General features: G+C 42.2%; 7 protein-coding genes, 3 long non-coding RNA genes, 2 other non-coding genes and 3 pseudogenes across 23 annotated transcripts; 8 read left to right on the top strand and 7 right to left on the bottom strand.

Annotated features, from left to right (window-relative positions):
• Nucleotides 1-49,875: 49,875 nt before the first annotated feature.
• Nucleotides 49,876-220,937, top strand: MAPRE2 (microtubule associated protein RP/EB family member 2). Of its 4 annotated transcripts, XM_073331254.2 has the most exons (8): nt 49,876-50,045; nt 94,105-94,166; nt 152,892-153,019; nt 178,881-179,026; nt 182,962-183,175; nt 203,876-204,015; nt 207,388-207,546; nt 217,734-220,937. In XM_073331254.2, the coding sequence occupies exons 3-8, from the start codon at nt 152,899-152,901 to the stop codon at nt 217,803-217,805; spliced, it is 852 nt and encodes a 283-aa protein (XP_073187355.1). In that variant the 5' UTR covers nt 49,876-50,045; nt 94,105-94,166; nt 152,892-152,898; the 3' UTR covers nt 217,806-220,937. The 4 variants fall into 4 exon arrangements, with proteins under 4 accessions (XP_073187355.1, XP_073187356.1, XP_073187354.1 ...); XM_073331255.2 differs by lacking the exons at nt 49,876-50,045; nt 94,105-94,166 and adding an exon at nt 123,866-123,955; XM_073331253.2 differs by lacking the exons at nt 49,876-50,045; nt 94,105-94,166 and adding an exon at nt 124,084-124,362.
• Nucleotides 220,938-224,129: 3,192 nt separating this feature from the next.
• On the bottom strand, nt 224,130-282,906 carry LOC140906113 (ethanolaminephosphotransferase 1-like; annotated as a pseudogene).
• A 35,981-nt stretch (nt 282,907-318,887) lies between these two features.
• Nucleotides 318,888-654,376, top strand: SPIDR (scaffold protein involved in DNA repair). Of its 5 annotated transcripts, XM_073331242.2 has the most exons (23): nt 318,892-318,992; nt 321,161-321,238; nt 326,114-326,269; nt 327,579-327,657; nt 329,173-329,232; nt 330,040-330,225; nt 338,473-338,639; nt 408,867-409,123; nt 423,546-423,646; nt 452,334-452,553; nt 540,135-540,345; nt 542,687-542,961; nt 601,692-601,850; nt 626,833-626,865; nt 630,082-630,169; nt 633,127-633,270; nt 633,372-633,431; nt 641,617-641,827; nt 642,927-643,079; nt 649,301-649,394; nt 650,665-650,779; nt 651,756-651,809; nt 653,690-654,376. In XM_073331242.2, the coding sequence occupies exons 1-23, from the start codon at nt 318,978-318,980 to the stop codon at nt 653,813-653,815; spliced, it is 3,042 nt and encodes a 1,013-aa protein (XP_073187343.1). In that variant the 5' UTR covers nt 318,892-318,977; the 3' UTR covers nt 653,816-654,376. The 5 variants fall into 5 exon arrangements, with proteins under 5 accessions (XP_073187346.1, XP_073187348.1, XP_073187343.1 ...); XM_073331245.2 differs by lacking the exon at nt 321,161-321,238 and having other exon boundaries at nt 318,888-318,992; XM_073331244.2 differs by lacking the exon at nt 329,173-329,232.
• On the top strand, nt 404,877-404,996 carry LOC140908020 (5S ribosomal RNA; annotated as a pseudogene).
• LOC140907928 (uncharacterized) lies at nt 636,986-640,358 on the bottom strand. Its single transcript, XM_073335022.2, has 2 exons — nt 638,081-640,358; nt 636,986-637,506 (listed from the first exon to the last, which is right to left on the bottom strand). The coding sequence occupies exons 1-2, from the start codon at nt 638,661-638,663 to the stop codon at nt 636,986-636,988; spliced, it is 1,104 nt and encodes a 367-aa protein (XP_073191123.2). The 5' UTR covers nt 638,664-640,358.
• Nucleotides 654,377-655,998: 1,622 nt separating the features above from the next.
• Nucleotides 655,999-657,799, bottom strand: CEBPD (CCAAT enhancer binding protein delta). The gene has a single exon (XM_073331251.2). It carries the CDS (start codon nt 657,467-657,469, stop codon nt 656,537-656,539), a length of 933 nt encoding a protein of 310 aa, XP_073187352.1. The 5' UTR covers nt 657,470-657,799; the 3' UTR covers nt 655,999-656,536.
• A 751-nt stretch (nt 657,800-658,550) lies between these two features.
• On the top strand, nt 658,551-668,456 carry LOC140906731 (uncharacterized). The gene is made up of 4 exons (XR_012157222.2): nt 658,551-658,852; nt 659,577-659,697; nt 663,148-663,200; nt 668,433-668,456. It is a non-coding gene; the product is annotated as an uncharacterized LOC140906731 (long non-coding RNA).
• On the bottom strand, nt 667,665-822,168 carry PRKDC (protein kinase, DNA-activated, catalytic subunit). Its single transcript, XM_073331241.2, has 86 exons — nt 821,808-822,168; nt 812,761-812,837; nt 812,549-812,641; nt 811,248-811,322; nt 810,075-810,183; nt 808,593-808,705; nt 808,029-808,128; nt 807,383-807,438; nt 807,256-807,286; nt 804,745-804,902; nt 804,402-804,548; nt 803,188-803,352; nt 801,427-801,595; nt 800,317-800,366; nt 793,947-794,084; nt 793,296-793,445; nt 792,731-792,846; nt 791,651-791,810; nt 790,305-790,391; nt 788,181-788,300; nt 787,592-787,751; nt 786,578-786,684; nt 784,682-784,772; nt 783,273-783,436; nt 782,270-782,422; nt 780,647-780,754; nt 778,818-779,044; nt 778,162-778,256; nt 765,934-766,033; nt 765,462-765,595; nt 764,762-765,016; nt 763,465-763,691; nt 762,318-762,526; nt 762,001-762,133; nt 759,773-759,931; nt 759,076-759,279; nt 756,872-757,057; nt 753,770-753,874; nt 752,062-752,229; nt 751,055-751,182; nt 748,259-748,466; nt 744,858-745,036; nt 743,895-744,063; nt 742,708-742,773; nt 742,057-742,129; nt 741,151-741,299; nt 739,442-739,579; nt 738,959-739,078; nt 737,685-737,828; nt 733,470-733,621; nt 732,622-732,753; nt 731,946-732,057; nt 730,754-730,878; nt 730,189-730,338; nt 729,511-729,684; nt 728,900-728,998; nt 726,690-726,900; nt 725,864-726,053; nt 724,112-724,327; nt 717,775-717,887; nt 715,464-715,595; nt 714,171-714,350; nt 703,524-703,732; nt 702,893-703,031; nt 701,998-702,186; nt 701,139-701,363; nt 700,516-700,624; nt 698,218-698,329; nt 695,752-695,941; nt 693,959-694,133; nt 693,647-693,837; nt 690,864-691,044; nt 689,994-690,154; nt 686,574-686,785; nt 685,018-685,105; nt 684,192-684,335; nt 681,800-682,001; nt 681,118-681,185; nt 680,483-680,703; nt 679,871-679,963; nt 675,373-675,462; nt 674,327-674,398; nt 674,039-674,240; nt 673,312-673,500; nt 671,543-671,682; nt 667,665-669,747 (listed from the first exon to the last, which is right to left on the bottom strand). The coding sequence occupies exons 1-86, from the start codon at nt 821,989-821,991 to the stop codon at nt 669,543-669,545; spliced, it is 12,450 nt and encodes a 4,149-aa protein (XP_073187342.2). The 5' UTR covers nt 821,992-822,168; the 3' UTR covers nt 667,665-669,542.
• On the top strand, nt 821,793-842,871 carry LOC140906729 (DNA replication licensing factor mcm4). Of its 2 annotated transcripts, none has more exons than XM_073331249.2 (17): nt 821,793-822,345; nt 823,094-823,192; nt 824,677-824,838; nt 825,348-825,511; nt 825,599-825,697; nt 827,446-827,541; nt 827,627-827,722; nt 829,331-829,469; nt 829,958-830,178; nt 830,846-830,966; nt 832,287-832,546; nt 836,787-837,152; nt 837,592-837,719; nt 839,248-839,455; nt 840,266-840,494; nt 840,903-841,036; nt 842,081-842,871. In XM_073331249.2, exons 2-17 carry the CDS (start codon nt 823,123-823,125, stop codon nt 842,171-842,173), a joined length of 2,586 nt encoding a protein of 861 aa, XP_073187350.1. In that variant the 5' UTR covers nt 821,793-822,345; nt 823,094-823,122; the 3' UTR covers nt 842,174-842,871. The 2 variants fall into 2 exon arrangements, with proteins under 2 accessions (XP_073187350.1, XP_073187349.1); XM_073331248.2 differs by lacking the exon at nt 821,793-822,345 and adding an exon at nt 822,682-822,777.
• An 11,533-nt stretch (nt 842,872-854,404) lies between these two features.
• Nucleotides 854,405-854,477, bottom strand: TRNAA-AGC (transfer RNA alanine (anticodon AGC)). Its single transcript has one exon. It is a non-coding gene; the product is annotated as a tRNA-Ala (tRNA).
• Nucleotides 854,478-885,929: 31,452 nt separating this feature from the next.
• On the bottom strand, nt 885,930-890,788 carry LOC140905919 (uncharacterized). Its single transcript, XR_012156982.1, has 3 exons — nt 890,680-890,788; nt 889,167-889,227; nt 885,930-886,148 (listed from the first exon to the last, which is right to left on the bottom strand). It is a non-coding gene; the product is annotated as an uncharacterized LOC140905919 (long non-coding RNA).
• Nucleotides 890,789-916,155: 25,367 nt separating this feature from the next.
• TRNAA-AGC (transfer RNA alanine (anticodon AGC)) lies at nt 916,156-916,228 on the top strand. The gene has a single exon. It is a non-coding gene; the product is annotated as a tRNA-Ala (tRNA).
• Nucleotides 916,229-922,820: 6,592 nt separating this feature from the next.
• LOC140906110 (DNA replication licensing factor mcm4-B-like) lies at nt 922,821-942,216 on the bottom strand (annotated as a pseudogene). The gene is made up of 9 exons (XR_013635272.1): nt 941,956-942,216; nt 939,278-939,373; nt 935,798-936,071; nt 933,608-933,967; nt 931,328-931,455; nt 929,566-929,773; nt 928,121-928,349; nt 927,574-927,707; nt 922,821-926,510 (listed from the first exon to the last, which is right to left on the bottom strand). The product of XR_013635272.1 is annotated as a DNA replication licensing factor mcm4-B-like (transcript).
• Nucleotides 942,217-942,977: 761 nt separating this feature from the next.
• Nucleotides 942,978-989,799, top strand: UBE2V2 (ubiquitin conjugating enzyme E2 V2). Of its 3 annotated transcripts, none has more exons than XM_073331239.2 (4): nt 942,978-943,084; nt 955,780-955,925; nt 970,906-971,031; nt 988,354-989,799. In XM_073331239.2, the coding sequence occupies exons 1-4, from the start codon at nt 943,069-943,071 to the stop codon at nt 988,498-988,500; spliced, it is 435 nt and encodes a 144-aa protein (XP_073187340.1). In that variant the 5' UTR covers nt 942,978-943,068; the 3' UTR covers nt 988,501-989,799. The 3 variants fall into 3 exon arrangements, with proteins under 3 accessions (XP_073187340.1, XP_073187339.1, XP_073187341.1); XM_073331238.2 differs by having other exon boundaries at nt 955,780-955,934; XM_073331240.1 differs by lacking the exon at nt 942,978-943,084 and adding an exon at nt 944,307-944,326 and having other exon boundaries at nt 955,780-955,934.
• Nucleotides 989,800-1,008,398: 18,599 nt separating this feature from the next.
• Nucleotides 1,008,399-1,012,793, top strand: LOC144930152 (uncharacterized). Its single transcript, XR_013635255.1, has 3 exons — nt 1,008,399-1,008,514; nt 1,011,602-1,011,682; nt 1,012,623-1,012,793. It is a non-coding gene; the product is annotated as an uncharacterized LOC144930152 (long non-coding RNA).
• Nucleotides 1,012,794-1,061,748: the final 48,955 nt, after the last annotated feature.

Here is a 1,061,748-nt window from a genome sequence, read left to right as displayed (position 1 = left end):
TTAATATGTTAGCAACTAGATGTCCTATTGTGTTTCCCTTGTGCTAGGAACTGTACAGATACATAATAAGACAGTCCATGCCCCCAAAGAGCTTACAAGATGTGCTAGGGCAGGAAAAAGAAAGTATTATCCTCATTTTAAAGATGAGAAACTGAGCCACTAACTGCCAAAGGCTGCCTTTTTAATAGCTGCACTGTATATACAATTCACACATGATCTTGCAATGCAAATGGACATGAAGGTACAATTTTCTATTTAATGTTTTAAGAGGACAGCTCTCTGCAGCCCCAAGTCATCTGCTGGTGCTTTCTAATGGTCACTAGCCTAAAGAAATTCTAATTTACAACAGAAATTATTTATAAAGATTATTTTCCCCATAAAGCAACACTTTTACATGTATGTTGTAGGGTATGCATGATCTAAAGCTGCTAATATTCAGAGGCCTATTTATGTCCTGTGAAGGGCAATCTTCCTTTTTTTCCTGAAGTGAACATCTTAGCTACTATACTAGTCCCTCCACTCAGGAAGTAGGCATTAGGCAAAAAACACAGGGATGCAACAATGAGGTTTTTGCTGTTTGTGCTGGTTTGAAATAGCCTGTGGTAAAACAAGTCCATAATTCAATCTATTGAGAGTATGCATTTGATTGTTACAAAATAGCAGCATATCTTCAGAGGAATCAACTACATCTAGCCATTGCAAAATGGCACTTATTATACACTCAGCAGTATTCACACTGGTACACTGGATGTTGCTAAATAGGCAACTGATTATATCTGGTGGGGCTATTTGAAGAGAATGCATTGACAAAGGATCAGGGACATTCTGTACTCACCATCATATAGTTTCAGGAGACCAGATGCGAGAAAGGAGGCAGTAGATTGGAGTCTCGACTGCTGTGTCAACACTAACTGCAAAGCTCTAAAGCTGGTTTGCCCTTAACTCCCAGGTCTGGTTGGAAATGTTCTTCAAACAAAGGCAATCACTTTACACTGTAAATTTGTTAGAGTTGCGGAATTATGCAAAGCAGATGATAGACATCATGTGATACCCCAGGTATAATTCCACATTGGTTTCAATTCTACTATTTTTTCCTCATGGGCTACATTTGGACCCTTGCAATTTGAGAAGCAAATATGGTAAACAGCCTCTGGCTACAAGCTGGGCACTCCTGGCACCACACCTCTCAGTTTTCCCCACATCCTCCCCAAAGAAAGGCCAAATTTGTACTGGTAACAATAAATCAATCCCAATTGCAAAAGCAAATTGAGTCTCCTTTTATTTCCTGGAAGTAGGTACCTTCCTTAGGACAGTCCTACATGATGTGACTGAAAATGTCTAGAAACTCCTGGATGGTACGTTGGGGTACATGCAGCAGCCTATAAATCTAATACATTGCTTCTTATTTATTTCAGAGGCTTGTTACTTAGCAGGTCCATATTTTATTTGAAACGGGCGTTTGCGCTCTGTGTGGAGTGTTTGAGACAACGCGATTACTACAATGATAGGAACAACCAGCACATTGCAGAGATTGTTTGTACCTCAAAAGGTTTGGAAAAAACCTTCTCTATTGTTCCAGTCAGAAGCAGGAACTGAAGAGTTTTATGTATTTTGGGATCACTTTAGCCAAATGCCCAGATAATCCATAGATTAAAGTCTTCCCTTGTCTTTTTATGAATAACGGCCATGCATTGGTCATGTGGGGATTAGCATGGACCGTCTATAGTGCAACCACACCATAACTGTTCGTGTGGTTTGCAGCAGAGAAAGCCACAGGCATTCAGGAGAGTCCTGGGAGAGTCAGAAACTAAGGGTACTCCTTTGAGAATAGTCCAGATGGGGTCCTACTCTTAGATATGCATGTTTTCTGGCCCAGGAATTTGGACCCTTCCCTATCACTAACAGTGTCCACTGGGACCTGCTGTCCCTTCATCCAGGGGTCCAAGGCCCCAACCTCTTTTTATTTCCAGCTGACTACCCAAGGTGTATGGCAGGCTGTGCTTACTCAGTGTCTGCTCGGCTTCCTGCATGATTTTTTTTCTGCTGCGTTAGTTACTTTTTGTGTCACGTTAGCTAGTCAGTCAGTTTTCATTTTAAAACAATGCTTTAAGCCACTCCAGTCTTGAGTCCTGTGTGATGCAGATGGGGAAAAGAAGGCACAATCAAACAGAACATATTGTGAACCATGTGCACATATTAAGCATCATCCGGCGCCTAGCCCTATTGATGTGCTTCCCCTTATGTTGGGCTGATTTTTTTCTCCATAGGTGGTGGATCTGCAAAGAAATACTGGCTAAAGTAGCTATTTGCTCAGCATAAAAGACTGATTAACGGAGACCAGTGCCTCCCTCTGGAGTCCTGCCTCCCACACACTGCCTCCCCCACTGTCATCCTGCTTCTTACTGCGCCGTCCCTCTCCTCACATCATCCTCTCATGCTCCTGCTCCTTCCCACTCACTGCACCTCAGAGTCCCCCTCCCACTCACTGTTCCTTTCCTCCCTCCCCGGTCACCCTTTTCAGTCACCCTTCTTGCTGCTGAGAAGGCAGAAGGTTGGTGCACTGTCAAAGTCCTTTCTGTCCTGACTGGCAGGGGGCTCGCCTCTTCCTTAGCCCTTCTGCCTCAGGGCAAAGAGGACAGTTGCCATGGAGCAAGAACGAAGCAGCTTCCTTAGCACAATATCCTCCTATACCTCAGGAAGTTAGGGCTGGGCCCTGAGATGGCATCTGACCTAGCCTAGGAGAAGCTGAGAGTGGGCAACCACGAAGCCATGAAGGAGAAGACTGTTCAGAGGTATAAAGCTCCCAGACATGAATTGTCACATGAGAGAGGAGGCCAAAATTTGATGAGTTGGTGGAGCATAGAGGAGGGGTCTAAGAATTGGTAGACGGGACCTGAGAATGGAACGGCTGAAGAGGGTGGAGGGAGACTATAATGAAATGAGAAAGTGGGGATTGGAATTATATTGAACTGGCACATGAGCTAAGCTACAGAGATTTGGAGGAGGGCATGATGTATTGTACTGATGAGTTGGGGGATTATTTTGTATGGTACTGAACTGAAGGGAGGCTGAGAAATGAAGGGCAGGGGGGCAGAGCACTGAAGTATTAAATTAGAAAAGGGGGCAAAAATTGAATTGTCTGGGGGAGGAAGAGCCTAGAATTGATTAATTTGGGAACAAGGATTGAGAATTGGGGAATTAGGGGCTGAGAGTTGAATTGATGAAGTGATTGTGGGGGGAGGGGGCTGTACAGGGCTAGGGCGGGGGGGGGCAGAGATTGGAGCTTGGGGTGGGGGGCCGAACCAGAAGTTGGATTGTATGAAACAAAAAGTGAGGAAAGGAAATGGAGAAAAGATGGACTGGGTAGATAAATCAAATGGTCTAAACAGGGAGGAAAGAGAGTTTATACAGAGAAAGTAGTGAGTAGATTGTAGCGGTGTGATATGTAAGCTTGGAATCAAGGTGATAAAGCAAGGGGGAGAAAGAAAGATTGAAAAATATAAATCAGGAGAGAGAATATTTGTTTTTGTGTATCTGGGAGGGAAATACATGAGGGCTTCTGTGGCCCTCTGCTTGCCTTCTGGTGCTCAATGTTACTGTGCCATTTGCTAACTTTATATAACATAATTTATCACTGAAAATTATTCTGATAAAATTCCAGTTAAATTCCCAGAAGACTTGCTTTTTCTTTTTAACACAACACTTGACAACGGCGAGGCAGCTGGTATGCTGGGATAGCTGCACATTATGCTAATTGCTAACCATTACAGTCTCACTGTTACCTTGTGCTTCCCTGTCTGTTTGGTGTATCCATTGTTTGTGTCTCATCATTTACTTAGACTGTATGTTCTTTGAGGCAGGGGCCATCCTTTTGTTATGTGTGTGTACCCAGTGTTTGGCACAATGGTGCTTGATATCAAATTGGGATCTCTGGGTGCTACCACAAGACAAATAATGAATAACATCATAAATAACATATTTGGTTTTAAATGCTTTATAATCTGAAAGCGTGAGAAATTCCACACTTTACTTTTTGGGTTGCCTCCCAGAATTATCCAGAACCCGCCCCACTTTGATTGATAAGCCATAGTCCTGACAATTCTGCATTCTCCTTTGAGTTCACACACTTCAAAAGAAAGTTGTTTATTGGTTCACCCACCTCCTCACCGCCACACACACTGCTGTTTGGTCAAGATACTTTTTGTTCTTTTAATATTGCCTATTAGATTAGTCCCTGAAACCACTTAATTTTTGTTCTCTGCACTCCCTCCAAATCTGCCTTGTAGTACAGTGCTACTGTAGCTAGAGACAAGGACCTGCTGAATTCCAGAAAAATCAGCTCTCAGCACCGTGCACTTCTGTACTTCAAGTGGGTGCCATTGCAGTTTGACAACCACACACATACAGAGGTGGGCGACACTTAGAATTGAAAATACCTCCCTAGCGCAATCACTGCAGAGCAGCAAAATGCCATTTATTAATAGCATTCACCTTACACACGCTGTATCATTTTTAATTGTGCCACAAACAAGTGTCTGTTTGCTCTCTGCTAATTTGCTTTCAGAGCCCAACCCGTCAGGCAGCTTGAAGTCCCTGAGCTGACGGAGGCTTTGAAAGTCTTGTTTGTTTTTGTTGAAAGGCTCATATTAGAGCTGGTGCATAGAATAATTAACACTCCAGGGACCACTGCTTCTAGGGAATCATCTCTTCACATCTCGCTGGCCACATATTTTTCTTTGAGGAAAACTAAGCAAAAAGACAATTTTTTAAATTATACTTCAGGTCTCAGTTCTACAAATGCACCAATTTTAGAACAACAAAAGACACTGCAGAATTATTTTCTAGATTCACAGTTAGGAGAAACATATGCAGGAAGGTTTACTTTTTACCACATCTCTCAATGTTATTTTTGGTACACAAGATGTTACAATCCATTGTGGATTGTGCATCCCAACAGAAGCAAGACTGGAGTGGCTTAAAACAAAACACATCAGATCAATGTTAAACTAGATATTCACTGGCCAGCTACAACTTTCCTGGCGAAATCATTTGTCGTTCACATTACATGGTATGCAACTGATGCCTATACTTCGGTAAGCTAACATTGTCTGAACAGCGGTGGTTTTCCTGGAGGTTAGAAAGCAGGTTCATCCCTGGTGTAATGCCACTGGCTGCAGCGGATTTACAGCAGGGAGGAGTTTGCCCTAGTACCTCTCTTGAGTTGATAGCAGAACTGCATTTAGTCAACCCTGTAATAAGCACTTGCTGAATAACTGCAGGACACTTTCCCCCGCAGCTGATACCATTAATGCTAGGGAATGATTTTCATGTCTCAGGCACTGATCAGGTAGAATGAGAAATGAACTACAGATCAAGGAAAGCATGACTTAAACTAATTTCATGATGAAGTTTTACACTAGGTTATATTGTATTGTAATTTTAAAAGTCATCAGAAAACAAAACTCCTCTCCTTCACAATGTTTCTTCATTCCCCTTCCTTAGACACCATTGTAGCCACTGAGTGGCATGGTGCTGATGATAAAATTCCCACTCCAATTCCCACAGTTATTGGGTCTCTCCAATTATGTGATGATTCTGTGGAATCTAAAACTGATGCATTTCATCTAAAAATCTCAGCTCTTGTGGAGGTTTTAAAAATAAGACATTCAAGCCAACCCTCAGTGTTGAATAAGAAATCAATGCCACTGGGTGTAAAACTCAGCCAAGTCATGTACTGATGAATTTAGTCCCTGTTATGGCAAATAGGAGACTGCATTCCATCTTTATTTCACACAGTGTATGGCAAGTCAGCTGTTATGACAATCCATCTTAGCCATTTGTCTGAGTCTGTCTGTTCTCAAGCCACTGATTTGCTTGTAAATAAAGTTTAGTGCTTGTGAAAGGTGCTTGACTGCTGACATTGGAAACAGGTCTTCTGCTTAACAACAGAATAGATACAGCTGCAATGCAAACCTTCTTATTGCAAGCCCAATAACATGACCCCTTGGGGATAATATCTGCAGATGAGAGAGTAGTCCAGTCTTCACATTCACCCCCTTAGTATTTCTATTAAACTTGCCCACACTGGATTGCCAACTCTGTTGGTAGTTTGTATGATGTGGATTGTGCAATTCCACTTGCCTGAGATGCTAAACCAATTTCACACAGGCCATCAAATAAATTGGTTATTATTTCTTATTTGTATTCTAAAAGCATGCAGAGGCCCCCAATAGAGATCAATGTCTTAGTGTACTGGGCACTGTGCAAATATATAGTAAGAAGTGCGTCCTGCCCCAAAATCTTACCATCTAAATTAAGATGACAACAAAAAGGATGTGGAAGAGGGTAAAAGTGATAGGAACATATGATTATGTGAACTAGCAATGGGCACAATTAACTGACCTTAAAAAATAAATTTGCTCAAGATATAAATAAACAGGAGCTATTAATTATATCAATAATCTCTGCTGTCCACCTTCATAGCTTGGCTTCATTTCATAATGAAGCCATAGTATTAAAGAGTAGTTATGACCAGAAGAGAGAGTGGGAGACTATAATCTTGTTGATGGAAATATTTGTTCCCTATTTCTCACGAGTCATTTTGTTGTTTTTCTTACCAAAACAAGTTGTTACTCTACAAAGATTTTTATGGAGCTGGAAAGATCTTCTTGTGTTTATGCAGCAGCAACACTGCCAACTAAATTACCATTCCAGACTGCTGTAGGAGCAAGTCTAAAGCACAAAGGGTTCAGATTGATTTTTCAGGTTGTGGGTTGAGCCAGCAGCTAGAAGAAAAACTTGGTAAGATTTACAAACCCAGGTGCAGCGTTTTAACAGTATTTAGGCATCGCTGCATTCAGCATTGCAATGCCAATCTAATTTACTAGATAAATCTGTTAAGTGCAGCCACACTCAACACAGCTACATCTATACACCTTTGAAAATCTGGGCCTCCGTAAATTTGACTTGGAACTCATTAGCAGTATGACAGATATCATTTTTAGAGATTCCATTTTACTGTAACCACATTTGAAATGGCGGAACTGTTACAAATAATTCACCAGTGCATGGGTTAATTTTTAGTATAATGCGAAGGTTTATTAATCAAAAGTTTTCCATCCCATATACCCTAAAAATAACTATCCAGGTACGTCATATTTTATGTGACTCAACATTCATTGAAAATGTGGTGGTTTTCCCCTCCGCAGCTGCAGAATTATTGTTCTAGGAACATCTGGTTTCAAGGATATGTTGGCAGCCTTCAAAAATGAAGTCAGATTACCAGAATTAAAGATAACAACCCGGTCCATTCTAATTCATACATTGCTTCCTCTGACTGCCTGGAATCATATGGCACATTAATGAAGTCTGAAACAAATTACAGCCCATGAAGATCTAGATTCAACTGGGAAAAGTAAACATAGGACACTACATTTGATCAGGCAGCCCCAATATATTTGCTTCCTTAATTCCTGCATAAAGACATTACAATACCAAACACCAAGTGAACGTTTAAACAAAATAAATTGGGAATAAGGATTGTGAGCTAGCAAAGAATTCAGTTGTAGTTATATTACTTGTTGAGCTCATTAACAGAGGTTAAACTTTTCTATCTCAGTCACGAATGCCCTTATTGATAGTGAGCAAATCCCATGATTGCGTGACAAAAATTAATATTAGAAAAGATGACTAATGCATGCCATTTCCCATAGCGTAATATTGGCCTGATCCAATTCCAATTGAAGTCGATGGCAAAACTCACTTTCTTTTCAGTGATGCAGGATCAGGCCCTATATAAGGCTCCACAAAGTCTATGTTAGTTCTGTGCAGCATGGATGTCAGAAGACTGAGAAACCAGAATGTAGTGAACAATGAGCAAAAAGCTACTAAGCAGATAAAACAGCCATTCTTATAATACCTAATAGTTGATGGCCCTTCTTCAGCACTGTACTCTCTGGCAAGAGCATGCACGATCAGGCAACCATGTGTAATGGAGTAGAAAACTCCTATTTAAGCATTGAATACTTTTTGCTCAGAATAGTTCTGATCTAGCAAAGCACTAAAGCATTTGCTTAACTTTATGCACACAGGTAGCACAATTAACTTTAAGTAGATGCTTAACTTCTTTGCTGGATCAGGACTTAATTGTTTTTTTTGGTTTTTTTTTACTGTAGAGTGTAAAAATGTAGTAAAAAGGGTGTGTGAGTACTGCTAAAAGGTAGGAAGGCCCTTGCAGGAAATCATTTCAGCAGATCCACAAATCCATGGGGTCCTTAGCCTAGGCCATTCTTGCACAGAAGGGGACTAGCTACTGGTCCCAGCTATAATGAGGCTGTAACCATTGCAGCCAGTCTCACATAGGGGAAAATCCACCTCTTTTCTATTTGCTTGACAGTGGAACCTGTGTAGCGCCACTATGTGAAGTACCACTGGATGCAGGACAAGCTCCTTTCATGACAATCTGATAATCTGGCCCTAAGCCTCAACATCCACCACTGAAACATGCAGTCGTTCTCATTGAAGAGGTGGTGCAGGGTGAATGACAGTGGCAGCTTCCTCCAGACCTCAGGTTTTGGTTGGCTAAGTTCTACACAATTCAGAAAAAGTAAAATACATCTGTATTTGACAAAGAGGAGGATATAGATCCTAAAGGGATTTAATTTTTCCCCTGCTGAGAGAGCTGGCAGCCCAGTGCAAACTGCAACTACACAAGCTAGGGAACAGAAAATCCATTCCAATAATAACAGAATAAGCATGAAAATGTAAATACATATGTAGTCCTTTTATGCACAAACACTAAGTAACCATTGGTAAATCTATGATCTAGGGAAGCCTGCTGCACTGTCAATCTTCCAGCAGTGAGCAGCTACTTATACAAAGGCAGCTACATGACAAAGGCATAGAACTAGAGAATTTTTTTTTAACAAATCCAAAAAAATAATATAATAAACTGAAAATGCCGTAGCTTATTTACTGACGTTGAGGACTTTGCTGTAGAGATAAATAATTGCAGGAACAGAAAAGCAATGAAACATTTCAGTGGCAAGTGCACAGAAAATGACAAGCACAGATTTTTTGGCATTAGAAGATTTTGGCATTGTGGGTTTTTGAACAGCCTTTCTGTTGCATGCAGAGACAATGGCCCTGGTGTTTTGTGAGCCAGTTCACTAGAACACTGTACAGTCCTCACATACACACTCCTCCCATTCTCCCAGCTAATGTATGATTTAGTTCAGAAAGCTGACCCCTCTATTTGGGCCATGTTCCTTCAGGTTTTCACTAGAAATGCTGTAACTGTAGAGCAGTGGTGAATGAGACCAGGAATTAACAAAAAGCATGTTGGGGCTATTTTGAATAAGAAGAATTTCCCTGTATTTTACTTGGATAAGCATCATTAACTCATTAAGAAGACAGGTTTCAGAGTGGTCACTGTGTTATTTTGTATCAGCAAAAACAACGAGGAGTCCTTGTGGCACCTTAGAGACTAACAAATTTATTTGGGCATAAGCTTTTGTGGGTTAAAACCCACTTCATCAGATGCATGGAGTGGAAAATACAGTAGGCAGGTATAAATACACAGCATATGAAAAGATGGGAGTTGCCTTACCAAGTTGGGGGGTCAGTGCCAATGAGCCAATTCAATTAAGGTGGAAGTGATATATTATCAGCAAGAAGGGGTGAATACCAAGGGAAGGAAAAATCACGTTTGTAGTGCTAATGAGGCCAATGCAATCAAGGTGTCCCATTTCAAACATTTCAAACAAGAAAATGTGAGTATCAGCAGAGGGAAATTAGTTTTTGTAGTGATCCATCCACTCCCAGTCTTTATTCAGGCCTAATTTGATGGTGTCCAGTTTGCAAATTAATTCCAGTTCTGCCGTTTCTTGTTGGAGTCTGTTTTTGAAGTTTTTTGTTGAAAATTGCCACTTTTAAGTCAGTTACTGAGTGTCCAGGGAGATTGAAGTGCTCTCCTACTGGTTTTTGAATGTTATAATTCTTGATGTCTGACTTGTGTCCATCTATTCTTTTGCATAGAGACTGTCCAAGTTTAGCCAATGTACATGGCAGAGGAGCATTGCTGGCACATGACGGCATATATCACATTGGTAGATGTGCAGGTGAACAAGCCCCTGATGGTGTGGCTGATGTGATTAGGTCCTATGATGGTGTCCATTGAATAGATATGCAGACAGAGCTGGCAATTGAGTTTGTTGCAAGGATTGGTTCCTGGGTTAGTGTTTTTGTTGCGTGGTGTGTAGTTGCTGGTGAGTATTCGCTTCAGGTTGCAGGGCTGTCTGTAAGCAAGGACTGGCCTGTCTCCCAAGGTCTGTGAGAGTGAGGGATCATCCTTCAGGATAGGTTGTAGATCCTTGATGATGCGCTAGAGAGGGTTTAGTTGGGGACTGTAGGTGATGGCTAGTGGCGTTCTGTTACTTTCATTAGATGAGTAATCTGTAATTTTGGATTGAGGAACATAGCAGAGTCCAGGAGCCTTTTCTTTATATTTGTGAGTCACGGTAAGTTTTCCTAATTGTGATTTGAAATTTACACATCGCAGCCTTGGTGCCACTATCTTACTTCTCTTGCTCCTTCTCCCTTATCAGTCATGTTGCCAAATCTTACCCTTTTTCCTCTATGATGTCTCCAACAACCAGCCCATTCTTCTCCATCCCCATTGTTTAGTATCCTTGTCCAGGCCTCATATTCAGACCACCACTTCCTTGGGGTTCCCTGCATTTTACCTACCCTAAATGCATCCAACACATCACTGCAAAAATAATCTACCTTGTTCAACATTCTGACCATATCTGCCCCAATCTGAATTACCTTTCTTGCTTCTTTCAACCACAAGCAGGCTTCCCATCCAACAACATCTCCAATCTATGTATTGACCAGGCTTGACTTTAGCCTGACAACTGGAAAGAGCACATCTTAGCATTAAGCCAGGTCTGGAGGACATTAAATGTGACCTGTGAAGGAAAGAGAATTGTTTATGCACTTTTAGCTATTTATAGTATATAATAAAGGCCTAGAGGTTTGGGATTTTTCCTCAGAAGTGTTCTTCCCTGTTTTCAACATTAGACATTTAGGTCTTGTCTAGCCTCAAAAGCTCTCTAGTGACTAGAGATCTAGTGAACTCATGACTTCACACGAGTCAGACTGTTCAGAACTCTTAGGGCCTGATGTGATGATGATGTAAATAATTTATGACCAATTTAAGTTCCCTTTACGCTGCCAGAGTGGTGTAAAGGAGCCTTAGCATAAATGAGAAATGGGCCCCTAGTTTGTTTTTTGTTAATACCTATTTAGGTGCAATGACAAACGAACATTTTGGAGAATGCCTTTGGTAAAGGTCAAGTACTTGGTCTCTACAAGAAAAGCTGTGACAGCTGAGATTCCTGGGGGGTTATTTCCTGCAAACGTAGAGAAGACCAGACACAAACAGGTTGTTTTTATTAACAAAACCTCTTCAAATCTTCTTTAATGGATGCCAGGGATGATTAAAAAATGCACACCACCACTTTTTTAAAAAGACCTTTACAGATCACCTTTTAAATGTATTTTAATGTCACATACTTTTACTCTAAATATTTATCATTTTCCCTACAAGGAGTTTTCACCATCCTGACATTAATTAAGGGGCTTTTTCCTACCCTCCAAACATACAGTAGGAATGTAAGATTTTGTAAAATGTGACGTGTAAAATTATCCTGTATATATCAGAAAATTACTTCAGCACAATAGTCCAAACAACACATAAAAAAAAGAATTTCTCAGTCAATGAGATACTACAACCACTTAAAGAAAAAAAAACCCACACAGAGAGAGAAAGAGAGCCAAAAAAACACCAGCTGGCTCTAGAGTCTAGAGTAATGGTTTCATTTTATAAATTATGCATACAAATTGCAAATCAAAGTTTAATATACAACATTTGCTTAAGGTGCAAATATTCACATAATTACTTGTAAAATATTTTAACTGTCCATTAAAAGTGGTTAACTCTCCACTAAAATGCTACAAGCCAAGTTCTCCTCTTTGTTACATCACTGTAACTGCAATGGAGCTAACAGGTTGTATGTGCGTAATTAACGAGAATGTGACCCTATACTTCTAGCTCTGGTCTACGCTAGGACTTTAGGTCGAATTTAGCAGCCTTAAATCGATGTAAACCTGCACCCGTCCACACGATGAAGCCCTTTATTTCAACTTAAAGGGCTCTTAAAATCAATTTCCTTACTCCACCCCTGACAAGTGGATTAGCACTTAAATCGGCCTTGCCGGCTCGAATTTGGGGTACTGTAGACACAATTCGACAGTATTGGCCTCCGGGAGCTATCCCAGAGTGCTCCATTGTGACCGCTCTGGACAGCACTCTCAACTCAGATGCACTGGCCAGGTAGACAGGAAAAGAACCGCGAACTTTTGAATCTCATTTCCTGTTTGGCCAGTGTGGCAAGCTGCAGGTGACCATGCAGAGCTCATCAGCAGAGGTGACCATGCAGAGCTCATCAGCAGAGGTGACCATGATGGAGTCCCATAATCGCAAAAGAGCTCCAGCATGGACCGAACGGGAGGTACGGGATCTGATCGCTGTATGGGGAGAGGAATCCGTGCTATCAGAACTCCGTTCCAGTTTTCGAAATGCCAAAACCTTTGTCAAAATCTCCCAGGACATGAAGGACAGAGGCCATAACAGGGACCCGAAGCAGTGCCGCGTGAAACTGAAGGAGCTGAGGCAAGTCTACCAGAAAACCAGAGAGGCGAATGGCCGCTCCGGGTCAGAGCCCCAAACATGCCGCTTCTATGATGAGCTGCATGCCATTTTAGGGGCTTCAGCCACCACTACCCCAGCCGTGTTGTTTGACTCCTTCAATGGAGATGGAGGCAATACGGAAGCAGGTTTTGGGGACGAAGTAGATGATGATGATGATGAGGTTGTAGATAGCTCACAGCAAGCAAGTGGAGAAACCGGTTTTCCCGACAGCCAGGAACTGTTTCTCACCCTGGACCTGGAGCCAGTACCCCCCGAACCCACCCAAAGCTGCCTCCTGGACCCAGCAGGCGGAGAAGGGACCTCCGGTGAGTGTACCTTTTAAAATACTATACATGGTTTAAAAGCAAGCATGTGAAAGGATTACTTTGCCCTGGCATTCGCGGCTCTCCTGGATGTACTCCCAAAGCCTTTGCAAAAGGTTTCTGGGGAGGGCAGCCTTATTGCGTCCTTCATGGTAGGACACTTTACCACTCCAGGCCAGTAACACGTACTCGGGAATCATTGTAGAACAAAGCATTGCAGTGTATGTTTGCTGGCGTTCAAACAACATCCGTTCTTTATCTCTCTGTGTTATCCTTAGGAGAGTGAGATATCATTCATGGTCACCTGGTTGAAATAGAGTGCTTTTCTTCAGGGGACACTCAGAGGAGCCCATTCCTGCTGGGCTGTTTGCCTGTGGCTAAACAGAAATGTTCCCCGCTGTTAGCCACAGGGAGGGGGGAGGTTTGAGAGGGTAGCCACGCAGTGAGGGGAGGCAAAATGCGACCTTGTAACGAAAGCACATATGCTATGTATGTAATGTTAACAGCAAGGTTTACCCTGAAAGAGTGTAGCCACTGTTTTATAAAATGTGTCTTTTTAAATACCGCTGTCCCTTTTTTTTTCTCCACCAGCTGCATGTGTTTCAATGATCACAGGATCTTCTCCTTCCCAGAGGCTAGTGAAGAGTAGAAAGAAAAAAAAACGTATTTGAGATGAAATGTTCTCCGAGCTCATGCTGTCCTCCCACACTGACAGAGCACAGATGAATGCGTGGAGGCAAATAATGTCAGAGTGCAGGAAAGCACAAAATGACCGGGAGGAGAGGTGGCGGGCTGAAGAGAGTAAGTGGCGGGCTGAAGCTCAAATGTGGCGGCAGCGTGATGAGAGGAGGCAGGATTCAATGCTGAGACTGCTGGAGGACCAAACCAGTATGCTCCAGTGTATGGTTGAGCTGCAGCAAAGGCAGCTGGAGCACAGACTGCCACTACAGCCCCTATGTAACCAACCGCCCTCCTCCCCAAGTTCCATAGCCTCCACACCCAGACGCCCAAGAACGCGGTGGGGGGGCCACCAGCCAACCAGCCACTTCGCCACATAGGATTGCCCAAAAAAAAAGAAGGCTGGCATTCAATAAATGTTAAAGTTGTAAATTTTTAAAGTGCTGTGTGGCATTTTCCTTCCCTCCTCCACCACCCCTCCTGGGCTACCTTGGTAGTCATCCCCCTATTTGTGTGATGAATGAATAAAGAATGCATGAATGTGAAGCAACAATGACTTTATTGCCTCTGCAAGCGGTGATCGAAGGGAGGAGGGGAGGGTGGTTAGCTTACAGGGAAGTAGAGTGAACAAAGGGGCGGGGGATTTCATCAAGGAGAAACAAACAGAACTTTCACACCGTAGCCTGGCCAGTCATGAAACTGGTTTTCAAAGCTTCTCTGATGCGTACCGCGCCCTCCTGTGCTTTTCTAACCACCCTGTTGTCTGGCTGCGCGTAACCAGCAGCCAGGCGATTTGCCTCAACCTCCCACCCTGCCATAAATGTCTCCCCCTTACTCTCACAGATATTGTGGAGCACACAGCAAGCAGTAATAACAGTGGAAATATTGGTTTCGCTGAGGTCTAAGCGAGTCAGTAAACTGCGCCAGCGCGCCTTTAAACGTCCAAATGCACATTCTACCACCATTCTGCACTTGCTCAGCCTGTAGTTGAACAGCTCCTGACTACTGTCCAGGCTGCCTGTGTATGGCTTCATGAGCCATGGCATTAAGGGGTAGTCTGGGTCCCCAAGGATAACTATAGGCATTTCAAAATCCCAAACAGTTATTTTCTGGTCTGGGAATAAAGTCCCTTCCTGCAGCTTTTGAAACAGACCAGAGGTCCTGAAGATGCGAGCGTCATGTACCTTTCCTGGCCATCCCACATTGATGTTGGTGAAACGTCCCTTGTGATCCACCAGAGCTTGCAGCACTATTGAAAAGTACCCCTTGCGGTTTATGTACTCAGCGGCTTGGTGCTCCGGTGCCAAGATAAGGATATGGGTTCCATCTATGGCCCCACCACAGTTAGGGAATCCCATTGCAGCAAAGCCATCCACTATGACCTGCACATTTCCCAGGGTCACTACCCTTGATATCAGCAGATCTTTGATTGCGTGGGCTACTTGCATCACAGCAGCCCCCACAGTAGATTTGCCCACTCCAAATTGATTCCCAACTGACCGGTAGCTGTCGGGCGTTGCAAGCTTCCACAGGGCTATCGCCACTCACTTCTCAACTGTGAGGGCTGCTCTCATCTTGGTATTCATGCGCCTCAGGGCAGGGGAAAGCAAGTCACAAAGTTCCATGAAAGTGCCCTTACACACGCGAAAGTTTCGCAGCCACTGGGAATCGTCCCAGACCTGCAACACTATGCGGTCCCACCAGTCTGTGCTTGTTTCCCGAGCCCAGAATCGGCGTTCCACAGAATGAACCTGCCCCTATAGCACCATGAGCATGCATTGGCAGGGCCCATGCTTTCAGAGAAATCTGTGTCCATGTCCTGATCACTCACGGGACCGCGCTGACGTCGCCTCCTCGCCCGGTATTGCTTTGCCAGGTTCTGGTGCTGCATATACTGCTGGATAATGCGTGTGGTGTTTAATGTGCTCCTAATTGCCAAAGTGAGCTGAGCGGCCTCCATGCTTGCCTTGGTATGGCGTCCGCACCGAAAAAAGGCGCAGAACGATTGTCTGCCGTTGCTCTGATGGAGGGAGGGGCGACTGACAACACAGCTTACAGGGTTGGCTTCAGGGAGCTAAAATCAACAAAGGGGGTGGCTTTACATCAAGGAGTATTGCAGGCAGGACTTCACGGAGGGTTCCAATAAGAAATGGTGCACCTAAGTTATTGTTCTTATTGGAACAAGGAGGTTAGCCTGGCCTCTGATTGATACATGGCTAGATTTACCTCGCTGCACCTTCTCTATGAGTGACTGCAGTGTGACCTAGAGGAATGAGTCCCCTAGACGGGGGAGGAGGCAAATGAGTACAAAACAAATCTGGTCTATTTCTTGTTTTGATCCACTCCATCTATCTTTTACGTCTTTGGCTGGCAGCAGACGGTGCAGAAGGACTGCATGCCATCCACATCTCATGGCTGCTCAGCAGAAGATGGTGCAGTAGGACTGCTAGCCATCCTCATCTCTTGTCTGCCCGGCAGAAGATGATGCAATAGGACTGCTAGCAATCCATATCGCCTGCCTGCTCACCATAAGACAGTTCAATAGGACCGACTGCAGGACTAAAGAGAATGACCTGGTCAAGTCACTCCAAATTTAGTCCCTGCGCCCATGTCTGCCCACGCGCTCCCAGCCGACGTGGCCAGGAGCACCTCGGACACGACAAGGACGGCTACCAGTCGTATTGCACCGTCTGCTGCCAGAAGGCAATGGGTTGCTGCTACTGTGTAGCAATGCCGTACCGCGTCTGCCAGCACCCAGGAGACATACAGTGATGGTTACCTGAGCGGGCTCCATGCTTGCTGTGGTATGGCGTCTGCACAGGTAACTCAGGAAAAAAGGAGCGAAACGATTGTCTGCCCTTGCTTTCACGGAGGGAGGGAGGGAAGGGGGGCCTGACGATATGTACCCAGAACCACCCGCGACAATGTTTTAGCCCCATCAGGCATTGGGATCTCAACCCAGAATTCCAATGGGCAGCGGAGACTGCGGGAACTGTGGGATAGCTATCCACAGTGCAACACTCCGGAAGTCGACTCTAGCCTCGGTACTGTGGAAGCACTCCGCCAAGTTAATGCACTTAATGCACTTAGAGCATTTTCTGTGGGGACACACACACTCGAATATATAAAACCGATTTCTAAAAAAACGACTTCTATAAATTCGACCTTATTCCATAGTGTAGACATACCCCTAGTTAAGTGCAGGCATAAACAGATTGTGATTATTTGCCTCTCTTTACACCTAAATAAACTATAAAGAGAATGCACATTCAGTAGGTTTCCAAAGAGATGTGTAAAGATACCTAAAAAAACCACAATAAAAAAAATTGTATAAACGAAGTCTGAACCTGCTGGCAAAATTTCCATTTAAATAAGGAGTAGGCCGATATAGTATTGGGGTTATTTTGTGATATTCACTTTGAACATACTCTAGGTCTCTTTTCAAGGCTCTGATTTACAAGACCAAGTTGCTCTCAGATTTAATCCATTTGTCATTTTTTAATTGCAGAGCAAAAGGAGGGCATCTTAAAGACAGAAAATCCATAATGCAGCAATGTGGAACACCTTTCCATAGATTCATAGATTCCAAGGACTGAAGGGATCATTGTGGTCATCTAGTCTAACCTTCTGTAAAGCACAGGCCACAGAACTTCCCCAAAATAATTACTTGAGCATATCTTTTAGAAAAGCATCCAATCTTGATTTAATTATTGTCAGTGATGGAGAATCCACCACAACTTTTGGTATATTGTTCCAATAATTAATTATTCTCACTGTTAAAAATGTACACCTTATTCCTAGTCTGAATTTGTCTAGCTTCAGTTTCCAGCCATTGGAACATGTTAAACCTATCTCTGCTCGATTGAAGAGCCCATTATTAAATATTTGTTCCCCATGTTTGTACTTATAGGCTAGAATCAAGTCACTCCTTAACCTTTCTTTTGTTAAGCTAAATAGATTGAGCTCTCTGTGTCTATCACTATAAAGGCACATTTTCTAATACTTTAATCGTCCTCTATAAACCATCTTTAATTTATCAACATCCTCCTTGAATTGTGGACACCAGAACTGGACAGCAGCATTTGCACCAGTGCCAAATGCAGAGGTAAAATAACCTCTCTACTCCTACTTGAGACTCTGCAGTTTAGGCATCCAAAGATCACATCAGCCTTTTTGGCCACAGTATTGCACAGGGAGCTCACGTTCAGCTGATTATCCACCACAACACTAAAATAATTTTCAGAGTCACTGCTTCCCAAGATACAGTCCCTCATCCTGTTAGTATAACCTACACTCTTTTTCCCTAGGTGTAACTTGTTACCTATCAGCTCTGTGTTCTTGGGGAACCAGGGCACAGTACCCAGCCTGTTTGACTCGTGAAAGACCTATCCCCTCCCCCCCAGCCTCTGCTTGAACCAAAGCCAATCAGAAGAAAGACTTACAAAAAGCAATGAAAAGGCCATGGAAGACACATCTAAACCCTTCCAGACCAGGGTGACAGGATTAAGGAAACTCCCCTAGCCTCATTTGCATCAAGGATGGGACGGAGAGGCATCCCCATTAGCATATTGAATGGAGAACAGAGATTCCAAGGCAAGAACCGCACTGAACTCTGGCACCAGAAAAGCAGAGAAGCACTGCATGATGGGGAATCGCTGCTACAGATATTAATGAACCCATGCCTGCACACACCCAGCTCAGTAGTTATCAGACCAATTCTAGTATTAAAACTTTTATTGGTATCCAAAATACTGAAACTGCTTAATTGCATTGTGAGCTCCCTTTAAGGAACACCGCCCATAGCCAGGAATAATCAGTTCCTATTGTCTAGCCTGAACAAAACAACTTTGGTATATTCCCTTGAGCCATTAGTTTACCCACAAACAAATCTAGTGTTCTCTCTTGAACCATTGTTCTTTCCCTACAAAAACCCCTACCCATGCTCAAGTAAGTACTCTGATGCCTGGATCCAAAATCTGCATCAGTTGCACTGGGACTTCATTTTCTCCTGACTGATCATGCTGGGGGCTCTGCCAGTCTCCAGCACTCCAGACCATCAGCTACCACTGCCTGAGAACCCCGATTGACTCAAGCTTCACGGAGTGGTGAGAACCCAGTCTCTCTCTCTCTTTCTCTCTCTAGATATAGCCTTCTGACCCTGACTTACGTGATCAGTTATAGTTTTCTAAACCTGACTTTTATAATCAAATTTAAGTTAGATTTAATATTATAACTGTTTGTTTGGCTCCCCTTGTGTGGTTATTACCTGGCAATAAATAACTTCCATGGTTAAACTGGTTGCTTTTCTCTCTATCTCTCTTCCCCCGAACCCCCTCATAGGTGTTTTTTTTGGCTTCCCCATTCGCTCTGCAGCAACGCTCCTTGCACCTAAGCTAAAGATCCCTGCAGTGCCCAAAAATCCTGTGGGGTTTGCTCAACAAGTGGGTTACTACCAGAACAATTGTAACATGAAAGTGGGGATAGGGACATGCTGAACCTGGGGCATATGAGGGAGGCAGCTTGAAAGTGCTGCTCGACACAGCCTGCTTAGGTGTACTCTATTCCGGTGCGGTGCCTCATGGCCTATGAGGGTGCCAGTGCTGCTCGACACAGCCTACTGAGTCCAGGGACATATAAGGGATCAGCTTGGGAATGCTGATTAACCCGGTCCCCTCAGACGCGCTCTGTTAATGTGTGTGTGTGTCCATCTGATTCTGGGGCTGGAAGAACCCAGCCCTGGGGAACCTAGGTCCTGCAGGATAGTTCCATTGGGAGGGAACTTGCAGAAGGGAGAAGTAGAGATCCATATGAGAACAGAAGTGACACAAGCAGTTCATTGATAGAATTACAGAACACCCCCACCCCCAGAAGAGTAACCCTAATAAATGAGGGTACCCCAAAGTAACGGGCAAATCTGGTAATAAAATCTTTACAGTTAACTGTATTGAAAATACATAGTTTGTTTGTACCCAATTTACCAAGCAATACAAGATTACTCTGTATTAGTAACCTACCCTCTTCATTATTTACCACTCTCCCAATTCTTGTGTCATCTGTAAACTTTTTCAGTGATAGTTTTATGTTTTCTTCCAGGTCACTGATAAAGATGTTAAATAGTGTAGGGCCATCAACTGAGCCACACAGAAGCCAACTAGAAAGAACATCTGCTTGACAACGATTCCTTGTTTACTGTTACACTTTGAAAGCTATCAGTGAGCCAGCTTTTAGTCCATTTAATATGCGACATGTTAATTTTTTTTCTAGTTTTTTCATCAAATTATCATGTGTTATCAAGTCAAATGCCTTATAGGAGTCTAAGTATATTATATTAACTATTACCTTTATCAACCAAATTTGTAATCTCATAAAAAAATATAAATTTATTTTGACAGAATCTATTTTCTATACACCCATGTTGACTGGCATTAATTATATTATATTAATTGTATTGTTTGTACCTGTGTATAAGAATGCATCCCTGAGTGGATGTCTTTGTCCGGCCTAGGGGGCAGTGGAAAGTCCTGCCACTGTCTGAGCTGTGTCCTTTGCCAGGGAGCACAAATTCGTAGTATGCCCTACTCTACATGGTAGAGTATATAGGGAACTATTACTGTGCTTCGTTTGACAATAAACCTGGCCGACGTGCCTTCATACCTTACTAGAGTCTGTGGTCATTGGGGGTTTTTTCGGGGTCTGCTGTGTTAGCTATCTGCACAGAGCTGGGGCAGCACACAGAAGGAACACACGCACGCAGCTGACTGATATCAACATCGAGCAAGAACAGGTCACCACACCGGTGGCCATCTGACAACATCCTCCTTTAATTCTTTATTAATTGAATCCCATATCAGCTGCTCCATTATCATGTCGGGGTTAATGTCAGACAAACAGCCCTATAATTATAATAATATATAATAAGGTATCCTATTTACCCTTTTCAACTATTGGCACAAAATTAGCTCTCTTCCAATCTTCTGGAACTTCCCTGGTGTTCTAAGACTTATTGAAAATCAACATTAATGCTCCAGTGAGCTCTCATCCAGCTCGTTTAAAACTTTAGGATGCAAGTTATCTGTACCTGAGGATTTAAAAATGTCTGATGTTAGTAAGTGCTGTTTAACAATCTCCTGAGATACTAGTGGAATGGAAAGAGTGTTATTTGTTTTTGCCCCAGAAACAGAACAGAATTATTTATTGAACACTTCTGCCTTTTCTGCATTGTTATTTATAATTCTATCATTTGCATTTAGTAATGGACCAACAACATTGTTAGGATTCTTTTCATTCCTAATATATTTAAAAAACTCCTTTTATTGTTCTTAACTCTGCTAGACATAGATTTCTCCTTGTGTCCCTTTACTTCTCTTATCAATTTTTGACCATTCCTAGCTTCTGATTTATCCTAATTATTATCAACTTTCCTCTTCTTCCATTTGTTATATATTATTTTTATAGCTGCCTTTACTTCTCCTTTAAAACATGTCATTTTTTTAAACCAATCAGAATTCCTCCTTGATTGTGGCTTTTGGGGCTTCTAATAAAGTGTTCTTAAATAATTCCCAATTATCATTCATATTTTTCTGATTAAATTTTTCCTCCCAGTTGATTTGGCTTAATTGTTTTCAGCTTTGTGAAAATGGACCTTTTAAAGCACCAAGTATATATATCACTGATCTGGACTTTATTTTATTTGCACATTACAAATGTGATCACTTCTTCCTAAGTTACCATTAATTTTTAGTTCTGTGATCAGTTTCTCTTCATCTGCCAAGATGAGGTCTAATATAGAATTGCCCCATGTTGGATGCAATACTTTTTGAGTTAAGAAATTGTCATCTATAATATTTAGAAATTCCAATGGGAGTGGTTTAGTACTGGCAGCCTGAGACCTATAGCATACATCACTTAAATTGAAATTTCCCCATGATTATGCAGCTTTTTTCCCTACACATTATAGATAGGTGCGTAAGGAGCCGGTCATCCTGTTCCCCAGTGTGATTTGGCAGTCTGTATTAAACTAATATTCCATCTTGTTCTTTATCTTTCTGGGACATTGATCTGTAATCATTCAAGATCATTTTCTTCTGAGTTATCTGTGATAGAAGTACAGGTAATGCCATTTTTGACACAGAGTGCTCTCCCCTCCCCATTTTGCCCACTCAATCCTCCTAAATAGGTTATAACCATTAATTATAACATTCCAATCATGTGACTTATTCCACCAGGTTTCAATAATACGAGCTAGATCAAATATATGCTCATAAATAAGTAATTCCAGTTCCTCTTGTTTGTTACCCAGGCTCCTACCATTGGTGTGTAGGTAATTAAAGAATGTATTCTCTACATGTCCTTTGATTCCTTGATTAATTTTGTTTTCAGCATTTCGACTTTGTGCTCATTGAGTGCTCATATCCTTCCTTTTTTACCCTCCCTTTTGTTATTAGTTTAATGCCACCTTGACTACTCTAGCCAGCCTGTCCCTGAGGAGATTGGAGGGCCTCTATTTCAGTAGAAGGGGAACCAAAGCTCCCTCTCCCCGTAGAAGGTGGACCATTGTTCCACAAAACTAAAACCCTTCATCTTACATGATTTATCTAGCCACTTCCACTTTATCTGCCTGCTGTCTTCCTTTGCTCATGGGACAGGAAGGATCTCAGAGAAGATCACATGAACATTCTTCTTCAGCATGCATCCAAATTCCCTGAAGTCATCTGCTATATGTGAGATATCCCATGACACAGTGTCATTAATACCTATATGAACTATCACCAATGGATCCTCCCCTGATAACTTCAAAAGTCTATCCAAACTTAGAATGATATCTCATGTCTTGGCTCTGAGAAGGTAGCATATCATCATGTTCTCCATCTGTCCCTTGCAGAACATTCTTTTGATCCTTTCGAGTATCGAACCCCCAACAAGGATTGGACAGTTCCTGGGATATACAGAGAACTCTTTGTGGACAAGTTTGATTTTCTTACAGGGTGGGCCGAGCTGCCATCCACAAGTGTGTCTCATACATCTCTCTAGTTCCTTGGATCCCTGGATCTTGAGAGTTATCTTCCACAGTTTATGCTTTGAGGACCTGGTATCAATTGGAAACTTCTAGCTGTGTGGAACTCCTCCTGGTTCTCTTCTCTCAGGTGACCACAGCGTGCCCATTCTCATCTATCTCCAGCCAAGTAGAATGCTGCTGTGACCAGTGTTCCCTCTAATTTTTCCCATGCATATGCGCAATGCATTTTGTTATGTACACCAATATGGAGTTGATGTGTGACACATAACTTCCATATTGGTGTACATAACAAAATTCATGTGGTGGGTATGGGGCCTCGGGGTTTGGAGTGTGGGACAGGGCTCAGGGCAAGGGCAGAGGGTTGGGGTGCAGGGGGTGAGGGCTCTGTCTGGGGGTGTGGGCTCTGCGGTGGGGTGTGGGATGAGGGGCTCAGGACTGAGGCAGAGGGTTGGAGTGGGGAGGCAGGCTCTGGCTGAGGGGGCGGGCTTGGGGGGGCAGGGATGAGGGGTTTGGGGTGCAGGCTGCCCTGAGACTATGGTGGGGAGAGAGGACTCTCCCCATCTCTCTCGCCCCACTGCAGCACCTTGGCTGGACAGGGGAGAGGTGCCTCTCCCCACCACAGAAGCTCTGGGGCTGGGCTGGGCTGGGGCCAGGGGAAGGGCACCTCTTTCCAGGCTGGGCTGGGGCAGAAGCGGCTCTCCCCCAGCTGAGGCAGGTCTGGGGCTGGGCTGGGTTGGGGCCATGGGAGGGGTGCCTCTCCCCCAGCCATGGCAGGTCCGGGACTGGGCTAGGTTGGGGTTGGGGGTGGAGCATCTCTCCCCGCTGCAGCAGGTCGGGAGCTGTGTGAGAGGCATCTCTCCCTGCCGCAGCCCTGAGCTCCTGCGCAGTGCTTAATAGGCTGCTGCACAGTCGTGCAGCTTAGAGGGAACTTAGGCTGTGACCTCTTACCTCTGCTGGTTATGAACTGCCAAGCCTTCTCTGTGACATCGTCTCTCCCCACAACTCCTTGATCGCAAGCTGCTTTCTTACTCAAACCTGGGAAGAAAATCACGCCCTCTCTAAACTCCTTCCAAAACTCTCCAGTTAGCTGCCTCTGTAAGAAGTTTTTCTTTTAGGTTCAGCTCTACCTTTTATTTCAAGATGGCTAGTGATTGAACAGTTCACATAGCAAGTGACTCATTATACCAAGTCTCCCCGCTTAGCTCAGCTCAGCTCCACCCCGTAGCACCAGAGAGAGATTAACCATGCTAAGACTTCAAACAGCAGAGCTGATCAAAGGCAAGCTCCAAGGGTTAAAGCCTTGCAGCCTTTACCAAGGCACTGATCAAAGCAGAAGGATTTCTACTGGTGTCTGTAGGAAAAGGCAATAAATGAATACAGAAATAACTAAATCAGTCTGACAGATGTGGATTTTTGTGTCTTCCTTGCAAAATACCAAATCCCAATCCTCTCAAATATTTGCTTATGACTATGGTAGCATCAGAGGTTTCCATAATCCTTGGTTATTTTTTTTAAATAAACCAAAAATATTTTCCACAAAGTTTTAAATCTCCCCACTATGGACTCCCTTTTGTATATCATACTGTTGAATGTTTTTGCTGGTGGAAGCCAAGGGTCGATTAGGGTTTTGTGGGGCTCCTGGACCACAGCAAGTGGGAACCCCTCCTCACACCTTCCACCCCTAATCCCCCCTGCTCACTCCCTGCACTTCTGCTGGGAAAATGGGGTCCGGGAGCGGGGGCTTGCCCCGCTCACTCAACGCTCCAGCTGGGGAGCGGGGTTGGGGCTCAGGGGCTTCCTCCTGTCCCCTGGAAGGAGCGCCGGGTGGGCAGAGCAAGTCGGGCCATAGGGGAGCCCATTTTTCCAGGACTCCCCAATTGGCCAGGTCCCGTGGGCACGGCCTCGTTGGCCCAGTGGCTAATCCGTCACTGGTGGAAACACAAGCATACAGTAATCCACAGTGCAGAGCAATCCCTCTCCAGAGATTTCCTAGTTCCAAAGGGCTACCCAGACTGAGCAAAGCACGGACCTATTCCATTTGTTCTACAGAGTTGTTATTGGTGTACTAAAAGGAAGTTTTTTTAAAAATTGGGGACTGCTGTAAGAAGATACTAAACCCAACAAAAGTTAACATGCTGACAACTTTATTTTGATCTGTCTGATTGATTACTATGTATTAGAACCAGTTAAGTTACTACAATTTACTCAATGAATGTGGGGGGAGGTGCATGTTCAGGAGTCTAACACAAATAATGTTTTTATTTATCGGACCAGCTCTCTCGATGGTCATGTAGTATTTGTTGGGCAATTTAATCAAACCTCCTTACAGCATCTAATAAGTGATATGTGAGTTTTCATGTCCACCATCGCTACTTTTGTATACTAACTTGCAATAGATTTTGTTTTTTGTTAGGTATCCTCCATTTCTTTTACATCCCTTTTTTGATTGCACAGATCATCCAGGAAACACAGTGCAACACCCTGCCTATCTGCATCCCTCCCCACTCAACTTTTATACACCTATTCATCTTGCCTTCAGTAGAAATCTCTCTTCACTTTTCTCATAACTCCCTGTCAATAAACTACCTGTAAATCAGCTAAGATTAAATTTAAGGTCCTGAATCCTCTAGAGAAGTTGAGTTCCAAGTCATTATTGGTAAGGGAAGTTACTTACACACACGGATGCATGCGTTTCTCCATAAAGTCAACAGCTGGTATCTTAGGTTCAATATATACACGATTCTTTAATATAGATACTGTCTGGTAAAACTTTATCTATTTTACGTTCTACATTATATTAGCTCTCTGCTTTGGTAATGTGAGGTTCAATTTTAACCTAGTTATTTGGCTTCTGTTTGTGCAATATCTCAAGACACGTCCGAAGCAAAAATACCTTTCAGCATTTTTTGGGGCGGAGGAGAGGGGGTGATGTTAATGCTGCACTTGTGACTCAATGTTTTTGGATCATTTTTTCAACATCTTTAAAAAAATAAGCATTCCTGGCTCTGAAATAGTATAGGTATGAACTATGAAACTCATTCTACCATCTTCTGTTTTAGATTAAAAGATATGCTCTAGCTCAACAAAAAGTTGTGAGCTTGATGCAGGAATTACTGGGTGAATGAGGCCTGTGTTGTACAGATCAGACTTCTTTAGATCAGACTTCTTTGGGGGCAGTGAGAGTGAGCCATGCTAGTCCAACACTTAGGGCACTCACTTGAGAAACTCAGGTTATTGTCCCTGTTCCAATCAATAATTGGTTATACAAAGGAGATCATCTTCAACAAGAAAAATTGGGAGAGCCTCACCCCAGAATGCTCTATAATTCCATTTAGGGTCCTGACCTGTAACATAAGAGACTCAAGTTCAAATCCCTGCTCTGAATAAGGACTTGAACAGAGGTCTTCTACATTTCATGTGAGTACTTTAGCCACAAGACTATACAGGGCCACCACCACTGCTGCCTTCACTGCCTCTGTGAATTTAGTGCCCCTCCTCCCCAGTTTTTTTGGGGGGCTGAAACCAGTCAGCAAATTCGTATCCAATTCACAAATAGTTTTGATTGACCCAAAACTGCATTTTTTGGCAAATAAACTCTTCCTTCAAAAAATTTCACCCAGTTCTTACAGGAAAGAAGATAAGGAGTACTTGTGGCACCTTAGAGACTAACAGATTTATCTGAGCATTATTTGAGTAAATCTGTTAGTCTCTAAGGTGCCACAAGTACTCCTTTGCTTTTTGCGGATACAGACTAACACGGCTGCTACTCTGAAACAGTATGTATGTTATGTATCCTTTATACATAAAGGATAAAGGTTTAATTTAATTTAAAAATAAATAGATTCCAGACCACAACCTGAAACTCCCAGGGAAAAGCACCAGCTTGATGAACTGCACTAAGCCATCCCATTTTGATGTCTGCTGACAGCATGTCATAATAAACTCTTCCCTGTAATATACTCTCTAAAATAAAGCTGGAAATCCTACAGAATATATTGTATGCAATGCCAAATGTGCCAGCCAAAGCCTTTGATATCTCCTCATTATTAAATCATAAAAAATATAAAGCAGTTTATTTATAAAAATACCATGTATAATTCTCAGATAACCGTTCTGTTACATGTACTCTGGTTTCTGATTGACTAAAGCACATAGTAAATCTGTTTTTGATTAATCAATCAGAGTATAACAGGTCAGTAATGAGCACAACAAGCAACTGTCAATCTATTCCACGGAACATCCATCAGATAAAATGATTGCATCAGTTTAAACCAAGGGCTTTATAAAAGCACGAATCTGCTTGGTTGATAAGGAATCTAAGCGTAGGTATGGGTATGACAGCATCTGTCAGGACAAGTTAGCCAGTTTGCCCTCTGAGAAATCATTACCCACCCCAGGGAAGAAAATTAGTTAAGGGAAACATCCTTTCCACCACCCAGATATTAGCTCCTAAAATCTGTGCTTAGTTTTTGTGAATGGATGCTTTCAGTGCTCAGCAAGCATCGGGAAGAGTGGCACAATCCTATACGCAAACACCCAGTCTAGTATTCAGGCTGGGTGGGAAAGGCTTGTCCCATTCCACCTTGGGACAAACCTGAGAACTTTTGACATTAAAACAAGAAAAAACAGCACCTCACCCCTAGCCTGCTGGTTAGGGCACACCGCAAAGCTGCAAGAAACCCAGGTTTTAGTGCCTACTATGCATAACTAGAAGCAGGGCTTTGAACCACTGTCTCCTACATCCAACTGTTTACTCTCAGTCAGAGCTGTTCCTCTGTGTAAGCATCTGGCATTAGCCACTGTCCAGCATGGCCGCTCTTATGCCCTGGGGTCTGGGCATGTCCTCTAAGCCACACAGACCTCATGTTCCTGTGGGAATGTGGTCAGAAGGCTGGTGCATTAGCCAGGCCCACCTCCTGCCATATGTGTGCTTTCAAGGGGAAGAGGATGACAAAAGCTGCATATGCTGTCCTTGCCCGTAGCACTCTAGCCCAATATAGGGCAGGATGTTTGCTTGTGTACAAGTATCTGCTTGACATCTCTTGTCATCTTGGTTTATTTTATGAATAAAATATAACATAAACCATGAAATGTTACTTTCAGATGCTGTGGTGCTCATTTTACCCATGTGGCCTTGTCCTTACAGGGAAATCCACTTTTATGTGTTTGTAACATACGGTGACTGGGATGGGTTGGAGCAGAAGGGGTCACACTTCAGGGAGAATAGGCAGAAGAGCTTGTGCCCACGAGAGCACATTCCCCTCCAAAGTCTGGAGTGGAACCCAAGATTCCTGAGCCTCACCATTCCTCTGACAACAGCACGTATCTGTGAAACCCAATGGCCCGCATAGAGGGTGTTAACTACTATTGCTACCAGTTACTCCATTAGCTCAAGCACAGCCCATATGGTAGATCTAAAGATTCCAACCCTGCTGTTAACCCATGTAGGTGTTAATACGATGCCATGTGATGGAATTTCTATTTTTTCTGGGGTGTTTTTGTTTTGTTTTTTAACATTTAGGAACATTTAAAAACTGTTAAAAGAACAATAGGGGCAAAAAGTCAAGCACTTTAAAGTTAGGAAATGGCAGAATTACAGTTGCCAGTGCAACCATCATTTAGCCCCTTTGTGCATGTACGTTATGACAGTCTCTTAATTACATGATCACATTCTATTTTCCACAGGATCCCTGTGTCATTCAGTGCAGAGAATGAACCTATGCATTGAGCAAGAGGTTGAGCAAGAGTTCTGTAGCATAGGAGACTGTTGTCTCAAGTTGGAAGGTACGCAGGAATTTCAGGAAGAGAAAGGATAGTCTCATGGTTAAGGCAGTTGAATGTCACTGTGGAGAACTGCATTCTGTCTGTGTCTCTGCCACGCAGTTCATATCTCACTTGAACAATTTTTTTTGCCGGTAGTCACTCACTGTGTGTTCCTCATTTTCTCGGTGTCTGACTATTGGGGCCTGGGGTCTGTTTTCCAGAAGTGCTGGGCATGCTCAGTTGCAACTGAAGTCAGCGGGAGCTGTGCTTTGAACATGGAAGGTGCTATATTATGGTAAGTGCTCTGAAAAATCAGGTTCTAGGTGTCTGAAATTGGGCACCCAAAATTAGTGGATACTTTTGACCTTAATCTCTCTGTGCTTCAGTTCCCCCTCTGAAAAATGAGACCAATAATAGCCCTTCACCTCACTGGAGTGTTGTGAAGATAAACGTATTCATATTTGTGAAGCAATCAGATACTATAGGGATGAGTAGAGCTGGGTAGGAATTTTCTGGTGAACCAAGTTTTCATTGGAAAATGCTGATTTGTTGAACCCACCATGAGGAATGCCCTAGGACTAGGCATCTCAGGGCTTCTGGGTCCACAGATCCTCAGAAGCCCTGCTAATTATATGGCAGTGAGGAAACGGCTGGATCTACACTAGAAGTGCTATGTTGGCACCTCTGTAGTGCCTCTGGTGAAGAAGCTTTATGCCAAAGCTTTCCTGTCAGCATAATAAATCCACCTCCACGAGAGGCGGTAGCTATGTCAGTGGGAAAAGTTCTCTCACAGGCATAGCGCTGTCCACACCTGTGCTTAGGTCAGTGTAACTTACATCGCTCAGGTGGGTGGCTTATTCACACCCCTGAGCAACATAAGTTATATCAAAGTAAGTGATAGTGTAGGTCTGGCCTTCGTTGTTCATTTCCAGACTTTTTTACTTTTTGGGTTTTTAAGAAGTGTAAAGGTTTTGGACAAAAGGTGTAATTCATTGGGAGTGTTAACAGCATTCAGGTGAAACAATTCTTCAGCCTCAACTTTTAGCTGAAATTAACTGAAACTTCAAAGTTCAAATCCTGTGTGTAAAGCATCAGGGGGCTGGTGCTGCAGTTAGAAGGAGTATATTACTGATCATGTAAAGCTCCCAGAAATAGTCAGACACGTTTAGCTAAACATTCTGGGTGAGATCCTGGCCCCACCAAATAGGAATTTTTCTACTGATTTCAATAGGACCAGGATTTCACCCTCTGACTCCCGTGTGGGATAATGGCCATTGTAATGTTTTTAAAGCAGGAGTCAGGTTAGTCAGGAGAGAAAGCTCAGCACTTATTTGATTGCATAAGCACTCAGCTCTATGTGAGTCCGCTCAGAATTCTGCAAACACACTAGGCATGCTCAGAGGTTTAACACAGGTATTAGCATAGTCACATATTAACATTACTTCATTTTTGTAGTATCACCCTTACTAGCAACATAATACCTGTCTGACCAGCCATGGCAAGACCAGTCACAAGGCTCTTCCATTGGCACCACTAGGAGTTTGGGGGATAATAGTAATTATAATAATTAAAAAATTGTTACAAAATAAAATAATCATGGTGCTTTGTGGTTCAGGTACTGGACTGGGACCCAGAAGACCTAGGTTCAGTTCCTAGATCTGCCATGGACTTTCTGTCCGACCTTGGGCAAATTACTTAATTTCTCTTTGTCGCCCCCAAAGTGAAATTAGGCAATAATACTTTCTTCCATCCTTTGCCTGTCTTTGTCTATTTAAAAGGTAAGTCAAATATTTATTAAATAATATGCACTCTATAAGGTGTCTCTGCCCATGATGTTTCCCCTCCCCTTGCTCCTTTCCCCTTTATATTTTCCTGTCCCTGCCCTTACTCCAACTCTCCTCCGCTTTAATCTTGACTTGCCCCAACCACCTTAAAACTCCAGAGCTCTAAAATTAAACATGGAACTGGCACAGTGTCTAGTTTTCATCCTGTAAAGGGAGAAGTGCCAGAGACTCCGTGAAGTCCACTAGGGACTCTGCTGTTGCTATTGATTTTAGGTGGAAGGTCCTCAGATACTATGGTGATGGGCAGCAATTTAAAACCCTAGTTAGGTATATGTTTGTCCTGCACCTAGCACAAAGGGATGCCAAATTTGACTGAGGTCTGCAGTGGTATCACAGTATCCATGTCTTTGCACTTGCTCCAAGTTCTGTAGTCGGGGGAGGGGAGCAACCATTTTTAAGGAATGGTCCCATACTAAATCAGTACTGCTGTCAGAGCAGTCTGGAGTGTTGCTCCAGCTGCATGGTTACAATACCACTGAAATTTGACCCTTCAGCCTTCCATCCAGACAGAGGGGAGCCGGGCCAAATTTCAGTGAGTGGCTTTGCAACCTAGCACACAGGGAAACAACTCTACTCAAATTTGGCCAGGCAGCCCCTCCATCCAGATGGAGGGGCAGCCAGGACAAGTGTTGTCCTGAGCTGGTGTACAGGCAGTTTATTCCTGCACAGGGGAGCCGCCTGAGAGCTTGACTCCTGGAGGCACCTGCTCATGCACTGTGTGGGTAAGAGGGAGAGTGGAGACTCTCTGGCTGGGGGAGGAGGCCTGGGGTCCCTGCAGGAGGATAAGGGAATGAGCACGGACTGGAACTTGCCCTCCCAAGAAGTATCTGAATTGGTGCCACTGCACTGATCCCTCCTCTTCCACAGTGAGTGAGTACTGGAAGTAGCACCTCACCTCTGTCAGCGGGAAACTGTTGCCTCTGAAGAAGCAGGTCTGTATCTTAATCTCAGACACATCATAAATCATGAGTAAATGCGGGCCGTGACCCTAGGTACAGTGAGAACCTGAAGGGAGGCTTCCAAGTAGAAAAAACTGTTTCAGTACATGGTGTCCCAATAGCTGAAGATTTGCCTTGGCCCAGCTTGTAAGTCTGTAAACAATATACTATATTAACATGCTGGCACGCATTCAGCCAATCCAACATACAGCTTTATTTCAGCAGGGAGAGCTCTTTTACAACCTACCATATGTCAGGGACTTTCCAAGGCTAAGATACCCTGGAATACATTTTCAGTCCCTGCTGTTTTGGCCTGATCCATTGCCCATTGCAGTGAATAGAAGGGTTCCCATTGACTGCAATGGGCATTGGATCAGGACCCATGATCATGTCAAAAATATATAAACACTTACTTGGTACTTTCAATAGTTTCAGTGGGTTTTAAGGATACAGATTTTATCAGTTGTGTATATTAGTTGGATGATTTCAAGTATATGTTCAGATGTTAGAAATTTTTAATTCTGTGTGCTGGTGTTTGCATCTGTAATATTTGGGGAATGCGTATATGTACACAATTTTGTGCATCCAAATATGGAGGCCTTTTTATAAAACATAGTCCAGTGGGTACATACCTGCCTGCTGGTGAATCTCCTGCATTGTGGTATTTTAGCCCTTCACTTTCTCCCACTACATTCTGCAATGCATCAAAAGGAGGAATTACCAGCTCTCTGCCAAAAACATAAATAAATTGTTTTATATGTAAAATCAGCTTGTTTTAGCTGGCAAAATAAGTCTGAGACCATACAATGGCCTACTCCAGCTGAAATGAAGAGGCACATTAGCACTAATCAAAATGTTTTATTGGCAGAGCCTCTTGCTGTTCATAGCTTTGAAAACAAACTAGAAAATGGAGGAGGTTGGGTCACCCTCCTTAATCCTTTGGTTGCTTGCTGGATTCCATTTTGACAGGCACATCAATGTGAAAGAAAGGAACAGCCCAAGGATTATATCTCTGTCATAAACAGGGGCCGTTCCCATAGGGAGTTTCACTTGCTTACACATAATCTAAATTCATTCCTCCACACCTAGATGTATTAGTTATCTCTTCTTCAGTGTATGTTGATGAACCAGGCAATAGCAAGGCCTCTGATCTCTATTGTGTAAGGGAGCAAATGATCAGTAAAACCAGCCATATATAGTTGTAAATCACAGAAGGGAGTAGAGACAATGTGGCATGCATACCTTCTTCTCCGGAGGCCTAACAGCCCCTCTATCCCACATTTCTAACATTAGAATACTTCTGGTATGCTCAGTAGTGAGCTGCAGGGCACAGCGCCAAGGAATAGCCCCACTACACAAAATGCTGGACTCCCCATACCGGCAGAAGTGGAAGGATCACACAGTGGTGATGCTAAGCATGTCAAGGTCATGCCTATTAAAGACACTTGCATATCACATGTATAATTCTTACTCATTGCAGTATTACTTTCTGACTTATCACTTCTATGCTATCTGTTGGAAGTAGTGCATAGTTATGGATCAATGCTAGCACAGTTACAGAGCCATCTGTGCTGACGTGGGGATGGCAGAGCAGGATATTGTATAGACCAGTGGTTCTCAAATTTTTGTACTGGTGACCCCTTTCACATAGCAAGCCTCTGAGTGTGACCCCCCTTATAAATTAAAAACATGTTTTTATATATTTAACACATTATAAATGCTGGAGGCAAAGCGGGGTTTGGGGTGGAGGCTGACAGCTCGTAACCCCCCATATAATAACCTTGCGACCCCTTGAGGGGTCCCAACCCCCCCAGTTTGAGAACCCCTGGTATAGACAGACTGGCTCTCTGCAGGGATGTGATTAGATTGGTGGGGTTAGGGCCTGGATTTCCCATGGATCACTATGCTGCGTATGATTAGCAGGCCTTGTGAAATATAGGATCATAGAAGCCAAGAGTCCCATATTTATGTGTGGGAGTCTGTTGACACCACTATAAATTGTGGTGACCCATCTCTAGATGCTTAGAGTCAATGGGCTAGGAATTGTCCCTATCACCAAATCTACTTTTCTGAAGAAAAAAAAATTGTAGATAGACCCTGTTAATTTTCATCTTCTTCAGAAGTGATGTCTTTGCTCATATTTCTGTAATCAAGTATGTTCTGTTGATCTATTTTCATTATGCTGCATTTCTGCCTCACTGGCTAAGAGGAACGAGCCATGAACTGCTGATCATATCTCATTCTGGCCAAGGGAGATAATCAAAGAGATGCTTAAATCTGTTTCCCATACAGTCTGTTAATTTTGAACAATATCTTTCTTTTCCTCTGGGGAATATGACTTATTAATCAGAACTTCAAAAGAAAGATGGGGGGCAGGGAGAAATAAGCTACGTACAATACAATGTTGTGGCCCACATCCACAAATTGATTCAGTTTTACTTCAATGTTACTCTGTTGATTTCAATGAAGTTGCCACTGTGTAAAACAAATTCTGTCTTTTCCTCAGAACATTTTGGTTTGATTCATATAAGGCAACATTAAAAACATGTTTAGTTCTTGTAAAATGCATATGTGTGAAAGTTAGCAGAGGAATCCACGAGTCTATTTAAAATATAAAATAAACCAAAAAGGGGCTTCAAGCACTTTTAGCCTTCTTGAAAGGGAAAATAGGCAGAAAAAATATATTGTTCTGTAATGCTGATAAATACGTTTCCAAAAATCTGGGCTATTTTTTACCTAAATTAAACAAAGCAACAGGCCAGTCTTCTGTGTCTCCAGCTTCTCAAAAAATGTTTAACAGAAGTAACTAGCTTATTTCACCATTTCCTATGTTCCTCTACATATCGATGTGTGTTTCATTAGCCAATATTGTCAACCCCACTCACTAGTCAGGACACGAAAAAATTATGAAATTTGGGGTTCTTTTTATGTGAGCCTTCAGGGTTCATATTTTCATAGTTTTCTGTACAACCGTGAGGGCTAGAAATCTACTTTTCTTTTTTTGTTGTTGTTTTTTAAGGAAAGCTGAGATTCTTTTGTAATCATTTTACTCCAGGAGATGGGACTTTAAGAAAGACACCAAATATTATGAAACTTGTTATAACATCATCGGAGTTGGCAGCACCCACACACAGGGAGCAACATGTATAGATGAATATTATTCACATACAATTTGCCTGAAAGAGGTAGGCTTTGCAGCCCCTTCAAACAGATTAATGGTTCTTGTGTAAGGATTTCTATGCATGGAGCCCTAGAATGAGTGTGAGATGACATTACTGGTAGACAAATATAGCCACAACGTTCCTTTTCCTTATCTCTAGCTAGACTCACTTGCTTTAAATTAAGCAAGTGAGACAATCTTCACGGCATGATATACCTGCCAAACCTTCTCACCCACAACATCACCTGATAAATCTTTTCTTGCTTGGCATTTTACTTTTTATCCTGCATTCCCTAGTTTGAAAACCACTCCATTATTTCTGTTTTATGCTGGCTCATTTCCTGCCCATTCAGGGCTGTCAAGCAGAAGGGAGCTTTGTTGGGTAAGCCCATACCAAATCACCCTCCCCCAGGGGCTGCGGCTATCAAAGGCAGGGGAAGGCTGACGCCTGGCCCGTCCACTTTTCGCCGGGCTGGACCCCGTCCCCCGCGCCAGGCCACCATGGAGCCCGGCCGGGGAGCCTAGGCAGCTGTGAGGAGTCGTGGACCCTCCCTCTGCCCCAGGCTGGTGGGGAGCAGGGGCACGGGCCGGGGGTTGCTTGCCCGCCCCCCCACACACACACCACGGGCAGGTGGCGGGTCCGCCATGGCTTCCCACAGCTGCCCACCTGGTTTTTATCCTGGCCGAGCTGTGGCTCCGGGGGCCCCCGCCGCAGCCGGGTCAGGGAGAACCGCGCGGGAGCCTGGGTCTCTCCACCGCGCCTGCCCTGGGCGAGGGGCCTGGAAGATGGACAGCGGGCTGCCTGCCTTTGCCGCCACCTCGGGCAGGGGTCCTCGCCCCACCCTCGGGAGGGCTCCGGCGCCTTTGCCCCAGGCTGGGGCTAGTGGGGCTGCAGCCAGGGACTCCGGGCGGCTGGAGCTGGTGCTCCCGCTGCCTGCCTATCCAGGCCTGGGTGCCGTGCTGCCCGCCCACCCGGCACGCCGGGGCTGGGGGGACGCGCTGCCCGCCGTGCTAGGGGCCGTGCCCTGCCTGCCCGCCCGCGCACCTGCTGCTCTGGGGCTCGGGCCGGGGGCCATGCTGCTTGCCAACCCGCCAGGAGCTCTGGGGCTGGGGGAGGGTGGGGCTCCGGTGAGGGGAGGGACGGGGCCCCTGGCAGAAGGGGCGGGCCGGCCGGGGGCTAGCCTCCCTAAGCCTGCGGTTCACCAGCGTCCTGCCCTCCCCCTTTCAAAGCACAGCAACAGATTGTGATTTTGCATCGTCGTGATATAATGCCATAACGTTGAGATAGTGATTTTGTATGGGCACAAAGAAGCGGCTTGTGGCCCTCACAGATAGAGTTTGGAAACTTGATGCTGTCTCAATACACCTGTTAAAGTGGAGGTGTTACCCGTAGATGGCATAGTACTTTTGCAGGTAGACTCATGGGCTATAATGGGACTGCTTCAATTTGTAGGTGCCAAACTGTTCAATGTGAGTAAGTGGTAACATCAGCTCCTAAAGAAAGTAATTGCTTGCTCAGCTGCTGCACTGGGCCCACCTCTCAGGCTTTTGTTGGGTGGGTCTTTCAGGAGGGTGCTTCCTGCCCACACCTCACGCCCAGCCCTCCGGATCTTCTTATCGGGTCTGTGCCTCATGAGTCCCCTCCCCTCCGTAACCTGAGCGGTTCATTTCCGAAGCGTGCCCAGGACACACATGTACATGCTCCTGCTCCGTACTTTTCATTTCCTCACCCTCATGTCTTGCACCAATACCAAGTGGCAGGGCTTCCTTCCATCTGTGGGCCCGTGGGCCAGCCTTCATTGCACCCTTGGCCCACTGTGAATTTTAGTTGGCGGCTCCTTCATGGAGCCGTGAGCACAGGCGTGTACTTGGCATGGTTCACCCCCCTCTTCGACACCTGTCCCTTCTGCAGTGTGAGGGAGACCCTGGTGCACATGTACCTGGAGTGTGCCAGGTTGCAGCCCCTTTTCCAGCTCCTCCAGAACCTTCTCCTTAGGTTCTGGCTGCACTTTTCCCCGCACCTCCTGATCTATGCACACCCCATCCGTGGCCCCACAAAGTCAAGAGATCTGCTCGTGAACCTCCTTATAGCACTGGCCAATGCGGCCATCTATAAAATCAGGGGGAGGATGCTGGATGGGGAGGTGCTCTGCGATTATGGGGCCTATTTCTACTCCTCCCTTCAATCATGCATCCGAGCAGAGTTCCTGTGGGCGGCATCTGCTGACTCCCTAGACACCCTCGAGGAGCAGTGGGCACTGTCTGGGGTTCTCTGCTTGGTGTCCCCTTCTGGATCCCTGATTTTGCATCTGTAACCCTCACTCCTCTCTCTGTTTTCTCATTAGTTGTTCCCCAGAACCTTGAGCCACGATTCAGTAGCTCCTCCCCTTAGGCTGGGGGATGGGCCTTTGACCGCCCACCTTCCCAGGACTTCAGTAGGTGCTGCACTGGAAAAAAGACCTTGCATGTTAAAGCTTCCATTGCAGTAATGAATACCTGGTAGGGCTGCATTGAAGAGGTAGCGCTGAAACAGAGGGCCCGGGGGACATGGCCCTTCCACTTTTCACCACTGCAGACCCCCCCCCTTCCCCTCCTTATCCCCCCGAGGCCGCACCCCCTCTGTGAGTCGATGCTGTGGAAGCTTGCGACACCTGACTGCTACCGGTCAGTCGGGAATCAATTTGGAGTGGGCAAATCTACTGTGGGGACTGCTGTGATCCAAGTAGCTAATGCAATCACTGACGTTCTGTTATTGAGGGTAACTCTGGGAAATGTGCAGATCATACTGGATGGCTTTGCTGCAATGTGTTTCCCTAACTGTGGTGGGGCAATAGATGGAATGCATATCCCTATCTTGGCACCGGACCACCTTGCCAACCAGTATGTAAACCGCAAGGGGTACTTCTCAATGGTGCTGCAAGCACTGGTGGATCACAAAGGATGTTTCACCGACATCAACGTGGGATGGCCGGGAAAGGTGCATAACACTTGCATCTTTAGGAACTCAGGGCTGTTCGAGCAGCTGCAAGAAGGGGCATACTTCCCAGACCAGAAAATTACTGTTGGGGATGTTGAAATGCCAATAGTTATCCTTGGGGACGCAGCGTACCTCTTGCTCCCATGGTTTATGAAGCCGTACACAGGCAGCCTGGACAGTAGTAAGGAGAAGTTCAGCTATAGGCTGAGTAAGTGCAGAATGGTCGTAGAATGTGCCTTTGGACGTTTAAAAGCTCGCTGGCGCTGTTTGCTGACTAGGTTAGATCTCAGCACAACCAACATTCCCATTGTTATTGCTGCTGCTGTGTGCTCCATAATATCTGTGAGAGTAAGGGGGAGATGTTTATGGAGGGGTGAGAGGTTGAGGCAAATCGCCTGGCGGCCGATTTTGAGCAGCCAGATACCAGGGCGATTAGAAGAGCACAGCTAGGCATGCTGCACATCAGAGAGGCTTTGAAAACCAGTTTCATGACTGGCCATGCTACAGTGTGACAGCTGTGTGTGTTTCTCCTTGCTGCAAACCCACCCCCTTTGTTGATTTTAATTCCCTGTAAGCCAACCATCCTCCCCCCTTCGATCACAGCTGGCAAAGGAAATAAATAACTATTGTTTTGAAACCATGCATTCTTTCTTTATTAATTAAAAAAAAAGGTGAGATAACTGACAAGGTAGCTCGAGTGGGGTGGGCTGGGGTGGGGGAGGAGGGATGGACAAGGCCACATTGCTTATTGTAGCCACACTACAAATCAAAACTGTTTGAATGACAGCCTTCTGTTGCTTGGGCCACTCTCTGGAGTAGAGTGGCTGGGAGCCTGGAGCCTCCCCCCCGTGTTCTTGGGCATCTGGGTGAGGAGAATATGGAACTTGGGGAGGAGGGCACTCGGTTATACAATGGATGCAGTGGGAGTCTATGCTCTTGTTGGCTTTCCTGCACCTCCACCAGATGCCTGAGCATGTCCGTTTGCTCCCCCATTAGTCGCAGCATCACCTCCTGCCTCTCCTAATTGCAGTTACTTAATGCTTTCCTGGCCTCTGTCACTGAATGCCTCCATACATTAAGCTGTGCCTTATCAGTGTGGGAGGACTGCATGAGCTCGGAAAACATGTCATCGCGAGTGCGGTTTTTTTTGCCTTCTAATCTGCGATAACCTCAGGGACGGAGATGATAGGGGGAGCACAGAAACATTTGCACCTGCAGGGGGATAAAAGGGGAGAGTAATATTTAAGAAGATACATTTCTGAGAGCAAAAGGGAGACTCTTTCACAGTGAATCAAGCAATTCACAGCAGACAGCACATGTGCTTTAGGTACAAGGCCGCATTTTGCCTTTTATATTGAGAGCCTGCTGGTATGGTGACACATCACACACGGCTGGGCAACAGAATTCGGTTTCCAGGCAGCCATGGTAAGCCAAAGGGTATGCGGGTTTGGCTTCTTATGCCTTCATAACATGTGGAAATGGTTTCAAACTGCAGCACCCTCCTTTCAGGTGGCTGAGGTTTTCAGGTGGACGTGCAGCACACACCTTCCCTCACCCCACCACATGGCTATTCTCTGGGATGATCCCTTCCCCCCTTCCCCCGCTGAATGGCTATTCTCAGGGATGATCCCTTTTAGCCAAGCGCAAACAGCCCAGCATGAATGGGGTCCTTTTACTGTTCCCTTACAAAAATTCCCCTATTTCAACCAGGTGACCATGAATGATAACACTCTCCAGAGGCTAACACAGAAAGATAAAGACCGAATGTTGCTTGAAGGTGACCAATACCCAGGACCATTCGCTGCCATGCTTTGTGCTGTAATGATTCCAGACTACTTGCTACTGGCTTGATGTGGTAAAGTATCCTACCGTGGAGGACTAAGAAAGGCAGCCCTCCCCAGAAACCTTCTGCAAAGGCTTTCAGAGCACTTCCAGGAGAGCTTCATGGAGATGTCCCTGGAGGATTCCCGCTCCATCACCAGACATGTTAACAGACTTTTCCAGTAGCTGTACTGGCTGTGAATGCATCTCAATTCTTCAGGGCAAATCAAACATTAAACACTATTGCTTTTAAACCCTGTACTGTAGTTACAAATGTGCACTCACCAGAGGTCCCTTCTCCAGCTTCAGGGTCGGGGATCCCGCCTTGGGAGGGTATTGCCTCCAGGATGATGAAAAGGTCCTGGCTTCCGGGGAGAATGGATTCACCGCTTGCCTGCTGCTCATTCTCTTCCTCCTCCTCCTCCTCCCTGTTGCGTGAGACTCCCCCCTTGCAGGTGTCCATGGGCAGCAGTGGGGTAGTGGTAGGATCCACTCCTAGAATGCCATGCAGCTGATCATAGAAGTGGCATGTGTGGGGCTCTGACCCGGAGTGACCGTTTGCCTCCTTTGTCTTTTGGTAGGCTTGCCTGAGCTCCTTAACGTTCATGCGGCACTGCTGTGTGTCCCTGTTGTAGCCTCTCTCCACCATGCCCTGTGCAATTTTGGCATATATATATTAGCATTTCTTCTTTTTGATAGGAATTCAGCCTGTACAGATTCTTCTCCCCATACAGCAATCAGATCCAGTGTCTCCCTTTCGGTCCATGCTGGAGCTCGTTTGCGATTCTGGGGGAACTGCATGGTCACCTGTGCTGCTGAGCTCGCCACACTGACCAAACAGGAAATGAAATTCAAAATTTCCCAGGGCTTTTACTGTGTACCTGGCTAGTGCATCAGAGTTCAAAGTGCTGTCCAGAGCAGTCACATTGGAGCACGCTGGGATAGCTCCCGGAGGCCAATACTGTCGAATTGTGTCTGCATTACCCCAAATTTGACCCAGCAAGGTCGATTTTAGTGCTACTCCCCTCGCTGGGAAGGAGTACAGAAGTTGATTTTAAGAGCCCTTTAGGTCGACGGAACGGGGTTGGTTGTGTAGACGTATTCATTTTAAAATCGACCTCATGCAGCTAAATTCGACCTAACCCCATAGTGTAGACCAGGGTCTAGACTCCATCTCTGAGAGAGAGGCTTAATTTAGCACACATCCCTGTTGTCAGCATCTCCCATTAGCTAGCTTAGCCAGTTCTGTGGATTGTTTTCTAAGGCTTTTGTGGATTTCATTCGAAGACGCCTGTCTTCTCTCTCATTGTATGGGGAGCCTAGGGGCCTAACCCAGTTTTGTGGATCGCAGTGTTGCCCTGGTGATGTTGTAGACACCCAAAAGTGAGGCGTTCTGACACTCAGCGTTGAAACAGCTAGGTCCTTTCATGGATCCCACCCCAAGTTCCCATTGGACAAGAACTGGATGTCTGTGTTTTTAGTCAGACAACACACCTGAGGCTGAGGCTTTAGCCCAGCTATAGTCAAATAGCCTTGTCCAATGTTTGATTTACTTCTTGTGTTACTGGGAAGATATTCACACTTTTATGTTTACTTCAAATAGGATCGCCAGCTTTTTCAGTTCAAAGGTCACTGTCTGTATTCAGGTGCATGGTTATTTCCCTTTAATTGCTTTAGAAAGTGTTCCTTGCTCATCACATTTAGCCTAAAAATTACTCTAATTGAAGGACGGAAAGTCCTGTGTGAAGGTGGGTGTTGCTGATGTAAATTGTATTGTTCTATGACAGAGGATTTAGTCATTTATTATTAGTTTCCATATTGCTCATTGTAATGAGTTATTGGTTTGAGTATGTATTTTCAAATATAAAGTTTAATAAAACAAACTTTCATGTGAAAAGACTGGTTGTGATTTGAACTGCTTACACAAAATATGCAACCTAATTGGAAAATGTTATTTTTTATTCTCTTATTGTTACTCCCTCTGTTATGAGATGAAGCCAAATGTGCGTTCATGGGTGGTGTACAGAATTAATTCTCTGAGAGAACAAAGAGACACATGGCAGCATGACAAACAATGTTAGGGTTTTTTTTTTCCAAAGCTCTATTGACTGCTGATATTCAGTTCCCAAGACTCTTCCACCATTGTTAGTTTTATTCCTTGTAGATTCATTTACACAAGTCCTGATCCAGCTCCCTAAACAGAGTTCATCTGCTTTTCAGGGTGGTTGGCTTTCTTCGGAGAGATTAAAACAGGAGTTCTTTCATTACCTGTGCTTGCTAATTCAGGGATTTTTATGTCAGATGCCATAGACTGAACCTCATTAGCCTGTGATGTTAATTATGAGAATTAATTTATGTCTGTGAATGGAAGTGATCCCAGCTGGTATGAAAATCTGAAATGACTACTATGTCACAATAGAGAAAAAAAAGTCATTGTTTTTCAGATTAAACAATTCTGTTTGTCTTACCCTGTTATTTCATTTCTTCTATTACTGAGGGTTGTGGAAAAAAGAATACAGCTCTTTCCAACATTAGTGACAGTGAGAAGCACAAATAATCTTAAAGAAAATTATTTTTTATAGAATTTTAACCTCTGAACCAGACTGACCTGTATGAGGGGGAAAACAGTGTAAAGAGCAGGTATCTCCATGAGTTACAACTCAGTTTCCTTAAAATCATTCCATCCCGGGAAGGATTTGTCCCAATTATAATACAGGCAGGCTTGGCTCCTTGCACCAGCAGCTGTCCATGTTCTGCATGGCTCTTGGGACAATTGTGAAGCATTTGCAAGGCTGCCCGGGCCACTACCTCTCTAATGAGAATGTTTCCGATAATAGCCATTTAATCTATCCTTTGCAGCTTTCCCTGTGGCTGTTCAGCAGTGGTAGTTCTGAGACAGAGTTAATAATGCTGGGACAGTATGCACTCCTAATCAGATAGGCCATGGCTAGTGTCTGCTCTGTGCCTGCCCCGCTTCTGGCCCTCAAATACCTGTTCCATGCACCCCAAGTTTCCACAAGTTGCAGGGAAAGGGACATCTGTCACTGAGTCAGTGTTCCCCTCTTTCCATATGTGTTCCCCATCATTATCACCTGACAGGTACATTCGTGGAGATGGCTATATGGCCCTAAAAAGAAGACGGATACTTTTTTTTAATTGTAACCACCATTAAAGCTTAAACATGCAATTCTTTCCCCGTTTCACCTATTTCTGTTTGACAAATATCTTGTGCAGGGTGCAGGGTCTGGGAGAGAGTTTGGATGCAGAAGGGGTGAGAGGGTGGGCTCTCAGAGGGAGTTTGGGTGGGGAGGGGGTCACGAGTTTGAGACCCCCTGCTCTAGGTCACTGCAGACCTCCTCCCTGCAGCGCTTTCCTACTCTCACTTCCTGACTTATAATCTTATCCCAGCCTGGCTTCATCTACCATTAGGCCCTATCAATCCTTGATTCCCTTCCAGGTGCAACATCTAAGGTTAACTAGCCCATCCTGACCTACGTTAATCTGCTCATGGCTTATGTGGGGTAGACACCCCATCACACAGCCAATCCCGTACCCTGACTTCACATCCTAATCGACTTCTAATTTCTTCATTTGTCTTAAAATCATTCCACTTTACACCTGCCATCTTCTGAAAAACTCTCATTGCTACTGCCTCCAGCCTTCTGATGTCTGTTTCATTTAATGCAGCTGCTTCCAGACCATACAGTAATATTCTTAGTACAGTGGTATGATAAATTTTCTCTTTGGCACCAAACATAATGTTTTCCTCAGTCCATAATCTCATCAACTTCTGTACAACTCTTATCGCTAAAGCACATCTCCTTTTAGCCTCATCTTTAATGCAACTATTGTAATTTATCAAGCTTCCAAGAAACACATAAGATTTTATTTGTTCTACAACTTCACTGCTGCTGTAATTAAATGCTTTATTCATTATCCCTTTTCCAGGATGCAACCACTTTGTCTTCTTGGCAATTATTTATAAGTCCAAGTTGACTACACCAAACATTGACTTGAACTAGTTGCTTAATTTTCCACCAACTCTTACAGGAGTCTTCCTACATAACTGTTATAATTGCAATTATCTTATCTGCAACTCCTTAAGATTTTACTACTTTCCATAATGTTTCCCTCCAAACCAAATCAAATGCCTTCGTGAAGTTGATGACAGCAGCAAACATCTTTAATTCCCATTCTCGCTTTTTTCCCATCAACTGTTGGAGTATGAATATGTGATCAGTGCAACTTTGGTCTGGTCTGAAGCTGGACTTTTCCTTGCCTACTACTTCCTCTAAAACTGCCCTTAATCTGTTGGCAATTACTTTCATCATGATTTTTCCCAGGACTGATAATAAGCTTATTCCCCTATAATTATATGTATTGGCAGGCTTTCCTTTCTTCAGGAGTGGTACAAGTATTGCCTTTATCCAATCATCTGGTACCTCCTTATGGTTGCTCCCATGCCTTCTTATATATTCTTCCTAATGCTTTGATAGCACTTGTCCTTCCGGGTTTTAGAAAATCAGCTGTTAAATTGTCTATTCCTGCAGCTTTCCCAATCTTTAATTCCTTTGCTGCTCTTTCTATTTCTTCTTCTCCTGGTGGTTCAGTGCTGGTACCCATTCTGCCTTGCAAGACGACCTGTTCATCTAGCATTTCTCCAATCCTTATATCTGGATGAACTGCAGGTTCAGCACTTTGTTAAAATGCTCTCTCCATACTTCCAGCACCTCTTCTGAACTTGTTGTCAGTTCACAGGTAGCCTTTCTTATTGCTTGTATTGTTGGCCTGATTGTGTTTCCATACAACTTAACTTTTTTGCATATCATTTTCATATCTTGTTCTCTTGACACCTCTTCTACTTGTTGAGCTTTTTCTTTCCAGAACTTTTGCTTGTCCAATCTTTGTGATTTCTTCACCGCTTTGCACAGTGCTTTTTACTTCTTTCACTTTCCCAGCAGTCTTAGCCTGTTTACACTTTTCCATAATGTTTTTGTTTCATTGCTTGTCCAGCTTTTCCTTGTTTGCTTATGCCTTCCAGTAACTTCTCCACTGCATTTTTTTATCCCTTCCTTGAATATTTCCCATTCAGTCTGGAGTGAGATTTCTTTATCATTGCATTTTAATGGCCTGAAATGCCCTCAAAGTGTCATCTTGTAAGCTTCCCTCACAGAGCTATCCTTTAACTTATCAAGATCAAATTTGGCTCCAGTTGCACGCATCTTTTTGTTGGACTTTAACTGAATCATAATCTTTCCCATTAGAAGTTCATGCCACACTTGGCACTTCTATAGACTCTAACATCCAGCAGTGACCATCTATGCCTTTTACTGATAATAATGTAGTCAATCTGGTTTATGGTTTGACCATCTGGTGAGTTCCATATAACCTTTGGCATATTTTTGTGAGGAAACAAAATATCACTTTGTGTATCTCACAGCAAGTTCATCATCTTTCCACATTATGGTTTTCTGTCCCAATGCTGTGTGGTCCAACACTATTCATTAACTTACCATGTCCACTACCAACCTTGCATCTGTATCTCCCATTGTCAAAATCATATCATGATCAGGAATCTCGTCTACAGTGCTGTCCAGCTGCTGATAAAAACTGTCCTCTTCCTCTTCTGCTTCTTCTGTTGGTGCATAACAGCCAACCACAGTTGTGCATAGTTTACTGTAGGCAGTAGTAAACCTTGCTATGACAATCTGCTCAGACACCAGTTTCCAGCTCTTCGTTGAAGTACCTGTTCTCTTGTTCACTGCTAAAGCAATGGCATCCTTATGCTTCGCTTGTCCATTTGAATTTCCAGAATAAAGGAAAGAATAATTTTAAACTCTGAACTCTCTTGTGCCCAGCTTGTGTGGCAGAAACAGAAATATGTAACCTCCTTACCCCCTCCTGCTACTAGCTCAGTCTGGCCTGGAGTGAATAGGGTTCTAACATTCCAGCTCATAATATATGTAATATGTTTGGCTGTTATCCAAAATATTCTAATCTCTAACCTAAAACTCCCTTGCTGAAGATTAAACTGATTACTTTTTGTCTTACTTACAGTGGACATGTAGAACAACTGATCACCATCCTCGTTATAATAGTCCTTACATATTTGAAGACTGTTATCAGCTCCCCCCTCAGTCTTCTTTTCTCAAGACTAAACAAGACCAGTTTTTTAACCTTTCCTCCTAGGGTCAGTTTTTCTATACCTTTGATCATTTTTGTTGCTCTCCTATGGACTCTTTCCAGTTTCTCCACATTATTCTTAAAGTCCAAAACTGGACACAGTACTCCAGCTGAGGCCTCATCAGAAGCATGGAGTAGCATGGAACAATTACCTCCTGTGTTTTACATACAACATTCCTGTTAATACACCCAGAATAATACTAGTCTCTTTTGAAACTGCATCACATTGTTGATTCATATTCAATTTGTGATCCACTATAACCCTCCAGATCCTTTTCTGCAATACTACAATCTAGCCAGTTATGCCCTATTTTGTAGTTGTGCTTTTGATTTTTTTTCCCTTCATAAGTGTAGCAATTTGCACTTGTCTTTATTGAATTTAATCTTGTGGATTTCAGACCAATTCTCCAATTTGTCAAGGTTGCACTTGATACCTCCCTATCTCATAGGCAAGTTGTGAGGATAAACTCACTGATGTATCTGAGGAACTCAAATACTACCACAGAATCACAGAATCATAGAACATTAGGGTTGGAAGAGACCTCAGGACATCATCTAGTCCAATCCCCTGCTCAAAGCAGGACCAACACCAACTAAATCATACCAGCTAGGGCTTTGTCGAGCTGGGCCTTAAACACCTCTACGGATGGAAATTGCACCACCTCCTTAAGTAACCCATTTCAGTGCTTCACCACCCTCCTAGTGAAATAGTGTTTCCTAATATCCAGCCTAGACCTCCCCCACTGCAATTTGAGACCATTGCTTCTTGTTCTGTCATCTGCCACCACTGAAAACAGCCTAGCTCCATCCTCTTTGGATCCCTCCTTCAGGTAGTTGAAAGCTGCTATCAAATCCCCCCTTACTCTTCTCTTCTGCAGACTAAATAATCCCAGTTCCCCCAGCCTCTCCTCATAAATCATGTGCCCCAGCCCTAATCATTTTCTTTGCCCTCCGCTGGACTCTCTCCAATTTGTCCACATCCTTTCTGTAGTGGGGGGAAACAAAACTGAACACAATAGTCCAGGTGTGGCCTCACCAGTGCCGAACAGAGGGGAATAATCACTTCCCTCGATCTGCTGGCAGTGCTCCTATTAATACAGCCCAATATACCATTGGTCTTCTTGGCAACAAGGGCACACTGCTGACTCATATTCAGCTTCTCATCCACTCTAATCCCCAGGTCCTTTTCTGCAAAACTGTTGCTTCACCAGTTTTGCAGAAAACCATGATGAGTACCATACAAAAGCACATACATAAATATCACATGTTACTTTCAGGTCTATTAAATGAGGCTTGCAGAGGTGATAAGACTCTTTTTTTAGGGGAGGAAGTATGGGGAGAACACAGTTATTGTCACTAGCATGTGAGATGACAAAGTAGGAATAAATCTGGCAGTTTTTCATGGATTTTTAAAAATAAGAACCTGTGATCTTAAACATCAGTTTTGTTAAGAATTTATTGGCTGCTCCCTTTTTTAACTGTTGTACCTGGAATCTTGGTTATGTGTCTCTTTAGCTTTTTGTTTTATTTGTATTTCCTCTTTGATAACAGTATGTTAACTGCTGAGAAAGGAAAAAAAAATCCATCAAGAGTAACAAGTAGTACCAATCCCCCAAAGACTGTATACACTTCTTATTGTCACTTGGGATTTGCTATTATTGCCCTCCTCCACACCTCCATTTACCAATTTAGATTTGCTTTCTGCAAAGTTTCCATGCACATTCTTACAGTGGGGAATAAGCATAGTTAAAATAAATTCACTAAAAAATTCAAACTAATGCTCACTGGAGAACAATTTTGTGCAGTTTTCCCCCAGTTCTAGTTATAGTCTGTTCAGTTCCCAAAACCAAGACTACCATATAACTATAAATTATCTGTTGAGATGTTTGAGCAGTTATAGACTTTTTCCTTTTGCTGTATTGTTTGTTTTTGCAAGGTTAATGCCATAAGCAAAATCTAATCAAACTAACATAGCTAATTAGACATGTTCCTGCTCAGCAAGTTAGAGATTTGTACATCAGAGGGGTGGTAGCTTCTCTAACTTGTTGAACAGAAACATAATTAATTGACAATGTTAATTAGCCATAGAATTACATGGTTATTTACACTCATTATAACATCCATATGAAAACTGGAACAAAGTCATACTCTCAAGTGTTGGACACCTGAGTTGTGTGTGCCATGTGGTCATTAACACAGAATAGCCTCCTGGAACAAGTCATCTGATGGAAGATATGGATGGAAGGCTGTTTCAAGAATATGAGTGGTATGACAGACATTGAAATCCCATGCATTATCTTTGGTGACCATATTCTATCAAGTTTATGTATCATTTTGGGCCAGGGATTGCATGGAACTCTGGGTGGGGCGGGGGAAGGAAGGTGATAACAGTTCCTCCAGGAACCAAAAACTGTGTATGTATGTATAGGGGGTGGGAGGATTAAGGTGAATCACTTTGGTTGTAAACACCTCCTGAGATGTATATCCATTGGGGAGGCTTGCACATACTGGGTCAATCTTGGTTTTCCAGAGATCAACAGACAAAAAATGGTTTTGATATGAAAAAACTGGGTTTATACTGACTCAGGGCCTTCTCTCTGATCCAGGAAACGGACAGGGCCTTTGCAGAAGGAATTAGAGCTAGTGTGGGTCTATCTCCTCACGTGGGAATTGCATCCCCAGATCCAAGTGTAGACATACCCTAAATTGCCAGGCAAACAAGCTGAAACAGTAACTCAGAGGTGTGAACTGCCCTCATTCATCTGGATGGGGCATTAACTCTGATACCTAATTATAACAATTTGAATGTCAACACTTCATTATTTCACTGTTGATCATTTTAGCGGGAAAAAGGCAGCTAATGTGCTTACTCAGTGTGATGGGATATTACAGATGATAGATATTGACTGATTATTATATAAGACTAATGTGGTCATACAGTCCATTCCCTGTCAATACAGGACTGTTCTGTAGCATACTACATTATTTTCTATAATAGTTCTAGTGCTTTATCCAGCCTAGTTTTAAATGAGTCAAGCAGTGGGTAACTTCAGTACATTATTCCATAGTCTTCTGGATCTCGCTGGAAGGAATTTTTTCTTACATTTTATTTTTTCTTAATTTCATCCCATTTCATCTAGTCACCCATGCACAAAGTGAACTTCCAGGGAAAGGGAAAGGAGGAAAAAAGACAACAGCAGTTATGAAAGAGCAGAAGGCACAGAGGGGGAACCACCAGGTAATGGGGCATGATTAATTCCATCACTAGTTTTTTCCTACTTCAAACCCTTACTTATAGTAATATGTGTTGCCTTTACAAAGACAAGAAAACCGGGGGAAATGTACAGAAGAGATCACCTATCCTCAATGTTTAATTTATGTTTATATGGGACATGAGCGCTTAAAACCAAAAGACATAAAATGCTAGATCCTATGTGGGCAGAACTTCACTAATGGTCCATCTGTGAAGCAATATATTAAAGACAAGGTGTTGACAGCTTCATAAGGGAATCTCATTTCTTGGGAACAGGCTAGATGATTATGAAAAAAAACACAAGTGTGATTTCTAAGATTTTTATAGAAAAAAACAAACTTCTTCCCCTATTTGGGTCTTAACCTGTGCCCATGGTAGAACAGGAGCTAAAGGGCACATCATTGTGCAGTGCAACTTGAGAGAGAAAACAAAGGAAAGATAATAGGGCCTTATCCTATGAACAGCCCTGCCTAGAAGTATAGCCTAGGAGTTATCCAGCACTTCCTGACCATGGAGATTGGCCGCTGCTATAAAAATCACAGATGGAGAGAATGACTCCCCTGGTGGAATGCCAGCAGTGGGACTCTATGCAGAAGTAACTTGATTTTTGAGCGTCATTCTGCAGGATCCTGTCCTTAGATCGTATGATCTTACCTTGACTGTAAGATCCTGGGGTCAGGGACCTTGTTGTCTCACTGTAAAGGGCTTAAGCGTAGGCTTGGTGCTACAGATCAATAATAAAGTAGGAAGGGAAATACGGCCACTCTGTGTGGGAGGGTGGCAAGCTGTTCATTTGGGGGTGTTTCTCCTATAAAGAACATGTATCAATCCCCTGCCACGATATTCCATTGGCGGGAGGGGGGCTGGGAGCTCGGTGCATATTTTCCTGGCTTTCTCGAGCTGCCACGGCTGAGAAGTTTCCATTTAGCTGCCCTAACATAGAGGCCTTGTAGCACAACCTGAGCAACCCAAGGCCAGCGTTACGGAGAAAAAGAAAACATCAGGCTTCCCGGGCTCCCCCACCGCCGAGACCGTGCACGGAGATAAGGCAGGGGGGGCGGCTGCACTCAGCGGTGACAAAGCCATTCCTCCGCCACTCGCCGGCACGCACCCGCCTCCTCCCCACTTCCTCTCCGGGCCTCCGCGCTCCGCTCTCCTCCCATCCCCGGAGCGATCCGGAGCCCAGCGGCAGCCAGGGGCTTGCCCGGTTGGTTCACGTGGCTCTCGGGGTGGAGCGGCTGGCGAAGCGCAGGGGGTGGTGGGTGGAGACAACAAAGCCCAGCTGTCAGCGGCCAGGGCGAGGGAAAGCGGCGGCGGCGGCCCAGGAGGAGACAGGTGAGTCAAGTGCATTTCAAGCGGTACGGGCGCCTGGGCGGGGTGTGAGGGGCGCACGGCCAGGCGTCCGGAGGAGGCTGAAGGGGGGCAAGAAGTTGCATTTGCCCAGAGCCGCTGTTCCTCGCCGCCGCGGATGCCGCGGTGCCGCCTCCCGCCCAGATTTAACCCCTTGCGGTCCGGGAGCAAGGGACCACCTCGCAGTCCCCTCGGCACCAGGGTGCGAGCTGCTGCGGGCTGTGCAGGGAAGAGGCGCTGCCACGCTGGCAGAGCGCGAGGTGGAGGGGGTCACAGGACCGCTCCCCAGCGCTCGCCCCCCCCCCCGGGACGGCGGGGTGGGGACGGGGGGCGACTGGCCGAACGATCCGTTCTGCAGAAAGCGCCTGGCCCTGCAGGGTGTGTGCGCCTGGCCGGGCGGGGCGGGGCGGGGCGGGGCGGGCTCTGCCCTGCAGCACTGGTGGGGACCGGACCCCGAGGCACGTGAGTCGCCCTGGGCTGAGCTGTCAAAAGGCGGCTAAGGTACAAAGCGCGCCTGGCAGGAAGTACCGCCGCTGGGGTCACCGCCGGCGCGCGGGGTGGCTTCTTCCCTCCCCCCGGCCTTTGCAGCCTGCATCGCTTTGCTTTCTGTACGGTCGTTCAGGGAGCGGGGCGAAGTGTTTGGCGTCTTCGCCTCCCCCCCCTCTCTCTCTCTCTCTCACACACACACACACACACACACACACTCTCTCTCTCCTCTTCCTCTGCCAGGCAGCTGCCTCACCTACCCTGAGCGCTATACAGTTTCACTGGGCACACGGATTTCTTGGTCCTCGTTATCTATTTTAAGCTGAGCGCTCAGAGCAAGTAAATTCATCGCCCCTGTGTAGAGGTTTCCGCTTGATTTGGAGAAGGGTATGGGAGGGAGGTCTGCGGCTAATTTCAAGCTTGCAGGAAAAGATCACTCCTTCAAACCGGTCTGTTCTTGGGGAAGTCCCCTTAGCAGCTAAAGCCCGGTAGGAAGTAGACCCCGTGTGTCAGCTAAATGAGCGTAGGCGGCCGCCGCATTGAAATAGTTTCCTGCTGTGTATTCCAGTACTTAAGCTACTAGAGCCATGGTTTGTGCATCAAGGGTCTCTGCTGGAGAAGGAAACAAATCTTTTGCTGTATTGAGCTGAGGTGCATCCCAGGAGTAGTTGAGGTTATTTAAGTTTGAAGTCAGTTTCCTGCAAAGGCTTTTATTTGTGGCCAGAGTTTCCAATTCGAAGAGAGAGAGAGTGTAATAAAAGATTCAGTGGATAAAGTGCACAGCTGTTTGAACATTAACTGGTGTGACCTCACCAGCTAGTTAACATCCATAATTCCCTTGTGTGCTGAAACAGCTGATGTGTCTTCTCCCCTGCTGGTCTCAGGGCCTGTGTCTAGCTACACTAGACTTCTTCAGGAAATATTCCACTGTTCAACTGCTGCAGTGCACCCCGCCAATGATAGCAAGGATGACAGTACTAGGGCTGTCTAGAGTAAGCAGGGTACTGACAGGGTATTGTTGCTGGAACATTTCTTTAGAGTAAGTGTGAGTCCAAAAATAAACCAGCTACAGCACACCTTGCAGAGTATACTAGACTTAAAAAGAAGGCTTACAATATGTTCATTGGTACGGGGTATACATATAAGAGTAACTTCTACTGAAATGGGTATCGGAAGCATTCCGCTTTGATTTACAGTTTTTACCATCACTGCTGGGTTGCTTGAGATCCACATCTGTCATTTATGCTCCTATTTTGGTCTTTTTAAAAAAGATGCTGTAGTCTTGTAAACAAACAAGCAGATTAATATAATCGCCTATGGTTATTTAAAGAGTTCTGATATTGCTTTCATGTTCCCCCCTCCCCCCCCAAAAAACCTGATTTGAGGCCTTGAACTTTTTGTCACAAGGTAATTATACATATAACAACCTAATCAGAGCTCTTCCATAGTAGTTTTCTGCCTTGTCTACATTATAATATTTTGGGAAACCTCCTACTTTTCCATTATGACTGGTGCTCGTCCACTGATGATGGGAGTGCTACTATAGACATGGCTCAGGTGACCACGTGGTTTTTACCACTGTGGTAGCTAGACCTGCTCCAAGCAGGGTTAAATAGTATTGTGGTAAAAGTGCTGTTCGTGCAATGGTAGGAGATCTCTTTTAAAAAGCTAATGTGGACACAGCCTTTATCTGTAGGTCTGAAAGTATTATTATAGTTGAGGAAACTGAGGCACAGAGATGGTCTAAATGATCCTGTGACACTTGATAGATCATTACAAGTGCCAGAAACCCCCCATGGCTGGACTTGACTCCCAGACCAGTGCCCTCTCCACTAACATGTTCTGCTTAGTAAGCTTGCGGTTCAGAAAATATTGTAGTGTATAGTGAATGTTACATAGGCATCAGGGTGCATGGAAATTCAAATAAGAGTTTCTTCATTTAAGAGAAAGTTGCCATCATTGATATGATACAAGAAACCTTTTGGGTGAGTCTGTCATTAGCTCCTTACTATGGCTCAAAGGGTTTCACATTGCTATGCCATTAAGGAGGACTCATTCCCTCTGCATTAATTTAAGTTACTGCAGTATATATCCATTTGAGCATTGCTGCTAACTTTGTAATTACTATCCAAGGCAGGGTTCTGCACAACAGGTAAGAGAAGTATAAAAGGAACCCTTCAGAAAGCTGATTAATAGGAAAGATCAGTGATGAGTAAATCTTATTACAGGGAATACACCTAAGAGAGCCTGATGAATCAGCATGTTGCATTCAGTGATGAGGCGTGTAGCCATCACTGCATAGAAAGTTACAATAATAACAGCAGAGGTATTAACACCTAGGGAAGCCGCAAACTGTACACGCAATAGTGTAGAGTATGTGATGTTTGTAAAATAGCTCTTCTCATTTACTAACTATATTTTGCCACTGCTCATCTGTTTGTTTCATTCACAGATCTTTTTTAATAATGCAAAAAAGACCTCATTGTTTCTGTGGTGAATGGTGAAAATACGAAAACTTGTTCTCTGAACTGATATTTCCTTTTACCTGCCTCTCCCCAAATTGTGGGGTGTAAAAACAGAAGACACGTGAGCTTTAATAACCGTATAAAACCATAATGTAAACAACAAGAAATCCAAAGAAAGATTCTGTATTACCGGTTCTGGCTATTCTGCTTAATTTTAAGAAAAGACAAATAGTAAAAGAAAGCAGAGGTCACACTTCTGTAACGTAATAACACAGCAGATTTAAAACAAACCATTAACATTCTTCTGTTTAGAGTGCAGCATCATATGTGCAGCTAAAATCACACCCATGTTTACTTTTTGCTATCTTTTAAAAAAATAACTTTGTTAAAAATAAGGCTTGTTCAAAACATCTAGGTAAACTCTAATACGTGGCAGGGGAAAGTGTCAATAGTTTAATGAGTGGGGCATATAGGGAAGTTATTGAAGGAGTATCCATTCAGAGTTCTTGTCAGGTCTTTGTCAGTTTGTGGCAGAGGATGTCTAGCCTTAGAAAACAAAACATTTCAGTATTTTACATATATTTGTTTTTTATTAGTTTTGGAAACATTCCATCCTTTTCTATACACACAATTCCAGAAGTTCATTTATGAATGAGACCACGCGGGTGAAGTAATATCTTTCATTGGACCAACTTCTGTTGGTGAGAGAGACAAGCTTTCAAGCTCACATAGAGCTCCCCTTCATGTGTGAATGGCAGATTCATTTACCTCTGTAACCAAACTGTCACTGCAGCATGCCTAAGTCATGAGTTGAGTTACTGGAAAAGTTATAGTGTAAATACTTGTTTTAAAACAAAAACAAAAAACCTGGTTATTCTGACTTTTAACTTTGCCTTTGTGTGTACACAGATGTATAAGGGTAGCTTGGGGTGGACCTTTACTAATGTTCCCTTTAATTTTTGACAGGCCGTGTGTGCAAAAAATTTCTTCTGTGCAAATTGTTGTGCTTCTGTGCAAATTTTTGTGTGCATTGTGTTTCGCTGTGTGTGCAGGGTTTAGGATCACTGTGTGGGCGCACATGCACACAGCTTAGAGAGAGTAGTGACCTTTACATATGGAATGGGAGGGAAGGCAAACGGAGACTTCACACTTTGTGCCTCTCACAATGGAGCAGACAACAATCATTCCTGGGTTCAAGGACCGTTTCCTGGTAGTGCCCATGCAGCACCAGCTGCTCCAACGATTGTGGGGTGGAGGCAGGATCATGACCCACTCATCTGCAAAGCACTGGACAGGGTATAGCAAGAGGTGAATTTCATGCGGTATTGTACATTCATGAAGTATGCCATGGTTTTTAGTGATTGATTGGGGCAGGGAAGTTTCACCTCATCCCTAATACAAAAATCTGACTGAGGGGGTGCAGGCTCTGGGAGGGAGTTTGGGGGCAGGAGGGGATGTGTGGGAAAGGGGTGGGAGGTGCGGCGCTTACCTAGGGCTCTTAGGCAGGGCAGGCTTGGGGGCCTCCGCATGCTCCTACCCCCAGGCACTGCCCCCGCAGCGTCCTATTGGCCTCAGTGGCACTTGGGGCAGGAGCTGAGCGCGTAGACACAGACCCAACCCACCCCGCCCAGGGGCCGCAGGAAGGGGCCAGCAGCCACATGGAGCAAGCAGGCACAAGCTGGTCAGCTCAGCTCTGCTGCCAGTGGTGAGTGGGGGCCCCAGGCCTTTTTAAATCATCCGGGGGGCACGTGGGGGAGAGTGCCCGGTGGTGGAAGGCAGGGCCGAGGGAGAGACCCGGCCTCAAACATTGCTGGAGCCAGACCCTGGGCCAGGAATATTCCTGGTGCCCAGGCACTACAGGCCCATATAACTTGCCGCCTATGCCCTGTAGCACTGGATTCAACATGACCAGGTGCCTGTTTGTCTTACCTACATACCTCTAAATTGAAAGACACCCAAGATGTGCAGGTATTTTTCTATGACCTCACTTTATGGGGTGTGCCATGACTTAATCTGACATAGTTTGGCAAACAGCTCTAACTGGCTGGACTGGAACTTTCTGATGCTGAATATGGATAAAGCTGCAGTTCTGTTTTTTTTAAGATTTTGGCAATTGACCATGTGTCTGGTAATTTGTTCTTTCAAGGTTAATTCTTCCTGCATTATGTCTATTTCAGTGATAAGGAACAGGAGTCTTCTGTAATGCCTTTGCTTCTCATTAGTGCTCTTGCCAGAGGGTGTTTAGTTGCCAGATTTGTTTAATATTTCAAACTTTAAATCAGACTCTACCTGGAGCTAAAGCTTTGGAGCTAAATGCTTTCGTTTCTCATCTTGACTGTTATACTTCCAAACAATCTCCACTGCTCATCTCTGTCTCTTCTGGCCAATGCTTCCAGTCTGAGTTCTACTGCAACTTTAATTGACCACTTCCCCAATCGCTAGTTAAGTTTCTGGGCAGGAAGCTGAATTCACTACCCCTGAAACATATTCCAATTTTAACCTTGATCAGTCACTTTTAAAGAGTCCTCAAATTCAGTGTAATTTTAGCTACAAAATGTCATTCATATTTGTCTTTAAAGTAACCAGTGCCCCAGACTTCCCCCTCTTTCTTAAATGGAGGCAATTACATGTTTGCAACTTCCTCCCTTGCAACTCCTATACAGTCAAATCTCTCAAAATTGTTTCTAATTCTTTTAAAGAATTTCAACTAACTTGTTCAAGCTTTTCAATGGTAATTGGAAAATGATGCTATATCATATTAAGCTTCCAGTTGTCTCATAAGACTTGGGCTGGGTCAGTTTTTGTATGAGACAGCTGAGAAAAATGCAGATGTTGCTGAAAGTAGTGTTGATGACTCTGTAGGTAGCACTGTTCCCTCTGAGTCATTAATGAACCAGTGCCCCACTATGGCATGGTGGCGCATGTTTTGTCTCTGAGTGAGGCTTACCTGAGATCTTGACTACTAGCTTATTAAAAGTTTCATGATACTTTCTATGAGGACAGCCATACACATCTGTGTCCTGGCCCAATTATTCTGACTGCATGGATTCTTATGACTTCAGTGGGAGTTGATTTTTTTTTTCCTTAAGCAATGGGAATAGTGTGCATTTGTCCATTTTCACTTGGGGTGGGGGCATAAGTGGCTTCTGATTTAGGATTCTGCAAATTTAGAAGCAGGTTCTATCACATTCAGTATTTCATGGGAAGTCAGCTACTTCAGCTACAGCTTCTTCAGCTACTGCTAATGTGAGGGGCAGACCATCTCAAGTTTCTGGAGCTTGCACAGAAGCTAATTTTTTTTAAATAACTAGTTTCTGGGTAAGTGTTATAAATTTGGGGGGGTCCAAAAGCCTGTAATAATCAATATTCCATTCACACTGTAGGGGATAAAAATGTAGGCATGAAAAATGTTTTAGTCCTCAATAGCACACACCATATAGAAATCACAAGCATTCAGGTTGTACCAGTTATCACCTTACCATGGAAAACACCACATAACACCGGTAAACTGCTGTGAAATAGGATTCCCTGCACAGATCTGAGGGGTGAGAGGAATCTGTTACACTTAAGGTGATCAGAGATGAGCCTTAGACATCTGGACTGTTCTAGCTAAGTAAATCCATTTATGTATTTAGCCATGAAACCTTAACACAAACAAAAAAACTCCCAAACAAACAAAAACCACCTGCCTTTGACCTCAACACATATTCCTACAGTTGTGCAACACTTGGAAGGGACAATATGAAATGGCAGCGTGTACCATAATGAATCGTAGGCCTACTCTTTCTTCCACTGGAATCTTACAGAACATGCCTTCATGTAGTAGCCATCTTTCACTTAACTTGTACTCCAATTTATTTGAGAAGGAGAGTGGTTTTATAGATAACACTGACCGGAAGTCAGAAAATGTGGGATCTGTTCCTGGTTGTGCCAGAGACACGCTGACGTTTGGAAAGCAGTGTCACATTTCACTGTACCTCAACTTCGCTATCCGAGAGGAAGGGATAACTCTCCCCTTCCTCAGCCTTCAAGTCCAGGCAAACACCATGTTCCTACTTATACCTCTGCACCTATTTCCTTCATTCCCCCATCTGGCTTTATTTACGCTGCTACTGTTGAGGGCATTCTGTGCCAAAAAATTAGAAATTCAGCATACAATATTTTAAAATTCTGCAAATTTTGTCAAATGTGGAGGCTCCAGCACAGCAGTGGGGGGCACAGATGTCTGGCTGCACAGAGGTGGGAGATCATTGTGCAGCTCCCATCTCCCACCCCCAGGACATAGACTGTGGTGAGGCTACACCCAAACCTGACACAGCACAAGGACTGGGCCTGCCCCAGAAACACCCCAGGGCCCTGCCCCTCTGGGCCAGGTGTGGGCAGGCAGGCTCAGCAAGACTGGATCCAAGTGTGGAGGGGCTTTGTCAGGGTTCCCTCCCCACTCTGAACTCTAGGGTACCAATGTGGGGACCCACATGAAAGACCCCCTAAGCTTATTTTTACCTGCTTAAGTTAAAAACTTCCCCAAGGCACAAATTCTTCCTTGTCCTTGGACGGTATCGCTGCCACCACCAAGTGAGTTAGACAAAGATGTAGAAAAAGGACCACTTGGAGTTCTTGTTTCCCCAAAATATCCCCCCAAGCCCTTTCACACCCTTTCCTGGGGAGGCTTGAGAGTAACCAAGGTGAGCACAGACCAGACCCTTGGGTTTTTAGGACACTTAAAAACCCAATTAGATTCTTAAAAACAGAACTTTATTATAAAGAAAAAAGTAAAAGAAGCACCTCTGTAAAATCAGGATGGAAGGTAATTTTACAGGGTAATAAGATTTAAAATACAGAGGATTCCCCTCTAGGCAAAACTTTAAAGTTACAAAAAACAGGAATAAACCTCTCTTAGCATAGGGAAAATTCACAAGCAAAAACAAAAGATAACTTAATGCATTTCCTTCCTATTACTTACAATTTGTAATCTTAGATGCTTATTTCAGATATGGCTTTAGGAGATGTATTTTTTCTGCTCTGGTCCCTCTCTGTCCTGGAGAGAACACAGAGAGCACAAACAAAAACTTTCAAATCTGTGGAGGAAGGTATCTTCTTCCCTTATTGGTCCTTTTGGTCAGGTGCCAATCAAGTTATTTGAATTTCTTAACTCTTTACAGGTAAAGGAGGGATTTTATGCTACCCTTAGCAGTATGTTTATGACAGGCTTAGTGTGGGGGGATCCAGCTGTGGGTTGAGAGGATTCTGTGTGGGGCAATCTGCGTGTGGGTGGCTCAGTGGGGGAGCTGGATGCAGGAGGGACCTGGCTGCACAGGGTCTTGTGGGGGAGGGGGACTGGGTGCAACAGTAATGGGACTCTGCAGGGGGGGTCCAGGGGAAGGTGGTTGGGACTCAGCAGGGAGATGAAGGGGGGTATGGGGAACTTGGGTGGGGGTCCAGATGCTGGGGCGGGACTCAGTGGGGTGGGGATCCAGGAGCAGCTGGTCAGAGGTCAGTAGGGTGGGTATCCAGGTGTGGGTGGCTTGTTGGGGTGGTCCAGATGCAGGGGAGTGGGGCTCGTTGAGAGGGTTCTGGGTGCAGAGTGGGCATGAGGCTCAGTGGGAGGGTCTGGGTATGAGGGAGACTGGGTAGGTCAGATGGGGGAGCAGCTCCCTGTACAGTGATCCCTCCCCCTGCAGCTGAGGAGCGATGGATGCAGGAAGCGTGGCAGGAGGGAGTTTGCAGAGCTTCCTACAGCCAGTGGAGAAATCTGGAGGTGGGTCTGATATGGCCCCAGATGCTATGCAGAGGAAGAAGAAGTCCCATCCTCCCCAGCCCAGCCAGGCCTAGCAGCTGAGCCCGGCACAGGGTAGGAGCCACGAGCCAGGTCTTCCCCTGTCCCACAATGACTCACCTCTCTGCCAGCTGCCCTCAGCACCCAAAACATACTGTGGGGGAAGGTTGCATGATCACTCTTGTTGCTTCCCTGGCAGAAAGTCATTTTTCTGCAGAGAAGCAAAGAAATCTGCAGCAGACAAATTCTGCGCATGCACAGTGGCCCAGAATTCCCCCAGAGTACTCTGCACAAGGCTTCATTCTAACTATTTTCTGTGCATGTTTTCATATTATAGTCTCCTTGCCTTCCTTCTTAACACTCCTTAGGTGAGAAACACTCTCAGTCTGGCTTATTACTACCCTTGGATTCAAATCCCAGTTTAAAACATACACCTGCAAAGCCTTTTATCTACCAGTTAAATATATACCATTAAAAGAAGGAGTTCTGTCATTGTGGAGAGTAGTGACTGGTTCATTAAGACTGACTTGCTTGCTCCTTGGCCTTTTGTGGTCTGTAGATTACGGTGTTCAATGCTGATACTAAAAAAATACTCAGGACAATTTTAAATCAGACTGAGAAGGAAAACAGCATCTGTTTTGCTCAGCTCAGTAGCTTAAAAGTTCAGAATAAGTACTAATAGAGTGATTCAATGAATCTAGCTTCATTGTGGAAGAGATTGTGAAGTTTAGTCTTGGAAATCGTGCAGAGAAATAATATTTATTACAGCAGGGCAACATCCATAGAAGAGATTTTAATCTGATTCCCAATGTGCTTCAACAACATTGACAATACTAGTAATAAATTATTCACATTTTAGGGATGAAACAGGTATTAAGTATTTAAAACTGCTCTAGTTTCCCATTGGATTCCTGAACTGTCAGTGTCAGAGATAACATCGGTTAACAAGATGGCTACTTCCAGCAATATGCTCAAATACAAAAATTGTTTATGGTGGCAAAAGTTTGATGTGGTGTACTTTTGGAAGGGGAAGGCAAATAAATGCATTTCCCCACTGTCATCACCACCATATGCATATAGGCTCCTTTTCTTTCTAAATAAATTGGAGACATTGTGGGCATGCCTACAGACACCATTAATGTTAATGGGAGCTAAATTAACCCATCAAGGAGATACCAAACCAGAGGCTCTGTAAATAGACTAGGCATATAGGGGATATTTTTAATTCAGAGCTTCCTACCTTATCAGGCTTACTGCTGAAACAGGAACTCAAGTTACCAGACTGCTCCAACAAAACAAGATAACTTCTCCTGGCACTCAGTACTCTGAATAGCATCATAAGCATCGGAATCTTTTTAGCTGGCTTAGTGACCAGGCAAAATGTCCAACTATTAATAGCTGCATTACTGATCAATCGATTAAAGTGGTAGGACTATATTAAAGTTAATTGATAACATTTTTAAAGATAGATATACAAGCCACTGATGAGTATAGGATTTGTTGAATGACCCGCTTTAGTTAAGGGTTTCACTTGTTTGAGATGTATAACTTGAGCTTTTAACCCAGATATTGATTGTGGTGAGTCAGATCTTGACCAGTACCAATTTTGGTAATTTTTTAAAGTCATCATAAGAAAGAGAATCAGATATTTCCCCTCTGCAACTCAGCATTCTCCAGTTCCAAGGATCCCTTCACCCATATTCACACCCCACACTGCCATCACCAACCATAATCCTTCAGGGTTGCACTCATTGTAGAAAGCAGTCAGTTTAGAAGTACAGGAGCACTAGTCACAGTGTTTGAATAAGTGATCGTAATTAGGACTGTACCTTCCTTCTGTGGTTTCCTGCTCGTAATTCTGCCTTTGCCTGGACACTTTGAAAGAGACTCTTCCAGCATGGTCCGTTTCATCCTCAATTTCTTCTAGTCAGCACATGGTCCCATGCATGCCATTGGTGCTCAACTTGGTAATCAGCACTTGCTGCTTTGCTTGAACATGTTGCCAGGTGAGGAAGCAGACACACAAACAAAGGAGCACTCATGTTACAGCATGGGTTTTCAACCTGGCCCCACTCTACCTCTGTGTATGGAACCAGTCAGTACTACTCCTTGGCCAAGGAGGTTACTGATGTGGATGCTCCACTTTACCCAATTCAGGAGTCATATCACCCCACGTCCTACTGGCCCATGGAGCTGGAGGTTGGAAGTGGAAATTTAATCTAGATCTTCCACATGGCACTGGAGACTCTTGGTACTAGGTTGGTTCTACAATTTAATTATTAAACATTGCCATTTCAGTCTCTAATGACCCAGGGTTCTGATGATATTTAAATCCTCTTACAAGGTTAGTCTGCTCCTGGAAGTTTTGTACTTAATCCTATAGTCTCTGCATGGGATAGCTAGCAAAAATCAAAGTGATTTCAATAGAATTCCATGCTAGATTTTATTGTTGTGAATTCTCAGACTTAGTCAACACTAAAAAAAGGTTTGTGCCTATAGCTGTACCAGCAAATCCTTCTAATACAGGTGCAGCTTCTACTGACAAAAAATGCTTCTGCTGTTATGGATTATACCAAATCTTCAAAGGAAATAAGCCATACTGACATGAGTTTTTGCTCATATAACTGCATCTGAACTGAGGGGTATGCCAGTATAAAAAAGTGACATTAAAATAATTCTAATAAACATTTATAAAAGTTCCTAGTGCAGACTTGGCCTTAGATCAAAATCAAGGTTGTAAAAGGCTCCAAATATAACTCTAAAAACATTAAATATGGAAGGTAAGTATGGCTTTTAGCAACAGAAATAGTTGATCCTTTACAAATTAAGATGTTTGTTCTGGGATCTCCCCAGCCTAATATTTCAAACAGCATGGGTCTCAATTAGATAGTGTAGTAGCAACAGACAGTGACAGTGCACAATTTTATCCTCAAAAACAAAATTGATATTTACAGCACATCTGACTTTTAACTTTGCCTTCCTCCCACAACATGTCTCCCCCCAATCGGTTCCCCCACTACCACTGGGAAAGAACAGCAACTAAAAGTAAATGGGAATTCCATCAATTATACAGCATTTGACCCACATCAGCAGTACTTGGGGAGAATATTATTATTTGTACTATCACAGCACCAATCATGGATCAGGACCCCATTGTACTAGGCCCTGTACTAACACAGAACAAAAACCTAGACTCTTCTCCAAAGAGCAATCTAGGGAAGAAGTTTGCCCCAGGACTACAGCTCCATTGTCAGAAAACCTTAAAGCCATGGCAAAGAAAAGAACTTGTATATTTCTCATAATGCATCAGTACTCAGACATGTAAAGTATTTATCTACCTTTGCTTCAATATTTTAATATATTTATCTTCACAACACCCCTGTAAGGTAAGGAAATATTATCATCCCCATTATGATACAGGCTGGGAACTAACCCACAGAGAGGGTAAAGCCCACATAGTTAATGTATTTAGCCACGTAGCTCTTATTGACTTCAATGGGAGTTAGGTGCCTAATTACTTGTGAGGATCTGGGCTTAAGTGACTTGCCCAAGGTCACACAGAAAGCGTGTGGTGGAGCAGAGAATCAAGCCAGAGTCTCACATGCCAGGCTACTGTCCTAACCACTAGATTAGCCTTCCTTTTATCAAATTTAACTCAAATGATTAGCACTAAATTAGAGAAAATTACTGAAACAATGTTTCATAATTGGCAGCATACATAGCTCTGCGGAGCAATCTGGGAAGCTGCCTTTGAATTTAAATATACATTTTAATTCCTCTGTCACGGTTCCTCCCCCACTCTGAACTCTAGGGTACAGATGTGGGGACCTGCATGAAAAACCTCCTAAGCTTATCTTTACCAGCTTAGGTCAAAACTTCCCCAAGGTACAAAATATTACACCCGTTATCTTTGGACTGGCCGCTACCACCACCAAACTAATACTGGTTACTGGGGAAGAGCTGTTTGGATGCGTCCTTCCCCCCAAAATACTTCCCAAAACCCTGCACCCCACTTCCTGGACAAGGTTTGGTAAAAAGCCTCACCAATTTGCCTAGGTGACTACAGACCCAGACCCTTGGATCTTAAGAACAATGAACAATCCTCCCAACACTTGCACCCCCCCTTTCCTGGGAAATGTTGGATAAAAAGCCTCACCAATTTGCATAGGTGACCACAGACCCAAACCCTTGGATCTGAGAACAATGAAAAAGCATTCAGTGTTTTACAAGAAGACTTTTAATAAAAAATAGAAGTAAATAGAAATAAAGAAATCCCCCCTGTAAAATCAGGATGGTAGATATCTTACAGGGTAATTAGATTAAAAAACATAGAGAACCCCTCTAGGCAAAACCTTAAGTTACAAAAAAGATACACAGACAGAAATAGTTATTCTATTCAGCACAATTCTTTTCTCAGCCATTTAAAGAAATCATAATCTAACACATACCTAGCTAGATTACTTACTAAAAGTTCTAAGACTCCATTCCTGTTCTGTCCCCGGCCAAGACGACTACAGACAGACACAGACCCTTTGTTTCTCTCCCTCCTCCCAGCTTTTGAAAGTATCTTGTCTCCTCATTGGTCATTTTGGTCAGGTGCCAGCGAGGTTACCTTTAGCTTCTTAACCCTTTACAGGTGAGAGGAGCTTTCCCCTGGCCAGGAGGGATTTCAAAGGGGTTTACCCTTCCCTTTATATTTATGACACGCCCCCCAAATCTCAGCTAGGGTGAAACACTGGCTGGGATTTCTTCCTGGAGTTCTAGGAAAACAGAGTTAATAAGACACATGCATCTCTAAATATACTACCAAGTACATAAAGACTAACAATATTTTCCACATCTCAAGGACGATTTTAACCAGTTGATTCTGGGAAACTTTCACGGGAGAGTGCATCAGCCACTTTGTTAGAAGCTCCTGAGATGTGTTGGATGTCGAAATCAAAATCTTGGAGAGCTAAACTCCACCGAAGAAGTTTTTTGTTAGTTTCTTTGACGGTGTGAAGCCACTTTAGTGCAGCATGGTCGGTTTGCAGGTGGAAACGCCGTCCCCAAACATATGGGCGTAGCTTTTCCAGAGCGTAGACAATGGCGTAACATTCTTTTTCAGTGACTGACCAGTTGCTTTCCCTCTCAGACAGTTTTTTGCTGAGAAACACTACAGGGTGGAATTCTTGATCAGGTCCTTTCTGCATTAAAACTGCTCCCACACCACGCTCAGATGCATCTGTGGTTACTAGGAACGGTTTGTCAAAGTCTGGGGCCCTTAGTACAGGGTCAGACATGAGTGTCGCTTTAAGCTTGTTAAAGGCCTTCTGACACTTTCCGGTCCACTGAACAGCATTTGGCTGTTTCTTTTTGGTTAGGTCTGTCAGTGGGGCAGCGATTTGGCTGTAGTGCGATACAAAGCGTCTGTAATAACCGGCCAAGCCTAAGAAGGATTGAACCTGTTTCTTTGACTTCGGGACAGGCCACTTTTGGATAGCATCCACTTTGGCCTGTAGGGGGCTGATAGTTCCTTGACCCACCTGGTGTCCAAGGTAAGTCACTCTGTTTAGGCCTATTTGACACTTCTTAGCCTTAACAGTTAGTCCTGCCTCCCTTATGCGCTCAAGGACTTTTTGTAGATGTTCCAGGTGGTCTGCCCAGGAATCCGAAAATATGGCCACGTCGTCAAGGTAGGCGACTGCATATTCTCCTAATCCCGCTAGGAGACCATCTACAAGTCTTTGGAAAGTGGCGGGTGCATTTCGCAGCCCGAAAGGGAGTACATTAAATTCATACAGCCCGAGATGTGTGATGAAGGCTGACCTTTCCTTGGCAGATTCATCTAGCGGTACCTGCCAGTACCCCTTGGTTAAGTCCAAGGTAGAGATGAACTGGGCCCGTCCCAGTTTCTCTAATAGTTCATCTGTGCGTGGCATTGGATAGTTGTCTGGGCGAGTTACAGCATTTAGCTTACGGTAGTCCACGCAAAAACGTATTTCCCCATCTGGTTTGGGAACTAGAACCACTGGAGATGCCCATGCACTTTCAGAGGGGCGGATTACACCCATCTGTAACATATCCTGGATCTCCCGTTCTATAGCAGTTTTAGCTTGAGGAGACACCCGGTAAGGTTGGACCCTAATTGGGTGAGCATTACCTGTGTCAATGGAGTGGTATGCCCGTTCAGTCAGTCCTGGGGTGGCTGAGAACGTTGGCGCGTAGCTAGTGCACAGCTCCTGGATCTGCTGTCGCTGCATACGCCCAAGGGTCATGGAGAGGTTCACCTCTTCCACACCACCAGCACATTTCCCTTCGTAGTAAACACCTTCAGGCCACTCAGCGTCGTCTCCTCCCTGGGCTGTAAACTGACAAACCTTTAATTCTCTGGAATAAAAGGGCTTTAGAGAATTAATATGGTACACCTTAGGCTTTCGGTTGGAGGTGGAGAATGCTATGAGATAATTAACAGCTCCCAGGCGCTCCTGGACCGTGAATGGCCCTTCCCACGATGCTTCCATTTTATGGGCCTGGAGCGCCTTTAAGACCATGACCTGGTCTCCTACTTTGAAGGAACGCTCTCTGGCATGTTTATCATACCAGGCTTTTTGCTCTTTTTGAGCATCCTGTAAGTTTTCTCTAGCAAGGGCTAAAGAGGTTCGGAGGGTGTTTTGTAGGTTGGTTACAAAGTCCAGAATGTTAGTTCCTGGAGAAGGTGTAAATCCCTCCCATTGCTGCTTCACCAACTGCAATGGCCCCTTAACCTCACGGCCATATACAAGTTCAAATGGGGAAAACCCTAAACTGGGATGTGGTACAGCTCTGTAGGCAAAGAGCAACTGCTGCAACACTAGGTCCCAATCATTGGAGTGCTCATTTACGAATTTACGTATCATGGCCCCCAAAGTTCCATTAAACTTCTCCACCATGCCATTTGTTTGATGATGGTAAGGAGTGGCAACCAAGTGATTTACCCCATGAGCTTCCCAAAAGTTTTTCATAGTTCCTGCCAGGAAATTAGTCCCTGCATCTGTGAGGATGTCAGAGGGCCAACCTACCCTGGCAAAAATGTCTGCTAGTGCCTGGCACACACTTTTAGCCCTGGTGTTGCTTAGAGCTACTGCTTCCGGCCATCGGGTGGCAAAATCCATGAAAGTCAGTATGTACTGCTTTCCTCTGGGTGTCTTTTTCGGAAAAGGACCCAGAATATCCACAGCTACTCGCTGAAATGGAACTTCAATGATGGGGAGTGGCTGGAGAGGAGCTTTGACCTGGTCTTGGGGTTTTCCCACTCTTTGGCACACCTCACAAGACTGGACATAGGTAGAAACATCCTTGCCCATTCCCTCCCAGTGGAATGACCCCCCCAAATGGTCTTTGGTCCTGTTCACCCCAGCATGGCCACTAGGGTGATCATGGGCTAAGCTCAAGAGCTTGGCCCGGTATTTAGTTGGAACTACCAACTGTCTCTGAGGATGCCAGTCTTCCTGGTGTCCCCCAGAAAGAGTTTCCTTGTATAAAAGTCCTCTTTCTACAACAAACCTGGATCGATTAGAAGAGCTGAGAGGCGGTGGGTTGCTCCGTGCCGCCATCCACGCTCTCTGGAGGCTTTCATCTGCTTCCTGTTCGGTCTGGAACTGTTCCCTTGATGCTGGAGACATCAGTTCCTCATTGGATTGGGGACATAGGCTTGGTCCCTCTGGAAGCGATATAGGGGATGGAGCTGTTTCTGTTGACTGTGAACCGCTCTCCGCTGGTGCACTATGTTGGGATTCAGGCTCCGGCTGAGCCTCTTGTGTAGGGTTATCGGCTGCTGCCAGTTCAGGTTCGGTGGGGCCCTCTGGTGTTGAGGTTGCAAGTACTGGATTCAGTGCTGGCACGGGGTCTGGTGTTGGTTGTTTGGCTGGTTCCGGTTCTGGGACTGGTTCCGTCTGGGTCTCTGGGACTGGATCCACTACTGCTGTTGCAGACATTGGCCTGGGGTCCGGGTCCATCACCTCTGACCGGGCCCTGATAGAAGTTTCCGGAACAGAGCTAGGCCCCACGGCTTGTTTAGCCTGGCTGCGGGTGACCGTTCCCACCCTCTTGGCCTGCTTCACGTGATTGGCCAAGTCTTCCCCCAACAGCATGGGGATGGGATAATCATCATAGACTGCAAAAGTCCGCATTCCTGACCAGCCCTTGTACTGGACAGGCAACTTGGCTGTAGGCAAATTGAAAGAGTTGGACTTGAAGGGTTGAATCATCACTTGGATCTCTGGGTTGATTAAATTGGGGTCCACTAAGGAAGCAGGGATAGCTGACACTTGTGCTCCGGTGTCCCTCCACGCGGTGACCTTCTTCCCGCCCACACTCACAGTTTCCCTCCGCTCCAAGGGTATCTGGGAGGTATCTGGGCCTGTGGACCTCTGGTGTGATTCCGGTGCAATGAACTGTAATCTGTTGGGGTTCTTGGGGCAGTTGGCCTTTACATGCCCCAGCTCGTTACACTTAAAACATCGTCCAGCTGACAGGTCACTGGGGCGAGGAGGGTTGCTGGAGAACGGGGTGGTGGGACGATAAGGGGTCTGGAGGGTTCTTTGGGAGGTAGGTGGGGCTTTGGGCGGCCCCCGGTAATAGGGTGTGGTCTGGGGTGGTCCCTTCTGGTCTCCGCTCCAACTGCGACCAGTTTTCTTCTTCTCTGCCACCTCCACCCATCTGGCTCCAATCTCTCCTGCCTCGATTACAGTTTTGGGTTTCCCATCTAGGATGTATCTTTCTATTTCCTCAGGAACACCCTCTAAGAATTGTTCCATTTGCATTAGGAAGGGCAAATTTACTGGAGATTCAACACTTGCTCCTGATATCCAGGCATCCCAATGTTTCACAATGTGGTAGGCATGTCAGGTAAATGACATGTCTGGTTTCCACCTTAGGGCTCGGAACCTCCGACGAGACTGCTCGGGTGTTATCCCCATTCTGACTCTCGCCTTGGATTTAAACAGTTCATACTTGTTCATATGTTCTTTAGGCATTTCAGCTGCCACCTCAGCTAAGGGTCCACTGAGCTGCGGCCTCAGCTCTACCATGTATTGGTCAGTAGAGATGTTGTACCCAAGGCAGGCCCTTTCGAAGTTTTCTAAGAAGGCCTCAGTATCATCACCTGCCTTGTAGGTGGGGAACTTTCTGGGATGGGAAGTGGTACCTGGAGAAGGATTGCTAGGGTTTGTTGGTATATTCTGCTGGGCCTTTATCCTCTCCATCTCCTCCACATGCTTCCTTGCCTCCATTTCCCTCTTGTGGGCAGCCTCCTGTACCTCCTTCTCCAGCCGCATGAGTTCTATCTGTCTTTCATGTTCCCTTTGTTTTTCCTCAGCCTGAAATTTGGCTAATTCCAGCTGTAGTCGAGCCGAGGATTTGGCCATTCTAACCTCTCTGTTTTTAACTAACTTTACACCCGAGGTTTAGAAATAAACAAACAAAACTTGGCTGTAAAATTTTGCTGTGCTGGAATAGAATACCTATTCTCTGATAGTGATTGTCAGCCTACAGAAAAAGACAATTCCCTTGTCTCTGCTCTGGGCCCAAATTAAAGCAAAAAACCTCCAACTACTTGGAAACCTGCTTACCCAGCCCAAAGGAAAAAAAAAATTTCTTTTCAAACCTGTGCTCCTTGTAAAACAAAAAAAAATCAAAATCCTAAAAAAAACCCTGCCACTTTTGTCTCCAGGCAAATGGGTAGAGCACACACTCCTATTTACTTTTAGGAAGAAAAGAAAAAAAAAACCTCTGGGTTGGAAGACTGTGAATTTCCCTGCAGGAGTTAAGTACCCTGCCTCCAGGCAAAGAAAACCTGCAATTCACAAGATAATCCCCTTTTGTCTCTGCTTGGCCACAAAGCAGAGAGAAACCAAGCTGCTTTCAGTTTCAAAGCTGCTTTCTGGACTTCCTAAAAATTCCTTTTTAAAATCTGTATTTCTAGTTCAAAAAATCTCAACTGGATCTCAAAATGATTTCAGGTTAATCCCACCACTGTGCCACCATGTCACGGTTCCTCCCCCACTCTGAACTCTAGGGTACAGATGTGGGGACCTGCATGAAAAACCTCCTAAGCTTATCTTTACCAGCTTAGGTCAAAACTTCCCCAAGGTACAAAATATTACACCCGTTATCTTTGGACTGGCCGCTACCACCACCAAACTAATACTGGTTACTGGGGAAGAGCTGTTTGGACGCGTCCTTCCCCCCAAAATACTTCCCAAAACCTTGCACCCCACTTCCTGGACAAGGTTTGGTAAAAAGCCTCACCAATTTGCCTAGGTGACTACAGACCCAGACCCTTGGATCTTAAGAACAATGAACAATCCTCCCAACACTTGCACCCCCCCTTTCCTGGGAAATGTTGGATAAAAAGCCTCACCAATTTGCATAGGTGACCACAGACCCAAACCCTTGGATCTGAGAACAATGAAAAAGCATTCAGTGTTTTACAAGAAGACTTTTAATAAAAAATAGAAGTAAATAGAAATAAAGAAATCCCCCCTGTAAAATCAGGATGGTAGATATCTTACAGGGTAATTAGATTAAAAAACATAGAGAACCCCTCTAGGCAAAACCTTAAGTTACAAAAAAGATACACAGACAGAAATAGTTATTCTATTCAGCACAATTCTTTTCTCAGCCATTTAAAGAAATCATAATCTAACACATACCTAGCTAGATTACTTACTAAAAGTTCTAAGACTCCATTCCTGTTCTGTCCCCGGCCAAGACGACTACAGACAGACACAGACCCTTTGTTTCTCTCCCTCCTCCCAGCTTTTGAAAGTATCTTGTCTCCTCATTGGTCATTTTGGTCAGGTGCCAGCGAGGTTACCTTTAGCTTCTTAACCCTTTACAGGTGAGAGGAGCTTTCCCCTGGCCAGGAGGGATTTCAAAGGGGTTTACCCTTCCCTTTATATTTATGACATCCTCCTTACACTATGCTCAGTTTCTGGCAGGAGACCGATCAATAGGATGTGGTCTCCTCCCCCAAATTAGCATTCAGCAACAGGCAATCTCTAAACAGTGAACTGCTTTTATAGCTCAGTTAAACTCTGCTGAATTTCATAATTCAGACACCAAAGAAGGCCAAATTATTAGAATTCAGCCAGAGAGAGAAACATGGGTCATCTATACTGAATGTGTGATAAGAAATTAGGTTTAAATTTAAAAAAGTATTTGACATCACTGTCTCAGCGCTGTAGAAACCCAGCAGTAGAAATAGTGAACGTTAGTACTATAGCAGAGCTTCCGGTTGTCCATGAAGATTTCTTCTTTTTTCAACTGACATTTCAAGTCAGAGATTTTTCGGGAGGGAGGGCAGGGTACTAAGTTGAATGCTCTGATCCTACAAATGCATATTGGAGTTTTCATTAACTTGTAAAGGCCAATTTAACATTTACAGCAAAACAATCAGTGTCCCTTTTGCTGAGAAGGGCTATCTATTTTTCTTCCAATGCTGAACTTTATTTAAAAAAAATTCTAAAGAATTTGGAGAGAGCTGACTGATTTACTAATTCAGAAACAAAACTCATTTCTTCACACAAAGAAGGAAAGATCAGAAATGTTGACTGTTGTAACAGCCATTACTTGTTCAGATCCTATTAACAAGTGCATAATCACCTAATCACTCCCTTGAAAGCATACCGGATGATAGTCAGAAACACTGGAAGCATGGCTGGAATCTTGGCAGGCAGCTCAAGGACTCAGATTTCACACCAGATCTCCTACAGAAGTATCAGGATGACCTCACTTGTTTAATAGAAGCATAAAGCTAATAAAGTCAAAATAAAGGGCTATGAATACAGAAGATAATTTAAGATAACAGTGGTGGTGAGTAGATGGTCTGAAAAAGATATAAGATGCTATTGTTGATGAAAGATGGGTACATTAGAGTAGAAAGCCACTGAAAATAGCCATCTTGGTGAAGTTTCTCCCAAAGTAGCTCAGTGCAATGATTCAACAGCATATACCAGTGATTTTGCTCATATTACAGGCTATAGAGATAAAAGCTTATTAATAAGGATCCCTTTCACGCTGTGCTGAGGTTGACCATGGAGCACCACAAAGCAAATAGATGTATTAAGTGAGCCGTGTAGTGTGCTTCTTTAAAAGCACATAAAAAGTTAGTAGACAATACAACCTGATAGAGATAGCCACAACCACACTTTAGCACTAACTTTCTTGATTTTTGCAAAATAGTCAAACCTCAAAACTATTATTATTTCCCAAATTACCCACATGAATATAAGCAGTAAAAGTAAGTGTAAACTATACATTCATTCACCCCACCCCAGGTAACTCAACTATCTAACAAGCTCATAGAATTGTAAGTGGCTGCTTAAAAATCTTTTTGTAGCAGCTCCCAAATTCTGGGTGGGATTAGGGGGTGGAGCTAGCTCTTTAGTTCTGCCCCATAGCCACGTTCATAAAAGGGGGTGCCTTTCTGGGGGAAATCTACAAGTTAATAGTAACTTGAGTGTTTGGTACTGAGATTTTTCTACTTCCTCACTTCTACTCTCATGCCGAAACACTGTAAATCATCCTCCAGTGGGGATGATTCTTTAAATAGCTCTCTAAATACATCTTATAGTCAACAATGCAAGGTAAGTCATGGAGCTTGCTTTACTACTTCTCATCCCCTTTTTATATAAAATAATTGCCCTGCCCTTAGGTCTTAGAGATGTAAATACAACTTGGCTTTCCTTCTACAGTATATTAAAGGTTCTCTATTTTCTCTGCCCCCTGAATTTGAGTTTTGTTCTCCATAGCCCTTGCTCTCTATAAAGCTAACTCAGGGCAAAATTCAAGCTGTTTTTAAAAAAAACAACCACCCCAAAACAAAAAACCCTTAACATAATAAACTTACAAGTAGGTTCTGCTTTCCACAAGCCCTGCCTGAATGTTTGGGACTCATGAGGGGTGATGTATAACCCCCTCCCCGTGTGATCAAGATAGATTAATTTGGCTTTGATGACTGTTACACCTAAGCTACACCAATCATAATTTCTCCATGTGTCTTGTGTTTAATTACATAATTGTAGCTTAGTGGGTGCTCTTTAATCCACCTGGCTTCCCTGGAACTGTCTGATAACTTTTGCCTTGGAGTGTACCACAGTATTTTTGTGTACTTCTACATACAATAGTTTGTGACTTGGCCCCTTTAATAACCAATTTATTTCTCTGACTGAGATCAAACGCTGTAAGGGGCTGCTAATGGAAATGGGAGTCTTTGTGGGTGGAAAAGGGAGTGCTTGTGAACTCTTTGGTACTTTGCTCTACCTATCTTACAGTAATTTGGTGACTCAGTTGCTTCTGAATTGAGCTGTGGTACTATTCTACCTTCTCCTGATACAGCCATATGTAAAACAAAACTATTGCTGTGTATTGTGGACTGGTCTTTTTGCCTTGTTTAGAATGCCCCATAATACAAAATACAACTTTTGTTGTATGTAAAACTTGACTAGGATGTTACATGGTAGTTAATGAGTAGCCAAGCCCTCTAAATATTGTATCAGGCAGGGGTGCTGGAACAGTGAGGTCCTGGGGGCCATGGCTTCCCCTCTTTTTACTGGCTGTAAAGACGAGCAATGGGAGTTGCGGGTGGAGAGGAGTGAGCAGGGGGGCAGTCTTGGTGGGGGGAAGGGGCAGGGCCACGGTTTGGGCACCTGTGGACCCCCACTTTTAGGGTGCTTTCGCCTCTCCTGGCATAGGGTAAAATGCTGGTGGTTGCTTGGAAGGGTAGGATGAATGGACAGGCACCTCCCCGCCCCGTCCCATGACCACTGTTTCCCAGCTATATACACTTAGTTGTCAGGGCCTCCCATGTAACCCTCATGCTCACACACCACTTCTTCCTACATACAGATCTTGGCAAACAACCCTGACTTCAGCTTCTTGCAGCTGCTAAAACTTTTCACATATTGTAAGAGTTACGCGCTCTGCTCCTGCCCTTCTCCCAGTCCCTGACTTCACTTGTACCTACCAGTGAAAAATACTCCTACCCTGCTCTGACCACAAAACTTTCCTGCAATCTCCACATAAGTACCCTCAACTTGACCTGCTCTAGCTGATAAATCCTTCTACCTCCCCCCATCAGTGACCAGCAATACTAAACATTCCCAGACACCCCACTGACTAGTACCCCAACCATCGCCCCAGCTTCTAAACCTTCCTTCAATCTCCAGTGATCAGCAGCGTTTCCTCCTAAGATGACAGAACCTGGCCAAAAAGCATCTTCTCTTATCCTAGCTAGAAAACATTTTCACCCACTCCCAGAACAAGTCTCTGGGCTTCAGTTGCAGAACCCCTTGTGCTGCTCAGCTATGAGAACCAACTCTCTCCTAGATACCAAAGCCTTCTGCTGTGCACCACGACAAAGTGTAGTTTAACAAAGAGAAAGGGAAGGGGTGACTTGATTAGTCTGTAAGTACCACTATGATAAGGGGCTATTCAATCGAGCAGACAAAGGTCTAATGAGTAAGTGGCTGAAAGCTGAAGCGAACCAAATTCAGACTGGAAGTAGGATGCAGCTTTTTAACAATGAGTATAATTAACCAGTGGAACAACTTACCAAGGGTTGTGGTGGTTTCTTTATTACTGGTAATTTTTAAATCAAGACTGGTTGCTTTTCCAAAATATATGCTCTAGTTCAAACAGGAATTATTTTGGAGAAGTCCTGTGCTTTACAGAAGGTCAGAATAGATGATCACATTGGTCTCTTCTGGCTTTATAATCCAGAGGTGTCTCCACTCTTCAGGCTGGGGCTATAATTCCCAGCTCAAGGGAGACATATCTGCATTCATCAGGCTAGTGTGCTAAAACCAGAGTGTAACTGTGGTGGCACCAGAAGAGGGAGTGGCTAGCTGCCTGAGTATGTACCTTGAGTCTCAGACAGGCACACGCTTGGGACAGCTAACCCCTCCCACTGTAACTACACTCTGTTTTTAGCAAACTAGAATGGGTATGTCTCCTGAAGATGGGAATTACGTTCCCCAGCCTGAAATGTGAATCTATGAATATTTAGATGTATTGGCTTTTTGCTAGAAAAATTTGGTCACCCCACTGGTATTGCATTGACCACCATTACATAGAATATTTATACCACGGGGACTTTTGGAAGAAAAGTTAACAAGCATATCTGAACATTTGCCTCACTAACATTTGCAGTGGGTTTGCTTGTAGTGTGCTTTTTTTTTTAAATAGGTGACAGACTCGAAGAGCAATCAATTATTTATTTTTGTTTTCCTTTGTGAGTTGCTGCTTTGGAAGAAGTAGAAGTAGGGTTTGTATTTTTGTCAGTCATTACCCTGGTTTGTAGAATTCAGGGCTTTGGAGTGGAGCCCGGAGCTGGAGCCTGGAGCAGCGGAGCTGCAGGTTTTTGCCTGGAGTGGAGCCGGAGCACAGCTCCAAAGCCCTGGTAAAATTCTGAAATCTATATTGTAAGCATTTTAGCAAATAGACCTGTCTTCTACTTGTCCTGCTAAGTTCCTAGCATATTATTGGGCATTAGAAAAATAAACAGAAGGGTTTTTTAAATGGTTGGTGGTTATCCACAAAGATAGGATAGCCATTTTCAAAGTGTAGATAGACCTGTGAATTGGTTTAGTTAATTCTAAAGGTCATAAGTCCTCTTTACAAACTCAGATGCTGTGGTTTGGTGACATTGACTGACAGGTTTTTAGTTGGTGTAGATTTGAGAAAACACATGGCTTTGAGAAAATAAGCACATTTCCTGACTGTAGTAATTGAACTAACACATTTGTCTGGCTATGCCAGAAGGACAGGAGACACTGGATGTGGTTTGACGAGGCCACAACTTTGTTCCTAAATGCTTGGGAGCTCCTGATGGATAGAATATTGTACAGTGAAGATAATTTCATAATTGTTTACATATACCCAGGGGTTGCGGGGGGACTGGCGTCAGCCCTCCCTCTTTACCCATCCTAGTTCTGCTGCTGGGACCTTCACACCTCTCTCCCCTAATGAGGGTTAAGGGGGAGCTATAAAGGAGCAGGGGGTTGACTCCCTATTATACCAGTCATAGGAGCCCTGAATCATCCGTTTCTGTGCCTTTAAAAAATACCTCCTTTAAATCTTCTACCAATCCATTTTATCTGATCACCCTGCCCCTTTCCTATGGAGCATGTGCACTGGATAGCCACCCCGTGCTTACATAATGAGTGGTAACATCATAGCCTACCCCCATTTCATGTCTGCCCCCACTAAGCCCTCAACTTTCTGTGGAGAAGGCAGGAAAAAAAACCCACCTCACCTTGGCCAATCTGTCAGTGACGGGAAAAATTCCTTCCTAGCCCCTCCCTTAAAGGAGCAACTATTGTAATGCCTTCAGCAGATCATGACAAACCTGGGAGGGAGGATGCTGCTCTGCATGGGCCAGGTAAAAGGACTTTTCCTTCACCAGCATGGACCTAAATAGTGTGCCCTGGGGGAGATGGGTATGAAGCTGCTGCAGCATGTCACACTCTGGCTCTCTAGCCCTTAAAGGGGAACACACCTTTACCAACGAGCCAGACAACAGCCCCCACCATGCAATGAAATCATTATCCACCTTACTGATGCTGCATTTTTTTTCAGTTGTGCCATCATTAAACTTGTACTGTGTTTAACTTCAATTATGTGGCCAGTATTGTCCCCTACCATCAATATTAATATATATTCTGAAGGCTGGTGAACAATGTTGTAGTAATAAAATGTCAATAGCTGGGAAGGTAGCATATCAGTCTAATAGCATAACAATCCCATGGAGATGAGCTCTGTTGGCTTTGTTCTTATACCAGCTGTCTTGATATTCTTGGACAATGCAGCTAGGTTGTTTGTGGGCATTTCTAATTGCATCGTATTTGATTTTAGTCAGTGCTTAGATGCCTTCCAATACATGCTCTGTAAATTGATATAGGACTAAATTTTCAACAGTGACAAGTTAATTTTCGGTGCCTCTGTTTTTGGATGCTCAGCTTGATCTTCAAGCAGAGTTCTCCGGGGTCGGACCTGGGGCCGGTTTTGTTCAACATCTTCATTATTGATCTGGATGATGGGATGGATTGCACCCTCAATACATTCGCAGATGACACTAAGCTGGGGGGAAAGGTAGATATGCTGAAGGGTAGGTATAGGGTCCAGAGTGACCTAGACAAATTGGAGGATTGATCCAAAAGAAATATGAGGTTCAACAAGGACAAGTGCAGAGTCCTGCACTTAGGACAGAAGAATCCCATGCACCGTTACAGGCTGGGGACCAACTTGCTAAGGAGCAGTTCTGCAGAAAAGGACCTGGAGATTACAGTGGACGAGAAGCTGGATATAAGTCAACAGTGTACCTTTGTTGCCAAGAAGGCCAACGGCATATTGGGCTGCATTAGTAGGAGTATTGCCAGCAGATCAAGGGAAGTGATTGTTCCCCTCTATTCGGCATTGATGAGGCCACATCTGGAGTACTGTGTCCAGTTTTGGGCCCCCCCACTACAGAAAGGATGTGCACAAATTGGAGAGAGCCCAGTGGAGGGCAACAAAAATGATTAGGGGGCTGGGTGACATGACTTAAGAGGAGAGGCTGAGGGAACCGGACTCATTTAGTCTGCAGAAGAGAAGAGTGAGGGGGGATCTGATAGCAGCCTTCAACTACCTGAAGGGGGGGTTCCAAAGAGGATGGAGCTTGGCTGTTCTCAGTGGTGGCAGATGACAGAACAAGGAGCAATGGTCTCAAGTTGCAGTGTGGCAGGTCTAGGTTGGATATTAGGAAAAACTATTTCACTAGGAGGGTGGTGAAGCACTGGAATGGGTTACCTAGGGAGTTGGTGGAATTTCCATCCATAGAAGTTTTTAAGGCCTGGCTTGACAAAAGCTTGGCTGGGATGATTTAGTTGGTGTTGGTCCTGCTTTGAGCATGGGGGTTGGACTATATGACCTCCTGAGGTCTCTTCCAATCCTAATATTCTATGATTCATAGGATGGTTTCTCAGCATTTTCTGAAAACCAGGCCTCTTTAAAGCTTTCTGAAATTGGGTACTTGAGGATCACTTACCACTTTAGAAAATTTAGGCCTAAATAGTACACTAACTTGTGATATTGGCAGTTTTAAGAACTGATGTAGAAATTGAAATAAGTTAAACTAGCCTTTTCCATTTTAACATCTGAGGAATGTTCATGTAAGTAAAAATGTTTATCTAATGCAGTTCAAATACCAAATTGCTGTTCATCTAGGAGAGAAACTGGATTATGACCCTTGACTTTAGACTGCCTTGCTACGAGTTCAACATACTAGCAACGTGGTCATTGCTAAGAGCAGACTTAAAAGCCAATTTCAAATTAAAATATTTAAAATTATATTTAAGTTTATAATTCTATTTGATAAATTATCCATGTGAACTCTTGAGAATAATATATTTGTGACTGAAATCTAACAATAAAACGTTGTCTATCTTTTTCAAAACCTTGAATGCCTTCTCGCCTTTAGGGTACATGTTTTGTGAAATTATATATATATTTTTTTCTTTAAATATTTGTAATATGTACACAACTTTAATGTTTGAATGATTCCTTCTCATGCAGGATGCTAAAAAGTCTCCATGGTAATTATAGGAAAGCCCAAGAGAACTGTTCTGTTGGTTTGCTAAGTAATAAATGTGAAAAAAATAACAACTTAGATTACAGTAATTTATTGCATGTGCACTATCAAATGGCAACAATGACATTTGAATCCGCAATAAATCACATTGCATGCTAATATTTACCCTGCCCTTCACATTAAAATAAATACTTTGCTATCAGAAGACCCAAGTAAGGAGAGCTGGCTTTAGTGTTTTTGGATGGACCCTCAAGTCAGTTTTTCTCCCCACTCCCCTTTCTCCTTTGATTGAAGGAAACTTCTATCCATCATGATCACACTGCTCTGTTCAGGGCCAATCTGTAGATTTTAGAAAAGGTTATTGAGAATTTCTGGTGATGGACCCCAAACTTATTTGATTCATGTTTATGAAGTGTGTGTTAATACTCCTCCGATACCAAAGCCCCCAGCTGCAGAAGTGGAGCCTAGCTGCTTTTGCTGGAGTCGATGCATGGTTGACAATCGTTAAAACAATTCTGAGGGACAATTGCCCAAACGAACTGGAGGTCTGGAGTATGCCAGGCCCTTAGCCAGAGGAGGGCTTTGTGTGCATTCTGGTGAACTTCATCTCTGAAGTGTCTGACATTGTCACAGCCACCCTGGAGGTAGGTATTAGCCCCATTTTTGAATTAAGGAAATTGAGACACTCATTAAATGGCTTGACTAAGCTCACAGTGGAAGCCAGTGTTAGAACTGAGATTAGAACACGGGAGTACCATGCTCTCATTTCTGTACGTGGCATGAGAGGCAGTGTGATCTAGTGGACTATTTAGGAACCTCTCCCTGTGGACAAAGTCACTAACATTAATATGTAGCATAGGAGCTGGCTCAGCTGCATGAAGCTTGTGGGGGATAGGGGGGAACTTGCATCAGCCCTAGTGCCTTCTGTGGAAACCTGGGTGGTTTTTCCATCTCTCCCATTGACTGAGCTGATCTGCATTCCTCAAAGCAATCAAGAGACCTGTTCACATCTGCACAAGGGACTCATAATATGCCGTGATCTTCTGGGGTGGGGGAGGCACGGAAGTAGTGGTGAAATTCTAACCCTTGTGAATGTTTTACATGTGTTTTTACATTTTCAACACTGTCTTCCTAAGGAAGAGGACTAGAAATTTAGCTCAATATTTTCCACCTAGAGCCCAGTCTAAATCCACATTTCCACACCTAAATACAGTAGCCTCATATTCAGAAGTGCTGAGCTGACTTCAAGGGGAGCTGCAAGTGTGCAGCGCACCTGAAAATTTGTCTGCTTAAATGTAGGCACCCAAACTGAAAAATAATGATTCTCCTTTTTTTATAAAATCTAAAGTCTTTCCAATTTCTAGGTCCTGAAATCAGAGGAACTTCACAGATCCTAAAACCAGTTCTGGATTCAAGCTTGAGCAAGCTTCACTGAACTCTCCTAAAATAATAGCTTTTCCCATGTGCTTCAAACTAGTGGTGTATGAAACATATAAGGGTCCTATCACTATGCTACTATTATACCCACAACACTTGCATGAGAAGGGGGCTGTTGCATTTCCCTGATCACATCATTGGACTACTCATTTTATTGGAGAGGCTTTTATTTTATGATGTGCTCTCATCTCAGAGTCCTGTGTATCTAACCAAAGATACCAAGGAGTATCCCTCAACAGGAAAAACTAAGGAGACATTTTTTATTCTCCCTGAAGAAGTGATTGAGACAGTCATAGAAATTTATGGAGATTGATGCCAGATTAACATGTCAGCCAACCTCCCCCCTCTCTTGTGTTGTTGCACACTGGCACTAGAATTGGGGTTGTTTCTTTTTTAAACTTTAATTCTGATGGCAGTATCTTTTTTTTCCCCCCATCTCCTAGCCATGCAAATAAGCCAATATTCCTAGCACAAAGCAGAGGCCTGAAGTTCAGCCTTGTAGCATCTTGTGGGAAGTGGGTGTCAACACTGCTAAACAAGTCTGTAAGAATATTTAGTACCACTCCAAATATCACTGGATAAAAATTGCTAAAAATGGATATGCCAGCCAGTCACCCGGGTCTTGGGTGAAATGTCGCTTAACCAGAGACACCTATGAAGAGTATTTGTCAAAAATGTGAAGGCCACATTAGCGAAAGGTTGCATTTTGACTAGCATCGCACGCACAACCTGAATGATGTATCAGCTCTGTTGCACTAAAACTCTTCATTGTGGTTCAGGGGCTACAAGTGACACATGAACATGGTCAGACAGAGAAATACTGTAATGTGGTTATCCGGTGACAGGGAACTTATTATGTGGTTTATGGAATTGATGATTTGCTGGACAACAAGAAATGTTTGTCTGACTGATGGTAGCTTTATCATTTGTCTTTATTTGAAAGGAACTAGTAGCTACTGGTACTGCTTTTTTTTTTTTTTTGGTCAAAACAATAAGTCACATAGAAGGGCTGGAAGGAGTGCTGATCTCTTCAGTATTCCCTATGAATGAGTTGGAAAAACTCTAACCACCTTCTTGTGGGTTTGCTTCTTGAATTGCAGATCATATTATGTTCCACTCAATTCAATGGAGGAAATAAAAATGCAAAGATTAGTTCTTGACCTTATTGTATATCCTTGAGAAATATCTCTTCTCACATTAATGTCTCCTTCCCCTACCCTGTCTAGGAATTGAGAGCTCAGATAAGGCATTTTTTATTATAAGTAGTTTCCAACCTAAGATGTTAATGTCTATTTGCAATCTGTCACTTGTAGACTTGGTATGACTTGTTACGCAAGCCGGTTTACATGAGAAACAGACAGACCAGAATATTTCATAAATGTAATGGTCATTTGAAACTATGTTGCCTGGTGGAGTCTGAGTTTAATTACCCCATACTCCAGCAGGCCTTTTAAGGGACTCTCTCAGGATATTTTAAATAATTTTAAACTCCTTTTAGCATGAGCCTAGATTGCTCACAGTGCTTAGGACATAATTGCTTAGTTAGTATCATTGGAGCCTGTTACTCTTTCTGACAATGAGCATCAGAAACTGTTCCTTAATGTTTGATATCCCATTGAAGCTGGAATCTGTTATGAACATTTCTTTTTCACCATGGCTCTCATGTTGACTGGTTTATTGTGGGGTGGCTCCTGATCTTGACTGATGGGGCCTTTGTTTCAGAGAAGCAATTTTCTTGTACTGGGAGTGGGATAGACTAGATCTCCTAATAGTTCTAACTTTCAATTTAAAGGCTTATTTGCAGATTTTGGAAGAGCAGGGTGGAAGAAATTACATGGACTGTACAAACAGCTAAGAGAGTGTCAAGTAATACACCTAGAAACCTTAATACCTTCAAGTATCTCAGCAGTCCCTTCTTTTTCATAGATATAGTTGTACTCATCTAATTCCCTATAATTATATTAATCAGTCATATTTTTGTTCTGTGCATTCACCTTCATATTCTGGCATATAACGTGGTTCAATTATTGTGCTGTTTCTCACTGAAGAATGACATAATCACATTTTAACTATATCGGCTGTATGGTGGCAAGTCCTTGGAAGCATGAATGCAATAGGGTCTTCCAATATTTCAGTACTTCTGAGGAAAACACAAGAGTTTCTGAAAGTTCTTTGCCAACCTTTAGGTTCTTTTATTAATGGGTGAATAAGAGGATAATTTGCCATAATTAAGTGCTTTGGAACTATGGTGATGAGCACCATATAAAAACTCGCAGAAATAAGCTAGCATTGTATATTATGCAAGGAAACTTTATTTAAAGCAACACTTTAATTTTTAGGCCTCACTCTTTTTAATAAAGCAAAGCTTATAATATCCTTTCGGACCTAGTTGCTACTGTCACTGTTTGCCTCACTGTTTCACCCCAATAGTGGATGGATAACCCCATGAGTCTTAAACATATATTCATTTACAAAATAATTCCTGTGAGGAGGAATATGTTATGCAGTGATTGTCTTTGTTATCAGAGGTTTTACACGAATTAAAGAAAAATGCTTCATGATAGTTTTGCAACCAAACTGGTAGAATTACAAAAAGGGTATCGTACCAGATGCACATAGACAATGAGATGGAGACCCCAATCCACTTGCTATATACACAGTAGATTTGATATCAACAAATCTTTTAGTCACGTTGGCATGCAAGTAGTTAATAACCACATTATAAAAATTGAAGTCCTAGGAAAGGTGTGCTCAAAGCAGGAGCCTGAAAGAGGGACTCAATCCTAATTCCAGCTCTAAAGCTAACTTGCACATGGTGCTGAGCAAATCATATAGGGACTCATCCTGCAAGGTGTTGAGAACCCAATGAAATCAATGGGAGATGAGAGCTCAGCCAAGCTGAGTGCTGGTGAAGTGTTTTGAAGACAAGACACATGGAGACAACATATCATGGCACGGAGAGCTATTAAAGACCAGTTGACAGAGTTTTTATAGCATTTTATAATGCGCATATTCCTGTGCTCTGAAAAGTAACAACCAAATGGGTGAAAATATATAAACATAAATGTGGTTTCCAGAGATGTGGCGTCACTTGATATCTGTGCTTCATGCATGTTACCAGATAAATGTTCATGTTCTGGAACGAACTCTTCGCTCAGATGCTGAAAATCTGTGGCTTGCATTTCCAAACGTACAGAATCAGTTTTAAAAAGGAGAAGCATCAACTTAAGTTCCTAAATTTATTGGACTTTTTCTACTACTATCAGAGAACTACTTTGATATCAATGTGTATTTCATACGTGCCACGTGGGCAGCAAGGAAGAGGATCTAACTCTGCAAATAGTGACACTGTTGGAATCGTCATATTAAAACATGGGTCTCTATTTTACTGATGTAAGAGAAGGAATATATGAATGAAAACAGTATGCTTTTTCTGAAGGTAAGTTACTGTTTATTAGAACTAAGTCTTATGGGGCTTCATGTATCCTTTCCTATTTTGAGATGCATGAAGTATCTTATCATTCAAAATCTTAGCGTAGTGGGTTTTTTGTATTCTGGAAATTTCAAGTTCACATGTTTTTTGTCATATGAACTGGAGAGGTGAATGCTGACAACCCATAAATGTTTTAGTAGCGGAGTGTTGAAACTGACAGTTTCTACTGAGGAGGAATACACTGACATGTTGAGGCAAAATGGTGGCACTGATACGTATAAGGCATTTGCAGCTTGTTTGAGCATTACCAGTCAAGGAAAAAAAATAAGGCTGCATTTTCTGGAGCATGTTCCCAAACTGTGGTATGCATATGTGTTGGGGTTCCCAGGATGCAACCTGGACTGCGGGACCACTGAACCCTCCAAACCCACCAGCCTGGGCTGCCTCTCACATTGTGATGCTGATGTCAAGCTACAAGCCTCTGACAGAAAGAAAAGGAGTACTTGTGGCACCTTAGAGACTAACAAATTTATTTGAGCATAAGCTTTTGTGAGCTACAGCTCACTTCATCGGATGCATTCAGTGGAAAATATAGTGGAGAGATTTATATACACAGAGAACATGAAACAATGGGTGTTGCCATACACACTGTAACCAGAGTGATCACTTAAGGTGAGCTATTACCAGCAGGAGAGCGGGGGGGGGAAAAAAACCTTTTTGTTTCATGTTCTCAATATGTATATAAATCTCCCCACTGTATTTTCAACTGAGTGCATCCGATGAAGTGAGCTGTAGCTCATGAAAGCTTATGCTCAAATAAATGTGTTTAGTCTCTAAGGTGCCACAAGTACTCCTGTTCTGGTCTTTTTGCAAATACAGACTAACACGGCTGCTACTCTGAAGCCTCTGACAGGCACTGCACTTACACAGACATCCACAGGCAGGGGTACGCCCAACTGAGTTACGTGATTAATCTCCCAGCCACTCATGAACCATCAATAGAGAGGCTTCAGCCAATTCCCCCCCATCTCCAGCTCTACACCCCAGAGCTGTACTGTCTTTGCACTGGCCAGTGTAAGCTCATGATCTAGTTGGCCTCTTCTTCATAGGAAAGCTGAGATTCCCATAGCAATTTAACCAAAGCATAAAACTTATTTATTAACTACAGAAAGATGGATAGATTTTAAGTGACTATAAGTAGCAGGCATAGAGATCAAAATTGGTTACCTAAGAAATAAAATATAAACACCAGTCTAAATTCTAACTTTAACAGACTAAGCAAAACTTGAATCAAGCAATCATAAAATTGAAGAACTGGAAGGGACCTTGAGAGGTCCTCTAGTCCAGTTCCCTGCACTCATGGCAGTACTAAGTATTATCTAGACCACCCTTGACAGATTGTCTAATCTGCTCTTAAAAATCTCCAATGATGGAGATTCCACAACCTCCCTGGGCAATTTATTCCAGTATTTAACTACCCTGACAGGAATTTTTTCGTAATGTCCAACCTAAACCACCCTTGCTGTAATTTAAGCCTATTGCTTCATGTCCAAGTCTCAGAGGTTAAGGAGAACAATTTTTCTCCCTTCTTCTTGCAACAACCTTTTATGTACTCGAAAATTTATCATGTCCCCCCTCAGTCTTCTCTTCTTCAAACTAAAACAAACTCAGTGTCTCACCCTAACAGATGGTATAAGCAGGTTACAGTTCCTCAATATACAGACTAGACACCCTTCCAGCCTCAGACCACTCTTCCCCAGTTCAGACTTTTTCTTTCAGATGTTGAGATTGGGGTTGGGGGGGGGGAAGGGAGGGAGGGAGGCCTAGTCATGATGTCCCATCTCTTTTTATACCGTCTTCCAGATGCTAGAAAGGTCATCATTGTGACATAGAGGTCAATCAGCCCAGGGGCAGGTCTTTAGGCACCCAACTCATTGGAGTGGCAAACACAGATTTTTGAGCAAGGAAACTGCCTGCTACTGTTTGTTCTGCTATGTTCATGGAAACAGGACTTTGTAAATAAACAAGATTACAGCAAAAATATACCTGATTTATATAATTAATTCCTTTTCCTAATGGTAACAACCTTGCAAGGCCCTGAGTTTTGGTTAATCACTTGGGCTAAAGGGGCAGTGCTATTTTCTAGTTGTAAAAAAAACTGGCAAGTCTAGAAATTCAGTGAACTCTGAAGAGAAACATAGATGTGCAGTGAAAGGGTTACATTAGAAACGCACAATGATGAAAGTTAGTAATCCTCTTTCAGTTTCCTGGATTTTCAGTTTTTGTTTTTATTTGCCCTGTTTTGTTTCCATAATTTTATTTCTGAATATTAAAAACGGTCTATAAATTAAAAGCTACTGTGGCCTGCTGAGTATTTTTATATAAAACCAAACCCCTTAACAATTGGTAAGCATTTGTGTGTGCATTAACAGTAGGTAAGAGTCCAAAGGAGCTATTCCAGCCATTTTTTAAGTGATGTAATCTGGCCGGGACACAGAAAACAGTGTGAGCATCGGGGAAATGCAGAGGAGGGAATAATAGGCTGCTGAACTCTTTGTGGACAATGCAACAATGAATTTTTACAACTGATTTGAATGAGGAGTGTTTGGTGGTCCCGCAAACCAGGAGTGGGAGAGCTCTCCTTGGACTGGCAGTGAGGAATGGGTAAATGCAGAGCTGGTCTCTCTGATATCAGAACTCCTGCAGGGATTTAAATTCAGCCTGAAATCTTTTGGGTTTTCACTTTTTCTTTCCACTCTTTTCTGCTGAATGGAGAAAGGTGTTTTCAGTTAACACTCCGGACTGCGCTCATACGTAGTGCAGTGCTCCTCTGCAGAGTAAAGTGACCAAGGATGATTAAGTCAATGTCCGTTTTCATGACTGCCATGGTGAGGAAACACTGCCATTCACAGGTGCAGTCCAGAGAGCAACTGAATACAAACACACACCCCAAAGCAAGGTAATGTCAAGTCAAGATATTTGAATGGAGAGCCTTAATTTAACCCCCTTCCATGTCTTTTGCTTGTGCAATATTATTACATTGTTATATTGTGTATTTCTCTGTTATACTCTAAGTTGATCCATTTATCTTCAACTTCAGCTACATATGTATCTTAGAAGCTGTGATCATGGAATTAGTCTAGGGCACTGTTTCCCAATCTTGGGACGCCACTTGTTCAGGGAAATCCCCTGGTGGGCCCAGCTCGTTTGTTTACTTGCCGCGTCCGCAGGTTCGGCCGATCACGGCTCCCAGTGGCCGCAATTTGCTATACCTGGCCAATGGGGGCTGCAGGAAGTGGCACGGGCCCAGGGATGTACTGCAGCCCCCATTGGCCAGCACAGTGAACGCGGCCAGTGGGATCCGCGATCAGTCAAACCCGTGGATGCGGCAGGTAAACAAACCGGCTGGGCCTGCCAGGGGCTTTCCCTGAACAAGCGGCGTCCTAAGTTTGGGAAAGAGTGGTATATGGTAATTGTAAAGGAGTGGAATAAAGCTACACATTTAACCTTAAAGTATGATTCTACTCTGAAAAGTGACTCTGTAAATGGCATTGTGGGGTTCCATGTTTGTCTGTTAATAGTCTCAAGTAAATATATATTTTCTAGCTCCCAGGTCTCCAAACTTGGTCTGAGATCTGGAGAGTTGAGCTGAGTTTTCTTCTAGTATAGCAGGTTCTGCCAGCCAAAGTATGACTCTGTTCCATACATTATGTGGCCCCCTATTATTGTAAGTGGCCAAGCTTGTGAAGACCTGACATTCAGTTTGCCAGCACATGTGTCTGTCATGCAAGCATTTTTGAATGCCAGACCTAATCCATTCCAAAACTTCAGAGAATGTTCTCTGCATCAATGCAGGAACGGCGGGCGCCCCCTAAAAGTGTGTGTGGGGGGCCACCTGTGCCTGATCTGTGGCCCTGCCCCCATGCCTCCCCTTTTCTCTGAGGCTCTGCCCCCCACCACCTCTTCCACCCAAAACCCCACCTCCTGCTCGCTCTTCTCTGCCCCTCCCCCCATTGCTCGCCCTTACCACTGTTAAAAATTGGGATGGCATAGCCCTCATTTTTAAAAGTGATGGGGCCATGGCCCCTGGTACCCCTGCATCAATGGCCAGAACCCTATTGGTTTTTTAGGAAAAATTGGAAAACCAAAAAGGGAGAAAATGGTGGACACATGAAATTCATGCCAGCTCTTTCACCCAGCCGCTGGCTTGAGCACCTTTGCAATCTATTGGTTGATGGCATACTTTGTCTTCCAGCAGAACACCCAATCTCATCTCTGCTTATCCTACCAATACAGTTTACTGTGTTGACTCCCTGAATGACTTATCTCCCATAATAATGGGGGGAAATGGGGAATTTCAGAGGGCATGGATGTGTAACCCTTCTGCCCGTCAGAGTTGGCAGCAACAAGGGCCGGGTTCGATATCTAGGGGTTCCATTCCAATAACACAATGCAAACCGGCTCGAGCCCCCACCCAGTGACCTGGGACAAATATATACCACCCCCGCTGGGCGCCTCCAAGAGGCAATACTTCCCCTCTCGCAAGCACATAGTCTGAGTGTAGCAAAAGCCTTTTAATAACAGAGAGAAACAATGTGGCATTATGTTGGGGAAACACCACCAACAGGATTCATAACACAACCCATGAGCAAAAAAAAACCCACCCCAGACAAATTGGGGCATGCCCTTTTCCCTTTGGTTCTTGAGTCCAGCAACCCCAAATCACCCAAAGTCCCAAAAGTCCAATGCCCCAAAAGTCTCTGTCCCTGGTCAGGGCAGCCCCAGAGTTCGAAAGTTTATCTGCGGAGCTTTACCTCCCAACCTGAGTGGAAATGGGACGGGGGTAAGAGGCACCTTACGTGATCTGAAGCTGACCGCTCCATAGCGGCGCTCCGTTCCGCCAGCCGCCCCACGAACTCCTTCGCTCCGTTCCGCCAGCTGCCCCATGAACTCCTTCGCTTAGCTGTGCTCCGTTCCGCCAGCCGCCCCACGAACTCCTTCGCTCAGCTCCACGGCCCACAAGCAGCTCCTGCCATCCACACACTGCTCCACGTCGAACTGCTTCACCAGCTGTCCCGCAAACTGCTCCACAATATATCTTCAGGCTCCCCCACTACTTAACACAACACTCAGTGATTTCAGCTCTTAAGTGAATTCAGTTTGTAGTAGGGGAGCCCCAGTGCTGGTGCACTGTCAGCCCAAAGTGAGCTCAGCAGCCTATAACTAGACTTCTAATGAAATCAAAATTAGCTCTGATATTCCACAGTGGAGAGAGGAGGAAGTGCAATTAGCATGTAAGGCCCTCACCAAGGGGACCATGCCACCAAGTATTAATACTTGTCCACAGCCTCTCTCTATTCACACAGTTTTGGAACCCATGACCCTTGCCTAGCGAGTGCTCCTTAGTTGATGGTGAATCCCTCCATCATAACAAAAGGCCACGTACAGTTCCAAGCACAGTTCCCATAATCAGGGTAATAACAATTTATTCTTCCTGCCCCAATAACAGAGACACTGGGGATCCCACAGCAGCCAAAGTGACCATTTGGGCAGCTATGGTCTCATTCTAGGCGTGGTGGGTGTGCCTATGCAAATGAGATTGGCCCCTGAAGTTCTTTTCCACAACTTGCCACACCTCACCACCAGATGTCAGGGTGGAGCTCATCCTGACACTGCTTACAGATGGAAAGGGAGAATGGGGACATGCACATAGCCCTTGGCATGGGGGAAAGAATGGGGACCCTGGTATGAGGGGAGGGGAAATGTGGGGCACCCAAAACACCTGGTGTGGGAGATTGGGGTACCCTGATATAGGAGTGAGGGAAAAGAGATCACAAATGCCTGCCATGGTGGGGGAGGGGTGAATGGGGGAAGGGGAGTGAGAATGAATACTCAGAATAGCTGACATGGTGGGAGAATGGGGGACACACAGAGCCCTCAGTGGGGGAAGATGGGGGGGGGAGCTGCTGAAAGTATCTGAAAGAGAGGGGCATGTGAGGGTGGTACAAAGGGAGTTGGGGGTGGGGAAGGGGGAAGAATGGAGGGATGCAAGATGCCCCTGCAGTAAGCTCAGCCAACAGATGCTACTAAGTGTGTAACCTCCTAGTGTTTAAGCACATGTCAATCTTCAATGTAGTTATCCTCACAAAATGCCTGTAAGGTAGGGAAATGCTGTTATCCCCATTTTACAGATGGGGAACTGAGGCAGAGAGACTAAAGGTCTTTCCCAAGGTCATGCAGGAAGTTTGTGGCAAAGGCAGGTCACAGAGTCTCAGGTGAGCGCTCTAACTACTGGACCATCCTATGACCTCAGTCACACCTGTGCAAACTTACTGTCTTCAAATTAAGTCCTCTGACATCTGTGGTATCTGTCTTCAGTGGCTTTGTACATGTGTAATTGTTTGCAAGTAAGTAACCAATACTTCTTATACACAAGAAGGAATAGTATCCTGCTCATACTCTTTGCTGTTATCTCAGCAGTGCTACCAAGAGGAATGCAAGTTTATTTTCTATAGCTCTTACCTGATATCTCAACATCCCCCAAACATTAATTTAATTATCTTCACAATATCCATGTAAGGTAGGGAAGTATTCCCATTTTTGGATGGGAAAACTGAAGCACAGAGGTTGCACAGTAAGACTGAGGCAGAAGTGGCAATAGAATCCAGATGTCCTGAGTATCAGTCTAGTGCCTTAACCAGAAGACCATCTACTGGGTAGATAAGATGATTCCAGATGCAGATAGTGGGCAGCTCTCTGGAGTACAATGGTGGCATTTTTACATAGTCACTCTTTAGGACCACACTTGCCTATTTGATTTTTTTTAAGTGCTTAACTATGCAACCCTAATGTTGCATTAACTAATTTTAAAACATTCTTCAAAATAAATCGCCAGTTCCATAACATACCAGACAGCCAAAGCTAGTTAGTGCTTTTTATTGTTACCAGTAAACTACATACTTGTAATCTTAATATGCAGTCATTGGTGAAAAATTGGCCTAGTATCTTAAAATTGCAAACTAAACTTATGATGTTCCTAGCCTGTGCATGTTATGATATATATGGACGTGTACGAGTTTAGGTGACTGAAGGAATTGCTTACAAATACTTAAAGAACTGCTTTTAAGTCTACCAAACTGATTGGCTTCAATAAGGCTAGTAATTCTAAAGACAGGAACATTTAAAATGTATCTGTCAAAATGATTTTGAAAGTTGCACACTATTTGCTGTGAATTAATTTACAATGCATCTCCAAGAATACAGCACATCTTTAAACAAAATTTTCCATCATTCAATACTCAGTAACCAATTTCTGAAGGATTATAACTTTGGTAACATCAAAGCCATGAATTGCTAATTTTCATTGGGCTCTCCTCATGTTAAGTTTCTAACTGTAGTAGTTTTTGCTATAGTCGTGACTTAAAGAAGTGTCTGTAGAATTTCTTAAATGGGAAAAACTGAGTATTTTTTTTACCTTGCCAAACTAAAACCTACAGAATTTTGCCTAAACTGTCTTTATAAAAAAAAAAAAAAAGCTACTTATGGCAGAGAGAGAGCTTGAGAAGTTTCAGCAGCAAAATTGTGCTGTAAAGCGGAGTATGTGCAAAGGGGCGTATAATGGAAATGGTATCCTTAGATATAGCAGTTACTGCCAGCCATCCTCTAATAAAAGAAGTGCAGGTTATTTCCTAGTTATTGATGTGCCTCATGCCATTTACCCCACCTTGTCAGTAATCTTCAAGTCCTGTCCTGTGCAATGGTCATGGTTACTTTTCCAAATTGTAACCCCTCTAACAGTTTAATAGGAAATGATTAAGTCTAGTCACTTTTGGTTTTGAGTTTACAATATAGCTTCAGTTCAGCCTCAAAGTAGTAGCTCAGTGCACTCCTCAGTGGAAAATGTGGGTTCGGATCCCACGCTTCTTGCCTCGTTGTTCCATGCATGGAACACCAGCATGGTGCGATGACATGAGCTTGGGTTCTGAAGTAATATGTAAAGTTGGTGAGCAGCACTAATGCATGACCCAGAAATCTGATCAACTTCATTCATACTCATATTACTACACCTAACTCTAAAAACAGACAGCCGACTGGTAAAAACAGATCAAAACATGCAGGAGCACCAGACTAGCCAACTATTACAGACAGATGCTTAACATACTCCTTCAGTGATTGCACACAAGATGTAGAAGCCAGCAGATATCAGACACATTGAAAATGCAAGTAGGAAAGACTTTAATCAGTGTGACAGGAGCAACTGAAATGCAGACATTTTCTACTTCTCTCTACCAAACAAAAAGAGAGGAGAGACTTGTTCTCATGATCAAAAAGTAGCATTGCCTACTAAAGTGGCAAAGGGAAGAAACCGCTGGAAGAAATAACAGTTCCACAAAGTGTGGTAGCCTGTGCTATCAAATTATATATGAACAATAATGCAAAATGGACACACTTTGTAAATCTCATCTACTCAATTACTACTGTTAGACCTACTATTTACATAGATACTTAGTGTACTGACTGGCAGTACTTGTCATACTAATAGTAACAGAAATTATATTAACTGACTCTGAAGCCAGATCTATGGCACCCTCCCAGCTGGAAGATAGTTATGGTGTCATAAAGCCTTTACAGAAAGAGGTAGGAAGCTTATAAAGCATTGGAAGGGAATTAGGCCTTCATGAGAGCGCAGAAGTGATCTTCATTCATAGTTCCCAAGGTCTTGGATCCATGTATTATCTCTATATGCATCTCCATCTTGGAGGAGCTCAGCAAAAGGGAATTATATTCCAAGGGGTAGAGCTGGCTGGCTGCTCTGTGGGGATGAAATCTGATGCCTCTTAGAGGTAAGGGCTGTGAGCATATCCTAGCCACTTGTGAGGAACAGTGCATGTTTGTCCTCCTTCTGTGCCTGTTAAGTCATTCAGCAGGACAAGACTGTATTTAATAGTGTAACACTTTTCTTTTTGATCACTCAGAAGATTTATTGGTGGCTTTGTGAACAAGGGGAGGAAAACTTTTAGCAGCCTGTAGCCTTTATTCATGTCAATGTGCAACGTGAAATTAAGGCACGGGAAGAGAATCAAAAGATTCGGATCAAAAATGTGTTTTAAATTACTAAGGCATAAAGAGGCATGAAAAATCTGCCACATGCTTGTTGGAATTTTCAGATGTGTACTCTGTCAGTGTCTCTCCTGTGAATTGATCTGAATCAACAAGGATACCTTTGGGTTTTTTGGAATTGAAGGGAACACTGAATTCGGCTCCATCCTACAATTGCTGGTGCTATTCTACCTGAGCAGAACTCTGCTCCCATTATATCTGTACTTTTGAGATAGTCCAATGACTCTTCACCAGTTTATCTTGTAGCCAGCAGAATGATCCCATACAGCAGTATGTTTGTTTGCTAGTTCACACTTTATGGCTATGGCTGAGGGTATGTCCACACTGCTGTCAAAAGTATGATTGCAGCGCATATAGATATACTCAGGCTAGCTTTCATCAAAGCCACCTTCAGTAACAATAGCAGCGAAAGCACGTCAGGACACGTGATGGCTGCTCAAGGATGTAACCAGGGTACCTTGGCAAGCCGGTGTAGCCAATGCAGCTGCACGTACTGCTGCAGCTTCACTGCTAGTGTTACTTGAGCTAGCTAATTACAGTAGAACCTCAGAGTTGCGATCACCTCGGGAATGGAGGTTATTCAGAACTCTGAAATGCTTGTAACTCTGAACAAAACGCTATGGCTGTTCTTTCAAAAGTTTACAGTTGAACAGTAACTTAATACAGCTTTGAAACTTTACGATGCAGAACAAAAATGCTGCTTTTAACCATCTTAATTTAAATGAAACAAGCACAGAAACAGTTTCCTGGCCTTGTCAAATCTTTTTTTTTTTAATTTCCCTTTATATTTTTAGTAGTTTCCATTTAACACAGTACTGTATTTGTATTTTTGATTCTACTGTTGCTGATTGTATACTTCTGGTTCCAAATGACGTGCGTAGCTGACTGGTCAGTTCGTAACTCTGGTGTTTGTAACTCTGAGGTTCTACTGTAGATCACAACTAGTTTAGGTATTTCTACACATGCCACAATCACATCTTTTTGTTGCAGTGAGACATACCCTGAATTTATCCATTTATGCAACCTGTTGTGGCTGGGGTAGTCATTCATTCATTGTGCAAACAGTGACTGTCAGACACTTTTGGCCCCTTTAAAATTCCCTTCCAATTGCTAAAAATTGTTTTTATATCCTGTTTTCTTTTTGCAAAAAGTGGTGAAGACATTCAAAGCCAGGAGAGGAAACTTTCTAGCATGCATAGGTCCTGTCTTTCACGTTATAATTTGTTGTAAGGATTGCATCATGTGGAATTAAATTCCCAGTGCTTGAAGAAAAAAAAATCTGCTTAATAGGATGGGAAGCGTCCAGTCCACTGAGGCACAGAAGCAGAACACAGGGATTGAAACTCAAAAGAAAATACCTATCCCTGAGTCATTAAATTCTTAAATACATGCCCAAGTGTAAAAGATGCCACCTGATTCAGATTGCATCAACAGTAGAGCTAGGGGATATTTTTTATTTTTATTTTTTTTGAAAAATAGCTTATTTTCTGAAAAATGCAGTTTTGGTTGACTTGAAATTATTCAGGAATTCTTTGCCATTCGTAGTCATTCATGATGACAACGAATAGTCATTGGGCCAGGAAAGAGTGAGAAGTGACTCTGTAGCCTAGTGGTAGGGCACTCCTCTGGGAGACCCAAGTTTAAGTCCCTGCTCCAGTGACTAACTATTGATGCAACATGGAATTGCTTCAACAGAAGAGAGAGGCACCTTCCCTTCCCTGTCCCTTCTGTTTTATGAACACAGGTCTTGTCTATATGAATGGTTAGTGCATGGCAAGCAGGGGTGTAAGTTTACCTCACATTAGCCTGATGCATACAAACAGTCCACACTAAAAGTTCCCTAGTGCATTTTGATCTACCCTGCTTTGAAATGGGAATAGATCAAAGCACACTAGTGATCTTATAGTGCATGGCCATATGGACAGTTAGTGCGCAGCAGGTTAGTGTGAGGTAAACTTACACCCCAGCTTCCATGCACTAACTGGTCATATAGACAAGCCCTTGTGGTCCTTTACTTTTGTTAAAATGCCCAAAATTGAAACACAATTTTGACTTTGGTCGAACAAAGTATTCTGTTTGGCCCCTCTGTGTTTTCTGAGTCTTCAATTGGCTGAAAAAAATTGGAAAACGTTGGTTTTGGTTCAACACAAAGTTAAACATTTTTTTTTCATTTTTGTTTTTTTGGAATGCTACTGAACCAAAAAGTCCATTATTCACCCAGCTTTAGTTAACAGCATTCTGCATAACCTCTCCTCTCAGCCCCCTAATGGACAGCTGTGGAACACAGCAATGTAGTGAAATGTAGGGAATATAGACCCACGAGGTACTGTATATAGTTTTTTGTTTTTTTTCAAGTGGGTCATAGCCAGGAAGATCAGTTTGGTGGAATGCTCATAAATTTGCTGTGATTATGTTCTTGCTCAGAAAAGACTGGCAAAATTAAGGGGCAGAAATATGACCTGTGATTATGAATAAACTCTGAATGTGGTGGTGCAAGAGACCTAACAGATTTCCTACCATCTAGGAGGCACATGTGACTATTGTGCAGTTATATCAGACACTGTGCTATTGTGTGAACTCAGCTGAATTAGGGTATTGTGAGGAAGGGTTTCTCCTCTTGTTTCGTTTTTAGAACAGACATGGTGGTTGCATCGCTGCATATCCCATATAGACAAAGACCATTCATTATTTTTTCCTATTTCCTTGCTGAGCTAATTGTTGTCATGTTTTCCTTCTAGTACCAAATTTCTGTAAGGAATACTTCATTCCGGCAACCAGGGAAAGTGCTTGGATGCTCAAAGTAAGTGTTTTATTTCTCTCTGTAGCGTGATAAAATGTACAGTATGTTCTGACTGACATTAAAAGTAATGAGGTATTGCTTTGATTTTGTTTATATTTTTAAAGAGCAAGTCAACAGTTGGGTGACATTCAGTGTACAGTAGATACTGAGTTTCCTTTGCAGCAAGACCTAGCATACAAAAATAAATAGGTACAAGTCAGAATAAGTTGCCTTTGTAAATGGTAGTATCCATGCAATACAAATTAACTGTAATAAATTCACAGCTAGCAGCACCAATGACAACTGCTTCCAGAAAAAATATTGCAAATGTGAATAAAGGGCGGGGGGGAGGGGGCAATCAATAAAGAGGGAAGCCAAAGGTGGGAGAGGAATCTCTTTCTCTCCCTATCTTTCCGTCTCTCTCTCTTGTCTCTTGTCCTTCTCTCCTGCTTCAGGAACTCTGGTGGAAAACTTTCTTATGCTCTCTCTTCAATGCTCATTTTACTTCATTGAGTTAGCAGCTCTACCAGTGAAATAATACAGCTTTTCCAATTTTAACTGGGGGGAAAAAGAGCTAGACCAAATGTTACTGTACATGGTTAATAATACATATCTGATAAGGAACATCTCTTTGTAAATTTTCAGTTAGTTGTGTATTGGACACTAGGTTAATCTATCCAGCCTGCAATTTGTCATGTTGCAATTTGCACAGTCATAATTTGGCTCACCTGTAGGAACAGCAGAGAACAATGATACAATTAGAGGTAGGTCCACAAGATGGCAATGTTTTGAAAGTCTTTAAAATGATCACTTGAACTGTGGTTGATAAAAGAAACATTTCAGGTTTCAGAGGAACAGCCGTGTTAGTCTGTATTCGCAAAAAGAAAAGGAGTACTTGTGGCACCTTAGAGACTAACCAATTTATTTGAGCATGAGCTTTCGTGAGCTACAGCTCACTTCATCAGATGTTTACCGTGGAAACTGCAGCAGACTTTATATACACACAGAAATCATGAAACAATACCTCCTCCCACCCCACTGTCCTGCTGGTAATAGCTTATCTAAAGTGATCAACAGGTGGGCCATTTCCAGCACAAATCCAGGTTTTCTCACCCTCCACCCCCCCACACAAATTCACTCTCCTGCTGGTGCTAGCCCATCCAAAGTGACAACTCATCTATGCAGGAAATAGCCCGACTTGATTATGTTAAGAGTTGTCACTTTGGATGGGCTAGCACCAGCAGGAGAGTGAATTTGTGTGGGGGGGTGGAGGGTGAGAAAACCTGGATTTGTGCTGGAAATGGCCCACCTGTTGATCACTTTAGATAAGCTATTACCAGCAGGACAGTGGGGTGGGAGGAGGTATTGTTTCATGATTTCTGTGTGTATATAAAGTCTGCTGCAGTTTCCACGGTAAACATCTGATGAAGTGAGCTGTAGCTCACGAAAGCTCATGCTCAAATAAATTGGTTAGTCTCTAAGGTGCCACAAGTACTCCTTTTCTTTTTAAAAGAAACATTGTCACATATTAACTGTCTTTTTGTATCATGGTTGCCAAGTGTCTGTCTTGTTACACAGCCTGAATTCTAAACTTTCTCCAAAAGGAAGACTAGAATACAATATTATAGTCTTTTTTTTTTTTAAATAAAAACACCTTCTAGCATGCGGTGTGCTGCTGTCAAAAGTATATGCAACCATGCAGTCTCTCTTGGTAAGGTACAGAGTACAGTTCACTGTATGGCATATCTTATAACACATTATATTTTATGTAGTTGTGCACTTAACATAAAAATAAAATGACATATCCCTGCTCAGAAACTTTTAGTTTAGAACCCACCTGCCAATGCTTGAAAGTCTGTCAATGTTACCATTTATAAAGTCTGACTTTGATGGGGGCATAAGGCATGTCTCATTTGCTAGAATATTTTATTTATGTTGTATATTTTAGCAAAGATGAGCCATATTTTTTCTGTACTCTCTAATCAATGTTAAGGCTTTTTTCACAAGGGAACTAGGGAGATGGTTCAACTGTTGATTAAGGGTTTTGAATATCTTGAAACTGCTCAGACATATTTGTAAAAAGGTGCTACAAATGCACAGTTGGTGGGTTTTTAGCTCAAATCAACAGGAGGGGAGACCTGAATGTTTGCAGAGAATTGGGATCTGTTGAGAGGTTTAGGTTAGAACAGTTCCTAGGAGATGAAGAATTGGAGCTGAACCTTGCTTAATGGGGGTCTGGGGAGAGGGAGCAGTTAAAAGAGAAGACTGAAACCGTGATGGGGAGAGCTATAAGGGGATAACTGCAGACTTTAGAAGCTTTGAGAATGAAGTGATGAGAGCTGAAAGAATTTGAGGAACCAGAAGATATATGCAGTATATTTAAGCTGGGAGTTTTCATATTAAGAACAGTGGATAATTGCTATAGCACAAGAGAAGCTGAAAGAGGCCTGGAATGAGTCAAAGATGAAACAAAGGATCTGGGTCCCATGAAGAAGCTGAGAAACTCAAAGCTGTAGGAATTCTAATGGATTTCCTCCACTTGCACCTTGTTTTTAACAGTGGTAGGATTGCACCAGTGGAAGTGCCTAACGTAGAGTGGCCATGTCCTTTTAATCATGTATTTTCTAACCCTGCTCAAAACATGTCTGGATGATACTGTTAAAACACTCTCAGCTGCAATCAATCCGATTATACTAGCATTCCCATAGGTGGCTGTGAAACAGTAGGCAATCTGAAGAAAACTACTAGTGTAGAGGCAACAGAGATATATAGTCTACTTTACAAAAGTCTGCTTGTGACTACACATTGCCTAATAAAACTTATCTTGGACATACAGATTTCCTGGAGTGAATAGTCCCACCCTCAGACCAACAGGCAGCTTTCCAGAGTATTCCCTCTGGTCTGCTGCCTACTCTGTAGTCTTTCCTCCCAAAATCCGTGGAACTTTGTAGAACACTGAATATCAAAATAAAGTCCCAGCTGCCAGCTTTTTAATACCAGAGGTTTATCATACTGCTATAAAGATAGCTGCACTATAGCCGAACATTGACCAAATCCAGGTTTCACATATCAATATGCAATGGAATTTTGATGCACTTTCATGCTTTCTTTGACAACTCAGTGGTGGTTTGTGGGTTTTTGTTTAATTGTTAAAGTTGTAGGGATAGCCATATAGGGAAGGAAGTTCAACTATCCAGGCAGTTTTACAACTTTCATTTAGAATACTCCCCCAGGATATGTAGAAAGTTTTCATTGGCAGTTAAAAATACAATGCATTAAGCAAGGAATTTTAAAAGAACAGATTTAGAATGCATCCTAACAACAAAAAACATTGCTGTTTCTATGGTGCTTTAGAGTCCATGTTTACTTGCAGTTATTCAGTATTTTCTGGCTAGCAGTACAAGCAGCCAAAAGCATCTAATCCAGTGTGGATTAGAAAACAGAATTTGTTCAGGAAAGGAACACAATAAAACAACTTCAATATCCTGGCAGGTTTTCTTTGCTTCACTAAAGCTAAAACTTTCTAAATCTACTTGATAAGAGGCTTTCATTATTTGCTCTGCTTCTTGCATGTAGAAAAGATATGCTTAGTGACTTGAAAGCAGGAAGAGTAAAGGAACACTGTCTTTCCTTCCAGGCGGGGGAAAAAGTTCCTCTACTTCTTTTGCATCTTCATTATTAGCCAGAGGGGGTCACTAAAACAAGTCACTTTAATCCTTTGGCTGAATGCATTGCTTTCACAGCATTTCCATCCTGTGGAAAGTGACTGGGTCTTCCAAAAGTCAGTGTAGGGTAACATCCTATGACAGTCACAACTGCATGAAGACACAATTGTTTTATGGTCAATTTTGATTTAACATGAGAAGAGAGCTGTAGTTTGGATCTAAATTTTGAACCTGAAGGTCAAAGTTAACTTGAATGGAATGTTTGTTTATGGCTTCATGCTAACCAGTATCCTTTCCTTGCCTTACTTAGTAATTGAACAAACTAAATATCCTTTTATGGTTTTGTCTGAAAATGTTCTGAACCATAGGGTGACTTTTTTTCCCCCCACTGTCCTACTACCAGGAATTATCCCACAGGAGTTCATCAATGCAACTGACTCATTTAAAAAAAACACCACAGTATTTTTTTAAAAAAATGCAACATATGTAAGGTTTTGTTCAAAGTTAATGACAGTCCATTCCAATGGCCAAGCTATCAATGTTAACTATAACTCATAACTATTAAATATATGGGTTTTTGTTACTTTGCATTAAATAAAATCAGCACATAATTTTCTAACAACATGAGCAAAATATATTATTGTAATATCATTGCTATATTTTTGTTTACAATACTTAAAAGGCAGGCTTTTTACAATAGAGCAACTTAACCTCATAGTAATAAGACCCATTTCAGCTTACTGAATTTTGTTACTTAGTTGCTATTCAAAAATATGCATAAAATAAATGGAAAATAAAGTTAGGATTATATCATTTTATGGGCTTTTGGTAAATGGATGCCAGATTCTAGTTTATGTATAGTGTATTGCATTTTGTCCATTTCAACAATTTATTAGTGTATTAAAGATAATTCAAGCAATGACTAAGCACTCTTGCAGTCTGAGTAGAGAAATCCTAGATTGCTCTGCTTCTGTGATTCAGCAGTTTAAGAAACCCAACCTGCTTGCCAGAGCTGGCTCACTGGAAATATTTGACTCAATATGACACACTCAGATTTTGCAGAAACAAATTTTCATTTTAGAAAAAGTTTCTACCTCTTAGGGCTGTAAAGAGAACCTTCCAAATGTGAGCAGAGTATAATCCAATGCAATGTTGTCTTCCTCAGTCTGCAGGCAGCCTGAAACAAGACAGGGGTATTATTTTCCCCAAACTAACCCCATTAATCTTACTAGAGCAGTGGTGGGCAACCTGCGGCCCACGAGCCTCCACACATGGCCTGCCAGGGTAATCTACTGGCGGGCCTGCAAGACAGTTTTACACTGACTGTCTGCAAGCACGGCTGCCTGCAGCTCCCAGTGGCTGCAGTTCACCATTCCCAGCCTATGAGAGCCGGGGGAAGCGGCAGCCAGCACGTCCCTGTGGCCCGCGCTGCTTCCATTGGCCAGGAATGGCGAATCATGGCCACCGGGAGCTGCAGGCAGCCATGCCTGTTGATGGTCAATGTAATCAAACTGTCTCATGACCTGCCAGCGGATTACCCTGATGGGCTGCAGGTTGCCCAATACTGTACTAAAGTGTAAAAAGCATACTGGTGATACTTAAATATCATCAACTATTTAATTGTTGATCATGTTAGCAGATGGAAAGGGGTGGGAGTAAAGTGGTGGGTAATTACTGGGAGCTGCTGCAGGGAAGGATATGCAGAGGGAAGAAAGAAAGGACACAGGGAATAGGAAGAGAAATGAAAGAAACATGGGGAAGGAAGAGAAACAAAGGGCTGAAATAGCAGTGGTTCTAAACGTCAGCATATTTTCCCCCTAAGTGATGTTGATGAGCGTGACAAAGACCTGGACATGTAACTAAGAATTTAGCTGCTGTATAAGGGTTATCTTCTGTTCCTCCCTTTGTGCAAATTTCTCATTGACATCTGTGGGAGATCAGGTGTGGAATGAAGGAAGCACATAGTCCTATATGTGTGTTCCTGCCACAGGGCCATAATTAGAAATGGAGTTCAATCCTCTCCACAGAATGTTTGACAGTCTGCTTTAGTCATAATCTTTCTTACATGAATTCTTTAAGAAATGTAGTGGGAGCATCAGATGGAGGGTCTTCTAAAGTACAGTAAAAAGAACGAGGAGTACTTGTGGCACCTTAGACTAACAAATTTATTTGAGCATAAGCTTTCGTGGGCTAAAACCCACTTCATCAGATGTATGCAGTGGAAAATACAGTAGGAAGATAGATTATCTATCTATACACACAGACAACATGCCCCTCACATTTCCAGTTTTGCCTTGCAAGTAGATAACATTACCGCACTGTAACTGAAGCCTATACTAAGAATGGAGAATGCCTAGGGAATAGCATGAATGCTGAGGGAACAGTATTTAATTGCATCAGGCAACTGAATATTAAGCACATCCGTGTTGCCAGTCCCACACATTCAGAAATTGTGATTCAGGCCCCCCACACCATGAGAGTGACTGACTTAAAAATTGAAATAATATAAGGACTCGATGATCTCCTGAGGTCCCTTCCAACCCTGATATTCTGTGAAATGTATTTTGGGATCTTTTTATTTGACTTTCGGAATCGCTTGTGTCCACACTGTTCTCTGCAAGCAGGAGGGCTAGCAGCTTGTTTTTATTAAATGAAAGGTTAGATTCTCATGTAATTACATCATTCCAGGAGCTGGGGGCTTGAGGAAAATCACCAATGTTATGAGACTCACAATAAAATCTCAAGTGTTGGGATCACAGGGGTCAGGTGGATGTGAAAAATTTCTCACCTAATGTTTACTCTAAATGTTGTTGTCTTGTATAAAAGGTTAGATGCTGTGTATAATAATGACCTGCTCAGCCTACATAGAGTTGTTCTGTCATAACTAATAGTGTGACTAAGCCACTATCATGTGGGCTACAATTTTTATTACAATAGAAGATGGTATAAAGCAAAGATAAAGGAGTAGATATTCAAAGTGCCTTTTGTGTTTCAATAGTAACAGTGTACCTAAGTACTCCTTGACTTTGAAAATCTCCCTCCAAAAGATTATATAAGCTTAAGTGGCATGGCTATAATTTGATTTCTAAACCACCCAGAAAACATAATTTTGCCCCCTATAAACTTATTACAGCAGGACCCTGATAGTGCCTACTAGTTAAGATCGCAAATTGGCTTCCATTGGAGTCCCACCCATTTATATAAGGCTCAGATTTGGCTCATTCTCTTTAATTGTCTAATCAGACACTGTGGGGATACACATGTGCAAGGCTCTAGACAACATCACTGCATTATATTGTATGTAAAATAAGATTATCACTTAATTGATGGCTATCATTATGCATACGTACAAAGGATAGAGTTGCCAACTTTCTAATTGCACAAAACGGAACACCGCTACCCCACCCCCTGCTCACTCCATCCCCGCTCCCTCCATCACTCACTCTCCCCCACCCTCACTCACTTTCACCAGACTGGGGCAGGGAGTGTGGGATGTGGGAGGGAATGCGGGGTGCAGGAGAGGGTTCTGACCTGGGGCAGGGAATTGGGGTGTGGGAGGGAGTTTGGGGTGCGGGCTCTGGCTGGGCAGCGCTTACCTCAGGCGACTCCCGGAAGCGGCTGGCATGTCCGGCTCCTAGGTGGAGGGGCCAAAGGGCTCTGCGTGCTGCCTGTGCTCACAGATGCTGCCTCCGCAGCTCCCATGGGCCATGGCTCCCAGCCAATGGGAGCTGCGGAGCTGGTGCTCAGGGTGGGGGCAGCACACGGAGCCCCCATGGCGACCCCTGCAACCAGGAGCTGGACATGTCAGCTGCTTCCAGGAGCTGTGCGGAGACATGGCAGGCAGGGAGCTTGTCTTAGCCCCGCTATGCCACCGACCGGACTTTTAGCAGCCTGGTCAGCACTGCTGACCACAGCCACCAGGGTCCCTTTTGGACTGGGCGTTCCAGTCGAAAACCAGACACCTGGCAACCCTAACAAAGGAGCAGAGTTAAGATTGTGCATTCAACCTTTACTTTCACATTTCCTGACTTGATTTCTTAACTAAGACCTTAGAGTGTGTGTGTGCATGTGTGTGTGTATTTTGTATTTAACGTAAGAACAAATTACATGTAATCCTTCTTTCTTAAGTCTAAACCATGTATTTGACAGGTGGGTCATTGGTTAATGAAAGGAAGTAAATCCAGCTCTCCATCTTCCCAATAAGATGTATGTATTTTCGGTATGCTCCTGTCTACTCAAAATGGAGGCACTTAAATTTTTAATGGAGCTCTATCTTTACGAGGAGAGAGATGAGCTTTATATTGGATTTCTTCTGCTCTATATAAATTTGTTTTTAACTATAGTTCTTCAGCAGACATCACACTTGACCTATATATGCTTGTTCCTGGATGTGTGGCAGTGTTAATTGCATCCTGCTGTAGCCTTTTGCAATTTTTAATTTAGTCAAATTTTAATTACATTTAATTCTATGTTCATTTATATTTATTTGTGTATTGCTAAAAAAATCCTTCTTTCTTCTTTATGCATACTCCCCTCAATTCTTGAGCATGACTTTTTTTTCTTTTCTACTGGCTTCTGAGAGTCACTTATCCCTTTCAGGACATCAGCCTCCACCCTGACCCATTTTTTCCTCTAGATGCCCTCTTAAGGGCACCTTCTGCTAAATCTGAATCTCAGGGCTGCAGAAAACTATACAGCAGCAGCTCTGCTAAGTATAGTTACCTGTAGCAGGTTAGTGTACAAATACACATAAGCAAGAACACAGAGCAGAATGTACAGTTTTAGTAAATAGACTACTTACTTCCAATAAGCTGTATTAAGGTATTCATGAAATCATGTGTGCTTAATATGACTCATAACCCTCAAATGTCTTTAAGGAAATATCCTTCAGTTTGGATGCAAATTTCTTGACATCCTCTGAAAACTTTTCATTGTCTTAGCACACTGTGGTAACAAAACCAACATGTCTCCCTACAGTGCTGAATTTCTTCATGCATAATGCTGTTTTCTGCTCATTTGAAACTTTCTCATTAATAACACTTAGCATTTATTCAGCATCTTAGTGTTGTTCAAACATTAATCCTCACCAATCATGTGAAAAAGGAAAGTACTACTTTCATCTTATATAGATGTTCGGAAAACTAAGACACGGGTTGCATGACTTAACTGGTCAGTGGTAGAACTGTGGGTAGAACTCTAATTCCTGGCTCTCCGACCATTCTTTAGTGTGCTAAGCTATGTAGTCTTCTTTCTGTGCTGTTTTTGCAGCCTTCTCTAACCTTTCAAAGGGCGAACCCTGTAGATCTTTTTAGAAACCAAAGGGTATTTTTGAGGCTTAATTCACTAGCTTTGAGGTTCTCTGGTGGAAGGCTTTGTATAATGGAAGTGCTTGTGTACTCTAGGATGTGAAAATATTAATCAGCTAGCACTAGGAGCCATAACAGATTGGTAAACACTATAAGCAGCAAGGTAGGAAATAAGACTTTAAAATTAACTGATATCAAAGAACTAGACATGCAGTTCAGATTAGATGTAAGCAATAAGTAGCCTGAAATGCATTTTTAAAAAGTACCCAACAGTAAAAGAATCCATGATAAAATCTGCCCTCTAGATACAGCATGGTGAAGTAATTCAACCAAGTAGATTAACAGTGTTTCATGGTTCCCAATAGTCTAGTACTGTATTCTTCTTAAGTGCTTGCATATGATCATTCTAATGTACGTGTGTGCACGGCGCACGCACAGTTGCTGAAATTCTTTCCCTTAGTGCAGTGGTTCCCAAACTGGGGTTTGTGAACCCCTGGGCGTCCACGAAATGTTGCAGGGGTTCTCAGGGAAAAATTCCCTAATGGTGGACAGAGCTATCCCTAGGGATCCCAGGCAGCACGGGGCCAGCAGCCTGGAGCTCCTGGGCTTCCAAGAGCTAAGCAAATTAAAACAAGCATATCTATCACACTGAGGAGATTTAAACTTCAAGACTCCTTGTAATAAATTGAAAGGGAGGTGGATATTTTTTGCTGTTTTTAAAAGTTAATAGGCAGCTAGTATTGTTTTTAAAATTATTATGAAGAACAAGTTTAAGTTTTGTTGTAACATGCATTGTTTGCCCAAGCTGCTCAAGACCTGAATGCTTGTGTAGGAAGATCTTTTTGAATTGGCTTCTTAAATACCTTCATGCTGTTTCACATCTGATACTCCTTGATGAAACATAGGAGCCTGGGCTTATAACAGGCTTATTCAAAGTGATACAAGCTACGAAAGTGAGATCTTGGAAGAATGTTGCTGTTTTCATAATGTAATAAAAATACTGTAATGATAAATAATAATAAATAATAGTGTGTAATGAGCATGCCATAAAAACAAATTTTATATTTCCAAGATCACTGCTTTTATAATTTATACTCAGGTAAAGGAGAAAATGCCTGGAAATATTCATTTTTAGGAGGGGGTTTGTGAGACTTGATATTTTAATGAAAGGGGTTCACAGGTTGTTAAAGTTTGGGAACCACTGCCTTAGTGGTATCCATCGGGTGAGCTCCAGCGCCCTCTGGTGCCATGCCTTTATAGCACTGGTATAAAGGGCCCTGCCAACCCTGCATCCCCTGTTCCTTCTTACCACCTGTGGCAGTTGCTGGAACTACTCTTTGCTTCAGGAAAACTTCCCAGTAGAAGTTTTGTCATCTTTTCCAGTGTATATACACTGTTATAGTTGTGGTTTCAGAGTAGCAGCCGTGTTAGTCTGTATTCGCAAAAAGAAAAGGAGTACTTCTGGCACCTTAGAGACTAACCAATTTATTTGAGCATAAGCTTTCGTGAGCTACAGCTCACTTCATCGGATGCATTCAGTGGAAAATACAGTGGGGAGATTTATATACATAGAGAACATGAAACAATGGGTGTTATCATACACACTGTAAGGAGAGTGATCACTTAAGGTGAGCTATTACCAGCAGGAGAGCGGAGGGATGGGGGAACCTTTTGTAGTGATAATCAAGGTGGGCCATTTCCAGCAGTTGACAAGAACGTCTGAGGAACAGTGGGGGGGGGGAATAAACATGGGGAAATCGTTTTATTTTGTGTAATGACCCATCCACTCCCAGTCTCTATTCAAGCTTAAGTTAATTGTATCCAGGTTGCAAATTAAGTCCAATTCAGCAGTCTCTCCTTGGAGTCTGTTTCTGAAGTTTTTTTGTTGAAAAATTGCAACTTTTAGGTCTGTAATCGAGTGACCAAAGAGATTGACATGTTCTGCAACTGGTTTTTGAATGTTATAATTCTTGATGTCTGATTTGTGTCCATTTGTTCTTTTACGTAGAGACTGTCCAGTTTGGCCAATGTACATGGCAGAGGGGCATTGCTGGCACATGATGGCATATATCACATTGGTAGATGTGCAGGTGAACAAGCCTCTGATAGTGTGGCTGATGTGGTTAGGTCCTATGATGGTGTCCCCAGAATAGATATGTGGACACAGTTGGCAACGGGCTTTGTTGCAAGGAGTGTTTCCCACACTGGTCATAAGTCTTGGCACTGGTCCCCATCCCTGGTGCCCAAGAAGCATAAGAAACAGTTGGGAGAAGAGTTGATCCAATGCACAAGTCAAACAGGCCTGGGGACCAGGATAAAGTGATGTCCGCATGGGGCCGCACTTTCACCCTGGCACTGCAACAGCTGGTACTGATGGCTCCAGTATCTATGCAGGACCCACTGACTCTGGCGTCCGAGACACTGTCCTCAGGTAGACAGTGTGCCAGTCAGTTCATGGTGCCATCTACTCTGGAGGTGTTTGCAGCAGCCAAGGACCTACTTTCATTTAGGGTGACCAGATCGCAAGAGTGAAATATCAGGACACTTTGGGCAAGTGGAAGGGAAGAGACAGACACGGGTGCACAGCCCTAACCGGAGCCAGAGGCATGCTGGTCCGCCTGGCCCTGTGCTACCAGCGTACCCCTTCCTGTTGGGGGTGGGCCCATGCTGTGCCGCACAGCTCCCCTGCCCAGCGCCCGCTGGATCCATTATGCCCAGAGCTCTCCTACAACCCTTCCACCACAAATGCACAGTGCTGTACAAACACACACCCTGCCCAGCGCCCCCACAGCCCCACCACAGCTGCCCGGCACCCCCATACAGAACACCCCCACTTGCTAGTTTCCCAATACACACAGATTTCCCCTCCCTTCTTTCTTCCTTCCCAGTGCCCTTCCCCACAACGCTCCCACCACAACTATACAATGCCCCATACAGACACCCAGTGCCCTGACACACACAGATCTCCCCCACTTCCCAGTACCCCTAACAGCACCCCAAAACACACAAACCTCCCCCACTGCCCAGCACCCTCCACACCCTCAAAGCCCAGCACCCCCCACACACCTCCCAGATACTCACCATCACATCCTGCCCCCTTCCCTGGCCGCACTCACCAGCCCTGCTGGAAGGTCTCTGGCTCCTAGGGTGAGAGCAGCGAGGAGAGTCTCCAGACTCTCCACGTGCTGCACCCGCCACAAGCACGAGCTCCGTGGCTCCCATTGGCTGGGAAAAGCGCCAATGGGAGCTGCCGGAGACGCAGAGCGGGGCTTGCAGGCACCGGCAGCGCACAGAGCCCTGCCACCCTAAGAGCCTGAGGGACCTGGCAGGGGATGAGGTGGGGTGTCCCAGTGGTGCTTACCTGGGGCAGCTCCCATCCCAGGAAACATCCGGCAGGCAGGTCCCTCTGGCTCCTAGGGTCGTGGGGTGGGGGGCAGAGGGCTCTCTGCCCACTCCTGACACCTGCAAGCCCCGCCCCTGCAGCACGCAGCGCTCCTGCCGGCGGGCGGGCACCGGGAGCTGCCCCAGGAAGCGGTGAGGAGCAGCACCGCGGCTGCGGTCCGGACTGTCCCGATATCGGGACAAAGGGCATCCTGACTGATATAAGTTCGGGACGTGGGATAAGTCCCCTAAAATCAGGAATGTCCCGATAAAATCGGGATGTCTGGTCACCCTACTTTTATTTTCGGTTCATGTGTCCCTGGCGGCACTCAGGACTCGGCACTACTGTACCGTTGAGTGGCAAAGAACACTCCCCCAGCCATCCTCTGGTACCACGACTGCCCTCTAGGGGAAAACCCCCTGTGGGAGCCTCATTGCAGGCGTCTCTGCAGCACGGATCACCGGCACCAAGGGGGTCTGCACAACCCTGGACACCATGCTGGGACTCTTCGTCTTCATCAGAGTCAGAAGTGGGATCTGACTCTTCCTGTCATCGCAGCTGCCTGTATTACTCCCTGGCCGCTCCTACTCCATCGTGCCCCCAAGCATAGGGGTACCACCGAGTGCTTGGCCGCTGGTTCCATGGCGGCCGGCACCTATGCAATGGCCTTTCTGGTTCCCCCAAGGTCAAGGCAGTCTCTTGAGGTGCTCCTACTTGGTGACCTCAGAGCAGAGCACCTCTGGTACCTCACTGTGTGACACCCCCTCCCCCCCCCCGGATCCAGACTCTGGTACCAAGCGTGGCACTAGTCTCAAGAAGAGGCCCTGCAGATCCTGGTCAATATGGAGGGAGGAGTGGAGGCCCCTCAGCCAGTCCTAGACTCCTCTTCCTCTTACCCACTGCCACCACAGCCTCATCTGGGGATGTCCTCATCTGGGGATGACCACAAGGCTTACCAAGACTTATCAAAGCAGGTGGCCTCGAATCTAGGCATCCAGGCAGAGGTGGTCAATGAGGCGACTCACAATCTACTGGACATTCTGCTGGTGGCGGGCCTCTCAAGCGTGGCTCTACCACTCAATGAGGCTATCGTGGACCCAGTTAAGGGACTATGGCAGACCCCTGCTTCCCTCCCTCCCATGGCAAAGCATACAGAATGGAAGTGTTTCGTACCATCCAAAGGCTTCGAGTTTATATTCTTTCATCCTCCCCTGAGATCCCTGGTGATAGTGGCCACCAATTAGAGAGATCGCCAGGGACAATCGGGCATAACACCTAAGGCAAAGGAATCAAAAAAGTTAGACCTGTTTGGCCAGAAGGCCTATTTCCACAGGAGAACTACAGCTTCTCATACCAAACCAGCAGGCTCTCCTGGGCCGCTATGACTTTAATATGCAGGAGGCTATGCAAAAGTTGAAAGACTTGCTCCCTCAGGATGCCAGACAGGAGTTCTCCTTGCTGATTGAGGAGGGGAAAATGGTGGTGAAGGCCTCCTTACAGGCAGCTTTGGATGTAGCTGACTCTGGAGCCAGATCTATGGCCAGGGCAACGACCATGTGCAGAAGCTCATGGTTGCAGTTGTTGGGGTTTTCCCCAGGAAGTACCACAAAACCTCCAAGATCTTCCCTTTTGAAGGGTCCTCATGCTTTTCAGAGCAAACTGATGGTAGGCTCCATGGGCTTAAGGACTCTAAGGTGACCCTGAAATCCCTGGGGCTATATACTCCAGCGGCATCCAGGAAGCATTACAGACCCCAACAGATAGGCTGTTGTTTTGCCCAGCCAGCCAGGACCAGCAGAGGAGGAAGAGCAGTGGATTCAGGCTTAGACCTTCTCCACTGGCCGCCTCAGCAGGGCTGATACAGGCCGCCCCCAAACTCTCAGGGAGCTTGAAGCACTCATTTGGGTGAGTTTTAGAGTAGCAGCCGTGTTAGTCTGTATTCGCAAAAAGAAAAGGAGTACTTGTGGCACCTTAGAGACCAACAAATTTATTTGAGCTTTCGTGAGCTACAGCTCACTTCATCGGATGCATTCAGTGGAAAGACATTCAAGGTTGATGTTTCAATCCACACAATATCTGATACAATTGTCCCTCTGTTTTTGAACCCCCTGTCCCACACCAATGCCTGAACGCACATTAATTCAGACTGTTGGGTATTCAGCACAGTAGAGTGGGATACACTCTCCAGTTTGTGGTTACCTCGCCCCTATCCCTCTTCAGGGACCCTTCTCAGGAGCAACTGTTGGAACAAGAAGTCCCAATCCCTCCTTTGGGTGGGAGCCATAGGAGAGGTTCCATATCACCTAAGAGGAAAGGGGCTCTATTCATGTTATTTCCTAACCCCGAAAGCCTAGGGTGGTCTTAGACCTATCCTAGACCTGCGTTGTCTCAACCACTATCTGAAGAGCTTAAAGGTCTCCCTGGCTTCCATCATTTCCTCTCTGCATCTGGGGGATTGAAATGCCACCCTTGATTTAAAGGACACATACTTCCACATATCGTGTCCCCCCCACCCCCAAGGCCACAGAAGGTTCCTAAGTTTCATTGTGAACCAAATACATTACCAGTTTGCAGTAATGTACATTTCCATTTGGCCTGTTAGTCTCTCCAGAGGTTTTCAGCAAATGTATGGCAGTGGTGGGGGCTTTTCTCAAGAAACAGTGCACATCTTCCCATCTCTCAGGGACTGGCTAGTCAGTGGCCAGTCCACAGCTGAAGTGGAATCCAACATCCATCTCATCCAATCAAACTTCCAGGCCCTAGGTCTACTGATAAACTCCCAGAAATCCACCCTTGTCCTGATGAAGAGGTTAGAGTACATCAGTGCAGTTCTTGACTTCATTCAGAAAGAGCCTTGCTTCCAGAAGACCGTTTTTGAGCAGTCACGGTCTTGATAAATCCCATCCAGTCATGACTGCTTGAAAATGTCTCCGTTTTCTGGACCACATGGCATCATGCACTTGCGTAGTATCACATGAAAAGCTGTGTCTCAGACCTCTCCAAACATGGCTGGCCATGGTGTATTCACGTTCATGGCATCATCTGGATTCAGTGCTCATTGTGCTCGCTCAAGTCCTCTATTTACTGACTTGGTGGGTGAACTACCAAGTGGTCTGTGTGGGAGTGCCCTTTTCACGGTCCAAACCATCAATGTCTCCAGTCTCTCACATCAGCACTGGGCTGGGGAGCCCACTTAGGGTCCCTCAAGACTATTGTCCCCAGAAGAACTCTCTCTTCATCTCCATGTCAGAGAGCTCAGGGTGGTCCGCCTTGCCTGTCAACTATTCCTGCCCCATATTACATCAAAGTCGTTTTGGTTCTCAGACAATGCAACTGCCATGTTCTAGATCAACAGGCAGGGAGGAGCTCACTCCTCCCATCCCCATGCCAGAAAGCAATCCAGCTGTGGGATTCTGCATAACCCATTCAATCCATCTCGTGGTGTTGGACCTCCTGGGAGCACAGAACCAGCTGGCGTATCACCTCAGCAGGTCTTACTCCTCTCACCATGAATGGTCCCTTTGGCCAGACATCTCAAGGGACATTTTCCAATGGTGGAGGACTCGACACACAAGGTTCTGATGAAGATCAAGTGGGACTGGGCACTAGTCATTCTCATAGCCCCAGAATGGCCCAGGCAGCATTGGTTCACCACCCTGTTAGACCTCTCAATGGAAACCCTGCTTCTGCTACACACAGACATGATCTCCCGAGACCAGGGTCAGCAGCTCCACCCAAATCTCAGGTCTCTTCATCTGATGGCCTGGAAGATCCATGGCTGAATCCTGAAGAGCAAGCTTGCTTGGAGCAAATCCGTAGAGTTCTGCTAGGTAGTAGAAAACCCTCTACCAGGACCACTTACCTTGCAAAATGGAAGTGAGTCTCCATCTGGTCCTCCCAACGCAGAGTTCCACCCATTCAATCCTCATTGCAACTCATATCGGAGTACCTTTTTGCATCAGAAACAACAGCGTTCGGCTATTTCTTCAGTCAAGCTCCACCTAGCAGCAATATCTGCCTTTCTTCCCCTGGATCAACAACTGGTCTCTTTTCCCCCGTTCAAGCCGCTGGCAACATGCTTGTTGGTGCACCTCTCCTGGAAAGTGGCCTTCTTAGTGGCCATCCCCTGAGTCAGAAGGGTTTTGGAGATCTGTGCCCTCATATCAGAGCCCCCATATATGATAGTCTTTAAAGATAAGTTTCAGAATAGCAGCCGTGTTAGTCTGTATCCGCAAAAAGAAAAGGAGTACTTGTGGCACCTTAGAGACTAACCAATTTATTTGAGCATAAGCTTTCATGAGCTACAGCTCACTGCATCTGATGAAGTGAGCTGTAGCTCACGAAAGCTCATGCTTAGATAAATTTGTTAGTCTCTAAGGTGCCACAAGTCCTCCTTCTCTTTTTTTTTTTTTTAAAGATAAGGTGCTGCATACATACCCGGCATTCCTCCTGAAAGTGGTTTCACAATTCCACTGCAGTCAAGCAATCTTTCTACCAGTTTTCTTCCTGAAGCCGCATGCAAACAGGGAGGAGCAATGTCTACGCTCCTTGGATGTTAGAATGCCAGAGCACATCCATTTACAAAGAACCAAGCCGTTTCGCTGATCAAGCCAGCTTTCCATAGCAATAGCCAACAGGATGAAAGGCCTTCCCACCTCCACCCTGAAGATCTCGTCCTGGATTACAATGTACACATTGCAAGATGGTCAGCATTCCGCCTCCAGCTAACCTGACCATTTATTCCACAAGATCGCAGGCAGCCTCCACTGCATTCCTAACACAAGTTCCTATTCAGGACATCTGCAGGGCAGCAACCTGGTCCTTTGGTGCACACGTTCTCAAAGCCCTATGCCATCACTCAGCAGACCAGAGACGATGCTGACTTTGGCCATGCAGTCAGCTCGTTCTTGAACTCCAAGCCCACCTCCTGTGCAGCTGCTTGAGTCACCTAAATTGGAATGGACATGTGCAAGCATTAACCTTTCTGTAACTGTTGTTTTTGAGATGTGTTGCACGTCAATTCCAAAACCCATGCTCCTTCCACTATTATCAGTCAGCTGGTAAGAAGAAACTGAGAGGGCACAGGGTTGGCAGGGCCCTTTATCTGGGTTCTATGAGTGTGCGGCACCAGAGGATGTTGGAGCTGACCCAAAGGATACCACTAAGGGAAAAACCTCCAGCAACTGTGCTCAGGGTGCACACACACCTACATTGGAATGGATATGTACAACGCCTCTGGAAGAGTTACAGAAAGGTTAGTAACCTTGAGGTTTTTTTATTATATTAGCAGATTGACAGGGGACCGTAACAGCCTCCCGCAGGACTCTGTTCTCTCGGAGAGACAGGGATTGCTGGTGCCGAAGGCCCAATCTGAGTCTTGGAGGCTATGGGTTTGGGCCTGTGGAACTGTGTGGGTCCTTGGGGCCCAGCACATTAAAGGAGTCAATCCCAGGAGACTGATTACAGGCTGGGGCATAGACCAGACCTTGTGACTCTGACAAATACTCATTGTATTAACACCGTAAGAAAACTGTTCATGAAATTCTTTAACAGTAAGGAAGTAATCACTTCTTAAAATGCCAGCCTTCTATCTTCATTTTTCTTAAGCAGTGATGTGTTTTGTTTTGTTTTTTTTGACGGGGGTTGGCAAATGTAATACTCATTGTATTAGGTTACAATTCCTGTGCAACTCCAACTCACAAGAGTCCTACCACTGATTCCAGACATGTTAGTATTGTATGCTGGGCCAGCTTCTAATGATTGAATTTTACTCAGTGTGATGCATTTAAGTTTTATTGAACAATTCCAAAGTGTTTACATTTCCTCTGCTCCTTATATAGACTTTGTACGCATGCAACAGGTATTTGTGTGGGGGATTAAATTTCTTTTATTGTGTGCATAAATGAAATGGCCATTAACTGCAAAACATTTCACAGTCAGAATCTTGCAGTGTACTAGGGACAGAGAATTACCAGTCCCAAGAGCCAGCATTCACTTTTTTGGAATTCATTGTGTAACATAAGGGCCAACTCATATTATTTCAGTTCAAAAAGTGAGTTACAGCATTAAAATGATTGCTTGGTGTATTTTATCTTGTTGGCAGGCAAGTGAGATGTAGGGATGCCAGACTCACATTTTGGAGAAGTGCTCCCTTCTTTGTCACACAAAGCTACTGACAATTCTATACTTGTGGCACCTTAGAGACTAACCAATTTATTTGAGCATAAGCTTTTGTGAGCTACAGCTCACTTCATCGGATGCATACTGTGGAAAATACAGAAGATGTTTTTATACACACAAATCATGAAAAAATGGGTGTTAATCCCTACAAAAGGTTTTCTCTCCCCCCACCCCACTCTCCTGCTGGTAATAGCTTATCTAAAGTGATCAGTCTCCTTACAATGTGTATGATGATCAAGGTGGCCATTTCCAGCACAAATCCAGGTTTTCTCCCTCCCCCCTCCCCCCAGATTTGTGCTGAAAATGGCCCACCTTGATTAACACCCATTTTTTCATGATTTGTGTGTATAAAAACATCTTCTGTATTTTCCACAGTATGCATCCGATGAAGTGAGCTGTAGCTCACGAAAGCTTATGCTCAAATAAATTGGTTAGTCTCTAAGGTGCCACAAGTACTCCTTTTCTTTTTGCGAATACAGACGAACACGGCTGTTACTCTGAAACCTGACAATTCTATGTCACACAATGCTACTAACTAACCTTTTTTTAAACAATTGCCTGGGTGAAAGTGCCAGTTGGCTTAAAAGGCTCTTGGAGAATGTATTTATCTCCCAATGAAGAACACAAGACATGACTTCACGCAGCTTCTTAAATCAGAAGACCAATGCCACTTATCTGTTTCCTTTTGCGCTTTTCCAGCTCCAACTTGGGCCACTTAGGGACAAAATTGAGTGTTTGGGAAGCAGAGAGCAGCTCTAAAATTCCTTAACAGTTTGAAATCCATCAGGAGTCCTTTCATACTTTACCTTCTCCCCCTCTCAGATATTCTCTGCTGTTCTTCCAGGCTTCCAGCCTGATGCCACATTTATTTTATAGATTCGTTTTGTTTTATCAAATGTAGATTTCTGTAGATCTGCGCACATTAAAATGAATGAAATCTGTACAACCTAAAAATTGGACCAAAGCTCAAAACAAGAACCCCTCTCTAGAACATCCCATCTGCCTCCCACCCAGTCAAGCTCTTCTCATCCCCAGAAAAAGATTACCTGAGTTACCTGAAGACCACCTTTAGGAGGTGGGAGGGTATGTCTACAGTGCAGTAAAACACCTGCAGCTGGCATGGGTCAGATGGCTTGGGCTGTGGGGCCGTTAAATTGCAGCATAGACATTTGGGATCAGGCTGGAGCCAAGGCCCTGAGATCCCATAGGGGGAAAGATCCCAGAGCCTTGGCTCCAGCCTGATCGTTAACATCTATGCTGCAATTTTACAGAACCATAGCCCAAGCCCTGTGAGCCTGAGCCAGCTGACCCAAGCCAGCCCTGGGTGTTTTGTTGCAGTGTAGCTATACCCTTCATGTTGAGTACCATCCTCAGATTTTGGACACTGGCAAACCAAAGTGAGGAAGCTAGTTCCAGCATTGAGGACTCCTCCCTGCAAACCCACTGGGCTGGACTCCACTCTTTAAAATGCTAGTATAAATGTGGAGCAACTCTGGATTTTGCACTGGAGTAAAACTGGTGTAAATAAAATGGGAATCAGGGTCCTATCTCCAGCCCTTTTCCATTTACAATGAGGGACAGAGGGAAAGATACTGCCTCAGTTGATCTCAGCCCATTTATGACTTTCTTGGTCAAAATCAGCACTTTTAAAATTGTACCTAGAACTCAATTGAAATCAAATACATACCACTGAACACAGGTGTAATATGCCCCTATAAGAATTCCATTAATTGTTGCTATGTCTGGAGGTAAGTAATGCAAGTAAGAGAATCCTTTTAATTTCTCAGACTGAACTTTCGTTCACTGGGTGTGTTCTGCTGTACTGTATAGTGCTTTCAGCTGATGGCTTTATAATATTCTTAAGTAGCTGGCGAAGTGTTTATTCATAAGAACATGCTGGATATTTGGTGCAGACTTCTTTCAATTGGATAAGCAGGAGAGATTTAGTGTACACAGAAGGCTGTATCTTTTTAGACACAGTATCTGAGGGTGGTTTTAGCTAAAGGACTTTTTGGCTTTATGGCCCAGTGGTGCTCAAGTTGGCTTGGGGAATGTCTAATTAAACATAATCTTTTCCATAACTTGTATTTTTCAACCATGTGAATTGAAGCATAGTGTTCTATCTTGTGATCCATTGTATGGTGATGCATTTACGTGCTGCTGCTAATAATCTGAGTAAATAGCTCTGGGATTATCTCCAGAATGTAATCTTAGTTTAAAAACACTTTTAATATTGACCATTTTCTGTAACTGTCTGTGACCAAAATGTTTGTATCTGTGAGTGAGCCACAGATTATTGTAGTAACTAAAGGATGGCTGCTGCTAAAAAAGCATAGGTTCCCAAAGGCTAGGGGGAAGAGCTTTCAGCATTTGTATGAATTCCCTACTATGGGTCAGATCTTCAGCTGAGCACATTTGAAAAGCCAGGTTTAAGTGGCAAGCAGCTGAGTCTTTCCTGTTACTTTTCCTTGCAGACACAGAACAATTTTTTAAAATATGAAACCTGACCCCTGGAATTTCAATATGCCCCATCTTTATAAAAATTGATTGATTCCCTCATGGTAATGTGGTCCATGCACATGGTGTCATTGGGCAGCCTGCTTTCTCCAGAGCAAGCAAATAATTAAGGTCTATCCTGAAGTGGCAATAGGGGGCCTCATTTCTTATCTACAAGATACCAGGAGGGATAAGGAACTGTTTAGTAAACCACATGCTGTGTTTCTTTCTCTGCATAATGCCAGAAATAGCATTTACTATTTTGCTATGGTAGTGTTTAAACCTAATGTGACATAAACATTAAGGAATAGAGCAAGTACCCAAGGGGATTTTATCAGGTACTATGGAAGCCAATAAAGTACATAAAAGGTCTAGGATCTGAATTTTCACTCCAACCACCTTAACATCACCACTGGATTGTCCCTCTGAGTTAATCAGAGTGATGCTGGTCACATGTCATGGAAAAATGAGAGCTGAGTAGTTCTGTCTGCATAACCTAGTTTAGCATGAATTTAAGCCACACAGTATATCACATCTGATTTGGTGTGCTCAGTGTGTTGGTAATACTATTGTCAACTGCTATTAATTCCTTTAAAGTAAGCATTTATGTAACTCGTGCATTTATGTGTAATGTATGTCACTAAATCAGTACAGTGTTCTAATGTATAATAATCTGGCACAAATCTATACCCTCTAATATAGATGTACAATCACATTTGTCTATTTCACACTTCTGTTAGGTGACACTTTATTGTGGGCTTCTTAACACAATAACAATTTTCTTCAATTATTTAGTAAACCAAAAACATCAACAGAAATTTTACATTCTCAATGCATATTTAGAAAGAAAATATACATCCTGATTCAGCCTAACTTTAAATACGTATTATAAGTAAATAGTTCTACTGAGGTTAGTGGAACTACTCATGCTCAAAATGAGATATATGCCTAAGTAGCTTATTCAGGTCTAGCTGAATAGTTAAGATGCGTGCATGCCTTACTAAGTAACTATGATTTTATTATTTTAATCTTGTCCTAAACCGTCTCTTCCCCATTTATCACTTCTTTTTTACATGTATTTAGTGTGTAAGCTCTTTCAGGCAGGGACATCTCTAAAGACTTGAAAAATACCGAGCACACTTTAGGGTGCTAAAAGATCATTTTAAAAATAATTTTCTGAACTTTCATTTTGCTTTAAAATGTCTACTTGGTTTTTCTTCAGATAACTGTTCATTCCCGTGTAGTGAATTCAAAGAAAACAAGAATGACTGTTGAATGAACTAAGGAAATTGCATTGATCGGAAATTCAGTGCATTGTTGCTTTACTAGTGACTGAGATGTTACCATTTAACACTTCATATGAAATTAGCTTGATCTTACTCCGCTTCCCGGTGGACAATTGTCCATATCACAATATTGGTCATAAAACCTAGCACTAATTGGAACCTTTGGTAGCTTTAGCAGAGAGGTCAAAGACTGAATGGGTATGTAGCTGGGGTTTCTGATCTCCAGTGGTTAGTAGTGAGTTCTACAGGCTGAAGTTGAGGCGCATTATGAAGATGGTGCAGGAAAGTTTACACTCTGATGTCTCTACCTTTTAAAGACACCATAATAAAGGCTCAACTTAAATTTATACTCCCAAATTAAAAAACATAGCCATGGTGGCAGTTTTTTAGCTCTTTTACTAAACAACAAAGTAAAAGAAGCTGTGAGAGGCAAAAAGGCATCCTTTAAAAAGTGGAAGTTAAATCCTAGTGAGGAAAATAGAAAGAAGCATAAACTCTGGCAAGTGAAGTATAAAAATATAATTAGGAAGGCCAAAAAAGAATTTGAAGAACAGCTAGCTAAAGACTCAAAAAGTAATAGTAAAATTTTTTAAGTATATCAGAAGCAAGAGCCTGGTAAACAACCAGTGGGGCCACTGGACAATTGAGAAGCTAAAGGAGCACTCAAGGCTGAGGATGTGAGGGAGATTCCCAAACCTGAGCCATTCTTTTTAGGTGGCAAATCTGAGGAACTGTCCCAGATGGATGTGTCATTAGAGGTGGTTTTGGAACAAACTGATAAACTGAACAGTGATAAGTCACCAGTACCAGATGGTATTCGCCCAAGAGTTCTGAAGGAACTCAAATGTGAAATTGCAGAACTACTAACTTGGTAAGTAACCTGTCCTTTTAGATCAGCTTCTGTACCAGATGACTGGAGGATATGTAATGTGCTGCCAGTTTTTTTGAGAGGCTCTTGAGGCAATTCCAGTAAATACAGTCTGGTGAGCCTAACTTCAGTACCAAGCAAATTGGTTGAAACTAGAGTAAAGAACAGAATTATCAGATACATAGATGAACACAATTTGTTGGAGAACAGTCAACATGGTTTTTGTAAAGGAAAATGTTGCCTCACCAATCTACTAGAATTTTTGATGGAGTTAAGCATGTCGACAAGGTAGATCCAGTGGCTATAGTATACTTAAATTTTCAGAAAGCCTTTGACAAGGACCCTCACCAAAGGCTCTTAAGCAAAGCTGTCATGGGATAAGAGGAAAGATTCTCTCATGGATCGGTAACAGGTTAAGATAGGAAACAAAGGGTAGGAATAAATGGTCAGTTTTCACAGTGGAGAAAGGTAAATAGTGGTATCCCTCAGGGGTCTGTACTGGGACCAGTCTTATTCAACATATTCATAAATGATGTAGAAAAAGGGGTAAACAGTGAGGTGGCAAAATTTGCAGATGATACAAAACTACTCAAGATAGTTAAGTCCCAAGCAGACTGCAAAGAGCTACAAAGGAATCTCATGAAACTGAGTGACTGGGCAACAAAATGGCAGATGAAATTCAGTGTTGATAAATGCAAAGTAATGTACACTGGAAAACATAATTCCAACTATACATATAAAATGTTGGGGTCTAAATTAACTGTTACCACTCAAAAAAGAGATCTTGGAGTCATTGTGGATAGTTCTCTGAAAACATACTCAATGTGGAGCAGCAGTCAAAAAAGTGAACAGAATGTTGGGAATCATTAAGAAAGGATAAGACAGAAAATATCATATCATATTGCCTCCATAGAAATCCATGGTACGCCCACATCTTGAATACTGTGTGCCGATATGGTTGCCCCATCTCAAAAAAGATATATTGGAATTGGGAAAGGTTCAGAAGTGGGCAACAAAAATGGGGGGGTGGGGAGGGATAGCTCAGTGGTTTGAGCTTTGGCCTGCTAAACCCAGGGTTAGGAGCTCAATCCTTGAGGCGACCATTTAGGGATACGGGGCAAAAATTGGGGATTGGCCCTGCTTTGAGCAGGGGGATTGGACTAGATGACCTCCTGAGGTCCCTTCCAACCCTGATATTCTATGATTAGGGGAATAGAACGGCTTCCGTATGAGGAGAGATTAATAAAACTGGGACTTAGCTTGGAAAAGAGACAACTAGGGAGGATATGGTACAGCAGTGATTCTCAGACTAGGGCTGCTGCTTGTTCAGGGAAAGCCCCTGGCGCGCCGGGCCAGTTTGTTTATCTGCTGCGTCTGCAGGTTCAGCTGATTGTGGCTCCCACTGGCTGCGGTTTGCCACTCCAGGCCAATGGGGGCTGCGGGAAGCGGTGCAGGCTGAGGGATGTGCTAGCAATCTGTTGATAAACAGAGGATGTTAAGCCAGGTCTACTCTAGGAAAGTTTTTTGCTGGTATAGCTACACTGGCAACCTCTCCTAGTGAAGATGAAGCGCAAAAGTGCTGCTACCTGCATAGTTTATAGTTCCTCACTTAAGCTATATCGGCAAAAGTACTTTTTTGCCAGTATAACTTCATCTACACCAGGGCTCAGTCAGTATAACATGTTGCCAAAAAATCACGCTGTAGCCAACATTGCTACACTGGCAAGTTTCTTGTGCAGGCCTGGCCTTGGTTTTCTTATAATAAAAGATGGCCTAAAGTCTTGATTAGAGTATGTTTGAGGTATTTCTAAAACGAAAAGTGTTTATTTTTAAAGGGCTTTATATCACTGTGGTTTTTTGTTTTGGGGTTTTTTTTTTGTTTGGTTGTGTTGTTTACCCATCCATACTGTGGGCTTTTGATAGTAGTAATGAGACACAGAGCGCTAACTAGAACGGAGCTGAAAGTTCTGAGTAGAAAGAAGCAAATAGTGTTTTGAAAAACATTAAGTCTTGGTTGTGGTGCTCTTTGCTGCTAGGCAGGAGAGCTGGGTTTCAATTACCATTCATGCACTCAGTCCCCATGCTGGCATTGGTAAGAATGTAGAATGCTGACAAGAGACTTGTATTGGCTTTAGTGACTTGCTGGCTGGCTAAAATGTAGTATGATTGGACTCGCATCCCAATCTTTACTTGGAAGTAATGTTGTTGTCCCTTGTGGCAGGAGTTAAGAGGGACATGGAAGGGAATCTCCAAGAATGCAGTACATGGGGGTGGTGGTAGAAGGAAAAGCTTGAGCATTAATCAGGATTTCCAGGTTCTTTTTGCTTTGCTTAATTAGTGGAAATGGCACCAGATTTTCATTTTAATTAAAAGTGCCTTTTGATATTCATTGGTGATCAGGGTGCTGGAACAATTTTTATAGTGGTGGTGCTGAGAGCTATTGAACCAAACTGTAAACCCTATATATATAATGGAATCCACTTCAAGCCAGGCAGTGCAGCAGTACCTCTAGCTCCAGCTGTGTTGGTGATGATAGAAATGTAGGATTTTTTACTTGACCTACATTCTTAAAGCTGCATTTCTGTTTGTGTGTTTACCAAATGTGAAAGCTATAAAATCACCAAGGATATACAGCCATTTCATAACTCCTATGGCTTACTGGCTTTGTTCCCTGTCACTGGTTCTAGATCTAGGGAATTTTTTGCAGAGAACTATGAATGTGGGAAGAAGAAACCTACAGGATGATTTACTGTACTTTTAGTGGTTTGCTTGCTGTACCTACAAAATTAGTTATATTTGTAGCACATGCAATGTTTCCAAATGGAGACTCAGCCAGCCAGGCAGAAGGACGGTCATGCATATTGCTCCCCCCATATTTCCCCAATTGCATTAGATAAGATGTAGAAACACTGTTCTGTAAACAAATGAAAAACTCTAGTCCTGTCCAGACCTGGCACAGCCTGCAAAGGGAAACTAGATCTCTCTAGCCAATTGAATTGAACTGGAATCCTAATGTGAACACATTTAAGAGAGAGAAATAATGCTGTAATGTTGTCTTCATCTGCTCTTCCCTGTGCTGTAGCTTTGTCAGTGCATGTTTTAAGCTATTTTGGTGACCTCAGTAAAGCAGCCTCTGTTCTTTGCTGTTGGTGAAGAAATAAAAATGTTTTTACAAGTTAGAGGTGGCTGAATGTTTTACTGCTTTCTGGTTTGACGGATCAGATAGGAATGTCTGGCAGCCAAAGACCTGCTACAGATTATTTTTATATTGTCTATCACTATATAGCAGCTTTTGCATCTGCATTATCTCATGTACTTCTAAGGCACCTGTAAGCTGTTTAGCAGCATTTATTTGTTCTTAAAAAAAGGCTCAGACAAATGTTACAATGCTAACTATGAATCTGTTGTCTTTCCCTTGTTATTTCAAGTCCATTACCAATTTAACAATGGGGGTATTCTTCAATCAAGTGTGGGGACATAAAGTAACTGGGCATATCCTTGGATTGGTAATTGAAAAGTCTTCCACCTTTGTTTCCAGTTCAAATCCAGTGTGGATCAGTAGTGAAAGTTCCCATCTGTCAGTTCAGTGGCCTGCAAGGGGTTGGTGGTCTCAGCTGAGTTCCTCAGAGATAGATGCCTATATTACAAAACTCACCACCATGACTTGCGTTAGGCTTCCCTGCAGCACAGTAGGTTGTTTTGTTCTGTGGTTGAGCTCCTGCCAAATTAGTTATACTTGAACTTCTTTGGATTTTTTTTAAAAAACCTCACTTATACAATAAGTGCAACTCCATAAACTAAGGTAACTTTTTCCTAAGCATCAAATCCATCTGAAAGGTCACAAATGGACTATATTTTAATCAGTGCATGAATTTTACTTTCAGAGAGGGGAGAGGAAATTGCTAACCCTGTCAGAAAATATAAATCTGGTCAGAGTCTGTCTTTATGATAGCTGAGAAAGCTGTGAGGTTTTTATTAAATCTTGTCACTGAGATCTAATCACTTATAAATATCTCATGATTTCCACTTGATCAAACCCTTGATTTTAAAAGGGTGAATTTAAGTGTTTTTTTTAATTTTGAAGCCAAAAATATCATGAGGCATCTGCCCAATTACTCATTATTATTTTCCAACTCCCAGCCTTGAGTTTCCATAGACCTAATTAAGAGACTTTCCTCCCACACAGTTCAATGCACACTTTTGCTTATGTGGGTTTCAGAGAACAGCCAGAGAAACTCATTTAAATGGAAGAAGAAAAGGAGTACTTGTGGCACCTTAGAGACTAACCAATTTATTAGAGCATAAGCTTTCGTGAGCTACAGCTCACTTCATAGAATCATAGAATATCAGGGTTGGAAGGGACCCCAGAAGGTCATCTAGTCCAACCCCCTGCTCAAAGCAGGACCAATTCCCAGTTAAATCATCCCAGCCAGGGCTTTGTCAAGCCTGACCTTAAAAACCTCTAAGGAAGGAGATTCTACCACCTCCCTAGGTAACGCATTCCAGTGTTTCACCACCCTCTTAGTGAAAAAGTTTTTCCTAATATCCAATCTAAACCTCCCCCACTGCAACTTGAGACCATTACTCCTCGTTCTGTCATCTGCTACCATTGAGAACAGTCTAGAGCCATCCTCTTTGGAACCCCCTTTCAGGTAGTTGAAAGCAGCTATCAAATCCCCCCTCATTCTTCTCTTCTGCAGGCTAAACAATCCCAGCTCCCTCAGCCTCTCCTCATAACTCATGTGTTCCAGTCCCCTAATCATTTTTGTTGCCCTTCGCTGGACTCTCTCCAATTTATCCACATCCTTCTTGAAGTGTGGGGCCCAAAACTGGACACAGTACTCCAGATGAGGCCTCACCTCATCATCAGATGCATATCGTGGAAACTGCAGCAGACTTTATATATACACAGAGAATATGAACCAATACCTCCTTTTCTTTTTGCGTTGGGTCATATTCTCTGTGTATATATAAAGTCTGCTGCAGTTTCCACGATATGCATCTGATGAAGTGAGCTGTAGCTCACGAAAGCTTATGCTCTAATAAATTGGTTAGTCTCTAAGGTGCCACAAGTACTCCTTTTCTTTTTGCGAATACAGACTAACACGGCTGTTACTCTGAAACCTGTCATTTACATGGTTTGATTTTGGTTAACATATCTGGGAACTATTGTGGTTCAACCTCTCATAATGGTGGGTGCCCAATTAAGCTTTTAATCCACTTGTATATAAATTAATAATATTATCTTGTTAAAAATACACAGTATTTAAAGGTTTCAGAGTAACAGCCGTGTTAGTCTGTATTCGCAAAAAGAAAAGGAGGACTTGTGGCACCTTAGAGACTAACAAGGTGCCACAAGTCCTCCTTTTCTTTTTACAGTATTTAAAGTCAAAGATAATTTTCCTTGCTACTTTAAATATGTGAAAATATGCAGGGAGGCTTTAACTATCTGTGGATATGCAGAGTGGTTTAAGGGGCAAAAAAGCCTGGGGGGATAGGGAACTGTTTCTAAATTGTGGGGTGGAAGAGAAGGGAAGGAAGAGGTACTTAACATGGCCATTAACATAACTGCTAATTCTGTTAGCAATGCTAGTTATTCAGTAGTCTCTCACCGTATATTGGCACTATTTCCCCTTTTGCACCCTCCCCCAACAAGATTTTTTTAAAAAGGAAAGCCATCAAATGGTTTTAGTACATACTGAAATTGAAAGAAATTTGGAAACTTAAAAATGAAGATTAAAATGTTCATTTAAGCATAGTCTCAGATGAAGCTCGAGGACACACAATAGTGGATTAGGGTCTCATACGGAAATCCAGTCCGAGTAGCAGAGAGGAGAAGGAAAGCAATTACAGGTCTGGGTACTGGGAAGGTGTTAAATTTAGACCTTTATAATACTTCATAGGCTGGAGCTCAATTCTGATATACGATTACATAATAATGTACATTTAAATTCAGCCCCTTTCCAGTAAGGGTCAGATCTACTCTCTATTTAAAAACAAACAAAAACACCCCACTCCTCAAAAGCTGCACCGTTTTAAATGAGGAGAAGTAAGAGGAAATATGTGCATTACGGGGGATCAAATATTGCATGCACATTAAGATAGGAAAAATACCGGGGCAAAATAAGGTGGGCGTGTGAGCGAGTGCGCGCTCTCTTTTCATGTTTGGATTTTATCACGACCAGCCGGGCATTGTATGCGACCATTGTGAGGCTTCCATGCGAATTCCGGAAGTTTGAGACCAAAAATAGCTGCGTATTACTGGGGAGAGATGACGGTGGATTATGATCTTTCACAACCGCTTGTTTTGCTCCCTCATAAATGCAGGTCCAAACGCTCAAGTGCCTCCCCTAGTCCCATGAAGCAGGCTCGAAGGACGTGTTGCAGCGCTGCGCCGTGAAAATGGCTTTTTGCCATGCCCCCCTTCTCCACCAATCAGCGGAGAAGAATCGGGCTTTTCGCGGGGGGCAAAGTTAAAGCTACGGTGGAAAAGACCCGCGGGGGGGGGGGGGGTCGTCATCCCAGCTCGCCCCCTTCCTCCCCCCCAGGCACGGCGGCTCCCTGCAGTGTGTTCTCCGGGGCTGTGGGCAGCCGCCGCCGCCGCCTGGTAGAAGGTCCCTTTAATAGGTAAAACCCCGCCGCTGCACGCGGCTCGGGCTGGCTCCAGCGTTTCCGCCTCACCGTGACTCCGCAAGCCCTGGGGGCGGCCCCGCGTGCAGCCCGCCGGCTCCCGGGCCGGAGCCGACCTGCAAGGGGCCGGGTGGGTGGGGACGCGCCGGCCCTGAGGCGGTTGCGGGGCCGCCCCGCGCCCGGGCCGGGCGCTTTGTGTACACAGCTGCACGGCGCGCCGGGGAGCGAAAGGAAACGGTTGGAGGAAGGCGGCGAGGCTGTTGTCGGGGGCGCTGGCGCGCTGCGAGCCAGATGTAGGCCGCCCCCATCCCCGCCTCCCTTGCGCCTCTCGGGCGGCACTGGCGCGGCCACGCCGGAGCCCTGGTGCGAACCGCGGAGATCTGATGAGTTAGCTGGTTGCTATGGTGAGGGAGGGGGGGGACCGTGTCACGTGACCAGGGTGCTGCTCCGGGCGGTTTGACGTCAGCAGGGAGGGAGGTGGGCAGGGGAGCGCGAGCGCGAGCAGGCAGCCGCTGTGGCAAAGCAGCAGAGCAGCCCCGGCGCAGCCTCTCCGCCGACCTTCCGCGCGCGAGCCAGGCAGCCAGCCGTGTGGGGGTGGGAGCGCGCGCCAATGCCGGGACCTACCCAGACGCTGTCCCCAAATGGCGAGAACAACAACGACATCCTGCAGGATAACGGCACCATCATCCCCTTCAGGAAGCACACGGTGCGCGGGGAGCGTTCCTACAGGTAACCCGCGCTGGCTTGCGGGCTTGCGGGGATCGCCCGGGTGCGGCTGCCTGCGTGATTGGGGTGGGGGCTGCCGCGGGCACTGCAGCAAAGGGACAGGCAGGGGGATTGCATAACAAAACGCCGTGCTCTCCGCGGCGTGTTAAAAATAAGCTGGGACCTATTAGCCGGGGTCCTGCCTCGCCTGCCTGGAAGCCTGGCTGTTGGAAATAGCGTTTGTATTGTCCAGCTGGAAAACATTTTGTGAGTAGATTTGCTGCCTGTAGGGGCTCTCCCCCGCCCGCCCCACAGACCCCTCCTTCCTTGCGTGTTGATAAAAAATGCAAGCGAGAGAGATCTGTGGGGTCGCCCAAAGGGAGCTGGGCTGCAGCGCCGAATTTCTGGCTGTGCCGGGGTCGCTGGGCATCTGCGCGTGAAAGCTAAGACGAAGGGATGGAGTCAAAACGGCTTGTGCCTGCCTGCCCTGGTGCGTGCAGGAAAAATGGAATCCTCCAGATTAAACTGCAGTCGATGATGATGTTAAAGCGCCAGATTGATGGAGCTTTGTAAGAATTCTGCTCCCTGATTGGTAGAAGGCTTGACAGCAGAGGTCACGGTGTCACACATTCACTAACATTTCCTCCTCGAAACCGAGGGTTTATTAGCGACCAGGTGGACTACAGCCGTTTCTAGAAGACACTGCGTATCCCCGTGCCTTTTCTTTGATTCTGGTGTGTGGCAGGGAACTCAGCCCTTCTTTCCAATTGGGAGGCAGTTGCGTTACATTTTTGACTGTATGGTTTGAGGATGGTGTGTTCTTTGTCACAGTTGTAAGCATTTTTGATTAATGGTTTGGCATGTATTGTTGGCACCGTTTTACATTAACATATCTGACAATATGGTCCAGTAGATAAGCTAATTAAAATTGTTTGCCTTTTTGATAAGGATAACAATATAGCCTTGAATACAACTAGTTTTATGTGCTCTGAGCTGTAGACTTGAAGCGTGATAATGTGATCAGTGGTATCTCCTCTAAAGTTAAGATGCAGTTATTTTAAATGCTGCCTTGATGACAGCAAGCTGTGCCTTTTCTGAGCACACACATCTTTCAAAGCTCATATTCTCAAACCAGCAACAGGAAATGATACTGTCCTTAAAACGTTAGCTAAATATTCAGATAATGTATACTATCTGATTGTACATAGAACTGGATCAAAATAAACCTGAGTGTTTTGCTAAATTAGCCAAAGAAAATCAGAGTATTTTACTTTATTTTCTATTAGGAATAACTGGGCCCTAATAACTCAGTTATGACGATATTAACCTTGTAAGTAAATCTTGGCTGAATCCATACAGTTCCCCCAAAAGCTCATGGCTTAGCACTCAAATGAATGTGGTGAGGTGACATACTTGTGGAATCCAAGTGCTTACTCTACCATGAATGCCACACACAAATTTAGCCTGCACTTTATTAGAATCTTATTGCTTCCCAGAAGCCTTCAGGTCTCTACAGGCATTTCCTTTATGTTGATAGAGTTCATTGGGCTTAGTTTTAAAGCAGCATTATTAAACTTCCAATAGGTTTTTCACCTTTTGTAAAGAATCATTCCTACTGGCAGGAAGACTGAAGCTCTCATTTTGTAGATTTAAATTCCTGCCATGTAGCATAGTTTTGTTTGAGAGGAAAGCTGGACTTTTACCACATGGCTAAATGGAAGCATTCTGCTGCATCTTTGCAGTTGAGCTGTATTCTGGTAACAAAATCTTTTGATAGAAGTAAGTTTAATGTTAGGCACTCCAGTTTGACTTACAAAAGACAGCACTGTCTTCAGTGTTTGTTGAAACCCCTTGGTCAATAAGATCCTCCCATTGCACTGTTGCACCAGAGAGGAATCACTGTTTACATTTAGTACTTCTGCACCTACCTACAAAATAATCAATTTCTGGCCTGACAATAATGCATGTTGGAATGATATTCACATCAACAAGACTATGCCCAAAAATAGAATTTTTGAAAAATTGCTGTAGTAAGACTACTGGAAACATTACGGTGGAAATTAATGTATCAATTGAATAATACTTTACATGAAAATTGCTTACATTTAGCCTTTTACCCAGAGACTATCCAGGCCTCAAGATGTTTTAAATCCTCTTTATCAATTCACCCACCTGTGAGAATGGAATGTAGCACATTACCTGTCAACACTATCATTATACATCATTTTAGGATAGTTAAATGAATAATGCAAGCTTGAATGGCAACTTTATTTTGTGAATAAGCACTGGACTGGGATTCAGGAGATCTGGAATCTGTTCTTGGCTCTGCTAACAACTTGCCTTGTGATGTGGGACAAGTCACCTGTCTGTGTGCCAGTTTTCCTATCTATCAAATAGGGATAATGATACTTTCATAAAGTGTTCTGAGACCTACAGATGAAAACTGCTATATAAGTCAACACTACTTAACTGAAACTTACAGGAAATATTTAGATAAATAGCTAAATTGGGATTTTATCATGACACGAGATCACATTCTTAATTTTGCTGAAGCTGCCATGAAATCTTTAAAGACTCAGTTGGTTTAGGGCTCTGAAGTACCCTGAGTTCTAGTAGGATGAAAGTCCTTATACACAAGTAAATTATGTTTCGTCTGAAAGGCAGCATCACACCCATTAAGATCATGCTGGACTATTAGTTCAGTTGAATTTGAGATGGGGGAAATGCACCTTGTATAAACTTCTGTCCAATTTCTTGTGTAGCATTTTGCATTTTCCTTGTAGCTTTCATATTCAAATACCGACCAGAACAAACATCTCATAAAATCACACTCCAAGCTGGCGTGACTCTGATAGTTAGTTGGTTCCATCTATATTTAGAAATATGCATTAATTTTACTCTTAAAAAAATCCTAAAACATGAAGTAGAAGTCAATTGTTGGGCAAATCTTATGTAAAAAAAACCAACCAAACAAAAAACATTCTGCTCTCAATCTAGTTTGGCCAAGTTAGACTGTGCCTACTATGTTTTCATGAAAAGCAAATACTGTATCTCTCTCCTACAATGTTCAACACCATCTCAAGTTATCCTCCATAATATACCTTAGATGCTTTTATGTAAACACATCTTATTTTAAACAAAGGAAATGGTTGTTGGTCATAATAAACAAAAGTATATTTGTTAATCTAGTGAAAAATTAGTGCTTTTATAATATTTAATATTGTTAGGCATTATTTAACTCTTGTACAGTGTTTTTCATGTGTAAATCTAAATGTACTTTTCAAAGGAAGGGAGTACCCTCTCCATTTTGCAGATGCAGAAACTGAGACAAAGTGACTTGGCCGAGGTCATCCAGCATTCCAGGAGCAGAGCAAATAATAGAACCCGGATCTCCTGAGTCCCAATACAGTGCTTTATCCACTAACCCATGTAATAGTCTTCAACATCCTTGTGAGGTAGATATCCCCATTTTACAGATATGGGAACATGTATACAGAGTGTTAAGTGGCTTGCAGTAGGTTACCTAGAGAGTCAATAGCAGAACTACTATTCAAATGCTGAAGCAGTTCCTGGCTTCCAACTCTGTGCTCAATCCATAAGATCATGTTGCATCTTACAGTAAATAATTGTAAATATTAAATTTATATTAGTTTATTAAAATTATATTTCTGGGGTGGAAAGGAAGGACAAGAGGGTGTTCGTTTGATACATCTCAGTCAGGAGGCTTGGCTGTAAATTTGGTTTGGCACTAAGGTGTAATAAATTTTGATGGCCAAGAATGGATCTTGGCTCCCACCAGAGAATAGCCCCATATTTGCTTATAATTATAATTCTCTGCCCTAGGTAAATATAAGTAAATCAGTAAAGCAGCAAATCAGGAATGACAGGGCTGGGTGGGGACATTTTTAAACAGGCACCTGGCCACAGCACCCTATGCCACAATCTAGGCAATTCAATCAGTTCACCAGCCACACACAAATATTTAAAGTATTTTTCAAGTTTCATATTACAAATCTGAAGTAAAATTTTTAATTCACTGAAATAGTGGAGTCTTACACCCTCTTTCTTTGGATACCACTCCTAATTCTGTTTTATCCACATGCAGTTGGGAAATCAGATTTATTAATTGGCCTTTTGTCCACTAGCCATATCACTTACTTCACTACCCTAAGCTTTTAAGAATGAGTGTTTAAACTTTTTAGGACTCTTTCAGGCTTTTTGCTTGTACATACAGCTTGAGTACAGATTATATATTTTCTGACACAATATCTTTGTTTAGTTATAAATATTTGCCTACTGTAAGTGTCCTCTTCTCTCTTCTTAAGGAGAAACTGGTATTTACACTGCTGATGTATAGCTTTTCTGTGCATAATAACGAATGTGGAACAGAAGTGATGGTGTTCTCATCCGCTGATTACAAAAACTATAATGTTTAACAGGATATGTCTAGAGTTTCAGTTGGTATAGGGATTTTTAGATGGTAATTTCTTTGGCCTATAGAAGATAGAGTTAAATTAACAGTAGAATGTTAACTGTTTTAGGACCCAGAAGTCTAGAATCGTCCTTCACATCTTTTGTTTCCCTTGTATTAAGTCCTGGACAAATTTTCTACTTGAGAATTTTGGACCATGAATCATTCATCCTTAAGAAAACCTGCATTATATGTCTCGAGGGTTTCTCTGTATTGTTAAACTAGTTTCATCCACTGATATTTTACTCTTTGAGTTAATCTATTCCCTCAGTATGTCTAGAGCAGTGGAATTTACTTTTTGGTACAAAATAATTGTATTTAAGTATTTAAGAAGGATTTATTGCATTACCTTAGTTTGGTTAGACAGAACACAAACTCCTGCCTGCCGCACTCGAGCAAATAGTTCAAATGACTTTAAATAAGACTATTCACATGGATGAAATGAGTAGAATAGGGCTCAGTCTTGTTGCAAGGAATTATGGGAGAAGATACTAAATAGACAAGTACTCTCATTTTATGGGGTTGGATAAGTAAGGCTCACAGACTGCAGTTCAGACCCACATCCTTCAGTCTCTGAAAATTTCAAATGCTACCCATGACAAGTGCTATTATATATAAAGGTTAGACTTTCAAAAGTGCTCAGTGTTGATCTGTTTGCTCCCATTGCAGTTGATGGGAGTCTTAGCTTTGACTTCAGTGGGAACAGATTTAGATCAGTGCTGAGTGCTTTTGAAAATCATATCCTATATGTTTGGCTCCATTCCAAAAGATATGGACTCTGTTTGATAACCCCTCTTGCATGTCAAAGCGTCTGAAGTAAAATACTACCACCGCGGTAAGGTAATACCCATGATTATGTCCTGTGTGTATTAAATGGTGACTTAAAGGATGCAGTTAGTCTCCAGTGTCACTTGTATGAGTGGTGCAAGAATCTTTCCTTACCTCTTGCCTAGTACCTGTAGGTTGGACAATAGATGTTCTTTCTCTTCTTCTCATACAGGTTGGATTCCTATCTCATCCCAGTTCCCCTTCACAGAGCCTATTGTTTTTTTTTTAATTTTTAAAAAGGCTATTTTCTGCTTCTTAAAAACTGGAGTGAGCAGATTCTGATTCTGGGATAAATTGGAGACACTGTTTCAATTAGGGTGACCAGATGTCCCGATTTTATAGGGACAGTCCTGATTTTGGGATCTTTTTCTTATATAGGCTCCTATTACCCCCCTACCCCCGTCCCGATTTTTCACATTTGCTGTCTGGTCACCCTAATTTCAATGGATATAGCCCATTTGAGAGATCCTGCTTTCAAAATGGGCTATAGTGGCACACCGTGGAGCTCTACTTAAAGAGAACTTGTTTTGGCAAAACAAATGTTCTGAGTGTACTCAAACACTACAGCTGATCTGTAGGGCAAGGGGCTGATCTCATTTGCGCAATAGCATTGCACTGACATTTCAAAATGTAAATATTCCTCAGCCTGAAATTGTTGAGGATCCTATTCTGATTATAACTTAGATTCTTGTTGAAGAGAACCTCTTTATGACTTGCAAGACAGTCTAGCATTAGGTCATGTAAGGAAGTGAAACTAAAACTTTTTCCAACATACCATCCTCTTCTCAGCCTTCAGGCCGGTTCTCTCTGACTGAAGTGCTTTGGATAGAATTGAAATATATGCTGCGTTTGTGGGTCTATGAAGCATCCTGTGGCTAGGTGAGCTTTATTTTAAAGGTACAGCTTGTTGAGCTGCTTATTAATATGGTCACCACCCCAGTGTTGTGTGGGTGCTTGCAAAAAGAGAGTAGACTTAAGATATTAGAAAATTTAACCTGATGTATCCTTTAGGAATAATCTTTTTGGCTTCGCCCCAGCCTTGTCCTCTTGTGGGAAGACCTTGTTGCTAGGTACTTTCCTGCTGGTGAGGTTAGTGTTTCCTGCTGCCACTGCAGCTGACAGTGAAAAATGTCTTAACAGAATTTATATGGAAAACAGGTTGGGTAGTTTGGGGGACATCGGTGTGGGGACTTGCATGGTTTTTGCCCACAGGAAGAAAGGTATTAAGTAAATTGATAGGAGCAAGGTAGAAACCTTAACTGTCCTTTGCTATGTGGGTGGAGTGAGTGAGGTCTAACTGCCTTGTCACATTTGGACTAGACTATAAGAACAGAACCTTCTATGCAGGCCTAGGTTCTGTGAAGCGTAATGGACCCATTGAGGCACTGGGGATTGGTAGATGTCAGCCTGGCCATTGCTAAAGCTCCATTCCCCCCCCCCCCCCCGGAGCCACCAAACCCAGGCATCAGCTAAATCTGGGGAACAGCAAATGAGAAAACAGGGATGGAAGTGAAGGTCAGAGGGATAAAGTCAGGGATTCACAGGAGGACACCGAGTAGAGAACCCCAGACAGCGTCCACTGCTCCTCGGAGGTGTCCGGGGAGGCAATGGACGCTTCCCAGAGGAACTCTGCCTGGATATGTGACTTAAGGAGGGACCAAAAGTAGGTCCCACAGTCAGAGCACCCACCTTCCAGCTTCTTCCTCCTGGTATGATGGATGGCCATCTTGGCCAGTGCCAGGAGCAGGCTGACGAGGAGGTCTTATGACTTTGTGGGGCCGCAGACAGTGTGTGCTTGGGTCAGGAGGTGTGGGGGGAAAGGGCAGCCAGTACCTCAGGAGGAGATTCTGGAGGAATGGGAAGACAGGCTGCAGTATGGTGCACCCTATATAAGTGCACACCATGGTCTCCCTCTCGCTGGAGAAAGAGCAGGTGTTGGGGAAGGTTGGGAACCATGCCAGGTACATGCCCGTGCTCATGGTAAGATGTGAGGCAGTGAATGAAGTTAGATCAGGCAGTAACCTTTCCCATGTATACGGTGGGTTGGAGGATAGGGAATGAAAACTAACATAGTGTAGTGCTATATTTGTAGCACTTATTCACTCCAAAATGCAAGTGAATTTTTGAAATGTGTAACAATTGTTGGAGAAAAATTCCTGCACTCATCCTCCCACTCTAAGGAAGGCATAGCTCAGGCTTGGTAAGGAAGCAGATTAGCATGTGTCAGCTTTTTACTCCCTGCAGACTTTCCAACCAGCCCTCTTGGCAGTTTTGTAATAGAAAATGAGTGGTTTTATCACATATTGTCAATCCCATTAATTGGTGATCTTGTTAATACTAAAATGAATACAACGTAATTCAAAATGAGGATCTACTATTTGCATGCAATATTCTGGTTGTGAAGCTCTTTATTACTGAAGTGTTGCTGAAGAGTAAGTTTTGTGGACTAACACTTAGTGCACACCAAATCACAGGGAAGGCTAGGACCATCTGGTAAAATCATATATGTATTTTAAAGGTCTGGCTTGACCAATTTGATTTCATTTTCTTTTCATGATAGCTGTAAACAAACTAACTGAATCATAATTCAGTTAAATCTGTTTCTCTGTCACGCTGTCCAAAAAGGATTGGCTCATCAAGAGGAAATGTAAACATTAATCAGTGAAGGGAGGCTTAAGGATGTAGCTTTCATAGGAAAACCTATAACTGTGCCAAACTGAGCTGCTGGGGGAGGAATGTCCCATGCAGGCTGTGGGCCAGATCTGTCTCCTATTTATGCTAGTTTTACACCAGTTAACTCATTTGAAATCAGTGGGGCAATTCTCACCTACTGCCTTGTCAGAAAAGAATCACATGTTATGAATCTGGGACATATGTGAATAGCAAAGGAAGGGAAAGATTATTATAATGATCTTGTGTAAATGAGGGGGTTTTAAGAGTGCGGTAGAATAATATTTTAAAAATCAGTGGAATTGACCAAGAAACTGTTTCTCAAATGAAAAAATGTTATCCAATGTTTTTGTCTGCATAACCAGGCTCCTGCACTAGTAGTACTGCTGAAGAAAGGAATAGCCCATCATTTTGCTTCACGGAGATGCAGAACATCAATTAAGAATGTGTATGTGCTCTTGTTGTGTGTTCTTTTTATATTGTGGTGTGGGCAGGTACTGTGAGTGTAATTTCAGCTGCTCTTTAGATACTCATTTTTCAGTATTGCATTTCTTGGCAAAGCTCTAGGACATGGTCAGTCCGAAGGGCTGTGGACAAGTGACATTTCAGAGAAGATATATAATTAGAAGTATGTAAAATGAGCATTCCTCATACAGCAGGGCTTTTTTTCATACAGTGCAAGTCTGCAACCTAAAAAGCTGCGTTTAGTCAGAGATGCACTTGAATGCAAATTATTGTTTGTCACTCTGGAATGCAGAGTGTGGATTCTCAGAAGGGCTGTTAGTACAGTACTGTGTTCTAAAAAATAAAAATATGCCTCAGGTAGATTTATACATTATTATGAAGAGGAAAACCTTTAAGGCTAATCCCTGTGGAACTAGTGCGATAGCTGCCTGATTGAGACGCATTAAAACAATATATATCCCATTAAAATATTTGTTACAGTATTCAGTAGCTTATAAAGGGTAGCTTATCATTAAAACCATTATAGAAATCCTGAGTAATGGCTTGCTGTGTGGAGGTGGAGTATACATCTCCAGTGAGAGAGAGGCCTCTTGGGGAGTTTCATTTACAGAAAGAATATAATTTGTGAGAGTTGGAAACATGGAGGCTGTGAAATTAAAATAGGTTAAATAAAAGGGATGTGTCATACTGAAACTACAGCATCAGCTCAGAAATAACAGAACTCTGTTGGAATCTTGTTGAACACAGAGAGGGTTATGAGATTAACTCACTTAATTGCACTAAATTTGAATGATTTGCATTGGGCCCTGTTGTAACACTTTTTTGCCCAGTTGTCAATATTAAAAATTGTGAATGTCTTACCAAATATTACACAAGGTGCATGCAGATTCTGAATCAGAATCTGAAAACAGACTATTCTCAGTTGCCATATTTCTTCATCCCAAAAATCAAAATGGCGCAGCTGTTAAACATCTTTGTGCATTACTGCCTGGCACTACTCACTGTCTAGCATGGATCTTTAAATAAAGGCCCAAACACTCCTTTGAAAGTAATGTAGCTTCTTTCTGTGCCCTTTCTGTGGTCTCTAGGTCACATGCCATGGATTAGTATCCATTTTAGCTAATACTCCTTTATGTAGGGCAGGGTCTGCCTTTCCGATACCACTTCCACCATTTCCTGCCAAAGAATACAATGTTAGAATATGGTAGAAATTAAATGGATTCAGAACAAGGCATTTAAGGGCTAGTCTACACTACAAAGGACTTGCTGGTATAGCTATAGTCTATTCGGGATGGTAAGAAAAAAATGACATTAGAAATACCTTTTTGTAAATGTGCCACAAGGTTGTTTTTTTGACAGCTTGTGCTGTGCCAGACTGGTGTTTTTGTTCCTGAAATGTGTTGTTACCTAATTTCATCCAGCAGGATCGTAGTGTGCAAATTATAGGGAAACATGTCTTTTACAGTATCACTATACAGAAATGACCACAAGTTCATAAGGCAATAGAAAGGGGAGGAGAGTATAGGGTTTCTACATAATAATTAAGTAGTGGCTTTTCATGGCAATGGATGATCTGATGACATCAGACTTTATGATGATTTTCTTTAATCGTAATTAGTCATGAGAATAAAAAGGTCATGATTAATTGCCATTTTAATCTCACTGTTAATAATAAAATGCCAATATAAATTTATTCTAAATATTTTGGGATGTTTTTCTACATTTTCAAATATATTGATTGCAATTACAACATGATACCAAGTGTACAGTGCTCACTTTATATTATTGTTTTTGATTACAAATATTTGCACTGTAAAAAAGGTAAAAGAAATTGTATTTTTCAGTTCACCTCTTACAAATACTGTTGTGCAGTCTCTTTATCGTGAAAGTGCAACTTACAAATGCAGAATTACTTTGTTTTCATTTTGAGTGCAGCTATGTAAAACTTTAGAGCCTACAAGTTGAAATATGAAGGAGCATATGAATGCTTAGTATATCTCGCATGTAAATATCTTGCATTGCCGGCTACAACAGTGCCATGAGAATGCCTGTTCTCACTTTAAGGTGACATTGTGAATAATAAGAGGGTTTCATTATCTCCTGTAAATGAAAACTTAACTTGTTTGTCTTAGCGATTGGCTGAACAAGAAGTAGGACTGAGTGGATTTGTATGAGGTGAATTGAAAAATACTGTTTCTTTTGTTTATCTTTTTAAACTCTTACCCTTAAGGAAGTTCAATAAAGATCACAGCCACATCTGTTAAATCCAAGTGTCATGTGACCCATGTCATCTTATTGCACATTGGTTAATGTTGGGGGCGGGGGGAAGGCCTACAGAGTGAACCTGTTTTGTCACATGACCCTGTAAGCAGATTGACAGTCCAAGCATTTAATAAATACATATTTACAGTGTGCAACTTAATTTACATATCAGAGTATGCCTATAGGTTATAGGCATGTTGAAGTGTTTGTTGCATGATGCATTTGTCTTCAACTAAATTGCTTGTTTGTTGTTTACAGTGTTTATGGTGGGGATTGAACTCACTAGTGTCACCATGTGTCTGATGGGAGTGTACTTTAGGACTTGACCTTAAAATATTCCATTAAAGGAGGACAAATTCTGTTAAACAGTACATCCACCTTTCTCTTAGCTTAAGGTGAACTAGGACACAACTTTGCTAGCCCTTCAAGATAAAAGGGGTGTGTCTGAACGGCCACTGGTAATTCTGTTCTTGGGTATTCAGGCAACTAGCACGATCTAAAAGAGGGATCGTCTGACAAACTGCAGCTGGTTCTTTTTAGTTTGTGTGTTCTCTTACACGGTCTAATAATTTTTAAACTGCAGGAGCTCCACCAGAGACCAATGTGGTTGGGGGAAATGAGATTTGGGGGAAAATATCATAGTATATTGATCAGTGGTGAGCAACCTGCAGCCCGCGTGGCTTCCCGCAGCTCCCATTGGCCGGGAATGGCGAACTGCGGCCCCTGGGAGCTGCAGGTGTGCCGAGCCTGAGGATGGTCAACGTAAAAAAACTGTCTTGCAGTTCGCCAGTGGCTTGCTTGCTAACTTGACGGGCTGCAGGTTGCCCACCACTGATACTGATAGTTTCAACCAGGGTGTATTGATTAAATCAAGGCAATATAAATCATTATTTAAATCACCAAGTGAAAAGTCTTGATTTAAATAACTGATTTTAATCAACTTTCCCATTTCTACTTCAGTTTTCTAAAGAAAGTTGCATTCTCATTGGTTGGTTCAACCATTAAAACATGTTGATTTACAACTAAATAGAGACTTTTTATACTAGATTTGGTACATCTTTTTGATATCTAGGATGGTACACTATAATTATATACATTTATTTAAGCAATTTATATAGCTTAGTGTTTTCAGATTCTTAAATTATACATTTTTAGTATGTTAGAAAATGATGAACAACACTGCTTGTTTACTAGATAATTTTTGATCATGGTTTGTGTCAAGCTATGCTAGGATGTTAACTGGAATTTAAACGCACAAAACAGCATATAAAATTTATTTTTATTAAACAAAATCTTAGACATTTTGGATATATAAACATTTCCTATCAAAACATGTTTCATATTTATCAACTAAATTTGATGTATTAAATAAACAGAGGGATTATCTGTATATTTAAAGTCAGACTGGAAAATGTTCAAATATGCTTAAGTGAATGTGACTGTAACTTAAGCTCCCACTTGCCTAAGTCTCTTGAAAATGAGACAATCTCCTAAATTACTTAGATTGTCCTTCAAACTTTTAAAACTAGTTGATCTCATCCCCTCCCATCTCATTTTTATTCATAGCCTGGAAGAGATAGAAAGGTTTTCTGCTTTTTCAACTCCCAGTTGATTTCTCAGATTTGAATGAATTTGTCCAAATGAAGAAAATATTCTTTCTGTGTCTGTGGAAGAGGTTACAGCTATTGAAAGCTGATTTATCATTTCAACAGACTCTAGTTCCAGGTGCTTATTTAGTGACTTCCACCAGTTCAGTGGTGCAATATCATCAGCAAACACGTACTGCTTGAATAGTTCACTTCCACTCCTGAAATTTATTATGGTTGGCATGACTGGTGCGTTGAGGATATTGGCAAGAAAATTTGGTGTAGTTAGAGTTTGATCTAGCCGCTCTTTACTGCCTGGAATTCAGTTTTGTTGAGTATTTCTTCAGTGTCTCTTCAATTCTTTCCAAATTTCAGCAGCACCAGCAATACAGCAGCAATCTTTCTGCAGTTTTTCCAATGCTATGGAACTAGGTTTCAATATATTCAGCATATATTCCACATTTCTCTTTAGTCCAATGCTGACTACTTTGGCTACATTGATAGTTCCATCTGTTCTGTCATGTTTTCCTTTGCAAATTGTTATCAGGATAGGCCCGTTCTTAATAAACAGCTCAAAACAGTCAACCAATGAATTCCATTGTACATTTTGGGAGAGAATTAGTTTCCTGCTCTCTTCAATGAAGCTGAAGCAAAGCAGTTGTAACAGAAGTATTTTGCAATTTAAACACCATTTTCCTTTATTCCTGGAGTTGTACTTAAATCTTTGGCTAAAAAATGCATCAAATGAGCACTACACCCATATGTTGCAAGTTTCAGGTTCTCTTGATTATCTTCTTCTAGATTTCTTCTCATCTTTGCTACATTTTTAGCATTGTCTGTAACAAAGCTATGCACTTGATACTTAAGTATTTATTTGCAGTTTGTCATAGCTTTTACTGCTACTTCTCTTCAGCAGTCTGCTGTATGGGCATTTCCTGACGTATCAGTTGTTTCTGTAAGACAGAAACCCCACCTTTTGTTGTGACACAAGAACATATTACTGGATCAGAGTGTACGTGCTCCACCCATCAACACTCAGATTGATGGAAAATTCATTAATTTTTTCTCAGTGTTCAAATTTCCTTCTCATACGCTGTACCCAGCAGCCTTCCAGCAATGTCTGCTCTGCCTGGAGGAGTGTATGCTGGTTGTAATGATTGAATCATATAAATGAAATGTTTGTTCTGAACTAGATGAAAGAAAGACTCGGTTGCATAAATGAACCAAGCAATCTTTTTGTCTATGGAGTCTTGATGGAATTTGCTGGTCCTGATTACAAATTCATTCATTTTACTGGATTATGAAGAAAGTCTTTTTTAATATAGGTAATTTTATTGTCTGATGTATGTTTAATTGCAGCACTGTTGGTGGTACTAACAGAAGTCTCTGAAGTTGTAGACATTTCAGATGATGGACCATCATAACCCCTTATGTCTCATGTGGACCCTGAAAGAAAATGGTGAAAAAAGTCACTCTCTCTCACTGAGTATTACTAAGTGCACTGCTTTAAAAAATAAGATTGTAAATGAAAGAGTCCTTCTACTGCAGCTGCTTGTACCATTGTTTCAATGATATAACTTATTTTCTAAACTTAGTTTTATAGGGGAAATAATTAATAAAGCATAAGGATTATCTAAATCTAGTTAAACTTTTATTTCTAGCAACATACCAAACAGTTTGAAAAAAGAACATTTTTAAATGTTGACATTAATAAATCCCTAGTAAAACTTTACTTTTAAACAGAAAATCTTCACCTAGATTTGATTATATTGAGCAATTAAGAAATCACTTCAGAAGTCCTGCAGTATCAGTAAAACATTGACATACTTCGACAACCAACTAACATACCAATTATATTTTGAATACAAACATTTTGAAATTCATAAGTAATCCACTCAAAACATAAATTTACTATAATAATCAAAGTTAAAGTTTGTTAGCATAGTAGGACATGGTAGGCAGTCCATATGAATATTGCAAAAATAAGTTTACTAATTAGTTGATCTAGATTGTCAGACTTGTCCACATCATCATTGTCAAAGTCATTGCCTTCTGAGGAGCATTTTTCATAAAGTTTCATTTTGACAACCAGCCCTTGCATCTCTTTTTTGCAGTGTTTACATTTGGCATGCGTTCCTCTTTTACTCAGAGGTACAGGAACTTCTTGAAAATACTTCCAAATAGGGTTTATTTTACCACTTACAGCAATAGCAGGTTTTTTTCTGCTGTTCCCTGATGTTGAAATCAACACTAGAGACTGCATTCTGAAGAATGTTGTACATTCTTCCCACAGCATCCTGCTTAACACCAGTGTTACTCCTTCCTTGTTGCATACTCTGTTCTTTCTCCCTAGTCACTTAACTCTACCACTCTACCCTAACCTTACCACTATAAAAACAAGCTAACAACAATCCAAGACTTCAACTCAAGTAACCATCTGCCTTTTGCACTGCAGCATTTTATTTGTGTAGGGACCAGGGGGCGGTTGAGAAACTAATTCTGTTTGTATCTGGCTGTGTGTATGTGCAAGGACACCGAGCAAGGCCATTTAGTTGAAGTGCCCAGATTCAAAAGCAAGGGCTGGTTGTTACTGGGCAGATTAGTGTTTTGCCATGAACCAGGAACTACGTTTCCATGGTGGGTGGAATCATAAATATTCATAATTTTGAGAACAGCCAGTCAGAGCCCAGGTAGGGAGAAGCTTTAAAATAGGAGTATGAGACCATCCAGGTGGGCTCAAAGGATGACCCTGAAGAGATACATGATGATGTCTCCTGGAGTCACAGGCCAGGTCCCAATGCCGGTGATGACTTTGCTGGTCTCTTGCATCTAGTAGCACAGCCCCTGGTTCTCTCACAGGATCGAGCCCTTAATACGATACATGACCTATTATGCCATATTTATAAAGCTTGAACTCAGAAATTAGATCTTCCCCCTCCCCCACCCCCACCCCGATTCATTCTTTGTATGCACAAGCATCCTTTGACTCAGAGTTTTTGATAGAGGCTTATGAATTCAGCCTATTTATTTTTTACTTAAATGTTTTAAGAGATTGTAATGAGTTTAGGCCTTAACATATTTTATATTAAATTTTAATTTTAAACAGGTCTATTGTTAGAAAGAAAAACTTATTATAATTTAAATAACAATCAAAACAATCCCATTTTTAAATTTAAAAATCCAAGGATTAAAATTTTAAAAAATCATTTTTTAAAATTTGTTTTTATCCATCCTGGTCCCAACATTAAAATTGATTCATTGTGCAGCTGCAACAAAGTAGGCTAATAGAATATTGGCCTGTATCAAGAAAAAAATTATTATATAAATGATGATGAGCAAACAGTTTTTTATAAAGGGCAGTTTATTCCACAAGGGAGTGTAGAGTCCAGTTTTGGCCACCCTATCTGAGGTTAATTTGGAAGTTATACAGTGTGTGCATTTGAAATGAAGGAATACTGTTAAGGGCAGTAATATCTCCAGAATGGGAATGAATTTTTAAGTTTAGAGAACATACTGGTAATATTTCTATAACCAGAATCAACTTTCCGAGTGCACCCACTGCAGCTGGAGAGAGTACAGCATAAAGCAACCAAATATGTGAGGAGAGTGACGCGACTGTTTTAGTCTTGGAAGAAAACTACTAAAGGTGACATGACTGAAGTTTTAAAACCAGATAAGTCATCTTATTAATATTGATCTATTTGAGGTTGCACAGACCAATAGCAGGAGTTCTCAGAGCTAGATTGAGGCCTCTGCTCAGACAATCGCATTCCTGGACTTCAGGAAAGCAGACTTCGACTCCCTCAGGGAACGGATGGCCAGGATCCCCTGGGGGACTAACTTGAAGGGGAAAGGAGTCCAGGAGAGCTGGCTGTATTTCAAGGAATCCCTGTTGAGGTTACAGGGACAAACCATCCCGATGAGTCGAAAGAATAGTAAATATGGCAGGCGACCAGCTTGGCTTAATGGTGAAATCCTAGCGGATCTTAAACATAAAAAAGAAGCTTACAAGAAGTGGAAGGTTGGACATATGACCAGGGAAGAGTATAAAAATATTGCTCGGGCATGTAGGAATGTTATCAGGAGGGCCAAATCGCACCTGGAGCTGCAGCTAGCCAGAGATGTCAAGAGTAACAAGAAGGGTTTTTTCAGGTATGTTGGCAACAAGAAGAAAGCCAAGGAATGTGTGGGCCCCTTACTGAATGAGGGAGGCAACCTAGTGACAGAGGATGTGGAAAAAGCTAATGTACTCAATGCTTTTTTTGCCTCTGTTTTCACTAACAAGGTCAGCTCCCAGACTGCTGCGCTGGGCATCACAAAATGCGGAAGAGATGGCCAGCCCTCTGTGGAGATAGAGGCGGTTAGGGACTATTTAGAAAAGCTGGACGTGCACAAGTCCATGGGGCCGGACGAGTTGCATCCGAGAGTGCTGAAGGAATTGGTGGCTGTGATTGCAGAGCCACTGGCCATTATCTTTGAAAACTCGTGGCGAACCGGGGAAGTCCCGGATGACTGGAAAAAGGCTAATGTAGTGCCAATCTTTAAAAAAGGGAAGAAGGAAGATCCTGGGAACTACAGGCCAGTCAGCCTCACCTCAGTCCCTGGAAAAATCATGGAGCAGGTCCTCAAAGAATCAATCCTGAAGCACTTGCATGAGAGGAAAGTGATCAGGAACAGCCAGCATGGATTCACCAAGGGAAGGTCATGCCTGACTAATCTAATCGCCTTTTATGATGAGATTACTGGTTCTGTGGATGAAGGGAAAGCAGTGGATGTATTGTTTCTTGACTTTAGCAAAGCTTTTGACACGGTCTCCCATAGTATTCTTGTCAGCAAGTTAAGGAAGTATGGGCTGGATGAATGCACTATAAGGTGGGTAGAAAGCTGGCTAAATTGTCGGGCTCAACGGGTAGTGATCAATGGCTCCATGTCTAGTTGGCAGCCGGTATCAAGTGGAGTGCCCCAAGGGTCGGTCCTGGGGCCGGTTTTATTCAATATCTTCATAAATGATCTGGAGGATGGTGTGGATTGCACTCTCAGGAAATTTGCGGATTATACTAAACTGGGAGGAGTGGTAGATACGCTGGAGGGGAGGGATAGGATACAGAAGGACCTAGACCAATTGGAAGATTGGGCCAAAAGGAATCTGATGAGGTTCAATAAGGATAAGTGCAGGGTCCTGCACTTAGGACGGAAGAACCCAATGCACAGCTACAGACTAGGGACCGAATGGCTAGGCAGCAGTTCTGCAGAAAAGGACCTAGGGGTGACAGTGGACGAGAAGCTGGATATGAGTCAGCAGTGTGCCCTTGTTGCCAAGAAGGCCAATGGCATTTTGGGATGTATAAGTAGGGGCATAGCGAGCAGATCGAGGGACGTGATCGTTCCCCTCTATTCGACATTGGTGAGGCCTCATCTGGAGTACTGTGTCCAGTTTTGGGCCCCACACTTCAAGAAGGATGTGGAGAAATTGGAGAGAGTCCAGCGAAGGGCAACAAAAATGATTAGGGGACTGGAACACATGAGTTATGAGGAGAGGCTGAGGGAGCTGGGATTGTTTAGCCTGCAGAAGAGAAGAATGAGGGGGGATTTGATAGCTGCTTTCAACTACCTGAAAGGGGGTTCCAAAGAGGATGGCTCTAGACTGTTCTCAATGGTAGCAGATGACAGAACGAGGAGTAATGGTCTCAAGTTGCAGTGGGGGAGGTTTAGATTGGATATTAGGAAAAACTTTTTCACTAAGAGGGTGGTGAAACACTGGAATGCGTTACCTAGGGAGGTGGTAGAATCTCCTTCCTTAGAGGTTTTTAAGGTCAGGCTTGACAAAGCCCTGGCTGGGATGATTTAACTGGGAATTGGTCCTGCTTCGAGCAGGGGGTTGGACTAGATGACCTTCTGGGGTCCCTTCCAACCCTGATATTCTATGATTCTATGTCAGAATCCAGGCTTTCATTTAATCATATATATATATATATATTTTTTTCTAGTTCTTATGGGTGCATTTGGGCGGGAAAGCTTGAAAACACAAACCTAACAGAAGACACATGGTGTGGGCTCAGTGCTGCCATCCCATTATAGCTCTGCTGAGATGGCATTGGCAGGAAGGGAAACTGAGGACTGTGTGGAATCCCCAGTTTTCAGGTGGTCTGTGGTGTTGGAAACCTGCCCAGCAGATGGTTGTTCTGTGGGTAGCCCCTGCCACCAGCTCCCCAAGTATCAGGGCCATGGTGCAGAGGTAAGACATTTAGGTGGTGGCTCTGGAATGCTTTAATCGGGCCCTGGGTGACATGACTATAATTTGAGAGATTATTCATGTAAGAAAAATCCAGAGATATATTAGAGAATGGTGGATAGGTGGAATCAAATAGCATTAATGTATTTAAATATATTAGAAGACCATATGAAACTACAGTTAGAAGTTAATTAAAGATTAGCTAATTAAAGTTAAATTTGTCCTTGCTGATCATGCCCCTGCCTCCTCGAAGTATAATGCAAGAGTGGCTATGAAATGGTTTGTAATGGAGTGCTCTTGATCCTTTTCAGGCACAAAACATTTTTAAAAGTTTAAAATAAGAATTTTAATCTTAGAAATGTTTGTCTTTTGAAATATGTAGGGTAGGAGGGTCAAGCAGTTCTAGATGTGAAGGGTTGGTCCTTGATCATCTCCTGGTTCTATGTAAGTAGAAGCTAAGAATAGAAAATATTTACTGTGCCCATCTCTCTGCCAATGAAAGAATGTTCCTTACAGGACACTTTCTAGTGTCCAGCCTAGTTTCAGATGTCTCAAGCAATTTCCCTGGGGAGGCTATTCCACAGTCTCATAGATCGCACTGTCATGAAGTTCTTCCTAACATTTAGGCTCAATTTTTGTGACTTTTATCCTGTTCCCTCTAGTCATTCCCTTTGTACCACTCTAAGTAGTTCCCCTTCTTCCTTGATGCTTACACTAATTGAATCTTCATAAATTGTTCTGTTCTTCACTCTTGCTTAGTTATTGCTTGAATGAGCTTTATACATAGTTAGCTGTTAGTAAGTATGTGGGGAGTTTGGAATCTGCTTAGGTCCCCAGTGAGGATGAGTATGTAGTGTTACGGTACCTTATCTTGAAGCCCACATACATGAGTGGTTCAGTAGGTCAGTGCTCTGAATATGCAAGTGAGAATCCTGCACAGGTCAAAAATTAAATTAATTGGGCGATTTCATCCTGCTTACTAGCTGAATCTTGTCCATCTGAAAACTACCCAGCAGTTAAACACCATGGGCAGTCTCTGGACTGAAATTGCAGAGTGAGAATTAAAGTTAGAACTGAAGGAAAGCCTGCACAGTCCCAGTCTTTTTAGAGTGGCTGTGTACCCACCACATCAGTGAAAGCCAGTGGCAGTGGCAGGTGCTCAGCATCTCTGAAAATGTGGGCTTAGGCATCTCAAGTTTTAGGCACCTGTAATTAAAGGCCAATTTTGAAAAGTGCCTGTTTTCCCATTGGTTAAATGGGGATAAAATCTTTATCTGTTTGTTAAAGCACTTTGAAATCTTCCGTACTGGTGAGAAGCATGATGTGTAACTGCTAATCGTCCTCTGCCCAGAACAAAAGATAATCTACTCATGGGTTGATCTGTTGTCTGCTGCATCCAACCCAGGAGTTTAATAAAGCGGCAATGTATTTATATCATGATACCTTTTGCTTTTTGTAAATGGCTCCACATATACAGTTGTATTGTCTTCATAAGTGTGCTTAGCAACTCTTTAATTTAAATAGGAGTTGAACAACTGTATCAAGAGAATCTAAAATCCAAAGTCTCTCTTGGTGGGTTCAAGCTTGGTTTCATTGGGGACCAACCACAGATTTGTTAATCTTCTCTTTCAAATTATTGCAGTCACAGATGATCAGAACTCATCCTTGGTGACCTATCTAAATTTTATGTACATTTTTAAAATTTTACAACTCAGATTTAATATAGGGAATGAATAATGTACAGATGTATAATGTGAAAAGAGCTGAAACAAGGGGAATCAAGCACCATTGCCAATGCCTAGCTCATTGAAAATTTTATAGATTTAATCTCATCCTTCTGGAAGAAAACATCAAAGGAGCAATTCAAGCTTAACTCTTTGGTGCTGAAGACTAGCTCAGTGGTAATATTTTAAATAAAGTCTGGCCAGTTTTGAAAGTGTTACCTCACTGACACTTTAAGCTTTGCCACATTAAATTCCTACCTTACGGCCAGTTCAGAAGTCCAACCGGGTATTGCTCCAACCGTCATTGTAAGACACCATTTTATATTGTATATTGTGAATTATTGGTTCCAAGCTGCTCAGATATATAAAAACATATACATCTCATACTTCTACCTTAAACTTTCCTGTTCCTGTCTTAATGAGTCTCTTTGGTCACTGCTACTGCTCTCCTCTCATAAGATGTGTGAGCTCTAGTGCATAAAGAAGATTGGGTGGTCCAAACCCCAATCATGTTTGTGAGCACAAGCTCCATTGCTGGATACATCACACAACTAATAAGAGTATAGACACTATTGGGGTGGGGATCAATTATTGTAAAGCTGATGCTTGTCTCTAAAGATTAGGACCCACATCCATTCAGGGCAAACTGCTGATAGCTGTCTTCCAGTACTATTACCTGAGCCAAACTTAGCTAAAACTACATTGGTGAAGGTTGATGTGGAAAGCTATCTATACAGATCAAATGCAGACACGTTCAATCCATGTTAATTCCAAAGATATGACAACATATTCATAGATTCCAAGGCCAGAAAGAACCACTATCTGACCTCTTGTATGGCACAGGCCGTAGAACTCTCCCCAAAATACCTTCTTGTGAGCTAGAGTATATCTTTAAAAAATAATAATAATCCAACCTTGATTTAAAAATTGACAGCGATGGAGAATCCAGCATGACCCTTGGTAAATTCTTCCAATGGTGAATTACCCTCAGTGTTAAAAATGTGCACCTTATTTCCAGTCTGAATTTGTCTAGCGTCAACGTCTAGCAATTGGATCATGTTATACCGTTATCTGCTAACTATTTAACTACAAACAGTGAATATGTAAATACATAAGCACTAAGAAACAGCACACAGTTTGTTGTTATGCATAAGCTGGGTCTAATATAGATTTGTCCGTACAGTTTTGAAGGTCTATCAAATATTGTATTTACTGAATTGCAGCAAAATACTGTAGTGGTAAAAAAACAGCAGGAAAAGGTATGGAGAAAGTAGCCAAAGAATGAAAAAAATTGTCAGTTTTCTGTGCAGAGGTGAGAGTGGAAACTCAAAATACATAAAATTCAAAGAAGCCATTGGACATGGCTTGGATTCTTTGAGGTGCCCTAAAGTGTTTTTAAGAACTACATCACTTGTATGAAATTTGTAACTTAATTTCTAATAATGCAAAGTATTAACTATACTTTCACAGTTGGCTCAGTGAATAAACTTAAAGCAAAATTATCTTTCAAGCAATAGCAAAATAATATAATGCGGGACTATTTATTGGGTTATTCTAAAGGTTTTGTCTCCAAAGCCCCAATGGGTTTGTATTGTCTGAACATTTTTAGATGAGCTTTTGGGACCTGGAAAACTTGTCTGAATAAAGTGGTATGCATTTTTCTATCTAGCAAACTGTTTGCTATTGTATAATGCTACACCTTGTGTAGTACTTAATTACATTTGGTCTCAAACCAATCATTGAGATCCAAACACCTTAATTTTTTTCTGGGTCAGAACATCATAGTTTGCTACAAAAATTAAGATGCTATTTATGTTTGGTAACACTTGAAAGTACAATGCACAGAGAATGACCTTCACTATTTTTAAAGGTTTGATGTATTGGCTAGGGTATGGAGAGAAGTATACCAAGTAAGAAGGGTGTTTTTCATCTTTGCAGATTTTATGGGTGATTGACTAGACCAGAGAATTTGTAATACCTGCTACATAATTCATTTCAGTTACAGGTTCTGTGACCTATGAGAAAATTCTGTGGTTTTTGGTTTTTGTTTTGTTTTTTGCAGTTGTTTTTGGTACAGGAATATGTTGTGGCTTGAAAATTGGAGAGTGCGCATCATATGTTGGCAGGATGTGCTGCAGCTTTTTGCCCAAATTGTGTCCAGAAATTGTTTTCAATACAGCGAGCCCCAGGAGGAGTATAATTGGCCTCTCTAATGATCAAAACTGAACACTGAATCTGTACATAATCTGTGTTAAGACAGCAGCAAAGGTCTAATCTTAAAACAACCTCTCTCCTCCATCCCCCCCAGTTCAGGATGACATCAATAATTTTTCTCCCATAGAAAAATGGCCAGAGTGAATCATAAGCTTCCCTGTTTTTCTGCTGCTTTGAGCTTTTTATTCTTTTGCAGAAGCTATTCATTTTAAATGGACTTCCCACACAGACCTGGGCAGACTCACTCATCTATATCTTGGCCTATTTGTTCATATCTTTTGCTTCAACAGCTTTGTTCTGAGAGCTTTCCTTTTATTCAAAATGTGTATCTTGGGTACTGTCAGGGGAGGACTTCTGGAATGATTTCCCTTGGCATTATTAGAATAAGATTTTCCCATTTTAACAGTCTTTTTATCCATTTATCCACAGATTTATCCTACTTCTAGCATCTACAAAAGTCCTCTGTCTGTTTCTTGAAAAATGATAGTTTCATACATTCCATAAAATGGGCAAACTAATTTGGAAGTACTCCTCACTTGTTTTATCCTTTATCTGGCCTCTATTACTGCTTTTGGCAGAAATAACTTCTGCTGCCAACAATTGTTTGCTTTTTAGGAAAAAAAAAAACATTGCTAAGTAAATATTTCACATTCAAAAAGTTCTCCCCAAATATAACTCGATGATGATTTCTCTTATCGGTCATAATTATCTGTAAGCATTTCTGGAACACTTTTATCATACCCTGTAATGTATATTGTGCCACACACAAATATCTAGTTTTGTTTTGGATCAGACTATGTATTATCAAGGGATATGCTAAACTAGTAAGACCCTGATCCATCAGGTTATTGTAAGCATGTGCATAACTTCAAGCACCTGATTAATCCTGATATTCTACTCTAGAATAAAAGACCTGTGACATAACTGTAGCTGGCCCAGGTCAGCTGACTGGGGCTTGGGTTGTAGGGCTAAACATGGCAGTGTAGACATTTGGGTTTGGTCTGGAGACTGGGCTCAGGACCCCACCCACGCTTGTGGGGTCCCAGTGCTCAGGCTCCAGCCTGAGCCCAAACACCTGCACAGCAATTTCCCAGCCCTGCATAGACGTACCCGAAGAGATCAATGAGACTCTCAAGTGCTTAGTTACTCATATGCATAAGTGTCTTGCTGAAACAGGGCTTGAATTAATAATATAATGTGAAAACTGATAAATATTAATTAGCAATTCTATGGATTTCAGTTTAAGGTTTTCATAATTGAAATGAATGACTCTTTTTTTCTAACTAGCACATTTTCTAACTCTTCACTGTAAGGTCTGTGAGCCGCAAATTTCTGCTCTGAACTTTTATGAAGTATGGGGTATGGAAGGCCCAAGATGGAGTTCCAGATCTAACTCGTATCTCTAGCTGTTGCTGAACATTGGTATTGTGGTTTTGCCTAAAGACTACAGTTAGGTTGGGTCCCATTGAACTAGGCATTGTGCAGACACACAATGAATGACAGTCCCTGTCCCAAAGAGCATACAGTCAAAAAGACAAACATAACAGGTCAACGATGCAAACAAGTGGGCATGGGAAAGGTTGGTGAGCCAGGGTAACAAACATAATAAAATCTGCAAGTTCTTAGTTGCTTGGTCAGTAGTTGTGAACACAGCTTTCTGCCTCCTTAGCCATTATGTTGCACTTTACTGAATGTATTTTAAATTTGGTTCAGACTCTCAAAAGATGAGCATGTTGGGTACTGTGCTCTTTAGAAAATTTGGCCCATGTTACATGTAGTGGATTGTTTTTTCCTGCATAGTTGTTGATTTATAGTAAGATAGTCTGTGTGAGCATCCATACAGAAAATGAGCACTGATTTAGAACACACTTACTTTAAATGTGATCTTACAACTAAGCTTTTCCTTTGTTTATTTAAAAAACCTCCTCTATTGGAATAAACTCCAGGGTGGTGTACAAAGAATTTAGTGGTACATTGTAAACTATTTCAAAAGAAGATATAAATAGGGTGACCAGGTGGCCCGATTTTATAGGGACAGTCCTGATATTTGGGTCTTTTTCTTATATAGATCCTTATAACCCCCCACTCCCGTCCCGATTTTTCACACTTGCTATCTGGTCACCCTAGATATAAAGGAAGATTCAGGAATGCAATACAGTATAAACCATTGCAAATAAAGGGCTTTATCATTGTGTTTGATTGAGTGGAAGTCGCTCTCCCGCAATGACTTCATGGAAAAATTCTATTTTAAAATGGGTCGTATTTAAAAACTGGCATGATATGGCCAAAAATATACATCTAGACTTGTAAATAGAAAATTGTCATCTCTTTAGTATTAACCTTGAGAAATTTGTGTTTGACCCCTGATTGTAATAAAATATTTTCTTACTATTGTACCAACACTATGCAAGTTACAGAGCTACTTCAGGGCATCCTTTTAAATTTCATGTTGTTAATTTCCTTGCACAGTTTTCCTTCTGTGGAGTTGTTCTTTCTGTGTAGTATAGCATGTAGCTCATGTTACCACTGTCACTGAAGGTAATAAGTGTTGTGGGTTTTTCTTTGGTATTGGCTTTTGGAAGAGTGCTATGATGGGTTTATTACTTTCTTCCTTCTTGACAGATGTATATTTGTCTAACTGTATTTCTGATGGGCTAAATTCGCTGGCCCCAAACTGCTGGTAATTGGAAAAACTAATGATTTTTTTTAAAAAAGAGTAGCTTAACGTATTAAATTTTCACTGAAGATTTCTTTGGCTATTTGTTTTTAGAGTCAACAGGTCAACTGTATTCTTTAATACTAAAACCACAGAGATGAAAATCTTTTTGATGTTTCTTTAGCTCAGAAAGGAGAAAAGAAATCCCACATGTCTCAGGGTTGGCAAAAATTAAGTTCAAATTTCAGGTAATGTTCAGTAACAGACACAAATTTATGCCTACCCAACCTCTCTTCAGTGCTGGCCTTGGGAGATAAGTTTCTAACAGGCCATAATAATGGGCCTTTAAAAGTAATCAGGCACTCTTTGTTGCTAAATCCTTGTCAATGCTCCTCATCTCAGTCCAGATGTTGAAAAATTGTTCCTGCTTTAATGTTTACCAAGTGAACAACCCTCGGCACCAGTGCAGTCGACACAACAATGGGACTACCCAGGTTTCACTGAGAGCATAATTTGGCAAATAGAACCTTTACTGTGTGTGTGTGTGTGTGTGTGTGTGTGTGTGTGTGTGTGTGTGTGTGTGTGTGTGTGTGTGTGTGTGTGTGTGTGTGTGTGTGTGTGTGTGTGTGTGTGTGTGTGTGTGTGTGTGTGTGTGTGTGAGAGAGAGAGAGAGAACCCAGCTTGACTCTCAGATCCAAGGCTGAATTTCAGGGCTGGCAGTTAAACTAGCAAACTGAGCATTTTCTATAAGGAATCACTGAGGCATAAGCAGTGGGTCCCCCACAAACCATCTTATTACTTCTAAGAATAAAATTTCACTTTTGCTGAAGATTTAAAGCAGTTTTGTGAGTTTCAGAGCTTCCAGTTCTGAAAATGTGGCAGGTTTCCAGTAGTCTAGCAATTAATATTCCCAGTTCTTTCAGAAATGTACAAATGATTGAGAAAAGAAAAGGAGGACTTGTGGCACCTTAGAGACTAACAAATTTATTTGAGCATAAGTTTTCGTGAGCTACAGCTCACTCCATCGGATGCATTGATTGAAGTGTACTCTAAAAATGGAGAAGAAACTGGAATTTTACAAATTTTACCAATGTCATCTTGAGGTGGTTCATTCTGTCTTGGTAAGGGGCAACTTACAAACCTTACTTTGAACAAGAATTCCTAGAACCACTTATTGGGATTAACAGGACAAACCATCTTACTCAGTAAACATCTTAAAGTATATTGAATATTACACTTCAAATATAAGTACTTCCAATTTACAAGATCCTTGTGACTTGTCACTTAAGTCAGGGTCCCTCTAACCCAGGATCTGTTATCTTTCCCAAACAGTATTCCCATTAGCACAGTCTCCTCAAAGATATCTATCTAAATTGCCCTGACCATCTCTCACTATCCCCAGGAACTGTTAAAGATTATGCATTAGCTCCAGTCTGGGCCATCTTCTGTTTCCTGGGCAACTCTGGCCTGGTCCCACTCTTCCCTAGACAGTTGTAGTTCATGTCTTGACTCATTACTGCTGTGGCTACCTTGGTAGCATTTTAGGCAAATCAAGCCAACATCAGTCCGCTTACCTCGGGTTTCCCACTAGATGTTGTTAGGTTGGATAGACTCCTGGGCACATTACAATAAATTCACTCATTTGAAAACTTGTTAACTCATGAATAATCTTTTAAGAAAGATGTGGAGCACTGCACAATTACAAATATGGGGAAATCTATAGTAAAGGTCCAGGGTGTATGGATATGTAGCAAGCTTTTCCAGTCTTCTTGTCTGCGAGGAAGCCTGTGCACGCCATTGATAGACAGCTCATCCATTTGGACATCCATGGAAATGTATATGTTTGTCTACATTATTCCATGGATTCTTGCTGATGGCAGGTTACTGCTACTTAGAGATTTTTTTAATTTACTGTCCGTTTTCTGTGACACATTATTTTGATTTTTGCAGGATAACATACCATACATTGTATTTTGGCATGGTTGTGACTCCTCCCATATTTCCCCAGAAAATACTTTGAGTGGCTATAGTATAGGCATATCCGCAGTATCTCAAATAGAAAGAATGGAATTTGGAGGCAAACTTTATAGTGAGCTGATATGTTTTTCAGCACAAAAGGAATGGTGGAAACATATTGCACTTAATTAAAAGAAATTTGAGGCATGAATCGGAAAAGAATTTGTCTCAGTCCCCTGTAGCTAACTGTATTGGGTCTGTAGAATTAACCAGAGTCAAAGTAGGAAAAGCTTATTTTTGTCAATAAAGCAAGAGAGAGCGCTCCAAATATGCTTAAGGAACATATATCATATTGAGTTAAAAGGTGCTAATTTTAGTCACCTTCATAAACAAAACCACACTTAAGCTTACAGCTTTTCTTTCTTTGCGTGTTTTTTCAAATTTTTTGTTTTCCATTACATTCCAGAGTATTCAAACTTTGTTTTATTTTACAATAATTGTCCTGAGCTGATGTCATGCTCATAACTATTATGATCTATGTAGTCTAGTATATTTATTATGTAGCACTTGTAGAACATCATACATCTTCAGCGTGCTTTATGTATATTAACTAATCACAGCACCTAGATAAGGAAACTTGTAGCTGGAGAAACTGATAGAGATATTAAATTACTGCAGAGTCACACAGCAGTAAGTGGCAAACAGAACTAGAACTTCAGAGTCTCGGCTCACTAGTCCTGATCAAATTCCTTTAGACCATGCTTTCTCTGAATTACCCTTCAGCTTTGCTCCTAGTAGATGTATGCTAAAAAGAATTGCCATCATCCTAGCTACCATCCTAACTAAATGCCACAAACTTTTGTATGATATTCTCTTCTTTAAAGTTTGCTCTTTGCCCTTCTGCTATAGTTGGCATAGGAGGGGACCTTTGGGAGATCACCCCTTGCCAAAGTGGGTTAGAAAATTTACGTGGAGTTAGCCTCCTTTCTCCAGAAAAGAGAAAAGGTGTGTTTAATGCAGGCTCTTTCTTACAGACTGTGCAGTTTTGTTTCCTTCACTAGCACTGATTGAAATTACATGAAACTTGCTCTTTTAAAAATGTATGTATCAAATAAATTCATTCAAATGTCAAGCAGATTTATTTATTTAACTTTTATTTTCTAGTTGGGGAATGGCGGTCAACGTGTATTCTACCTCTATAACCCAAGAGACTATGAGCAGACATGACATCATTGCATGGGTTAATGACATAGTAGCTTTAAACTACACAAAAGTCGAACAACTTTGTTCAGGTAAGATATTATTTTAAAATACTGTATATTCATAAAATGTTTGAACCTAAAAATCTGATTTGATGAAAATGTATACCTCTAATGCCTTCTGTGTCAGAGGATAGCTCTCCTGAGGGAAGACAGTCTGAAGAATATATCCAACCATGTGTTTTGTGTAGCTGAGTTAAAAATAACTTATGGAAGGATAAGGTTGTTTGGGGAAGCAAAATGAATGCAGAACACAAAGAGTCTAGATAAAGCTGCAGATAAAATCTAGTAATAAATATGATGATTAAGCAGCAAAGGAAAGGAATGCAATAGAGAGTGTCTGTATTAAATGCATAGTACAGTTACTGAAGAAAGCTTTAAAACGTTGGTGCAAAACTGGGAATTATATTATCTGAAAAGTGACAACCTTAGTGAAAGCAACATTATACACTAATGCAATGGTGGGTACCCAGATGAATAAAATACGCCAAGGGTTATTCACCAGTGGTAAGTGTCCTGAAATTCTTGTTGGAGGGCACACAAAAAATCACAGAAAAGTGGTGATGTGAAATGAAGTGGGACATAATCCGTTTGAAGAAAGCATCATTTAACTGCTGCAAGGTGTTCCTACAGTGTGCCAGGCACATCTGCTTATTTCCACTGCATCTATGACAGGCCCTTGCTGTAGGCAATGCAGTCAATGAGATCTAGGAATAGAGAAGATGTTTTGAGGAACTCCATGATTTAATAAAAGTAGAGGTTGCAAACTGTCTGTAAAACAGCAGGTTCTGTAACTAGGTGGCAGCTAGGAAAGTGGAAGTTATGGGCAGTGAGCGGTGTCACTTGCATCATGGCTTCTGTTTGTAGTTTTTCAAAATGAAAAGTGTTTCTGTGAAGGAGATCTAATAAGATCATTGCTCCAAACTCTTTACCTGGCATGCTGTGACTTCATATCTGCTAAGACAGTGCCTTGGGGGTTCAGGACAACTGAATCCATGTAACCACTTCATCAAAAATTAGATCTGTTGACCAAGTTGAAATTTTATTGTAAGAATGATCCATGTTAGACATTTAATTTTTACTTACCACTTCTTCTGTAGATGTCCATCTCAGTCAGATTTTCATGAAAGATATGGTAAATCGTGTCCTCCAAAATGCTAGCTTTCTGGGTACTGGAACAAATGATTGAACAATTGTTTTGTAAGTACCTAGAGGATAATAGGATTATAAGTAATAGCCAGTATAGATTTGTCAAGAACCTCTGACAGGATTACTAGCCCAGTGGATGGGGGGTGGGGGGGGGGAAGGGAAGGGAAAGATCCAGGTCTGATATAGCTTGATTTTAGTAAGGCTTTGACAGAGTCCCACGTGACATTGTCATAAGCAAAGTAAGGAAATGTGATGTAGATAAAATTACTATAAGGTGATGCATAATTGAGTGGAAGACCATACTCAAAGAGTAATGATCAAGGGTTCATTCTCAAACTGGGGTGATGTTATCTAATGGGGTCCCGCAGAGGTCTATCTTGGGTCATGAACTAGTCAATATTTTTCTTAATGCCTTGGATGATGAAGTGGAGGGTATAGTTATAAAATTTGTTAGTGACACCAAGCTGAGAGGCATTGCAAGCACTTGGTAGGATGAGATTAGTCCAACAATCAACAAGATGAAATTCAGTGACAACAAGTGCAAAGAACTACACTTAAGAAAAAAAAAATCAAATCCCCAACTACAAAATGGGGGAATAACTGGGTAGGCAGTAGTACCTTTGAAAAGAATCTGGAGGTTACAGTGGATCACAAATTGAGTGAGTCAACAATGTGATGCAATTGTGAAAAAAGCTAGGCTAGTTCTGGAGTGTATTGATAGGAAGGTTGTATGTAAGACATGGGAGGTAACTGTCCCACTGTTCTTGGCAGTGGTGAGGCCTTAGCTGGAGTACTATGTCCATTCTGGGAACCACGCTTTAAGAAAGATGTGGACAAACTGGGGAGATCCAGAGGGGAGAGTAACAAAAAAAAAGGTTAGAAAATATGACCTCTGAGGAAAGCTCTAAAAAACTAAGCATGTTTAGTCTTGAGGAGGACTTAATAAGTCTACAAATATGTTAAGGGCTGCTACAAAGAGGATGGTGATCAGTTGCTCTTCATGTATACTGAAGGTAGGATAAGAAGTAATTGGCTTAATTTGCAGCAAGGGAGATTTAGGGTAGATATTAAGGAAACTTTCCAACTGTAAGGATAGTTAAGCTCTGGAATATGCTTCCAAGAGATGTGGAATCCTCATCCCTGAAGGTTTTTAAGAATAGGTTGTACAAATGCCTAACAAGGATGGTCTAGATATACGTGGCAGTGGGGTAGACAAGATGACCTCAAGAGCTCACAGCCCTACATTTCTGTGATTCTAAATTATCTGAATATAAGCTCCACAGAGCAGTCAAAACAATCCAAAACTGATATGAAGGAACAACCCATCCACTTGCAGAAATCTGTCCTCTTTCCGTACATAAGCAAATTTCACTACAGGACTTGTGAAAGTCGTGTTGATACAGTACAGGTCAGTGTAACTAATATAGCTGCTAAACATAAGATGACTAGTTTAAAATATTGCATCATAGCATGTTGTTTTTGCTGAACCGAGATCATCTTGGGTTGGTTTTTTTTGTGAGTGTCTAGTTGAAGCAAAACCACTATACCTAGCTGGTGTTTTAATTAAGTTCCATACATTTGTCTGAGTATTGGTTTTGGCAAATTGTTTCTAAGTATTGGCATCTAAACATATAATATGACGCAATAAGGTACATGAGGATAGACGCCTTCTCCCACAACTACCAGCATTTTTCACGATTTAAGACAGGAAGCATAGTGGACAGGATGAGCTATTGATTTGTTCCTGTATGACCATTCAAATACTTCTGAAATGTCTAAAGTTAAGCTTTGAAGCTAATACCCCATCATCTCGAATGTTTGCAGACTTAAATAAAAGCTTTCATGATATAATTCCATAACCAAAAAGGAAAAATAGTTGATAAAAAAAACTTAAATGTGGAGAATGCAGTGAAAGTTAGAGATCTTAAATCTCTAAATCTGGATTGTCCATAGTTGGCAGGAAAAATGCTATGAATTCATTGTCTTGTTTTACTACATGAGACGTTCTCATAGGACCTCTTTCTGTGTCTTCAAGCAAGGATTTTAGGGTGTATCATGGGAGGAATTGAAAAAAGGCTGCTTTATCAGAGTTCTCATTCCCACCTTTTCCGTACTTAGTATTAAATGAAATCTAGGATTGTATTAACTTTCAGATTCTATCTTTGTATATTTTTTTCCATTCTCCCATGTTATTTTTATAGTCAAACATTGATAGACCAAATTGCTTTACATTTATTTACCGATTCAATTTGAGATTTTAGCTTTATATTTTTTTTCTCAGGCATTCTTATTCTACTCCCTAAATGCTCCAATCCAGAATCCATTCAAGGTTTCAATCTTGCAATTTTTGGTGTGAGAGTGTGTCCAAGTTTCTACAGGTTTCAGAGTAACAGCCATGTTAGTCTGTATTCGCAAAAAGAACAGGAGTACTTGTGGCATCTTAGAGACTAACCAATTTATTTGAGCATAAGCTTTCGTGAGCTACAGCTCATCGGATGCATACTGTGGAAAATACAGAAGATGTTTGTTTTTATACACACAAAGCATGAAATAATGCGTGTTTATCACTACGAAAGGTTTTCTCTCCCCCCACCCCACTCTCCTGCTGGTAATAGCTTATGTAAAGTGATCACTATCCTTACAATGTGTATGATAATCAAGGTAGGCCATTTCCAGCACAAATCCAGGTTTTCTCCCCCCTCCCCCCCCAAACAAACCCACTTTCCTGTTGGTAATAGCTTATCTAAAGTGATCACACTCCTTACAATGTGTATGATAATCAAGGTGGGCCATTTCCAGCACAAATCCAGGTTTTCTTCCCCCCTCCCCCCCCCCCCCAAAAAAAAAAGTTTCTACAGTCAAAAAAGATCTCAGTGTCTGAAATATTGACACTGATACAGGTTCTTGCAAACAATTTTCATAATGTGGACCACAACAGGCTGATGGACACTTCCCTTGCCATTTTTGATTTCACAGACCCGTCTCCCTGTCCCCTCCTCCACCCATGTTGTTAAAGAAAATTCCTGTGGCAGCTACAGTGATTGTTTACATGGCAAAGTAATATTAAGGAAGCACTTGCTGTATTTTTTTAGTTGTCTTTTAATGCAGTTTAGCAGATACAAGCAAGGAGGCAAGCTAGCATCCTGTGACCAGCGAGCTGTCTGTGGACCACCAGCAAGGGCTGCATGGACCACAGTTTGAGAACGGCTGATCTAATTCATTCATTCTAACATTATTTTGGCCATCGTTCCTAATGCATTTGCAACCTTCATGCAGTTTAACATTAGTTTCCATAAAATATGAGCATTTCTGGAAGACTTCAAAGGGAAGGAGGATGTGGGAAACTTTGTAACACTTGGAAGCATTTCACAGTATTCTAGTGAGTTACAGAGCGACTAAGATAACTGGATTTTATCTCCTAATAAAAAACTGTAAGGGTGTTTTGCTTTCTTTAATAATAATAATAATAATTAATAAAAAAGCATTACGTTTTGTATTGCAGTCTTATGCATTTTCAGTTTGTGCTCATTTTTGGCAGCAAGAAGCAATCCAAATGCCAGAAAAAGCTAACTACAGGGTCAAACTTAAAAAAAAAAAAAAAAAAAAAAAAAAAAAAAAAGGAAAAATCATCAACTGTTTGAGTGCAAAACACTAAAGCCCCGTTTTGTAGAATGATGAACATCCTTGGCTCCTACTGATGCCAGCTGAAATGATGGCACTCAGGTCCTGCACACACTGGAGTAAAGCATATACTTCAGAGACAGTTTTAAACATTTTGAGTATAAAGGAAAAACAATAGGATGACACTGTGCCTTTAGGTACGCTTTTGAGTTCTAAATAAATATTGCAGTGAAAAGCTTCAGGTGACCATTTTTAATGGAAGGAAGAACAGCTAAGGCCACTGGATTCTTTCTTCATTTTTCATTGCTGTTAAGTAGTTAAGGAGTGGCATTAAGAGTGTATGTACTATAGAGAGACGAGTTTGTTTCCCAGTAGCTGGTTAGATGAATAGAGCTAGGATGAGAAGCAGCAAAGGAAGAGGCTGCTTTTACAGTTGCACAGTATTTGTATTCATCTTGAGTCTTGGCTGTGTTTTTGTCCTTGCTAAGTAGGTCGAGTGCAGTGTAGTGTCCCCTGTGCTTTCAGAATGCCTGCTGTAGTAGTGATGTGCCAAAAGGACTGGTTAGGGATTAATTCAGCCCTGGAGAATCTAAATTTAGTCTGCAGCTCTGATAATTTAGCTTTGACAACATAGACAAGGAACACTCTCTAAAATATAAAAGCCTTGGAATTATCTTAACTTTGGGTGGTGCTGGTGGGGAGGGTATTTAGTCATTCTTGGTCTCTAGCCAAAAAGGTTGAATTGGTTTTGCATTTGATTGTTGAGCTGAATATGAAAATGTATATCTTCAACTGCACGTGTCATTATAGCATGTCAATCTACTGTCATAATGTTCTCCTAAGGATCTAGAGCACTGTAGACTGTCATTCCTCTATACCAAACAAAAAAACCTAACCGGTTTTAATGCATTGGGATCCCTAGACGTAGCAGCCTTATTTCTAAGTTACATTAGTTCAAATAGAAGGCCAACTTCATTGTCATACTTTTCCCAAGGGTCAAGTTATTTTTGTAATGAGTAAAAATAGGTTTTAAATAAGATTTATAACTAATCTGTCTTGACTAAAATTGTTTTTCCTCCATGGTGTATGCATAGTTGATTGAGTTTTTCTGTTATAAGATCGCTTGTGAATGTATTGCTGTGGTATTGGAATGTGTTTTCTAAATGAGTCATGCAAGGCTATATGAAAATAGAGAGGACTTGTATATAAATGAATTATATATGTATGTATACATGCGTGTGTATAAAATAGGTAATTCTCTACCTTGTCTTTAGTGAATGCCAGACCACATTGTAAAACCAACACACAGTTTGACATTTGGAATTTTTATACCATGGCACTTGTCTTCACTATGGTATCTGCAAAGTCTTGATCAGGAAACTTTTATTTCAAGTGATGAATGGTTTGGTTAATATGTGTTTTCTTTGCTTGACTGTTGATATAAGTCCCTTCCACTCTGAGGACATTTCTCCTCACATTGCAGATACAATTGTTGGTACTCAAACTGTTTGCTTTGTTTGCTTTGATGAGCTATTACCAGCAGGAGAGTGAGTTTGTGTGTGTATGGGGGTGGGGGGGATGTGAGAAAACCTGGATTTGTGCAGGAAATAGCCCAACTTGATTGTCATGCACATTGTGTAAAGAGTTGTCACTTTGGATGGGCTATCACCAGCAGGAGAGTGAATTTGTGGGGGTGGGGTGGAGGGTGAGAAAACCTGGATTTGTGCTGGAAATGGCCCACCTGATGATCACTTTAGATAAGCTATTACCAGCAGGACAGTGGGGTGGGAGGAGGTATTGGTTCATATTCTCTGTGTATATATAAAGTCTGCTGCAGTTTCCACGATATGCATCTGATGAAGTGAGCTGTAGCTCACGAAAGCTTATGCTCTAATAAATTGGTTAGTCTCTAAGGTGCCACAAGTACTCCTTTTCTTTTTGCTTTGTCCATGGATGCAGAGTAACATCTGAATAGGACAAAAATTAGGTCATTACAGCGAGGGTCACTTCTGGAGGTTTTGGATGTGTTGGGAGAATTTCATGCTGCCTTCTGTACTTTGGATCTTTGTCTCTCCTGACTTGTGGAGTCCAGTGGGGAAGTACGAGATCCTCCATCTCCTTTGAGTAGGGCAGGATGCCAGTTGCTTTAAAAGAAGTACATGTTGGTCCTCTGTTCAAAGAAAGTTTCTTGCCACTGACAATCCATCCAACTACTACCAAGTGTTTTCAGCATAATACTCAACTTTATGACAGGTTTCAGAGTAACAGCCGTGTTAGTCTGTATTCGCAAAAAGAAAAGGAGTACTTGTGGCATCTTAGAGACTAACCAATTTATTTGAGCATGAGCTTTCGTGAGCTACAGCTCAGTTCATCGGATGCATGCCGTGGAAACTGCAGCAGACTTTATTTATACACAGAGAATATGAAAAAATACCTCCTCCCACCCCACTGTCCTGCTGGTAATAGCTTATCTAAAGTGATCATCAGGTGGGCCATTTCCAGCACAAATCCAGGTTTTCTCACCCTCCACACAAATTCACTCTCCTGCTGGTGATAGCCCATCCAAAGTGACAACTCTTTACACAATGTGCATGACAATAAAGTTGGGCCATCTCCTGCACAAATCCAGGCTCTCTCACCCCCTCACCCCCCCACCAAAAACCACACACACAAACCCACCATCCCGCTGGCAACAGCCCATCCAAAGTGACCATTCTCCCTACAATGTGCACAATCAAGGTGGGCCATCTCCAGCACAAATCCAGGCTCCCCCCCACCCACACACAAACCCACTCTCTCGCTGGCAATAGCTCATCCAAACTGACCAGTCAGTTTGGATGAGCTACCACCAGCAGGAGAGCGAGTCCGCGCGTGCATGGGGGTGGGGGGGGGGGGGGATGCGAGAAAACCTGGACCTGTGCCGGAAATGGCCCACCCCAACCACGCACATCGCAGGGAGAATGGCCACCCCGGATGGGCTATCACCAGCAGGAGAGTGAATTTGTGTGGGGGGGTGGGGGGTGAGAAAACCTGGATTTGTGCTGGAAATGGCCCACCTGATGATCACTTTAGATAAGCTATTACCAGCAGGACAGTGGGGTGGGAGGAGGTATTTTTTCATATTCTCTGTGTATATATAAAGTCTGCTGCAGTTTCCACGGCATGCATCCGATGAAGTGAGCTGTAGCTCACGAAAGCTCATGCTCAAATAAATTGGTTAGTCTCTAAGGTGCCACAAGTACTCCTACTCAACTTTATATTTCTCATGCCGCCCACAGGGGGCTGCTGAATGTTGTTCTCCTTGTGTCTGGAACCACACTACTTGAGACAGCCTTTCCCCCAGAGGTTATTTTGCCACAATGGAAAATCAGTGGAGGTGCTTGAACTAAAACTCCTTCAGTGTTAACATAAAGGGACGTGTCAGCCAGGCTCTTCTGTGGGGAAACCTCAACTTTAGAATCTACTCCCCTAATACTTCCTTTGGTCTGATGCATACAAATGTGTTTACTTTCAGAGCATGCTGTAAAGACCATGTTTGAGCAGGGCCCTAGCGTAAATTAATGTTCATGAAAAACGCATCACGGACTGTTAAATCTGGTCTGCCCCTGTGAAATCTGGTGTGTTGTGTGCTTTTAGCCTATACTATACAATTTCATGGGGGAGACCAGCATTTCTCAAATTGGGGATCCTGACCCAAAAGAGTTGCAGGGGGGGTCGCAGTATTGCCACCCTTACTTCTGCACTACCGTCAGAGCTGGGCGGCCAGAGAGAGGTGGCTGTTGACTGAGGGCCCAGCTCTGCAGACAGCAGCACACAAGTAAGGGTGGCAATACCATACTATGCCATCCTTACTTCTGCGCTGCTGCTGGCAGTTGGTCTGCCTTCAGAGCTGGGCTCCTGGCTAGCAGGCACCGCTCTCCAGCTACCCAGCTCTGAAGGTAGAGCCGCCACCAGCAGCAGCGCAGAAGTAAGGGTAGCAGTACCGCAACCATCCCTACAATAACCTTGCAGCCACCCCCAACTCCTTTTTGGGTCAGGAACCCCTACAATTACACCACCATGAAATTTCACATTTTAATAGCGGAAATTTATGATTTTTAAAATCCTATGACTGAAATTGACCAAAATGGACTGTGAATTTGGTAGGGCCCTTCTTATGAGCAAGGCTGAGGGTGGCTGGGGTGAAGTTTACTTGAGGATTCCACAAGTGGGAAGAAGTGTGATTTGCTCTCTTGTCATTGTATACAGGAGGGGAATGTGCTTGTTTTGCTTTAACATTTTTTCAATGTATTTTTAATTGATGGAAAAGGATACATAAATATTTGGGTACATGTTGCTTAATGTATTTATTTTAAGCCAAATAAATAAGATTCCTGTGTACACACTATGAAAGCCTGTGCTGTGGGACCCTTTTAGACCAGTTGTTCCCAAACATTCGGTTGGCAATGCAGGCAGAACTGAAACATATTTCAGCATTGTTCTCTAATCACACTGCAGCTCTGCAAAGTGAAGGCTGTAATGTGACTTGAAAACATGATTAAAACATAGTTTGATCCTGTCTGCGCTGTGAAACTGAACCATGTTTTTAAGGCACTACCATACTGTATTGAGGTCCTGCTACACTGAGAGTCTACTGTGTAAGTGACTCCTTAATGTTTTCCGTATGATGTTTAGCATTAGAGTACAATGGATGTTGACAATCAGTTTTTAAGACCATGTGCAGAGCTTCATGAGAGACCTTGCCAAGCAGCTACTCATAAACTCTAAACAGACACCAGTTATTTTCTTTCATGGGCATTAATAGTAATTCAGCAAAAACTCACAAGGAATAAAATTTTAAAAATAAAAAGGCTTTGCATATTTCTGTTAAAATTATTTGTTTCTTCTCAAACTGTCACTTTTAAAGTTAAATTGACTTTTACCCATGTGAAGCTTTTCATTACTTGTCCTTTATTTATTAAATTTAGCTTAGAATGATCATGGAACACATTATGTCCAGAGCAAAATGCTTAAAATGAGTTTTTAGACAGGAGAAGATTTAGGAAAAACAAATTTAATATAATGAATTCCGAATAAGTATTACTGATCCTGAAATACTGAATAAGCACAGCAGTTAGGGTTGCCAGCTGTCTGGTTTTCAGCTGGGGTGGGGCTGGCAGGCTCCGTACCCGGCTCCATGAGGCTTCCCAGAAGCAGCAACGTGTCCCTCGGCTCTTAGGTGGAGGGCCAGCTGGGAGGCTCCGCACACTGCCCCCGCCCTAAGCACTGACTCTGCAGCTTCCATTGGCCAGGAGCCACGGCCAATGGGATCTGCAGGGGTGGCGCCTACGGGACGAGGCAGCGCGCACTGTGCAGAGCCGCCTGGCCGCCCTTACGCTTAGGAACTGAGGGACATGTCGCTGCTTCTGGGGAACCCCCCGAGGTAAGCACCATCCACAACCCTCTCCTCGCACCTCCTCCTGTCCCCCAACCCCCTGCCCCAGCTCTGAGCTCCCTCCTGCACCAAAACTCCCTCCTGGAGCCTGCACCTTATACCTCCTCCCAACTGCCTGCCCCAACCCTGAGCCCCTCATTTCTGGCCCCACACTGGAAACTGCACCCCCAGCACAGAGCCCATACTCGTTCTCACACGCCAACTCCCTGCTCCAGCCCAGAGCCCTCTCCCACACTCTGAACCCCTAGGCTCCACCTAGCCCAGAGCCCCCTTCTGCACCCAAACCCCTCATCCCCAGCCCCACCCCAGAGCCAGCCTGCCCTAGCCTGGAGCCCCCTCCCACACCCTGAACCCCTCATTTCTGGCCCCACCCCGGTGCCCTCACCCCCTCTTGCACCTCAACCCCCTGCCCCAGCCTGGTGAAAATGAGTGAGTGAGTGATGGAGGGTGGAGAGATGGAGTGAGTGGGGGCGGGGCACGGGTCGGCCTCAGGGCAGGGGGCCGGGCAAGGGTGTTTGGTTTTGTGCGATTAGGAAGTTGGCAAGCCTAACAGCAGGGTATTTTTGTTTGTTTTTTTTTAACTGACTGCCTGAGGCTAACACACCATTTAAGGAAAGACGAGTTTGAGGTCTTACAATCCAGAATACATTATTTCATTCAGGTGTTCAGTGGATACCTGGTTGCATCACAACACAAACTCTTAGACATATGGGGTTGGATTTTCAGAAGCACCTATGTGATTTAGAAGCATGTCTTATTAACCTGTGCTCCTAAGTCACTTAGGTGTTTTTGATGTGCATTCAATAACTTCTATTACTCCATGGGGACTGCATGCATCATAATAAATTCCTAAACATATGGATACATTTAGCATGACTTTTCCATGCTACTAGTGCCAAAGATGTTTTAAAAAGCATCATAAGAGTGGCATGAAGGTGCATAGGAATAGATGAAACATTCCATTAAGCCTCTTCAAAACAAAACTAAACTTGCTTTTTCTCAAAATTCTTAGTTTACTAAATCTTATCTAAAGACAAAAAGTTAATGCCTAACGTACTGTTTAGCCATTGAAAATAGGAACATTAAAATCATGTTCAGGGAAGCAATTCTAGGAAGTCTAAAAATATGAAACTTAAGCCTCAAGTGCTATGTAGCTCTAAAACAGTCATTGCTGTACTCTGCAGTTGTTTTTGTTCTCACCGAAACTATTATGTCATGCATGCTCATTACAAGATGCTTCTTTTTGACCCATCAGTGAACACACAAGGTGTGTCCCTTCCCATCAATGTTAACACCCATAATTTTTATGGACTGAAGTGTTTAATGACTAATATATATAAAATTAATGCTGGGCTTTCATTTTTAATGTATTACTTTGTGAGTTCAGTGCCCATTTTCTTCTCCCAATAAAGCATAAGGATTATCAATCTTAAGTTTTGTATCTACATGGTCAGATTGTTACAACTTCATTGTTATAATTTGCAGGGGTTTGCATCTAATTTCGTTTTTTTTAATTTATGGAATAGCTGAGAAATCTTTAAAGAAAAAACCTCTTAAGTATCCAGTTTATTAGTAGACTATGTGGAGATACTTAGGCACAGATTTTTAAAGCCATGTAGGCATTGCTATGCTCATTGTTGTAATACCTAACTGATTTAGAAGCCTCAATCGATTTTCAGAATGGATTTAGGCACATAGGAGCCTAAATCCCATCAACTGTCAATGGGTTTTAAGGCTCCTGAGTGCCGAAATCCACTTCAAAAATAGATTTAGGGTCTTAAATGAGTTAGGCACAGCAACACCTAAATGCCTCCAAAAATTCTGGACCTTAGGGTAACATTTCTAAAGTGCCTAAGTCCAATTTTCAAAGACTCTTAGGTGTGGTGACACTGATCTAACTTTTAGGTGCCTAAAAAAATCATTGGGATTCACAAAGAATGAATTAGGTACCTTGGCTCCCTTTACAATAAATGGGGAGAGAAGGGTGCCTCAGAACAGGACTCACAAAAAGCCAGCAGGCTGGGTGGTTTCTCGCCTAAGCTGCAATGAGGTGCCTCCCTCTGCTTGGAATTCTCAGCTGCAAACCCTCTCTTGGAGTTTGACACCTATGTCTCTTTAGCAAGAAGCAGGGAGGGATGGAATTCCCTCATAACTTTCAGTTCAGTGCTTCGGGTACTCACCTGGGATGTGGGAGCCCTTAGTCCAAGTCCCCTCTGTCTAAGGTGGAGAAGGGATTTGAACTGGGATCTGCCACTTCTGAGGCGAGTGCCCTTCCCAGTGGGCTATGGGATATTCTGATACGGGCATCCCTCAATCTCTCCTGTTTAAATAATTTTAAAAATTTATTGAAGCAGAGGGATTGGATCAAAGGTCTTCCAATTCCCTTGGGAGTGCTCTAACCTCTAGGCTACAGAGTCATTGGCATGCTTGCTTATGTTCTTGTGTATGTACTGTTCCCCCAGCCCCTGTGATTCTTTGATTATTTGTTCAACGTGGACTAACCTCAACAGGAGAGATGGAGGAAGGCCCACATCAGAATAGCTCTGAGCACAGTGGTTAGGGCACTCCCCTGGGATGTGACAGATCCATGTTCAAATCCCTTCTTGCCCCTCTTGAGAGAGAGGACTTGAACGTGGGGTCTCCCATATCCCGGCTGAGCTAAAAGTTATGAGGGAGCTCCTCTTGCTCCTTTCTCCCCCAGCTGGTTGGTGTAAGCTCGCCTATTGGGGCCCAATCTGGTAGGTGAGGTCAGAGCATGCTTACTTGTTCGGGCCCTGCAGGTGACTTAGGTGGAAGAATGCCCCTCTTTTCCTGATTCATGAAACACTCTGGACCTTAGGAGTCCAGCTGCCTGGCATGGGGCTGTGTGGTGCACATGCTTAGAGGCAGAAACATAGGCACCTAGGGAACTTTTACTACCTGAATTTAGGTACTTAGCAAGTTTAGTACCTGTGGGTTTTGGAGGCAGATGAGTGGAGATTTTATGGATTTCAGTGGGATCTGATTCTGGGAATTAGGAGTCTTAAGTGGGAATTAGGTTCTTAAGGGCTAGAATCGCAAGAGGACTTAGAAACCTATCTCTCGTTGCAAATCAATGGAACTTAGGCCAGGGGTGGGTAAACTAGGCCCATGGGCTGGATCAGGCCCTCCAGCCATCTCAGTCTGGCCCTCAAGCTCCTTCTTGGTAGCAGGGTCTGGGGCTTACCGGCTCCAGTGCTCTAGGGTGGGAGCAGGGTCAGGGGTCACTCCAAGCGGCTCCTGGAAGCAGCGGTATGGCCCTGCTCCCATGCTCCAGCCGGGGACCAGGGTTGGGGGCCGCTCCATGCGGCTCCCAGAAGCAGCAGCATGGCCCCCCTCTGGCTCCTATGTGTAGGGGCAGCCAGAGGGCTCCACTCTGCACGCTGCTCCCGACCCAAGTGCTGCCCCTGCAGCTCCCATTGGCTGGGAACTGCAGCCAGTGGGAGCTGCAGGGGTGCACCTGCAGACGGGGCAGTGCTCAGAGCCGCTTGGCCGTGGTTCCACATAGGAGCCAGTGGGGGGCCTTGAAGTACCCCTGAGCCACTCCCTGCACCCCGATCCCCTTCCGCAGTCCTGATTTCCCCTCCCGCCCTCCGAACCCCTGAGTCCCAGCCCGGAGCACACTCCTACATGCCAAACTCCTCATCCCCAGCCCCACCCCAGAGCCCGCACCCCCAGCTGGAGCCATTCCCCCCCCCCAAAAACAGTCTCCCGCCCCAGCCCAGAGCCCCCCTCCTGCACCCTAAACTCCTCATTTATGGCCCCACCCTGGAACCCACATCCCCTCCCACACCCCAGCCCCAATTTTGTGAGCATTCATGGCCCGTCATACAATTTCTATTCCCGTATAAAAAGAAAAGGAGTACTAGTGGCACCTTAGAGACTAACCAATAAAAGCTTATGCTCAAATAAATTGGTTAGTCTCTAAGGTGCCACAGGTACTCCTTTTTTTTTTTGCGAATACAGACTAACACGGCTGCTACTCTGAAACCTATTCCCATATGTGGCCCTCTGGCCAAAAAGTTTGCCCAGCCCTGACTTAGGCTCTGAAGTCACTTAAACACATTAAAAAATGTTGCCCCACACTACATTTTAGAACAAATCTGTTCTTTCTTATTTTGCTTAGTTACCAGTTCAGGATCGAGTTTCTGTTGCCATAGTTCTGACATCAGTTAGTAACTTTTCTGCATTCCCCTGCAGTGCTGTTCTAATCTGAGAAGTGACACGGTAAACAGACACTGTGGGGTGCTATGATTTCCTCAGTATGAAAGTTAAGATGTTTTCTCTACCAATTCTGCACTTAGAATGGGATCTGAAAGTAAAGCAGGTTTCTTGCATATTGTACATCATCATTAGAGCCCTGCAAATCTGCAGATATCTGCTTTATGTCTGTGGATATCCACATCTGCGGATGCAGATATCCGAAGATCATATTTGTGGATCGGATGCGGATACAAATTTTGTATCCGTGCAGGGCTCTAATCATCAGTGATAAAGATTCTGTAGGCAAAATCATATCCTGAGTAACATCTGTGGAAGCCTACTGTCTTCAGTCGGTTTGCACTGGAGTGACTAATTTTTAACTTGTTGCTAAGGAGTTAATATATGGGTATGTCTACGCTACGAAATTAGGTCGAATTTATAGAAGTCGGTTTTTTAGAAATCGTTTTTATATATTCGAGTGTGTGTGTCCTCACAGAAAATGCTCTAAGTGCATTAAGTGCATTAACTCGGCGGAGTGCTTCCACAGTACCGAGGCTAGAGTCGACTTACAGAGCGTTGCACTGTGGGTAGCTATCCCACAGTTCCCACAGTCTCCGCTGCCCATTGGAATTCTGGGTTGAGATCCCAATGCCTGATGGGGCTAAAACATTGTCGCGGGTGGTTCTAGGTACATATCGTCAGGCCCCCGTTCCCTCCCTCCCTCTGTGAAAGCAAGGGCAGACAATCGTTTCGCGCCTTTTTTCCTGAGTTACCTGTGCAGATGTCATACCACGGCAAGCATGAAGCCTGCTCAGGTAACCGTCACCGTATGTCTCCTGGGCGCTGGCAGACGTGGTACTGCATTGCTACACAGCAGCATCAACCCATTGCCTTGTGGCACCAGACGGTACAGTAGGACTGGCAGCCATCATCGTCATGTCTGAGATGCTCCTGGCCATGTTGGCCAGGAGCACCTGGGCAGACATGGGCGCAGGGACTAAATTTGGAGTGACTTGACCAGGTCATTCTCTTTAGTCCTGCAGTCAGTCCTATTGAACCATCTTATGGTGAGCAGGCAGGCGATACGGATTGCTAGCAGTCCTATTGTACCATCTTCTGCTGGACAGGCAAGAGATGAGGATGGCTTGCAGTCCTTCTGCACCGTCTGCTGCCAGCCAAAGATGTAAAAGATAGATGGAGTGGATCAAAACAAGAAATAGACCAGATTTGTTTTGTACTCATTTGCTTCCCCCCCCCCTCCCCTGTCTAGGGGACTCATTCCTCTAGGTCACACTGCAGTCACTCACAGAGAAGGTGCAGCAAGGTAAATCTAGCCATGTATCAATCAGAGGCTAGACCAACCTGCTTGTTCCAATAAGAACAATTACTTAGGTGCACCATTTCTTATTGGAACCCTCCGTGAAGTCCTGCCTGAAGTACTCATTGATGTAAAGCCACCCCCTTTGTTGATTTTAATTACCTGTAAGCCAACCCTGTAAGCTGTGTTGTCAGTCGCCCCTCCCTCCGTCAGGGCAATGGCAGACAATCATTCCGCGCCTTTTTTCTGTGCAGACGCCATACCACGGCAAGCATAGAGCCCGCTTGGATCACTTTGGCAATTAGGAGCACATTAAACACCACATGCATTATCCAGCAGTATATGCAGCACCAGAACCTGGCAGAGCGATACCGGGCGAGGAGGCGACGTCAGCGCGGTCACATGAGCGATCAGGACATGGACACAGATTTCTCTGAAAGCATGGGCCCTTCCAATGCATGCTCATGGTGCTAATGGGGCAGGTTCATGCTGTGGAACACCGATTCTGGGCTCGGGAAACAAGCACAGACTGGTGGGACCACATAGTGTTGCAGGTCTGGGACGATTCCCAGTGGCTGCAAAACTTTCGCGTGCGTAAGGGCACTTTCATGGAACTTTGTGACTTGCTTTCCCCTGCCTTGAAGTGCATGAATACCAAGATGAGAGCAGCCCTCACAGTTGAGAAGCGAGTGGCGATAGCCCTGTGGAAGCTTGCAACGCCAGACAGCTACTGGTCAGTTGGGAATCAATTTGGAGTGGGCAAATCTACTGTGGGGGCTGCTGTGATGCAAGTAGCCCACGCAATCAAAGATCTGCTGATATCAAGGGTAGTGACCCTGGGAAATGTCAGGTTATAGTGGATGGCTTTGCTGCAATGGGATTCCCTAACTGTGGTGGGGCCATAGACGGAACCCATATCCCTATCTTGGCACCGGAGCACCAAGCCGGCGAGTACATAAACCACAAGGGGTACTTTTCAATAGTGCTGCAAGCTCTGGTGGATCACAAGGGACGTTTCACCAACATCAGCGTGGGATGGCCGGGAAAAGTACATGACGCTCACATCTTCAGGACCTCTGGTCTGTTTCAAAAGCTGCAGGAAGGGACTTTATTCCCAGACCAGAAAATAACTGTTGGGGATGTTGAAATGCCTATAGTTATCTTTGGGGACCCAGCCTACCCCTTAATGCCATGGCTCATGAAGCCGTACACAGGCAGCCTGGACAGTAGTCAGGAGCTGTTCAACTACAGGCTGAGCAAGTGCAGAAGGGTGGTAGAATGTGCATTTGGACGTTTAAAGGCACGCTGGCGCAGTTTACTGACTCGCTTAGGCCTCAGCGAAACCAATATTCCCACTGTTACTACTGCTTGCTGTGTGCTCCACAATATCTGTGAGAGTAAGGGGGAGACATTTATGGTGGGGTGGGAGGTTGAGGCAAATTGCCTGGCTGCTGATTATGCACAGCCAGACACCAGGGCGGTTAGAAGAGCACAGGAGGGCGCGGTACGCATCAGAGAAGCTTTGAAAACCAGTTTCATGACTGGCCAGGCTACGGTGTGAAAGTTCTGTTTGTTTCTCCTTGATGAAATCCCCCGCCCCTTTGTTCACTCTACTTCCCTGTAAGCTAACCACCCTCCCCTCCTCCCTTCGATCACCGCTTGCAGAGGCAATAAAGTCATTGTTGCTTCACATTCATGCATTCTTTATTCATTCATCACACAAATAGGGGGATGACTACCAAGGTAGCCCAGGAGGGGTGGTGGAGGAGGGAAGGAAAATGCCACACAGCACTTTAAAAATTTACAACTTTAAAATTTATTGAATGCCAGGCTTCTGTTTTTTGGGCAATCCTCTGTGGTGGAGTGGCCGGTTGGCTGGAGCCCCCCCCCACCGCGTTCTTGGGCGTCTGGGTGTGGAGGCTGTGGAACTTGGGGAGGAGGGCGGTTGGTTACACAAGGGCTGCAGTGGCAGTCTGTGCTCCAGCTGCCTTTGCTGCAGCTCAACCATACACTGGAGCATACTGGTTTGATCCTCCAGCAGCCTCAGCATTGAATCGTGCCTCCTCTCATCACACTGCCGCCACATTTGAGCTTCAGCCCTGTCTTCAGCCCACCACTTACTCTCTTCAGCCCGCCACCTCTCTTCCCGGTCATTTTGTGCTTTCCTGCACTCTGACATTACTTGCCTCCATGCATTCGTCTGTGCTCTGTCAGTGTGGGAGGACAGCATGAGCTCAGAGAACATTTCATCGCGAGTGTGTTTTTTTTTTCTTTCTACTCTTCACTAGCCTCTGGGAAGGAGAAGATCCTGTGATCATTGAAACACATGCAGCTGGTGGAGAAAAAAAAAGGAACAGCGGTATTTAAAAAGACACATTTTATAAAACAGTGGCTACACTCTTTCAGGGTAAACCTTGCTGTTAACATTACATACATAGCACATGTGCTTTCATTACAAGGTCGCATTTTGCCTCCCCTCACTGCGTGGCTAACAGCGGGGAACATTTCTGTTCAGCCACAGGTAAACAGCCCAGCAGGAACGGGTACCTCTGAGTGTCCCCTGAAGAAAAACACCCTATTTCAACCAGGTGACCATGAATGATATCTCACTCTCCTGAGGATAACACAGAGAGATAAAGAACGAATGTTGTTTGAACGCCAGAAAACATACACTGCAATGCTTTGTTGTATAGTGATTTCCGAGTACGTGTTACTGGCCTGGAGTGGTAAAGTGTCCTACCATGAAGGACGCAATAAGGCTGCCCTCCCCAGAAACCTTTTGCAAAGGCTTTGGGAGTACATCCAGGAGAGCCGCGAATGCCAGGGCAAATTAATCCTTTCACATGCTTGCTTTTAAACCAAGTATAGTATTTTAAAAGGTACACTCACCGGAGGTCCCTTCTCCGCCTGCCGGGTCCAGGAGGCAGCCTCAGGTGGGTTCAGGGGGTACTGGCTCCAGGTCCAGGGTAAGAAACACTTCCTGACTGTCGGGAAAACCAGTTTCTCTGCTTGTTTGCTGTGAGCTATCTACAACCTCATCATCATCATCATCTTCTTCGTCCCCAAAACCTGCTTCCGTATTGCCTCCATCTCCATTGAAGGAGTCAAACAACACGGCTGGGGTAGTGGTGGCTGAAGCCCCTAAAATGGCATGCAGCTCATCATAGAAGCGGCATGTTTGGGGTTCTGACCCAGAGCGGCCGTTTGCCACTCTGGTTTTCTGGTAGGCTTGCCTCAGCTCCTTAAGTTTCAAGTGGCACTGCTTCGGGTCCCTGTTATGGCCTCTGTCCTTCATGCCCTGGGAGATTTTGACAAAGGTTTTGGCATTTCGAAAACTGGAATGGAGTTCTGATAGCACGGATTCCTCTCCCCATACAGCAATCAGATCCCGTACCTCCTGTTCAGTCCATGCTGGAGCTCTTTTGCGATTCTGGGACTCCACCATAGTCACCTCTGCTGATGAGCTCTGCATGGTCACCTGCAGCTTGCCACGCTGGCCAAACAGGAAATGAGATTCAAAAGTTTGCGGTTCTTTTCCTGTCTACTTGGCCAGTGCATCTGAGTTGAGAGTGCTGTCCAGAACGGTCACAATGGAGCACTCCGGGATAGCTCCCGGAGGCCAATACCGTGTAATTGTGTCCACAGTACCCCAAATTCAACCTGGCAAGGCCGATTTAAGCGCTAATCCACTTGTCGGGTGGAGTAAGGAAATCGATTTTAAGAGCCCTTTAAGTCAAAATAAAGGGCTTCATTGTGTGGACGGATGCAGGTTTACATCGATTTAACACTGCTAAATTCGACCTAAAGTCCTTGTGTAGACCAGGGCTAAGAAAAGAGTTGCAAAACTGTCTTGTTTTCATTAACAAGTGACTGCATCACTACCCAAACTTATCTCTTTTTAAGACTATCCAGCAAGCCCAATGATCTCCAATGCATCACCAGCTATCTGACCCGATCATCAAAAACGTCTCGGTCCATTAAAAAAGAAATTTCTTCAGGTACACAATCTCATTAATAAAACCAAATATTCCTTGCTTAACTAACACATGACACTCAAATTTAGACTTATTCCTATATTCCATGATCTTTTTGGGCCTACTTTGTCTTTGAAATATCCTTTGCCTTTATCATAAACATAATTATTACAACCACATGTCGTTTTCGGTTTCAGGACAGTGATATTACAAGGATTTCATGCCCAGCGGATATCCCACTCCCAAGGATTTTGTGAGAGTCTGTCAGAGTAGTGTTGTCAGGTGGAGGAATTTCTGGCTGTCATGTCAGCACTCCGGGCAGCAGAGTCCCAGGCCCTGTTTAACCCCTGTAATCCTCTAGGCCTGGAAACTTGAAGAGGGAGATGCAACAGTATTGGGAGGACAGAACCACTGGGATAGTCAAGAAGTGGCAGGGGTTCCATGGATGGAGGTGAGCTAGTATTGTAAGGATATTGGGCCATAAAGAGATGGGCAGAACCTGTTAATACGCAACATGAGGTAAGGGGTCTCTCAGTGGGGAGAGGAGTTGACCTGGCTTCTGCTGTAGAGGATGAAAAATGACAGGAAGTGTTTGGCTTATATCAAAGACATTTTGTATAAAAATAATTAGATTGTTTTTATCAATAGAACTATCTTCTCCACATGTGTAAACGTAATAAAAAAAATACTATTGTATAATTGTGCGGGAGTCAGGACGGATTTCCACTTCCAGCTGGAATTATTTAGAAAAGCAAACCGAGAGCTGCATATATTTTTGAGCAGTAAAGTTGTAAGGTGCCATTTCATTTAGGAAACTAATGAGCAACTTTGTAAATTCCTTTCTGGATATGGTTCTCATTTTGAACCATTTCTCCACTGTTCTTGCTCCTTTAGCAATCAGTGTCTCAATGTTTCCATTGTGAACTCTGGATTTATATTGACTATTTAATAATTGCACCAAGGCTCCCATTCAGTGCTTAGGTACCATGGTGATAATGCTTCTCTTTCTAATGCAGCTAAGCTGTATTTGAATCATATTAAACAACAGCAGCTCATGTCCAGTTGTGTTAGTGAAAGTGAGTGATATATTCATTGTCCCTTTGAAATGCCACAAATCCCAGGACACAAGACTCTGGGCCATATTAAAGATCAGAAGGCTCCAGCCTCCAGATGTTGAGCAGAAAGAGTGCAGATTGTTTCTCAGGAGAAAAAAAAAGGGCAAGAGGGGACCTGAATGCATTGTGCTGAAGACAAAGAAAACTTAAATTATCAAGAAAATAAATGTATGCAACTTCGAAAACATTACTAAGAACTACCATTTTCTACAATTTGAACTGTAGTTCTGATTTTAAAGAAATGTGCAATCAACAGCAAATGTCAGCCTTAATATTGCATTTACAGAAACATTTTAATTGAAATTTAATCATTTGACACTTTTACAATCAACAGTTTCTTCTTCCATGCCTTTATTCTGACATAGAGGCCAGTTCCTTCCCCTACTACGGTTGTAGTCATCCTACTTAGCATTGTGGGTGTAGTCTTGTCATTTACATTTGAGGCATGCCGTGTAGTAATCTCTATGCAGGAAACCAAGAAAAAGCCGTCAGCGTAAAGGGCTGGCTGGCAGAGCAACTCAGCACACACTTCCACACCCAAGTTATGAAGACTTAGTGATATTCAGCTTTTAGATTTTAATCGCAATGGAATTTTCTCTCTTGGAGGGAAGGAAAATACTATTCATAAGCCTCCCATGGGCCAGAAGCAGTAATATTTTGGCATGTTAGCCTGATTCAGGACTACAGAAACCATCAATTGTAATGTCACGGTAGGGGGAACTAGTTATTTTCTTCTAAATATAAATACTTAAACCAAATCAACTTCAAGTGTCTTTCTGCTAGCTGTATACAACAACAGAAGTAGGCAATACTGCTGTGTATAAAAAACAGTTGCTGTGCCACTTAATTTTAAAATGGGTATAGAATTTCTACATTTCTACTGATTGGGTCAAAAGTAGTGACCATTCATGTCTAATCAGCACAACCTTGCTGGCAAATACTTTCTGTAATCTAGCCTCAGAATTTTAAAGAAGTCAATGACCGGATCAATATGCCAGAACAACAACTAATATAAGATTTACATAAAAATTCAGAATTAATTTTAATAATGGTTAAAAACCCTTTCTCATTCTGTTCCAGCATTGGTGCATCTACAAAATTCAATAACCTTTCTATTGCTATACTGCTGATTATAATTTCATTTAAAAAAAGTGGAGTGCCTGGTAATATTTTCAAAAAATCAGATGTGGAGGGGAATATAGTAGGGGTAGATGGAGACAGATTAACCATGAGAGATGATCGTTCTGATGTGGTTGTGGCTGGACAGAGACAGACTAACCATGAGAGACAGTTCTGGTGTGGTTGTTGCTGTACTGTTTCCAACATCCACTTTTACGCTTTGTAAACTAGAGCAGAGAAGGTAAAGTTTTAAAATAAAATAAATGACAAGTGGTAAATCTGCTGTAGAAACCTTGTTCATGTAAATTACACAATAGCTGTAATAGTCTTTTTAAAATACAGTTTCATCATTAGAACTTTCAGCTGCATTAAAGGGACACAGTTAACTTAAACTTGTCAATTTGAGAGTTAATACTTTTATCTGCCCCTGTGTCTCCTGCCACATTTTGTGATTTTTTTTTTAATTATTTTTTTTTAATTTCTTGCCGGTGGCTGTGCCAAAACTCTCCAACGGTGTGGGAAAGTGACTAAACTAACTAGGCACAAAATAATCTGTGGTACAACACTGTGCTGGGAAGCAAAGGGACATAGGATGCATCCTTACTTCCTGTATTATCCAGCAAGATAGCAGCGTTCACAAAGCTCAGGATATGAGCCCTAGCTATGTACGAGATTTCTTCTTGACACTTGTACTGACACATGTTTGAGCTCTGACACCACTCTCCTTTCTAGAGTTCCTAACGTACATCAGCTGGTGATTGTGACTTGATGTGAGTTAGTCTCTGACATCAAATTTGGCCCATCCTACTCCACTTTTGTATTTGTTACTGTAATGAAGCTTACTACAGAGGGAGTGTTCTGGCAGCAAACTGTGCTGTTATCAGAGATCACAGTTCAGGTCAGTACTGTAAAGTGGGTATGTTCAGCGTTTCTGGCATTTGGGTATTGCACAGAACCAGAACATCCTATTGGCTGATATGAAATACAAGAAAAACAACTACCAACATCAGAGGGAGAAGAGAACACGGGGACGCATCATCACAAAGGTTTCAAACCTAGTAAGCTGCTGCCCAGAGGGATGCAAAAGGAATTTGTTACCAGCAGAAACAATAAAAGATGACTTTGCAAACTCATGTATACTTACCAAATGACAACTATAAATAAAATGGTGAGAACCTCAGCACTGTGAATATCTTTAACACAAGCAGCTGTGCAGTGAGTGTTCAGGGACTCCTGGCAATTACCTAGGTGTTAGAGTATAAGCTTATATGTGGGGAGAGGGTCGGGAGGGAGAATTTGGCGCAAACTCCCTTTATACCATGAATCAGTTGCACAATTGACCCCTTAGATTGAACAAAGCAATTGCTCTATATCTGACCTATCAGTCCACATCGTCAAAAGAAACCTGCACAACACTTTCAAAAGACACATCTGGGAGCTTAAATTCATAACTTTGCTAGACACTAAAAATCATGGTTTTAAAAAAGACACTGGACTTAGGCTTTATTTCAACCATCTGTAACCCACTAGTCCCCTCCCCCCCTTTTTTTTTGTCCAATGACTGCAGGGGTTTTAGTGGGCTACTTCACCTTGAATGGTCCCTTAGAATACGTGCTAACTACTTATGCTAAACTGTCTGTTCAATCTAGTATTTAGCTGTGTTGCTCGCTGTACATTTCCCAGACCTGAAGAAGAGCTCTTGTAGCTCAAAAGCGTGTCTCTCTCACCAGCAGAAATTGGTCCAATAAAAAAAATTACCTCACCCACCTTGTCTCTCTAATATCCTGGGATTGACGTGGCTAGGACAACACTGCATACTAAATAAATCCACGTAGTAATAAATAATATAGTATAATCAAGTCAAGCCATCCAATACTATATCACACTACTCATCTTCCTTTTCAGCGATATTTCACATACTTTCTATTAGTGGACATTTATTTACTAGTTCCCATGCAATATAAAGGTAAGCTCTGTGCAATTAGTTTGCTTTACGAAGCTTTCTGTATGATGATGCACCTGCATTATCTGAGGTTTTTAACTTGCCACAAGGTTCCTGTTCTACAGGGATTCTTTATTTTATATCCTAAGCATACCAAAGCCATTGCAAGTAGCTAAATAAAAGGTTTCTTTGGAAATTCAAATCCTTCCTATAAACTCCACCCATAAAGTCAGTAAGTGTAAATATACTTCCTAAGAAATGCTGTGCAAAGAAGGTATTAAAAATGGCAGCAGTTTCAAGCACTGAGTCTAAGCTGTTGTCACAGCCTTGACAATAAGTCACATGAAAGCCTCATTTGTAGCTTATGTAACTCGTTTTCCTGTGACTCTAGCTCAAACTCTGTTGTTTTTTTCTTTTCTGGAAGACAGCCTCTCCCTCCCTTCATATGATGGTTGACTGAGTATAGAGAATTATGGGCCCTCCAGAACATGTTTGAGGCATATTGATAGAAAAGTGTGGTAGTTTTTTGCTCTGTTGCTATCTGTGGTGTATCTGTGCTTTGGCTAAATAGAGGATAATCTCGGATCCAACACACCTGTTACCTTGCAAGACTACTGACAATTGCTAAAACTTTGATTAAAAAAGAATATTTGTGTGACACTGAACAAAATTGTCAAAAGCCCGCACCCAAGTTGTGCCTCTTAGACCTGCCCATACATCAAGTGATTGCACAAAACAGCCCTTTTGATAAATACTATTTGCACAAAACGTTTAAAAACTTATTGAGCAAATAGTATTTAATGTGCAATTTTCTGACTTGCATACACAGGTATATAGGTGGTTGAGCTTGTACGCATCTGAAAATTGACCTTAAATATGCTAATATGGTGGAATATTCTTCCAGGTTAGAGGACATCACTGTTCCACAAAGAATCTGAGTTGAGATTTCCCTTCCCCACATTTTTAACACTTGTCACCAAAATGTCATGACATTTTCATGTCTTGATAGTGAAGATCCCCCCTTCCCCAATGATGGTGCTGCTGTGACATAAGGACCTTTTAAGGGAAAGGTCACTAGGTGTAACAAAGTATTACCTATATATTCCTAGTCAGTTCACCTTTTTTAAAAAGTTCCCTGCACATTTGTGTATTGCATATTTTTATCCCCTGTGGCTGGCATCTAAATTTACTGAACCCTCATGCTAAATTTAGTAAACCTGTTGTGTGAAAGAATTAAAACTGGCAGCACTAAGAGGAGCCCAATATCTGAACGCTTTGGGCAATGAGGTGACTGAGTGTCTCCTTATCCAAATGTTTCGTTTTTGAGCTTTAGAGGTGAAAAATTTCAGGATTTTTTTTTGTTGGGGAAGGGGCGGGAGGAGGGGGAGAAATGGCCTTAGATCCCATAATTCTGAAACTTATTTCCCGCCTGTATTCATGTCACTTTGGGTTTTGCTCTGTCTCATTTTAAGCCTCTACCTGATGGGGGTACTGAATAGGATTGGCTGCGAACTGAGCAAGCTACCTTATATCTCAGTGCCATTGATTTCTTTGGTTCCAGGAAACAAACATATTTTCCCTTGATCCAACTTTGGGAAGCTGTAGGAGTCTGAAGACACTTATTAGGTGGCTTCCATTTAAACTGACAGCTAGGGACTTTATTACTTGCTGTACAGGCAGCCCTACCTTGTATAGGGAGTCTACTTCAGTACAACACCAGTTGTAAATGGAAGAAAGATTTACTTGCCTCAGTCACGGTCATCCTTTAGATGTTACACAATAGTGCTTGGTGCATCCAGACTGAATGAAAATAATATAGATATTAATAGGCCACTTACACTATTCAACATTGTAGTGGACAGATAGGCATTGGGTACATGGCACTAGAAATGAATTACAGCAGTAGCTAGTCAGCATGGTTACTTTCTTTTCTGACTATAAATGACACTTAGTTATAGCTGGGTGCATCAAGATTAATGTCAATGCATTTTCTTGTTATAGGAGCAGCTTACTGCCAGTTCATGGACATGTTGTTCCCAGGGTGCATTAGCTTGAAGAAAGTAAAATTTCAGGCAAAGCTGGAGCACGAGTACATTCACAATTTCAAACTTCTGCAAGCATCATTTAAAAGAATGAATGTGGATAAGGTAAGTTTTTAATATTTAAATAATTGTAATGTTTTACAAAACAATTTTCTATACTGGGTGATGTACAATGGACATGGGGAACCAAAATGAAAAATAACCAGACCTAGTTTTTCAAACTCTAAAACCTGAATTGGAGATCCCAGTTCTGTATTTAGATGCTCTCACTGGCATTTTGACGTCTAAAATGGGTATTTGGGTACAAAGGCAGAAAATGTGTAAACCGGGACCCTTAGTACTCAAGGTGAAAAACTGGGCCCATAATAGTTAGCTGTCAATAATTTTAAAATTACCACTCATTAGGTCCCCGAGTTCACGAGAGGGCCTCGTAATAAAATGCTGTCCATTGGAAGATCCTTAAAATGAATAAATACTGTGATCCTCAGAAGGTGAGGGGAAAACTTAAGGTCATGTGTGGTGACACCCAGAATTCCCAATAGAGGTAAACAACAAGCATTCTGTATCTATTGTTGTACTGAATACTACTTACTCAAGGTAGGATATGAAGAGTTGTACATTTTTAACTATTGGAACAACTTCCAAATGATGGAGAATCCACCATGTTGTTTGGTAAGTCATTAAACCAAGATTAGATATCTTTCTTCAAACAAACAAACAAACAAACTACCTCAACCTCAAGTTATGGGCTTGATGCTTCCGTGGCCGAATTGTGAAGGAGTTCCGGAAGCAGATGATCCTAGTAGTTCTTCTGGCCTTAAAACATATGAAACTATGCAATCTATCCAGAATTTCCTTTGAACATTACCTATGAACAAATCAAACCGTGCCCTGCCTGGCTTAAATGTAGAAAACCTATAAAATATGTAATCAGCATTTTGTCCAAGCAGGTCAACTTTCCTAGCAAAATACACATTGACAAATTAAACTTTTTTTCAATGTTTGTTCTTTGTGTTGTTTAGTCTCTCACCTGTTGTGCATTATTTGTTCTGCAAAGCTAAATATGTCTTTACTTTTCCTTTCTTTGACTTTAATCAGTCATGTTGACCCATCCTCTGTGTTCCCCAGGCTACTTCCCCTTGATACAGTCAGGTGTATATTCTGTGTGCAGATAGGATCCTATCACACGTTTTACTCAGACTAAATTTGAAGTGGTATAAAATTAACTGTTTCTCAACATGAATTTGCCCAGTTTATGTAAGCAGTAGCAACATGAGAAACTAAACTGAATAAAAGTGAATAAGTTTAAAATGCGGTCATGTTTCAGTTCTGCATGTACAAAATATCTATATTTGTAAAGGTTTATCCAAAAAAAGGTTTTATGCCTGCTTTTAACCTTTTTATTCTGAATCTTAAACTGTTTTTAAAAGCACTATATTTTGAATGAATGTTATAGGACTTTTTAATACTAATTCATTATTGCCATAATGCTACAGGTGCTTCTGTTTAAAATGGGTTCTTTCAGCAAAGCATTGAAAAGCCTAATAAAGTTGATTGTCATTTCTTTTTTTAATAGGGAATAACCTCATTGTTTGCCAGTGTGTCATTAAAAATATAAACATAACAGACTGAGGGAATATTGTACAAAATGTGACATGATCTGTGAAGTACAGGCTAGCTTTTAGTTTTTTAAAACACTGTCGCCGGTTTAGCCTTGTAATTTCCATTCCCCCTGAGACTCTGGGCACCCCTTTTCCAGTTGAAGATTGGATTCTCTTCTGATCCACTCAACTTTCAGCAATGTGGACTGTTGCTAAGCAAGCCATGGTGGCACTTCCAGCATTCCTACAGTAGTCCTTATCTGCCCACTGAAACTGGGAATGGGAATTGAATCCTGATCTTCCAGAGAGCAGGGCAGAACCCTATCTTATGCTGCAGTATTAGGATTTAATCAGTTTCATTAGATTCTTCATGTTGCTGAAGAATTCACAAGATATTGATACAGAAGAAACTTTCTCACAGTCTCCATTATAGCTCATTAAAACTTCATGGGCAATTTCCCAAACTCTTGCATGTAAACAAACCATTCTATATACTGCATGTATGGAAGGGTGGGGGTTGGAATGGTCAGGTTAGTACCTCAGTATTAGAATGAGTGTGTATTTCAAAAATATAGGTGAGTTTGAACTCCATTGTGTCTTTTTTAAATCCACTGCTTCACTACAGAGGCGGTGAGGAGAGTGCCAAGGCATAGCAGTATTGGTTGGTGACACTCTTCTTGCACAGGACGCAGGTGGGCAGAATGCTTCTGAGGATTTTGTGGGAGTGCACCAAGGAGCAGCTCCTTTCACTTTTGGAGACATACAGTATCGTGGGCACCCCACTTTAAGAAAGATGTGGACAAATTGGAGAGAGTCCAGAGGGGAGCACCAAAAAAAAAAGTTCATGACTGATGAGGAAAGGTTGAAAGAATTGGGCATGTTTAGTTTAGAGAAGAGAGGCTGAAGGAGGATGACATAAGTCTTCAAATGTGAAAAAGGTTGTTATAAAGAGAATGGTGATCAATTGTATTCATGGCCACTGGGTGTAGAACAAGAAGTAATTGAAAAAATGTCCAGCAAGGGAAATTTAGATTTGTTATTAGGGAGAACTTTTTAACTGTAAGTATAGTTAAGAACTGGAATAGGTTATCAAGGGAGGCTGTGGAATCCTCATCATTGGAGATTTTTAAGAACAGGTTAGAGAAACACCTGTCAAGGATGGTTTAGGTATACTTAATCCTGCCTCAGGACAGGGGGAGCAATTAGATGATACCTTGAGGTCTCTTCCAGCCCTAAACTTCTATGATTCCGTGAGCCTTTTGCAGACACACCCAGCACTAACGGTGCTTACATAGGTTTGTCTAATGAGAACACTTGAGATTCTGTTTCCCCACCGTGAATACACAGGGCAGTGTGAAAGAGGATTTCCTGTGTTCTGAGAGTTCCTTGCACACCTACTCAGGGCAAGCCAGAATCTGACGCTTCGCTTTTTGAAGAAATTGTTCAGTTTTAGGACATACATCTGATTGCATGAAAATTTGTTAGTTAAAATCTTGGACAGACTCCCAGTTACTTGTTGTTAAAGATGGCAGTAGTTTCAGACTGGCTACATGCAGCCCAGTTGTCACTCAAACCTAAAAGGAGCATAGCTGAGGAAGAACAGTAATTAGGTCTGCACAGGCCTAATTTTAAAGTCCATCCCAAACTTGAGTAGCTCATGGCTGTCCAAATCCAACCAGAGAGTCAAGTTGTTTTCAGACCTGACCCAACCCAAATCTGACACTCCTCCCCCCACCCTTCCCAATCTGCTGCCATTTCATCCTTGAGGTTTGGCCTGGTGGGGGTTCCCCACACCCTGTGCCCACAATCCATCTCCATCTACCTCCTGCTTGTGGGGTCGTCACAGTAGTGTCTGCATGTGCCGGTGCAGCCGGGTGCCCCCATCTCACTGCGCTGTGTGTGCTACAGCATAATAGATGTTACAGTTCCTCAGCACGCTCGCTCCATGGTGCACACAGCACAGCACGACCATGGCCAGCAGGAGCAGGGCACTCAGCAGGCTCCGCCACCTTGCCTCACCGACCTCATGGGCAGGAGGAGATGATGAGAGACTACCCGAGTCAAGCCCAAATGTGTTGGGTTGTTTTCAGACCCGAGCTGAACCCAACACTTGTATATGGGGTCCCATGGGGTTTGGGTCAGGTTGCAAGACTCTCTACTATGGTATCATAATACTGGTACTTCTACCTTTTAGAAGAACATGCACTATTGAGAGGTTAACTTAACGTTGTTCATGGAAAGGTACTGCTAGAAAATGAGTATTTAAAAGGGCTTTATATATAGCTACACACAAAGCTGAGAAGACCGTAACCATATAACTCTAAATCCAGAGTGATGCAGGAGACACCACACTGGTAGTTAAATTGTTAGATAATTTGAGAAATATGTATGTACTGGCAATGCAGTGTTACTGGAACCGTTTACCATTGTATTTTACAGGTGATTCCAGTGGAGAAATTGGTGAGAGGGCGCTTCCAAGACAACTTAGATTTTATCCAATGGTTTAAGAAGTTCTTTGATGCCAACTATGATGGTAAAGAGTATGATCCTGTCGTGGCTCGACAAGGCCAAGATGCTCTTCCCCCACCAGATCCCGGTGAACAGATTTTTAACTTACCAAAAAAGTCCCATCATGCAAACTCCCCCACTGCAGGTATTGTAAATCTTGGAGATTTCCATTCCCATTTTACAAATAATGGTATAGTAATGTCTTAATCTGCTGTCAATAGCTTATATAAATATGGGGTCAAATTAGAAATGGTGTTTCAACAGCCACCACGCTCTTTGTGTTTGCATTTTGCACTATCTGGGGCTCACCATCCTAGATTACATAAATGGACTTTTTGTGGGCAGTCATTTTGTTGGTCTGTTTTGACTTGCCACATCATTACTGAAGATTTCGCGGTCTGGGAGATAAATCCCATGACTCCAGTGTACCTAATTTTGGAGACAAAGCCAATTGACTGTTTTGCTTCTGAGCCTAGGTGAAATAAACTACTCAAGAATGTAACAAATAGTACCCCCCCATCTTCACAGGAAATTGCAGGCGTAGTCTGGTTTTCTGGTGACTGGAACACTTCCAGATCCTAAGTGCTCGCCCAAAAGCAGAAAATAGATTAATTTGTATTTTTAAATGTGCTGATCATTCAGACACAGTAATCTTCTAAGTGGGCCCCGTACAGTAATGTCCTATGTCTTCAAAGGCATCATTGATTTTTTTATTATTATTATTACTTGGCATGTATCGGAAATGGGAAAAAGCATCAAAGATCCATTTCACAGTTGTTCCTACACTATCCATAGAGAGTGTGGGTCACAAAACAGATACTTTTTTATCACTTTGACTAAACCAGGGAACAAGAGAGCAGCAGAAACATCTTAAAAATAACCCTAAACATGTAGTGCAATCTCGTTGCTTTAATCTGTTTTTCATAGTTTTGGGGTGAGAGTAAGTCCTTTCCCAACCTGCTCTCAAAATCCACACACTGTTTAGAGTCAAATACTCACCCTTTCCTGGAGTTTACCTTCAACATTTACATTAACAATAACATAAAGTTCAACTCAAAACTCCACCCCAAGCATGGCTGCTTCTACAGTTCCTTCCTCAGTCCACACCTTAGATCCAAGAGCTGGAACGTGCTGCTCCCTACTCTCCCTTATATCCGTGTGGGGTTGAACCACCTACCTCCATGAATTAGCAACACTCACTTAACCCACTTTCCCAGCAAGGTCAACATCTGCTAGCGCAGTGGGGTGTTTCAGGCAAGCACTGCCAGCTTCTTATGCTGGGTTTGTAACACATCTGCATTTTGGTTTTGTACCTCCTATATTTTTAACCTTTCGTTCTGAATTTCCGAGGAGCTAGTGCCTTTTGTGTACTTAGGGATGGCCATAGGTGTGTTGTCACATAGGGTGGGACATGGTTTTGATGCCCCTGAATGGCTAAACAAAAAAAAACCCCACCCTTATTAGGTGCGCACACACCCCACATCATTCCCGGTGATGGTTTGGCACCCAGGACAAGAAACCTGATAGCCAACCCTATGTGTACTTCCCTGAGTGGTAGTTCCCTACCACCCTTCGAAAAAGGAAAATTGCTAAGTTCTATTGCTAATTCAAAGTGAATGGTTTTAAAAATACTTCTCATTAATAAGTGTAAGCTTAATGTGGATGGCAAAACAGACCATCTGCAGAGGGAATTCGTGAGTGTTGCTAATACCTGGAAGATTCTGAGGGAATGGAATAGCTTTCGGTATTTGAACTGGGCAAGAGAGGTGTGGGTGGTAATGCCATATCCTCAGTCTTCAGGCTGCTGCTACTTTGAAGAAGAAAATGAAAAGTGACACTGGAGGAAAAACTGAGACACATAAGACATTTCTCCAGTTCAAGCGTTGTGTGGGACAAATAAGAGGTCTTCTGACAATTTCTGCACACTCGGGAAGTACATGGATTTCCTTTCCATTGATTTAAATATAGTCCAGAATTACAGTGTTTATCTGCAAAGCTCTTTTGATATTTTTTTCTACCAGATGCTAAATGGAGAATTTTTGTGTATTTAAAACATTTGTTGTCCATTATATCTAGAACAAGATTCTATGTTTAGTCAAAAGTGTTGGTAGCTCATTGGAGAGTAGGTTTAACCCATTGAGTAACGTGTATTTTAGTTTCACCAATATGTCATGTGTTAAGTCATGTAAATTGCACTGTCTAAAGGAATAAGGTCTCTTATTGGATGAGAATACTTACACTTCCCAATATAGTCCCAAAAGGAATATATCCTATGTGTATTTATTAGGGCTGTCAAGTGGTTAAAAAAATTAATCACAATTAATCGTGCAGTTAAAAAAAAATCACGATTAATTGTGCGATTAATCGAACTGTTAATAATAGAATACCGTTTATTTCAATATTTTTGGATGTTTTCTACATTTTTAAATATATTGATTTCAATTGTAACACAGAATACAAAGTTTACAATGCTCATTTTATATTTATTTTTGATTACAAATATTTGCACTGTAAAAAAACAAATGAAACCTAGCATAGGCAGTGCATAATGGAGACTGTGGGAGGCTAAGTCTCCCCAAACCTCGCACCGTTGTGGTGGGGAGTGGAGACAGTGGAAATTTGGGGCACCCTGAAAAATTTCCCTCTATCACAGCCCCAGGGCTGGAGGAGCTCTCACTCCGGAGCTGCAGTGGGGGCACAGGCCTTTTCTGATCTTGGGGTGGTGGGGGAGGGAGTTGGTGGGGGGCCTGGCCTCACAGGGAAAGAGGCAGAGTGGGGATGGAATGGGGGCAGGCCCATGGATGAATGGAATGGGATGGGGCAGCAGTGGAAGGGGGGAGGGGCTCTGGGCTCTGCTCTTCAGCCAGGGAAGAGAGCTCTGCCGTAGTCCCAGCAGAGCTCTCAGCCCTCCCTCCCCTGGCTCCCCCCCCACACCCAACTCCTTTGGCGAGGGCCACTGGGGCGGGGGGCTGAGAGCAGTGAGTGGAGGCAGGCCCTTGGTCGGAAGAGGTGGGCAGGGGGCTAGCCTCCCCAAGGGGAAGCGTCACCCACCACCCATAAAACCTAGGATGAGAAACTTAAAATTGCAGATACTAGGGCCTGGCAAAGAAACTACAAGAGCTCCTAGGCCCCTTTCTGATGCTCTCCTGAAGTAGGTAGGCAGCGGAGTGATCACTTGGATTATGTCAGTGCAGGGACTGCCCTGAGGATGTAGTTGTGTGAATGGATATTAATTGCATGTGCCTATAAAGATAGCTGCATTCTGTCCACTGCAATCAAATCATTTTGTGGGATTTTCAGATGCAGTCAGCATTGGTCTAACTTTTGTTCCTGTTGAAGTCAGTGGTAAAACTCCCATTTACTTACGTGGGGGCATAGTTAGGTCAATGCTGCATGCTTTTGAAAACTTTACCTTTAATGCTCTTTGCATGCATGGTGCATTGTATTAAGTCGCTTTTAAAAGCAATGAGAAATAAAGCAGATGCCTTTTTGACTATTAACATTAGTTTGCTCGCAAAATGCTAAATTATATGATGAGTATTCTCCCACTCTTCTACAGGACTAAAACTGCTCCAAATGTGTGTGAAAACTTCATTGGTCAGATTTTCAAAAATGCTCTCAAATTGTTCTGTAATATCTGCACTTGTATGATTATCTGCTTGCAAATGAAGATAACCATTGTACATGCAAAAACATTGATTTTTATACTATCTCAAATTTTTGGCATTTCACAAAAATGCTAATTAGACTCTGAGGTATGAGTGTGCAGGTAAGCACATACAAAAACTTCTGTGGATACAGTTTAGAAGGTCCCTTCTGAAAGTTTGGATGATGCTGGTTCAGGGTGGGTCCTGAGGATGCAGGTCTGTGTGTGAATACTGACATATAGTGCTTAGTGTGTCAAGAACAGGATAGATGTGGGGATATTAAAACTTATTTTTAAAAATTTTTAAAAGTATATGTTTCCTTTTAATTCTGGTTAATATCCTTCATAAATTAGTCAAATAATTCCAAGAAGCCTGAGTAATATATTTAGTAGGGCTGTCAATTCATCGCAGTTAACTCACGCAATTAACTAAAAACAATTAATCACGATTTAAAAAAATTAATCATGATTAATTGCAGTTTTAATCGCACTGTTAAACAGTAAAATACCAATTGAAATTTATTAAATATTTTGGATCTTTTTCTACATTTTCATATAGTATTCTGTATTGTAATTGAAATCAAAGTGTATATTGTTTATTACAAATATTTGCACTGTAAAAATGATAAAAGAAATAGTATTTTTCAATTCACCTCATACAAGTACAGTAGTGCAATCTTTGTTGTGAAAGTGCAACTTACAAATGTAGATTTTGTTGTTGTTGTTACATAACTTCACTCAAAAACAAAACTATGTAAAACTTCAGAGCTTACAAGTCCACTCAAACCTACTTCTTGTTCAGCCAATCAGTAAGACGAACAAGTTTGTCTACATTTATGGGAGGTAATGTTGCCTACTTCTTATTATTTATAATGTCACCAGAAAGTGAGAACAGACATTCGCATGGCACTTTTGTAGCCGGCATTGCAAGGTATTTACATGCCAGATATGCTAAACATTCGTATACCCCTTCATGCTTCAGCCCCCATTCCAGAGGACATGCTTCCATACTGATGACGTTTGTTAAAAAAAAATGTGTTAATTAATTTGTGACTGAACTCTTTGGGGGGAGAATTATATGTCCCATGTTCTATATTACCTGCATTCTGCCACATATTTCATGTTATAGCAGTCTCGAATGATGACTCAGCACATGTTGTTCATTTTAAGGACACTTTCGCTGCAGATTTGACAAAACGCAAAGAAGGTACCAATATGAGATTTCTAAAGATAGCTACAGCATTCGAGCGAAGGTTGAAGAATCTGAGGTCCCTTCCAAAATCAGAGAGGGATGAGGTGTGGAGCATGCTGTCAGAAGTCTTAAAAGAACAACGCTCCGATACAGAAACTACCGAACCACCAAAAAAGAAAATCAATCTTCTTCTGGTGGCATCTGACTCAGATAATGAAAATGAACATGCATCGGTCCGCACTGCTTTGGATTGTTATCGAACAGAACCCATCATCAGCATGGCTGGATGTCCCCTGGAGTGGTGGTTGAAGTATGAAGGGACATATGAATCTTTAGCGCATCTGGCACGTAAATATCTTGCGACGCTGCCTACAACAGTGCCATGAGAATGCCTGTTCTCACTTTCAGGTGACGTAACCGAGAAGTGGGCAGCGTTATCTCCTGCAAATGTAAACAAACTTTTTGTCTGAGCGATTGACTGAACAAGAAGTCAGACTGAGTGGACTTGCAGGCTCTAAAATTTTACATTGTTTTATTTTTGAACGCAGTTTTTTGGTACATAATTCTGCTTTTGTAAGTTCAACTTTCATGATAGAGATTGCACTACAGTACTTCTATTAGATGAATTGAAAAATACTATTTCTTTTGTTTTTATACAGTGCAAATACTTGTAATCAAAAATAAATATAAAGTGAGCACTGTAATTGCTTGACAGCCCTAATATTTAGCCACCAATAAATCTATATAGATAGATTGAAATATTATCTTTATCTACCTAGTTGGCAGAGACACTAATATTGATTTGCTCCACAAAATAACATTTTTTGTTTAATCAAACACTTATCATGTAAATCTTTTAATTATTATTCCTAACTGGTTAATATTTTTCCTAACATTTTGTTCTGTTTTTTCAGAAGTACAAAAAGATTTAGCTGTGAATCTCCCACTAACAAAATTAAACTGCTAAATCCCTAAAGGCTGCTTTGAAAATTTACCCCTAAAAGGTAGTTGTAACAAGCTAAAATTTTTTCAGTGTGCCTTAATCTGTTGCCAAACTCTCAGAGCCAGATGGAGTTTGGCATCTGTTTACCATTTCTGTAAATAGATGTTTATCATATCTGTGCAAATGCTACGTTTGGTCCCCAACTAGCATTTAGCAACCTACGTTTGGTTTGGTTTGTTTGTAAAAAAATTAAGAGCAAGGAGAAATATAAAAAGAAATATTAACTTTGTTTCAAAAATGAGTGCTCCAAGGTGGTTTCTCTGACATCTTCGAAGAGCAGTCACTCTTAAAAGTCAGGGCAGGTCAAGGATAATGCAGCTTGGAAATTGCAGCATAAATAGTTCCCTGGGACTAATCTTCTGTGCCACCCTCATGTTGCCTTCATTCCTTGGGGAGGCAGAGCCAATTTGTCAAGAGCTGATATATAGTATGAACTATGGATGGAATTTGATAATTGTACCTTTCAGACTACCTGAAGTGGCAGTACTCTGGAATAAGGAGCCCCACTTCACCGCATACTATTCCCACTGTACAAGGGGAATACACATGCGTGTTTTCATAAGGATTGGTACCAACAGTATATATTCCATTACAGGCTTCCCGCCAGCACCACAGGTTCCTCACATATAGTGCCATCTGCCAGCTCAATATTGCTCAGGTCCTTTAACCTCTTATAACCTATTTTTTCCCTTATGCTGTAGTAAACAGTCAACAGATGTAGGCTCCAAGTTGTTGTGAGGGATTAAATACAACTTTTTGTTTTGTTTTGTGCCAATTTTAATTCTGCCTGTAGAAAATAGTCTGATCGGGTTGTTGGGATTTCAGCTCAGCAAGCTTATGTAAGCATTCCCAAGTGTAAATCACACCTCAATAGGCCACCCATATTTTCAGGGTGGGGAGCATCAAAAATTTGTGGACAAAAGACAACTTATTAAGTAAACAATTTTATTAGGTTAAAATTCCAGAAGATTCTTCAGTCTGAAGGATGTTTTGCCTTTTGCTTTGAAGTATCCTGTGAGAATTGGATGGCTAAAGCAGTGCCTGGAAAATACTGGAGAGTCACATGATGGCTAAAAATAAGCACATCTATGACAGGGAAAATAACCAGGGCAGAATTAACTGTTTGTCCATGAATGTTTACAGAGAATGAAACAGCCATCTGAGGCCTCTTGTGCAAGGAGAACTGGTGTTCTTTATAATGCATTATGGAAAGAGAAATATGTGAGATATGTTTGCATAGGTTATGGCATCAGACAATGCTAGGTGTGCTGTAAATTAATTTTTTGATAAAAATATTTTTTCTTTTTTTATTCTTAGTGTACTAAAACTTAAATTTAGCTGTTAGTGACATGTTGACAAGCATGGAGACTTGAAATAGCAGGAATTACTCAAAGAATTAATTTCTGCCATCTTTTCTCTCTCCTCTTTCCTTCCCCATCAAACCCTGTTGCCACCGTTCCTGTAGGTCAGACACAACTATACAATCACATCTGTTTTCATTTCAATATATAGTTCTTTGACCCTTTCTCATGTTGTATTGTTGCAGAAGATGTAGAATGCTATGGAGGCATAGTCTGTACAGGAGATGCTGAGAGGGCATATTCAGAAGTTTTTGTTTGTTTTTACTTTAAAAACTTGGTGTTTGGAGTTCAGGAAAGGAGTTGGAATACCATTGGATGAAATGTTCCTTTCACAAAATCGATACAGTACTGACAGTGCAGGCTTTCCTGTTCCACCTTGATACATAGGAACCAGCTGTAAGAATGAGAAGGTAGTTTAGTTTCCATTTGTAATAAAAGAGGGCCAGCAAGGTTGCTCCAAGGTGACATGGACTACTGTTCTAGAAACTGGACTGAAAACCTAGAAAAATATGGCACTATCAAGATGCTATAAATTATAAACTGTACCTTTAACATTGGTCTTTCTCGCGTCTCTTACTCTTTTCTAATCTCCAGTATGTCAGTGTAGTTCTAATTGAGAAAATTTGTTAATCAACTGTCTTTCCCTCCGGGCAGTTTTTTTTTCAGACCTCCCTTTAGTGATGCACATTGCTATATTCTGGATATATAAACAAAAAAAAAATCCCACAGATATCGTTTACAAGACATAATGGCCAATTTAAAATGGCTCCTTTTGCTGCTACAAAGTGGTTGAACACATTTTACATAAACCATCGGGTGGTAATTAAGGCGAGTTGAAAATTTTCCATCAAAACTGTTTTCTGGTGGAAAATTGGATTTTCAGTTAAACTATTTTTTCATGACATTCAAAAATGTCAAATTTTCCTTGAAAAATCTAAACTAGAAAAGCTTATGGTTTATGATTGAATTTTTGGTTTTAGGATCAAAAGTCAAAATTTTCCACAGGGCAATAAACCATTTTCCAGCCAGCTCTAGTGGTAATATCTTTCTAAATGGCTTTCCCAATCATTTTCAAATTGTGGTCTACAGAGCCTCTTCCATCACAAGGAGGAAGTATGTATAATTGAACTCCATCAGCCATACCCCATCCCAGAAATCTTTAACTGTGCATATACTGGCTCACAAGTAGAGATTCCAGCACGTAGTCCTGTTAGGTTGCTGGACTCTGTTTACAAAGACTTTCTTTGTCAGCTGTATGGCAAACACAGTCAGTGTGGGGTTATCAAATTCAGCAGGCAAACTCAAACTGCAAAGAGGCCAAGAGCAGTGAGCGTTGAAGGCAAGGTGAAGAGATTTGTTACTAATGTAAAGTCCTACACCGATGGAGAGGAAATAAATAGCACCGCTAGCGTCAAGCACCTGAACCTATTGCATTAAAGCAAGTTTATTTGAACTTGTCTCTATAATAGTGTCCTACTACTTAATGTAACTGAGTGATCCAGCCACCACATGGAATGGGAGGTGCGGATTAGGGTTGGGAGAAAAAGTTCTCTAAAGCCTTCCTGTCTTAAGTTCTGAACAATTGTGAAAGTTTGAGAACCACATCTATATCCCATTACCGATCTGACTTTCACATGATCCAGAGGAGAAAAGATCCTTAGTCTCTGCTAAGTTACTGGAGTGTACAACCATGATAGTTCAGCATATTACTTATGTTAAGATTTACTACTTTGAACTGTAACATTTGTTTTAGACCAGCTGCCTCCATTCTTGCCTTCTACTTTGAATGCTCAGTTAAAGATTTTACTGGAAACAATATTTTTTTCCAACAAATCCCTCCATGATGCCTTGTAATTTACATTCCTGATGGATTCAACTGCTTCAACAACAGCAAAAAAACTGCCTGAAGTGGCAAGCAGAGCATATGTGCTCTTTGATTAATATCTAATGAAAGGAGTTGAAACTGCATTGCAAACACATATATGGGGTTTAATGTTTATTATGTTAGGTTCTAATTATACACATGCTGAAGTGGTTAATTATATATAGCTCTAGGCTTCTTACATGGTGTTCTATAATATAGAACAGAAGTGAGTTATTCAGAGAAATGGCCAACATTCAAGAGTCACATGCTGAGTCTCCTTTATGATACACTTTTAGGCAGAGTGGTCACACTTTGCCCAGCTAAAGCTGCTTTGGCAGCTTGCTGCGAGCATAGGAGCATACCTAATTTTGTCTAATATTAAGCAAATTGCAGCCACCCTTTTTTAATGCTAAGGTGGAAATCAGACTATCAATCCACATAGATAGTGCTCCAATTTGATCTAAGAGCTCTCCAGTGGACTATGTCTAGCGCAAAGTCTGCACTTTGGCCAACCTAAATAAAGGTTTCCAGATCTGAGAATAGCAGCGTGCACTAAAATGCTGCGCTGTAACTTTCCCTTGTGGATGCTGTGGAAGTGAATGATTCATGCCCACAGCATCCACATGGGAGAGAGACAGCACAACACTTTGATGCACAGTGCTATTCATACCCCTTCAGGCCAAACTGTGAGGCAGTGTAGATGTATCTTGAGTTATGCAAGCTCATTTCCTTTATGTATGGGGCAGATTTAAGAAACAAAATTTAAGATTTTAGCAATAGCTAAGAAGTTTGGTCTGAGGATGTCAGTGGGTGGAAAAGGGGCCCTAAACAATGCAGTAGGATTACAGTTCTTCTGAAGACTGAGGATTAGATTTTTGTCTTGGGTCACAAATGAAATGAGTTAAGTCTCTGATCCCATTCAGCAGGGGAGGGTGTCATCACTCCAACAAACCTGTCACACAGTTGAGCAGGCTCCTGCATGTCCACTGAGCTGTGAGGGGAAGCATGCATGAGCACTGATTCCCTTGTCTTTAAAACAAATGTGTGGGTGAGAGGGAGTCTCTCAGTAATGATTTAGTTAGTAGGGAAGCTGTTAATTCAAATAACCTTTTCTAAAGCTTAATCTTCCTCAAAGATTGTTTCTTCTCAGGAGCATGTCACCAGTGTAATTTCTTATTTTATCCCTTTTTAATGAATGTGACAGAAGAAATACTGCAGTTAATGTGAGTGAGTCCCAAATTCCACGCAAGCAGTGACCACGAATGATGTCACAGAGTGCAATGTTTTGGCGTGTCCCTTTGCACTGCATTCATGCAGTTGTCACATGAGCAGAACTTCATAGCATTTTCCACAAATATTGAACAAGTTACTAATTACTGACATAGCTTCAGAGATAATTTGACCTTGAGGCAGTCAGTAGTTGGGGTATTTTGTCTGTAGGACTACAATTAAATCCCAGAAGTCCTATTTAGACAGAATCCTGGACCCATTATTTTGAATACATCTACTCAGAGTATTAAGTGACCTGGCATTCTGATCCCACATTTTTGTAGTCAGCAATGAAAGGTTTGGGATTGTAGCAGTTTATACAAAATTTAAACATTTTTAATCTGCACATAAAAACTCCTGTTTAGCAAAAAGAAAAGAAAATAGAAGCTGTAGTGGGAAATTCTTCAGCATAATGAGACTGATAGTAATTAGGTTTTTAGGGCATCATAAATACACTGCTTGATAATTGTAATGTTTGTAATAGCTACTCTATCCAATTTATGTTACATTGTCAAGATAAAAATAATTCCTGTCTTTATTAACGGTATATTAAATTATCTTACACCGGTGGTGGTTGTATTGCCAGGTACAAACTAAAATGAACTGAGTGTTAATTCAGCCAGCTGTGATGCTGCTAACAAGCTCAGTGACATGGTGTATTTAAAAACTGAGCTGTGAGCTAACGTAAAATCATAACACACTGTGTCAGTTTTGGACATCTAAAGTTAACCCTGTCTGATTGGGAGTTGAGGCTGCCTGATAGCATCCCAGCTGTTGATAATGAAATGCCTCATATACCAGTGATGATTGAAAGAAACTGCTTACATGACAGATATGTAGGGGTGTCATTTAATTGTTTTCATAAATCTTCTTTTTGAAAATACAGTTGAAACTGTCATGGACTGCTGCCTAGGCAGGGAGCTATAGTAGATATTGCTATTTATTTCCATAGCACGAGCAAAGTGCCTAGTACTTTTGCAGGTAATGAGATATCCCTGCTACCCAAAGAATAAATTTATAGTTAAAATGGACCACATGCTGACACAGACCAGGCTTGAGATTCGAGGCAATAAAAACTACATTAATTAACAAAGACATACACAGAGCATGTATCTTGTTAAGCTGTTTGGGGCAGGGACTGTCCTATTTGCTGCATATCTGTCCAGAGAATATGTAGTACAATGTGGGCCTGATACCTGATTGGTACCCTTGGATTCCATAATATACAAATAAATAATAATTCAGTCACATTGGCTGGAGTAAGTGCACAGACAAAAATTAATAATGAAAGTAAAATACTCTTTTTCTCAATAAAGAAATAAGAAGGAAGTCTGCTGCTATTCAGCTCTGAGGAGATATTATCCTATTTTCTGTGTACTGCATCTTTAAATGTAAGGACTTCGCTTGTCTGCTGGGAGAATGAAGAGAGGTGGGGAGAGTGTTGAGGGCAATTCAAGATGGAGGATCTTAGAGTTGAGAGACTGTGCTCAGTACCATGGGATTCTGGCTTGGAATCCTCATGCTAAAATAAATCATCCTGACTGGAAGAACATGTTGGCTATTTGTGTATGGAAAATATAGCACCTCTCCACAGGGAATTAATGGAGCTCTTCCAGATTTACAGTGGTGTAAATAAGTGCAGTATTTGCACTCCTAGTGTTAAATTATGCAGCTATTAAGTCTATCAAGGTTTCCCATTGTGAGTCCCAATTTCCAGGTACTTAGCTGATAAAAATGGTCTGGGCTGAAATATTGCATTTAATTGTAGTTCTAGATTGGAGCCGTTACACTTTAAATTTATAAAATTTTGTTTCTGTTGGAAATTCATTTCCCCGCAAGGGCTTTCCCTGAGGCCAAACAAAAAGAGTAAATGTGGAGGTAAAACTTACTTTGATGCAAAAAATTTTCAGTTAGAATTTGCTGGATGTCCTCTGTTGTTCAGATTTCATTTTCAGCTGTCTCTAGTTCATGCCATCTGGAACACTCAGATTATTTAGCTTTTTTTTAAAACAACAGTACTGATAATGGATATCAGAACATCCTGTTTGGTTAGGGTCTGATCCTGAGGAGTAAGGAGCATACCTAACTCCTGCTGACTTTAGTGGGGTTTGAAGTGCTTAGTGTCACTCAGGATAAGGAATTAAAAAAGCCATAAACTTAATATTTTAAAGCATAGTCCTTTAATAACTCTTTTGCTTGTGAAAGATGCTGTATGAGAAGTGTTATCAAATGATCTCTAACCACAGGCAGGAGACAGTCTGAGCTTTCCCAGAATACCCCACCATAGTGCCTCAAATTGCAATTGACAGAGAACATCTAGAGGTGAGAGAGTAGGTAGATGACTGTGCCTGTTCAGTCCATGCTCTCTGCACATACTCAGTCCATGTGACCTTATGATTAGAAGTTTTATGAGATGGACTTAGGCTATATAACATCAAACGTTAACTTCTGGTCATATCAACATATTCTCTGTCCAGTGATTTATGTGTTTCACATCCCATACCTAGGGCCCTACCAAATTCACAGCCACGAAACACGTCATGGACCGTGAAATCTGGTCCCCTGATGAAAACTGATCTTTTGTGTGCTTTTACCCTACTATACAGATTTCACAGGGGAGATCAGTATTTCTCAAATTGGGGGTCCTGACCCAAAAGGGAGTTGCAGAGCGATCACAAGGTTATTTGAGGGGTGTTTCAGTATTTCCATGCTTACTTCTGGGCTGCCTTCAGAGCTGGGCTGCCGGAGAGCGACGGCTGCTGATTGAGGGCCCAGCTCTGCAGGCAGCAGCGCAGAAATGAGGGTAGCACTACCATACACGCCACCCTTACTTTTGCGCTGGTACTGGCAGCCACTCTGCTTTCAGAGCTGGCCTCCCAGCCAGCAGCTGCCTCTCTCCAGCTGCCCAGCTCTGAAGGCAGCGCCGCCGCCAGAAGCAGCAGCGCAGAAGGAAGGGTAGCAATGCCACAACCACCCCTACAATAACCTTGCAGAACGCCCACCAACACACACACGTGCACACACACACAAACACACACCCCTCCTTTTTTGGGGGGGGCCAGGACCCCTACAATTACAACACCATGACATTTCAGATTTAAATCACTGAAATAATGAAATTTATTATTTTAAAAGTCCTATGACCGTGAAATTGACCAAAATGGACCTTGAATTTGATAGGTCCCTAGCCAGACCCGATTACTAATTCCTAAAGTTATACCATCATTTTTTATGGTGGTCTTCTAATGGGATGAGTTTTTGCCATTGTAGGTTGCAGTTGGAGATAATAAGCCTTGGTCTTGATATGCAAAAAAGCATATTCAATTATCTTCCGGTAACAGCTATCTAATTGTGTGTGTGTTGCTTTTTCAGTGGGTGGCTTCTTCTGTTTATTGTATTCTGCTCTAAAATGTTGTAACCCAAGACGTTACTGGACAAAGTGTGTGCATATTGCACTGTCTTGTCACTTCTGCTGTCTCCTGTTCATCTGTAAATTCAATTCAGAAATGCCCTCTTGGGTTAAACATCCATGAACTTACTGCTTCCTATACATCAGACCATGTATCCACCTGATTTCTGTACTAGCACTATCTGTACATTACAGTGTACTATAGAAGTGAAAAAGGGACTAGTTTCTGGAACTCCTTCTTTCCAAGCTATTCAAATCTTTTCAAAACCTCTGTTCATTTCAACCTGTGACTCTAAATCATACTTGCCTTGCCTGTCTTCGCCCCAGTGATGCATCTTCACATGCTGCATTTCTGTCCTCTGATTGACTAGTCTGCAAGGATACACATTGTACTTGTTTTCGAAACTTAGAAACTTCATCTTTCTTTTCTGTTACTTTTTCTCTTTATGTTTTTAAGTTTTATGAGTCACTGCACCAAGTTTGATGAAGCAGTGCTTGTTAATAAGGGGGTCAACTTCCCTGCAAAGGGTCTAATATATTTCCAGGGAAAATGAAGAAGATTTTTTCCCCTTTGCCTAATCCTTTCTGTAAGAAATATGCTCTGTGTGTGCATTTGAAGACAGACACAAGAGGTAGAGCTCCAGGTTCCATGAAGGTTGCCTTTACTAGCAGCTTTACAGTAATCTGGTCAATCTGAGCTAGTTGTATGCACTGTGATTATGACTGGTCCCATCTGGCTATGTTGCCTTCCTGATCTTCAAGAAGTTTTTGCTGAACTCTTAGTGGAAACAAGCCAGGAAGGAAAAGAAACAGGCTGTCCTTGCCCTAGCTTTTAAAATATGCACCCTTGTTCCCACTTTAAAAAGCTTACCATGTATCTGAGGGGATTATTTATCTGGTCCTTATGAAGGAGTAAGATTTAGAAACTCTGATGAAAGAATTCCTAGTCTACGTATAAAGAACTGGAGTACTTGTGGCACCTTAGAGACTAACCAATTTATTTGAGCATAAGCTTTCGTGAGCTACAGCTCACTTCATTGGATGCATACTGTGGAAAGTGTAGAAGATCTTTTTATACACACAAAGCATGAAAAAATACCTCCCCCCACCCCACTCTCCTGCTGGTAATAGCTTTCTAAAGTGACCACTCTCCTTACAATGTGCATGATAATCAAGGTGGGCCATTTCCAGCACAAATCCAGGGTTTAACAAGAACGTCTGGGGGGGAGGGGGTAGGAAAAAACAAGGGGAAATAGGTTACCTTGCATAATGACTTAGCCACTCCCAGTCTCTATTCAAGCCTAAGTTAATTGTATCCAATTTGCAAATGAATTCCAATTCAACAGTTTCTCGCTGGAGTCTGGATTTGAAGTTTTTTTGTTGTAATATCGCAATTTTCATGTCTGTAATCCCGTGACCAGAGAGATGGAAGTGTTCTCCTACTGGTTTATGAATGTTGTAATTCCTGATATCTGATTTGTGTCCATTTATTCTTTTACGTAGAGACTGTCCAGTTTGACAGTATGTACATGGCAGAGGGGCATTGCTGGCACATGATGGCATATATCACATTGGTAGAAAATGTGCGGGTGAACGAGCCTCTGATAGTGTGGCTGATGTTATTAGGCCCTGTGATGGTGTCCCCTGAATAGATATGTGGGCACAGTTGGCAACGGGCTTTGTTGCAAGGATAGGTTCCTGGGTTAGTGGTTCTGTTGTGTGGTATGTAGTTGCTAGTGAGTATTTGCTTCAGGTTGGGGGGCTGTCTGTAGGCAAGGACTGGCCTGTCTCCCAAGATTTGTGAGAGCGTTGGGTCATCCTTCAGGATAGGTTGTAGATCCTTAATAATGTGTTGGAGGGGTTTTAGTTGGGGGCTGAAGGTGACGGCTAGTGGCGTTCTGTTATTTTCTTTGTTGGGCCTGTCCTGTAGTAGGTGACTTCTGGGAACTCTTCTGGCTCTATCAATCTGTTTCTTCACTTCCGCAGGTAGGTACTGTAGTTGTAAGAATGCTTGATAGAGATCTTGTAGGCGTTTGTCTCTGTCTGAGGGGTTGGAGCAAATGCGGTTGTATCGCAGAGTTTGGCTGCAGACGATGGATCGTGTGGTGTGGTCAGGGTGAAAGCTGGAGGCATGTAGGTAGGAATAGCGGTCAGTAGGTTTCGGGTATAGGGTGGTGTTTATGTGACCATCGTTTATGAGCACTGTAGTGTCCAGGAAGTGGATCTCTTGTGTGGACTGGACCAGGCTGAGGTTGATGGTGGGATGGAAATTGTTGAAATCATGGTGGAATTCCTCAAGGGCTTCTTTTCCATGGGTCCAGATGATGAAGATGTCATCAATATAGCGCAAGTAGAGTAGGGGCATTAGGGGAAGAGAGCTGAGGAAGTGTTGTTCTAAGTCAGCCATAAAAATGTTGGCATACTGTGGGGCCATGCGGGTACCCATAGCAGTGCCGCTGATCTGAAGGTATACATTGTCCCCAAATGTAAAATAGTTATGGGTAAGGACAAAGTCACAAAGTTCAGCCACCAGGTTAGCTGTGACATTATCGGGGATAGTGTTCTTGACGGCTTGTAGTCCATCTTTGTGTGGAATGTTGGTGTAGAGGGCTTCTACATCCATAGTGGCCAGGATGGTGTTATCAGGAAGATCACCAATGGATCGTAGTTTCCTCAGGAAGTCAGTGGTGTCTCGAAGGTAACTGGGAGTGCTGGTAGCGTAGGGCCTGAGGAGGGAGTCTACATAGCCAGACAATCCTGCTGTCAGGGTGCCAATGCCTGAGATGATGGGGCGCCTAGGATTTCCAGGTTTATGGATCTTGGGTAGTAGATAGAATATCCCAGGTCGGGGTTCTAGGGGTGTGTCTGTGCGGATTTGATCTTGTGCTTTTTCAGGGAGTTTCTTGAGCAAATGCTGTAGTTTCTTTTGGTAACTCTCAGTGGGATCAGAGGGTAATGGCTTGTAGAAAGTGGTGTTGGAGAGCTGCCTAGGAGCCTCTTGTTCATATTCCGACCTATTCATAATGACAACAGCACCTCCTTTGTCAGCCTTTTTGATTATGATGTCAGAGTTGTTTCTGAGGCTGTGGATGGCATTGTGTTCCGCACGGCTGAGGTTATGGGGCAAGTGATGCTGCTTTTCCACAATTTCAGCCCATGCACATCGGCGGAAGCACTCTATGTAGAAGTCCAGTCTGCTGTTTCGACCTTCAGGAGGAGTCCACCTAGAATCCTTCTTTTTGTAGTGTTGGTAGGGAGGTCTCTGTGGATTAGTATGTTGTTCAGAGGTACGTTGGAAATATTCCTTGAGTCGGAGATGTCGAAAATAGGATTCTAGGTCACCACGGAACTGTATCATGTTCGTGGGGGTGGAGGGGCAGAAGGAGAGGCCCCGAGATAGGACAGCTGCTTCTGCTGGGCTGAGAGTATAGTTGGATAGGTTAACAATATTGCTGGGTGGGTTGAGGGAACCATTGCTGTGGCCCCTTGTAGCATATAGTAGTTTAGAAAGTTTAGTGTCCTTTTTCTTTTGTAGAGAAGCAAAGTGTGTGTTGTAAATGGCTTGTCTAGTTTTAGTAAAGTCCAGCCACGAGGAAGTTTGTGTGGAAAGTTGTTTTTTTATGAGAGTATCCATTTTTGAGAGCTCATTCTTAATCTTTCCCTGTTTGCTGTAGAGGATGTTGATCAGGTGATTCCGCAGTTTCTTTGAGAGAATGTGGCACAAGCTGTCAGCATAGTCTGTGTGGTATGTAGATTGTAATGGATTTTTTACTTTCAGTCCTTTTGGTACAATGTCCATCTGTTTGCATTTGGAAAGGAAGATGATGTCTGTCTGTATCTGTACAAGTTTTTTCATGCAGTTGATAGATTTCCACTCCATACGGCTAAATGCAGTGCCTTGCATAATGACAGGTTTCAGTCACCTACTACAGGACAGGCCTAACAAAGAAAATAACAGAACGCCATTAGCCGTCACCTTCAGCCCCCAACTAAAACCCCTCCAACACATTATTAAGGATCTACAACCTATCCTGAAGGATGACCCAACGCTCTCACAAATCTTGGGAGACAGGCCAGTCCTTGCCTACAGACAGCCCCCCAACCTGAAGCAAATACTCACCAGCAACCACATACCACACAACAGAACCACTAACCCAGGAACCTATCCTTGCAACAAAGCCCATTGCCAACTGTGCCCACATATCTATTCAGGGGACACCATCACAGGGCCTAATAACATCAGCCACACTATCAGAGGCTTGTTCACCTGCACATCCACCAATGTGATATATGCCATCATGTGCCAGCAATGCCCCTCTGCCATGTATATTGGTCAAACTGGACAGTCTCTACATAAAAGAATAAATGGACACAAATCAGATATCAAGAATTATAACATTCATAAACCAGTCAGAGAACACTTCAATCTCTCTGGTCACGCGATTACAGACATGAAAGTTGCGATATTACAACAAAAAAACTTCAAATCCAGACTCCAGTGAGAAACTGTTGAATTGGAATTCATTTGCAAATTGGATACAATAACTTAGGCTTGAATAGAGACTGGGAGTGGCTAAGTCATTATGCAAGGTAACCTATTTCCCCTTGTTTTTTCCTACCCCCTCCCCCCCCCCCTCGGAGTTCTTGTTAAACCCTGGATTTGTGCTGGAAATGGCCCACCTTGAGTATCATACACATTGTAAGGAGAGTGATCACTTTAGATAAGCTATTACCAGCAGGAGAGTGGGGTGGGGGGGAGGTATTTTTTCATGCTTTGTGTGTATAAAAAGATCTTCTACACTTTCCACAGTATGCATCCGATGAAGTGAGCTGTAGCTCACGAAAGCTTATGCTCAAATAAATTGGTTAGTCTCTAAGGTGCCACAAGTACTCCTTTTCTTTTTGCGAATACAGACTAACACGGCTGTTACTCTGAAACTAGTCTACGTATGTAAAGTATATGGTGGTGATGTGTATATAAATGCTATTGTATGAAAAATGAAGCTTATTGTCACATGGGATGCATGGATCACTTAAATGTCAGAGTAAGATTCTGGGATCCTAACAAAAGATTTGTTTTAATGAGTTGTAGTTTCAGTTGTATTTAAAGTATTGATCAGGCCCTTGGGGAAAATGTTAGTGAAGATTATACACAAAGATCTGCTGGTCTCTGACAAAGGAAAAAATGGCAACTACAGATCTTACTCTATTGTCAGAGTACTTTACCAAAAAGACTTACTGTTTTGTTTGTGTAAGAGCAGTAGGGCACTGTTAGTGTGTATTGGTTCATGTTAGCCTCATGAACCAAATTTTATTGCTCAAGAAAAGAGCTGGATTGATGACATCTGTAGATACTAAGTGCTCTTTCAAAAAAATAAGTAATTTTAGGCATACGAACAGTGTAAATTTCATCTTTACCAACTCTGTATACCGTACCCGAACTCTGTTATCAAGGGGTGATGTGGTCCATGTATGTAACTTGTAACTTCAGGATGGAAGATGCTATATTTTGGCCAGACTGGAGTTTTAACTTTCTGTTGGCAAGGTACCTTTCAGATATATCAATAATTTTATTTGTAACAAATATGAAAAAGTATGGTGGAATTTTAGCCAAAATGGTGCCCACTAAAAGCAGATGAAATGTGTAATTGTTCATACTCTCAGGGCTGTCACTAGAGAATATAAAGTGATGAGAAAAGACAACTCTTTGTACAGTAGCCAGTGTAGTCTGTGACTAAATCACAAGAACCTAACAAGCTTGACTGAATCACCGATCGTTGCAATTCCTCCCAATCAGCTTTTGAGTTTCTTGACCGAGAAGCCTGAGGACATCTTGCGGGGGGTGGGGGGTTTGAGTGTATGTGATGGGAGGGGGAGTCTTGCTACATCAAAGCTAATTTGTGGATTGAGTTCCTTAGGCTTTTACTCTTTACTCTGTTCCTTAAAGGAAAATGGGCAATCTAACAAGCCTAACTTTTCCTCCTCAAGCCTTAAGTATAATTAAGGTTGGCAGAGAGGTCTAGGGAGTTCATTTCTGTGCTTTTTAATTCTGCTCAGTCATTTTTGTTTAAAAACTGGTAACCTTATGCCACATTGAGACCATAAAGTGGGTGGTCTCTTCTGAAGAATAATTGGAGTGGGACATCCTGTGCTTTGGGAGTGGATGCTGCTAATTTCAGTACGTGAAGCTTGGACATCTTCTTCCACGAATGATAAACTCAGAGCCCAGTTGGGACTTTAGTAATCACTCAAACCCTAAAGAAGAGAGGGGAGAAGGGAACGGAGAAGGGAAGGGCATCATATCAGTTGTCAGCCTTAGGGTGCGTAGAAAGATGGCATTAGCACTGCATTTTCCTGTGTCTATACTTAAGCATTTGTGCATGCTTGATGCTTGTGAAAATAGAGTACCTATCGGTGCTTGGTGTGGGTGGTGTTTTCTGTGGGCAAAAGTGTTGCTGTACATTTGGGTACGTTATCGGCTTTGCTTTTCACATGAAGTACCAAAAACCTCCTAAGCTGATCAGAAACGTTATCTTTTGGCCACTGCCGCAATCAAGTGCTCACTGATGGATTTAATTCAGTTTGCATCTGCTGAATTTCAGTGTGATTGTACAAGTAATAGTGTTAGTTTCTTCTCCATTTTAAAGCATAGAAGCAGATAGACTTACAAATAAAATCACCACAAATTAAATCAACTTGCCTTTCTCCAGTAAATTTTTAAAATCAATAAATATTAACTGTTAAGCTAAATGATTTAGTTGTTGCCAGTGTCATCTTTAAAACTGTAAAGTAGTAGTAATTAAAGAAATTATGTTATTTATTCACCTTTCTTTGCGTATCAGTGAGGTATTTTGTCCTTTTAAACTGAAAGAAGCATTCTTGTTATGGTATTTACTTTCCTTTTCAATATTTTGCATCTTTCTACTTAAAACCGGGAAGTAACAGCACTAATGGTCATATACAAATTAAATACCTTTTTTCTGTATCTGGAAGGGGTAAAAATTCAAATTATTGGGAGTATAATACTTACACTGGGCATAAATACTTAAATCTGATCTTTAAAAGAGTGTTCTCAAATCAATTTTATTCTTGTGCTTTTAGGTGCTGCTAAATCCAGTCCAGTTTCTAAACCAGGGTCCACACCTTCTCGTCCATCGTCAGCAAAAAAAGCCACACCAAGCAGCTCAGCATCCAAATCAGATAAAGATTTGGAAACACAAGTCATACAACTCAGTGAACAGGTAACTTTGCTTCAACCGCAGAATTAGTTATCAGTAGGGCCCTACCAAATTCATGGTCCGTTTTGGTCAATTTCATGGACACAGGTTTTAAAAAATCGTGAATTTCAGTTATTTAAATCTGAAATGTCAAGGTGCTGTAACTGTAGGGGTCCTGAACCATAAAGGAGTTGTGGAGGGTGGGGGTCCGCAGGGTTATTGTGTGGGGGGGTGGCGGTACTACTACCCTTACTTCTGTGCTGCTGTTGGCAGTGACTCTGCCTTCAGAGCTGGGCAGCTGGAGAGTGGCGGCTGCTGTCTATGGATCCCAGCTCTGAAGGCAGAGCTGTCGTCAGCAGCAGCGCAGAAGTAAGGATGGCAATACCATACCATGCCACCCTTACTTCTGTGCTGCTGCCTGCAGAGCTGGGCCCTCAGTCAGCAGCCGCCACTCTCTGGGCACCCAGCTCTGAAGGCAGCAGCGCAGAAGTAAGGGTGGCATGGTATGGTATTGCCATCCTTACTTCTGCGCTGCTGCTGGCAGGGCGCCGCCTTTAGAGCTGGGAGCCCGGCTAGCAGCCGCTGCTCTCCAGCCACCGAGTTCTGAAGGCAGCGCAAGCGCAAGTGTGGGAATACCGTGATCCCCTTAAAATAGCCTTGTGACTTACCCTGCAACTCCCCACTTTGAGAAATGCTGGTCTCCCCTGTGAAATCTGTATAGTATAGGGTAAAAGCACATAAAAGACCAGATTTCATGGGGAGAAACCCAGTTTCACAGTTCATGACGTGTTTTTTGTGGCCGTGAATTTGTTAGGACCCTCATTATCAGAAGCACTAGGAAAGATACGAAAAGTCATGAAAACGAAGATGACTGTTAACTGATAGTAAAAGTACTGAGACAGAGCAAAACATTGAACAACTGAAAAATTAACTTTCGATTCCAGTCTGGATTATATTCACTTCACAGTGGTGAAGGATCTAACAAATGGAATAGTTCAGCTATGAACACAAAAGTGATGTTATTAAAAAAATGCTGCTCTAGCAGTTGGCTACAGGATGGCCAATGTTGTACCCATATTTTAAAAAGATGCTAAGGATGTTTTTGGGTGAATCATAATGCAGTGTGAGAGCTGCCTTAAAGCTAGTTGTACTTGAATATGCATATTACAGTTTTACTTGAATACAGATAGCTGCATGGGTTATAAGAAAAATTCTAGTCCCTCTAACATGAGAATTTAGAGTGAAAGAAGAATTGTATGTCTGTTATATATATATTTAGAGTTTAAAAGGTATCTTGATAATTATTTTTCCATGTTATGAAGAATCCAGTAACATTTTGTGAGTTAAGTCTGTTCTCATGGATTAAAACTTGTGATAGGAGGAATAATGAAACATAACTTATTTTCACCATGGAAAGAGGTTTAATAGTAGAGTCCTAGGGATCTGTAGTTGGATTTGGAGTTTGGTGGTGGTCAATATACTTCGCTATCTGGAAGGAAGTGGTAACATGTTATTGTAGAGTTAAATATACAGCAGCTAAGATATTTGTAATTTGACTTTTGTTTACACAAAGTTATTCTTTCAAAAAGTATTTGAGGGCTCTGTTCTAGTTTATGTGAAACCTGTTATTTTAATACAGTCAGAATAAACCGCAAATGAGTGCAACAGGTATAGTGGTGAAACAGAGCTGGAAAAGTGTATCTTGGAACTAGATTCTCATGTGCAGGTGTCAGTTAAGAGAAGTACTTTGAAACTTGAGCAGTTTCAGCTTTTCTCACATGCGGCCATCATGGGCTTTTCTTCCGGCCACAGCCTCCTGGGCGGTGATTGAGTGGGGGGAAGCACAGTGGCTCATCCCCCCGAGGCCATCAGCAGGGGTTCAGCCCTGCCCCCCTCTGGAGTCACAAGTGCCAGAGGATCAGCCAGCCAGTATGAGTTCGCCACCTTCCTGGGAACTGTGGGGCTTGGGCTTCCTGCTTCAGCTGTGGGGTAGCAGGCAGCAGGCTCCAGCTGTGGGTACTCTGGCCCCAGCTGTGTGGTGGTGGGTGTTGGCCCTGGGCTCACAACCCCTCCATCATCCCTGGCCCTCACTGCCTCCCTACCCACCTCTCCATCCAGTGCTTAATTTGTCCCCTAGCTTGCCGGGGCTGAGTAAATCTGCTATGGAAAGTAATATTTGTATGTCTGTTAATATCCCTTTTCACTGCCTTCCAGCTAGCTAGCAAGTCTGCTTCTGTGAAAAGTGATGATATATATAACATACAAATATCACTTTTCACAGCAGCAGACTTACTAGCTAGAAAGTCTAATAAAAAAGCAACCAAAAAAGCAAAATCAAAACCACCACCACATCAAAAGAGAAGAACATGAAAAACATGAATTTGTGTTTCTATTCTGTGTAGGTCCAGTAAAGAATAGAGACAGTTGTATTTATTGTTGCGTTTACAACAACAAAAACCCTACATAAATAAATTATAATGATTTGGACATGTATATATGCATATTTATTTGTTTTTCCTAAAGTTAAATAAGTATTTTAGGAAAAATTGTCAGAGTGGCCACCAGCAAGAGTTGATGGCCGCTCTCTGAGGTCACCAAAAAATTTGTTGTGAGAACCCCATTAGGGAGCACCTGGATCAACCACCTGAAAGCTGGTATTTCAGAACTACCACTATATTTTATGCCAGCATAAGAGAATTCTGAAACCCAGCACCAGACCAGTTAAACAAGTGAAGAAAGGTAGAAGCAGCCACACACAGTATTTGCACTCAAAGATTTTTTTTAACATATAGTAGGTCACCTGATCATTATTCTGCCTAGGCAGGATTGACAAAAAACTAAAAAAATTATCATAAGAGACACAGCTAAATATTTTTAAGGAGTAGATAAATTTTAGGATAAACAATACTTACAAAAATGTACATTAATTCAGCCAAAGTAGAAATGCAGCCATTATGAATATTGTGAAATTGCCATGGCAAGTGGCACAGCTTGGCACTTATAGCAGTCTCAACAGGGGGCCAGGTTTTAGTCATAGCTCCTGAGCCACTCTGTTATTGGAGCTTGCTATTTATATGTATTACCACAGCACTGAAACATTCTGTAAAAATGGTCCCTCTGGGGTGAGGGTTGAGGTGCCTTGATGGATAGTGTGGGGAAATCTACACTCTTTTGCCCATGCTGCTCTGTGAACAAGGATTTCCTAATTCCGACAGTCTGGCACCTTTAACAACTACAAAATGCACTTTTAAGTTTAAAGACTTGTAAAAAAGTATATATATTAAGGTTATGCCTGTTATGTACTGTCCTGCACTGTAGGCAAAACTCACTCATAGTCTGCTCACAGATCGCATGTGCCGTGCTCCTGTTATTGGAACATGTATGTTTTATTTACAGGTACATTCATTAAAACTTGCACTCGAAGGCGTGGAGAAGGAAAGGGATTTCTACTTTGGAAAATTAAGGGAGATTGAACTTCTCTGCCAAGAACATGGGCAAGAAAATAATGACCTTGTCCAAAGGCTAATGGAAGTCCTTTATGCTTCAGAAGAACACGTAAGTGCAAGATATTCTTTATTCTCGTATGTTTCCTTAATGAAAACAGGCTTCATATCACTGGCACCATATTGGGTCAAGTTCTCTAGGTAGATCAGCACAGATTGTTGCAACCTAGTCTTTTTAACAAATGTCAGTTTAAAAAACACTTTGCATCTAGAGACAATTGTTTTTTGTTATCGGTGAATGCACTGAAGGGACTGATAGCTTTTTAGTGCAGTTGTATAAATTTTATGTGCTCTAATTTTGTTGAAATGTTAATCTGAAACAGAAGGGGACATCAAAAGTATTTTGAAGTATTTTCAGATTTTCTTGTTCCTGTCTCTGCTTTGTTTCTGCTGCTGCAATTATACAGAAATTTTTTTGTAATCCTGTTCCTTGACATGTTCTTGAAAGTCAAATTGCATAAATATGCTGAAATTCAGAGGGTCCTAAATATCTCAGAATATTAAATTGAAGACCAGATAGACATGTTCACAGATTTGCACACTGTACACACTATGATTACTTCTGGTACAAGGAACATATTTGCTTTTTTATTTAGCATTTTTATCCTGTTGCTATAGGCAGAATCTTCACTGCACAAAACCCAATAATCTTTTGTCCTTTTCAGTCTACCAATATTTCAGAATTATTTTATCTGGAAGAATAAGCAAGAATCTCACTTGTATTATAGACATAGCATGCTAAACATTTAATAGAACAGGAAGAATGAAGAGGGCTGATAAAGGATACTGACTAAATTCCTTAGATATGTTCAGGGGTAATGACTCCATGAGAATTTAGTTGGAACTACTCCCATTCATGTTGGCTAAATCCCTGTGTGTACTACTCTGAAGATTGACACCACACACACGCCCTGCCCCTCAGTCTCCAGTGAACCGTAGCTTTGGTTCCATAATGTGTTGGCATCAACATAGTCTCACTGGTACTGTGGTTTTGTTGACACTTCCTTATTTAGTATCTATTCTCAGATGATAACTTCAGTAGTAGTTGGTTTAGTTGTCTTGAGATAAGATTATTGGGTCATTAAAAGCAAGGCTAGAATAATTTACCTTGTGTAGTTTTTAAAACACTATCAAGAACTTGAAAATTGTAATTATGATTTTGATGGCCCCACACAGCTAAAACTGACTGGAAGTGGGAGGGATTCATGGAGGTTTCCTTAGGGAACAGACCAGTATTTCAATACTGATAGGACCAAACATTTTAAAAAAACTTGACCAGACATATGAGCAAAGTCATAAGAACTGCACATATATAGTGGTCAAAGGAAATGTCTGGATGCAAGAACAGTGATTTATTTGTAAAGGGAAGCCGGAGAAATCCCTTCTCCCCATATCCTATCACATCTGTTTGTTCGTTGGCTTGAATTGTTAAGCGACTTACCAGCTAAAGAATGCTTATTGATTCCCTTTTCTTTAGCTTTCGTTATTAGCAAAACACATCACAAAATTCAGCTTACCTCAGATCATAGTTCTGAGCCCTTTGTCTGGTTCCCTTCCATCCTCCCCACTAGGAATGTCATAAACTAATAGCTGCCCAAAAACACTTAGCATATACAGTGCAGCCCTGTTCTCCCGCATCTGGATACAGATAACTTTCACTGAATTATTGCATATTCTGCAATGGGAAAACTGAGCCCCTTGTCTTTCTTCCTTAGATCTTCGGTGCTCAATGTTGGTTTACTGAGGCAAGACATCAGCGCACTAGCACTTAGAGCCAAAGATCTAGGTGCTCTGATGCTAACAGTGGAGAGGGTAGCTGCGTATCTTGCCGACTCTTTCTTTTGCAATGTCTTCTCTTTTCCTTGGCTTGGCTTTCTTTTGCGTTCTATTTTCTGCCTGTGCAGTGAATCTGTTCCTCATTTCCAAGTTAAGTGTTCTCTCTATCACTGAGCATTTTGTAGGCTAATCCCTTGGTAACAGCAGTTAGGATTTCCTGAGCCCCAAATGAAAGAGCCCCAACTCCCAAAGCTACAAGCAGCTCCAACAGTTCTGGTTTCTTGCTAATGAGTTCTTGCTAAATCCAGCTTTGGTTTAACCTCTGGTCTAATGGACTGCTAATGAAAGAGCTGGAGTGTAGGGGCTGTCAGTGAAGCAAAAGGGTTAACTTAGTGTTCAGGGTGCATTTTAGATATCAAGGGTCATGAGGCTCTCCTCAGCAAAAAGTTATAGTTAGAACAAACTGTACAAATCATTCCTGGCAAAGGCCTCATGCTTGAAATATCATTGTTGACTTAAATTTGTTTTCAGTTCATATTTCCAATAACCTTTTGGTAGCACTCTCATGCCCTGGTTCATTTAAGCTGTAATTTTACAGACATATATATTTATTCTTTCTATAGAGCATGCCCTATTCAGACATGCCAACTGTTCTTATTCAGTTTTTAATCCCTATTTTTAATAGCTCTTTTTAAAAAATAAACTTAATATTTGTGAAAAGTTCTGGATTGACAGCACTAGAGACCGGAGCTCTCCTCTCAGCTCAGCTACCCCTCAGGCAAGGCTGTCCTTAGGATTTATGGGGCCCTACGCAGTATTATTAAACTGGTGTCCCTATGCTGGCGCAACTGGTGTCCCTGTGCTGGTGCATTGGGCTCTGTGAATACTGGTGCCCTTTTATTGGCTCTGTGAATACGGCCCCTGCCTTCTGCCTAGTAAGGATACTGCAGCGCGCACTGTGTGATGGGAGCTGACCCGCGCTTACCTGCTGTCCCAGTCATAGCCGCAGACTCCGCGGGTCGGTACTCCGGGGCTGGAGCACCCACAGGGAAAATTTTTGCATCATGTGCCCCTCTTCCCCCTTCCTGCCACACCTGCCGCGCACCAGCCACCCAGCGCTTACCAACTCTCCCCCCTCCCTCCCAGTGCTTCCAGAGTGCCGCAAACAGCTGATTCGTGGCGTTTAAGCTCTGGGAGGGAGGGGGAGAAGCAGGGGTGGGGCACACTCAGGGGAGGAGGCGGGGTGAGGGTGGAGCAGGGGCGGGAAGGGGCACAGGCTTGGGGGAAGGGGTGGAGTGGGGGTGGGGCATGGAGTGGAGGCAGGGGGGTCAAGCATCCCCTGGCAAGATGAGAAGTTGGCGCCTATGGTCCCAGTGGTGCACCAAATTTTTGGGTGCCCTACACAGTCGCATATGCTGTGTATGCCTAAGGAAGGCCATGCCCCTAAGTAAATTCCTTATAGAATTTAATAAAGTTTTATATGCCTGTGATAGAATTTGATATAAGTTGTTTCAGAACACCTATAAAGGATGTTGTCTGTTACATTCAGTAGATTTTTACAGTAATTTCTGTGTAACATTATTACATTTTTGTAGAATCCTATTGGTTTCATCTCTGTTAAATTAATACATAATTAAGGCTGTGATGTGGTCGCGGGTATTTTTAGTAAAAGTCATGAACTGGTCACGTGCAATAAACAAAACTTCACAGCCCCGCGACCTGACCTTGACCTGTACTATAAATATCCCTGACTAAATCTTAGCTGGGGGGACCCCCCGGGGGAGCCGCTGCTCTGGAGGGGGGAGGGGATGGTGGCGGGCTGCTTCTCTAGGCGGGGCAGAGGGGGCCCAGAGCCTGCAGCACTGGGGAGGAGGCTATAGAGGCCATAGAGCAGCGACTGCTCTGGCCACTCCCAGGGCCACATCACCGCTGCTGCTTCCGCCACCCCCAGGACTGGTGCTCAGTCAGTCCCCTGGGCCAGCCGCACCAGGGATGGGCAGTCCCTGGGGTAGCTCCAGCAGCGGCTGATGCAGCTGGCTGAGGGACTGTCCGAATGGCTGCCTGCGGAGCGGCTCCAGTAGCAGCCAGCGTGGCTGTCCCAGGGCCACCTGAGCAGCAGTCCCAGGGGCTGGGGTCAGCCACACTGGCCAGTGCAGAACACACGGAGGTTGCGGAAAGTCACAGAATCTGTGACTTCCGTGACCTCCTTGACAGACACAGCGCCCTATAAATAATCCATAAGGCACAACCTGGTCCATGGCTTTATCAGCTTCTCTACGTTGCCTCTGTACTGAACTGGAGACAACAATTTTAGGGTACCAATAAAGCAGGTTCCATTCAGTCAGTAGACTTTCTCTGCTGAGATTGACAATGCAGGCACCAACTTGGATGGGTTGTTTTTTCTTTTTTGTTTGTTAAATCTTTGTTTATAAGAATTTTTGCTCAGTAACAAAGATATGAAGGGAATACAAACATCACCCAGAGAAAAATAAAATTAATATTAGCAAGTAAAAATCATTTATTTGTGTCTGTAAGAACAAAGCTGGATATAAAGAGAGGTGAAGAGGAAGAGTGCTGGGGAGAGGAAAGACTTTAAAGACATCAGCAAAGTCGCAGGAGCATTTGAGAGACAGATACTGGGTCATTAGTTTTTTAGTAAATGGATTGCTTATGACATGGATGTGCTGAGAACTGAACTGGGACTTCAGTTAGCAAGTAAAACATTTGATAGTCTGTTTAGCCTAACAGCTGTCAGTCACTTTTGAACTGGGATAATTCAGTCTTGTAATCCAGAGGTGAAAGGCTTCATATCCAGTTACGAATCCTTGAGTCATGCAATTCTGGCTTGTAGTGGAAAAATTTGCTTCTTCTATTCTCTCTCCTAAACAGTCTAGTCTTTTGCAGTTCAATGGAAGCTAAAGGCTTGCCATTATTTAATTGCTTTAGTGCGTATCTCTATCCCTGTCAGTCACTCAGCTCAAGGTTCTCAAGCAGTTTGTTTTAATTTAGTCATTTTTAGCACCCTACTGCTCCAGTCCCTCAGAAAGAAACTCCAGTTGAAAGAGACACTTCCTGAAGTAGATGGGCTTCATAATACCTGACTGTGTCGGCAGTCACACCTGTGCGGTTAGATGACTCACCGTATAAGTCAGATAGATTGAAGAGTCAGGTTATTCACAGCTGGAAGCTAGCATCTCTATTAGGGGAGGCCTGAGGTGACACAATCCTACAATATATGGTAGAAGTAAATGCTCTATTACTTTACTTTTTAGGGATGCTGTTCAAATAGACTATATGGTCCCAAAGTGATTGTGCATAGTGAAAGTCTGACTTTCCTATTTCATTTGTATAGGTACAGACTGTATAAACTGAGAAATTTATGCCCACATTTCAGAACAACTTCTTCAGGAGTGGCCAGGGCACAGGGAGAATTTGCCATTTCCAGCCCAAGGAAACCATTCCTCAGGCAGACAGAAGACCACCAGTCTTGTTCAGAGTCAGAGTAGGTTCCCAAGCCACTTCTTGGCTCAGGATTAGTGGCTTTCCCTAGCACATGTACAAGATCAGGATGTACAAGTTTTTAATATCATGCATGTATTTTCTAACTGGTGCCTCAGAAAAATCTGCATATCAGGGGGAATTGATTTAAATCAAATTTATTCAAATCACTGATTGTAATCATGTTTTAAATCAGCAGCCATGAAACATGATTTAAATAATTGATTTTAATCACGTTTTACATTCATACTTTATAGTTATTTTCCTGAAGAAAGGTTGATTCTCGTTGCTTGGTAATCATTAACACATCTTGATTTGCAACTAAATATAGTCCTTACATTAAATCTGGTGTTTATTTGTGTTAATCAGGACGATATCTGTACACTTCTATTTAAGTAATTATCTACGTTAATTTTTTGCTTGTGATTTGTGTTAAGCTCTATTTCAGTGGTGCCCAAACTTTTCCTGTCAGACCCCCCCTTATCAGTAACAGAATCTGTCCACGCTCCCTCTCCGTTACAGCACGAGCTTTGGCTGAAGGCAGAGTGGGCGGGGGCCAGAACTGGAGCTGGGGCTAGAGGCAGAGCTGGCCTGGGGGCAGAGTGGAGCTGGGCTGGGGCAGAGCAGAGGGCGGAGAGGAGCTGCGGTTGGGGTTGGAGCTGGGCTGGGACAGAGCAAAAGGCGGAGTGGGGCTGAGCTGGGGGCAGAGCAGGGCTGGGTGGCACTCCCGCTCTGTCTCCCATGAGGGCTGCTTTAAATATGCTGGATACGTAAAACAAAAATGTTTATCAAAACGTTTTGCATTTAAAACAGATTTATAACCTGTATTGTCTGTAGTTAGTAAATTGAACTAATTGTTTCTGGTCATTGTGTCCTTCAAGATTTTAGATCTTATAGATCTCATCCTCTCTTACCTAACTTTTATTCATCGATTGACAGAGAAAAACAAGCTTTCCTGCTTTTTCAACTCCCATCTGCGTTTGAACTTGAAATAAACTAGTCTTTGAACTGAACTAGTTGAATAAACTAAAGTGAAGAAAATATTTTATCTGTACCTGAGGAAGAGGCTACTATTGTCAAAAGCTAGTTTAGCACTTCAACAAACTCAGGTGACATCTACCAGTACAGTGGTTTTGACTGTCTCCAAAGTTTGACAGCAAACATGTAATGATTAATATTTTAATGTTTAAATTAAATAATTTTAAGATTGTAATAAGTTTTGGCTCAACATAGATTGTCAATTTCAAATATAATTTCTTAAAAAACAACCCTGTATTTAGCTTAAATAAAGTCCAATTTCAATAATGAAGAAAGCTGATTTTTAAAAAAAAAATAATTGATTTTAATTTACTGTGGCATCTCATCAGACAGGTAAACACCCAGGGAGTCACTTTAATGCCCAAGATTAGGAGTATCAGTGCTGATATTTTGACTTTTGTGTATCATTCTGTTTTTATTTTGTTTAACTTCCCATCTGAAAAGGACCATTCCAAAACCAGCTCAGCATTGACACCAAATGTAAAAACCTTATTCTGCCTCCCCTATCCTCTAGAAACATATAGTTACCTGCTAAAATGGAAAAACTTTATTGCATAACCTGCTTTGAATTAAACTGAGAAGCCTCAAATTCTCTTCATCAGACTCTTCCCCTCGCATCCCCCTTTTATTCCCCCCCCCCCCCAGCCTCTACATTTGAAAAGTAGCAATATCCGTTTTGGAGAGTTATTTACACCAATCATGTCTAATAAAAATTGTCTGGCAATAGCAGGTCCTGCAGAAGTATTGGATTGTTGATGGTACAACTTGAATGGCGGCTAAGCAAAGTTGTCCCCCCGCCTCTCAGTCGTAGTCAGCTAGCTATCACTAATGTAGGGCAGGGATGAACTATGTAGGGTCTTTTCAGTAAAATCATTCTCCAGAATGATGAAATCTGCTGAAACAAAGCATAGCTTTTAATGGTGCCAGAGTCAATGGGAACATGGAAAGTGCGCTTTAAGATTTGGTTTTTGAGTTCCAGTATCACTAAACTGCACAATATTTTACTAAAATTAGTATCTTGAAATAATAAATCTCCGATCTAAAAGAATCAGTGTTTATTTGCTTTGTAGTAAGGTGCATTCTATGAAGCATCTCTAGAGAATGTTGTACATAACTAATCCGTTTTTTTAAATAATGGGATTTAATGGTGGTCCTCAGACAACAAAGGCCAGACATAATGTCACTAACAGTAGCCAGTGAGGTCAATGAATGCTGAACCCAGAGTTGTTCAAAGAAATAAATATGTTTTAAATAAAACGTAAATTAAATACATATTTAATTATTCTTAAGGTATATTTTGTGGATTAAATAAAACTCCCAAAAAAGTTTAGGTATCCTTTTAAACTTTGATTTAGGTTATCAGAATCGTGAATAAAACAACTAAGGAAAGTAAAAATATCTGTTTCCTAAAGTGCATCCAACTTTTGAACACGAGACTGTATTTCACTCATTTGTAAAGCATTCTGGACCTTGTGCATTTTATAATGTAATTTAGCAGATCATGCTTCTGTGATCATGCTTAGCACTTAGCTTTGCAGGGCTGGGGAAGGGCAGGAAAATCTGCTCCCTAGTGCACCTCTGCAGGAGACAGCAATACTATATTGTAGGGGAAAGGAGGAAGAAAAACTAGAGCTGCCATCTTTGTTAGCCAGCCCCAGAGGGGGGCTTGTCAAGACTGCATTGTGGCCCTGCCCCCAAAGAATCCTCAGAGCTGCACGGGGGGAAGTTCTGACTTCATCTCTTCCGAAGGTAAAACATTGTTCTGGCCAGTGCTGCTCCCAGTGCCCAGAGAGTACTGCACCTGTGGGTATGGTGCTTCCTGTCTCTCCTCAGTTTGGATATTATTACTGCCAACCCTAAATGTTCAAAAGTGAAGAGTCAGACCCAGAAAATCATGAGTGTTTTAAATGTTGGGTTCTTTTTAAACGCGCCTTCTGACTTTCGAGCCTTTCGAGCTTCTAGCCATGAAGGCTACACGTTCTTTCCCCCCCCCCCCCTTCAGTCTATGCCTAGATACTCGTGTAATGGCATAACTGAGGCTTTATTAAAACCAGCAAATACTGGGGTATTTGCAGTAAAATCATGAGTTGGCAACACTGCTCAGACTCTTAGGAGCCATCGTTGAATTTTAAGAGACTTGACCAGGGTAGGTGAATGACAAATCAGGGAGTATGTATCAGGAGCTCTCATTTAGCCACATCCCTTATCAAACTCTAGCTTGCAGATAAACTACCTATTCTTTAATGTCCATTCAGAGGAACAATATGTCACGTAATGCTGTGAAAACCAACAGCATTGTGGGGGGAATAATCCTAGCTCCCATCAAGCACAAACTGGTTAAAATAAAATCCATATATTAACTAGTAAATGGGTTAATCCGTTATAATTAGTGCTCTCAATTAATCATAGTTAATGCATGCAATTAACACAAAACAAATTAACTAGATTTTAAAAAGACGCAATCACAATTTTAATAGCACTGTTAAACCATAATAGAAAACCAATCTTGGATGTTTTTCTTCATTTTCAAATATATTGATTTTTAGTTACAACACAGAATACAAAGTGTACAGTGATCACTTTTTATTATTTTTATTACAAATATTTTGAGTGTAAAAAAAGATAAACAAAATCAATTGTATTTTTCAATTCACCTCATACAAGTCCACTCAGTCCTACTTCTTGTTCAGCCAATCGCTAAGACAAACAAGTTTGTTTACATTTATGGATGATAATGCTGCCCGCTTCTTATTTACGATGTCACCTGAAAGTGAAAACAAGTGTTCGCATAGCACTGTTGTAGTCGGCATTGTAAGGTATTCATGTGCCAGATATGCTAAATATTCATGTGCTCCTTCATGCTTTGTCTTGTAGGTGCTAAAGTTTTACATTGTTTTGTTTTTGAGTGCACGTATGTAAAAAAAAAATAATAATAATTTCTACATTTGTAAGTTTCATTTTCATGATAAAGAGATTGCACTACAGTACTTTTATGAGATGAATTGAAAAACATGGTTTCTTTTCTTTTTTACGGTGCAAACATTTGTAATAAAAACAATATAAAGTGAGCACTGTACACTTTGTATTCTGTGTTGTAATTGAAATCAATATGTTTTAAAATGTAGAAAAAAATCCAAAAATATTTATAATAAATTTAAATTGGTATTCTGTTTAACAGTGTGATTAAAACTGCAATTAATCACAACTATTTTTTTAATCTTGTGATTAACTCCAATTATTTTTTAATCGTTTTGACAGCCCTAATTAGAATGTAATTCCATGGTAAATCTGTGCTTTCCCCAGCTATTAGCTGCAACCCATGCTGCCTACTAGCTACAAGTCAAATGATACTTGAGAAACACAAAACAGTTTTCTACCTTGCAGAAATATATTAAAGTGGATTTGTCTGAATTGTAACCTACGACCGATTGTGCAGTTTTAACTTGTTTACCACAATCACGTACTACAGGCCACTGCAGCAGACCATATTAAACAGGGTCTTATCCCAGTTTTCAGTCTTTAAGTAACAAAAGAAAAGCTATACCAAAGTGCTATGAAACTTATTTTTCCATAAACCTGTTACGAGTCCTGCTAACTAGTATGCAACATTTATTCCACTGAACTAGTCTCTTTTGTACTGGAAATGAAATTCTTCAAATATTAACCCCTTAGTCCCAAAGGTTCATCCTGTTGTATTAAACAGACATACTTGCAAAATAGTTTGGATATTGAGAATAAAGGGGATGTGGGAGTGTCCAACACAGATGTCTTGCCTTGGTAGCCTTGAAATTATGGCTACCTGTTGTCCTCATACTTGAATGAAAATTAGGAGCCAAAACATAGACTAGGTTTAGTGCTATGGTAATATATCAAATCAGGAGTGTGTTCTGTTGAAGTCTTTTATTCTTTTTATTTTTAAACATGCAGGAGAGCCACACAGATGAGCATGAAGGCGAGGAGCAGGTTCATGAACAGCCCCAGCAGCAGGAAGAATACTGACCTGTCCAACATCTTTGACAGTTTTCATTCTGTATGGGAACTTTCTTCTGGAGAAAGGAATATGTGTGGCCTCAAACTCAAAACCAGTCACTCCCAGTCTGCCATTAACATTTATGTACCGTAGTGAGTGCAAGCAAACCACTGCATTCTGTACCCATATTTTGCCAAGATGCATTTGCAGAAGTCTTCTTTCAGTGTGTCTACCTGAGAGGTTGTAGGGCTACATCACCTACTGTACATCACTGCAACTTCACCACTTGGCTGCTTGAGATTTGTTCCACTTTTTAAAAAATATATATATTTATTTTTTCTTTTTGTCTTAAGTATGATACATTTGTAATTTGTTCTAAAATGTTTATATTGGCATCTCTTGTGGCAAGAAGTACTGTACCACTAGATGTGTTTGTCACTTGGTGGTGCTTTGGTATTTTCAAGTACATCTGCCTCGGGGCATAAATTTGGTCAAACAGTTGGAACAAAGGGATACTTTAGAAGTGATACTCAAGCTATAATGATGAGGTATGTGTTGTGGAGGGAAAAGGCTTATGTGACTCATATCGTTCCTATCCTGTATTCACAAAAGAGACGGCAAAGCAACAGTTTCCCTAATAAAGATTTAAACTCCCCTGAGTGTTTTACACCAAAGCATGTTAGAAAGCTGCACGATATGTTTTTATTTCTGGAAGATACGTGTCTACTTAGCTGTTTGAAAGTCCTCTCAACTTCCTGACTTTTCAACAGGACGTTTCCCTGCTTCTTTCTTTTGAAGGACCTGTATTTATTAGAAATTCTGTCACTGCCTCCAGCTCAGTGCTGATTCGGGAGACAACAGTCTCCTCTCTCCTGCAGCTGCATCTGCAGAATGCCATCTCTGACCTTATATTCTGCCTGCCACCCCTACAAATGAGGATCAAGTGGGTCAGCCATTCCTCGTTCCTACTCTTGCTGCCTCTCCCCTTGGCCACACACATATGGAAGATGAAGACTTCCTTACTGGGGCTAGGCATATCCAAGGTTGATGTGCCGCAAACCAGCTGCAGAACCAGTCCTGAAACTCTTAAGAGATTCTCCTTTTAAACATGAAATGATTTGACTACTGATTGAAGGCATATTTTCCCCATTGGTGCTTAGGCCACTCTCTGCATGCTTAGTGAACCAGCCAGAAGTCCTGTTAGAGGTAAAGAACACATTAGCAGGGGATCACCTGCAAGGGACAAAAACAGTTCTGCAGGCTGACTGACCTCACTGCTGGATAGGTTGGCCCAGTGCAGAAACAGAATTTAGAGACTTCTGTGCCAAGGGTGTTTCCTCTTAATTAGGGTACTTGTTATCCTGTTCTAAATTATGGCATTTTGTAGGCAGAAATATAGCATAAAATACATTTAAAAGCATTCCTTATTTTTAAAAAAATCTTAAAATAGCACATTTTTGGTCTATTTCTGAATCAGTATTGCCTTTCTTTTACACTTGGTGTTCCTGGCTTCCATCGCTTGATTTCTTAATTCTAGATTTATTACTTTGGTTATTTGATTTGGCAGGCACAAGGAGAAGTCGCATCCCAGGCTACTATCATTGAAAAGCTCAATAAAACCTTCTGAATGCTGTATCTTTTTTAAAATCTTTATGGAGTTGCTTTACTGATTAAGCTCCGGTACTAAATTTATACTGAAGCAGAAGGTTTTTTTAATTCAAAAAAAATCTTCAGTTCTCAAATCTTTTGCAGCAACGTTAATCTAATTTAGTTAAATGTTAGCAATCACTCCTACTGAGTTTCATACCACAGCCAGTACATAAAATACCTTTAAACATTAGAACAGGTGTTTCCATTTCCTCAATTGCTCCCTCGGCTCAGCAGCATAGTATCCAGTCCCTGTGGGTTGAAAGAGTTTTCTGGCCCTGACCCCAGCATTGACCTCACTTCCTACCCAATAATAGGTAGTGAAAGTGCTGTACCCTGCAATGTAGTACTTTCATTGCTATTTTTAGTTTAATTGATTTGCGTGGTTTCAATTAAAATCCTATATGTAAAGCAAATTAAAAAGTGAGGAGTTTTTTATAAGGATATAATGTCAGGATTTAGGGCACAGTTCTTAATTTTGTCTCAGAAATTTCCATTAGCATCTGGGGAAGTTCTGGTGGCACAAGAAATTCAGGATCAGACCCTACCCTGCTACTGGCATCAGCACCAGATTGGGATCACTGATACAATTCCATCATGTTCCCATTTATAGGCAAGCAGACATTGACGAGGTCTTCCTTAAAAAGTGTTTTTCCAAGGCTGCAAAATGGTTAGATTTTTCTGCTTGTGAGGTGGTTCTCGACAAGGCTACTCTACCCTACCCTTTTCAGCTATAAGTATAAAAAAAGCCAACCTGTCCTTTCCTCCCTTTCTTCCTACTCTGCCTTGTAATTGGTCTGAGGAGTATAACCCTTTCACTGCTTTGTATCAGGCAGGAAGTGATTGATGTAGGGCACAGGAATGGTAGTTACCTTCCCAAGCCTGAGAGCCTCAAATGTGGTGAGGAGTGATACTCTGGAAGGGGATAGAGTTGTCCTCCTGCCCGGGTGAGTAACACCATTATTCCATTATGGTTTTAATATGCATTTGTAATTACTTTTACTAAATAGCACACCATAAAGCTTTGGTTATATATTAAATGTAAACTGAAAGGAATGTAAACATATGTATTGTTAATTATAAATAGATAAGTAATGACATCATAGATGCAAAAAGTCTTATTCAGATGTATCACTCATTTTACATTACCCACAAATTGTCGCATGGTAGAGTAGATTTTTTTTTTTTTTTTTGGTCTCTGAATATGTGAATAACTTGACTTGCGTTTATCTTTTTACATATTTAATAAAAAAAAAGTATATGTTAAAATCTGTGTAGCTCTAGAGACTATTCAAAACAGTTTAAAGTGGTAGTTTTCTATTTATATATTAAACTGTTTCATTATTAATTGCAAATGCGAGCAAGGGAAAAAAAGCCAAATGCTTTAAAAGGAAATGTGGTTCATAATGTATGTAGACATCTCTTTTCAGGAGCCCAACAACTGTATCACCCTTCCACAAATCTCAGGATGAGATGAATGAAAATATAAAAAAAATAAAATAAGATGCAGATTATTCTTTTGGCAAACTTTTTCCAGTTTCAGAGTACTAAATCTCTTGCAGCTGTAGTTTAGTTTGGATGTAGGTACAGCAAAAGTAAACTAAGAGGTGAAGAGGGAATATTATAGTGAAGATCTACAGGGAAATTCCAAATGGACCTTTGCCACAGAGGTCTAACGGTAGGGATGCCATCTTAAGTGCAATCTCTAAAAGATTTAAATTGGGATCAGAAATACTTGCTCTGTGTGACGAAATAGCTGAAAGAATGCATTAAAGCCAACTCCATGGATCTGACTCAGTGTAGTGTGGGAAAGTGTGTTAGGTATTTGCTGCTAAGCCTTAGGGAACACTACTGGGGGGCAGGGAATGCTTCCCTTCCTAGAGGAAGGAAGGATCTAATCTAAATTGCTCTTGATCTCCACCTAGAGGTTTGCTTTAATGTTTCATGACAGCTTCAGAGAAGGCTGCTTTGTCCATCCATTCAGCATGAGGTCAATTCAGCTTCTTTAGCATGTACTATAACAGTTCTTAAATTACTAAATTTTGGTGGGGAAGGAGAACAGAAGGCCATGGGCGGGGGGGGGGGGGGTAGGCAGAAATCTCATTCAGACCAACCAGATTTAAGTTCTTTGTCGCAGTGAGAAGATTATTACGATAGATGCCCTTCATCAGAATAGGTAAGCAAATCTATGTTCCAATGTCTAACATGCCCCATCATAAAGAGTATAAATTTCACTTATTAAATAACTTTCATTTGAAAATGATGGTGAAACTAACCATCTGTTGCACAGATGTACCAAGTAAAAGGAGGCACAGTTTCCAGTTTATCTTCTCCATAGTCCTTAGCAGACCTTGTGAAAAGTCAGTCGTGCTCATACTGCCCTGCTGTGAACAAACCACTCTATTCCATTTTGTTGAATCAAAGTTAACTTATTTTCCAAGACATTCTCTAACAGTGTAACATACACTGTACAGTACATAATCTGCATCTATACTTCAGTTTGCTCTAATGTAGCTTGACAGTTAATTTTAAAAAAATGGATAAAAATTGCATATGTGATATAGCTTCCACATTAAATAGTACAAGGAATTCATTTACATTAAAACTCTGTGCTATGCATTTTAAAAAATCAATATAGTAGAGACATGGACAGGATGCACCAAATTAAGACACTTTTATGTACATGTACACTTCCAACGGTTTACAAATAAATTGTGCGGGGAGCAACAATACAAAGATAATGATCCTGATATAACTACTGAGGTGTATATTTCTATTACACATACTTTTCATACACTGTACTTAAAAAATTATGATTTGCTTGTATTCACCCAAATATTTTCCCGATATTTTTTGATGAATGGATTTAAAAAAAAAAAACTTCGAAAATCTACAGGTGTCAAAGTAGGTGAGAAAATTCTGTTCCAATATATAAAGTATTTGAATTAATATTTAATTCCATCAAAGAATGAGACTTCAGAATCTTTGTCTGAAACTTCAGTTTCTTAGCTACATGCACTCGGGGCTTCCCCTCTAGCATCTCATTAAATACACAATCCTTTAGACCTGATAGGTGCAGCAAGTATTCCTTCATGCAGCACTGGAATCCTGCTCTGGAGACCCCAAAAAGGCTGGGGCAACCCAACCCTCACCTTCACCTCCATAGATGGAAGGGGACTCGTCATTCAAGGAGGGATAGTAGAACTTTCCCTAAGTAGCTGACTTAACCATTGGCTTGAATTGATGTGATGCAAGCACAATTGACGCACACCTGAATACCTTGGACGAGTCAGAAAGCCTCTTTGGCTAGGACAGCATGTGAGAGGAAGAGAGCCCAATCACAAAGGACGTAAACTGAAATAAAGTAAGCATTTTTCAGTGAAGGACGAACACTTGTATTTTTAAATATCGCTGTAGCCCTCCTCCCACTCCACCCCCAAATTCTTATTTCCTGTGTAACCTGAGTAATGTACTTTAAATAGCAACAGGAATTTGCAACCCTGCTATATGCACCAGAAGATTTATTGGCCTAGATAGTAAAGAATGCAGGCAAAGAACTGATTAGTATGTATTGCATACCTAGATGAGGCTGAAAAAAATACTGTGCACAAAGGATCTAGCAGGCCACTCACTTTGTGTCTGTTTGGTTTTTCAAATTTGTTTGCCCAGTTACTCTAGCATTCAGGCCCTACCTTCACAACAAGATTAGGCTATGTCTACACCACAGCTTATGTCGGCATTACTTACGGTGCTCAGGGGTGTGAATAAACCACCCCCCAAGCAACATAAGTTACACTGACATATATCCCTGATATGGACAGCACTATATTGGTGGGAGAGCTTCTCTCCCGTCGGCATAGAGCATCTTCACCAGATGCACTGCAGCATGTGTAGACAAGCCCTCAGAGAATCTTCAAAGCCTTCTAGTGTACAAGTTTTCTTTTCATAAACAACCAGATTGGAGTGGGGTATATTGTTGTTTCTTATGTCAGCACCAACAATGTGCTTTGTGCTGTATAAGACACACATGTAAGGGCAATCCCTGCAGAGCTTGCAATCTGAATAATATAGATCAGACAAGGATCACTGAGAACCAAAGAGAGTATGGGATTTAAAGGATCTTGTTTTGCTTGAAGTTTCCTCATCTGATGCTCTTCACTGATTAACTTGAGGTAAATAAAGCATTTGACATGGGTTAGTATTTGGGGGGAGTGTCGGAGAAGTGAGACTTTAGGAAATGGAATGTGGCTGGCATATTGGAAGTTCCACACAAATACAGCATCACTTAAGCAGGCACAAACATATGAGCCAGGGAAGGAAGTGTAGGGGACATCAAAACTGGCTTCATTGGTGAATGGACAGGATAGAGAGAGGGCACAATTAAAAAAGCTCAATGATGTAGTATCGCCTAGGACTGATTTGTGCAGGGTTTCGAAGGTAGGGACAAGAAGTTCAAACTTGATATTCTGGGCAAAGAGGAAGAAGATAGGATAGGCAACATAGGCAGCAGAATGACTAGCAATACTTTGATCACTGGACTAGCTTTCTCTGAAGCTTGCTGAGTAGCTCATTGTCTCAGCCGTTTGCATATCGAGCCCATTATACTCTTTGGTTATTTTAATCAACAAAGCTCCACTATTTTCATCATAGAAACACAAATGAGAAGCTCCATGGTAAGGTTTATTCTCTGGTCACAGCAAAGATGTTCATTCTTGAATGTGTTTCTTCAACAAAAAGATGTAAATGTTGAAATGCTTACTCAGCTGCCTCCCCTAAAGATAAATTAAAGAGGGTTGCGTGTTTTGATGAGAACATTATTGTACCTGCACAAGAATTCCAAGTCTCTGTATTCCCACTCACTGGGAGTTTTAGGTTTGGAATTCTAAGCATTAAAGCTAGTGAGTTTTGATTTTAAATTCCTCATGTAGTGTATTGATGAGAGATGAAGCCATTGGGGACTAGATTCACAGGTGGCAAAAGAAGTGAATAGAATTAGGCCCTCTTATGCCAGCATTGAATCTGGTCCAAATAATTCAGATCTAATCTGTGCTATTTTGGCCTGGATTGACAAATGTCTTAAAATCTATTACGGCACTTGCATCCACACACTGACAAGGGAACATTTTTTTCAAGGCAGGAGGCAAAGCTTTCCCATACAGTGCAGCACCAGGTCTTCAATAAAAGGATGTCAACTGTATATTTTCTAAATGAAATTTTTGCTATTTGGGACATTTGCTCTTAAAGCAAAGTCAAATTAGGGCATGTTTTAAGGATTATTCTACAAAATTGGTAGGACAAAATGCTATTGACTGCAGAAGAATGAATTTGATCAGTAACGCAGATGGTGATAAATGCCAAAAATAAATTCAAACGGTATCCAGCTAATCTGAAAGCTTTCGGAAGATATTCCTAGAACACACACACAATGACACCATGGTACCTCTAACATGGGAGCTGGTGGAGGAGGCAACATAAATTAAATGTTTGAAATGCTGCTTTGCACATTCAAAACAAAATGACCATTTTTTAAATATGTTTTGTATTTTACTCTGTTTTAACTTCATTGGATTAATCTCCTAGCGAAGAGGCTGGGGGAAGTGCAGGACACTCATAAACTGTTACATAAAACCAATCAACAAAGATTATGACTATGATAGGCTTAGCTGATAGTAATCTCTATCCCTGCAATATTTTGAGCCACTAAAGATTCTGTACTTGGGGGCAAGAGATGCAATGCCCATAATGAACAAGTTTGTTTTCCTTTGGACTAAAGATAAATACACAGCAAAGAATGAATTTAAAAAAAATTCAAAGTATAGCATACTGCCACACTTGTATGTTGTTAGTAATCACACCAAATCTGACACATGTATCTTCTCCCTACTGCCTCAGCTGTAACTTTTTCTATACCTGCAATTATTAATAAAATTATAAAAAACATGTATTTACCACACAAACTCCATAGCGTACGTGAGCAGCTGTGGCTAACATAGTGAATATGGTAAGTGCCATTTCCTCATTCTTGCCCAGGAGCCCTGTTACCACTGCGTAGACCACGAGAGCTCATGGAAACAGGAGCCAGTGGAAAGCTTCAGATCTGGTGTCACTTACCTGGCAAATTATCAGTCTGCACTGTTAGAATAATGTAATCAGTCAGGTAAGATGTATTGGAGCAATTTATTTAAAGGAAGCGTATTAATTTGTCTGCTAGAGTATTTTCAGTTGAAAAAGCGTGTGGCTTAGGAAACATGGGTAGTTCCAAGATGGGGATTTATCATAAATGATTGTCTTTGCTCCTTTATTGGCTGTGATTTTTACAGCACTTTATTACATGTAATTTAAAACATACAGTACATATCTTTTATGGAGACAGTGTTTTGACATGTTACTCTTTGAATTTAAAAACAACTTTGCATAAAGGGCAGCTTGTTTGACACTTGTTTTCACACACTCAAAAATGTAATACTAAATCAAACTTAAACATTGGAGCAATGGATTGAGGTAGAAGGATCATTGTCAAAGTGATGGACTGAACATATAAAGTGCTGTATAAATCACAAGTATTAGTGTTTTAGTGAGATCCTGAATACTGTAATACTATTGGTCTCCTATGTATTTTCACTACATGAATTTTCATATCCTTAACCAAAGTTTCTTTCAGCTTGAAATGACTAAATACCAAACCATAGACAAAATTTTCAAAAGCACCTAAGTCCCATTTTCAAAGGTGACTTAGGTTTCTATGGGTCAGCTTTTAAAGGTATTTAGGCACCTAAAGATCCAGACAGACTCCTAGTAGGATTTTCAAAAGCACCTAATTCAATTGGTTCAAATGGGATTTAATGGAATTTTGTAAAGCCACTGGTTGCATAACTCCCATTAAATCAATGGAGTTAGGAGTGTAAGTGCTTTTTGAAAATCCCATGAGACACCTCTGTACATCTTTAGGTGCCTATATACTTTTAAGAATTTGGCTCCAGGCCTGGTCTAGGCTTGAAAATTAGATTTAACTTAGCTACATCACTTAGGGCTGTGAAAAAATTTGTGCCCTGGGGAATGTAGTTAGGTCAACCTAACCCCACTGGTAGGCACAGCTAAATCAACTGAAGAATTCTTCAGTCAACCTACCTACCAGTTCTTAGAGAGGTGGATTACCAACAAGGATGGGAAAAAACCCTCCATCAGTCTGGGAAGCATCTTACACCATGGCACGACAGCAGAACAGATGCAGTGCCATAATTATGCTGTAGTGTAGACATGGCTTAAGTATCATTGAAAGTCAATGGAGCTTAAGAGCCAAAAACATTTTTTGAAAATGAAATAAGCTCCTAAATCACTTGTGCACTTTTGAAAATTTTACCCCTTGTCAACTTAAGCTTGGCTCAAAATTGAAATGTAGTAAAAATTTGCATTTTTATAAATCCTAAAATCAATAGAAAAACTTCCACACAAAAAAAATCAAATGAAAAGTTCATTCCCCTGTAGTGTTTGAAACACTACAGTATTACGACTCTGAAAGTAAAGGTGACACTGACTTCACTGTTTCATCGTGGAAGCTTAAAAAATGGAAAAAATAAAGTATGTAAATTTATTTCACATTCAGTAATTTAAGGTGTAATTATTAATAGTGCAGGTAAACACACTGGCTTACAATGTATTATTGAAGTTGACAGTGTCCCTTTTAAAATACAATCCATTTTAGAATTCACTTAGGGAGCTGTGTTGTACTTTGCAGTATATCAACAAGAGTAAGTTTCCGTAATCTTCTTATTACATACATAGTGTCTTTTTTGCTGAGCAACTGCATATATCCAGAAGGTGGAATATGTATTGTTAATTATGTTAAATATGATTTTCCATTAAAACTGATTTGTTAAATTCTCAGTGTGTTTGTAATGTTTACTCACATTATTCCTAGTTTCCATCACAATAAATTACTTCCATTAACATAAGGCATCAACAAAATATATTGTGCATAAAGAATTGTAATTGCAGTCATTTACTAGTTCTGAGATATATTGGCCAATAAATAATATACTATTTTAAACCTGAACTACTCTAGTCACTACAGATGACAGTAGAAAAAAGGTTAGAACTGAGTTTGTCAGATAAAAATGGAAGTGGGATATTAAGACTCTTCTGCTGATCTAACCCATTTCCCTCAGAATCTTTTCCTACAATCTATTCTCAGTGCTTTGGTTCCATTTAAACTAGCTTTAGAAAGGTCGGTTCCACTATTCCCATTCCACAAGCTAATTGTGTTAGGAATATTTTTTGATAGGTTAAAATTTTCGTTCTTAATTCCATCCTGTTAACCTCATTCCCATGTGTCAACCCAGCTAATTCCTCTTTCCTTAATGTTTACACCTTTCCAATGCTACAAGTATTTTTATTTGACTTGTATTCCCTACCTAGACCTCAGTTGGCCACACGACATATATATTTGTCTTTATAAGGTTATTCAGTAGCCTCTCTTTTTCTATTCTATGAGTATTGTTACCATTGTTTTAGTATTTATTATTGAGTTCAGAAAAAACTGGCCAGATTTAGACATAGCCTGGATCAGAGGCTCTAGAGAAAGAGCAGAGCTGAAGATGACGCCCTGGTTATGGGCCTGAGTGGTGATGATGGATGGATGGTGTCCATTGTGGGGACGGGGAAATGGTTAAGAATTCTGTTTTGGCTATGATGATCTTAAACATGTACGTTTTCCAGTTGTCTTATATTTCAGTCTAGGTCCTCAGTCTTCTCCCACTTTGAACTCCCTGTTAACTGTCTCCACAGTTATGCTCACCTCCGCCCCATCCGTTTGTTAGCAGTGAATCTGAAATCCCCCAAGCAGTTGCAGTCTCCCCACCCAGCTCCATGAGGAGGTCCAAAAGGGCTCAGCCTCTCCCATCCACCATCCTAAATCCTCAATACGAAGTGTTCTATTGTTCTGAATGGAAATCTCTACCTGTCTTAGGGGAGTTTCTAAGTGTGCCTATAGTTCAGACAGAAGTATGACATTTGCCTTTTGTGACCGTGTGCTCAGACCAGCCAACAATGTTGCCTGAACATTTCCCAGGATGCCTTTGAGATCCCTCAGTGGAATTTTGAGATCCCTGAGTGGAATAGAAGGACGTAAGTTTTGTGCTTCAAACCAGAAGAGAAGTGGGATGAATGGAGTGGCTCCAAGGCCGTGCTCCTGCCCCTGCCAAAGGGGCAGGGTGTGTGGGGGAGGGGCAAGAGCTGTCTCTTGGGGATGAGTTGCTGGTAGACACCTTACCTTTTTTTTTTTTTTTAAAGCCTTGTTTTTCCAGTTAGATGCTAAAATATTGGGAACTGCCTGTCTCTTAGAGCTTCCCATTAGAGGCTTTTCTTTTTTCTTCTTGTTTTTCCCCCCAGGAGGCCCTTGCTTTACCTACCTAGTCTGACATTGCATGGTTTTGAGGTCAAGTTGAAAGCAGGCTTGAAGTCAAAAGTGTCTAGTGGACAAATAAATATGTTGTGAAAGGAATGAGACATGCAAGATACTGGCAGGTAGAGAACAGTGGGCAGCAATTTGTGGTCTTTAGGGCAGATAATGAAAACCCAGTGTATCATAATCTCAGGGTGAACCTCTATTGCTATGACAACTATTACTTAGTCTCTGAAGGGAATATATATAAAAGGTACCAACGGAGAGGAGGAAAAAAGATGGCTTCTTTTGGTTTTGAAATGTTAGTGGTTCAATTACTATTTATTTACACATTTTAATTGCTGTGACCCTCTAATTCAGCAGTAATTATCTCAGTAAGACAGGATCTTGAAATACATACTATACTCATTAGCTGCAACAAATTGCAGCATAACAAGGAACTTTTGGGTCACCTTGTTGTTTTCACCTTAAAAGTATCTTGACACTATTGTTCTTCATTGGTTGAGATGCTTATTTAATATTTGCCTACTGCCCGTCAGATTTCCCTCACTGGCAGGAAATCCGTATTTCTCACTTAAGAACATACACAGCTCTCTTAGAAATGTAAATGGAATGACAAATTCATACAATTGCGCTTGTACCCTTGATAAATGAGGCACCCCTCACATGGCAGAGTGCAGTCTCCAAGATGGAGCTTATTCAGTTGTGACTGCCAAGCATATTTTTAAAAGGATATTTGAACATGAGCACTATCCATGAATATCCATTCCTGGTTTTACAAAATAAATGTTTAGAGGCCTCCAATGAGAGCTCATGGCTTCCATCCTGAACTGACAGGATTTCACATCTCCTGTAATGCAGGAAACTTCCGTTTCTGTACATGTTAAATTTGGTGGTACTGTATGCCAAACTAACCTACTCTTGTATACTGTAGTAATAAATACTTAATTACAATGAGCATAGTACTGATTGATGTTCACTTTTATAGTGAAACTGTGTCCTGGAAATTATACCAGAAGCGTTGTTCAAAATATGCGGTAAAATGTGCATCTTCCTGTAAAACAACTAAAATATATTTACCTGTGGAGGAACAATTATACTGAAAAGGTGTACACAGATATAATGACAGGTTTCAGAGTAGCAGCTGTGTTAGTCTGTATCCGCAAAAAGAAAAGGAGGACTTGTGGCACCTTAGAGACTAACAAATTTGAGGGCATGTCACAAGTCCTCCTTTTCTTTTTACAGATATAATGGTTGTCCAACATCTCAGTGCATTTGCAGCTCTCTGTATGAAGTTAATTGTTCACTTCCTATAATTCTCAAAAAATCTTTTCATCCTTATATATTGAGTTGCATTATTTACTTAAGTAAACTTATATATTTGGAGTTATACAATATCTTTTGCAGGTTGAGGCATATGGATTCGATATGTTTCCAAAACTTAGTGCCATGCATGAAGCCCAGTTATTCAGGGTTTGTCCTGGGGCAGGCAAATTTTTCAACACAAGGCCCTGATTTAGCAAAACATGTGCTTAAGTCCCATTGAAATCAAGCGCTGTCGTGAATCAAGGCCTAACCCTTGATTTCAGTGAGAGCTTGAATATTAAGAATTATGTTCAGTTTTGTTGTATGGTATTCCATATTGCTTCTTCACAAAGATTTATTTTCCATCTACATTAGATGAAGAAAGAGGGTGCTAAGGCACAATGAACAAGTAATGTAAGAGAAATTCAGAGGACCATCGCAAGGCATCACTTATGCCCTCAAAATATTACTTATACTATAGTACTTGTGGTGGTGGTCTAAACTGGGGAGTACCCGATTAATCGGGGAGTACCCAATTATACCTACATGTTGGAGGATATCTGGTGTGTTTCATGAAATAAAGACAGCAATGTTCATAAAGCCCTGGAAAAGAGACCTTAAAAATTTTACACTAATCTGGAATAAATATCCAAAAACCTGTACTAACACTGCTGAAAGCGTTAACTTTTCAGGCAATTGGTGTAGTATATTTTTATAAACGAGGGTGTAATGTGGACACGCTATTTAGACACTTAATTCCAGTGGCACAAGAGGAGTGAAAGTGATTCTGGTGAGTTTTTTTAACTAATGTTGCTCTTTTCTTTCTTTTAGACACATCAAGTAAAAGAACAATTTAATTCTACTCCTAGAATAGCGTCTCTACATATAAACCGTAGTCACAAAAATACTTACAATAACATTTGAGAAGACAACACCAGCCATCCATAAAAATAGCCTGGTTTGTTTTGCTAATGTATCACACGGTGATAAAATCACCCAGATAGTAAGAAGCACAAACAGCAGCACAGGAGATACCAGAGGTAGAAGTCCTTCATACAAAGAATCTTTCTTCAATGTTTTCTTTGTGTGCTCTGCAAATAAAGAAAACTATCGATTTTATGGAGTGAGATATACGTTATCTAATCTACCTCTCCCCAATAATTTCAAAACTCTAGCTTGAACAAGGTCTATGAAGCTTAACAGTTCATCTCTCAAATATTATTACCACTGTGCAAATGTTTTAGAAAGTTAAACATTTTAAGAGATCCTAGGATACCTATGCAATTCTTCTTACTTGGCTAAAAGTAGATTGTTTTATTCATATTAGGTAGTCTTTGCTCAGCTTCCCCTATTCGTCACTGTCTAGCAATAAAACACAAACCTCACGCCGAGTGATTTGTGGTAGCTGTGTCTTTTGCAATTCTCCAATTTCACAGAAATCCACATGCTGTGCAACTATTTATTTAGATGATGAAACTTTTTTATTTAGAGGCTGCTGAAATGTTTTCATCCATTATACATCATACTTAATGCTGGCACATTATTATTTGCTTAGTTTTAGATATGTTTCTGCTAAATGATTGTTGCGGCATCACCCAAATGCTATTGTAATGTGGAATCAATTTTAAGTAGTAAAATATAACAAAATTAATGTTTGTTTTTTCTTGATTGTTGATCTTTTATAGTACTTTTAAAGGCGGTAAAGAACTGATGGTCTGTCAGAGGAAAGGATAAATGTAAGATAAACAGTGATTGCGCCTGTACCAATCTCCTTACTAACGCAAAACTCCCATAAAGCATATCAGTGGGATTTTGGATCACTAAAGATTATATGATTTGGGTCATTGATTTATACTTATGATTTAAATCAGGGGTGGCCAGCCTGTGGCTCCGGAGCCACATGCGGCTCTTTAGAAGTTAATATGCGGCTCCTTGTACAGGGACCGACTCCAGGGCTGGAGCTACAGGTGCCAACTTTCCGGTGTGCTGGGGGATGCTCACTGCTCAGCCCCTGGCTCTGCCACAGGCCCTTCCCACGTCCTCCCCTGAGCCTGCCATACCCTCGCTCCTCCCCCACCACCCCCTTCCCCGAGCCTCCTGCATGCCACAAAACAGCGGGGAGGTAGGGGGAGGCACTGATTGGCGGGACTGCTGGTGGGCGGGAGGCACTGGGGGGAGGGGAGCTGATGCGGGGCTGCTGACGTATTACTGTGGCTCTTTGGCAATGTACAGTGGTAAATTCTGGCTCCTTCTCAGGCTCAGGTTGGCCACCCCTGATTTAAAAGAACAACTTTAGGTACAGTATATACTGCAAAACGCACAACTACTTGGTGTGTGTGTGTGTGTGTGTAAAATCAGTGCTCACCAACCGCGCGGTCGACTGGTCGATCCTGGAGCCTCTGCCTCTCAATCGCGTTCTCCGGCCGCTAAAAGTCCGGTGGCGCAGCAGCAGGTTGCCTGCCTGCCCTGGCTCCATGCTGCTCCCAGCAAACGGCTGGCATGTCTCTGCAGCCCCTGTGGGGCAGGAGGAGGACAAGTGGCTCTGCACACTGCTGCTGCCCCAACCCCTATTGGCTCCGAACTGCAGCCAATGGGAGCTGTGGGGGAGGCGCTTGAGGACCTGGGGCAGGGTGGGGGCAGAGGGTCTCCACCCCTCCTACACCCAAACTCCCTCCCAGAGCTTGCACCTCCTGCACCCCAACCCACTACTGCAGGCTCAGCCTGGAGCCTCCTCCCACACTCTGAACCCCTTGGCCCCAGCCCAGAGCCTGCATCCCCCCCCACCACCATCCCAGCCCGGTGAAAGTGAGTGAGGGTGGGGGAGAGTGAGCAACAGGGGGAAGGGGGAATGGAGTGAGCAGGGCAGGGCCTTGGGGAAGAAGCGGGATAGATCCTGGCTTGATCTTAAATTCAAAAAGTGATCCTGTGTGTAAAAAGGTTGGAGACAGCTGATATATATAAAATATTAGGGCTGTCGATTAATCGCAATTAACTCACACAATTAACTAAAAAAAAATTAATCACATATATATTACACTGTTAAACAATAGAATACCAGTTAAAATGTATGTATTTATAGTTGCGCTCTCACAATAAAGAGATTGCATTACAGTAGTCGTATGAGGTGAATTGAAAAATACGATTTCTTTTGTTTATCATTTTTACAGTGCAAATATTTGTAATAAAAATAATATAATGTGAGCACTGTACACTTTGTATTCTGTGTTGTAATTGAAATCAATCAATTGAAAATGTGGAAAACATCCAAAATATTTATATAAATAGTATTCTATTCTTGTTTAACACCACTCAATTAATTGCAATTAATTTTAATGGTTTGATAGCCCTAATACATACAAAAGAATGAATCAGGTCTCCTAAAATTTTTTGTTGTTTTAAAAACAAAAAATAACCCATGCTGATAAAATACCTGCTGATGTTCAGAGTAGCAGGGTGGGGAGAAAAGAGGGCAAGTTTACCAGAAAACCTGAATTTTTAATGACCAAAGCTTCTGAGCATGACCACTAGAATCCAATAAATCAGACCTTGCTGTATGTTTAGAACTACTGTACTTTTCTGTTCAGAGTAGTGACATAAAACAGCAGCAGGCCTGAGAGAAGCCCTGCCAAGTGATTACATAAGAGGGAAAATGCTAAGCAAAACAAAGTGCTGAGAATGACAAGAAAGAAAATAAAGAATATTCACTAATCAGAAGAAATACTAATTCTATCAGGTCTCTGGCACTTTTCAGGGCCAGTAAACCCACATTATGCGTTGGTTGCAGGCCCATTTTTGGGATGACACAGGAGACATCTCTGGTGGGAATATGCTGCAGGAGGCACAATCTCTCTTGGAGTACCCTAGCATGCAGCTGAAGAGCAGAAACTGCCCCATTTCTTTGGATGGTGTAACCTACTCCAGCAGCTCAGCAAGCTGGTGGGCAAAGGGATTGGGATATGTCCATTCCTCTTCTTGGCTTCCTTGGGCTCTGTCTTTGTAAAGCACTTTGAGATCCACAACACAAAAATGCTGTGTAAGTGCTAGGTATTATTTTATATTCTATCTAAATTTAAAACTTTATAATATTTATATTGCACTAATGCCTAGAGGCCTCAACCAGGTTGTACTTAGCATTATATATGCATGTAAATAAATGACTGTCCTTGCTCCAGGGATGTAACAGATGGATGAAATATAAACAAGCAATATAAGGCAGAGGGCAGGACAGAATAATTAAAATAGGCTATTTGAGCATATGCTAGCTGTGCATACAATTTCATAGGTATAATGCACCAACCATTAGAAATAATCACAACTTGCCACCTGCCTAGCCATTATCTGACGGTAGTTTCCTATATGCTTCCTGGCAGAGCTGAGTTTTAAAGAGGGATTAAAAGAGGATAAGATGTATTGAGTGTAAGGTACTCAACAACAATAATTTACCTTCAGTGGCCAATAACATTTGGAGAAAATCATGGAGCACATTTGACTGCAAATAAAACACAGTATTATTAACCAACAGCATACATCTGTTTAATTTGCCTGTTGAAGAATCGGAGTTATAAAGAGGAACTGGGTTAGACTGTGGGCGGGGGGCAGGAAACGCTTCCTAGAGCTTCTCCCATTGTCATAGGTACTCCACCTCAGCAAGGGGCAGTAGGTAAGTTGATGGAAGAGCCTTTGCATTGAGATAGCGCTGTCTACACTCGGGGTTAGGTCGATGCAACTACATCACTCAGGACTGAGTGACATAGTTATACTGACATAGGCTTGGTCTACACTACAAACCTAAGTCTCTGGAGGCCTGAAAGTGACAGGAAAACACAAAGAGTTATAAACATGAAAAAGAAACCAATGTTACAGATTGTTTTTCTGTAGTCAAGTTTTCCACAGTACATCTGTGGACCAGTTGCCGACTGAAAGAAACATAGCTTTTTCATATGTTACATTTATTTCTCTTGTGAGGACAGCATAAAATGCAATGATTTAAGTAGGATGGTATGACACTTATGTTAATGCACTTACTTATGAATGTTGTACAGCGTCTGCAGAACTGAAAGAAATATACTGCAGCCTGGAAAGAAACAAGATTCATATATGATGTTTTATGGACATGCTGCATTGATGGCATCAAATCTTTACTGACGTGGTAACTGAACTGTTCTGCCTTGTTATGAGAGAATTCTCTACTGGGTGTGTAAACTGAGGTCAAAGGCTGATTGCAGCTGTATAATTATCACTATTAGCCCATATATATTTTATTAAGTGATGCTGCTGCAAATGGTTAACCATTTCGATTCCTGCATTTTGTAAGATGAGCAGTAGAAGCTTTTAAGAGACATTCTGAGCAGAGTGTGTTGTAATGGTGTTACTAAAAGATTGCATCACAGTTCAGTAATTATTTGTTCTATAGTAGCACCTAGTGGCTTCAACTGCGATCAAGGCCCCATTTTGGTAGGCGCTGTATGGTCACATAATAGACAGATCTTCAACAACGAACTTGCAGCTGGAATCGATAATTAACCACAAACACAGAAGTCAAATTATTTATAAATGAATGTGCTTTTTAGGAAAATGGTAGGTTGGCAATTTAATATACAAAGATTCTATTTATAATATAATTGTATATTCCATTTTAACAATGATTTATTTTCACTACTGTCATTATTTGACTGACTGTCATTTTGATATTCACTTTAAAAACACAGCAGCAGCTTTAAAAAAAATCTTTTCTTCTTTGAGACTGAGTTAACTGGCAAAGGAATAGGGATTCCCTTGTATAAACTAGGCCAGCAGCTCTGTGTTTATTGTATTACCATAGTGCCTAGGAGCCCTAGCCATGATCAGTACCCCACTGTGCTAGGTGCTGTACAAACAGCGAACAAAAGGACTGTCCCTGTGCAAAAAGTTTACAACCTAAATATGAGACAACAGATGGAAACAGACAGATCAGGGTGTACAAAGAAACAGTGAGACAATACTGGTCAGAATGATGGGCAGTGGACATATGCGGTACTCCTGTGATCTTCTGTGGCGTAAGTTTTTTCCTTTGTGTTGGTCTATGTAGTATTTTCCTTTCTGACTACCTATCAGGTGTTTTCCAGCTGGTTGATTTGTTGCTTGAAGTCCCCATAGGATGGCCTCTGCCTCCGTTTCATTATTATCTGGCTGGACAATTGTCATAATGTCTGTGTTTTAAAATTGTGCAAGACTAATAGTTTGTTACGAGGTAGAATTGCACCCTTTGGTGATATAAACTTTGAGTTTGTAAGTTTAAACTTCCAAAAATCTTAATTATAAAAAAGTACCCAACTGGTTTCACAGTATTAGCGTTTTGTAACAATTTTTGTAAAAACAAGGAAATTCAGGATGCAGGGTCCTCTATTTGTAGAGGATGTGCAAAAACAAATTTAGGATAGTATACATTGGGGTTACCATAGCACAGCAGGGTTTCTCGTCTCCTCAAGAGATTTTGGCTTTCACCTGTCAGTCATTTGTCCCCATTGTAGAACTACCAAAGTCTTTGGCACAATTTGGGATGATTGGCAACTCCAACAAAGGAAAACTAGAATAGCAGGGATATTGGAGTCAGGATAAAGTTGTATTAAGGAATACTCCTCTAGCTCCATGGAGACTAGTCAGTATAGCCTATATGGTCTTTAATAAGTAGAACCATCAACCTTCAACCATCTTCTAAAAGGAGAAAAAAGAAAAGAATAGTTCAGCTTGTAATTTTTTTGGGGTGGTGGGTTTTTTTGGGGGTTAGCCCTCATCTGCCTCTCCTCCCCTACCCTTACAAAAAAAAAATCCGTCCTCTCTATCAAACAGCTGGAGGACTTGCAGTTTGAAGAAACATCCCAAGTATTTTGTCAATATACTTATACATATTCTCAAGCTTACTGCTCTCAGAATTGTCTGTTTAATGTGCATTTGCAGCTAGCTATGTTTTCTATTAAGCAAGGAGAGCTAGTTCAATAAAATCTTGAGTTACGTACAGCAGTCCTACCATCTGCATCACATTAGAGCAGACATGAGACAAAACACTGACTCTTAAGGTTAAATCTAAATTTCCTGTTTCAATCCTGAAGTTTGATTTGTTAGAAGAAAAGCAACCAAGAAGAACAGAAATAGAGACAAGCGCTAGAAATAGAATTTAAAGACCATTAGTTCCCAGCTATTTGTTATCTTTATGAAGTGTAAATTTAGGTAGAAATAACACACGGACCACAAATGATAATCTTACTAGTTAAAATTCCATCTCCAAGAGGGGACAGATACACCAAATACATCCGTCACCCAAATAAACTTTTACCCAATGTAATCTTTTATGAGGGTGGGGGTTTGAGTGTATGGGGGAGGGGGTAGTTTTTATGAAGTTGCCCAATTTCTTCAGCACATTGCTTCCGCTGTCTTTTTAGCTGAGGAGGCCTGTCTAGGGGTTGTCGTTGGAACTCATCAAGACTGTTTTTTAATTAGCGTTAAGAAATCCCTTCTGCCCAGCAACTGAATAGCTGCTTCTACATCATTCTCAGTTCCTGCTGATTCAGGGAGCGGAAGGCACAGAGTGAGGCTCTAACCCAATCACAATTGCTTGGCCTTTGAGCCATCCTGACTCCTGTCCAAGCAGTGATTTTTGAAATTCCCTAAAATCACACATTCTGCAAATATTATCTGTGTTGATTGAAATCTCATACTTGGGATATTAGGAGACATTCTCTCAATAGAAATCATTCAGTCTAAAAAAAAATCTAACTTCAAAAAATCAGAACATGAAGTAATGCAAAATGTGAGTGCGAATAGGAATGCTGTGCACTTCTACAACGACTTCATTCTGAGGATCTAAAAACATTATACAACCTATGAACAGAACTGGTCAAGCTTTTGTTTACACAAAAATCCTTACCACTTCTCAACCCACTCTGTTCCTGAGCTCTATCTCAAAACACCACTGTGAGAAATTATCCCTATTTTATAGTGGGGAAATTGTGCCACAGATAGGTGACACAGAGTAACGTAGGGAAATCCAGTGGCAATATGGGAATAGAACCCCCAAGTCAGCAGCAAGATCATCCAACCCTCTTTTAGACACATAAAATAGGCAGTTAAAATGCATTTGTATCTGTAACCATCTCTGTCATGTCAGGAAATACTAAAATGATCCACTAAAGGACAAAGGCACATTAGGAACAGACACTTTTTGAATTTCCAAAGCTATTTTTGAGATCTATGTTTTTCATTATCAAAGAGGCAGCTGCAATAGCAATTCTGACACCTCAAATTCTTGTTTAGGGCTTTTGAATTCAATCCTTATCCTAACACAAAAAAGTGTTAGTTACTTATGTGAATATTTCTATAGCAGACGTTGCCATAGCATAGTACACCTTATGGAAAATTAAAAACAAATATCTGTCATCTTAAAGAATGACTTAATCAAATCACTGACCCACTTTGCGCCCTATATAAGCCTCTCGCCTTTGTCTAATGGTAATTAAGTAACACTTATTTAAAGAGCCTTAGGCCATTACCAGAAGATCACCAAACTCCTCCAGATTGTGAGAACAAGTTCAGCAATGAGACCCTGCCGCTCTACACTGTTGCTGTCATTTTTAAGCCACTGTTGTACTTCAAACCAATGCCATTCTTTCAGATAAATTTTGGTTTCCAAAAACTTTCCATCTGAGAAGGGGAAACTTCCCCCATTTTGGCGGGGCGGGGGCGGGGGGAGAAGGGAGACAGGGAATAGGGCTGGGCAATCCTTCTTTGCAGAAGGCAGAAGCTAAGGCTTTGTCTACACTACACACCTTTCAGTGACACAGCTGTGCCGTTACAGCCATGCCGCTAAAAGGTGCGCAGTGTTGCTGCTGTGTGTCGGCGGGAGAGAGCTCTCCCACCGCCAAAAAACTTCCACCGCCAACGAGCGGCTGTAGCTTAGTCAGCAGGAGAGCTCTCCTGCCGACAAAGCCCTGGTCACACCAGCGCTTTTTGTTGACAAAACTTTTGTTTTCTGGGTGTGTGATTTTTTTAACACCTCTGAACGACAAAAGTTTTGTCAAAAAGAAAAGGAGGACTTGTGGCACCTTAGAGACTCACCAATTTATCTGAGCATAAGCTTTTGTGAGCTACAGCTCACTTGATGCTGTAGCTCACGAAAGCTTATGCTCAGATAAATTGGTGAGTCTCTAAGGTGCCACAAGTCCTCCTTTTCTTTTTGCCGATACAGACTAACACAGCTGCTACTCTGAAAACTTTTGTCATTCAGTTGCCAGCGTAGACAAAGCCAAAGAGTTAATTTTGACTGAACTGAGTCCTTAAATGCTTGGCAGTTGAGTAGCATTTCAACCTGCATCACTAATATTACCAATTCTCAGCAGCCCTAAGGTTACAGCTATACTGCAGAAAACAAAACATCAGCGAGTCTCAGAGCACAGATCAACTGACTCAAGCTTGAGGGGCTTGTGCTATCGGGCTAAAAAGAGCAGTGTAGATGTTCCCACTGGGGCTGGAGTCTGGGCTCTGAAACCCAGCAAGGGAAGAGGGTCTCAGAGTCCAGGCTCCAGCCCACAGCAGTAGCAGCAGTCTATGCTGCTATTTCCAGCTCGGTAGCATGAGTCCCATTCAGTTGCCCCAGGCTCTGAGACTCACTGCCACAGGGTTGGTTTGTTTGCAGTGTAGATGTGCCATAACTGACCCATCTCATCACCACACTATTTTCCCTTTCAACCTCTAGACTGATAACCTTATATTCAATGACTGCTGAAGAGTCAACTGTAAAAATGATTCATTTACACCTAGCAGCTGGAAAAATTACTTAGCAATGTTTGGCATCTCAGAGCCTAGAAAACCCCTCCCCACTCCATATTCCACATTTTAGAGCAGTGAGACTGTTGGGAAAAAATTTCACTGCATAGAATGTTTAATATACCCTTGTTAAACTTTTAACTTTCAGAGGCACTGGTAGCTGGAGAAGTGGCTGTTTATAGAACAGGACTGATTCTCACTGTTATGCATTTCTGGAGAAAGGAACTTTTTTGTTTTCATTTAATTTCTAATTCCACTGATTGGCGGGGCAAACAGATTATTACATAGTCAGCTGCTTGCTGACTACACAATCAGTATTTTATTATTTACAGTGTAAAAGTTTGCACCACATATGAACTGAAAAGAATCAACTGAGAAGAAAATTTTAGAATTTATAAACTTAACATGTCTGAAGTATGCAACTTTAAGCAATTTAAGCAAACAAATACATATTCAAGCGTACCAGTACAGCATGAATTACAACACATCTGATTTTACACGGAGACAGGATAGTTGTGCAAAACGTGTATGCTATTTGCATGCACAAAGACTCAATTAACATTTGCATGCACATGTTTTGGATTCAGTGAGTTTGCGCCCATATTTGCCACCTAAGGCATTGTCATGGTGAGGCTACATGCTAACCCATTGTAGAAATCTAGCACAGACTGGTCATGAGATAGCTCCATATAGTACAGTATACATTGCTATCCCTTTTGAACCAAGTGGTTAGCCAATGTTCATGATCTTCTGGTTGAGTAGGAGGAGAAGTTGATGATGGAGACTTGTATTTCTTTCAGGCAATCCTTTTTATTTACAAAAATGTTCCCAAAGTCCTGTTTCCCTGATCACAGTAGGAATCAAACAGGAAGGAATTTCTTTACTAACCATTCCAAGCCTCTTTTCAGCCAGCATTCTGCCCCAAAAGCTCTTCCTCTTGCATTTCTCTGAGCCATGTTACTAGTGTTGCTGGCTGCTTCTCTGGTGTGTTTCCTCATGCACAGCCCTACCAAACATTATTCTCCCCCACCCCCCATATTTGCCCTAAGCCCCCAGAGAAACTCTCTCAACACATATAGCTCAGCCTTTGTCCAGTCGAGCCGTGTAGCCTGTGTTTTGGGCAGTTGTTCCTATTGTTTCTCCAAAAAGGACCTTACCTGTTTCTTGCATTTATCCTGAATGAATAGTGGCTAGCATGCACATCAGCTTCGATAGGGTTTCACCCAGCCTCCATCATAACAATACTTTCATATGTACTAAGCTGGTGAATATATTAGCTAGCACATGCTCAGAACACACCTTTAAATCCTAATTGAGCCAAAGTCTAAGCATACTTTGAAAGTATGGTTTGAAAGTATATCCCTTAACATTACCTAATGACTATTCAGAATGGTTAGCTGCTTTGCAATAGAAAGTACAAGAAATCATTTTGAAATGAGTTACCAATATGTTACTGAAAATTTGTCTTAGCAGTATATGCCAATAAAAAAGCAATCTCTCTCCTCCCTCAGGTTTCAGAGTAACAGCCGTGTTAGTCTGTATTCGCAAAAAGAAAAGGAGTACGTGTGGCACCTTAGAGACTAACCAATTTATTTGAGCATAAGCTTTCGTGAGCTACAGCTCACTTCATCGGATGCATACTGTGGAAAGTGTAGAAGATCTTTTTATATACACACACAGCATGAAAAAATACCATCACAGGGCCTAATAACATCAGCCACACTATCAGAGGCTTGTTCACCTGCACATCCACCAATGTGATATATGCCATCATGTGCCAGCAATGCCCCTCTGCCATGTACATTGGTCAAACGGGACAGTCTCTACGTAAAAGAATAAATGGACACAAATCAGATGTCAAGAATTATAACATTCATAAACCAGTCGGAGAACACTTCAATCTCTCTGGTCACGGGATTACAGACATGAAAGTTGTGATATTACAACAAAAAAACTTCAAATCCAGACTCCAGCGAGAAGCTGTTGAATTGGAATTCATTTGCAAATTTGATACAATTAATTTAGGCTTGAATAGAGACTGGGAGTGGCTAAGTCATTATGCAAGGTAACTTATTTCCCCTTGTTTTTTCCTACCCCCCCCCCCCGCCAGACGTTCTTGTTAAACCCTGGATTTATGCTGGAAATGGCCCATCTTGATTATCATACACATTGTAAGGAGAGTGGTCACTTTAGATAAGCTATTACCAGCAGGAGAGTGGGTTGGGGGGGGGGGGGTGAGAAAACCTGGATTTGTGCTGGAAATGGCCCAACTTGATTATCATACACATTGTAAGGAGAGTGATCACTTTAGATAAGCTATTAGCAGCAGGAGAGTGGGGTGGGAGGAGGTATTTTTTCATGCTTTGTGTGTATATAAAAAGATCTTCTACACTTTCCACAGTATGCATCCGATGAAGTGAGCTGTAGCTCACGAAAGCTTATGCTCAAATAAATTGGTTAGTCTCTAAGGTGCCACAAGTACTCCTTTTCTTTTTGCAAATACAGACTAACACGGCTGTTACCCTGAAACCTGTCATTTACACTTTAGTTTCATACCTAATTGCCTTTTCTATTGTCTTTCTGTTTTTAAAAACCAAAAATGCAATGTTTCAATTTACAGTTTTTAGATTTTTCAGGTTTAATCATTCTCCTTTTTTACTTTCCTCCTCTCCTCACCCCACCCCAGCCACCCTTCCTTTGTCCACTGGAATAAGGAGCATAAAGGTCAAAATAATTGAGAGAATGTGGCAGGGGAAACATCCTCTTCCTCTCTGCCCCCCTTGTAAGAATTAAAACAAAAGCAGAACAACCCCACATTTTCTCAGTGAAAGAAAATATCCTTTTTTTTCTTCTAACACCTTTTTTCCCCACCTCAGAAAAGTATGAAAAATGTTTTTAGAAAGTGTGAAAAAATACTTTCATTTGTTTAAACTTTTTTTAAAGTTTTCATACTTTTCCAGTCAGCAGTGTGCCCTTGTTGCCAAGAAGGCCAATGGCATTTTGGGATGTATAAGTAGGGGCATTGCGAGCAGATCGAGGGACGTGATCGTCCCCCTCTATTTGACATTGGTGAGGCCTCATCTGGAGTACTGTGTCCAGTTTTGGGCCCCACACTACAAGAAGGATGTGGATAAATTGGAGAGAGTCCAGCGAAGGGCAACAAAAATGATTAGGGGTCTGGAACACATGACTTATGAGGAGAAGTTGAGGGAACTGGGATTGTTTAGTCTGCAGAAGAGAAGAATGAGGGGGGATTTGATAGCTGCTTTCAACTACCTGAGAGGTGGTTCCAGAGAGGATGGTTCTAGACTATTCTCAGTGATAGAAGAGGCCAGGACAAGGAGTAATGGTCTCAAGTTGCAGTGGGGGAGGTTTAGGTTGGATATTAGGAAAAACTTTTTCACTAGGAGGGTGGTGAAACACTGGAATGCGTTACCTAGGGAGGTGGTAGAATGTCCTTCCTTAGAAGTTTTTAAGGTCAGGCTTGACAAAGCCCTGGCTGGAATGATTTAAGTGGGGATTGGTCCTGCTTTGAGCAGGGGGTTGGACTAGATGACCTCCTGAGGTCCCTTCCAACCCTGATATTCTATGATTCTATGATTCTATGATTCCAGTTGAAAAACACATTTTAAAGTGAGGAAGTATCATCTTCCCCATATCCCACTCATCCTTTTTTACATTTTTCCACATTTTTCCATTGTGGGAAAAAAACCATAACTGTGAGGGGGGAGACCCAAAAATATAAAACCTGAAATGAAACAAAAATTTAAAAAGTCAGTGAAAGATCATAAAAGCTCTGAACATTTTTTTGTCTGAAACTTTGGGGAGGGAGGGAAATACTTTTGCAACTAACTCTAGGTTAGATATGTAAATGGCTAATGAGTACTTCCACAGTTATGTTATGTTAGAATAATTTTTTAGAAGAGAGCTAAACCCTCAGGCTTCTGGGCATAAACCAACCACTAAGTGACAGAGGATAGGAAGAAATGTTCTCTATGGGTAGGTTATTGCATTATTGTCCACTTACAGGGATTCATGCACTTGCCTCTGGAGCATATGGTACAGGCCACGGTTAAGAAACAAGCTACTAGACTAGGTATGGCCCTGGGCTGATCCTGTATGATAGCTCCTGTTTGGTAAGGTTTAAATGTCATGCCTTGGGGTCATCCCTATTTATTAATTATTATTGTTTATGTATTTATTATCAAACCAACATATAGCAATGGCTGAGAGCACCTCCAAAAATGGAAACTTATTTTTACAAAATCAATGTAAATTCCAGTATAACACACCACAGAAAAAATTAACACTTTTTTTTCTACAAACATTAACCCCACTTATAGGAGAGAGTGCATGGCCCAGACCTCAGCCAGCTTTTACATCTCATTTTTCAGTTGGGACTTGGTCCTGCATTATTGAAGCCAATGGATGCTTTGCCATTGATTTCAGTGGGCACAAGATCGGGCAGTTAGGGTGGGTTTCACAACAGGACTGAGGTATTGCAATGCTGAGCATCACGGCACCTTACTTTTAGGTGTCTAAAAAATCTGGGAACAACACTGCGACCCACAAAGCCAAGTTATACACCTAGGTTCTCTATACAATGAACAGGGAGGGACAGGCACCTAAGAATGCAATCCACAAAAGCCAGCATACTAGTTGGGGAGCCACCTAAGCTAGTTAATGGGAGATGCGGATGAGAGGGATGTGTCCTAAGCCCTGCCCCTCTCTCAGAGGTGGGCATGTAAGCTCTGGCTGAAGAAAGACAGCTAGCTTTGCTTAGCAATCCATGAAAAGGAACCTACTGCCAAATGGCGCCTAAGGCATTTATTGTGAGAATGAGTTTGGCACCTGCCTTGCTCCACACAAAATGGTGCAGGGAGGGTGTGTCCACCTTTTAACTTTTAGCCTAGTGGTTAGAGCACTTGCCTGGGATATGAGAGCCAAGTCCAATTCTCCTCTCTGTGCCGGGAGCAGGGAGGGAGGGAGGATTTGAACAGGGGTTTCCTATGGAGAGTTCTACTGGCTACTGAGCTATGGGACATTCTGATGAGGGCTCCCTCAGTCTCTCGTATTGAAGCTGTTCCATGATGGATAAATAAGAGAGTTTGAAGCAGGAGAATTGGAGCTGACGTGTCTCACCTGCCAGGTGGGGCCCTAACCATTGGATTACAGCCTCATTCACACTCTTCCTCTCTCTGAACCTATTACTTCCACTGTGGATAAATACTTAAATAGTCATTGGGCCAGAAAGAGGGAGTAAGTGGATGGGAATGACCCTGTAGGCCATTAGTTAGGGCACCCACTAGGAGGTGGGAGACCCTGGGTCCAGTCCCCTTGCGGCAGTCACTTTTTCATTATTTATCCACAGACAACTGCTTCAGCGGGAGAAACTGAGGGCATCCCCTCATCAGAATATCAGTGGTGAGTGAACTCTCCTAAGAGGTGGAAGACCCCATTTCTCCCACTTCTGGCGGAGAGGGGGAAATTGAACCTGGGTCTCCAACTACCCAGGTGAGTGCTCTAACCCTGGTCTAAAAGTTATAAGGTAGACATCTCCTCCTACAGCTAGATTTAGAATTGGACTTGATCCAGTTGGCAGCCTCTGAAGACTCCTTCCAGATCAGGCCCCACACACAACTTAAGTGGCTGAATGCCTCTCCTCCCCTGGCTCTCAAATTGCTTTGGGGCTTAGGTGGGAGATAGGTGTCCAGATGCCTAAAGGGAGTGAGCAGTGCACATGCTCAGAGACAGAAACTTCGATTCTGAGGGAACTTTTATGCTAAAAAACTTAGGCACCGAATGGGTTTAGGTGCCCACAGTGTTCAGTTGAAGTTTTGTGGATCGCAGTAGAGCCAAACGGGGACTTAGGCACCTAAGTCTGGGATTAGGTGCCTAAATCAATTTGTGGATCCCATCTTTACTGGCCAATCCCAAAGGTCTGAAACATGCAACAATGCTTGGATTATAGAACAGCCTTTCTATTGTGCACTTAGAGCTGCACTGATGAAATACAAGGAACCCACTGTAAGTTCTAATGGCACCTCAAGCACAAGAGCAATTTTCTAACTTCTGATTTTGATTAGTATTGTGAGGTGTGGGGAAAGGAAAGCATTTCTTTCTGTGCATTCAAAAGTGATTTTTTTGCTTGCAAGTGAGCAAAAACTTTATGGCAGCTTTTTGGATTCATTTAAGGTACCAAATTCACTTGGGAAATAATTGTGTGAAAAGACATGTTTTTCTAAAAATGTTCACATCAATATCTGCCCTCTACTATTATGCTTTTTTATTTTTTTTTGCAGGGGGGTCTGGACCAGTTATGACACACCCTGTCCCAGTGTGACCCTATGGGAGATTCTACTGAGCCAGAGTGTTGAGGGGCAATTGTGATTAATCCTCACAGGGCTTTCAGGGTATCATCTGAGAGGGCCTTGCTGAGTTGAGGTAATTAGGTACAGCTGAGGCTACTTAGTGTCTGAACTTTTAAAAGGGACTGGGCTTCTCTCATACTACGTTAGAAAAGGTGTTTGCTGTCTGGATGTCAGGATAGGGAGCTCTTTAGACAGAAGAGCTACCCTGTTTATTTTGTTTGGTGTGTATCTGAGAGTTTGCTTTGTGGCTTAAGGATTTGAGCTTCATGATGAAAATGTGGCCAGGGCCCATGAAAGTTTTCTGGGTGTGTTCACTTGGTAGCAGAAGAAATACTGTAAAATACTCTGGAGTGGTTTCTCTGCTTAACCTGGGATTCCAGTGAGATTTCTGTCCAGTGTATCTGACCCTGGACTTCCTAGATGCATTCAGAGCATGCAAGGTGATTCACAGGAAAGTAAGGAAGACTGTCCTAGCCCTGCAGATCTAACACTCAGTTTTGCTGTTGTTTTTGTAAACTTAAACACACTCAATCCTGGTAATGAGAGAACATGAGCTTCACTCAGTAAAACAACAACATCTATTGAGAATGTGTTAAGAGTGAAGTTCACCATTAGGGACGCCAATTGTTGAAAATCCATTAGAGACATTTGCAAACCTTACTCTTGCTCTTCTAAATTGATTGTCCAAAAACTTGACAGCCCAGCAGCTCTGCTTCTGTACTGGGGTGAGGAAGGGGAGAGAGAATGAAACTGCATTCAGATACTTTGCCAAGTGTTGACCAACCAGATACAAGCTCATTGTTAAAGTGCCAACAGTGATTAATAACAGCCACCAAATGGTTAAGTGATGCCCCATTAAGATTTAATTAGGGGCCTTGGAAACAAACTCACAAAATGTCAGTGTCCTGTTTGTTTCTCTATTTATAAGTGCTCATGAAACGGACTGAATTGCAAGAGAGTGGATTCTCTGATTTTATTTTTATATATATGAAATCAGTTCCACAGAATGTGCTTGTCATTCAGGCTTCCCCCACTATCAACTAATCTGGTGAAACAACCTCTGTGTGAGAAGGTAGGTTAGCCTTCATCTTTTCAGCCCTTAGTGTATCTGAGACTGTCACCATTTTTAGGAATCCTGGCACAGAGCAAAATGAATATGGTGCTACAGATCTCAGACTACCATTGCAAACTGAACTGAACCTACTCATTGCACATAAGCTGATGAACAGGTATCAAACGGTGACCACTTCTGGTCTCTATTACTGAACCCAGATTCAAACTTGTGACACAAAGACTAAATGCTTTCTAGCCCAAAGTCAATTCCAAGGACTCTCTCATCTGCCCTCTCTTGCTTTGTGAATGTAACTGAAGAGTCCCTAAAAACAAACTTGAAGACTGATTTCAATAAAGTTACAAGGGACTGTGAAAACAGTAATAACTGGGCCAATTAATATAGTTCATTTGGGGGGTTTTGTCATCGTTAAAAACAGTCATATATATATTCTAGCCATGAAATCTGTCCCACTAAGGGCATTGTAACTCCTGTGTGACAGATTTTAAAGGCCTCCCTGGGCTCTTAGATATGTGTAAACTACCCAAGACAATGATGGAAAGAACATTCAGTTCTCTTGCTTCAGGAATCCATTCACATGACCCTTGCCTGACTAGCATGCAATATATAAACAGAGCCTAATAACTCTTAAGTGATATTATTAAGCTTTTCTATGAGGTGGTTTTTGGTTGAGTGAGAGTAAAGAGAGGCTGCTTGCTTCTGGGGATTTTAAAGCTTTAAGAAGCCTCCCTTCCACAAATCTTCTTAATATGTTGAACAGTGTGAACTAAAGCTTCATCCGTGGCTTGTCAAGCCGAAGGAAGGTCATTATTTTTCTCCTTAAACTGGTTGTCACGTGCCTTAAAGACAGGCACAAAAGAAGATAGGTACTTGGTAAAGGAAGACTGCACTCAGTGGACTAGTTCAGGATTGCATATCACACCACCACATAGCCAACTTCTGCACAAGCTGGCATTGATCTTCTCAGAGTGCCTATGGTGCTCTGACTTGTGCACAAATCACTCCATATCTCCCTATTTCCCCACTTCCAGCCACCAGATGGCATTTTAAGCTCATTCCCACATAAAATGAGTTGACAAATTCATGAGATATTACTGTGGTGTGTTCTATTTCACATTTTTTTTCTCCAAAAATGTGAGAAAAATGGGCATACTGTGGACCTGAAATACAAAGGATTATACAATTTTGGCTGCTGTCATAAGATTTTACATTGAGGGTAAAACAAGAGAGGAAACAAAAACACATCCTTGTACACATTCCTTCTAAAAATTATGCCTAAGTACAGGGTCACTCGAATAGTTCTACTTCTTTATAATCTGTGAATTCCTGGAAGGTACAATAGAAGCTGAAGATAGTACCTTTTAATGGTTTGTAAGTGGGGGTGGGAGACGGAGAGTGTGTGTGAATTTAATAGGCACAATTAAATTATCTCCTCAAACACATTTGTACAGCTTCTAGGGAAGTCAATGGGTGATAAAAACACATACCCAAGAGCTTAATTTGGCTCAAAGAGTGCAAATGTTTCTTAAGAATTATTTCCATACTGGATGTGTTAAATAGCGTATAAGACCAACTTCTCCTTTTCCTGTCTTTTCTCTTCCTAACTAAATTCATTACAAATAAAAATCTAATACATCAGGATATTCAAAATGTGCATGTTAATTTCTTAACATTCCAACTAAATCCTGGAAGATATTTCAGACACATTCCTGATTTCATGTTATTGAAAACTCATTATTTTAATCTGTTAAAAGATAAAACTACTTCTGTTCTCTTTCCAGTTGTAATTCTGTCTGTTTCCTGGCTTAGGAAATTTTCAGTGCTTATATCAGAATCTAGAAATAAAAGTGATTACATCAGATAGGAAGTAATGCTAAACATTAGTTAGTAGGAGTAGCAACATTTTAGCATTTCTGTTCTACAAATACTTTCTAAATACAAGTTTAAAAACTGAATAGCCTGCTCGTCAGGTTTACAGTTTTGTATCCTAACATTATTTAAACAGTAAAAGCCTTCATTCTTTCCACCACATCACTTTGTACCAATAGTATCTAAGGCCCAAATTCTCAAAGCTAGTTAGGATTTGAACGTCAGTTGAAATCAATAGAAGTTAAGAGATTAAATACCTTTGAGGATCTTGTCCTAAGAACCTATTGTATTATGGATTAAAAGGGTCAAACTCATACTAATAAACACACATACATACAAATTCCATGTCTCTCTCCTCCCCCACCACCCCAATAATGAAAGCAATCTTACTTGTGTGACATTAACTACATTTGAATCTTTGGAAACCTGTCAACCAAGCAGCAAAAAGAATTAGACCCCCTGATTGAAGTCAGGTTCTTCTGTTTCTCAGTTGTGAGTTAGTGAGCATCAGAAAGTATGAACGTGAGGAGGAAACATTTCTCCAATCGTTTCCATTTCTCAGTGGGAGATTCTCTAAATCACTACAATATTGATCTTAATAAATCACTCTGTAAATACATCTCTTTCAGTGGCAGATAACAAATATCGTAGGAAGAAAAAAACATTATAAAGAAAAAGAAGTAAATAAGCTAGGAAAAACCATTTAGATTTTCACAGCTCTGGAGATTTACCTATCAGCAAGATTACTAATATATCTGTAATAACCAAATAGGAAAGTCTTGTGCCAAACTTCTACCCCAAACAGCAGCAATCACCAGATACATTGCTATTAATGTCTACAGAAAAAGGATAAAGCTGTTTTAATCTTCCACTTATAAAGGCAAATTTAAATGCATAAAATTTCACTCACCCTAATCGAGCATAAACTCCAGGGTCCAAATATGCTGGTTTCCACCTCTTCCCTCCCCACACAATAGGGACTAATCCTGCAACCCAACTCAATACTTGGAGGTAGAGGAGCAAAGTTCCAATACAGCCAACAAAATGACTTTAAGAATAAGCTGTACAAGATGCAAGCTGCAATCCTGGTAATGTGTGCATCTTCCTCTTCTCAGTACTAGTCCAGAAACTGCAACTCCCCAATCTCTTCATAAAGCCAGGTCTCATAGGTGTCAATGGACCGAGCTTCAGATTTTCAAATCTGGTTACTGTAATTATTTTCTGTCTCTTTAATCTAGGGGTGGACAAACGTTTTGGTCTGAGGACCGCATCTGGCTATGGAAATTGTATGGTGGGCAATGAATGCTCACGAAATTGGGAGTTGGGATGCAGGAGGGGGTGAGGGCTCTGGCTGCAGGTGCGGGCTCTGGGGTGGGGCCAGAAATGAGGAGTTCAGAGTGCGGGAGGGCGCTCTGGGCTGGGGCAGGGGGTTGAGGTATGGGAAGGGGTGAGGGCTCTGGCTGGAGGTGCGGGCTCTGGGGTGGGGCCAGGGATGTGGGGTTTGGGGTGTAGGAGGGGGCTGCAGGCTGGGGGTGGAGAAGAGGGGTTTGGAGTATAGGAGGGGGCTCTGGGCTGAAGCAGGGGGTTGGAGTATGGGAGGGGGTACAGGCTCTGGGCTGGGGATGCGGGTTCCAGGGTGGAGCCAGAAATGAGGGGTTCAGGGTAGGCGGGGGGCTCCAGGCTGGAGCAGGGGATTGGAGTCTGGGGGAGAGTGTTCTGGGCTGGGACCAAGGGGTTCAGAGGGTGGGAGGAGGATCAGGGCTGGAGCAGGAGGTTGGGGTACGGGAAGAGGTCCGGGGTGTAGACTCCAGGCAGCATTTACCTCAAGCAGCTCCCAGAAGCAGCGCCATGTCCCCCCTCCAGCTCCTACGTGGAGGCGCGGCGCCAGCCAGGCGTCTCTATGCACTGCCCCGTCCGTAGGCACTGCCCCATACACAGGCACCACCCCTGTAGCTCCCATTGGCCACAGTTCCCGGCCAATGGGAGCTGCAGAGCCAGCACTTGGGGCTGGGGCAGAGTGTGAAGCTCCCTGGCTGCCCCTACACATATGAGCTGGAGGGGGGACATGCCGCTACTTCCAGGATCCGCATGGAGCGGGGCAAGCCCCCAACCCTGCTCCTCAGCAGAAGCTTGAGGGCCGGATTAAAAGGTCTGATGGGCCAGACGCGGTCCGTGGGCCATAGTTTGCCCACCCCTGGTTTCCAACCCATTTTTTCCCCCTAAACAGAATAAAGCAAAGTACTTTTAAGGGAAAAAATAGCTGACATTAATTTCTTATTAAAACAAAATGGAAAAAATGAAAAAATAGAACTCATCTTTTTTGTAAAGATTCTTAGTATGGGTAAGAGATGCTAACACTATTCATTACCGGTAGGGCCCTACCAACTTCATGGTCCATTTTAGTCAACGTCATGGTCAGAGGATTTTCTAAATAATAAATTTCATGATTTCAGCTATTTAAATCTGAAATTTCACGGTGCTGTAATTGTAGGGGTCCTGACCCCGCAAAAAATTGCGGGGGGGGGCGGCTGCAAAGTTATTGTAGTGGGGTTGTGGTACTGCTACCCTTACTTCTGCGCTGCTGTCTATAGAGCTGGGCCCTCAGTCAGCAGCCGCCACTTTCTGGCTCCCCAACTCTGAAGGCAGCAGCGCAGAAGTAAAGGTGGCATGGTCTGGTATTGCCACCCTTACTTCTGCGCTGCTGCTGGCGGGCGCTGCCTCCAGAGCTGAGCGCCTGGCCAACAGCCGCTGCCCTCCAGCTGCCCAGCTCTGATGGCAATGCAGGGAAGTAAGGGTGGCAATACTGTGAACCCCCCCACCCCCCCCGCAACTCACTTTTGGGTCAGGACCCCCAGTTTGAGAAACGCTGGTCTCCCCTGTAAAATCTGTATAGTCTAGGGTAAAAGCACTTAAAAGACCAGATTTCATGAGGGGAGACCAGATTTCATGGACCATGACACACTTTTTATGGCCGAGAATTTGGTAGTGCCCTAATTATAGGATAGACGAGGAAGCAAGCAGGCAACTTTATTAAAAATAAAAGGAGTAACCACTTAATTCATTAGGCACTGCATTGAAAACTTTACCCTATGTGGGTTAGGTTACTCTAGTTATAACAGTGATGTACCTGTAATTTGGATATTCTGATTAAAGTTAATTTGGTGGCATCGTTAAAAACATTCTTGTTGCGGTAGCTCTATTTTATTTCACATTGTAGTCATTGTATCATAATAATCTTCACATCACTGCTTATTAGCATTTGAAGGCCCAGAGCTGACTAGTGTTTCCTGTCATTTTAAGGGCGTACAGTGGACATACAGTATTGAATGCAGAAGAATCAAAAAGCCTCCAGTCAGGATACCGTAGGCAGGACTGGTAGTGCCGCCTATTATTAAGGTTGCCTAATATGTCTCATTATAAGACTCTGTTCTTAGTTGCCAACCTTTAACAGTTCAGGCTGAAATTTTATATGCTGGGTGTCTGCCTCAGGCTGAATTATTCTGGAAAATTTCAACCAAAACGATGTAGTTGTGACTAAGAATGAGGCTAGGGGGAAATACGTTAACGCGCCCATGTAAAATTCTGGTGGTGTTTTCTTTAAAAAGCTCTAGCACCTCCATGCTTTGTAGCAGGGTCTTGAAATTTTACAGTAGGATGGCATTTGTACCAGGGATATGCCTTTTACCATTTTGGTGTAAATCTGCCCAAATTTGACAGGCTGCCACAGGAAGGCTATTGAGGAGCTAGGGAGGGAGGCAGGCCGGAAACCAGGAAGGTTTCTGTTGGAAACCTGCCAGGCATCTGTCAGAAATTTGTTGAAATCGAGACGTTCCCCCAGAATGTTTCAATTCTGAAGCATCAGCATTTTCCAAGAGAAAACTGTTCCATCAGAAAAATTTCTTACCAACTCTATTGCCCATGCACCATTCCCAGAAAGCAACTGAGGATGCTCCAGCAAGGACTATGGGGCAAAGCTGGACTTTCCTTGAAACAGATACTTTCAGCTGCTTTGTACCAGGATGGGGCCGGGCACAGGAACTGAAAGCAGGGAGCCTGTCTCTCCTGTGATCTCAGTGACCCCTCTGTTAGCATGCATGAAGGAGGAAGTCACTAGAGCTGAATGCAGAGTGGGCTAAAGCTGGACTAGGAGAGAAGGGAAGAAGTAAACTGGGACGAGGAATCTGGTGAAACTGAGACTGGTGGGAGGGTGGGGGTAGGAGGAAGAAACCAGTGACTGTTACTGGAGACTGGAACCCAGGAGGTAGGGGAGGCTGTACTAGGTAGACAAGGAGACTGGGACTGGGATTTGGGGTGGGGGGAGACTGAGACCATGAACCAGTGTGAGAAATGGGAGGAGGGAGTTAGAGACCAGTTAGATTGGGGAGGCGGGGTGGGGAACACTGACATCAGATGAGGTGATTTTTTTTTTCAAGTTGGGCGATTCATCAAATCCTAATCCATTTCACAAATGATTTTTTTGTTTTTGACAAATCAGCATTTTTCAACAGAAAACATGGCTAGTCAAAAAATTCCCGATCAGCTCTACTCACAGGATCAAGTGCATTGTTTGTTATTTTACAGATGCTGTAGACGATGCACAAAAGAATGTTTTTTAAACTTCTGGAGAGGGGGGGAAACCTTTTGTAGTGATAATCAAGGTGGGCCATTTCCAGCAGTTAACAAGAATGTGTGAGGAACGGGGGGGGGGGGGGGAGGGGAAATAGTTTTACTTTGTGTAATGACCCATCCACTTCCAGTCTATATTCAAGCCTAAGTTAATTGTATCCAGTTTGCAAATTAATTCCAATTCAGCAGTCTCTCGTTGGAGTCTGTTTTTGAAGTTTTTTGCTGAAGAATTGCCACTTTTAGGTCTGTAATCGAGTGACCAAAGAGATTGAAGTGTTCTCCGACTGGTTTTTGAATGTTATCATTCTTGACGTCTGATTTGTGTCCATTTATTCTTTTACGTAGAGACTGTCCAGTTTGGCCAATGTACATGTCAGAGGGGCATTGCTGGCACAATGATGATATGATGGCATATATCACATTGGTAGATGTGCAGGTGACTGAGACTCTGACAGTGTGGCTGATGTGATTAGGCCCTATGATGGTGTCCCCTGAATAGATATGTGGACACAGTTGGCAACGGGCTTTGTTGCAAGGATAGGTTCCTGGGTTAGTGTTTTTGTTGTGTAGTGTATGGTTGCTGGTGAGTATTTGATTCAGGTTGGGGGGATTGTCTGGAAGCAAGGACTGGCCTGTCTCCCAAGATCTGTGAGAGTGATGGCCATCCTTCAGGATAGGTTGTAGATCCTTGATGATGTGTTGGAGAGGTTTTAGTTGGGGGCTGAAGGTGATGGCTAGTGGTGTTCTGTTTTTTTTTTTTGTTGGGCCTGTCCTATAGTAGGTGATTTCTGGGTACTCTTCTGGCTCTGTCAAACAGTTTCTTCACTTCAGCAGGTGGGTATTATAGTTGTAAGAATGCTTGATCGAGACCTTGTAGGTGTTTTGTCTCTTTCTGAGGGGTTGGAGCAAATGCGGTTGTATCACAGAGTTTGGCTGTAGACAATGGATTGTGTGGTGTGATCTAGATGAAAGCTGGAGGCATGTAGGTAGGCATAACGGTCAGTAGGTTTCCGGTATAGGGTGGTGCTTATGTGAGCATCACTTATTACCACCATAGTGTCCAGGAAGTGGATCTCTTGTGTGGACTGGTCCAGGCTGAGGTTGATGGTGGTGTAACCCTTCTGCCTGTCAGAGTTGGCAGCAACAAGGGCCGGGTTCAGTATCTAGGGGTTTCATTCCAATAACACAATGCAAAACTGGCTCGAGCCCCCACCCAGTGACCTGGGACAAATATATACCACCCCCGCTGGGCGCCTCCAAGAGGCAATAGTTCCCCTCTCGCAAGCACATAGTCTGAGTGTAGCAAAAAGCCTTTTAATAACAGAGAGAAACAATGTGGCATTATGTTGGGGAAACACCACCAACAGGATTCATAACACAATCCATGAGCAAAAAACCCACGCCAAGCAAATTGGGACGTGTCCTTTCCCTTTGGTTCTTGAGTCCAGCAATCCAAAATCACCCAAAGTCCCAAAAGTCTCTGCCCCAGAGTTCAAAAGTTCATCTGCAGTGTTTTACTTCCCAACCTAGGTGGAGATTTGGGGTGGGGGGGTTAAGGGGCACCTTACGTGGTCCAAAGTTGATGGCCCCACCTCTCCATGGAGCTCCGCTCCGCCAGCCGCCCCATGAGCTGCTCTAGGCATCCAACAAACTGCTTTGCTCTACAAGCCGCTCTGCTCACTGTCCCACAAACTGCTCCACCATATATCTTCAGGCTCCCCCACTACTTAACACAACACTCAGCTCTTAGTAAGTTTAGCTCTTTTGTGATTTCAGTTTGCAGCAGGGGAGCCTCTGTGCTGGTGCACCATTGGCCCAAAGTGAATTCAGCTCAGCAGCCTGTAACTAGACTCCTAAGGGAATCAAAATTAGCTCTGATATTCCACAGTGGAGAGAGGTGGAAGTGCAATTAACATGTAAGGCCCTCACCAGGGGGCCCATACCACCAAGTATTAATACCTGTCCCCAGCCTCTCTTAATTCACAGAGTTTTGGAACCCATGTTTTAACTGGGAATTGGTCCTGCTTTGAGCAGGGGGTTGGACTAGATGACCTTCTGGGGTCCCTTCCAACCCTGATATTCTATGATTCTATGATTCTATGTCCCTTGCCTAGCGAGTGCTACTTAGTTGATGGCGAGTCCCTCCATCATAACAAAAGGCCAAGTACAGTTCCACTGTCCTTGATTCCCATAATCAGGGTAATAACAATTTATTCTTCCTGCCCCAATAACAGAGACACTGGGGATCCCACAGCAGCCAAAGTGACCATTTGGGCAGCTATGGCCTCATTCTAGGTGGCATGGGTGTGCATATGCAAATGAGATCAGCCCCTGAAGTTCTTTTCCACAACTTGCCACACCTCACCACCAGATGTCAGGGTGGAGCTCATCCTGACTCTGCTTACATCGGGATGGAAATTGTTGAAATCATGGTAGAATTCCTCAAGGACTCCATTACAGACCTAAAAGTGACAATTCTTCAACAAAAAACTTCAAAAACAGACTCCAATGAGAGACTGCTGAATTGGAATTAATTTGCAAACGGGATACAATTAACTTAGGCTTGAATAAAGACTGGGAGTGGATGTGTCATTACACAAAGTAAAACTATTTCCCCATGTTTATTCCCCCCTCCCCCCATTCCTCACACATTCTTGTCAACTGCTGGAAATGGCCCACCTTGATTATCACTACGAAAGGTTTCCCCGGCACCCCCACAACCGCTCACCTTACCTGATCACTCTCCTTATAGTGTGTATGGTAACACCCATTGTTTCATGTTCTCTGTGTATATAAATCTCCCAACTGTATTTTCCACTGAATGCATCCGATGAAGTGAGCTGTAGCTCACGAAAGCTTATCCTCTAATAAATTTGTTAGTCTCTAAGGTGCCACAAGTACTCCTTTTCTTTTTGCTTAATACATGAACCTCTAGAGAATATGAACAAATAAAAAATCATTTACAAAGGAAGATTTGTTTTCTGCCCCCAAAATAAACATTACATAAATGTCACTCTAGAAAATAAAAGTAAACAGCTGAGCAATCTTCTGGGTCTGATTTGAACAGGTGCAAAACTTAGCCTGATGTGAATTTTTTCAGACTTTTTTTTTTTTAATTTTAACATGACATTATGTGCAATAAATTGATACATATAGAAACAGGTAGAGAACTGGTGACAGGCAGTTAAGTAATATGTAAAAAAAATTAATTCTTAAAGAAGCTTGCTATGCATTTAGATTTGAGCAGATATTCAGTAATAGCGAAAACAAACGAAAAAAGGAGTTTCACAGAAAAACCACTTAATTATAATTCTGCTGACGGGCTCCTTGATTAATTAATCTAACAGAGCGTAAGAGTCAGTGCAGCAGAATTCCACTGATTCTAATGGGCCTTCCACACCTATGTCCTGATCCTGCAAAGACTTACATATGTGCTTAACCTTATGCATTGGGAGTAACTCTGTTAACTTTGATAGATCTACTCATGGTATGTAAAGTTAAATATGTGCCTAAGTCTTGTTTAGATGGAGAGTTGGTGCACAAAAAGCTGGGGTGTAAATTTCCCATCGGGAGTAGATCAAATCATGGTTGTCTTTCTCCCGGAGGATAGAAGCGACTTTGTCTGTATGAAATAAAAGCTGGTCTCTATACTGGAAGGAAAGGTTAAAGGACTAGAGAGAGACCCATGTATTGACCTTGTGTTGCACCAGAGAAAATGAAGACTTTTTGGCTAGAAGTCAGGATTTGTTACTTCAGGCACAGCCTGCTGAAGAATCAGAGAGGGCAGTGCAGGGGGGAACTGAAGAAAAAGGAAGGAAGTTGGCAGTATGTGTCCTCTTGAAGAACAAGGAGGAGAACCAATATACCCCCAACACAGATAGAAGTAAGCAACTGCTTTCAGGCTCTCTGCACAGGTACTAGGAAGAATGCCTACCCCTTCCTACTTATCCATCTGGACACCTACGATACTGCCAAGAACGACCTTGAGTGGATCACTGTAGACTACATGTTACTGGGAAGAAAGTTAAAAGAGTTTGGGGTTCAAGTGGTGTCTCATCCATCCTCCTTGTTGAAGGAGAAGGTCTGGGCAAGGACCACTAAATCATGGAAGTAAATTTGTGGCAACACAGGAAGCTCATGTTCCAGGAAAGGGGATTACTGTGCTGGCATGGGCTCCATCAATCAAATACTGGGAAGAGCATCTTTGGACATAGTCTGGCTAATCTGATAAGGAGAGTTTAAACTAGGTCCTATGAGGGATGGTGACAAAAATCCAGCCAATGCACATCTAGGTTCAACTAATGAAGACAAGGGGAAGAGGCTAATTTCTGGAGAAGGGACTAGAAAACACAACTGCATTAAAAAGGCCAGAAGAAAAGCAATAGGGCAGTCTGCAAAAATATCTTCAATGCTATATACAAATGCAATGAGTGGGAACAAGCAGGGTGAACTGGAAGTCATGGTATATGAAGAAAATGACTGAACTGGTATTGCAGAGACTTAGTGGGACAACTCTCATGATTGGAGTACCAGCAGTGAGGTACCAGCATGGAAACTGTTCCGAAAGGATAGGTATGGGAAAAAAAGGAGGAGGCGTTGCGCTGGACGTCAAGAATGTGTACACTTGGTCCAAGGCCCAAGAGGAAGTGAGTGGCAGACCTACTGAGAGCCTCTAGATGCGGATAAAAAAGAGAAAGAACTGTAGCGATGTTAGCGTGGGGGTCTATTATAGACCACCAAATCAGGAACAGGAAGTGGATGAGTCATTCTACAAGCAGATAACAAGGTTAGCTAACACACATGAGCTTGTTTTAATGGGGGATTTTAACTTCTCTGATATCTGTTGGAAGACAATTACAGCAAAACATAATACGTCCTGCAAATTCTTAGCATGTGTAGGGGGCAACTTTCTGATTCACAAAGTTGAGGAAACAACTAAGGAGTCATCCATTTTTGATCTGGTCTTGACCAACTGTAAGGTCTGAGGCCTTTTTCTGCAGCCACATTAGGACACCGGCAGCCATGAGCCAAGAAGCAGAAAGTCACATCCTCACATTCCATCTCAATTACATTAAAACAATTACATATCAGGCTGTTAAGAAGGCGCTTCTATATTAATAGAACCAACCCACCACCAGATAAAGAAACAGAGCTTACGATGTTTAAAGAAAACTTTCTTTGGTAGCATTCTGTTTGGCAAGGAATCACTTATCAACCGTTGTGGGTGTGAAATCTCTACTTCTTTATTGTTTTTCCTTTATGGTCCCTACTTCTCTATTTTTTATCTGTATGGTCTCTCTTTGGTTCTTTGATTATTACTGTCTGTTGCATAACTAATTTTGCAAGATTTAAGTCAACTAAGATGGTAGGGTATGATTGGGTAAAGAATTGTTTCGCAATATGTTAGGATTGGTCAAAATTATTTTGTAATACTTTAGTAAAATGATTGGTTAAGGTACAGCTAAGAAGGACTCAAGTTTCACTATATAAACTTGGGTCCAAAAGGAAGTTCTTTGGAACCTAATTCCCAGGATACAGCCCCAAGATCAGAGCTGCCAGACCTCAACACCCTGCCAACTATATTATGCAGAAACTGGAGTCCCCGGATGACCTGATCCTGACTGGCCATCAGGAAAAGTTTGTCTGCCTTATTAGGAGTGGTGAGCACTGTATGCTTAGTGTGTGCATTCTGGTTTGGTAACTGTTAATAAATAGAAGTTAAGGATATTACTGTGTAAGGCTCTTTCACTGATAAAAGGCCCCGCAGAAGAGTATGCCCTGGGCCCTAGGAACTGAGTAAGGGGGGTATTTAAATGAATCAGATTACGACCTGAGCCCTCAGAATTGGGTCTGGGTGGCCCTGAGCCCTACGAATGGGGTAAGGGTGTGTACCTTTCACCCAGAGCCCTAGGATCTGGGAAAGGGTGGAGGGTGCCTAAATTAACTGTGTTATGCCTTCAGCCCTATGAAATGGGTAAAGGTGTGTGCCCTAGAATGTGCAGGTAACACAACAGGGATAAATTAACTGAGAATGTGAAGGTGGTTGGGAACTTGGGAGGAAGTGATCATGATCTGATCCTATGGAAAGGAGGACATAAGAACAGCAAAACAAGGAACCTAGACTTCAGAAAGGTGGATTCAACCAACCAATAGTAGGCAAAGTCCCATGGAAAAGCCAAATAGGAAGAAAAGGAGTTGAGGGGGGCTGGCAGTTCCTAAAAAGATGTAATACTAGAGGATCAACATTAAGCTACTCTGATGCAAGGGAAAGATCAGAAGAGCTACCTAAAAACCAAAAGGGATATATACAGGAAATGGAAGGAGAGGCATGTCACCAAGGAAGTATACATGGGAATAGCGTGAGGATGTAGGGACAAAATCAGGAAAGCCAAGGCAAAGAATGAGTTACAGCTGGCAAGAAATGTTAAAGACAACAAGAAGGGGTTCTTCAAACATCTCAGACCAAATAGAAAGATCAAGGATAGTGTGGGTCCACTGCTCAATGGAGACGGTGAGCCAGTAACAGAAGATGATACGAAGGCAGAGCTGCACAATGCCTACTTTTCTTCAGTCTTCACACAAAAAATAACATGACCGGACGACTAGCGAAGTTACCATAGACAATAAAGAGGAAGGGATGCAGATTGGGATAACTAAAGAACACATCAGCAATCTTCTGATTAATTTGAATGAATTCAAGTCAGCGGGGCCTGATGCTATTCACCCAGGCTGCAGAAAAATTAGCTGAAGAACTCTCGGAGCCACTGGCAATAATATTTGCAAACCCATGGATGACAGGCGAGGTCCTAGAAGACTGGAGAAGGAGTAACATCTTTTAAAATGGGGGAAAGGAGGAGCTGAGGAACTACAGACCAATCAGCCTGACCTTGATGCCTGGGAAGCTATTAGAGCAATGTATAAAACATTCAGTTTGTGACTACCTGGAGGATGAAGGGGTAAATCACAAGCGGACAGCATGGATTTACTAAGAACAAATCATGCTGAACCAGCTTGATTTCCTTCTTTCACAGGGTATCTGGTTTGATGGATAGGGGGAATGTGGTGGACATAATATACCTGGACTTCAGCAAGGCTTTTGAAACAGTCCTACATGGCATTCTGATAACTAAGCTGGAAAACTGTGGGCTTTGCGGAACTACCATTAAGTGGATACATAATTGGTTAAACAACCACAAAGAGTGACCATCAATGGAATTATATCAGACTGGTGGGAACTCTCAAGTGGGGTTCCACAGGGATCTGTTATGGGTTCAGTGTTTTTCGACATCTTTATTAATGACTTGGATGTAGGAATAGAGAGCGTACTGATCAAATTTGCAGATGATACAAAGCTAGGTGGGGTTGTCAACACTTTGGAGGATACAGCTAAAATTCAGAGGGATCTTGATAAATAGGAGAACTGGGCTATAGACAAGAAAATGAAATTCAACGAAGACAAATATAAGGTGTTACACTTAGGGAAGAAAAACCAAATGTGCAAATACAGAATGGGTGATAACTGGCTTGGCAGCAGCACTGCTGAAAAGGATCTGGGAGTTGTGGTGAATCACCACCTCAACATGAGTAGCAATGTGATGCTGTTGCAATAAAAGCAAATGCAATTTTAGATTACCTTAACACAGGCACAACATGCAAGTCACGGGATGTGATAGTACCGCTCTACTCAGCACTGGTTAGGCCTCAGCTGGAGTACTATGTCTAATTTTGTCACCAATGTATAGAAAGGATGTGGAGAAACTGGAAAGGATCCAGAGGTGAGCAACAAAGACGATCAAAGGGATGGAATGCAAGCTATACGGGCAAAGGCTGAAGGAACTGGGTATGTTTCGTTTGGAAAAGAGGAGATTAAGAGGGGACATAACAGAGGTTTTCAAATATTTGAAAGGCTGTCATAAAAAAGATGGAGAAAAGTTGTTCTCTCTTGTGATAGAGGGCGGAACAAGAGGCAATGGGTTCAAACTACAGCACAGCCGATTTAGATTAAGTCTCAGGAAAAACTTCCTAACTGTAAGAACAGTAGGACAATGGAACAGACTGCCTAGGGAGGTTGTGAAAGTACCTTCATTAGAAGTTTTCAAAAAGAGGCTGGACAGCCATCTGTCTTGGATGGTTTAGATAACAAATCCTGCATCTGGCAGGGGGTTAGACTACTACTACTACTAGATGATGCTTGTGGTCCCTTCTAACCCTATGATTCTTTGAAAGCGCACTAGGAAACTGTTAGTGCACAGTAGTGGAGTCCACACCGTCAGTTAGTGTGCATCAGCCTGGGGCACTATAAATTTACACCCCAGCTTGCCGTGCATGAGCTCTCCATCTAGACAAACATACAGTTTGCAGAATAGAGGCTGTACAGGACCCTGCTGGGGTGTGCCTCTCAATATAGTAAATCAACCCTTAACATTAATTCTATTTTAATACTTAGTAGAGGTGAGAAAAATATTTGGAGAAAATGACTTTCCAACAAAATTTGACTGCTTACAGGTTTTCTTTTGAAGCCATTCTACAAAATGTCAAAGCTTTCCATGCAATTGCACATAAAAATATTCTTGCTGTTCACATGAATTTGAAAACATGATATTCACTTAGATTAATTTCAAGCTGTGTAAATTGATTGTGACTGGTCACACACTGGTTCAGTAGAGCCCAGTCTATAAGCAGGTGGTTTGTTTGTTTTTGTTTTTTAACTGGTATAACTATTTGGGTTAGGAGTGTGATTTTCTTTTTATCTGAAATAGCTATCCAAGTACAACTCTTAACGTTGGAATAGTAATGCCACTACCATCTTTTCAGTGAATACATGCTATCTGGGCTTTTCTGGTGGTCCACTGCTCAGACTGAGAGGCTCCCTCTCACAACTGATGTTTATTTTCTTCCTTTTATTTTTAGCTTTGTTTCCTCTCTTCAATTGGCAGTAGTGAGTAAGAAGTAGGGACACAGCCTATCCACCTAAATCACTCCAGTTATTACCAACATTTGTAATTTATCTGGTGCGACTTAACCTACCATTCTATTAAAGAAAATTTCCCATAGTGCTTCAGATAAGCATAAAGTCTCTGGGACTGCACACAGTAGCAGTGCTACACCTGTCAATAAGAAGCAATAAATTCTTTGCTGCCACTTCACACTAGCTGTTGGAGCTGGCTTAGAGCCACAGCAGGGTCATGGTTAGAGCTAGTCCAAATTTTTTCATAATCTCTTTTTCAATTATAATTTTTTGACAGAATGTGTAACTTATTTTGATCAAAATTTCCCATTTTGTCATCCAAAAACCGGAAACCAATAAGTTTTTCAGTATAAATTGATGGGGCGGCATCTTTTAAAAAGTTAACTTTTCAGTAACATTTTTCAACAATTTTTAATAGCTTTTTTTAAAAAACTTTTTTTAATCAAACATCTCTAGTGTTTTTTCCACAAGAAATTACAAATAAATGGAAATTTTTAAATCTATAGAAATTTCCTGTGAAAAGTAACTGGCATTTTTAAACCGGCTCTAACCACGGCCCTTCCTTCACCTCACTCCTTATGGGGTTTCTAATACTGTTTACATGAATCCTTGTGCACTGGGACCAAAACTGTCATGCACCAGTGTAATGTAAAGAGGCTCCTCTTCTGGCTGCCTTTTTGACTCTGCATAAGACTAAGAGCTTGTGTTTACTGGAGAAACAAACACCATTAAGGCAGCACCCTTCTTGATATTGGATGGTTTTAATTAACAAAAAAATTAAGGACTTGATCAGTTGGTCTCCATGTCCACTGAAGGTAGCACAAGAACTAATGGACTTAATCTACAGCAAGGGAGATTTAGGGTTAGATATTAGGAAACACTTTCTAACTATAAGGCCTGTAATAGGCATCCAAGGAAGGCTGTGAAATCCCCATTGTTTGAGGTTTTTATGAACAGGTTGGAAAGAAGCTGTTAGGAACGGTCTAGATTTACTTGATCATGCCTCAGAGTAGGGGGCTGGACTTGATGACTTCTCAAGATCCCTTCCAGTCCTACATTTCTATGATTCTATAAATGTAGATGTATTTGATCACCTATCCTTCAGAAATTTTACATCTAATTTTCAAGTTTATGTATCATGGCCTCCTTTGAATGGCTAGCTCTAAGCAAAGCCAATCGAAACACCAATTACAACGAAAGCACTGTAATTACATTACTAATTCTGATGAGTCCTGCAGTGGCAAATAAAAGTGATCTGCATAACTTACAAGAATTTCTCTGTCTCATGACATTTTCATGATGAACCACAGCTATTTTCTTTTCCAGTTAAGATAGAGGCAAGTACAGAGGGTAGTCCGCTGCTTCACAGAATGAAGCTGAGTCATCATCATCATTCTGTGAACTGCACAATGAGGGTTAAGTTTTCATTGAGCTTACACAACTGCTGCTATCATATAATATGCTGTACTTCCTGCACACTATGCTGAAAACGTGGCCCTGAGTGACTGGCTACCATCAATTTAAAAATAGGGTCGCCAGTTTTGGTTGGACGTATTCCTGGAGGTTTCATCATATGACATAAACTTTAATTAAAGATTAATCTTTAATTTCTGGGGACTCTAGGACAATCCTGGAGGCTTTGCAACCCTATTTAAAAAGGAGGCACGTTGGTAAGGGGGACTGGCTCATCTCAGTGCTTGAAGTGGTGTAATAGTGTAACTCTGTCACTGAATGAAGTTAGAGTCCTCTTCTTCTGTGCTGCTGGAGGTAATAATGATGTGCATGCTTTAAACAGAACCTTTCATCTAAGGTTCCAAAGTGATTTACAAATATGGATAAGTATTGCCTCCATTTTACACATGGGAAAATTGAAGCATAAAGAGATGAAGAGCCTGGTTCTACTACCCTTATTTGCCTTGTGTACCACCTTAATCTGTGAGAAATGGCTTCTACTACAATGGGGTTTAGTACAATAAGGTACTACTAAAGTATTGTAGGGAGTATGATGGCAGAATTGGGCCTTAAATAACTTAACTAAATTTAACCCAGTGAATTAGTGGCAGAGCCAATAACAGGAACTGGATCAGCAGGGCTGTCTCTAGCTATTCTGGGGCTCTATGCTGCCTCCCCCCATGGGGGCACCCAAGCCTCTGCGGGGGGGCTGGCCCCAGGCCTCTGTGGGGGGGCGGGGCTGGCTTGCAGGGCAGGGGGAACCGCCTCCCAACACTCACCAGCGGCACAGCTGGGGCTGGTCACTGCACTTCCTGCCGCCAGTGAGTGCAGCACCTCAGCCATCCTGCAGAGCTCAGGGGAGTGGGGGCGGGGCCAGAAAGAGGCAGGGCTGGGGCGGGGAAGGGGTGGAGCAGGGGCAGGGGCCCTGGGGAAGAGCTGGAGCAGCACGCAGCTGCTCAGGACACCAGGAAATTTGGTGCCCCAAATTTCCTGGTGCCCTACGCAGCTGAGTACTTTGTGTATGGGTAAGGATGGCCCTGTGGATCAGACTCCCCCTTCTCTAGCTTCAGTCAGTGCATAATGAGCGTTACTTCAATGCCAAGCACTAGTTGCTGGAGTAAGGACACCTTGGGTGTGAGCCACAAAGATACTTGGGTCCTGTTTTTGGACATAACTATGATCCACAAAGCTCTGCTCAGCTGCTGCCTAACCCTGTAGGCACCTAAACTTACTCGTTGCCCGTGGTTTTGCCTCTGAACGTGCTGAGAGGCAGCCTATGGGATAGCGACCCACAGGAGAGTTCACACAAAATGGCTGTGGTGGGAGAGGAGAGGCTACTCACCCAGAATGTGGGAGACCCCTAGTCCAAGTCCCCCTTCCTCCTGAGGGAGAGAAGGGAGTTGAACAGGAATTAGCCATCTCTCAGGGGAGTGTCCTAACCATTGGGCTATGGCGTAGTCTGATATGAGGCTCCATCAGTCTCTCCTATTGAAGTTGTTCCCCTTTAATTGAATAATTAAGTATTAACTGGGCCAGTGACAGAGTCAGAATGATTCTCTAGCCTAGTGGTTAAGGCACTCACCTGAGAGGTGGCTGATCCCTGTTCAAATGGTGAGTACCCCGTCCACAGGGCTAAAGGTTATAAGGGAGGTCCTCTTCCTCCTCTTTTCTGTTGTTTCAGGCCCTGCACACAATTTAGTCAGCCGAACACCTATCTCCCCTAGTTTGTGGCTCACATGCAAAGACAGGTGCCTTCCTGCAGCCCAGACTTAGATGCCTATCTCCATAAGAAGGGCAAAGCTTACCACACACCTTTCATAGAATATCAGGGTTGGAAGGGACCTCAGGAGATCATCTAGTCCAATCCCCTGCTCAAATCAGGACCAATCCCTAATTTTTGCCCCAAATCCCTACATGGCCCCCTCATGGACTGAACTCACAACCCTAGGTTTAGCAGGCCAATGCTCAAACCACTGAGCTATCCCTCCCCCCTTTACTTGTCAGCGTCTCCCATTGGCTAGCTCAGACAGCTCCCCCGCCAGCATGCTGGCTTTGTGGATCATACTGTAAGGAGCCTCTCTTCCCCCATTCATTGTCTAGATGCCTAGGCTTTGTCGATCACAGTGTTGCTCCTGTAATTTTTCTCGATGGTCAAAAGTTAGGTACCACAACACTCAGTGTTAGAATGCCTAAGTACCTTTGTGGATCTGGGCCCTATATATAGTGCTTGCCTTAATATTCTCTCTACCTCTTCATGTAATTAACAGATATTTAAGTTTATTTGCTTACCGCTCTGACTGTGAGTGTGTCGTTACAGAAGTTACTAGAAATGAGGTATAAAAACAAATACAGTGGTTTGTGAACTAAGTCGATAGAAAATGGAAATAAGAGTAGTCTGCATTTTGTTAGTGCCTTCCACCTGAGTTCATCAAAGCTCTTCACAAGCACCATTGAATTAAGCCTCACAGCACAACCATGAGATAAGGAAGTTTTATCTTTATTTTACAGATGGGAAAACTGAGGCATAGAGCGGTAACTTCCCCAAGGTCACATGGGAAGTTGTTAGCAGAGCCAGAAGTACCACCCATATCAGCTGGTTCCCAGTCCTGGGCTTTCCTCCCTAATAGCGCCTCATGAATAGGGGATAGCTCTCTTTGAATTTCAGCACTGGATCCATGATGAACAGCTCTCTGTGAGTATTCGTATTAATAATTTGAGCTTTAATAATTGATTGTCTTCACCCAGCTGTACCTGCCATGCAGAATGAACCTTTATGGGAAGTCCTAAAGTGTGATCGCAGTACAAATGGTCATCAAGATCCTACCTAGGATCTGGTTTCTGAAAGAGCTCCACCTGGAGGCTGGTTAGTAAGCCACCAGAAGAAGATAACTGAGACTGGGGAAATCAATCCAGGAGGATGAATTCTAAGGAAAGGTACTTGACTTTGAACTTTTGCATGGGTAAAATCACTTGGGAACACCATATGACCATTGTGCAAATACTGTCATTTATATCCCTGCATTTTATGTAAGGTTTGATGGAACAGTGGAAGTGAGGGCACTGGGGGGCTTAGAGTAATGATTATGGCATTTTAATAAATGCCATATGTGTTAATTCATACAGTGCATCAGAGTCTGTGCTGGTGAAGTAACTGCTATGCTTACCATTTCACTAAGACTAATGTTATCTAAATGTCACAAATCAAATCTATCTAAATTACACTCTCATTTATGTCATCTGATTTTTATACTTGCTGCAGGCATATTTTTCTGATAAGCTAATGAAACTATAACACTGATGATTTGTTTGAGCATGCCCCTTCCCTTCAAATGCACAAATATTTCTGCAGTACTTCTAGGATTATGCTATTTCTTGTTCAATTTCTTGGCCAAGTTCATTTGCCCTGAGCAATATTTTTCTCTTTTCTTTCATACTTAACAGTAACATAGTTTTAAAAACAAGAATCATAAATACTTACCACTTGGCTTAGATCATATCCCCAAGGAAGAAAGAGAACTCCTGTGTTATATTTTTCCCAATGTGAAAACATACAGTTAAGCAAGACAATGCTTAAAGATATATACATTGCGTGTACAGAAATCCCAGTCTTTCCATTATCATGTGAGCAGATAGAAAAATAAGAGAGGATGAAGAGGGAGGTAGCCCAGCTATCTAGCCCATGGTCAAATAACTCCCCCAAAGGGCTACTGGACTGAGTCCTTCGAGCATGCTTCCCATCTATAGAGTCTAGAAAGGTCGGGGGCGGGGAGAAAAAACAAAAGAAATATAATTTTGTTAGATAGATTTCATGCTACAGTATTTAATAACATGGGGGAAATGTATTCATAGACGAAGAACAAATGGAGTTCTGCTCCACCAAAACTTTAGTCCTGTCCATAAAACATTGACTTCTGCCCTCATCGAAATATTTTTCTGTTACAACTCTTCTTCCTCACAAGCTTTGCAAATAGACACTTGCATTCATTACCCTGTCTCCCAATGGCCTCCCTGATAATCTGTCAAAGCACAGTAGACCCAAGTCCTACAGGAAAACATTCCTAACAGAGGGGAATAAATAACCCTAAATAATTATGATCTACACCAGGGGTGGGCAAACTTTCTGGCCTGAGGGTCACATTTTGGTGGGGAAATTGCATGCAGGGCCATGAATGTAGGGCTGAGGCAGGGGTTTGGGGTGCGGGAGGAAGTGCGGGGCGTGGGAGGGGGTGCAGTCTGCAGGAAGGGGCTCAGGGCACCTGTTTGTAGGACAAATTCTTTCTTGAAGTCTGGGGCTATGAGCAGTGATGAGCTGCCAAAATCTTCGCAACGGGTTCCCTCCTCACCCCACGAGGGGGTCGTTGCCCACCCCCGCCCCCTGGGACTCCTGCCCCATCCAACCCCCCCACGTTCCTTGACGCCCCCCACAGGACCCCTGCCCCATCCACCCTGTCCCCTGACTGCCCCCAGAACTGGGCAGGAGGGTCTCGTGGGCCACCGTAGTGGGTGACCACCCCACCCCTAGGAGCCAGAGGCACCTGCCGGGGGGCGAGATGGGATGTCCCGGTGGTGCTCCCAGGAAGCATCTGGCAGGTCCCTCCTAGGGGTGGGGGAGCATAGCTATGGGGGGAGCAGGGGGAGCGGCTGCTCCCCCCACTGATCACATCAAAAGTGGCGCCTTAGGCGCCGATTCCCTGGGTGCTCCAGGGTGTTCTCAGCCTGCCCCGGCTTCCCGCGTGAACAGCTGATTCATGGGAAGCCTGGGGTGGGGGCGGAGAAGCAGAACGGGGCAGCGCGTTCAGGGGAGGAGGCGGAGGTGGAGTGGAGGTGAGCCGTGGGTGGGGCGGGGAGCTGCCGGTGGGTGCTCTGCATCTACCAAATTTTCCCTTTGGGTGCTCCAGGGCTGGAGCATCCGTGGAGTTGGCGCCTAAGGCGTTATTTTTGGCCGGTTAAATTTAGAAGCTCTTTTAGAACCGGTTGTCCCTCCCAGAACAACTGGTTCTAAAAGGGCTTCTAAATTTAACAACCGGTTCTAGTGAACCGGTACAAACCGGCTCCAGCTCACTACTGGCTATGAGTACTGGATGGCAGCAAAGGGCTGTCCTTAAATCTGCAAATGCTCCTTCGGCTGTATCAGACCACTTTACTATCTTGGGGCCCCGAGACTTTATCAGGTCTGTCAATGGCCCTGCTCTTGTGGCAAAATGAGGGATGAATCTCCGATAGTACCCTACTAACCCGAGAAATGCTCTGACCTGCTTTTTATGGACTGGCCAAGGCCAGTCTTGTATTGCCTCCACTTTGTTCCATTAGGGTTTTACCAAGCCTCTCCCTACTACATACCCGAGGTATCTGGCCTCAGTTAGTCCTATCACTCACTTGAGAGGGTTGGCAGTGAGGCCGGCCTTCTGCAGGGCATTTAGTACCAGTTCTACTTTCCCTAGGTGTCTTTCCCAGTCACAGCTATGGATGACTATATCATTTAAATAGGCAGCGGCATACCTGGCATGGGGTCGCAGCAATTTGTCCATAAGTTGTTGGAATGTTGCAGGGGCCCCTTGGAGTCCAAAAGGGAGGACAGTGTATTGGAACAGGCCATCGGGTGTAGAGAAGGCAGTCTTTTCCTTTGGCATTCTCGGCCAGGGGAATTTGCCAATATAGTTTGGTCAGGTCTGGAGTGGTTAGGTATCAGGCCTTGTGTGACTGATCAACTAGTTCGTCAATGCATGGTATCGGATAGGCATCGAATTGGGATACTTCATTCAACTTCCGGAAGTCGTTGCAAAACCGCAGGGTGCCGTCAGGCTTGGGTACTAGGACGATAGGGCTGGACCACTGTCTGTGGGATTCTTCAATAACCCCAAGTTCCAACATCTTCTTCATTTTTATCCTAATTTCCTCTCTTTTAGTTTCTGGTATCTGGTACGGTCTTATCGTCACCCTTATTCCAGGCCTGGTGACGATATGATGTTGGACCAGTGTCGTATGGCCTGGCTGTGTACAGAACACATCTTGGTTCCGTTGGATCATATCAATGACCTCTGTTCGTTGTTCTGGGGCTAACTCGGGAGATATCCTCACCTGCCCTGTGGGTCGTCTGTCTGAGGTGGAGCTCTCTGAATGACCAGGTCTTCAGTCACACCAGGGCTTCAGTAAGATTGTGTGGTAGATCTGCTCTGGTCTTTGGTGGTCTGATTGTCTGACCTTATAGTCCATTTCCCCAACGGCTTCCACTATCTCATACAGCCCATGCTAGCTGGCTAGGAGTTTGCTTTCCGCTGTTGGCACGAGCACCATCACCTGTTCTCCCAGCTGAAATTTCCGTACTTTCACACGGCAGTTGTAATATGTCCACTGGGTCTCTTGTGCTTTTTCCAAATGTTCTCGTACTATAGGGGTTACTCGAGCTATTTGCGCTCTCATCTGTGTCACATGCTCAATGACATTCTTTGCTGGGTTGGGTTGTTCTTCCCAGTCCTCCTTAGCAATATCTAATATTCCGCATGGGTGGCGTCCATATAGTAACTCAAAGGGAGAAAAACCAGTGGATGCCTCGGGGAATTCCCATATAGCAAACATTAGATATGATAGAAGGGTATCCCAGTCTTTTCCATCCTGTGCTACCAACTTCCGGATCATACCTTTAAGGGTGCGGTTAAACCACTCGACCAGGCCATCTGTTTGAGGATGGTAGACTGAGGTCCGTATGGCATGGATGCGGCGCACGGTACATAAGTCCTTCATTAATTTTGACATGAAAGGGGTTCCTTGGTCAGTCAGGATCTCCTTAGGGATGCACACACTAGCAAAAACCTGGAGTAGTTCTTTTGCTATTGCCTTGGATGTGGGGTTTCTTAAAGGAATGGCTTCTGGCGTGGCATAGTCAAGGATGACTAATACATTTCGGTGGCCCCGTGCTGATCTTTCCAGCTGGCCCACTAGGTCCATGGCTATCCTTTCGAAAGGGACTTCTCAATAATAGGCAAAGGTACTAATGGAGCCCGCAATTGAGGTCGGGGCTATGCAACTGGCATTCTGGGCAGGAGGTACAATAGCGTCGGACCGCCGCGCATATTCCTAGCCAATAAAATCTTCTTAGGACTCTATCCAGTGTTTTGTCTACTCCTAGATGTCCCCCAAATAAATGACTGTGAGCTAACTCTAGTACTGCCCTTGTGTGTTTCCATGGGACTAAGAGCTGCTCTACTTCTTCCCCTCGTATTTGCACTATTCGGTACAACAGATCACGTTTGATCACATAATACAGCCTTGGGCCTTTGGTCTTTCCTTCCACGGGTACGCCATTTACTTCCACTATCTCCTCCGTCACATTTGCATATAGTGGGTTGTTGGCTTGATCCTGCCCGAAATTCTCATGAGCAGTACCACTCTGACCTAACTCCAAAGGACCTATTTCTACTCCGCCCCTTGGGTTGCCCCTACTTGGGCTAGGAACTGCATCTGAGTCCTCATTGGCCTGAATTGTCTCCTGGCCTCCTGAATGGGTTCGCTTACCAACAAGGGAAGCTTTCTGGTTCTCTGCTAGAATCCTGATCCCTAGCCTTTTATCTGCCCTTTTTCCCACCTATACTTTCGGGGTTTCCTGGGGGATGAAAATAGCTCTGGGGCAAATTTGGCAAAAATTGGGGTGCCTCTGTCTCAGCCTGGGGCTTGCTACCCTCCCCTGGCTCTATTGTGGGGAGTAAGTTCTCAAACCCAGGGAAGTCCCTACCAATTAAGACCAGGTAGAGGAGCCTAGAGACCTCCCCTGCAGTTACCCTGGTAGTGTTTCCCTGGATCTCAATCCATACTGGGATTGTGGGGTAGAAATTTACGGTGCCATGAACGCATGTTACTCCCATGGTTTTGGCCCGGGTTAGTTGGTCTTGCCCCACCAACTTCCCCAAGACCAGTGTGCCAGCACCCCCAGAATCTACTAATGCTGTGGTCACAATACCATTCATTTTTACTGACCTTGTATACCCATGTGAGGTCATTGCGACCCCTACCAGGCCGATTCGGCCACATTGTTCCCCAGGATCCCCCAGATTGCACTGCATAGGCTCTTCCCTGTTGGGATATTGGGCTGCTATATGCCCCAATTCCCCACATTCGTAACACCAACCCCTTAACCCAGTTGCCGCTCTCTACCTGGGGCTATTTGGTCGGCCCCCCCAGCCCTCTCGTCCCAAACCCCCAGGTCCCTTCTTGGCCTCAGGCCATTCCTCAGTGTCTTTCCTCCCAGCTATGGTTCTTCTGTAGTTCTCGACAATCCGGGGCCTTGGGTTTGGGGCTGGCTTCCTGGTTTGCCGTGTCTCACCCCCTGGTGTCTGGAACAGTTCATGGGCTGCCAGCTGTCTTTTCACGAGGGAGACCAACTCATCATAGGTAGAGGGGTCATTCTGGCCAATCCAAGCCCGAAGGCCTGGTGGTAGCCCCCTCATATACCGGTCCAATACCAGGAGCTCCATCATTTTCTCAGAGCTCAGGGCAGCCATTTCCGGGTCAGGTGGATCAGGTCAAACAATTGAGATCGGGGTGTCTTGTCCTCTGTATACTGCCATTCATGAAACCTCTGGGCTCGCAACACCATTGTTACTCCGGATCTGGCCAGGATCTCTGCCTTCAGCTGGGGGTAATCCTCCGCAGTCTCTGCAGCCATATCATAGTGGACCTTCTGGGCCTCTCCACACAGGAACAGGGCGAGGATACCAGACCACTGATCTTGGGGTCAGGCCTCCCACAGGACTGTTCTCTCAAATGCCAGGAGGTATGCCTCCACGTCATCCTCCCATGTAATTTTCTGTAGGCAGGGCTGGCCTCTTAAAGTCCGGGTTCCATGGCAATTGTGGTTCCACTCCATAAGGGCCTTCATCTGGTTTGCCAGCTCCTATAGCAGACCTCGGTCCTGGGCAGCCTAATTCATCAACAGCCAATTAGTCTCCTGCTGCACCCGAGTTGCCTCCTGTTGGGTGGTTGCTTGGATTCGGGTAGCCTCCTGCTGGGCCACAGTGGCTTATATTACAGCCTTGACCATGTCGTCCATCTTGGGGATGGGATGGTTTTGGGTAACACTGGTTTAAGTCCCCAGCGTGGAGATCCCACTTCTAAAACCACGTGTGGCAAATTGCCGGCATGATTATGATGGGTCCTACGCTTCCTCTTCTTGTGTGTGGGGGGGGGAGGTTCAGGGTGCAGTTTCCTGCCCCTGAACTAGGGGTATCTACTGTCCCACTAGTAACCCAAAGAAGGGTAGTGACGAGGGAGGGACCCGGGCCTGCCCTCTACTCTGGCCCAGGGGCCCTAGGGATAGTGGCAAACCATTTGAACTAGTCCTTCCTTCCCCTGGGCTACTTCCTTCTCCTGCTCTTCAGCTTGTGGGGCTTCCTGCCTTCTCTCTGCACAAGCCAGGTGTCTTTTACCCAGGGTCTTGGTCTTCTAGCCAGCCATGGCACTTCTCCAAACTCTCCTCTGCCCCAACTCCTCCAAACTGCTCTCTGCCCAACTCCAAACTGCAGTGGTAAATAAGGAAGTGTTATTTACTCCTTCTCATAATACAAGGACAAGGGGCCACCAAATGAAATTAATAGGCAGCAGATTTAAAACAAACACAAAAGTATTTTTTCACGCAACACACTGTCAGGCTCTGGAACTCCTTGCCAGAGGGTGTTGTGTAGGCCAATACTATAACAGGGTTCAAAAGGGAGCTAGAGAGATACATGGAAGATAGGTCCATCAATGGCTATTAGCCAGGATGGGCAGGAATGGTGTCCCCAGCCTCTGTTTGCCAGAAGCTGGGATTTGGTGACAGGGCATGGATCACTTGATGATAACCCTTTGGGGTACCTCCCATTGGCCACTGTCAGAGGACAGGATACTGGGCTTGATGGACCTTTGGTCTGACCCAGTATGGCCAGTCTTATGTTAAGACTGGAAATAAGGCATAAATTTTTAACACTGAAAGTAATTGATCATTGGAACAACTTACCAAGGGACATGGTGGATTCTCCATACCTGGCAATTTTAAAATCAAGGCTGCATGTTTTTCTAACAGATCTGCTCTGGGAGCTATTTTGGGGAAGTTCTATGGCGTGTGTTATGTAGGAGGTCAGACTAGATGATCACAATGATCCTTTCTGACCTTGGAATCTATGAATCATTCTTAAGAAAGGGCAAATGTACAGATTAGACAAAGCTGTCCCATTCTGAAACATCTGAAATACACCCAAAGGTAAAATGAAATTATTTTTTTAAGAAAGCCAAGGACTGTAGCCAGTGTCACCAACAGCAATGTCAGCACTTAGTAACGATTTCCAAAGAAAATGGTTGGTGTTGTCATGCTGCAAAAAAATTCTGCTTGCATTTGTAAGGGAGGTTAGCTAGTTATCAAGGCCGCAGTTTACCAATATGGAAAGTTTTAGAATGTTGGGTTAAAAATACATCCTATGGGTGTTAAACATTTTCAGCACATTATCAAATCCCTATATTTCAGTGCTTTGGGAATAGGCTAGTAATTTATTCACAACCTTTTATTGTTTTAATTACAACATACTGGACAAAACAACATGTAGATATGAGTTATGCAAATTCTCTTATCATACTTTACCTAAAGCATAAGCACAAAAGGTGGTACAAGTACCACATAGCCATACCCATGCTGGAACAATTCCGGGACTGGCACCTGCAAGATATGGGGGTGAGTGGAGGAATGGGGAGGAATAACAGTGGTTATAACTAATGAAATCACCTAAAAGTCTTGTGTGCAATAGAACATGTATCTGTGTGTATGTGCACATCCTCATTATGTGAAAAAGAATTAAAACAGTATATTTTTGTGAATTGGAAGCAATGTGCACCATCAGCAATCTATACTGATTATACTTCATTGAATTTAGTGGGGTAATGGAGGCCCAGGGTATTTACAAGTAGGCTCATATGGTAAAGGGGAAAAAAATATACAATAGATTTTTGCAGCTGAAGTGATTACAACATTGTATGAAAGTAAAGATAATAGGGCAAAAATCTTCATGCAGGTTGTGTGCAGACCACCCATCAACTAATGAGTTAATATTTGTGCAATGCACTGTGTAATTTTTAAGTTCTTAGTAACATATTGTTCTTAGTAACATAAATGAGATCATTGTGCAGTTTTACAGTACAGATCAGAGAGGAAAACTTTGCCCATAGGCTAGAGCGGATATAGCAGTGATAGTTTCTCTTGATTTTTGGAAAGGTGCTTGATACGGTGATTCTTGATAGTCTTGCATTTAAACCGGGGAAAAATATGAATTGTATAGAACTACAAGATGGCTACAAAACTACTATTTTTTAAATCCTTGTTTATTTAGAGCACTAGGTCCCTGCCTGAAAGAGCATGCAATCTAAATTAGACATAACCTGGTGAGGGTGTCCCAACAACAAATGTTCATATATACAAACCTTTTCAGTTTTCTTACAGCCTGGCTGGTGCCGCAGGAAGCACAGCACCAGGCACAGAAATAATGTGCAGAACATTTAACACAACCCAGGCAAATGGCTTTGTGGTCAGTGTGGTAAATGTTGTTCTTCCCAAATTGGTCTACAGTCGCAGGCGAAAACCCATTAGTACAAATTGTGATTGCTGACATCATCCTTGAAATCGGAGTGAGTGGTATTAGTAATTCAGCCCATGATGCAGATAAATTTGGATTTGGAACCTGAGAAAATGTAGATCTAAATTTGTCAGAAAAGAGCAGGTGTTTTGAATCAATTTCTGTAGTTTTGTATTTGGCCAGAAAAAGACTTGAATGTGGAGGTGAAACTCCCTTATTTTGACATCAGAAAAGAAAGGGAAATGAATACTGATCTGGACACGGATCTTAGATATTATGGTCTCTGAGGCAAATGAAAAAACTTTATAGAAGGCATGTTTTTTTCTTTTTTTCTGATCTTATTTAAGAACGATTATGGCGTTAGAATCCTATGATAGTGCCCGCTCCTGCACCACTGAATTCAATGGGAGTTTTATCATTGACTTGAATGGTTGCGGGATCAAACCTGTAGTGTAAAAGTTCAGCTAAATGACTTTGTGTGGGTCTTCGCAACTCTCAGCCCTGATCTTTCAATGAGATGTGGGCAGGCAGGCAACTGCATCCACAGGGAGCCCCACTGAAGTCAATGGAGCTTTGTGTGGGAGAAGGAAGGCAGATATCTTGCCAGAATTTGGTTGAGTAGCTCTACAGTTGTAAAAACCAAAGGGATAATTACTTGATGCGGTGTAGTCCTAGTCATAAAAAGATAACAGAAAATAATTAATTAAAATAATCAGAAATCCAGAGAAGCTTAACAACTTAGGAGCAATCCACAGAGGCACTATCTGTAAAAATATTTAAAAGAAAAATCACACTATTAAGAAACCATATTTTAACTGAACATGTCACCACGTTTGTAAAAGCTAAAGAGAAGTATGTGTTCATAAATCAAAGGCTGTTGTATCTGCAAAATCAGCAAATATTTCAAATGTTAAAGATTCCTCAATTTTTTAAATTAAAAAGTTCTGGAAAATATGCAAGAAAATTTCTTCATAAATATTGTCTTTTTTTGCCTAAATCTTTTAGTGACATTTTTTATTAATAATGTAGTTTAGAAATGTTCTATGTTCATGCATTATACATATTTAATTATAGTCCTTGTTCTCCCAAGCGCTACAGTGAAAGTTTCTCATGCTTTTAGACACTAGAAAAGCAACTGCAGCACCACAGTGTGGTAACTCAGTATCCAGGCAGCATTGTAACAATCTTCCAAAGGACTCCACTCCCACACTGTGTAATAAGTAATTCTACAGGCAGTAATTCTGCAACCCCTTCTTTTCTATAAATAAGAACTTTTAGATGTGACACACCCACAAAACAGTATGACTTTATAGGGGGGATACCCCTTATAAAATGAACTCCCTGTAGCAAAAAGATCTTTCTATCCCCCTGGGATATAAATGTTCTGCACAGAGTCCTCCCTCAAGGTATAAAGATGGCTTGCATGCATATGCTGTAATTTGGCTCCTCTTCATATGCTGTCTCATTATGGGAAGGGTCTGCAATGGATGCATGCATAACAGAAATGCTCCTAGCACATTGTAAAATCATGGCATGAAGCCAGTCTTCCTCCACTTCCTGTTTTTTCATGATAATCAGTGGCAAGTGAATAGATGTCTAACCAAGAATGTTTATGACATCCAAAAAATGTGTAATAAATGAAAGTAACATACAGTGACACTATCAGACATCATACCGTACCTAAGAAAAATGCACTCACCAGCTAGTAATGCTCAGAATTCTCATATGAATCTCCTGTCTACATGGATATCTTGGCTGCTCTGCTAATATTCAGATAAATGCTTAAACCAGCTACGATAAGGTAGTTTTCTTTCTCTTCTTGGGATATGAATGTGTCTGTCTTGCTCTATAGCTATCGCTCCTTCAGTGCTGGATTCTCTTCATGTCTCTCATAATGTAGTAAAAGTACGTGCATTAATTCAGGGTGCGCTGACAAGTGGATGCTTTCCTTTGTGTTCTGGAATACAGAGATACATGTGCCATAAATAGGGTTAAACTGGCACACAAAAAGCTAGACCGAATTCCTAAGCATCCATATTCATACATTTTTTATAGACCATCACACTTTGTTCTTTACTTGACTGGCTCTGCAAGATGCTTTTTTATTTTTTTTTAACTGCTCTAGGGCACGAGGAAAAGAGGAAATATAGTGCAGTGGGGTTTCATGAATTAAAAAAACATACAGAATTTATTCATATCTTGTGTATATGCATGTATGTAAGTATGGCAAATTTTATAGGATAGCTGAACCAAGAGGAAAGAGGTTTCTCAGTCCTCAAAGGACATATTTTTATTACCCAATTTTTAATGAACAAATTTCAAGCAATTTGTTTAATTTCTGATAACATTCCTAAAACTCTCATTTGTCTCTCTACTGTGATGTACCTTTGTGGTCACATCTAAGTCAAATGTCATACTGTGAGATGTAGGTTCAGTATTATTTGCTAGATTATTGCTTCTAGCCCAGTTCTTGTATTTACTATGGATACAAAACACAAAAATAAATAATCTGAATAAATAAAGGTGGTTTGCAATATTTACCAGCTAAGGAGAATATCTATTTACCTACCCTTGCCATTATGATACAATTTTACTTGCTGTTAGAAAAAAAATTACTCGCTTTGTGAGCAAGTGAGTAAAATTTTGTAGGGCTGAGTGGGAGGAGCTGCAGTCAAACCTATTCTCAGTACTCAGAGATGAACAGTCATACTGCTCTACTGGCAATTCTAGTTTAATATTCATCTGGTTCTCACTAGTCCTAGTTGGCCAACTAAGTTTTGGAACAGAACAAAAAGTCTATTGGTCTACTGGTTCTGTTGCTTGGCTCCAGTAGAAACAACCAGAAACCAGTCAAACAATCTTACTGGACTCTACTGAAATTTCTACTGTATACTGGATCCCCCATTTTGGCTGTGCATTTCCACCTCTCTACAGGAGTTAACAGTGGTCAGTCTAGCATTAAAGAGATGTTGTCATGTAAAACATGGTCTGGCCCAAAGTGTATGATTTTAAAAACAAACTTTTACAAAAGCTGAGACAATAGCAATATTTCTATGTTTTTTTTTTATTTTGGTGGAGGCAGGTTGGTTTGTTTGTTTGTTTTACAAATAAACACTACCCTGCATTGCTCCAGATTAGAATTGATAGTGAAAATAACTAGGAGCAAAAGTGAAACTGACTATCTTCATTGCTGAAGCAGAAATAAATGCAAAGAGTAGAGAGGCACCCACTCCAGAGATTTTGGCTCCAGACCCAAAGTTTGAGGGGGGGTTCATTTGCAGTTCTCCAGTATTGTGGTTTAGGCCCATCTTTAGCAGAAAGATGGCAAGTGAAATGGCAAGCCCAAAGGCAAGAATTTTTAATGAATCCTTAAATTCAGGGGGTTGTACCTTATGACTGGAGAACCTCCCAACGTTTTTGGTGATCATAGTAACTGCTCCCATTTTCAGCTTGTTAAAGAAATATCCAGCTCCCTGGACAAGTTCCCTTGGGAGACTATTAGACAGTGCTTGTTTGTAATCATTTGCATAACAGAAAGATAAGGAGATCCTGGTGGTAGAAAGCATATGCTGTAGGAAAAATGACTTGAACTAAGGATGTCTTTCAATGTTTCCAAAAATTCAGTAATGTGGAATGTGATGGCAACTGATGTTTTCTGTTATAATGATGACAAACAATAGATACAACACTGGTAACAGATATATACAAATCTAAACATACCCGTCTCAAATATATCTATCCATTCAGTAAGCTCTTGTGTGGAGAGGGTTTCAGGGGTTGTTTTTTTTTGTTTTTATAGGTTTAATTTCAGCTTTTTAAAATCAGTATCTATTGTTTAAAATTAAATCTACCTTCTGCACCTTAAAACAAACTCTTACATTATGACTGGATCGTTCTTATAAACAATAAGAACAATTTACAATTCTGTTCCAGAGGGGCTGAATAACATAGACTGATGAAAGGGTTTGTGTCCATAGCACTGTACTGTAAGCAAAGAAACAAACATGTAAACATACAAGACATTGAGAACACTGTTTTCCATGGGTAGAATATGGCCTTCAGCATTTAGGAAAAATCAACCTAAATTTGATTGATGTAAGTGTATTTCACCCTGATTGCCACTAATGAAGTTTTAATTTAATTAAAATGTGCTGAGCTGGTTTATAGTACATTGGCAATAACAAATGGATTTTGTGGAAGACAAATATCCTGAGACTTAGATTTAAATATCTATTACACACACACATACACACGAAGATTTCACGTTGACAAATTAGTACAGATCAGTTCTATAACCACTCTATGCATAGAATTCGCATTGACTTCATTAGCAATCCTTTTAAAATACTGTATTTTGTTTTGTGTCTTTTTTTAGTTAAATTGTCTTCAGTGGAACCCTTTGAAATGTGTATTCTCAGCAGTAGTATATTGCTAGCATGAATGTGGGATTTGAAGAAAACTACAGCATTACTCTCCTTTACATCTCTTTTAGAAAACAGCCATGAAGGCTTTCATATGCCAAAGTGATCATTCATGACTTCACTATGCTATTTCTGTACGCTAATTTCACAATAAGAAAACATTTCCAGAAGAGACTCAGGTTGCTAAAATAAAATGTCCCTAAAGGCCAGATTTTTAAAGGTATTAAAGTGCCTTAAATTGCAGATAGGTGTCAAGTGGGATTTTCAAAAGCACTTAAGTGCATAACTCCCATTCATTTCAATAAGCAAATTCCACTAGGTGTGATTTAGGAGCCCAAATACCTTTAGAAATCTTGCCCTAAATGTCCTCTCTTTGGATTATTGTTATCTGTTCCTGAACTAACATTATGAGTCATTTCTTCTTCACCAGTGAGTATCAAGACTATGTAACTTGTGTAATATTCTCAGAACCAGATCATGCCTCAGGATTGCCTAGGTCCCCGCACCTGTTCAGTGTTCCTTTAACTTAAATGGGACTCAGCACTAGTGCAAGGGTCTGCTCTACCAGATCCCAGTGTAAGATCAGGTCTTTAGTTGCTAAGACTATCTATGTCTGGCAACTCTTTAAAACTGAAAGGTCCTTTGTTGGTTCTATGAAGATATTAGCTTTCGTTTGGGTAAAACATTGAATACTTGTGTGTACACTTCTGTATAATAATGCTACACCCAGTATCTATGAGCTGTCTTCTGTAGAACAAAACTGCACCGAATACTTTGTTCTTACTTGAGAACTAGCCCTCTGTGAAGAAAGACGTGGTTCGGGACTATTTAGAAAAGCTGGACGAGCACAAGTCCATGGGGCCGGATGCGCTGCATCCGAAAGTGCTAAAGGAGTTGGCGGATGTGATTGCAGAGCCATTGGCCATTATCTTTGAAAACTCATGGCGATTGGGGGAGGTCCAGGACAACTGGAAAAAGGTTAATGTAGTGCCCATCTTTAAAAAAGGGAAGAAGGAGGATCCTGGGAACTACAGGCCAGTCAGCCTCGCCTCAGTCCCTGGAAAAATCATGGAGCAGGTCCTCAAGGAATCAATTCTGAAGCACTCAGAGGAGAGGAAAGTGATCAGGAACAGTCAGCATGGATTCACCAAGGGCAAGTCATGCCTGACTAATCTAATTGCCTCTATGACGAGATAACTGGCTCTGTGGATGAGGGGAAAGCAGTGGACGTGTTGTTCCTTGACTTTAGCAAAGCTTTTGACACTGTCTCCCACACTATTCTTGACAGCAAGTTAAAGAAGTATGGGCTGGATGAATGGACTATAAGGGGGACAGAAAGCTGGCTAGATTGTCGGGCTCAACGGGTAGTGATCAATGGCTCCATGTTTAGTTGGCAGCTGGTATCAAGTGGAGTGCCCCAAGGGTCGGTCCTGGGGCCAGTTTTGTTCAATATCTTCATAAATGATCTGGAGGATGGTGTGGATTGCACCCTCAGCAAGTTTGCAGATGACACTAAACTGGGAGGAGAGGTAGATACGCTGGAGGGTAGGGAGAGAATACAGAGGGACCTAGACAAATTAGAGGATTGGGCCAATAGTAATCTGATGAGGTTCAACAAGGAAAAGTGCAGAGTCCTGCACTTAGGATGGAAGAATGCCATGCACCGCTACAGACTAGGGACCAAATGGCTAGAAAGCAGATCCGCAGAAAAGGACCTAGTGGTTACAGTGGACGAGAAGCTGGATATGAGTCAACAGTGTGCCATTGTTGCCAAGAAGGCCAATGGCATTTTCGGCTGTATAAGTAGGGGCATTGCCAGCAGATCGAGGGATGTGACCGTTCCCCTCTATTCGACATTGTTGAGGCCTCATCTGGAGTACTGTGTCCAGTTTTGGGCCCCACACTACAAGAAGGATGTGGAAATATTGGGAAATGTCCAGCGGAGGGCAACAAAAATGATTAGGGGACTGGAACACATGACTTATGAAGAGAGGCTGAGGGAACTGGGATTGTTTAGTCTGCGGAAGAGAAGAATGAGGGGGATTTGATAGCTGCTTTCAACTACCTGAAAGAGGATGGAGCTAGACTGTTCTCCATGGTAGCAGATGACAGAACGAGGAGTAATGGTCTCAAGTTGCAGGGGGGAGGTTTAGGTTGGATATTAGGAAAAACTTTTTCTCTAGGAGGGTGGTGAAGCACTGGAATGCATTACCTAGGGAGGTGGTGGAATCTCCTTCCTTGGAAGTTTTTAAGGTTAGGCTTGACAAAGCCCTGGTTGGGATGATTTAGTTGGGGACTGGTCCTGCTTTGAGCAGGGGGTTGGACTAGATGACCTCCTGAGGTCCCTTCCAACCCTGATATTTTATGATTCTATGAAAACCGTATTGTTCCTGAAACTTGAATATTTATCTGTGTATTATAGGCAGAGTTGGTAGCCTGCCTATTATTAAGGTTGCCCAACACTTCCCATTATAAGACCCTGTTTTCAGTTGCGTATAACTTTACCAAACTTTAACCATTTGGGTTGAAAATCTTCATGATAGATACCTGTGTCAGGCTTGTTTTGTTGTTTTCATTTTTGAACGTTTGCCAGAAGGCTGGGGGAAAATACATTGTTTCGTCCATGTTAAAAATTCTGGTGACCATTTCTTTTATTAAGTGCCATTTGCACATGCTCAATAGACCTCTTCAATTTTAACAAATAAAAGCTCAGACGATTCCTGAGTATACTCCATTTCTCGCAGCTCCTATGCATAAGCAGACTGTACATGAGCCATCCCCACAGAATGGCTGTGCATATTCTATCCCCAGGCTATGGGGCCTAGCCTGTACTGACTGTGCCCATCTACTCTGGATCGGGGTGGGGTCAGACACTGGAACTGACAGCAGGGCACTGAGAGCCTGTCTCTCCTCTGTTCCCAGTAACCCGCCCTGCTGGCACCCAGGCAGTATGGAGGAGGAAGCCATCTAACTTGAATGAAGAGGGGGAGGAAAGCCAAACTAGAGGTAAGGGAAAGGAGTAGATTGGGCCAAGAACTCTAGTGAGGATAGAACTGGAAAGGGGTGAGAAACTGTAATTGAATTGGAGGGGGGAAACTGGGACTGGTTGGCCAAGGAGTCTGGGATCTGGAGAGGAGATGGACTGGTTGGGCAAGGAGACTTGAATCCTGAGGGAGAGGGGAGGCTGGGATTGGAAGCTGGCAGGGGAGGGGAGAGGAAGCTAGGACTGGGAGCATATGTGGTGGAGAATGGGACTGGGAGCCAGTGAAGGAAATGGGGAGATGGGAGCCAATTGTCATAAAGGAGTGGAGACACTGAGATCAGTGAGGAGCTGGGGGAAGGGAGGAGATTGGGACTGGCTAGTCCTGGAGACTGGGGACAAGGAGTTGCAGCAGGAAAGGGGACTATCTGGGTAAGGAAACTGGGATTGGGTGTGGGTGGGGGCGCAGAGAGACTAAGAACTGTGGGGAGACTGGGGGTTGGACAGAGACTGGAGGAGGGAGAGACGAGGACTGGCTGGGCAATGAGACTAGGATGAAAATTCTGAGGAGTGGAGGGTAGGGCTGGGTAGGCAAGGAAAAATGGGGATTGATACAAGGACCGGGGTTGGGTAAGAGACAGGACTGGGACAGGGACAGGTTGGAGGGAAACAAGCAGAAGAGTCTGTGCCCATCCTTCCCGATCTTGGAGCCCAAGATTCCAGAGTCTCACTACTCCTCTGCTGTCAGCAAATCCCTGTGAAATCCATGTGCATCCCATCCCCTTCTAGTGCAAGTCTACACAGATAACAACCGACTCCATTATTTCAAGAACCAGACTCTGTACAGTAGAGCTTTAGGTTCCAACCCTGCTGGTGACCCATCTGGACATCAGAATGATTCCACACGATGGAATTTCTGTTTTTTCAGTGTCTTTAACTGTCTCTTTTTTTCCTATAATCCCCTGCCTCATTCACGACATATCTTTTGACTTCTGCTACAAATGAGGCAGGGATCCTACAGACAACAGCCTCAATCCTGATTCATCCCCAGAGCAGGACCAGCCTGTGCACTAAATCAGGCTGGGTACTGTGGAAAAAATAGTATGTCATCATGTGATTCAAGACTATCATAATGTATATACATAAGAGGGCAGAACTAGGGTTGCATGAGAAACCTTAATTCTGGCATTTCCTAAGTTTTAAATGCTTTTCTGGCCCCACCAACAGACCACGCCTCCAGCCCAGAGCCTATACCCCCCAACCCCCTGCTCCAGCCCAGAGCCCTCTCCCATACTCCAAACCCCTCATTCCCAGACCCACCCCAGAGCCCACACACCCCTGCCCCAGGCTGATGAAAGTGAGTGAAGATGGGGGACAGCAAATGATAAAGGGAGGGGGGATGAAGCAAGCAAGGGCGGGGCCTCAGAGAAGGGGTGGGGTAGGGCCTCAGGGAAGGGTGGGGCAGGGGACAGGGCAAGGGTGTTCAGTTTTGTATGATTAGAAAGTTGGCAATCCTAGTTATGGTGAGAGTTCTTCTGATAGCATATATACATTTATTTTTGAAAAAGGAGGAAAATGCATTACATAAACTAAAATTAATTTGTCAGATGGGATTCAGCTTACCACTAGCCTGTATGTACAGTATTCCCAACTGTCGCTACAGTATTTTATCAGCACGTTATCTCAATATTGTATCATCCAAACCTTAACTGCACTGATTTTTTTTTTTTTTTTTTTTTGGTGGTGCTGCTTGCTACTAAATAACAGAAGTTTGGAACAGTGTATGTTTGTGCTTGTATGAATATTCAGATGGATGTGTGCATCCAGCTATATATCCCTTATGGCAAATGGATTAATCATTTGGTATCTAAGGGGGGTATGCATGTATATGGTGTGGGTGGATGAGGTGTGATATTCCCTATGGCAAATGGAATAGTCAGTTAGTATATATTTGAACTACAGAGACTTCATGTAAGCATGAAGAGTCCTAAAGTTTCCTCCTGTCCCTCCCTGCACCCCCATTCCAAGCCTCATTGGCTTTCATTTTCAGAGGAAGATTTCAATGGTAGTTAGATGCCTAAACAGTTCTGAAGATCTGCCCCTTGGAGCTTTTGAAAATCCCACCCTTAAAACCTCAATTATGAACTTAACTGCCCAACTTCAGGCTCCTATTTTTAAAAATGTTAGCCTGTGTATATAAGAATATTCACATTAATGTGAACGTATCCAAAGGCTAAATAACTTTGTTATTAACAATGATGCAATTTTGTTTTGAAGTAACCAAGCTTGTATGCTACTTAGAGGCAAGATTTTAATAAAAACAAATTTTAGCCCATGATATTGCAAACACTTATGCCCATGCTTAACTTTAAGCATCTTGATAGTTCTTTAAAGTCAATGGTACTATTTATGTGAGTAAAATTACCTGCTTAAGTGTGTGTAGACTCTAGGTCTTAATTTGCAATATTTTGTTTTTTGCCTATGGTAATTTTGTTAAATTCAAATAAGATACCTGACTAATCATAATATTTTTTAAAAACCCACATTTATAACTTAGATCATTGTAAATTTTAATCTGAAATTGCAATTGCCAAAAGTTGCAAATTAGTTTTACACACCCTTGACCTAATTTAAATCAATTATTCTTCTTTTTAAATCAAGTGACTGATCATGATTTCAATTATTTAAATAACCTTGTTTTATATTGCTCCACCCTGATGTATTGTGATTATTTTTCTTCAGCTTTAAGAGATATCTGATGTCATCACTAAGAAGCCCAAGATACTGTAGGTTGCCAGCATAAGTAATGAGAAATCTCTAATATCATACACAGGCTATCTGATAACTTGCTAGACAGCAAATTTGACAAATTCAGTCGTACTGAAACAAGAACAGTCAGAGTAAAAAGAGGTAGAACCACCTGACCTTCAATCTTGCTCTTTCCTCCTCACCCACCCTCTTTTTCCCTTAAGCACACCCATAACATTAAAATACTAAAATATCTATGAAATAACAATAAAATACAGCTTCATGGCCAAAGTACTCAGAAACTCTCCAGAACATTTACCTGCTCCCAAGGAGAAAACCCACGTCAGCTCATTTTCTGGAAATATTTATAGTGATCGTAATTGTAAATATGAATCTTTAATATTCCTAACAACAGTGAAACAAAATCAACACTTGCCAGAAAATGAAAGCATTTAAACTGCTTTGCATAAGAAAGGTGGTGGTGGGGGGGGGGGGGCGGGTTGGTGAAGACATCAAGCCTTGATGATAACTCCAGGGGTGAGTGTCATTATTTTTAGTAAAACATCATGGGCTGCAGCAATATTCTGTCACATCACATGCAGACTTTTCAAGAACAGTTCACAGTATATGATAGGGTCACTTACAATGCATTGGAAGAAGGGAAAAAGGGTTCCCCTGTTCTTGGATGAACTGTGGACTTTTGGGAAGTGGGTGAATGTTCAGGAAGGTGTGAAGAACTAGAATAGAGACCTGCTCTTTTTTATTTGCTGATCTGTTTTAGTTAAACTGAAAAAAACAAATGTATAAACTGAATGGTGCTGGGAGAGGCATTCAGACATTCTTCTGTCAAGGGAAAAAGCAGCTGAGTTAAATAAGATTTGGCACAGAGCTAGGCTCTGTTCCAAAGAAAATACCCATAGCATTCAAGACCATAAGTTTGTTGCTCCTGGCTCTTTAGGAGACCAAACTATTCAGTAAAACAGAGATTCCTAAATTGTGGTCTCTGAACCCTTCTTAACTGAGGGAGGTAAGTATTGTAATTCCTTATTTTTCTGAAGTAAAAATGAGTCAGACAGGTAAAAGCCCACATTCTTAAGTGCACTCTCTAACTTTGAATACCCAGCTTTAGCAATGTATGGTCATATTTTCAGAGGTACTAAGCATATACAGCTGCAATGAAATCAAAAGAAGTTGTTTGATGCTTAGAACCACTTAAAATTATGCCTTAGTTCTCTGGAGTTAAGCACCTGAATATTAAAGCACCCAAAGTTAGATGCAGCTTTGTAGCAGGAAAATGTCTTAGAGGTCATTTATGAAAATATGCTTTTTCCCAAGTCACAGACTCTGTGACTGGGTCCTTTTAGAATCCAGATATTAGTTCCAAACCCTGTGCTTTTACCACAAGACTATCCTTCCTCTGTATTTAAATCAGCTGTAAATGTGGCTCTAGCAATACCAGGTTTTTTTCTGGTGTAGACAAGGCTTTAGACAGAGCACTACAGCACCACACTAAGGAAATAAATGAAGGTACTGAAGAAATTGACTGGCTCACAGTTTAAACGCTAAATCCTCATGACACCAATAATACTAATAATGACCTTTGTAAAAGCTGCTAGATACAGCCGGCCTGTGGGGTTGTACTGGGGTAACTAAGAGCAGAATTTGGCCTATTTTCAGCTTCCAGTACATTTTTATTGTTGCAAAAATAAAATAGCGGTAGGGTATACCTCGCACAAAACCAAACACTACTTATATATAAAAATCAAAATCATATTGCCATTATATTTATTTTAATGGAAATACCAAAGACACATAGTTATGTCTTTTAGGAAAGCAATAACCATGGTTTTGGGAACAAGCCTTAATGGACTACAAAAGGATTCAGGGTGTTCTTTCACTGATACCCAGCAGAGGTGTTCAGATTTATCAAGAACATTTAATTTATTATAAAACAATAACAATACTATAAAGATTCCCATCAGGGAGAGGGAGTGGCTAAAGGCAGTGGGATGGGCAAAACAGCATGAGCAGTTCCATCCTGCTCCCTACTCCAAACATACTTCTGCTGTGTTTAAGACAACTGGCAGCTCCTTGAAAGCCGTCCTCTTTTTCTCCCTGCTCTAGGAAGGGCTCCTAATAGGGCTAAACATGGGAGTAATTCACATATTATTACTCCTGGGGGAATTCTGCACCAAAAAATTAAAAATTCTATGCATATTTCCAAATTCTGCAAAATTCTGCATATTTTATTTGAGAAAATAACACAATATAATCACATATGTTTCAATTATTTTTGGGTCTTTATTTCAAAATACCTGTCAACAAGTATGTCTGTAACAATACAGACAACAAAAAAGATTCAGGAAATGTTTTTTGACAAATAGATTGTTTACTAGGCATATTAATACAGAATTCCGAGTAACAATTCATTTAAACTACAATACACAACCCTACTTCCCACACCTTTCAGAAGCAGTGCAAAGGCTTGAGGGGGGGTTGGGGGGGTGTCAAGGGAAATGGAGGAGCTGAGGGAGAGGGAAGTAATTGCTGGAAAGGAGCCCAGATGTGAACTTGGAGGGTTGTTGGGTATGGGTGGGAAAAGTATGGAACAGGTTTTTTTGGGGAGATGGGGAGGGATTGTTAGGATGCTTCCCCCATACAGACCCTGGCTGACTCCTAGCCTCTCCCATTCAGTCAGATACCTCTGCCCCGTCCACATGTCCCTCCACCCCCACTCAGACACCCACTCCCCCATCACCATATTGCCCTGCACCCCTTCCCCCTGTTCCAATGTGGCCCTGCACCCTTTCCCCATCACCATGTGGCCCTGCACGGCCCTCCCCTGCCCTGCGGCCATGTACTTCCACTCCCATTCAGCCTCTGCCCCAGTCTGTCCTCCCCACTAGCCCTTATGAGCCCCTGTCTGACCCCCAAGCAACCCCACTCTCTTTGTCTCCCCCTAGCTTCTGTCTCTGGACAGGTGCTGTGAAGAAGGCAGGCTCTTTCTCTTCTCTAGCTGCTGCTCTGTTCTCTTGCCACAGCTCCCTCTGGTGGGCAAAAGGTGGGGCTGAAGCAACTTTCCGGCAGAAGCTTTTTTCTGTGCAAAAAATTAAAAATATGCATGGCTCATTATTTATGCACATGTGCAGTGGCACAGAATTCCCGCAGGAGCAGACATATACATGACTGCAGACTCAGGAATCAGCCTGTCAGCCCATGCTTCTCTTCTCTCTGATCCTGTAGTTTAGCCAGGCATGGCTCAGAGTAGTATATAGCCTTTTGTTGAACTGAAGGAATGCAGAGAGAAAAGAAGGCTATCACCAGGAGAAAGGGTGCAAAAAAGCCAAGTAAATAAGAATGAGAGAGAGAGAGAGAGAATGAACTTCAAGAATGATTAAAGGGTTAGAAAATGACTTATAGTGATAGACTCTAGGAAATCAACCTATGGAGCTTAACAAAGAGAAGGTTAAGGGGTGATTTGATTCCAATCTATAAATACCTACAGGGGAACAAATATTTAATAATGAGCTCTTCAAACAAGCAGAGAAAGGTATAACATGATCCAGTGGCTGGAAGTTGAAGCTAGACAAATTCAGACTGGAAATAAGACGTACATTTTAAACAATAAGAGTACAGTAGAACCTCAGAGTTACGGACACCTCAGGAATGGAGGTTGTCCATAACTATGAAATGTTCCGTAACTCTGAAGAAGAGGTTACAGACTTCAGCCACACTGGGGCTTGGGGCTGCAGCCATCGCAGATGGTGGTTGGGGCGTCTGACTCTTGGGGCACCAGGGCTCTGGATGAGGGGCTCAGGGCTGCTGCCCTACAGAAGCGTTGGGGCTCAGCACTTTAGACCTGGGGAGAGTGCTGGGCTTGGGGCTTCAGCTCCACTCCTGGTTTCAACCTTGCGTTGAGCACCAGGGCTTGGGGCTGCAGCCCCTCAGCTTCGTTCCTGGCATTAGTCCTACGGGGGGTGCCAGGGCTCCCCATGGCTCCACTCCGAGCTTTGGCAGTGGGGGGCAGGGCTCAAGGCTTTAACTACAGGGAGAGTGCTGGGGCTGAAACCAGAGCTCCCCTCATACCTAAAGTCCCAAGCCCCAGCACCCCCCCACCCCAGTCTAATGCCCTAAGACCCGGTGCTCCTGAGGGTCAGAAGCCCCTCTCCTCCCTTACCCACCCAGAGCCCTGACCCTCCCACCCCCTACCAGCTGCAGCCTCAACCCCCCTTGGCTGAAGCCGTGAGCCTCGGAGCTAAAGCCCTAAGGCAGTACAGTATTTGCTTTTTTTTCTTTTGTCTGTGCTGCTGGTTGATTGATGACTTCCTTTTCCAGAGGGTGTCCAGTTGTCCTGTAAGTCCTTAACTCTGGCATTTGTATCTTTGAGGTTCTACTGTAATTAACTATTGAAACAATTGACCATGGGTCATGGTGGATTTGCCATACCTGGCAATTTTAAAATCAAGCCTGGATGTTTTTCTACAAGATCTGCTCTAGGAATTATTTTGGGGAACTTCTATGGCCGGCGTTATACAGCAGGTCATACTAGATAATCGCAGTGGTCCCTCCTCGCCCTGGAATATATGAACTGTGCTGGGCATGGCACATGCAGACTGGAGTGGAGGGGAAGACCCCAGCTGTCATCCTACCCTAAGTGGGCTCCACAAATAAAGAGGAAGGGGAAGAGCATATAGGAGCCTTGGATTTTATAATAGTGTTGTAAATCCTGCAGTTTGGGATCTTAATGTTATATTGGAAGGTGTTAATGGTTGCCCTCAAGCATGTCTCTGATATGTAGATCAATCACAGACCTGGAAAAAATCTATGGATGTATTAACCACCTTTCATTCAAGCTAAATGGAAGGAGCAATTAAATACCTCTTTGTGCAGCGATAGCTGAAACAACTGAAGCCACTGCCCAAGGCCCTGGTCAGCATGCCAAAGCCTGAGCAGGAATTAAGGCACATGGACTGAGGGGTTTACCTTGGAACTGATTGCAAATGCAGGGGCTTCAGAACTGATTGGTTATAGCTGTGTGTCTGTGTGTGAGGGGAAAAAAGCCACAGACAGTAAGAAAAGTCATAAATTTAGACCTGGGAGGAAGCTGAAAGAACTTCTTTTGGGCACAGTGCTCACTGGAAAGGCAAATTTGGATTTCTGAATAAGGAAACAGACTATTGTTGTTTGTTCCTAGTGTGTTGAGTGAAACAGGGCTTTGTGAGCATTCTTTGTAAATAAACAGGCTTCCACCAGAGAAATACTTGACTCTTTCACCAGTTTCTCCTTCTAACATAAATAAGCCAATAAAGCTCCAAATATTGGTCAACTGCTCAGGCCAAAAAGGAGCAACAGCAACAAAGAAACAGATTTTTTTTTAAATTATGTATAAGCAGCTATAAATCCTTAACAATACTTTGCATTTTGGCCTGGGAGTCACTTTATAATTAATTATCACAATATCCATAAGAGTTAGGTCAGCACTATTATTTCCTTTTTACATAACATGAGATTAAGGTACAGACAGGCTGTAACTCACCCCAGGGTCAGAAAGCCAATAGCGACAGAGCTGGGAGTGTTGTTTATTGAAATATTTCAAATATATATATATATATAGAGAGAGAGAATTTAAGCATAAGTAATAAAAGATTGTTCAAATAAAGTATGAATGTTTCAACTCAAATTTGCACTTAAGAGTTCATTTTTATGAAAGGAAAGAAATGGGATTATTAGGAATTTAATGACTGCCAAGCCTATTTCTCAGAAAAACCAATAGTTTAAAGCAGCTGTATATCAGGTGGTAATCATGGATTAGGCTGAAATACATAGAAGACAGGGTTGCATGGATCCTCTGATATTTTATGTGGAATTAGAAGTCTGGCATTGTAGTAAACAGGAACACCTCCAGGAGCTTAAATACAGTCTGGAAATCATCAAAATACAACACCAAAACCAAACTCAAGATTTATCAGAGTTGCATACTTTCAACACTACTTTATAGTTCAGAATACTGGGCAGTGAGAAAGTATGACATGTCCAAACTGTCTTCAATCCATACAAACTGCCTCAGAAAAATCCTCCCTATCTTTTAGCCCAGAACAATCTCAAACAAGATCAATTGACACAGCGTAGCCAAGAGGATCTGAGCACCATCATTGCTAGGAGACGTTGGAGATGGATTGGTCATATGCTTCGGATGGAAACTGATTCCATCACCAGAGTAGCAATAAGATGGACACCTGAAGGCAAGCGAAAACGAGGCTGCCCGAAAACAACACGGTGAAGAGCTGTGGAAGCCAACCTGAAAAACCTGGGGCACAGCTGGGGGACCATTGAAAGGCATAATAGGAAGATGATGATGATTGTAGTAAATTATTGACGAGTATAATAGTTGTTCCAACACAGAAAGGGAAGGAGCCAACTAACAATTACAGGGGACCTTATATGAAGGTCATAAAACACTTGAAGGTTTTAATAAAATGAATAAAATTAGTCCAAGAAAAACATAAAAATAATCTACAGTATTTTAGAAAAAAAAACTAATTACAAGCAGGATAAAACTATAAAGAGAGTGGGAAGAACACCACCAGTTTTATCCATTTTAAACTCAAAGTTGGAACATTTTTCACTTCAACCATAGGGTGTAACATTCAGGAGTTTTAGCTGCTATCATTGGCCAGATCTTTTTCTTAAATGTGGTTTAAGAAAAACAGGTTTTCACAGCATGCATTGGACCCAATGCATCACAGCTAAGGCAAAAAAAGAATAACAATTATTGAAAACCTTGGGCCAGATTCTCAGGTATACCTAAGCTATGTTAAGTGCACTTGATGAGGCAGAGGACAATATGTGGCTTTCCTCAACCTCCTGTGCCATTGACTTCACTGGGGCCAGGATTCACCACTACTTTCCCACAGAAGGAAGGAAGGAAGGATGGATGCAACCATGATGTGTCACTGCTGATGGGAGGATGAGCTGTGGAAACCCAACTCCAAAAGTGTTCTGTCACTGATGGAGAAATTAGAGTGCAGAAGATTGCCCATGACCACTTCTTTGCTAATGAGGGAGGAAAGATGAAGGCTTCTCTCAGGTAGAGCAATTTCGGAGCAGAAAAGAGGCTTGTTAATAGTATAAATTATTCAATCCTTAAACCTCTCTTTCGAATGCTGGTGTGATGATTTAACTTGCAGCCTAGTTTTAACATTTTTTTAAAAACCGTGCCCAGTGTTTCATTTTCTACAGCACAAGCTGTACAACTCTAGTATTTTTTTTAACAAACCAAAAAAGTCACGTACAATTTTTCTAAAACAATTTTTAACATAATCATTTTTGAGGCAATTATTAGGTGAGGGGAAATATTGAGTGCAATGAACTGCTTAGTATACCTTTGCCATCTGTAATAGATTAAATGAAATCTATTCATGTTAACATAGGTTCCTCTGCTGGCTGAACAAATAGAGCAACAGCTCAGTTACTTCCCCAGATAGAAGTCTGTTTCTTTTTGACAGGTTTCAGAGTAGCAGCTGTGTTCGTCTGTATTCGCAAAAAGAAAAGGAGGACTTGTGGCACCTTAGAGACTAACCAATTTATATGACCATAAGCTTTCATGAGCTACACGATGAAGTGAGCTGTAGCTCATGAAAGCTTATGCTCAAATAAATTTGTTAGTCTCTAAGGTGCCACAAGTACTCCTTTTCTTGTTTCTTTTTGGAGTCTGAGGTTGTCGATTCTATTCCCTGATGCCACAACTATATACTACTAACTAATGATTACATTGTCTGTACAGTTAAGAAGCTTCCTCTCACTTAAACAAGTCTCCATACAATATGTCTCATTGATCAGGATGAAACCTATTGTGGGGGACACATTATCCCGCATCTGCCTACTGTAGGGTTTTTACATCTTCCTCTGAAGCATCTGGTGTTGGCCACTGACAGAGACAGGATACTAGACTTGATGACCTTGGTTCTGATCCAATATGGAAATTCCTATGTACAGTACCTCAAAGTTGAGTGGCTAAATGCCTACTTTGCTGGCCTCTCAGTATGACTTTGTACAATTCAAGTACATTCATCACATTTTTCAGCTGATTGCGCTTTAATAGCAGAAAAGAATGAGGACTTCTAATTTCTGTAAAATATGTATTTATTTACATTACCACAAAGAACACAGCCAATATAAAATCAAATTAAAGATATCTTAGGAAAATGGGAATTGCCATATTGGATCAGAACAGTAGTGTCCATCTAGTTTAGTATCCTGTCGAACAAGGGCAGGTACTACTTCAGAGAAAGGTACAAGAAACCACATGTGAGTAGTTTTCTTCGCTAATCTCTGTGAGTAGTTTCCACAGAAATATTAACAAATAATCCATTTCTGCTTCACATATCTATAGCTTTGAAACTATTTTACCATCAAAACATAGTTGAATAAAAAAACGTGAAATAACCAACATGTACAGGCACATGCTAGACCAAATTGGTGGTAATTAAATTTCTTGTATATCCTACCAATAAACTCCAGGTAAACTTTTTATAACATTATCATCTCGTAGAGATGATATCTCTAAACAAAGGAACACAATCAAAATATGTTGTCACTGTTTGCATTTTTATGAGAACCAGCTAAACAAAAAACTTCTTTTACACCCAAATTGTTTGCCTCAGAAATGATTCAGCAAACAAGAATCCCCTGTGAATTCACTGATAGAACACTGCTCTTATTGAGTTCCCCAAGGGTATATACAATAGTGCCACCACTATTCCTGTGATCAGTGACATTGGCTGCAACTTCTATGCCAAATGATTTCATTATGTTGCTCTCGCATATGACTTGGTGTCTGTAAGAAAACTAATGATTATGGACCTATGTGAATACCACATTACATCAATTATCAATAGGGCAGGAATAAGTATGCAGTGCAAATTCTGGCACATTGCTTTAAATATAATGACTTCAATGGGGTCAGGGTTTCACCAACTGATTTACTACATCTGCACAAAAATAATCTAAAAAATCCTCAGAGAAATTAAGGTTACTGACTCTACTGTTTTATTTGGAACATTGTACACTAGCAGAGTTCTAATTAGACTTTTAATTACATCATTCATCAAAGTAAAGTGGAAAAAAATCTGTAAGATTTCATTCCCAGAACAGTAGGTGGTTGAATCACTGTCTTGTTTCTAAAAGGTAGCAGTTATTCTCTTACTGAAAAGTTAGTTTTGGGGAGTTTGACAATCTTAGGCTTCTCCACTGTTTAAAATGATCAAAGTTTTAATTAACCTGGTTCTGAGATGCTGTGCAAAAATAATCACAACAGGCTGAGCTGATCGATAGAATTTCAAGGCAAATGGAGAACAATTTTGTCTACAGAGGCACCACCCTAATTAACATTCACTATCTGTGGTACACTGAATACTGTCCATTAAGAAATCATATCTAATGTAGATGGGTAGTATCAGGGCCCTGAGAATTGTACAGTTACATGGGAAAATATACACTACAATATCTTGTGCTTTGAAATGTAAACTTTCATTTTAAAACCATTGCGTGAAATCCTGGCTCTACTGGAGTCCATGGCAAAACTCCCATTGACTTCAATAGAACCATGCTTCTAGTTATGTTTCTAGGCCTTGCAGTCATGAAGATAGCCTTGAAAATGTGAACTGAGTTTAAATAGTCTCTGTCAGGGTAGGTCGAATCACAAACTTTCATGGAAATTACTAACTCAGTGGTAAGTCACTGATTTTGGTGCAAGTCTGAGAATAAAAGTGTCATTTCAATTTAGCTTAAGCCAGGTAAAAAATGTAGTTAAAAAGATAGGAATTACAGCTGTTGTCTATGGAAAGCAAACTGACTAATGCATTAAATTGGAGTACATAGGCCAAGGCGGAGAGGTCATGTTTGATAGGATCAAACCTTATTGTGAACCTATTAACATAGAAGGGTGCTACTTCCATTCTTGGTTTGGTAATGGCAAGGTCACACCTAGCCGTGTCAGGCAGCCAGAAGGATTCAAATAACAGACATTAATCTAAATGCAGGAGACAGAAACTCACTCACACTGAGCTAAAACTCTTATATGTTAAAGTTTGGAGGATCAGACCAGCACCTTGACTCCCTGAGAGAAACATACAACTCGAGAAATGTGAACACCATATTTTCTGATACTGTTTCTGTAACTCAAAGGATTTAGACCTATCTGGGTGAAACTAGGGAGCCTTAGACCTTCATATAATTTTTGTAATATTTATCTTTGATTTCCTGTTGATCTTTCAATTTTGTAACTTTGAGATATTTGACTGTTCTTGGGATAATTCACTACAATTTGTTCCTGGAAACAAGCAGAAAACTTCTGACTTCTGGTGAGAGATGAAAAAGTGGTCAACGGTTTCTGACCTGTGGAGATTTAGTCCAATGTGATACCCCAACAGGGATTACCAAAAGGCCGACTCAGACTGGTAAATTACCTGGGGAAAGCTAGGGACCACAGTGATGAGAATAGGGAACCAAAGGTAACATTAGCATAACTGTTAGAATTATTAGATTAGTGGCTCTCAAACTTTTGTAGTGGTGACCCCTTTCACACAGTAAGCCTCTGAGGGTATGTCTACACTATGAAATTAGGTCGATTTTATAGAAGTCGATTTTTAGAAATGGATTTTATACAGTCGATTGTGTACGTCCCCACTAAGTGCATTAAATAGGCAGAGAGTGTCCTCAATACCATGGCTAGCATCGACTTACGAAGCGGTGCACTGTGGGTAGCTTTCCCGCAGTCTCCGCTGCCCGTTGGAATTCTGGGGTAAGCTCCCAATGCCTGATGGAGCAAAAACATTGTCAAGGGTGGTTTGGGATACATGTTGTCAGTCGCCCCTCTCTCCCTCCCTCCGTGAAAGCAACAGCAGACAATCATTTCGTGCCTTTTTTCCTCGGTTACACGTGCAGACGCCATACCACGGCAAGCATGGAGCTCGCTCAGCTCACCGCTGCTGTTGTGAGAATTGTAAACACCTCGCACATTATCCTGGAGTATGTGCAGAACCAGGCTAAGAAACGCCAGCACAAGGACGATCGTGATGAGGACATGGACACAGAAAGCACAGGCTGTGGCAACTGGGACATCATGGAGGCAGCTGGGCTGGTTGATACAGTGGAATGCTGATTCTGGGCCTGGCAAACAAGCACAGACTGGTGGGACCATATAGTCTTGCAGGTATTTAATGATTCACAGTGGCTGCAAAACTTTTGCATGGGTAAGGCCACTTTCCTTGAACTTTGTGAGTTGCTTTCCCCCACCCTGAAGTACAGATATACCAAGATGAGAGCTGCCCTGACAGATGAGAAGTGAATGGCAATAGCCCTGTGGAAGCTTGCAATGCCTGACTGCTACCGGTCAGTTGGGAATCAATTTGGAGTGGGCAAGTCTACTGTGGGGACTGCTGTGATCCAAGTAGCCAGTGCAATCACTGACGTTCTGTTATCAAGGGTAGTGACTCTGGGAAATGTGCAGGTCATACTGGATGGCTTTGCTGCAATGCACCTAACTGTGGTGGGGTGATAGATGGAACACATATCCCTATCTTGGCACCAGATCACCTAGCCAACCAGTATGTAAACTGCAAGGGATACTTCTTAATGGTGCTGCAAGCACTGGTGGATCACAAGGGACGTTTCACAGACATCAACGTGGGATGGCTGGGAAAGGTGCATGACGCTTGCATCTTTAGGAATTCAGGGCTGTTTGAGCAGTTGCAAGAAGGGACTTACTTCCCAGACCAGAAAATGACTGTTGGGGATGTTGAAATGCCAATAATTATCCTTGGGGACCCAGCCTACCCCTTGCTTCCATGGCTCATGAAACCATACACAGGCAGCCTGGACGGTAGTAAGGAGCAGTTCAACTATAGGCTGAGCAAGTGCAGAATGGTGGTAGAATGTGCCTTTGGACATTTAAAAGCTCGCTGGGGCTCTCTGCTGACTAGGTTAGACCTCAGCACAACCAACATTCCCATTGTTATTGCTGCTTGCTGTGTGCTCCATAATATCTGTGAGAGTAAGGGGGAGACATTTATGGAGGGGTGGGAGGTTGAGGAAAATCGCCTGGCGGCCGATTTTGAGCAGCCAGACACCAGGGCGATTAGAATAGCACAGCTAGGCGCGCTGCGCATCAGAGAGGCTTTGAAAACCAGTTTCATGACTGGCCAGGCTATGGTGTGACAGCTGTGTGTGTTTCTCCTTGCTGCAAACCCACCCCCTTTGTTGATTTTAATTCCCTGTAAGCCAACCACCCTCCCCGCTTCGATCACAGCTGGCAAAGGAAATAAAGTCAGTAGTGTTTTGAAACCATGCATTCTTTCTTTATTAATTAAAAAAAAGTGAGATAACTGACAAGGTAGTCCACGTGGGGTGGGGTGGGGTGCAGGAGGAGGGAAGGACAAGGCCACATTGCTTAGTGAAGCCACACTACAAATCAAAACCGTTTGAATGACAGCCTTCTGTTCTTCGGCCATCCTCTGGAGCCTCACACCCCGCATTCTTGGGCATCTGGGTGAGGAGGATATGGAACTTGGGGAGGAGGGCATGTGATTATACAATGGATGCAGTGGGGGTCTGTGCTCTTGTTGGCTTTCCTGCAGCTCCAACAGACGCTTCATCATGTCCGTTTGCTCCCCCATTAGCCTCAGCATCGCCTCCTGCCTCTGCTCTGTGTGTTCACTTAATGCTTTCCTGGCCTCTGCCACTGAATGCCTCTATGCATTCAGCTGTGCCCTATCAGTGTGGGAGGACTGCATGAGCTCGGAAAATATGTCATCACGAGTGCGGTTTTTTTTGCCTTCTAATCTGTGATAATTTCAGGGACAGAGATGATCGGGGGAGCATAGAAACATTTACACCTGCAGGGGGATAAAAAGGGAGAGTAAAATTTAAGATGATACATTTCTGAGAACAAAAGGGAGACTCTTTCACAGTGAATCAACCAATTCACAGCAGACAGCACATGTGCTTTAGGTACAAGGTTGCATTTTGCCTTTTATATTGAGCACCTGCTGATATGGTGACACATCACACATGACTGGGCAACAGAATTCAGTTTCCAGGCAGCCATGGTAAGCCTTTTGGTATGCAGGGCTGGCTTCTTCCACCTTCAAAACATGTGGGAATGGTTTCAAACTGCAGCACCATCCTTTCCCATAGCAAGCAATGCCGGTTGGGTTTCACATTTAAAAGGAGGGGCTATGGTTTTCAGGTGGATGTGCAGCACACACCTCCCCGCACCCCACAGCATGGCTATTCTCTGGGATGATCCCTTTTAGCCAAGCACAAACAACCCAGCATGAATGGGGTCCTTTTATTGTTCCCTTACAAAAATTCCCCTATTTCAACCAGGTGACCATGAATGATATCATTCTCCTGAGGCTAACACAGAAAGATAAAGACCGAATGTTGCTTGAATGCGATCAAAACCCAGGACCATTCGCTGCCATGCTTTGTGCTGCAATGATTCCAGATTCTACTTGCTACTGGCTTGGCATTGGGTAAAGTGTCCTACCGTGGAGGATGAAATAAGGCTGTCCTCCCCAGAAACCTTCTGCAAAGGCTTTCAGAGTACCTTCAGGACAGCTTCATGGAGATGTCCCTGGAGGATTCCTGCTCCATCCCCAGACATGTGAACAGACTTTTCCAGTAGCTGTACTGGCCGCGAATGCATCCCAAGTCTTCAGGGCCAAATCAAACATTAAACACTATTGCTTTTAAACCCTATACTGTAGTTACAAATGTGCACTCACCAGAGGTCCCTTCTCCGGCTTCAGGGTCGGGGATCCCACCTTGGGAGGGTATTGGCTCCAGGGTGATGAAAAGGTCCTGGCTGCTGAGGAGAACGGATTCACCACTTGCCTGCTGCTCATTCTCCTCCTCCTCCTCCTCTTCCTCATCGACAAAATCCTCCTCCCTGTTGCGTGACACTCCCCCCTTGCAGTGTCCAGGGACACTGGTGGGGTAGTGGTGCCCCCCCCCCCCTAGAATGCCATGCAGCTGACCATAGAAGTGGCATGTATGGAGCTCTGACCCAGAGCAACTGTTTGCCTCCTTTGTCTTTTGGTAGGCTTGCCTGAGCTCCTTAACTTTCATGCAGCACTGCTCTGTGTCCCTGTTGTAGCCTCTCCACCATGCCCTGTGCGATTTTGGCATATATATATTAGCATTTCTTCTTTTTGATCAGAGTTCGGCCTGCACAGTTTCTTCTCCCCATACAGCAATCAGATCCAGTGTCTCCCGTTCGCTCCATGCTGGAGCTCGTTTGCGATTCTGGTGGGACTGCATGGTCACCTGTGCCGCTGAGCTCGCCCGCTTGACCAAACAGGAAATGAAATTCAAAAGTTCCAGGAGCTTTTCCTGTGTACCTGGCTAGTGGATCGGAGTTGAAAGTGCTGTCCAGAGCAGTCACATTGCAGCACTCTGGGATAGCTCCCGGAGGCCAATACCATCGATTTGCTTCCGCACTAGCCCAAATTCGATCCAGCAAGGTCAATTTTAGCGCTACTTCGCTCGCCGGGGAGGAGTACAGAAGTTGATTTTAAGAGCCCTTTAGGTCGACGGAACAATTTTAAGAGCCCTTTAGGTCGACGGAATGGGGTGGCTTGTGTAGACGCATTCATTATAAAATTGACCTAACGTGGCTAAATTTGACCTAACCCTGTAGTGTAGACCAGGGGCTAAGTAATTCCCTCCACTGCAGGAACTGAGTGAAATTCTGTATTATGCAGGACAGACTAGATCATCATAGTGATGCCTTCCAGCTTTAAAAATAATGGTTAATCTACATAAACATGTTTTTGATTTTTTGTTTTAAACAAGTCTGATGATGATAATATTCACCTGGGGCCATTTCAATTCCTCATTAGTATTCAGTTCCAACCCCCCTTGCTGACCTTCACAGTTAGTTCAGTCAACAATTCTGCTGATATATTTTATTTTAAATAAACGTTATAATACACTGATTTACACACACAAACATCTTAACATAATTTTATACAATGCATGTCAACTTTCTCAAACTCAAAAAACCAAAATCTAAAAGGGATCCTTAAAACTTTGCAATAGCTAAATGATCACTGAAGTAAGAAAAAGAGGTCTGTTGTTTTGCCAGTGTGGAAAAGCATTCATTTGTTTTTTCTTTAACCGGAAATCAAGCTTTGAGCCTAGACAACTAGGAGAACCTGAAAAAGAATATAATATGCCACTTGACTCACATTCACATACACTCAACCTTCCCTAGTTTGGTCTTTCCTCACTGACCTGTGCCAGCAGCATGGGGACACCCAAACACTGTGTAAAGTATCAGGGGGTAGCCATGTTAGTCTGTATCCACAAAAACAACAAGGAGTCCAGTGGCACCTTAAAGACTAACAGATTTATTTGGGCATAAGCTTTCGTGGTAAAAAACCCACTTCTTCAGATGCAAGTAATAATTGTATTTGATGTGGTAAAAAACAATCCAATCAACCCACACGCTGGGATGTAAAATGAAAGTACCAGGTAGCTAGGGCCCCTTCAGGAGTTGGGAGAAGAGATATCACAGAGTGAAGAGCCAAGTAACATGCTAGGAGAAAGAAGCATATTGTTCCCAGGGTCCCACCCCCAACCTTGTACATCACACACCCCTGCAGGGCCAGGGCAGGCAGCACCGCATGAGGAGGCAGCTGAGTACCAGTGCTGACTTTCCTTCTCATTCCTGCCCTGGGGCTCCTGAGGCTGCTGACTTCAAAGTGACCAGAACTTGGCCATGGGTCTCATTTCTGGGGGCCAGGGGCAGGAAAGACACCGCACATACCCACAGACTCGCACGGAAGCCAACACCCCCGCAACTTTTCGGTTCCCATAGTTTCCAATCCCCGGCCATCCCCGGGATCAAGAAAACACCCAGGGGCTGCAGCAGCTTTGGGTGGGGGCGGGGGAACTAAACAATGTATTTTCTGCACCTGACGCTTGCTTCCTCCCTCGCCCAGGAAGTCCAAGGAGGAGGGGGCCAAACTCGGGAGGGACGCGTGGGATTTCCTTCTCCGGCCAGCGTTAGCTGGTATCGGCGGAAGCCGGCCCGCTGCTAGGAAGTGACATACTGGGGCTGTCACATGGTGCCGTATCCGCGCGCCCGGGTGCAGCCCCGGTGCTGGGTGCCGCTGCTGGCGCTGGAGGCAGAGATTGAGGTGGCGAGGCAGCCGGAGCGCTTGGAGAAAGGGGAGGGTGGGAGAAGAGCTCCTGGCAGTCGGGGAGCGTGTGTCAGTCTCAGCCTGGTCCCGCGCTTGCCCACAGCTCCTCTGCTAGGCGGCACCAAGCATGGGCACTGCCTGGGGAGGGAGGCATTGCCTGGAGGCTCCAGCTGAGTGAGAAGAGGCGACGGGGCCACTAGTCCCTTGTTACAATCAAAGGCTTCGTTTACACAGCACTGCGGAATACAGATACAAGATCTTGTGACACGCTCTGCATAGACATGTTTCAGAGTAGCAGCCCTGTTAGTCTGTATCCGCAAAAAAACCGGGAGTACTTGTGGTACCTTAGAGACTAACAAATTTATTAGAGCATAAGCTTTCGTGGGCTACAGCCCACTTCATCGGATGCATTGAATGGAACATATAGTAAGAAGATATATACATACATACAGGGAAGGTGGAATTTGCCATACAAACTGTAAGAGGCTAATTAATTAAGATGAGCTATTATCAGCAGGAGAAAAAAAAAACACTTTTGTAGTGATAATCAAGATGGCCCATTTAGACAGTTGACAAGAAGATGTGAGGATACTTAACATGTGGAAATAAATTCAATATGTGTAGACCTGGCGGCTCTAGAACACTGGAGAGTGTGACTACATTGAGTTTGTTGCCACTGAGGCCATAGCCAACATTTCCTGGTGGCACTGTTATTGATGAGACAACTGGAGAAAAGGGAACACACAAAGTTAGGCTGGAAGCAGCTCAGCCACATGGACAGAGCAGTGCAAAGGGTTTAATAAAGTTTCACTTCTTCCATTTAACCGGCAGTCAGCTTCACCCTTTGTGAACAAAACATTTAGCATGTAGAGAACACAGGGACTCCACAGCCATCACATAGACTGCAAATGCAGGAGGACCAGGGCATGTAACTTGTCTGTGGGGACAGTTTAAGGGTTCACCCCTACCAATGGATCAGGCCCAATCCTCTACAAGAAGCTTTGTGGGTTAAGACATGCTCTGCAGGGATCCAACCCTCTCATGGGTACCCCAAATGATCAGAAGTACGGGAGTGACAAGAACATATGGGCACATGAAGTCTGTTCATATATACCCCTCCTATGGGATCAATGGGAGGAAACTGGTACAGTGAATTAGAGGTATTGGGGGCATGCCTGGATGTCTGTAGGGTAACGCTGTGCCCATTCTAGAAAGAGGGAGATGTGAAAGCTTGCAATTGTTATGTATTAATCTGTGAATACTGATATGTATTAAAGGTAAGAATACTGTAAGCAACCCAGTCAGCTAGATAAAGTTACTGTACTGTATTACTATGGAGGGTTATTAGAATTTTTTGAATGATTGTTTGATCTTACTTAAGGGGAGCCACGAGAAGAACAAACAGGAAAGCAACAAGAGATCTAGCTAAGGCTATCCCAACATACATTTGAAAGACAATGGGTCAAGCTGTTAGCTTCAAGAATCCTGTCTCTGGTCTCTCATAAGTTGCAAGCTTTATGTTGCCAAAGCTGGGAGGCTAGAGATCAAAAGAATACTAAAGCATTAAAAAGCTTCTCTCCAGGGGAGAAAAAGGGATTACTTGTAAGCAGCTGCCTAGGGAGACAGGCTGACTCAGAGAAACTTTGACTTTTAAAACACTTTTAATTAAATCAGTACTGAAATGCAGTAAAACCAAGAACATAAATTACAAATTCAAAAATAATTGCCTGTCACCAACAGTAAGGTGCATTTCCAATATTCTACCACTGAATAAATTGATCCAAATTGCTTATAAGTGTATGCTAGCTAAACTCCAAAAGAAGGTGTAAAACCAATAAAAAGCTAAAAACACACAAAGAACTTTGGCAACTCCAGTACTAAATACAGTAATTTACATTGTCTACTTTTTAAAATGGCCCTCTTTGCTTGACCCAAAGTAAAGTTTGCCAGGCATATCACAGATCTATTTGTGAACTTATACGTAACAGTAAAAATAAATTCAGTAAGGAAAAAATATTGAGACAATAACCAAAAAATACACTAAAGTAAAACAAATAATGGCTGTAACCTGGGACAGGTAAGAAACATGTGAAAACCAGTCTCCTCCGTGTCACAAAAAGGACATGACACGGACACCTCCACAGTCAGTGGATGAATAAACACATTTGTGACAACAGCCCCGTGAAGAATTCTCCATTGGAGATCAACCATCCTCTTTGCAGTCAGAGGCTTGTATACAGCTCGCCAGGCTGGATGGATGGAGTCCATCACCAAAAGCTGTCTTCTCCATACCATATTGGGATAATCAACAAGCGTTTGAAAATGATGAATCTTTACCAAAAGCATATGCAATGACACATGGCCTAGGCTATGAAAAATAAATTCAGAAGACCCCCCCCGCCCTCCCCCCTCAAGGCAAGCAAGCTGCCAGACTTGTTAACATCCCAGTCCACAACAGGAACAACAAGCAAGAAAACAGAACCATTAGTATAATCAGGAATGGCTCACTGAAGGAGGCAAATGCCAAGACTGGAAATACTGCCCCTAGGAAGGGCTCATTCCACCTCTGATTTAAAAACAAAAAGAGACAATACCAGTAAACAGAATGAAAACCAAGCTTGACAGCCAAGGTAGCTGCTGAGACTCAAGTAAAATTAGTAAAATCAATTAAATGAACCAGTTTTGTTATACCTGCTGCAATAAGGGAAAAGAAAAGACTCCTAGAAACAAGAGTAGGAATCCTGGTGGCAGGATTATAAACAACAGGTTCAGGAAGCAGCCCTGGGAACTCCGGCCACCTATCCTGCAGTCTCGGCTCGAAAGATCTCCAAGTGTTAAAAAGGCTTTAATAAAACCAGGTAACACCTCAAAACTGAGGCACCCAGGTTCCAATAAAAAAAGTTTCTGATCAAAACCCAAACCCCCTACCCTCTGAAGAAAAGCAAAGGCCAATGGCTTCCAAGGAACAGACTCATCCCCAAAGAACGGCTACAGAGACAGTAACTGAAAAGTTGCAACTCTAGTCAAAGGATCAATGAGACTTTGACCCCCTTCCACAATGGGCAGATACAAAATATTCTGCCTCAGACTTCCAAGAAAAAGTCCAAATGAACCTTCTGATCTTTTTCGGAAAAGAGTGGAGGAGGATCCAACATAATATACTTATGCTACAGCATAGAGGCAGTTACTTTACAATAAAAACAGATTAAGTTCAGGAAACCAATTTCCCCAATTTAGTCTCAGCCAGAAACCTATCCTTGGTGTCCAGGATATTTCCCCCCCTCCAGATGTTCAGGGCCCAAAGAATCTGTGAGTTTCTCATCCCACTCAGAGTCACTACTGACCTCAAGGGGGGGGGGAACCTCAGAGAGACTAGAGGGAGGGGGCAAAACTAATACCAGAGAATTCTCTATGCCCCCAACCATGGAACCACCCCCAGCAGCCCCTTCAACAGCGTGCTTCCCAACTGCACTAACCAAACTAGCCCAATTCATAGCACCCTCAGAAACTGGAACTGCCTCCTCCTTCACTGGCCTTTTTTGCTTTGGGGCTTTGCCACAAAGCCAGAATCCTCAGTTAAGGAAGATCACAGATTCCATAGCAACAGGCTCAGCCTCTATTTTTCAGTCAGACTCAGGCCAAGAGGCCACTGAGTCAGGAGCCACAGAACCAGTAATATCATCTCCCCCAGATTGTAAAGGAGGGCACTAACCCCCCAGAACCAACATCCCTAGAGACACCCAGAGCCTGTTGGGACACGGGCTCTGCCACAGCCACCCCACCCTGTGCTTCACTCTCGGAAACCCCCACATTCCCAGGCACAGGGTCACCATTCTTAGGGGAAGCCTGTTGTTTCTTCTTAGGGCACTGATTAACTCCCATAATGAAAACTGGCTTGGATCCCTGCAGAGCATGTCTTAACCCCACAATGCTTCTTGTAGAGGAATAGGCCTGATCCATTGGTAGGGGTGAACCCTCAAACTGCCCCCACAACCAAGTTACATTCCCTGGTCCTCCTGCATTTGCAGTCTATGTGATGGCTGTGGAGTCCCTGTGTTCTCTACATGCTAAATGTTTTGTTCACAAAGAGTGAAGCTGACTGCGGGTTAAGTTGAAGAAATGAAACTTTATTAAACCCTTTGCACTGCTCTGTCCATGTGGCTGAGCTGCTTCTAGCCTAATTTTGTGTGTTCCCTTTTCTCCAGTTGTCCCATCAATAACAGTGCCTCCAGGGAATATTGGCCCTCTGAATCTAGTTCCACTGCTCATGATACATTTAGGAGAGCAGCACTTCCTCCCCCACCGGCCTTATATCCATTTACATTTTCACAGATTATAATACAATTATAGATAGAGGGAGTCCTTGTGATGGGACATTCATCCCACATTGGCAGGGAAGGGGTTAATAGGGCCCTAGGGAGTCTGTGCAAGAAGCAGCCAATAGGAGACAGACTGCAAGGAGCAGCCAATCAGGGCCCAGTGGACTCACATAAAAGGAACTGCAGAGCTAACATCATTTAGTCTTTGCTAGGAGCATGAGAAGAGAGGACTGTGTCCTGAGTAGACTACAGCCCTGTAGCACCTTGGACAGAGCAGTGCAGGCAGGCAGGCAGGCAGGCAGGCAGGCAGGGAGTAGAGAAGGAGCTCCAGATGGGGTGCTGTGACTGTGGGGAAGTGGTGCAGGGAAATGTAGTGGTGGTCAAGTCAAAGGAATGTAGTAGATGACTGTGGTTCAGAGAGTCTCTGGTCTGGGACCCAGAGCAGTGGGCAGGCTTAGGTTTGCCTCTGGTGAAGTGGCTGCACAGTTGATTGTAGATTACCTGGAAGGGGGGAGCAGAGATGGAGATGGTGCCAGAGGGCTATGTCATGAAAAGGATGCCACAGTCCTTGGAGTAATGTGAGAGGATGTGACAGCAGTGAGGCACCATCAGGAGAGGGTGTACTGACCTGTGGAGCTAATCCCCAAGATGGCCAGCAGGAGGTGCTAGTGGGGTGAGTGGAGCCCTATCACAGACCTTCCCCCTACTCCTAGCTGCTGCTTGCTTTATATTCCCCTAAGCAGTGGCTTAACACTTACTTTAGGCTTGTCCAACTCCCTGGCAGGCATTGTGTAGTTGGCAGTATCCCTTAGCAGCCTGAGTGTCCCATCTCCCTGTGGAGTTTGGATTCATACCACTTTCATCTGTGCCTTGGTTTCCCCCACTTCCATGTGGAGTTCTGGACATTGCCATGCTTAACACTAGCTCTGTTATCTGGTTGAAGGATGTCTGTGAGCTAGGCCCCTTGGCTATGGGGCTGGGCTCTAGTGGATTTACACCTGAGCTCTCTGGGCTCCACCCTGCAATAACTCTTCCAAATATATCAAAAAGTAATATCCTCCAGTATCCTATTTTCAGGCTCCCAGAACCTTCTTTGGGGTCTCTAATGACATGGGCCACAGGCAGAGTGATGAAGATTCATGGTAGGAACCTTCACACAGGGGGCCTGTCTGTCAGCACCTGTTCTGGGTACAACATGCAGGTTCTAAGGTGTGAGCAGTGCTGGTGTTCCACCACACTGTAAATATCTCCCCATTGATTCTCACTTCCAATTGCCATTGGGGATCTGGCTGTATTTGACTCTCAAGGATGCAGCAGGACATATAAACAGATGGCTGTGGTGTGAATTCAGTTGCATTCATACTGTACTCCCATGGTTAGCCTGTTGCACCGGTGGGCCAGTGTCCCAGTGCCTATTGGGCCAGGCTGCAATAAAGTAATACATGCTGACTCAGCACCAGTGCCTGAGCCTTGGGTAGACAGCCCATTTGTGTCCAGCTCCCTGGCAGTGATGATAATTCAGATCTTTGGGGTCCTTACCAATGTGTTGGTTTGGGGGTGCTGCACCTCCCTCTTCCCTAGCTTGATATTATCCAGTCCCCAATTCTGGGGAACCCCACATATTCCCCCTCCTATAACCCATGCTTGGGCCAGTCAACCTTGGTTTTTTCTCAGAACCAACCTAATTAGCCACAAACTCATCAATCTGCTCACAGTACACAGGTCTTCTTGCTTCTGAGCTCTCACCCGCCCCCTCAGGTCATATGAACACAAATCATAAAATTATTCTAACCCAAACATTTCATACAATTGATCCACGGTACTGTCTCTTTACCTCTGCAAATGGGGAAAAGGATAATCTATCTGTCTTGTCACCTCCATATAAGTTACACCCTGATGCTTTTGAACCCACCTGAAATTTTTCCCCGTAAGCCTCAGGGGGTCACTTCAGACTTTAAGGAGTTTAGTTGTCTTAAATTTTCATAGTTCACAATTTCTATTCCGTCCGTTTGGCTTTAGGCAGCAAGGCCCTTTGTACCACCAATGGAGTCAGAATCTGATCCTCTCTGATGGGGACCTGGTGCAAATCACAAGCTTTTCCAAAGCTTGTTAGATAGGAAGAGGGACAGACACTTATCAATTTAGCATCTATGCCCCACACAGAATTGGCTTCTTGTGGTTTATCCCCACCTACTGATTCATCTGGCCTCTGTTCCCTAGCTCATGCTGCCTCTCTGTTTCGTGCTGTTGCTTGTCCTTCTCCTCCTGTCCTTGTTGGCATAGCGTGTCCCTCTCCTCCTGTTTAGGTTGGCGTTTATTTGTCCTGGTCAGCACGTCATTTCTCCTTCAGCCCTAGACTCCTTTTTTCCAGCTGCAGTTCTCCCTCTCAGTCTTCCTCAATTTACAGCTTATGTCACTCTAAAGCCTAGCTAAGGGATCCTGGTTGAGGTTAAGCTTGGCCTTTGTCCCCACTGCTACAACACACTCTGGTGGTCGTTGGCAGGGGAAGAATGGAGGACCCTGGCATAAGTGGAGAAAAAGGGGTGCACAGACCCCCTAGCATATGGAGCAGAATGGGGGATCCTGGCATGGGGAGAAAATGGGAGAGGCACAGAGAATTGCTGGCAGTGGGGCCATGGGGGACCCTGGTGTGGGGGCCACTGAGGGAGGGGACTTATGGGGGTGTGCACAGAGCCCCTGTCATGGAGGGTATAATGTGGGGCAAAAAGATGCATCTGGCAGGAGGGGATATGGGGGATCATGGTACAGAGGGAAATGAGTGAGGCACCCAAAGGCCCTGGCAGGGTTGGTTTGCAATGAGTCCCTGAAATAAAGGGGAACGGGAGAGTGGTACACAGGGTGGGGAACAATGGAGGAATGCAAGGACCCCTTGTGCGCAATAAACTCAGTCTAAAAAATCAACAAGCATGTGATTCCCTCCACTGTTAGCACTGAATACAAAGGAAAAAGCAAATATGAAAATGTCAGCCACCATAAAAACGTGTAGAGCCTGGCAATACTGTGTGATTCCTAGATTGTACTAGTGTGGTATGCACTGGAAAGTCCTCTGTGCTGTACAAAGCTACCCTCTGCTGGCCAGACCAGGAGCAGCATGGGGTTGTCTTGCATAAACAGTAGCTCTATGACTTAAATAGAGAAAGTGGAGCAGTTCCAAAGACACATAATTAATATGTAACTCCATTCAAATACTATTTTGGTTTAAAAAAGAAAAGCAGACATTAAAATGTTCTTCTGATGAAGGTATAAATATTAATGCAGCTTATCAAAATCTGGCACTTTGTATATTGCCCATGTCCACAACCAGTTTCAATTCTTCAGAGCCAGCTACTATATCTTCAAGCTATCCCATTAAGTTTATTGTGGTGGTGGCATGACATTTATGGTGTCAAACCTTCATAGTTCTCATCCTTTGATCACCTAACTTTGCATGTTACTCCCCCAAACACTTCAAAAAGTTACTAATCGCCCAGCATGTAAAAAATCGTTACTAATCTATTCCGTAATTGTTGTTCTTTGAGATGTGTTCCACATCTGCATTCCACTCTTAGTGTGCACTCGCCCCGAGCACAGTTGTTGGAAATTTCAGTGCTACCTGTCAGGGGAGCTTGAGCACCCTCAACTGCCATGCGCTTCTGCGTGCAGGTATATGGGCGAGGCTGCCCCCAACCCTCCTCAGCTCCTTCTTGCAGGAATATTGTGATGTAGAGGGGTAGGAGGGTGGGTTGTGGAATGGACATGTGCAACACATCTTGAAAAACAACAGTTACAGAACAGGTTAGTAACCTTTTTTTTTTTCTTCTTTGAGCGATTGCACATGTGCATTCCAGTCTTGGTGACTCACAAGTGATGAAATCAGGACATGGGATCGGAGTCTATCTGAACAAGGACTGAAGCACAACTTGCCCAAATCTGGCATCGTTGCTAGCATTCTGAGTAATGGTATAATGGGAAGCAAATGTGTGCACTGAAGACCAAGCTGACACCCCACAAATGTCTAGGACAGGAACTTTAGCCAGGAAAGCTGTCACTCCGCTTGGTAGAGTAACATTAAACAAATCGTAGCACAAGTGAATACAGGAGGCTATCCAAGATGATATTCTCTGAGAAGAAACTAGGCTGTCTGTGTCTGCTATGAACAGCTGGGAAGATAAACAGAACTGCTTGGACCTGTCAAGGTAGAACATCAATGCTCCCCTGACATCCAGTGTGTGCTGCCTTTCCTCATCTTTATTTGAATGTGGCTTCGGAAAGAATGAAGGTAGATATATTGCTTGGTTGATATGGAAGTTAGATACCACTTTTGAGACAAACTTTAGATGAGGATGCAGGTAAAGAGTGTGTTTAAAGAAAACTGTATAAAGTGGGGGAGGGCCAGACATCAGTGCCCATAGTTCACCCACCCACCCTCCTTGTAGAAGTGATGGCCACCAAAAATGCTACCTTAATTGAAAGATGTAGTAGGTGCAGGTTGCTAAAGGTTCAAAAGGAGGCCCCGTAAGCTCTGACAATATCAAGTTTAGGTCCCATGGGGGAACAGGATCTTGTGTGTGAGACTACCACCTTTCCAGGCCTGTCAAAAAAGATTTGACATCTTGTTTGATGATCGCTGTCTTTTCTATCTGGAAGTCAAAACAGCTGCTAAGTGGACTTTGACAGAACTTATGGTCCATATTTGTTGTTTTTGGTATAACAGCCCGAGATATGCTAGATCAAAGAATGTAGTGACAAGACTCCAGACTGAGACCAGATAGAGGAATGTTTCCACTTAGAGAGATAAGTAGCTCTAGTAGATGGCATCTTTCTATTTAACAGTATATCCTGAATCTCTTTTGAACAAAACTTCTTTTTCGAGTCTAACCATGGAGCATCCAGGCTGTTAAATGGAAAGCCTACAGGTTTGGGTGCAGAAGGTGCAAAATTAGGTTTGGGTCCAGTGGAAGTGATATTGGCGCTTTCACTGAAAGGGACAGGAGAGTGGAGAACCAGTGCTGCTAAGGTCAAGCTGGGGCTATGAGTATGATTTGGTTATGGTCCAGTCTGATTTTTAACAGTACTCTATGAAGAAGTGGGATTGCTGGGAAAGCATACACGAGGTTGCCCATCCAGCGAAACAGGGAAGCTTCTGTGAGGGAACCCTGACCGTGTAGGAAACACCACTGCTGGGACTTTGTTGGATCTTGTTGTGAACAGGTCCACCTGGGGAGTGCCCCAGAGCTGGAAAATTAACCTGGCTATATCTGGACAGGGACCACTCGTGCTGACTTGTAAACAACCTGCTTAAGTGATCTGCACCACTAGAAGGTAAGAGGCTTTGAGATAGATCGACTGGCTGTGCAAAAATCCCAAAGGAATTTCCATCCCCAATAACTTAAGAGTTGTTTTGGAATCTTTTATGAAGTTTATAATCCATCTGTGCTAAAAAGAGGGATGACCTTTAAAATGACAGGTCTTGAATAATTTTCTCTATTTGGGGCAAACCCAAAGTCTGCAGCCATGAGCACTTGTGTATGGTGACAGCAGAGGCCATGGTCCTAACAGCCGAGTCAGCCATGTCCAAACCAGCCTGAAAAGAAGTTCTTGCCACTAAATTCCCTTCCTATACCAGTGAAAGGAACTTCTGTTTAGTGTCCTCAGGCAGCTTATCCTTAAATTCCAGAATGGAGTCTCAGATGTTAAAATCCTATTGTCCTAATAAAGCCTGCTGGTTGGCGATTCTAAACTGTAATTCCACCGTAGAATTAAACGTTTCTACCAAACAAGTCAAGATTTTAGTATCCTTCCACTTGAGTAGCTGCTTGCTGCCCCAGGTATTCCCGCTCATGGGCATTCGGTCTGAAGACAAGTGATCCCGGGGATGGGGTGTAAAAATGGTCGAAGCCTTGGTAAGGTACTTAACATCTACACTCCATTTATTTTGATGTGGAAAGGGGCAAGGAGGGACTTTGCCATTGACTCTCTCTAAATCAGATCCCTGCCTCATTAATCAGAAGAGCCACACAAGACAGACAAGTTGTGGAGAGGATGTCAATAAAATGATAAGATTCCCTAACTTCCTTTACTTGGATGTCCTGGTGAGCTCTGAGTCAACAGATGAGAGTAAAGATGCTCTGGAGGAAACTGCTTCATCTGGACACTGCTCAAATATTACCTTGCAATATGGGATACAAATTTATAAGTGTGAGTTGCTGTATGCATTAATCTCAAGCATTCAATAAAATCTAAACACATTCTTATTATTCTAGTACCTATTTTAACAATACTAACACACAGGTGAGCCAGACTGATCCCAGACATGTATTTGTCAGTGCCCAATAGAGATGTGGGGAATTTGGCATGAGTTGGCACTTGGTCTGCCAGCATCATAGCAGGATCAGGAGGGGCTCAACGAGATGACTCTGCCCCCCCCCCCCATCTAGATGAAGAAACCAAATGTGAACGGTTTGGAGAGGTTCTGGAAACAGGGGGGAATCCTCCACAGTTCCTGTAAGGGTACTAGACCCCAACGTCTTCCATGCCAGTGTAGGCTGCAGGATCTTGCAAGTACTGCAAGTGGTAAAGTCTAGGAGGGACAAGCTCTGTGGCTGGGAGACATAATAACCAGTCAGAAGAAGAAGAATCACCTTCTCCTGATCACAGAGGGGCTGTCCCTGTCAGTGCTGGAGACTGGTGCCGAGAGTCCGGAGAACATTAAGAGAAACCAATTCACTGATGGTTTCCCTCTGGACGGTACTGACCGGTGAGAACTCTGGGACATGGGAAGTTGAGAAGGTATTGGGTGCTGCACTGGAGGCTGGTGCCGTGTTTTTCCACCACTACAGTAGGAGCAATCTCCTGCACCACTGGAGACAATGGCACCAATTAACTCAAGTCCCTTGCTGCTGCATATGCCTCTGGAATATTTTCACTAGTGTGTGAGAGATGAAGACAGTGCTGCAGATGATGAAGGCACCACTTTGGGCTTGCAGACTTGACTTCTCCCTGCCCTGGCACTGGAGTCAATGGTGCCATATTAGCCAATGAGTGAATGGAGGAGTGCTTTGATTTTTTTTGCATGCACACTTCTAGACCCTTGTGTTCTTGCTTAGCATCTTGGGGACCAGTGATCTGCCTCTCCCTGAAGTGTTGTCGTAAGCCTTGTTTCTTCCTGGGTGCTGGGGAGGAACAATGGTGCTGGGACTCAGACATCATCAGACAGGCATTTCTCACAGAAGCCAGAGTGCTGGGCACCCTTCCTGACTGAGAAAGCTGTGAAGGTAATCTCAGAGCAGCCTCTATCAAAAGAAACAGCCTGGCCATTCTGGGTATGTCTACATTACAATTAGACACCTGTGGCTGGCCCATGCCAGCTGACTCGGTCTAGTCCTGTAAGACCTCGGGGTTATTTAACTGCAGTGTAGACATTGGGCTGAGCTCTGGGAGCCTTCCATCTCACAGGGTCCTAGAGCCTGGGCTCCAGCCGGAGTCTGAATATATACAATGCAATTAAGGGGCTGTTTAGCCTGAGCCCATGTGCCCCAAGTCACAGGTTTTTAATTGCAGTATAGATAGACTTTTTTGGGTCCTGTCTTGAAGTTGTCACAAATCTGGCATTGATCTGTAATGTGAAACTCACCCAGATGCTTTTGAACAACTAGTGCATGGGTCACTCGGAGGCCTCAGTTTACAGCATGAAAGACAGGGCTTGAAACACAGTGACGAAGGCATTTCTCAGTACCAACAAATTGAACCCCAACATTGGGGAACTGAGAAACTAACTTTTACAAAACAAAAAAATTACCTATTAACTAGCATTAAAAGCTACCCAAATAGGTAACTATGCATCTAGTTGTGTATAGAGAGCTTGCTGAAGCAAGACAAACTGATTTTTTTGATCAACCATCAGTAAGCAGGAACTGTGGGGGATTGGGGCAGCTTCATCCTTTATATCTACACACAGTGGTGTGCCACAAAAGAGGGTGCTTGAACTGCCCCAGTGGGTACCGCAGAGGGAAACATTTCTGACAACTGTACTCAGGGCAAGCACACAACAGAATAAAGACTTCAACACAAATGAACTGCTTCAGGGACATCCACTGCAAGAAATATTCATAAACATCAAACTGTCACTAGGACTTCAGAATTTGTCCCGTAGTATTAATCATTTGTTTTTTCCTTGGGTACGGAAATTACTTGGAGTTTTGCAACCCTTCAATCTTTACTAAGGCAAAAACCGACAAGAAAATCCTTTGCCAAATGTGCAGGTCCTTTAAAAGTGATTCAAAAATATTTTATGATATCTTGTATGAAATATATTTTTGTTGTAAATTAATCACAAGTTAACAATTTCAATATAAATTATTTATAATACTTACTCCATTTAGTAAAGGTCTGGCACGCGGTAAAAGTGTCAGTTCTTATATTTTGGAAACATTTAAGAGTTATAACTTTAGAAGCATGGGAAACAGAATCACTAAACTACATTTGAATCAGATACAAATTTGTTCAGTTCATAGTAACAATTCACAGTCTGAATAGTTTATATAAAAAATGTTAAGGGGGCATAAAGTAATTAGTAGTTTCCTCAAAAGTCTGTACTATTTAGATATGGATTACAAAGTAGTATTCACGTACTCAGTGCATCACGGAAAATTAATTGCTATTCCCTGTGAACACCACTAAAGATATGGCTTTTTTGCTAACAGGAATTTACATTTTAATTTGTGTTTCCCTTAAAAATCACACAGTTCAAATACAAAATGTGAAAAATGTATAAAATTTCCATTGTGCAGTGGCAGGTGCCCTTTATTTTGTCTCATCTCTGATCTTCAACACATCATGATGAAGCTATTGATTCAGGTAAACAACAGACATGAAATGCCATCTAGGCCAGGGTATGCATAGATAGGTGTATGTAATCAAATTTAGCATGTTCTTTTTTCCTACAAAATTTTGTGGCTAATCACATTAATGATAGCCTTCCAAACTGAACTTAAGAATGTTTTTAATAAGCTTCCTTGTACACTTGCAAAAAAAAAAAGTTCTGATGTTAGAAACCTTTCTAAAGAGCTCTGTGAGGCTGCCAGACATATACCATTCCTTCTCCATTCCTCCATAGGAACATTAGTCCTGGTATATTTACTTTAATTAAACTAGAGATTGTGAAGGAGGCAGGATTCAGAGCCTTAGGCTAGGTCTACACTGCAACTGGGGAATGCAATTGGACTGAAGCAGTGCCAACACTGACTAGCCACCCAAGTAATTATGCAGGGTCCCTGCTTCTATAGTCTGTACTGTTGTGGCTTCACTGCTATCAGTACCAGTAATCTAGCTATAAATACAAAATGATGGGGTCTAAATTAGCTGTTACCCCTCAAGAAAGATCTTGGAGTCTGGATGTTTTTCTGAAAACATCTGCTCATTGTGCAGTGGCAGTCAAAAAAGCTAACAATGTTAGGAACTACTAGGAAAGGGATAGATGAGACAGTAAATATCATAATGCCACTATATAAATGCAGGGATGCCCACACCTTGAGTACTGTGTGCAGTTCTGGTCGCCCCATTAAAAAAAAAAGATATTAGAAATGGAAAATGTACACACACAGGCAACAAAAATGATTAAGCTTATGAAACAGCTTCCATAGGAGGATAGATTAAAAAGCTTGGAAAAGAGATGATTAAGGGGGAGAAGATAGAGGTCTATAACATCATGAATAGTGTGGGAGAAAGTGAATAAGGAAGTGTTATTTACCCCTTCACATAATCCAAGAACGAGGAGTCACCCAATGAAATTAATAGACAGCACAGGTTTAAAACAAACAAATGTGGAATTTGTTGCCGGGGAATGTAGTGAAGGCCAAAGCTGTAAGGGGGTTAAAAAAAAAGGTTCATGGAAGATAGGTCCATCAGTGGCTATTAGCCAAGATGGTCAGGGAAGCAATCCCATGTGGTGGGTGTCACTAAGCTTCTGATTGCCAGATGCTGGACCTGGACAACATGGGATGGATCACTTGATAATTGCCTTGTTCTGTTCATTCCCTTTGAAGCTTCTGGCTTTGGCTGCTGTCAGAAGGCAGGATGCTGGGCGGGACAGACCATTGATCTGACCTAGTATGGCTGTTCTTAAATAAACTAGCTTTAATAATATATGTCTACATGTGCTGCAGTCATGCTCCCCCGTTGCCCTGTAGACATACTTTTATAGAGACTGAAGTTCTCTGTCTCTACAGGAGAAACAGTTCTAGTAGTAGCATTCCCCCATAGTATTCTATTAGCGTGCCTTAACCTAATGTCGGATCATTCCAAGAGACAGACAATTCATTCTTTCTACTATCAACAAATTAGTTCTTGTTCAGACAATGGTTGGTGTGATGTTACATGGACGCTTCTGCACAAGGAAATGAATTGCAACAAATCTGATCAAAGTTCAATAAAATTGTGACATACTAGGGTACAAGCCAGACTAATGAGCAGCTACTGTAGTGCCTAGCCCTCTCCTGGACAATACAAGTTATACATCTGTTATTCCTTTAAAAGGAATAACATGAATACAACTTGCCACCCCACACGGAGTTTCCCAGACACTTTAATTTAAACACACTGGATTAGATAAAACAAATTTATTAACTACAAAGATTCAGATTTTAAGTAAGTACAAGTAGTAAGGCATAAAATGAGAAATGGTTACAAGAAAAATAAATATAAAACACAACAGGTGCCTAACTCAACTATAAAAGAAAAGGAGGACTTGTGGCACCTTAGAGACTAACCAATTTATTTGAGCATAAGCTTTCGTGAGCTACAGCTCACTTCATCGGATGCATACTGTGGAAAGTATAGAAGATCTTTTTGTACACACAAAGCATGAAAAATTGGGTGTTTACCACTACAAAAGGTTTTCTCTCCCCCCACCCCACTCTCCTGCTGGTAATAGCAGTGAAGCTATTACCAGCAGGAGAGTGGGGTGGGGGGAGAGAAAACCTTTTGTAGTGGTAAACACCCAATTTTTCATGCTTTGTGTGTACAAAAAGATCTTCTATACTTTCCACAGTATGCATCCGATGAAGTGAGCTGTAGCTCACGAAAGCTTATGCTCAAATAAATTGGTTAGTCTCTAAGGTGCCACAAGTCCTCCTTTTCTTTTTGTGAATACAGACTAACATGGCTGTTATTCTGAAACCTGTAACTTAACTATGTTAAATTCAAAGCAAAGTTTTCTCATCCCATGCTTTCAGCAGCCTTAGTTACTGACCAAACTTCTTCGATCAGGACCCCTCTTCCAGTCCAATGGTTATTTTTGTTGTCTCTTCAGGTACAATGAATCAATGGGCAGAGAGAGGGGTTTCCTGGGGAGTCTGTCCCTTATTTTTATAGTCCTAGCCCCCTCTGAGAAGCATTGCCAACCGGGAGCAAGGCAACAGGGAGTCTGTGTGGAAGAGAACTCCATGCTGTTTCTTTACTAAGATGTACATTTTTTTGACCAGCCTCCTTTCTTGGCAAAGGATAGCCACTTAGGAGGTATTAGTCATCAGCCTTTTTTAAACCTGGCTGAGGTGTCAGCTTGCCCTTGGATTCTGAGGAACCGGTTTAGCCATTCTCCCTACATCTCTGAAAAACATATTTTTATCATGATCTCTGCTTATGTGCTACATGCATTTCGCCACATTATAGATCAGCAAGTTATGAGCTTTTAAATGATCCCTCCCAAGAGATGCCGTGTACAAAAGTTACAATAGCGCGTGGGGCGTGAACACAGGCACATGCCATACAGTCACAGAATCACTTCCTTTTACAAAAACCTGGTTTGGAAAACGGGTCTCCCATAAAACTCAGCCCAGCCAAGCGATCCTGTGACTGCTCCCGGGCTCACCGCCCCAGCCGCTCTGCCGGCCGCACGGGGGCTGGCCGTGGGCGAGGCATGAGCTACAAACCCCAGATGCCCAACTGATTATTTAACCCTGTAAGGAAAAAAGCGAGTGGCCCAGGTTCGGGGCCGCCCCCGCGCAGCTCCCCCTCGAGCCCGCGGAGCGGGGGCGGTGGCTGGCGCCCCCCGGGCTTCCCTTGAGGGAGGAGCGAGCTCCTTCGGCTCCCAGCCTCTTCCCACTGCAGGCAACGGAGGCTTCCGCCATCGGCCCGCCTGGGCAAGGCGAGCGGACCCCGCGCCCGACGCCGCACGGGCCACCTCAGTAAAGGCGGGGAAGGCACGACCGCTCTCCGGTCCCTCGGTTACGTCACGCGCATCCCGGCACGCCTATCCAATCAGAAGCCGTTGTGTCGTGGCGCCAAGCTGGAAAGGAGGGGGCGTGGCAGAAAGGGCTCAGGCCCCGCCTCCAGTCCGGGGATTGGAGTTCGGGCTCCCCGCGCCTCCTTCCGAGGTTTCCCTGTCACGTGGGAAGGGAGCGGCTGTTGCGGCGTAAGGGCCCGGGGGAAGATATGCCCAGTAGGAAGGTATTACCGGCCGGTGTGCGAGCGCGAGCTGTGCGGGGCTTGCGTGCTGGGGCCCTGCGGGAAGGGGACGAGGGAGGACTGGAGTTAGTCCCGCAGTGGTCTGGTGCCAGGGCTATGTTAGCTTCCGTTTGTACAGCGCCTAGCACAGTGGGCCTCGTTCGGTACCGTTATTGGTTTGTTTTACAGCGGGCCCCTAGGTACACGTGGGAGCCTCCGAGCAGAGGGCCTTAGAGGCTAGTGAAATACAAATGTTAAAGATACGTGGGAGCTAAATTGCAGGGGCAACTCAGTGTGGCCCCCCTGCAGAGGAAGAGAAGATAAAGCATTGTTTGCTATTTTAACTTCTTACACACAGGGCATGGGCTCCTGTCAGTTTTCCCATTTGTAACCTGGGGATAAAGATTCTGATGTCCTTTGTAAAGCGCTTTGAGATCTACAGAAGAAAAGCAATAGGCAAGAGCTGTTTATTATTACTATGTCGAGCTTCAGAGGAGTAGCCATGTTAGTCTGGATCTGTAAAACGGCAAAGAGTCCTGTGGCACCTTATGGACTAACAGACCTATTGGAGCATGAGCTTTCATGGGTGAATATGACGATGCATCCAATGAAGTGGGTATTCAGCCATGAAAGCTCATGCTTCAATACGTCTGTTAGTCTATAAGGTGCCACAGGACTCTTTGCCTATTATTACTACGTTAGCTGCTGTGGGGACTGCAGCATATTTGTCTTTAGAGAGGGATGGTGGACAAAAGTGAAGAATCCTGGCTGCTGTGGGCATCTCTTAGGCATTTGCGTGCCCATGTTTAGTGTTTAATCTCTGATAACTTGTAGAGTGGTCTTACAAGAGAGGTTGGAGCCATGGCCCCCTGAATTCTGAGCATGGCATTATCAGAAACAGACACCTTGTGCGAACATGCACATGTTTAACTTTAATTTCATCTCCAAATAGTGTCTATGTGTAGGCCTAAAGTTAAGCACATGCGGAAGTGTTTGCAGAATTGGCAAGCCATTTAAAAAAAACTGACCAGCTATCCCAATATGCTACTAATGTTGTTGACATAGCCAAAGTGTAACAGCATTTAGCCTGAAAATGATGGTTCTACTATATCGTGGGTTCTCAAATTTCATTGCACTGTGACCCTCTTCTGATAACAAAAATTACTACACGACCCCAGGAGGCGGGACCAAAGCCTGAGTCCACCTGATTCCCAGTGTCCCGGGTGGGGGAGCCAAAGCTCAAGCCCCACTGCTCTGGGCAGGGAAGGGGTCAAAGCCCACGTGGACTTGTAAGGTAAACTCCCTTCTCTTCATGTACAAATATATTTTTATGCCTGTATCTGTAATTTTCACTCCATGCATCTGAAGAAGTGTTGTTTTTTTTATGCTTATGCCCAAATAAATCCCTTAGTCTTTAAGGTGCCACCGGACTCCTCGTTTTTGTGGATACAGACTAATACGGCTACCCCTCTGATATCATGTTAATACTTTTCCCCCATTATAATAGGTAAGACTTGTAACATTTCCCTAGCCCTTTGTGTGGAAGCTAACTGTTCCCATGTTTGGGTCTGGAAAACTGCAGTGCTCACTAACCACCCGACTGGATTTTCTTTTCTTTTTTTTTCCTGTAGATTCCAATAAAAGGTTAATTCTTACAGGACAGAATATCATAAATCAAGAAGCTAAAGCCTTGCAAAAGAACTCTCCAGTTATAGGTGTCTCTCCTGAAATTTTAATATATTTCTTCACATTTCCAGGCTCTCTCTTTGGTTGTGGCCAAGAGAGCTAATGCAATTCTTGGATGTATTAATAGGGTAATATTGAGTAGGCCTAAAAAGAGTATATTTTTTCTGTATTGGCACTGGTGTGATTTCTACTTGGATGTTGTTTCCAGTTCTGGTGTCAATGAAGTAGGAGGTTGGTAATGTACCCTTACATTTTAAAGTGAATTTAGTAATGCTGTATTACACCATCATGGGTTCAGCTCTGGTGTCTACAGTATCAGGCTCAACAGAGTGAAAGTCACCTCTGCTCAGGGCTGGCCTTACCATGAGGCGAACTGAGGCAGCTGCCTCAGGTGCCAGGCTTGGGCGGGGGGGCGGGGGCCACTAGAACCCAAAGTGTAGAAAATTGTGTCTGCTGCTGGTGCATATGTATTCTCTCTGCTCTAGATGCACAGAGATGGTGGAGTGCTCTGCTGGAAGAAGGAGGGCACAAGAGACATAACAGGCAGGCAAGCAGAAGAAAAGGTGAGAGGGAGTAACAGAAAGCAGCAGGAGCTGCAGAGAGAGAAAAGAGGAGGAGTCTCTTATGTACCTTTCTAACACCCCCAGGAGCCTGGAATGATTAACGCCAGCTTCTCAGGGAGCTTCCTGTTTCCTGCTGCTTCCCTGAACCCACTTGAGGAGAACAGGCAGTCAACTGAAGTAGTAGGAGCCAGTTAGGCCCTTAAGACGCTGATATCTTCCCTCACTCAGGCCCTGCTACCAGCCTGCTTATTTGTCCTTTTCAAATGAGTGTTGAGAGCCACTATAGCTGTCACAGAACAGCATTCATCATTCATGAGTGAAAGAAGAAAATGCCCCTCGGGAGCAGCATTCAGAAAAAGAAAGATAGAAAAGCTTCCTTTGCTTTCTAAGCAGGAAGGAGCTCTCCTGAGATACATAGACACAAATGTTCACGGTGAGTCTTCCGGCCCCAGTGAGGATGTGAGTGGTGACGAGATGCCTGATCTTTCAGTTAGTCAGAGTGCAGGTGACCTGGTAGTTACTGCAGCATCCATATCTCCATCTCAAATGGATGTAACCATACGCATTCCTGAAGAAAAGTGTAGATCAGAGAAGAATGTGGTGGAGGCACAAGAAACAGCTGTTGCTGAGTTTAGTTCCTTAAGTCTAGATGATCCAGGACTGTGGACCCACTTGCTTGTACTGCATGGGCCACAGCAAAAACTTCATGTTCCCCAAAGACAATGAGAATAGAAGTTTCCATCCAACACATTACTGGCATGAAATCCCCAATGGTGACAAAGTGGAGAGGCCATGGCTTATGTACTCAAAAACCCAGAATGTTGCATACTGTTTTTCTTGCAAACTCTTCCAGCCTAATATTCCAGCCACATTGGGTTTGACAGGAACAAAGGACTGGAAAAATTTGGCTAGAAATCTGGCATGCCGTGAGAAGGCAGCAAATCACCAGAGAGCATTCCACAGGTGGAAAGAGCTTGAGGTGAGACAAAGGTTAAAGGCCACCATAGATGATCAGCTTCAAGAGCAGATTGCATCAGAGTCTCTTTACTGGAAAAATGTTCTGAAAAGGCTCGTTGCCATTGTGAGAATGCTTGCTACCCAAAACCTAGCACTGAGTGGTGCTTCAGATCAGCTGTATGTGCCAAACAATGGAAACTTCCTTAAAATTGTGGAGCTGATGGCTGAGTTTGATGCTGTACTCGAGTAGCATCTAAGAAGAGTCACCACCCAAGAAATAAGAAAAGGAGTACTTGTGGCACCTTAGAGACTAACCAATTTATTTGAGCATAAGCTTTCGTGAGCTACAGCTCACTTCATCGGATGCATACTGTGGAAACTGCAGAAGACATTATATACACAGAGACCATGAAACAATACCTCCTCCCACCCCACTCTCCTGCTGGTAATAGCTTATCTAAAGTGATCACTCTCCTTACAATGTGTATGATAATCAAGTTGGGCCATTTCCAGCACAAATCCAGGTTTTCACACCCTCCGCCCCCCCCCCCCCAACTCACTCTCCTGCTGGTAATAGCTTATCCAAAGTGACCACTCTCCTTACAATGTGTATGAAAATCAAGGTGGGCCATTTCCAGCACAAATCCAGGTTCTCTCACCCCCCATCCCCATACACACACAGACTCACTCTCCTGCTGGTAATAGTTCATCCAAAGTGACCACTCTCCCTACAATGTGCAAGAAAGTACACACCCAAGAAATGTACACACATCACTACCTTGGAAAAAACAATTCAAAATGAGATCATACAGTTACTGGCAACAAAAGTCAAACAGAAGATTGTGGCAGATCTGAAGTCAGCAAGATATTACTCTGTTATTCTGGACTGCACACCTAACATCAGCCATACGGAACAAATGACTTTAATGGTGCGTTTTGTAACAACACCAGAACCTAGTGAAAATGTCCCTGCAATGGTGACAGAGCATTTTCTAGAATTTATTGACATTGATGATATTACAGGAGCTGGTATAACAAATGTGCTTCTTAAAAAGCTGGAAGATACGGGAATTGCAATAGCTGACATGAGAGGTCAGGGCTACGATAATGGTGCCAACATGAGAGGAAAGAACAGAGGAGTGCAGACACGGATCTGAGAGTTAAACCCTCAAGCTTTTTTTGTCCCAGGCACTTCTCATTCATTGAACTTAGTGGTCAGTGACGCAGCATCAGCTTCTAGTAAGGCTGCAGAATTTTTTAATGTAATTCAAAGCATCTGTGTATTTTTCTCTGCATCAACTCATTGATGGCAAATTTTGAAGCAACATCTGGGAACATCCTTTCTGACAGAGAAACTACTGAGTGCTACACGATGGGAAAGCCGAGTGGAGGCGATAAAGCACCTGCCCTTACCTGCCGAGTGGAGGCAAAAGGCACCTGCCCTTACCCAGTTCTTAGGGCTCAGGGTGTAATCTTCTGCGGGTTTGCAGGTCCTTTTTACCAGTGAAAGAATCTTACACAGCAATATCCATAACCTCTATTTATTAACAGTTACCAAAACAGAATACGCTCACTATGCATACAGTGCTCACCACTCCCAATAAGGCAGGCAAACTTTTCTTGGTGGCCAGTCAAGATTAGATCGTCTAGGGCACCAGCTTCTGCACAGTATGATTGCCAGGGTGTTGAGGTCTGGCGATTCTGATCTTGGGCTGTGTCCTGGAGTTAGGTTTCAAAGAACTTCCTTTTGGACCCATTTATGTAGTTAAATCTTGTGTCCTTCTTAGCTATACCTTAACCAATCATTTTAAACTAAAATACTACAAGGCTGTATTTTTCACCAGTCCTAGCCCATTACAACACTGTTCTTTAACTCATCATTCCTCAGCACCTTAGTTGAATTAAATCTTGCAAAATTAGTTATGCAACAGACAGAAACAATGAAAGAATCACAGAGACCATACAGATAAAAAAATAGAGAAGTAGGGATCATAAAGGCAAAACAATAGGAGTATAGATTTCATAATCACAACTGTTGATAAGTGGTTTCTTGCCCGACAGAATACAATCAAACAAAGTTTTCTTTAAACATCTTAAGATCTGTTTCCTTATCTGGTGATGGTGGGTACTATCAGGATGGGAGCGCCTTCTTAACAGACTGATAATACATTGTTTTGGTGCAATTTAGATGGAATGTGAGGATGTGACTCTCTGCTTCTTAGCTTATGGCTGCTGCTGCTGCTTACTGCAGAAAAGGGCCTCAGACCTTACAAAGTAGTTGTGGATTGTATCTAGATTTTATAAAGTATTTGGTCCTTAATACAGACATTGCTGCTATGAATTTGGGAAGGACTTTTATTTGAATAGGACTATTCCCATTTAAGGATGGGGGAAGGGAGAGAGAAGATTTTGGCACTTAACATTTCAAATAATTTAATCAAATTTTGTTTATAAAACAGTGATCTGGATATCCTATGTACAATCTAAAACTGTAATTGTTCCAAACTCATAGTTTCATAGGGTTTAAGGTCAGCAAGGACTGTTAGATCATCTAGTCTGAGCTCCTGTATATCTCAAGCCATTACATTTTCCCCAGATATCTCGATATTAAGACTAAATACTTTAGTTACGCCAGGTCTACACTGTAAACTTACATCCGTATAACTACGTTGCTCAGGGGTGTAAAAAATCCACATCACTGAGCAATGCAGTTATACCCCGGCGCAGATAGCGCTGTGTCAACAGGAGGGCTTCTTCCATCAACATAGTTCCTGAAGTTCTCATGGGAGTGGATTAACTGCTGACAATTCTCTATACAACTTCAGAGTACTGGCCCACACCTTCTGGTGTCCTCTCTCCAGCTGTGGACAATCTCTGGTGCTTCAGAGGAGGGTGGGGAGGAGAGGGAGACAAACAAAGCAACCTAGTTACGTCTGGACAGTTGTGCATTGGGTGAAAAAAAAATCCTTTCTGCCTCCTGCAGGTGACCAGATAAAGCATGAGATTTGATTATAGTTAAGGCTCTGTGTTTGTCATAGAGGTCACGGAAGTCATGGTTTCCGTGACTTCTGCAACAGCCCTGTGTGGCTGGCCCAGGAGCCCTCTGAGCAGCTCAGGCAGCCCCTGGGCCAGGTGCGCCACCTGCTGCTGGGGCAGTCTCGGAGGCCCCCTTGCCCCTCAGCAGCAGGAGTTTGGGCGTGGGGGGAGGTAAGGGCTTGGGGTGTGGGGCAGTGCTTACCTTGAGTGGGGGGCTCCGCTCCCTCAGCTCCCCTAGCTCCAATGGGAGCTGCAGAACCAGGGGTTGGGGAAGAGCGGAGGCAGCACGTGGAGTAGGGAGCTGCTGTTGCCGCTTACCAGGAGCAGGGTAGGGAGCCAGCTCCAGCAACCCCCTGGCCCAGCACCCTCAGCTCCCTTCTGGGCCGTGACTTGCCTCCCAAGAACCCGTGCCCGCCTCCCCAGTACCTGAAGCCCCGCCCCCCTTCCCAGCGCCCACAGCGCCCTTCCGCTTTGTCTAGCTTCAAATTCCATCCATTGGATCTTGATATACCTTTGTCTGGTAGACTGTAAAGCCCATTATTAAATATTTGTTCCCTATGTAATTACTTACAAACTGATAGAGTTACCCCTTAACGTTTTCTTTGTTACACTAAAGAGATTGAGCTCCTTGAGTCTATCACACTTAAGGCATATTTTCTAATCCTTTAATCATTCTCCTGGCTCTTTTCTGAACCCCCTCCAATTTATTGAAAAGCAGAAATTACAATTCTTTGTTAAGTATTCAAACCAAGTATACAGTTCTTTGATAAGTATTCTTGATATTTGATAATCAAGATCCAGATTAACTAGACTTTATTGTACTTAAAATAAAATTAAATATGAACGCTCAATAGTTTAATGGGTTTACAATTTTCTTTGTAGAGGAAACGAGCTTGGGATGCTGAATGTATGTCTTTTCCGGATGAGACACCTCTAGCGTTGAGAAAAGCAAATGTTGGGACAGCAGTGGCTACTTCTTCCATTTCCAGCGCATGGCTTAAGTGTGGCGATGGATTTCAGAGCACTTCCATGCTTGAGGTAAAATCCTGGTTAACCTGTGGTGTAGGCTAGAGATGCAAACTGATGATCATAAGGCTTCCCCCCCAAATTCGCTTTTTATGCACAATCCAAAAATAACAAAACTACTGTTTATAGCAAACATACAACAAACTCCTCTCCCAAAATTTCCATCAGTTGAAATTTCATGTGTTCCATCTCTTCTCCCCATGTTTGCTTATATTGTCAGTTGTCCTCCTCCTCTTGGAACACCACTCAAAAGTTGTGTCAACAGCATATTGTTGAGTTGACAAGGTAAGCAGAACTGGAAAACAAGACTGCACAGAATTGGTTTTCATTCCAAAGTGTAATTCTCTCTGCACATGATGGTATCTTACACTTATCCTGGTCAGTACCTTTCATCTGGAAAGAGCTCAAACATTTCCAAACTATATTTATAGTATCAAAAAATAATTTCTTCCGTTCCTGGGATGCAATACAGTAGCTCTTTAAAAGTTCACAGCAACACTCAACAACAGTTCACGGCGTATTTCAGTTGATAGTTCAGTTTTATGTCTCATTCAAAATGGCATTTGCAGTACCTTTACCTCTATTACCTCACTGGGATGTAGAGTGACCAGATGTCCTGGTTTTATAGGGGCAGTCCGATTTTTGGGTCTTTTTTCTTAAATAGGCTCCTATTACCCCCTCCCCACCCCCATCCCAATTTTTCACACTTGCTGTCTGGTCACTCTACTGGGATGTTTGTTCAATTCTGGCTGAGATTGAAGGAATGCTATCTACTGAATCTCCAACTCTGCATCTTCTTGCATTTGGTTTTTTCCCTGTAGTCTCTTATCCAAGTACTGGCCAGGCCCATTCGTGCTTGGTTTGTGAGATTTTTATAAGAGCAGAGTCAATACAACTGCATGTTTCTTTCCCTGCCCCTTTGAATATGTTAAGGATCATATTTTCCAACTTTCAGCCTGCCCTCCCACGTTGGAATTAGAGTGAAATTGTTGCTTATCTCTACCCCCCACCCCTGGTAAAATGTAATGTCAGTGCTTTGGGCAAGGAGAGTGGATATTTTCCTGACCCAGAGCAGAGATTATGCAGTTCTGAAGTTGTTGTTCCTTGGGAAGAGTGTGAGGGAATTACTCAGAATCAGTAGGACTGCTTAATATATAATGCTTTTAATAGAATATAAAGCTCACTGACTTGAAAGTGAACTGCCATGTTAATGTGAATAAATAATAGTCACTGTAACATACAACTATTCTATTACCTTGTTCCTTTAATCATTTGGTGTGCGTATATAAAATATATATATCTATATTTTTTTGTCATGTAGACATCAGAATCTTCTGAAAAGAAGTCTAGAGCTGATAAGCATCTTGGGCCACTGCTTACCTCTGCTGAAGGCACACTAGGTACTATCACTATTTCACATTAACACTGTAGAAGCATCTATCAGTTTGCATTGTCCATAGAAGTTTTCTGAGTTCTTATCTGTGACATCAGCTGCTTCCACCTACTGGCATAGTCTATGCATACAGAGGGTGATCTCTCGAAGAAATAGAACTGATCCTATCCCACTTGCACCTGCATTCCTGGTCTCCCTCTCCCCTGATCTCCAGATAAAGATCCTGAAGGGAGGCGGGAACCTCGGCCACTGCTTTTGTATGTGCGAAAGGAGCTCTACTAATGCTTCATATATTGTATACTTCATATCCTGCCAGGGATAGTATTTTTAAAGTTTTTTCACGGTTTAAAAAAAAACAACGCTTAAAGTGTTTAGAAGGAAGGAGAGGCAGTTGTGTACTCCACTTGGAGACAGATAAATAAGGAGACTAAAGGTGGAGCTGGGGGGAAAAGAAAATGGACCCTATCAGCTGGATTGACAGCAGCAGCATTGCTGCTTTCATATCCTTTTCCCTTTGTGTGAGGACACCCAGGATAGCAGCATGGAGCAACTACTATCGTGATAGGAATTACAAAAATAGATGCAGCCATAACAGTAAATTTTTAAGGGATGATTTGACTTTACAGTTCAAAAAGAGCCTAGATATGATGTAAAATAAGTTCTAATTTGTGTGTGTGTGTGTGTGTGTATACACACACACACACACACACACTATATATATATATATATATATATATATATATATATATATATATATATATATATATAAAAAAATATGGCAATACACCTTATTCCAAAAAAGCCCTAGACTTAATTTAGGAATGCAATCAGCCATTGATGAAATGCAGCTACCTCTGGTAGAACATGTCAGCGTTACTATGCACTCTTAGAAGAGTTACATATTGGTTTACAATTAAAAAGTGAAGAATAATGCTTTATCTAGGTGAAACTTCAGGAGAATTTAAATTATAATTCCATGAGAAGGAGTTTGATCAGTTAGCCAGTGATAGCACTCCATTCATGTACAAAATGCGCTGGGATAGTGGTTCCCTAACCTCCTAGCCTCCATTGCCAATCAAAGTCCCCTCTTCCTTATAGATGCAAGGTAGGGAAGCTACTGCTGCAGACTCTTTCCACTTTTCTTCACAGGAGTTTGAAACCCCCACAGATTTTGCAGGCTCTCTTCAGGTGTGTCACTTCTACCCCCTTGCCTCCAGTCTTGCCTTTGTCTCTCTATCTGCTCCAGAGGCTCTGCTGCCTCCGTTGGATTCCCTGAGTTAAAAATAAGTAAGATAATGGGCATCTCTTCTACATGCTACCCCCTTGCCTCCAGTCTTGCCTTTGTCTCTCTATCTGCTCCAGAGGCTCTGCTGCCTCCGTTGGATTCCCTGAGTTAAAAATAAGTAAGATAATGGGCATCTCTTCTACATTCTATCTTGGAGTTCAAAATTATGCTTTTCCAGATTTTTGAAAGGAATCTGTGTTGCGGGTGGGAGAAGGTGATTTTGTTTTTTTCCTCCAGTACAGATACCCAACAATTGGATTTTTCAGAATGAGAAATCAGACTTCAAAGTGGAAGGAAGTAAGAGATCTCATTTGCCTTGTGCCTGCCTGTAAACTGAAATTCATTGTGCTACTAAGCTGTAATCCTCTTCCTTTATATGCATTAATAATAATGGGTAAAAGGTATTTTGGAATACCCATCAGTTGTCTTTACTTTATCTCTGAAAACATGTTGGTTTCACCAGTTGTCTCTGAATGAACTGTTGTTCTTAGTTACTCCTGAGCAGTTTAATTGCCTTTTCTAATTTTGCTATGACAGTGAAAGGCTCTACAATTCTGCATCTTAACTTTTGTTGTTATGATTAATGATGACACATTATTAGTTTTTGTGTAAATTACCACACATATACTAAAAAAAAAAAAAATCCAAAAACTGATTTTACTTTGAGACTTCAAATACTGTATTTGAAGTGTCTCTGCAGAGATGGAGCCTGGGGGTGACAATGTGATCCAGAGGAATGAGCAGGGAACTGTGTCAAGATTTCTAGTCCTGGCTCTGCTACTGACTTGCTCTGTGGCCTTGGCCAAGTCATGTGACCCCTCTGCCCCACATTCTCTTTCTGGAAATGGAGATGCTAATACTGGCCTCACAGAGTTGTAATGAAGATAGATAATGCTTTATATTTTAAAAGTGTAAGTGGTAATGCTGTAATATTTTAGTATTAAGTGTGGATACTCAAATAGTTGCACCTGATATTGTGGGGACAGGATTTATGATTTATTTCAGCTCAAAAAGAATGCAAGTTTAATTTTAAATTCACTAGTTTAGAAACTCCTATTGATTTCATATTGTTATATACTAACACTGTCTCATACTCTCTGATAGGAGTTTCTACTGTTGAGAACCCAGAGGAGTTTGCGGACATAGTATGGAGCTCTAGTGGTAGCGACTTGTCAGATGATGAGAATAAAATATTGATTTCAAGGTTGTATAACCAAAAGAGTCATCATTCCAAAGCACAGAAATCTTACAGCAAGAATAACTTATTGTCAGAGGACAGGAGTAGTGAAGGTGAGTTCAAATGTTTGCAAGTGCTTTTTGGAAAGAAATCCTGTGTTTGCTGGATTTTAAATATTTTATGGGAAAATCATTTGAAGTTATTGCAAAATGTTACAGCTCTGATCCTGCTCTAATTAAAGTTGGTGGAAAAACTCCCCCTAACTTCTGTGGGAGCCAGAATGGGCCCTAAACAGCTTTAGCAAAAGTGAACTATATACTAAAGTATGAAGGGTGGAATGGTGAGGGATAATAGTTGTCCAATACAAATAAAAATGATTTATAATATATTGAAATAGGATGACCTACTCTTTATAGGATGGTACACTAACTCCTTTGTCCATGCTGTTTGTGGAGTTGTGAACCCCCAGGCCTTCAGTCCCCACACAACCAGTCCCCACACAACCATTACCCTCCTGCAGATACAGCTGGTGGTAAATGGCACTTCCTGTGCCTATCTGGTAAATCAAGCCTAGATTTCCATATAGAGTATTCCTGCAATTCTCTACATCTGATATTTTTATCAATTTTTATTGCTCACCTGGTGTACACCGTTCATATATAGTACACCATGGTTCTTTGAGTTTCTGGTCCAATGAAAGGTTTTCTCCCTGACTTAATAAGTTTTCTGTTGGGTTAATTGTTCTCTGCCCCCAGTGTCTAAAGAGAGACAAAACTGTAATTAAAGAAGAAAAAAAGCTATGCTTTGTGCACAAATTTGTAACTCTTCACCTAAATATTAACAACCAGAGCAGAATTAATCTGAATGAACCCATGTGCCACTCTTGCATATTCTTCTCTGATCTACATTAACTGTCTATGGGTGGAGAACCAAAGGTAAAGAAATAAACATCTAATCATTTCCTTTGGTAATATACTGCTTTAAAATATCAGGTAATTACAGTAAATATATATAGTGAAAAATGAAATGTGTGGTACAAATCTAACCTTGCCAATGGTGGAACAAAATTAATACTTTTAATGAACATGGGGTTTCTCTTCCTTGAATATAAACCACCAGGGTGTAGTGGATTGCGAGGGTGGAGAGTGTTTTTTAATTTGATTTTTAGCATGTGTGTGTGAGAGAGAGAAATAATTTTGAACTGTACATTTTTTCTAATTCGAAAAAGCTTCTGAACCTTTGACTTTTCTCTAAATAATTAATAAACAGCAACCAGATTTCTAAATAGTTGACATTTTATTTCTTGCTTATATCACTTTTTCCTCCTCAAAATAATACTCTGTGCTTGGGGCAACTATCCCCTACAGCAGTGTTTCTCAAACTGGGGGCCCCAACCCAAAAGTGGGTCACAAGACTTGTGTGTGTGTGTGTTGTGGGGGGAGGTCACAATAGCTGCTGCTGGCTGGATGCCCAGCTCTGAAGGCAGCACCCTTGCCAACTGCAGCACAGAAGTAAGGGTGGCATGGTATTGCGGGGAGCTTGTCACTTTTTGGGGATTGTCATCACAGCTTGAAATATTTTAAAAGGGCGTTTCAGCAAAAAAAATCAAAACATGAGAACCCCTTCCCTACTGAATAGTAGTTGCCAACCTGGTGGCTTCTAAGACATACAAAATCACTTTCTTTTGTAATATTCTATATGCCCAGGCACTGAACAGTTAGCAAATTCAGTCAAGGATCGATGTGACTAGAACAAACTGATTTCTTCTTCTTCTTTGAGTAGTGTCCCCCATGGGTGCTTTGCTTCAGGTGAGCAAGCACCTCTCGAGCCCTGATTAGAGATTTTCCTTTAGCAATGTCTGTTTGGCCCACACACGTGCTATATACAACCTCGTGCTGCACTCCAAGGGTATGTAGGGTTGCACATGTGAACTGCCCTCAGTTCCTTCTCTACCCCTCAACCTGAGATGGAGCGCTAATGTGTCTGTCTCATGTGTGCCTCAGTGTGTTTTGTGGTTTTTGTTTATTGGTAGTATAGAATTAGTTGTAAGAGGTTTCAGTTTTTCCTCTTTCCCCAGTTTTTCCTCCCCATTTTTCCTGGGGACTTTATTTGGCCTGGCTGGACTTACCAGCTTTCAAATGCTGCCTCTCCTGGCAGGAGACTATCCCAATCAGCAACAGCCACTCTAGTGTATCCATTGCCTGGGAGAGTCCTACATCTCCCAAATGGGTAACTTTTTGTGTGGCTCTTAAAATCTGGAGCTCCAAAGAATCAGGAGACTAAACTGAAGCTGCTGCTGGGATCACTCCCCTCAACTCACTTTCAAGTCAGGTCAGGAGACTCTCTCCCTCCCTCCCTGTACATCTGTCTCCAAACAGATCCAGTGCCTCTTCCAGTGCCTGAGAAGATCTCACAGGACTAAGATAAGGCTCCAAAGAGGAGGAGCTTGGTCTCCCACCAGAAGGAGCCAGTTACCAAGAAGTCCTGATCTCCTGTGAAGTCTACAGTGTCTGAGGCCTTGACCTCTTGACATGGTGCCGTGGAAGCGAACGACCCTCCCTCCAGTACCGGCGGAGCAGGAAGATCATGGAGCACTTTGGGGAAAGATGGTGCTGGCAGAGCCCTGGTACTACTGCCCATCTATTTCAGACTTACCAATGGTGCCCTCCCACTTGACTCTATCGGTACCAACAAAATCGAAGCACACACCTTCTGCCCCGGCACCTACATGCTACAAACCAATGGTATCTCCCAAGTCAACTGCTTTGTCAGTACCAACCCACTTGGTGCCACAGGAATTCCATCAGTGTTAGACAAGCCACTGCTTATGGGTACCAAATGACTCTTGTACCATGACCTCAGTCTCTGGATTACCACTGCTTCCTGGTACCACAGAATTGTCCAACCTTTTCTCCTGGGAGTCACCCCATTGGAGGACATTGGAGAACTCCTTCATCCTCCTCAGTCTGTCTCCTCCTTATCAGTGTAGGGTTCCCTTACACATCATTAGAGGAACCCATACTTTAACAAAGACTCTTGCCCATGTCAGGGGTGTAGAGATCAGTCCTGAGTACTACCCCCTCTCTCGCATGGGCCTCCCCTATGGCCTTACTGGTATCCTTTGGCAGCGTATCAGCAGCAATTTGCCTGACCTCCAACTCCACTGCATCTGGAAACTGTCTGCTCCACCAAAGCCCCAACACAAGAAGACCTTTTCAGGAACAGGAAGCTAGGGTGGACAAAGAGGCTACCCCTTAAATCTGTATATCATCTTTGTCTCTGGATGAGAGAGTCATGCCTCCACCACCATGAATAGCTGACAGTTTTCATCAATTCCAGGTCCTTGTGAAGAGGATGGTGGACACACTCCAGGTTACCTCCTCAAGAGGTAAACAGTCACATCACAACCTCCAGGACATTTTGCAGCTGGTGACACCCATCCAAGTTGCATTACCCATTAATGAAATGTGCCTGGATCTGTGCATTGAAGCTATAAAGCCCATTGTGTATATAGCCCATCAGATTCAAATCTCAGCTATTTTGTCTTCCTGGAGTTCAGAATGTCACTGCTGATATTCTCAGCAGGTGCTTCTTCCAGGACTATGAATGTGAGTTTGACTCCCAAATCCTTCCTGGGGTATTCTAGAGGTCGGGAATTCCACAGGTGGACCTATACACCACATCCAACAACGGGAAGTGCCCTTTATCCCGCTCAGGAGGCGGCGTAGGTCGCCTCTCTTTGGGAGATGCTTGTCTCCTTCCTTTGACAAAGGGCCTGTTCTATGCATTCCCTCCAACACCACTAATTCTAAGAGTGATAAACAAGATCCGACAGGACAAAGCTAGGTTTATCCTTCTAGTACTGACCTTGCTGAGGCAAACTTTATATCCTTACCTGCTTCACCTGTGTCTCCAACTGGTGCTCAGACTTCTGACAGCCTCTCATCTCTCCCAGGGCCTGGGCCATGTGCTTCACCTGAAACTAGGGGGGGTCCTTATTCAAGCATGGGTCCTAGATGGTTCTTGGGATTAGAATCTACCTGTTCGACAGGAGTACAAGTATTACTAAACAGTAGAAGGAAGTCAACTCGAATTATTTACCTTCAGAAATGGAAGAGATTCAACCACTGATGTTAGTCACTGGCTTCTGCCTGAATCTTTTCTGCTCTCAGCTATCTTGGATTAATTACTGGACTTAAACCTGATTTTTTTTAAAATCAATTAGCTCTATTAAAGTTAACCTCACTGCGATATCAGTTTTTTTTCATTCCCCACTAGTGGAGTTTTCTGTTTTTGCACATCCCATGCCCTTAAGATTTATTAAGGGTCTGGGGAATCTAGCTCCAGGTTAAGGATCTTACTCTGACTTGGGATCTCAACCTGGTATTTAGATAGCTTTATGGGACTTCCATTTGAACCTATGGTGACCTGCTCCTTGCTTCACTTATCTATGAAGATGGCCTTTCTAGTAACTATCATGTCAGCCCACAAGGTTGAAGAAGTTGGATGTCAGACCTCACCCCATTTACAATATTTTTCAAGGACAAGGTCTTCCTACAGTTGCACCCAAAGTTCTTACCTAAGGTGCTGTTGGATTTCTATCTTAATCAGTCTATTCACCTACTGGTATTTTTTCCTAAACCACATAAATCTCAGAGGGAGACTTCCGTTTATATGTTAGATGTACATTTGGCATTGGCCTTTTATCTGGATAGGACCAATCAATTTCGGAAATCACCTAGACTCTGTGTCCATTGCAGAATAATCAAAGGGACCACAGTCTCTTGAAATGGATTGCTGGGTATATTACTGCTTGTGTGATGCAGATGGTGCTTTGCATCCCCAAAGGATTATAGCTCTCTCTATCAGATCACAAGCAACTTTCACAGCGTTACTCAAAAACATTCCAGTTTCTGAGATATGCAGAGCTGCTCCTTGGGCTTCAGTGCATACCTTTTCTAAACAAAGTGCCTTGGTCTATGCTGTTAGATCTGATGCGGCACTTGGTTCTACTGTACTGTCTTCAGTCTTGGCCTTGATACTGCTTGGGAGTCACCAAAGGGACGCTACTCGAAGAAGAAGAAGAAGAAAAGGCTACGCTCGGCTTGTGCAGTAATTGTGGTTCGTTGAGATGTGTGTCTCTACGAGTGCTCCATCACCTGCCCTCCTTCCCCTCTTTTTTGGACTGTTCTTGTTGAACACGCAGATAGAGAAGGAACTGTGCGAAGTTCACCTGTGCAGCGCTATATGTGCTTGGAGCATGGCAGGAGGTTGTAAGAGCACATGCGGGGGATAAACTGACTCTGCTAGTGGAAAAATCCCCAATCAAAGGCTTCAGAGAAGCATGCCCACCTCAGGTGGAGCGCCCATGGTGGGGGGGACACATCTCAAAGAACCACAGTGGCTGAACAAGGTGAGTGACCTCGTCTTTTATTTCCTGCATGGTTTGGGGAGGGCGGGGGAATTATCTTGTGTGCTGAAAACCACTAGAAGAATTGCCCTCTCTCAGTTCACTTACCAGTTCTGTGAACTACCTTTACTCTGACTGGGGTCAGGTACCATTAGTATGCAATTTTGTAGTAATTTTCTTTGGTTCTCAATGTTCCTTTCTAACTACCATGTCTCCAGACATCAGCATGAACAGAGTGTGTTATACCAATAAAATAAAAACCAGCAGGATCTTATTAAAGGGGAAAAGGCAAAATACCACATTTATTGTGGATACAGAAAGAATCATAGTAAGCAGTTAGTTATAGCTATAACATTCCATTCAATCTCATATTTATTCACACATTCCTTCATACAAACACACACACACGCAGGTTCTGCAAGGTTGTTATCATAGTTACCAGCCTTAGAGTTGCTCATGCCAAGCCATTGGCCAGGTGGCCTGGACATGAGGAGGGAGCAGGGCCTTGTCAGATGCTCATCTGATACTCCTGGAAGTTGGTTTGCAGAATCGGACCCCAAAGTTCTCACTTTCTAGAGTCCATTGTTATAGGAATTTCTTCCTATGTCAGTCTATGGGAATTGCTTCATCATGCTGTTGCTGAATCAATCAGCAGATAGCACATTCCTGACTGCTCCGTGCTGCTAGATGTTATCTTGTTCTTTGGTTCTCCCATTCTTGAGGCTGTTGGGTGGATTCCAGTCTGCCCTCCGGGGGTCCTGTGGTTATTTCCACTTGACTCCTTCTTCAGCCAATGGACACTGGATTCTTAGGCTGGCACCTCCCTGATCATTCAGTTATTATACACACCAAGCATCCATCCACATACATCCTCTATCTCTATTTTAATCACAATTGTTAATACAACAAAAGGGCGGGGAGTCTCTGGGTGCTGTTTCTGTTGTTAGAGAGTATTGCTTTGAGTCTCTCTCTGTGTGAATTGCTTTGAGAACAGACTCTGTCTTAGAATGTACTAACGCAATTAGCACCTTGCAGGTTTCACACATAGAGGGAGAGAAACAGTACCAAAAACCAAGAGACCTCTTAATTAGTAATACCCTGGAATTTAAACTATGGGGAATCAAACTCATTTGTGATTTTAATACAGAACTTCTTTAATATGATCCAACAAGTGCTGCTACCTCAGCCTGCTTCCTCACACATACAAGAAAGTATATTCATATCGTTTTCAGCTTTGACCAATTCCACAACTCCTTATTTGTTCTAACCATGCTTCCTTTAGACCTCCCCCCTAGATTTAAAACCTCACATGGACTTACTTCACAAACAACGGTGTGTCTGCTCTCTCTCCATTCAAGCAAGTGTAGTCAGAATGGAGCTAAAAGTGTGTTTATATGCTTTGCAAGCAAGACAAGATCCTTCCCCTCAGGAGTTTACAATCTCAGGCCTGATCTACACCTAAAACATAGGTTGATTAAGCTATGTCACTCATGGGTGTGAAATATTCAAACCCTGAGCGTCGTAGTTAAGCCCAGCTAATCCCCGGTGTAGACCACTCGGGGAACTGAAGAATTCTTCAATTGATCTAGCTACTGCCTCTCAGAGGGGTGGTTTAACTGCAGCGACAGAAAAACTCCTTCCACTGCTGTAGCAAGTGTCTATACTATAGTGGCGTAACTGCAGCTATGGTGCTCTAGCACTTGTAATGTAGACAAGCTATTAGATCCTGATCCTGCAATTTACTGCACGGGGAAGGGAAGACTGCTGCAACAATACAGAGCCCCTCTGACTTGAAAAGATCTTGAAATGGGATCAACATGAGTAGACCCTTATGTCTGATGCAGTCCCATTAAAGTAAATTAGATTCCATGTATCTTTAAAGATTATCTTTTTTGCAGGATAGGGGCCTAAATATCCAATGTACAACTAAAGGATAGGGACTGAGTTTCTTTGAGACAGAGCTGGGTTCCATAAGTGGAGAGAAGAGGCCTATTTTCAGGGGAAATTGGAAGAAAGAAGGGGTGAGTTGGAGGCGTGATTGGGCCTGGTGTTAACCTGTCTCTTCTGTCTACGCTACCTGAACTGGGAAGCATGTTCCCAGCTGCAGACAGATAGGTGTTAGCCCAGTAGCTCAGAGCTTAAAAATAGCATTGTAGCTGGGGATAGCATGGGTGATGGCTTTGGCTAGCCCCCTGAGTACAAACTGACCCGAATCCCCTGGGCACATGCCCAGGTGGCTAGCCTGAGTTGCCACCTGTGCTACCGCACACTATACTTCCATTTTTAGTGTGCTAACTCAAGGAGAGCTAGCGTGTCTTTCTACCTGTGCTAGAAGCGCACTGCCTGCTGCAGTGTAGATGTACCCATCATCTTGTTGCTTCAGTCTGTACCTTTTTTTCTTTTGGAATAACCTTCATGTAGCTTTGGTTTATTAACTCTATTTTTGTTTCAGATCTCTGAAGAAGACTTAATTTTTCTCTCTTATCTTTTACTTCTCTTACCCTCTGTTGTTTGATTTACTCAGCCAAACGTGAGCTAGGGCTTTTGGAAAATGTAACTAGATAAATCCTAATAATTAAAAACCCCTACCTTTTTCAGGGACAATAAGAGTTGTTAACCAATCAGATTGCATATGGAAATAGTCAGTTTGTCATCTTGAGATTTGCCTCCACAAAAGTTAGCATTTACCTGCTATTAATTTTATAACTGTACTATTTAGCTCTGCAAAGTATATTAGAATTGAGCTTTTTAAGGAAGATGCTATCAAAGTTGTTTTGTGTGTTATGGAAAGAGTAAGAAAAATATCGGTTGAATGTATATAAAATAACATCACTTACATTTTTGAATGAGAGATAATTTAACAGCATGTTTACTGTCATTGTTGAATTCATAGTTATAAATAACACACAGACTTATTAAGAAAAATGTCTTTAATTTTAAAAAATATAAGGTGAACCACAATTCATTGACTGGGAGAAGGACAGTGATCCTGGGGATGGTGGTGATGAATGCAATGGATCAGGAAAAGATGACAGTGCATTGGACATATCAGACTCTGATTCCTGTGCAAGCTGTAATTCTCTGCCTGTTGAAGAGAAGGAAGGTGAACTTCCTAAGGTGAGAAAATGTTTCTGCTTAAAAAAACCAAAACATAACCGTACAGCATATTAAGGTTTGGAAGAACTGATTTGGGTGGGACATGAGGTTTTTTGTTTTTGTTTACCTCTTCTCCCTAAAAGAGAGCTTCACAAACAAGAATATTTCAAATTCTCATTCTTCCCCAAACCTACAGATAGGTAAACAGTATGGTCAGTGAATAGATCAGTTGACAGAGCGTCTTGTAGTTATTAAATCATCACATGAGATCTGATTTAGAAAATAAAATCATTAATTTATAAGAAAGTTGTACAATGTCTTGTGCAGTTTCAGTGGCATGGGTTTTTGCCTTAAAGTAAGAGTGCTGTTCCAAAACAGACTGTTTCAGTATCAGACCTTGAGGCAGCTTTCCTCTGCTAGGATAACCTGTAAGGTACACACTGTTATATAATAATAATGGTGTGTGTGTGTGTGTATGTGTGTGTATATATATATTTATATATATTATAATAATCAACATAGTCATAAGTGAGTTGGAAAAAGGGGTAAACAGTGAGGTGGCAAAATGTGCAGTTGATACAAAATTATTAAAAATGGTGATGTCCAAAGCAGACTGCGAAGAACTACAGAGGAATCTCACAAAATTGGGCAACTGGGCAACAAAATGGCCGATGAAATTCAATGTTGATAAATGCAAAATTTTTAATGCACAGTTGAAAATATAATCCCAACTATACATACAAAATAATGGGGTCTATATTAGCTGTTACCAGTCAAAAGAGAGATCTTAGAGACATTGTGGATAGTTCTCTGAAAACATCTGCTCAGTGTGCAGTCAAAAAAGCTAACAATGCTAGGAACCGTTAGGAAAGGGATAGTTAATGAGACAGTAAATATCATAATGCAACTATTTAAAACCATGGTATGCCCACACCTTGAATACTATGTGCAGTTCTGGTTGCCTCGTCTCAAAAAAGATACAGAAAAGGGCAACAAACATGGCTAGGGGTATGGAACAGTTCTATATGAGGGAGAGATTAAAAAGACTGGGACTATTCATCTTAGAAAAAAGATGACTAAAGGGGTGTATGATGTAGGTCTCTTTAAAATCATTAACGGTGCGGAGAACATGAATAAGCAAGTATTATTTACCCCTTCACATAGCACAAGAACCAGAGATCACCCAATAAAATTAACAGGCAAAAGGTTTAAAACAAAAAAACCCAAACCCAAGTACTACTTCATACAATGCACAATCAACTTGTGACCCTCTTTGCCAGGGAATGTTTTGACAGCCAAAAGAATAACTGGGTTAAAAAAAGAATTAAGTTCTTGGAGAATAGGTCCATCAATGGCTATTAGCCAAGATGGTCAGGGGTTTAACCCTATGGTTTGGGTGTCCCTAAACCTCTGACTGGCAGATGCTGGGACTGGGTGACAGGGAATGGATCACTCTAGAATTTCCTTGTTCTGTCTATTCCCTCTGAATCATCAGGCATTGGCCAGTGTCAGAAGACAGGATACTGGGCTTGATGGACCGTGAGTCTGATCCAATATGGCTGTTCTTATGTTTTTTACAAAATGGTTACCTGTTTCCTCTCACAGAAGATCCATTATCCTTAGGCACCAGTTTTACAAACATTGTTTCTAAATTTGCATGCATAAATTTTAGGTGCCTGCATTTTTTGGATGTCCCAAATCTTGGATTGGTTTGTGCCAACTTGATTTTTGTGCTTCAGCTGGGAAATTGAGTGACAATTGCTGTGCACAAATGCTATTTGTGTGCAGAAAAACTTGATGTTCAAAATTGCACTCATAAAAATAAGCATACATATTTTAGGGGCTGGATTGAAGTAATTTCTAATATTTAGCCCTTGTATTTAAAAGTTCATAGTACTGTACAAGTATGTTCCCAGAATTTCCAGTAGAGGGTGCCAAAAACTAACTATTCAGTTTTACTTTTCAGTAACAGATTATTTGGGAATTCTAGAGAAAAATGGATTTAGAATTGTATACTCTTATGTAATTGCAAAAAGAAAAGGAGTACTTGTGGCACCTTAGAGACTAACAAATTTATTTGAGCATAAGCTTTTGTGAGCTTAATGCACTGTTGTGGCAATTAGAGATTGTGCAGGTTAAATTGTCCAAGAGGGGTTTGTGTGTGTGGGGTGGTTTTTTTTTTTGTTTTTTTTTTTTTGGTATGATGAATACAGATGTCAACATCAAATCTGACATCTGAGCAGACATAAGGTATGGCATGTTATTCTAGACAAAAGGAAAAACAAACAGTATATCTGTAGTAATAATGATAAGTGGAGTGTGAAAACAATGGGCCAAACTAAATTGCAACTACTTGCATCACTACGTCAGTTAAATCAATGGAGTCGCAACTACTTTCACCAAGACTGAATCTTGCCAAGATTATGAAAAAAGTATCTGTCTGAGAATAAGAGTTATGTTTCCCGTCTACTAATCAGGAGTGGGGTAGAATCGCTGACAAGTAGCAATACTTGAATAATTCATCAGACATGATGCTTCTGCTTCTGGCTAGTAGATTAAAGACAAGGGTGGAGAGGCTCCATTTCCAATATCTTGGAGAAAAACCTAACCCTCCTGACACCCCCTGCTATGAAGGGAAAGGTACAGGGTTTTCTACAGGGCTCTGTTCCTGAAACCTGCTTGTGGTGCCATCTCTATTTCTCTCTTTTTATTTGGCTCTGACTAGTAAGATGTCTTATAAACTTGATGCTTCATCCCTTCTAGATGCTATAAATAGGAAGGAGCATTTCCCCCTGCAAGGGTCCCAGAGCTCGGGCTGCAGCCTGAGTCCAAACATCTACACCGCAGTTGAACAACCACTTAGCCCAATCCCTATGAGCCTGAGTCAGCTGGCACGGGGCAGTTATGGGTTTGTAATTGCTGTGTGGACATACCCCATAGCTCTACCCTTTCTTCACCTTCCAGTTTAAATTTTTGATCCCCTTTCAAGTTCTCCAGTGCTTACATTTGTGCCCAAGAAGCAGTGAGACATTAAATGTGATTCCTGATTATTTTGCTGCTACCCAGAGGGCTGAGTAGCAGCAGTGAAACTGACAAGTTTGGTTTTCATTTTTGCTGCTGTTTTACAAAGCCATGAACATTAGTGGAAACATTAGAGCTGTCTGTCTGTAGATTCAGGAAGACTGTACTGCTTTGGTTTGTTTCAAAAGGAAGAGGAAAGGCTATCTTCACAATCATAAGTGCTAGAAGCTTCTTTTAATAGAAATTTAAATTCTATACAACTTGATGGTTTGGGCCTCCATGTTATCTAGGAATAACTTCCCTCTCAGTGCCGACAAGTAAATTTTTCATGCTCTGACAACTAGTAATCTTGTTACTGTTGTGGTAGAGCCCCTGAAATCAAGTGAAAACTGATAGTCATGGCAGACAAGATTACATAAATCTGTAAATAAGAATAGTTGAGGAGTTAGATAATTAGGTGTATCTGCTCTTCTCAGTTGTCAAGTCATTTCCCTAATCTGACCAGCAGAGGGAGAAAGGCTCCCCCCCCCCCCCCCCCCCCGCAGATCTTCCCCCGTCCATACTATGTCAGGAGTCAGTGGGTGATGTGTAGGTAAGTACATCCTCTCCCCTACACCCTCTTCAGAGTACCATCAGGAATCCAGGGTAATATTAATACAGAATGAACTCAAATGAACTCTCTGCACATGGAAATCCACATTAAGGAAGTTTAAAGGAACTTGGGAGTCCTAATAGCAGAGGTGGAATGGAGTGCCCCATGCCCACCTCATACAATCCCAGGAAAACACACTTAGGGTTTGTCTATACGTGACAGTTGTGCCACTTTCATTATCCCAGTATAGTTAAAGTGGTACAACCCCCTCCACCCCAGCGTGGCTGTAGTTATACCAGTATAGTTTATTCCATACAGGAAAGGGGAATCAGCTATAACAATATACAGCACCTTCTATACTGGTACAACCCCTGCATCCATGCTAGGGGTTGTACCGATATAACTACTTCAGAAAAAAATCACACCTCTAAGCAAAATAGTTTATACTGTTACAAAAATTGTGTGTAGACCAGGACTCGGAGGATTCCTTTTCAGTTTTCCTTCTGACAGAGCTCCCTTTTGTGGAAATTTCCATGGGAGTGGTCAGTCTGGGCCATACTTTAACTCTGGGGGCTTGCTCATGCAGGAAGGTAAATCCCCAGTGTAAATTAGTGGCTTCTTACAGCTTTGGTATACTTTGCCATGTTATGCAATATTTGGGACTTGCACCCTTGTAGGAATAATTCAGGCAAACTATCTGAGGAAAAACACAACAGAACTGAGAATACAAAAGAGGTGTTTGCTATAGGAAAGCATTGTCTACAAGATTAATCCTTGCTTGTTAATTTAGTTGGTTAACACTGTAAAATGGGCAACCATTTGAGATACAATATTTGTGTAGTATTTACTAAATCTCTGAAACCTAATGGAGTGTCTGCATAATTAGAAGACTTTTTTGTGTGAAATTTATTTTCTACTACTCAGAAATGCTACACTCCATTAGGTTCTGGAGGGTTAGCAATTCTGTCAAAATATTTTTCTGCAATATTTATCCATTTTTACAGTGTGCTAGACCTCTAATGTCATGGGCCATTTTTAAAGACGAATAAGTTTGTGACTGATGCCTTCCTTGATGCACCAATAGGTTTAGTCTGAAAATTACTTCTCTCCCGTGTTTTATTACAAATCATTTTTTTAAAAACAAAAAGGAGGGTGAGGGCTTAAACAGAAATGTACAAGCTGGATGTATTACACCAGGGTGTATGTACACAGCTTTTACTTATGTGTAGGCCCTGCACTTAAAAAACAGAGGATAGGATTTTCACAGCTGCTTAACATTGGCCTAACTCTGCTCAGTCTCATTAACTTCAATGGGAGCAGAGTTAGGTCAATACACACAGTTTTGAAAATCCCACCCAGAGTTGGGTGGAGTGTGTGTTTTCTTTCCTTTTGGGGAGTGGGGGAGAGACAGGAATGGAAAGGACGTGTTGCTTTTTGCTCAGATACAAAAAACCCTTTTATCTATAACTGACTTAATTTTTTGCATAAGAAATGAAGGATAGACAATACTGATGAGGTCTGGCTCAAGAATGGTCTTCCTCAAGAACTTCCAAAGGGTCGAGGCGGCACTAGCAACCTTTTCCTTGGAGATTCTGGTGTGCAATGATGGTGACCTCCTTTCCAGTATAATTATATAATGTTTTAAGGAGGACTCTATTCCACTCAACGCAGGTCACTGCATTACAAATAGTGGTTTGAATGACCCAACCAGAATGTGGCCTTCACTAAAAGCCTCCTCTCAGAGATAAAAGGCCTCTAATGTAATCAAAAAAGACTAATCTCTTAAATATTTTAAATTTTAAATATTTTCATTCCAGGGGATTAAACAGAATCTAATGTTGTTTAAATCAGATTTCATGCCTCCTACCATGCTGCCTCCTACACTAGGAACTGCCTCTCTCCATCCATGCCAAATGGCCTCCTTTTTTTCCTTCAGATCCCTTCTAAAACACTTTTCTGTGAAGTCTTCAGCATTAATCCTCCTAAAGTAGGTTAACTCTGTTTTATTAAAATATATGTCTGCCTCACTTGGAGCCTGGATACTCCTCTAATGTCCTGTATGCTTAGACTATGTATTGTCTGTGTCTGGTGTGCTGCCAGATTTGCTCACTTTTTGTGACTAGTCCCATTTAGGCCAGAGAAATTTAATTACATGAATGAAGTGAGGAAAATTTGTCCCCTAAATTATGAATTTCTTGGAGCAGTGATCATATCTTCCTCTGTATGTGCTATGTAGAATAAGTAAGGCTTAATAATTATTTAAGGCAGACCCTTTTTTGCAAAACACACTTAATAAGCCTGCCTGCAGTTTATCTTTTAAATTATAAAATCTAATCTGGATGCAAAAGAACCCAGCAAAAAAGCTAACTTTATAATTTGATAGAACATTTTTTCTCAAAGGAATAAATACTACCTGAAAAGGGGTTCCAAAGAGGATGGATCTAGACTGTTCTCAGTGGTAGCAGATGACAGAACGAGGAGTAATGGTCTCAAGTTGCAGTGGGGGAGGTTTAGGCTGGATATTAGGAAAAACTTTTTCACTAGGAGGGTGGTGAAACACTGGAATGCGTTACCTAGGGAGGTGGTGGAATCTCCTTCCTTAGAAGATTTTAAGGTCAGGCTTGATAAAGCCCTGGCTGAGATGATTTAGTTGGGGATTGGTCCTGCTTTGAGCAGGGGGTTGGACTAGATGACCTCCTGTGGTCCCTTCTGACCCTGATGTTCTATGATTCTAAAACATTAACAGTTCCTAAATGGGAATTTTGTTCTAGGAGGATATTCCTTAAACTAGACCATCGCCAGGTTTTTAATGTTTCAGACTTCACTGAAATGGATTATAACTAGTATTCTAAAAGCCCTGCTGCTTTTTGGCATTGCATTGGAAATGGGAGCTTTAAATGATTTATGTAGACTAGAAAATACTCTTCTGTGCAATTGTCTTTCCTCAGTGAAGAATGTTGTGACGTTCTTCCAAATACACACCTGTGGTAGTATCTGAGGCTTTCTGACCTACTAGAATTGGGGCCATGGATGAGTCAGTAATTGATATATTAGTTTATTGCTGCCTCAGTAACTTAGCTCAAAAATGACAAAATAGGAAAGTGTAGCAAGTGATTAGCTTCTCTCTCCCTTTCTGCACCCTGGTCTTATGTGAAGTAGATTTTACATCTTCGATGGCATCCCAGAAATATCCCTCAAAGGTGAGCAGTATCTTGAGCAGCCAGTCATACAAGTATTTTTTCATCATTGTCTTTCACCACTATACTTTTTCTGCATGTAAAATTAAAGTTGAATCTAGCACCTATCTTGTACAATACAGTTAAAAATAGGTTATTTTAGGGAATTGACTCATAACATCAAATGGAATCTGTGTCAAGTCAGATTGATAATTTAAACATTGATAAAAGATTATATGTTTATGTGTTGCTGCAAGCATTTATTTTGGCACCCATGTCTCTTGTATCTGGGCACCTTAAAAAGCATATATTAAGACATAGTAATAATCATAATGAGAGAGAGACCAAACACCACATTCCCCTGCTGCCTGCAGCGTTACAAGTCAGGATACCAGGATTTAATTGGCTGGGAAGGCCTGGACAAAGAGGAGCATCTTGCAGCTGTTTCTGAAAGAGTATTTCTGCAAGGAGCAAATTTCAGAGTTATGAACCCACTATCAAGAAAGATCTGCCTCCAGAACAACAAATACAAACACCTCAACCAGCTTATTAGAAACTCTTATACTTCTAAAGAAATACTTTTCTATGGACAAACTGGTCTTTGACTGCAGCACGCACTAAAGTAGGCCTGTTTTCAAAACCAGTTGGTCAGAACACATCAGGTCAATAATGGTTTAGGAAGCAACTGTCACTTTGCACTCACATCAGTCAGGTAAAATGATTAACTATACAGTAACCACTTGATATAACAGAAATAATATCCTTATAATGGAACACGGTAATGGAATCAGCCTTTCTGTAGCCAGAGGAGACTTATCTTGTGACACCTGGCTTCCATTGACTTGATCAATTTAATGAAGTGTAATAGTCTATTTTTCATTTTTCAGTATAGAATATAGTCCACTCCTGGATGAGTTGTGGTAGTCTGCGGGTTATAACTGCTTTCCTTTAGGGCTCCACATTCATATTAATTGGGCCGGAGTTTGAAGGTAGCTGAAGATATAAGTTGAATCATTAGGTCTATATTGGTCTAAGGGTTGATGGTTTAAAACATTTAGTTTGGGAAGTTCAAATCTCAGCATGGCTGACTTGGTCCATTTTCCTCCTGAGGTAGACAACTGGATGGTGATTATTCAAATAATACCTTGAAATCTCAAATCAGCCCTTTGTGCTGTGCATAGACATTAAATAGCCATGTTACATAGACTCTAGTTCTATAAGTTGAGTTGCTTAGAGGTGGCCACATTTCAGTTTGTTAAATATTCTGGGATGTTTTTCTATATAAATCTAAAATAGCATCCGGTGTATTATGCTATTCACATAGACTCTGTTGAATAGCAGAAGTTACTGAATGAAGTAGAGCCTAGGCCTTGATGGCGCATGCTGTTCATACTAGACCTGTCTATTTTCACTGATTCAACTGGGCAAACACTTTGGCTGTTTGGGTCTACTAATCCACCAGTTCTGCTCTGTTTAACTTAAGGATTCAGTTAAGCTACATCTTCTTTCTTGCATAGCTCTGGAGAGCCACAACTTAAATGCAGCTGACAGCATAGCTATCTCTGCTTATGTGTACCAAATACCTCCCTCTCACCCCACGTTTTAAAATAACATTAAAATTAGGGTGACCATATTTCCCAAACGAAACATGCTGCTGTACCAGGCCCTCCTCTCTCTACCAACAGCAATACCAATTTATAAGTGTAGATCAGGTGTTAGTTTTTAACTCTTGCTGTGGAGAGAAGTGGTGGAAAAGGAGGCTCATTAGCATGAATAGGGTCAGTCTGGATGGTCTGGCATATGTGCATGATGGGTGTTTGCTATGGACTTAGTAGTATTAGAACTAAGGCTTGACCAAACGTTTTGGTTTAATGATTTTAATTCCATTCTCGACCATAGAAAGAGGTTTGTGCACATCAAATTGTAACAAATGCCTGTGTCTTGGGTAGGTTTGCATTTGATCACCAAACTGTCGATAGTGCTCTAATTTACACAGATTTTATTAAAAAGGAGTACTTGTGGCACCTTAGAGACTAACAAATTTATTTGAGCATAAGCTTTCGTGAGGTGCCACAGGTACTCTAAGGTTCCACATGTACTCCTTTTCTTTTTGTGGATACAGACTAACATGGCTGCTACTCTGAAACAGATTTTATTGTTTCTGACTTCCTTGCTAATTTTTAATTTAAAAACCAAACTTATTTTACAGATATTTATAAAGACGGTTTATCCTCAAGATGTTAGGTGGATATTTCTCCATCAAATTTACACCTTCACGATTGTCTGTCTCAGCAAAAAGGTGACGGATTGAATAGGTTTGGGAGTGTGAAATACCCTCTCACCACTAGAATGCTTGCTGCAGCACAGGAGAGAGGGCAGCGTAACTTGAGGAATCTCGTACTGCTGCTGCTCATGCTGTACCTGTTCTCATATCAAATTGTATTGATTGAAGGTTTTTGCCATGTCAAAGACCAAAAATACATACAAACAGCCCCTAAAATATTCAGCAGTAAACAAAATACATCTAAAATGGCTAATCTGTAGACAAAGTTTAAAAAAAAACACCCCCCCCCAAAGCAGTAAGTATACAAAAAACCTTGCTCTTAAATCTCCAGATTTATTGTTTTAAACATTTAGGGCCTGCTTCAGTTTGTATTTAGGGGTTTCTTGCCTTTGACTTCAGTGGGAGCAGAATTGTGCCCTTTGTGAAAAGTGTTAAGCATGTAGAGTTTATGTCCATCTTACTGTATAAAACAAGACAGTTCAGTAGATTCTGATAAGAACAATAAACAGAATATGATGAGATGGATAAAACTTTAAGTTTTTCTGGCTGCAAGAGGAGTTTGGAAGGTTCATAGTCCAGAAACCTTGTCACTTGGGGCTCAGGTGTCTGTTTTCTCTTTCAGACAGATAAGGTTAGTTTCCTCAGTTGTGTATCTGTATACAGTATCTTTTCACCCATTGTATTCCATGTGTCAGAGGCTAGCTAAGTATTTTCATGCTGCTGCTGGCCTCTGCTTGGAGGGTGTACAGTCAGGTGGTGTGGGAATAGGGTGTAGGAGGTGCTACTGCTGTCACTGGCTGCCATTGCAGTGCAAGAACATAGAATCATGGGGTTAGAAGGGACTGCAATGGTCATCTAGTCCAGCCCCCTGCCAAGATGAAGGATTTGTTGTGTCTAAACCATCCAAGACAGATGGCCATCCACCATCTTTTTGTAAACCTCTAATAAAGAAACTTCCACGACTTCCCTAGGCAGTTTGTTATATTGTCCTACTATTCTTACAGTTAAGAAGTTTTTCTTGAGATATAATCTAGATCTACTATGCTGTAGTTTGAACCCACTGCCCCTTGTCCAGCCTTCTGTGGCAAGAGAGAACAACTTTTCTCCATCTTTTTTATGGCAGCCTTTCAAGTATTTGCAGACTGCTATCATGTTCCCCCTTAATCTCCTCGTTTCCAAACTAAACATATCCAGTTCCTTCAGCCTTTGCTCATATGGCTTGCTTTCCTTCCCTTTGATCATCTTTGTTGCTCATCTCTGGATCCTTTCCAGTTTCTCTACAGCCTTTCTGTACAACGGTAGTAAAAAATTGGACACAGTACCCCAGTTGAGACCTAACCAGTGCCAAGTAGAGCAGTACTATCCCCTCCTTGCATGCTATGCTATGCTTCTGTTAATGCAACCCAAAATTGCATTTGCTTTGTTTAGCAACAGCCGCGCATTATTGACTCCTGTCGAGGTTGTGATCTACCACAAGTCCCAGATTTTTTTCACCAGTGCTGCTGCCAAGCCAGTTGTCCCCTGTTCTGTATTTGTGCATTTGTTTTTTTCCCATAAGTGTAGCACCATATATTTGTCTTTGTTGAATTTCATTTTGTTGTCTGTAGCCCAATTCTCCAATTTATCAAGATCCCTTTGAATTTTAGCTCTATCCTGAAAAGTGTTTGCAATCCCTTTCCCACCTTTGTCTAATCAACTGCTAATAGCAATAACCCCTAATGGCTGGAGATGGGACACTAGATGGGGAGGGCTCTGACTTACTACAGAGAATTCTTTCCCAGGTGTCTGGCTAGTGGGTTTTGCCAACATGCTCATGATTCAACTGATCATCATATTTGGGGTCAGGAAGGAATTTTCCTTCAGGTCAGATTGGCAGAGACCCTGGGTTTTTTTTCATCTTCCTCTGCAGCATAGCCACATTGCTTGCTGATTTAAAGTAGAATAAATGGTAACTTGAAGTCTTTAAATCAAGATTTGAGGACTTCAGTAATTCAGCCAGAGGTTATGGATCTATTGCAGAAGGGGGTGCAGAAGGTCCTGTGGCCTGTGGTGTGCAAAGAGGTTGGACTAGATGATCGTGATAGTCCCTTCTGGTCTTAAAGTCTAGGAGCACCTCTTATTAGTCCCACTGGTTAGAAGCAGCAGATCTCATTGCTTGGCCACTGCAAGATTTGTTCATGCTTAGGTCATGGTTCTAAAGTTTTCTGAGAAGCCATAAGATTCAATAATTTTCATTTTTAAAAAAAAAATCTTAGACTCTACAGAAATAGATGGCATTTGTCAGACTCTCCTAGAAATGCTGTCTTCTCACTCTGGGTGAGATGATGAGGGACTTCATCAGACTGGGAGATTATATATATATATAAAAATATACTGATCATTAAAAGAAACGCAAGACAGTTATCTGACTGTAACTTGAAGACTTTTATATTTGTAACATTCTGGAAGAAAGCTCAGTGTTTTTCAACTGCATTTTTCAGTGTGTTTTTAAAAAAATATTCATTGTTACTGTTAGATATATGCTAAAAGTGCCATACTTGAGTGAGTGGGAAAGTGATTGTATATGTTTTGTGAAATATAATTTGTAAAGCAGTTTAGGATCCTTTGTAATGAGAGGAGCTGTATAGTATAACCTATGTACTTGTCAGAAGTGCTTATTTGAATATTTAGGAGGATGTGTTGAGTAAAGTAGTTGCAGCTGTGTTTTTTGGGGTGTGTATGCCTAAATAGGGAATACCTAGTGATGCGGTATAAAGTCCTGAATCTGAAATGGGTCTCTTTCTGCTGAGTAGTAAATAGGTACATTACTTCTAAGTCATGGGGATCTAGGACTGTCATCTCAAATAAGTGCTAATAAATCCTTTTTTTCATAGAATCTTAGAAGTGTAAGACTGGAAGGGACCTTAGTAGGTCATCTAGAGGAGTGGTTCTCAAAGCTGGTCCGCTGCTTGTTCAGGGAAAGCGCCTGGCGGGCCGGGCTGGTTTGTTTACCTGCCGCGTCTGCAGGTTTGGCTGATTGTGGTTCCCACTGGCCGCAGTTCACCGTTCCAGGCCAATGGGGACTGCAGGAAGCGGCACGGGCCGAGGAACGTGCTGACCGCCCTTCCCGCAGCCCCCATTGGCCTGGAGCAGCGAACTGCGGCCTGTGGGAGCCGCGATCAGCCAAATCTGCGGACGTGGCAGGTAAGCAAACTGGCCCAGCCCGCCAGGGGCTTTCCCTGAACAAGCAGCAGACCGGCTTTGAGAACCACTGATCTAGAGCAGTCCCCTACACTGAAGTAGGACTAAGTATTCAATGTCCACTCCTCCGTATCCTCTTCTACAGGCTGAACAACCTCCCCCGTTTCTTTTTTTCAATCTTTCCTCATTGGTCGTCTTTTCTAGACTTTTAATCATTTTTGTTACTCTCCTCTAGACTTTCTCCAATTTGTTCATATCTTTCCCAAAGTGTGGTGCCCAGAACTGGATGCACTACTTCAGTTGAGGCCATATCAATGCTGACTAGAATGGAAGAATTACTTCTCATGTCTTGCTTACAACACTCCTGCTAATACATTCCAGAATATTTGCTTATTTTGCAACAGTATTAAATTGTTGACTCATATTTAGCTTGTGATCTGTCATCAACCCCAGATCCTTTTAGGCAGTACTTCTTCCTAGGCAGTAATTTTCCATTTTGTATTTGTCCAATTGATTATTCCTTCCTAAGAATAGTCCTTTGTATTTGTCCTTATTGAATTTCATCCTGTTTATTTCAGACCATTTGTCAAGATCATTTGAATTTTAATCCTGTCCTCTAAAGTGCTTGCAACCCCTCCCAGCATGGTTTCATCCACACATGTTAAGTTTACTCTCTGTCATTATCCAAATCATTTATGAAGCTATCGAATAGAATCAAACTCAGGACAGATCCCTGTGGGATCCCAGATGATATGCTCTTTCAGCTTAATTGTGAGCCATGAGAAAACTTTTCCAAACCAGTGGTGCACCCACCTTATCATAGGTCCATCTAGACTAGTGGTTCTCAAACTTATTTGATCGGGTCCCCTTTCTTTGTGTCTGTCCCCAGTGAGGGATTGGGGCAGGGAGTGGGGGAAGAAGGAGAGCCTGAGCTGCCTCCTAGTGAGGGACTGGAGCAGAGGGTGGGCAAGGAGAGCCCAAGCTTGGGCTACCTCTTGGTGAGCTATTACGGGGAGGGGAGGAGAGCCCAAGCCTGGATGGTAGGGCTCCGTCCTCTTTTACCACTGCCTACTGGATGTGCACGGCCCTTCTGCATGAACCCCAGCCATCCGGGGCTGACAGCTAGAGCTCTTTATTTAAAAAATAACAAACAACAAAACAGTACACGACTCGGGCCTCCCTTGGGAGGTCCGCCCCAGTTTGAGAACTAATGATCTGGACTATATTTCTCTAGTCTGTTTGAGAGGGTCATGTGAGATGGTATCAAAAGCCTCACTAAAGTCAAGATATATATGACATCTGCTTCCCTGAAATCCACAAGGCTTGTTATTCTGTCAAAGAAGGATATTAGGTTGCTCTGATATGATTAGTTCTTGACAAATCCTTATTGCCTGTTACTTATCCATTTATTTTCTTATAGGTGTTTACAGGTTGATTGTTTCATTATGTGCTCCATTATCTTTCCAGGTACTGAAGTTAAGTTGACTGTTCTGTAATTCCCTTATTGTCCTTATTCCCCTTTTTTTTTTATAGATAGGTACTATATTTGCCCTTTACTTATCCTGTCCTCCATGAGTTCTCAAAGATAATTGCTAATGGCTCAGAGAGGTCTTCAGCCAGTTTCTTAAATAGTTAAGAATGTATTTCATCAGGCCCTGCCAACTTGAAGACCTTTAAATTGTCTAAGGCTATGTGTACACTAGAGAGCTTACAGTGGCACAGCTGTAACAATGCAGCTGCGCTGCAGTAAGATCTCTCGTGTAGCTGCTCTGTGCCAAGGGGAAAGAGCTCTCCTGTTTACATAATTAAGCCACCCCCAATGAGTGGAGTTATCTATGTCAGCGGGAAAAGCTCTGCCACCGACATAGTGCTATGCATACTACCATTTATGCTGGCATAATTTAGGTCACTCAGGGGAGTGTTTTTTTCACACCCCTGAACGACATAAGTTTTGTCGACATAAGTGGTAGCGTAGACATGGCCGAAGTAATTCTTAACTTGTTCATTTCCTATTTTAGCCTCAAATCCTACCCAATTTATACTTCTGCCATTGCTGCATTTTCTGTTATTTCTGTTGTTGTCATTCCATCCTCATTGTGTAATGCGCCTTGGTCTACCTCTTGCTTCTCATAAGCTATAAAAAAAAATTTCTTGTTACCCTTTATGTCCCTAGCTAGTTTAATCTTTTTTTTTTTTTTTGCCTTGGCCATTCTAATTTTGTCCCTACATGCTCGTTGTTGTTTTTTTATATTCATCCTTCATAATTTGACCTAGTTTTCACTATTTGTATGACTCATTTTTGAGTTTCAGGTTATTGAGGATCTCCTGGTTAAGTCAGGGTGGTCTTTTCTCATACTTCATATTTTTCCTATGTATTGGAATAGTTTGCTCTTGTGCCCTTAATACTGTCTCTCCAAAAAAACCTGCCAATTTTCCTGAACATTTTTTTTCCCTTACACTTGCTTCCAATGGGATCTTGCCTACCAATTCTCTGAGTATGCTGACTCATAGAAGTGTAGGACTAGAGACTTCGAGAGGTCATCTAGTCCAGTCTCCTGCACTCAAGGCAGGACTACATAATAACTAGACCATTCCTTACAGGTGTTTGTCTAACCTGTTCTTAAAAAACCTCCAATGACGGGGGTTCCACAACTTCCCTAAGCAATTTGTTCCAGTGCTTAACTACCCTTATGTCCAACCTAAACCTCTCTTGCTGCAATTTAAGCCCATTGCTTCTTGTCCTATCCTCAGAGATTAACAAGAACAACTTTTTACCCTCCTCCTTGTAACAACTTTTTATGTACCTGAAAACTGAGCGGGGGACATAAGTCCTCTCTTCTCCAGACTAAACAAACCCAGTTTTTTCAATTTTTGTTCATAGGTAATTTTCTCTAGACCTTTAATCATTTTTGTTGCTGTCCTCTGGACTTTCTCCAATTTGTTCACATATTTCCTGAAATGTGGTGCCCAGAACTGGACACAGTACTCCAGCTGAGGCCTTATCAGCACAGAATAGAGCGGAGGAATTACTTCTCGTGTCGTGCTTACAACACTCCTGCTAATACATCCCAGAATGATGTTCTCTGTTTTTGCAACAGTGTTACAATGACACACATTTAGCTTGTGATCCACTACAACCTCCAGATCCCTTTCTGCAGTATTCCTTTCTAGGCTTTCATTTTCCATTTTGTGTTTGTGTAATTGATTATTTCTTCCTAAGTGGAATACTTTGCATTTGTCTGTATTGAATTTCATCCTATTTACTTCAGACCATTTCTCCAGTTTGGCCAGATCATTTTCAATTTTAATCCTGTCCTCCAAAGCAATTGCAATGCCTCCCCTTGGTATCATCCACAAACTTTATAAACGTACTCTCTATGCCATTATCTAAATCATTTATGAAGGTATTGAAAAGAACTGGACCCAGGACCAATCCCTGCGGGACCCCACCTCCAGCCTGACTGTAAACCACTGATAACTACTCTCTGGGAATGGGTTTCCAACCATTGTGCCCCACCTTATAGTAGCTCCATCTAGGTTGTATTTCCCTAGTTTGTTTGAGAGGGTCATGCAAGACAGTATAAAAAGTCTTATTAAAGTCAAGATATACCACATCTACCACTGCCCCCCATCCACAAGGCTTGTTAACCTGTCAAAGAAATCTATAGGTTGGTTTGACACGATTTGTTCTTGACAAATCTATACTGACTGCTACTTATCACCTTATCTTCTTGATGTTTTCAAATTGATTGCTTGATTATTAGTTCCACTATCTTTCTGGCGACTGAAGTTAAGCTGATTGGTCTGTAATTCCCTGGGTTGTCCTTATTTCCCTTTTTTTTATAGAATGGCACTATATTTGCCCTTTTTCCAGTCCTCTTGAATCCCTCCCATCTTCCATGAGTTTTCAAAGATAATCTCTAATGGCTCAGATATCTCCTTAGTCAGCTCCTTAAGCATTCTAAGATGAAGTCTGCCTTCTTGAAGTCCACTGTCTTTATTCTGCTGTTTTCCCTCCTACCATTATTTAAAATAAGTATAAATAAACTAAAAGCATTGTAGTTATAAATCTTTTGGACAATAAACACTAATTCAGATGTCCTGAGTGGAAGAGGAGGGTAGTGAGATTGGGGGTGAGGAGGAAAATATATCCAACCCTGAATTTCAGAAAGCTGTGAGGAAGAGCTATGTTTATGCCAGGTTTGTGCTGTATGATGCATAATCTTCATGTTTTCAGAAATAGTTTCTTAGGTCTGAGTACAAGTGTGATTGGATTTAAAATCAAACAACTTAACTGGAAAATAAAGTTTTGGATGCAGTGCTTTCTGTGTATTCTTTTTGAACATATTTCAGTTTCCTGCTCTAAGTATTCAAAAGTTGGCACTTCCTACTGTATATTGAGGCCATTGCAAAAAATAAAATAAAATAAAATAAATAAAAAATGCTTGTGTTCTGGAAGGGACTGTGAACCAATGCAGCACGATCAGCTAAAAGCAATGCTAATCTTTATATCAAATGACTAAAGACCATACTGCACCCTGCCTTATGAAGGCCTATAAGTAGCTGAAGGAATGGAAAACTGAAGTTTCCTTTGCAAAGATTCCCCACTCTGGGAGTGGGAAAGGAGAAGACTGTTGGTTTGTTTGTTCCCCTGTAGAAGAAACAGAGCCTATTCCAAAGTCCTGTGGATTTCTGGGATTTGTAAGAGCATAGGGCAATGCATAGATGAAAGAGGCCAGAAGGGTGAAAATATTATATCAAACCCTGATTTCCATAGCTGTGTAAGGAAGAGTTATGTCGGAGTTGTTGCCATATGGTTTGGGTAGGGTGACCAGATAACCAGTGTGAAAAATCGGAATGGGGGTTGGGGGTAATAGGTGCCTATAACAGACAAAGCCCTGAATATCGGGACTGTCCCTATAAAATCAGGACATCTGATCACCCAAACTGCGTGGGTGGAATTGAAATGCCAGAGTTTTGTGTATCTGCTGCAGCCTGCAAACCCTCCTTTCAGAAGGTGTTACTAACACAAATGGAGCTAAGCAGGAAAGTTAGCATAGTTCATGTTCTTGGCCTCCAAGTTGCCAGAAGAAACAATGCATGTCCAACCTAATTTAACCTCTGGTGGTCCCAGGCCTGCCTCTTCCACATGTGCAGATTCTCAGAGCAAGGATCAGCCCTTACTGGGGCAGAAAAGCTACAATGCTGTGAAGGTGGCTAACCTATATGTTCTCTTAAGACAGGCAAAAAAAACTATGCGAGGAAGATCCTTTCTGCATACTGGCTTGTGGGACACAATCTGGCCTTTAGTGAGGCTTCCCCCCTATTAAATAAATGAATAAAAAATTGAAATGCAATATGTAGCTTTAACTTTTCTGAAGTTCTTTGTTTCACAGATGTGATATAATCTTGTTTATGCAAAACAGGACCGACCACCTGAAGTCTATTAATGACATTGAAAAGTCTCATGATTATCCTAAACCTTGATTATTTGGGTGGCCAGTGTTGTGTTGGACAAAGTACAGTACAAATATTTATAAAGAACATTTTGGCATTAACTACATACAGAATTTTTCATAGAGGGAAATAGGGTACAGTATTTATAAGCCTCAGTATTTAGAGGGATGACCTCCGTATAGCGGCTTGTAGGTATGGCTCAAAGAATTTGCATCAACTTAAATGTTTGTATTGCGTTTTTCTGGAGGAACTGCAAAGAGCATATACCAGTAACTATAGAGTTTAGTTTCTGGCATGAATCACAAACAACTTATAAAATAATATGGATCATAATTTTAAAAATTCCTTCTATAGGAATAAAAATGGGAATATTCCTGCGTGAGTCACATGCTTATTTAGTGCTGTCTCATCTGTCATTCAGCTGGCGTTCGTCACTGAATTTGCTTATAAGCATTGTGGGAAGTGCAACTTCCTTTATTCTATTTAGCATGTGTTGTGCGTGCTCCAAAGATGCTGACTAGCCAATGCTTGAGTGACTACTGCCTTCATCATTGCTCTGAGGCAAATTTCATTATTGTCATCCTCTTCTTCTTTATCTTAGATCAGAAAAGTATGACCGCTGCTGATTATGCTTGCCAGTTCACTACTTCTTGTGAGGGTGGGACTTCACAGATGATTTACTGCTACTTTATGTTGCTTTGTAACTATGCTCATTTTAAACCAGAGACAAGAAAATGGATTTAATTTTTAATATGGGTTTGTGTAACCAATTAATCATCTACAGTAGCCTGTGCTACAATCACCAGTTATAAAAAGGAGAGAGATTGACAATATTGCTCATGGATTGGCCTGAGCTGTGGACTAGAGAGATGATCCAATAGGTAAATGTTCTGGAAAAGAGCACTGGATACTAACGCTCTACCCAAAAGTAAAGCATCTTCCACAGTTTTCTAAAAAAAGGTCATTTCCCCTGTTTGTCTCCTCCTGCTGTGAGGTCTTTTTAGATTGTAAACTCTTTGGGGTGGAGACTGTCTCTTTTTTTTGTTTGTTTGTTTGTTAGAGTGTAATACAATGGGCCCCTGACATGGATGAGGCCTCTAGGTGATACCGCAATAAAATGTTTAAATATTTAAGTCGTCACTGAAAAATGTGGCCACTGATGAAAATCAGAAATGCATGATGCTTCAGTTGTGTTCAAAAAGAAAAGGAGTACTTGTGGCACCTTAGAGACTAACAAATTTATTTGAGCATAAGCTTTCGTGAGCTACAGCTCACTTCATCGGATGCATCCGATGAAGTGAGCTGTAGCTTTTCTTTTTGCGAATACGACTAACACGGCTGCTACTCTGAAACCAATTGTGCTCGGTTTGTTTCCTTTTTAATGCTTGAAATAATAGTGAGAGATGTATGATAATGGCTGAGTTAGAAGTAGCTGAAGCAGTAATACTGTCTTTGTGATTGTACCTATGCCAGCTATGTGGGATATTTATCAAAATAATTGGAAAATGTGTGTTGTATTTATAGTGGTTCAGCATTGTCTGTCTGTGAAATAACTTTACAGACACCAAGTAATACAGGGTTATAAACTTTCGTAGTTTGAGATGCATGCCATTTGTTAACTGGTGCTGTACAATATGTGGAAAAGTTTTTGAACTTTTTTTTTTAAGCAGTTGGCAACGTTGTCTGAAATGCTGCAGAACTTTACAACATAACAATACCAGTAATCAGTTTCTGCTTTATAATTAAATGACCTAACTTTCAAATTAGTAAATTGACATAACGGAGCTGGCTTATATCACTCTTCTTGTTGGGTATCAGTTTTGTTTTCATGTTTATTAGTTTCCTTTAAGGAAGCTACCTTATATCATCTGGCCTCCTCTTAATTTTAAAATGGCATTTACATGTAAAAACATTCCCTTTTACATAGTGCTACCCCCAAAAATGTGTTACTCTAGATCTAGTCTTGTGCTGTTTTAGTCAGTTTCATACATGCTTGGGTGGTGAGGGTGGGGGAGACACTGATTAGTTGAGGCTCATATGAGAATAATATGAAAAATGTCCAGTAAAAGGGGCTTTAATATTGATAGGATGGGTTGGGGTTTTTCTTGTGTTTCAAGCTTAATTTTCAAAATAAAATGCCCCAACTGAAAAGCTTTAAGTCAAGCAGTGTACACGAAAGTAGGGAAATGTATTACCCTCTTTGGTTCTGGCACAGCTAACAATGTACAGTATCAGATCACCTGAGATTCCCTAAATCACAAAGGAAAATATTCCAGAATTCTGCAACTTCCCAGTAATCCTCCAGGGAAACTGAGTGACTTGGGAAAAGGGTAATGGAATATAGATCTTGCTGGTCTTTATTTTAATTAGGAAAAAAGATTGAAAAGTTGAATTGACAGTGGACCTTCTCAAGAGACTGAACAATTTGTTCAAATGTCGATGAGAATATGAAATTAGAGTGTACACAGAAAAGGGAATGCACAACCCACTCAATACATAATTTTACAGTACATTGAAAAATGTAGTCTCCTCCTGTTTGAGCTAATGGTCTCATGCATTTGTTCAAAGATTATTTATGGAGTAATACATTACTAAAACAAGTAACCTACATGACTGTAGGATATGTCACATCCTCCTTTCAATTTTGCCCTTCTTAGAGATTGTGCCAGTCTCCAGTGGGTTGCCTACTAACTGACAGGGAGTGGCTTTAGAAAACCTCGCTAACCTGTGGATCTGGTTCTCAAGCAAACTTTCAGACTTAATTGAACTTGGCATTGAATGACAGCATACTGTTAGGTGAGAAGAAAAGGAGTACTTGTGGCACCTTAGAGACTAACCAATTTATTTGAGCATAAGCTTTCGTGAGCTACAGCTCACTTCATCGGATGCATACTGTGGAAAGTTTAGAAGATCTTATTATATACACACAAAGCATGAAAAAATACCTCCTCCCACCTCACTCTCCTGCTGGTAATAGCTTATCTAAAGTGACCACTCTCCTTACAATGTGTATGATAATCAAGGTGGGCCATTTCCAACACAAATCCAGGTTTTCTAACCCCCCCCCGCCCCCCTCCACACACACAAACTCACTCTCCTGCTGTTAATTGATTATCATACACATTGTAAGGAGAGTGATCACTTTAGATAAGCTATTACCAGCAGGAGAGTGGGGTGGGAGGAGGTATTTTTTCATGCTTTGTGTGTATATAATAAGATCTTCTAAACTTTCCACAGTATGCATCCGATGAAGTGAGCTGTAGCTCACGAAAGCTTATGCTCAAATAAATTGGTTAGTCTCTAAGGTGCCCACAAGTACTCCTTTTCTTTTTGCGAATACAGACTAACACGGCTGTTACTCTGAAACCTGTTAGGTGAGAGGCAAGTGTATTGGGGCAGAGTTTGAGACTACATAGAACTGATACATATTTTTGTGATTTAATAAAATCTTATGTATTCCAAAGATCTTTTTCCTACTTAACAGCCCAAAATGCTTCACTGTAAATACTGAAATTGTTTCATGGTCTCCCTTAATTTATGCACACCTCCTCCCCCACCTCTTTTCTACTCATGTTACAGAATGGTGTATTTTGTTCATGTTTTTGTTTTGGGTGAGGGTGCTGGTGGACTAATTATATCATTGCTTATGGCCTACAGTTTGTCTAAGATTTATCATTCTCTTTTAAAAATCCTAATGGAGAGTATATCAAACAAGGCCTTTTCTTTTAAAATTAGGAAATGCACATTAACATATTAATGCTGTTGTCGTCAGCAGTAGCAGCGTGCATACTCTCTAGTTTTAGCACCTGCTAAAACTCTTCCAGTCCCAATCCATTACTCTCTTGAAATAGAGTTTATTTCTGTTGCTTATTTAGGCCCTTTTGTTCCATAGTCTGACCATCATAGAAACCCAGAGAGATAAGACAGGAAGTGCTGAGTTCCACCAATGCCATGTGCTTACAGGAAGCAGATGGTGTGAAAATGCCCCCTTGATCCTGTCTGATTCCTGTTATATGATTGCAAAGTGTTTTTGAATTTAATAAAGTATAGATTAGACCCATCCTTAACCTCATGATCAGTAGTGTTTGTTTTCAAGTCTGATTTATGCTTTCAATAGGCATTTTCCTTTTCCTCTGTGTGAGAACTAACATTTATACCTCTTTATTCCCCCAGTCATGTTTTAGGATGTAATTATGCAGAGAAGGGCAAACAAAAAAATCTACAAAAAAGGAGGTTGCTGCCTTTCCCCTCCCCATATTTAGGACCTCAAAACAGACTTTAATACTTTTAATATGCTACTGTAAACATACTGTAGTTTCGCAAAAAGAAAAGGAGTACTTGTGGCACCTTAGAGACTAACCAATTTATTTGAGCATAAGCTTTCGTGAGCTACAGCTCACTTCATCGGATGCTGAAGTGGACTGTAGCTCACGAAAGCTTATGCTCAAATAAATTGGTTAGTCTCTAAGGTGCCACAAGTACTCCTTTTCTTTTTGCGAATACAGACTAACACGGCGGATACTGTAGTTTGTCAATTGATGGGAGGCACGGGCAGAGTTTATTCTATAATATATGTTAGAAAAGGATTGGAAGAGCTTAGTTTGTGATGCCAAATGGAGACCTAATTCATGTGCCATGCAAGTTACTTTGCTTCTTAGTTCACATGCAGGGCTGTTTAATTTTGTTAACGTGAACACTTAGTGGTTGTGGACGCCCACTCTCCCCCCGGAAGCAAAAACCAGTGCAGCTTTGCTACACGCTGCAAGTACTGGATATGGGGAGGATGAGTCAGGGGGTAAGGAGTCCCCTCCCTGCCATGAAGTTCTGTGTGTGACTGAAGGATCCATTTGCCGAACAGATCACAGATCTTCAATCTTCTTTCAGCAGGGGGTTGACAGTGATTTAGGGTGGCACAAGTCTATTTCAGTCAGTGACCTGAAGTAGCTTCTGCAAAGCCGCTCCAGAGTTACTTTTAGGGCTTCAAAGGTGGTGGGAAGCATCTGCCCAATTCCTAGGGCCCTGGGCTATGGGCTGGTCTAAGGATTTGTGTGGCATGTTCTGAGAATGATCATTGCTCACTATGGCCTGTTTCGCTAGCTGGAGGATGTTGCTGTGATGTGAGGCTTGCATTTGAGGGTCTAATGGAGTCATAAGGCAGGAATCAGGGCCATCCTTAGGATTTATGGGGCCCTACGCAGTATTATTAAACTGATGCCCCTATGCCCAACTTGGGGCACAGCCACCACCTCCGGCCCCTGGACCCCCAGGAGACCCTCCCTGCCATTGCTGACACACACCGAGCCTCGTATGCAGCAGACTCAGCGGCAGCCTGGGCTCGCAGCCCAGAGAGGGAGGGACGAGGCAGCAAAGGATACCAAGCCACCTGGCCCACCTCACGGCGGCGGAGAGTCCCTGTTCCCTGCAGAGACCCCCATGCCCTCTCCCTCATGCAGAATACTGGCACATTCTGCTCTGTGAATACGGCCCCTACTTAAGGAGACTGCAGCACGCGCTGGGTGTGCAGGAGTTGACCCACTCTTACCTGCTGTCCCGGTGGTGCCCCAAATTTTCAGGTGCCCTACGCAGCCACGTTTGCCTACGGACGGCCGTGGCAGGAATGCTCCCTAGTTAATGGGATGATAAATGGGTGATGGAAGTGACAACGCTGTGTGACTGACCTGGGAAAGGCCCTTTAGCTGTTTTTGCTTCTGGTGATACAGTCCTTTGCTGGAGGGGAAAAATGGAATACTGGAGACAGAAGAAGGGTTAGAACAAAGGAAGGGAAAACAGGACATGCAACTGGGCTTGGAAAGAAAATAAGGGGGAATCTTAGTGTGGAAACAGGAAAGGAGATAATACCCATATGTTTACATGCAGGAAGTTCATTGAATGTATGGTAAGTTTATTTTGCCTGTTCTCCCTCTTGTTTCCTCTTCATTTCATGACAGAGAATTAACATAATCCATTTAGGAATGACATAACTTTGTTATAAAGTATTCTATACAGAAGCATTGCGTGAGATGCCTGCAGTGTAGCCTTTACTTCAAGGTTTTGGGCGGAAGTGAGTCATGAATTGTTCTGGCTTTACAGGCTGTCACTCCCTTTGCTTGATAGCTAAAAGGTGTACTGGAATTTTCCAGGTACAGCATTGTGGGAGGTGAGAAGGGGAAGGAAAGGGGAGAGGCTGTGAGTTGAGATTTGGAGAAGGAAGGAAGGGCATATCTCAGAGAACTAAGTCCCTTAATGTAACTTGTTTAGTGAATGAGGGAACAGTAGAAAGCTAAAAAAAATTCTTGCAGTAAATCTGTATTCAAATGACTACTGCTGTCTTTGTGTTTCCTACCTTTTTATTACCACTTCTTTTTATTAATTTGAAATGCAAACTGATTTTCTCTCCAGCATGGATTTCAACACATTTTTGTGCTCATGCCAAGAACACTCTGTTCTGTTAAGTCATTCAGTGACGTTGAATGCTGGCCCGAAGCCAAGCTGGGTCAAGTTCATTTAAATAAGTTTTAGCGTAGGCTCTCACTGGGTGAGGAATGTCAGTCTTGTCTTCACAGGATAGGGTGCTCTGTCCTGTCAGTTTTTTCTAAATAAGTTAAGTGTTTTTTGTTTTTTTTTAAATTGGTAACACAAAAAAAATCATTTTCATGCATGTGAATGAGATGGTAGAATGGATCTAGAACAGGGTGGGCAAACTTTTTGGCCTGAGGGCCACATTGGGGAATAGAAATTGTATGGCAGGCCATAAATGCTCACAAAATTGGGGTTGGGGTGGAGGAGGGGGTGAGAGTTCCAGCTGGGGGTGTGGGCTCTGGGGTGGGGCTGGAGATGAGGACTTTGGGGTGTAGGAGGGTGCTCTGGGCTGGGACTGAGGGGTTTGGAGGGTGGGAGGGAGGTCAGGGCTGGGGCAGGGATGTGGGAAGGGGTGCAGATTACAGCTGGGGATGCAGGCTCTGGGATGGGGCTGGGCCTGAGATGTTTGGGATGCTGGAGGGTGCTCCAGGCTGGAATCGAGGGGTTTGGAGAGCAGGAGGGGGATCAGAGCTGGGGCAGAGGCGTGGGGAGAGGCTTGGGGTGCAGGCTTCGAGCGGCGCTTACCTCAAGCGGCTTCTGGAAGCAGTGGCATGTCCCTTCTCTGTCTCCTTCATGGAGGCATGGGCAAGTGGCTCTTCATGCTGGCCCATCTGCAGTCACGGCCCCTGTAGCTCCCATTGGAGCAGGTAGGAGCCAGAGCGGGGCCATGCTGTGGCTTCTGGGAGCTGTGTGGTGTGGCCCTTGACCCAGCGCCCTGGCCGGAGCAGGGCTGAGCCACATGGTGCAGCCCCCGACCCAGCACCCTGGCTGGAGTGCCGGAGCAGGGCAAGCCCCAGACTCCGCTCCCCAGCGGGAGTTCATGGGCCCGGCCCGCAGGCCATAGTTTGCCCACCTCTGATCTAGAATATAAAACAAAACCTGTGTATTGTGACTTTCCTTCGCTTTATCAGATTTTGATTTTTTTTTATCCTTCCCTACATCAGTCTTGACATTGTTGTGTATCTTTTCTGTTCAGCTCTGGGAGTGCTACTGAAATCCCAGTGGCAGAGCCCTGATTGTGACAGAAATAGATACAGCATGGTGAATTGTATTAACGCTACAGTGTCTCAATCTAGGGCAGTAGTTCATATACTCTTCCCCCCACATTTAAGATTCTGGGCTTCACTCTCTTATCTTCAATGTGTTTAGGGTTGTTCTTTAAAATACATATAATTATACTTCTATTCCAATATACACATACACCTTAAAGAAATCTATTCTGGGTCCATGTCCCTCCTAAAGAATTGTACTATGTTATGGTGGTGAAAAATCTGCCTTCATTTTATTGCTCTCTAGTTCCAACTTCCCTGTCAGGGGACTGACTGTATTACTGCTACTTTGCATAGTAGCGTACTTTTCCTTCCTGTAACCCCACCACAAATCACACTCCAGTCCCTCCCTTCCCCCTCACTTCCAGTAACTCTGCTCTGTGAGCAATAATTTTGGAACCACTGGCAAAATAAGAGCCTGTTTGACAAGTTCATAAAACTCTTACGACAGGACACTATTAAGATATATAAAGTTAGGGAAGTCATTAAGCCGTCTCTGAGACAACTGTTTAATGTTTCAAGATCAGAAATGAAATCCATTTTTTCCACCATATCTCTTAGATTTTTTTATTATGAATAAAATATCTGGGACAGTTCCGTGATTAAAACAGTGGGAGGAAAGGGTATATGTATAAAAGAATGGAGATGTAAATTAAGGAGGTGTTAATTCACAGATCCCAGCTGAAATTTCTGTCCCCTTTGATTGTGTTAACGTCTTGTTTTTTGGAGTCATGTATTGTATCATATTTCTGGGTCTTGGCTCAATTGTTGTTTGGTCTTTAAGGGAGAGAAACATAGCAGTACCAGGTTCCCATGGTTCAACACCCACTCTTCAGCTACTTGTCAGAGCTTGCTAGCTTATCTTGACTGTGTGGGAGAGTAGAGGTTGATCAACTTTGTGCTCATCGCTAGATGTCACTCATTTGCAATTATTTGGAATATCATTTGGGTTGGATTTTTTTTTTCTGAAATCATTCTGCTTCCTTGCTGCCTCAGCCAAAGGGAAAAAAAAATGAGAGAAATGACAAGAAATTCTAATGGTCTGTTCCATCCTATCACCTCCTGCTCCATAAAATTGTCCTATTTTGGTACTTACTAGTTTTGAATTCTTATATGGCACATTCCTTTCTCTTTGTTCTTTCTTTGTCATTTTTATATAGCTCTGTTCACTAGTATGTGAGAGGCAAAAATAACGACAGCTGATCTTTTCAAAAGTGATTTTAAAAATATAAACAAAGGGAGACATAGTGATAGAACATTGGATCACAAAAAGGGATACTTAAAAAACAACCACTGCAAACTGAACTAGCATGTATGAAGTAGAAAAGGAGACTCCCAAACCAAAAAAACTACTCTGCGTTTAACCCCTGATGCCTTATGATGTGTTAGGCAGTGGATGATGTTATAAAAAAGAGAGAGGGACAAGGGGGGTATGTGGGCGCGCCAAGATGATTTTGCACATGCACCCACTGAGATGATTTTGCTGTTGTTGTCTAGTACGTTCTGTGGAATGTGGTGCCTCTCTTGGCTTTTGCCTTGTCTTCTCCAGCATCTTGGTATTAGTTTGGTGTCTTTACTGACTCTGCAGTGTAAAATATCCCCTCTAAAGTTTTTACCTTTTTTTTTTTTTTTTTAAATTTAAATGGGATGTTGGCAGGGGGACTAGCCAGTGATGACTTAGCTATATGAGTTGGTACTGCTGAATGCCTAGCTAACCTTCATCATGTTTTCTCCAAAAGTGGATTTCCAGGGAGAGAAATATGTCCACCAAAGGTAAAATGTAAATAGGTATATTACTGGAAGTGCTTCTCTCTTTCCTTACTCCCACCCACCTGCCCCACTATTGAAATCTGACTTTGAGAGTGACTTCTTGGTACTAGTCAAGTTTATAGTACACAGGCACCTATTTTGAGGCCATGCTGCTTTATAGCTTGGTAGGCAGGGGCAGCTGCTCTAGTCAAGTTGTTGCATACCATGTCCCTTCTCCCCCCCTCTGCCATCCTCCCACATACGCAGGGGTTCAAGTGGGTCAGTTCTGTGTTGTCTGATTTTATGTAGCGAGGCAAACTAGATGTCCTGAGGTGTCTTCAGAATTCATTTAATAATAATAGTTTAACAATACTTCTCTAGCACCTTCTATTTGAGGATATCCATGTTCTTCAAATGTTAACAAATTAAGACTCTCAATGGCCTTGTGAAATAGGTAAGTAGTAGTCCCATTCTACGGATGAGAAGCTTCACTTTCCCATTTTACAGATGAAGAAACTGAGGCATTGTCTACACAGACATTTTTTTTCTCGATAACAGAAGGTGTGAATTTAAAATACTATAGTTATACGTTATTACCCTCTATTTGGACACTCTTGTTTTCCAGTACGAGTGGTTTTTTCAGTTTAGTTTGTCTCTTGGGAAGGAGTTTAAGCTAAATTGAAAAAAGCTACTCTTGTATCAGACTAAGAATGCTCACGTGTGTGTGGGTGAGTTATATTAATGTAACAATACTGGTATAATTGATAGAAAGGTTCCCATGTAGACAAGCCCTAAGACTTAGAGAGAATGATTTACTCAAAGTTATATAGCAGAGCTCAGAAAATGTGGGAGGAAACATGAAGTGCCTTTCTGTTAGGCTAGTCCTGAACAGGATTTTTAGGACCATATTCTACCTGCTCTGCACAAACTACCCACTGATGCCAGTGGAAGTTCATGCCTGAACTGAGTGCTGAACATGGTCCATATAAAAGCAGATAAATCCATTCAGATTATTCTTAAATCCTATCTTTCTAGCACTTTTGGTTATAGATTTCAGTTTTTTTATGCAGTTTAGTGATATTTTAAGAGCATTTAACTTTTTACATGGCACAGTAGAGAAAAACAGACATTTCCTCTGCTGATACCTGTATGGGTTATGACAAATGCTTACTCATAAACCTCCAGTTTCCCTTTACAAAGGTTACAGGGTAAAAGGTGTCCATCTCTGTTTTACCTAGGATTACTAAGTATTTGTGGCAGTGTGTCATTGTATTTATCTAATACACAGTTAGTATTATCATTATCCTTATTTGAATTTAATTGAGAGAGTGCTTGGATGAATAAAGCAGTATTATCTTCCCCACACTTTCCCTGGAGAGGTGGGTTTCTCTGAAGTATAGTAGGTATTAGAATACTTTTCATGACCAACTATATAATTATGCATCAGATGAAGTTAGCTGTAGCTCACGAAAGTTTATGCTCAAATAAATTGGTTAGTCTCTAAGGTGCCACAAGTACTCCTTTTCTTTTTATATAATTACACCTTTAATCATAGTAAAATACTGTAGATCCTTCACTTTTTATGTTATGTTATCCACATTTGGTTCCGCAACATAGAATAGGCAGCCTGTGAAGATTAAAGATGGTGGCCATAGGCCATTTCTTAATCAGGGTCTAATTATACTTAAGTTTGCATCAAGATATCTGCTTAAAGATTGATCTTTCTAAATCCTTTAAAATTGACATGCTTGTTTGGATTTCTTTGAAATTTGGTGTGCCTCAGCAGTGTGCAGGATAGGTTAGTGACCCAAATTTGGAGTCACTTGAGTCAGGGGTTCTGGAGATATAACACCTCCCCCCACTCCCAATAGCCATTTAAAAACATTTCATGGGTGGTGGTGTTTTTCTGCCTCTCCCCCCCCCCCCCCCCCCGGCCGATGTAAAGATAAACTTTTGGTAGGATGTGGGTTAAAATGATCTCAATCTTTTGAGTTTTACCCAAGGTAGCACATGGTACTCACTAAATGGTTGGGGGACCCAAATTGAAAACAATATTTAAGAAAATGTACATATTTTACACTCGCATATGTGTCAAAACAGAAAAGTCGCTAGAGGGTTTCCATTCCCACCATTTTATATGCTTTTTAAAGCTTGACTGTTGTAAGTGCTCAAAACTCTGAACAATACATGGGACTACTTTGAAATTTAGTGTGCCTCATAGCAGCATGGGTAGCATTTGTGATCCAAATTTGGTGTCATTTGAATCATAAATCATAGAATATCAGGGTTGGAAGGGACCTCAGGAGGTCATCTAGTCCAACCCCCTGCTCAAAGCAGGACCATTCCCCAATTAAATCATCCCAGCCAGGGCTTTGTCAAGCCTGACCTTAAAAACTTCTAAGGAAGGAGATTCTACCACCTCCCTAGGTAACGCATTTCAGTATTTCACCACCCTCCTAGTGAAAAAGTTTTTCCTAATATCCAACCTAAGCCTCCCCCACTGCAACTTGAGACCATTACTCCTTGTCCTGTCCTCTTCTACCACTGAGAATAGTCTAGAACCATCCTCTCTGGAACCACCTCTCAGGTAGTTGAAAGCAGCTATCAAATCCCCCCTCATTCTTCTCTTCTGCAGACTAAACAATCCCAGTTCCCTCAGCCTCTCCTCATAAGTCATGTGTTCCAGACCCGTAATCATTTTTGTTGCCCTTTGCTAGACTCTCTCCAATTTATCCACATCCTTCTTGTAGTGTGGGGCCCAAAACTGGACACAGTACTCCAGATGAGGCCTCACCAATGTCGAATAGAGGGGAACGATCACGTCCCTCGATCTGCTCGCTATGCCCCTACTTATACATCCCAAAATGTCATTGGCATTCTTGGCAACAAGGGCACACTGCTGACTCATATCCAGCTTCTCGTCCACTGTAACCCCTAGGTCCTTTTCTGCAGAACTGCTGCCTAGCCATTCAGTCCCTAGTCTGTAACGGTGCATTGGGTTCTTCTGTCCTAAGTGCAGGACCCTGCACTTATCCTTATTGAACCTCATCAGATTTCTTTTGGCTCAATCCTCCAATTTGTCTAGGTCCCTCTGTATCCTATCCCTGCCCTCCAGCGTATCTACCACTCCTCCTAGTTTAGTATCACCTGCAAATTTGCTGAGAGTGCAATCTACACCATCCTCCAGATCATTTATGAAGATATTGAACAAAACCGGCCCCAGGACCGACCCCTGATGGAGGGGTTCCTGAGTTATTGTCCCCCCTCTCACCCCGGACAGTTTCCTTCTGCTGCCTTGTACTGTTAAACTGAGAGTGGGTTACATCAACCTAACTCTGGAAGTATCTACACTAAAATGTAGCCCCCACTGATATAACTTGCCTACTATACTGACTTAACTCCACCTCCACGAGAGGCGTAGTGGTTAGGTCGATGCAGTCAGTGTATACACTGGGTTGCTGACCTCAATTGTTGCTTCCTTTCAGAAGCTGTCCCACAATTAGGGTGAACACCTGTCCTGAATTGAGTGGGACAGTACCGAAATGCAGAATTCAAGTCCTGGGCTGAATGACTCCAGGGCACTATTTGTCCTGGACTGCCTGCGGCACCGCTTCACGCCTGCCTGAGGCTCAGATGCAGCATCAGCCTCTTCCCGGTGGGATAGTGGGGCTGAGGTGGGCCTTAGCCTCCCCTTACCACGAGGCCCTACTCCTGATCTTCCCCCTGAGGTCCCGTCCCCTGGCCAGGTCAGAAGCTGGAGCCGGGCAGTTATTAGAGCTGCCCAGGGAACCGCAGACCTACCATGCTGCCCTGGGTGATGTACCCTGGGGGGTGGGGATATGGTCCAGGGGCTGCTCTCTAGCACAGTGGTCTGAGATCCCTAGGCAGCTTTTACGATGGCCCCGTTCCAGCTTCTGGCCTGGCCAAGGGTGGCGGCTCAGGGGAAGAGGAGTAGGGGGTGGCGGGCTTGAGGGGAGAGAAGGGGCAGAGCCTCAGGGGGAAGAGGAGGGGCGGGGTAGGGTTGCCAACTTTCGAATTGCAGAAAACCGAACACCATTGCCCTGCCTCGAGGCCCTGGTGTTCCGTTTTGTGCAATTCGAAAGTTGGCAACCGTACCCTGCCGCTCCTCTTCCCCCTGAGGCCCTGCCCTGCCCTGCCTTCTCTGAGGCCCTACCCCTGCTCACTCCATTCCCCCTCACTCCGTTGCTTGCTCTCCCTCACTCTCACTCACTTTCACTGGACTGAGGCAGGGGCTGGGGTGCGGGAGGGGGTTAGAGCTCCAGCTGGGGGTGCAGGCTCCAGGCTGGGGCCAGAAATGAGGGGTTTGGGGCATGGGAAGGGGGCTCAGGGCTGGGGCAGGGGGATGGGGTGCGAGAGGGGGTGAGGGGTGCAAGCTCTGGCCGGGCGTTGCTTACCTCAGGTGACTCCCGGAAGCGGATGGCATGTCCCTGGCCAATGGGAGCTGCGGAGCTGGCGCTTGGGGCAGGGGCAGCACGCAGAGCCTTTTGTGTGCCCCTGCGAATAGAAGCCCGACATGCCGGCTGCTTCCGGGAGCCATGCGGAGCCAGGGCAGGCAGGGAGCCTGCCTTAGTCCCGCTGCACTGCTGACTAGACTTTTAGCTGTCCAGTCAGCAGTGCTTATCGGAGCTGCCAGTGTCTCTTTTTTGTTCCGGTCGAAAACTGGACAGCTGGCAACCCTAGGGCAGGGCCACGGAGGCGAACAGGGCTCCTGCATGTCTCCTGCTTTTGCCTTTTGACACAGTGCCCCACACTGACACTTAAATCAGTTAAAGTGTCCCTTGTAAGGACATTCAGTGCTGACACAAGGAGTGTAGTATGGATGTGCCAAAGTGATTTAATTACTGCAGTGGCTGTATGTTGACGTAGCTTAGGTTGACTTAATTTTTGCCCTTACTAATGACTGCACAAATCCACAGACCTTGTTGAGCTTGCAGACGGTGAACTCACCCTTCGGTTAACATAGGATACTTAGGATAACTTAATCACAAGCCTAAATCTGAGACAGAAGGCGTGTTGGACTCAGTGGCCGGAGACTGCTACAGTTTGTGAGTCACAGGAGACAGTTCCCCCTGGCCCCCCAAGAAATGTGAATGTTTCCTGGGAGGAGAGGGAGAATAAAGGGGAGAGGGGTTTGGGGCTGCAGTGATGGGAGGGGATAAATGGGGATGGATGGTAGAGGTGGCAAGAGGTTGGGGGCTCAGGTGAGGGAGGGATAGAGTCCCCAACTCTGCGAGTGCACCCCAATCCCCTGCACCCCTCAGCTCTGGTGAAGTTTGAGGCACACTGACAATGTTCCCTGACCCCTATGCACCTGCTCTGCCAGTCTCTGTCAGCCCCATATTCTCCCCTCACATGTGTGTGCCAGCTCTAGGGAGCTCTTGCCCCCCAGGGGAGTCTCAGCCCCCTTCCTGTCCCTTGATCTTCTGAGAGTGTCTGAGCGGCTCATGCTCCTCCCTGTGGGCATGCCAGATCACAGGGGAGGGGGAGCTGTGGTCATCTACAGTTGTTGCACATATCCCTCCCCCGCAGCGTGAGCCAGGATCTGGGGAAATCCTGCCCCTTTGAGTGGGGAGCTGAGAACTGACCTATGTCATGCATATCACAGACTCTAAAGCAGTGGCTCTCAACCTTTCCAGACTACTGTACCCCTTTCAGATGTCGGATTGTCTTGCTGAGAACATTGAATTGTGATGAATGGGCCACTTTGACTATACACTTTTTAGAGCCTCCTGTGCTGCAGATGAGTGCACAGAGCCCTTTCCTTACCATCCCTCTGTCTTTTCTATGTAAAGGATGACACTTACAAGTCTCTGAAAGCCTCATACTTGCATGGATTTTCTTGAAATTTGCTATGCCTTCTGGGAATGTGGAGTAGGATTAATGACCCATATTTGGAGTCATTGAAGCCTGGTGTTCTGGAGGTATAAACCCTGAATAATATATCCACTTTCCAAAGTTTCTAGGTGTGTTCCCCCCCCCCCCCCCAGAGGGCGACCAGATAAAACTACTGTTGTGATGTGGGTCAAAATGGTTTCAATTGATCAATTTTTACCCGTGGTAGTGCATGGCAGCCACTTAGTTTTTTTGGGCGGGGGGACCCAAACTGCAAATTGTATTTAAGAACGTGTTAAATTCTTTCCTTGTTTAGATGTGTAATCTGGAAGGATTATAGTGCACATGCACCAATAAAGGAAAAAAAAAGTGAGAGGGTTTCTGTGCAGCCACTTCATGCTTGCCTGGGTAGTTTGAGGGAATGTGCCAATATCATTGCCCCTAGTGAACTCTCCACCGCCGATATTTCTATGAACCTTTGTACACCTGTGCACTAAACATTTAATGACTCATGTTGCTTGCTGAAAATTGTCTCTCTTATAATATGACATCTTTATTTATTTAATGGGGAGGTTCCTGTGAATGTAGCAGAAGTCAGCAGCTCGTCTAACCAAAATGTTTGTTATATTGGAGGGGGAGGAGTTGTAGACAGAGGAATTTGTGGGGGGGAAGGGTGGGAACAGGTACAGGGGTTGCAATGGGGTTAGACAATAAGGACAGGTGGCAGGCAAACCGTGGAATGGTTGTTTGGGAAAATCATTATTTTTACTAGCTCCAGAGGTGGGTTGGTGAGGGCGTGGCGGACAATTGGTTGCTTCCTGATCTTGGGCCAGATTACTGTGGTGTTTCCAAAGATGTGTAGTGCATAGGTTCAGAACTCATAGTACAGGTACCTTGATTAGTTAGGGAAAAGAAATGTGTACTGCTAGGGTTGCCAACATATAGATTCTGGGTGATTCCTGGATCACGAGGTTGCGGAAGTTTGCAGGAAGCAAGGCATACACAATGGCCTGGGAATTGCTGACTGCAGGCTGTTTTGGCTTGGTATGCAAATTGCAGGACATGATATGTACAGTTGCCTAAATGACTGCTAATGCCTACAACAACATATCTTTTTTCCTGTTTAAAAACAAAACAAAACTAGGAATTTCAGTGGCAAAAAAGCTACATTTAATGTAGAGCTAAGTTTGCTTAATGGTATATCATTCCCTTGCAGAACACTGACCTGGGCAAAACTCAAACATCTGAAAACCAGAATGTCAAGCTGTCTGGAGGACACAAACCCCAAACTAGTTGTGTTCTATAATTTAAATTTCATCAACCAAGTATCAAGTGTGAACTCCTCATGCACTATAACTGCCTTAATATGGAGTCCTGTGGGGCACTCCCATCTATCTTGCCACCCTGGCAAGTCTGCCTTTGTGATAGATGGTCCTTTACACCAAAAATTGCAACAATATTTAGGTTACTCCCAGTCCCAAAGGACCAATCAGGTCAATTGCACCTTAAATCTCTCACCAAAGACAACAGTTGTAGTCAATCCTGTAATAAGCTAAAGATTTATTAACTAGGAAGAAGAAATAAGAATTATTTACAAGGTTAAAGCAGGTAAACATACACATGAATTACAGTCTTAGGTGTCAAAAGGTAACAGAAGCTGCTATAATATAAAAGTGTTGCATGTCCTTTAGGACTAACCCAAGCTAAGCAGCTTGGGGGTCTCTTGCTTAGTCTTAGAAATACTGCCCTCTCTAAATTCCAAGCAGTATAGTGATACAAACCCTTCTGGTCAGGGATTTTTATTCCCTTCCCCCAGAGTTCAAGCTGTGATGGCTGTGGGGAAAACATCAGTGGACAAAAGATTTTGTTGTTTGTTCCACAATGGTTTGTCTGGAGTCTATAGGCCTTCTTTTGTTGGACAGGAGATGACACTCTTGTGATAAACTAGTATCTCACACTTGATAATGCTTCTCTCCTGACTGGGAGGTGGGGGGAAGATTTCCAGTTTCACAGCAAACACTTTTATAGTTACAGAGCAAAACACTTAAATATTACCTTCTAACGTGGGATACAGATATTATAAGTGAGATTACTGCGTGCAGCAACTCACAGGCATCTCATGAAGTTCAAACACTAAACACATTCCAATAAACTTGACATATTTTAAAAAATGCTAACCCATATGTGAGCCAGACTGATTTCCAGCTATGCATTTGTCCGTGTTTGGTGAGACCTAGGGGCCTTGGCACGTGCTGGCACTTGGTCTGCCATCATTCAGGAAATGTAGAGTTAACATTGGTTAGACTTCCTTAGCTCTGTCCTCGTTTAGGAATGCCCCAATATACCCCATTATCACATACCTTTCCTCTGCCAGCCCCACAGTTGAGAACATAAGGATGGCCATACTCAATCAGACCAATGGTCTATCTAGCCAAGAATTCTGTCTTCCAGCAGTGGCTGATCTCACAGGAATGAAAAGAACAGGGCAATTTATTGAGTGATTCATCCCCTGTCATCCAATCCCAGCTTCTGGCAATCATATTAGGGACACCCATAGGACGAGGTCACATCCCAGATCATCTTGGCTGTTAGCCATTGATAGACATATCCTCCATGAATTTATCTAATTCTTTTTTTTTGAACAAGTTATAGTTTTGTCTTTCACTACATCCCCTACCAATGAGTTCCACAGGTTGACTGTGCATTGTGTGAAGACTTACTCCCTTATGTTTCTTTTAAACTTACTGCCTAATAATTAAATTCATTGGAACTAGGTGATCCCTAGTTCTTATGTAATGTGAAGGGAAAAATAACACTTCCTTATTTATGTTTTCCACACCATTCATGACTGTATAGACCTCTATCATATCCCTCCTTTAGTTATCTCATTTCTAAGATGAACACACCGTCTTTTTAACTTCTCCTCATATGGAAGCTGTCCCATAGGCCTGAACACTTTTGTTACCCTTCTTTGTACTTTTTCTGATTCTAATGTATCTTTTTTGAGATGGGGCAACCAGAACTGCATGCACTGTTCAAGATGTGGGTGTACCATGGATTTATGATATCTTCTCTTTTATCATCTATCCCTTTCCTAATGGTTCCTAACATTGTTAACCTTTTTGACTGTTGCTGCACATTGAGCAGATCTTGTCAATAAACTATTCAGAATGACTCCAAGATCTTTCTTGAGTGGTAACAGCTAATTTAAACCCCATGATTTTGTATGTAGAGTTGGGGTTATGTTTTACAGTATGCATTACTTGCATTATCAACACTGAATTTCGTCTGCCATTTTGTTGCCCAGTCACCCAGTTTTGTGAGATTCCTTTGTAACTCCTTGCAGTCTGCTTTGGACTTAACTATCTTGAATAATTTAGTATCATCTGCAAATTTTGCCACTTCACTGTTTACCCCTTTTTTCCAGATCGTGTATGAATAGGTTGAACAGCACAGTCCCAGTACAGAGCCTTGGGGGACTCGACTATTTTACCTCTCTCCACTGTGAAAACTGACCATTTATTCCTTTTCAGCTTGGAAAAGAGTTGACTAAGGGGGGATATGATTGAGGTCTATAAAATCACAGCTGGTGTGGAGAAGGTAAATAAGGAAGTGTTATTTACCCCTTCTCACAACACAAGAACGAGGGGTCACCAAATGAAATTAATAGGCGGCAGGTTTAAAACAAACAAAAGGAAGTATTTTTCACACAACGCACAGTCAACGTGTGGAACTCTTTGCCAGAGGATGTTGTGAAGGCCAAGACTATAACAGGGTTCAAAAAAGAAAGGACCATTAATGGCTATTAACCAGGATGGGCAGGGATGGTTTGCCTAGCCTCCGTTTGCCAGAAGATGGGAAAGAGCGACAGGGAATGGATCACTTGATGATTACCTGTTCTGTTCATTCCCTCTGGGGCACCTGGCATTGGCCACTGTTAGAAGACTGGATCCTGGGTTAGATGGACCTTTGGTCTGACCCAGTAAGGCTGTTCTTATATTCCTACTCTTTTTTGTTTCCTGTCTTTTAACCAGTTACTCATCCAGAGGAGGACTTACCCTTTTATCCCATGACTGCATATTTTGCTTAAGAGCCTTTGGTGTGGGACCCTGTCAAAGGCTTTCTGAAAGTCCAAGTACTCGCTATCAACTGGATCACCCTTTCCATGTTTGTTGACCCCCTCAAAGAATTTGAATAGACTGATAAGACATGATTTCCCTTTACAAAAGCCATTTTGACAGTTTCCCAAAATATTATGTTCAGCTGTCTGATAATTCTGTTCTTTATTATCATTTCAACCAATTTGCCTGCTACTGAAGTTAGACTTACTGACCTGTATTTGCCAGGATTGCTTCTGGAGCCCCTTTTTTAAAAATTGGCATTACATTAGCTATTCTCCGGTCATTTGATACAGAGGCTGATTTCAATGATAGGTTATATACTACAGTTGCAATTTTATACTGGAGTTTCTTTAGAACTCTTTGGTGAATATCATGTGGTCCTGGTGACTTATTAATTCATCAGTTTGTTCCCAACCTCCTCTATTGGCACCTCAAACTGGGACAGTTCCTGAGATCTGTCAGCTAAAAAGGATAGCTTGGGTGTAGGAATCTCCCTTACATCCTCTGCAGTGAAGACCAATGCAAATAATTCATTTAGTTTTTCCCGCAATTGCGTTGTCTTTGAGTGTTCCTTTAGCACCTTTATTGTCCAGTGTCCCCACAGATTGTTTGGCAAGTTTCCTGCTTCTGACGTACTTTAAAAAAAATGTTAGTTAGCTTTTGTCTTTGGCTTGTTGCTCTTCAAATTCTTTCTTTTTTTTTTTTTTTGAGCTGCTTTATTATACTTTTACACTTGACTTGCCAGAGTTTGCTACATTCTATTTTCATTAGTAGGATTTGACTTCCAATTTTTAAAAGATTGTTCACCTTCTTTTACAACTCATTCACATGCTCATGTAGGATTCCACCTGACATTATTTTAGGACAAAAAAGTGTACACTCAGAAAGAAGATGTGTACAATTTGAGAACCACTCTATGACCTTACTAGGACAGAGTAGGAGTCAGCAGTACAGCATCAGTGGGGGCAAGAGTGACTGCCAGTCCTGTCAGCTCTTCTCCCTGTTTTCCTCTTTGAGCCTTAGGAATGCTGTAAGAGAGGAGAGACTGTGGACAGGCAGAGTAGAGAATGTCATAGTGCTTTGGGCAACAAAGGGAGGCTTGCAAGAGGATGTGACTCTTCACTTATGGGGAGTAGTTTTTATCATGTGTCAGAAGGGTAGCTGTGTTAGTCTGGATCTGTAAAAGTGTCAGAGAGTCCTGCAGCACCTTATAGACTAACAGACGTATTGGAGCATGAGCTTTCGTGGGTGAATACTACTACATACACCAACAAGTGGGTATTCACCCACTAAAGCTTATGCTCCAATACGTCTGTTAGTCTATAAGGTGCCACAGGACTCTTTGCCGGTTTTTATCATGTAACAGTGCAGCTGTGGTGGGTTTTTCTTTGTTTGTTTTGGAGAGGTGTGGGGGGGCCATAGAGACCACAGATTCCAGTAAACAATGGTCCATCTTGATCTTGGTGAGCTACACATCTATATAAACAACAAAAGCAGCTGTTAACTGCTCTGTTCTATGCAAACTAGTTGCAGCCTTCTAGCTTCTGGTAAGCTAAGAATTTAGCCCTGAAGTGGGCTAACTGGGTGGGCAGGTGCTACTATCTAAAGTGGGTTCTACTAACAAAATGAGTGTAGTAGTTTTAACTTCTCCCCACTACTTTAGATAAAATCTGTACTTTTGTTTTTCATAATTAATTTTCTAATTGTAATGAAACCCTTTTGATTTAAATTCTTTTAAATAAGTTAGATCATGAGCTGGCTAAGCACTCATCTAGCCTTTTGTTTTAGTTTTATTTTTTTAAATACTCTAGCCTCAAATACCATAGTTTTTGATTTCTTATTTATCTTCTCTGTTTCATATCTGCCTGGTATATTTTCTTTCTTGGTACAAAACAAAGAATGTGTTTCTGTTGCAGTTGGAGGGAAGGAGGGCAGATACCACTTAGTGAAGAAGGAGTGATACTATCAAAATGTTAATTGGCAGGAAGGGCGAGGTACATACAGATAGTCAAGGGGGGCACATGTTGTTTTTCCTGTTATCTCCTGAAGAGATGGAGATTTTAATTTTATGCTTAAAGATGGAATATAAATTGTGGAAGACAGCTAGTAATGCTGTAGGTTTTGTAGCAGAGACTACTGCATCTGAACGCTAAAGGCCAGAGGTCCAGAAATGGGCAGACCTATGTTCCAAAGACACATGTGTTTTGCTTATTAGACTAAGTAAGCTTTCCATGCTTAGTTAGTTATTATTTATTTTAGGATCCTGCCCCAGAACATACACTCAAGTAATTCACTGGCCAGAGCCCCCTTGTGGCTGGATACATAGGTTGCTGGGCCTTCCGCATAAGTCTCCTTCATCTGGGTCTGCCATGGCCTAGTTCTGCAGCCAGGCCACTTGAAAGTTCATTTTCCTTCTAGGGTACTCCAAAGTCCCAAAATTAACACCACCTTTGACAAAAGTCCCAAGTGAACCTAGGAGAAAGCAAAATAACTTAAGTTCAACTGTCACAGGTCTTCTCACTCCTTATCAGAGTGCTAACTCCTTATCAGAGTGCTAACTCCTTAGGCTTTTCTCTTGTGGGAGTCCAGGTACAATGTAATTCACAACAGTCTTCCACCTCTCCTGGGCTTCTCTTCAGTTCCCTCATTCTCTCTGTTCTGGAATAGAGCCCTGGATCCCTAGGCTGCTTGCCTTGGAGCACCTGGCCTCGTGTAGACCCTGGTCCAGGGTCTTCCCCAGGAGCCTTCCCACTCACAGTGGTTCCAATTCCTGACGGATCTGACTCGGTCTTTTTTAAGGTGTAGGTATCCTTTAAGCTGTCACCTGACCCTCCTTAGTCCCAACCTCAGGCTGGGAAGCAGCTAATCAATTGTGGCACTGATGTGGCCGGTATCATCTCCCCTTTAAAGGGTCAGTCATCCTATGACATCATCCTTGTATTTAATCAGGAAAGAATCTCATCAAGAGTAATTTTTTTTTTTTTTAAAAGACAGTCCTAACCAGGACCTTTTACCACCTATGTTCTCACAGTTTACCAGGTGTACAAATACTTCACAGCGAGGTAACCGCATTAAGAGAAGGGCAATACATTCAAATAAATACAGTAAATGACAAAGAGCCATGTTTAGCACAATGCCTATTGGCATGGTCTTCAGTTTACCTGGTGGGGTTACTGTCTGCTCTCCCCCCTACCCTGCTAATGCAATATTTTCAAACAATGATCTCTAAATTTTGTCTGCAAAATGTGCATGCTCAAATTGATGCGTGGACCCACCACATGGGTAGCTGGAAAGTTTTTGCTTCTATTCTGAATGCATAATTATATGTGCACATATTTTGTGGGTTTAGTTTAGATTGGGGTGGGCAAACTTTTTGGTCTGAGGGCCACATCGGGGTTCCAAAACTATAATGTATTAAATTGCTCCCTGTAGGAACGTGCTACTTACGGTGTACTACTTATGGCTGCCATTCCCGGTGCTCTGAGTGGCATGGTAAGGGGATGGGGAACGGGGGGGGGAGGGGGTTGGATAAAGGCTAGGTGATCACAGGGGCAGACAGGGAACAGGGGTGGTTAGATAGGCGTGGGAGTCCCGGGGGCCTGTCAGAGGGTGGGGGTGTGGTTAGGGGTCAGGGCAGTCAGGGGACAGGGAGCCCGGGTGGTTGGATAGTGGGTGGGGTCCCGGAGAGGTGGTTAGGGGCAGGGGGGTCCCAGTAGGGGTGGGCGGGGGACAAGAAACAGGGGGGTTGGAGATTCTGAGGGGTGCAGTCGGGGCAGGAAGTGGGAGGCGGCGGATAGGGGGCAGGGGCCCGGCTGTTTGGGGAGGCACAGCCTTCCCTACCTGGGTGTAGTGTATGAAATTGCTCTCTGTAGGAATGTGCTACTCATGGTGTACTACTTACGGCTGCCAGTCCTGGTGCTCTAGGTAGCACATTCCTACAGCGAGCAATTTCATACACTACACCTGGTGGCTCTCACAGCTGCACTACCTGGCAGGAGCTTGCAGCCTGGCCGCCCAGAACGCTGGTGGCATGGCGAGCTGAGGCTGCGGGGGAGAGGCTGGGGGCCTAGCCTCCCAGGCCGGGAGCTCAAGGGCCAGGCAGGATTTTCCTGCGGCCGTAGTTTGCCCACCTCTGGTTTAGATGCTATTCTTTGGAAACTTGTGCTAGTCCTGTGATTGAGTGGGGATGGAGCTCTAACTGGTTAATACCACTCTAGCATCTAGACAGCAGTTAGCAGATAATGTTTTTAGTTAACAATTTTTTTACATTATTAAAAAATAAATAACAATCCAGCATGCACTTAGTCCCTGTGCACCCTGGGCCAAGAACCGTTTTTGTGAACAAAAACGGACCCTTTTAAACTAGCTGATAAAAAGGTTTGGCTGGTCACTCTGACGTACACATTGTGTACCGGGATAGGCCTTGTTATTCCATTAGAACCAGGTACTCAGATGCTATGGTGCTGAGGGTGGTCTAAAAGCCTGAACAGAATAGAATGGAATAGAAGCTCTGATTTTTAAATACCTTCAGTAACATATCTCATGTCCTTATTATTTTTTTTTCTTGTCTTGGACAGCTAGCTTTTAGGACATCTGCACTGATGTAGTCTATATTATTGGTAATTGGATCCCAACGTGACACAGATTACAATTTGAGATATCCCTTTTCTTGTCCTTTTAAAAATAAATGTAATTTGGTGGAGACATATTGTAAATTTTGTTTTTTTAATCTGAGATCTACTAAAAGGCAGATATATTTTCCCAACCATGTCCAAGTTAGTACGTTCAGCTTGTATTTGTGGTCACAGATGGTTTCTTCACTTATAGCCCTTCCTTCTTTCTAATTTTTGAAGTTCATGGAGCAGAATTAACTGTTCCAAAGTCTTCCTCTTTGACTTGAATTTGCAATTTCCTTTGGAGGAACAACTTCCTATTGAGTACTACCCTTCTGACCACTTTTATCTCATACTGAGGGTTTTTTTCTTAAGTCCCGAATGCATTGCAACACCAAACAGTGTAAGCTTCGCTGCCTGAATTTCATCACTGGCTGAATTGAGGAAGTGTACAAAGAAATAAGAACTTGTTGTGCTAAAAAATGAAAACTAGATCAAGTTATGCTTTGTCATGGTATGTCAAAGTAAAATGCCTAAATTATTCTAATTTCACGGTTGAATATTGAACTGCTCAAGAGGACTGAATTATAGGGAACTTACTTTGACCAGTGATAAGTTTGACAAAATTTGCTTGAAGGAGGGTGCTCAACATTTTTACGTGCTTGTTTCTTATAGTGTTTTTCACATGCAAAGCACTTGACAGGCATTACTTCTTCCACTGTCATTCTGAAATAGGTATGTATTCCCTCCTTTTACAGGCAGGGAAACTAAAGGTAAAGCAATTAAGGCCACACTCTTCAATTGTCTATCAAATTTGAGTGCCTACGTTTTTCGATGCCCAGCCTGAGAAGCCTACGACTTGATTTTCAGACGTGCTGTGCACCCTCAATTTACATTGAAGTCAGTGGGAGCTGCACATGTTCAGTACCTCTGAAAAGCAGGCACTAGATTCTCAGACTGCCATCCAAAATTAGAGATCTCTTTTGAAAACTTTTTTCTTAAGCAGTGTGCCCCAAACTATATAGAGAGTTGGGGTCAAATCTGGTATTAGATGCAAGGATATCCTGACCCATAGTCCTGTGCTCACACCACAATCTCATGGTTTTTTTGCGAGGGTTTACATGTTCAAGCTGTATTATTTTGTTAAAACACTTAAGCTTTAAATACATTTCTTGGCTCTTGAGGGTACAGCAGTAGTTTCCTCTTCTGTACCCAAACTGGGGAATTCCCTTGAACCATCTTCCTTCCTAATAGTGAGTGGTTTGATAGGTTCCAGTAAAAAATGATTTAGAACATTTAGAATGGGAAGCCTTTTGATTGGTTCTGTTTCTGCAACAATCATTAGAAAAACCTGTTCTGTCTGCCATCTACTGTCGACACGTTGTTGTTCTTTCCTCTGTGTTTTCATCAAACCAGTTTTGCATGGCAAGTCTGTTACGAGGCTTTGGCCATCCGCCATGTTTCTGTCTGCTGCCAGGCTTAGATGCACGCTAATGTATTTTTATTTGTGTTTTCCATTTTTCTGGTTTCTACTCAAGTCTAAGTGCCTCCTAATCTATAAGAGCTTGTCTACACTTAAAATGCTACAGCTGAGCCGCTGCTGGCTTTAGTGTGGATGCTACTAGAACAACAGGTGGGTTCTTCTGTCAGCATAGTTTAATCTACCTCCCTGAGAGGAGGTAGCTAGATCTACGGAAGAATTGTTCCATCAGCCTAGCACTGTCCACTCTGGGGGTTAGGTTGGCTTAACTATGTCACTTGGATGTGGATTTTTGACACCCCTGAGCAACCTAGAACGATCAACTTATTTTGTAAGTGTAGAGCTGGCATAGGCCAAAGCACTTGTAAATCTGAAACATATAGTATTTCAAATTATCACAGTTCTAGTTACTAATTTATAGTTCAAAGAACTCTCCCATGAAACTTCACACACTCCATCTAACCATGAGATAACAAAGACTGTACCTGAAATCAATTCTTAATTTCCAGCCTTCCTTACTCTTTAAGCACTAACTCCCCAAATGCCTGAGAAAAGGCATGAGGCAATGGTCAACAGCAGTTGACAAAATTATTAGAGGAGGTTTTGGAACAAATTGATGAACTAAACAGTAATAAGTCATCAGGACCAGATGGTGTTCACCCAAGAGTTCTGAAGGAATTCAAATGTGAAATTGCAGAACTACTAACTGGTATGTAACCTATTGTTTAAATCAGCTTCTGTACCAAATGATAGCTAATATGATGACGGTTTTTTTTAAAAGGCTCCAGAGGTGATCCCGGAAATTACAGGCAGTAAATCTGACTTCAGTATCAGGCAAATTGGTTGAAACTATAGTAAAGAACCGAATTGTCAGACACATACATTAACATGATTTGTTGGGAAGAGTCAACATGGTTTTTGTAAATGGAAATGTTGCCTCTCCAATCTAATAGAATTCTTTTAGGGGGTCAACAAGCATGTGGACAAGGGGGATCCAGTGGATATAGTGTACTTAGATTTTCAGAAGGACTTTGATGAGGTCCCTCACCAAAGGCTCTTAAGCAAAGTAAGCTGTCATGGGATAAGAGAGGTCCTCTCATGGATCAGTAACTTATTAAAAGATAGGAAACTAAAGGTAAGAATAAATGGTCAGTTTTCAGAATGGACAGGGGTAAATAGTGGTATCCCCCAGGCATCTGTACTGGGACCGGTACTGTTCAACATATTCATAAATGATCTAGAAAAAGGGGTAAACCATGAGATGGCAAAATTTGCAGACAATAAAAAACTACTCACGAGATACGTTGAATCCCCAACAATTCCCATTGTTCTCATCACTTTTGAACATCGGGCTATTGATTTAGGTGGATTTAAGTTCCTAACTTCATGTATCCACTGTTTAAAATCTTGTCGATAGTGTATATAGCAGCATATAGTATGTATTGCATATATATTTAGATTGCATTTATCATGTACTTTTTTGAGCACCTTGCCTGCACTTTGGTCTTTAAACCATCTCAACCGGGAGTACTTCTAACATAGAATCATAGAATATCAGGGTTGGAAGGGACCTCAGGAGGTCATCTAGTCCAACCCCCTGCTCAAAGCAGGACCAATCCCCAACTAAATCATCCCAGCCAGGACTTTCTCAAGCCTGACCTTAAAAACTTCAAAAGAAGGAGATTCCACCACCTCCATAGGTAACCCATTCCAGTGTTTCACCACCCTCGTAGTGAAAAAGTTTTTCCTGACATCCAACCTAAACCTCCCCCACTGCAACTTGAGACCATTACTCCTCGTTCTGTCATCTGCTACCACTGAGAACAGTCTAGATCCATCCTCTTTGGAACCCCCTTTCAGGTAGTTGAAAGCAGCTATCAAATCCCCCCTCATTCTTCTCTTCTGCAGACTAAACAATCCCAGTTCCCTCAGCCTCTCCTCATAAATCATGTGTTCCAGTCCCCTAATCATTTTTGCTGCCCTCCGCTGGACGTTTTCCAATTTTTCCACATTCTTCTTGTAGCGTGTGGCCCAAAACTGGACACAGTAGTCCAGATGAGGCCTCACCAATGTCGAATAGAGGGGAACGATCATGTCCCTCGATCTGCTGGCAATGCCCCTACTTATACAGCCCAAAATGCCTTGGCCTTCTTGGCAATAAGGGCACACTGTTGACTCATATCTAGCTTCTCGTCCACTGTCACCCCTAGGTCCTTTTCTGCAGAACTGCTGCCGAGCCATTTGGCCCCAAGTCTCTAGCAGTGCATGGGATTCTTCCGTCCTAAGTGCAGGACTCTGCACTTGTCCTTGTTGAACCTCATCTTTGAGATGCTTCAGAAAGCTGTCTTTATTTCTTCCAAACCTTCGTAGGAAATGCTTTCTTCTTTGTTTCCAAGTGTGAAAAATTTCCCTCCAAATGTATACAGGCCTGAGGACAGGGAATACTTGGCCCTGTAATAGTGACAAGTTTAAGATCCACAGTTTGCTTTTTAGGATTAGTAATGGCAGGTTTATACAGTTGGACTATACATATAAAATGATGGGGTCTAAATTAGCTGTTACCACTCAAGAAAGAAATCTTGGAGTCATTGTGGACCGTTCTCTGAAAACATCCACTCAATGTGCAGCAGCAGTCAAAAAAGCAAACAGAATTCTGAGAATAATTAAGAAAGGAATAGATAATAGGACAGAAAATATCATGTTGCCTCTATATAAATCCATGGTATGCCCACATCTTGAATACTGTATGCAGATGTGGTCGCCCTATCTCAAAAAACATATATTGGAATTGGAAGGTTCAGAAAAGGGCAACAAAAATAATTAGGGGTATGGAACGGCTTCCATATGAGGAGAGATTAATAAGACTGGGACTTTTCAGCTTGGAAAAGAGACGGCTAAGGGGGGATATGATTGAGGTCTATAAAATCATGACTGGTGAAGAGAAAGTAGATAAGGAAGTGTGTACTGCTTCTCATAACACAAGAACTAGGGGTCACCAAATGAAATTAATAGGCAGCAGGTTTAAAACAAATAAAAGGAAGTATTTCTTCACATAGTCCACAGTCAACCTGTGGAACTCCTTGCCGGAGGATATTGTGAAGGCCAAGACCATAACAGGGTTCAAAAAAGAACTAGATAAATTCACGGAAGAGAGGTCCATCAATGGCTATTAGCCAGGATGGGCAGGAATGGTGTCCCTAGCCTCTGTTTGCCAGAAGCTGGGAATGAGCGACAGGGAATTACCTGTTCTGTTCATTCCCTCTGGGGCACCTGGCACTGGCCACTGTCAGAAGACAGTGTACTGGGCTAGATGGACTTTTGGTCGGACTGAGTGGTGCCATTCTTATGTTCTTATGTTAGGACAAGGGAGAGCCCCAGCTTTCCAAAGACACAGCATTTACTTCTAGCACTGGAACTTCCTGGGATTTTGGCCTTAGATTTTTGTATATTTATATACAGAAAAAGCTATTTGGGGTTGCTTTTTTTAGTAGTGTTTTAATTTTATTCCTCCTCTGAGACTTGTCCAGTGAGTTTCATCGTAACTAAGTCATCTAGTTTTACAGGTTGAGGGGCGCAAAAAAGACTCCAAAATGTCATAAAATCTTTATTACGTTGTAAAAAATATTTAAACATTCCTAAATATTTTTTCTGTAGCATGTGACATACACACTGGTTGATGGTATTGTATGAAACTTTTATTCTGTGTGTTTATATATCTGTGAATCCAAACATTATATTTATTTCTCTTCTTAGATTAAAATTTATCTTGAAACTGTATAGCCCGTTAGTGTGTGGAAGAGGGTAAAGTAAAGCTAAGTTCTCCACACTCCAGGAGGAGAATCAAAAGCAGATTGAATTGTGAACCCTTGTGGCTTAATCATCTTTAAAACAAAACAATCCAATCAGTTCAGCACTATCTAGTTCACTAGCAGTGTCAAATATGTATATAATAATACATGAAGACAAAAATAAAACTAACAAGGGATGTTATATGTTGCCCTAAAGGCAGAAAGACATTGCTGTTTAAAATCTCATTAATTGACTCAATTGAAATTTAATTTATTAAATATGTTACAGGAAATAAACATTTATTAAATGTGGGATTTTTTGTAAACTTTTTTCTTTAGCTGATTTTAAATCTCTTGGAGCTGTTATTCCCTAAAAATTTTGCCTTGACATAGAGTAATTCTTAGTGGATAATATATTATAAAATTCCATCATTTTACTTACACTAGACAAATGCATTTCATTGTTGTGCTTTGCACTTTCATTACAATAAATGTTATTCCATGAATTTGTTTAGTTGTATCGGAGCATTTTTCTAATATAAATGATTAACTAAATAATTAAAATGAATAATTTTCCGTTATTTTTGTGGATAGTAAAATGAAAGAAAAAAATCACTTATGTTTGATGCATTTCCCTCAGTTTATTCAAACAGTGCATTTTACATAAAACACAACAAACTTTTTTTTCTCTCAGTGATCTGTACAGAACAAAATCTGGCTGCTTTTGGCAATTTGGAGGGAAAATGCATTTAAAATGGCTGAGATTTCCAAGTTTAAAATTTGGCTGTAGTAGATGTCAATAAACATGTCAGGAAGATTTTTATCCTGAAGTCTTAGCCAAATTGATGCAGTAAATTTCAGTGGCTCCAGTGAAAATCTCAGGTCATTGGTTTGAAAACAAAGAAGGATTCAAAGATGGACCTGTAGTGACTGTAGTTAAAAACAAAAACAAAGCAAAACAAAAAACCTGTCAAAATTATATTAATGCTGTGAAACAGTCTTATCCAAGAAAATTCAGACTCAAGCCTGAGATTGCCTCCTGAAACCCCTAGTGAAATACACTGGGTAGATTTGCCTAGTGCTAGGACTCCCAGTATTTAGACACAAGTGTGCAGTTTTGGTTTTATTTTTGAATTTCCTTAATTGACTGAGTCTGTTGCATAGTTTAATGTTTAAATATATTTGTTCTTATAATCCCTTTAGGGTCATTTTTTGTAATTGCCCAGTTCTTATATTTTTTTCATGGCTACTGTAGAATAAATAGGAAGCATGAGAAATTAATCCTGTTAAGGTTGTTGTGGAAAAGCTAGTATACTAGTGTGCTGCCTTGGCCTAAACACACACATGGCACTGATATACCTCTCCTTAGTTTGGTGGAAGCAGGCATGTGTCCATATACGTCTCCCATCTACAGAGCTCTTTAGTTAAATCAATTAATTGTCCTACATTTTAACTATGGAATTCTGTACTGGTTATACAGGTAAATTAGATGCCTTCCACTTCCTATATAGCTAAACCAATGGAAGTTGTTGTCCCACTGCTATCCCACACTGCACTGCTCATTGAAGAATTTCACTGTTAACCTTTTTGCACTCCACTGCCAAGGAGTCAGCATCACTGGAAGAAATGTTTAAGACAAGAGGTTTGCTATGGGATACAGCTGAAGAGACGTTGAGAAATTGGCCCCTGCTTCCAGGTTCTTTGGATGCCAGCAGGTATCCCCCAATATGTCGTGGAAATTGGCCAGAATGCAGTGAGCTTGGAGGCAGTATAAGGTACTCTGGGATACCTACCCACACTGTACAATGTTTACATTGCTGCAGCAATGTGATGTGTAGCTAAAAGCTGTGTTGCTTGTGCCAGTGGAGGCACAACAGTGTGAGTGCACTCCAGCTGAAAAACTTGTAATGATTTAACTAAACCAATATCAGTTAAACTGGCACAATTTGTGTGTGTAGACAAGGAAAGGGATGAATTATTTAACAATTTAGCTACATTGGGAGTTCAATTTTATACTTGTTAGAAAGGGACAAGGGATGGGAGACCTTTCTCTAGACTTTCACCATTTTTTTTTTAAAGAAGTTATGAGTTAATCTTGTTCAAGAAGACTTGTGATTCCACTCCCCACACCGCCACTGCTTTTCAATGTAGTTCCACAGCACAATACAAGGGGTGCCAAATTCCACCAGTGGGATTACAGAGGCCCTCAAAGAAGAATAAGGTTTTCAACCAACCACTAAACGTCCCTCTCCCTGAATGTCACAGTGCATAAAACTAATACTATATTTCAGAGAGGATAGTTCAGCCAAAGAACAAAGCTACAAAGATATAAAAATAGCTAGGAAGTGTTGTGACCTTTCCTCTATTTCTGGGGTGGAAGGGCAGGGGCAGTTCCAAACACTTTAGGGGAAGAATTATGTTTGAGTTTCCTATAGCCAAAAGAAACTAAAATAGAAGCCCCACCAAATTAAAGCAGGTTGCTCCTATATTTTCATTTTCTCGTCTCACTTTTCTCCTCTTCTGAATTATTTTATTTGGTCCATGCCTCCATTCCTGGGAAATATTTTGTTTTATTTTTGGTCCCCTTTTGTAATACCCTCTGCTCTCCCTCCCATTGTTCTCTTCCCTCCCTGCTGTTTCCTACTCCTGCCTCTTCCTGCTCTGTGGTGTCACTCTCTGGCTACTAGCTTTCCTACTCCATCCTCATGTGTGTCCCCTGTCCCCTCACTTCTTGCAGCCATCCTGAAGATGCTAGGGTGACTTCACAATCAACAGAGCTAGGCAGGTTGTAGGAAAAAACTGTACAACACCATATCTGAGAGAGAGTACGTGATCATGTAAAAACAATTTCTTGTAATGCACTCACACACGGGGCCAGAGTTAAGGTTGTATAATCAGTCTTAACTTTTGGTATTTCTTGACCTCTGACTGGTTAACCATATAACTTTAATATTTCTCCTACTGCTTAGCTGACATATATGAGCACAAAGGAAATATAACATTCCCAGTTGCTTAGAAGTGCTTCATTGTTGTATGAGTTGCAGCAGCTTGACTGCCGTCATAAATGTATTCTTGTGAGACTTAATGTCTAATAACTTTAAAACCACCCTAGAAATAGAGGAAAGGTCACAGCAGTTCCTATATATTTTTGTACCTTTGTTCTTTGGCTGAACTATCCTCTGTCTCTGAAATATAGTATTAGTTTTATGTATTGTGACATTTGGGGAGTTATTTAGTGATTGGTTGAAAACCTTATTCTTCTTTTAAGGGTGTCTGTAATCCCGCTGGTGGAATTTGGCACCCCTGTAGCTGTGGAACTACACTGAAAAGCATTGGAGGTTGGGGAGTGGAATCACAAGTTGTCTTGGACGAGATGAACTCCTCACCCTATCTCTGAATAAGGGAGTGCAACTCCTAGCCACCTCAGTTCCTTGTCGGTCATCGCAGAGCGCAAACAGAACTGGTCTTTGTGTCCCCAGATTAAACCTTCTCTTAGCCTACCTTGCGCTTATAGTCTATAGTATAAATAGTGTAGAGTAGTACAGAATAGTTTTAGTTAGTTTACTGTAAATAGTCCAGTAAGGGGCCAAGGGAAAAACTGTGTTGGGCACTGAGACCCATAAAGATTTTAAGAAGTGCACCTCTTGCCTGAGGAATATACCAGAGACCGACATCCATGTTGATGCCGTCTGTGTGTGGGTGAGACCTACTTAGTAACCCAGTGTGTGTGGTTTTCTGTGCCTTCTCTCCCCACACAAAATGGGAGACACTTGAGGCTCATCTGACTTCTCAATGCTCACAGCCTGTACTGATAGTCAACTCTAAATTGTGTCAGAAAATTAAGCCAGCTGTCTCATAAAGCTTTGATCTTGGTGCCATCGCATGAGGTGTTCACCTCAACACTTGACTACTCACCTGGCACTGGATATGTCCTACAACAGTTACTTTCTCTTGGCATCTCACCTCAACTCCGTTTTGGTGCCTATCTGGGTGAAAGAAGGAGGAGGTAGCATATCTCCCCACAAGAGGGACATAAACAGAAGGAGAACAGGATGTGCCCTCCGTCCCCTCTTACTTATTCCTTGACTCAGGAGTGTTTTTGAAGCCTCTCAAATGGCTCCACTGTCACCTCTTCTCCACACTCCAGTGCGGGACGTCTCAGTACTGATAAAGTTGGACTCCTCCATGGATCATATCCCAATAACACATTTGATCTCTGTCTGTGTGTGGGGGTTTGCTGTAGAGACTATTAGCCACTCTGCTGCATGCTTTCCTACTACCTGACTCTGCCCCTGTACCGACTTTTCCGGGTTTGATTCAGAGCTGTTTGAGAGCCTTCCACTCCTTTGAAATGTGCTTGGAGGGTTTCCCAAATCGACCTTGGGATGCTGGGCCTTTCCTTCACCACAGGTCAATACATCATGGAAGGATGACATGCAGAGGGCCCACTTCAGTTGTTTATGTGGACCTACATATAGGACTCTGTGAAGGCACTTTTGGAAGTTGCAACACCTGTTCTGGCATGGACTCTACGCTGATACTCTCTACCCCAGCCGATGCCTGCGCAGTTACCAATCCCATATCCAGCATGTATTGCAGACACTGAAACCAGCACTGGATTTTGCAGGTAGGCAGGAAGATCAGCCTGTCTGAGGGATGGGATGGGGCTTCTTCTGAGGATCCATACAAGTCCTTGCTGTGGAAACACATTCCTTGACACTTCACCAGAAGATAAAATTAGTACTTAATCTGTCTCCCCTCCTGAGAAATCAGACAATTTCAAGAGGTATCAGGGAGAATGGTCTATACTCTGCAGCTGAAACAGAGGTCACTGCACCAGAGAGATCTGATCCCATTTGATATTTTACAGATGCAGACACAGGAGAAATACTTGCATTAAGTTCCAGAAATTCTGTGTGGGTACAAGATACTAACAGTTTAGAGTCCTTCACTTCCTGTCCGCAGATCAACTAGTCTTTACAAAGTGCTTTGTGGTGGTTGCTGCTCACCTTGGACACCAAGAAATATTTCTTTATCCGTTTGTGGACAACTAGCTCTTAACGGCCAACTCTCAACGGGAGCTCTACATAGTGATCTGGCACATATGGAGCCTCTTCCAGTGATTGGGATTGTTTGTCAACTGGGAGAAATTCACTCTTAAATCTTCATTGGAGCAGTCCCAGACTCCACTCAGTCCTAGGCATTTCTCCCAGAAGAGAGATTTTTCACGATATGGAATTCCCTGACAACTTTGAGAGAACAGCTTTTACAGACCATGCAGTTTTCCTCACACTGCTTGTTCTGATGGCCGTATCAGCCTGTGTTCACACCCTTGCTTGCCTTAACATGGAACCCTTGCAGCTCTGGGTGACAGGTCACTATACACTGGATGTACACAACACATCGGGGGGAGGGATAGTTCAGTGATTTGAGCATTGGCCTGCTAAACCCAGGGTTGAGTGTTCAATCCTTGAGGGGGCCATTTAGGGATCGGGGCAAAAATTGGGGATTGGTCCTGCTTTGAGCAGGGGGTTGGACTAGATGACCTCCTGAGGTCCCTTCCAACCCTGATATTCTATGGTTCTATGAACACTAAGAGGAGACTTCTCAAGTGTTCCAACAGCTTCGCTCGTGGGAGAACACTGCCTATCCCGTGGAGATAACCTTTGCTTCCTTCTTCACTACCATCATTTGCTATCAATGCTTTCAGTCTGGACTGAGGTATGCATTGCCAAGACCTCCAAATACGTGGCCTTTGGAACATCTGAGAGTCAGAGTATCAACATACTGGAGCTTAGGGTATTCTGGTGCGCCCTCAAGGCCTTCTGTCCAGCCCTTCAGCATTGTGTAGTTGAGATTCTTTCAGACAACACCCACAGCCACGTACTACAACTACCAGGGAGGAACGTGGTGTTACCTCTTATATGTGAATGCAAGAAAACTATGGATATGGTGCATCAAAAACCAAATCCATCCCACTGATCTTCACACAGTAGGAGAGAAGAGTGTGGAGGCAGACTCACTCAGCAGGTGGCCTCAGGTTTTAACATGGGAGCAGCAGTGGCCAGAGCACTATTTTACAGATGAGGCCACCCAGAAATAGACCTCTTCCCGTCCAAACAAGACTTCAAATGCCATATGTATTTCACAAAAGAACACAGAAACAAAACTAATTTCCTGGATGCATTTCTGCTGGCTTAGATACAAGATTCTACATGCCTTCCCTCCCATTTCCTAGACACCCAGGGTCATAAGGACGATCAAGTTGGACAGAGCAAATATTGTATTAATGGCCTCAAATTGGCCTTGTTGGCATGGGTGTCAATATCTTCTGCAGCTGGCCAGAGAAACCCCATATCTGCTGCCTCTGTGTTCAGACATCCTGTCTCAACAGCAGTGGAGCATTCAGCATCTGAACCCAGATACTCCATATCACAGAATAGAGGGTAACCTGCTGACTAATGTGGACCATTTCTGCTCTGAGTGTCCAAGCCATCCTATTGCAATCCAGGAAAGGTTCTGCCCTGAAGTGGTATGAACAGAAATGAAGACAATTTCCTGTCTGTGCCTCTATATGTATAGACCCCGTCACCGTAATATCTGATTACCTGACAGTCTTTAAAGTATTTATCTTTGCAACACCCCTTTGAGGGAAGGAAGTAGTAGTATCTCAATTTAACAGACAGGGAACTGAGGGACAGGGAGACTAAGTGACTTGCCTGAGGTCATACAGGAAGACTCTGGCAGAGAAGGGATCTGATCCAGGTCTGCCAAGCCCTCGGCTTGCACCCTCACCATTTGTCCATTGTTCCTGTCTCCCTCCAGTCCCACCTTATTCCACAAATGTGAATACACAGAGCTGACACTCAAAGAACAACACTTACTGGTAAGTAACCTTTCTTTGTTTTCTCTTGAGGATAGTTGTAGCTTTAATCATATATCCCATAGAGAAAAGAGAGAGAACCTTCTGCTGCAAAAAAAAGTGTGTGGGGGAAAATATTTTATTAAAAGAAAAGTAAAAGGGTAGGAGTTGATGGCCCAGAATGGTGGACAGTGACCCAAATTGGCACCTTGCTCAAAGCATATACTTGAGAGTTGTTTCCACAAGCAGTTTCCTGCTTTTTTACAGGAAAGGTATTTGATTCTTTTACACACCCACACTCATGCTCCCCTCCTCCTTAAAACTTAAGTGGTTTTAGGTTAAGAGAGAGAAAATTAAGATACTATAGAGGGTGCAGATACTTCAGATATATAATGTTCTCCACCAAAATTCACCGAAACAGATTTTGGTTTAGAAGCATATGCATATGTTATCTTTTGATATTATATTTATTTATTATTCGTTTCAAACTCATTTTAAATGTCACAACTTTTCAGGGTTGTGCTCCTAGGCTTGAGGTTTCAAAGTATAAATGCAAACTGACATGCCCTATACTTAATGGAAGAGAAAATGAGAGGTCTGAATTAAAGATTTTTTTCCCCTGTAATAAATGGAGAAATTGGTTGCAAGTGAATTGGTAGAGTAGGGGAGACATGCCAATCTCTGTCTTTTTTGAGGTAATAGGGGGCATGAGGCCAAAAGATCTTGGCAACAACTCCTCTGAGGCTTATTAGTGTGCAGGCACATCTCCAGTTTTTCTTTTTCTTTTAAACTACAGGGCTTCCTATTTATCATTTTTAATATTAGCTTATTATTCCAGTTATTAAACAATTGCACAGCATAGCTCACTAATGTATCCTGTGTAGCAAGATTCTCACCGTTATAACTTCTGTAACTTCTCACCGTTATAACTTCTCATCAGCCAGTTCTGAAGGAGTGTTGTTAGATGTTGAGCGCTTCAGACCACTTCTCAGGAAATGAATTCTTATCCAAAACTCCAGCAGTGATTCTGATATTTGGATTTTTTATTTTTTTGGTGTGATGTGCTCCCACAATAATGTGCTTATGTCACAACTCCAGTTGAGTGTTGCCTCTTGGCCTCTCACCAGACTGCTTTGAGGGGACCCAGCTGCTGGCTTCTTTGTCTCAATATACTCTGGAGTCTGAACAGAACTGTAATCCCTCTCTTAGAAACTTTGGGTGTGCACTCTTCAGAGTGTACACCAGGCAGCCTGCTGCCCAGTCCCTGCAATAAGTGCTGGCCCCTCAGGCTCTCTGTAGCTTAAATACATCATCTCCCAGAACTTCCCTGAGCCTTCTAATTTACCTCTTCAAGGTGTGGCATATAGCACACAAACATTTGCACAGGATTCTAATGCATTATTGTTTTTTTCTTTAATAACATGAGAAATACACAGATACACACAAAAATAATAAACCATACTCTCATGTTCCTACCCTCAGCACTCCAGAGCATTTTTTGGGCTAGGGTCAGGGTCAGGGTCAGGGCCGTCCAGAGTCCTTTGATTTCAGTGCATGAGTTAGGTTCCAAAACATAGAACCTTCTCTGCCAGCTCACCTACTCTGACTGTGGCTGGTACGTCCAATTCCCTTCTGCACAAACTTTCTGCATGTGTCTCCAAGTTCCACCCCACCATTTATGACCTCCTGCTTTTGTCACCTCTGTCTCTGTCCTGCTTGGGAAATTTCCGCACTCTAACTCTCCAGCCTTCTGTTGAGAGAAGTCCTAGAGAACTGTTGTTCTCCCCAGGTAGGGCCTATTCAGGTGCTGATAGTGCTTGCCTTTCAGATATTTTGCCTACTCTGGGAGGTACATGCTTATAGGCTTGTCAGCAATTTTCAAATGAACAATTTAATAAAATTAACCAGAATTTGTAAGTTATACATAGGTCCCCCAAATCATCACAACTTGCTCACAATAAAGTTAAAAACCTTACAACTAATGACATAATAAAATGATTGTTGCCATATGTGCGTGGTGACAGTAAAGTGCTCTTTCTTGAGGTTTAACTTTTAAATGAGTTTTGTGTCTTTCATTTTAAAACATACTTATTTCAAATACGCAAAACCAAAATAACCTTATACATAAAACTGTATTTGGGGAAAAACAGATGATATCATAATATCATGTGGTGACGATGATGATGATACTTTTTCCATTCCCCTAGTATCTCGGTAGTATGTTAAACAGCTGCTGCTAAAGTTAGACATTTTTAGATTGGCAACTCTGGATAACTTGCATCCAAGAGTTTTAAAAAAGCTGGCTGAGGACCTGACTGGACCGTTAATGTTAATATTCAATAAATCTTGGAACACCAGAAAACTGAGGGAAGTTTAATTTTGTGCCAATATATAAAAAGTGTAAATGGGATGACCAGGGTGGTTATAGTTCTTTGAGTCAGACATTGATCCTGGGTAACATAACTGAGTGGTTTCAGAGTAGCAGCCGTGTTAGTCTGTATTCGCAAAAAGAAAAGGAGTATTTGTGGTACCTTAGAGACTAACCAATTTATCTGAGCATAAGCTTTCGTGAGCTACAGCTCACTTCATCGGATACATTCAGTGGAAAATACAGTGGGGAGATTTATATACATAGAAAACATGAAACAATGGGTGTTAGCATATACACTGTAACAAGAGAGTGATCACTTAAGGTGAGCTATTACCAGCAGGAGAGCGGGGGGGGAGCCTTTTGAAGTGATAATCAAGGTGGGTCATTTCCAGCAGTTGACAAGAACGTCTGAGGAACGGTGGAGGAGGGGAATAAACATGGGGAAATAGTTTTACTTTGTGTAATGACCCATCCACTCCCAGTCTCTATTCATGCCTAAGTTAATTGTGTCCAGTTTGCAAATTAATTCCAATTCAGCCGTCTCTCGTTGGAGTCTGTTTTTGAAGTTTTTTTGTTGAAGAATTGCGATTTTTAGGTCTGTAATCGAGTGACCAAAGAGACTGAAGTGTTCTCCGACTGGTTTTTGAATGTTATAATTCTTGATGTCTGATTTCTGTCCATTTATTCTTTTACGTAGCGACTGTCCAGTTTGACCAATGTACATGGCAGAGGGGCATTGCTGGCGCATGATGGCATATATCACATTGGTAGATGTGCAGGTGAACGAGCCTCTGATAGTGGCCCCACAGTATGCCAACATTTTTATGGCTGACTTAGAACAACGCTTCCTCAGCTCTTGTCCCCTAATGCCCCTCCTCTAATTGCGCTACATTGATGACATCTTCATCATCTGGACCCATGGAAAAGAAGCCCTTGAGGAATTCCACCATGATTTCAACAATTTCCATCCCACCATCAACCTCAGCCTGGACCAGTCCACACAAGAGATCCGCTTCCTGGATACTACAGTGCTAATAAGCGATGGTCACATAAACACCACCCTATAGCGGAAACCTACTGACCGCTATTCCTACCTATATGCCTCCAGCTTTCATCCAGACCACACACCACCATCCATTGTCTACAGCCAAGCTCTATGATACAACCGCATTTGCTCCAACCCCTCAGACAGAGACAAACACCTACAAGACCTCGATCAAGCATTCTTACAACTACAGTACCCACCTGCTGAAGTGAAGAAACAGACTGACAGAGTCAGAAGAGTACCCAAAAGTCACCTACTCCAGGACAGGCCCAACAAAGAAAATAACAGAATGCCACTAGCCATCACCTTCAGCCCCCAACTAAAACCTCTCCAACGCATCATCAAGGATCTACAACCTATCCTGAAGGACGACCCATCACTCTCACAGATCTTGGGAGACAGGCCAGTCCTTGCTTACAGACAGCCCTGCAACCTGAAGCAAATACTCACCAGCAACCACAGACCACACAACAGAACCACTAACCCAGGAACCTATCCTTGCAACAAAGCCCGTTGCCAACTGTGTCCACATATCTGTTCAGGGGACACCATCATAGGGCCCAATCACATCAGCCATACTATCAGAGGCTCGTTCACCTGCACATCTACCAATGTGATATATGCCATCATGCGCCAGCAATGCCCCTCTGCCATGTACATTGGTCAAACTGGACAGTCGCTACGTAAAAGAATAAATGGACAGAAATCAGACGTCAAGAATTATAACATTCAAAAACCAGTCGGAGAACACTTCAGTCTCTTTGGTCACTCGATTACAGACCTAAAAGTGGCAATTCTTCAACAAAAAAACTTCAAAAACAGACTCCAACGAGAGACGGCTGAATTGGAATTAATTCGCAAACTGGATATAATTAACTTAGGCTTGAATAGAGACTGGGAGTGGATGGGTCATTACACAAAGTAAAACAATTTCCTCATGTTTATTCCCCCCCTCCACCGTTCCTCAGACGTTCTTGTCAACTGCTGGAAATGACCCACCTTGATTATCACTTCAAAAGGTCCCCCCCCCCCCCCCTGCTGGTAATAGCTCACCTTAAGTGATCACTCTCTTGTTACAGTGTATATGCTAACACCCATTGTTTCATGTTCTCTATGTATATAATCTCCCCACTGTATTTTCCACTGAATGCATCCGATGAAGTGAGCTGTAGCTCCCGAAAGCTTATGCTCAAATAAATTTATTAGTCTCTGAGGTGTCCAAAGTACTCCTTTTCTTATAAGTGAGTGGCTGATGCTGCACTCAGTTAATAAAGAATTAAAGGAGGGTAATATAATGAATTTCAATCAACATGGGTCTATGGAAAATAAATCCTGTCAACCTAACTTGATATTTTTATTTTGATGAGATTACAAGCTTGGTTGATAGAGGTAATAGTATTGATATAATATACTTAGACTTCTGTAAGGCATTTAACTTGGAAGTTCCTGTTAATTATCTGGATTATTGCTGAACGTAAGCCAAAGTTCACTTTACTTCTCCTTTTAAAAAGTGTAAACAGAAAAAATACAAAACATTTTGAGTAACTCTTGCTTAACAATGAAAAGTGCCATTAACGAGAAGTGGGGGCGGGGTGTTAGAGAGTGTTGGATGTTTATCTGGGCATCTGGCAGCGTCCATTCCAGGAGGCCTCTTGCTCCTCAGTGGCTACACTGTCTCCCAGGCAAGGCCACTGGGTGCCTGCAATGCTGGGCAAGCTGCACAGGAGCTCCTCTTAGCAGGGAGGAGGCTCAAATTGCAGCCAGCTACTTTGTTGCTGAAGAGCCAGGTGATTAAGGTTGCCACTCAGTCGGGTTTTACCCAGACAGTCTGGTTTTTGGCTTCTGCGTCTGGGTGCCATTTAGGGTTGCCAGGGGCCTGGTTTTCAATTGAAAAATCCAGTCGAAAAGGTGACCTGGAACCCTAAATGGCACCCAAACTAAAAGTCTGGTTACTGTGGAACAGGAGGAAGCGCTGGTCATTAATACATGCCCAACCCTACCTAGCTAGGTCTGCGTCCTACCTGCAGGCAGGCTTCTTGAGATGATCCAGTGGGCAATGGGTGGAGAGAGGGAGAGGAACAAGTAATGGGGATGTGGTCTCGGGGGAAGAGGCAGAGAGGGGTCTTGGGAGAAAAGGTGGAGTGGGGTCTCAGGTCCAGTTACCAGCAGTTAGAAAGATGGCAAACCTCAGCTGATTCTCTTCAGAGCTGTAGTCAGACCTTTATCCACTGGACCTTACTGGCCTCCTGTCCGACTCCCCTGCCCAACTTCCCTGTGGAGACAAGAGGGAATTCCCCATGCATCCTCTGCCTCCCAGGCCTGCAGGGACCAGGCTACAGCCTCTGCAGGGCAAAGAATATAGAGAAAGCTCCTGCTCTGCTACAGCATTGGGGGAGGGAAGGGGAGAGGGCTTTGATCTCAGGGTTCCCTGCAACTGCAGGTTTTGCAGTTGCTCCGAACCAGCCATGTACGCCTGCATCTTTTAGAACGAAAGGATCTCTGGTGGTGAGATACAGAACTTTGTAGTTTCGCCTCAGTAGCTCCAGCTGTGTGGCTCAGCGCAAGCTGAAAGCTAGGCTTAGGAGAGAGCCATCCAGATGTGCACCAGATGAGAGTATAATGCTGATTGGCATACAAGAAACCACTAAATAAAGTGACTATGCTGGCATGGTCAGTGAGTCTTTCACTATTATGGCTGAAAGCAGTCAGGAGTGTACATTTTGCTTCTTGAGCATTTTCTGGTGTGCTGTAATTCATGCAGCAACTTTTCATGTGAAACAGATTTATTAAAGAGTTTTTGGTACATCGCTTCCAACAATCTCACATACCACCACTGGTACACATATTTCATTTGGGACCTCCTAGATGTACTAGGTGATGGACACATTAGAAGTACCTGAGGAAGAGAGTGAATTGAGATGACTGCTTATCCCCATATCTTGTTTCTTATTCCTCTGTGGTTTAGGGTGGGTTAATGCAGCCCTTGTTAAACATTGTCCTCAACTTGTTGAAAAGATTATCAAAGAAAACACTACATCTAGCAACCTGAAATTCCTCACAGATTTATAGAAACGTAATGTCAGCACATTCCATGGAATCTAGCAGGCATAACATTTCAATATCTACTCATTAGTGGCTTATATAGTTATAAAAATCTGAATTATAAAAGTTGAAATTGGTAAACTTTTTAATTATTCTTTTACAATAGCACATATACTGGATTTTTATTAAACTCAGTCTCCTGCCTTCCACGTTGCTACTGTCCTCCTTAGATGCTTGGAGACTGGCCAAGCAGAACTACTCACTCTGCTAACAGGGTGTGTTTTACAAGCAGATGAGCAATGTTGACAGCATATTTTTTGTCTGTATAATGCATGCAATTCTGCTAAATGTAATACATTTCCCCAAAAACTTCCCAGGGACAGCACACCTGCCCAGTTTCTGATGACTTACTTTCCCTCCTGTCCCCACCTCTCTACAGATTAATGCACACTCTGTGATATTATATCAATAAACTTAGCATATTTCTCCCAAAAACAAAGAATTCTAGTAGAGTGCATTTAATGTAAATTTCTTTTTGCTCACTTTTCTTGGGTATAGTTAGGAGATGCTGTTTGATCTAACCGGGAAAACAAATTAATGCTTTCTCCATTCTGCTGCTAGTGCCCTCAGTATGCATGTATTGTTATCATCATTATTAACAATCCCTAAAAATGACATGATGCTTCAGACGTGTAGAAAAGACACATTCCCTACCATGAAGAGTTTATAGTCTAAAATAGACAACACCAATAAAAATAAAACCTGGCATGATATCTTACAAAAGGTAGGCATGGGAGAGATTTTGTGTGGGAGATGAGAAGGCAGGGAGAAGTAAAAAGTTTAGGGAGGGGTTTGAAGGAGGTAAGATGTTCTAGGCATAGGGGACAGAGCCTTGTGAGTTGTGAAGCAAGAAGTGGGGCAAAGGGGAAGGGCAGTCAAGCAAGAGGTTTGGGAGGAATGCAGTGGGAGTGGGAGAAAATGAGTGCACTATAATGTTCCTTAAGTGCTGTAACCTAAATTCCCCAGCACTGCAGGAGCTGTTAGTGTGGAGCAGTCTGCTGAAACTTTGAAAATAGAACATTAATCCTGTGTTTGTGCATGCATCCGCTGAAGTGAGTTGTAGCTCATGAAAGCTTATGCTCAAATAAATTTGTTAGTCTCTAAGGTGCCACAAGTACTCCTTTTCTTCCTGTGTTTGTGTGTGCACCTGGATTTATTCCCATAAGATTGTACTGAGAGCAGAGATGTAAATGGAAGCAAGATTGAGTCCATCAATAAGCTCTGCTCCAGTTTACCCTTGAAAAATGCAGACCATCAGAAGTAGTACCTCCTCCCCGCCCCCCACTTGCGCTGATAAGTGAACATTACTTCTGAAGCCTCTGACAAAAAATTTCATACCGATTGTGAACAAATCTGTCTACGTGGCCAGCTCAGATGAAGGGGTCTAAGGACTGAAATGATGTTTAGATAATCCAGTTTAGTTCAAAGTACAGGTTGGTGGTGATTGCTCTTTGGCAGATCTGAACTACCTGAAGTTGCTGGAAGAGGAGGAAATGGACTAGTTTGTTGGAGTTTTGGCTGCTGGCACAGAGTCATGTCTAAATCTGAAATAGAGTACCTGCTCAGAATTCAGCATTATGGCATAAGTGGCACTTGTGCTTATACCAAGCTGTTCTGATCCCTTCTTTAGATAAGAGCTTGAAACATGCTAAAGATTTTACTTCTAGTACATAGGATTTATTCCTGAATAAAATTCTCTCATTTCAAAATCAAAATCTTGGCAATTCTGCCCTATTTTCTATACAAGAATATGGTCTTAAAACCTAGTTCTAATATAGTTTTTCCCTGTTCAATTTAGGCAACCAAAATGTTAGAAACCAGTTTTGCAAGAATTGTATTTATACTGTTTTTACTCATGGTTCTGAAACTCTGTAGAAGGGGCCAAAGAGGTGCTTCAAGTTACAAACTTAATTCCTTATTTAAGAACAGGTTTTTTTTTCTGATTCAGTAGGAGTTTAGTCTGAGTAGGTATCTTAGGATTTACATATAAATAATATTTGACTCTGTAGTGCCTTTCAATTGAGTCATCTTGTATTATGTCCAGGCTTTAACCCAGAGGATTACCAATCTCAAAAAACTGGGTTTTTCCACTCATTTTCATAAATGAAACTGAACACATAACTACCTAAAGCAAAACACTATTGAATAGAAAAGGAGTACTTGTGGCACCTTAGAGACTAAGCGCTCCTTTTCTTTTTGCGAATACAGACTAACACGGCTGCTACTCTGAAAACTATCGAATAGGTTTAACGGTTGATGTGGTGATAGCTCTCATACAGTTACTAATAGAAAGATAGTAATAACTAGCGACTTTAATGTCAGAAATACAGAAATGGTCCTTATATAAGTGACAGCAAGGATGAAGAGACTTCAGTGTTGTTGTTGGCCAAAATTTTCAAATTTAGGTGCCTAAAGATAAGTAAGTAAGTTTCTGCATAAAAGTGGCCTGATTTTCAGTGGTGCTAACCATCTACACCTATTGAGCCTATTGATATTACACTAGTGCCCACAAGACCTCAATCAGATCAGGACTCAATTGTACTGGATGCTACATAGTTACATGGAAGACATGGTATTTGTCCTGCGGAGCTTGCAAATCTAATTAAGGACAAGATATAAGTGAGTGTAAGATTGAGAGAGGTTGAGAGTAACTGTAATACATAGGCTAGTTATGTGCACAGGTTGATCCAAATAATTTTAACAATTTTTTGAAAAATAGATACATGTCCATAATCTTCATTGTCTCTCAACCTGACATAACTGGAAGAAATTGAAGATATTCTTGTGTGATGATGAATCAGAGATTAGACAAGGCAATAAAACCATATCTGGAGTTCCAGCATTGAGACTTAAACAGTTATCAGGTTAATGGAGAAAACAGGTTCTGTTCACTTGTGCTACAAGTTGATGGAGTGAACAGTAGCACTATTTAAGATAGAAAAATCAAATCACAAAATCCCTGAATTTGAGGCCTATCTACATTACAAAGACAATGGTGTAAAGGGGCTCAGTTACAACATGGCTGTTCCAACTGCCTAGATTGCAAGCAAGTCTTCTTCACACAGTCATATTTATAATATGGGCAGGGCCTCGAAGTAACCCTAAAACTGCATCTTTGTAAATTGTCACTTAGCCAGTCATTTCCTTCTTTTAACCTGGTCTCCTCTCTCCAATAGATAGCACTTTGTCTTACTGTGCTTGTTAGTTTGATCTGTTTGTGCATTCAAAACTTCATTTTAATATTATAGCTGGCAAGTGCCTTTGGAAATAAAAATTAAAGGGGGGCACTTTTTTGTGTGTAAAAGTTTACTTGGACTGAGCAAGTGGCCTCTACTATTTCTATTACGAGGATCTATGCCTTAGACCAGTGGTTCCCAAACTGGGGTTTGCGAACCCCTGGGGGTTCTCAGAACGTTACAGGGGGTTCTCCAGAAAAATTTCACTAATGGCAGCCAGAGGACATTGAAGGCAGCAGGTGGGACCTGGTTGCAGGGCAGACAGCCTGAGCCCCAGGGAGACTGGGGCTGGGCAGTTGGGGCTGGAAGCTCGAGCCCTGTCCCTGCGAGTGGGGGAGCCGGCAGCCTGAACCCTGGCACTTCACTTGGGGCTGGCAGCCTGAGCCCCAGGGACAGCGGGGCCAGGCAGTTGGGGCCGGCAGCCCAAGCCCTGCCCCTGTCAGCCGGGGAGCCGGCTGCCCAAACCCCAGGGAGAGCGGGGCTGGGCAGTTGGGGCTGGCAGCCTGAGCCCCGGCGATCAGCGGGACCTGCAGCCCGAGTTCAGTGGAGCTCAGTTGGCCAGGGCGGTCAGCGGGGTCCAGCAGCAGGAGCCTCATGGAGTGCGGAGGAAATTTAAACTTAAATCCCTGGAAATATTAATTTTTAGGAGGGGGTTCACAAGATTTCACAATTTAGTGAAAGGGGTTTACGGGCTGTTAAAGTTTGGAAACCTCTGCCTTAGACTAACCTGTTCTGAGACAGGCAGGCTGAAACAGCTTGCAGACATCTTCTGGACTAACCTGCTAAACCTGTTTGCCTCAAAAGGTGCTAATTCTGCTTAGAGTTGGAGACTAGAGGAATCCTGTAGCTTCTATTTCTTCCTCCCTGCCACTGGCTCCCCACTCCTTTTTACCTAGCTAAAGCTTCACTAACATGGAACTTTCCCACTAGGTCAGTGGAAAAATCTGTTCTGTTACAAGTTAAATCTGTTCTCTTGAGGTTTTACAAAATCGCAGCAGAAAAATGAATTTTTGGAGGAGCAAAACCATGTTTCAGCCTCTTCTTTCATTTGTGTTTTCTGAAACAAGTGGTGCTGCATGCAGTATGTTGGCAAATGAGTATTGCGTATTGGAAGGAGGTAGGATTGTGTGTATGATGACGTGCATTTTTTTCTTTGAGAAGTCAGTGCTAGCCGTGCTTTTTCTGAACCAAGGTAGTATCATCTGAACAAGGAATCAGAGCCACTCTGTAACAATGGAGATCATTTGTTTTTCATTTCTGTTACTCTTTTTTGAGGCAATGGGTGTTAGTTGCTTGTAATAGAAGCCACAAAATTTCCTCATTCAGGTTGAACTCTTTCCCACTACTCTTGAACAATATTCTAAGCAAGATCTCATTTGTCCCTCCTCTTGCTTATTGGGGTTACTGTTTCCTCTAACAGACAGTTACTGTTACTACAGTTATTGTCCACCTGAAGAAGGTGAACAGTTTCCTGAAACAAATGACACTATGTAAAATTGCCTGACAGGAGGTACCTCTAGAACAAACATCAAAGGTTGTGCAGAAATCAGAACAGGAGTATACCATTTTGGTGTCTTTTGAGTATTGTGCTTTGATCTCCAGTCATTTTAGGGAGCATCCTATTTTTTAATTTTTCTCTTTTTTTCTCTTTTCATTTTAGTATTCACATAGATAGCTTGTAAATAGGTGAGAGGTTACAGTAGGATTCCACAGAAGCTGGGAATGGGCAACAGGGGACAGATCACTTGATGATTACCTGTTTTGTTCATTCCCTCTGATGCACCTGGCATTAGCTACTGTCGGAAGACATGATACTGGGCCAGAGGGACCTTTCGTCTACCCAGTATGGCCGTTCTTATGTTCTTAAGGCATGTTGTCTGTGAACATCTGCAGGCTTAGACCAAATCCCTTCCAATTCCTTCACCCGATGGAAATTTTTCAAAAACTGTCCAATAGGCTTTCAGTGACAATACATGTTAGTACTAATGCTTTGAATTTGATCACATGTATACTTGGGGTAACCTGCAGCTAATAAAGTAGCTAATGCAAACACAGCTTCTGGTATTGTGATCCTGACAGGACTTTCAACCTTAGAAGTGTCAGAACTGGTCAATATTTCAACGGGGGACCTCCAAAGAAAAACCAGTGTGTTGTTCCAGGAAGTGGTGCTGTTAATTTAGAAGCTGATCCTCTTCCCTTAGAGACAGTAATGAACCCATGCCCTGACATCATGAGAGGAGCTGTGCTGCCGGGATTAACGTCTTTCTGATGAGTCATTAAAAATGAGGTGCTAACCACTTGTTAAAGATCTCATAGCACTGTTTAGAAGAGATCGGGTATTTGGCTCTGGTTAAATTCTAATTTGAGAAACTACCACTTGTCGTATACAATTTTTTCTGCAGATACAAGTGGATGTAGCCTTCTTTCTCACTATTTATCCTAAATGATTATGTAATGTTTCTGTGCACGGTTAAACAGCTACTGCATTCCACCCCAGAGGACGGTTGCATTTCATTGTCGATGTAAGCGGCTATGTTGTGGCTTTTGTTGAGGTTGGGAGTGGTGGTTGGTCAGCGTACTCAGGAGAGGCAACTGTTACCAGTTTTTTTTAAAGGGTGCAGTTGCACTCTCTGTGGTGTCAGCCTCAGAGTAATAATGCGTACAGAAGGGGATGTGGAGCATTGAGCAGGCCCAGTCACTTCCCATTTTGCATACCACCCTGAACACGCCCGATCTCGTCTGATCTCGGAAGCTAAGCAGGGTCGGGCCTGGTTAGTACTTGGATGGGAGACCTCCTGGGAATACTGGGTGCTGTAGGCTTTGGGGGGAGGGATAGCTCAGTGGTTTGAGCATTGGCCTGCTAAACCCAGGGTTGTGAGTTCAATCCTTGAGGGGGCCATTTAGGGATCTGGGGCAAAAATTGGGGATTGGTCCTGCTTTAAGCAGGGGGTTGGACTAGATGACCTCCTGAGGTCCCTTCCAACCCTGATATTCTGTGATTCTATGATATGGAGCACATCCGACTGTGCGAGTGCATGTGCACAGAGGGATTGCCAGGAAGCTTCCTGCACTTTTTCTTTCCCTCGTGCACCCAAACAAGCAGCCACAATTTGATCTGTACTTTACAAAGTAATTTGGTGTCCTTTGGGATGAAAGGCATTGCAAAAATATAAGCTATTAATATTATAAATACATTGCATTATTGCTCCAGATAGGAAGTTTCAATTAATCTCCGCCATCAGTTTGGGCTTGCAGCTCCAAAAAATTGAGAGCTAGTGATTTATCTATCTTATTACTCCTTTTTGTCGTCATGGTTAACTCAGCCCACGCATTACTATTTAATCTCACAGACACTGTCTGCTCTCTCTATGGATATGCTGTCAGAAGAAAGGTGGTGTCTCCTATGGTACTGCACACACAAAAGCCTATACCCAAGAATTTACCGCAGCAGTGCCGTCCTGGCAGCAGGGCCAGTGGCCAGCACAATGGCCTTACTGGAATGCCTGGGGCATGCTGGTTATGCTAATGCCCCCATCTCACCAAGTGTTGGTCACTGTGTTGGACAATCACCAAACGGCACCGGACTGGGTGCGTGAAGTGCAAGCAGATGCTGAGGTGGAGGGACAGGTGCCCACTCTGAGATCCCCTCCTGCCGGGGGATGATGCTCCGGGTCCTCCCCCAGGGGTTCAGTCATCCTCATCCTCTCCAGATGAGGCTGTGGCGGAGCCCATTCATGCTAGCCCATCAGACGACTTTAAGAAGCACCAAGCCCCACTCCAAAGCGTGGCCACTAACTTAGGTCTAGAGTGGAAGAGATGGTGGAGCAATCAGACGCTTTGTTTAATGTGCTTTCTGCATCCATCCCTGCACGCGCTCCCAGTGCATGAAGGGGTCCTAAAGATTATCAAAGCCCTCTGGCAAACCCCATTCTCAAGCCTGCCCACTTCCAAGAGGAGTGAGAAAAAGTTTTTCTTCCCTGCCAAGGGGTTCCAATCCTTATACATGCCCCTGCCCCCAGTGTCATTAGTTTTTTGTTTCGGTGGCCAACGAGAAAGACAGGCAAGGGCATTCTAGTTCCACCCCCAAAAATAAGGAGGTTAAGAGACTAGACCTTTTCCGGCTTTCAGTGACAGTACATGTTAGTACTCTCCTCGCTTATTCTAAAAAAAAATCACAAGATGGGATTTCTTGGGAAATTAATAATTTTAATATGTGTATAGTAGTAAATTCCAACAAAAATATTGCCTTGATTTAGGGGGGAAAACACTTAAGCATGTGTTTAACTCCCATTAAATTCAATGGGTCTTAAGCACATCCTTAGAGTTAAGAGCATGTTTAATTGCTTTCCTCATTTGGGATCTATGTGCACAAACTACTTCATGTTTGCATCCCTTTTTTTGTTTTTGATGTGATGGGTATTACAGCCATTTATCCCAGTAAACTCAAATCTCTCCAAAAGCAAAAGAATGTATCCAAGGGCTATCTAAAAATAAAGAGCTGGTGTACTAATTTATTACTGTGTGAAACCTTTTTATTTCTGGTTGCATTTCCAGGAGGAAAGCATTGTCCTAAAAAAAACCCAAACAACCCCCCCACCCCACTGTTTGCTAAAATACAATGTTGTTAATCGTTGTGTTTAATATTAGCCTGCTTTTTGGCGGACGGGGGGCTTAAATACATTTTTTTGCCATTCTTTTCCTTCTGAGTAATTTTTAAAAGTCCTTCCAACTCTTCTTTTTGAAAGCACATGTATGTTCTTTGAAAATTAACCATGCATCTCATAATTTACACTAATCTTGCGCTGGAGAAAAATTTAGAGAACTTTTTAAAAAATACACAGTTAAACACAATGTTCTGTTGCTAATAATTAGGTTAATTATTGACAGATGACACTGCTAGCTTCTTGAGAGGAGGCACTAACCTCAGTTATCATGATGGCACCAATGATTTAAAGTCTTCATTGGAGATTTTGTCTGCCTTGCTGACTCCATGGGGAAAAGATAGTCTGTGGTCAAGGGCACTGTTAACTGATGAAAATTTGACCTTGAGCAAGTCACTTACTCTCTCTCTTTTTTCAGTTCCCCTTCTGTAAAGTGAGGATAATACTTTAAAAGAGCCAAATAGACTGATAATTGTGACGATAATTCTGAGTCATGTATCTTGTCTACACTGAGGCCTTCTTTTGTCAAACTGTCCCAGTGCTGCAACAGCACTATTATAGTTCCACTGGCAATAGAGGGACTACTAGTGTAGACCAGCCCCCAGCAATTTCACTGTGGTGTCATATCACCTGTCTTAGAGCAGTGACGGGGCGACAGGTTTGTATAATTTTTGGTGGTGCTCAGAACAGGTCCAAGTCCTGTCCTGCCCCCCACACCTGCCTAAGGCTCTGGGAGGGAGTTTAGATGTGGGAGGGGTGCAGGCTCTGGGCTGGGGCAGGGGGTTGGGATGCAGGAGGGGGTGCAGGGTTTGGGTCCTGGGTGTGGGTCCTGGGTTGGGACAGGGGTTGGGCTGCAGGAGGGGGTTTGGGCTGCAGTTTCTGGGAGAGAGTTTGGGTGCGGGAGGGGTGTGGGCTCTGGGCTGGGACAGGGGGTTGGGGTGCAGGAGGAGGTGTGGGAGGGAGTTTGGGGTGCTGGGTGTAGGAGGGGGTGTGGGCTCTGGAAGGGGGTTTGGGTGCTGGGTGCAGGCTCTGGGCTGGGACAGAGGGTGGGGGTCAGGGGCATGTGGATGTGCCAGGGATGAGGAGTTTGGGGTGCAGCAGGCAGGCTGGGACAGGGGGCCAGAGAGGAGGACTCTCCCCAGTGCTCTCCCCGCCAGCAGCAGCGAGCTCCGGGGGGGAGGGAAAAGGGGGCCACTCCTCAGCACCACACTCACCCAAGCCACCCCAGCTGCTGATGCTCAGGTGGTCCAGCTAGGATAAGCCCTCGGAGTCCCCTGCTGGGGGAAGGGGGGCTGTCATATACCTCCTCCTCCCTCCCTCCTTCCTCCCTCTGCAGGCGCAGCAGCCGTCTCAGCCTGCCCCCATCGCCACTCCCTTGTAGCCAGCTGTGGCAGCAGCCGGCGAGGGAGTGCAATGCGGAGCTGCAGGGGGCAGCCACCCGCTGCCCAGGGCAGGCAGGGATGCTCTGGGGAGGTGGCAGGCAGGCCCCATGGGACGTTCCAGGGGAGGCGCACAGGAATGGCAGGCAGGGCTGGAGGAGAGACCCAGCCACAAACATTGGTGGAGCTGGGCTCTCCAGGCCCTGAATTTGCTGGAGCCCGGATACCACGGGCCCGTACAACTTACCGTCCCTGAGCAGTGATGGGAGAATTTGAAGAAAACCTCAATGTAGACAAGGCTCATGAGTCAGCTTTGGTAGAAGTTACAGGCCTTAATGTTCTACAACATCCTCTGCCATGAGATTTTGTATAGCAGTGTATAAAAACATTACTTAAAGGAATCATGTCCATTCTCTGAGCCGGAAATTAGGAGTCCTAAGGGGCAGCTTTAAGTCCCTTTAGAACAAAGCTGACTTAACCTAGTATTTCAATAAAGCTGGATAGTCAGTAAAGAGATCTTTAGATTGTTGGAGTCAACTGTTTTCCCCAACTTGACAAACCTACATCCAAAAAATAAATCGGATGTACTCTTCTGTCAGTGTATGTTCAGACTTGATGCTCTATGTTTGTTCTTATTTTCATATGTCCAGACAGTTTCAACAGAAATTTCTGAATATTCATCTGAGAGTGAAAACCTGGAAGAAGGCCAGGTGGACACAGAGTCTCCTAATTTTGGATTTAGCAAAAAGCTACAATCAAGTTCTGAAGCAGATCTGGCACAGGCTACAGGCAGATCTGCAAGTGACTGGCTAAAATCTGCACAGGCCCTTCTGCAGACACCTAAGAAACAATCAGAGAAGACTTCAAGGACTCCAGAAGATTCTGCAAAGAAAAGGAAATTGCTGAGGTAGATTACAATTCTTTTTCAAGGAAAAGCTTCAAATGAAAAAATCAGAATTAACCAACATTTATCAAAAACAGTAGAATCTATTATAAGATTAATTTCTTTTTATAGTTAAAATTTTAAAGAAGGAAAATTTACTAAGACGCTCTCTCATCTGCTAACAGGCAAACTGTAAAAAAAAAAAAAAAAAAAGAGCGAGAAAAAGCATTTTCTGTTTTGAAATCAGTGAGGAAAGCACTGGATTTTGAACTCCAGCTCTCTAAGTTTCAGTATAGTTTAGCTTTTTCAATAGTGATTTAAAATGCCTTACAGACACTAATTCTATCCCCCTTGCCAGCTTTTTTAGGCCAGACTGCAGGGGTAAGTGAGCTTTAGGGTTGAAGTCAGAACAGAAGTACAGTAGAACCCCGTTTATCCGAGCCTCCATTATCAGGCTCTCTGTATTAAATGAACCACCAGCACACACACGAATATTGGAAATTGACACTGCAGGTCCAGATGGCAGGGCTCCGGCTTTTTTGCATTCTGTAGCATAACCACATGGTGTGACTAGCCATCAGGGATTGATGGACCCCGTCAGGTTTCAGAATTCTCGAAAGAACAAAACTGTAGTTGGTGGCCCATTCTGGTGCTGTGCTGGTAGTACATCATTGTCCTCTTTAGTTCTCAGCTGTCAGAACTGTAGCTCCTAAGCATCCTCTCATTATATACATCAATCTTGTATGTCACTTTGTGCAATCCTATCCCTTAGTAGAAGTAAACAAAAATAAATCCATTCAATTTTCCCAAAATAGGGAAAGAACAGGTTAGAGAATACTAAGATAAGTTAAATATGTTCAAGTTGGCAAGGCCTGATGAAACTTATCATACGGTACTTAAGGAACTAGCTGAAGCAATCTTGGAACCATTAGCAGTTATTTTTCAGAACTCATGGAGGACAAGTGAGACCCTGAGGACTGGCGAAGGACAAACATATCACCTATCTTTATAAAGGGGAACAAAGAGGACACCAGGAATTATAAACCAGTCAGCCTAACTTTAATACCTGGAAAGTTACTGGAACAAATTATTAATAGGGCTGTCAAGTGATTAAAAAAATTAATTGCGATTAATTGTGCGATTAAAAAAATTAATTGCATGATTAATCGCACTGTTAAACAATATTAGAATACCGTTTAAATATTTTTGGATGTTTTCTACATTTTCAACACAGAATACAAAGTGCACAGTGCTCACTTTATATTTATTTTTGATTACAAGTATTTGCATTGTAAAAACCAAAATAAATAGTATTTTTCAATTCACCTAATAGAAGTACTGTAGTGCAATCTCTTTATCACGAAAGTTGAACTTACAAATGTAGAATTATGTACAAAAAAATTGCATTCAAAAATAAAACAATGTAAAATTTTAGAGCCTACAAATCTACTCAGTCCTACTTCTTGTTCAGCCAATCACTAAGACAAACAAGTTTGTTTACATTTACAGGAGATAATGCTGCCCACTTCTTATTTACAATGTCACCTGACAGCGAGAACAGGTGTTCACATGGCACTGTTGTAGCCGGCGTTGCAAAGTATTTATGTGCCAGATATGCTAAACATTCATATGCCCCTTCATACCTCTACCACCATTCCAGAGGACATGCATCTATGCTGATGACAGGTTCTGCTCAATAACAATCCAAAGCAGTGCAGACCGACGCATGTTGATTTTCATCATCTCAGTCAGAGGTCACCAGCAGAAAGTTGATTTTATTTTTTGGTGGTTCAGGTTCTGTAGTTTCCACATCAGAGTGTTGCTCTCTTAAGACTTCGGAAAGCATGCTCCACACCTCATTCCTCCCAGATTTTGGAAGGCACTTCAGATTCTTAAACCTTGGGTTGAGTGCTGTAGCTATCTTTAGAAATCTTACATTAGTATCTTCTTTGCATTTTGTGAAATCTGAAGTAAAAGTGTTCTTAAATTGAACAACGTGTGCTGGGTCATGATCCGAGACTGCTGTTACATGAAATATATGGCAGAATGTGGGTAAAACAGAGCAGGGGACATACAGTTCTCTCCCAAGGAGTTCAGTCACAAATTTAATTAACACTTTTTTTTTTTAACAAGTGACATCAGCATGGAAGCATGTCTTCTGGAATGGTGGCTGAAGCATGAAGTAGCATACGAATGTTTAGCACATCTGGCACGTAAAAACCTTACAATGCTGGCTACAAAAGTGCCATGCAAATACTTGTTCTCACTTTCAGGTGACATTGTAAATAAGACGAGGGCAGCACTATCTCCAGTAAATGCAAACAAACTTGTTTGTCTTAGCAATTGGCTGAACAAGAAGTAGGACTGAGTGGACTTGTAGGCTCTGAAGTTTTACATTGTTTTGTTTTTGCGTGCAATTACATAACAAAAAAAATCTACATTTGTAAGTTGCACTTTCACGACAGATTGTACTACAGTACTTGTCTGAGGGGAATTGAAAAATACTATTTATCATTTTTACAGTGCAAATATTTGTAATCAGAAATAATATACACTTTGCTTTCAATTACAACACAGAATATAAATCAAAAATATTTAATTTGAATTTAACAGTGATTAAAACTGCGATTAATCGCAATTAATTTTTTTGAGTTAATCACGTGAGTTAACTGTGATTAATCTATAGCTCTAATTATTAAACAATCCTCTAAGCCCTAGAGGATAATAGTGTTATAAGGAATAGTCAGGATGGATTTGTCAAGAACAAATCATGCCAAACCCATCTCATTTCTCCTCTTTTGACAGGGTTACTGGCGTAACGGATGGGGAGAAGCAGTAGATGTGATATATCTTGATTTTAGAAAGGCTTTTGACACAATCCCACATGACATTCTTATAAGCAAACTAGGGAAATGTGGTCTAGATTAATTTACTATAAGGTGGGTGCACAACTGGTTGAAAGACCAGACTTAAAGACTAGTTATCAGTAGTTCACTGTCAAACTGGGAGGGCATATCTAGTGGGAACCCGCCTGAGTCAATCCTGGGTCCGATACTATTCAATATTTTCAATAATGACTTGGAGTGGAGAGCATGCTTATAAAATTTGAAGATGACAACATGCAGGAAGGGTTGCAAGCACTTTGGAGGACAGGATTAATATTCAAAATGACCTTGACAAATTGGAGAACTGGTCTGAATTCAACAACATGAAATTCAATAAAGATAAGTGCGAAGTACTTAAGCTAGGAAGGAAAAATCAAATGTACAACTACAAAATGGGGAATAACTGACTCGCTGGTAGGACCACTGAAAAGGATCTGGGGTTATAGTGGATCACAAGTTGAACATGAGTCATCAGTGTGATGCAGTTGAGAAAAAGGTTAATATAATTCTGTATTAACAGGAGCGTTTGTACGTAAGACACGGGAAGTAATTATTCTGCTCTACTTGGTACTAGTAAGGCCTCAGTTGGAGTACTGTGTCCAATTTTGGGTGCCACACTTGAGGAAAGATGTGGACAAACTGCAAAGAATTCAGAGGAGAGCAACAAAAACAATAAAGGATTTAGAAAACCTGATCTGTGAGGAAAGGTTAAAAAAAAGACTGGGCATGTTTAGTCTTGAGGAAAAAGAAGACTGAGGTGGGAGATCAATTGTTTTCTATGTCCACTGAAGGTAGGACAAGAAGTAATGGCTTAATTTGCAGCAAGGGAGCATTAGTTTAGATATTAGGAAACGCTTTCTAACTGTAAGGGCAGTTAAGCTCTGGAATAGGTTTCCAAGGGACATGATGGAATCCCAGGTTAGAGAAACCCCCATCAGGGATAGTCTAGTTTTACTTGGTGCTGCCTCAGCACAGGGGGCTGGAGTTGTTAACTTCTCAAGGTCTCATCCAGCCCTATATTTCTATGATTCTTGATTGTATGTTACTGCACTGCATAGTAACTAGCTTCCAAGGGGTTGTTTTGTTATTAAGGAAGCAGTGTGACCATAACTAATGAGAGATGGATTATGCTGGTGTTCAGGTAGTAAAGTGTTGTTCCCATGCTTTCCACCACACACAGATCTTGAATTGGAGACCTTATCTACACTAAAAAAATTTGCATGTTTTTTACATCAGACAAGGCCAAAGGGAATGTGTAGCAGCCACCACCCTTTATGAATCTTATTTCTGCAGTCTGTTCGTTCACACCCATACCTTAGGATGAAATTGGGTATCTGTGTAAGTTCTTTCACTCTTAGAGTTCCATTATGAAGGATAGAAGGAAGAAAATACGAGGTTTTATAGAGTTCGTTGCATGGATTATACCAATAATTGTTTGTTCATAAAACTGGTAAACAAGGAAACTTAAAGACAAAGTGTAGATAAAATGTGATGAACAGTTGCTATAAAACTCAGTTTTTTGTGGCTGAAAATAAATGTCTGATGTGAAGGTTTTATGGGTTTCTAGCTTTTTCAAGTAAGATTTTATTTTCGTCAGCAAAACTGACCAGTTATTCTGAGGCCTGCTGGTCAGTTCAGGAAATGCAGACTTCGTACAATGTTAACTCTTCTGTTTCCAGATCTGTCACTTTGTAATATTTTTTTCCAGCTATCATGAATCTTTCCTGTATCAGTACAATTCCTTTTATACTTTATTAACATTCTTAGCTTGGATTGTTTTGAGCAGGTTAAGAAAGTTTTATTTAATTATTTGATATGTAATTGTACTATAGAACAGTGGGGTACTTAAGATTTGATCTGCTAGAATGCACGTATTCCTTTTCAAAGGACCAGAAAATACAGAATGTCCTGGTATTCCACACAGTAAAACACAACCAATTTCTATCGTACAAGGCCAGCAGAGGCCCTGAATATAAAATAAAATGCCAAGGGAAAAAGCTTGTTCATACTATCTAATTTGATCTGTTTTCCTCACATATGGATACAAGTAGTATGAAATCTTCACAGCTAAAGTCTAATTTCTCTGACATCCTGATCTGATAAAATACTGGAATTATAAATACTAAGTAAAATTTCACTAGATAATTTATTCCTGGACAAAGAGGACATAACTGAAATGCATCAGAGCTACTGCCTGGATGCATCATTTGTAAAAACTGCTTTGTTTGCTGATGGTTTGGCTGGCAGCCCTCACTAATGCATGATCCATGCACTTGTCAAAGATTGAAGGCTGTCTGTAAACTGAAAATGAGGCTGATGCCCCCTGCCTTGTTGTTCATGTCAGGTGATGTATATTAATGGAGGGAGCAGACAGCTTTTTGAGCAAAAAGACTTTTTACCTAAAACAAAAAATTCCCAATTGTAACTTTAAATTACTAGCTATTGCCTGTTTAGAATTGTCTAACAGGACATATCTGTGCCTTACCAAAGAGGAGTCAGTTTGGTGCCCTTTCCTTTTTGGCCCTGGAATCATAGTCTGGTGTTATGTGCAAGCTTTTGGGAGACAAATTGGCAGAGAAGTCTCTGAGCCAGAGATCGTGCCTCAGTATCTAGTCTGTAAGAGCAAAGGCAGGGAATCCATGGGGATACTTTGCTTTGTCTGGCTGCTGCTCTGGTCTCCGCTTCTATGCGGACTTCTCTTCCTTAGCCTTCTGCCATTTTTGTTTTGCCAGCAGTTGTATGAACAAATCAGCTACAGTTAAAATTCAAACCAGGAATAAAACCAAGAAAATAACTTATCATTGTGAACAAGGACACTTATTTGGATCGAGTTTCCATAGTTTTGGTAAGATTCTCCATGTGTCATAGGAGAGGTGGGTCATCTGTCCCTGAACTGTAGTCCTCTCCTCTGTTTACCTCCCCTCCTCAGGTTAGGGGCAAGAGACATGTGTGTCATATTTAGGCTCTCAGAGGTCGAAGAAATCCATATGTAGGCCTCCATGCCAGCTCCATGCCAGTTTAGAGCAGTAGTTTTCAACCTGTGGTCTGCAGACCCTGGAGGTCCACACACTATGCCTAAGATTTCCAAAGGGGCCTGCAGCTCTGTTCAGAAATGTTTAGGGTCTGCAAAGGGAAAAAGGTTGAGAACCATTGGTTTAGAAGGAGAGCGCTCTCTGCTTTTTTTTTTTTTTTTTTTTGGGCGGGGGTGGTTGGGCGGGAATGGATTAAGAAATTCCTGGTAAATTTTTCAACTTGAATTTTTGAAGTACGTGGTTAAAAAGGTAATTAATACCCTGGAAACTGAGGAGGCCCTAAACAAACCAGTCCCTAAACCTAGACCTCCCAAAAGTTTCTTCCTTCTTGTTTCAAACAGGGCCGTTAAATTCCGCTGATAAATTCAGTGGAGGTGGTTGTCCTGCTTAGAAGAACAGGAACACAAACTCTCCACCAAATCTTACCATATGCAGAAAGACAAATAGCAGGTTTGTAAATTTTACAAATGCAGTTTCATCCCTGGAAAGAATACTATTGTGCCTTTTTCCAGAGACATTTTTTTTGCTCAAGGGATCTGGGAAATTGGAAAACTGAAATCTCGCTTCATAGGAACCTTGACTCTTCAGTATTGCAAACATATATTTGTTTACTCGTTTGCAGGAGTTACAGTGGCATAGTGTTTAGGCACATCTTGCCCAATTTAAGATAAAAGAGGTAAAGACAGCGATTAAGAAGATGCATCTAGCAGCAGCCTCTGTGGTGGGTTACAGCTGTAGATAGTGTAAAATTTTCTGGAAAGTCACTTTTTCTTCTCCTACTGTTGCTAACAGGCATCTTTGGCTCCTACTGTTGTGTGGCAACTCATGCAAATTAAGTATTTGCTCCCTGCAAGTTTTGCTGAAGCTAACTCTGATGTGAGGCAATTGAAAATGCTTTAGCAGAGCGCAGAAGGAGCAACTGCTTCTTCTATCAGATTCCAGGAAAGAACTCCAAATCCATAAATTCACAAGTGATTCTAGGAGAGACTTCAGATGTATCTTTTTTACTGCCTTAAACAGTCAAAAAAGACCTCTCAGCATTGATACAACAGATCAAAGAATTTGAATAGAAACAGAAGGATGAGAGAGGAAAACCTGCATCAGTGCAACTTTCCAAGCCACACTACCACTTGTATCCATATTAATGCCCTACCTCAAACAGGTCATAAGAACAGCCATACTGGGTCTGACTAATGGTCCATCTAGCCCAGTATGCTGTCTTCTGACAGTGGCCAATGCCAGGTGCTTCAGAGGGGTGAACAGAACAGTAATCATCAGGTAATCTATCCCCCGTTGCCCATTCCCAGCTTCTGGCAAACTAGGGACACTTCAGCTCACGGTTTTGCATCCCAGCCCATCCTGGCTAATAGCCATTGATGGACCTATCCTCCATGAACTTATCCAGTTCTTTTTTGAACCCTGTTATAGTCTTGACTTTCACAACATGCCCTGGCAAAGAGTTCCACAGGTTGACTGTGTGTTGTATGAAGAAATGCTTCCTTTTGTTTGTTTTAGACCTGCTGCCTATTAATTTCATTTGGTGACTCCTAATTCCTTCAAATAACACAAGAACAAATAATATTTCCTTATTTATTTTCTTCACGCCAGTCATGATTTTACAGACCTCTATCATATCCCTCTTAGTTGTCTCTTTTTTAGGCTGAAAAGTCCCAGTCTTATTGATCTCTCCTCATATGGAAGCTGTTCCATACTCCTAATAATTTTTGTTGCCCTTTTTGGTACCTTTTCCAATTCCAGTATTCAAGATGTGGGCATACCATGGATTTATATAGAAGAAATATGATACTTTCTGTCTTATTTTCTATCCCTTTCAAATATGTACCCTCTTCCCCACGATTTCTGTACTGGCAGATACAGCTCACCATTGATCACTGTGTATTAGAAATGATTATTTGAGCCATTGAAATAGTTGTTCTTCTTGTCAGTGAAAATATGTATCTTAGATATTTTCCTGGTCATCCAAATGATATCTAAGTTGGCTGAAGTGTTGATGGAGAAACACTGCACTCTCCAAAATGGCAAAGTTGATGTATGCATGTCTCCAGAATTTGTACCCAGTTGCAATTACACAAGTAACATAAGGATGAAGGATTACTCTTGTCTCCTTCTGTGCCAACTCATCCTATCACAAAGAAAAATTGTGGCATGCCTCAGGTGTTAGAAGGGTGGTCCAAATTTGACAACACTAAACCAATGAAAAAATGTACTGCACTGATTCTAATGCATCATTTTGAGACACAGAGGGAATAAGGCTTCTAAATCTGTGATAGTGAATTGTATCAAAACTTGTGTAGTGCAGGGCTCTAAAGCTGGGGTCATGTCTACACTACAGGCGCTACAGCAGACAGCTATAGTGCTTCAGCTATGCCACTGTAATGCCATAGCGTATTCGCTTCCTACTGTGATTGAAGGCTTTTTCTCCCACTGTCGGTAATCCATCTCCCTGAGAAGCAGTAGCTTGGTCGACAGAAGCATTCTTCTATTGATCTAGCCTCGTCTGCACTTGGGGGGTTAACTTGGCATAACTGTGGGACTCCGATATAAATTTTTCACATCCCTGAGCAAGATAGGTAGCAAAAAAAAATGAGGCGTACTTGTGGCACCTTAGAGACTAAAAATTTTTTTTGGGGTTTGTTAGTTTCGAAGGTGCCACAACTACTCCTCTGTTTTTTTTGCTGATACAGACTAACACGGCTACCACTCTGAAACCTGTCACCAAGATAGCTAGGTTGATCGAAACTTTAAGCGTAGACCTAGCTTAAGTTTATACCATCTGAAGATTTTGTAACTCACTCCACTAGGTCAGGCCTGATCTACACTGAAAAGTTATATCAACAATGTAGTTGTTGGTCAGGGATGTGAAAAACACATGATGAGGAAAAAAAGGGTTTCCATCAACACAGCTAACTTCAGTCAGGGATGTGGTGTTCCTAGACTGATAGAAAGACACCCTCTGTTACAGTAGGCTTCATCAATACTATGGGGATATGCCAGCTGAGCTATGCCAGTATAGCCTCTGTCATCCAGACATATCCTCAGCAACTATCTCTAGGGCTGAGAGGGGACTTGCAAGGCAACTACTTTGAAAAACTTCCATAAGCTGTTTTTCTATATGTATGTACAGTACTTTGTACAGTGAGTACCCAATAATGATTGGGCAATGCTACAATACAAATAATTAATGACCTAATGATCAATTGTGAAATAGTTAACAATGGTGACAGTTAAAGAGTACTCATTAGTTTTCTAAGTCAACACTACATTGAGCTGAATTGGATGGCTAACACTCCTCAGAATTGTTACAAAAATTCTAACTTGAACTGAGTGTAATCTTCACAACCATGAGAGCTAGCGAGTGGGAGCTGAGATTCTGGAACCACAATTCTTTGTCAGCGGGTGAATTCTGCAGTGAAGTCTGTGGCTGTGAAATCACTGATTACATGGGACCCTGACTATGAGAATAAAATATGTTTAGGAAATGCTATATTGCTGTAACTGTTTATTGCTCTTAAATTCAAATGAACTAGAAACTAGTAAACTTAGATGACCCATATTTAATGGGGTTGGTTTTGGTAATTTAAATAATGAACATAGATTCCCAACACGTTTAAAAAAAGAACAAATAAACAAGATAAACGTCTCTAAACCCAACTTACCCGGCATTACACTTGCATGCTCAAAGTGCAGTACAGATTTTCTTTTAAATTTAACTTCACTTGGGTCGGGACCCAACGGCCAGTAAGTCTTAGACTACATTTAAAATTTAGATTGACATAGCTACGGATGTGAACTACCCCTGAGTGCCATAGCTAGGCCGACCTAACTCCCCATGTAGAAGCAGCTAGGTTGAGGGAAGAATGCTTCCATAGTCCTAGCTACCGTTGCTCAGGGAGGTGGTGGTCCTACAGTGAAAAGTTCATGTTAAGTACTGAACTAGGACATGTATCTTGCTTCTTAAACTGGAGTCTTCCCCAGGGGATTTCACTGGATAAAATAGGTTTCAGAGTAGCAGCCGTGTTAGTCTGTATTTGCAAAAAGAAAAGGAGTACTTGTGGCACCTTAGAGACTAACAAATTAATCTCTAAGGTGCCACAAGTACTCCTTTTCTTTTTACTGGATAAAATAGTGACACCAGGTAAAATATGGAAAAATTGTGGGCAATGGAGAATGTATGATTGGTCACCTTTGCATAATAGGTGGCTAAATGAATGCGCGTGTTAAATTGTTTCACAAAAAATTGTTCTTTCTTGGGAAAGGTTGACATGATATAAATCTCAAAGTATGCTATTTGTTATATAAAAACATACTGTCCACCTCCTTCACAGAAAAGAATCATATTTTATTCTTCAAAATGACATTTGCCACCTGTCAAATTATATACACCAAAATGTAAGTCAATCATATAGGCCAATTAAGTACATAATAGTGTCTGGATCTGCCAAAAGAGGAAATTCAGCATTAGAAAATAACATGCCTTCCCACCCCATCCCGAGGCACACAGCTGCACAAAGAAACGGAACCACAGTTAAGTTCAAGAGCTAGTTACAATAGGTCCTGCACTGATGCCAACGTCTGGCAAAATGAAGCAAGACCACAGCAAATACTAGCATCAATAAAGGCCTGCATCACAGATGCCAGCAAAATTGAGGAAATCATAAGATATAACATGATGACAACCCCTGAAGCTGATGCAGAGTAAAAATGGTATACCTTGAAATCTTGCCAAAAGCAAGTAACAGAGCCCAGGTCAGCTGACTAGGGCTTGCAGGGCTTGTGCTGTAGGGCTAAAAATATAAGTGTAAACATTCAGGCTTGGGCAGGAGCCTGGGTTCCACGACCCTCCCCCTTTGCCAGGTATCAAAGCCTGGGCTCCAGCAAAGCCAAAAATCTATTCTAGTTTTTTTAAGGCTGGTCTACAATACTGCAGTAAGTCGACTTAAGTTACACTATTTCAGTTAAAAGAAAAGGAGTACTTGTGGCACCTTAGAGACTAACCAATTTATTTGAGCATAAGCTTTCGTGAGCTACAGCTCACTTCATCGGAAGCATTCAGTGGAAAATACAGTGGGGAGATTTATATACATGGGGAACATGAAACAATGGGTGTTACCATACATACGGTAAGGAGAGTGATCGCTTAAGGTGAACTATTACCAGCAGGAGAGGAAAAAAAAAACCTTTTGTAGTGATAATCAAGGTGGGCCATTACCAGCAGTTGACAAGAATGTCTGAGGAACAGTGCGGGGTGGGGAGGGGGGAAATAAACATGGGGAAATGGTTTTACTTTGTGTAATGACCCATCCACTCCCAGTCTTTATTCAAGCCTAAATTAATTGTATCCAGTTTGCAAATTAAATTCCAATTCAGCAGTCTCTTGTTGGAGTCTGTTTTTGAAGTTTTTTTGTTGAAGAATTGCCACTTTTAGGTCTGTAATTGAGTGACCAAAGAGATTGAAGTGTTCTCCAACTGGTTTTTGAATGTTATAATCTTGACGTCTGATTTGTGTCCATTTATTCTTTTACGTAGAGACTGTCCAGTTTGGCCAATGTACATTGCAGAGGGGCATTGCTGGCACATGATGGCATATATCACATTGGTAGATGTGCAGGTGACCGAGCCTCTGATAGTGTGGCTGATGTTATGATGATGTCCCCTGAATAGATATGTGGACACAGTTGGCAACGGGCTTTGTTGCAAGGATAGGTTCCTGGGTTAGTGGTTCTGTTGTGTGGTATGTGGTTGCTGGTGAGTATTTGCTTCAGGTTGGGGGGCTGTCTGTAAGCAAGGACTGGCCTGTCTCCCAAGATCTGTGAGAGTGATGGGTCGTCCTTCAGGCTAGGTTGTAGATCCTTTATGATGCGTTGGAGAGTTTTTAGTTGGGGGCTGAAGGTGATGGCTAGTGGCGTTCTGTTATTTTTTTTGTTGGGCCTGTCCTGTAGTAGGTGACTTTTGGGTACTCTTCTGGCTCTGTTAATCTGTTTCTTCACTTCAGCAGGTGGGTATTGTAGTTGTAAGAATGCTTGATCCAGATCTTGTAGGTGTTTGTCTCTTTCTGAGGGGTTGGAGCAAATGTGGTTGTATTGTAGAGCTTGGCTGTAGATAATGGATCGTGGTGTGTGGTCTGGATGAAAGCTGGAGGCATGTAGGTAGGAATAGCGGTCAGTAGGTTTCGGGTATAGGGTGGTGTTTATGTGACCATCGTTTATTAGCACTGTAGTGTCCAGGAAGTGGATCTCTTGTGTGGACTGGTCCAGGCTGAGGTTGATGGTGGGATGGAAATTGTTGAAATCATGGTGGAATTCCTCAAGGGCTTCTTTTCCATGGGTCCAGATGATGAAGATGTCATCAATGTAGCGCAATTAGAGGAGGGGCATTAGGGGACAAGAGCTGAGGAAGTGTTGTTCTAAGTCAGCCATAAAAATGTTGGCATACTGTGGGGCCATGTGGGTACCCATAGCAGTGCCGCTGATCTGAAGATATACATTGTCCCCAAATGTAAAATAGTTATGGATGAGGACAAAGTCCCAAAGTTCAGCCACCAGGTTTGCCGTGACATTATCAGAGATACTGTTCCTGACTGCTTGTAGTCCATCTTTGTGTGGAATGTTGGTGTAGAGGGCTTCTACTCCATAGTGGCCAGGATGGCGTTATCAGGAAGATCACCGATGGATTGTAGTTTCCTCAGGAAGTCATTGGTGTCTTGAAGATAGCTGGGAGTGCTGGTAGCGTGGGCCTGAGGAGGGAGTCTACACAGCCAGGTAATCCTGGTGTCAGGGTGTCAGTGCCTGAGATGATGGTGCATCCAGGATTTCCAGGTTTATGGATCTTACGCTAACAGCGCTCCCAAATGAATTGACTTAGATTTGGAGAATTGCTGCCAAGGGTCTCTTCGTTTGCTGTGTAAATGAAACCTTGAGTGTGACAGTTCACTGGGCAGAGAAGAATTCATGAACACCAGCTTGTATGTACAAACCTTAAAAAAGAATTAAAAGTAATTTAAACAAATATTCTTGCCTCCCTCTAAACATGGAAAAGAGATTAGATTCTGTGCTGTTTCCAATATCAACTTTGCACCATGCTCTATCTTCCATCTTTAATAAGGGAAAATATACTCATAGTTAATGTCCTCTTACCTGTCCAGCCATGATATTGCTTGCATATTCCATATTAACATACATACATAACTTGTACAACATATCCCCACCAGTACTCTTAGTAATGTATGCAACAGTATTATATATAAAATATCACTTGGTGTTTATCAAATATCAATATTGTAAACTCTGTTGTAATGTGTGTGTATATGTTTGAACCAAAAGAAGTAGTTAATTTCTAGTTTTGTTTTAAAAAACAAAACAAAAACAACCCCCCTCCCCCGAACAAATCTTAACTGTAAACTACCCATCCCCCTTGTTTACCATGGAAATTCCTCTCATGCATGGCATATCCTTTTATTGTATTTTCCAATTTTACAATGTACCAAACAGATGCAGAAACAACTATTTCCAGTGAGCATCTGGAATTTCTCATAAGTACTGTCTTGAGTATACTTTATACTTTGAAACCAAGCAAATTCACAGCTTCTTTTAACTGCACAATTTGATGGGAAATGGAAGGATTATTGTTAAAGAATCAATAATAGATGGTAGCTGAATGTAGGGAAAGGAAACACAAGTTGCAGCCCTGCATAAATAATTTTTTCAGATCTTATTCACAGACAGATAAATATGAAAATTTATCTAAGTCAGAGGTGAAGAAAAATGCTCAAATAGTCCCACAATAGTCCAAAGGCAGCTTCATACACACTAGTCTCTTTGTTCTTAAACTAGAAAACTGACCCCTTTGGGGTCAGTATCAAAGGTATAGGAATTGCTTTGAAATTATCTTAAATGTGTATGTTTCAGATGCTACTCCTCTTCCTCTGACCTCGAGAATGTTGAATTAATTTCAGTGTGGAGAGTTTTCAGGCCACTGAAATGCACACTTGACCCAGCGTGTGAAATGAATCAAGTGTGGCTAAAAGAATATTTTTGCAATCACTCATTGCCAGCGAGCAAGCAACTTTGAAAAAGTTGCTGTAAAGTGAACCCCAGGTGAAAGTTATGGATAAGATGACATTCTGGGCGGGGCATTGCTCTTGACAGATGTGGGCGTTTTCAAAATTGTTCTATATTTGTGTCTTTCTTCTAATGTAAAAAAAAAAGTGGAAGTGGAAGGGAGGATGGAAATACTTCTTTAAACTCATATTGGTGGGGGACTGAGGGACTTGAAATTTTGAATACCAGGATGATGAAGTTTTCTGTGTCTTCTTTATTGTATTAAGCTCACATTTTATTGGGATTGTAGCCCAATCTGAATTGTCTGAGCAAATCTGTAGAGTGTAATTTTACAGTATGTCTCTGTCTCTGAGGGTCACAGAATAAATATTTCATTGGTCCTATGACTTGTCACTTGGCAAAACTGAATGCTAATTCTTGGCTTAATTGAGCATTTCTTCATTCTCTGCAGGGGAGGGCTAGCAGAGAGGTTAAATCGGCTGCAGAACAGAGAGAGGTCTGCCATTAGCTTTTGGAAACATCAATGTGTTTCAGAGTATAAAACCTCTTCAGGTAAGAACCATGTATATAGGCATGTTATATGAAAGTACATATTTGTTAGTTACATCTATTCATTAGAAAAATATTTGACATCGCCATGCATATAGTAATATGGTGCAAGTTTGTATTCTGTATAGCAGTGGCTCTGAGTTCTGGCACATACATCATTAATATTCTGCAGAATTGCATCTCTTATCTAGCACACTAGGTATTCATAATGTCCCTGTCACTGAAGTAATTGAGTTCAAAAGGTGAAAATTTTCTGTCCAGCTAGGACAGTGGTTCCCAAACTAGGAGCGCTGTTTGTTCACGGAAACCCTCTGGCGGGCCAGGCGGGTTTGTTTACCTTCCGCGTCCGCAGGTTTGGCCGATCGCGGCTCCCACTGGCTGCAGTTCGCCGCTCCAGGCCAATGGGGGCTGCGGGAAGGGTAGCCAGCACATCCCACAGCCCCCATTGGCCGAGAACGGTGAACCATGGCCACTGGGAGCCACGATCGGCTGAACCTGCAGACGCGGCCAGTAAACAAACTGGCCCAGCCCGCCAGGGGCTTTCCCTGAACAAGCAGCACCCCTAGCTTGGGAACCACTGATCTAGGGGCTTAAATGTTAGGAAATGCCAGATTTAAGATTGTATAGGAAATTTTAATTTATCCCCCTTGGATGTATGCAGTTTTATGATACAGTCTCCAATTACATGATCACATGCCTCTCTGAATCTTCAAAGAATGTAGCTGCCAAACTCTTAAGACTTTACTGAGCGTGTATAAAGTGTGATTTTTCAGAGTCTCAAAAATTGGCTGAATTTGGGTGAATTTTCACAGGGACAACAAAGGGCACATCTCTTACATCAGGGCAACCCCACTACAAAATTTCAAGTCTATCTTGCAAAGGGTGGAAGCACTAGAGCATCTCAACAACATGGCTGTGATTTTTTTGTTTTTGTTTGTTTGTTTTTTACATGGGCTGGACAACATATATTTCTCTAATCTAATCTGGTTCTCAAAAATAGCTGACTTGTTTTAGCTGAAATTAAAAAAAAAAAAAAAAAAAAAAAAATTCAACCTAGGTCAGATGCCCAGTATGCAAACCATTCAGCCCGAATGGTTAAGATTTTGCTGTGACAGTTAGGCAACATTAATGTAACTGCCTGTAATCTAAGAGTGTAATAATTTTGTTGCGCTGCTAATTGTAACACTTTTGGCTTTCATCTTATTGGGATTTAAGATAAGAATCTCTTGCTGGTCTCAGTGTAATGTTGGTAAACAAAGTGCCAGCTCTGGCCAAGGCCGTAGGCGTTAGCTAAGAACTAACAAACTAATAGCTGGAAACGAAACCAGCTCATCTATATGTTAGTTTTGTTCAAAATACGTATTAGCTTTATAAGAACGTATTTAATGTTTAGACTCTATGAAATGCTTGTAAATTGCTTCATGCATTAATCTTACTTGTAATGTCTGTATTCCACGCTATAAAGTTTGTTTTATGATTGTAAAAATGCCTGCTCTGAAATTGTGAACTCAAACAAGAAGAGTCTGTTCCCCTACCTATCCAAGAGGACTATCAAATATTAAGTAGGCCATTGTAGGACAAAAGCTTTGTTGATTGCCCAATCCACCCATAGAGAAGTACGTGCAGAAAGCTTTGTGCCATCCACTTGAATGCCGGAAGAGGGAAATAAAAATTGCTAGCATGAAGATTTTTCTTCTCTTTACTGTTTGGAATCTCACAAGGGCAGGAGCTAAGAAACAAAAAGCAGAGATCTGCAGGGTTGACCTGAGTTAAGCCCAAAAAAGACATCCAGTGTTGACAGATTACTACATCTCTGTCACCTTTGAAATCACAGACTTAAAATTATTTGTGTATATATGCTTGCTTGCTTTAGCCTGTAAATAACTCTTATTTCTTTTTCCTAGTTAATAATAAACCTTTAGTTAGTTTATTACAGGATTGGCTGTAGGTATTGTACCTTAGATCTCATCCCAAAGACAAATGGATCTGGAGTAAGTGGCTGGTCTCTTGGGACTGGGAGCAACCTGAATATTTTGTGATTTTTGGTGTAAGTGATCATTTATAACTAAATCCAGCTTGCCTGTGTGGCAAGATAGACCGGAGAGTCCAAAGGGACTGTCTATGACTCCATGGTAAGACTGGTACAGTGAGATAGGAATTCACATTTGTTACTGGGTTGGTGTAATCTAATTATAGAACATATCACCAGTTTGGGGTGTCTGCCCTGCTTTTGACAGTCTGCCCTGAGGTTGGCACTCTTGGCTGTGAGCTGCTCCAGGCAGCATGATACTCAGCCTTCTAGGTTTTCTTCGCTCTGATAATATTTCTAAAATGCAGGATTGTTTCTGACTTTCATGCAGCTCTTGTCTCTGCTTCTGTTGCTAAAGGCAGACACAGAAGAGACAGATGAGCACAGTGATCAGTGGGAAGAGATTGAAGCAGCTTAGTTGTTGAAGATCTGTTAAGTCATTTTGGATGCTCTGTATTGTATGTTCGCATAGACCAGAAATTCAGTGACAAGGAAGGAGGGAGGAATTCCCAATGAAATTAATCCCAGGCCTTTGGTTTTATTTGTGATTTTAGGAGAAATATTTCCAGAACGGTCTGGCTGACCCCCTCATGGCATTTTATGTTGCAAAAACTGGAGCTTTCATTTTGCTATTATCTTGCGTGTTGTGTCAACCTCCATGTCATCCAATGAAACCTTTCTTTTTGGCTTTATTCTTTAAAAATTCCTTTGTTCTGCCGACCTCTGTTCTGTTGCAGAGCTTAATTGTATGTAATTGCTGTGGTTTGGCTGCCTCTCTGTAGCAGAGCTGAGTTACTGCTTCAGAAAACAGTGCCCCCTTGAAGCATGTGTTTGTTGTCTTTCATACTGTGAATTGAGAGGGTTATTCATTAAGGGTATTGCTTTTGTCTAAATCAGACTCCATAGCAGCTTGGAATGTCTGAGAGTTTTCTGAGCTCTGCCACAACAGAGCCTACACCTTATTCTGTAGAGAGAAGTATCTTCATTTTAGCACCTGTGGAATGGTGCATCATGTACTCCATAGTTGCCCCTTCTTGAGGTAGAGGCTAACTATGACTATATTACATCTGATTGCTGTATATGGCTGTTGGTCTTTTGGAAGGTTTTTCAAGTGTAGGGGGAGGGGGCTGTGATGCTCTCTACCTCGGGGGAACACCTTCCACCTCCATGTTCATCCTTATAATATGATTGTGTGGTATCCAATGCAAAGTTTGTCATGTCAAGTGTCTTTGGAAAGCTCATGATGCACTGAGTATTGTTGTTATAGTAATGTTATAGGTTGTAATTTCATATATATAGTTATGAGGCTGAAAATGTGTCCCCATGGCTTAAAACAAGCCCAGGCAAATCTCTCCAGGAGCAGAGGGGCAGTTCACACCTCATCATGGCATGTATGGGACAAGCCCAGCCCAGCCTCACAGGAACAAAGGACACTGGCCTAGGCAGCAACTGTTGAACTCTCAAGTGAGTCACCCCACCTTCCCTTGGTCCGTTTGGGACTACGATGAGGTAATACTCACCTGAATCTGAAGGGCGGGGAGCAAAGCCAAGAAGGAAGAAAGAACCTGATAAAAGGGAGAGACGTTTGCCATTCTCTCTCTCTCTCTTCCACCTCCATCTACAGCAGGGGTGGGCAAACTTTTTGGACCGAGGGCCACATCTGGGTGGGGAAATTGTATGCAGGGCAGGGGGTTGTGGTGCGGGTGTAGGAGGGGGTGCGGTGTGCAGGATTGGACTCAGGGCAAGGGATTGGGGCAGAGGAAGGGCGTGGAGTGTATGAGGGGGCTCAGGGAAGGGAGTTGGGGTGCAGGGTGCAGGAGGGGGCTCAGGGCAGGGAGTTGGGGTGCAGGAGGGGTGCAGGGTGCAGGAGGGGGCTCAGGGCAGGGAGTTGGGGTGCAGGAGGGGTGCAGGGTGCAGCAGGGGGCTCAGGGCAGGGAGTTGGGGTGCAGGAGGGGTGCAGGGTGCAGCAGGGGGCTCAGGGCAGGGAGTTGGGGTGCAGGAGGGGTGCAGGGTGCAGCAGGGGGCTCAGGGCAGGGAGTTGGGGCGCAGGAGGGGTGCAGGGTGCAGGCAGGGGGCTCAGGGCAGGGAGTTGGGGCACAGAAGGGATGCGGGGTGCAGGCAGGGGGCTCAGAGCAGGGGATTGGGGTGCAGGAGGGGTGCGGGGTGCTGCCAGGGGCTCAGGGAGGGGAGTTGGGGTGCAGGAGGGGTGCAGGGTGCAGGCAGGGGGCTCAGGGAAGGGGGTTGGGGTGCAGGAGGGGTGTGAGGTGCAGGAAGGGGGTTGGGGTGCAGGAGGGGTGCGAGATGCAGGCTGGGGCATGGGGGTGCAGGGGGGGTTTGGGCTCCAGGGTGACAGCGGCGCACACTGGGGCAGGGCAGACTCCCTGCCTGCCCTGGCCCCATGTGTCGCCACTCCGGGAAGCAACCGGAACCATGTTCCATGTGCTGCCCTTGCCATGCCTCCAGGTACCTCCCCCGAAGCTCCCATTGGCCGCGGTTCTCCGTTCCTGGACAATGGGAGCTGTGGGGGGCAGTGCCTGGAGGCAAAGGTAACGCATGCAGCCCTCTGCCCTTCCTCCCCCATGGGCCGCACAGGGACATGGTGCCCGCCGCTTCTGAGAGTGGCGCGGGGCCTGCGGCACCACAGGGAGCAATCCCTTGGGCTGGATCCAAAGCCCTAATGGGCCGGATCCGGCCCGTGGGCCGTAGTTTGCTCACTCCGATCTACAGACACCACCACCAAGCGACTGAAATGCTGATCAAAGGGGAGAGCCTGGCTGAAGCGCAACAAGCCAGCCTGTGGTGAGAAGGATCTAAGTTTGTAAGGGAACTGAAAATGTTAAGATCAGCTCAGATTGCGTTTTGCTTTTATTTCATTTGACCAAATCAGATTTGTTGTGCTTTGACTTATAATCACTTAAAATCTATCTTTTGTAGTTTATGTATTTGTTTGTTTATTCTATCTGAAGCAGTGCATTTGGTTTGAAGCGCGTCGGAGGCTCCTGTAACAAGCCTGGTACTTATCAGTTTCTTTGTTAAACTGACGAACTCATACAAGCTTGCAGCATCCAGTGGGCATAAATGGACAGTGCAAGACAGAGTTTCCTAGGGTTGTGTTTGGGACCGGAGATATTGTCCAGTGTCATTCGGTTGCACAATCCAAGCGGCGGCTGGCCAAAAGTGCACACTCAGAGCAGCTTACATGCTAGAGGCTGTGGACAGCCCAGGAGTGGGGGCTCTCAGAGTGGAGCAGGGTAAGGCTGGCTCCCAGAGTCAAGGATTGGACTGAACTAGTCGGTCCAGTAACACCGGGGGAACATCACAGGGGCAGAGTAGGGTTGCCAGGTGCCTGGTTTTTGACCGGAACACCTGGTCGAAAAGGGACCCTGGTGGCTCTGGTCAGCACTGCTGACCAGGCCATTAAAAGTTCAGTCAGCAGTGCTCCCTGCCTGCTGTGGCTCCGTGTGGCTCCTTGAAGCAGCGGTATGTCCCTCCCTCCAGATCCTAGGAATAGGGGCAGCCAGGGGGCTCCGAGCGCTGCCCCCTCCTGAAGCGCCAGCTCCGCAGCTCCCATTGGCTGCGGTTCCCAGCCAATGGGAGCTGTAGGGGCGGTGCCTATGGATGGGGCAGCGTGTAGAGCTGCCTGGCCATGCCTCCGTGTCGGAGCCAGAGCGGGGACATACCACTGCTTCCAGGAGCTGCCTGAGGTAAGCGCCTCCCGGAGCCTGCCCCAGCCCTCATCCCCATCCCACCCTCTGAACCCCCCAGCCCATAGCCCCCTCTTGCACCCTAAATCCCTGATCCCCAGCCCACACCAAAGCCCCAGCCCCCTGTCCCAGCCTGGAGCCCCCTCCTGCACCTTGAACTCCTCATTTCTGGCCCCAGCCCAGAGCCCGTACCATACCCCCTCCCACACTCCAACCCCTTGTCTCAGCCCGGAGCCCCCTCCCATATTCCAAACCCCTCAACCCCAGCTCCACCCCAGAGCCAGTAGCCCTCACCCCAGTGCACCCCAACCCACTGCCTCAGCCTGGAATCCCCTCACACAACCTGAACTCCTCATTTCTGGCCCCACCCCAGAGCCCACAACCTCAGCCAGAGCCCTTACCCCCTCCCGCGCCCCAACCCTCTGAGCCAACCCGGTGAAAATGAGTGCAAGTGAGTGAGAGTGAGGAGAGTGAGCGACAGAGGGAGGGGGGATGGAGTGAATGGGGGGCGGGGCCTTGGAGAAGGCTGGGCAAGGGTGTTCGATTTTGTGCAAGTAGAAACTTGGCAACCCTACGGCAGAAGGGGAGCGCATACCTCGTGAACCCCTGAGTCCCCTACTATGGGGATGTGATTGTCAATTGTGAACAATTTTAAAGAGAGGTTATTGTGTACATAACTTCATTGGATTGGCTGATAACTCCATTGGCTGATAACTCCATTTCAGTCAGAGAGAGAGAACAAGGTTAAGATAACCCACTTGCCCTGTTAGTAAAAGGTGTAATGAGAGAGAAGAGACAGAGTTCCTCCAACATTTCTCCACAATGATGATTTGACAGGCTCCTTGCCCCCAAATGTAATGGAGGCTAGGGTGAGGAGTTTTTTCACCAATACAATACCAATGTTTTAGGTGTGATGGATATGTGAAGGCACTCTAGTGATTGGGGGAGGGCAAGAACCTCCCCCTAACAATCTATTTTCTTTTGTTGGGTTTGTGTTTTTATAGCCATCTGGCCTATCTTTGTATATGTGGTTGTGAAGGTTTCATAATCTCTTGGACTACTATCTCTTGGTGGGTGGAACAGGTAGTCCTGAGAATCTGAAGTCACTGAGTGCAAGATTCTGTGAGGTCATTTATACACATCTTTTTTCTCCTAATTCAGCTCTGTATCTTGCAAACCGGAAATGTCACTGGAGCAAGGGGGAGTCTTTGGCAGCTGAACTTTGTACTGTTGCAGAGGAAGCATCTGCAATTTCTAAGGGGCTTGCATGATGTGGAAGGCAACAGCTACATTGTGCTGGATTATGTTGTGAAGAATCTGTTCTTTATAGCAGGGGATACATATAATATTAGGAGATTGTGTGCTGTAGATTTTAAGAATGAAAACGCTGAAGCTTTGTACAGTATACATTTTATTTGTCTGAGGGGTTGTTTTTATTTTCTTTTTCTGCAATCATTACACAAGGCTTAATACGTTGCTATGTTGCATGTTTAGCAGTTCTAATACAATAAAAGGACTAGATAGTCATAACTATTTATGCAAGCTCTTTGAGACAGAGGACATAAATAACAAGGACTTCAGGATGTGTGCACATTTTGGGGTTGTGAGAACCTCCAATTGCATGGGTTTATTAATGAGAAACTAGTTTACTCCAGAGTTATAATCCAAACTTCTTTTGGGTGGGTAGGTGTGTGACAGGGACAGGAATTCAATATGACATAGGAACAGAAAAACTAGTGGAGGGGCAGAATTGTGAAAGTCCTTAAGATGAGGACAAGAAGTATAAACTTTATGCAGTTGAAAGGGGTAGTGCAGTTTTGAAGGGACTGCACATTGACATAGTCATGGTACTATGTCAATGTGCACTAGGGAACTTGTAGTCCACACTACCAGGAACTACGTGGACAGTTAGTGTGTGACACGCTGGTCCGTACTAGAATTTACACCCTAGCTGGAGTGCACTAATGCAATGTTTAGACAAGCCCTAAGAATATGAAAATCTGTAAGAGTTTGAGCTTCACTTGCTAATTCATTCTATCCTAGTCTAGATTTCTTTTATTTAATAGCTACTTAAGAGTTAATACTATAAATTATTATTTTAGGCCTACAGAGGAATGGCAAAGGGCCAATTTTCTGTTTGTATCCTCTTTTACTAACCAAATGTCTGAATTTGTTGCAGTGTTGAAAACAAAACTAAATGTAAATTTGCTCCTTCTTTGAGTTGCTGGTCCCTATGTATATTTGCATGGGTACCTTTTATATCCCCAGTTGGAGGCATGAGGTGAATCAGGGCGTATGTGTGGAGCAGTGGACACTGTTTTGAAAATTCTCCGGTTGCATATACCCCCACAGTGGAATAGAGATAAGGACACCGCATCTCAAAAAACTCTAGTTTCTTCTTCGAGTGCTTGTTCATGTCGATTCCATTCTAGGTGTGTGCACCCATGTACACAGTTTTCGGAGATTTTGCCTTAGCGATATCTGTAGGGTCAGCTGTGGCGCCCTCTGGAGTGCCGCGCTCATGCGGCAGTATATCAGGCACCACTGGCCCTACGCCTTCTCAGTTCCTTCTTACCGCCCATAACCGTTGCTTGGAGCACCTGGTCTTGCTTAGCAAGAGCATTATTGGTTCTTCACTGTTTAGATTGTTCTCCTTTGTTGTTTAGTTGACTGATTAGTTAGCTGTTAAGTGGGTTAATAGTAGTTTCATAGTTAGAGTCCCAGCTGGGACTTTATCCTGGCGCAGGGCATGCCCCATTCCCCAGGTTTCAAGCCGTGTTCTGAGTGCAGCTGGCTGATGCCCATCAGTAACCCTCACGATAGCTGTTCAAAGTGCCTGGGGGAGTCTCATAGAAAAGACAAGTGCTGGATCTGCAAAAACTTTTCATTCCTGGACTCGGAAAGAGCGGGACATTCGATTGAGGGCCCTCCTCATGGACACCAATCTGTGCCCAGCATCGGAGCCCTTGCACTCGGACTCCACGCCCGGTATTTTGGTGTTGACATGCAGTGCACTGCTGGCACCGGAATCTGCCTGGTACCGTTCCCCCTCACCTATACCAAAGAAACAGTCTGTTGACTGGCCCACAGGCACTGTGCAAGAAGGGAATTTCAGGCAAAGGACCTATGTTAGGCCTCGTGCCTACTACAGAGGCCCTTCATAGAATCATAGAATATCAGGGTTGGAAGGGACCCCAGAAGGTCATCTAGTCCAACCCCCTGCTCAAAGCAGGACCAATTCCCAGTTAAATCATCCCAGCCAGGGCTTTGTCAAGCCTGACCTTAAAAACCTCTAAGGAAGGAGATTCTACCACCTCCCTAGGTAACGCATTCCAGTGTTTCACCACCCTCTTAGTGAAAAAGTTTTTCCTAATATCCAATCTAAACCTCCCCCACTGCAACTTGAGACCATTACTCCTCGTTCTGTCATCTGGTACCATTGAGAACAGTCTAGAGCCATCCTCTTTGGAACCCCCTTTCAGGTAGTTGAAAGCAGCTATCAAATCCCCCCTCATTCTTCTCTTCTGCAGGCTAAACAATCCCAGCTCCCTCAGCCTCTCCTCATAACTCATGTGTTCCAGTCCCCTAATCATTTTTGTTGCCCTTCGCTGGACTCTCTCCAATTTATCCACATCCTTCTTGAAGTGTGGGGCCCAAAACTGGACACAGTACTCCAGATGAGGCCTCACCAATGTCGAATAGAGGGGAACGATCACGTCCCTCGATCTGCTCGCTATGCCCCTACTTATACATCCCAAAATGCCATTGGCCTTCTTGGCAACAAGGGCACACTGCTGACTCATATCCAGCTTCTCGTCCACTGTCACCCCTAGGTCCTTTTCCGCAGAACTGCTGCCTAGCCATTCGGTCCCTAGTCTGTAGCTGTGCATTGGGTTCTTCCGTCCTAAGTGCAGGACCCTGCACTTATCCTTATTGAACCTCATCAGATTCCTTTTGGCCCAATCTTCCAATTGGTTTAGGTCCTTCTGTATCCTATCCCTCCCCTCCAGCGTATCTACCACTCCTCCCAGTTTAGTATCATCCGCAAATTTCCTGAGAGTGCAATCTACACCATCCTCCAGATCATTTATGAAGATATTGAATCAAACCGGCCCCAGGACCGACCCTTGGGGCACTCCACTTGATACCGGCTGCCAACTAGACATGGAGCCATTGATCACTACCCGTTGAGCCCGACAATCTAGCCAGCTTTCTACCCACCTTATAGTGCATTCATCCAGCCCATACTTCCTTAACTTGCTGACAAGAATACTATGGGAGACCGTGTCAAAAGCTTTGCTAAAGTCAAGAAACAATACATCCACTGCTTTCCCTTCATCCACAGAACCAGTAATCTCATCATAAAAGGCGATTAGATTAGTCAGGCATGACCTTCCCTTGGTGAATCCATGCTGGCTGTTCCTGATCACTTTCCTCTCATGCAAGTGCTTCAGGATTGATTCTTTGAGGACCTGCTCCATGATTTTTCCAGGGACTGAGGTGAGGCTGACTGGCCTGTAGTTCCCAGGATCTTCCTTCTTCCCTTTTTTAAAGATTGGCACTACATTAGCCTTTTTCCAGTCATCCGGGACTTCCCCGGTTCGCCACGAGCTACGCCCTTAGGGTTACCACTGTGGTCTGAGGTCTTGCCTGGGCCCCGGCACCGTTCTTAGGGCAGGCATTGGCCCTGACCTTCTCCGTACCGGTCGCCAATGAGGATTAGTCGACAGACTCATGCTTCAACATTCCCGCCCTGGTCACCAGAAGGGCAGTGGTCCAGGTCAGAGGGCCCCTTCAGCTGCTTCCCTATAAAGGGCGAATCGCCTCTTAGCCAGGAACCCGCTAAGGTGCTGGCGGCATTGGCATGGGGTCAAGGGCAATGGCCCGCCCTGTGGCAATAGTGGAACCTGTGGGGTGTACCTTTATGCTGGCACTGTAGTTGTACCGCTTCTCCCTGGTTACATTGGACAAGCTACGCCCGGCGCAGCTGGCTCCCGAGTTGGAGCGTCATGCTGAGTCAGAAGCGGGAGCTTCGCGGGAGGCCCCGGCAGCTGCAGAGCGGTCACCAATGGAGCAAGGAGACGCTCCCCACCCTCCAGAGGTGCAGTCGTCCTCGCTGTCCCGAGACGAGGCAGTGGCGGAGCCCTCACAAACCAATAGCCCCCCCGCCCGATTACTTCAGGGATCACAAGCCCTGCTCAAGAGGGTGGCTGCCAACCTGAATTTGGAGGTCAAGGAGCTAGCTAAAGAGTCCGATGACCTTTTCAGTATCATCCCCTTCCTCTGCCCCAGCCTGGGTCACATTGCCCATCCACCAGGGGGTCCTAAAAATTGCCAAGTTTGCATGGCAGACCCCACCTTCCATTCCGCCCACATCCAAGAAGGCGGAAAAGAAGTCCTATGTCATAGAATCATAGAATATCAGGGTTGGAAGGGACCCCAGAAGGTCATCTAGTCCAACCCCCTGCTCAAAGCAGGACCAATTCCCAGTTAAATCATCCCAGCCAGGGCTTTGTCAAGCCTGACCTTAAAAACCTCTAAGGAAGGAGATTCTACCACCTCCCTAGGTAACACATTCCAGTGTTTCACCACCCTCTTAGTGAAAAAGTTTTTCCTAATATCCAATCTAAACCTCCCCCACTGCAACTTGAGACCATTACTCCTCGTTTTGTCATCTGCTACCATTGAGAACAGTCTAGAGCCATCCTCTTTGGAACCCCCTTTCAGGTAGTTGAAAGCAGCTATCAAATCCCCCCTCATTCTTCTCTTCTGCAGGCTAAACAATCCCAGCTCCCTCAGCCTCTCCTCATAACTCATGTGTTCCAGTCCCCTAATTATTTTTGTTGCCCTTCGCTGGACCCTCTCCAATTTATCCACATCCTTCTTGAAGTGTGGGGCCCAAAACTGGACACAGTACTCCAGATGAGGCCTCACCAATGTCGAATAGAGGGGAACGATCACGTCCCTCGATCTGCTCGCTATGCCCCTACTTATACATCCCAAAATGCCATTGGCCTTCTTGGCAACAAGGGCACACTGCTGACTCATATCCAGCTTCTCGTCCACTGTCACCACTAGGTCCTTTTCCGCAGAACTGCTGCCTAGCCATTCGGTCCCTAGTCTGTAGCGGTGCATTGGGTTCTTCCGTCCCCTGAAATGGGTTTGAATATCATAGAATCATAGAATATCAGGGTTGGAAGGGACTTCAGGAGGTCATCTAGTTCAACCCCCTGCTCAAAACAGGACCAATTCCCAGCTAAATCATCCCAGCCTGGGCTTTGACAAGCCTGACCTTAAAAACTTCTAAGGAAGGAGATTCCACCACCTCCCTAGGTAACGCATTCCAGTGTTTTACCACCCTCCTAGAGAAAAAGTTTTTCCTAATATCCAACCTAAACCTCCCCCACTGCGACTTGAGACCATTACTCCTCGTTCTGTCATCTGCTACCACTGAGAACAGTCTAGAGCCATCCTCTTTGGAACCCCTTTTCAGGTAGTTGAAAGCAGCTATCAAATCTCCCCTCATTCTTCTCTTCCACAGACTAAACAATCCCAGTTCCCTCAGCCTCTCCTCATAAGTCATGTGTTCCAGTCCCCTAATAATTTTTGTTGCCCTCCGCTGGATGTTTTCCAGTTTATCCACATCCTTCTTGTAGTGTGGGGCCCAAAACTGGACACAGTACTCCAGATGAGGCCTCACCAATGTCGAATAGAGGGGAACGATCACGTCCCTCGATCTGCTGGCAATGCCCCTACTTATACATCCCAAAATGCCACTGGCCTTCTTGGCAACAAGGGCACACTGCTGACTCATATCCAGCTTCTCGTCCACTGTAACCCCTAGGTCCTTTTCTGCAGAACTGCTGCCTAGCCATTCGGTCCCTAGTCTGTAGCGGTGCATGGCATTCTTCCGTCCTAAGTGCAGGACTCTGCACTTGTCCTTGCTGAACCTCAGATTACTTTTGGCCCAGTCCTCTAATTTGGCTAGGTCCCTCTGTATCCTATCCCTATCCTCCAGTGTATCTATCTCTCCTCCCAGTTTAGTGTCATCTGCAAACTTGCTGAGGATGCAATCCACACCATCCTCCAGATCATTAATGAAGATATTGAACAAAAGCGGCCCCAGGACTGACCCTTGGGGCACTCCACTTGATACCGGCTGCCATCTATGCATGGAGCCATTGATCACTACCCGTTGAGCCTGACGATCTAGCCAGCTTTCTATCCACCTTATCGTCCATTCATCCAGCCCATACTTCTTTAACTTGCTGGCAAGAATAGTGTGGGAGACCGTGTCAAAAGCTTTGCTAAAGTCAAAGAACAACACGTCCACTGCTTTCTCTTCATCCACAGAGCCAGTTATCTCGTCATAGAAGGCAATTAGATTAGTCAGGCATGACTTGGCCTTGGTGAATCCATGCTGACTGTTACTGATCACTTTCCTCTCCTCTAAGTGCTTCAGAATTGATTCCTTGAGGACCTGCTCCATGATTTTTCCAGGGACTGAGGTGTGGCTGACTGGTCTGTAGTTCCCAGGATCATCCTCCTTCCCTTTTTTAAAGATGGGCGCTACATTAGCCTTTTTCCAGTCATCCGGGACCTCCCCCGATCGCCATGAGTTTTCAAAGATAATGGCCAATGGCTCTGCAATCACATCCGCCAACTCCTTTAGCACTCTCGGATGCAGCGCTTCTGGCCCCATGGACTTGTGCTCGTCCAGCTTTTCTAAATAGTCCCGAACCACTTCTTTTTCCACAGAGGGCTAGTCACCTCCTCCCCGTGCTGTGCTGCTCAGTGCAGTAGTCTGGGAGCTGACCTTGTTCGTGAAGACAGAGGCAAAAAAAAGCATTGAGTACATTAGCTTTTTCCACATCCTCTGTCCCTAGGTTACCTCCCTCATTCAGTAAGGGGCCCACACTTTCCTTAACTTTCTTCTTGTTGCTAACATACCTGAAGAAACCCTTCTTGTTACTCTTAACATCTCTTGCTAGCTGCAACTCTAGGTCTGATTTGGCCTTTCTGATTTCACTTCTGCATGCCCGAGCAATATTTTTATACTCTTCCCTGGTCATTTGTCCAATCTTCCACTTCTTGTGAGCTTTTTTGTGTTTAAGATCAGCGAGGATTTCACCGTTAAGCCAAGTTGGTCGCCTGCCATATTTACTATTCTTTCTACACATCGGGATGGTTTGTCCCTGTAACCTCAATAAGGATTCTTTAAAATACAGCCAGCTCTCCTGGACTCCTTTCCCCCTCATGTTGTTCTCCCAGGGGATCCTGCCCATCAGTTCCCTGAGGTTGTCAAAGTCTGCTTTTCTGAAGTCCAGAGTCCGTATTCTGCTGCTCTCCTTTCTTCTGTACACACACCCTCCCCTGGGGTCCCTAGTCATATCTGCCATCAATGAAAGGGGTAAGCAGGGTCAGGCGAGTGGTACCCCCAAGAACAAAGATGCCAAGAGGCTAGACTTATTTGGCAGAAAAATTTATTCGACAGCCAGCCTTCAATTTAGGGTGTCTAACCATCAAGCCCTACTTGGCAGATACAATTTTAACCTGTGGGACTCGATCAGCAAGCTCAAGGAGAGCCTCCCACAGGATCGGGCTCAGGAGTTTGCCACCTTCATGGAAAAGGGCAAGGCTGTGGCCAGCGGTGTCCTCCAGATGGCCTGAGATGCCACGGACTCGGTGTCCAGGGTGGTCGCCTTTGCAATAACCATGAGGCACAACTCCTGGTTACAGACCTCTGGGCTGTCCCAGGAGATGCAAACTACTCTCCAGGACTTCCCTTTTGAGGAAACAGGGCTATTCTTGGAGCTGACTGATGCAAGGCTCCATGGCCTTAAAAACTCCCAGGCCACCCTCCGCTCCTTGGGCCTGCATACTCCTCAGCAGGCCAGAAAGCCATTCCGCCCTCCACCTCCTCTGGTGTTGTTGAGGTTTTGGGGTGCCCCTCGGTCTTGCTCCTACAAAAAGGAGGACAGAGTCAGGGGTTTTAAGCAATGCCACCAGTCGTCATCTCGTCCCCGTTCCCAGCCTGGTCTGCTTCCCGTCCTCCCTTTTCACAAGCAGCTCCTTGTTCAGGAGGCTGAAAACTTCCTGTGCCTGGGGGCAGTGGAAGAAGTTCCTCGGAACATGGAAGGAAGAGGATTCTATTCCCACTACTTCCTAATTCCAAAGACGAAAGGTGGCCTCAGACCTATTCTAGACTTGTGTCGCCTTGATAAGTCCCTCAAGAAGTTGAAGTTTCGCATGGTCTCCCTAGCCTCCATCATTCCATCCCTGGATCCAGGACACTGGTATGCCACCCTCGATTTAAAGGAGACAGATTTCCATATTCCTGTGGCACTGGGATTTCCTCCATTTCACCTTGGGCCAGCGCCATTTCCGGTTCATGGCAATGCTCTTTGGTCTCTTGTCAGCCCCGAGAGTGTTCACAAAGCATACAGCGCCATTGGCCGCTTACCTACAATGTGGGGGAATCCAAATCTACCAGTAGGTCCACTATTGGTTGATAAAGGGCTGGTCCTTGGATCAGGTGCGACTCCACTCAGGCCAGAGCCTTCCTCCCCAAGACTCGATTCCATGGGTGACCTCATCTTGTCTTTGCATGCCCAACCGATCACCACTGCCTACACGTGCCTAAAACTGTTAGGTCACATGGCGGCATCCAATTACGTGGTCTGGCATGTGCGACTCCGCCTCAAACCTCTACAGGCATGGCTGACATCGATCTATGTCCCCAGTCGGCGTGGCATGGACTGACTGTGGTCAGGATCCCAGATAGTGTACTGTCATTTCTTAACTGGTGGCAAGATCCCACATTGGGGCTGGAAGGAGTCCCCTTTGCAGCCCCAGTCTCATTCGTGACTCTTGCGTCTGACATTTCAGACCTAGGATGGGGAGCCCACCTGGGCGATCTCAGTATGCAAGAGTGTTGGTCCAGTTACAATCGATCCCTGCACATCAACGTCCAGGAACTCAGGGTGGTTCGCCTAGCCTGTGAAGCCTTTCTGCCCACATACAAAACATGGTGGTTCAGGTCCTGATGGACAATATGGCCACTGTCTTCTATCTCAACAGGCAGGACAGAGTCATCTGCCCTCTGCCTAGAAGTCCTACGGCTCTGGAACTTCCGTCTGTAGCATGGCATCCATCTCGTAACCACTCACCGCCCAGGGGCCAAGAACGCCATGTCAGCAGGACATTCTCTTCTTGCCACGAGTGGTCCCTTCATCTGGAGGTGGTCAGTTCTATCTTCCACAAGTGGGGAATCTACCCAGGTGGACCTATTCGTGTCCAGGCAGAACAGAAAATGTCATGTTTTCTGCTTGTTTCAGGGCATGGACAGAGGATCCCTGTCAGATGCCTTCCTGCTCCCGTGGTCGGTGTTAGGGGGCTTATTCCTTCACCCACTTACTTCCCTGGTCCTTCTCGCATGAACCGAGAGCAACAATATCTGAAGTGCAAAGGTGCAAACAATTCGATGTTTATTGGGGTGAACTTCCAGCAAGCATGATTCCAGTTTCCTTCCTTAGTGTCCTCCTTCCCAGCTCTGACACCACAGAACCTTACACCTGTGTCCTTGTTCCCATTCCTGTCCTTAGCCAAACATGATTCCAATTTCCTTACCCCCATTCCCTGTTCCCATTTCCCCCTTTAGCAAAACATGATTCCAATTTCCTTACCCACATTCCCTGTTCCCATCTGCCCCACCCACACACCCACTCCCTCACTTCCTGATTGACTGCAGACTATATAGTAAAACTTGAGTTCTGCTTAGCTATACCTTAACCAATCATTTTCCTGAAATTTAACTAACCAATCCTAACATATTGTAACATGATTATGTAACCAATTATATCCCACCACCTTAATTAGTTTACACCCAGCAAAATTAATTATACAGCAGACAGGAACAATCACAGAACCAGACAGAGATTATACAGACAAACAATAGCAAAGTGGGAACTATAATGACAAAACAATACAGAAGTGAGGATTTCACATCCCAGCTATTGATATGTGAGTTCTTGCCAGACAGGATGCTATCAAACTAAGTTTCCTTTTACATTTTCTAGGCACTTTCCTTTCTCTGGAGGTGATAGGCACTATCAGGACAGGATTGTATTCCTAACAGCCCAATAGCACCTTATTTCAATGTGACAAGGTTGGAATGTGAAGATGTGACCGGTTGCTTCCCCGCTTATGGCTGCTTCTGCTGTTTAGCCAAAGGCCTTAGCCTAAGAACAGGGCCTCAGACTGTCACAGTAAGAGAAGGATCTTCCACTGGCAGACAGTGATTTTGATTCTTTCTTTTATACCTCTATAACTAGCCAAGTGATAAGAATACACCTAAATTCTTAAAGTACAGGCCTTTGCAGACAGGCCTGAATATCCTAACAGTCGGGGGCTCCGATGTATGCCTTTCCTCCGGTGCCGTTGCTGCCCAGGGTCCTCATGATGATCAAACAGGACAGGATGGTGGTCATCCTCTTAGTGCCGGTATGATTGCGCCAACACTGGTTCAGCACTCTGCTGTACCTCTCTGTGGCGACCCCGTTCCAGCTTCCGTTCAGGGTGGACCTGTTGTCCCAGAACCACAGCAGTCTTCTGCACCCAAACCTGGCGGCACTAATCTGACAGCTTGGTTGCTGTGTGGCTAAATTCACAGGAGTGGCAGCGCTTGGCTAAGGTCCAGCGAGTCCTGTTGGGAGGTAGAAAGTCCTCCACCAGAGGAACCTACCTGGCCAAATGGAAGCAGTCCACCTGCTAGAGGGCGGATAAGGGTGTCTGTCCCGAGTGAGCTGCGTTGCGACTCATTCTAGACTACCTCCTGCGTCTCAAGCTCCAGGGCTTGTCATTCTCATCGATCAAGATCCATCTAGCGGCCATCTTAGCCTTCCACCCGCTGCTCGAGGGCAGGTCGGTTTTCTCTCAGGATATTACGGCCAGATTCCTTAAGGGGCTGGAGTGCCTCTAGCCACATATCAGTGATCCTGTTCCTCCGTGGGGCCCAAATCTGGTGCTGTCTTGGCTCACGGGTTCCCCCTTCAAGCCTCTGGCTTCCTGCTGTCTCCTTCTCCTCTCCTGGAAGGTTCCATTCCTGGTCATGGTGACATCAGCCCGTCAGGTGTCCGAGATTTGGACACTCACCTCGGAGCTGCCTTACACGGTCTTCTTCAAGGACAAGGTCCAGCTAAGACCACATCTGGCCTTCCTTCCCAAGGTAGTATCTCAGTTTCATTCGAGCCAAGACGTTTACTTACCAGTCTTCTTTCCGAAGATCCATAAGTTGGAGAAGGAGCACAGCTACGTGCCCTGGACGTCAGGTGGGCTCTGGCCTCCTACATTGACAGAATCAAGCCATTCTGTAAGGAAATTATTCGCAACTGTGGCCAACAGTATGAAAGGTCACCCTGTATCTGCTCAAAAAATTTCTTCTTGGAAAGTCTGCATTCGCTTCTGCTATCATCAAGCCAAGGTGCTGCCCCTGGCGATCATCACCGCCCACTCTACCAAGGCGCAGGCCTGTTCAGCAGCCTTTCTGGTCCAAGTGCCTATTCAGGACATCTGTGGGGCGGCCACCTAGTCGTCTGTCCATACCTTTACATCCCACTACGCACTTACTCAGCAGGCCTGGGACAACGCTGTATTTGGCAGAGCAATACTGCAAGCCGCAAAGCTGTGAACTCCGAGCCAACCTCCATAGATATTCCTTGTGAGTCACCTAGAATGGAATCGACATGAGCAAGCACTTGTTGACCTGAATTTTATGGGTTGGTTGTTATGGCTCACCACTGATCGCATCTGACCAGAAGATTTATAGGTTCTTGTCCAATTCAGACTACAGAGTCCAAGAACTCAGAGTTCTATATCGGGAGAGGACTCTCGGGGTGCTTTGCAAAACACTTACACTGAGGAAAATACCAAATTGATAAAAGCTTCATTGAGATTAACAGAATAATAAATGCTATGAAATTTATGACTGAAAAACAGTAACCATTCCTATCTGAGCCAAAGATGTATCAAACCTTATGCTCTAATACATTTTTTAGTCTCTCAGGGTGCCACAAGTACTCTTGTTCTTTTTACTCTTAACTAATTATACTTTTAGCTATTCAGCGGATCTTACAGGATATAGGCTGGTAGGCTTCTTGCATTTCAGCAAAACTTATTCTATGTATAATTATTAGGAAAAATATATCATATGCCTCAACACATCCTAAATTCATAGGAATTAATACTGATAACATATAAGAATAAAATGGATTAATTCAGAAAGACAAACTTATTATTTGCTATGGCTGGCTGGATTAGTAGGATATAATAGCTAGCGAAGTAATCCTATGGGCTACACACTCAAAGAAGAAAAATGGTTACCTACCTTTTCGTAACTGTTGTTCTTTGAGGTGTGTTGCTCATGTCCATTCCATTACTCGCCCTCCTGCCCCTCTGTCGGAGTTCCGGCAAGAAGGAATTGAGAGGGCATAGGGCCAGCGGTGCCTGATATACCGCCATATGAGTGCAGCACTCCAGAGGGTGCCACAGCCAGCCCTACTGATACTGCTAAGGCAAAACTCTCTGACGGCTGGGCACGTGGGTGCACATACACCTAGAATGGAATGGACATGAGCAACACATCTCGAAGAACAACAGTTACGAAAAGCTAAGTAAACGTTTTTTCTATAAGGTAAGTAACTTTCTCTTTTTTGCTTGTTTTTTTACAAGGAAGTTGGGCCTTCCTATGAGAAAGAATAATGGTATGTTCAATCACTCAAAACACCATAAATAATTTCTTAAAGAGCACAGAACTTTTCAAATAGGGCCAAATTCAGACAGCCTCTTCCATATGTCCGTAAGTGGGGTAAAGAGGTACTCTTGCATCTATAGTCTTTATTTTCTCAAAAATAGAACTTATGAATGGGTTCAGAAATTATCACCACATGAAGAAATATGATCTCTTTAGAGCAGACTAACATCAAGACAGTTATGCTGTGAAGTCCCCTGAAGCCCCACTCTGCTTCCTAGTTTTGAGACATTGGCTTTGGATTGGCATTCAGCTGCTGGCTGAGTTTGAAGTACCCATGCCTGGAGACTTCTACTGCAGGAAGGAGGAGGAGCAAAGGAAGAGAAGCCATGTTGAAAAACTACTGATGTAAAAAAGAAATATTCAAGACATTTTTTTTTAACTTGAGAAGAAAAATATAAATATGTGGCCTGAATCTGGGAAGTATAGAATAGGCCATTGCTCCACTGAATATAACGGAAATTGAAGGCATTCAGCACCCTCTCCAAGTGGTGCTCAGTGCCATGCAAAATCAGGCCCAAATTAGACAAATAGAAGTTAAACAATGTGGACTAAAATATTGCCTCATTTTAAAATTAGTAACCAGCAGGGACAAATGGAGAGCTTATCATTAACTATCTTTTTTTTTAAACTAAAAATGCAACAAAAAAAAGTACTTCATCCTCTCAAGTTGAAAACAGTTGAAAACAGTTGAACTCCATCAGTCCTCAAAGTATCAATCCTGAAGCACTTGCATGAGAGGAAAGTGATCAGGAACAGCCAGCATGGATTCACCAAGGGAAGGTCATGCCTGACTAATCTAATCGCCTTTTATGATGAGATTACTGGTTCTGTGGATGAAGGGAAAGCAGTGGATGTATTGTTTCTTGACTTTAGCAAAGCTTTTGACACGGTCTCCCATAGTATTCTTGTCAGCAAGTTAAGGAAGTATGGGCTGGATGAATGCACTATAAGGTGGGTAGAAAGCTGGCTAAATTGTTGGGCTCAACGGGTAGTGATCAATGGCTCCATGTCTAGTTGGCAGCCGGTATCAAGTGGAGTGCCCCAAGGGTCGGTCCTGGGGCCGGTTTTATTCAATATCTTCATAAATGATCTGGAGGATGGTGTGGATTGCACTCTCAGGAAATTTGCGGATGATACTAAACTGGGAGGAGTGGTAGATACGCTGGAGGGGAGGGATAGGATACAGAAGGACCTAGACCAATTGGAAGATTGGGCCAAAAGGAATCTGATGAGGTTCAATAAGGATAAGTGCAGGGTCCTGCACTTAGGACGGAAGAACCCAATGCACAGCTACAGACTAGGGACCGAATGGCTAGGCAGCAGTTCTGCGGAAAAGGACCTAGGGGTGACAGTGGACGAGAAGCTGGATATGAGTCAGCAGTGTGCCCTTGTTGCCAAGAAGGCCAATGGCATTTTGGGATGTATAAGTAGGGGCATAGCGAGCAGATCGAGGGACGTGATCGTTCCCCTCTATTCGACATTGGTGAGGCCTCATCTGGAGTACTGTGTCCAGTTTTGGGCCCCACACTTCAAGAAGGATGTGGATAAATTGGAGAGAGTCCAGCGAAGGGCAACAAAAATGATTAGGGGACTGGAACACATGAGTTATGAGGAGAGGCTGAGGGAGCTGGGATTGTTTAGCCTGCAGAAGAGAAGAATGAGGGGGGATTTGATAGCTGCTTTCAACTACCTGAAAGCGGGTTCCAAAGAGGATGGCTCTAGACTGTTCTCAATGGTAGCAGATGACAGAATGAGGAGTAATGGTCTCAAGTTGCAGTGGGGGAGGTTTAGATTGGATATTAGGAAAAACTTTTTCACTAGGAGGGTGGTGAAACACTGGAACGCGTTACCTAGGGAGGTGGTAGAATCTCCTTCCTTAGAGGTTTTTAAGGTCAGGCTTGACAAAGCCCTGGCTGGGATGATTTAACTGGGAATTGGTCCTGCTTTGAGCAGGGGGTTGGACTAGATGACCTTCTGGGGTCCCTTCCAACCCTGATATTCTATGATTCTATGATTCTTCTAAAGCAGCCCCAGAATATGGGCTTATTTCTTAGCACTACACATTCTATCAGCAATATTATGTTTACGGGATTGTTTGCATTTCCATAAGATTTTATTCCATGAACTGTTACAGGCAGAATCAATAGAAATCCAACAGAATGTATTTCATTGTCTTGGGAGCCAAAATGGCAAAAATCCTAGGAAATTCAGACTGTTAAATTATTTATTTTAATTATTTGGTTACATCAAATATATTACAAAACTACTTGTAATCTGTAAATCATATAATTTGGTTCTGTAGTTTTTTTATTATATTTGATCATAAGTGACTATCCGTAATTGCTTTCTCTGAAGTATCTGTCCTTCTCAGAAGCTGAGCTGTCACCCCACTCAGGTGATATCAGCTCAAAAGGTGTAGATCTTGGCTGCTCACATGATAAAACCAAACATATGCTGTCCAGACTACCTTTGCACAAAACAGGAACAAAAATATTTAATAATTTTGCTTTAAATTATGGTTTAATTTGGAAAACAACTTTCCCTGTTTTCTAGGGTGTTATATTAAGATTTCTTGGTCTTGATTTTTGTGGGAATTCTGTGCCCCTGGATTTCTCCTGGCACTGATTATAGCTTGACCTTATTATTAGAGCCCTCCGTGGATAGAAAATTTTGATCCGCATCCATGTGCGATCCGCAAACATGGTCCACAGATATCCATAGATTTGCATGGCTCTATTTATTATGCATTACTTTGGCTGTTTAAATCTTGCGGGGTGTCTGTGTGTGTGTGTGAGAGAGAGAAATATGAGCATATGAATTTCAATTTTTGTTGACTTAGTACTTCATATATCTCCCCTTCCTCTTATCCTTTTCCCTTGAATTCCCTCATCACCATAATTTTCACACTGGTGTATCTCTTCTGAAGAGATGTGTAAATTCTTTCCCAAGACTGTCTATGCTGTTTTGTCCTGAGAAACTTACTCTGCCTCATCTTCCCTGGGACTGAATGAGCTGCAGTGTAATTTAGGGCACCTACAGCTTCTGTTAGCCTCAGTAGTGGTGGGGAGCAAACAGGACCCATAGTTTTCACTTTCACTCTCCAAGCCTCCTTTGGAGCCCAATTAAATGGCTTTTTTATTTAATCTTTGCAAGTAATTATCATACATTTGAACTGTCCCTTGCGTTTCTACATAATTTATAATTCATCTGTTTACGGTTTTATGGGAGACTGCTTATTTCATGTAACAGCTTTGACCTCAATGGGCTTTGAGTCAGAACCTAATACTTGAAGAATAAATAAGTTGCATTTTTAAAGAGTCAATATTAATGAGCTCTTTGTATATTGTTTATTAAATAGACTCTTTAATAGTCCACCACTGAAGATACTGTATCATTCTTATTTTTGCTGAATTGCAGCTTTTCTGGCAGACTGTATTTAACAGCCCTGGTCTCACAGATTATAGAGACAGATGTAAAATATAAACTGGATAGATAGTTTTACTCAATAGTCCTCTTCATTCAGCTCAGACAAAAAATAGAGAAAAGCTTGTAGTTCCAAGAATTTCACAAACAGTTTTTAAAAAATTATAGTCCTGTATTCGTCCCCTGTATGACACGGACAATTTGGAAAAACACTATTTTTGAGTTTTCAAGAAGATTCCTGCAGATGGCAGAATCAAAGTTTTAATTGAGTAGGTAAAATAGTAAGTCTGTTTAATTAGCTCTAGTCACATCTTATCTATATACATATTTAATAATTGACCAATTAGCATAGCATCTATTTTATATTTTGTCCTCAGTATAATCCCTCTACATGATACAGTTTCATAGTTATTGCTTCAACGTATTCAGTCCATATAGTCAGCATAAGCACAGACTCCATGAGTGCTCCAGAAAAAAAATAGTGGGTGCTCAGCACCCACTGGTGGACCCCTCCTCGCATCTACCCCTCAGTGCCTCCAGCTGGTGGCAGGCCCCACCAATCAGCTCCCCCCTCCCCATCGCCTCCTGCCTGCCGTGGATCAGCTATTCAGTGGCATGCAGGAGGCGCTGGGGGTAAGGGGAGGAGCGGGAGCAGAAAGAGGCAGGGGAGAGCGCAGAATGGGGCGGGAAGAGCAGGGGCAGGGCTGGGCAAGGTCAGGGGAACTTCTCCAGATGCCAGGGAGTGGAAGGGGTGGGACCAGCCACTTCTGCCTGCAGGGACATTGCTCTGCAGCATAGTGGGTTGGCAGCTGCCTGAGAGAGCCTGGCTGGGGAGGCGGTTTCTGCTCCCCATCTGGGCTTGGGTGACAGGGACTGGGGGTGAGCAAGTCTGAGACCCCCTCCCCCAGCACATTTCTGGCTCACTCAGCCGAGCCTGGGCAGGCTATCTCGGGCAGCTGCTGGGCTGCAGAGCATTAGAAGAGGCTCCCCTCTCCTCCCCTCCCAAGCTCCTTCATACCAGGGAGAGTGCCAGAACATGCTGGGGGCCAGGTGCAGAGGGAGGACAGAGTGTCCCCTGCTGCACGTAACATGTCTGGGAGAGCGTGGTGGCCCTCGGCTGGGTGGGGGGTGTTGGCTGGAGGGGCGCATGTGACCTCCCCTTTAGATCGTGCCCTCCCCCCACCATATGGGGAGGCACCAGTTGTCTATGGGGTGCCCTCAGAGGACGAGGCAGAATGGGACGGGAAGAGGCGGAGCTGGGGAAGGGATAGAGTGGGGGCATGGCCTGGGGGCAGGGGTTAAGTACCCTCCAGGAAATCAGGAAGACAGCACCTATGGTAGTCAGGATTCCTGCATACCATTAAAGTATTTTTCTTGTTGTTAACATAAATGGTTGGTTAGTTCTAAGAAACCTACCTCCTTGTTATGCAGAATTGCTACCAACATACCTCTAAGCTTGCTTTCCCTAGGTACTGCATCACTGAATGCAAAAACATAATTCTGCCTTGGCAGTGGAATACAGTAGAATGAGGTCTTCAGAAGTTTGACAAGAATTTCCATAGATTATCCGAAGTAGAAAGGAAAACACTGCAAGTAACATCCTCAAGCAAACAAAACAAACAACCAAGCTTGAAGCTGTCAAAATTACAGCTGTCCAGTCCACCTCCTCGCCCGTACACACACCCTCGATGCGCAAGCAGACACATTTGATGATTTAATTGGCGTAAAAATCCAAGAGCCAAATGAATTAAACATTAAAGCTGCATTCTGTACTTTCCCATTTCATCTTTTGCCAGCAATCCAGGCTGCTTCTCCTGGTTTTTGAGAGAGCATTCTGTCAACAGGAGTAAGAGCACAGTTTCTGAGTAAATGTAACTATCTGTATGGATATAAATAATCAAATAGGTTGTGGTTCTGTATACTTTGTATTTCTGCCATGTGCAAGGCTTAATTGGGATCCTGAAGTAGCTGGTTACACATTTCTTTTGGTGAGGAAATGTTCTTCTTTGTACAATATTAACTCTGTCTTGTGTCAATTTTCAGACTGAAGAACAACCTGAGAATAGTGGGAATGGGGTTTCTCTTGTCTTTTCTAGGGTTTCATATAAAGTTAAGAATTAATTTGAGAATATTTTGGTATTTTCAAATCTGGCTCATTTTCATGTATATTATTAAAAAACAGAACCCAGTGTGTTTCACCTTGTCAGATCATCATCTTGTCCTACAGAAATTTTCTGAACTTACTGCTGGATCAGCTGACCTAATTATATGCTGCATAGTCAAAATGGCAAAACTTCGTTTATTAGGGCTGGATATTTCAAATGCTAGATTGGCCTCACTAGTTCTTCTTTTTTTTTTAATTTGAAAAAAAAAGTTTGATTATAATTTTTGTGTGTGTTTGAAGTTAATTTGAGTGACTCAAATGGTTTTTAGAATACATGAATATTAAAATTGTGGGGTAGGTCTAGTGAAGGAAACATCCAATTACTTTAAAGGCAGGGAATTTTTGTGGTGGGAAAATCTGTTTATGAATACCACATGGTTTAGAGTTAGCTGAGAACCACAACAAGCATTCAAGTATAATTCACGAAAGTGTGAATATTCTCAAGATAGTTCATGAGAGCGTGAATATTCTAAAGTTTGTTTTTAGGCTCTGAAAACCTGCCCAGACTTTGGCATCATAGGTTTATTGGAAGCTTGTGCATAAGCAGAACTTAACTGTTTTAGATAACTCTTGAGGTTAGATTTTAACCTAACAATGTGTCCTGAGAGGCGGAGAAAGACGTGTAATAATAATAGAATAAAATCCAGTTCTTGAATAGCACTTTTTATCAGTAGATCTCAAAATGCTTTACAAAAGAGGAAAATGAGGCATTATGAGCTGAAGTGGCTTGCCCAAGATCATCCAACAGGCCGAGCTGGGAACAGAACTCAGGTCTCCTGGGTAGAACCGATGAGAAATTCTGGCAGAATGTTTTCCATCAGAAAACGCTGATTTGTTGAAAGCAAAATGTTTCATTGAAATCTGCTGCTTTTGATAAAAACTTGTTTTGAAATGAAAATTGAAACAAAGTGTTTTGATAAGGTTGAAAAGTCCCATTTCAGGGTTTTTGGACATTTTTAGATCTCTACACAAATGCAAGGAGTGTGGGGAATAAACAGGAAGCACTGGAAGTATTAGTACATAACTAAGTTATGATTTAAAGTCTCATGACTGGAATATTGGTATAGAGGTGTATAGCTTGTTCAGAAAGTACAGGCGGAAAAAAGAGGGAGGAGGATTGCATTACACATAAAGGATATATATATATAATTGTTAGGAGATGTAGAAGAAGGTGGGAGGCAGACCAGTTGAGAGTCTCTGGATAAAGATAAAAGTGCTAACAATAGGGGTGCTGTCATGGGAGAAGTCTATTATAGACCACCAAAGCAGGAAAATGGAAGAGAAGGTAGATGAGGCATTTCTGAAACAAATAACAGAAATATCCACAACGCAGGACCTGATAGTAATGGGGGACTTTAACCCAGACGTATGTTGGGAAAGTGGTAGAGCAAAACACAACATTTCCAGTCAGTTCTTGGAATGTATCAGGACAATTGTTTGTTCCAGAAAGTAGAGGAAGTAACCGGGGGATAGTCATTTTAGACTTGATTCTGACCAACAGAGAGTAATTGTTAGCAAATCTGAAGGTGAAAGGCAATTTGGGTGATTGTGATCATGAAAAGATAGATTTCGTGATTTGAAGGAAAGGAAGGCGTAAGGGCAGCAGAATAAGGATAATGGGCTTTAACAAACTCAGAGAACTGGTAGGTAAGGTCCAATGGGAGGAAAATCTAGGGGAAAAAGGAGTTCAGGAGAGCCGGCAGTTCCTAAGGGAGACAATATTAAGGGCACAACTGCAAGGAAGGATAGGAAGACTAGTAAGAAGCCAATATGGCTCCATCAGGAGCTCTTTAATGACCTGGAAATCAAAAAGGAGTCCTACAAAAAGTGGAAACAAGGTCAAATTGATGGAGTACAAAAGAACAGCGCAAGTATGTAGGGAAAAAATCATAAAAGCTAAGTCACGAAATGAGTTGCACCTAGAAGGGCCATAAACAGCAAGAAGAGGTTCTTGAAGTACATTAGGAGTAAGAGAAAAATGAGGGAAAGTGTATGTCCTTTACTTAGTGGGGAAGGAGAGCTAATAACTGATAACATCTAGAAAGCTGAGGTGCTTCACTAAAAAGACTAATGATCACCAGATACTCAACACAATTAATATTGACAACTAAGGGGAAGGAATGCAAGCCAAACTAGAGAGAGAACAGGTTAAAAGAATATTTAGATAAGTTACATCTAACTTAGAAGTTCATCCTAGGTTACGTAAGGAACTAGCTGAAGCAGTTATCTTTGAAAATTCCTGGAGGACTGGAGAGGTTCCAGAAGACTGGAGAAGGACGAACATAGTACCTATCTTTAAAAAGGGGAACAACAAGGACCTGGGGAACTATAGACCAGTCAGCCTAACTTCAATACCCAGAAAGATACTGGAGCAAATTATTAAACAATCAATTACCTGGAGGATAATAAGGTTATAACGAGTAGTCAGCATGGATTTGTTGAGTACAAATCATGTCAAAACAACTTAATTTCCATTTTTGATCAATTAACTGACCTAATGGATCGGAGGGAAGCAGTAGTGATATATCTGGATTTTAGTGAGGTTTTTGACACAGTTCCCCATGACATACTCATAAGCAAACAAGGGAAATGTGGTTTAGTTGTATTTACTATAGGTGGGTGCTCAACTGGTTGAAAGACTGTACTCAAAGCGTAGTTATCAATGGTGTACTGTCAAGTTGGGAGAGTATATTTACTGTGGTCCTGCAGAGGTCAGTTTTGGGTCTGGTACTATGTAATATTTTCATTAATGATTTGGAAAATGGGTTAGAGTGTGTGCTTATAAAATCTGCAGATGACCCCAAGCTGGGAGGGGTTGCAAGCACTTTGGAGGCCTGGAGTAGTCTGCAAAATGACCTTGACAAATTGAAAAATTGGTCTGAATTAACAAGATTAAATTCAATAAAGACAGGTGTCCTTAGGAAGGTAAAATCAAATTCACAAATACAAAATGGGGCATAAGTGGCTAGATGTTAGTACTGCTGAAAAGGATCTGGGGGTTATAGTGGATCACAAACTGAAGATGAGTCATCAATGTAATGCAGCTGCAAAAAAAGACTAATATGAACAGGAGTGTTGTATGTAATACATGGATGGTAAATGTCCTGCTTTACTTGGCACTGGTGAGGTCCCAGCTAGAGTACTACATCCAGTTCTTGGCACGACACTGTTTCTTCTGTATACACCTTGGGTGGCTCTTCTCCCCACCACCCAAGGTGTATACAAACTGCTTCAAAAATAGTGTTGTTTTTTTTAAATGGTGTATGGTACTGTCCTCAGTATTTGGAATACATAGAGAGACTTTAATGCTTTGTTCAGTTCATGACATCTATATAGAATATGTTTTGTGATGATGTGGTGTTTAAGAAAGCAGGTTCGTAGCCTGGTGTTGTATTATTTCACTTTGGTTGTTTAACACGTCCAAGCAGTTTTGACTGCTTTGTCAAAAGAAATGAGAGGAGTCTGACAGTGGGATGTGAATCTGTGTGCCACTACTCTGGTCTGTAGGACTCGTCTTCCTAACTTTTTATTTTGTTTTTGTCACTTTGCTTACTTTCCAGGAGGCAAATCCGGTGTATTAATTGTGAAGATCTTAGAGGTACAAGAGGAATGCGCTATGCAAGTTGCTCTCTGCCAGCAGTTGGGACCGCTGTCTGCTGACAGCTCCTCTGAAGAGGTTGTCGTTGAGTCTGAGCCCAGAGTCAAAGTTCTCTTTACAAAGGAAACAGCAGCTCAACTCAAGGGAGGCCCACAGGATATTGTCCACATCTATCCTCCCTGGTAAGTACAATACGTTGGTTGCACCAGCCGTAGTGTTAAAAGATAAGGTATTTTTATCAGACCATTCATCACATTATTACAGAAAAGGCTCCAGAGAGTCAGGCCTTGTGTCTCTGGTGGCTTGTGAGAATTTTTGACAGACACATTAATGTAATGCTAGGTTAGGTAACAAGGAAATATAATACCTGCTTGTGTTGCTGTGGGCTTTGATTTTGTTTTTCATTTAATATTTTCATGTTTAAGATTCATTAAAAACTGTTTACAATGATAATACCAATTAAATACATTTTCTGGTGGGGTAAAGTGAATCAGAAATATTCCTGTGTTGTCTTTAGTTTGGGCATATCCCTGTTGGTGGAAAAGTCTATTCTAACTGTGCAGTACTCAGCAGATACTCCATGGAAGGATAGTGTGTCTGAAAAAAGTAAAATAAATCACTCACTACTTATCAGTAAGACTACAGTAAATGGCTGGTTATCATTTTCACGGCTAACTCTATTCCACTCCACAAACTCAACTGTAGCACGCATTGTTAACTTTCTCTGGAACTTGTCAAAATATAACTTTGGCTGAACTGTTTAACTTTTCTGGACTGAGGGCAGCATAAGATGACTATATTTTTAGAGTGAAGGATTGGTTGTAGCGTGTAGGCGTTGTGGCATTGGGTCAGCAGTTTGGAGACTTTTTAGGGTAGGGCTGTTGCTCTTCTCCCCACCAGCCAAGGTCTATACAAACTGAAAAATAGAAAACTTTTTTTCTGCTAATATCTTTCTCATAGTCATCTCAGGTGTTATCCCAAACAGCAGTAGGTAAAAGTATCTGCGTCACCTCTTCCCACCGGGCATCCTTGCCCCTGCCGCACCTCAGGGGGTAGGGATAAGAGGTCCCAGGAGGGCTGTTAGGAAGTTTTGGGGCTTGCTCCCACTCACTGCCTTCACAGTGCACGCTGCCCAGGTGCCTTTGCACACACAGCCCCAGGGAGAGCAGGGGTGGAGGAGGGGCCGGGAGCGGCAGGGCTCCCAGTTCAGCATGGTTGGGGGTGGGATGACCTGCAACATCCTGGCGGTCAAAGCCACTTCGTGCCTGTCAACTTTGCTCCCTGCTCCAGGCAAGCTCCGTGCAGCAGCAGCAAGGAGGAGCCGGAGCTTCTGTCGCAAGAGGAACAGGAACAGGGAGCGGGTTTGACCAGGCAGTAATGGTGCTTCCAGCCACTGTGCTGCTGCCTGCAGCACCGCTCCTCTTCTGCCAGGAACTCTGGGATATATCCAGAGGTCTTCTGGGACCCAAGTCAAGCTGGGACTGCGTGCACACGAGAAATCAATAGGCTTTGGACCCCAGGTTCCAGCTTAACACTGACTTGGACCCTCCAGCCCTGCAGAGTCCTGGGATGCAAGGGGGGGTCAGGTACCAGCACTTGAAGAAGAAATGGCAGTTACTTACAGGTAACTGGAAGTTCTTTTCAATTTGTGGTCTGTATCTGTATTCCACTACTTGCCCTCCATTCCCTCTGCTCCGTACCTCTCTGGATTTGCGTTAGGAGGAATTGGAGAGGTGTCGGCCTGCACTGCCTCTTCTGCCCTCAGGAGCACAAGGAGATCTGCGCATGTGTGGGCCAATGGAAAATGCTTGCTAGAATTTCTGGACTCAGGCACATGGTGCACATGTGTACCCACATGTGGAATACAGATAAGGACCACACAGCTTGAAGAACTTCTAGTTTACAGGTATGTAATCTCTATTTATGCATAGTCTCTTGGAACCCAACACAGAAAAAAGCACATCTTTTGCAAGCTCCTTAAGCACTGAGCAATCACTGAACCCCCACAGGGTTCTTCATATTGGCAAAAGATCATCTTATGAAGTCAGAATATTTATGCATGGGGCATTTCAGAATTGTTAGAGGTGCTCTCATAATTTCTGTTGTTGTAAAGGCTTATTTTTAAAGACTGGTGGATAGTGGCAAAATTCCGTGATATCTGATCTGCAGTCCCATTTTACATCATTTTGGTGGTGTTTTGATGCCAAATTGTCTTCCTTCCTCACTCAGCCAAATGTTAAATGAAGTTGGCCTGGATGTTGTTAAAGTAAACCATTTTTCTTGTTTTTAAAAAAGGTTATAATTTGGAAGTCGTAATTTTACATAAATTTGAAACTTGCCTTGTATTTAGTGGATGTTTCCTCCACTACACTAAAAAAATAGTGCAGGAGTGCGGGTTATTTGGTTAAACTGTTATTTAAGAGTAATAAAATATCCTCCACTACCTTTGGATTGAATAAACATTTTTATAATTTGAAGGAGGAAAAAACATGAGGTAAAAACATGTTCATAGGTCTCTTCTAAAGGTAATGGGACAAATCTATCCCTGATGTAAATCCATTGAAGTCAATGGAGTTACTCCGTGGATTAATTTGACCCAATATGTTATGAACTGAATATTTTTTGTTACTGTGTTATAATATATATGGCTAGTAACGTTAGAAAAGGTAAAACAAACAGTGATTTTTTTTTCAAGCTTAGAATAGGGTACTCGACTTTAAAAATAAATATCACAGTTTAAAGTGTTGGACCAAGACTTTAGATGATCCTTTTAAGTAGGGAACACAATCATATACAGTAGATAAAATGAAGCTTTGAATAGTGTAAGATTCACTTCTATAACGTTAATAAATGATTCCATCACATCAGCGTTATGATTCAGCATTCCAGACACCACTAGTTAGAAAACAGGAATCAATAGGACTGTGGATGTGGACAGAAGTACGTACGAGTCTATAATGAGTGTAATTTGTCATAATGAAATACAGCTGTGGCCTTTAAAGAAAAACTGGCAGAACTTCATTTTCTAAAATAAAGCTATTTAACATGTGAACAGGTGAAAAAAGCATCTGAAAACACCAAAACACTGTTTAAATAGAACTTCTATTTTTAAAATGAGCTTATTTACACATTTATTTTATCTTTAACATCAATCAGAAACAAAGGAAACTGAATAAGAAAATAGGATGTTAAAATGAGGTTGAGGTTTGACCTATATCAACAAAGAAAGTCATGGCAAAGGCCGCCACCTCATCCTTAAATCACCCAGATATACTTGGAACACATGGCACAGTATGTAAGTTCATCCACTCTTTTGAGGTGCTTGCAGTGTAATGCAGAATGGGGTGAGTTCATAGAATCATAGAATATCAGAGTTGGAAGGGACCTCAGGAGGTCATCTAGTCCAACCCCCTGCTCAAAGCAGGACCAATCCCCAACTAAATCATCCCAGCCAGGGCTTTGTCAAGCCTGACCTTAAAAACTTCTAAGGAAGGAGAGTCCACCACCTCCCTAGGTAACACATTCCAGTGTTTCACCACCCTCCTAGTGAAAAAGTTTTTCCTAATATCCAACCTAAACCTTCCCCACTGCAACTTGAGACCATTACTCCTCATTCTGTCATCTGCTACCACTGAGAACAATCTAGATCCATCCTCTTTGGAACCCCCTTTCAGGTAGTTGAAAGCAGCAATCAAATCCCCCCTCATTCTTCTCTTCTGCAGACTAAACAATCCCAGTTCCCTCAGCCTCTCCTCATAAGTCATGTGTTCCAGTCCCCTAATCATTTTTGTTGCCCTCCGCTGGACTCTTTCCAATTTTTCCACATCCTTCTTGAAGTGTGGGGCCCAAAACTGGACACAGTACTCCAGATGAGTTAAGAGAGGACTGCTTCTGTTGGTGTAAGTTAAATCTGTAGGGCAACATTTTCAAATATGTTCTTCAAATTACTCTCTAGAGTTTTGCACTGAATCTTTGTGCACACAGATTGATCACCTGAGCATGTGAATAAGGTCATTAGACACACCAGTGCTGATTTGTGCATGCGCAAAACTTACATGCATAATTTAGGAGCCAGTGTTTAAAGAATTTACTCTTCACATTATCTACAGTTTCAGAGGATGAGTTTGTATGTGGACATTTGTTGAGCACAAATCACAACTTGACATAAAAAGACAAAAATGTTGCATAAGCAAATGGGTCCTGCAGGAAACATGCATGCATATTTTTGGAAGCAGTGTTTGGATTTGTCCCTAAACACTTTTTTGTACAGAATCCTGTGTTACTGTAACATTAAGACAAATACTAATTTTAGTTCTGTGACAAAAAATATTCCTTATTCACACGAACAGTCTTTTTATGAGTAGTCCCACTGACTCAATGGAACTTCATGTGTGAAAGAGAATGTGTAAGATCGGGCACTAATTGCTTTATACATTGGATCAGTTTTTTTCACCTAGTTAATGTTTCATACATTGTGTTAAACTTAAAATGTGTATTTACAATCCTCACTGAAGGGAATTTATTTTACTGAGAATTACCACCATCTGCAGGGAAACAAAACCTTACAAGGCAGATGTGATCAGTCTTTGTTCCCTTGGCACTGGTCAGCAGGGAGAAGCGAGTGAAGAGGAGCACAGAAATTAGTCCGGTTTCAGAGTAATAGCCGTGTTAGTCTGTATTCGCAAAAAGAAAAGGAGTACTTGTGGCACCTTAGAGTCCGTTGCCAATGATGAAAATTTAAATGAATACTTACTAGAAACCTTGTCTTACAGAATCTCCATCACACGTGGGTTCTCCTTTTCTTGATGGCTACCAGGGGCAATTCAGTTTTTTTGTCATTAAACTCTGGATTATAAGCCGTGCCTTCTACTTCCTGCTAAAAGTTCTGCCTGCAACAGTAAAAGCTACTTTTGCCGATTCAGGTAGAAGTTTTTGGAGTAGGGAACTAAGAGGCACACTGAACATTAATTGTAGTTGTTAGTTTGTCCTGTATATTACGAATTTCTGAAGTTCCAACCATAAACAAAAAGGATTTTCTCTGGAGATGACTCACAGGAAATGTCTCATTTACCTGAAGTGTCACAGTTGACTTGTTCTAAACAGGCATAAAAAACAGAAGTTGTCTAATTTGTAAGATGTCTCAATCCTGAGATTGAAGGAGGCTTTTGTCAATTCTGGTTTTAGCCCAAAAACCCTTGCATGTTCAGAGTATTGGATGTAGGAGGCATCTGGTAGGGAGACAATAGCCAATGTTTGGTTTTTGGTGGTGGAGCCAATGCAGCATGTAGGGAAGGCATCAATCTTAATAAAACTTGGCAAGAAGAGTGATCCCAAAGTGTTCCCCCAACTTGGATTTCATAGTTGCAGTAAGTTCAAATATACCTGCTGCTTCCTGAACATAAGTTTGAAGGGGCAAATACAGTTCTAACTTCACTTTTCCTGTTTCCTTTTGTTAGACAGGAGGAAGATGTTTTGCCCATGTCACTGTTTTCTGGACAATGAGGCTTTTTAAAAAAATGCTATCATAAAATACCTCAGCCTGTTTGATAATGATAAAGTAGCAGCTTGGGCTTGCTCTGTTAATGAAACACAGGAACAGTGTGTTCCTCAGTTTGGTGCTGTCTAACTGGAAAAGAACTCTATCATTTGCATTCTGCTGTTACTCATAAACTTTTTTTTTTTAAATCATAAAAAAAATAAGGAAGAAATATGTTTTGCAAAACTTCAGTTCCCTTACGTGTTCCACTGATAAAGGCAAGTTCTCTGAATCAGAGGTTGATCAGTCAGACCAGGATCAACAAGAGAGAGTGTTTTCCTTCAGAGCCCTTTGATACAATGTGTACATTTAAAAACATTATCAATATAATAGATATTCAACCAGACAAAGAGGAGGAGAAGAAATCAACAGGCAAATCCCCACTATCAAAAAGGGAGTGAGCACTGTCTTTACATTCTTCCTTTGAAGATATTATAATAGCAGTGTGAGAATCCTGATAAGGGAAAGGAGGCTCAACCAGCAGATAAAATTCTACAAAAGTTCCAAAGCCAGCATGGTGACTATTTCTAAAGTAGATATGGCAGTAGCCTCAAAGCCAAAGATATGATCTTACCATCTGTAGGTGATTACTTTTCAAGATCATGCAGTTAGGAAAATTGAAGCTACCTTAAGGAGAAACTGAAACAGCTGCAGCCTTCTGAAAAGCATTTTTATCCCCAATATATTTTGTTAAAACAGCCTGTTTTATATTGTTATATATTGTCTCCTGTTATATTGACTTAAAAAGAAACCTTAAAAATACTGTCCTTAAAAATAGAATGATTTTTTCCATCTATTCTCAGGCCTGGTCTATACTACAAAGTTAAGTCCCCATAAGCCACCTTGCGTAGACCTAGTTGTGCATGTGTGTATGCCTACATTTATCTCCCACTGATATAAACTCTCAGTTATGCCGACATAGTGACACCACCACCCCCCAAGTGGCATTGAGTCATGGTCAATTTACTGAGGTTGACACAGCGCAGATGTAGATGCTCTGTTACCGATGTTGACACGAACAGTCCTCTAGCACCTCTTCCACAATGCCTGAAACTGACCACTCTGGTCACAGTTGTGAACTCCACAATCCAGGGTTTACACAAACCGGAAGACCTCTCCCCCTTTAAAGCCCTGCAGATTATTCAGATGATTTTTCCTAATTGTCCAGATTGGCAAGCACACCAAGCAGCTCTCCACAGTTATGTGCAACTGTCCAGCTGACCGTGCTGGCTACACAATCCAGACACACATCGTCTTGGAGTAGACAGGAGCTACTGGATCTCCTGGGCCTGTGGGGAGAAGAGGCTGTACAAGCACAGCTACGGACCAGCCATAGAAATGTGAACATATACGAGCAAATTGCATGGGGGGCTGCAGGAGAAGGACTATGATGAGGATCAGCAGCCGTGCTGTGTGAAAACAAAGGAACTGAGACAGGTATACTAGAACGCCAGGGAGGCCAACAGTTGATCCACTGTTGAGCCGCAGACCTGCTGCTTTTACTAAGAGCTGCATGCCACAATTGGCGGAGACCCCACCACCACCTTGCACACCACCATGGATACCTCTGAGGAGGCAGTCACAGGCCCCTGGTGTAAACAGCGAGGCTGAATAGGAGGAAGAGAATGGGGCACATGTGAGCTAGGACCCGTTTGAGCATCCACCACAGTTCAGTCAGTTCTGGCAGTCGAGCATGGGCAAGCCCAATGCAGGCAAAGGAGCCTTGGGTAAGTGTGTTAGTTTCCTATTACCGTGATGGCATCCCCAATTTAGCAGGACACAGCTATCGACTTTTCATTTATTTACTCGTACTATAAGAGTTAGCTGTAGAACAAAGAGAGAACATAAGAATGGCCATACTGGATCAGACCAAAGGTCTGTCTAGCCCAGTATTCTGTCTTCTGACAGTGGCCAATGCCAGGTGCCCCAGAGGGAATGAACAGAACAGATAATCAAATGATCCATTCCCTGTCACCCATTCCCAGTTTCTGGCAAACAGAAGCTAGGGACACCATCCTTGCCCATAGATGGACCTGTCCTCCATGAACTTATCTAGTTGTTTTTTGAATCCTGTTATAGTCTTGGCCTTCACAACATCCTCTGGCAAGGAGTTCCACAGGTTGACTGTTGTGTGAAGAAATATTTCCTTTTGTTTGTTCTAAACCTGCTGCATATTAATTTCATTGGTGACTCCTAGTTCTTGTATTAGGAGAAGGAGTAAATAACACCTCCTTATTTACTTTCTCCACACCAGTCATAATTTTATAGACCTCTATCATGTCTCCCCCTTAGTCATGTCTTTTCCAAGCTGAAAAGTCCCAATCTTATTAATCTCTCCTCATATGGAAGCCGATCCATACCCCTAATAATTTTTAATGCCCTTTTCTGAACCTTTTCCAATTCCAATATATCTTTTTTGAGATGGGACGACCACATCTGCCCGCAGTATTCAAGATGTGGGCATACCATGGATTTATATAGATGCAATATAATATTTTCTGTCTTATCTATCCCTTTCTTAATGATTCACAACATTCTGTTTGCTTTTTTGACTGCTGCTGCACATTGATTGGATGTTTTCATAGACTCAGTTCTCCACAATGACTCAGTTCTCTTTTTTGAGTGGTAACAACTAATGTAGACCCATCATTTTAAATGTATAGTTGGGATTATGCTTTCCAGTGTGCATTACTTTGCATTTATCAACACTGAATTACATCTGCCATTTTGTTGCCCAGTCACCCAGTTTTGTGAGATCCTTTTGTAGCTCTTCGCAGTCTGCCTGGGACCTAACTATCTTGAGTAGTTTTGTATCATTTGCAAATTTTGGCACCTCACTGTTTACCCCTTTTTCCAGATAATTTATGGATATGTTGAATAGGACTGATCCCAGTACAGACTCCTGGGGGACACCACTATTTACCTCTCTCCATTCAGAAAACTGACCATTTATTCCTACCCTTTGTTTCCTATCTTTTAACCGGTTACCAATCCATGAGAAGACCTTCCCTCTTATCCTATGACTGCTTCCTTTGCTTAAGAGCCTTTGGTGAGGGACCTTGTCAAAGGCTTTCTGAAAATCTAAGTACACTATATTCACTGGATCCCCCTTGTCCACATGCTTGTTGACCCCCTCAAAGAATTCTAATAGATTGGTGAGGCATGATTTTCCTTTACAAAAACCATGTTGACTCTTCCCCCAACAAATTATGTTCATCTATGTGTCTGACAATTTTGTTCTTTACTGTAGTTTCAACCAGTTTACCTGGTACTGAAGTCAGGTTTACTGGCCTGTAATTGCCGGGATCACCTCTGGAGCCCTTTTTCAAAATTTGTGTCACATTAGCTATCCTCCGGTCATTTTGTACAGAAGCTGATTTAAATGATAGGTTACAAACTACAGTTAATAGTTCTGCAATTTCTCGTTTGAGTTCCTTCAGAACTCTTGGGTGAATACCATCTGGTCCTGGTGACTTATTACCATTTAATTTATCAGTTTGTTCCAAAACCTCTTCTAATGACATCTCAATCTGGGACAATTCCTCAGATTTGTCACCTAAAAAAAGCTCAGGTTTGGGAATCTCCCTCACATGCTCAGCCGTGAAGACCATTGCAAAGAATTAATTTAGTTTCTCTGTAGTGGCCTTATCGTTCTTGAGTGTTCCTTTAGCATCTCAGTTGTCCATTGGCCCCACTGGTTGTTTAGCAGGCTTCCTGCTTCTGATGTACTTTCAAAAAGTAATAATTTTTTTTTGTCTTTGGCTAGTTATTCTTTAAATTCTTTGAGGTAGAGTCATTATCTGCTTTTCATTTTCCTGTACAGTTAGGCAGGGGGTCATCTGGAACAATTTGTTTATGTACACAGGGATGTCCCTTAAGCCCTCCTGAGAGCTTGACAAAACTTTGGAGGCACTCTGCAGTCCTCTCTCGAAGGTTTTTAGGAATGGCAGCCTTATTTCTTCTTCTGCCTCAGGACACTTTCCAATGCCACTTTGGCAGGTACCATTACAGTACACAGGCTAGCAGCATATGGACCCTGGCAGCTTTGGGACATCAGATGAAGCTGTGCCTTTTGCGTCTTTGTTACCATCAGGAGTGAGATATCAGCTAAAATCACTACTGCTGTGGAAAATGGTGGCAGTATTCAGTGCTATTGCTCTATACTCTTTGTTTTATGCAACTGAGCATATCTCTCACCCCTGGCACGCCATATTCACCATGGTTGGTGCTGTGAGTGTTACTGTGCACAAGCACTCCGAAGCAGAAGTGTCAGTAAGCCTCTCTTCTTTACAACTTCAGGGGAGCAAGGGAAGGGAGTTTTGAATCATAACTTTCACTTTCCATTGTGACTGCACTGACACTGCTACCTCTGTGTGTTTATCTGTAGCGGCCTTAAGGGGTTCCCCCTCCACACCTGCGGAATGCCTGAGCTAGCTAAGCAAGAGAAAGAAGAGGACTTGGAATGACATTTTCAATTAGAATCCTGCAAGCCAGTGCTGCATCAGACCACGAACGGAGAGCCTGGAGGACAAATATTGCAGATTTATGGAGAAGGATAGAAGACAGGCCCAGGAGTCAGAGAGGGAGATGCACCAGGACGTAATGGGGCTTTTGCAGCAGCAAACACAGAGGCTTCAGACTCTTGTGGACCCACAGATTCAATAATCCCGAGTTCACCTCCTTTGCAGTCCATGGAGAACAGCAGTATAGCATCTCCCTACAACCCCCGGCCAACATTTCCCATAGCATCACGGACCGCATCCCTACTCTTACCACTCCACACCAGGGGATGTCAAGGAGAACCACAGCTTAACATACATTGACCTATGAGAGCCACGGTTGACATACGTGTAGCTGAAATGCGCATGAATGTGCCTTCCCCTTTTTTAAGCAAAATGGGTGGCGGTATTGAAAGTATCTACTTACTTGTGATTGTACACAAGATTGTACACTTTGACAACTCACAGGATCAGTGACAAACATAGTATATATAATCATAAATGTGCAGCAAGCAATACAAAAATAATAGATGTGTTGTCGATGTTATTCTTACATGTGTACCAAGCACCACATAATTCCCAAAGGTCCCCCAAACTGCATGATAAGGTAGAGCATGGTATACCACAACACATTATTGTGGCTCACTGTTAGTGCTCTTTCAAAGCCTCCCTGCACTGTATACTTCTGTGTTGAGCTCTTCTGACAGCCTTTGTATCTGACTGTTCAAACTCAGCAGACAACCACTCCACCTCTGCCATCCACCCTAGCAGCAACTTTTCCCTCATTGCTTCACAGATATTATTAAGGACACAGCTGGCAGCTATAACCATTGGGATATTTTTCTCACTGAGATCCAGTCTTGTCAGTACACAACACCAGCACCCCTTCAATCTACCAAAACCTCTATCATTCTGCACCTGCTGAGTCGGTAGTTGAATCTTTCCTTTGTGCTGTGGAGGTGGCTGATGTATGGCTTCATGAGCAAGGGGTAGGCTTGGTCCCTCAGGATCATTGTTGGCATCTATTGCTTCACCTCAGTTTGGGAATGCCATATCTGCAAATCCATCCATTATGTCCTGCACATTGCCTGGAGTCTCACTCCTGTGTAGCAGGAGACGATTAATGGCCCTACACACTTGCATGACAATAGCCCCACGGTAGATTTTCCAAAATGATTTTGCATTGACTGGTAGCAATCTGGTGTTGCAAGTTTCCACATTGCAATCACCACCTGCTTTTCCACCATCAGTGCAGCTCCCATTTTGGTGTCCATGCTCTGGAGGGCTGGGGCTGGCTTGGCACACAGATCCAGAAATGTGTCCTTTCATATCCAAAAGTTCTGCAGCCCCTGCTTGTCATGGCAAACCTGCATTATCATGCAATCTTACCAGTTAGTGCTCATTTTTCAGGCTGAGAGAAACAAGCACTCCACCGGTTGCAGCTGCTCCACAAATGCTACGAACAGTCTTGAATTGGTTCTCAGTTTGTTCTGTCTGACCTCCTGGAAATTGTCATGTTCCCAGGGGCTGCTCTTGTGGCTCTGCAGATACTGGAGGATCATGTGTCCTTTGCTTGCAGTACTCATGACAATTGTGCAGAGCTGTGCAGGCTCCAAGCTTCTGTCACAGATGGCAGACAGCAGTGAGTCCCATATGGGTATCGGGGATTTTCCAAATAGGTATGAAAATTGTGGGCTAGAGAGTGCATTACGGCGTGGAGAAAGTTACATAATGGGAACTTGACCCCGTGCTCCCAGTCACTCCCCCATAACTTGTTTTTGCCCTACCAGGCATTGCCAAAATTTCCCAAAAGACAGTGTGCTGGATGGTGGTAAGCGCCATGCTGGGATACCTACTCATGGTGCACTGCACTCTGCATTGACACAAGCACTCCTGCTGAGTATGCAGAGTACTAATGCAAGGCACCAAGTATGCATCAATGTGCACAAGTGATATACTAACTGCAGCAAGCGGCTTCGTGCCAACACAACTTGCATCAGCAAAAGTTTGTAGTTTGAACGTGACTTCAGAAAGCTATCTGTAGCAAATGTGGCTTCTCTTTCATATCCATTTTGAGAGAGTAATACTAAGGATTTACCCATTTTAAAAAATGCAAAGATAAATCAGTTGTCACACCTCAGAGGAGATTCTTAGCATGTTTTGGTTTGGATTCTATAGATGAAAAAGAAAAAAAACTATGGCATAAACCTGCTATCTGTACAGCCATGCAAATATATCATAAAAAAACTAAACATATAGTCATCGGTATTATTTGTGTCCTTTCATCCAAGATGTAAAAGATCAAAATAATTCAAATCCTTTTTAGCCAGACTGATAAATAATATAGTTATATTAGGCTTATGCATAGGTAGGCCAGATAATATCAGAACAGAGTTAAGAAGGACTTGTGGGTTAAAGATCTTTGACTTCAAGAAAACATTCTGTAGATTCTACCTGTTCCTCAGATCATCTAATTGTCACAGCCGGTTGAAGCAATAGACCTCTGCAAATGCAAATTTCAGATGAAAGATCTCTCTATAGCAGTCATTGTCACTTGATCCAATTATTTTCAAGGAAATGAACAAATTCAGTTTTTTAACCTCCAAACTGATGTATCGTAGAAAATAATGCATGCAAGAGAGGATATCCCTGTAAATTACAGGACAAGAAGTCACCCTATGTGGAAATGCTACACTTTCAAGAGAAGAGAGCAATAGGATGTGTGAGGAGAGGTTGAGAAGAGTGGAGTGGACGGCGATGAGAAGATGCAGGACCAATTGCAGGGGGAGGCGGGGGCGAGGGGGGTAGGAGTGCCATTTGACCTGGACCTCAAGCTCAAAGGGGGCCTCAAATTTAGACACTTGTCAATGTTTTGACATTTGATAAGTTTTGCAGCTTGGTTTTATGGGAAGTACAAAGCAGTTCTGCTTGAGCATAATTCAAACTGTATTTTCTCCAGCTGTGGAAACCACACACTAAACCTTGTAGGTGTTGTCGGTGCTGAATCATGCAAGGAGGCAATTACGTACTTTGGAACTGTTCGCAAATGTACAGTCTCTTCAGTAGCAGTCCACAAAGGTGGGAAAATCTGAAGCAATATCTTCCTGTTTCACTGCATGGGATGTCCGAAACTAGATGGTCTGCATGGATTGATGGTGTTCAACCAGTTGCGCAGCATTTGAATTCAGTGAGAAAGGCTTTAAATGAACCTGAATCTCTCAATCTCACTGCATAGGCTTGAACTGAACTTCAGTCTATTCAGAAGCACATGTCCAAATTTGAATGCATTCTGATGTAATCTTTCTGGATGAAGCTACTTACAATGATCCACCAAACTAATCTGGTAATCGAAGCATGCAGTGCTACACTTGATGTTGAGAGGGATAACATTGAAAGTCTTATCAATGACATTGAACCGATTTGTGAACAATGGGATGTGATCCTGGCTGAGTCCAAATTAGTAGCACAGAATATTGGCATTTCATCTGAGTTCTCCATCAGTCGCAACTTACCTACTGAATCCGATGCCGAGCAGCATTATAGGGTCAATGTCTTCCTTGTCATCACTGACTCTCTTCAGTTAGGTCTTACACATCAATATGAGTCACTGTGGCTAATTTGTACCCTTTTTGGGTTTCTTTGGCAGTGCAACAGATTGAATAATGAAGATCTACTTTCTGCAGCTGAACAATTTCAGCAACAGTACAACAAAGAAATCTCAAAAGATCTCCGTGATGAGGTCATCTTCCTCAAATGAATATATTCCACGAACTTTAAATTGGATTGCAAGCCAAAGGAATTGCTTCAAGAAATACTCGAACCTGGACTCTCTGGCGTGTTTTCTAATATCACAATTGCACTGCGTATTTTTGTCAGTTTGCCTGCATCAGTGGCTTCACGTGAACGCACTTTCAATGTGTTGAGGCAGGTGAAGAACTATCACTGTTCAACTATGGGACAAGAGTGTTTGAATGGGCTCGCCATGCTTAATATCAGCTGTGACATTGCATGAAAGCTAGATTTTTCATCAATAATTAGTGCATTTGCACAGAAAAAGGCTAGAAAAGCATTTGTTAAATTAAAAATATTCAAATTGTCTCACTCTTTTTTTGGTGCCTTATTTTGTTTTCATGTCTCTTTTTTTTTCTTTTTTTAAATTATGTCTAGGGAGCTTCAAAAGCTGGAAATGCAATGGGCCTCTCTGGACCTCTGAGAGGACCTGAGAAGATGAGACAGCCATGCTTGTTGCAGGCATGTGGAATGGGGAGTTCAGAGGTCTGTAGAAAATGAAAGACAAGGTTTTGTGGAATATAGGAGTTTTGAGACATAACCATCCAGATGTGGGACAGTAACTCTACAGTACTCACCAGCAACTACACACCACACCACAGAAACCAATCCCTTACCCAGGAACCAATCCCTGTAGCAAACCTTGTTGCCTACTCTGCCCCATATCTACTCTAGCGACACTATCAGAGGACCCAACCACATCAGCCACACCATCAGAGGCTCATTCACCTACACATCTACTAATGTTATATATGCCATCATGTGCCAGCAATGCCACTCTGCCATGTACATTGGCCAAACCAGATAGTCCCTATGCAAAAGAATACATGGACACAAATTGGACATCAGGAATGGTGACATACAAAAACTAGTAGGAGAACACTTCAGTCTTCCTGGACATTCTATAACAGATTTAAATGTAGCTATACTTGAAGAAAAAAACTTCAGAAACAGACTTCAAAGAGAAACAGCAGAACTAAAATTCATTCACAAATTTAACACCATTAATTTGGGACTGGGAGTGGCTGGCTCATTACAAAAGCAGCTTTGCCTCTCCTGGAATTGACACCTCCTCATCTATTTTTGGGAGTGGACTACAGCCACCCTGATCGAATGGCCCTGTCAACACTGGTTCTCCACTTGTGAGGTAGCTCCCTTCTCTTCATGTGTCAGTATAATAATGCCTGCATCTGTAATCTTCACTCCATGCATCTGATGAAGTGGGTTCTAGCCCATGATGGCTTATGCCCAAATAAATCTGTTAGTCTTTAAGGTGCCACCGAACTCCTTGTTGGTTTTGTGGATACAGACTAACATAGCTACCCCCTGATACTTGTACAGTACTTAAGAGCGATGATTAGCCAAGACATTCCGCTTCATTCTAGCAGTGCTTATAGCTATGTAGAAGATTAAAATGATATGATCTTTGTTACAAAATTCTATAGTTATCAGTCCAGGTTTCAGTTGAGTTGGAGAGGTTGGGGATGTCCCAGTAAAGGATCTGTCTGTGAGGCAATAGCCTGGGCCTTTGGTAGTGATTTTTTAAAAAAAATTACTTTAATGTGAAAGGGCAGTCTCCAACAACCATTGTTTTTATATTTATCTGCTTGGAATAGTTAGATGCTGGCTCAGTGATCTACTGGCATTATATAATCTCTCCCAAACTGGGTGTCTCAAACCTAATTGTATGCTTCCAGGCCAGTAGAAGCTATGAGTAGAGTGGAAGCAGTCTGCTGAGATCCTGGCTGGAGGAAGTACCATGTATTGTTAAGTTATATTGCTGAGTTCTAGTGGGAATCAGTTCAACATGGGACATTTCAATGTTAATAAGAAAGGAAGGGTATATAAGAGGAGAACCCCAATACATATAAAGGGCATGACTTTTTATACTGTTATTTAACACCAGCTATAGCATAAGAACGTGCAAGAATGGCCATACTGGGTCAGACCAAAGGTCCAGCTAATCCAAATCCTGTCTTCCAACAGTGGCCAGTGCCAGGTTCCTGAGAAGGAATGAACAGAACAGGTAATCATCAAGTGATCTATCCCCTCTCGCCCATTCCCAGCTTCTGGCAAACAGAGGCTAGGGATACCACCCTTGTCCATCCTGGATAATAGCCATTGATGGACCTGTCCTCCATGAATTTATCTAGTTATTTTTTGAACCCTGTTACAGTCTTGGCCTTCACAACATCCTCTGTCAAAGAGTTCCACAGGTTGACTATGCGTTGTATGAAGAAACACTTCCTTTTGTTTGTTTTAAACCTGCTGCCTATTAATTTCATTTGATGACCTCTAGTTCTTGTGTTATGAGAAGGAATAAATAGCACTTCCTTATTTACTTTCTCCACACCAGTCATGATTTTATAGACCTCTATCATATCTCCTCTTAGTTGTCTCTTTTCCGAGCTTGACATCTCTTTCTTGCTTCTGTGTTTGTGGGCACAGTTCATTTCAGTTAGACAGCTAAATATTTGACTGTGGTATTTAGATATCCACAATATATTAATTGAATTTGTATGTAACTGTGCCCACAATCTTAGGTGCAAGAAAAAAAAAGGTCAGCTTTTAAATATCTGTACTAAATTGTCAAAGAAGCTGTTTTAATTTTGTCCTCTTAAGGTCTTGGGGTAAGAGGAAGAAAGTAGTTACGTCCACAGTTTTAACTGATATGTCTCATTAAAATATGGTATCATGGTACTGTGTAAATGTTATTCATGCTTAAATATACAGTACAGTCTCAATCTGTTTATTGAGGGAGAAAAACATTTTGTCACAATGAAAATTTCTTATTTAATAATCCTGCAGAAAAGATGCTCTAAATCTTAAAATTTAATAATGTGTACCATTCTATTAAAATAAAAGCTCTGTACTCAAAACTTTCCAGCACGTACAAGTGAGGAAATTCCAAGCATTCTGCTGTGACAGATACTGTTAGTGGGAAGTTGTCCACTGACGTCAAAACAGAGAATGGCAAACAGCTTTGTTCATGTCATATAAAAATGCATAGTCTTGGATAAACTCTGCGTTAGTAACAGAGCTATCAATGATATATGGGCAGCTTCACATGCATTCCCATGTGCATTCAATTCAATTCTACATTCCAGATTTTATTTAATGAGCAACTGATGGAGCCAAGACCTGGCACTGCACAAAATACCATAGCCTATTTTGTCCAGTCCTGAAGGAAAAACAAGATGAACAAATTCAGATTTAACACAGGATTATTACAAAGTTGTGACTTTTATTTCTCCATTAATAATTCTGAAAAACACATTTGGGATGTGTAAAATGATGGTTAATTTGTAAAAAGAGTTTGTGCCAAAATTCCTGCAGTAGTTTAACCACTAAAAAACCAGTTTCGATTAATGTGAGTGATATGTATGTAAAGCATGCAGAATTATCAGGATGCATCTCATCTTTTTTTGTATTTACATTTAAAAAAAAAGTTATTTCCTTGAGTTGTGTTGTCTAAACAGCATTGCTATATCATTTTTTTTGGTAATGTAATGCATTTCTTCAGGTTCATTGTGGAGAGACAATTTTAGGGTTAAGTCATGTCCCCTTGATGGAGTTGGTGGGGAGTGTAGTGTAGTGAGGTGTTGTACAGTTAAGTATACATTTGTGCAAAGAGATTTGTGCATGCAATTATTCATGCCCCTGGACTTATCAAGCTCTTCATATAAATGGGAGTTTTGCAGGGTACGCCTCTTTGTTTGTGCAATTCTGTACTGGCAAGGAGATGGATTAAATCAGGGTTTCCCTATTTCCCTTCCAGACAAAGACATGTTTTCTTGGACCCCTCCCCCAAAATTTCTTATTTTAACCATAGGGAGGCAAAATTTAATAACCGTAGCCATATCATAACAAATACAGTTATAAAAAAGAGAATCAGAAAGTAAACTTGGTAAACTTTGCTGCCCAAAATGAATCCTCAGTAATTTTCTTTTGCCGATGCCTTTAACGTTTCCGGAAAATATGCACTTCTGCTCTTAATTTGAAGAGTCTACTCACTTCTGCTTCTAGCTTTTGTGTTGTGCCACAGTTTTAAAGACATTTTTAGCAACAAGAGCTTGGTGGTATATAAGGGAGTGAAATTGCAAAGTATTAGGTGCAGGGTTAGGCATCTGTTTGACCACGCATATATTCTTACCAGCCGTTGACTTGGCACCATCTATTCAGATGGCAATACACGACTCCCATTGAATGTGGAAGTCTTTGCCAGCTTCTTGAAATATCTTGAATAAACATTCTCCTATTTTCTGTCCTGGCACAGCTTTACAAATGAATAAGTCTCTTTCAAGTATCAGAGGGGTAGCCATGTTAGTCTGGATCTGTAAAAGCGGCAAAGAGTCCTTATAGACATGAGCAGCTAACGTGGATAGTGTTGGAGCATAAGCATCTGACGAAGTGGGTATTCACCCACGGAAGCTTATGCTCCAGTTTGTCTCTTAGTCTATAAGGTGCCACAAGTCTTTTTCAATAGAACAATCAGAATATACAATAGCCATAAATACGAAGTGGTGCAGCCCCAGAAATATTGGTTGAATCATAAGGCTGAGTTGTAAAGTAGTCATTTAGCCTAAATTTTTAAAGCAATTGGCCTTGGACTTCCTTGGCCACATCACTAATGTGGCACATAAGATTGTTGTTCAACAGATGCACTGTTTTCACTTTTCTTTAAGCTCTATAATTTCTTAAACCGTATTTTTCAAGGCTTCAAGTTTTCTCTTCTTTAAAAAAAGCCCTCAGGTTCATCTATTCATAATAGATGTTTGTTTCTAAGTGTAACAATGACTTGAAGAGCCAGATCTTCAGAATATACTGTGGTACAGAATCACTCTAAAACAGCACCTGGTATATGTTGTATGTTTGTGTTTTCATTTATCTTCCTGAACCATAATCAGAATAACTTCCAATGTCCTTCTCAGAAATGGATGAAGGTCTTCATCCCAGACTTGCATGACGATGTGATCCCACCACTCAGTGCTTGTTTCCCAAGCACAAAAGCGGTGTTCAACAGTAGTGAGCATGTCCGTGAATGCCACAAGCAAACTCGTGTCATATGCGTTACGCAAGTTGATGTCGTTGGAGTCCTCACTGTCACTTTGGATCATAAGGAATAACTCGACTGCCAAATGTGACATGCTAGTGAGACTCGTCAGTATACTCCTCAGCAGTTCGGGCTCCATTCCCGCAGAATGAAAGGGAAAACAGAGTGTGCAGTACAAAAAAAGTTGAAAGATGGTGCCAAAGGTGGATGGAAGCACAGGGATTGCTGGGATGTGAACCGATGCATCACGGGGCATTGAGACAGACCCAGAATGCCCTGCACCCTCTGCCCCCTTCCCACAAGCCACAGCGCCAGAATGGGAAGAGATGCTCTGTGGGATAGCTGCCCATAATGCACCACTCCCAATGCCGCTGCAAGTGCCACAAATGTGGCCGCACCAGTGCGCCTGCGGCTATCAGTGTGGACAGACTGCAGCGCTTACCCTGCTGTGCTCTCCGAAGGCTGGTTTAACTCAAAGTGCTCTACATCTGCAAGTGGAGCCATGCCCTCAGAGCCAACTGAGCTGGAACACTGAATGAATGATGCATGCAGTGAGGTTCTGTGAGTCTCAGCAAGGTCCTCAGGCCTTAGTGATTATAGAAGATGCTTCTGGTAATCCCATTTCATGACTTTGTCATAAATAACATTATAATAGGATTTATACTATTTTACAGAAGGTAAATATAAGAGCACCTGCACGGGCATAGGCTTAATACCATTTTATTAGCAGGAGCTGTAGTAGCCTGCTAAGCCCCCACACTGTACTAAACTGTGCTGGATCACTAATTGGGCTTCACACGTTACAAAAATATGATGGCCTTAAAGAGGCACACTTCTATTGGACTTACGTTTTATATTCATTTTTTAATTAACGAGAATTAGAATTTTGTAAAATGTCACCTTTTTTTTATTATCTCTGGGGCAACCCTTCAACCCCACATATCTTCTCCTTTGCAACCTTTCGTGGGGGGGTGGTGGGTGGGATTGGAATTTACAGTTTGCAAAACTTTTCATTAGACAACCTGTTAATAATAATGGTCAAGTTTATTACAGTAGTACCCAAGGGACAGTCAAGAATGGGGTCCCATTGTGTCTGGCACAGAGTAACAGTCTGGTCCTGCCCCAAAGAGCTTGCAGTCTAAATAGACGAACAGGGTGGAAGAAGGGGTATAACCTAAGCAGAGTGAACAATATGATGGCAACAAATTTCATGTTAATTCCATGATTTTGTGTGTGAGAGTTTGTGAGTGTGTGTGTGAGAGAGAGATTGATTTAGGGTATGTCTACACTACGGAATAAGGTCGAATTTATAGAAATCGGTTTTATATATTCGAGTGTGTGTGTCCCCACAGAAAATGCTCTAAGTGCATTAAGTGCATTAACTCGGCGGAGCGCTTCCACAGTACCGAGGCTAGAGTCGACTTCCGGAGCGTTGCACTGTGGGTAGCTATCCCACAGTTCCCGCAGTCTCCGCTGCCCATTGGAATTCTGGGTTGAGATCCCAATGCCTGATGGGGCTAAAACATTGTCGCGGGTGGTTCTGGGTACATATCGTCAGGCCCCCGTTCCCTCCCTCCCTCCGTGAAAGCAAGGGCAGACAATCATTTCGCGCCTTTTTTCCTGAGTTACCTGTGCAGACGCCATGGCACGGCAAGCATGGAGCCCGCTCAGGTAACCGTCACCCTATGTCTCCTGGGTGCTGGCAGACGCGGTACGGCATTGCTACACAGTAGCAGCAACCCCTTGCCTTGTGGCAGCAGACGGTACAGTACGACTGGTAGCTGTCATCGTCATGTCCGAGGTGCTCCTGGCCACGTCGGCTGGGAGCGCCTGGGCAGACATGGGCTCAGGGACTAAATTTGGAGTGACTTGACCAGGTCATTCTCTTTAGTCCTGCAGTCAGTCCTATTGAACCGTCTTATGGTGAGCGGGCAGGCGATACGGACTGCTAGCAGTCGTACTGTACCATCTTCTGCCGAGCAGCCATGAGATGTGGATGGCATGCAGTCCTTCTGCACCGTCTGCTGCCAGCCAAAGATGTAAAAGATAGATGGAGTGGATCAAAACAAGAAATAGACCAGATTTGTTTTGTACTCATTTGCTTCCCCCACTCCCCTGTCTAGGGGACTCATTCTTCTAGGTCACACTGCAGTCACTCACAGAGAAGGTGCAGCAAGGTAAATCTAGCCATGTATCAATCAGAGGCCAGGCTAACCTTCTTGTTCCAATAAGGACAATAACTTAGGTGCACCATTTCTTATTGGAACCCTCCGTGAAGTCCTGCCTGAAATACTCCTTGATGTAAAGCCACCCCCTTTGTTGATTTTAGCTCCCTGAAGCCAACCCTGTAAGCCGTGTCGTCAGTCGCCCCTCCCTCCGTCAGAGCAACGGCAGACAATCGTTCCGCGCCTTTTTTCTGTGCGGACGCCATACCAAGGCAAGCAGGGAGGCCGCTCAGCTCACTTTGGCAATTAGGAGTACATTAAACACCACACGCATTATCCAGCACTATATGCAGCACCAGAACCTGGCAAAGCGATACCGGGCGAGGAGGCGACGTCAGCGCGGTCACGTGAGTGATCAGGACATGGACACAGATTTCTGTGAAAGCATGAGCCCTGCCAATGCATGCATCATGGTGCTAATGGGGCAGGTTCATGCTGTGGAACGCCGATTCTGGGCTCGGGAAACAAGCACAGACTGGTGGGACCGCATAGTGTTGCAGGTCTGGGACGATTCCCAGTGGCTGCGAAACTTTCGCGTGCGTAAGGGCACTTTCATGGAACTTTGTGACTTGCTTTCCCCTGCCCTGAGGCGCATGAATACCAAGATGAGAGCAGCCCTCACAGTTGAGAAGCGAGTGGCGATAGCCCTGTGGAAGCTTGCAATGCCAGACAGCTACCGGTCAGTTGGGAATCAATTTTGAGTGGGCAAATCTACTGTGGGGGCTGCTGTGATGCAAGTAGCCCACGCAATCAAAGATCTGCTGATATCAAGGGTAGTGACCCTGGGAAATGTGCAGGTCATAGTGGATGGCTTTGCTGCAATGGGATTCCCTAACTGTGGTGGGGCCATAGATGGAACCCATATCCCTATCTTGGCACCGGAGCACCAAGCCGCCGAGTACATAAACCGCAAGGGGTACTTTTCGATAGTGCTGCAAGCTCTGGTGGATCACAAGGGACGTTTCACCAACATCAACGTGGGATGGCCGGGAAAGGTGCATGATGCTCGCATCTTCAGGACCTCTGGTCTGTTTCAAAAGCTGCAGGAAGGGACTTTATTCCCAGACCAGAAAATAACTGTTGGGGATGTTGAAATGCCTATATGTATCCTTGGGGACCCAGTCTACCCCTTAATGCCATGGCTCATGAAGCCGTACACAGGCAGCCTGGACAGTAGTCAGGAGCTGTTCAACTGCAGGCTGAGCAAGTGCAGAATGGTGGTAGAATGTGCATTTGGACGTTTAAAGGCGCGCTGGCGCAGTTTACTGACTCGCTTAGACCTCAGCGAAACCAATATTCCCACTGTTATTACTGCTTGCTGTGTGCTCCACAATATCCGTGAGAATAAGGGGGAGACATTTATGGCGGGGTGGGAGGTTGAGGCAAATCGCCTGGCTGCTGGTTACGCGCAGCCAGACACCAGGGCGGTTAGAAGAGCACAGGAGGGTGCGGTACACATCAGAGAAGCTTTGAAAACCAGTTTCATGACTGGCCAGGCTACGGTGTGAAAGTTCTGTTTGTTTCTCCTTGATGAAACCCCCCGCCCCTTGGTTCACTCTACTTCCCTGTAAGCTAACCACCCGCCCCTCCTCCCTTCAATCACCGCTTGCAGAGGCAATAAAGTCATTGTTGCTTCACATTCATGCATTCTTTATTCATTCATCACACAAATAAGGGGATGACTACCAAGGTAGCCGAGGAGGGAAGGAAAATGCCACACAGCACTTTAAGCACAGCACTTTAAAAGTTTACAACTTTAAAATTTATTGAATGACAGCCTTCTTTTTTTGGGGCAATCCTCTGTGGTGGAGTGGCTGGTTGGCCGGAGGCCCCCCCACCGCGTTCTTGGGCGTCTGGGTGTGGAGGCTATGGAACTTGGGGAGGAGGGCGGTTGGTTACACAGGGGCTGCAGTGGCAGTCTGTGCTCCAGCTGCCTTTGCTGCAGCTCAACCATACACTGGAGCATACTGGTTTGGTCCTGCAGCAGCCTCAGCATTGAATCCTGCCTCCTCTCATCACGCTGCCGCCACATTTGAGCTTCAGCCCTGTCTTCAGCCCGCCACTTACTCTCTTCAGCCCGCCACCTCTCCTCCCAGTCATTTTGTGCTTTCCTGCACTCTGACATTATTTGCCTCCACGCATTCGTCTGTGCTCTGTCAGTGTGGGAGGACAGCATGAGCTCGGAGAACATTTCATCGCGAGTGCGTTTTTTTTTCTTTCTAAGCTTCACTAGCCTCTGGGAAGGAGAAGATCCTGTGATCATTGAAACACATGCAGCTGGTGGAGAAAAAAAAAGGGACAGCGGTATTTAAAAAGACATATTTTATAAAACAGTGGCTACACTCTTTCAGGGTAAACCTTGCTGTTAACATTACATACATAGCACATGTGCTTTCGTTACAAGGTCGCATTTTGCCTCCTCCCACCACGTGACTACCCCCTCAACCTTCCCCCCTCCCTGTGGCTAACAGCGGGGAACATTTCTGTTTAGCCACAGGCAAACAGCCCAGCAGGAATGGGCTCCTCTGAGTGTCCCCTGAAGAAAAGCACTCTATTTCAACCAGGTGACCATGAATTATATCTCACTCTCCTGAGGATAACACAGAGAGATAAAGAACGGATGTTGTTTGAATGCCAGCAAACATACACTGCAATGCTTTGTTCTACAATGATTCCCGAGTACGTGTTACTGGCCTGGAGTGGTAAAGTGTCCTACCATGAAGGACGCAATAAGGCTGCCCTCCCCAGAAACCTTTTGCAAAGGCTTTAGGACTACATCTAGGAGAACCGCAAATGCCAGGGCAAAGTAATCCTTTCACATGCTTGCTTTTAAACCATGTATAGTATTTTAAAAGGTACACTCACCAGAGGTCCCTTCTCCGCCTGCTGGGTCCAGGAGGCAGCCTTGGGTGGGTTCGGGGGGTACTGGCTCCAGGTCTAGGGTGAGAAACAGTTCCTGGCTGTCGGGAAAACCAGTTTCTCTGCTTGCTTGCTGTGAGCTATCTACAACCTCCTCCTCCTCCTCATCTTCTTCGTCCCCAAAACCTGCTTCCGTATTGCCTCCATCTCCATTGAAGGAGTCAAACAACACGGCTGGGGTAGTGGTGGCTGAACCCCCTAAAATGGCATGCAGATCATCATAGAAACGGCATGTTTGGGGCTCTGACCCAGAGCGGCTGTTCGCCTCTCTGGTTTTCTGGTAGGCTTTCCTCAGCTCCTTCAGTTTCACGCGGCACTGCTTCGGGTCCCTGTTATGGCCTCTGTCCTTCATGCCCTGGGAGATTTTCACAAAGGTTTTGGCATTTCGAAAACTGGAACGGAGTTCTGATAGCACGGATCCTCTCCCCAAACAGCGATCAGATCCCGTACCTCCCGTTTGGTCCATGCTGGAGCTCTTTTGCGATTCTGGGACTCCATCATGGTCACCTGTGCTGATGAGCTCTGCATGGTCACCTGCAGCTTGCCACGCTGGCCAAACAGGAAATGAGATTCAAAAGTTCGCGGTTCTTTTCCTGTCTACCTGGCCAGTGCATCTGAGTTGAGAGTGCTGTCCAGAGCGGTCATAATGGAGCACTCTGGGATAGCTCCCGGAGGCCAATACCATCGAATTGTGTCCACAGTACCCCAAATTCGAGCCTGCAACGTCAATTTAAGCGCTAATCCACTTGTCAGGGGTGGAGTAAGGAAATTGATTTTAAGAGCCCTTTAAGTCGAAATAAAGGGCTTCATTGTGTGGACGGGTGCAGGTTTACATCGATTTAACGCTGCTAAATTCGACCTAAAGTCCTAGTGTAGACCAGGGCTTAGTTAGGAAGGGATAAGCTACATGGAAAGAGAAGGGAGAGGGGATATTGAAAGGAAGGTAGGTGAAGGACAGAACAGGGAAGAAGAGGGTAACGGGCAGGTGTGAGTGAAGCTGAGGAGAAGAAACTGAGTGTGGGATAGGACAGGGTTGGACCAATCAGGACAGTCAAAACTCTAGAGAGTTCTCTGAATGTCCACAGGTCCCTGCTTTGGCTACTTCTGCAGCTGCTCCTGGACTCTGTGGCTGATTCCTCTCTGCAATTTTTCCCCAAGGTCACATATGGGGGAGGAGGCAACATCTGGGTTTTAGTTTTGCAAAGTGTTGCAGGGATACTACTAGGTCTCTTCCATCTAACTTTTATGTTCTTGGAATCTTACTGTTTGATTGTTCTGAATTGGCGAATCTTTCCTCTTAAGACTGGGGTTTTGAAAAACCGAATAGTGTAAACTTCTAAAACCTATAAAACTTCTAAAGAATTTCTCCTATCTCTTATTTAAAGTACAATAATTACATAAAACTGTATGTCAAACTGCTATAGAATAGGGTAAATATGAAATGTTTTACCCTGGGATTATCATACTCTCTCTATAGGTTTTTATATCTTTTATCATATGCTGCATTTAAAGTTTTAAAATTATGGATGATAAACACTACCCACGTTAGCTGCTCATGTCTATCCATGCAGCAAAGCTAAACGTTTTGTCAGGAAAAAGGTCTCGCATCATAAAATCTTTAAATGAAAATAAATAAGCATTGCATACAAATGTAATACATAACTATAAACTCCAACTGCATTGTGTCTCCACAGTGTGGGGAAAGAAGGGAGTCTTCAGTTGATTTTGGAGCATGATTAACAAGAACTCATAACTAGTGGAGGCCTAAAACTTTAAGCATCTTAGTAACACCATAATTATATCAATAAATCTAATATCAGAACACTGAATGTTATAACAGAGTCTCAGTGTTGTGGTACATAATTACAGATAGTCTTTTAAGACTTTGTCCCAGTTTTGAATAGAACAGGCTTAGTGACTTGATTCACAGATCTCTGGATTCGTTTTTCTTCAACATTAAGGGACATACCAAAGCCATTAATGCAATAATTTAGCTGCGTAGATAGAATTGAAATTTTAAGGTTATGAATTGACTTAAGCATAGTTAGCACTGTGTCTTGTATACTCTGATCTTCTGAAACAATGTATCAGACTCCTTAATGGCTTAGTATTAATGAAAATTCATCCTCAAGATGTTGGTTTAAATGAGTATCTAAACGTGTGGGTGCTGATGTGCAAAACCATGGGAACAGGCCATCTGAATTATGTCAGTAATACAGTTGGATTGGCTTCTTCTTTTGTTGTATTTCAACAATTCCACTACCTATGCCAACCAGCAGTAGAAAACGAAAAATACTCACAGAGGGTCTTCAAACTGCAAGGATGGTTAAGGTTGGGTTTGGGACAAAGTTGAAAGAGTTGCAAGGAAATATACCTTCTTAGCACCAAAATTCAGAAACCACAAGAGGGGCTTGATACTGGAAGATGCTGAGCATTGCGGCCTCAATCCAGCAAAGCACTTAAACCCATGTGAACAAGGCACAAGGACAATGTCAGTGCCTAAAATAAGAAGTGAAATAAATGACTCGCAAAATGCTGCCAAATGAACAGTTAAGCAAACTGGAATATAGGACCCGTTTTCCTCTAACACTTTTCAGTTATAACCATTTTAGGTGTTACTTATGCGGATAATAAGTACAACATTTTCAGACAGAAACACAATTTTTTTCAAGCTCTCCCTGCAAGACGGGTGTGTGCCTAAAACAGCAGATAATCTAAATAGATATTTTAGAGCCAGAAAGGAGCTCCTTTTGAAAAATAAAATTACATTTCTCCCAATCTTTCTCTCTAAATTCTTACCTACCTTATCCTTATTACTCATTATTTAATTCTGACAGAAGTAATAAGGTCCCCATGTTCCTTTCCTTCTGGAAATACCAACTAGCAAATGTCATTTTGCCCATTAATAGCGAAGCCAGTTTGTCTTATTCGCGTGATAAATTATGCCCACTCGGTCTTTTGAGTATCATATGTCTTGGGAAGCAGAATTTACAATTTAATATCAAATACTCCTATTACGGACTGAAGTAGATCAAATCTCTTACCAAATTCTCTCAGGGAAAGTTAGATATTACTGCCTGACCCCTATCCTCTGGAATGGGGCACATAAGAGTCATGAGATTCTTCAGAACAGTATCTCCAGCCTACCTCCCTGTAGCATACATTTGAAAAAATTTCTGCTGTGGTAAATTGCTGTTTGGGGGGGGAATCCTGAAGTTATTTCTGATAATCAAAACTACTATAGAGGGCAGTAAAAAAAAAAAGAAAAGAAAGAAACCAAACAAGCAAGCAAGCAAACAACCTCCAAGTGTTAAAACCAAAGAGAAAAAACTTAAATTGCAGGCGAGCTCAACTCAAGCCCGTCCTTTGGATATCTGAGTCACTTTGTTCCCATTCTAGTCCCACCCGAGCCATCCACACCAGGTGTTATAAAAATATAAACACTTTAAAAGTGTTTGATAATTAAATCTTTTGTAGTGAGGTACTTCCATATAATTTGTATGTTTCATCCGACAGACTGAAGAAAACGAAAAAGTCTCTTGCCCCCTCACCCCAATAAAAGTGAGAGAATTCTAAAAAACTCAAAGCAACCCCCTGAAATGCATGTCCTATTACAAAGAAGGGGGTATGGTTTTGATATTAAGCAAAAAGTATACCAACTACAGAGGGGAAATAATTGATTTGGTTCTCCTATTAATTATCTACATATATGTATTTCAGAGGCTACAAACCTTCTGAGTGTTTAGTTTTGAAAGACATTAATGGCATGTGTACCTCAATTTTTTTCTCTTTATCTGTTAGCTCTGAATTTCACCCTGGTCAATGAGGCCTAAATTGTTTTATTCTATTATTTATATTTTAGCTCAGGCAGTAGAATCAGATTCAATGTTGCTGCTGTATTTTCTCCTATTTTTGTACTAGTTTTATACAGGTTTTGTGCACTTTCCCTTTCCCCTTGTTGCAACATAGCTACAGGGTGTTATTCCATTCTTACCTCTGTTTTACCTTGTCATTCCATTGGCTTCAGTGGAGTTATTTCTGATTTTTTTACTGGCATAAGTGAGAACCGAATCAAACTCCTTGTCGTTTGGATAGATCATGAATACCCCCTCTGTTTTCTACATCTGCCAAGTGAGGTTGCTGAATAACCTTTTTTTCCTAGCTTCTCCCATCCAGGAGTGGAGTCTGTATTAAGCATACCTTCCCAAACAGGTGTTCCTTGTTGAACAAATTACTGTTGGTACTTGATATATTTATATTTATCATTTCTAGGTTGAGAAGCTAATGGTTATTTGTTTAAAGAAAAGGAGTACTTGTGGCACCTTAGAGACTAACCAATTTATTTGAGCATGCTCAAATAAATTGGTTAGTCTCTAAGGTGCCACAAGTACTCCTTTTCTTTTTGCGAATACAGACTAACACGGCTGTTCCTCTGAAACCGGTTATTTGTTTGTTTTCCTTTTCCAGGTCCTATTTAAGTGTTGTAAGAGAAAATGAAAGAATTGTCAGATTTTTTTTTCTTATAATAAAGGTTTTAGCCATTTGCTTTCTCATCAAAGAAGTTTTCCGATTAAATTAATCTGCTTCAATATTCATGATCGGTAGAGGCCAAAAGTGGTTTTATTTTTTCCAGCTACTTAGCTGTTGACCAACTAGTGCAACCAAGATGTCATGCAGATTTTTGACCAGGAAACAGTTTGTTTACTTTCTGCAATTCCTCGGAGAATGGTTTTCTTTACTAATGTCATAGGTAGTGTGGAACTAGTGTTCTGCATGAGAAAAATTTCTGTTGATTACCTTGATTCCATTTCCTCCCATTGATGAGAACAAACTTAAAATATTCAAAATTATTATGAGTTGAAATTAACAGCTATTACATCAGCATCAAGAAGGTGGTAAACTCACACATGCTGTATAACAATCCAAATGCTGAAATGTAGAACTATGACCAGACATTCAGGAACCTCACTGCACAGCATTGATTTAGTTGTACCATGTCATATGCACTCTAAAATTTGGAATTGCTTAATTGTCTTTCATAGTAAAGAAAGTACTTAGAGAATACTGATTTTCTCACTATAGTCAGTCAAGATCGATACATTATTATTTAATATGTAGATATCTGGAAGAAAGAGGTAGGCTAGAAGGGTTCGTAATATCCACTCCTCCTCCTCCTTGTCTATTCAAGATGGGGTTTTGGCTTTTTTTGTTTTTCCTGGAAAATATTTAGTGATTAAATTAAGAGAGGTAGGTCCAAACTTAAGTTTTTGTTGCTTTTGAAATGAGAAGTCGTGCATTTTTAACTTTTTTAAGATTTAAATGGGAATACATGGAATGCAAACATGTATTTGGAGAGCTTCTCCCCTTCTTTGTTTTTTTCATACCTTCTTGGTCCTTCCTTGATCACTCTTCATGCCCCCAGTGATGAGATAATATCAGTGGTCCATTTCAGCTTCCTCCCAGGTTCAGTAACTACTTCAGATTCTTATCTCAAAGTTTAGAGTTCTCAGAGATGCCACTATACTACTCTTATTTCAATGAAATTCATTAATCATCTTTGCAGTTGGTCTTTTAGTAGAATGAAAAATGTTAGCATCCAGGAAATATCAGGCTAAATCCTGCTGGCTTTAGTCACCTAAGTAATCTGCAATGGGACTGTGTGTTTGAATAAAGCCAGCAGGATTTGGACCATTCAACCTGAACAGGAATATCCCTTGTGTAACTTTCAGTTGAATCAGACTTTCAGAGTAGGGCGGAAGGAATTTTATTGTTGTTTGAACATATTAATGTATACAGATATTAAGTTTTTATTTTAAACCCACAAAAGCAAGGGAATTCGTAGCTGAAATTCTATTTCTAATCATCCCATTTTGCCAGAATTGCAAATTGAATATTATAGGCAATACAGGAAATATTGTGAGAGTTTCAAGGTTATATTGTTTACAAAAGCCCTCTCCCACTTACTCCTCAAAAACAGCACATTCATTATCAATTTAAAAGGGTGTATGTAGCCTCTAGATGTCCTTCACTCAGTTTATTGTTGATACGGGGGTAGGCGGAAGGCCCCCCCTTGCAAAAAAGTGCCTTCCCTACTTGCAAATCTTTACAGTTTTTACTACGTTTAAAATCTTATCCTACCTCTAAACAAGACACAACAGGACAGCTCTGTTATCTGTGTTATCTAGATGTATTGTTGTCACTACTTGATGTATCAGGGACTACTGTAGGGGAAACTGTTTGGCATGTTTCTATCATACCTCCTCCTCAGCACCTTTAGACCCAGAATAGAAAAGTAAAGTCAAAGAATAGTAAAAGCTTGAATCCATGCTGGTCACCTCAGGGTCTGACTTAAACCCACTAAAGAACCAATATTTGTTTGAGATGGAAACTTCTACTTTAAGGCAAGATAGTGTCCTGCATGCTGGAGGGTGGGGTTGTGGAATGGCTGTGAAGTGGCTGGTGCCTCCTATAAGGAATTCTGGCTGAGTCATGATTACCCTCTGTAATCTTAAATAAACTTCTGGCTTTCCTCCTTGCTTCCCAGCTCCCTCATGAAACATTCAGAAATGGTACGTGGTCCTTTTAAAAAATCCAGTTTAAGCGTATCATCATATACCTCCACTTTAATGGGTCTTGTATTATTACTGTACAGTGTAAAAAAAAGAAAAGAAAATATCACAGTAAGCACTGTAATATAACTTCAGAGAAAGCAGTTCAGGTCTATCCTTGTTTTTTAAGCAGATAATATGACTGTCTATTGCTTTAACATGAAGGAGTTTTTAATGTGATTCAGTGCAGGCTACAGCTGTTATCGTATTAAATGAGTTCTGCTGGAGACTGGAATTTCCAGACAGTCTTGACCGCTGGGAGGTGGAATGTTGCACTGACGTCAGGAGCTGCTCCTGGGAATGTTTTGCATTCCTCTTCCTGGCAATGGTCAGGTGGCTTCCAGCAAGAAGGAAGGAACAGCCGCTTCCAAAAAGGAGGGGAAAAAAGAGGAGGAAAAGAACAGTTTATAATAAAAGTATTGTGGAGGCGGAACTCGTGTTATAAGCCAGATTTGAAATTAGAACCAGATGTTTTGCTTTTGAAAGCTGCACGAATGTTAAATGCATCTATTAAAGACTACGATGGTTGAAGTATTTGTCTATCTGTTGCACTTTAATCTCATTGCTCTGTATTTAAACACAGTTGAGAAAAACAGATTTTTGTCCCTGGGATTTGAACAGCTTCTTTTATAAAAATTATCAAAAATGACCCTTCTAGGAAAAAAAGAGACATACTTATACATAAAAAAGCAACAATATTTATTTGTTTTATGCTTTTATTACTGTTTTTATTCTTCAGAAATAAAATTTAGTTTAATTCTGAAGAATACAGTCTTTAATCCAGTAAATTTCTTACCTTGTGCTAGTTGGAAAAATATACTTGGTGTAAATCGGAGGGTTTGGAGTGTGTAACTGCTGTTTGCAAAATGATTCCCTTTTCACTTACCCTGTCTTTAATATCACTGCCAAGTTATATATTTAAAGCAAAACAATAGCAGATTCTTAATGCGACATCAGTAAAGTAGGAATTACACTAACTGTGGGAAGTGCTTTCGAAATACTACATGTAGAACAAGAGAGGTATAATAAGTTCACGGTTTTTCAGGAATATTTTTGCCACTTGTATTCAATGTGTACCCATTGCTTGGATGCAAATAGTTAATGTAGTAAAATGCTGAGAGACAAATCCTGCCCTCACGTTCAGTGAGTGCATGGGGTCACATTTGCAGCAGAACTGATCAGATGCTAGTGTATGTAGGAGAGGGTAGGATTTGGAAACTCTTCCCAGGGGAAGCATGCCCATTGCCCGTCACTGAACCCTGGTTTGCATGGTATTTAAATTGCGGTGTAGAAGAGGGAGTTTTCAGGAGCTGTTGGGCTGCGGCCACCTCTAGATCCTCTGTGGTAGTGGCTGTATAGTGACTTCAGAGCTGCTTTCTGGCCTTGCGTGTGGAAGGATTCTTTCCACCTCGCTCCATGGAGAACCCCCACTACCTGTCTATTAAGGCTGGAGACTGATTTTACATTTATGGGCCAAATGCTGCCCTGATGGCAAAACTATTGTGGTTTTGCTGCTATCTATGGATATGTGTATGAAGAAAACTTGGATGGGAATGTTCAGAGCCTTACTGGGATCCCTGTGTGGCAAGAGACATGTGGCAAGGACCATAGCTAGGGCTACAGGATCCATTTGCTGCACTGATCCACTGGGATGAAGGCACATGAAGGGTTATTTCAGCTAATAATGATGTAGAAGCTGCAGAGCAGCTGCTTAGACTATTCCATGTCCTGAGGAGGATTCTTCCTCTCAGCTCCCTTTTCTTCTACCGAGTGCCCGGCCCAGCTATTTCGGCTGGGTGCTGGAATGGGATTTAGCTTTCTATGCATTCTTCTTGCTTTCCTGCCTTAGGTCTTCCATGTGGTTCAATTGAATCTCATATAATAGCAGGTTTCAGAGTAACAGCCGTGTTAGTCTGTATTTGCAAAAAGAAAAGGAGTACTTGTGGCACCTTAGAGACTAACCAATTTATTTGAGCATAAGCTTTCATGAGCTACAACTCACTTCATCGGTGAGCTGTATGTAGCTCACGAAAGCTTATGCTCAAATAAATTGGTTAATCTCTAAGGTGCCACAAGTACTCCTTTTCTTTGTGCATATAATAGCAGGAATGTGTTGTTCTAAATGGAGTAAATACAATAAAGGTTTGATATTTCTCTGAGGAATGAGTAGTGATTCGCGCATAAGGTAGTACATTTCAGCTAATCTGATTTACTTATGATATCATTGTTCAGAATGCTATTTACCTGCAGATGAGAGAGTTACTGAGTTTATTATGGTAAAAGGTAGGGTATTTGATAGCCACAGTACATTGCAATTAATAATATTTATACAGTTCAGGTGAAGCCTGTGAATGTGTGAGCTTCCTGTTGTACACTGGAATGGATAGGCTGTTTCCTGTTGCAGGGGTGGATTATATTCTGAGGAATTTCCAGAAATGTTGAGAAATGCTGATTCATAGTGTACAATCAAATGAACCAGCTAAGGCAGGGTTTAGGGAGGCTTTTGAGTTCTTGGCTGAAGCAAGCAAAAATGTTGCTGTAATGTACTGTTTTATTTTTAGCAAGAGGGCAAGGCAGTGTTACTTAGATTGAGATATTTGCTGGTGGTTTCAAAATGACAGACACTTTTGAGGTTTGCTGTGTTTTTCTAATCTATTTTCAGAATTTGGAAAGCAGGTGGTTTTGCTAAAATACTTAACCTTCTCTATTTTCCCACTAATTGGATTGTTGTAAAAGTGTCTTAAAGAGTTTGTGCAAGAAAGGCTTTTACCATTCTCACAGATCAGAATGCCTTTTTCAGGTGTAAAATTACAGTAACCATTTATTTGTTGCTGAGTCTCGCTCAGTACCTATGTTTGCTGAGTCCTTAGGTTTGAAGAGTTGGGACTGTTGCTCAAATGGTGAAAGGCGACACATGTGCGATTACTGCTATGATGGGTTCAATTTAAAAGCTCCAGCACTTTTGCTGCCCCCATCTCATATTTATTTTTAGCCGTCACTTCAGAAGGAATTGTCAAATTGCCAGTACAGATTTCTTTCTGAACAAAACCTGCTACCTGTTGTTTTCTGCTTGTGCAGGCCAGAGATGGGGCAAAGTTTTGCTGATAAGCCTGGTAACTTTTAAGCCTGTCTTCAAAATCCATCTTCGTAATCTTTTTTTTCCTCTTGTTCTGCTGAGCCAAGCATATTTAGTATTTTAGAAGGGTCTCTGATGTGTATATTGTTCCACGAAGTCCTTCATAAACTGAAAGTTTATTTGGAAAAGCCACCATAGACTGGCTAATTATTACTAAAATTGCTGTCAGCATTTGTGTGTGCATATATATATATATATATATATATATGAAAGAGCCATCTTTTTGTCTGTTGTTCAGTAAATCATGTGGTGTTGACTAATGAATATTTAATATTGTGCTAATAACTCGGCAAATTTCTTCTAATCAGTTTGCCTATCATTCTTTGCACCTGTAGTATTCCGACAGTCATTCAGGTTTGAGTCTTGCGGTATTCAACGTTAATCATGTGATTTTGGTCACAAACATAGGTTTATTGTCCTCAGTAGGACCACCATAAAAAGTATCTTGTGTGGGTCAGGGAATTATATAATTGCCCCTCTGCATGTTTAAATAGAACAATATTCAGGCAACATAATATGAGTATATTTAGTAGTGCCTGTTATTAACTGATGTCTGCCTTTTTTGTTTCAAACTTACTTTGTGACTCTATTGCTGACCTCTAAACAAGATACTATCAAATACTGCAGAAATGTCCTGGACTAAATCTTTAGAATTCGGCAGATCAAACCCCAAATTATGGTTTTGTTTAATTTAAATAACAAACTTATTAGACTGTCTTCATTATCCAAGCTGAATAAAAAGTCGTAAGTAAACACAGAAATAAATGTCAAGAAGTAAATTACATTTTTAAAATGTTTCAGTTTTAGTATTCTAAGGTATCACCAATAACAGAAGAAAATATTTGGTTTTAAATATTAGTACGTGCTTTTTAACTCGCCACCTCAGTCTGAGGAAAAGTATTTGAGATATATATTTGCAAAACTGGAGATAATTTAATCTTTCAGTAATGAGAGGCTGTGTGGTCTAGTGGATAGAGTATGGACGTAGACTCAGGAGACATGAGTTCTGTTCCCAGCTCTGCCTCTGCCTGCTGCGTGATTTTGGGCAAGTCACTTCACCTCTATGTGCCTCAGTTTTCAAATCTGGGGTAATGATACTGAGCTTGTAAAGTGCTCTGAGAGCTACTGATAAGAGTTAGGTATTATTATTAATGCCTCAGTAACAAATATTCTAAACTTTAATGCAGCTGCTCATCCAAAGCAGCATATAGCAGCAAAATGGGAGACGACAAACACACAGAGATTCTGTGGCTTTCACTTAAGCTCATTGCAAAGGTTTCTGTTGTTGATCTAGTGGTAAGGGACAGACCATGTCACTTTACAGCATTGTAGAAAGATCTGTTTAACGGTAATTAAACAAGGGAGTATATGTGACCTATCTTTCAGACTTGAGATAAGTTTGACTTATCTACTGTGGGTCTATAAACTGAGCCCAACTTATCAGCTGCAGTATTGTTGAGTCTAAGTATTCAAAATCATGAGTAAGGCTCCCAAAATTTATGAAACTGGCTTAACATCCTTGATGTTCTTTATTTGATTTCTCATTTTTATCCTTTTGCATTCATGATTTAAAGCTTTTCTCCACAGCTGTGTGGACAAAATTTTTTTAAAATTAAAGCTGATATTCTCACATAATCATGTGACTCCAGGAGTTTGGGGTTTTAAGAAAATGGCCAAATGTTGTTAGACTGATGATAAAATTGCAAGAGTTGGCAACTCTGAAAGCTTGTACTAAAAGGCAACAATTTGCAATGTCTCATGGTCTGGCACAGACCTCCTGTGTGAGGGGTGGGTGTGGGAGTGGGAAGAGGCTTGAAATGCATAGGGCATAGAATTACTGAATACAAAACTGCTCAGTTACAGAGTTACTCCCCAAAATGTTAAAGAAAAAGATATTTAAAGGACAGCCTTCTTTCATCCCATTATGTTGGATTTTCCTCCCTCTATATAGTACACCCTACTGTTGCCCTAGGAGTAACTTCATATTTCCTCTTCTATGACTGTCTCAGCAAAACCTTTCTGGAACTAGTCTTTTATACCATTCTGCTAGTAGTAAGTGCCTCAAGCTACATAATTATTGCTGACTAGAATTTGGCTCTCTTCCTCAGAGAATAGCTTTGTCCTCTTACATTATGCTATAGGGAAACCATTATCTTCCCTCATTTTTACTGAAATATTTTCTGAGATATGGGCCTATGATGAGCTTCCCAACAAAATTGCCCTAGACCACTCATATCCCACAGTATTTCTCCCCAAATCCAACATTTAATGATCCGTGAGATTAACTTCATCATGCTATCCGCTGCCCACCTTCAGGAGGGAGCTATTTCATGTTTAGTTGTGTCCTGCCATTTACCACTATAGTTTGATAAGCAGTATAGGCCCTACATTATTCCTAGACACCTGTTGGTGAACACCAGGCTATGAGCAATGACCATGCTAGTGTCCACTTAGATTGATATGTCACCTGACTTGGGTAAACAAGTATCAGCTGAATCACTTGATTCCAGTCACTTCTGGTACAATCTGTTACTCCTTCGTCCTTTTCAACTTTGGAGATGCACTGCATGTTCCCTGAATGAATAAAATGCATAAGAGTGGTCCAGCTTTCCAGGAAAAATTGGTACAACATGTATTAATTTAACAAGAACATCTACTCATTTTACAGTCAGCACTTTGTAACTTAACCCATCCCATCAGATCCCAGAGGTTCTTTCTAGTAACATCAGACTTTGCAGTCCTATTCCTCTGGTATGGCTATCCCATCGTTAATACAAACCTACACACCACCGCATCCGCTTCTTTGAAGTACTGTTATTTTTGTGTCTTAAGATGGAGAATTCCCCGGTATTTTCTCCTTCCTTTGCCACCTATTTCTGTGTCTGGCTTCCTTCTCTCTCCTAATTGCATTATTTGATTTGCTGACAGATTTTGATTATCTGTCAGCTGCTCTAGTATTTTGGTTTGCCTGAGAAATCACACTGATACATATTGCCTGTGTTCCAAATTATAATACTGCTTTATGCAACTTCACCTTCTTTTGCTGGAAATCTTGTTTGTCTTTGATCTTATTGAACAACTTGGCTCACCTCTCTCATGCAGCAACTCTTATCCAAATCTTGTTAGCATCTCCTGACAACATGATGTGAGGGGCATCCACTGTAGTCACACACAAAAACAGGTCTATAGAAGACTACATGGTCCTGCTATCATCATTGCCACAACTACTTAGCTGATGATGGTGGCAGCAATCTGTTCCTAAAATAACTGTCACCATTTCTTTATAATCCTTCTGTATCACAGTCTTCAGGGCAGCACATTCCTAGGGGTGTTCAGATATCACCATGTCATTTTGGAGGAGGGAAGCTGAGGTCAGTGAAAGCTGTGTTTGTGAAGGGAGGAGAAGGGTGAATGGGGATGTTATGTCAATTTGGAAAAAGGAGAGGAGACTGGGGAAATTAAAAATAATTTTTCAAGTGTAACCCTTCTGCCAGGTGGATCTGGCAGCAGCCAGGGCTGGGGTCAATATCGAGGGGTTCCTTTTCGACAGTACAACACAGAACTGGTTTGAGCTCCCACCCAGTAACCTGGGAAAATTATACACTACCCCTGGGCGCCTCGGAGAGGCAGTACTTCCCTATTCGCAAGCACAGAGTCTGAGTGTAGCAAAGAAACTTTGAATGAAAGGAGGGAAGTCACCCAACATTAATTAGGGAAAATGCCACAAGTGGGATTCATAACCATAAAACTGTGAGCAGGACACCCAGCCCAGAGTGCATGGGGCAGTGCCTTCTGCCTCATTCTTGAGTTCTTGAGTTCTACTACCAAAAATTCCTTTATGGTACCCCTTTCTGTTCCTTCACCATACCCCACTCACAGTGATTGTCCTTGGTCAGTGAGGACCCAAGGTTCAGAGGTGCATCTCCCACCAGGGAAGAAGGCACCTTGCTTGCTTGCTCTGGCTGGCTGCCCCACCAGCTGCTGCGCCTCACTGCTGGCTGCCCCACCAGCTGCAGTTCCTCTCTGCTGGCCGCCAGTTACCTTCTGCTGCCACCTGCCTCTCTGCTGTGACCTCTGCACATCAGTTTTAGTAATTTTCAGCTGTTTGTAGGCTGGGCAGAAACACTGCCCCATCTCAAGTAATTTTAGCTCTCTTTTGAGCACTTTAGCGTAACAAAGACTCCTAATGAAGACTATTCATCTCTTTCTTTGAACAGTGGGGAGGAACAGCTTAAACCAGACTGGGAACCCTTAGATAGAGTCTGCAACTCGTGGCTGGGACGCCTGTCACCACCCCTCTTATTTTCTGGCATTCGAGCCCCTGGCTTAACGAGGTCCTTTCTGCTGAGGGTGACCCCCTCATTTAGGACAGGTGATGCACAGTTCTGCTCCCCTTTATTCATACAATAATGACAACAACATTCGTAACAGCATTTCACTACCCCTGCACTCAGTACTAAAGTGATTTGTAACCTAACAACCAAAGTTGATTACTTTGAGTAATACCGCTCCATCTGCTGGATATCTAAGCAGAGTAGTGCGTTCATGTAAATACAGTTTGCTCCTGAAGTCTCTCCCCCTCACAGCTAGCTGTCAGGGGAGAATTAATTCAGACCCTGCTTACACAAGAATGAATGATCAGGGAAATCCCAGAATCCTAGGTAGCATGATTAGAAAATCCTACCTTTCTTAAAAGTAGTTTGCAGTAATCAGTGGCAACTTATCACTAACTGGTTCAAAAAACAAAGCTTAGCTCATCTTTCTGAAAATAATCTAGAGCCATATTTCATTTTTTAAAAGTGGTGGGGCAGGGAAGGAAGAAAATAATTGTTCACCAACCCGCCACCCCATAAGTTCTACACTTCTTAGATCCCTGTCTTAACTACTCTTGAACTTCTTGGGGTACTTTTCAATCCTTTCTTAGGGCTTGTCTACACTTGAAATGCTACAGCGACACAGCTGCACCTCTACAGCACTTCAGTGTTAGACACTATCTGCACTGACAGGAGGGGTTCTCTCACTGCTTTAGGTAATCCACCTCTCCGAGAGGTAGTAGCTAGGTTGACGGAAGACTTCTTCTGTTGTCCTAGCACTGTCTATTCTGGGGGGCTGTCAGCTTAACTACGCCACTCAGGAGTGTGTGGATTTTTCACACCACTGAGCAATGTAGTTAAGCTGTCTTAATCTTCTAATTTAGACAAGGCCTGAATCTTTTCTTTGAGCCTTCTCCTCCTAGATTTTTTTTGCTCTATCTTCTGTCAGTCGGCACAATCTTCCAGCTTCCTCAGCACTTGGCTCAAGGCAGCCATCTTAAACTGAATCCTGGCTAAGATGATGATCTTGAGAAAAGACAAGTACTGTTGAGGTCATCTTTCCTCAAATTTTATTTGCTTACTTGTTGGACTCCTCAATGTCTATTGGATCATCAGTAGCTGTGGTGGCAAAAAACATGAGCCTGAAGATTGTGCTCATCCTCTTGGACACAGACCCGATCAAGATGATCCACACATACACAACATTCAGGCTTGATTATTAAAACTCATATCTAGAAATGAAGCCTCACATCCAGAAAAAGCTCCAACTTGTACAAGACCTAGCCATCCATCTGCTTACCAACCCACATTATAGTAAATGCATCACTCCAGTACTCCATTCTTTGTACCATTCAGAACAGAGTCCAATTCAAAATTTCTATCCTGATATATGAAGCCCTCGACAGGTCTGACCCAAGCTACCTGAGAGTTCACCACTCCTTCCATGACTATGATCTCCCACAGTATCTGTGTCCTACTGGAACAGCAAAATGGTCAGAAAAGCTAGATAAGGCCAGGGCCCTAAGTTATTCCATTCTCTCTCTATGTATGGTACTTATATGTCCCCCATCACTGTAGTGTATGATCACCTCATAATCTTGTGATGTATTTATTCTCACAACACCCCTTTGAGGTAGGTAAGTACTATATTCACCATCAAAATGAACCTCTGCTGTTAACACAATTCCACTTCATCCTGAGCAAATCAACTCCAAGGAAACAAATTGCAATTCAGAGATTGGGCATATGAAACATTAAAAGCTTATGCTACACCAAAAGAAGAAAAGTGCTTGGGGAAAGACACAGTCTTAAATGTTAGTCTCTTTACTTCTGAAAAAGAATAAGCAGAAGTTTGCATTTTGTGGAATATATCATAATCATAGATGTTAGTGAGGAACAGTCATGTGATCCATTCCCCTACTAGTGTAAGTACAGTAAATTGTGGCACTTCAAGACTGAATTTTGGCTAAATAGTTGCACAGCAAAGAGATTGGTGCCTAGTCATGGTGTCTCTTTACAGTCATATTTGATGTTTATCTGTATAATAGTAGAAGTCCAACTTATGGCACTGAATAAAAGCTCCAAATGATAGCAAATAATGCTGTAAGAAATAAATTATACTATAGGTAAACCTTGAGTTATCAAATGTAACTGCTATGGGCACGAGTTCCAGTTGCCTTAGATAATAAAGACATTTGAGTCAGCAGTAAGTGTATAACGTAGAAAACACTGTTCCTTCACAGGTTTTTCATTTCATGTGTCACACATTCTATACAAGAATATGTATTACACTGAAGGCAAAAAGAACATGCTGTCTTGACCGCTTTCAGTATGCTATGGAATTTGTGCTGCTGTTCTCAGAGGAGGGGCGTAACTCCCAAGGAGGAGCATGATATTTAGACATTTCTTTGTCACATGATGGATACAATCTGTAGTTAAAAACATCTCAGTTTGTGATTAAGTACAGTATTTTTTTTTATATAATAAAGAACTTCGGTGTTTTATTCATGATCTCTGGGGCTGTGCTCCCAGACATAGTTTAGAAATACATGACATTTCTTTTTATGCTTAGAAGTGAAAAGTGAGCCAGGATGAACAGGAAGGGCATGCCAGTGCTAAGTAAGTCTTTTATTTTAGCAGTTTTTCATTGTGTCATGTTTGTTTTGCAGAAGGATCCTCTGGTTATTTCAGCATAACCAGCAAGTAATTTGTTGCCTCATATTAAAATAAACAAATAAGAGAGTGGAAATCTGCTAATTTGCTGTAAGATGTCATTGTTGAGTCAGTTATATTCAGAACATATTACTTTTCTTCCCTTCCTTTCTTTCCTCCAATTTGAAAAAAATAGAACTTCTTCAAATAACCCTACAAATGCTATTTACCTTCCTTCCTTCCCTCCTCTTTCCCCCCATCCCCTGTAAAATGCTAATAACATCCTTTTAAATTTGTGTTTTGTATTCTTGGTTCTTCCAATTATAATGTGTTTACCATAATGCTGATAAGAAGCAAATGACCCTACCTCCATAGACTTCCCTTTTTTTACTTTATTTTATGTTTATTTAAGAACTCAAATGACACAAAATCATTATTAATTGGAACAACTGCTTCCTTTTTTCCTTTTCAGAACAAGGGATGGTAGCTCTGGTAGAGAAAATGCCAATACACATCTGTCCTGTACCTGACTTCATTTTTACTTTCTCTTTGGATCTAACTGTCTTTGAAGTAATTATAGAGTCTGAACCAGTATCCTGCCAATGTAACCACTTACTCCTTCCTCTGCTTCTCTGTGGCCTGATAAAGAGACTGTGGCCCAATACACAGATTTTAGGCGATAACTCGAAATTTGGCAGAGACATTGTTTCTGGGTTGTGTATGCACCTTCCATTGGTCTGAGGAAAATCAGTTTATAAGGTTTCCACAGAAAACAAACAAACTCTCTCACAAATAAGCCTTTGGTTAAATGATGACAAAACTGTTTTCCAGTATTTCATTGTCAATATGCGTGTTGCACACACAAACTGATTGAATTGTGGAATGTGATCTTTGAGGCACCTTTGCATGGGAAAAGACATGGCTTCAGAGCAATTTGGCCTCCTTACATATGGTTAAGGCCTTTGCTTTCACTATTTACTCATTTTTAACTAAAAATTCCCGGGTTTACATAGATATTTTGTTTTTTATTGATTTTTCACCCAAATTTTGGACGTGAAAATACAGATTATGTTAAGAAAATACAATACGTTACATTACATTAGGTAGACGTGTTTATATTAACAATAAATTAGTCCAAGTGTAAATGCGAGGCTGTCTGTTAAACTAAGGCAATATTGTGGAAGACTGGCACACATACACATGCATATATGAACATACTGTTAATATACAGTTCACTAAACAAATCACCGCATTAAACTGTTTTTACTTTCAATAGCCCTTACTTTTCTCTAGTTGCTTTTTTTCTGTAGTTTTGCCCCCTAATATTAACCCCGACATGTACCTAGAAAACTGTGAAATTAACGTTGCACTGATTTAATCTGTTTTTTAATTTTTGTAATAAACACTGATAAACAATCCCGGGAAATTTAAAAAAAAATTAAAACCAAAAATGAGGGGCCTTGCATCTGATATATAAAGGTGTGTTTTCTCACTGATTACACATATTTCATAGTATAGAGCATTGTAATGCTCAAAATCAAAGACCTGAAAATGGTGGATTTTTGTTTTTTAAATCTCATGGGAAATTCCATAGTTGGGGGGGAAAATATGTAAAACGAACATTAGGGTTGCAAGGTAATGCAAGCCAAGTTCAGGAACTAACAACGTTAAGGTTATTTATGCAACCAATACTCTGCCTCCTTGTGCATGAGCATTGCAATACACTCTTAAATTATCACATACTATTTTTCCTCAGGATTCTTTATGCACTTTGGACAGACAATGAAGCAGGGTTGTATGGCACCTTTGTCTGATGACCAGAACACCACTTTTTTATTTACCTTAGGAACTGCCAAATTAATTTAGCGTAGTAAATGGCCAGCTGTCTATTTGAAGAGGAAGCATGTTCTTGTGTTTTAGGCACTGAACTGGGACCCAGAAGATTGGGATTGTGCTACAGAATTCCTGTGTGGCCTTCAGCAAGTAATTTCTCTGTGCCTCAATTCTGCATATGTCAAATGGGTTTGATAGTATTTCCTAGCTTTACAGGGTATTTGTGAAAATAAAATGTTAGTGAGGCATTCACATACTACAATGAAGAATGCTGTAGAAAAGCCAATATAGAAAGAAAATAATTCCCTACTGAGTGCAGAGTTTGGGTAAATTACACCATGGGGCCGGCCCAGTCCCTGAAGCACCCCAAAATTGGGAGAGCAGAGAGGATTTAAAGCCGCCTTAACCCACTTTCCCTGTGGCCACCTCCTAGAGGCGCAGCATGGATTCTCACCGATAGTATACATTTGTATGTCTATGAAGCCAAAATATGGAATATGCCTGAACTGATTTTATGTAATCTGCCCAAAGAAATTCACCTCTGGTAAATTCATCCCATAGGAAATTAAATTGATGTAGTTTGGAGCATATATAGGGGTGGAGGGAGAAGAGAACAGAATGGAAACTGGAATTTAGCATGTGCAACCTATGCCCAGTGTACTATATTTTAAAAAACAGAAAATGAATGTTGTAATTTTAAAATACATTTTTTAGTGAATATTTATTTTACAGATTGACAATAAGCCAATGTATTGGTGTGTGTAATAGAATTTTATAAGTTTGTAAATGTTATTCACATGTATATACATTGTGATTTCAACAAGAAATAAAAGCAGAAATGTCAAGCCTAATATAAACTGTACAGAATATGCATCCTTAAAAATCATTGTGCTGAAAAAAAGCACTTAAATAAGTCTTTGGAAGTGAAATTTCTGTCACTGGAAACTTTCATTACAAGAAAGCAGCATTAAAATCCAGGTGTAAAGTCTCCACAGTGAATTAGAGGATGACCCATTTTTGTTTTGGTCTAGATTTCCTGTTAAAGTTGCAATCGAAAGCATTCTTCCCATATGAGGGCGAATGCCATTCTGATGTGCTTGCTTAAAAACTGAATCCAGTCATTGTGCTTGCATTTTGGCATCCTGCCCACTCTGAAAGTACAAAGCAAACTTTAGCCTGCTACTCCCAAGCATGATATTCTCATTAAAGATCAGGGAAAAGAAAGGGGAAAACCCAAGGAGGGTGAAAGAGTTCGTTTACATACTATGCCAGAGATCAGCATGTAGTTCATCACATGATAGAACTTTTATGCTGTTCTTACTAAAGCCATTGAGCAGTACTTCAGATTGTACTGAAAAAAGGATTAAATTCCCTGTGTGTCAGCCAGCATGATAATGCTTCTTTATAGCATCAAAACTGTCATTTTTACATCCAGTTTTCAAAATTAGTAAAACTTTGCTGTGAGTATTTGTGAACCAACATGGGGGGCAGTGACAATGCTTGCTGTTTTAAGTCTTACCGTGGGTATTTTCAATATGAAGCGAATATTTGCCAAATGCCTGCAGTATGCTAGATGTTTCTCTTCATATTTGTCTATAAAGATCCCTGTTTGCAGAGGGTTTCCAATCCAACTACAGAATTTATCGACACAGAAAGGGGAACGAGAAGCTATTAAAGCTGGTCAAGTTAGCCATAATTTTGTTTCATTCCATCTGTTTGAATTTTTTTAAAGGCTAAAGATTTTCAGTTGCCTTGTTTTGTTAATACTTTTTCAGGGGAGAAGACTAAGGGTATGTCTTCACTAGCAATGTTAAAGCGCTGTAGCACTGTCTACACTGCCACTTTACAGCACTGAAATTTGCATCGCTCAAGGTGGTGTTTTTTCACACCCCTGAGCGAGAAAGTTTTAGTGCTGTAAAGTGGCAGTGTAGGCAAGGCCTAGGACAGAAAGGCCTTTTGGCAGAAGAATGTTTTATGGGGGACTAGAAGGAAGCAGGGGGTGGAAACATGATGGAATTGGTCAAGAAAAGGGTTTCTGCAGTTAGGAAGCAACATGGAACCAGGACCCAGAGCCAAGATGGGGAGGGCACACAGGCCGTTTTTCTGAAAAATTTCCTGCCACTGCTACCATTTAGTTCAGTCCCACTGGTGGTAGCAACAGTAGTAGTACAAGTGCAAACACAGAATTGAGAGCCAGTGGCATTATAAGCACCATGTTTGAAGACCTGCTCTGAGCAGGGTTAGATAATTCAGTATTCAAAAATATTGGTTGGTTGCAGGAGCCTTTTCTACTCTACTACTCGCAACATCACTAATACTGGTGGAAAATATTTAGGCTAGTCTTCATTCACTTTTTGACCAGTATAACTATTTTGGTGAGGGGGTTGTTTTTTTTAACTGAAATAGTTGTAAAGTTAACTAGTTATACCAGTATAGCTTATTACCCATCCTGACTATATATACCAGTATGAGCAGGGCCGGATTTACACCTTACGTGCCCCTAGGCACGGCATCTTCAGTGCGCCGCCCCCCACCTACAGCTGACCTTCATGTTTTCCATAAAAAATGAAACTTTTAACCCACTTTTAACTTTTAGGTGTCCCTAGAATGTCGGCGCGCCTAGGCACATGCCTAACTGCCTAATTGGAAATCCAATCCTTAATATGAGCTATACCAATATAAGCACTTTTTTAGTGCTATATCTTTGTTTGTTCTAGGGAGGTTATACTGTTGTAACTAAAGCAGTGTAGTTAAAGTGGAAAAACATTTTTGTGTGTAGTCAAGGCCTTGAGAGATTATGGTGAACAAGAGGCTGAGGCACGTGCACGTAATCAGCTCATCCAATAAGAATACAAAGGCCATAATGCTTTGGCTGGGGCAAGATGGATTGTTGGAGAAATAGTTAAAAATTGTCCTCAAATGATGGCATGAGTTTTGCTTGTGCTGTGATGTTTGAGGAAAGGTGAAGGTGAAAGTAAAAATAATTGTTATGCTACTTAAGGAAAAATGTTTCCACATGAGAGTTTTTCATGTTGAAGTGATGAACTTAACTTTGTGGCCCTTTATTATTTCTGTTAGTTTGGAGTTACTTTTTAAAGACAATTAGAGTTATTTAAAATGATTTACCTTTCAAAGTAAAAAATCTCTGTAGTTTCCTCATTAAAATTAAAATTTTCAGATCACACATTATTATACACAAATACTATGCAGTGTGGTCTATCTGAGCTTTGTCCTAAACATCTTAGTATTTCTATCAATATGTCAATATCAGTGGGATAGTTTTCAGCCCCTTCTTTTTTATTTTCTAGTTTGGACTAATAGACTATTAATTTTTAGGGAAAACTAACATTCAAAATAAGTTGAGACCTAGTCCCTTTTGATGTGCACATAACTATTTTAAATGTTAATGGATGCTACATGTGCTTCACGAGACTAGACCTCTTAAAGATTTTATGAAGCACTGTGGGACTTCTCTCTGTTGGCCCTAAACTGAGAACATGAGACTTGTTTATTATGATTTCAGTTGTTAAATTTTCTTAAAGGTCAAAGGGCTAGTTTAATTTATGACTCTACACTCTAGTAGCTAGAGCTTAGTTAAAGTGGAGCCAGTGACTGATTTCCACGTAACTTTTTTGCAAGGGTGTTAGAGCTGAGGTGCTCCCTTTAACTACACACACAAATGTTTATTTTGTCCCCTAATTTTTTATTATTTATTTTAATTACAGAAAATATGAGTGGTTTCCACTTAGTAACTTCTCAGTGAGGAAGAACAGAAATGTTAAGTTTTAATAATTAATTATTGGAAAATATATAACCTGAAAAAGAAACCAAGGTTTTGGTTTGTAGTCTGGCAGCAATACATAGTTTATTCATGAGTGAAAGAGATCATGGGTAGAGGATAAACTGGAGTTCTCTAGTCTTGGGAAGCCCTATTTTAGTTTAGGTAGAGGTAAGATCACATCATGAAGAGCAAGATTTAAAAAAAACAAACCTCATCTAAATCATGACACAGTAAAATAAATTCCAATCCTGTATGATTGGGTTGTTGATCATATGGCCTGGTTTTGTAGTCCTTACTCAGGCAAAAATACTATTGACATAACTAGAAATTTTGTTTGATTAAGGGCTTCAGGATTGGGTCAGTGCTGCTCTTAAATTCTGCTGAAAACACTTTTAAGAGAACACTTGACTTTTGTATTTAATCCTTGACCTTATATAATTAACATTACTGTTCTAACTATTAGCAGCCAAGTTATTCTCCTGCAGGATTTCTGATTGCTTGGGTTCAGTGATTGGAAACATGCTGTGTTACACTGCATCATTGTTTTGAAATAAGAATTTCAACTTTAATGTTTGAGTGGTGATTTAAGACAACATTTCTTTTACTGTCATCTTTGCAATTGACACAGTCAGAAGTAAATGCCAACCTTTCTTTAGTTCCACTTGGTTATCAAAGTACTTAATTTTACTTGCATCTGGAGACTTAAGAGTTTACTTAAGAAAATGAAATGTGGAGTGTATGCCTAGTCTGAATGCAAGCTTTGTTTTGCTGCTTTGCTTACAAAAGGCTTTGCCGCTCTTTTTCATACCTGGTAAAGTACAAAAGTCCAAAAACAGTAAAATGAGAGGAAAAAAGAAGATTGCCCGACCACCTCAAAAATAAGGACATTACTAAAATAAATAGTCCTTGTCTGCATTAGAAAAATGTAACCCTGTATTCCAGCAACTTCTAGAAATGCAACTACAGTAACGTAAGTACTAGAGATGGGTGGTGAATGATGTTATATCAAGTGAGAATTTTTGAGATCTAAAAAAAAAATCACAAAAAGAAAAGGAGGACTTGTGGCACCTTAGAGACTAACCAATTTATTAGAGCATAAGCTTTCGTGAGCTACAGCTCACTTCTTCAGATGCATATCGTGGAAACTGCAGCAGGCTTTATATATACACAGAGAATATGAAACAATACCTATTCCCACCCCACTGTCCTGCTGGTAATAGCTTATCTAAAGTGATTTCCAGCACAAATAGGTATTGTTTCATATTCTCTGTGTATATATAAAGCCTGCTGCAGTTTCCACGATATGCATCTGAAGAAGTGAGCTGTAGCTCACGAAAGCTTATGCTCTAATAAATTGGTTAGTCTCTAAGGTGCCACAAGTCCTCCTTTTCTTTTTGCGAATACAGACTAACACGGCTGTTACTCTGAAACCTGTCAAAAAAAAAATCCTGTCCCAAATCTGGACAAAAGGTCAAACTCTGTTTTTTACAAACCAAAAGTCTGAAAATACCATTTGGATTTCATTTCAGTGATTTCTGAAATGTTTAGTTTCATTTTGACCTTTTAAAATTTTTTTTCTATAAATTTACTTAATTTTGAAACAAAAAATCATTTCTATCCCCGAAATTGAATTTTGTTTCAGTGTCAAAATGTCCTTTTTCTTAATATTGGAATCTTCAGCATAAATTTACTATGGTTGTGGCTCCCTAGAGTTTAAACCCAATCTCTTTGATTTTGTATATATACAAAAAATGCATTAAATAATTTTTTTCATATTGGTGGGAATGACATAATCAGTGGAGCTACATTGATTTATCCTATACTTCTGCAACTTTCTGTATAGGCAACCCCTATTTGTCTTGCTTCCTTTTCTCCCCTACTTCCCACCATTCAGAGATACTGTCTTTTAATGACAGGTTTCAGAGTAACAGCCGTGTTAGTCTGTGTTCGCAAAAAGAAAAGGAGTACTTGTGGCACCTTAGAGACTAACCAATTTATTTGAGCATAAGCTTTCGTGAGCTAAAAGTTTATGCTCAAATAAATTGGTTAGTCTCTAAGGTGCCACAAGTACTCCTTTTCTTTTTACTGTCCTTTAAGTTAATCATTTGCATTTTGTGTGTATTCAGGTTGTTAGTTTGATGAGGTGTGAACTGACTTGCATTGTTTTCTTTACAACATTCTAGCTGGGCTGTGACATCCCTATGTGCTGTTTTATTATCATCTTGTTTGATTATATTAAGGATGGCATTAATGGAACCAATTCTCTTATCAAAAAGCAATTGGTTTAAAGATCTGTAAACAAGTTTTAATTGCTTTTCGGTTCTTTACATTACAGTAAAATATAACAATGGGAGCTTCAAACTGACAGAGCTGACACCATGTTGGAAATAGAATGCAAGGCAGTTTGCTAGTTCAAAAAGTTCTTAGTGAGGTAAAGGATGTGGGTACCAGTGAGACCCCCTTCCCATAAACCTCAGAGGGTTGGCTGATATGAGAAACTGTTTGTGGCAGCTTTGATCTCCTTCTGCTCTAGAAAATCATTTACCAGGTCAGACTTTGCACAAATTTCTAACCCTTTCTGACATGGACAGAATGAAGGGATGCTGGTGCATCTTGTCTAAATTAGGGAAATTAGGGCCTATAATTCTCCACCAGTGTTAGCAGTAGTGGAGGTTGTACTGTGGTCAGGATTCGGGTGTTTGAGTAGTATTAAACAATATAGTGGTTTAAAAACTCCAGAGTCCTGTCCGCACTACAGCTTCTAACTTTGCTTCCACCAGCAGAGCTGCATGGGTGGTGACTTTTGGTCTTAGACCATGTCTACATGGAAAAATTATGCCAATTATGTTGGCATACAGCTGCCGCAGTTGTTATATTGTTTGTGTGTGTGCACTTTGCTCCTTGTATCAGCGGTGTACATCCTCACCAGGAGTCCTTGTATCAACCCAGAGTGCAGTGCACCATGGGAATGTTTGCATTGTGCAATTCACCACCATCCAGCGCAAGGTGTTTTGGGAAGATTTTGCAATGCCTGACGGCCGAAATGAGTCACAAAGGAATGACTGGAAGCATGGGGTCAACTTCCCATAATGCAGTGTTCTCTATCCCATAATTTCATCTGCATCCCATAATATTTCATGCCTTCTTTTCAAAAAGCCCCACAAACCCATTTGTCCCTCCTTGCTAGCCACCATCTCTGATGGAAACATGGAGCCTGCACAGCTGTGTACAATTGTCATGGGCATTGCTGCACAAGGCGCATAATCCTGTAGTATTTGCAGAGCCACAAGAGGAGCTGTGGGGAATTGGACAATTCTTTAGAGGCTAGATTGCTGTGCAACACAGAAACAATTCAAGGTGGTTGGTGACGTTCGCAGAGCTGATGGAGCATCGGCACCGGAATTGGAGGGAGGGGGGAGGCAGGGAGCCATAGCCCTCCCACTTCTTGAAAGTGGGGCCGTGGACCGTCCATCTGCCTGCCTGGAGTGGGGGGGGCCGAGATCAGCCCCTGGCCTGTGTCTCCACCTTGCGGGCCTCCTGTGGTCTGTGCCATCAGACCAGCTTGCCACAGAGTACATCAATAGAAAGGACTTATTTTCTATGGTAATGCAAGTGCTGGTGGATCACCCACACCAGTGTAGGCTGGTCAGGGAAGGTGCATGCTAAGCACATCTCTAAGAACACAGGACTGTTCAGAAAGCTGCAAGCAAGGACTTTCTTTCCTGACTAGCAGAATACCACTGGGAATGTTGAAATGCAATAGTGATCCTGGGAGACCCAACGTACCAGGGCCGTCCCTAAGCATACGCAGAATATGCAGCTGCGTAGGGCACCATGAAATTTGGGGGACCAAATTGCCCCAAATCTCATGATGCCCTAGGCAGCTGTGTGCTGAATACACAGCAGCACCAGCTCTGGCAGCCAGCCCTATCCTCTGGCCGGCCCCCCCACGGCCTTCGCCTACTGCAAGGGGCAGGGCCATCCCTACGGGAGTGTGGGGCCCGGGATAGCTCTCTCCGCCCTGCCTCTTAGCCTTCCTCCCTGGCCCGCCCCCATTCCCAAGCCTCTTCCCCCCAGCGACCCCGCACTCACCAGCAGCGGCGGGAGGCAGAGCAACCTGGTCCCAGCCCGTTCCACTTCGCCAGCTCCCAGCCGTGTTGCTCCGCTTCCCGCTGCTGGTGAGTGTGGGGGGAGATCTTTCTACCTCCTGCAAGCGACATGGCTGGGGCTGGGGCAGGGGAAGCAGAGCAGGCTGGGGCCAGGTCTCTCCACTTCCCACCACCGGTGAGTGCGGGGGGCGGTCCTTTCCACCCATTCCCCCAACCCAAGCAACACGGCTGGGGCCAAGGTGGGGGAAGCAGAGTGGGCTGGGGTCGCTCCATTTCCCGCCACTGGTGAGTGCGGGGGGGTGGACCCCTTACCCCCAAGTCACCTCCCCTGAGCAACACGCCTGGGGTGGGGGGAGCAGAGCTGGCTGGGGCCGGGTTGTTCTGCTTCCTGCTGCTGGTGCCAGGCCCCTTGCTAATCCCCCTAGCCACTCTGGGCCTGTGGGGCCCCCCACAGCTCCTGCCTCCCTGGCCTCGCAGGCCTTGAGAGCAGCCCAGACCCTCGGGGACGGGTGTGTGTGTGTGTGCTCATGCTGTGTACAGCACCATCACTGGTAGGAATGGCCCTGCAACCTACCCCTTGTTCCCAGAGCTCATGACCTTGACAGCACCAAATAATACTTCAGCTACAGGCTCAGCAAGCGTAGAATGACAGTTGAATGTGCCTTTGGTCATTTTAAGGGTTGCTGGCATTGTTTACTTACAAGATTGGAGCTCAGTGAGAAAAATACCCCCATGGTTACAGCTGTCTGCGCTGTCCTGTGCAATATCTGTGAAGCAAAGGGGGAAATGTTTCCACTGGGATAGAGGGTGGAGAAGGAGCAGCTGTCTGCTGAATTTGAACAGCAAAATACAAGAGCTGTAAGAAGAGCTCAACATGTAGCCATATGCTCAAGGAGGCATTGAAAGTCCATTATAACGCCACTGTAGTGTGTGTTACTGTAGTATCCTCTACCCATCCTAGCTCTTTTGCAGACCTTATGAACCCTTTGAGTGCTGTGTGTGTAGTAATATAACGTGGCCAATGCACCCATTAATACTGTTTGTGAATGATGTCATTATCACCCAATATATGTTGTGAACTAATAAAGATGAATTATGTTTCCAAAAACAGACTTTTATTCCATTACAATGCAAATAGAAAAACATTTATAACTTAATAAAACTTAATAAATTAAGGGAAAAAGAGGAAAGCAGTCATTTCCATTTCAGATACATACATCAATCGTGTCTTTCATAGGTCAGAGTCTGTGTGTCTGTGAATGTCTTTAATGTCCTCAGGGATGGAGTGGTAGGAGCAGTGCAGTGGTCGCTCGTGCCATGTGGAATGTTGACGGAGGCCGTAAGGATGTCTTGGTATACAGTTCTCTAGTCTAGGGTGTACTGCAGAACAAGCTTAAGTGAAGACATGTCCACAGCTAGGTTAGCATAAGCTGCCTTGCTTTGACCTAACTGTGTCATCTAGACCAGAACTAAAACAGATTAGGGAAATTAAAAAAATAAAATAAAATTTGAACTGGTTTTAAAACTGATTAGTGCTTCAGTATTGACTGATTTCATGCTGGTCCATACTATGGCTCCTACCAGTTTTAAAACAGATTAGAATTTCTGGAGAATTTCCACAGAATGGACAGGCCCTTAGGGCCCAGCCTTGCTCCCATTTCATAGAATTTCGGGATGGAATCAGGCCCTTAAATTCGTACATAGTTTTCCTCAAAATGTAAACCAACCTGTACTACGTGATGGTAGCAAGAGGATTCTATAGTCACATATACATATTTATTTTAAAAGGAAGTTTATTTCCATCTGAGATTCTCATTTGAGAAATGCCAACACTGATGCCTGTCTTTTTTTTTATTTCATCAGTGTGGTGTGTAATTCAATTACTGTTTTAAATGCTGGTTCTAAAGGGCCCACAGAATCCCTTGTTGTACAGGTATAAAATAATTCTTTATTATTTGAAAATTCTTCTTTTTTTAATTTCCATGTTACTCATAAACCTCTGTTTTTGCTTTTGTTTCTTGTAGAATGGAAGATCAGAAAATCAGGTTTGTCCTGCAATTTTCTGGACTGGGCAACTCTTTTCTGTTTTTTTTTAATGAGTCTGTAACATTTTTTTCCACTACCATAAGTAAGTTGTATTAACTTTTAACTCAGGATGGTTCTGAAAGTAAACAGTCTTTTTTCCCCCTCCTCCTCCCCCTCCCCCTCGTATTACACTGTCTATACTTTATATGTTGAGTAGGAGTGCCTAGTAGTAGTATCTCAAACAGATCTGTAAATGGTTAATTTTTAACTAGATACTTCTGGAAGGACTTCCAGATCTACCAGAGCTAATTCCAAGGCAGCTGGCATTGATTGTATGTGCCCCTGTGACAACCAGTGTCGTCATTCATATATCAGAAATGACATCAGTAGTCTGTGTTCAAGGTTATTTGTTTGTTTATTTTTTCAGTCCTTGAACATAATCCGCTGAGAGGTGATCAATTTTTTTTAAATAAACAGAAAGTTCAATGGAACAAGTGTACACAGATTTTCTGCTTCCCTCATGACGTTCAAGGCAATAGTCGAAAGCATTCTTCTGAATGTAATAAAGAGCTACTTTTACACTTCTTTAAAAAGAGATTGTTGTTTCCTATTGCCAAAAGTATAAAATGTGTTAATTTGGGAGATATGAAAAGATTAAAATGTGTATTGTGACAGGAGGCAACACATGTAAAGCAATGCATTATTAGTATGATATATAATGAACTCAGACCAGATAGGGAAGTCTAATAGATAAGTATCTAGATTTTACTTTAACATCCTGTTGGTTTATGTTCTTTTACCTTTTTTATCTTATGTCTCAGATTAATCATCAAGTGGAGGTTTGGATCATGGGTTGACATCTTCAGTTTTAGTATGACCGATGTGATACTTAGTCCTGCGCTGCATTAAGGGGGCACTTGTGAAAAACACCCTTACTGTGCATGCTCACATGGATATCTACCACCTTTCAGAACTAGTTGTATTTAATTTCAGTAATGAACAGATTATTTCTCTCAGAAACTGCACCCATATCCCCCCTCTGTGGTCCACTTCAGGAGTTCCCAGACAGGTCTCAGGTCTATCGCTATCACCTGTCTCTAGGTAGGTACCCTTGTCCCACTCCCTTCTGACCGGGAGGTTTTAAGATTGCACAGCTTCCTACCTTACACTATGATAGGATTGTTGAGTATATCTGCCAAAAGGCCAGTACCTGTTTTTTGCTTTCTCTCCAAGAGCTATAAACCATGTATTGTGACAGTTACAAGTTACCACACAACTCTTTCTAAGCAGCATGTTTCTTTTTAAGATAAAAGCAATATATATAAATAAAATAGATTTAAACACACCAAAAAAACCCCGGAGTCACCCAGGAGTCTTATGGGTCCCTAGTATGCCAAATATTTTTCTTGCCCTCCCCCAAGAGTTGGGGGCCCCCATTGAACAGAAGGTCCTGTCCATTTGCTGAATCAGAAAGAAGACCTAAGTCAATTCAAGCTCATCCTTTTATACCAAAAGCCCTTTCTTTGTCTCTTATGCTCTAGAAAACCCATCCTAAACTAATATATTTAAACCATGCCAGGGGGTGGTACCTTTATAGAGTTGTTTAGTCTCACCTTAATCACCTACCACTGTTCTTAGCCCTATAGGAATTGTGGTAACCCTCTCCCATGCAGTGGAGCACAATCATACATAAACAATTCATAATTTAATACAAGATGGTCTCCAAAGATATTGCATATGATTATCTGGCATGCATTAGTAAGCCAGTAGTTATTTTTTTAGCTTCTTTAAAGGCAATAGAAAGACTGGGAGGTGTGTGGTCTACTAATCAGAGCACTTCACTGCAAATCAGGAGCTGAGAAACTGACTTTCTGGGTGACATTTGGCAAGTTACTTAACATCTTTGTGTCTCCATTTCACAGTTGGTAAAATTCAGGATGGGGGGCATCCAAAATTGAAATTAAATAAAATATAAAAATGAATTTAAATAAAAAAAAACCTCATTAAATCTTTTCAGGGTTTAAACCACATTTTAAAGCTATTTAGGCATTTCTATGCTTAGCCTTGCAATGCCCAACTGATTTGAGAGCTTAAATGTCATTGTCAAAAAGGATTTATACACCTAGCAGCCTAAATCCTTTTGGCTGTAAATGAAATTTTTGGTTCCTAAGTGCCTAAATCCCTTTTGAAAACAAGATTTAGGCTTCTTAAATTAGTTAGGCGTTGCAATATCTAAATATCTTTACAAATTTGGGCCTTAATCAGTTAATGTTTGTGAAGTACTCTGAGCTCTTCAGATGGAAAGTACTATGTAAATGCTCTTTTTCTTCTTCTTCTTTCTTTTCAAAAATCATCTGCATGTTTGGATCTCTTGCAATAACAAGATAATATCTTGATTAAGTTTCTGTCTCAGTGAAGATAGCATGGAGTGCAGGGGGATTCTATCAGACACAGCCCTGGTTGTGGTAATCCATATGTTTATGACCTTCAGGCTTTATTTTACTGCAGCTCATTATTGTTCCAGGAATGAAGCCACATGCTTTGAAAAAACTCCGTCTGGTACAAAATGCTTCAATCTTTCTGCTTAATAGGTCTTTGTGAACACATCACCCAATGCTCTACTTTCTGCTCCCATTCTCCATTGAATAGAATCTATCTCAAGATCTCTGTCCTAATAATCAAATACTTCTATGGGATTGGCTCTCAATGACCTCTCCATGACCATGACCTTTCATGGCATCTGTGTTTCACTGAAAGAGTGAAGCATTGACCAATGGTGGAGAGCTGGGGGGGTGGGCACGTGGGCATGAGAGACAGAAGTTTCCGGACCTAGACTATAGAATTCACTCCCCCCAGGAGATGAGTGATCATGGAGCTAAGTACATTTAGTCCTAAATGTAAAAGTAACTTTTTCAGTTTAGCTTTTCCTCAATAATTTCCTCACTCTCTTTCTCTGACAAAGGCCAGCACACCCCCATACATAAATAAGCAAATAAACAACCTCTAAACTAATCAAACTGTCTCTCTTGTAGGCTTAGAAGGAAGAGGGAGGGAGTGGTTGTCATTTCTATTTTTATATATTTCAATACACTTGGAGATGAGCACAGTACTGGAAGCCATATAAGCACCTAGTTAAATAGTGAATCTCAGAAATTCGCTTTTAATATTTGGTAAGCAGCAGATGGTTGTAGTATGACTTACTGTAGATGTTTTTGTTTTGTTTCATGCCTGGAGGGTTTCTAAGTAATGAAGCCTTTCCTCTTGTCATACAGGAAAATGTACAGCTGAGATAATGCCTGGGTGGGGGTGTGGTTAACATTCTCATCAGGCTATACTCTGATCCTTGAAATACTGGGAAAGATAAGAATTTCTCAATTTTTAAAAAAATCTTCAACATGTAAAATATTTGTTTTCTTCATGGCAAATTTCCCATTGGTAGTGATTTCTACATATCTGGTTTAAGATTGCAAACTTAAACACTTCTTGGGACTTATATATTCCATAGATCCAAAATAAGTATAAGAAAAAGCCCCTGCAAGGGCTAGAGGGAGGCCCTGGGAAGAAGCATCATGTATTTTTTTAATAATCCCTTTTATCATAACTGTAATTAGAATATGGTTCCAAGTTCACTAAGTCATCACATATTACAATTATAATACAACACTGAAGGAAATAAGACATTGAATTTTGTAATTTCCTGGTAATCCTGTGAAAATGTCCTCGCATTTCAAATTCCTACATCAGTTGACACCCTGGTGTAGCATCATATATGAGATTGTGCAGTCTCTATCACAGGACTCTGTGTAAAATTGGGAACTCTTTTACTTTATGCATTCTCCCATGTTTCAACCACAACACCGTAGTAGGATTAGGCAAGATGGGGATGGCAGAAGAGGCTGTATTGCAGATCTTTGAGGTTAACAAATTTACAGTCTAATGCATACAGTAATGTTAGTGAAAACAACTGAGTAAAGCCCCATGTCCCTGAAGCAACCAAGATCCGAGAAAAGGAATTTATTAAACTAGAGACACTACCAACTAATTTCAGGGTTTTCTACACTGGAGTAGGCACAGTGATGCAAAGCTCCTATGTAGGGGCCTGTCTACACTTAAAACGCTACAGCAGCCTCATGTGGAGTACTGTGTCCAGTTTTGGGCCCCACACTAAAAGAAGGATGTGGAAAAATTGGAAAACGTCCAGCGGAGGGCAACAAAAATGATTAGGGGACTGAAACACATGACTTCTGAGGAGAGGCTGAGGGAACTGGGATTGTTTAGTCTGCGGAAGAGAAGAATGAGGGGGGATTTGATAGCTGCTTTCAACTACCTGAAAGGGGGTTCCAAAGAGGATGGATCTAGACTGTTCTCCTTGGTAGCAGATGACCGAACAAGGAGTAATGGTCTCAAGTTGCAGTGGGGGATGTTTAGGTTGGATATTAGGAAAAACTTTTTCACTAGGAGGGTGGTGAAACACTGGAATGCGTTACCTAGGGAGGTGGTGGAATCTCCTTCCTTAGAAGTTTTTAAGGTCAGGCTTGACAAAGTCCTGGTTGGGATGATTTAGTTAGGGATTGGTCCTGCTTTGAGCAGGGGGTTGTACGAGATGACCTCCTGAGGTCGCTTCCAACCCTGATATTCTATGATTCTATGAGCAGCACAACTGCACCCAGTGTCACTGTGGTGCTTCAGTGTAGACACTGCCTACTCCGTCAGTGTCGATAATCCATCTCCCTGAAGTGCGGTAGCAAGATTGATGGAAGAATTCTTCCACTGATGTAGTGCCATCTACATGGAGAATTGTGTCAGCTTAATTACTCTGGTCAGGAGTTTGGATTTTTCATACCCCCTGACCAATATAGTTCAACTGACCTAATTTTCTAGTATAGACCAGGTCTAGGGGTGTGACTTACTGTGGTTTTAGATAAAGTGGAGCACTACCTGAAGCTGTGCTAAGTTGTATCAATGTACATCTACATAGGTGCAGTTGGACTAGTGTAGCCACACTTGGGTAAAAGTCCCTAAATTGTAGACAAACTGCATACATTTAGATTTTATTCTAAAATTAAGACTTAACAATTGTCATAAAATTATGATAAAATTTAGTATGAATAGCAACATTTATATTTTGGTTATAAAATAAAAATAAATGCTTTTGATTTTTGATACATAAAAATATTTAATTGTTAACCATAAAGCATAAGTAGTATTACAGATTAACCTTGTAATAAGGTCTGAGAGGTATTAACGTGCACAGTGCCATATCTTGTGCTTTATCTGACCTTTATCTGTTGACTTTAATATCCTTTGTGGTTGCTGGTGACGTGGTATGTTTTAGACAGTGAGAGATTTGGGCTCCTGTTTGCTTCACTGGTTTATCCCCGTTCTCTGTATTCTTTCCTTTTAAAGAATTAACTAGGTAAAATACAAGAAAACAAAACAACAAACTGCATACGCTGGGTATGTCATGAGACAGATGTCTAGATTACAGAAAGCATGTTGAATTGTTATGTAGCACAAAAATGTGTTAGAACCTAAGGAAAAAGTTGTTTGTAGTGGTAACAATGGGAAAAGCTGATGAATGAAGTGCTATATTGTAGCTCATCTAGAGTAGGTTCAGGAGAGAGCCTTTTCTTTTTCCAGCACAGGGTGCCAGGAATATGGACACAGGTGCTTTCTGAGCACTCTAAGATGGTAGGGGGTATACACAGTGGTGTATTAGAATCCCAGGTAGCATGGCTAGGGCTACACCTTATCTTCATCTGGAAGCAGGTATTCAAGAGCATGCAACCTTCAGTTTTCACCAGCAGATACAGGATATGTCTACCCTGTGTACCTTACAGCGGCACAGCTGTGCTGCTACAACTGTGCCCCTGTAAGGTCTCGAGTGTAGCCGCTCTTTGCTGGTAAGAGACAGCTCTCCTGCCAGCAAAATAAAACCACCTCCAATGAACGGTGGTAGCTTTGTGGTCGGGAGAGTGTCTCCCGCCGAAAAAGAGCTGTCCACACCAGTGCTTTTTGTTGGCAAAACTTGTTGTTTTTTCACATTCCTGACATACAAAAGTTTTACTGATGAAAGTTCAGTATAGACATAGCCACAAAGTGCTACGCAGCGCATTTCTTCCAGCACTACACAGGCATTGTACTGAATTCCCTGAATTCCTTCCATGTGTCTCACTGTTTTCCAGGGAATATGTCAATTTTAATAAAACATTTAGGGCCAAATTCTGTCTGTAGATGCACACAGGGCGCGTCTGTTAACTTTAACAGTAACTCCACGTGCACATTTGGAGGCAAATTTGGCCCCAAGTATACTTTGGCCACATGTTGCCCCCAGTTACTTCAGTGGGATTGGACATGTGTACATGAAGGTAGAGTATAGTCTTTTGGGTGGTGGTGTTAATTAGAGATTCAATTTTTTTTCCCTACTCTATGACATTTAAAGATATTAGTTTAAAAATGACATGAGAAGAGCTCCCTCTCCCAGAGTACAGGAGACAAAAATGAGGGAAGACCTGCCTCCTAGGAAATAGTGAGGGTCTTGAGGGAAAGAGCTCCCGCTTTCTCCAGACTGGCAGGAGACAGGGAAGTGTTCAGGGGAGAGGTCCACCGCGATTCCAAACAAGTTGCCAAGCCTGACACAGTATAAATAAAGGAGCCTGCCAAGGAGACACCTAGGTCAGCACGTTGGTGGGGAAACTCAGGTCACCCTTCTCAGCAGCAGAGAAGGAATTGCTGACTTCCTCACCAGGGCACTGCCTCTGTACCCTGCTGGTATGACCACCTGTCTTTCCCATCAACCTCTGGTTAGAAGATACATTTTTCAAGCTTGGAATAATCTTATTCTTCCTATAGTATAATAGCATCGGGTTGGTGTATTTTAAAGGTTTCATTTGCATGAGTGTACTGTGACTGAAGTGAATAATCTTGAGTGAATAAACATGTTTACTCTCCTTCTAGGACATGTTCTGTATTTGAGTCACAGGAGTAGATTATTATTGTTTTTATAAGCTATGGCATTCTTGCTTGGCTTCAGGTACTTTTGTAACTACTGTTGAAGGTTGAGTTTGGAAATTGTTTCTGTCTGAAAGGATGATGTCATTGATTTACATAGGATTACATCCCTGCCTCTTCCCTACCTATCCCACAAGCATAGAGGGACCTGGATGCAGGAGAACTATATCAGTTGTGCTGGATACAGTATCCTGGTAGTTCACTGCACCACTTGTACACAGAGAATAGGTTTGGGTGGCAGAGGCAGGTCAGGGGAAAAGGAGGGGCTAATGGGATTTGTTCATCTGCTGTTTCCCCGGCCCTTACACTTAGAAGGGCGGCAGCCAGGAGTTCACACTATTGCAGCCCTGAGGATAAAATATGGCTGTGGAGTAGCTCTGCTTATACGATATGATCCAAGGATGAGACTTCAGATCCTCAATGGGATGGTCTGCTTAAGCACACAGCCTAATGACTTGGGTCACATGCTGGGGTCAGGCTTTTCCTCATAAGGTGTGCATTTTTAATTAGCCAACACAGGTATGTTTCTACTGGAGAAATATGCTCACTGTTGCCTCCATCCTACTCCAACAGAGCCCTCAGCAGTTGCTATTGGTAAAAATTTACCCTCTTCCTGGCATTTCGCTTTATTGACAAAATTAAACTAAAAATTAAAACTACATAAAATCTAGCTCAAACTTGGCTGCCGTCAGGGTTCCTCCCCAGGGACTGCTCAGCCCACATCTAAGGCTCTCTGTAGAGCCACATCCTCTTCCCTTATAGCCAGGTGGTGTAATGAGCCACCTACGATAGTGAGTCAGCAGAACCCACTTTAGATCTTCTAGCAGGATTTTCATCTGGTAATAAGAGTGTGCTTTCAGGAAACAAAGCAAGCCTGCTGTAACACTTATAGTTTGTTGAAGGGGCACCATCAAGTAAAATTTGGCCAAAATGTAAATTTTGTATCAACGAGTTTCTACAAAAGCTAAGGACCATAGAAATATTCCCATGGCACTAAATATATATGAATATAGCCAATGAATACAGTAGCTTTTAAACAAATAATCCATACCCTATAATGTGTGCAAACTAAACACTGCTTGGAGGAGTACCTGAAAGTGTAGTTGGTTTAATTTATTTTCATTATCCAAGATAAAGAAACAGGAAAAAGCAAACAGCATAGAAAAATGTATAGTACATTTGATTTTTTTCTTTAATCCTTTCAATTTTGCTAATCTAAAGTAATGCTAGTTTCATAGACATCAGCTGAAAAATCCACATGGCAGTGGGAAGCTTTCCACAGTGAATAAGTGTACGTCATCCCACCCATAGAACCTGGATATGGTTCTGAAACTGCACTGGATCAGAGTAACAGCCGTGTTAGTCTGTATTCGCAAAAAGAAAAGGAGGACTTGTGGCACCTTAGAGACTAACCAATTTTGGTTAACCAAAATTGGTTAGTCTCTAAGGTGCCACAAGTCCTCCTTTTCTTTTTGCACTGGATCAGTTGATGCTTGACCTCTTGCTGGTGATGGATGAAGAACAGGTGCCTGTGTTGATACTATTAGATCTGTTACCTATCTTTGATATCATGGACCATGAAGTGGTGGTAAAAAAAGTTGCGCAAATATATATATATATATATATATATATATATATATCTGTAGTTCTATATAATTTATTTATTCATTTTATTTTGGTTCAGTGGCCAAACTGAAAAATCTGGGGGAAGAAAATTCAGTTAGTTTTGAACCGAAACTGAATTTCTTTGGGTTTTTCTCACTGAAACAAAAACATTTCTTTGTATTGGGATGAAATATTTTGAATGCCAACTCCAATCAAAAAAGTGTCCAATTGAAACAACCTTTTCTAAATAAAATGTTGAATTGAAATGACATTTTGACACAAAATGTGAAATAGATTGAACATCTTTGAAATGGTTCAATGTAATTAGTCAAAAAATATTCAGCATTTCCAAAACTGTGTTCATTTTTTTTCAGCCAACACTTTGCCAAATTTGCACTGAATGTGCAAATAGCTTTGGTGCCCTGAAAAATGCATTTTTCGGCAAATTGACTATTCCCTAAAAAAAAAATTCACCTAGTTCTAGTGGTGGTAGCTCACCGATGGATCCTGTTGGGAGTGGGCAGAGCTTCTGTATATTTCTGATGAGTCTTTCCAGAGGGTAGCATTGGATTAGTCTGTCCTGTGTTATTCTGCAGGGTTATATCTTGCCGTCCCTTTTGCTCATATCTATGAGTCTGTTAGGAGGTTAGTGAGGAGACATAGGGTTTATGATCCCTTCAATATGCTGACCACCCCGAGTTCTGTGTTTCCACCTTGACTAACACACATGGTGTTATCCCAGTGTCTAGTTGAGACTGAAGTGTGGATGAGCGCTAGCTGGCTGGAGCTTAATCCCAGTAAGACAGAGATGATGGGATGGGGAAGCAACCAGGAGAGTTGAAGATTTTATCAGCCCCTATATTGTTTGTGTAAACCTTCTAATTTTTATGTAAATTTGCAATTTAGGGGGCTTGTAAGATCCTCATTTGCTTTCAGATGATCAAGTTGCAGCCGTGTGTTAGGATGGCTCTTTTCAATCTGCGTCTGCCCAGAAAGTTGCAGCCCTTTTTTTCTGATGCAGAACTTCTTATCCATCATCCATGTCTTTGTCATATTGAGATTAAACTACAGCTGGGATCTCTTCATAGGGCTGTACCAACTGTTTGGAAACGTAGTCTAATGTAGAATGCACATGCACCTTGCTTGTCTTTTAAGTAGTAAGCACATAACACCAGCACTTTGAAAGCTGCATTAGTTGCCTCTGGGGGTTGTTTTTAACCTTTTAAGATTCTAAATAGCTTGGAACCGGCCGACTTGAAAGACTGTCTTTCTTTTCATTATAATCCTGGTATAGCTGAATTCAGCAAAGACCCTTGAACCCCCTCATCTTACGCGGGAGGAAGGCTGGCTGGGTGACATTAATGATGGGCCCTCAACATTAAAATTTGCTCTTTTGGTCAGAAATAGCCAGAGTCTAATGATCTTCAGGACACACAATAAAACCCATCTATTTTTCTGAAGTATTTGGGAATGGCTGAAGGGTTTGGGTTTAAAGAGGGTGGCGTATTTATTTGTATTTGGGGGATGTCATGGTTGGTTGGTTGATTCGGTATGTGAATTAGAGTTCCCTTAGGCTTCGTTTGTTTTAATTTTGGGTTTGAATTGTATATTTTAAATAATATGCTTAAGAGACTACAGATTAGAATAGGAACTTTTATATAAAAGATTCCAATAAGTAAATAAAATAATTCTCAGAACTAGTTTTAGAATAAAACAGAATAGATATTAGTTTTATCTCATGTCTTTCACGTATACCGTGGCAGTCTATAAAATGATGAGTTACATACTGGTATCTGCAAAAAGAAAAGGAGGACTTGTGGCACCTTAGAGACTAACCAATTTATTTGAGCATGAGCTTTCGTGAGCTACAGCTCACTTCATCGGATGCATGCCGTGGAAACTGTAGCAGACTTTATATATACACAGAGAATATGAAAAAATACCTCCTCCTACCCCTCTGTCCAGCTGGTAATAGCTTATCTAAAGTGATCACCAGGTGGGCCATTTCCAGCACAAATCCAGGTTTTCTCACCCTCCAACCCCCCCCCCCCCCCACTGGTATCCATAGCTGTATATGCAAATACTGATTATAGTCATTTTGTGCTCAGTCATTTCTGTGGTTGAATGTGACACTGTGGTGAATGCCACCAAATTCAGAGCTGACTTTGAAATGTATTAAAAGCCATGTAATGTTGCTTCGTCACTTCTCTTCCCTCTCTCTTTTCAAACCTTCTAATTTTCCCCTTCATTTCTGCCTCTGCCCTAGCTTCAGTGTCTGCTAGACTGGGGCTCCAGTGGCCTTGAAATAAAGTGTGGCAGCCATGTATGAATTTGGTTCAAACATAGTTTCTATGAAAACAGTTCTATGCGCACTTAGGCTGGCTAGTTTGGATAGGGACAAACCAAATTAGAACCAGTTTGGCTGGCTTTAAAACAGTATTCTTTCAGTTGAATTGAGAGTTTTAAATGAGGCGTTAATACATACACCCTGGCTGGTTAGATTGTGTTAAAAATTGTATGAAGTGAGGCGTGTTTGAATACAGATCCTTAACTGGGTTTCAGTAGGTTTGGAGCCTTAGTTTAGACGTGCATGCTAGCATGTTAGCAAACATTTTAAAAAGAAAAAAAGCTTTGTTTTGTTTTTAAACTTAATTGCCTCCACTCTCTCTCCAGAAACATAGAATAGATAGACACTATCTGTGCTATTGTTGTTTATTTATTGGGCACTTTTACAAAATTAAAGTTCTGTAAGTCTTTGGTTTCATTCACTCCTTAATTCTGGGTTTACTTCTCCGTTCTAGAATCCCATCCATCTTTCCAGTATGTCAGTCTCTATAGACTATTGCAGTGTTTGCCTAAGGCAGAATGAGCCGACAGTCTCCTCTGAGACTGTAATACTGCTGTTTGGCTGGCGTCCCAGGGGTGCTGGAAAGTGATGTGGTCTGCACAATCTCTCTGCATCTTGACCAGAAACTGTCAGGGTCGCAGACATGAACATCATGTTTGTGATGCTTTGAGCAAGCAAACAGATAATATTTTAAAAGACTGTTTTATGTAGTCAGCTGAATGTAAAAGCACAATATCTTTGAAGAGCTGTTCCCTGCAGGGAATCTTCTAATTGCTCATCTGCCTCCTTGGTGGAGCACAGAGAGAAAAAGAGAGTGCTGTAATTATGGAATTGCCTCTGGTCCCTTGATGAATCCCTTGTGTTCTTTCTGACATTAACTAGGCAAGGGAACTTCTCTTCCGTACTGTACAATGGTCTGAAAATCTTGCATTTTTCAGCTGAACGCATTTACATTCTGGAAGTCAACCATAATCTCCTCTTACTTTTAAAATCATTAATACTAGATAGTTATGCTCATATGGCTTCAGGTATGCATTTAGTTTTCATAAATGCTAAGTTAGAGTATGCAGTATTTTCTGATCTTACTCTTGTTAAAAATGTGCCTAGCCCAGTGGAGTTACTTAGGGACAGAATTTCAGCCTTCGCTTTAAAGCTCCTCCTTTTTTTGAGTTTGCCAGCATTTTAAATTTACTTCAACTTAATAGTTTACCTTCCTGTATCTCACTGCCTCATTGACCCTCCACCTCATTCCAAAGTGTATCTGTCCTCCCTTGCTTATACCTCTTAATTTCTCTCTCTCTATTATTTTACATTGTTTTATTTGATTAAAGCATTTGGGGATATAGTTTGAAGGAAAGATGTTACAGATAAAATAAAGTTGTTTTATTAATGTAGTTAGTGTTAAGTTTGGCTGCATAGTTTTTCAGACAAAAACAATCTTGAAAACAAGCTAATGAATCTGAAGAATTTCATCTTAATAAGCAGGCTCTTGCAGGAGTAAATTCCTACATACGTTTCCAACACTTTTCCTTCTAAACTTAATTTTATGTTCTATGTTCTCTGGTTATGGCAAAAAATAAATCTTTTTTTAAAATAAAAGAAATCATTTAAAAATTGTTGGAGAATAATGTCTATAAGGGCTACCTTAAACACCCTGGAACGGCAGGGTTCAGAGCTGTAACTTCTCCACCATTTGGATTGGGTAATATTCTGATGGAGGGCAGAATTATGAAGGTCCAATTAGGCTCAACCCCTAGCTAGAATCACTGAGGTGTGGTGCAGTGATCACTGTTCTGTAGTCAGCAATGTAACAAGATCATGCATATTCAATATTTTTGAGTCGCTGCCAAGCCTTCCAGGCTCAAAGGACCCAAATGTCTTTCCTCACCTCTAAGGCCCTGTGTCCATTCTTTCCAGCAGAAGGGGGCTGAATACAGTTCTCTCAAGAGCTTGTCAGTGCTGGTCCATGGGCCATTTAGAGTTGTTAGATACCTTCGATGCTCCCTTCCCTTGGGAGCATGTTGTCTCTACAGAATTCTTACCTAGAGCTGAAGGAAATTTTTTGTCTGAAATTTTTTGGGTTTTTTTGGTTAAAAAAACACATTTGGGTTGACTGAAACATTTAGCGAATTCTTGTTGATTTAAGTGAATCAGTCGGTTTGCTCAAAATGGGCAAAAAAAAAAATTGGAAATGTGAAAATGGTTCGTTTTGACATCAAAATGAAATATTTTGATTTTCCACGATAGGTTCATGAGCAGATTTTGGTGCCATTCCAAAACCAGGAGCTCAAGCTGAAGAGGTGGTGGTGGTGGTTGCCCCCTTGATACTCAATAGCTACATAGTTAAGGCATTCACCTAGTAGGAGGGAAACCCAGGTTTGAATCCTTGCTCTGGAGCAGAGCAGTGACTGAACCCAGGTTTCTCCCCTCCCAGGCAAGTGTCCTAACCACCAGGTTATAGATTAATGTGGGGCAGGTCTTTCTCAATCTCTCCTGGTGGAGCTTTTCCACTTTGTGTAAATAATTAAACGCTTATTGGAGCAGGGACTGGAACCTGGATGTTCCCTCTCCAGGAGGGTGTCCTAACCACCAGGCTATTGAGTAATTCTCATTTTTTCCTATATCTCTGGCCTAGTGACTCTATTTATACAAAGTGAAACAGCTTCAACCGGAGAGATTGAGAGACACCCACTGCAGAATAGACTTACCCCTCTCCAGGGAAAAGAATTTATTCCAGGTCTCGCCCCTCCCAGGTGAATGCCCTAACCAGCAGGCTTTTGGCCGTAAGAGGGGTGGCACCACTACCACTTTCTCCTTTTTGTGAATCTAGTCCTTTATTTCCTTTTAAGTTTAAAAAGGTTAAAAATGCCCAAAATCGAAATGAAATGAAATTTTTCCAACTTCAGTCCACCAACAATTGTGAAAAATGTTGGTTTTGGTTTGATCCAAAGTGATTTAAAAAAATTTTTAGACCTAATAATGAACCAAAAAATCAGTTATTTGCACAGCTCTGATCTCAGCCTGAACGTGGGGTGGCTGAAAGGATCCTCTGTATGTCAGCACAGCACAGTACCACTATACTAGGGGACAGCTTTCCATTTGTTTTTTACCATAGTTGGCTTACTGCTTTTGTGTCAGACTTAAATATAGTTTATTTCAAGTTTAGTGAAGTTTATTGTTATTTTACTTCAGTGTATCGTGGTAATACCCAGAGGCCCCAGTCAGGATGAGACCCCATTCTGCTAGATGCTGTAGAAACACAAAGGTCGATCTGTTCCCTGCCTTGAAGAAGTTATTCATCTCTCTCTCTCTCTCTCTCTCACTCTGTAGAGCTTTTTCTAGAATGTTTCTCCGCCCCTCAAGCCCAAAAAGGAAAATGGGACATTGCGCAAGGCTAGCCCGAAGGCACCCCCCTCTCTCTGCATGGAGCTGGTTTGAGCTGCTCGCCCGCGCTATGCCTGTCCTTCCCCCCCGCAAGGCTGGGACTGGCGTTGCTGCTTACCTGAGCCCTGCCTCTCCTGCTACGTGGAGCTGGCATCACTGCTTGTCCTCCCACCGCATGTTCTTCTGCACCACACCCCACTTTTTTGACAAAAGTGAGCATTTGTCCCGTTTGCTCTTGCCAACTGATCAAGTCAGCAAGAGCAAAGAGGACAAATGCCCACTTTTTCCAAAAAAGTCAGGATGGACTGGACAGGGCTTAAAAAAGGGACTGTCCCAGGCAAAACGGGATGTATGGTCACCCTACTCAAGGCTGGCTTCCAGTTACAGTTTCAAAGAAACAGTACTCATATCATTGCATGCACCACATCAGAATTATGTGTTTCCCATTCACTTGCTCATTTTGTTGGTAATGTTTGGAGAGCACTCTCTTGCTCTCTCTCTGTGTAAAGATTTATATATATATATAAGTGGTAGGTCCTCTGTTACTTTCTTCCTCCCTTTTATGTACAATAGCAAAGTCCATTTCCTTCTTGCAGTAGATGTCAAACTGACTAGGTAATGTAGGAAATATTCCACCTCCATGGCCTTTAAGGGCTAATAGGGTTGTCAAAGCATCAATGCACTGCTATTAGGGGAAGCGTGAATCTCATGTCGTTACACTAATGAGTCTTACCAGCAATTTAGAAGCTCCATTGAATGAGTCCAAAAAGGGACATTAGTCAGATATAGAAATATAGTGTGTTGTTGGTTGACAGTTATGTGGGTTTGAGGTGACCTGATGCCTTATTGTAATTACAGGTACTTAGTGAAATAAAACAAAACAAAAGGCCTATCAACAAATCATAACAATAACCTAGTGGTCAACAATTCCATGGTTTGTGGTGTTAGTGCAGAGACCTATGGCTCATCTAGTACATATCAAGAAAATAATTGTATCTTTGAAACAAGATTCCTATCAATTCCAACATGCAAAACGAATGCCTCACTATTCAGGGGGCAGAATCTAAAATGTTATAATTTCTCGGCAAGTTTTTTTTCACATCTGCAGTTGAAGAAGATATTCCGAATTTCCATCTATTGTAATTAACGAAAGAGAGACGCAACATTCCCCAGAAATAAAACGTTCTGAAAATAATTATTTAGTAAGTTTCAAAACAAAAACAAAAAATTCTACTGTGGGTTGCAAGTGAAAATCTTATATTTACTGACTACTGCTTTCTATTCCAAAAATACAGAAGAAAAGTATTTTGTTTATCATGGAACTGGAATGTTTCAGTGACAGGCTTTTTCTACCTTCCCTTATACTACATTTGAGTAGTGTTGGCAACTTGGTAATATTTAAAAACTTGACACTTGGGAACCACATCCCTCCGGGAACCACGGCCAATAGGAGCTGCGGGGGCAGTGCGCAGAGCCGCCTTGCCGCGCCTCTGCGTAGGAGCCAGAAGGGAAACATGCCGCTGCTTCTGGGAGCTGCCTGAGGTAAACGCGGTCCAGAGCCTGCACCCCAACCCTCTTCCGCGCCCCAGCCCTGATCCCCCTCCTGCCCTCGGAACCTCTCGATCCCAGCGCGGACAACCCTCCTACATCCCAAACCTTTCATCTCCAGTCCCATCCCAGAGAGTACATCCCCAGCCAGAGCCCTCATTTTCCTCTCCACCATGCCCAAACCCCCTACCCCAGCTCCGATTCCCCTCCCGTCATCCAAACCCCTCAGTCCCAGCCCAAAGCACCCTTCTGCACCCCAAACCCCACATCCCCAGCCCCACTCCAGAGCCTGCACACACATACCCCATGCCCTAACCCTCTGCCCCAGCCCTGAACCCCAGCTCTCCCCCTGAACCCAGCCTGGAGCACCCTTTTGCACCCCAGAACCCGCACCCCCAGCTGCACCCCCACCCCATGAGCTAGCCCAGTGAAAGTGAGTGAGGGTGGGAAGAGTGAGGGACAGTGGGAGGGGGGATGGAGTGAGCAGGGGGTGGGGCTCAGAGAAGGTGCTGGGTCTCAGAGGAGGGGTGGGGCCTGGGGCAGGTATTGGGTTTTGTGCGAGTAGAAAGTTGGCAACCATACTCCCCGCCTCCCCTGCCAACAGTAACTGGACTTTGGGTGTCTGGTCAGTAGAGCCGACCAGACCTGTCAGGTCCCCTTTTCGACGGGACTTTCCAGTTGAAAACTGGGCACCTGGCTACCCTAGTAGTGAGGTTGTGTCTACGCCAGGCTATTTCTTGAAAAATGTCCTGCTCTTTTCACTGTCATTTCAGAGCCTCAGCTGGTTACAACGGCGGGTGCATTACTGTAGGTAGAATTCCAAGTGGTCACTGGCATTTTAAACACTGTATTCTATCATTGCTCAGAGCAGAGGTTTGTGTAATACAGTGCGTAAAATGCTGCGTGTCTTGTCTGCATTGGTACTGTCACTAGTACTACCACTGGTGGATCTGCACTGGAGCTAGGCCGTATGTGGGGAAATCATTGAAACTTCTCAGTGTGAACAATGTTTTAGAACCTTTGAAGACAGTTGATCTTGAGTATCTCTCTTCAAAGGCAAGTTTCTCTCTTGACTCAGGCCTGAGCAAGAAAAAGCAGGTGAAAGACATCCTTAAGTGTAGGCTATGTTGGGTACATAATCAATAGTGTGAGTTGATTGTGCAATATAATGAAAGAAGTTACTCAGCATCCTGTGGACAATTCATACTCTGCATTGTTTATGTTTCTAAAACAATTATGATGCAGAATGTGCCATTAACCCCAGTGTCCAAAAAATTTACAAACTGAAAACCCAGGTGAAACAAGAAACACAATTGCTACACTATTTTTTGTCATGACATTTTTAGTATAGTTAAAAGCATTTCCCTCCCCTCTGTATGTATCTTAAATTATAGTATATTGATGTGTCAGGTTTGTGTGTTGCAGGCATAACTGAGAACCAGTGTGGAAAACTACTCTGCATATTTTCAGTGTGTTGCTGATGTTTAGGGTCATACGTTAGCTGGGCTGAAAAGAACAGGAGGCAGACCACATTTGACATCTTTCACTTTCTGTGTGAAAACTGAAAGTACAGAGAGCACTAATATGAATCCAAAAAGCTGATGTTTCAGCACAGAGTTCCTGTCAGCTTCCTATTCTACTTCACAAGCAATTTCTCACAGGTGGAAGGATTCTTTAATTGGCAGGATTAGCAGTGTTTAATTGTTAAGGGAGTTGGTTTTGAAACTGAGATCTTGACCTGACCAGTTGTGTTCTGTAAGAAAGATTTTTTTTTTTCCAAACTAAAGAGGGATACAGTATATGCAGTAAAAAAAAACCAAGGAGTACTTGTGGCACCTTAGAGACTAACAAATTTATTGGGGCAAAAACTTTCGTGGGCTAAAACCCACTTCATCGGATGTGTGCAGTGGAAAATACAGTAGGATGATATATATATACACAGAGAAAATGAAAAAATAGCTGTTGCCATACTAACTGTAATGAGACCAATTAATTAACGTGGGCTATTATCAGCAGGAGAAAAAAAACTTTTTCTAGTGATAATCAGGATGGCCCATTTCAAACAGTTGACAAGAAGGTGTGAGTAACAGTAGGGGGGAAAATTAGCATGGGGAAATAGTTTTTACTTTGCTTAATGACCCATCCTCTCCCAGTCTTTATTCAAGCCTAATTTAATGGTGTCCAGTTTGCAAATTAATTCCAATTCTGCAGTTTCTTGTTGGAGTCTGTTTTTGAAGTTTTTTTTGTTGAAGAATTGCCACTTTTAAAATGAGTTACCAGGGAGTTTGAAGTGTTCTCCGACTGGTTTTTGAATGTTATAATTCTTGACGTCTGATTTGTGTCTATTTATTCTTTTGTGTAGAGATTGTCCGGTTTGGCCAATGTACATGCCAGAGGGGCATTGTTGACACATGCTGGCATATATCACATTGGTAGATGTGCAGGTGAACGAGCCTCTGATAGCGTGGCTGATATGATTAGGCCCTATGATGGTGTCCCCTGAATAGATATGTGGACACAGTTGGTGACGGGCTTTGTTGCAAGGATAGGTTCCTGGGTTAGTGGTTCTGTTGTGTGATGTGTGGTTGCTGATGAGTATTTGCTTCAGGTTGGGGGGCTGTCTGTAAGCAAGGACTGGCCTGTCTCCCAAGATCTGTGAGAGTGATGGGTCGTCCTTCAGGATAGGTTGTAGATCCTTGATGATGCGTTGGAGAGGTTTTAGTTGGGGGCTGAAGGTGACGGCTAGTGGCGTTCTGTTACTTTCTTTGTTGGGCGTGTCCTGGAGTAGGTGACTTCTGGGTATTCTTCTGGCTCTGTCAATCTGTTTCTTCACTTCAGCAGGTGGGTATTGTAGTTGTAAGAATGCTTGATCGAGATCCTGTAGGTATTTGTCTCTATCTGAGGGGTTGGAGCAAATGTGGTTGTATCGTAGAGCTTGGCTGTAGACAATGGATCGGGTGGTGTGGTCTGGATGAAAGCTGGAGGTATGTAGGTAAGTATAGCGGTCAGTAGGTTTCCAGCATAGGGTGGTGTTTATGTGACCATCACTTATTAGCACTGTCGTGTCCAGGAAGTGGATCTCTTGTGTGGTCTGATCCAGGCTGAGGTTGATGGTGGGATGGAAATTGTTGAAATCATGGTGAAATTCCTCAAGGGCTTCTTTTCCATGGGTCCAGATGATGATGTCATCATCAATATAGCGTAAGTAGAGTAGGGGTGTTAGGGGACAAGAGCTGAGGAAGCGTTATTCTAAGTCAGCCATAAAAATGTTGGCATATTGTGGGGCCATGCGGGTACCCATAGCAGTGCCGCTGACTTGAAGGTATACATTGTCCCCAAATGTGAAATAGTTGTGGGTGAGGTCAAAGTCCCAAAGTTCAGCCACCAGGTTTGCCGTGACATTATCGGGGATACTGTTCCTGACGGCTTGTAGTCCATTTTTGTGTGGAATGTTGGTGTAGAGGGATTCTACATTCATAGTGGCCAGGATGGTGTTTTCTGGAAGATCACCAATGGATTGTAGTTTCCTCAGGAACTCTGCAATATTTCTTAATGGAAAAAGCTGTCTGTCTAATTTCTGTCAGAGAACTTCTCACCATGGGATCTGACAGCCTCCCAATATTATAAAATAAAGAATTTTCTCTCTCACACACACATCTTCAGAAATTGGACATTCCGTAGATCCATTACAATGGGTCTTCAGCCTGCAGGCATCTCAGGACAAAACCAGATATCACTGACCATCAGAAAGGAGTGCCCCTTTCCTTGAAGAGCCTACCAGTTTTGTTCTGCCTCCATAGTTTCAGGCAGGGTCTATTAGACCTCCCTGCTATTGAGCCTAAAACAAAAAAGGGAAATTTGAAATTTGTAAGAAAATATTTGAGGAAAAAGGGATAGTGACATGATATAGTTAGTGTGCTGTTGGTATCTAGGAAAAGGTAAACAAACAGAGCATAGTATCAAACCTAACAAAGATCCAAGTACTGGGTGCAAAGACCATGGTGTGCTTCCCATAGTAGCAGAAATTAAACATGTCTTACAATTTCTGCAAGAAGGCCTGAATTTTTACAATAGAGCTACTATATTAAAAGGCAAAGTATCCTGTGTATGTATCGAAGAACAAAAAAATTTCAAGATCTGGACAAAAGGCTCTTCCTCGGGACAGCCTGGATGGTACTCTCTCCACAGATCAGGAGCTATACATATTTTGTTTTGCACTAGGTGTTCACTCATTAGAATATCAGTATTGTGCATTCTGTTCAGGCAATGTGAGCCTTACCCCCAACTACAGTATTCATCCCAAAGTAAATTCAGTTTTCCTTATACTTCAAGAAATAGTCCAATGTCCTCTGATGCCCCAGAAGTAGCTCTGGCACATGCTAGCTATTTGCTAGTTCTTCAAGAATCTGCTAATCCTACAGGAAATCCAAAGCCTGAGAAGTCTTCTGAGTCATTTCTTTCAGCATGGAATAGACAGAGAATTTCAATGGCATACAAATCAAACCTCCTTTGAACTTTAGGGTTCATTCCTTATGGCAACAATGACAGTATGAGCAAAAGATTCTTGAAAATTTCCTTACTGAAAGTTGACACATTTGACCCACGCTTGGCAAAGAATCTTTACTGATCAGACAAGAATATAAATTTGCATTTTTTACTACAAGAATTTTCTTCATGAGAAGTTTATTAGTAATTTCTACTTAGTAGTAGTAGTAGTGAAAGTAGTCTCCACCGATGGGCCCTTTAGAGAGAGGGGCATTCTTCTTAAGCTGACGATGTGCATATCTGGTTGTGCCATCAACTGGCAGCTGTGCTTGAAAACCAAACATAATGGATCCGTGGACCTTATTACTCAAATAAAGGAGATTTTTCAGGTAAGTTTAAATATATTATCCTTTTTTAAATCATGTTTTGTGGTTGTTTGTTGGTATTGTTGCAAGTAGTGGTTTTATATATTGCACTGAAAATGTTGAGATTAGTGGTGGTAGTACTTGCAATTTTGGTACCTCCGTGTAAGCATAATAACAAAACTCTGGAGCCTTAAACAGATATTTGAACATTTTAATGATCTTAATTGTTAGTTAAATATTATTTATTGTTTGTTGTATTGTGGAGAGATACATACACCTGACATACGTATGACATTCTATAGATGCATATCCCTGTTTACTTTAATGCATGGGACATATGTTTTGCAAGAATACTCTAATAACTACAGGGGAAAAAGGTTTATTACAAGTATGGAAGAAACAATGCCTTTCAATGCCTTTGCATTTTCAATGCCTTTGCAGAAAGCCTTCTTGAGACTTTCCAAATAAAGTCTTGTTAGCAGTGCATCTACTTGTGAGTTTAGATGCGCCTAAAGTGTTCCCAAGGTTTTTCATATATGTAAGAAAACTGGCTTAGTGCTGTAGTTGAGAAGAACAGCTTTCATTGCCTAAGAAATAGGACATATGACAGCCTGTTTATGTTGGCCTATGTTTCTGGGTATTATATTTAGGTTGTCACTGTAGGAAGGGCTTACTCATCAGTTTGTGCAAAATTTTAACTTTTATTTAAAAGAAAAAATCTCTTCCTTATAGTTGTGAAGATAATCATCCACACTTAAATAGTGTTAACTTTCTGAATCTCCAGACAGATATCTTGGAACAATAGAGAGATGAACTCTTATGCCCCAGATCTTGGCTCTAATGCACAGCCCCAAGCAGCCAGTCTGTACACTGGATAGCTCCAGTGGGGCTGAGGGGAAGCCCCTCACATCACTTTTGTGATAGTGAAACTGCTGTATGGTTGTCATTGCAGCTTCATAGGTGCCATTCTGCTTTTGTTTCCATCACAATAGGAGTGACTGGTAGGTCCATATAGTTCCTTGTTCTGTCTCCACTCCTCACTGTACAACAGTGCACAGGGAGCCACTGCATAACTGGGCTCTTGGTGTGCAGAAGGCATGTATTCTTTCAGAGAGCACTTTAGCACTGACAGCATGTAGGATAAGTCTTCTGGATAAATGATCTAATAGATAATTTGTCAGAGATTGAGTTGTAGTGTAAACACAGAGACTGGAATTCTCTCGTAAATCCTGATTATTAAAGATAAAGTCTGGTGATATTTATGACCCCCCCACCCCCCCAATTGTTTGTAACACCTTCATAGTTGCTCTTTTTCGCTTTCTAATGTTGTCCTTTTCCTTTTGGGCATATTCTCCCACAGTGTTTTTAATATAATTTAAGGCTAACATGACTTTATTGTATTCCACTTGAAATAAGAACATAAGAATGGCCATACTAGCTCATAACAATGGTCTATCTAGCCCAGTATCCTGTCTTCCAACAGTGGCCAATGCCAGGTATTTCAGTGGGAATGAACAGAACAGGTAATCAAGTGATCCATCCCCTATTGCCAAGTGATCCATCCCCTGGCAAACAGAGGCTTAGGGACACTTCAGAGCATGGTTTTGCATCCAACCCATGCTGGCTAATAGCCACTGATGGACCTAGCCTCACTGACTTGTGCACTAGGTGCACGAATGATATCAACACAGGCCCTGAGTAGATTATTCTTAGTTAACTGCCTACTCTACTTGCGCTACATTGATGACATCTTCATCATCTGGACCCATGGAAAAGAAGCCCTTGAGGAATTCCACCATGATTTCAACAATTTCATCCCACCATCAACCTCAGCTTGGACCAGTCCACACAAGAGATCCACTTTCTGGACACTACAGTGCTAATAAGCGATGGTCACATAAACACCACCCTATATCGGAAACCTACTGACCGCTATACTTACCTACATGCCTCCAGCTTTCATCCAGACCACACCACCTGATCCATTGTCTACGGCCAAGCTCTACAATACAACCACATTTGCTCCAACCCCTCAGACAGAGACAAACACCTACAAGACCTCGATCAAGCATTCTTACAACTACAATACCCACCTGCTGAAATGAAGAAACAGATTGACAGAGCCAGAAGAATACCCAGAAGTTACCTACTACAGGACAGGCCCAACAAAGAAAATAACAGAATGCCACTAGCCATCACCTTCAGCCCCCAACTAAAACCTCTCCAACGCATCATCAAGGATCTACAACCTATCCTGAAGGACGACCCATCACTCTCACAGATCTTGGGAGACAGGCCAGTCCTTGCTTACAGACAGCCCCCTGACCTGAAGGAAATACTCAACAGCAACCACACAACAGAACCACTAACCCAGGAACCTATCCTTGCAGCAAAGCCCGTCGCCAACTGTGTCCACATATCTATTCAGGGGACACCATCATAGGACCTAATCATATCAGCCACACTATCAGAGGCTTGTTCACTTGCACATCTACCAATGTGATATATGCCATCATGTGCCAGCAATGCCCCTCTGCCATGTACATTGGCCAAACTGGACAGTCTCTACGTAAAAGAATAAATGGACACAAATCAGACTTCAAGAATTATAACATTCAAAAACCAGTCGGAGAACACTTCAATCTCTCTGGTCATTCGATTACAGACCTAAAAGTTGCAATTCTTCAACAAAAAAACTTCAAAATCAGACTCCAATTAGAGACTGCTGAATTGGAATTAATTTGCAAACTGGATATAATTAACTTAGGCTTGAATAAAGACTGGGAGTGGATGTGTCATTACACAAACTAAAACTATTTCCCCATGTTTATTCCCCCCCTCCCCTCCCACACTGTTCCTCACATGTTCTTGTCAACTGCTGGAAATGGCTCGCCTTGATTATCACTACAATAGGCTTTTTTTTCTCTCCTGCTGGTAATAGCTCACCTTACCTGATCACTCTCGTTATAGTGTCTATGGTAACACCCATTGTTTCATGGTCTCTGTGTATATAAAATCTCACCACTGTATTTTCCACTGCATGTATCCAATGAAGTGAGCTGTAGCTCCCAAAAGCTTATGCTCAAATAAATTTGTTAATCTCTAAGGTGCCACAAGTACTCCTTTTCTTTTTGCCTCAGAAGTGTTAGCACAGTAGAACAAGAGATTGTTTTTGTGCAGATCTTAGGAAACTGCTGCTATGGTGGAGTTTTTTATATATTTCATTTCTTGGTGCTGGAAGGCTGAGATTTATTGTAATAAATGGATCTCTATAATTTTGAGGAACTTCCTTTGGCATATTTAAGGTCATTCAGATTTTATCCCTAAACTGTTAAATAGCACTCACTCTTTGAAGGTCAGTCAGTGGTCTCTAGATGCCTTAAAACCTACTTTCTCATCCTCTTACACCTGCCACCAAGGCCTTGAATTATGACAATCTTCTCTGAGTTGGATGAGATTCACTTTGGAATCCATCCATGGCATTCCTAAGTGAACCAGAAGGTTCACCAAAGACTAACACAGTGTGCTGTCTACTGCAAGGAATGAAGCCTGGCAACTAGGCCTGGGTGTCTGACATGGTAGTACATAATGCTCATTACAGGCTCATCATATTAGCGCCCTTTGAAAAGTGCAACTTTAAAATGTTTGAAAATTAGTTGCATGGAAAGTGTCACATTTCAAAGGGCAATGCTGTGGACAGCCTGTGTTTTGTGCTACATATTTACTATGAAATTAGTAAAACGATAAAAATAAATAAATTTTCTATCTTTGCGTAGAGCAATTTCTGTCTGGAATGTTTTCTCAGGTTCATAAACAATCTTGTTTAGAAGGGCAAGGCTATTTCCTTTCCCCAAAGAAGTTGCTGTATTCCCCAAAGAAGATATATTTCTTTTACCCTTTTACTAATTTCATTTGCTGTTGACACTCTTCATTTGGGGTTGAGGAGGAACAAATGGTGATGGCTTGTGTTAAAACAATACACCAGTTAATAATAGCTGTGGTTTCTTTGTTTATGTTGGATGCAATCAAGATTTTGAAAAAAAATTGTTTTATCAGGGAATACAACTACTGCCATTGTATAGTTACATAAAACACATCATGTTCTACAAATAGTGTACATAGGAACATACTACATCAATACATCCAATGCAAGTTCAGCACCTATAGTAAATTGGTACAAAGGATATGAAAATGGGTGGAATATTATCGGAGAGAACCTTTGATCTGCATATACTGTGCTGAGCCAGCTAACCAGAAATATTTCAGTTTGATTTCTTTGGAGGCTGGTTATATACAGAATTGCAAGTTTAATGTAAATTATTTTGGATATTAGTCTAAATTGGTATTTTATTTCTTTTTAAAAAAAAGAAAAAGCCTTTACAGCCCAAGTGGTGGAAAATGTAGAGGTAGCATAAGAGTTGTGCTCTGGAGTAATCTGTCACTTTGTGAGAGTTGGATAATTTTAGTGTTAAAAAGAGTAGTAGCAAGAAATTTTTATAGTTGCTTGTATTACTGTCTCAGATGTTTGAAAATCATTTTTCCTAATGATATTTGGAAATGATCTTGCAAACACTTATATGGCAAAGTATTTTACTCGAGTGAGAAGTCCAAATTGGAGGCTGACACGAGTGCAGTGAGATTACTCACATGAATAAAGTTACTCATGTACATATTGGTAGTACTGAGCCTTTTGTTAGCAAATATGGCAACTTTGAATAGTACATAGGGTTGTCAGGTGTCTGGTTTTCTACCGGAACACCCGGTCGAAAAGAGACCCTGGCGACTTTGGTTAGCACCACTGACCGGGCTGTTAAAAGTCCATTTGGTGCAGGCCTGGAAGGCTCCCTGCACAGCTCTGAGTGGCTCCTGAAAGCAGCTGGCATATCCCTCTGGCTCCTAAGCACAGGGGCAGCCAGGGGGGCTGTGCGCGCTGCACCTGCCCACAGTGCAGGCACCGCCCCGAGCACCAGCTCTGCAGCTCCAATTGGGTGGGACTCACAGCCAGAGGGAGCTGCGAGGGTGGCACCTGTTGACAGGGGCAGTACATGGAGCCCTTTCTGGCTGCCCTTGCGCCTAGGAACCAGAGGGACATGCCGGCCACTTCTGGGAGCCGCCTGATGTCTGCGCTGCCCTGAGTCTGCACCCTAACCCCCTGCCCCAGCCCTGAGCCCCTTCCCGCACTCCGAATCCTTTGGCCCCAGCCCGGAACCCCCTCCTGCACCCCAAACTCCTCATCCTCTGGCATACCCCAGAGCACTCACCCCCAGCCAGAGCACTCACCCACACCCGCATCCCAACCCGTGACCCAGCTCAGAACCCCCTCCCATATCCCAACCCCTTCCACAGTTCTGAGCCCCCTCCTGCACTGTGAACCCCTCGGACCCAGCCCGGAGCCCCCTCCTGCACCCCAAACCCCTCATCCCCAACCCCACCCCATAGCCTGCACCCCCTGCTGAAGCCCTTATCCCTCCCTGCACCCCAATCCCCTGCCCTAGCCCAAAGCCCCCTCCTGCATCCTGAAGCCCTCATTTCTGGCCCCACCCTAGAGCCTGAACCCCAGCCCAGAGCTCGTTCTCCCTCCTACACCCCAACTGTCTGCCCCAGCCCGGAGCCCCCTCTCACACTTTGAATCCCTCAGTTCCATCCCCCAGGCCAGAATCTCCTCCTGCACCCCAAGCCCTTCTTCCCCATTTCACCCCGGAGCCCTCTCCCCAGCCCCACCCCAACGCACTGCCCCAACCTGGTGAAAATGAACAAGTGAGCGAGGATTGGGGACAGAGAGCGATAGGGTGACCAGACAGCAAATGTGAAAAATCAGGACAGGGGGTGGGGGATAATAGGAGCATATATAAGAAAAAGCCCCAAAAATCGGGACTGTCCCTATAAAATCGGGACATCTGGTCACCCTAGCGAGCGATGAAGGGGAGGGTGGAGTTAGCGGGGGCGGGGCCTCAGGAAAGGGGCAGGGGTGGGACAAGGATGTGTAGTTTTCTATAATCAGAAAGTTGGCAACCCTAATAGTGCAAGACGAATGAATCTGTTCCAACTGGCTAGTTGATTTGGGCTAGGAATTGGGAGGGAATTTACTATCATTGGTGGGGTACTGGTAGGGATTAATGTGTTTTTGGGTCAGTTTGTTTGTTTTCAGTTTCTATATGTGTGCCCAGACGTTGTTCGGGCTTGATGTAAATCATCATGAGCTACACTGGGCAAACCACACACGGCCCAGTTAAGAAGCAAAGAGTCCCTGCCCCTTTAATCTTTTGGGGGCAAAGTGTATCCCTGCCAGTGACTGTACCTCACTAGGTATAGAGATGGATCTTTTTATGAGGCATGTAAGTGGGAAGGCTACTTGCATTTTCCCTCTTGCTCCTGGGTTCCCACATAAATGCCTGTCAGACTTTTACCCTGTGTAAACAAATACAATTCCATTTGACAAATACTGAATTTTCTTCCCCCTTCAAAGTTTTGAATGGACTTGAAATTAACATGTCTTGTTTGTTTGTTTAATAACTTCAACTTCTATTTACTAAAACATATTGATGAACTTATTAATTCAATCAATACAATACGCTTGTCAAAATTCTTTAGGCCCTTGCACAATGTGTAATGAAAATGTATTTTATAAAACAAATATGACAAAATGTCATCTTAAGTTCATGAACCAATGAAGCATCGTGGTTTGATGTCAGTATGGCTCTGGGGATGTTTGTGGTTTGTTAGTTAAGTGCGGCCATAGATTCTAAACCTGTCTCTGACTGAGTGTGAGGCTACATACAATGCAAGCACAGAACTGGGTTATACAAGACATGTCACAATATGAACCTTCTCAGTATCTGAGAGCAGGATTCAAACCCCTGGTCTGTGTTGAAATTTTAGCCACTTGCTTGTTGTGTCCTTCAGGGCCATCCTATAAGTGATTTTCAAACCAATAGAGCATTTGCTGGTGATCTATAGAGACCTGGCAGGTCTCCTGCATCTATCTTTAGTAGCAGCCACTCTTACGTACAGGGGAGATACCCTTGGGGGCTGGAGCTGCTAATGGAACAGATAAAAATGAAATAATTAATATTGTCCATGTAAGCAGTTACTGTAGTTCTCAGAGGGATGTTAGCACAGGTGGTCTGTGGGATCACAAATGAGGAAAAAGGTGATCTGCAAGATATACTCGCTCTAACGGTGGTCCATACTATAAAAATTCAAAGCCTCTGCTCCAGATCATTACAAAGTACCTTAGAATGTTCTTTGGTCAAGTTGATCTACATTAATTTAAATTTTACAGGCACTTGTGGGTAAGTAGAACACTGACAGCACAAGTTTTAAATACACTTTGCGGAGTAAAGAAGATGTTTAAAGTTCACTACAGACATCTATCTTAGGGTACATGAGCTCTTTTTTCTATACATTCAGTTTCTATATAAATGATTGTTTGGGGTAGCATTTTTTCTCACTATATGAAAGTAACAGTTTAAACCTAATGAAAGCATTGTTAAAGCATTGATTTTTCCTAATTTAAAAAGAGAGAGAAGAAAATTGGAAGAGAGTCTGTCATAGTCTAGGAAATGCTTCATATTACATTACATCTGTTAAGATTGTTGGAAATCTTAAAAATTAGTTTTCTTTCCTCTTTAAAAAAATGTGAGAGATTATTTTTAAGTTTGGGAGGAAAGTTTGTTGAGTTGCTCTCTGTGGGTCTGATTCTGCCATCCTTACTCAGAATGAAAACTCAGTAGACCTTCATGTGGAGTAAGGTACATCTCAGCATGCGTAAGCATGTGTAAGAATTGGGACTGCAGAAGACAGCACTCTAGGAGAACCATCATGAGAAGAGCCCTCAGTACAGAGATCACTCAGCAGTATCCTATGGGCTGTGTCAGAAAAAAAGGAATGGAGCTGCTCCAGAGCCTACTAGGAAATGCAGACATATACCCAAAACCTCATGGTAAATCTGATCAAAGGAAGCTTCTAGGTCCAGATTCTTAGGTGCCCACTGCACTTAAAGTTGGATTGTTCAGCCTCCCTATCGGCTGAAGCAGAAGGATTCCAAGCCCCATTCACACACGAAGCAAAATTCTGCAGATTTTTAAAAGATTTTGAAGCAAATATTTAGTTTGCCTATATCACCTCAGAGCACCTTCCCTGTCAAAAGGAGATGAGGGGTGTTTTTCACTGGTTGCTTCTATTAATAAGGGAGGGCTCTCAGTGTTATACAGTGGGGATGTAAAGCCCAGAGATATTGATCCAACTTGCCAGCTTTGAGAATTCACTTGAGTTTAATAATTCCGGTTGCAGCATCACTTCCTGAAAAGAGATTTTATTCTAGGTATGTCCTGATACCTGAAAACAGAAGTGGGCCCATGCCCATCTTAGGTCACAAAACCCTCAATTTTCAATTGGTCAAGAAAAATTTCACATCAGCGCCGCTGGGAACATGCTTGTCTCTTCTAGAGGGAGTTGCCTAGCTGTGCACCTGACCTCATATGAAAGATGACTGCTGGTTCAGTATAGAGTGTGGGAGTAACCACCAGGCCTCCATGCAGGTATACATATCCAATAAAAAATAAATCCATTAAGATATATATATTCAGTAAGTAAATGTTATAGGTAGGGAATGAACTACTTTTATACCTGAAAATAGATTTTCTTATGGAAATGCAGGCATATTCTTAATTTATGACATCACTCATCTAATGCTTTCTTGAAAGATGAATGAACTGTTAGTGGAAATGAAAGTAATCAGAGGATGGAAGGCATAGATGTAGCAAAACAACACCATTCAAGTAATGTGTGTAAGTGAAGCCTATCAACCTTAATAAAAAGCTGATCAGATTTCTGTGCTGTAGGAAAATAAAAACAAAACCATAAACCTCAGCCTTCCTGAGAATGGTTTGCTACCCACGTCAGTGTTTTTAGAGCATGAGATGGCTAGATCAAGCAAGTGTTCTTCTGACATTGGTGACGTAACAAAGACCTGGGTTTAACATGTTTCCTGTTTACTTGTGTTCTGAACACAGCAGAGTCAGGAAAGTAGATTCTAAAATCCTCTTATGGGGTGTGTGTTCAAGTATAGCTATGGAATGAATTGTTTTGAGGTTCTTGACAAATTGTGGATCTTCTTTCTTTCAGAAAGTAAAAAGGTAATGCATTTTTATCCCCATAGATCTATAAATCTGATCGGATCACAGTTGTCTTATTAAACTAAAGTAGGGATAAAATTACTATGCATCATTAGCATGTTCATTTTCAAATATATGTAATATACAATATATTTGAAACTGTATATATTAGGCTGCATGGTACAATAACTGCCTGTGTGTATAACATCTGGGAGCTAGATAGCTCATCAAATTTGTGGTGGAAAATAGTCATTCATATGTAGGTCACCAATTTGAACACAGACCAGACCAGTAATGCCAAAAGTTATTACCAGAAGACAACTATGTGGTGGCCATGAGTACCTAAAATGAGTTACCATCATAATCTCATTGATTGTCACCATTGTTGGCTATCTCAGTCAAGAGTTTAAGGACTGAATGTCTGTAGAGACTCAGCTACTTGGCTACTAGACATCCTTCTAGGTCAGAGTTCAGGGATGGTAGTAGGGCATTGTGATGAAGCTTGCAGTTGCTTTCTGTGCTGTTACTTTCTGTTGATAAATAGAGGAATTTAGTCTCTAATGTTGTCAAATCGGCACTTCTGAGTGCTCACAGTCAGATTTTTTTTAAATGGATCCTATTTATAACTAATTTTAAGATGAAAGATTATTTTAAATGTATACCTTCTAAAAAATTCAGTCTTTTTGAAAAGGATACTACTGTGTGTGTGCAGATTTCATATCCCCCGCAGATTTCTTTGCTTCCCTGCAGAAAAATGACTTTCTCACAGGGAAGCAAAGGGAAGCTGCAAGAGCAGTCACGCACCACTCCCTAGCTGTGCAGGTACATAATTTCAGACACCCGGAGCAGCCGGCAGAGAGGTAAATCACTGAAGGGTTGGGGACACCCCAGACAGTGGCTCCTACCCTGAGCCGGGATCAGCTGCTAGTTCCAGCTGGGCTGGAGGCAGGAGAGGACGGAACTTCCTCTTCCCCAGCAAGGAGTGGCTGGGGCTGTGTCAAACCCACCCCCAGAAACCTCCCCCAGCTGCAGAAGCTCAGCATCCTCCCCTGCTGCCTGCCCCCATCGCTCCTCAGCTGCGGGGGGAGGGGTCACTGTAAGGGGAGCTGCTTTCCCATCCGCCCAACCCCAGTGCATCTGGACCTCCTATACCCAGACACCCCAGACCAAGCCTCACCCCGTACACCCAGAACCCCCCTAGCCCTCCATACCCAAACCCAAACCCCACCCCACTGAATCTCATTCCCTGCATCAGGAGCCTGCTGTATCCAGACCTCCTGCACCCCGCAATGAGCCTCTGTGCATCCAGATTCCCCCATACCTAGACCCCGCACTGAGCTGCCTGCACCCAGATTGTCCCACACAGAATCCTCTCATCCCACACCTGGATCCCCCCGAGACTGAGCCCCTCTACACTTGGATCCTGCCTGTTTGAGCCTGCCTGCCCCACACCTGGCAGGACCCCCAGGATGTTTCTGGGGCAGGCCCAGGCCTTGTGCTGTGTCAGGCTTGGGTGCAGCCTTACCACTGAATCTGTGTCCCCAGGGTGGGGAGGCTGCAGGGTGATCTCCCATCTTTGTGCAGCCAGTGACCTATGCTCCCCACTGCCATGCTGGAGCCTCTACATTTATTTATTGACAAATAAAACTTGCAGAATTTTAAAATATTGTGTGCAGAATTTTTAATTTTTTTGGTGCAGAATGCCCTCAGGAGTAAAACAAAATAGGGAAATTATTGAATAAAGTAAATGTTACTGCTATGGCAAGAATTGTATGGTTGAGTTCTTACATGTACAAAAGTCAAGAAATCCTATACCTAATGTAACTTGGCCTTCTTGTGCATGTGCAATACACCTTTTCCCCGATATAACGTGACCCGATATAACGCACATTCGGATATAACGAGGTAAAGCAGCGCTCTGGGGGATCAGCGTGTCTGGCTCCGACACGCTGCTCTGAGCGGCGTGTTAAGGGTGCCGGGCCGGGGCTAAGGGGTTGGATAAAGGGCAGAGGATCTCAGGGGGGAGCAGGGGGGGTTGGAGGGTTTGGAGGTTCTGGGGGCAGAGCAGTCGGGGAACGGGGGCATTGGATAGGGCGTGGGAGTCCTGGGGGGCCTGTCAGGGGGCAGGGGTGTGAATAGGGGTCGGGGCAGTCAAGTGACAGGGAGCAGGGGGGTTGGGTAGGGGGTGGGGTCCTGAGGGTGATTAGGGACGGGGAGGTCTCTGGGGGGGGGGTCAGGGGACAAGGAGCAGGGAGGCTTAGATAGGAGGTAGGGTCTTGGGAGGGGTGGTTAGGGGCGGAGGGTCTCTGGAGGGGGTAGTCAGGGGACAAGGAGCTGAGGGGTTGGATGGGTTGGGGGTTCTGAGGGGTCAGTCAGGGGGCGGGAAGTGACTATTAATAACGGAAATGCTTGAGGCCAAAACAAGTTTGATATAACGCAGTTTCACCTATAACGCAGTAAGATTTTTTGGCTCCCAAGAACCGCGTTATATCGGGGTAGAGGTGTATTTTCATTTGTCCTGCACATGCCAAGTTTAATGCCTTTATGAGTATGTTCAGTATGGCTAATTTTTTTCTTTACACAATAACCATAATTGGATACTAAAAAACAAAACAAAAGTAAAAATGTAACTAACTGGATTTTCAAGTGGGACAAAGCAGGTTTGAGAACTAAGCAAGAGGCTATGAGTTTGGGATTACTGAGTTCTAATTCTCGTTCTGGCTCAGCCTCTCTATGGCCTTGTCTAAACTAGTAAGACAAAAGATGTGTTTTTAAAAAAATGACAGCTATCCTGTTTTAAAATCCATTGCATGTTAACTATTACATTTTAAAGACACACCTTTTTATCCTACTGTACATTTTTTTCTTTGTGGGATTTCTGCAGATCATCTCACCTCTTGGTTTTTCAGCTGTAAAATGGGAGTAATAATGCGATTCAGTTCACGGAGATGTTGCAAAGATATATTAGTGTTTGCACAGTGGTTTGGAAATGTAATCTATTATCTATTATTTTTCTTCAGATTTACCAGGCATAAGAAATATTAAGTCAAAGTGGAGCTAATTTCAAAAAGTTAAAGCACATTTTAATGATTGTGCCCTTTGAACAATAAGTATTGTATTCTGTTAATAAATCAGCAGAGCAGTGTAAATAACTCAGGAGAAGTAAAAGTGACTAACAAAATAAGGCATGTTTTTTAAAGTGTGTGTGTGTGTGTAAAGCAACTCCATTTAAGAAGCCTCTGTAAAGTTGTGCAACTAAGTATGCCAGAATCAGGGCATGCCAAAGAGAGAGTTGAATGTGATACCTTAATTTCACCCCTTTCTGTGAGTGCTTTATGAATGAGTCTTTAATGTATTTGTCACAATATGACATCATCCATTTTTTTCTACAGCCAGATATCTATCTGTTCATCCTAATTACAACAAACTACATTGGTTGTACCAGATGCACCCATTAAAGTCATTTTTGTACAATTGACGCAGTGAATGAGGCAATGCCCTGTCCCATGTGAAAGGCTTCTGATCACCCCCCACCTTATTCAGCGTGCACCTTACTCCATGAGACAAGAGTTCCTGTGAAATTCTGTCTCATTGAGCTTGTACTTCGAATTATTAAAATCTTCATGAGTTGGGCATATCAGCTTTTCAGCATTTTGGATTATTAAAGCTAGGACATCTGAATGAGGCAAGTTCCTACTGGACACATCTTGGAATATCTTACGAAGACCTCTCTAATTCAGTGAACACACACATCACAGACTGTCTCCTCTCTAACTGCTCATTTGAAAAGTGCTGAACAAGTGGGTCATTGGCAACGTGTATGCATTAAGTAGTAGTACGAAAGACGCTCAACATGGGCAAATCAAAACCAATTTTGGAACACTCTGAAGCACATTTATCTTATTTCTGTATGCCCTCCCACCCAAAGTAGCTGTGCTCTCTCTACACATTTGTGGATTTATCTTCACAACATCCCTGTCAATTAGGTACTATACCCTTTTCAAAGAGTATTTGCATGACTTGCTGAGGGTCATGCAGAGCTGGGAATTGAATCCAGATTTCCTGAATTCTAGACCAATACTTCAACCGCAAGACTGCTCTTTTCCCCTTTGTTCTATCTGAGGACCATTTCCCTGATAAATTTTAACTTTCCACCGTAGTCATAAAGAGGAGGATGCATAAGTAGAAACCTTATTAATAATAATAGTTACTATTTTATTTGATAGTGCACTATTTTATTATAATATAATTTTTATGTTTTATTGCATGCAGTGTAGATTTCTATTTTTATTTCTGAATTGTTTTCTTAATACTGAGTGCAAGCGACCCTACTGGATACAAGCTGAATTGCCATATTTTCCCATTCCATCTGCAAAGGAAATCGAGTCAAACTCATCGATACACACCCTGTAGATTCCATGTACCCAAGCTGCTGGCATTGTTTAAAAAGAAAGCATGTCCTGTTATATGGAAGAGTGAATGTAGAGTGATGATCCAATCACCGTCTAATTTATCATGGCCATTCAGTTCCTGTATGAGTGAGCTGTAGAGTTTCTCACCCTGGGTAATGAATAGAAAGAACAAATTAAGAAGTCTGGGGAGGTGGAATGAAACAGTATCTATGATAATATGAAACAAATATTTTTGAGGAATTATTCACCTTGTTTTATTTTTGCCATAGTGCTGTAGTACTTAATCCCAGATGTGAAGACAAGGATATGAAGCAAACAAAACACAACTGTTCTGCAGCAGCCTGGGGAACTAGAGTCCTGAGGTTGCTTCTGAACCCGGGTCAGCTGCATCTTTGCTGCCAAGAAGGAGGCCTTGTTTTACTCCCAAGTGATACTAATCTAATTGGGAAAAAACATAGCTTTCAATAAACGCACTGAATTGATTTCTTTTTTTTTTGACAAGCACTAGAAAATTAGATTAGTGGTTGTTTTTGTTAACTGACTTCAATAGACTTGCATTCTTTGAGTACAAAAATATCCATCTCAAAACATAAGACTATGACATGTGTGTGTCAGAGCAAATATCAACATCAGAACATGTTTGGTATTGAATTACTGCTACTCTGAAAACTGAGGTTATAGATTTTTTCCAACTGCTACCTCAGTCAATTAGCAGAAAAATTGTTATATGTGAAACCGTTTGGAGATGTACTATAGCAAGAGGAGCCAACGTGCTAGTGATCAGCGGTAGGGTTGAGAATGAAGGTTTACAAGAGCAATAACAACAAGCAGGAAGAAAATATATTTGAGTCAAAATACTATGCAGTATATCTCAGTAAAAGCACAAGAGAGAGACAGGCACACACAAAAAGAGGAAGAAAGACACATGGAAGAAGTTTTTTTAAAATAGGGTTAATGGTGACACAATTTTTTAAAAATAATTTAATATTTGATTCTTACTCCTTTTTTCTAGGCAAAAGCTCCTTCTCCATAATGAAAATGTCCCTGTTATCATGAATACATATTTTAGTCAGAAGGTTCTTCTCAAAGATCATGCAGAAGTGAAAGATAGGACACGTTGTCCAGAGAAGTTGCATATTAGAAGGAATAGTGTATCTTTGGCACAAATATTCAGATTAAATGACCTCAGAGACAATCTGCCCCAGGAATCTGCATTTAATCAGGTATGGTTCATTTTGTTTGAAGTTTAGCACTTTTTTAATAATTTGGTGGCCAGATGTTTGGAAATCATAACAAAAACAGAAATAGTGAAATATTGTGCTCTCTTGCCCTCTTATTTAGCCAAAACTGAATAATATTATGTGCTGTTTGTTTTAATAATATTTTACAAGTAGAGACTTTTGGCCAGCCAAATGCTGAACTGCTGTGAGATTATTTTGTTGTGGCTCGCTACTGTGCTGAGTAATATTGGTGACGTATCACAGCTTGAGTTTTCATTGATTCACTCTTATTCTTTGTAGCTCAGTACCCAATCTCATTTTAAATAATCACTATTTTCTTAATAAACTTTGATGTTTCCTTTCTATAATCCCATCTTTGAGCCTTCTTCCCCTTCCTCTTGCATCCTTTCTTTAAAACACCAACGATTGCCTTTAATAGAAATAAGGTCAAGATTTAAAAAATGACTAGTGGTTGTGGGGCTTCAACTTTGGATGCCCAACTTAAGACACTTTAAAGAGGCCTGGTTGATAGAGAGTGAATGTTTAGCACTGTCTGAAAATCCAGACCCCTTTAAGGTATTTTGTTGGACACCCAAAAATGGAGGCACCGAAAATAACTTGTCACTTTTGAAAATCTTGGCCAGAGTTTCAGATGACTCCCTTGCAAAGCTCACCATTCCCATCATATCTGACACCTCTTTTTAGGCCTGGGAATGAAAAGGTTAGATATATCAAATCAAACCCTAATCTGACTTCACATTTTTAACCAGTTGCCACTACTAATGTGCCAAATCCAGAATAATTTACTCACACTCCTACACTTTGGAAGGTTCAGAAAAAATGGGGCCTGTATCCAAACCATCCTTGGTTTTGTTTTTGCAAAACCAAACCCAACAAACAAACTTCTAAAAACCAAAAACACTTACTTTGAAATTTCAGCTAAAAAACTTACAGCTTTGACCTTGTTTACATGGGGTATTTTTGTATCAGCGTAGCTTCTCTGAGAGGTGCAAATATCTTTATACACTGATGCCGTGCATCTACAGTGGAGTTTGTATTGGTTGCAAGTACTTTGATTTAGCTACATCAGTGCAAACATTCAGAATGAGCAAGGACTCAGCTAAGTCTACACTATGCAGCTTTTAGCGACAGGGCTGTGTCACCACAGTTGTGTCGCTAAAAGGCACACCGTGTAGCTGCTGTTTGTCAGCTCTCCTGTCAACAAAATACTTCCACCCCCAATGAGCGGTGTTTTTATAACACCTCTGAAAGAGAAAAGATTTGTCGTTCAGTTGCCAGTGTAGAGATAGCCTAAGTGGCCATGAGCCCTTTCTGGTAACAAGTGCCCTTTGAATTGCACTATGTTCTTGGAGACAATCCTGGTCCTACTGATGTCAAAGGGAGTTCAGCATTAATTTGAATGGTATCAGGACAAATCCATTCATGCTAGCGAGTGACAGCTAGTAGGGATTAATTTTTTGTAGCGTTTTTCTAAAAGAGTACTGAAAATGGGGTTTAGAATAAGGATGGCAGAGGGGAGATGGAGGGCAACAACAATTTTTATTCCAAAATAAACTTACTTTTTTCAAAAAGAAAAGGAGTACTAGTGGCACCTTAGAGACTAACCAATTATTTGAGCATAAGCTTTTGTGAGCTACAGCTCACTTCATCGGATGCATCTTATGCTCAAATAATTGGTTAGTCTCTAAGGTGCCACTAGTACTCCTTTTCTTTTTGTGAATACAGACTAACACAGCTGCTACTCTGAAACCTTACTTTTTTCAGGTGTAGTGAAAGAATGGAAATAGATAGGGAAATAGATTAGGGTTCCTGTTTTCCTCCTCATTAATCTGGTTCCTTTGACATTGTAGTTCATCAATTTGAGAGCTGGATTATTGCTTCATAAAACTATGCACCCTTATATTTTCCCTCAATTTAGAAGTTGTAGAGTCAATTTTGAAGGCTAATGCTACAATTTAAAAGGAAGTAATAGTTAGAACTACCAAGAATTAAGTAAAACATAAAATGGTGATACATACTAATGCCAATTCTTTCTTCCCCCTACTGTCACCTTTGTCTTACATGAACTGAATTTGTTTAATCCAAGGTAACATTTATACACAGGAGACCACTGTGTGCTGAACTGTAGGGTTTCTTGTGCCTTTATTTAAAATCTTAGATAAAAGCTGGCCATGTGTGTAAATTATAGTTTATATATACTAAATACTTTGAAAATAATCTTGTGATGCTTTTCTATAATGAATCTTTGTTGAATTTTACTTTGCGTCACTGCATGGTTTCATAGTCCATAAAGTAATTTAGTTTATGGCTTTGTCTTTACCAGGTTGCTTGTACCAATATGATTACACCAAAGACTGTACAAACTAACAGCAACCCTGAGTCCAAACTACATCCCTTTGCACTCAGTGCCCCGAATGACTCTCTCCTAGAAGTGGTGGAAAGCCAGGGAGCAGCGGGGTGGAAGGAAGTGCAGGTACAAGTGGTTGTCCAAAGGGCATATTATCTACCTGCAAGAGAGGGTTTCAGATGTCAGCTTCAAGGAAATAACCCAATTCGTTATGCAACACCAGTCTTAAATTCAGATCTGCCAAATATTAGGTGAGTAATAAAACACTTGCAAACTGGTCTGTTGGGATTATAATATCAGGGACATAAAACAGGGAGGGGAAGTTGGGTCTGGCATTCTGATGCCCTCAGCTAACACTGGCTAAATATATTGAGCAAGACCTAGTGATCTAGTTGTAATAATATTACACCTCCCTAATAGGCACAGGTGCAGAGCACCACTGATGTTACCTGAGGGAGGGGATGGCCTGACCTCTCGCCTAAGATTCCTGTGCTGCACCAAGAACTACTGGCAGAAAGTTGAAAAATGAGTAACTGGATGATAATTTTAAAATAGGTGATGATTATGTGCCTGTCTTATATTATTACATGAGTTGCACTGTACAGCTACTAATTCTGTTACCTAACAGTTACCTAACTATTTCAATCTTTAAAGCACTTGACAAATAATTAATTGATCCTCTTATAACACCCTTATGAAATAGGAAAGAAAAATTAGTTTTATTTTAGAAGTGGAGAAACTGAGGGCTTGTCTAAAAGGTGGATTTTACACTGATTTAGCTGCACCAGTACAACCCTCTGGTGAAGTCTGGCCTCACTGAAGTCAGTAGCAAAACTTCCATTGACTTCAGTGGGACCAGCATTTCACCCCTAGTGCACCAGTGTGAAAAATGATTTGTACTGCACAGTTACATCAGGATCCGTGCAAAAATCTCCAGTGTACCCAAGGCCTGCAACATCTAGAGGCTTAGACCAGCATTTTCAACCTCTTCTGTTTCTTCCTTTATGTCCTGCAAATGGAATGTTGTTAGTGTCTGCAGTGTAGGAGAGTCACAATGGGATCTCACTTTTCCAGTGCAGAAGACATGCCAGATGCAGTTCCATCTTGATGCCAGCAATACTGGCCACTGTTGCAACTTTTTGTTCTCGTTGTTTTGACCCTAAAAATTCAAAGCAGAATTGCAAAAGAATGAAATAAAATGAGTGTGTCTGTGGTTATGACCACCATGATTTTTATTAAATCCCATTTTGGGGGAGTGGGTTTCATATCTTAGCACTTTCAAATTGCATTGAATTGAAACTTTATACAGCAAATGCATTAAATTTTGTTCTCCTACAAAAAGCTTTATTAAGGTTAAGCTAAGGTTACAGGCACGTATCAGAGTTTTGAATGTATATGCCTTTCAAGACCTTAGGAAGTCCCTGCAGAATTTTGGAGCTATATAAGGGTGAGTCTATACATGGCTAAGTGCCTCAGACCCCCTGGGGAGACTAAGGAGACTCATGAGGGACCCTTTATGCCTTGGGGCCCTCACTGGGGATACTTTCAATCACACCCCTGTAGGCGATGGAAGGCTTGTGAGCACTCCGCTAGCCTCAAAAACTCATCGAAGTTCCTCAACCCTCATTTCTCTGCGAGCCTTATGATGCTCTACAGAGGCCAGCCAATCCCTAATCTTTCACCACAAGCCTTACGAGGCTTGTTTTTTCCCACAGAACTAAAACTGGATCATCAGCCACTCAGCAAACCTCAACAGGATCATCAGTCTTCCAGTGTTCTTGGGGCTCATCCATACTCTCAAGTTTCACAGGTTTAGCTTAAGCCAGTTTAAAAGCTGTGTTAAATGGATGCAACTTTCTGTCCACTATTACAGAAAAATGGTAGAAAAATTCTGTTTTGGCAAAAAAACAGCCTGCCAATGTTTTTCTCTTCATAGATTTTAAAGAAGGGGCTGAAATTGGGCTTCTGATGGAAAACCATTTGCAATTTTAACGATGAAGTGACTATTATCACTCCATAATTTAGCTTGATTATGATCTAAAATCCTAACTTCCTCCCCTCCTTTTCAGTTTAAGCGTTTAAACAAACAAACAAAAAATGCACCCATGAACACAATTCCAGATAGTCTTTGGTCTACACCCTTCACAGGAGTGGGGTAAAACCACATACAAATCTCAGATTGTATTTTTACATCAAACGTGAAATAAAAATAGATCCTTTAGACTTTGGACATTAAACCCCTCAGTTCAGAACTGGATGAATGGTTATACAGGTGGATAAAATAGGGTTCTGGGCTTCTAAATACTCCCTACAGCTGTAGCTGAGTTGTCTCATATACAGTAGTTAAACTAAGCCATTGATAGTGGCTTAGAATTTTTGTAAGCATTTCAGCTGAGAAGTGAGCCTGACTGCTGCCAGTATCAACCATAAGACTGCTTTGAGACCCCATTGCCAGGAGAGAAAATTAATCAGGTGATGGGAGGAAGCTGGTGAAGCAGCACTGCTTTAGAGCTCAGGAGAGGGTGGAAGACGTGTGTCAGGAGATGATCCCCAGTTCCCACCTCCGTGGTGAAACAATTACGCAGAATAGACCTTCCTCCTACATCAGAAACTTTCATGCTCATCATCTTAAAAGTGACCTGGTTGGATCACTTCCTCATGGAGCTAATGAGCTCCTTCATTTCCTGTCACAAGGGACCATCCCCTAGACAATCCCTTAAACCAGCTGCCAATTCTTTACTTAAAACGTTTGTCATGAAAACAAGATGTGTATCTTATGAGGCAATAGAAGTGAACAGAAGTTTTTAATTTGTATACAAAAGTTCAAACTAAATATCAGGGTAGCCCAACAGTTTACGGATTTAAGCTGTTTCTGACAGACTGTTTTATAGTTTTCTTATTGTTATAGAATCGAAATGTCACTGCAATGGAGAAACATTTTTTTAAAAAGGCAGTAAAATGAAAAGAGGCAGAAAATTAAAATATGGAGCAAGGAGATGTTAATCCTGGTTGTCTGCCTGGTTTTGCTGGATTTGCATCTGGAACATGTTGTTTAGTTCTGGGCACCTAAATTCTACAAAGGTATTTATAAATTGGAGGATTTTGGAATTTTCTCTTAAGAAAAGTTTCCAAAACTATTGCTAGTGTAATGTAAATGGATGAAATACTAAAAACTGTAATACCTAGCTTTATATAGCTACTGACTGCATAGGTACTTATATAGTTTGTACCTACAGTAAGTTGCAATCCTTTAATGGTAGGCAAATTGACTAGATGACCTAATAGGACTTTTGCATCTCTAACATCTATTATTCTATGAAATTTGGGGGTCTGGGCATTTTCAGGACACTTAAAAACCACTATATTTGCCATTCCCTCCAGTAATGAACTGCTCTTGTAGATGTACTATTCATGCTTAGAGAGCAGGTAAAGAAAGAAATGTGCCTTGCCATGATTCTTTTTATTCCCCATTCTTGTCTGGCATACATATTGCTGCTGTTCTCCCCTCTTGGTGAAAGAGTAGCTTTTACAAATCATATAAAGTTGATTCTCAGTGAAATTGTTTTACACTTGCTTAGAGCCATCTGTCTGGAGAATTCTGGGGTGGTATTCCTGAATGGATTCAGCCCATCCCTAGGAGGTGTGGAGCACAGGTGTAAGCCCAAAACGTCTCCCTCTAACATTACTCTTTTCGTTTCTTTTGGAGAGAACCTAATTGTTAAGAAAATACAAAAAAAAGGACACCCTTTGTGTTAAGGAGCCTTCTGCTGATGAGATGCCTGATTTGCTGAGTCAGCCTTGCATTTTGTGTTTGTGGTATCAAGCCGTGTATAATTTGGATTTTGTTCTTGCCAGTATCATCTTGTTGTGAGTGGGGTGCTTGACTTCAGGAAAATGTAGTTGGTCAGTTTCATTCCTTAAGGACAGGAATCATTATCTAGTAGTTAGTGTAACCAATACTCAGAGTTTGCAGACTTACTGGATAATTAACCAATCCAAGAGCTCAAAAGATTTGGGGTTTGAAAAAGGATGTGCCCTATTGAGGAAAAGCTTAGTAACTTTTAAAAGAGAACAAAGCTAGTTATGTCTGTGAATCCACATTTTAAAATCTTTGTGTGCGAATATAGGACTTTTCCATTCACTTCTTTGGGTATGTCCTGACCTACTTCCCCCCCGAATGTTAAAATTATAGCTTACAATAACGTTCTATTCTCAGAATGTATACAATTTAAAAAAAAAAAAAAAAAGGTACGACCCTGTTTTCCCTCTCAGTAATGAATAGTTCTTTCTATCTTTTATTTTCTAGTCACTTTTCTTGTCAGGGCCTTGAGAAGCAGCTAGGGCTGACTCCACCATGCAAGCAGAACCCCAGAGAAGCAAATTATTAGAGAAAGCCAAGTTTTTCTGTGTATAAATAGGGGAATGGGGATAATGTATATTTCCATTTTGACTAGGGCAGCAAAAAAACTACAGCCATGTCTGCTGGGATTGTTTATTTCCTAGCAGCTTGTTCTGAGTTTCTACACAGTGTATGCCCACATAATGTGAGGCAGAAAGGATCTAGTGACCTGTGCCAGTCCTCTGAAACTGATTTGTAAACTCTATCAGGATCATCTTTCTTCTTTCCCTTCTTCCCTCTTGCGGTCTTAGGACATTTTCATTCCAGTTTGTCTTAGTGCACACATAGTTGCATTATGGATCAAATGCAACAGTTAACATTTCTAGCAGCTCTGTGGTGGCATAGACAAATCGTGGTGTCTAACTTAAGGAAAATCTCGTCTTGAGGTGTAAGAGGCCTTTTTTAAATTACAGTAGTAGGTTTTTAATGTGAAAAAGGTCTGAAGAAAGGAGAGCCATTTAAAGATCCATGCTCACAGATGTTAGCATCTGTCAAAACATTTTCTTTTGTGGCCGACTTCATTCTGTTTACAGCATTCCAGTCATTTTTTCAACAAAACATTTCTCAACAGTGTGTGCTAAAATGTATGATGGATTTTTAATTGAATTGGATTTCTGGGGTACAATTTTTCAAGTGGGAAATAAACAGGAAATAGGTAACTGAAGGCTCTTCACTGCAATTCATGCACTAGGACATTTTCCCTGATTTCCTCTTTTCAGCTGCTTCTTGTGAGCAAAGATATATGCTTTTAATATTCTTGTAAAGTTGTCTAATTGCTACTTGAAAGGCTTTTAATAGTTCCCTTAGCAGTTTGAGAAAACATATTCACTGCAGTTCAAGGACTAATAACTTGCTTCTGCTTTTCCTTCTTTCCCTGAGTAGAGTTATGTCTAATACTACAAGTATTATAGCTGAAATGCTGCATCTACACCACTGTATGCTGTAATGAAGATGCTTCCTATATCAACGGACAGGGTTTTTCTGTCAGGGTAATTAATCCCCCTCTCTGAGAGGCGGTACGTAGGTCAATTCTTCCACCAGCCTAGCCACGTCTATGCTGGGGATTAGGCTGACCTAACTACGGTGCTCAGGGCATGAAATTTTTCACAGCCCTGAGCAACATTGTTAGGTCAATCTAATTTTTAAGTGTAAACCAGGCCTTAGTGTCCTTTACAGTAGGATTGTTCACTTTCCCCCCTCATTCTTTACCCGTTCTATAAGGAAAGCATCACCCTGGTCACAGCAACTCACTGACAAATGTGGATTTGAAATGGAGAGGAAAAAGACAGTTTGCTTTTTGGGAATTTAGCTTTGGCATCTCACTGTCTGGCTGAGACATTAAATTATAATACATTTCGTGCCATTGATTCCCTGTGCATCCCTTCCCAAACTCGTTCCTGAAAGGCTGCCTCCCAGGTGCTGATTATAAAGTTTGATGGATGGAACTTCAACTCCTTCCAGTGCCACTCCTCCACAACACTCTGGTGTGGTCTACACTAGGAAATTAAGTTGGTATAACTGTTGCTCAGAGGTTTGAAAAATCCACACCCTAAGCGACACAGTTAAACCAACCTAATTTCCTAGTGTAGACCACAGTAGGTCAACGGGAGAATTCTCCTGTCCCCTAGCTACCGCCTCTTGGGGAAGTGGAGTACCTATCCTGATGCGAAAACCCCTCCCATCAGTGTAGGTAGTGTCTTCACTGAAGCACTGAAGCAGTGCAACTGCAGTGTTGCAGCTATGCTGCTCTAGTGGTTGATGTGTAGACATTGTTAATTTTACATTACAGTTTCCTTTTCAATGCTAAACACAGAATCTTATTCCTATGTTAGGTAAACAGTGAAGCAGAGGGTAAAAGAAGTATTATCTAATAAATATGTTGCACAAGAACAAAAACTTGCCATTCTTTTTAAATCCAGCACTGGGTATAACAACTAATAAAATGATAGAATGGTTTGTTAAGAAGTTGTCTTTGTCACTCTGTTGTATCAGAACTGAAGCAGACGAGCTGGTGTACAAGAGAAGTCCCAAGCAGGTGGTGGTCAGTAAAAAGCACACATTGTGAAGGGTACTGATCCTTCTGGCAAGGAAATTATCAGAAATGACAATTACTAGCTGTCCAACTGTGTGTGTCAGGGTGGGAGTGGGGGGGGGGGGCAGAGGGGGCTGATGGAACCTATGGTCACTTACTAGTTTTCCAGAAGAATCACGCTCCATTTCAGCATGTTCAGATTTAAAAATTTTATTAAAGCTAATGTTAAAAAAAGTTATATAATACATAGGTTAGGAAAAGACTGTCTCTACATCTGGGTATAGTGCTTAGATTATCCACAAATACAAAGTTAGTTTTTAAAAGTCATATGATACATACAGTACATAATCAGCAATAACCCAAATTTAGGTGAATAGATCTGACAATACAGTTTAGGTATTAGAATCCGAATACTTGGGTACATCACTCATGAAAAGTTGTAAGGAGATTTGGTTGTGGAAAGCAAAGTATATCAATGAGTGCAGATTGTCCCTCAGTAGTTGAAAATTTGGTTGGTTGTCCATTTAGAAAATACAATCCATGAGGAAAGTGTTTGTTACTTTTCTGGCTGCGCTTCTAATCAGAACTCCAGCTCATCCCTGCTGGTATTGCCGATGTTCAGTGATGTGTTCTTTGTAGATGTCCCACGACCACCTGATGGCATCCGACACCATGAATTGCTGCATCAGCTGAGCATAGCTTTGACTGATTCCGCATTCTCTTAGCACTCACTCATTACTGGGGTCCGATGCGCCTAAGGTTCCAACAGTCAGTGCGTGTGTCTGGACCTGGTAATCCTTAGCTCTCAAGGTTTCGGACAGAGGGGCATATTTCTCTACCTTTCGAGCTCTGGCATTGTGGAAGGCCGGGGTCCTGTTCTCAAACGGCACTGTGACATCCACCATGATCTTCTTCCGGTCCTCATTGGTGATGACAATATGCGTTTGCAGTTGGCTGTTGGTTCCAGGGATGGCGCCGTTTACGGCAACCTTCCCAACAGGTGGCAGGATGGCTCTGGCCAGGCGATCTTGAATGGCATTGTGTCACAGCTGCCAAGCTCTCAGGTGGGGCTTGCAGCTATACAGGATGTGGGATAGCGTCTCGTTGGCATAGCCGCACTTCCTGCATCACTTGTCCCGATTACGGTGGCAGACGGCTCCATTCAGTGGGACGCAGTTGAACGGGGCCCTGTGGCTGAATCTCCAATAGGCAAATCGGGTGAAGCTGCTCCTGGGAAGGAAATGCTTGCTGGTGTCCCACTTGCACGCCACCTCCAACGCCTTGCCCTGGTCCAGCTTTTCATACAGTGGTGGCAGGTTTATAAGTACACAGATAGAAAGTAGTCTCCTCTGAAGAGTGCTACTTTATTCAAGAAACAGTAGAATTCCTACTGATCTGTTATTTTCCCATTATAATATACATGCATGTTTGCTAGCTCACTCACTGTTTCTCATGGAACTACCATTATGCACAATTCTGTATTCACCATCACCTACATTGTAATCACTCCCTTCTCTGTCCTCTCCGCCTCCCCCACTGAAATGCATACAACACTTAAAATGCCTACACTTAAAATGCTACAGCGGCACAACTGTATTGCTATAGCACTTGTGTAGACACTACCTATGTCGACGGGAGGGATTCTCCTGTCAGCATAGGTAAAGCAGCTAAGTCAAAAGAAGAATTCTTCCTTCGACCTAGAGCTGTCTACACATGGACTTAGGGCAGCTTTACAACACTGGTCAGGGGTGTGGATTTTTCACACCACCAACATAGTAAAAGCCTCCTAATTTTCTAGTGTAGACAAGACCTAAAGTGAATCGCAACCTCTAGTTAAGGAAACTTTGCAGCATATGAACATCTTCTGAAGCACTTAGAGGAGAGGAAAGTGATCAGGAACAGTCAGCATGGATTCACCAAGGGCAAGTCATGCTGGACTAATCTAATTGCCTTTCTATGACGAGATAACTGGCCCTGTGGATGAGGGGAAATCGGTGGACGTGTTGTTCCTTGACTTTAGCAAAGCTTTTGACACGGTCTCCCACAGTATTCTTGCCAGCAAGTTAAAGAAGTATGGGCTGGATGAATGGACTATAAGGTGGATAGAAAGTTGGCTAGATTGTCGGGCTCAACGGGTAATGATCAATGGCTCCATGTCTAGTTGGCAGCTGGTATCAAGTGGAGTGCCCCAAGGGTCAGTCCTGGGGCCGGTTTTGTTCAATATCTTCATTAATGATCTGGAGGACGGTGTGGATTGCACCCTCAGCAAGTTTGCAGATGACACTAAACTGGGAGGAGAGGTAGATACGCTGGAGAGTAGGGATAGGATACAGAGGGACCTAGACAAATTAGAGGATTGGGCCAAAAGAAATCTGATGAGGTTCAACAAGGACAAGTACAGAGTCCTGCACTTAGGACGGAAGAATCCCATGCACCGCTACAGACTAGGGACCGAATGGCTAGGCAGCAGTTCTTTAGAAAAGGACCTAGGGGTTACAGTGGACGAGAAGCCAAATATGAGTCAACAGTGTGCCCTTGTTGCCAAGAAGGCCAATGGCATTTTGGGGTGTATAAGTAGGGGCATTGCCAGCAGATCGAGGGACATGATCGTTCCCCTCTATTTGACATTGGTGAGACCTCATCTGGAGTACTGTGTCCAGTTTTGTGCCCCACACTACAAGAAGGATGTGGAAAAGTTGGAAAACGTCCAGCGGAGGGCAACAAAAATGATTAGGGGACTGGAACACGTGACTTCTGAGGAGAGGCTGAGGGAACTGGGATTGTTTAGTCTGCGGAAGAGAAGAATGAGGGGGGATTTGATAGCTGCTTTCAACTACCTGAAAGGGGATTCCAAAGAAGATGAATCTAGACTGTTCTTAGTGGTAGCAGATGACAGAACAAGGAGTAATGGTCTCAATTTGCAGTGGAGGAGGTTTAGGTTGGATATTAGGAAAAACTTTTTCACTAGGAGGGTGGTGATACACTGGAATGCATTACCTAGGGAGGTGGTGGAATCTCCTTCCTTAGAAGTTTTTAAGGTCAGGCTGGGATGATTTAGTTGGGGATTGGTCCTGCTTTGAGCAGGGGGTTGGACTAGATGACCTCCTGAGGTCCCTTCCAACCCTGATATTGTATGATTCTACGATCTTGTCATTCTCCCTGTCTTTTCTCTCCTCTCCCCCCAGTTTTATGTCTGTGCACCAAGTATGAAAACCCTAATGATTATGGAAAGAATATAGAAAAATATAAAAATAGTATTGTTATTCCCCATGTGTTATCTAGTGGTAGAAAACCAGTTTAGGGAGTAGAAAGCCAGCAACTTGCAAAGGTTATTTTCCAGCCCTAGAGCAAAGATCAAGGTATGTGCAGTCCCTGTTCTCAGATTGTAGTTTAAACTAGGGATAGTAATTTTTCAGCATCTGTTATTTGTCAAGAATTATTCCAAGATGGTCTACGTAAAAGGTATGGAATTTCCCCCCTTGTTTTTGACCTTTCTTCCCCTTGAATTTTGTGTCTTTGGAAGTTGTGTGGCTGACGGTGCTGAATGCAGAAATCCTCCACGTGTGTTTTTACCCTACCTCTCACCCAGATACATGACTTGAGGCTGACCTAGAGGCAGTATTTTAGTCATGCTGGAGCAGCTCTCCAAAACTTTTATAAAAGCCAGTTTGTGTCTCTGGAATTTGTTATCCTTCTACTATGGCGCAGAAGGCAAGAATCTCAGATATAGTGGTGATAAATGCATTATAAATACCTCAATAGAGAGTTAATAGTTGGGTGAGACTCTAAATGGTCCCAGATATGTTGTCTGGAATTTGTACATGCAAATATATTTTTGCTTGAATTGTGTAAACACTGTTTGTATGTGCAAATTCAAATACGTTCAAAATTAGAGGCCTATTCTGAAAAAAAGTCTTTGTAAGTTGATTTAGAATGAGAGGCTTGCCTGAATGAGGATCACCAATATTAACTTTTAAAATTTGTCATCATTAGCCCCAGAGAAGACATCATTTGAAAATAACTAATAAAGACACATTGGAGAGAAGATATGTGCTTTGGCCCTCTTAATCTTACTAGATTGGACCCAATTAATTTTATTTTATTTTTTTAGGGACAGAGTTAAAAATTTAGGACCATTCATTAGCGTCTACATTCAGAGAGTTTTAATATAATCAGGCCAGACTGGAGAGTCTGACATGGCAGGGCTTTACACATCCAATTCTACTTTCTTCTCTTTAACCTTTTATGTTGCAGTGAAGAAGAAAATTCATATTCATTGTTTGAATAAGAATAAGCATATTTTAGGCTACAATTTATAATGACTTTACACTTATCCATGTTCATAGTGGGACTTTTGTGGCCATATTTGAAATGCGCATTCTTTTGTGCTTCCACCAAAATCCCACCTTTGTATAACCTGGTATCTTTTGTACTGTCACCCCACTGTTTCCACTTCCCCTTCCTCTGCCACATTGTGCTGATTTACTTATATATGTGTCCAATTTAGTTCCAACCACCAACTTTCATCATGTTGAATAGTGTCCTTCATATAGTGTCCTTCATATAGTGTCAATAGTGTCCAGTGTCCTTGGAATACTTTTGTGAGTAAGATATTATTGAGTGGAAAGAGGGCCTTTAGATTCTAAATATTGTCGTCTTATGTGTTAGTGCTACAGTGTGCAGGGCTATTTACAATCTAAATAATAATATAGACCCTCAGATTTTTCAACTTGTGAAGGGTGGGATATCCTGTACACTATACACTAATAAATTGGTGTAAAAGATAAAGAGCATTGAGAAGATATAAGAACAGAAAAGAATGGTCCTTCATAAGGTCCATCTTAGTTCTTATCTTACTCCCTTTCTTATGGGCTATGGAGGAATACTAGGCTGTAATTTGTAATTTTAGTGATAATTAAGATTTCCTCTCTACCTCTATCAGTTCACTTCAGTCCTGATGTGTTATCATTTCTGCTGTTCTACATCTGTGTTTCTCCTGGAGAGAAACTTCCAGCCTTCCCAAACTGTGTCATTGTTTAATGGTGTGGCCAGATATCCAATATGGACAAACTCATTTCAGTCAGTGTCTTAACTCCTTTTTTTTCCTGAATAGAATCATAATTGCAGCTTTGTGTATGTAGACGAGCCCATACCTCAAAATGATGTAAGTTATGTGTGGGAAAACTACTGCAGTAAATAAATATGAATTTACTATTTAACAAACTTTGCAAGGTATACATAGTGGTATGGGGTTAAAAGGGATTCTTTGTTGCTGTTGTTACTTTCTTCTGAGGCAAGAAAAAGGAAGTGATTTGCACTTCTCTGACAAACTGACAAAGATTTTAAATGTTTTTATAACTCTTGAGTTTTAGATGTTTGATTTGAGGCCTAAATTTGGCTGCAGTACAAGCTCCTCTGGGTGACCTGTTTTAGAAGCACTTGAGGTTAAGATTGAATGCAACTAATTCAGAGCGATTTTTCTTTTAAACTGACAGAGTGATGTCATCAAAGTATACAGAATGTAAGTGGAGTGGGCTTGGTTCCTCTTAATTAAAGATTTTTCTATTGCATAATGACAGGACTTTTGACGTTTTGGTTCTGTGTGATTGGGTCTTGGTATAGTCAAAAGACTTTACTATCTCTGTGCTTTCTCCAGAATTTATTAGCGCTGTAGGTTTCTTCACAGTACAATAGGGTGAACTAGGAATTAATTAATACTATTTAGTATGGTGTACCTTTCATTTTTTGTGTGTCTATCCATTAATGTCCCTTGAATCCATGTAGTTCCCACACTAGAGTACTTTTGTGAGTGAACAGGGCACCTATCAACACCAGGGTTCCCGATTGAATTCAGATATGATTCAATTCGTGACTGTAGCAGATGTTTTTGCTTTTTTAGACCAATGCTCATGTTGTGAGGCTTTTTCCCTACCCCCAAACAGATGCCCAGATTTTTAAACACTCCATCCAACATGAGGGGGGAAAAGTGCCAGGATGTGAATATGGTCATTAGGAACAAAAATACTTTTATATCATCTCTTATATATGGCACCACAGATTAATCAGCCACCTTAGAATAACTTAAATACAAAATATACGAGTTTCTTAACTAAAGAATTCAGGGCCTTATTTCTTGGCAAAAGTAATTTCCATTTCTCACTGATTTCTATTTAATACTAAATACATGTTTGCTTGGCATGGTGGCTGAACCAACAAAGGCTGCTTGCAGCAGTCATGCTCAGTACTAAATGTCTAAATATATCAGCAGTAGAAGACCAGCTGCCATGGCAGGGGGACCCAGTTGGTAGTGTTTAAATTTTGAGAAAAGAGAGATTTTAATTAAACACCCTCAAAATCAGGGAAATCAGTGGGTCTGATTCTGATCTCATTTACACCAGTGTACAACAAGTAACTTCACTGAGACCAGTGGAGTGTTGTGGTTGTTAAAAAATAAACAAAAACCCCCCAATGTAAATGAGAGGAGAATCAAACTGTGTGCATGAGAGTATGGGCACGGAGTTGGGAAGAGTGATAGCAAAAGAGATGGAAAAACATTTTGGTGGGGAAGAGATGGATAGTGGGTCAATTTCATTGGTCAGCTACACTCATGTAAATGCTGATCTGAGCAGGGTTGTATTCATGTAACTGAGTGCAGAACTTAACTCAGTGCTTTAAAAACTTCCTGAGTCAGACTGCTATTGAATATTTATTGCTTAGGGCTTGTCCACATGGAAACTTAGTGTGTGGCAAGCAGGGGTTTAAATGTACAGCTGATTAGCCTGCCATGCGCTAACTGGTCAAAAAGCCCCTGCTAATTCATACTAAAAGTTCCCTAGTGTGCTTTCATAGAATCATAGAAATGTAGGACTGGAAGGGAGCTTGAGAAGTCAAGTCCAGCCTCCTGCAGTGTAGTAGGACCAAGTAAACCTGGACCATTGCTGACAGATGTTTGTCCAGTCTGTTTTTTAAAACTTCCAAATATGGGGATTCCACAACCTCGCTTGGAAGCCTATTCCAGAGCTTAACTAGCTTTATAATTAGAAAGATTTTTTTAATATCTAACCTAAATATCTCTTACTTCAGATTAAACTCATTAATTCTTGTCCTACCTTCAGTGGACATGGAGAACAATTAATCACTGTTCTCTTTATAGCAGCCCTTAACGTATTTGAAGTGTGTTATCAGGTCCCCCTTCAGTCTTCTTTTCTTGAGATTAAAGATGACATTTTTTAAATCTTTCCTCATAGGTCAGGCTTTCTAAACCTTTTATAATTTTTGTTGCTCTCCTCTGGACTATCTGCAGTGTGTCCACGTTTTCTAAAATGTGGCAGCCAGAATTGGACCCAGCACTCCAGCTAAAGCCTCACCAGTGCTGAGTAGAGCAGCACAGTTATCTCCCATGTCTTACATATGACACTCCTGTTAATATACCCCAGACTATTAGGCTTTTTCACAGCTGCATCACATTGTTGACTCTTAGTCAATTTGTGGTCCACCGTAACCTCCAGATCCTATACAACAGTACTACAAACTAGCCAGTTATTCCTCATATTGTAGTTGTGCTTTTGATTTTCCCTTTCGAAATGAAGTACTTTGCATTTTGTCTTTAGTGAATATCATCTTGTTGAATTCAGACCAATTCTCCATTTTAACAAGGTCCTTTTGGATTCTAATCTTGTCGTCGAGAGTGCTTGCGACCCCTTCCAACTTGGTATCATATGTAAATTTTATGGACATACTCTTTATTTCATTATCCAAGTCATTAATTAAAATATTGGATAATGCCAGACCCAGGACTTACCCCTGTGAAATCCCACTATATATGTCCTCCCAGTTTGACAGCGATACGTTTTTTTCAATCAGTTCTGCACCCACTTTATGGTAATTTCATCTATACCACATTTTCCTAGTTTGCTTATAAGAATGTCATATGGGACTGTGTCAAAAACCTTACTAGCATCAAGATATATATCATATCTACTGCTTTGTCCCTATACAATAGGCCAGAAACCCTGTCAAAGAAGGAAATTAGGTTGGTTTGGCTTGATTTGTTTTTGACAAATCCATGCTGGCTATTCTTTGTAACCTTACTGTGCTCTAGGTGCTTATAAATTGATTGTTTAAAAATTTGTTGTAGTATCTTTCTAGGTATTGAAGCTAGGCTGACCAGTCTATAGTTCCTCGGGTCCTCTTTGTTCCACTTTTTAAAGATAGGTACTTTGTTTGTCTTTCTGAAGTTTTCTTGGATCTCACACATCCCTCAGGTTTCAGAGTAGCAGCCGTGTTAGTCTGTATTCGCAAAAAGAAAAGGAGTACTTTTCTAGGATGAATTTCATCAGGTCCTGCTGACTTGAATACATCTAACTTATTTAAATATGTTTGTTTTTTCCCTATTTTTCCTTCCCCCTCATTGTTAATATTAAATATGTTGAGTATCTGAACTCCATGAATCTTTTTAGTGATGACTGAAGAAAAATAGGCATTAAACACTTCAGCTTTCTTGATGTCACCCATTATTAGCTCTCCTTCCCTGATAAGTAGAGGACTTACACTTTCCTTCCTTCCTTCTTGCTCGTGCTTCTAATGAATTTAAAGAATCTCTTTGTATTGCCTTTTATGTTCCTTGCTAGATGTAATTCATTTTGTCCCTTAGCCTTTCTGGTTTTGTTCCTGCATGCATGTTCTATTCTTTTATACTCCTCCTTAGCAGTTTGTCCATGTTTCCACTTTTTGTAGGATTCCTTTTTGATTTTCAGGTCATTTAAAGAGCTCCTAATAGAGCCACATTGATCTGTTACTATTCTTCCTCTCTTTCCTTCACACTGGGATAGCTGGCAGTTGTGTCTTTAATATTGTTTTCTTGAGAAACTGCCCTCTCTCCTGTAGATTTTCTTCACATACCTGTCTGTTTTCTGAGTTTGTTAAAATCTGATTTTTTTAAAGCCCATTATTCTTAGTCTGCTGCTTTCATTCTTTCTTTGCCTTAGAATCATGAAATCTGTCATTTCAAGATCACAATCACCCAAATTGCCTTTCTCCTTCAGATTCACTACCAATTCCTCCCTGTTGGTTAGAATCAAGTCTAAAATGACTGTTCCCCCTGGTTACTGCCTCCACTTTCTGGAACAAAAAGTTGTCTTGAATACATTCCAAGAGCTTCTTGGAAATTTTATGTTTTGCTGTATTATTTTACCAACAGATACCTGGGAAGTTAAACTCCCTCATTATTACTAGGTCTTGTGTTTTGGATATTTGTGTTGTTTGTCATTCACATCCTCTTTCTGATTTGGTGGTCTATAATAGACCCGTACCATGACATCACCCCTGTTTTTTACCCCTTTTATGTTTTCCCTTGGACTTTCGGCTGGTCTGCATCCAGTCTCCTTCTGGGCCTCAGAACAAGTGTATGCATTCTTGATATATAATGCAACATCTCCTCCCTTTTTACCCTGCCTGCCCTTCCTGAACAAGCTATACCAATATTCCAGGCATGAGACTTGTCCCACCAAGTCTCTGTAATGCCAATTAAGTCATAATTGAGCTTATGTACTAATACTTCCAGTCTCCTTTCATTTGTGCGTAGACTTCTAAGATGTTGGGCAGATTTCCCCCACCGATTTCCTTCGTGTTGCTCCTATGACCCTATTCTAATTGTCCATGTCCCCTCCAACATCTCTGTTAAGGTCATCTTTTTTTTTTATACTTGCCTGTGGGCTTTTGTCACCTGCCCCGTTTAAAGCCCTCCTCACTAGATTGGTGAGTCCGTGAGTGAAGATGCTCTTCCCCTTCTTTGTCAGATGGACCCCATCTGCTTTGACCTACTGCTGTTTTTTATGGAACTTTTAGTGTGTTATAGCAGGGTCCACATGACAATTTAGTGTGAAGCAGACTAGTGCACTGTACGTTCAGACCCTGAGTCTTCCTCTGGGCAAGCCCTTAGATACAGAATAGTGTTAGAGCTTCTCTAAGAGAAAATACATGGTTAGAAAGCATGTTAACAAACACAATGTTAAACAGTATGGCTTTAGTCCTTACTGTGGACAAGGACAGTCATGTTTGAAAACCCTAGCTAACCCTAACTAACACATTTTAAAAAACAACTGCCCTTGTCCAATGTCCCATACTGTTTTAACCTGAGAGTCCCAACTAGCCTCTGAAGTTATATCTTGATGGAATAAAGCAGATGAGTTGACACATTTGCTGCTGCTGTTTGAGATGGTTTTCTGCAAGGCTGTTTCAGTATAGTTAGCCCCATGTGCTCAAAAATCAAGAGCCAGGCCTCTCAAAATCATGAGATTGGCTTTAAAAATGAGATATTTTAAAATAAGACTACATTTTGGATACTTTTTATTTACTTTCTGGTTTTGAACCTTTAGGTTACACTTGGGTCACATTCTCAAACTTTTCTCTGCAAGCTTGTTGATAGAAAATTACTTTTAAACAAAACTTGAAAGCTGAGCTTCTCACGTATTCATATGACTTTAGAAGCTGAGGCTTTAAGAAATGCAGTATATCGAATATCTTGAAACTCATGATGAAATTGCAAGATCTGGTGACGCTATTCATTTTTGTTTATATCTTTGAAATAAAACAAGGAAATTGAAATCAAAATGTATGTTAATGTAACTTTAAGGTGTAAACTGTGTAAAGGGGCGTAGGTGTTGCCTTACCCAGGAGGAGCTTTTGGGGGCAGACACAACTGCTTTTGGAAGAACTGGGGGAGTTCAGATTGGATTGGTTCCTGCTGCACCCTTTGAAAGGATGGTTGGCACAGTAGGTAAGTCTCCCTCCTTGCATGCTCATGGAGGGCTTGTCACAATCTAGCAGTACACACTGAAACACACACAAGTTCGGCAATGATTAGGTAACAGTTCTCATACCAACATTAGCTTACTTTAAATTGAATATAATTACACATACTGTAAGCAGTTTGCAGCCCAAATAATAATCAAGAATACTTACATATATGCAGTGTGCTTGTTACCATTGCTACCAGTAGTACCATTTTAATTTCCTGACTTGATGATGTCTAGATTTGCAACCTTAATGTTGCATGAATGTTGCACCCTTTTCACATTAAATAGAAATACAGATGTGGTTTTATTTTCCATGTATGTACATGCTAAATTTGTATCTGTTTCTTTTTCTATAATTTTTAAATGATAAAGCTCAATAAAATAATGTTAGCACAATAAAAAATTAAGTGCTGTTATTTAAAAAAAGCAGAGAGAGAGCAAAAAGGTAAACCTATAATGAGGTCTCTTCTCTTTAATCTTGCAGTATATCATTGCATGCACTGAATCTAGATATTTTACTGCATAGTAAAGCATATGCTAAAATTAATAAATTTCAGAATATCATATAGTATTCAGCACAGGTAAAGATAGTCTCATCTTTGTTTATAGCTCAATATTTTTTGTTTATAAACACTCCTCTCCCCTTTATTCTATTTGTTATTGAAAACGACATCACTCAAGGCTGCCTGAGCCAGTTGATCATGTGATTTGTCTCTCCCCCTCCATCCCCCATGATCAGCCTGTCTCTCTGCACACGCTGTTCAGTAAACAAACTTCAGAGAACCAGCCCAAGCTGGTTCAGAGCAGCCAGTTCATTCACACAGAGCACTTGGAAAGTGATGCTTTTGCTCAGCCTTGACGTACTGGCTCTGGAGGGTGGAGACGTTAGTATTTATGTTTTCATTAATGCTTTTTATAGCTATGAGCCAGCTGTATCTGGTTAACATTAGCATGGGACATTTATTAGCGTGCAGACTTCTTACGCAGGAAAAAGGGCTTCTGATGGAAGCAGAGTTGTTACTCATGGTGTTCATGGCTGTGTTTACATGAAAACTGTTTGTGCTGTCATAGAATATATATTAGAACAGTATGCGTCTCTTTAACGAAATAGAACTCTCCAGGATCCAAGGGGACTTTGTATAAAACTTTAACATATCAAAACACAAGACTTACAGAATTCAGTTACATTTTTAAAAACAATGCACTTAGTTGTTATTTTAAATAAGGCTCAGCTAGTATGCAGCTCCATAAAGCATTTTCTCTTTGGCATTTAAAATGAGTTAGGGATATGTCATATTCCTGCAAGTCTTGAATAGGTCAGTCTGGACTGCTTATCTAGTTGCTTTGCATTGATTCAAGTGACTGGCTATTGAACCGAAGATTTTTGGAGAACAGCTCAATTATCCTTTCCAGTTTCTCTCTTTTTTTACTTTTCCTTACTCCTCCTCTGAAAGAGAAGTAGTCAGAAAGCTACTTAGAGAGAGAAACCAAGGGGGTAAGAAATGCTGTCCTTGGAACACAGCTGAGGTGGTCTCTGACAATCCTGTCAACCCATCCTCTCTCCCTCCTGTAATTAAGGGTCTGCCACCAGCTCTGACAAGTCTTCTCAACCAGATTACAGCACAGAAACCCAAAGAAGTAGTAGGAAATTTTGTTTCTGCTCTGCCTACCATTGCTGCAGAAGATGTGGAATTAACACTGTCCCTTTTACAAGCTAACCTAGCTGTTTTAACAGTTAATCCCAGGAGTGTCCCACACCCCAGCATCTCCCTCCTAAGAAACGCAGGCCAATCGCTGCTTTTAAGGCTATAGCTGCTATTCTTCCACTCCCTCACAGTCACTCTGCATCCATTCACAGGAAATCTGAAAGTTTTTTTTTAAGGGAGAATACAGAAAAACTGGTAGGCTATGGTGAAAGGGCCTTAGCATCACTTTCCATTCCTGTCACCTCCATTACAGTGGTAAGAATTGCCTCAGATGCTAGTGATGAGAAATAGAGTTTTCAGAGTCAAGGGGGCCTCAGAAAGTTCACTGTAATAGTTTGTTTGTATGTACAAAACCATCTCAATCTTCTCAGAATACCGCTCACTACATCAGCCATCATCACATAGGAGCTTCACTTCACTGTGGAAGAGAAGTCTGATAATGCTATACCTTTTCACCCCCCAAACAGTGCCCTTGTCAAAAGCTATTTGGCAGCTCCTGTGGCCTAATTTACTCTGTCCATTCCCAAAGCTGAACTATACTTTCTGTAACTAAGGCAAAAATCTGGTTTGCTTCCAAGATTGAATCATTAGTAATCTCCTGTTGGGATACATTTCCTCCACCCATTAAAGACCATTATCCTGTCAAAAGAAAATGAATGGTATTTGTTCCTTACATACAGCCTGTGCCCAGAAGGTATAGTTGGGAAAGCACCCAGATTTTCCTACAGAACAGCCCCATATGATCTGGCCTCCTGTTACCCCTGTGCTGTGACTCAAGGCTCCTTCATTTCTCAGCTTGTGAAATAGCTAGCCATATGGTGGCTAGAAGATCCTTTTGATTATGTTCTTGGGCAAAAGGGGAGTTGATGTAGTCATCCTGCATGCTATTTTACAGATCCCTTAGATCAAGCACGAACCACTTAAGTTGAGTTAGAACATTTTAGACGATCATCTTGCTGATCCTGAGTGCCAAGATGGAGGAACACTTTTGATCGACCTTGTTCACATTCATCTCAAACTTCATTTCCTTTCCTTTTCAGCTATTTCTTAAATCCTGGGAAAACTTTTCGTTCTGATGGAACCTTAGTCTTCTGTACATATGTCCCTTGGTCCCAATCCTCCATAATTTGATCTCATGTTGTCCTGTGTGTGCACATGTTGGGAGGCATTTCTTCAGGAGCTAACGATACTAGCAATGACACTGTGGTATGAGAGGTTAAACCTTTCTGCAAAGATGTTTTTTCCACCAGTGATCTTGATGTTCTCACTCAAGAAGATCTGGGACATCAGCAGCATATCACTAGATTTGGAAAAGTTTTTTTTTTCTTTTGAAATTGTCCAAGTTCTGTTTGATCCATCAGTTGTTCCCTAGATCACACCACTGATTTATGCAAAGACCCTAAGTCTGTCCTCAGAACTCATGCTTCAATGAAATCTGAGAGAGAAAGTCTAAACATAACAGAGTTCGGCCTTTATCCCCTAGTAATATGTTTCCTCCAGGTATTGGCCCTGTTTAGACTTCCCATTGGACATGTTGATCAATCTAGAGCCTGAATCTGGTGCTCTTAGTCTGTCATCTCTCCTGAGCTGCTGGAACCATGACACCTTGATCTTTAAGCTCCTTTTTCTTATGGGTTTTTCAGTTAGAACAGGTACAGCTGACAGCCACTTCATTCAGATCACCACAGCTGGGATTTTACTGAAATAAGGTGGCTCATCGAGCCCATCTCCACTTCCGTACTACAAATACAACCATATCAAGGCACCTGGTTACACTATGGATCTTCCCTATCCTGGTTGCAACAATGTGCTAGTTGATAGGTTAGCACATAACTGTGTTCTGAACCAAGCTAAAGCTTTATATGTGACCCAAGTTGAGAAGAACTGCCTCATTTTTACAAATTGGCAAACTGAGGCATGGGGTCAGATGCAAAATACAATCTGCTCTTTTAACAGACTGTTGCTACTTGGCACCAGTCTATTTTATTTAATTTAACTAGGCATTTATACCATACTCCTCACTCTGCTGAGTGACTGAGTAAAATCACCCTTACTTTGCAAAACCGCTATATACCATCCATAAATACTGATGTATTTGATATTCAGAAATAATATTTACAGGTAAATACTAATCCTTTCTTATTTGTAAACTACTGACAATATGCTTGTTGCTCTACGAGACACAAAAATGAAGATAATCCCTTGTCCCAAGGATCTTACAGTCAAATGGACATGGAGAACACAGGACAAACTGGGAAACCAAGAGGAGGGAACTATTTGTTATTAACCCACTTCTTCTGGGTGCTGCAGAAGAGTGAGCTATTATGGCAGATCTGAATGAGAGGTTGGAGTCCTTGGTGGGTTGGGTTTGGGAGGTCTTCCCATATACAAGTGCAGGACTGAAAAATATAAGATGGCAGAAGAAAATGAACATTCGCAATACCTGCAAATGTTGTACCAATAAATTAAAAACCAGCAGGATCTTATTAAAGGGGAAAAGGCAAAATACCACATTTATTGTGAATACAGAAAGAATCATAGTAAGCAGTTAGTTATAGTTATAACATTCCATTCAGTCTCATATTTATTCACACACACACACACACACACACGTTCTGCAAGGTTGTTATCATGGTTACCAGCCTTAGAGTTGCTCATGTCAAGCCCCTGGCCAGGTGGCCTGGACCTGAGGAGGGAGCAGAGCCTTGTCAGATGCTCATCTGATGCTTCTGGAAGTTGGTTTGCAGAATCAGACCCCCAAAGTTCTCACTTTCTAGAGTCCATTTTTATAGGAATTTCTTCCTATGCCAGTCTATGGGAATTGCTTCATCATGCTGTTGCTGAATCAATCAGCAGATAGCACATTCCTGACGGCTCCGTGCTGCCAGATGTTATCTTGTTCTTTGGTTCTCCCTTTTTTGAGGCTGTTGGGTGGATTCCAGTCTGCCCTCCGGGGGTGCTCTGGTTATTTCCACTTGACTCCTCCTTCAGCCGATGGACACTGGATTCTTAAGCTGGCATCTCCCTGATCATTCAGTTATTATCCACACCAAGCGTCCATCCACATACATCCTCTGTCTCTATTTTAATCACAATTGTTAATACAACAAAAGGGCGGGGAGTCTCTGGGTGCTGTTTCTGTTGTTACAGAGTATTGCTTTGAGTCTCTCTCTGTGTGAATTGCTTTGAGAACAGACTCTGTCTTAGAATGTACTAACGTAATTAGCAGCTTGCAAGTTTCACACGTAGAGGGAGAGAAACAGTACCAAAAACCAAGAGACCTCTTAATTAGTAATACCCTGGAATTTAAACTATGGGGAATCAAACTCATTTGTGATTTTAATACAGAACTTCTTTAATATGATCCAACACAAATTATGCACATGGTGTGTCTTTAATAAGTGTTCATATTGCTATTACCCTGTCTCCCCTCCATTATGTTTGTTTCACTCATCTGTTACATTTTGTGTTTAAACCTAAAAGTCTATGCTGTTTAGCGTGGGGACTGTCTTTTGCTATATGCCTTATAGTGTTTAGTACAATGGGGCCCGGACTTGGGATCTCTAGGCAATACTGTCAAAAATAAATGGGGTATACAGGCTGGCAGAACAGAGGGGCTGAATGGAGGATGAAATAAGAGACAAGAGGTAGACCAGGGCAGCATAGAGCTGGGTCTTGAAAGCAAGGACAGAAATTTAAACTTGATATGGTGAGAAAAATAATCCAGCAGAGGGATCTGAATAGGGAGTTGATAATCCTGCGTGTCAAACATGTGCCAGTTTACGATCTCTCTCCTGGATTCTATGTTCATTATAGTTAGCAACTCAGTATCATATTACTACTTATAGTTGACTTAATCCTGCTTCTACCTTTAAATCAATAGCAAAACATTCATTAACTTCAGGGGGACTAGGATTTGGCCCTGTGTGTGTTCGGCTCAAGTATTCACATTATGTTAGTAGGTATAGAAGCTATCAGTAATTTCTGTACTTATGGTTCCAGTCTTTAACATACATTTTAGTTTTGAGTTTGTGGAAGTTTCCTATATGGGAAAAACGATTTTTAAAGGGTAGGCTTATGGTTTATTGGGGCCAGAATAGTTAAAGCAATTGGATAGGTTCTATTGTCTATTACATTTGTGGTTCAGAACATGTATCTTTGAATTCACATTTGTGTATTTAGGATAAAAAAAAATGTAGATACTGTGACGGGGCAAGGCCAGAGGGCTATAATAACGTAATGGGAGACAGATATATTAGCCACAGGCTAAACAAATCCCTGTTACCAGAAAAAGCAAATGGCAGCTGCTCCAGGTCAATTAAGACTCCTGGGGCCAATTAAGATTTTTCCAGAAGGCAGGGAGGAGGCTAGGTTGATTGGGACACCTAAAGCCAATCAGAGGCTGACTGAAACTAGTTAGTCAGGTGGGTGCGCATGTCAGGAAGTTATGCTGTTGGAGAGACTGAGCAGTACACACCATATCAGGCACAAGGAAGGAGGCTGTGAGGTAAGGGTGAAGTGGATCTTGAGGAAGTGGGGGCTGCTGTGGGGTAGTAGCCCAGGGAATTGTACACGTCCTATTTCTAAAAAGTCAGCTACTATAGCTGATACTATTAGGATCCCTGGGCTGGAGCCCAGAGTAGAGGGCAGGCCCGGGCTCCCACCTTTGCCCCCCTGATTAATCACTGAGACTGGGAGACAAGAGAGACTGTGAAAGGGAGGATAGCTTTTCCCCACCTCCCACACTGGCTTATGATGAAAATGGCTCAGTAGGCTGTGACACTTGCCTCTAGAGAGAGAAGGGCTAGGTGGAGGGTCACAGTGAGCCTTTGAGGCTAGCGAAATCCACCGGGAAACGTGGGACCCACGGAGACAAGGAGAGAGCTTTGTCACAATACATACATATTTTTCCCTAGAGTGATCGAGAATCTTCAAGCATTGAAGCCAGATTACAATCTTTCCTTTATTACTATCTTGCTGTATGCAAAATACACCTCTACCCCGATATAATGTGGTCTGATATAACGCGAATTCGGATATAACGCGGTAAAGCAGCGCTTTATAATGCAGTCCTCAGGAACCAAAAATCTTACCGTCTTACAGGTGAGACTATTTATATCGGGGTAGGGAGAGGAACCACTCCCCCCCCCCAGCTCGCCTCCGCCTCCTCCCCTGAGCTAGCCACTGCTCCGCTTCTCCCCCCTGCTTCCAGGCTTGCCGCATCAGTCAGCTGTTTGGCGCGGGAAGCCTGGAAGGGAGGGAGCGAGGGGGGAGGCAGAAGAGGAGCGGCAGCAGCGCGCTCAGGGGAGGAGGTGGAGGCAGAGCAGAGGTGAGTTGGGGCAGGGAGCGGTTCCTCTGCACGCCCCCCTTACTTACTTCAGCCACCCCCCACCCCAGCTCACCTCTGCTCCGCCTTCGCCTCCTCCCACAAGCGCACTACAGCTCTGCAGCAAGCCTGGGAGGAGGGAGAAGCGGAGCTGTGGCATGCTTGTGGGAGGAGGCGGCGGAGGTGGGCGGGGGGGCCACAGCAAGTAAGGGGGGGCGCACAGAGGAACGCTCCCCAGCTCACCTCTGCTCTGCCTCCGCCTCCTCCCCTGAGCACGCTGCCGCCCCTCCTCTTCTGCCCCCCCCCTCGCTCCCTCCCTTCCAGGCTTCCCGTGCCAAACAGCTGATTGACGCGGCAAACCTGGAAGGGAGGGGGGAGAAGCGGAGCGGTGGCAGCGCGCTCAGGGGAGGAGGCGGAGGTGGAGCGGAGGTGAGCTGGGGCGGGGAGCAGTTCCTCTCCCTACCCCGAATTAACACAGCATCACCTATAAGACGGTAAAATTTTTTGGTTCCCGAGGACTGCGTTATATCGGGGTAGAGATGTATCTGATTTTTATACAAAATTTTTAAAAAGTATAAAGTTTCTTTAAAACTAGACTACAGCAGAAAAAATCAATTTACATGGTAGAAGACATAAATGAAACATTACCTTGAGTAAACAGGTCTTAGTTTAGTTTCTTATGTTTTTGGATTAAAGGCTAAAACCATTCAGTAGCCAGATTCTCAGTAAGGACAGGATTTATGGAACTCCCTGTTTCTTGGAAAATTCCAGTCAGCATTCTGAAAATGTTTTCTTCTTTTTGTGGTTGTAAAAGTGATAAGTGTGCATTAGCAGTGCTGGGAACTGAAGTCGTCTCCCTATACCACAGATACAGCACAGGGCAACCTTCCCACAGTGCCTACTAGTGTGCCCCTCCCTTCTAACTGAGGCAGCACCAGTACTGGTGAAAGAGAGTTCAGCTTCTAGACCCGTTTAATCTTTGACTCTTCTGATGAAATGACCAGCAAGGCTGTCAGTCAGTGCCAGTTGTGAAGAATGAGTTTTGGTCATTTCATATCTGACACTGACAATTGTAAAATGGCAGCAATCTTCAGTCCGTGGTGACATGACCAGATCTGAAGCAACCTTGAATTACCAGTCCATTGCACCAGCTTGTTCCACTTTCTAAAATTCTCTGATTTAGAAAGCCTAATGCTTAAACATGTATTTATTGGCTTTGTTTTTGACTGTTTTCTTGGTGTAGTAGTTAAATGTGCCACAGCCAATAGTCACTCTTACAATGTTTTATATTGAGATGAAGGGTGAAATGATTGGATCAGTATTTTTAAAGTGAAAACTATGACAACTAGAGAGACAAGATGGGTGAGTTAATACCTTTTATTGGACCAACTTCTGTTGGTGAGAGAGACAAGCTTTCAAGCTCACACAGAGCTCTTCTTCCGGTCTTCTTCAGGATCTGAAGAAGAGTTCTGATTAAGCTCAAAAGCTTGTTTCTCTCACCAACAGAAGCTGGTCCAGTAGAACAGTGGTTCTCAACCAGGGATACCCCTGGGGGTATGCAGAGGTCTTCCAGGGGGTACATCAACTCATCTAGATATTTGCCTAGTTTTACAACAGGCTACATAAAATGCACTAGCAAAGTCAGTTCAAACTAAAATTTCATACAATGACTTGTTTACACTGCTCTATATACTATACACTGAAATGTAAGTGCAATATTTATATTCAAATTGATTTATTTTATAATTACATTGTAAAAATTAGAAAGTAAGCAATTTTTCAGTAATAGTGTGCTGTGACCTTTTTGTATGTTTGTCTGATTTTGAAAGCAAGTAGTTTTTAAGTGTAGTTTTTAAGTGAGGTGAAACTTGGGGGTACCCGAGACAAATCAGACTCCTGAAAGGTGTACAGTAGTCTGGAAAGGTTGAGAGCCACTGCAATAGAAAATATTACTTCACCCACCACTTCTCTCTAATATCCTGGGACCGACACAGCTGCAACAACACTGCATACAACTATGACAGCTAGCAGACAAGGAGGGCATTTCAGTGGGATAGTTGCGGTATGTCAAGAAAATATACTAGGAGAGTTTGGGAATCTTAGGGAAGGACTCAAGCTGTGGTGAGAGCTAAGGTTTCACTGTGCAAACCTAGTGGAAGGGTTGGCAAACCTAGTGGGGCTGGCTCTTTAGGTGCACTTGTGCTCAACCAGCCTGCTGTCAGTGTCACTGGTTGGTGTCTGCTTCAGGTGTCCGAGGGCAAAACATTTGTATTTTATTAAGTAGAGACATTCTCAGTTTTCTGAGGCAAGTTATTACCCTAAGAATGCAGAGGATGTCACTTCTTTATTTTTACTGGTTCAGTAGACAGTGCTCAAATGCAGAGCCCAGGAGAATGCAGAGAGTAGTTGAAACTCTCTTCCCCACTCAGTTACCTCCACTCTCTTTTCTAAGGCCATGTCTACACTGCCACTTTACAGGGCTGCAACTTTCTTGCTCAGGGGTGTAAAAAACCACCCCACTAAGTGCTGCAAGTTTCAGTGCTGTAAAGTAGAGGTGTAGACAATGCACCAGCTCTGGGAGCTACTCCCCTCATGGAGGTGTTTTTTATCAGCACTGGGAGACCTCTCTTCCAGAGCTGGTGCCGCGACTACACAGCCATGTTAAAGCCGTGGCAGTACTTTAACATTGCTAGTGAAGACATGTCGTAATATGCCTAATTTCTACTTGAGAGTTCTCGGTTCATCAGCATTATTTTAGAGCATTCAAGAGTGTGGTTGGCATCTCACAGTACAAATAAAATATGGTCCCTTCCCCAAAAAGTCTGATTTTTAGACATGATACAGTGAAGGAAGTTACAAAATAGGAGGTAAGAGGAGGATGGATAAGAAAGAGTTACAATAGTGAGATTGTGTGGTAATTCTGCAAAGGCTAGTGTAGATTGTAACAACAAATTTGTGAGTGTATGTGTATTGTACGGGGAGTTGGTAGCAGCTCCTCTACTTAGGTAGTCTAACATTTTCCATTATAAAGGATTCTTGTGACCTTTTATTTGAGAACTTCCAGACCTTTGATATTCAGCAGGGGGAATACCCTCAAGGTAGAAAGTGCCTTGTTTTCTTTGGCAGCAGCAGCAGCAGCTGCCACTGTGCAGGGAATACCTGGAAGCTGCCAGGAGGGAATGGGAGAGTCTGGCTGGGCTTCCCCCTTTCAGACCAACCGTATGGCCCCTGTGGGGGCCCCACAGGAGTCAGGAGCTCCTCCAACTCCCAGGACATAAGAAAAAGAGCTGGACCAGGCTCCCCAACCCTACCCCCCAGCTCCTGCACATGAGCTCTAGCAGCCATCTCTGTCTCTGGGAGCAGTACATGGGGCCGGAGCTACCCAAGTCCTGGGGGTGGGACTGGTGGGGAGGGCGGAAAGGGGAGAGAGAGGGGCTGGGGCTGGAGCTGGGCTCCTATAGTGATCTCCTGGACCCAGCTGTCCACCACGAGTCCCTCTGGAACAACAGCCTTTTCCTGCTGCCAGCTAAAGTCGTTAGGACTATAGCCAAGTGGAAGCAGCCAATGCTTCATTGCTGAAGGCTCAGATTAGAAACCCTGCTGATGAACTGATGCTTTCCAGCTCGGAATCCTGCATTAAACTCAGATGGAGACATGAGGAGGGTAAAAGAGAGACAAATAGCTACACAAGCCCTTTAAGAAGAGGACTGCCTATCCTCTCCCCTCAGTACTGAGTGAAAAACTATAGAATGGGTGCATCTGGTGCTCATGGGGGATATGGACTGCGACCGATGGTATCGGGAGCATCCAGTGCTCCAAAACTGTCAATGGAGGAGATGGGGACCAGTCCCTTGCAGCATGGAAGGATAGGAAAGAACATTAGCCTTCCATGTAGGTGGTATGGTGCTGCATCTAAGCTTGCACTGTCGGACCAGCCTATATCAAAAACTCCAGCCAGCTTGTTACACTCTTGTTGAGGACCTGATGATTTACACTGATCTTGAGTCACTGAACCTTTTTGATCCTTTCAAACAGTTGAAGAACTGGTTCTATAGAAAGCCATCATCACCTCACATGCACTGGTCCCAAGTATTAGCTGTGTCATGGACACTTCCACACCATTTAGGCACTATTTTCCTTTGTATGCATCCAGCTCTGCTGCTACAGGACAGACAGTGAAGTCAACTCCACCTATAGAACTCCTTGGACGAACAGGAGATGGTACCAGTAGTTCCCCGACAGCACAAGCATGAGAAGTTAGCCTGGACAGGGCTTCTAGAGCCTACCAGAGGTTTCTGCATCCCTGTGACCTGTATTGTGGGTCTAGGAACCCACAGTAACACCTCCGGGGCCCGCTTCCATACCCTTATGAAGTTAGCTGCTGACCATACTGGGGTCCATGGGATCTGTACTTTCAGGCCCCAGACTGTGAGCTCCTGGGCACCACGTTCCACAGAGATTGCCTCCAAGAGAAGAGCCTCAGTCCCTCTTAAAGCATGTCACTGAGCTGGAACAGCCAATACTGACAGAGCTGCCAACAGCATTTCCTTTACCTCCAGATGAGGCGGTGGCACCAGCCTCTCCATCTCCCCAGGATGATTATAGCCAATACCAAGACTCCCCTGGAGATTTGCAGAACCCTCCAGATCGCACTGGAGGAGGTTCAGGATTCCATCCGTAAACTTCTGGACATGCTCAATTCTACGGTTCCTTCCAAGGTGGTGCTCCCAACCAGTGAGGCTGTATTGGAGCCTGCTCAATCTATGTGGCACACCTGTGCCCTGACACTGAAGAAGGCTGAGAAGGAGTACTTTGTGCCCTCCAAATGGACAGAATACTTGTTCTCCCCCCATAACCTGAACTCTCTCGTCTTCCAGGTGGTCATGGATAAAATGGGTTCCACCAGCTTAGGTCCGCTCTTTTGAACAAAGAAGCCAAGAGACTAGATCCCTTCATCAGAAATAATTTCTCCTCAGCCAGCCTACTATGCTAGATTGTGAAAATACAACTTTATCAATTACAACAAGCTCTCAGAGTTTGCCATTAAACTACTGCAGGAATGTGGACACCAATCCCAGATCATTCCTCCAGGCATCACTTGGAGCAGTGGACCTGGCTTCATGCTCCATGGCGTCCTCTTGGTTATGAGGTGGGCCTCTTGGTTGCAGTCATTGGAGGTCCAGGTGACAGTTGAAGATCTCTTAGAATCATAGAGTATCAGGGTTGGAAGGGGACCTCAGAAGGTCATCTAGTCCAACCCCCTGCTCAAAGCAGGACCAATCCCCAATTTTTGCCCCAGATCCCTAAATGGCCCCCTCCAAGGATTGAACTCACAACCCTAGGTTTAGCAGGCCAATGCTCAAACCACTGCGCTATCCCTCCCCCTGCTCTTCTTTAAGAGTAACAATCTGAAGAGACCTGCAAATCGGATGTGGACATCTGCAGACTATTTTTGCGGATCGCAGATGGATGCGGATCCAAATTTTATATCTAAAGCCCTGCAAATCTGCAGATATCCACAGAGCATTTTTGCAGATCACGGCTCAGATGTGGATACAAATTTTGTATCTGCGCAGGGCTCTAACAATCTGTTTAGTGAAAAGATTGATGAGTCATTTCACTCCCTCAAGGACTCTCCTGCCACTGTCCTTGGGAATATATACCCAGATAAATTTTTTAAGCTACCTCAGCCTTTCTATCTTCAGAGGGCCTATGAGCCTGCAAGGAAATGCCAGACACACTGCACCACCACCATCCCCGTTTCAGAACGAGCTGTCTATCAAGAAGGCATTTTAACAGGATGCTCGAGAGCCATCAGTCAGCCCGCGCACAACCAGTTTCCCCACTCCCCTTCGATGGCCTCCAGGCCCATTTTCTTCTGATGTGGTAACATATCACTTTAGACAAATGGATCTTGACATCATTTCAGTTGGCTACAGGATCGAATTCCTGTCTACCCCTTCTCCAAAACCCCCCTTCCCGAGAGGATCCTCAAACAGGAGGTGGATTCCTTTATCCATTGAAGGGCAAAAGAGCCTGTAGCTTGTCAACACAGGAGGAAAAGCTTTTACTCCAAATAGTCCCTAATTCCCAAAAGAAAGTGGGGTTGGAGAGCCATCCTGGTTCCAAGGTGGCTGTATCTTCATCCACCACTCATGATTCAGGATGACTACTCTGGCTGCTATAATCCCCTCCCTGAATACAAGTGACTGCTTTACAACTCTCTATTTGAAGGACTCCTATTTCCCTACTCACCCAGCTCATAGGCGATTTCTGCTGTTTACCGGGGGGCCTACAGCACTTCCAATATGGAGTGCTTCCTTTCAGCTTATTGACCGCCTCAAGAGTCTTTACAGTGGTCCTGGCTGTGGTAGTAGCACACTTGTGCCAACAAGGCAACCCAACATTTGCTTACTTAGACATGGTCGTATCAGGAGGTGAAAGTAGCAGTTTTCTCCTTACTCAATCTGTTTCAGTCCTCAGGACTTCAGGTAAATGCAGAAAAGTCCACATTAACCCCCACACTTTGAAGATGTAAACAGTGTGTGTGTATATATACATTTTATTTTTAATTCTATTTGTGCCAGAACTTTTGCCGCTTGATTGTTGCTTCTTTCTGATGCATAATGTGAAAAATTGAATCTTTCCAGTTCGATGTATCAGAGATCATGAAATTCAATTAATACCAAAACCTTGAATTGTTTCCTAGGATGATTATTTTTAAATTATTGCCAAAATTAGATATTTTAAAATGTGAAAATCTCATACATTAGAAAAATGTGAAATATTCTGTGTATGCAATTTACTGTGCTTCTGCAAGGACACTAATAAGGGAGTACAACCCCATCTAAGAATGCAGCTAGATCTTATAATATGATGCAGTCTACGGTATATCCTCCTCTTTGATGACTGTGTCTTTTTAAATTGTGTATATGAGGCCTATATACCACAGTGATGGGCACATTACATAATACATCAGAATGCTAAATGATCACATGTATCTAAATAAATTTGCATCCATTAAAGGTTACTTATTTATGTTTTAAAAACCCAGCAATAAAAAGTGAAATGACTAATTAGTTCACATATTTTAGTAGTAATGTTTTCTCAGATCATTACTGATCCCCGTTACTGAATATCCAAGCTCAGACTACGCTCATGTCAGAAAACAAGCTAATGTCAAATTGAAAAATTTCTTTTTACAATCATGGCTGGTGAAGCCCTAGCTGGCAGTACATTCAGTTCCATGTTCAAAAACCTTACAAGACCAGTTTAAAATACTATTAGAAATGTTTATGATTATCATCATTAAGGTAATTTAAAGCTAGAAGCAAGCTATAATTCTTCATGGCTGGACAAACTGATGCTAATTTCTGAGAACACAATCATTTTTTTAAATTTTTTCCTCCTTGGTACAATTACATGATTCTTCATTTTTTATTATTAACAGTGCGAAGGACTGCTAACAAAACTATACAAGAGATAAATATTGAGAGTTCAAAGATACTGACAAGAGAAGCACCATGATTTTAAAAATCATTTTGATGTGATATTTTCTTTTTGTAAGGGAGAGTGTCAGGCTATGTCTACACTAAAACACTACAGCCGCACAGCTGGAGCGCTTCACTGTACACAATCACCAGCGACGGAGAGGTTCTTCCATCACTATAGTTAATCTACTCCCTGAAAGAAGGTAGCTAGGTATGAAGAATATGGAAGAATTCTTCTGTCAACCTAGCGCTGTCTACACTGGGCTTTAGGTCGGCTTAACTGCGTCTCTCAAGGTGTGGATTTTTCACACCCCTGAGAGACGAAGCTATGTTGATGTAAAGTTTCAGCATAGACCACCATTCAGTTAAGCTTAGCATAGAGGTCACTATGTCTCCCCCTTCAACAAATCCTTAGAGGCTTAAAAATAAAATCTTTTTCCGTAATAAAATCTCAATCACTCATTTAGATTTGTTATTTTAGGGTTGCTCATAAAGGCTGGTCAGTGCTTTGAACTAAAGAAATAATGTTGGAGATTTGTTTATGAAGAGGAAAAGAACCACCACCACACACACACAAGCAATTATAGAACAAACAACCACTGTACGGGGTGTGATGAGGAAAGATAAAGGAAGCAGGGTCAAATCTTGAGTCTGTCCTTTAAGAAAGCCCTTTAAATCAGAGCTTGATAAATTCATTGACACATAGGAAAGGATTACACCCAGGAAAAAAAGTAGTGCAATGGCCTAAAGCCATGACTATTTATGTACATTGCCACAACTTCAGTCCCCTCTCAGAAGTTCAGCTCTGTCCCCTGACACCAATTGGTCAATTTTATCTCCACAAATAAAATCAGCGCTGTCACTCATTTCCCACATAACACAATCCCAGTCAATCAAATCTGGGCACTCCTTTCAACCCCACAAAAAGTAGGCTATTTCATTTATTAGGAGGAATGTTCAGACATGTTTAATTTTTAAGCCTTTCATATTTTGTAGAATACTGCAACCATTAAACATGTTATAAAATGTATGTCTGGAAACAAATCTCAAAAACTATTGGAATTCATAGAGTGGTTTAGGAAACACCCCTGATATATTACTTGTAGTTTGTTCTTGCACATATTTTTCCTTCCTTCATACTGTTAAATCTAACTACACATGTAGATAGGCCAAAAAAACTGCTTTTATTTCAGTCCATTCAGAATGCATACCCTGTGGTAATCAGATCCATGTTAACACTATCTTTAGCTGCAAATCCTGAAACGATAGTATTGTATTGGGGGTGAAAAAGCATAGTTTCTCAATAACTGTAAAATTGGGAGTCTTTGTCAGGTGGGGAGGAGGGTAGATACAGACTATATCTGCCTTTTTGAAGTTTAGTGTTATAAGTATGTCTCTAGCATTGTGTTTTTACCAGCTACCTTTATGGAGGGAAATATTTTACAATTTATTTTTCCATAAATATTTACCTGAGGCACTCTCGTATTGAGGATTTCTCATTCTGCAGGAATCTGTACTAAAACCTAGTAAAGCTTATAGGTTTCATAATATAGACAGTCTTGCCAACACTCTGGCCTGAATTTGGCACTGGCCCCACCATCTGAAGACTTGTGTCCTGGGGACAGTTAACTTTTTTGTTGTTTTACCTCACCTCCTATTGGTAGGTAAGATGATACTGGTTCTAGTAGTAATTCCTCATTATAAGCATAGAGAAGATACTGGTAGTATCTTAACTACCAGTAAAATGGTAAAATAAAACTTCAGTTGCTGGGCTTTCTCATTAAGTACAAAATGATACAACATTACTTGGAAATAGCCTCTATTCTTTTCCTTCACTAGCAGATAATTGTCTATGTGAGAAGAGGAAACTGTACAGCTTTTCAAGTTTGACTGAATACTATAACTTGTCATTGTGGTAAATGTCAAGATGTTAGCCCTCACAATTCGATGTGACTATAGACTACTACTTTTAGTAAGTTTTCAGAGTAGCAGCCGTGTTAGTCTGTATTTGCAAAAAGAAAAGGAGTACTTGTGGCACCTTAGAGACTAACAAATTTATTTGAGCATAAGCTTTCATGAGCTACAGCTCACTTCATCGGATGCATTCAGTGGAAAATACAGTGGGGAGATTTATATACATAGAGAACATGAAACAATGGGTGTTACCATACACACTGTAACCAGAGTGATCACTTAAGGTGAGCTATTACCAGCAGGTGGGGGGGGAGGGAGGGAGCGGGCAGGCGGGTAACCTTTTGTAGTGATAATCAAGGTGGGATTGATTATCACTACAAAAGGTCGTGTGTGTCGTCGTCCCCCGTCCGTCCGTCGTCGTTCCCCCCGCCCCCCCGGTAATAGCTCATCTTAAGTGATCACTCTGGTTACAGTGTGTATGGTAACACCCATTGTTTCAGATTCTGTGTGTATATAAATCTCCCCACTGTATTTTCCACTGAATGCATCCAATGAAGTGAGCTGTAGCTCACGAAAGCTTATGCTCAAATACATTTGTTAGTCTCTAAGGTGCCACAAGTACTCCTTTTCTTTTTACTTTTAGTAAAACTTCCCTACAAGAATACAATTGAGAGGCAGTGAAATAGAACCCTGAAAAATACCTAAATTTTAGCTAAGGAGTTTTACACTTTCAGCAAACCATCCTGAAAATATAAATAAAGAAAATGGGCTAGAATATTGTGGATGAGGCTTAAACACAACTTTTAACAGAAGCCTGCAGCCTGACTTTCATTTGTTGAGGTCTTTTAAGAAGGGGAGTTAGGCTGTATATATGTGTGCACGGGCACAAATTCCTGTCTATGTACTGTATGCTGGGAAAACTAAATTGACTTCAAAACAGCTTAAAACCAGAGAAACTTTACATGATTTTTATCTCAGAGATGGGATTTTCCTGGGTTTTGGTGAATTTCTGCCATTTTTTTAGATATAAAGGTTTTTGGGTTCTGTTTTGTTTTTTAATCTGGCCCATTCCCTAAATCTCTGGGAAATTTTACAATTAAAATGCAATTGTTTTTAACATTTGCTACATACCATCCTCTGCATAAAAGGATATTCCCCAAATGTAAAACTCACAATGAAGAACACAAGTGGAAAACCAACATTCCCAACCAAAAGTTAAGTTTAAGAACATAACACCTTCTTTCACCAAAAGTCTGAGTACACAGACGAGCCTTGAACCATTTGGTTTCTATGACTTGTGGAGGAAAGTCTGTATCCCACCTCATCATTAATACAATATTAGGTTTGGTTTCTCTGCCTTTGAACTGTTGAGGTGTAAAAGGTCAATGTTGGGGTCCCATTTGTACTGAGGACTGGCATGGGTGTTTTGGAGCTGATGCAGTTAATCTTGCAAAGAACCACTAAAATTTCTCTACATTTGTGGATCATGGATCCTAAAGGTCATTATGTCCCATAAACAGATTTGTTGTGGTCTGTAAGATTAAAGTGAGTTATAAACATGTAGATTGTAAAAGAAGATTGACAAGAAGCACTGGGTGAAAAATCTTGCTGCTCAGGCAGAGCAGATCCATTTTTTAAAAAAGATGAAATATGAAATTGGATGATTTAATAGAAAAAATGTTTATTTGTATGACCAGCACCAATGAGCCCTAGTCTTGTACAAACACAGAGCTAAAAAAGAATTCCTGCACCAAAGAGCTTACAAACTAAGTTACTCTAGCTTAGTTATATACTTCAACAAACTTCTATTATTGAAAACCAGAATTGTGTTGAAATTTATACCAGCATAAAAATGCATCTCAGCAGAAACAGAGCATTCTTTTAAAGTTGAATCTGGTCTTTACATTTATTTTGTCAGAAAAAGAGGAGGTTAATATTATTTTTTTCATGACTCAACCAGGATTTTATAAAAAATATAAAAATTTTGTTGTGTGCTAAGATTTGCTAAGCTAAGTTTCAGCCCAGAGCATTTTTTAAACAGCACAACAAATAGTGGTTTATTATGGAAAAATTGATTCAGAAGGCATACCAAATCTTCTAGCTTCTGGAAGCCTTGGCAGCCTAAGCTTTCTGTCTATAAGCTTTGAACTTTGTGCCTTTTTTTTTTCTTTAGCCAGTCTTGCCTCTGACAATATGTGGCTGTATAAAACTAGTAAGAATGACTTAGCACATTTCTTTTCACGCTATACTTTTCTGCATGTTATTTGCATACTGTCCTTTTCTCTCATCAAAATCATTCTGTATCTTGATTTAATTTCAATGATATGATATAAAGCAATTGCAAGGACAGGTTGGTGAGGCCGCCTCTGGCTGCTGTAGAGGTATTGTCATACCTCTGAAACAATTATTGGCTAAAACCTGCAGAAGGAGTAAAGCCTATGTGGAAGTCCCATGCTCTATGCTAAAGTATTGCAGACATAAGGGGTAGAATCATAGTGTACGTGCAGTGCTTAATTTGTAATGAAAGAGGTGGCGGGACTCAAGCAATTTTTTTACATTCATAACAGGCAGCAAGCCCAGAGGTGCTGGGACTATGAACTGCCAAGCCTAGAGGTGCTGGGGCTCAGCCATGGCAAGAACTGGCACAAATTAAGCTCTGTATATGTGAGGCTGGTCTGTGGCTACTATACAGTATGGGTGAAGTAGCATATGTTGACTGCTACCTTTTCTCCCATGTGAGGTTTTGGTTAAGTTGACTTGTGCCAGGTGTAAATACACTGTCTGAGTCTTTGATGCATCCTGCACCCTCCTGCATGCCAGGGAGAAACCCCCTTGCACTGGGTCTGCTGCTGCTATTTCCAGTGCAGCCACCCTGAATTCTTAAGCTGCTTATCGGCTTTCTACACCCAGGGTATTCCAGAGCTTGACTTTTTCTGTGCCTGGTATATTCTGCAAAGTGTTTACTATGTGTGATATTTATCTCATGCAGGTTAATTAAGTGACGGGACATGGAACTTTAGGATTTAATTCATGCATTTCCAAACAGCAGCATTCACTTTCCTGTACAAGTGTCATGTACAGCTTTCAGGAAAGGACCTGGAACCTGTTGTGTTGTATTCTGAAATAGTGACAATCTAATTGAAGTGCCCAACTTTGAAGGATGCTCAGTAACCTTTTGTGTATAAGCTGTGTACCTCTATCAGTTTATCACTTCTAAGTTCTGTGATTGGGTATTGGCAGTGTACCTTTGCATTCTCAAGGACTTGCAAAATTTGTTGAGGTTGCCTTGTGACTCCTGTTAGCATCTCTAGTTTCACTCTCATGCAGAGTGAACAGGACAAGTGACCTTGCTTTCCAGTTCTTACTTTTTGACTGGTTGTCTCAGTTTAGTTAGGCACCGCGAAGGGTAAAAATTAGAGAAGGTTAAAGAGAAATCAAATAAATTCGCCTCCTGTGGTGAGATCATGCAACATATTCTGTGCCTCTTATGCCAGAAATCTTAGCCACTATACATGGTGCTATTTGAGATAGGGACAGTTTCAGCCTGTCCTTTCATCAACTTCAGTTAGTGAGGAGCAGACCTCCTCAGCTGAGGAGCTCTGAAGCAGGAACATGCCTACTGTGCTTTTTGTGATGATGATACTTTGCAATTATAATGGTACCTTCCATCTGGAGATCTCCCAAGGCTTTTACAAACATGAAATTAAGTCTCTCAGAGCCCCAGGAGGTAGACAACTTGTTGGTGTTATTTTGTAGATAGAGAAAATGAAGACTGGAGGTGAAGGTTTCTTTTCAAATACGGGCGTCTACTGTTAGGCACCAATATCCTATCTAGGCACTTAAATAAGTGGCCTGATTTTTGGAGATACTGAACATATGCAGATACCATTGACTTTATTACAATATAATTCCAACAAGATATCTCTCACCTCTCTCCTGGTGATTATTGGTTTTTATACTAAGGGAAATAGCGTACACAGTAGGGAAGCTAACAGGAACTCCAGGAAAACCTTTGTTGGTGCTTAAAATGTTCTGATACTCAGTTGGTAACTCTTGCCTGTAAAAGTAACATAAATAAAAACTTCTGTTCTGTTTAGGTTATTATACTACTCTCCTCACCGTAGTATCTGAAAAAAGAAAAGGAGTACTTGTGGCACCTTAGAGACTAACCAATTTATTTGAGCATAAGCTTTCGTGAGCTATAGCTCACTTCATCGAAAGCTTATGCTCAAATAAATTGGTTAGTCTCTAAGGTGCCACAAGTACTCCTTTTCTTTTTGCAAATACAGACTAACACGGCTGCTACTCTGAAACGTAGTATCTGACTAACTCATGTATTGTAGCTGGAAAATTAACTTGTCTGTTAGAGAAATACCATTTACTTGTACAAAAAATTCTTATAATCGCTCATTAGACCATACAGTAATGATGAAGGATAACTCCACAAAAGGGAGTTTAATACATAAAATCCAGGCTGTGGAATTGAAACCCAAACTGCAGAGTGAAGAAATACCAGGAAGCTTTCATTGACAATAAATATTGAAATTTAGGAACAGAATGTACAAAGTGTTCAGTATGTAGCCTGGAGCCACGGGGTGGAGTGTTGAAAAATGCATGTCCTGTAGTGGTTATTGGGAGGAAAGTGGGGGGGGTTATAAATCCTAACTAGTTTAGTATTAAATGCTCCTCCAGTGTCTAATTTTGATTCAAAATCAGCTGCTCTCAGTTACATTTGCTCACTCTCAAAAAACATCATTGGCTTTCTTGCTATTGACAATTCTTAGGAATACAAGCAAGTTAATTATTTGCAAACAGTGGGTATACAGTATATACTTCTCAGCATTGATTCCTCTGACAAGTTGAAAAATACTAGTGTTTCTAAGATGCAATATTCCCACTACCTCTCAGACTGTCTTAAACTTCAGTTCTTTTCCTGGGGTCTTCTTTCTCCAGTCACATCAGGGCAAGTTCAGAGGAAAATATTACCCTTAACTTTTCAATCCCTCGCTTACGATTTGGCATGCAACCCACCTCTTATCACTGAAACAGAAAGCTTTTTGTGCGTTAATAGTTCCCTACTTAGGTTAAGAAATTAAGTCTAAATAATAAATAAATAATAATAAATAAAGTACAACTGGCTGTGTGCTTAAAAATATAAATGCTTTGTGATCTGGAAAGGAGGGTTTGCGTGGAATTAAATGTTGATACCAAAAGAATACAGTTCTGTGTTGGACATTTTCGTCATATTTCATGGGGTTGCCTAGAAGACCACGTATCTGGGTAACTGGTTTAAAAACAAACAAACATAAACCTCTATTACATGCCTGTCATCTTTTTTTCAAATTAAAAACAAGGGTGATCCAAAGGGGACTGAGTCCAGGCTGAAGTTACTACCCTTCTCTCCCCTCCTTCCACCCAGGAAATCCTATTTTTTTAAAATTGGAAACTCATACAAACCACCATTGAACCATATATTCAAATAATAGAATAAAATAAACAATCCTTAAATAAAATTAATATAGCCTGCTCTGATCCTTCAACTCTTGTTCAAAGCCATAGACCTTTTCTTCCCTTGTAGACACGTTAGATGGTATGACGGAGAAAAGAAAAAGGCTATCATCAGCTTTTAAAAACATTTAAAACATTTTAAAAACACTAGGAACGGATCCATGGTTGAAGAGTCATCCAGGCAACCTGGTTTGAGAGCCATTGCTGCATTCAACAGAAAGAACTCCTATTTCATGGAGAACCCCCAAGAGAGAAGTGTGGAGATGCTGTAAGGCTGACAGTATTTTATCTCTTCTGGGGATACAAGCACTAGCCCTATGACACATTATTCAGTGGGCTAAGCATAAGTAATTTACATCTAAGCAGCTTCGTTCTTGTAGGCCATAACTTTTATTTATTTTTTGTAATGCAATAATGCCCATCAGAATTAGAACCCCGTTTTGTCAGATTCTACAGAAACACACAGGAGGACATGCTCCTTGCTCTGAAGAGCTCACAGTCTAATTTAAGGTAAGTAATGACAACGGACTGTAACAAAGAATTAGAGGAAACTAGGGAGAGACAATGAGGGTAACAGTAGTAAGCATTATGAGCAGGAAATTGAACCTTTAAAGACAAAATGTATGCTCCTCTCTTGACTTTGATGTTGTCAGATCTCATGCTTGACTGGCCAGGCCTGTTCAGTACTTGGATGGGAGACCTCCAGCAAAACCCCAAGTGCTCCAGGAAATGTTGCTGGTGATTCTCTTCCTTCTGAATTAAGGCTGAGTCGAGCCAGAACTAGGAACACCAGCATGATTATAGAATGATATGCAGTTGTAGGTACTCTTTTGGATAAAGCACAAAATCCAAGTCTTCCACTTGTGCTATGAAATATTAAATCATCACTTTTGGCATCAGTAGATATTTAATTAAGTACCCTAGTCCATTCAAATTTTCATGATTACCTTCTGTCTATCTAAATTGGTCCTGTAGTTTTGATTAGACGTGGTGCTTTTTTTCCTCTTAGAGCAGTGGTTCTATGCAAACTGCGGGAGTATGCACACCCCTGGGGGTAGGCAGAGGTCTTCCAGGTCGTATGTCAACTCATCTAGTTTTACAACAGGCTACATAAAAAGCACTAGCGAAGTCAGTATAAACTAAAATTTCATGCAGACAATGACTTGTTTATACTGCTTTATATATGGTACAGTGAAATGTAAGTACAATATTTATATTCCAATTGATTTATTTTATAATTATATGGTAAAAATGAGAAAGCAAGCAATTTTTCAGTAATAGTGTGCTGTGACACTTCTGAATTTTTATGTGTGATTTTGCAAGCAGGTCATTTTTAAGTGAAGTGGAACTTGGAGTTCTCAAGACAAATCAGACTCCTGAAAGGGGTACAAGAGTCTGGAAAGGTTGAGAGCCACTGTTAGACTGTCCTGAAGTATTAAACAGATTCTGTGTTTCAGTGGTAGATAAATGGATTCTGTTTGCTTTCAAGGAAATTCTGTTTATGTAGGGTGAGCAGAAAATCTGAATCTATATCCATTAAGTACTTCATTTTTCAATTACTGTGAGACTTGTTTGGGATGAAAGGCGCTATGTAAATGTAGCCTTGTTATAAATTAGAATGGGACAAGGGGTTACTAGCCTTCTGCACAGTGCTCAAAGAGGTGCAGTAGAACTTCCAACAGGGTGACATTTAGAACTTATCTATCATGTGCCCTTTTCTATAGACTGAAGCATTTACTTATTCTTCAAGTGCTTGCTCATGTCGATTCCATTCTAAGTGTGTGCACACCCATGTGCTTGGCTGTCAGAGATTTTTGCCTTAGCGGTACCTGTAGGGCCAGCTGCGGCACCCTCTGGAGTGCCGCACTTCTGCTGTGGTATATCAGATGCCGCCTGCCCTACACCCTCTCAGTTTCTTCTGACCACCCTGTGTTGGTCCATCAGAGTGCTTCTCTTGCTTAGCAAGAGCTAGTGGTTATCTACCATTTTGAACTTCATGCCTTAAGGTTGTTGTATTTAGTTTGTTTTGTTAGTCTTACGTAGTTGTTAAGTGAGAATTAGTTAGTAGTTAGGGTCCCAGCAGGACTTTGCCCCAGGCAGGGCGTGCCCCGGTCTCCTAGGTTCAAGCCTTGCAGCAGGCCTATGCCTGTGAGTGACCCCCACAGCAGCTGCCTTAAGTGCCTGGGGGAGTCACACATTAAGGAGCAGTGCCGGATCTGCAAAAACTTTCAGCCCCGCACCCAGAAGGAGCAGGACATCTGCCTCAGGGCTCTCCTGGTGGAGTCTGCCCTCCACTCAGCTTCTGAGCCATCCAGGCGGGTTGCAAAAAGTGCCTCGGCCTCCGTGCACAGTGCACCACTGGCACCCAACTCTTCCCAATGGTCACCGGTAGCCACGACCAGCAAACAAACTCAGGCGTCGATGGCTCTTCCCTGGTCTCTGGAAGGGAGTTTCTCTGATATGGAGGGCCAGCTCAGCCTGTTGCCATGGTCTCATCAGCGTGGCTGGGCGCTGGAGTCAGCTTCCTCGTCAGCAGTACCGTAGTGGCAGCATGGCCAGTGGCAAGCACAGTGGCCGTATTGGAGCATATGGGGCGTACAGGTCATGACAATGCCTCCTTCATAGCAATCCTAGGTGGCCGCGACAGAACGGCAGGTGGCGGTTCCAGCATCACCAGACGTGGTACCGGAAGCCTGTTCTGAGGCTGGGGCCCTGTGCCTACCCCAAAGCCTCTTTCTCCAATGGTGGTCGAGACCCAGCACCCCCCACTGGCAGTCCAGTCTTCCTTGTTGTCCCCAGACTAGGCGGTCATGGGACCTTCCAGAGCTAGCCTGCTGGATGACTTTAAGAAGCATCAAGCCCTTCTCCTGGTCATGGGTTACGTCGGACCGCTGGATCCTGGACATAGTGGCTCAGGGCTATACCCCATCCCTCCTTCCCACCCTTGCATTTTCCCATCCCTCTTCAGGGACTCTTCTCGCTAGCAGCTACTGGGCTTGGGGGGTCTATAGATCTGGCCAAGGGGGGCCTCAGGCACATCCTGGACCTGCATGGCCTCAACAAGTCTCTCAATAAGTTGAAGTTCTGCATGGTCTCCCTGGCCTCCATCATTCCTTCCCTGGATCCAGGGGACTGGTACTCCACTCTCGATTTAAAGGACGCTTACTTTCATGTCTCCATATTCCCGGGCAACAGACGCTTCCTGCACTTCATAGTGCCCAGGCGTCACTTCCAGTTCATGGTGTCACCCTTTGGCATGTCCTCGGCTCCCAGGATGTTCATGAAATGCGTGGCTCCAGTAGCGGCTTACCTGAGAGTTCAGATCTTCCCATATCTCGACAACTGGCTCATCAACGGCAGGTCTCCAGGGCAAGTCCAACAGAGCCTCGACCTGGTGTGATCCATCTGTGACTATCTGAGCCTATTAATAAATACAGAAAAGTTCATGTTAATGTCAGTCCACGTGAGCCAGGGCCTTCCTTCTGGAGGCACGCTTCCAGGCCATGTCGTACTTGATTGCCCATGTAAAGAGCCATCTGCTTACCATAGCCCACACACACCTGCGACTGATGGGTCAAATGGCCGTGTGCACATATGTGGTCAATCATGCCTGTCTTCATCTACGACCTCTGAAGGCGTGGCTGGCTTCGGTCTGTATCCCCAGAAGGCATGCCCTGGACTGAGTGGTTGTAGTACCAAGCTGCGTCCTTTTTGTCCTTGGATTGGTGGCTGGATCTGGAGTCGGTGCTGCGGCGGGGTTCCCTTCGTGACCCCATCTCAGTCACTTAGCCTGGTTTCAGATGCATTTGACCTGGGTTGGGGAGCCCTACATCCAGGGCCTCTGGCTTCAAAGCGATCTTGTCCCTCATATCAACGTCAGGGAGCTCAAATCGGTTCGCCTGGCTTGCCAGGTGTTCTTGCCCCGCCTGAAGGGCAGGATAGTGCAGGTCCTGGTGGACAATACAACCGCGATGTACTACATCAACAGGCAGGGCAGAGCCAGGTCTTCAGCCCTTTGTCAGGAAGTGCTCAGCCTCTAGAACTTTTGTGTGTGGTGTGCCATTCATCTGGTAGCCACCCACCTGCCCGGAGCCAAGAATGTCCTGGTAGATCACCTCAGCAGCACCTTCTCATCTCCCCTCAAATGATCACTCCATCCAGAGGTGGTCAGCCTGATCCTCTGCAGGTGGGGGACTCCCCAAGTGGATCTGTTCACATCCAGACAGAACAGGAGGTGCCACATGTTCTGTTCTCTGCAGAGCAGGGGCAAAGGCTCCCTGTCAGACGCCTTCCTGATTCTGTGGTCAAGGGCCCTGATGTATGCTTTCCTGCCGGTGCTGCTAATCCACAGAGTCCTGCTCAAGGTAAAGCAAGACAAGGCATTGATCCTCTTCATAGCCCTGGCATGGCCTGATCAACACTGGTTCAGCATGCTGCTGAATCTCTTGGCAGCCACCCTGCTGCAACTGCCTCTTCGGCCGGATCTGCTGTCACAGAACCATGGCAAACTGCTGTACTCAAACATGAAGTTGCTGCACTTGATGGCTTGGCTGCTGTATGGCTGAGTATGGACAAATGGGGGTGTTCCGCTGGTGTCCAGCAGGTCCTGCTGGGCAGCAGAGGACAATCCACTAGGGCTGCATATGTGGTGAAGTGGAAGCAGCTCACATGTTGAGCCGTGGACCAACACATTCGTATGGATCAGGCCCCGCTGCAGGACATAACTGTACTGTTTACTGCACCTTTAGCAGCAGGGTCTCTCGCTATCTTCTATCAAGGTACATCTGGCTGCCATTTTGGCATTCCACCTGCCACTTCAAGGTTAGTCGGTTTTCACCCATCCCATGACAGGGCATTTCCTGAAAGGTTTAGAACACTTTTACCTGCATGTCCAAGACCCGGTCCCCCCTGGGACCTGAATCTTGTGCTGTCCAGACTCATGGATCCCCCCTTCGAATCCTTGGCTTCCTGCTCCCTTCTTCTTCTCTCCGGGAAGGTCGCCTTCTTGGTCACTATAACTTCAGCCTGTAGGGTGTCTGAGATCAGGGCACTCATGTCGGAGCTACCTTATACAGTTTTCTGTAGAGACAAGGTCCAGCTGCGTCTGGACCTGGCCTTTCTGCCCAAGGTCGTCTCCCAGGTCCACATTGGTCAAGACAACTGCTTACCAGTCCTTTGTCCAGGATCATGCTATGGATGAGGAGCGCAGGCTACATACACTGGATGTCAGACGGGCACTGGCCTTCTACATTGATAGAATGAAGCCATTCCGTAAGTCAACGCAGTTGTTCGTTGCTATTGCTGACAGGATGAAATGTTGCCCAGTGTCAGCCCAGAGAATCTCATCTTGGATCACGACCTGCATCCACTTTTTCTGTGAGCTGGCAAAGGTGCCACTGCCAGTGATCATGATGACTCATTCGACTAGGGCGCAGGCAGCAGCAGCAGCCTTCCTGGCGCAGGTGCCAATCCAAGAGATCTGTCGGGCTGCAACCTGGTCATCTGTCCTCGTGTTCGCATCTCATCGAGACGATGCTGGCTTTGGCAGAGCAGTGCTCCAAGACTGTGAACTTTGAGCCTACCTCCATTGATTCTGTTTGTGGGTCACCTAGAATGGAATCGACGTGAGCAAGCGCTCAAAGAAATAAAAACGGTTACCTACCTTTCGTAACTGTTGTTCTTCGAGATGCGTTGCTCATGTCCATTCCATTACTCACCCTCCTGCCCCTCTGTCAGAATGGTCTGCAAGAAGGAGCAGAGAGGGTGTAGGGCCGGCAGCACCTGATATACTGCGGCATAAGCATGGCACTCCAGAGGGCGCCACAGCCTGCCTTAGGGGTACTGCTAAGGGGTACTACTAAAATCCCTAGGGGTACTGCTAAAATCTCCAACGGCCGTGCACATGGGCACGCACACACTTAGAATGGAATGGACATGAGCAACACATCCCAAAGAACAACAGTTATGAAAGGTAGGTAACTGTTTTTTTGTTGATTTAACTGAATAAACTATGTTGACAGATAATATTTCAAACTTTTTAACAATTTTATGTAATAGTACAGTGTTCCCTATGCACAAGAAATAAAATGACAAAGGCCATTTATAAAGAACAAGGCCTCAGAGAAGGGCTGGGGCCTTGGGGCAGGGGGTGGGGCAAGGCTGTTCGATTTTGTGTAATTAGAAAATTCGCAACCCTAGCCAGAACAGAGCTGGGAGCTGACCAGGACTGGGTGGTGCTCCCTCTACGGCCCCCATAAGGGGCTGGTCTGGGCCCCGCTGTGCCCCCTCGATGTTCCCCATACTCCCCTAAGTGGGTGCACCCCACAGTTTGAGGACCTCTGCACTAGACCCTCTCTGAAAAGTAAGAGAGCGGTAGAGCCATGACTTCCCCTGCACATACATACTCCTCAGGTTTCCTAAGGGGTGGGCAGTGTTTGTGTTCCACAGGAGCTTTGGGAGGCATTGTGCTCCATACTTCTCTCAAGAGGTTTAAAAAATAAATAAAATACAAAAGTATTTAAGAGCTCAAATCAGTAACAAAAAATGATTGTGTAAGCTTAAGACTTATCAATACATTTAAACATAAAATATATGAAAATCTGCCTCATGGATACTTATTTTCCAAGACCCAAATTCAGAGTTCCCACTAACCCTTGATGATATCATCCATTCTACTGCATAGGAAACCCAAAATCCTAAACTAAAGACTAGTCAGATAAATTAAAAAAAAAAAAAAAAAAACCAAATCATATGTATTTATGATTATAAAAGGCCAAACAAATACTCTGTTAGTGATTTAGGATATTAAAAACTTTTAAAATCTTCAGTTTTTCTGTACAGTTTTAATTTCTTAGTGCCAGAGGTTGGGATTTCCTACTGAAAAGCAGTTACCCTGCAGAAGACACACTGGGACTCACCAGTAATAAGTAGTTAATAGGTATAACATGGTGGCTTCATAAAAACAAGATAATCAATTCCAGCTGTTTTTCTGTTTAGTCATCCTTAGGATGCAAAATCAGGGACAGGATGAATTTACACAGTTAGCACTTACTGTGAAAAAGAGGAAAAGCAAGCAACTTATCAATTCATGGTGAGAAAACTGCATACAATACACTCTCTCTCCTCCCCCCATATCTTGTAAAGAACTGACTAAATCAAAGTTTGGGAATAAAGGAGTCTCATATATAGAGTATAGCATTTACCCAGCCTGGAAAGATATCGCATGTAACAGTTTTTACCAGTTTTATTTGTTCATGACAGAAAAGTAGTAGTTAAATGAGAAAAATAACACACTGTGTTTGGGACTCCAAAAATAAAATATGCAAGAGAGGGAAAGGTCTTATTCAGTTTTTGGCATCGTGTTGTCAGTTTAAGCCAAGAAAGGTTGGTGTTCCTCACTGCCTGCCAATACTAGAAAGTTTACATACTTGATTGTTTTCCCCCTCCCCCCCTTTGGAGGAAAAAAAATCTGTATGAATTATAGGGGGAAAATCTTTAATTTGCTGTGCAGAATAGATCATTCTGTTAACTCATCAAGAAAAAAAGATAAACAGGATTAACTGTTTACTTTAAGTGAGGAGAAGCCTGGTTGTTTTTCAGAAGAAGAACACAATGTACTGTTGTATCTGGTTTCCAGAGTGATGTTTATCATAATTCCTTGTGCTGTGGTTGGTAGAGTGCTGGGAAGGCACTCCGCCCACTCACAGCTCTCTGGCTTTCTCTCCCATTGAGGCCTCACTGAAGGATTGTGCGTTTGAGTGAGCTGTCCTGTGTGATCTTTACTGCCTGTCATGAGCTGACATTGACCTAGAATAAAATAACAGGGGCCATTTCCTGGAATTCTCAATGGACTGCTGAGAATTGCTACCATAACTCTTGTAAACAGTCTATATACACACACTCACCCTCACTCATACACACACCTATGAAACTGAGCCAATGAATGAGAGCAAGGAGAAAAACAACCAAGGGTGAAAAGAAACATCAGAAACCTCAAGGAAGAATTGAGTTGTATTTTTGCCAAACAAGGTCCCCAGAAAGTCTTCAGTTGTGATTTTCTTTGCTGTTTTTTTCTGCTGCTTATTTTGGTGAATAATAGATACAGATTTTAATATTGTTGAAAGAATTTCTTCCTGAATGCAGCTCCATAAAATACCCTGCAGTGTTATATTTCATTCACATTACATGTTCACTGAAGCAATGAATGTTTTATTTATCTCTTTTGCTTTATGTTACCAGGAGTATATTTTTGAATGCCTTATCACTCTTCAGAATGTGGGCTGTTCCCTTTCTTTGTAGTTAAAGTTCGTTTTGTATCGTATTTTATAAATTCTTCTCACAGTCCATTCATAGTCTATGTGGCTTAAAAATGAGTCCACTGTATCCACAAATGATACACAGTTGAAAGATTCAGTGATGCCACTGGTATTGGTACAGCATTCTTATTTTATTTCAGTGGCTACAATATTTGAAAAGTGCTTGCCATATGTATTGTCAAAGGTACTTAAGTGTTCTCTCAAAGATGCTGCTGTATTTCAAAAAGAATGGGCTTGAAAGCCTTTCACTTACAAAACTGCCGTTAATTTATATGCAAGTTTAGTACATGGAAGGGCTTGCAGCAGGGTATGTCTTTCTAGGTACTTACATTGCCTCCATCCCTGCAGTATCTGTGCTCTTCCTGAGCATTTATTCTCACAACAGCCTTGCGAGGGTAACATTTCTAGTCTCATGTTGTAGACAAGAAATTGAGTCAGAGAGGGAACGTGACTTGCCGAACATTAAACAAAAAAAACCTGTGCTAGAGCCAGGAGTTGAACTCTGATCTCTTTGGAATTGAGGGTACCCAGCAGTGCACAGAACAAGATCCTTTGTTAGCTCCCCATTGAAATATGCAATTGAACATTAAAACATTAAAAACAAAAAACAAACAAAAAAGCCCTTAGTATCAGTCTTATGTTGGTATGAGCCTATTCAGATTCATGGATAAAAGAGCTATTTAAGTGTCATGATGATCGTGATTGTATGTTAAATTTAGAATAAGGAAAAGGAGTACTTGTGGCATCTTAGAGACTAACCAATTTATTTGAGCATAAGCTTTCGTGAGCTACAGCTCACTTCATCGAATGCATACTGTGGAAAGTGTAGAAGATCTTTTTATACACACAAAGCATGAAAAAATACTCCCCCCCCCCACTCTCCTGCTGGTAATAGCTTATCTAAAGTGATCACTCTCCTTACAATGTGTATGATGATCAAGGTGGGCCATTTCCAGCACAAATCCAGGGTTTAACAAGAACGTCTGAGGAGGGGGTAGGAAAAAACAAGGGGAAATAGGTTACCTTGCATAATGACTTAGCCTCAGAGACCTCCCTACCAACACTACAAAAAGAAGGATTCTAGGTGGACTCCTCCTGAAGGTCGAAACAGCAGACTGGACTTCTACATAGAGTGCTTCCGCCGACATACACGGGCTGAAATTGTGGAAAAGCAGCATCACTTGCCCCATAACCTCAGCCGTGCAGAACACAATGCCATCCACAGCCTCAGAAACAACTCTGACATCATAATCAAAAAGGCTGACAAAGGAGGTGCTGTTGTCATCATGAATAGGTCGGAATATGAACAAGAGGCTGCTCGGCAGCTCTCCAACACCACTTTCCACAAGCCATTACCCTCTGATCCTGCTGAGAGTTATCAAAAGAAACTACAGCAATTGCTCAAGAAACTCCCTGAAAAAGCACAAGATCAAAGCCGCACAGACACACCCCTGGAACTCCGACCTGGGATATTCTATCCTACCCAAGATCCATAAACCTGGAAATCCTGGGCGCCCCATCATCTCAGGCATTGGCACCCTGACACCAGGATTGTCTGGCTATGTAGACTCCCTCCTCAGGCCCTACGCTACCAGCACTCCCAGCTACCTTCGAGACACCACTGACTTCCTGAGGAAACTGCAATCCATCGGTGATCTTCCTGATAACACCATCCTGGCCACTGTGGATGTAGAAGCCCTCTATCCCAACATTCCACACAAAGATGGACTACAAGCCGTCAAGAACACTATCCCCGATAATGTCACGGCTAACCTGGTGGCTGAACTTTGTGACTTTGTCCTTACCCATAACTTTTTTACATTTGGGGACAATGTATACCTTCAGATCAGCGGCACTGCTATGGGTACCCACATGGCCCCACAGTATGCCAACATTTTTATGGCTGACTTAGAACAACGCTTCCTCAGCTCTCGTCCCCTAACGCCCCTACTCTACTTGCGCTATATTGATGACATCTTCATCGTCTGGACATATGGAAAAGAAGCCCTTGAGGAATTCCACCATGATTTCTACTATTTCCATCCCACCATCAACCTCAGCCTGGTCCAGTCCACACAAGAGATCCACTTCCTGGACACTACAGTGCTAATAAACGATGGTCACATAAACACCACCCTATACCCGAAACCTACTGACCGCTATTCCTACCTACATACCTCCAGCTTTCACCCTGACCACACCACACGATCCATCGTCTACAGCCAAGCTCTGTGATACAACCGCATTTGCTCCAACCCCTCAGACAGAGACAAACACCTACAAGATCTCTGTCAAGCATTCTTACAACTACAATACCCACCTGCGGAAGTGAAGAAACAGATTGATAGAGCCAGAAGAGTTCCCAGAAGTCACCTACTACAGGACAGGCCTAACAAAGAAAATAATAGAACACCACTAGCCATCACCTTCAGCCCCCCAACTAAAACCCCTCCAACGCATTATTAAGGATCTACAACCTATCCTGAAGGATGACCCAACACTCTCACAAATCTTGGGAGACAGGCCAGTCCTTGCCTACAGACAGCCCCCCAACCTGAAGCAAATACTCACCAGCAACCACACATCACACAACAGAACCACTAACCCAGGAACCTATCCTTGCAACAAAGCCCGTTGCCAACTGTGCCCACATATCTATTCAGGGGACACCATCACAGGGCCTAATAACATCAGCCACACTATCAGAGGCTCGTTCACCTGCACATCCACCAATGTGATATATGCCATCATGTGCCAGCAATGCCCCTCTGCCATGTACATTGGTCAAACTGGACAGTCTCTACGTAAAAGAATAAATGGACACAAATCAGATGTCAAGAATTATAACATTCATAAACCAGTCGGAGAACACTTCAATCTCTCTGGTCTCTCGATCTCAGACCTAAAGGTCGCAATATTAAAATAAAAAAACTTCAAATCCAGACTCCAGCGAGAAATTGTTGAATTGGAATTCATTTGCAAATTGGATACAATTAATTTAGGCTTGAATAGAGACTGGGAGTGGCTAAGTCATTATGCAAGGTAACCTATTTCCCCTTGTTTTTTCCTACCCCCCGCCCCCTCCTCAGACGTTCTTGTTAAACCCTGGATTTGTGCTGGAAATGACCCAGCTTGATTATCATACACATTGTAAGGAGAGTGATCACTTTAGATAAGCTATTACCAGCAGGAGAGTGGGGTGGGGGGAGGTATTTTTTCATGCTTTGTGTGTATAAAAAGATCTTCTACACTTTCCACAGTATGCATCCGATGAAGTGAGCTATAGCTCATGAAAGCTTATGCTCAAATAAATTGGTTAGTCTCTAAGGTGCCACAAGTACTCCTTTTCTTTTTGCGAATACAGACTAAGACGGCTGTTACTCTGAAACCTAAATTTAGAATGTGATCTTCTCTTGGAGATTGGAGATTTCAATCACCCTCAATGGATGGTGTTCATCTGAGTCTGTGGCTTTCTTCACCATAAAGTTTTCCTGTTGTTTAATAAATTATTTTCTGTAGAAAAAATCATACAAACAAATCAGGTAATTGTAATGAGACTCCATGTGGAAGCTATCCATAATTTAACATAGCAGTATATGATGGGAGTCTGCATTTACCTCTTTTTTTTTTTTTAAACTATATTCTACCTATAATTTACTGCCACAACAATACTGGCGGCAGCAATTCTGAAACTAGGTGAAATGGTCTCATGTTTGTTTACTTATATGTACCCAGAATGCGCTTCTTGTTCTTAGTTATTTTATAGCACTGCTGATGCTTGCACTCCGGAAACAAATGGAAATGATTGAAGATGCTTATGGATGTAGTTTTTTCTCATTGTATAATTAAGACTTTACCCTGGTGATGTATTCAGCATGGATCCAAACAAATTACAGAAAGCTATAAAATTATCTTTTTTTTATGTCCTACTGGACTGTTTCTCCTGAAACTTCATCCAAGTTCTGAGATAAACATTTGAACAAATAACTGTTTTCTTTACCCCTCCTAGCCCCAACAACAGCTTGCTGGGAATGTTTGTTTCTATTTGATGTATTTTTTTTGGCTGCAACTATTAATAGAATGATTTCAATATTCAGGAGTCCAAGACAGCCAAAACAACCAGAAAAATGTAGAAAATATTTGCCAAATGCATCTCTGAAAGGGTTTGGAACTATAACTTAAGCTTGATATTGAGCTTGGGTAGATGACAGGAATGTCTTTTTATTGTTTGTAAATGTTGGTTTGTTTTTTAAATAAAAAGGGATCTCACAAAACTCGGTTACTGGGTAACTGGGCAATAAACTGGCAGATGAAATTCAGTGTTGATAAATGCAAAGTAATGCACATTGGAAAACATAATCCCAACTATGCATACAAAATAATGGGGTCTAAATTATATGGTGCAACTTAAGAAGGCGATCTTGGGAGTCATTGTGGATATTTCTCTGAAAACACCTGCTCATTGTGTAGCGTCGGTCAAAAAAGCATAGAATGTTAGAACCATTTAGATAAGAAGACAGAAAATATCATAATGCCTCTATATAAATCCGTGGTGCACCCACACCTTGAATACTGCATGCAGTTTTGGTCACCCCATCTCAAAAAAGACATATTAGAATAGGAAAAGGTACAGGAAGGGCAACAAAAATGATCAAGGAGAGTTTATAAAGACTTTTCAGCAAGCAAAAGAGACTTGAAATCGTGTCTAGTGTGGAGAAAGTGAATAAGGAAGTGTTGTTTCCCCTTCACATTACACAAGAACCCGGAATCATCCAATCACCCAATGAAGTTAATATTCAGCAGGTTTAAAACAAAAGGAAGAACTTCTTCACACAATACACAGTCAACCTGTAGAACTTGTTGCCAGGGGATGTTGTGAAGGCCAAAACTATAAGGGCGTTCAAAAAATAACTAGAAAAGTTCTTATCTGTGAACATATAAAAAAGAATCAAACGTCAGGAGTTTAAGAATTACAGGAAAGTGAATTACAGAGAGTGTGGTTCGGTGAATTTAAAACATTGCATTGGTGCCGTATTAAAAAAAAAACTGCATAGGAAAAATGTATTCTGTTGAAAATGATTGTCCAGTTCAACTTCTGGAACCAGTGCTCTTGTCTTTACAAATATAAATAGTCCATTTCTGTGCCACATGCTATCTCCATGGCGTATTGTTTATGTTCAGCTCTCACCAGATATTTGGAGTGTTCCACATTGACTGGGAAAATTTAAATTGCCATGCAGCTCCAGTCATGTGTATGTTTGGCATTAACAACATAGCCTGGCCACCACATGGCTCCTACAGGCCTGTTGCTTCCGACAGAAGCAGTTTTTATCAGCTCCTTTTCCTCAAGGCATAAAAGCAACAAAGAAGGCAGTGGAGGAATAACCTGGGTAGAAAAATGGAGAAAGCAGTCAGCCAGGGGACGGTTATAAAAGTCCTGGTAGAAGGTACATTTAATTTTCCAGGTTTGAGCTGTTGATTCTTTGAAGAAGTGGGAAAAAAGACCATTTTTTAAAATACTGCCATCAAAACACAAGTGACTAGATAAATGCAATAAATGTACAGAACCTTTAATTTTGGAATAAGGACACTACAAAATGTGTCATTTATTTTGTATAAACTTTCTGCTGTATGTATGCAGGGTGAGAAAGTAATTGCTAAGAATGTTTTACTAAACATTTTGGAGGCCTCTGCTACATATTTGTTATTTAGGCTGTTATTTCCCTAGCCATATTTGGCTGGGGTCATGGATGTTATTCTCAGCTCAGCCACTACTGTGCTGATTTGTGGACAGATAATGTAAACTCTGGGCATCAATTTCCCCATCTATAAAATGAGGACACAGCTATTTACTCTCCACTATAGAGTTCTTTGAGACCTGTGGATTAAAAAGGCTGTTTGGTAGCTAAGTATTAATAGTATAATTTTTTTTATCAGTATCCTTCAAATTGTAGTTATTGCTGATCTATAAAGCATCCCTGTCTGTGGTGGCAACAAATGATGTGCATTTTAAAGGAGAACAGAACAGTCTGAGTCTGCAGTGGCAATAATACAGTAGAGCATTACTATTTAAATGGAGATATAAAGCAATCTGTGGTCCATTGAATATGGTATTTTTTACAGGAAAATCCCTGTGTTGTTTCAGGATAAACAAGCTGATCATAGTCCCACAGTGTTTTCAGATCTGTAGGGTTGCCACCTTTCTAATTGCTGGTAACCCGACCACTGCCCCGCCTCTTTCCCCAAGGCCCTGCCCCTGCTCCACCTCTTCCCCCAAGGCTTTGCCCCTGTTACTTGCTCCTCTCCCTGCACCCTCGCCCACCCCCTGTTGCTCGCTGGATCATCTTCACCTCCCTCCCTCCCAAGCTGGGCTTCCTCTGCTCCGGTGCTCAGGTGCTGGTGCTCGGAGGGGAGCTGTTGCAGCCTGACAAGGAGGTGGCCCTGGCTGAGCAGGGGCTGGCGCAGGTTAATGACCCGGTGCCTCCCCCTGACTCACAGTAACCGGACTTTTGGTGTCCAGTCTATACACTGCCAGGTGCCCTTTTCAACCAGACTTTCCGGTTGAAAACTGAGCACCTGGCAATCCTAAATGGTACCCTGACACAGAAGCCAAAACCAGACTGTCTGGGTAAAACCCGGATAGGTGCCAACCCTGTCTGTGTCTCCGGCTCTGATTTTTCCAACGACGGGTACAATGAGCAGACGGGCTGCTTTGTTTGCATGATGGTGGGGGGCTTCTTGTGTGCATGTGTGAAGTTCAGATAAGTTAACTCAAGCTTGGGTGGTATCCTGAAGTTTACAGTATGAATCTAAGCTATGCTTACAGGAGTTAAGGAGCTCCACCTTGAGACTTGACTAGACAAGTTGCTGAATTGGAATTGTGTAGGCAGAGTGTTGTGCCTGTGGTGATTGAGGGAGCGGGGAGTGTTTTTAGGTGTGTTTTATGTCTCTGCAAGGAGCACACAAAAATAGATAAGAAATCTTCCCCAGCAAAGAAGGATAATCAACACTACCCTACCTTGATGGTTGAGATAAAGGATGAGCAAACTTTGGAGTTAACTTAAGGCTTGTATGTGCTTTCCCCTTCCCTCCACTCTCTCTCCCACTCTCCTGACCCTCGCTTCCTTTCCCTTCCAAAGAAACAACTAACAGTGTCCCTTTTGCATACTGTAGGAGATTTGTTGGGGACTCGTATGCACAAATTTCTGCCTGGCTTTCTTTCTCACCACAGTCTGGAGTGTGTTCCTTAAAATGTGAATAAACAAAGAGCCTGTGTGGTCCTTTTACCTTTTGATAAAACACAGTTACTTTTAGTTAATTTCTGTTTATGACAAATCTGCTGCATATTTCTACAAGATACGGACAAGAGCAACTGCAGCATCTTCATTCAGTGCCTTCTTGCTCCCCACCCTCAGTCATTCTCTCCTCTCTTCCTGGGCTAGGCATATTTTTCGATACACTGTTCCTCTCACTGGCAGAGGTAATTGTCAACTGTGGAATGATTAAACACAAGGGGGTTCTACTCATGCCCATCTTTCCAGAAGACTTAAGTGCAAGATACAAGGCAGCGCCATAGATGTATGGTGTGTTTCATGTATAATTAAAAAGAAGAAAATGGAGTTTTACTCCTTCACTGTGAAGGGTGTCTAATTAGGAGGGGTACAGCCGTGCAATCCTGTAATCATCTCCACATTTCCAGTGGGAAATATTTAGTCCTTAATATTACTTCAGTCATAAAAATAATGCAAAGTAGTCAACCTCTCCTACTCCCTCCCCCATCCCCCACGGCTTTTAGGAAATTAACAAAATCTTCCCAAGGTTTAAAATAAGACTCACTGTGTCGTTACATTTTAAAAAAAAGTAACTGACTAAGCTCTGCTTCATTTCTTATCATTCCCTGCCCTTGCCCCCTTTGCTCTTATCAATGAGTCAGACCTCACTTCTTCCTTAGTTGTCTTCTCACACTCTCCTCTTCATGCCGTCTCCCATGTCACCCTCCGGGATAGATCTCAACAGGAGTCTTTTTTTCCACATCCCTCCTTTAAATTCAGTACTTCTGTAGGGCCACAAATGCTAAGCCTTCCGGTCAGGGTGACCAGATATCCCGATTTCATAGGGACAGTCCAGATTTTGGGGTCTTTTTCTCATATAGGCACCTATTACCCCCACTTCCTGTCCTGATTTTTGACACTTGCTATCTGGTCAGCCTACTTCCAGACCATTCTAGTGCACTCCTTGTATAAGAATCACATCCGTCCCGAATGATTTGATTTTTATAAGTGGTTGATTCTTGCAAGTGGAGTATTTTAGTTAGTGTAGGAATGATTTTGTCCCAGTGGGTTTGATCACTATATGCAATTGATTCTTCCATCAGTGAGTCTTATAAATTGAGTTCACTGTATTTTGAAAAAAAGGGTACAGGCCCACAACACACGCACAGACACCATTGATTAATAGTAATGTTTTTTCTTTTATATTAGTTCAGGAATATGTATAGCAACAAACAAGTGTTAAACATTTATTTAGAAAATGTACAATATTAGTCAAGCTGTTAATGCATATTGCACTTTATGGAGAGATGGATTTGTGGTAAATACATGGCTGAATTTTCATAGATAAGTAATATAGTTCTGAACAATTAGATTTTGGATTACATGTTTGGTCTCTTGTAATTTAGGTTTCAGGTTTGTTCCGCATAGTGGTTCCAAAGATAAAACGCTGGTATAAATTGTTGCTTAATTTTTTATATATTGTTTGATTGAGAACTAAATTTTGAGAGTATCTGATTAAATGTGGCGCAAATTATAATATGAGAAAATGATGCGAATTCAGAATTTATTTCAGAAAACTAAAGTAAATATATATAATAGAATTCTCTGTAAAGCATAGCTGCCATGCATCAACATCCTCAAGGAGCCAGTAGGCTGCATCCATTCATGGTGGTACTGGTAATAGTGTAAGAATGGATCTGTAAGAACTGAGCCAGCTGCACCTAAAATGACATCAAGAGTTCTATTAATACATTTCTGGGTCCTGTTGTGCTGCTAGGTTGTTTTTATTGTAAGAGTGAAGAGGAAAAGTGATGTCCATTAATTAGATACTTGTAGCATTAGACTGATTTTCTGTCCTTCCACAGTGAGAGATGCTGGGTCTATTATCAGTATGATCTCAGGTTTTTAAAGGTTTTTAAGGTTATGATCTCAGGTTATGATCTCAGGTTTTTAAAAAGGTCTTCCTTTTTTGGTCTGTACAGTACATTTTTACATTATATCACTTGTACTTGTAAAAAAGTTTTAAGGAGGTGAATATTTTTTGTGTTGTCCTCAGTCATGTTGTTAGTCTGTGATGTTCCTTATCTTGAGTGCCAATCTGGAATTCAATTTTGCAAATAAGTCAACGTGCTAATCTCAATTTAGACTTGTGTATATTAGAGTAATCCTAACCACTATTTGGTGCCCCCAGCATATTTGTAATAACCCCCCATGCCCACTTACACACATTCTCCCAATCATGCAAAAGCAATCACATAGGCATTTGGATTAGACTAATGGTGAGCAAAGATACTGTCTGTGCTTCTCTACTGTACCGGTAATCGCTGATGCAGTACTATTGTGGATTGGATTGTGGGTGTTGTAGCTGCAGTAGTACACTTCTCCACTACCATTCCACATCCGTCACTGCTCATGCGTCCTGGGGTCTGGTGTACTTTATGCACTTGACTATACATGGGTCAAGTTTGCTAAAAGCCACTTGTCTGTAAAAATAACACTGTACACAATGTGGGGCTCATTTGTACACTATATTGTAATGATTAACTTCTTCAGCAGCAACTGAGTTCATTTTGCATCAGCCACTAGACTGTCTCAGTGTCCTTAATATGAGCATACTGCTATTTGGCCTGACGCTGACTTGCAAGCACTAAAGTCTATCTCAAGAAATGAGAAAGATCCAGTGCTTCTTAAAAGAACATTGGCATCACCAAGTGTCTGAGGTAATAGCTGAGATAGACCACACTTGAAGTTGCAAGCAGGTTCTGTGAAAAGAGTAAAGGTCGATAATAATAGGTCCCGTGTGGAACAAAAAACATATCAGTTTTTTGATAGGCTGGGCTGAGTCCTTGGTATGAAGCCCAGTATGCTTCTGGGTAGCATGGAGGCTCCATGTATAGTACGGGTGAGAGATGAGGAGAAAGCTGATTCCATGGATCCAGAGGGATGAGGAGATGAACTAAGAGATACGTGACTCTCTCTACCTTTCACTGGTTGCAGTCCTTTCTCAGTCATTAGATGTTTTTTAAAATGGGTTTGTGCTCTACCAGTGGAGGATCTTCAATAATGGTGCTCACGTGTTTGGACTGACCGACAAGGAGATTTCACAGGAAGCCTCTCTAAAACCTTTTGAAGCAGTGCCTGCACTTTTAAAATTTATCTTAATTCTATCTTCTGTCACACCTCTTAGTTTCCTCCAAAAAGGAATCGTCTCTAGATGTTGGAGGCACCTACGCTGTCTGCAAGGGTGCTCCATAACTCCTTTCCCTCTTGAAAGGTCTCCTTGCTCAATTCCCCACCCCCCACCCCCGGGCAGTGAAGCTAGTTTTGTATCCAGCAGCCTTGTTCACCCACTCTTCTATGAGTCATACTATCTTAGCTGCTAATCTCTGATGTGGAACCTTGTGATGAAATACCTTTTTGAAAATCTAAATATACTTCATCCACTGACTCTCCCTTATCTACCATGATAGTGATATCTTCAAAGAATTCCAGCAGGTTAGTTAAGCATGACTTCCCAAGCTTGATTCCATGTGGGCTGTCCTTAATCGCACTGCTTGTTTAGGGGTACTCTTACCACATCCCTGAAGATAGTTTCCAAGTGTTTCTATACAACAAATGTTAAACTCACTGATGTATCATTCTGTGTTTTCTTTGTTTGTTTTTTATTCATTTATTTAAATAATTGGGTTGTGTTTGCCAATTTCTAATCCTCTGGGTCACTCTGATTTCAATTAAATTTAAAAAAATATATCCATCGGTTTCCTTTTTCTTGACTCTTGTTCATCTCATAAAATCCAGTGTTTTATTTAAGTGGATCAAATATATTTACAACCAGTTGTGTTATCTGTGCATACCGTCTATCAGTTCTAGAAGATTCATCCCCATTTCGAGTAGATTTGTACTCTCTTTACAGACAAAGGAACAAAGTATTACTTATCTACTGTTTCCTAATCTCCAATGTAAATACTTTACATTTTTACTTGTTCTCCATAACTTTTGTTATCCTTTGTCTATTGCAAATATATTTGAAAAAATCTTTAGTGCTATTGTTGTTTTAATGTATTTATTTGTCCCAGAGTCCATTATATGCAAAGTGCTTTCAAAGCATTTTAGGCTAATCCCTACTCTGAGGAACTCACAATCAAGTTTTCTGAAATTTGTTACCTGTTGTTTCATAATTGTGAGCAATTTGCTAACAGAGAAACATTAAACATTATTTTTCAGATTATGCCTCCTTGTTCAGGATGCCTATGGAATGTTCAGTGAAGTGCAGTTGCAGACCCCATGTTCTTCAGAGGACATTGAACAGCATAGCCGGAGATGGGAAGGAAAATCCTGCACTTTAGCGGGAATAAGAATTTTGCAGAGAACCACAAGGGGAAGGTGAGAACAATCCCCTGAAAAAGTATGCTGTGTACTGTGGCAGAGATGATGTCATTTTATTTAGTTAAGGATCAAGATACTTTGAAACACAAGGCAGACTTTGTTTGGTCTGGTATTATAATCACCATTTGTAGAACACCATGCCGGTAGCAGAGCAATAAAGAAAAAATATAATATTTGAACAGCTATACTCAATCAGCATAAGCAAGTTTAGATAATATTAAGTATTTCCCAGGAAAAGGGGTGGAGGAGAAGAAGCAAGCTCATTATTGTTTAAGATTCAAAGACTCAAAAAGATAGATGAGACCTTTTACGTAATTTAGTCCATCTCCTTCCCATTACAGGGTTGGTCTGTACAGTACATTTTCTACAGTTTTGTCCAGTTTGGTTTAAAATGTCTCAAGCACTGCAGTTTCTTCTAGTATAAAAAGGCCTTTTCAGGCCTTGGCTACACGTGCAGATGTACAGCGCTGTGAGTTAAACCCACCTTCGTACAGCTGAGTAGGGAAAGCGCTGCAGTCTGTCCACATTGGCAGCTGCGGGCGCACTGTCATGGCCACATTTGCGGCACTTTCAGCTGCATTGGGAGCGGTGCATTATGGGCAGGTATCCCACAGAGCACCTCTTCCCATTCTGGCGTCGTGGGTTGTGCAAAGGAGGCGTGGGGTGTGGAGCATTCTGGGACCTGTCCCAACGCCCCATGATACATCGCTTCGCATCCCAGCAATCTCTGTTTTTCTGTCCACATTTGGTGCCATCTTTCAACGGTTTCTGTGCAGTGCGATCTGAGTTCCATTTCAGTCTATGGGAAATGGAGCCTGAATTGTTGAGGAATGTGCTGACGAGTCTCGCCAGCACGTCACGTTTGGCAGTTGAGCTATTCCTTAAGATCCAAAGTGACAGTGAGGAGTCTGACGATACCGAGTTGCGTAATGCATACGACACGAGATTGCTTGTGGCATTCACAGACATGCTCATCACCATCGCTTTTGGGCTCTGGAAACAAGCACTGCGTGGTGGGATCACATTGTCATGCAAGTCTGGGATGACGAGCAGTGGCTGCAGAACTTTTGGATGAGAAAAGCCATTTTCATGGGACTGTGTGAGGAGCTTGCCCCCGCCCTCCGGCACAAGGACACAAGATTGACAGTTGCCCTGACAGTGGAGAAGTGGGTGGCTATTGCAATCTGGAAGCTAGAAACTCCAGACAGCTACCGATCGGTTGCGAACCAGTTTGGAGTGGGAAAGTTGACCGTTGGACTTGTGTTGATGCTTGTTTGCAGGGCCATTAATCACATCCTGCTCAGAAGAACTATGAGTCTGGGTAATGTGCAGGACATTGTGGATGGCTTTGCACAAATGGGTTTCCCTAACTGTGGAGGAGCGATAGATGGGACACATATTCCTATTCTGGCATGTAGCCTCCGAGTACGTTAATCGGAAGGGCTATTTCTCTATGGTTCTGCAGGTGCTTGTGGCTCACTGTGGGCGTTTCATTGACATTAACACAGGCTGGCCCGGAAAGGTGCATGATGCACGTGTCTTTCGGAACACTGCCCTGTTCAGGAAGCTGCAGGCCGGGACTTTTTTTCCAGAGCGGAAGATAACAGTAGGGGAAGTCGAAATGCCCATTGTGATCCTTGGAGACCCCTCTTACCCGTTAATGCCTTGGCTCATGAAACCCTACACAGGGAGCCTTGACAGCAGCAAGGAACGGTTCAACTACAGGCTGAGCCGGTGCTGAATGACTGTGGCGTGTGCTTTTGGCCGTTTAAAGGGCTGCTGGTGATCTCTGTATGGAAAGCTGGACTTGATTGAACACAGCATTCCTGCGGTTATATCCACGTGCTGTACCCTCCATAATATTTGTGAAGGGAAGGGTGGATTCTTCTCTCAGGCATGGACCTCCAAAGTTCAACACCTGGAGGCTGAATTTGCACAGCCAGAGAGCAGGGCTATTAGAGGGGCCCAGCGTGGGGCTGCAAGGATTAGGGGTGCCTTCAGGGAATAATTTGAGGCTCAAAACCACCTGTAATGTCTGGTGCCCTGCATGGGAGTGAAGTGCAGTGGTTCCAATCTTAGTAGGAATCTGTGTTTGCTAAGCTGACTTGCAGGGCCTGTTTCTTTAAGGTATCTTTTACTTTATGCAATAATAAAGAATGTTTTCAAAGCCAAAAAAATCCATTTATTGAAAAGAAACACAACTGCTTGGGAAACAGAAAGGGCAGGGGGGTGAGGTGGGGAATGGTTCAATCATAGATTTGCGTATGTCCTGTTCTCATACTCAGCCTTCCTGTCTGGAGTGCTGTGCAATGAGTGCTGCACTTCAGGATGGCTATAATTCAGGATAGGGGTTGAGTGCAGTGGGTAAGGGTCGTAGTTTTCAGGGCTGAGTGGTGAAGCTACAGGTGTTGGAGGCAGCTGGTGGCGATAAGAACCCGGATGTTGGGGAAAGTGGGTTGGAGGTGACCTGGGGGCACAAGGGAAAGAGTTTTGGGACAACGGCTGCGGGCGTGGGGGGGTGTGCAGGCGCTGTAGTACTCCACCTGCATGGCTCCGAGCACCTGGATAGAGTCTGCTTGGCGCTCCATGATGCTTATCAGCCAATCCGTGCTTTGCTGCCAGAGCTCCGTGCTTTGCTGTCGGTGTACTGCGTTTTCCTGGCGGATCCTGCTTTTGCTCTCCCTTCACTCCTGCACTTTTTGATTCTCTCTAGGAGATTGCTGCATCACTTCTTGCAGCATGTCTTCTTTGCTTTCTCGTGGCCTCTTCCTGAGTCTTTGCAGTCTCTCGGCCAATGATAACACGGACTGCTGAGATCTCAAGGTTGCATCTGTAAAGGCAAAATGCAACACTTAACAGAGGCAGCATTGTTTATACCAGACATAGTAACGATTCCCCCAAACTTAAGGAGGGCACACACAGTCTACACAATAGCATAACTTTCCCGTCCCAAAGAGAGCGCACATAACTCACCCAAAATGAGGTGAGTTATGAGGTGAGTCACCCAAAATGAGAGCCCCAAAATGGTGAGTAAGCACAGGGTCAAGGGGGACTGATTGTTTCATGGCTGTACTGTCCTCTGGGTTTCTGTGCCTTGGGGAGAGCCAATAGCTGCAGGGGGCATCTAAACTGAACACTGTCCCAACATTTTCCACATCTTGGAAGATATCTCGCTGCTGAGGGTGACCTGGGAAGCAAGGGAGGGTCTTCTACTGCAAAGCGGCTTCCGCCCTGGCCCATATGCATCTTGCCTGTGTGCAGCAATGGTCCCCCCGCCCCTTGCGGCACAGTGTTGCAGACACGTTAGACTAACTGGGATAAGGACCCCGGTGGCTCTCCCAAGAAACCTGCGCAAGTGCATTGCCCACATTCTGGATGAGACTTTTGAAGAGATTACCGGGGCCAATTACCGCGATGTAATAGTCCACATCAATGCTCTATTCCGCATCTAGGCATGCCTGCAGCCCTAACCCTCCTCGCCCAAAGAGCCTGCACCGAAAAAATTCCTTCCTGAAAACAAAGCTGCTTACCGGGAACCTGCTCTTCTGTTTGTCCTCAACCAAGTACTGGCCGCTGCGACTGGCTACCTTCCTCCTGGCTTGAGAAGAGCTCCTGGCTGCATGCCTCCAGGGATTCCGGGGTGTCTCCCCCCACTCCAGCACTCTCACTCCTGCTTTCCTGCTTCTCCTCCTGCTCTGAAGTGTCCATGGCGGTGCTCGGAGTGGAGGTGGGGTCGCTCCCAAGAATCGCTTCCAGCTCTTTGTAGAATCGGCAGGTCGTGGGGCGAGCACCCGAGCGGCCTTTTGCCTTGCGGGCTTTGCAGTAGGCACTCCTCAGTTCCTTCACTTTAATCCTGCACTACAGTGCGTCCCGGTCATGGCCCCTTTCCCTCATGCCCCTTGATATCTGCTTGAAGGTATCGTAATTCCTATGGCTGGAGCGCAGCTGGGACTGGACAGCTTCCTCCCCCCAAATACTGATGCGGTCCAACAATTCTCCATTGCTCCGTACTGGGGCTCGCCTGGTGTGTGGAGGCATGGTCACCTGGAAAGATTTGCTGATAGCACTCCACTCCTGGCTGAGCAAACAGGAAGGTGATTTTCAAAATTCCCAGAGAATTTAAAGGGCGGGTCTGATGGTTGGTCACCTGAGCCCAGGGCAGTAGAGTTTGAACTGATGACCAGAGTGGCTAGAACAGGCATTGTGGGATACTTCCGAATACTTCTGGAGACCAATCAGAGCGCACTGGGCGGCCACACTGGCACTGCAGCACACCAGTGGTGGTGCAACAAACTGTATTCCTCTGGGGGAGGTGGAGTACCAGCAGCGCGGTCGCCACGGAGACACAGCGCTGTACAGGCCTTGCCAGGGTGGACGGGGAGTGAGGTACAGCACTCTGGGCGGCTTTATTGCGCTGTAACTCGCAAGTGTAGCCAAGGCCTCAGTTTCGCTTAGATTGCTTTGAAAGGGGTTTAAGCAAAACCGGGGGGAGGGATCCCATTTTCAGTCCAGAATAAGCATGTCCACGCTGAGAGTTAGTCCACTATAACTATATTGGCTTAACTATACTGGTAAAATTATACCAATATAACTGATAAAACTTTCCTGTGTAGACAAGCCCTAAGAAAAGACTGTAGCAAGAAATCTGGAGTACAAAATTAACCTGTGGTACTTGGCTTAGTTTTGCTAATAGTGTGCAATTTATTTTATTTTTCAATGTAAATATGTCTGTAATTAGTCACAGAAAACTTATTTTTATGAGATTTATTGTTTTGTGGAATAGCTTCCCAAGGGAAGTGGTGTAAGTGTGTCCACAAGGGGACATATGCCAATATAACTATATCAGTTTAAATTCTCACTCCATCTTATACCACAATGTAAACAAGTCATTAGCATTAGAACAGATAAAATATTTTTGATGAAACTTTTTTCTGTTGAAAAATTACATTTAGTTGAAACTGAAATGTTTCATGGAAACATCCATTTCTGCAGCAGTTTTGTTGGGAAGGTTTCTCAGATCCAGCCCATGGCAGACAGAAAGAGAGACTTGTTTCCCAAACGCTTTCAAAGGGTCTAATTTTCATTCAGCATCAAAATGAAAACAAATTTTAAAACGCTGAATTGTGTCGTGAAATGGAATTGTTGTTTTCTGGCCAGACTATTTAATATAGTTTTCTTCATACGGGCCTGAAGCGCGTTTTGCCCCCTTTTATTACTCTGTACCAGTTAGTGCAGAATTAATTTTTGGATCATCTACTTGGATTATTTATGTATCTTTAAGAACAAACACTTCTCATTCATTCATAGCTCATTATTTTGATCTTTTTTAGAAGTTACATATTTTCCAAAGAAATTATGGCTTTGGAATGCTGGATACAAATGCAGCCTTATAACTGGCTGTTAGTGAGTCTCCGTACTGCCTAGTAAATGAGAGACAGACTTTTAAAAATTTAAATTCTATTTCAGAGCAACAATAACTCACTTCTGGCTGCCCTGAGGAGGGTCAGACTATACAGTAGAGCTGGGGGGAAATTTTCTCAGACAACTGTTTTTCACTGAAAAATGCAGATTTGGGTCAATCAAAGCAGTTTGGATCAATTTCAGCAAATTGTTTCAGGGAGGACAAACAAAAAAAATCCAAAATGTTGAAACAGTTTGTATAGTCATTTATGAAATTAAATGTTAAGACATTTTGTTTTAGAAAAGTGTCTTGGTTTTGAATTTTGCTCAGTATTTAATTTTTTTTTAAGTTTAACAACCTCAAAGTGAGCACAATATTTCATTTCAGGTTGACCTAAACATTTTGTGTTGACCCAATAAATTTTTTTCCTGATCTGCACCCAAACCAAATGTTATTCAGACAGCTCACCTATGAAGTGCTTAAAACACTAGAGGCTGGTCTGGGCTAGTGCTGCTGGAGCTGCATTGGTGGTAACATTAAAGGAAGAAGGCTAATATAAATCCAGGGATAGCTAACATGATTTGCAACATGGTTTCACTGTCTAATATTTAAATCATGCTTTATTTCAGCAGTTCTCAAACTTTTCACAGACCCCGAAGCCAGCTTCTAATTTTCCCCTGGGGGTGCTCAACCCTCGCTCAGTCTCAGGTCCTTTCCCCATTCCACCCCTTCCCCCAAGGCCCCACCTCCGCCCCATCGCTTCCTGCCCCCACTCCACCCCTGCCCCTCCTCTTGCCTGCCTCTTTCTGCCCTCTCCCCCAAGCACGCCTCATCCCCGCTACTCCCCCTCCCTCTCAGCGCCTCCTGCACGTCGCTGAACAGCTGTTCCGTGGCATGCAGGAGACACTGGGAGGGACAGGGAGGAGTTGATCAGCAGGGCCAGTGGCACTGGACATGACTCACAGACCTCCAGAGGTCCACGGACCACAGTTTGAGAATCACTGCTTTATGCTAAAAATTGTTTCTTTACACTCATGTTTCTGTCATCTGTGTCCCTAACCATGACTATTTCAAATGCTGCAGGAAATGCCAAAAGGTGACTCTTAAGGTGCTGGTTTCAGGAAAACCATCAGTGGATTCTAAAATGGACGTAAAGGAATAAAAGTATAAAGTATGAGGGAAAATTATTTTTTTCCCTCTGCCCCCCTTCACCTTTGGGGCATGTGAGTCTGGAGTAAGCCAAAATGGGTGATAAACTCCAACGTGTCTGTTGTCCCACAATCCCAAGGACTGGAATCTCACTTCAATACTCTTCAATACTTTTCCCTTAGTCTTGGGTGTTTGGTAGACAAGATTTTTCTTTATGGTCTGATAACCGTGTGCTGACTTTAAGGACCAAAATGTAGCCTAGGTTCAGAAGGCAGTAAAGGGTATTTTACTCTGACTACAGACTGCTAACTAGCCTGAATAAATTCTGGGGATGGTGGGTCTGGTACATTAAAGTGGGGCAGAGGGAACCATACTCCCTTCTGATGGGGGACAAGAATGCTCTGGAAGAGGAGGTGTCTGAGAGCTCACACAAATGAGTCATATTGTTATACCAATAAAATAAAAACCAGCAATATCTTATTTAAAGAGGAAAAGGCAAAATACCACATTTATTGTGAATACAGAAAGAATCATAGTAAGCAGTTGGTTATAGCTATAACATTCTATTCAATCTCATATTTATTCACACATTCATTCATACAAAAACACACACACACAGGTTCTGCAAGGTTGTTATCATAGTTACCAGCCTTAGAGTTGCTCATGCCAAGCCACTGGCCAGTTCTGATCCTCCTGGAAGTTGGTTTGCAAAATCAGACCCCAAAGTTCTCGCTTTCTAGAGTCCATTTTTATAGGAATTTCTTCCTATGCCAGTCTATGGGAATTGCTTCATCATGCTGTTGCTGAATCAATCAGCAGATAGCACATTTCTGACGGCTCCGTGCTGCTAGATGTTCTCTTGTTCTTTGGTTCTCCCATTCTTGAGGCTGTTGGGTGAATTCCAGTCTGCCCTCCGGGGGTCCTGTGGTTATTTCCACTTGACGCCTTCTTCAGCCGATGGACACTGGATTCTTAGGCTGGCACCTCCTTGATCATTCAGTTATTATGCACACCAAGCATCCATCCACATACATCCTCTGTCTCTATTTTAATCACAATTGTTAATACAACAAAAGGGCGGGGAGTCTCTGGGTGCTGTTTCTGTTGTTACAGAGTATTGCTTTGAGTCTCTCTCTGTGTGAATTGCTTTGAGAACAGACTCTGTCTTAGAATGTACTAATGCAATTAGCAGCTTGCAGGTTTCACACATAGAGGGAGAGAAACAGTACCAAAAACCAAGTACCAAAGTACCAAACTCTTAATTAGTAATACCCTGGAATTTAAACTATGGGGAATCAAACTCATTTGTGATTTTAATACAGAACTTCTTTAATATGATCCAACATAATCCCCCTTTTGACACTAAGATTTATAATTGTCGGTGTCACTTTCTATGTAGCCTATTCAAAAGAAGGTACTGTGAGGCAATTTGAGTTTGTGATTCCAATTCATCCCACATACATGATCCTAGTGATGTATCTTTACTACAAGGTTCTGGGGCAACAGGCAAGGTGAGGCACACCCACTTTTGAGGAGTCCATTCAGTACAACCTCTAGTGTCCAATAGCTTCCCTCCCTCCCCAGCTCACTGGCTCGAGGTCCAGGGTAGCCAGAAGGATCCCATGTGTAATATGGGGAGTGGGCTAACCTTCAATACCTTTGCCTCCAGGGACTGTTGGTGTGCAATTTTGACAACAATTTCTCCCATTAACAAGTCTGGTTTTACAATACTGGAAACGTATTGCATCCATTCATTTTGATAAGTGTCAAACAAAATGATCTCTTTCTTTGTTTTAACAAATGCACCAAACCCTTAATATTTCCCAATATGACCCAGAACATTTTGTGTTCCAAAGTTGCTAGGGCAAGTATCTGCATTTCAGTGCATCCTATAGCTATGGCTGTGTAGTTTCCTATTTCTAATTTTTTTTTCTTATGCATAAGCCATGTGGTAGTAATAAGCCATTGCCAAAGATTCCATCAGGCTTTTAGGTAACCCAAACCAATTTGGACCAAGTCTACATTGGCATGTACTTGTTTTTGTATTAGGCTGTCCTGTAGCTGGGACAGAGAGCTTAATTTATTTTTAATTACCTGCAGGTCTTTAGTATTTTTTTTTAAACATACAACAGTGCTAGCAACGAGACAAAACACAAGACAAAACATAGAACACAAAACACAATTTCTATTGTGACAGTAGATTCATGGTATTGGGTTGCTTTTCAGCTGGCATCAACTTTTCCTGATTTTCTGACAGACAAAAAGAACATGTTTCTACCCCTTTTGGGGTGGCAGATTATTGCTTAAAATATTTCTTTTACAAATACCCTTGCTGATTGCAGGCAAAACAGAGGAATTGGCCCCCACATTTTCCTGTTTTTGTTCTATAGGCAGATCAGATTTCAATGGTTTCTGTCTTTTAAGGGTTATGGGGAAATTATCCCACTGTTTAGTCATTAAATCCCTGAGGTGGGGTACCTCAGTTTCCCTTCTTATACAGCAGACCAAGTTTATAATGTTTTTCCTGCTGTGTTAAGCTTTAAGTTTATTTACAGATAATAGCTGAGAAGCATCAGTACCATATGACCTTAAAGGATTTTTCCAAAAATCATACACACTATAGGGTGTTACAAGGGTACTTATTATCATTAAATTTATTAAAATTATCTTGTTATCCAATGCCTTTTATTTAGACAATTTGTTTGCTGACCAGGTATGTCCTTTATCTGCAGCTCCTTGGTGCTGCTAGTTCTTTCCTTCCTTTATCATTTAGGTAATTTGCATTTTCGCAGACACTTCCTGCTTTTGGATTTAAAGCCATCAGCCGTTCAGAGACTCTATCTTAATAGGGACACAATCAACTTTCACCAGAGTTTTGATTACTTTTAACTTCTGCTTCCAAAACACACAGCAATCTGAAAAAGAAAACCCAACCTATTCTGGCTCCCTTTGGAGCCCTAATAGCATTTTAATTAAGTAGCATGGTATGTTTGCATTTCTTTTGCCCCTTCTACAATAAACCCTGCACATGTTCTGGGGAAAATGCACATTCCTTCCATAGTTTAACTTTTATAACGTTATCCATATCAATTTTTACATAAGGTGTAACTGTTTCTTTTTTTTTTGCTTACAGAGTTTTCATGAACCTTTATCAAAGTGACAGTCTGATTACTCAGAGCCATTTTAAGACTCAGTGTTTCTAACATTGCTTCTTTTTGTTTTGTGCACCTCACCCCTGCTGTTGCTTCAGAGGGCCACTGTCTTTTTTAATTTATTTTTTTTACTACAACTCTCATCTGCTATTTTGTTACGAAAAACAAACAAACAAAAATCAAACAAACAAACAAAAAGAATCCAGAATTTTTTTCTGTTCTCCTGATTTTGACTGCCTTGCTGCAGCCACAACTTAAAAACATTTTAAATTTTGTAAAGCATTGAGTTACCTTTTAAGGGTTAAATGCCAAATCCCAAAGCCAAACAACACTAATTACCTGTGCCTAGCAAAAAGGTCTGTCAGTTTTGCAACTTTGAATTAAAGAGTCAAATGGATTTTTAGTGGCATTATTTAAAACAAAAACAAAACCAATTGGTCCTTAGAACTTTACATATATACATACACATTTTCTTTTCCTTAACATCCCTTCCACACTGCTCTGTTTTTTACATCTTACATTCCCTTTATACATTTGAGGCAGTTAAGTTCCAATAGAACCCTCTTACGTTTTTTTTAGCAAATTTGACTAAATTATCCAGTCAAATGATTTTAATCAGATAGTTTATTTTTGCCTGGCTAATTTACAGACATCCCTTTGGAAAAGGGCCCATTTTTCCTTCAGAATGGTTGCAAAGAAACCAAGAATGCTCTTTCTCTAACACTTTTCCTTTTTAACATTTTCACAAAGTTTAGCTACTTAATTCCCTCCAGCCTCTGCAGAGTTAACTTTTTTACTCTTTGTAATTATGCCTGGGGGTGCCATACATAGGACCTTCTCCCCCTTTACCCGCGTCCCTCCAGCCTCTGCAGAGTTAACTTTTTCACTCTTTTTGTATTCCTGGAGTGCCTCTTTCACTATTTTCAGCTGGCTTTGGGTATTTGTAGCCAGCACCTTCCAATTGTCTGCTCCCTTTTCCGTTTGTGCCTTTTTCTCTTTACATGAAGACAAGTGGAGGTAAGAATCCTTACATGGCTCCCACAAGAACCAAATTGCTGCTGCATCTCTTTTGGCAGCACTAGAAGGTTTGTATATGAGGATATACTGAGCCAATCTATCCTCCAGGTCCGAAATAGTGCAGACATCAGCTAGGACTTGTTTAGTCCAAGGACTGTGCCCAAATTTTTGAAGGATTTGTTTAAAAGGTGTAATTTCTTTAACAAAAGGTGAGGTTGGAGTTCCTTCTGACTCCATTCCTCCCTCTGGTACTGGCTTACCCTGTTTTCTTTTAAACATCTTAACATGGATATTTCAATCTCTTTGTCACTCCTGGTATTACTTAGCAAGTGACACAGCCTAGATTCTGAAATCATAGCTTAATCTATGCGTTTTTCTCCTGCTACCTTCCTGGAGGCCAGCAGGTCTGGTTAACCTATTTCTCCCTGCTACCTTCTCGGAGGCCAGCAGGTCCGGTTAACCTGTTCTTCCCTGCTACCTTCTCGGAGGCCAGCAGGTCCCCTGCTACCTTCCCGGAGGCCAGCAGGTCTGGTTTAATCTGTTTTCCCTGCTACCTTCTTGGAGGCCAGCAGGTCCCCTGCTACCTTCCCGGAGGCCAGCAGGTCCCCTGCTACCTTCCCAGAGGCCAGCAGGTCTGGTTTAATCTGTTTTCCCTGCTACCTTCTCGGAGGCCAGCAGGTCTGGTTAACCTAATAGAAATGCCTAGCTCAATAGAGCTGGCGGTATGCACACCAATATTTACAATAACTGAGGTTTTTTACCAATATTCCCCCTTTTGCAATTCTCCACCAAATTGTTATACCAATAAAATAAAAATTAGCAGGATCTTATTAAAGGGGAAAAGGCAAAATACCACATTTATTGTGAATACAGAAAGAATCATAGTAAGCAGTTGGTTATAGCTATAACATTCCATTCAATCTCATATTTATTCACACATTCATTCATACAAACACACACACACACACAGAGGTTCTGCAAGGTTGTTATCATAGTTACCAGCCTTAGAATTGCTCATGCCAAGCCACTGGCCAGGTGGCCTGGAAGCTGAGGAGGGAGCAGAGCCGTGTCAGATGCTCATCTGATGCTCCTGGAAGTTGGTTTGCAGAATCAGACCCCAAAGTTCTCGCTTTCTAGAGTCCATTTTTATAGGAATTTCTTCCTATGCCAGTCTATGGGAATTGCTTCATTATGCTGTTGCTGAATCAATCAGCAGATAGCACATTCCTGACGGCTCTGTGCTGCTAGATGTTATCTTGTTCTTTGGTTCTCCCATTCTTGAGGCTGTTGGGTGGATTCCAGTCTGCCCTCCGGGGGTCTTCTGGTTATTTCCACTTGACGCCTTCTTCAGCCGATGGACACTGGATTCTTAGGCTGGCACTTCCTTGATCATTCAGTTATTATCCACACCAAGCATCCATCCACATACATCCTCTATCTCTATTTTAATCACAATTGTTAATACAACAAAAGGGCGGGGAGTCTCTGGGTGCTGTTTCTGTTGTTACAGAGTATTGCTTTGAGTCTCTCTCTGTGTGAATTGCTTTGAGAACAGACTCTGTCTTAGAATGTACTAACGCAATTAGCAGCTTGCAGGTTTCACACGTAGAGGGAGAGAAACAGTAGCAAAAACCAAGAGACCTCTTAATTAGTAATACCCTGGAATTTAAACTATGGGGAATCAAACTCATTTGTGATTTTAATACAGAACTTCTTTAATATGATCCAACAATATCCTGACCCAGAGCAGCCCGTGCAGATCTTGACCATTGGAATTATGATGGTTATTGCTGTAGGGCTGCAGTAATCCCCATGCAGCTCCACTGTGGGGGAAGAGAGAAGAGGTTGGGTACAGGGTCTCCCAGTGTTGTTTTTTGAAGACGGTCACTGGGGGCTCTCTCTCCACTTCTGTGATTGTTGGGGTTGGGATGGGCCTTTGGTTCAAAGGACAGTCTAGGATTATGCAGTTCATTTAGGCCCTGTTCTAAAGCTTTTTGAAGTTAATGGAAGGCTTCCCATTGGACTGGTTTAAGATTGGGGCCCTAGTGTCTACAAGGAACACCTTCTGCAAGGCTCTCACAGCAATGAACCCTTTCCCCTGTTAGGAAACTAAAGGAAGAAATGTTTCCCCTGACATCATTGTCGAGTATCTGGCTGACTTATATGGCAGATGGATAGTGTGGAGTCACAGAGAAGCTATCGTGACTTACTCAGTTTATACAAGTCATTACTGTAGAAGCTGGATTAATAGCATGTGGTTCGGCATCTTTTTCCTCTCCGCTATTCTCATTCACATTGGTCCACCAACCCTCCCTGCACCTATCTTCCCTGACCTGCACCTTTTGCGTCAACCTAACAGAGACTAAAATAATATGAAGGTTTGGAGAGAGAAGAGCAGACACAGTGAAATTTGTTGCCATTTAGTGTTTGATGTGTATATTCTATATTTCTCAACATCCCCCCGCCCACTTGCCAATCTTATAAATTTAGTCTCTTGGGAAAAGAGAAGTGAGATTGCCCCAGGTTTCCTCCAGGGACGTAGATAGCAATGTCCAAGCTGTACACATTCCAGCCTATATGTCACCTCCCCTCTGGAGTATACTCCACATTTTCCAAGATAGCCTCAGTATGATTACTACCCAAGTGGATGCAGTTATGTGTAAAGATTGAGTAGTGTGTTCAATAAAAGATTGCATGAGGGGGGAAAAGTAACCTGCAAATTGCCTGTGAAATGGTTCCTTACTGGAAGTTAAAATTGTATGCTGTGATGTACCTGGTGCTTGTCTGTCTACACTTATGGATTTCTCTGTGTTGGTACTTTAGTTCTGAATGGTGTTAGAAATAAGGTGTACATTTTTAATAGTGAAAGTAATTAATCTTTGGAACAATTTGTCCATGGATATGGTGGATTCTCCATCATTGGCAATTTTTAATTGAAAATTGGATTTTTTTTTTAAAGAAAGATATGCTCTAGTATAAAAGGAAATATTTGGGGGGGAGCTCTATGACCTGTGTTAATCAGGAGGTCAGACTAGATGATAAAAATGGTCCCTTTTGTCCTAGAAATCTGTGAATACATACAATAAGTTTTCCTTTAGTTTATAAACCTTTTTCCCTGGTCAGGCAGGCACTAAGTGACTTCAGGATAACAATTCCAAAAGCAAACTATTAGTTCTTCTTCAAGTAGTGTCCTTATGGGTGCTCCACTTTAGGTACGCTTGCCCTCTGTGCGCCTTTGATCGGAGATTTCTCATCTGTTTGCCCTATGCATGAATGTTACTCGGTCTTGTGATTCATGCAGTTGTGATATAAGGCTGCATGAGCAAACCACCCTCAGTTCCTTTTCAACCACTTTGGCCTGAGATGGAGCCTTTGCAGTTGTCTGCATTGAGTTTTACGTCAACTGTGTAGTTTATTATAGTGTTTTCTTAGTAGTAGTAAGTAATGCTAGTTTTAAAAAAACTTTTCAATTTTTTTCTCTCTCTCCTCTTCTATATAGATAGTTTTTACTTTACTGGGAGGTTATGCCCGTTTCTCCTGGTTTCAAACATTGCCTGTCATGCTGGGAGGCAATCTCAATGAATGACAGATACTCCTTCCTGTTGCATACATTGCTTCAGAGAATCTCCTGTTTCCCAAAACTGCAAATTCTGCCTTGCATTAAAATGTAGAGCCAAAAAAAACTCCAGGGAGATCAAACTTTGTCTCCTTATGATGGAGAGCTTGCTGCACCTGTCTTCTGACCAAGGCCACGGCACCACTCTACGCACCGCTCCCCAGTTAAGTCCACTGCCTCTGAACCCCACTCCTCGAGGGCATCTCAGAGGAATACCGCAGATTTCTCCGCTAAGACTGTCCCTCAAGTTCTCCAGGTAGGGAATCTATCCTGAAGAGATCATGATCTCCAATGACTTCAGCTACTTTGGCAACCATTGCTCTCCAACCTGGTACCCACAAAGCTGCTCATTCCTCAAGTACTAAGGGCACTGTCAGACCTAAAGACTGCAAAGTCTGAGGTTCTAAGAGGTCAACGGTACCACCAGTAGAGCAAAGTGGCGAGAAGCGCTCTACTACTTCTCACTCGGTACCGAAGAAGCCCTTTCAGCCTCTGTCTGGTCTCCTCTCAGAGTGGTTGAGATTCATGGTATCATCAGTTGTCTCGGCCACTATCACTTTGGTGCAGGCCAGGGAGACAGTACCAACAACAATCTCTGTATCACAGGAGTTTTGCTTTCCCCGAGACCTAGCTGTGTCTGACATGCCTGACTCACCACTGCTCAGGACCAATATACTCTCTGTACCAGGGACTTCCAGATTTGCCCAGTACTGGTGGCTTTACCTCAGGGTTCTTCCAGTGCTTCACCATGACAGAGTGGAAGAGCAGGATTCTTTTGACGATCTTGCCTCGGTTTCCCAGATATCTGTGCAGGGATCTCCTCTCCATCCCTATAAAGCAGTGGTCCCCAAACTGTAGGGTATACCCTGCTAGGAGGGGTATGGAGGAGCATTTGGGGGGTGCGCAGTAGGGCTCAGGCTAGCCCCTATGAGAGGCAGGGAGGAAGTACCATCCAGTCCCACTCCGCCTGCAGCCCAGCTCCGGCCATAACTCCACTCAGCCCCCTGCCCCCCCCCAGCCCAGCTCAGCCCTCATTCACCCTTTGCCCTCAGACCAGCTCCTCCTCCATCCCCAGCTCTGCCTTCAGCCTAAGCTCCTCTGCTGAGCCAACTGTGCAGTAATGGAGGAGTAGCATGGACAGATTTCATTACTGGTAAGGGGGGCACAACAGGAAAAGTTTGGGCACTACCGCTATAGAGGCCCCTTTCCGGAAGTCTCTGAAGTCACGAGAGACAACCTCAACCACCATCTCATTTGTATGAACATCCATGCATGCCGCCACCACACCATATACATCACTTCATTGGCCATACAGGGACCCTTGGGCAGCATATCACCAGGGCCAGCCTTTCTAGGGCCTCAAGCACCACCCATCACAGAGATAGGCAACCTTCATCACTTTCCCTCTATAGGAGACTGGAACCTCAGGGAGAAACCTGGGAGAAACAGGAAGCTAGAGCTGATGAAGACATCTCTCCACTGGCCAACATCTTTTCTTTGTCACCTGATGAAGGAGTTATGCCACCTCCTCCATCCCTTCCAAATGATTTTAAAGAGATTTAACAATTCATCAAGAGAACTGCGGACTCTTTAACTTCCTCAAGAGGGATCTGCAAAAAACTATGGCTAAATATGATCATACAAATTATGCCAAGCTGAGAGTTCTTTTATTGAGAATCTACCAGCTGAACATACTGAGCAATTTCAGGCCATTATTGTAGAAGACCAGTGGCTCGCCAGAAGATCTCTGCAGGCCTCCCTCGACGCTGCTGATATTCCCACTCATTCGATCTCTACAGCTGTAGTTAGAAGGAGGGCCTCCTGGCGACAGCTTTCAGGATATCCAAAGGAGATCCAAAATATGGTTTAAGCCCTTCTTTTTGATGGAGTATTAAACTGTTCGATTATAGCACGGACGAATCACTATGCACATTGAAGGACTGCAAGGCTACTTTGCATTTTCTCAGTGTCTATACACCTGCCCAGTGCCCACAAGAGAAAAGTTTAGTGAGTCCCAGACAGTGCAGAAATCTTGTCCACCCAATTATCGAGCTCCCAGAGATCATACAGACCTCAACACAAAAGTTACCTCTCTTCTGCCTGCCAACTCTCCTTTCCCATTCCTCTTCAGGGACCCCTCTCATGAGAACCAGCTTCGACGAGAAATAGACTCTCTCCTACTCTTGGGTGTTATAGAACTGGTTCTGAGGCAGCACAGAGGGAAGGGGGTTTATTTCAGATATTTCCTGGTTCCAAAAAAAGAATGGTGGTGGGAGACCCATCCTAGATTTAAGGCTATTCAATACTTACATGAAGGTTCAAAAATTCAAAATAGTGATACTTGCAGCAATAATTTCATCACTGGACCAGGGGGATTAGTTCTCAGCCCTAGACTATCAGGATGCATATTTCCATATAGCGATCCACCCATTTCACAAACAGTTCTACCTTTTACGGTTGGACATGACTGTTTTTCAGTACAGGTTGCTCTCTTTCAGCCTGTCCTCTGCCCAAGGGTCTTTTTGAAGATTATGTCAGTAGTAGCAGTACACCTCTGCAGAAAAGGAATTCTTTTGTTCCCTTACCTAGGTGATTGGCTTCTGAAAGGTCACTCCTTGGATGTAAACTCATGGGCAACTTGTGTCACCGTAGACCTCTTAATCAACTTGGACCTACAATTGAACATTCAAAAAATCCACCTTGACTCACGTACAAAAGTTAGAATTCATAAGCACTTATCTAAATTCAATAGAGGCAAGAGCCTGCCTCCCAATGCACAGATCCATGGCCATATCCAACATAGTACAATCCAGATCAGCCCTCAGACCCCAGTCAAGAACTGTTGGGGCACATGGCAGCTGGCAGTTTTGTTATAGACCATACAAGACTCTGAATGCATTGCCTTCATGGGTGGCTCAGAACTGTTTATGTGGCACTGAACAATCACAGTCTCACTTCGCTACTGTCCATACCTACCTGTGTGAAAGAATCACTCATTTGGTGGAAAGACCCTCAGAATGTTTGTGCAGGAGTCCCTTTCACCCACGCTTCCCCAACAGTGTCATAATGATGGATGCATCCCTGCTAGGGTGGGGAGCACATCTGGACACTCAGCCCAAGGCCGGTAGATGCCTCAGGAGACCACTCTGCACATCAACCTCCTGGAACTCAGATATGCCTGTCTCCAGTTTTTATCACTAATTAGGTGTAAACAAATAAAGGTCCTGTTGGATAACATGCCTTGTATGTTCTATATCAAGTGACAAGGAGGGGCAAGATCCCCCTCTCTGTGTGCTGAGGCTGTCAAGCTTTGCCATTGGTGCATACCCAATCAGATTGTCATCACAGCAGCTTACCTTCTAGGAGTTCAGAATGTGACCGCAGACACACTCAACAGGTACTTCTTTGAATACCATCCATCATACTACACCACATATTCCAGCAATGGTGCACCCCGCAAATAAAGCTATTTACATTGGCAATGAACAAGAAGTGTGCCCAGTTCTGCTCCAGATGTGGGCTGAATCACCATTCCTTGGGGGACGCCTTTCATCTTCAGTGGTCATTGGGTCCACTGTATGCATTTTCCCCAACTCCTCTAATATTCAAAGTTCTACTCAAAATAAAAAAGGCCAAATCCAGAGTTATTCTAATAGTTCTGATCTGGCCCAGATAAACGTGGTTTTCTTACCTGATAAAGCTAGCCATTTACTCACCAATCACTCTCCAGGCCACTTCTGATCTCCTTTCCCAGGAAGGCAGGAAGATCTTTCACCCCAATTTTGGACTTCTTCATCTCAACGCATGGATGGTAGATGGTTCATGGGATTAGAAACAACCTGCTCAGAGGAAGTAAAGAGAGTGCTGTTACACATCAAAAAAAACAGTGTGCATGCTACACTTACGTACAAAATTGGACACGATTTGCCTGCTGGTGTGACATTCTTCCAACAATCTCATTGCTGCCAGCTATACTGACCTATACCCTAGAACTAAAAAACACAAGCCTGTCAGTGAGCTCCATTAGAGTCCACCAGGCAGCTATCTTGGCTTTCCATTCTCCAGTCGAAGGTTATTCCAGATTTGCCCACCCAATGACCATGAGGTTCTTCAAGGGGCTTGGAAATCTCTTTCTGCCAATCAGGAGTCCTACTCCAGTTTGGGACCTCAGTCTGGTTCTTAAATGCCTTTCAAGATTACCATTTGAACCCATGGCTACCTGCTCACTCTTCCATTTATCAATTAAAACAACTTCACTTTGGTTCAGTGAGTTGGGAAAATAGGGACCCTTATGGCATATACCCCCTTTTCAAATTATTTTTCAAGGACAAGATGACATTATAACCACATCCCAAGTTTTTACCAGAAATATCTTCCAAGTTCCATCTTAACCCACCCATTGACCTTCTGATCTTCTATCCTAAACCTCACCTAAGCAAAGAAGAAGCGCTGTTGTACATGCTTGATGTAAGGAGAGCCCTGGCCTTCTATCTTGACAAGACTAGACCTTTCAGATGGACTCCCAAATTATTTGTCTCGCTTGCAGACAAAGAGGTCTGCAGTCTCTAAACGAAGACTTTCAAATGGATATCCGATTGTATTAGTTCTTGCTATCAATCTTGCAATATCCAAGCACCTTTGCTCATACAAATTCACTCTACAAGGTCTATTTCTACCTCTAAAGCCTTTCTCAAAAATGTTCCCATCATTGAAATATGTAGCGCTGTGACTTGTGTCTCTATACATATGTTTGCTGAGCATCACGCCATAGCTCATGACTGAGCTTCTCATGCTGCATTCAGCTTGACTATACTTTCTTGGTATTGGACTCAATTCTGAAGCCCCCTCTTGCTTAGAGGGAACTGCTCCATAGTCACCTAGTGTATGGACACTACTTGAAGAAGAAGGAATGGTTACTCACTCTGTTCAATAACTGGTTCTTCAAGATGTGTCCCTCAGTTGGTACTCCACTACCTGCCTTCCTTCTCCTCTGCTTCGGAGTTCTTTGCTATAGAGCTTCACAGTAGAGAAGGACCTGAGTCTGGTTCGCGTGTGTAGTGCTATATAATAATACACATATGTGTATTATTATATAGCATGAGTAATACACAGTATGAGTAATACATATATGTATTACATATATATATATATATATATATATATAGTATATATATATACTATATGTATATATATATACATATAGTATGAGTAATACACATATGTGGGCCGAACGCACATTGCTATGAGAACTCTCCGATCAAAGGTGCAGGGGGCACAAGCGTACCTAGTGTGCAGCACCCATAAGGGGACACATCTCAAAATACCACAGTGACTACACAGGATGAGTAACCATTTCTTCTAGTTATTCTTTCTCAGAATATAAAAGCATAATCAACAAAACAAAGACAAATTTTAAAGTGATAAAAAGAAATACTTTAACATGATCCCTAACTAGCCTGGGAACTCGCTTTAAAAGATATAATTGATGCTAAAACCTTACCATGATTCAAAAAAGGATTAGACATTTCTATAGATAATGCAGACCTCCAAAGTTACATTATTGATGGGGTTTGGGAAGAAACTTTTCTTATGGCAGTTTGTTCCATAATTGTTCACTCCAGGGTTTCTTGCATCTTCCTCTGAAACATCTAGTCCTTCTGTCTCTGTCAAAGGCTGGATGCTGAACTAGCTGGTCCTGTGGTCTGTTATGACAATACCTATGTTTGGAAGTTGTTGTAAAGTTTACCTCATTGATGGGCGAAATCCTGGCTCCACTGAACTTAATGGGATTTTAGCCATTGACTTCGGTGGGGATTTTACCCAGTGTTTCTAAATAGAGCTGTGCAGATAACTGGTTTTGTTGTTCACTGGCTGTTTTGGGGGGAAAAATCTTTTTGGGTTGACCTGAAACAAAAAATCAAAATTTTCAGTGAGCTAAAAAGGGAAAAAATAATTTTGGGTCGAACAAATGTTTGACCTAAAATAAAGTGTTTGGTTTAGTTTTCGAGCTCTTATAAACACTTTTTATTTTTTAATAAAATTAAACAACTTTTTGTTTTGAATCAAAAAATCTAAGTGTTTTATTTTGAAAATGTCAAAACAAAACATTTAGGGGTTTTTTTTTTACTTTTTTTTTTTTTTTTTTTTTTTACTGAAGCAATTTGGTGAATGCAAAATTCAGTCAGCCTGAATCTGCATTTTTTGGCTAAAAAAGTTTTGGCAGAACTGTATTTTTAAATCATTATAAGCTCCTCTGATGGGAAATACTATAGAAATACGATTTATTTGATTATGCCTGACCGTCTATGATGAGCAGTTTATGTTCTGTATGAGGCAGAGGACTGACTTCCTGAGTTCCCCGGGGGGTGCTCGACCCCCCTGCTCTGCCCCAAGTCCCACCCTCACTCCACCTATGGTGACCAGACAGCAACTGTGAAAAAACGGGATGGGGGTGGAGGGTAATAGGCACCTATATAAGAAAAAGTCCCCCCAAAAATGGGACATCTGGTCACCCTAACTCCACCCATTCCCCAAGACGCCACCCCCACCCCACCTCTTGCCGCCCCATTCGCCTCCTTCCCCTGCTCCTCCCCCTCCCCTCCAGCACCTCCTGCATGCCTCTGAACAGTTGATCGCGATGGGCAGAAGGTGCTGGGAGGGAGGGGAAGGAACTGATGGGTGGGGCCCGCCGGTTGGTGGGAGGGACTGAGGGAGAGGGGGAGGAGCTGATCCGCTTGCCTGTCGGTGGGTGCTGAGCACCCACTATTTTTTTCCCATGGATAGTCGGCACCTATTGCATGAGGTCTTGTCACACATATCTTAATCTTTATGTAAATTAGCTACAAGTGTTAGTATTAGTCAGTACATCACTTAGCCCTTCCTGAAATTCAGGGTCTCTCTCTCCCTTATCTTTTCTTCCAACCCTTCGCTCTGATTTACTTTTTCTAATACTCTGTTTCACATACTGGCTTTCTAAAAAGACATGGTTAGTTATGCAGGACCACATAGATGACTGGTAACTGCCATCAAAGATGGTTCTTCAATTGCTGGATGGTAACAGGAAACATGCAATGGCCAGAGAGCAAGGAAATTGTAATTTCCTTCATTTTGGTTTTTCCTCCTCCGAAAGAGTGCCATCTAAAGGAACCGCCCACTTCCCTGAGGTTTTGAGGTCCTTGAAACCATTTAGTAATTGCTGTGGTTATAAGTTGAGTGCCTCAGTTTAAAGCATAACTTAAATAAGTTAATGTTTTAAGATACTTTTACTCTTTACTGTTTTTAATAACTGCATAGATTATCAAAACTAATTTAGTATCTAATTGAGTGTATTCTATTTCCTTTAACAAACTTTGATTATTGATTAGGTTGTCAGTGGCCCGTTAAACTGGTGAGGATATATTTTTTATCTATCACCACCACCTATATGTATATCTGAGAGTACAAAATGGCCTCATATGGTATAAGAAAGCATTTCAGTCTCTCAGTGATGTGATATGGATTTTAGTTTTTGGTTAGCACTATCCAAATTATTCCATGCAGTATGTGTAATTTCTAATGTCCCATAAAGAATGTAATCACACTAGCTAAAGTTAACAAAAACGGAAAAAAAGTACAATTTGACTGAAATACTGAGTTATTAGTTCCAGGTTTTGACTTCCTCCTCCCCCCAGGCTCCCATAGGTGTATGGAGAGCTGAAATCTAAGAGTGTATATTGTTTCATGTCATACATTCTCCAATGACTATGCATAACAAGGGAAGTTGAGGAAGCAGTGCTGACTGGCAAGTACAGATTTACATTTGGCTTGCCTTGTCTTTTGACTGTTCAGATTTATGCCGTGTGTGGGATGGGGTTGGGGGGTGGATTTGTTTTTAGTGTTGAACAAATGGAAATCTTTCATGGAAGGTAAGTAATTGCTTCCACCCCCCCCCCTTAATATTATTTTTGTGTGTTGTAATATTTGCCTGATGCAAGCAAAAAAACCCCAAACACCTGTGTCTTAAAATTGTCTCTTTCTGTAATATTTTTTTACTAAAGCTGGGGGGGAAAGAGGTGAAATAAAACATTTTCTTGCGATTTTTATTGCAGTATTGAAGAGAGATTTTTTGTTCTGTAATTTCAGAAAGTTTCAAAGACAGTGGAAGACCATTGCTTTCTAAGAGCAGTTTGGCTTCTCTCTAGTGTATGCTGGGGTTGCAGGGCCTGTATGTCTATATTGCTGGAAATAAGACTTATATTTGTTATAAGAGGCTCAGTTAAGCAATAATTATCCTACTCAGCAACTAGATGAAGAAGCTCTGCAGGCCCCATTATAGCCCATAGGATTACTTTGCTAGCTAATATATCCTACTAATCCAGGCAGCTGTATCAAATAATATGTTTCTCTTTCTGAATTAATCCATTTCATTCTTATATTTATCAGTATTAATTCCTATGAATTTAGGATGTGTTGAGGCATATGATACGTGTTTCCTAATAATTATACATAGAATAAGTTTTGCTGAAATGCAAGAAGCCTACCGGCCTATATCCGGTAAGATCCACTAAATAGCTAAAAGTATAATCAGTTAAGAGTAAGTCAGCATAAAAGCTGGTAACCTTTGGCACATAGGAATGGATAGGAATGGTCCCTGAACTTTGGGGAACCAACAGTGTATACAACACTGAACAGGTTTATCTGGCATCTGCAACCGGTTGGTAACTGCAGTGTATACCACAACCTGGAAGTCACCAAGAGAGCCTAGGTTGGCGGTTTTTGGAGTGAGATAATCCTTATTAATTTATAGAGAGTAAGTGTCATAATCCACTAACATATAGAATAAGGGTACCCATACATTTCTTAGGGTACGCAAATAAGTTTTGGGTATAATAGGTTGGGCCTGAATTACATAGTGTCAGGATCCTATAAAATAACTTGTAATGAAGAGTCTTGAGCTCTTTTAGCAGTCTTTTAGCTTGTAGCTCTTTCTGCGCTCTTTTAGTCTTTAGCTCTTTCTTTTCTTTGTTCTGCTATATTCTATAGACTATCTTTTTATCTACCTATCATTCTATCTTCTATCATGCTCTCAGCTCCGCTTGTGTAGTATAGTATAACTACTCAACATTCCTAACTATTGGGGAAGCCAGCACCATCGTGTTTTCGGGCATGCCAGGAGTAAGGCTGGTCCTTCACCTCCTATTACCGAGTCCTCAAGGAAGGACGTGAGTATGTTAAATTAAAGAACTTATAATAGGAATGTTACCATTAGGGGGGTTGGAATTATTTCACTGTTTTGCAGTCATAAATTTCATAGCATTTATTATTCTTTTGTTAATCTCAATAAAGTTTTTATCAATTCGGTATTATCCTCAGTGCAAGTGTTTTTGCCAGGCACCCAGAGGGTCCTCTCCTGATACAGAACTCTCTGAGTTCTTGTACCCTGTAGTCTTCTGGTTGGATGCGATCAGCAGCAAGTCATAACTACTAACCCATAAAATTCAGGTCAGCACCATGGACTGGTAGAGGTACCGATGCCAGTTCCTACAAGGAATTGTGTAATCTCTGTGCTTTCCAGCAGCCACGACTTTAGATTTTCTATGCTGCACTTCTCCAGTATCCCTGATGCTGCCAAATCCAGGTACCATATTCTGTTTCATTAAGTGTATTCCACTGAACATGTTTGAGGTAATATATGTGTTCTACGATACGGATGGTCTTTTCCCTGGAAAACTGACAGGGTGATTTAGCCAAAAGAAAGATGGTGTGTATGCCAGATATTCGCTACTGTGTTCTCTAGTATTGATGAGTAAGCCAAAAGATTGAAGATTCAATTTGGGTAAATATCCTAATGTCTTTGGCCTATAGACAGGGCTGGAAGTCTCATGAGATCAAGTTTTCTCACAAGATGTGCGTTCTCTAGCTGGAAATGAAAGAAGAATATTGTTTTCATATATGACTTTCTCTTCCAATTCTAGCTGTGATCAGGACATGTAGATCTTTTGCACCTTTCATCTGGGGATCCTGAAACACTCTAAAGGTATTAATTTCAACACCACTGTGATGTAGGTCTATATTATGCCCATTATAGTGGAGTTTATTGAGAAACAAAGAGGTTTAAGTAACTTGCTCAAGTCCACATGGCAAGCCTATGGCAGACCTTGGGATGGAACCCAGGATTCCTGCTTTCTGTCCCCTTCTGCAACCATTACACTACATTACCTAGCTTCTTACCTTTTACTAGTTCGTAGACCCATTCTCTCCCTTCTTTCTTCTTTGTCCTTTTCTTCTTTTGTCTGTCTTGGTCTTTATCCTTTCTCTTTATCCTGTCTCATTTTCTCCTGAATTTGCTGTGTCATGATTTTTAAGTAAAAATATTTATAAATTGCATTTTGCTGAAGAAAAACTAATATAGATCTAATCTAGAAACATAGTCAACAGCTTCAAGTGCATCAGTTAAACTTTCTCCCGGCAGGGTAAGGTGACATGGTGCCAAAAGATTGTCTGCAGCTAAACACCTGTCTATATTAGAGCTTCTAATGTTGCTGGTGTTAGCAGTGTTGAGAAATTTATCAAAAATGTCTGTAGTGTCAACAAAGTCAAAGTCTCAGCTCACCCATCTATTAAACAGATGTCAATAATATCTACCTTCTTTATCAAAAATCACAGATTACGCCACACATACACACTAAAAGACAAAAGGTAAGAAACAGAAGGTGGTTGTGTTTCCTGATTACACTGCTGAAATGTGAAACTGGGGAGGGAGGTGGTTGGGTGTATAAATGAAAGCAGCCTCAGAACGGGGCAGCACATTCTTTATTCCAAGGGGGTGGGGGTGGCAGCTACTTGTCTCTGTTATTGTTCATATCAGCATCTATCTTCTAGTAATTGTTCCATTCAGTGGTTTAAGATGATTTATTAAATAGGTCATGAGTTACTTTTGCATATGCAGGAGGTGGTGGTTTCGTTTGTGGTGGTGTTGTTTTTTCATTCTGTCAACCGTGTGTTCAACTTGTTTAACAATAGGGATTATTAAAACCTCAACCAGAACTGAGGGTTCAGATGGACAGTTGGAGTTTACTGATCTACAGAAAAAGAGGCAGCATGTTCAACTTTTCAGAGTAAAGTTGTAAATAATGATTTTCAAGTATAATGGATGTAAAAACAAACCTGAACAGTTCCTACTTGTATGGGCTGTGAGCAGAGCTGGAAAGATTCAGGGCAAGAGAAAGGGAGAGCATTTGACATGGAGAGGGGTCCTTGTCATAAGATGACTATTCCCTGCATCCTTGTACATTATGGTTATCGATAGACAACACATTTCTGCATTCGGCGTGGGATGGAAGGATTTTTTCCATGCGCATCTTTTAGTTTGTTATGGAGTTGCTGGTCATGACTCCATAGTTGAGGGGTTTTGTTTTTAATTTACAAAAGGGATTCAACCCTTTTTTTGTAGGAAAAATAAGACTACAGAGTATTAGATTAGATTCTTTCTGTTTTAGGTAAGAAGAACATTATTTAAAATATGATGGTTTTTTCCTTGCACCTGTTGCTTATTTTTATTTTGTCCATGTTTCTTTTGTCATAAAAATATTCAAAAACATTGTCACAAAAATGTAAAAAAAAAAAAAATTGCCATTATTCCCCCCTCCACTACCATGCACAAACACAGAGCAAATGTGCAGGGAGTTCACCTTTCTTATTATACAGTGAAAGAAATTCCTTACTCACTGTGGGTCAACCCTGACCCTTCACTCTAGCGCAGAGCCCGCTGTAGTTGCACACGTTGGCTCGGTTCCATAGCAAGTGCTACCAGTGTTGTGTGACAGACAGCCTTTTCCAGAGGGCCTGCATACACACAGCCTGTGCACCCCTCAATCCTTGAAACTTGGGCTCAGGTGGGACATGAGGGTTGCATAGGCCTTGTACCAGCTTGCTGTGCAGGATTAATTTCATTCATTGTTCGGGGAAACCATTTTCCAAAGATGAGGATATAGTCCCTGTGTGGTTTCCAATCCCTTCTCCCCAACTGCCTAGGAAGCAAAGTCCATGACTGTTTGGAGTGTTGATATGCAAATACAATGCCTTCTGGATTCCATGTGGGTGGGGAAGCAGGCCCTTTGGAAGGGGCAGTGACTGATACTCCCCCAGCATTCACAAATAACAGCTCCAAAACAGGTTTCAGAGTAACAGCCGTGTTAGTCTGTATTCGCAAAAAGAAAAGGAGGACTTGTGGCACCTTAGAGACTAACCAATTTATTAGAGCTCCAAAACAGAATTTCCAGCCTGGGAGAGAGAGAAGCACAACTTGATTTCTACCTTTGCAGATCCCTCTGGTATTATAACCCCCATGCCACTAGTCTGACTAATAACATCAAAGGAAAGTGTGGAGCCAAGATATTTAGTAGATAGACAGTTGCTAAGTAATTTTGTTTCCCTGATTTGTAAACAAGTGGTGTGAATTACTGTGCAATTAGGTTTCAGAGTAGCGATTAGGTGCTTCTAGTTCAAGCAAGATAGGCTGCTTCCCATTGTACACAGAAAAGTCAGTTACCCTTCCCTGGTGAAATGTAAGTAATAAGAGCAAACTTCACACCTCCTGTGTGAGGCACCAACACAGCCTCTGGGAGGAGACAGAATCATCCCTTGGGTGTTGGAGGCAGGGCATGGGTCATCTGTGCAGCTGAGCTTCTACAGTTTATTGCCAGTGTTAACTATTCCACTCTTACTTTGCGACCTCCACATGCACGCATTAAACCTCTATGTATAGTCTCTTATACAGAAGTAAGGTTGCCTTGGTTCCTGTAGCTTAATCCCCAAATGCAGCTCCCTGCACTAGCCATGAGACCACGCTGCCTCCCACAAACATCAAGGCCACCTTACTTATAAATGAGAGTGACCAAACAGGGCTTTAATGCACTGTAACTAATGTGCTTTAACTTACACTTCTATAAATTTTCAATTTGTCTTAACTTTCCTGAATGTAGACAAGCCCTTAGATTCTCCTCCTGGCTCTGCTAGACACATGTAGTCAACTTTGCTGTTCCACTGTTTTCCCATCTGAAAAGCACAGCTAATAGTAGGAGGGATATCAAAGGTGTACAAAGTACTATAAAATCAGCTTTGTGAATGTTGATAATCCACTTTGAGATCCTTGAATGGAAGACATTAAAGAAGAGCAAAGTATTATATTCATTTCTTTTTTATTTGCATCCACCGTTATTCCTCTTTCCCTAAACTTGTCTCACCCCAGTCCACTTATTCAAGGGGTTTGTCCATTTTGTATGTAGGTTTCTAAATGCAAAATAGAGTACTTAGATTTAAAAAAATGGATAAAGGATGAAATGCAAAGGAAAAATAAAGTGGGACTGTGCCCATTTGTGCTTCTTTATGATGTATAATGAACGCTCGATGTTATTTTAAAAATAACTAAAATAAAAACAAAATCCTGTTTGTTTTGTACATTAGAATATCACATCTACCCTGGCTTTCTTATAAGGTTCTATGGCCAGTAGACCTCTGAGGTCAGAGAAAAGCAAGAAAGTCAAACATTTTTAGTTCAGCAGCAAATTTAGTTTTACTCTGCTTATTGCAAATATTCTAGATTGAAAACTCTTGAATAAGGAACTGGATTGATATGTGTCATGTACAGTGTCAGTGTTTATCAATATTGCATCTTTTTATAGGCAAAGAATTAAATGAAACTTTGATAGTTAGCAATTAATTATCTTTCTTTTTCTCTCTTGCTCTGCAGCAGAGACCATGGGGGTTAAATTAGGCCCCACAAAAATCAATCTGATGAACAAATATGGCTTAGATTTGTTTTCACAATCATATGAAGATTCAAATTAAATGTCTTTTTAATGCAGCATGTTCAACTGAAAATATTTTGAATCAGGTTGTATTTTTTTTCCTAAGGGCATTGGGACTTTTCAGTCTGATAGACAGTTTGTGGCCTCCATTAGTGCCTCTAAAAGTTCCTGGTCAAAGTCAAGACTGTGAAGCGGTAAGGTGTATTTTACTGAACTGTGTTTCTTCATCCAAAATTAAAGGTCTTGTACGTATAGTGTGCACATGTTTGTTTGGGTTGTCAGATTCTCCCAGTCCCTTTAGCCATACAGCTATGCTCTAGTGCTTCTCCCTTCATTCTAGACTAACTGCCTACCCCCATCCCCTAGACCAGGGGTGGCCAATCTGTGGCTCCGGAGCCACATGCGGCTCTTCAGAAATAAATATGCAGCTCCTTGTATAGGCACCGACTCCCGGGCTGGAGCTACAGGTGCCAACTTTCCAGTGTGCTGGGGGGGATGCTCACTGCTCAACCCCTGGCTCTGCCACAGGCCCTGCCCCCACTCCACCCCTTCCCTTGCCCTCCCCTGAGCCTGCCCTCGCTCCCGCCCCAGAACCTCCTGCATGCCACGAAACAGCTCATAGGGAGGTGCAGGAAGGGAGGGGGAGGCGCTGATTGGTGAGGCCGCCAGCCGGCAGGAGGTGTTGGGAGCGGGGGGTGGGGGAGCTGATGAGGGGCTACTGACGTATTACTGTGGCTCTTTGGCAATGTACATTAGTAAATTCTGGCACCTTCTCAGGCTCAGGTTGGCCTCCCCTGCCCTAGACCAACACCTTGATCTCATCCACAGAGGCGGATTACTGTTTTGTAGGGTCTCCTCCCCACCCCTTCTGCCTGCAGTCCCCCCTTATCCCCTCCAGCACATGGGGGTGTACATTTTTCCAGAGCCCCCCGGGCACAGGCCCTGTTGGCCCAGTGGCTAATCCGCCACTGCTCATCTACCACTGTAGATGTGTACTCCATGTGTACTCTCTTTACACGTCATGGTGGAATACAGCGTTGGTCGCTAGTTTGGTAGTCCTCTCCTTCTACAGGAAATACAAATTAGATCAGATGCTATGAAGGCAAACCAGAAAATATAACTGTAGAACTCAGCAAGGACAGGACCGTTCTACAGGTCAAAGTAAGGGCTGTTCTAACTTCCTTTGCATGCTGGAGTGATTCTGATTGTGGTACTCATCCTGTGTAAAGATTATCATCTGGAGGTTTAACTGAGCACTAAAACAATCTTGGCATAATAAAAAATAGTGTGAGCATTTCTGTGAATTTCAAACTAAAATGTGATGCTAATGTGCACTGCAAATCTGGGATTTTATCTGTTAATTTCCCTTAATTGATATTATATTCAGAAAAGAAACTTTGTCTATTGTGTGTTGTTTGGGAGGATTACTCTGATGGGAAAGTTTTGAGATGTGTTGTTGTTTTAATGATTGAGAATCAAGTGCCTATGCTGTTCTGGTATTCCTGTATAACTCTCATGTTGGAGAGAAGGTTTTGGTGTTATTTAATTATGTGCATTACATTAGAACCTAGAGGTCTCATCCAGGGCAGGGCCCCATTGTGTTAGGTGCTATACAGATTTATAAATTGGGTGTGCATGATTTAAAAATAAAGAAACGTACCCATGGGGAAAAAAGTAACCAACACAAAGGAAATTGAAAAGGTGATCGTGTGTTACTCCAGGGGAAAAATCCCATGAATCTCTTCGCTACAACATACTTTTTACATTGCTAAGGGGTTTACATTGGAGAACAAAATTAAAACCCTGATGTTTTAAAATAATACCATTAAAGTTCTGACTTAACCTAAAAAAGCAAGACCAATTCTGAATAAAACTACTGGTCTGTCCTTGATTCACCCCTCATACAATCTAGGTATTTCACAAGTCTCAAAAAGATTGATTGATGTATGTGCTGCAACAAGTAGGCAGCAGTGGGAGCATCTATGTATGGAGCAGAACTCTTAAATGTTGTGTAATATTGTTTTGACTTTTATTTGGTTTTAAATTCTTTTACTTTAATAAATAAATAATCAATAGAGAGGAAACTTTCCATTGTCATACACTTCAAGTGTATTTCACAAACCTAGGATTCTAATATTTGAAGATGCCACAATGAAGTTTATTATTGCTTCCAATTTTTGGCAGTATGTTGTTTAATTTTGATACATTTGTTATTGATATAAATGTGTCTAGAAAGCACATTCTTTAGATATAATTAAAAATATGAATAATAAAATGTTACTGTATGAAGAGGTCTCTGGAATAGACTTCTCTTGTGCCATACATACACCAAACTATCTTTTTTGATATATTCAAAAGGAAACATCTTGTTTTGACATTTTTTTTCTTATGTGGAAGTACTTTTTAATGGCTGAACAGCTGTTTTCATTAATCCAGCTTTCCTTTATTATATAAAGTGCTTTATTAACTCCTAAACAACATCCCCAGAGTAGAATTTTACAAACTGGTAAATAAAAATAAAAGTATAGAGCTGACCCTGCATCCTGAGAAGCTATTCCAGTTTGAGGCCTCTTTGAATGGGGATTGCTAGTGTGGTTATTCCATCACATAACAGTTTAAGGGAAATAAGGGCTGGTCCTAGCAGAGAGAAAAGTTCATGTTGTTGCTGAATTGCTGCTGTTCTCCATTTTCTCTCTGTGCTGCCCAGGATTTAACTTGGCAGCTTTCAGCATTCTCAGTAAAGCTGCTTCAGCTGTTTACTGTCACCCACCCACATACAAAAAAATCCCGAAGTCTCAGAAGTCACACATTTTTTTGAAAACATGAAAATCATAGAATTCGTAACTCTCAAAACTGCCCTGTCACAAACTAGTCATAGTGGTTGTCCATTGTGCCAAACTGTGTGATATTTTTGAGCTATGGATCAATGTCAAATTAGGAAAAAGGATGACTCTTACAAACTGATTTCACAAGTGACATGAAAACATTAAATTTTCATCAGTTCCTACTTCACAGGGGTGTTGTATCAGTTAAATGTTTGCATAGCACTTTGAAAATGTGTGATGTAAGTCCTAAGTATTATTACTTATCATTATTGCTCATATTGAAATACTTTTAATTGGTTCCCATTTTTTAAATTTATTTTCAACAGATTAAAACTAACCTTCCTCCTCCCAGCTTTTGTTACATTCTTACGGCTCAGCCTGATCCAAGACATGTCAATGTAGGTGAGGAAGGACAGATTTCCAATTTGTACCTGCCCCCAACTGTGCATAGTCTAAAGGAAATTCTTCAGGTAACTTTTTTAAAAGTGCAATAACAGGTATTTTGTATTACTAATGTAATAGATTTATAATACCATATTTGACTAATCTTCTGTTTTAAATTGTATGGCAGGTTGGTGATTTTAATCAACGTTGTAGCTTTTGGGCACAAGTTATATATCGAAGGCTGCAGGTAATTTTACTTTTTAGCAATTAAATGTACTAAAACCAATGTAATGTGTGTGAAGAAGCAGATATTTGCTGTGTTTAGATAAAACATTTACTTTTCAGATGCTCTTCAAGAGCTGTCTGAGTGGAACTATCAGTAGGTAGGGTACCCCTGTGAATGGGCAGCAAGAAGAACTGTTCTACTTGGTCTCGCTTCTGTTTAGGTTAGAAAACTAATTTCTTCTGAATCAAGTGCTGTTTGTCATGGGACAAATTTTCACCTTATATATGACCAGGCAGCTCCCATTGAAACCAGTCGGGATCTGCAGTGACAACCAAAAAGAGAATCTGTTTTACAGTTAAATTCTGCCTTCAGATGCACCTGAGAAGCCCCCATTCAGTGGTACATCTGAGTGCAGACTTTGGTAGATGATGGGTATAGAAAGAGAGTGATTCTGTCCTTGTGTGCTACTGGGCGGCTCCCCCTCACTTCAAGGGGAGCCATCCAGGTGCACCCAAGAGCAGAATTTAGCTTCTCTAATCTACTAGTAAAAAGGAGGAGCTCTTAGGTAAATCTGTCTGCCATCCACATTGGATTTTCTACTTCTGGATTTTTTTTTTCCAAAGTGATGCTCACCCCTCTGTATCAGTAGTTAAAGGGATTTTGCATTACTGATTTTCTCCAGACTACTGAATATGCAGTAGATGGAGGATTCGTTGACAAGAAAAATAGTGTCAAACAAAAATAATGAACAAAGATGAGGAAATTTGAAGGGATTTAATTCTAACAGGACCAGCTAAGAAACTGGAAGTGCTCCCCACCACCATGACACAGAGCTGAATTTAGTTTCAGGTCAAAAATCATCTCTTGCTTCCAGGGCTCATGGGTTATAATCTGATACTTAGGCAAGCAGCACAATTGACTCCTGAGAAATTAGTGCCTTTTATTGCTCAATGATGATTTCCCCAAGTTAAATGGCATGGGCATTTGTGTGGGTCTTAAAGCAAGATGAAATTATGAGATCCTGAGGGCATCAGTAGGGGAATTAGATACACAGATTTGTCTCCCTGCCCTATTTTTAAACAAACAAACAAACAACAAAAAAAGAAACTTTCCTCTAAAAATTGTTTTAATCACAGAAAAGTAGATTGTGTTTGTAACTGGTTGACTGATTCGGAGATCATTGATTTTAGATGTGCCTATATCTGAATCAATATTGTGTAGCAGTATCCTATTCTAGAAGTTCCTGGTGACTTACTTAGGGTATGTCTACACTACGAAATTAGGTCGAATTTATAGAAGTCGGGTTTTTTGAAATCGGTTTTATATATTCGAGTGTGTGTGTCCCCACAGAAAATGCTCTAAGTGCATTAAGTGCATTAACTCGGCAGAGCGCTTCCACAGTACCGAGGCAAGCGTCGACTTCTGGAGCGTTGCACTGTGGGTAGCTATCCCACAGTTCCCGCAGTCTCCGCTGCCCATTGGAATTCTGGGTTGATATCCCAATGCCTGATGGGGCTAAAACATTGTCGCGAGTGGTTCTGGGTACATATCGTCAGGACCCCGTTCCCACCCTCCCTCCCCCCGTGAAAGCAAGGGCAGACAATCATTTCGCGCCTTTTTTGTCTGCTGCCAGCCAAAGATGTAAAGGATCGATGGAGTGGGTCAGAACAAGACATAGACCAGATTTGTTTTGGACTCATTTTCCTCCTCCCCTGTCTAGATCACACTGCAGTCAGTCACAGAGAAGGCGCAGTGAGGTTAATCTAGCCATGTATCAATCAGAGGCCAGGCTAACCTCCTTGTTCCAATAACAACGATAACTTTGGTGCACCATTTCTTATTGGAACCCTCCGTGCAGTCCTGCCTGAAATACTCCTTGATGTACAGGCACACCCTTTGTTGATTTTAGCTCCCTGAAGCCAACCCTGTAAGCCGTGTCGTCAGTCGCCCCTCCCTCCGTCAGAGCAACGGCAGACAATCGTTCCGCGCCTTCTTTCTGTGCGGACGCCATACCAAGGCAAGCATGGAGGCCGCTGAGCTCATTTTGGCAATTAGGAGCACATCAACCACCACACGCATTATCCAGCAGTATATGCAGCACCAGAACATGGCAACGCGATACCGGGCGAGGAGGCGACGTCAGCGCGGTCCCGTGAGTGATCAGGACATGGACACAGATTTCTCTGAAAGCATGGGCCCTGCCAATGCATGCATCATGGTGCTAATGGGGCAGGTTCATGCTGTGGAACGCCGATTCTGGGCTCGGGAAACAAGCACAGACTGGTGGGACCGCATAGTGTTGCAGGTCTGGGACGATTCCCAGTGGCTGCGAAACTTTCGCATGCGTAAGGGCACTTTCATGGAACTTTGTGACTTGCTTTCCCCTGCCCTGAAGCGCATGAATACCAGGATGAGAGCAGCCCTCACAGTTGAGAAGCGAGTGGCGATAGCCCTGTGGAAGCTTGCAACGCCAGACAGCTACCGGTCAGTTGGGAATCAATTTGGAGTGGGCAAATCTACTGTGGGGGCTGCTGTGATGCAAGTAGCTCATGCAATCAAAGATCTGCTGATATCAAGGGTAGTGACCCTGGGAAATGTGCAGGTCATAGTGGATGGCTTTGCTGCAATGGGATTCCCTAACTGTGGTGGGGCTATAGACGGAACCCATATCCCTATCTTGGCACCAGAGCACCAAGCCGGCGAGTACATAAACCGCAAGGGGTACTTTTCGATAGTGCTGCAAGCTCTGGTGGATCACAAGGGATGTTTCACCAACATCAACGTGGGATGGCCGGGAAAGGTGCATGACGCTCGCATCTTCAGGAACTCTGGTCTGTTTCAAAAGCTGCAGGAAGGGACTTTCTTCCCAGACCAGAAAATAACTGTTGGGGATGTTGAAATGCCTATATGTATCCTTGGGGACCCAGCCTACCCCTTAATGCCATGGCTCATGAAGCTGTACACAGGCAGCCTGGACAGTAGTCAGGAGCTGTTCAACTACAGGCTGAGCAAGTGCAGAATGGTGGTAGAATGTGCATTTGGACGTTTAAAGGCGCGCTGGCGCAGTTTACTGACTCGCTTAGACCTCAGCGAAACCAATATTCCCACTGTTATTACTGCTTGCTGTGTGCTCCACAATATCTGTGAGAGTAAGGGGGAGACATTTATGGTGGGGTGGGAGATTGAGGCAAATCGCCTGGCTGCTGGTTACGCGCAGCCAGACACCAGGGCGGTTAGAAGAGCTCAGGAGGGCGCGGTACGCATCAGAGAAGCTTTGAAAACCAGTTTCATGACTGGCCAGGCTACAGTGTGAAAGTTCTGTTTGTTTCTCCTTGATGAAACCCCCCGCCCCTTGGTTCACTCTACTTCCCTGTAAGCTAACCACCCTCCCCTCCTCCCTTTAATCACCGCTTGCAGAGGCAATAAAGTCATTGCTGCTTCACAGTCATGCATTCGTTATTCATTCATCACACAAATAGGGGGATGACTACCAAGGTATCCCAGGAGGGGTGGTGGAGGAGGGAAGGAAAATGCCACACAGCACTTTAAGCACAGCACTTTAAAAGTTTACAACTTTAAAATTTATTGAATGACAGCCTTCTTTTTTTTGGGCAATCCTCTGTTGTGGAGTCGCTGGTTGGCCGGAGGCCCCCCCACCGCGTTCTTGGGCGTCTGGGTGTGGAGGCTATGGAACTTGGGGAGGAGGGCGGTTGGTTACAGAGGGGCAGCAGTGGCAGTCTGTGCTCCAGCTGCCTTTGCTGCAGCTCAACCATACACTGGAGCATTCTGGTTTGGTCCTGCAGCAGCCTCAGCATTGAATCCTGCCTTCTCTCATCACGCTGCCGCCACATTTGAGCTTCAGCCCTGTCTTCTGCCCGCCACTTACTCTCTTCAGCCCTCCACCTCTCCTCCCGGTCATTTTGTGCTTTCCTGCACTCTGACATTATTTGCCTCCACGCATTCGTCTGTGCTCTGTCAGTGTGGGAGGACAGCATTAGCTCGGAGAACATTTCATCTCGAGTGCGTTTTTTTTTCTTTCTAAGCTTCACTAGCCTCTGGGAAGGAGAAGATCCTGTGATCATTGAAACACATCCAGCTGGTGGAGAAAAAAAAAGGGACAGCGGTATTTAAAAAGACACATTTTATAAAACAGTCGCTACACTCTTTCAGGGTAAACCTTGCTGTTAACATTACATACATAGCACATGTGCTTTCGTTACAAGGTCGCATTTTGCCTCCTCCCACCGCGTGACTACCCCCTCAACCCTCCCCGCTCCCCGTGGCTAACAGCGGGGAACATTTCTGTTCAGCCACAGGCAAACAGCACAGCAGGAATGTGTCCCTGAAGAAAAGCACCCTATTTCAACCAGGTGACCATGAATTATATCTCAGTCTCCTGAGGATAACACAGAGAGAGAGAACGGATTTTGGTTGAATGCCAGCAAACATACACTGCAATGCTTTGTTCTACAGTGATTCCCGAGTATGTGTTACTGGCCTGGAGTGATAAAAGTGTCCTACCATGAAGGACGAAATAAGGCTGCCCTCCCCAGAAACCTTTTGCAAAGGCTTTAGGACTACATCTAGGAGAACCGCAAATGCCAGGGCAAAGTAATCCTTTCACATGCTTGCTTTTAAACCATGTATAGCATTTTAAAAGGTACACTCACCAGAGGTCCCTTCTCCGCCTGCTGGGTCCAGGAGGCAGCCTTGGGTGGGTTCGGGGGGTACTGGCTCCAGGTCTAGGGTGAGAAACAGTTCCTGGCTGTCGGGAAAACCGGTTTCTCCGCTTGCTTGCTGTGAGCTATCTACAACCTCCTCCTCCTCCTCATCTTCTTCGTCCCCAAAACCTGCTTCCGTATTGCCTCCATCTCCATTGAAGGAGTCAAACAACACGGCTGGGGTAGTGGTGGCTGAACCCCCTAAAATGGCATGCAGCTCATCATAGAAGCGGCATGTTTGGGGCTCTGACCCAGAGCGGCTGTTCGCCTCTCTGGTTTTCTGGTAGGCTTGCCTCAGCTCCTTCAGTTTCACGCGGCACTGCTTCGGGTCCCTGTTATGGCCTCTGTCCTTCATGCCCTGGGAGATTTTCACAAAGGTTTTGGCATTTCGAAAACTGGAACGGAGTTCTGATAGCACGGATTCCTCTCCCCAAACAGCGATCAGATCCCGTACCTCCTGTTCGGTCCATGCTGGAGCTCTTTTGCGATTCTGGGACTCCATCATGGTCACCTGTGCTGATGAGCTCTGCATGGTCACCTGCAGCTTGCCACGCTGGCCAAACAGGAAATGAGATTCAAAAGTTCGCGGTTCTTTTCCTGTCTACCTGGCCAGTGCATCTGAGTTGAGAGTGCTGTCCAGAGCGGTCAGAATGGAGCACTCTGGGATAGCTCCCGGAGGCCAATAACATCGAATTGTGTCCACAGTACCCCAAATTCGAGCTGGGAACGTCGATTTAAGCGCTAATCCACTTGTCAGGGGTGGAGTAAGGAAATCGATTTTAAGAGCCCTTTAAGTCGAAATAAAGGGCTTCACTGTGTGGACGGGTGCAGGTTTAAATCGATTTAACGCTGCTAAATTCGACCTAAAGTCCTAGTGTAGACCAGGGCCTAGAAAAGAGATCAACTATGCTGGGATGTACATTTCTTTGAAGAATTTTCATGTGCCTACTAGGAAAGACCTTTATATACTTCCATGTTGTTAAAATGCTTGATAAGCCAGTTGTTGTTGTAAGTGATCATTCACTATTTAACTGTATGCATTAGACTTCTGTGAATTAACAAGGTAAGGACACCTAAATTATTGGAAAACTCTGCTACAAAGGTAATGAAAAATGTTTCACTTTTGGATAGCTGCTCTCGGGATGTAACTTACCTGCTGTTTGTGTGTCACTCATCTAATCCTTCCAGAAATAAAATGTCACATGCAGCAACTTGTTGATTGCTTCAGTCTTTGCCAAGAGGAGTTGTTCTTCACACGCAAGATTATTGTGCAATAAAATGTGAAGTGAGGACCTTGAATCAGTTTTAATGTCTTCTTCAGGCTCGTTATTCAGAACTGGGAAAATACTCTGTATGAATTGTGTACATTTTGTAGTTCATTTATATTACTGTATTTTAAAAAGCAGCAGTGTTCAGTCCAAATAGCCACTTGATTGGTATTCTGCAATGTCTTATTTGGGTGAAAGGGGAATGGAAATATGCCTGTTGTTATTTATTTATTTATTCAGAACAAATACTGTGGTAGAAAAGGAAAATGAGGAAATATATTCCATCTGTGCTTGAGGAGTTGTCCTTTTTTATAACTCAATCCTGCTGCTGTTTGTCTGTTGTTTCCTTTCTGTTCAGAACAAATTGTCACACATACAAAGACGATGATTTTACAGTGACTTGTGACTATTACTGTTGTTGTTATTTTACTTTTTGGCTGACTCTTCTGTTGTGTACCTCTAAAGACCAACTTTTAAAAGCTCTGGGGTAACTCTCATGTGACAGCTGTAAAAGTCAGTTTTTCGAGACTGTTTTAAAACTCTGCACATGTGGAAGATGATCAGATGCATGTAGCTGTTACAGAGGGAACTTGGGGATAAGTACAATAAAAAAACATATACTAAGGAACCACATTAAATTGTTGCATCTGAATTATGAATTCTGCCAACTACCATTTCCAATCAGTGTATTTGTTCTGGGAGCTACTAATATGAACAAACGGTTAGTTTTAAAGGGTCTGATTTTTCAGGTTTAATTTGCTGTTGGAAATAAGAGCTGAGGTTCTCGTTGTCTCATAACCTGTAATAGATGAATGTGGCTTTACGAGTTCATATGTCTTTATTTTTAGAAATATAGACATTCTCTTGGGGCGGGAGGTGAGGTGGAGGAAGTTAGAGTTAAACTCCAATAAATAATTGAGATGATAAAGATATTTGCAGATTATCTTCTACTTATATGCTTCAATAAAAATTTTAATGTATTCTTGAAAATTAAAAGGCTATATCTATACATAATGTTCTGGTAGCACCCATCACCATATTATCTAAGCTTTGAAGTATTGTTTTAAAAAAATCATAAATCCTTCAGAAAAAAAGTTATGCAATGTTTATATTTCCTTGAATACTTGGATCTAAATTAAGTTTGTTTACCTAAAAATCTCTTTTCTCTATCATTATTATACACTACTTCATTATTATAGAGCTGCTCCTGAGTGCTCTCTTTGCATGAATTGTAGATATAAAATAAAACACTGAAGCATTTAAAGTGGATTGGGAACACACAGAGAATTACAAAAGCTTTGCAAACAGACACAAGAAAACGCAAATTGCCAAACTTTAGCCCAGCTGATCTTGGTAGATCTTTTAATAAATTTAATATCCATCTGTCTAGTTTATTCATCAAAGTAATGTGAAACATGTTAAAACACTAATGAGCTACTGGTAATCATGTTTTCAGATATGAAGTCTAACATAAAGTGTAGGTATTTTGGCTGTGACATCATCTGTTTTCATGTTGCTTATTTTAGCAATACCAGAATATATTTCTCCCTGTCCTAAACAGGCAGAAGACTTATGTAATCAGGGTTGATTCCCTCGTTTCTCTCAGAACTCTTTATGAATAATTTAGTTTACAATTAGATGTATTTTTCAAAATTTTTGAAAGATGCTATTTGTTCATCAGTAAGAAAAACATCCAATTTTGTAACATATAGCAGCTGTTACTCAGGTAATGGTGCATATGAGAGAGTCTGATGACAATATTTGCTTATGTAGGAATAACGTCAGTCAGACTTTTTTTTTTAACTACAAAGCTCATACAAGGCCTTGTCCAGACTGGCATAAAAGGTGTATTTTTAAAATGTTGCTAGCTAACACATTTTAACTAATATATTTTAAAACTCTAGTGTGGATGGAGCAAATTGTATTATAACACTAGCTGGTTGAGGTAACCCCAGACTCCCCACTCAGGTCGACCAGCTAAATTAAGATAAAAGATGTTAATCTGAATCTGTGCCAGCGAAAGGGTTAACACATGTTAACTAATCCTGTCCTAACCCTCACTTCTCTTCCTGTCCAAACTCTAAACATCATGGTCTCAGTGAGTTTTGTTTGTTATGAGAAGATGGAGGTGTTTTAGTCTTCAGTTCTGCTATTAGTTGAATCAAATTGTATTATAATTAAATGAAAATGTTTTGCCCTTTCTTTTTCAAACCCTAGGTAAAATGTAGTGTTTTTGTGGGTCAAAGGGAGTTTTGGTTATTTGTGACCGACTTCACACTGCAGAGCGGGGCTAAAGGCAACGGTGGAACTCCAAAGACTGTACCTGTATATTTTGCTTCATCATGTGTTCTTGATCAGAAAGTAATGGAGGCACTCACCAATGCTTCCCACTGTGTTATCTTCTTCAAGGATGCTTTACGAGGAAATGGTAAGCTGTTTGTTCATAGTACAGGGGCCAAAATAAATTAACTGTGACCCATGGGCATTCAAACCTTTATTATAGACATTCAACCTTGTGAGACTCTAAAACACCCAGATCAAGATGAAGCATTGTAAGCTGGGACCCAATATCTGGGGAAGGGGGAATTGTAACTGTTGTTTTCAATAATTTTTTTTTCATTCTTTTACATTGTTAACTGAATTTACTGCCCCTAGAAGGAGTAGGGTTAATGACAACCAGAGACCTGACACCTCTATTTCCCTACAGCCAGAGGCATTGCAAGCTGCCCCACACTGCCTTTTCAGTGTAGCTCTTCAATGACCATATAGTCATCTATGGGAAGATAGTTCCATTTCTATGCCCATTCATTCTTTGGCCTCTCTTTCAAGGCACCCAATTAGCGAGCCAGTTTAGTGCCAATAGTTGTGACAATCTTAGGATGTGCATATTTGTCCACCAGGAAATACAATGAGAACACCAAATTGATTTCACATAAGACGTCAGATATTAGTGACTTTCAGTCACCATCAATCCAGCCTGGGTTTGAGCCATTGACCTACTTATGAAAGGCTCCATGTCCTGTTACCAAATCCATTGAACAATCTGTTTACCCTTAGGAGTTGAAATCTGGTCCATATTATGCAAATGAGATGTGGCATTTAGGTGCAGGTGAGTAACAGTTTGGGCAATTCCTGCTTTGGAGAGTAAAGTACTACATGTGCCTTGCCTCGGGACAGATTTAAACAAATAAAAACACCTCTAAGAGAAGTACAAAGTTATTTGATTAAACAACAGACAAAAACCACATGCTTCCAGTGAATAAATAACAATCCTATTTGAATTGAATTTGAATCTCTCTCCTTTTAAAAATCTGACTTAGCAAAATCTTTTTGCTCAGAAGGCACTGAACTCACCAGGAGCATAATATGTATTTCATTCAAAAACCAAATATGTTGTTGTGGAGGAAATCTGAAATAATCCATCTATCTGGTTAGTAACTGGCAGAAAGCATTGTCTTTATTGGCCATGACAATGCGGTCACCTTTTTCCTTGTTACTGTAATAAATTGAAATGTCTTTGTTGGCAGGTAGGATTATTTGTGTTGAACGTACCGTTCTCTCGTTACAAAAGCCCCTTTTGTACCCGGCTGCCGAGGCTGACTTTAGTGAGCTGACTAGCCCTGTCAGACTAGATGAACTGGATTCTACAACACAGGCCAATTCCATTTGTACCATAAGAGGTTGGTACAGCATTTTTTTAAATGAATGTTTCTAACTATTTGTGTTCATTTTAAGTGTTTAGGTCCCTTGAATAAAACAGTGTATTGAAGAAGAAAAAAAAGGGGGGGGGGACTTCAGAGGCAGTTGCTGTGTGTCATTAGGACAGTCAGGTTTATATCTCTTCCTGGGTTTTCATTGCCTTTCACTTGCACATGTTGCTGTGGAAGTCTTTTCCCCTGCACACCGTTGCCCATCTGAGCTCTGCATGGTCAGTGTTCCCATTCATTGCCTGTGTGTGCGTGCATGTACACACAATCAGTGCAAGATGCCTCCCCCGCCATCCCCTTCATCTAGAGGAGAAAAAATCCACCTCATGTTCCTGTACAAGTTAAAGCACATAATTGTAAAAATGAAGAACTATTTTTAATGCTCAAGGTACACAAAAAAACCCCTCAGCTCCTGCTCTTCCTTAGTTGTGAAGGAAGGATTAAGGAAGAAAGAGGGAGTTGTGCTGCTGGCGATCTGAGCAGATGTGTTTTATGGAACTTCCTCTGGCATTCACCCTGTTTGATTTTACAGTTACTTTCACTTAGGGTAACTATTATTAAAAAGAAAAGGAGTACTTGTGGCATCTTAGAGACTAACCAATTTATTTGAGCATAAACTTCCGTGAGCTACAGCTCACTTCATTGGATGCATTCAGTGAGCTGTAGCTCACGAAAGCTTATGCTCAAATAAATTGGTTAGTCTCTAAGGTGCCACAAGTACTCCTTTTCTTTTTACGAATACAGACTAACATGGCTGCTACTTTGAAACCTGTTATTTTATTAATAGTCTCCTGGGTCCTTTTGTTCTAATGCAGAATGTAAAGTATCTTCTCCTATTATAGGCAGAGCTAGCTCTGTCTATAGATAATCTCTCTTCTTTGTATTTTCACATAGTAACTAATAGTTTACAGCGTTTAAAATGGATTTTCACTGCTTTGTAGTTTGTTTGGCTACTTCCTCTTTGAATCTTTCTAGTGGATGAATGGTAAATGATTGTGTAGCGCGGTTGTTCTTGTAGTAACAAATTTATTTGGTGAAATGATTAACGAAGGAGGTGTATCTTTCCTGAAATGCTTGCAGCTTCTCCATTTGTATTTGATAAGAGCATAAGATTGTTACTATTTCTTATTAGGTCCAACTGTTCATATGAGAGCGTTCTGGTAGTTCATTCCACATATGCTTTGTGGGAGGATTAACTGGTTAACAGTATTTTTTTCAGTGAATGATTCAGATATGATCTTCTGATTTTGACACTTGATGTCTTCATATTTAAGCCCCTCTCCAAGAGGCACTGTTTCCAGATGTACTGATGAACTGCTCGAATGATGATAATTACCACCCTGCCTATTCCTAAATAGTCAATTGACCAGACATTCTACCCACTCGTTAATCAATGTGACAAGCTGAAGAAAACTTCATACCCATTGATTTTGGACCTTTTAGTCAGCACACTTCCTTTAGCCACCAGCTCTCATTCCCATTAGTGACCAGTTTCTAATTTTCCAGATGCAGCCCAGATAAGCCATTCTCAGTCTCTTCATGCTGATGACAGCAGCAGTCCAAAGAAATATAAGACATGTCTCAAAGTCAAATTACAGCTACCAATGGGTCCTTTAAAAAGAGAGAGCTTAGGGCCAGAGTCTAAAACTGCTTGAAGTTGAGGAAAAACTATGGACTTAGTAATTCTGTACAGCATTTAAACCTGTTTAGATTCTGCATACCATTTTATGTTGTGGGACATCTGTGATTGTCACCTGATTAGTGTGTCTGCCACTGCTTTCACTTGGCTTGGTACTCCCCTTTTGCTATCATCTTTGATGGTTTCACTGGGGAGTTCACCTCTTCATCCAAGTAAGAGCGAACCTCAACACTTTGGGTAATATAGTCAATAAAATTTGTTATCTATTTTCTTTCTGATTATTTGGATTACATACTGCTGGTGCTAAATAAAGTATCTGGAATACTATACAAAAGACGAAAATAAATCAGAAGATTGAGGGAGAAGAAACTGAGCTATCAAAATAAGGACAATTTAAAAATAACTTTAAAAAAATTCTGGTGAAAGAAGTGAGGGCAGAGATGTACTTTAAAAATGCATGACTATCCTTCCTCCATTCAGAAAAGAGGCACTCATATACTGTGGCAAGTTTGTGTAAAATCTTGTAATAACAAATTCTAATTAAATACATCTTGCACATCCCCCTCCCCAATGCATTATAAATATTTAAATTAATTTTCATCACAAAAACAAAAGAAGAATGGATGAAAAAGTTATCCACTTACTTCATGCTGTGTCATGCCTGAGGGTCTCTGCTTACATGTTACAGATTGCTCTTCAGCATCTGTTCACTGCCCTTGAAATTCACTTTTTATCAGAAGTCTGTGTTTTCTTTGCTTATATACTTAACTGTCAGATCTTTTGAGCCATTCGTTCAAGCCACGTATATGCTACTTCAGAATTCAATGATTGCCTTCTTGGTGTCTGCTCTTGGATTTCTTCAAATTTAATTAAACTGAAAATCAAAGTTTTGTTGGTTTGTCCTAATTGCATGCAGTGTATCTCCCCCTCTTTCCTGCCTGTCCTTTCAGTAATGTTTTTATTATGGGAAAGTAAATGTGTTGCCACCTCTTTGTCTCTCTAGGATTTTATTTTATTGTATTGGATGTATTGTAAAATTGAGAGACTTGCTCAAAAAAATCTGGAATTACTAGTCAGTGCCTTTGCCATATCAACTACAGGTTGATTTAATGTAATTTGTCACTTGCAGTTGTCCCAGATCGTGCCATTCAGAAATGTTTATGGACACAGAATGGTCTACTCATAATTCTAACTCGTCATCTCAGCATATTATCATTATTCTAAATCTCCTTAATGGCTTCCCATATTGTCATTAGTTGGGAGTGCATTAATGATGATCCTGAATATATCTAGCATCTTCTCCCTGATCAAACCGTTAATTTTATGGGCCAGATGTTAATCTGTTACATCAGTGTAAATCAAGTGTAATTCTGTTATTTATAGTATTCAACCTATTGAGTTGTTTTTAAAAAGCAGCCTCTATCTTCTGATTATCTAGCATTTCCTGATTATCTAGCATTTCCTAAATATCAGTATGAAATTTTCTGGTCTAGAATACTAAGCAATCATTCTTCTCTGCCATGGAAACAGCAAAGGGTAAAAAAAAATCTGCTTGGAGCTTTAGTTTTAAATGAAAGAAATGGAGATTTAAATACTTTTTTGAAGTATTTGAATTTCTGATGCACCCTGACATTAAAATGAAGGACTCATAATTGTATTGTCAGATTTTTTTCTTCATTTGCCCACTTTGTTGATGATTGGAAAGCCATTGCCTGCTGTCAGATGTTCATCTGCAAAGAAAGAAGAGGAATTATTAAACTGAAAACAATGAAGTAATGAGAACATAAGAATGCCTTTACTAAGTCAGACCAATGGTTCATATAGCCCAGTATCCTGTCTTCAGACAGTGACCACTGCCAGGTGCTTCAGAGGGAATAAACAGAACAGGCAGTCTTTGAGTAATCCATCCCCTGTCGTCCACTCCCAGCTTCTATTAGCTAGCATGGGCAGGGATGGTGCCTCTAGTCTCTGTTTGCTAGAAGCTTTCTGAAAGTCCAACTACACTATATCTGTTGGATCACCCTGGTCCACGTGTTTTTTGAACCCCTCAAAGGATTCTAATAGATTGGTGAGGCATGATTTCCTTCTACAAAAGCGATGTTGACTCTTCCCTCAACAAATTTTTTCATCTATGTGTCTGATAATTCTGTTCTTTACTGTAGTTTTAACCAATTTGCCTGGTACTGAAATTAGTCTTACCAGCCTGTAAATTACTATTACCAAGCGGTTCAGCTAAATTCACCTGTTGGATCAGCTCCTGTGCTCCACTTAGGACTATATCAAGAATTGCCCCTCTTTTGGGTTCCAGGACTAGCTGCTCTAAGGAACAGTCATTTATGATGTCAAGAAACTTTATCTCTGCTTCCCATCCCGAGGTAACATGTACCCAATCAATGTGAGGATAGTTGAAATCCCCCATTATTGAGTTTTCTATTTTTATATCCTCTCTAATTTTCCAGAGTATTTCACAGTCACCATCACCATCCTGATCAGATGGTCAGCAGTATATTCCTACGGCTATATTCTTATTATTCAAGCATGGAATTTTTATCCATAAAGATTCTATGGTACAATTTGATTCATTTAAGATTTTCACTACATTTGACTCTGCTTTCTTTCATGTATAATGCCACTCCCCCACCAGTATGACCTAATCTGTCATTCTTATATACTTTGTACCCTGGCATTACCATGTCCCATCGATTATCATCATTCCACCAAGTTTCTGAAATGCCTGTTATATCAATATTCTCATTTAATATCAGGCACTCAATTTCACCCCTCTGAGTATTTAGACTGCTAGCATTTGTATACAAGCATTTATAAAATTTGTCACTTTTAGCTGTCTGCCATTACGTGATATAATTAAATGGGATGCTTCTTTCATTTCTCTTCATTTCCTATCTGTACTTTACCAACTTCCATCCTCTCCTCACTAGGATATAGAGAATCTCTATTAATAGATCCTTCCCTAAGGGATGTCTTTATCTGAACCATGTGCTCCTCCACACCTGTCAGCTTTCTCCCAGCCCTTGCTCTGCAACGTTTTTAATTTTACATGCCAGCAATCTGGTACTGTTTTGGCTTAGGTGGAGCCCATCCTTCCTGTTTAGGCTCTTGCTCTACCAAAAGGTTTCCCAGTGCCTAATAAATCTAAACTCTTATATCATCATCTCATCCCTGCATTGAGACCCTGCACTTCTGCTTGTCTATCTGGCCCTTTGCATGGAACAGGAAGCATTTCAGAGAACTGAAGTCCTGGTCCTGGGTCAATCTCTAACCTAGGAGCCTCAATTTGGCATCCAGGACCTCTTTCCTACCTTTCCCTATGTCATTGGTATCTACATGTACCATGACCAGCCGCTTCTCCCCAGCACTGCACATAAGCCTGTCTAGATGTCTCGAGAGATCCGCAACCTTCACACCCAGCAGGCAATTCACCATGCGGTTCTCCTGGTCATCACAAACCCAGCTTTCTGTATTTCTGATTATCAGCTCCCATTACTATTACCTGTTTCTTTGTAATAACTGGGATTCTCTCCCCTGAAGAGGTATCCTCAGTGTGAAGGGAGACCATGACATCATCTTGGGGGAGGGTCCCAACTATGGGACCGTTTCCTTTGCCCTACTTTGATATTCTTCTTCCCTGAGACTTCAGTCCTCAGCAGCACAGAAGCTGTCAGTGGGACCACTCTACCATGTCCCGGAAAGTCTTATCTATGTACCTTTCTGTCTCCCTTAGCTCCTCCAGTTGAGCCACTCTGGTCTCCAGAGCCTGTACTTGGTCTCTGAGGCCATGAGCTCCTTGCAGTGTATGCACACATACAGGAATGTTGGAACAATTTGTATAGTGGGGGTGCTGAGAGCCACTGAACCAAACTGTAAACCCTGTATATGATGGAAACCACTTCAAGCTAGGGGGTGTGGCAGCACCCCCAGCACCTCTACTTCGAGCACCTATGCACACACATGCCACCTGCTCCCAAGGCAGGTAATCATACATGCTGCATTCAGTGTAGTAAACTGGATAACCCCCACTCTGCTGCTGGACTTTGCCTGCATTCTTTTTACTCCTGCAGCTTTTTGTTTGGTTTTGTCTGTCTCTTTTTTTTTGGGGGGGGGGGGGGAAGAGCGTAGGTAGTTATTGCCCTAAGTTTAGAGAATGTTAATCAGGTGTATCTAGTTCTCCCACTCCCTTACAAAACTCCCATTAGCTGCTCCTTTTTCGCTAGCTCTTCTAGTCACTTAGGAGCTGGCTTTTTAAGCCCCCTTTCTTACTGAGTTAATGGTTAATGGGTGTTAAAGGGCTTAGGGATCAAAGCCTTGTTAAGAAGTTCTCAGCCTTGCCTAGCAGGCTGCTTGGCTCAGCACATGGCACCCCTAACAAACAGACCACACTATATACTTCAGTCAAGCAGCAAGCATGCTAACAAAGACAACAAACTCACCCAAGGGTCAGGTAGTCGCTCCTCCTTCACCTGGAGAACTCCCTCCCTGGGTAGTTGTATTCACCATCATATATTATACCTTTGTGAGAATTTCATTGTTTTTTTAGGCACCGTCTCTGGAGTTAACGAGAGCACTGCCTTCTCTTGGCCCACATGTAACAGATGTGGCAATGGAAAACTGGAGCAGCATCCACAGGATAGGTAAGAATCAGTGTGGTGCTTGATGTACCAAGGGTTTTTTTGTGCAGATGCAGCCATATGTGGTACACTCATTCCTACAAAGTTGTCTGTCTGTATTCTCCCACAACAGCTACACGGGGGAGTTGGGAGGGAGAGGGACAAAACTGCAGGATTTTTATTGCTGATGGAATGACACAACCAGTAAGGGTAAGATTCACCTATTAAGGAAGACACAAGTAGGTCTTCCTCAAAATGGTATGAGTTTGCTATGATATATTTTTGTAGGTTACCTCAAACTGGTATGGATATAGTACGTCTCTCACTTTTTACTGGTATGTATTAGTTAACTTCTGTGTTACTCCTTCTTTTACATTAATGTAAATGAGAGGAGAATCAGGCCTGTTAAGTTTATAACCTGAATAAAAATGACACTTTTCTACAAATAGATCACAGCTGTCAAGTCTGATTTCTCAGAACCTTTCAGGGCTCGAAGCAAAGGGTATCTGTTATGTTGAAAGGGACACTGGGGCAACTGCATCCTGGGACATTGGTTCAGCACTGGCTCAGGAAGAACTCTACCAATTAAATTACAAATGCTACCTCTCAGCACAAATTCTAGCAGCTGAATTACCAATGCTACTTCCCACCAGAAAGTTCTTGGGAAGTCTACCATCTAAGTACTTACCTAGTCTCATCTTGCATAGTTTTAAAGACCTTGATGGGATGACAGCACAAGACAATAATGCTGTAGGCATAGTGTAAAGGGAAGAAAAAAAGGATGTCTTCTAGTGACAAGATACATAAAGAGGGATAGAGTTATTTTGATTCCAGATTCTGGTAATTTACAGTTAAAGGGATAAAGGAATATTTACAACAAAAATTTAAAAAAATTCACTGTGTACTGTGTTATATATAATTTCCCCTGAAAAACCGCAAGCCGAAAATACAAAGATTGCCCTATATTTTGGTAGGTTTTTTTAAGTATGTTATTAGTAGTGCCTCTGTGTGTGTTTTCCAATGGATCAGACCCTATCATTTGAAGGAAGTTTTGCTGTTATTTAGCTAATAATGTAATGTAAATTTATTCCATAAAACCCCAGTTCAGCAAAGCATTTAACCATGTGCTTAATTTTATTCATGTGATAAATCAATGAGACTTAAGCATGCTTGAGTACTTCGCTGAATCAGGGCCAAAATCAGTACATCGTTTACTTATTTGCCCTCTGATCTGATGACTGATACTTGTCTTTCATATGTCTCTTCCATCACTATTTGTTCACATATGTTTCAGGGGATCATATTACTGCAGCCTGTGCTCCCAAACAGTAATTTTACCAGTTCTCAAAATGCAACTGGAAGTCTTTCTGCACTGTCCATCCCGACCTCATTGTACTGTGAAAGTAAAGGTGAGTGTAGATAATAAAAGTGCTAATTGTATCCAGTATATTGAGGGTAGGTGTGTTGATATCAGGTGCTCTGAGACACAATTTTCTATGCAGCCCCTGATGGAAGAAAAATGATAACTTTGTTAATACAACAAAAAGAAAATCCTAAAATTAATGTGGTACTGAAATGGAGATTAAGGGTCTAATCCTGCAGTCCTTACTCAGGTAAAACACCCCTTGAGTTCACTCTTAAGAGCTTCATCCCACAAAATGCTGAGCACTTCCTACAAGGTGCTGAGCACCAACAACTCCCATTGAAGAACTTGACTGGATTGGGCCCTTAGGAAGTAATGAGCCATGCACATGTATTCATAGATTCATAGATATTTAGGTAAGAAGGGACCATTATGATCATCTAGTCTGACCTCCTGCACAATGCAGGCCAGAGAATTTCACCCACCACTCCTGCAAAAAAACCTCTCACCTATGTCTGAGCTATTGAAGTCCTCAAATCGTGGTTTAAAGACTTCAAGGAGCAGAGAATCCTCCAGCAAGTGACCCGTGCTCCATGCTACAGAGGAAGGCGAAAAACCTCCAGAGCCTCTTCCAATCTGCCCTGGAGGAAAATTCCTTCCTGACCCCAAATGTGGCGATCAGCTAAACCCTGAGCATATGGGCAAGATTCATCAGCCAGATACTACAGAAAATTCTTTCCTGGGTAACTCAGATCCCACCCTATCTAATATCCCTAAAAGTATTCTTCAATGAGCCAACTTTAGGCCATAGCTTAAAGGAAATATGGGTGTTTTGACTCGCATCCTGAAGTTCTTTTTCAGTATTACTCTTAGGTCTTTTGGTTTTGTCAGTCAACTGCATTGTAAAACATTGGACAGACATTTCTAGTCTCAAGATACTAGTTTTCACTTTTAACATGGAAAGTGAATGTTACACATAAATATGATTTTTGTCTTGTCCTCCTTTCACTTTCTTATTGCAGCTGCTACAAAAAACAATTTCTTCTGTCCTGATGTCATCATCCAGTGAGGATGGGGTAGGTATACATAAGATAAATAAAGAAATTGAAATTTCTTGAATTTTAGTTTAGAGGCAGAGTTCCAAAGTGGACAGTAGCTGTTCTGAGCTGTATGTAAACATGCTAAGAATACTTTGTTCTTATATAGCATCTTTCATTTGGGAATCTGGGAATGCTTAGGAAAAAACAGAGTCTCACTACACCCTGACAGTACACTTATTTACAGATGGGCACTTAGTGCAAGTCAGTGACAAAACCAAGAGTCCTGGCCCGCTAGTTCTTTCTTCTAACACCCAGACCCAATTGCTCTCAAGTAACTGTCACTGAAGTTTCATCATAGGAAGCAGCACGAAAAAAACCTGTAAAATATATAATAAATTGTTTTATTGGAACCCAAATAAATCAAACCACAGATACATGAAACACAAGCAACCATGCGCTATAAGACAGTCATCAAGTGGTTACTCTCTTGGTCTGAGATATCATCAGTATAGCCCTATTTGCTTGTCTTGTGTTTTATATGGTATGTTTAGTTGTCACTAACACAATACACTGTATTAATTTGATTTATAAGGAATATTTTAAGTGGAAAGTTTTTCTTAAAATTATTTTGCAGTGAATTGTTTCCTGCTCTTTTATATTGTAGATACTTTAGTATATGTAAGCTAATAGACTTATGGTTTATAGAAGACCGTTTTTAAAATGATTAATAATCTTCCTGCAACTCTTGAATACAAAGCCAGTGTTTGATAGAGTACTTGCACACTCAATTCCGAAGTCTATTCAAATGTCATTTGACACAAGCTTCTTTCCATTAACTATTTTTTGTTTGGAAAGTATGACAAAATAATGTAGCCCTTTTTTGAGTGAGTTGGGTTAGTTAACTAAAACAAACAAAACCCAAAGAAACTCATTTTCATGCTTTAAGTCTTAAGAATATTTGCCAGTTATCCAGAAAGATTACACCCGAAAACTTGCTGTTTGGAGGGTTTTTTTTTTCCTTCTAGTTGAAATCCAGTGATAACTTCCCCCCACCCCACTCCACCCCCCTATACTGCACTAATTCAAACTGCAGTGTTATTTTAAAAAGAAAACACATTTAGGGAAAGACTAAGCATAAGAAATATCACTTCAAATTGTAATTTTTGCCAAAGTTAGTGTGGGCTTCAAATAAAAATGTCTTTTCAAGCCTGGTTCGAACAGCCACTACTCCTATTTTCTAATCCTGGTTCTACCATCTTTCTGTGTAACCTTGGACAAATCACCTAACCGTTATACCTTAGTGTACCACACTATAAAATGAATATAGTAGTACTTACCCCACAGAAATGTTGAGGCACAATTAGTATTAAGCTATATTGTGATCCTTAAACAGAAAAAGCTATATAAATGCAAATTATTATAACTATATATGTAGGACAGTACAGGAACAGGTGTAAAGTTTTTTTTGGTTTTGTTTTAAGGTTTTATTTCTAATGGGATTTTTTTCTTTGGTTACCTTCTTACAGACCATGCACACACACAGTGCCCTATCACATGCAAAATCCTTGGGTGTCCAAGAAAGCTATATAAAGAAGCAATTGGTTATGCTTTCATGGACTGGGTGCTAGATTGCAGTAGCCATTATACCTACTGCAGTTTTAAGAGCCTGACCGTGAGATCCATTCTAACTGCGACTGCTGGGAATTGTTTTATTTCTAAAATTATTGAAAATCTAATTCGTTTATCAGACTAAGTACATTCTTTGTAGCAGCATTTCACCATCTTATTTTGTTTAGCTTCCTTTTTGAGCAGTAAAAATGTTGTACACTGGAAGAGGACCTTACACTCTATCTCTGAGTTGTGTGAACAGAACGTACAGTACTGTTTGTTTAATCAACATGCCTTTATCACTACAGAGTTATGAGTTGAAGAGTGTGCTGGGAAAGGAGGTGGGGTTATTAAACTGCTATGTCCAGTCTGTAACCAACCATCCTAGCTGTGTTGGATTGGAGGAAATTGTCCTGGAAGCAGGAAGAAACTAAACCGAATGCTGTCAGCTACTATATCATCTATGGACTTTGTAATGTGGTTATTTGATAACTATGCCCACAGATAATGTATAATGCAAGCATGATATAGTGAGGTAGTTTATTAAAACTGTGATTTAGAAAATATATTATTGCTAAACTTAAAAAAGCTAAATATAATTTTTTAAAAATCTTGATTTTTTGAATGTTTCTATTGTGTTTTTGATCAGTCCAGAATTTAAGAGTATAGTTCTTGAGAGTGTTCTGTTGGAGTAAATGTTCATGAATGTAAAACAACTTGTTCTGGAGGTTTGAATGTTTGTAAAGCGTGTTTTTGGTGATTTTTTTATAATGGGTGTTATGAATATTGTGTATGTATCAATACTTGTGTGTGTATCAAAAGAATAACATTTTAAATGTTATTTTTGGAATAAGGGTTTTACCATGAGTGGTGGACCTTAATTAAGCTATCTGTTTTAATAACAATTTCCAGATGCATTATACACTGCACACCATTGATACTGAACTGTAACGTTATTACCACACTGCAATAAATATTACAAATACAGATTTTAATGAGCCTCATTATCTTTCAGATATGATAAATGGTGTCAAAGGTATATTGAGCTAGTGTTTTATAAGTTAGTCATAGTCTAAATATAGAAATAGTGTGGCATCGAACTTCCCATGAGGTGGATGTTTCATTGTATAGTATAAATGTGTATGAAGAGCAAAGAACAAACTGGTTCAGGAGTGGTATAATTGTTCTGATAGCTGCATGTAGCTATGGAGACATCGTTATAACCTTAATCTTTTGTGTTCATAACTGAACTTTAATGTAAGACTAGACTGTAAGGTTATTAAGGTACCAACTGATTTTTTTCTTTGTCCTGTACAGCACAGAGCACATTGTCTGCACTTAATGAAAAAACAATAGACCAGAGTTATACAGTAACTAGTTTTGCATGCTGAAAAGATTTTCCTACCTGATTTGTGGCTATTGAATAGACAAATAACTGTAAATCGGTCTCCTGCTAGTCATTTCTGGGGTAATCTGAGATAACAGAATGACTTTTAGGCACTCTTTTGAGCACTAATGAATAACCAAGCCTTTGAGTCAAAAAAAGACCTTTTCTTCCTTAGCTGTTTTACCTTAAGAAAAAGCTACAAACAGTGGGCCTAGTCCATCAAATACCAGGTGTAATACTTACTGCTGTGAATAGTCCCACTGAAATCTATGGAACTATTTTCTGCAGGTAAGCACTACACCCTGGTAGTGTTTGCAGCATTAGGTTGGTTTTCTGCAGGCCACTGCTGCCCCCACACATGCTGTGCTGCTAATAAGTTTCCTTCCAGATTATGAACAAATTTAGGTGACTAAATTGACTTAAATATATGCAGTTATTTTCAGTGTCAGTTCTGCCTCTTGGACCCTCACTGTCAGTAGAACTGCACAGCAAAGGTGGTCAGTTTGTTCACTGAGTAGGATTCAGAATACTAAAATGTATCCATACAAGAAACTAAAGATGTATGTACTTGCAGCAATAATGTAAATAACCTGTTCATTCCACAAGGAATGCATTTTTCCTGAGACTTCATAGCCTTAAAACCTCTTTGTACAAGTAATAGTATACATGGCTTGACCTGATTTTGGGGTATTTTACAGTGGGAGCTCTGTTGTCTTGAGGATTTACCAGTTTAATAGCAAAACTTAGCTTCCCCTGTGTTTTATTATGCTACTTGAGAACCATGGTAGGAAATGGCCTACTTGTTGTTAAGAGTTCAGCCATTGGTGGATCAGTTAGCTTGAACTGTTGTTATAAATAGTAATTACTGACTCAACGTTGGTATAGCAGAATGTAGGGGGTGCAGGAAGGTATACTTTATAACCATTATACTGGCAGACATGAATTTTAACCCTATTAATGAATACCAAAGTGTTGCCTCCATTTTCTTTTGAGATGTTTAAAAGATTTAGTGCACTAAATAAGCCTATTAGTTTTTTCCTAATTTAAAATTAAACTTTTTTTTAAAAGTTGTACTTAAAGCACACCTCCAGTCTGGGTTTTACTGATGAATCACATTTCCATATTAATCATACTATGCATGTTTGTAACTCCTGAGAAGTACCGCTCCACCTGTTGCATTTACACTCAACCCAAGGCTCCAAAGCATAGGGCAAAGACATGAAGCAGAAGTGATTAAAAATGCTTTTTTATTTTTAGAAATGCTGTAAAAATTGATATAAAAGGTTGAGCATGCTCAGTCTTTTTCCTCCTACTATCTACAGTATAAAGAGGGTTTTTTGAATCATTTTTACAAATGTACCATAGCTGCATCAATATGAGTAAAATGTAGAAAGAACAAAAACAACTATTACAAAAATAATTTAAGGGGAAAAAAACACAAAAGTTTAGCTTTTTTTTCCTTTTCTCTCTCTCTCTCTCGCTAGAATTTTTTTGCAAGTTTGGCCGTTAAAGACCCAGGGTCCTAGCCCACTCTTGCTACAACATTCAAAAGAAACTGAAATCCAGCACAATTTCACTGTTGTCTTCCTCTCTCCCTTCATGCCGCTTAGGGAGCCGAGCAGCGGCGGCGGCCCCCTCCGCAGTCCTGAGGCACCGTCCCCGCCGCAGGTAGGCCAGTCCCGCCTCTGCAGCGCGGCTGCTCCGTGGAGGTCTCTGAGGTATTGGTAGGATAAGGCAGTCACAGTCCCTCGCGTCCCTGCCCACTGAGTTACCGGCAGTCGGTGCCCGAGCCGGGCTGCAGGAAGGAGGCGCCAGGCAGCTGCTTGAAGAAGTGCCGGAGGCTGGTCAAGTCCCGGCTCAGCTGCTCGATCTTCTTGTGCAGCTTCTCGTTCTCGGCCGACAGCTCCAGCAGCTTCTGCTGCATCTCCTGGTTGCGGCGCTTCGCCTTGTCGCGGCTCTTGCGCACGGCGATGTTGTTGCGCTCCCGGCGCTGCCGGTACTCGGGGCTGAACCTGTCCACCCACTTCTTGCCGCTCCGCTCTTTGCCTGCCGCCGCCCCCTGCCCGCAGGAGGAGGACGACGAGGGGGACCTGGTGCTGCAGCTGGACGGCGAGCTGCTGCCCGCGGGCTCGGGCGAGGTGGGCGGCGTGGGCTGCCCGCTCAGGTTCATGATGGTCTGGGCGCAGGTGGCGACCTGCGAGGGCAGCAGGGAGGCGGAGAGGTCCCTGTCGCTCCAGTCCGGCTCCCGCTTCAGGGCGGCCCGCGGGGCGGAGGAGGAGCCGGGCCGAGGCTCGCCACCCAGCAGGGCGCCGCCGAAGTCCTTGGCGGGGTCGCGGCCCGCCGGCGGCAGGTACTCGCCGTAGTCGCCGCCCCGCTCCGCCTTGTGGTTGCTGTTGAAGAGGTCGGCGAAGAGCTCGTCGTTGCACAGCTCCAGGTTGGGCACCGCCGACATGGAGTCGATGTAGGAGCTGAAGTCGATGGCGCTCTCGTCCTCGTACATGGCCGGGGCGGCGGCGCTCAGCTCGGCCAGGCTGCTGCTGCCGCCCCCCTGCTCCTCGGCGCTCATGCCGCCGCTCCCGGGCTTGCAGGAGGGGCTCAGCCCGCCGCCGCCCGCCTTAGTGTCGTAGAAGTTGGCCGGCTCCAGGGACCAGTTCCTGTAGCATGCCGGGGAGTCCAGGCTGTACAGGGCGGCGGCGCTCATCGGAGAGCGGGCGGCGGCGGCGCAGGGCTGACGGGGGCGCAGCGGGGCCCGGGCTCCGCGGGCTGTTCGCGCCGCCACACGGGAGGGGCTCCCCCTCGGCTGTCCGGCTGGGCTGGAGGCTGCTCCCGGGCTCACCCTGCCCGGCGGCGTGTCACGCTGGGAGCGCCCAGGCTCGTGCCCACGAGGAGGTTGTTCCGACACCGGGTCAGCTAGTCTGAACCTGGGAGCCGCCGCCTGCCCCGCTTTTATCTGGCCCCGGCCCCGCCCCCCTGCCCCGGTGACGGGGCGAGCGTGTTACTGGAATCCCTCGGGCCCGGGGCTGTGCCGCGCGAGGGGAGGGGTTTGCCCTGCGCCGCTGCCGGGGGGCGCGGAGCCGAGGCTGCGCCGCCTAAATCTTTGCAGCAGCAGCAGCAAGTTGGGGGAGGTCGGGCTGCTTCCGCCACCGAGCCGGAGCCCGGGCGAGCGCCGCCGGCTGCCGCTGGGAACGCGCCCGTAACAGGCGGCGGGACTTGCTGGTCTCATTCCCACCTTCCTGTTTATGGGGGTTTGCGCTGCTCGGGTTCCTGGGGAAGGGGGCGGGGGCGAGAAACCACTTGCCCTGAACCGTACACGAGCAATGCACGTGGGCTGCAAACGTGTCCCCTGGGCAGGACCAGGGTAACTGTTAAGCCCCAGAGCAGCGCCAGAAGCCAGCGGCTGATTTCGCAAAGCTCAGCGTCGCCGGGGCAGAGCCGAGGACTCCCGTGGCTGGCGCTGGGTGCCAGCCTGCCGAGGGGACGGCTCACCTTCGCCCGGTGCGCTGCCTAGTGAGGTGGCGGCGAGCGGTACTTCGCCTGCTGCACCTGAGGCTGGGCGTAGCTCGCAGCTTGCGTATTGCAAGGCTCGGCATCAGCCACGGTTTAGAGGGACACTCCGCCTGGCCGATGAATTTCCCCCCCGTAACAAGGCTCCGCTCCCTCGTGCGTCCGCTGTCTTTTCTAAACGTGTTCACACTTATTGCGTCCTCGCAGGGCCGTGCGGCGCCTCGTGGTTTTGACAGGCGAACTGGCACGTACACACTGCATGGAGCGGCGGGGGGGGGGGGGGGATAGCTTTGTGCTGTTTGTTTGACCATGTGATAGATTTTAGCACCATAGGCAATACTCGGGCTGCATTCAAAACCATGAAGTGATTTGCCTCCTTGGTACGCATTGCCCTCTTGTGGCTGAATGTTGGCTATGTCGGTATTTGGCAGCTCAGGCTGCAATGTAGGTCACGCAAAGAGCGCGGGGGGGAGGGGGGTGTTACACTGACACCCACAGCCGCGGAAGAGACCGCCCGGGTGTCCCGGTTCCCAGTGACGGTCTTTAAACAATCGCTCACCTTGAGAGGGTTTTCCTAGAGGTAAGTCGTGACTAATAAAGTGTAAAGTGTGCTGCTTTAGGAACACGGTCGTTTCTCTGTTTCGTTTTGCGCGATTTTGCTGGCCATGATGATCGTCTGCACAGCCTTGTGAAGGGGTTGCAGCTCGTGGCACGATAAAGTAAAAAGAAAAGGAGAACTTGTGGCACCTTAGAGACTAACCAATTTATTTGAGCATGAGCTTTCGTGAGCTCCAGCTCGCTTCATCGGATGCTTATGCTCAAATAAATGTGTTAGTCTCTAAGGTGCCACAAGTACTCCTGTTCTTTTTGCGAATACAGACTAACACGGCTGCTACTCTGAAAACTATAAAGTAACACTCCAAATAAATAGTTAATTTGGGTTTCTTAGCAAGGAAGGAATGATGAACTTTTTTTTCTTTTCTTTTTTTTTTTTTAAGTGGAACTGACCTGACTTGTAGCAAGCATTTATGAGGAATGAGAATGTCCCTATCCTTTCCCAAAGGTTCCAGTATAGTAATACACCTCCCCGCATTCTCAGCACCAGCCCTCCTGCCAAGGGCTTTATGCCATACTAGATTACAGTCACTAACACGTGGGGGGGAGGGGTTCTGATACCATGACCTCAGGGGCAATCTACTTTAATGAGTTTTGCTTGAGCAATCACTGCAGGATTAGGTATTACATACAGAAAAGCTTGTCTTCCTAAATACCTACCTCTAAAACTAGATATTATCACCACACAGGTTTATAGAACTGTTGCTGTGGGCTTTTAAAGGGCTGCCGCCTCCCCCATTTGATGGCAGCAGTGAACAAAGTATTCTGCTTGCTCTGACACAAACATTTTGAGATCCTCCACAGTGAAAGGTACTGTAAAAACATATGGTCATTAAAAGTTCTTTATATAACTAATTAGGCTCAGACATTGTTGGTGATGTGAAAGCTTATAAAAACACTAATAGAGTTTAGGAAATCTTCCCACTGGTTTGCAGTCTAGTCTTGTCAAATGAACACCACCTCCATCATTCATATTGGCTGGAGGATTGCATACCAGTGGTGGCTTGCTTGACATTTTGATGGGTAAATTCTTCACCTTTTGACCTGGCACATGTAATGTAAATGAGTGTAGAAAATACAACTTTTTCCAATGGAGACTTTAAAGAGGAATCAGTATATATTTACAAAATAAACATACATACACCTGAGTATTTCACTTTGTGAATGTCACTCTAGTGCCCTCCTGAGGTTCAGTTAGTTTAGGAGAAATTACTGTGGTTACTAAAAAGGCAAGAACTCAGCCTGACAGATTGGGACAATCTGTTTTAACTGACAATATGCTTGCCTGTACATTTCATTACAAGATGTTCTTCTGACAGCAACAAGGTTATAAATGTAGATTTATGGTTTTAGACACTTTAGAGAGTAAAATGAAGACAGTTTAGTTGCACAGTAATCTCTCTTACCCTCCTCCCTTCAGCTGCCTATTAAAAAAAGTTTTGATGAATATATTCATACTTTAAAATCAGTAATTGATACTGGTAAATGAACAAGTATACCTGAAACAAAATTAATGTAATTAAAAATTAAAGATACAATGTGTAATATGAAGTTTTCCCATCTCCCAAACATTTTAAAAGAATAGTCCCCTGACTGTTAACAAAAGGGAAAATAAAATTGTTTATCAAAATAAGTTTGCTTGTTTTTTTAAGAGAATTAGCTAAAGCAATTAATATTCAAAATGAGTTGCCTAGTTTCTCTCTTCATAGGTAGACTTTAAAAGGACAGTGCTACAGTCTGGTCTACATACAGTAGTTTTTGTACTGCCTTAACTATTACAATTAGTGGTGTGCATTTTGTTTCTTTGTTTCAACCAAAATAGTTACAGGATGACACCCCCCTTGTGTGGATGCAGTTATACAGCTATAATTTATTCTTCTTCCGTTATGGAAATAAGCTATACCGGGAGTTCTCAAACTTCAGTGCACCACAACCCCATTCTGACCACAAAAATTACTATATGACCTCGGGAGGGGGAAACTGAATCCTGAGCCCACCTGAGCCAAAGCCAAGCCCCACTGCTCCAGGCCGGGGATGAAAGCCAAAGCCCAAGGGCTTCAGCCCCAGGCAGAGGGCCTGTAACCTGATCTCCACCACCCAAGCTGAAGTCCTTGGGCTTTGGACCTGGGCGGTGGGGTTCGGGCTTCAGTTTTGGCCCTGGGCCCCAGCAAGTCTAGGCCAGCCCTGGCTTTATGGGGTCCTGACCCACAGTTTGAGAACCACTGAGCTATACTACCTCAAGCATCTTCGTACCAGTACAACTGTCCTTACTATGGGGTTGTATTACTTTACACACACAAGTTGTACCGGGCTTTAGCTATATAAGTGTAGTTAGACAAGCTGGTAGGCATAGCTTCAGTTTGCTCTCTCTGGACTTGATCATGCAACTCTTAGTTACATCAATAGTCCCCACTGAGTTTAACTTTCACATGAATTAGGGTTGCATGATTGAGGATATATTAACATAATTGTATTTTTGTAACACAAAATATACCTTTATAAATCAATATTCATTTTAGGTGGCTCAAACAAGTACCTTCATTTTATATTATTTCATTTGTAAATAGGTTGTATTGTAGTAAAGATCAGCAATGGACTCTGTCTCGCACGTCTCTAGGTGATCTCCGAGTTCACAATGCTTCCTAATCTGATGAGTGCATACATACCTGTAATCTATCTGGACACTGAAGCCACAAACTCCTTTCTGTCCATTCTCATTATTCACGATTTTGAAACCTAATACTATTCCCATAATTTTTTGTCTATTTAAAATAATTTTTAAATTGTTTAAACTTATGAATTACTATAGATAAAACATTCAACAACCTTTGCATATGCTACATGTGAGTGTCTACACTACAAAATGTAACATCCATATTGCCACAACAGCCAAAAATGGTACGGCAGGACTGAGGTTTAGACATGGCTCAAGCATTTTTACCACTATGATAAAAGTCTGTTTTTCATTATCTCTAGCTCAGATGCACCATTGTTGGCAGGTACAAGTTTTTCTAATGTCCATAAGGCCTACTTTCTAAACAAAACTTGGCAATTTTCCAACATTTCTAAACCAGATGCATAAACTCCCCAGCCTCTGTTTTACATTCTGATCTGGAATTATCCACCCTAATCATTTGTTTTGGAGCGATATATATATATCAATGTATAGCTCTAGCAAAAATTAAATAGTCTCAGCCTGTGCCTAGTAGCTATTGATACAAAATTTAACTTGCTTATTATTTAAAGCTCACGTTCCTTGGCATAATCTGTGATGCCATATTCCATTTCTACTGACCTTTGAAAATCCTCTCAGCCTGTTTCAAAAAATGTATAAATTAGAAGTTATTTTAGCTGACAGGGTATTAATCTTGAAACGGATACAGCTTTTGTTCAGTGCAGCATTTTTTTGGCTCTGCCAAGGCTTGGTTGGCAAAACCTATTCTCAGGGCAATGCTGCCTTTCATGATGGTGCTGATGCACAGAGGGAAGTGAGTTCCTATCAAAGAAAGAAAGAATCTTTGGCATTGGGAGGAGTCCTTTCCATCCAACTATAACAATGTTAAATTATTTCGGCCCAATCTCTGACCTATGTTGACAATTTCTGTTACAATAGAGGTGGCGCTACACTTAATTTGAGAACATTTAGTAGGCCGGTGTTTTGTTTCTTGACACAAGAATATGGAGGGTGCTGCCACTTTTGTCTGTTGTATGTAGACGCAGTAGTGACACGTGCATGCTGTATTTCTCCATGCCAGACAGAATACATTTCTATAGAAGACTTTTCTCACCTACATAAATGTGCTACGCGCCAATTTTGTGGGTGGTTTTTTGTTTTGTTTTTCCATCCTAGTTAGCACTATGGCATCTGTTTATATTGTGACTACATGCCCTACAAACTTCGGCCTAGCAGCCTGAAAGTCAGCTAAAAGGTGTTACTTGTAAAGGTGTTACTGTACTCTTCCCTGCAGATGCACTAAAAGGTCATTAGTTTACCTAGCAGGATGTATAGAACATAGGGGAAGGCACTTTATCTCTCTGGGATCAAGCTTAGTTCACAAGTGTTCGACTAGTTTTTCCTCTCTCACACATTCTTTATGGGATGGTCCATAGATCAGCTGGAAGGAACTGCTTTATGGGTAGTGTTTCTGGCACATGACAAATTATCTTAGAAACCACATTGTTCCATAGAAAGCACATCCATAATTGCCTGTACTTAACTGTGTTGCTAATCAGCTAGCTAAAGTATGTTCTCTTCCCCAGAGCGGAATTAGTCATGAAGTGACCCTGGTGGAATGGAACCGTGCCAGGAAAAGGTATTTTATTTAATATTGATTGGATTTTAACATTGGATTTTAGGATGCCACTTTTCAGTCTTAAGATGATACTGGTGTCGCAGCAGGAAGAGAACTCTGCTTTTGTCTAATGAAATATCAGACCTAGACATTGTGAATCTGATCTGTTCCTTCTGAAGTCAGTTTTACCATTGATGCCAATAGGAAGGAGCAGAATATCAGGCTTAGAGCAAATGGGAAAATGCCTTCTGTATTTCATGTGATTGAAATCTTAACAGTGTTTGATGAATGCAAAATAGCTATGCCATCTGCTTGAAAGCAAGGTAGTAAGTCCTAGGAAAAGCAGCACCTTGCAATAGGAAGAATATTTAAGTAAAATGGAAACAGGAGTTAAAATGTTGCTGTAAAATGAAATATTTGTATTTCCAGACACCATATCTTTCTATTGACAGTAGAACAGATAAACAACATTTATGTGATACACTAAAATGCCTCTGAGTTCTGCTGTTACTGACACCCCACTCCCCAGGCTAGATGGTCATTGTATTTTTGCTTAGTTGCTTTTTAAAAAGCGTCAAAGTTTCTGTATACATTTCATATCTACATCTTTTCATAGCCAGTCATATTAGCAGCAATGGACTGACTCAGACGATAGTCCCACACCCTTGGTCATAGGTTAGCGACTACAACGTTGAATAAGTTTTAGAGCAATTATATTTGGGTAACAATCCTTAGCATATTCAAGATTATGCATAAAGTAAGTTTGTGGACAGGGTTCTCAAAGAATATCATTCCTTCAATAAAACTGCTTTATCTAATTGTGTGGAGCTTCTAACCAAACCCTTCAGCATGAGGGCAGACTAGTTGCTGAAGGGGCCTTTACCCTATAACAGACACAGTAACCAAACAAACTCTGCTCTGGAACACCTTGCAGGTTCCTTGGGATATATATGAGGAAAGCAAGGTGCAAACACCTAACAACTCAGATCTAGGGCCTGGTCTACACGTAAAACTGAGGTGTACCTAGCTATGTCAGTTGGAGTGTGTGAAAAAATTCACACCCTTGAGAGCCATAGTTAAGTTGACCTAAGCGAGGTCAACATAGTTAAGTTGACCTAAGCAAGGTCAACTAAAGAATTCTTCCATCAACCTAGCTATCACATCTTGGAGGGATAGATTAAATAAAGTGACAGAAAAAACCCTTCTGTTGCTGTAACATCTGTAGTATAGACATAGCTTAAGTTAGGATGGGGAAAGATAGTGCTGATGTGTGAGAAGAACATGAACTTCATCAGTAATCTCTAGGAAAGGATGCTGGAGTTGGTCATGGACAATGGTGTCTTTTTTTTTTTTTTTAAGGGGATGGAACAGTATCCCAAATTGCAAACCAGCAGAGCAATGCTGAAAGATGATTGATGGGTTTTTTTTTTCCCTCCAAAGAATGTGTGATCAGGAGTATTTACATATTCTAAGTAGTTTATTTTTATTAGTTATTCAGCAGAATTTGTATTTTTTTACTCCTATTGTTTGTATAATTTCCTGCATTCAATTAATGTATTTTTCTTTAGCTAATCTAGTGTATCTGCTTGTTTTAACCAGTTCAATGTAAGAATAGGTAATATTTTTGTTAACCCAAACTTTGTGGCTAATTATTCAGTTATTCTATTTATCACCTTCTTTTAAGCCAGTTGAAACGGTCTCCCACTTCCTGTGTGCCAAATAGGTTCTTGTAGCCTTCTTCTGAAAACTCACTCTACGAAAAAAACCTTCCTTTTTGAGGTTGTTATTGTGTCAGCACCTTCCCATACCTTGCCTGTTGCTCCATGTTATTTGTCTGTTAGCCTCTGCCCTGGCATTTAGTCTTTGTTTTTGACATGTATGTATTTAGATATAGAGCTGCAACTCAGTACAGCACAACAGTTGAAAGGATTAAATGATGGGGTTGGTTTAACAGACCTTTACAACTAGATAGTGAAGTCTCAGAGGTGTATTCCTGACTGGATAACTTAGTAAAGTCAATGGCCTGGAGGTGGTGCCAGTGAAAATATAAATAACCTTATTAAAACCTTCAGCTTGGATGGGTTAATTCCTGCATGGAGGAAGTGGCTGTCATAGTGAGCTAGAGTAGTATCTGTATCACATCACTCATAGGACTGAGTGGTCTGTTGCTTATAAATCAGACTTCACTTTTATATCTAAAAATAATCATCGAGGTAGAAAGCACATGATAAATTGGTGCCCTTGGACAATTAGTGAGTGTTTCAGCAGCTGGGCTATATCAAAGGCTTCCATTGGTAACTCTCAAGCTCTTACACTACTCAGAACGGGTATGTATATCTTTTTGGTGGTCTATTTTTCCCTCCCCTGATCCACTAGCAGTCCACATTCATCACAACTTCCTTTCCCTTGAAAAAGTGTGGCTGGCTGGGACAATGGCATTGGGTGTTGGCTCTCACTTCAAAAGTCCCATTACAGAATCCTTTATACAAACCCCTTCTGAGAATGTTGGGGCAACTTAAGTGTCCAATTTAAAAAAAAAATAAAAAAATAAAAATTGCAGTGCCTAGTCAGAAAACTGCAAATTCCTTGTGAAAGCTTCAAAACTCCTATATGAAAAACTCTGGTTAAACTGTAAGCCTACACTATCTATTTTACAGGTCAAAGTACTCAGCAAGTATAAGAGGAATGTGCAAAAAGGGCAATTTAACACCTCCTTGGAGTCAGCCACTTGAAAAGCTGAGTTCAGTTCAGAAGTCATGTGACTCTTGGACTATAAGGTGGATAGAAGGCTGGCTAGATTGTCAGGCTCAATGGGTAGTGATCAATGGCTCCATGTCTAGTTGGCAGCCAGTATCAAGTGGAGTGCCCCAAGGGTCAGTCCTGGGGCCGGTTTTGTTCAATATCTTCATTAACGATCTGGAGAATGGTGTGGATGGCACCCTCAGCAAGTTTTCTGATGACACTAAACTGGGAGGAGAGGTAGACAAATTAGAGGGACCTAGACAAATTAGAGGATTGGGCCAAAAGAAATCTGATGAGGTTCAACAAGGACAAGTGCAGAGTCCTGCACTTAGGACAGAAGAATGCCATGCACCGCTACAGACTAGGGACCGAATGGCTAGGCAACAGTTCTGCAGAAAAGGACCTAGAGGTTACAATGGATGAGAAGCTGGGTATGAGTCAACAGTTTGCCCTTGTTGCCAAGAAGGCTAACGGCATTTTGGGCTGTATAAGTAGGGGCCTTGCCAGCAGATGCAGGGACGTGATCGTTCTCCTCTACTGGACAATGGTGAGGCCTCATCTGGAGTACTGTGTCCAATTTTGGGCCCCACACTACAAGAAGGATGTGGAAAAATTGGGAAATGTCCAGCAGAGGGCAACAAAAATGATTAGGGGACTGAACACACGACTTCTGAGGAGAGGCTGAGGGAACTGGGATTGTTTAGTCTGCGGAAGAGAAGAATGAGGGGGGATTTGATAGATGCTTTCAACTACCTGAAAGGGAGTTCCAAAGAGGATGGATCTAGACTATTCTCAGTGGTAGCAGATGACAGAACAAGGAGTAATGGTCTCAAGTTGCAGTGGGGGAGGTTTAGGTTGGATATTTGGAAAAACATTTTCACCGGGAGGGTGGTGAAGCACTGGAATGGGTTACCTGGGGAGGTGGTGGAATCTCCTTCCTTTGAGGTTTTTAAGGTCAGGCTTGACAAAGCCCTGGCTGGGATGATTTAGTTGGGGATTGGTCCTGCTTTGAGCAGGAGATTGGACTAGGTGACCTTCTGAAGTCCCTTCCAACCCTGATATTCTATGATTCTTTACTGTTGTCAGGATTCCCTCCCCACTCTGAACTCTAGGGTACAGATGTGGGGACCTGCATGAAAGACCCCCTGAGCTTATTTCTACCAGCTTAGATTAAAAGCTTCCCCAAGGCACAAATCCTTCCTTGTCCTTGGATGGGTACTGCTGCCACCATCAAGTGAGTTAGACAAAGATTCAAGAAAAGGACCACTTGGAGTTCCTGTTCCCTAAAATATCCCCCCAAGGCCCTTCACCCCCTTTCCTGGGGAGGCTTGCGAATAATCTACCTACCAAACAGGTAGTCCAGATTCTTAAAAAACAGAACTTTATAAGAAAAAAAAAGGAAAGGAAGCACCTCTGTAGAATCAGGATGGAAGGTAACTTTACAGGGTAATCAGATTCAAAACACAGAGGATTCCCCTCTAGGCAAAACTTTAAAGTTACAAAAAACAGGGCTAAACCTCCCTCTTAGCACAGGGAAAATTCACAAGCTAAAAACAAAAGATAAATCTAATGCACCTTGCCTTATTTACTTACTCTTTTTGCAATTTGAGACTTATTTTTGGATGATTTTAGGAGGAGTTTTCTGACCTGATGCTTCTCGGCTTTCACACATACACCCCCCACACCCACAAACAAAGCCTCCCCTCCCCCCACCCCCCCAAGATTTGAAAGTATCTTCTTTCCTCACTGGTCCTTTTGGTCAGGTGCCAACCAGGTTATTTGAGCTTCTAAACCCCTTACAGGCTACCTTTAGCTGTATGGTTATGACCACTGTGCTTTATGACTTTAGAATAAGGTGGCCTTGGCGAGACACACAGTTCTTCCACACAGACAGCCTTAAGTCATGTTGTCTCCTTTATTAATATCAAAGATAAAAATGAGCAAAATGCATTCAGAAGAATCATAAAAAGGTGAGTATATAAAGCACATTACTACATTGCACATGTTGCAGCGGACAAAAAAAACAACTTTGCATATATAGTGCCCTGCAATTTAAGAGTGGAAAAGAGCAGTTTAGCTTCTTTAGTGAGTAAGTGTCCTAAAACTACTAATTTAGAAATGAGCTATTACTTATTCTACAGCTTATGTTTTTATTTTTTAATAGACAAACCTCCTGTACAGCACCCAGGAGTTTTTGTGCCAATGGTTTTCCCAATAAAGATCAAGTATGGCCCCAGACTCGGTTGTATTCATTCAAAATGCTGTTGACCAAGAATTCGGAGATATTGATTTACAGTGCTAGAACTGAGTCAAAGTGAACAAAGCAAAACTCTCAGCATTTATGGTCTAGAAAGGGTGTTAAAATGTCAAACATTTTTAGATGGGGGAAAAAAACCTCCCAGAAATTTTAATTGTTGCTTCTTTGTGCCATTCAGTTTCCAACTCTGAACAATCCCCTTTATGCTCATTAGCTTCATTTTATACATTTACCAGCTCGTATTTGTCTTATAGGTTCTTATCCAGCAGAGAGACTGATGGTCCGTCTGCTTTCAGGTTGAAACTGATGCCAGGGAAAGGAAGTCAGTGTAGAAGCAGCCCTGAGTAGGGCTGAAATGACTAATAACAGTTGCAAAGAAGAGCCTACAGCTGCAGAGAAGTCAAAGGTGCTTGCTTTTCATTTTTTAAAGTTATTTTATACTTGTTCACTGCTCCATGATAATCACGCATTATTAAAATGTCAATGGGAAATGTCTTCTTAAATGAATTCATGTTAATAACTAGTCATAATATTTTGAAAGACAGTAATTCATCCCCATATAATACCTGCTGCACTTTGTTTGGCACAGAAGTTACCTCTAAAAAACTGCTTTACAATAGAGCCTCGTGCTCTTGGTGTGACTAAAGTCAGACTTTCCCGCCTTAAATCTCCTCATAAGCAAGTACTGGAAAACAATAGACTACATTGTCCAGCTCATTCACAGCAGAAAACGGTAGAGACGCCAGCAATGCCTGTTTTCAGGTATGGATTCAACACTTTTGTTAAATAGGATTCTTAAAACATGAAAACTTTGCAGTTTTATTGTTTTGCATTAATTTAAACATCTTTATAATATACAGTCACAACTTACTAAACATCTCCTATAACTGTTAAAATAGGCTGTTTTGTAGTCATAACTGGTATTATAGCAACTGACTGCTACTTTTAAAAATGAGAGATTTCTATGTGTATCATTCAGTAGGCTGTATGTGTTGACATTTATCTAATCACTCTTTGTGTGGATTAAACAATACAGCATGTAAACATCTCTTCAAAGCTTGTGTGGTTATTTTGTTTGTGGTTTCTTCTATTAAATACAATAGCTTAATATCATGGGCCTTAGCCTTCAGCACAATTACCATATTCCTTTCAGGTTCCTAGTACAGAGACATTGGTTCATAATTGTCATCTTTGAGTAAGTTCTACCACAGTATCACAGCCCTTAATCAGTTCAGACTTACCAGTGTGGAAAACACAAATTAATTGTTTTTCTATCCATGCTCCTCCCCCACTACACAGTAACTTGACAGTAGTGGTTTGGCTTAGAGAACACTCCATTTGATTATTTCCTTATATCCTTTCTTTCACATCCAGGGCTCCCATCCTTCCCAAACTCTGCCAAGGAGATTGGGGTCTGTTGCTTGATCTATAAGGCATTTCACTTGGATTTCTTCCAAAAGCCCATCCTCTGGTTCTTTGGCTCGGATGTTGTGATCTCTGCTTCCCTGAGCTACAGCTACATATTCCCTGTAGGCAGGTGATTTCTCGTGGCCCAGTCGTAATTCATCACTGAAAAAAAAAAGAAAACTCTGAAAATCCAGACCTTGGATTTTTTATTTTTAAATGAGAGCTTTAAGGCCTAATCCTATGAGGTAGTGAGTGTGCCGTTATTGACGTGAACTGTGACGTATAGATCATTGTTGCAACCAAGATCTTCTAGTTGGACTAAATCTTGTACAAAGGAGGTCAAGGTAAGGTGTCTATAGAAAGGTTGTAATTTGCTGGTCATGATTATGCTGCCTGTATGTGTGTATCATTTTTGTATTTGAAGTTATGAATAATGGCTATGTACTTGTATCTCAATGTGTTTGATTCTAAGTAGCCTCAGGGAAGTATTTGGTCAGCTTTCTGAGTATGGGCACTTACTGAGAATAGTCCGATCAAGGAACACCTAACTGACAATGGACTTTAGGAGACACCAATCCACATCTGAGCTTTCCTGGGAAAGGGTTCAAACTAACATGTAAACAAAGGCGTCGGCCTGCACATCAGGTGACAGTCCCAAGGGGGTCTCTGTGACCGAACCTGTCACAGTGAGCGTTCTTGACTCAATAGGTGTTTAGAATGCTAAGCAAGTCAAGATCAGGTCCTTAAATGAGTGATCTCAGGTTCTTCCCTCATCTGTGAGCATTTACTATGAACATCTTCAGCTTGAGCTCAAGTCTTTGAAAATCTCACAGGGTATGTCGACACTGCATCTGGGAGCAAGATTCCCAGACTGAGTCCACAGACTTGTGTTAAGGGGGCTTGCACTCATGTGCTAGAAGTAGCTGTGGAGACAGTGCTTTGACATAGCAGCTTGGGCTCTGAAAACCACCCCTGCCCCGGCTTCTGAGCCGCACCGTTAAAGCACTATCTGCATAGCTACTTGAGCAAACCACAAGTCTGGTGGCCCAGTCTGGGAATCTCGCTCCCAGATACAATATAGACATATACAGAATTTCTATAAGCCTCTCAATCAAACTGTTACTTGTATTGTACTGTTTCTCCCCTCCCTCACCTGCCAAGTGCTCATCTGAAAAAAGGCAGCCAGTTGCTTTCTGCAAAGTCTGCCTCACCTATGGAGGCCAGAGCAGAAAACAGCTCACTCATTCTGTCACACTCAGCAACCTAAAGGCAATCAAACCTGTTGCTGTCACAGCTCTCCTGAATGATACCAATTGCACCTTCCTATTCAGCCATTTGTAAAGTATTTGTATAATTTTAAACAAGCTTTTCATTCATTGCACCAACCCCAAATGAATTTAAACAGAAGGGGTTAATTGAATTTTAAAGACTAAAATATTGTGATTTCTAGCTTGAGCCAATCTTGACTGAGCTGATTAAATCTCAGTAGCCCATCACATTCCTAGGCAATTTAAACTAGTTAATTTACTTGTATGCCTCCCTTACAGTTGCCTCAACATTCCTGCTAGACTACTGTTTTTTTGTAGAGTCCATTCAAATTCCACCTCTACCTGCAAAGCTTTATGAAGAGCAACAGCTTGTGAGGGGTGGGAAATAACTAGGCTTACATGGTGTGGCCACAGATGCTGCCAAGAAAAATAAATGCTCAGAAGTAGAAAGGAAAACGGAGCTGGAACAAGGACACTCAGGAGATAGATACGGGGTAGTTTGGCTGGTAAGATGATTCAGACACCTTTTGTACCCAAAAACAATTCACTCTGCCAAGAAGCAAAATGATTAAATTGCCCCCTTGTCTTCCTTTTCTCCCATTAAGTCTGAAGGTAACAAGTCCCTGACTCTTTCAGCTGCAAAGGTTCTTATTAAAGGACTTGGAAATCCAAGGGAGAGACTGTCTTACCAGGTGAGTACTGCTGGATTGGAACCTGCCAGCTTTCTTCTGGCATAGTTCACTTTCTGCAAGGGATACCAGTTTATTTCAGCTGTGTTTACTTCCTTAGACCACGTGCCGCCTTTTTTCAACTGCTTCAATTCAAAATTCTAATAAGAGAAAATATTTTTCTTCGTTTATCATAAATTAGACAGATAATGACAGGTTTCAGAGTAACAGCCGTGTTCGTCTGTATTCGCAAAAAGAAAAGGAGTACTTGTGGCACCTTAGAGACTAACCAATTTATTTGAGCATAAGCTTTCATGAGCTACAGCTCACTTCATCGGATGCATACTGTGGAAAGTGTAGAAGATCTTTTTATATACACACAAAGCATGAAAAAATACCTCCTCCCACCCCACTCTCCTGCTGGTAATAGCTTATCTAAAGTGATCACTCTCCTTACAATGTGTATGATAATCAAGTTGGGCCATTTCCAGCACAAATCCAGGGTTTAACACGAAGGTCGGGGGGGGGCGGGATTTGTGCTGGAAATGGCCCAACTTGATTATCATACACATTGTAAGGAGAGTGGTCACTTTGGATAAGCTATTACCAGCAGGAGAGTGGGTTTGTGAGGGGGGGGTGCGGGGGGTGAGAAAACCTGGATTTGTGCTGGAAATGGCCCAACTTGATTATCATACACATTGTAAGGAGAGTGATCACTTTAGATAAGTTATTACCAGCAGGAGAGTGGGGTGGGAGGAGGTATTTTTTCATGCTTTGTGTGTATATAAAAAGATCTTCTACACTTTCCACAGTATGCATCCGATGAAGTGAGCTGTAGCTCACAAAAGCTTATGCTCAAATAAATTGGTTAGTCTCTAAGGTGCCACAAGTACTCCTTTTCTTTTTAGATAGATAACCATACTCCTAAACCTCGCCTACATTCTCACAGCCACCCACATCCTCAGGAACAAGTCAGCAAATAACCTGTGTTGCAAAGAAAGTGGAGGGCAGGATATTTAGAGGAAATTTACTTCTGTTTGTGACTTAAGTTACTTTGCAACTGAAAATATGACAAACATTTGTATTTCTGCAGATTCAGTATAGTGGATGAACAACGCTAACCTGAACATAGGAAAAGACATCTTCTTAAGCTCTACTTTGACCTGCTTGAGTGAAATCTCAAAGTTTTGCTGCCTCTAAAACTAAGGAATAATTTATTGCACATAATTACATCCATTTAGCAAATTCTATATGGTTGTAGGTAGTCTGAAAATATTTATACTCAAACTTATAATTCAGTAACTGGTTTCTGAAGTATTTTCATAAACAGCACATTGTATGAAATGCATGTTGTAAATGAAACTAAGAGTTGCTCTGTTTGACAAATTGAAAATACTGTATTTATACTACATAGGGTGATAGCATGAATCACCATAAACATTTGAAGATCTCAAGATCACTCATTCAATACAGAAATTAAACTAAACACCACAAATTAGAAATGGATAAAATCTATCACTCTATCCAGTCCATCTCTCACCCCTGTAAGAGATCGGTGTCTTATTTTACATGTTGCAAGAACTTGGCCAGTACCTCTGAAAGATTATTCCCTAGCTCAATAAAGCTGCTGATAAAGATACAAGGGAAATGTAAGCTGACTATTAGGAAAGACTTCCTTGTTCTATCACGAAAAATGATCAAACAAAGACAAAACTAATCAACTTTAGACTTTGTACATGAATAGAAAGGCAAAAAGGAAAGAACAAAAAAAAAAATTTAAAAAAATCTACCTGCCAGTCTAAGGAAGGTTCTTTTACAAACACGTCCATAGTGCTGATCAGGAGGTCTGGGTCTGTGCGGTAGGCTCTTAGGGAATGTACCATCACACTATAAATGAGACCTGATTCTTTCATTGGCAACATCAGATTAGTGAACTGGCGAGTTAGACGAAAAGGCATCAACTCTGGCACTTGTAGAAACTACACAAGAACAAAGAAAAAGTGAAACCCATGAATTAAGAAACCTTAAAACTGAAGGATTACAAAGAAGTCTTTTGTGTGAACCTTAAAACATTGCTGGCTAGTGAACTGAAAATAACTTGGAGCCCACTGAAACCAGATTGCTCTTGCGTAAAAGTTATGGCTATGAATATTTGTCAATAACTACTGTTTGAAAGCATGGATGAGCAAGGCCTTCTCATTTTCAAAAAGCATCAAATACTGATACCCATATTAAAAAAATACTTTGCTCTCCACATAGAACTGTAGAATTTATCAACCTGTTAGCATCAGACAAGTTATTCGGGAAAAGATTCTGTTCTAGTGTTAACTAGAATCATTTGCTTAATTTATGGTGTCAAGTATGAGTAATCATCAAATTCAGCAGAAATAAAATACTTTTAAATTAAATTCAATACAAAATATAAAGTAATTGATTGACCACCATCCACTTAAGATACTGCCAGCCCCCAAGACACCCAATAGAGTAGTCAACAGAAAAGGATTAGAGGAAAAATACCTGCGTCGCTGAACCAAATGCATGTCCAAAGTCTATTCCCACCATGCCACCTGTCTCCATATTAATCATGAAGTTGGACAGATGTCTGTCTCCAATACCAAGAATCCAATGGCTGATGCACATCAGTGCATGAGAGCTGGCAAAATGGGATCGCAGAGATAGAAAGGCCTCAGGAGCTCTACTCATCTTAACAAATGCTCTCCTTAACAAAAACAGAAGTCAGATATTGTGAAACAAACATTAATATAGCTTTTGTAAACAACACACAGTAAAGGACAGTGTACTCACCTTAAAAGGTCTCCTGGAACACTGGTTTCCCTGTTTCTGAAAGACAGGACTGTTTCTGTACGATTAGCTCTACTGCAAGTCAACAACAGAATGCACTAGTTACTGAAACTGTACAATGAAAAGATATAACGCTTAAGAAAATCTGGGTTCTTACATCAAAGCACTAACATTTTCTTTAACTCTGTACCAATCACAAAGAGTGTTTCCTCAAATTCAGAGGAGAAAAGATGAAAAAATGTTGTTTGTTCCTAGGAAGACAGAAAATACCTATTTTCCAGGCAGCCATTCCCAGAGTGAAATCTCCTAATGTATCAATTCAATACAGTGGAAATCAGGGAGAAAATAAAATAAATGGGATAAGCTTCAATGTTAATGCAGAAATACAATCAGAAACTTAAAAATACAATTGGACAATCCCCTCTGTAGGTCTCAGTAGGTCTCTGCAATTTAAATCCCTCAGCAAGCACACACAGAACAGATCAAAAATATCCATTAAAAAGCAAGAGATGCAGGGAATGATTCAAGGAGCATGCCAATTTCAACCATTCATAATCAGTAACTCAGAACCTAACTTTCATTGCCTACAAGGATCAGTATTAGAGCAGGCCAGAGAATACTCTATTTCATTTTGTGGAGGATTTTGAGATTTTAAAAAATTGGTTTAGCTCCAGTTTGGAACAAAAGTCCAATATTTTGAAGTTCTCGGTGAAGCAGAGTTACCATTTTCCACACAGCTGCACTGTAAGCCCTGGCTTGGGGGGCAGACAACCTGGTGGGGCAGGCTGGTGTTGGTAATCCTGGGCTTTTAGGCTCTCTCCTCTGTGTCAGCCTACTAGATGGGCTGTCAAGGACGTGAATGGAAAAGCTGGCAGGACACAAGGCAGGATTCTGTTGGAACCCTACCTGGTTTCTGGCAGAATTTCATCAAAATCAACATGGTCCCTGGAACATTTTGGTTTAGATGATTCAGCAAATTCTACCAAAAACATTTTGTAGATGTTTCTTACCAACTGTTTTCCTGAAAAGTACGTAACTATGAGACTTACCTGTACATAGTCTTATAGCGTGCAATGCCTTTCTCCTTCCCAGCCATCTTGGTCAGCCAGTCACTGTACATGATACAAGGTCCTTTTCGGCTGCAGACAAACAAAAGGAGGGGTGATTTATCTACATTTTTGTGTGCACAAAATGCAAAACAAAATACAGTAAACCAGAGTGAAGTGCAAATATTTTGCAACCAAGCTCATACAAAACAAATATTAGAGACAGGCCTTCACCAGCCACAGGACTCTTTGACTTGGTGCATTTTGTTGAACTGTTTTTCTCTGTAGGAACAGCAAGTGTTCCTTGAGAAGGAAGTGAGAGAGCATAAATTGATCCTAAAGCAGCCTTGAAAAGAAGGGTCTTGAAAATTTAGTAATTTAGTAATTCATGCAAAAATCTATTTGACCACTTTTTACCATGCTAACTGATAATAAAGAAAAACCTGAATGGTATTTTAATTCACCTGCAGCAAGGGGAATTTTGCCAGGTTGTTCTAAACAGAGAGCATACAGTGTCTGAATCTACACTACAGTAAAGAGAAAGCATATAGTGGAAAGATTCAAATTGTCCATGCCCTCCTATCCTTAAAACAATTGTCTATGATCTCCAGCTGTGCTGCTCTGGGCTTCTCATAGATAGTAACAAGGTAAGGAGGGTAAGGACAAGTCAATATCTGAATAAGAGACCTTTAAATAAATGCTTAATTGCTATAGGAAATTGTGCTGTGGTTCAGTAGGTGGCATTTTCTCAGTACTGGGAGGAAGAAAAGACTGTGGTCAAAGGCCTACCCTAGGGCTTCCTGTCTGACCTTGGGCAAGTTAGGTCACTTCTGTGCATCAGTTTTCCCCCCATCTATAAAAAATGGGGTTAAGACTAATACTTCCTATTATCATAAGGGTCTTTAGATGCCTAATGTATGGTTTGTAACAGCCTGGAGACCCTCAGTTGGAAGTTGGTATGAGGCACAGTTATCCCTGTTACTGAACCTGTTACCCACGCTGGCCCCTAAGAGGCACTGTGTGCAGTTGAAGGTTCTGTCTTTGGAAAAAATATGTAAAGTTGAGGTCCTGACCTCTCGTAACTTAATGCAGGTCCCATCATATTTTTCCATAAGGGAGAAGAGTGCTACCTTCGCTGCCCTGGCCAATTTCCTAGTCACATAATTCCATTGTGCCTACTTAAATTGCTCCTGCAGTTTTTTTTTTTTTTCTTCCTGTAAGATCAGGTGTAATGTTGCTGTGCGCTGTTAAACAGCTGTGTTCCACCAAAGGCCTGAATGCTTTTTAGTAGAGGGTGAAGTGAGATGTACACAACGTCCCTTCTTTTCCTAGGATACAGAGGATATTCTGAGGTTAATTAATGGTTTGGGGTCTTTGTTATTCTCAGATGGAATATTCTAGTAAAGTATTAGTATCCAGACTGATCTCAACAATGTCTTTAGTTCTCTTATCGTGAGTCTTTGCCAGTCTATATATTTCTCTCTCACCCTCCTTCATTTCAAAGTCATTAAAAGATGGAAGTGGAAATACGTTAATCAATGAGAACCAGATTAAGGAACAGTGAAGAAATTACTTTGCAAGGCTCATGAATGAAAAGAATCCAAAGTAACTAAGCCATATATAAAACCAACCCAGGGCCTGGTGGCATCAGTCCTAGAAGGAAGTTGCAGAAGTATTGAGGAACATGAAAAAGAAAGATCTCAGCCCCAACCGCATACCAGCAGAAGTATGGAAGCCCCTGGGGCAAGTAGACATGAACATATTGACACAACTGTTTAATTTCATCATGAGGACTGAAGCTGCTTGATGCCTGGAGAAAGAGCACACTAGTACCAATATTTAAGAGAAAGAGAGACATAAAAGACCGTGGCAACTATGACAGCGTTAAACTTATGATGCACACAATGAAGATATGGGGAAAAGTTAGGATAAGAGACTATGAAGAGAAGTGAAGGTCAGTGACTATCAGGCTGGAGTCATGCCAGGCAAGTCAACAATGGATGCTACTTTTGCATTAAGACTGCCTGTGGAAAAATATAGAGAAAAGAGAAAAACTCTGCAGATGGTATTCATCGATCTTGAGAAGGCTTAAGACAATGTTCTGAGAGAAGTCAGCTCTCAGATCTGTATGAGATTGAAACGGATACCCGAAGACTACATCAGACTTGTCCAGGACGTGTACAAGGGTGCTGTTACCAATTAAAAGGCCCTGTGGAGAAACTGAACAGATTCTAGTAAAGTTGGAATACATCAATGCTCAGCCCCTTTTTGTTCATGTTGGTGCTTGATGGACTTACAGAAAACATTCAGAGTGGCTTCCTGGTGCATGCTTTGTGCAGATGATGTAGTGTTCATGGGAGAGAGCAAAAAAGATTGAGAGAGATAGAATTGTGTGTACTTAAAAGAAATGGCATGAAAAAAAATCAGCAGAAATATGGCCTGTACATTTGAAGTATATTTGCAGGAAGGCAATGAGTCTAAGTATGGTGGGGGGAAGGGGGAACCACTACCAAAGGTACAGAAGTTCAAGTATTTAGATTCAATAGTACAGGATGAAGGTAAACTCAATGACAAACTTACAAGCAACACTGGAAAGGGATGGACTAAATGGAGAGAAGTGAGCAGAATGATCTGTAATAGGAAAACGCCTATCAAATTGAAAAATAACTGAAGATTTGTAAGATGGTAATTAGGACTGCCCTTTTGTATGGCTCCAAACACTGGGCACTGAGGAAGAGACAGGAGCAGATCTGGAATATAGTAGAAAAGCAACTGTTAAGATGGATGCTTGAAGTTGCAAGGATGGACCATGTTTGGAATGAATGAAGTAGGGGAAGTGTGAAGGTAGTACCAATTATAGAATAGCTGAGGAAATCCAAGCTTGTATGGTTTGGGTGTGTGAAAAGATGATCAGAAGAATATATAGGAAACTCAGTGTTAAATTTAGAAATCGAGGGTAAGAGAAGGGTTGGAAGACCCAAAAGTAGTTGAATGGATGTCATACAAGAGGATTTGATTAGCTGTGGAGTTTCCAAGCAACTGTTTCAAGACAAACTGGAATGGAAAAGCCAGACTCGAAGAGCTGACACATACAGATGGGACTAAGGGTAGAAGAAGAAGATTAGTATCCAGGCTGCCTGGTGTCTCTGCTTTGCAGAACGCAAAGCAAAGAAATTCCAAATCCTTGTATAATTATTTTAGGTTTTTTTCCCGCTCCCTTAAACTGAAGTTTAGCCAGTGGGAATTCTCATCAGTATTTCCTTTGGGAATGCTGCTGTTCCCTCAGCCAAGTATGGAAATAATTAATAAACTGTATTTACAACAATAGGTTTATGTTTTAAATTATAAAACAGTTTTCACAAAGACACAAACATACATTTCTATGTACTTACCCTACATATTAGAATTCTCTTTTTTTTTCTGCACATCATGGTCCCTCCTCCTCAACTTTCCCACCACCCAGAATGGGATCTACATGACCCCTTTCTCACTCAAGGTACAAGCCCATCGCAAAGCAATGAGCTAGGTGCTGTAATGCAGAGACTTTGTAGGCAAATACAGTAGTTCTCACATGCTCAGTGATTACTCCACCACCCACTTGGAAAATGGAGAAAGAATCTTTTCACAGCTCTCATTTCTATTGGAAAAGTGCCAAATGATTGTTAACTTGGTTTTGTACAAACAGAACACAGGCAGAAAGGAGCACAGTTAAATGTCTCAATTGAAGGACACAACCAGTAATGCAACTGATGTGTCAACCTGGATGTGAGCCTTGGTGTTGGACTTGATTCCACACCCTGGCTCAAAAACAAGAGAGCTTGCAAATGAATCATGCCAATATTTAGACAAATCTAAACAAAACTGTGTAATGGGAACAAAGCAGGTTAGTGAAAGTTATTTCTAAAGCCTCACAAAGATAATCAAGATTGAAAAATTAGAATTTATCTGATCCTACAAACATTCATTCCTTTGAAAACCAACAGCCAGGAGACCGAAAACCAGAATTTCTAAAATCCACTCTTCATGCAAAGGCAACATTTCTTTTAAACTCTGATAGACTTTTTGTATTTCATGTGGTTACAGGCAATATCCTCAATTACTGACTCATTGCTGAACACACAGTTTTCTAAGTAGCTCTCTCTCCTTCCTGACCTAAGTTCACTTCCTGCTTGTTCAAAGCAAGAGATCAAAATCCTTCACTTGTAAAATCATAATCTGTTGATAAGGAAATAGTGATGGTAATATCATAGATGATTACAAACTCCATGTTTACACAAGTTGGGTGGAAGATATGGATGACAGGTTCAGTGGTGCTCATTAAATAGCTGCCAATTACTAATTTGGGTCAGGAAGTACTAAAGAGACTTCTGGCTTACCAATAACTTTTTTATTTATTTATTTTACACCATTAAATCTAGGTTCTGTTCTGACAAACAGAATGTCAGAAAGAGCCCAGTAAATAGTTATTTCTATTCACGTGGACAGTTAAAACCAGCATCACCTGTGATAGTAATCTTTTTCCTCTTCGGACATGCTTTCCATAAGGAAATTCTTTAAGGTACAGGTATTTTCCAACCACTCAATCAGCCCTAATCTGTAACAAAAGAAATCATGGGTGGGAACAAAACCCCAGAGTTTAACTGAAGAAGAGGAGCAATATAAACAGAAAGCAGCATGGTCCACTTGACAGGTCACAAGGCTATAGGTTTTGTTCCTGACTCTGGTAAAGATCATGGTCTTGGGCAAGCCTAAAATTTCCTTGTGCCTCAGTTTCCTTATCCTTAAAACAGGATAATAGGATTTAACCAACGCTGGGATGTGCTGAGAGGTCTAAACGCAGGAAGTTTTATATAAACTGCTAAGTTATAATTATAAACCCAAATATATTCAGAAAAATAATTGCCAGACACAGCACTTTCAACGAAGATCTAAAAATATCATGTAAATGGTCTAAAAAAAATTTCATATCATATAAAAATTCCCAAAGCCAAGTGCCAAAAATTTTTGCACCAGCATTTGACACAAAGAAATCCCACCTCCCAGCACAAAAAAGCTATGCGACTTTTGAGGTGAGGACTTTTATCCCTGAATGACAAGACCACGAAGTCCCTACCTGGTTGTCATGGGTATGACTTTGTAAGTTTTTATCTGCATGTTCCTTTGGCTGCATGCAGCATCTTGGGAAAGGATAATATTCATGACATCAAAGAGCTGCTCAATGCGCTGGTCCTGCCGGAGATCTTCACCACCTTTGACAAGAAAGGGGTGTTCCCGCTCATCACTGCCTCGGATGTTTATACGTTTTGGTTTCCTGATAGACGCCATTACTTTGATCTTGGAGGGAGGGAAAAAAGCAAAACATGTTTGGCACAGGTGAGAGGATGCAATGCTGTAGCATCAGGACTATCACTTAAACTCCTGGGCCTCTTACATTCCTGTGTACTGTGATCGTGTTGTTGTTCTTGCACCACTAGACTGCTTAATTTTTTGCTAATTCAGAAAAATGTAGATAAATCCATTGCCTCTGCAGAAAATATCCCATTATCCATATGGAACACACTGCAAACTAATATCAGTGTGTATTTAATGATGATGTTATAATGGCCATCTAATTAATAAGATTAATCTTTTGTGTACTGTTAGATATCTGCTCATGCACTGCTTCCCTCCCCACAAAAAACACAATACTGAGCCATGTTTTTACATTAGAAGCCAAAAGGGATATTATCTTTAAAGTTGTTAGCATACCCGTTCATCAAATCCAGAGATTTTTGCATGGTATTCTGGCAATGGTTTACCTTTACCATCATACTGACCTGAAGAAAAAATAAAACAAAGAGGCATACAGTCTTCATTTAAATATTAAAATATTTAAAAATTAAATGTTAGTTAATGATGGCATGCATATTCAGCCTAATATTGCATCTTATTAAACTAGCAGAAAACTAAAATTTTAAAAGTGTATATTTAAACATACACAGTATTTCATCTGGTCATTCAGTGACATGTATTATTTTTTCACCTATGCCATTAGATTTTGGAACTCTTATTGCTTTCAGAGGGCAGAGCTTTTTCAAACTAGAATGCAAATCCATTAGATCTTAGTTTAAAACCTGCTGGGATCAAGGGGTTAGAAGCAACATAAAAGTTCAATGATATTTTTTTAAAAGCAAAGACATTTTAAAATACCACAGCAGTAAATATAGCTAAATCTAGTCTTAAGAAGAGGAGAATCCTGGTAGTTTGAGACAGGAAAGATCCCTCTGATTACCAAGTGCATTCGCCTGCAATGGCAGGATACAGGGCCACAGAGAGGACGCACTAGGTATCAAACTGAGAGGGCTCTTGTTCTTAGCTAAAGATGACTGGAACTTAAGGGTAACTACTATTCTTGTAAGAGTTCACTGTCCGTATTGAAATGGTAGCATACCAGGGATCTCCAGTTCGTTCCTCATGAATTCAGCTTTGAAGTCACTCATCCAAGGTGAGCATTCTTTCAGATTTCCAGGTTCTTTCTGGTCTTTCATTTTTGAAAGGAGAGAGAGTGCAATTCTACTGAAGTCATCAGCCTTCATATCTAACAGCGTTGAGCCGCCTTTTCCAAAATGATTGTTAAAATCCTCCCCAAAGGTCTGAAGTTGAAATTAATTTACAATAAAGGAATTAAAGTTCACTTCATACATAGCAAGATCACACTGTGCCTCAGAGGCACAACACTGCATTTTTAGAGAATCAGTTTCATTTTAGTGGGAATTTATTTTTGGAATCCCTGGACATAGTAATTAATTATTAAGACAAGTCCTCTGTAACTTAAATTTATCATTTTATTTGTCTATAAAGCATTATGAACATCTATCACCCTGTAGTAATAAAGAAATAAAATGAGCCGTCAAGGGCATTGCATTCTGATTCCCATGGAGACTGTGAAACGAGGATTAGCACAAAAAATTCCCACTATGGAGGATCTGAGTAATATTCTAAGGAGGCTCAGACAACTGTTAGAGTATTTTTTCTATCATTTATGTTTTAGTTTAAAGGTTTTTTTTTACTTCAAGTCTACTTTTCTTTCTTGTTTGGTTGCTAGATTCATAGATTCTAAGGCCAGAAGAGACCACTGTGGTCATCCAGTCTGACCTCCTGTATAGCACAAGCCATAGAACTTCCTTAAAATAATTCCCAGAGCAGATCTTGTAGAAAAACATCCAACCTTGATTTAAAAATGGTCAGTGATAGAGAATCCACCACAATCCTGGGTAAATTATTCCAGTGATTAATTACTCTTACTGTTAAAAATGTACACTTATTTCCCATCTAAACGTCTAGCTTCAACTTCCAGCCATTGGAACGTATTATATCTTTCTCTGCTAGACTGAAGAGCCCATTATTAAATATTTGTTCCTCATTGCAATCAAGTCACCCTTTAACCTTCTCTTTGTTAAGCTAAATAGATTGAACTCCCTGAGTGTATCGATACAACATCCTTCTTGAATTGTGGGCACCACAACTGGACACAGTATTCCAGCAGCGGTCACACCAGTGCCGAATACAGAGGTAATAACCTCTCTGCTCCTACTTGAGATTTCCGCTTATGTATCACAGGATTGCATTAGCTCTTTTGGCCACAATCACACAGAGCGCTCAAGTTCAGATGATTATCCACCTCCCCACCCCACCCCACTCCAAATCTTATTTCAGAGTCAGAGTCCCCCATCCTGTAAGTATGGCCTACATTCTTTGTTCCCAGATGTATACACTTACATTTAGCCATATTAAATGCTTTTTGGTTTTTTGGCACCCTGTTAACTAAGTGATCTAGATCGCTCTGAATTGATGACCTGTCCTCTTCATTATTTACCACTCTCCCAGTTTTTGTTTCATCTGCAAACTTTATCAAGTGATGGTTTCATATTTTCTTCCAGGTCATTTAGATGTGTCTATCACTCACAGTGCTGCACTGAATAGGAGATACTATATGAGGAGTGGCCCATTTAAAGAGCTGAACACAGATATTTTTATTGCATCACAGTCATTTGGCAAAAGTAGGCAGGGCTGCACAAAAGTAAAACAAGTTCCACTGAAGACAAGATCAATGTAATATGTATGTTGTGCTGTGCATTAAAAAGCCTCCTTTCTTTTGTGTGTTCTTGAAATATATCAGAATATTTTTAGTTTTGATGAAAATTAATTAAGCTAGAGAGGACTTGACCTAATAATTAATTGCAATGTCCAGAGATTCCAAACCCAAATCCACTAATCCCCATTAGAATGAAACTGCTTCTCTAAAAAGGCAGTGCTGGAAATCATCAGCATGTTTAACATTAAAAAAAGCACACACACACACTCACTCTTCCTTCTCCATTTCTTTGTCACTAACTGCTCAGATATTTCAGGATTCTCGGCACAGCCACAGCCATCAACAAGACCCCAAATGAACTGTCCATCTGGTGCCTCTAAATCATTACGATAGGAATAAGAGGCCAGAGTACCACACAAGTACATAGGCAGAAAGCTTTGGGTAAGGACAGAGGCAAATGCACTGGCATGGAAGCAGAGGGGAATGACTAAACAAGTGTAAACTAATGCCTCAGGTGGGAACATTCTACATGGCAGAGCAGTCAGGAAGCGTCAGCTGAACGGTAACAAAACTAAAGCACCACAGTTATTGATTAATAAGTATTAAAGGCCCAGTCGTAACTCAGTCATTCATACGAATGAGGGCTGCAGGATTGGGCGAGGACCTCCTATCTGATTGATACTGTCCTTTTTAACTTTCCAGTATACCCTTCTCATCCCATTACACACCAACAGCATTTCATACATACCTGAATAAATCTCCTTCTGAACAACCCAAGACCTGGAGCCTGTAATTCTCCTAAGTTTCTGTACATTCGTTCATACATTTCCTTAAGGTTATTTTTATTTCTCTGAGTTTTTCCCAACTCATTTTTGACATCCTCAACCCAATCCTGTGAATACAGAGAGAAGGGGCTGAGGACTGAAGAAAATAATTTACACACACTCTCTTTTGTAACCCAGTCAGATGGTATTAGGTCTACCGATTATGTGACTTAGAATTTAAAAGTCTGCTATAATCATTTTGGAGCAAGCTGAAAACTACAGGAGTGCTATGTAAAATGCTGTTTCTTATACTTTGTTTATTATAGTAGTGCCAGGAGGCCAACGGAGTGCAGAGCCCCATTGTGCTAGCCACTGTACAAAGACAGAATAAGACAGTCCCTAACCTAAAGAGTGTAAACTCTAAATATACAAGACAGACATAAGTAGGGTTAAGGAGTATATCATACAAGCAGAAGAAACAATGCAATGATTGCAAACATCATGCTAGTTCTACCACATCTTCTGCTTTTGTTTTGTTATTTAAATCCTTTCAGTGAGGTTATATTAGGAGGGGATTACCTAGGTGAAGTGCTAAAGGGAAGGAGCAAGAAGGGTTAGAGTTAGTGAGGAAGGGGCTAACATCAGATCAGAACAGGGATAGGAATGTTCAGAGTAAAAATTGCAGAAAGCACTATGATGACATCATCTGTGGCCATCAATCCCTGCAACAGTTCTCCAGCATCAGTCTGGCTGGCTCCTCTCTGCATTATCTCTCTCGAAGGCCAGATGGCTGAGGGGTTCCTACTGTACCTTAAAGAGCATCACTGGATTAGAAAGCTGTTCCAGGGCATGAACAAAATCTTGAATCACTCCTCCTCTGTCTAATTTACTCTTTATCCTGTGAAAGAACAGACCATCAGAATTGGGCAACAAAAGCTGTCCTCGGCATATTCTTGTCCGGTCTTCACACAAATACTTTCTATGTGTAAAACCTGAACAAATATAATTCTATGGGGTTCAGGGACAAGAGGGACTCGAGGATGGGAATTCTCCCTCTCTCTCAGGCTGCAGAGGAACAGCAGCGGAACCACTTACTGGCCTCTAATACAGCACTTAAATCTGTCCGTCTCTCTCTCTCTGCAACCTGTTATTTTTTGGTATTTGCTAAGAGTGTGCTGTGAAAATAGCAACATTTTGAACTGGCAGCTCTCCGGTGGGTACAGCAATCAGCATTAACAAGACTGTATACATCCAGCACATGCCAGTGAAGCTGCGTGTGGGTTATTTATTCTGAGTAGCACAAGAAGTGTGGACCTTTGCCTTCTTGTCTCAAACTAAGATATGATGCAAAAATCATGAGAAAAGACAAAGGGACACATACAATAATAGTAATTTTACAAGGGCTGTGTGATAACCCATATGAGAAAGTTAGGCATTACATGCTATTGTAGTCAACTAAAACAGCTCTTGCCCCACTAACAGATGGTGGTGAAAAGCAACGCTAGGGAGACCAAAAAGAAAAGGAGGACTTGTGGCACCTTAGAGACTAACCAATTTATTTGAGCATAAGCTTTCGTGAGCTACAGCTCACTTCATCGGATGCATACTGTGGAAAGTGTAGAAGATCTTTTTATACACACAAAGCATGAAAAGATACCTCCCCCAACCCCACTCTCCTGATGGCTGAGGACCCTAGAATAAGGGAGCAGTGTGTTTTATGCAATAAGAGCAGCCTTCCAAAAGGAAAGCCTGGGCACTCACCTCACTGCTCTTTTTGATGTACAAGGATAGCTTATTTAATTAGTTAAATTATTTTTTAATTAACAAGTGTCTTTGCTCATTTTGTTATATTTGAAAGATTAAAAATGTCAGGGCCTCACTTTCCTCTCTTTGCTAAAGGATCTTAGAAAACATTAGCAGATATGAATAGTGATGTAATTGGAGAGTGAGTTGTGGATTTCCCTCAACCCTAGCAGAGCAGAGCAGAGCAGACAAGGAAGGATCTTCACTCTATGATTTTGCACCTGATACGTCATACTTCAAAAGAGCAGGAAAAGGCAAACATTTTTCTTTTATGTTTTGTAGTTCATTTTTATACGGCTGTGGGAGGCTAAGCATGAGCAAGGATTGTGGGTGCTCAGCACCTCTAAAAATAATCTAGCCACTTACTTAAGTTCCTAAATATGGATGGAGGTGCCTAATTTTAGGCACCCACATTAGAAAAGTTGGCCTAAGTACCCGTTTTTCTATGCCTTCGAACCAAGCACAGTAGATACCAAAATCTAGCTACCATTTTCTATGCTTTTCACAGACTATCACTTCCTATTAAAATCTTATAGATTTGTAAGCAACATTTCAAACACCACCTTGCTACAAACTCCTTGTTCTTGTGGCCAGTTGCAGTGTCTTTGAAGGAATAATTTTCACTGCTGATCAGGAAAGGATAGACAATTGCCTGTGGGTAGTTATTCGCAATCTCTTCTACAGTATGCTGCACAGCTATGGCTTCCTCTTTGTCAAGCACTGCCATCAACTGGCTAATCCAACCAATGAACTGCCAGCAGGGAACTGATGAAATCTGCAAAACACAGACAGTGTTTTCACCTTCTATATATCTTGAAAAATCCGGACTATAAACAAAAGCAAACAAAACTACTCTGCGTTCCAAGTCAGCAGGCAGAAACACGTGGAAAAATAGACAACGTTAATTAGATTGCACAGAATGTCCCCTGCCGAAGCAATCATTTTCAGTTCTTGATAGGTTTCCATCTGCAAACATTTATGTCTCATTGGCTGAGCCAAGTGAGGCCCTACACTCAATTTGATGGCATTTCTGTGTCTGGTTGGATGTAACAACATTTGCATGATGCATCTGATCAATTCCAAACTTTCAAGCAACGTTCTAGGCATCAATGGACAGAACCCTATTGATTTTGCGGAAACCTAGAAAACGAGGAGAAAATGGGGGACACAGAGCTCCTGGCACCTGGTTAGCCCAAAATCAGTAGGGTTCAACACAGCAGCTTTAACCAGGTCTGTGTTTGATGGCAGCCATTAACACCTTCCAGCATCACAACATACCCCGTCTTAGCTCTACCCTTTGCCTCAATGGAATTTGAAATGTTGACACCCTAAATGACTTAACCAAAGAGAAAAGAAATAATGAAGGACTCCTGATGAGCAATTATTGTTTTTGTGGCATCTGTTAGCTAGGACAGACTTCACCCATAATGTTCTAATGGGGAATTCATTACTGTCACAGTTCTTAGGGTGTGTCTATGTCAAGTGGCTACAGCAGCACACCTATGGTGCTGCAGTTGTGCCGCAATAGCCACTCTAGTGTAGATGCTTCCTACGTAGACGGAAGGGTATCTTCTGTCAGTGTAGTTAATCCATGAGAGGTGGTTGCTAGGTCAATGGAAGAATTTTTCCATCAGCATGCTTGAGTCTATAGTAGGGTTAGGTTGAGCTAACTATGTTGCACAAGGTGCAAAATTTTTCATAGCCTTAAGCGATGCAGCTAGGTTGACCTAAGTTTTAGGTGTAGACCAGGTCGTAGTCTTCCTGTCTTGGCTTCCACAGATACATTCTCAGCTCAGTGGGGCAGCCAAGCTGCGATTCTGTTCCCATGATGCCTTCTCAGTATGTCCCTATATCAATGCACTGCCCCCCCAATCTGTAACCACTAGCATATAAATTCAGTTAAAAAAGCGGTTTTGAAACAAGCCTGTGCTAACAATGCAGAAACTATACCGGCATAGCTATGCCAGCATAAACCTATAATGCAGACACAGCCTGCACCGATGGAAGAGGTTTTTCCCAGTGGGGTAGGAGCACCACCTTCCTGAAAAAAGTTTAGTTCTGTCAATGGAAACATTCTTCCATCAAACACAGCTGCGTCTACTCTGTGGGGGTAGGTCAGCACAGCTATGTACACCAGGGGTGTGTGAGAGAACTTTTCAGTGTAGACCAAGACTAAGACAGGAGCAGTCACAAGGAGGGGGGGGAGGGGGGAGATGTCACACAGTGGCCTGGCATGGAGGAAAAGGGTTACAAGGAGTCCTTGAAAGAGGGGATGGGAAGCTTGTGTGGGAAAATGAAGGGATGCAAGGAGACCCTGATGTGTGCAAAGCACTTGGCTGACAGAAATAAAAAGTGTGCAGCCCTCTAGTCCAGTGATTCTCAACCTATTTATCATTGTGGTCCACATTTGTGGCCCTCAAAGTGTTAGCTGGGCTGCAGCTTGAGAACCACAGTGCCCCCCACCTAACTCCCTCACACACAAACCCCTAAGCTCAGCACCCTCCGCCCAGAGACCCCTCCACAGAGTGGGGCCAGGAGCGGAGAGCTGGGTGTGGGGGCAGGGACCCCGACCTGCGACCTTGCTGTGCGGGACAGGGTGGGTAGCCAGGACCCGGACCCTACACCCCACTGTGCAGGGCCAGGTGCTAGCCAGCTGCCTGGACCCAGCTATAGGGGGCCAGGCAGAAGCCAGGACCCCGACCCCAGAGCCTGCCAGGACCCTGTTGTGCAGGGCCAGGCAGCAGCCAGCTGCCCGGCTGGAGTGCCTGGAGCAGGGCAGCTGGGAGCCCGTGGCCTTTAGCACACACCTGAGCTGGGCCGCAGCTGTGTGCTAATTGGGCTGCATGCAGCCCGCAGGTTGAGAACGGCTGAAACAAACGGTCTAGAAATGGCCATAGGGGATGGGCAGGCAATCGCAGCCTGAAGCATGCTCATCCCTGCCGGAGGCGACACAAAGAAGTGGCTAGTGGGGAGGGACATGCCCCCCCGTTTCTCTGGGCAGACACCCAGAAGCAAGGAGGCAGCAGTTGCCCGGCAACAGCACTCTCAGTCATCCCCTTCGCTTCCCCCATCCCATTCCCTCCCCTTTCCTCTCCCAACTCCACCCCCTTTCTTCCCCACACTGTCCCCTGCCCCATTCCCCCATCCCCATCTCTTCCCCCATCCTGTATCATCCCTCTTCTTTCCCTACTGCCTCTTCTTCCCCCCCCCCACCCCCAAGGCAATCACCACCTGTCCAGAAATGGGACACAGCACATATAGAAGATGACAGTGATGGGCACTATGACGCAGGAGGCAGCGTCCTGGAGCTGCCTGCCAGCCTCAGCTGAGGAGAGGGCCAGAGGGAGCCTCTTCCCACCCTGACAGCTAAGCAGAGCTGCGAAGAAATCGGGGGAGCGGGGAGGGGCAATGTCTGCTCAAGCTACACCCACAGCTGACACGGATTCCCGTGGTCTCTAGATTTTTAGCACCTGGTCACCAGTGTTAACCAATACCTGACAGTGTGTTCCTGCAGCGTGGGGAGACAGAGACAGGAGGGAGCAGAAGCAGCAGGCTGCCGGCTGAGCTCCTTCCAAGCCATAGGGGACTGCTTGGCCTTTCCTGCTGGCAGGATCGCTCCAGCAGGGCTGTGAGAGCAGGCTCCCCCTCACCCAGCTCTGGCCCCAGCCCCTGCCTGACCGGAGCAGCAAACTTAATTATTTTTAGCACACAGCTGCGGTACTGGGCCGCAACTGTATGCTAATTGGGCCGTAGGTGGCCCACGGGCCATGTGTTGAGAACCACTGCTCAAGTCTTATTTCTTCATTAACCAACTCAGCAACTGACTCAGCAAAAAGTGCAATGCAACAAGTTCCAAACATCCCATTAAACTAACATACAGATTTACACAATAATCCAAAATTCAATTTGAAGTAAAGGGATTCCGTTCAATAAATATTTGGTTCACAATCAACTCTGCTGTCCCAGGAATGGAAGTAACTAACCTCTCGTGCCATTAGGCTCAGTGTCTCTGCTGGATACCTTTCTATTATTTGCAGCAGCCTAGGAAACTTTAGCCTAGCATCTCTGGAATTCAGCTTTAAAGCTTTTATCATTTTCTCCACTACAATGGCTGGGAATGTCTGCAGATCCAGAGCACTGACATCTGCCAAGAAACATTAAACAAAAATTATCAGAAACACCGTCTTTTTTTCCATCCCTTTGATCGTCTAAAACATCATCTTTACTTTTAATTGTATTATCTACCTTCTTGGTGCTCTGTATGGAATTTTAACTTTTTTTGTTTTTTACTTTATTCTGTTTCCCATATGAAGACTTTTTTGAACTGCACACACCACTAGTCTGTGTATTCTTGGACTGGAAGCATTAGCTTTTATCAGGAGGCTGCATCATCACTAGTATCTTGCCCATGTTATACACAGCATTGTCATGGTCTGGGAATGAACAAGAGGAGCATCTGCTGGATAGGATGCATATCCCACCAGTAAGATGGAGACCTCGTGACTCACTAATGGTGAAGCCAGAAGCAGCTGTCAGAAAGAATAAAAAGGATGTAAACAACATCCAAGTTGAGGACAATCTGTTTACATTTAAATTCAAGTCATATAACTTTCTGGGATTTCAGGAGCAGAGTGAAGCCTGATGTATTTTAGGTAAATCCTCCACAACAGGAGTTACTCCCTTGGTATTAAAGACCACCGGTTATAAATTCTTCCATGTACAAGAATATTTTCTTTTTAAATGGCCTACCTCAAGCCCCTGCATTTGACTGCTCTCTATTGGCACTCTCCCATCTGAAATTTGCATAACAGTAAGATGAGAAGTCCTGACAAATATTTTAATTTCTGACTCACCAGATGAACCTTCTTCCTCTTTACGGAGATGCTTGTCACAGAAATCAACCAAAGTCATGTAAGCATTTATGACTCCTGTAAGGTCTACGTGCTCCATAGAGTGAGACTGCACCTCTTCTTCAGCCTTCCTCACTGCAGTGCTGAAGTACTGGAAAGCCCTCTTGTTCAGACCTGCTATCACCTGAAATTCAACCACAAGTGGAAACCACAACAAGGAGAGTTCAGCAAATAGGTCATGGTGAATATTCAACAAATTTAGTCTCTTTTTTCTATTTGCAAATGAAGACTGAGCACGTATTTGTCAAATACTTTATGTGAACAGTTCTTGATCTGTAGATGATTCTTGGCTGCAGGTATTCAATATTTGAAATTTGAGCTGTATTGGATACATAGATCATATGGTATTAGTTCTGTTCCCTGTCTGGATAGGCATAAATCTTAGATTGGGGCTTCCAACGCAAGTCATATTTATTAGTTTAAAATTCACTTTCTATGAACATTCTCTACAATTTGGTATTTCCAAGCCAGTAAACTCATTCAATAGACTATTTGTAAACAGTTAACGTGAAAGAGACACAAGCACAGCTGAAGAAAATTAAGTTTTTTAGTTTGAATGGCCATGAGAATATGTGGGGGATTTTTGTTTTGTTAAAAAGCTCTTTGCCCAGATCTAGTTTTAACCTTTATTTATACACAAATCATGTTTTTTTCAATTATGAGAACTGAGGCACAATGTGGTCACCCCAGATTTCTCTACCACAATGTACTGAATGGAAGAAATCATTTACAAAGCATTTTACAAACAAACTTACCTAAACTCCGTATACAGATTCCATCATCTACCACCTACTTGGCAGAAATGTGCCAGCTGCTTAGCAGTATTCAGCAATACCACCCAACAGTTTAGGAACAGCAAGTGAAAAATACTGTATCCAATATAAACTACACTGTGAATTTTTTTGGGACAGTCCCAGGATATAATCCTTTTGGCTAGAAGCAGGCAGGAGGATTAATATGATAAAAGGCATCTCCTTAAAAATCACTTCCTAGAACTGTATTTTGCAATATATCCCATTGTCTTGGAAATGCAACAACTCATGGAAAGCCTGGTTCTCCAGAGCTGTGGTTGTAGCAAAATGATTCATATTACTTAGATAAAAGAGCAGACTGCGTCCAGGGACAGAAGCTTGGCTCAGCAACTTGGCTGACCAGGCATCTCAGAGCAAGTAACATTTTGGAGAACAGGGACTTCAGGCAAATTTGAAAAGATTTGGTCTAACTTTTTAAAAATGTTTGATTAATCCCTAGTGGATGGAAACAGAGATGTCATTCTTCTTTCTCCTCCCTACCCCCACTTCCTTTCTTCCCTTTCCCTCCCTTTTCGTTCTTTTATCTTTTCTATTCTTCCCTTATTTGTTTCGGGGGAGGGAATCAAAATATAAACAAAAAACCCTACATTGTGAAGTTTATGGAGGCAAAGGGAAATTATTGGACTTGGAATTTGGTCAGGAGACAAGTGTTAACACCCTTAGGTCTTGCAGAAGGTACCATGTTATCTCAGTTTGATGTCTCATCCAGAAGGTAGTATAGTGCTCTCTAGTACCATGCTGGGACACTGGTTAAATACTGACTCAGAGGGAACAGAATCATCCACAAAATGATGGATACCACTTACTGCAGTATCTTTCTGGAGGTCTCTCAAATAAGTATGATCTTTCTTAGTTTTTAAGGATCACAGCACAAGGTGGTACGGAAGAGATTTCATGCTTACTTTTCAACTGCTCATTATAAAGAATGTTGTCATTCATTCTGGTAGAGTAACTAGCACAATAATTTTTAACTTTATGAAATAGTTATAATAATTTTTGTCCTTATTGTACTGACACTGTTCATTTACAGATTGTACTTGCTCCTGGAGAGACAAATAAGACTGTTTGTTCATTCTGACTGTAGTTACTCCCAAGGCTCTTAATAGAGGGCAGCTATCAAGATCAGCAGATATAAATTGATATATGCAGTTTAACTCTCCATCTGGCTTCCTTTGAAAGACATAAGTTCAGTTCCAGAACATCTTGAACAACTCTCAATACATACATTTGAAGATCTGGTAGGATCTCCAATTGCGTGCTTTTTATATTGTACTCCTGCTCAATTAAGGCAAAGGACAATGGGACAAATTTTACTTTTTTCTGCTCCTAGGTATGGTTGATCATTAAAATGACTAAACAATCATTAAAATAAACAGAAAATTAGCTATATTAATATTAGGAATTGACTATCTTCATGGGAGATTCATGTGACCAGCCCTGCCTGATGTTAGCATGGATTTCGAAGAGCACCACGCATCCCACTATGAGGCTGGTCTCTGCTCCCTCACCCTTCTTGCCTTTGTGCTTGCACATGCTCTCGGACAGACCTCCTTCCTCTATATAAGATGTCAGTAGGGACAAACACTAGCACAATCATGGAGGCTCTGGACACAGCAGATTCAAAACCTGCCTCCACAAGTTTTTCTTTACCATCTTGGTGGGAGTTTGGGGCATGGAACCTCCTCTCCAGCAATGAGGAACTGTCCAGGGGCAGGAGCCCATGACTGACTAAGAGGGGTCCAGATCAGACTAACAGCAGCTGCAGCTCATTGGAGAAATCAGTGCTAGCAACAGAGAGCAGTAGCATGGGTTTACTGTAGTAACATGGGCTTAATGTAACTGAGTTAATGAATTACATAACAAAATTAGCCAGCTACAATAATGAGTAAGAAGCTCCTTTCCCTTCTCATTTACCTTCTCAGAGTTTTCAGGCCTCTCTCCAGAAAGCATCACGACTTTCCTAGCTTTTTCTTCCTCCATTTTTTCAAGACATCTTGGATCTTTGCTAAGGGCACTGGCCAAAATATGGTAAGTGGTACCCAACAGAAGGTTTTGGTTGCGGAAGGCCACTATGTTTTTACTCAGGTAGTCAGTTTTGCTCTCATCTGTTCAAATTCAGAAATAAAGTTGGTAATTTGGCAGTAAAATGGATTCCCATTACAAACAGGAAGAGAATCCATAGCATAGGTTCTGCATCAATGGAGTCTGAATAGATAACATTATTACCCAGTAAAGAGATGGTTTTCAACACAGTGAGCATTTGTTCAGGACTATTCTGGCTCTGACTGCGACTATGGCTAAAGCGGCAATAGCTGTGATTCCATCTCAAGAGCCAGTCTTCTCTGGTTTTAGACTCTCTGTGCAGATCCTTCAGAAGCTTCATGGCAACTGAGAAGCTGTTCTACATTAACAGATCAAAATGGGAATTTTCAATAATGCATTAGAAGAAGGGGAAATAAAAAACTACTGTTTGCAGCAAATGAAGAGATCCAGGGATATTGCAAGCGCCTTTACAGGATTCACAACGTGTAACAGGAAAGGTCCTGGGAATTCCAGCAAAGTGTGAGGGGCACCACTGCCTTTTGGGCTGGGTGTGAAAAACAGGCTTACACTAATGGAAGTATTTGATAAAAATATAAAAAAATACACAAACAATCTAGCTCCAGTCATTTTTAACTCAAATCCTACTTAAAATACAGAGGTCAACATGTCAACTTTTTCCACCTTGATAGTCTGGTCTCTAAATTAGGTCTCTACATCTATCTTTAGACCCATTAACAAGTGGTTTGACTTTCAGGGGTACTGAGTACCCATTACTCCCACTGATCTCAATGGAGACTTTGGGTATTCAGCACCTCTGAGCAACAGGTCACTTAGGGTTAGATTCAGAAAGGGATTTAGGTGCCTACCTTCCACTTTTGGTGCTTAAATCCCAAGATCAGACACCACTAGTATTAAAACTCCCACAGCTCAGCTGCTGCTGAATCCTGTAGATTTTTAACTCACTTGGTGCGTAATTTTTTGCAGAACAAGTTACCTAGGCACCTATGTTTCTGCCTCTGTGTATCTGAGCCTCTGCTCCATTCTAGACATCTGGACACCTAAGTCCCAATGTGATGCACAGGCTGGGGAAACACAGCTGTTCCTCCACCTAACTTGCACGCTGGGCCTGAGCTGGTAAGCAGGTAAGCTTGCCTGCTGGACCTGGCCCCACAGGTAAGCTCACACAAAACAGACAATGGGACTTAGCTCAGTCCTTACGATACTCATGTGGAACATGGAAAACCCCAGTTCAAGGGATCAGCAAGTGAGGGCCCCAATCACTAGGTATGGAATATTCTGATGTGGCCCTCCCTCAGTCTGTCCTGTAGAAGCAGTTCCATTGTGGATAAACAATTAAACAGTCATTAGTCCGGAGCGAGAGAGAGCCTGGTGGTTTGAAAACTCACTCAGAATGTGGGAGGCCCAGGATCCCTGCTCTAATGACTAATTATTTTTTCCAGAGAGGAAAAGCTTCAAAAGGAAAGACTGAGAGAGTCCCATATAACAATATCCCATAGCCCAATGGTTAGGGCACTTGCCTGAGAGGTGGTGGCAGATCCCTGTTCAGATCCTTTACCTTACTAGAGCAGAAGATAGAAATATAAATACATGAAATTAAAAAACTTTAAAATGTGATACATTATGCTACTTACACATGCCCCCCACAGGCCCACAACTATAACATTTCTGATGCTTTATTTATTTGTTCTGGAAAGTACCAGGAACATCTGGTGAACGAAAAGAGCCTTTGGGCACATTTCCTGAAATTGCACATTTTAGAAAAGTTGTTAATTAACAGCTGCCATCTACAATTCTGTAGAAAAAGAACCAGGCTTCCCCAGGCATTCAAGAACATACTATGGGGGGAAATCCCTGCATTGGCAGCAGCATGACATGGACAACCTAATCTGTCTTTTCCAGTTCTAATAGCTATGGTTTTCCAATGAATCAAGCACTACCAGACAGTGCAGAGTCACCTGTTTCCTGGCACTCTCTATCATCTTCATTTTCATGTTAAATTTGCAGCTTCTAATCATTGAATGAATGTCTTCTTCCTGCATATCTGCCTCCATTTTGTCACCAACATCTCCCCTTCCATCCACCTCCATACTATCATCAGCCTGGATGTTAGGCAGTTTCTCCTGAATTTTTCCAAGAAAGAAACACCTGCACAATGGTGAAAGGAAATATAAGACATTAACATACAGTGAGAAGCACACAGGTGATTTTAATCCTTCCTCTCCTTGATCTATATTCAATGCTACAAAATTTCCCACTGGTAAATATGGCTAAGCAGCTTCAATCACTGACTGATGTCACTATTATTTGTGATTTTGATCCTCTTCAGTCAGGAGTAGGCATATTCAACTAATAGAATTAATAGTTACAAACAGGGCGTAATGAATACCCCTCTGTCTTGAAATGGTGTTCCTTACAAATATTTCATTTTTTAATCCTGGCTATGGGGTTAGGTTTTTATTGGAGACTATGGAGTTTAGGTGCTAGAAAATGTCCATTATTACCTTTTTCTAGAATACTACCCCAAATGTACGAAGACAAACCTATAGCCCTTTCTCTAATGACAGCATAATTGTAAGGAACATGTATACCGGCTTATAAAATATAAATGCCAGCTAGAGCTGACTGAAACTTGGGATTTCCAGTTCATGGAAAATTTCAGTATTTCAAAGGGCAGTGGTGAAGCTGACAAGAATCATGTCAATTTCAGTCAGCAGCTGCCAGGATTCCCAGGATCCAAGGCAGTCCCACTATGTTCACAGCCCTGACACTGGGGGCCGCAGAGCTTCCAGACATCTAGGCCTGCTGGCTCCAAGTCTTTCAAGTGGGTGGGTCCTGGGAGCCAGTTGATCTGGGAGCAGTCTGCATGGTAGGGCTGCCCAAAGCCATGGACCCTAGAAGCCCAGGCTCCCCAGCAGCCTGCCATGAAACCAAGCAGAGTTCCGGTGGAAACCTGCCTGTGATTCAATTAAAGTTTATCAAACCAGAGATGCTTCTGTGACACACTTCAGGTTCAATAAATCGGCATTTCCCAATGAAACTCTATTTCACAGGAAAAATCCTTACCAGCTCTAGCACGAGCCTATATTTCATGTCAAACTCTGACTCAACTGCAAACCTTATTTAGGTTTGCACAAGTGACCTTTCAGATTTTTATTACAGTAGTGCCCTGAGACTCCAGTCACCATCAAGGGACCCACTGAGATATCCTTACTCACAGTGACTATTACCTTACTCTATAAGTAGGCCCATGAACTTCAATGGGACTGCTTACTATGTAAACTGTTACTCACTGGGAGTCTGGGTATCAGTCTGGCTCTGCACTAGGTGCTGTGTAAACACCATAGAAATACGGTCCCTGTCCCAAGGAACCTTATAACCTAATTTAAGAGAAGACACAAGTAGGTATCTTAAAAGCCCACAGCAAGCTTTCGGCAGTTTGTCAACTCTCCAAAGCTTGTAAGTTTTGGGGCTTTCCCAAAGGATAAAGTATGAAATGTGTTTTGGTTCACCTCTAACCTAAGTAAGCTCCTATGCACAGGAGGTTTTGGCTCCTGGCTGAACGAACACTGCCAAGCCTGCTGAGACTCCATAATCAGCAAATTTTAAGGAGCTTATTTGGCTCAGAGAGAGGTAATGATGAAGACTGAGGAAAGGAGAGTGATCTGAAGTTGCATTGAGAGAAAGGAGAGGATGTGGAGAAATATTATGGGGAGGAGAAAGAAATTAAAAGGTTAGAGAAAGCATCTGAGCCTCTTGAGAGCTTGCCTAAATAAAGTCTCTCAAGGGTCAGCCATTTCAGGTAACTGTTGCACAGCAGAAGTTTTGGTTATAGTAATAGTTAAAGACAGTCACATAAATACCTGAAGAACATGGTGATGACTGGGGTTGGGTTCTTTGTATAAAACCTTGTTAAAACTTCTAGCTGTTTAAAGACATCTGGTAATTGAGAGCCCATTATTGTGACTTTTACTCACGCTGAGGGGCACTTAGTGAGTAGTCCCATTGTGATAAATGTGACTATTCACCCATCTACTCCTCAACATATGTAAGGATTGAAAAATTGGGCCAAGGATGGATGGATGGCAAAATCTTAATTTATAATCCTTATTTCTTTATCGTGTACCTAGCTATTGATGGATGACAAACAATTTTAAGCTTTAGCCTATTGATCTAATCTGCTAACTACACTATTTATATGAAAACATCCTCTTATCCACCTATGCACCCAGTCTGCCCTTTGCTCCTCTCCATATCTTAGTAATATGAAAACAATTTGTTCCATCTGAAAGGCAAGACACAATAGTACTTAGAAATCACGGAGTGCTGGATTCCAACCAAAAATTTCTACAAGCAACATGAGAAATATAGCAAGCTTAACTATCACGTAGAATCATAGTTAACAGACAAGTATCTCATCTTACCGGTTTGTAATAATGTCATCCCAGATGTTCATGGGGTCCATTTTATCATCTGGATATCTGCTTGTCCAAATTCTGAGAAGTCTCTTAAGGGAAGCTTGAGAAGCTAAGCTGCCTAAAATCAATTAAAAATACTTTAAGAAAAGGCTGCATGGAGGTAATGTGAAAATGTAGGGGGTCAAACCATAATGTTTAGAATGAGAAAAGCACAGACTGACACAGCAGCAGCCAGCAGTTACTATAATGAAACTCACTCCAATTTCCTGACTCCTATTAAATGAATCATTGTCTGGTGTTTATTATACTATTTTCTAGGCATTGCTGTATCTCAACTACTAGAGAGTAAAGAAACTAAAAGGAGCAATAATTATCACTGAAAAAGAATGACAGTTATCAGTATTCCTCATAGGAGTATAGTGGAATACAAAGGTACAATTGTTAACTAGAGTTTTGTACTAAGCTGATAAGATGTAAATAACTTTATATTTTATGCCTAAAATGGCAGATATTAATGGAACACATGATCTGTCTATGCTGTTCACTACTATCTGGCGGATGTAATTGCAGAGCCATTGTCCATTATCTTTGAAAACTCATGGCAATCGGGGGATGTCCCAGATGACTGGAAAAAGGCTAATGTAGTGCCCATCTTTTAAAAAGGGAAGGAGGAGGATCTGGGGAACTACAGGTCAATCAGCCTCACCTCAGGCCCTGGAAAAATCATGGAGCAGGTCCTCAAGGAATCAATTCTGAAGCACTTAGAGGAAAGGAAAGTGATCAGGAACAGTCAGTATGGATTCATCAAGGGCAAGTCATGCCTGACTAATTTAGTTGCCTTCCTTGATGAGTTAACTGGCTCTGTGGATGAGTGGAAAGCAGTGGATGTGTTATTCCTTGACTTCACCAAACTTTTGATACAGTCTCCCACAGTATTCTTCCCAGCAAGTTAAAGAAGTATGGGCTGGATGAATGCACTATAAGGTGGACAGAAAGCTGGCTAAATTGTTGGGCTCAACGGGTAGTGATCAATGGCTCCATGTCTAGTTGGCAGCTGGTATCAAGCGGAGTGCTCCAAGGGTCGGTCCTGGGGCCGGTTTTGTTCAATATCTTCATTAATGATCTGGAGGATGGCGTGGATTGCACCCTCAGCAAGTTTGCAGATGACAGTAAACTAGGAGGAGTGGTAGATACGCGGGAGGGTAGGGATAGGATACATAGGGACCTAAACAAATTAGAGGATTGGGCCAAAAGATAAGGATCAACAAGGACAAGTGCAGAGTCCTGCACTTAGGACAGAAGAATCCCATGCACTGCTACAGACTAGGGACCAAATGGCTAGGCAGCAGTTCTGCAGAAAAGGACCTAGAGGTTACAGTGGAAGAGAAGCTGAATATGAGTCAACAGTGTGCCCTTGTTGCTAAGAAGGCTAATGGCCTTCTGAGCTGTATAAGTAGGGGCACTGCCAGCAGATGAAGGGATGTGTTTGTTCCCCTCTATTCGACAATGAGGAGGCCTCATCTGGAGTACTGTGTCCAGTTTTGGGCCCCACACTACAAGAAGGATGTGGAAAAACTAGAAAGCGTCCAGCAGAGGGCAACAAAAGTGATTACGGAACTGGAACACATGACTTATGAAGAGAGGCTGAGGGAACTGGGATTGTTTAGTCTGCGGAAAAGAATGAGGGAGGATTTGGTAGCTGCTTTCAACTACCTGAAAGGGGGTTCCAAAGAGGATGGATCTAGACTGTTCTCAGTGGTACCAGATGACAGAACAATGAGTAATGGTCTCAAGTTGCAGTGGGGGAAGTTTAGGTTGGATATTAGGAAAAAAATTTCACTAGGAGGGTGGTAAAGCACTGGAATGGTTTACCTGGGGAGGCGGTGGAATCTTCTTCCTTTGAGGTTTTTAAGGTCAGGCTTGACAAAGCCCTGGCTGGGATGATTCAGTTGGGGATTGGTCCTGCTTTGAGCAGGGGGTTCAACTAGATGACCTCCTGAGGTCCCTTCCAACCCTAATATTCTATGATCTATCAAACTAGTCTAAAACTAATCATGTGTAATTTTAAAGAGATAATTGGTATTTTAAATCATCATGCAAGGATTTTATGGCAAGGGCTAGAAACATAAAACATAACATAGCTGATGACCCTTTTTAAAAGTATCTTCACTGTATCAGACACAGATTCAGAGTCTTTTGACATGTGAAAATAACTACACTCACTCTTTCCAAAAATAAAAAGCTCATTGCCACAATGTATATACACAAAATAAGCGAAAAATACTGTGGGGAAAAATATCTTACTTGGTTTGCTTATAAAATTGATGAATTCCTGTATTTCTGTTAAAGCTTGGACAGACTGCAGCTTTGTTAGTCGACTTCGGTGTAACAGATTATCAATACTGGAATAGTTCTAGGAGAGGGAAAATGATTTTTAAGTGATTTCTTATCATGTTTTTATTTAAAGCCCTGTAGAGCAGATAAATAACCGATCCTTCTATGTGCTATGCTCAACTAGATTGTGATTCATATCATCCTTAGAAAAGATGCATAAAACCAACCAGTATCAGTTTACACTAGTTAGAGGTTTTCAGAATGACACATCAGTGAACTAGGCTGAATAAACTCAGTGTGATATAGTGGGGGGGAGGAGGAGACAGAATGAATAAACTGAAAGGAGCAAGACACCCCCAAAATGGGGGGGGGGGGGGCAATGTTGCACTGGATGGCTGTTTCCATTTCTTCAGTTCCTGAGGTGAAATCCTGACCCTAGGGAAGTCAACGGAAGTTTTGCCATTCACTTCAAGGGGGTCAAGATTCCATCCTTTATATTTTTATCTTGAAGGACTGTTCCAGTAGCAGCAAGGGCTGCACTTGACATGACTTCCTACAGAGAATCACAGCAGACATGTCAGCAGCTTTGTTACCTGCATGAAGGCCTGCATGCCACTGCTTATGTAATATCTGGCTCTGTCAAAGTCATCCTGCAAGATGTAGAGAAGACTCAGCTCTTGGCTGTAATACATTTCTATAAGGGCTTTCCTCTGTTCTATCTTCATAGCCTCATCAATGAAGGTCAGCAAGGACTGGTCATTGCCCCCATGGAGCAGTAACTTCAACTTACTCCGTATTATATATGGCAGATAGGTTTCCTACAGAGGAAAAAAGTAAAGTCTCTTTACTCCTGGGGCAGGATACTGAATAATCACTTCTGCCATCTGTTGCTGGTGATGTAGAACCGTATGCAAGACATATAGGGGCCTGGTTCCATCTGCTACAGGCCTAAAGATTTTCAAATTAGGAAAAGACTAACATATTTCACCAAATGTAATTATATTTTTCAGTGTACCTTAACCTTTTTCAGACTGACTCCCATCAACCAACAAGTCACATAGCGCCCTCTTCCGGTGGGCTCATGCAGTTGCACAGGTACTGGCGCTTTGCATTTCTTATCAACTTCAAGATAAATTCTGTTTGACCACCCAAATACAGGAGGAGGAGAAAAATAAATGACAGCAACATGAAGAGGACAATGTGACAAGGCTGGAGCCATTTTCTCAGTCATGGGACTAAAGGGCAACTTGAGACGCAACAGAACAGCAAAAAATATTTACTTTAATTACTGTTGACTGTACTTTTTTATAAGAAAACTCATCTAAGTTGTGCAAAATACCTTTGTGATCAAGTCATTTTACCTCTATCCCTAATCAAGGCACCGCAGTAATGGCCCCTGTACAAATGCAATCAGTGTGATATCAAATCTAATCTAGCAATGATTTCACAAACCTGATAAAATGGATCACTCCAAGTTTTGTTTAGGTCTGGAGGTTGTCCGCTATCAATATTAACAGTGGAACAATACTCCAGTAACTTCCACTCTGTCAGATGGTTGTAGCATTCAAGAGATGCAAGTTCCCAGAAATCCTTTTCTGCGTCAGTAGGCTCACCATCCGACCAGTCTTGTTTAGAGAAAGCCTAGAAAAGGAATGTCAGATAAAAAAAACAAGTAGGGTCTTAGTGGCAACATTATGATCTTTTTACTATTCTAGCTGAACACGTTCAGGAAAACCTATAATGTTTTCACTGTTGCATGACAATATTTTATTCCTTTATCAGCATTTGTGTTTAATCAACAAATAGGACCAAAGAAAATGTTCCAAAGAATTCTTCAAAATTTAAGCCAGTCACACCTTTAACATATAAAACTCAATTCAGATGAGAGCTTCAGTCAACCTGCATTTGTAAAGAGCTGCATTTTTCCACCTTTCATTTAGACACAAACATTCTGTAGGTAAATCATTTCCACAGATTTTTTTATCTATTATCAACTGGTGAACACAAATAGAACTTACCTGTGCAGATCATAGGCACTTAATTTGCACTCTTTAATGCTCTTTTGTATTTATTGAAATTATATTGATTTATGCCTGTAAAGTTGTGTGACACTAATGGAGATAACTTGAAAATTAGGCTCAATAAGCACTGTCTGTTATGAACTGTTATTTATATTGCATTTGGCCAAGTATCTTTTATTGTTCTTGAATTATATAATGAAGTGAACTAAATAAAAGAACGTTTAAAGCAACATGCTGTCTCAGAATTATTATTTTGATGGAAGTAAAAAAAGGGTCTTAAAAAAAAATCTGAGAGGAAATAAACCATAAACCATGTAATTTTTTACCTCATCATATTGTTTAGCTGCTTCAGCATAATCACTTTTTGCCTCTGCTAACAGTGCATTCTGGGTAATTTCCTTAGTTCCAATCTTTCCACTGAAAATACCACGAAGAACATCATAATCTCCAACAGATCGATAAAGCCTAGTAAAGTTAAGACAAAAAAATATTATTTGAAAAAGAACAGCTTTCTATTCAAGTGCAAAGTATCCAGGTACAAAGTGCTTCAGTATTACAACTGATACATGTTAGATAGTCTATGTAAACTGACAACTCTATAACTGCCTGGCTGCACAGAATGCATCACTGATAAATGGATATTATTCTTCTATCAGATTATGAATTTATACTGGATTGTGTAAATTCCACTCTGGTCAAAAAATGCTTAAAGAATGCTGCACACACTACTCCGAAAGAGTACAGCATTTAACTGGACTGGAAACCAAGCTGTTGAATCTGTACCAGAGAATGTGTTGGAACAGATTTATGACATGGGAGTAGCCCTGCCTGAAAGGTCAATAATTAGCTCAGAAGTATTAAAAATATACCTCCGATGAAAATCAAGACTTACATATGACTAGAACTCTTGGCTGCTTTAATTTGAACTAATTAATTTCTGCCCAAACAAGCACTTACTTAGCAAGTTCAATCCATCTGATTACATCTGGAGAGAGCTCTGCCCTTCCACGCATTCGTTTGGACAGTGGTTCTTCTGCAGAAGAAAGACGAGTTAGAGCCTGTTCAAGAAGCAGGATGCCCACGGGTTGCTGTAAACTGGCTAAGCAGCTAGTGCTCACAGTGGCCGAGTCGAGGTCTAGCAGCTCTCTGTGCTGGTAACTCACTTCCTGTAAAACAAAGACATGGGCTGTTTATAAAGCCTATTTCCAATACTTACAGGCCCACTGAGAACATCTTTTGGTTTTATTTTCCTAAAGTGAAAGGAAGCTTGGATGGAGGCCATTGCATCATGAAGAGAGTTCCCAGCTGTGGTGCAGTTTTCCTTAAGTAGCAACAGTTTGGCTGACATGAGTAACCAATCCACTTAGGGTGACCAGATGTCCCGATTTTATAGGGACAGTCCCAATTTTTGGGGATTTTTTTTTTTATATAGGCACCTATTACCCCCAGCCCCGTCCCAATTTTTTACACTTGCTATCTGGTCACCCTAAATCCACTTTTCTCCCACTCATGCACCATCAGACTGAATTAAACTCTGCAGCATGAAAACAAAATTGAAAATGAATGGAGAATGAGAAATTTCTTATCTGATAATTTTCTTTACATGAGCAATTTCTTTCCGAGTCCATTATTCATGGACCAACGCGCCCTACCCGAGGAATTCAGAGGTGGTCCATTGTTGTTGCTCCAGGGTCCAGGACTAAGCTCCGCCCCTTAGCTCAGGCCACCAGAGCAGTTCTTCCACAGCTGTAGAAACACTCCAGCAACCAATTATTAGCATTAAGACAACCTCATTTACCGGACTCCCAGTGTGGGTTGAATTCCGAGAAGCCGCTAACAGAAAGGAAAATCATCAGATAAGGAATTTCTCATTCTGTTGCACAGTTTCTCTCCTCTTTCGCTATTCATGGAAAGTAGCAAGTAGTGACTCCCAGAAGCAGGAAGGGAAACAATAAGCAGTTTAATTATTACAGTAGGCTAATAGGCAGGAATAGAAATTCTTCCATATATAAACCAAGAGCTTTATAAACTAAGTAGCAACCTCCAACCAAAGGAGAAATGGAAATTTCCTTTGCAAATCTTCCTCAGGTGAGGTTCCTTCCCCCCACAGCATGCCAGCTGGTGCAAGAATTTTACATGTTGCCTGCAAGCAACTTTGAGACCCTAAGACCTTGGCATTTTGGATAGAATGAAATGAACAGGCTACAATTGGTGTATGTATGCCATGTGCTTGAGACATATGTTTAGAGCTCTAGGAATGCCCATTTATGCCACAATCTTCCAAGGATTAGAACAAAACAATGGGAGAACTATTTCCCAGGAACTGTGGAAAGAGAAATTTACCTTGGACAGAAAGGTTTCTGGAGCTCTAAAAGTAACCTTTTCCTTATGACAAAGGCAGCATGGTTCTTGTACGGATATGGGAACTAATTCCAAAATCTTCCTTTTGGAGGTAATGGTGACTAAAAATGCCAGCCACAGGCTTGTCTAATCCATCTTTCTAATTAAATTTGGCAGAGATACTCAGAGGAACCGATGTGCCTGTCTACAAAATGCTGCTGTGGCTGGTACCCACGTTTCTAAAGGTGCTTGGTTGTAGGACTTGGTTGTAGAGTCCTGGAGAAACTCTAGTGTATCTGAGATTACCAGAATTTTGGGATTAATATTTGTATCTAGAGATCAGACTCCTTTGTGCTGGGTACTGCACAAACGAAGAAGCAGTCCCTGCCCCAAAGAGCACCAGAAATGTAAATCTGACCAGACCAGTGAATGAAATATTCTGACTGTTACAGTTTGGTTTCCAGACAGAACTCTGGAATCCATGCTGAAAACTGAACTTCTCTTCCAACACCCAGGCTGTTAACTGTAGGTATTCCTGTAGGAGTCCCGGTTTCAACGGATCATGTGTTTTCTGCATGTACAAGGTGGGGTCCTTGGTTATCTAGCAAGTCCAGTGTGCCTTCTGGGCCAGTGGAGGACTAGCAAGAGGACCACAACTCTCCTTTTTCTTTTCTGTATCCTTTACGTGAACTGTCTTGAAAGGCAGCAGATTCTGCTCTACCCAGGACATTATTTCCATTGCCAAGGAGAAGCTTTCACTCTGGTTACTCCCTAATTATGGAAGGGATATAAACACTCATGCCTCAATCATAAGCCAACCTCTAACAGGAATTAGCAGGATACTTTCTCTGCAAGTACCACAATTTCCTACTAAATGGTTTCTTGCACCTTCCTCTGATGCAGTCGGTGTTGGCCACTATCATAAAAAGGATATTGGATTGCATGGACAACAGAATGACTCCCCTAGAGTCCATATTTGCACGTTTTGCTTTTTTAATTTTTTAAATATACACCCTAATAGAGACGTCAAAATGAACTGAAATGTTGTTCTGTATATTGTATATGCAGAATCTCATTTATATTTGTCTTCCTAGTATGCTTGATTCCACAGTGAGTATGCAAGGGTCTAGAGTGAAAGCTAGGTTTGCTTTCAGCATGATGTTTGCACTATTACTGTCCTGCTGGTAATAGCTTATTATTACTATTACCAGCAGGAGAGTGAATTTGTGTGTGGGGGGGTGGAGGGTGAGAAAACCTGGATTTGTGCTGGAAATGGCCCAACTTGATGATCACTTTAGATAAGCTATTCCCTGCAGGACAGTGGGGTTGGAGGAAGTATTGTTTCATATTCTCTGTGTGTATATAAAGTCTGCTGCAGTTTCCACGGTATGCATCCGATGAAGTGAGCTGTAGCTCACGAAAGCTCATGCTCAAATAAATTGGTTAGTCTCTAAGGTGCCACAAGTCCTCCTTTTCTTTTTGCGAATACAGACTAACACGGCTGTTACTCTGAAACCTGGAAATAGCTGGTTACTGATGACCCCTTAGGAAATACTGATGCCATGAAGTTTTGGATTCCTGCAAATCTTTACCCTACGGCAAAATTACAGCCAAAGCCATATCTATTTTGATCTCTGGGTAGGAACTCTGCATTTGGATCCAAAGTTCCCCTTCATTATAAAAAACTGGTGGCTATGAATCCTTTCCAACAGCTGTTAATTTATGATTGGGTCTGTTTCTCTTGATAGGGTGCTGTAGAGGTTTATTTTTATTTTGTTTTGTGCTGCATGTGTGGTATTTCTTCCCCTGGCTGTATACAGCAGAAAGATAGAACACTATTTATCCTGGCATGGGAACCCCAAAACAGAGGAGGGCTAGTGGTACACATACCTCAATTGTGGAAGTAGCCTGTTAAAAGTTCCTGGGAGCCTGAAGGCTGGCACCCAAGTAATTACTGTAGGAGCAACCTAGTACCACTCAGCGCTTTACTCAGTAGATCAGGATAATTCTGAACATTCTGTAATCCCATGAAGGTGCACCTTTGCGGAGAGTGGAATACTCATGTGCCTCCATTTGTGTCATCAACTGCCTCAAGTGCTCCTAAGACTTTAGTGTGGAGCCAGCTTGTGGAGCGGGGAGGGGTAGAGAGCAAGACCCTTCCCACCTTTCACAGTCTGAGCCCCTTTCCCTGGCAGAGCAAGGGTCCTTGGGCTAAAAGCTACGAGAGAACCTCTATGAAGGAGAGAAACCCCAGCAAACGCTCCCTCAGGGGGAGAAGACAAAGGAGAAAGGGTTTAACCCCTGATTTTCAAACTCACTTGTTCATAATATTAATTACCGTCTTAAGAAGATATCGCTTGCACTTTTGCTTTTTTGGAAGTCACTGGGTTTTTCAGGATTTACCCATGAGTATAATGAAAATCCTCTGATTCACAGTGGGAGAAAGAGGAGCTGCGTAGGAGCTCTGCCTTTTTCCCCCAGAGAGGAGGGAACCCACATCTGGGTGTGGGGACTCTGGATCTTCTCTGGATATTTTCCCCTTCGGTGCCTGTTTATTGTGGTACCTACTCCATGAGCTGTCCAGAGAGCTTCCTCATTAGGCTCTCTCTCCAAAACCTCAGAAGGTCATGATCAGTCTTTTCTGCACTGGAGTCATGGCTCCTTGGGGCAGGATGGGGACCCGACATGCTGGTCAGACTCTGACCTCTGTGCCTTAGCAGTGCAAGGGTCAGCTGGCTGGTCACAGGCATCGGATAATTCATCTTCTGTAGAGCCCATACGTGATGTCTCACATAGGGAACATCACTTAGATTTAAGCCAGGTGTTTGCAGGATAGCTCTGGATAGTTTAAAAAAAAAAATGATCAGGAGAATCTGAACTACCAAATTGTTCCAGAGGCAGAAAATCTGGTGGCCTGAGCTGAAGACTGGAGCTTAGTCCTGGAGTCTCCAGCAACAATAATCCACCTCCAAATTCCACCGGTGAGGGGCATTATCCAATGAGGAGAGAAGCTGTGCAACAGAAATAGGTCATTACTCCATGTGCATATTTCAGCTGAGGCACCTGGCCTGCCATTTGTATGTTGGGCATTATATAAAAATACAACAGAAGTGATAGAGAGATAAGTGGCCAGAACTACACTGATAACCAGCACTCTCTTCATAAGGCAGACAGAGTGACTACAGATATTATGATAACTTCCATCTCGTTTGCAGCACGTCCTTCCTCCTATTAATTTAATGCTCATGCACTCTTTAAACAACAATAGGTTAAGGATCTATTAAATGGTGCATTTCTATTATAAGCCCAGGGCTGGATTAACCATGAAGACTTGGATCGTTCAGGTACAGGCCCTGAGCCTAAGTCTTGTCCAGCTTTAGCAGACCAGAACCTGAAGCTAAACACATTTAACTGTGCTTGTCCAGCTCTGCTTGCTTTTTAGCAGAGTGATACAGTTTTGATGGATCTTTGTTCCCATTTAACCTTAATCCACAGCAGGGCACAGCATTACTGGCTGCTTCAAATTACATCTAGCTGAAACACAATATTCAAGTTTTTTTAAGTCTAAATGCACATTAAAAAATAAAACTAAAACAGTAGAGAAGTCTAAAAGCCATTTTTTAGCTTAAAATTTAAAAAAAAAATGCCTTAACCAAACTTCAACAACTATACAAGTAACTGTCTTACAAACACAGATTTTCCAGTTATGGCCACCAGGGAAAGCAGCACTGGAATTTAGAGTGGTGATAAATGCTTTATTCATGCAACACTGAAAACTCTCCAACTTCTAAACAAAATACACTATTGGAAACTGTGGCCAAAAAATTTACTTATGAAGGCAACTAATGTGATTCTTTATGGCAGCCATCTAGAGGTTGTATAATATGATTTCAAGTTAATGGATTGACTATAGAACGCTGCCCAGTGTCACATGTCAATTACATTCATCCTCTCTGGAGGAGCAAAGAGAAGGTTACTCACTTTGTGCAGCATCCGAGGTGCTTCAAGATGGTTGTCCCTGTGGGTGCTCCACTTTAGGTGCCTTGACACCCTGCGCTTGTAACTGGAGGTTTGTCGTGGCAGTGTGGTTGGGCTGCGCACGCACTGTAGCCATCTCGCGCCACATCAAGCGTTTACATGGCAGTGCGCAGCCAACTATCCTCCTGTTTTCTCTCTGCCTCAGAGAATTGGCCTGAAACGCCGAAGTCGAGGGGAGGGGGAAGGGTAGTGGAGCACGCACAGGGACACCCATCTAGACGAACCTCAGTGACTGCACAAGACGAGTAACCTTGTCTTCTTCTCTGAGGAATGCCCCCAGGGCTGCTCCACCTTAGGTGACTGTTGAGCAGTGCCCCTCAGTGGAGGGGAGGGGCTTTGGGGTTGGTCTGTCAACAGCAGATAACACCATAAGTCCAAAGTGAGCATCTGATGCTAACAGTTGTACTAAAGCATAGTGTTTAGTGAAAGTATGGACTGATGCCCAGGTAGCTGCTTTGAAAATGTCAGTGATAGGCTACAGATGCTACCAGCGCTCTGCTGGTGTGTGCACGAACTCCCAGTGGAGATTGTAGGTTGTTTTGGTAGCACAAATGGATATATCCAGATATCCATTTGGACAGTCTCCGTTTTGAAATGGTTTGACCCATTGAGCATTCTGTTATGGAAACAAATAGTCTAGGTGATTTTCTAAATGTTTTTGTTCTTTCAAATGTAGAAATCTAATGTTCTGTGAACATCCAGCATGTGGAGTGAGACCTCCCTTCCGTCCGCATGTGGCTTTGGAAAAAATACAGATAAGTAAATGGATTGATTTAAATGAAAGGAGAGGCGACCTTGCGTACGAACTTTGGATGTGGTCGCAGGATTACTTTATCTTTAAAGAATGTTGTATAAGGTGGGTGTGCCATTAGGGCACCTAATTCTCCCACTCGTCTTGCGGACGTGATGGCAATGAGGAAGGTCACCTTCATGGATAAGGGCAACAAAGAATAAGTTCCAAGGATAACAAGGTGGGGGGACGACTGTGGTACGATCTGTTTTTTTTGTGCTGCACCAGGTGCAAAATCGTTTCCACTTATGGATACAGGTCTTTCTTGTGCTTAGTCTCCGACTGTTCAGTAAAAAATGGCTACTCACCTTCTCATAACTGTTGTTCTTCGAGATGTGTTGCTGATATCGATTCCAATTAGGTGTGCGTGCGTTGCATGCACAGTCATTGGAAAGTTTTTCCCCTAGCAGCACCCGTCGGGTTGGCAGTGGAGCCCCCTGGAGTGGTGCCTTCATGGCGCCCAATATAAGAACCTGCCAACCCAGCGCTGCCTCAGTTCCTTCTTGCCGGATACTCCAACAGAGGGAAAGGCAGATAGGATATGAGCAACACATCTCAAAGAACAACGGTTATGAGAAGGGGAGTACCCATTTTTTCTTCTTCGAGTGATTGTTCATATCGATTCAATTAGATGACTCCCAAGCCTTACAAAGGCAGTGGGGTCAGAGTTACGGAATCTCGGATTGAAGCACCGTTCTGCCGAAGACTGCATCATCTCTGGCATGCTGGACGATGGCGTAACGAGAGGTGAACATATGTATGGAGGACAAAGTTGCTGCTCTGAAAATTTTTTGCACTGGGACCTGGGCCAGGGATGCCACCGATGAGGCCTATGCCCTTGTGGAGTGTGCTGTAAATGCTGAAGCTGGTGTCTTGGCCAGCTCGCAACACAGATATAGGACGTGATCCAGGAAGATATTATTTGAGATGAGACCAGTAATGCAAGGAGTGCAGCCTACGCTCACACTACTGGTATGCAGTTTTGGATTAAAAAAAAAAACAGGCAGGAATATGACTTTGCTGGTATGGAAATGAAACAACACTTTAGGTAGAAAAGCCGGGGGAGGTCTCAGCTGCATCTTGTCTTTGTGGAAAACGGTATAAGGTGGGTCCGAGGTAAGGGTCTTCAATTCAGACACTCTTCTTGCTAATGTAATAGGCACTAGGAAGGCTACCTTCCACAACAGGTAGAGGAGGGAGCAAGTCACCAGTGGCTCTAATAGGGGCCCCATTAATTTGGAGAGGACCAAATTAAGGTCCCATGCAGGAACAGGCTGTCTAATCTGGGGATGTAGCTGGTCCAGGCCCTTGAGAAACTGGCCAACCATGGAAATGGCGAAAACAGAGTGTCCCAAGACTCCGGGGTGGAAAGCTGAGATATCCACTAGGTGTACCTTTATGGACGACACTGCCAGGCCTTGCTGTTTCAGGTGCAGGAGGTACTCCAGAATAAGAGGTAACGTAGCCTGAAGTAGGCGGATATGACAACTCCTTGCAGTAGTGGTCAGGTACTTCCTCAGGCCTCAAATGATGCTAGCCATGGCAGGTGGCACCACTGTACCGCTCAGTGTCGAGACCTTTTTCGGTTCTATGGGTGCCGAGTTGGAAGGTTTCACTTTAGTACGTGAAACTCCATTAGACCATGCCCGCATAGGGTCTTTAGCTTGTCAGGAACTCTCGGTGCCGTTGGTCCTCGGGCAGATCCTTCATCAGGAAATTGCTTTCTTTTGGTCAACTCTCAATGCAGGAATGTCTGCGACTGTTTTTTGGAACCTGTCTAAGAACAGGCTCTTTGACAGCTGTTGTTGGAGCAGAGCCCCTATCACAGGCTGCTGCTGGTGACCGTTGACCAGGACGTGGGGTCGAAGGCTGGCCTGAGGGATTTCTCCATCATGAGGAACTTCAGTTGGAGATCCCTGGTTTTTCTGGTCCTGGCCGTCAGTTTTCTGCAATGTAGGCACTTTTGAGTAACGTGTGTCTTGCTGAGGCAGCGGACACACTGAGCATGGCCGTCAGAGACCAGTATGAAGAGCGTACAAGTTAGGCAGTGTTTAAAACCAGGTGAGCCTGGCACGCCTGAATCGGTCTCAGAGGAAAAACAAGGGTAAACCCTGTTTGAGGCTAAGGCTCAAGGCTTAGCCTGTTTGAGGCTAAGGCTGCACGCACCACCATGTAACCACTCAGAGCGGCACGAGGCAGCTACCACAAATCTACTACCACAAATCTCTCATTACAAGTGCAGGGCATCAAGACACCTAAAGTGAAGCACCCACATTCTCGAAGAAGAATGTCACGTTTCCTACCTAATTTTTGGCAGGAAGGCCTTGGGATGAGAGATAAAGCCAAGGCCAGGCTTAGAATGTTAGGGAACATAACTATTCCACTGAATGCATCCAATGAAGTGAGTTGCAGCTCACGAAAGCTTATGCTCAAATAAATTTGTTAGTCTCTAAGGCGCCACAAGTACTCCTTTTCTTTTTGCGAAAACAGACTAACACGGCTGCTACTCTGAAACCTAAATATTTCAAACCAGACATCTAAAAAAAATTAAGCCATTCTCATGAATAATTTTAAATTGTTTTCACTTCCAACCCCACATTTATGCAGCAGCTGGTGGAAATACCAGGTGACTTCTCTGAGCTCCATTCCTGTGCTTTTTATTAAGTTTAAAGGTGAAAAAGTAACAGCAGAAGCAGAATCTCACAATTTAGTTGCTGTGTATCTTCATCTTACTTTTATTTTTCCATAATTTTCTGAAATTTCATACAGTGAGCTGCCAAAATACAACAACAATATTGATAGAGGAGAACAGGCAGGGAGCACAGTTCAATGCAAGTAACAATAAAATACTGAGCTTGGGAACCAGCAAAAAAAAAAGAGTCAAGAGGGAATACATGATGAATAGAAAGCCATAGTGAGATGCTGGCCTGGAAAGCACAGAATAATTCTCAAAGCATTCAACTTTATGTGCAGCTGCAGAGAGGAAAGTAAACAGGAAGCTGTAATTTTTCATATGTTCAAATATTAAGTGCTAGGAAGTGAGGTTATCACAGTTTAGAAAACTGGGTTGACACTAGACATGATTTGCAGAACAGCAGCGTTTCACCGTAATAAGAATGACACCTGCTGCCACAGATTAGGTTTTTCAAATTTTTGTGCTAGAGAGTTGAAGCTAAACTAATTGCCTTTCTAAAGGCATGTTATTTTGTAGTGACTTCAGAGTTTCATAAATTACAAATGGATTGATCAAAATTAACTCAAATGAGAAGAGATGTTAACCTATAGCGAGGTTTGTATATGAGAAGTGTTTAATTATTACTGTGATTACTTGGATAACCATAAATTTTACTAGACTCTTTGAAAATTAACATAAAACTGGAGCTGACATGCTATTAAAAATTGTGTGTTGGTGATATGGAAACACATCAAAGAGGATGCAAAGGAGAAAAGGTCGAAGATCAGTGTCAATGGGAACAACTTTCCCTTCAGTAGGAAGCTGTCTGCATTACATTGGTAATTATTGTAAGGCAATAAACTGAAGACATTGGCAAGCAATGAATAAGAGTTGCTGGAAAAAAACAAATGCTATCAATGTCTGCGAGCCTTACACCTCAAAGTATTTCTTAATGCAGCATTTCGGAAAATGTGAAGTGCATGCCCCTGACCGAGTCTGAAAGATCAGCTGGGATGCCCAGACTTCTCAATTATTCTCTGAACTTTTATTTAAAAACAAGTATCTCTGTTGTGGTTGCAGAAAAAACCCCTTCAAAATGTGACCTCAATGTACCAGATGTAGCAATGCATGCCTGAATTTGCAGAGAGCCTGAAACAGTAGCTCTGAGGTGTGATCCACCCTATTTACCTCAGTGGGTGCTACTTCAAATTGCCAAGTGATGATACTTTAATGCCATCACTATTATTTTCAGCTGCTCATCAAATTATGTAAGAAAGGAAAGGAAGTATAGCATTATGAAGATCTATACCAGCACTTCCCAATGTCTCCTCTGGCGTACATGTGAGAAACTAGTCAGGCAGAGTGAAGAAAATGTTTACATTAAAATGGACAGGTCTTTAATTAACATGTGGTGGTGCTATAGAGCAACTGGTTTCATCTTCCTGAATAGGGACTTAGCTTTCAACATTTTGGGAAATGCTGCCTTAAGGCATTCTGGCCTAAGTCACATATCTGGTATCTATTGTTTAGTACACATGGAACACAAAACTGTAGGAAGGATTTGCTATGTCACATCATTCTCACTTTTACAGAACAGTTATTTTGCCATCTTCATTCACTGTTTGCCTCCATTTATATCCCATCTCTTTCTTTGGCTTAACCCTCTAATAGGATTAAAATGCTCTTCCTGGAATTAGTTGTGACACCATAATTAATCAGTGTTAGGGTAGACAAAGACGACACACCACACAGAAAGTTTTACCTGGATGCAGGCTATGAATGGTGGGAAGTAAGACACGGTCATGCTGAGGAAGCGGTTGAAGTTTTGCAGCAGCTCTTGGGTGATGCAGTTTTTCTCAGAAGGATTCTTAAATTTGTTAATTTCTTTCAAAATTCCAGTAAACAAACAGCTGAAGAGCTGCTTGGCCAACGCTGGATCTCTCTGTAAATTACCAATGCAGCCATAGTACAAGTGACTAAGACAATGTAACTCAGAATGCTAAAAAGAAGGTCCTCATTGCATGCCAAGTACAGTGTATTACAGACAAAGTGGCCCAAATTTGAAGCATCGAGACTTTTGAAAGAATGGGGGGGGGGCACCAGTCAGAGGAGACCACTAGTTTTCTTCACCTATATTAGATATTTTGAGGAAGATCTACGTAATACAGCATCTTTTAAATGACTCACTCAAAACATTTGTGAAGTGTGACCCTGTACTTTTACTGTATGAAATAAGGAGTTTTCTATTAAACCTGTTCAGTGAGTGTGTATACCATTGTCTATAGGAGGGACTGAGGGCTCAGAATGTATCCTATTCTTCATATCCCACCCAGCCATGCCATTTGAAAGGACTAGGAGAGGTAGTAATTACGTCCAGGTGTTCTTCCCAATCTCCCCTAAAAACCTTGCTACTTGGGAGCAGAGAGCCAACACCCTCCCAAAGACATAAGAGACAGGACAAGGGATCAGCTGGCGCAAAAGACAGAATAGGAAGTCATCCATGTGTGAGGATGGAGCAAAGAGATAGCGATGAACAGTATCAGCCCAGATTTACACACATTATTGAACGTAGATATTTGCAAGTGTAACAGAGCCTAAACCCACCCTGATCTTTAGTGGGACTGGAGTTTAGGCAAACTATTCATGAAGCCTGACTTATGTACCCTTATTCCTAGCTATACTACTGTGATGGGGTGGGAGTGGGCTAGGGTGGCCAAAGATGCTGTGAGAGCCTGACCATCAAAAGTGATGAGGAGTCCAGTCTACAATTGCTGCTATTTCCAACTGGGAAAGAGTAAAAGGCCAGCTATACCCTTTTCTTCATTTTTGGTTCCCCAGATTAGGATACTTTAAAGGGGCCTGATTTTCAGAAAGTACTGAACACCCACCATCTGAAAACCTGGCTCCTTTAAGGTGCTTCAACTTGGTTACCCCACAACTGAGGCACCCCAAATCACTAATCATTTTGAAAAAAGCTTAGCTGTACATACTCAATTTGTCTGGCGGAGAACAGTTTTGGAACATTTGGCTAGTGACTTGTGAACAGAAGACAGACCTGTGCCACACCCTGCAGAGGAGTGATTAAGCTGCTGTATTCAATCTGGATATCAGGAAGGTCTCCTTGTCGGTAACTCCTGTACAGCGTGACCTGAGCATCATGCTTCATCTTCAGCTCAGATTTTATCTCCTGCAACAATTGCCAGCAAAAAAGCAGCCTTGATTACATGTAGAGACAAAAGATCACATAATACCTACTCAGTGAAATCTGTTTCTGGTTTAATGGAGGAGATATAATAAATGTGATCAAGTTTAACAATTCCTTTAAAAACTCTCATAAGTGTTAATGGCTAAAAAGAGTTACAAAAATCATAATGAGTTAAAACCAAACACCAAAATGATTATTCTGTAAAAAAGCAAAACAAAAAACAAAGCCTAAAGCTACTTTCACCCTTCCTTAGTACCACTGTATCTTATGCCTTTTCTACAGAAGTGGCATTAGTTTACCTTAAGTCAATTTTTTAACCGATTTACCTAAACCAGTACGCAAACCTGTAGATTCACTCTGTTTTAAGAATGGCTTGTTTCATTTTGGCTTAAACTTATTCCTAATTATTTTAAGCTAAACAGAAATAAACCTGCTTTAAAATGAAATAGGATTGTCCAAACAGCCTTTTGCACCAGTTTAACTAAATCCATTTTTAATTACATCTTAAACTAAACAGGTGCAACTCTCTCGTGTACACAAACATTTACTTTTCTCTCCAGATGCCTCTGCCTTTTTCCTTTTATACAAGTGAAAATACTGATGGGCTTTGGCAAGGGGGCAGGAAGGTGGATTAACAGTAAAAAGGGCTTGGGGTTTGCTTCCTCCCTATTCCCTGCAAAAAAATTACATATATGTTGCTACTGCTATCCGGACCACCTGGAATTGCATTTCTACGTCTTGGAAGAGTGTGCACGCTAGTGAGGGGACGAGACTGCAATTTCTTTTCTTCTGCTCAAATCCTTCCTCTTCCTCCTCCTGCTCTTTTGGGCTTTTTTACCTCCACAGCTCTATGCCTCGTCTTCCTTCTAAATGGATCACTCTTTCAAAAGATTACAAGAGATATGTCATGGGGGAACTAGAGCTTTGGTGAAGCTCCCAGAGCACTAGAAATTTTTTTTGGCTGGTATCTATTCACTCCTGCTGCCCCATCAGACATGACAATATTGATGCGAGGCTTTGTCCTCCACGTGTACTTTCTTGTCCAACTGTATCAGTTCCTGGGCAACAGTGCTTTCAATTTTTAGTAACATGACCCTCATTAAACCTATCAGAGTCTGCAAAAATGTGAGAAAGGTGAATATTACACATCTAACATGAATGGGTTAAATAAACAGCTACTACAAATTATTTTAGATAATTTTGTCAAGACTTGACACATAGTAAACTGCAATCTATAAACCCTGAAAGAAATCCAGTATCACATTTTACACAGGCTAAAATATTGTTATTCATAGTGCCTAGGAGCTCATCATGGATCAGGACCCCATTGTGCTACATGCTGTACAAACACATACTATGTGTTTGTGACATTTGTGACATTGTGTTTGATACATTTCAGGTTACTCCATCAGCCATTTCATGTTCTGTACCCGAGGGTGAATGCTGTCAGAGATGCATTATAGAACAGGGCTCACTGGACGTGTTATCAAGTTTGCATGTATCTGCAGATCTTGAGTAGAGTACAGAAACTGACCAGTTTTCCAATGTAGGTATCTAAAAATAGTTAATTTAAATCCATATTTAGACATCTAAAAAGGGAGTACCCTCAACTCACTGAAGATACTGGGACTTGTGGGTGGTTATCACCCCGATTAACAGGACACATTAACGTTACGCACCTAAATAAGACATCTACACTGGAAAACTATGCCATCTGCAAACAAGAAACATTTAAGTAATTTTAGAGTTTCACAGTATACCACAACAGTTGAGGAATTTAGAGTTAAGAATAGCCCTTCATTTTTAACTTGCACCATCGCTCCTAGGAGTTGTGATACAAATGGTGCACAAAATCACATAGTCCAATACCCCCACACAATATGGGAGATTGGAGTAAATACCCCCAGCGCTTTCCCTACTGGAGAAGTTTAAGTCACACTCAGCATTACACACACAAATAATATATTATAAAACTTGCAAAACATAATTGCAGATACCATCTCTGTAACAGAACCTATCTAGGTTCTTCCAATGGTACCCAACACCATAATTTTCCAATGGCATGATGCTTCTATAGGTAAAATATCAGACTTCTCAAAAACAGCTAACACATCCTGTCAGTCAAAGATTTTAATCTCTAACTATTAAGAAGCAAACAAACCTTTTCTCGTTTCTGTTCAGCAACACCTTTCCTTGCATAAATCAAGCTGAGTTTCTCTTGGTCCTTTAAGAAACGCCTGCGCAACCTTAGAATTTCTGCCCGTTCATCTATACCTAATAAATAATGAGTAAGCACCAACAATTTACACACACATTTTGAGTATCCACCCTTATAGCTATCCCCTTTAAAGACAACCTTAACTTATTTCAATCAATTTTCATCAGCACTTCCTCATGTACATTCTATGTCTGACCTGTAAGTATGTAAAAATTTGTGAGTGAATTGTACTACTGTCTATGTAATAAATAGAGTGTAAACGCCTCAGGCCAAGTATTGTATTTTATCCAAGTTCTGAAAAGCATTCAGCATGTTTGCAACTTCTGTAAACAACAGAGTTGAAAAGATTCAGAGATTTGGTAATAGATTATATGGTTTTCCATCTCAAGCCTCAGTGGTTCAAATCCAATCCAGGACAGTAATGGAAAAGAATCATTCCAATGGTTGTTCAGTGGGGCCCTATATGAAATAAATCTGTGATCTCAGTCCAAATCTTAGTAAACAGGTGCCCATAAACAACTTACACCATCACAACAGACACCCGGCTAGCAGTCTCAACAGGAAGACTATGGATTGATTGGCATGGAAACTGAACTACCTCTTCTTAGGCCTGGTCTACACTATGAGTTTATGTCAGATTTAGCAGAGTTAAATCGAATTAACCCTGCACCCGTCCACATAACGAAGCCATTTTTTCCCGCCTGACATAAAGGGCTCTTAAAACCGATTTCTGTACTCCTCCCCAACGAGGGGATTAGCGCTCAAATTCATAGAATCATAGAATATCAGGGTTGGAAGGGACCTCAGGAGGTCATCTAGTCCAACCCCCTGCTCAAAGGAGGACCAATCCCCAATTTTTGCCCTGATCCCTAAATGGCCCCCTCAAGGACTGAACTCACAACCCTGGGTTTAGCAGGCCAATGCTCAAACCACTGAGCTAACCCTCCCCCCAAACTGTGAATTGAGAGAGGTTGGAGACAGGTATTAGTACCTGGTGGTGTGGGCCCCTTTGTGAGGGCCTGAACCATCAATTGCACCTCTGTCTCTCTCCACTGTGGAATATCAGAGCTAATTCTGGGTCTATTAGGAGTCTAGCTACAGGTGCTGAGCTGAACTCACTATGGTGTACCAGCACTGAGACTCCCCCTACTACAAGCTGAAATCCCTGAGCACTGTGTTAAGTATCATAGAATCATAGAATACCAGGGTTGGAAGGGACCTCAGGAGGTCATCTAGTCCATCTGCTCAAAGCAGGACCAATCCCCAATTTTTGCCCCAGATCCCTAAATTGACATTGCTGTTTCTAATTAGGGTTAATGTGGATGCAATTTGAAGGTATTGGCCTCCTGGAGCTATCCCACAGTGCACCATTGTGACCGCTCTGGACAGCGCTCTGAACTCGGATGCACTGGCCAGGTGTACAGCAAAAGCCCTGGGAACTTTTGAATCTCATTTCCTGTTTGGCCAGGCGAGCTCATCAGCACAGGTTACCATGCAGTCCCAGAATCAAAAAACAGTTCCAGCATTGACCGAACGGGAGGTACTGGATCTGATCGCTGTATGGGGAGACGAATCCGTGCTATCAGAACTACGTTCCAAAAGACGAAATGCCAAAACATTTCAAAAAATCTCCGAGGCCATGAGGGACAGAGGCTATAGCAGGGACGCAACACAGTGCTGTGTGAAACTTAAGGAGCTCAGACAAGCGTACCAGAAAACCGAAGAATCAAATGGACACTCCGGGACAGAGCCCCAGACATGCCGCTTCTACACTGAGCTGCATGCAATTCTAGGAGGGGGCCACCACTACCCCACCCCTGTCTATGGACTCCGATGATGGGGTGCTCTCCGCCATGCCTGAGGATTTTGCGGACAGGGAAAATGAGGAGAAGGAATACGAGCTTGAGGAGAGCACACAGCACACCGTTCTCCCCGACAGCCAGGATCTTTTTATCACCCTGACTGAAATACCCTTCCAACCCAATCAAGCCGGAGAAGGGACCTCTGGTGAGTGTACCTTTTAAAATATAATACATGTTATAAAAGCAAGAGTTTTTTAATGATTAAGTAGCCCTGAGAACTTGGGATGCATTCGTGGCCAGTATAGCTACTGGAAAAGTCTGTTAATGCGTCTGGGGATGGAGCGGAAATCCTCCAGGGACATCTCCATGAAGCTCTCCTGGAGGTCCTCTAAAAGCCTTTGCAGCGGGTTTCTGGGGACAGCAGCCTTATTCCGTCCTCCAGGGAACACTTTACCATGCCATGCTAGTAGCAAGTAATCTGACATCATTGCATGACAAAGCCTGGCAGCGTATGGTCCCGGTGTTTGTTGGCATTCAAGCAACATCCGTTCTCTCTCTCTCTGGGTTATCCTCAGGAGAGTGATATTGTTCATGGTAACCTGGTTGAAATAGGGGAATTTAATTAAGGGGACATTCAGAGGTGGCTGTTTGCCTGTGGCTGAAAAGAAATCCTCCCCACAGTTAGCCACGCAGTGTGTGTGTGGGGGGGAATTGGCGCTGAGCTGTTCGCGTTTGGCTAGCAGGGATCTTCCCTGATACCAGCCATGTGATGGGGGGAGGGGTAAAGCGATAATCCCAGAGAATTGGATTGGGGGAGATGGGGGGGGAGGAGGAGGGAGTTAGTTTGGTTTCTGCTGCTGCATGTTAACAGGAAAACTGCAGTACTAAATGGCCAACTCAATGTGCTTTGCTTGGTATGGGAGAGGGGGCTGCTGTTATGAAGGTTGCAGAAGCCGGAAGACTATGGCTTACCGTGGCTGTCTGCAAGCCGAATTCTGTTGCCCAGCACTGGGTGTGATCTCTAACACCAAAGCCACAGGCACTCAATATAAGATACAAAATACGACCTTGTACCAAAATCACATGTGCTATGTAATGTGAATAGTGTTGTTCACTGTGAAAGAGTATAGCCATTGTTCTGTAAAAATATATCTTTTTAAATATTTCACTCCCTTTTTTTCCTCCAGCAGCTGCAAATGTTTCAAGCATCCCTCCTCCGCCCCACATGCTATCTCAGATAAGGCAGCAAAAAAAACGCACACGCGATGAAATGTTCTCTGAGCTCATGCAGTCGTCCGGCACTAACAGAGCTGTGTGGAGGGACACAATAGCAGAGTACAGGAAAGCGGCCGATGAACGGTGGCGGCAGGAAGATCAGAGGAGGCATAATGCAACACTGGGGCTACTATGGGATCAAACGGACATGCTCTGGCGTCGGGTGGAGTTTCATGAACGGCAGCAGGATCATAGACTGCTGCTGCAGCCCCTGTTTAACCGCCCTCCCTCCTCCGCAAGTTGCATAGCCTCCCCACCGAGACACCCAAGAACGCGGGGTGGGAGGCTCCAGGCACCCAACCACTCCACCCCAGTGGACAGCCCAAGCTACAGAAGGCTGTCATTCAACAAGTTTTGAAGTGGCCTTTTCCTTCCCTCCTCCCACACCCCACCCAGGCTACCTTGTGAGTTATCTCCCTATTTTTATAATCAATTAATAAAGAATACACGTTTTTTCAACGATAGTGACTTTATTTCCTTTGCAAGCAAGCTGTGATCGAAGGGTGGGGGGTTGCTTAAAGGGAATTTAGAGGCAGCCAAGGGGGCGGGTTTTCATCAAGGAGAAACAAACAGAAGTGTCACACAGTACCCTGGCCAGTCATGAAACTGGTTTTCAAAAAGCTTCTCTGATGTGCAGCACTTCCTGCTGTGCTCTTCTAACTGCTCTGCTGTCTGGCTGTGTGCATTCAGCGGCCAGGCAATTTGCCTCAACCTCCCACCCCGCCATAAACGTCTCCCCCTTACTCTCACAGAAATTGTGGAACACACAGCAAGCAGCAATAACAATGGGCATACTGGTTTCGCTGAGGTCTGAGCAAGTCAGTAAACTGCGCCAGTGACCCTTTAAACGTCCAAATGCACACTACCACCATTCTGCACTTGCTCAGCCTATACTTGAACAGCTCCTTACTATTGTCCAGGGTGCCTGTGTACGGCTTCATGAGCCAGGACATTAAGGGGTAGGCTGTCCCCAAGGATAACTATAGCATTTCAACATCCTCAACAGTTATTTTCTGGTCTGGGAAGCAAATCCCTTCCTGCAGCCATTTAAACAGACCAGAGTTCCTGAAGACGCGAGTATCATGAACCTTTCCCGGCCATCCCACGTTGATGCTGGTGAAACGTCCCTGGTGATCCACGAGTGCTTGCAGCACCACTGAAAAGTACCCCTTGCGGTTTATGTACTGGCTGCCCTGGTGGTCCGGTCCCAATATAGGGATATGGGTTCCGTCTATAGCCCCACCACAGTTAGGGAATCCTATTGCAGCAAAGCCATCCACTATGACCTGCACATTTCCCAGAGTCACTATCTTTGATATCAGCAGCTCAATGATTGCGTTGGCTACTTTGCATCACAGCAACCCCCACAATAGAATTGCCCACTCCAAATTGATTCCTGACTGACTGGTAGCTGTCTGGCATTGCAAGCTTCCACAGGGCTATTGCCACTCCCTTGTGAACTGTGAGGGCTGCTCTCTTCTTGGTATTCTTGCGCTTCAGGGCAGGGGAAAGCAAGTCAAAGTTCCATGAAAGTGCCCTTACGCATGCGAAAGTTTCAGAGCCACTGGGAATCACCCCAAACCTGTAACACTATGCGGTCCCACCAGTCTGTGCTTGTTTCCCGGGCCCAGAATTGGCGTTCCACGGCACGAGCCTGCCCCAGTAACATCGTGATCTCCAAATTGCTAGGTACTGCAGTTTTAGAGAAATCTGTGTTCATGTCCTCATCACCATGCTGCCATCACCTCCTCGCCTGGTTTTTCAGGTGCTGGTTCTGCATAAACTGCACGATAATGCGCGAGGTGTTTACAATGGTCATAACTGCTGCGGTGAGCTGAACAGGCTCCATGCTTGCCGTGCTATGGCGTCTGCTCAGGCAATCCAGGGAAAGGGGCGCGAAATGATTGTCTGCCATTGCTTTCACAGAGGGAGGGAGGGAGGGTTGACTGACGACATTTACCCATAACCACCCACAACAAATTTTTGGCCCCATCAGGCATTGGGCGCTCAGCCCAGAATTCCAATGGGCAGCGGAGACTGTGGGAACTGTGGGTGCATCACCAGTGCACCGTTTGGAATGTCGACGCTTGCCACGGTACTGTGGACGCACACTGCAAAATTAATGTGCTTAGTGTGGACGCATGCTCTCGACTTTTTACAATCTGTTCCCAAAAATCAACTTCTGTAAAATCCGAGTACTTTCGTAGTGTAGACATGGCCTTACTTTGAGTATGTTCCTTTCGAAACAAGGTTGAAGTACCTTGACCTGGCAGCATGAGGTACACTGCCCATGTTGTAGGGGTCAAACTCCAGAGCTGTCTGCCTCACACTTTATTTTTAACTAACCATACAAAAAACCTCTAAGGAATTCCAGAACGATGCTAGTGTTTTTCAGACCTGGAGTGGAAAAGTGAAAGCTCATTTTCAGAGATTGATTTATAAGAACAGTAGTTAATTCTGCTGCCAAATTGGAATCCATTTGAAAAATGTCTGAGGCACTACTCAAATTATTTGAAAAAGAAATACACCGGACCCTCGCTAGAACGCATGTCTATATAGCACAAATTCACATAAAACGCGGTCGCGGCCATGGATCCCAAATTTAATTACTTTAATTGCAATTCGTTATAACGCGGTACTGCGCATGGATCCCAAATCCTGCATTCTAGAGAGGGTCCGGTGTAACTGTTTTAATATTTACTACTTGTTAGGTTCATTTATGGAGACACTCAGACAAATCTAGAAGATACAAGGAAATATAGATTTCCCTGGCATTTCCCTTCTGGTCATCTTAGAGAGAACAAGAAACATAAATAAGGAATGCTGGTTTTAGACAATGGAGGTGTTACTTACCCTATCATTTTAGCCAACAACATTCCATTTTGTAGACACCTAAATAATTCCACTACTCAAACACCACCTATATTATGAACAGCCACATTTGATATATTTATTTATATTTATATATATTTAAGTAGGGTACAGTAGCCCATTCAAACTGAAGGACTCACATCTGACATGCTCCTTACATCAGATATGACAGGAAGCAAAATTTCCAGATTGTCCCCTCATTACAACATCCCAAAGATGATGTTCTGCCACCTACTTCATTAGCACACAGAGTCAGTTTTTCTTTAACAAAAAAAAAAAATATATATATATATATAAATAACATTGGCATTCCATCAATAAGGTATTGATACCTTTAGCTTTGCTGTCCACCTCGTCTCCTGGCAAACCCAACCTTTTCTTCCCAAAATTGGGTCCCAGTGGTTTTAAGGTTGCCCTCTGTGATTTCTCACTCCGCTTGCTAGCAAACAGCATGGATGAGGACAATGATTCTGATGATGAAGGGACTGTATACTCTGCCAGTGTGTCAATGCTGCTTCCTGTTAGCCAGTTAAAAGAGTTTCTCCCACCTGTAAAAAGCAGAAATATGAAATATCAGTTTGTGACTTCATTTAAGTCAAAACATGCACAAAATTGCCTTCCAAACAAGGGCACAATTCCCATATTTATAGTCCAATTATGGGGGGAAATCAGCATTCACATCTTGGTCCCCATCAGTACCCAGCCCAGGCAAGCTAATGATCCAACCAGTGGACCAAATTCAGTGATGAATCCTGGTCACTTGCCACCTGAGGCACATTGCTCATAAGCAAAGAAGAAGAGTCCAATTATTATCTAATGAATGCTGCATTTTTGCACGTAAATAGAACAACAGGAAGTAAAATGTTCTAAGTAAAAAGCTGGGAGGCCAATCTTTTTAATTGGACATGAGGCTTAAAAAAATAAGAACAATCAATGCAAACTAAGTGAATAGGGCTTCCTACTTTGGAACTGGAACAAATTAGTAACATACCGTATATACTCATTCATAAGCCGAATATTTTTAGTTAAAAATTGAAGCACCAGAGGAGGGGGTTGGCTTATGAACGGTATAGAAAGGGAGAGGTGGGACACAGCCCCTCCCCGCAACAGAGAGAGCAAGGAGAGGCAGCAGAGCCAGAAGGAAAGAGGCGGGGCCAGAGTCTCTCCACTTCTGGCCACGCTACTCTCCTCCCAGCCTCCAAAGGAGCTGCAGCTCCAGGGCTGGCAGGCTGCAGCCATGCCGCTCGGCCCCCCCAACCAGGGCAGGCTGTGGCCGCGCCACCCACTGGAGCACACTGTGGTTGTGCCACCCAGCCCAGCCCGCTGGAACATGCTGCGGCCACGCTGCCCCGTCTGGCCCTCCCCAGATAAGGTGGGAAGGGATGGGATAGGGAGAATGTGGGGGTCCTGGGCTGGGGGGTCACGTGGGGGGATGGTCACAGGGGTTACTCCCCTGACCCCCAGCTTCTCCCCCACAAAAAATTTCCCCACCAGTTGCTGTCCCGGCTCGTCAGGGTAAGCAGCTGGCATGCCGGGACACTGTGTACTTAATGTCTGGTTTCAGAGTAGCAGCCGTGTTAGTCTGTATTCGCAAAAAGAAAAGGAGTACTAGTGGCACCTTAGAGACTAACACATTTATTTTGTTAGTCTCTAAGGTGCCACTAGTACTCCTTTTCTTTTCGTTTACTTAGGTTTACCTTTGTGCCTGCGGACACTCGAGGTAAACAAACCATCTCAGCCTGCCAGCGGCTTATCCTGATGGTCTGGGAGCCAAAGTTTGATGCCCCCTGAATTATAGGGTTGGCTTATGAATGGATCATACATTTTTTTCCATTTTTACTTATCCATCTTGGGGCGGGGGGGGGCGGGGCGTATAAACGAACCAGCTTATGATCGAGTATATACAGTACTTCAATTTACAGCTGACCAGAGTGTTTAGATGTTTTCATAAAAATGATACACAAATGATACACATTTACTTATACCTTTGCTTTTTAAAAAAAGCATACACAAAAGGAATAAGGAAAGTAGAATTGTTGCTTTGGGGAACAGGAGAGCTCCAGAACATGCTGATCTATACTTACTGATATTCTGTGTAGGTGTGAATTCATACTGCTGTTGGGTAGCCCTCACTTGACCACCTAGTGACCCCGGAGTTGAAAGGGATCCTTCTTGTGACCGATTCCTCTTGGCACTTTGGGAAGCTTGAGTCTCCACAAACATTGGTGTGAGAACAGTACTTCGGTAACGCCAGTTAGAATCAATAGTGAAGTCCTATACATACAAAAAGGTCTTAATAAGAGCACAGGGAACTGAAACTTTTTTCAACCATTGAGATAAAATGGCTAGTATGTAATACATCACTTTAAATTCAGTACTGACTGGTCTCCTTAACATACAGAACCATATGACAACTGTTCATATTTCAGTAACATTGCATGATCCTGGTTCAAATACAAAGCAGTCATTTAGTATCAATTCTGCTATTCTGCTGTAACAACACTAGAACCCCCAATTTGATTCTTTATTTATTCAGTTATCTTTCCAAGCTATAGGTGCCCTTTTTATTTATTTAATTAGCACATAACACATAATCTAACAAAAGGATCTCTGACAATTAGCATACATCATATATAATTACCACTTGAGTTATAAGTAAGTTCTTACCTTCACTTTTTTAAAATAAAAGTTCACGTTAAAAATATGAAGTTATCCTCCCAAAATAAATATCAAACTCCTAAGAACTTGAATAACCCATGACTGCCTCAGCTGTTACTGATGTAGAACACAGCACACGTTCAGTCTCCTTCATTACTTCAGCTCTATTTAACTTCTACAAAGGTAACTGCTACATTGATAACTGGACACTGCTGCATAGTTCTATAGCATTACACAAATATTACAATTCACCTGAAATCTGCATTCAGAAAGTGGATGCTCAAACATTTTTCTGGAATAATCTGGACTCTTGCTGGTCATTTCAAGCAGAAAATTTGTCACTAAACTCAAATATTGGGTTTCTATCTTGGTAGAGTACAAGGAATTTAACAAAGCCAACATACGATCGAGGGTATTTGTAGGTAACCTAGTTTCATCACTCCAAAAATTTCTAACGATCAATCTGTAAAGAGAGGAAAAACATACTTGGACAACTATAAATGGAACACTATAGCCTTACGCAATGCTTGACTCAAAAAACTTCCTTTTTTTTTTTTAAAACTAGTGAATAGCAAAAAATATATAAGGAGGATTAGGACTATATTACCCCACTAATTTCTTTACCCCAACGATTCCACACTGGTGTATGTTAATCATCTCATTTCCCACTCTTCACCCCCAATCTGTATTTCATCTAAATGATATTAAAAACTTTAGTAAGGTCACAAGGATTTTTATACTTCATAAATTGGAATTTTACTTATGATTATGAAATCATGTCCATGCAAACAAAAGAAATTGTGGGCACAGGTATATAAAACACACCTTTTTTCCTATTGTGCCGCATTATAAAAGTTAATGATGATACTATCTTCCAAAACTGGACCTAATTTCTTACGTCTTTATAGATCAAAAGTTTAGGTGCTGGCATAGGGACTGTGTTATATTAACATAGGATTAAGTCTAATATAAACTAAAGAGACTTACTGATTTGATTCTTCACATCTGAAGAAGTGAGCTGTAGCTCACGAAAGCTTATGCTCTAATAAATTGGTTAGTCTCTAAGGTGCCACAAGTCCTCCTTTTCTTTTTACTGATTTAGGACTCCCATTGACTTAATAGGCTTTAGAACAAGCCCTTAACATTTTTTCAAATTCTCACTATTTCAGCTAAATGTAGTGCAAGAGAATAGGATACAAACACTTCTTAAAATGTTAATCTTCTGTTAATTTTATACACTAGAACCCCGTTTATCCAACCCTCCCTTAACCAGCTCTCTGCATTTACCTAACAACCAGGACTCCAGGGCCAGAAGTAGGTGATCTCTCCTAGGGCCACTAGATGGTGCTGCAGCATCGTATTTTCCCATTGTCCAGTTTATCCAGAGTTTTGATTATCTAATCTGGCCCCGATCCCAATTAAACCGGACAAACAAACAGGGTTCTACTGTACTTTAAACAGTTTATAATATTGTCTTTACTTTCCAAATTGATCATTGTTAGTGACATTGAATCAGCAGGTAGGACCAGAAGCAGCCAAAGCTGGGACTGCTGCACTGGGGTTGGGATAAAATGTAGCCCAGGCAGAGCCATCTCTCCCCCAGCATGCCCTGGTCTCAGAAATGTGCAGTGGAGCCCCTGCCCAGTCTAGGGGCACTAGAACCCAGATGGTGCCTCCCTGCCTTTCCACCATGTGGCTTTGGGAGAGAACTGCAGAGAGAAGCCAGCCAGAGGCTCCACCTGGCAGGAGCAGAAGCAGTCAAAGCAGAGCATTCTAGTCAAAACTGTAGAATGTTCTCAAACTTTCTCTGCCCTGTACTGATTAGCTCAAGCCCTTTCTGTGCCCCTCCATCCTCACAGCCTCTTCACCTCAGCTTCACTCCATACCTGCCCATCTTACTCTCATCTCCCCTGCCCTGTCCCCCTCACCTCCCTTTCCTTTTCTTTCTACTACGAGTATCCCCTCCTAGCTAACCCCACACTCCACAAAAATAATTGTGGAACTAACACGACTTTTGCCACCATCACATGTGTTCTACCCCTTCCCCCACCTTGTGTCTCTCTTGTCTATTTAGACTGTAAGCTCTTCAGGGCAGGGACCATCTCCGACTTTGCGTTTGTACAGTTTGCATAATGGCGGCCTACGCTTGATTGGCCCTTAGGCACTACCATAATAAGCATGATTAATAGTAATATTGCCCTAGCCTCTTCATGAAATGTAACTGGAAACTTTGAAATAGGGAAAGCTATGTCTTCCAATTAAGAAGAAAAACAAGATAACCATCTCCAGAAACAAACATGAAATTTTTGAGCAAGGTGTCACTATTACGTTTACTGCTTAACATATCTTAATAGCCTAAAAACCCCTAAAAAAAAAAATCTGTTGTACAAAACAAAACAAAAACGCATTAAAGACTTAAGCATCTCAGCTGACCCATCACAATACTCGGTGTGCCGACTCACTGTAGTCCGGAGTTTTCATCCATCAGTCCCTGAAGTAGCATTTCTTTTGCTAGTTTGAACACTTCCTGAGATTCTTCCTCTGCTTGGCTTTCTGGGTCCCTGATATAAAATGAAAAGGAAAGAAAGTCTTATTGATTTCTCTCTCATGCAACTTGCAACAAAAGGAACAAACACGGGGAAAATAAAAATAATGGCAGTGCACTTGGCTCATACATGCTATGTCTTCACTGCCCCAAAACGATGATGGTTTGCTGTTTGTTTTAAAGAGAGATAACGCATGTTAGTAACCTCATGCAAACCCTCACAGAGACAAGGCTCTATACCAATGGTCCCCAAACTGTGGGCCCCCCCCTGGGGACACAGAGGAATGTCCGGGGGGATGCGGTGGGCCCAGGCCAGCCCCTGACTAAACAGTACATAGATAGAAGATAGAAAGGTTTAAGTGAGTTTTCCAAGCCTCAGGAAGGGAAGTAGAACTCAAAGGTTTCTGCTCCCAGTGCTGTGATAACACCATCACCTCACTTTTTACATAAGGAAAGTAACTATTCAGATCACTTTTATATAACTGCTCTTACCCAGTTGGAAGACACTACTTGAAACTGAATCCATACCTGTAGTTATCATAAATCCACATCAGGATGTCATACATGCGCTCCCGACATACTGGAGAAGGGTGAGAGATGAACCCTGTTACTCCAGGAAGAAGTTCTCTTAGTTCTAGTGGTTTCAGCTTAGGCAACATTTTGTATACGATATCCAAACACACCCTCTGCCTTTCATCATCTCTAAAGGAGATAAAAAGCAACTGCATTGGTTTCATTATTCTATTTACAGTTACACATACAGCTGAACATTAAAGTAATATTTAGCAATTTCATATTGCATAAAAATGTTTTTAGTTACTATTTTTGTGTTTACCTGAAAAAAAAAAAAAAAATCTGTCGAACCAAACTAAATACACATTAAGGGTGAAATCCTGACCCCACTGAAGTTAATGGGAGTTTTGCCACTGATCTCAGTAGGGCCAGGATTTCACCATATGGCTAAGGAAAAAAGCTGCAGCAAGCATACTTTTCAACTTGAATAAGAGAAGTAGAAAAAACCTGCCAGATTTTCTAATCTACATTTGCTCAAAGAAGAGAACAAGGCTCTCAAGAAAAAAAACTGGAAATGTAAACGCACGTGGAATGTAAAACTTGCATCACTACTAGAAAAAGATAACACTGCAAAATTCAGACTATGTTCCCAGGTTGCCAAGATGATCATGCACTGGTCATGTGCCCACTTACCTGTGACTCATGACTTGGATGAAATCTTTACTCTTTAATTGTAAGTAGAGATCAGTTATTTCCTCTGCACGGTACATCACCACCTCCAGACAGTATGTTTTCAGAACACCATGAAGTTTTGGTATCAAGAAGAATACTGCATTCATAAACCTTTACATGATAAGGAGCCCACAAAGCAAAAAATAAGAAGTTATATTCTATTACAGTGGTGCCCAAACTTTTCCTGTTGTGTCCCCCATTACAAGTAATGGGATCTGTCCACACACCTCTCCATTACTGCACACTTGGCTCAGCAGAGGAGCCTGGGCTGAAGGTGGAACTGGGGACTGAACTGGGTATGGGGGAGGAAAGAGAATGAGGGCAGAGCTGCAGCTGGAGTGGAGTTGTAGCTGGGAGCAGAACTGGTCTGGGCGGTGGTTTCTCCCTGCCCTCCATGGAGTCTGGTGCAGGCCCTGCCCTGAACGTTCTTCTGCACCCCTCTAGGGGGGTGAGCCCCACACTTTGGGGACCACTGTTCTATTAGATAATGATTTTTCTATATACAGGGTATCATATCTCACTATACCTGTCAGCAAGAGGTGGAAAGTTCTTTGCTACTTTATTTAAGCACACAATAAACTTGTCCTCTTTGGTGCTTTGATGTTGTTTTAACTGTTTTATGACACAGTCATAAACTGGACCCTCAAATATCTGAAAGATCAGAAACATTTTATCATTAAACAAATGCCAACACCAGAAACTCAGGAACACTCAAATTATGTAACAGTACTATTACACGGGGGATATTTTTAGTTACAGTGAAACTTCTCTGGCTTAATCTTGACATTTATGACAATTCACAGCAGTAGTACAACATGCCTGGATGAAATACAACTTGTCTGCTTTAACAGAGCTGCTGTCTAACAATTCATAAGTTTCTATTAACTGTGCAGAGACCAACAGCTTAAATACAGAAAGAAAAAAATCACACGATATTCCTATTTCAAACACTAAATAATTCCTGATGGTGTGTGGCAGGTTTCCAGTAAAATACTATACAATAATACTATAAAAAGCCATTTTCTATTAAATTAACTTTATCTGCAAAGAAATACAAGGTACACACAGAATATTAACCACCACACCTGCTTACTCATTCAAAATGACAGATTTTTTTTTTTAAAGGAAAGGAGGAATGGATAAGACTGAAAATGAGAAGAGTGCAAGGGTTCAACAATATTCATCATGCACCCTAGAGAATGAGAAAGGATGAACAAAATGGAATGTATTGGACAGGGAAGACAGCTACATACCCGCTTTACAGGAGTGCCACAATTACAGTCCAAGAGCAGCAGCTGAGAAAGCACTTTCATTCTAAGTCCCTATTTTCAGGTTCCTAGAAATCTTCTATCAAATAGAGCCCTGAGAATTCTTAACTTTAACATTTTATTCACTTTCCCTCATATTTGAAAAATTTCTATTTGTCAGTCCCACTGGCAGAAAAGAGGTGAACACAACTTCCCCAGATCCATTCACTGCCACGGTCAAGACAAAAGGTTCATAAGAATTGAGGCAAAGTGCGCCCCGCCTGTGCTAATCTCGTCTTGAATTCTGATTCTCCTGTGATAGCATCTTCTGCTATTGCCGAACTTCTGGGGAGGCCTTATTAAATTTAACGTTCTCTCATTTTGAAGCTAGAATTGGGTATTCAGTTTAGACTTATAGATATAACAGTCTTTAATACAATAATGATAAAAGACACAATGTAACACACTCACATTTTCCCTCTCAGCCATGTATCGAAGAATAAGTCCCAGCACTTCTGCTGCAGCTGCATAAACTTCCTTATATCTTATTAAGGACATGTTATTGGCCAAAGCCTGAAAGTACCTAACATACAAAGGAAATCAGCTGTGGTCCATTCACCCTAGTATTTGATGTTCCATGAAAATCAGACATTTAAGAAACTCTAACAATATTCTTTGCCGCTCTCCATTTCATGCATCCACACTCAGAGTCTTAACTGCAGTCTTTGTGGTGCTATTACACTAACACCCCATATCCATGAAGGTTTCAGATGGTAACAACACTTCCCCTTTGAATTTTTGGGTACAATGGGATCTGGAGTGCCACAAATACCTGTTTCGCCACTCTTGACTCCACTGGGTGCCAAAGAGCTCAACAACTGTAAAAGCAGGAGTCAGAATAGTGCCCAGTGCAGATACATCTACGCTCCCGCCAATTCACCTCCTGAAGAAAGGAACAGCTGCGGAGTTAGCTGGAGCAACTTGCTCAACTTAGGAGTTTAGGGGTGGTGGTGGGGCCAGAGAGACAAGAAGCTCCAAGAGGTGAGCATTCCAAATCCCACCCTCCATGCTGCCAACATCCTTCTTGGTCAGCTTATTGTAAGGTTTATAATAAAAAATTAACTCCCCAAATAGACATGCTTCTCACCTCACGCTGTCTATTTCACACTTTGGGTCATAGGGAGACAAGTTGTTAGCAAGAACAATACCTAACAACTGAATTCCCACTGAGTTGTCCTTTGTATTAGGATCTCCACCAGAAAATTGTTCGAATATTAACCTGCAGCACAAGGATGTACAAAAAAATATATATATATGTATATATATGCATGTGACAGAGTACATGCTAAAGACAGTACAAATCTGGTGAAAGTGACCGTGGCTACATGAACAAAACTTTATTGGGAATGCATATAGTATAAAATATTTGCAAATTCCCAGAAATTATCCCCCCCACAAAACTTTCATCCTTTGATTTCTGTGTTCTATCCTCAATGACTGAACATCACCAGCTGCTAACTCAATGGTGCAATAACAGACAAAAAAATCCTCTCAGTAGTTTCTCCTGCCTTCTGCTCTCTCACTGCTTACAGCTCATTGTAATTCTTATCTATCCAGGATTCTTAGCAGCATGAGTTGTGTGTGTTGCTGCCTCTGCAATTTTGGTGTCAACAACAGACAGAAATGTAGGTGAATTTACCACAAAGGGAGAGAGCAGCTGGCTAAAGCAATAAGAGGATTTGTTTTTAAAAAATAGTTGGTTGGTCAAAAAGCCACTAAAATCCATGTACAATCCTGGATTGAGCGACTGTTAGCAGGAAGCATTACCACTTGAAGACTTACGGATGCCTCACTACTGACTGTGAAAGAACCAGATCCTCAGACCACCTGCAAGTTGTTTGTGTTACAGGTTGAAAACCACCGGGCTAACCCTTTCACCTCTGCAGAGCTCAGTTCACATTTTCCCTACATTCTTTTTATACTGAGAAATATTACCTGTACGGTATGGAGAGACAATCCTTCCAGCACTCCACAACTGTCTTTATAATTTCCAAGTTGTGTCGGAACACTGCTCTTTTCTGGTGAAATACATTCTTCATCAAGAATTCAAGTAATCTGTTAGCCAGTATCTCATCTTTAATATTCCCCTAACATGAAACAAAAAGCAACATGGTAATTCTATATAAAACAATATTTTTGTTCATAATCTGAATGCATAGAACGTTTTCACTCTCCACTGGTTTAATGTTTAAAATATAACTCTGAATTCTCAAGTTAGCTAACACAATGTTGACTATGAGTTTGCAATAAGTGTACCGAAGGAAAAGGCATGTTCAGCAGTCTAAGTTTGTAGGGAAGTCAAGCTCAGAATTCACCAGAACTTTGTTAGCTTTACGTAGGAGAGCCCTGGCAACTTGTTATGAAAACAGGTGAAAGTCCATACTTTGAACTATAGCAGTTGGGCCAAGTAATCCACCATCAGTGCAGTATCCCTCATACAACTAATGAAACTGTTCCATGCAAATTAGCTGCAGAGTAATGGTGGTGATGTATGATATCACAATGGTCTAGGACTATTAGCATGGAAAAGATACCATCCAATTTTTATATTCTCAGTGTAACAGATCCCTGAATCCCAGTGATGATTGAATGTGGTGATATTCTGAATAAAAAGTGCTCTGAATCATGCTAGAGACTGTTTCCATTGCTTCACACGGACTCAAAAGACATTCTAGCCCTCACAGTGATACAGAGTAACTATCCTGGCATCTTATTACAACTGGCAAACTGAGCGTCCAAAAGGCACTAGTAAGTTATACCAGTACTGATAAGTCTTTTGGGGAAGGGAAGTATGAAGGTGGCACTAACTTTTACCATCAGTCTAAAAAATATTACAAAATGACATGACAGGGCGTAGATTTTTGAGTTCATTAATGTATTTCTCAGGTATGTTGTGAACTTGTGCATTCTACCACTTGACGTGTCCATTAGTGGACCAATAAGAAAGAACCTGGAGGATCACAGGCTCAATAAGTTACTTACAGTGTTGCCAGAGAGATTGATTTAATTAATGAACTAAACTTGCTTCTTATTAAGATGATCTAGTTATTTACAGTGGTTAATGATTAAAGCAGCACTGAGGAAAGATCGATAAAATAATATCATCCCATTAAAATAGGGAAAAAACAAATTAAAAATTCCTTAGACAAGCTAGATGTCTTCAAGTCATCAGGGTCTGATGAAATGCATCCTAGAATACTCAAGGACCTGACTGAGGAGATATCTGAGCCACTAGCAATTATCTTCAAAAAGTCATGGAAGATGGGATCGATTCCAAAGGACTGGAAAAGGGCAAATATAGTGCCAATCTATAAAAAGGGGAATAAGGACAACCTGGGGAATTACAGACCAGTCATCCTAATGTTGCCGGCACTCAGTGCCAGAGGCGAGCAACAGCGGTGGGGGTTGCTACCCGGTGTGCTTCACCCAATAATTACAACGGGGTGGAGAAGCAGAAAAGTTTATTTGAAGCTTCAAAAAGGTACAGGGAGATTAGAATCTCAAATCCTGTACACAGAGCAGGAAGTTACACAGAATTTTATACATTCTTTTTTTTAGCATATTTATTTAATAGCAAGCTGCCTTAAGTATTTATATAGCCAGCCAATCCAGTTACCAGCTAGTTCCCTTGTTTTTTGTATTATTTGTTAAACTATACATAAAGCTGCTTTATTTAGCATTGTTTTTTTATATTTGCCCTGTTTGGCCTTGTTTAGTTTTAGGCAGTCTGACTCTGCAACATATTGTTGCAGATTCTCAGCATAACTGCTGCGAGTATCTCCAGGCGGGGCCCAAGGACACTTGGGCCTAGTGCGCATAACTGCTGCGAGTGCCTCCAGGGCGGGGGGGGGAGGGAGGTTGAGGGGGGGAAGGGGGCCAAGGACACTTGGGCCTAGTGCGAGGGGGCTTCATCGACACTCGTGGTCTTCCATTCCCTCGAGTTATCTAGTGGCCATGCCCCAGTGTCCCCAACACTAACTTCAGTATCCGGAAAGATAATGGAGCAAATAATTAAGCAATCAATTTGCAAACACCTAGAAGATAAGGTGATAAGTAACTGTCAGCATGGATTTGTCAAGAACAAATCACGTCAAACCAACCTAATAGCTTTTTTTGAAAGGGTAACAAGCCTTGAGGATGGGGGGAAGCAATAGATGCGGCATATCTTAACTTTAGCAAGGCTTTTGATACGGTCTTGCATGACCTTCTCATAAACAAACTAGGGAAATACAACCTAGATTGAGCTACTATAAGATGGGTGCATAAAACCGGTTGGAAAACCATTCCCAGAGAGTAATCATCAGTGGTTCACAGTCAAGCTGGAAGGGCATATCAAGTGGGGTCTCGCAGGGTTCAGTTCTGTTCAATATCTTCATTAACTATTTTGATAATGGCATAGAGAGTATACTTATAAACTTTGCAGATGATACCAAGCTGGGAGGGGTTGCAAGAGCTTTGAAGCATAGGATTAAAATTCAAAATGATCTGGCCAAACTGGAGAAACTGTCTGAAGTAAATAAGATGACATTCAATAAGGACAAATGCAAAATACTCCACTTAGGAAGGAACAATCAGTTGCACACATACAAAATGGGAAATGACTACCTGAGGAGAAGTACTATGGACAGGGATCTGGGGATCATAGTGGATTACAAGCTAAATAAGAGTCAACAGTGTAACAAAAAAAAGTTGCAAAAACAACTGTTGCAAAAAAAGCAAACATCATTCTGGGATGTATTAGCAGGAATGTTGTAAGCAAGACATGAGAAGTAATTCTTTTGCTCTACTCTGTGCTGATTAGGCCTCAGTTGGAGTATTGTGTCCAGTTCTGGATGACACATTTTGGGAAAGATGTGGATGAAATGGAAAAAGTCCAGAGAAGAGCAACAAAAATTATTAAAGGTCTAGAAAACATGACCTATGAGAGGAGATTGAAAAAAAATTGGGTTTGCTTAGTCTCAAGAAGAGAAAACTGAGGGTGGACACAATAACCGTTTTCAAGTATATAAAAGGTTGTTTTAAGCAGGAGGAAGAAAAATTGTTCTCATTAGCCTTTAAGGATAGGACAAGAAGCAATGGGCTTAAATTGCAGCAAGGGTAGTTTAGGTAGGACATTAGGAAAAACTTCCTAACTTTCAAGGTAGGTAAGCACTGAAATAAATTGCCTAGCGAGGTTGTGGAATCTCCATCATTGGAGATTTTTAAGAGGTTAGACGAACACCTTTCAGAGATGGTCTAGTCTAGATAATACTTAGTCCTGCCTTGAGGGCAGGGGACTGGACTAGATGAGCTCTCAAGATCCCTTCCAGTCCTATAACTCTAGGATTCTGTGATTATATGAACATAATTTTAAAAACTCATTACAAAACTATCACCAGAGTACAGTAGATTCCACTTAATAGCCACCCAGATATTAACAACTTCCAGTTCGTAGCAACATTTTGCTGGGAATCAATTTCATTCCATTTACTTTAATGTTAAAGGGATTCAGATATTGGCAATGGCATGCCGCTTATTAAACATTTTTTGGAAGAGGAACCACCTGCAGGCAGGTTTGTGGGGCTGCAACCAGGGAAAAAAGGTGCAGGGATGTGCCTTGCCTAGCTGCAGACCTGAAAACCTGCCTCTGGCCAGTTCTCAACCCATTCTAGGGCTTCCTTCTGGGACTGCAGCACCAGAAACCTGCCCGTGCATAGGGACCATACAGGAGGTAAGGGACTGCAGGCTCGGAGGGAAGGGAAGGCTGAAACTTGCAACCTGGAGCTTCACAGTATCTCTCCCTGTGCTCCCCAAGCTGCTCCCTGCTTCAGGATTTCATGCAGAGAAGAAAGTGCTAGGACACGCTGAATCCTGATTCCCAGAGAATGGAGAAAGAGGTGCAGTGCAGCCCTCTGGGCTCCCAGCACCACTGCTCCCACAGAAAACCCCAGCATTGGGAAGAAAAGCCCTTTCCTCACTGCTGCTCTGCCCACAGGCAGGTTGCAAGGCTACAGCCAAGGAAGGCATGTCCCAGCTGTTCCTTCCCTGGCTCCTGCCCCACAAACCTGCTTCTGCTTATTCGCAACTGCTAGATAATAGCAACTTTTTACTGGCAACCGATGGGTTGCAAGCGAAGTCTACTGTAATTAAACGTGTTCCACATTTCCTTACTTTGGGAGCAGCTATACTAGTCCAGGAAAGCAGAGTAACTACTATCTCCACCACCATGTAATGAATTCCTTCTCCTCCATTATCCCTAGAAACAACAAGCTGCAGTAAAGGACCAAGCCATTGCCTTGCATAAGGTCGGAAAACCTAGAAGAAATAAAGAACAGTTATCTATACAAACCTACTATGCAAGAAGCATTTATGCATCACATTGTTACAGGCATAGTTATTTTTTACATAAGAACATAAAAATGACCATACTGGGTCAGACCAACAGTCCATCTGGCCCACCATTCTGTCTTCTAACAGTGGCCAGTGCTCAATGCTTCAGAGAGAATGAACAGAACAGGATAATTATCAAGTGATCCATCCCCATCGAGGTCCAACTTCTGTCTGTCAGACATTTAGAAATCAACCTTCTCTGTATAGTTTTTGCCTAATATTGTACAAAGCCCTCACGATAGTAATTTGAAAAGCTCCCAAAGAAAATTTCCCCATTGATAAATTAGTTACATACCCCATTTGTATTTCTGTGTGCAAGCCCTGAAAAGTCAAGTTCGTTATTATTGGCACAGCACATGATTTCTTCCACGGGAGCCCATCTACCAGCTTTCCATACACTAAGTCTTACCCATGGAAGTCAGAATAGTAACCCACCCATCCAGAATGAACAAGCAAGCGAGTGCATGCGCCCATGTACGCACGCACACATTTCTGATTTAGCTTTTAATGTTAAAAGCTGCTACTCTGTCACCAGACTAGCACTAAACTATTTTGAGAACAGTACTGACTGACAATTCACTGAACTGCAGAAATTTCAACATTTAGGATCTTATATACAATGTAATGGGACAGTAGGATTCATTTGGTTCATAATACTTTGTTTTAAAGAGACTGGCTGAAGTAGGATGGAAACATTATACACCTGAAATAGAGGAAGGAAGAACATTTCCACAGAGTCACTACAGACCTCATTCAGTGACCATATAGCTTTATATTCTGTTGCAATTAGAGCTATACAAAACTCAGGAGTTTTGGTTCACAGGAGTTGCTAAAACTCATTTGAGCCAACTAATATCACATGGCTTTCACCTGACGCATAAGCCAGGAACACCCTCCCTTCAATAGGTCAAGTAACTAAAGTTGTATCTAGGAGAGGTTTAACTGGTGTGGGGTTTTGTTCTGAAAGACTTACACAGCTGAAGTTGTAATCAATTTAAGATAATATTTTACTAGAGAGAGAGAATATGATACAATTTTTTTGAAAAATCACTTACTTCCTCAGTATTAACAACAAGTTTTGCTAAGAAGAGGCGAATATTTAGTGGCACAGATGGATTCCCCAATTTGCCATGTATAAACTTCATCCATGGAGGAAGGTCTGGTGGAACTATTCCCTGAAATCAAAATTAAATAGGTCATTTGAAATGCATATAACTCAAGATTACCACAGGTTTTATTCTATTACACTAGGGACTGATAGCAACAACGGTTACAAAACAATATTTCCATTATAACCTCCTTTCTTGAGTTTAAAAAGTCATAGAAATACAGGACTAGAAGGGACTTTGGGAGGTCATCTACTCCATCCCCCTGCGTTGAGCCACGACCAAGTGCACCTAGACCATGCCTGACAGATATTTGTCTAATCTGTTGTTAAAAACTTCCACAGGGATTTCACAACCTCAGTCAGCAACCTATTCAAATACTTAACTATGTTCTTAAACTAGAGAGGTGCTAAACCATGAACCAATACTGACCTCATCTACTTTGGGTGTAATCTGATTTCTCTGCATATGTTTAATCAGGGTCGTCATAGAGGCCATACATTCATGCTGATTGAGCTCGTCCATCTCCAGTTCCATCAGATCATCTGGATCCATGGATTCTGTGGGTTCCTGTCAAAATAAGGTGAGCCAGTTAATCATGAGGGGCTTTATGCACCATTTTTTAAAAGTCATAATTATACTGTTCGTTATGCTGATTTTCTCATCACGTCTATACAAACCGTATTACAACAAACAATAGGTCAAATATGTTATTCAAACCAAAATCTCCCCCAAATATAGGAATTAATTTTGCACAGCTCCAAATCTCTACGTTTAAGGATGCCAGCTGCATGTCACTCTGACTCAGATACGTAAAAGAGTATGGCAACAACAATCAGAAATGTAAAAATTAATTGTCCTCCACAGAAGCTATAATTCCACTTCACACCTGAGAGTGCCACCACCATACATCTTCCTCAAGACTTCATGCATTTTCCCTAAATTTTACTCCCAGTCAAGCTATTTGTAAAGTAATTAATCTCTGATGAATTCAGAGGCTGTTTTCCAGTGGGGGCAGCCATAGCCATTCTCTTCTTTCCAGAAGAGACTTCATTTGACAGTAAAGAACAAATAAAAAATTGGCTTCACCACTACAAAGAAATGGAAATCACAATTGCTTATGACATGTTCTATAATTACAATAAATTTTTGGTTAATTTAAGTCAAGACAACTGTTAAAATATCCTCCTCACTACAAAATATGAAAAGAGGTGGTTATCTGATGTTAGATAACATTATAATTATTTTGATAGATCTTGCTTTAAACATGTATGATACTTGGATGACCAACGTTTTTAAAATGGTGAAAGTGATTCTCTCAATCTTACTTTCAATACAGCAAACTCTTGCCTGACTAAATGTTAAAGGGCCACTGTCAACTTCAAGTCAGGCTTATGTCAGAACATACTGCCGCAAGCAACACATAAGACACTATATAACCACAAGAGAGTAGATTGAAAATAATACTGTTTTCTCTTCTTTTGTTCAGTTTATTGTGTACATTTGATACCAACTGTCCAGTTTCAGGGTTTTCCCTACATAGTCGTTAACTCATTTTCATGTGTTGTTTCTGTGGATCTTTCACATAGTAATAGTAAAGCAGGAGGTGGGAAATAGGAGACTGACTATTAAACAGAAAAATGGCAGGGGAACTCAGACACAGATGTAAATTATACAACCACTTTAAATCTAGTCAAATTCAGAAAAGTACAGAAGACAGTGGCCCTTTAACTTACATTATATCCAAGATGCTTCTAAAAATATTTTAGTGATGGACTTTTCTTTGTAATTAGATTCAGTGATTTAGAAACTCTGTACTATAGTTCCCTTCAACAATGCAAAGCCTCTGCCTTCATGAGCAAATCTCCACCTTCAAATTAAAGGAAGGTTTACTAAGTTCAAAAACAGAGTAGAGGGACCCAAACTGATGGCAAAAAACACTTGCTCTGATGCCTCAAGCCTCATATTAAAGACAGACTTACATATAGAGATAACCCGTATCCAGTATTTACTCCCATTGAACCTTTTACCTTTCCTAGGACATGTACATGAAACTTGCTCTTTTAATTAATATATAAGTTTACTGAGAGTTTTAGAATACTGAGACTCTCGTTCCTCCCACAGTATACATCTGTAATCACCTTTCTCCTGAAGTGTATACTGGTAGCTGTAGGGTCTTGTGAGTTATAAGAAAAACTTTGGATTCCAGTTGAGAAATCAAATTGGCTCATTTCCTCACTCAGACTGCTGTCAACCATATATGATGCAGAAGGCAAATACTGAGGTTCATCTAAACAAGAAAAATAATGTACTGATAATCACAACACTAATTTGAGTGAAAGCTGTCTTCAGTGACTACTCAAGAAAAATAAAATTTGGTTGCTTAACCAAGGAAGTATTCTAATGAAAGTTAGACCAAGTACAGTGTCTGTCTTTATTTGCATCTGGAACAATATTGAGCACATCAGTGGTACTTTTATAAAGGTGGTCTCTAGTCCAGGTTTCACTGTAAGGCACAGGCCTCTTAATAAATATGATGAATTGGTCTCTTTCTTTGCATAATTCCTCCACTGACATAACAAATTTTCTACGCATTTAATATCTATTAGCAATTCAATTTCTTGCACCTCAATGTCATTAGAAAGGCATGGAATGGATCACTGTCCCAGAAAACCGGAACACACTGGCGTGGGAAAACGTTCTGAAACCGTTTAGCAAACATGTCAAAACGCAAAAATGCAGTCTCAGTTAGCAATTTTTATACGGCTCTGTTTGCTTGGGGCTGTTGAGAAAGAGGAAGGAAATTATCCTTTATATGGTCCCATTCTAGTTACTGAAAAAATAGCTTCAGGGGGTCATGCAGTCAGAAGTTGGGCAGGCTCTGCCACCTGCAGAATCAGAATTTAGACATGGTTACCAGCTTTTCTAGATGCATCTCTACTAAAATAAGCACATTCCATATAAGTGCAATGGTGCATTGTACATTTAAGTGGGGGGAGCTGAGGAGGGAGTGACAAATTTTTAATCATTATAAATTTATGTCATACCTGAGTCCCTATTTACTGTATCCCTGGCTTCCTTCCTAATAGTAATATACCTTTTCTTCCTTTCCATAGGCACCTAGAACACCAACAAAAATATGAGCTTTAAAATTAGTTAAATTTGCTTTTAAAAAAATAACTAGTTGATAAAAATAAGAGTTCTATTTTGATATCTTTACAAAAAGATTTAGAGAATTATCTTTATTACCTAGCAAACTCTATAGAACTTTTATTGATAACTTAACTTTTTTAAACAATGTGGGGAAAAAAAGTAATTCAGCTATTTAAAAATGAACAGGAGTTCCAACTTACAAATGCTAATAATCAGTGTTCTAGAATATATCACATCAGCTGAACTAATGACACTAGTAATAATTTATCTTTGGAAAAAATCTGCCAAAACAATATATTAAATGTGTACATCCCAGTTGTGCTTTTCATTCCTTGGATTTGGGATTTTACTATGCAAACTACGTAACATTCAAAAGGGTCATAGGTCTCCACTTGTATTTGTCATGGTTTCAAACAGCACCATTTCTTTCTATGTATAATTATGTAACACACACACACAGAGCGTGCACTCTGCAATGATTGAGTAGAATTAAAAGCAATGAACATTTTCACTGTATTACAATAAAACACAGAACTATGACTCACCTCAACTTCAACAGGAAACAAATACTGGTGCTCCAGATCTAGCAAGTTTTCAAATATAAACAAGTTCTGTGAACCAAAGCATATTTGGAAATTTAAAAATTAACTTACTGTAAACAATAGCTGGGGCACCAGCAATATTTTATTCAAAAGACAGTCTATTTCAAATTACCATACAAAATAAGGGACAGTCCGTTCCATTACACTCATTTATGAGAAATTACCATTATGCAGACATCTAAGAACAAGTTAAGTGACTAGTTACTTTAAAAGAGTACACAAAGCCCTGTAACATTCTCTTATTCAATAATATTTCAAAAGGTTGGAGGGCTTTTGTAATATTTAAGCACTTTCCATAACTAAATAGTGATTGAGATAGAGTAGAGAGGTTGAATGTACTGTTACTGCATCCCCACTCAACCATATGAAAAACCTCCATCAGTGATTCAATTGCCGTGCAGGATCAAAGGAAGCCACCTACATAGAATCATAGTACTGGAGGGGATCTCAAGAGATCTTCTAGTTCAATCTCTTGCACTCAAAGCAGGACTAAGTATTATCTAGACTAGACAGGTGTTTGTCTAACCTGCTCTTAAAAACCTCCAGTGATGGAGATTCCACATCATCCCTAGACAAATTTGTTCCAGTGCTTACCTATCATGACAGTTAGGAAGTTTTCCTAATGTCCAACCTAAACTTCCCTTGCTGCAATTCAAGCCCATTGCTTCTTGTCCAATCCTCAGAGACTAACAAGAACAATTTTTCACCGTCCTTCTTGTAACAACCTTTTATGTACCTGAAAACTGATATTCTGTCCCCTCCCTCAGTCGTCTCTTTTCCAAACTAAACAAACCCAATTTTTTCAATCTTCCCTCATCGGTCACGTTTTCTAGACCTTTAATCATTTTTATTGCTCTTCTCTGGACTTTCTCCAATTTACCCACATCTTTCCCAAAATATGGCACCCAGAACTGGACAGAATACTCCACTTGAGGCCTAATCAGAGCGGAGTAAAGCAAAAGAATTACATCCCTGCTTGTTTCCTCTCTCATCAGTTTCTTACATAACAATTTGCATTATATAGGTTCAATTCTTGGGTTCAAAGTGCAAGCTTTCAGTTAGTGTCCAAAATAAGCTGTACGGACCCTGCAGACCTTTGACATGACAGTAGCCTCCTCATTAAATCTCACCTTTTCTGGTTTTTCTATGAAAAGAAAACCTTGGTAGAATTTACTTTCAGTGAAGACACAACTGATGACAGCAATGGCACAGTTATATGCAGCACAATGGTACTGTCTCCTCTTCTCCAACAGCAGACTCTCACCAGCCATGTTTTCTGTAAATGCATCATAGCATGACCTTAGAACAAAACAGACCAGAAAATAGCGTCAATTTTTTTTTAGAAGGCCACATAGAATCCAATCCATAGGCCAACGAAATCAACAGAAAGACTTTCATAGGCTTTGCATCCGTGTCATAGCACAGCCTACTGATGCATCATCTCAATGCACCATGTCAAATATTAATTTGCCTTTAAGTCTTCTCATAGAAATATTTTATTAAAATTGACTCAGCAGCACTATTGAAGCCAAACATTAGCTGGTATTTCCATAGTGATAGCAGTGCTAGGGATCTAATACTTTGACAAGTTGAAATCAGACAGAGAACATTTTAGAGACAAGCTCTCAACCCACATAGGAGACTTTTCTCTGATCTAGGAAATTATGTGCAAACAGGCCAGGCTGGCTACATTATAGATCAGCAAAATTATACAAAAGATCTAGAATCTCTCAGTGATAAGCGACAGTAAAAGATAAGGAAATCCACTGAGTCATTTTAAAAGATGCAGAGTCTCACACTTTTCATTAAAAACAAACCAAACAAAACTCCCAACCGTCACAAACACACCCATGAAAAACGTGGTACCTACTCTGACAGAAAAAGTACTCCAGTTTCTACATTTGGACATCCTCACATCCAGGCATAAATTCAATTCAACACCTTATACTGTGGTTTAAACCAAAACTCAGTTTTCAAATTAAATTTTTCCTTGGATATGAACTTTTGGTTTAAACTGAATATTTATAAAAAAATATCTGGCACTCAGACAAATGGGTAGCAAACACGTTTATGAAACAATGAGAAAGCCTTACTTTATTAGTGCCTTGGTAAGTTCATTTCCTTCTACATTTGTGGATCCCTGGTAAGCTTGGTTAATTCTAGAATCCTTGGAGTAAATATCGTCTTTTGAGAGACGGGAGTACATCACTTCCAGAATCTTATAATACCCCATTTTCTTGGTGACTTGTGTATCAAAAGCAGATTCATTTGACTAAAAACAAAACATGTACAGAGGAAAAGATCACCTAGCCTTTGTCCTTGCAATGTATCTCCAAAAGCTACTCAGTAGAAACTAGAGTAAACTCGCTTTCCATACCCTAAAACTAAAATTCTATATCAAAAGTCTCACTGTATGATGGTAAAAATAAACATCCAGCCACTAACTACTTTTCATGAGAATAAAATTAAATTGTAAATTTAAAAATTGACATTTTATGAGTGAATCTTAAATATTTCTTTGAAGATTCCATAACCATATTTATAGAGTGCATGAAATATTAAACAATTATCATCCAAAACATAGCTCTAAGGTTTTGAAAAAAATGGAGTACCAGTACACAGTAGTGAAGGAACAAAAATGCAGAAATAGAAGATTAGGAAACAGAAGAACTAGGTTCTATTTCATTTGTACCACAGATATCTCATACAACCCTGGACAAGTCACAACCTCCGTGCCCATATCCCCATCTGTAAAATGGGGAGAACAGTACTTCCTTACCTGACAGGGGTGTTGGGAGTCTTACTTAAAGATTTGTAAAGCACTCAGATCTTTGGTTGAAATATATTATGTAAGTACAAACATTATTTAAAATATTTATCAGACAATATGTCTAAGACATTAATCATCATTAGTGCTCAAAAACCCACAGCTTTAGATTTTATGGCAATCCCACTGCAGCAAAAAGAAAACCCTGAAATATAACCTGCATCTGTAGCTTTTTATATCAGAGAGAAGACAGCCCATAGCCTAGGATTATAACAGGATTAAAAGAGAACTGGATCAATTAATTGAGGCTAAGTCCATTAATGACTATTAGCCAGGATGGGTATGGAATGGTGTCCGTAACCCTGGTCTACACTACGACTTTAGGTCGAATTTAGCAGCCTTAAATCGATGTAAACATGCACCCGTCCACACGATGAAGCCCTTTATTTCGACTTAAAGAGCTCTTAAAATCAATTTCCTTACTCCACCCCTGACAAGTGGATTAGCGCTTAAATCGGCCTTGCCGGCTCGAATTTGGGGTACTGTGGACACAATTCAACGGTACTGGCCTCCGGGAGCTATTCCAGAGTGCTCCATTGTGACTGCTCTGGACAGCACTCTCAACTCAGATGCACAATTGTTTGCCATTGCTCTGATGCAGGGAGGGGCAACTGACGACACGGCTTACAGGGTTGGCTTCAGGGAGCTAAAATCAACAAAGGGGGTGGCTTTACATCAAGGAGTATTTCAGGCAGGACTTCACAGAGGGTTCCAATAAGAAATGGTGCACCTAAGTTATTGTTCTTATTGGAACAAGGAGGTTAGTCTGGCCTCTGATTGATACATGGCTAGATTTACCATGCTGCACCTTCCCTGTGAGTGACTACAGTGTGACCTAGAGGAATGAGTCCCCTAGACAGGGGAGGGGGGGAAGCAAATGAGTACAATACAAATCTGGTCTATTTCTTGTTTTGATCCACTCCATCTATCTTTTACATCTTTGGCTGGCAGCAGACGGTGCAGAAGGACTGCATGCCATCCACATCTCATGGCTGCCCGGCAGAAGATGATGCAATATGACTGCTAGCCATCCTCATCTCTTGCCTGCCCGGCGGAAGATGGTACAATACGACTGCTAGCCATCCTCATCTCTTGCTAGCAATCCATATCGCCTGCCTGCTCACCGTAAGACAGTTCAATAGGACTGACTGCAGGACTAAAGAGAATGACCTGGTCAAGTCACTCCAAATTTAGTCCCTGCGCCCATGTCTGTCCAGGCGCTCCCGGCCGACGTGGCCAGGAGCACCTCGGACATGAAGATGACTGCTACCAGTCATATCGCACCGTCTGCTGCCACAAGGCAATGGGTTACTGCTACTGTGTAGCAATGCAGTACCGCGTCTGCCAGCACCCAGGAGACATACGGTGACGGTTACCTGAGCGGGCTCCATGCTTGCCGTGGTATGGCATCCGCACAGGTAACTCAGGAAAAAAGGCGCGAAACGATTGTCTGCCCTTGCTTTCACGGAGGGGAGGGAAGGAACGGGGGCCTGACGATAGTTACCCAGAACCACTCGCGACAATGTTTTAGCCCCATCAGGCATTGGGATCTCAACCCAGAATTCCAATGGGCAGCGGAGACTGAAGGAACTGTGAGATAGCCACCCACAGTGCAATGCTCCAGAAGTCGACTCTAGCCTTGGTACTGTGGAAGCACTCCACCGAGTTAATGCACTTAATGCACTTAGAGCATTTTCTGTGGAGACACACACACTCGAATATATAAAACCGATTTCTAAAAAAACGACTTCTATAAATTCGACCTAATTCCGTAGTGTAGACATACCCCTAGTCTCTGTTTGTCAGATGGTGGAGATGGATGGTAGGAGAGAGATCACTTGATCATTACCTGTTAGGTTCACTCCCTCTGGGGCACCTGGCATTGGCCACTGTCGGTAGACAGGATATTGGGCTGGATGGACCTTTGGTTTGACCCAGTATGGCCGTTTTTAGAGAAATACAGGCTTAGAACTCTGTTTTTTCATATTGCAATGATCTTTTATATTTATGTATTTAATTTTTTAAAATAGAACAGTGATAGGAGAATATAAAATAGAAGCCAGAGGTGAAATCCTGTCTGCAAAGAAGTCAATGGGAGTTTCCCCTGAGGATGGTCAGCACTTTGATATTTTGAAATAAAAACAGTAAGGATTTTTAATTGTAACAAAATATATATATTACTGACCACAGGAAGTACTAACATTTTTCTAATAGTCAAAATAAGACTTAGCACCATCACCATCATTTCATGTTAATGTGCAAGTTTATATAATTTAAGAGTACAGTAAAACAATATATCTTATAGACAGACGCACACACCCCAGTTAAGGTTAGGACAGGATTTTGCCTTTGACAGGACCTTAAGCCTCTCTGGATATACACAGATGGAATTTCTTCTCTTTTCATAAGCAACATATAAGTTAATATATATTAACTTCACAGTAATAACATGTTCAGGCCAGATCCAACACACATTCAAGTCAATGGAAAGACTCCCAGTGACATTAAGATGTTAATTTGTGCTCTATAATGTACTCAAAATTGGAAAAAATTATCTTTATTTGAATGTTGTATTTATAGTTAAGAAAATATAATCTGTAACATATCATGGAACAATACTGACATTTTAGAGGATTTCTTACAACCTTAAAGAAAAATGAAGCTAACCTTTGTAAATCTGGTTTTCAGTGTATCCATGGCTTCTAATACAATCTTGCTAAAGAATTCTTTCAGTGCATCCAAGCTGCAGTGCAACAAGAGGGTGAGGAAAGAGCGATCCACGAAGGCTTGTCGAGTGGCATTTGAAAGAAGGGCTTCGCTCTGGAACATTTTGTGCACGATGTCTAACAGCACAACTTGTTTTTCACAGCTACTCCTAAGCAGGATGAGAATTTTAGGTGAACCACTCCTTTACCAAATTTCCATTTAAATTTTCAACTCCACATTTACTTTTTGATTCTCTTGAGCAGTCATATCAATTTGGGTTGTCATCTCAGCGGATCTCACATGGTAAGCAAGGTCATCAGCACTGGGGTAGAAGATCTACAATACCCAGGTGTTGCAGGAAGCAGTTTTTGTCATTTGGTAAGTGGCATTCTGCTCTTTGGCTACATCTACACTGCATGTCACTGTTGGCAGCATGTAGGGTACATGTAGCTATATTCCTCATTAAAAAGGCTGTGTCCACACTGCGGTGTGTAGCTACATGTGTCAATGAAAGGTTCTGGCAGGGTGAGAAAACAGGAAAAGGCTTCAGCACCTTCCCATTGCCTCACCCTGCCCAGAATCTATCCCTGTGGTGGACAAAGGCTGGAAAAATAGCACTGCAGATTGGGGAAGCTCTGCTTTGGCTGTAGAGAGAGTCACAGAGTATATACCCAGGTACATACCAGGTACATCCAAGCCTGTCTTTAATTGCCTAAGCAGTGCCTCACTATCTACACCGCTATTTGTACCCACGCTGTGTGGGGGGAGGAAGGGGAGCTGTGTATGTACTCTATATGACACCATAAGTAGTATGGAGTGTAGGTGTACTTTTTGAGTCTTCGTTAATCCAGCAACACAGCATGCCATTTGAAGGCATTGGGTTAGTGGAGGTGCTATCTGATGGTTTATAAATGAGAGGTCCAACTCTAGACCAATTGTGGTCATGAAAGATTCTACAGCACTCTACAGAACAGTATTAGGCCCAGCATCTTAGCTCATTTTCAAGATTGGATAATTACGTTCTGTCTACGTGATCTCTCCCCCCCTCCCCGCCCGTATTGTCAATATATGCCATGCTTTTCTTCACTTCCTATGGAACAATAGCGCAGTGCTGCTGTGTGCTGTTAAATGGAGGCCATATTTCACCCCAAAAGACAGCTGCATTTCAGTGGTAGATGACAATTCTTGTCCATATGTAATTTTTCAAGTGTTTTGAGAGCTTTCAGGACAAAGACCATTAAATAAATTCAAAATAGTACTTGCACACATGAGCACTTGAAACACCAAACCATTAAAACCCTATATCTAGGAAACCAATACCCAATAGCCTAGATATAAGAAGCTTGTTACATAGAAACATAGAAGATTGGGGTTGAAAGAGACCTCAGAAGGTCATCTAGTCCAACCCCCCAAAGCAGGACCAACCCCAACTAAATCATCCCAAACAGGGCTTTGTCAAGCCGGGCCTTAAAAACCTCTAAGGATGGAGATTCCACCGCAATATACAATTCTTAGAAATATTTAACAGGATTTATATTCTCCTGTCCAGTTTTGCTTAATTTTCACAAGCAGCCTGCAAGTAAGCAATGGCATTAGCATCAATCACAAGTGTAAAGAGGGCTAAAATACTGGAGTCTGATCCCTGGGAATGAGGGTTAGCTGCCCAAACATACTTTGGTGACCTAACTATGCAAAAGCACAGTATCAGATTTTTCAAGATACACATAGCTATCAGTATTGAACACCTAGGTGTTTAGAATCTGGTCCTCTGTGTATATTAAAAACTCAATTATATCTTTAATAATGTGTACAGAACATCACCTAGAAATGTAGTAATAAGCAAATAGCAAATAAAACATAAAATCGAGGCCATTCAGGCACCCACCAAATCATTCACAAAGACAGAAACTAGAACTCTTTGAAAAGGACAGCTTTTCAAGAGTCAGCTGGGTTGTAGCCATGCTTCGTTCAGTCTCTTGCTTTCTGTACAACTGAAGAGACATACTTGATCTCCAAAGAGGAAGGAAAAGAGAAGGACTGGATTACTGCTCCGCACCTATTGGCATGGTAAATTTGGGCTTGTCAGTGATGTAGTTTTGCCACATATTGGCTGTTATCCTGGATAATTACATAAAACTAAACATACAAAACTGAAATCTGGACATAAATGAAGACTTCAAGTCAGGAAACCTTAATGCTCTCAATGAGGATATAATCTTAAAACACATTTTTCTGAATACCATTTTTTTTTGTAAATGATTCTGTCTTACTGTCCTGGTAATATTCATTCCCCATAAATTTGCACAAAGTAATTATTAGTTGTCTTCATGGTAGTTACTTATGGAAAAGGTTAACTCCATTAAATATACAATTGGAAGATCAACTGAACATCCCCGGGTGCATGTTTTCCAAGATTATTATCTTGATTTGAATTTTTTTTTTTTTTTTTTTGGAAGAGACTGAGCTGTCAAGGCTTTGCAAACTTCTCCAGACACATGAAGTGTCATCTGGAAATCAGAACCACATTTACTTGTTTTTTACGGGAAATATTGGTCAAAATGTTTTGGGAGAATTTCAGGAGGAGATGGTATTGCTCAAGAGAGATCAGGAAGAAACTGACAAGTTTCTTCAAAAGTACAGCTGGAAATATAATGCTCATAACCATAACGATCTGCATAACAGGACTTGATTACTGTCGAGCACCTATTGTCAAGGTAAAGCTTCACAGAAAAACAAAAAATGACAGCCCAAGCTCACCTTCTGGAAATTCTTTTGAAACTGGTTTGAAACAAGTGCTCCATAAAGTGTCTGTGGTCCCTACAGAGGATTTCTGTCATCAATTGTAACAACATTGGACTCTGAGATAATTCTAGTGCATCTAGAAACTGGAAAAAAGAATACAAGAGTTGCCCATACTGGATCAAACCAATGGTCCGTCGGATCTGGTATCCTATCATGCTGCTGGACCATGCTCAAGAGAATATTTTTATTTCATACACTTTCATTTGCCAGGAAAGAGAATCTTCCACACACACAAAAAATAAATCACCAGATATAAAGAAAGCCTCTTCCTTTGAGGAGTAGGGGGTTGTGGCTGCTGTCAGAGAGCCCTCTTAATTCAAGAGAATTCTGTATGTTTCCTGCACTTTGGAGTTGGGCCATGGATGGAACTACTACTCTGGGGACAGCAATTTGCTCCACTTTATGGATAGATGGACAAAATGCTCACTACCATGTGTGGAAGAAGTCTGAAAAGAGACTGTGCCCCTCCATTGATCCTTTCCGCACTGCACCTCCCCTATAAAAGGATGTGGTTCAACAGTCACAGTCTAGACCATGGAGAATACAATTTAGCTCTGCCCTAACACAGACACAACATATTCTTAAAGAAAATCTGATAACTGTATTACCTTAAATATGACTTTTCTTCAGATTGAATTACCATACGCCCTATCCTTTAAATTTAAACCTTACTCCTGAGAGTCATCCCACAGAGGTCAATAGGACTACTTGTATGAATAAGGATTGTTCACAAGGGTAAAGGTCTGCAGAACTGGACCTTGTATTTATATTCCTAATTTCTGATGTTTGGAATCATCAACTACCAGAAATAAATTAAGATAAACTGGTGAACTACATTAGGATTTAGAGGAAACAATCCTGTCATCTCAAAGATGACAAACATACTGATAAATTACATGGTTTCTGCATAGAAATTCACTTATGTTTTTAATTATACACTTTAAACATACGCAAGTACTGACCTTCTTAGTGCAGTCCACATAGTTATTGTACCTCAAGGTTCCCTTGGGAAACTCATCAGACTTCATGGGGAAATTGAAAGCCACAAGTTGGTCAAGAGCATCCTTAAGCTCACTAAGCCTTTCTCCAGTCAGATTAGTGAAGAATGGAAGAATAATCACTGCTTGGCTCTGAAGTAAATAGAGGTTATTTCAAATTAGAAAAACTTTTTCATCCTCCAGCTATGTATCAGATTGAAAAAACTACAAGTTACTCCTCAGCAGCAGAGTTAGATAAGTGCAGAGCTCAGGTGGTTGGTAATTAGTTAATATGTAGCCTTCCATCTTTTAAGCTGCTGGTCCAAAATCAAGCCCTGGTCAGAAATGACCAAAAATTATCCTCCAATGGATATTTCATGGTTGATGTACACAACGAATAAGTCTCAGTCCATTTTCTACTTAACAAGTGTCTACTAGCACAGAAAAACACCACTACTAATGCACTAACTGACACCCTTCTTGGTAGCTACAGCAAAAAGTCCAAGTTCAATTGAATATGAACAAACAGGCAATCACCAGAGTAGTCTGCCTAATTCATGGCAGACTCACATTAGCAGGGCAGTAAGCTATGTTCCTTCTAAGCTGCGCAGCTGGCAGGTGCACAGCTACAGGGGCCTGGAGAGGGGAAAGTTGGGGCATGCAGAGCTGCTGGCGGGGAGAGGTGCCTCTCCCCCGGAGCTGCCGCCGGCGGTGAGAGAGGGCTGGGGGAACTCCTCTTTCCCCACTGCAGCTCTGGGGCAACCTGCACCCCAAATCCCTCATCCCCAGCCCACCCCCCACGCTCGAGCCCTCACCCCTGCACCCCAACCTCTGCTCCAGCCCCGAGACCCCTCCCGCACCCTGAACCTCTCAGCCCCACCCCAGAGCCCTCACCCCCAGCCAAAGTGCTCAACCCCCTCTGCCCCATTCTGCACCCCAAACTCCTCATCCCCGGCCCCACCCCAGACCCCTGACCCCCACACCCCAACCTTCTGCCCCAGCCCTGAGCCCCCTCCCACACTCCGAACTCCTCAGTCCCACCATACACCACTTCCATATTGGTGCACATAACAAAATTCATTCCGCGCATGGATGTAAAAAATTAGAGGGAACATTGGCAGTAACCATACTGTGTTTCTTCTGTAGGCAGAGAACTTCAGTTGTCAGGGCTCTCAGTCCAGCATCTTTTGTACCCCATACTAACACAGTGTGGTTCTTTGTCCCCACTTTAGTGTCTAGACTACATATAGAAGTTTATGAGTTTGGTATTTAGCTCAAGCAATAGGAATCTAATGCTTCTATATACAGAGGTCCCAGGTTCAATCCCTACAGATAGTGCTCAAAAGTGAAATGACATCCCTGATCAAGCTATATTCCTCTTACGTTTTTAAGTGAGTTTATAACTACATCTATATCTCCATATTATTGACTTTTCCTAAAACTACATGATCAAAAAGAGAAGGAAAAAGAAGGAAGATTGAGAAAAATGTAAAAATAAAAAAATAAAAATGACATTAACTTGTGATTTTTAGCTTGCTGATCTATGGGAGGGTAAGAAAGAAAAGGAAATTTGTTACATTATTATGAAAAGCAAGAGAAAGGTACCCTTAGTGACGTAACCCAATTAAAACTGGTTTTTAATCCATGAGTAGAGCTAGCATTCAAACTCGGGGGAAAACAAAATACAACTTACCTTTAGATTTAGACCTAAATTGCGATCAGTAAGTAGGCTGGTATATGTACTAAAAACAGCAGAGAAAGCCTCATGATTTGTATTAAAAGACACTGACGAGTCAATCTGGAGAGAGAAAAAACAATTAAAACATATAAAAATATTTAGTATATAAAAAGAATCTCTGTGTTAAACACAGTTTCCATGATTTTTGTTCAGAGTTTCATAATTCATCAGTCATTTCTGGAATTTATTTCAGCAGACATGCATATGATGAGGGTTTAGGTTTTACATGTGTTCTTAGCATGGATCTAAAAGTTCCCACCCATCACAATGTTGGGAATCACATGTTGTGACCTTTTCTAGCCAATGAAAAACAGTATTAAGCTCCTTCCCAAAGCTAGATCTCCTATGATTACTGCACTATTACCAGCTAAGCCATTAGGATAATCCACTTCGTATATTTTCAAACACACCTTCCAGTAATAAACCTCAAGCCACAGAATGAATATAAAGAAAAGAAAAGAATAGGGGAGGTCATTCTGATTCTTTTCCTAGATATTTTGCACGGGTTTACAAGTTGTCAAAAAAGCTCTGTCTTCAAGATGTGAGCTGAGGAAGAATGTCTCAAATAAGTGAGGGAATGGAGAGGCAAAGAAGTTGAAGTTCTCCAAACAGAATAGTTTTCTGAAATGATTTGGTCTGGGGACAACCACTCCAAAAACAACTGTCTGGCTGCCAACGAGACAGGCAGTACCTCATCAGAGGTTGCTTGCTTCCCAAAGATGACTCCTTCCATTGGCAACTCTGGTTATGAAGGAGATGGGGAGCTATAACATCAGACACAGGAGTAAAAATGGGAAGGTGAAATCAAATTTCTGTCTGCCAAAACCTTTTTTAAAAAAAAAAAAATACTTTGTATTCATTATTCAGAGAACACTGAAATTCTCCAACTAGCAATAAATGTAAAAACAAAACAACTAAAATAAACCTTCAAAATCTAATACTGCCACTTTTCCAAGATGCAGCATGCTCTTACAGATTGCTGTTAAAGTGGCTTTAACTTTACCAAACACAATATATACCTGTAAAAGCGGCAAAGAGTCCTGTGGCACCTTATAGACTAACAGACGTATTGGAGCATGAGCTTTCGTGGGTGAATACCCATTTCGTCGGATGCATGTAGTGGAAATTTCCAGAGGAAGGTATAAATATGCAAGCAAGAAACAGGCTAGGGATACTGAGGTTAGTTCAATCAGGGGGGATGAGACCCTCTTCTAGCAGTTGAGGTGTGAACACCAAGGGAGGAGAAACTGCTTTCGTAGTTGGCGAGCCGTTCACAGTCTTTGTTTAATCCTGAGCTGATAGTGTCAAATTTGCAAATGAACTGAAGCTCAGCAGTTTCTCTTTGAAGTCTGGTCCTGAAGTTTTTTTGCTGCAGGATGGCTACCTTTAAATCTGCTATTGTGTGTCCAGGAAGATTGAAGTGTTCTCCTACAGCTTTTTGTATATTGCCATTCCTAATATCTGATTTGTGTCCATTTATCCTTTTACGTAGGGACTGTCCAGTTTGGCCGATGTACATCGCAGAGGGACATTGCTGGCACACGATGGTGTATATTCCATTGGTGGATGTGCAGGTGAATGAACCGGTGATGGTGTGGCTGATCTGGTTAGGACCTGTAATGGTGTCGCTGGTGTAGATATGTGGGCAGAGTTGGCACCGAGGTTTGTTGCCTGGATTGGTTCCTGAGTTAGAGTTACTATGGTGCGGTGTGTAGTTGCTGGTGAGAATACGCTTCACGTTGGCAGGCTGTCTGTGGGCAAGGACTGGCCTACCTCCCAAGGCCTGTGAAAGTGAGGGACTGTTGTCCAGGATGGGTTGTAGATCACTGATGATGGTTTTTGGTATAGGGTGGTGTTAACGTGACCATCACTTATTTGCACCATGGTGTCTAGGAAGTGGACCTCCCATGTAGATTGATCCAGGCTGAGGCTGATGGTGGGGTGGAAGCTGTTGAAATTATGGTGGAATTCTTCCAGGGTTTCCTTCCCGCAGGTCCAGATGATGAAGAGTCATCATTGTAAGGTAGGCAGAGAAGGGGCGTGAGTGGACGAGAGCTGAGGAAGCCTTGTTCCAGGTCAGACATAAAAATGTTGGCATATTGTGGGGCCATGCGGGTGCCCATAGCGGTGCCACTGGTCTGGAGGTATATATTGTCACCAAATTTGAAATAATTGTGGGTGAGGATAAAGTTACAGAGCTCAGCAACCAGTTGTGCTGTGGCATCATCAGGGATACTGTTCCTGACAGCTTGTATTCCATCTGTGTGTGGGATGTTTGTGTAGAGAGCCTCTACGTCCATGGTGGCTAGGATGGTGTTTTCTGGAAGGTCACCAATGCATTGTAGTTTTCTCAGGAAATCAGTGGTGTCACGGAGATAGCTGGGAGTGCTGGTGGTGTAGGGTCTGAGTAGAGAGTCCACAATATCTGGACACTCCTTCAGTGAGTACCAATGCCTGAGATGATGGGGCGTCCAAGGTTTCCGGGTTTGTGGATCTTGGGCAGTAGATAGAATAACCCCTGTCGGGGCTCTAAGGGTATGTTGATTAGTTCTATGGGCTGAAGCGTATTCTCACCAGCAATATTAGGAATGGCAATATACAAAAAGCTGTAGGAGAACACTTCAATCTTCCTGGACACACAATAGCAGATTTAAAGGTAGCCATCCTGCAGCAAAAAAACTTCAGGACCAGACTTCAAAGAGAAACTGCTGAGCTTCAGTTCATTTGCAAATTTGACACTATCAGCTCAGGATTAAACAAAGACTGTGAACGGCTCGCCAACTACGAAAGCAGTTTCTCCTCCCTTGGTGTTCACACCTCAACTGCTAGAAGAGGGTCTCATCCCCCCTGATTGAACTAACCTCAGTATCCCTAGCCTGTTTCTTGCTTGCATATTTATACCTGCCTCTGGAAATTTCAACTACATGCATCCGACGAAGTGGGTATTCACCCACAAAAGCTCAGACGTATTGGAGCATGTTAGTCTATAAGGTGCCACAGGACTCTTTGCCGCTTTTACAGATCCAGACTAACACGGCTACCCCTCTGAATATATACCTGCAGAACTTTAGCCAACAGTGTCAAAACAGCCATTTTGCTCTCTGGAGCAGAATCTTTGGCCCACCAGCTGTCAAGTCTCATCCAGTTTCTCAGTACTGCAGTCACCAACTTCATTCCCTGCTGCTTGCGTACAGCACGCTCTCTAAAGCTTTGATCTAACATACCATTCAGGATGGTACCCACCTGAAATGAAAACAAAATAAAAATTCCATGTATTCCATATGGTGGTAACATTTAATTCAATGTAATCATGATATTTGGTCATTGGGATAGATAATTACAAACAATAAGCATCACTAGTTTAGGAGACTTTGACAGCCAATTTGCACTATTTTTTAATGGGAACTGAGTCCAAATTCTCTAGGTGATTTTGAAAATCCGAGCCTAAAATATTAATCAAGTGAGGATTAGTTTCATGCATCACGTAGTAGTGCTAACATTAATTTTCCATAAGGACATACTAGCGATCAAAAGCAAACACTTCAGATTGCTCTCATATTCATTCCTGTTTTATTCCACGTATGGTGCAGCAGTTCTGTTTATTAAAGTTTGTGTGAACATGGGAAAAGGGAGTATATTTGAGTGAGACAGATACAGTAACCTAATAAACTCCAATTCTTATTTTAAAATAGTCTCTAGAATGGACCTAAGATACAAATGAAGTAACATTTAAAAATAAAATCGAAACACATTTCTGTTGACAAGTACACAGAGAAGCCAAGAATAAAGGTGTATCATACATGGTAACAGTCAAGCATTTTTTGCTCTTCCCTCTCAGTTTTGCAATCCAAGACAGAGAGTGTAACAGGATGAGATCACAATTTTAATAAACAGAGAATTCTTCTAAATTATGTGATCAGAGTATAAAACAAAATCACTAAGTACTATACTTGAACTTTGCATCCTACTGTGCAAGGATTACTTGCACTTTTGACTATATAATCATCATATTTGGATTCCACCAGATTTAGAATATTACAGTTAAACTATGGGTATTTTTCTTCCCAAATCTTCAAAAGCGAGGACAAAAAAGACTGTAAAAGAAAAATCTCACTAACCTGAAAAAGAAATCTCCAAGTTCTAACAAAGGAGGAGGGAATGTGGTTTTGGAAAATAATTGACCATACCTCCCTGACCTGTAGCGCATGAACCAGCCACAAGAAGTTTTCAAAAACAGAAGAAGTAGAGAATTTAAAAAGCAAGTGTTATAGAGAATATCCACTGCCAGCTACAACTATGTGAATATGAATATTTAGGAATCTACTAGATAGGAGAGATCCAGTTTTCAGACTAACAGCTGTTATGGCTCTGCACACACAGCACATTGGAGAATCATCAATATGCAAGTGCCAGCCTTTTAAAAAAAAATCACTTCTTTGCTGCTTACATCAGCTTTAATGACAGTGGAAACAATTTAAAGTGATACCACCAGCTTGATTATTTTTAGAACTGTCTGAGATAAAACCTTTTAAATGTAATGTCCAGACTACTTTTTAAAATTCCTTTGATTAATTTTTAAGTGGGGTGTCTTCTTCCTTGCTGAATTTTTCTGCAAGAGAGTGTGTGTGTGGGCTCAAAAGCAACACTGGCAAACATGCTTGACTCCTCTGCTCTGATACCTCTCTGCTGAGCTCTTTAGCAGCAATGTTGAAATAAGGCCTCCCAACTTCTAAATTCTTCCCAGGGACCTATAGAGGAGTCCCAAAAAAGAAGAATCACCTGTCCTCTTGATCCCAGGCAGAGGCTGCCGCTCCTCAGGTTTCAGTCACTGCATTCCCTGGACCCCTGCCTGGGCCAAGAAGACAGATCCCCACCTCCCATGGGCTTCTGCTGTCCCTAGCCCTTACCAGGCATCTTGAGCCCAATCTTAGAAACATCAGCTCGGCTGCTGTGTTACCAGTAAACCCTCTTTAATTGGCAGACTTTCTTTAATGGGGCCTGGGGAAAAGGAAGCATGTGAGAGTGCAGTGCATGGGAATTATGCCATCTTGCTATGGTGCATGAGGTATGCAGAACCAATGAGTATCAACACAACCCAAAAAAACAAACAAACCTCCACAACAAAGTGAAACACTGAAAAAAGAACATTTAACAACCCCCCCGCCCATCTTTCATTTACAGTTATTGTAGATGTTTCTTGTAACTAGAGAGGGTATGACATTTTCAACTGACTGTGTCCTTTTGAAAAAAAGATCCAGTACCATTTTGGGGCTGTCCACAGATGATTTCATAAGTTGAAGTATGGCCACATCCAGGTCCTTCAGCAGTTCTCGATTAATGGTTTCTGAGAACAAACTGTAGAAATATTCTCCATGGGAGAAGCTGATCAGACTCCTCTGTGATGTTCCTGATAGTGGCACAGACAGGATCATTGTGTTCAACAGGAGACTTACCAGCTCCTCACACTGTGGGAATTGGCACAAGAAGAGAGGTCAGTCCAGAGGTACTGAAATCACTAAGTGTCACTAGTCTTCTACAAAATCAAGAGAAGCTCTTTTAAAGTTACCTTCTCAAATAGTTGTACGTATACTTATAATACAAAAACAAATATTAAAACTTAAGGAAAAAAGCACAAACCCTCTCCCCCCCAGAACATTATCAGAATATTTCCCCTACTAAAGAATCCATGATTTGCCTTTGACGCTAGCACTCAACAATGGCCAAACTCTGGCTTCTGGATTCGAAGTGTTGAGGTAACTTTATAAATACAGCATGCTGCATACATACATAATTTTCTGTCCCAAAAAATACATGTTACAGAGAAATGGACCAGTTTCTTCTACAATGTTGCTGAAGACAGCACAGATAAGATTAACTACCAGAACAGGAAACATGCCAGAACCCAGAACTACAGAAATGGACTTGGAGACAGTACATCAGAAGAGGTGATCCTCCTACCTGGCTACCAAAAGCAAAGGCCAGCTGCAAGAGTCCATCAGCCAGTCGCTTGCTGCTGATGTCCAATGATGGAAGAGATTTCCTCTCATCTCCTGGTGCAATGCTTTTATAAACAACTGAAAGAAGCTTAGAGCCAACTGTGAAATGGAGCCCCGAACCCTAGAGAATGTGGAGAGGGGGTGGAGAGAGAACTTCTACTGTAAGTCTGCATAAATGCAGGAGAAAAATACAATTTAAACATTAAATTGCTCTGCCTAGCTGTCAAAAATAAATAAATTAAACCTCCGTAAAACTGTTCTGTGACAGGAGCACCACAGGGGTTCTGGGGAAAAAATCTCTGTTTTTTCAAGCTTGTTGACCTGACAATTGTCCCTGCACACAGACAGTCCTATTCATGCTCCTGGAAACCACACTTGAATAAACATTTGGTTTCAGAATGAGCTGATACCCATTTGGGGATCATTACTCACTAACCCAAAATTTGGACTCAAGACTTCAAGGGATGCTGAACCTCTTCCTTTAAGGGATTTTGAGGGACTTTAAGGGATTCTGAACAGTTGATGAGCAATACTAGTATGGACATTCAGAAAATCTTATGAGAATGTAGATGCCCTGAAGGAGGCACCATATAATCCGTGGGTACCACTGACACCAGTCAACATGCTGTCCTACTATCGCAGGTTTTTATCTGAACATATAGGGTGAAATCTTGGTCTTGGAGAAATTAACGGCAAAAATTCCATAAAATTTAACATTTACATTGTTACATGATAAATGTGGCATCCTTCACCAAATAGCAGAGTCTTTGTCAATCCTGAATGGCTGCTACCTATCTTGCTTCTTTTTTCCTTTACCTAGAGTGACAGAGATTGGCTGAGACATGAATTCCAGAACCTTGGTATCAGGGAGCCCAAGGAATACCTAGGAGGTTCCATAAAGGTTTAAGTTTGATCTGTACAACTTCCCTCTATCCTGCTTTCCTGTGACGCAAAAGTCTAAACAAGGCCCCTCAGGCTGCATCTGTTCAGCCAATGGAGCATCCTACTGGAAGGAAAGAGGCTCTCCTTCTATTCCAGAAGCTGAATAACCCACCTCTTCACAATTTGAACTCTGGTCTCTTGCAAAACAACATATGTAGTACTAATAGGATGACCTATACTGATTATTTTTTTGGACAAAGGATTTGCTCTTTAAAGGCCAGGCCTGCCAACACTCATGAATAAAGGAAACCAATTTTTATTTGCAACTATGTCCAAAATCTTCATTTTAATAACAATACATCCAAATAACGTATCCCCTATACCACACTTATGCGTGCTTCTCTGACACCTTTTCCCATTTGTCTTAATATTCTTCTCAGAATATTAATATATTGTAATATGTTGTATATTTCTCTTCTGAACACTGCTCCATCAGAGGGGCTGATGCTTTTCTATCTCGTTCTGATAGCATTTTAAATCTTTTCCTTCTTCTACTGACTACTTCACAACTGAATCATAACCAATGATATATTCTTATCTGACATTTTGTAAGTTTACATGCTAGTTTTCAAAATGTAAAAAGTTTGTTTGCATAGTCAAAACCACAAAAATCACTCTTTCCCCTGGACTTCTTTTAACGATAAATCAAGTTTTTTTACTTTTGTCAAAAATTAAGCACATCTTCCCCTTCTTTTTTCCCCACCATTACTGTCTGCAATCTAATCTTCTCTTTGGAATTAAATGTCTACCACTCCATTTGAAGTGCAGATATTTTCTTGAAATAACCTCCATTTTGAACATTAAGGTACACACATGTGGCCAGATTTTTAGCTACACTACCAAATTTACCACCCAATTGTACAGAACCATAGATAAAGGGATTTTTCACGGCTCTCTTCTATTGTTTTCATGTCCCAGTGTTTGGTATTTATTGAGTGTAATGTAAATCATTTATTTAGGGGTGGTATAGTCTGAGCACCAGCAATTCGAGAGTTCAGATCCTAGTTTCAACACCAACTCTCCAGTGTTACCTTGGACAAGTTACTTAATCTCTCTGCCAGAGTATTCTCATCTATAAAAGGATATTATTTATTGACCTACTTCACTAGGAAATTATGAGAATTAGCTAAGGCCTATTCTGCCATTGGTTACTTCACAAGCAACTCCCCATGACTTCATGGCCTTTCACATTAGAAAAGCTCTTGAATATGAAAAATCTTAACTGTTATTTTCTGAATCAATGTTTACCTGTGATTGAAGTGTGGAATGAAGCAGGCCAGCCTTATGGAGCTGCCTGCATGCAGACAAGATGGAACTAAGTCTAATATGATCAAAACGAGCATCTGGATTATACAGCTCAACAGAGCAAAGCTCCTCGATGCTGACAAAGGAAAGGAAAAATAAATAAAAACACAGATTGCCTGTGGGTGTATCAATATAACATGAGAAAAATACACCATCCTATAACTGTGCAATGGAAGCTTCATTCACTTTGCATCTCTCACTATGTACTGCATTCGTTTTTATTTTAAATTAGCCATTTATGGCTATCAGAGAGCTCTTACCTTTGTGATGTTATTCTTTTCTTTATACTTAGCTCCAAGGATTCTTTATAGGGAGATTTCATCAAAGCTTTTATGAGCCTCACAGAAACATCTGGGAGATTTTTCATGACTTGTACATCAGCTGTATTAAAGCCTATGTTTGCTGGATCACACACTATTCTCACAAGAAGTTCTATCAGATTTGCATTAAGCAATTCCTTCTCAAGTAACTGGAACGAATAAAAGATTAAAATGAAGCTGAAGACATTTTATTCTTAATCCTATTCGATGACCTATTCTGCTTTCCATAATTTTTCCTGTGCCTGAAATAAGCAGAATATGGCTATTCAATTGTTAATCTTAATCTCTTTCTCTCCAAAATGGCTCATTTTCAATATATTGTTAATTACTCTGATTTACAGAAGTTAAGTGGCCATTTTTAAAGATGCGGGTGCACAACATCACACCTTATTTCCACATACATGTGCTCATTTTAGTGTTCAAATAACGTGCCAATACTACAGACTTCTACACACATGAAGACTGCTAGTTATGCATCTGAACAAATTATGCAACTGCCAGTTATGCACCTGTATGCACCCGGAAATTGACTTAGCAGTGCCCTTTTTAAAATTCATAAGGAACTGTAGATATTAAAACTTCCATTTATATTACGTTAAATACAGAAAGAGACAGAGAGACTTACATGTTCATTCTTCAAAAAGGAATTTAACAGGAAAAATGCAGAGCACAGTCATTTCTATAGCCATTGTCTCTCTCACAGTATCTGTACTATGATCACTTAGAAAAATTCCCAGATTCAAGAACATAAGATACTCATGCTGATGGCGACTCAAGCAACCTGACTGGCAAATATACATGGTATTAATTTCTCCTAATTAGAACTGCATCACCTCATTGCAAAATAATCCATGAAGTGAGGGTTTCCTTCACCTTACTGAAGCAGTCATGTCCAAAGAGCAGGACACTTCCTGGGGCTTAATAACCAGCTAGGATTAATGGCCCAAGGTATTGCAAAGGATGATCCACTTCTCCTAGCTAGTCATGAGTCCCCCACCCTCCCTCAAATCAACAATGCATAACTTTAAATAACAATTGCAACAACTGCAGAGGTCACCTTCTACAGATCAATAGGTTCAACACCTACCTTCCAGAAATCCTGTTGGCAGGTCTCCAGGATCATGCTGACAAACGCCATGATTCGGACTACGATAGTGCATTTGCTGTAATTATACTCTTCTCTTTCTTGTGGGCTGAACATATTGCCTTTTGACCCCATGTCAAAGCACCGCTCTGCTGCAGATATATCATGCAAGACAATAGTTTCAAGGAAGAACTCCACAGCTCTCAGGAATGAAGACCTCATCTTTGTACCTAGAAAGAATTACACCAAATCTAAATATATAGTGACCCCATAAATCTAAAAATACATTTTATGCTCAGCACAAAGAGAAAGACTAACATAATGCAATGACAATGAAAATATGGGGGGGGGGGGAGAAAAGTCAAAATCTTTCCCCACCAGTGAAAGAATGAGATTTTTTTCTTCAAACCATATTTCAATTACATTGTTAGTATTAAGTTTTGGACATGAGGGATAGGTTTTCAGACAACTATACATTCTTAATGGATGTGTGTATTAGGTATCTGTATACATGTCAAATCTAAGTCCACATCTTTGAAAATCTGGCCCTCTAATATCTGCATTTAGTAAGAATCTTATTGTACACTTTAATGAAGCTAGGTATCTTGCCCTGACACACACACAGACCAGTATTTTACAAATGGTTATCTAATTCCACCACTGCATTTTACTACTATGGAAACATGCTGTTCAGAAATGTATGAATAAATTTAAAAAAACTTTTACTGGATGCAGACCCAATGGCCTAACAGCTACACAAGGTATTGGTATTCATGTCATCAGAATACAAGTACTGAGCTCCCTTGGTTCGGTGGGGCTGAAGCATGAGAAAAGCAACAAACTCAAATGAGTGGGCTGGCAGTGGAGAGTGAAGGAGGCGCCTCACTTTGATAATTGGTAATCGTCTTTAAGTAAGTGAAGGAGAGTGGTGACGGACTTTAGAAGGAATCATGCACAGATCTTCTCATTGGAGGTAGGGTTGCTGCACTGCAGGGCCTTTGAAGTTGGGACACAATTAAACAACGTGAGGGGAAAATAAATCCATAAGGAAAAGAAATTTAAATTAGTGTTTTTAAAATTGCAATGAAACATTTCTATAAAACACAAAATAAATAAGGTATTATACCAGCCCACTATTACAAAAAAAATCCACGTGGCAAGGCAATTGTTGCTGAAACTGATTGTGAACCTGTAAATCAAATCTATTCTTGAAACAAGTGTTAAGCCCAAGCTAGGAACCCCTCAGAGTGAGTTTATAACATGGATAATACTGACCCAGCTGCTGCCAGGATTTACCTACCTAGTATTTCGTATGGTTTGATCATTCCCTGCTCAATGAATGTATTGTAGCAGTCCAGAGCTGCTAAAAACATATCCATCCATTGCACAACTGCTCGCAAACTAAAGGGCTCCTGCACGTCACACAGTGTTGGCTGAGAAAGGATTCCAGAGAGATTGTCATCATCATTACCTCCCCCTTCAAATTTGTTGATGAGGAAAGAGATTCCTTGTTTTTTTAGAAGATCACCTAGCCACAAAGATGGGGACTGGTTTCCTGATAAAGAAGCATACAGAAATCAATGTTCTTTAAGTAAATACACAGCTGGCATTCAGCAAGGTATTATGGACACGGATCAACACTCAAAAACCTATTCCATTAGTTGCTCTTATTTTCTGGAAGAGAAGACAGCCAATACAGCGGTCAGATTCCCTTGGCCACGCTGCATATGTCAACTGCAAGGAAGAGGGTGGATTAGGAACCACTCCTCTTGCTCTGCATTAGCTGAGGATCCCCTCACAGCTAGCTACAATAGTTTTCCTGCACCTAAAGGTGGTCACTCCAGGTCAGAGTTGAGGCACACTGGCTGGAGGAAGTTTGCATGGTAAAAAAAAAAAAAATGCTGTTTTTATACTGAATGAAATACTTGCAGCTACTTGCACAGAAAATGAGAGCAGAAATGCACAATTATGTGAAGCAGAGGTATATGTGACCACGGTACCTGGTAATAAAGGAACAAACTCATAGAAGAGCTCCATGGATTTATGCCGGCACTCTGTCTGGGGTCGCCCACATTGCACCAAGAGCCACATGACAAGGTCCAACAGACACACTGACTTAGCATTTGGAAATCCTCTGCACAAAAATAAGGAATACAAATCAACAATCTTTACTGATATTTGCCAAAGACTTTTCTTTGTTTCAAGGAAAAGCCACAACAGCATCATGTTAATGAAGCCATACTGCTCTATTTGCAAAGATAAATATCCAATGAAGAATTATAGATGCTCTTTCCATTACCTCAGGGGTGGCCAACCTGAGCCAAGGGGCATTTCAGGAGAAAGTTTTCACACACAAGGGGATGCAGTTACGCATTAATGGAAGTCCAGACCCACCACCCTAAATTTTTACAAGAGCCATATGCAACGAACTAAGATATAGTATTTGGAAAGGCAAAATCTCAAACAACTAACCTTGGTATCCGCCGTTTTTCTGCCTTATTTAGAGAAGATGCTTTGTGCTTAATTATGCGCTTTAGATGATCAATGGCATCACAACATTGTTGAACTGTACCTGTTATCAAAGAAAAGGGAAGTGCTCATCTATGAATAAATGCCAATAGTTGGGCCCAGTTAAAGAATGGAAAATTCCTGACCCAATAATTTCCTTTCTGCTAGCTGAGTCTCTCAAAATTCTATTATGTCTGGCATGCTCCCCTCCACTCTGGAGTTTTTGGAGATGGTTTAAAGTTACAGCACGTCTCAGGCTGGACATGCTCCCTTCTCCCACTTGCTGCCAGATAAGTCATTTCAAAGCTGCAGAAAATTCATGGAAAGCAAATTAACAACAGTAACCTCAATGCCAACTCGATAACTATTTATAGCAGACAAACAGCCTACGTGCTGATGATCTAGATGAAAAGCTTACCCTCAACAGTGAAGCCATCCAGGGTGAGTAGAACTGTGGGAGATGCTGCTAGCAGAAACAAAATTACTGTATAAGAAATTTTCCATTCTGCAGCCCAGCTTTTCCCACAATTCTGTTACATCTGGAGCAGTGAGCAGAAGTAGGGAGGAAAAAGATAAACAGAATGAGGTAGGAAGGGAATCCCCCTTATTGACAGTTGCCCAACAGGCAATACTATTACTGGGCCACCACCTGCTGCACTTTCATCCAGGAAGCAGCTTCTGCAGACAAAAGAAAGTCCACTTTATATAGTGTCTGATCAGGTGTTGGCCAAAAGACCAGATAGCTGCACTCCATCTCTCTGAAGTGGAAGCCCTTGCCCATCTGGACCACAAGGATGTCCTGATCTCGTGAAGCGTGCCTCAATTCCTTCCAGAACAGGGATGCCAGATGACTTGTAGGCTTCAACAATGCACAGTCTGATCCATCTGGCAATATATAGCCTGGAAACTCAGAGTCCTTGGTCACTTCGGGTGGCTTCTGTACACTTGAGGCAAATCTTCAGTGCTCTTCGGACGTCTAAGGTGTGCCACAGTTTTTCAGGAAGGCACTAATTTAAGTTGTTGACTTTTTGTCTACTGAGCCAGCCTGCCTTCTAGTTCATCTCTCCTTCACATGGATTGCTTTTCGGAAGGGAGAAAGCATTCTGCTCGTCTCATTACTACCATCACTTCTTTGTGTAGCACTGGGCTTCTTGTCCCTCCCAGGTTGTTTCTGTATGTGACTGTGGTAGTGTTCTCTGATTGAACCAGAAAGTGAATCCCCTCTAGGGGGCTCTGGAACCTTTGTAGGGCGAGTTTGACCAATCTGAGCTCCAGGAGACTGATGCAGTGGTCATTTTCCCCTGGGCTCCAGATTCCTTGTGTGGTTTTGGGTCCCAAATGTGTTTCCCAACCCTTCAGATTGATATTCGTTGCAAGAATCAGAGGGTATGGAAGGCACATGGGGGAGGGCCTTTGCAGGCACTCCCTGAGGCTATCCACTATGTTAGGAAACAGAGCACCTGATCTATCATGCACCCCAGGGAGTAGTCTCACACTTTCATGAGGAAGACCTGGAGTATTTGGATGTATGACCTTGCCCTTGGAGTGATCCCTGTGCATGAGATCAAGAAGACAGGTAGCTGAAGACACTGAGCTACAGCTGGCCTTTTGCACTCTCATAGTAGTCTCTGGAAACTGAATATAGGGGAAAAACCTCCTTAGGCAATGAAGGTACTTTATTACACTACATTTCAGACCTTTAAGTGCACGTTTTCACGTTTATTTTCTTGTAACCCATTCTAACTTTATTCCTTTTACCTAGCATCACTTAACTTATGTCCTATTGTTAATAAATGTGTCTTATTTTTACTATAAACCAATTCAATGCTGTGTTTAAAAGGAAGATTGTACTCATGTCAGTTAAGTTAATAAGCTATGATGTGCTTTTGAGTCTTTAGAGGAACAGACCCGAACATTTCTCTGAAGTGACCAGGAGGGGGGCTGGGCATCACAGAGCACATAGTTTTGGGAAAATCAGGGACTGGGAGTATGTTGGTCACCTTGCTGGTTGTAACCCAGGTTGGTGGAAACCACAGTGGGGCTGTAGACAGTCTGCTGGGGTCAGAGCTGCTGAACCAGGGCTGTCTAGTACACAGACATTCAGGTTGTGACCTGCATGCTGGTATGCTTGTTGTGAGCATCCCAGGCTGGGAGCTACAGCAGGAAAGCAATATGAGGCAATCCAGAATTATAGAAAGAAAAGGAGTACTTGTGGCACCTTAGAGACTAACCAATTTATTTGAGCATAAGCTTTCGTGAGCTACAGCTCACTTCATCGGATGCATTCAGTGGAAAATACAAAAGATGTTTTTATACACACAGACCATGAAAAAATGGGTGTTTATCACTACAAAAGGTTTTCTCTCCCCCCACCCCACTCTCCTGCTGATGAAGTGAGCTGTAGCTCACGAAAGCTCATGCTCAAATAAATTGGTTAGTCTCTAAGGTGCCACAAGTACTCCTTTTCTTTTTACTTTAGATAAGCTATTACCAGCAGGAGAGTGGGGTGGGGGGAGAGAAAACCTTTTGTAGTGATAAACACCCATTTTTTCATGGTCTGTGTGTATAAAAACATCTTTTGTATTTTCCACTGAATGCATCCGATGAAGTGAGCTGTAGCTCACGAAAGCTTATGCTCAAATAAATTGGTTAGTCTCTAAGGTGCCACAAGTACTCCTTTTCTTTTTGCGAATACAGACTAACACGGCTGTTCCTCTGAAACCAGAATTATAGAGCAACCACTCACTGGTCTGGACTGCCCCCGACACCCATCACACCTTCCTCTGATATTTCTGAGAAGAGCAGGAACAAAAGGAGTGTCTCAGCCTGAAAGCAGGTTTGTATCCCTTCTGAGAGCACCCAGTGGAAGGAGAAGGGATTACTTAGATTTTACAGCATTATCTGCTGCCATGTTACATAACTTTTCTCCAAAGAAGAGAGATCTTGTGATAATTGGAATATTCACCTTCAGCTGAGCCTGGGAAAGCTGCCTTACACTGGATCCTTCTGGACTTAGACCAGCCCTCACACGGTTGCTCTGTCTAAAATGGGGCAGAGGAGCTCAGCCTGGAGACACTCCAGTGGAGCTTCAGGTGGCTGTGACTATCACGCTGCTCAGACCCTGAACCAAAAAGGAAGAGAGGAGGCTTGGAAGAAGAGAAAACTGCCAGTCACTGCCCAAAATGGCTGAATAACTAATAAACTGAAAGGACAGGAGTAAAATGAACCACCACTTGACTGCTGATGCAGAGGCAGAAGATCTGGCCACAAGCAGGAGAAAGGGACGCGGCCAGCATGAGCAGTGCTGAGAGTTCAAACCACCTATAGAAACTGCAGAGTGAATGAAAGCAGCCCAGACATAACAGAATTGTGGGAGACTCCAGGCTGCAGAAATGTGTATTTCTATTATGGGATTTCCATGAGGATTACATGCAGGATCATGCCTACTAATAATCGGGCTTTGCATTTCTATGATAATTTGCCCAAGGTCACCGAGCAAGCCTGTGAAACAGCTGGGAGTCATAGAAATCATAGAAACATAGGACTGGAAGTGATCTCAAGAGGTCATCTAGTCCACATGCACACAATCACAGGATTAAGTATACATAGGCCATTCCTGCAGCTGTTTATCTAATCTGTTTTTAAAAACCTCGAAGGATGGAGATTCCACAACCTCCCAAGGTAACCTGCTCCAGTGCTCAACTATCCTCACAGTTTGAAAGCCTCCCCTAATATCCAACTTAAATCTCCCTTGCTGCAAACTAAGCTGATCACATTTGTAATAAGTAGGACAAGAAGTATACATATGTGAAGACTTATGCCCCCCACTCTTCTCTTCTCTAGATTAAACATTATCCTCAGGAGGAATTCTGCACCTAAAAATTCCGTGCACAATATTTTAAAATTCTGCAAAATTCTTTATATTTTATTTTGTCAAAACAACATAATATAATCACATCAGTTTCAATTAGTCTGGTAATTTATTTCAAAATACCTGTCAGCAACTGTGTATTTAACAATACAGACAACAAACACGATTACCCCAGGAGTAGAGAGTTAAAGAAACCCCTACAACAACCCAGTTGCTGTTTCTCTGTCCCCTGCCCTCCCAGACCCCAGCCACCTGCACATATACCCCTGAGCTTCAGGGCCAAACACCTATACCCTCTCCCTCCAGACCTCAGCTGTGCCTCCCCCCAACCAGCCCAGACACCCACACTCCCAGCGCCCAACCACAGGGCCCCCCGCAAGCCCATACATTCGCACCCCCTTCCCTCCCAAAGCCCAAGGATGCAAAGGGAGAAACAGCCTAATACTGGGTCCTGGGCTTGTACAGAGTTTCTTGCATGCCACCTGCTTACTTCAGGATGTGCTGGGAAAAGACCATTACTTTTCCGTAACTGGTGTTCTTCGAGATGTGTTGCTCATGTCTATTCCACAATAGGTATGCATGATTGCCATGTGCACCAGTGCCGGAAGTTTTTCCCCTAGCAGTACCCCCAGGGGGGAGCACCCCCCCCCCCCAGACCCCTTGAGCGGCACCTGTCTGGCGCAGTATAAGGGGGCTGTGCTCCCCCCCTCAGTTTCTTCTTGCCAGACCACTCCGACAGAGGGGAAGAAGGGTGGAATGTGGAATAGACATGAGCAACACATCTCGAAGAACGCTAGTTACAGAAAAGGCAAATGTCCTTTCTTCAAGTGATTGCCCATGTGTATTCCACAATAGGCCATTCCAAGCTATATCTGTTGGAGGTGGGTAGGAGTTCACAAGTTCTCGGGAGGGAGTACCACCCTGCCAAACCCGGCATCATCCCTGGCCTGGGAGACGATTGCATAGTGCGAGGTGAACGTGTGCACCGAAGACCACGTGGTGGCCCCTACAAATGTCCTGGATGGGGACGTGGGCCACAAAGGCAGCGGACGAGGCTTGCGCCCGAGTCGAATATGCCCTCACAATGGGCAGCAGGGGAACCCACGCCAGCTCATAACAGGAACAGATGCACAAAGTAATCTGGTTAGAAAGCTACTGAGTGGAAATCGGCTGACCCTTCGCACGCTCAGCTGAGACGATGAACAGTTGCGAAGACTTTCTGAACGGCTTGGTCCGCTCAAGGTAGAAAGCCAGAGCTCACCTCATGTCGACCGTGTAGAGATGGCGTTCCTCACTAGTCGTATGCGGCTTGGGGCAGAGGACTGGCAGAAAAATGTCCTGACCCATGTGGTAGGTGGAGACCACCTTCAGGAGGAACGCGGCATGTTGGCGGAGCTGGAGCTTGTTGTCAGGGTTCCCTCCCCACTCTGAACTCTAGGGTACAGATGTGGGGACCTGCATGAAAGACCCCCTAAGCTTATTTCCACTAGCTTAGGTTAAAAACTTCACCAAAGGCACAAATTCCTTTTGTCCTTGGACAGTATGCTGCCACCACCAAGTGATTTAAACAAACATTCAGGGAGGGCCACTTGGAGCCCTATCTCCCTCAAAATATCCTCCCAAGCCCTTACACCCCCTTTCCTGGGAAGGCTTGAGAATAATATCCTAACCAATTGGTTACAAAGTGAGCACAGACCCAACCCCTTGGGTCTATAGGGCACTGAAAAAAAAAATCAATCAGGTTCTTAAAAGAAGAATTTTATTTAAAGAAAAGGTAAAAGAATCACTTCTGTAAAATCAGGATGGAAAATAACTTTATAGGGTAACAAAAGATTCACAGAGGAGCTACCTCTAGGATTAGTTTCAAAGTTACAAAAAACAGGAATAAACCTCCCTCTAGCAAAGGGAAAATTCACAAGCTAAAAACAAAAGATAATCTAACGCGCCTGGCCTTATTTACTTACTCTTTTTGCAATACTGAGACTCATTTTAGGATGATTTTAGGAGGCGTTTTCTGACCTGATGCTTCTCTGCTTTCTCAGAGAACACACACACAAAGAGCACAAACAAAGCCTTCCCTCACCCCCCCAATTTGAAAGTATCTTCTTTCCCCATTGGTCCCTTTGGTCAGGTGCCAACCAGGTTATTTGAGCTTCTTAACCCATTACAGGTAAGGAAGAATTCTAGGCTACCCTTAGCTGTATGGTTACGACACTTGTCCTTATGAAAAACTGTATACGGCGGTTCAGAGGTGAGGACCCTGAGCTCCGAGACCCACCTGGCCAACATGATAGCTACCAGAAAGGTCACCTTCCACAAGAGGCGAGACCAGGAACAGATGGCAAGTGGTTCAAACGGGGCCCCCGTGAGACAAGCCAGCACCAGGTTTAGGTCCGACTGGAACCAGGGGCTTGGAATATGGCTAGAGACGGTCCAAACCCTTAAGGAACCGGCTGGTCATAGCATGGGAAAACACTGTGTGCCCTTGCATCGGGGGATGAAAGGCTGACATGGCTGCCAAGCGTACCCTGACTGACGAGGGGGCCAGTCCCTGGGCCCTCAGGTGGAGGAGGTAATCAAGGATAAACTGGATCAGGGCAGTTGTTGGGGAAACACCCTGGCCTGACGCCCACCTCAAAAACCGAGACCACTTCGCCACATAGGAGCGACGAGTGGAGGGCCGTCTACTTTCGAGGAGGACGCAATGAACCTGTTCCAAGCATGTCCTTTCCTCACCACCTAGCCACTGAGCAGTCACGCCGTGAGGCGAAGCATTACTAGGTTGAGATGGAGGAGGCAGCCCTTGTCCTGAGAAAGCAGGTCCGGGTGGAGCGGCAACTGCCATGGCGGAGCTACCACCAGCCCCGAGAGGGTCCCGTACCAGTGCTGCCTGGGCCACGCCAGGGCAACGAGGAGGACCCTGGCTTTGTCCGTCTTTATTTTCTCCAGGGTCCTGCTGATCAGAGGGAACGGGGGAAAGGCGTAAAGAAGCTGGCCTAACCATGACAGGGTAAAGGCATCAGAGATAGTGCCCCTCCCTAGGCCCCCTCGGAGCAGAACTGGGGGTATCGTCAGTTCTGCCGGGTTGCAAATAAGTCCATCTGGGGAGTATCCCACCTTCGGAAGAGCTGGTGAGCCACTTCTGGGTGTAGAGACCACTTGTGCTGAGAGGAAAAATCCCTGCTCAAGCGATCCACCCTCACATTCCAGGCGCCCGGCAGGTGGAAGGCTTTTAGGTAGATGTTGTGGGCTACACAGAAGTCCCACAGACTGAGAGCTTCGTGGCAGCGGATTGGGCCCCGTCTTGCCTGTTGATATAGAACATCGAGGCCCTGTTGTCTGTGAGGACCCTGACCACCTTACCCTCCAGGTGTGAGCGGAAAGCCATACACGCCAGTTGCACCACCCTGAGTTCCTTGACATTTATATGAAGGGGTAGGTCTTGTAGAGACCATAGGCCTTGGGTTTGAAAGTTCTTCACGTGGGCCCCCCAACACAGGTCCGACGCATCAGACACCAGCTCCAACAACAGGGCCTTGCCCCTGAACAGGAACCCTTGGAGCATGTTGTTTGGGGTGGTCCACCACCGCAGGGAGGTGATCACCGAGTTCGGCATGGTGAGGACTTTGTCCATTCTGTCCATGGCCCGGGAGAACTGCGATGCCAGCCAGAGCTGGAGGGGCCTCATTCTGAGTCTGGCGTGACCGACCGCATATGTGCGCGCAGACATGTGACCCAGCAGTTGCAGGCAAGCCCTGGCTGTCGTCACCGGGAACCTTGTGACCGAGTCGATGAGCCCTTTCAGGGTCTCGAACCTGTCTGGTGGGAGAGAGGCCCTGGCCGACGTTGCGTCCAGTAGCACCCCAACAAACTCTATGCGTTGTACCGTGACTAACATGGACTTGCTGTTGTTTATCAACAGGCCCAGGGCAGTACATGTGGACAGGAGGAGCACCACATGATCCCTCACCTGTGATTGGAAGGTGCCTTTGACTAGCCAGTCATCCAGATATGGGAATATTTGGACCCCCTGGCATCTGAGGTAGGCCGCTACTACCGCCATACACTTTGTGAAGACCCTGGGGGCAGTGGACAGACCAAACAGTAGGACTGTGACTTGGTAGTGACTCTGTCCCACCACGAAACAGAGGAAGTGTCTGCGTCCCTTGAATATGTGGATGTGGAAGTACGCTTCCTGTAGATTGAGGGCAGCGTACCAGTCCCCAGGAAGGGGATGATGGAGGGCAGGGAAATTATGCGGAACTTGAATTTCACCATGTAGTGGTTCAGGCCTCACAGGTCCATGATGGGCCTGAGCCTGAGCCCCTTTTGGCCTTCGGGATAAGGAAATACCAGGAGTAATACCCCTTGCCCGGGAACTCCTTGGGCACCGTCTCTATAGCTCCTAGGTCCAGGAGCCACCCCACCTCCTGCTTGAGCAGAGCCTCATGAGAGGGGTCCCCCAGGATGGACGGGGGCGGAGGGCAGTTGGACGGCGAGGAGGTAAATTGAAGGGTGTAACCTCAGGAGATGGTGTTGAGGACCCATCGGTCCGAAGTGAGCCGTGACCATTCCAGGAGGAAAGCACACAACTAATTGGAGAAAGGGAGCTTTATTGGGGGTAGGTCCCTGCTGAGAACTGGCGGGGTACCCCGAGCATCCCATCAAAAAAGACTTTTGCCCACCTGCTTGACCTCAGAAGGCAAGGATTGTCGTTGCAGGCACTTTCTATAGTCCTGCTGCTTTTTGTGGGCGGCCTCATACTTCGGGAGAGCAGCCTGGGCGGGAGCCTGCTGCAGCTTGAACTTAGGTTTTGCTGGAGGAGGGACATAGAGGCCCAAGGTCTGGAGAGTCAGGCGGGAGTCTTTCATGCGAGGCAGCCTTGTGTCTGTTTCCCCAGCAAACAGAGCCTTCTAGTCGAAGGGGAGATCCTGCACTGATGACTGCACTTCACTAGAGAGCCCGGATAGCAAAAGCCATGACACTCATCTCATGGACACCACTGAGGCCATGCACCGTGCGGCCATGTCCGCTGCATCCAAAGCAGCCTGCAGGGATGCCCTTGCGGCCGCCGTCCTTCCTCCGTGAGCGCCTTAAGCTCCTTATCGCACTCCCGGAGGGAGTCCTTCAAACTTAGGGAGGGATTCCCAGATCTTGATGGTTTGCTACTCATTTGTCGTAGCTGAAAGCTTGATGACAAATAAACTTTTCTCCTGAAAGTATTCGGGCTCCGAGAGTCTTTGTTCTTGGGGGGTCGGGGCTGGTTGCCCAATTCAACCACCAAGGAGTTGGGTGCCGGGTGGGTATACAAATATCCATGTCCCTTCGTGGGTACAAAGTACTTGCGCACTGCCTTTTTAGAGATGGGAGCCATTGAGGCTGGTGTTTGCCACAGGGAATTTGAAATTCTTGCCACCCCTTCATGGAGCAGCAAGGCCACCCTGCCTGGTGCTGAAGGGGACAGCACATTGAACAGGGAGTCTGAGGGCTCTTCCATCTCCTCAGCCTGGAGGTGGAGGCTCTCTGCCACACTTTTTAGGAGGTCTTGGTGGGCCCGGTAGTCCTCCTGCGGGACGGAGGGGGGCAGGGCCACAATCAGCTCCTCCAGACAGGGCAAGGCCGGTGCGGTGCTTTGGGTGTCGTCCGGCACCAAAGGATCCACTACCCGGTCGGACTCTGGCACAATACCAAGGACAGAGGTCCCACCGACCTTTTTTCTGGCAGTCTAAAGATGGACGCTGATGGTGCTTCCGAGGCCCCAGCCGCCGAGTGAGCCCCCACCAGGGGCTGCGCTGGAGGCAACGGTGCCCACTGGTACCACTGGGCCGGCCATGACGCTTAGTGCCATTGCGCTTGCTGAGGCACCGGCGGGGCCTGTAGACAGGTGGCTGTGAGGGGAGGCCGGGCTGGCATATGATCCACTGCTGCCTCTGGACCGGGAGTATCGGTGGTGCAGGGATCTATGCTAGCCACGGGACCGTGATCTTGACACAGAGGAGCGGCACCGACGGTAGTAGCTGCTCCGTGAACAGCCTCGACGGGCAGACCTACGTCAGCAAGACGCCGGTGATCGACGCCCGGGGCTACAGTGCCTTGGCAGAGACTTGGAATGGGAGTCCAAGCGGGACCGGCGTCAATCATGCCACGACTGACTGCGGTATCTCCTGCGAGATGAGGACCATTGGCAATGTCCACCGTGGTCCCGTCAATATTCGATTCGCGAAGACAAGCGGTCCCAGGAGTCCCGGTTGGACGGCACCCATCCGGACAGTCGGGCCAGCGTCAAGGGCAATCCACATGGACTGAGCCCTGAACGGTCACTGGGCGGTGAGCAGTGTCAGGAACGTTCCCTCGACCAAGACCGGTACCAGGCCGGTGATGACTGCGGTGATCCCAGTGGTGGCTTGCCTCTGGAGCGTGGGGCTGACATCACCTCCACCTACCAGCTGAACGAGGAGGATGTCGCGGCTTCCGGGGAGCCCCACAGATAACCATCGCCCAGAGCCAGCCTCACCCCGTCCCGTACCACAACCCCCTCCCACACCCAAAAAGCTCTGCTGCTGCTGGGGAGGAAGGCACGGAGCCAGGTAGGGAGCCTGCCGGCCCCGCCAAAATGCTCTCCCGCCCCTCCCAGCACCAGGGGGGTCCTGGGGTGCCACCCATGCCCACCCAGCACCAGCGAGAGTCCTATGCCACGTGCCACCACCCACAACTCCCCAGCACCAGCAGGGGTCCTGAGCTGTGTGCTGCCATCTGCACTCCCGCAAGCAGCCGGATTGCCCTCCCCAGCACCCGTGGAGCCCCCGAGCAGTCCCCCCCAAAGTTTTATTCACTGGTATTTTTAGTAAAAGTCATGGACTGGTGACAGGCCGTGAAAATTTGTTTACTGCCAGTGACCTGTCCGTGACTTTTACTAAAAATACCTGTGACTAAAACGTAGCCTTAACTATAACCACCAGATCATTTTCTGCAGTACTGCCACCTAGCTTGTTATTCCCCATTTTATATTTGTATATTTTATATTTCCTCCCTAAGTTTAGTACTTTGTACTTTTTTTTTAATTAAATTTCATTTTACTGATTTCAGACCAATTCTCCCATTTGTCAAGTTTGGTTTGAATTCCAATCCTGTCCTCCAAAGTGCTTGCAACCCTTCCCAACTAAGTGTCATCCATAAATTTTAAAAGTGTACTCTATACTCCATCATCCAAGTCGCTAATGACAGTGTTAAATAGTACCAGACCCAAGACATAACACTACAGGATTCCACTTGATAGGTCCTTCCAGTATGACAGCAAACAATTGATAACTACTATTAGTATGTTCTCTCAACCAGTTGTGTAACCCCCTTACAGTTATTTCATCTAGGCCACATTTCCTTAGTTTACACATGAGTATCTCATATAGGACAGTGACAAAAGCCTTACTGAAGTCCAGATATATTACATCTACTATAAAACCCCCAGTCACTACATATCCTAACTCCCAGGCCGCTGCCACAAAATCATCTTTCCTACCCCCTGTATATATCATTTAGAGATAATTTCTTTGGCATATATGACTAACTCACACAGAGAAGGAGCTCATTCTTTTCCATATGAATGCTCCCGTGGCCACTCCCAGTAAAATATCACATCCAAAATATTTTTCTTTGAAAGAAATAAAGAAAGATTTGGAAACAAGGTTTTGGTTTTACATTTTAACCATTATTAGTTGACAAAGGGCTATTGGAAAAAAGGCAAGTAAATATAATAATATAGGTTATTATTTAATATTGGGGAAGAGGTCATGAATTCTTCACACAACTCCCATTCCCAGAACCAAATGGGGGAGCATAAGAGGGCTAGTGGCTGAGGGTACTGCTAAGTAGGTGGAGCCCTCTCCATCAATGCAGAAAAATACGTTTTTTGAACCCCATATTTGTTACAAAATAGCCTTTAAACTCTAAAAACTATTGGGCTCCATTTTTACTTTGTGTAACTGTGGGACCAGGACACTTAAGTCAGAAGCATCACTCAGTTTTTTGACGTTTTGCTGTAAAACATCTGTAAAACTCTGATTTATTTTACATACAGATATAAAAATCCCACACATTTAAGAAATTGGCACAGAAATGCCAGTAAATCAGAAACCCAATTTAATGAGGAGCCCTGAGAATGGAAAATAATTGATCCTCTGGTAAGAAGGGAACTGCACTGTAGTTTACCTACAACTTCAATGTCATGGCTTGGCTTAGTTAAGATTGTTTCATTAGCCATCTAAAAGGATGAGAGACCGGATGGTTTATTCATTCCATTTCACAATAAATCAGTTTCAACTCACCTAGTGACTTCTCATCTGTATGGGTCAAGGCCAGACTTTCCAAATACACAACCAATGCTTCAAACACAAATTGCTCTACGAGAGAATTTTCTTCCCTATAAAATGAGGAAGAGAGTAAATATGCTAAAAAGCATGCATAGGAGTAACAATAGGCAAGTGAATATGAAACTCAAATATGAAATTTAGAAATAAGTTAAACACCACATTTCAAATGAACAAAGAAATATCCTATGCTTCTTAACACAGACTGCAAGAGTATTTTAGACCATTATCAGCAAAAGAGAAAATTACCTAGCCATCATTAAAAGTGGTACTTTATTTATTAAAAGTGGTACTTTATTTAAAAAGAAAAACTGTTAACTTATCATTTTTATCTGGCTTTGGGACGAAAATTCGCCACCTCAGCCTCACTGCTCTCCACCCCACATAGAACCCAAATATTTAGGCTCTCTGTGGGTAAAGTCAATTTCCCTCACAGTATATAGTCTTAAGAGGTCTATTGATACAGCTTCTTTACATATTAATAGTCAGCATCAACCAACCTCAGTGTAAGTGGATAAAAACCTGGGTTCTCTTCTCAAAATGTCTCTCTCCTCTAGTATATTAACATTGCTTATTTTAGTCTAGCTTAGCTACCGTTCAAGTTTTCAGCTCACCTAAATTCTCTATAGATGTTGTTAAAAGCAAGCGCAGCTCCCAGCCTCTTCAAAGCATTAGGGTGAAGAGCAAGGCTGTACAGTCGCTTGAAGAGTGACTTGGTGTTCACTGGACTTTTCTCCTGCTGTTGCGGCGTTGTCTGCTTAATGGACCATTTCATAAATTCTCTAACACACTGACCACAGAAGTCTCTCAAAGAGCTGTCAACAGGATCCACTATCCCATCCTGAAATTAAGGGCAGACTGTTTCATTACAAGAAGTAGAAGCTTCAAGGCTAGCATTGCTGTGGTTTTCTACTTCATACAAAAGCAGGTTTCTCCCTCCCCATTATAGGCCTACTTTCACTTTAGTGCCCAGATGAAAGGAGTCAACACCTGCAATATGTGAGAGAGAGAATAATGTAATATAAAAGGTGAAGAACTGGACAGAATAAATGTCTGGGGAAAAAACTCCAACAATCTTCCAGGGTAGAGGGAAAATGTTAGACTCTGTCTTATATTAAGGTTTATTTATTTATTAAGAAGTGCTCAGATTCTAAGGTAACAGGAATCTGATAAGAACCTAGAAAAATTAGATTAGACAGTCAGAACTAGGTTCTAAACTTGGTGCTATCAGAGGCTTGCTGTATCATTTTGGGCAAGTTAATTTCCAAGCCTCAGTCTTCCCATCTATAAGAAGAGGACAATATTTATCATAGCCGTCTCATAGGGGAGGTGAGATCTATTCAATTAATGTTTGTGAAGGGCTTTGAGAACCTCAGCTATAAGTGCTAAATATCATGTATTATTCCAGTGGACAAATATAAGAATAAGCATAGAGAAAAAATAATTCACAGTATAAATGGCTCAAAAAAAAAAAAAAGTTTGCGCGGGGGGGGGGAATTCGTGTATGTGAGTAAGCTTTTAGATTAAAAATAAAATTCCCTACTGAAGTCATCCAGACACAATACCATTTGCTCAGTAAAAACTGACTTCCTGCATTAAGACAGTACTTCACAGATCATCTACAAAGGGAAGGGATGTTGGTCCCCTTTTTTTATCTTTACAATATATAAAGGCAGCTGGAATTGTTTGTTTGTTTGGGGACGAAAATAACTAAGTTTTTTTTCTGCTTGTAGTTTCTATTTGAAATTCAGAGTCTTGTCTACTCATTTTCCCCCTGGAAGTTTATGAACAACTGGAGAACTAATACAATGACATCACAGTATTAATGAAGCGTATCTTAAGAGCCGAGTGGAAAAAGGATATTTAACCAGACTATTTCTGGGTAGTATTTTTTTTTTAATACCTATTTCAGCTGAATACCAAAGAAATGGGAGAAAGTTCTTTTGGTTAAAAATTCCATTCACCTGACCACTGTGATAACCTTAATTGATCAGTATGGTGCAAAAAGTAGTTAAACTTTTGCCTGAATAATAGCTGCAGAAAACTTTCAAACAGGCCATACAAAATGGTATTTTAGTACTTTCTTGTACATGCTGATCACAAAAAGGATGGCTAGGATCTTTCCAAGATTAACAATATGCTTGCTAATTTTTAAGATACTTGACTTATTTAGAGATTGTCAAGTGAAAAAAAAAGATGAAGGATTCACAGGAGTATAAAGCCCAACATAAAAGTAAATAATAATGAATAAAGATGGCCTGTGGAGGAAAGTAATAAATTGGGTTTCTTCTTTACATGAGAGGAAAATCTGTAAAATGTGTATATTTGTTGTTAGAGTTCCTTTAGCAGATCATACTTTACTTTTTAAAAGACGTCACACACGAATAATAAATAAAAACAACAACAACAATAATAATAATAAAAAGAGAAACCAACTTCCTACCAGAATAGCTTCCAGCAATGCAACTGTGTCCTGACTTTCAAATTTTTTGTTGTTGGTGAACCAGTGAATCAATTCAATGACTAGAAGCTCATACAACTGCCTTGTTACCTGAAGAGATGAAAACCACCACCCAATAGGTTAAAATATATATTTACATTCTAGCTTGTTTTCATGTGACAATGAAAAAAAATGTATTTATTTATTTTTTAAAAAAGGAGGAGTCCGTAAAGTGAATGAGTGAAAAGCCAATAATTTCATAATTATAGGTCCACATATCCAACAGCAAGGATTAAAAGCAGCATTTGACTTGGAATCATCTAGACTCTGTTTTCCCTTTTCAGGTCCTCAAAGCCAAGAGCTCACCACGCTCACTCTCACTCACATCGTACATCACAACAGCAACCTTCTGGTTGACACTGGTGCATACAACCAGACTTTGAAAGGAAGGCAGGTAGGTAGAGCAGTATATTTGGTTTTTAAACCATACTCAGTTTGGGGTTTTTTTTAGCATCTTTTTACCCTTACTATTTAATATGTTGTTGGATTTTAACACTTACTTGAAGGTAAATTACCACCAAATATTGACATCTTGACAGAAAAGAGCATTTAAAGAACTTAAATGTGCCAAATTCAACTTTGATGTAATTAATGTATTTCCTTCAAGGTTGAATTTAGCCCAATGTCTGCAAAGAGGGTTTTACTTCAATTGGTGTAGTCATTTCCTACATATTTTTCAAAATGCAAAGTCTATTTGATCTCAGTCTCACATAGACTGAGGACACCATATGGGCCCCATGCACACTAACTTCAGACTTGCACTGCTGTAATTGGGCACATCACCACTGACTTCAGTGGAGCTGTACCCACACTTACACCAGCAAATAGACTTGATATCTAAATCTTTTTATTTTGGTGCACTGGAAGAGAAACTCAGCTGGTGGGTCTTAAGACATAATTCTTTTATAGGATGAAACATTTCAGAATTTGAAAAATCTTGTATGTTCAGTAATTTTAAACTGTGAGACTCAGCTTCCCATCTGTAAAATGAGGATGATAATACCTTCCTACAAGGGATGGGAGGGTTAATATGCTTTGAGATCTTTGTCTGGAAGGTGTTATAGAAGCACACAGAATTATGTACATCATCATCTCCAGATACCAAATATCACAAATTGTGCCTCATGTATTTTTTCTCTGGAGCATGGCAGCTGTACATTAACTGTGTATTTGGAATGATTAATTCCCCCCTCCCAAAATTAACTTATTTTGCTACAGAAATCAAGAACTCATACTTTGGAAAACTCTTGGAATGAATCAGAGAAGACTGTTCTTCAAATGATACTCTTGTGAATTAACCTGGATTGAAGTCCATCACTGGACTTTTCTAGGAGGCTTTTGTCTTCCACTTTGGAAGCTTGGGGGATAAGGATCTCAGTACACAAAAAGTATTTATTTAAAAAAAAAAAAAAAAAGGCAGCAACATGTGCCATAATATTTTATATCATGTAGTAAATGTATTCCAAAATTTTGACGCTTTTAACCAAGCTATAAAGGAATTTTCTAAGATATAACAGTACAAAGTGTGAGTTTCAGTAGGAGGCACAAACAAATAAATGTATTTACCTGGTCTACATCGCAGGCAAGCCGAAGCAGTACAGGAAATATTCGTTTACACAGCTGATACATGGGTGGGGAACCTGGATGTCCATCTGGCATTTGAGATGCCTTCCCCAACATGTACATAACTATGCTATGCAAGAGCTCACATGCTGCAACCTGCAATAAAAGTTTAATCAGCCTTTTTTGTTATGTACCAGTTACTTATACAAGAAAGAAATGGGGTCGGGGGAAATTCTTATCACTAATGCATGTTAATGAACTGGTTTTGATCTATACTGTATCCTCATCCTAGCAACAAATATTGCACTAAGAAATACTTCAATACTGTGCTCACTAAGTAATTCAGATACTAATACAGTTTTTCATAGCAAGTTATTGCCTCCCATTTCATTGTGCACAATTGGGGTTTTTGTTTTTTATGTTTTTGCAAAAGATACGCTCTAGGAATTATTTTGGGGAAGTTCTATGGCCTGTGTGTTATACAGCAGGTCAGGCTAAATTGTCACAATGGTCCCTTCTGGCCGTGGAATCTATGACCTGGAGAAAACACATTATTGAAAACCATTCATGGCCTTTCATTGCTATTGCCACTACTGGCCTCGTCTTTCTTTGGAAACCATGATCCCAACCCAGCAAAGAACTTAAGCATGTCCTTAAATACTTTCCTGCACAAATGCCAATGGATAAGGAAAATACAAGCTTGCTTACTATGCCAGGGAAGGGAGGCCACATAACACACAAAAAAAGCTCTCTCTAAACCCTCATTTTCACTACAAGTCTAACCATGGAAGCACATGGCTGTACAGTACAGTTCAAAGGATCTATGTTCTATAACTTTTTAGTTTATAGCGTGGAGAGCAACATGATTATAGAGCTGCATCAAGGAACCATGTTACAGTCTAGGATTTAGTCAAAAACAGAACAGTCTTCAGAAAGGAAGTAGATCTTTTACAAGCATTAGCTGACAATTATTTAATAATGAAAACAAACACAAAAATGGCAATACTTTAGTTTGCCTGTCGCTAGCAGATAGAGCTAATTCAGTCACACGAGGCAAGAACAAATCCAGGTAGATGACTGGCTTCATGTCTGCAAAGGGTACAGCAAAGCTCAGGCGCTTCTCAGTGTCCCAGGACACAAATTTCTTCATCATCTCTTCTGCAGAAGCAGCTAGTATATTAGGAAGAGAGCAAAACAAAAATAAGCTTTATGCTATGCAACTAACCAGATAATAAAAATCAAAACACAAGTCATAAAGCACTGAGATTTTCAGGCATTTTGATAGAGTTGTTTGACTAACCCCGCCAACTTCAAACAAGGGGTGCATCAAAGTACCTAGCTAATCAAGGTAATTGTCAGAATAATGGTGGTCTCACTTTCACAGAAAAACAGCTTCACTGTCACTTGGAGAAAGAGTAATTGCTGCCAACTTGTCACAAGACAGCATTACTATCCAACTCCAACAGAGGTAATTTCAGAGTAGTTTATAAATTTGGAACATATTGGAACATGCCTGTTTCAGAACACTTCTCTCAAAAGTCTAATATGGATTTTTTTGGTCTGCTACTGTTACAAGCAACACTTAGAGGTGGGATTCTACAAATTGGATCTAGGCAGGAAGACCCTTGGAAATGCACAGAAACTCACTAATTTCAAACAGGACTCAGTGTGAGTATAGGGTCTAAACAAGTGGATCCAGTTACAAGGTATGACCCTAAAATGTCTAAAATTAAAAGAGAAAATGATAGTTAACCTGGGGAGTGGAAGGGGTAAATGGGAGGCGGCAAAAACTGAGTCCGACTTCACTTTGTACAGTCAGTTTCAGACTTTTCCATTAATAGTCATCAAAGGGACCAATCCCGTGTATAAAGTGAAGTATATGTGTAAGGCTTTGCATGATTGTGGGCTAAGTGACCTTTCCGGGTATGTCTACACTGCAAGCTGAGAGGTGTAATTCCCAGCTCAGATAGACAAAAATGCACTAGCTCTGCTCAAGCTAATGTATTAAAAATAGCAACATGGCCATGGTGGCTTGAGCTAGCCACCAAGTACAACCCTGACTGAGGTCCTAGATACATACTCAGGTGGCTAGCCCAAGCCACCACCTGTACTGCCGCAACCACGCTGCTATTTTTAGCATGCTAGCTTGAGCGGAGATAATGCATGTATGTCTACTCAAGCTGGGAATGGCACTCCCAGCTGCAGTGCAGACACACACTTATCATTCCATAATAGGTTTTACTTTCTTCTTGTGAACTGGAAAGCTTAACAAAATAGAACCAGCCTACTAAAATAGTGTTTTATTTGGTAAGGTCACCTTATTTCATAAAAGGATAACATTTATGAACCTGCACTTAAAGTCAGTTGTAAACGAGAGAGAGCATAAAAAAGTGTTTAATATTTTTCGACACTCACCTGTAACTAAATTTCGATTGATCTGCCCTCCCAAAGATCCAAGAAGCCGAACCACTCTAGTTCTTACAGCTTCCAAGGACAGGTCTTCTTCCTAGATAATTCAGAACTTCATTAGAAAAGTGAAGAGACAGTGGGGCTACACACGCATGTGTGTAACTTTACAAATATAAGTGGATACAGGATTAGGGTCTTAGTAAATTCCTGTCCACAAAGTTAAAACAGTTGGGGGTAGGGGTGGAATTCTTGCCTCAGTAAGAGACAGAAGCACTGGAAAACATTTTATATATATTTTTATCTGGCTCCATATGCAGTTCCTCTCCCTAGTAAGATTGATTCTGAAGGTATCAAAACAGTCACCATATTTTGTGACACTTCAGTGGCAATTTCTGCAGGAAAGGTAAAATAATTTTGTGGCACATTTGTCTCTGTTCTGCACAGGAATATCACATGACTACAGAATACAATGTTGGGTGCAGAATTTCACAAAATCAAAACACTTAAGGTAAAGATTTTTTTAAAAATAGGGGTTTAAAGTAAGGCTCCTAAATCCATATTTAGGCATATGCTTGATTTTCAGAAGTGCTGAGTATCCAGCAGCCAACAATGATGTAAATTAGTTTAATGTATAAACTAGCTGGCTTTGTTCATAAACTACTGGATCTGACACTGTCTGCACAAATAGAAAGACAAAGCGGATGAGGGAATATCTTTTATTGGACCAACTTCTGTTGGTGAGCGACCAGCTTTTGAGCGACAGAGAATAGTAAAACATATTACCTCACTCACCTTGTCTCTCTAATACCCTGGGACTGACATGGGTATAACACTGCATACACAACTAGGATTAGCTATTGTTTACCTGCTTAAAACTGTCTCCTTCCAGGTAGTTTATAAATTAAATTACCCAAATTAAATTACATATAAATTAAACTATGCCACTGTTTTCTAAAGAGAGAGAGAAGCCCCTGGGTTGGATGAGTGATATGCCTGACTTTCATGAGTTTCAATTACATTTTGGATGGGATACAAAAATTTCCACAAAGTACCATTCAGAACCACTATAAAACCAGATTCTGATTTTAGTGTGGCTTGAATACCAGTCAGGAAAATATCAGATACTTCTTCTGAGCAAGGCCGCATGTACTCTGCAGCAAACAGGATGTAAATCAGCAGCAGTCTGGTGGATGTTCTGGAAATTCTGAAGTAGTTTTTATTATATAGGGCTTTTTAAAAATTTTACTGAAATACATATAAAGTTAAACACCACAATCAGTTAACTAATCCCTGCATTATTCATGTGATATTCAATTCCAATTATTTCATACTGTTGCACATTTTCAATATACCACAGATTATCAGGTTTATGTTTCAGAGTTAATACCTCATTGAGATGAGTGGGACAGTTCACCTCTCAGTGCTACTGTTCCTGGTTATCCGCAGATTTAGGAAGACAATTCTGCATCAATCTGTACCCAAGATTTACTCTGCAATTGTACGGGCCAGAAACAGATTTTCAAAAATAAAAGCTTAAACTCTTGAGCCCAATTCTGTGGCAAGAAGTGATTTCCACAATCAAGGAATCCACAGGGCCCTGTTCACAAGCCTATATGTGCAGCATCTGATTTTGGAAGGCATCTGACAACATCAGTTTATTCAACATGTCAGTCAGGCCTCATATTATATACAAGAAAAAAATACATGAAACGTCACTAAGAAAAATGAGAGAATTCATGGTTACATGCTGTTACTGCCAGCAAATAAATGATTCACTCTGATTTAAGATATAAACAGTGTATTTTCACATCTACTTCTGAAAAGATATAATACTTTTTGGTTTTGAAAGCTGAGCAGAACAGAAGTGTTAATGTCAGTTTCAATAGAGAAAGAAGGATTTACCAATGAAGGGGTCTTTGCTTTTTTCAGACGTTGTATCACAACTTTGTTAAATCCTTTCTGGGCTGCACGAGAAAGCTTCCTCACTTCCCAATTATTCTGGGATTCATCTGATCAAAAAGAAGCAGCTTATTAATGCCCATATACTATAATGTATACTGCCCATATACTCAAATCCACTGAATTTATTCTCTTAAAAGTGATTTTGCAAAAAATTAAGTTCCTTTTCAGATATCTGACATGGAAAAACTCTTCATGTTATGGAACCGACTTTAAGCTGACTCAAAGGAAACTTAACACCAGAAAAGAGACAAGAGGACTATTGTCATCAACCATTGGGAGCATGGGTGAACTGAAGACAGGACTTGCTTGAACTTGTGAGGTGCACAGAGAAGGGCAATAGCCATTCTCTAACAGAAAGCTTTCCCCCCCACCAGGCAATTTACAGGGTGGCACAAGATTGGCCATGAAGAGGCTCTGCTAATTTTTCAGAAATTATTATTACACAACAGCTAATTGAGGTGTCAGTAGAGGTAAAATTTCACTATCCAATATAGGCCTTTTACTTGAGCACTGAAAAAGCCAGTTATTATAGCTGGAAGTGAAGACCAGTAACTGGGGTTATTGCCCACTCATGGGTACACAGAACTCCCACTAACATCACAAAACTTACCACAATAAACTAGGGGTAATACAACAGTTATTGTCCTGTTAGCTACTGCTGAAAACAATATGAAGGATGGCGCAAATATACTGATACCATTTGCTATTGTTGGGATTCTACTTGCAGCAGTCACTGATCTCTCAGTTTAAAAAAAAAAAAGCAGCACAATTCTTGTTTGTAGAAGAATCTCCTAATATTCCACATGCAAGAGTTTCTACAATAAGCTGCAAGTATCCTACATCCGCACCCTCATGCTCTACTGAATTTTTTATTATATTATACTTGAATATATTAAAACTTGCAAATGCCCCCAACTCTGTATTTCTATACCATCAATGTTTTCTACTACATACCTGCCAATCCAGTGGTTTTCAAATAGCCATCGAAGAGAGGAAGGACATCCTTGTAGTAAGGCTGTATTATATGTTTGGGAATGCGAGCTGACCAGTCTTCCAGGGCATCCAGCCCCACATCAGCCATTGGGGTATAGCTGAGGCCCAGCTTAAATGCACTCTACATATTAAGCCAACAAAGCTATTAAATATTTTGGGAATCAATACTAAGATTTAAAGAAAAGATACCTTTATGAGTAAATTATAACACTATAAATTATAATGTCCTTTTATATCTTTAGTTCCTTAAGAGCTGACATGCTAATGTACCAAACATTTATTTTACTATATTACAACATTGGAACTCCTTTGCATGATCACAACCTTCAGGTGGAGCTGCAAACATCACATTTTAGCCATACAAATTTACCAGCTCACACAAAAGGGTCAATGACCCAACTTTTTATCAATGATGATGCTAGTGCAAAAGTGAAAGATTTCTTACCTGTCCGTCAAAAAAAAAAATCATATACAATTACAAAATTTTGCAAGAGTGATTTTAAAAACAAAAGCCAACAAAGAATGTTAATTATACATCACACTGACCCACCTGCAATGCAGGAATGTATGCTTTGATATCAAGCATGATGATGTCATGTGGTAAGGAGAGTACAAAGGTTAGACATGATGCTAACAACTCGTCTTTGTACTGTTTCATTTTTGCTGTTACCTAAAATTCAGAAATGTAACAATAATAATTGAGCAGATCATTTGTTTAGTTGGTAAACAAAACCTTAAAGGATCTTGAAAGTGTTGGCTTTATCACTGTATGTTGCTATATAATTCATATACCACAGGAATCTCGTTTAGTGACTGGAACATAATGGGTAGGATAACAGAAATTCACAGCAGCTCAGAAAATACCCTGAGGGTAAAAGTTGTACTTAAGAGTTGGTATTTTAGGTACTGTAGAATCAACCAAAACGTTTAAACCCCACTGGAAGAGAGGGTTTTGTGAGGTTTCATGGTTTTGGTATGATTTTAGTTCAAAGTGTAAATTAAAAATCTAGTTCTAATGAGGGGCTGTTCTGACATCACACGTTTAAAGTGTTTTTTCTTTTTAAATACTTCACTCACATCCCATATTATAAAAAAGTCATCATATCATATCATATCATATCAACAGTAATAGGATGATTTGTCTTATCTTGAAGAACAAATAAGTTCTATGAACTTGAACTTATCTCCTGACTACAATCAGTTTAAGGACAGTGCTTGCTCTTAATATTGTTAAACTTTGTTCTCCTGAACAAAACTCTAGGGCCAAAGATTAGATTTTAACTATGGAATTTTCTTCCTCCATTGGTCCGACAAAGCCTAACTTACTGCATACATAAGCATACTACAAAGCCTATGTATTCACATTGTTTTCTCTCAGGCGGTGCACTGAGTCTCATTTTTGAACACCAGAGTACGTTTTAACTGACATTATGTCAACTTACATTTGTTTTGTAATATGCATTTTTAAATATAGTTTGTGACAGATCCATTCTATAAACTGAAACAATAAATCTGGGTATAGGATCTGAATGCCACATAGAGAATAACTCATTATCATGCAATATAGAATGCACAACTGAGAAGTAACTGTATAGTTGTAGATCAGGAACTGCACATCCTTTGATTTGCTGAGATGATTCCACTGCAGTATGGTAGAATTTACCATGCATATTTAAAAAGAGAACTGACAATTGTTCCCCTTGAATTGATTATTTTCATTTAACAATGGAAGATGTGTTGCTATTTATTTTATACTAAGCAGCATTTCTTTCCCTGAAGTTCATTCTTGGCACTAATCATTTACTATGGGGGGATGGACTAAAAGGCATGATAATAGTTATATTTGTTTAATGAATCAACTTTACATTTAAGTTGAGTAAGGGATGTAAATGTCTTTCTCCCAAGTCAGAATCACTTCTAGTCATTTTGGAACTTTACTTAAAGAAAGAAAGGAGCATATCGTATAGTTTTATACTGCACTATTGGGTTATCTGACACAATCACTTCAGCTTACTGGAATGACCTTTTTCGGTCTGAAACATACCAGTCGGGGAGCAGGTGTTGATCCTACCAGAGACTCTTAAGGTGTTTTTGGTGACTAAGGGCTTGTCTACACTGGCAATTAACAGCACTGCAACTTTCTCGCTCAGGGGTGTGAAAAAACACCCGAGTGCAACAAGTTGCAGCGCTGTAAAGCACCAGTGTAAACAGCGCTCACAGCACTGGGAGCTACGCCCCCCGTTGAGGTAGGTTTTTTTAAAGAGCGCTGGGAGTTGCCAGTGTAGACTAGCCCTTATGCAGGCAGGTGGTTTATTTCTCCACCCAAATATAAGAGATTTAGGTTGTTGGCTGAGCAGCCAAGTCAGAAGAAGGCTTGAGCTGAATTTGATCTTATTGTTTGTTTGTTTCTACGTTAATGAAACCAAACCTTAGAAATGCAGCAAGTTTGGACTACAGAGTATTTGGACTGTGCTTGTAAGCAGGCAGGGAAAGGTACTTGCGCATGGTCATATTTATTTAAAGTAAGTATCTCTTATAACCCAAAATGCTGGGATAATACTGTATTATGATGGAGACAAAAATCAAAAAGATACTATTGTTAAAAATGCTGTACTGGAAATAACACTGTTTATATTGATATAGTAATAAAAGCCTAACAAAGAAAATGGTTTACCTCTTTTCCAAATTTTGCAAATAGTGCAAAGCAAGAGCTCTTCTCAGGGTCATCAGGGCATTTTTGGTAACTCTTTGGACTTATACCCTGCCAAACAGAAAACTATCATCACTGCTATGAATAATAAAAAAATATATACACAAAAGGTACGTGTTCTGGACAGACATCAAGTCTTGTTCCGCAAGTTAGGCTCAAAACAAAAAGCTACAGGATAAGAATAGGTTATTGCCTGAATACTAACAGATCTGCTAAAGTGAAAGCTTAAAATGTACGTTCATTCTCTTTTCTCAGCAAAAGTCACCATTACATACTACCAAAAGGCACTGAAGACAGTCATCCTCTCTGCTTTGAGGTACAGAGGCAACTAAATGTATGCAAGTACTAGCCAAAGTGATCAATATGCATGTGGATGGAGGAGTTTAAGCAGCAGCATCACTTCCTCTCCCCAGCCCTCACCCCAGGCCAAAGAGAAAACAAGAAAGATTCTCTCCATGAACAGTGTGCATATATGGCTCTGCAGGTTTATAAAGGTGCGGCTAGAAAGAGAGTGGGGTAGGAAAAGGCAGCTGCTCACCATAGCATCATCCCCTCATGCTAACCTGCATAAATGTCTACACAATTTCTGTGGAAATCAATGGCAACCTTCTTAGTTTGAACTTTTGTGAAAAACTGGTCCTTCCCTTCTACAGTTCTTGGAGCGGTAGGCACAGCCAGGCTCTTTGTAGGAACCATGCTCCTATTTTTGGTAGGAGAAGGTATGCAGTGCAGAAGGACAGCAGAAGGTGGTTCAACATCTGTGATTTTCCCTCCCTCACAGCTCTAAGGATATCCATTGAATTGAAGGACCTCCTTTGCCCAAAAGCTTCCTTGCACATGAATCCTCCTCCCACAACAGCATACAAACTCAGAGAATGAAAGAGTAATTTATTGAATTGGTAATTCTGCTTCTCTGAATTTATTGGACCATTTTCCTAGCTTGTATAAATCAGCCTCCTTCCATTGGAGCCAATGGATCTATGACAATTTATATCAGCTGAGAATCTGGCCAGTCACCTTAAACGTCAAACACCTTAAGTGCTAGGTGAGTTCTATTAATCTCACACTAAGAAGCTAAGATCCAGCAGAAAGGAATCCCGTATGGATGATATATTTTAAAAAGCTGAGTTTTCAGCCTAATTTCAGCTTTCCAATAGGTTTTTTTTTGCAAAAAGGCATAATTTGCACCCAAATTTTTAAATAAAAAAAACGAACAATAACTAATAAATATTTTCAGTTGTGCAAAAGTATATTTCAACTTGCATAGTCATTAAAATACAAAATGGGATGCTCCAAGTGAGAGTACTCACCTCAAAATATTTTATTTTCTTGGCAATTTTCATTGCAACAGAGAGCAATTTGTAGAATCCACTAATAAGAGGTAACCGTGTTGACTGTGTAATAAGCTCATAACCAAAGGAATACATCCATGGTTCAAAAAATTCAACATGCTTCTCTGGCAGAATTTCTCTGTAAAATAAATGCACAGGGAACATTCAAACAAAATAAATTGAAATGAGTTTTTCTTATACCAGCCTGAAAGTGAAAAACATCAGAACTGCCATAATGCAACAGACCAACTATCAGTATTGAAAAGAAATCAGTTACAGGAAACTAAAGAGGAAAGAGTAAAATTCCCAGACTGCCCCTAATTACACATTATATAGGGCACATAGAGAATTTCTTCCTGACCCCTCCAGTGATCACCCTTATAAAGAATATAATACAATACCAATCCTAAACACTTACAGATTACAATAACACTATTGTAGAGTTTGGGGCCTTCAATAGCGTAGTACATTTTAAAGGAGATCTTATGATCTAAAGCATGAGAGCTGAAAGTCCTCATAATTATTATATCCTACAATAGCTAGTGTAATTATATATGGTATTTTATTACAGGCAAGCATGTCTGAGAATAAAATGAAGGTGAATGACTAACTTATCAACCATCTTATAAGAATGCTAGAATGGTGACAAAAACCTCTAATATTGAATTGTAAGTTTCTGAAGTTTAAGCATCTGAAGCTAAAGCACTTAGAATATATGAATGACATAGCATTAAAGTGCAGCAGTCACACAGTTAATTCCTCACTCAATTTGAAGGGCATCATGTATCTTGGAGTTTGCTGCAAATCTTCTATACAGTTTCAGTGTATACTAATATTTTCACCCACAACCTAAATGTTCAAAATATGCTTACTGGCTTCCAACTAGTGTTCTGGACATTGTGCACTTTAAACAGACATCAAATATGGCCAGAAACCTACACACTCCCGCTGCATGAAACCAGGAAATGATCACACTCAATACTAATAGTTCACATTTCTATAGCATCTTACTATCCCAGCACCTACTCCAGAATTCCCAAATTATAGAACTTGCAGTACCTGCAGAATTCTACTAGGTTAACAAATGCTATAAAATCTTTAGGCTTAGTTGGCTGAAGGTTTGAAGCTGGATCAGAAGTAGGAACAACCAAAGCAGTGCCAGATTCATTTTCATCCTAGGGTGGGGGAAAGAAAAAAAAAAGGGGTAATATGTGCTTATTGTGCTTCAACAGAGCGGGCATTACAGATTGGAACAATACTTACCCACTGTTATCAGTCAGCAGCAGGGCAGGAAAAAGAATATACTCACTAGTTTGCTACACGTTAATCTATCTTTTTAAAAATAGACATATGTAATTCATTGGACTTGTAATAACTGAAAATACTCACTAAGAAAAACAAAAATAATGAGATCACAGGATGCCAAGGAGGGAATTTTGTCCGTCTTGAAGACAGCCATAATGGCAGTTTGGAAATAGCTTCCAGAAATAAAATTTAATACATTTTGACTATTATGAATTTTAACTCAAGGAGACTTCAAGGGTTACACTGTATGGAAAGAAAGACAAAAGACTGGGATTTGGGGTTTTCATCACAATAATTATTGTAAAATATCAGGCCTCACCTGTTCACTAACATTCAGTTTCTGAACTGTCAGGTCCAACTTCTCAATAATCTTCAATACTGATTTTATAAGTTCATCATACAACAAACGGTTCAGAGAAAGCAGTGGTGAATTTGCGATCAGAAACGTTTCATCTGCGAAAACGGAATCCTTTGTGGGAGAAAAAGGGATAAACTTCAAAACAATGGTAAGAGCTACTCTGAAATTTATATTCTTCCTTATTTTTAAACCTGTAAAGTTTTGGGGGATTGTGGTGCAGAGGGTTAGTACAGAAGCCTTTCACCCCGGGAGGCCAAATTCATCTTTGTTAAATTAATGTGATCGTCGCACCCTCAGCCCACATTCAGAGCCCATATCATTAAATCACTATACTGCAGCATGATTGGCTGCCTGCCTGGAAGAAATCTAGGGTTGGCATAGCAGGAATAAGAACAGGACAGGATTAGGATTCTTTGGCAGAACCAAGCAAGGCAGCCTGCACAATATATGGCTGTATGAGGCCAGGTGTTAGCCAGCGACGTTAGTTACTTGCTTTTAAGAGCAATAAACTTTATTCAAATAATAATCTTGGATTAATTGAATAAATGTAACAAAAAAAATCAAGGAGTTCAACTTTTTCTTGTTGGGTCTCAGCGTTAAGTGGGCTTTTACCTTCATTGTATCACAGTTCAATAGGCTTCTAAAAAGATCCAGATAGTCCTTATACGTAGGTACTTTCCATTTCCCAGTTCTGACCTCTCCAGCTGCTGTGGGCTCTTCCAATTTAGAAACTTCTTTTCCAAAAATCTCCTACAGGGCAGTGCAATAGATTAATATGTTAATATTTTTTAAACAACTGTACAATACATTGCATGTGAAACTACCTACAAGAGCCTCGGCTACATATTTTCCTTAGAAAGAGAAGAAGTCTCAATAAAGGCTAAGATAAGTAACTGGAAGTCACTTTTAGATCAGAAGACTGAAACAGACTGCTTCCTGGTTTTACCATGCTGGAGATAGAGTACAACTAGCTGCTTATAAAATTCTCCTGTGTATGCGCTGGACCTCTATTTCATTTTCTCTTCAGGTAATCTGTTAGTTTAAAGAGATTCTAATTCAATGCAGTGTAAGAGATTAATTGTTACATTTTAAAATTCCTTCACTAGGCAAGCGTTCTATCACAGGGTGGCTGTCCCGCCTCTAAGAGGAAATGGGCCCTCAGCCTCACCTGTGAGAAGATCAGCTCACTTCCCCAGGTGGGTAACAATGAGTGAGATCATGAGGTCATGTGATCAGGAGAAGGAAGGAAAGTACAGACTCCTAGGGGTAGTCCTTGGAAAGGGGAGCTCAAGTGGGAACATAACACTCCAGCTAGGCCTAGACTAGAAGTGCCAGGCATGACAGAAGCCTGGGATGCTGCAGCTGGCCTGAGAGAGCAGCTGTAGGAGAGTGCTGCAGGCAGTAAAAAAGGCTCTATTTGATTACAACCCAGCTCTGGGAGCTCCTGACACAAGGAGAGAGGAGAGTATTAGAACTCTGAAGGGAAGACAGACCCTTGGGAGGAAGGCCTGTGCCCAGCTTGGGACTGGGGCAAAGACTCTGGCCTTGTCTAAACAAACACTTAGTTCGCCACAAGCTGGGGTGTAAATCTACCTTGCATTAGCCTTCCACTGACTACCTCTCTGTGCAGACCCTACTGCCACACACTAAAAATGCCCTAGAGCACTTTAATCTACACCCCATTTTGAAACAGGAGCAGACAGTTAGTACACAGAAGGTGAGTATGCAACAGCTTGGCACCAACTAAATGTTCATATAGACAAGTTCTCTGTGGTTTGAGTTTGGTTTTGCAACACACTGTGAAGGTTTTAATAAATTGGACTCCAGAAGGGGAATGCATTGAATATTTGGATTGTGTAGACTTTAAGGGCTACGTAGCAGAAGGGGAAACTGAGGCAGGTCACAATAGAGCCACCCAAGCCACAAAGGGGTGCCTGAAAAGTGGTTGGCCCCTGTTACATGCTCAGTTAGATTTATCCTTTAGTCCATGTTAGTAAACATCACAGAAACTCCAAAGTCTGACTGATTAGTTACGATCTAGTTTGAGATGACCAATCTAAGCAACAAAGAGTTTAAGAGGTACAGGGCACCCTTTCTTGCTATCTTTTGAAGTGTTATCATTATATGAAAAAAATGAAGTTACTCACCTTCTCGTAACTGTTGTTCTTCAAGATGTGTTGTTCATGTCCATTCCAATCAGGTGCATGCACGCATGTGCATGGTAGTCAGAAAATTTTTCCCATAGCAGCCTCCACTGGGTCAGCCTTGGGGCCCTCTGGAGTTGCGCCTTCATGACGCTCAATACAGAGCCCTGCCACCCCCTCAGTTCCTTCTTGCTGGCTACTCCAACAGAGGGGTAGGAGGGTGGGTATTGGAATGGACATAAACACTACATCTCGAAGAACAGTTAGGAGAAGGTGAGTAACCATTTTTTCCTCTTTGCTGCTTGTTCATGTCCACTCCAATCAGGTGACTCACAAGGCCAAGTTCAGGAGGTGGGGTCAGAGTTGTCCACTGATTGGAGCACTGCTCTTTCAAAGGTCGCATCATCTCTGGCCTGCTGGGTGATTACATACTGCATGGTGAAAGTGTGTATGGAGGACCATGTCGCTGCTCTGCAGATTTCCTGGGTGGGAACCTGTGCCAGGAAAGCTGTTGAAGAGGCCTGAGCCCTGCTGGAGTATACAGTGATCAGAAGAGTTGGCACCTTCGCCAGGTTCTAGCACTCATGGATGCAGGATGTGATCCATGACGATATTCGCTGAGAAGAGACAGGAAGACCTTTCACCCTGTCCGCCACTGCCACGAATAATTGGACCGACTTTCAGAACGGCTTTGTTCTCCCAACGTAGAAGGCTAGCGCTCTACGGACATCCAATGAGCGAAGCCTTTGCTCCCTGCCGCTCGAGTGAAGCTTAGGATGGAATACTGGGAGGAAGATGTCCTGCTTGATGTGAAACTGGGAGACAACCTTCGGGAGGAAAGTCGGGTGGGGTCTGAGCTGAACCTTGTCCTTAGAGAACACAGCATAAGGGGGATCTGATGTCAGGGCTTTGAACTCAGACACCCTTCTGGCTGAGGTTATTGCTACCAGAAGCGCGCGAGGGAGAGGGAGAGAGAGAGAGTGTCTGTGTGCGTCTGTGTGCAAAGAGAGAGAGAGAGAGAATGTCACCAAAGGTTCAAAGGGTGGACCCAGGAGTCTGGAAAGGACCAGACTGAGATCCAAAGCTCGGACCGGCTGTCAGACCTGCGGGTACAGTCTGTCGAGACCTTTAAGGAAGCTACTAACCATAGGGTTAGCAAAGAGCGAGCGGCCCTCTGCTCCGGGGTGAAAGGCAGAGATGGCAGCCAAACGAACCCTTATTGATGACAGACAGTCCCTGCTGCTTGAGATGGAGGAAATAGTCCAACATAAGTGCCACAGAGGCAAGCGTTGGGGACGAACGGTGCTGCGCCAACCAGACTGAAAATCTCTTCCACTTGGCAAGGTAGGTAGCCCTGGTGGAAGGCTTCCTACTGCCAAGAAGGACTTGTCTAACTGGGGTCTGAGCAAGAAAGCTCCATCAGGTTCAGCCATGGAGCTTCCATGCCATGAGGCGTAGCAATTCGAGGTTCAGGTGTTGAAGACTGTCGTGATCCTGAGTTACTAAGTCCGGGAAGAGCAGCAAGCTGACTGAAGCTTCCATGGACATTTGCAGGAGTGATGCGTGCCAGTGCTGGAGCTCTCAATATCACTGAAGTTCTTTCCCTCTGAATCTTGAGGAGCACCTTGTGAACGAGCAGAATGGGCAGAAACGTGTATAGGAGATGGTCTCCTCATGGAAGGGGGAATGCATCAGCGATGGAACCAGCACTGTGATTCAGAAAGAAGCAAAGCTGCTGGCACTTCCTGTTGCGTCAGGTGGCGAACAGGTCTATCTGGGGAAAGCCCCATTGATGGATGATTGAGTTTGCCACATCTGGGCGAAGGGACCACTCGTGGCCACAGAACGACCTGCTGAGATAGTCCACCAACTCATTCTGTACTCTGGGGAGGTATGATGCTTGCAGATGTATCGAGTGCTCATCACAGAAGTCCCACAACAGGAGGGCTTCCTGGCACAGGGGAGAGGAACGTGCACCCCCGTTTGATGATATAGAACATCACTGTGGTGTTGTCTGTCATAACTGAGATGCATCTCCCTGTCAAGTGAGCTTGGAAAGTCTGGCACGCCAGGCGTATTGCTCTCAGCTCTCTGACATGGATGTGGAGAGCGAGTTCCACCCGATACCAGAGGCCTTGTGTTCCGAGTTCTCCCAGACGTGCTCCCCAACCCAGAGCTGACGCATCCATCATTAGCGAGAGGGACAGCTGAGGGCTGGTGAAGGGGACCCCTGCACGTACTATCCGTGGGTCGAGCCACCACCGGGGGGAGTCGAGAGCCAGGCGAGGCAGGGTTACAATCCTGTCCAAGCTGTCCTGGACTTGCCGACACACTAATGCTAGCCACAATTGAAGAGGTCGAAGTCTCAGTCTGGCATGCTGTACTACATATGTACAAGCCACCATGTGTCCCAAGAGTTTCAGGCAATTCCTTTCTGTGGTGGTGGGGAACTACCTGAGACCTCGTATGATGTCGCTGAGGGAATGAAACCTTGCTTCCAGGAAATATGCCCTGGCTTGTATCGAGTCCACTACTGCCCCTATAAACTCTACCCTCTGAACTGGGGACAGCGTTTATTTTCCCTCGTTCAGAAGGCGGCCCAGTTCGTCAAATGTCGCTCTTATGAAGTTGACTTGTGCCTCCACTTGAGACCTGGAGCGGCCCTTGATGAACCAGTCATTGAGGTACGGGAACACCTGTATCTGCCGTCTGCACAGGAACACAGCCATGACTGCCATGCACTTGATAAAAACACGAGGCACCACTGATAGGCCGAACAGGAGGACTGTGAACTGACAGTGGGTCCTGTTCACCACAAACCTGAGGTATTTTCTGTGGGACAGAGTTATTGTTATGTGAAAGTACGCGTCTTTCAAGTCGAGGGAGGCATACTAATCTCCTGGATCCAATGAAGGGATGATGGAGGCCAAAGAGACCATGCAGAACTTGAGCTTCTTTACGAATTTGTTGAGTTCTCAGAGGTCTAGTATGGGCCTAAGTCAGCCCTTGGCTTTCGGTATTAGGAAATACCAAGAATAGAAACCCTTGCTCTTCTGCTCCTGAGGAACCTCTTCCCCTGCCCCTAGCGAAAGGACTGAGTGCACCTACTGTATAAGGAGTTGCTTGTGAGAGGGGTCCCTGAAGAGGGATGGGGAAGGGTAGGTGGAAGGGTAGGAGGGCACGGAATTGGATGGGGTATCCCCCCTCTACCTTGCGGAGCACCCAGAGGTCCAAAGTGATACAGGACCATGCAGAGCAGAAAGGGGACAGTCAGGAGGAAAAGGTAAGGCAGCATAGGTCCAGTTTTTGTTCTGGTGTGCCATCCTTGACCGCACCTTCAAAAGACTGGTTTGGGGCTGGAGGTGGTTAGGGTTGGCCAGAGCCCTGGCCTGAGGATGGGTGAGGCCTTTTTCTGCCGTTCCTATTCCTCTTCCGGGAGCTGTCCTGTCAGTTCTATTGGTAGAACTGCGGAGGAGGTTGAGGTCTGAAATGCTTCTGCTGCATGGCAGGAGTGTGTAGGCCCAAGGATTTGAGCATGGCTCTAGAGTCTTTTACGCTGTGTAGCCTTTTATCGGTCTTCTCCAAAAACAGAGTCACACCCTCAAAGGGGAGGTCCTGTATGGTCCACTGGACCTCGTATGGGAGACCAGAGACCTGGAGCCCCTTCCCATGGCCACCCCATAGCCATGACTCTCGTGGCTACATCAGCACTGTCCACTAGAGCTTGGACGGAAGCTTGGGAAATTAGCTTGCCCTCCTCAAACAAGGCTGAAAATTCAGCACGGGGGTCTAGGAGAGCAACTCTGAAAATTTTTCCATTGCCACAGAGGTATTAAAAGAGTACTGACTGACAGCGGCCTATTGATTGGAAATGTGGAGCCGCAATCCACCCGTGAAATAGACCTTCCTCCTGAAAAGGTAGAGTTTTTTAGCCTCCCTGTTTTGGGGGGAGGGGCCTTGAAAACCTTGCTGCTTGCACTGATTAGCAGCATCCACAACAAGGGAATCAGGTTGCAGGTGGGAATAAAGATGTTCATAACCAGCACAAATTATTGCTGGTAGGTGCCAGTAGGTGGCAATGAGGCTGGGTTCTGTCACAGGGTTTTGGTGGTGTCCACAATAGTTTTTATGAGCAGTAGGGCAATATGGGAAGGTCCAGAGGCTGCAAGGATATCCACGATGGGATCAGAGTCCTCTACTACCTCCTCTGCCTTGATGCCCAAACCCTGAGCAACCTGGTGCAGCAATTGCTGCAACACCCGATTGTCTTCGAGCGCCGGGGCTATGGCGGTGCCAGTCAGTGCCTCATGTCCTAGAGGGTGAGAACTATATAGAAAAACAGAGATAAAGGCACTTGATAAGCAAGGGCTATGGGATGTTCAAACTAACCGTCACTGGCAGTAAGAAGGAACTGAGGGGGTGGCGGGTCGGCAGGGGTCTCTATTGAGCGCCATGAAGACGCGACTCCAGGGGGCTCCCAGGCCGACCCACAGAGGCTGCTACAGGAAAACTCCTCCAGCTACCGTGAATGCGCACACACCTGATTGGAATAGACATGAACAAGCACTCGAAGAACAGCAGCAGCTTACAGGGCTTTTCATTCATTAAGTAGTATGCAAAACTAGCACAAAAAAGACTTTATTTGTTTTTAAAGCTACCAGTTTATTTGCATCTTTTTGGTAACAAACATCATAGATCGCCAAAGAACAATCAGCTGACTCCCAAAAGGTTATTCGTACTTTACAGATCTGATAACTATATACAGTAGTCTCTGCCTTTTGCATTGTATAATAAAAAAAAAAAACACTTCCAGTGAAGAGTCTCAACAATTAACTTACCCTTGAGAAGGTGATTGGCTTGGAGCAGACTCTGACTAACCCTTGATGCACTGAAATAAAAAAAAATTATCTGAACAGATTTCAAAGGTACATCATCCAAATGATTCACTAAAAGAAAGAGGTGTATAACTTTATTTCTGGCATTCTGATAGAATTTGGGTTTTAAAAATACGGGGAGAGGAAGTTTATCAATTGGCAAGCACAACCAGAAGTGGATTCTAAATTTAAGGATCTCCCACAGGAAAACTTTTTTGAACTGCCTCCACATCACATTTTGTCAGCACTGCCTCATCCCCTCTCCAGGTCTGATGCTGGTTGTACTCAGAATTGAGCACCTGATCTAATGCCCATTGCAGTAAATAAGAAAAATCCTAATGGACTTCACTGAGCAGGGAGTCAGGACTTGTGTTAGAGTATGATACGGTGGGTGATCAGTTATTAAACAGAAAATTAATAAATCCCAATGTAATAAGAAAAACCCTTAATTTTATATTAATTGCAAGGCGTGCTGGGAAATCTTGGAAATTTTATAAACATTGAGAGACACTGTTCTGTTCACAGGATTGTATCTTAACAACATCACAAATTTAGAATTTTATTTTATGCCATTAATATATTCCATAAAGCAAAGAGTTCATCATCATGTATTTCTGATAGATTCTACAATAACATCAACCACAAGAGTGCTCCCAGGCCTAAACAGATGTACACATTTTTTAATATAAAGTTTAAGAATTTTGCAAATGGGAAACAGGGACTTTTTATTTTTGTTGGTAGACTCCCCCTCAACCCAATGTATCTGAACAAGAACAGTAACAGCTACCTCTGTTTTTTTAAAACACTATTGTTTCATTTACCCTTTTGTGTAAATCATCGTCACGTTCTCATACAAGGTTGTTACTCACCTGTAGAGGGAACTGGTAGAGGATGTTCAAGGGTAATGTAATCTGCACCCCAAACCCTCTACTGGCCTGGAGAGTGGGAGTCCTCAGGTTGCTCCCAAAATGGCCATTATCATTGAGACCATCTCAGATAAATACTCCACAAACTTATCTTCAACTGGTTTATCATTGTAGATGGAAAAATCAGGAGTCAGAAACACATACTCACCCACTGTGCTGATGAAACTCCAGAGAACTGGTCCCTTTCCTGCCAGGGCTAGGAAAACTTTTACTATGGATTTGCAACAAGCCGACTGCATTTTTACACTGTACTGTGGAAAACTATCTATCTGCACCACAATTAGACGTTCAAGAACTGGAGTGTACACTTCAGGAATCTAGACAAAATAAGAGCAGGAAAAAAAAGTGTCCAGTAAAAGCAACGATTATAATTTCATTAAACACTCAGGAAATTATGCAAATCATCTCAAATAAGAGGCAATTCCCAACAAAAGGTAAAAGAAGAGAAATGTTACACAATTATCTACTATCTTTTATTTACTGGTAAAAGAAAGACTTAGCAAACCACTATATGTGGACAGAGTTTAAAACATCAAGACAGACAGGAGTTAGTGAAGGCTTCTTGGGGCCACATTATGTCCCAGGAACAGAAAGGCAGTTTCTGAATGAAGGCAAGTGTTAGCAGAAACAATCATATTCATTTCTTATTATTATGAATTTAAAATGAGAGCTTTATTCACACAAAAGCAACCACAAACCAGAAGCCTAATCTGTTTTTATGCATCTGAAGCCAGGGCATTCAAGTACAGCTCATCTTACTCCCAACCTATGGCCAATGATCAGGAAGCCCTCATTCAAAACACACACTCCAGATACACAAAGGAATCCATGTAGACTCACTTGCCCGTCTCAGTGTGGCACTTTAAGTGTCAGACTTATCAGTGTGGGAGCAGATAAAGACAGTAGGCTTATACAAACACAGCTGATACAAAGCTGTGCTGTATTGCCGGAGAAACATTTCTCTTTCCATTGTTGTGTGAAAGACGGATTGAAACAAGAAAGTGACTGGATATATAGGGGGTAAGGGGTACATAGGGGAAACTGACTGTATATAAAGTGCTGTTGTATGCACAAAAACAAACTGAAAAAAACCCCAGTGACCTTAGTTTAACCTTAGTTTTAAAAGAAATGTAGAAGTGTGGCTATTAAGTTGATTATGACAGGTTTTAGAGTAACAGCCGTGTTAGTCTGTATTCGCAAAAAGAAAAGGAGGACTTGTGGCACCTTAGAGACTAACCAATTTATTAGAGCATAAGCTTGTGCTTATTTATAAATTATTTATTTATAAATATGTGCTTATTTGTGCTGGAAATCACTTTAGATAAGCTATTACCAGCAGGACAGTGGGGTGGGAATAGGTATTGTTTCATATTCTCTGTGTATATATAAAGCCTGCTGCAGTTTCCACGATATGCATCTGAGGAAGTGAGCTGTAGCTCACGAAAGCTTATGCTCTAATAAATTGGTTAGTCTCTAAGGTGCCACAAGTCCTCCTTTTCTTTAAGTTGATTATGTCCCTCTAACACAGATATCACCATGCCTGCCATTTCAACACAAGTGACCTAATAAGGGAGGGTGTGCACATCCAGAGACTGTTTTTTTTTAATTTCACTCCTGACTACTGTGCTTGTCCTATAATGCACCAATTGCCATAGTATTTACTGTTTTACCTAGTCTGTGTGTTATCCTTCCCTTTATTCAACAGACCTCTCATTAATTTTCTTAATATAGCACTATTCATCCCGCCTTCTAGGAGCAAAAGGTCAGCGTGTACATGCGGAGCAGCAAGAGTCACCAGGCACTCCCAAATTGGAGTCTCTTCTATTGTAGTTCAGTGCATCCTTAACAGATCCATATATGGCTCTAAAGGTACAAAATAATTGACTGATGTTTTAAATATTCCACTTACTGTATCTATGTGGAATATAACACTTGCAATTGACTGAAGGAAACTGGGTAGCTGATACACATGTTCATCTGCTGTCTCCGCCTCAGTGAGATACATTTGTTTACAGCGCTGAAGAAGCTCAACGTACATGAAGTCAACATCCTTAGAATTTATAGCTTTACAAGGCTTTAATGAGAGAAAGTAAAGTATCACTTCAATAATTAGTATTTACGTTAAGCACAAGAACGCGGCAATACTAGAAAAAAACAAAAACAAAAAACCAAAAAAGCTGGGTTCAGATAAAAACTTTTTTTGAAACTTTACAGGAACCTGATACATTTGAATACTTTTTTCATGTTGTTCAACAGTTAAGTGCTAGTAAACAAAGTGACCTTGCTTTATAATTTATTGCAACTATATTAATAATCTGATTTTGAGCTTGCAGTTACAATACTTTTCCAACCCAACTTGAGAAGCTAAGAATTTAGGTGGTCTTTTAGGAACGGAAATGTGGCCACTATATATCCTCTTCTTGCAACTTTTCGATACAACTGCCTTGAAAGGATAAGTTGGGGACATTAAAGAGGTCTACGGCTATTACTTCCAGAGCTCTGACAGGCTGAGAATGTTGTAGAGACAATGGCTCTTAGCTCTCCACAGGGGAACATGGTAGCAACATGTTACTCATAGTAAGCCACACTGGCCAATCAGGAGAAGCACTGTTGGGACTCCAGAGTAAACCCTGTCCAGCACTCTCAGTTAAGAGAGAGGAAGGAAAAAGGAGAATTATATAGTGGTAAAAAGGTTTTATTTTCAGCCCATAGATGCAACTCCTCCAACTTTTAATAGTTGCCAAGGCAGTAGATTTCGTATCCAAGCACAACAAGATAAGTCTAAGTTGAATTAATGTGGCCAAAATTCTGACAGCGGAAAGGGTGTTTCTAACTTCTAAAGTCACGTATTAAGGAGAAAAAGCTATAATGCTCCAGAGCCCAATCCTGCAAGTCTTCCAAGTGAATTCAGTGGTAGTTCACTGAGCCTTTAGTGATTATTATAAGTCAAAATGCAGAAGTCTGACTCGTGGATTTCTTTTATAATTCAGAAACAACTAGGGTTGGGAGGAAGCATTCCCTGCATAACAGACTCTGCCAATCAAAACAAACATGTAAGATGAATGGCTTCCAAATCATAACATAAAACCCATCCAATGTTTTGTCAGAGTAAGCTTGCCATACCGCAGCAAAAAGCCCATATCCACGAATGGCAATGGACAACTCCTTATTGCTCGAATCCATTTTTTTGATGATACCATAGAACTGCTCCATGAAGAACTGCAGCTTGCTCTTGTGCATTTCTGCATCTTTAGCCACCATTAGAGAAATCTGCAGATTTACACAAACAAACAATTATGGATTTCCAGAAATTAATTTCACTTTGGTTATTTTCTAAAGTAAAAAAAGACAACCTTAAGAAAATATATACCACCATATCTATGTAACAGTCCCCGCACTCCACTTGTGTTTTGAGAAATCTAACTCCTTGATGAAGTCTTGGAGTTCTTATGTAAATTAGCAGTACCTGTCTAAGGAACGAATCTAGAGCTGAATGACCACCTTTCTTCAGCTCTGCATTTGTATGGCCACACCACTTGGACAGTACTTCAAACAGCGAGATATAGTTGTCCAGAAGGCAGGTGCCAAACTGAGCAGCATGCTCGCTGAACAAGTGTAATCCAACTGTAATTCAAAACCACAATTATCAGTAAAACTCAGATTTGTGTTCCAAGTTTCTGACAACTTAACATGCTCTAGAAGTTTACATTAGGCCAACAGGAAGTCTCATATCTCCTGACTAAATTGTATTACTGATTATTAAAACATCTATATTCACACATTTAACTCTACATATGAGCTCAAAACTGAAAACAATCTTCCTGCTTTTATCCTAGTATAGATACAGCTAAGGGAGGCAGCAGCCCCTTTCAGTGGTCTGTATATTACTGCTGGTGGAGGGAGGGGCTCCAGATATTATGAATGAGAACTTTACTTCATTTAGGCCAGTGAGTCTCAGCCTTTTCCATGCCAGGAGACATGCCAGAGTCCCCTCTTCCATTTAGCTGGGATGTAGGTAGGAACAATGCGACCCCCCAACCCCGCACCTTACATTTAGCAACATAGGAAATACAGAGTGGTCATAAGCCCCCAGTGAGGAGTTGCAGCCCTCAGAATGAGAATCCATGATCTAGTCAACCTACACCACCTTTACGAGAGGGTCACACACTTTTTTGCTTCTGTAGCATTGCACACACCAAAGGTTCTCTAGATCCCTCCATTCCCTCATAGCTGCCTGTATGCTACCTTCCATCCCCCTCTATTTCAGAGACTCCCTGCAAACCTCCCCACCTCCTCCCTTCATTCCATATCAGTTTCACCCAACCTCCCCCAGGCCAGGGGCTCTATCTGCTCCTCATTTCCCATATTTTCCCCATGCCAGGGGCTCTGTGTGCCCTCCACTGTCCCCTTCTCCACAGCATTTTAAAAACTGTATTGGGAGGATGGGCAGAGCTGAGATGAGAATATTGTTATATGGAAGGATTAGCTAACCTGTTGCTCAGACTCTATATGTTCCCCATTTTCCCCTTTCAGTTTTTCTGATTTTCACCAAAATCAATAGAGTTCTGGCCACTGTCGCTGTGACATACCCAGGGTACAATCCAGACTAATGAGTAACTGTCACCCCTGCCCTCTAACCTGCGGTATCCTCTACACTGCTTTGTTGCTGTAGCCTCCAGCATGCAATTCACTTACCAGCCTTGGTTATATTGCAGGGTGACCCCAACACACCCCAGTCTTAGACTTTCCCCCAGAACTGTATGTCCTGTGTCCACAATTTACACATTATCCTAATAATCTTTGTACAAAGTATGCCTTGTGAGGTATCATCTGCAAACTCGTAATTTGCTCATCAACAGTATCCTGATAAAATGTGTTGCATTTTCCCCTGTATAATGGTATTAACACATGTTCCAAACCACAGCAGAAACTGGCAAACAGGTCTGTATCAAACAAAGGAACATGTGCTCTGCTTCACTTGCATTTAAGCAGTAAACAGAGTCATCAAGCAGGAAGGGTGGACAAAGAAACCTCAGACAAGTGAGGAAATGCAGTAGTGAACAGCCTTTCCTACACATACTCTCTATTCCGTGAATTCTATTCTATTCCCTGAATCTCAGGTGGAAACGTTCTCCAAGAGGAGGACAGATACTATAAAAATGAGGGACAGACAGCCCAAAGCACTCTTCCTCTCTCTGTTCATCAATTCACTACACCAAAAGGAACAAAGGAAGCAGCCACAGAACTGGAGAAGAGGTCCTGGCCTAAGAAGTTTGGACAGTAAAACTGCTGAGTGTGTGTAGTGAGAGAAACATTGCTTGAATCTCATACAGTTGGTTAAGTTAGGCACTTGTAGTGTTTTAATTTTATTTTCTTGTAACCATATCTGATTTTTACACCTCATTACTTGTACCTCACTTAAAATCTCTCTCTGTCTGTAGTTAATAAACTTGTTTTATTGTTCAATTAAAACACAATGGATTAGATTAAAGTGTCTGGGAAAACTCCATTTGGGGTGGCAAGTTATCTGGAGGCTGTTTGTGAGCAATCCAAATGGGAGGATACACCAGCAAAGCATTGTAAACGACACCCCAGGTTAGAGGGCAGGCACGGCGTAGCTACTCATTAATCTGGATTTTATCCTGGGTATGCACAGATGCCTAGAACATTCCCTGAAATTTTGGAACACATTGGATATGGCATTCAAGTTGTCACATTACAGAAAGAGAAATGCCATTAAGTTAAGTGTTGGATGCAGTGTTGTTGCTGAGTATTAGAATTTGCTTTGCTCAGCCAACTACTCTATTTTTAACTTCTTAGATCACAAAAGCACACTCTTCTCTCACTCCACTCTTCTAGCCTAGAATGCAAAATATGCTGTATTCTTTGAAGGGAATAAGCAGAGGAGGAAACATGTCTCCTCCAAGATATGCTTGGTATCCATAGAACTGCAAACAGTTATAAGATAAAATCTTACCTAGAGGTACTGCATATCGCTTTAGGTCAACCTGTAAAAACAAAAGGTTCACCATAAATGACTTGCTCTTCAGCACTAATGTATGTAGAAGAATGCACACTCGGAAGATATTCATCAAACATTCTACCTGTGGACTGATCGCCTTCACTGCAAAATCAAAAATCTCCTTTGAAGTGTGGGGATCTGTAGGATAACAATAATGAAACATTTCACTAAGGGCACCTCTGAGAGAGTCAAAACGGCAAGATAATTTTATCTTGTTATGGATGTGAAGAGACAATATTTAAAGGTCTTCAAAATACCACACTCTTAAAGGAAGGGAAACTCTCCCTGAGGATGCTAAAAAAATTTTTTTACATATACTTCTCCGTTTGACTTTCTGAAAAACCACTCTTTAAACAACATGGGTATGCTAGTGTAAATGTGCCTGTATATAATTATGAATAAGAATGTTCAAACTTTCACCTGAGGTTGTACAGCTGGCCAGTCCCTCCTGGATAAACTGCACTTCAGCTTCCCACCCTATGCAACCACTCTGACCACACTCTCTTACGTACTGGAGCACCCCAGGGGTGCTGGGGCATGAAGGCCTTGCATGAGCAGGCCTTCTGCCAATGGGGGGGAATTTCACTCAGAATGCACAACTGCTTGCATCCATTCTTATCTATAAAAGAGTAAATCTTGAGACCAGATGAACAGATGCTCCATCAGGTGCACAACAGTTAAAATGTCTATATATATAAAAAATAAAAGAAAAATAAAAAGTACTGCACCTTCATCCATGGATTTAGTAAAGTTATACATAAGCGCAGTCAGTCCTTTCAGACACCCTGCTACTACTGGTAGTTTGGGCTCTCTTGTTGCTGAGGTCATCTGAAAATAAAAGTTTTAAAGAAAATATTATGCTTAAATTAGAAGAGTAAGATAGAAACAAACAAGTAAGGACCTTGGTAAGGCATAGCTGTGTTGTCAACCTTCTGAAACAAACAGTGCAATGAAGTTCTGCAGCTTAATAGAGTCTAAATAAGAAACTGGCCTCTAATGGAAATCACATCCTCTACCTAGGACACTATGGCTGATGACGCTCATGCTCTTCCCTCTCCCCTCCCCACATTACTCAGCTAATGGCCACTAGGTCTCCTCTCCACCTGTAATCTACCCAAGACCTTGTAACCAGAGAAAACAAAACTTGACAGCTATTAACAATAAAATTGTTCAAACTGTGTTTTATAATTATCTGGTTAAATGAAGTATCCAACCATCTTGGGATGAATGGTAATTCAACACCCACCAGAGAAAACTGATTGACAGAGTCCTACAAGAAGTTCCAATCATACCTGTGTTCTGAGCTCACCCAAGAAAGCTCGGAATAATTTCTCAGAATTGTCAACCATGTCAATAGGCTGGACTTCTCCCAATACTCCAAGAAGCTCATATAATTTTTCCAGTACTAAAAAATATCAATATATGCGTCACTTACTTTGAGATCTCTGTGGCATATTATACAGTAGTTAGACACCATTATTATAAAGTCAGTGTGTTTGTCCACCCACCTATTTAGGCAGTTAAGACTAGTGGTATCTTGGCATGATGACTGGCAAACGAAAGAGTAAAACAATGCTTTAATACATACATATTCTTCCATGCTTGGATTTGAAATTAATCACCAGCTCATATAGTGAAGATTAATTTATTCAAGTTATTCAAACCACTAGTTTTAAATACTAAATTATAGGGCTCAATCCTATGAGGTACCACACACCCTCAACTCAGACTGAAATCAATGGGATTTGAGAAAACAGGGTGCTCAGCACCTTGACATTCTAAGTCCCTAATCAAGGAGTTGAGTTCAGCAGTGAAAGTTTAAAAATGCAACATTAATATAAATATAGCCTAAGACTCCTGTCACGAGTTCTGTGTGGGCACACCCTCACTGATGTCCATGGAATGTTGCTAACATGGAGCTGGACTATACAAGGTCAGAGCTCATTGCAGGATCAGGGCCTAATGAAGCAGAAAACCCATACCTAGCTCTACCATATGTGACAGTCAATATTTCTGAGGACACTTACTTATTCTAGAGGAGATGATGATGATATTGCTTTATTGGTCTTACAAAAGCATATTGACAGCTGATCAGTATTTAGAGCCAGTATACTAAATAGTAACATTTCATGATTTTCCTATTCACTAATGTCAAATGCATTTATACATAATTTCCCAACTCCCAACCGAGCAGTCTTACTACTAGTATGTAACTTACATTTATTCATTAAAGACTATTTTTGAAGTTTTGTTTTTATTTTAAGTCCTAGCTTCTCCTATTTTACCCACATTACTGTTGGAAAAAATCCATCAAGATATTAATACAGTAGAACCTGAGAGTTATGAACACCTTGGGAATGGAAGTTGGTTGTAACTCTGAACAAAACGTTATGGCTGTTCTTTCAAAAGTTTACAACTGAACATTGACCTAATACAGCTTTGAAACTCTACTATGCAGAAGAAAATTTCTGCTCTTAACCATTTGAATTTAAATGAAACAAGCACAGAAACAGTTTCCTTACTTTGTCAAAAAAAATTTAAGCTTTCCCTTTATTTTTTTTTTAAATAGTTTACATTTAATACAGTACTTTAGTGTATTTGCTTTCGGGGTAGAGGGTCTCTACTGTTGCCCGATTGTGTACTTCTGGTTCCAGATGACATGGGCGGTTGACCAGTCAGTTTGTAACTCTGGTAGTCATAACTCTGAGGTTCTACTATACTAAAAGATAATAAATAAAATAAGTAATAATGTTGCTAGAAAAGCTAAGGCTCACCTGTGTCAGGCACTTTACTTCTTGCAGCAAGTTCCCCATAAAATTTGTTAAAGATCTCTCCAACTTTCAATTCTTCCATCAGAAAGGAAGACCGTAAATTTTGAAGCAACTGGAAATATATACAAGATACCCACAAATGAGGAAAAACAATTATTTTATTTTTTTCCACTTGGACCCAGGTAAATAAGGCCCCCAAGTCAGAAAGATACTTAAGTACATACCTAACTTTAAGCACAAGTAGTCCCACTGGTTTAGCGGGTTAAGTTAAAGATGATTGATACGTATTCTGATCGTATAAGATGTAGGTAAAGACAAGCTACCATTTCTATACAATAAATATTGGTTTTGTTGTGTTTTCCTCATGCAAAGCATGTGCTCATCCTATTGTATATGTAGTTCACCTATTTTTCTACTTCCTATGTTCCTTGTACATATTTTGGCTGTAATTTTAGGTCAAAAGGGCACCATCAATTTAAAATGTAATCAGTTTAAAAACTGAGTTATAATTAGTTTTAGGATATGACACCTGTTAATGTCTGCAGTTTCATAAGCATGTTTACCTAGTTTTAAAGTGTTTCTCTCCCTGTTGCTGTAAGGCCCACTCAAATCACAGAAGAATTAACTTCAAAAGGACTACTCCCATATGTAAAGTTAAGCACATGCATAAGTGTTTGCAGAATCAGGGCATAATGCACTACACAGGAAAAACAGTAAAAATTATTATATACAAAATGTTATCATATGCACTAAGAAAACTAAAAAAAAATATAAAACAAGTTTGCCCCTCAAATATGTTTCAGTTGTATTATCCTAGTTGTTATCTGTAACAGATTAATATTTTCATACAGAAGTGTGATTTTTAAATTGACAGTGTTGCTTTAAAGAACAGCACTTAAATTGGGAATAAAGATGCACTCTGTGATCGCCCTCAAAATCCAAGATGTCTTCCAACACAAATTAAGGGATGGCACCTTTAATAAAGCAATTTGGTCAAAAGAGATTAGGACTGATTTGTGGGCAGAGAAATACCTTTTTAATACCCCTCCTACAGAATTAAACCACCAAACCTCCCTTGTTATGGTAGATTTTTGAGTTTGCCACATTCAACAGCAGCCATGGTATAACTCAAAAGTCTCTAGGCTTAGAAATAATGAACTATAAAGTATGTTTTACCTTAATGAGAAGCTCCAGGGCTGGGATTTTACATTTTGCAGCCTTTTCTTTTGTGTAAACGCTAATACAAGTTAGCTAGGTTGGAAAAAAATAGACCATAATAATCATTAACAGGACGGAAGATTTAAAAATATTTAAATAATTTAAGATATTTCTTTAAAATACCTTTCCCCAATGATTTTAGGTATTTACAACATTTAAAATGTACAAAGCCCAAGAATAAAAATACACAACTTCTTATACAAAGCCAATGCAGTCTAGAATAAATATTCACCCAGAAAATAGCAACACTAACCCATCACTTGACTACCTTATATCCCTCAACCAAACCCAAAAGAAAAGATTGGTTTTGCAGTGTGTCCTAAAAATGAGCAAATCCAAGTTTTGGTAAATCTAGACTGAAGCAAGTTCTAGAATAAAAGAACCCCATGCAGCAAATCTGCCACTAGCCCCCTTTCCTTTTAAGCAGGGGGCTATTACCACGGGCTCAAAAAGTACAGTGGCACAAACATCTCCAGTTAAATTGATACTACTGAGCAGTTTAGACTCTTAGAGTAGTCTACACTGCAATTAGACATCCGCCACTGGCCTGTGCCAGTTGACTTGGGCTCGCGGGACTCAGGCTAAGGTGCTGTTTAATTGTGTTGGAGACATTCCGGCTTGGGCTGCAGCCCAAGCACTGGGATCCTTCCACCTCACAGGGTCCTAAATGTCTACACTGCTATTAAACAGCCGTTAGTCTGAGGCCCACAAGCCCATGTCAGCTAGCATGGACCAGCCATGGGTTTTTAACTGCACCGTAGACATACTCTAAGGGACACATTTTCAGAAATAATGAGCACCCATAGTACCCAGGTACACAACTCCTGTGAAAAAACAGGCCTTAAAAAAGTCACTTCAAAGGTTACGAACTGGAGCAGAAGGATTCAAAATATTTAAATCAAATATTTCACTGGTACAACATTATTAAAAAAACCCCAAACCCAGCAACTACCATTTTTTGAGAGAGAGAAAAATATATGCTAACCCTGCTGGCTCCAAGATACTTGAACAAATACTACCAAAGTATACTAACACTTTTGCATTAATATGTAAACCAAAACTGCTCTTCTGTTTTAGCTCTATTAGAAACATTTGGGGGGGGGGGATGAGGGGGGTGAACTGAATAAAGGAAAGCCATGAACCTGGTACTAGTCATATTTTTATATATCTTTCAAGCTTTCGTGTTCAAATTAAAAACACTGAAGAACCGTTAAAAGTATTTGACAGAGATTTTTAAAAATAAGTTTTCCTTCACTTACCTTAATATCATGAGCATAAGGATGAACGTGCTGACCAATCTTTTCCAAAAAGGCACAGAGAAATTTTAAAGCTTCTTCCCTGCACTCTCGAAACTGAAAAAACAAGTTCCTTTTTAGAAAAAAAAAGCCTGTATGCTCTCACTTAGCAACGAAAAATATTACAACAGTTCTTTAAAAAAAAAAAAAAATCACAACTAAGTTTATCAACTTACTTCCTCAATCCTGAGAGACTTGCGGACAAACACAAGTAATCCATTATCTTTGGAAAATACCAGTGAAGTTTGCAATGCTGTAGGAAGAACAAGAAAAGCATCAAACTATTTGCTTCATTATTTACAGTATTTCCAAACAAGTGGCTCCTAGAACCTGATTATTTAGATAATATTGGGCATTATTCAGGATGTCCACTTTTAAAGAATGTCCTTGTGCCAAAATGCAACTAATTATTTTCCGTACTAAATAAGAACATGATTTTGCAGTCCTTACATAAGTATTCCCACTGAAGCCAAAAGGGCCAGTCACATGAATTAGGTCTGCAAGATTGAACCCTAAATTCTGTTTGTAAAATGTTCAGTTCACATATGCTCAAACCTCATGTTCAGTCCAACTCTGCTTGGTACAGAACAAAGGATGAGACAAAGGTGGCTTTATGCCACCTTTGTATCTTCCAATCCTGGGGCCAAAACCAGTACAGCAACATCAGGTCTGCAATGACCCCAAAGGATAACCTGTCAATTATGTTTTAATCAATGAGTATGAGGAGAGGTCATCCTGGACTAAGACATAATCTATATTAACATTTGAAGCCGTGTTAACTCCTATCCGGAGAGACGTTTAAATAAACTTCTTGCCAAAAAGGTGCTAACCTGATTCCAAACACCAGAGTAGACAGGACCAAAAAGGTCATGTCAACAAGTCTTAATTATCATCTAGTAAAACTATGAGGAGTTTAGACAGGAACATAGTATTTTACATGTCAGATCAAACCAGTGGTCCACCAAAGTCCACTATCCCAATTCTAATGGTGGACAACACCCAATGCTTCAGAGAAATATTAAACCTCTTCCACAGGTCAAGTGTTATTAATCCTAAAATTATTCTGCCCTTTTAAAAATCCAGATACAGAATTTAATCCCATAGCCCCTTGTGGCAGTGAATTCCACACAATAGCTATATGCTGCGTGAAATAGTATTTCCTTTCATTTCTTCTAAATACACCTGCCACTAATGAATCTCTTGAAGAACTTCTTCTAGTTCAAAAGTTTGTCTCTTGCACCAACAGAAGTTGGTCCAATAAAAGCCATTACCTCACCCACTTTCTGTGTCTCGTATTCTGGCTACAACAATGTGTCTCGTATATGACTACAACAACACTGCAAACAACTAATTAATTTGTTTCACTTCTAAAACTAACAGCTGTTATTTAAAAAAACAGCAATTAGATAAATCAGACTGCTTAAAACTTCCTCTTAACAGTTCAGGAGGTAACAAATATGATCCTCAGTTAAGAGTAGAGTGAACTGAGAAGCATGAATACACAGTAGAGGAAGTGAAGCTGTAAGTTTCCAACACCTACAGCAACACTGCCAGTTGTAGACGTGGCAGTTGGGGCACAATCTTAGGGCCAGATTCTGCCATCCTGACTTATGAGTAGTACTTTTCTCCATGGGTACAGTCAGTGAACCCAAACTGCCACATAACGTATTCCACAATGTAAGAGTGACAGGAGTTTGCCTTTTTAAGTGAGTCTCAACACAACTTATATGTAACAAATCTGATACTTTTTGTGATCCACACTCCTAATCCCTGTCTTAATAAGGCGGCACTTTTCTGATCCCTAGTGCACCAATGCTGCCAGCCTTTTATTCCACTGGTCCAGACAGTGGCAGCATGCTCACAGTTGAATGGAAAATGTCAGGAACCACTGCCCTGATTTCCACTGCTTTACACCTTGTGTATTCATTTACACCTGTGCAAAGAAAGTACAAAGTGAAGGATGTAATGTTATGAACTCAGAATGGCAGCATTCTATACTGATTTTGCACCAATGTAAATGACTACACAAGGTGCAAAACAGTGGAGAATCAGGTTCCACTGAAGTGTCATCGCTGAACTTTAAACACAGAAACATAGCACAAAAGACAACAAGGGACCTCCTGGGTCATCGAGTCCAGTCGTCTGCTTTTGCAGGCAATCCCCTCATATAATCACATTCACAAACATAGCAAGCTCCATCTTAAACTAGTTCGGTTGTTTGCCCTCGCCGTTCTTATTGGTAGGCTAACCCAAAAATCTTACTCCCCTAATGGTTAGAAACCTTCTTCTAACTTCCACCCTAAACTTATTCATAGCCAGTGTATCCCCATTTGTTGTTATGCACACACTGTCCTTTAGCTTAGGTAGCTCTTCTCCCACCCTTGCGTTAACCCCTACCTTCTGTATTTGTAGAGAGCAAGCAAATTCCCACTTAGACTTTGTTTTGCTAGGCTTGAGAGAGCTTGGCTTGTTTGTCTCCTCTCCTAAAACAGTTCTCCATTTACCTAACCCAACTAGTAGCTCATCTCTACACCTGTTCCAGTTTAAATTCATCTTCACTGAACATGGGTGACCAGAATTGTACATGATATTCCAGATGAGGTCTTACAGTGCCTTGTTTGATGGTATTAATAGTTCTCCAGCTCTACTAGAAATGCCTCACCTGATATATCTCAGGATCCAAATAGCCTTTTTCACAGCCATATTACATTAGTCATCCCATGATCAACTTACACACCCAGGTCTTTATCCTCCTCTGTCATTTCCAACTGATGAGTCCCCAAGTTAGAGAAAAAATTCCTGTCCTCCAGGCTATCCTATTCTTCTCATATAATATTCCAATTCTCCTTTGTATTGACAATGCCTCCTGACTTGTCATCAGCAAATTTCATTTGTACACTACTACATTTTGTGCCATGGTCATTAATGAAAATATTAAATAAAATCAGTCCTAAGACAGACCCTTGAGGAACGCCACTAGTAACCTTCCTCCATCCCATAGTTCTCCTTTCAACACAACAAGCTGCTGTTTCTCCTTCAGCCACTCCTTATGCATTTTACAGTTCCTGTACTAATCACCATTTTCCCCAACTTCACTAATAATTTCCCATGTTGTATCATGTCAAATGCTTTAATGAAGCCTAGATAGATTAGGTCTACCGCATTTCCCTCATCTGAAACAATCAGTTATCAGTTTAAAGTTGATATTCCAAGCAGATGAATGGTGTTCATCCCTCTGAGTCAGTTTCAAGCTGTCTGCATACTCAGGCAGACATCACCGCTTTGACTACACTTGCCTTACTTTTGGAAGGTTTCCTCTCTAGCCATAAGAATTAGAAACTTACTTTTTAAAAATGAAATTTTAGAGAGTTTGGAGACTCTAAATGTCTGATGCAAGCCACAAATATATCATGCGGGCTAGATTCTATCTGACATCTGTGATCTAAACCTTTACTGTGGATGAAATCATCCACTTACACAGCTTTCACTGCCATCTTTCCTGATGATTTGCTAGTCTCTCTCTCCAATCCTGTCTTCGTTTACCCAATCCCACATTTCATGCTGTCTCTCTTACCGCTCCTCAGCACACCATCAACTTCAGGAGTTTCATTCACATTGAGTTTATCTTTTCTACCCAAGTCTCTCCACTCTCACTCGCTGTTAACATCACCATCCTCCATGTCACTCAGACTTGTAACCTGGATGCCACCTTTAACTCCTCCCTTTATCTTGTTCCAAATATCCAGACTATGACCAAATCCTGCTATTTATTCTTTCATAACATCTCACAGATATAGTCTTTACTTCCTGCCCACACAACTATAAGTTTCATTCAAGATTTATACTCTCCCACCCTCACTATGAACATTTCTTCCTCTCTAGCTCCCCTCCATGCAAAAATGCATGCATCTCCCAGAGCTAGGACTGGGGCTCAATATGGTAGGGCTCTCAAGGTTAGGGTTATGGTCCATGAGATATTGTTATGATTCAGTAAAAGAAGTCTTTTCATATTAGAATTAGGGTTCACTTGGGTAGAGATCTCTGATGTGGTGTTAGGGTTCAATAGGGTAGGGAATCACAGGCTATGGTTATCATACAATAAGCTATGGTTTCCTGGTCCAGGTTTAGGGTTTAATAGGACAGAGGTCCCCAGGCTAGGGTTCAATAGGGTAGAGCTCCACAAAGTAGGGTTAATGTTCAGTAGGCTAAAACTCCTGGGACTAGGGTTAGGGTTCAATGGGCTAGAGCAGTGATTCTGCATGTACCCCCTGGGGTATGCAGAGGTCTTCCGGGGGTACATCAACTCATCTAGATATTTGTCTAGTTTTACAACAGGCTACATAAAAAGCAATAGCAAAGTGAGTACAAACTAAAATTTCATATAATGACTTGTTTATACTGCTCTATGTACACTATACACTGAAATGTAAGTACAATATTTATACTCCAGTTGATTTTATAATTATATGGTGAAAATGAGAAAGTAAGCAATTTTTCAGTAATATTTTTATGTCTGGTTTTGTAAGCAAGTAGTTTTTAAAGTGAGGGGTAATTTGGGGGTACACAAATCAGAGTCCTGAAAGGGGTACAGTAGTCTGGAAAGGTTGAGAGCCACTGGGCTAGAACTCCCCAAACTAGGGTTAGGGTTCAATAGGCCAGAGCTAGAGTTAGAGTTCAGTAGACTAGAGCTCCCTGAGCTAGGGTTATGGTTACCATGGGTAAGAGTAGACCTCACTGGGCTAATTTTAGGCCTTTGGACAGTAGTACTTCACAGGCAAGAGTCCATCAGGCTACGTGCACTAGGATTAGGCCTGGGACTGGTAGGGCTCCCCATGTCTGGGTTACAAAGGGTAGGGCACCATGCGGTCAGGTTACGCGAGGAACCAGTAAGAGTCCCTGCGCTAGGATTAGGGTTATCAAAGGTATGTCTCCCTATGGTCAGATAGACCTTGGAAGAGTAGGACAACCAGAGTAGGGTTAGGTTTAGTAAGTGTAGGCATCTTCAGGCTCAGGTGAGGGTTACCAATGGTAGTGGTCCCCAGGCTACATTAAGGGCTAGGGCCAGTATGGCACCAGTTGCTAGGGTTAGGCTCGGGGACGGTAGGGCTCCCTGTGTGAAGGTTAGACCTGGGGCCCACAGGGCTCCCTGGGGTAGGGCTAGGCCTGGGGCAAGTTGAGCTACCCATGCTACGGTGAGGGTTACAAAGGGTAGGGTCTCTCCAAACTAGGATTAGGGTTACTAACAGTAGGGCTCTCCAGGCGAGAGGTAGGCCTGGTGTCAGGAGGGATCCCCAGGCTAGGGTGAGGGCTCCCAAGGCTAGGGCTTCCTGGGATCAGGTTAGACATATGGCTGCTAGGGCTCCCCAACCTAAATCAGGGTTAGTAAGGTTATGGCACTGAGGGCTAGGGTAGGGTTCCCAGGGCTAACGTCAGGCATACTACAGGGAGGACTCCCCAGACTAAGATTAAGGTTTCTAAGGATAGACCTCTCCAGGCTAGTTTTATGCCTTTCATTGGTAGGGTTCCCTGGGTTAGGTTAGGCCTGTGGCCCACAGGCCTCCCAAAGCTAGAGTTAGGCAGGTAGGATTCCACAGACTAGGGGTAGGCCTTCAGCTGGTAGGACTTCCTGGACTACAGTTAGGTTTACCAAGGACAGAACTTCCTGGGGGCTGGTTAGGCCTGGGACCAGTAGGAGTCCATAGGCTGGAGTTGCCAAGAGCATGGCTCCCTGTAGTCAGGAAGGCCTGGGCAACGTATGACTCCCCAGGTAGGGTAAGGCCCCTCTGGCCTAGTGTTAGGGAGCTGGTAGGGATCCCCAGGTTAGGGTTACGGTTACTACAGATAGGGCTCCCTGGACTAGGGTTAGATTTGATACTGGTAGGGCTGTCTGCGGTAAGGGTAGTCCTGGATCTTGCAAGGCTCCTAAGGCTAAGGTCAGGCCTGGGGCTGGCAGGGCTGGCCGAGTTAGGGTTAGGATTACCAAGGATAGGGCTTCTTGGAGCCAGGTTAGGGCTGGAGCCAGTAGAACTCCCTGGTACCAAGGACATGGCTCCCTGTGGTCAGGTAGACCTGGATACAGTAGGACTCCCCCAGGTAGGGTTTGTGTTAGTAACGGTAGGATTCGTCAGATTCGGGTTAGGCCTGCAGTTAGTAGGATTCCCCAAGTTAGTATCAGGGTTACTAAGGATAGGCATCCCCAGGGCTAGGGTTAGGCTTTGGGGTCGGTAGGCCTCCCCAGGGCTAGAGTTTCAAAGAGTAGGCATCTTCCGGGCTAACTTTAGGCCCGGAGTCAGTAGGGCTCCTTAGGCTAGCTTTAGGCCTGGGATCAGTGTAGCTCCCTGAGCTAGGGTAAGAGTTACCCCAGTTTAGGGTTAGGCCCACACCTTGTAGAGCTCCCAAGCTAAGATTAGAGTTGCTGAGGGTAAGGCTCCCCTGTCTAGGGTTCAGGCTGCTTCTGGGAGAGGTCCCCCGGTGAGGGTTAGGCCTGGGACTGCTGGGCTCCCCCATACTAGGACTAGGTTTACAAAGCATAGGGCTCCAAGGGCTAGGGTTGGGCCTGGGTCTCTGTGGGAAGAGAAAGGGTAACTAAGGGTAGTTCTCACCAAGATAGGTTTAGACTCCCCATATTAGGAGTAGAGTTTCTAAGGGTCAGGCTCTTTGGGTGAGGGTTAGATCTGCGGTCAGTAGGATTCTTGGAGTAGGGTTAGGGGTACCAAGGATATGGCTCCCTGTGGTCATGTAGGCCTAAGGATGCTAGGATGCCCCAGCTAGAGTTTGTGTTAGTAAGGCCAGACATTGTTGGATTAAGACCTCCCTAGGCTGGTGTCATGGTTACTAAGGGTAGGGCTTCCCAGACTGGGGTGAGGGTTCATAGGAGTAGGCGTCTCTGGGCTACGTTTTGGCCTGGGGCCAGTAGGGCTCCTTGAGCTAAGGGTAGGGTTACTAAGGGTATGTTCCTCTGAGCTAGGTTTAGGCCTGGGGTCAGTAGGCATTCCTGGATCTTGAAAGGCTCTTAGGGTTCCCAAGTACAGGGCTATACTGTCAAGTTCATGGGGATGGTAGGACTCGCCAGGCTAGGGTTAGGCCTGAGGCTGGAAAGCTCAGCAGGCTATGGTTACAGTTACCAAAGGTAGGGCTCTCTGGGATCAGATTAGGCCTGGAGACATTAGTACTCCCCACGTACACTTTGCATTAGTAAGGGTAGGCATCCCCAGGCTAGGAATAGATCTTGGACCAGTAGGCTTCCCTGGTCTAGGGATAGGATTACAAAGGATGCACGTCCCCAGGATAGATTTCGATCTTTAGGCTAGTACAGCTCATTAGAGTATACCTCCTGGAACTAGGGTTAGAGTTTAAAAAAGCAGAGATACCCGAGATCACATTTGGGTTCAAAGGGCTATGGCTCCCTGGGCTAGTATTAGGGTTAAGGCTCCCCAGCTAGGGATAGGGCTGGAGCTGCAAAGGCTCCCTGTCTAGAGTTAGGGCTCAATAGACTAGGGCTCCCCAGGTTAGGGTTAGGGTTCAATAGAGTACAGCTCTCGGGATTAGGGTTCAATAGAGCAGCGCTCCCAAAGCTAGAGCTCCCCAGACTAGGGTTAGAGTTCAATACCTAGAGCTCCTGGGACCAGGGTTAGGCTTCAGCAGAGTACGCTTCCTGGATTAGAGTTACTGTTTAATAGGGTAGAGATCCCTGAGATTGTGTTAGAGCTCAATAGGCTACGGCTCTCCCGGTTAGGGTTCAATAGGCTACAGTTCCTCAGGTTATAGGATTAGGGTTCAATAGCAAAAGGCTCTCCAGGCTAGGGTTAAAGTTCAGTAGACTAGGGTTCCCTAGGCTAGAGTTCAGATTCAATAGGCTAGGGCTTCCCAGGATAGGGCTAGGTCTGGGATTGCAAGGGCTCCCCAGGATACAGTTCGGGTTTAAAAGGGTAGAGCTCCCTGGGATAAAGATAGGTTTCAACGGGCTAGGACTCCCTGAGCTAGTGTTTAAAAGGTTAGGGCTCCCAGCACTAGAGTTAAGGGTTATTAAGGCAGGGCTGCAAGCATCCACCAAAAAACTGCTAGAGTTCAATAGGGTACAGGGTCTCCAGGCTAAGATTACTGTTCAAAAAGATAGAGCTCCTTGATCTAGGATTAAATAGCATCGAGCTCCTGGGGCTAGGGTTCAATAGGATAGGAGCCCCTGACCCAGTAAGGTGGGGCTCTCCAGGCTATGGTTAGCATTCCACAGGGTAGGGCTTCCCTCCCGGACTAGGGTTAGAACGGTGGCTGGTAGGGCTGCACAGAATAGTTTTAAACAGTCTTATATAGAATATTGTCATGACAAGGACAGCAAGTTTTATTAAAAAACAAAAATCACAGAGCTATCTAAAGCTAGTCAATGACTTCTGAGTGGTCAGTGTTCAGTTTGCAAACACCGGGGAGCTCAAGAGGAAAAGAACAACCGTGCTGCATGCTCCACAGCACCAAATGCATAGTGAGCTGCAAAAGATGCCCCAGGCATGGTCAGCCTTGGCACAGCAAACCAACCACACCTGAACCTGCTCAGCTGGCTCCTGAGACGGCATGGTAACCCAAAACCCTCACCAACTGGCCTGGTGATGGGGGAGTTCCTGGTACCGACAGCGGAGCAGCTCGCTCGCATTCCGCGTCCCTCCCTCACAACCGTGAGCTAATGCTGGCGGAGCAGCTGGGTGCAGAGCGTGCAGCACTGTGCAGTCAGGACCGAAAAGCTCGTCTCTCTCCCCCACAAAAATTATCACTGCTCACCCACCTAGTCTCTCAACGTTTAACACAGGAAGCTCCCCGGGGCAGGGCTCCCTGGGGGCTACTGAGAGCGGAAGGTCAGGTTTGGGGCGGCAGGCGCTCTGGAGAGCGTTTCGCAGGCTAACTGGGCGAGGACTGAGGAAGGGGTTCCCTGCCCCCATGCACAGGCCGGGACCTATTGCTTGGTCCACAGGGCGCCCCAGAACCCCTTTGCAGGGTCCTACTGCGTTAGGACGGGCACAGGCCACGCCAGCCACGGGCACAGTGACCAAGGAACGAGAGGGGCTCGCTGCCATGACCCCCCCCTTCCCCAAGGGGGCCAGCCGTGGGCGGGGTTCCCCTGTCCCCGCCGGCCGGGCGCCTGACAGCTCTTCCCAGGCACGGGCTGAGCGCGCCCAGGCAGCGGGGCTGCACCGCCCACGGGCCTGCTGGTTACCGCCGCCCAGCTCACACGCACCGCGGGCGCCGTCGCCGGTGCTGGTCACGCACGCCTCCCCCACGCTGCGGATGAGGTGGTAGCCGCGCAGGGCGGCAGTGCCGGGGTCCGGGTCCTGCAGCGCGCAGGACAGCTGGTGCAGGAAGCCCTGAATGCCGCCGCCGCCGCCGCCGCCGCGGCCGAACACGGGCAGAGCCGCAGCCATGGCGACCGCGGCGCAACCAACTCCCAACAGGGCCTTCCGCCGGCGGGGTAGGACCTTCCCCAGATAGGAGTTTCACTGGGCGGAACCAATCGCACAGACGCACGCGCCTGGGTGAGTACACTTCCCCAGGCAGAGCCGAGTAACCCGGCCCGGCGCAGGACGGAGCTTGATTGATTCAGTCTGAGAGAAGAGGAGGAGGAGGAGGAGGAGGAAAGAAAGGTTGGACTAAACCATTGCGGCCGCGGGGGTGTCCGTTACCGCGCCTCCGGTCGGAGACACAGGAACACGAACGAGGAAGCTGGTTTCATGCGATGTTACTGCTGCAGATGTAAAACTCCGTCTCGTGTAAATCAGGTAGCTATGAGTACAATCCCTCACCCCCGCGATGGGAATGGACCGTTCTAGTCTCCCAACCTGCGTCGAGGGGCTTTCAATAGCTGAGCCGCGAAACTTGGGCGATACCATGTCTCACTAGAGAGAGGGGGGGGACCCGTCTGTGAATCTGATGTAGGCTCTACGTGAGTGAATTCCCTGTATTGTGAGATAATCGGGCTCCTGTCAGAGTCTGCTCTGTCCCTGCAGAGAGGCTCACAGAACCCCTAAGGCGCGATCGTCCGTACCCGGAACCGAGATGGGTGGTTCCGACCCCCTTTCTGGGCCGAGTTAGGCTCGGCCGTGCGGCTATTGGCGGGAAAACCCGCGCGAGCCCACCCACGTGACCGGTTTGGCGCGGACTTTTCTCGGGGTTCACGGGCTGGCCGAAGGTGCTTGCGGAAGAAAAGCGGGGTACGAGCGCGAGACGCCCCCATCTCTCCCCACGCCCCCCCTGCGAATATGTGCGCGCGAAGGGGATCGAGGGACGGGCGGGGGGCTCGCGGCGCTGAAGAGAGCGGCTCCGTGTTGTGCCGTTAATTCGCTGTAACTTGTTGGTCTCGGGACCCGGCTCGGAGCAGGTGCCGGGGGGCGGCGCGGAGCAGGGCTGCCTGCTCCCGGTGCAGGGCGCGGGGCCGGCAGGCTCGCGGGAGAGGGGGCTCGGTGCGGGCTCCGGGCCGGCGGGGAGGGGGGTCGCTCTGCCTCAGTTTCTCTCTCTCCACCCGCGCAGGGAGCAGCAGCCGCCGGTGAAGCAGCGTCATGTCCTCGCCGGCCTCCACACCGAGCCGCCGCGGCAGCAAGCGCGGGCGGGGCAGCAACCCGCCGACTCGTAAGTGCAGTTTTTCCCCGCCGGGTGGAGGTGCGTCGGGATTGGGTCGGGGGCAGCTGACTGCGGCCGCAGCCCTGCAAACTCCACTAGGAGATGAGCGTCCGGCCGGGAAGGCCTCGGCAGGCCAAGCAATGCCCGGAGGGGGGAATGTGGGCAGCCCCCCCCCGCTCTCTGTTTGGTGCTTAGCAAGGGTATGTGCACCGTGCAGAGACTATACAGTACTGGTGTAGCTACTGCTGCTGTAACCCCGTAGCATGACCACTGCCTACCCTGAGAGAGTTAGGGGTTTTCTGGGCCTGTAGGAACTCCACCTCCCCAAGTGACAGTATCTGCCCACCTACCAGCATCTACACCCAGGGTTGGGTCTTCCAAGGTATACTCAGGAGTGTGGCTTTTTCACATCCCTGACGGCAGTAACTAGGTTCACTTACATTTTAAGTGTAGTCTAGGCCTAAACTGGTGCCAAAGAACAGATGGAGTCTAGCTCACTCTCACCTGTGTTTGGTCTGCAGGGCTAATGCCTTAAGAACAGTAAAAGCAGCTTTTTGTTATTAAAGCAAAAATTTAAAAATCTGGATGTGCAGGAAGCAATAAATTATTGGTTTAGACCCTTTTCAGAGGAACACGACAACTTAAGTAAACTAACTTTTTGTTAGTCTCTGGGCTAAACTAGTTTTTTCTGCATGGCCTTGTCAGCACTGCAAAGGCTTTTCCCACACAGCTATGTGGGAAGAAGTGTGCTTCTATCAGCATAGGTAATGTCAGTACAGTAGTAAGCTCAACTCACTCTGGGGCATTGCTAACAGAAGGGTGTCACTGAAATGGGAAACAAAGCTGTTGCTACAACTATGGGTTTTTGCTGGCATAGCTGTGTCAGGTAGAGGTATGTTTTTTCACATCTGTCAGTGCCATAGCTATGTTGACAAAACTTTGTCGTACGGACCTGGCTTTAGTCTTCAACAATGCATTGGTGCAAGAGGCTGCTTTGTAAAAGTGAAACGGAGGCAAGTTTACAAGTGTTACAGGTGTGATCTGTGAAACTTATCACTGCACTTGAAAAGCGTTGATACTCATTGGTATGTAGGTCGCTTCTGCCTCTCTCTGCCTCAGTTTCCACAGCTGGAAAACAGGGATAATGATACTGCTCTCAAAGCACTTTACAAAGGAGTCTACTCATGAAAAGCACTATGTGAGCTAGGTTTTCATAACACTAGTAGTAGCAGTTTTGATTTCTTAAGCATTTAGAAGATCATTAATTATTTTAAACTGTCTTAAGCTATTTTCCACTTTTGGAATCTCACAAATACTCTTCATTTTCATTTCAGCAAAATATTGCACTTTGCTTTTTAATTTTATATCAGCTAAGTTCTCTGCTATTCTATCATATGATCTATTTTGTGATTTGGTCTTTTAACATTAATCTGTGTAGAACATTGCAGCTAACATCTGAAATAGCTACTTAACCAGCTTTCATCTTCTTGCAGCACACACTGAAGCTCAGTCTCCTCCTTCACAAAAACGTAGAACAGATGACTCCACATCTACAGGAGATCTACAGCCAATGCCTACTTCCCCAGCAGTTGACATGCAAAGCCCAAATGTGCAAGATGTTCTGTTTTCCAGCCCACCTCAGTTTCGGGAATCAGGTATTGCTGTCAGTAGTAGGAGCAAAATGCTGATATCTGTGTACTGTTGGCTGTTAAATGGCCTATACTGAAAGATTTAATGTAGGCTTTTACATAGCTGTCAATTTAAAAACAAAAAATGAATTAACAGGATTGTTTTCAATTACAGGTTAGTTGGTGGCTTGCTTTTAAGTTAGTTAATTGATTTTAGTGCATAAAACATGCACCCAGTAGGCCTTAGTGTGACTTGTTGTTAAGCTCTACAGTGTTTTAAAATACTGTTGGTGTTTAAAATAAACTATTTTAGCAAAGTGTGTTCCTTCTGGCTTGGAGAAATATACATTTTAATCCATACAGTACATTCTATGGCTAGTACAGCCTTGTAAAATACAGTTATAAAATTAACAAGACTTACAAACTTCGCTAGTCTGCCATCACACTGACCGATGACAAACACTAACTTGTTTACTTCATTAGGGCAAAGTGTATTCATTAATATTTTGAAGTATAATTAAACATTTTCTTTGTAGCAATTCCACTTGATTTTGATATTAGTTCACCTCTGACCTATGGCACTCCCAGCTCTAGAGTGGAGGGCACTCCAAGGAGTGGTGTGCGAGGAACTCCAGTCAGGCAGAGGCCAGATCTTGGATCCGCCCGCAAAGCCAGGCAGGTGGACTTGCATTCTGATGTGGTAGGTAGATGTTTCAGATTTTGCTGGTAACTTTTTTTCTAAAATGTATTTATATTATCCATATTGATGGCTTTTTCCTTCCCACAGCCAGCAGAGGATGCATTGGCAAGTGAACAAACTCTTGGACAAAAACTTGTGATATGGGGAACAGATGTTAATGTAGCTTCATGCAAAGAAAAGTTCCAGGTAGGTGAACAAGTGTGGATACCTCCATTTTCATGAAAAGCTTATTTGTCTTCTCTATGTGCAGTATTTGATTCTAGCAAATATTAGAATTGAGTTATGTTTAGGATCAATCTGAGGGTGTTTGAAGAATACTGATGTTTTCATACAGTGTTTTTAAGAGGAGAAAAAGTAAAATTGTTGTCTGGAGTTTCTTTTCTCTAATTTCCACCATAGAGCTCATCATTCTGGATTCCATCCCTTGGGCTCCAATGAAACTGCTCTTCCCAGAGTCTCTAATGACCATTTACTAGCTAAAGCTCAGAACCAGTACTCTATGCTCATTTTCCTTGGCCTGTCAGCTGCCTTCAGCACAATCAGCCATGCTCTTCTTGAAGTCTCTTCCTCCTTTGGCTTCCATCCTTTGCCTATTCTTTATTCTACCTCTTTAATCGCCTCCTCAGCAAGTCTTTTAGATGATCCTCCTCATCCACCCTCAACATTCTGTAGAAGTTCCAAATGGTTCTGTCCTGAGTTCCCTTCTCTTCTCCCTCTCCACCTTATCTCTGGGTTATCTCATCTGCAAACACAAATTCAGCTATCCCTTCTATGTGGAAAACTCAGCTGTACCTCTCTGCTTCAGTACCAGTATAGGTCTGTAGTGTAGACCTGGACAAAAACTCTCCTCTTGATTACCGCAACAGCGTTTTCTCTGGCCTTAACCAATCAAATCTTGCCCTGCTTAGGCCAGTTCAGAATGTTGCCAAAAATATTTTCCTAGTATGTTGTTTTGAGCAGATCACCCCTCTCTTTTCGTCTCTTCACTGGCTCCCCCTTCTCTGCTGCACTGAGCATAAGCTACTTGGTCTTCACTTTCAAGGTCTGTCATGGCTTATTCCCACCTTACCCATCAACTCTTATTAACTATTGAGAAAGTCTACTTTCTTTTCCAGTTGGACCGCTTCTATTGTCCATTTGTTAAATTTTCAAATAAGTATCTTTGTGCTTTTTCCCATGCTGCCCCTTACACTTAGGAGGAGTTCCCTGTAAATATCTATAAAGTTCCCTTATTATCCTTCTCTAAAGCTCTCCTTTTCTGTGATGCCTACAAAAACCTTTACAACAGCTAGGCTGCTGGTGTGCTAAGGCCACTGCCTGTCATACTGACCAGTACTGTGACCCTGTTTCTTTTTATGTCCCTGTCTGTATCCATCTGTTGTCTCTTGTCTTCTACTTGGATGGTAAGCTTTTTGGGAAAGCTCTTTTTATTCTGTTAGTAAGCGCTGTACAATGTTGGGATTTTGGTCCAGGAGTAAGGTTTGTAGGCATTAGGATGTAATAGAGTAAAATCCCCAGTAAAATTTCATATACTTTTTTAGTAGTAATATGTTTAGCATGTTATCCTGTTCCCAAAAGTGTTTTTAACTTGTATTTGTAAAATTTTAAAAAATTAGTTTGATTAAAAAGGGATAATAGCTTAATAAGGCTTTTTCAAAGTAATTGGTATGCTTTACTGTGTGAAATTTGAAATATATTGTTGGAATTAAGAAACTTGTAGTGTGCATGAGAGAAATATCCTGTAGGGGGATGCATTAGGGGTATCCTTACCCTTTGGGAGTTTTTGATTACCTGCAATATAGAGAGAATTTTTGAAGGTAATTTGAGCCATGAAAATGTCATCCAGTGTAGGAATGGTGTAGCAGTGAAATCACAGCTCTGTCCCTTTGGGCACTCTTAAATATAACTTGTTTTATCTTATTCTCAATATTCAGAGATTTCTTCAGCGTTTTATTGATCCATTGGCTAAAGAGGAAGAGAACATTGGCTTGGATCTTAATGAACCACTCTATATGCAGCGACTTGAGGAGGTAGTACTGTAATACAGCTAAAACTAACTTGTTTTTCAGACTTAAATGCTGGTGATTTAATGTGGCGTTTTTAAACATCTTGCAGATCAATATGGTTGGGGAACCATTTCTAAATGTAAACTGTGACCATCTGAGGTCTTTTGACACAAATCTGTACAGACAGCTGATCTGCTATCCACAGGTAACATCAGGCCTTTTTTAAAGGTTTTCTTCCAGTTGAGTTCTGTTTTTTTTAAATTGCATTATTTAAGCATAAATTAGTATGTAACTGTTTTAGATTATCACTCAATGAGGAGGCAGTATTTATAGCTACATACCCCAGTGCTTAAGCACTTCTATAAATATTTAGAAAGATAATATTACATTTGTAAAAAGAAAAGGAGTACTTGTGGCACCTTAGAGACTAACAAATTTATTTGAGCATAAGCTTTCGTGATGCATCCGATGAAGTGAGCTGTAGCTCACGAAAGCTTATGCTCAAATAAATTTGTTAGTCTCTAAGGTGCCACAAGTACTCATTTTCTTTTTGCAAATACAGACTAACACGGCTGCTACTCTGAAATATAACATTTGTGTATACAAACTTCAGCATAAAATATATTTTGTTACATAAAGATCTTAAAATATTTACCAGACACTTCATAACCACAGACAGATACTAGAGAGCTCAGGGAGGGTGCTCTCCAAAGCAAATTCCCATGGGAAGCTCAGAACGCCTCCCCATTCCGCTCACCAAATTTGTTGACAAGGGGGATTTTGCTGGAATTCCTCCCAGTTTGTAGTCCATGGATCCTGCTCAGTGCTCCAGCTTATTTCTCTCTGCCATGTAGGTGTGTGGAGGAAGCAGGCAGCTTCAAAAGACCATAAGTTCAAGGCTGAATCCCAGAATGACAAAGTAGTGGTCACTGGATCTTTATCAGTCTTTCTGTGCCTGTCTTAAATCTGTTATATACCTAGCTACAACTGCAACCATGGGGCTGCCTTCACAATTCTTTTCCTTGCCTTTCTTTTGAGTCCTTCCTCTGCCTGCGAATAGCTCCAGAGTCTGATTCTGCTGCTGCTCACAGCTTTTCTATGTAGCAACAGAATGAAACTGTGGCTCAGTTTTACTGGTGCCCACAGGATTCTGAAGACAAGTTTGCTGCCAGTTTTCACTCTTTTGTAGGTTAAGAAAGTTGTTACTCTGAGCAGCAGAACAATGGAGCTTTCTGCACATTCAGACATTTCACCATATCCTTGTCTTTGCAACCATAAGAGCTAGCAACCTACTTCTTTAGAGGAAAGTTTAGATTCTAATCTTTGTTAAATAAGAAACATTCTGTATTAATGCTAAATATTAAGGAAGATGACTAAAAGTCACAGGCTGTATTTAGTGAAATTGTCTCATGGTAATGTAATACATATGTTCCATAATGATGTATGTATATTTGGCATACTCTTCGTGGCCCCTTTTTTGCTGTCCTTTTTTGCGTATGTTACACCTTTCAAAAAGTAACGTAGGGTATCATTAAAATTCTATCTAAACCCAAAAAGGTAGGGCAATTGCACTACAGCTAAGAATCCAAAGGCCAGATCAGGAGTGCACTGCTCTTTCAGTACAAAGGGGACAAAAAGCTAGTTTAAACAGCCAACTGGCAATTCCCTCTCTGTAGGGGAATGCTCTCAGAACTGTGGTCATTCCTATCTCTTAGCACCAAATGGGGTCACAAAGTTGAATATTTTGGGAGTAAAAAGTGTTAACTACTTAATGTCAGGCTTTCTTACACATGCATCTATTCCTTTTAAACAGGAAGTTATCCCAACATTTGACATGGCTGCTAATGAGATCTTTTTTGATCGTTACCCTGACTCAATATTAGAACACCAGATTCAAGTCAGACCATATAATGCATTGAAGACCAGGAATATGAGGAGTCTGAACCCTGAAGGTAAGATGTTTTGATTGCCATGTAAAAAAAGAAACTTGAGGATGCATGAAATTTGTTCAACAACTAGGAAAACACAGATTAAAAAAGATAAATGATGAGTCTTCAGGTCCATCTAGGCCAGTATTTTCAGACTCACATAGTCACTATACGTGTTGCAGAGGAAAGTGCAAAAAACACTGTAATGGACAACCGTTGAATAACCTGCCCACAAAAGAATTTTTTTCCAAACTTCTATTGGTAAATGACTGTCTTATACCTGGAAATGTAAGGGTTTATAATATCCCTTGTGTCAAAATTCTGATGTAACTGTGGCTTATTTTTATTCATATAGATTTTATTTTCTTTGTGTCTCAGACAAAATATTCTCTACCTCATGTGTGGGCACTGTAAATCTCCATTTAGTTGTAAAAATAAAATCTAGGGTGAACTTTTGAGACAGGCAAATGAAAAGCATGAGCCAATCACATGTATCCCTTTCTATGCTGTAGACATTGACCAACTTATCACCATCAGTGGTATGGTGATCAGAAGCTCCCAGTTGATTCCTGAGATGCAAGAAGCATTCTTCAAGTGCCAGGTTTGTGCCTTCACCACAAGAGTAGAAATTGACCGCGGCCGGATTGCTGAACCGTCAACGTGCAAGAACTGTAACACAACACACAGTATGGCACTAATTCACAATCGGTCCATGTTTTCAGACAAACAGATGGTATGTTGCTTCGTTTTGGTGTTGTAAAATAGGAAAGTTTTGCTTGCTTAATAGTTGCCTTTTTCTTTAAAAAGTAACTTAACCATATTAAAATGTCTGTTTCTTAGGACTTACTATATTGAACTTCAAAACAATTCATAGCTCTTTAAGTAACCATATGAAGCAATACAGGGTTGCAATAATACTTAATATTTAGAGGGGGGGAAAGAAATGAAAGGATTATCCATCCTCCATTTGGAAGGGGAGTTGAGTGGTTTTTTGTGCCAAAAGTTAGTCAAGCCAATTAGTGTTTTTTGTTCACTTACCGAATAAATGTTGCCATACGGAGACTGTTCTAATGTCCTATGACATATGTGGGATAGGTTAGCCCTGTCTGTAAATCTGCCAATGTGAGATAGTAATCACTAGATGCACTCTCTCATTTCTACAACTCGATTGCATAATTCTGATTGGGTATTCTAACTGGGGAATTCTAATTTAGTAGTGGTTTTCTACCATGTTGTGAAATCTTTGAAAGTTTTGTGTTTTAGTGTACTCTAATATGTAACAGTATCCATTCGAAGATGCCCGACTTCTTTAGTTGTTGTAAAATCCTTTCTTACAAATGAGTTAAATTTGTTAGGTTTCTACTGTTTAGAAATAGTAACCTTAATATCTCTTTTGTCAGATCAAACTACAGGAGTCTCCTGAAGATATGCCAGCTGGCCAGACACCTCATACTGTGGTGCTGTTTGCTCACAACGACCTTGTTGATAAGGTTCAGCCAGGTGACAGAGTTAATGTTACAGGTAAAATGCAGTTTCTTAACTTCATCTGGCTAATACACGTGCCTTTCTTTTCATTGGACCAAGTGGTCTATTCTGGAATAGTGTCTGTTGAATATTAATTGAGTACATCATAATTGATATTTCCACTTCAGTTTTCAGTCACCATCTGATTTATATAGTGATATCTTAGTTTTGGTGCAAAATACCGTTAGAGTTCTGAATATTTCCCCCTTTCTTAAATCAGCAATAGTGTAACTACAGCTGCCAATAGGTACTATCTGTGTAGACGGACGGGTGCGAGTGTTTTTGCCATATGTTTGTATGATACAATTTCTAAAAATTAATGATTACAGCTCTTTAACCTATACTTCAAAGGAAAGAAGCATTTTTATCATGAAACAGCTTTTGAAAAGCTTACATGTACTGACAGATTTTGATTTCTTGAACAAATGAGGAAGCATGTTGAAATGATTTAAATTAACTCAATTTAAATTAGGCTGAGGCTTTTTGAAACTAATTTAAAAATTGTACTTTTGAAACATTAGGTTAGAATTTATAATGAATTAACTATAAGTGCTTTTTTTTAATGTCACTAGTCTAATTTAAATTTTACAAAACTGCTGTAGACCAAACACTGAAAATTATGATCCTGATAGTGCAGTCACCTAACCAGATACCTAACTTTGCTCATGTGAACAGTACCATGGACTTAAATAGTACTACTCATGTTTAAATTTACATGTGCTTGTTCGCAGTGGTCAGACTAAAATAGTTTTTAATAAACTTTTCTCTTACTAGCATTAAATCATTGCTGCTTCAGAACAAGATTGCTTCAGTTTTAATACTGAAAAGTTATTTAGACCTTCAGTGCACAAACAATATTGTCAACTTTTTATATGTGCAGGCCAACATTTGTTTTATTTTTATTTTTTTTACAAGAGCTGGCTAAATTTAGGCTCTTTTAGGATTTTCTAATGCACTTTAGGTCATGATCCTGCAAACACTTAAAGCCATAACTTTACTATCATGAGTAGCCCATCTAAAATAATGGGACATGGTAGTAAAGGTAAACACATGCTTAAGTGTTTGTAGGATCAGGGCCTCAATGGTAGGGGCATAAGTAACATTGATATCAGGAGGAGCATAACCTGGTCAAAGCATTTCAACTTTTGGAAAGCTTTCTAGAGAATTGCTCCTCCATGATGTGGCTAATTCTGTAGAAGCAATCTGAAAATTGAAGTGAAAAGTAAAAATGTAGATAAGTCATTTAAACCTCCAGCATTTGAGCTGAGCTTATTTGAATTCATATCTGCATTGTAATTCTGTGTGGGATTTTTTTAGGTATCTACAGAGCAGTTCCTATTCGAGTTAATCCAAGAGTGAGCAATGTAAAATCGGTCTATAAAACCCACATTGACGTCATTCATTACCGTAAAACCGATTCAAAACGTTTGCATGGTGTTGATGAAGAAACTGAGCAGAAAATGTTTGCAGAGGAACGTGTGGAAATGCTGAAAGAGCTCTCCAGAAAACCAGATATTTATGAAAGACTTTCTTTGGCTCTGGCTCCAAGCATTTATGAACATGAAGATATCAAAAAGGTAAACAAAATTTTACAAGTCTACCGGAACACCTGACTAGATAGTATAAATCCACATCTCCATTTAAAATATACACTTTTTTTTGGAAATGATACTCTATATGGAGTCTTTCAAATACAGAAAAATAAGAGGCCTTTGTGTATTTGAATACATCCCGAATAAAATTTGAGTTTTATTTACAGTAAGTTTCAGTTATCAGAGGGCCTCGGGAATCAGAAATCTTTAGATAATGCAACAGGGGTTTCAGGTAATAGGGAAGGAAGCCTTTAGCTTCACTCTCCTCTTCTATTGGCTGGCTTTAAGGAAACTGGCCAGCCAGTAATTCTGCTTTCTTTGGCCATCTCTCTACTCTCCAACAGGATCCAGAAAACTGAGAAATGCAGTCACAACTAACAAACCTTGGGAAACATTATAGACCGTCCACTGCGTGGGGCTCTAAATCTTTGATTATTATAGTGGGGCAGTAACACTCTCAGGTTGAGAGTAGCTTACTGTTTAAAAGCTTACTGGTTTGTATGTGCACTCGTGCCCTGGGGTAGCCAAAAAAAAATGCTCATGTAAGTAGCCTTTTATCAGCTGCCCCAAATAAGTCCATCTATTCTTCAGTACTATTTGTGGTGTTGTAGATAATTGTGCCCATTCAAGGATTTCTTCATTTTACTTTGAATATTCTACACAGGCACCTGCATGGAAAGCTATTCAGTTTGCTTTGGATGGACTTATGTTTCCAGTTCTCTGCTCTAAGCATCCTCCTCTTGGACGTTACTTCTAAAATTAAGTTGGGTGTTTTTGCTATTGAATATAACACATTTGGCATTGATCTCAGTTAGGGTCTGGCACACATTGTCCCTTTGGGGAAACAATATTTTGAACTATTCAGGATAAAAATTGGATCTATAATGTGGCTTGAGCCCATGCTGGCAAGCCAGAGAAAAGTCATTTGTGTATGTGCAGCGAGAATGGAGCTGTTCCAAGCTAGCGTGTTCTGCAGCTACCCTGATGTCGGAGTAACTGGATGGCTCAGGTGACATGCTGTGGCCACTGAACCCGAGCAGCGCCCGGGTACTATGCATTCAATTCCTGCCCTCAGTAGCTTTTTGAGAACATGTGTTTTTCACTTTAATTATTCTCGCATTCTGAAGGAGCTCCTTTTTGGAAGGCTTGCTCTCAGGGAAAAGCTGCTAGTTTGAGCCACCATCTCAAAGTGCTCTAAAATCCATATGCATAGTCCAGTTGTGCTGAAAATTAATGTCATCAGGACCAGAGCCACAGTTAGTAGTGCAAGTTGGGAGTCATTTGATCTAGGGGTTCCTTGGATACAGCCCTCTAGTAAGGAGTTGATTTTTAATTTTTCAATTGCTCTAAAACCCACGTGCATGGAAATGCTGTAAGAGGGACTGAGGTTAAAGTTTATAGTGGAAATTTAGGGACATTTGGTCAAAAGCTTCGTGATATACAGGCCCGCCTAAAATGAGAAGGCTGTAACTTTTTTTTTCCAGATTTGTGCAACTTTTTTAATGTAAAGCTAAGGCGAATCTAAGGCTTTGACCTTCATGAAACAGCAGGGACTGCTCCTGAGATCAGCTGTTCAATGGTACCAAGGACAAGTTTGGAAATAGTTCAAAGTTTACAGCACTCAAAGTTTTAGCATCTCTGGTTACAGAAAGTTTATACCTGTAAGAGCAACTGTTTCCTTAAACATGTTGGTGAACGACACTCAGAGTTACATGGTGCCATGGTGGTTTAAAGTAACCAGATTTGCACTTTCAACAAAAGGGCAATAAATTCAAATCCTTTCCCATGGAATTTTGCATTTTGTGCACATTAGTGTTGTCAACCTGCCTTTTGCTCGATGGCTGGAGCCACAATGGGAATCAGTGTAACAGTTTATATACTAGCTAACATATAATGGTAAACCTGAAATAAGACGGAAGCTGTAGCTGTATGAAAATCATTGTTGTTCTGTTTGTGGGGAGGGGGAGCGCATGGTATTTTATTTTGACTTGTGCATCATCAACCAAATTAAAGTAAGTTCCAACTACCTAGTTTGAGTCACAGCTGAGTGTGCCAAATTCAGGGTAGACATAACCCAAAACTGGTGGTTTATTCTATGATTAGAGATCACCAAGCCAGTAAGAAAAGTGAGCTCTTGTATCACTACACTAGTTCAGAGAGCCACACAACAGTCCCCTAGGCCCTCCAGCCCTTGGTTATTACAATTGGACTTAGGGATGAAAGGTTGTTAAACCAAAACCACCACATTTAAAGTTTTCCCAGTTCCAAAGAACCAGCCACACACCCCAGGTCAATATATAGGTCAGATCTTACCCAAAAACTATGCTTGTAGCCAATCCTTTAGTAACTCAAAACTAAAGGTTTATTAATGTAAAAAAGGAAGAGTTATTAAACAGTTAAAATGAATCTTTTTTCTTTCTGAGCCTCCTTTCCCCCCCGCCCCCAACATGCTATAAAAACTCCATGGCCCACTTGTGCCACAATAACTGGTCTTCGGCATATAAAAGCCAGGGCTGGCGTTAGTGGTTAGCAAGCAGGGCAGTTGCCTGGGGCCCATGCAGCAATGTTACTCAGGCTTCAGCCCAGCTGATGGGACTCAGGACCCTAGGCTTCAGCCCCATGCAGTGGGGCTACGGTGTTCTGCCCTGGGTCCCAGTGAGTCTAATACTGGCCCTGCTTGGAGGCCCCCCTGAAACGTGCTCGAGGCCCCTTATGGGGGCCCTGGACCGCTGGTTGAAAACTACTGTCATACATTACAGTTGATTTCAGAGTTTGTAAATCAAGATATTAGCAGTGATGTTAAATCTGTCAGTTTGCATTAAGTCTCTCTGGATCACTTGAAAGGATTGGGGGTCATCAGTCCTTTTTATTCAAAGCTTCCCTTGCTTAGAAATCGTAGCCCAGATATGTGGAGCAGGAATGAAGACCAAGATTGATGTCATAGTCTGCAATTTATACCCACAGCACACATACACGGAAAGTTACTGGCACAGATGTGGAGCCCTGGGTCACAATTAGGATTACTATATGTCCTGGATTTTTGCAGAGCAGATGCTGTAGCTCAGAAAGAGCCCCGTTTGGTCTGCTTCCTGATTGGTCCATCCCCTTCCAGCCACAGCTGCCGGATCCCATCCACCCGGGCCCTGGCTCCCAGCACTGGGGAGGGAGTCCCTCAGGGAGGCCATGACTGATGGCTGTCCTTGCGACCTGCGCTTGTGCCAGCCACCATGACAGGGAGTAACATTTCCCTCCCTCCCTCCCCCGCATGAGTACCTCCAGCTCCTCTTCTCTCCCCCATCCTCTTTTGGGGAACTTGAAATATGGTAACTCTACATGTGCATGGAATGTTACTAGTACAAACAGGGAGCCCTGAGTCACATGTGCCTTGCTGAGTCATGAGGCATTCATTGCCTAGGTGCTGCCTTAAGGGATCTCAGAAGGGGTCTCTAGAAGAGCTGATTCTCCTTAATGGGCCATCAAGCAGGCTGGCTAGCCTTGATGTAAATCTGTCTAGGGGGTGTTACCCAGAAACACAACAGGTTTGAGATACAGACACACAGCTAAGTTTCATAACTTCATATACAATGATGATACATGCATACAAACAGGATAATCGTACTTAGCAGACTATAACTTTTCCAATGATACCTTACATGACACATTACAGACTGGTTTCAGAGTAACAGCCGTGTTAGTCTGTATTCGCAAAAAGAAAAGGAGTACTTGTGGCACCTTAGAGACTAACCAATTTATTTGAGCATGAGCTTTCGTGAGCTACAGCTCACTTCATCTCTAAGGTGCCACAAGTACTCCTTTTCTTTTTACATGACACATGTACAAGATTTATCACAATTGCGCAACAGGGGTCAGACATGGTCACCTTTCTTTTATACAGCATCACACCAACTGTAGAGTCTTTGTTGATAAGAGATCCAGAAAGAACCTAGCTCAGTGTTTAAATTCAAAATTGACTTTGCAGAGCTGGTGGTTTAATTTAAAAAGTAATCTAAGCAGATATGACCTGGAAATCATTGAAGTGATAAAGCTAGAACTCCAGACCCTTTCTAGTGATACTTGACAGAAAACAGTACTCCAGCTTCACATTGTCTGAAATTATTAACAGAACACATTTTCATTTGACATTTCAGTTCACTCAATCAGAGATTGGCTCATGTAATTATCAAGAACTTTGGTGTCTGATTTGGAAAAATTCTTATTTTTATAGGGCATTCTGCTTCAGCTGTTTGGGGGATCAAGAAAAGATTTCAGTCATACCGGCAGAGGAAATTTTCGTGCTGAGATCAACATTCTTCTGTGTGGTGATCCTGGCACTAGTAAATCACAGCTGCTTCAGTATGTCTATAACCTGGTTCCTAGAGGCCAGTACACATCTGGAAAGGGCTCTAGCGCAGTTGGCCTCACTGCATATGTAATGAAGGACCCAGAGACAAGGCAGCTAGTTCTGCAGACAGGTGCTCTGGTTCTCAGTGATAATGGCATTTGCTGCATTGATGAATTTGATAAAATGAATGAAAGCACAAGATCAGTACTGCATGAAGTAATGGAACAACAGACTCTTTCTATTGCCAAGGTAAGACCCTAGCTCAGCATTGTACTCAGGTTACCCAGGTTAATATCTGTTAGATGATTAAATGAGAATTTAAAAGGTAACATAGAAATTAGAGATAAGACTATTGACAGAACTGGGTCACTTAAAACCTCAGAGTTGAATGACAGTATAGATGTTGGAGCTGTATTTCAGTGACAACATTCAGCATGGCTGCACACTGCATGTAATACCCCTTCCAGATAACCTTGTTCCATTTTGTACCCAAGCTTTTGTAATGAGGTTGTTTCTCTTGATTTAGAGAACCCTTTTTATAAAGCATTTTTGGTGAACCCAGCAAGAGTTAATTCTTTAAAGTCTTTCTTGTTAGAAGAAGCAAGTCTTGGGGCTCTTAACATAGCTGCTGGAATCTTCCTTCCGCTAGGAAAGGTTGTTTGCTCTCAAATGCGTTTCCTTTTGACAGGCTGGAATTATTTGCCAACTGAATGCTCGCACCTCTGTCCTAGCAGCCGCTAACCCTATAGAGTCGCAGTGGAATCCAAAGAAAACTACTATTGAAAACATCCAACTTCCTCATACGTTGTTATCCAGGTATTACAATTAGACTTATGTTTCCATGATGCATGCTTGGTTGGTTTTTTACAAAACAACTTTCTACCCCTCTGTGTGTGTGTATATATATAGTGTGTGCAGGAACATGTTGATTGGGGGTGACATTTGCAATGTAGAAAGGGAAAGGTTTTTTTCTAAATTTACTTTAAAAGTAATGTTGTTAACTAATACTCTAGCAGAGGACTGTAAATGACTGACCAGTTTCTAGCGTATAGTGCTTGGTATTGAATAATGGGATTCGGCAGTGTCTCTAGGGTTTTGTTGTGTCCATTGTTCTGCTTGCTTCAAGATTTTGTCACTGCGCAGGCACTGGCATTTTCAAATCTCAAGTATTTTACATTTAGTTCTAAGGACATGTATTTACTCTGGAGGTGGAGTGTAATTTCCAGCTCAAGTAGATAGACCATTACAGCAGGTAATCAAGCCACAGTGCTAAAAATAGAAGTGTAGCCACATCAGTGCAAGCAGTGGGACAGGATAGGTGCTCCAGGCATGATCCCATCTGAAACTCTTCAGTGCATACTCAGGCAGCTAGCCAGTTCTGCCAGGGCAGCAACACTTTCTTTTTTAATCGCGCTAACTCAGAGCTAACCTGGGTATGTCTACCCAAGCTGGAAGTTACACCTCAGCTCCAGTGTAGACATACCCTCAGTTGCCTTTTCTTCCTGTCAAGCTGTGTTAGTAGCTGGAGTAAGTGTTTTATGAACAATGATAGAGGCATCATATCTTCAGAAGAGCATAAAAATGAGTCTTTCAGCCATTGCATGCTTTACAAATTAGGAAGCCAAATATAGTATACAAGTGTGTGGTTTGTATTCTTATGTCAAGTGTCACCCTATTTTCTGTTTTTTATAGGCTTGAGCCTATTGATGATAAATTAAGATTTTTAACCTCTCAAAATATGTACCATACCTCATACCATGAGGCACCTAGAACTCTTTTAGGCAGTGTAGAAAATAAGTAACTATGGATGATTATGAGCATCTAATTCCATTGATTTAATAAACTGCTGGTAGTTGTCATCTTTTGAAATCTGACTAAAAGTATGCCCAGCACATCCTTCTCAGAATACAGTTGCACCCAGGAATTATTCAATACATTAAGTACACAAACTTCAAATACATTCCCCCTCAAGATCAAACTGGAAGCATATGTAGATTCCATCACCTCATCAGGCAGAAGCTTCAATAAATGGAAGTTTACACTATGCGTGGAAGGTTCCAGCCTTCAGATGTTCTTCGGTGAATGATGGGAGAAAATTCCACAGTTGGAAGCCTTCTGGAAACATCTTGCCTTCAAATACTCAGCTCTGTCGACTGAAAGCAAAATCACATTTTTACCGTCTTTTTTACTTCCTAAGAGTATCCAGTACTCGTGATGTAACAAATAAAATGTCAGATTTTAGATTGCAGACAGCTTCCACTTGGTTGATCAAAATCATAAAACCGAGTAGTGTAAATGGTGGAAAAAGTTTATGCACTAAGTATTGAAACTTTATTCCATGCAGATTTGATCTGATCTTTCTAATGTTGGACCCGCGTGATGAAGCATACGACAGACGTCTTGCTCACCACTTGGTTGCACTCTACTACCAAAGTGAAGAGCAGGTGGAAGAAGAGTACATGGACATGGCAGTATTGAGGGATTACATTGCGTATGCTCGTAGCTATGTTAATCCTAGACTAAGTGAAGAAGCAAGTCAGGCCCTTATTGAGGTAAAAAGTTGTGGATGTGAAATTTAAAGTACATGATTTAAAAAGAAGGGGGGGGGGAACCTTCCTGTGGGATAAGATGTACCAGAACTGTGTACACCGGTTTCCTTTATTAGGCTCTTGAAATCTTTTTAAAAATCTATATTCTGTATTGACTATTCTCCTTCCTTTTAATCCTGCATAGAAGTCATTCTGTGCAAACCAGTCTGTCCCTGAGCAGGTTTCCCATACTCGTACAGAACCATCACATAATTTCAGTAGAACTTGAACTTTCTCATGCTTTTTTATAGATATACCTGTACAGATAGTAGTGATAGGCTTTAGCATTCCACATATTCTTCTGTGCTTTGAGACCAGGTTAAACATTAATAACTGTCTCAGTTTCATGGTAATTGCACCCGTATTTCCCCCTGGATTCACTCTGGAAATGCCCAGTCAAGTCTCCAGCCATCACCTGTCTCTGTATAGGGACCCTTCTGACAGGGGATATTAAGGCTGCACAGCTCCCTGCCATCCACTGTGATCCCCAAAGATACTGTGTAAGGTTGCAGGAATAATCTGCCCAGTTTATTATGGCTTTGTTCCAGGATCAAGCACAAGGAGAGACATACTAGCTGTGGTAGATGTCAGTCATGGCAAGGGAAATAGTGAAGATGTATATGGCACTTATGTTTAAGGGGCTACATGCTATTTGGATTTTTTTCTTCCTCCCCAGGCTGATAATCCTCTGAAAGGAGGAGTCTGGATACATCCTACATAGTACATCTGTGAATTACTCATACATAAAACATTCCCCCCTTCCTTCTCCTTCAGGCTTATGTGGACATGAGAAAGATTGGCAGTGGTAGAGGAATGGTTTCTGCATATCCCAGACAGCTTGAGTCTTTGATCCGTCTGGCAGAAGCTCATGCTAAAGTACGTTTTTCTGACAAGGTTGAAACAATTGATGTCGAAGAAGCAAAACGACTCCATCGGGAAGCTCTGAAACAGTCTGCTACTGATCCAAGAACTGGCATTGTGGACATATCCATTCTCACTACAGGTTTGTGCTCACATAAGGATAAATTAGTATCTAATGGGTCTGGCTTTAGAAAACTATATATGCTATTTCAGTTTGGTGATATCCTCAGTGATTGGTTTGTGGATTTGTAAATGCTTCAGATTGGACATTGAGCAATCCAGGTAATAAATGTCAAACCTGGATGTAATTTCAAAGTCAGTATATTCATTTTATAATGAAATCTGATTTTGAATTGAAACAATGTTTGAAATCTGCAAAACTTCCCCAAAATGGCTAATACCTGAAGTGAACAGTTGCTACAGCAGCCTATATTGTTAGCCCTCTTTCAGCTACAAAGAATTCAGTTCCTAATGTTGACATTCTCATATTTAAAGCAGAAATAACAGTCAACATTATATCCTTTAACTTTTTCTGTACTTTTTTCCCAAGGGATAAGTGCCACGGCCCGTAAACGTAAGGAGGAGCTGGCTCAAGCCTTGAAGAAGCTTATCCAGTCAAAGGGCAAAACACCAGCTCTAAAATACCAACAGCTTTTTGATGATCTCCGTGCACAGTCTGACGCAGTAAGTTTCTGCTTTCTTTGTATAACTACTCTGAGTTAAAAAAAAGTTTCCATCTCCTGGGGGGATCTTCTGTGTACTCAGCATGGTCCTCAGTACCGATTATAGTTGTATCTCAGTTGACTAGGAAAACTAAATGGAAATCTCGAGTAACAGTGGAGAGGTCATTTTACCTCTGTATTTGGCACTCGTGTAACTGCTGCTGGAATACTTATCCAGTTCTGGTGCCCACAGTTCAAGAAGGATGTTGATAAATTAAAGGGGGTTCAGAGAGGACCCCTAAGAATGATTAAAGGATTCGAAAACATGCCTTAAAGTGATACTCAGAGTTCAGTCTATGTAGCTTAACAAAGAGAAGGCTAAGGGGTAAGTTGACTATAGTCTAAGTATCTACTTGGGGAATAAATATTAAGCATGGGCTCTTCAATCTCACAGAGAAAGATATAATACGATCTAATGGAAGTTGAACAATTTTTAAATCAAGGTTGGATGTTTTTCTAAAAGATACGCTCTAGAAATTGTACGTATGCCGTTTGTTATACAGGTAATCAGCGTTTACAGTGGACCCTTCTGGCCTTGGAATCTATGAATCTATTTACTTGCTGTCCACCTGACATCAGCAGGCATAAGATTAGCTTGCTAGTCAGTTGGTCATTAGGTGTTCCTGATTAACTAGCTTAATTCTGGTTTCAGTTAGTGTTTCTTTCATAGACATAAGTTCCACCTGTGGAATAGAAGAGATCTTGACTACTTACATCCTTGTCTGGCTGACAAAAAAAAGCTGATTATTCTTGTCAGCTATAGGTGTCTATTCTGGTTTGCAGAATCTCTTATTACCACTGAGGATGCACAAGCCAGAAAGAACCCACTTTAACTGTTGCATTCCAGGATGAATTTTACAGCTTGAAAAGACAAAAAACTTTTACCTAAAACCTGGCAAACTTGACATGGAAGTTGGTGAGACAAGCAGAATCCCATGATTTTTCTTTGGGGCTTTGTAACATAGCCTTTTGTATATTTTCCTCAAACTTTTCTCTTTTCTTTAAGGCTGTCACTAAAGAAATGTTTGAAGAAGCACTTCGTGCCTTGGCTGACGATGACTTCTTGACTGTTACTGGAAAGACTGTTAGGTTGCTGTAATGAAATAACTTAACAGCAGAGTTTTACTGTTTTTTCCAAGTACTTCCCTTGAGATCTGCATCACGTTTAAGAATATTATTCTCCGTGGCAAAACTCATGATGGTGACCTGTTGAACACCACTGTCAGCACTGTAAATAACTAGATTCTCTGAAGGACTGCAAAAAGCTGCAATTGAACAGCGATATTTGTTTGGATAAAATGGGTTACTTACATTTCAGTGCGATGTGTATTTTCAGTCAAGTGCTTGGTAGAACAAGCCAACAAATTTTATGCATTTTAAAGCCCAAATGTCACAATTCATCTTGAACCACTGCTTTTTGACATATGCACTGATTTAAGTTGCATTTATGCTTTAATATTTTTACTACAGCGAGATTAGTGCTTGTGACTTTTCGAAATTAAAATCCATTGGCATTATAATAGTTTTTCCTTTGTATGCATTACAAAAAATTAAGCTAAATCTTGAACACTTCAGCAGCCTTCATTTTGTTTTCCAGGAGTTTAAAAGAACAATAACCATTTTTCCTTTTCCCTCAGATTACTGCTCTCTCTTCCTCCCATCAGTGTTTAATTGCTGTTAAGATGTCTTTCTGCTTTGAACTTTTACCATAGCAAGCTACAATGAAGTCCAAGTTTCACATTAGGTCATTTTCCTATAGTAACCCCTATTACTGTAAGATTTATAATTCATAAAACATAAAACATAATTCAGACTGTCTCTCCGGTCATTTTCTCTCGTCCATTGCAGTGGGAATTTAAATCAGAGGATGCAGCATGTAGGCATAACACTAATATTACAAACATTTTATAGATGTGGAAAAGTGGCCTTTAGCTATTTAATTATACTCATCTGCTCTCAGAGCACAAGGTCAGTTCTCACACTGTTTCAGATTATGCACAGCTTCCCTACATGTAAGTGAGATCAAGAGTATTTGAACATGACAAAAGAAAGTTTCTCTAGAAAACTGAAAACAAGCTAAAGATGAATAAAGTTCAATACATTAGAAACTGATCATTTAATCCTACTGTATTGAATTAGTCAACATTCAGTACAGTAAAAGTAGTAAGCAAAGTATTCAAGTGTTTTGCAGTACTAAGTTATTGGAAAGGGGGTAAATAGCAAGGAGGACAGAACTTGTAAATGACAACTGTTAGTCAGCAGTAGCACTTAAGCTAGGCACACAAAAACTAATGCTGATGTATGCCTGGGAATGTATGTTAGAAGGAATAATGTGAAAAATTTATACAGGCTGCTGGGTTCTAAATTAATCACTAAGAAGGAAGTTGTGGGTGTCTTTAGTTCAGTGAAAAATTCTGGTCTCTGTGGAGCAGCAGTCAAACTGAACAAGGGGGTAGGCTGCATAAGGAATGGAATAGAAAATACTACCAAAAATGGCAATTCCTTGAAGTCATGGTACACCACATTTGGAATACTGAGTTCAGTTCTGGTTCACCCTGACAAATAATACAGCATACCTAGAGAGGATTCAGAAATGAGTGTTACTAACTTTTAGAGTACATTATGGCAGAGGCTAAGAGCTTACTAGGATAAGACACGAATAGGAATAAAAGATTTTAAAAGAGGCGGGGGGGCGCCTAAAGCCCTTAAACTTTATTCTTCAGACCACAAACCAACCTGTGATTCATAAGTGTTAAGAAGAAACGTTGATTATTTCGAGTTGTCCATAACATGTTTTCTTGCTTTTTTCCTTTAAGCATCTGGTACTGATCTTGATCAGAGAGGATGTAGAACTAAAATTGATGACTGGTCCAATTGCAATTCCTCAGTTAGGTTTCTCCAGGAAGGAGGAATAATGAAAAGCTATTTTGATAAAACTTGAATTAAGACAGAGCACACCCAGTTACTGCTGTAGGAGGAGAAATCCCTCAAGTAAAGATCAGTCTTCAAGGACAGAAAGCATTATACAGAAGTAGCAGGCTCCATCTGCTTACAACCTAAAGCTACTTTTTACCTACAACAAATTTAAAATGCATGTTGAAGCATGCTGCTAAAAAACTCTGCCAGGCAAGTTTCTTTCCCTGAAATAAATACAAAACACCAATCATGTGGTGGTTTCCAGCTCTTGAACTTCAGCTCCCTTTCAATTCAGGAGCATTTCCCCCACTCTCCATTTTCTGATACTTTTGTCCCCCATTTCAAAAATTGCAAGTAAGGCTTATAGTACTTCCTTTGAGAAATTAAGCTGGAGCCTAATCAAGCTGTCAGAAACCTTTTCCTGATCTTCAGCCTATGTTTTCATCTTCATAACATTCATGATCCATGTATTATCCTAAAAATAATTCCTCTCTAATCCTTACTGTTACAGAGAATATCTTTAGAAGAAAGAGGCAGCAGCTTCCCACTTGTTTGACTCTTAAGCTTTTGCTCAAATGACTATTCTGTGAAGGAAGCAAATTGGAAATTCTCTCGAGTGGGGCAATGAATTTCCAGATCACTGCATGCTACTATGAAGTGGCTCTTACAGTTTCTACATGGTCGTACACATAAGTACCAGATATATTTGAATGTGAACACAAACAGATGGGTGAGAATTTCTCAAATCCCACATAAGTAACTAGGTCCAATAAAATTATGGAAACATTTTAGAATTGTATTTGAAAGCTGTTCTTTAGCGAAGGTTCTGATTATAGAATTGGATCCTCCTCTGTATGAACTAATGCTTTCCCATCACAAACATCAATCTTAAAATATACAGTAGAAAAGGAAAAACTGGGAAGAAAAAGGCATAAATATCTCCACAAATGCTTGCTCAAACAGATTGAGAATTTCTGTTCATGTGAAAACAAGGAGTCTTTCTGGCACCTTAGAGACTAACCAATGTATTTGGGGATAAGCTTTCGTGGGCCAAATAAATTGATTGGTTAGTTGGTTAGTCGCTAAGGTGCCAGAAAGACTCCTTGTTTTTGCTAATACAGACTAACACGGCTAACGTTCTGAAACCTGTTCACGTGAAGTCTCCATAAAGGAATAGTGTTATGTTTTCAATTAATCCAATATTCACTCCAATTTATTAAGATGTCTTTATGCTACCTTCCATGTGGGTAGCTAGCTGTAAATGGGGAATGGAATGCAATGCACAGCAGTGAGAGAGCAGTCTCTTTTGTGTCCAAGATAATAAGCAAGAAACCCTTATTCAGGCTCCTTTATGTATAAAGTAGTAAGGGTATAAGACAAATGTTGAAGATACTTTCCACATGCCCATTAAAGGACGTAGCATTGACAATTACATTGTCAGGAGGGATGGAATAACAAAGCAGTTTAGGTGAAAAAATATCACTTCAGTTCATTGCTAGTTTCTAATTTTGATGCCTGTAGTATTCCTTCCACTGTATACCTATATTAGATCTAGAATGGCACTGACTTCCTCCTGCACTACTGAAGTCAATGGTAGTTTTGTTACTGACTTCACTAGTAACAGGATTAGATCTTGAGTGAGAGCCCAGTGCCTTGCTCCCCGTATCCCCCATAACAAAACTAATATAAAGATTAAGATCCCAGGCCAACCATCTTCTCAAAGTCCCCAAATGCATGGCTGTGGAAATCATGGGGGATTCCACATTAACTTCTCAGAAGGCCCTGTGACACTTAAGGTTAGTGCTGAAAAGAGGCACTGCATACAAAGTAGCTGTGCAGGGAGATTTGACCATACATTTTGCAGTATTTTTGCTTTCTTATCTTGTCAGGTAGTCAGTCAAAACAGGTGTTTTCATAATCCCACAGCTGCCATGGTGGCTGGTAATTCAAGGGGTTTGCCACCTGTATACAGCAGCATAGATTAAAAAAACATTTTGCAGATGTTTCTGACTTGATTCACCTAACACACAAAAGGAATGGTTAAATACACACAGATTGTAAAATTGTTTTATCAACCCCTGCATTTTCCTTCAGTAGATGTTTGTATGGCCAGCACAATGTAGCCCCTTATGTTGTTTGGGGTCTCTGAGCTCTACTGCGACACAAATCACTAGTAGGAGGTTATTTCTGGTACTATGCACAGTGTTTCAGGAAAAGTTAGGCCAGTACTAAAAATCTGTGATAGGATCCCACTTATTTAATGATGCTGTGCTAATACTGTTCTAAAAAACACTGTCTCTGGCCAGACTATATTTCCACAGATGCTATTCTACTAGAACCAACTATGATTCACCTGGCTCTGAGATGTGCCACATCAAAGTGATCCAGTCACATCTCACAAACTGCCCATGGTTATTCGTAAGTAAACAGATGGTTGAGAAATGTCCAAAGAAAAAATATATGCTGTATAATACAGAGAAACTTTCTTAATATAAGGCATTGGGGAATTTTACAACCATTTTAAAGCTTTGCTGTCAGGGAGGGTCACACTTGTGGACATCTTAATACATCTGTAACCTACTTTGTGAACAATGTCACATCTTTAGAGTAAATTCCTTGAAGCATCAGTGCGTAACAGAACTAAGGTCAATCAAACTACTAGTGCAATTTGCATCAGTGCAACCACCTCAGTGCAAGCTCCTGACCAAAGACACGCTGTACAGTTTACTCACAGGAATTACCATCCTGGATCAAAGACAATGGTCCATCTCATCAAGAATCCTGTTACCACTCATGGCCAGCACCAGATGCTTCATACGTGGTGCAAGAGAACCTGCCGTAAAGAGTTAACCTGTGCACAGGGAAAGTTTCTGCTAACCCTCCTGTTGATACCAGCTAGCACTGAGGCATGAGGGTTTATAATAGTTACAAAACAAAGAGTTTGGAAAGGATATAACTTGGATATTCTTGTTTATGTAAACATCTAATCTCTGTAATGGGTGCATTCATCTCTTGCAAGCACCCTGGTCGACTGTGTGCATGCCCGCAGTTTTTCCTCTTCTCACAGAACCCCCCCTCCCCCATTGGCCACTGTACTTGTCAGGTTGGTCTTTGATGACTCAGCCCTTTGGCCAAGTCATTCTCTGTCCATGTGCAAAACAAACCCCCCCCTTCCAGGGTACATAATCCAGAAAGTTCTGCAGCCCTCCCTGGGCTCAGTCTTCTAAAACAGCCCATCACAGCACCCTCAGTTGGGCATGTCCTTCTCTGTAGCCTTTCCTGGGCTCAGTCCTGCAAAGGTTCCTGCTCTCAGTGGAGCAGCACCCCCAAGGCCTCCTCCCTGGAGACTCTTTGCCTTCATTTGAGTCCTCAGTGTCCCCAGCTGAGCCACTCCTCTTGAACTCAGTTGGCTGACCATAGCTCCCCACTGACTCAGTCCTGGTAGTGCAACCCCTTTCCCTGGTGTGCCACACTTCTAATTCCCTTCCTAAAACCATAGCCTCCAGTAGGGGGCCTCAGGGCCTAGTCCACCCCCCTCCCACACACACACACTCTCTCTCTCATAACTTAGATGCCCCAGCATTCCTGGAGTAGGTAGCAAGTAGCCAGACTTCCAAAGAAAATGGAATTGATTATCATATTGAGTTACATGTCAGACATATCCACCTTAATTGGAAATTACTTGGGAGTATATTTCTCTACCTATTTGGAGTGCTATAAAGGATACATGTTTGAGAAGCACAGAAGCTATTGTCAGAAACCTCCAAGGGAAGCCTGTTAACAAATAAAATGTATCATTCTCATGGTTTTCTTTCTTAGAGTTTTATCCTGCTGCCCACCACCATAGTATCTAAGTGTCATCCACATAAAAACCCATAGCAAAGACCCTTAGGATCTGTTAGAAAACTGTGTAATAAATGGTGTTAGTCAAATATATATACTAAACAGTGTTGGAGAAATGAATATTATATATAGTTTTATAAGAAAATATAAAGGAACTTTTGATTTTTGTAGGTCTCTCTGTTGACGCAGCATTTCAGAACTTAGCTGAAACGGTTTCACAGTTGTGTAAATCATGAAATCTCATTTGTGTGTCTGATCTATACATTCCTTGGTCTGTGCTAACAGTAGGGTGAAGCAGAGTTTCATAAGGGAACTGTAAGCTCCAGCTGCTCGCATCCCTCCTATCAAGACAAGCTAATAAATAAAAACCCAAGGCCACAAAAACAGACTAGTAAGAAAAAAAAACCTCAGTGGAGCCAGTGTGGTTGACAGCACAGACTAGATGTCACAAATAGACAAAGCAGGATAAACAAAAATGTATTAGTTTAGGTTAGTTATCGTGATTTATGCATGAAAACATTTTCATTAAGGGATTAGAATAGATATGTACACAGATGAGGTAATTTAATAAACTCAGTCTGCAAAGTAATGGAATAGGAGATAAAAAATAGGTGATTGACAACAAGAGATTCGAAAAGACATGGACCAAACTCAGAGACAAGAAATTTGAAAAAAATCACCGACCCCAGAAGAGGTAACTTGATTAGTTATCTTTCTCACCATGTATATATAATTCATAGGTGGTAACAGCATTGTCTTAAAATGTACAACATAAAGGCTAAAAGAAACTGTTTAAGTCTAAATGGAAGTGGAACTTCTTTTTCATCCAATAGGAATTAATGGAGTCTCTGGCACATGTTCCTTTTCAGGATAAAAACTTTGGGCTGAAGTTTTTGTCTGATTAACAAAATCTAAATAATTTCCTTTTTTTGTTTGTTTCTTTTTGAGTGCACCCACAGGAGCAGCTTTTCCACTGACAGTGAGCAGTGCACCATAGGGAGCTATCCCACTGTGCAGCTGGCCACAGGGTGTTTTGGGAAGGGTTTGCAATGCCTCATGGGGGCAGGTTCAGCATCACATGATGCACATTTCTTAATCCCATCATTCCATGGGCATCCTACTAGCTGCTTTTCAACTGCCTGGTAACCTGCTAGCCAGTGATCTGTGTCAGAAAGCATGGTTCCTGCACTGCTCTTCATAGAATCACAGGGTTGGAAGGGACATCAGGAGGTCATCTACGCCAACCTCCTTCAGTCTTGGGCTGTGCGTTTTGAACACAAGGCTACAAGAGGAGCTCAACGAGGAGGCTATTCACTACTACCCTGACACCTCTTGGCCTTGTAGAAGCAGCACGTCTGTAGCTCCGCACTAAAGGCAACTATTTGCCTCCCTTGCCTTCTTCTATTACTGTTGCAGCTCTTTTTTACATGGCACAGTTGCATGTCCCTAACGTAGCCCTTCTTCTCCATACCCAAGCAAGTTCCTGTGGCTGGAGTGGAGCCGTTACTGCCATCTCCTCTCCTCACAGACCCAGGAGTTCCACCACTTCCTGTGTACTCCAGGTAGGAGCGAGTTTGCTGTGTGGAGCCGGTCTGCTCATCTGGGCAGTTGCTATGTGAGCTCTCCACACCAAGCAGACAGGAAAAGCAAGTTCAAAACTTCCGGGGGCTTTTAACAGGGGAGAGGTTTTCACCTGTCTACCTGGATGCAGGGCAGCAGAGTGCAAAACGGTGACCAGAGTGGCCATGGTGGGAACTGTGGGATACCTCGTGGAGGCCACTTAGGGCAACGTAAGCAACGCAGTGTTTACACTGACACTGTGTTCGCTCTAACTACGTCAACCTAAGCGCCACGCCTCTCATCGAGGCGGTTTTATTATGTCAGCACAGAAAGCAAATTAAAATGACAGGACGAGCATTGCAATGTGTTCATCTCTATAGTTAGGTCAACGTACACTGCCTTATGTGGACAAAACTGTGTAGTGTAGACATGGTCTTAGTGATGCAAGTAAAGTCAGATGCTGCATTCAAAAAGATCAAGTATGACTGTCTTTATCACTGTCTGATCTTCCATTCATGTTCGACTTGGGTGGGTAAACTACTACTGAAAAGTCTCTGGCTGTAAGTGAATCTTGGACCATGTCTACACGATACAGTTTTGTGTAGTGTGGATGCGCTCCGCTGACACAAGCAGCATAGTGTGGACATGCAACAGCAGTTTAATTACAGTGGTGGCTGTACACTGATGTGACTTAAGTCGACTTAACTTTGTAGTGTAGACAGCCTTAGAATATAAAATCTTAACAAAAACTCTCTGTAGTTTTACACAGTGACGGATAAAACAAGCATGTAAATGAAGTTACCATTCCTGAAATGGTCACTTTTCAAAAGGTGAGAGTGCTGAGAACTAGGATACTGTGAAATACATTTAAACAGGAGCAGATTAGCAGGACTAAAGTTGTAGGGGGTTAACATCCCCAAGTTGTTTGATGAAACTGTGGAGTTTATAGGCCAAATAAAAACTCAAAAGCTAACTCTTTAGTTTAGCAGAATGTAATTGAAATGGTCTGATCTATCACAATATTAGTGATAGTGTCTTGATGCATAAATTTATTTTTCTTGAGCTGGTACTCAAACAATTTTACAGGAGCATGTTACAATGTATAAAAATCAGACGTTCAAAGAGAAATCAGAGTACAGTGTAGATACAAATCCTTCACATCCAGACTGAAACAAATTCAGAACAGCTTTTCTTTGCTCCTGTTAATGATTTAGTCTTAATTTAGGGTATATACCAAAGATATGTATTTGTTCCTGGAAGAAATATAGAAATTCTGCTTGTTGCATGTGACTATGTCATTATCCAAAAAGAAAGTTTTAGCTTTGAATAAAGCTAATATTAAATGTGTTTATAGCGTTTTACTGATTTTCAGTTTTAGAATAAATAATCTCGTCAAAATGCATACTGGAGAACGTGAGCATCAATCCCACTTCCTCAACAGACACGCTAAGAAAACATGCTACCCTGTGAGCTAATTCCCCTTTTCTCAAAAGTATTCCAAAGCAGTTTGTAAACAGAAAACTGTGTGCTAATCCAGTGTATGATATTCTACTCTAACAGTTCATATTTCAACTGTACATAACTTCAGTGTTATTCCTGTTGTGTTGGTCTTTCTACTCACAACAGAAAAAAATGTACTGTTTATCTAGCTTCCAACAGTAGACAGTAAAAGTTTTTAATATGTTGCAAAATACCTTGTTCGCCTCAGTAGGCTCAGTCCTTTTTAGCCTTGGAGACTCAGGTTTGGGGCAAGGCAAATCCTTATAGGTAGCACAGGCTCCTGCTACTCCTCTCCTCAGTCAGTCCCTTGTGCTTGTTTTCCTTTCCTTCCGGGGAGCGAGTGCAGCCTCCCTACTGGGAAGGTCTGGTGTCTTGCTACAAACAGCCTACTGGCAACATCCCTGCTCCCCTCACTCTCCCCCTCCTACCACCCAGGGGAGGGTTTAAAAAGGTCCCAAGTAGTTGGAGTCAGCTGAACCTAATTGGTTCCCTAGCAACCCCTTTTCCAGCGGAACCTTATTGCCCCTTGGTTCTCTCTCCTCAGTGGATAGGGAGGGGCTTTTCAATTCCCTGGGACTAATTACTACCCCTCTTTTGTAGCTGTTTGTCCTGAGTTTACCACAAATATTATTTACTTATTTCTTTACAACTGCAGTGTTTAGTATTTCATTTTGGAATTAAGCGATGGGGGAAAAATGAGAACAGCAGAAAAGAAGGTTTTTGGGATATGTGTAATCGTTTAAAGAGTTCTGATTACGTTTTAGAGTTATTTTTATTAAATAATCAATGGGACAAATCATTTTGTATTAATTGATTTCCCAACAATAAAAATCAAGTAATTAATTGTGTTTTAATAGCTTTGTTTGTGTATGAGACTTCTTCAGATAAATAAATATTAATTGCATTTTCTTCTGTTTGTTGTACATACAAGTCTTGAAAAATAAGAAATGCAAATTAAAACAAAAAACATCACATACAAGAATACCGAAGAGTAAAGAAAAAAAGTTTTGTAATTAATTGCTATTTGCTCCCTTCCCTGACACAGCCAAAAAAAAGTTCATGGAGAATGCGGGCATCGATCCCGCTACCTCTCACATGCTAAGCGAGCGCTCTACCATTTGAGCTAATTCCCCAGCTGTATGAGCCATGGAGTAGGTTGTTCATAAAATGTTTTCAAGCAGTTGTCCTCAAATACTGCAAGCTCTCCAATCAGAGAATAAAATAGTGTCTGATGATTCACCATTGAGCACTAGCAAGGACTCCCAGATACTTACTCAGCCTACTCAGGAAGTACAGTTCTTTCAAAGACTACAATGTTTCTGTCACCTCTGAGAGGCTGTGTCATCAAGCTGACCAACTGTGATCTTCACCTGCTCTCATCCTTTTGTCTCTTCAATTCCTTTTTCCACATTCAAAATGGAGTGTTCTATTGTTTAAAAGCAAGCACATCTGATTACTCTCATTGCAGGCTATATTTTGACCCTAGAAATCTGCACAGCATTGCTTTAACTGGTTTCTTGAGCACTGAGGTTTACCAACATGCATCTTATTCTCAGAATAAAACACAATGTAACAGTTAGCGTCACTGGGTTAATATTCTTTGATCAATAGAAAAATCTGCAACCACTCTCAGTCAGTCTCCCCAGCCACTACTATCACAAGACCACAGGAGGGGCTCTCTTTTTGGGAATTAACATCTCAATTACAGTGGTTGCACAAGAAAAGTTTCTTCTATTTTTGAAAAGACATGCCAGTTTGAAAGACATTCTATATATTTAAGATAGAGAATACTACGAGCACACAGTTAATGGATTGACTAAATGTAATTGTAAATGAGATATCATCATTGAGCAGGTCCCTGGCCCCACACCCACGGCCCTGCCCCGCCTCTTCCCACCCCTGCTCCACCCCCGCTCTGCATCTTCCCGCTCAGTTCCGCCCCCTCCCTCAAGCACACCGTGTCCCAGCCTCCTGCACGCCACAAAACAACCATTCACAGCAGGCAGGAGGCGCAGGGACGGACGGGGAGGCACTGATCCGCTGGGCCCGCCAGTAGGCGGGAGGCGCTGGGGAGAGTTAGGGGGAGCAAATAGTGGGGCTGCTGGTGGGTGTTGGGCACCCACCATTTTTTCCCCTTGGGTGCTCCAGCTCCACCCCACCCACGGAGTCAGCGCTTATGGACCAGGTATGTTTCCAGTGCGGTCCCACAATGATCAATTCTTGGACCTACACTATTTAAAATTTTTATCAGTAACCTGGAAGAAAACAAAATCATCACTGAAAGTTTGCAGATGAGACAAAAACTATAAAAATAAAAAAATAATGAAAATAATGAATTGGTAAATTGGTAAATTGGGCACAAACAAACAATATGCATTTTAATACGGCTAAATGTAAATGTATTCTTCGAGGAACAAAGAATGTAGGCCATACTTACAGGATGGGAGATTCTATACTGGAAAGCAGAGACTCTGAAAAGGATTGGAGATTGTGGTGGATAATCAGTTGAACGAGGTCTCAGTATTAGATATGAAAATGCTCACATTCCATGACAATTGAACACATAGTTTACAGAAGAGTAAAATAATGTTAAATAATGCTAATCTGTTCCACCTCATAGTTAGCTGTAACATTGAGTACCTTTCCCAGAACTGAAGAACTTGAAAGCTTGTCTCTTTCACCAAAAGAAGCTGACACAGTAAGAGATTACCTCACTCTTTTTGCCTCTTTGATATAATGTTAAAGGTGTTTTTATGGACAGCAATTTCTCTTGGAATTGCCACACGCGTCCTGGTCACCTTGCTTTTTCCATGCTATAAGAACAGACACATGACACAACCCTCTGCCCTAACCATATTTGCAAATCGGATGACCTGATTAAAAAAATCATACCTGACATAGCTTTTACAAAAATAATATTTATACCTACTATAACTCAACCTATTATGCCTCAACTCAGCTGAATTGCATTATCCTTTGTACTGCTTTCAGAGTGTGAACATTCTTTCAGTACTTATAAAAGAAAATAATGTGTGCTGTCAAAATTATGTTTATCTTCCATAACCAGTTAAAAAATATAATTCAAGCATATTGTGCACACCCCTTTCTTAAAATGTGGTGGATTAATTTAATATGTACATGTATTTTGATCCCTTACAAAAATGTTAAGAGCAGGATGAATCTAGATTTTAAAAAGAAAATAAGGACAAGTGTTTAGAGGGGGTGAAATATCAGAGACAAAAATCACAAGCAACAAGTGGCAACTCTTGCTGTCCTTTTATTTAATTTTTTCAGCTGTCAAGAATTACCTCTCTCTTGTGTGCATGCACCAGTGATAATCTTCAAGAAAAGAGAATATTACAAAACCAATCTTTCCACAAAACAAAACCCCCAAAAAACCACTTTATAAAGTTAGAAAGCCTCAAGAAGTAACTTAAAATATGCATATTCTTCAGAACTGAAAAAATGGGTCCTTTTGAAATAAATATTCTCTGATTTAAAAAAAAGGTACTGGAGAATGTGGGCATCGATCCCACTACCTCTCGCATGCTAAGCGAGCGCTCTACCATTTGAGCTAATTCCCCTTCCTAGGGGGAAAAAATCAGGTCTCTCCTCAGTCACTGTTTTCTACACCTCATTACCAGAATGACTCAGCAGAAATGACACTGCAATGTGATCAGCCACCATAAATTCTGAGTTTCGAGCACAAGTTATTTCAGAATGAAACATTCTGCTTTGCAGCCAAGAGTAAGAAAACATAGTTCAAATTGTTAGCTGACTGGTAGTGGGACTAAAACCCATATTCTTTACCACAACAGACTCCAATGAGACTGCAGAAATTGTTTATTTTAGGACAAGTCCTGAGATCTTTACAAGCAAGCAAAAACAAACTGCTTTGGATTTTATTAATCTGAGTTTTGCTTCAGTAAAATATGAGTCAAGAGCTCAGCATTTGACTGTTTATAAATTATCTAACTGAGCTGTAACTGGATCACACGCCTTTTCAAAGAGGTCTGCGTATCCAAAAAAGTTGTAGACTCAACTGCACAACTGAACAGTTATGACACTTAAGCTGTTTCATGTTGCTTGGACTTAGAAATACAATAAATGGACTGAACTATTTGTATTATGTCTTCATGGGATTTAAAACGATACAAAATTATACATCAACATTTCAAAAGCTACAGGCAAGTAAAAAGCAAAAAGATTTACAAAAGCTAAATCCTGAACTGTTCCACATCTATTCCCCTTAGAGATGTTGTGGCTTCTTGTATATCTATGTTTTCCTTTAGATGAAACAAATTCCTCTCATATATTACATTCATCAGTGTTATCATTCATCTTCTAATTACTGAGTTCTTTGGAAGTAATTTCTGTCATATCAACATACCAATCTCTTAAAATTAGGACTCGAAAGGTTCTCCAAGCCTGAAGTATCAGTCTCTTGCATAACCCAAGATAATTGCAATTCATCTTGAAAAGATTTTTGTAGTCCTATTTACTGATAAAACCTCATATAGCAAATATTTCATTTTCATATTGGACTCCTGGACACTTGTTTAAATGTGTTCTACTTGGACAGTGAAGGGTTCTGGTAATATGGGAAACAGGATGGTAATTTGTTATATTATTTGGCAATATATTAGTTCTAGAAATTCCTGGTCAAATATTACCAATGTTTACTTCTGGGGCAATTCTAAGCCAAAAAGTTAAAAATTCTGCACATATTTTAAAATTCTGCATATTTTATTTTGCAAAATAACACTATATAATCATACCAGTTTCAACTGTTTTGGTAATTTATTTCAAAATACCTGTCAGCAATTATGTCTGTAACAATACAGACAAAAAAATCCCCCCAGCAGAAGAGAGTTAAAGAAACCCATATGACAACTCAGTGCCTGTTTCTCTGCTTCTTCCCCCTCAGAGCCCAGCCAGGGAGCCAGATACTACACCGCTCCCCCCAGAGCCCAGCCGCAGGGCGCCCCCAAGTCCAGACACTTGCCCCCACCTCTCGCAGCCAAGCTGCGCACCCCTCCCCAGCTCAGACACTCGCACCCGCTTGCCTCCAGAGCCCAGCTGCGGGGTGACCCCCCAGCCCAGACACTCACACCCGTTCCCCCAGAGCCCAACCACAGGGTGCTCCCAAGGCCCAGACACTTGCACCCTTCCCCCAAAACCCCAGCTGCGCCGCGCCACCCCCCCCACCCCACCACAGCCCAGACACACACACACCCTTTCCCCAGTGCCCAGCTGCAGGAGTATGTATTATAGAAATATACTGAATCATAAAGTAGCGGATGAGTCAGAATTAAATTTGTAACATATGCCTTTCTTGTACAGTTGTGCTTGGATAGTTTTTGGCTAGAGTTTCAGAGTATTCATTATTGAAAATGAAGAAAGAATTCATACATTCAGAACTGGGTGAGATTGCACATGCAGTTCTGTTCACTGACTTGATGTTCCAGCTCTCTGAAAAAAAAAAAAAAAAAAGAGTCAGAGGTCAGTTTCAGAAAGGAGGATTTCCCTCTCTTTTGCTTACAATTATAAGGCATGACTATTCTCACATTGGTGTAAAAAGAATAACTCTTTACAACAATTTTGTTACTTCAGATTCTAATCACATACTGATGTATCTTAGATCATTAGCCTTTCTTTGCCATCAAGATAAATGGGACACTAAAAGAGGCTGTGATGGGATGAAGCAAGGATGGAAGGGGTGTGTATTGTGGGATGGGGTCCTGGATTTTTACTTACTTCACATTCATAGTTTGTATAGGAATGGGAACTTTGCCAGCCTACTGTGCTTTGACGCTGTAACAAATGTGACGCTGATGTCCACAAAAATCAAATTTCCGGCTCCTTCTCTGCTTCACTCCTCTACCTCCTTGTTGTCAGTGCCATCTATCCTCTTTGTTTACACATTTGGGATTGTCCAGGCTAAACCTAAAGCACTTGGACAGGTATTTGCTAATTCAAAGTATCTATTATTAATTATTTATAGAAAACCTACGGTGTGTGTTCACTTAACATGTACAAGGAGAAAGAAGTAGCTGGAGAGCCAAATAGCTGTGAGTTTGTTTAACACTTTCCCCTCCCCCCCAAAAAAGGGAAACTTGGGAATTTTGTTTCTGTCCTGAATAAAGGAGGAATGCAGATGTGGGAAAGAGTTTAGGGTGATTTTATTTGTTTGCTTTGACCCAGAAGAAAGAGGGAATTAAGGAGTTTTGCTTAATCCTGAGACAAAAGAATCGATGAACTCCACTGTTTCTCTGACCCTGGAAAGGGGGTACTTTAGGACTATATTTATTACATGCCCGAAAGAAAACACTTCTTGTTTCAGTTTCCTTTCTTGATTTGACTGAGATTCTTTATGGCAGAAGGACTACTCACATGTAGGGACATTCCATATATTCCCCCTCTTTTCCCACTGCCTCTCCAATATTCAGAATACTACCAGTGAGCACATTAACTGAACTCCAGTCTTTGCAGAATAGCTGGGTTAGAGCCTGAATATGTATATTTTCCCCTGATAAGTGGGATTACCTTTATTCTATTGTAATACTCTGAAATTACCCCTCGGACACTGATTTAAAATAGATTCTGTAGAACCAAACACTTAAATAAAACTCAACTCCTCCACTTTCCATGAAACATAAAATTCAAGGGACGACATAGTAGATTTTAACTCTTTTCTGTATGGGGGAGGGAGCCTTACACGCTAACTCAGATCTTTGCCATGATCAAAGAAACAGACGTTAAAGATGGAGGCTTATTAAACACTTAATCCTGCACTCATTGAGGTTGATGGATTGTACCCTACCGACAGTATATTCTTCAGTGCTTTGACCAGCCTAGTTTTGCCACCAAGACAGCTGCGAAATTTTACAGTAGTTTTCCCAGAGAGAAGTCCCTATTCTCACCTGTCTGTCCTCAGAATTAGGGTTGGACTCCTTATTGCTCTTTTCCCCCAGCATAGGTCTGTGTCTCAGAGGTTTCAATCTCACTCTCCTGTCCTGACAAGTTCGCAACGACCGAGGTATTGTGGCATAAGGGCTATCAGACACTAGCAAAGGGAAAAAAATATGAAAGGAAATAATTAAGGGACAAAGGTTTGACTGGAAATCTGAAATGCACATGTAATATATAGGTGCATATGTCCCATTGTGAGATGGTTATGAATATAACCATCCACAGAAAGGGAAATTTAGGTTAGACATTAAGGCCTGGTCTGCACTGGTGGGGGGGGATTGATCTAAGTTACGCAACTTCAGCTAAGTGAATAATGTAGCTGAAGTCAACGTACTTAGACCTACTCACCGCAGTGTCTAGGGTGAGTCGACTGCTGCCGCTCCCCCGTTGACTCTGCCTGCGCCTCTTGTGGCGCTGGAGTACAGGAGTCAACGGGAAAGCGCTCGGGGCTCGATTTATCGTGTCTAGACTCAACGGGATAAATCGATCCCCGCTGGATCAATCACTGCCTGCCAATCCCGCAGATAGTGTAGACATACCCTAAGAAAAACATCTTATCTCTAAGTGTAGTTAAGCACTGGAACAAATTACGTAAATTGTGGAATCCCTGTCATTGGAGGTTTTTAGGAGCAGGTTAGCCAAACATCTGAAAGGGATGGTCTAGATCAGTGCTACTCAAAGTAGTGGTCTGCGCACCGGTGCCGGTCCACAAGCCATCGGCTGTCGATCTGCGCGCACATCGGAAAAAAAATTGCCAGTCCCCATATCAGATAGCTTGAGAAGCACTGGTCTAGATAATACTTAGTTCTGCCTCAGTGCAGGGAACTGGACTAGATGTGCCTTCCAGTCTGACATTTTTATGATATTACGGTGGCAATGGGATTGGAGGGATCAGGACAGACTGCAAACCTAATTCTGGCCCTCCAATAAGAGCACCGCATCCCTCACCACTTGCTCTGTAACATGCTTCACAGCATCAGAGCTCCTTTGTTCCAGTGCAGTTCCATCTCAATCATTACTTTTCTTGTCAGGCAAGCAGGGGCTACAGTTTAAACAACGCACAAATCCACGCCTTTCTCCTTTTCTTGTCACACATCCACAGTAAGAAGCATCGCACCCAACCCTCTCTCTATTACATTTTTCTACACTCTGCCATGCACTGGAATTTGGAACCCTCCGAATCTTGTTGCCAGAGAATCTGGCACACTTTAGAGTCTGAACTACATATAAAGCACCCAATGATTTAACTGAGAAGAGCCCAGCAGAGACACAAGGCCCAAGTTCATACTTAAGATAATATGGTAATACAGTAATAGTTTTAGATTTAATGCATATCCACTTCCCTCCCTGCCACCCAGTACAATAATAAAATGAATATAAATCAAGGGAAACCAACTTGGGAAAAATGTCAGGAGGAAAAAGAAGGGGATGGAAATCTCTGGAGGTGGCATGAAAGCCCAGGGGTCAGCTGGAAGACCACTGGGTAGTCAGGGAACAGGAGGAAAAGTCACAAGCAGGCACCCTCATAGTGATAAGCACTCTAAACTTGACCTCACTTTTCCATCTGCCAAATCCAGTATCACCAACTTCAAGAGAGCAAAATTCATGAGTGAGAACCCCCAAAATCATGAGATTGGCCTGAAAAATCATGACTATAAAAAAATCCATTATATTGTGTTTTTTAGGTCATTCTCTTCATTTTTGAACCCCCCTTTCCCATCCCCAGGGTGTGTGCATGTGACAATTAGTGTTGCCCGCTCTCCCGCATGTACTAGATAATATGATTTTGGCCCCTGCTGCAGGTGCTCTCACCCCCACATCTGCCTGTCTTCTACCCAGCAATTAATCCTGTCCTCCAGTCCATCAGTTATGTTCCCCACCCAACCTCCCTCAATTCAGCCCCCAGCTCCCATCATCACTACCCCATTAGTTCAGCCCCGCTACCCCATAAAACCTCACTGCCCATAGCTCACCCTTTCACCACTCACTCCATCTGCTCAGAACCCACCATCAATACCGTCCCCCACCCCATCAGATCCCACCATACTCACTTCGGCCCCCCTGCAGCCCCCAGGCCATAGTTCAGCCCTCCCAGCCTCACCTCTCCTCCTCTTAGGGTTCTTCACCCTCCCCAGGCTTCGGGGAGCTGCAGTGGGGTCCCCTCTCCCACATCCCAGGCTGACAGCCAGAGCCCCGCTGCACAAAATCCTGAGATTTGAGAGTTCTATTGTGAGATCATGAGTAAGGCTTAATTTTGCTTAGAAATCGCATCTCTCATGATAGATTCATGAGAGATGGCATGTCTGCAAATGCTCCTGCAATGACAAGCACTTCCAAATCCCCTTTCCCTTGTGGCCAGCACTGACAAGTACTCCAACTTCCAAACCTTACATACTCCTTCCTCCCATTAGCAAGCCTCATTCTCAATCTGACCTACTTTTTCCACACCCTGCAGCTGTGCCCCTAGAAGAAAGGTGTTCTCATTTTCCATATCAAAACATGGTCAGCTAAGGAGAGAAGAAAATTAAAGTGATTATGCACAGTGAGAAAATAATCGTTCTTACAGCTGGCAGTATCACTCAGGCTGTGTAGCGATTTCAACAGTTGGCTGGTGGGAAGCCCTATTAGCCGAGAAGCCTGGCAAAAATAAGTAAGACCATTGCACTTTCTATTCGGTGAGGTCTTCGGGTAGTCAGTGGGACTCTTCTGCTGAAAGCTCCTCCAGAAGTTTCTTTGCTTTATCACATAATAACTAGGAAAATAAAACTCAGTTACTATACCCTGAGGATGAAACCATCAACGCACCATGGACCAAGAGCAATTTTTTCAAAAGTGCCAGAATGACTTGGGCTTCTAAGTCTAATTTCTAAAAGTCACTTAGGTTCCTTTGGCTATTGGCACCCAACTATATAAATGGGAAACATCCAGATCTGCCACAGACCGTCTGCACAATAAAATACTGGATCTTGTGTTAACAATTTCATAGCAATTAACCAGCAATTCCCTTCCTGAGTATTAAATATTTCTGTATACCCTCATAGATCATGAATTGTGACCATTACTAAGATGCAGTGATAAATAAATGTGAACAGATTTTTTCCCCCTTAATTCTCCCCCCTTGATTTGTTTCAGGCGTTTTTTGCATGAAAACAATAGAAAGATTATATTAAAAATATCTGTGTTGAGGAGATCAGCAGAGGGCCAGAACAAAATGGCTGCCTACAGGCTGAGCTTTGAGGGGATAGCAAAGGAATCTGTCTCCACTGACCCCCAAAACCTACTAAATTCCACAAAAGAAACGCACAGAGTTGCAAGGATGGATTTGCCAAGAAAATCAAAAAATTCAAAAAGATACCTCACTGAAAAGAGTGTTTTTGGCTCACAGCTTGGAGAGACCTCTCAGACTCCACATGAAGACTTTGCAGCCAAATCAGATAGAAATGCCAGGGCTAAGAAAACTCAAATGGGAACCAAAACAGACGTTCTGGAGATGATCTCTGAGTTTAAGGCCATGAGAGATGATCTGATGAACAACTTCTTGCAGTAAAGAAGGAAGTTGAAAACTTGGAAGAGCAAGTCACTGTGCTAGAGACTGGCCTCAGAGAAGCAAGTGAGAGAAAAACAGAGCTGCAGAGCCACAAGGCATTGATGGAATACACAGAGAAAGCGAAATGCAGCTTAAATTAGTTGATATAGAAAATAGATAGAGAAGGAGCAACATCAGAAATATAGGGGCTGCCTGAAACCACTGAAGGAGGAAGCCCAATCTGGTATGTAAAAAACTTTTAATTGTGGAGTTGTTACATCTGAACTGTCTGGAAGAGGTAAAAGTGGAGACAGAACATATGGCACTGCTCCCCCTGCCTGGGCCTCATAGATTCATACACTTCAAGGCCAGAAGCAACCATCATAATCATTTAGTCTTACCTCCAGCACATCGCAAGCATCAGAGCCTCACCCATCCACTCCTGCAAGAGGCTCATATCTTCTGGCTCAGTTACTGAAGTACTCAAATCTTCATTTAAATATTTCAGGTTACAGAGAATCCACAATTTACTCTAGTTCAAACCAGCAAGTGACTCAGGCCCTATGCTCGTAATAAAAAACCTATACACCTAATTGTGAAATTTTACAGTTAGGTATATAATTGATTTAGTTGATCTTGGTCCTGCTTTGAGCAGGGGGCTGGGACTGTATCACCTCCTGAGATCTCTTCCAACCCTTATCTTCTATGAATCTATGATTCATGATTATTAGCAGAAAAAAATAAAATATTAAAAAAGCCAGAGAGCATTCAGAGCTCATGCTCCAAGGCCACAAGCTGCAATTTTTCCATGATCTCTCCGCCCTAACTTTAAAAAAAGAGGAGAGAGCTGGGGAAAACGACAGCATCACTTAAGAGGGCAGAATTCTGCTACAAATGGGAATTCCCATTTAAACTCTTATTCAGCTTCCAAAATTAGCATTTTACACTAAAAGTGGCAAAAAGAGTCCTGTGGCACCTTATAGACTAACAGACGTATTGGAGCATGAGCTTTCATGGGTGAATACCCACTTCATCGGATGCATGTAGTGGAAATTTCCAGAGGCAGGTATAAATATGCAAGCTAGAATCAGTGATAATGAGGTTAGTTCAATCAGGGAGGATAAGGCCCTCTTCTAGCAGTTGAGGTATGAACACCAAGGGAAGAGAAACTGCTTTTGTAGTTGGCTAGCCATTCATAGTCTTAAGGATTAAACAAAGACTGAATGGCAGACATCCGGAATGAACAACTGAACAGTAACTATGCTAATGTTTTAAAGCAAATAGTATGAAGGTTGCTTTAATCGAGGTGATCAGTAAAGCGTTCTTCTGTATTTAATATGTGGAGGAAATAAAGGACTATAAGGGGGGGAATACCAAGGATGGAGGAAATAGAGAGGGGGTGGGGAGGAACCATCAGGGGTACTGCGTAAATCCTTCTCGTAACTCAAATGATCAGATAGGAATTTATCCATAAGGGCGAGGGTCAAGGTCCTTTAGGTGAAGATTGTACCTCCATTGGATTGCAAGAGAAGCAGTCCAAGTGTTCATGACAAGGTAGTACAAGGGTTTAGGGTTCAGAAAAGCACAGTTATCCGGGGGCTGTTTTACATGTTATGCTGGTATTTTATTTATGAAATTAGAGTAAAGGTAATGCAGGAGAGGAGAGAGGATTAATATGAGAAATAGATATGAAACTTTATGAACATGTCATCAAGCAGCTGAAGAATCACAATAATTTCTAGTTTTTCAGGACACTAAATAGTTACTCTCAATGGTTCTTCCTTTTAAAAATGATATCTTTGAATGTCAAAGGGCTAAATAATGTCATTAAAAAACAAAGTCCTGGTAGAACTGAAAAAACCCTCAGATTATTCTACTTCAAGACACTCCTGTTTAGGAGTGGCAAATAATGGGCAGGAAAGGTTACTGATTTCAACAGACTTTTTGCTTCAGCTTAAAAATAATTATATATATATATATATATTATTTGCATACATGGCTGATGAATGCACTGATGCAAACGGGCATCAAGTATTACGTCATTGTGTACGTTATCTTGATGTCAGTAGGCCAGCAGATGCATTTCTAGATGTCCAAGTTATAGAAGATACATCGGTTGCGTCTGTGACAACCCACATCTTGAAGTGTTAAATGCTTGTCAATTGGACCCCAAACGGATGGCTGCTTGTGCATTTGATGGAGCTGCAAACTTCTCTGAAAGACATGGTGGAGTACAAGCTTTGCTCAGAGAAAAGTATAACCCTAATCTTTCCTATACACACTACAGAGGCCATCTTCTCCAACTAGTGCTAGTTCGAGCTGTAGACTCTTCAAAAGACATTTTAAAAGCAATAAATGTAATGTCTTCATTATATTCTTTTTTCAGCAAGAGTCCAGAAAGACTGAATATCCTGGAAAATACAGAAGATACACTGGGACTGAAGTTCAAATTAGTCCAACTTGAGAAAACCCTCTGGCTTTCTCATGCCTTGGCTGTTGTCTTAAAATTACTCCAGCTGTTATTACTGGCTTTGGAAAGTATCTACCAAGAAGGGATGGATCTAAGCAGTGAGGCTGGTGGACTACTTTTGCTACTATGTTCAGAAAAGACTATTGCCATTCTCTCTCTTCTAAGTCTACTGTTGAAACCACTTGGGTCATTAAACAATGCCATCCAGGCATCTGCTACAACCATAGTAGATCTTTGTCCAGCAATAGATCAATCAGAGAGCTATCCATTGAAAAAGTACTGGAAGAAGCAAAGACTTCAGTCCAGAAGTTGACTAATGAAGGCATTTATATTGAATCCTTAAGTGAAGAGGACAAGAAGTGTTTGTTAAGACAACTGAAAAAGTACACAGACTTGATTCTTAAAAATCTACAACAGCGACCTCTAGGGTCTACTCAACCTCTATGTAGCTTTTACAGATCCCTGTTTTATAAAACACCGACAGTTGAGTAGAGTAAGGCACTACCAGCAATGGGGCTGCCATGTGCTCAGGACAGAATAGAGAATTTGAACACAGAGTGGAATGTCATACAACGAATGAATGAAGATTTGACTTCAGCTTCTTTTTTTATCATCACTAGTGGCTCAACACGATCTTTGTGCTATGTTTCCTGGGATGAAAGAAGTAGAAATTCATCTCTTGCTACTCCCAGTCACAACAGCTACAGTTGCACATTCTTTTTCATCACTGAATAGAATTTTGTGTTCTGAAAGAAGTCGACTTCTGCCTGATCATGTGAATGAACTAACGAGCATATCAATTGAAGGCCTGGAAGTACCAGACACACGAGAAGCCACGAAAGATGAATGCATTGCATTCAAGAAGTTCATTAACAGAATTGTGCAAAATTATAAGAAACCAAGAAGGATGGAGATGTAATACTTCATAGAAGCCTTGAGTAGCGAACTTTAATTTGTGTGATGATTTTAAAACAGGAGTTAAATCTAATAAAATGGTCATGAAACATTTTTCAGTTTTTAATATGGTGCCATACAGTTCACCTTCACTCTCACCCCACATCAGCCCTGACCCCCCCCCCCAAGTAAATTCAAATACCCCCCCACATTTCAATTCCTGGGAAATTGGGCAGATCTGATAAAACAGACTAGGGAGATAGGGAAGCAGGTAGGTACATCATTGGCGTTCTCGGTGCCAACAATTCAGTCTTCCAGATTGCTGGAGAGAATTGCACCCAGGGGAAGAGATTACATATTTTATTCACACCTCAGTTATATACTAGAACAGAGTTAATATTAATCTCTAAATCCTTAATGAAGCAGGCAAGAGCTACAGAAATTGGCAGCATTAAGATCATGTACCAGTGGAAATAACATCTGATCACTTGAATGGGTCCCAAAAGGTCACTTTTTTGAAAAATGAACTGCTTGCTTCTCCAAGATCAAGTTGCAGCAATTAAATGGGACAATGTTCAAAATTTTCAAATAAATGACACAGACAATATAAAAAGAGGCTGTCTCTAGGTGGCAAGGAAAGCAGTATTTAGGCCTTCAGTTGATAAGCAGAGTCTTTCAATTGAAAAAAAAGAAAGGAGCTCAAGAACAAATAGAACTAGAACAGGAGATAAAAAGCTTACAAGACATTAATAAAAACACAGGTTAAAAAAACCCTATCAACCATTAACTAATATTAGGAGAAAACTGAACATATTGATAACAAATTCCACTGAAAAAACCCATAAGTATGCAAAGCACAAATTTTATGAAAAAGGAAATAAAGAGTAATAGACTATTGGCTGAAAAGCTTAAAGGGTTTCAAGAGCAATGTATTATTCCACCAATTAAAAACAATCAGCTAAAAACAGTTACAAACTAATAAAATATGTGCTACATTTGCTTTTTATTATAAAAATTTCTATACCTCAGTTACTCCGAGCTCTGAACTTATTTAAACATATCTGGAAGTAGAAGCTTGCCAAAGATAAGCAAAATTGATAAACTTTAGATAATGAAATAACAGAAGAAGAAATCCTACAGGCAATAGCAAGTATGAAAAATGGTACAACTCCAGGTCCTGATAGCTTTCTAGATGAATTTCACAAGGTTTAGGAGGTATTAGTGAGTTCCTTGAGAGGTACCTTCAACACTATTCTATTAGGGGAGGAACTTCCACAACCTATTAAAGAAGCTACTGAGGCTGCTGTCCATAAAAATGGAGAAGACCTCGTATAAGCTCATATCGCTGTTGAACCATGACAAAGATTTTAGCAAAACTATTTCCTAGGCAAATGCAGTCCATGCTCTTGGCTTATATAAACCCAGATCAAACTGGATTAATTAAGGATAGACAAATGTCAGACAATATGCAGAGAGTACTTGAAATCATCCATAATGCCAGATAAAAAAAATCAATATCTTTTGTTATCACTAAGGCTAAGATTTTGTCACAAATATTTTAGTAAAAGTCAGGGACGGGTCATGGGCAATAAACAAAAATTCAGATGCCCCTGACCCGTCCCTGACTTTTACTAAAAATATCCCTGACAAAATGGGGAGGCGGGTTCAGCTCAGCACCCACTGCTGCTGGGGATCCTGGGTCCTTTACCGCTGCAATGAGTGAGAGCTCCGGGGTCCCCACCACAGGGCAGCTGAGCAGCTCTGGAGGGTGAGTGACAGCTGAGCAGCTCTGGAGAGCCCTCGCCACCCACAGCAGCATGGAGCTCGGGGTGGTTCCCCGCCACCTGGGGCAAGTGGGAGCTCCAGGATCCCTGCCACCCATGAGTTCCCCTGCCACTGGAGAGTCCCCATGCTGTTCCCTCTCTACCCCATGGAGAACAGAAAATGTCACGGAGGTCAATGGATTCCATGACTTCCATGACATAATTGTAACTTAGTTATCACCAGGCACAGAGAAAGTCTTTGACAGAGTAAAATGGACCTTTCTGTTTAAACTTCCTTCCCATGGACTTTGGCCCTCAGTTCATTAAATGCTGTTTACTCCAGCCCAAAAGCAGCTATTACACAGACAGACTAGGCAGGCATATCCAATGTTTTCTCTGCTGTTTGCACTGGCCATGGAGCCTTTTCTGCAGAGGATAAGGAACAACAAATCCATTGTAGGAATAAAATGTGCAGGTACACATCAGAAAAATCAGTATTTTAGTACTGCTTATCTTAGTAACTGTTGTTCTTTGAGATTTGTTGTGCACATATACATTCCACTAACAGTGTATATGCGCCCAGTGCACTCAAGTCAGAGACTTCTGCCTGCAGTACCGCTAGGCAGCGCATGTACCCCACTCTTCTCGTGCTCTTACATGAGGATATAAAAGGGGTATGTCCCCAGCCTCTCCCTCTGTTTTTGCACAGCTGTTCGTAGTATCCAAAGTGTCAGGAAGTGGGGAGGATTGTAGAATGTACATATGCACAACACATCTCAAAGAACAACAGTTACTGTAAGGTAAGTAACCAGTATTTCTCCTCTCAGTGACTGTGCACATATACATATTACGGCTGTAAAGCGATTAAAAAAATTAATCGTGCTTAAACACACTGTTAAATAATAATAGAAATACCATTTATTTAAATATTTTTGATGTTTTTTACATTTTCAAATATATTGATTTAAATTACAACACAAAATACAAAGTGTACAGTGCGCACTTAATCTTATTACAAATATTTGCACTGTAGAAAACAAAAGAAATCGTATTTTTCAATACACCTAATACAAGTACTGTAATGCAATCTCTTTATCATGAAAGTTAAACGTACAAATGTAGAATTATGTACAAAAAATAACTGAAACAAAAAAAACCAATGTAAAACTTTAGAGCCTACAAGTCCACTCAGTCCTACTTCTTGTTCAGCTTGTTGAGCCTACTTCTTGCTCAGACAAACAAGCTTGGTTTCAATTTGCAGAAGGTAACTGTGACATTCTGTACCTCGGGGTAACACCCCCAGTATTCATCCTTATATGACTGTATAGTATCTAATGCAAAGGTGTCTTCGGAAGGCCCATGATGTACTGAGCATTGTTGTTATGGTAATGTTATAGTAATCGTTGTTATAGTAATGTTATAGGCTGTAATTTCATGTATATATTTATGAGGCTGAAAATGTGTCCTCATGGCTTAAAGCAAGTCCAGGCAAAAACTTTCCAGAACCAGAGGGGCAGTTCACACCTCATCAGGGCGCGTATGGGACAAACCCAGCACAGTCTCACAGGAATAAAGAACACTGGCCTTGGCAACAACAAAGGATCTGCTGGACTCTCAAGTGAATCACCCCCCTTCCTTTGGTCAGTTTGGGACTGCGATGAGATAATGCTCATCTGACTCTGAAGGGGGGTGAGAGCCCAGAAGGAAGAAAGAACATGATAAAAGGGAGAGACTTTGCTATGCTCTTCCTCTCTCTTCCACCTACATCTACAGACACCACACCAAGCGAAAGAAGCACTAATCAAAGGGGAGAGCCTGACTGAAGGGCAACCAGCCAGCCTGTGGTGAGAAGCATCAAAGCCCTGGTCTATACTATGGGGTTAGGTCGAATTTAACTGCGTTAGGTCGATTTAAAAATGAACGTGTCTACACAACCAACCCCATTCCATCGACCTAAAGGGCTCTTAAAATCAACAGCTGTACTCTTCCCTGGCAAGGGGAGTAGTGCTAAACTAGATCCTGCTGGGTCGAATTTGGGGTAGTGCAGACGCAAGTCAATGGTATTGGCCTCCAGGAGCTATCCCAGAGTGCTCCAATGTGACCACTCTAGACAGCACTTTCAACTCCGATGCACTAGCCAGGTACACAGGAAAAGCCACGGGAAATTTTGAATTTCATTTCCTGTTTGGTCAGTGTGGCGAGCTCAGCAGGACAGGTGACCATGCAGTCCCCCCAGAATCGCAAACGAGCTCCAGAATGGACCGAAAGGGAGACACTGGATCTGATTGCTGTATGGGGAGAAGAAACCATGCAGGCAGAACTCCAATCAAAAAGAAGAAATGCTTATATATATATATGCCAAAATCGCACGGGGCATGATGGACAGAAGCTACAACAGGGACACAGAGCAGTGCCACGTGAAAGTCAAGGAGCTCAGGCAAGCCTACCAAAAGACAAAGGAGGCAAACGGTCACTCCGGGTCAGAGCCCCATACATGCTGCTTCTATGATCAGCTGCATGCCATTCTAGAGGCGGACCCCACCACTACCTCACCAGTGTCCATGGACACCTGCGGGGGGGGGGGGGGGAGTCTCACGTAACAGGGAGGAGGATTTTGTGGATGAAGAAGAGCAGAAGGAGGAAGAGGAGGAGAAGAATGAGCAGCAGGCAAGCAGTGAATCCGTTCTCCCCAGCAGCCAGGACCTTTTCATCATCTCCCTTTTCATCACCTTTTCAATACCCTCCCAAGGCAGGATCCCCGACCCTGAAGCCAGAGAAGGCACCTCTGGTGAGTGCTCATTTGTAACTACAGTACAGGGTTTAAAAGCAATAGTGTTTAATGTTTGATTTGTCCTGAAGAATTGGGATGCATTCACGGCCAGTACAGCTACTGGAAAAGTCTGTTAACGTGTCTGGGGATGGAGCAGGAATCCTCCAGGGACATCTCCATGAAGCTCACCTGGAGGTACTCTGAAAGCCTTTGCAGAAGGTTTCTGGGAGGGCTGCCTTATTTCGTCCTCCACAGTAGGACACTTTACCACGCCAAGCCAGTAGCAAGTAGTCTGGAATCATTGCAGCACAAAGCATGGCAGTGAATGGTCCTAGGTTTTGGTCGCATTCAAGCAACATTCGGTCTTTATCTTTCTGTGTTAGCCTCCGGAGAGTGATATCATTCATGGTCACCTGGTTGAAATGGGGGAATTTTTGTAAGGGAACAGTAAAAGGACCCCATTCATGCTGGGTTGTTTGCATTTGGCTAAAAGGGATCATCCCAGAGAATAGCCACGCTGAGTGGGAGGGGTAAAGGGATCATCCCAGAGAATAGCCACACGGTGGGGTGGAGGGAGGTGTGTGCTGCACATCCACCCGAAAACCACAGCCCCTCCTTTTAAATGTGAAACCCAACCGGCATTGCTTGCTATGGGAAAGGATGGCGCTGCAGTTTGAAACCATTCCCATGTGTTATGAAGGCATAAGAAGCCAACCCCATGTACCAAAAGGCTTACCATGGCTGCCTGGAAACCAAATTCTGTTGTCCAGCCGTTTGTGATGTGTCACCATACCGGCAGGTGCTCAATATGAAAGGCAAAATGCGACCTTGTACCTAAAGCAAATGTGCTGTCTGCTGTGAATTGCTTGATTCACTGGGACAAGGAGTCTGAGGGCAGAGCATGGGATTAGAGCAGAGGTGGGCAAACTACGGCCCGCAGCACCGTCCTGCCTGGCCCCTGAGCTCCTGGCCTGGGAGGCTCACCCCCGGCTCCTCCCCCACTGTTCCCCCTCCCACGCAGCCATGCTGCCGCGCTGAGCGGCATAGTAAGGGGGTGGTGGCGGCGGCGCACACAGCAGTGAAAAACTTGGGTAGGAGGTTCTGGGGGGCAGTCAGGGGACAGGGAGTGGTTAGGGGCAGGAGGTTCTGGGGGGAAGTCAGGGGACAGGGGCGGTTGGATGAGGCAGAGGTTCTGGGGAGTTGGATAGGGTGTGGGAGTCCCAGGGGCCTGTCACGGGGCAGGGGTGTGGATAGGTCGGGGCAGTCAGGGATAAGGAACAGGGGGGTTGGATGGGTCAGGCTTCTGAGGGGGACAGTCAGGGTGCAGGAAGTGGGAGGGGGCAAATAGGGGGCGGGGGACAGGCTTTTTTGGGGGCACAGGCTTCCCTACCCGGCCCTCCATACAGTTTTGCACCCCGATGTGGCCCTCAGGCCAAAAAGTTTGACCACCCTTGGATTAAAGGCTGGCACGGGGGCAGGGATTGGGACTGACTGGGCAAGGAGACTAGATCTGGGAGCAGGGTTGGGGTGAAGGTCGGTTAAGAATGGCTGCATAAGGAGACTGGGAGTGTCGGGAGACTGGGACTTGAATGAGGAGCCAGTGGTGGGGTAGAGACAGGAATGGGACAGAGAAGGTTAGAGTGAGTGGGGCAGAAGAGGTCAAGCTTGAAGGGAGAAGGTAGAAGAGGCTATAATCAACAAAGCACACTTGTCTCCAGAGGCTGGAATAGAACCCAAGTTCCTTGAGTTTCACCATTCCTCTACTGTCAGCAAATACCTGTGAAAGCCACTGGCTAAGTGTCCCATTCCTATCTAGTACTGGTCCACACAGAGGATAACAACCTTACCGTCATCAGCTACTCTGTTAATTCACATAGCAGAGGTCTGTGCAGTGTATCTAAAAGTTCCAACCCTGCTGGTGACCCATGTGGGTGTCAATATGATTCCACATGATGGGATTTCTGATTTTTCAGTTTGCCTTTTTAAAAAACCTGGATGATTACATGCAAAAAGCCACTTTAAAAATTATCACATCTTAATTTAAAAAATTATCAAAGTAAAGAACTCAAAAAGGTAGTAAATGCCAAAATTAAGGTTGCCTGTGAAACCCCTGGTGCATATGCATGATGATATAGTCTTTATTTACACGATCACATACTAATTTTTCCAACCTTTTGAGAGGATGAATGAGTTCCCACAATCTTACAGTCCCCACCTTATTTGTTTCAGAAGTTGGAAGGTGTGCAGAGAATGGGGCAGAGGATTGCAGGAAGAGAGAGTACATTTACATGGTTATGATAATTGAATGCCACCCTGGAGAACTGGGTCCCACAGCAACCAGTTAATGGCTCTATGCTACTTAATATTTTTATCAATGATCTGAAAGAAAACAAAATGACACAAAGATTGGGGGAGAGGTAAATGACGAAGAGGACAGATCAGTTGGTAAATTGGACACAAGCAAACAATATGCATTTTAATACAGCCAAATGTAAAGTTATACATGTAGGAACAAAGAATGTAGACCACAATTACAGGATGGGAGACTATGAAAAAGACCTAAGGGTTATGATGGATAATCAGCTGAACATGAGCTCCCAATGCAATGCTGTAGCCAGAAGGCCTAATGCAACCTTGGAGAACCACCAGAGAAACACAAAATGGACCTAAGATGAACTCTAATCTAAACAACTACTTTAACAATATAACCTCAGTACTGCACTTCAATTTTAGCACATCTCTTGGTTTGAAACCCAAGACCTGGGGCAGAAGTGAGCTTGTACTGTTACCAATTGAGTAATCCCGACGCTAGTACAAGAAAATAGATGATAGTGCACAGCAAAGGATAATCAGAATGCTTTAAGTTAATACTAACTCTATATTTGTGTACCATGTATTAAGAATAGGTTTGCACTGCCACTCACCTTACAACTTCCCTCTCTGATTTCATCGGCAGAGCTGACATCTCCACTAGCTTTGTGAGAACTTCAAAGAAGAGAGTCTCTACGCTAGAAGGGTCACGTATTATGCTCTCTTTGGGCCGAACTGAGGAGAAAATACAGAAGATCAGTTTAAAGGGCATACCACAGACTATCTCCACCGTAAACATTTCACCCAAAGGGGTATATTAAAATAAAATTTAATATTACCCAGAAGTTTAATTAACATAAACCAAAGAATGTTACACTGCCTGGGTGCCAATTGCCAAAGAAGATGCAAATTCTAGAAGTTTTCCTGAAAGGAAAAAGAAAAATTACTTTGGCAGTCTGGTTGAATTGCTGGCTTGGAAGCCTTAGACTTGTCTGATGAACTAAAAAACTGTATGTTTACAGTATTTAAGTTTTCCCTTCCAAGGTCTGAAGAGAAGGTCAGGTCCGGGTGTGACACTGCACCCCATATTCTTCACTGTGATGTGATTATGATAGGATTATGACATAATTATGATGTATTTTATGCAAGGTAAGTCATGTGAGGTGTCACTGGAAAAGTTAATTTGATTCATATGATTATCCTATTTGTATGCATGTATCATTTTTGTATCTGAAGCTATGAATACTGACTACGTACCTGTATTTCAAATGTAGTTACACCTGTTAGCAGGGCCGTCCCTAGGGGGGTGCGGGGCCAGGGACAACCAACAGTCCCAATCCAGCCCAGACCCCACCCTCACTCCACCCCTTCCCCCAGAGCTCCGCCCTGTCTCTTCCTGCCCCTGCTCCACCCCCAATTCCACCCCTTCCCCAAACCCCCTCCCCTGAGCGACACCAGGAGCAAGCAGAGCAGAGTGGGCTGGGCCCCCTGCTGCTGCTGGCGCCAGGCCCCCCGCTAACTCCCCAGGCTGCCCAGGACCCCACTTCCCAAGGTGCAGGGCCTCCCAAAGCGCAGGGCCTGGGGCGGCTGCCCCGGTCTGTCCTATGGACAGGACAGCTCTGCCTGTAACACCCACTAGACAAGGTACTTACAGTCTAGAAAGTGGGTGGGGAAGGGCCTATTCAGGGTAATGGGCCATTGTGGGGAAAAAAAAGAAAAGGAAAAAGAAGAGGCCTTAGGACAGGGGTGGCCAACCTGTGGCTCCGGAGCCACGAGGCTCTTCAGAAATTAATATGTGGCTCCTTGTATAGGCACCGACTCTGGAAAGTTGGTGCCTGTAGCTGCAGCCCCAATGTGCCAGGGGGTGCTCACTGCTCAACCCCTGGCTCTGCCAGAGGCTCTGCCCCAACCCCTTCGCACGCCCTTCCCTGAGCCTACTATGCCCTTGCTCCTCCCCACCCCCCCTCTAAGCCTCCTGCATCCCTCGAAACAGCTTATCAGGAGGTGCGGGGAGGGATGGGGAGGTGCTCATTGGTGGGGCTGCTGGTGGGCAGGAGGCGCTGGGAGAGGAGGGGAGCTGATGGGGGCTGCTGACATATTACTGTGGCTCTTTGGCAATGTACACTGGTAAATTCTGGCTCCTTCTCTGGCTCAGGTTGGCCACCCCTGCCTTAGGAGAAGCTTATCTCCCACCTGGGAAGCCTTCCTGAGAACACTACAGACAGCCTCCAAGTAATGGCAGCTATGATGCTACAAGGACATGATGATGACCACATGATGCTGGACTCCATCTTGAGATGTCAGTATTTTTCCTCACAGACTGGTCTGGGAACGAAGCTTTGAAAAGAAAAGGGTTCCTGCCATATGCAAAAACTATGTAAGGGAAGGAGTGTCATCATCTGGTGTTCTTCACTCCCCCCCCAAGAAGACTCCCGGAAACAGCTGAGGAACAAAGATTGAACTGGGGGAAGTGCTGGACCTAGGCTAAAGGGATTTCTAGCCTGTGAATGAAACACCTGGGGATTCCAAGCTGTAAAGCAAGTGCAGCTTGCCCCTTAAGAATCTGCAGCCTTCCTGTATCATCTCTTAGGGTGAGAAGCTGCATTCATATCCAATCTATTTAGTATATTAAGTTTAGTTTGAGTTTTTTATTTGCTAGGTAATCTGCTTTGATCTGTTTTCTATCACTTAAAATCTATCTTTTGTCATTAATAAACTTGTTTTTGCTTTATCTAAGCCAGTGAGTTGGAGTGAAGTGTGTGGGAATCATAACTCAGGGGCAAAGGGTGTTTCATATTCCTCTCCACATTGAGGGAGGGGGCAAATTTTATGAGCTTATGCTGTTCCCCGTGCAACACAAGATGGTAGAATTTGGGGTTTAAATTCTGGAGGGGGTGCACATCTGGGGAGCTGGGAGTTGCCTTAACTGTGGCCTTCCAATGCAGGGGCTGGTCAGAGAGTTTGCATGTAACTGCAGCTGGGTGTGTCCCTACCTGTATGTATGCTAGTGAAAGTGCAGCCTGGAGGACTCTGCAGCTTGTCACAGCAGTACAGTGGGAGGAGGAGCCCAGGCTGGTGGGTCAAGGGCTCAGTGGTATCCCAGTTCCAGGTGGCACCCTAGGGGGAACTCGTCACACCGGGCTCTAACCTTACAACAGGAAACTAGCCTCACTTCAGAGCACATTATTATGAGAAAAACCCATTTTTGTTATGGAAAAGGTTATTGTTTACAATTCCAAATAATTTATGTGCAGCATCCCTGTATACATAAGTTCCGTTATAGTAATTTCTTTTTTTGCTGTTATTTCTTGAAGCCTGGTTCAATTTCCCTTTCTTATTTTTGTAAATTTGTATGTAGTCCATTACTAGTATTAGACTCAGTAAATAAATATTATATTTTAATCTGTTTTCTCCTGCCTTGTGAAGGCTTCTTTATTTTAAATAACAGTAAAGATACACAGAGAGGGAAAGAGTACCGCATGACTACCTTTGAAGCATGCTACTCAATATTCAAAGAGGGATCCAATGAGAATACCATTCTTGGTTAAATTGAACACTTAAAATACAGACTAATTTGGTGGTAGCAAAATCCTGGGCAATATATAAGTAGAAAGAAATGCACAAGTATTTCCCCTTAACTTCTTATTTCCATTCTTTTAAGGTTTGGGTGGATGAAGTGTATCCTGCCATAATCTTAACGGACACTAATGTAGTTTTCATTTGATAACCTCCTGGGTTTTTTATATAGTTCTAGTGTTCCTTAAAGCATAGCTTCCCAGTGTCAGGGAGAAGAGTTGTCCCTGCCTGGGGATCAGACAGAAACTACACTGCTGAAGTTGCTCCTTACTATGTTGACTCTTCTGAAGAGTGTGGGAGGCTGTGATAAGCCTCAAAATCTTTGCATTTTATCCTCACTTAAAAAGTTACAGAAAGTACATCAAGAGTAATTCTTCACATTTTAGCAAGTGGTGACAAACTGTCGTCTGGAGGGAACTTTCATGAAGTAGTCTGTATCACCACCCACTTCCTCAAACACTCAGATTCTTATGGACTTCTGGAAATTGGATAGTCCGGAGCAACTGCAGCAGCAGGGTGTGTGCCTGCATCATATCAGCAGGTCTGCGTGTTGTGCTCCCCCCTTCTCTCCCATCAGTATGAAGGATGCATCTCAACCTACAAATATGTCAAATGTGGGACATCTGCAAGTGCAATAGACACCATCAGAGTTAATATTGGGCGATCGAAACAGTGACCTCTCAGCTAAAAGACTGACAGGTTTCAGAGTAGCAGCCATATTAGTCTGTATTCGCAAAAAGAAAAGGAGTACTAGTGGCACCTTAGAGACTAACCAATTTATTTGAGCGTAAGCGTTCGTGAGCTACAGCTCACTTCATCGGATGCATTCAGTGGAAAATACGAGGAGATTTATATACACACAGAACATGAAAAAATGGGTGTTATCATACACACTGTAAGGAGAGTGATCACTTAAGATGAGCTATTATCAGCGGGGGGGGGAGAAAACCTTTTGTAGAGATAATCAAGGTGGGCCATTTCCAGCAGTTAACAGGAACATCTGAGGAAAAGTGGGAGGTGGTGGGGGGGGAATAAACATGGGGAAATAGTTTTACTTTGTGTAATGACCCATCCACTCCCAGTCTCTATTCAAGCCTAAATTAAAAGACTGAGTCTTTATAGCTCGTGCTAAAGGGAGTCAGATTCTCAAGCTGAGAGCTGTCACACACTCACATCCTCTGCAGACCGGGCACAAAAAGGGGACACTTAACACACACTGACAGGTGAATTATACAAATAAGTGGGTGACAAGTGACTGAAATGTAAAAGTATTTTGGAAATTCACACCAGAATATTCTAGACCACCACAATTTTTAAGTACAAAACTTGTTCTAAAAAGAGGTCTTTTCAGTGTGGGAATCACATGCAACCGTAACATTTCCCCACACAGGTGAGTAACAAGGTCTGAATCCCTTGACCTCCTGACATTAGCTGTTCATAGGTTCTCCTTGACATGCTAGTAGTCTCTCACTATATCTCACTCGTCCTTTCAGATTCTTGGGTTGGAGCTACTAGGAACCACTTGGTCTGGTTCCCAAGAACTTGACACCAAGATGAGCCAGCAGAATAGTTCTCTCTCTCTCTGGGCAGGGCCCTAGCACTCAACGTTCTGTCAAACTTACCTTACAACAATTAAAAGTTTTCAAGCTATGAACTGTATTCTCTGAATCCTAAGCTATATCACTGGATTGTCAAGATGCCAGTTTCCTATTTGACTGCTGACTAAAATTTTATATTATCTTAAAGACAAGTTTTTTTATATTACTGACTTATTAGTATTTAGAATATTCTTTATATTACTCTGAAGATTTCCTTTTATATCAATATCAGTTTCTCTAATCCACAATCTCAATTCTTCTCCTATTATCAATGAGAGGTTTGCCAGTAGAAAAAAGGAAGAAGGATCAGATTTTTTCCTTTCTTTCACTGTAGAGTTCTTACCCATAAATTGAGCAAAGCGCTGGTCATCTGTCAGAACGGTTACAAAGTCTGTGAAATTCACCTGCCCATCACCTGCCAGATAAAGGACAGTTCAGCCATGGAGAAAATAAAAGACACGATAGACTATATAAAGTAATAAAACCATCAATTAGAAAATATCATCATCTACATTAATATGGATTTATTTTAGTTTTCTTCCACCGTTACAATGGATTTTAGCATCTCTAATTCGAATAAAAATCAAATTATTTAACCAGGTGCCTAGTTATAGAGACACAACCAATCTGATATTCCATAAACAGAGAAAATAATATCAGCAGACACTCCAGAAAAAATAGAAAAAAGAGCATGGGGAAAGGAAAAATTAAAGCTAAATAGATATAGAATGGGTTCTACTCAGTTTGGGATTATGTTTTAGTATCACATATGCAAACATGGGGCCTGATCCTTACAAGTGCTCAGCATGTCTCCAGACCAGGCCTATTATTATTATTAATTATTTGAATGACTGTAGTGCCTAGAAGTCTTAGTTATGGACCAGGACCCCATTGTGCCTTGTACAATCACAGAACAAAAAGACAGTCCCTGCCCCTCAAGGGACTTACAATCTACAATCTGTACTCTCACACGCACAAACCCATGCCATCCCAAGTATCTCACACTGACACATGCACACCCCCTGTAGTCACATGCTCTGCCACGTTGTCCACAATACTAACCATGCACACACATGCTCCACCAATAAATACGTATTGCTATTCTGAAACCATACCATCAATATCAGCACGATTCAGTGCCTCACAGATTTCTTGATGGGTTACATTAATCCCCACACTGTGCAAAATCAGCTTCAGGCCACGCATCTTAATGCTACCCTCTGTGCTGCTGAAAACCTTGAAGACATCTTTGAATGCTGCAAACATATGTAAAGCACAGCAAGTTAGTCAGATTTTTTGTGTGTCCACTGCAATGAAACAACAAGTTTATGTACTGTACTTTCTGAAACAAATGGCTACTATTAACATTGTCTCTATCTACTCTCTTCAGCCTATCTAGCACCAGCCACCTTTTTGTCCCTTTCCAAAAATCTATTTAGGGTGCAAGGGCCTTCTCCATTATAGTCATCTGGTCCTGCCCTCCTGCATCTATCTGCATAATTGATTCTCCTTCTCACTTTAAACTAAAACTTCTTTCCTTTCTTGACTATATCTCAATTCCTTTCTTACTCTATATTTTATTTTAAAATATTTTAAAAGCCTTTTATTTTGATTTGTAAAGCAATGGGTGATACACTTGCTCATTTTCATTCCATTACTACTAGTAACAGCCCCTTTAAATCACCAATGCAAAACAATTTTTAAAACCACGAATTTACATGCCTGAAGACTGAGCTGAAGAAGTGACTCAAGGAGGTTCTACATTACCTGCTATTTGCTTTTGAGTCAAGGGTTCTTCACGCGCTCCTGGAATATCCAGAAGATTGACGAGACCAGATAGATTTCTGCTCCTGCTGCAAGGACACATATTTAACAACATGACTTCTCCTCGCTGCCTTCCCATTCATGGACAGACCTAGCCCTACCCAGCTTATTAGATCTAGTAAGATCACAGTCCAAGATGACAATATTAATTCAGTATGTTAATTAGAACAGTTCTAATTTGGTATCATTATTTTTAAATCTGTCTCTTTGGCACAGAGCTTTCAGGACTTCCATAGTTGTGCTAGAGCCATGAAAGGGACATGGAGTCTTGATGGGGGAACCACATATCCTAGCATTAGTCACAATGTATTTGTGTGGCTGCCCACATATACGTAAGCAGAGTCTGAATGAGCTCTCCCCCAACATCTAGCAGTGAGCTGTGGAAAAAGACGTCAAACTGATCTCAATTGCACGGACACACTCACCCTGCCTAGGTGCTCAGCATGATGGGATTGCTTGCCCAAATGATCACTTCTGGCTGGTGTTGGGTCCCCAGTCTCCTTGTTATTGGGGCAGGAGTAATAAAGGGTTGTTATCCTTTTTGTGTGAACTGAGGGTAGCAGAATTGTACCTGGCATACCCCAATGAAGCGATTCAGCCTTAACTGAATGGCACTCGCTAGGCAGGGAACATGGGTTCCAAAGCCCAATGAGTTGAGAGAGGGTGGGGACAGGTACTTGTACCTGATAGTGTGGGCCCTGTTTAAGGGTCCTAGACACCATTTGATCCTTCCTCTCTCCACAGCATAATAAAATTTAGACTCATTGGATAGTCTTGTTACACACTGCAGAGCTTAAATCACAGATACCTAGGTCTAAGGCCTTGGCTACACTTGTGAGTTACAGCGTAATAAAGGAGCCCCGGGCGCACTAGCTGACTACCCATCCACACTGGCAAGGCACGTAGAGTGCTCCAACTCTGCGGCTACAGCACTGCTGGTATCCACCTCGGCAAGTGGAATAACGTTTGCTGCGCCCCGCTGGAGGACCGAGGCGCCAGTGTGAATGAGGTGTTGCATTACTGCATTCTGATTGAACTCCAGAAACATCCCATAATCCCTTTAAGTGGCTAATCTTGTAATTGTTTTGAACTCACTGTATGAATGCGGATATGCCCTTCAAAGCTCCGTTTCTGACAGCTGGCTGCTTATCTGCTCCGGGACAAAGGAACCATTACTGAGGAATGCTGCTTGCTTTGAGTGAGTAAGAGAGAGGCGGGGGGGGGGGGATCTGCTGCCGTCTGAACTCACAAGACAGCATGCTGACACACTCTCAGCCCCCCTAAAAACCCATTCTCTCTCCCCCCACATACACACAACACACTCCCTGTCACACTCCACCCCACGCCCTGCATTTGAAAAGCATGTTGCAGCCACTTGTATGCTGGGATAGCTATCACAATGCATTGCTCTTTGTGGCGTTGCAAGAGCTGCTAATGTGGCCATGCCAGTGTGCTTCCAGCTGAGTGTGTAAACACTCGGCAGCGTTTTCCCTGCTGCGGTCTCCGAAGGATGGTTTAACTCCCAGCGCTCTAAAACTGCAAGTGTAGCCATGCCCTTGGTATTAGACTTACTTTGGGAGAGTGTTTTTATTGCAAGAGACTGCCCAGTGTGCACCAGCAGTGAGGCTCTCCCACTAACAGCCGAAATCACTGAGAGCTGTGTTAAGTGTGTGTATGGGGGGCCCTGATGACATCTTGGTGAGTGTCAGTCGGGCAGCTGGCAGAGAGGCGTGGCAATCGGCCATTGGAGCAACAAGCGAGTGCCCGAGCAGTGCAGCGTGTAAGGTGCCTCCTTAATTCCCCACCCCCGCCTTCCACACAGGGTGGGAGGTGAACTCTGCAGATGAACCTCTGAACTCTGGGGCTGCACTGGCCAAGGACAGCAACTGTGAGTGGGGTACAGAGAAGGGACAGGCACGTTAAAGGGACTTTTGGGTTGCTGGACTTAAGACCCTGAGGGGAAAAGGACACTGCCCAACTTACTTGGGGTGGGTCTTTTGCTCATGGTTTGTGTTTTTGAACCCTAGTTGCGGTGTTTGCCCAAATCAATGCTGAGTTAATTCCCTCCTTTTATTAGAAGGTTTTGCTACACTCAGACTCTGTGCTTGCAAGAGGGGAAGTATTGCCTCTTAAAAGAGCCCAGGGGTGGTGTGTAATTGTCCCAGGTCACTGGATGGGGCTCAAGCCGGTTTTGTGTTGTATTGTTGAAAAGGAACCCCTAGATACTGAACCTGGCCCTTGTTGCTGCTGGCTCCACCTGCCAGAAGGGTTTTATATAAAGGATTGGTCCTAAATAATTTAAAACAGAATATATGGCTCACAAATGTTTTCCTACATAGCTGGATAAATGGTAAAAGTATGTCACAACCAGAAACATCAAAATTGGCCAGAGATATATTAAACTCCAAATACCTGATTAAAAAAAATACAGAGGAAGCTCATCTGCTAAAACAAGAAATCTATATAGCAGGTCAGGCTTTTTCTACTCACTTCTTTGTTGGTACATTCAACCCAGTATCTATCAAGAGTGACGTTTTCTCTGCATCTCTTATGTCCAGATCTGAGATGTGAACCTCAGTTTCAGTATCCAGTAGGGATGGAAGCTTCTGTTGCCCTAGTATTTCAAGATCTGAGGATTGCACTAGTGCCTCAGTTTTTAAGAATGTCAAAGGCTCTTCCACTGATGTTTCAAGATGTGAAGATTGCTCCTGAATCTCAAAATGTAACAGAGACAAAAATTCTAGTTCCCCTTCTTCCACCAGCTCTTTCTTCTCCTCTTCTTCCTCCTCCTCCTGCCCCCACAGTATGTCAGGATTTGAATTTTGTGCCTGGGCTTCAGTTTTTAATGAGGACAGAGGATCCTTCTCCACTGTTAGTATTTCAAGATTTGGGGTTTGCACATGATCCTCAGTATGTACTGGAAATTTAGGATCCTCCGCCTCCTGAAGAGACAGCAGAGCAACAGACACTTGAATCTCCACTTCCTCCTTGACTTGTCTGTCTGCTTTTTCATAGTGCTGTAATAAAGAACAAAAACTCACCATAATTATGGCCATCTACTCTCCAAAATTAAAATTATACTCTTTAGCCAAGAAAACTGCTGTCTCAACACAGTACCCAGTATAAACCTTCATCATGAGCCAAGTAACACTCCCCTTAGGCAGACTGCTCACTCAGCTGCTGCTACTTTATGTGGGCAACAGCTTGCCCCCGGCAAGAGTAAGGCCAAGTAAGGCCAAGAATATCTCAGAGGCAAAGATGTGGTTATGACCTAACGTCACAGGTTGGTACAGAACATCTGCTGACTAATCTTAATATAGCAGACATAGAATGAACCACTTATGGCCCTCCTTACAAAAAGATGCAGAACAATGGCAGAAACAAGACTAGATGCAACTAGTATATTTTGTGCATACATTCCACTTACATACAATTACTACTGCACATAAGCTGTTCAACTGCACTCCTGCAACACAATCTAAAACGACATTTGGAAAAATAGTAGTTCTACTGGAGGTCTGAGAGTCATAGCCAAAGGCATGATAATATATAGAAATTATACAGATATATATATAGTTTTAAAATATAAAATTAGACTGTGATGCATTATTAATTATGTGACTTGTGTGCATGGTTCTTTTCCACCAACCAAGATAGGGTCCCTGCCCTGAGAAGTTTTACAACAGCCATCAGAAATACATCATCAGTACATCTATGATAAATTAAGTACATGAATTCAACTAAAGAGACAGTCACCTAAAAAAAAAAAATCACATTTGTCTGAATTGTTTTTCAAGTTAACACCAAAGACAAATATACCTAAAAGAGATTAGAAAAAAATATTTTCTTTATTTTTCAGGCTGTTCACTTTGTGAACTTGATGGCTGTGGGGGGGGGGGGTCAGCAGGTTTCCCTTGTTTGTTCCATTTCAGAGGAGAGAGAGACATTTCTAAGTATAGAGGAATGCGTGACTAAAATCATAGGAAGATTCAATGGTAGGTGTAGTATAGGGAACAAGTTTTAACTCATTTTTCTGTATTGACTTGATTTCTGTTAACAATTAAATATTATAGAGAATAATAATATAATGTAACACAGCAGTGTCTTCCAGTTTTAACAAACAATACCGAACCATAAAAAGCTTTGATAATATAGACCTCATTCCAATTAGTAAACTGTTTCTCCTTCAAGCCCTTCCACAACTCTGCCCATTATCACTGACCCAAACCCTTTTTCCCTGCTAGAGAAGCCTATCTCACTGCTGCCTTAGTATATTTTCCACACTGTCATCAAGTTATACTCTCCCTCCTCTCAATTCCTTCCTCAGAAATCCCACTTCTCCTCATAGTTCGTAACTGATTACTAATGTCAACAATATTGTCACCAACCCATTCCCTATTTTTGTTTTAAAAAGATACTTTAAGAAAAAACTTTTGCCTGAGTTGCCCTAATATATTTTGTAATATCAGTCTATTATTCAAGCTGTGTCACAGGGTACGCTTAGTTTTCAGAGGAGCAGCCGTGGTAGCCTGTATCCGCAAAAAGAAAAGGAAGACTTGTAGCACCTTAGAGACTAAATTTGTTAGTCTCTAAGGTGCCACAAGTTCTCCTTTTCTCTTAGCTTTTAAGAGGGTTAAGGAACACCCTAACCTGTGCCAGGTTTAGCCCATCCTCCCACTGAGAAGGAAATGACATCAGGGTGCACAAGACAGGAGATGTGACTAGAAACCAGGCCTGTTGGGAAATATAAGGGCTGCCTAAGTTCAATCCAACCATAGGCACCCATGGAGAAAAAATGGTGGGTGCTGAACACCCACCGGCAGCCCCACTATCAGCACCTCTTCCTCCCCCCAGGTGCCTCCTGTCCACTTGCAGGCCCAGCCAATCAGCACCTCCCCCTCCCTCCCCACGCCCACCACAGTCAGCTGTTTCACAGCGCGCAGGAGGCTCTGGGGGGGAAGAGGGAGAAGCAAGGATGCGGCATACTTGAGCGAGGGGTGGAATGGGGCGGGAAGAGGTGGGGTGGGGGTGGGTGGAGACAGGTGGGGGTGGAATGGGGGCAGGGCTTGGGGCAGATCTGGGGGTCGAGAACCCCCCAGCACATTGTAAATTGTGAATCCAACAGATGTTTGGGAAGAGAGCAGTGATAATTCTCCAGAGCTCCTAGACAGAAGGCCTGTTCCAGAGACTTCAGGACACATTACCTTGCTGTATAAGAATCCACAACTCAGAGGACTGCAAAGAGGAACCCTTGATAAAGGACTGAGAAGACTTTTGAGCCAAGAGAGAAGACTACATGGTTGCTGAAGCCCATTATAAACTAAAAGGACTGGCTTAGCCAACGAACGAGGGCTGGAAGGTTTTCTGACAATTTTATAGCATTAAATCACATCAAGAAGGGGAGCCATATTACAAAAACACCAATTGTGTTATCCTTGTATACACATTTTAAGGAGTTCTTTAAAATGTCCCTTCACATTTCAAAAGCATTTATTTTTCATAGCATAATATAGACACTTAAAACAAAAAAGAACAAATTGAGAGATCCGAATTAACAGATGCTCAGCTGTCTCCATTGCATAATTTTCCCTTCTCAGGTCCTCACAGAGGACCAGTATTGGGTTTACAATGGCGATGGGCCGACACTGGGAAGGGGCCCATTATGGACCCGTCTAACCTACCCACATGACCGGGTCTGGCCCCTCACGCGGGCCAGTCCAGTGACTTGGCCTTGCTCCGTAAGTGGCTCCCAGCCAGCAGGTCCTGCTTCGCCTGTAGGGGGCTTGCCACCCAGCAGCCAAGCTCTGCCATGAAGGCTGCCAGTGCAGGGCTGGTGGGTGTTTCTGCCCTGGGTGGGCTCTTGGGAGTCATGTCCCAGGGGTCTGCCCTGCTCCCCAGTGCAGCGCCTAGCAGTCTGCTGCCTGCCACTTGTGGGGCCTCACCCACCTCCCCAGGGCCGAGCTGCCTGGGCCTGGTGCACAGGCTGGTCTGGTCTGGGGCAAGTGGAAGAGAGGGATGCAGCGCAGGGGGCTTGGCCAGCCCCACCAGGCAACTGGGTCCTGCGGGAGCCTCGCCCAGACAGGCCCCACTCCTGCTTTGGCCTGGCTGATCACACTGCTCTGGAGGGTCCAGAATGAACCCCACTCCGGTACCGGCCACGCTGCCAGCTCAGCCCAGCGGATAGAGTCACCTCCCAGCTGCTGGGGGAAAAGCACAGGAGAGTAGTTTTCTGGGGGGCATGTGAGGGGTGCTGAGCAGTGAGGGAGATGTGTGTTTTGGGGCGCTGTGTGTTTTGAGTCTCTGGGATTCTGTGGGGGGGTAGTTGTGCTGGTGGGGCTCTGGGGAGGGTGCTGGGCGGGCAGGGGGGGTCTGTGGACAGGGAGCCCTTGCGGGGGGGCGGGGCTGGGCAGTGCAGTCCCACCCCCAAGAGGAAGGGGCAAGATGCCAGTGCAGAGCTGTGTGGGCCAATGTTCGTCTGGCAGCTGCTTGTTTGTAAACAATGCCCTCATGCTCAGCTGGATGGAACAGGACTGCCCCCAATGCACCATGCCCCATTTACCCTGTCCAGCCCCTCACTCTGGGGACCAACCTCCCTCCACTGTATCCCCGTGGCATGTCCCATTGCCCCATGGGGGCCCACAAATATGTTTAGACCAGGCCCACAAAAGGTTAATCCGGCCTTTCAGAGGACTAGTGAGCCACACGAGTGTGCACTTTGTCCTCACTCTTGTACTCAGCAGAGTTTACCTGGAGAAGGTAATACAAACTGGGGCTCTATTACCTTTCCTGGAAATTCCACTCCATATCAGGAATCCTTTCCAGGGAAATCACTAGGACTGCTGTGGCCAAGGAGAGTCCTTGGAAATGCAGCTCCAGCGTGGTTCTGCACGTTTCTCGATGGGCTCTGTGGCCAAGTCTGCTGCATCAGAGTTGGGGTGAAACCCAACAGAAAGATTACAGAGCAACTATGAAGGAATCCTCATAGAGATTTTCTCCCCATGAGCTTCCTCCTGAACTTCTTACCACAGGAAAGAATGATCCAGTCCTCAGTCTATGGGAAGTTCCCTGAGTAAGGAACTGGTAAAACCTCAGGATCTGGCTCTGTGAAGTGATCTGAAAAGCAGATTTGGCTGAATTTTTTTCAAAGGAGTTTTAGGAACTGGGCACCCAAATCTCATTGAAATTCAATGGAAGTTTGGCACTTAACTCCCTTAGGCTTCTTTGAAAATCCCAGTCTTTTTCTACATTGGCTATCTACACAGGACGGGACATAACATCCAAAAACGGCACTTCAGACTTATGTTGTTACCATAGTCACATTCACTGGGTAGGTTAAAGGCACAAGGCTACTTACTCACAGTGCACTCAACCCATGATTATGGCCCAATAATACACACCATGGCATAGTTTAATTGATTTAAAAATACATATATAGCTAAAGGTAGCACCCACTGCAGCAGGTCCTTCTGGCCATGTGATTTCCTGGTTTGATTCTTCACCTTCCTTCTTCGATTCAGCAGCCCACTCTGGATGAACTTTGTTTGAACAACATCTGCAACATGAGATATAAGAAAGAGATTGGCAGATGTCAAACTTTTACCAAAGCAGAGGTAGGGCTGGTGCCTTAATAGCAGTTGGAAAACACCACGTTTACGGTGCTGGGAGTTAAGATATCCAACTACAGCATCTTAACAAAGTGCTCTTTGGAGCTATGCATGTGGCTTGATGGAAAAATACCCCAACATAAGTATTAACAAGAAAAGAGTAAAATGAAGCAATTAGGTCTCCAATATAAAAATCCGCATTCACACAGTGAGATTTTGCAACCTCCAAAAGACAATCATTTCTGAATTTCCTTCTTTAATAGCCCAGTGTTAAACTTATTTATTTGAGTCTCTAAGGTGCCACAAGTACTCCTTTTCTTTTTGCGAATACAGACTAACACGGCTGTTACTCTGAAACCAGTGTTAAACTATGCACTGCATAGTTTCGATAACATGAAAGGCAGCATTTAAAAGAAATCAGACATTTGAATCATCTACTAGCCCTGCCTAAAGTAATATAACAGGGGCAGCCAAACTTATTGACCCTCCGAGCCGCATATGACAATTTTCAGAAGTTCAAGAGCTGGGGCATGCCTGCCGGGGCTCAGGGCTTCAGCCCCCCCAGGAAACACCTGTCAGGACTCGGGGCTTTAGCCTTTTGGGGAGGGGGGTCTCGGGTTTCAGCCTGCCTCCTGCTGAAGCCCTGAGCCCTAGCAGGCATGCCCCCCAAGGCTGAAGCTCTGAGACCCTCCTCCCTGCTGGATGGGGGGGCATATGGGGTCACATGCTCCCCCAGATTTTTGCCAGGATTTGCTGGCCCAGCTTGGTCACATCGAGCCCCCTCCTTGCACGGCAGCTGCTAGAGTTGGCAAGCTGGGAGTTGAGGACAGAGGGAGAGGCAGCTACAAACAGCGTGGAGCTGCAGGGAGAACTGCTGATGGTAAGAGGGGAGGTGTGCCTGGGGGAGGACATGACTCAAGCTGTTGGGGGGTGAACCTTTAACCTGTAACCCCCCATCCCATCATGCACCACTAACCTCTGGCAAAGAGCCCTTAGTCTCACTACCCCACCACAGGGCAGAAATTCCGAGCTTCCCCCACCTAGTCTGGTAGACAGATAATGGGGAGGCCAGTGGGGCTCTGCGAGATGCACTTTAACTGTAAAAGAGCCACATGCAGCTCACAAGCTGTGGTTTGGCCACCCCAGTAATGTAATATTTAGCACTTTATAAAGCTTCTAATCTTCAAAACACTTTACAAACTGACAAATTACACATAGGCGCCAACTGCCTGATTTCCCGGGGAGGGGAGCTCGATCCCTGCTCTGTCCCAGGCCCCGCCATCACTCCACTCCTTCCCCCAAAGCCCCACCCTTGCCCCATCTCTTCTTGCCCCTGTTCCACCCCCTCCCCTGAGGGTACCCTATCAACAACTGGTGCCTCCCCATACTAGGGGGGCATGATCTAAATTGGAGATCATATGTCCCTGCCCAGCCAACACCTCTGCCCCCACGCCCAGCCCAGGGCCACCACGCTCTCCCCACCGCACATTACTGGGGGGGGGGCTCTGTCCTCCCACTGTGCCTGACCTTCCCCTCCCCCCCAGCACATTCCTCTGCTCTCCCTGGAGGGAGACAGCCCAGGTGGGGAGCGGGAGGGAGCCGCTTCTAATGTCGGCCCCTCCAGGTCACTGCTCTGCAGCCCAGCAGCTGCCCGAAAGAGCCTGACTGTGGAGGTGGCTTCCACTCCCTGCCTGGGCTCAGCTGCTGAGGACCATGACTGAATGAGCTGAAAATGTGCCGGGGGGGAAGGGGAGCTCTGGCTCACTTGCCCCTGGTCCCCAGAAGCCAAGCTCAGGTGGGGGAACGGAAGCTGCCTCCCCAGCCAGGCTCTTTCAGGCAGCTGCCAGCCGCCACACTGCAGAGCAGCATCCCAGCGGACGGAAGGAGCTAGTCCTACCCCTTCCACTCCCCGGCATCTGGGGAAGTCCCCTCTGACATCGCCCAGCCCTGACTCACCTCTTCCCGTCCCCTCCCCACACCTCTTCCTGCCTCCCAACTCCTCCCCCTCCCCACAGCGCCTCCTACAGGCTGCTCAACAGCTGATCCTGGCCCACAGATGGGTGCTGAGCAGCCACTATTTTTTTTTCGACGCCTATGAAATTACATAAAAACATTCACAACCAAACAGTATTCATTTTTGGCAGTCTTGGTTTTAGGATTTTCAGGGTGCACTGAATTGATGGGGTTAGGCTTGCAGACCCCCATAAATCCACAGTATAGCTTTCCAAAGTTATCATCCTCACTTTCAAAATTCTCCATAACTCCACACCAGCCTATATCAACTCTTATATCCATTCCTACTCTTCTTTTCTCTCTACCTAAATATGCTTTTTTCTACCTGTCCCCTACGCTGAAAATTAATTCCAGTTATAATGAGTAGGGCTCCGTGTATGTCATGGAGGTTGTGGAAATCACGGATTCCGTGACTTTCCACTACCTCTGTGACTTCTGCAGCGGCCAGTGTGGCTGATCCCGGGGCCAGCTGCTCAGGTGGCCCCAGGGACAGCGACACCGGCCACTGCTGGAGCAGCTCTGCAGCCAGCCGCACTCACTGCTGCTTGGACAGCCCTGGGAAGCTGGCCTGGGGACCGCCTGAGCAGCAGCCAGTGCAGCTGACCCCGGGAACCGTTGGTGCTGCTTGCCCCGGACACCCCCCTTCCCAGTAGCAGCCCCCGACAAGAGTATTTATAGTATAAATCAAGGACAGGTAACGGGCTGTGAATTTTTGTTTATTGTCCATAACCTGTCCATGACTTTTTACTAAAAATACCCAGGATTAAATCGTAGCTTTTATAGTGACCATATGACATCTTGTGCTTATATTTTGTATTGACCTGTATTTTATCACCTCATTGCTTTAGACTACAAACTCTCCATCTTCATTACTGCATCCTGTCTGTCTGCTACCCACATAGTGTCTTACATACAAAAGTGGCAAATTCTTTAGAAGCAAAAATATGGCTTACCTTAGAACAGATTCATTGTCCTGTGGAGGGCCAACACAGCAGAAGAACAAGCTCCATCTCCCTGTAAATGGAATAGCACAAGATTAAGTGATAGTCAAAATGTCCACAAGATGACAGCCAGGGAATAATGTTTCAGCTTTGTGTGTGTGTGACTGGGCAATAGATGGCTTCCAAAGACACCAAGGGACCCATAATACTATTGCCAACTAAAGCATGGCTTCTTTAGGACAAGGAATAGGGGCCTTTGGTTTTAGAGCTAAAAGATCACGGCTCTGATTCTGGCTTTCTAGAGGTATGCATGTGGTTTATATCATAATGGTATCTGTTGTCTGCATAGTACGTTTACATTACAAAGGGTTTTTGCCTTTAACTTTATTCATGTCAGGGACTCCAGGAAGATATACATTAAGCATGGAAAAGGTAGAGTCAACCCCTGGGTTTAACTGAGCTCTAAGAATCTAATCACAAACTGGGATTTGCCAACTATTTCCACATGCAGATTGTCAAACAAGTCCCCTGACTCCCCATTTATTTCAGGGTCACCTCTAAACTGTTCCCCTTAAAGTCTTCCATGGACTTGCTTCACTGTAACTCACAGACCTCATCACTTGTGTTCTCTACACTCCTGAAGAATAGGAGGGAGTGAATAGAAAGGTGTAGCAGAGTGAAGGGATGTGACTGGGAAGCAGGGGGAAGTGTGCAGGAAGGTGATGGGGTGTAACTGAAGAGACAGAAGGACAAGGTAGTTGAGTGGGCAGGAGGAAGGGGCGATTGAGGATAAAGTGTGAAGGCTAAGAGATCATAAAATATCAGGGTTCAAAGGGACCTCAGGAGGTCATCTAGTCCAAAGCAGGACCAATCCCCAATTTTTGCCTCAGATCCCTAAATGGCTCCCTCAAGGATTGAGCTCACATCCCTGGGTTTAGCAGGCCAATGCTCAAACCACTGAGCTATCTGTCCCCAGGGACTAAGAACAAGGCATTTGGGGATTTCTGAGGAAGACAGGGTGTAGGTGACGGTGTGGTTTTCAAGGCAGGTAACTGAAAATGGGGTGTAGGGACAGGAGAACAGCATGTGGGGACAAGGTGACTGAAGACAAGGTGCGGGGGCAGGGGGCAAGAGCACTGGGTGATTCAGGACAAGGTGTGGGGGTAGAGGAAAGCAGTAACTGAGAAAATCGGGGGGGTGGGGTGCACGGGGTAATTGAGGAGCACAGGGGAAGGACACGGGAGGGAGGGAGGGAGGTCTGGGTGGGGACAGCGGCCCCTGAATAGCGCAGGGTGTCAGTGCATGGATTACGCAGCAGCACCGGGCAGGGGGTCGGGGGGCCGGGCAGCAGGAGGGAGCGAGCGCGACAGGGGTGGTGGAAGGCGGGGGAGGTGTCTGTGTGGGGGCGGGAGTGGCTGAGGAGTACGGGGAGGCCACGGGAAGGGAGGGACGGGCGCCTTCCCGCCTCTTTGCCCTGCGCTCTCTCCCTCACCCTCCAGCGCCCCTGGCCCGCCGCCGCTCTCACCTGCGCTCCCCATGGCGCCTCCGCTCCCAGCCGGCGCCGCATCCCGGACCCCGCCCCAGCGCCGACCGCGCGCTACGTCAAGAAGAGAAACTGTGACCGAGCTTCGACAAGCGCTGACGCTGCAAAAACCCGCCACGCGCCGGCGGACGCATTTCTGCGCGTGCGCCACCGGCCCGGCACTGACTCCGCCCCCGCCCCTCCCTGCCTGCGGGCACCGCCCAGCTCCGCCCCGGGGCGAAGAGGAGGCGCACAGCAGCACGCGGCAGCGTTTGTCCGTAACCAGCGGGGCGGAGCGCAGCGGGACCGGGGGGAAAGCTGGGGGAGGGGGCTCGCCCTGAGAGAGTAACCGCAGCTCCGCGCGTCTTCTGCCCCGTCTAGCAGCCGGTCGGTCACCCTGGGTGTTCCACGCCCGGAGCTGGTTTAGACCATAGTATTCGGTTATGACCCACATTCTCTCCGGGTGACTGTCACTAACAGCACCAGCGGCAGCAGGTGTACCTGCAAAGATCGGTAACCGTCCAGAATAAAACAGAGGCACTGAATTTGTTTGCTGTGATGGTGGCTTTACTGGGGGCATCGTTTACCTAGGCAATAAAATCAGGTTAGAGGGTGGTTGTTTTTTTAAAGGTTTAAAAGTGTGGAAATTATTAGGAAAGTGTGTCTGGCTGTGCTGTAGCAATTGGCAGTGCTTGGCTGACAGAGTTTTTTGGGGAAAAACAAGCATTTGAAGATCTGGATACTCCAGACATGCTGCTTTGGATTAGATGTTCCAAAGTCTGAAACATGAGTTGGTTGAGTTCAGGATCCTAACACAGGGAAGAAAGGTAAGCAGCAGGATACGGACCCTGGACTTCAGGAAAGCAGACTTCGACTCCCTCAGGGAACGGATGGCCAGGATCCCCTGGGGGACTAACTTGAAGGGGAAAGGAGTCCAGGAGAGCTGGCTGTATTTCAAGGAATCCCTGTTGAGGTTACAGGGACAAACCATCCCAATGAGTCGAAAGAATAGTAAATATGGCAGGCGACCAGCTTGGCTTAACGATGAAATCCTAGCGGATCTTAAACATAAAAAAGAAGCTTACAAGAAGTGGAAGGTTGGACATATGACCAAGGAAGAGTATAAAAATATTGCTCGGGCATGTAGGAATGATATCAGGAGGGCCAAATCGCACCTGGAGCTGCAGCTAGCAAGAGATGTCAAGAGTAACAAGAAGGGTTTCTTCAGGTATGTTGGCAACAAGAAGAAAGCCAAGGAAAGTGTGGGCCCCTTACTGAATGAGGGAGGCAACCTAGTGACAGAGGATGTGGAAAAAGCTAATGTACTCAATGCTTTTTTTGCCTCTGTTTTGACTAACAAGGTCAGCTCCCAGACTGCTGCGCTGGGCATCACAAAATGGGGAAGAGATAGCCAGCCCTCTGTGGAGATAGAGGTGGTTAGGGACTATTTAGAAAAGCTGGACGTGCACAAGTCCATGGGGCCGGACGAGTTGCATCCGAGAGTGCTGAAGGAATTGGCGGCTGTGATTGCAGAGCCATTGGCCATTATCTTTGAAAACTCGTGGCGAACCGGGGAAGTCCCGGATGACTGGAAAAAGGCTAATGTAGTGCCAATCTTTAAAAAAGGGAAGAAGGAGGATCCTGGGAACTACAGGCCAGTCAGCCTCACCTCAGTTCCTGGAAAAATCATGGAGCAGGTCCTCAAAGAATCAATCCTGAAGCACTTGCATGAGAGGAAAGTGATCAGGAACAGCCAGCATGGATTCACCAAGGGAAGGTCATGCCTGACTAATCTAATCGCCTTTTATGATGAGATTACTGGTTCTGTGGATGAAGGGAAAGCAGTGGATGTATTGTTTCTTGACTTTAGCAAAGCTTTTGACACAGTCTCCCACAGTATTCTTGTCAGCAAGTTAAGGAAGTATGGGCTGGATGAATGCACTATAAGGTGGGTAGAAAGCTGGCTAGATTGTCAGGCTCAACGGGTAGTGATCAATGGCTCCATGTCTATTTGGCAGCCGGTGTCAAGTGGAGTGCCCCAGGGGTCGGTCCTGGGGCCGGTTTTGTTCAATATCTTCATAAATGATCTGGAGGATGGTGTGGATTGCACTCTCAGCAAATTTGCAGATGATACTAAACTGGGAGGAGTGGTAGATACGCTGGAGGGGAGGGATAGGATACAGAAGGACCTAGACAAATTGGAGGATTGGCCCAAAAGAAATCTGATGAGGTTCAATAAGGATAAGTGCAGGGTCCTGCACTTAGGATGGAAGAATCCAATGCACCGCTACAGACTAGGGACCGAATGGCTAGGCAGCAGTTCTGCGGAAAAGGACCTAGGGGTGACAGTGGACGAGAAGCTGGATATGAATCAGCAGTGTGCCCTTGTTGCCAAGAAGGCCAATGGCATTTTGGGATGTATAAGTAGGGGCATAGCGAGCAGATCGAGGGACGTGATCGTTCCCCTCTATTCGACATTGGTGAGGGCTCATCTGGAGTACTGTGTCCAGTTTTGGGCCCCACACTACAAGAAGGATGTGGATAAATTGGAGAGAGTCCAGCGAAGGGCAACAAAAATGATTAGGGGTCTAGAACACATGACTTATGAGGAGAGGCTGAGGGAGCTGGGATTGGTTAGCCTGCAGAAGAGAAGAATGAGGGGGGATTTGATAGCTGCTTTCAACTACCTGAAAGCGGGTTCCAAAGAGGATGGCTCTAGACTGTTCTCAATGGTAGCAGATGACAGAACGAGGAGTAATGGTCTCAAGTTGCAGTGGGGGAGGTTTAGATTGGATATTAGGAAAAACTTTTTCACTAAGAGGGTGGTGAAACACTGGAATGCGTTACCTAGGGAGGTGGTAGAATCTCCTTCCTTAGAGGTTTTTAAGGTCAGGCTTGACAAAGCCCTGGCTGGGATGATTTAACTGGGAATTGGTCCTGCTTCAAACAGGGGGTTGGACTAGATGACCTTCTGGGGTCCCTTCCAACCCTGATATTCTATGATTCTATGCTATTGATTGTCTAATAAATTAGCTGAGGTACTTGAGATGAACTGTAGCTAGTAACAACTATATGCTTTGTTTTGCTGTTTATTTCAGCTTTCAATAAACTGGTGTTTTGAGGTTTGTTTTAAAGAAGGTGTCTTTGATGGGTAGTAAAGTTAAATACCCCCCCGGTAGTCTGGAGAAGAAAGTGCAAGTTTGTATGTTTGATGTATGTAGTGTGTTGAGATGCAGCGGCCTGTAACAGGTTGTATATATGCTGCTGTGCTCAGCCAGACACGGACTTGCTATTGGAAAAGGGAAAATGTAGATGTTCATTTCTGCTTTCCAGTAATCAGTGTTCTAAGGCTCACAAAAAAGCTGTATCCATCATAGGAAGGTGTGTTTGAGGAATTAATAAAAGGGGCAGAAGATAGAGGAATTCTATTCTGTGAAACCCTACAAAAACTCAAGGCATGGCTACACTTGCGAGTTAGAGCGCATTAAAGCAGCCCCGGACGCCCTGACTCACGACACGTCCACACTGGCAAGGCACGTAGAGTGCCCGGATTCCACAGCTAGAGCGCTCCTGGTAATCCACCTCGGCGAGTAGAATAATGTTTGATGTGCCCCCGCTGGAGCGTCACAGCGCCAGTGTGGACGCCCTAATCTGTTAATACGCTCTGATCGGTCTCCAGAAGTGTCCCACAATGCCTGTTCTAGCCACTCTGGTCATCACTTTGAACTCTAGTGCCTTGCCCTCAGATGACCATCTGTCAGACCTGCCCTTTAAATTCTCTGGGAATTTTGAAAATCCCCTTCCTGTTTGCTCAGCCAGGCATGGAATGCTCTCAGCGAATCTTTCCAGGTGACCATGCCTTCATGTGCCAGGCGATCCCCAGTGTGGAGCAATGGCGAGGTGCTGGACCTCATCAGTGTTTGGAGGGAGGAAGCTGTCCAGTCCCAGCTGCGCTCCAGCTATAGGAATTATGATACCTTTGGGCAGATACCAAGAGACATGATGGAAAGGGGCTATGACTGGGACACACAGCAGTGCAGAGTTAAAGTGAAGGAGCTGCAGAATGCCTACCGCAAAGCCCGCAAGGCAAACAGCCGCTCTGGTGGTGCATCCGCGACCTGCCGTTTCTACAAAGAGCTAGACGCGATACTTGGGAGCGAACCTACCTCCACTCCGAGGACCACCATGGACACTTCAGAGCCCAGTTCAACAAGGCAGGGGGAGGAGGAGGAAGAAGACACCCCGGAATCCCTAGACGCATGCAGCCAGGAGCTGTTCTCAAGCCAGGAGGAAGGTAGTCAGTCGCGGCAGCCAGTGCTTGGGGAAGGACAAACACCAGAGGAGGTTCCCAGTAAACAGCTTTTATTTTGGGAAGGAAGTTATTCGGTGCGGGCTCTTGAGACGAGGAGAGTTAGGGCTGCATGCATGCGTAGATGAGGAATAGGGCGCTGATGTGCTCTCTCACATCACGGTAGTCAGCCTCAGTGATCTCTTCAAAGGTCTCATCCAGAAGTTGGGCAATGCGCTTACGCAGGTTTCTTGGGAGAGCCACTGTGGTCCTTGTCCCAGTCAGGCTAACATGTCCGCGCCACTATGCTCTGAGGGGCGGGGGGACCATTGCTGCACACAGGCAAGATGCATATGGGCCAGGGCAGAAGCCGCATTGTAGTAGAAGACCCTCCCTTGCTCCCCAGGTCACCCTCAGCAGTGAGATATCTTCCAGGATGAACTCCTGTGGAAAATGTGAGGAGAGTGTTCAGTACAGGGGCCCCCTGCAGCTGTTGGCTCTTCCCAAGGCACAGAAACCCAGAGGACAGTATGGCCATGAAACAATCAGTCCCCCTTGACCCTGTACTTACTCACCATTTTGGGATTCCCGTGGGTTATGTGTGCTCGCTTTGGGATGGTCAAATTCTGCTATTGTGTAGAGACTGTGCTTGCCCTTAAGTATGGGGAAATCATTGCTCTGTCTGGTGTGAACAATGCTGCCTCTGTTAAGTGTTGCATTTTGCCTTTACAGATGCAACCTTGAGATCTGAGCTGTCTGTGTTATCAGCGGCCGAGAGACTGCAAAGACTCGGGAAGAGGCCACGAAAAAGCAAAGAAGACATGCTGCAAGAAGTGATGCAGCAATCTCCTAAAGAGAATCAAAAAGTGCAGGAGTGAAGAGAGAGCAAAAGCAGGATCCGCCAGGAAAACGCAGTGCACCGACAGCAAAGCACGGAGCTCCAGCAGCAAAGCACAGATTGGCTGATAAGCATCATGGAGCGCCAAGCGGACTCGATCCAGACGCTGGAAGCTATACAGGCGGAGTGCTACCATGCCCCTTGTCCCAAAACTCTTTGCCTTGTGTCCCCATGTCATCTCCAACCCACTTTCCCCAACATCCGGGTTCTTATCACCACCAGCTGCCTCCAGTACCTGTAGCTTCACCACCCAGCTCTGAAAACTACGACCCTTACCCACTGCGCTCAACCCCCATCACCATGCATTATAACCATCCTGAAGTGCAGCACTCATTGCATAGCACTCCAGACAGGAAGGCTGAATATGATAACAGGACAGATGCAAATCTGTCATAGTACCGTTTTCCACCCCACCCCCCTGCCCTTTCTGTTTCCCAAGCAGTTGTGTTTCTTTTCAATAAATGGGTTTTTTTGGCTTTGAAAACATTCTTTATTATTGTATAAAGTAAAAGATACCTCAGCCCAGGAAAGCAACAGGCATTGCAAGTCAACATAGCAAACACGGATTCCTACTAACATTGGAACCACTGCACTTCACTCCCATGCAGGGCAGCAAACATTACTGATGGCTTTCAGCCTCAAATTGCTCCCTCAAGGTATCCCTAATCCTTGCAGTCCCGCGCTGTGCCCCTCTAATAGCCCTGCTCTCTGGCTGTTCAGATTCAGCCTCCAGGTGTTGAACCTCCAAGTTCCATGCCTCAGTGAATCTTTCACCCTTCCCTTCACAAATGTTATGGCAGGTACAGCACGCGAATATAACCCTGGGGATGTTGTCATAGGCCAGGTCCAGCTTCCCATACAGAGAGCGCCAAAGCAGCCCTTTAAACAGCCAAAAGCACACTCCACTGTCATTCTGCACCTGTTGTTGAATTGCTTCTTGCTGCTGTCAAGGCTTCCTGTGTAGGGTTTCATGAGCCAAGACATTAAAGGGTAAGTGGGGTCTAAACGATCACAGTGGGCATTTTGACTTCCCCTATGGTAATCTTCTGGTCTGGGAAAAAAGTCCCGGCTTGCATCTTCCTGAACAGGACAGTGTTCCGAAAGATGAGTGCGTCATGCACTTTTCCGGGACAGCCTGCATTAATGTCAATGAAACGCCCACGGTGATCCACAAGCGCCTGCAGAACCATAGAGAAATACCTCTTCCAATTAACGTACTTGGAGGCTAGGTGGGCTGGTGCCAGAATTGGAATATGCGTCCCATCTATCGCCCCTCCGCAGTTAGGGGAACCCATTTGTGCAAAGCCAGCCACATCGTCATGCACATTACCCAGAGTCATGGTTCTTCTGAGCAGGATGTGATTAATGGCGCTGCAAACTTGCATCAATACAATTCCAATGGTCGACTTTCCCCCCCAAAACTGGTTAGCGACCAATCAGAAGCTGTCGAGTTGCCAGCTTCCAGATTGCAATAGCCACCTGCTGCTCCACCATCAGGGCAGCTCTCAATCTCGTGTTCTTGCACCACAGGGTTGGGGCGAGCTCCTCACACAGTCCCATGAAAGTGGCTTTTCTCATCCAAAAGTTCTGCAGCCACTGCTCGTCATCCCAGACTTGCATGACGATGTGATCCCACCACTCAGTGCTTGTTTCCAGAGCCCAAAAGTGGTGTTCCACGATGGTGAGCATGTCCGTGAATGCCACAAGCAATCTCGTGTCGCATGCGTTACTTGAGTCGATATCGTTGGAGTCCTCATTGACAGTTTGGATCTTAAGGAGTAACTTGACTGCCAAACGTGATGTGCTGGCGAGACTTATCAGCATATTCCTCAGCAGTTCGGGCTCCATTTCCGCAGACTGAAAGGGAAGACAGAGCGCACAGTACAAAAAATGTTGAAAGATGGTGACAAATGTGAACGGAAAAACAGGGATTGCTGGGATGCAAACCGATGCATCATGGGGTGTTGGGACAGGTCCCAGAATGCCCCGCACCCCCCACCCCCTACCCACAAGCCACAGCACCAGAATGGGAAGAGGTGCTCTGTGGGATCGCTGCCCATAATGCACCTCTCCCAATGCCACTGCAAATGCCTCAGATGTGGCCACGTCAGTGCTCTTGCAGCTGTCAGTGTGGACAGACTGCAGAGCTTTCCCTACTGCGCTTTCTGAAGGCTTGTTTAACTCAAAGCACTCTACATCTGCAAGTGTAGCCATGCCCATAAGTTGCCAGACAGTCAGTGTGGGCTCTCCAGCCATAAGTTGTTAGGAAGTAGGGATAACAGAGGTGGCATGGGTGTGTTGTTGTTTCAGAGTAGGGAAAAACAGTAGAGAAAAAATCTGTAGGAGAGGGAGAGTTGGTTTGTGAGGCTTTAAAGCCTGTCAGAAAGGGGGTGGATTAAAACTCTAGCCCAATACTGTGACAAACTTTACTTATTTTCCTCCAAAGGGAAATAGGTTCCCTTGGTTTTTTTCTGAATGAAAGGAGTAAGAAAAAAGGTTTATAGCTCTAGAATCAAAGTTCTTGCTTTTCTTCTGTTTTATGAGAAGAAAAGAAATACTCTGTAGATATTCCTTTTGATAAGGTCAAGTTGTTCAAGAGCATCCCCTGAAAACTGGAAGGAACACTGCTTTCCTTGTTATTAAATTTGGAGTGGCTTGCATAATAAAGATTTCAGGGGGGAAAACCATGCACACCCATATCTTTGGCTTCCTTTCAGTAATTACTGATCATTTGGCGAATGTCTTATAATAAAAACTGCAAATAAGTAAATAATAAAGTTACAAAGAGGGGGAAGCATGAGGCTATATTGGTTGTGTATATGCTGGAAAATGTATCACAAGCTGCCAGCTCTGAGTTGCTGTTTTGCTGGAGGGTGAGTGGAAAGTATGGCTGAGCAGGAAACAAAGCCAATGATTGGAATGATTATCAGAAATAGTTGCATAGTACCTACCCCAGGACAGGCCCAGCAAAGGAAGTAACAGAACGCCACTAGCCGTCACCTTCAGCCCCCCACTTAAACCTCTCCAGTGCATCATCAAGCATCTACAACCTATCCTGAAGGACGATCTCTCACTTTCACAGATCTTGGGAGAGAGGCCAGTCCTCACTTACCAACAGCCCTCCAGCCTGAAGCGAATACTCACCAGCAACCACACAACAAAAACACTAACCCAGGAACCTATCCTCGCAACAAAGCCCATTGCCAAATCTGTCCACATATCTATTCAGGGGACACCATCAGAGGACCTAATCACATCAGCCACACCATATGAGGCTCATTCACCTGCACATCTACCAATGTGATATATGCCATCTTGTGCCAACAATGCCTCTCTGCTACGTACATTGGCCAAACCGGACAATCTCTATGCAAAAGAATAAATGGACACAAATCAGACATCAAGAATTATAACCTTCAAAAACCAGTCAGAGAACACTTCAACCTCCCTGGTCACTCAATTTCAGACCTAAAAGTCGCAATTCTCCAACAAAAAAACTTCAAAAACAGACTCCAGTGAGAAACTGCAGAATTGGAATTAATTTTGCAAACTGGACACCATTAAATTAGGTTTGAATAAAGACTGGGAGTGGATGGGTCATTACGCAAAGTAAAAAGTATTTCCCCATGCTAATTTTTCCCCCCTACTGTTACTCACACCTTCCTGTCAACTGTTTGAAATGGGCCATCCTGATTATCAATACAAAAGGTGGTTGGTTTTTTTCCCTCCTGCTGATAATAGCCCACCTCAATTAATTGGTCTCGTTACAGTTGGTATGGCAACACCCATTTTTTCATGCTCTCTGTGTATATATATATATCTTCCTACTGTATTTTCCACTGCATGCATCTGATGAAGTGGGTTTTAGCCCATGAAAGCTTATGCCCAAATAAATTTGTTAGTCTCTAAGGTGCCACAAGTACTTCTCATTTTTAAAAAGATTTACAGACCAACTATATTTTAAAAATGGAGGGATATACACTGACTGAAACCTATAACCTAAAATTTAGTACAGCTAAATGGGTAGACTTGATAGTATTTACTTATTAGGTAATATGCTACATATATAAAATCTAATTTCACTTCAGATTTTTCACACATCTGGGGTTAGGCACATATTTGTGCCTGTTTAGTCACATACTATTCATTGAAGGCAATGGGACTCCTTAGATGAGTCATCTTACTCCTGTTTGCAAGATCAGGCACTTAGGTTGTAGTAATCTGTGGAACATGCTATACAACTGGAAATGTTCACTATAAGTTTATATTTTTTAATGCAAATTTAAAATCTGTGAACACTTTCAGTGCTAGTTAGGTTACCCTTCTGCATCTTCTGGGATTGTTCCCCTCACTGGGCAGTTTTTGAGAGGCAGACAACCAGCGTGAAACTAAGTAAGTACAAATGCATGTCCAAGCCTTGCTGCCTGAGAAAACTTGAAATTATTTCTATAATATGTAGTGTATTACACATTGAATAAATGTCAAGACCTGGGTAGAACACACTGAATCAAATGGAAGAGGGAGCAACAAGCAATCATTTACTGGGAGACAATCTGTGGAGACGTGTGAGGAGAGTATCATATATGGAGTAAATTAGGGGGACAAGGGATCCCCCCGTAGGAGGTTAAAATGGGGAGATACCCCTGTAGCTGCAAGAATGGTCTTCTTTCTTCCCCTGAATGTATTGGGGAACGGTACTGGACCTCCTCCAAAAAGACAACTGGACAACTACAGGTAAAAGGTAGCCTGCTGTGGAGAAGGGTTGTGTAGAGGGGAACAATGGTGTGGCCTTGTGAAGTCTTCCATTGGTTCAGATAAGGATGCAACCATCTGACTGTTTTCATGATTAAGGTTCTGATCTGTAACTCAGGATACTTGAGTTCAGCTCCCAGCTTGACCACAGACTTCTTGTGTGATCTTGGGTAGACTAATTAACATTTCTCAGCCTTAGTTTCCCATCTGTAAAATGGGGCAATAATGCTTCCTTTCTTTCACACTTATATCTCTTTAGGCACTGGTCCTGTATGTGATTTCAATGGGGCTGTGCACAGGTGCAGCAGTGCACCTATATGTGTTCACTCACAGGACTTGGGTCTTGGACTTTAAAATCTCCAGGGCAGAGTCTGCCAGAATGGGACCCTCATCTCTCTTAGGGCCTTTAGGCACTATTGTAATACAAATAACATTATAATGCTTTTTCAACTTTTTTGAGGCTATCACTATTTTGAATTTTTATACAAAATCATATGGGGCAGGAGTCAGGGAGAGAGAAGTGTAATACAGTAGAACCTCAGAGTTACAGACACCTCGGGAATGCATGTTGTCCATAACTCTGAAATGTTTGTAACTCTGAACAAAATGCAGCTAAGGCTCCAGCAGTTCACACTCTGGGCTAGGTTCCAGAGGCAGCTAGGCAACTTCCTTGCAGGCAAGGTTGTCCCACTCCTCACCCAGGGTGGTGGTGGTTGTGGTGGTGAAAACAGCTTGTCCCCCTCCCAGCGGCGGGGCAGGGGGTTCAAAATAGAGCCCCCTCGTCAGCCAGGGGGTGAAAACACTCATGGCTTACAGGAAAGCAGCACAGATCCCAGTGCTGCTCCTGCTCCAGGGGCCTTGAGGCAGCTCACAGTTTTGCCTGGAAATATCAGTATCTTCAACTCCTAGATGTAAGTGGGTGCCCCACATGTGGGGATGGGGATAGGCAGCCCAGATGTGCTTACCTTTAGGATGCAGTACATGCACAGTACAGTATTTGCTGCTGCTGCTGGGTTTTTTTTGTTTTTTGTTTTTGTTTTGGTCTCTGTTGCTGCCTGATTGGTTACTTTACTTCCGGTTCCACATGGTGTCCGGTTGATCAGTCAGTCCATAACTCTGGTGTTCATATTGCTGAGGTCCTACTTTACAGTTTTGATTCCTTAATAAGAATCTTAGAATCATAGGGGATTGGTCCTGCTTTGAGCAGGGGGTTGGACTAGATGACCTCCTGAGGTCCCTTCTAACCCTGATATTCTATGATTCTGTAGAAGGTTAAGGTTGGAAGGGACCTCAGGAGGTCATCTAGTCCAACCCCCTGCTCAAAGCAGGACCAACCCCAACTAAATCATCCCAGCCAGGGCTTTGTCAAGCCGGCCTTAAAAGCCTCTAAGGACGGAGATTCCACCACCTCCACCTTAGGTAATACATAACCTAAAATTCTCCAGAACATGCATGCAATCTTCTGGAAGACAGAGGCCTAAGTGGCTTCCAGAGTCCTGTCTTATTTAGTAAATTGTCCAGGAGGAAGACGGAAGGGGATGTTAGATGCTGACCATTATGGACAGTATTTTTCAGCAAGATATCTGCTTGAAAAGCTATGTACAGAAATGTCGACTATAAATTGCTCACTTCATTTTAAGTGATCTCCTCAAGCATGTGTGAACCCCTTACACCTAACAATGTCCCACCTTGCATCTAGCTTAGAGCATGGCCACACTTGCAGATGTAGAGCACTGTGAGTTAAACCAGCCCTCGGAGAGCGCAGTAGGGAAAGCGCTGCAGTGTGTTCACACTGTCAGATTCAAGTGCACTGGCATGGCCACATTAGCAGCTCTTGCAATGCCACAGAGAGCAGTGCATTGTGGTAGCTATCCCAGCATGCAAGTGGCTGCAATGTGCTTTTCAAATGGAGAGGTGGGGTGGAGTGTGACATGGAGTGTGTTGTATGTATGTGGGGGGAGAGTGGGATTTTGGGGGGCTGAGAGCATGTCAGCATGCAGTCTTGTAAGTTTAGACAGCAGCAGACCCCTCTCTCCACCACCTCCCTCTCTCACACTCACAGCAAGCAACATTCCACACTAATGGTTGCTTTGTCCCAGAGCAGATAAGCATGCCGGCTGTCAGAAACAGAGCTTTGAAAGGGCATATCCGCATTCCTACAGCTGATTCCAAAACAATTATAAGAGTGGCCACTTGACTTAAGGGGATTATGGGATGTTTCTTGGAGGCCGATCGCAGTGCAGTAGTGCAACACCTCATTCACACTGATCCTGGGGTATTTCAGCTGACGCGCAGCAAGCGTTATGCTTCTCGTGGAGGTGGATTACCAGGAGCGCTCCAGCTGCAGAGTCCAGGTGGTCTAAGTGCCTTGCTAGTGTGGATGGGTGGTGAGTTAGGGTGCCTGGGGCTGCTTTAATGCACTCTAACTTGCAAGTGTAGCCAAGCCCTTAGACTCTCTGGTTACCTTCTCCAGACCTGAAGAAGAGATCTTTGAAGCTTGAAAGCTTGTCCTGTCCAACAACAGAAGTTGGTCCAATAAAAGATGTTACCTCACCCACCTTGTCTGTCTTATATCCTGGGACCAACACAGTTACAACAACACTGCAAACAATTATAATGAAAAAACTTGTATAACAAATCTGTTTCACAACATGACTGCAGTATCCTCCTACACCTGGATTGAACACACTGGCAATTTTAGAAAATGTCTTGATTTGAAGGAAATTACGTAAAGTTTTTTATAAGGATTATTTCAAAATGAAAAGATTCTTTTGGTGTTCCTTATGGTAGCTCTAAATATAATTAGATGAACTGAGCAATGCAAGTTAGAATCCATTTCTAATTAATTCCTGTCAAAATTCAAAAGATCCTTGTATCATTAAAATAAGTTTTGCAGAAACAATCGACATCATCATATTTTATACAACACATTTGAAGGGCCTATTGATGTGAATGGCTAAAATACCATTGGTTTCAATAAGAGCCTAGATTCTTGACAGAAATCTAATTAGCTGGTAGGTGGATTATCTGAAGACAGTAGAAAACCATGGAGGAACTAACACAAAAATCACATTAGCTGCTGTATATATCCATCAACAGACCTGCAAATGACTCCATTCTCAAGCACAAAAACTAACCAAGATGAAGGAAATATGAAGACTGTTTCCAGCTTCACTTCTGCCATTGCCAGTATGGCCTCTAGAATGTTTTGTCTTTTCTTTCCCCGTCTGTTTTTTCGGGTTTCAGTGTTTACCAAGAGTTTTTCAGAAGTTAATCTGTAGTTACTGCTTCTGGAGAGTCTTCTTCTACATCTGAAGTTTGGATTTTTATCCCAAGCAATTGGAGTGTATTTTTAACTTGTTTAAAGTCTCTTAGCCCTGGTCTACACTAGGAATTTAGGTCAAATTTAGCAGCATTAAATCGATTTAACCCTGCACCCGTCCACACGACGAAGCCCTTTTTTTCGACTTAAAGGGCTCTTAAAATTGATTTCCTTTCTCCACCCTGACAAGGGGATTAGCACTGAAATCGGCCTTGCCGGGTCGAATTTGGGGTACTGTGGACGCAATTAGATGGTATTGGCCTCCGGGAGGTATCCTAGAGTTCTCCATTGTGACCTCTCTGGACAGCGCTCCAAACTCAGATGCACTGGCCAGGTAGACGGAAAAGGCCCGCGAACTTTTGAATTTCATTTCCTGTTTGGCCAGCATGGCAAGCTGCAGGTGAGTGCAGAGCTCATCAGCAGAGGTGACCATGATGGAGTCCCAGAATCACAAAAGAGCTCCGGGATGGACTGAACGGGAGGTACGGGATCTGACTGCTGTATGTGGAGAGGAATCCGTGCTATCAGAACTCTGTTCTAGTTTTTGAAATGCCAAAACATTTCTCAAAATCTCCCAGGGCATGAAGGACAGAGGCCATAACAGGGATCCAAAGCAGTGCCATGTGAAACTTAAGGAGCTGAGGCAAGCCTACCAGAAAACCAGAGAGGCAAACAGCTGCTTCGGGTCAGAGCCCAAAACATGCCGCTTCTATGATGAGCTGCATGCCATTTTAGGGGGTTCAGCCACCACTACCCCAACCTTGTTTTTTGACTCCTTCAATGGAGATGGAGGCAACACGGAAGCAGGTTTTGGGGATGAGGAAGATGATGATGATGATAAGATTGTAGACAGCTCACAGCAAGCAAGCGGAGAAACCAGTTTTCCTGACAGCCAGGAACTGTTTCTCACCGTGGACCTGGAACCAGTACCCCCCGAACCCACCCAAGGCTGCCTCCCGGACCCGCCAGGTGGAGAAGGGACCTCTGGCGAGTGTATCTTTTTAAATAGTATACATGGTTTAAAAGCAAGCTTGTTTAATGATTAATTTGCCCTGGCATTCACGGCCAGTACAGCTACTGGAAAAGTCTGTTAATGTGTCTGGAGATGGAGCAGAAATCCTCCAGGGGCATCTCCATAAAGCTCTCCTGGATGTACTCCCAAAGCCTTTGCAAAAGGTTTCTGGGGAGGGCGGCCTTATTCCGTCCACCATGGTAGGACACTTTACCACACCAGGCCAGTAATATGTAGTTGGGAATCATTGCAGAGCAAAGCATTGCAGTGTATGTTTGCTGGCATTCAAACAACATCCGTTCTTTATCTCTCTGTGTTATCCTCAGGAGAGTGAGATATAATTCATGGTCACCTGGTTGAAATAGAGTGCTTTTCTTCAGGGGACACTCAGAGGAGCCCATTCCTGCTGGGCTGTTTGCCTGTGGCTAAACAGAAATGTTCCCCGCTGTTAGCCACGGTGAGGGGCTAGCCACGTTGTGGGGGGAGGCAAAATGCGACCTTGTAACAAAAGCACATATGCTATGTATGTAATGTTAACAGCAAGGTTTACCATGAAAGAGTGTACCCATTTTTCTATAAAATGTGTCTTTTTAAATACCACTGTCCTTTTTTTTTTCTCCACCAGCTGCATGTGTTTCAAGGATCACAGGATCTTCTCCTTCCCAGAGGCTAGCGAAGATTAGAAGGTGAAAAAAACGCACTCGCGATGAAATGTTCTCTGAGCTCATGCTGTCCTCCCACACTGACAGAGCACAGACGAATGCATGGAGGCAAATAATGTCAGAGTGCAGGAAAGCACAAAATGACCGGGAGGAGAGGTGGTGGGCTGATGAGAGTAAGTGGTGGGCTGAAGAAAGGGCTGAAGCTGAAAGGTGGTGGCAGCGTGATGAAAGGAGGCAGGATTCAATGCTGAGGCTGCTGGAGGATCAAACTAATATGCTCCAGCATATGGTTCAGCTGCAGGAAAGGCAGCAGGAGCACAGACCGCCGCTACAGCCCCTGTGTAACCAACCGCCCTCCTCCCCAAGTTCCATAGCCTCCTCAACCAGATGCCCAAGAACGCGGTGGGGGGACCTCCGGCCACCCAGCCACTCCACCCCAGAGGATTGCCCAAGCAACGGAAGTCTGGCATTCAATACGTTTTAAAGTTTTAAACTTTTAAAGTGCTGTGTGGCCTTGTCCTTCCCTCCTCCACCACCCCTCCCTGTGCTTCCCTCCTCCACCACCCCTCCCGGGCTACCTTGACAGTTATCCCCTTATTTGTGTGATGAATTAATAAAGAATGCATGAATGTGAAGCAACAATGACTTTATTGCCTCTGCAAGCAGTGATCGAAGGGAGGAGTGGAGGGTGGTTAGCTTACAGGGAAGTTGAGTGAACCAAGGCCGGGGGCGCTTGCTTGGCCTGCAGTTGAACAGCTCCTGACTACTGTCCAGGCTGCCTGTGTATGGCTTCATGAGCCATGGCATTAAGGGGTAGGCTTGGTCCCCAAGGATAATTATAGGCATTTCAACATTCCCAATGGTTATTTTCTGGTCTGGGAATAGAGTCCCTTCCTACAGCTTTTGAAACAGACCAGAGTTCCTGAAGATGTGAGTGTCATGTACCTTTCCTGGCCATCCCACGTTGATGTTGGTGAAACATCCCTTGTGATCCACCAGTCCTTGCAGCACTATTGAAAAGTAGCCCTTGCAGTTTTATGTACTCGCCGGCTTGGTGCTCCGGTGCCAAGATAGGGATATGGGTTCCATCTATGGCCGCACCACAGTTAGGGAATCCCATTGCACCAAAGCCATCCACTATGACCTCCACATTTCCCAGGGTCGCTACCCTTGATATCAGCAGATCTTTGATTGCATTGGCTACTTGCATCACAGCAGCCCCCACAGTAGATTTGCCCACTCCAAATTGATTCCCGACTGACCGGTAGCTGTCTGGCGTTGCAAGCTTCCACAGGGCTATTGTCACTCGCTTCTCAACTGTGAGAGCTGCTCTCATCTTGGTATTCTTGCGCCGCAGGGCAGGGGAAAGCAACTCACAAAGTTCCATGAAAGTGCCCTTACGCATGTGAAAGTTTCGCAGCCACTGGGAATCGTCTCAGACCTGCAACACTATGCGGTCCCACCAGTCTGTGTTTGTTTGCCAGGCCCAAAATTGGCGTTCCACCGCATGAACCTGCCCCATTAGCACCCACATTGCCAGGGCCCGTACTTTGAGAGAAGTCTGTGTCCATGTCCTCATAACTCTCGTCACCACGCTGATGTTGCCTACTTGCCCGGTTTCACTTTGCCAGGTTCTGGTGCTGCATACACTGCTGGGTAATGCGCATGGTGTTTAATGTGCTCCTAATTGCCAAAGTGATCTGTGCGGGCTCCATGCTTGCCATGGTATGGCGTCTGCACAGAAAAAAGGTGCAGAACGATTGTCTGCCGTTACTCTGACGGAGGGAGGGGCGACTGACTACATGGCTGGCTTACAGGGAATTAAAATCAACAAAGGGGGTGGCTTTATATCAAGGAGAAACAAACACAGCTGTCACACAGAATGGCCCCCTGCTCAACCCACTGAGCTATCCTTCCCCCCAGTATTTCAAGCAGGACTGAATCTCCATTAAACTTTTCAAGGTGCCCCTGACAGACCTCACCAAAACGATTGTCAGCCATTGATTTCACTGGGGGGGGGGGGAGCAAATGAATACAAAACAAATCTGGTGTATTTCTTGTTTTGATCCTCTCCATCTATCTTTTACATCTTTGGCTGGCAACAGACGGTGCAGTAGGACTGCTAGCCATCCTCATCTCCTGGCTGCTCAGCAGAAGACCGTGCAATAGGACTGCTAGCCATTCTCATCTCCTGCCTGCTTGGCAGAAGATGGTGCAATAGGACTACTAGCCATCCTCATCTCCTGTCTGTTCACCATAGGACGGTACAACCGGACTGCCGGCAGGACTAAAGAGAATGACCTGGTCGAGTCACTCCTATTTTAGTCCCTGCGCCCATGTCTGCCCAGGTGCTCCTATCCAACCTTACCGAGGCAGCCAGGAGCACCTCGGACATGATGACGATGGCTATCAGGCCTATTGCACTGTCTGCTGCCACAAGGCAATGGGTTGCGGCTGTGTAGCAATGGAGTACCACGTATGGCAGCACCCAGGAGACGTATGGTGACGGTGAGCTGAGTGGGCTCCATGCTTGCCGTGGTATGGTGTCTGCACAGGTAACTCAGGAAAAAAGGTGTGAAACGATTGTCTGCCATTGCTTTCATGGAGGGAGGGAGGGCCTGACGACATGTACCCAGAACCACCTGCAACAATGTTTTTGCCCCATGAGGCACTAGGATCTCAACCCAGAATTCCAATGGGCAGCGGAGACTGCGGGAACTGTGGGATAGCTACCCACAGTGCAACACTCCGGAAGTCGACGCTAGTCTCGGTACTGTGGAAGCACTCCGCCGAATTAATGTACTTAATGCACTTAGAGCATTTTCTGTGGGGACACACACAATCGGCTATATAAAAACGATTTCTAAAAAAAGACTTCTATAAATTCAACCTAATTTCATAGTGTAGACATACCCTTACTGTATAATGCTAATTTTGGAAGCTGGATAAGAGTTTAAATGGGAATCTCCATCTGTAGCAGAATTCTGCCCTCTTGAGTGCTGCTGTCATTTCCCCCAGCTGTCTCCTTTTTTTTTAAAGTTAGGGCAGAGAGATTGTGGAAAAAATGCAGCTTGTGGCCTTTGAGTATGAGCTCTGAGTGCTCTCTGGCTTTTTTCATAATTTATTTTTTTCTGCTGATAATCATGAAATTTCACAATTAGGTCTCTAGGTTTATTACTATGAGCATTGGGCCTGGGTCACTTACTGGTTTGAACTAGAGGAAATAGTGGATTCTCTGTAACTTTAAATATTTAAATAAAGATTTGAGGACTTCATTAACTCAGCCAGAGGATATGGGCCTATTGCAGGAGTGGATGTGTGAGGCTCTGTAGCCTGCCATATGCCAGAGGTAAGACTAAATGATCATGATGGTCACTTTTGGTCTTGAAGTGTATGAATCTATGAGGCAGAGACAGTGCCATAAGTGCTGTCTCCACTTTTATGTCTTCCAGACAGCTCAGATGTAACAACTTCACAATTAAAGTTTTTTACATACCAGATTGGGTTTCCTCCTTCAGGATTTTCAGTCAGCTCTTTAATTCTGATGTTCCTCCTTCTCTATTTTCTATATTAGCTAATTTAAGCTGCATCTCTCTCTCTCTCTCTCTCTGTGTTCCATCAGTGCTCTGTGGCTCTGCAGCTCTGTTTTTCTCTCACTTGCTTCTCTGAGGCCAGTCTCTAGCACAGTGACTTGCTCTTCCAAGCCTGTAACTTTCTTCTTTACTGCAAGAAGTTGGGTCATCAGATCATCTCTCATGGCCTTAAATTCAGAGATCATCTCCAGAACATCTATTTTGGTTGCCATTTGAGTTTCCTCAGCCCTGGCATTTCTGTCTGATCTAGCTGCAAAGTCTTCATGTGGAGTCTGAGAGATCTCTCCATGCTGTGAGCCAGAAACACTCTTCTGTGAAGTGGAGGCAGATTCCTTTGCTATCTCCTCAAAGTTCAGGCTTCAGGCAGCCATGTTATTCTGCTCCTCTGCTGATCTTCTCAACACAGATATTTTTAATATAATCTTTCTATTGTTTTCATACAAAAAACGCCTGAAACAAATCAAGGGGGGAGAATTAAGGGGGAAAAATCTGTTCACATTTATTTATCACTACATCTTAGTAATGGTCACAATTCATGATCTATGAGGGTATACAGAAATATTTAAGACTCAGGAAGGGAAAGTAAATTGCTATGAAGTCGTTAACACAAGATCCAGTATTTTATATACACATTTGAAAGAAAATTGTGCACCCTGCCTGTGGCAGATCTGGATGTTTCCCATTTATATAGTTGGGTGCCAATAGCCAAAGGAGCCTAAATGACTTTTAGAAATTAGACTTAGAAGCCCAAGTCATTTTGGCACTTTTGAAAAAATTGCCCTTGGTCCATGGTGCTTTGATAGTTTCATCCTCAGGGCATAGTAACTGAGTTTTATTTTCCTAGTTATTATGTGATAAAGCAAAGAAACTTCTGGAGGAGCTTTCAGAGGAAGCGTCCCACTGACTACCCAAAAGACCTCACTGAATAGAAAGTGCAATGGTCTTACTTATCTTTGCCAGGCTTCTCGGCTAATAAGGCTTCCCACCAGCCAACTGTTGAAATCGCTACACAGCCTGAGTGATACTGCCAGCTGTAAGAACGATTATTTTCTCACTGTGCATAATCACTTTAATTTGCTTCTCTCCTTAGCTGACCATGTTTTGATATGGAAAATGAGAACACCTTTCTTCTAGGGGCACAGCTGCAGGGTGTGGAAAAAGTAGGTCAGATTGAGAATGAGGCTTGCTAATGGGAGGAAGGAGTATGTAAGGTTTGGAAGTTGGAGTACTTGTCAGTGCTGGCCACAAGGGAAAGGGGATTTGGAAGTGCTTGTTATTGCAGGAGCATTTGCAGACATGCCATCTCTCATGAATTTATCGTGAGAGATGCAATTTCTAAGCAAAATTAAGCCTTACTTATGATCTCACAATAGAACTCTCAAATCTCAGGATTTTGTGCAGTGGGGCTGTGGCTGTCAGCCCCAGGTGACAGGGCTCTGGCTGTCAGCCTGGGATGTGGGAGAGGGGACCCCACTGCAGCCCCCCAAAGCCTGGAGAGGGTGAAGAACCCTAAGAGGAGGAGAGGTGAGGCTGGGAGGGCTGAACTATGGCCTGGGTGTTGCAGGGGGCTGAAGTGAGTATGGTGGGATCTGATGGGGTGGGGGACGGTATTGATGGTGGGTTCTGAGCAGATGGTGTGAGTGATGAGAGGGTGAGCTATAGGCGGTGAGGTTTGATGGGGTAGCGGGGCTGAACTGATGGGGTAGTGATGATGGGAGCTGGGGACTGAATTGAGGGAGGTTGGGTGGGGAACATAACTGATGGACTAGAGGACAGGATTAATTGCTGGGTAGAAGACAGGCAGATGTGGGGGTGAGAGCACCTGCAGCAGGGGCCAAAGTCATGTTATCCAGTACATGCAGGAGAGCGGGCAACACTAATTGTCACATGCACACACCCTGGGGATGGGAAAGGGGGGTTCAAAAATGAAGAGAATGACCTAAAAAACACAATAAAATGGGTTTTTTACAGTCATGATTTTTCAGGCCAATCTCATGATTTTGGGGGTTCTCACTCATGAATTTTGCTCTCTTGAAGTTGGTGGTACTGGATTTGGCAGATGGAAAAGTGAGGTCAAGTTTAGAGTGCTTATCACTACGAGGGTGCCTGCTTGTGACTTTTCCTCCTGTTCCCTGACTACCCAGTGGTCTTTCAGCTCACCCCTGGGCTTTCATGCCACCGCCAGAGATTTCCATCCCCTTCTTTTTCCTCCTGACATTTTTCCCAAGTTGGTTTCCCTTGATTTATATTCATTTTATTATTGTACTGGGTGGCAGGGAGGGAAGTGGATATGCATTAAATCTAAAACTATTACTGTATTACCATATTATCTTAAGTATGAACTTGGGCCTTGTGTCTCTGCTGGGCTCTTCTCAGTTAAATCATTGGGTGCTTTATATGTAGTTCAGACTCTAAAGTGTGCCAGATTCTCTGGCAACAAGATTCGGAGGGTTCCAAATTCCAGTGCATGGCAGAGTGTAGAAAAATGTAATAGAGAGAGGGTTGGGTGCGATGCTTCTTACTGTGGATGTGTGACAAGAAAAGGAGAAAGGCGTGGATTTGTGCGTTGTTTAAACTGTAGCCCCTGCTTGCCTGACAAGAAAAGTAATGATTGAGATGGAACTGCACTGGAACAAAGGAGCTCTGATGCTGTGAAGCATGTTACAGAGCAAGTGGTGAGGGATGCGGTGCTCTTATTGGAGGGCCAGAATTAGGTTTGCAGTCTGTCCTGATCCCTCCAATCCCATTGCCACCGTAATATCATAAAAATGTCAGACTGGAAGGCACATCTAGTCCAGTTCCCTGCACTGAGGCAGAACTAAGTATTATCTAGAGTGACCATCCCTGTCAGATGTTTGGCTAACCTGCTCTTAAAAACCTCGAATGACAGAGATTCCAAAACCGAGGTAATTTGTTTTTGAATTCTATGTCTCGTGGGAAGTGGAGGAGTTGAGTTTTATTTAAGTATTTGGTTCTACAGAATCTATTTTAAATCAGTGTCCGAGGGGTAATTTCAGAGTATTACAATAGAACAAAGATAACCCCACTTATAAGGAGAAAATATATATTTCTGGGCTCTAACCCAGCTATCCTGCAAAGACTGGAGTTCAGTTAATGTGCTCACTGGTAGTATTCTGAATATTGGAGAGGCAGTGGGAAAAGAGGGGGAATATATGGAATGTCCCTACATGTGAGTAGTCCTTCTGCCATAAAGAATCTCAGACAAATCAAGAAAGGAAACTGAAACAAGAAGTTTTTTCTTTCGGGCATGTAATAAATATAGTCCTAAAGATCCCCCTTTCCAGGGTCAGAGAAACAGTGGAGTTCATCGATTCTTTTGTCTCAGGATTAAACAAAACTCCTTAATTCCCTCTTTCTTCTGGGTCAAAGCAAACAAATAAAATCACCCTAAACTCTTTCCCACATCTGCATTCCTCCTTTATTCAGGACAGAAACAAAATTCCCAAGTTTCCCTTTTTTGGGGCGGGGGGAAGGGTTAAACAAACAAACTCACAGCTATTTGGCTCTCCAGTTACTTCTTTCTCCTTGTACATGTTAAGTGAACACACACCATAGTTTTTCTATAAATAATTAATAATAGACACTTTGAATTAGCAAATACCTGTCCAAGTGCTTTAGGTTTAGCCTGGACAATCCCAAATGTGTAAACATAGAGGATAGATGGCACTGACAACAAGGAGGTAGAGGAGTGAAGCAGAGAAGGAGCCAGAAATTTGATTTTTGTGGACATCAGCGTCACATGTGTCATGCACAGTAGGCTGGCAAAGTTCCCATTCCCATACAAATTCTGAATGTGAAATAAGTAAAAATCCAGGACCCCATCCCACAATACACACCCCTTCCATCCTTGCTTCATCCCATCACAGTCTCTTTTAGTGTCCCATTTATCTTGATGGCAAAGAAAGGCTAATGATCTAAGCTACATCAGTATGAGATTAGAATCTGAAGTAACAGAATTGATGTAAAGAGTTATGCTTTTTACACCAATGTGAGAATAGTCATGCCTTATAATTGTAAGCAAAACTGACCTCTGACTCTTTTTTTTCAGAGAGCTGGAACACCAAGTCAATGAGCAGAACTGCACGTGCAATCTCACCCAGTTCTGAATGTATGAATTCTTTCTTCATTTTCAATAATGAATACTCTGAAACGCTAGCCAAAAACTATCCAAGCACAATACTGTACAAGAAAGGCATATGTTACAAATTTAATTCTGACTCATCCACTACTTTATGATTCAGTATATTTCTATAACACTTACTCCTGCAGCTTGGCACTGTGGGGGTAGGATGTATGAGTGTCTGGGCGGAGGGGGGCAGAGCTGGACTGTCGGGGGAAGGGTGCAAGTGTCTGGGCCTTGGGGGCACCATGCGGCTGGGCTCTGGGGGAAGGAGTGTGAGTGTCCAGGCTGGGGTGCGGGGCGCAGCTGGGCTGCGAGGGGTGAGTGAGAGTGTCTGGACTAGGGGCACCCTGTGGCCTGGCTCTGGGGGGAGGGGTGTATGTATCTGGCTCTCTGGCTGGGCTCTGCGGGGGAGAGATAATATAATTGAAACTGGTATGATTATGTAGTGTTATTTTGAGATATAAAATATGCAGAATTTAAAATATGTGCAGAATTTTTAATTTTTTGGTGCAGAATTCCCCCAGGAGTAAACACTGGTAATACTTGATCAGGAATTTCTAGTACTAATATATTACCAAATAATATGACAAATTACCATCCTGTTTCCCATATTACCAGCACCCTTCATTGTCCAGCAGAACACATTTAACCTGTTTCCCCATGCTTATTTCCTCCCCCCACTGTTACTCTCACCTCCTGGTCAACTGTTGAAAATGGGCCATCCTGATTATCACTACAAAAGGCTTTTTTCTCCTGCTGATAATAGCTCACCTTAACTGATCACTCTCATTATAGTGGGTATGGTAACACCCATTTTTTCATGATCTCTGTGTAGATATATATATCTTCCTACTGTATTTTCCACTGCATGCATCCAATGAAGTGGGTTTTAGCCCATGAAAGCTTATGCTCAAATAAATAAGGTGCCACAAGTACTCCTCATTCTTTTTACATTTAAACAAGTATCCAGGAGTGCAATATGAAAATGAAATGTTTGCTATATGAGGATTCATCAGTAAATAGGACTACAAAAATCTTTTCAAGATGAATTGCAGTTATCTTGGGTTATGCAAGAGACTGATATTTCAGGCTTGGAGAACCTTTTGAGTCCTAATTTTAAGAGATTGGTATGTTGATATGACAGAAATTACTTCCAAAGAACTCAGTAATTAGAAGATGAATGATAACACTGATGAATGTAATTTATGAGAGGAATTTGTTTCATCTAAAGAAAACCATAGATTTACAAAAACCACAACATCTCTAAGGGGAATAGATGTGGAACAGTTCAGGATTTGTTTTTGTAAATCTTTGCTTTTTACTTGCCTGTAGCTTTTGAAATGTTGATGTATAATTTTGTATCATTTTAAATCCCATGAAGACATAATACAAATAGTTCAGTACATTTATTGTATTTCTAAGTCCAAGTGTAATGTGAACACTTGTCCAAAAATCATTACATAAATATGACACCTTTGCTGGCAGTCTCAACAGGGGGACTAAGGATTGAATGGGGTTGGAAGACTTAACTACCCTTTCACTCCAGAGGTGGTCTCAAGGCTAGGGCTGAATCAGATTGGTGGGACAACATGAAGAAGCATGCACTGTCCATGATGTATTTGTTCTTTGGAAAGATAGGGACTTATTCCTTGTATGTACTGTTGCATGTTATTGCACCTTACACAATTGTTATAGTGAAATAAATTATTTGTTATGCCCATTTTTCACTGCTGGCCGGGGTGATATATTTGGAAAGTGTGTATTGAAGTGACTAATAATTTAACTACTTCCCTTGTTTGTTAAATAGCTATAATTCTTTTTCTTTCTGCATTGCATGGAGTATTTTTAATTTAAAAATTAATAAAGTTTTTTTTTAAAAGGGGACCATGAAAAAGTACAGAAAAATAGAAGCAGAGATTAATGGGAATATAGTCTTGAGATTCTCCAATAACCAGTGGGCTCAATTCTTGGGTCCAGACAAGCCCTGGGGAGTGCAGGACCCAAGGGAAAAACGAAGGTACCTTTTGCAGCTCCCAGTTTTGGGACTGGCAGGGAGCTGATATTACCCTTTGTGTAATTTACACCTGACTGCCCACTGCCCCAAAGGGTCACTGAAGTGGGCTGGAAGTCTCCAGGAACAGTACAGCCCTGCCTGTTTTTCACAGACACACCTACTATATTGGTGGCTGTGGAGGGTATTATAGTGATTTGTTGGCTTGTTGCTACCCAGGGATTACTGTTACGCTAGGGAAAATATCTGTGTAGCCTGTTAATAACTTGTAATTCAAATCTGTTGAGATAATTATATAGGTTTTTTTAAGAGCAACATGAAACAGCTTAAGTGTCATAACTGTTCAGTTGTGCAGATGAGTCTACAGCTTGTTTGGATACGCAGACCTCTTTGAAAAGGCGTGTGATCCAGTTACAGCTCAGTTGGATAATTTGTAAACAGTCAAATGCTGAGCTCTTGACTCGTATTTTACTGAAGCAAAACTCAGATTAATAAAATCCAAAGCAGTTTGTTTTTGCTTGCTTGTAAAGATCTCAGGACTTGTCCTAAAATAAACAATTTCTGCAGTCTCATCAAGAATATGGGTTTTAGTCCCACTACCAGTCAGGTAGCAATTTGAGCTATATATTCCTTTACTCTTGGCTGCAAAGCAGAATGTTTCATTCCGAAATAACTTGTGCTGGAAACTCAGGATTTACAGTGGCTGACAGGATTACCGTGTCCTTTCCACTATCATTCTGGCAGTGAAGAGCTAGAAAACAGTGACTCACATAGGGCTAGACTTTTTTTTATTGAGAGGGGAATTAGCTCAAATGGTAGAGCGCTCGCTTAGCATGCGAGAGGTAGCGGGATCGATGCCCGCATTCTCCAGGGGGGTGGCATTTTTTTAATCAGAGAACAATATGTTTCAAAGTGACCCATTTTTTCAGTTCTGAAGAATATGCATATTTTAAGTTACTTCTTGAGGCTTTTTAATTTTAGAAAGTGATGGGGGGGGGGGGCTTTGTTTCCTGGGAAGGTCCGTTTGTGATCTGTTTGCTTGAAGATTATCACAGCTGCATGCATAGAAGAGAAAGGTAATTGTTGACAGCTGAAAAAAATGAAACAAAAGGGCTGCAAGAGTTTCCACTTGTTGCTTGTGATTTTTGTCTTTGATATTTCACCCCTCTAAACACTTGTCCTTATTTTCTTTTTAAATTCTAGATGCATCCTGCTCTTAACATTTTTGTATGGGATCAAAATAAGTGTACATATCAAATTAATCCACCACATTTTAAGTAAGGGATGTTCACAATGTGCTTGAATTATATTTTTAGCTGGTTATGGAAGATAAACATAATTTTGACAGTACACATTATTTTCTTTCGTAAGTATTGAAAGAATGTGCACAATGCAAAGGATAAGGCAATTCAGCAGAGGTTGAGTTTTAGTAGGTATAAATATTATTTTTGTAAAAGCTATGTCAGGGATGATTTTTTCATCAGGTCATCCCATTTGCAAATATGGTTAGAACAAAGGGTTGTGTCATTTTTCTGTTTTTATAGCATGGAAAAAGCAAGGTGACCAGGAGGCGTGTGACAATTCCAAGAGAAATTGGTGTCCATAAAAACACCTTTAACATTATATCAAAGAGGCAAAAAGAGTGAGGTAATCTCTTATTGTGCCAGCTTCTTTTAGTGAAAGAGACAAGCTTTTGATCTTACATAGAGCTGTTCTTCAGTTCTGGGAAAGGTACTCAATGTTACAGCTAACTATGAGGTGGAACAGATTAGCATTATTTTACTCTTCTATAAACTGTGTTCAATTGTCCTGGAATGTGAGCATTTTTATATCTAATACTGAGACCTCATGTTCAGCTGATTATCCACCACTCTCTCTAATCCTTTTCAGAGTCTCTGCTTTCTAGGATAGAGTCTCCCATCTTGTAAGTATGGCCTACATTCTTTGTTCCTCGAAGAATACATTTACATTTAGCCATATTAAAATACATATTGTTTGTTTGCCCCCAATTTAGAAAATCAGCGCATATTGCTCACAATGCACTGACCTGTCCTCTTCATTATTAACCACTCCCCCAGTTTTTGTCTCATCGGCAAACTTTGGGTGATGATTTTGTTTTCTTCCAGGTCATTGATAAAATTTTAAATAGTGTAGGTCCAAGAACTGAGCCCTGCTGGACCCCACTGGAAACATACTTGCTCAATGAAGATAATCTCATTTACAATTACATTTAGCCAATACATTAACTGTGTGCTCATATTGACAGGTTTCAGCGTAGCAGCCATGTTAGTCTGTATTTGCAAAAAGAAAAAGGAGGACTTGTGGCACCTTAGAGACTAACCAATTTATTTGAGCATAAGCTTTTGTGAGCTACAGCTCACTTCATCGGATGCATTCAGGAATGCATCCGATGAAGTGAGCTGTAGCTCATGAAAGCTTATGCTCAAATAAATTGGTTAGTCTCTAAGAATCATAGAATATCAGGGTTGGAAGGGACCTCAGGAGGTCATCTAGTCCAACCCTCTGCTCAAAGCAGGACCAATCCCCAATTAAATCATCCCAGCCAGGGCTTTGTCAAGCCTGACCTTAAAAACTTCTAAGGAAGGAGATTCCACCACCTCCCTAGATAACGCATTCCAGTGTTTCACCACCCTCCTAGTGAAAAAGTTTTTCCTAATATCCAACCTAAACCTCCCCCACTGCAACTTGAGACCATTACTCCTTGTCCTGGCCTCTTCTACCACTGAGAATAGTCTAGAACCATCCTCTCTGGAACCACTTTTCAGGTAGTTGAAAGCAGCTATCAAAGGTGCCACAAGTACTCCTTTTCTTTGTGTGCTCATAGTATTCTCTATCTTAAATGTATAGAATGTCTTTCAAACTGGCATGTTTTTTCAAAAATAGAAGAAACTTTTCTTGTGCAACCACTGTAATTGAGAGGTTTCAGAGTAGCAGTGCATCCGATGAAGTGAGCTGTAGCTCACAGAAGCTTATGCTCAAATAAATGTGTTAGTCTCTACGATGCCACAAGTACTCCTTTTCTTTTTGTAATTGAGATGTTAATTCTCAAAAAGAGAGCCCCTCCTGTGGTCTTGCGATAGTAGTGGGTGGGGGGACTGACTGAGAGTGGTTGCAGATTTTGCTGCTATTGATCAAAGAATATTAACCCAGTGACGCTAACTGTTACATTGTGTTTTATTCTGAGAATAAGATGCATGTTGGTAAACCTCAGTGCTGAAGAGACAAGTTAAAGCAATGCTGTGCAGATTTCTAGGGTCAAAATATAGCCTGCAATGAGAGTAATCAGATGTGCTTGCTTTTAAACAATAGAACACTTCATTTTGAATGTGGAAAAAGGAATTGAAGAGACAAAAGGATGAGAGCAGGTGAAGATCGCAGTTGGTCAGCTTGAAGACACAGCCTCTCAGAGGTGACAGAAACATGCATCCGATGAAGTGAGCTGTAGCTCACGAAAGCTTATGCTCAAATAAATGTGTTAGTCTCTAAGGTGCCACAAGTACTCCTTTTCTTTTTGCGAATACAGACAAATACGGCTGTTACTCTGAAACCTTTGAAAGAACTGTACTTCCTGAGTAGGCTGAGTAAGTATCTGGGAGTCCTTGCTAGTGCTCAATGGTGAATCAGACACCATTTTATTCTCTGATTGGAGAGCTTGCAGTGTTTGAAAACAGCTGCTCAAAAACGTTTTGTGAACAACCTTCTGAATGGCCCATATAGCTGGGGAATTAGCTCAAATGGTAGAGCGCTCGCTTAGCATGTGAGAGGTAGCGGGATCGATGCCCGCATTCTCCATGAACATTTTTTTCGGCTGTGTCAGGGAAGGGAGCAAATAGCAATTAATTACAAAACTTTTTTTCTTTACTCTTCGGTATTCTTGTATGTGATTTTTTTGTTTTAATTTGCATTTCTTATTTCTCAAGACTTGTATGTGCAATAAACATGAAAATGCAATTAATATTTATTTATCTGAAGAAGTCTCATACACAAACAAAGCTATTAAAACACAATTAATTACTTGACTTTTGTTATTGGGAAATCAATTAATACAAAATGATTTGTCCCATTGATTATTTAATAAAAATAACTCTAAAACGTAATCAGAACACTTTAAACGATTACACATATCCCAAAAACCTTCTTTTCTGCTGTTCTCATCTTTCCCCCATGGCTTAATTCCAAAATGAAATACTAAACACTGCAGTTGTAAAGAAATAAATGAATAATATTAAAAACCTTTACTGCCTTCTGTTTGGAAGCTAGATAAAAGGTACATTTTTTCTGTTGTGAGTAGAAAGACCAACACAACAGCAATAACACTGAAATTATGTACAGATGAAATATGAACTATTACAGTAGAATATCATATACTGGAGAAGCACACAGTTTTTGTGGTTATCAACTGCTTTGGCATACTTCTGCATAAAGGGGAATTAGCTCATAGGGTATCCTACTTGCTTAGCATATGGGAAATAGTAGGATTGATACTCATGTTTTCCTGTATGCATTTTGACTGGATTATTTATTCTAAAACTGAAAATCAGTAAAAGAATATAAACACTTTTAACATTAGCTTTATTCAAAGTAAAAACTTTATTTGATAATGACGCAGTCACGTGCCACTAGCAGAATTTCTATATTTCTTCCTTCATACTGGGGAGGGGGACAAAAATATAACTGTAAAGCAAGAACCAATACACATCTTTGGTATATACCCTAAATGAAGACTAATCATTAACAGGAGCAATGAAAAGCTGTTTTGAATTTGTTTCAGTCCTGATGTGAAGGATTTGTATCTACACTGTACTCTGATTTCTCTTTGAACGTCTGATTTTTATACGTCATATCATGCTCCTGTAAAATTGTTCCGGTACCAACACAAAAAAAATATTTATGCATATAGACATTATTACAATATGAGTGATTAAACAGCCCATCATGTCCATTAAATTCCGCTAAACTAAATAGTTAGCTTTTGAGTTTTTATTTGGCCGATAAACTCCGGTTTCATCAAACAACTTGGTAAATGCTAACCCTCTACAACCTTTGTCCAGCTAATCTGCTCCTGTTTAAATGTACCCGTTCTCAGCACTGTCACCTTTTGAAAAGTGACCATTTCAGGAATGACAAAGAGTCCAGTGGCACCTTAAAGACTAACAGATTTATTTGGGCATAAGCTTTTGTGGGTAAAAAACCACTTCTTCAGGTGCATTTCAGGAATGGTAACTTCATTTACATGCTTGTTTTATCCCTCACTGTATAAAATACAAAGAATTTTTGTTAAGATTGTAAGGATATGTCTACATGACAAAGTTAAGTAGACTTAAGTTACATCAATGTACAGGCACCACTGTAATTAAATTGCTGTGGTGTGTCCACACTATGCTCCTTCTGTCAGTGGAGTACACAAAACTGTATGTTTTACAATATACAGTACTCAAAACTGTATAGTGTAGACATGGTCTAAGATTCACTTACAGCCAGAGATTTATCAGTATTAGTTTACGCACCCAAATCCAACATGAATGGAAGATCGGACAGGGATAAAGACAGAATCACACATGATCTCTTTTTGAATGACGCATCTGACTATACTTGCATCACTAAGGTCATGTGTACACTACACAGTTTTGTCCACATCAGGCAGCTTACGTTGACCCAACAATGGAGATGTACACATTGTAGTGCTCCTCCCACCATTTTAACTCGCTCGCTACACCAACATAATAAACTATTAGAAGTTAGAGCAACACAGTGTCAGTTGTTACCCCAAAATCTCTGTTATGGAATAATAAGGAGGTGACATATAAATAAGAGGTTTGAGTCCTACCAGCATCTATCAACTGGGAGACTTAGAAATCTGTGTGCCTTCCGCCTGTGTTGCATTGAAATAAAGGATAGAGAGAATGTAACCTCAAACAGAAAGAAGATTTACTAAGGGATAGTTGCAACTGGGGGTGGAGGGGGGGAGGGGGACAGGTCCACTGAGGGGGATCACTACAAATACCCAAGAATAAATTCCAGCAAGGGGCATAGAGCCCAGACCTTAAACGGTCCCTCGGTTAAACTATTAAGTACCCAAAAAACAATTACTGTCTCTCTTTCACTGTAGAGGGAGGTCACCGGCAGCTGATGGACCATCTCAGAGTCTAAGGAACATCAGAGGATCTGGCTCTCTACCGCCGAAGCAGGAGATCAACAGATCTGGGCTGATGGCAAAGTCTTCACTGGATCCTTTGATAGAATACAGGAATCAGATATCAGGTAAGTATCAAAGTCCTTGGCAGGTATTAGTGACTGAAGTCTTGATCCGATGCCCGTGCAAAGAAACTGGACGTGGCTGCCTCAGTGGTGGACAGCCCCTGTGTCACCGCAGACAGTTCCTTATATGCTCTATGTGGCACAAATTCCTAAGGCACACTCTGGCAGACACTGCCCCCAACGTGTTCCAGCCAGCTCTCAGTCCCTCAAGTTCTGGCAGGAAACAGAGTTTTGGTGGGAAAATGCCATGAAGAAAGGATACCAAGATGGAGTTCAAACCTTTCCTACAACATGCCCCATCTTGAATTCTTAGACTCCATTTTGAATTGCAGCAACATTTATTATAATACATACCAAAAGTATAACCATACACCAATAACACCTTACACAGGGTAAACTCTGCATTGCTTATGTTCCACTAAGTGGCCTCCAGGAGATATCTCACAATGCCCACCATGGCCACTGTTCTGAACTGCATCCAGATAGACAGGTGAATACCCCTCCCCTCTTAAAGTCCCAGGAAGTTTTGAACTTGCTTTTTCTGTTTGCTTGGTGTGGCAAGCTCACATAGCAATAGCCTGGTGAAACGAATAGTACAGGCATCAAAATTAGAAACTAGTGATGAACGGAAGTGACATTTTCCCATCTGAACTGCTTTGTTGTTCCATTCCTCCTGACTTTTCTGAACTAATCTTATGACACAATGCTTATTTCCATTAATTTAGCATTTATCCCCTTTTGTGAAAGCATTCCATTTCAGGAGAGTGGAAGTTTGTGCTGTCCCATTGTAATTGCCAATGCTATGTCCTCTAATGGGGATGTGGAAAGTAACTTTAACATTTGTCTTACACCCTTTTGTCAAGGTTCCTTCCCCACTCTAAACTCTAGGGTAAGATGTGGGGACCTGCATGAAAGACCCCCAAAGCTTATTCTTACCAGCTTAGGTTAAAAACTTCTGCAAGGTACAAACTTTGCTTTGTCCTTGAACAGAATGCTGCCACCACCAAGCGTTTTAAACAAAGAACAGGGAAAGAGACTTGGAGATGTCTTCCCCCAAACTATCCCCCCAAGCCCTATACCCCCTTTCCTGGGGAAGGCTTGATAAGAATCCTCACCAATTGGTACAGGTGAACACAGACCCAAACACTTGGATCTTAAGAACAATGAAAAATCAATCAGGTTCTTAAAAGAATTTTATTTAAAGAAAAGGTAAAAGAATCACCTCTGTAAAATCAGGATGGTAAATACTTTACAGGGTAATCAGATTCAAAACATAGAGACTCCCTCTAGGCAAAACCTTAAGTTACAAAAAGACACAAAAGCAGGAATATACATTCCCTCCAGCACAGCTTATTTTACAAGCCATTAAACAAAAGAAAATCTAACACATTTTCTAGCTAGATTACTTACTAACTTTTCAGGAGTTGTAAGGCTGCATTCCTGATCTGTTCCCAGCAAAAGCATCACACAGACAGCCCAAACCCTTTGTTCTCCCCTTCTCTAGATTGGAAAGTATCTTGTCCCCTCATTGGTAATTTTGGGTCAGGTGCCAGCAAGGTTACCTTAGCTTCTTAAACGTTTGCAGGTGAAAGGGTTTTGCTTCTCTCCAGGAGGGATTTTATAGTACTGTATACAGAAAGGTGGTTACCCTTCCCTTTATATTTATGACACCTTTTTACTACTTTATGCATAAAGGAGCCTGAATAAGGTTTTCTTGCTTATTATTGATATTAGGAATGTCAGATCTCGGACATACGAGACTGCTCTTTCATCGCTGTGCATTCCATTCTCCATTTACAGCTAGGTTTAATCACCCACATGGAAGGGTAGCATAAAGACATCTTAATAAGTTGGAGTGAACATTGGATTAATTGAAAACATAACACTATTCCTTTATGGAGACTTCACATGAACAGAAATTCTCAATCTGTTAGAGCAACCATTTGTGGAGATACTTATGCCTTTCTCTTCCCAGTTTTCCCCTTTCTACTGTATATTTTAGGATTGATGTTTGTGGTGGGAAAGTATTAGTTCATATAGGGAAAGATCCAATCCTATAATCAGAACCTTCACTAAAGAACAGCTTTCAAATACAATTCTAAAATGTTTCTATAATTTTATTGACCTAGTTACTAATGTGGGACTTGAAAGGTTCTGACCCATCTGTTTGTGTTCACATGTAAGGGTGTCACCAATTATTGTGTACTAAGAATAAATTCTTCAAATAGATCTGGTACTTATGTGTACGATCACATAGAAACTTTAAGAGCCACCTCAAAGTAGCATGCAGTGATTTGGAAATTTATTCCCCCGCTCCAGAGAATTTCTAATTTGCTTCCTTCACAGAATAGGGACATTTGAGCAAAAGCATAAGAGTCAAACAAGTGGGAAGCTGCTACCTCTTTCTTCTAAAGATATTCTTTATAACAGTAAGGATTGGAGAGGAATTATTTTCAGGATAATACATTGATTATGAATGCTGTGAATATGAAAACATAGGCTGAAGATCAGGAAAAGGTTTCTGACAGCTTGATTAGACTCCAGCTTAATTTCCCAAAGGAAGTACTATAAGCCTTACTTGCTATTTTTGAAACGGGGGACAAAAATATCAGCAAATGGAGAGTGGGGAATGCTGCTGAATTGAAAGGGAGCTGAAGTTCAAAAGTTGGAAAACACCACATGATTAATTAGTGTTTTGTATTTATTTCAGGGAAAGAAACTTGCCTGGCAGAGTTTTTTAGCAGCATGTTTCAACATGCATTTTAAATTTGTTGTAGGTAAAATGTAGCTTTAGGTTATAAGCAAACGGAGCCTGCTATTTCTGTATAATTCTTTCTGTTCTTGAAGACTGACCTTTACTTTAGGGATTTCTCCTCCAACAGCAGTAACTGGGCATGTTCTGTTTTAATTCAAGTTTTATCAAAATAGCTTTTCATTATTCCTCCTTCCTGGCGAAACCTAACGGAGGAATTGCCGTTGGACCAGTCATCAATTTAGTTCTACATCCTCTCTGATCAAGACCAGTACCAGATGCTTAAAGGAAAAGAGCAAGAAAACATGTTGTGGACAACTTGTAATAAACATCGAAGTTTCTTCCTAACACTTATGAATCACAGGTTGGTTTGTGGTCTGAAGAATAAAGTATAAGGGCTTTAGGCGCCCCCCCGCCTCTTCTAAAATCTTTTATTCATATTAGTGTCTTATCCTAGTAAGCTCTTAGCCTCTGCCATAATGTATTCTACAAGTTAGTAACACTCATTTCTGAATCCTCTCTAGGTATGCTGTATTATTTGACAGGGTGAACCAGAACTGAACTCAGTATTCCAACTGTGGTGTACCATGACTTCAAGGAGTTGACATTTTTGGTAGTATTTTCTATTCCATTCCTTAAGCAGCCTATGCCCTTGTTCAGTTTGACTGCTGCTCCACAGAGACCAGAATTTTTCATTGAACTAAAGACACCCACAACTTTCTTCTTAGTGGTTAATTTAGAACCCAGCAGCCTGTATAAATATTTTACATTATTCCTTCTAACATACATTCCCAGGCATATATCAGCATTAGTTTTTGTGTGCCTAGCTTAAGTGCTACTGCTGACTAACAGTTGTCATTTACAAGTTCTGTCCTCCTTGTTATTTACCCCCTTTCCAATAACTTAGTACTGCAAAACACTTGAATACTTTGCTTACTTTTTTTACTGTACTGAATGTTGATTAATTCAATACAGTAGGATTAAATGATCAGTTTCTAATGTATTGAACGTCTTTAGCTTGTTTTCAGTTTTCTAGAGAAACTTTCTTTTGTCATGTTCAAATACTCTTGATCTCATTTACATGTAGGGAAGCTGTGCATAATCTGAAACAGTGTAAGAACTGACCTTGTGCTCTGAAAGCAGATGAGGAGTATAATTAAATAGCCAAAGGCCACTTTTCCACATCTATAAAATGTCTGTAGTATTAGTGTTATGCCTACATGCTGCATCCTCTGATTTAAATTCCCAGTGCAATGGAAGAGAGAAAATGACCGGGAAGATAGTCTGAGCTGTCCTATGAATTATAAATCTTACAGCAATACGAGTTTACTGTAGGAAAATGACCTAATGTGAAACTTGGACTTCATTGTAGCTTGTTATGGTAAAAGTTTAAGTTGAAAGCAGAAAGACATCTTTTAACAGCAATTACAAACATTGATGTGAGGAAGCAGTAATCTGAAGGAAAAGGAAAAATGGTTACTTGGTTCTTTTAAACTGCTAGAAAACAAAATGAAGTCTGTTTGCAGTTGCTGGACACTGGGTTGAAGTGTTCGCCAAGATTTAGCTTCACTTTTTGAAATGCATAGAAAGGCAAATAAGCTATTAATAAAACCAGTGGATTTTAATTTCCAAAAGTCACAAGCACTAATCTCTCTGTAGTAAAAATACTACAGCATAATCTGCACTGATTTAAAGATGCATTTATATCAAAAAGCAGTAGTTCTAGATGAATTTTGACATTTGGGCTTTAAAATGCATAAAAATTGTGAGCTTGTTTTACCAAGCACTTTATTGAAAATACATGAAATGTTAGTAACCCATTTTATTGAAACAAATATAGCGGTGTTTAATTTAACCTATTTGCAGTCCTTCAGAGAATCTAGTTATTTACAGTGCCGACAGTGGTGTTCACCAACAGGTCATCATCATGAATTTTGCCACAGAGAATAATATTCTTAAACGTGATACAGGTCTCAAGGGAAATACATGGAAAAAACAGTAAAACTCTGCTGTTAAGTTTGCTGTAATGAAATGCTATCTAACAGTCTTTCCAGTAACAGTCAAGAAGTCATCATCAGCCAAGGCACGAAGTGCTTCTTCAAACATTTCTTTAGTGACAGCCTTAAAGAAAAGAGAAAAGTTTGAGAACATATACAAAAGGCTATGTTACAAAGCCCCAAAGAAAAATCATGGGATTCTGCTTGTCTCACCAACTTCCATGACAAGTTTGCCAGGTTTTAGGTAAAAGTTTTGTCTTTTGAAGCTGTGAAATTCATCCTGGAATGCAACAGTTAAAGTGGGTTCTTTCTGGCTTGTGCATCCTCAATGATAATAAGAGATTCTGCGATCATGGCTTATGATTTTGTTGATGTGCAAACCAGAATAGACACCTATAGCTGACAAGAATAATCAGCTTATTTTTGTTAGCAAGACAAGCATGTAAGTAATCAAGATCTCTTCTATTCCACAGGTGGAACTTATGTCTATGAAGGAAACACTAACTGAAACCAGAATTAAGCTAGTTAATCAGGAACACCTAATGACCAACTGACTAGCAGGCTCATCTTATACCTATTGATGTGTCAGGTGGACAACAAGTAAATAGATTCCAAGGCCAGAAGGCTCTACTGTAAACACTGATTACCTGTATAACTAACACATACATACAATTTCTAGAGCGTATCTTTTAGAAAAACATCCAACCTTGATTTAAAAATTGTCCAACTTCCATTAGATCATATTATATCTTTCTCTGCTAGATTGAAGAGCCCATACTTAGTATTTATTCCCCAGGTAGATACTTAGACTACAATCAACTTACCCTTAACTTTCTCTTTGTTAAGCTACATAGACTGAGCTTTGAGTATCACTTTAAGGCATGTTTTCAAACCCTTTAATCATTTTCAGGGGTCTTCTCTGAACCCCCTTTAATTTATCAACATCCTTCTTGAACTGTGGGCACCAGAACTGGACAAGTATTCCAGCAGCAGTTACACGAGTGCCAAATACAGAGGTAAAATAACCTCTCCACTGTTACTCGAGATTTCCATTTAGTTTTCCTAGTCAACTGAGATACAACTATAATCGGTACTGAGGACCATGCTGAGTACACAGAAGATCCCCCAGGAGACGGAAAAGTTTTTAAAAAAAATCAAAGTAGTATACAAAGAAAGCAGAAACGTACTGCGTCAGACTGTGCATGGAGATCATCAAAAAGCTGTTGGTATTTTAGAGCTGGTGTTTTATCCTTTGACTGGATGAGCTTCTTCAAAGCTTGAGCGAGCTCCTCCTTACGTTTACGGGCTGTGGCACTTATCCCTTGGAAAAAAGTACAGAGAATTTACAAAGGATATAATGTTGACTGTCATTTCTGCTTTAAATATGAGAATGTCAACATTAGAAACTGAATTCTTTGTAGCCAAAAGAGGGCTAACAATATAGGCTGCTGTATCAACTGTTCACCTAAGGTATTAGCTATGTTTGGGGAAAGTTTTGCAGATTTCAAGTGAAGTTTTTCAATTAAAAATCGGATTTCATTGTAAAATGAATATACTGACCTTGACATTACATCCAGGTTTGACATTTATTACCTGGATTGCTCAATATCCAATCTGAAGCATTTACAAATCCACAAACCAATCACTGAAGATAACATCACCAAACTGAAATAGCATATAGTTTTCTCAAGCCAGACCCATTAGATACTAATTTATCCTTATGTGAGCACAAACCTGTAGTGAGAATGGATATGTCCACAATGTCAGTTCTTGGATCAGTAGCAGACTGTTTCAGAGCTTCCTGATGGAGTCGTTTTGCTGCTTCAACATCAATTGTTTCAACTTTGTTGGAAAAATGTACTTTAGCATGAGCTTCTGCCAGACGGATCAAAGACTCAAGCTGTCTGGGATATACAGAAACCATTCCTCTACCACTGCCAATCTTTCTCACGTCCACATAAGCCTGAAGGAGAAGGAAGGGGGGGAATGTTTTATGTATGAGTAATTCACAGATGTACTATGTAGGATGTATCCAGACTTCATCCTTCAGAGGATCATCAGCCTGGAAAAAAAATTCCAAATATTGTGTATCCCCTTAAATATAAATGCCATATACATCTTCACTATTTCCCTTGCCATGACTGACATCTACCACAGCTAGTAGGTTTCTCCTTGTGCTTGATCCTGTACAAGGCTATAATAAACTGGGCAGATTATTCCTGCACCCTACACAGTATCTTTGGGGATCATTGTATTAAATTGATGAACGTTAAACTCTTCCAGAGAAGTTCCACTCCTCGTGGTGGTTTGCATAGACTGGGTCAGGCTGTGTTATCCAGGAAACAAAGGAAGGGCTTTGGTGTAAAAGGATGAACATGACTCATGGCCTTCGTTTTGATTCAGCAAATGGACATAACTCACTGCCCAAGGGGAGGCCCCACCTCTTTGCGGAAAGATGGAAGGGAGGTGGGCCCACCAGCCTCCCCATTTGGAAAATTAGTGACCTTTAGTGTGAATTTAAATCTGTTTACTGTTTCTGTTTTCTCTATAATGCTTTTGCCCTGTGGATAAATGTTTATTTGGAAGAGCTGTGCGGTGACAGGTAAAAATCACTATTATTGTCCTCTGAGAAAGCAATGCACGCTTGCTGGGGATATCACAGTGGATGGCAGGGATCTGTGCAGCCTTAATATCCCCCGTCAGAAGGGTCCCTATACAGAGACAGGTGATGGCTGGAGACTTGACTGGGTATTTCCAGAGTGAATCATGGAGGGGGAAATACAGTTGCAGTTACCATGAAACTAAGACAGTTATTAATGTTAAATCTGGTCTCAAAGCACAGAAGAATATGTGGAATGCTAAAGCCTATCACTACTATCTGTACAGGTATATCTATAAAAAAGCATGAGAAAGTTCAAGTTCTACTGAAATTATGTGATAGTTCTGTAAGAGTATGGGAAACCTGCTCAGGGACAGACTGGTTTGCACAGAATGACTTCTATGCAGGATTAAAAGGAAGGAGAATAGTCAATACAGAATATAGATTTTAAAAAGATTTCAAGAGCCTAATAAAGGAAATGGTTTACACAGTTCTGGTACATCTTATCCCCCAGGAAGATTTTTTTCCCCCCCTTCTTTTTAAATCACGTACTTTAAATTTCACATCCACAACTTTTTACCTCAATAAGGGCCTGAGTTGCTTCTTCACTTAGTCTAGGGTTAACATAGCTACGAGCATACGCAATGTAATCCCTCAATACTGCTATGTCCATGTACTCTTCTTCCACCAGCTCTTCACTTTGGTAGAACAGCGCAACCAAGTGGTGAGCAAGATGTCTGTCATATGCTTCATCACGCAGGTCCAACATTAGAAAGATCAGATCAAATCTGCATGGAATAAAGATTCAATACTTAGTGCATAAACTTTTTCCACCATTTACACTACTTGGTTTCATGATTTTGATCAAGTGGAAGCTGTGTGAAATCTAAAATCTGAAATTTTATTCGTTACATCACGAGTACTGGATACTCTCAGGATGTAAAAAAGGAGGAAAAAAAAATGTGATTTTGCTTTCAGTCTACAGAGCTGAGTATTTGAAGGCAGAATGTTTTCAGAGGGCTTCCAACTATGGAATTTTCTCCCATCATTTGCCTAAGAATGTCTGAAGGCTGGGACCTTCCACGCATAGCGTAAACTTCATTTATTCAAGCTTCTGCCTGATGAGGTGATGGAGTCTACATATGCTTACAGTTTGATCTTGAGGGGGAATGTATTTACATGTATTTGAAGTCTGTCTACTTAATGTATTGAATAATTTCTGGGTGCAACTGTATTCTGAGAAGGATGCGATAGGCATATTTTTAGTCATATTTCAAAAGATGACAACTACCTGTAATTTATTAAATTAATGGAATTAGACACTCAATCATCCATAGTTACTTATTTTCTACACTGCCTAAAAGAGTTCTAGGTGCCTCATGGTATGAGGTATGGTACATATTTTGAGAGGTTAAAAATCTTAATTTATCATCAATAAGCTCAGGCCTATAAAAAACAGAAAATAGGGTGACACTTGACATAAGAATACAAACCATACACTTGTATACTATTATATTTGGCTTCCTAATTTGTAAAGCATGCAATGGCTGAAAGACTCATTTTTATGCTCTTCTGAAGATGTGATGCCTCTATCATTGTTCATTAAACACTTACTCCAGCTACTAATACAGCTTGACAAGAAGCAAAGGCAACTGAGGGTATGTCTACACTGGAGCGGAGGTGTAACTTCCAGCTTGGGTAGACATACCCAGGTTAGCTCTGAGTTAGTGCGATAAAAAAGGAAGTGTTGCTGCCCTGGCAGAACTGGCTAGCTGCCTGTGTACGCACTGAAGAGTTTCAGATGGGATCATGCCTGGAGCACCTATCCTGTCCCACTGCTTGCACTGATGTGGCTACACTTCTATTTTTAGCACTGTGGCTTGATGACCATTACAGCAGGTATATCTACTTGAGCTGGAAATTACACTCCACCTCCAGAGTAGATACATGTCCTTAGAACTAAATGTAAAATACTCGAGATTTGAAAATGCCAGTGCCTGTGCAGTGATACAAAATCTTGAAGCAAACAGAACAATGGACACAACAAAACCTTAGAGACAGTGCCGAATCCCATTATTCAATACCAAGCACTATATGCTAGAAACTGGTCAGCAATTTACAGTCCTCTGCTAGAGTATTAGTTAACAACATTACTTTTAAAGTAAATTTGGAAAAAGCTTTTGCTTTCTACATTGCAAATGTCACCCCCAATCAACATGTTCCTGCACACACACACTTTTTATATTACATATACACACACACAAAATAGGGAGACAGAGAGAGTGGTTTTGTAAAAAACCAACCAAGCATGCATCATGGAAACATAAGTCTAATTGTAATACCTGGATAACAACGTATGAGGAAGTTGGATGTTTTCAATAGTAGTTTTCTTTGGATTCCACTGCGACTCTATAGGGTTAGCGGCTGCTAGGACAGAGGTGCGAGCATTCAGTTGGCAAATAATTCCAGCCTGTCAAAAGGAAACGCATTTGAGAGCAAACAACCTTTCCTAGCGGAAGGAAGATTCCAGCAGCTATGTTAAGAGCCCCAAGACTTGCTTCTTCTAACAAGAAAGACTTTAAAGAATTAACTCTTGCTGGGTTCACCAAAAATGCTTTATAAAAAGGGTTCTCTAGATCAAGAGAAACAACCTCATTACAAAAGCTTGGGTACAAAATGGAACAAGGTTATCTGGAAGGGGTATTACATGCAGCGTGCAGCCATATATGCTGAGTCTGCAACATGCTGAATGTTGTCACTGAAATACAGCTCCAACATCTATACTCTTACTCAACTTTGAGGTTGTATTTCTGTCAGTCTTCTCTCTAGTTCCTACATTACCTTTCCAATTGTACTGCAGTGTGTGTGGAGCCTGGCTGGCGGATGGTGGCGTGAGGACAATTGTGGGGGGGGACGTGGACACAGGTGTTCCTGGGGGCACGGGGTGTGGCAGTTGGGGCATCGTGGTGGCAGTGAGGCTGGTTGATACTGGGCCTGGCAAACGGGCACAGACTGGTGGGACTGCATGGTCTTGCAGGTGTGGGATGGTCTTGCAGGGCAGCAGAGATCAAAACACTGAGCAGAGCAATCAGGGCAGGCATTGTGGGATATTGGCAGAAGCCAGTTCTGTGACAAAGCAATCAGCCGTGTCTACACTGGCTCTTTGTCAACAATAAATGGAGGAAAAAAGACAAAAAAGTCTCGTGAAGGGGCGAAAGATTTTTGTCGCCAAAACTGGGTGTTTTTTGTAACAAAAGTCCCATTGTAGTGTGTACGCTCTTGCCGTTTTGTCGCCAAAAGGCAGTTTTTGGCGACAAAACTTGGTTGTGTAGACAAGGCCTGAGTAAGCCTTATACAAGTAGTTCTACTAACTTCAGTAGGATTGTTTGCTAACAATTTACTTGGCATGAGTAAAATTTTGCAGAATTGGGTTCTTGTTTTTGACACTAACAGCACTGGAGTTTTATATTAAGGGTTGTTCAACCATTCTGCCTCATGCTTGATCCCAATTATGTTCTGACATGGCTGTAGTTTAATCATTACGTACTTGATTTTGGTAATTAATTGATCTTTAAATATTCATGGTAAATAGGCCTAATGGCCTGTGATGGGATGTTAGATGGGGTGGGATTTGAGTTATCCAGGAAAGAACTTTCTGTAGTATCTGGCTGGTGAATCTTGCCCATATGCTCAGGATTTAGCTGACTGCCATATTTGGGGTCGGGAAGGAATTTTCCTCCAGGGCAGATTGGAAGAGGCCCTGGAGGTTTTTCGCCTTCCTCTGTAGCATGGGGCACGGGTCACTTGCTGGAGGATACTCTGCTCCTTGAAGTCTTTAAACCACGATTTGAGGACTTCAGTAGCTCAGACATAGGTGAGAGGTTTTTTGCAGGAGTGGGTGGGTGAGATTCTGTGGCCTGCGTTGTGCAGGAGGTCGGACTAGATGATCATAATGGTCCCTTCTGACCTTAGTATCTATGAATCTATGAACTATCTTATTTCCTCATTAGGGCTCTCAATTAATCACAGTTAACTCATGTGATTAACTCAAAAAATTAATTGTGATTAATCCCAGTTTTAATTGTACTGTTAAACAACAGAATGCCAATCAAAATTTATTTAATGTTTTGGATATATTTCTACATTTTCATATACAGTGTATTCTGTGTTGTAACTCAAATCAAAGTGTACATTATTTTTGATTACAAATATTTGCACTGTAAAAATGATAAACAAAAGGTAGTATTTTTCAAATCACCTCATACAAGTACTGTAGTGCAATCTCTTTGTCGTGAAAGTGCAACTTACAAACAGATTTTTTTGTTACATAACTGCACTCAAAAACAAAACAATGTAAAACTTCAGCGCCTACAAGTCCACTCAGTCCTACTTCTTGTTCAGCCAATTGCTAAGACAAACAAGTTTGTTTACATTTACGGGAGATAATGCTCCCCTCTTCTTATTTACATTGTCACCAGAAAGTGAGAACAAGCACTTTTGTAGCCAGCATTGATATGCCAGATATGCTAAACATTCGTATGCTCCCTCATGCTTTGGCCATAATCTTTTTAATCGTTTGACAGCCCTATTAATCATCCAACAGATATTAACTTGGGTCTTACCTAGGCAATAGAAAGAGTCTGTTGTTCCATTACTTCATGCAGTACTGATCTTGTGCTTTCATTCATTTTATCAAATTCATGAATGCAGCAAATGCCATTATCACGGAGAACCAGAGCACCTGTCTGCAGAACCAGCTGCCTTGTCTCTGGTCCTTCATTACATACGCAGTGAAGCCTACTAGAGCCCTTCACAGATGTGTACTGGCCTCAAGGAACCAGGTTACAGACATATTGAAGCAGCTGTGATTTACTAGTGCCAGGATCACCACAGAGAAGAAGGTTTATCTCAGCACGAAAACTGCCTCTTCCGGTATGACTGAAATCTTTTCTTGATCCCCCAAACAGCTGAAGCAGAATGCCCTATAAAAATAAGAATTTTTCCAAATCAGACACTAAAGTTCTTGATAATTACATGAGCCAATCTCTGACTGAGTGAACTGAAATGTTAAATGAAAATTGTTTGAAATCATTAACAGAACACATGTAAAGCTGGAGTACTGTTTTCTGTCAAGTATCACTAAAAAGGGTTGTGGAGTTCTATCTTTGAAGCGTCAAAGATTTTCCAGGTCAAATCTGCTTAGATTACTTTTTAAAATAAATCGCCAGCTCTGCAAAGTCAATTTGGAATTTAAACACTGAGCTAGGTTCTTTCTGGATCTCTTATCAACAAAGGCTCTACAGTTGGTGTGCTGCTGTATAAAAGAAAGGTGACCATGTCTGACCCCTGTTGCGCAATTCTGATAAATCTTGTACATGTGTCATGAAAGGTATCATTGGAAAAGTTATAGTCTGCTAAGTATGATTATCCTGTTTGTATGCATGTATCATCATTGTATATGAAGTTATGAAACTTAGCTGTGTGTCTGTATCTCAAACCTGTTGTGTTTCTGGGTAACACCCCCTAGACAGATTTACATCAAGGCTAGCCAGCCTGCTTGATGGCCCATTAAGGAGAATCAGCTCTTCTAGGGACCCCTCCTGAGATCCCTTCAGGCAGCACCTAGGCACTGAATGCCTCATGACTCAGCAAGGCACATGACCCAGCACACCAAGTTTGTGCCAGTAACTTACCATATTTCAAGTTCCCAAAACGAGGACAGTGGGGGCTTGGGGGCAGGAGGGGATGCAAGGGGATGGACCAATCAGCTGCAGATGCAGGCGAGGGACCCAGTCGGGAAGCAGACCAATAGCGGCAGCTGCAGAACAGTCTGGATTGTAACAGCTCCATTCCTGCAGCACATACACAAATGACTTTTCTCTGGCTTGCCAGCATGGGCTCAAACCACATTATAGATTCAGTATTTACCCTGAATAATTTAAAATATTGTTTCCCCAAAGGGGCAGCGTGTACCAGACTCTAGCTGAGATCAATGCCAAATATGTTATATTATTAGCAAAAACACAAATAATTTTAGAAGTAACATCCCAGACAGAAGGATGCTTAGAGCGGAGAACTGGAAACATAAGTCCATCCAAAGCAAACTGAATAGCTTTCCATGCAGGTGCCTGTGTAGAATATTCAAAGTAAAATGAAGAAATCCTTGAATGGGCACAATTATCTACAACAATACAAACAATACTGAAAAATAGATGGACTTATTTGGGGCAGCCGATAATAGGCTACCTACACAAGCATTTCTTTGGCTACCCCAGGGCACGAGTGCACATACAAACCAGTAAGCTTTTAAACAGTAAGCTACTCTCAACCTGAACTATAGTGGTGTTACTGCCCCACTATAATAATCAAAGATTTAGAGCCCTACTCAGTGGATGGTCTATAATGTTTCCCAAGGTTTGTTAGTTGTGACTGCATTTCTCAGTTATCTGGATCCTGTTGCAGAGTAGAGAGATGGCCAAAGAAAGCAGAATTACTGGCTGGCCAGTTTCCTTAAAGCCAGCCAGTAGAAGAGGAGAGTGAAGGTAAAGGCTTCCTTTCCTATTACCTGAAACCCCTGTTGCATTATCTAAAGTTTTCTGATTCCCGAGGCTCTCTGATAACTGAAACTTACTGTAAATAAAACTCAAATTTTATTCAGGATGTATTCAAATACACAAAGGCCTCTTATTTTTCTGTATTTGAAAGACTCCATATAGAGTATCATTTCCAAAAAAAAGTGTATATTTTAAATGGAGATGTGCATTTATACTATCTAGTCAGGTGTTCCGGTAGACTTGTAAAATTTTGTTTACCTTTTTGATATCTTCATGTTCATAAATGCTTGGAGCCAGAGCCAAAGAAAGTCTTTCATAAATGTCTGGTTTTCTGGAGAGCTCTTTCAGCATTTCCACACGTTCCTCTGCAAACATTTTCTGCTCAGTTTCTTCATCATCAACACCATGCAAACGTTTTGAATCGGTTTTACGGTAATGAATGACATCAATGTGGGTTTTAATAGACTGATTTTACATTGCTCACTCTTGGATTAACTCGAACAGGAACTGCTCTGTAGATATCTAAAAAAACCCCCCCACAGAATTACAATTCAGATACGAAATCAAAAATAAGCTTAGCTCAAACGCTGAAGGTTTAAGGGATTTATCTACATTTTTATTTTTCACTTCGATTTTCAGATTGGTTCTACAGAATTAGCCACATCACGGAGCAGCAATTCTCTAGAAAGCTTTCCAAAAGTTGAAATGCTTTGACCAGGCTATGCTTCTCCTGATGTCAATGTTACTTGTGCTTTTGTCATTGAGGCCCTGATCCTGCAAACACTTAAGCATGTGTTTACCTTTACTAACATGTCTCATGATTTCAGATGGGCCACTCGTAGTAAAGTTGTGGCCTTAAGTTTTTACAGGATCATGACCTAAAGTGCATTGGAAAATCCTGCCCTTAGAGCCTAACTTTAGCCTGCTCGATTTTGGCTTGCACATACAAGAAGTTGACAATTGTGTTGGTGCACTGAAAGTCTAAACAACTTTTTAGTATCAACAATGAAGCAATCTTGTTTTGAAGCAGCAATGATTTTATGCTAGTAAGAGAAAAGGTTATTAAAAACTCTTTTAGTCTGATACTGCAAACAAACACGTAAATTTAAACATGAGTAGTACTATTTAAGTACATCGGACTGTTCACATGAGCAAAGTTAGGTACCTGGTTAGGCAACTGCAGTATCAGGATCATAATTTTCAGTGTTTGGTCTATAGCAATTTTGTAAAATTTAAATTAGACTAGTGACATTAAAGAAAGCACTTATAGTTAATTCATTATAAATTCTAACCCAAAGTTTCAAAAGCAGTTTTTAAATTAGTTTCATAAAGCCTCAACCCAATTTAAATTGCATTAATTGAAATAATTTCAACATGCTTCCTCATCTGTTCAAGAACTAAAAACTAAGTACATGTGAGCTTTTCAGAAGCTGTTCCATGATAAAGATGCTTGTTTCCCTTTGAAGTATAGGTTAAGAGATGTAATCATTAAATTTTAGAAATTGTATAATACAAACATGGCAAAAATATATATGCCTTTCTGTCTACAAAGACAGTACCTATTGGCAGCTGTACTTACACTATTGTTGATTTTAGAAAGGGGAAAATATTCAGAACTCTAAAGGTATTTTACACCAAAACTAAGGTATCACTATATAAATCAGACAGTATTTCTGCTTCACAGTTTTCAGTCACCAATTATGATGTACTCAGTTAATATTCAACAGACACTATTCCAGACCAGGGTGGATAAAAATCAACGATTAAATAAAATAAATAAATAAATAAATAAATAAATTCCGACTTTTTTGATAAAATGCTTTTTGAGGAAAAAGATCGTTTTAATGAAGATACATTATAGCTCAAAGATATCTTGTTATGGAATATGGATGATATATTCATGTAATGTTTAAGAAAAGTTTTGTAAATGAGTTCCAATAATTCATGGATTAGGGACCCAATTTTATGGGATTCCACGGGCTTCTGTATAAATTATTTAGGTTAATCTTTCTATCTATCCAATGGGACAGTGCTCAGTCTAGAAGATACCATCAGAGATGCTTAGTTTTGCAGTTCTCAAACTGTGGATTTGTGTCTACCGAGATAACATGCTTGTTAACAGCAAAAATATTTTTAAATAAATAAATAAATAATATATACAGGTGAGAAACAACAGACCTCAACTCTATTGTCCCTCCGCAAATTTGTGTACACAGAGTCAATCCCTTACTGCTCTGTAAAAGTGCAAAGTTTCAAAAAGTTCAATGAATAGAAGATTGCTGGGGGCAGAATAGATCTGGACAAAGAGAAGAAGTCTGGAGATAAATGTGAGAAGCAAGGGACATATGCTTGTTTTGTTAAAATACTGTATGTTTGCTGTTGAAGAAAAAAAATCCAGAATACTTAACGTTGTTGTTTTAGTTAAATAAAACAATTTAAATGTCTGTCTAGTGACGTTCTCCTTCTAATATACCATGGCAAGAAAATCCTCCAAATATTAATGATTAACCTGTTGAATTGGAGATAGTTCACCACCCAATGACTTCATAAATATCTGCTTCAATTACCTTTGGTAAATGAAATAACCAAACAATCATTCATTTTCTGATACAACCTTAAAACTAATCTGAAAAGTTTTCAAAATAAATCAGTTTTTAAAAATGTATAGTGTGTACCTTCTAAAAATGAAACCTACATCTATCTCTGAGTTGTGAAGAATATGCATTAAGGTTATAACAACCAACAAGAATGCACTTTTATGTAAAAAACCATGATTAAATTGAGTCTTCTTGACTAGTAATTTAAATCATGATTTAAATCTATTTGATTTAAATCAAATCCTCCCTGATTGCTCCATAGCAAAACTATGAGCAGCAGCAGAATCAGACTCTGGAGCTATTCGCAGGCAGAGGAGGGACTCAAAAGAAAGGCAAGGAAAAGAATTGCAAAGGCAGCCCCATGGTTGCAGTTGTAGCTAGGTATATAACAGATTTAAGACAGGCACAGAAAGACTGATAAAGATCCAGTGTCCACTACTTTGTCATTCTGGGATTCAGCCTTGAGCTTATTGTCTTTTAAAGCTGTCTGCTTCCTCCACACACCTACATGGCAGAGAGAAATAAGCTGGAGCACTGAGCAGGATCCATGGACTACAAACTGGGAGGAATTCCAGAACAATATACCTTGTCAACAAATTTGGTGAGTGGAATGAGGAAGCCTTCTGAGCTTCTCATGGGAATTTGCCTTTGGAGAGCAGCAACTACTTCCTCCCTGAGCTCTTTGGTATCTGTCTCTGGCTATGAAGCATCTGGTAAATACTTTAAGACCTTTATGTAATAAAATATATTTTATGCAGAAGTTTGTATACACAAATGTTATACTATCTTTCTAGATATTTAGAGAAGTGCTTAAGCACTGGGGTGTGTAGCTATAAATACTGCTCCCTCGTTGAGCAATAATCTTAAACAATTACATACTAATTTATGCTTAAGTAATGCAATTAAAAAAAAAAACTGAACTCAACTGGAAGAAATCCTTTAAAAAAGGCCTGCTGTTACCTGTGGATAGCAAATCAGCTGTCTGTATAGATTTGTGTTGAAAGATCTCAGATGGTCACAGTTTACGTTTAGAAATGGTTCCCCAACCATATTGATCTGCAAGATGTTTAAAAACGCCACATTAAATCACCAGCATTGAAGTCTGAAAAACAAGTTAGTTTTAGCTGTATTACAGTATTACTTCCTCAAGTCGATGCATATAGAGTGGTTCATTAAGATCCAAGCCAACATTCTCTTCCTCTTTAGCTAATGGATCAAGAAAATGCTGAAGAAATCTCTGAATATTGAGAATAAGATAAAAAAAGTTATATTTAAGAGTGCCCAAAGGGACAGAGCTGTGATTTCACTACTACACCATTCCTACACTGGATGACATTTTCATGGCTCAAATTACCTTCAAAAATACTCTCTATATTGCAGCTACTCAAAAACTCCCAAAGGGTAGGGATACCCCTAATGCATCCCCCTACAGGATATTTCTCTCATGCACACTACAAGTTCCTTAATTCCAACAATATTTTTCAAAATTTCACACAGTAAAGCAAACCAATTACTTTGAAAAAGCCTTATCAAGCTATTATCCCTTTTTATCGAACTAATTTGTAATTATTTTATAAATACAAGTTAAAAAACACTTTTGGGAACAGGATAACATGCTAAACATATTACTACTAAAAAGTATATGAAATTTTACTGGGGATTTTAACCTCTATTACATCCTAATGCCTACAAACCTTACTCCTGAACCAAAATCCGAACATTGTACAGAACTTACTAACAGAATAAAAAGAGCTTTCCCAAAAAGCTTACCATCCAAGTAGAAGACAAGAGACAACAGATGGATACAAACAGGGACATACAAACAAACAGGGTTACAGTATTGGTCAGTATGACAGACAGTGGCCTCAGCACACCCGCAGCCTAGCTGTTGTAAAAAGAGAGCCTTAAGAAGAGCTTTAGAGAAGAGTAATAAGGTAGCTTTATAGATATTTATAGGGAACTCCTCCTGTAAGGGAGGAGCATGTAAGGGGCAGCTTGGGAAAAAGCACAAAGACACTTATTTGAAAATTTAACAAATGGACAATAGAAGGGTCCAACTAGAAAAGAAAGTAGACTCTCTCAATAGTTAATAAGAGTTGATGGGTAAGGTGGGGATAAGCCATGACATACCTTGAAAGTGAAGACCAAGTAGCTTATGCTCAATGCAACTGAGAAGGGGGAGCCAGTGAAGAGATGGAAAGAGAGGGGCGATCTGCTCAAAACAACATACTAGGAAAACATTTTTGGCAACATTCTGAACTGGCCTAAGCAGGGCAAGATTTGATTTGTTAAGGCCAGAGAAAACGCTGTTGCAGTAATCAAGAGGAGAGTTTTAGGCCAGGTCTACACTACAGACCTATACTGGTACAACTACATTGCTCATGGCTGTGCTTTAATGACAAAAAGCTGCTTTTATTGTTCTTCCCTCGGTGTTAGCCCTGCAGAGGAAACATGGGTGAAAGTAAGTTAGACTCCATCTGTTCTTGTGCATCAGCTGCTTAGGCCTAGACTGTCAGGGATGTGAAAAAGCCACACTCCTGAATGTGGCTAGGAAGATCCAACCCTGGGTGTAGATGCTCACAGGTGGGCAGCTACGGTCACTTGGGGAGTAGAGTTCCCTCAGCATAGATGGTGCCTATGCTACGGGCCAGGGTTACAGCAGCACAGCTATGCCACACCAGTACTGTACACTCATAAATGATCTGGAAAAAAGGGCTAAACAGTGTGGTGGCAACGTTTACAGATGATACAAAACTACTCAAGATAGTTAAGTCCCAAGCAGACTGTGAAGAGCTACAAAAGGATCTCACAAAATTGGGTGACTGGGCAACAAAATGGCAGATGAGAGTCAATGTTGATAAATGCAAAGTAATGCACACTGGAAAACGTAATTCCAACTATATATATAAAATGATGGGGTCTAAATTAGCTGTTACCACTCAAGAAAGAGATCTTGGAGTCATTGAGGATAGTTCTCTGAAAACATCCACTCAATGTGCAGTGACAGTCAAAAAACCTAATAAAATGTTGCGATTCATTAGGAAAAGGATAGATAAGACGACAAAATATATTGCCACTATATAAATCCATGGTACGCCCACATCTTGAATACTGCGTGCAGATGTGGTCACCCGATCTCAAAAAAGATATATCGGAATTGGAAAAGGTACAGAAAAGGGCAACAAAAATTATTAAGGGTATAGAACGGCTTCCATGAGGGGAGATTAATAAGAGTGGGACTTTTCAACTTGGAAAAGAGACGACTGAGGGGGGATATGATTGAGGTCTATAAAATCACGACTGGTATGGCGAAAGTAAATAAGGAAGTGTTATTTACTCCTTCTCATAACACAAGAACTAAGGGTCACAAAATGACATTAATAGGCAGCTGGTTTAAAACAAACAAAAGTATTTTTTCACACAACTGCACAGTCAACCCATGGATCTCATTGTCAGAGGATGTTAGAATCATAGAATATCAGGGTTGGAAGGGACCCCTGAAGGTCATCTAGTCCAACCCCCTGCTCGAAGCAGGACCAATTCCCAGTTGTGAAGGCCAAGACCATAATAGGGTTCAAAAAAGAACTAGCTAAGTTCATGGAGGATAGGTCCATAGATATCTACGAGCTAGGATGGGCAGGGATGGTGTCCCTAGCCTCTGTTTGCCAGGTGACAGGGGATGGATCACTTGATGATTACCTGTTCTGTTCATTCCCTCTGGGGCACCTGGCATTGGCCACTATCAAGAGAGGACACTGGGCTCCATGGACCTTGGTCTGACCCAGTATGGCCGTTATGTTCTCTGCACGGTGCACATACCCTTGCTAAGCACCAAACAGAGAGCGGGGGGGGGCTGCCCACATTCCCCCCTCCGGGCATTGCTTGGCCTGCCGAGGCCTTCCCGGCCGGACGCTCATCTCCTAGTGGAGTTCGTAGGGCTGCGGCCGCAGTCAGCTGCCCCCGACCCAATCCCGACGCACCTCCACCCGGCGGGGAAAAACTGCACTTACGAGTCGGCGGGTTGCTGCCCCGCCCGCGCTTGCTGCCGCGGCGGCTCGGTGTGGAGGCCGGCGAGGACATGACGCTGCTTCACCGGCGGCTGCTGCTCCCTGCGCGGGTGGAGAGAGAGAAACTGAGGCAGAGCCACCCCCCTCCCCGCCGGCCCGGAGCCCGCACCGAGCCCCCTCTCCCGCGAGCCCGCCGGCCCCGCGCCCTGCACCGGGAGCAGGCAGCCCTGCTCCGCGCCGCCCCCCGGCACCTGCTCCGAGCCCGGCTCTGAAAAGTTACAGCGAATTAACTGCACAACACGGAGCCGCCCTCTTCAGCGCCGCGAGCCCCCCGCCCCCCCATCCCATTCGCGCGCAGATATTCGCGGGAGGGGGGGGGGATGGCGGCGTCTCGCGCTCGTACCCCGCTTTTCTTCCGCAAGCACCTTCGGCCAGCCCGTGAACCCCGAGAAAATTCCGCGCCAAACCGGACACGTGGGTGGGCTCGCGCGGGTTTTCCTACCATTAGTTGCCCAGAAGAGCCCAACTCGGCGCAGAAAGGGGGATGTAACCAATCGTCTAGGTTCCCGGTACGGACGCTCGCACTCTAAGGGTTCCCTGAGCCTCTCTGCCGGGACAGAGCAAACTCTGACAGGAGCCCGATTCTCCCACAATACAGGGAATTCACCCACGTAGAGCCTGCATCAGATTCACAGGCAGGGTTCCCTCCCCCCTCTAGTGAGACATGGTATCGCCCTTACTTGACCAAGTTTCGAGGCCTAGGCCCTCCTCCCGTCACTTCGCCTTCTTATGGGTGCGAGACCCGTTTCTATTTCTCCTGCTAGAGTCGCGAGTTCTGTGGCCGTTACTAGGAAGTGACGCATTGCGTGAGGCGGAGGTGACGTCCGTTGCGCAGGCCCGGGCCGGTGGGAGGGGTTTGGACAAGATGGCTGGATCCACAGGTCTGTGAGGGGGGGGTTCGAGCTGGGCCTGGGGCGGGTGTGGGGAAGCGGGTCTCCGTTCTGTGGGCTGCGAGAGCCCCGGGGTGGGGCTGGGGCTAGGGCTGTACCTGTCTCTCTCCAGGAAAGGGGAGCTGGTGTCTGGGCTGAGCCGCGGCGGCAGGGCCCGGCGCCAGCCAGAACTTGGGGGTCCCCAGTGGAGCCCCGGTGCAGGGGGCGGCACGGCAGCGCGTCCCTCCTCAGTACCTGGGGTAGGTGCGGCAGGACAGGAGTTCCACCTCCGTGCCTCGGGCGGCGCGTAAAGGGCGGCGGGGCGTGTGGGGGGGTCCCATCTCGGGCCCAAGGGCGTCGGGCCTGTGGTCTTCGTCTGGTAGAGCCTGAGAGAGCGGAGCCCGAATCCGTAGGGCGGGAAGGGAGCGGTCCTCACTACCCGTACAGAGGGTAGGGAAGCGGCGGGGCAGAGCCAAGGAGAGAGGATGATTTAGTGCTCGTTGCCGGGGTGTGGGTGCCTGAAAGGTAGGGCCGAGTAGGAGGGACAAAACCCATCTCAGTGTCTAATGCAGAGCGGCTTATTGTACAGTCAAGGGGGTTGGATACTATCTCTTCGTTTGCTGGTGACGGACTGTATGGCAGTACTTGGGGATGGGGTATCCCACCTCAGTGACCAGTGTGGGTGGTGTGGGGTAGCTCAGTAGCCCAGCCTGGGGGAGCAGAGCCCACCTTATTATTCAATAAAGGCATTGTTAGGCACAGGGCGGAGTATAAATCTGGGCTTCAGTGTAATGCCCAAGTGAGGGTTTAGAGGGGGTTTAGGAGGCAAAGGCATCAACGTGAATGAATAGAGGGAACGGCAGGGAAGAGCCCAGGGGCAGGGGAACGAACTGATTTCAGTGCTCTATTCAGAGAGTGTGGGGGGTCAAGCTGATTTGGGTTAGTGTCTCATCTGTTGAGCTTTTGGAGAGCTAGGGCTGCAGACCAGAACCTTGTGGTGTAGAACTCACCTCTGTCTTATGCAGGTGGTGTGCAGTGGAAGAGGAATAGAGAATACTAGGTAGAACTTGGGGGAGAAAAGCTCCCCTCACTGTGCCAGATTTTGGAAATAGGGTGTGCATGGCAGATCCTGTAGAAAGGGAAGAGAGCAGCCCTCAGTACCTCGGGGAGCTCCCACTGCAGAGACCTGGTGCAGCTGTACTACCCTTGGCTCCAATGGAAAAGGCTGCATTACCCTATGTGGGCTGAATTGGGGTAGGCTGCCCTATGAAATGGATGGATATTCTGAAGGAACTATATATTTACTTAGTTGTGGGAGAACTGGATTTTGTTACTTTTTGTAGAAATGCCTTGTGGTGTTTGAGTTAAACTAAGCCCACCCCACCCCCCAAGTACTTTTGGGGTAGAGTGAGTTTCCAGATTCTTTGCACTCTTGCATGTCTAAGTTCTTGGTCTTCTGGCTTCCTCTAATAAACAGGAAGTAAAGTTGGTTTTGCTTGTGAGTGAATCTTTGCTTCTTGCAACTTTTTGCATTCAAAACAGTTGTTTCATTCCGGCAGTCACAAAAAATTCATGTTGTTGAATCAGAAAACTGTCCTACTCCTGTGTACTCACTCGGTTCTTGTGGCACCTTAGAGATTAACAAATTTATTTGAGCATAAGCTTTCGTGAGCTGTAGCCCATGAAAGCTTATGCTCAAATAAATTGGTTAGTCTCTAAGGTGCCACAAGTCCTCCTTTTCTTTTTGCGGATACAGACTAACACGGCTGCTACTCTGAAACCGGTCACTCAGTTCTGTAAGGTAGAAATAATCTGCTAAAATGCATAGCGTTTTCTATCTCAGAGCGCTTTGCATATTAACAAATAATAGGGGGTATTTTGTAAAGCTTGTATGTGTATATGTACATTTACATGAATTATTTTCCTTATTATTGAAATGCAGCTACTTGTATAGTAAAACATAGTTGGTGCTTAACTGTACGTTACACTTTTTCATCTCCAGAAATCCTAAAGTGCTTTATTCCATGCTTCCCTAGCACCACTGAAAATCAGCCATCTTTTCAGTAGAGGGGCCAGCCAGGCAGAGTGAAAGAACTACCAACAAGAAGGGAAGTTGTTTTTTAGGATCTCTGCCAAACACACATGTCCCTTTCCCAGGAAACTGAATGGTACTCTCTTGGGACAAAACTCACTGCAGGCATAAGCAGATGTGACTGCAGCGAGGTCAATGGGATACTACCTACTCTGTCATGGCTGAATTTCATCCTTATTTCAGAGAGGAAGGTTGGAGCTGAAACTGCCAGAATGTGTATTTTTTGTTTGGATGAATTCTAGGGGGTGTAATCCTGTGAGATTGGCAAAACTCCTGTTGAATCCTAGTAAATGGCAAAACTCCTGTTGAATTCAATTTGGCCAGGATTCCACCCCAGGTATTCCTTTCCTGAGACTTAAACCACTAATCAGCTATCTGAGCACATAGGAAAACTACAGAGCATTTTAGAACAAGAAGAAATGTTGTTTGAAAATAACTGTCCCTGAACATGCCTTAAAGAAAATATGTACTTCAACATGGTCAGTTATATTATTGTTTGATAGCATCCTCACCATAACCAGTTATCTACCTTTCAAAACACCCTCATCTGTTTAGTTCATGTGTAGATGTTATAGCTGTTAGTTAAGCAGCTCCTCTGTCTGGCCTTCAATATTGCAGTTATTTCTGTTTGTAATTAGACCCATTCAGAAGCGTACATCAGTTGTGCTGGCAACATTAAAAGTTTTTGAAAACTCGGGTCAAGATGTTTCTTTAGGAAAAGGACGGTTATTGTTAAAGTACACTTAAATGTTGTTGTGGTTAGATGGGACTCATTGCATTCAGTTCCTTGCAATACATTGTAAATTTTTTTGGAGGGCATAAAATTACCAGCCCCGGGAAAAAACAAATAATATATAAAGCCTTTTATAAAATTGGAGCAAGAGAGAGAGGAAACAATGATTTTTATAACCAGTTAAAATACACAATATATAACTATGTTAATACAACCAAAATTCTGGCAATGCAAAAGCAAAGTCTAAAATATAATCTACACTCTGTTTGCATTATAATAGTTATTAAATGTATTATTTTTCAGATACGTGTTTTCTGCAACTCTGGATGCACTTGTATCTAAGAGCCGTGATAAATAACTTAACTCACATGTCTTATGATACAGTTATCAGGGTTTAAACTGTGCATTTATCTTTAATTTTTTCATATTCTATTTCTAATTGCTTAAATATACAGCCTTAACAATTGTTTTGCCTTTAATTTATTGGTGTTTTAGTTTTTAAAGGAAATGAGATGGAGAAAGTTATCAGGTCTTTAGTAGCCACCAAATGGTAAAAGTCAACTGGTAACCATTAGTTTCAACTTTGTAGACTTATAACTGGTAGGTTTTGGCCAAAGGTGGTTGTTTTAGATTTGAAGGCTTACCTCTATTTAAGTACAGACTTTATTAACAGAGGTAAAGTTGGAAGTGTGTTTTGGAGGAGTCCAGCTAGCACCTCAAACCAATATTACCTCTCTTTATCAAAATTGCATCTTAAAAAAAAAAAATCAGAATGTCTCAAAAAGAACTGTTAGAGCATTCAACCTGTTCCACACTGCCACATAATCCTGTTCCACTTGCCGTGCCCAAATTGCAGTGTCCACACAATTATCTTTGCCCCTAAAATTTGAAAAAATATGAAAAGATTTAAAAAAAATTATACTTGTTCAGTTCCCACTTGAGAAAACAGTGTGCAATCATAGCCTAATTTGTTTTTACCTCTTGCATATCTTTAATAATTAGGGTACATAGTTAATTAGGTTGGAGATATAAACTGGATGGGGGTGAGCATGAGTGTGTGAAACATTGTACAGCAGTAGAACACCTTGCTGAGGGTGTTTCTGCACTATGGAGACTGTAGCACCGTAGCTGTGTTGGCATAGCCTCATACTGTAGATGCCTACATGGACAGTTTTTTAGTCAAAGTAGGTTTACATAGCTGTCTACTCTGAAGATTATGCCAGCATAGCTCAGTGAGGTGTGGTTTTTCACACCCCTGACTCATGCAGATATGCTGATAAAACTTTCAAGTATAGACCTAGCCTCTGACATATCTTATGACTCTTCAGAGCAGGTCTCCCCTCCTCTACACTTCAATAAGTCTGTAGGAGGAGGAGTGGTGTTACATTAAACTGAAAACTTTGCATGCTTAAATCTGTAAAATGTTAAACTTCAAACACAAACATAAATAAGTCTGCATTTTCTGTGTCCCTCTATATGTGTATTCCTCCGTGTTCTATGCCTCTATTCTCTATGTCTGCCTCCTTCCTCCCTTGGTGTTCCTCATTCCATGACCAGGTAGCAATCTGTTCCTGAAGCACTGAGGGGGAGATTTTCAAAGTAGGTGCCCAGCTCCCATTTGATTTCAGTGAGAGTTGAGTTATTTACGAGCCCATTGTGACTTTGAAACTCTCCATGTGTAAAAACATCCCTCCAGCAACAAAAGTGCCTCCCATCCAGCTATATAGCCCCATGGTTGTTTTGTTGACCTCCCTGAAAAATATTCTAAAATTTGTGTTGTATTTCAAACTGACTCAAGGTATTTAAGCTGCATAAGCAATTTATATAAATTTAAACTGTTTATGTGGCTTGAAGGTCTTAGACATGATTAGATGTCAAGAGGACAATCTGTGGGGGCAGCAGTGAGGCTAATCCTGGGGCAAGAGCATACCACTGAAGAAGCAATGTTCAGAACAGTCCTGGTTCATGTCCTGTTTCCAAATGCTTTTGCTAATTTGAAAAATTGTCACTAAAATTACTTCAGTGTCTGATTTTTTCCCTCCCCTGCCCAATTTGTCTTGTCTTAGATCTTACTGAGATTTAATTCAAGCCATATTTTGAAGAAAATCAGTGCATAAATGCTAATATTATGAATATAAAGTGGTCAAGCTAGTTTTGAAGAGTGCACACTTTGTTTTCGTAGTCTTTTAAATAACGTGTAGTGCATTTCAAGTGCATGGCTATACATACTTCTATTTCACATTTTGAAAGGAGTGGAACATCCAACTCTGATTTACAACTGCAGAGCTCAATTTAATTTATCATACAATTAATTAGTTTCTTTCATCAATTGTGTCATTGAATTAGGCCCTTCAAAAAGAGCCTCAAAAATGAGGAATTAAACATAATAAAATAAAAAACTAGGCAATCAGATAAATTTGCAAGGCCATATATCCTAAGTCCTATATCCCTTTTTAACATAAACAGTTGTGTTAGAAATACACTAACTGCAACCAAGAAAAAAAAGTTGCAGAAATAATGGGGGAAACATTACTGCTGATGCTCAGTATGTAGCTTTCAAATGTTCACAACTTAAGTAAATCAAACCCACTTTTTTCTGGTCCAAGCAAAAGCAATGTCCTTGATGGAAAACTATGTCAATACCATGATTAAAGTTTCAAACTTCTTTCACGCTGGTTAGAATTTTTTAAAAGGAAAAGTGTTTATTTTTATCCCTTGCTGAACTCGAATGCTTGAAGTGGTTGTGCAAACATTAAGTCATTATACCTTTGATCAAAGACCACACATCAGGCCAAAATGTGACTTTCAGAAAGCAAGGAGTACGTGAAAATTGGATACAATAGCATTTGTGTTGTAGCCTGAACTATATAGTGGGTGGTACATAGTTCCTGCTATAGTATTTTTAGGCAACACCTACAATTATGCAGATATATAAATCTTAGATTAATGTTGTGATCTGTGATTGATTATTTTACAAACCTAGGTTGGGGTTCCATCTCTATGGAAATATAGTAAATGCATATGGGACTCTCCTTGACATGACTCACTGAGATTGAGACTTATACTTGCTATTACAGTGATTCTTAATCTATTTAGGCAACTATTCCAGTTTGCTAAACTAAGACCCTGCAACATTATTTGCATGAATGGGCTTCCATTGTGTGTCACTATGAGGGGAGAGTGTCATGGATACAATTTCAGGGTCAGGAATTTTGACTTCTGCTTCCACCATCTAGTGATATCCCATGAAATCTCCTTCCTACACCTTCTCTTAAAAGGATATTACCAGATTTAAAATTATAAATGAACAAATATCTTTGCTTATGCAACTACCACCACTGTGGATTATTAAAAATGAATTTTAAACTCTAGTTCACTTGTCACTATACTCCTTGTTTACTTTTTTCATTCTCTAGTTGGACAGTGAAAAGTTGATTGTCACTTACAATTTTGTATAGTTGGTTTCAGTTTTAGAGTTGCAATGCTGGAGTTAAAATAATTTTGTTGGACTCTAAAAAGATACAATGAAAACATTAGGCTTTATAAACTTTTTTTAAAAAGTTACAAATTTAATTTGATGTTTTTTAAATGATTGGAATGGCGACTGGGCCCTTACCTAAGCCTTAGTTCACAGCTGCCTGTGTCACATTCTGCTGTACAAAATCTAATATCTAATAGAATTGGCAATTTGCCAAATCCCAGAATGTGCCATTTCGTATACCAGGAATGCAAATAGTAAAAAGCATGGAAATAAGCAGTGAAATTATTCAGCATTCCATCTGTGCTACATTCATTAGCTCCTCCTCTCAAACTTACCTCCTTTCCACAATTTTCAGCTCATCTATCTCCACTCTCCTCCCGAACAACCCTGAGGTGTTGAATGATGAACTATTAAAAGACTTACCGGCTTATTTCCTTGTGGGTTTTTTAGTTTGCATTCCTAGAACATGCAGTATATCAACCTAATTCTAAAGCCATGTCAACAGTTAAGTCAACCCAGCTGTGTCACTCAGGGATGTGAAAAATCCATAACCTGAATGATGTAGTTAAGCTGACCTAACCCCTGGTGTAGACAGCACTAGGTATATGGAAGAATTCTTCTGTGGACCTTACTACTGCCTCTTTGGGAGGTGGATTAACTACATTGATGGGAGAACCCCTTCTATTGCTGTCGTAAGTGTCTACACTGAGGCACTAAAGCTGTGCAACTATAGCCTTCCAGATTTGCCACTGTAGTGTGTCAAGTGTAGACAAGCCCTAAATTAACAAAAATTCTTACCTATATTAGAAAGTGTGCACTTGTGTAATGATATCCATTTAAAATGTAAGATGGATGCATTTAAACAGTATTAAGCTAAATCAGTTTAGCTGCCTGCATGTTATGCGTTTGCACCAGTGTTGCTAGATTTATTTTAGTTCCTTCAGTGAACATTTACTAATAGAGATAAGGTGAAAGTCTCATGTGTGAGACTTTCCCAATGTTTTGTCTTTAACTACATCAGAGTAGATACACTGGTGCAGACCTCCTAAAATAATGATATTGCTGTGGGTTAAGTGTCAGTCTTATGCCAGTCCTATGCTTGTTCTGAGGGTTTGCACTGGTTCAAAAAATGCAGTATAGATAGAACCTAAATACAATTATCAGCACTGTTATGTTCATGTGGATAGCTGTAAGCATTGATCCGTATTAGCCGCCTTGCAATGCTCCAGTGTTTCCTATGCCTCTTCATATCTGTACTCTCATATTACTAGTGTACTCTCATCCACTCCACAACTTGTTCTTCCTGACCTCCATGTACCCACAAACACTATCATGCTGCTGTATATGCATGCCACATCCAGCTTTTAAGCATTATATATAGGATCACTGTGACATACTATCATTTTTTATAAATTAATTGTGTTGGGGTGAAGATGATGTGGTTGGGAGTTGGAACATGGGGCAGTAAGTGAGGTTTTTGTCTTGGAGTGGAGAAGGAGGACGGAGTAGAAGCGCAAAGTAGAAGCGTGCGCTCATAAGCTTCCTCTGATTCATCAGAATAGAATTTTGCCAGGAGGTTTGTCAGAGGGCATATCTGCTTTGATGAATCACAGGAGGATCATCAGAACAAAGTTGTTCTCTGGTCCAATTTTCTGAGGCAAGGTGGAGAGGGGAGGAGAAAGTTTATGGTCTGTCCTGTGCAGATCCATCAGACTGGGACTTCCTAATGGTGCACTGTAGGAAGTTTGTCAGAGAAAGAAGCTGTCTCCAGAGTAGAGCTGAATTTTTCTAATAGATCTTGAACTCTAGGCCTCAGGTCTCCTATTTTTCCCCTGATAGTTGTGAAGAGGGGGAATACTTGCAGCTGAAAGTGTGTCAGTAGTGGAGTTAACAGCTCTGCTCAAGAGGCAGCTTTTCCCTCTAGCAAACCTAATTGCTTCTGAGTTGTTAGGAAAAAAAATCTCGAAATCTGAAATTCTGCTAAGACATTTCACATTTAAAGTGTTCCTTTATGCTAAAGACAAGTTCAGGGCCTCATCATCCTTGCTTACTGATAAAGTCAGACAAAATTGATAATAGCTCATGCTTTATTTGCACCAACACCATCTTCTAATATATTGAACTTTCACAAGTCAAGAAAGCAAAAACGCTTCAGCTAAGTTATATTCCCTTTTCAAAGTTTGTAGTTCATATTAGTGGATGCTTTTGAAAATGCCATCCAGAGGTGCCTAAATGTTTTTGAAAAATTTGGCCTGTTTATTTTAAAATAAAATCACTAACTTAATTTATTGAAAGGCTAAATAACTTTTTATTGTTAATACTGAAAGCAATTTTGTTTTGAAATGATAAAGATTTTATGCCCCAAAGAGAAGCTTTTAATAAAAATATAATGTTAATAAGTGATGCTGCAAACACTTATGTACATGCTTAATTTAAAGCAGATCAGTAGTCCTGTTGAAGTCAGTTGGATGTATTCATATGAGTAAAGTTAGTACCTGCTTAAATGTTTGTAGGATCAGGTGTTGGTTTGCAATATTTTGGTTTTTGCCTGTAGAAATTCTGTAAAATTCAAATAAGATACTTAACAGTGACATAAAAAGAGCATTTGAAATTTAGTTTTATAATAGTATAAACTTTCAGATCAGTTTTACAAAGCTTCAACTTGATTTAAGTTAGTGATTATTTAAATTGCTTGATTTAAAAAAAAGAAGAGAAGGTGGAGCCATGTAAATCAGATTGTGTTGCCTCTGTAGGTTTTATGTTTGCAAGCATTTTCCCCCTCTCTGCTCCTGACAGTACTACACTAACCCAAAACATAATTTTTATTTAATATTTCCCTTTATTTCCCCTTTTTTCCCTTTTATTTTTGATTATTTTTGTGGGTCTAAATACATTGAAACAAAATAACTTTTCTATTAATAATGGAGTTTAGGGGAATGGAAGATGGGGTGGAAAGGGATGTGAAATAGGTCTGTTCTGTGCTTAAAAATTGGATTGACCAAGCTGTGTCACTCAGGTCTGTGAAAAATTTTGCACCCTGAACACTATAGTAAGCCAACCCTAACTTCCAGTGGCTACGAAGTCAGAGCTCTGCTCCCAACCATGCCTGTTTCCAACCCCTTTTCCCAATTTTTGGTGTTCAGAACTGGCCTGTAGCTGAAATGCTATAAGAATGTATTTGGAGTTTGTAGGGACTTCTTGTTTACCTAAAAGAACCCTATTTCAACCCCGTTCACCCTCAAAAAATGTTAACACAAGAAAAAAATGGAGTGCTTGAAAATATATTTTCATTTTTTCTAAAACTATATAGCTTATTTGCCCTCTGGAAAATTATTGTATGAAATTTGGAAATTAATTAAATTCAAATGTAAAAGGGATTTATAATGTAGTGTAAAATTGTAAATGCAGGTTTTACCTTCGTAGGGTGTATGTGAGCCCATATTCTGTTGGAATTTACCATTGTTTTTGAATGTTACTGTAAACATTGAATAATCATGATTTGGTTATCTGTTAGGAATATGCATAGTGAAATATAGATAAAAATCTGCTTGTGTGCATTTTCATTCTTTTTTTAGTGCAGTCATTTCCTTAGGTAGTGTGTGGTATAGGTGCTTAACAAATCTTCTCTCCCTTCCCCCTCAAGGGATAGATGTTGTGTAAATCAGTAGAGATTGAGTCTTCACCTGCATGAACATTAAAAAAAAAATCTACATTTATAGTACCCAAATATTAATTACATATTTTTCATTATGGGAAGATAAATTTATCCTAAGATAAATAGATGGGAAAGAGACTGCCCAGGAGTACAGAACACTAATCTCGTAACACTTAATTGGTAGCAGTGGTTAGACCGAAACATATCAGAGCTGATTGTGTAAATTTCCCCACAAACCTTTGTTTCATGTCTATAAACTTCTGCTCTGACCTCTCATTCTTCTAATAGGCTGCTATATTCAAAATGTGTAACATTTGTGATTTTTTTTTATATTGATGACTGTTTCATTTTAGGTAATTGTGACCTAAAACTAGATTTTGAATGCTGGATTTAAGAAGTGAATAGTTTTTTGCATTAACACATTAAGATACGTAACTGGTTTACTGTAAATTAGGGCTTGAAAAATCTACTCACCACTGGTAACTGTGAAGCATTTCCCAGCAAGTGAAGTGGCCTAACTTACTGTTTTTGCAGAATTTGACCCATTTTTTAAAAACTGAATAATTTCAGTGTAGTTTCAGGAATTACATTTGCCCCAGAAATATCTGCCAATATTTTGGATTGAAAATAACTTTTTCCTATTTTAAAATGTGTTTTTCCCCTCCTGTTGCAATGTAAAAGGCCCAAACTGGAAACTCTAATTTACTCCAGGATCCTGCAAACACTTAAGCATGTGTGTAATTTAATTACATGAGATTAGTTCCACTGTAGTCAATGGGATTTCTTAAACAAGTAAACTTACATGTGTAATTGTTTGTAGGTTAGGAGCTTTACCTGGCTATACAGGAGAACAGTGAAGCTGACTTGGAGATAATAGTGGGTAATCAGCAGAACATGAACTCGCAGTGGCTGTGTTCAGAAGACCTAGTGCAATCCTTGGATGCATAAAAAAGGGAATATTGAGTAGAAATAGAGAGGTTATTTTACCTGTGTACTTTGCATTGGTGTAACTGCTGCTGGAATAATATGTCCAGCACTGATGCCCACGATTCAAGGAGGATATTGGAAAAATTGGAGAGGGTTCAGAGAAGAGCCATGACTGAAGGATTAGAAAACCTGCATTACAGTGACAGACGCAAGGCTTAATCTATGTAGTTTAACAAAGAGAAAGTTGAGGGGTGACTTGATTCCAGTCTGCAAATACTTACATGGGGAATAAATATTTAATAATGAGCTCTTCAGTCTAGCAGAGAAAGGTATGACATAATTAATGGTTAGAAATTAAAGCTAGGCAAATCCAGACTGGAAAGAAGGCTTAATTTTTTTAACATTCAAAGTAATTAATCATGAGAACAATTTACCAAGTGTCATGGTGGATTTTCCATCATTGGCAATTTTAAAATCTATATTGAATGTTTTTCTAAAAGATATGCTCTAGGAATTATTTTGGGGAAATTCTGTTATGCAGGTAGGTCAGACTAGATAATCATAATGGTCCCTTCTGGCCTTGGAGTCTACTTACAAGGTGTTGTCAAAAGCAGAAAATAAACTGAAAAGATAGAGGGCCAGGTATATCAGTGTAAGTCCATTGACTTCAGTGGAGCTATGCAAACTTGTACCAGGTGATGATTTAGCCCAGAGAATTTTGTTTCCTGTAATTCCTTTCACTTTCTTTTTTTTCAAGTATTACTGTTTTTGTGAAGAAAAGTGAGCTTTTTTTTAAAATGATGTCCCATTTAGCCCTTTCATATTTTAAAAGTTTCTAGCTCACATGGTTCTGAAAACTGAGCAAATTTAAACTGATGTAATTTTGTCTGCATGAGCTTGCAAAGGTAGCATCCATGCTTCTTTTGCTACTTATAGCTTGCCCAATGACAAGATGCTGGTCAACTTCACCAAAACTATCAGGAATCCTCTGAGCAGTAGTGAAACTGACAAGAATCATGAAGTTGTGACCTCTGGACATCACTTGTGGCCCACTTCTTTTGTCTTTTATATCAGTCAGATATCTCATACAATTTTTCAAGCCCTTTTGTAATCGGAATGCCAGTGATGGGTGTGCGTGCATTTGGTTCCATATAATTAGATTTCTTTGACGATTGGAATGTTGTTACAGAAAATATATATGTATTGTAATGGCAGTCTATTAGGTGCTGGAGACACCTAGCATTCCATTTACCATGCTGTCCAATGTGTGCAGTCCCAACACTGCTGCTATAATCCTAGCATAACTTCTCTACTCCACCAGTCCGGAACAGTGGGTCTTAGTATTTTCCCAATTTAAGTACAAAACTATTGTTAGCAGTGCAGAAAATTCCGTAATCTGAATTTCATGGTCTTTGTGGCACAATAGCTGAAAGCAGCGGGGAGAAATCTGTTACTATATGGTTATTTAGACTTACGAATGTATCTGGTGATACACTTAGACCCATAGTTACTGTTTTCTTAAACACTTTTACCATGGCATTTAAGACAGCAGGTTGCTTTATTTGAACATGTTGCTACTATATAATACTTAATTATGTTGCAAATCCTAGTGTGTTCAAATAATGACTTAATCTCAAACTGGGTGCCTAAAAATATTTTATATTAAGATACTCAAAATATGCTTTGTGAGGATTTTTATGACTGAAATTATATTAAATTGTGATGTTTAAGATGTCATTCAGACTATAAATTTAATAATCACTGACTTATGTTTTCTCGTTAATATTGCTATTTACATTACTTCACTTTATTTAAATAGTTAAAGTCCCTCGTAATTTTCGCTTGTTGGAAGAACTTGAAGAAGGTCAAAAAGGAGTAGGCGATGGTACAGTAAGCTGGGGCCTTGAAGATGATGAAGATATGACACTTACAAGGTGGACAGGCATGATTATTGGACCACCAAGGGTCAGTACAGTAGGTTAAAACTTCTGTTTTTTGTTTGTGGGTGGTACAAAATCCTATATTAAGATTACATTTTAGAGAAGCAATTCACTTAATGTTTAAAATGAAAAAAACATAGTTGCAACAATAGTTTAATTTACAACTGTTCTGTCATAATCTGTCTTCAATTTATAACTAATCATAGCCTGATGAAGTAACTTGAGTTAAATATGAGAAGCTACATTCTAGTACACTCATATGTGCCAGCAAGCTTATATTCAGTGTTGGGGAATTATCCACATAAAATTCTGATTTCCTTAAAATCTGTAGAAAGGCTAGAAGGAATTGCACAGGAACATTTGGTGTAGGCACATATTTAGGTCTTCAGCAAAGCAATAGCCTGTGTGTATCCACATCTCTTCAGTTATTTTTATGTCTGTTGAGTAACCTGTGTGAAGGGGTTGTGCTTTGTGGCTATTGCTGCCTGGAATAGAGGCACAAGTTAAAGCTGTATATTAATGATGGAAATGCAGCTATGCCCTAAGATAGCAAAATAATTCTATACAGGAACTGTTGTTGGAGTATTCAACCACTTTTTTGCTACATGGGAGGTGATGTTTATCATATGCTCCTTGTAGATTTAGTTCTGCAGTAAAACAAGATAATTAAAAATTGACCAGATACCTATAGTATGAGAAATTTACAGAATTTGAGAAAGGATAAGTAGTATTTTTCACTATCACATAATTCACTGCAGTGTGTGAACATAGCTCATGTATAAAATCCAGCCAAAGTCTATTTCAAAGACCAGACAATTAATAGTGACCTCTGAGACAAACTAGCATTAACAAAAGTTTAAGTTCCAGCTGAACTCTGAATTTCTTTAGAATAGATTTAACGAAACACCCTGCAGAAGAACTAGTAATCCTAAATTACTTATTTCTTTTTACACGAGCATTACCAAAAGTGAATGGGCAGATCTTGGAATGGGGTATTTTTTGTGCTAAGGAAATCTGCTGAAAAGCAACTTCGATGATAAGAGTACAAAACATACTTCTACGTAAATAGAGACTTGGGCTGATGCTCAAAGCGGTATTGTGCTACTAGGTTACTTTTACTGCTAGTGTTGAGTGATCATGATAGCAGTGCTATAGTTTATTGTGCAGTAAGTCCCTCCCTGCCGTAAGTCTTATTGGAAGAAGAAAACTAAGGCTCATATTGATAGTTGGGGGGGGGGGTATAATGATGGCACTGTCCAAGCTCCATCAACAATCCAAACTCAGCCTACTTGGGAAACTGGAATCAGTTGTCACTTGCAGTAGATTGTGCAGAGGTGTCGAATATCATCACATGTGTTCTGCTGGGCTCCTGAGGTTTGGATATACCAAGGTTAAGTTCCCTCTAAGTTGCGCAGCTGCCTATTAAGCCCCTATTAAGACCTGCTGCGGCAGGAAGAGGCACCCCTCGCCGCTAGCCCCAAGCTGCTGCAGCACGAGAGGGGGCTGGGGAGAGTCCTCTCTCCCACTGCAGCCCTGGGGTAGCCTGCACCCCAAACCTCTCATGCTTGGCCCCACCACAGAGCCTGCACCCACCTGCACCTCCATCCTCTGCCCCAGCCCTGAGCCCCCTCTCGCACCCCGAACCTCTCAGCCCCGCCCCCACCACATAGATTTTATGTGCACCTATATGAAGGTGATGTGTCACACATCCCCATATTGGTGCATATAAAATACATTCTGCACATGGACGTAAAAAATTAGAGGGAGTACTGTGGCGAGAGGGATAGCTCAGTGGTTTGAGCATTGGCCTGCTAAACCCAGGGTTGAGAGTTCAGTCCTTGAGGGGGCCATTTAGGGATCTGGGGCAAAAATTGGAGATTGGTCCTTCTTTGAGCAGGGGGTTGGACTAGATGACCTCCTGAGGTCCCTTCCAACCCTGATATTCTATGATTCTAAGGGCAGATAATGTATAGGCACAGTAGTTACATGCCTTGGACACTGATTTCCAGAGTTGTGATGTCAGAATCAAAGCTTTTATTTAAAACCCTCCACGCCCCAATCTCATGGTTCTAGAGAAAAGCATTTAAAATGTAACCTGTTAACTGATACAGTAGTATTTGCCTGGATCTGCAGACAGCCTACAGCTGTGGGAGAAGCAACAGCCACCAGGAGAGTGCTTCCTGGATCCCTGCTCAGTATCAGAGCAGTCTAGACACTCGTTACCCTGAGGAAGTGGGCTGGCCTGGTCATGGCAGGGGCTCAGATGCCCCACTCAGCTCTGCAGGATTGGCTTCCCTTGGTGGGACTCAGTAGTCCCTGCTCTTACATGCTTTGGTCAGTAGTGAAATTGTTTACCATATAGACATTTAAATTATCATCACTGGGAATCTGATTTAACACCCCTAAAAAAACAAATGGTGGTGTTAATACCTTGAGCTATACTTTTGAGTTGTCGTGTGTGGAATTAGGTAGATGTCACTGTGTGGCTTGTGCTTGGTTTACATTTTGAAGGTTTTCTTCAGTACCATAAGGGCTAGCAATACTTTTTCTTTAAATAAAGTGAGATTCTGGAGAACAAGATGACTGCTTTGTGGGAGAGAGGTACCAAGTCACCAACCTAGTGTTATGTGCTTCAATTTGAGCCATAGGGTAGACAACCAGCAAACTTTTTGATGTTGCTGGTTAGAGTGCAGGAGAGACCATGTGGGCTGGGATGCAAGTTCAAATTCTGCTTAGTTTAAAACTATGCTTTTTGTCTATCAGTATATTTATTATTTAGATAGGGCGCATGGGCAAAGAGGTGGACCAAATGAGCTCAGAGGGGTGGAAATGGTAGAACTCTAGTAGAAGTGAGAATTGGGAGGGTGGGGTCAGTCCCCTAAGCTAGGAGTTGGAGAAATGTTAAGGGGCTCAGGGTGAGGGTGAGCAACTGGGAGCAAAAGGAATGTTGGGGGAGGAAGATTATCAAATTTCATTGCCCTGTGCCCACATGAACTGGGGAATACTGGGAACCAGCTTTTTAATGCTTTGATTCCAGTGATGAAGTTAATACCATGGCCCAAAAAAATGAACTATTGATAACTTGGGTCACAAGTGAACAGGCAGTTAGTATTACCCTATTCCATATTAAAAACTTTTGGATGATTGGCAGTCTCTATTAAATAGAGACAGTAGTAGCAAGGTTATTGCAGCTCATGATTGAGGTGGTTATCAAAATTGTACCAGTTTCCCCAACAGTATTTTTCTGTACTGTCTGGCCCATGCCATTGCTGTTAGTGCCATACTCTTCAATAGAGTGCTTTTCAAAAAATATTTAGAATATACAGAACATCCTTAGAGATGTTTAAATCTATCTATTTCCCAATTGTGTGAAACTAATACAAGCAGTCTTATGTTCCATCCAGTGGAAACTGGGGATCGAAGTGGTGCTGTGCCTTCCTGTGCTCTCCAGTGCAGAGGGACACAAACATGCACACGTAGCAGCCATATGTGACTGTGGAAAGCGGCTACACATAATCATTCTTTACCTGACACCAAGCTAGCTGCATCATATTAGCACAAACAACTCCATAGGCATTTTCAGGGGGTACAGACAACTGGAGGTGATCGAATCAGAGAAGAGCTACAGTAGGCAATGTGTAGCTTCTGACAGAAAACAGAGGAAATTGCTAATGTTACTCAGAGCATTAAGAGCTTTTCTGCTTTAAAGATGAAGGTATCATATAGCTGCAGAGTAAGGAAACAATGGCAGCATGACCCCTGAACAAAAGGTTGTTGACCGGTAAATACGAACATGGAGGGGTAGTCATTTCACAAGGAAGTCCTGAGATCATTCAGAGCTGGGATTGATATTCCATGCATGTCCAGTGGTTCTATGCAATTATAAATAAGCTGTGTCCCATCTATACTGCTGCTGATACCAGTTCCCAATCGGATGATGGATTGATCTGTTTGTCTTTTTAAACAACTAGTTTTATATTCTGTTCTGTGTGTCTTTTTTCACCACAAGAGCAACTGATTAAACCTAAATCTTTAGCAGTCACACGCTTCATTTCATTCAGCCCTCAGATTTCCAGAGCATCCTTGTTTTCTCTATAAATAATACAGGATTGTGTTAAATTTTAGGAATTGTAGCCACAAGCCAAAACTACCAATCAATTTCTGTGGTGCTGAATCTGTTTAGAACTCCCTCTTTCAGGGAAGAATATTGGAAAACATAGTGACTGTACAGCTTCAAGTTTCTCTCATCTTAATGGAATTTTCAGACTGTCTACATATCAAGACTACCCTGATTAATGCAGTTGGCAATCTCCTCCTGGCACTGAATAAAAAAATTGTTCCTGATGACACTCAATCTTTTAGCAGTCTTTCATGCTATTAACTTTCAGGTGCTGGTGATAAAGCTGTGGTCCCTAAGAAAGGATCTGGATGCCCCTTGATGACTGTACCCATTCCTAGAAGGGAGGAATTAGAGGGTGGTTATGGACACTGTCCTGTATTCAGAGTGCCCAGAATTTTTTCCCACTGTTTCTTTCTGTCCCTTTTGCTGCTCTGTGTATATAGAGCCCTCTCAGGGGAGATAATCTGATGATATGGATTGTGGTGTCGATGCTATGACCCTTACTGTGTCTAGTAGCCTCATTGTGGACAGTTGCTTGGTCACTGGACTAATTAGCTGAAATTTTTACTTGGAGAGAGTGACAGCTAGCTGTGACATACAAGGTTAAGGGTGGTTGTTTGTGGGTAGGGGAAAGTTTTGAGGAGCATGTTGCCATTTTGGGTTCCCGTTATTCATGTGTATAGTATATGCACTGGTGAGAAACATATGGAACTTGAGTCGACCCTGACTTGCTTTCTCAGGATGGAGGCCTGTATGTCAGTGGCCTTGAGTGGCCATTGCTATCGACAGCTGTAGATTTTTCAGAAAATTTAGTTATTGTAGAACTGACCACAGTCCTCCGTGCTTTGATCATGTCCATGCTAGACTGCTGTAATAACCTTCAAATAGGGCTTCTCAACATTGTTAGACTCTACAACAGTTTTTCTTTGAGTGCTTGCACGTTTTCATTCCTTTATAGGTGTGTGCACGTCTCATGCACAGTTGTTAGAGAAATTTTTCCCTCGTTGGTACCCATCACGATGGCTCAAGCACCCTCTGTCATGTACCATTGCTCTACCTGGAGTCCAGACTCTTGGACCCTGCAAGATGGGAAGGTCCCAGAGTTCAGGCTCCATGCCCGAATGCCTACATCACAATTAAATAGCCCCTTAGCCTGAGCCCTGTGAGCCCAAGTCAGCTGGCATGGGCCAGATACGGGTTTTTCATTGCAAGGTAGATATACCCTGAGAGACATTTGAGGGAGAGTCTCTCACTGGAGCACTGTTGAGTTAAGGAGGAATTGCCACTTCCAGAGCCTGCACCAGGTCCATCAAAGGCATCCCCCAAAAGATCTCTGGTGCAGAACTATCTGTCATTGCTGCTCCCAACCACCCCAGAGGTATATGCAGCTGCAGGAGATCTGCTTCGCCTCCCTGTAGCAGTATCCCCAGAAATGCAAGAAAGTTTACAGTTGGTACCTATGCCTGCCGCGCCAACCTCTCCATGTCAGGAGCTCATGGTACCGTTACCTCCCATGCTTCTGGAAAGGCCAGTGCAGTCAAAGGGCAATGATATCCCCGGAATCACAATCCCCTGGCTCAGGTTGCCTATCCCCAGTCCCAAATTGTTCTGCTCCTGCCATGATGTTGAACATTGTGACATACCAGGGTACACTCCAGTCTAATGAGCAGCTGTGTCACCCCTGCCCTGCAATGTTAGGTGCCTTACAGTGCCTTGTAAGTAGCACCCACCTGGGCTACTCAGAAGCAGTCTTCCAGCATGCAAGCCAGACCCTGAGTGTCTTTGTGTAACTGCAGCCTGCCAGCCAGCTTGGTTTACACTTTGGCTCTCCCCAGCCTTGATTATGCTGTAGGGTGACCCCAACACACCCTCAGTCTTAGATTTCCCCCCAAAAATGTATGTCCTGTACTGCCCAGCCCTCTCCTGGACAGCACAAGTTATATTAAGTGTGTTATTCCTTTGAGAAGAATATGCACACAGCTTGTCACCACCCCAAATGAAGTTGCCCAGACACCTCAATTTAAAATACAATGGATCAGATAAAATAAGTTTAACTACAAAGAGCAGATTTTAAGTTAATATAGGTAATGAAGCTTAAGAGTCAGAAATGGTTGCAAGAAAAGTTAAGATAAAACATTATTGGTGCCTAATTTAACAAACTATGTTAAATTCAAAGCACACAGTTTTCCCGCCACATGCTTTCAGCAGCCTTACAGACCAAACTTCTTAGGTCATAGAATCACAGTAGTGTAGGTCTGGAAGGGACGTCAATAGATCATCTAGTGCAGTCCCCGGCACTCAAGGCAGGACTAAGTAATAACTAGACCATTTCTGACAGATGTCAGCGCCTCTCCCTCCCCTCTACCCCTGAGTCCAATGAACGCTTCCTTTGTTGCTTCAGGTGCAGTGAATGCGATGGGCAGGGAGAGAGAGGAGTGCCCTGGGTTGTTTGTCCCTCCTTTTTATAGTTTGTTGCTCACTTGAAAAACATTTCCAGCTGGGCACCAGGAGACAATGTCTACTACTGGCTTTTTCCTCACCTGTTATGAGCTCTCTTTGTTTCCCTTCCTGCTTGATGACTCTGTTTACTGCTTAAATGCAAACGAAGCAGAGCACGCATTCCTTTGTTTAGGAGAGACCTGTTTACCAGTCTCAGTTTGGGTAGGGCTGTGGGGTTTGGAACATGTGTTAATAACATTGTGGCAGGCTTCGTACCTCGTCAACCCCTTAAGTCAAGTTGCCTCTCTATACCTACATCCGTTTTCTAACTCCCTTCCCCCGGTAGTCAGCAGTGTGGCCCAATGGCAGGATCTGTCTACTGCCTTTTCCTGAGTGGGGTAATGCAACCTAGCAGCCAGAGTCCATTCAATATGCCTCTAGGGCAGTGCAGCCCAATGGCCAGAGTCCACCTAATTCCCCCTCCCCTAGTGGGATAGCGCAGCCTATTGGCTAGAGTCAATACTGCCACCTTTGGAGGCAAAACGGGGCCTAATGGCTAGCGCTTGGGGACCGTCACAAGGGGGTGGTAGCCCCTGGTAGGGGGGGTCTGGGACCACCTGACTCCACCAGGACCTGGCCCAAGGCCCTGCCAGCAATGGAGCGATCTGTCACAGGGTCAGCGGGAAATCCTTCTGAAACAAGCTGACCTCATAAGGGTGTGAGGTACCACTCCCTTACCCTCCCTGGGTCACTTCCTACCAGCCCTCCTGCAGCAGTGGTCCATATGGTATTGGGGTTTCCACGCTCCTCAGCACCAGACACTCCCTGGGTTGCAATAGCAGTAGGCCTCTGGTCCAGGTTTCTGGCTCTTCAGCTCTCATAGGTAAGGGCTGTAAGAGCTCCTGGGTTGGAGCCCTTTCCAAGTGTCCTTCCTCCTTCACAGTCAGCCCTGACTGAACAGTTCTGCAGTTTTTTATACCTGACTTCCAGGTGGAGCATGCACAGCAGAGCCTCAGGGGTGGGGCTTCCTCTGCTAGGAGGGAAGGATTAACCCCCTCCGTACCAGTGCAGGACTGATCTGCCCCATCACAAACATCATACAGGGTTATCTTATAATTTCACATACAATGTGGCTACACATGTTACCAGGACAATAATAACAAGCAAGTTATGAATCTTCAAATGACACCTCACAATGCTTTGTGTGCTTTGTACAAAGTTTATTACAATAGTGTGTAGGGTGTGACTACATGGCTCTCACAGACATTTCAGATTCTTCCCCTTTGAACTCAGAAGTGCATTTATCTGTGTCCCATCCAAGATAGCAGGTATGTCCTCCAGCAGAGACTTGGGGACCAAGGGTCATGCAACAGTCATAGCAGTAGCCTCTGTATCCTAAGGGGCAATTGTCTAGTTAAAGTTGGGTCTGAAGCCAATATCAGTGGTCGTTCTGGACACCATGGGGCGTCCCTTCTCCTGATAGGCCCTCCTTACAGCCATCTTGTTCTTTGTCATTAAGACTGCTCTGGGGGCATCATTCTCTGGTATTCTGTACCAAAATCTGTACCAAGATCTGCAGCCAGAAGTCACTCAACTAGGTTCCCCATCACAAGTCATGGAGCAGCTACCACCTCAGAATCCTGTGGTGTACGCTTCATCGTCACCAGTTGAGGCTGTTGTGGCAGCAAGTGATTCACCACTGCCAGAGGGCCTCAGGGCTCATCAAGATCTATTGAGAAGAGTGGTCTCTGTTCTTGACATTCAGGCAGAGGAGTTGTGTCCATGAGTTGGTGGACATTCAGGTATCGGTAGCCTCTGCCAGGCTGCTCTGCTGATTAACAAAGCCATTATGGAGCCAGGTCAAGGGGCTATGGCAGACACTATCTTCCTTATCTCCTATAGCAAAGTGAGCTGAAAGGAGGTACTATGTCCCCTCTAAGGGATCTAGAGTATTTGTACCCTGGTCCAGCTTCCTTGAAGGACACTTACTTCCATGTTGCAGTATGGCACAACCATTGGATGTTTCTCAGATTTGTGGCAAAGGGGGTCCATTATCAGTTCAGTGGTCTCATTTGATCTGTCTTTCTTTGGATGTTCATAAAATGTATGGCAATTGCAGCAGCAAATATATGAAAATCAGGAGTCCATATGTTCCCTTAGGTGGACAACTGGTTGATCAGAGGTCAGTACGAGGCTCAGGTGTTATCTAGTGTATCTACAGTCCTATCCACATTCAATGCACTGGGGCTCCTAGTAAATTGAGACAAATCAATTCTAAAACCTGTACAGAGGAAAGAATTTATTGGAGCTCTTAGACTCCGCAAAGGCCATGTTCTTGCTGCCATAATCCTGGCAGTATGGGGCTTGGTGCTGCAGCTGAAAGCTTTCACCACAGCGTACAGCTGCCTCAACCTTGTGGGTTACATGGCAGTGTGTACATATGTGGTTCAACATGCCAAGCTGCAGGCATGGCAAGCGTTAGTACATGCCCCAAGTCGTCGTCATTTGGACAATGTGGTTTGAGTGCCAATGTCATTTTTGTCATTTTTTGGATTGGTAGATAGACCTCTGAAAATCTGAGGGTGCAGGCTTTTATCCCACAGCTACCAAACTTCACTTTAATCAGACACCATCAGCCCTGGGTTTGGGGACCCATATGGATCCCTGCAGCATCAGGGTCTCTGGTTGCCTCAGGATCTAATGACTCATATAAATGTCTGGGAGGTAAGAGCTGTACAACTAGCCTGTTAAGCTTTCCTCCTGATACAGCAGGAAAGAACTTGTTAATTCTAACAGACAGCTCTGCGTCAATGTCTTACATAAACAGAGAGTTGCATAAATTATACTCCTCCCTATACCAGGAGGCAGATTGTCTCTGGGATTCTTGCATAACCAATTTAATTCATCTTGGGGCTGCTTACCTTCGAGGGAAGCAGAACATGTTGGCAGATCAACTGAGCAGGACCGTCTCCGATCACCACAAGCAGTTTTCATGCCCAGACATCATCAGATCCATCTTCTAGCTCTGGAGGATTCCCCAGGTGGACCTGTTTGCAACAGAGTCAAACAGAAAATGCCATCGTTTTTGTTTCTGGGAAGTTGTCAGCCCAGGCTCATTAACAGATGCTTTTCTGCTACCCTGGAAGGACCTCCTACTGTATGACTTCCCTATGATTCCCTTGCTGCCCAGGGTCTTGTTCAAAGTCAAACAAGACCATGCTCATCTCATCTTTATGCACTGGCTTGCCCTTTTCAACACTGTTATTTGCCCCTGCTGACCTTGTCAGTCAAGCCTCCGTTGTCCTGCTGGATCCAAACTTGCTTTCTCAGGATCACGGCCAGATGCTCCATCCCAACCTATGAGACTTCCACCTGATTGTGTGGATGGTTAGTGATTAACGCCTTTGGAGAGATCCTGTTCTAAGGATGTCCTGGAAGTGCTTCTGAATTGTAGAAAACCCTCAAATAGGGGCACTTATGTGCATAAATGGAAGTGCTTTTCCATTTGGTCCCAGAAGAAAGGCATATCCCCAAAGCATGTACCTCTGAGCCTTGTACTTAACTCTCTTCTGTACCTAAAACATCAAAGTTTGGCAGTTAGCTGCCAGATGTCCTCTTACAGAGCTATATAAGCCTTCCAGACCTCGGTGGATAGTAGATTCCTTTTCTCCAACCCCATCACTACCAGTTTCATAAAGAGCTTGATCAGATTGTACCCACATGTGCAAGATCCTATACCTCCATGGGATCTGAACTGGTCCTAGCAAAGTTAATGGGACCACCTTTTGAACCCCTTGCAACTTGCTCTTTGCTCCAGCTCTCTATAGAGGTAGCATTTTTAGTTGCCACCTCAGCAGAAGGATGGGCAAGTTGAGAGCCCGAGTGTCAGAGCCTCCTGTCATTAGGATAAAATTTATCTGTGCCCTCACCCAAAATTTCTCAAAGGTAGTCTAATTTTTCATGTTAACCAGGAAATCTGTTTGTCAGCATTCTTCTTGAAAACCCATGTGCATAGAGGTGAGAGGAGACTACATTGGATGTGAGAAGGGCTTTAGCTTTCTACCTTGAGTGTACTAAGTCCTGTAGATCTTCCACACAGTTGTTTGTTGCAGTTGTGGACAGGGCTAAGGGCCAACCAGTTTCCACTCAGAGAATCTCATCTTCGATCTCCTTGTGCTTTTGTTTATGCTACCAGTTGGCTAATATAGCCCCACCAGTTAGAGTATTGGTGCATTCTATTGGAGCACAGGCAACTTCAGTGGCTTTCTTGGCACAAGTGCTGATCACAGTCATTTGTAAAGCAATGTCCTGGTCATCAGTTCATACCTCTTTCTTTTCATTATGACATTTCCTGTCAGTCCAGGGCCAATGCTAATTTCAGGCACGTTGTCCCATAATCACTGTTCAGGTAGATTCCTAGCCCACCTCTGTGTTTGTCTGCTTGTGAGTCACCTGCAGTGGAATGGACATGTACAAGCACTCAAATTTAAAAACTGTTACCTATCTTTCTGTAACTGATGTTCTCAAAGATGTGTTGCACATAGAATCATAGAATATCAGGGTTGGAAGGGACCTCAGGAGGTCATCTAGTCCAACCCCCTGTTCAAAGCAGGACCAATCCCCAACTAAATCATCCCAGCCAGGGCTTTGTCAAGCCTGACCTTTAAAACCTCAAAGGAAGGAGATTCCACCACCTCCCTAGGTTACGCATTCCAGTGTTTCACCACCCTCCTAGAGAGAGTTTTTCCTAATATCCAATCTAAACCTCCCCCACTGCAACTTGAGACCATTACTCCTCGTTCTGTCATCTGCTACCACTGAGAACAGTCTAGAGCCATCCTCTTTGGAACCCCCTTTCAGGTAGTTGAAAGCAGCTATCAAATCCCCCCTCATTCTTCTGTTCCGCAGACTAAACAATCCCAGTTCCCTCAGCCTCTCCTCAGAAGTCATGTGTTCCAGTCCCCTAATCATTTTTGTTGCCCTCTGCTGGACGTTTTCCAATTTTTCCACATTCTTCGTATAGTGTGGGGCCCAAAACTGGACACAGTACTCTAGATGAGGCCTCACTACAGTACTCCAGATGAGGCCTCACATCCCTCGATCTGCTGGCAGTGCCCCTACTTATACATCCCAAAATGCCATTGGCCTTCTTGGCAACAAGGGCACACTGTTGACTCATATCCAGCTTCTCGTTCACTGTAACCCCTAGGTCCTTTTCTGCAGAACTGCTGCCTAGCCATTCGGTCCCTAGTCTGTAGCAGTGCATGGGATTGTTCCTTCCTAAGTGCAGGACTCTGCACTTGTCCTTTTTGAACCTCATTAGACAAATCCTCTAATTTGTCTAGGGCCCTCTGTATCCTCTACCTACCCTCCAGCGTATCTACCTCTCCTCTCAGTTTAGTGTCATCTGCAAACTTGCTGAGGGTGCAATCCACACCATCCTCCAGATCATTAATGAAGATATTGACCAAAACTGGCCCAAGGACTGACCCTTGGGGCACTCCACTTGATACCGGCTGCCAACTAGGCATGGAGCCATTGATCACTACCTATTGAGCCCGACAATCTAGCCAACTTTCTATCCACCTTATAGGCCATTTATCCAGCCCATACTTCTTTAATTTGCTGGCAGAAATAGTGTGGGAGACAGTGTCAAAGGCTTTGCTAAAGTCAAGGAACAACCCGTCCACTGCTTTCCCCTTATCCACAGAGCCAGTTATCTCATCATAGAAGACAGTTAGATTAGTCAGACATGACTTGCCCTTGGTGAATCCATGCTGACTGTTCCTGATCACTTTCCTCTCCTCTAAGTGCTTCAGAATTGATTCCTTGAGGACCTGCTCCATGATTTTTCCAGGGACTGAGGTGAGGCTGACTGGCCTGTAGTTCCCAGGATCATCCTCTTTCCCTTTTTTTAAAGATGGGCACTACATTAGCCTTTTTCCAGTTGTCCGGGACCTCCCGCGATCGTCATGAGTTTTTAAAGATAATGGCCAGTGGCTCTGCAATCACATCCGCCATCTCCTTTAGCACTCTCGGATGCAGCGCATCCGGCCCCATAGACTTGTGCTCATCCAGCTTTTCTAAATAGTCCCGTACCACTTCTTTTTGCACAGAGGGCTGGTCACCTCCTCCCCATGCTGCGCTGCTCAATGCAGTAGTCTGGGAGCTGACCTTGTTGGTGAAAACAGAGGCAAAAAAAGCATTGAATACACTAGCTTTTTCCACATCCTCTGTCACTAGGTTGTCTCCCTGATTCAGTAAGGGGCCCACACTTCCCTTGACTTTCTTCTTGTTGCTAACGTACCTGAAGAAACCCTTCTTGTTACTCTTAACATCTCTTGCTAGCTGCAACTCCAGGTGTGATTTGGCCTTCCTGATTTCATTCCTGCATGCCCGAGCAATATTTTTACACTCTTCCCTGGTCATTTGTCCAATCTTCCACTTCTTGTAAGCTTCTTTTTTGTGTTTAAGATCAGCGAGGATTTCACTGTTAAGCCAAGCTGGTCGCCTGCCATATTTACTATTCTTTCTACACATCGGGATGGTTTGTTCCTGTAACCTCAATAAGGATTCTTTAAAATACAGCCAGCTCTCCTGGACTCCTTTCCCCCTCAAGTTATTCTCCCGGGGATCCTGCCCATCAGTTCCCTGAGGTTGTCAAAGTCTGCTTTTCTGAAGTCCGGGGTCCGTATTCTGCTGCTCTCCTTTCTTCCTTGTGTCAGGATCCTGAACTCAACCATCTCATGGTCACTGCCTCCCAGGTTCCCATCCACTTTTGCTTCCCCTACTAATTCTTCCCACTTTGTGAGCAGCAGGTCAAGAAGAGCTCTGCCCCTAGTTGGTTCCTCCAGCACTTGCACCAGGAAATTGTCCCCTACACTTTCCAAAAACTTCCTGGATTATCTGCACCGCTGTATTGCTCTCCAATCATCCTGATATCTGCTGGAAGTCTCCCATGAGAACCAGGGCCTGCGATCTAGTAACTTCCGTTAGTTGCCGGAAGAAAGCCTCATCCCCCTGGTCCGGTGGTTTATAGCAGACTCCCACCATGACATCACCCTTGTTGCTCACACTTCTAAACTTAATCTAGAGACTCTCAGGTTTTTCTGCAGTTTCATACCGGAGCTCTGAGCAGTCATACTGCTCTCTTACATACAGTGCAACTCCCCGACTTGTTCTGCCCTGCCTGTCCTTCCTGAACAGTTTATATCCATCCATGACAGTACTCCAGTCATGTGAGTTATCCCACCAAGTCTCTCCTTATTCCAATCACATCATAATTCCTTGACTGTGCCAGGACTTCCAGTTCTCCCTGCTTGTTTCCCTGCATGTCCATTCCACAACCTGTCGTCTTCCTCCTCCTCCTCCTCTCTGTCAGAGTCTGCCAGGTACACAGGAACTGAGGAGGGTCAGGGGTGGCTCTTCTTATGCAAGCATGCAGTGACATGTGGGTCAGAGGGTGCTTGAGCTACCCCGACGGGTACTGCTGAGGGAAAAAGTTCTCAGACAAGCGCACACAAGGTGCGAACATGTGGAATGGACATGTGCAGGACATCTCAAAGAACAACAGTAGTAGGAATGTAGGTAACCAACCAGTTTTTACAGAAAGTAGCTGTTTCCATGGTTGCTCCTGTGTAGAGGAGAAAGAGAGTCGGTTGCCAGTGTGAGGTACAACTGAATATCATAGTATATAAATCCTTTCATAATCTAGCCATGAGTACTTGATCATGTCCTCTTTGGCAGTTGGCTTGGTTTTCTTTGTTCAGGCAGAGCTTTCTTGCTCATAAGCCATAAATTGTGGAATTTGTTCCTGGAGTTCTTCCATAGTTACTACTAAACTGCTTCTACAGGATTTTGTTGCAAATTCCATTTATTTTGGTCTTTGTTCTTGAGTGTTTCTAGGCTTTTCTCCTTTTGTTTTATATTCATCTACCTCTTCCCCTGTCCTGATCTTTGCTGCATTAGAGGATTTACCTTTTGGTAAGGGTGGTTTGCCCGATGGTTTAGGTTTGCCCTTGTGCCAGAGTTCAGGGGTGGGGAGGAAGCGTATGTGTGGCTTAGCTTTGCCAGTGGGTTAGTCCTCTTTTCTCTGTATAGTTTTTTTAAAAAAATGTCTTTTATTTGTTTTTTGTATGTGGTGCTTTCGATACCTATAATAGGTGCCTTTTTACGCAATGATTATTTTAACGTAGTTAAATCTTTGTTAAAAAAAATATTGCATATTGATCAGCTAATCAAGATAACTGAGGCATTGATGTGTCACAAAGTAATCAAAGACTTTTTCAATCAAAAATCAATTGTAAAATAATAAAAACAGAGTTAAAATCATCCCATTACATATTTCCTCTCCCTAACCCATCTTGCTGTGTTTGTGTATTTCTAAAGTACTTTTAAAATAACAACTTTCAGTAAGATGCATTAATCTTTTTGTTTTTCTTTTTAGACAAACTATGAAAACAGAATATACAGTCTGAAAGTAGAGTGTGGACCTAAATATCCAGAAGCACCTCCAACAGTTAGATTTGTAACTAAAATCAATATGAATGGAATAAATAATTCCAATGGAATGGTAAGTTAAAATGGTAAAATCAACCTCCTTGTTAATCTGTACTCTGCAATTATTTATAGTAAAAAAGTTCCATTGAGTGTTATGGGTGGGTGGGAAAGAGCCTTCGTATTTAAATTATACTTTATAAATGATCATTTGTTTAAACAAGGATTTTAATTTGTGATGATTTTTGTTTGCAAACAATATGCAGGTATAAATTGAAGCTGTTCTTTTAAGTTGAGTAAAAAAGCTTTGTGTTTTAAGCAGTTTATATGCAGCTCCTTTACAGTATTCCTCTTCAATGGGGCTTGAGTTTACCTAAGAATATGGAATGCTGTACTGCTCAAAACTTTTGATATCTGCCTTACTTAACCACTAAGGATCATTTAAATCTCTGAACAGTTTTGGCTGGTGCTTTGAGCTAATGCAAGGCACTAATTATAAATTACTTTTTGTTACTCTTGACATTTTAAATTTGGGAAGTACTGAGAATGAAATTGCAGTCTTTAAATATGTTCTTATCTGCTAGCTAAGACTCCAGATGAAGTTCCAAACTTAACATGCAGTTTTGTTTTGAAAATTGGGGGCCTCTCAGTAAATTCCATATCAAATATGTATGGTTTTCAAGTGAAGTGATTGCTTTTTCTAACTGGGAGGCCTGAAAACTCAGTCTGGGTTCCGAACTAGGCTCTGTACTTCTCTCACAGCATCACTAAAAGGTTCTCCAAGACAAGTTAAGACTTCAACAACACTTGTGCATTCAAAATGTAAAAACTTAGTTAATTTACAATAAACAAATGTGCCAAATGCACACAGGAAGGAGAGCTGAGTAACAAAATGCCGTTTTTATGTAGTCACTAATCCAAGAAACACTGCATAAACTCCTGCCTAAACTGAAAAGGGAGCAGTCTGAAAACATCTTAAACCTAGAGTTTTAGATGCATGTAAAGGAACACCATCAACTTGAAAATGGAACAATTTCAAAAAAAGAATTTTTTAAATACAGTTTCAGCTACTACATCTGCCCTTGAGTCCCTCTTCCAATTTCTGTACGTTCATGTTTTCCTGCGTGGTTCCCCTGCGTGGTTCCCCCCCCCCCCCCCCCCCCCCCCGAGAAATTGATACTCCAGGAGAAACACTGAAACTGACTTTGCAAAGTGCTATCGGAGTAAAACGAAAAATAATATTTTCTTCCTGTTTCTATCAGAGGTGGTGTTTGTAGGAGAAAATTTTTCATATAAAAGGGTGTTTTTTCTCTTTGTTGACAGTATCATTTTATTGTCCTTGGTCACAGAATAGTGATAATCTGTGTCTTTACAAACGAAGACCACACTCCTGCAACTGGACTAGCATTGATAGTTCCCAGCACCATTGCATTGGCAACTGATGTCAATATGACTTGCCTGTGCAGGGCTGGTGCCTAAATAGGAGTTGGGTTTAGTAAACTCAACTGTTGAACCAATTACAAACAACAACAAAATTAAGAGGTCTTCCTGATGAACTGCAAAATTGCTGTAAGGCCTATGTGGGACTGTAAATAGTAGACTACAGAACCCACTAGCAAGCTTGAAGGTTGCCCTGCCTGATCGTCATTTTTTCAGGTATAGTAACTCGTCTCTAATAGTCTATTTGGGGACTAGAGATTTTCCCTTACATAAGAAGGGCAGTACTGGGTCAGACTAATGGTCTGTCTAGCCCAATATCCTGTCCTCCAACAGTGGCTGCTACCAAATGCTTCAGAGGGAATGAACAGAATAGGGCAATTTGTTGAATGCTCCATCCCCTATTATCCAATCCCATCTTCTGGCCTCAGAGGTTTAGGGGTTCCCAGAGCATGGGTGGCTAATAGGTCCATCAATGACTATCTTCCATTAATTTATCTAATTCTCTTTTTTGAACTGAGTTATACTTTTGGCCTTCACAATATCCCCTGGCAATGCGTTCCACAGGCTGACTGTGTGTTGTGTGAAGAAGTATTTCCTTTTGTTTGTTTAAACCCTGTTGCCTTTTAATTTCATGGGGTGACCCTTAGTTCTTGTGTTATGTGAAGAAGTAAACACTTCCTTGTTCGCTTTTTTCACACCATTCATGATGTTCTAGACCAGTGGTTTTCAACCTCAAGTCATGACCCAATACTGGGTCGCGGAATGTAAGGCCCTGGGTCGTGACGGCTCTGGTCAGCGCCACCGACCGGGCCATTAAAAATCCTGTCAGCAGTGCTGCCCGGCTAAGGCAGGCTAGTCCCTATCTGTTCTGACACGGCGCTGCATCCTGAAAGCGGCCAGCAGCAAGTCTGGCTCCTAGGCGGGAGGGCCATGGGACTCTGCGCACTGCCCCCGCCCTGAGCACCGGCTTTGCACTCCCATTGGCCGGGAACTGGCCACTGGGAGCTGGGGGAGGCGGTGTCTGGGGTGAGAGCTGCGCGGAGGTGCTTCTGTGCCTCTGCCTACGAGCTGGACTTGCTGCTGGTTGCTTCCGGGGCACAGCGCTGTCCGTGGTGCCAGGACAGGCAGGAAGTCTGCCTTTGCACCCCTGCTGCGCCGCTGACCAAGAGCAGCCCGCATCCCAGCCCTGAGCCCTCCCCAAACCCGGAGCCCCTCCTGCACCCCAAACCCCTCATCCCTGGCCTGACCCTGCAGCCCTCACCCCTGCACCCCAACACTCTGCCCTAGCCCTGAGCCCCTCCCAAAACCCTCATCCCCAGCTCCTTTGGGTGGCGGGCATCAACAATCTTCAACTGGGTTGCCACGAAAAAAGGTTGAAAACCATATAGACCTTGCTCATAGCCCCACTTAGTCATCTCTTTTCCAAGATGAACAGCCCCAATTTTTTAAATTTCCTCATATGGAAGTTGTTCCATACCCTGAATAATTTTTGTTGCCCTTGCCAGTACCTTTTCTCATTTTAATATATCTGTTTTGAGATGGGGTGACCAGAACTACTCATAGTATTCAAAGTGTGGGCGTACCATAACTTTATGACTATATTAACTATTCTATTATCTTTCCCTTTTCTAATGGTTCCTAACATTGTTAGCCTTTTTTGACTGCTGCTGCATCTTGAGTAGATGTTTTCAGAGAACTGTCCACAATGACTCCAAGATCTTTCTTGAGTTGTAACAGCTAATTTAGACCCCATCATTTTGTATGTGTTGTTGAGATTGTTTTCCAATGTGCATTACTTTGCATTCATCAACATTGGAATTTCATGTGCCATTTCGTTGCCTAGTCACCCAGTTTTGTGATATCCCTTTAACTCTTTGCAATCTCCTTTGGACTTAATTATCTTGAATAATTTTACATAATCTGCGAACTTTGACACCTCACTGTTTACCCCCTTTTCCAGATCACTTATGAATATGTAGAACAGCACTGGTCCCAGTACATAGCCTTGGGAGACCACGCTATTTATCACTCTCCACTGTGAAAACTGACCTGTTATTCCTGCGCGGGCTGTCAAGCGATTAGAAAGAGTAATAGAATACCATTTATTTAAATATTTTTGGATGTTTTCTACATTTTCAAATATATTGATTTCAGTTGCAACACAGAATACAAGTGTACAGTGCTCACTTTATATTTATTTTTTATTACAAATATTTGCACTGTAAAAGCCAAAAGAAATAGCATTTTTCAAGTCACCTAATACCAGTACTGTAGTGCAAACTCTTTATCGTGAAAGTTGAACTTACAAACATAGAATTATGTACAAAAAAACCTGCGGTCAAAAATTAAAACAATTTAAAACTTTAGAGCCTACAAGACCACTCAGTCCTATTTCTTATTCAGCCAATTGCTCAGACAAACAAATTTGTTTACATTTGCAGGAGATAATGCTGCCTGATTGTTTACAATGTCACCTAAAAGTGAAAACAGGTTTTTGCATGGCACTACTGTAGCCAGCATTGCAAGATATGTACAAGCCAATTGTTCTAAAGATTCATATGTCCCTTCCTGCTTCAACCACCATTCCAGAGGACATGCATTCATGCTGATGACAGGTTCTGCTCGATAAGAATCCAAAGCAGTGCGGACTGACACATGTTCATTTTCATTATCTGAATCAGATGCCACCACCACAAGGTTGATTTTCCTTTTTGGTAGTTCAGGTTCTGTAGTTTCCACATTGGAGTGTTGCTCTTTTAAGACTTCTGAAAGCATGTTCTACACCTCGTCCCTCTCAGATTTGGAAAGGCACTTCAGATTCTTAAACCTTGGGTCAAGTGCTGCAGCTATCTTTAGAAATCTCACATTGGTACCTTCTTTGCGTTTTGTGAAATCTGAAGTGAAAGTGTTCTTAAAATGAACAATATATGCTAAGTCATTCCCAGAGACTATTGTAACATGAAATATATGGCAGAATGCGGGTAAAATAGAGCTGGAGACATACAATTCTCCCCCAAGGACTTCAGTCACAAATTTTATTAACATACTATTTTTGCATCATCAGTGTGGAAGCATCTCCTCTGGAATGATGGCTGAAGCATGAAGGAGCATATGAACGTTTAGTATATCGGGCACGTAAATACTTCGCAATGCTGGCTACAAAAGTCCCATGTGAATGCCTGTTCTTATTTTCTGGTGACATGTTAAATAAGAAGTGGGCAGCATTATCACCTGTAAATGTAAGCAAACTTGTTTGACTTAACGATTGGCTGAACGAGAAGTAGGATTTTTAGGCTCTAAAGTTTTGCATTGTTTTGTTTTTGAGTGCAGTTATGTAACAAAAAAATCTATATTTGTAAGTTGCAGTTTCATGATAAAGAAATTGCACTACAGTACTTGTATGAGGTGAATTGAAAAATACAGTTTCTTTTATCGTTTCTACAGTGCAAATATTTGTAATCCAAAGTAATATAAAGTGAGCAGTGTACACTGCGTATTCAGTGATTTAATTGAAATCAATATATTTGAAAATGTAGTAAAACATCCAAAAATATTTAATAAATTTCAATTGGTATTCTATTGTTTAACAGTGCGATTAAAACTGCGATTAATCATTAATTTTTTTGGGTTAATCGTGTGAAGTAACTGCGATTAATCGACAGCCATAATTCCTAACCTATGTTTGCTACATTTCAACCAATTACTGATCCATGAGCGCACCTTCGCTCTTATCCCCGACTCCTTACTTTGCTTAGAGAACAGGAGTACTTGTGGCACCTTAGAGACTAACAAATTTATTTGAGCATGAGCTTTCGTGAGCTACAGCTCACTTCATCAGATGCATAGAAGGGAACATATACTAAGACGCGCGCACACACACACACACACAAAACCGCATATAGATAGATACATACAAATAAGTTGGAAGTTACCATACAAACTGTGAGAGGCTAATTAGTTAAGATGAGCTACTTGTAGTGATAAGAAAAGGAGGACTTGTGGCACCTTAGAGACTAACCAATTTATTTGAGCATGAGCTTTCGTGATGCATCCGATGAAGTGAGCTGTAGCTCACGAAAGCTCATGCTCAAATAAATTGGTTAGTCTCTAAGGTGCCCACAAGTACTCCTTTTCTTTTTGCGAATACAGACTAACACAGCTGTTACTCTGATACTTGTAGTGATAATCAAGATGGCCCATTTAGACAGTTGACAAGAAGGTGTGAGGATACTTAAGGAAATAGATTCAATATGTGTAATGACCCAGCCACTCCCAGTTTCTATTCAAACCCAAGTTAATGGTATCTAGTTTGCATATTAATTCAAGCTCAGCAGTTTCTCGCTGGAGTCTGTTTTTGAAGCTTTTCTATTGCAAAATTGCCACCATTAAATCTTTTACTGAGTGGCCACAGAAGTTGAAGTGTTCTCCTACCAGTTTTTGAATGTTATGATTGCTGATGTCAGATTTGTGTCCATTTATTCTTTTGCGTAGAGACTGTCCGGTTTGGCCAATGTACATGGCAGAGGGGTGTTGCTGGCACATGATGGCATATGTCACATTGGTAGATGTGCAGGTGAACGAGCCCCTGATGGCGTGGCTAATGTGATTAGGTCCTATGATGTTTTCACTTGAATAAATATGTGGACAGAGTTGGCATCGGGCTTTGTTGCAAGGATAGGTTCCTGGGTTAGTGTTTTTGTTGTGTGGTTTGTGGTTGCTGGTGAGTATTTGCTTCAGGTTGGGGGGCTGTCTGTAAAAAAAAGCTTCAAAAACAGACTCCAGTGAGAAACTGCTGAGCTTGAATTAATATGCAAACTAGATACCATTAACGTGGGTTTGAATAGAGACTGGGAGTGGCTGGGTCATTACACATTAAATCTATTTCCTTACGTTAAGTATCCTCACACCTTCTTGTCAACTGTCTAAATGGGCCATCTTGATTATCACTACAAAAGTTTTTTTTTTTCCCTCCTGCTGATAATAGCTCATCTTAACTAATTAGCCTCTCACAGTTTGTATGGTAACTTCCAACTTGTCTGTCTGTCTATCTGTCTATCCCATTCTGTGCATCCGATGAAGTGAGCTGTAGCTCATGAAAGCTTATGCTCTAATAAAGTTGTTAGTCTCTAAGGTGCAACAAGTACTCCTGTTCTTTTGCGGATACAGACTAACACAGCTGCTACTCTGAAACTTACTTTGCTTAGAGCCTTTGATGAAGGAGTTTGTCAAAGGCTTTCTGAAAGTCCAAGTACACTATATCCACTGGATCATCCTTGTCCACAGACTTTTTGATCCCCTTGAAGAATTGTAATAAAGTGGTGTGGCATGATTTCCCTTCACAAAAGCTGTTGACTCTTCCCCTACATATCATGTTCATCTGTGTCTGATAATTCTGTTCTTTACTATAGTTTCAAACAATTTCCCTGGTACTGAAGTTAGGTTTCGTGGCCTGTAATTGCCAGCATAGCCTCTGGAGCCTTTTTTTAAAAATCGGCATCACGTTAGCTGTCTTCCAGTCATTTGGTACAGAGGCTAATTTAAGTGATAGGTTACATACCACAGTTAGTAGTTCTGCAATTTCATATTTGAGTTCCTTCAAAACTCTTGGGTGAACACCATCTGGTCCTGGAAACTTACAGTAGTACCTCAGTTACGTACACCAGAGTTACGAACTGACCAGTCAACCATACGCCTCATTTGGAACCAGAAGTACGCAATCAGGCAGCATCAGAGACCCCTTCTCTCCACCCTCCACCCCCAAAAGCAAATACAGTACAGTACTGTGTTTAAAAGTAAACTACTAAAAATAAAGGGAAAGCAGCATTTTTCTTCTGCATAATAAAGTGTCAAAGCTATATCAAGTCAGTGTTCAGTTGTAAACTTTTGAAAGAACAACCATAATGTTTTGTTCAGAGTTCTGAAACATTTCAGAGTTACAGATGCCATTCCCGGGGTGTTCGTAACTCTGAGGTTCTGTTGTATTACTGTTTAATTTATTGGTCTGTTCTCAAACCTCTTCTATTGACACTTCAGTCTGGAACAGTTCCTCAGATTTGTCACCTAAAAAGAATGACTCAGATGTGGGAATCTCCCTTATCTCCTCTGTAGTGAAGACAGAAGCAAAGAATTAATTTAGCTTCTCCGCAATGGCCGTGTCTTCCTTGAGTGCTTCTTTCGCACCCTTATCATCCAGTGGCCAAATGGGTTGTTTGGCAGGCTTCCTGCTTCTGATATATATTAAAAACTTTTTTACTGTTAGTTTGTTTCTTCGGTATTTGCTCTTCAAATACATTTTTGGCCTGTCTAATTACACTTCACTGGCCAAAGTTTGTTCCTTTCTATTTTTCTCAGAAGGGTTTGACTTCCAATTTTTAAAGGATGCTTTTTGCCTCTAAGTTGTTCTGTTGTTCAGCCATGGTGGCATTTATTTTTATTTGGGGTATACATTTAATTTGTGCCTCTATTATGGTGTTTTTAAAACTCTTGACTGTTCCTTTTAATTTCCATTCAAATAGCTCCCTCACTTTTTTTTTTTGTAGTTCTCCTTTTTGAAATTAAATGTTACTATGGTGGGCTTCTTTGATATCCTTTCTCTCCTATCCACCCCACAAAGATGTAATTAAATTTAACATTATAGTTGCTCTTACTGAGCAGTTGAGATATATTCACCTCTTGGACCAGATTGTGTGTAAATCAAAAATTGCCTGTACCTTTGTGGGTTCCAGGACTAGCTGCTCCAAGAAGCTGCACCATTTCTGGTGTCTAGAAATTTTATCTCTGCATCCTGTCCGTAGGTGACATGTACCCAGTCAATATGGCAATATTCATTATTACTGAGTTTTCTATTTTTGTGGCACTTCAGATCTCCTGGAGCATTTCATGATGACCATCACCATCCTGGTCAAGTGGTCAGTAGTATATTCCTATTTCTGTACTCTTTATTATTCAAGCATGGAATTTCTATCCATAGAGGTTCTATGGTACAGTTTGACTCATTGAAGATTTTTACTATAATTGACTCTATGCTTTCTTTCACATAGTACCACTCTCCCACAAGTATGACCTACTCTCATTCCTATGGACAGTACACCCTCACTATAATGAACCTGGTCCCTGGATCTTACTTCAAGCTGCACTGCTGCGGCAGGGACTGGTAGCTGCTCCAGCCCGGCTGTCAGCCCTTGCCGCTGCTGGAGGAGCTGTCAGCCACCCCCCACCTCACCATACCAGGCGTCGGGGCTCTTTTGCTAAAACAAACAAATGGCTTGGATCCCGACGGGTTTGTTACAGCGAGGGTGTACTGTATACAGGAATGACAGAGTATTACAGTGTATCGTTGATTATCATCATTCCACCAAGTTTCTGTGGTGCCTATTATATCAATGTCCTCATTTCATACCAGGCCTTCAAGTTCACCCAACTTAGTATTTAGACTTCATCCAGGACCATTGTTTTTTTTTTCCATTTTGTTTTCCCCTTACTCATCCTTATGTGTATGGTGGGTATTTAAAATAGAGAAGTCTTCTCCAAGGCTGTAATACTACTACAATATAACAGTGGAGAAGAGCTGGAAGGCACTGAACCTTCTCTACTGGAGGCATGTAGACATTATGTTTTGAAATTCTTAGGCTAGTGCTGGACCTCCTTGAACTCTTTTATTGAGCAACACAATGTGTTAATTGCTAAGCCTAAACTAGCACTGTAAATAATATTTCAGAAACCCTTCAAAATGAGTCCTTTGAAAATAATCCTTTGCATAGCAAACAGTTTTGCTGTGCCTCAGAGCCTTTCTATCCCATAAAAGACAGTATTTGCAACCCAGAAATATTGCCATTTACCCAGGTTGTGGTGTGGTGTATAATAAGCACATGTATGACTAAATGTTGGTATGGAAAGCAGCCAATTTGAAGGTGCCATTTGAAAGAGCTTTACTGTATGATGCTTACAATGTTGTTTTAGAATCCTCCCCTTCGTTAAAACAAATAATGAGCTCCCTTGTTTGGTAATGCAGAACAATACCTTTCCTGTTTGTCTTGGAATATTTATCTTAGTTTCATATGGTTCATAACAAATTTTTAAGTTGGAGCGTCCAATCTAAATAAAATAGAGCTGGGTGCAGAAAGGTAATTTTGTTTCTTGGAGGATTTGGCTATTTTCAAATTTGGTTTCTTTCTGTTTCAGAACAAAACCCAAAAATTTTGAAATGCTCTGCAAAAGGGAGACTGGACCCTAAGCCCTGGGGTCCCCTGAAGTGTGGACCCTAAATTCTGGGTTCCATAATTCCAAGGCGGTCTATTTGGCGTACTGCTGCAGAGCCACTGATCCTAGAAGCTCTGGGGTCTTCTACTCAGAGGCAGCGCCTGACAGGCTGTCTTGTAGCCCTGGACCCTGCGATCCCAGGACCTGCAGGCAAGCTGGTAGGAAACCAGGCAGGGTTCTGACAGAACCCTGCCCAGTTTCCAGAGGAGCTTCGTTGAATCATCACAACATTTCAATTTCAACAAATTGGCAAATTCTGATGGAAAAACTGTTTTGTTGGAATTTTTCCAACCAGCTCTATAAATTAATCCCTTGTAAAGGCTTCCGTGTATAAATGATTTGTTTTTTAACTTACCAAATAGCCTTAGGTGGCATTAGGTTGAATTATCAACCAAAAACAGTACAAGTGATTCGTTTCTGAAATATTACTGTTCTTTATGTAATCCGTCAAATTTTTAGTGTGCTCATCACCTTGGTATCTTGTCTGATTTATGGCACATCCCTAAGCAGAAGTGCTCCATTTCAGTTTTAAGGTAAGAGCATGGTCTGGAGGTTAGAGCACAGGATTGGGAATCGGATGGTGGCCTGAGTTCTCTGACTGGCTTTGCCTCTGACTCACTTTCTACCTTGGATGAGTGACTAAACTCTGCCTTAGTTTCCAAATCTGTAAAATGGGGATAACGTCATAGGGGTGTTTGTAAAATCCTTGTAAATCCCCAGGTTATGTGGACTGTAGAAGTATATGTATGAATTTAGTGGTTATAATTTTTTATTTAAGTTTTTTTTTATTTTTTTTATTTTTTTAAAGAAGTCTCAGGCCAGTTTTAGAATCCCTAGTTTAATAAATGCAAAAAGAAAAGGAGTACTTTTGGCACCTTAGAGACTGACCAATTTATTTAAGCATAAGCTTTCGTGAGCTATAGCTCACTTCTGAAACCTAGTTTAATAAACGTTGGTCTTGAGAGAGAACACACCTGATTCAGATTATTTTAACAATATGCATTTGTATTATATATACATTGTAATTACGGATAAGGTTAGATTAGACTTATTCATTGTTTGTATTTTCCAGGGATTCAAATTACCACCAGCAGTCATCTTTGAAAGATAAAATCCATCCTTTCTTTTATCTAAAAACGGGAGAGTATCTATGCATTATTTCCCTAAATAAGAATTAGGGCCCTACCAAATTCACAGCCATGAAAAACGGATCACAGACTGTGAAATCTCTCCCCGCCCTGGTGAAATTTGGTCTTTTGTGTGCTTTTATCCTATACTATACAGAGACCAGCGTTTCTCAAATTTCTGACCTAAAAGGGAGTTGTGGGGGCATAAGGTTATTTTAGGGGGGTTGCAGTATTGCTACCCGTACTTCTGAGCTGCCTTCAGATCTGGGTGGCTGGAGAGCGGTGGCTGTTAGCCAGGCACCCAGCTCTGAAGGCAGTGTTTCACCAACAGCAGCAGCGCAGAAGTAAGGGTGGCAATACCATACCATGCCACCCTTACTTCTGCACTGCTGCCTGCAGAGCTGGGCCCTCAATCAGCAGCTGCCCCTCTCTGGCTGCCCAGTTCTGAAGGCAGCAGCGCAGAAGTAAGGGTGGCAATATATACCATGCCATCCATATTTCTGTGTTGCTGCTGCTGCTTCTGCTTGCTCTTCTGCGCTGCTGCTCCAGAACTGGACTCCTGGCCAGCAGCCACCACGCTCCAGCTGCTCTGAAGGCAATGCCCTTGCTAGCAGCAGTACAGAAATAAGGGTAGCAGTACTGCAACACCCCCCCCAAACAATAACTGTGCACACTCCCCTGCCCAAAAAAACAACAAACAAATCCCTCCTTTATGGGTCAGGACCACTAAAAATTACAACGCTGTGAAATTTCAGATTTAAATAGCTGAAAACATGAATTTTATGATTTTTAAAGTCCTATGACCATAAGATTGACCAAAATGGACTGTGAATTTGGTAGGACCCTAATAAGAGTGTAACAGGGTCTTGGGCGGCCGGGTGGCCTAGTGGTTAGATCACCTGGCTCTCAGCCCTCAGCTGGGCTGAGTAGTTTCAGTTCTTACTGCCAGGGACAGGTAGGGAGACCTGACCTCTCCCTCTCCACCAGGTCCCAGCCCAGGGCCCTGTGTATGTCAACTCTTGAACCGGGGGGGTTGGCGTCCCTCCCAATGGAGAATCAGAATCCGCTACCCTGGGCTACTTTCTACCAATCTATTCAGTTTGAGGCAAGACTCCTCTAGTCCAGTCTACCGTAGGGTTCCCTGTTGGGTCTGGTCCCAGGTTCCTTTGGGGGCAGGGTAGCCACAGGCTGGTGAGGGTGAGCACCACAACGTCTCTGGGTTCTGCTCAGTCAGTTACCTCCGCTGCTGGGGGTTCTTTCATAGTTTCCCCTTGGCTGGGGAGATTGCTGGCAGGCCAGTGCTCCATCCCTTCAGGCAGGGAGATGGCTAGCTAGCTAGCTCCTGCCTTTTCGCCGGTCAACCCTGTACTGAGACAGGCTCTCTTCTTTTCTCCCCGCTTCATGCCTGGTATTGGCTTCAGGAATAACTGGGTGGGGCTAGCTGGGCCCAAAGGCTCTCCTTAACCCTTTCTGTGCTGGTGGGTGGTTCCATTCACCACAAAGAGTCTTACTTAATGAAGTAATCTTGAATCTAGGACTCTGATATGCTTAGCATGCTTCAAATACAACATTATAATATTTAATGTTATAGTATTTTTTTTTAATTAAATAGTTTTGGGGGTAAAAAACATTTTTTCCTGGGTATATAAAATGTGTGTACTGATTTAGTAACTATTCGTATTATAAAAAGAAAAGCTATTACCAGCAGGAGAGTGGGTTTGTGTGTGGGGGGGGAGGGGGGGAGGTGAAAACCTGGATTTGTGCTGGAAATGGCCCAACTTGATTATCATACACATTGTAAGGAGAGTGATCACTTTAGATAAGCTATTATCAGCAGGAGAGTGGGGTGGGAGGAGGTATTTTTTCATGCTTTGTGTGTATATAAAAAGATCTTCTACACTTTCCACAGTATGCATCCGATGAAGTGAGCTGTAGCTCACGAAAGCTTATGCTCAAATAAATTGGTTAGTCTCTAAGGTGCCACAAGTACTCCTTTTCTTTTTGCGAATACAGACTAACACGGCTGTTACTCTGAAACCTATTTGTATTATAGTAGTTCCTAAAGGATCTGCTCTAAATCAGGGCTTCATGCATGTTAGGTCTATATATAGATGTATTAAGTGACTGCTCCGGCCCTGAAGAGCTTATGAGCAAGATGGGCAAAACAGACAGAAGACATTATTATGGAAGTTTTACTGATGGAAAACTAAGGAACTAAAAGATTTAAATGACTTTCCCAAGATCCCACAGGAAGTCTGGCAGAAACAGGAAGTGAGCCCAGATCTGAAGACCACATCTTTCCTCTCTACTTTGTGACCTAAGGTTCCATTCCATTTAGATCTCTCATAACTTCTCAGGAAAAATCCTTGTTGCCACTTTGTGAGATGTTCCCTCTTGTGATAGTCTCCTGCCCACCCTCCTGACTGGCTGTTCCATAGATCAGCTCTCGTCTCCTTCCCCACCCTGTTGTTCAAAGCTGTAAAATTCATTGGAGGAGTTGGGGCATCCGGCTACTCTGTTTTATCATCAGGCAATCTTTGCTGCCCAGGCCTCCTGTTGTTGTCGTCATATGCCAGATTGTGTTGTCAGTGTGAGGCTTCCTAACAAGGAAGGTCGTCTTCCAGAAATGTAATACAGGCTTTCTTAATCAGTGCATGGATCCAAGTAGCAATATAGCAGGTTGTGGGATTTCTGAATGGAGGGAAACAGAAGGAGCTGTCTTTGGGGGAGGAGAGCCTCAAATTTCTAAAACTAATACATTTTTAAAAGACCAAGATTGATCACTTATCCACATTGACCCTCACTTTAAAAATGCAAAAGCAGAGTTAGCAAAATTCATTCCAGTTGCACTTCAATTCACAATATAGGCTCCTTTTCAAAAAGTTGGCCACCTATGCGGAATACGTGTATGAGCACTTAGTCTCATAGTGATCCGTTTGCATATGCAACTGCTGGATTTGTACACAGAATTTGGGAATCTAGTTTTGAAAACCTGGCACAAATATATGAGTGGAACTAGGCAAAACTACTTATTCTCTGTAGAGGGTGTCATGGCCATAAAATAAATTATAATTTTTAATGCTGTGGGGTCTCTCCTTTTAGAGCCTATTGTGTATCATAGATTGATAAAACACAGGTTGTGTTCTGACACACTATTTATTTTCCCATGGTTTTTGAGGATGTCTGTTTTGTTTTTTTTGAGTATTTAACAGTCTGTTGGTATCTCACAGGATTTGCAATCACTTCTGTTTATTTAAATACCATTTACAGCTGGAAGTGTTTGTTTCTTCTTTTTAAATACTTGGGATTTTATCAACTATAATTCTGTAAACTCTGTTGTCCAGTCATCATTTTGAATCTGTTTATAGTGGACTAAGCAGTTTGCTACTTTTTTAAAGTTATGCTATTGGAAGCATTATAAACACAGAATAAACTATAGAAGAATGCTGCAAAATGTTCGATGTTTAAAAATCATAGAAGAATTCCTTGGTTATTCTTGGATCGTGTGTAATGTTGCTGCTGTTGTCATTATTTAAAGATTTATATTGGATATACTGATAGAACAAAACTATTTTTATTTCTCAGTTTTCAGCTTCACTAGCCTTCGGACTTCCCTGGAAATGCTGTCTCCTTATACCTGAATACAATTTTAATATAAAGTGGGTACTCGGTTTTGAGCATTCCTAACAACATTGTTTGAGCCAATGAGAGAGGCTTCTCTTTTCAGATTACTTTATAAAGAGGTATATCATAAGTAGATTGATTGTGTAATCTCTTTACATGTAAAATAGGGCCTGCAATGTAGGGTATAAATAAAACTAAGCCAAAATATTTACTGCCTGCAAGATGTGTTAGGCAACAAAAGATGGTGGCTTGCCGAAAATAAAGCGGATTGAATTAAAATAAATATTAAGTCATTTTAGTAGTAGTGTGATAGTGCTGAAAATATACTAGGCGCTGTGCAGGAAGAGACAGTCCCTGCCTTGAAGATATTTGTCTGTTAGCTGAAAATCCCTAGTGAAGACTAGAAAGCCAATATTTGCACTGGTGAAAATAGTTTTGCTTGAAACTGTAATAAACTCTACCCGTGGAAACAGTAGCTTTGACTGACTGTATTAGAGGTGTGCTAGTGAAGCTACATTTGTGTCTGGTCACTGATAGCTGTAAATGAGGCTAATCCCCAGTCTACACATGGCTTAAAAAAGAAGATTAAACAGATGAAGTGTGGGGAAAAGGGATATACCATGCAATCAAAATGCCCATGATGAAAATGGGTATTCATCTTGTTTAGTGGATTGTTTAGTTCCACAGTTTTCCTGTTTGTCTTAGATAGAAACAATCTGCAACTGCCTCTCCAACCCCCATCATTTAATTCCCCATCTAACCGTCGCTCACTGTCTCACAATTACATGAAGAATTATTTTTCAAACCCACTGAAATCCCACCTAAACTGTTTCCTTATCCATGCTTGCCTATCTGACCTCCCTTAAATCAGCAAACCTAGGTTCTTGTCACCCTCCTGCTTCTCTACTGGGAATCTTCCTCTTTCCACAGTCAGCTGCAGTCTGCCCCAGCCTTTGACAATCATCTGTTGCAACTCATTTTTAATCCCGGTTTATAAAAATTCCCTATCTGGTAAAACCACAACTTATTACGCTTCCTTAAAATCTACCCTTCTCTCCCTCCTGATCTCCTTCCCAACCAAACCCTGTGCCCATAAAACATGGTGAGCCTGAGTTTTATTTCTGTTCTTAGTACACTTCCCTCGAACAGCCAGGTCTTTCCACTGTGCAAGTTTCCTTCCACTCTGGAATTCTTGCTTGGGGAGGGTAGTGTCTTGGGCCCTATGCTGCATTGTGTAGGATATGGAGGGTGGGTTCAAACAGTACCATGTCCAGAGTTCAAATTTTGAAACGAAACTGTGATGTTACTGGGCTCCAGGGCCTCAGTGGCGCATTGCTTCTCTACTGCCTAACAGCAATCAGGGAAGGCCTCTCCTCAATCTAGCTCAGGAGGCTGGAGGGAGGAAGGGTGTATAAGAGGGGGACACTTGTGCCTCAGAGAGAGAGGTCCAGACTAGATGCTGTCCTCACCAGAACTACTACTCTGCAGCTCAGAAAGTCTCTCCTGAGATTTGGGGGGGGGGGGGGGGGGAGGGAGGTGGATTTTGGAGGGGTATATTTCTTCTCTCTGTTGAATTTCCTCTGATAGTGGATTGATTTAGTACTTATACCTGCAAACAAATGTTAACATGGGTGAAAGCTGTTTGCAGTCACATAGGCTTCCACCTCACTCCTCAGAATTGCATCTCTAGTTATCTCTAACACATTAGATCAAATACTTTTTAAAAAATGAGCTAGTAATTATAATAGTGGTCTGACCAATGCAACTTTCAAACCTTGCTGTAAGATTTCCTTTTTTTTTAAAAGGTGTTTCTTAATTGGTGCAAAAATCACTGCATAAACAACTGACTGTAGCTTTCCTTTTGACACTGTTTTGCCTTCAGTATTTAGTTTCTTAATGTTGAAAGTAATCATTGGTAATCTTAATCTCCCAGTTGCTCCTGCAAATATAAGCAGCATTATCCTCTGTATTCTGAAACCAGGTAGCTCGAAGTTAAGCAATCTAGGTCTCATCTGGAGGTAAAGTTGTTATGGCTAGAACTTGATATTTCTGATTTTCTCTCTCTTTTTTTTTTTTTTTTAATATTAAAAAGTGAAACTAACCTACAAAAATTTTTTATGCTGTATATACCATAAAGGAGTGGAAAAGGGCACACACATTTTCCTTTGTAGTTTACCTGTAGTGATATGCAATAAAGACTCTGTGCTTTAAGAGGTCCATAAGAATATTTATCATAAGAAACAAAGCAGAATTGAGAAATGTCCTGATCTTATATGGAACTTTATAAGTCAAATTACTTCACTATTTCCAGTCATATTTACTGGGAGAAGTAAAAGGCATCAGAAGGGCCATATAACAGTAAGTATTCGAAACAAATCGCAGTCAAAAGCTATTTATAGTAGGTAAATTTTCCTGTATAAAGATTTAACATAGAATATTGTGTAGCAAATGGCTTTCAGTTCTTTATTAAGCAAACTTTGAGAACCACATATTGCATGTTGTGCTGTAATCAAGTAATACTTTCATATGATCTGTTAAAATTAAATGTTTTATTGCAACATTTAGTAAAGAACTTTTGATATGATGGATTAAAAACCTCCCTAGTTTAAGGTTTGGCCCCAATTTTGCAATGAGCTCTACATAGATTGACTTTTTCTTTGCCCACCCTCTCCCTCACCATTGAAGTTGATGATGTTGAGCATGCTATGCAGGGGTCCAGCTGTGTTGGTCTCCCTGTAGGATCTGAATTTATATGTAAGTATGTGCTAAGCGTTCATTATAAATATTTTATGTATTTATAACACAGTTGGGAAGCGCTGAAGAGATTGCAATAGATGCTACTATTTCTTAAGTTATTAAGTAAACTAAAACTAATTCTGCAGGAATTTTGTATTTTATGGTACAAAAACATATTGTCCTTATTTAACTTGTGCTGTCTTCCTTTGCAGGTGGATACACGGAGCATACCAGTGTTAGCAAAATGGCAAAATTCTTATAGCATTAAAGTTGTACTTCAAGAGCTAAGACGTCTAATGATGTCCAAAGAAAATATGAAGCTTCCACAACCTCCAGAAGGACAAACTTACAGCAATTAATTTTAGCTGATTCTCAAACTTCTGTCTTAAAACAACAACCTTCTACTCATATTAATGTCTTGATTAAATCTCACAATGCAAACCACCCACACATTAAAAGAATTTCAGCTGGTATACATGACCTGGACATTTGTAAGAATATATATATAATATATGTACGCCCAGTAAGTTTTTAGGCACTATGGGAGGAAAAAAAGGCAGCACAATTTATTTTTTTTCTCTTATCAAGACACTGTCATTTAAGTATAAGCCTGAAGTAGCTTAAAATTCAGGTTTTACAAGATGAAAGCATGACAGAAAGTGTCAGATTGCTGTGGATTAATGTGTTTCCGAAAATTAATCTCTCAAGAAGAAAAATTATAAATGGCATGCTTTATCCATCTGGCTTAGTAAAAGAGCTGCAGTTAAAATTGTTTTAAAGTAGCAGATACAGTGAATACTGTTGCTCATCTTGTTTAATTTTTGCTAAGGTGTGGGTGCCGACTACTATTGGTGTCACAAAGTATGTTCAGGATTGTTTTGATACCTGTATTTATAAAAGGGGGGAATGGATTCTGTTAAGCGGCTCCTGTGTGTTACATGTAATGGACATGGCAAATATTTGTTTACAGTCTTTGTTCTAATAAACAATGCATTTAAGTTTTAGTGAAACAAACAAAGGAAATAGGTGTATGGATATGTGATTGAGATTAAAGTTAGTCTTAAAATGTAAATAAAATGTGGAAAGTATCCTCTGAGGCTGTGCCATTTCTATAATAATGTAATATATGTATAGTACCTTGCGGAGGTAGCAAAAAGTTACCAATATAGAAGTGGGTCTACATGCACCTTTTATTTTTACCACTATTTCTATACGCTTATTTTATTTGATAACTGAAGGTATTGGGATTATTGCAGAGGAGCAAATTCCATAACCTGTAGTTACACTTGTTTGGGAAAACTTGCAGTTCAAAACTCTTTTTAAAAAATAAAATTAAAAAAATTATTTTAAGTATTCATTCTAGAAATGACATTAACTAGGCCACTTGGCCTAAGCAACTCCAGAGCAATTTCCAAACTGGACTGCTGAATTCTGTCCTGCTTCTGTGTTTTCATCCTAGGAACCATCTTCTGCAGCTGCTACCTTATTTTTCCATGTCACCTTTTTTCCCCCTGTACTTACTTTAACTGCTTTTTTTAAATCTTCAAACTGGTTTCCTTTTTGCTCTGTCTCACTTTCTCCTTACCCCAGCTTACACGTAAGTGAGAGACTTCAGGCCTTATAATTTTTATTAAAACATCTTATACTACTGTTAAGAACTGTGTGGACACGCCGTATTTATTCATCTGCGTTCCATGCTTCAAGTGCCAATGGCGCAATCTCATTGATGAGAATGAATTCAGCCCCTTCAACAGTCAGTCTAATTTTACTTATTCCTTTCTCACTTTAGCTGTAGTTGGTGACATTCATGGGTTAGTTCTGCTATAGGTTTCTCAGTGTTGTTCATGTTACCTTACTGGAAATGAGACACTCTAATCTCTTGTGTGGAAAATGCAAAGATTTATCCAGTTTACTAAAAAAATTGTAACCTTGGGAATATGAGTAGAATATGACTTGTCATTCAAAACTTCATAAGTAATTCTCTTGAAAAAGTGAATTTAATCAAAAGCCATCAACAGCCAGGGAACTTTCAAGTTTGGTATCCTTATTGCCTATACCTAATGTGAAGAAAGAATTGTAAGAAAAGCAATAAACTAAGTTTTATTTTTTTAATAGAAAGTTTTAGGTGGTGATTGTCAGTATAGGAAAGCTGTATTTGAGAGTCCTTAAACACATCTGACACGTTTCCAGAGTTCACTCAGTGAAATGATAGCTGTCAGTTACCTCATGTCCATGTTATATAACACATCACAGTACATGATGGAAAATTTGACTGAAGTGATTTACCCCTATGTATTCCTATTCCATAATTTTAAATTAATTTTAGATGTTTTGGATTCCACTAAATAAACTTTCATTATGCTAGTACTGCTAGTCTATATGTAATCTATTAAAATAGAAATGGAACTATGCAGCTCTGTTTGAGAAATAAATGTTAACTTTCAGGAATCTCTCTTTAGATTAAACAACTGGAAGAGATTGAGATACATTGCCAAACTGTCATATGGCTGGTGACAGACGACCAGTGTGAGTGTGAAGCCATTGAGAAACTATCTTACTCTTCACTGAGTCTCTGAATATAAAAGTGTTGGCTTTCTGTTTGCACCACATGTTGTCCAAGTTGACTGTGCAATGTCTGTTTCTCCTTGTCTGTTCTTTAATTATGGATCTCTGTGGAAATCTGCATGCCAGTTAGTTTTTGAGAGCAAGATCCATTTTGCATGTTGCAAACAAGCTGCACTTGATTTTCAAACAGCCACACTGGTTGTACCAAGGGGTAGCTACAAAACTACTCATAATAATGAAATCTAAGCAGGGAAATTTTGAAGCAATATTCCCTTTGTCCTATTGAAAAAAGGCTAGAGTTATAGGAGTGTGTAGTTTATCATTAAATAAACTTTTAAAGTGGCCATAGATTATTGTACATAGGTCAATAGGTGAGACCCTTAAGGATGATTTTCTACTATTAAAAGACTCAAAACATAACTGCTTGTCCTCCAATTAGGTCACATTATGGTTTGATAAGCATCCAGTTTTTTGTCTGGTAATTTATTTTCTGTGCTTTTTTGGGGGGCAACTCTTCAAACCAGGTTTCAAAAAATGTATTACTATGTTAGTATTATGATATAATAGGATTTTTAAGCATGGCTTTTCAATGGTTAGTGGCTTGAAATTAAAAAAAAAAAATTCTTTGGAATTAACTGTATTTGTGCTTTTTTGTAAGTACAATACTAGGGTAAAGAGAGCACCAATTTAAAACAAACCACGGGGAGGGGGAAATTCGGAAGCTCCACATGTAGCATGTTTTCAGATTATGTTGGAGAATTGTTATAATAGAAGCGATCTTTAACTGGAATTTAAACTTGTGCTGTCCTCTGATACCTACCAACTGTGCTAAATTAAATTCTGCTGGGTAAATGCATAACAGGAGAAAAAATTACATATGTTGTATTAATTTCATGTATTGTAGTAACTTACTGTTTAAAATGTAATGAGCTGCCCGTTATTTCTACTACCTGTGCTATTTCTAATCTTCTGTATTCTTTTACATTTTGCAAGAAAGTGCAAAGTATTGACATAAGGCCTGACCCTGCAACATGCCCGGCGCACTCAAATGCCCTTAAAGTCAATCTGAGGCTGTGTAGCACCTTGCAGGGTTGGGCCAAGAGTGAGAGTCCTTAAACCATTAGTAAAATAGGGTTATGGATGTCCAGCCAGTCTTAAGCGTTCGTTGTTGTGAATACATGTAAAAATTATGATTAGGGCTGTCGATTAATCGCAGTTAACTCACGTGATTAACTCAAAAAATTAATCGCAATTAATCGCAGGTTTAATCGCACTGTTAAACAATAGAATACCAACTGAAATGTATTAAATAGTGATTTCAATTACAACACAGAATACAAAGCGTACAGTGCTTGCTTTATATTTCTTTGATTACAAATATTTGCATTGTAAAATGATAAAAGAAATAGTATTTTTCAATTCACTTCATACAGGTACTGTAGTGCAATCTCTGTCGTGAAAGTACAATTTACAAATGTAGATTTTTGTTGTTGTTACATAACTGCACTCTAAAACAAGACATTATAAAACTTTAGAGCCTACAAGTCCACTCAGTCCTACATTTTTGTTCAGCCAATCGGTCAGACAAATTTGTTTACATTTACAGGGGATAATGCTGCCCACTTCTTATTTGCAATGTAACCAGACGGTGAGAACAGGCATTTGCATGACACTTTTGTAGCCAGCATTGGAAGATATATACATGCCAGATATGCTAAACATTTATATGCCACTACTGGCTTCTGCCACCGTTCCAGAGGACATGCTTCTATGCTGATGATGCTAGTTTAAAAAAAAAATGCATTAATTAAATTTGTGACTGAAATCTTCGGGGAGGAGAAGGGGCAGAATTGTATGTCTGCTCTGTTTCACCCGCTTTCTGCCATATACTTCACGTTATAGCAGTCTCAGCTAATGACCCAGCACATGATGTTCATTTTAAAAACACTTTCACTGCAGATCTGACAAAATGCAAAGATTTCTAAAGATAGCTGCAGCACTCGACCCAAGGTTTAAAAATTCAGAGTGCCTTCCAAAACTGAGAGGGATGAGTGTAGAGCATGCTTTCAGAAGTCTTAAAAGAGCAAGACTGTGATGCGGAAACTACAGAACCCAAACAACCAAAAAAGAAAATCAACCTGCTGCTGGTGGCACCTGACTCAGGTGATGAAAATGAACATGCTTTGGATCATTATCGAGCAGAACCCATCATCAGCATGGACACATGTTCTCTGGAATGGTGGTCAAAGCATGAAGGGGACATACGGATCTTAACTGCATCTGGCATGTAAATATCTTGCAACACCAGCTACAACAGTGCCATGCCAAACACCTGTTCTCACTTTCAGGTGACATTGTGAACAAGAAGCAGCCAGCATTATCTCCTGCAAATGTAAACAAACTTCTTTGTCTGACCGATTGGCTGAGCAAAAAAGTAGGACTGAGTGGCTCTAAAATTTTACATTGTTTTATTTTTGAATGAAGTTATTTTTTGTACATAATTCTAGATTTGTAAGTTCAACTTTCATGATAAAGAGATTACATTACAGTACTTGCATTAGGTGAATTGAAAAATACTGTTTTCTTTTGGTTTTTACAGTGCAAATATTTATAATCAAAAATATAAAGTGAGCACTCTACATTTTGTATTCTGTGTTTGTAATTGAAATCAATATATTTGAAAATGTAGAAAACATCCAAAATATTTAAATAAATGGTATTCTCTTATTGTTTAACAGTGCTATTAATCAAGATTAATTTTTTTAATTGCTTGGCAGCCCTAATTATGATTGATGGAGTGTGTGGGTGACATGCAACCAACCATTACAATGCAAGTAATGTATTTTGCCCTAAGCCCAAACTGTAACTTACAATAAGATAAATATTTGGATTATTCATTGGATACTTTTAAATGTGTGGGGGTTTGATTTAATTAGGTGGAAATGTATTTCTTCACTGCAACAGCCTCTGAGAGCATTTAAATCGAACAATAGAGCAAATATGTGGGATCTGATTCTCTACTTAAACACTGGTGCAAAGGGACTGTAAAACTGACCATCTGAGAATTCTATCAGTATAGAGGCAGTTTAGAAGCTGTACACTAGCCCCTTGCAGCTCCTGATGTAGGCAGTGTGGCCAAAGTGTGTCTACACTCTGGCTAATCTCAGCTGCAAAGGTACTGCAAAGGTTGCTTAAAGCTAGCTTTAAGCAATCTCCCCTCCATTTGTTCAGGTCCCACAGAAAGTACATTCCAGCCAGACCTGTTACGGGGCATAATATTTTGATAAAGTATTCATAAGAAATGCATCTCTAAAGAATCTGTCTTCAAAATATTCTAGGAATTTAGGAATTGCCATATTAGACGGGGGATATGGTGTATTATAATCCTCTCCAATAGTAATAGATGCTTCAGAAGGATTTTTCAAGCCCTGAAATGTACCTTAATAGCTTGAAACAGGCATACACACTTTTTTCTGAACTGCTTTGGTGATCACTTCATTCTCTAAAACAGCATGCTTGATAACTTGTCTTTTGTATCATAAGATGCTCCTTGGCATGCCTGTTGAACAATTTTTTGTACATTTCAGACTTTCCTTTTCTGATGCAGACCTGATTGGTTTTGGGCTGAAATGACTCAAGGTATATATCAAAAAAGAAAAGGAGTACTTGTGGCACCTTAGAGACTAACCAATTTATTTGAGCATGAGCTTTCGTGAGCTACAGCTCACTTCATCGGATGCATACCGTGGAAACTGCAGCAGATATATACACACAGAGATCATGAAACAATACCTCCTCCCACCCCACTGTCCTGCTGGTAGTAGCTTATCTAAAGTGATCATCAAGTTGGGCCATTTCCAGCACAAATCCAGGTTTTCTCACCCTCCACCCCCCCCACGCACAAACTCACTCTCCCGCTGGTAATAGCCCATCCAAAGTGACAACTCTCTTCACAATGTGCATGATAATCAAGGTGGGCCATTTCCAGCACAAATCCAGGTTTTCTCACCCCCTCACCCCCATACACATACAAACTCACTCTCCTGCTGGTAATAGCTCATCCAAAATGACCACTCTCCCTACAATGTGCATGGTAATCAAGGTGGGCCATGTCCAGCACAAATCCAGGCTCTCTAACCCCCCCCTTACCCCCACCCCCGGGGACACGGACACACACACACACACACACACACACACACACACTCACTCTCCTGCTGGCAATAGCTCATCCAAACTGACCACTCTCCAAGTTTAAATCCAAGTTTAACCAGAACGTCTGGGGGGGGGGGGTGGGGGGGTAGGAAAAAACAAGGGGAAATAGGCTACCTTGCATAATGACTTAGCCACTCCCAGTCTCTATTTAAGCCTAAATTAATAGTATCCAATTTGCAAATGAATTCCAATTCAGCAGTTTCTCGCTGGAGTCTGGATTTGAAGTTTTTTTGTTTTAAGATAGCGACCTTCATGTCTGTGATTGCGTGACCAGAGAGATTGAAGTGTTCTCCGACTGGTTTATGAATGTTCTAATTCTTGACATCTGATTTGTGTCCATTTATTCTTTTACGTAGAGACTGTCCAGTTTGACCAATGTACATGGCAGGGGGCATTGCTGGCACATGATGGCAAATATCACATTGGTATATCACATATATCACACCTGCACATCCACCAATGTGATATATGCCATCATGTGCCAGCAATGCCCCTCTGCCATGTACATTGGTCAAACTGGACAGTCTCTACGTAAAAGAATAAATGGACACAAATCAGATGTCAAGAATTAGAACATTCATAAACCAGTCGGAGAACACTTCAATCTCTCTGGTCACGCGATCACAGACATGAAGGTCGCTATCTTAAAACAAAAAAACTTCAAATCCAGACTCCAGCGAGAAACTGCTGAATTGGAATTCATTTGCAAATTGGATACTATTAATTTAGGCTTAAATAGAGACTGGGAGTGGCTAAGTCATTATGCAAGGTAGCCTATTTCCCCTTGTTTTTTCCTACCCACCACCCACCCCACCCCCCGCAGACGTTCTGGTTAAACTTGGATTTAAACTTGGAGAGTGGTCAGTTTGGATGAGCTATTGCCAGCAGGAGAGTGAGTGTGTGTGTGTGTGTGTCCCCGGGGGGGGGTAAGGGGGGGTTAGAGAGCCTGGATTTGTGCTGGACATGGCCCACCTTGATTACCATGCACATTGTAGGGAGAGTGGTCATTTTGGATGAGCTATTACCAGCAGGAGAGTGAGTTTGTGTGTGTGGTTTTTGGAGCGGGGTGAGGGGGTGAGAGAACCTGGATTTGTGCAGGAAATGGCCCACCTTGATTATCATGCACATTGTGAAGAGAATTGTCACTTTGGATGGGCTATTACCAGCAGGAGAGTGAGTTTGTGTGTAGGAGGGTGGAGGGTGAGAAAACCTGGATTTGTGCTGGAAATGGCCCAACTTGATGATCACTTTAGATAAGCTATTACCAGCAGGACAGTGGGGTGGGAGGAGGTATTGTTTCATGATCTGTGTGTATATAATATCTGCTGCAGTTTCCACGGTATGCATCCGATGAAGTGAGCTGTAGCTCACGAAAGCTCATGCTCAAATAAATTGGTTAGTCTCTAAGGTGCCACAAGTACTCCTTTTCTTTTTGCGAATACAGACTAACACGGCTGTTACTCTGAAAGGTATATATCATGTCCAAATGTTGAGAACATAAAAGTATCTTATTTATGCTTCCAAGTTGGGAGAAAATACAGAAAAGGATCACACATGGCCAAGACTATACATTTTATTAATATTCAACCATGCCCACTAAAGGTGTTTTGCATTTCTGTTTTTTTCTTTTTTGAAACAATATTACTCTTTCTATAAGAATGAATGTGGTGTGTTCAGTGGTTAAAATCAGCAACTTTTTTTATTTTGGTGGTGATGGCATTATCTATTAAAAATAATAATAATACAGTGTATTTAACATGTCTGTACACTTCAACTATAATGCTAAACTGTTACAATTGAATATACAGTTAATTTCATTCTATGGATTAATAGGTATGTCATAACTGCTCTTTAAGTAGCATCCTCCTGTTTAAGTAGTTTCATTGATAATTTTTTAATTTCGTTAGCATTTTTAAAAATGATGAAACGTAAAGCAAGACAATTTTTATTTATGCTGTTGTCAAATTCTATAAACAGATAACCTAATGGATAGTGCCTGATTAACCATTATTTGGGATTTCCTGATGTTAAGTGCTAATGTATTTTTTCTATACTAATTTATGACTTTCCATCATTTCTTATGGAAACAACCCAACCTCCTGCTTTTAAATATATACAGTGTGTATAATATATAAACATGGTTTGTAGTGTGTGTGTGTATATATACTGTACATCACAGATAAAAATGCATGTTGTATATCATATTTACCCTAAAATACCCCTAAGGAGGGGTTATGTAGACATAACCAAGGAAGATGTTTTCGTCAGCTGCATTCTGTGTGTATTTTTTTTCTTTCCACAGTGATCCTTAAGTTATGCATTTATAAGTAAGTCATTTAGTATGTTGGGTGTTTTCATTATGTGATAAGGTCATTCAGAGGATATGTAACTTTAAAAAAAAATGCATTAGTGGAAGAAAATAAAAGGTAGCCTGATTCCCTCTTGTTTTAGCTGGATAAAGATTCTCTAGGAAGTGATCCTGGTGCCTGTAAAGGCAGCTGTTACTGCCTGGACAGTCTTTGTTGGGAAGACATTGTGTTGAATCTTATGCAACAGACCTGGAAAATTCAATTTCTGGCATCCAGGATTAAGAACAACAACAACAAAATACTATGTACCTAGGATGAGCAGCTGAAAAAGTAGCATTATGGAATTTTGCAGCTCTTGCCCTAGAGAGAACCCAATTACATAATGCAGCATCACTTTTTTTTTTTTTTTTTTTTAAAGAAATATGGTGCCCAGAGGCCTCTGAAGGCCTTGTATCCCTTGTGGAAGGCAAACAGTTGGTTAGGAAGCAAAACTCCAAAACACAACTTGCAAGATTGGGCCTAGTAACCTGTGAATTTCTCATAGTAAAAAATGAATATCCTGAAGGTAGCAAAATCATAAAACACAATTATTACAGGGGGTAACTTATATGGTCTTATCCAAACTATACCACTATGTTTGACAAATAATTTTTTTTTTTTTTGACTGAATTTCAGTCAACTCTGAGATGGATATTTTTGGCAGCAGTTCAGTATTCAGCCATATTTTAAAGGAATATTCTCAAGTAATCTAACCACGGAATCTAGCTTTTACTAAAAAACATTTACCTTTTAAAAGGCATAACTTTTTAAAATAGAAATAACAAATTTTAAAAATGTGTTTTGTTAGTAAGGAGAAAAATGTGAAAATGCATAAAGTAAGCAAACTGGTGAAAAGTAAATTTTAGATTTTTAAAATTCAGTTTTAATAAACTTGAGGGTTACTATTAATACAAATAAGAAAATTTGTATTGTTTAAAAACATAAAGGGACCTTGTCAGGTTTTAAAATTAAGAACGGCTTGTGACGAGGAAAATGTTTTTCAGGGTTGCTGAGGACATTGGGAAAATGAACTGGTGCTCAGGAAAGTTGAAATTCTAGAGGACTCTTGAAACCTCCTTGGTCAGAGATATCATAGCCAACACATCAATGTTGCTTCTTTTTACACTGGCTATAGACATAGATTTTATTGTCCACTCTGAACCTTTTTGTTGTTTATCCTTTAAACTGACACCATCACACTAAAATTTGGGACCATACATTGTTAAATCAAAGTTTTCACTTTTCTGTTGCTTTGTCTGACACCCCAGCTTGAACAGCCTCGTGAATTTCACTTTTTTAATTATCCTGCCCTTATCAGCATGCTAGTTAATAGTACAGCATTTAGGGGAGGAAAGTGATAGAAGTGCTAAATATTATTAGGGGTTCATAATGGGGGATGGAGGTGAGACTATTCAAGTGTCTGTTGAAAAAAAAAATATTTCTGTTCAAAACTTAATTTCCTTGCTCTTCCATACTGGGTCTAAACACTAGTTTTTGTCCCTTTTTAAAGTTAAAGTTGAGACTTGATTTTTTTTTAATTTCAAGAAGATGTGTATATTCCTCAGACATTAATGAAGGTTCTTCTCTGCAAGATACCTATTTCTTGAGGGTTTTTGTTTTTGTGTCTTATGCATAGATACTCTGGTCAGTTTTGCATATTTCAGGCAGATCCTGACATTGGGGGCTGCAGGTATCTGGAACAGAGGTCATTAGTGGTGGGCTGTCTTTAAGGGGAACCTTGTTGCCTATGATATAGTCTGCTTGTGTGTTTCAAAGGAAAAAATAAAGCAATTCTCAGTGTTGGATTAAAGGCCTTCTAAATAGGCTGTTCTGTGGCTCAGACTGTGATAAAATGGGTATTTGAATTCCCTCATTCTGCTGGTAAATAGTGCATTCTATTTGTGGCACTCATTAAAATAACTTCTTTAAATGTTTTCCCCTGGCATAAGGAGGTTAAATACTTAATGTATCATGTTTGCTGAGGATGAGCAAAAGTGCATATGTGAAATGAGGAGGGGGGAATATTGTTTCCTATATTTGCCCTATTTTTAATTTCAGCATACATTACTAAATACTATAACGTGCCACAAAGAAAAGAGACATTAACAGAAATATGCAAGAAAGTTGTTTAGAGCTTTTGGGTGCCCTCTGAGATTGATGGGAAGACTCATATTTACTTAACGAACATTGAATCAGGCCCTGAAGATATAAAAATACCCTCCTTTCAGTTCAGTTCAAAACTGAACAAAATAGATTGCTAGGCATCACAGTAATAGGCTTTTCTATGTATAATTAATTATTCAGACTGCCAATACATTAGGCAAATAGTCTAAACTAATCTGATTATATTAACTGGTTTTCAATGCCTTCTATAAAGATCAAAGCTTAAATTTATTCATATTGTGTTTCTCTGATATAATTTATAATGAAGCAGTTAGCAATACTGGAGATGATGAACTTGAAATTTGAGTGGTATGATTTTTGGAAGTGGTGAGCATCCACAGCTCCTGCTGACTTCAATTAACTGAATTTGACTCTGTATCTAATTCAGAGCCAGTGTAGAGAACTGGTCACCAGATCATGAGCTCATGGTAACCTCTAAACATGTGTGTTGGTGTATTTGGAAAGACTGCAGCATTTTCACAGCATGTGGCTTCATTCCTAGTTTTGAGTATGAATTAAAATAATCCAGACCGGAACTCACGAAAATGTAGTGGCCAAATCTATGGCTGACATGATGCAGTACAACCTTTCAGCTAATCACAAGTAGGTGTTTAGCTATTTAGGCATCCAAAAGGACCCCAGGCTGCTAGATCAATTTAACAATCTGAGGACAGATGCCCTCATTGGTAGGAAGTGCTGTTGAGTACTCAAGTTCTTTGAGGGACTTCACTTTTCCTAGTAGTATCGCCTCTGTCTTGATGCTAGATTCAGCCTTAGCATTAGCCAGCTGCTCCATGTGCTGTTTTCAAAAAAATAGAAGCTCTTTGAGGCAGGGGCTATCTTTTTGTTTGGTGTTTGTGCAGTGCCTAGCACAATGGAGTCCTGTCTTTGACTGTGACTCCTATGCGCTATGATAACACAAATTAATAGTAATGCTGTTTATGTATGACATGAAGGAGATACAGAGCTGGATGTCTTGGTGTGCTTCTGGCACTTCAGGCGGTGTTGTCTTCAAAGTCTTGCTATGGCACTATGTAGATATTGAATAATATGGGGGAGAGGATTAAGTCTTGTGGGAGACTCTGTGAGGAAGGCTTGAGAGGTGAACTAGCATTTTCCCATAACAGCCCTCTAAATTCAATCTGAGAGGATGGACCTGACCCATTTTCCATTCATCTGTCCCACCTTTCAGAGGTAGGACAGGAATATTTGGTTTTCAACATTATTAAATTTGCAGTGAGGTCCAGCAAGATGAATGTGGGCACATTTCCCCTTGGCTGTGGACAGGAGAAAGTCACCACCTAAGAGCAACAATTGCTCTGTGTGCCCTAGCCTGAAGCCTGAGGGAGAAGAATCTAGGATACTGACGAGATGATACTTTTGCTAGATTCTTGATTAACTTGCTTAAAAAGGGAAGCGAGACATTAAGTGGTTTGAGTGATGGCTTCTTTAGCACTGGTTAGACTTCCATGTTTTTACATGGATGACAGATTCCCCTTGTTACTAGGGGCCCCATGAGATCTCTGTTTGTCTTTTACAGTCTAGGAAAGGCAAGTGTCGCAGGTGGTGGTTCTGATTAGAATGAGTACTTCCATAGCTACTATGTATGACTGGGCTGAAATCTTGAAAGGAGGGTTTTTGGTCTTATGGCTGGTTTGTTCCCCTTGGTGGCCATGAGGCCTTCCTGGATGTGAGAAATCTCAGTGAAATAAGATAGAACCTCTTTCTGGAAAAAATTGTGTTCCCAAATTGAATGGAGGCTGTCTGGTTTACAAGCAATTTACAGTTATTTTAATTTTGTTTTCTAAACGTTGTTTCTTTCCTCTTTACTTTCTATATATGTAGGATTATCTCTTAACATGACTGTCCAAACCAAAGAAATTTCTACCAAACCAGAAAAATCTCTGATCTTCTGCCCTGTATTATTGCCCTGAAGCAGCACATCTTATTTGCAATATTTAAACTTCATGCTCATACCAAAAGTGTTAATTTAACCATGTATTTATATAAAATTCAGCATCTTGTGTGAAACTCCACAGGATGAGAATTTTTACCACAAATTTCTTGTTTGATTTTTTTTTTCCTTCAAAAAACACGGTTTGCCATTTGAAATACTGGAAGAACCTGGTTGCAGATTTTCATGCTATTGTGATGTTTGTAGATGTTTCTAGATAATGAGATGTTTTTGTCACTATTATTGATGATATTTACATTTTTCTGTTAAATTGTCACTCAGAATGTGGGTATTTAACATTGATTTGTTGTTTTTAAATCCCATAATAATCTTAACCTGATTGGTAATGTAACAGATTGGGGTTTTAGTGACATCTTGAATAGATAGAGTATAAAATTCAAGTTCTCCATTAAACTGTTTTGCTTTCAATCTGTCAGAGTTATAAGCTTCTAGCACTGGTGACTGACAGTAATGAACATAGCTTCCCAGCAGTTTAAAAAAAATACAATATAGTTGAAAACATACTGGATTATCTTCTTGAATTTGATTGAAACTTCTTTGTTATACAAATAACATAACAAAGTTACATGTCAACCTCCAGTGCTCTATTGTATTCAGGAAACAATTCCGCATTCCTTTTGTGATTTATGATCTAGACTGTATGGTGTCAAGGTTCCTTCCCCACTCTGAACTCTAGGGTACAGATGTGGGGACCAGCATGAAAGACCCCCTGAACTTATTCTTACCAGCTTAGGTTAAAAACTTCCCCGAGGCACAAACCTTGCCTTGTCCTTGAACGGTATGCTGCCACTACCAAGCGTTTTAAACAAAGACCAGGGAAAGAGACCACTTGGAGACGTCTTCCCCCCGAAATATCCCCCCCCCCAAGCCCTACGCCCCCTTTCCTGGGGAAGGCTTGATAATAATCCTCACCAATTGGTACAGGTGAACACAGACCCAAACCCTTGGATCTTAAGAACAATGAAAAATCAATCAGGTTCTTAAAAGAAGAATTTTAATTAAGGAAAGGTAAAAGAATCACCTCTAAAATCAGGATGGTAAATACCTTACAGGGAATCAGATTCAAAACATAGAGAATCCCTCTAGGCAAAACCTTAAGTTACAAAAAGACGCAAAAACAGGAATATACATTCCTTCCAGCACAGCTTATTTTACAAGCTATTAAAAGAAAATCTAATGCATTGTCTAGCTAGATTACTTACTAACTTTACAGGAGTTGTAAGGCTTGCATTCCTGATCTGTTCCTGGCAAAAGCATCACACAGACAGCCCAAACCCTTTGTTCTCCCCTTCTCTAGATTGGAAAGTATCTTGTCCCCTCATTGGTCATTTTGGGTCAGGTGCCAGCAAGGTTACCTTAGCTTCCTAACCCTTTACAAGTGAAAGGGTTTTGCCTCTGTCCAGGAGGGATTTTATAGCACTGTATACAGAAAGGTGGTTACCCTTTGTCAAGGTTCCTTCCCCACTCTGAACTGTGGGGTACAGATGGGGGGACCTCCATGAAAAATCCACTAAGCTTATTTTTACCATCTTAGGTTAAAACTTCCCCAAGGTACAAACTATTTTACCTTTTGCCCTTGGACTTTATTGCTGCCAACACCAAGCATCTAACAAATATATAATCGGGAAAGAGCCCGCTTGGAAACATCTTCCCCCCCCCAAAATCCTCCCAAACCCTACACCCCCTTTCCTGGGGAAGGCTTGATAAAAATCCTCACCAATTTGCATAGGTGAACACACCCAAACCCTTGTATCTTAAGAACAATGAAAAAGCAATCAGGTTCTTAAAAGAAGAATTTTAATTGAAAAAAAAGTAAAAGAATCACCTCTGTAAAATCAGGATGGTAAATACCTTACAGGGTAATCAGATTCAAAACATAGAGAATCCCTATAGGCAAAACCTTAAGTTACAAAAAGACACAAAAACAGGAATATACATTCCATTCAGCACAGCTTATTTTATCAGCCATTTAAACAAAACCAAATCTAACGCATATCTAGCTAGATTACTTACTAAGTTCTAAGACTCCATTCCTTTTCTGTTCCTGGCAAAAACATCACACAGACAGCGAGAACCTTTGTTTTTCCCCCCCCCCTCCAACTTTGAAAGTATCTTGTCTCCTCATTGGTCATTTTAGTCAGGTGCCAGCGAGGTTATCCTAGCTTCTTAACCCTTTACAGGTGAAACGGTTTTTCCTCTGGCCAGCAGGGATTTTAAAGGTGTTTACCCTTCCCTTTATATCTGACACCCTTCCCTTTATATTTATGACATATGGGTATAATGATGCACAGTTACTATTATCTGTATTACAATAGTACCCAAGGAAGACTATGTACTGTTGTGCTTGATGTAAAGGCATGATCCCTGCCTCCCAAATTCTTATAATCTAAGAAGATAAGTGATATATGGAGGGTGAGGGAGATGGGTACAATTAAGTGTATACAGTTTTTATATGTACACTGTATGTTTCTTAGAAAACATCTCACCTGATTTGAACTGGGGTGCCAAGCAACTGAGCAGCTGTCTGGTGTCTGTACACCTTCCGGTGCAGAAAGCTCAAATTCCACAGGAGAGTCACCTAGATAAAATGGCAATTGGGCACTTCATACCTACAGAGATAGCTGTTGGTGTGCCATCAGAATTATGAGAGTGAACCTTGAGTGGTTCAATATTCCCTAAATCAAAAGTTAGAATTATAGCCTCCTAATCGGGGGTTCTAATGTGTAATAAATCTTTTTGTTTAATGTCTGGAACCTGTTTTATTTCTATATTTTCAAAGTGAACATGTGAAATCATGGCAACAGAACATATATGCAAATCAAGAGTGAAATACTCCCCCCACCACCACACACAGACTAACATTGGCAATGGTCCGTCAACTTCCTTTTCCCACCAACTGGCAAGACTGTCCCACAGTTGCTTGGCCATATCAACTCACCCATCCACCACACCCCACTAATGGTTTGGATCAGTGAGTAGCAGTAGTTCAAGTGCCTCTTTACAGGTCTGCCTCCAGTTCCAAGAGAGGTGCTTTGCCTGGAGGCACCACCACCTGACCCAGCTTAGCAATTCAGCTTTGGGTATGCAGGGCCTCACCGGAGCTGTCTGTCCTCTGTGTTGCCTCTCAAAGAGAAGTTTTCTCAATCTGTGTTATCACTTGCTGCAGAACCCCTGTGTGAATGGGAGACAAGAGAACTTAGGATCCTAGCTTCTTGGAAATGAGCTCCTTCCTCTCTCAGGGAGCAGAGTAGCCCCCAAAGTTCATGTATATTTATGGTGATGTCAAGTTTCTGTAAAGGAATTATGGTAGCCTATGCACTCTGTGGCAGCACTTTTTCCTTTGGGGATTCTGACCTTAAGGTTACACAAGCAAGTCTTCATTCTCCTTCCAGAAATTTCTCTTCTGCTCTATTGTGAGGGATTTCAACATCTAATATTGTGGAGGCAATGATGGTAGAATTCACCAGTGATCACCTTCCAGAATTCAGTGAGGAGTCAGCTTTGGAGGAAGGCCTAAGATCAAGGAGAGAGCTCCAAAATCCATGCTGGGAAAAGAGAGAATCTGTCATAGAAAGCAGTAGAGCTCTTCTTCCTCATTCATACTATGCAAGACAAAGATGTGTACCCTAAAAGGACCTTTATTTGAATAAAAGGGAAAATTCATGCTCACCGATGTTAGAAAAAGCAAAGTAGATGGTTTAGTTGTCTAATCATGAGTTTTGAAACATTCTAGACTCTTTAGGACTCAAGTTTGAATTCTGACATGGATGAAAAAGCCCTTCATCCTCCCAGCAGAGATCAAACTGAGCTCTGTGCAGTGACTTTGGTCACTAAGAAATTTCTTAATTAAAAATTTCCATAGGTTCATGTGGAAGCATATTACAGGGCCTAACCAGTCCTCCAAAGAACTGCCTATCCGAAGGAATTAAGCAGAGTTTTAATTTCAGAAAATGGACATAAAAACATTGGCCAACTGAGAGTCCCTCGAAAGCACTACTCCTGTAGTGGGTAGAAAAGCCCTTTCAAAGTGTTGAATGTTCTCTGTTGCATTACAATTTTTACATCTGCACTGCACTGTGTGGCTTCATTAATTTGCCACACAGTTCACCAGCTTTTGGAGGGGTTATGTCTAGATTTAAGTCTGACTGGAAAAGGGGTTGTGAACCTAAAACACCACCTGTTGGCTCTGCAATGAGATAATATGGAAAAGTTACAGCAGATTTGTTCAGATTTGGCATGCATGCTTCCTGGTCAAGCTCTCAGTGACACAAACAAGCCAGATCTATGTACGGTCACAATAAACCAAACCCACAACATAAGTCAGCCAATCTCCGCTGAACAGGTAGAGTACACCCCCCTGGTGTATTTTTCCATCTTTACCCTTCATTGGGTAGCAAAGTGACTAGCGTGTTCTGTCTCAAATAGTTCTTGTCAACACTCCAACGATTCTTGGGGTTTTGGAAATGTCGTCCCTTCTTTCCTGTAAGAGGTACATGGATAATAGTGAAGAGCAGATGCTGCTGACAGAAGAAAGGCCTGATTTGATTCATTTTCTGGATCCTAGGAGGCATTGCAGCAGCAAGTGAGATGGCTTAGCAAACTCTAATTGCAGAAAGGAGGAGAGAGAATGTCAAGCACCCCATGAGAGTTTGGATTATTTACCTTCACACAGTAGAGTTTACAAGAAGTGGCTACAGGAGAAAACATACGGGTAACAGTGCCCCCAATATGTACTGTCCTGTTCCTCCTAGATCGCAGGCAACTTCTTTTAACTCTGATTAGCATCAAACTGTAGATAAACAAAAAAATTGAAGTGTGTAGGTCTTTCTAGAGAGTAAATTTCTTCAATTGTGGAAAATTGGGGAGTAAAAAGTCTATTTACTGATGTGTGCACCTCTCCATTGTAGTTTCTGAGTGCCTCACAAATACTGATGAATTCATCTTTGTAACACTCCTGAGAGATAGAAAAGTGCTATCTCCATTTTACAGCTGGTGTCTGAGGCACAGAATAAATTATTTGGGCTAAGGTCACACAAGAAGTTTAAGCTAGCTCTATCTTTCTTTTTGTGACTGCTGCTCAGAAGGGTGGTGGTCAATAAGTTAAGCAGATACTAGAATCATGAGATGAGAAAATATTTTATTTGTGGAGTTGGGGAGGCAGAATGGTCTTGTGGCTCATACCCTGGACTGGACATCAGAAGACCTAGATTTTGTTCCATTTCTAGCTATGTAAACATACCCCATTCCCTTGTGCATCTGTCATAGAACATTTTCTTACGCCCCTTTCTCTAGGTCAGAATATGTAGACTTCAACCATTTTATATCTCAGAGGGGTTCTGAGAGACTCAATTCACTAATACTCACAAAGTGCACTTAGCTAATTAGATGCAAGTTGCTACTGAACTGCAAAGCCTTATTTTAAAAACAATAAAGTGAGTTTAGTACTTATGAAAGATGCTCACAAAATGAAGGGGGTAAGGGAATGAGTGGCCTTTTCATTTATTTCTCTATTTAAGAAAATGTTTTCACGTAATCATAGCCAAGAAGGGAGGCAACTGGACAACTAACCTTTTTATTCAATGTCACTTCCCTGGAAATGCTTATATCTTACTGAGCATACAAATAGTGTAACCCATTGTTCAATCTGTACAATTTGGAAGGAAAAGGCGGGTTAAAGACTTTGCAAGGGATTTTGGGGTACCCTCTTCAGGGGAAATTGCTTGCAAATATCTGACCATGTTGTATTCTAAAGTCAAAAATGTTCTCTCCAGAAATATTTTATGAGCCCAAGAAATAAGTAATCTCTGTCAGGGATGATTTAGCAGTAAATGATGTCTTATGCTAACCAGGAATTATTTGTTTAGCACCATAGATGTGCACTGTATTTAAGGGATATATAAACTAGAGGCAAAGGCATAATTTTATATAGTTTATGCTTTGTGTAAATGCATTAACTAAAACTGGGGAAAACACAGTAAAACTTTTGAGGCCATTATGATAGAGATAAAGCCACTGCTGCCATTCAATATTTAATGCTACTTAATAGCCTTCTATAGCACTTTGCTTCTTCTGAGTGCAAACATTGACTCAGATGTACATGGGACTGATGGCTGAGTAATATCTGCCCTATTAGGCCTCAAAATAACTAAATTGCATGATTTCAGCAAACATTCTTTAGTGCTGGGCTCTGCCTGGGCCCACCTGGAGGGAGATTATAGTGCCACCAGACCCTATGGTTGTGTATATGTCAGATTTTAGAGCCTTTTCCCAATAAGTTATTGGTCAAAAAATCTTGCCCAGGATGGTAGTGTCCTAAAGTTGGTTTTACTATGTGATGATGCCTGTTAGGCGATTGCTCTGAAATGAGTTGGTGACCTCAGATGACTTCACAAGTATTCCCCCTGTGAAAATCTTCACTACAGTTGATGCTTATTGGGAGCCCCTTCTTCTCTCAGCAGAGACCAAGAGTTACATAGACCTGAAGAGACTGCCAATGGGATGGTCCCTTCAAGTCAGGGATGGGGCGGGGTGGGGATATGTGCAATGCCAATAGCACAGCTGTAGCATTGCCGTGGACAATAGAAAACTTCAGTTTTCAGAGCTGAGAGTCTGGAACCTTCATGAGCACTGAATTCACAAGAGAGGAGGAAAAACACCTTTCTTTTTTTTGGTGCTTGGATACAGAAATACTACTACTTGGCCCTACTTGTTAAAAAGTTTTGACATCCCTCTGAGTGTTTGTTATGTTGTATCTACTATAAAATATATTTTAAAGTAGCACTATCTAGCTCCTTAGCCCAAAGGAAGATTGCTTTTTGTGAGTAGATGTAGTCTTCTGCTTAATATATCAGGTTTGTGTGGTTTGGTGTCTCTTTCAGTCACAGGTAGTAATCAAAACATGCATAACTTTTTGCAGGAAGCAATTTGACAAACCACCCTGAGCTCACTGCAAAGGACTAATGTTACTATTCCATCTTTAGAACTGACTGGGATCGATGGCTGTTGATGGGGCTAATTGGAACAGGAGTAGGAATGCTGGGATTCCTGACACACCAGATAATTGACTATCTCATCAAACTAAAATGGGAACTGGTGAAAAATTACCTCCAGGTGAGCAGAGGAAAAATAAATTGGCCTCTTTTTACTTTGTTCTGATTGGTAATAAAACTCCATGAGCGTGAAGTTTTTACTCAGCTACTCTACTGGCATCTTTTGTAAATGATATTTTTGCTGAAGAATTTCTTCCTAAAGCCTTGAATGAAGCATCTGCTGACTCATTGGGAAATACAATAGCTGACATTCAGTACATGATAAGCAGTTGGTTTAGCAACTCTTCTGCATATACAGGCCACTATTCGGTAAATGCGATCATAACAAACTATTCTGGACTGATCTGCAGATCTGAAAGGAGAATGAAGCTAGGTTTAATTTTCTAGAAAGCTGTTTCCATCAATCACTGTCTCAAAAGACTTCTATTTCTATTAACCAAAATTTAAGAGATTTCCCCACGTCTTGAAAAAGTAACACTATGCATGTCAGTTACTATATACCTCTGTAGCAAATTATGGGCCCAGTTATACAACCCACTACTCTCATGAGTAATCACATGGCCAATGTGATTTATTGCATGAGTAAGGATAGCTGGTTTGAGAGTCAAATTTGCATCTGAATTTTAATACATTGTGTCTTGAAATTGGAACTAAATATGTACATGCCTATGGTAGCAGTTATAAATACAGTTCATCTGCATAACGGATAATACAAAAGCAACTAGAAGGGTGACTTGGATGCCTATGCTTCAGGTTTGTAATGGTTACATACGCTGGAACCAAAGGTACAAATCCTGGTGGAGTTAACTCAGGCTCAGTCTTTCTAAGACAGACAAACTGAGTACCATGCAGTTTATTGTGTGCTTATTTATTTTATTTATTTATTTATAGATAGATTGATAGATAGGAGGAGATGTGGACCTGATGGATGGGAAAGAAGGAAGCTGGTTGTTAGTACTTGGCAAGCCCACAGTTAAGAGGTTCATAACAGGAAAGGAGCTTTGCCATCTTGAGCAGAAACATCTAGACATTCTAGGCTGGACTTCGATACCTGAGCACAATGATCATGGGTAGAGACAGGTGTTCAGATATCAGTGATGAGCATGGTATGAATACCTAATGTGTTTGTTGTCTCTTGAGAAGTCAGGACTTTGAAATAATGCTTTCAAGGCCTTCTCACTTTGAGCACCCCAGGAAAATGCAGAAGTGGACTTGACATCTACAGGAGATGGGGGATGAGAAGATCAGTGTACCTCTGAGATATGAGAAGAATTAAAATGGATTCCAGTAGTATGACCTATATGATGCTCTGAGTCCAAATCTGCCAAAAAACTAGACTTTGTCCCCAGGGTATTGTAACCGTCATTGTACTGGATCACACAAATTTCCACTGTGTGTGTCACTGCTTCCAAACAGTAGGCAGAACTCAGCCCACTGTCCTGGTGGTGGTGGTGGCGTTGCATTACAGTAGTGCCAGAGACCACACTAAGATCAGGGTCCCTTAGTGCTAGTTGCAGTACAAACAAGTATTGAGACGGTTCCTGCCATAAAGACCCCACAACCTACCTTCATTCTCCAACTAGAGAGCAGCTGAGTTCACTTCTGTGTACCTTGCCTTCCAGTTTTGCTGCTCTGTACAGTACACTTAAAAAAAAGACCTGACATGAAGTGCAGACAGGAAGGCTGATGTGGCCTGCTGTACCACTATGATTTGGGAAACAAAGAGGACAGCTTTGGCTTGCATACACAGTGAATCAAAGCCCAACAGCTGGGAATTTTATAAGGTACCTGGGTGCTGATGTGCTTGTGATGAGTTCTGGAGACAGCATGACTGTGGTTAATCCAAACACAAACAGACCAAAAAACCCCAGCAGACTTGTTGGGGACACTGGGCACTACACTAGGTAACTCAGGAGGGTGGAAGACCACGAGTGTCGAGGAAACCCTCCTGCTCTAGGCCCGGATAAACCAAGGCCCCTTTGCTTCTTGAACCCTCTGTGATCCTGCATAACTCTGAGGAAGCTAGCACACAGACAGACAGGTTTGCACACGGCTCGCCAGCCAAGGCCAGCTTCGGCCTGGGAAACAGATAGATAAGGCAGAAATGTTTAGCAAAAACTAGTAACAAATAGGACCAAATAAGGCAAGGCTTGGGCAATGCTACTGAGGAAAAATACAACTGGCTGCTTTAGCTGATTGGCTACGGTATTGTACGGGGCAACAGGTAATTGGTTGCATAAGCTTGTGTAGTGAAGTAGGAAAAGGTATAAAATGTATACTGGAATCTGCTGCACTGCCGCAGGATTTGAGACAGCTCAGTCTCCTTGCACCCTATTTGGAGCTCCAAATAAATCTTTCTGCTTCTCCACTCCGTTGTGGTCATTGGCGTGACGCATACCGGGCAACAAACCCAGCTGTTGCTTGCCTTGGGCACTCTGTGCCGGCAACAGACTGAAACATGTTTAAATTGAAAAGACTGAGTGCAAGATATGTCACTTTATTAAACAAATAACAAGGGAACTACCTAGATGAATTTATGGTTAGCATTACTCAGTAAAATATAAAGAGTTAATTATTGTAATAGATTCAGGCCAAAGTTCAGGAAAGCTTCATTCAGTATACTACTTAAGCACATAAGCAATGGAGTCAATGGAACTTGACAGGTTTCAGAGTAACAGCCGTGTTAGTCTGTATTCGCAAAAAGAAAAGGCGTACTAGTGGCACCTTAGAGACTAACCAATTTATTTGAGCATAAGCTTTTGTGAGCTACAGCTCACTTCATTGGATGCATTCTGTCTTGATTTGGGGCCTTCAGGGAACACTAAAATACCGTTTGCTATGTTGTATGAGCCTGGGCAAATTGGTTTGGAAAACTAAGAGCCACTGTGAACCTTTGTCCTTATCTAAAACCCAGACTCAACCCCACATTTTTGAATAGTCTGCAACACTCTTTCCCCTGTTTTCATTCTTGTATGCTGTAAATTGTAGAACTTTCTACAGTGGGTTATGTAAGAAAATGGACAAATGAACAGGAAAATATATCTCTAAATATATATCACTATATAGTGTTGGCAGAGGGTTTGGGGCATACATGTACTTGTGTTCTATACCATTGCTGATGCTAATAAATTATTTGTAAAACTGGCAGAACAGCAACTTCCACATGACCTGGATTTCCATACTTGGGGCAGGGCTGGCCATGATTGTTGTATCTTCAGGGTTAGTGGTGGTAAGTATGTCTCTTACTCAAGTACTGTAAAATATCAGTGGAGTTCTGAGAGATGGAGGCTTAATTACAGAAAAGGAGTCTTAGAACATACACCCTGTATAGTCCTCACTGGGAAAAAGAGGCCCAACACAGTTCTATAATGCTGAGATCAGACAAATGCCTTGCTCTTGTGTTTTTTTGTTGTTGTTGTGGCAGTGCCTTCTAAGTGCTACTGTAGTTAAGCATGATCAGGATTTCCCTATGATTTCTGTTTTACTGGCTATGTAGGGAGTCTGGGATTGATATCCAGTCTGAGATCCAAATTCAGGCCCTGTGAGCACCTGCAATTCCTATGGAAGTCTCGGGCAAATTAAATGGTGGTGTAAATGGTTGTGTAAGTGGTTGTGTAAGTTATACTTTAGATATACATTGGTCATAAAATGGATACAAGTGGCAAATTAGTGTAATTTGCACAGAGTTGGTGCCTGATCCTAAAATAAACACTCACAATGACTTCAAATGGGGTTTGGCTCAGACTTCTGTGTAAAATGAACGTAACTTACATTTCCAGTTCTCCTTTGAGGCTCCATCTCCTCTACCAGACTGCAAAGCCAACACAGAAAGCTGGTTTCCCATCTACCATCTTACTGGGTTCAATTTAATCACAAGAAGGCAGCTAGTAGCCTCATAGGAGGGTGGGGGAGGGAAGAGAAAAATAAACATTTCATTGAACTTTCCAAAAAATCTAAGGAAAAGGTATATGTGGGGTACACATATCTATTCGCTTAATACAGAAGTCTTGAGCTATGTAGGAGGAGGAACTGAAAGAATGGATGACTTGATAGAACAAGTAACTGTAAGTTGTGAGAAGTTATGAACTGTTTGTGAAAGCTGCAGTTATTAGCTGCAGGTGGATCTGAATTCATGTATTTGGAAATAATTTTTGACTTTCTCTTTACAGTTCTTTTGGCCAGGAGGTGCACTGTATGGGCTTCCAGAAGTCATTGGGCTTCTGAATGGTGCTTCTATTCAACACATTTTTAATATCAAGACTTTTTTTGGGACGTTTGTTTCTTGTGTGCTGGCTGTGGCTTCTGGGCTCTTCTGTGGACTGGATGGCCCTATGATTCACTTGGGGTAAGGAACACCATGCAAGAGTTTAAACTATCAGGGGCTGATTGTCCATTGCTCTACATCTTGTGTAATCACTTACACCTGTGCAAAGTGGGTATAAAATGCTCAAATCAGAATTGTTTTCTTACACAAGTGGTGGCATTTTACACCCTCTTTTCATGGGGTAAATGCCTGCACAAGGTGCAAAAGAGTGGAAAATTGGATGCTCAGGTTCTGTAAGATCCCTAGATTACAAAGAAGACAACCCCCAGTTATAGTCAATAGTGACCACAGAATTGGTCAAAACTGCTTCTCTTTGCAATTCCCACAGGATAGTAGATTGCAAGTCAGAATAGAGCTGCAAATTATTTAAATCCCAGTGTGGTGTCAGATTTGTAGTTTGGGAAAATAATATCAGAATACGCTTTTGTTGAAAGAAACATTTGATTTATTTTTTTCCTATTTAAATAAAAAGAAACAAACAGAAATCTTCCCAGTCCTTCAGCTGGGTCTGTGGGAGAGGAATCCTCTCCTTTTATTTCCTCCTACTAAGCAGTCTCATGAGTAGAGGTGATTAAAATCAGGTTCTTTCTATGTGTGTAGTAACATTTCCTTTTTTGGATGACTTATTATTTTATTTCTGACTCTCCCCCACACCTTTTTTTTCCTGTAAAGTATTTATCCTTGAGGTTTGCTCTCCTCATCTCCATCAAACCCCTTTTCTCCACTCTTATCATTTTACTTGTACGTAGGTGCAGCAGCCCTCAAGGATGACTCAGGTTTTCAAAAATAAGAGAGTAAGGTTTAGTCAGAGGTGACCACAACCATTTCAGACAATGATTACTAAGGCCTAGCTCTCTTTTTTTAGATTTTTTTTTGTTTGCTTTACTTTCAGACTTTTGTCTCCAGGCGCTCAGTGGCTGCAGCTGTGATTCCACCCCCCCGTGTTTAGTTTTGTAATAATGATGCATGAACCAAAAAACTGCAATCAAATTTCCATAAAGAAAATCAGCATAGTATTAACTTAGTGCCTTAAAACGGTGGCATAAAGAACCAATTTAATTGAATTTATTTTTTAAAGTATCCAATTTTTATTGTACATCAACACACACAATTTTGTTAAAGAGTCTTGTACAGAGAATATAAATGTTTTCATGATTTTAAATTTCAATGAAAACTGTTTTCTTGGATTTAAATGCAGCCCTGAAGCATTGTCTGAGACATGGCATAGTAAATGAAATCACTATGCATCTTCCACTGGGAGTGAAACTGCATTGCTCTCAATGGTAATTAAACTTGAAATGGACTATAATTAAGGTTACCATTTTGTCACGCAAGATCTTCCAGAGACCTCCGTGACATTTTCTGCTTCAGCACCAGGGCAGTGTGGCTGGAGGTGTCAGTTGGCGGGGCCCCAGTAGTTCTCAGTTGCCAGCTCTCAGCCACCGCAGGTAGTGGGGAGACCCTTCAGCACCAAACCAATGCAGGTGGGTGGGAGCCTCCCAGTCACCGATGACAGTGGGGTTTCTGTGTCCCAGCCACTGTGGTTAATGAGGGGGGACCACGGAGCCCAAGCAGCTGTGGGTGCTGGACCCTCCTCACTTCCCATTTTGTCGTAGTTATTTCTAGTGAAAGTCAGGGACCAATCACAGGCTTTTGGGAATTTTTGGTCATTGCCCATGACCTGTCTGTGACTTGTACTAAAAATAATCGTGACAAAATCTTAGCCTTAACTATAATCCATTGTTGTATGCAGTGTACTTGTAGCCATGTTGGTCCCAGAATATTAGAGACATAAGGTGGGTGAGGTAATATCTTTTATTGGACCAACTTCTGTTGGTGAAAGAGATGAGCTTTTGAGACGCACAGAAGTTGGTCCAGTACAAGATAATATCTCAGCCACCTTGTCTGTTTCTGTCTCTCTCTCTCTCTAATCCATCATGTCAGTACTCTTAGGCAGATGTTAACATGCAGCTTGTCAAAGGAGCCTTTAGAGTCTTTCTTCACAGTACATGTTCTGAGGGGCCCTTTTAATCTCTGAATTATTAACTTGGAAGCCTTTGATAGCTTCCTCTCTTGTGTCAACAGGACTTTGCATACTGAAAAGCAAATGTGTTCTACAGTCCCATTTTACACTTGTTGAAGTCAATTTAGCTTTGCTGCTCTACAGCAGCTGAGGATCTGGCCCTTTTATCTTTAACTTCAGTTGATATGTGAATAGCATATTAAAAATAACACTAACTTTTATATCATTATTTTAGGGCAATAATAGGATGTGGCCTGACCCAGTTCAAGTCAGACACCCTTGGAATTCAGCTGCCCTTCTTCACCAGGTTTTGGAATTCAGCTGATAAGTATGTAACTGATCAAATGTAATTGTTAGAAAGTCTTTTGAGAGACAGTTGCCATATGCTGACTCTCAAATCAGATGTATCAAGGGGTTAATCAAAAAGCTAGGGCCTAATAGAATCTGGCAGAGTGTTGGAGTGAATGATCTAATAAGATTCTAATCATCTCTGATATCTCTGATCTTAGGCAGAAAATACACCCCTGAGTTTGGGGAAGTGAATGAGACTGGGAGATATTCCTGGCCCTCTCCATCAGAAAGTAATCTCTTCCTCCCCCTGTGATTTCCATTGCTGAGCTGTGCTGGGCTCTAGCAAATGTAGAGCCATAATTAAAACAACTTGTGATAAATAGGTATGCTGAATGCTTATGAAAACAGTGTGCTTAACGTTTGGGGCCTAATTCTCCATTGCTTTGTACCTCGTGTTGTCATTCACGCCGCTACAAAGTGAGTGTAAAATACTAGACTTTTGAATTTAGATTTGTCTAAATTAATACAACATTAAGATACTTCTATATTTAGTTAAAACCTTTTTTCTTCCTGGCTTTCCTAAGGATTCCACAGTTTCAGTTCAACCTACACACTGTGCATAGGAGGCACAGGTTTGTTTCCTCTTTTCCCCACTGTAAAATGATATAGACCGTTCATACTTTCTTTAATCCGAATCTTCTCTGCTTATGAACATCTACGGGCTGGATCCTGCAAACCTGCTTTTGTAAATATTCCCACTGAAGTCAAAGGGATTACTCACATGAGTAAGGATTACTTGCATCAGTAAGGATTTGCAGGGTCAGGCTCTGTCTTCTGGATATTGCTCATTAAAGTAATAAATAAAAAGCCCCATACTGTATTGTGTTTTTTGTGTTTTTTTTGTTTGTTTTTTTGTTCCCAAGGCAAGGGCAAAGCAGGGAAAACCCCTCATTTGCCAAAAGAAAAGGCCACTGTGAACGATCTGTGGCTCAAAGTATAATCATAAAGTACAGCTCGAACGATATGTGATATGCTTTGTCTTTTAACTTTCATCTTCAGTTAGTGAAATAAATCCTGAGACATGCCTATTAAAACAAATTGTTACTCATGGAAGAAATTAGTAATTGCTGTGAGAGGAGCAGTAAAAGATTTTGCTTTTGTTTTGTAATAATACAATATAAGGTAATTAGAGAACAATTGATTTACAGAGGCAGGAAAACTCCTGGGAGAAACATGTCATCTAGAAATCCTGTTTATACAGAAAGGATTAACTGTGAACAGCAAGCTCACTTTAGCTTCTCTTCCTTGTTGTCTTTTGGGATGTGGGCTGAGAAGCATGCTAACTTCTCTCTGGTGTATTTCTGGAGCAGCAAATAGGTTTGGTACACTTTTAAAAGTTTTTTTTTTTTAAAGTAAATGTTGTTGTTTCAGAGGTGAAGCAACATTTCAGTAAGTATTCAGGCATCATGTAACCCTTACTCCACTAGACAGCACTAGTTGATATGTATAAGGGCATGTCTACGCAGCAATAAAAAAAGCCCTGTGGCACTGAGTCTCAGAGTTGTCTGACTTGGGCTTGCAGAGCTCTGGTTGTGAGGTTGAAAATTGCTGTGCAGACATTCCTGCTCAGACTGGAGCCCGGCCTCTGAGACCCTCCCCGCCTCGTGAGGTTTCAGTGCCCAGGTTCTAGCCCCAGCCCAAATGTCTACACTGTGATATTTAGCCCTGCAGCCTGAGTCCCACAAGCCTGAGTCAGCTGAACTGGGTCAGCTATGGCCATGTTACTCTCAGAAAAACTATGTTAAAAGAAGGTAAAGTCTCCAAAGTCAAGCTGTCAAAAATTAGGAAATGCCAGACTTAAGGTTGCCTGCATAACCTTAACTCAGCCCTTTTGTGCATATGCATTATGATATGGTCTTTAATGACATGGTCACCTACTATTTTTTCCACCACACCTCTGCATCATTCAGTGCACAGGATGGACAGTGCTCACTGAATGAGCAGAAATTCAGTAATTTGTTTTCTCCTTATTTGTGTGGTCCCAAGCCTTATTTGTTGCATGCTGGTCAAACCTTGCTCTGAAGACTGAATTATTTATTTCCTGATCAGCTTTTCTATGGCATCACAAACAATGAATTAATTCATCTTTGTAAAACCCCTGTGAGGTGGTGGTGGTATCCACATTTCATACAAGAAGATTAAAAGATTTTAAGATCAGAAGGGACCATTAGATCATGAAGTTTGACCTCCTGTATCTCTCTGGCCATTAAATTTCAACCAGTTACCCTGGTGTTGAGCTTAAAGCATATCTTACAGAAAGGCATCCAGTCATGATGTGAAGAGATCAAGAGATGGAGAATCCACCATTTCCTGTTATAGTGTTTCCAGTGCTGCCCTTGCGCTGCAACCTTAATTCTGGTATTTCTTAACTTTTGTGTGCTCGACTCGGCAAATGTAATGTTCTTGTAACATAACTTTTTGAATATAACTTCCTTGATTTTTTTTAAGAAAAGCAAACTGAAAAAACAAATTAATCATGTGAAACTATATTGACTCCCACATGGTTCATCAGTTGGGTTTGGATTTTTAGTTCAACAGCAGAGACATGTGCCACTTGAGCTAACAGAGTAACTATAGCAATAGTAGGTTGTCAGACTCTGGGGCCCAGCCACTGGAGGGAGGTGAGGCACATATTTTCCCAGTGGGTTCCGCAGCCATTTGCTGACAGCGGGGGAATGGTAAGACTCAGGAATCATAGGTTTTATTCCAGATTCATATGGGAGTGTACGGTTACGGTTTCAGATCCTTCTTCCCCTCTCTCTCTGCAAATCTGACCCCTTTCAGCCCTTGGTCTCTCTAGCTTGTCCCAGTCTCCCCTCCATGTCCTAGTCTTCCTCCTTGCCCATCTGTAGTCCAGGCCACTTCCTTGTCCTCCTCTTCACTGCATGGATACCAGTAGTGGAAGCACTGAGAGCACAAAAGTGACACTCGTTCTCAGCTCCTGTGCCGGCGTCATAGCCGCTCCCGGCAGTGTGGAGGAGCAATTGCAGGGAAAATCCTGCTCTGCCCCTTCAGTGTCAAACTGGAGCATGCTCCCTGAAGACAGAGTGTTCAGAGAATTTAGCAGTCAAGTTCTAAGAAATCTCCACTGAGGGTGTGCAAACTGAGATTTTTCAGAGGCCCATAACTTGACCAAATTTGGATGGATTTTCACAACGCTGGCAAAAGGCACATCCCTGATAACTGGGTGATACGCCTCCTGGTCCCCCTCATTGCCAAATTTCAAGTCCCTGCTGAAAAGCATGGAGGCAGTAGAGTTTCACAGTTAAACAGTTGGAAAGATTTTTTTTTATTATTGGCAAAACAATGTATTTTTCTTTAATAAACTGGTGAACCATGTGAATTGAAAATGTATAGAAAATGTCAGCCTGACCAGACACCCAATATGGGAAATTTCAACCCAAAAGTTTGGCAAAATTATAAACAAATGAAAACAGAGTGTTATAATAGAAAGTGTTGAGAAAACTTAACTATGGTGTCGCTACATAAAATACAGGCAGTGCTCTGAGGAATCAAGAAATTGATCAGCATACAAACACACTCTGAGTTCCTAATGCAATGCACTAGGAGAGAAGTTCATTGGGGACAGGGTTAAAAAAGAGAGAAACTGATTTTTCTATTTGCTTTATAAGATATTAATCAGTTAACCAACCAACACATCCCCTGCTGCCCAGTCCACAGCCCGTTTAGGCCTCAGAATGTAACCCTCATAGTATTACTAACATATGGATGCACAGGTAACAGTTCCAAGATTTTTGCTTATCTTTGGGCTCACTGACCCCTCTTTTGGCAGCCTAGTTTGACATGGACCTTTGTGTCCTTGGCAGTTGACTGAAATCAGCTCACTTCTCCTATGCTGCCAAACAGCCACTAGTTATTACAGTTGTTGTGGGTCAGGTTTGAATTTAGACTCCAGAGGTGAAAAGCTCTATGTCCCCAAAACAAGGCCCTGAACACCCCAGTCCCCCTATATTCAGCCTTTTAAAACCTGTTTGCTTTAACAATAAATAGGCAAGGATTTTTTTTACCATTGATCAGTTTTCTAAACATATAAGTCTTAAAGCATGCCTTGCTGTGCCTCACTGTTTTCCGATGAATTATTTTTCTCCATGTTGTAGGAGGAATTTCATCACAGCTGGTGCAGGAGCAGGAATAGCCTTGGTATTCCGTGCCCCAGTGGGTGGACTCTTGTTCACACTGGAAGAGGTGGCCTCTTTCTGGGACATCAGACTGGCCTGGTAAACTTTCTTCTGCTGCTTGATGGCTTCCTTCACTACGGATTTACTCTCTTCATCTCTTTCTGGGTTTGTTTACAGAGGTCATTTTGGATTTTTCAAAGCAGAGAAAAGAATTTATTTTGGGTATGTACCAAATGAACTGTTTTTGAATAAAAATATAGCTCATGGATTTGTAATGTATATGGCAAATACCCATATCTCTTTGGGCCTGTGATGGAATCTGGGAATAAATAATCTGTGGCACAAATCCTGTTTTCAGTCAAGGATCTTGAAAAGCATAAATGGAAATTAGCCCATGAAAATTAAAACTAGCATATGGACTGTTTTTAAGCCTTTGGGGCTCCAGCAGCAATTGACACTGACCAGAGGACCCCTTCTCTTACCATGCCATGCTGCATACCAGCTAATATTAAATGACTACCTCTGACAGCAACATCATTTCTGATGAAGCACTTAATGATACAGTCTTAGGCCTTATCTTAACAAGGAAAAGAGGTGTGTTCTTACCAAGTATTCATTAACAAGTGGTAACTAACATGAGGTATATCCTAGTGAAGCTGAGGCAGTTTGTATTTTAACTGTATTAGCAATTCGAAGTAAACCCAAGGCTCCACCTTAATGCTGGAGCTAGTCAGTGAAATCTCCAAGGTGAGAGAGGCTGACAAAGAAGGGGGGGGACCAGCCCAGCCAGGAGAGGCACTACATTTAAAGCTGCACTCTCTTGTTGTCACCTTATCTGAGGGGTAAATTTCCCTCCCTGAGCATGCTACACCTGTGGGTAGGAAATGCGGAGAATTGCAATTTCCAATTTTCCTTGATGTGAATCTGGCCCATTCAGTTAAACTTTCTCTCAGGACCATCTTCTGTATGCAATTTTTTTTTCTTAAGCAACTTCTTAAAGCAGGGGTGGCCAACCTGTGGCTCCGGAGCCATATGCGTCTCTTTAGAAGTTAATATGCGGCTCCTTGTATAGGCACCGACTCCGGGGCTGGAGCTACAGGCGCCAATTTTCCCATGTGCCGGGGGGTGCTTACTGCCAACTCCTGACTCTGCCACAGGCCCTGCCCCTACTCCACTCCACCCCTTCCTGCCCCCTCTCCTGAGCCTGCTATGCCCTCGCTCCTCCCCCTCTTTGTGCGAGCCTCCTGCATGCTATGAAACAGCTCGTCGTGAGGTGCTGGGAGCAGGGCAGGGGAGCTGATGCAGGCAGGGGAGGGGGGCTGCTGACATATTACTGTGGCTCTTTGACAATGTACATTGGTAAATTCTGGCTCCTTCTCAGGCTCAGGTTGGCCACCCCGTCTTAAAGTCTCCTCCAACCTATCCAATATGATTTCGGTCAACTATTAGTTAGAACAAACTCTATTAGCTGAATTTTGCTACATGCATGGGTGGAAGCTTAGATAGGTTTGACTGTAGTTACTTTAACTGTTGCAGTTTTTGCTGAGCTGGCATTAGAGTGAAACAACGCCAAGGGCAACCATGTTGATTTCTGCATGTGGTTTCTCTTTAATGGCTCAGCCTTGGAGTGGGAACTGCATTCCTGGTAATTAATAGAAAATGTTTAGCTCTTAACATAACAGAACAATTATTTCCAAAGCCCTTTTCCTTCCCCGTGGGGATCCTTGCATTGAGCTCAGGCTATTAGATGGCCAACAGCTTGCAGTGTTTTTGGCTGGGATTATCAAAGGGTTAGCTGCCCAAATTCTACTGAACTGGGAATTGGGCATATAGCTCCTTTTTATTAGGAACTTTTCAAAATCCCAGCCCCGGCTGTTACCAGAGAACAATATGGGGTGCCCTGGGATAAGCAAGAAACATACCAAAAAATGTGAGGTATTGGGGGCAAAGGTATCTTTTTTTTTTTTTTTTTTTGGCATAACATTAATATCCATCATTTTCAACCTGCTGGGGCCAAAATCTGTGACATGTTGTTTTTTAAAATTTGATGATACTCAAAACACAGGATACATTGGAAAAATAGCAGATCGTTTCGGCAACAATAGGTGGGGAGACTTTGGTGGTGGTTTAACACTTGGCTCAGCTAAGTCTTGAATAGCTTCCTGGGAAGCTCTCTCTTTGTTGCTGTTTGCCAGCTGTTGCCTGTAAATGGATACAAATACAAAGAAAAATAAATAATACTTGGAAGACACAAGTATTTATTTACATGCTAAAAGATATTGTTGAACATGCCAGATCATGGCACTCAAACAAACTTCCCACCCCCACACAAATTTTGTTTGATCTCAGGAAGACTATACAACCACAGACATGAAATTCCATCATTTTCTTTGTTTATCAAAAGCAGCATGTATAAAATAACCATAGGACAATAGCTGTCAATCTTTGCTCAAGTACTGTTGAGGGCTTGGGTCTGTATTCTGCAAAGTGCTGAGTGAGTGTCCTTGGTTCCCAGTGACTTCAAGCAGAGATAAGAGCACTCAAAACCCCATAGAACTGTGTGGTGTTGGTCAGATTTGAGATCCACTGGACAAGCTGTGTGGGGAAGTTTGCACCGAACAATATTGCTTGCAATATCCCTGCCTCTAACCAGTGCTTAGTAATACGTATTCTTCATCATAAGTACCAACAATTGTCCATCACCCTAGAAGAAGAAAGACTCTTTGCAGATGCTACTCAGAAATACTACCCTTTGTTTCTGAGGGGGGATGTAAGTGGACAATAATGCAATCATTTTTCCTTTGAAGGAAGTTTTTTTCCTAACCCTAAGTAGTTAATGGTTGGAGAACATCCTGAAGTCTGAGGGTTTTGATATTCCTTTTGAATTTTTATTCTGTCTGGTATAGCACTGGATATTTTTATTATTCACATAAATGTCTCGCCCTATTTTGAATTCTACTAAGATTTTTACTTCAATAATATTTTTGACAGCTACTTCCTTCATAGGTTAATTACACATTGCATTAATACCAAGCCATATGCTTCTTTCTGTACCATGGTATGGAGGGAAGCAACCGCATGCTATCCATGCAAAATTAGGTATGGGAGCATAGAGCAGCGGAAAGACCAGAAACCATTTCTTTCACTCCATTTAGCTGCCAGGAAATCTGCACCACTTCCCCAGGGTACACACTGTTATGTGTACACACTACCTTGTTTGTGTGGGGACTTCTCATCTCAGAATTTCATTGTCAGGAAGACAATGCAGAGTCAGGCTACATTCTCCCTTTCTTGATTTTCTTCCTGCTACTTTGTTATCTTCATGTTCCACTCTAACTCTCTTTGGTGTGTGAGCACTCTAAAATAGTTATACATTATTAGCTTGTCTTAACCTATAAATATTACCCAACTGTTATGTAATGCTTTTCATCTGTCGCTTATAAAGCACTTTATAATGGAGGTAAGTATCATTATCCTTATTTTACAGGTGAGGAAATTTAGGCAGGGAGAGATGAAATAACTTGCCCAAAGTCACACAACAGGCCAATGGCAGAACTGGGACTAGAACCTAGCTCTACTGAGTCCCAGCCGAGTATGTGTTCCTTAGTGCATTCCTCATAAGTAGACTTCACTGGCTCCGGATCATTTTTCATTGCTTTTCTCTAATTCCCTCCAGTTTGTCTCTGCATTTCTGGTAATGTAGTGCCCACAACTGAGGCAGTATTCCTGGCTGTGTAGGTAGGATTCATTACTTGCATGCTCCATGCTATGCTGACTCTGCATGTTCTGTGCAAAATTGTACTGGGCACTTCTGCTTCCATTTCATATTAGACTTGCATCTAACTTTCTGTAACTGGTATCTTATCGCCGCAGGCTTTTATTAACTCAGCATGCTTGTTTAGTTACCAACCTCCTTTTGCATTTCTGGTAACCTTTTTTTTTTTTAAACCTCATGTTTCTTAGCTATTCCTCGTGAAATCACAATAGTCACTCCCTGTTTTTTGAATTCTCTTTTTACAGAAAAACTGAAGTCTCCTGCTGTCTAGTTAGGGCATCTTTTAAAATTTCCCAGTCTTCTTTCACACTGACACATTTTAATACCTCTGCTGTGTACATGTCTTTTCACAGATGTCAACAGCGCCCTGTTTTTTAATTCCTTGACATTTTCGGTCCTGAATTGTAACGTATTTGTACTGTTGTGTTCTGTGAATTCAATACCCCACTCAAACTAGTTATCATGAACTGCAGTTGAAAACGTCTCAATTCTGCCATACAGTATTGGAAAAGTATATAAATATACATAGCAATTATGAAAACAAACTGAAGGTTGATCCAACACAAAAGGAGAACCTTTCTGTACCAAAAACACACAAGAGGGTAAAATACAAGAATGACTGCTGTTTTTAGTATTTGTAGCCCTTTACAAACTCATATTAGGACATCTTCAGAAAAAGGGAGTGGATGTTGGCCCTCTCCATCTTCTTTTAGTGTCAGAGGAAAAACTGGATAGAATTACCACCACATGACTTCTGCTGGAGTTCTATAGGTTTTGGCTGTCCAGATGGTACAGATAATCAGAAGTATTTTCACTTCAGTTAGTTTCGGACACAGGGGAAATTTAACTTCTTTCATGTTTGTGGCATTAACCAACACAGTTTATAGTGAATAAACTCTGAATTGAAAGTTGGTGGGTTATGTTTCTCAAGAAAAATATTTATTTTCCTCAGTTTCACTCTACACAGGATAATGTTACAAGAGGAATTTATTGCATGGCAGCTCTATGTGATTCTGCAGAGCTCAAGATTTTTAGGAAGCTTGACTTTATTTATTGTTACTTGGACCGCTGGGTTATTTCCAAGGGTGAAGCTCACTGGGGCAGGCTACAGATTTCTCTTGGGGGCTGGTCTCAGATTGCAGCTCGAACTGTCACAGGAACTAAGATCCACCAATACACCTTGCCACTTTTTGTTCCAAATGCAAGGCCTACTTGCTTGTCCTTGCCTTTGCTAATACAAACGCACAGCGTACATGTAATATATTAAAATATATATATAAAAAAGTCCTCATGCAATTTCTCCCAGAGAAAGGGAGGCAGAAAGAAAGAACCACTCATGACTGAGGTTAGTCACATAACTTAATGCAGTCTTGGAAGGCACTCCAATACTACAGTGCTGAGGATAGTGTGAGAAACTGAACAGAATAGAATTCTTGCTATTTCAGATTTAGCAGCTGCCCTCTATATTTAAACAGTTAGGTCTGTGTAGACAGGATATTGTAATAAAGAGGATGATTTTGTTGTAGCAATTGCTGAAAATAATGCCAGGGTTGTACATCATGGTCAGATAGCATTGTTAAAGCCCTGACACTACTCTGTATCTGTGCAAATGTTTGGAAAAGGTTTTTGTCTCAGTTAGAGGGCTAGCTGCACTTTTGTCCCTTTCATAGTTTTTCCGAGTGCACCCCATCAGGTATCAGGCCTCTTGCCTTCATCTTTTCTGAGTTGGAATCCCATAATTCTCCCACTCTTAGACCTTATCCCAGGGCTACAGCATCCTGTGTATCAACACATGAGTGCTTAGCAGTCCCAGTTGGATTTAGCCCATGCATGCCTTTCCTGTAGGTGCTATGCCCAGTGGTTAATACGGTGACCAAGCAGCTTTCTTAAAACTAAGTATTGTTTAATCTTAACAGTAGGAACAAAGCATAAGACAAAAAAGGTTTTAAAACAGTTAAGTCTATACACATCTATCTCACTTGAGGCTTTCCATGCCCTGGAAGATAAAGAAGGCCTCATGACTTCAAATCCGCTTTGCAGTCCCTGACAACTGCCCCTGCCCCCTCTTCTAGTGAGTCACCTTTTAACTGTTTTGTGTCCTTTTGATCTGTCTGTTCCCAGCCTTGGCAAAACAGCAGTGTAACTTTGGGTTGGAGCAAAAGAAGTAGCATTTACCTAACTTAGGGTATGTCTACACTACGAAATTAGGTCGAATTTATAGAAGTCGGTTTTTTAGAAATCGGTTTTATATATTCGAGTGTGTGTGTCCCCACAGAAAATGCTCTAAGTGCATTAAGTGCATTAACTCGGCGGAGCGCTTCCACAGTACCGAGGCAAGCATAGACTTCCGGAGCGTTGCACTGTGGGTAGCTATCCCACAGTTCCCGCAGTCTCCGCTGCCCATTGGAATTCTGGGTTGAGATCCCAATGCCTGATGGGGCTAAAACATTGTCGCGGGTGGTTCTGGGTACATATCGTCAGGCCCCCGTTCCCTCCCTCCCCCCGTGAAAGCAAGGGCAGACAATCATTTCGCGCCTTTTTTCCTGAGTTACCTGTGCAGACGCCATACCACGGCAAGCACGGAGCCCGCTCAGGTAACCGTTACCCTATGTCTCCTGGGTGCTGGCAGACGCGGTACGGCTTTGCTGCACAGTAGCAGCAACCCATTGCCTTCTGGCAGCAGACGGTGCAATATGACTGGTAGTCGTCCTCGTCGTGTCTGAGGTGCTCCTGGCCACGTCGGCTGGGAGCGCCTGGGCAGACATGGGCGCAGGGACTAAATTTGGAGTGACTTGACCAGGTCATTCTCTTTGGTCCTACAGTCCTATTGAACCGTCTTATGGTGAGCGGGCAGGCGATACGGACTGCTAGCAGTCGTACTGTACCATCTTCTGCCAGGCAGGCAAGAGATGAGGATTGCTAGCAGTCGTATTGTACCATCTTATGCCAGGCAGGCAAGAGATGAAGATGGCTAGCAGTCGTACTGTACCATCTTCTGCCGAGCAGCCATGAGATGTGGATGGCATGCAGTCCTTCTGCACCGTCTGCTGCCAGCCAAAGATGTAAAAGATAGATGGAGTGGGTCAGAACAAGAAATAGACCAGATTTGTTTTGTACTCATTTGCCTCCTCCCCTGTCTAGATCACACTGCAGTCACTCACAGAGAAGGTGCAGCGAGGTAAATCTAGCCATGTATCAATCAGAGGCCAGGCTAACCTCCTTGTTCCAATAACACCGATAACTTAGGTGCACCATTTCTTATTGGAACCCTCCGTGCAGTCCTGCCTGAAATACTCCTTGATGTACAGGCAAACCCTTTGTTGATTTTAGCTCCCTGAAGCCAACCCTGTAAGCCGTGTCGTCAGTCGCCCCTCCCTCCGTCAGAGCAACGGCAGACAATCGTTCCGCGCCTTTTTTCTGTGCGGATGCCATACCAAGGCAAGCATGGAGGCCGCTGAGCTCATTTTGGCAATTAGGAGCACATTAACCACCACACGCATTATCCAGCAGTATATGCAGCACCAGAACATGGCAACGCGATACCGGGCGAGGAGGCGACGTCAGCGTGGTCCCGTGAGTGATCAGGACATGGACACAGATTTATCTGAAAGCATGGGCCCTGCCAATGCATGCATCATGGTGCTAATGGGGCAGGTTCATGCTGTGGAACGCCGATTCTGGGCTCGGGAAACAAGCACAGACTGGTGGGACCGCATAGTGTTGCAGGTCTGGGATGATTCCCAGTGGCTGCGAAACTTTCGCATGCGTAGGGGCACTTTCATGGAACTTTGTGACTTGCTTTCCCCTGCCCTGAAGCGCATGAATACCAAGATGAGAGCAGCCCTCACAGTTGAGAAGCGAGTGGCGATAGCCCTGTGGAAGCTTGCAACGCCAGACAGCTACTGGTCAGTTGGGAATCAATTTGGAGTGGGCAAATCTACTGTGGGGGCTGCTGTGATGCAAGTAGCTCACGCAATCAAAGATCTGCTGATATCAAGGGTAGTGACCCTGGGAAATGTGCAGGTCATAGTGGATGGCTTTGCTGCAATGGGATTCCCTAACTGTGGTGGGGCTATAGACGGAACCCATATCCCTATCTTGGCACCGGAGCACCAAGCCGCCGAGTACATAAACCGCAAGGGGTACTTTTCGATAGTGCTGCAAGCTCTGGTGGATCACAAGGGACGTTTCACCAACATCAACGTGGGATGGCCGGGAAAGGTGCATGATGCTCGCATCTTCAGGAACTCTGGTCTGTTTCAAAAGCTGCAGGAAGGGACTTTATTCCCAGACCAGAAAATAACTGTTGGGGATGTTGAAATGCCTATATGTATCCTTGGGGACCCAGCCTACCCCTTAATGCCATGGCTCATGAAGCCGTACACAGGCAGCCTGGACAGTAGTCAGGAGCTGTTCAACTACAGGCTGAGCAAGTGCAGAATGGTGGTAGAATGTGCATTTGGACGTTTAAAGGCGCGCTGGCGCAGTTTACTGACTCGCTTAGACCTCAGCGAAACCAATATTCCCACTGTTATTACTGCTTGCTGTGTGCTCCACAATATCTGTGAGAGTAAGGGGGAGACGTTTATGGCAGGGTGGGAGGTTGAGGCAAATCGCCTAGCTGCTGGTTACGCACAGCCAGACACCAGGGCGGTTAGAAGAGCACAGGAGGGCGCGGTACGCATCAGAGAAGCTTTGAAAACCAGTTTCATGACTGGCCAGGCTACGGTGTGAAAGTTCTGTTTGTTTCTCCTTGATGAAACCCCCCGCCCCTTGGTTCACTCTACTTCCCTGTAAGCTAACCACCCTCCCCTCCTCCCTTTAATCATTGCTTGCAGAGGCAATAAAGTCATTGCTGCTTCACAGTCATGCATTCGTTATTCATTCATCACACAAATAGGGAGATGACTACCAAGGTATCCCAGGAGGGGTGGTGGAGGAGGGAAGGAAAATGCCACACAGCACTTTAAGCACAGCACTTTAAAAGTTTACAACTTTAAAATTTATTGAATGACAGCCTTCTTTTTTTTGGGCAATCCTCTGTGGTGGAGTGGCTGGTTGGCCGGAGGCCCCCCCACCGCGTTCTTGGGCGTCTGGGTGTGGAGGCTATGGAACTTGGGGAGGAGGGCGGTTGGTTACAGAGGGGCAGCAGTGGCAGTCTGTGCTCCAGCTGCCTTTGCTGCAGCTCAACCATACACTGGAGCATACTGGTTTGGTCCTGCAGCAGCCTCAGCATTGAATCCTGCCTCCTCTCATCACGCTGCTGCCACATTTGAGCTTCAGCCCTGTCTTCAGCCCGCCACTTACTCTCTTCAGCCCTCCACCTCTCCTCCCGGTCATTTTGTGCTTTCCTGCACTCTGACATTATTTGCCTCCACGCATTCGTCTGTGCTCTGTCAGTGTGGGAGGACAGCATGAGCTTGGAGAACATTTCATCACGAGTGCGTTTTTTTTTTCTTTCTAAGCTTCACTAGCCTCTGGGAAGGAGAAGATCCTGTGATCATTGAAACACATGCAGCTGGTGGAGAAAAAAAAAGGGACAGCGGTATTTAAAAAGACACATTTTATAAAACAGTCGCTACACTTTTTCAGGGTAAACCTTGCTGTTAACATTACATACATAGCACATGTGCTTTTGTTACAAGGTCGCATTTTGCCTCCTCCCACCGCGTGACTACCCCCTCAACCTTCCCCCTTCCCTGTGGCTAACAGCGGGGAACATTTCTGTTTAGCCACAGGCAAACAGCCCAGCAGGAATGGGCTCCTCTGAGTGTCCCCTGAAGAAAAGCACTCTATTTCAACCAGGTGACCATGAATTATATCTCACTCTCCTGAGGATAACACAGAGAGATAAAGAACGGATTTTGGTTGAATGCCAGCAAACATACACTGCAATGCTTTGTTCTACAGTGATTCCCGAGTATGTGTTACTGGCCTGGAGTGGTAAAGTGTCCTACCATGAAGGACGAAATAAGGCTGCCCTCCCCAGAAACCTTTTGCAAAGGCTTTAGGACTACATCTAGGAGAACCGCAAATGCCAGGGCAAAGTAATCCTTTCACATGCTTGCTTTTAAACCATGTATAGCATTTTAAAAGGTACACTCACCAGAGGTCCCTTCTCCGCCTGCTGGGTCCAGGAGGCAGCCTTGGGTGGGTTCAGGGGGTACTGGCTCCAGGTCTAGGGTGAGAAACAGTTCCTGGCTGTCGGGAAAACCGGTTTCTCCGCTTGCTTGCTGTGAGCTATCTACAACCTCCTCCTCATCATCATCTTCTTCGTCCCCAAAACCTACTTCCATATTGCCTCCATCTCCATTGAAGGAGTCAAACAACACGGCTGGGGTAGTGGTGGCTGAACCCCCTAAAATGGCATGCAGCTCATCATAGAAGCGGCATGTTTGGGGCTCTGACCCAGAGCGGCTGTTCGCCTCTCTGGTTTTCTGGTAGGCTTGCCTCAGCTCCTTCAGTTTCACGCGGCACTGCTTCGGGTCCCTGTTATGGCCTCTGTCCTTCATGCCCTGGGAGATTTTGACAAAGGTTTTGGCATTTCGAAAACTGGAACGGAGTTCTGATAGCACGGATTCCTCTCCCCAAACAGCGATCAGATCCCGTACCTCCCGTTCGGTCCATGCTGGAGCTCTTTTGCGATTCTGGGACTCCATCATGGTCACCTGTGCTGATGAGCTCTGCATGGTCACCTGCAGCTTGCCACGCTGGCCAAACAGGAAATGAGATTCAAAAGTTCGCGGTTCTTTTCCTGTCTACCTGGCCAGTGCATCTGAGTTGAGAGTGCTGTCCAGAGCGGTCATAATGGAGCACTCTGGGATAGCTCCCGGAGGCCAATACCATCGAATTGTGTCCACAGTACCCCAAACTCGAGCTGGCAACGTCGATTTAAGCGCTAATCCACTTGTCAGGGGTGGAGTAAGGAAATCGATTTTAAGAGCCCTTTAAGTCGAAATAAAGGGCTTCATTGTGTGGACGGGTGCAGGTTTAAATCGATTTAACGCTGCTAAATTCGACCTAAAGTCCTAGTGTAGACCAGGGCTTAATAGCCCGGTGTTGATTCTTAATGACCCTTTCCATGTTTACTAGGAGGCTACTGGTCTAGAGTACATAGAGTTCCTGCTGGTTTCCTAACAGTTCTGCTATAAACCAACATATGCATACAGTAAACATTCCAATATAAGTATAAAATAACTGTCCAAATAACTAGGTCATACACAGTATTAATACACATTTACAGATTAGCCATACCTCCTTCAGTTTTACTTGCAGTTTATTCAGTGATTTTGAAATAGGTAGTTGCAGATTGAAGCTTAATAAATGATTATGAATAATGAGGTGGTTTAAGGTACAGTGAGTGGAATCCTGGCCTCGCTGAAGTCAAGGTAAGTTTCTGCATTATACCCTGAAGTTCTGAGCTCTCTCAGTAATAAGAGATGCATCACAAAGATTTCTGCCTGATGGACTGCTTCTACTCATGGAAAGAGAGGCCCAAGAAGGAGCTGCAGTACTAAGTCTTCAGCCTGATTTGATCAAGTCCTTTCCAATCTTTTTAAAAATCAAACAACTGTCTGGTGGCGCTATGTGCTGCCTGGGTTTGTATTTTCTGATCCTGATCCTGCAAGGTTCTGAGGAGACGTCTCTTGGCTTCTCATGGGAACATCCCTAAATTTGAGAACTGCACTCCTTAATTTGCAAGGAAAGGTCTGTTTCTTATAAAGTAAATTTTGCTTATTTGTTGCATTGTTATATCATGTTTCACTTCGCAGAGTAGCTGCTGTATTTCAAATCACTGGCAGAATTCTTAGACCGTATAGTCTTTCTTTTCTCCTTCAATTCAGGTTAAAAATTTGCTGGATATGAGTGTCTTGGCCTTCGTTCCGACCATATTCCTTGGAATACTTGGAGAACTTTTTGGAGCTCTCTTTGTTTCCCTAAATATAAAGATTAATAAATTACGTGAGCGTTTCTTTAGCTCAGTTAAAAAAACATCCCTCCAGAAAAACAAGCAAGCTCTTGGAATCTGTGCTGTTTCTTGTAAGTAAATAATGTGTGTTTCTCAATTGAAGTCATGTTTAAAATGGTTCAGGTAAGAGTGAAGGCCAGTCACAGGGTGGCTAGATGGAACAGCGGATGACAGGGAAAAGTGACTTTCTGGTGCACGATTTAGCATAATTGATGTGCAATGGGCAGAGGGGACCCAAAATGTTGTACAGGGATTTTCAGTGTGTGTGTACATGGGTAGAAGTGTACAGTGTTTATTTGTTGTTGTTCATTATTTTTTTATAGCACTTACCAAGGTACTTTCCGTATTGCCCCCAGCCACTCCTTCATTCTCATGATACTACATTTATTTAGCAGTATGGAGAACTGTTTTGCTGGGTTGAGGGCTGTCACATTCATTTTTGGTGTTTTGGATGGTTGCCACCAGTCGGTTCCAAACATTTCCTTTCCCCTCATTCTTCCTCATCAATGACAGACCACCTTGGCATTTGGGAGAGGCATGGTTGCCAGCATCCTCTCTCCATCCTCTCTGCTCTCATCAAGGGATAACATGTTCTCCTCCCTGGCCTTTGGTATCTTCAGGTGGCAGTCTGGCAGGCCTGTTTCCCCTCTAATCCACTTGTCATCTTGTGGGGTCAGTCTATTTCCCTGCTTTGGTGCAAAATAATCAATTAGATCCCTCTGCTACATCTGCACCTCTAAAATGTAAAAGGCAATTGGGAGTGTGACATATCCAAGTAACATGACACACCATGAAGAGGGATCTCTATTTGTTGGGGAAATGGAAGATGCATGGGGCATAAGGGTTTGAGAGCACCTCAGAACTTTGGATGAATTTTGAGAACTTTTTAAATGTTGCTTCATAGCTGGATTGAGGCCTGGGCTAGATGTGAAAGGATCTATCCTATTTCCAGTCCTTTGAGCTATCTAGTCTCCCACTGAGTACAGCTTTTAGTTTGTGGGAAGGATGTTTCCATAAGAACTAGAAAAGTACTGCGAGCCTAAAAGGTTTGTTTGTGTGTGTGTGTCTTTCCATCATTTTCAATTCAAAAATATGATGAAAGACATGGAGAGGGGGCTTTGGGGTGGAGAGGTTGAAGTGTTTAGAGAATTCTTCTGTACTTTATTTGTAGATTACTCTGAGCTGGATTTCTCCACCAGTTTTATCTTCTGAATGCCGACTTTTCATTATTTTCCTTTCTCCATTTTTTGCAGAAGTTTGCAGGGTTTTCCGATATTTTAAAGTGCCTGAATGACCCTATTGTACTCTTTTCTTCAGAGAAACGAGTGCAAACCAAAACCTCATGCTGTTGACATCTCTTAGGCGACTTGCCAGTTTATTTACTGAGTTCAAGCTCCCTCCTGAAGAGGAAACTTTATTAAAGGGCACTGAGCCTACCCAGGCAAATCCTTGCCTGCCTGTCGGCCCGAATAACCCTATCAGCCAACCTCTGCTCTGAGACAGCAAAAGGATATTGGTGTCAGAGGAGAACAATGGTTACTGGTTTAATTCTTCTATACTTTTTGAGATATACTGACATTAGGTCCTGCTCTACAACACAATTACAACTGGTGTAGAGAGTATCAATTTGCCACACAGTTGTACCCCATTGGTATAGGCAGCATCCACCTCTGTTATAACAGGGTATATAATTATAAATAAATATATATAAAAAAGAGCCATACTGTGGCCCTGGGCAAAACCCAACAGTTTTAGAATGTGATTGGGTCACAACCTCATTGTAGCTGAATGCCCCAAGGGGATGCTAGTAATTGTTATGATAGTGTATAAAAGACTTAATTAAATGAGGCATTAAACCATATGTACAAAAACTGATTTCCATAAACCTCTTGAAACCCCTGCCCCTTATCAGTCTCTGATGTTTTACTTCAGAATTTCTTGTATTCCTTCACTTACTTACCTCATTTAGAAGAGGTAAAAGTGAGATGGTCTTGTTCTAAAGCCTAAGGGCTCGTCCCCGCTGCCACTTAAGTCACTCAGGGGTGTGAAAAAGACACCCCACTCTGAGCAACATAAGTTACATTGACCTTAGTGCTGTCCACACTGGTGCTGTGTTGGTGGGCGACACTCTCCCTCTGACATAGCTTCCATCTCTCACAGAAGTGGAGTAATTATGCTGATGGGAGGCTCCAAACAGAATTGCAATGCCATTGAGGCCTAATAATAACCAGGGGCTTTTCTATGTCCAGAAAGCTTCATGCTTTTCCTTGCTGCATAATGTCATGAATTGCAACTATTCATTTATCATTTGTAGATTGTCTGAGCTATGGAAGCCTTTGCTTCTTCCCTCTACAGCTTCACCTGTTGCCTTCTCATAAATACATTACAAACTCCTTGCATGAACTACTTACATGTACGAAAACAGACTATTACTTTATCAGGACACAGGATGGGATTTAAATTTAGGACCAGCTAGCTGAGATCTGGGGTCAGATATAAAGAGAAAACAAGATGTAATAAAATGTTTATTTTATATCGCTAAAGGGCCAATCCCACATGATACTGAGCACCAGCAAGATTCAGAGAGTGTCACAATTACCAGGTGAGCAGTGCTTTAGAGCCCTCTCAGTCAGTCTTGAGTGCACACCTCACGTGGCACAGCTGGCTTGCCCTGCACCTCACTGTGTGTGGAACCACTCTTAGACTGATCTCTGGACTGCAGCCCCACCTCCTCTTGACCAAATACATTAACACAAGAGGCCCAACTGGGGTTAGGACCTATAAGTCCTTTCACCCTCGGGGTGCCTGTGACAGCAATTGATTAAAGAGACTCAAATAGCTTCTTCAAAACAAAACATTATATATTCACCCAAAGATGCAGAGTAAAGGGATCAAACAATGAAAAGCCTAAAACCATGGGTCTTATTTACATCTTAATCTTTTCTTGCAGGCTTGGTAAATTCCCTTCAGCCCAGTTACCCCATCTCTGGCTGCGAGAAGCAGATGACTGTTGCAGCTTCTCCCTCCTTCTGTGGCTATGTCTAGTCTTGGAGCTGGGGGTGTGAGTCCCAACTTGAGCAGACATTGAGCTAGTACAAATAGTAGTCATGGTAGCACAAGCAGTGGCAACGGCGGTGCAGGGATCGCTGCCCTGAGTATAAACCCACCCGGACCCTGTGGGTACGTACTTAGGGGAAAAGCCTGGGCTGCTTCAGCTACGCTACTATTTTTAGTGTGCTAGCTTGATGAGAGGTAGCCACGAGTATGTCTGCTCAAGCTGGGAACTGCCCGCCCCAGCTCCAACTGTAGACGTTGCCTGAGTGTGTCTGTCAGCCTGTGTGTTAGCCTCAATCTTTCTACCCCTCCCCTTCTGCCATGAATCCTTTAACTGACAAGTGTTGGGTTTTTTCTCTCTTTTCTGATATCTTAGTAACTTTGTTGGCACCAGCTTCTTTACAGCCAATTAACCTGGCTATTGTGGGATGCTTCTTATCTAGGTTTTTGTTTTGCCTTTCCTGTTTGATTCCTCTAAATCCCCTTTTGATCTCCCCTCATAGCAAGTAACCCAACATAAACACACAGAGGCATGCACAGTATTCCTAAAAATAATAAAGATAGTCCTCAGTTGGAGTCCATGGGAGTTGAGTGCATTCAGCATCTTGCTAAAGTCCTCAAAATAGTCCAAATATTTTAGCTATTAAAAATAGCTTTGCTTAAAGCTTCATATTTCCCATGGTTTAAGTATTTCATCCCTTCCCCCCCTTTACTTTTTAAAATAAACATTTTATGTAAGTTCTTCACCAAAGTTAATGAAAGCAACAAAGTGAACTCCTACTCAGGTTCTTTCCTTTTTATTAGCTTTAGAAGGTTACAAGCCTTGTTTTATCATGTCTTGGTCAAAGCAAGGCAGGGCAGTAGTGATTTGATCTGAAAGGAACCATATAATGCATTTATTGAAATGATATAGAGTCAGACAACTAAAATAATCTATGTCACTGTGACTTTAATTAACCAAGACTAATCCTACATAAACAAGTCAGCATTTAAACTTGGAAAGAAATCACAGTGGTATCTCCCACTCCCACAAGATAACCCTGAGCACCTTCCCTGTAACGGGAACTGAATTCCTAATCTCCAGCCCTTAGAAAAGGGGTGGTTGTCTTTATAAAGTGCCATACTGACCTATGGCCATATTTGCTTCTCCATAATTCATCACCTTTCCCTGAAAAAAGGAAATCACAATGCGGATAGTGTTTGCCAAAAATCTAGGGAACATATCTTTCATTTTCTTTGTATTTTTATCGTGATGACTAATTGTTAAGTTCCAAAAACTCGGTTTCCCTAGGTTGGGTGAACAGTTTCATGGCACATGTTTTAAAATTATCAAAACTTTTAAAAGTTGCTTGACTTAGCAATGAAAACCAGCCATAACTGGAATCCTCTAGCCAATCACCTGTCTCACACCCACCTACAAATGTTGGGGGCTTCGGATAAAGTTTGAGCTGGATCTGAACCATACCTGATTTTGATTTTGCAAAATCAAAACCCAACTTATGTTTTGTAAGACCCAAACCATTCCCAGTTCTGTTTTAGAAGGGCTATGCCCATAAGCTTGTTATGTTTGAGATCTAGGGAAACAAAGACTGAGATACAATTGTATGACAAGCAGCTATAATTGCAGATACAATTGTATCTTAGCTCCTTGGTTTCCATAAATGTACTACCAAATGTGTTTTAATAACTATATAGAATCATAGGGTTAAAAAGGACTACAAGGGTCATCCAGTCTAAACCCCTGCTAAGATGCAGGATTTGTTGTGTCTAAACCATCCAGGACAGAGGGCTATACAGCCATCTTTTGAAAACCTCCCTAGGCAATCTGTTCCATTGTCCTACTGTTTTTACAGTTAGGAAATTTTAATTTCAATCTGCTATGCTGTAGTTTGAACCCACTGCCTCTTGTCCTGCTCTCTGTGGCAAGAGAGAACAACATTTCTCCATATTTTTTATGGCAGCCTTTCAAGTATTTGAAAACCTCTATCATGTTCCCCTTCAATCTCCGTTTTCCAAACTAAATATACCCAGTTCCTTCAGCCTTTGCCTGTATAGCTTGCATTCCAGCCCTTTGATCATCCTATCGCTTGCCTCTGCATCCTTTCTATACATTGGTGACCAAAATTGGACACAGTGCTATGGCTGAGGCCTACTAGCGCCGAGCAGAGCAGTACTATCCCCTCCTGTGACTTGCATGCTGTGCCTCTGTTAATGCAAACTAAAATTGCATTTCCTTTTTTTGCAACAGCATCGCTTTGCTGAGTCATGTTGAGGTTGTGATCCACCACAACTCCCAGATCTTTCTCACCAGTGCTGCTGCCAACCCAGTTATCCCCCAGTCTGCATTTGTTTTTTCTTTCCTAAGTGTAGCACTTTACAGTCCAGAGTAAGTCTGAATGTCTCACTCATGCCTAAAAAAGAGCACTTTTATAATGGCCCAGTGTGTTTCAGTAATTTCCTCATGGACACCTGCAGTTGTAGGGCAGATCGATTAAAAAAATCTTCTCCCTTTCCTTACAGTAATTTTATCTTTATTTGGCTAGAACTATAGATGGACCTAAATCATAGTTCAAGGTCCAACCAGTTTTGAGGTTTGGGGCAGTCAGGATTAAGATTTCAGCATTGTGGCTTGGTTCTGTCTGTAGCTGGAATACATTCAGACTTCTGATTTACACACTGTGGGTGCTTTTTAAACAAGAGCAAAACAAACAGGAAAAAAAACCCTCATTAGTTTTATTTTTAGTATCCTCTTCCAAATGGTACAATAGAACTAGCAGAAGGAACATGGATGGTGAGGCCTCTCTTTTATGAAGGATTACAGTACCTGGCTAAACCTAATCTCTACTTGTCACTGTACAATATTTTATCTAATTTATTTCAGGCATTTGTAAGATGCCCATCACTATACTATAGTGTCTAAGAGCTTTCTGTCACTGAACAGCAGAACAATATTTCTTTCAAACCTTTCAGAGGTCTCTTTTGAGTGGATTGGTTAAGCAATGAGGCTACAAGGCAGAAATAAGTACCTGAGTACTATGATGATGAGTGCTGTAAGCATGTCTATAAGTAATACTGTAGTTAAATAGAAATAGCCAGACATGACAGGGTTATAGGGGGGTGGGCTTGGGACTTTTTTTAGAGCACGGATAATTTTAAGGTGCCCCAAAGTGTGCTAGATTTTTCCCAAAAGGTACATAGAACACAGTTTACAGTCTAAGATCTCTATTTTGCAAGGAGCTCTATTTGGGCTCTGTAACCCACCTGTGTTTGTGTTTTTACAGGTCCCCCTCCATGCCGATCCACAGAGAATAGGAGTTGATATACCCCGAGCTACAAAATCTTGATTCTTTAACTCAAGCTGTAGCAGCTCAGCTCATGCTTTTAGCTCTGGAGATCTCCAGTTCAATCCCTATGTGTTGGCCAAGGTGGTGGCTGTCACAGGTGGACTCCCATTGACTTCACTAGGGTTTGGTGTGGACACAGCTGTCTCACTGTGTGGGGGATGTTTCAGGATTGAGGTTTAAGTGACTGTAGTCAAACAAGGTTGATCTCTCAATATATGTTGGGCACATCCCACAGAACAATCTTCTTGTGATAGCTGCTGGTGTTGGTGATTCTAGATCCTTCACGTTTTCTTCTTCTGTGTTTCTACCTCACATGATGTTTTTGACTTTTTACATCTGCAGGTGTGCACCGTCACTGTTACAGTCTACTTGCCGTATTTCTTTTCTTGCACTCCAGTCATGAGTCTGAGAACTTTGCAGCTGAAGAACAGTTCAGAAATGTAAGTGGTGAGAATGGCGCAAGCATCTTTGTGTGAAATGCTAGTTATTACTACATTATTTCCATTAGTCTCTATGAACATCCAGGGATAAAAATTCATATAGATGCACCAGAATTGGGTGTTTGAAATGCACAATTTTATTTATGCATGTGAACTTTTCCAATGTGGCAGTTGGGAATGCAACAACCAGTGCATGCTTAAAGACAAATGCAAAAATGAATGAGCAGGCCTGGGATATGACCATTCATATAATTGAGCCTACAAGTGCATTTTCAACTTAGGTTTTGCTTTAAAGTTTATCGATGATAAATATCTATGTTCGAAGAACTCAGAATTAAAGAAAAATTATTTTGCTCTCAATTTCTAACCAATCCATTTGCTAAGGGGCATATTTGATTGTGAACTTATCATTTTCTTTGTTTTCGTTTAAATTTCCCTTGTATTGCTTTGTCCCTAATTTTAAAAAGCAATGACAAAAGCCCATCATTAATTGTGATAAAATACATAACAAAAGTGAACAAATCAGTTTTTCAGAAACAAGAAACCATATAAATCAAAGTAGAACAAGGTAACATATACCTAACAGCCCTGACTATGCAAGAAATACTTGGGGTGGAACTTGGTGCAAGGCAGAGGGTCCATGCATTAAGCCATGCAGAAAACTTACTTTAAGATTTTACCTGGAGTTTATAGGGGTGGAGGGCCTTCCACCGATCCTCTGGAATGGGGTGCATTTTACTTATCCATGTCTGATCCATTAAGAGAGAAGAAGTAATTGGATTAATGTTAGTATTGTGGTAGAAGCCAGAATACCCAATCAGAATGGGTCCCCATTTTACCACGTATAGTACAAACATATAGGAGCACATGGTCCCTAGCTCAAGTAACTTACACTTTAAGGGCCTGGTTCAAAGCCCATGGAAAGATCCCACAGACTTTGGTAGGCTTTGGATTAGACTGTAGTGGACTGAACCTTCAACGTGTTCCATGCAACCTTCAACTTGTTCCATCTGTACCTATGACTCTCACTTGACTTCAACAGGCCTTTGCATGATAGAAGGGTACACCAGCAAGGAATAAGTTTCAGGTAGGGGCCTAAGATGGCAAGTGTCATGTAAGAGTGATACAATCAAATGTATGTAAATTTTATAGGGATGTTATATAGGTGGTGAGCCTCAGATTTGATTTTGATCTTGCAGCCAAGTATATATCTTTTTCTAGCTAGTATCTGTGAAGAATCTAGGGGATTAACCCAAGTTAAATGACAGTTTATCTCAGAATTTTCACCAGTTTACAAGGATGAATATGGTACAATTACTCTGTAGAAAAGGATGGCAGCACATTATATTATATTGCATTAATTTTCTATGAAGATTTATTTGCTACTCAAGACAATGGACTCTGAGTGCCTTCCAAAAGTCAAATAAAAATGCAGACATATATTACTTTGTATACCACTAGTTTCAGAGTATCATTTGATCTATGTTACATGAATAAATGCTGTGTGCTATAGTAAAGATTTTCTTTTCTTTTGAAAAAACATAAAAACTTGTCACCTTCTTAATATCAGGATTTGGCAAACTTATCACAACTCTTTGGATCTTTATAGGGAAAAGCCTTTTCTTTCACCCCGACATCTTTTTTTTTTATATATTTTAAGGGCTAACTACTTGCAAAATTCATTTTTTTTCAAAACAAAGCTGCTTTTGTTCTAAAGTTGCATAGAAAGTGCATCTGAAATCACAAGAATTTTATGTCTTTTTGCCTGTCTTTGAATCAAAAATTGTCCAGCTGATCTGTGTTAGAAGCTGTCAGTCTTAGCGCCAACTTTTAGTGTGATGCAGCTTAAATAGGCCCAGTCATAAAGACTCCATCCCAGTGAAACTGGATAGACCTAAAGAGAAGTAAATGATAGGTTGTCATGAACTGTACCAGGCTATACATAGTCTCGCCAGGCTTCTGGCTATAATAAATCACAAGAATGAAAGTGGACTAAAGCCTTGTTCACGATTCTCTCAGAAACTAAGAAGCAGGCAGTGTATGACAGATTCATTGATCCTTGCCATTGTAGGACGTTAGTACTGATCATCTGTACTAGCGGGGAAGGGATAGCTCAGTGGTTTGAGCTTTGGCCTGCTAAACCCAGGGTTGTGAGCTCAGTTCTTGAGGGGGCCATTTAGGGATATGGGGCAAAAATTGGGGATTGGTCCTGCTTTGAGCAGGGGGTTGGATTAGATGACCTCCTGAGGTCCCTCCCAACCCTCGTATTCTATGATCCGGGATATGCCTATTCCAATGTATTATGACCCCTCACTCAGTGCTCATTTCAGTGCCTCCCCAAAAATAGCAAAAATTCTTTCCCCAATGCCTTTTTTTCATAGAACACATCCTGTCATAACACATCTAGGCCTGGCCTATGCTAGAGCTGGGCAAATAACTGATTCCTCAGTCCATTGGCGGTTTTTGAAAAAACCCCCCACAAACTACCCAACCCCGAAAAAGCAAAACAACAAATAAACTGCAGTTGGGTCCAATTGAAATGGAAAATTCTGAAACATGGTGTCGAATTGAAGAAGTCAACAAAAATTAGTTTCAGTCAAACAAAATATTTTGTTTTCAGAGCTCTGTTTTTAAGAAGAACGGCTAAATTCACAAAATGGCCAGGAGGACCACACTGACCCAGGATGTGGAAACTCAGGGTCGGTTCCCCCCTCAGCCTGATGTGGAGTAGGGATTTGAACTGGGGTCTCCCACAGTGTAGGTGAGTGTGCTAATCACTGGGCTGTGGGATCGTCTGGGGCAGAGTGTGCTCAGTCTCTGCTCTTAAAGCTGTTCCACTGTGTATAAATAATTTAAATAGCCATTGGAGCAGGGACTTGAATTTTGGGTCTTCCACATCTTAGGTTAGTGCCATAATGATTCTCTCTCTTTGGCCCAATTACTATTCAAATATTTTATACAAAATGGATCAGCTCCAGCAGAACAGATTGAGAGAAACCCACCTCACACTATCCTATTGCCCAGGGGTTAGGGCATTCTTGCAATATGGGAGTGAGAGAGGAAAAGACATGAGATGTTGCTGATGAGCGTATGGACCAATTATACAATTTCTGACCCCAGATGGGGATAAGAAGGTTGTTTTTCTTGGGCTATTGTGTGTGTCACTTTTTTAAAAATTGGCAATTCATCTCTTTTGTGTGGGTGAGACTGATGTAAGAAGGCAAATCAAAAATTGGGTTGAATCCTGTGTTCCTTTGGTTGCCAATTTGGGGTCTGGAAGAAATTTTCTTGCTCTGGATGTTGGCTAGAATCTTGATGTGTTTTCACTTTCTTCTGGAGTTCTGAGCAGGGATCAGGTGGGCTAGTTACCACCAATTTCCTGCTGTTGGTGGGACAAATGGGGTTCATATTGTTTGTGGTAATGGCCAAAATGTGGTGGGTACTTTCCAAACCCAAAGAAAGACACAATCCATGCCCTAACACACACACAGTCTAAAAGGAAAAAGAGACAGGGAAGAAGGGTGGCGAAAGTAATGCTAACAGGCACATCTCATTGGTTACAAGTTTGTATGAAATGAAATACCTAGTACCGACAAGGTGCACTCTTCTCTCCTTTGCAAAAAACAATCCAAACTGCAAACTCCACTCTGGTCTCGGGGCTCCTGTGATTTGGACTTACATAGAGAGAAATATCTATTAGGAACAATTTGGTGTGCTGATGATATTTTATAGTATTACAATAATACTCACCTGGTAAGGAGATCGTGACCAGATTGGACACTGGATTTTTAAAATAGATTTTTTTTGTCCAGCATTGTAGAATGAAACCCATGACTCCTTAATTTTGGAAACTAGCTTTTTCAGTGGCAGGAGAATATCTAGTGGAACACAGCCCTAGTTTATTAGTAGTCAACTTTAAGGGAGTTGGATTGGGCTACTAGAGAAGATACAGAAGGGCATTCCTTCCGGGAGATATCTATCAGAAGTGTCCAATAAATATATTTTGTACAGATGCTCTGCGTTACACTCATCCATTTAATATAATCCTTTTCCCTCTAATTCCCATAAGCCCATTTGAGAGAGAAATTTCAGAATATAGTTGTCCATCAGGCACATCTTGGATGGGACCAGATGAAGTCAAATATTCCAGTCAAACCTTTAATGAAGGTAAGGAGAAGTCTGCTGAAAGGTGGCTAAGAATAAATTGTGCTTGTGTAATTTGAACTTGGTCTCCAAATATCTTCAGCTGCAACAAAGGTTTTCTTTAAAGTGGATTTTATTTTCCCTCTCCAGAGACATACCAGAAGAACTGAGTCCCCCCATTTAAAATGTGTGAGTTGGGAAGTTTGTGAATTATAGCACTTCTGAGGTTTATACGAGAGGAAAAGAGAGTCTATCAGAGAGATTAAGAAAGGGAGAAGCCAAGAAGTTCCTTTTTCTTGGCTAGATGGCTACTGTTTCTCTCCATTTAGGTCATCTAAAAAATATCAGACTGCAGACTGCAAACACAAATGACACTTATTTTCCTGAAGTCTAGTATACCTCAACTAGCACTGTAGGATCAACCTGTTGACTGAACTTTATTCAATCATAATCAAGGTTGAAAGATATAAGAACTGTTAGTGGGTACTTTTAATGGATCTATTTAACTATCTGTACCCCTGCTTTTCTTTTCTCTCTCCCTTGAAGCAGCTGCACTCCTAGCTGAGAATGGTAAGCAAGGAATCATGTACTTGTTCAAATGTGGGACTCATGAAGAGTTTGGATATACCTCTCTCATTACAGCTCTGGCATTTTATTTCCTTCTCTCTTGCTGGACTGCGGGTTCTGCTGTTGCTAGTGACTTGGTTATACCCATGCTGTAAGTACTGCATATCTAAATTCATAGCTTATATATAGGAAAGGTCTATGTTGGTGAGGCAGTCATAGGGGTTGGAAAATGAAGGCTGTCAATAGGAGTGCTATCATTGCTTTCACTGGGTCACCTTGCTGGAACAGGGTGATGCAGCAGGAGTTTAGTTGGGTAGAGGGATAAAATTGCAGAAGGGAAATGAGGGAGAAAACATCCCCATGTAGCTATGGATAGGCCATAACCAAAACCCTAAACTTGGAAACCCCTGACATTTGGAGTAAGCTGGTTTTGTCTCTGTAACAGTAGTTTGGAATCATTGTGGATAGTTCTCTGAAAACATCCCACTGCAGTCAAAAAAGCTAGCAGAATGTTGGGAATCATTAGGAAAGGGATAGATAATTACGTAGAAAATATCATTTTGCCACTATATAAACCCATGGTGTGTACACATCTTGAATACTGAGTGCAGATCTGGTTGCCCCATCTCCAAAAAGATATATTGGATTTGGAAAAAGGTACAGAAAAGAGCAACAAAAATGATTAGAGATATGGAACAGCTTCCATATGAGGAGAGATGAAAAAGACTGGGACTTTTCATCTTGGAAAAGAGACGACTAAGAGGGGATATGATAGAGGTCTATAAAATCATGGCTGGTGTGGAGAAAATAAATAAGGAAGTGTTAGTTACTCCTTCACATAATACAAGACCTAGGGATCACCAAATGAAATTAATTGGCAGCAGGTTTAAAACAAACAAAAGGAAGTATTTTTTCACACAACGCACAATCAATCCATGGAACTCTTTGTCAGAGGATGTTGTGAAGGCCAAGACTATAACAGGGTTCAAAAAATAATTTCATGGAGGATAGGTCCATCAATGGCTATTAGCTAGGATGGGCAGGGGTGGTGTCCCTAGCCTCTGTTTTCCAGAAGTTGGGAATGGTCAAGAGGGGATGGATCAGTTTGATCACTGTTCTGTTAATTCCCTCTGAAGCACCTGACATTGGCCACTGTCTGAAGACCGGATACTAGGCTAGATGGACCTTTCGTCGATCCAATATGGCTGTTCTTGTGGCATATTAATTGGAAGTGACAGAGGAGGAGAAAGACCTGGGTGTACTGGATGCTCACAGGATGACTCTGAGCCACCAATGTGATGTGGCTGTGAAAAAGGCTAATGCAGTGCTAGGATGTATCGGGTGAGGTATTTCCAGTAGAGATAGGGAAGTGTTAATACCCTTATGCAAGGCACTGGTGGGATGTCATCTGCAATAGTGTGTGCAATTCTGGTTTTCCATATTTAAGAAAGATGAATTCAAACTGGAACACGTGCAAAGAAGGGCTACTAGGATGAGCCAAGGAATGGAAAACTGGCCTTATGAGAAGAGACTCAAAGAGCTTGGCTTGTTGAGCCTAATCAAAAGAAGGTTGAGGGGAGATGTGATTGCTCTCTATAAAAACATCAGTGCCATAAGTTAAGTGCCAATGTGGATACAAGAACAAATGATACAAACTGGCCATCAACAAGTTTAGGCTTGAAATTAGATGTAGATTTCTATCCATCAGAGGAGTGAAGTTCTGGAATAGCCTTCCCAGGGGAGCAATGGGAGACAAAAAATGCTAACTGGCTTCAAGACTGGGTTTGATAAGTTTTATGGAGGAGATGGTATGATGAGATTGTCTACAATGGCATGTAGCTGATCTGAAACTGCTAGTAGCAGATATTCCTAATGGCTGGAGATGGGACACTAGATAGGCAGGGCCAGTAATGAGCTGCCAAAATCTTAACAACCGGTTCCCTCCTCACCCCGCAAGGGGGTCGTGGCCCACCCCCGCCCCCCAGGACTCCTGCCCCATCCAACTCCCCACATTCCTTGACTCCCCCCCCCCAGGATCCCTGCCCCATCTACCCCTCCCCTGTCCCCTGACTGCCACCAGAACCGGGCGGGAGGGTCTCGTGGGCCACTGTAGTGGGTGCCCATCCCACCCCTAAGAGCCAGAGGGACCTGCTGGGGCAAGGTGGGGAGCCCCGGCGGTGCTTACCTGGGGCAGCTCCCAGGAAGCATCCGGCAGGTCTCTCTGGCTCCTAGGGGCAGGGTAGCGAAGCTGGGGGGAGCAGGGGGAGTGGCTGCTCCCCCCACTGATCACATCAAAAGTGGTGCCTTAGGCGCTGACTCCCTGGGTGCTCCGGGGCTGGAGCCCCCACGGGGAAAATTTGGCGGATGCAGAGCACCCACCGGCAGCTCCCCGCCCCGCGCCCAGCCCCAGCTCTCCGCCGCTCTGCCTCCGCCTCCTCCCCTGAAAGCGCCCCCTGCTCTGCTTCTCCGCCCCCTCCCCCAGCTTCCCGCAAATCAGCTGTTTGCGTGGGAAGCTGGGGAGGGCTGAGATGCAGGCAGCAGCTTCGGCTTCCACAGGGAGGTGGAGGTGAACTGGGGTGGGGAGCGGTTCCCCTGTGCAGCTGCCCTCCCTCCCCAGGTTACCTGCTGCGGTGCAGGCGGCCCTCCTCGCACCTCCCCGCCCCAGCTCACCTCCGCTCCGCCTCCCTGGGCCTGAGCGCGAAGCCGCCGCCTACTTCTCAGCACTCCCACTCTTCCCACATGAACAGCTGATTAGCAGGAAGCTGGGTGGGGGTGGTGCGGAGAAGCAGAGCGGGGCGGCGCAGCGCGTTCAGGGGAGGAGGCAGAGCGTAGGTGAGGTGAGCTGGGGCTAGGCGCGGGGTGAGGAGGTGCCAGTTTTGGTGGGTGGTTAAATTTAGAAGGCCTTTTAGAACCGGTTCTCCCTCGCAGGACAACTGGTTCTAAAAGGGCTTCTAAATTTAACAACTGGTTCTAGCGAACCGGTGCAAACTGGCTCCAGCTCACCGCTGGGCAGGGCTCTGAGTTACTACAGAGAATTCTTTCCCAGGTGTCTGGCTGGTGGATCTTGCCCACATGCTCAGGGTTCAACTGATCATCATATTTGGAGTTAGGAAGGAATTTTCCCCTGGGTCAGATTGTCCGAGACCCTGGGGTTCTTTCCCTTCCCCTGCAGTATGGGGCAAGGGTCACTTGCAGGTTTAAATTAGTGTAAATGGCAGATTTTTCTATAACTTGAAATCTTTAAATCATGATTTGAGGACTTCACTAATTCAGCCCCAGGTTAGGGGTCTATTACAGGAACGAGTGGGTGAGGTTCTGTGGCCTGCAATGTGCAGGAGGTCAGACTAGATGATCGTGATTATATTATATAAAATAAAATGAAAAGCAGTTTCAAAATGAAAAATAAGCTTAGTTCAAAAAAATGTTGAAACAGGACATTTTGACATAGTCAGAATCCTTTTCCACCAATTTTATTCTGAAAAAAATTTCTGGGGAAATCCACAGGGTTTTACAAAGCATTGTGTTTTTGATGGAACTGTGTATTCTGACAGTTTATAGTGGAAATTTCTCCAACCAGCTCTATTTGTCACCATTAACCCAGAGGTGGCTACATGTCAGAATGCTTTATGTATATGGTTTGTAAAGCATTTTTTGGCTCCTTCAGGATGAAAAGTGTTATGTATACATAAAATATTCTTTTTTTATTATGAAATGATGAACAGATGCTATTGTTTACTGAAGTCCTCTCTATCCCATGCCCACTTCCTTGCCTTTTAAGTGTGTATCTGCTAAAGTTCTCTCCTGCTGATTATCAGATTATAGATGTTACATTTTTTTTGAAGTTGGGGTATTGAAAATTCAGGGTTGATTGTGACCGGTTGTGAAATCTGGAGGAACTGGAGCTGGGATAGTTACTCCCTATACAGCTGCTTCAAGGTTTCTGAAAGCTACAAGATGGCACTAGCATCTTTAATGCCTGGATGTACACGCACTGACTCTATGAAAATCCAATTTAAATATCATTTGTATCCTGTCACTTTAAGAGCTTGTTGCTGATCTAGCACCTCAGTGGGAAGGCAGTTGATTGACGTCTTCCTTAGCTTGGTGCCTTAAAGGCTGTGGTTCACAGCAGGGAAATTCAAAATTATTTCTTGCCAGTACACTTAAACCAGAACTGTGTTTAACACAATTCTAATAAAGAGGCAGACACTGTAATTTTTGTTCTTTACAGCCCCCCTTCCCTGACGCCTGTTTTTCTGAGTGCCAACTTAGGAGCTCACAAAATTAACATTGAACTGCTAAGACAACGGCACAAAAATCAATTGAAAAGGCACCAGAAAAATGATTATGGTTGCACTGCAGTGTGCTCTGAAATCCCCTAGGTGTCATGTTCCAACTCCTCTGTGCCTTGTTGTTTTGCAAAGGGAGATTGTGCTTCAATTCAAGTTCACCCAAAATAAATAGCTGTATTGCTTTAGGAAATATTAATTTTTTGAGGGGGAATAAAAGGACTTGGACATGACAATGCAAAAACATAGTTATAAGGTTGTGCCCCCAAACCATAAAATGCGCATATTTTCCTGTATAGTCTGATAGGTTCAAAAAGAATTGGGAATGTTTGCTTTGGCTTTCCACATGGCCTTCCATTTGGAAACAGTTATAAATGTGGGGCTTGTAGTGAACAGGTTTGTAAAATGCTTTTTTTTCCTTTTGTGGCAGACCCCACAGGCATCTGGCCACCTCTTCTTTCTTGGCTGCCTCTTTCTACGCCCCTCCCCACCCCTTCATATTGACACTTGACCCTCCTCGTCTGCCCGTTGTGGCAAATGGTAGATGTACTCTCCAAGGGAAACATCACCACAAGAAGGGCAAGACCTCTGTCCCCACATTCTCCTGTTTCTCAAGGTTGTATAATTGTCCTGAGTCCATTGCAAGAGGATGCTCAGGGGGCAAGACCACATTTTATTGAAAGAGATTTTTGTCTCAATAACTTTTTTGTTTGTGACTAGACGTAGATACTTGGAAAGCTGTATCTGACTTACATGGCTTCCCAGGTGTTAAAAAGGGAGGATGGGGCTGTCCTGGTGTGAGATTAGATTTCAAATCCTTACTCAGGGCTTGTCTCCAGACACAAATGGTCTTCTCTTTTACTAGTATAATTAAAGTGCTACAACCCCTGCTATTGGATGCAGTTATGCTGACATTGCTTTCTCTTTTAGCAAAGGGGAATAAGTTATACTGGTATGAGGCACTATTATGCTGATATCTAAACTAGGGGTTGCTTTGACTTAACTATTTTGGTAGAAAATCACACCCCTGCCTGAAATAATTAAATCAGTCCAAAACTGTGTATACACCAGCCCCTTATCAGTAAGGGCTCCCTCTTCTGGTGGATATGGGGAATGGAGTTGCTGGCATTTAGATGGAGCTATACCCAATGCTCCATCTCTGGAGGGAGAGTCTGTTTGACACTAGGCCTTTGTAGGAAGGGTGATAAAAAGGAGAAAATGTGGGATGTCCTTGGGGCTCAGAAGATTTCCCTCATGCTCAGGAAAGAAGGGCAAGCATAGTTTTACATAAAGCAAACTTAAACGAAAAATGGGCTGGATAGGTCAGCGGCCTAGTAATAGAGTACAGAGCATTTAACCTTGGGGCACCAGTCTGAATCTGACTCTGGTCCATAACGAGAAATATTCATTTAATTTTTTTCTGTGTTCAGAATGAACAACTCCCAGACCTCAAGTTTAGAATTTGAGTCTCTTCCTCTCCCACCTTTTCACCCTCTTGCTGTATCCCTGCCAGCAGAGGGTGTGGCTGCATAAGCATGTGCTTGGGAGTGGTAGGGGAACCCTGGTAGTGAATTAAAATTGCTAACCATCTGATGGTTGTTCAGTAGACTGTGTGATATTGTCTGAGTCCATTTCCTAATGGACACATGTTTGTATCGCAGAAACCACAAATGGCACTATCACTTGATGCTAGTTCAGCAGCCAATCCAAAGATTGATGAGGAATGGAGATTTACCTCGCATCTTAGCCTCACAAGTGCCCAGATCAAGACTGAGCCACGTTGGTAGGGCGTTGATTGTAGTTAATCAAAGAACATTGCAAATGAACCTCTTGTCCTATACTTTGGGAATAGTTGAATCTGGTCTACCTTTCTTTTCATGTACGCTACTTCCTATTGATGTATGAGCATCTAAATGTAGAGCTGGCCAAAACTCCGAATTTCTAGTTCATGTGAAATTTGGACATTTTGAAAATTTCCATGAAGTGGAGATCCTCAGCACTTTTCCTTCTGGAAAATTTCCAGCCAGCCCTGCCCAAGTGTGGAAGGGGCACCCAAATTGTATTCTTAGCATACCTTTTTTCCTCTTTAAAAATCGCTTTCCCTACAGATTATCAGCTTCTGTTCCTTTATTCCTTCTAGTACAGTGCTTTTTCAAAAGCTTAACTTTGTCTAAAGTGTATAGGATATTTGAATATTACACATGGCAAATCCTGGCACTTCCAGTTCAGCTTTGGTCAGGTATTGCAACCCAGCAGTCAAATCTTAGGTGAGTGAATTTGTGTGGGGGGGTGGAGGGTGAGAAAACCTGGATTTGTGCTGGAAATGGCCCACCTGATGATCACTTTAGATAAGCTATTACCAGCAGGACAGTGGGGTGGGAGGAGGTATTGTTTCATATTCTCTGTGTATATATAAAGTCTGCTGCAGTTTCCACGGTATGCATCCGATGAAGTGAGCTGTAGCTCACGAAAGCTTATGCTCAAATAAATTGGTTAGTCTCTAAGGTGCCACAAGTACTCCTTTTCTTTTTGCGAATACAGACTAACACGGCTGTTACTCTGAAACCGGTAACTAGACAGAGTCTATCCATTGTCTCCTTACTCCCTATCATGCAATGGCATTCTTGCGAAATCTAGGTTATGTTGCCAATACTGTGTGAAGGCATAGATTTTAATAGTACATGTTATATGGCATCCTTCACAGCAATGTTGTAGGGCATTAGAACGTACAACAGAATGTATTGAGAAGTGTTTTCAACAGGCTTGTGGGTCCTTTGAGTGTTCACATGAGATTCTGGTAATACATCAAATGTTGGCATCAACAGTACATACTGTAGTGATGGACATCTTAGAAATGCCTAAACGGAGACAAGCTTATAGCACAAACAAAGCAAATGATCCATAATTCAGATCCAATTGAATGGCTGGTGATGTATAAGTACAGCAGACTGGTTATAGAAGATGGGCTACAGCTATTCAAAGCTGAAAATATAAAGTATAAGGAATTTAAAATCAATGTGAATTTTGACAGGAAGCCAGTAGAAAGATTTAAAAATAGGAGGCATCTGCTCAGACAACCAAATGCTTATTAGGATGCAATCTGCTGGATTTTGAATGAGCTGCATCCTACGGTAGATCTGATAAAAGCTGGAGTTCCTGAAAACAAGACAGACTTGCAATAATCTGGCTTTGAAAACACTAAAATTGCTGACCAGAAATTCTAAATCCTCCTTTACTGAGTGAAGCTCTGATTCTGGCAATACATTACAGACCGGGACATGAGGCAATATGATGAAAATACAATCTAATAGTCAATGGCAGGGACTTTGGTTGTTTATGCCATCTGCAAAGAGACTGTCTTGGGTAAAGGGAGGCAGCAGCATCATTGTAGGCAAATCAATTCTGCACTATATGAGCAGTGTTGACACAATGGACCCCAGTTCTCCTGTTTAACAGGTGAAAATTTAGCAAGTGAAAATGGCTAGTTTGTGCAATAAAATCATGGAACTTATTGCACCCAGATTAAGCTTGGACTGTAAACACCAGAGTGTACTTTCTAGCTTGATGAGATTCAAGAAAAATGCCACTATAGGTGTGCCTTGTATCAGGCTGTGAGTAGCTGGATTGTGTATTCTCCACTTCAGCCTCCTCCTCTGGGATACATAAGAGCCACAAATTAGATTGCCAGCAGCTGTGGTTTGTTTTTAAGCTCCCCAGTTTTATGTTGTGGCATTTCTGTGAATTTTCTCTGCTACTTTGTGTGTCACTAATTCTGTGCTCTTTCTGAAGGGTTTTGTTCCATGCCATTCGCTTCATCCTTTACTGGGTTGATCTTGTTTCAAGAACTTGAAACGCTGAGTAGTCCATATAATGTTTTAAAACTCCTAAGTATTCTGTCCTCTGATGAGAAGGAGTGATAAGCAAGCAACTTTGTTTTCCTGGGGAGTTCCTATCAGAGCTCAAATGGTTCCTCCACACTGTCAGTTGCACGAGCTGTTACACTATGTCTACTGTATTATGTTGTATACTGTGCTAATAATCACGGTATCTGCCTCTTTACTATGCTCTTTCACTTCCCCTCTTTGAGACTCTAATATATAGGCAGGATCTTTTTTGGCAGAGGGAGGAGAAAGTACACAGGTAGCAGAACTGTAGCCTAGAGGATCTATATTCTCAGTCTCATAGTTTTCTGCCTTGGTGTTCCCCCTTATTTTGTGGTTTTGTGAGAACTTTCTCACTTGTGAGGGAGGTGGGACCTATAATGCGGGCTGGGTGTTACTTGGGAGAGTGATGGGAGAGGGGGTCTTCCCCTCTCCCCCCAAGTTGAATGACTAGGAAGGAGTTGGGGGTGAGGAGTGTGAGGTCTGCATATGTGGGGGAGAGACTCGTTCATCTGCTCTTCCTTCCAAACTACCTGTTCCCTAGCTCCAGTGATTTGGTGTAAGGGAGGGGTAGTACTAATTAATCCTATTCTTCCCATACCCTCCTTTTTAATCAAGGTATCTCTTGACTTTAAAACATCCACTAATTCCCCACTACAGGTCTCTCTCTTTGGAGCCATAGTTTTCTCTATTTTGCATTAGTGTTTGTTAAATATATTCTCAAGTGCCCCAAATATATTGGTCCAGAGTTCAGGTTGCCCATTGGTGCCTCATGCCCTTCCAGAATGTGGGGGTGGGGGGTGGCTGACCTTGAGCTTTTGAGGATCAGGTGGTAAGGAGTTGGAGTGATGGGGTATAGACCTCTGAAAAGCAGGAGATGTGGGCTTGGGGTGCCTTCCCTCCCCCACAGTGGGGCCTTAACGTTCCTTCCTAGAGCTGGCAATAGCCAGTGGGAATGGTTTAGTGAGGATGGTGCAAAGGTTAAGAAACTACCAAAGTGGGTGCGGATTCTCTGTCTCTTCAAGTCTTCAGATCCAGACTGGATGCTTTTCTGGAAGTCAAACAAAATTTATTAGGCTCAGTACAGGGGTAATTGGCAGTTATAGAGAAGGTCAGACTAGATGATCTGAATGGTCCCCTGTGGCCTTAAAACCTATACATCTTGTTTTCAGAACACTCTCCCAAAATGAGAAGTATTGGCCAGCTAGTGAGACAGGATGGGATTCCCTTCTGAGGTTGTCATTCCTTTAAAAAGCAATAGGGTTCATGGTTAACAGGTGTTGCCTGATTACAAACGCTTCCTTCAGGAGCTGTGTGTTCTGCTTTTGTTGCACCAGCAGTCCTTGCTGAGCAAGTGCCTAGGCTGAGAATTGACCCAAGGTCTCCTGGGTGGTGAGAGCAGCACAACAATTACACACTGTTTTAAAAGAAATGAGTTTTATGTTTGATAGACCTAAACAGGCTTGCAGTTAAATACAGCAAATAAAGTGACTGCAAAAATGGCATGGCAGAATTCCATGTTTATAGAGTCAAACTGGTTAGAGTGGGTTGAACATTTTATATCAAAACTATTTTCTGACAGAAAATTGTTTTTTTTGACAAATTATTTTGCAAGAAGTGGTTGTCTCATTTTACTGTGACTGGGCTCTCCAGCCAGATGACATCTCCCATGATACACCATGGCTAGAGATTTCTGTGATATAGCACAGAGGAACAGTAAGGGAGAAGACTGGCCAGGGAGCGCAATCCACAGAAGAAGATGGAAGCACGGGAGGCTCTGAAATGATGATTTCCATGAGGGATTGCGACAGCATTTCCATATCAAAATTTTTGATTTTAGATTTTTTTTTTGACAAATTGAAAATTTTCTGCAGGGAAAACAGCTGATTTGTTGTTTAACAAATCTAACCCTGGTACCATAAAAAATTGTATAGTTTAAATAGGTGGGGTTTTTCCCCCTCTTCTGGCCCTGAAAACTCAAGCTGTGAGCCAAAAGTCAAACTGGGCTCTTACTGGTTCATGCATAATCACCAGTAGAGAAACGTCTCTACAGCTAGAATAGAATATAGTTAAAGATTGTGTAGATATTGCAAGCCAGAAGAAAATCCAGGTTTGTGTTTTTGATAGTGATACACGCTTGGCTACCTGAAATAAAATACAGTAAAATTTCTTTGTCAGTTAAATAAGTAGACATGATTCTGAATTAGAAATAGACCAAAATCAAAACTCAAGATTCAAAAATCCTTGTATTGTGGGAAAGTTCAGACCTGGAGCTGAATTTTGCCACTCAGATTAATCTCTGCTGTAAGTACGCATTAAAAACAGAACTGTAGTGTAAGAAGATATAATTATATAGTCACTTTTCTGACCATATCTTACAGTAGATTTAAAAGTTATTTATCAAATGATCTAATATATTCCACTGTATAATTATACATTTGGGACATGTAGTACAAATATAAATGAAAATTCATGAGAATTTACTGTGCAGAAGTTATTTTTAATTCATATCTTTGTTTTTAATGTATTTCAAATTACAAAAAGCAGTTGGATTCTGCTACAAATTAAATCCTTGCCAAATGTAATTTGTTTCCAAATTAAATCCATTTTGAAGCTACACGGTCATAAAAAGTATCTGAAACCATTAAGTTATATTTTATTTTTAATTTATGCAACTCTAGAATACTGACACAATTTTTCCAAATTTTGAGAAAATGAATTATTTCTGGGACAAAGTCTGGTACAACAAGTTTCTTTCAGCATGGAGTATTTATCATCATCAGAATGAAAAAGCCCTAGGATTTATAATACGTATACTGGCACACTCTACAGTATTGCAAATGGCCAGGGTTCAGTATGCTGAACTCTAGAGCTAGTCAAAATATTTTCAACTAAAAGTATTTTTATAAAAAACGGGGTTTGGTCAAAAATAGTTTTGTATTTTTTTATTACTACAAAATTGTTTGTGTTTTCACGTGGTTTTTTTGACTACCAAAAAGAAAATGTTTTGTTTTCCTCAAACTCAAATATTTTTGACAAAAAGGAAAAAAAAAATTTTCATTGAAATTTTTCCTGAGGGGATGGGGAATCACAATGTTGTGACTAGTTCTACTGAGTTTCCCTCTCTGGCCTTGCTGCTGCTCCTCCTCTGAGACAGGGGTAACTTAGCAGATGCACAGCAGTCCTCTTGTGAATGCAGAGTTGAGTTCTCTTGTGTTTGCTGTCCTGCTCAATGCTCTTTTGTACTTACACATGTAGCATTGTACAAATGATGTGCAGAATCAAGACCTGCTCTGGGTTCAGTTACATGGTCATGAAGATCCTATGCCTTGCCTACACTAGCGTTTCCAATGGCAGTAATGTGACCATAAGAAATGTCCCAAAATGTGCCAATGGAGGCACAATCCGAGAAGTGGTCAATCCAGGTCAGAAAATATCAGTGAAGAAACTTGCACTGCTGTGATCAGTGTTGCAACCATGGGAGCATCTTTCCTCCTTTCCTGTCTGTTAGTTACCTTCTACAAGCATTAATTTTTACTAATGCTTGGGAGGAAGAATGGCACTGGGCAGTGATTTGGGAGACCCTGGTTGAATTCCTGACTACCACATGGATTTACCCAAGATCACACAAATCTAGCCAGTGATGTAAAATGGAGAGAATAATACTTCCTTATCTCACAGGAGTGCTGTGAGGATAAACTCCACTAATGAGAGTGAGCCATTCAGATACTAGGGTGATAAGGACCATATAAGTAACTATGTAGATTTTTTTTTTAAAAGACATGGGTGCCCCATCCCATACATTGATATATATCAGCATCCCTTATGGAAAAACATAAGAGAACATTATATGTGAGCGTTAGAAGATGCTATGAACAAAAATGTCTTTTAAAACATTTATTTGGCGGTCAGGCTTGTTGAAAGAGCTGTATTGCCTTTCTGTCCTTCCAGCCCAGTTTTAACCTCAAAACAGCCTCCTCAAAAAGCTTTTATATTAAAATAGCAGGCAGTACAATGTAAACAGCTTCTGATGCAGCTCTTTCTGCCAAACTTAACACTAAGCCCCAAAACAAAAGGGTAAGAGAAGAGTGCATTTACTTGTAAGGCTCATCTTTCCCTTCCTTCTCCTTGCCTAGGAATGCTGCACCCAATTCTGAGGGGGACGCAGACAATGAGAGAGAGAGGGCTGTAAAAGGCTTTCCTTACTGTCCTGATGGCAACACCGATTTGGCGCGCGCTGTGTGTGTGTGTGTGTGTGTGTAAACCACCACCACACCATACACCTCAAGACAATGAAATGCCTTAAAGGGAAATCAAACTGACTGGACAAGTGCATTTCAGCTGAAGAAACTTGCATCAGCAATCTTGAGAGAAAGCAGTAGGAAAGACACTCCTGCCATTAAGAAAGAACTGTTTTGGTATAAATAAATATTAGATGACCTGGAAAATAGGTCATGTAGAAATAATATGAGGCTGCTGGAACTACCTGAGGGCTCAGACACAGGCAGTGTAGAGGATTTTCTGCAGGATTTGTGAGTTAAACCTCTGGAGCATGAAGCATTTCCTGCACCACTAGTCATTGACAAAGCACATACTACAGGGACTTCACCCAGAGGCTGCTTTTTTGGCTAGCAAGAGCAGACATGCATCCACTCCTAAGACGAGATCAAATTCTGCTCTCAGCTATGCCCATATTAAATGTAGAGATACTTTTTTGACTTTAATGGAGTTACTCCAAATTTACAATGGTGTCGCTCAAGGCCAAATTTGGCTCATAGTCAGGGTCCTTCAAGCAGCCAAATATTTTAGCAAAACCACCACCAAGGGTTCTGCATTGTTGTTTTTCCTACTAGTTTTGGTCGGAAAGCTTTTAAAAAAGCATAAGTCTTTTGAGAAGCAAGGGCAAGCTTAGTGAAAGAAATGTTGACAACACCATATTTTTCCTTCAAAGCTGAGAGTGGACTTTTCAAGGAAGCATCTTCTCTTTGCTGACTGAAAGAAAGTGCTTTAATTAACTGGAAACTCACCCAGCAAGTTCTTCTCAGGGATAGAATGTCTAGTGAACCAGCCAGTCTCACTAAAATACTTTAGGGCTCAATTAACATTTTATCCCAACATCTTAGATGCTTCACAAAAGTTGTGTTGACGGGGTCTGGTTTCCTGTCACTCAGTTGTCTGATTTTTAAACTATGGGAATTTAAACTATACTAAGCTGCTAAGACCTATTCTTTAAAAATATCTTGGCCTTCAGACTTTCGTGGTAGGACAAGTGTTTCATTCTGCCTTATCTTTGCTGTCATGAGGAACTACTATAGTTCATCTTATTTCAAAAAGCAGCACCAGAGCCTCATAGATTATGAAGTCTAGCACCTTTTGTAAAGAAAGGGTGACACATGCTAGTGTTTATGCCCCAAATTTATGCTCTAGAATTATTTGAGGGAAGTTCTAAAACCTGAATTATACAGGAGGTCAGCCTAGATGATCACAATGGTCCCTTCTGAATTTGGAATCTCTAAAAGGAATTAACTCCAGTTTTATTTAAATTATCCCGGCTTCAGAATTGCAATTACAGATCTTTATACATCAGGATAATCACAAAACCTCAAATATATTAGTTATATACAGAACTGGATTTTTGTCTCTTTTTCTACCCGAGAAGCTAGTCAAAGTTTAGGGGCCTGGGGATGTTCCAGCTGGGAGTAGAAATTGGTGATAGTCAAAGCTATTTCTTTGATACAGTGTGGTTTTTTTTTTAAACCAAGAATGTACAAAGTCCTGTTTCTCTGAACTCGGAAAGAATCAAATAGCAGGAAACAGCTTCTTTTTCTCACAGCACCACGAACACTCATCAGCCAACACCAGACCCAAAAGCACACTTGCTAGCTTTTTCCAGGATCACACTGTGCTCACGGGATGTTGCTTGGCTTTGTTCCTCCTCTGAGTCTCTCTGTTTACATCTGCTCCTCCTCCACAATACTCAGGAAAAAGCCCTCCTGCCACAGTCCAAAACTCCTAATCAACCCAAGGATTGGCAACATTTGGTGTGCGGCCTGCCAGGGTAAGCCCCCGGCAGGCTGGGCTGGTTTGTTTACCTGCTGCGTCTGCAGGTTCAGCCGATCGTGGCTCCCACTAGCCGTGGTTCGTTGCTCCAGGCCATTGGGGGTTCCAGGAAGATGCGGCCAGCACATCCCTCGGCTCGTGCCGCTTCCCGCAGCTCCCATTGGCCTGGAACGGTGAACTGTGGCTAGCAGGAGCTGCAATCAGCTGAACCTGCGGACGTGGAAGGTAAACAAACCAGCCCAGCCCACCAGGGGCTTTCCCTGAACAAGCGGTGGCCCTAGTTTGAGAACCACTGCTGTAACAGACCTTGTTTTAGGTGCGGCCTGTTAACTGTCTCACAATTACTGTACCTTAAGCGAAGGATACATTCACACAACAGTTTGAACAAGGTTTTAAGTCTGCCCATAACAAGGTTTAACCCAGTTCATGACAGGGGCATTTGAAAGTTTCTGGTTTCAGTACTGCTTAAATTGGGAAGAGATCCACTCCTGACTCCTTCCTATGAACAAGTAATCCCTGCGAACAACGGTTTTAAGATTTTAAGCTCAAATGCAAGGTAGGAGAGTTGAAGGGTATTTACCTGGTTAACATACAATGTCCCATCTGGGTTTGTTTAGTACAGGGGTTCTCAAACTTCATTGCACCATGACCCCCTTCTGACAACAAATATTACTTCACGATCCCGGGAGGGGGGAGCGAAGCCTGACCCTGCCCAAGCCGCACTGCCCCCAGGGGCGAGGCAAAGCCTGAGCCCCACTGCTTTAGGCAGGGGGGCCAAAGCTGAAGCTCAAGGGCTTCAGCCCCTAGTCAGGGGGCCTGCGACCTGAACTCTGCCACCCAGGGCTGAAGCTCTCGGGCTTTGGCTTCGGCCCTGGGGAGTGTGGCTTGGGCTTCACCCCTGGGCCCCAGAAAGTCTAAGCCAGCCCTGGTGACCCCATTCAAAGTTTGAGAACTGCTGGTTTAGTAACACTCAACAGCTATACTTTCAAAAGGATCCCTATTTTGGTGGTTTCAATAAAGATCTTAGTCTGTCTATATGCAGTAGACTTACTTGGCACAGAGCAGGCTTTTGAACACATTGAGATGCTGATTTAGATGGAGTTGAGAGCTGCTTTCAGGGCTGGGTGTGTATTGTGTCCGAGGACAAGGTGCAAGACTAAAAAAGTTCATGGGTGTCTAGGTCTCTTTCCAGGGAATATTGGTAAGGAGATATCTATTATCACCTTTATTGTTTGCCCTGTCAGGAGAATCATTGGCACACCTATTAGAATGGATACATCTATAGGTCTTTATGGATTGAAATCAGAAATAAAATATTTCACGCTTTTGTGTAGCATCTTCCATCCAAAGATCTCACAGCACTTTTCTGAGGCTCTGGATGTTTCTCTTTTTCAGATGTTATTCTGCTTTAATCTATTTACAGTTCTCTTTCCCAAACTTGTTGTTATGTTTTACCTTTACTTGGGATTCCACGGCATTAGTCTTGAATGAGCAATTCACCCCCCCCCCCAAAAAAAAAAAAAGCTGAGCATTCTGCCTTTTTGGTGGCTTCAGACAAGTGCAAATATTTAGGCTCACGTGGAGAATCAGACTAGATCACCCTGAATTTTTTTTCTATCAAAGCAAATTAAAAGTTAGCATACAGAAGTGTATTTATAGTTCACAGAAGTTGGGTACATCAATGTCATTAAAATGAGTATTACCTAAAGTTCTTTCTATGCTCTAGAGCCTTCCTGTACATTAACTGTGGGAGACAATATTTCAGAAGAACAGAAGACACCTTTGTCAGTTGGTTCATCTTGGAATAAGATTGCTATAGTGAGGCTAGAGCCACTCTTCTTTTAGAGAAATGAGCTATGTCAGACCCCTGTTTTCAGATATTTGGGCTACATATTTGTGGGTCCTGGAGATTACTTGTCTCTAGGATGCTAGAGACTTCCCACTCCTCTCCACAGCCCAGAAATTACTGAGGACCTGCAAGCTCTGAATCGAATTGTGCAATTCTCATAGCATTTGTAATTTGGCATGAAGTCCTTATAGACTGTAAATCTACTCACGGTGTGTTGTCTTTGTGGAGTTTGATGCACAATCCCCATATGTGAGATGCTTTAAGAAGTAATATTTTTCAGCAGTGCGAAGAGCTGGAAATCATAACTTTTCAGGACCAGTGTGACAATAGAGTCTTTCGAGCGGATTTATTATTCTTGCTTACTATATCTCAGCATTCCATTTCTACAGCTACCTCCATCAGAGATGGTTTATTAAGGAAGTGACTGACTTTACAGTTCTTAATTAATCTGTTTTTCATCAATTTATGCTTACTGAACCACTCAGAGTGAATTTTTTGTATCAGTGTTTAAGAATAAAATAATAAGCATATATGTCTGGATGGGAGAGACATACTCATTTACAGACTATCTGAAGAAGAATGGTGACAGAAAAGAAATTCCTGTTAATGGACATGGTCTTAGACAGGATAGTTTTCTTTAAAGATGAACTGTCCTGAACTGTCTTTTCTCCAAATGTTGAAGACAATTACACAGACTAGGAGACCTGCTTAGCGGGGAAATACACAGAGGATGTTCCTACCCTGAGAAGGCCTTCCCCATGGTCAGATCCCAAATTAAAAACGGGGGAGTTTGACAATCCAACCAATAGTCAGAAGTGTTGTAGGTATATTATTATTTTGGAGAGAATAAAATTATGAAGGACCACCTGATCATATCCTATATATAGATCAACAAGTTTGTTTACTGGAAACTTTTGATTCAACTGTCTGTACCCCATGAGCTGGTACTGACACTGTCAAATACCTTTAGACTGGGGTGGCATAGGTACCACCATTACTGCTGTAAAACCCATATCCTAAATGGGGTGTGTGTGTGTGTGTATATATGTGTATGTATATGTATGTATGTATATGTATATATGGCCAACAAGCCTATGATATGACATTTCCTCATGGGAAATGAGATAAATGATATAAAGGTTTCTGTTGACTACAGAAAACGGAAACAGCTGCTGAAGCCATAAGTGTTTTCTTTGGCTGCATTCAGCTCATGGCAGCATAAGCTTAAAGTGGAACAGCTCTGCTTCCACTTGTCAGAAAAGAGATGCTTTCCTTGCATCTCCTTTTCTGTAAAATTTTGTAGAGTGAAGGTCTCTAAGGGCATGCCAAGTGCCAGTCTTTACATGGAAACCATGGGATTTAAAGACCTAGCAGGACTAGAATGCCCATTGCTTAATTCTCCCCTGAAGCGCTAAATTGTTTTATACTTGCGAGAGGCTGTTCAGTATCTTCCCAAATTCTAAATAGCCAAGCAGGGTGAATATTATATTTGTCAAGAATGATGAATTCTTACAAAGGAGTCCTGCCTACCATGGACAACGGTCTGTAGATCTGGGGAGAGAGGGGGTCTCTTCCTTGATTTCTGCTCAATGAGGAAGGCAGCTTGTATGTTTGAAAGAACAGTCATACGTATTGCAGTCATTTGCATCTTTCCTGTTCATGAATGTAATCATGAACTATGCCCTTTCTGTATTTGTAATGATAAGTGTAAATAAGTTGTCTTGCCAAATGACTATTCACTAGAAGAAGGTGATTCATTCCCTGTGACTGGGTATTACTTTTTCATGAATGGAAATAAAAAAGTCTTTGGGGGAAGTGTTTTTTCTATATCAGCAGCCTTGAGTAGAATTAAGTTCTGTTGTGACTGTATTCACAAAGGTAAAACAAAACCCAGAAACATGTTAACCATAGTTTGATTGAAAACTGGGGGAGGTTTTTAACAGCCTGTTTTAAGTAAACTGCATCTTTTAAACTTTCCTGAGCATCTGCCCTCTCGCTTTGATGTGTCATGCCTGGTGATGCTGTTAATAAAATACATAATTATGTGTTATGTAATAAAACAGAACGAACATGAATGTGTCTAATGGATTATAATGATGTGAAGGCCTGTGAAACTCAGGGCCATGAAGCTTGCTGAAAAGTGACATGGGTAACAAAAGGAGATATTGTTTTGACACATTTTGCTAGTAAACTAATTGCATAGCAAAAGGAAGGTGAAACTTACTAGCTTGCTGATCTATGAAGTGCCAGCTCAGAGTGTTTCCATACTCTATCAGCACTGCTGGCTTTGGGCAAAGGATTTTTTGGCATGGCCTGTTGCGCCAATGAGATCAAAAGGAAAAAAGTTTGGCTATATATTAAAAATATGTGCGCCCACTTTGAATATATATGTCTATAAAACTAAACTACATCTTCAAGAACTACCCCTAAAATGCTGGATGAACATGTAAGTGTTTTTGTTTGTTCCAACCTTTCCTTTGCTTCCATGTCTTTATCTTGTTCTATCTCCCACTTGCTTTTCTGTCTCTCTCCACACCTGTTTTGTTCCCCTCCATGTCTTCTTCCACACTGGGATTAGCCTGAAGATTCTTCTTTCACAGTCTGGGCAGGCCTAATGATCCTCCAGCCTGGGCCAAAGTTCCTTTTGGTGTTGGGCTAGGGCTGGGCTGAGTTGCTGCTGTTGTGCACGTTTAAGGCTTTATACTTTGAACCTCTCAGCAGCAGGGAGCAGATGGCACTTCTCTGAGCTGAGGATGCTAATAAGGTATTGTTAGCAGTGCTGTATGTTAAATATTTAGATCACGTGAATCCACCAGAGGTTTTACAAATCAAGTTCTTTGCTTCTTAAATCTTACTGCGAGACCCCAAAAGACCATTTTTGTATCATTACTTTGCATCATCACTTTGAATCATCAGCAGAACTTTGTCCTTCAGCTGTATGTTTTTGACTGGTTTTTGCTGATGCATTTCTATGCAGTTAGTGCTAAGAGTGACATTTTTACAGAATGGTTGCTTTTATTTTACTCATGACACTGTACACCTTGTGCTGGACACCTTTTGTGTGTTGTGATTCTTTCCCCGCATATT

Source organism: Lepidochelys kempii, chromosome 2 (genome assembly GCF_965140285.1).
Source record: "Lepidochelys kempii isolate rLepKem1 chromosome 2, rLepKem1.hap1, whole genome shotgun sequence".
NCBI lineage: Eukaryota > Metazoa > Chordata > Testudines > Cheloniidae > Lepidochelys > Lepidochelys kempii.
Note: the sequence above shows the minus strand (reverse complement) of the source record. Positions and strands in the feature narration are given on the sequence as shown.

Excerpts from the sequence above, each read along its gene's own strand:
- CEBPD (XM_073331251.2), bottom strand. The coding sequence starts at position 657,469 with ATGAGCGCCGCCGCCCTGTACAGCCTGGACTCCCCGGCATGCTACAGG.
- PRKDC (XM_073331241.2), bottom strand. The coding sequence starts at position 821,991 with ATGGCTGCGGCTCTGCCCGTGTTCGGCCGCGGCGGCGGCGGCGGCGGC. Across the intron at positions 790,392-791,650 it reads AGAAAATAAAATATTTTGAG|GGTATAAGTCCAAAGAGTTA; the intron begins GTGAGTACTCTC and ends TCTGTTTGGCAG. Across the intron at positions 693,838-693,958 it reads GAAAACCATCTCTTTACTGG|ATGAGAGCAAAACTGACTAC; the intron begins GTAATAATGTTA and ends GAATTTGAACAG.
- SPIDR (XM_073331242.2), top strand. Across the intron at positions 330,226-338,472 it reads AGAGGACAGGAGTAGTGAAG|GTGAACCACAATTCATTGAC; the intron begins GTGAGTTCAAAT and ends AAAAAATATAAG. Across the intron at positions 423,647-452,333 it reads AGAGTATAAAACCTCTTCAG|GAGGCAAATCCGGTGTATTA; the intron begins GTAAGAACCATG and ends CTTACTTTCCAG.
- LOC140907928 (XM_073335022.2), bottom strand. The coding sequence starts at position 638,663 with ATGCAGAGCTCATCAGCACAGGTGACCATGATGGAGTCCCAGAATCGC. Across the intron at positions 637,507-638,080 it reads AGGCGGAGAAGGGACCTCTG|CTGGATGTGTTTCAATGATC; the intron begins GTGAGTGTACCT and ends TTTCTCCACCAG.
- LOC140906729 (XM_073331249.2), top strand. The coding sequence starts at position 823,123 with ATGTCCTCGCCGGCCTCCACACCGAGCCGCCGCGGCAGCAAGCGCGGG. Across the intron at positions 829,470-829,957 it reads GAGGAGTCTGAACCCTGAAG|ACATTGACCAACTTATCACC; the intron begins GTAAGATGTTTT and ends TCTATGCTGTAG. Across the intron at positions 830,179-830,845 it reads TGTTTTCAGACAAACAGATG|ATCAAACTACAGGAGTCTCC; the intron begins GTATGTTGCTTC and ends CTCTTTTGTCAG.
- MAPRE2 (XM_073331252.2), top strand. The coding sequence starts at position 124,569 with ATGCCGGGACCTACCCAGACGCTGTCCCCAAATGGCGAGAACAACAAC. Across the intron at positions 179,027-182,961 it reads AAAGAATGAATGTGGATAAG|GTGATTCCAGTGGAGAAATT; the intron begins GTAAGTTTTTAA and ends TGTATTTTACAG. Across the intron at positions 183,176-203,875 it reads TGCAAACTCCCCCACTGCAG|GTGCTGCTAAATCCAGTCCA; the intron begins GTATTGTAAATC and ends TTGTGCTTTTAG.
- UBE2V2 (XM_073331238.2), top strand. Across the intron at positions 955,935-970,905 it reads GACCACCAAGGGTCAGTACA|ACAAACTATGAAAACAGAAT; the intron begins GTAGGTTAAAAC and ends TTTTCTTTTTAG. Across the intron at positions 971,032-988,353 it reads TAAATAATTCCAATGGAATG|GTGGATACACGGAGCATACC; the intron begins GTAAGTTAAAAT and ends CTTCCTTTGCAG.